We start from the raw sequence: 816704 nt of genomic DNA, 5'->3' as shown, positions 1-816704 counted from the left end.
TACTAACAGGCCTAGGCCTACTAGGCCTAGCTAGGCCTACTAGGCCTAGCTAGGCCTAGGCTGAAAGACAGCTACGAAACGTCGACAGGCAACTGGAACTTATCTAGGCTAATTATGTTTTAATGTTCCCATTAATTAATCAAAATCCTAAAAACAATCTAAAGTTAATTTAAATGCCTTTTTGATCTAATGCCTTTTTGATCTAAATTAGTACATATATATCTCTCCAAAAATGTACTTCCATCAATAAACCACTCATAACAATAACATTTGAAGTGAGGGTGCAAACCAATAAAACCTGTTAAGATAGCTCTCAGTCTGGTACTTCATTTACTATTTTAAAAGGGTATCCTCAGGCTTTCATCCTCATTTTCATTGTTTATTATAAAGATCTTTGCAACAACAATGACCTTTTTTAAAGGCTTATTTTATCTAATAACAATATAAATGTTATTCCCGGAGTTACGCTGGAAGTCTATAGGTCCTGATATACAGGATCCACCACCGATTAATGTTATCATTAAACCCGTCATGTCAACTGACAAAGCTATCTATATGATTGTCAGTCAGGTCTAGTGATTTAAAATGTCACATCTGTTTTTTATTTAGCTGTACGGGGCTACTTCAGAAAGGTCAGCGTGGATGGACAAGACGTTTGCCTGTTGGATCAAACCATTTCTAGGAAAAACGTTAGTAGCGTTATAGAGTGTGCACTCGTGTGCTTGTCGCATTCATTTTGTAATGGCTTTGTTGTCAGCAATCATCTAAACTTAATATGTTCATTACTGGACAGTACATTTATTCGAAGAAAAGTAACTTCTATAAATTGTACTACGTATAAAAAGTATTTGAATTTTGAACTTTGACTATTGAAACAAAATACAGTTCGAGATGTTATATAGTATGAAGCAGAAAACACGCATGCGCACGTAATGCTACACTTAGTTTATGCACATTTTCAAAATAGTTTGTTTGAGACAAAGTTACGATACCATATGGAAGCTAAGGCGCGAATATGTTTATGATATCCAATTTGCGTTGGTCTATTGTTAAGTATGCCTATATTTATTCTGAATTGTAAATAAATATTGTTGTGTTTTGATAATATATATGTAAACTTTATTTATACACCAGACTGATGCACAGTACAACTCGTTCAATCAACATTGATTGTTTTTATACAAGTTCGTGATATTACAAAAAAATAATCAAACACCATTAAATACGAAAAAAAATTGATAAAGAAAATTACGGCAGAATCCATTCCACATCTGACACCCCTATTTAGGGGACACAATACCGTTACTTCCCGCGTAAACGGGAACCCCTATCCAAGTGTCTCTTTTATAGGGATTCTACTGTTGTACATAATAAATGTTTTTTTGTTTTCATTTTTATCTTAATAATAATAACAAACACATAATACATAAAATTTGACAAATATCAATGCAAAGCTCAACAGAGAGGACAGAGATAGATCTACATTAAAATTGCTCGTAATGAGCGGAGGTGCTCAGATCATACGACTGGTTTAGTTTTTACTTAGCCTACTATAACTGTGAACATTGAACATCATGGTGAAGAGACTTGAACATCAGCAGGCGCTGACTACAACTGTACTATTATGTAAGAGAATATTATGCCAGTGGTTATATTGCGCCACCAGGCATGCCAATATAGTCAGGTCGCTTAGGTTCTATTATTGGCCATATTGTGCACTTTGTGACAAAAGCACCAAACTTGGCAGAAACCTTCTTTAAAATGACGTCATTAAATTGTTCGAATTTTTGGGCACCCCTTCTAGAATTGTTAGTTAGGTCCTAAAGAAGGTTTCTGACAAGTTGGTGCTCACAAAAAAGTGCTAAGCGACCTGACTAATAGCGCCGCCAGGTATGAAAAATACAAAACAGAGTAAACGAACTAGATGATGGATTGGGTGCCGGTGCGATAGATCATACAGCAAACAAATCCTTTTGCTTGTTTAGGTTTAAAAGAAGGTATAGGTAATATAATATTGATAAGATAAAAACAGTTGTTGTCAACTAAATAATTAAAGCATGACAGCAAACAAAACTAACTAATTTTTTTTCTTGTTTTGAAATAACAGATGAATCATATAAATCAGAGTGGTCAAATAATATAATGCAAAAAACCTCATTAAATTTATACTCAAAATTGAAACCTTTCCCTAATTTAGAAAAATATTTACTTGATAAAACACATTTTTATGAGACAAGTCTGAAATTTAAATTAAGATCTAACACTCTACCTTTAGATTGTAAAACTTATAAATGGTCCAATGATGTGTCCGGTCTTTGTACTTTATGTGGGAATGGTGAAATTGAAGACATTAAACATTTTTTATTAAACTGTAAAGCATTTGATAATATTAGAATGAAAGAATTATCCATTCTACAAAATAATCTTGTGCTCTGTAATGATTATGACACATGGAATCGTTACACAACAGCCAGTGCTGATGATAAATTACAGTATATTTTAGGTGGAGATTCTATCGCGATTTGTAAAGAATCTGAGACCTTTTTTGATTTGTTTTGTAAACAATACACAAGAGCTGCATGGGAGAAACGGTCAGAACTTAAATCTCCCAATATATAGATTGTTTTTCTTTTGTATTGTTGCTTTTATATATGATTTGTAAATATTATACACCTGTGATAACAACTATAGGTCTTCAGTACCTGATGTTGAAACACAATGGTTTGTAATGTAAACTCTTTACTATATATTTTATGTTTATTTTTATATACCTTTTTAAATTATCAACTCAAACCTATGATACTGTAGGACAATTTAATACAGTACCTGTATTACCATGTTGATAATGATTTTTCTTTTATATTTTTGCAAATAGTTTAAGAACCTGTATCCGTCATATTATGTATTGTTTTGATGTATTATGTTAATTTGGATGCACCACTTCTGTGTGTGCCACCGATGCAAAGGTGTCATTTCCTAATAAATTATTATTATTATTATTAGATGAAAAATAAGATGAAGATAATAGTCAAGGACTTGGGTTAGATTTGTATGTATTTAATTTAGGAAACTGTACAAAAGTACTCTAGCCTACTACTAGGCCTAGCTAGACCTCATACTAGGCTTGGAAATTAGTAATTACTAACTATAGCCTATGCCGCTAGTAGCACTAGGCTAGCCTAGTAGTAGTAGTATAGTAGTACTAAAAGGTAGGCCTAGCCTCTATCTACTAGGCTAGACTCTAGGCTAGACTAGAGAGGCTTTCAACCTAGGTAGGGCCTTGAAGCAGGCCTAAATACTAGATAGGTAGCCTAGCTAAACTAGGTCTAAGCGAACCTATGAATAACAGACAATTTTATTCTTAGCCCAAGGTAATTAGGCGCTATAACTAGCCTACCTAGTAGATTAAGTAGGCCATCACAGTTATACTAGCTAGGGAAGTTATGGACGTGTTGACTTGATGTCATCGAATCTTTTTCCAGGTAATCAACTCCTTGTTGCAGTCAAGACGGCTTTTTTAGATAGTTACAACAATCCTGATGAGGCATGGTACCAGATGGTTATGGAAGCGCGTGTTATGAAGTTTGTATACGATCTACCTTCTGTTCCTCAAGTCTTTGGCGTTTTTCGCCATGATCAAGTATGCTGTATGGTGCAGGAGTTTATTGGAAACACTCGCAACATGTCCAGTATATATTTGTAATTGTTTTTCTTTTCATGTACGACGGAAACTACGACAACTCATCACCAAGGAATAATGCAAGATAATGTTCTCAACATTTTAGGTAAAAACAGGTATGTATGTATGTATAAAAGATGTAAAAATAAAAAAAATAAAAAAGAACTTGAGCATTGTTCCATTGCATGAGATATCTTAAACAGCCAGTGTAGGCCTAGGTTCGTATCCAATAGGTTATTTCCATACAAAGTTTACATTACAGAATTTAGAATAATTTATATACAGATCTGCTTGTAAATTTCAATGTTATCAACTATAAAAAAAAGTGGAGTTTGATTGTCTCTCATCAGTTCTGACCGATCAATTACTATACGTTTAATATTCTATGTTATATATGTACAGACATACACTTCAATTGACAAGAGACGAGCATAGTGATGTTATCGACCGGTGCTGTAACAGTCTCTATTGGATAGATATTATGCAGTATTCGAATAAAATATCAGTTTCATAATTTTAAGAAAGAAATTGTTCAAAACCAACGCTCCTTGTGTTTTATTAGATTGAAAATATCTCTGTCATCAACATGGGCTTGTATTAAATTTCCACCTCAAAGATTATCTTACTTATTACTAATACTGGAAAACATATAGATTGTTTACACAAACCAATTATAGACTTGCATCTATAGTTATTCTTTTTACGTTTTGTATTTTACGATACTTCGATTGTCCGTACCTTGCTCAAGTACAGGTATGACACGCCATGTGTGCCAAAATTCAACTCAATTAATGTTTCCATCATAGCAGTATGCACTGTAACTATTTGCCGGTGTTCTTAGTTTGTCAACTGGTTTGCTATGTGTAAAGATAGCTTACTCTAACACGCATGCGCATTAATAATAGGTCACCAACACGAATCCGTCAACTATATTTCGAGATTTGCACGAGCGACGTAATCACAATCACAAATAACCAGTATTTACGCATCGGTTATTCAAAAGTTAATTATAATTATATCAATAGCTTGCACTATAATTAGATAACGTAATGTAATTCTAATAAGCACTTAAATCTTAATTTAGCTTAACTTAGATCTGAACATAACAATTTGCCAAAAATATCTCTCACTAACAGGTACATTAGCGCATGGTTTCTAATGATTTACGCTTTAACGGTGATGTTTCCTTAAGCCTTCAAAAGTGACCGATACAAGAGTCACAGAAATATTAATAATGAGTCTACGGTGTTTACATATATACAATGTTAATTTCTTACACATTCTACTCTCCATGTAATATCCGGTTGAATAAAGTTTAAATCAATAATTTTACCAGTATACAATTACAATCGTGTTGTTTCCAATAAGCAGTATACAAACTTGCACTTCGTATCAAATTAACTAAACAGTTTTAACTGATATTCTGTGCTTTTTGATAACGTTTCCTACGTTTGAATAGAATCTTAGTTTGTGCTCGTTTAGTAATACAAAACGATAGAGAGCTTAATTAAAATACTGGTAATAAATAATAGTCGTGTATAATTAAAGTGCAATACACAACGCACGCAAATCACTTCTCACAATGATAGTGTTTAAATAATGAAAATGATGTTGTTGAAGATGAAGACAATGAAGTTGATGAAGATTTCGATTTACGTGATAAAGATGATTATGATGATGATGATGGTGATGATATTAGAGATGAGGATTGGTGATAATTAATAAATAATAATTATGATGGCCTGATAATGAGTAAGAAGTTAGGCATATGATTATTATGGGGTTTTTTTTATTATCAAAAAAAAAAGATAATACGAATTATGTGATGCGACTTTGGTCGAGCATAGTAAGTTGTTATATTTAAATGCAAATTTTAGCTGTACATAATGAATCGTTCCTATAACGGCAATGATACAACATCATTAACTTCAAATTAAACAAAACTGGGTTAAATTATATTCGTCCAAATCGATGTTATTAGTTACCTTTACGAGACAATGCTTGATACTGATCAATACATAACACGAGTATGCAAACTGATACATAAACAAGGGCATTGGTGCCTGATTTGTCGTCTGAACATTTTGATCAGGTGACTCAATGAATCGGCAAACAAGTGTAGGCCTACGGGAACCAAACACTGTTGCTGCTCTCAAATGCGTATAGCAAGAATAAAGAAACAATGTTTAATCTCAGGATTTGGTAATTCTGGACAATAACGTGAAAATGAACAGATTTACTTGTCTCTTACGATTGTCTATGTTCAAACTTGCATTATTAAAATTGATTATTTTTATTTTTATTTGTACGTGTTTTTCAGGTGAGTTTATTCATATAGTTTTACATTTAATAAATTGTTTTTAGTATCAATAGGCCTAATACGAGACAGTTTGTACGTTATTTTATACAAATATTGTATGAAAATGACCGGAATTGTACTGGGCTTATTATAATTATTAGGTATTACGCTATAATGTGCCAAAGGGGAGCGAATACACCCACAATACATTTTTTCAGTATCAATATGTATTACCCATGGTTGCGATGTTATGTATTGTCAGGCAAGTAGTGTTTAGCTTTTAAAGTGCGGTAAATACACAGAAATTACTCTGAATATATAAATAAATTACACTTGCTTAGATGCACAATAACTTATTCTGAATATGATTTCTTTTTTTTTCTCTCTCGAATGAATTAAATAGAGGACTTTATCCTAGTAACAGATAACGATGAAGATGTCATTTTCAAAGCGACTATACCAAAAGAGGCGTGTCAACTAAATCTTCAATTTTCTCCCATCGGTAATATAAACACAGGCTGGGGTGTACTTGTCAAGTATGACGCCATAGACGACCGTGTGTATTGGACGGATGTATCGGGTGATGAAGGCATATATCGATCCTATCTTGACGGAACAAATATAGAAAGAATTGTCACTGCTGACGGTGAGAATAGAAGTATATAAATACTAACATGCGGGTTTCCCTTCAATTAAAGACCACGTTTAGGATCATGTGGTCATATTCACCATTCACACTTGGGAAATACTTAAATATTTATTAAGTGAAATCAAGGAAAATATCTCATAGGTGTGATTGGTGAATACGGCCTCTGGTTTCAAATGTCCAATGGTCTTTAATTAGAATCAATCCTACCAAAACTCGGAACAGAAGTGGTCTTAGAATTACCTTATTTAGAGGGATTGTCAGAATGTGTATCTTTTTCCACAAATGATGAGGGTAAATATATTCAGGTTGTACGTTTATGTAAATGTAATCAGGTTGCCTTTATTCATTTGTGTGAAGTATTTGTCTGGTTTTCAAAATTGTTCTACCCACAGATTCATTAATTTTAAAAGTTTATTTTAAAGTCTTCGTTAATTGGGTTCACCCAAACCGTGGTTTAATTACAGTGGTGGGAATGTTTAACTGGAGGAAGCAGCTATTAAATGATATAAGGGTTCTAGGACACCTACCCACTAGACAGTTACCCCCCGGATGTTTACCACCCGGACAACTACCCCCTTAGGACAACTACCCCCCGGACAACTACTCCCCGGACAACTACCCCCTTAGGATAACAACCCCCCGGACAACTACCCTCCGGACAACTACCCCCTTAGGAAAACTACCCCCTTAGGATAACTACCCCCCGGTCAACTACCTATTATACACTGTTGCAGAGTCAGGTTGTTCCTAGGGGGTAATTGTCCGGGGGGTAGTTGTCCAGGGGGTAGTTGTCCTAAGGGGGTTGTTGTCCTAAGGGGGTAGTTGTCCGGGGGGTATTTGTCCGGGGGATAGTTGTCCTAAAGGGGTAGTTGTCCTAAGGGGGTAGTTGTCCAGGTGGTGGTTGTCCGGGGGGTAGTTTTCCGGGGGTAAATGTCCAGGGGGTGAATATCCGGATACGGATATGGTTATGGATATAAGATAGATTATCCGGGGCCGCAGTACAAGGGTCTTGAATTGGAGAGAGATTTTTTTAGGAGGGAGACCTGTATTAATTGTTCTCTCGTCTACCTTTATGTTCATTTGTTTTATATATGTCTAAGAATATTTGTTCTTCCATTACTTCATGGCAGTTTGATCGTTCATCGTTTTAAAATCATGAAATGATCACCTATGATTCGTCAAATTGGCGAATTAAATTCTAGTTTTTATTTAAACTTTATTAAAGTATCATAACATCCCTCTTTAATATAGACATTCGCTCAATGTCACTGGACACGGTTAACCGAAAGATTTACTATGTCAATATTGTGGAAGGATCACTTCTGAAGGCAAACTTAGACGGATCCGGAGGTGAAACAATTAAGGCGTCTATTGCAACACAAACGTCCCGGACCAGAGGTTTAGTCGTCAGTGTGGAACATGAGTAATTATAATACTGAATTATTTTATCTAAAGCACTCTCTACACTATCAAACTTTATGTGACAAAAACGTGTGATGTGCCCAAATAATATGGTAGTGATATGCCCAAATATGGTAGTAATATGACACAATCATGTCCATATGTGGGCACATCACATGTTTTGTCACATACACTTTGATAGTGTAAGACAGAGCTTTATCCAATATGTAAATTAATTCAACAGAATGAGTAGCCGATCGGTACATGTATCACATATGACGCTGTATTATAGGCAACATCGCCTGACGGCCGCTGTAACCGTAAGATGATACAGGCGCCATATATGATACATACTGTACAACAATTTGCCTATTATACTAAACATATTCTCGAAGAGAATATGGGATCGTCTCCAGGTGTGTTGATCTAGGTAGGCGCTGCACTGCCGACTTCCATGGGGCCGCGGAGGGTTATGGTCCTCCTCCAGTTAAACATGGGGACGATAATAAATACTTTTAAATTTAGGCCTACTCCTTTTTTGTTATCATTAATTAAGTTCAGGCAAAAGAATGATAAATTTACTGCGTTTGTCTTATATGTTTCTACTTTTTTTCAGCCTGTGTTTTTATGGAAAAAAATATAAAGTAATCCGTTTTCAGTTGTCTTCACCGGACAATGAAATACAGTACACCACGACAGACTGGGTTTCTGCTATCGCTGTCGATTTTACAGGTTTCAGTTGTTTTTTTTGTTAATAGAAGGGGAAAAGATAACTGAGATCAGCTCAATTTGAACACAAAACTATTGGGAATGTTTAACATTAAAGCTTGGTTCCCACTAGCACGCATAGCAAGGACGAAAGTTGCAACGCAAGCAAATTAAACAATAACAAGCGATGGATTACTCGAACTGTCGCTTGTGATTGGTCAATTCACACTTGCGGTGCGTCCTAGTGTGAACCAAGACATAACGTAGCTAACACACATCGAATGTGTTATTGGTCAATATGACTGTGTAAAATGTAATTATTAACTTTAAAACACGGTCAATTACGATTTGTCAATTGTTTTATTAATAATCAGATATGGTTTTGATTATCAGGATCATTTTTCAAGCAATTTCAAAAATAATGTTTTTAACTATAATTCTCGTTGGTTTTTCCAGATGGGTATTTTTATTTAACATTTTTCCACAAAACGAGGGGCAATATATGTTTTAACACTACGGTGACCCGCTGTTCAGGGGACACCCCTATTAAGGGATGGGAGTGTGCGTTGGTTGATCCAACCCAATAACAATCAACAAATTATTTTATTTATATCGTTATTAATACAAAAATAGAAATTATATCATGATAGTAATTATGATACTTATGTTGGGTCCCAAAGTGGTCTACAAAACTTATGATATGAATTCATATCCAGATTTATTTTTTTTTTAAGCTGAAAGGGTTTATTGGAGCGACAAAGGGCAAAGTCATATAATGATAGCGGCTCTGGATTTTACAAATGTTCAACAATTTGTGAATTTTCCACCATGTGGAGCAGCTCGAGATATAACTCTTTATACAAATAGTGTCTATTGGATATGCAGAAATGACGGTCTTTATCGAGCCGATAAAGAAACGGGGAGCAATATTGAGACACTCAGTGATACATTCGTGAATCCATTTGGAATGTTCATATATGACGGTAAGCCATTATATTATTTTACTTAAATAATAAAAAAAAACGATCACAAATATTAGAGTTCTAGATTCACCAAGTTCTCATACATTGTAACTAATCACAAAATGTGCACAAATGTGTTATTTTTACGAATATTATGCCACAACTCAAACTAGACTATAAAGGCCAATTTACATAGACTAGTGGTTATGTAACTGCTCACGATCGAGTGGTCATTAAAGAGAATTGGTCGATTATGAGAAGCGGTCCCTTTATAGAGAGGTGGTCTTTCGTTTAAGAAAGGTGATCACTGAGGGTGGTCGCGTACGATGGATAGTGGTCACTTTGGGAGGTAGTTGCTTACAAAATGGCCGCTTTTAGGAAGACGGTCCCTTACTAGAGGTGCATAGACTGAGAGCTAAGTAAAGAGATGCATTTGAACACATTTAAATAAAAAGATTCTAAAAATAACTCTACATCTTCTGGCCATAGTAACTACATTAGCCTGTGAGGCAATTGTCATTACTATATTAGCTTTTGACCGTGCTATGTTAGCCGATGTTGAAATCTTAAGACTATATTAGACAATACTCGTTTTTATTCACCTATTTTTCAATTAAATTTGTAGAAATTATATCTTTATTCTAATCTGTCCTTACTCAAAACCCATATTTGTTAGGTGCTTATCGTAATCATAATTGTCCAGAAGAAGGGCGAATTAACAACCGACACTCGCGAAATTGCCCAAACGTGAAGACTGTTCGCATAAAAATATGCATTTCGAGTATATTACATTGGCGTTGCATCGATTCACATTGTCAAAAATTAATTTTTCAATCCAACAGATCCATTGTGGGATACAATCGAGCTTATGTGTACAACAATTGCAGGTTAGACATCAATTTTTATGAGCAAATATAATTGAAAAAGAAACTTAAGGTACAGCTTTAGAGTGTTTATGAACATTATGTGATAATCAAAAACTGTGTATATACAACATTAATGCTAAAGAATATGCCTAATGAAACAAACAAACATATTTTTTACTGTAGTAACAACAGATGTAACCACTGACATAACAATAGATACAACAACAGAACAAATTGCAGATGTAACAACGGACACAACAACAGAAACAACAACAGATGCAATAACGGACACAACAACAGATGCAAAAACGGACACAACAACAGATGTAACTACGGACATAACAACAGATGCAACAACGGACACAACAACAGATGCAAAAACGGACACAACAACAGATGCAATAACGGACACAACAACAGATGCAACAACGGAAATAACAACATACATAACAACAGATGCAACAACAGACACAACAACCGATGCAACAACGGACACAACAACAGATGCAACAACGGACACAACAACAGACACAACAACCGATGTAACAACAGACACAACAACCGATGCAACAACGGACACAACAACAGATGCAACAACGGACACAACAACAGATACAACAAAGGACACAACAACAGACACAACAGCCGATGCAACAACAGATGCAACAACGGACACAACAGATGCAAAAACGGACATAACAACAGACACAACAACGGACACAACAACAGATGCAACAACGGACACAACAATAGATGCAACAACGGACATAACAACAGACACAACAACGGACACAACAACAGATGCAACAGCGGACACAACAACAGATGTAACAACGGACACAACAACGGACATAACAACAGATGCAACAACGGATATAACAACATATGTAACAACGGACATAACAACAGATGCAACAACGGACACAAAAACAGACACAACAACAAATGCAATAACGGAAATAAAAACAGATGCAACAACGGACACAACAACAGATGTAACAACGGACACAACAACGGACATAACAACAGATGCAACAACGGATATAACAACATATGTAACAACGGACATAACTACAGATGCAACAACAGACACAACAACAGATGCAACAATGGACACAACAACAGATGTAACAACGGACACAACAACAGATGTAACAACGGACACAACAACGGACATAACAACAGATGCAACAACGGATATAACAACATATGTAACAACGGACATAACTACAGATGCAACAATGGACACAACAACAGATGCAACAACATACATAACAACAGATGCAACAACAGACATAACAACCGATGCAACAACGGACACAACAACAGATGCACCAACAGACACAACAACAGATGTAACAACGGACACAACAACAGATACAACAACGGACATGACAACAGATGTAACTACGGACATAACAACAGATGCAACAACGGACACAACAACCGACTCAACAACGGACACAACAACAAACACAACAACCGATGCAACAACAGATGCAACAACAGATGCAACAACAGATGCAACAACAGACACAACAGATGCAAGGACAGATGCAAGAACGGACACAACAACCGATGCAACAACAGATGCAACAACAGATGCAACAACAGATGCAACGACAGACACAACAACCGATGCAACAACAGATGCAACAACAGACACAACAAACGATGCAACAACAGACATAACAGATGCAATAACGGAAATAACAACAGATGCAATAACGGACACAACAGCTGATGCAACAACAGACATAACAACAGATGCAACAACAGATGCAACATCACATGCAACAACGGACACAACAACAGCTGATGCAACATCATACACAACAACAGATACAACAACGGACATAACAACAGATGCAACAACAGACAAAACAACAGATGTAACAACGGACACAACAGCTGATGCAACATCATACACAACAACCGATGAAACAACGGACATAACAACATATGCAACAACGGACACAACAACAGATGCAACAACGGACACAACAATAAACACGATCAATCAAGGTAAGCAGTCTGGATTTTACATTATCTTAAAGATGTATTGTCCCCCAAAAACATGAAAAAATAAAGATTAATAAAATCAAATTTTGAATAGGCAATTTCACAGTTTTAATAAAGTTATTCACTTCTGTAGAAAAAAAAATCATAACAAATAATTATTTCACTTATAAAAAGACAAAAGAAATGGTTAATTTCAACCAAAAACCATTGTCTTCCAGACAATTTAGGTATATTTTGCTTTAAATTACATTTTTTTGGTGGAAAATGTTTTTTTTTTTTATCATAGTGAATAACTATTATGTGATATTAAAATGGCATATTCAACAAAAAAAATTATAAAAAATTATTTTTTAGGGGGACAATATATCTTTAATGTTCGAACCTAATTACTGTACTGTACATCTAAGTCACGTAATGGTTCATTTTACAGATTCAACAACAAAAAATCGAGGCTGTGTAGCATCAACAATTGATAATGCATGTTTTATATGCAAATTAATTGGGTTGTTGAGGAAATTACCACCGCACAAATCATTCAAATTCACAGATCATTTGCCTTCATCATTGTTTTTATCTTCACTCATTCTTGTATTCTTTTTCTTTTTTTCAACTGATATTCATTCACTCGTGTTTATTCGTCAATTTACACATTCGTTATTAAAGTATTTTACTTGTTTTGTATGTAGATATTATGTGTTTGTTTGTTTGTACACACGTAAACCTCTACAATTTTAAAGTCATCGTCATGATTTTTTGTTGCAAATAGGTATATACCAATACATCATTCCGGAAAATCGATATATTGGTGAAGTCACAAAAACCGTCCAAATATCTCAAATAGTGCATTAGGTTAAATCGGCAATAATAAACAATCGCTCTAAAAAGGTGTTGGTGCACAAAAAAAAAAAAATAAAATTAGCTTTCAGTCTGGTACTTTATTTACTATTTTCAAAGGGTATCTCAGGCTTTAACATTTCCATTGTTTATTATAAATACCTTTGCAACAACAATGATAATTACGGTCGAGCATCGTCAAACTTTTTATATTATAATAATATACAATATAAATGTTACACTAGAGAAGCTACCCTTTAAGTCTTTGGGTACTGATATTCTGTATCCACATCATTAAACCCGTCATGTCAACTGACACAGCTCTCTATATGATTGTCAGTCAGGTCTAATGATTTACAATGTCACATTTGTTTTTTTATTTAGCTGCACGGGGCTACTTCAGAAAGTTCAGCGTGGATGGACAAGAAGTTTGCCTGTTGGATCAAACCCTTTCTAGCAGAAACGTTAGTAGCGTTATAGAGTGTGCACTCGAGTGTTTATCTCATTCATTCTGTAATGGCTTTGTTGTCAGCAGCAATCATCCATACTTAATATGTTCATTACTGGACAGGACATTTATTCAAGAAAAAGTAACTTCTATAAATTGTACTACGTATAAAAAGCATTAGAATGTATCAAAGTGAATATCAGGTTTTTGACTTTGACTATTGAAACAACTACTAGATGTTATATAGTATGAAGAAACACGCATGCGCACGCAATGCTACACTTAGTTTATGCACATTTTTTTTTTCTTTTATTCAATTTTTCACACTTCAAAAATAATACAAATTATGTGAAACATTAAGGTAATCAAACTAATTTAAACAAAATATATAGAGATACTTGTACAACAACGAAGTGTGAAAGGAGGTCAAATAAGTATGATACTTTAAGCTTGACCCCCTAACAAGACTGCAGTTACGGTACATGACAAAAAACAGCACATAAAATATTGATATTTGCTGTACAAAATGCCTAGTAAAAATTAGAGAATAACAAATATCAGTAATAGTTGTGATTAAAATATAATATATAAAAAATAGAATAACAATAAATTAACATTATTAAAAATAATCATAACACCTTATTCATCATATGCTTGGATTAGAGATTGCTTATATGTAATTTTAAAACTAAAAAGTGAAGGTTTCTTTATCAGTGAATGTGAAAGACTTTCCCAAAGTTTAGGTCCGGTATAAAGTATTGAATGACGTCTAATGTGCGAGTCGCAGTTTTTAACAGTATATACATTAGTATTGGAAAAACGGGTAAAATGTGTATGGGTATCAGAAGGTTTAGTAAAGAGTGAACATATGTGGGTCGAAAGTAGATTATTTGTAAGTCGGTAGATGAATAATGCAGTTTGAAGTTTATTAACATCAAAGACGTTGAGAGATTTAAAGTTAAAAAATAAGTGTTTTGAATGAGATCTGAATGATGCCCCTGAACAGATTCGGATTGCACGTTTTTACAATTTAAAAATTCGGTCAATATTGGTAGTTTCGAAACTAGTCCAGGGGCATAAAGTGCTGAACTTGCCAGGTGTAACGGCCCAGGCAATGTTGCAGTATGATATGTACGGAAGAATTAAAGTATTATATAAATTAAATAAAATGTTTGATGGAAGTGTGTACTTTAATTTGTTCATCATACCAGTGTTTCTCGCAATTGTGTTGCAGATTGTATTGATATGATGTTTCCAAGATAATTTTGAGTCAATGGAGACGCCATGCACATTTTGAAAATAGCTGTTTGAGAAAAAGTTACGATACCATATTGGAGATAAGGCGGGAATATGTTTATGATATCAAATTTGCGTTGGCCTATTAAGTATGCCAATATTTATTCTGAATTGTAAATAAATATTGTTGGGTTTTGATAATATATATATATATATATATATATATAAATAAACTTTATTTAGACACGAGACTGATGCACAGTACAACTCGTTCAATCAACATTGATTGTTTTAATACAAGTTCGTGATATTACAACAAATAATCAAACACCATTAAATGCAAATAAATAGAAAGAAAACAAACAATTTGAAAAGAAAATTACAGCAGAATCCCTTCCACCTGACACCCCTATTTAGGGGACACCATACCGTTACTTCCCGCGTAAACGGGAACTCCTATCCAAGTGTCTCTTTTATAGGGATTCTACTGTAGTACGTCATCAATTTTTTTTGTTTTCATTTTTATCTTCGAATAATAGTAAGAACAAACAAATAATACATAAGATTTGACAAATATCAATGTAAAGCTCAACAGAGAGGACAGAGATAGAACGAAATTAACATTTCTCGTAATGAGCGGAGGTGCTCAGATCATACGACTGATTTAGTTTTTACTTAGCCTACTATTACTGTGGATATTGGACATACTTAATTAATATTAATATTATGGTCAAGAAACCTGCGCATAAGCAGGCGCTAACTACAACACTGTACAATTGTTTAAGTGAATATTATGCCAGTGGTTATATAGCGCCACCAGGCATGCCAATAGCGCCGCCAGGTATGAAAAATACAAAACGGAACTAGATGATGGATTGCGTGCCGGTGCGATAGACCATACAGCAAACAAATCCTTTTGCTTGTTTAAGTTTTAAAGAAGGTATAGGTAATATAATATTGACAACATAATAACAGTTGTTGTCAACGGGGTTGTTTTTCATCCCTTCCTTCTCTAAATAATTAAAACATGACAGCAAACAAAACTAACCTTTTCTTGTTGGAATAAAAGATGAAAAATAAGATGAATATAATAATAATTGGCAAGAAAGACTCATAAGGCAACGGAGTTGAGTTTCCATCTTAAATAATTAAAACCTGACAGCAAAAAAAAAACATTTTCTTGTTTAGGCTTACAATTTAGAAATCTTAGGAAAGAAAGTCTTAGGACAATAAAGACTACAATTATGATATAACAGGATTCTTTACCGAACGACCGTAACTAAATAGGCATACTATTTATCTATCATTTATTTGATGAACGTGCTTGTCAAGATGAACAAAAGAAATGTTCGGGGTACGCATTATTAATTATATGGAATTGCAACATAATTCATTGTTCTTATTTAATAATTGACATTATATAACTTTACAATAAACAGGCATATAGGTTTATGTTTCCCTCTACCATTAATCGCGTGTGTGAAGTGTGCAATAGCAATGGGTATAGCCAAGGTGAAACACAATTGCGAGAGAAAAGCAGGCAGGCGAGAACCGAGAAATCTCAACGTACAAGTTTGTACTAAGAAGTAAGAAGCAACACAAACTTACAAGACATCTGGAAAGATTTGATGTGAACAAAATGAACAGGGTCGCGAGTCTATCGCCATTATTTATGTTCAAACTCACATTCAGTTACTTTACTATTTTCATTCTTATCTGTACATGTTATTCAGGTAGGTATATTCATACTATTATTAATTAAAATTGCACTCATCTATTAGAAGTAAATTCACTGTAATCATTATTTGGAATATGTAAACTTAATAATGTATAACACTGTAAATCTACACATTAAACAAATTGCACTCATCTATTAGAAGTAAATTCACTGTAATCGTTATTTGGAATATGTAAACTTAATAATGTATACCACTGTAAATTTACACATTAAACAAATTGCACTCATCTATTAGAAGTAAATTCACTGTAATCATTATTTGGAATATGTAAACTTAATAATGTATAACACTGTAAATCTACACATTAAACAAATTGCACTGACCTATTATAAGTAAATATAATGTAATTATTTATTATGGTATACCTAAATAAATTACATTCTCCTATTAGAAGTAAATATACTGTAATTATTCTGAATAGTAATTGTAATAACTATATAAGTTTCTTGGTTCCTAATTTAATGTCGAGCAAGAAAGTCGAGATATTCGCGATTTTGTGCAAGACAATACAATATGACAAGACAATATGAAAATATCGCCCGGTGAGATCAACAAACAACAATAAAGTTACTTACACGGCACCGATAGGCCTATAAAAACAAGTTATCACTATCGAAAAATGTATTACATTTTATAAATCATAAATCTTACATCAATGTTTCGCCAAAATCCACATAGTAAAGACACCAGGCCTAGTTAACCAGGCCTAAAGTTGGTCCGGAACCGTTTTACGACTAGGCCTAGGCTAGCCTAGTACTACTAGCCTAGATAGTAAACTGATGATAATATTCATACCATTTCAAAACAAGTTTGTTGCGTGAAACTCGGTCACTTTCAGTAAAACACCAAAACAATTAGGGTATACATACAATAATAAAATTAAAGACTTCATATTGAAAATGACTCCATTATTTTTTATTCAGATAACAAACAAACATGTCAATCCACAAAAACCTTTGTAATGCTTTGGCGGCATAGCTAGCGCGCGACCGATACACAATGCGCCAAGCCATCGCTCTACGCGCTAACGTGATGCGCTGTGTTTGTTATTTCGACAGGTACCATTTTGACAGTCGTTCGTAACCAGATTAGTTACTTTCAAATTGTAAAATATTAACGGTCCAGACCGAATATAGTGTTCATATTTATAGTATATACCAATAATTAACCTATCTACCGGATTTCGTAAAAAAACGCGAAACACGAAGATCTTCGTGTTTGGCAGTCAAGCGTTGTGTTTCCAAAAACGAAGATCTTCGTGTTTGACAGTCAAAGTGTACGACTGTGAGAAGTATGAGTTGAACTTGATCTACTTATTTATTTTACTGTACACCAGCAGAGGGGATCTGCTATACTATTGTAATACGTTAGAATATTGCGAACAGAAAAACGATTAAGCCATTGTGACCTGAAGAAAATAAAATGTTGGTGTGCCCTCTATTTTGTGTGTATATACAGTATACACTATAATAACTGTATACATACTACATACAGTGCAGAATAGGTGGAAATTTTAACATGATGACGTCATCATAATGAAACGCGTAGATAGCATTTTTGGAAGGAAATTATCTGAGCAACAACATATTAACGTGTTAAAGGAATTTGGATACGTAGAATATGGATGCGCGCTCTTTTAAATGTCATGAACTATGACGCAAAATATGAAAATACGACTTTTATAATTTAACATGTTGACATGTTTAATATGATGACGTCACAACATCCAAGTGTTTCACGCTTTTGATCATGATGACGTCATTAAAAATGTTAAAAATGGTAAATCATGCGAAAGATAATTGATTGACCTAAAAAAATATCAAAATATGGGAGAAAATGGAATACGGATAGTGGAGATGCGCTCTATTAAATGTGATGAGCTATGACGAAAGAGACAAAAGTCCTATATTTTATATTCGAGTGGCCATACGATGATGTCACAATGTCCGGTTAGCCATATTGATGCATGATCCAATATCTACAACTCATTTACTTCCAGAATATGTAATCAAAATAAACTTCACCATGTGGTTTAGAAATATGACTGTTAAAAGAAATGCATAATTTTGACGAATTGTTGAACTTTTTCATAAAAAACGCGCGCGAATTGTCCAATTCGAAGTGCTCGTATGACGTGATTCGAAATCGAAATTGTTTAAAAGTTGGTATAATTACTAGCCTATAAAAGACATAATTCACGCGGAAAAAGATGTTTTTAGCGCTAATTTGCGCTCGCGTTGAAATTCTTACATGCTAAAAATGACATGAAACGCATAGAAATTGATTCTCATTTTAAATTTGTAAACGCGCGTGCGGGCGTAACTTTTTGTGAAACATGGTATTTTTTTTCCACAGAAAGTTATCGCATGTTATAAATTACACTTTTGTTTCAATTAAAATTGTTATATGGTTGTCGATCTATGTTAAATACGCAAGATTCATAAAATCGCGCGTAACTAACGCTGCGCGACTTTAAAGTCATATAACGAAGTTTCTTGCACAGGTCAATATTATGACAAAGTTATACAATCTTATTAGAGAGAGGGGAAAAAAGAAGAATATAGAAAAAAAAGACGGGCACCATCTTATATTGATTGTAAGGTTCGGAATCAAAAAGATAGTACATTGTTCACTGTTTCCTGGTAGAATGCAGAATACACAAATCTGTAAACGGGTGTATAGTGTGCAGAGGTACATTATAGGCCTACAGTATTTATTATTAGAAAGATAGTTAAGTCAAGTCAAGTCAAGTATCATTTATTATCATTTGTTTTAAGAAAAAACATAGACATTCTGTTTGCTCTGTTGGCGGAGCATAATATCCAACGGACACAACACGAACTCAAAAACAAAATCATTACAACAAAGTGTCTACATTATCTTTAAGGCTCTAATAGATCCTGGAAAGAAACTATTTGTAAATCGTGCCTTATTGGCCTTAATAGAACGAAATCGCCGACCGCTGCGCATCAACTGGAACATACTAGAGGCCGGATGAAATTGATCATCTTTGATAGCCACTGCCTTTTTCAGAAGACGATCCGAAAATATGTTCTCCAAAAGCAATTGTGCAGATCCAATTATACGCGATGCGGTCTTGACTATTCTATTTAGGTCACGCTTTTCATTTTCGGTAGCGCTACCGAACCATACCGTTAAAGAATACGTTATGACACTCTCTTTAACTGACCTATAGAAGGACGACATTATTTCAGAGTTTATACCAAAGTCTACGTAGGAAGTAGATTCTTCTTTGGGCCTTTCTAATAATGTTACGTGTGTTAATATGCCACTTCAGATCATTTGAAATATAAATACCCAATAATTTAAGTTTTCTACAAACTCAACTGATATACCATTAATAAATATTGGATATTTGACATTAAGTGATTTACGGAAGTCTACAACCATTTCTATGGTCTTAGATACATTCAAGAACAGATTGTTTTCATTACACCAGTCTACAACTCGTTTAACTTGGTTGCGATAATTAGACTCATCACTGTCATCATTGATTAGACCTACAATGGTAGTATCATCCGCAAATTTAGCGATATGACAGTTACTGTAGTAGGTAACACAGTCATAGGTAAATAAAGTAAAAAGAAAGGGTGACAGAACACAGCCCTGTGGTACACCTGTATTTATAATACGCTTATCCGATATAATGGTACCCACTTTAGTACGTTGGGGTCGATCAGTTAAAAAGTTTAACACCCAGTTACATATAGAAATATCGAAACCGATTTCAACCATCTTAGTTTGTAACTTATACGGTACAATCGTATTAAATGCTGAACTAAAATCTATATATAAAATCCTAGCATATCTTTTATCACGTTCGAGATGCTCTAAGATCCTATGCAAAGTGATCGATAGAGCATCTTCGGTAGACCGGTTTGGTCTATAGGCGAACTGATATTGGTGAAGATCTCGAGGACACTTGGCCTTCAGGTAATTAAGGACTATATGTTCAAAGCATTTCATCAGAACCGACGTTAATGTTATAGGTCGGTAATCATTCAGGGTTTCGATTGGGGAACGTTTCGGAATTGGAATTATTATAGAATCTTTAAAACATCGCGGAATAGTTTGAGATATAAGAGAGGAATTGAAAATGTATTTAAAAATATGGACAATCTGTTTGCAACAATGTTTAACAAGCAAAGGGGATATACCGTCTGGACCAGCTGACTTATTTGACTTACATCTACTAAACTCATTACAAGTATAAATAAATAGACATAATAAATAGACATACTGTGTTCTTCTTTATATTTCAGGGTCTCTGTTTTACATTTAAAAGCAAGCCATTTTAAATAGAAATTTGCAAAGTCATCGCAAATAATATTAGTGTTCACTGAAAATGAATGTTTGAAAAACATGCAGTCACAGAAAAGAAACAGAATCTCGTTAATATATTAATTGTTAATATACATCTGTATGCTTGTCCTTGTTTTTTCTGTAAATATATTGAAGTAATAGACTTTTATTATTTTATTTATGAATATTATTATGTCAGTTATTTTCCGTCTGGTATAGGACATAATACTGCATTTCATAATCGTAGATAGTCATGTCTTGTCAAAAAGCTTCCAAAGTATTTTAATGTTATCCGACTGAAGCTTACTAATAATATAATATGATAGTGTTCATTTGATATTCTTAAGCATCTTTTTCTTATGGTTTTGTTGTTCTAATCAATTGCACAGAGGACTTTGTCCTAATAACAGATAGCGTTGAAGATGTCATTTTCAAATCGACTATACCAGAAGGGATTTTTCAGCCAAATCTTGAATTTTCTTCCATCGGTAATATAAGCACAGCATGGGGTGTATCTGTAGCGTATGACCCCATAGACGACCGTGTGTATTGGACGGATATATCATCGGGTGATGAAGGCATATATCGATCATATCTGGACGGAACAAATATAGAAAGAATTGTCACTGCTGAGTACGGTGAGAATAGAAGTATAAATATTAATATACTGGTATCCCTCCAAATAAAGACCACTTTTATGGTCCAATTAGTATACGTGGTCTTTAATTAGAATCAATTCTATCAAAGTTCGGAAAAGAAATGGTCTTTGAATTACCTTATTTAGAGCGATCGTCAGAATGATTATCTTGTTCCACGAACGATGATGGTAAATGTATTCTGGTTGTACGTTTATGTAAGTTTTAATCAGGTTGCTTTGTCTACCCTTCTATCCATTTGTGTGAAGTATTTGGTTTTCAATGACTGCTCTAACTACAAATGCATTGATTTTAAAAGTGTTGGAGGGAAAACACTTTACAAGACGAAAACAAATGCATTGTTTGGCCTCGATCACCGGTACTCGATATCCATAGATATCAGGATCAAGATTGACGCCAGCGTGGAGATTTTGTTTTAATTTTATTTAAACTTTATTAAAGTATTGTAACGTCCCTCTTTTAAATAGTAATACGTTCAATGACACTGGACACGGTAAATCGAAAGATTTACTATATCAGTTTTGAGGAAGGAACACTTCTGAAGGCTAACTTAGACGGTTCCGGAGGTGAAACAATTAAGGAGTCTATTGCAGCACCAACGTTCCAGACCAAAGGTTTAGTCGTCAGTGTGGAACATGAGTAATTATATACTGAATTATTTTATCTTATCAAATAAATATGTACTTTAATTTAAACAGTTGAATAAGTAGCCGTTTGGTATCACATGTGGCGCTGTATTATAGGTAACATCGCATGACGGCGCTCTACCGTAACGTGGTACAAGCGCCGCATGTGATACTACAATTTACCTATGATACTGAACATATAATTCCTTTGATAGGTTAAGCGATCCTTTTTTTCTTTGTGCATAACAGACAGTGGTAATATAATAAAATACATCGTATGATTGCATTGCCTTAGGATGGGACATAAATCCGTTATTCCCGTGTACATACAGTGCACTGGTGGACTATTCGAAAAAAATAGGGGATCGTCATTGGTTTGTTGATCTAGGTAGATGCTGCACTGCTGACTTTCGTGGGGCCGGGAGGGCAATGATCCTATTTTCGGTTTATATGAGGACTATAATAATAATTTTACCTTCTCCTTTTTTGTTATCATTAATTAAATTCAGGCAAAAGAATGATAAATTTACCGGTTTTGTGTTATATGTTTCTACTTTTTTTTCAGCCTGTGCTTTTATGCAGAAAACCTTAAAGTCGTCCGTTTTCAGTTGTCTTCACCGGACAATGAATTACAGTACACCACGACAGACTGGGTTACTGCTGTCGCTGTCGATTTTACAGGTTTCAATGGTTTTTTTTAATAGAAGGAGAAAAGCTAACTGAGATCAGCTCAATTTGTATAAAACAAAACTATTGGGAATGTTTGACAATAAAGCCAATTGGTTCCCACTAGGAAGCAACGCAATCTGCAACGCAAGCAAATTGACCAAACAAAAGGGATGGATTATTCGAACTGTCGCTTGTGATCTATAAATTCACTTGCGTTGTGCTTACGCTCTTTCGTTGCGTCCCAGTGGGAACCAATCATTACCATTACAATCCAGGCTAGCTATCACACAGCGAATGTGTTATAGGTCAATATAACTGTGTAAAATGTATATTTCTAGACTTTAACACACGTCAGTCGATCGTTATTTTCATTCAGTCGGTTTTTCATCAGAATTATCAGTTTTAATACTGAAAAATAAAACAAATTAGACAAATAAAATACAAATATACAGCTTTTGGGGATTCCTTGGTCAATTCCGTTATTAATAGTTAGATATGTTTTTTATTATCAGGATTATTTTACAAGAAGCAAGTTAGGAAATAATGTTTCGGTTTTTTTCTTACAATCTTTAGTTGATTTAAAATTCTCGTCGTTGGTGTTGCCCAATGGGTCTTTTAATTAGTCCCCTACTTTGGGACACCCCTATTCAGGAGACACCTTTTGGGACACCTCTATTAAGGAAACACTTCCCACGAAACTAGGGGTAATATATGTTTTAACAATACGGGGTTCCTCAGGGTACACCCCTATTAAGTGACAGAGAGTGTTTGTTGATCCGACCCATATAAACAAAAAACACCAAAGATTTTATTTATATCTATCACTTTAAAAAATGGAAATCATCAATTATTATGATCATAATTATGATACTTATGTTGGGTCCCAAAAGGTGGTACACAATACTTCTCTTACGTCATTACGTTAATTCGATCCTGATTTTTCTTTTTTAAAGCTGAAAAGGTTTATTGGAGCGACAAAGGGCAAAGTCATATAATGATAGCGGCTCTGGATTTTACAAATGTTCAACAATTTGTGAATTTTCCACCATGTGGAGTAGCTCGAGATATAACTCTTTATGCAAATAGTGTCTATTGGATATGCAGAAATGACGGTCTTTATCGAGCCGATAAAGAAACGGGGAACAATGTTGAGACACTCAGTGATACATTCGTTAATCCATTTGGAATGTTCATATATGACGGTAAGCCATTATATTATTTTACATAAATAAAAAAAAATGATTATATTAATAATATTAGAGTTCTAGATTTGCACAAGTTGTATCTCATATATTGTAACTAATCACACAATGTGCACAAATGTGTTATTTTTACGAATATTATGCCACAACTCAAACTAGACTATAAAGGCCAATTAACATAGACTAGTGGTGACGTGTGCAAATGCTTACGAGAGGAGGCCATTTCGAGAATTGGTCGATTATGAGAAGCGGACCCTTAAGAGAGGTTGACTCTCGTTAAGAAAGGTGGTCACTGACGAGGGTGGTCGCGTACAATGGATTGGGGGTCACTTTTGGGAGGTAGTCTCTTTCAAGATGGCCGCTTTTAGGAAGTCGGTCGCTTATGAGACTTAGACTTAACTCAAGTAAAGAGATGCATTTGCACAAGTTTAGATAACAATATATAACTGAACAGAATAACCGACACGTGAAGTGTTGAAGAGAAAAAAAGTACGTATTTCGAGTTTATTACATTGCCATTGCATAAATGATTAACATGGTCAAAAATCAATTTTTAATCCAACAGATCCATTGTGGGATACATTCGAGCCTATGTGTACAACAATTGCAGGTTAGAGATCCATTTAAAATAAATAAATTAATTAGGCTAAATGAATTTTTTTTTTAAAAACTAAACCATCTTTAGAGTGTTACGTTTATGAACAGTAATGCTAAATAATATGCCTAATGAAACGAACCAATTGATTTATTTAAATATTATTCTCCTAACGTACTTTAAAATTCCTTTTTACTGTAGTAACAAGCGCTGCAACAACGGACACAACACTAGATGCAACAATGGACACAACAACCGATGCAACAACGAACACAACACTAGATGCAACAACGGACACAACAACCGATGCAACAACGGACACAACACTAGATGCAACAACGGACACAACAACCGATGCAACAACGGACACAACACTAGATGCAACAACGGACACAACAACCGATGCAACAACGGACACAACACTAGATGCAACAACGGACACAACAACCGATGCAACAACGGGCACAACAACAGATGCAACAACGGACACAACAACCGATGCAACAACGGACACAACAACAGATGCAACAACATACATAACAACAGATGCAACAACGGACACAACAACCGATGCAACAACGGACATAACAACAGGTGCAACAACGGACACAACAACCGATGCAACAACGGACACAACAACAGATGCAACAACATATGCAACAACGGACACAACAACAGGTGCAACAACGGACACAACAACCGATGCAACAACGGACACAACACTAGATGCAACAACGGACACAACAACCGATGCAACAACGGACACAACACTAGATGCAACAACAGACACAACAACCGATGCAACAACGGACACAACACTAGATGCAACAACGGACACAACAACCGATGCAACAACGGGCACAACAACAGATGCAACAACGGACACAACAACCGATGCAACAACGGACACAACAACAGATGCAACAACATACATAACAACAGATGCAACAACGGACACAACAACCGATGCAACAACGGACATAACAACAGGTGCAACAACGGACACAACAACCGATGCAACAACGGACACAACAACAGATGCAACAACATATGCAACAACGGACACAACAACAGGTGCAACAACGGACACAACAACCGATGCAACAACGGACACAACAACAGATGCAACAACATATGCAACAACATATGCAACAACGGACACAACAACCGATGTAACAACGGACACAACAACATATGCAACAACGGACACAACAGCATATGCAACAACGGACACAACAACAGATGCAACAACGGAAACAACAACCGATGTAACAACGTACACAACAACAGATGCAACAACATACATAACAACAGATGCAACAACATACATAACAACAGATGCAACAACGGACACAACAACCGATGCAACAACGGACATAACAACAGGTGCAACAACATATGCAACAACGGACACAACAACAGATGCAACAACGGACATAACAACAGGTGCAACAACATATGCAACAACAGACACAACAACGGACATAACAAAAGGTGCAACAACGGACACAATCATAGATGCAACAACGGACACAAAAACAGGTGCAACAACGGACACAATCATAGATGTAACAACGGACATAACAACAGATGTAACAACGGACACAACAACAGACACAACAGATGCAACAACGGACACAACAACAGATGCAACAACGGACATAACAACATATGCAACAACGGACACAACCATAGATGCAACAACGGACACAACAATAAACACGATCAATCAAGGTAAGCAGTTTGGATTTTACATTATCTTAATGTTCGAACCTAATTACTGTACTATAAATTTAAGTCACGTAATGAATTCATTTTACAGATTCAACAACAATAAAACGAGGCTGCGTAGCATCAACAATTGGTAATGCATTTTTTATATGCAAATTAATTTGGTTGTTTATTATTAAATTACCACCGCACAAATCATTCAATTCACAGATCATTTGCCTTCATCATTGTTTTTATCTTCACCATCAATCTTGTATTCGTTTTTTCAACTGATATTCATTCACTCGTATTTATTCGTCAATTTACACATTCATTATTAAAGATGTATTGTCCCTTGAAACACAAAAAATGAAGGTCAAAACATTCTAAATTTAAATTGGCCATATCAAAGTAATAAGTCGAAAATTCGAGCCAAAAACAACAAGTTTACGTAATTAATAGGTAAAGTAATTTGATGACATTTCGTCTGGAAAATCGTCGCGAGCGAAAGTAAACAAAGATTTCAAAACACGAGTATGCATTATGCATGATGCTAATTAGAATTGTTTACAACTCGTCACGGTTGAGAAGGTGTTTTCACACAGATCGAGAGGAAGTTTTATGATTATGCATACAGAGTAGCCAAACAAGCTCGTTGCATAATATGGGATATGTTTTGATCGAAAACTTGACTGGAAGTCAAATTTATTTTTTGAACAAAAAATGTCTGTATTTCAGTTGATTCAGATGATTTTTTTCCTACTAATTTTTGGTGAAAGTTAATAACTATTATGATACTTCAAAATGACCCACTTTTTTCGAAATCTTTTTTTTTTTTTTTTTTTTTGAATTAGTCAAAGGGACAATACATATTTAAGTATTTTACTTGTTTTATTTTTGTAGATATTATGTGTCTGTTTGTTTGTACGCACGTAAAAGTCCACAATTTTAAAGTCATCGTCAACATTTTTGTTCCAAATAGGAATATACCAAGGCATCATTCCCGTTGCTTTTCGGGAAAATCGATATCGAAAAGCAATATTAATCGATTTAAAAAGGTTTGGGTGCAAGAAAACAATAAAACCTATATAATATCATTGTTAAGTTAGCTGTCAGTCTGGTACTTCATTTACTATTTTAAAAGGTTAGGCCTATCCTCAGGTTTTCATCCTCATTTTCATTGTTTATTATAATGACCTTTGCAACAACAATGACCTCTTCGTCAGTGTTAAAGCGGGACAGTTCTTTTAAAGGTTTATGTTATATAATAACAATATAAATGTTATTTCCGGAGTTACCCTGTAAATATATAGGTCCTGATATACAGGATCCACCACCGATTACCGTTATCATTAAAACTGTCATGTCAACTGACAATGCTATCTATATGATTGTCAGTCAGATCTAGTGTTTTAAAATGTCACATTTGTTTTTTATTTAGCTGTACGGGGCTACTTCAGAAAGGTCAGCGTGGATGGACAAGACGTTTGCACGTTGGATAAAACCATTTCTAGCAAAAACGTTAGTAACGTTATAGAATGTGTAGTCGAGTGTTTGTCTCATTCATTCTGTAATGGCTTCGTTATCAGTAGCAAACATCCATACATAATATGTTCATTACTGGACAGGACATTTATTCGAGGAAAAGTAACTTCTATTGTAAATTGCATTACGTATAAAAAGTATTTGAATGTATAAAAGTGAATATCAGGTCACTTTTGACTTTTGACACAAATACAGTTCGAGATGTGATATAGTATGAAGCAGAAAACACGCATGCGCACGCAATGCTACACTTAGTTTATGCACATTTTGAAAATAGCTGTTTGAGACAAAGTTACGATACCATATGGGAGCTAAGGCGCGAATATGTTTATGATATCAAATTTGGTCCGAATAGCGTGTTGTTGAATTAGTGATTGATGTTTTAATCTTATTGGTTTTCGTAAAAATATGGATAAACAAGAGTTACTGAAACTACGTAGGCCTAATATACCTACACTACGTTGGTCTATTGTTAAGTATTCCTATATTTATTCTGAATTGTAAATAAATATTGTTGGGTTTTGATAATACATAAGTTTTGACAAATATCAATGTCAAGCTCAACAGAGAAGACAGAAATAGATCGACATAAAACATTCTCGTAATGAGCGGAGGTGCTCAGATCATACGACTGGACAGGACATTTATTCGAGGAAAAGCAAATTCTATTGTAAATTGCATTACGTATAAAAAGTATTTGAATGTATAGGCCTAAAAGTGAATATCAGGTTTTTGACTTTTGTCAAAGTTTGGACATATTTAATATTAACATCATGGTGAAGAGACGTGAACATCAGCTGCAGGCGCTGACTACAACACTATACTATTATGTAAGAGAATATTATGGCAGTGATTATATAGCGCCACCAGGCATGCCAATAGCGCCGCCAGGTATGACAAATACAAAACAACAGTGTACACGGAACTAGATGATGGATTGGGTGCCGGTGCGATAGATCATACAGCAAACAAATCCTTTTGCTTGTTTAGGTTTAAAAGAAGGTATAGGTAATATATTATTGACAAGATAATAACAGTTGTTGTCAACAGGGTTGTTTTTCATCCCTTCCTCCTCTAAGTAATTAAAGCATGACAGCAAACTAAACTAACCTTTTCTTGTTGGAATAACAGATGAAAAATAAGATGAAGATAATATTGGCAAGAAAGACTCGACTCATAAGGCAACGGAGTTGAGTTTCCATCTTAATTATTAAAACCTGACAGCAAAACAAAAAAAAACATTTTCTTGTTTAGGTTTACAATTTAGAAATCTTAGGAAAGAAAGTCTTTGGACAATAAAGACTATAATTATGAGAACAGGTTTATGTTTTCCTCTATAATTAATCGCGTGTGTGAAGTGTCCAATAGCAATAGCGTATAACGAAGGTGAAAAACAATCTTCTTCTATATTATTAATGCTACTAAATTGTTCGAGTAATTTTACCTATCTCCTCCGAAACCGCTGAATCGTACGTACTCACATCTGGCACACTAATGTTTCTTGATGGGCACACAATAGGCTATATCACTAACAAAAGGCAAAAATTAACAGTAATTTGACGTCTCAGTAGCCATGTTTCGCGAGTTGTTAGGTCACGTATTAACTACGCAACCTCCTATGTTGTGTACCGCAATGAACGGCAACCTCCTATGTTGTGTACCGCAATGGACGGATCTATAAATACTCTGCCGGGCCGCATTATTTTTGTTCCGATTATGTTAAGGCAGAAGCTATAGTGGGCCTGAATCCACACATGAATATTCATGATGTGACGGAAAACCCTGGATATAGTTTTCACGTGGTAATCGAAATGATCTCTCGTCGCTCTGCTAGGGTAGCTGCTGCAAACTCACCAACCATGTAGCACGTAGGCCTATAGTATTTGAGTGTATGACATGGATTAAGAATTTGAAACTAAAATTACATACATGTTTCATCTTAGTGTCTAACATTGTACTTTCAGACATAACATGAATTATTCCCTATACACATGGGAAAATCTTTGGAACTGCTAATGTAAAAACAAAATAAACTAGAATTTAATTCGTCACTTTGACGAATTATAGGTGATCATTTTTATCATTTTACTGAAATTAATTTTTTTTTAAACATGCACGTACGTTAACATACGATCGGAAAATGTTGATGTATGCCATCCTATTATATGCTTATAGTGCTGAGTTGTGCCTATATGCCATATACAATATGTACAGTATATACTGTATATCTATATACAGTGTAGCATAGGTGAAATTACGGGACACATGTTCTAATTTTTTGGCATGATGACGTTATCAAACTAAACTTTAAGATAACAATTTCGAAAGATAATTAATTGAGCAAAAAAATATAAGATTTGGAAAAAAATTTGGCACGTAGAAGCGCTGTGCGCGCTCTTTGAATTGTGTATAACTTTGACGAAAAATATGAAAAAACTACTTTTTCACTTCAACTGGCCATATGTTAACGTCACAACATCCGATAGGCTTAATTTTTATATGAATTAATATCTACATTTTATCAGCTTTCATAATAAATTATAATCATCAAGGTAACCTTCAATTCTGAAGAGCTGTAAGATATTCAAATTTACTGCGAAGGTGAAATTACACGGCCTACGTTATTTAAGTTTTTACGCGTGATGACGTCATTAAAATGAAGGTAGTGTCAACTCATGATAAAGATAATTAATTAAGCAAGCACATACTGAAAGTTGTGTGAAATTCGAGCACACATAACCAAGATGCGCTCTGTTGAATGTGATAATCTACACAAAAAGATAACAAATCCTAATTTTTAAATTCAAGTGGCCATTTGATGACGTCAAAACATTTTGTACGTAAAATGTGTACATGAATTCATATCTACAACTCAATGGCTTCCAGAATAAGTTAAAAAAATCGGGGGTCATCTTGCATTCTGAAGAATTATTTTCATTTTAAAAAAGACTTATTTTTTACCATTTTCAGAACTTTTGTAAAATAAATGTGCGCATTTTGTCATTTTTAACGTGCTCGTATAGCGTTATTTTAAGTCGGAACTGACTCAAATTTGGTGAATGTACTAAGGATGGTGAGTAGAATGAGATTTGTTAAAAAAATTCATATTTTTTACGCTTTTTAAGTATCGCGCGCGCAAAAACGCATTTTTGCGCAGTAATTTTTTGAAACACGCAAATGGCCTAATTCATGCTCTAAATTGATCAAAACTTAATTTTGAGCGTTTTAAATTTTTAACGCGCGATATCACGCGCATGAACCTACGTGCGCGTGCGTTTTTATTTGCTAATATTTTTACCCTTGATCTGAAGTTTACGTGTAGTGAATTTCATTAATATGTGATAATGAATTATGGAGATATGATTGATAATGTGATTTCGCAAAATGGCGTATAAATGTCGTCACGGATGAGTGATCACGCTGGAAAGCTTATTAGGATTAAGTTGTATTATTTGAAAGATATTCTGAAATTTTTGTAATCATTGACATTAAACTTTTTGAGATAATTGTTACACAAAATAGTGTACAGAAACAATAAAAAGAAAAAAAATAATAAAAAAAAAAAAAATAATAATAAAGATTTTATACAATAACAATAGGTGATCATTTTATTCTAAATGATCACCTAATAAAAATAAAAACGTTATAATAAAAATATATATGTTGCTTATGTTTCTGAAATATTTATTTTGTTGACATCCAATAATGTTAAATTAAAACTCACACACAACCTTATAATGAATTATTATTAGTGATTATACAGGTTTAATCATATCATAGCTAAGCCTACGTAAGAACGGATTCTGCCAAAAAAAGAAAGACAATTAATTCAACAACGCGACAACGTCAGGCTAGACATAGCTAGCGTACGATATTCGTACGCTACCGCTCTTTACCAGCTAGGCCTACAAAACTAAGCCTAACTAAGCTAGGCCTAGAAACGTCTATAATGTTTTTAAAGTGTCTTTAACATGGAGAGAAAAATAGTACAGTAACTCCTATCTGCACTGCGAACGTGCATCAGACAGTGTGTTTTGAAAGTATGACGTCATGAGCTCAGGCATGCATCATGCACATTCATGATATATGCACGCCCTCTATAGTTTCCTTAACCTAATAGGAAAAAAATCATGCTGCCGGGCGCCAAATTAAAACAGTGTTTAGTCTCGGAAGCCGGCCAACCTTATCGACTGATCACATCGTTGGAGTTTTTTCATTACACGTATCCCTCCTCAGTGTGAAAACGCGTGGCCATTGATATAATGCTCAGTACAATCGAGTTCGAATCCGCGATATGTGTAAATAAATAAAATGTGGTGTTTTTTAAAATAATTTGTCAGAGTACTTTTATCAGGGAAGAATGCGCTTTCATTATACCTAACCCTAACCCCCTCCCTTAGTATATAACGACATATTAAGGCAGAAAAAGACCTTGCGGAGCACGAGTAAATGATAGTAATAAACGTTCTGTAATCCCTCCCACAAAATCGAACAATTTCGATCTGTAGTATAATGACGGTAAATTAAAGCAACAATTGGAGATCATATGTGTTTAAATTAATAAACCAAAACAATGTCTACTTGATGTTATATGCCAATTACACAGAATTCGCGTGCTTGTCGCTCAACCATCCGTCCGCTCCACGATTAATGTGTAAATTGTAATAAACATAGCTTCTATATTTTTGTTTTCCGATTACCGTTACCGGTCGTCTCTGGCAATTATGACTTTAAATACTCAATTCTCTGTACTGTTCTATGTTCGCTTGACGAAACAAAATAATGGCAAATCACCCTTATTATTAATTATCATGATGTTTGTATGCCATGTGGCAGTGTGTAAAACAATATCTTTTTTTTCATTTCTTTTGATTAAAGATGTATTGTCCCTTGAAACACAAAAATGAAGGTTAAAATATTCTAAATTTAAATTGGCCATATCAAAGTAATATTATTAAAGTTATTCACTTTAAGTCGAAAATTCAACAAAAACAAGTTTACGCATGGAGTAGATTTCCTCCATGGTTTACGTAATTAACAGGTAAATTAATTTGATTACATTTCGTCTGGAAAATTGTCGCGAGCGAAAGTAAACAAAGATTTTAAACCACCACGAGTATGCATTATGCATGATGCTAATTAGGATTGTTTACAACTCGTCACGGTTGAGAAGTTGTTTTCACACAGATCGCGAGGAAGTTTTATGATTATGCATACAGAGTAGCCAAACAAGCGCGTTGCATTATGAGATATGTTTTGATCGAAAACTTTGACTGGAAGTCAAAGTTTTTTTTGTGCTCTGCATTTTTACAAAATTGAACACACTTGTTTTAGATTACTTAATGAACAAATTTGTGTTTTTACTGCAAATATTGGAGGCAGGATTGAAGAGATTTTTAAAGATATTTTTCTGGCCTACGAATCACAAGGTAGTTCTGTACAGTATGTCAACACCCACACAGAAGCTGGTGCTCCTACTGTAGGACTAGGAGGCCTGGAGGTAAAAAAGACAAGTAGTACACACACTGCTTGGGAAGGTACAGTTGGTTGGTTTAGCTTGGATAACAAGTGTGGCAAGTGCTGTTTCCCTGTTTTATATTCAGATAAAGCAAGTGGATGTAGCATGTGTCATAAATGGTATCGTTATTACGTGCAAAAACGTTTTTAATGCAAAATACAAATTACAGATTAAAAGTGAAGATGATCCTACCATAAATTGGTATTGCTTAAGCTTTTCGGGTAAAGTATCTAAAATGAATGACTGGATGAAATTAGTGGTAGATATTCAAGAAAACCAAACACTGGGCATTCATGCAAAAAGATCTATCGGAAGTAAAGGATGATGTAAGAAAAAATAAGGAGGAAATTAACAAATTGACAAATGCTACTGATGCGCAGGTGTAGATGAAGACTTGGAGACAAAAGTGGATAGAAAGTTTGATGACTTAATGGACAAGATGGTTAGAGAAACTGATGATTTGATTTGTTGATAGTGATACTGTGACTGATAATCAAACTATTCAATTATTATTTATTTTGAGAGTGGTATGAATGCATGCGTGCTTGGCAACCCAAGTGCATTTATGGAAATTAATTAATTGTAGCTGTAACAAAAAGAATCGTTCTTAATTGTACAATTTATTGATATATTGTACAAATTTAAAATTTAATAAAACGCAATTACCTACATGCAAGTGTGTGTTACCATTTCACGTCTAGTTACTCAACCTGTAAGTAAAGCACGATAAATGATAAATAATATTGCTAAAATAAACATTTGTCATTTACCGAAGAACATCCCTACGGAAACGAAGGAATCTGTTCTACCTACTGTGTTTAGGTATATGTAAGAGAATTCTGGACAGATGCTATATTAAAAATGAAAATATACTATTATCTATCGCGACTATCTATGTCCAAGTGTATTTTATCGTATTGTACTATTTTCGTTCTTATTTATACGTGTTATTCAGGTAGGTGTATGCATTTATTTATAGTGTTTTAATTAACTATATATAAACTGTATGTAACTGTATAACCAGAACAATACAATGCAATAGTAATACTGTAATATTATACTGAAACCATGCTAACTATTATTAGTAATAACTAAATTACACTAGCCTATCACATGCCAGTATAATTTATTGCGTTGTAGTTATGAGTTTGTTTGCACGAGAACGCCCAGTTTAAAAACAATACGAACTAGATTTGAACTCGTCACTATGGACGAGTTAAGTTATCCACCACGCAAACGCTACGTGCACGTCATACGGTAGAATATTGCGAACAGAAGAACGATTATGCCAGTGTGACCTGAAGAAAATAAAAAATAAAATACAATACCAACTAGATTTGAACTCGTCACTATGGACGAGTTAGGTTATCAGCCAGGCAAACGCTACGTGCACGTCATACGTTAGAATATTGCGAACAGAAAAACGATTAAGCCATTGTGGCCTGAAGAAAATAAAATGTTAGTGTGCCCTCTATTTTGTGTGTATATACAGTATACACTATAATAACTGTATACATACTACATACAGTGCAGAATAGGTGGAAATAACGGAACCCGCCTTTTATTCCAAATTTTAACATGATGACGTCATCATAATGAAACGCGTAGATAGCATTTTTACGTGTTAAAGAAATTTGGATACGTAGAATATGGATGCGCGCTCTTTTAAATGTCATGAACTATGACGCAAAATATGAAAATACGACTTTTATAATTTAACAGGCCATATGTTGACGTCACAACATCCAAGTGTTTCACGCTTTTGATCATGATGACGTCATTAAAAATGTTAAAAATGGTAAATCATGCGAAAGATAATTGATTGACCTAGAAAATATCAAAATATGGGAGAAAATGGAATACGGATAAGTGGAGATGCGCTCTATTAAATGTGATGAGCTATGACGAAAGAGACAAAAGTCCTATATTTTATATTCGCGTGGCCATACGATGATGTCACAATGTCCGGTTAGCCATATTGATGCATGATCCAATATCTACAACTCATTTACTTCCAGAATATGTAATCAAACCATGTGGTTTAGAAACATGACTGTTAAAAGAAATGCATAATTTTGACGAATTTTTGAACTTTTTCATCAAAAACGCGCGTGAATTGTCCAATTCGAAGTGCTCGTATGACGTGATTCGAAATCGAAATTGCTTAAAAGTTGGTAGAACTAGTATAAAAGACATAATTCACGCGGAAAAAAGATGTTTATAGCGCTAATTTGCGTTCGCGTTGAAATTCTTACATGCTAAAAATGACATGAAACGCATAGAAATTGATTCTCATTTTAAATTTGTAAACGCGCGTGCGGGCGTAACTTTTTGTGAAACATGGTATTTTTTTTCCACAGAAAGTCATCGCATGTTATAAATTACACTTTTGTTTCAATTAAAATTGTTATATGGTTGTCGATCTATGTTAAATACGCAAGATTCATAAAATCGCGCGTAACTAACGCTGCGCGACTTTAAAGTCATATTATTATAACGCAGTTTCTTGCACAGGTCAATATTATGACAAAGTTATACAATCTTATTAGAGAGAGGGAAAAAAGAAGAATATAGAAGAAAAAAAAGACGGACACCATCTTATATTGATTGTAAGGTTCGGAATCAAAAAGATAGTACATTGTTCACTGTTTCCTGGTAGAATGCAGAATACACAAATCTGTAAACGGGTGTATAGTGTGCAAAGGTACATTATAGGCCTACAGTATTTATTATTAGAAAGATAAAGTTAATAAATAGACTTACTGTGTTCTTCTTTATATTTCAGGGTCTCTGTTTTAAATTTAAAAGCAAGCCATTGCAAATAATATTAGTGTTCACTGTAAAATGAATGTTTGAAAAACATGCAGTCACAGAAAAGAAACAGAATCTAGTTAATATTTTAATTGTTAATATACATCTGTATGCTTGTCCTTGTTTTTTTCTGTAAATATATTGAAGTAATAGACTTTTATTATTTTATTTATGAATATTATTATGTCAGTTATTTTCCGTCTGGTATAGGACATAATACTGCATTTCATAATCGTAGATAGTCATGTCTTGTCAAAAAGCTTCCAAAGTATTTTAATGTTATCCGACTGAAGCTTACTAATAATATAATATGATAGTGTTCATTTGATATTCTTAAGCATCTTTTTCTTATGGTTTTGTTGTTCTAATCAATTGCACAGAGGACTTTGTCCTAATAACAGATAACGATGAAGATGTCATTTTCAAATCGACTATACCAGAAGGGATTTGTCAGCCAAATCTTGAATTTTCTCCCATCGATAATATAAACACAGCATTGGGTGTATCTGTAGCGTATGACCCCATAGACGACCGTGTGTATTGGACGGATATATCGGGTGATGAAGGCATATATCGATCATATCTGGACGGAACAAATATAGAAAGAATTGTCACTGATGAGTACGGTGAGAATAGAAGTATAAATATTAATATACTGGTATCCCTCCAAATAAAGACCACTTTTATGACCAGCGTTTCAATGGTCCAATTAGTATACGTGGTCTTTAATTAGAATTAATTCTATCTAAGTTCGGAAAAGAAGTGGTCTTTGAATTACCTTATTTAGAGCGATCGTCAGAATGATTATCTTGTTCCACGAACGATGATGGTAAATGTATTCTGGTTGTACGTTTATGTAAGTTTTAATCAGGTTGCTTTGTCTACCCTTCTATCCATTTGTGTGAAGTATTTGGTTTTCAATGACTGCTCTAACTACAAATGCATTGATTTTAAAAGTGTTCTTTAATTGGAGGGAAAACACTTTACAAGACGAAAACAAATGCATTGTTTGGCCTCGATCACCGGTACTCGATAGCCATAGATATCAGGATCAAGATTGACGCCAGCGTGGAGATTTTGTTTTAATTTTATTTAAACTTTATTAAAGTTTTATAACATCCCTCTTTTAAATAGTAATACGTTCAATGACACTGGACACGGTAAATCGAAAGATTTACTATATCAGTTTTGAGGAAGGAACACTTCTGAAGGCTAACTTAGACGGTTCCGGAGGTGAGACAATTAAGGCGTCTATTGCAGCACCAACGTCCCAGACCAAAGGATTAGTCGTCAGTGTCGAACATGAGTACGTATCTACTGAATTATTTTATCTTATCCAATAAATAAGTAATTTAATTTAAACATGAGTAGCACAATATATCACATTTGACGCTGTATTATAAGTGACATCGCCTGACGGCCGCTCTAACCGTAGCGTATTACAGGTGCCACTTGTGATACGTGTAATAGCTGTAGGCCTTCTACAATTTGCCTATCACGATACTGAAAATATAATGCCATTTAGAGACAGTACAGCAGAGAATGAAGTGATAGGTGTATCCTAACAGACAGTGGTAAGAAAATAAAATAATACTACATTGTATGATTGCATTGCCTTAGGATGGGACATAAATCCGTTATTAACTTGTGGACGATCCAAGAAAGCAGGGGATCGTCTCCTGGTTTGATAATATAGGTAGGCGCTGCACTGTTGACTTCTATGGGGCCGCGGGGGCTTTGATCCTATTTTCTAATTATAGTTATAGACATTAGGACTATAATAAATACTTTACCTTCTCCTTATTTGTTATCATTAAGTAAGTTCATGCAAAAGAATGATACATTTACCGCGTTTGTGTCATATGTTTCTATTTTTTTTCCAGCCTGTGCTTTTATGGAAAAAAATTTAAACTCACCCGTTTTCAGTTGTCGTCACCGGACAATGAATTACAGTACACCACAACAGACTGGGTTACTGCTGTCGCTGTCGATTTTACAGGTTCCAATTGTTTTTTTTAATAGAAGGGGAAAAGCTGAGATCAGCTCAATTTGTATACAAAACTATTGGGAATGTTTAACATTAAAGCCAATTGGTTCCAACTAGGACGCAACGCAGGCAAATTGACCAAACAAAAGGGATGGATTATTCGAACTGTCGCTTGTGATCTATAAATTCACTTGCGTTGTGCTTACGCTCTTGCGTTGCGTCCCAGTGGGAACCAATCATTACCATTACAATCCAGGCTAGCTATCACACAGCGAATGTGTTATTGGTCAATATAACTGTGTAAAATGTATATTTCTCCACTTTAACACACGGTCAGTCGTTCCTTGTTTTCATTCAGTCGGTATTCATCACAATTATTAAAAGTTTTTAATACTGAAAAAGAAAACAAATTAGACAAATATACAAAGATACAGCTTTTGGGGATCCCTTGGTCAATTCTGTTATTAATAGTTAGATATGTTTTTTATTATCAGGATTATTTCACAAGAAGCAAGTTCGAAAATAATGCCTTAGACTATAATCTTTAGTTGATTTCAAATTCTCATCGTTGGTATTGCCCGATGGGTCTTTTAATTAGTCCCCTACTTTGAGACACCCCTATTCAGGAGATACCTCTATTAAGGAAACACTTTCCCACGAAACTACGTGTAATATATGCTTTAACACTGTGGGGTTCCTCAGGGAACACCCCTATTAAGGGACAGGGAGTGTTTGTTGATAATTAGTTGACCCATATCAACAAAAAACACCAAAGATTTCATTTATATCGAAGAAATGGAAATCATAAATTATTATGATAATAATTATGATACTTATGTCCCAAAAGGTGTTCCACAATAGTTCTCTTACGTCGTTAACTGTAAAAAATGAATTCATTCCTATTTTTTGCTATTTTTAAAGCTGGAAGGATTTATTGGAGCGACAAAGGGCAAAGTCATATAATGATAGCGGCTCTGGATTTTACAAATGTTGAACAATTTGTGAATTTTCCACCATGTGGAGTAGCTCGAGATATAACTCTTTATGCAAATAGTGTCTATTGGATATGCAGAAATGACGGTCTTTATCGAGCCGATAAAGAAACGGGGAACAATATTGAGACACTCAGTGATACATTCGTTAATCCATTTGGAATGTTCATATATGACGGTAAGCCATTATATTATTTTACATAAATAAAAAAAAATGATTATATTAATAATATTAGAGTTCTAGATTTGCACCAAGTTGTATCTCATACATTGTAACTAATCACACAATGTGCACAAATGTGTTATTTTTACGAATATTAAGCCACAACTCAAACTAGACTATAAAGGCCAATTAACATAGACTAGTGGTGACGTGTGCAAATGCTTACGAGAGGAGGCCATTTCGAGAATTGGTCGATTATGAGAAGCGGTCCCTTATGAGGTTGACTCTCGTTTAAGAAAGGTGGTCAATGACGAGGGTGGTCGCGTACAATGGATTGGGGGTCACTTTTGGGAGGTAGTCTCTTTCAAGATGGCCGCTTTTAGGAAGTCGGTCGCTTATGAGACTTAGACTTAGACTTAGACAAGTAAAGAGATGCATTTGCACAAGTTTAGATAACAATATATAACTGAACAGAATAACCGACACGTGGAGTGTTGAAGAGAAAAAAGTACGTATTTTGAGTTTATTACATTGCCATTTCATAAATGATTAACATGGTCAAAAATCAATTTTCAATCCAACAGATCCATTGTGGGATACATTCGAGCCTATGTGTACAACAATTGCAGGTTAGAGCTCCACTTTGATGAGCAAATAAATAAATTAAATGAATTTAAAAAAAAAAACTAAACCATCTTTAGAGTGTTACGTTTATGAACAGTAATGCTAAATAATATGCCTAATGAAACGAACCAATTGATTTATTTAAAAATTATTCTCCTAACGTACTTTAAAATTCCTTTTTACTGTAGTAACAAGCGCTGCAACAACGGACACAACAACCGATGCAACAACGGACACAACAACAAATGTAACAACATATGCAACAACATATGCAACAACAGATGCAACAACGGACACAACAACAGATGCAACAACGGACACAACAACAGATGCACCAACGGACACAACAACCGATGCAACAACAGATGCAACAACAGATGCAACAACAGATGCAACAACAGACATAACAACAGATGTAACAACGGATGCAACAACAGATGCACCAACAGACACAACAACAGATGCAACAACGGACACAACAGATGCAACAACAGATGCAACAACGGACACAACAATAGATGCAACAACAGACATAACAACAGATGTAACAACGGATGCAACAACAGATGCACCAACGGACATAACAACAGATGTAACAACAGATGCAACAACAGACACAACAACAGATGCAACAACGGACACAACAGATGCAACAACAGATGCAACAACGGACACAACAATAGATGCAACAATGGACACAACAACAGACACAACAACAGATGCAACAACGGATATAACAACATACACAACAACCGATGCAACAACGGACACAACAACATATGCAACAACGGACACAACAATAGATGCAACAATGGACACAACAACAGACACAACAACAGATGCAACAACGGACATAACAACATACACAACAACCGATGCAACAACGGACACAACAATAGATGCAACAATGGACACAACAACAGACACAACAACAGACACAACAACATATGCAACAACGGACACAACAATAGATGCAACAATGGACACAACAACAGACACAACAACATATGCAACAACGGACACAACAACAGACACAACAACAGATGCAACAACGGACACAACAACAAATGCATTAACGGACACAACAACAGATGCAACAACGGACACAACAACAGATGCAACAACAGACATAACAACAGATGTAACAACGGATGCAACAACAGATGCACCAACGGACATAACAACAGATGTAACAACAGATGCAACAACAGACACAACAACAGGTGCAACAACGGACACAACAACCGATGCAACAACGGACACAACAACGTACACAACAACAGATGCAACAACGGACAAAAAGTACACAACAACAGATGCAACAACGGACATAACAACAGATGCAACAACGGACACAACAACCGATGCAACAACGGACATAACAACAGATGTAACAACATATGCAACAACGGACACAACAATAGATGCAACAACAGATGCAACAACGGACACAACAACCGATGCAACAACGGACATAACAACCGATGCAACAACGGACACAACAACCGATGCAACAACGGACACAACAACCGATGCAACAACGGACATAACAACCGATGCAACAACGGACACAACAACCGATGCAACAACGGACACAACAACCGATGCAACAACGGACATAACAACCGATGCAACAACGGACACAACAACCGATGCAACAACGGACACAACAACCGATGCAACAACGGACATAACAACCGATGCAACAACGGACACAACAACCGATGCAACAACGGACACAACAACCGATGCAACAACGGACACAACCATAGATGCAACAACGGACACAACAATAAACACGATCAATCAAGGTAAGAAGTCTGGATTTTACATTATCTTAATGTTCGAACCTAATTACTGTACTATAAATTTAAGTCACGTAATGAATTCATCTTACAGATTCAACAACAATAAAACGAGGCTGCGTAGCATCAACAATTGGTAATGCATTATATGCAAATTAATTTGGTTGTTTATTATTAAACTACCACTGCACAAATCATTCAATTCACATGTCATTTGCCTTCATTATTGTTTTAATCTTCACCATCATTCTTGTATTCGTTTTTTTTAATATAGTATTCATTCACACGTATTTATTCGTCAATTTACACATTCGTTATTAAAGTATTTTACTTGTTTTGTATGTAGATATTATGTGTTTGTAAACGTCCACAATTTTAAAGTCATCGATTTTTTGTTGGAAATAGGTATATACCAATGCATCATTCCCGTTGATTTTCGGGGAAAATCGATATATTGGTGACATCACAAAACTCGATATGTCGAGTTACCATTATCTGTAATATGGGCCGAACAGTGAATAGCACGCCCTCTGTCGCTCTCTCTGCATTTCCGAATTCATTACGAAACCTATCCATTTTTCGTTTTGTCCGTTAATCCAATTTGACATCCATTCATATCCAAATATCTGAAGAATCGGCAATTTTAATCGATCTAAAAGGGTGTGGGTGCAAAAAACCAATAAAACCTGTATATTATCATTGTCTCAGTCTGGTACTTCATTTACTATTTTAAAAGGGTATCCTCAGGCTTTCATCCTCATTTTCATTGTTTATTATAATGACCTTTGCAACAACAATGACCTCTTCGTCAGCGTTAAAGCAGGACAGTTGAGCTTTGAAAGGTTTATTTTATATAATAACAATATAAATGTTATTCCCGGAGTTAAAAGGTCCTGATATACAGGATCCACCACCGATTAATGTTATTATTAAACCCGTCATGTCAACTGACAATGCTATCTATATGATTGTCAGTCAGATCTAGTGTTTTAAAATGTCACATCTGTTTTTTATTTAGCCGCACGGGGCTACTTCAGAAAGGTCAGCGTGGATGGACAAGACGTTTGCCTGTTGGATCAAACCATTTCTAGCAAACACGTTAGTAGCGTTATAGAGTGTGCACTCGTGTGTTTGTCCCATTCATTCTGTAATAGCTTCGTTGTCAGCAGCAATCATCCATACCTAATATGTTCATTACTGGACAGGACATTTATTCGAGGAAAAGTAACTTCTATAATTAATTGTATTACGTATAAAAAGTACTTGAAATGAATATCAGGGTTTTGATGTAATGCCATGTAATTTGCATCAGAAAGCAAATGCGCACGCTGTACACTTGCATGTCTAGTAATAGCAAAGAACTTATAACACAAGAATCTCCTGTTCGTCCAAAGCGTGTAGCAATTTCGAAATGCATTGTAGGATAGAATAGAGCTAATTGGTGGCGCCTTTGTGAGCCATGGAGTAGAGTGCCCTCATCAAAAGGCAAACTCTGTAGAGGGGATCTGCTATATTATAGGGGCATAGAATTATTGACTGAGCCCTCTATATGAATTAATAGTTTTGACTTCCAAGTTTGGAGAGGGCGCTGCTCAATGCTGTGAAATGGCGTCGCCCAGATTGACATTCTAACCCTGTACTTCCGATACTGTGTTTTAAATGCAAATTGAAGAACAGGAGATTCTTGTGTTATAAGTTCTGTGGTAATAGTGACTCTTCGCATCCACAGTACATTCGAGTATAATATAGTGGTCTATTTATATCGTCACTCGTCACACGAACCGGCGAATCGTCATTTTGACGCGACATTTTTTTTTTGTATATTTCGAAAGTATTTATTCTAAAGAACAATTGATGCAAATATCAACTGCGTATCTTATTTCATTAATTAATTATTTTAATTATAATATGGCGAATATATTATGATATTATAATCATTCGTCACACGAAGCGTCGAATATTGATTCGTCACTTCGTGTGAGTAAAACGCGCATCGCGCACACTGTTTACGCGCCTCAATAAACGGCGAATATGCAATTCGTCACTAATTGCATGTGATCTGATTGCTTTATTGCATATCAGTCCCGCGAAGTTAGATTGAGCGTAGATTATAGAATTTTGAACAGTATTTTACCCAGTAAAAACTGATTTATGTGGTTATTGATAAATTATTTAGTAAGCTAATTATATAAATACATTTCAGGAAATTTAATGCAACGGTTCGATGTTTGTTCTTTCGTTGGCACTGACAACACACGAAACGGTACGGTAACGATTAGGCCTACATCAATGTTCATCAACAGTCCTAATTATTTTGTAATATTTAATTTTTTAGAGAATAAATAACGTGATTATTAAAAAGAAACATCAAATTTCAACTCTATTGTTAATGGATAATGCTACTAAGGATAATAACTTTAATTTCTGTATACACATTTTTATTAAACAATTCATACATTTTGATGTTAAAGTATTTATATTTTTTGTTCTTGCTTTTTAAATTAGATAGTTACAGTATAATTATTTTAATCAGTGCGTCACTAATAATATCTTTGGGAGCATGGCTATACTAAATATGCACATTATTCTCCGATATTCCTACAATAAGACCACATTGCTACGGTATCACATTAAATTGATAAATAATTTAAATTAGCCTTTTAATACGGATACTGTATTAGAAAAGGCAGATAACACATTTAATGTTATTAATAAATACTATATTGGCCATGAATGGCTAAATAATTGTAGGCCTAATACGCTGAAAAAGCCGTATTGTACAATGGACTGTCTAAATTATTTGTTCCCATAGGCCTACTAAGGGAATATTGAATTCAAAACGTTTATTCTAACTATCTAACATTGCCTTGCCTTATGTAGAGATCAAATAATGTATACATTAATAATTAAATTTAATAAAATGAACCATGTTTACGTATTTGCTTTATTTACAAAGTTAAAATGATGTTTGTACATCAGTTAGGCTACTATAAATTATATTTTGCAACTGATTTGTGATTGTTCTTTTGCATTTTTAACAGAATAATTTGTTTACTTTATATTATTATCGTTAGGGCCCTATCTAAGATGTTTACGTGGGACTGTCTATTCATTTATCGTCATCTTGGACTCGACGGACTCCCGCAAAAAAGTTGTTGATAGATAACGTCACATCAATCATCAATCAATGTCGTTGATTGGCCAGAATCCACAATTACCGCGCGGTATTTTCACAACATCGAATCTGATTCTATCCTGGGCGGGTTTCCGGTCAACCGCCCGTCCGCTCCGCATTCTGTGTAAATGGTCATAAGAAATAACATAGATTCTATTTTTGCGTTTTCCGCTTACCGTTACCGCGGTAAGCGGAAAACCGCGTAGTCCCACGTAGAGTCTGTATCTATACTGAGCGGAAACCGCTCGTCCGCTTCACGGTATGTGTAAATGGTCATAAGGAATAACAAAGATTCTATATTTTTTTTATTACCGTTACCGCTCGTCTGTGTAAATTGGCCTTTAGTCGAAACATTAGTTTGTACACATTTTTAATTATTTGACCTGTTGCGCGTTAATGCTCCAACGTTTTATGATGATATTTTGCTCCAAAGTAGCGTATTGTCGAACTTTTCGTAGACTGGCGTACTACGGGCGTATCTACATGTATGGTTTTGTTCTACGTTGTAAACAAATATTGTTGGATTTTGAACATGATAATTATGGATAATAACACATGCTTAATAACATAACACGCTGCCTTGTAGCTATCACCAGGGAAGAGTTATGTAATTTAACTCTTCCCTGGTATCACCACTCGCTGCCTTGTATCTACAGCAACAAAAGCGCAGGTGCTCATATATGGAACGCCTCCTCTGCCTTCAGTTCACATTTATCATGCAGTACACACCAATTGTCATGCAGTACACACGAATCGTCATGCAGTACACACCAATTGTCATGCAGTACACACCAATCGTCATGCAGTACACACCAAACATCATGCAGTACACACCAATCGTCATGCAGTACACACCAAACATCATGCAGTACACACCAATCGCCATGCAGTACACACCAATCGTCATGCAGTACACACCAATGGTCATGTAGTACACACCAATGGTCATGCAGTACACACAAATCGTCATGCAGTACACACCAATCGTTTTTTTTTTTACGTTTTTATTTAGCTTGTTGCTTTTTTTTGTATCTCCATTGAGATCCAGCCACTGATACCCACATCATTTCCAGTAATCTACCTTTGGATTTAATAATGTTTATAAATATATCAATTTTTTGGGGTAAATTAATATGTGTATAACTCGATACTTAATCCGAATTGACTACGATAGTATTTCAATTGCACAGATACAATTTAGAGATTAATGTATTGTAGCATTATCAAAAAAGGTTACTAACTAAGAAATAAAAAGTGTTACTTTAATCATGGAGGAAATATCTCCATGCTTTAATGTAAAGGCCTATTTCACCTACCAGGGCAATTTCATCATTATGAGATTATGGAATGATCAATTTACCGGCACCGGGGAAACTAGTATGCCTGCTTATTCTAAACAGCATAAAGCAACAATGTTCAAAATCTACTAGATTAGAAATGACAAAATGGTGTGACTTAAAAGACAAAAGAATCAACAGCTGAAAAATTAATGTATGGTTTGGGTAATGGAAATGAACGTAAATGAATCTCAACCTACCATGTCTAATTAAATCAACCTTGTGACGTAATAGTCAAAAAATGTTACGTAACAACTTATCATAACGGCAAGAGATGGAAATGCCAGCGCAGTTAGTGGTCATATTCGTTAACTTAAAACACCTAATATTCGCTATCAATTACCACACTGATAATTGCTAAGCCTGCTCCACCCCTGTCACCAATAAGGAAATACAAGGGTAATTCAATCGGATTGTCTGATAGCATCATGGTCTGTCTATGTAGTTACATTACGATAAAACGAGGAAACCGGTACACTAATTGTGTAAAATAATATTTTGTTGCATCCATGGTTTGTCTAAAATTAAATTGTATTACTATTGTTATTATGTATTAAAGAACATAGTTTGCAGTACATTTGTTGTTATAATTATTATAATTTAAGCTGTTTTATAACATATAAAATAAAATGTACGTAAATGAATCTCAACCTACCTTTACAAGCAGAAGGTTCGGGTTCGAGTCTCGGTTGGGGCGACTTTTTCTCATTCTCACAGATTTCCTCATCTTATCGTTTTAAATTATATAAAATAAAATGTTCTACTTTTTTATACGATAACGTATACAAGACATTTTAGGAATTTTTTAAATGGAATCACACTTTTACGTTTTGCCGATTATAACAGTTTTTAGTTCGTGGGCCAATCTCTTTTTTTTTTTAAAGAAAATTGGTCTAGCAATAACAAATAAATCACTGGAAAATATCGTTTTTTTAAATCGTTAAATTGGGCGGTCAGAAAAAAAGTGTTTAGATATCAGACTGTCAGTAATTGTCATCCTTAAAGCCCTGTCTACACTTTATGTGACAAAAAAGTGTATGATGGTGGTACGACCAAATATGGTGGTGGTATGCTAAAATATGGTAGTGATATCACATCATATTTTTTGTCACAAAGTTTGATAGTGTAGACTAATAGTAGATCTACACCTCATTAATTGAAATTGTGTATAACTCACCACAGATCCAGATTTAAAAAAACATTTTTAATTTTATTTTACTTTCTTTTTATAAAAGTATGCAGTAATAACACATTTTCTTTTTAATAATCTAATAATATATTTTTCCCATTAAAATTGTTTTTTTTCTACTTTTTTTTGTCTTACGTGAGTTCTTTCACTGTTATTTCTTTATTGTTCAGAGATAACCACCATTTTGTATTTCAAAATCACTCTCATCCAGTGGTTATGAAGTCCCTACCACTTATCTGAATAAACAATACGCCTGCATTGTACCTCATTAATAACAATGGTTTACTTTCGCCTAATCGCTTTTATGTAGTTTCTTTCTTCTAAGTTCTACAAAGTCATGAACAAAGGTAGAGGGCACAAATGAAGGAATAAATAGACCGTTATTCAATGCGATCCATGTTGGATTAACTCTACTTTAATTGAAACTTACTATGCCACGTTCAAACCACTGGGAAAGTATTGTGCAAAGAAATGCTTTCATGTTCAAACACAAGAAAACGGTCGCTTCTCGCTTCTTCTTATTTGTTTTAAATCATCGCGATGTCGATATCGACATTGTTAAACATACACATAAACTTGTACTTGTACAATATTATATACTCATTCTACCCTAGTGGGACCCTGTAGTATCTTGGTCTAGGGCATTTATTTCAAATAAATACGCCAGCGGCCCGAAGTATATAAACACTCAGTATATAAAAGTAGATGAAAATGAATTAATTCTTTGATTGATTAATTCATGTGATGATGAAAATATAAAATTAAAGATTGTGTCTTTGTAGGATAGTATTGCCAATATCATACCAAAAGTAATTCAGGAGAAATGTCTCATTTAATAACACACTATAACCATGGACCTATGAATTATATTTATAGGTCCATGCTACAACCAGCGAACGATTAAGTTTATTTTAGACCCTCCTCCGTCATCACAAATTAACACAAATGACACAAGACAGGATAAAAGTCGTCCACAGCCCATGCCATTATTAAATAAATCCTGAACAATTTATGATTTAATTTGCCGTAAAACAAGTAAATTTAGAATATTCTGCAACTGAAATGGGGGAAAAACATAAGAATTAAAAACAGTGTCCGAATTATTCTCATTCACTTTTCATTCATCACCGTTTGAAAGCATTTGGTGTTTGACAGCCGTACCTAAAGCCTTGTCTACACTATCAAACTTTATGTGACAGAAAATGTGATGTGCCCATATATGGACATGATGATGTCATATCACTCTTATATTTATTCATAGCACTACTATATATGGGCACATTAAACTGTTTTGACACATAAAGTTCGATAGTGTAGACAAGGCTTTAGAATATTACTTTCTATCCAAAACTTTGAGTTAATTAAATCAAAATCATTACCATTTGTTATTTGGTCCCATCCTGTGTTATAAGTATACAGTTAATTGGCATTGCCGAAATTGATATTGTTTTTATTGACAGAGGATGTGATTCGTGGAAAAAACGATGGTGTTCCTGCTTGAATAAAACAAGCTTGAATTTGATCCAAGGACAGCCATATGGAGGGTTGTTATATCGCTTAGGAATTAGTTTAATTAGTTCATAGCAAAGAAAGTTAGTTGTATCATATAACAAATGACAGTCAGAATTAAGAAAACAGGTTATATAAGAAGACTCAACTGTACTCTGTGTACACTATAAGGTTATTTTCGTCTGGGAGAATTCATGCCTCAAAGTGTGTATTCGTAAAAAAATTGAAAACAAAAATTATAAAAAGATCCTGAATAATATTTCTTATTATAATGTTCGTATGGTATAATAGTGTTTTTTGTGGGTTTTTTTAGGTCTACAATTAAAGAATTTTAAAGCTCAGGTACAGGCATGATTTTAAATATAATATCTGGTTAATTGTACATAAATCAAATATTTGTAACAGAAATCAAGACGAAAAAACATGAATTTCCCTTAATATGGTCAAATATAAAATTTGGCAAAATTCTGCCATAAAAACCAGAAAGACCTTTTTTCAGTAGTTAGGTAGTTTAACCTAATGTAATAACATGTCCGGTGACTCCCTAGAAGGTGAAAAAAGATGGTGGATATACGGTGGATAATTTTTGCTATAGCATGAAAATAAAAATCTGAAGTTGAATAAAAATACCAGAAATGTAAAATTCAAGTTATATAACCTATATTTAGTCATCTGATAACATTGTTTACCACACCGTTTATTTTTCATAGCTTTTTAAAATGCCTGTCTATTTACAAAATTTGTGTACAAAATAATAGAGATTTTACTGTGTAATTTGAACTATCCCCCCACTGATAAGAAAGTGCTTATTTTCAACAAGCTTGTATAACACAAATAAAATCCCAAAAATGATGAAACATAGGAGAAACTATAGATCGATAATTATTGGAATGTATGATCAATAGAAATTTTTTGCCCGCACCTGGCCTTTAAGAACTTAGAACATAATTAAATGAATTGGCGATCCAATTATACTAATATGTGTATTGGATCCTAAAAAAGTGTGACAAATATTTAAAATGTATTAGAAAAAAACACATACACACATTTCTTTTGTTCGATCATTTTGTTATTCATTAAATTATACACTTTCATAAATTGATTATTAAGTGATATATGCTGTGTGAGAGATGGAGATTTGTTCATTGTTCATAAATAATACTCTGAATTGATATAAAGTCACGGGTACAACTGATTTTAAATAATATGGTTCTGTTAAAAAATTATACAACCTTAAAAAGGAGACTCTATACTACAGAAAAATGAAGTAAAATATCAATAAAGAATATGAACATTTTTTTTATAATAAAATTTGAAACATTGAATGGAAGTACATTCACTGCAATGCTTAGCGAACTATTGAAAAAATAGTTGTAATTGTTTCATTATAAATATTGTTTTTTAATGTCAAATGAATGCATTGTCTAAGCTTGTTTTTATTAACAATGGCTTATGCTGTAAACTACTACTAAAATCATTAAATCTCTAATTGACAAATTCAGGTATGCTAAATCTTTATGGGTAGAAACAATGCGCGCTTCTACATTTTGGTCAATGCTGTTGTTTTATAATTTTTTCAACTTTTGTGGATATTTAATTTCTGTTTGGTTTAATGTTAATAGGGTTTTAAGTATCTTCAAATAATTTTTATTCATTTTTGTATGCTTTGTTGTGTATAAACACAGCATTTTATTTGTGCATGTATTATTTATTTTGCTTATTTGCCACTGTTTTATAAGACTAAGATTGAAATTTCCAAGAAATTATTATTATATAATATTGTTGTTATACACTGGCCTATAACCAAGAGTGAAAACAGGAGAGTGAATTTCTTCCCTGCCTATATTAATTCCATGGACCTGTTGATGACATTGACTGAAATATCCCGGATTGGGGCTTTAGCATATTGCCATAAGGCTATATTAAAGTCTAAAATATTAATTATTCTTTTAAAAGTTAAAAGGAAAATTGAAGAAACTTGAATTTTATTGATTTAGTGAACGATTATTATAGGTTCACTTAAAAAAAAGCAACAATTTAAAAATAATAATAATAAATTATTAATTGTCTGAAATAAATTTTATTGTATTTCGTTTGCGTTTCAAACAATTCAATAATATAATAAGACAGTTTAATTGCGGATTATTTTAAGTTCTAGTTCACATGTTATATTGATCACAATAACGAAATTGATATTAACGGTATTATACGTGTATTCAAAGCGACTTCCGACTCATTCGGATATAGGTTATAAGCTCATTTTCATTTCTAAACACTTAAATTCATTACGTAACATTATGTAAGAAGGCCTGTAGATAAGCCTATGGATAGATATGAGGAGAAGCCAGATGATGTTTAGGTAGGAGTCAAGTCCGGGTTAACTACAAAATGATTGCGTGGAGCTGGGGACATTACCCTTACCAAGAGGGGACTCAATCTACACCGAAAGAATCGTCTTTAACATGTAAGTACTGCATATCTGTATTATAGTATAATATACAAAATACACGTGTTGTGTGTCCCACGTTTTATGTTTAGAAAATGTGTTTTAAATTCAATAGCGATAACGAGGCAAGCTATAGGGCATTGTCTTCCCAATCCTTTGTTTTCGTCAGGCCTAGGCAATATTTTAACGAAAAAACTCTCACAAGTTACAAAGCCGTTTTAGTAAATAAATTGCAACCTGCCTGACTTCTAGCAAAAGTGAGTATTATTTTAGGATATTGGTTTTTGTACGGTGAACATTTGCTATTTCATTTACTATTTAGTTTGCCATTAAATTTTCAATCTCCTGATCTCCCTGATATTATAATATTTTTCAACGAAATCTTTAAAATAATAGGCATAACCAGCGAAGAGTGAAATTAATAAAAATGATACTCTTCTCTAGCATAACAATGTTTCGGCAACAAGCAAACATTTGAACCCGTTCAGCCAATCAAGTATATACCAGTAGAATTCCAATCGAAACAAGTTTACAATTTGGATTATGTTAAGAAATGATTGGGCCACGATAAAAGCATAGTATTTAGTATCTCGATACATTTTAGGACAATGGTGGTAAAAGCGTGGAGAAAAAGTCATGTTGAAATTACGATAATAAATGGTAAGACCAGGGAAGAGTGAATAATAAGACAAATAAGAACCTAAATTGGCAAGACAATGGAACATAAACAATATGTAACGCGTATAAAACCATGTTAAGTGAGGCATGACGAAGGAATGATAAACACAGTACATTGGTTAATATACAGTACATATCTGTATGTTTGAATTATACAAAAATAGACAAGTTCGTTAATTTAAACAAAAACCATATAAAAGATTTACACACAGCGGAATGCGATTTTTTTCAAAAACGAAATTAACGTTAAAACAGACATTTCCAACATTATTTTCATAATTGATATTAAGCCTTAGGACCCGATCTCAGAATTCCCAAAAAATGTATGCAATAAGCTTCTGAAAAACGAATACTGAAATAAGAATAAGAACTGTTAAAAAACAAGTTTTTGTAAATACTATATATATATAAATAAAAAAGTCCTTAATGACAGTGAAACACATATAGATATGCACTGTATATGTATTGTTTTGATAATATTAGGTACATACATTCATATTTTAACATTCTGTTTATATGAGTTTCGTTATGTAATAACTCTCGGATTATGTAATAATATTATATTATTATATAATAACATTATATAACAACAACTATAACTGTACAATTAATTAATTCTGGTTTATTTTTTTCTATAAAAAAGAGATTCTGAAATAATTAATTAATTAATTAATTAATTCTGGTTTATTTTTTCTATAGAAAAGAGATTCTGAAATAAAAGATTTAAAGAATGAATGAATAATACAGTAATTAATAACATTTAAAATAACAATTTTATATAGGAATATTATATAATAAATTGAGGCAAGTATGCTTCAATTTATTATTCTGTTCTATTGTCCATAATTCCAATGTTCTGATAAGAAAAGCTGTGTTCTACCCAGTACCTAGGCCTATACAACGCGAAGTGTGTTTGTACCGTATGGTGTAGTCTAATTCGATTTTGTGGCGAAACAAAACATGTTATTGTGAAATGTAATGCTTTATACTTTGTCTGGTGTGTGTATTCAATGTAACATAAGGATGAAGCCTTATCGCAATTAGTAATGTTATATAATATTGCATTTGACCTTGATGGAATGTACAGACAAAGATATTTCGTTAAAATCACTGGTACAAAACAATGCCTGTATGAGGCTTCCTCTTGCTAAATCTATCTACAAGACCTAGTATGGCTCAATGTAGATTGAATATTTCTGGCGTTCTGCTAGTTATGCTATTAATTATCAATAACAAGTATAATAAGTATACTGTTGCTGTTCATGTAGCCGTCTTCTTTTGAACCCCCGGTCAGTTTTTTTTTTAAATACAAAAAAATTGTTTGTTAAATACTTATTTTGGGGTAAAACATCATTTTTTTTACAAAAATGATTGAAACCTCCACACAAACTTGAATAAGTAAGTTATTGAATCATGTATTACAGACTCACTTGGTATGTTAGTTTAAAAACAAATTAAATTTTGTAAATTACTTATTTTTCGGCAAAATATAAATTGTTGTTGAAAATAATTGTGTTTAAAAAATGATTTTTTATCCCCAAAACAACAAAAATATCAATTAGAGATCTGAATTTTCCCGTTTGAAAGAGACGAATTTGGAAAACCTGCACAAACCAAAAAATTAAACAAAAGAAAACATTTTTTTCTAAAAACCGACCAAAAATAGGAATATTTGAATCATCAAGAAGAAAATTTAGAGTACTAAAAAACACATACTTTATCATTATGCACATACGATTATGGAAGTTGCCTATGATAAGCTAATTTTTAAACTTTTTATGGTACGCTTGTTTTCTGTACCCGCAAAACAACAATCTAAACAATGAAATAATTCATGCATACCATAATGATTAGATCATAGATTCCAATGTGTTATCAATACACAAAGCAGATGGCCTCAGGGTCGGGGAATACCGTACTCGTGTTTTTATTTTACCCAACCGGAGATGTTGATAAGCGGACTCCATAAGGAGCAGACGCTGGAGACGACTTATTACGCTATTAATTAAACACTTACAACAGCGCCAAATGCCTTGCAGATAATAAGACACAATTAATATCCAATTAATTAAAAATCATGTTTTAATGTGCTATTAATATTATTATTAATGACATCACAATATCATATTAAACTTTTTAAATTCTTTTTATTTTCATTGGCCGAAATATTAAATAAGTATTTCGCTCAGACTTAAGCGCTTAAAATATATATATTTATATACGTTGGGTTTTCAGGAATTTGTATAAAGAAGGCCATATATTCATGGCTGGCCCAGTCGCGTGCGCAAATTTGAGTTAGTGTTTACCGACCGACCAACCGACCGACATAGTGAGCTATAGAGTCGCGTTTATACGCGACTACAATTAGAATTTCGTCAATTCTTTACAGTAATTTGTATTATTTCGATTTCTTTGTAATTCCAAAAAACAACGAGGTTATAACACATGTCCAATCAATCAATAGGCCTGTGTACCTGCCCATGTAGATAGATGTTGTCAAATTATGTTATTACCATTACTGTTAGTACCCTGCTATTTTAAGAGAAACAATAGCAGTATAGAATAAATATAAAATTGAATTTATCAAGGACGGGGCCATATGATCAGTGGCCCGACGACGGTCCTGTAATGTTATACAACGCCCATGATGTTACCCTTCAGCAAAACCTACATAACTATAACAATTAATTTTCTTTTGTTTCATTTTTAATATACACAACCTCTTCTTGAGAACACCGATTTTAAGGGAAACTTTCTTTAAACGAACGAGGGGAAATATGTTTAAATACACGACAACCATTATCCAAGGGAAATAGGCCTATGAGCTCGTTAATATGGGTTCTTCTACTGTATTTCGTTTGTATTTTAAATGGGGTACATTTTTGCATTGAAGTTAAACTTAAAGCTTAGTTCCCACTAGATACGTAACACAAAATCAATGTCGAGCGGCCGTTCGAATAATCCATCGCATTACTGATTATCAATATCTTTCAGTGGAGAGTATTACAATTTCGCAGCCCTACACTGTTTCAACCCCGCTTAAACCAGGCGTGCCAATACTGGGCCCAGTGATCATAATAAACGTATGATAGGGGATTGACACAGTAGTATAAATTTGCAAAAAGAACTCTAGTTTTTTTACGTAGCGCCACCAGCGGGTGGGTTATATTTTAGTTTGGAAAAAAAAATGTCCCGCCATTTTTAAACACTGAATTAATCGGACCTAGATTACTATATATGTACTGTTGTAAGCTAAATTAAACGTTAATACCACAAAGTATAAAAGAAGCCATTAATAACTGCAGGACTAACTAATTACCTTATTCTTATTTGCAGCAAATTATTACAAAGACTACCAACCAAAAACTGAAGATGGTTTTAAAACGTGTCTTATCTGTGGGGACAGAGCCACTGGTCTCCACTACGGAATCGTATCCTGTGAAGGGTGTAAGGGATTCTTCAAGAGAAGCATCTGCAACAAGCGGGTGTATAGGTGCCTGCGTGACAAGAACTGCATGATGTCAAGACAGAAGCGAAATCGGTGTCAATATTGCAGGTTATCTAAATGTCTACAGGTTGGGATGAACAGAAAAGGTAAGAGCTAAGTGAGCTTCAGGAGTCTAGTTACTTTACCCGGGTAAGTCGCTTTCATCGACCATTTATCGCTAACTTCGATACGTACACGTAGGCCTGAACCCAAGTTTATCTTAATCATTTGATTTGTGGATTTAGAATTAAAAGTGCCGTGCATTATATCCTCACATATTAACGATTCGATTTAATATTTCACTTTCAGTTCTTCAGAGAAAAAAAAAGTTTTACAACGCGGTAGTACTTAATTTTGCGCGCGACCGGAATCCAACCTGAGCGCCGAATGTTTATTCAAAGCGCCTGATTAAATCATGGTTTTCCTCCATGATTAAATTGAATAAACTTTTAGTAGGAGCAGACTTTCGACTCAAATATTCTCACGTTTTTTGTATACTAACAAATATTATATATATTCTAAACATGGCATTTATTGCTTACCGTACAACACCCTATAATAATCACCTCCAAAACATAGAGGGCGCCACACATAATGGTTGTGCCAGTTATATATTTTCATAGTTCAGATTGACTGATACTGAGTTACTGAATCTAGATTTAGGAATACAGGACCACATGTATTTCACATGTATCACATAGTATCACAGACCATAAGCAAACCTATGTTGCACCATGATATGCAAACGAGGTGCTGTATTATCAAATATCCCTCCCAATGATATACAAATATTATATTATGTGGAGATACAGAACTGATAATCATATGAATTGTTGGTTTCATAATAATAGAGGCCTGTTATTTAAATATTAAATGAATTAACATAATTTTATTTCAAATGTTGTGTAATAATGTGCATATGTTTATTATTTATTTGTAGCAATAAGAGAAGATGGAATGCCAGGTGGAAGAAACAAAAGCATAGGCCCAGTTGAGGTATGTTTACTTGTGCATTATATTATTGTATAAAATAAAAAATAAATTTCTTGAAGTTTTTAAAACTGTATTGTATATTAAAACAGAGGTATATAATATAAGATTCATTGCTCTAAAATCGATATCTTATTTAAGTATATATTTTAAAAAACCTAAACACAAGAATAGGTAACGGTATTATTAAAACATTTCTGCAATAGGCACTACAACTACCAGACCTAAGATAGCGGGTCGTTATAAAAAAAATGACCTGGTTATCTCATAACAATGCCTTTAAATCCACTCCTGACTAGTAGCATAGGTCCGGTGAGTTATTTTGTCGAAAGCAATACATTACCGTATGTACGGTAGGTCGAAATATAGTAATACGTTACTACACAGTTATATTAATTTACATTATAAAATAATACAGTAAATATTGAAAAGCATCTTCTCAATCAACATGACATTGTACAGAAGGTAATAATATACCATATAGTTATTGTATAGCTTAATGATTATCTTTTTGTATAACCATTCACTTCTGCATTTCTCTACTGTTATTATGCCCTCTATAGGTAACATTGTTCAGTTTATTATCGCGATGCGGCGCTGTGCAATGATAATTTTACAAAAAGGTTAACTGTTGCCTGATAAACATTTGTAATTTTTTTGTACCAGAATGTGTTTGAATGTCAATGTTATTGAATTATTATGACAATTCAGATTCAATTAACTTAACTAAATTAAAACTGACTCCAAATAACGAAAGTTTTATACTATGTTATTTAAACATAATATTTGCAACTACAGTACTGTAGTATAGTTCATATTCCGTAGTTTTTAAAACAATTAGTTATTCCGCCCTCTGTAGGCAACATTGTCCGATTTTATATCGTGATGCGGCGCTGTGCAACTTGGAAAACGGCACTCTCATTTTTGTTTGACAACAGTTAAAAAGACAACTTTATTTTGAAAAAAATGATGGAACTTATTTTTTAAATACAATGTTGTCAATATCGTCGCATTTTTGTAACCTTATAATGCCACAGTCAAAAATACATTATAAATATTTTGAATGAATGATGAATTTAGTTTACATGATTTATACTAATTTCCAACATTTAGATGCTGTTTAGTGATGCTGTACAAATGGTAGTTATATATCTCTGTAAACTTCATTCATCACATTACCATTGATATAAACAATATTATATAAACATTATTAAATGTACGATTGATTTAAAATACTGTAGACTGTATCTGGTAAAATATTCTTCAAATTTAATTGGGGGGGGGGGGAGGAGCAAACATTCTTTTAAAAATGATTTGTTATTTCAATATTATAAATGCACATAGAAAATTACAAACCACATTGCATGCAATATCACACAAATAATTAATATAAAATTAAATATTTATCAATTACAATTGACTACAATACAAAATTGCCGTATATGTATATATTTACAATGTATATACTGTAAAACATAAATGATACACTATGATATAAACAGAAAACGAAAGCTAGCAAAATTAAGAACTTTTTATTCCATCTATGATATCCAATTTATATGACAACGAAGAGTAGGCATAATATTAGGTTACCAATATGCATGTTGATGTTTACTTCATTCGATTGTAGTTTTTAAACAAATTGGTTCTTGCATTTGTACGATTGATTTAAAATACTGTAGACTGTATCTGGTAAAATATTCTTCAAATTTAATTGGGGGGGGGGGGGGGAGGAGCAAACATTCTTTTAAAAATGATTTGTTATTTCAATATTATAAATGCACATAGAAAATTACAAACCACATTGCATGCAATATCACACAAATAATTAATATAAAATTAAATATTTATCAATTACAATTGACTACAATACAAAATTACCGTATATGTATATATTTACAATGTATATACTGTAAAACATAAATGATACACTATGATATAAACAGAAAACGAAAGCTAGCAAAATTAAGAACTTTTTATTCCATCTATGATATCCAATTTATATGACAACGAAGAGTAGGCATAATATTAGGTTACCAATATGCATGTTGATGTTTACTTCATTCGATTGTAGTTTTTAAACAAATTGGTTCTTGCATTTGGTTGTGCTTGATTTGATATTAGATAGAAAATCAAATGAGAAATCAAGGTTTCGTTAAAATTCCGGAAAATTTACCTGTCATTATTATGTTTATTTGCATCTATCAACCTTGGACACTGATTTAAGCAGTTTTGTTATTTAACTATTATTTGTATAATACTCTCTCAACCATGGTCATCATACAGATGTTTGAATGTGAAAATCTTTTCATCTAGTTCAAGGAAATGACCATTTTTGTAGTGTGATCTGAGTGGTCAGATTTTGTCCATGGTCAAGACTTGCATTGTTTACATTCTAAAAATTGATGCGATTATCTTGAAAGGCATCCCAAGGCTGCTTTGTTTGTGCCAACACAACATTATCTGCGCATGCTCAGTTTGGTCATATTCACTTTGGAAGGTCAATAGCTGGAAGTGCAAATTTTTGCTTTAATAATGTCATTAGTTTAATTAAATTTGCTCTTAGTTTTATTCAGTGTGATTATAGAAAAAATGGTAATATATTGATCCTAAATTAAACAATTTCCAATTCTAATTTTTAACTGCAGAAATTACTAAAATAAATCGGTTATTTATTACATTATTACATTTTTAAACAAGATTAATTAGATTTATGTTCACATTCCCTAGTATGAATTTCATTTAAGGTATGTTTAATTTGAATTGTGAATTAATCGTGTACATTGGATACTTTATTAAGTCGAAACAAAGACCCAAGGAATATTGTCCCCTGAAAATGATTTGGTTTTTTTTTTCTGTTGAATATGCCATTTAAATGCCATATAAGTTATTCACATTGATCAAAAGAAAAAATCATTTACCTATTAAAAAATGTAATTTAACGCAAAAATAGTCCAAACTGACTGGAAGGTTTGGTTGAATTTAAGCGTATATTTAAGTGAAAACACTATTTGTTTTTATACGCTATGGAAATGTAGTGCTTTTCCTTTGCCTTTAATATTGCTTTAAGTTTAAACGAATTTCTTTAGTATGGTAACTTTGTAATTTTGTTGGTGCTTCATTTTTAAACTGTTTTGAACCAATACTACGCCTTGATTGAATTGTAGTTTGTTTTTAAATATCGCTCAGACTGAAACGGAGAACAAATTAATTATTTACACAACAAAATTCTACAAACAGATAGTTTAACAAATACCACAGTTGTATAAATAGATATAGTACAGATAACTGATCAAAATTGCCCAAATTAAAAGAATAAAATTAAAGAACATTTTTAGGCTAAAACCGGTATATTTTATAGAAAGCATCGCATTACATACAATGCCACTTCAATATCCTACCATTAAACAAGATGTGTTCTTGAGATCATTGTAGACAAGTAATAACTATCTCTACTAGTTACAATGCTATTGATTTTATATAGGCCTAATTATTCTATGAGTATTACGTAACCGAAGCAATACACATTGACCTCTTAGAAGGTTGGGGAAACCGTTTAACCTAATTCCAGTGGAGGTTGGGAATACCCTTTGACCCTCAAGCTTGGGGGACGTTTCTTTATCTGCCTCCGACTGTTCAGTTATCCCCTTATACACGCTAGGCCTAGGTCAAAGTTACGCTTCTACTCAACATTGGAAGGTTGTTTAACTGCATTACTGCTGCGTGGCATTGTTAGTGAAGACCATGGCCTGTATAGCCTAGCAACGATAATAGCTAACTTAACCTTATGATAAAAGGCAGTAATCAGACAGGGATGGAGTTGTCAGCCTTCTACTTATAAGGTCGATGTGGAGAGGTGTTTCCCGGCTTTACATCTATCTAATGATCTTCAAAATGGTCTCTATACTTTTGCTTTTAAACTTAGTCCACAATTCAATAAATGTATTCAAGACCAGTAAAGGGCGACAAGAACGTACTGTAATTTGATAGAACCATGGTCTCCATGACATAAATATGTAACTTCGTAAATGTGTTTACACCAATTATAACATTTCAGGCCTATTGATTAGATTTGTTTCTTTTATTTTATAAAATAAATCATTCAAACACCGCCTGTCAATGGCAGCAACAGCTTGTGGCTATATAGGTTTTGTATTACATTTTGCATTATAGTATAGGCCAGTTTGCAACTCTCTGAGTAGGCTACCAACAATGCCATTGTGGTTTGAATTTTATTATATGTAGCTCTTAAATGGGTATTGAGGTAGTTTTAAGACAGTTGTATTTCGGGAGACGAGATATACGGGACAGTCTTAAATATCGATCATATTACGCCACCAATCTGATAGATAGATAGATAGATAGATAGATAGATTAAACAAAGATTCTTTCTGCAAAAGTTTCTACAATTTTAGAATGCCTACTAAACGAATATTCTTATAATATACGTATCTTTACAAAGGATGTTAATTTGTTTATTTTTTATCAATTATCTTCAAGGTATTGATTACCACTATAGTTTATAATTCTAAATTATAGTTATTGGTAATTTTGAATTCCATAAATTATGAAAGTCAATTATAAAGTCATGGACGAATGATAAAATAGCCGTAATTAAATTCTACAACTGATCAAGTCCAGGCACCTGAACCACAAAAGACCTTGTGTAAAATCCAGATAAATTGAAGTCCAAGCACAAATAGCCTTGTGATGTCCAGGGCCTATTATTTGACCATAGGCCCACAGCCTTGGTCATGCTGATTGCTCATTATGCGGGGAAACAAAAATACAGTATTGGCTTATTTCTTGCTGCTATTAATAATAATCGGGCACCATAAAATCCAACCAAGGCTAAATGTTACGTAATCTCAAGGTAGAACTAATTTAAATGTCAATTGATGAAATGATAATTTGCAATGCAGAGTAGTCCTCCAAGGTTGTATTGAGTAACGATAGATGTAACGTTTTCCGTTTTTAGAAAAAAAACTCTCCTCGTGGAACCGAGGTTATACAAAGATAGTCTAGAGTACCTCTTGGTCATCTCGAACCCTAATGATATGAAAAAGTGATAGAAAAAACATGGTAGCAAATATTTTTCCAATTTACAATTTGGAAATTCGTGTCTGGTCTATTATATTATTAACAAGATTTTATCAAACAAATAATAAAATTGAATAGTCTACCTGATTATTTACCTTCAGCTGAAATATAGTAAAATATTAAATCACAGTTCGTGTATCATAGAAAAGAAAACGAGCATCAAATCAATATCGATTAATCATTTTTGACAGGTTGTTGTCAATGACAGTGTTAATTCACTCCAACAAATATATTCTTAATTAAACTCCACAACTTATATCATTGTTACATATTATTAATATATCATTTCTAAAACTTTTTAAATTGCATCGACCTTTAATAAACTCGATACGAGATTTTCATCCTTCGGTACAAACGAGTTTATTCTATATTAAATGGTATTAAAACATTGTTTGACGAATTTTTACATTAAGTTACTCTGTTGTTTGTTTCATATTCTTTTTCTTTGTTCACAAATAGTTTAGACTTTAAAAAGCATTTTTTTATTTTATTCTAAATATTAAATCGATTAATGATATCTAGCTGGTTATTGTGTTATCAGCCATCATACCATAGCCATAATTTTTCTACCGTATTTGAATACAATCATTTCAAAAAAATAGAAAATAAAAATAATGCCTACAGGTGTAGGCTTTTACAATACATTGTAAATTGAACATGTTTTATTAAAACGTACACAAATTATTCAGAGAGTTTAAAAAAATGTTGTAGAAAATAAAATTAAAATAATAGGTTAGGCTTTTAACAATGCATTGAAAGTTTAGTTTAATAGAATGTTTTGTTTGTATTTCTTTTTATTAGTTAACATCTGAGGAAATAGAAAGGATAATGTCAGGTGAAGATTATGGCATGGTAGAAAGTAGTAAAGCAAGTGCGATGAGTCCATCTAGAAGTGATGGTTTTTCCGACCAGTATTCGCCGAACTCAAACGGTACAGACAGCGTTTACTCGGGTGATTCCGATCGCCAGGACGGACAGCAACCTGAGGTAGATGTTGGAAGACCTAGATGGTTTCCAAGTAACAGTTCTCTTCTTCCTGAAGTCGAGAAGTTAATCATAATTGAAATGCAACAACAGCTCCAAATACCCTGTGAATATACTTCAAAAAAGGTAGTTGATCCAATAGAACTTTTTGAGTTACTTTGTAAAATAATGGACGAGACGCTGCATACTGAAATTCTGTGGGCTAAGAGAATGCCTTATGCCCACAAAGTCCCGATTGCAGATCTGACACTTATAATCAAAAGTACATGGGCTGAGAATCTAATTCTTGCTGCTCTTCACTCCAAACCTAAAAATGTTGTTGAAGATATTAGTCACATTTTAGAAAGTTATCTCCCGAATGAGGAAGAGCTTCGTCGATTTGGTCAGACTGGCATTGAGATTATAGACAAAATGACCACAACTGCTGCTCGATATCACAAGATGGCTGTTAACCTCGGAGAGTTCGTTTGCCTCAAGACAATCAATTTCCTTAACCCAGGTATGAAGAATATGCTTTCTAATGATAAATGTAATGTGTTTCTTTTTGCCATACTGTAAATGTGTTGATTTATTTTGTTTTACCACTGTACTCTCCTAGATATTGTCTATTGTTTATTTTTTTTTTTTGCATATGCCATTTTAATCTAACATGATAGTCATTAACTTTAACCAAAAATCGGATCCCAAAATATTATTTCCCTGAAAAACTAGACGAATTGTCTGTTTTTTGTTAAATTTAACAGTTTATTTTTTCATAAGTGAAACAATTATTTTTGAATAACTTGATTGAAACTACAAAATGACCTATTTAAAGTATAATTTTATAAATCTTAATTTTTCATGTTTTTGGGGGGATAATACATCTTTATATGTGGGCAATATACTAGTATAATTGTAATTTCACTCTTCTTCGATGTTAGCATTGTTACCGTATTCTTTGTATGTATTCAAAAAAATTAAGTTAGTCCATTAGTGACCAACCACTTTTAATCGATAAAATAATCCACGTACTAATACAATCGTCCATATTTTGTTTAATATAATACGTTACTACATACTGTACTAATAGCAAAAAAAAAATGGATTCGTGTTATTAATATTTACTAATATTTGTGTTGAGGCCTTTTTTATATATAAAAAAATTGAAGAATACATCTTTGTCCAGAAAATGATCTTTTTAGCAGTTTTCAGTCTCAATGTTCCTTTTTATTGTATTCGTAGGCCTACAACGTATGTATTATAGATGCTTTTAAAACATAATAATTATAGAAACTGTTTTATACAATGTTTTATATACAAAGATTGTATATAATTTCTATGTTAATTTTTGTTCTGTGTGGTTTTTTTCCTTGTTCTTATCAATTTTTTAAATGTATCTTCACTGTTCTTATTTTGTTATAAATGTCTTTTACCCAATATATATATATATACAGGTATTACATAGCAACCATGTAGAGTACTAAAAACATATTACTCTTATTTTTATTAGAAATAGAGGGTTTATCCGATTCAACAGCCATCGAAGAATTGAGCAAGCATTACTGTTTTTTACTACACGATCATTCGCAGCTGAACGACAACGCCCAAACGGGCCGCTTTAGGGAACTCATGATGTTGTTACCAGACGTGCGTTTTCTCGCGCGCAAATTTAACGAAGTGTCCGTAGACAATATCCCGCTACTGTTCAAAGCCATAACGCACGCGTGCCAATTGAGAAACAGTTCTACACCGAATGCCGTTGATAGCGGGCCAACGACATCTTCAGCAATGTCAATGATTACTGAATGAATCAATGGTCAATTTTAAGGCAATGTTTTACCTTCATGGTTTTATACAATGCAATATAAATTATTTAAAAAGCTGCATTTTAAGACTTAAGCAACTGTCCATAAAGTACTGATATGGCACCACTCAATTATCCATATGATACCTTGTTAGTACCATTGATTTTAAGCATTAATTAATTCAGAATAAATTGAATGCATTACACTGTATTATTTCAAATATGATAGTTGTCCGATTAAGCCTGGTTAGCAATAGAAACAAAACGGGTAAAGCTATTACATACATCATAGAAAATAATAATTTCTTCGTGAATAGGCCTATTCAGTATTGCATGATTTTGTAGTTATATTTACATGTAGATTAGTTTAGTTGTTTGTAGTTTGTTTAGTTTTGCATGGTGGTTTTAAGGTTTTATTTGAAAAAAAAACAATTAATGTTCAATAATTATATTTCGACTACAGCTCCTTTCCTTTCGCTCTCTTTCGTGCTATAGGCCCTACTTCAGTATAACTTGATTTACCTATAATTATTACTCTCGCAAAAAAATGAAATATGGTAAACGTTACTAATTAGAAATATGATTTTAAAGTAGAGAGAAGTCTAAAACGAAATAGAGAAATATACTGGTAAAGTATTATAATATCGTACTATTATGTACACTAATCAAAATGATCTTTTACAAATTAAACATTCGGCTGAGTGTTAGGTCTAAAGAATAGGCCAACAACACGTATCATAACAATGAAATCTAGATTGCGACATGTTTTAATTAAGTGCTAACAATGATATTACAAACACTAGTACTGTAGTCTTTTATATTTTAATTCTTAATTATGCACCTTTGTGTATACCTAACAACAGTGCGGTAGTGTGTGCTATGGTGTACGTTCGTTCTCAGCTGATTGTATTGTGTTTCAATACACTTAAAATGCAATTTTTATTACATTTCAAATGCTGCATATTTTCATATATTTTTCATAAAAAAATGCAATGTTATTGTTTTGCATATTTTTTTGTAATACGTATATTTTTTTAATTTGGCAGAAATTTAATTTTCGATTATGAATGATCACTGTAAGTTTTTGAGTCTTATATTCGTTCATTTGAGACCAAATAAAAAAAAAGTATTAGTTTAGTCCGGTAATTTGAATTGTTTTGTTTAATGACAGGGTTCTATTTAGTTATTGTGGGTGTACCGCCATTAGTAGTTTAAGGAACAACCATGTTTACACACCTCGGATGGCTTGACGACCACGATCATATACATTTTTTTATGAAAACAATGAATCATTCTTTAACTTTATCTATCATTTATAAACATTGTTGATTTAAGGTAGATAAAGATAGTTAAAATACTCAGCTTAAATGCGAGAACACTGCATTTATTTCTAATTATTGTGCTGTAGATAAGTTTCTGATTTCCCTTTTATTTTACATTATTTTAAGTTTATTTAATATCGTTTGTTATTTTTCCAATCGTTTTATTTATATAAATCGTTACATTCATTTTAAACCAATATGATTTCATCTATCCTGTGAGGGTACAGTTGCTATTTATAATTTTTGAGGTATCGGTTTATGAGGTTGAAAGTATTTGAAACTGTCAGTGCTGTCATATAATTCTAAAATGATTGGGATTGGGATAAAATAATACTTTCAATTATGATATTATTTTAATACAGTGAACCATTTCGTCATTGTAAAATTGTTGAATTTTGAATAATAAATCTTGATTATAATTTTACATTATTTTAAGGTTATTTATCATTTTTTATTTTTCCAAACGTTTTATTTTTCTAATCTCTGCAACGAAATTGAAATCCTACAAAATGGGGCTTATTATCTAAAATTAATAGACTTACGTTAAAAATACTAGCTTATTAGGGTATTTTGAAAACTGATATAATTGTCCCCCTAAAATATTCCATTTTAATGTCACATAATAGTTAATCACTAAATTGTCTATCAGACAATGGGTTTTGGTTAAAATTAACCATTTCTTTTTGTCTTTTTATAAGTGAAATAATTATTTTTGTTGATTTTTTTTTCTACAGAAGTGATTAACTTTATTAAAACTGCAAAATGGCCTATTCAAAGTCTGATTCATATTCATATTTATTTTTCAGGTTGGGGGGGGGGGATACATCTTTAAGCAAAATCACTGATTTAAATCAAAGATAAATGATTGTTTTTCTGAACAGTTTTGATGAATCTGCTACATCTACAAAGTGTTATAAAACAACATGAAATGAAAGACTGTATTTAGGCTTACTACGTGTCTTCTTGGAAGTTCCTGGATACAATTAAACGCGGCTTGAATGGTCCTTCACAAAATTATGGCCAGATTTCGTGGTCAAAGTATGTTTCAATACATTAGGTACGTTCAGAGTTAAACCTCTGACTAATCTACCCTAAATCTATTTTTAATAAAATGAGGAACAAAAAAAGAATAGACCACGATGTTCTTTATTTACCACGATCTTTGGACATGAACGTGTCCAGCGCATGAGGGCGATAACAGGCAATGTCCTTCGAAGTGAATGACCTCGCTTTAGAGGTCATATAATTTGCCAGGTCTTTAAAAACTATAGTCCGCGAATCCTTGGGTTTAATGGAAAGACAACAGACAGTAATACTGGTAATAATTGAGTTTTATGTCCTAATGAATATATGAGTCTATAATTGATATATTATTGGTGTTTCTTATACGATGGATTTGAATATGATTACTGTACATTTTCTGTATAAGAAAACAGTAAATTATTAGTATAAGAAATGATATACTGTAGTACTAATATGTAGTTATTCCGTTTTATAAGTGAGTTTAGTTACCTTAACTGACGAATATTGAAGAGAAAGAGAGAAACATCTCAGCCTGAAAAAGAAATTGAAGAAAAATCTAATGTTAGCTGGTGTTATGAATAATTTATTATTGTATATCAGTTCCTCATTCACAATTAGGCTCAGGGAAATACGTCATTATACGGTTCTAATTTTGCTATGTAGGAAATAAATCTCTTATTTTCTTCTTCATGTTATATTTTAAATAAATAAAAAACAAAAAGTTAGGCCTAATCTTTCTAAAACTAATATTTTGTTTACGATATAGATTTTCATTTTACATGTAACACGCGATAGACCATGTTGTTGTAATGACTGAAATTCATATAAATGGAATGGTTCATAAAAATCCTCATCATCTCACATACAAAAACACTAAGAAACAATCGATGTCGATTAGACACGCGATGGAATGGTAAAGGATTGTTTTTCAGTTTGTATAAATAAGCGTATTCGACTTATCACTCGCAAACACCTCGCAGTCATCTACTCTCATTACTCGCATATAGAGAAGAGTTTGAGGAGTTACATTTCAGATTATCTCAATTTGTATTTTAGGCGCTTTGGGACAATCTGCTGATTGTTCAAAGCGATATATAAATTCGACAAACATCCCTGTCGGATAAGCCTAATTACCATATCCATTCCATTCGCTGAAAGTTTTGAATAAGTCAATAACGCCCTCTATTATTGATTTTGTATAGTATAATACGGTTTGATCTCCGGCAGTATTTTCTCTGTTTTGAGGTCAGCCAGTATCTGGGTCAGACTACTTTTTCACCATAATCAACACAAAGGTCTAACTAAAGCAATTTATATTTCGATTTAGAGAGGAATTACGTAGACTTATGTTATGATGTTATTCATATATTGACCATTCATGGCGGATTTCCATGATATTAACAGTGCAGTGTTATAGCTCGATGATTTAAATAGACACCGATGAAGCCGAATACGCATGGTTTTTATTCTACGGTATTCGTTTGATGTACCCTCAGGCCGGAAATATAATGTAAAATAGATCTATAGAGTAATACATTATTTCGGATATATATTTAATCACTGTGGTATACATACGTTGATAGAAACCACCATTTCTTTTGACATCATTGAGAAGAGTTACTAGGCCAAATCGGTACACAAAGCTGATTTGTACTGACGCCCTCTATTAAAACTTTGTCTTATATTATGCGTACCTACGGTACGCGGATTTGATGAGTGTAAACTTAAATTTCATATAGTGTGAAAAGGGTAATATTAATCGTCTTAATAGTAATAATACACATTTAGGTAACACCAGTATTTGTAATGTAATTTATTATAGCTCTAGCGCAGTGGGAATAGCCACTTTCTTTTCCTTTGTTTTTCGCAAATAACGGTCTTTATTAGTCTTTCACCGGGATTTGAACGTGACACCGGTAAGCAACCACCGATCTACATATTCGCGTATACACCTACTACAAGTTCTATGGTTGCCTGGCTATAATCTCTTAAATGGATAACAACAGATAACACCATATTATGCACAAAGAGATTTTCAAAACCACATGAAAGCGGCAAACTCAAAACAAGAGGAAAACAGTGGCTTAGCAGTGGATCAAAATTATGTACAATTACTAAATAATAATACATGCATAGTATGGTCGGGAAATTGCGCTGTGTATCTGGAGGCAATGTTTCACTTTTAGCCTTTTGTAGCTGGGTGGTGGTCAATGGTAATAGGCCATGTAGTGTGCTGGAAGATGTCCGATCGTTTGTAAATGTCAGGCGGATCGAGGGGCTACTTTTATATATACATTAGTTGACATATGACATAGCAGACTATTTGTTTTATCCTTTGTGAACATATCAGACTATTAACATTATGTTAACCCGATCCCCGTTTAAAATATCCGCAGCTGGAAAAGTCCATAGTAGAAACCCTTGAATTAGAAATAATTAGGCCTATTGTATACCAAAATCATTTATATAAAATTCTAACACTTTTAATTTCTCTGCCTAATATTTTTAATCACAGAACCCGACAACAATCAATAATTTTGTTTAGAAAACAGAAAAAAGTATATATGGGCCAGAGGCACAACGTTATTGAATAAAAAGCCAAGCAAAGCGCGTGGATGATAAATGGGCATTTTGTCAAGATTGTCGTGAACATGCACTGGTCTAATCATGGAGGAAACCTAACCATGGTCTATGCAACTTTACAAGTGATGTTCAAATATAGGCCTAATAGACAGAAATGGCGAGCCCCGATGACATATGGTATAAATTGTAAACATTTCGGATCTCTCTATGTTTTTGTATGCGGTACTGATATTAAACAATTAAATGTTCAAAAATGTGTAAAAACCATGGTCTATTATGTTCGTTTGCCACTTCGGTCAATATTGGGCCTACTCAGTGTTAATCTTTCTTGAGTCAGTTTTGTCTAGCCCACACTGCGCTCAACCATAATGCGTATACTATTGTGTAAGAGGGAACCTCAGGCAAATCGAGCATTTTGTATTTATACGCGAATTTATCAATCTATTACAATTGCAAGGATTGTTTTTTTTTTTAATAATTAATAGTCGTAGTCTTGCCTTTTCTCCTCTGGCATTGACATTGTCGACTACTGTCTACGTGTTCTATATCCTCATTTGTTTTTAGGGTATCAACATTGTGACTCCTTACGTCCGTAATATCAATTAATTCTGCACAAAAAAATGTCGAACATTAATATAGTCAACTAGCGAAAATCCGAGCAAGTTACGGTAACTTAAGAAAATGATCCTAATACAAGGTAGTGATATTAAACTATAAATCGTACTAAGTTTTCACGCACGTTCATTCTTTTTCGTATCTGAATAATATGTAGGCCTACTGAAATTGTTATTGTCGTCGATTTATCACGTGACCCCGCAGGCAATTACTGTTGTATTTCAGAGAATTAAAAATGATTTAAACAATACGCAGAACTTGATTAATTATACCTCGCGTAATACCTGTTACTGAGTTTGAGAAACAAGAGACAATATTGATGAGAAAGAAATCCAAACATTTATATGAAGTGTAAACACACTTATTATTACTTATATCTGTGTAAGCGCTTATCCGTATACGAGTTGAATTATCAGTTAGGTTTTATATTGTGGTCACTCTGAGATGAATTGTCCCCCCAAAAATCAAGATTATTTGAAAAAAATCAGACTTTGAATAGGCTATATGACTAAAAATTAATGACTTCACTTATAAAAAGACAAAATAAACGGAAACTATTTTGTGAAAGTGAATAACAATTATGTGACATTAAAATGGCATATTCAAAAACAAATTAATAAACAATTATAGGCTATTTATTGGTGTTTTCTGCGGTGCGTAAATTAGGCTAACATTTTCTAGTTTAATTTCTAAGCCCATGTCCACAGGAGATATTTCTGTTCGGGTGGTGAAAGTATTCAGGGGCTCACATCGATACGTATTATGTACCAGTCTCGAATAAAATCATAAGCCTCTTGTCAACACATTTGGATTGATAAGTTTTGCCCATCGACCTGTCTAATGTTAATCTTTTCTTCTTATCTTTGAAAAAATGTCATCATCGAAGGCTTCTGTCCATCAAGTTATATTAATTTGCTTCCTAAGGACAAGATATAGGCTCATTACAATTTTAATGAGAATGTTTTACATTTTACATACGATACGACGTTTATTTTAACCGCAAAAGCGTCCGACAGCAAGAAAACTATATAGTAGTAACGACAGACGGATTCAAACAGATATACATTAAGATTGGTTCCCCTTGGACGCAGCGCAAGGACGCAAGCAATTGACCAATCGCGATGCGAAACTGTCGCTTGTGATTGGTCAATTCAGGTGCCTTGTCGTTGTGTTGCGTTCAAGTGGGAGCCAAGCGCCAACTACAAATGAGGGAAATCTCACCCTGGTTCTCCACCATACAGTATGCCGTCCTAAAATGAGTTGCACACAATAAGAATAATAGTTAGCATTGATATGTCCATAATATGGTAAAGCCAGATCATTACGGTAGTTTTTAAAAAGTGTAGGCCTAAATAATAATAATATACTGATACTACTAATGATAATGTAACAATGAGCTACAGCCAATGTTAATATTCCACACCTCTCTCACGTATCTACCTCCATCACATTTATGCAAATATTTATGTAAATCACAAGTGTTTATCTAAATTTTTATTTAAAAAATTATATTTATTTTATTCACTTTTTTTAGTACCGTATGTTCTTATGGTGGATCCAGGATTTTGCAATACGGAGTCCTAAAAATGATAGTTCTGAATTAACTTAACGTGTTAAGTTCATTTTTTTGTTAATTTATGGCACGGCGGGTGGCTCGGTCTCCCCACTCCCTTTCCCACTTCTTTTGGTTTTATACGTTTAATTTAAATCTCTAAATCCGAATATGCCAAACTTCATGTCACCAGTTCTATGATATATAATTAGTAATTCGAATTACAAATGTTTGCTGCTAGGGCATTGCGGTGACGCGCAGATTTAAGATGGGATGAAGGATACATGACAAGATACTGAAAGACTGCACGCAATCGTGACTCAGTGAATGAAAAAAGTATAGCAGAGCCAGTGGCATGGAGCCAAGTCAAAGATAACGATCAAGTCGGAAGTCGAGTAATTTATTAAGGGTTTCTCTTGATGTTCGCTTGAAATATATTACGTATGCAGTATTAAGCACGATATCAACGACGTGTTGATTATGTCATGTTTGTGATTTAATTCAATTATTGGTTGTTAGACATTATCTATATATCTTTATATATATTCAGTTTTAATAAAAACAAATTGCAAATAATAATTTGTCATATTTAATAAACATATTATATATAGCAATAGTTTTGTTTTCGATATTGTAAACACATGAGCATATTACCATGTATTTGTTTATTTATTGTATATTGTTTACTTTATTTCTAATAAACAAGCACGTAAACAAAGTCTATTCGTAGCGATATTGCGGTAACAACAAAAGAAAAATAAATAAAAGTCTCACAAAATTCATTGAATGAATTTCGACTACCAGTGTGTTCGGACCAAAATGTTCTACTTCATTTACCAGAAACCAAGCTTACAACCAATCACAAGTGACCGTTCTGCACTTTATTTTTGCCGTATTAAAGGATGCATCTAAAGTTCTTAGATGATAAAGATCAAGTGGGACTTGAGTAGAATTATGCTGAGGTAGACAATTCCAAGAAGAGACAGCAGGAACTAAAATTATTTTTGGAAATAAGATTTGGAGTAACACACCGAACAACTAATGTTTTAATGAAACGCGGGGGCATGTGGTATTACCATTTTACTTATCAATGTCATTTTGCATAACCGATCAAGTTGTTTATAAATAATTGTATATAAGTTATTCCAGTAAGCCTTAAATAATTGAATTCGCCTGTATGATTTCAATTCTACTTATTACGCATTAAGGTCGCTGTTGTTGAGAATGATATACCTTTGGTTATATATAATAACGAAAGTATTCTCTTTTATATCCAAAACTAGCTGACTAGTCTTAAATCTCCAATGCAATGGTCCGTTTATGCGTAGGCCTACAAAGAATGGTATTGGTAGGCATACTTTAGGGCGAACAGTTTCTATTTTCGCACCGCTCCTTTAGGCAGTTATATTCTAGAGAACGGAATCATTAGGAAACAGTTGCCATGCGGTAGCTTATTGTTTTTGTTTACTATGACTGAAAAAATGGGTATTTGGAAACTTGCTCAAACCTGGGAGAAGAGAGTCTATAAACAATTTTTTAACGTAGGCATTTATCATTGAATAATGGTAACTTCATTCTTCTATGGTAAATAGTTTAGTAAATTGTGTGTATATCCTGGGTGTGTGATGAAGAATTGCTTGATTATTAGTGAGTACGGTACGTTTGCCGGCAGCTGTACTGTATCTGACCCTAACTCGGCCTACTGATTGTTAAACAAATAAAATTGATCATTATTTATTAAATTATTGAAAAGAATATCAATTCAAAAAACATTATTTAATGACGAAAAAACAATAATTAAACTAAATTATTTCTTGCCACCATTTGAGTGGACGGTACTTACTCAACGGACCTAGCCTATATAGTAAATTAAAAGTTGTCAAAATACAATACGTATAACTCATGCTTGTACAGAATTACGGGACGCAGTTTTGGACATGTATAATTATGCTACAATACAGCAATTGTGTAGACACATGTTTTACTTTGCACAGAATTGTATCTTTCAAATAATTCTATATTTGAAATAATTCTGTGAACAGAATTTTATCTTTAAAATAGTCGAGAGAATTACTTCAAAGTAAAAATTCTGTGTAATTTATTTTCAAAATACATAATTAGTGTGCAAAGTAAAAAATGTTGTCTACACAATGGCTGTATTGTGACATAATTATACATGTCTCAAACGGCGCCCCATACAGAATACGTCTGTCAATATAGAATCCATAGCGTGCACTATTTATTAACCGGTGGACAAATGTCTCCCTTGAGCTGGGGCTCCAGACTCTGAACCATGCTTTAAGACTTCAATCGGAAATCAGTTGATGAAATAAATCTAGCGTGGACATTGGAACGAGACGGGTATCCACCGAGTCAATGTCCAGAATAATTCACACCACAGAGGCTCCCCGTGTGTATATTCCAATTACAACTATTAAATTGATTGCGTGTATCATGTTAGAGTGACTTTCTTATTAATTCGTTTCCGTTCTATATGCGTTGTGATTTTATTTTTCGCCATGTTAAATGTAGGAATAAATATATTGCAGTTTATTTGTCGTATGTTCACACTCGGGAATATTTTAGAAAAATGACAGGGTTACAAGAACCGAGCGTTTATATCATATTCTGTGGAAACGTACATTATGGAAGGAAATATTAATCGTGACATCATAATATAATGTTTAATGTTCGTGTTTATATGATTTGGACGTACCCAAATACCTGGACTTTGTCAAGACAATCATAAACCTCAACTGCCGGTTGTTATTGGCCAACTCGATTGCTTAATGCTTGGTTTCCACTGTACGCAGCCGACCAATGACAAGCGACTGTTCAGATAATCTGATCGCTTGTTATTGGTCACTTGCGTCGCGGTTACTTCCTTACGTTGCGTTCTAGTGGGAATCAAGTATGCATACTCTATATAAATAGATAGAAAAATAGTTCATATACTTGAAATTGGCTATAATTTAGTTGTAAAATCTCTAACGACAGTTCAAATTAGACAATATCTGTTGATGTTGTTTTAAAAGAATTACTCGCATTTATTCGATTTATAATAAAGTTTTTAAAATAGTCCCCGAAGAATACTTTGCAGTCATTTAGCCTAAACGCAATAATATGAATCATGATATATATAAATTAGTCTTAAAATCATTTCCGATCGTGAGCTACGTATTTAGTGATGAATTGAGTTTGTATACCTTCATTTCGTTCATTCATTAACTTATTTAGCGTGATTACACAGCTTTTGCAGCATAGCGTGCTATCCAACTTCCGTTATGTAGTAGAGTAGTAGACAGCGCAGAACATCCGCACCCCGGGATAAAGAGTATGGGGGATCTATCAATTTTGCATTTGCGTGATAATTCGTTATAAAAATTGTATGCATTGACTCCTACGTAATAAAGAGTTATATACGGGTTCAGACCCGTTAATTCGTTAAAAGGGTGTGTCGGTACACGTTGGAAGGTGGATGGAAAACCGAATATTTCTAAATGTCCGACACATTCCTAGAGGATCGCCGTATTTAACAATAATTTACATTAGGCCTACACGGTTACGGTGAATCTATTGTACTGTATATGAAAATATTAAGTAAGCCTATGGTTGTGTTTATGAACATTTAAAGTATCTGGATATGCCAGAGGTCTCTCCTGACATGGCTAAATCAAAATTCTCCCTACCATTTACAGACCCCTAGTTTTCCGGCTACTCATGGCCTTATTTTCGGCCTGATTTGCATGATTATCTCATAAAATACATTGGGCCCGTTTACGGACAGCAAGTATCCAGATAACTTGTCATCTGTGTTCGAGCACCTTCTGCTACAATTTACATCGTAAAACACTACATGTATCTGATCGATCATTCTCATTCCAAACGTTTTGGTGGCTTTTAAAGCTGTATCAAGTAAAATTATGGTAAAACTGATGATAACGTTATAGGCCTAATAGGCCTGAATGTAATGTGAGTGTAAGTTTGTCGCGATGTCACTGGGTAAACCGGTAATGTTGGTAATGAAAAGACAAGATAAATCTTGTTACACAGAGTGACATCCCGCATGGTAAATTTTAATATATTAATAAAGGCACATTTATATAAATCATTTAATACATCTGAAACACAACGTAAACCTTTATACAGTAATAACAAAATAACATACAAAAAATGATCTGATTTTTATTTTAAAGTATTGGGAGAATCCTAATAGGCCTACTTTAAAAACAAACAAAAAATAATTAAAATAAGAATTATATAAGAGTGTTTAATTAAAATCATTAAGAGGAGTTTATTAATGTTACGTTTTGAATACGCAACAATGCGTTTTATTATTAAGCTTAATAATAACATTTTGGATTGGTCAAATCACTAAAGGTTGGTTCTCACTCTTGGACGCAACGCAAGGATGTAAAGGCAACCCAACCGAATTGACCAATGACAAGCGACAGTTCGAATAATCTATTGCTTGTGATTGGTCAAGTTACTTACGTTGAGCTTACGTCCTTGCGTTGTGAAATCAAACTTTTGTATTTTTAAAATGCGTTCTATTACCGTTTTTGACACGGTACGCGTTTTGTATTGTTAAAATGCGTTTTATTACCGATTAAGCATAATCAATCTACATTGCAGACGCACATCAATTATAAAATTAAAACTGCAGATTGAACGAAATGAATAGTAATTTAAGGGTAACATTTCAATTGTCTTTCTAGTTTAAGTTTCTATTAATATTATGCAATTAGAGGAATTTCCATAATCTACAATGAATGAGAAGTTCGTCGATCCGGAAATCCTTGATTTCAAGTGTCAATAGGCGTTCCGTCTGTTTAATTTCATAACGATTTTACTACTTAAAAAGTACTTGACTTAAAATCAACGTAATAACGATTTAGGTATAAAAAGTACAACATAGGTTTAAGTACATTGTTGGTTCCATCGTGTCATCACCGTATTATCAGGAGGAATGTGTATTATGTTATTTCATTTTATTGTTGATTTTAAATGACATGCGAGTTTGTTACTATATGGTAATTTATTATTATTTGCACAAGGTCATTGCTAATCTTATAAATCATATATCACAAACGTACAAAAGAAATAATAAGCTGTGTATGTGCGTGATGTAAACGAACTTTGACTAAGTTAAATATTACACACTGTTAAAATAGTGTTTAGATCTTAAACATCTATTTTGTACCCTTGTGGAAAAAGTGGGTGAGTGTGGGGTGGGCTATAATATACTATTATCATCAGGACTAGAAGGCGATAAAAGCAGTTTACATCAATTTGTCCTTCAAATGAGATATGAAACTATCGTAGATATTAAACATGACTACTGTGTTTTCAATATGAAATAGGCTATAAGATTTGTAAGGGAACATTGAAAAAATGGTCATTGTCGAAAGACAAACATCGTTTTTTAATAACCATTCAAATATTTAAATTCAAATATATTCATCTCTTTTTATTCTCTTTTTTTAAAATCATTTGTTATCGTCTTTTTTATTTAGGCCTATATTTTACGTAGGCCTAATTGTATTTTTTAAAATGTAAATGAAGTTAAAGATGGTTTTTTAACAACGAAATCATTTTATGTACATACAGTATATAATAAAAGTGGGACGAATCCACACAAGACAAAAAAAATCTCTTTTACGAGAAAACATACCGTAATAACAATACACATTTGATCTAAAATCCATAAAGTCCATAGCAAACAAAAATCAAAATGGTTTTATCAAAGATAATTGTCCAATAATAGAACAATTTTGGTTTGTAAAAGACAAACAATGGTTTATAGGACAGAATAAGTAGTGTGTCGAAATTTAGTCGCGGAGTAAACCAATAGTTAGTGGTTTGGTTTTTGTTTCAAATGCGCAACAGTCGTGTAGGCTCGAACAGTTAAACGTGCAATAGAACCATTATATAGTATACAAATAATGAATGTTTATGAGTGCGATTGTACAAATAATCTCATGAGGTGAAAGATGAAATTATTTGTACCATCACACGAATATAAAAACATTCATTATTTATTTTGTATAATAACTATTATTTATAAGTAGATTCGTTTCATTGCCATTGTTCTGAATGATCTCGCTATTGTGAAGGAGGGATCGCGTCGTGCGAGTCGCTGCTTCCGTTCGTAGAACTGCTGCTATTGTATTTCACGCATTTTTTTTTTCGTACGCGAGACGATTTCTTTTCGTACACGAAAAAATCGAAAAAAAACTACTATTACACGATCGTGTAGAAGTTTACCCCGGTGCAGTAGTACACACAGAGCCACTGTCACACTCAGCCACTCTTCATAACTGTGCCCTGGGAGAATAGTCTTTGACAAGTATAAAGAATAAATAAATAATAATAATAATAGATTAAATACTACGTACTATCGCACGCAATGTGAAGAACTACGTACTATCGCACGCAATGTGAAGAACTACGTACTATCGCACGCAATGTGAAGAAACACAATCGTTCAATCAAACGGTATCTATGGAGTTAGATGCTTAAATGTATTATTGAAGATACAAATAATACCGATAACTCATGGTTAATTTCCATGAAATACCGTACTATAAAAAAAATAGTTTGAATCAGAATTACTTTTTTTTATCATGTATACGTGTGTTCGTATAAGTGCTTTTCGGAAATAGAATGTTGGATATTGTCCAATGCTTACTCTGATATGATATAATCAATTTAAATATTCACACTTAAAACTAAAGGTGCAATAAAGGGTGCAAACCTATAAAAGGGTGCTAATTTGCGCCTTTTTCTCATAAAATGGTGCAGAGTTCATAAAAGGTTTATTTTTGCACCTTTTATATCGAAAAATGCAGACAAATATAAAAAGGTGCAGAACTGCACCACAAAGGCCCAAGTAGGCATACGCCATGGTGACTGTGTGACAAAATAAGACCTATTAGTGTTAGATTAATGAACGGTTCTTGATATATTTAACTTAGGGCTTCTAAAAACTTAAAAGGTAATGATTATGACAATTTTTTTTAAATGACATTATTGTGGTAAGTTAAAACAAAAATAAGAAAGATTCATAATAATATCGAAATTCGAAAAAATCTGTTTCTTACGGAACATTAGAAAGTCGCTGGCTTGTTTTATACCTTTAACATGATAAATTCAAAGGTTCAACTGGGCACCCTATAAGGTTTAACATCAGTTAAAAGGTGCATAATAGCACCTTTTTGTACAATTTTCGTGCCGTATGCGCACGCAAGATGTCTGTAAACAATTTTTAAAATATTGAATTTCAGAGGTTATTTACTCTGGTTTGCTTAAGTCTAGAATAAGTAAACTTTTCTTTCATATTTAACAATATTATTAGAATATTTAATATCATAATGTAGGCATCTGTTGTAAATTTATTTGAAACAGGAATAGAACAATAATTTTAAGCGCGTCCCGTGCGGTTGTTAAACATGCAGTTTAAATATTGTGAGCAGAGTTTGCGCCCAAAAAATCAGGCCTATAAAACTAGGCCTAGCTCCCAGATCCCACACCTCTCCCGTGTAGGATAGCTGTTAAAAGTAAGTAACGAAGCTTTATAGGCATGTCATTTGGTGGTTTTTATTAGATTAATTATTATATAGGCCTATAAGCCTAGGCTAGGCCTAAAATGATAGCTAAATAAATAAATAAGGCTAGCTAGGCCTAGAGGGTAGCCTAGCCTAGGCCAGGCGGCTAGGCGCGGCCTAGGTTAGGCCTAAAGTAGGCAGCCTAGAGGCCTACAGTAGCCTCTCGGGCGGGGGATAGTCCTAGACCAGGCCTAGCCTACTTACCTGGGCCTAGGCTAGGCCCTAGTTAGTAGGTTAGGCATAGGCTAGGTAGACCTTAAACTTAATGAAAAGCAGACCTAGTAGGCTAGTCTAGTAGGCCTAGCCGGCTAGCTAGGCCTATAATTAATAATAGGCCTAGCTAGGCAGGCTAGAGGCCTAGCCTAGTTATTAATATTAGTTACAGTAGTTGAGTATTAGTACTACCTATAGGCTATATTAATTCTTATACACATTATTTTTAATTATAAATAGTTACAGCCTACATGATGTCATGGAGGGATAAAATAAGTTTAAACATGAAAGAGCACTCTGATCAGCAGCAATGAAGATGTCCAGAAAAGGAGAAAGAAATGTGACCACATGTACCGTAATACTCTAGTATATATAGGGCCTACTATACTACGAGCTGATGAAAGGGAGAGGAACATACTTTAAAGTATGTGAAGCATGTGGACTAGGTAATTTGACTTTAAAAATCAGAACAATGTCAATAATGTATTGTATGATGTTGTCATATTAATGATAATATTAATATAATAGTTTCCCTTCCTATTTCATGCTTTTTAGGAAAGTACATAATCAGGTGAAAATGTTCGGAAAAGGTGAACCAGACACCAAGAACACTGTTTCAGATATATGGGAATATGAAGAGAATACTGTCAAAGATGTCATCATTAGATACTTTTAGCAATAGGCCTATTGTTGGTTTGAGAAGAGATGGCCACACTCTATTTAAGGTGCAAAGACTGGTAATTGCCATCCAATAATTCAGCAGTTGAATTGAATAATGTAATGTTTTAAAGTTGAATAAAATTATACCAAGCTTAATCAATATTTTTTGTATTTTAGTGATTTTTATTTGTGCACCTTTTTAACAGAAATTTGAACCTTAGAAGAGCATTATTGAACCTTTTATTAGGGTGTAAAGTTGCACCTTTATTTAGAGGTTGAATTTTGCTCCTTTGGGGAGCTGCTATTGTTGCATTTCGTTTGCACCTTTTAGGGTAGAAAATTACACCTTATATGGTGCAAATGTGAACTCCAAAGGAGCATTATAGCACCCTTTATCAGGGTTCAAAATTGCACCTTCCGTCAAAGGTGCAGTTGTGCACCTTAAAGGGAGCTGCTATTGTTGCATCGGTTTGCACCTTTTTAGGTAGAGATTTGCACCTTTTTTTTTTAGTGTGTTTAGTGCACTTTTTATTTTCTTATTTATTTATTTTTCTGCATTTCTGCATGAGACAAAAAAAAAAGAGAAAGTATAAAAAAATATGAATAATTAGGCCTATGGTACTAATGCTTTACTCTGAAAGCCAATAATTACCATATTGAGTCGATTTGTTTCCTTTTCTATTTTTTTGTTGATGTTTTAATAGTGAATTGTAAGCCTATTATATAGATTCAAGATTCAAGATTACTTTAATGTCAAAAATATATAATTTGAAATCTGTCTTTCTCAAAGACAAGGCAAAATATATATATATTGATGAAATTATTTTATTTCTATTTCTTTACCAATGTAAAATATGTTCCATGAGATCTGTGAGACAACTCACGAGGCAAATGTTAAAATAAATATATAAAAATAAAAAAAGAAATTGGTCTACAAAAACAAAATAAGAATAAAACACTAGTAATTTCGGTTGCAAAAAAAGAGGTATTTTTATTGCAATTGTTTATATAACAATACACTGAAATCTAAAAAAAGACAATAAAAAGAATGCAGAATAGGAATAATATACAATTTGCTCAAAACGATACAAATACTTCAAAATATTAACTAATTTAAGGAGGAAAGTATCAAGAATTAAATAAAAATATAAATCTATATTAATATTATCTTTTTTAATACATTTACGGTACCTTATGGAATCAACTAATTATGCATTTCAATAAAACATAATAGTTTGTTTGTAGATAAGCGGCAACTAAATAATATCTTTATAAATCACACAAGATGAATCGGTATTGTATTTGTATATTAAATGCATGATTTAAACGGATGATTTGTGTGGGTTTCATTGTGGTCTCGTGGGTTACGTGTGCCCATGACTCCCACACGCTCTTTGTCGGCTTCCTGTTTTTATGTCTTTTAAATTAACAAATAAAAAAACCGCTTACATAAAATGTTACATGATCGAAAGCAATGGAATTAATCAAAAATGTCTTCCCTTTGAATTAATTTGTTTTTATTTATTTATCTGATACTTTTATACGGTACTGAATACCGAATTTTGTAAGAAAAGTATAGAGTAAATATAGTAGAACACTACGACGCGACGCCTCAGTTCAGGAGAGGAAATACCCCTATCTCTATTTCACTTTCCCGTGAAACGAACGAGGGGAAACATGTTTTAATACGATATAATGGTCAACCACGGGGCACCTTAACTTATGGGGGACACTTTCGAAGGAATCAAATATTTAGTAATATAGCTTAATTCACTAGGGACGCAACGAAACGACGTAAGTGCAACGCAAGCAAATTGACCAATGACAAGCGACAGTTCGAAAATTACTTTGCTTGTGATTAGTCAACTCGCTTGCGTCGCATCTACGTCCTTGCGTTGAATCCTAGTGGGAACCCAGCTTTAGGCAGTAGAACTGTTATAAATCACATAATTTTTACAAAACATAGGCGCACATCAGTTCATTGTACTTTCACATACCGTAATACAAAAAAAAAAGATCCTAACAAAATGAATTACTGTATAATGCAACTGTACAGGAAATTACTCGAAGTTTCTATATAGATGTCACCAACAATTCCTTGGTGATTCAATAAGTGGGTGTGGATACGCGCAACCATACGGCCTTATTAATTGTTTCACAATATTTACCGTGTAAGTATTCTGGATAGCCTAGGAAATTATCCGGATTCTTTGAATCATATATTATTAAATAAGGTAACTTTTCAGAAAAATTAAGCAGTATCAGTTAAAAAAATAAAACAATGCGTATAAAATTATATTATGACAGAGTCGAATGCGCATGCTCATAATAGAAATCGTACCGGAAGAGCGTATTTCCAGGCGCGCGTGTACCGGAAACGCGTCTGCGCTCGGTTGCTATTAGCATATCGGAAGTGCGTGTAACCGGACGCGTGTGTGTATAATTACGCACCTGCGCAGAGCACGTCTATTTTTCTATGAAGGCACGTCTACTGCGAATACGTTCATTCTTCAAATCAAATAACGAATGAACACAAACGGATTGCATAGTTTAGAACAAGGCCTATGTCAAGGTTAAAAACTATATTGACAAGTCACCTCTCTTCCGATGTGTCACTAAAGAAGAATTGATGTATTAGATTCTTGTCAGATCAAATCACCGGTTCTGATTTATAAAATTTCAATTTCAGAATCGCCGAAAGCATAAACTTTCATTTAATTCGTAAATAACTTTGAAAACTTGTTTTAACCATTTAATTGGTTTCGTTACCGTATCGTTTCGGAGGTAGGGATTATTATAAATTATAAACCAACGAAAACCGTACATTATTGATAATAATTACGGTACAAAATGTAATTACAACTTCATCGCATGCGTTCGTTATTTGGATTTCATTCAGAAAGTTTAACTTTTCAATGTGTGCTATCCAGAAAAAAATTTTATTTTAGTTTAGGCCTTTATGTATTTGCTGTTTTTTTAAATATCAATCAAATATAGTAAAAAGATAATCAATTTCAAAATAGCATTTGAATAAACTGTTTAGTTGTAATGATATTTCCGTAAATTTAGAAAAATAGATCACTGATTGCCGGAACAAGACAAAAATAAATAAAATCAGTAAGTCATATCCTTAATTCTTAATCTAAGTCTTAAAATATATTTCGTGTATACCGAAGAAAAATTAGTAATATGTAAAAGCAGTCATGAGTATGTTGTCATCATGAATGAACTGCCTATGCATACAGTTTGGCTACATGCATGAGAACTCTGTGGTTTTTCACTCGGATGTTGCGTGCGAATAGGCAACTTCCCGTATTTGATTTGGACCTGTGCTTGTCATTGAGAGCCTAGTTGAAGCAATACTTTAGCTATCTTTAGCCGGCAGTAAGCCCCCTACTAACGACACTAACGAACACTGACGCCTAGCTCAATCCGGGTTTCTGTTTTTGTGTCATTATTTAGCGATGAGTCACGTGTGTTTTTCGAAAGGGAATCCTTCCTTAAAAATGAAAATAATAAGACTCAACGAATTCAAAGAAAGTATACTTAAGCGTGGTTTATACAAATGTTTTGTTAGAATAAAAACAAGGTTCAATGTACTTCTTAATTTTGAATAATTGTATCCTTTGTTTAAGCCTAAAATAGGATTTTTAGTTTTTATAAAATAACTTAAATACAATAAAATAGGCCTATATTAATATTTTAATTACAGCAGAATATCCCATGTGCACGGGATATACCATGAAATTATAACTGTGCCTGAACGGGCCCTATGTTGGTATATTGAATATTGAACAAAATATATATAGTTTAGTCCTTGGTGAAGCGTATAGGCTAATTAATCTTAAACAAATATTATTAATATAAAAGATAAACAAATACATTTTTTATATTTGCCATAGTTTATTTTACCCGCCTCCTAAATTCAAAATGTAACTTTGCATGGAAATAAGTAAATTATGTATAAATATAATGGCTGAGAGCCAAGCGAACGTTACGCCAACATCAAAATAATGAGTATGTCTATCTCACAATGTGTGAATACAGCGTGCCCTTTACATTTGATACATAGACTAACAACAGTGCTTGTCTAATGTTGACACGGGCTAACATTCATAAAATGATAGCTTACATTTTATTAGAACACTGCTGAAATCGCCAAAAAACATATATATATATATATATTAGATAAAAACAAAGATATAGAAAAACTATTGAAGAAATGATTTCTCACGAAAGCAAATTTCAATAAAATATCATATCCTTAAAAACCTATTTATCTTATGTTTATTAACTGTTAATTAGTCAATAAAGATATGTTATTTTTAGACAAGAATATGAATGCAGTTCCGTTATTATACAGTTTGACACATGAGGGCTGTTTTATATTTGAAAATACATGAATTACATAAATAGGCCTACAAAGCATAAAAAAATAAATACATCTGATGCTTATAAAAAAAAGTATAATCGAATATAATTTAGTGAAATTGTAAAGCGTGGCTCCCTGGTTCAAATCTGGATCAGACCTGTATGTGTGGATTTCTCATGGGTAAATGGCGCCATCATCATGATGAGTTTAGAACGTATGTGTCAGGAACTCATCATGTAATTTGGCGGGTAGCTTACGCGCTGGTTAGAACGGAAACGCAACATATTATAATTGGCGGGTTAGCTTACGCGCTGTTTAGAACACATGTCGTTGAGAACCCAACATGTAATTGGCGGGTTAGCTTACGCGCTGTTTATAACGCATGTCGGCGAGAACCCAACATGTAATTGGAGGGTTAGCTTACGCGCTGTTTATAACGCATGTCGCCGAGAACCCAACATGTAGTTGGCGGGTTAGCTTACGCGTTGTTTAGAACACATGTCGTCGAGAACCCATCTTGTAATTGGCGGGTTAGCTTACGCGCTGTTTATAACGCATGTCGTCGAGAACCCATCTTGTAATTGGCGGGTTAGCTTACGCGTTGTTTAGAACACATGTCGCCGAGAACCCAACATGTAATTGGCGGGTTAGCTTACGCGTTGTTTAGAACACATGTCGTCGAGAACCCATCTTGTAATTGGCGGGTTAGCTTACGCGTTGTTTAGAACACATGTCGCCGAGAACCCAACATGTAATTGGCGGGTTAGCTTACGCGTTGTTTAGAACACATGTCGTCGAGAACCCATCTTGTAATTGGCGGGTTAGCTTACGCGTTGTTTAGAACACATGTCGCCGAGAACCCAACATGTAATTGGCGGGTTAGCTTACGCGTTGTTTAGAACACATGTCGCCGAGAACCCAACATGTAATTGGCGGGTTAGCTTACGCGTTGTTTAGAACACATGTCGTCGAGAACCCATCTTGTAATTGGCGGGTTATTATCTTACGCCTACCAAAATATAGCATGATAAAAAAAAGTGAGTAATAATCTTAGCCTGCTGAATGAATTACTGATTTTCGCTTTTTTAAACAATATTTTACTCGGTAATCCATTTACGATGACAAAAATAAAATAAAATGTTTGATAGTTTTTAATTAATTAGATTTCTTCCGAATATGATTATTATTAGGATATCAATCAATAGTACTGTAGTGCAACGTTATGAAAAAGTCTAAAGCGCATGATGTTTTGAAATTACACAACATTTTATTATTATCTAATTTAGCACGATTGGATCATCGTCGAATTAATCAATTTTGGCGGGAAGAAGACATGTTTCCGATTTTCAACAGCTGTTTTTGGTCCGGCTTATGTTGGCACAGGAAGAACGACATCGTTTTTGAGCACATGTGTCAATTCTGCATCTAAAATCACGTAAAATATAACTCGATTATTTCTAATTACTGCGTCAACAATATTGATATAAATAACTGATAATATAAACAATTAAACATATAAGGAAATGTATTATAACTTTAAGAAACGTTTTGTGACATCAGTCAAGCCGAGTAAACTTTCTTAAATGTTAATTTGTCTGATGAATTATAATATTTTTCAGCATTTAATATTACCACCCGCTTGTTGTTAGAACAATAATAGAAAACAACAAAGTGTCCCCTTAATACAATATTCTCCTGAATGTAGGGGTGAGCCGTGTGGTAAATAAGGACACATCCTTTGAAACACCCCATTTAAAGGGACATCCCCATTAAAGGATCACTTTGTTGAAACGAATTCGGTGAAACCCGTGAAACGAACGAATAGATGTTTTAACACTAATGGAAATTCCTATTAGGGACATCCCCATTAACTACGGTACTGTATTTTTCTTGTTCGTTTCACCTTCAACATGGGTGTCCCAAAGGAGGTATCCTACTGTACTACATAACTTCCTAAATGAAACTGGACAGATTTCTGATTTCAGATTTTTCAGCCACTTATTATCCGGCAATTAATAAAGAAAAAAACGTCAACGATCTATAAAAATCTAATTAATTGAAGTATTAATTAAAGTATAAATGTAAATTATGTTAAAGACACCGAGAGAACATTTCAATCGGCTGGTGAAAACACATGAATGTGAAACAAAGATATAAGAAATTCGCACTTGGACAGTGACTGTATTTATTAACCAAACTTTTGAAATCTTAACTAGGTTGATACATAAGTGAAAGTCTTAAATATTTATTGACTTAAGTGAAATATCTCAGTAAAGTTGATTGGTGAATACAAAGAGGACATACCATTTATGTATATTAGACATGTGTGATCGAATTCAGCAATCGCATTTAAGTGATATAATTATCTAAAGTGCTTTTCTATAATATTAATAGAAATAAAGTTGGTCACTACCAGTATGTATAATTTCATATGTTTATTATTGAATTTATTAATATATAATCAATGACATTATTGATTCAGTTTATTTTTAATATTGATGGATTACATGAATTTACATGGACAGCATTTCTTTTATAAAAACTATGATTCAGAAATTTCAATAGTGACATTGACCTTTCAATTACCTTTCTTGCGGTTATATAATTAAGAGAATTATCGTAACCATCCTTAAAACAAAGAAAACTAAAATCACAAATGAAATAAATATTTATAATAAATAATAATTATGTTCCAATATCGTTGGAAGTGGAGTTATTTTGTCACGAGAACATCTTCCGGAAGAAGGAAGATGGGACTGTACGTTAATTTTGGCGATTGATTTTATGTTTACTTCGTTATGTATTTATTTATGTGTCTATGAGTGACGGACTTGTTTGAGTCTATATGAGAAAAATCTGTTTTGTTGATAATAATAATCTTGTATGGTACTTGTACTATTGTGGCATAATTATATGATCCCTTCATATTCACAATGTTATTTTTTCATTTTTTTAAATATTTGTTTTTGTCAATATTATATAGTTTGTACTTGTCATGTTGACAACTGCTTAAGTAGTCAATGCTTAAAGAAATTATTCTTATTTTATAAAGTATCAATCAATCTGTTCTATTTTGTACAATGTGTAGAAAATAAATAATTTTAATTAAATAAAATGTCGTCACTCGACCAAATGATATTTTTTTGTTGTTGTTTGTTTTTTGTTCTTATTCTTATTTTTTTTACTGATTTTGGTCGAAATAAATGTTGAATTGAATTGAATTCAAAGTTTAGATTTACAGTCTATACACATCCTACTCCAATCAGTAATAATAGCCAATAGTTCCATTAAAATATGATGCAATAATTATATACATTTTATTTATTATAGATATTTATTGCCATTGTCATTAGACAATCCTTCACTCTCAACATTTATTTCGACTGATCTTTTTATAACAAGTTTAAGACTATTTTTTTGAACTAATTTTATTTATTACTACTGTATTTTTATTTAGGCCTATTTATTATTTATTAATATTGATATATATATATATTTTTTTTTTTTGCCTAATGGTAATTTCAGAGTAAAATGAATCTTTAATATTTCCGTTCGCCGAACTTTCATTAAAGATATACTATACATACAGTTACTTGTTACATCCTATCTTCTATACAGGTAATGTATTATCTTTCAAACGTATTTGATTAGTATCTATTATATCTTATAATTGAGGAGATTATCATGCCGTATTCTTTACAGAAAAAAACATAATTATAAGTCATTTAAAGTATCAAATCTTTAAAGAGTTTGTTGGAGGGCAATATTATCATCATGTTGCAAAAAAAAAGTTTTAGCTTTTCCACATAGCTGTAGAATGATAATACAGGTGCAATATATAATAAGTTGTTCTATGATAATAGGGACAGTGTATTAGCAAATATCCCCCTTCATAATTAACGTTGGAAACGCCCATGGGCTTTTTGACGAAGCTGGGTAACGGGTGTAATACGATATTGAATATGATTAGGCAGCGGATTCTTAGAAAAGGAAAAGGTCCTTTAAAAAAGGGACAAGTGCCTAAAAATAAAAAACTGATAATTATACTGTATATTGATTCTGCTAATAATGTAACCCTTTATTTTTTGTTTGAATAGGCCTACAGTAAACGAAATAATTGTTTTCGCTTTTTCACCGAAAGCGAATAAAATAGCCTTTTCAAAGATTGATTTCACTTTTTTATTTTTTTGGGGGAAACCCATCTTTAATCATTATCTTGTCAGTTTGACAGTCATAAAGTGGTTGTTCGTTATTCTCTCACGAAACATACTATCAGAAGGAAATGCACAACTGACAACACGTTTGATGAACATATCAATTTGCAATCCAGCTGTCCTGTACACATATGGAATCCATTCAACGTTCAAATGACAAATCTTTACTATCTAGAAAACAAGAAATTTGTCACCAATATACTAATACGGAAATCGTAATGAATTGCTTACTAATTTTACAGTGACATTATCACATTATTGCATGCACACTTTAAGATGTATGATACGGTTTGAACCCCTATTAAAGGGACACCATTTTTAAAGGTTTACATTTTTAGTAAACAAAACACTTTTCTCATCTGTTTTTTGTCATGCATCCCGCAGGCACAGTGTTATTATTTATACTCAATTCGGTTCAATAATAACAGTCTGCAGAAAAAAGAATCCTATCCTAATCTGAACTCGTTTAATGCCTGATTTAAAATATCGTAGGACTGAACAAATTCACTGGGGTTGTTAATTATTACTATTAGGCCTACTACGTGTTTTCTATAAATTGAATCTTTGAATAAAGCATATTATGAGGCCAAATTGTCTAATGTATTTAAATCCATCAACTATCTACTTTGTAATTATTTCAATTTAAACTAAAATTGAGATAGTGTTGTCAAACACATTATTTGATATATCGCGTCACAGAATGCCTAAGGCACATAATAATAATATCCTTGTGAATGTTAAACGCATGTCAATTTGCATCTGGGGTTGGTCACCCCTGATTTTATCATACAAATTCAATTTGTACAATGATTCCCAATAGACAGAAATGTGTGAAATGTTAACAAAGGTACCGGTACCTTCCTAACTGCATTATTGTAGATGGTAAGAGGGTTTTTTTCAACATGACTTGACACAAATTTCGAACGTTTAAAGGCGAGTTCAAGTATTACGTATATAATAGAGCTAGCAACTTATGTTACTACACCATGACAGCTAGGAGAATTATTTTAACGCAATTAAACATCATAATTACTAATACTAAATAGGCCATGTATATTTTGATCAATAAAATAACAGTTAAAACAACTGTACGCCTAGACCAATTATTGCAATGATGAAATGTTTTTTTGTAAACATATACCGTACCAATGAATTATAACTGTCCATAAGAATATTATATTATCCCAGTGAGGTGCTGAGGTGGAGATGGTACATCGAGAAAGTGGCAAATGATCTACTTTGTGGTTAGAAGTTGCATATGCTTGGTATAGGCAAGGCAATCTAACAACTGGATGCTGAGCTCCGGAGATCAAATGGTTAATCTGTGGCTGCGACACGATTAGTTCCACGCCCCTTAATAGACACCGCGCCATGGAGAATAAGTACATAGTACAGTACTGTTGGTATTTGTCGCAGCCAGACATAAGATCAATGAACTGTTACGAGTTCCTATCTTGGAAAGGTAAGCTCAGTGTCCTGTTATATTGCCTTGGTATGGACAATGAAATTGATACATGGAGTTATCCTTTAATGTTCCAATGGCAGGCCACCATATTGAGTGTCATTTTGATTTGTGATAAAAAAAAGGTGATATGCTCTAAATCCGGAGATATCCTTTAAGCTTAAAGTGGCCCTCTCGTTGTTGCTTAAATATCATAATTACCTCTTCTTGGTCCCAGGAATACCATGAGGACAATCATTCCTCGTGGGACAACGGTTGCCAACATTGCGGTGGGATATGGAGTTCGAACCTGAAGAAAATGTCGAGGTCGTTTTGATGAGTAAGGGGGGTTTTTAACTGGTTATATTTTGAAATACGGAAGCTGTAAACAAATTTTTAATAAAATATGACGAGTTGGTTCCGATACGACGATAAGAAATCAATCGTCCTTCCCTTCAATACAATTTGTCGACCTTAACCAAAGTATATCAATTTTTATTATGTAAATTAGGAAATATGTTCTGTGAAATTTAATAAATTACCAGTATCCTTAGATTAATCAATTTTATAAAATTCATGATTATTTTTGGCTTAATTTTTTTCATTAGACTGGAGATAATTTTTTTATTCTGATTTCGATGCTGTATATGATATTTTAAGTTAAATCACGTGTTTGTGTTCATGAGCTCAAAATTAATTATTAATATTATTGTAATCGTTTCACCTCGAGTACGGGTATGTTATGTAATGCCGTAAATGATAAAGTGCATTGAACTTTAAAAACATTCAGCCAATCTCAAACTTGTTGCTGAAAACCTGTTGCCATATTCGCTGATCACACTTAAGTGAGATATTTCGCTTAAATACTAAGTTAAAATTGTATTCACTTTAATAGATATGAGATGTTTCTTAATAAGTGTGAATGGTGCTAAAATAAGCTTTAACGGGAAGGATTACTACGCCACTTAATCCGGGGATATATATTACTACTATACTATACCCCCACCCCCACCATACTACTACAGTATAATACGATTTTCAACACGCGAATATTAATATTGTTAATAAATATCTTTAAGACCCGTATTAAATTTTGTACCATAAGTATACTATATCTATAATAACGGATGTCATGGTACAATATTTCATTAAAATTATATTTTAATGAAATTGTTGTCTATCCCGTCCTTTCCGGCTCGATTTTTATTTTTAATATGTCATCGTTGATCAAAAAAACCTAAGTAAGGTAATTTTAAATATAGATGCTGGTACTACAGTATAGTGAATGAAAATATTATGCAATCGCGTGCAACTTATCACTTATAATGAAATAAAGTGAGGGTATAGATAATTCGTTCATTTTTTGATGAATGTAATAACAATTGACACAAAATTGTTATGATTTATTAAAGACTTTTTTTGTAACACATGCAATATCTATTTTCTGTATGTTTTTGACTTGTTTTTTCACGCTGCTGCTTTAGCCCGCTACGTCCCAGGAGGATGACTCATTAATAAACCGGAAGTAAGCAGAAGTTATATATCTAAAGATGACAGAAATGCGAAAATGCATACTGGACTATAATTTATAGGTAACAGCTGCTGGACCCACAAAACGTCTGGGAAAAGAATCTGAACGACAAATCCCAAAGCATTTCTGGTATTTATGAGTCCAATGATACTTCACACTTGAAGTATCTACAGTAGGCTGATGAAGTGACCCCCAGACTTCACCTTAGCAATAAAATAAACTAAGTGACTGATATTAAATACAGATTATACAAAAACCATTGTCTGACAGACAATTTAAGTATTTTTTGCTTTAAATTACATTTTTTCAGGTAAAATAACTATTATGTGACAATAAAATGACACATTCAAAAACAAATTTTAAATAAAAAATATTTTTCAGAGGGACAATATATCTTTAAAACTGTTACGTCAATAAGTGAGCAGCGTTTTTTGTAAGTAATATTTCTTGTTTACTATAACTGCACATTTAATATATATGTCATTTGCTCTGAATTAAACACTTTATGACAACACAACCAAGTGTATCATTGTCATTTGATTGGTTGATTTGTATCACGTGCCGTGCATTATTGTCTACCATTTCAAAGTTACGTGGACATCTTTGGACGTGGTAGGCTGGTAAATGCGCGTTCGAAATCCACATCTAGAATGTGCGCCGTCTATACTGTACTCTGTTCTGACCACGTCTAAAATCCAAGCGCCGCTTTTTTACATTGCCTTCGACATTTGATATAGGAAGTATTTCAGCGGATTAATTGAGACGAATGTTTTATTCGTTGAATGGAGAGGATATTTTATTATTCGTTGAAAAATCCGACTGTCCAATTTAGCTCGGTTTATTAAACTCTCGCTGTTCAAATTAGACGACATTTCACTAATAATAGACATTTTTTTAATGTCAAAACGTATTTAATGTTATATCTTGGGGTGGGTCAAACTAAAGTCTTTCTGACTTATATGACTCTCCCACCACATGATTACTTCATACTATTTATTGTCTTGTATGTTATAATATTGTGGAAATAAAACTATTTTTGGTATTTATATGGCATCATAAGGGAATAGGATTTGCGGTCCTTTCATGTATTCGGTCTGCATGGTACCGGTACTGTATTCGGTCTGCATGGTACCGGTACTGTGTTCGGTCTGCATGGTACCGGTACTGGTTTCTTGGTGCCACTCTGTTCCCCTTACATTCATAACGAGCGCCACCAACCAAGGCCACGCGTCAAAACCTACTTATTGTTATCAATAAATATGATATGGTGTCGAAATGTTGAACCACGATAGTTTGTATCACTCTTCCCTGCTCATATATCACTACCATATTTGGCCATATCACTACCATATTTGGGCATATCACTGCCATATTTGGGCATCACTACCATATTTGGGCATTGGGCATTTTTTGTCAAACTAGTTATCATCACTTATCATAACATCCGACAATCTCATTCTATAGGCGAAGTATTATTAACCAACCTCGACGGTTTCATACAGAAAATTGTTATAATTACAAATCGATTACAATAATAATTATGATTAAAATAATAGGATGATAATAAGCGATTGTAAAGACATTTTATACTTTTCGTCCAATCACGGCAATATTTCTATTTTGATCGTTTGTATTCATCAATAAATAGTTCGTTTTGAACTTTGCAATGTAAGGCTACTGCGATGTTAGACATTTAATGTGAAATATAAAAATTGTATTTTTTTATTTATATATATTTTTTTTAATTTCACTTATGATTACGTAAACTAAAGGGAAAGTTGTATCACAATGTAATAACTCAATTGTTAAAAAAAACGGTATTTTATGTGATGTTTAATATTGATGTTACATGATAAGCCCATAAAATAAATAGTAAATTTAATTTTAAAGGTAAAAAGTGCATGTCAAAAACAATAGAGTTTGCACTATTACTACACACAACTGTAGCCTTGATCTTGGCACAACTCACGTACGCAAGTGCTTCGGGGAGCCACACAGTCCAAAAGAACATCCCCTTCAACATTTAAATTCCTAATCGTTTTAATGGGTTTATTTTATCGCCCACTGCACAGACGAAGCTGTTACTAAATGTTTTATGTCTACTGTGTACGAACCTGCGCATTTCGGCACATGTCCCATATAAAGTGCAGGTCTCATTATAAACCACTGTGTCATGCGGGTTTTTAGAGACTTGCAGGGCTTCCAAATAAAAATAAACACTCACCCTAATTTTTGTAATTTCAATCATTGTAGTGAAGACCTAATGTGTTATATATGTGAATCGAGAATTAGTATCGGTTATCTATTTATAAGAAACAACAGTATCATCTTTTTTTAGATTCACAATCTCAATCTGAGACATATTCTGTCTCTCAGTTATTTAATAATAAAATGATTTTCCTTCTATAACAGTCAAATCAAATGTTCTATAACGCATCTTCTGGTTAGGCTTAAGCTCTGTCTACACTATCAAACTTTATGTAAAAAAAAATTGTGATGTGCCCATGATATATGAGCATGATAATGTCAAATCACTACCATATTTGAGCATATCACTACCATTTTTTGTAAAAATAGTTTGATAGTGTAGACAGTGCTTTACAACCAACTTGTGTACGAGTTGACCTAATCACGCTTGATATGTTTCAATAGGGCATTACTCTACACAGATCTGATCATTCATGATGTAATACGTACGTCCTAATGGCAACGTTATGCAATCTAACACAATCATGGACAATTAACTAAATGGTCATTTGCCTCAACAAAGCACGTTTAGCTCTTAATATAGAAATTAAAAATAACTATAATATACAAAGGCCTATAAGTACAGACCCTAACATTCAAGCAATATTAATAGAATGTTCAAATTAACAAATGTATAAATTAACTATCATCTATTAAGGATTATTCATTAAGGATCATCATTTAATATTAAATTACAGAAAAGTCAGGCTAATGATAGGAAAAGCTGCGGTACAACGCGGTAAAACCAAGCCAGACAGCATTTGTAAAAAAGATTAAGGAAAACATAGATTGGTGCTTCACATAAAAAAAATGTTGGTTTTTTCGAACACCGCACCTCGCCCATCGCTTTCAACATAAAGGTCACAAGCCAATGGAGTATAAAGGCTGTCCCCTTTACGAATGTTCTGAACAAAGTTCGTTCAAGGAGATGTAGAATATGTATTTTACATCTCTCTGGTTCGTTCAAATATCCGTCCTTTGGGTACATTTGCGTTGATTATGGGCGTTCTGACCGATTTGTGTCGACAATTGGCACTAAGGTAAACATTTAATTAGGCCTAAGGTGTTTTAACAGAAAGGACGAAGGTCCTATGTCAGTATTATGCAATTATTGACGAAAGTAATTATATTATCAAGACTTTGCTTGCTTAACGATTCCTTGGCCTGTTTAAGTTGAAACGCGTTTTATGCCAGAAGACATCTTAGTCTAATTCATAGCTCATCCAGCATCATTTATTTATTCGTTTCAAAGGTAAACATTTACTAATGTGTTAAATACTGATGATTAATTTTGTAAATTGAAATATTAGCCTACGGAAATGAAAAAAAAACATGAAATTAGTCTTTGTGTGTATTTAATATTTCTAATTATTTTTCAAATATGATCTCCTAATGATTATATAGCGACGATGAGGAAATAGTAAATGTGACGTGGAGGTTGACGAGTTAGTAACGCAATATGGTTGACTCTTTTCTAGTAATTTATGTTGTTGTGACGGATTAATAAGAGCGGTAACGCAATTAAGAATGTTTTGTATAGAATCAACGTATTCCGTATTCAGTTTATAAAATAACAATGAGCTACACAATGGGGTACATAAAGTTCCTGTGCATTTGTGAGAGCGCCACCATTCAATGATTCGGAAACGGATATAGAAAACGGAAACAAAATTGATTGGTAACACAACACTTTTACAGTTCCATGGAGTATAGTATACACAAACACCAGACGTTTGTTGGTATATACACATTCCGCTTTATTTGTTCATACGACGAATAAAGTATACCCGATTCCCACTTATGTATCTCCATATACTACAATATTTTTCCCGATAGTATAGGAATATTTTATGATACAGCATCTCATGCAATATCATGTGGTGGCTCTATCATGAAGGTGTATAGGTTAAGAGTTAGGTTATGGTATGTTACTAGGAGAAATACATGCGAAACACAAGTGACGTTGTATTACCAAATATTCCCATGATACTGTAGAAATCTAGATACAGTACCGCATTGGATGAATAAAACGCACCGCCATAGTTGCGTCTAAAAGAGAATTTCGATTAGATTTGTATTTCATTTATTTTTTTTTCAATTTTGTGTTTTTTTTTTCTCTCAAATATTTTGTAACTGTACATTTTGCTTTTGTGTTACTGTTTTGGCTGAGTGCCACTGATCTAATCTCCAAATACAATCATTATTACTTCAGCATATATCCATTGTTTAAAACACAAACACATTTCAATGGCGGTGTCGGAATAAAACATCGTGATCTTTAAAATTTGTTTATATTTTCATTAAAACAATTTCTTATTCTCGAAAGTTAAACAGTGAAATATAGACTATATGTTCGGGCGTTAAATATAAATCTCGAAATTGATTGGATAAAAGTTGTAAGCTGTTTATACGCATGCGTCGTTGAAATAAACTGAAGGTGCTATTCTCATTTAGAACATAAAAAACAACCAATCACGAAACACTGAAATGATGCATGCCTATATACGCATGCGTAGTTGGAACGTCAATATATGCACAGTAACTGTATTCAAAGTTTAAAATACTGTAATAATACATGCAATGCAATATGCAATGTATGAGTTTTCAACTGTAAGTATTTCCCTTGGCATTTGTCGCCTACATTTTAAAACCAATCGTTTGACCGTTATGCCGCAATACAATAACGTTAGAAGGTTCATTTAACGCGCAAATTAATACCTATTGATTGGGCAATATCTATAGCATTACATATTTCACTAATCAATATACTCCTCCCAATATCGATTAATCGATTTTAAATAAATACTTAATTATTTGATACTTTAACGCTTGGTGAAATATAATATCATACAAGACAATAGATTTAACACGGCACATCAACCTGGCGGAATGACAAACTTATCACCGGAAGTTTCTCTTTAGGCCTACACCACCGGCATAGAAACGCACCTAGTTACACCGAGTCAAAGGGTATTTAAACGGGTGAAGCGTGAGAATATAGATTAAAATGGTAGTCTATGGGAACATCATAGTGTCAACCAATTTGGAAATCAATCAACATAATCCGTCATGGTATAAAACAAAGGGGGAATAAGAATTATTGGCGTGTACCGAGTCGTCTTATCCGGGTTTTATTGAAGGACGCAAGGTCCCCCTGGTTCCCGTACGTTTGTCTTCTTTTGTAGTGGAGTTGTTTTTGTTGAGAGATTGAACAAGTGAACAGCAATTTCACTCTTCCCTGGATTGAACCAAGGACCCGGGATGTGCAAGCACCTTAACCACCAGGTTGATATAAAGTAGGCCACATAACGGCCACGTGAAATAGAATAGGACGAACATATGTTTCAAAAGAAAACGGAGTGTAAAAAGGCCTGATACGAAAGATTAAGATGTGGGACCACGGAAATATTATATTAAGCCGACGAAATGCAACTGTTTTTGCAAGAATCTTTTACATAGGACAGGCACACAATCCTATAAAATAAATAAAAACAATAAAAAACTTCGTTATCTATGGTATATAAAAAATACACACAATTGTAAAGAAGAACAAAACAAGGCCTAAAACGATAAATAGTATATACCGTATTGCTTCCCTGTCTATTAAAACAAGTTCATTGTTTTATATACTATGTAATATATTTTAAGTAGGCCTATAGTTATCCTAAGCAGGCCTACGGTAATTTATTGGAATAATGAAGAATCGTGTAGGCCTAGGCCTATATTATTTTCCGTTATCAAGTACTATACAGGGTGATCTGAAAATTACTCATAATATGCCTGTATACAATCATTTGTTTTAATATTGTTTTTAACACTATGGATCGAATGTTAAGTCATGGTACTGAAATAATATCATGCATGATAATTATTGTACGGTATGTCTCTCCCCTTCTTTGCTTTACCCGCGCAAAGACATTCACGAATCACAAAGAATTCCAAAGTCCTTATTGAGCTTAATACAAACAACGACATTGATATGCATGTTGTTTAGTCAAATGCAAATATTTTGAAAATAGGCCTACGCATAACTATAATATAAATAAATGACCGTATATCGTCCATCCATCAAGAGTACAATAGATAGACACAGTACGACGGTATGTGTCGTTGACATTATCATTATACAAATATTATGAAGGCATCAACATGTATTGGCCTTGAATAATATTATATCTTATAAATTAGTTGTATATCATATTTTGGTACAGTATTCAAACTATTCGTTCAACAATATTGAAATAATTAAACATTTGTTTATGATTTATTTACCATTTTGTATAGTGTATGATCGACTAACTTGATGATGGAATTGAGATTTGGAAAGTTGTTAAAATCTAGGCTTATCCTCTACCGGTACTGTAAATACCTATAACATTCCAACTACTGTAGATGAATTGATGGGGTAGGATTTTGTATAACTTCACTCAAGGGTATGCATTTCTTAGGCCTACACGATCAAGAAAAAAACTATAGTTTATAAGTATTTTATAACAGAAGCATTTTCACCGAATAAATTAATTTAAGTATCATTACAAAATAATGTAACACTAAATTAACTTTTCCGCAAATGTATTTACGGTTTAATGGTCGATGTTGATTAATTTCATTTCATGGATAGGTTAGCCCAATGCGCACTTCATTATGGTCACTTCCGATGTTTTCTTGCCAGCTGATGGTTGAAACATCTAGGCCTATAAGATTTACAAGACTCCTCCAGCAAATAAAACTATAACATTACGTGGCTACATATGTTTTAGAGTTGACCTGATGAGGAATAAAACACACGGATGACCCTGCCCTCACTCCCCTTGGTTTCTGGGGCAGGCCGACTTCCGATTCTACTTTCGTGTCAAGTGAAATCTATATACGTCAGTCAATCTCGAATGTAGTCTAATTATGACTACGGTGAGATTATTAGAAAGGGGAAACGCATCACGGGCACTGAATTCCCGGAGGAGATCGATCCCCTTCACAACGGCTGTGACGTCCTTCATAACGGTTGGGACGTCTTGAAACCGTAAATTGAATGATTTGTTTAGTATCATATCTATGTGATTATTGACTATGAGAATGTCAATGACCCATATTTCACCACTTGACCGACGAATGACATGATCAAAACATCATAACAAACTGAAAATGAAATGATATACGATATAGGCCTATGAATATCTGTAAAATAGAATTCCGACGTATCGATGTGTTTCAATGTAACACAATATGCGTTACGGTGAAATTTGAAACGCTTTGAAACAAATTGAAATTGAAAAGCTCATCAGCAATGCTATTTTTGTATTAGTGATTATTCAATAGCAATAACAACTAATCGATATACCTGTACTAAAATAGGTATATACGTACTGAAATAGATATACCGGTACAGAAATCAATATACCTGCACAAAAATCGGTATAGCGGTACAGAAATCGGCATACCGGTAAGAAAATAGGTATAACGGTAATAGATATACCGGTACAGAAATCGGTATACCTGAATCAAAATGGGTATACCGGTACCAAAATCGGTATACCGTTACCAAAATAGGTATAACGTTACTAAAATAGTTATAAAGGTACAGAAATCGGTATCACTGTAACAAAATCGGTTTAAAGGTACCCAAACCAAAATGTACACCGCTCTCACAAAATGGTTCGGCATCCGTACAGTCTTAGATGCTACAAGCCTCTAAAAACTGTAATGTAATTGCTTATGACGATAAAGTGACAACATATAATACTATACATTTACAGCTATTTATGGATAATCCACACACACCACAATTTAACGGTATCTATCGATATATTCAATTGTAGACTGCTAAATAAAGAATCTAATGACGCGATCTATTTCATATTAATTAAAAATCGAAACGAATCTAATTTGTGGACTAGAAAAATCAATATACATCTGTCATTCCCTCCTAATACCACTGTTTCATGCTGCCGCACCATCATTTTGCGTTTCTCATGACCATATTTACATAATATGCGCACGTATATAGTTGCTTCATGTCATGAATGACATAAAGGTGAATCAATTTATGGCGATCGAATTATGTCCTTAAATACATAAAGGGAAATCAAACCGAAAATTAGTGTTTGAAATTATTTTAAAAGATACCATAACATTTTACATTCATTCCACATAACCGGATTTGTATAATATGCGCGCGCAGATGGTTACGTTAATAGTTGTTTCATGTCATGAATGCCATAAAGATGAACCAATTTAAAACCGATCTAGGAATTATGTACCTAAATAGTACACATATAGGAAAATCGAACAGAGAACTAACCTCACGTCACGAGCGACCTTCAACGGGGTGGTGGGGTCAATGGCCGTGAACGTATTCGGCACGTTCACTTTCATTGAGTGTGGCATTTATCTGTTAGTGGCTTGTACTCATGTCATCGTTAAACGAATGCACTCTCAGTGCACTCTTGGTGAACTCCATATGTTACATCACAAAGCAAATTACGGTACTCATGTATATTTTTGGCCAGACTTATGAATGGTGCTGTTAATAGATCTCAACACGTTCCATACTTACCGCGTTTTATGGATTGCATAACTCGCCGATTCTCGATAGGCTTGTATTCAGTATCATAGGCAAAGTCCGTGATACAGCGTCATATGTGAGACACATAACGCATATTATAGACCTTGATCTTACATGATACAGACATTAACATATGAAACATTTGCGTATGATACTGCAGAAAATAGCGGTACCAATACAGAACCGATAATCGGGTGGCATAACACAGAGTATTTTGGAAACTATAGGTCATTTTTAATTTTAGAATACGACTATCGGTATCATTACTGCAAGTACGGTAATTGTTTTGTTGTTTTATAGATTATCATTTTTTATATTCTTAATCACCGTTACGAAATATCAAATTAAGTATTAGTAGGCCTATTCAAATAAAACTAGTACTAAATTTTGACATTTTATTTGATAGCTCTATCATTGAAAGAAGCGTTATGAATTAACATGGTAAACAATCCATGCGGTTTCTCTACCCTGGATAAAAAATATGGAACATTTCCAAGTAAAGATCTCAAGATTATCAAACCTGCTTTAAAGTCATCTGTGCACATGCGCAATAAGTGAATAAACTTCAGATGAACTGTTTTACTTCGGCGATCATTGAAAGTTCGATGTTTGGTCATCGAAGTGGGAATTGTCTACAAGTGTGATTTTATAGCATGCCCTCACACTTATTTCAATTAGGTCTACTTAAATGATTACGCTATTCCATTCAAACTAACCAATAATCTTCAATAAAATGCCGGTAACTAGTATTCAACAGAGAATCCAATGCAATAGATAACATAACTGATCAAGTCGAGACAATAGGCAATTCGTCTTCAAGAAAATATAAAAATAGCTACATAAAGTCATGTCAATAGGCAATTCGTCTTCAAGGAAAAATAAAAATAACTACATTCATGTCAATGGACAATTCGTCTTCAAGAAAATATGTTCCTTGTCTTCAAGACAATAAATCGTGTTGAGACAATAGGCACTTCGTATTCAAGAAAATAACATGTTACCAAATTAATTTCACTCTTTTCCATGATGTTACACCTTGTCTCTAAGACAATAGAATAACTACATTCAAGACAACATATACAATAACAAGAGTCAAGACAGTGACAATTCGTCTTCAAGAAAAAATGCCAGTTACTAGTCTTCAAAACAATATAACTAGGCCTATTCTTCAAAGATAATATAGGACAAGACAGATACTAGCGTATACCTTAACGGGTCTTTAAGATATATATAACTAGACTTGAAGAGGTACATCTTTAAGACAATAAAGAAATGGTCCTAAATAACTGGTTTTCACCTGTCTGGTCTTTAAGAGAAGGTCTTCAGGAGAATATGTACAGTTACCAGTGTTCTGAGGGCGTATATATAACTAGGTTTTCAGAATAAATTGAATAGATACCTGGACTTCAAGACAATAGTACCTGGTCTACAAGACAATAGATACCTGGTCTACAAGACAATAGATAATAGATACCTGGTCTTCAAGACAATAGATACCTGGTCTTCAAGACAATAAATGCCTGGTCTTCAAGACAATAGATGCCTGGTCTTCAAGACAACATATACCTGGTTTTCAAGAGAATAGATACCTTGTCTCCAAGGCAATAAGTACCTGGTCTTCAAGACAATAGATACCTGGTCTTCGAGAGAATAGGTACCTGGTCTTCAAGACAATAGATACCTGGTCTTCAAGACAATAGATACCTGGTCTTCAAGACAATAGATGCCTGGTCTTCAAGACAACAGATACCTGGTCTTCAACAAGACAACAGATACCTGGTCTTCAAGACAATAGATGCCTGGTCTTCAAGACAATAGATGCCTGGTCTTCAAGACAACAGATACCTGGTCTTCAAGAGAATAGATACTTTGTCTCCAAGGCAATAGATATCTGGATTTCAAGACAATAGTACCTGGTCTACAAGCCAATAGATACATGGACTTCAAGACAATAGTACCTGGACTTCAAGACTTTAGTACCTGGACTTCAAGACAATAGTACCTGGTCTACAAGACAATATAGGTACCTGGTCTAAGACAATATAGCTACCTGGTCTACAAGACAATACCTGTAGTACCTCCAAGAGAATAGATACCTGGTCTTCAAGAGAATATGTAGATGGTTTTCAAAAGATTATGTACCTGCATGGTCGTCAATAGAAAACTGGTCTTCAATATATAACTTCAGAACATTATAACTGGTTTTCAGACAGTAATACCTCAGCTTAAAGAAAACTGATTCTTAAAACAATAGGTACCTTGTCTTCAAGACAATAGACAACATGGAGATATTAGATAACTTCAAGGAAATAGGTACCTGGTTTTCTGGACAATAGGTACCTGGTCTTCAGACAATAATAGTATGGATAACTCGTCTTTAATATATAATAATGTTTAGGATGCATTCTTACATTTTCTTAAAAGCTACAAATAGAGGCTATATTAACCACTTCACTTCTACATGTTTTAATAGACTGCTATAGTTCAAAATTAGTTTAATGCACAAAAAAGACAAGCAATTCGCCATCTTTTATTCTTTATTGTTTTGCTGTATAGATATATTGTTGGAAGTAATCTCAAGCCCCTGACCGGAAATGATTGGTGATAAGTTATTCGATAAGGGTTAAGCTCAATTTCCGGTTGATGAGAATTTCGAGTTCATGCCAGGAAAGGGAAACTTCCTTGGAATGCTCCAGATGACCCTATGAACGACCTGTTTACTCCTGGGAAGTGGCGCTCAACTTTCGACCCCTTTGTCTTTTCTTAAAGAAGAAAGCCTTTCTATTATTATATGTTAATCCGACACCATACCTGATTCATGTAGGCCTGTATTAATAACATTCATAGTGCATGTTTTATTTGTTCCTATATATAATATACAGTAATCGAATTTGAACAATATCATGAAAGTTCCAGTAGTACAATGGTTAGGACATCTGCATATATCAAGCAGTTCCGAGTTCAAATCTCGGTTGGGACTTTTTTTTTCATTTTCAAAAGATGTCCTGATCTTTATCGTTTCTAAATTAATGAATTCATTAATTAAATCAGTACATCGCTGTGGGTTTTAGAATTGGTTCTGTCTATACAATGAATACAATACAATATTATGTTGATGTTTTGTTTGTACTTTAAGGTAGCAGTAGGCCTAGTTATAGACTTAGGTATACAATACTTTATTCCAGACTAAAGTTCATATATTAAAAAGAGCTGCTCATAAAGTAACTTTATCAGTAATATTCAAGACATCAGTAATATAATTATAAATACAACGACTGTTTTTTTAAAAGCTTTTTGCATTCATTATTTTAATTAAAATGAAAACAAATTCACAGTACAAGTTGACAAAATTGCAATATACACAAGATCTTACAGTAAAAAGGGGCTCTTTATCAAATACATATATTTTTAGATTCTTTAAGAAAAACATTTCTAACATATCTAATTCTAATTGAAAATTAAACATACTTTACATAACAATTAGGCCTACACTGATCTACATTCATAGAATGATAGAAAAAACCTTTAAAACAATCACTGTCGCTCATTTTTAGGAAATTCTAACATTTTACCAAGAACGTCGAGTAAGCAAAGAAAAAAAAATAGCTTTCTTGTACGAATAAATAGAAACGATACATCTGCAACAGTTTCTAAAGATTTTGTTAAATCTTGATGATGGATACTTGGAGGTCATAATAATCGATAATCTGTGTTGCATCTAATACTGTAATGCGTACAGCAATAATCGGTTACTTTTTGGTTACGATTTTGGTGATTTGGTTATTTCGTTATGTCCTGTTTTTACTGACCCCTATGATGGAGACGAAACGTCAGGAAATGGAAAACAAATTTGACTGCCTTATATAATTAATAATCGAATAATTAATCAAATTAATTAATCGATTATTCATTGGCAAACGACAAATCAGGTTTTGGATACAATTATTTGTATGATCCATACACACGACGAAAAAGTATGAATTGTTCCGAAAAGAAAACAACAATACCAATATATAATACGGCACACAAGAAACAATTGGCTAATGTTATATCCTGCACAATCCGGACATACCAATGAATTACTATTATACTAAGAACCTTGCTAAAATTCGAAGATTTACTTATTAACTCAAATCTTACAAGTCACCGAAGTAATAATTTCCTATTCCCGTTTAATGTTTAAAGAAACTAGTGAACGTGTTTGGTCACATATGTGTCAAGGCTGGTTCTACTAGTCGCATAGTTGTGATTTTCCCCCTCCAATGCGCTGGTAACTCAGCAGCGCATCAGCAAGTTGGTGTCGACCTAAGAAAAGTTCATTATTGATTTCTTTTGTATTATGTGATGGATATCTGAACTCGTTCACGTGGTTTTTCAGCCTTCTTGTACATCCAGTGTCCTACTTTTAAACTCTTCCAGCTGAAGATTTCCTTTTCCAACAAGCGTTTTTCCATTTATTTAAAAAGGTTGCCAATTTATTTCAATGTATGTAAAGCGGATTAAGATCAATTTAGATGCACTCTTATAAGAATTTAATATTATTAATGTTATCGACGATTTAGGCCCTACTATATTTCCAGCGGCCGAGATTCAAAATATTCAAAGAAATGGAAGTTTAATTTGATAAAGCACAACTTATTTATCCGTGGATAAAGTTGGCCAATCATCAGACAATTAAGAATATATGATAATAAAAACATTTACAATGTAATTTCGTTCCTAGGAGATACCTGAACATTTCTTCATTACTACGAAGGCAACTGGAAAACATACAATAATATATCAGTAGACCTCTTTAATTCAGTAGTATAAAATAAATATTTCTTTTTATATATTTATATATGAAGTCTATTAGTTACTTTTTCAATTGTTATTCTATTTTTTTTGGCTGTCATGATAGCAATTAATTCGTTTAGATTATGCCTTAGTCAACTAACATTGTGCCCATCATCGAAACAAACTTAATAAAATTCCAGCGTGCCTAGTAGTAAAATAAATTCTGTGAATGTTTGTTGAAAATGATTCACAATTGTTAATTTCTCAGGTAATGGGTAATGTTAAGTTCAGGTATTTTATTCGTAGGCCTACACTAACTCGTACGGTACCGGAGTACCGTATTGATTCTCAGCTCTATCTCAACACTATATACTCTACACTATAAAAACTGTACTGCCCAGTATCAAAAGAGTATTTGGTACCGTAATACGTATTGTATTAAATGTGATGGTTGTATCATGAAAGGTTGGCTAAAGGCCCATTTGCACCATAGGACGATAACGATCGACGAAAAATAGATAAATATGCAATTTCCTACATAAAAAAATTAATCTGAAAACGTATTAATTATTGAACTATATTAGGATAACCATCTGCCTTTGATAGAAAATAATATTTTCACACGTCCAATCAAATGACGTCATGATTAGTAATAGCAATAATATCGTGACGAGATTGTATTGTTCTTATTGATAATTACGTCATTTGATTGGATTTTTAAAAATATTATTTTTATCAGACAGCATCAATGGTTATCCTATTATTATAGTTCTAGAATGAAAACTTTTCGAATTTCTTTTGTTTTATGTAAGATAAAATGTATAACTATATATACTATAACTAACCAGGGAGGTGAAAAAATATTTTTTCACCTCCCTGAACCAACTATGGTCTATGATACAAGGCGAAACATGTAGGCGATACATGTGAAACACATGTGATTTATTTCTGGAGTAATCATAGATACAGTACGTATTGTGATGCTTCGAAATTTGGACTACAACATAACACGGAGAAATAACCATGGTTATGTGATTGGCAAGTTATTGTTGGATGTGTATGAAATAAATAAAATAACTATTTTTAATTTGTCTCTCATGGCTAATTGTTCATTAAATTTCCTCCTTTTTTTCTAGTTTCAGTTTCACAAATGGTGTGACTGTCTCCATATAAAAAACAAAGAGAAGCGCTAATAAAAAAAACATTTGGAGACGAATTCAAATGGCCGGGGGGAACAAAAAGAATATAAACTTGGTTTCATCAACAGCGCCACCACAAGTCATCGAAATGCCAACTTTTTATGGCACGTGGTGTAAAAAAATTCTTATATCTATAAAATCGATAACATGTGTTTTTTTTCATTATTTATTTATGCATTCTTTGATTATGTTTTATTAACTAGTGCGATTAAACCTTTTGATCTTCGACACTCATTTCTTGAAGAATGTAAGTGTTAACCTGGTTATCGAGTAGTCGGGTCAGCCTGGGGCAAATCAAACATACACACATGAGATTCAATAATGTTATTGAACTACTCGGATACTGTTTAATCATTCCTTTGTGTGGTGAGCATTTTATTGATGTGAACTGTTAAAATGTTTTATAAAAATTATTCTCTCGCGAATACACATTATTACAGTTTATTAAACAAAAATCAACACATTTGAACTTGATGTATTTCTGATTGTTCCGATATTTGTTAGGCGAAGCTTTGAGATGCAATTCTTGTAATAATCATGTGCGTAAAAATAGAGATTATTCCAAAGGCCAAGAGACACTTAATGTACAGGCGCGTACAAAATACGAGTACGGTTTGTATCAATGTTTTAACGCGTGTTTCATAATTTATCTTGATGTGTTCACACGATTGTCTGTAGCCTACTGTATTCTCATTATGGAATTGTCCAGTTATCATAGCCAAATTATGTAATACAGAGCAACATTGTATGTGGCACCTGTAATATATTACATTGGGGTTAATTGCTTGTGATACAGACGTCACATGTGATGCGTATGTGGCACTGTATTACCGAATTTCCATATAACACTGGACAAATTATAAATACTGTACAGTACCGAGAATCGACACTGTGTCAATGAAAAACTACCACAAAAATTAAAATTAACATATTTTGAAACATATTTCGAAAATTGATGGTAACAACGGTAATTTTAGTAAAGTCATATTAACTTCACATACAAAATTACCGAAGCAGTGAACTTCCATAAACGCTATGATTCGATATGACGTAATGTCAATAAAGGCAATTTAATTAATTTATTAATTAATTAAGTACCTCATTTTGATTAAATATTACTATATTATTAATCATATTCAATTATTGTATATTATCCTTCGAACTAACTCATTTACAAATAGGTACCGTATAAGGTCACAAATAGTTTATAATAATATAATGGGTTGTTTTTCAGTACTCAGATTAGGTACGGACAATACAAAAGATTGCGGTTAATAGAGCACTGGACTTAGTAATCTTTTGTAAGTAAGTGTATTATTATATTACTCACCATCGATATAAGTCTTAATCCAGTTGTTTGCCAGCCTGAAACAGGACGTTCAAGTTCCAAGAAAGTAGATCCTATACACCCACTGCTCTTTTGCTCCGGGTGTGAAAATATTGTGATTTAATTCCTCCACGATGTCACTTGACACTGACAATAACTATAATTAATAATATATAATCGGTTTAATATTTACTAAAAAGATCGTTCTTTATTAAAAAATAAAAATCATTTAAATCACATTCATCGTCATCAAATCAAAAGCAATGGTCTATGTTATAATTTTGATTTTTCCAAGGGACCAAAAGTTAATTATTAGGATACCCCACCCGAGAATTATTAGTGAATGTTTAGGGGAGAGTTTTATCAATGTACAAAATATTATACAGTAAAACTACAATTACGTCAGAGTAGGAAAACATCTGACCAATTACATTATTTCTAATTGCGATTTCATTATAGTTACGTACAGTTACGATGACAATGACAGTGGTACGGTGTGTATAGTCCGACTCGTAGCAGTATACCAGGGAACAGTGACATTAATTTCACACTTAATTCCCTGGATATACAAAGTTGGTGTTCAGAGTAAATTAAAAAGTAAAATTCACTCTTCCATGGTATTAGTAAACAAAAGCAAATGATGAATCTCAAAAATGATTTTTTAATAACGTTTTTTATTATTATTAATAATAATTTATTGGAAAGCTAATTAAATTTTCCTTTGTATTTTTAATGTATTGCCCAGTACAAATCAAAGTCTCTAAAAATGACCTTTGGTAATAACGGACAATGTTGAATTTTGTAGTTTTTTTAAAAAGACACTTTTCTGAAACGAACGAAAGGCAATACTTAATTATATTTTAAACTAGGGCCAATTCAGGGGACGCACCTATTAGTCGGGTCCTTGGTGTGTTCCTTTAATAAATAAGGGTTACTCTAACATAAATCACGAAAGGGCGCCACCTAACACTACCACTCGAGAAACTAAACCGCGCCCCAATTTCTCAGACTATTATTAACACAGTGACCTTGGTATTTTGTTGTACAGAACAGTATTATTTTTTTTCTAAATCGACTCTCATCTATCGACCATTCAGTTTGACCATTACAAACATAACGAAGTTTGTGTTTCGAACCAAGGCCATCGGTTCAATAGATCCAATCACGATCATGGATAACATAGCATGAAAAATCAGAACCATTTCGATCACGTGATATGTTTATCATGATAGACTACTATTCATCCAAGTCATTATTATTATAATTCGTTCTCTTGTAAATTTAAAAAGATTACCGTGATTGTAGGTAAATCTGATTACTCGAGTTGCTATGGCACTACATTTGCTTAAATGGAATCTACATTTAACGGGTCCGACTATTACGTAATACGCAGACAATTAAAATACGCGCAATTACAATGCCGGACAAAATGTTATCTTTACGCCATGTCCAAAATATGTTTCAAATTACCTCCATGCTTCCATTCATGGAGGTATACATCCATGTTCTTTCTAAAACACGATAATTCAAATATCTATTTAGTTTGATTTAGTTTGGGGGTTTTTTTTTGACATCCAAAGAATATCAGAACCATTTTTTTTTTTAAAGTTGATTAATTAATTCTAGCTTCAAGTTTGTTTTAATTTGTTTTGAAATGAGTCAACCTTATACCAACGAATGTGCTGATTTTATGGAATAAAGCCCAGTTGGTCAAGGGGCTAAATCATGTTCGTATAAAATAACATCAATTTGCACCGAAACAATATTAGACCCAATCCTATTAATATAATTTTGCTGCTTGTTTTTGTCTTACACTTACAATGTGTTATATATGAGCTTATAGGCCGTAGTTTTTATAACGAAAAATCCTAAAAGAAATAATGAAAATACCGGTAGTATCTGGCAGAAAATAAGCAAACATATAAATAATTCAACATTACACACCAAAAAGAAAGAAAACCTCATGGAATAATATACTTATTAAAGCACGTATTTGTAACGTGTGTGAACGCAACTCTCACTTATGAAAGACCTAGTTGACCTTGGGTATTTTTATACCTCCATGATCACATCCGCCATTTTGACGCCGTATTCTTCCTATGAGATGTATTACAAATATGCTATTTATGTTATATAGAATTAAGTATACAATATTCTTCAATTTACATTAATATTTAATGTGAGTTACATAAATATATAATCGAAGATCTATCAGCCAAGTGTTTCAACCAAAAACATTTACAACAATTAAGGCTTAGGGGCAAAGAAACAAGTTCTGAATGATGTGACACATGCTAGTAATTCCTTAAAAATATATAATTGAAATATAGTCGATAAACAAGCATGGAGCATATTTTACCGCAGGGTTTTATTAAGATAATAAAATATTAAATGTCATGCATTAATAGTAAACAAATTTAATTGGGCTAATTTTAGATATATTAAGGCGTATACATACTAAAGCGAGGGAGCATAAGAGCATAAACAAAAATATGTTATCATTAAAAATAACGAAAGATATAACAATAATTGATAACAATATAGAATTAAGAACGTTTATCATTTAGAATTGAATATATTGTGTGTAAGGTTTATCGAAATTCGATAATACTGTATGTGGCAAGTCTAAATATATTTTGTTGCAGGATATACTCGTTCAATGTCCAGTTTGTAAACAACCGTACGCATTCTAACGTGTTTATATTCATATTTATTTTTTATACACTATGGTCAATAATGTTTATGGATATTGTATATCTGTAAACAAAATTATCATAACAATTCGGTTGTATTTTCATTTGTAATTACATTTTTTTTCTACGGAAACGACCGTTTGGGAAGTGTGTCACCGATGTAAAGTTGGGTCTATGCAGAGAACCCCTACTTTATAACGTTTCTTCAGGGGACACCCTATTCAAGGGACACACCTATTCAGGGGACACTTCCCCGTGAAACGAAGTGGAAAATATGGGGGGTTTTTTTCAGTCAGGTCAACTACTATTAAAAAGATAGTTTGCTGGATTCTACTAAAGGTGTCCCTTAACGAGATGACCAGTAATCCACTATCATCATCATCATACGTGTACCCAGTATATTTACAAACTTTTCCACTCGACCATAATCAAAAACAATTATGTATTTTTGTGAATAAATAAAAGTATAAACTGCAACACTAATTAAATTACACTGAAATCATTATATAACAACACCTGAAACCTCTCCATTCACAATTGCATTCACTCTATTGTTTAGGTGAATTAAAGGTATTTAAATAAATGAATAAAACAGAAACCCATTACTTACCGTTATAATAGTGGACTCAATTTATAAATAAAATGGGCAGTAATGAAATGAATGTCTCATGCCTCAGAATGACATAATATTAGTCCAATGACATAGAAAGAGGCTTAAAGACATTATTTTTTACATATAACAACAGGCCTAACCATGGAATCCTCCATGCAGTAACCTAGAAAGGACTTGGAGTTGTGCCATTATTTTTTGTGTTTCGGTTGTCCTTCTAAACAACAAAATCAAATAGTCTTTTTTAAAATAAAATAAACATCAATCGTTTGCTTATTCCTTTACAGGGCAATGTGATTTTTTTTTGCTTTCATATGTAAAATTTGAAACTTTATGTGACATTCGTTTATAAAATTTATGAGTGTTAATTTAGTGTTTATAAGCACAATAAAAATTAAATGAAATAAATTTAAAATAAAAATGATCAAAACAACAATCCATATTTGAAAAGTGTTGCTGAATATAAAACCTCCTAATGAGGAGTACCCTTAATATAGAGGTCCCTGTTGTTAGTATACTGTTACTAAATGACCCAACAATCCCTTTTAATATAGGGGTGTCCTCTAAATAGTAGTGTCCCATCTGGTTAGGAGTAACCCAAAAGAGATATTCTATTTACTAAAATAATAAGCTGAAACAACCAGACCTAAATAAACCAGGACTAAATGTTAATCGACGAACGATTTTATTTTTAAATTCATATTTTTGTGAATCAAGTAAATCGAAAATGGATTAAAAAAAATAGAACAGAAGTGATAATTGACCAAACATATCTTTTATTATATAAATCCCAAATAGGTAGCTAAAAACGAAAATATGTTAGAAATTTATTTTTAAAATATATCATAAGACTGTATTAAAAATAATATTATTACTGTTTAGAACATTCAATATTCATAATCAAATGTTTTTACTATTTGAGTGTGTCAAGTTGATTGGAAATTCGATTATATTTTTATTGAGGTTTTTTAAGCCCAGCTGCTTGGACATGCGTTTGCCCCCATCCTTCTCCCTGGAGCCACGCCTGGCTACGGCAGTATTAGGCCTAATTTAATAATTTGTCGCCATACAGTTAAGTACATGAGCCATTATGTTAATTTCAATGTGTTTCTGAGGTAAATAATAACTACTTAGGCCTAATTGATTATTAATGAACACTTGGAAAGCATGAAGAACAAAATCAATAGATAGAAGTTGGCTTTTCCAAGGCCAATACTTTTTATGTAAAATATTGTTTATTTACACTGTTATTGCAATATTTATCAACAACGCTTTTAAATCGCCCTTTTCAGTGACTTTGAACTATAAGTTAAATGTTTAAGCTAAATTTTGTTTTTAATTTCTTAAAAAATTTGGCTAGATTTATTTAGTTTTCATTTTGTTCAATATTTTAGCTAGTTTTATTATTTTTTATTGTGTCTAATAATATTTATTTATTCTTCATTTTCTGAAATATTTTTGCTAGATTTGTTTAACTTTTTCATTTTAAAATTGTTTATTTTTCGGTTTATATGGACCAAAAATCGTACCGTGTAGACGGAATTTTGGATGATGTACTTTATGACAAAAAAACATTAGATTAACAACAAAGTCAATAAGGCAGGATAACCTAAATTTTATATAATCAAAAATAACATAACAAGAGTTATATAAAGTACATAAACAGCATATTACATTGTGCAATAGGCCTATATATATGCCAGGAGGAGAAAAGTTCGCATCTGAAGGCAAACCAAAAGGTAGCTGTGATTTCATAGGGACAAGTTATGGGGGTTATGGTGGTGATCTTCATCCTGAATTGTTCTCTACAACTAAGGCAAGACAGAGAAATAGGCCTACAATATAATGTGAACACTTTAAAGGGGTCTTACCCGTACCTTTATAGTGAAATCTGCCATTAGGAAACTTATTGTAGCACCACGATATAAACGTTCGTGATTAGTAAAATCAGTACTTAAAGCATTGCCTATGGATTATGTCACCACTCTGTCTGTGTCCGTATACCACCGCCATTAGCCAACCTATTTTGCATATTTTCCAACCGTTTTGTCGTTTCACCGGCTGGACAATTGATATTACGTAACATTGCGTAATGAGTGTAGAACAGCGTGTTTGGTAATAATGAATGGTATACCCGGGATAAATACACGCTCATGTTTAGCATGGTAAACTGAACGAACAATAGCGACCTGAGCTGTTAGTAAATCTTCAATCAATATTAATTATCAACAATTCTATGTATTGTGATACTGCAAAAATGAGTTTAAGTCTATAGTGTAGTAACATTTTAATAACACTTTGTTACTAAATTAATAATATTAATCTGTTTGTATTGAATTATAGCGGTTCTTTAATTATAACTCAAGCTCCCTAATTTTCTAATTTTGTCGTTTACAATACCGTAAATATTCGATCATTTTCAGCTATACCCTTCTTACTACTTGCTATAGGAGTAGGCCTATCTAGCAGTATTAAAATATGCCGTGGGAGGGGAGGATTGACTGGTGCATGCTAAGGCACGAACTAAATATGAGGGGATGTATAAATTATATTCTTGCGTGACATTATAACATAATAAACCAATTTCAGGAGTAGAGTCATACACACGTTCACCAGCGTGTTTAGATCATCCAATTTGACCATTTCGTTTTATCAACCAGTCCGATATTTCGGACGTTCGTCGGGGGAGGGTTGGGGTAAGGTTTTCGTATTCTCTCTTTGTTTAAATTGAATAGGTCACTGCCTGGTCCCCTGTTTTCTAATTCACGGTTGGTTCTTTCTGACATCTTTTACACTGTTAAACAGAATAACGAAAACTGGAACCAATTATTAAGCACACGTATCTGTATGATTTCACTAGTGTCTGTGAATGATTTCTCAAAATTCTCCTTTTTTTGTGTTTTCTTTTTATTATAATTCGTTCTAAATTAAGATCTAGAAATAAATATATACTTTGATCCCGATGTAATGCATTTCAAAACCACATTGCACAATTCTTCATCTCCAATCATGGAGATTTACATCTATGTGCTCCAATAATAGAGGAACTCATGCTCCAACCATGGAGATAGCTCAAGGCCCGAACGTGAAAGGACTCCTGATCGAACTAAATTAAAATAGTGATATTCGTATAGGCCTAATAATATAGTTTATACTGTCTATAACGCTTTTAAGATATGTATCAGGGCCTATTTTTGAGACACAAATGTGACAGTTAGCGATCAAAGTATACGGTAGAGTTAATCGGTATTTCATCGTTTCAACTAGTCTTGATAACAATAAGTTTCTAAAACAGTGCAAAAACAGGAAAATAAAATGTTTTCATCTGATTTTATATTAATATCTGTATAGGCCTACAATTCTTTACGTTAAACCAGTAATTAAGTACGCACACGTACGTATGTAATTAGTGGTTTAACGTTAAGGATTGTAGGCCTATGGAAAATAAAATGGTAGAAGACTTTTCGTTCATCCTCAAAATGTTTTTTATTATTTAACCAATATAGTACAATATAATGTATTCCATTGATTTGGTACCGCCCATTATTTAACCAATATAAATACAATAGTATTTATAGTTTCCATTGATTTGTTTGTATGTTCAGACTTGCGAAGTACAGGTTATAATAGAATGATTAAATAGGAATAATGAATTCCACTATAAATCAATCCTTCTATCATGTTCTAACAGGGGAAAGTTTGATAAAATGTTCAAACGATTTGTGCTGGCGTTCTTTTGTATGGATGTTAATATAATATTATGGTATCATTTCATTTTTCTTCATTCATGCCAATAAAATGTTACATAACAGACAGCTGTAGGTTAAAATGCTTAAAAGACACTTTAAAAGAACATGACACGGATTTCCTAATGTCATTTAATAATATTCAATGTGATGATGAGATTCAAGTATTGAGTCACTCAAAACAGTTTACGATGTAGTGACCAAACGAACATGGAATGCACTTTTTAGGAATTCGGTGCTTTACGAAATGAAGAGCATATCGTATTTTGTACATGACAGAATTGAAAAGCATCATTAACAACCTCAGTATAATGTTAAAAAAATGTTTTCATCTGATTTCATATTAAAAATTGTATATAATGTAATAGGCGTTTGCACAATTAAGCAGGGTTTATTTTATATTTTGACACATTTTTCATACGGGGCGCCGTCCGACACATTTTTTCATACGGGGCGCCTTCCGACACATTTTTTTTAGATTTTCCATGGCACACAACCATTTGCATCATCAAATTACTACAATAGAACCACTATTAAGGCGACAATTTTAGGACCAAGCAAAGTGTTTCCATGGGGGTACGTTTGCCTTATATTAAAATATATATTTTCCATCATTCCTTTCACGGGAAAGTATTACCACAGGCCTAAGTTGTGTTATTAGGCTAGAAACTGTCTTGATGGAAAGCAATATTTATATAACCCGCCAACTTAACGTCATGTCCAAAACGCGTATAATAGTAATATAATACTACTGTATATAGAAATTATGTGTAAGTACCTTCTGTTGGTGTGTGGCTATGAAGTCATCAACTTTATCCGCCGCACGTTTATGACAAACAAGATGCATAACTATATTTTTTACACATTACAAAACCAGTAGGATTATATTTTCGCATTACTCGTGTCATAATCGTTCTAAACCTTTGTTAATTTTTTCTTGAATTTCGGTATTATTGTATGTTTTAACATTGTCTTTGTTTAAGCCAAGGAAATTGGCCGCTATAAGCGGATCTCATCACCTTCAACTTCTCACATAGCGGATCATGGTATGATTAGACAGCTACAAAGAATGCCGCACATCAACTAGGTTAAATACTCACGATAAAACAAGGAAACCAACCAATTGGTTCATCATCATTACGTCACTTGACACTAACTAATGATTAAAAATATACTATTCGTGATCAATTAAAAGTTTTTAATAAACATGTCTGACCAACAAAGATCGCATTGCTCTATATAAAGAAATATCCGAGTTAACGCTGATTAATATTCCGGAATTTCTTTTTAAATTAAAAATTAAAAGACCAAAAAAAATTGAAAATAGTGATAAACAACTTCGAATGACGTGCATATAATATAAACAGGCCTAGATAGATTGGTGATACAGACTATTGCAGTATAAACGTGGTCTTGATAATTTTACAAGTAAAACTCTTACAGCGCGTGTAAACTAGGTTTTTATATCGGATTAATGTGACGTACAGACTAGTATAAACGCAGTCTAGCAACCATTTGAACACTTTGGCCTTAAATTGTGTCCATATTAAGGGCGCGTGTAAACTGGGTTTAGATCCGAGGTGCAGATAGAGACTATTGTGTGAAAGTGATCTTACGATTATTTGAATTTATTTGAAATCGATACAATTTAAGACCAAATAAAAATACGCACACATATCACCGCTGATACTGTACTTAACTAATTTCATTACTCGATACGGTATCTTTTTTTAAATTGCCTGGGTCTAGTACAACTATTCATCTCGGATGATTACCACCCGGACAACTACCCCACGGACAATCACCCCTCTAGGACAACTACCCCCGGACAACTACCACTAAAATCCCCTAGGACAACTACCCCACCCTAGGACAACTACACCCTAATACAACTACCCCTTAGAACAACTACCTCCTAGGACAACTACCTCATAGGACAACTACCCCCTTAGAACAACTACCTCCTAGGACAACTACTCTCTTAGGACAACTACCTCCTAGGACAACTACTTCATAGGACAACTATACCTCCTAGGACAACTACCCCTTTAGGACAACTACCCCTAGGACAACTACACCCTAGGACAACTACCTCCTAGGACAACTACCCCCTAGGACAACTATACCTCCTAGGACAACTATACCTCCTAGGACAACTACCCCTTTAGGACAACTACCTCTAGGACAACTACCACCTAAGACAACTACCTCCTAGGACAACTACCCCTAGGACAACTACACCCTAGGACAACTACCTCCTAGGACAACTACCCCCTTAAGACAACTACCTCCTAGGACAACTACCATTAGGACAACCTCCTGGGACAACTACCCCCTAGGACAAGTACCCGTGGGACAAACCCCCTAGGACAACTACTGTACCTATGAAGATTAACTTTCTTTCTTATCACAATATCATGTAAAAAAGGTAATTTCGAGTGATAATTTGCATGGAGTGTTTATGTTTTAAAATGTTATTCCCAAATGCTGCGTTATTTGACCATGAACGTAACTCAACATTAGATTTCCAAGGCTATACATTTCCTCGTTTTAACTAACTTTGCCTATAAAACATTAAAACGATACTTAAAACAGTTTTATAAAATGAAATGATGGGAGAATATCTTCAAGGCCAAGTGGATGTAAATGCTAATACTAAATAGTCACCACGGAGATAAGACGAGTATTGAGGGTTCGGACAAGAGGAGAAGTGTTACATCTATACACCTTAATTTAAATGTTATGATATAGGCCTGGAAAAGAACAACATATAATGCAGACCAATCAGTCTACAGTATTCATTGATGTGTAGTTTTCATGTTTCAAAAAATACCGGAAGCTGAATTGTGCTAGAAAAAAGACTATAGGGCCTAGTCCAACTTATTAACACCGAAGAAGAAACTCAAAACAAACATTCCAAAATGTGGGAGGCGTGTCTGTGAAGAAAATTCTAAAACAAACAAATAACATTTCATATCGACATAGGCCTAATCAAACCTATATTTTTTTCTGTTCTAATTTTGTTATTATGAAATAGCATGCAATAATAATTAAACAACATTTTATCAGAGTTTGGAGAAGGGGGTAATTCCTTCAAGGGCGACATATCAAAGGGTAAGTGAGATACGTTACAGTTATCGGCCATGGTGACAATCGAAGAATCTTTAGTGACATTGAGATAGCACCCATGTCATTTTCCGTCATTGAGGGCCTTTGATAAGGTCACACGTGACTAAAGGGTTTCCAGGGCTAATTAGTGAATGTATTTTTAGTTTACCAACGAAATTTAGTTGCAGGGTTATTGTATCATTAATTCATCCCCAATTACGGCAATTCATAATTAGGGATGCATTTGATACAATGTGACTAACTCTGTTACTCATTTTATCCCAATATGGACAAACAAACAAAAACCTTTCACATTGCGATCCAAGATGCTATATGTCCCTATCGTTATGAATTAAAGACAGCTAAATGGTTTTGAAAGTACAATATTGTATTAGTAATATTTTTGAACCGGATTATATTTAATAGGGTATACGTAATCGCCATGCAAAATTAGGCTTGGCGGAAGGGGCGAGTTTGGCGGATTAAACACACACCTTTTAAAATAACACAACTTTCATTGATAATCAACCGATTAACGAACTGAACGAGCAGATTAATAGCATCCTTCCACTTGCAACGTCCATCAGTTGTTTGTGTTTGTAAATAAACAAAATCACAAAACTTTTATTTACTGTATAATATTTACTTAACTTATTGTTTTTCGATTTAAATAATCACATCTTGTGAAATAGCAGTGCAGTATAGAATTCTAATGGGATACCTTTGGGACCCAATAAAGTGTCCCTTTAAGACTCTTAAAGGGACACTTTATTGGAAACACCCCGGAGGTGTTGCCTGAATAAGGATTGGTCGTTTAATGGGAAACAAGGTGTTCCATTGTATTGTTCTATTGTTTAAGCTTGTCAATGCAACGAATTTAATTTTGGACCAATACATTTCTGTATTCTGTATGAATAGTTTTAGTGTGACGTGTAAAGATGGCCGAGAATTGCCGAATGGATTCGTCGGGTCGTTTCAAAGGAAATAGAAATTACAGTTCTGGTATGAAAGGAGGGCGGAGGAGGGCAATGGATGGGGGCGTTATAAGTAGTTGCCCCAGCTCGAACGTTGTCGATCCAATGGTTGACTATAGGATCACAAATGGTACGGCACTTTACGTCTACCATAACATATAGTTTACTACCGTACTATAACTTATTGCAGAATGTGTAATTTCATTGTCACATTCGCTAAGTTTCATCGTAAAATAAACATGAGGACAATATTCGCTGATTTTTAATTAATGATGATTACACTTATACCATCAAGGTCTACCTCCTCTTTTTATGATGTACTGACGTATATCGTACGTCACACCATTTTTTTCGTTTCTCTTCTTTTCTGCTACTTCTACTTTTACTTTATATTGTTTTGTGTGCGTATTAGTATTACAGATATACCCATTTACCCGTGTTCTTAATTATTTTACTTTGCTAAGGAATGTTATCAATGGATGGTACATGGATTGACTTCTAATGGCAAAAATTTGGTCAAATTAACCGAGTTCTCGGCTAAATTGAGCAAGAAAAGTCCATCCAAACCAGGGAAGAGTGAAAAAAAAATAAAAAATTATTTCACTCTCTTCCCTGATCCAAACACCGGTTACAATTCTCTCATGGTTAAATTAACCAAATCAAATGGTTTATTTTACTGACCACTACCTACGCGATAGAACTTTAACGTCATGGTTACAGTTTGGTAAAAAACATGGTAAAAATAGAGCAAAACTGCTTAACTGTGTGAATTATCTAATGGTCAAAATTACCGATTACCTTGAGTAAAGTTACCTTGGTTAAATTTACCATTTTTCAAGTCCAGTGCGAACACGGCTTTAGGCTCGTTAATTCATTTTATGAAATACATTACGTGTACAATGTTCACATATTACACGTACCAGCATAGACATCAGCAGGACCAATGAGCAATAGACCGTTTGTTATGTATTGTTATTGTTATACTGTATTATTAGTATGTTCGTGCTGTATATTTGTAAGGGGAATGTTTGGATCATAAACCATGATTTGTTCGATGAAAGTTTATATCCTGGCCCGAGGTACTTCCGGTCATTCTGTAAGTACAAGGCTAATGCACCATCCATCAAGATACATCCTTAATGAATTGTTATGTCCAGTCTGACCATGGGAGGAGAATGGTCTAACCTTATTTCTCCACTAAACTTTAAAAAAATAATAAGAAATGATTGTAGCACGTATTAAAAAAGCATCATCAATATACGAATAAATAATATCACACAAAGATGCCTATTGTAGTGTGTGATATTAAAATGATAAAACCAATCGTGTTCCTGCATCGTTAGTGTTCGCGCAATTCCATTGTCTATCTTGTAAATTAAAATCAAATACCATAAAACGTTTCACTGATTTTAATACAAATTAAATTTGTTGATGGAATTTTGTTTCATGAGACTCTGCATAAAGGATGTTCGGTTTTAATCTATTGATTTTTATCGTATCTTTTATGTCAATTTTAGATTAAAATTCATAAAATTCAGTTTTAATATTTCGTTTCGTTAATTCATTAAATTGAACGTGCGAATATTTTTCGTAGTTTTAACATGATTGTTTGAATAGCAAGTAGTGTATTATTTACCATAAGGTTAATCCATGTTAAGTATTATGTACAATAGATAGATTGAATGTACGAATTTATTCCCTATGTCCACTTCGCCTCGTCAACAATGCCGACCAATCAGCGATCAGCTTTTGGCGAAGGTCGGCGCGAAGGTCATGTGACCAGCACATTATGTCAAACGTCACGTCGATGTTCGCTTTTTCATTTTGCATTTCGTACGTGACAACTTAACGAACAAGAAGGGGAATCTGTGCGCAATTCTGCGAGTGGAGTGGTGAAACAAACAGAGGAACTTTCGTTGATTCTATAGCACTTGAACCGTTAAGACGATGTGGTCCCAAAACAATAATCTGATGTCGGCGGACTCACACGGTGAATACGCGCCGCGGTACGCCCGTGAGTATTGTTTTAACACCTGTGTAAAATAGCTGTGTAAAAATAAGCACGTTCCGCTTTCTTGGTATTATTATACAATAAAAATAATAATTTAGAAAATATTGGAAATATATTACTGCAAGTGTCAAATCCGGTTGGTAAGCTGCAAAACCTGCTTTTACTTTGTTTTAATTTGGTAATGTAATCTCTTTTTTTAATTTGCTATTATTTTGTTTTGCGTAATTATTGATAATCATTACAATCTCTGTTTTAAATTATTATTTTTATTTTAATATACCAGAATGCTAACTTGTTATTGGTGCATCATTACAGATTAAATTTATATATAATATATTTTTTAAATCTTATATTTTACAAACGATCAATATAGAGGTAGATTTATGATAATATCGTCTTTACTTAGTTTTGATATGTTAAAATCGTGTAAGTTGATGAATTTAAATATTGTATATAAGGTTATGCGCCTGATAATATATTATCCCGCTAAACGAACTAATGTAAATCATTTTGAAATCGGATTATATTGAAGCTTAACGCAACCGTTTGTTCCATAATATAGTTATGATCCATTTCTTCAGTCAGATCTCCGAGTGTAAAAACTGTACAGATTTTCCTAATAACTTCTCTATAACGATATATATCCGTAGAAATGTGATAACGTATAACATTTAATACATGTTATAATCATCTTACCAACCAGTATATTAAACCTGTAATTAGGGGTTGATTTGCAATAAGATATGATTGCCTTTTTTATATACGAAACTGCTATTTAAATTTGTTTTATTCTTATTAATGTATTTCTAAAGTCTCAGTTTAACGTAACGTTACACCTCGTATTCGTTTTCTTAAACTCATATGTTCAATGTAATTCAATAGTTCCATTTATCCTTATTACGAGAATAATATACATATTTATTCGAAATATAACTATATGTTTTATCACACGTATAAACGATATAATTATGAAGGTTTATGTAATTTTTTTTAACAGAACAAGAAAATCCTAAATTGTATGTGTAGTTAATCAGTTTTCTTCGATTTTATTATTTATATACTGTGCATAATTAAATGGAATGACAAGTTAGTAGGCTGGCCTATCAATCTGCATCAATTTTCAATATTTGTTGCATGCTTTTCTTATGATTGACAAGATGTGAATTTAACAGTATTTACAAGAGCTAACGAATAATCTAGACAAAAACTGATGAGTTTTAGTTTGATAGGCCCTTTTTTCTAGTAAAAGATACTCTGTATTATGTCTGTCGCTAAGTAATTAGAAAATATATCACCCGATTAAATCGAGTCGAAGTTACTTCTACAACCAGATCCGTAGCTTAATTTTGAAAAATTGAATAACACAAATGAAATCCGTATGCAAAAAACCATCCGTATACAAAATGATACAAAGATATAATAAGTGTCTACTTTGGACATAATCATACCGGTGTGTATATTATTAGACCCTAGACGCCCTCGCGCCTTTTAAGTAGGCCTATATTTATTGGAATAGTCCCCTCAAATTTCTGACTATACCTTCCCTCCGAAATGTTGTGATAAAATATATAAATACGCGTGTGTGATATAAATAATACACCGTGTCTTTATTTGTGCAGATAAAATATATTCATTCTGAACTTATTACGCTGATTACAATATAGTATAATTATTTCTCAGCCTGACAATGATAACGACTAAAGCCCTCAAGCTCAATTCAGATGTTATGTATTGAAAATGTCATTGTACCGTTACAATTGGCAATTCTCTCTCTGCTACCAATCAATTGTGCATTCTATCTGCATTTTATTACGGTGGTAATATTTTAATCATGGTATGTTTATTAATAGTAGAGTAGTTTTGGAGGATTTTTTTTAGTGGTATTACTGTATTTTAGTTGAAAATAAAAATAATCAATTAAAAATAATTAATAATAATAATTGTTTAATGCAATTTGATAATAATATGCTATCTTACTTTAGGCCTACTTATTTTCCTATCTGTTGGATCATTCTACATGGAACATTCAAATTACCAAATACAAAATAATTAGACAAATTTAATTCAAGTTATTTGAAGATTTCTTTTTTACGAGGTTTTGGTCTCAGTTTTGGGTTTATCATAGGGCTAGTTCGTGCAAACAAAATGGTCTTCCTTATCTTTCTACAAATCTTATCTTGATCCTAAACCATGGGCAATAATTCAATATGGCAACGGTCACTTTTTTTATTTAAGTCTTAACAGGGAAGAGTTAAATTAATTAATTAATTAATTTCACTCTGGTCATATATTTCAAAGTTATCAAGGCCACTTATTGGCCAGATTTCAAACATTAGAAAAACGTAAACATAATAGTACAAATGAAAAGTGCATTACATTAATCGGTCTCCAGTGACTTGTACAGAACAGGGAGGAAGATAAGGGATCATGTCAAACATAGCTACTGCAGTTACTGCAGCAGGTATTTGTGTACGGTTAGTATGCCTTCTTCTCTCTTCTAATGTGCTATCTTATTCACTATTCTAACTGACCTGTCCGTAATCCCATAAAAATGAGGAAGGCCAAGCAAAAGTAGGCCTACACCAGTTTAAATACATGTTTGTTCTGAATTTAAATTTATATGTTAAAACTAGGTTTTACCTAACCATAATGATAATAACTACGCCATTACAGTAGGAATTGCCTATTTGTATCCGTCGGGCAACTTGTATTGCTAATTTTAAGGAAGCTCGTCTTTTAAACTTTTTTCTTAAATGTTTTGGCATTTTCATTTTATTAAGCACACCGAGGCTTTAGCATGGTGCAATATGCACCTAACAATTCTCATATTATAATATATTATCTGATGTTCGTTTAATATAATTTGAAAATTTGTTTGTAAACGCGTATTACGAACGTTAGGAATTTTAATCCCGGAGATACCCTTTTAGCAGACACATAGACTACAGATAGGATCAGACCAGGAAAGAATGAAAGACTACCAAATGCCATAACCCTCATGTTTCCTCTGTAAGGCGCCGGTAATAAAACATCTTTTTATCAAATGCTAATATTAACCAATGTTATTACCAATGCCAAATCTTTTAATTCTCCAAAGGTGTGATATAATACTGTAATCTGATATCAATAAAAATAAGATTGAGTTTGTTTACGGAATTGGTATACACAAGCTCATAGTTCATATTTTCTCTGACACTCCTTAAAATCTTTGATACATCTGATATACAATTAGGCTACACACTGAAAAATTATCATTACACTTAAGTCGAAGAGCCTGAAGATCAATAGTCCTACATTAAAAAACAATAATAAACAAACCTCAAACCTTTTGTGTTACATAGGCCTACAGTAGTTTATACTGCTTGGTTTTCTGTGGTAATTTAATCATATCACTATTATTCTAGGTTGTATTTAAACTTAACAATCTGTACTGGTAAAAAGATAAATATTTTTGCACACATGGCGTTTCATACGTATAATACTTGAGGTCTACAGTATTTTCCAGACATACTCGAAACGTCGACCGGTGGACTAACATAAAAAAGACAATACATACAAGTCTATCGTATCACTCGCATTTGTGCTGTTGGATTTTCACAACATTTATAAAACAATTTTATTGAAAGTTAAATTAAATGGCTCGAGATAATGGTTCATAAGATCTTAAGATCATAACAATTCCACCTTCAACAATTCGTGGAAAAAGTTATTCTTGAACGTGGGAAAGTGGGGCTCAAATACGTAGGTGTGGACAGCAAGTTCGAGTAAATCCAAACAGTAAGCTTGGAAATCTAGGAAAATTTGTAAGATACGAGGGGTAGGTCCTCACTGGGTTCGGTTAAACACTTCCTCAATGGTCTTATCAACTAGATGACCACACCAACGATTGATCAAAGGCCGAACTAGCCAATCAAATGTATCCACGTTGTTCGGCCATTATTATTATTTTTGTATAGTACTTTGGTCTTCTGGGAATATTTAGTTCAACTAGTGATAACTTCCTATTCTTCCCTATTGATTTATTTAGGTTAGTTTTCGCTTTAGGTCCAGTTTTCAATCGTATAGTAGGTTTGGTGTTACGAAGACCAAGAGGTGACATTTAACACGTACACGTGATTATTGAATCGTCCTCTCTTGATCTTCGTACTGGTGTAATGTCTTCGTTAGAAAAAACAATACATAATCTGATTTGTGTTTGATTTTTATGAAGCATCATTTTTATGATGAGTTTGTCTGATTAAATGAGTAGGCCTAAATATAATCTTAATTAATGCAATATACAAATAAATTTTGACTGAAATTTCAGTAGATCTTAACAAATGGGTCCACGGTTAAAAATTAGGCCTAAAACTTTTAAAAATGGATACAGTATAGTTAAAAATACAACATATATTAACACTATTATTTTTCGTATTAGAAATTGAGTTTATGGTAAAACATAGTAATAATTATTACCTTACTAGTTTTATTTACGGGTGCTATATGAGTTACAGTATATTTTATTTTGTGATGTTGTAATGGCAATTGTGAACCTATTTTATGTGATGTATATTTTTATATAACTTTTGTCTATTTTTTAAATGCTTTAGCTTTTTATACATGTAAAATACTAAAAATAAGAAAAACAAAAAAAAACAACTTTAAGCTGCAGAGATAGTTTTCTACTGAAACAAAATTGATATAGATTATTGTAACAATTGTAAAGAATGAAATAAAAGTGAGTGAATCTCACAAAAGACAAAAAAAAAAAAAAAAAGTAATAATTATGACTTATTTACACCACATGGACTAATTTTCGTTAAAACGGCTTATGACGTAATGTTTAATTTGTTAATTAACTTCAAAAAGGCCGCGATACTTAATGTACTAGGCTATCAGATCACATTGTAAATGAATGGATTACTTACAACGTTAATTATTCTTTTAAAAGAAGCCATTGTTTCTGTCGTTTCCTCCGCGATTTAATAACATTAATAGTAAACTTAGATTAACACCCTTTCAAATCAGCGGCAGTAAACTTTGTATTTTCACTCTTCCCTGGTAAAATACATAGGCCTATGTAAAATGAATCAGTACTGCAGTATTTATTAGTTAGATACTTCAAGTTTTTGTGTAGAGGCACACACAAAGAAAGCGTCCAAAATGTTTGAAAAAGAATGTAGTACTCGCGTCACTGCACAATCAAATTTAATTTTTTATGTTTTATGGGTTTCTCCCTTCTTTATTCATCAATTCAACACAATGTTTTCATAGTAATATAAAAATATATGTTATAGCATTAATCAAAGTTTAGCAATGCAGGATCTTCGATATTGTAAGAGTTTTTTTTTTTATGGGTGCTGTATTGGAATAGGTTTTTCAGCTTTAGGCTTTGGTGGAAGACTTTAGGTGGGGGTCCCTACGCATCTCTGATTAGCACAATGGTACGTATACAGTACAACTAAACGTTAAACCGATACTAACACTGTTAGCATGCTATTCTTTTCTTTTTGTATACTCTTCTTCGGGTGCATCGAATTCGGATATTTTGTATTCACCAGAGTGGACAATACGTATTGTTATACTCTCTCGTAATATCCTGTTGTTCGATGTAATAAAACTCTTTGTCCATTCTATTTTATGAATAATTTAGCAGGTGAATTTCCATGTACAATTTATAATGAGCAAGGAAATTGTCCGAAGTCATTCTTTTTCTTATCTTCTCCGACAAACTTTTATTCTTCTACCTTTTTCGGACATGCACTTATGGTAATATTATACAATGTTCCTCTATCATCTGTTTCCTATATTCATGGTCTAATCTCGTATCCCGTTAGATGTTGTTTAACTAGTATCCAAGGACGTTTTGCTTTGTCCAACGCCTTTAAAACCTAACCTAAAACCTCTCGACAGGCTTGACCGTTGCTGTATACAAATTCTCAACCGTTAGAAAATAAAGCCAATAATAAAATAGTGTTTTGTATGTAGAAACAATGGATTATTTTCAATGATGACAACGTGTGTTACAACTAACTAATAAAATCGCCTCTGATACAAGCCTATGGTCTTTTGTGTGAATTGACAGGATTATAAATATCGTAATTAATTTAGATAGTTACACAATTGGTCAACGCTGACCAGACAAGCAGATGACCAATGAGGTATAATCGTTAAAAGCAGAGGGTGCGTACTCGTAATTATGCATTATGCTATCAAGTGTCCGGCTGCAAGAAAACAATAGCTAACTATTTAATACTTAAACGTTACACGAAGCGCCATTTTTATAAACATATGGTTTACGTAAGAACAGAATTAAAAGTGGGTTAGTTCGCTGTTAAAGGGTAGTTCCGGGCCGAAAATGTATTTTTTATTATAAAATACAAATATTTGCCACAACATTGATAAATATAACTCTACATATTTTTCGATATCGATGAAGCATTACGAGCCTCGTGAAATAAGCTCCTTTAAAAAAATCTTTCTGTATGTAATATAAGCAGTGGGAAAGCCAGTCGACAAATCGTGTCAAATTTCGACTCGGAGAGGGCGCCCTACTTTTCTAATTTAGTTCAAAATTGCTAAATTTTAGGGTGTTGGAAAAACACAATATTTGTAAATTTAGCTGATTATCGGAAAAATATTGTTAGTGAAATAAATTCATAAATGGTTTTAATATATTGTCATGTAAAATTAAATGTATTTGAACAAAACGATAATCTGTAATTTAACGGCAAAATCAACCAATGTCTATTTTCCGAAATTGTACCCTAGAAAATCGTTAAAATAAAATATTTAGAAAAATTGAACAGTCCTGAATTTAAAATCCCTGTTAGAAAAATTAATAATCTACAGAATACGATATTAAGATACACAATTCGGTGGTTGGGATGCAGCTCCGACTATTCAAACTAAAGGTACCTCTATTTGTTCCATCGAAAACTAGCGAAACCGCCATTTTGTAAACACATCGTCATCGTATTTATGAATTTATTTATAGCGAACGATATACGCGATGTTTATAATTGTCCGCGTATAAGAATTCATATAAATAAATACATTCCAATACAACGTTTATTATTACTTGTTTATTTATCACAATATACATTTTATTTGAGGAATATTTATCATAACTATTATAATAGCTTTTATACGAGTCCGAGGCCTAGCCCTATTTAGCGAGCGATTGTTCCAGGGGCGGAAAGTCACTTAGTGACGTTGTGATCGGGCGCGTCGAGCCTAGCTAATATTAATAATATGACCTGAAATAAGCGGCTGAACTGTTATATACTTGCTTACAATTGTTTTGTTATTGATGAACAAACAAGCAATTAGATTGAATAACAAATTATTTATTCTTTTTTTTTGGTAAAAACATGTACAAACTAGTACTGTATAATACAAACTAATAGTAATACAGTATTAATAAAATATAATATAGGCCTAACATACAATAAATATTTAATTTTTAAGGTCTACCACATGACAATAATAACATAATTTACAGAGTATAGTGTAGTAGGTTTGCATTCAACATAAAACATTTGTATTGTAATTCATCTAAATCCTCTGCAACATACATATATTTGTAATTCAACATTTTGTTTTAAATTATTAAATTATAGTTTGGGTAACTATGACAATGTCGGTAGGTACCGGTGTCATCTTTTTATCCACTCTCAATCTCAATTTGAAGTCACAAAGACGAAGAACTCTGCATCATCAACGATTCCTGAAAGTGTCAGAAAAAATAATAAATATTATTAAATAAAAATGTTAATGTCTGGTTGTATATATAATTATTATATGATGGCCTAAAAAGTAAAATGGGGGCTGTATTTTATTATATTATTTAAATTACAGTATTTACTATTATTATTTATATAAATCTAGGCCTACTAGTAGCCTAGTTAGGCATCTATTGAGCCTAATAAATCAAATAATAAATGAAAAATAAAATAATAATATTAATACTGATTGAAAAAAAGTATTTTTGGTGGGGATCAGATAACCAGGCTAGGCCGGCCAGGACTAATGATACTCGTAATCAGTACAACTTAACGACTATAGAATCAGCATCAACACAGTACAACACACGTCTCGCTATCGCCTATACTGACACACGTGTCTCGCGTTGCCGGAACCACGCTTACAGCTAGAAAATGTACCTACCTTTCGAGGCCTGAGAATACACCAACAAATTTTGAACAGGATAGAAATATATCATACTCGATTAAACTAATATTATTCTTGATAAAACAATTGATTATAATTTTTTTAATTTGTTGGGACGCACCTCCGACTATTCAGAAAATGGACAACAAAACAGTAGTCAAATCGTACCACATTTATAAATTTCACGAGTCCCGACTTCAGTCGCCGAATGTATTGTATTAGCTTCGGTTTCTTTAAAGGAAACCGATTGGTTATCCAATTATACTTATTAGGAAATGCTTTTACCATAATAGGTAATGTTGGGCGGTTCTTAAATATTCATGAGAGCTTAAAATAAAACAGCACTTATTTGCTAGGCGACGAAAAATCGTGGTTTCAGTTTTCAACGATAGGTGGCGCTTCAAAATCGTCAATGCGGAAGTAAGTCGATTTTACACGATTTAACGGTCAAAACGCGAAGTGGCTTTCCCACTGTAAGGATTTGACTGATTTTCAATGACTTAAAAATTTAACTGAGTAACCAGGCCTATTTGTAATAAAGATTTTCCTATAAAATTGATTGTTCTTTCGATTCTTATATTTTAACACTGGAAAAAATAGACCAGTAGCAACGCTTTAATGTTATTTCGTGACGCACGTTCTACTTCACAACAGTCAACAAGTTGAACTGAATATGGTTGCAACGGTTTAAAGATATATACATTTTAAAACTGAAGCTAACTTTGTTTTTCTTTGCTAACGAATGTTGAGCTTCGTTCCGTGACGTATACACTGTTTAAACTAAAGTGTTTTTATAGTAAGTGTACTGTTTTAAAGGTTGTGTAATTTTAAATGCAAATGTACGCGAGTGTCATAATACTATTTCATGATCATCGTACAAAATAACTATATTATATTGTACAGTAACTCTAATGATCAATATTGGTCATTCTTTTCTGCCATAAAGGGATAAGACATGGGCTCATGGTGATAGACAATTTTAAGAGCAGAGATGCGTGAGAAAAAAAAAGACGATGAATTTCAAGGTTTTTTCGACCAAACAGCTGAAAAATACCACACACGATCGACCGTCAATGTTCGTTTAATAAAGAGTTAAATTTGATAACATTATTTCAGTAGCAAACTGGGGAAAATTAAGTTAGTTCATGAATTAACGTATATTGCCAAATATACTATATAACAGCCTGGTACGTGACTAGGCTGTCACAATGTATATAGACAGGGCGGCTGTTTCTAAACATTATTACACAACAGTGAGATGTCAGGAAATGTAAAGATTATGAAGACAGAAAACAAATGTAGAAATAGAATTACTCGTGAAATGAGGAAGTGACATTGGGTAACTAGTACTTTAATAAACCCGTATGTTTTGATGCTTATTTTTTTATTTAGGCCTACAGTTGCTTAAGCCTAATAATATTCAAACTCAATAAAGTAATTAGTAATGGCATCGTTAATTAACCCCGCAATTAATAAACATCACATAACTGCTGGCGCCAAATCTGGCACATATTGTATACGTACTTTGTCGGGCATTATTTTAAATATCATAACATGTTTGAGTTTTTTTATTAGTTCTGAATCTTGTTTAATATTTGTCAACGTATAATTAACCGTTTCTTCGTTATTATCTATTTAAATATAAATTAAAGTTATATAGCTTTTGTTCATATTTCGAACTTTATATCTGGAATCAAACTGATATTCGATATATTTTATCCTTCGATTTCAGAAACAAAATAGTTTATTCGATACGTACTAATGGTTTACTCTCAGTGGGGCTTTGCTATTACGTATACGACACTGCGTGTCATTAGGCCTACCTCGCCTGAGCCCCAAATTGATCGAACCATTGCGTGTAAATGTGGCTGTACTTTATCTTGTGACGCTATCTATAATAGATTCAAGTAGAATCATTATACGTCAATCGAAATATTGTACTGTATATAAATTATGTACCATTCCGGAGGACGTGATCACAGAAAAAAACTTTTTGAACTTTTTTTAGTCACATGACACGCATCCTCATTTCAAACGATGGGTACCCCGGATGTTCTTAATCATGGACGTTGTTAGCAGGTGCCAGCGAGGCCACGTAGTCGAGATGAGGATGACGGCGGCTACGACGAATCCAACACGAAGGAAGTTTCATACTGAATACATTAGCCCTAAAATAAGTCCATGCATGACTATGACAAATTGGATGATTGGAGAATACGTGTTTGGCCAGAGGTTGACGAATAGTTTAGGAAGTTGGATTATGTACTCTCTTTGATATCATTTGTCGGTATCCATAGTAACGTTGACAACATCCATCAAACTGGATATTTTGTTATAAAAAAAGACGTAAATTTGTCTTAAAACCCCCCAAAATAATAATTGAAAATATGTGAGGAATGAAGAATGGCTTTATCCGGATCTCGAAATCGGAAGAAAAGTTCATCGAATCCTCTGACTTTAGGCCAAAATCTATAAATTAACATTAATCGGTTCAGTGCTGCGGGCTTTACTATGTTATTGCTATTAAACACTATATTGAATATTGTTAAATATACAGTTTGCTTGTCTAAGTGACACAAATGTTATCAATCTGTGTCTGTAACATTTAAGCACTCTAGAATATTAATTATTTTAGGTAAGAATGACGTAATGATAGATAATAATAGATGGTAGATGTTAAACGTTAGAAAATTAATTTTCAGGAAGAATTATCTATAAACTATCGCCACCGTCCAATATGAGTAGCCATATGGAAAGAAGGCGGGTACGGATGCATCTAAAGTATACACTTCCATATGTTTTCAGTAAAATATATAAATCAGCAAAAGATACCGTACCATCATTTAAAATTTAACATCATCTTTATAGGTAAAAGGAAACCTGTTTTGGTCCTGTTTTAAATACAAAATAAATTGGAAGGGGGGGGGGGGGTGGGGGCGGTGGTGGATGTTTAGTTTTGTGGGAAAAAATGAGATCGAGATCTATCTTTGAGTGAAGCAATTGTTGGAGAATATTTAATTTCATTTGGTATATTATTCCATATTTGGTATATAATATAAATTGACTGTTCTTCTGTTATCAAAATCAGACTTTTTCTAAATAATATTGGATTAAAGTTACTATACTTTTTGGCATTGGTTTTTTTATATAGAAATACTAGATAGGCCTAAACAAGTTAGTGACTCATATGAGCACTTATACTGTAATTTTAACCCACTCTAAAAACGAAATAAAAGTAATTGAATCAAGGTGAATTACAACCAGCTTTAAAATCCCACGAAAAAAAAAGATAACAGAGGTACAATATTTCGATTGAATGTCTGTTCTAATAAAAAATAATACACATTTTACAGTTGTTTTTTTTAAAACAGATGTGTGGGTACAGTACATGTGGTTAGAAATAAAACACAGAAATGAAAGGTGTGGTCCCATTCAGATTACACCACTCTTGTCAAAAGCTTTCCTAAGCTTTTCGAAAGTTGATTATCTGCCTACTACTATCAGTTAATCACATCCCGATATGATTGTGTGCGACTACAATACTACCACGAACAACAGCACTTAACCCGCAATGCGTGTTATTTTCCTTTCATTATCATTCTTTTTCTTGCTTTTGTTGAAATCAGTGATTGCAGCAATACGAGTATTCACGAGAAAAGATTTGCTAAAATTATAGTTTTTAATAGCTGAAATCGCCTAAGTACGGTATACCATGGATAAATAAAGTTAGGACTTATTTCTCCATGGGTTATACCGAGATACCATGGAGAAATAAAGTTAGGACTTATTTCTCCGTGGGTATACCGAGAGAAGATAATACTTGTCCACGCATGGAGGCATTACTATTCATCCGTACTCCAAATTAGACACGGTTTTCATGCGAGCCGGAAAACTTTTTTCCTATACCACTATCTAATTAAGCATTGCGGTTCAAATTAAGATCCAACCCCAAAGGCTAGTTACAAATTGGACATGCATTACGAGCAAGTTTATAAGCAACACACTGCTAAAAAAAATATTCCAATACATTTTAGTGGATATATACAATAATTTTGCTTTAGATAAGAGAGCTAGTCAAATACATTGTATATTATATAGGCCTAACAATCATAGGATACACATCCTCGCTCGCTATCATTAAGATCATTAATCTTAACTTGATATTTATACTCAAGAACTTAAAAAATCAATTAAAATTATTAAAATAGATATTTTATTTCTTATAAATATATTTGTAGGATTGGATTCAAACAATTTTCGTTACTAATAGAAGGACCTCAACGACATAATATAAATAAATTTTGATGAAAATACATTTAACCATTTTAAACTCAGACTCATATTTGAAATAAAAACAGGATTATCGGAATTAATACGGAAAATTAAGAAAAGGAACATCTGTCCTTGGAGTAAGATTTACTTGTTTGAACTAAAAGTAATATCATGGTTTTAAAGAATCAGGATTAGGCCTACATAGAACTTTCGTTATACGATCGTCAATGGTATTTTGATAGGGTTGTTAATATTAGAACTTTTAATTCTTGTTCAACATTATCTATACGTAGGCCTACCAGCAAAAGTAGACTTGCCCCAAGTCTGTATATAGTTATTGTCTTTTTTATGTTAGTCCTTCAGTCGGAGCTTCGATTTTTACATAGAAATTTCGTTACCGGTACGTGATCACCAGTTTTTATTATAGTATTATTGCAACTTTAAATTTGGTTTACCAGTAACCAGCCACGGTTGTTTTACTTCATCGACTCGTTTCTTAAATGTTGATTTATTATCTTTCATAATCCCCGTATCGTTTTTCAAAATTATTGTTATCCCGATGTTTACAATCCATATGAGTTAACATTCATTCATGCATGCTGAAATGTAATCATCCCTGAGCTCTACTTAATTCTATAGAAAGATCAAAAACATCGTTACATTTAGTTTATTTTTCTTCTTTTTTCTTTGATTTTAATTATGAAACAATACCATTTTGATGTGGTATAATAGCAAATTCTATGAATATTTTCGTTAAAGGGTCCCTTTTCTTAAATTGATGAATCTACTATTGGGAAAAAAAAATACGAGTAAAATGTGAATTAACATAAAATCATTTGCTAATAAAAATAATTTGCTAATAGGCAAGACGAATTAAAAATGTATAAACATACTTTTTTCAAACTAGAACTTTAAGATAACCATTTATACTATTATCTTTTCTACTGTCTTACTCTACATTAGCATATTTTTTTAAATTTTTATCATACCGTTTGCTAAAAACTAGGGAGTCTACCGAATTGGAGCAAAAAATATTACTTGGTGTTTTTGATTAGACCATGTTGTTAATTATGATCAGAATGGTTTTTTTTAGTGGAGGAAATTGTCTTGCAATAATTTTAATAATTAACCTATAAAAACCATAATCAATTCTTTGCATTATTCCTACTATTTAGCATTAATTACCCATTCCCAATGGTTATTCTAGCCTACATGGTTTATTTTGATTCAAGAAATCAGGTGTGTCCACTTCTAGTAGGCCAATACAATACATGAATGCTGCGTTCTGTAAATACTCATGAAAGGTAGGCGGGTAGCCTTGAGAACATCTCTTAACACAAATTACATCACACATACTGGACCTTGAACACGTGACGTGGGAAAATGTACCTGGGACATAAGAACCGCAAAATGGACATTTTACGTCAGTAAAAGAGCAGGTAGTTAATATACATGTTCGAAAAAGAGCGGGTAAAAGTTATTACTTATCTTTTACCACTTTTTAGTGCCTTGTTTTAATTGTCATTTTGGGTCTTGTTTGGAAGGACGCACCAATCTCTTCTAACATCTGTTATGAAACGAGTGTTTTTACTGCTGAATGATGACTGTTAACATGTTTATTATTTAGGCCTTCACTGATATAATACTTCTGGTAGGTTTTTGGCATGAGATAACTGTTGTTTCTGTTGTAATTAGTACAGATTCTATTTTCTATGAAAACTTTGCAACTAAAATGACTTCAAATACTTTTAATGACTAAAACCACAGGAAGTGCACAGATATTTTTTTTTTATTCTGATTTTTTTTACATGGTTTCATCATGGATAAATAAGTTATTTCACCATGGTTTCACACACACATTCATAGTTTAGATAAATATTGAAATAGAGGGCGTCACGTATACATCTTATGACCGAGAATGCTATATAACATTACTGACAATTATTAATACGAATTATTATTATCATTTCCATTTTCAGTAATTAACCGATAAATTGGCGGGTGTCATGTACTTTACCTAATCGGCTATTGTATGGAATTGTAAATAAAGGACATTCTTCTAAATATTTAAACGAATTTACGGTGAAACGTGTTTTATAAAATTAGGCCTATAATATCGTCTGACTATTGAATTGGAGAACACATAAATTAATCACTAAATAAAACATAAACGTGAAATATTTTCTACTATAAAAATATTGGAAAAAAAATAAAATTAATGACACGCCAATGTGTAGCCTATAACAATGATAGTAAAAGTATTATTAATCTCACGACTTTGTGTTCGCTGGATGACCCCGATCAAACAATCTTAAATTTCCTAACCTGAAGGAAAACGTAGATCGGCAAATATGTATTGATGTGGGTAAACGTGCTAAGAAGAGGCTGCACTTTCCTAGTGGCATGCACCCTCCATTCGGAATCAACCTTTAGTTAACCCCGTATCGTTTACCGCAACCGCACCGTGGTGTTGCCAATAGGGCACCAGGAATAGTACACTCCGTATTAAACCACTAACAACTCAATGTTTAAAAATAGAATATTAATGATTTTGTTTCTCTAACTATCCTCCATGACAAATTTGTTTACATATACATATATATATATATATATAACATAAAAAGTTTACATTATGTGTAGGAATTTTACGAAGTATAACAAATATATATAATAGATCTATAACTGTCATTATAAATAATTACGTTATGGAATGTTGTATGTAAGAACTATGCCCGAAATTGAATTATTTCGTAGTATTTAACTCGGCTCTAGAGAGGAATTATCACGCAATTTTAGATTGACATGTTAGCTAATATTTAGGTCTCCGTCCGGTTTCTCTACGGACAGTCAGACCGATCATATTGCACTGCCAGTACAGCTTCCACCACATAAACACGCTGTATACATACTCATTCGGTTTGTGACGAACGATATGACTGAGCTGCTACTGCGCATGCTCAGCACAAGAGGATTCAGCACGTAGTGTTTGATTTGTAAAGCACGAAGATAGGCTCTACAATCGCTATAGTATTAAACCTACTGCGGAAGTACACACATTTCATTTGTGGGCTAAGCATAGATAGATCAGAACACAGAGTGGCGAACTAGTGTTATTAGGCAAAATTTAGCGCTGATGATAGGCTAGCCTGCAACTATTAAGGAGTAATATAATATACTGACTTACATAGCAGTAACTTATTGTTGACATGCCTATGTTACCAGATCACTACGATACCTTCTACCCTACTCCGATGTCCCATTACGAGGAATATGGCCCAGCTGCACCTGAGTTTAACTTGGACACTATAAAAAGTGAGTAAATTACTTAATTAATTTCAATATTAAAACGGTATAATTATCCTCCATCATTTTAAGTATTTACGTTAGTGCATATATTAACAAAACAAAATTCATTTTCATTTTTAAATGCTAACGCGCTTCTGTGTTTATATACAGAATTAAAAACAATTTAATTTTTTGATCACCTGAAACTAATATCATAAACTAATGTCATAAAAAAAATCATATTTGTGAATTCACTTTTTTTTTATTGTAAAAGCAATGTGTCTTCAAAATGCTAAATGGTATTGCTTAAATTTAGTACACATACACCCCTCCTGAGTCTTAGACTAGTACTTGATAGATTCAATAGTACGTAACATGGTTGCAGAGCTGCTCCGTAAAATAACATAGTATTATTTATTTAATGTAAAATATTTGTAATAATAAATTTAGGTATTATTTACGTGGGTTGCAATTTCATACATATGTACATATTGTATGTATTGCAATTTTCAAAAAGTTTTAAAGTCATTGCACTCTAAATAAACCAGAGCCAGTGAACTGCAAAACTATCACGTGGGTTTGTATTTACATTTAGGGTTTATACTCGGAAGGCATTCCTTCCCGAGCTTTATTGATGCACACCAGCTAAACCGTCGCCGAACACATTAGTCATCTCGCCTCTTACTGGCCAATGTCAGATCTTAACAAAGACAATCCTACAAGCAACTGACCAATCAAATCGCGTTTCACATAGCCAGCTTAGACAGAAGAGAACGTGACTAAGAATCTCATTAATATGTATTATTATTAATATAGTCCTGTGCACATGCGCACAGGGATAAAATAATCACGTTCGGATTGCTGGCCACGATTCGCGGTGCTGTTATCAATCCCGTCTTTTATTGAACATCGCCCTACTGTACCATAGTTGTACTGTTTGCGTTAAATAGTGGCTAACATACAATCGCTTTGCAAATAGAGGGGGATTTACACTGTTTCACTCTCGGACGTTTTACCCGGACTTTCGATAATTTGGACTGTAATATACGCTTTTAGGTATATTTTATCTCTCTGAACTTATTTTCGCGATGACAAGCGAAGTAGAGTTGCAAGAACCTCGTGACTCGGGAAACTCGTCCCCGCCGGGTCAAGGTCAGTATGACTGTATAGAGGCTATCGTAGCCTATTGAAGGTGCCTGTATGGTGCTGTTTCCAGGGTATCTATTCCGGACTAAAAGCCGCTTTTAATGGGCGGTTTTCAGAAAACAGATAATATGCCTCATGTTTTCCTATATTTATCGTTTCAATCGGAGATACCCTGGGACATGTGGTAATTGTTATGAATGTTTGTGTATTTATTATGTTTGTTTTCATGAAGAATCCCTTTAAGTTTAGGGTGGTCAGTGTAGTTCGTGAAGTGTGTGTGGTTACTATCCGCATACCTATAGCGTAGGGCTGGTTGTAGGCCTATAGGTTTGGCTCTGCTATGTCGAATAATCGCATGTTACATTCGTTATCATATATTGTGATATTAAAAGATATCCACAACCACGTTGACTAATGATTATCGGGATACTGTAGTGTATGTTTGTTTTACAAAACATTGGCCTACAATCATGACATACATTTGAACTCTTTATTTTGCATATTTTTTAAATTAATACAGGTACCTTAGTGAAAATATGTATATATTTTTACTGAGTCTGTTTTAGACGTATAAAGAGTCTATACTAACGCATAATTGTTGAAATACAACGCCTATAATATAATTAATCTTAAAATATATAATGAGATTCCAACATAAATTTAAAATTACCAATACAATAATCAAGTAGGTACTTAAATACACTGTAATACCGTCATACTGCACAACCGTAAACCCAACAATATAATTTTAATACATTCAAATAACACTTCTTTGCATGGCTATACTATAGTAGGCTATACTTTGGTATTTACAGGAATATGACCATCATTGTATTATTCAAACGATTATATATCCTTGGCCACATTGACTAAAATACATAAAATATTATAATAATTACGTTTTTTCACGGGTGGTACCCTTTCTACTATCTAACTATTTCTGGTGTTCATCTGCGTGTTTCTAACAATTTATTCATACAAACACTATCTTTTAATTGTATTTAACCACATTTGACCACATTGAATAATAATGAGTTAGGAATATGATTATCAATAAATAAATGTATGTGTATTTTTACTTATGAATAATCGTTATTTCATATGGTTAATTTTATGTAATTATCATGGCTACATGTCTTCAATTACTAACCGAGTGTGTTCTTAATACTTCATTTGACCCGCAGTGTTGTATATTCTCACGCTAAGATACCCTTAACATTTGTGAATAGCATCCGTTATATTGTGCACAAATCACTCCATTTTCCGTAGTTTTATTATTTGTGCCACTGGCGTCATCGATAAACCGTTGTAGGCTTTTTTGTGTAACGTTATCTTTTGAATGCGTGGCTAATAGTATGCAAAACTCGAACCCTTCCCGTGTTTGTTTTATGATAATAGCCGACCAGCTAATTGTATAGCTTATTAGAAGTTACGTAATACATCTAAATTAAGAGCCATGCAGATTAACAGATGACAATACAGTTTGTGCTGCTTATTGTTCGCGTTTAATGCTATTATCTGCAGAGTAATATAATCGAAGCCAGGCTTTTAAGAGTATTCTATTCACTATTATAGAATATTTCACTATCAGAAAAGATAATATAGTGGTTTGCACGAATTATTCATAACGTTGAATACGGGTAGAGATACAATTGATTAAAGCAGACCTGGTCACGCATCACTGGTTACATTTTCCCAGCAACAACCATCCATAGCGTTATGTTACATCATAATAAACATCTGGTGCTAGTAGTAACTATTTAATTATTATGTTGATGTGATTGATTTAAAATATTCTCTCTTTTTTTTATTAAATCATTTTAGCGCCAACATTGGGGATGGACTTCAACTTTGAGCAGAACAACGTAAAAGTAGAATTTGAAGATGAGCAGTGCCCTGTCTGTGGCGATAAGGTGTCAGGCTATCACTACGGGTTGTTAACGTGTGAAAGTTGTAAAGGCTTCTTCAAACGAACGGTGCAAAACAAAAAAGTGTACACATGTATTGAGAATAGGAACTGTGCAATCGATAAAACCCAGCGAAAACGATGTCCGTATTGCAGATTTCAAAAGTGTCTGAAAGTGGGCATGAAATTAGAAGGTATATATAAAATAAAATATTTGAATAACTATTACCAAATAACATGTAACTGCTTTGCACCTTTTCAATACCACCAAATACCTACCTAATGCTGTCTAAATTTCCAAAATATTAAAACTAATATTAATAAATAATAAAAAGAACATGCAACTGACATTATAAAACAATGTTGTCTCATATTTAAATGCATTAAATATATTAAACTTAACTTCTATTTATGTGGAAAATAGCACGCTACAAAGCAATAATAATAACCATTCAGGAATAAAGAAAATGGGCGGATGATAATACTCATTGACTTCCTGCCTCTCGATGGTTTCTAGTTGCAACGTTGCATTCAGAAACCAAATTTAAAAACCGGCCATATTATTCAGGTCAAGCAGATGATATAGTTTAGAGATTTAATTTCAAATAACTGTTAAAAAAATCTATGAAAATGGAACTAATCTCCACGTATAGGAAATACTGGTACTACAATGGTGGTGTGCGTGAGTTGTTTTTATCGGCTTGATAAATAGGTCGCATTTACAGCGACCAATATACTGAACGCTAATCCAGGGATTTATTCTAGATTAACCAGTTATCCCCGATCACGACCAATCCCTATTCTTTTATAATCTGTAATGAATTTGCATAAAAGTATTAAATTGATGTACTGTATAGTTAAATACTGTACGCACTGAACCGTTATACTAAATTGTCGGTGTTTTTTTATTCCGTTATGTTAAGAATAATGAGATACGTGTTAAACACATAATTTAAATAGGTCAGTGTTTAAAAGAGGTCATTATATTAACGATGTTATTTCAATGTCTTTCAGCTGTTAGACCTGATAGAATGCGAGGTGGACGTAATAAATTTGGACCGATGTACAAGAGAGATCGTGCACAAAAACAACAATTGAAAAACAAGTTACTTGCGACAAGGCAGGTGGTTGGACCTGATATTTCTATGGCATTAAAGAACATCCACGCGGCGGCATCAACTAGTTTGCCTCTTTACCCTCCACAAGCCGTCGTCATTCGAGATCCTCGCAAGCCTACCCTTATGAACATTCCACAGCCAATTGCCTCCACCCCTAACGGCTACATGAATGGACAAATGCAACCTCTAAATTACACAACAAATTCCCATTTACCGCCGACTTCTTGCAACTCACCAACCACAAGCACAAGTCCATTGGATGTGAAACCAGAACCGGACAATACACCTAAATTGATTTCAGAACTGTTAAAAAGTGAAACAGACCCTGCCCAACTGCAAAGTAAAGTAGCCAGTTTTATGCAGTCACAAATGGGCATGACAGCTCCTGGAGATATCTTCGGTATGACGTGTAAGCTAGCAGACCAAACACTCTTCGCATTCGTAGACTGGGCAAGAAATAGCATCTTTTTCAGAGAACTTAAGGTACATACAAATGACACACTGACTGATAAGAACATATTTAATAATCCCTTTATGTCCTATATGCCCTAGATGTCCTATTCCAAAACTTTAATCTAACGCTATTTTTGCGTCCTTCATTTTAAGTCCTGAAACTGGAAAGGTTACAATGAATATAAAATAAACATAATGTATAATTCACGTTAATTTATATTTTTCTACAGGTCGAAGACCAAATGAAGTTATTACAGAACGCATGGAGTGAGCTTCTAATATTTGACCACATGTATAGGCAAGTGCATTACAATGGCGAAGGCATCCTTCTTGTTACTGGACAGACGATCGACCCTAAATCGTTGCCAGCTCTCCCCGTCGGAATGGAAAACGTCGCTGAACGAATTTCAAGGTTAATAATGCGAATGCAGGAGCTAAAGATCGATTATAAAGAGTTTGTCTGTATGAAGTTTATGGTCCTTTTAAATTCAGGTACGTACTACTGTAGCACACAATAATTACTTTTAGATAAAACCACCAGATTGATTGAAAACAAAACTCTATTTATTTCATGTATATTACGTTAGGGAAGGTACAGGAGATAATGAATAGAATCCTACACAATTAGTGAACTGTACTGTACTGGATATGATTTGTAAGACACGTTGTGAACAGTCGAATTATGAGAGTGAAACGGAAACTCTGCCTCCTCGTAATTCAGCTACAACTTCCCCGTTTGTGTGGTTATAGCTTTCACAAGCATGATTGATATTATATTCAGTTTGTAATCATTAAGCATGATAAATCAAATATTAAATAAAGGCGCCTAAACGTCTGAATGGCCCAGAATTGTCTCTAAACGAATTTCCCTACCATCTAACCCAACCATGTGTAATAGTATATACATGCTAAAACTACAACGTCATGCTAGTTCATTGTGCGCTTGCGGTAATAGTGGGACGCTCCTCATCTTCACACATGTTTGATGGTTTCTAGGTCCAGACGACGACCGACGACACATCGATTGACCTGACCTAGGCAGGTCGTCGCGAATTGAAAGCTCCGTAATACCTCACTTGTGAGTAAATTAATAATTATATTTCTCGATTTATCTTTCAGATGTGAACTCACTGCAAGACAAACACATGGTTGATAGTTACCAAGATCAAATCAGTTCATCTTTGTTAGACTACACCGTTTCAAATTATTCAGGTATTCACGATAAATTTAACCAACTTCTGCGCATCCTTCCAGAAATCCGACACATTGCAACGAGGGCAGAAGACTTCCTCTATTGTAAACATCTTAGCGGAGAAGTTCCATTCAATAGTCTGCTTATGGAAATGCTTCATAGTAAAAGAAAATGAAGACAATTTACTTTCTAACAAAAATGGACAAAAGAATTTGGTCGCAGTTAGCTGACGCCACAGGACGACACTTATGGGTGGGTAGGATTGGAAAGGAGTGCGTTCTTCTCGCAGCTTAACGCCGTAAAGCTATAGATTGGAAGTCAAGTGGATCAGTATTTAGAGGGCTAAGTGATGGGCTTAGCAAGATTTAGGCTAAGAAGTCGGCTAGCCTTGAACAATAAGAGAATAATCTCTGTGATATGTAGTACTATGTTGGTGCTTGCCAAATTTGAAAGGAAAGTGCAGATGAAGAAACGAAGTCGTTAAATTTATGTTGCAACACGTAAACCGTGTGGTGTGTATGCGTTTTAATGTACTGTACAAGGGTAAACTAAGTAATCGCCAGTAAACATCAAACAAAAAACACTGTACTAATTTGCATAAAGTTAGCCGATTACATTACAAACCACGTTGATGAATTCCATAATTCGTCTATAGTGGGCTAACTTTAATTTTACCCTACCCTGTATCTTGAACTAGCAGTGGGGCAATACGTTACATCCCGACTAGTTTTAAGAGCATGATCATAGTATATTGCCCATGTCTCAGTATGAGGAGAATATTTACATTCTCAAAACCAAAGATACGAACCAAAGTTTAATTAACATTGTGTTCGTTGTAAAACAGTTTAAAAACATAAGAAGGTTTAAAAATTGTGCATGCATTGTGTGTGAATAGCTTCAGTTATCTTGTCTGTTTATTGTCTCTTCTTCAAATCTGGGGTCAGTATATGCGTTATTAATATAACTGTTGTTAAGGGTCTGGTCGCACATACCATGGAAAGTAAATCTACTACGTATTGCCCATGCGCATACCGATAACCAGAACGATAAAACTTGTATTAATGAATAGAAAATTGTGAAATAGTTTATTTTATCGTTATCCGTATTTAGGTTGTAATACATATCGATCTGTAGATTATCAATTACGGCCAGTATCGATAATAACGTTGATATATTTAAAACAGTATCTTTTTAGATAGATACATCAAATATGCTTTTAAGAAACCATTTACTGTATTTGATTGTATCAATTTTAGATTAATGTCGCGTTAATCTATTACACGAAAAGTCAATCTGTTACCGATTTAAAATCCAATATTATCGATTGCCATCCTTGATAAAATTGGATAAAACGATATATTTTAGTAGTATCTGTAGTCTCTTTAATATGGATTCCCCTGATAAGGGGATTTCCAATGGGTCTCTACTGTATTTCAATTAAGAATATTGATTTGATTTAATATTGATAATGCCAAGGATCGTACACTAATAAATTGAAGTTATATTGGATTTTGAATCGGTGTATTAAACAACCGAGTAAAATGGGTTATTAATCATTTATTTTAACATGTTCCAGTTACGATACTGTGCAATAAATAAACCATCATATTATTAGTTATATTTCACGATTAGTGTATTCCTCATTACACAATAGTGTAAAATAAGGTATACATTATTTATCGTCCTACTTAAATTCGTATTAAAGGGTAATTTAACAGGGTATATCCGTTGTTTTAAATGGCTGAATAGATTTGGAAAATAATTGGTTCCGTATATTATATATATACGATTTTATTTTTAATTAAAAATTTTAAATTGCTCCAAGTTGTTTAATTTTTCATAGAACAAAGGTGAACGTTCGCCTTCTAGATAACTCTAACCCGGTTTCTTTTGACAATAGGGCTATTCTAATTGTGTAACCTCTATTCATAAATTCTTTTTATTAATTTTACTATAACAATTTTTATATTGATCATGTTGGTTACAGCTGACTAGCATTACTCAATGTCAGTAAGGTGTTCTCGTAGTTTGCGATATTTGTATTCTGCCAGTACAGAGACAGTTGACTGATTTTGGTTCAAACCATAGTGATATAGATTTGTATCGTTATAAGGGTTAGTATTAGATAACGAGTCACTGTGTATATAGATATGGTTTTACTAAAGCCAATATAAAATTAAATTTAAGTTTTGTTAGCGTCTCCTGCCAACCTGGCTGTAAGCGTCAAAAACTTGTACAATTATGTGAATATTCACCGCACTGTTTAATAAAAAATACGTAAACTATAAAAGGTATTTTTGCTGGTTTAATTGTCTAATGTACTGTAAAGTAATACAATCATCCTCAAGCTTAACTGGAAAATTAGGCCCTCCGCGACCGGGATCTCGAGGCCTTACTCTTTTCGAATAGTGTACCGAGTTCTTTAATGTACACTACCGTATTATGTACACTCGACCAACGGATTTACGTCCCATCCGAAGGCAATCTTGTTTAAAGGATACAATAAATATGGCATAAGCAGGCACGAATCCATGACGGTCACATGCTAGTCCCTGAATGTGATAGACCTATTACAGAATTTATCAATGATACTCGACAAATTATCAGTACCGAGAGAATGTAGGCCTATAACTACAAAAACGACGATGACGATGACGGCTCTCGTTTCAACTGGGGCTGGACTACTACATGTATATTACGCACGTTAAGTCCCGTCCAACATGGTTCATGTGCATGTTAAAGAACGCAGTGCATTCTTCAAGAAAAGAGTAGGACCGCCGTCTGCCAATTCATCACCAGCAGTATGCTGGTAACATGTAAATCCATTTCACCTGGATACTGGTGGATAAACGTAGGAAAATCTATATAATCTTCAGTTTATTTCTCTGTTAAGAACTTCACGAGTTTAATTTCTGCACTACAAATACTATGGGGGTTCCCGCCGTTTACGCGAGAAGCACCGGTATGGTGTCCTCTAAATGGGGGGGGGGGGGGGTGTCCGATGGAAGGGATTCTGTAATTTTCTTTTCAAATGTGTCTTTCTTTTTCTTATTTATATGGTGTTTTATTAATTTTGTAATATCACGAACTTGTGCAAAAACAGTCAATGTTGATTGAACGAGTTGTGTTGAGTCTCGTGTGAATAAATAAAGTTTATACTGTATAGCCTATATAGTGTCAATTTCCATAGAAAGCAATTTCAACTATAGAATCTATTCTAATCTAGATAAATAAACTTGTTATCAAAATGTTAAAAGCGTGAAATAAAGCTAACCGTATTCGCGCGAAGCGATGTTCAACTAAACAAAATGAGTATTTGAAACGCCGCCCAATTGAAAAGTGAAAGTGAAACGTTGGTGGCGTTTGTTTTTCTGCAGCCTTATTTCTGTTCACATCACTATTTTGTTATCCTCGCCTTCTTCCTCCAGTTCTTGGATGCCTACTCCTTTTGGCATTATGTAGCATGTTAGTCTAGTATTCGTGTCTTGTCCATCTCAATTTTATTGAAATAGCCTGTTCTTTTTTCTTGGCATATTGTCTCGCGTACATTCTCGAGTCCAATGGGACTTAATGGTAAATATATATACTGTATACGTTTCCCATCTGTTGCGCATGATCTACTAGGCCTAAAGTCATTAATAACGTTATTAATAAGATCAGTCAATGTATACATTTAGCTGATATAAGCTATTTGTATTTGTAACTTTTTGTTGTGACTCCCACTCAAAACGTGACTTGAAATAATGTCATTCCTCATTCAAGTAAACGCCCACTTAAATCCTCTATCACCGTCTTGGAGGAAATAAATTCCCGATTTATTCCACGTTTCCACTTATTATGTATATTTTAGAGTTTTTAGTAGCTGACAAAAAAATAGTTGATATCAAATTACATTTAAATTTATTTATTGTAAATCTTTCTTTTTTAGCTATCTCTTTTGCTGAAAAATATCTATGCTGCCCTCTATAAATTGATATCCAAATTAGAGGGCGTAACTTGCAATTAGATTTTGCGGGATTTTTCTTCGCTGTTGTTTTAATGTTAGACCAATCGCAATCATGAAATGGCATAACGAATCTTTCTGAAGGGTTCCTTAAGTTAATGATTAAAGGAGTTGAAGGGATATTAATTTTTAATAATAATAAGTATACCTATAAAGGATCTTTAGAGAGTTTTAATTATTAAGATTTATTGTGATTTAACTTGGCCCTTTAATTCAAGTTGTCTCATTAACTGAAGAGATTTGATTTCTTTGATGGAGGATACAGTTTAAAGATGTATTGTCCAAACATGAACATATTTTGAATATTGGGCCATTTTTACGTTTTAAAAGTTAGGCCTATTTACTTTCCTTAAAAAAACGAACAATAATAATAAACGGGTAAATTTGACAAAACACCCATAGTCTGCAAGTGGAATAATGGTTGTCCATTTTGTAATTTAAATTATAGGCCTTTTTTCAATTAATGTGCAGGTAAATAATTTTTTTTTCGATCTAATTTTTTATTAAATTGAATAACTATTATTATGTTATTATACAATTGTCTTAAGTAATTTGTTATAAATTTTTATTGTTATAAAATTACTATATTTCCAGGGGGACAATATATCTTTAATTACATGACCCTTTATTGATATTTAATTGAAAGGGACGTATTTAATCAGAGAGGTATTTAATAGGAGGGGGTTCTTTAAGTAAATTGGTCTTAAGGGAAACGTATTTAATCAGAGAGGTCTTTACTTGGAGGGGCTTTTAAGTATTCTCTTCAACTGAAAGGGCCCGTAGACCTATTTAATCTGATCGGATTGGTCTTTACTTGGAGGGGCATGGTAAATTGGTCTTTTAACTGAAAAGTATACCGTATTTAATCAGAGAAAGGCCTTTATCGAAGGAGTTTTAATTGTAAGTTATCTTCCATAATTTTAGTAATCATAGGGTTTTTAAGTAAGTATGGTCTTTAATTGGAGGTTAATTTATTTTGAATATTTAAGTGAAGCTGTCTTTATTTTTCATGGTCTTTATCTGGAGCATGCAACACTAACTCTATCATGATTAAAGGTAGCCATTATTTCTGAAAGACGTGTATTCACTGTGTAATTGACGATATTGTATTTAAGTATTGAAATCATGCACCATCTGGCTTTAAGTAGAGCTAGTATAGTATTTGTCTAAAACACTTGTTATTGTTGTTTATAAAGACTTGCTGCACCATACATCTGTTGCACATAATGCTTATCAATGATGCACACTGTCTAAGCAGGTTTATTTCCTATTCATCTAAGTGCATTTTCTTTAATCGAATTTATAATGCTTGTAAAATAATAAATTGTGATTCGTTCATTCGTTTGTCCCATGACCTATGGTCGTAGGGGCGTAGCAGACGATATACAGTAGTACTCATCATGATACGACACTCCCGGGCATACGCCATATCTCCCAGCGGTGCCTATCTCCTCTCCGAGTGGCGGGTTTTTTTTGCTGGATGGCCGTCGTTGGTTCCCTGAACCGACGCCCTTGTGGGTGTCCAAACACCCTCCACACCATGCTCCTAAAGGAGTTGATGTGGGTACCGGTTTGGTCACCGGTGTGTAACACTGGCTGTGTGTTGACTAGTACACCGGGTAATTACGGTTCCACTGTCTTAACCGCTCGGCCACGCACTCGCAATTGTGATCACAGTAGGCCTACTAAAATCCGATCCGGAAATGCATATTTATAATCGATATTTATTGGAGAATTCTCGGCTGTAATTTTTCCGATGATTAGAGTTAAAACAAATTTTTCTCTCAAACAAATTCAGAATGCCGCCTCATATTGAGTATGTATTGGTGTTTTCTACAAGTTATTTAACGATTAGGAGTTTTGGCTGTGATGGCATTCCATACCCGGCGGCCGAAACGACCGGTGGTTGGGTTGCTGTTTCTATGCAATACCAATAGTCTATATTATTGTATCCGACTGAACTGTCCTCATAAAAAGGCCGTAAATAAGACGGAGCCATACATTCGCCTACCGCCTAGAGACTATGCATAGGTCTAGAGTTAGTAATAAGTTAGGTCAGGGGAGCTAGTTAGTAATCTAGGCCAGGCTAGGTAGGCTAGTCGGTAGGCTTACCTACCACCTAGCCTAGCTATAAGCCCATGCTTGATGCTAGCTAGCATACTCGCATCGCCCCTTTTTATTATAAATTACTTACCTTCAATCCAATGAAAAAAAACAATCTGTAAAATTATTCAGGCCTAACTAGGCCTTCTGTCGGTGTAGGCCTAGGCTACCATCCTTGTGAACACGTGAAAAGTTTGGAAACGCTCGCTTCCTGTCCGCATCCAGCAAACTTTGACCGTGTAAATGTATAGACCTAGTTAGTAGGCTACGGTGTCGGTAGGCTTACCCACCGCCTAGCCTAGGTAAGCCCATGCTGGCTAGGCAGACTCGCATCGCACCTTTAATTTTTAATATAAATAAATTTACCTTCAATCCAATGAAAAAGTAAATATTCCGTAAAGATTCTTCAGACCTATAACTAGGCCTTCTGTTAGTTGTAGGCCTAGGCTACCATCCCTTGCGAACACGTGAAAAGTTTGGAAACACTCGCTTCCGGTCCGTATCCAGCAAACTTTGACCGTCTAAAAAATGTATAATAATGTATTAAAGTTTAAAATAATCATTAATATAAAAATATGCTTAGTTTGTTTTAAAATGTATGCAATTTTACGACATTAATTCTAAGTTAATAAAAAATAATATCAAGAACTTTCTATCGATCACTTGTTGCCGACGGTTGTTCTGAGTAGGCCGACTAGCGCGCCCCACGATGAAACCCCTTTCATCCTGTCTACATTACTGATATTTAGTCAGTAGGCTAAATTCCTACAATATTTATTAGGAATTATATAAGACTGTTAAAAAAAAGCGAGGCGTCTCAAATAAATAAAAATAACAGTTTTTTGTACAATTTTGTAAAACGGGGATCGAAGTAATGAAATGGGAAAAAAGATGAATGATAATTAGGCCGTATTTCAGAAATTATCTGTTTTTAACCAATTATTAATAAAAATAATTAAAGTGCGCATGATCAGTCATTATCGAACAACAACTGCCCAAATTGTCCTTCAGGTCAAATGTTAAAAAATTATTATTATCCGATAAGTATTGGTTAATTTTTTTACTGCGGTAACACAACTAAAATGTTCGAATAGATCTAGCCTACGTCACTAGGCCTGTTTCATACTCATCATCCATTAACACAATTATATAGTATTGATTTAAAAAAAATTATATAGATTATAAAACCATAGCATGAGCATGTATCGCTACACACAAAATGTACTAGGACCATGTCTCATGGTCCGTGAGAATAATGATCCACCATTCACCACTGCAGCAACAGACCACTTAAACATGTTACCTTTGGCATGTTGCAGTACACGTGCGCGTAACAAAACGTGTATGACGAGATGATTTAATTCACAATAGAATAAAAGAATAGGCCTATTAAATTTTACGCTTGCAGTAGGTTTTTGTAAGTAAAGAATGGGGACGTATGTACGGAATAATACAACTTCCTTATATTTTTTAATACAGCAACTTCTATGGTGAGAAATTTCTCATGGGAACTCGCTGAAATTAACATGAGAAGAATTATGTTAGAAGATAATGATACCGTAAGCCGGAGTAATTACTGTGGGAATAAATTAACAAGAATTAAACTGAACGCCTGTGTTGTGTTTCTTCCAACCTCTGTTCTTGACTCTATACTTAGCTGCATGAAAATCTGTTTCTAATCCGCTAGTTAAGTTAGGTCTTTGTAGTCATCATCATTGTTTAAGTTGATTCGTATTGTTTCTTTTAGAAAAGAAGGCTGTTTTGTGACCGTTTAACCTACCTCTCACATACAAGAGAATCGCAGGTCAATTCTCCGAGAGTGTAATTTCGAGATTTGCTCCTTCAATGCAATGGTTTTCCCTTGGAATAATTCACCAAGCATTGCCAATTTTCAAATCTCTCCCTTCGAACCAAAGTTTTTTCAAAGTTTCTATATGCGTCGAGTCTTATTTCATATTCGAAAGGCCAGTTTGTATTACTGTGTTACTTACCGGTTACTGGTCTAAAACGACATTCTAGATTATATTACGAAAATGGCCGCAGTTTACCTCTTTTTAAAATAAAATTAAATCCCATTATACTGTATTAGTTTTTTTATCATATTTAAAATTGTATTGTCATTTACCTATTATTAATATTATTATTATTATAAGCTAAGCCATGTGGTCACATCATTTCGATTTTGCATTACGCATTACCTATTCGTTGTTTTTCGTTTGAGACAAGGCTCTGCCTTAGTTTGTGACGCAACAGTTTTAATTTTTTTAATAATCAATTTTTGTTTGAATTATCTCAAATAAATGTAAATTTTGAATGAATCACGTGAAATCAAAATCGTCTAGTGTACGGTACTTCAGGTAATTCTGTCTATCCTACACATGCTGGGCGTGTTCAGAGGCTGGTCAACTTGGTCCGCCCACTCTCATCTTCACAAAGTGTCATTCTTTATGGTTCCTTTTGGCTCTAATACAATCTGTTATTATATTCAATATTCAATATTCTCAACGAAAAGGCACTTGTTTTCTTCAACTAAAAAAACTAACTAAAAACAAAACATGCATAGGCCTATTAATATTATACTATAATGAAAGGCAACCTCGATTTTTATTTGATGTGCCGAACAATGACCGCTAATCAGCAGCTAATAATACCCTTTATTTAAATGATTTAGAACAAGCAGATAATGAGGGATAAGGTGTCTAGTTCAATTGAAGTGAACATACAGGTAAATAATCGGGTTACAATATGTGGAATTCCGAATAGGTGTTAATGAGAGGTGATTGGCCTACCCTTTGCCGTATACTTGTTATCCCACGAGGTATTATGTCACCTTCCCATTAGTATAACCTCTTTATTAAGGAATTATCCGGGTACCGGTTTCATGATAAAAGGCTGGGTGTTCGCTCAAGGTCTAAACAGGTACTTTCTTGTAAACATCAAACATCATGTTTGGCAATTTCGTCAGTGAAATGGGTTTATACGCCCATTTACACTAGGACGATAACTATCGACGATAAATTTGACAGATATGTATTTTTCATACATAAAACAAAAGAAATTTTCATTCTAGAACTATAGAATAACCATCTATGCTTCCTTTGATGAACATGATTTTTTCACACGTCCAATCAAATGACGTCATGATTAGTAAGAGCAATAATATCGTGACAATACAACGATATTATTGTTTTTATTATCATGACGTCGTTTGATTGGAATTTTAAAAATATTATTTTTATCAAAGACAGCATAAATGATTATCCTATAGGCTAGTTCTAGAACGAAAACCTTTCTAATTTCTTTTGTTTTATGTAAAAAAATGCATGCTTATGTATCGTCGATCGTTATCGTCCTAGTGTAAATGGACCTTTAGTCTTCATTGCTATAATGGCGATTATGTTATTAATAATTTGTTTTAGTCTATCAATGATGTTTCATTCTAGAGTTGTTGAAACTATCCCCCAATAAGTCCACGATAAAAACTTGAAATCACTAATTTGTTATATTAGTACAATATTATAAATATCATTTATTATTTATTTATACTTATTATTCTTATCTTAGATACCATTCATTTTTCTCAATACTTTTTCTCTGTTGTGACAATTCCTATTCCTTAAATATTATTGTATTACTAAATAATATGCATGTAGGCCTATAATTAGTATAATTTTAATAATATAATGAATAGTGGGGAATATTTCGTAAGCAACATCAAACGAAACAGGAGGCCAGTGTCGAAACGATTTGGAACATATTATTCATATGGAATGTATAAAAAATGCCTCTTAAATATGAATAAATTAATATTAATAATAATTATTATTATTTCTCTTTTGTGGTGTAAACTACCACATTTACTCATTCATCATATAATATCACAATTATTACATATTAATAATTTTTTTTAATACTTCCATATTATCCACTTTTTTTTTTTATTATTATTTTCTTTAATTCTTTTCTTTAATTATTTCTTCATCAAATTCGTTTATTAAGATTCCTAATCAAAATAGATGTATTCACAAAAGAATAATTCTCAGGCTTATTATACACGTCAATTTATTTTACTAATTAAATTTCCGATTTAATTCATCCATCATTATAATTTCCATGAGAAAATATATACATGATAACTTTAAGGGCGTGCAAAACGACCGCACGGAGTCTGTCATTCGTTTGTTTTTCACACGCTACAACGCCTAGGGTTAAATGGAACATCACTCACAGACCATGCCTTGCTGCTACAGGGGGTCAAAAACTAGAGCGTGATTTTTTCCCACGCCATGCATGGACAGACTTCATTGAGAAACATACAGCAATAGTGTCTTTGCAACAGACTGCCTGAATCGAGTGTGGAGCATCGATTACCAACCGACCTGTTTCAACGTTTAGCTCGGATGTCGCGAATCGTTCCATGACATCCCGCCACCAGGATTTTATATTTCAATATATAAATGTCAACATAATGTTAAGCATTGTGTTAATAGTTTGTGTGTTTTAAAATGTGCTTTCTAAAACGGTTAATTTGTAATCGATTTAATAGTACTGTAGATTTCTACCCGGGGGAGATACTGATTGTTGGAGGTACTTTACAGCGATTTGTGACCTTTTTGTATACTTTACAACAACGATTTGCATGTGAAAGAGCAGTACTCCCAAAGCGCAGCCAGCCGTTCCGTTAGATTCTCACCACATGCTTAGGTTTTCTTGTGTTATGCAGATGAGTTAGGGAAGTCAAAATAAACCCAATTCCTTCACAGCCACTGAGCAACACAAAAGGTTGTAGCATTCAATCAAAGACAGTAACGGGAGTGAGTGGGACTGGGTGGCTCTGCTGCTGTGTACACAGAGATGGCCTGTGACTTAATATATATCAGGCGGCTATGAAAGTTTTGAAGATGATTCTTAATTTGGAAAGAATAATTTCTGTATAAGGATATATGTGAACTAATTTGGCACTGGAGGAGTTCCCAGAATTTGGAGTTACTTTTTTCGATGATGTCAACAGCTCAATTTGATTCTTGTCCGACGCAACACATATTCGAAGAAGCCGTTCGTAATGGAGATACTATGACGGTAGTAAAGTTATTACAAAGTTCTATAAACGGACATGTAAATGTGAATACGTTCGACAACGAAGGACAAACAGCCTTGCATCAATGTGTTTTAGACGGAAACTTTGAAGCCGTGAAACTGCTGGTACAATTTGGAGCTGATGTGAGGCTGGCGAACAGGGATGGGTGGAACGCTTTACACATAGCGGCGTGGGGCGGACACCAGGACATTGCATTGTTTTTGATAACAAACGGAAAAATGCAAAAGGTTAAAATGAAACCTAAAGACGGAACTTGAGGAATTATAAGTGTAAGATAGCTACGCAATATTCCAAACAGATGAAATAATTTATATTCTTCGAGGATTATACGAAAATGGTGCTTTTAGTTACTATTAAATGAAACTTTACCAATTACAAGCATTCTTACGATCGCCGAAGACACAAAAGATGAAGTAATTTTAATTATTTTGAAATGGAGATGAACGTATGGATAGATATTTTTATGGTTTAATTATGAGAGTGACATAGCACGCCGATTTTGAAAGACAAAAACTTTGTTATGGATATTAGACAATGGAGATGGGTAATGTAGAATGGAGAAGATTTAAAATCACCGTTTTAGAAAAGAATTCTGACCACTGCATTATGATTATTGTAACCTATTGTCATTAACATTGAGGAGACCATGTGTGTTAATGGAGGGTTTTTAACGCACAAAGGAATAGCCTTGTTGGAAGGCGTTTTTACTGGAATCCGATTAGTCAACAATTATTTTACTTTCACATGCAGTAAATCGTCAACTTTTAACTATGTTTTCACCATGAAACTTTATGAGAAAAAAGCCGTAATCAAACTTATTATATCATTACTGTACAAGTCACTAATAGATAATATTCATTATTTTCTTACCTATTTTCAAATGTAAGTAATAGGCCTAATCGATTACAAAACAAATAGAAATATATTATACTGTACTTGTTATTTAAAATAGAGGTATATTGGACACTGTCAGTTAATAGATTTTAAAATTAAACCTTCATATTCGTTATAAATTAATTAGTATTTTACTATCGTGATTGGCAAGACTGATGTACCATCTAGATATTAAAATATTTATCAATTTGTTATTATATTTATATATTATTGTTTTTTTATATAATATATCTCGGAGAACTAGGCATTTATCTTGTTTCCTCCTTATAATTCAATATGAACTGAATGGCATTGTAAACAAACATAACGCTTGTTATCAAATTTGATTATATTTGATGAATTCAACAATCTTAATAAATTATTTAAAAAATCAGTATGTATGATCTATAATATATTGCTTTTTTATACCGATTTCTATTCAAAACTCAACTCTATTAAATGGAAAAATATACAGTATAGAGCCTTTTCATTATTTATTTTTGTAATTGCAAAATGTCTGATTTTATCATATTGGGACAACTATACTGGTTTATCTTCTGTCGTTTCCAAATGCTGTCTAATTAATGTCAAAATTTCAATCATTTAAAGATAGTGTGTATTTCATTCTTATAACTTAGGCCTATACGATATAACTTTGTTGTATTTAGCTCTCTATTATTACGTAACAAGTTGATGGTAGGTCATTCTTCCTTTCATTTTTTACATGTGTAAATTATACCGGTACCCGCGGCTAATATTCGTTCGAAGAACATTTTATACACAGGCTACGGCTAATAATGGGTTAAAAACAAGTAAAGTTATTACAAAAGGCAGGTACAATGTTGATACGTTTGGTAACAGCCTTACAGCAAACTCCCATTACAGTATTTCAGGATGATAATTGTATTTAACTACTGTGAAGTAGCTTTAAGTCAGGGAGTAATAATATTTATTTCTGAGACAGATGACAATTTGCTTCAATATTTTTAACTTTAAAACAATGTGGATAATAGTGTCTGTATCCATGCACATTTTTGTTCTCAATGTACTATAGGGCCTAGTATAAAGTACAAAATTACGTCCGAGTAGAGCAAACATCTTACCAACTACAGTTTATTTTCACCGTGTAACTTTATTCAAAATAATAATTATACTGAAATTGACTGAAAGCCTCAACAATTTTTTAATGCGTGATATAAAATTAAATTGTTGTTGTCATGGACATATACTTTATTTATCTAAATATAATGTATAAGTCCATGGTGTAAAAAGGCATGATGAACATTTTATGAAACATAGTAGGCATTCTTGTGCCTGATTGTGTAATCCTGTTTAAAAACGTTGTTAAAATATCTACATTATCAAACTTTATGTGACAAAAAATGTGATGTGCCCATACATGGGCATGTGATGTCATATCACTACCATATTTTTAAACATATCACTACCATATTTGGACAGATTACACTTCTTGTTGTCAAACTAGTTTGATAGTGTAAACAGACCTTTATTTCCCAATACAATTTCCAATACTTTAACAATTTCCAGTAAATTGAAAGATATTATAATATATATTTTTCAATTGTTAATATTATTGTCATACGCTATCCAATGATATGACTATTTACTTAATATTATTTTTATAGGCCTATAAATATTGAATTTCATAGATTACGTGCATCATCAAGTTATTGTTTCAAATATCAATACTAATTAGTTTCTATCTTGGCTTTAGGATGACGTATTTACCGTGGTTCGAAACCGGTACCTGGCCTACTCCAGAAATCAAATTTATAATAATTGAATAGTCAGTACTGTGCTTTGAAGGCATTTTGGAAATTTTTTTTTTAAGAGGCATGCTGCTCATATTATCACTATTAGGTATAATCAATATTACTACCTTATAGTTTTCGAGAATATTAATCCTGTAGTAGCCTACCATGCTATAAAATCCTCAATTATTCACGAAAAAGGTATCTTTATTTCAGTTTTTTGTTATAAAAATGAAAACCTAAACTTATAACATGAATTGAAAATTAAATAACAACCAAAAATAACTCAAATATAAAATAGAAGAAACTACACATTAACTTGTTTTTAATTAAAGATACTTGCTATACATTTTCAGGTAATTGATTCCATTCAATATCTCTTCTGTAAATACTTCTTTATTAGTTCTGGGTTTAGGGAGATATAAATTCATTTTACTTATCCACCAACTAAATCACAATTGTCGGTAAAATATTTGTGAATACGACATAACCAATTAAAGCAAGGATAATAAGTGTGTATTTATATTAGGATTGATCTAAACTTTCCTATTCATGGTTTCCCTCAGCTTAGCAATGTGAATTACTTACGGTGCGGGATTCTGTAAATAAGAAACTAAAACGAAATAGGACTCGTGTCAAATAACTTTTGTTGGGTCTTAATATTGTAGGTCTACATCTCATTGATACTTTGCCTTACCTCTGATATAAAAGAGATAATTTAGTTCAGTTCAGTTTAGTGTGTCAGTAGTTTTAAAAGGGTGGGAGAAAATGTAATTTAAGTATTAGCTCTATAGAATATCACAGCAAGCCCAACAGAAAGTTTTACAGTTGAAGGAGTTTGGTTGATGGGGGCTGTGGCTGTGGAACATCGCCATGAGCCTATCACTCCTGTTATTGGTCACTAGTCTTAAAAGGTCAGGAAAAAAGGGGAAAGTTCGATTTGTACGGGCGTAGTTTGGAACAAATTAGAACAATGAGAATGAACAAATAAATCCAATTGTGATTTGAAATTGTCCTGATATCTAAACTTATCATTGTTTGAAGTTCATTTGTCCGTTCCAAAAAAAAAAAAATAAATAAATAAAAAAATATTATACTGAAATCTGCAATCTACATTGACCGATGTCTTGTTTTAAATAACCTGTAAATAAATTAATTAATCAGAATTAATTTTCAAATTTAATAGTCTAGTTCCTGATTGAAATTGTACATTGGTTATTTTATTACTGTATTAAACTCATGTGTATAGAATTATTTATTCACCCGTTCGTCTAGAATACCAAGAATACAGTTCCAGATTTATTATTGTTCCTTTGCAATAATTGATTTTTTTTTAATATATCTGAAAGAAGCATGCACAAAGAGACAAATGATTGTCTCTTCTTGAATTGATTGCGACTTTTGATTGTGTTTTAGTAAACTGTATATCAGTAGTTTTCATTGAATTCAAACAAAAACTAATTTTGTTCGTCGGATTACAACATATGAATAGTGTATGAATATAATTCTATTTTAATTATGTTGTCAAGAGAGTCGATTCGTTTCAGTTGATTAACTCGATATTACTTTTCTTTTGAATGAATTCACGAGGATCTATAGTAACAAAAGACAAGATTTAAAAGTTGAATCACAATAGTGCCTAATTGCTCTAAGATCTTCAAACAAGGCGATACAAATAAAAGCGTACCATGGTTAACCAAATTCTGTAACTCATTATATAAAGTACTGATGAACCTTTTCGAAGCAACTTTTCTCGAAGTTACTTATGATTATTATTTATACTTATTATTATTTATTATAGAATAAACATGATCTCAAATATGAATAAGTATGCTTCATTTGACACATAACGGTCATTATTATAAAGTTAGTTAAACCAACCATAAAACAAATACAAATATAATAGCATAACTTTTAACTTATATCCGGACCTACGCAATGTTAAGAAACTGGGCAAAGAATAGAAAAACAATAACACATTAATGAATTAATTAATTATCTAATCAATCCGGAATTAACGATAGCAGGTGCTGACTAGGGGTTCAATTAGATGGAACCCTGGTTAAAGACAAAGGCGTATTCCACACCTTTCGTTTGAGTGTTATGGCATGGATGGTTTATTCTTGTTGGTTCTTTTCATTTATTTCCAAATCTTTTTCCAAAGATTTTTTTTTCGGTTTGTATGTGCAGCGCTTAGAGGCTTCACGATATTAGGCGCCTTAAATCCAGGATATTATTAGACCTACAGGCCTATAAGGAAAAATCACATGCTTACACGTAATTTTTGTCTGGTTTTTGAACAGAAATATCGGGTACCGAGGCCTATACAGTATTTACAATTATGCCGAATATGTATAATGTAGGCCTAATGTAACATTTAAAGTTATATGTTAAGCATGCATTACTTAAAATAATAATTAATTTTAACATTATAGAAATAAAATAAATCGAATAAAAGACTCTCTAATAAAAATGTGTTAAAGTTGTTAATAAAAAGTTGATAAAAGTAAACTTTCAGAGATTATCAAATGTCAGTAAATACACAATTTGTCTGCACCTTTAAGGTAGTACCGTACTTCACCTTTTATGTCCCACTTTTAATTCTCAATAATTTAACGCCTTCAATATAAACAATTTATGCTCATTTATTACAGGTATGTGTTAGAAACTTATACACACATCTATTTTACGACTGCTATAAAATTACAATAACTAACTATTATCGATAGGTGTTGATTTCATAGTAAAAATACTTGATAGTTCAACAAAAGTTTGTGGAAGCTTGCAACAATGTATTCGAAGTTAAATGATTGATTTTGAATAAAAGTCGGATCTTTCCCGAAGGCTAGGCCCTAGGCTTAATAATAGTTATCACTATAGCTTACCTGTTATGCCGTACCTCATTGGGGAACATTATTATCTACAACCCGCCCTTTTTATTTTACTCAAGGTTGTCGATTTTAATCGTCGTGTGATTTTTCTAGTGTACTTTCTTTTGAAAGTGTAAGGGTCATGAAACGAACCAGAATTGACACCATTATGTGTCGACAATGCCTTTCCGTCTCAGCCAGATAGAATTAAGACGTATTTTAATGTTTGTTTATGGCCTGTCATCCTCTTTAATATATTTGGGCATGCTCTCCGTGATTTAGGCTAGAATAGTTTAAGAAGAAGAGGAAGAGTTTAATTTAATAATAAAATGTGTTTCAATCGTCTCGGTACTGTGACAACGCAATTAAGTTTTGTCATTGGACGATAGACTTGCACATAAAGTTTATTTGACCAATGGTAAAGTTTATCTGTTCAAAGTTTATCATTTTTTAAATTTCCATCTCCGCCTCTGTTTACCTTTCTGATTATTTTTGTAATTCTATTTCTAGGCCTGGCACCCTAATTCCAAACAGTAATAGTATATTAGGCAAGAGTCACCCCACCTCATTAAAATGGTGATAATAAAGGTTTTTTAGGCCTAATTAAGGCCAAATGGCGTTATTCGTTTGTCCACAGCGACAAGGACTGAGATGGCCCATTACACTAGAGTAGCCCCCTACTACTTTTTCCTGGGTGCTGACGAGCCAAATGTGTATGGTCAATGGGAGTCTTTAACCTGTGCCGATTTTATAGCCATGGTTTGCAATGCCGCTGACTCAACCACTCGATTAAGGCAAATTATGATAAAGCAAAACCAGATATAAATACCTTTACCCTTTTAGATTATGATAAAACAGAACCTACTGAAGTTATATTGGTAACATGAGACCAAAAGAAGAGAGTTAAGTTTATAAAGTTTCGTCCTCAACTCAAGTTGCTAATTTTAAAAGAATTTATGCCTCCCTGTCCGAACTGAAATTATAAGTCTCTCTTTTCGAGTAATTTGTCAACTACATTGTTCCTTTCAAAATTCCCTGTGTTTTCTTTGTTTGTAAACTCAAATTATAACAAAGCAAATTTAACGATTTAATCTCTATTGTTGAGTGTTTAGTCGGGGAGAATAAAACGAGAAGAAACCACGTCCCAGTATATTATGGACACAGAAACCTTAGTCGAGCGTAATGACCCCCGCCCGAGGCTAATAAAATTGAAAAATATTACGCACAACCACCTTACGGCTATACTAATATTAAAAGTGATGTTGTTTAGCACTAATAAAATGAGCCCAAATACAATTGATAGAAGTTATTTATAAACCTAAATTTAAAAATGTAAAATGTCGGTGCAACAATGTAAAGGGACTCTTATAAATTTATTATTAAATGGATTTTTTTTTAAACTAATAAAATGAACCAAAATGTAGGCAGTTGAATGGAATTTATTTATTATGATGTATAAGGCCTAATTTATTTTAATGTAAAAGTTCGGTAGGCATACTATAATGTGAATGAACTCATATAAATTTATTGGAACATTTTCAACTTTAGCACAGAAGTCATATTTGTATTACTAACCACAACATTATACTACAATATTTATATAACATTTATCGACGTCGAGGACATCAGAAGTAGAAGCACTTTAAACATAATATTTTATGGAGACGTGTGAAAAAGAGCTACGCAAGTCGAGAAAACACAAACACAAAATTGAGAAAACCCTGTATGATAAAGTTTACCGGATGGTATACGGTGGCTATACAGTATGTGTTTTTTGCCTTGATAGAAAGCCGGAATATGCCAATTGTTGGCCTTTACATTTACTCATGTAACGAATAGGTTTGGTAATTTTATAACCAAGTAGGCAATTTTATTTGATGCCTAAAGCTATAAATGGATATATTATTCAGCAATCAATGTATCTATCGTTCGGATAATTATTTAAAATCATCATCTTTTATCATTCAATTCCCCATGCGTTATCGCCTTTGACTCTTTATCGATACATGCAACTGTCAGCGACTCCAGTCATTGGCGGATACTTCGCTAGGTACCGGTATCATAAATGAAAAATAGCCTATAATTATGATTTGAATTTCTGTGTGCTGTTAGACCGTGTAAAGAATATTGATCGGATTGATGTGATAATGATGCACAGAAAGCGTTGAATGTTTTGTTTCTGGTCCTGGATGCTTACAAAGCAGGTGTGGCCATTTTCAGCTTGCTAACACAATCATTATTAATCAATCGCAATTGTATTTATGAATCGCTCAGTTATGAAGAATAACAATTATTGAAAGACACACTAATGTGTCCAGTCATTAATTAAAATCACAGTGTAATATGCACTTTAGCATTTTGACTATGTTGTTAACAAAGATGTTTAGCAAAGGATAATAGTAATGATGCTCATCAGTGTTGGATTTCGAGGGTTATAGATGTCAAACGTTTTTCATGAGTCTATTAGTATCTATTATTTATAAAAGCACACACTCGGAATGATCTTAGGCCCCACTCCTTGTACACAGAAAACATTGGTGACCAAATAATCATTTTAGTACAATTTTGTGAAATGAAAAGGTGCACCTTGGCCAAAATCTCCCATAAGTCCTATAACGACTTCCGTTGATTTGTTTGATAAGTTTGCGCAAAAGAGAAATGATGGTTGATTGAAATTGAACTAAGCCTACAATAAAGAAAAACATATTGAAAATAATAAATGTGATTTTTTAAAATTTAAATGTATTTTAAGTAAAATTATTCATTATTGTCAAATATAAAACCTTTTTTCAATAATCTGTAACGCTTTTCTAGCTGCTATGGGCCCTATATTTTGACTACTTTTAAATGTCTAACTCTTTTATGTTATAAATAATCTGTGATGGTACTATAGGCCTACTATGGAAGTTAACTTTAAACATTAAACATTAATTCAGTATTGAACTATGAAGGCGTTTTGTCAGTATAAATTTAAATTGGTTTTCAAAGTTGGAATCACCCTTCCAAATTCTCACACGTTCATTAGATTAACTGAATACGTCCCTGTATACGTTAGCTAGCATATTGACATATCATACGGTTGAATCGGATAGTGGTTACTGACCCTCTGTTGCGATAATCTTTTGTGTAGTTTCACACACATTTAAGATGGTATTCACCCGCGGTTTCAATAGCCGCATTCCATGCCTTTTATGCTGTTCTTAAACCAAAATCTGTCATTGAAATCTCCTTTTCTGAATCCATTCATAATAAATGGGAATCGCAATTCACAACATTGGGCTGGGGGCCAGGGGGCCGGTCGAACACATAACAATTCCGCCCGGAAGAATACACTTATTTTGGGTAACGCATTTTTTTTTGGCACTGATGCGCCACTGGTTATATTCACACAAAATCTACAGTCTTCTTTCTATTTCTTCATTCTACACATCGATCGGCGTCACGCCTCATAGATTATTGATAAATATTGAAAGTATTGGCCTATAGGCCTACAAACAGCAATGATCTTCTTAAAGATATTCTCCCCCTGAAAAAAAACGATTTATGAAATATTTGTTTGGAGGTTAATCATAGGGCATTTCAAAGTTAATCACTTCCGTAGAAAAGAAAATATAAAAACAATTGTGTTTTTTTTTACTTATAAAAAAAACAAAATAAACGCTTAATTCTTTCTAACAAAAACCCAATGACTTCCAGTCAATTCGACAATGTTTGCGTTAACATAATAGTTACAATTTTACCAAAAAAATGAATGGAAAAAAAATATCCTGAAAAACTGAAATCCAAAGCAAAAAATAGTCAAATAGACAATGGTTTTTTGTTATCTAATCGTTTATTTTGTTCTTTTAGAAGTGAAATCATTTTTTTTTTGTTATTCTTTCTTCGTAAGTGAAATGCCTATTCAAAGTATAATTTTTTCTTCATATCATCTTCAATATATTATTATTATTTAAATACGGTTACAGTTCAAACACATTTTTAGATATACCTCAAGTAACCTAAATATAAACATACACTACAATAGAACCTTTGATTGGTAACAACATTTTAACAGTTTCTGGCAACTATTTTCAACAACGATCGCTAAACGATATGCGCCCTCTGCCGTCTGACTTTCTGTACATTTGCGACGCCATGTTGATTTAGTTCGAATTGCGCTAGGCCTAGAAAACATTTCGTCAGTTTATCATTGTATTATTTGTTATTTTGAACTTTATACAAGGTATATATGTATTTTCTAAATATATAATATATATACATTCTAGTTTGTTTAATATTTGTTTCATTATTTATGTATTTATCACCAGGAATTTGTAGCGAATAATGTTGATAATCTGATCACATCAGTCTGGCTGGCTGGCCTACTAAAAAGCTAGCTAGCTCAGTCAGGCCTAGGCTAGGCCTAGCGTAGTAATTTAATACTAGGCCTAGGGTAGCTAGCCTAAGCCTAGTAGTATGCCGGCCCTAGGAAGGCTAGACCTCTAGCCTGCCTAGGTAGGCCTGATTGTGTATGATGATGAGCTAGGCATGTAATAACTAATATTGTAATGTATGATGTACTTTGGAACGTGATCACCTCCCAACCCTCTACTCTCCGGAGGAGCCTCCTGAATTTTCATCCAATCTCCCCAATATTAACATTTTGGTTATTGCATGGAGGTATAATAATAAATCTATTGTTATACCTCCATGGTTATTGATTGTGATAAAAACATTTTCAAACACACGTTTACTGTCAGGATTCTGTTTTTTAGAAGTTTATTTCTGTATTTAATACATAATTTGTCAACAATTATGTGTCATTTTAACACAAGTCATAATTAATAATGGAATTTGAGCAATATATTTATAAATTAGGCCTAGTACCTAGAATGTGCGACGCACCTCTTTCTCGTAAACATTGAATACCGATGGCGCTAGGTAGTTTCTGATGAGTTTAAAACGGGTCAAATCTGTTAAAAAGTTATAAAAATCACATAAAGTAGTATAACAATACATACATCTTTCTATTTTACAGATGGCGAAGAAGGGAAATACGTTGCCTTTCTGGGGTAACGAAAACACCATGAACCTCAACAGTCTTGTACTGACTAATATACAATCGTCTCCCTACTTCAAGAATGGATTGATCAAGCTGAAAACGTACCATGAGGTTATTGATGAGATTTATTATAAGGTGGGTAGTGTTCATTTTAGGGGGTTTTTTGTGTATGAAAATCAGCAGTTTTTTTACAAATTACATTATTTTTATATGCCACGTTGTTCTTTGAATCTGGTACTGACATACAATAAAAGGGTTGTGTGATTAATACTGTACTTCAAAGTGACTGAATGAGTATGGTAATGTCATGATGAATTAAGAATACCATATTAATTAACCGATTTTTGTTTTCTTTAGGTTGATCATCTTGAGCCATGGGAAAGGGGAAGCAGACAAACTGCAGGTCAAGTTGGTATGTGTGGTGGGGTAAGTAAAGTAGTATACAGAGACCGACACTAAAATACCTTTTTGAATACTAACACATTTTCTTAAAATAAATAGTTTATGGTTTTAAAGATTATTCTTCTGAGGATTTGAATTTCACTTATTGAGGTTATTAAAGATATATTGTCCCCTAAAAAAAAAAAGAAAATGATCGCCTAGAAAGACTAACATATTCTATTTTTTTATATACAATTTGTTTAGGTACGAGGTGTTGGTTGTGGTGGTATAGTGTCATCAGCCTACTGTCTTCTATTTAAGCTGTACACACTCAAACTGACACGTAAACAACTAAATGGACTGCTTACACACACTGATTCTCCCTTTATCCGTGGCCTAGGTTTCATGTTCATCCGGTAAGGTCAGATATTAATCTTTACTTTAACAAATCAAATTTCCTTTTCTATGTTGGTATATTCTGTTAAGGTAAAAGATGTAGAGAGAATTGACATACCATGTAGTCGGGCAGGGCCACTAAGGATTCGTTATACTTTAAATCCACCTAGTCCGCCACCTCACTTTATTAAGGAGACACACACTCATGTAAAACGAACTAATGACAATAAATGTTTTAACACTACAGAGAACCCTTATTCAGGGTACAACCTTTTTTTATTATTATGGGGAAATTGGTTGAGGTCCTGAAGTTGTCTCCTTAAAAAGGTACTAAATACAATATATTACTGCCAGGCCTATGATTTATATGAGTTGATAACTGATGATAATTTATTCACTCATATTAATTGTATTTAACAAATACAATATAATAAGCAGTATAAGTATAATAAAGGGGAAAGGATACTGTTTTGATTTAACTTTTTCTTATTTTATTTGTATCTCCATTGAGATACAGCCACTGATACCCATTGCACAACATTGTCATTTTTTCAGTAATTTGCCATTGGATTTACAATAATATGATTTAAATAGTGAAATATGTTTTTTTGTTTTCAGGTACACAGCTCCACCTAGCGATTTATTTGACTGGTTTGAACCCTACCTAAATGATGAAGAGGTATGTACCATTGAAATGTAATTTTACTAAAATTTTGAAAGAACAATGACAGACAATAAATAGGTCAGGAAGATAATGTTAGAATTTATATTCAACAAAATTGATTCTAAAATTAGAAGGAAAAAAATATTATTAAACATTAAAAGGAAAAAATATTATTAAACAAACTACTGTAAACCTATCCTTTTAGACCCAGGTATTCTTACAAATTTGAAATTTAGTTAAACAATACTATTTTATTATTTTAAATGATAAAAAAAATATATAATATAATAATATAATAGGTTTACATAAAATAAAAAAAACCAAAATGCAAAGCTTCAGTTGGTTAGACACCTTCAATATATACTGTAAATTATATTTTTGTTAAATACTCAAATTTGAATTAACATTTGCAGTAATATAAGAATCGCCATATTGAAATTGAACCACATATACAGTAATTGTAATAATAATAAAAATGTAATAATAGGTGTTTTAATTAATACATATCTAGTTGTGCTAAATTCTGCAACTACATCAAGTCCTGTGAGATATCTCACTACCAATTTAGAAAATCATGTTTCTTTTGTAGTCTATTAAAATTCTATTTAAAAAATAGATTTAGTCAAGTTATTTAAATAAAGCCCTGTAATGTACTACTGTATGTACTAAATAATTAATATTAGAATTAGAGTTACTTAGCTACTTTTGGTAACACCATACTACCCCCTCCCCACTTTCCTACATCTGAGGATACCGTTACGAACAATACAAGGTTCAACATTATTGCTGAAATTTGTACGGTGAGTACTGTTCCATCTTGTACCCCTTTTCTCTTAAAATACAAATTCATGTAAACATTAGATTTTTTTGACAGAGTTATACATTTATAGGATTTTTTTATAATTATACATTCACTAGATGTATTTGTTCTTTTATGTATATTGCCAAATATGGTTATATTAACATTTTCTGGAATACATTTGAAATATTAAAACTACAGCATTGAGACACACTGTACATAGTTTGTGGGTGTCAGTTACACAGAGTCCATATAATACAGAATCTTTATTGATCCACATGGGAAATTTGTTTTGTTGACAAGCTCAAAACATGCCAGGAGCCTGTTTAATCCCTATTTGTTTGCAATACAGTGAGAGATCTGCACGTCTACCACTAATTGCTCTTGTCTCGTAAATTTATAGGTATGCATTGTTGGAAGCCTCGTTGCCGATTGCCAGTACGATACACGATGAAATGAAGGCCTCCTCGCTCACTGAGGTTAAGATACAACCAGATAGGCCACTCTCTCACTATCATTACAATACAATATAATTATAGAATTTTAATATTATTGATGTGGGTTGCAGTAACTTGGGTTAAGATATGGGCCTTGATTTATGTGACGTGATGTTTTTTCAGCTGTTTTGCTCAATTTTTTAGAATTTTAAACTACCAATACAAACAACACTTTTTTTAGTTGTTATTTTGATCTAAATTTAAGCCATAAAATAATTTATCAAGTGCTATTTTTATGCTTTTAATGAACAAATTGGAATTATTTGCCTAATATTGGGTTTATAATAATTTGTTTAGAAAATTACATCATAGCAATGAGCTATCATGTCAAAATTACTCTACCACAGTTACTGTAGTAACTGCATTTTGTTTACTACAATAATGTATGAATGTACCATTAAAAAATAGCATAGAATTAAAAATAGCATTAAATAGAGTAAACAAAATATACTTGCTGCAGTAACTGCAGAAGAATAATTTTTACATGGTCTCTAACAATTAGATTTTTTCTCAATAAAAATTATTATAAATAGTTTTACAATATGTGGGTTATGATATATTGTTCCATGCTTACATTGATAGCGTGGGAATTAAAGGTTACTACTCTACAGATATGAATTCAATATTTTATTCTATTAGGTAGGAAAATATGCACATTTTGTCCATTTTGTTATTAGCTTTATTGATTATAAAAGCATTGATATCTGTTGGATGAAGAATATTGATTTGATTTTGCAGGAGATTGATCCCAAGGCAGGTACAGGGGCACCAATGACAATAGGAGAAATGCTACGTTGCTTACTCACTAAGCAGGATTGGTTCTCTACTCTGTTTCCACGCATTCCAGTACCTGTGATGAAGGTATGTCTTGTGTAGAGCAATGATGTGATCAACCTCTAGCTCTATGACAAATGTTGTAATGTTGACATGCAGCCAGAGCCCCTATGATCGACATTTCATCTCTTTTTATTATTGGTCTTAAAATATTACATGTACATTCAAGTACCAGATTTGCGTAGTCTAATCCAGTATGTGAGATTTCCATAGCCAAATCAAATTTGTGAGATTGGCATAGCATAATCCAGTATGTGAGATTTCTATAGCCAATTCCAGTATAAGATTTCCATAGCCAATTCCAGTTCGTGAGATTTGCATTGCCTAATCCACTGTGTGTGAGTTGTCTTCCCTAATAATAGTTAGAGAAATTTGCATAGCATAATCCAGTATGTAAGATTTCCATAGCCAAATCAAGTGTGTGAGATTTCCCTAGCCACATCCAGTTTGTAAGTCAGATTTGCTTTTAACCTTATAATGCTTTAAACATTATTTTCACCAGGAAATTGAGCGTAGAATGCCACCACGAAATATAGCACAATCAATCGAAGAAGACCCAGTGGAAGAAGACATACAAGAGGAAAGAGAAAGAGACCGGTACCGTTCCAGGTATGTTTTTTTTTTCAAGGGTTTTGAAAACAATTCTATGGTTAAATATTGGTTCACATGACACAAGTCCATTGTGCCATGATTGGTAAAATTACCTTACATTGCATCGTAGTGGGAACCAAGCTTTAGCATTACCTTGGTTTGAATGTGTACTAAATACAAAAAGAGCCTAGTTTAATTAGTTTTATTAGTATTATTATTTTGTTCCAATAATATTCATCCTTTATTTACTGTCCCAAAAACAAAAGCCCGCTAATGTCTGGTTTTCTAGGAAGTGCACTTGTATACTAAGTAAATGGTTTATCAGTAGTTTTCCAAAGCTTTATTTATTTGGGTTTTTTTTGTGTAAATTTGTATTCAAAAATTGTAAGAACTTATATCTGTGGACAGACTCAATAAAATGAAGAATTTTACAATCTACAGAAATAATTATTTTGATTTATTGAATCTTTAAATTAATTGCGGTTACACTTTGTTTTCAGAACTTCACCAGACATCAGACGACCAAAGAGCCCTGAAAGAACACATAGCCGTAGTCGTGATGTACGAGATAAAAGAAGCCGCAGCAGAGAGAGACGCCGGAGTAGAAGTCCAGTCAGAAAGCGAAGAAGTCGCAGCCGTGATCATATCCGCAGAAGTAGAAGTCCTGAAAGAAATCACAGAGACAATGAAAGGAGAAGAAGTCGCAGCAGGGAACGTCGCAGAAGTCCACCTAGGTCGCATAAAGACTCGCGCAGTAAACCAGACTTTTCTGATGCTCTTCAACGTGAGAAAGCTAGGCAGGAGAAAGAGTTAAAGAAGCGGCACAGAAGTCGAAGTAGGAGTAAAGATCGAAACGAAGAAAGAAGGAAAGACAAAAGCCGTCGAGATCGTAGTGAAAGCCGCGAAAGAAAGAAACACAAAAAGAGTAAGAAACACAAAAGAGAGCGCAGCCGGAGTAGAGATTTAAAACGAAGCAGCAGTCAAGACAGGTGATGCATTTATGCATTTTCAAAACTTATTTTTATGTCTATGTAACTGAAAGGATGTTCAGGTTAAAGTTCAATAATTCCAGCTCTTTATAGACATTATAGAATGTTCTAGAAATAGTACTAATGATATATATTTTGTGATAAAACAAGACATGAACACTGCACCCGTTTTGCCTATCAATAAACTAATCTGTTATAGCCTCAATTTCAAATTAGTATTTTACATTCTGGAAATATGATAAATATATAGCCTGTATGTAAAATTGTTTGGAATTTATTGTATTTTTTACACTTGATATTTCTGTCTTATTCAAATAATTGTATAACATTGTATTTAATACTGTTATTATATTCCAGTGAGTAACGTAACTATTCAAACTAATGTAATAATTCACTCTCTTTAAAGTTGAGGCTTATGTAAGGTAAACATTTTATTATGTGTATTTTTAAAACATTTTTGTCTTCATTTCCATTTTAAAGGGTTAAATGTTTAATATGAAATAAAGCATATATTACTCATGTTATTGAAGATTTCCAGTTATGTTAAACACTGTTAGATGCATGAAGTACTGTACACATGTGTGGTATACATGTTAAACATGTCTGGTGCATCAAATGTATACATGTTAATATTTGTTTATGCATCAAATGTATACTGTACCTGTTATAAATGTTATTATATTGTTTGATGCATCAAATGTATACATGTTTGATGCATCAAATATACACATGTTATACATGTTTGATGCATCAAATATACACATGTTATACATGTTTGATGCATCAAATATACACATATTATACATGTTTGATGCACCAGATGTACACATGTTATACATGTTTGATGCATCAAATGTATACATGTTTGATGTATCAAATGTATACATGTTTGATGCATCAGATGTATACATGTTATATATGTTTGATGCATCAGATGTATACATGTTATACATGTTTGATGCATCAAATGTTTACATGTTTGATGCATCAAATGTATACATGTTTACATGTTTGATGCACCAGATGTACACATGTTATACATGTTTGATGCATCAAATGTATACATGTTATACATGTTTGATGTATCAAATGTATACATGTTTGATGCATCAGATGTATACATGTTATATGTTTGATGCATCAAATGTATACATGTTATACATGGTTTGATGCATAAAATGTATACATTTTAACATTGCTTGATGCATCAAATGTGTACATGTTTGATGCATCAGATGTATACATGTTATACATGTTTGATGCATCGAATGTATACATGTAAACATGTTTGATGCATCGAATGTATACATGCTATACATGTTTGATGCATCAAATGTATACATGTTATATATCAACTGTGTATATGTTAAACATGGCTGGTTCTTGAAGTGCATACTGTTTTTGATGTAACATGTTGTTTAGTGTATCAAATGTATACATTTTAAACATTGTATGGTGCATCAAATGTATATACATGTTAAAACTTTTATTTCTAGCGCATCAAATGCGCTGTGTACATGCTGTACTGTACAATGTCTGAATTTGTTGTTATAACCTTAAGCTCTGTCTACACTATCAAACTAGTTTGACCAAAAAAGTAGTGATATGACATCATCATGTCCATATATGGGCGCATCACATTTCATCACATAAAGTTTGATAGTGTAGACAGAGCTTTATACTTAATACGACCATCTTTACAATCCAAGATCACTTTTTGGTAGGTTTTGTTTTAGTAGGTGTGCGTAATCTGTATTAATTTTACTTTAATTATTACAGTATTAGTATTGTTTTGAAAATGTTTTTAATATTAAATTTAAAAAAACAAGAAATTTGGGCGTCCGACCTACATTATGATTTATTGTTTCTGAAATAAATATTTTGTATAGTTTTTTTGTTATATAGTTATTAGCTCATTTACAGATGTTTATGTAAGGAAGGAGATGACATTATTTCTAAATTTGTTTTAAACGTTTTTTATTATTTTGATTTGATATGAGTTGTTAAACATACACTTTTATTACAAGTTGTACAATATTTGATATTACTTACTAAAATAAATCTTTATAAAATTAGGCACTACATTTTAAAATGTTTGAGATAGTGCTTTTTTTTTTATAAAGAGAGTCATCCTATGGTGTTCTTCTAATGTACAGTAAATAAAAATCACCCGTCCGACATAAAGAACTGTATTCAGACAAAACAGTCCAATAGTTGCAATTGGAGAATTGATTTTGCAATAAAAACACTAATAATCCATAAAATACAGTATGTTAATTGTAGGTTTAAACAAATTTGTTTTCATTTATTTAACGACATGGTACCTCAGTATTATCTCTTCAGTAACTTTTAGAAAGTTCATTAATTTGGGAAAAAATGGGAAAAGATCTAAATTAATCCCTATCTACACTATCAAACTTTATGTGACAACAAAATGTGATGTGCACATATATGGACATGATGATCATATCACTACCATATTTGAGCATATCACTACCATATTTGGGCATATCACACTAGTTTGATAGTGTAGACAGAGCTTTAGGCGTTTTATGTGTTTTATTATATTGCTGTATTAATATCTCACAATTACCTCCTATATATCATCGTTTTTGGTTGGATCTTTAATAATTTCTTTTGTTAATGTTTCTAAATATTTAAACATGTAGAATGTACAACGTGCCCTTAATTTGGTGTAACTTTTATAAAATAGCTGACATATGTTTACGGTGAATGTTCGTCGTCGACAACCGTTTAAAATTTTAAAATTGTGGAAAATCTAGAAAAAACTTTTATTTGTTTATTTTATCTTTTTTGTGTTTTTTCCAATCTGTAAAATGAAGACTTTGAGGATTTAAATAAAATACAATTGGTGATGTTTTAAAAATGTTTGTTTCGCTCGACGGTGTGTGTTGTGTACAAGGATGTCCAATGCTGTACTGTACCAATTAAATATACAAAGGTTCCCTTTTATACAAAACTAATTTGAATGTAAAACAGAACTAAAACATTGACAATTTGAAGTAAAATTGCAAATGTGATTTCACTCTTCCTGGTTTAAGTAACTTTCTCGATCAAATAAAATAACTGAACAATATTCAATTCCACTTGTATATCCATCGCATTATAAGTCGCAGTTGCAGGCTTATAAAGACCTATCGAATTAATTTAATGCTGTAGGCCACGGTATAATTTGTCTTTATTCATCTCATAAAACAAACAAAAACACAAAACAAACAATGATTAAACCATTATTGGGGAAGGCAGGAGGGTGTCTTTTAAATTCTAACACTTTCTTCTTAGTAAAATTATTCTGTATTAAAATAGAACAAATATTACAATTCAAACAAACCCTTTTAAACTGGTGGTTAATAGTAATAGTCATTTGTGACGTCATGTTAATTTATTTTTCAGTTTTTGACATAATTTGTCAAGTCATCGCGGATCCAATTTCGTCGATTCTACTGTATGTCCAGGGAGGTGCTGCTTAGATTCTTTATCACAAACATTGCGCACGTCTTTTTGGTGTACGGTTGTCGCAAAAAAGTACATTTCAGTGGATGAAGTCCTAGGTTCTGGTCGTCGTAAATCGAAAGCACGTTAATCACCAGTCTGTTTACGTACATACCACTCTTTAGTCAATAAACACAAATAATCAACATTTTACTTTAAAGATGGTATTGTCCCACAAAAACATGAAAATGAAGATTAATAAAATCAGAATTTGAATCTATTTGCAGTTTGTTTCACTTAGGCCTAAATTAAAATAAATCGTTAAATGTTACCTTCTGGCAGAAGGTATTTTTGGCCTTCAGTTACAGTTCTTTCTGCTGTCCTCGAAAGGTACGTGAAAAGACAGAATTACAAAATCATTAACAAATAATTTATAACGTCATATTTCCTTTAAACTTTCAACAGATACTAGAATTGTACATTAGGCCTACATTTACCTAAAACTTTGAAAAATATTACTATAGTAGCTCTCTACATTATCAAACTTTATGTGAAAAAAGATGTGATATGCCCATGGACATGCTAATGTCATATCACTACCATATTTGGGAACATCATACTTGTTTTTGTCAAACTAGTTTGATAGTGTAGACAGAGCTTTACATCGGTCTAATGCATACAAAAATACTGTAATGTATAAATGCTTTGGTGGAACTGTTAAAAACTGTGTGTTAAAAAAAGTGTGATGTGCCCAAATATGGTAGTGATATGCTTAAATATGGTAGTGATATGACATCGTCATATCCATATATGGGCACATAGCATTGTTTTGTCACATAAAGTTTGATAGTGTAGAGAGAGCCTAAAGCTTGGTTCCCACTAGAACGTAACGCAAGGACGTAAACGCAACGCAAGCGTTTTAACCAATGACAAGCGAAGTTATAGACAGTTAGCAATCACAAGCGAATAAGCCATCGCTTGTGATTGGTCAATTCACTTGCGTTGCGTTACGTCCTTGCGTTGCGTCGCTAGTGGCAACCACGCTTTACAGTGTGTTTACCTACAATATTTTGCGTCCACAATCTTTATGATATTGACTTCTGTCGATAGCTGTTGTAGTGCCCTCGGAAAAAAATATACATGAAAAGAAGGAATTACAAAATCATAAACAAAATATAACGCCACGTATATGTAAATAGTTGGTTAAACGTTCACTTAGCTGAAATAAGCTTAAAGTGATATTACCTAAAATGTTGAAAAATGTTGCCGACGGAGTGGAGTCTTGATGTGTAGTTCTGTTTGACAGTTGTGGCAGTGCCCTCGGCAAACATAGAAAGAAAAAAAAGAATTACACAAGTCATAAAAACACAACCAAACAAAGGTTTTGGTGAAATAGATAGAATAATGCTCTGTCCACACTATCAAACTAGTTCGACAAAAAAAGTGTGATGTGCCCAAATATGTTAGTAATATATGATGTCATCGTGTCCATATATGGGCACATCACTTTTTTTTGTCACATAGGCTAAAGTGTGATACCGGTGGTGTATAGACCGAGCTTAATACTATTGTTGTACAGGTGGGATGTTCTTACCTAAATTGTGATGTTATTGATTTCTTGTTGATGTTTGGTAGCGCTTTCGTCAAGTATTTATAAAAAGGGAAAAGAATTTATCAGAAATAACAAAATATAACGTATAAACGATTTGGTGAAAGAGTCAGTAACAGAGTAGCACAATTGTGATTGATTGTTCACCTAAAATATGTTGATGCAACATCATCTTAAAAGAAGATAAAAACAAAATAAATATATACATTTTGGTGGATAAGTTCTGGCACAACACAACTTGTTCTTATCTAAAAATGAAATTGAAATGTTACTAACATTATCTTCATGTCCAGTTGTATTACTGGTAAGTCGTCGTATAGTAGTGCCCTCGCCAATAATATTAATGAAAATAAAAATAAATGATTTAGAATTATACAAAATTCACTACCAATACATTATTATATTTACACAAATTATATTTAAAGAAACTACTTCAAAAAAAGCTAAGTTTTAGAAGCTTTGTTATTTTCTCTATGATTAGTAAGCAATTATTGTGGTTGAATGTTCTTACCTAAATCATCTGAGAATATCAGTCGTCGCATGTTTGCTTGAAAATGAAAAAAAAAATTACAGTAATTTAAAAATAAGGCATTTCCCTTATATAAAAGTATACATAAATAAATAAATAAATTTACTTATAATGGGTTAAGGGATTGTCATTAGTTCACGTCATGACTGTAGTGGCAAACCTAAAAATAGAGGAAAAATACAATTGTGTTAAGAAAAATATTAATGAGGTTCTTCAATAAACGCGAGGTTGCTGTTCATGTTTCTCAAACAAGTCATGATTATTAATCATTGAAATGTTATGAAGAGTTATAGAAAAATTTTGTTTTAACTAAATATTGTCAAGTTATTTTTGTAGTATTAATTCATTCAGTTTAGAAATTATACATTAATTAATCAACAAATTGTGTGTACTTACTTTAATACATACTTACCAATAGCAACAAGTTCGTTTAAAAAAAATATTTAGGCCCTATACTTTTACATCATATTATGCGAGATTTTATCATATTTATTATTAAAACTTTAGTATAACACACGTTGACAGAAATAAACAAACAATAAAACAAACAATGATGAATATATGTTTTTATTTTTATGGTTTTTTTATATTATTTATTATATGATTTTTATATCATTACTAGGCCTATTATTCGTTTAATATTATTAATCGCTATTATTAGTTGTGTGTGTTTGTATGAATGTTAATAATTAGTAACTCGTCTAAAAGCTCGGCATGTTGGATTTATCTTTTCATTTTCTATAATTGTGTTCAAGATGTTGATTACACGATCTAGAAATAATCGATCATCCGCATCGAATGCTGCACACGCCTCTCCAAGGTCAACCATCTCCCTGCTTCTAATTGCCAATGCTAACATCTTCATAACATGGCCGACGGAATACACGTCACCCTGGACTGAGTCGCAAGCACCATCAAGGTATTTTTCTGGTGCTACATCTGGATAATCCTGGTGAAACTGTAGGGCCTCGGCCACCGATGAAAACTTTATCTGCCTATTTCCTCTTGGGTATTGCAGTCTGCATGCCATCCCGAAGTCTGTAAGCTTCGCACTATAGCTGGTTCCATCATGGTGGACAAGGATGTTTCTAAGCGCTACGTCATTGTGAATCAGTCCTCTTTGGTGGATTGTATTGAGGGCAATGACAACTTGTAATGTCATAGACATACATTGAAGCGCACTTAAAGATGGCCGTCCAGTTCGCAATACATGCAAAAATGTTGTACTAGACCTGTTGTGAGTGTCTCCAATAAACTGCTGTACCATACAACATACTTGACCTTGACGAAAAACGCCAAAGACACGAGGAACAGAAGGCAGATCATCTAAGAACTTCATGACACGTGCTTCTACCACCATCTTGTCCCATGCTTCATCAGGATTGATGTAACTGTTCAAAAAAGCCGTCTTGACTGCGACGAGGTGTTGTTGACCTGGAAAAAGATTGGATAACATCAGGTCAACACGACCAAAACTTCCCTGTCCAAGACGTACGGGATTACAAAGGTCGGAGACACTTCCGCTATCCAGTAACCTCACAGGCGGCAGCATTTCCGAAAGTTTTGCTGTAGGATCTATATTGTTACGGACGGATGTTGGTGAAGTGGTGGTGGTGTTACTTGTCGCCGAAGTCGAAGAACCATTGACGCTACTGGCAGATGATAATGGCCATTGTGATGACAACGAAGATGGCACACTACTACTACTACTACTCATTTCTGGGGGTATCTCACCGGGTGATAACGTGGATTTTGGTAGTTTTAAAATACGCTTTGCTGGAGAAACGATAGTTGATGATGACGACACGCTACGAACATGTTGTCTTCTTAGGGGAATGACCTCTCCTCTGGGTGTTAATATCTGGCCAGGAGAATGTGCGAATGTCGATGACCGTGGCCACAAAGAAGACTGTGATGATGATGATGATGATGATGACGAACTTAAGTTGCTATCCGTTGGTTCATCACTTCTGATACAAAGAAGATGAAGCACTGCTGTCCAAATCCTTCTAAATACTGACTTTCTCCTTGTTTGCTGGGGTGCATCTTGTTGAGATCTACTTAAATCGAAACGTTATAAGCATAAAATAAATACCAAAGATAAAAGACTTCAATAAATGGGCCTAACTTAGGGCCTATAGAAATAAAATAAGTCAATAGGCCTAATATAATATGCAATGTGCTAATTAATATAGATATTAATTTGGCATAACATAATACTGTATAATATTAATAAAACCTCATTAATTTTATATAATTATTATTTCTGCTACTCCTCACTAGGCCTTGGCCAAAACAATATATCTGGAGACAGGGGAACATTTCATTTTAAATTTCCCTGGGAGGACCTGGCTCTCGTATCTAGTACTAGGCCTTCTACTAGGTACTAACTTAACGGCCTAGTTAAATGGCCTATTTATAATTAAAATAAAAACAAGAAATCAGCTAATATTTTGTGGCCTACCCGGCTCCATTTGATTGTTCCTTCGTCGTGATGATGTCTTGTTGTTGAAGCTCAATCGATTTTTTAGCCATGTTTGATTCCAGTCACTTAGTAGTTTTCGATTCGAATTCCGTGCACGCGTTTACTTAGCAACACGTTTTGCGAAGAGCACATACAGTGTGTAAAAAACAACTGATAGAGAGAAATCTCAGGTTGTTGTCGATTTGTTGGTGGCCGATGCGCTGCTTATATAGATATTTTAAGCGCGTGTGCGTGCACATTCGAAATGCATTTTTTTGTTCTATGCGCGGTGAAAAGAACGATCGGAATGTTCCATGGTTGCCATGATACACTTTTCGAATTCCATAGATTTTCATGTCTACATTCACATTTTAAGCCAAAGCATAAGTGGTTTTAATTTTCATATTAGGCCTATGAGTAGGCGTTAGGCCTATGTAAAAAATGGATGGTATCTTTTAGGTTGACCTGCTGAGTAAATTGAACATTACAACAATTGAAAAAAAGGGAACATCTGTCCTCAAAAGAACCCGCCCCCTCCCCCCCCCCCCTCATATAAATAAAATATTTAAAAAAAATCACACTTCCTCCAAAATGACGGTGGAAGCCTAGACACCCCTTTTTAAAAGTAATGTTCTAATAATGATCACTAGTCGAGACTTCTCAATATTGAGGTACAATGCACCGAACCACTTAGGCCCATATAGGCCTATACCTCGACCGGAGTGTCTTACCAGTCTATTGTTTATTAATAATAATATAAACATATTGACAATAATAACCCACATATCATAATATTATTAAACTGTGACCATTCGCATCATTTGGTCCATGTAGAAGTTCTACAAATAAAAGTTCTATTTCAAATAATTTAAGGGTTCTACTTAGAACCCTTATTATTTGAAATAGGCTACGCTTTTTCTGCATTTAAAACGGAGAACGATCGTCGATTGACGATATTAAACATACATTTTCTTACATAAAACAACAGACGTTAGAAGTGTTTTCATTCTTGTTTGATAGTGGGTGCTTAAATTTCCCTCCCGCAGCATGCACGATCTTTAAAACCCGGGTTTATCTAATTAGTGGTGTGGACAAATGCCCTTTGGACGAAACACACTGTGTGTTAGAACGCCCTGTTTATGAATAAACATAACGGTGTGCCCATCCCCAGCCTAGAATCATGTCACTGAAAGCGGTTGTTGGAACGAGTAAGTATCATTTAAAGGACGTTTCTGTGATGTATTACTATTGTTAACATCCGTATTATAATCTTAAATTGTTTATTGATATGTTGTTGCAATTATAGCCTTTTTAGAAATTGCAAAACTAGATAATTTGTCCATTTACATGAGGTGATATTAGCGCGTTACCGCCCTGTCATAAACATTTACCGATTCGTGTCAGGCGAGACGACGCTCTCGTTCCCCGTGATTATTCTCAACAACTTGCTTACAGCGATTGAAGACTTGGGCCTAGGATAATTTGACATTTTAAATATACATGGATATTGATATTTTATAAAATAAATAGCAAACAAATGTTGTTTTTTCATCTATTGTCTCATATGCATTAATTATGTTAAACTGCATGTTGTATAAATGTTTTGACTGAATGAAAATAAAAAGGGGACAAAATAGGCCTAGGGCCAGGCTAGGCCTAGCTAGGCCTAAAATAGCTAGGCCTACCTACTACTAGGCCTAGACTAGAGGGCCTAGGCCTGGCTAGCTAGGCCTATCTAGAGTATGCCTACCTAGTACATTCAATTAGGCCTACTAGTATTAGTAAGCCTAGAGTAGACTAATATTTAAGGCATAATAAAGGCTTATCTGGCTACTACAGGCAAGCATAGGCCTTATAATTTACTATTTAGACCTACAGTAGGCCTATAGTAGCCCTAACCCATCGTCAGTCTTACTCGCCATCGACGGTCAATCTTGTACTCGCCATCGTCAATCTAAATCAATCATCTTTACTAAAAAAATCTATATCTAAACATTCAATAGCATTCAAATACCCATACTTCTCAAAGTTTCCAGAGCTACACTGAAGAAATCTACTTTTTTTTTATCCACTGGTATGCAAATGAATTAATTCTATAACTAGGCCTAGTTGAACAATATTTAGTAGATTGGCAGATGAGATAGAGTACTATACAATAGAATATAAAGTACTGTACTGTCTGTACATATTTTTTTTAAAACTGAGAAAGCATTAACTAGCCTACAGTAGTTTTGAAATTTTCAAATAGCGTAAAGAAGTATTCTACTAATAAAGTAAGCTACTATAAAATGGCTAGTTGGGTAGGGTGAATTTCAAGCCCTTTTATCAACATTGTAGTTAGATGAGTATTTTCTTATTTTCATATTATTATGCTTTTTAAATAACTAACTAATAATAACACTAAATTATTAACTTTACTGTTTAGAAGATGCAGTTTTAGTCAGCTATGCCTAGCTCTCAATGTTTTTCTTGATTTTCTACACATGTATTGTCAATAATATACAGTACTGAGGACGTACAATAAAACAGTAGAATTAAGAAAATCAAACTGCTGTATCAGTCTACAGTAGGCCTACTGTAATCTGATAGGATTACTAAAAATGTTGTTGTTTATTGCTGGTACTGTAGGTTTCGACAACATCAAATCTTATTCAATTTTAGTCATAGCAGATATACTAACTGTAACTTATGACTGTAGTAGAATAAAATAATTGGGGTTTGAATGAAATAGAAGAAACTATGAAAGAAACATTGCAGTAGACATCTTACTACCATAATGTTAATAATAATGTATTCAATTAAATAGCTTAAAATTAAAAAGATTCCCAGACGATCTCATCTATGAATGCAACGGTAACCTGGCCTAACGTTCCTTGACTTCGGTGACCTGGCAAGAACCGGTGTTTTAAAACAATACGGTATCCTCAGCGATAAACTGATTACTAATGACACCTTCAGTTTATTATTACTGAGAATGAATTAATGTTTGATAGTGTAGACATTTTATTGTTTGTCAGTAGCGTGCATTCCTCTCCCCCTCCCATTTTGACAACTAAAATAAAATTATGAAATACCTTTCGATAATTTTGACAGACTATTTTATGTTGATGCTTCCTTATTTGACAAATTCTGGATCCCGCCCTGTTCATTACCATATATACCCCAATAAATATATAATGGTATGATTTTGCTTACAACTGTAAAGTTCAATTTAATTGATTAATAATATAATTATAATATTCTTCTCAAGCCATCCATTTTGTTTTATAAATAGAAGTTCTTGGAATGTTTGCTTTTAAAACATTTTTATTTTAAATCAGAGATTTAACCCGGCAATGGTTTACATTTATAAATAATTGTGTAGACCTAGAAATATTGCTATGTAATGGCTGGCATATAATTGACCTGTGTATTGATGTGATATGAAATGCTAATAAACTTGACTCCAATAGACATTAGAATTATGTGTGTCTTTCGTGGTCCGCAATATTTACAGAAGGGTACCTATAGTAAATATTTGACCAAATAACAAAAAACATGTCTAAACTGAATCTAACAATCTGCATATTAAGTCAAAATATGTGCCTAAAGGTATTCACACGTACAGGAGTAATATAATCTTATTAAAAATTCCAATATTTAAATTATTATTTGTTAGGATATCGTAGAGTATTGTCGTCGATGGTAATTAGATAGCCCGTGGTTTGCTATGTTTTTCTTACATTCGCCATTCAGCTAGCTTAAGATGAAATATTGATCTGCTCGCTGCTGCTGCACATTGAAGTCGCTCAGCCGTGACTGCATTTTAACTGTAGCGATTGTGCCAGTACATAATAATATCATCTTGAATAATCATATTCATCCCAATCTCATTGACAAATTCACTGTGGATATTATGGTCGTGATAAGTGAATTTTGTTATAAAATGCTCAAATTGATTTTATAGTGGTACAGTGTACAGTAGATTACAATTAATTTCTGTCTACTCAGCTAATATTTGTATACAATGTACTGTACAATAATTTAAGCAATAAAATTATATTCATAATACTGATTATTATTATTAATTGAATAAGATAGTGTGAAGTGAGGAAAATTTGGATTGCTTTTATGATAATATGTAGCAGCTCAGTCTTGTATGATATTTTGCTAATTAATAATCAATTCAATATTATCTTTCCCAATGTGTGAACATTTTTTATTTATAATATTAATATATAATATCCATAACTCGCCATAAAAGATATAAAATAGATAAAATATCGTAAATAGAATGAACTAAGTCTCAGACTGGAGAAGCTAGGAATTGAGTATCAGTAGAAACAGTGCTAACAAACGTGCGGTCAGAAATGCTTAGCAAAAAATGTTTTTTAAGACAATAGCACTTTATTATTTTTTTATTTAAACTTTTTTATGACCACAAGCAATTTACAGCATGTTAAAATAAGAGAAATTTTTATTTCTGAAATATTGTTATGAAATACAAGTTATAAATCTTAATAAAATTCTTAGATAAGAATGCTTTTTGTTTTGACTAAATGCATTTTTTGTGGCTTCAATTCAATAATAATAATCTATTGTGAGTATATTAATTCCAGTTTTCTTCTATGAAAAAAATTGATTGATTGTTTATTTAAAATGTAAATTACATTAAGCCTGGTTTCCATAAAATCGCTACACCGGCGCTACAGCGTTTCCATTAAAATCGCTACACATGCAGATGTCGCCGACGCAATCGGGAAGGCTCCCCGATTCATCACAGTCAAATCAGCAAAGTTCAACCATGTTCAACTTTGCCGATTTTGTCGGCGATGAATCGCATACACGCACCAAAGAATATTTAGCGCTCTCGTACTAGATCCCCGATAAATTCTAGTGTTTCCATAGAATCGCTACGCTCTGTTGTGTAGCGATTTTATGGAAACCAGGCTTTACCAGACTTTATAGCTGACTGTAATTTATCATCTACTGTAGTACAGTAGGCCTACTGTAAATGAATTACATGACATGTATGTTCATAACAGGCCCATACACTTGCTAATTAATGGCGAGATTATTCATCCTAGAAAGTTGCAAGTCTGACTGAGCATCCCCAGGTGGGGGTGGCACATTTTTATGATTGTTTTAATGCAATTAAGTTGGTGTGAGTTTAGTGTTTTTAATTCAAATTCTTTACTCCATGGACATATTCATATGAATATTTAGATGTGTATTACACATAAATGTAACAGTAAAACATGGGTGAGGTCTTACTATCACTGTGGCTTGCAGGCATGAATAATCAGAACAGAACACTGTACTTATTTTATTCCTACTGTATACTAAGAAGTGGCGTACTAGCAATGATATAATGTTTCTACAATTACTTGTGAATGAGTACCTTCAGTATTATTTTTATTGTTTTTGTTTTCTCACAATTGCACTACAGGATTGATTTAAACTGAATAAGCATTCCTAGTCTAAGTCTCGCTTTAGGCTTAGGGAGTAAAGAAACAGTCGCGAGTTACAACCCTAGCACTAGAACAGGATTAAACCCAGGGATTGGAAGGCAAACATGTTAAACAGTAAGCTACTGTACAGCTGTCAGTTGACCCTTGATAACCCCTACTTGGAGGACATCTAGCCCCCCTCGCTCTGCCTTGATCTATCCCTTGACTGGCAGATTATATTTTGTAATTGAGATATTAAAATAATTCCTATTTTCTGTTTTATAGATATTCTTGAAGTGATTAAGTCGGTGCGGAAGAATAAAGAATGGAGAGTATTGGTGGTGGACAAGCTTGGAATGAGGATGATATCCTCCTGCTGCAAAATGCACAACCTGACAGAGAATGGCATCACCAGTGAGTTACAGTTGTACCTAAGGTTACCAACAAATGAATAATCCTGTCCGCAAGTTTTAATTATGTAGCCTAAAGCTCTGTCTATCAAACTTTATGTGACAACAAATGACGTGTCCATATATAGACACGATGATGTCATACAGTATCACTACCATATTTTTTTGTCAAAATAGTTTGATAGTTACAAAGACCTATTAGTATGAGCAAACAAAATTATGAAAAAAATACAATTAATAACTAGGCTAGGAATCTATTACTGCCAGCTCTTATAAAAGTCTTTAAAACTGGTTGCGTTGCTTGTTTTTAGTTGTTGAAGATTTAGCTAAAAAGCGTGAACCACTGACAACAATGGAAGCCATATACCTGATACAGCCAAATCAGAATGTAAGTTAAATTATTTCACTAAATAAAATTGTATTCTAAAAAGATATATTTCATAATATATTATTTCATTTATTTCGTCAGAAAAGAACAAATACATTACAAACAAACAAAAGAATAGAGTTAAAAATCCAATGACTGGTTAACCAATAAGCGAAATGAATCGCTGTCCAATACCTCACCAAAATGGAAAATGAAAAGTTATACAAATGCAATTAAAATTCCTAATAAAACATGTAAAATCTAAATATTTGTCTTAACCTATTATAAATAAATAAACATTACAAATCTAGGAATAAAAGGGCAAGTTTATATTTGTTGACATTGCATATAGATATTTAAGACTCTTAATAAAATGTTTAAAATCTATTAATAATTCGTCATGAACATCAACAGGTAACACATTCTAAAATCAAGTGTTCATTCTAGAACAGTACAGTACTATTATACAGTATGATCATTTCCTCTACGATAAACTTCCTACAGTAGGAGTGCTTGATTTATTTATTTGTTTTGCTAATACTGTATGTCTATTTCCTCATACTATACAGTACCTGCTATGATGATGTTGATAATCGGTAAAATTATTAAATTTTTTTTTCTTTTTTCCCCCAGTCTGTTGATATACTGAAGAAAGACTTTGAAAGCATTCGTAGCCTACAATACAGGCTTGCACATGTCTTCTTCACGGAAGGTAAATTTAGTAGTAATACATTAAAACTTCTCCTTTGTTAAGCAAATATTTAGGGGTCACCACTATTGAAAGACACATTTCCCATTACAACAACCCTACTCTATGTGGACACTTAAATGTTGGGTCATGAAGTTGTTTTAATAAGGTATTTTACTGAATCCATGGAAATATTCATTTTTTACCTAATTTCCAAAAATCAATGTGTAAGGTTGGTCATTTCTGTAGACAAACTCTATACATGTATGTGTTAAAGGACAACTTTACCGAGAACCATATTTTGACAACGTATTTGAGATGTACATATGATTTCAGTTATTTGAAGAAACATTTCAATATCGAGATAGACAAAAGAAGCAATAACAAAATTCAACATCAGTATTTTTACGATTTATTTAAAAAAGTGTTTACTAGCAGTTTTTGACATAAAAATTCATATATTTTATGCAATGAATATTGAATTCACAACTAGTTTTATTTACTATTTCATTGTTTGATTAATTGAGTAATCAGCAATATGATCATTTTTATTCAGCTTGTCCTGATGACTTGTTTACTGAAATCTGTAGAAGTCCTGCATCAAAGTTCATCAAGACTTTGAAGGAGATCAACATTGCTTTTCTTCCATGTGAAGCTAAGGTAAAATTATACAGTAGGACCCCTTCTTCTGTATTCCTCTATTCAGAGGACATCCCTATTATAATGGGACAATTTCCTGTGAAACGAAAAAGGAGCCATGTGTTTTTACCCTTTGGCCAAACTTTATTCAGAGGACACCCCTAATAAGGGAACACTTGGGCCAAAGACACTTTCATGTTTATTTTTCATAGCACCCTAGGCTCACGCTAACAAAAATATTGTTTCGCCAAAATAAACGTAGGCCTAGCTTTTTGAGGCATTATGGCTGCTAGGCCTAGCTAAACAAATTAGAAGCAATAACACTATAATATTAAAAGTACATTTTGTTAGGTCCCCATCCTGAAGATACAGGTTCTATTGTAAATGTATCATGCACAACATTTATCCAATAATCTTGCCTCAGGCTTAAATGGGTTTAAATGATAGCCGAAATTAATGTTTTATTTTGGGTATTATTTTTTTTATATCTAGATTTTCTCCTTGGACAATCCAAGCAGTTTCAGCACACTGTACAACCCAGCCAAGACTAGCCATTGTGCTAGCACTTTGGAGAAACTAGCCGCACAAATCGCCACGCTCTGCTCAACTCTTGGTGAGTATCCAAGTGTGCGTATACGAGGAGAGTTTGAGCACAATGCTGAGCTTGGTCAAATCATACAATCAAAGCTGGATGCTTACAAAGCTGACGACCCCACCATGGGAGAGGTAGATCATTTTTAATTATTTACTGTATGGACATTTTTATGGCTCTTTTTCTTATTTTGCTAGCATTGCGAATAGAAAGCATCCAAACATGCCATTCCCAAATTTGTAAAAATAATTTAATTGTCTGTTTGAACTTCATTACCAACTGTATATTTTTTTCTCTCTGTATTTATGTATGTATGATTCTTATAAATTATTCAATAAATAGAAATGATTGGACGTATGAATGTAGGTATTTATTTATATTAAAAATAAAAACATACTTTTGATCTCAATTCTCTTTAAATGAATAAATATTACATTTGTGGCACTTAGTAAACAATGTGAAATTGATTGTAAATGAAAATATTGATTATGATATTAATATTACTGAGCTTTGTTTCTCTTTTAGGGAGTTGACAAACATCGTTCACAGTTGCTGATCATCGACAGAGGATTTGACCCCGTGTCACCACTTCTTCATGAGCTTACTTTCCAGGCTATGGCATATGATCTGCTCCAGATTGAAAATGATGTGTACAAGTAAGAGATCATGTGAAAATCATTCTACTGCAGTTACTGCAGGCCTACATTGTTTTACTGATAATATATGATTGTTTCAATGTATATGTTTATGAGGTAGTCATTCCAATAAACACTCTGTATGATTACTCAAAAAAGCTTGCTAAGTAATTGCATACAAAAATATTAAGTTAAAAGTTAATTAAGTTAAAATATAAAAAAACTTCAGTATAATAATGGTCCCTAAGTAACTGTTTGGTCTCTATTTGTGTTATTTCATTAAGTAATTTATTTTGAAAGAATATATTGCATATACAGATATTCTTTAGTATGTGAACCAAATCCAATTTTCATGTTTAAAAATATTGTAATTTCTGTTTACAATATACCAAGGATGACACAAGGAACTGAACTAACATGGGTAGAGGAATTAACTTGCTCATGACTATCTTTAGTTTGTGCTATTAGGCAAGAAGCCTTGTCTCTCATTGCACCATCCATAGTGGTTGAATGCACTTATTAATAATAATGACATTGAAATTCTTTTTAAGATATGAAGCGCCCTCACCAGATATGCCAGACAAGGAAGTATTGTTGGATGACAATGATGAATTGTGGGTAGAGCTGCGTCACCAGCATATTGCTGTTGTATCTCAGTAAGTTGATACAGTATTGAAGATGACAATGATCACAATAGTAGGATATATGATCCTATCATGATGAGTGACCACATAGGAGTATGACAATGACCACAATAGTAGGATATAGGATCCTAGGATGATGAGTGACCACATAGGAGTATGACAATGACCACAATAGTAGGATATATGATCCTAGGATGATGAGTGACCACATAGGAGTATGACAATGACCAGGATAGTAGGATATATGATCCTAGGATGATGAGTGACTATGTAGGAGTATGACAATGACCACAATAGTAGGATATATGATCCTAGGATGATGAGTGACCACGTAGGAGTATGACAATGACCGCAATAGTAGGATATATGATCCTAGGATGATGAGTGACCACATAGGAATATGACAATGACCATGATAGTAGGATATATGATCCTAGGATGATGAGTGACCATGTAGGAGTATGACAATGACCATGATAGTAGGATATATGATCCTAGGATGATGAGTGACCACATAGGAGTATGAAAATGACCATGATAGTAGGATGATCCTAGGATGATGAGTGACCATGTAGGAGTATGACAATGACCACAATAGTAGGATATATGATCCTAGGATGATGAGTGACCACGTAGGAGTATGACAATGACCGCAATAGTAGGATATATGATCCTAGGATGATGAGTGACCACATAGGAATATGACAATGACCATGATAGTAGGATATATGATCCTAGGATGATGAATGACCATGTAGGAGTATGACAATGACCATGATAGTAGGATATATGATCCTAGGATGATGAGTGACCACATAGGAGTATGAAAATGACCATGATAGTAGGATGATCCTAGGATGATGAGTGACCATGTAGGAGTATGAAAATAACCATGATAGTAGGATATATGATCATAGGATAATAAGTGACCATGTGGAAGTATGACCATGTTAGTAGGATCTATGATCCTAGGATGATGAGTGACCATGTGGAAGTATGACCATGTTAGTAGGATATATGATCCTAGGATGATGAGTGACCATGTGGAAGTATGACCATGTTAGTAGGATCTATGATCCTAGGATGATGATCGACCATGTGGAAGTATGACCATGTTAGTAGGATCTATGATCCTAGGATGATGAGTGACCATGTGGAAGTATGACCATGTTAGTAGGATCTATGATCCTAGGATAATAAGTGACCATGTGGAAGTATGACCATGTTAGTAGGATCTATGATCCTAGGATGATGAGTGACCATGTGGAAGTATGACCATGTTAGTAGGATCTATGATCCTAGGATGATGAGTGACCACATAGGAGTATGCCAATGCTTAGGATAAGTTTGATATAAGCTTGCTAGGTTGCTATTATCCTGTATGAATATATAATTATTATCTGTTTTTTCCTCATCAAGGGAGGTGACATCAAAGTTGAAGAAGTTTGCTGTTGATAAACGAATGAAATGTAAAGAAGATAAGGTAAACTTTATTTCATTATTTTGTACTTAAAATATATAATTTTATTTATGATATTCTAGAAGAAATACCTGTCCTCTATTAGCTCTCCCCCACCCTACTTCACTCCAGTAGTTTAAAACCTTCCCAGTACAAATTCTGGTAAAGTTGATATCCCATTTCTCCCAACTCACAGACCCTTTGTGGCTGTTTTCAAATGTAGTTTAAAATCTTCACAATACAATGGCGGTCATTTTGTTTTTTTGTTCCGAAATGTCCAGAGGTGTTAGATCAAACCTGGTTACAAGTTGTAACAATTTATGCAGATGTGAAAAAGGTATTAGTCATATACTATAGATACTGATATTGTTTTTCAATATTTATAAAAATGTATTCGCATTTATTTCAGACTAGTGTCAGAGACTTATCAGTGATGTTGAAAAAGATGCCTCAGTATCAGAAGGAATTACGAGTGGTAAATGTTTATTTTTTGAACATTAAAAAAAATCATCTCCGTTCAAATGCCATAGATTGAAGTAGGGCCTGTTTCTGCTGCTGCAAAAAATAATGATTAATAACCGTATGAATAAATTACCACAATTTCTATACAGCAGAAACTGGAAAAACTTTTATTAACCAGTCAAGTGTATCATATTGCACGAATTATTTATGAAAAAGAGCATGTTATTCCACAATAGAGAGCTTAATTGATTATTCCTTTTATTATATCTTACAAGTATTCAACTCAGTTGCGATTGGCTGAAGACTGTATGACCAAGTTTAAAGGTAACGTGGAAAAACTTTGCCGTGTGGAGCAGGATTTGGCTATGGGAACAGACTCTGAGGGAGAGAAAATCCGTGACCACATGAGAAGTATTGTTCCAATTTTACTGGACCAAAACATAACTTCAATGGATAAGATTCGCATTATTTTGCTATACATCATTGGCAAAAATGGTAGGTTTTTATTTTTTTTATTAAATTTCTTTTTCCGTTCAGAAATTAGTGAGGTATTGTATCTTGCTAAATTAATATAGCATGCCCAGATTCTTGAATCATTCAGAATACTACCACCCGGCCAATTGCCACCCAGATAATTACTGCCCAGACAATTACCACCCAGACGATTACCACCCAGACGATTACCACACAGACGATTGCCACCCAGACCCATTAGATCACTACACTTTGTTCATTTTATTTTATTTCTTACAGGAATCAGTGAGGAGAATCTTGCTAAGTTAATACAACATGCCCAGATTCCTGAGCCAGAGAAGAATATTGTGACCAACATGAAACGTCTGGGTGTGCAGGTCATATATGATGTAAGTGCTTCTAGTGAAAACACTAGCACCCATTCACACAATTTTTATGTATTCACTTGCTAATCAAAGACTTGTACCCTTTTCACACTATTGTCAATGTAATTAATATAACCAATTTATCCTCTCTGTATTGACTCGTATTAAATTTGTTAATATTTTCACAGCCCAAATTCCGGAAGCCTAAAACGATAGAACGAAAAGAACGTGTTTCGGAACACACTTATCAGCTTTCACGTTGGTCACCTTTGATTAAGGACATAATGGAGGTAATTCTTTTTTATAAATTTAAAAAAAAAAATTTATTTCTGAAAGCATAATATGTAATGATACTATTATTATTAATGATAACATCCATAGTATCATGGAGATTAGACTAGGATCCCAGTAGAAAAAAATCCTGACGCAACAACACAACGTAAGAAAATATTCCAACTTAAAATTCAGATCCCCCTCTTACGAAAAGTTGAATCAGCACTGTCGTAATGAATGCAAATCATAAAACATTGTTGAATATATCGTCTACGGCACCATGCTTACATGGTTCCCAGTTGTGACATGCAAAGTTATGTTCTTACTACATTTTCCTCCAATATGTTGTGTCTACGTCCTTGCATTGCATCCTAGTGGGAACAAGCTTATGTCGACATGGTACCAAATCATAAGTGCCACGAGCAACTCAATGCAACTGTGACTAATTACAATCAGTGTATGCCGACCTAAGCGTTTGTACACTGGATCGTTTCACTTCAGTTCTGAACAATTTGCTCAGCTAAAATGTATTCCTATGACATTTTAATGGCAATCCTCCTCACCCCATCAATGTTGTAAAACAATGCGTTTATTGTAACCCAAAAAAAGATTCATTTTAATCAAATGCTGTTTGATTTGTATTTTATTAGGATGCCTGTAATGACAAGTTGGATCAGAAATTGTTCCCATATCTGTCGGGTAAACCAGCATCATCAGGTCACAGTTCATCTGGTACCAGGAGGTTAGTTACTTTATTATCAATCTTATATCATGTTTTATAAATGTAGTAAAATTCATAAGAAAGACCCAGGAAATACAGAGTTGTTCCATTTCATTTTGTGGTTTTCATTTCATGAGTGTGGAGCTATTGGTATCAAATTGCAAAAAAAGGTGTTTTTTTAAAACATAATTTGCTAGTATTAAATATAGTGGGCCAATACTCTATTAAAAAGATCTATTTAGACAATTTACTGTGAGTATTATATAGGTTTTTAGAACCAATGCACTACTCTTGTTGAATATTGCTGAACGTAGCATCTAAATACTTTTGACCTAAAGAGAGAAACAAGTCAATAATAATAATGGGTCACAAAATGTCAGTGCTGCCAATTGTAGAACTCTCTCGTCTGTCCAAGACAGTGACTGTATGTATCCAATATACACAAAAGCATTTTGTGTATATTGAAACTGCTTTATAGTCCTTATCCGTGAAGACTCATTCTTCAGTAAGTCTTGAACCATTGTCGATGTTATGGCTATGGATTACGGTTACACTTTCTTAACTGCTCAGCCACTGAATGTGTCAACATATTTATATAGCACTTCTGTTTGTAAAATTCACAGAACTGTATCTGTATCACTAATAAAAGCAACCGATTTTAACACATTTCTATTAATATTGTCAGTTATGTAATGTTGAGTGATTTCTTTATTTACAGTGCAAGATATGGGCATTGGTCAAAAGGTCCAAGCCGTTCAGAACATCGCAGCGGCCCACGTTTGATTGTGTTCATTCTTGGTGGTATGACTTACTCTGAGATGCGTTCTGCATACGAGGTCTGTCGAGAGTTTAACTCATGGGAAATCTACATGGGTAAGATATTTAATTTGCCTCTACTATTCGTCCTATGATACTCATATGCCCTTTTTCTTGCACTATAATACTCATACTCTAATACTTTTATTATTGTTCTCTCACTATTATACTCGTACTTTAACACTTGTACTATAACATTCATACTATGATTTTCATACTCTAATACTTTCACTATAAAACTCTCACTGTTATACTCTTACTATAACACTCGTACTGTAACACTCGTACTGTAACACTCGTACTGTAACACTCGTACTGTAACACTCGTACTGTAGCACTCGTACTGTAGCACTCGTACTGTAGCACTCGTACTGTAACACTCGTACTGTAACACTCGTACTGTAACACTCGTACTGTAACACTCGTACTGTAACACTCGTACTGTAACACTCGTACTGTAACACTCGTACTGTAACACTCGTACTGTAACACACATACTATACACACATACTATAACATTCGTATTATAACACTTTACTATAATACTCTCATTATTATTCTCTCACTATAATACCGTACTATAACACTCGTACTGTAACACTGTAAAACTTTGTGCTATAAGACTCATACTGTAACACTTCATGCTATAAGACTCATGCTATAATTCACAAATCATGCACTTGTACTATAATAGTAGATTATGCAAGAGTTGACTTACCTGAATTATAATCTAGATTATGCTGTGATATGCATAATGATTCGAGCCGAAGGAAGACAAAGTATAATATTCATACTATAACACTCAAGCTGTATAACAAACTAACACTTGTACTATAATAACTGACAATTTAATTTGTTCCCTTTTTTTCTTTCAGGCTCAACACACATGATCACACCAGAAAACTTTCTGTCAGAGCTGTGTGACCTAAGCAACAGTTGAACATTTACCAAACATGAACCATGATTTCTGACCAATCGCCTTCATTGGTTTTCTAAATTGTTTATCTTTCAAATCCACCAATCAAAAGATGATTAACCACCTTATCATATGGTGTATATTACGTACATATTATATAAATATATACACATTTATTTATGAATAATTCTAATTATTTACAAAATTGCATTTTCGTTATTCCTCTCTCTTCCATTCCAGTTTTTATTTACTATTTATAGTTGTTCTATGAATAATTTTGTTATATTGAACTCTTTATTATATTATAATGTTTAATGACTTTAATAGTATAGTAATTAATTATATTTCTTTGTTATATTATAATATAGTATTATAATTTTAAATCTTTCATATTATTGCATAATATTGACACATTGAGCCGTTTTTACCCGTCGATGATTTATTCACAATGATTAACGAAAACTACTATTGTTGCCATGAGTGAAGGACGTGATTGGCTGAATTCATTCCAGTATTACATATGCTTTGGATTGGTTCTATGTGTCATTAACTGTTAGTTTTAGTATTTTGATTAAACTAGATAATGTAGTCTATTATTAACTATTATATAAGAGCTATGATTTTAGACCAGTTAAACTTAATGTGCAATAGTCTTCTAATATAAGAATGTTCTGTACCATTAATATACTGATTATACGATGTGTTCTTATATTTTTCTCTTCATATGTAATTCTAAGAATTGATAATCTTTGTTAAAATTGACTAATTGCAACAGTATGTAGTAATAAGTAGTCCTGTTTTTTTCTTATTTGCCAATGATTTTGTAGTCTAAATAAGATGTTTGATACTTGTATGTAAGTGTAAGCAAATGTTATAGGGACAGAAAGTTTTAGTTTTTTTCTCTTAATAGACCACCTGATAGATGTGCTGTATCATGTCTAGTGACAATAAACAACCTGCAGTATCATGTCTGCTGCCACATGGACTACTGTGGGACTGAGAGAGTATTTAAAGGGTTGGTGTAAGTTGATATTTAGTTTTTATGGATGTGCCTGTTGCTGTCAGCAGACACGATACTGCAGGAATGTTATTGTCACTAGACATGATACGGTACATAAATCGGCTGTCATTTAAACTGCTTTCTTTGTACTTCTATAGTATATAAATATTATAATACACAGATGGAAATATTAACACGTATAGAAAAAATTGTTTCCTATACAGTAACAAAAGAACACTGTTACACAATCATCTCACTTTACTAGGCCATAGAACTGAATTTTTCTAGAAAGTCATGACAAATTAACTTATAAACCCTTTCATTGTAATTGGTAGGGATAGTAAGCATCGTAAAGGTTTCAATTACTTAAAAACGAATGAAATATTGATACATGGATATTAGTATACAGTAAAGTGAAAAAAGGTATGCAGGTTTTGGTTAAAAGTACTATACAAGTACTCACTATGTAAATTACTATATAAATACACAAGTGATTGAGAAATGTTTTTCGTGGTGAGAAAAGAAAGCTCTTGTATTCAAAGCAATACTTTAAATGTTCTTAATATTGGTTAAGGCATGTTATTGTTTATACACTGTTGCTGTATAGAAAAATGTATATGTATATACTCAAAATAATATAGTAAATTGTACTAGTCTCCCTCTTTTAGAATAGCGTATTATATGCTTGTAACTGTGGTCTACAACTGACAAATATTGATCCGATATATAATTTTAAACTCTACGAATATATAAAATTAATGTTTAATTTTTACATTTACTTTATTCAAAATATATTAACAATATTATTGATTGATGTTATTTTTTTCAATTTGTTTTGAGAACATTTATGTAATTTCCTCATTCAAAGTTTGACTTATGTATAGTTTTATTAGAACAATTTATATGGAAACACAATTCATAGATTTTAGGTAAATTGTAGTAAAAATTTAAATATTTAAGTTCAAAGGTTAACATAATAGAATATATTGTCTTATATTGTTAATATAGTGTCAAGTCACAGAAACTGTATATTTTAATCGTGACCTAATCGCATTTTTCCAACAGCATTTCTTCAAATATTCATAACTTGTATTCCACATGTGGAACAGTTAAATCACTTTATGAATATGCAAATTATATATTTGAATATCTGCATATATGCAGATTTTTTTTCAATATTGATCTTTGAATAATTATGAGATAAATGAATTTTTGAAGAGGTGTTTTTCAGTAGTTTGTCAAAACCCATTTTCGCAAATTTAGCTCAGGAGTGGCGAAACTAGTTAAGCCAAAATGTGAACGTACTATTTCCGAGCATTTAGATGTGTAAATTTTACAAGATTTTCTTATCTCAACAAAAAGGGCAACATTGTTTGGGCTGAGGTTTTTGGAGATTCCTCATGCTGTACCAATCGATAAATGCCTCCGCCACTCCTGTACCTATGTATTGTAGGTAGGTATATATATATCTTGGTTTACAACAGGACAATTTAGAATATATCTATGTCTATCAAATTTATATAGTATACTGCATATGGTTTATAGTTTGAAGTATTTGTTTACATTTCAATTTTTCAGAATTTCAGAATTAGAAAATTATTGTCTTTGACTTGTGAAACTACTTTTATTGTCGTTACAACCTCAACCTACTCTGTGGCTATGTTAAACAAATCAAAGTATTTGTAATCTGTATTTAAATTATTCATAAAATATAACCACTTGTTGGATATTAAATATTTTGTAGATCCTCAATCATAGAGGAAAGTGCAGAATATTTTTTGTTTTATATTATAATATATTGTGCATTTTAAAATTTCAACAAAATCAGCAGTGAAGCTATTAATGTCGCTTTTTGTCAAAACTGCATTATTGCGCTACCACTAAAATATCATTGTTATAACTTATTGCATAATACAGCCGTAAGATATAATATGTATATATATATTATATTGCATCTTTTAAATATTTCAATTATTGTTAATAAATATGTTTAATGAAATTATGCCCTATAGGAAATCCAAATACACAATAATATCTGTAAAGATGTTAATTTAGATAAAGAACAAATTGAGTGTAGTACTTAATATGCAGGTTGCTATTAATAAATGTAGGTCATTGAATTTTGTTCCTTTTTTTTATTTTATCCATTCTTATTTCACAACATAATTATTAAATGCTGATATACAATTGACGTAGGGTGCCTGTTTGATTGAGATTTAATTTGATTTTTCTGACGTTCTAGACGGCAATTTGGCTGGTAAAAAGGCATGTAAATTGAATTTTTTTTTTTCAATTTTTTACAGAATACAACCTTTTTTTTCAAATTAGAAAAAAGCCATGTGGCCTCAAAATTTGATGAGCGAGTGCATTTAAAACATTTTTTTTTTCATTAGCCATACTACAATATATTACGGTATTGATAACATGCCTATCATGATTTGGTTCATTGTATTTAATTGAGTGGATATTGATACAATCAAGTAATATTGATATGTTATTTCTGAATTTTATAAACCAAAAACATTACAAACTTGGTATGAAACTATAATGATTTATCTATCTATCAATCCCACTATATCAACGCAAACAAGCAACGCTTTCAGCCTCTAAACCCAAGTAAGCACCCCAAGTAATGATGCCGCCCCCACATTTGAAATCGTGACCAAAAAAATAATGACACAATCGATCGAAAATTGCATTGAACTTTTCACGGACGATCGAAGACGACGACAGGCAGCTGGAGAAGAGATAATTAGAGAATTTATTTGTCTTTAAAATTGCTATCGCCAGGCTGTTTTAATTGTAAGTTATGTTATTTTATGAATGTATTCATGTAATACTTTTAATGCACACATATATAAAATGTTTTCCTTGTTGAAGAGGCACGGACGCCATTGATAAACAAAAAGGTCACACTGTGAGAGTGTGAGCGACCAGGAAGCCTACTAACTAACTAGGCCCAGCCTGGCGAGTCTAACTGTCTAGGCTAGCAGGAGGCTTGGCCTAGGTATGATTTAGAACATTACGGAACACTATTTTGTTAGGCCTACACATACACACACCAGACCTAGTTGGCATTTGATACATCTATCTAGTATCTATGCCTACCTAGGCCTCTAGTCTTGGCTAGCATCCTATATACTAGAGACCAGTATTGCGGCATCCCGGTATCGCCTGGTGCCAGGTGTGGTAGGGTTTTATGATATAAAATGATGTCAAGTACATGTTATTAAGTTGATTTAGTCAGTTAGTAAATTTAACTTATATATATTTTTCTTTCCAGAAACAAGTTAAAATCAGTTAAAATATTGTTAAACTTTTCATTGTCACAACGTGTGCACAACAAAAACATCACTTATCACAGAGGGTGGTCTTCAGTTTCAGTTTTTTATATTAAAAAATGAATAAAACGTACAATTAAATTAATTAAATATTGAACACATAACATTTTATATCATAAAACCCTACCGGCCGATACTGGGCGAAGATTAGCATGACCCGAGACCAGCCTTTAGTAGGAGGCTACTAATTGAAAATGAATGCGTATGTGTGAGGTACAGTAGGCCTATGTTTAATTGACGGAACTCTAAACACAGCAAAATATTAATGTGATATTTCTTTTTCTCAGATTTTTCACTAGATACCTTTCAAATGTAGGCTGTTGAAACACAATATTCCAAGTAATGATAACGTAAGTAGAAAAGAAAAAAATCTAGACATCTTTGTTTGGCAAAGATGGAGGGCAGTCATGAATATAACTCCATGTTCAAGGTGGGATGTGACACAAGTTTTTTCACCCAATCTAATTAATTTCACTATCACACAACCAAGACCCTTGCTGTACTTTTCAAGCTACATCCTTTGGGCAGTGTCGCAGTACCTACAATACAAATGTCTTCTGGTAAACCTTTGTTAAAAATGTGGCGCTACTGCATTTTCGCACCTACCTACGACTAGATAATCTTTAGGGTTAGGTTCAGGTTTCAACCATTGATTAGCCCTGCCATTAATCATAAAGATAATATCAGAAGGTGCGAAATTGCAGTATAAACGTTTTCTAACGAAATTAAATGTATTATTTCAGTAGATTTCTTATTTTTATTTCATAAAATCGGCAAAAGGCATTTGAGTCATCAACATCAAGGCGATTATTTTTCTTTTTCACTTTTACATTCACTATTTTACAATTAAATAATAATAAAAGTTGAAATCAGGTTTGAGTAGTGTGAAAATAATGTTGGGGCCTGTGTAAATTTAGTCGGGATAGTGTAAACCAAAGTTGTAACATGCGCGTAACACCCCAAGTATAAATGTGTTTTTATAAATAAATATATAAATTCTGTATTTACGGGCGATGTGAAAAAGGGAGGGGATAGGTTTTTAAATTTATTTTTTCAGTTGTAGGTTATTTCTTTGTTTTGAATATTTCAAGTCTTTAAAAAATATCTGAAGAGATATAAAGGAATACCGATTATATGTTCTGGACTTAATTATTCTTTTATTATAATAATTTTAAAATAGTTTTTTTATGCTGTATGGTAAATTCACTTTTTTTTTAAAACTATGTAACTATAGCTCCACATTTTAAAGTTTTGAGTAAGTACTATAGTAGTGAATTAATAACAATAATACTGTAGATTACTAGTATTATTATGCTATATACTTGTGACTATGATAGTAGTAATAAAATATTATGGTGTACTGTTGTTCATTAAAAAAGATGTACTTTGAACCATATTAATAGATTACACATCTATCTTATCAGGCAGATGATGATAATTATCCCTTATAATAACACCGCGTGATCATCCCACACCATGCTTACAAGTTAATGAACGTGCAGCATTACTCACACCAAACTATACCCTGCTCAGTACTGATTTGATACAGTGTGCCAATACTGCCATGCTACTTTACCGAGATACCCAAGAAATTATCCTATCCCTCATAAACTGTATTATCTTATTACTTAGTGCTCATTTAATGAAAATATGGAACATTTCTGGCATTGAACTTGCACCATTCTAGTACAGTGTGCCACTTTCCATAGTTGTAGGCCTAGTAGTATCACTTTCCTACAGTAATAATAGTAGTGTGCCACTCTCCATAGTAGTATTCAACTTTCCATAGTAGTGTGCCACTTTCCTTAGTAGTAATGTGCCACTTTCCAGTATTGTGTGCCACTTTCCATAGTAGTATTACTTTCCTAATAATAGTAGTGTGCCACTTTCCATTAGTAGTATTACTTTCCTAATATGAGACTTACTATTTTATTTATGCTACATTTGTTTTTTAATGTCCTTCTACTATTAAGTAGAAGAAGTACAACTTTATTCAATATTTATTACTGCTGGCTATACAGTTTTTACTACAGTACACTGACCTTACTGATACTATTAAATAATACATGTACAGATAAAGAAGGAAAAAACACATGTTTTAACTTACTATACATGAACCTATTTTTAACTCATTTTACTGGTACATTGTTTTTTTTTACATTCACTTTAGTCCATGGAAACCAATCATCTTGTAATGAGTAAGATTTTATTCATTTATTTAAAGCTTGCATTTTTGTTTCTCTTTTGTAGGGGAATCCCACTTTCATTTCCACTTTCCATTTAATAATAGGTAAAATCAGTAATACAAATTTGTTTCTATTTAAAAAAAATCAGAACTTAAACATATGGATATCTAACCCTACTCTTTTGTAGGGGAATCCCACTTTCATTTCCACTTTCCATTTAATAATAGGTAAAATCAGTAATACAAATTTGTTTCTATTTAAAAAAAATCAGAACTTAAACAAGAACTTACACTTTAAGAGATCAAATTCAATAATTTTTCTTTCACATTAGCCCATTTCTTTTGAGTTTTATTTTTTATTCTATTAAATTGTTCAAAATCGTCCAAACCAAACTGTTTATTCTTGTATACTTTTCTGAAGAATTAATACATTTTCTTCATTTAATAATTAATGATTTATATACATTTTTTCATGATGACTTTTGCATGCTTTAGTTCCTCCAACCTTTACAATCCATTCTACTGGAGACTTTTTGCCGATGCAATTTTTTTTTCACATTTTAACTTTTAAGCTTGCTTAGCAAATGAGTCTTTTTTTGTCTTTCGTTTCATCCAAACAGTACACTTTTTAACCAAATGCAAACTGATCATTTCCTTTACACACAAACCATTTTGTGGAAAACAATACATATGGTTTTTGCAATGCAGGAATAACCTCTATTTTTACAGATAAGACTATCAGCATGGTCATTGGTGTGTCTAATGCCATGTTTTGCATCCACAATATCAACCATACTCCTTCATTCTGTTGTCTTATCGGCACAGAAAACTACTGTATGCCCCATGCTGATAGAAAACGTTAGACGCATCATCAACCATGCGAATATCAAATAATTGCATGGACTGTTGAACATTCATGCCATTTGCAGGGTTGACTGTGCCGATAGTCACAAATCCTATGTTGTTATTTACCGTGTATTTTATATTCACAATTGATTGTAATGTAATACAACATTTTTTTAACTTAAACTTTATTTTACATTACATACCACAACAGGACCAAAAATGTTGTGGATGATCTAAAGTTGACATAAAATTGTAACTCACTCAGCAGATTATACTGTTGTTCTTGTATAGAATTTTATTTTTAATGATCAATGCTTCTGCAGATTTGCGCTTCTGTACTGTTTCAAATGTTGTTGCAAATTACTGTACGACTTTTAAACAGAATTTGTCATTATCGTGATTTCATTTCATGTCGCAGTGTAATTATTTCCAACATCTGAAAATTAAAATCTCAAATTGTTCATTGTTGAGGTTTTTATGAAACAGATGGTTTTTTTAAATGAGTAATTAAAAATGGAAAAAAAATATGGAATTATTAAAAGAAGATGACTTTAATTCAGTCACAGTTTTAGTTGAATTGTTAGCTATGACTATAGGCTGTGTTCAAACTATGTACTGTACAGCAAGTAAGATAGGAAATCGAACATTAAAGTGTGTGTTTAATAATTGAGGTTGTTAACAAGTCAACGTGATCAGACAAAACAATTATTGGCAATTATTTTCTTATTATTAATTCATTGGTAATCTCACCCTAGATCTCAAATCTAGATCCAACCCATAACCACTATCTAATGTTAAAATCCCCTGCCTAGTTAAGACACAAAAATTGGAAGTGGGCATGTTCGGTAGTTAGTCAACGGCAGCCTCCAAGATATTATTAGATATTTAATTAAAGTGTTTTTTGAGGGTCATAAAAACTAAACTTAAAATTAAAAGAAGTTTACCAGATACTGTGTGAATTGAAGTATGAAACAGAATTGAAGTCATAGATAAATGTATACTAACTATACATCTGTACATTGCTTGGTGTAAATATTGTGTTTAATACCAATTGTGTTTAAGCATTTAACAACGTTGTTTGCACTGTATTCAAATGAGCTGTTTTATACTCAATCATTTTACGATATCAGTAAATCTGTAATTTACAGTACAATTACACTTGACAAATTTCCTTAATGAAATCTGTTATAATAAAACAAATGTAGTGAAAACTAATGAAACATTTATTTTCATTTGTTCATAGGGTCTCAAGAATGTGGGAGACAATGGATGCCTTAATGGCAGTATTCACTACAGATAATACATCAGGTTGTCCAACAAATTGCTCTGGTCATGGAGATTGCTTAGACGGCGCATGTATTTGCATGGTAAGTGACCTAGTACCATTATGCACAGTGTAATGTAATTTATATTGTAGATCTTTTTTAACAGAAACGATTGCCCAGCGAAAGTACAGTAAATAACTTGTGTAAATACAGTAGTATGGTAAAGGTACACTGTTTCGTATGCGTACCGTATTACAATTGAGAAGTGGGTGAGAAAGTTGTCATCGATGAAAGTAATAAGTCTTCGTTTTTCCAATATGCACATTTTATTTTTACCGTTCCACATTATTATTATTTATATTTCATCCATATTTCATCTTTCTGTTAAATTTGTATCCAAATCTTGGCTCTCAAAAAATAAATAGATATTTATATATTAACACAATGCACGATGACTAATGGAAGTTGTAATGTTATAGTAACGCATGCTCTGCCTTAAATTATTATTAAGAATATCAACATGTTCCTGTACATCATCGGTGGCTGTGTTTTAAGATGAAGAATGCTATAAAACTACTGTACTGTACCTACTGTACAGTAGTACAGTACTTTAGCAGCCTGGCCACAATGCTTCAATCAATATCTTGATTTTCTAGGCCTAGGATAATCGGCAGCAAATAAAATGAGAACGCTATAGGCAATAAGACAAAATACAATACACAGATATTTTCAAAATACATTTATATTTATTTAGTTTAAAATGAATAACTTTTAAGCAATTTTAATCAAAACCTGAGAAGCATTCTAAATGTGTTTTATCTGTACATTAAAAAAAATGAAACTAAGTAAACACATGCATTGAATTAGTATTACGCACATGACATTGACATTGTGTATTTGTTTATCATTTCACCATAACCACTTGGTATTGGCTCTTGGCCAGTAAATGTATTTTCCGCCTACAGTGACGCCCGCCAGGCCATTTAATTTTACATGATTTTTTTTTATATACTTTGAACTATTACATTATTTATTTTTATGTTCCTCTTCCTACTCAATTGTTTTCCTAGAAGTCCTACATTGTAACTACTGTACATTTTTATTTTATGGATTAACATTGGTTTAACATTATTGTTTTCTTCTTTTATATGTAACTATACAGTATATTGTTTTTGTAGGGTAATACTATTAGTAATTTGTTTGTTAGTAATGTAAGGTTTGTGGTTCACCAATTTAGTACTTAATAAAATGAAATGTTTAATATCTTTGACGTTATACTAACAACCGTCCTCTCTTTAATGTAATTCTGAGTATTAATCAGTCTGTACAACAATCAAAACATTTACTTTACCATTATACTTAGGAAATTGTGGTTAAAACTTATTTTACTAGATACACTGTAGAATAGAACCCCTCCGTTGGGACTACGGCACAGGAGAACCTTTTCTTTGGGAAACACCTACAGTATTAAGAGAATGGAAGAAATATACATTTTTTAGGGGTCCTGCTAAAGTATCCCCATAATATACTAATAGTGGTTAGTGTATTTATTGTGCACTCTTTGTATGTACTGATTTTATGGTAATTCACTAGTGACAAAGGTAACATGTCTAGTACTCATTGTACAATAGATGTTATATTTTCAATAATTATTGAAAAGATTGCCATTGAAGCAGAATAAGGTGATTGTGGTTTACATTATGTTCATGGTTCACTCTTTTATAATAAAATAAAAACCCACAATCAACGACAACAGCCTTGGTGAATGTTTTTTTGTCTTCTTTCTCAAACCACTCTTTGCTTTTCCTCTCCCAGACTATGAAATAGTGTATTTCTATAAAAAAATATTCATTTTGCAAAGCACATGTTATTATTTACAGTAGGTTACATTTTTTTTAAAGTAATTTGAAATATTGTTTTTATCTTTTAGGTTCAATACAAAGGAGGTGAATGTGAAAATGTTAACAGAGGTTATTTCATTTCCTTTGGTTTTATTTTCTTTTGTCTCTGCTTAATTTCCACAGTTCAACTGGTAAGTGTATATAGGTATTTATTCATAAAAAACACATAAATAGAAATAATAATAAAATAAATAAAAGAGAAGGTAGCCAACGGCTGAAAAATTCTGCAAACAACGTACAATACAAAGTAAAAATTCAAAAGAATCTAACAACAATACTGTAATATACAAATACACAGTAAATCAAATCATTAAAAAGCTGTTAAAATTCTTTAAAATGCCAAAAGACCCGGATTCAGTCATAAACCAAGGCATGCGGTAATCATTAATTCGTTCATTATTATTAATGTTATAAACCTACAAAGTTTTAGTTTTAGAAGCTTCATTCATTCTATCAATAATGTTAGGGATGGTAGAGCGTTTCCAACGATTAGTTTTACACAAGGGGGCATCCAACAAATGAATATTTCTCAAATTGAAATTAATCATTTCAATTGCATCCAACAGCGTCTGGTGCCAATTACACAATATAACATAAACAAACATAAGAATACAAAAGATGTCGATATAGCAACTACAACAATGCATAAACTGTACAAAATATAAATACATTAAAATCTCAATTAAGAGAATACAGTGAGGACCCAACAAAGTGCATGGGCGGATCCAGGGGGAAGCAGGTTTAGATAATTTCAATGCAAAATATAGGGCATAATGTTAAGTTTGGCACCCAATTTTACAATTTTTAATCCCTCGGATAGATTTTACTGTTTAGAAAGTATAGAAAATGTCAAATATAAATTTATTTTCACAATAAAAAAAGAAATCATACAGATATAAATTTATGTGAGGGCAAAATTCGGTAAATCGTGTGTTACTTCTAGAATTTTTACTTGATGGTATATAAAGTTGGTTCGTACGTTCGGTACTGATTTTAACCACCTAACATAACCCTGTTTACTAATTAAATTGAGTTAGATAATTAGTTATTTATTGACAATTAAAAATGCTTCGCTCATGTACCATCTACTGTAGTAATAAATAATATAACAAAATTGTTGTGCTGAAAGAAAAGGTTAGTTCACACAATATAAACAATTATTTTAGATTCGTAATAGTGTCTATTCCTTCTGCAGTAGTTCAGAGTAATGATACAAATAGGACAGCCCTGGTATACTCCAGTCATAGTACTGTAGTAGTACTGTAGTTCAAAGACCTGCAGTAATGCCACAACTCAATGTTACACCTTATTCTCATTAATAGTGCAATAGTTAAAAGCAATCAAACACTCTGTCTTCATCCTATACCTACTGTATTAATAGTTATAGTGATAGAGAATCCTCACCTTTCATTCTCATGCCAGTTAAAAGTACATCAACTATGTTAAAGTTCATTTAGTGTTCAAGGGCTAAAAACCAATAAATTTAGCTTTATGTTCATTGTTATAAAGAGGCATGGTATTTCTTTGTTCAAATCAAACAAAAGAATACACTGGTAGATATTAAATTTAAGATATTTAAAAAAAATATTAATAAATAATGCTTTATTGTAAGACTATACTATTTCCTGACTTTTGTGCACAATTTTTCAATTTACACGTCCACTATGTCGACCATATGATGTAATTTCTATGATGTGCATGCGCAAGTCGACTGGCACGTCAACTGCAACAACTTTTTTCAGTGGCATTTGCAAGTGGACCTATAGTGTAATAATTAGATAGAACCAAATAAAATTGTTGAATACAGTTTACTGTACCTGTACAGTATTCATAAAGTAACAGTACTCAGCTGGTACAGTATGACACTTAAACCGAGGTGGTGCATACAAAGTACAATTCAGACAGAGGTGGTAGGAGTAAAATTGTTTTCTTTTAATACAAAAAAATAAGATAAATAATAAACATATGTGGTACATAATAAAATTCATAAAAATCTGCAACAGACAATATTACATTAGTTAGCTGATAACATCTGAAATCGTTGTCTTCTATCTTCATAATGCATATAATATAAAACTTGATGTGCATTAGGTCAAGTTAAAGGAAGCAATGTAGAGAGGAACGATCATTTTATATTCAAGTCAAATCCTTTTAATGATTTTACCATGGTAAAACAGCTTTAAAAAGCCATGATGTACAGTATTAAATGCCTTATTCAAAACAGTCACTTCCTTTACTATATATTACCCATATTGTAAACCGATCTGTAATGTGCAGTAGAACCCCTCATTTGAGACATTACTTTTCAAGGGACACACTTTCCCATAAAACACAGAAGGAGCAATTATGTTTAAACACTACAGCAAACCCTATTAAAACCCTACCTTTGGGGCACTCCTATCAAGAGGACACTTAATATGTTTGAACACTACGGCCAATCCTTATTTATACTTGTGTGTACATTTTCTCTTTAAAAGATATTTTCACAATGACCGTCTTTACCTGTATTATGTATTATTCAAACTTAATGGAGAAAAAATGCAATCTAAAGCTTTTAAGTTATAAAATGTGTGTTCTGCTGTTTTTATTATTTTTAAGGGTATTTGCAAGGTATTCTGTGTACCATGTGAACTTTGACACATGAATTAGGGCAGTACACTATAAAAACTTTCTTTCAATCTGTAATAACTCTCTATATCAACAGAGTTTATAATTGTGCAAGTTCATACCTGAAAGTATGTAATTTTTCATTTATTACAAAACAGTAAAATCAATACATCTTTCATTTTGAGTGAGTAAAAATCAGACAGAAGTTTTACTGCTGAGTTGATAAAACTAGTATACTGAAATGACATGTCATGTCAAACAAACGTAGATGATTCTCTGCCAATGACAACGCATACTAGTGTCATTAGTGCATTAAATCTTATTCAAGCAAATTTAAAGTATTACACTCACTCCAGAAGCTCAATATTTATACAATATTTACAAATATCATAAATTGTAAAAGCAAAAATAAATATCATATACAGTATTTATGTTATTGTTACGCATAAATTCAAAATAACAAAAACAATCTTCTCAAACTGTGTGTAAATAAAATTAAATACACTACAGACAGACTAGCGTAATAATTTAGTTTACCAAAGGAAATGATTATTACATGTAGTGTGAAATATGTAATTTATTTTCTTTTATAGATTTTGTGCATCAAAGCGGAGTATGAAAGATCCAAAAATCGGTCACTCGCCAGTGCTTGTCGCGTTACAACGCAGAAATTGTTGTATCTTATCGTAATGATAGCGACATTAAGTCGTGGTCTATTCTTTAGCTTACAGGTAAGATTTTGTGTCATTTGAATAATTTCCGTGGCCCTTTTAGAAAAGAGTTCGTCTTCTCCAATTTGGAAAAGTCTTCACCTACCACAAGAACAATATCTTATTGTAAATAGACCAGTGAGGTTATACCTCCTTGAATAGACATACCAAAACTGTTTTAAGCAGTGGCGTAACTCTGGGAGAAATGCCCCTGGATTAGCACTCCTAAGGGGCTCTCCAACACTCATGCTCTGGGCCATTTAAGCTCTAGGGCCCCTGGGTTTAGCCAGTGAGCGCTCATAGCCATTGCACCGCTGTTCTTAAGATGCCTTCTCTTCTTTTCAATGGGTAAATAAGTGTTAAATTTATTAGTACAGTATCCATGACGGGCAAAACCTCTTGTTTTTCAAAGAAAATTTCTTATTTTGTTACATTTTCGATGGCCTGTATAAATTGAATATGGTGCAGGCCAGTAATACAGTAAAATTGATTTAACAACCCTATCGTCATGTTTAGTATTAGTTGATTGAAAATCTGTTTACAGCACTGATAGTGATAGAGTTTTTGACCAATACCAAAATCCAGACATGTGGCTTATATACAATCTTTCCTTGTCCTGGTTTATACATTTTGGTGTCATGTACTGTATCATATTTGGTAACACAGTATGATGCAACAAACTGTCTTTAATCATGTGGTTTACAGGATGACATCATCATAATTGATATGACCATACAGTTAATATTAATAAGTTATGCCATTGGAAGGAATGAATTAAATCAATCAAGCGGAACCATAACGTAGACACCACCCACTTAACAACACGCATATAAGTTGTGCCCTCCTGTTGACAGCTGAAATGAAATTATGAGCTACTTTATTTTTGGAAGACTATTATTAATATGTTGTGCACCTCATTTAAAAACATTCTGGATCTGCTCCTGATAAACGGAGTAGCCTACTCATATTGTTCTATTAAAAAAATGTAATAAATTGTGCATTGAGACTACAATGGAGAAATCTGTTTGAAATGGCGTGAGTGAGGGCGTGTGCCGCAGTGTGTTGGACGTTCGACTACTGATCGTGAGATCGAGGTGTTCAAATCCAACTCTCGCCGCATTGCTTGTATCCTTGGGCAAGATACTTTACTTACGTTTGCCTCTCTCCACCCAGGTGTATAATGGGAACCCGGTTAGATTATTAGCTGCATTATGGGAGTTTCCATACGTGTTTGATCCAAAAAATGACTGGGGTAATAATGTTCAGCGCTTAGAGGTTTCATTACATTAGGCGCTATATAAATCCAGGATATTATATATTACTGTAGGCTGATGTAGCTCACTGAATTAACACAGCTTGTGTTCAAGCCACAGACTTTTCTCTGGTAATAAATAGGAATGTTTTCTTCTCAGAATACTCTGTATTGTACATTAGCAGCTGTAGGCCTATCACTATCATACTGTATCTTTTTCCACTGTCATTTAAAATGTTGTCTTAAAATTGTATGTTATCAAGTTTGATACAAAACCTAGGAAACATTGATTAGACCTGTCATCATAATATCTATTCAATTTCAAGGCATAATTTAGTGATATACAGTATACATACTTTTATGAGCTTGATGCAATACTGAGAGGTTTAGTCAGTTTCCTGACCATATTGGTAGGGTTCCAAATCATATTAAATTGTCGTTTTCAAAATCCTGGGATGAAGTAGGTTTATATGGTTTATCAGAAAATGTATGAGTGAACATTAATCCAATGTTTTCTTGTATATGAGTAAAGTAAAATGCATGGTTCCAACTCATGGGATATTTCAAAATGTGTAGTGTAAGTACTAGGAAAAGACTACAGAAATGGAGCTTATTCGAACAAGGTATTTCAAGAGAATTAAGTACTTATACACTTTAACATTAGAAGAGAATGGCATTAAAATCTGGTACTTTACTACAAGAGAATAAGACAGAAGGGGAGCCTATTTAAAAGAGGCCATTTTAAAAGGAATAATAAACAGGGGATTTTGGAATTATGTACTGTTTGAATGAAAAAGTAGCTCAGAGCTTATATTTAAGACATACAACTACATACATACATAATTTTTAAGGGAAGCTTTAACCAGTGGCAAGTTTTAGAGAATTTAGAGAAAAATCTGCTCTTCAAAATATTCATTTGTGAATACTGTATTTCAATGGACTTTGTTCCAATAGAGTATAGTGTTTAACTCTTCAAAAGCCATTATTTGATCTGCTCAAAATTTGAATTACAATTGTGTATGTGATAATGTATTTTATGCATGAATGTACTAGTATAGAAATGGTGGTGCATAAAAGTATGTATTATTAATATGTGTTAAGCCATTACATACAGTACTGTAAAGTATGCATAATGTGGTGTGATAATATTATTATGTATGTAAGCCATTCTGTTCTACAGTACTACCCTGCCATACATTAATGAAGTAGGCTTCACAGAAATCTATAACGTATGGCTTCTGAATCTTACTGTATTAAATTATATTTCTTTTTAGTGAACACATAATTGTTAATTATCAATAATTATTGGCCCGTATTCACAAGGGATTGTCTTTAGTCATGGGTTGTGTTTTTGCTGCAAAATAATCAGTTTTTATTTTAGTTTAAGTATATTCATTTAAACAGAATTTCTGCTGCATTTTTTGTTCCCAAATAACTAATATCTGTATCAGGTACTGTAATGATCCAAAGAAGCATATCAAATCTTTTACATCCCTACAGTACAGTAAAGTAGGTTATTTATTAAACGTATTGTACTTAAAAATTACACAATTTCGCCTAATTGTACCATTTACACTCTCTTAAAAAAAACATTTAATTCAACCATTTATTTGAAACTTTTGTGTCTCTGCTGCTAAATATATAGATAATTTATTCACTCACTATTTAAATTTAAATATTTGATCTCAACCAAAACAGGCCCCTGGATTATAGTTAGTCCTATTTTTATTTTAATACATGCAATTGAGTTTTCATGTACAGTATACCATTGGCCAAAAGAGAAGGCCTAATTAATTGATTTTCATCAGCCTTGATCATTTTAATCTATTATTACAGTATTATATAATGAATTAATTCATTTCTATAGCAACATATACTAGCAGCTGTACTACAATAAAAATACATCCTGTTGCTCTAGCTTTACAGTGTAGGCTTTATGACTGACACACTTTTAAGATATTATAAATTCGATATTTTGTCAGTGCAGGCGGAGCAGTCAACATAAAGGCATTTTTATTTTTTCATCAATGAATTCTCTCTGTATTTATTTGTGGTTGTGTGATCATAATGAATATTCTTTGTTACTTGTTCAAACATTACATTTTTTCAGCAGTTTTTTTGCAAAATGATAGTAAATTTTCAGAATATACTTCCTCTTCAGCACAAACTTTTATTATTATTTTTTATCATTGATCTTTTCTTCTTTTTTTTCAACACATCTAATCACAGGATGAAATAAACTTTACTATAAACATGCTTATATACTAGGCCTCGACTGTTTTCAAACTTTTTAGAAAGTGGAGTGACCTTTGGATTGGAAGGCAAGCGTACTACAGCTCCAAAAAATGCTTGATTTTATGTTCTTTTGCTTAAATACTAATTTTGTAATTTCTTTGTAGAACCATGTATCTATGCAATGGGCCAACAGCATCATGAACATATATTATCCTTTGCTCCTATCTGGATGTTCATTGGTTGTATGTTTCTGGGCAGAGGTAAGTTTCTCTTGTAAACCAATCAAAATGGTGCTTAGAATGAGAAAATTTTTTTCCTTCTCCTATGTATTATTGTACTGTATATTGAGAACACTAGGCCTAAATGAAAACATTCGCAAGTAATTCTTTGGTGGGACTGAACCCCACCACCTCCAGATCACAAAGCCTGACCACCAAACTTGCACTGATGGCTAGGGTTATTTTTTAAGTTAATGGAAGCAGTAGTACTGAACCAAAATGGTATGAAACAATCTTGGAATTGTGAGACGAGAAAGTGTGCCCTTTCCACTGAATAGCAATGTTCAAAAGAAGTGTTATTTATGTCAAATTAAGATGTTATTTATTTTAGTTGATCACTAAAAAAAAATGGTTAATGATTTTTAAAGAAAAACAAATTTGAGTTTTTCCATACTTTTTTTTGATTATGATTAAAATGTCTCATTCTTTTGTAAATCTGTTAAGTGTTTTATATAAAGATGTTCATTTTAATAATAATAATATCCTTTCAAAAAGATAAAGATATAATCCTCAACAAATCCATTAAGTGGTTAATCACATTATGTTTTCTGTTGAAAGCAAAAACAATATTTTTTTTAACTTGTTAATGTTAAAGACAAATTATTACAATATTTCATTTTTAAAATGTTATTTAACTTTTACTGATTAATATTTTGTATGACTTAATATATAATTTTTTTTTCTGTAGGCTTTTCACATACAAGATAAAAAGTTCAACAAACCCAGCTTCCTAAGCCGGTCATTTGTAGCCTTTATCATTTTCAATATTGTACTGGCAATATTACTGATAGCTCAGTTACTGACCACACACTTGACGGAGGACCCGCAGTTCTTGAGTGGCGTGTTCAGTGCTTGTTTTGCTTTCTTAATGGTCATTGTAATGAGTTTCTTCCTGTTCTATGGCGTGGAAGTATATTTTAAGGCAAGTTTTTTTTCTTTCCTTGTTTTAAAGATTTTACTTTACCCGTTAAGTCTAAACTTGGGAAAATAGCAGGTACAGCACAGAGCTTGTGAGATGAAACCAACTCAGTCAAGGATGACAACCACAGATCGAGACCAGACCAGATGGTCCTACTGTAGCTTTCTACTTATCATACGTTTTCATGTTAAGCCATGGCCATAAACATCAGCACAGGTTGAAGGCTTTTCTTGACCATCGTTCTGGTGGCCTTCTAGATGTCTAGTCTAGAAGTCTTCTCAGATAAATATTTAGAGGAGGAGGACTACTAGTGTATACATCTGGGTGATGGGCATTTTCAGCAACCCAGTTCATCCTTAGGTAGAGGTTACCCTTATATACTGGTGCACTGTTGTGTTGCGGACAGATGAATGAGTGCTGTTTGCTGGCAGCTGTATGAGACAAAGGAACACAAATGGAGATAAAAGGTGTTGTACTGTACACACAATTTTCAGCCCAGTTAGACTGCAAGGTTTCGCATTTAGACCCTAGGCGTTTTGATTTGATCTATCGTCTACACAATGTTAAAATAGAGACGGCGACCATATTGTGGATACTGTCTTCTTATCATTAAATGTACTATCACCTAGTCTGCTCTCTAGACTATTATTTTATCTCTATGTCTGGATATTCTGTAATCAACATTAACAAATAACAGCATTTATCATGGTTTGTCAAGCACTATTAAAGGCTGCCTAAACCCTACAGAAATGTACATAATGTTATTTTAATTAAACAAAGTCATCAAGGTCATTGCTAGTCCATCAACCAATTAGCATAGTAAATGACCTTAAACCCTATGAATAAATATGAGTATAATCACAATCATGAATTATTGAAGGTTTTACAGTCTATGCTTACCATGATGGCAGTATTAATAGATTTATTTAATAGAAAATGTGTCACAAAAATGCGTCTTTATATTTCTGCTTTTTTTATTTTAACCTTAATTTTAATTTGTATTACAATACTTTGTTGTACAATGTTATATGGCCTCATGGGAGAACATATGCAAAAATAAAGATTTTAAAATTATAGTTTTTTGTTATCTGTGACATGAATATTTGTACTCAACTCAATTACAGTAGAACCGCTCCTTTTCGACATCCCTATTTAGAGGACAACCCCTACTAAAGGGACACTTTGTTGGGTCCTAAAGGATAGGAGTACTACTGTATATCATTTAGGTGGTGGATGGAATGTTTAATGGTATCTTTCATGTAAAGTCTCTTCACCCTTGGATGTTGCACAAGTCTAGGATAGAGCTGATATTTCAAATTGTCCTCCTCCACAAATACCAATTATGCTTTCTTTTAATCCATAGGTTAAAGGTGCCTTTAACAATGCAAGTCAGTCTCTTGACCCTCGGACATTGCACATGTCTAGGATAGGTCTGGTGTTTCAGGGAGCCCTGCAGTTGTTGACTGCCCTATTTCTTATGTTGAGCGTGATTGATACACAGATAATGGAAGGGTATGTATAGTATTGAATATTTAGCATTTACCCTTTTAGGATTTGTTTGTAAAAAGGTCTTAACAGACAATCCCTATTGACTTCGATTGATGAAAAGCGATTTGATATTGTGATACAAACTTATAATACTTTATTTGAAATGAAACCTTTAGTGGCACTCATGTCAAAAATAATGGACAAAACAAAACTTAAAAATAACTTTTTTGTACAGATTACACTTATATAAGAACACAAAAACACAAAAAATACTTAATAGCATCAATCATAAAAGATGATAATTTTTTTCCTTAACATTTTACATTATGATGTACAAAATTTCATTGTCATAAGTATCATTTTTATTACCAATAATGAAATGTGCTTTTTCTGTTGTGTATAAAGACACAAAACCAAACATGACTGACTTTTAGTGTTTGGAGCTAATAATAATTTTTAAATTGTGAGAATTCTACATTTCTAAAGTTTATTGAGTTATCAGTATCTTCAATATTGGCTAAAATCGATGCTCTTTGCATTTTGCTGCACTCAGCTCTAGCCAAAAACAACCATGCGTTTAATCTGGATTTAGAATATTCACTGATTATCTTGCTATTGTAAATGATAATAATTTTTATAATTTATTTCCAGGCTGCCAATGTTTAAGAGGAATTTCTATGATGTGTTATTCAGAGTGGTTGAGCTTGGTGTTGCTATGTGGTTTCCATGTGTACTCTGGAACTGTAAAAGGTAACAAGATATAAACACTTGCTGTTTACATACAGTTCAATATTCAACAAGTGTTTAAAAAAAAAAATATAATGCAATGATATATAAAATCAGGCGCTGAATTATACGGGAGATAACCAGGCTTTAACTAAATAATAACTTTAAATAAAATGACTATTTTTATTTTTCTGCAACCTGACGGATCGTTTTTATAATTTATGAAATATTTAGGCCCCCTAATCTATAATGCTCGATCCGCCCCTGAAAATCATAGACTCTCTTCTCCCAGACATGCTTTGGAGTTTGAGAATGCCCAGTCCGAGTTTACAAATTCCCATTTTTTCAGCCTTAGTAAACTATAAGCTTCCACGTGATACAGTTTCTTTGGCTGTTGCATTTAATAGATGCAAACAAAAGTTATATTGCATAAAATATTTTTGTCTCATTTCAGCCCAGAAAAATTATGGATACTAAATCCAACAAGAATATTACGAAATGTTGAAGATGAAGAAAATGCGGTGAGTACATTTGAAAAAAAGTATAACATAATTTGATTAATTTATTTTATAACATAATCTATCTAATCTCTATGCATGATTGGTCGAAATGGCACCATGTGAATAGATCTGTGAAGATCAAAAAAACATTATAGAATACCATAAAGGGAAATATAACGTTAAAAGTGACTGGTCTTTGACACCACCAGAATACACCCCTATAGTGCTTCTTTTTTTCCATTTTTATATCTGTTTTTTAAATTAAATGTATTTTCTGTTTTTTCTTTTTTTTTTAAGAACAAAGATTCTGAGAAAACATCATTATTGCGGTGTCGAAATAAGAAGACATATGAATCAACTGATGAGAGAGTTATTCCTTCAGGTAAGATTTTGGAAATTGTAAAAGAAAAACATTTTTTAGGATTAAGGAATATAGTTATAAGAATAATTAAATCGCAAAAGCTGTGTCTTTCAGCCTAACTGGGCTGAATTGCGCACCGATGTGTCATAAACCTGCCATCAATTGGCGTTCAATGGGGTCAGAGATGGACCAGTACAACGGGGTAACCCCTTACTCTTCAGAAGTGAACACAATATGGAAGGCATTCACCACCAAAATACAATTACAAACATACAATGTATTCGGCAAAATATACAACGTACTTGCAGACACATACAGAATTATTGTATTCACTGAAACCGAGCCTCCCAGTTTTAAAGACTTGTTCTGTCAGAACCATGGTTGAAGAGAGCCTTGAACTTGCGCCGATTATTTTTCTATGGTTTGCGGAGCCCCTGCCTTAACCGCTCATTTTCTTGTTTTTTTTTAGGTTTCGATTGCTGGATTTGCTATGACCCAGACAGTACTACCAGTGGTCCCTTAATACAACCGTGCAATTGTAAAGGCGATGTTAGATACGTACATCATGAATGCTTAAGAAGATGGTTAGTTGAGGTAAGCAGTAAGCTCTAATGAGCAGTTTTAATTTGCCTAATTAGGGAAGTATTATACGTTTTTTAATGTCATTTATAACTCCAAATAAATATATTTGTAGTAAATTTTGATACAAAGTTTGCGGTACACCATAAATATTTAGTTCTGAAAAGAACTGCTGAGTTTCTTGGCGTTATATACTTTGGTCGTCCTCAGGTGTGAGAATGCAGGAATATAAGTATATAATATATATTTCACACCATAAAGCCTTTTTGGTGTAAATTTCGATGTTCGTTTCGCTAGCTTCTGGTTGCAAACTTGCATCCCAATCAATTTATAGATATATCTGACCTCATGTATACTCCGTAAAGACATTGAAAGCTATGCTACACTGTGTCCCTATCAAAACACTACAGTATTTAAATTTGTTTTGGATATAGTTAAAACAAGAGATTGAAAATTAATATAGGAATAAATCTGCCTTATTTCATGACAACGCTTAACTTATTTATTTTATTAGACTATGGATGATGATGAAGATTCCAAGAAATGCAAAGTCTGTAAAGCACAGGTAATTATTTGTTTGATTGTTATTTTTATTGGAAAGTAGAAATATCACCTCTCCTGAAACCAGAATCCCTGAATGTCTTCAACTCTCCTAAAGTGAAATCAACATTTTCATAAGCTTCCAAATTCTATCCTGCATTTTAAAATTAACTAGACTTCTATGGAAAAACAGACAGTTTCAGATTTTGTTTTTAAATTGTTGACTGAAAAGATAAAAAAGAAAAAAGTACTCAGGTACCATACCTAGGTGCCACTAATATTTACATATTTAAACCAATGCTCCAATATTTTGGCAAATAAAGTTTGGGATCTTGAAAATTTGTTTAAAATCAGTTTGTTGATGGTCATCGCCTTTTAAGCGTCATTACCCAAAATGCAATGCATTTAAACGGTCAATAACATTATTTTGGTCCAGACAATGACCGACGACACATCAAACGACCTGACCTAGGTTGGTCGTCGCACAAAGTCTCTGTACTAAAAATGTTTTTCTTCTACAGTACATATTGCAAGATGGTAAAGTTCACCTCCTGAAGGGATTCCAGAGGAAGCATGCCATTCTGTCTGCCGTTACAATGCTAATAATGTTGTTAGGACCAATCTTGGTCATCCTCATCTTTCAACGGCACCCGTCATCACCCCTGAATGTTGTTAGCATTGGGGTATGCATTCTTGTGGAAATGACATGTCTAAGGTAAAATTTCATCATCATAACATTGGTATTATCATAGGCAAATTCCTAAATACTGTGTCATTGTTTTTACCCTATGCTTAATTTTAAAATATGATGATACAGTTGTAACATGTGACAAACATGTGATGCTGTATTACAGAACTTTAATAAGATACAGAACAAGTTAAGATAGAGTATCGGATGAAATTCATTGTAAACACTGTAGATGCTGAAATTTACTATACTGAATGGTCTTTAGTCTTATATAGGATGCGACCTGTTTTTTGTTTTAGTTGATTTTGTTTGGTTGCGAAATTTATTTTAATTAAATTCTGATTCAAAAGAATTGTTGTAATATAAGGTGTTATTATATTACAGTTCTAGGTAATAAACAAAGTTTTAATTCTATATATTTTAGGTATCTTGGATTTAGCTTTACAAATGCCTACAACAGAGCTAAGGTAGGATCCATGAGCATAATGGGTAAGCCGGTGTCGATATCGCATCACGTCTACCAAACGGAACAAAGCAAGTCAGAGATTGCAGTAGGCGAATCACCGACTAAACACGTAGACTCGTCAGAGTGTCCGGACGATAACGTTGCGGCAGAGGTGGTGCCACGAAGCCGAACAATCAGTGAGGTAACTGTACATGCTGAAAGCATCTAATCTCATTGTGTTGTAGAACAATTTAATTACTTATTTATCATCTTTACAAATAAACATTTCTCTTTATTTATGTGCATATAAAGACTCTTTTTCAAACTAGGCAAAGAGAGCATTATATTTATACATACATAGGTTACACAGTTCAAACATAGGCAGTGTATTCATATATGATTTCTTAGCGTTTTTGCTCAGTTAATAATGTTAAATGAAATTGAAGAGGTAAATCATTGTAAATAATATAGTAAATATCTTCAGAAATTGAAGAATAATTTATTTTTGTGTTAAGGACTATGTCGTTATTCTACTGCAGTTACTGCAGAAATTACATTTTGGTTGAACTGTTTTTAGAAAGTTTATTATTGGGGTTATTATGCACACTGTTGCAATAACTGCCTCATAAACTTCTCCATTAAAATATAAATAAAAATATCACACGTTAGTCCAGTAAACCAAAGGTACTAGTTACTGCAGTAGAATAGCAATAATAGAACAGCAGTGTTCCCTATGTCTATATTTGAGTCTTCAACATTATTTTTTTTAATGAAGCTTCTAGTTACACTTAGTAATCTTTTTATATATGAGAAGTCAGATGGACACCTGAGTTTGTTATAAAGTCTGATGTTAATGTGGCCATTACTTTAGTTTTATGGTCAAATCTTCCAAAATCTTGACAAGGTAAGCCTTAAGAAATGTAGTTGTTCAACTGTGTGTCCACTTTCGAGTTTATTGTATATTACCTTTATTAAAAGTGGTTGAAAGTTAAGAAGATGAGAAAAGATAATGAAAGTTGATTTTTTCAAGCAAACCCTTTGGACATTATATATATACATATTTTAGTTATTTCTTTTTTTATCTGATTTCTCAGAGCACCCAGTACCTAACTTGCAGAACAATTAAACTTAATTACTTCAAATAAGCTCTTACTTTAATGACAGTAGAACCTCTATTAAGGGGACACCTTCAGGTCCCAACAATGTGTCACCAAAATAAATACAGTATAACAACACATGTAAACATGTTAATAGCAAGGTTTTGTTTTGGGATGGTAGATGTATCTATACACAAGAAAGGATGGTGCAAGCATATAAAACCACTATACTGTATACACTGTTCTGTTCATTATGAGGACTGTATCTGGTTGTGTTAACGTTAGTCCTTCTACCATCCTGAAACAAAAGCTTACTATTATGATAGTAAACATGTTAATTAATATGTTAAACTTATTAATACCTTGAATCGTAATTGCTCTTAAAGTTGTGTAAGCAAGTAAAATGCAAGTAGTGATATGGAATATTTTAATTTTACCTTTGTCTAAATTGTGTTTATAAAAATATAAATATGACAAATGACATGTTAGATAAAGCAGGAGGGATGATTACAGGTTGACTATAATAGGCTCCGCCCACAATTGGCATTGCCATGCGTTTATTGGTCAGTCGTCCTAACACACTGTTTTACTGCCATCTTTTAATTTTAAACTTGATGGCACTCTGAGTGTCTAGTAGTCGCCATCCTATCGTCCTGTTTGCGTAAACTCACTATTAGATTTTTCCAACCCGAGTGCAATTTAAAAAATCACAGATGTGAATAATCTTACTATAAAATTTCTCACCACCTTCCTTAGCAGATGTGGGGCTAAGAGGCTCTGAAGCTCTTAGCCGATTTCTGTGTCTCAAAGCTTGTTTTCCACTAGGCGAATGTATTGGAATGAAAGTGTGCAGCGGTAAAAGTGATATGGAAACTGATATGATAAAAATTTGCTTCATGATTTTTTTTTTTCACTTCTTCAGGGAGATTAGTCAACTCTCCTAATACTGGACAGCCTTGGGCATGCCTGTTATGTCCAGTTTTCCAGAAATTCTGGTACTCAGAAAGTGTTTCTAATTGGTAAAATAATTTGGGATCTTGTGGACTTAAGAAAATTTGGAGAATTTTTCTGTCTACTAAATTGACTGTTTTTGTAAATGTTTCTACTTTTGTAAAAGCAACTATGCGTGAAATCAAATCTGATTCTAAAGCTCTGTCTACACTATAAAACCAGTTTCACAAAAAAAGTCTGATATGGTAGTGATGTCATCGTGTCCTAATGGACACATCACATATTTTTGTCACATAAAGTTTGATAGTGTAGAGAGACCTTCAGTCATTTTTATACATGATATTTATCTCAGTATCTTGATTTTACCCAGTGGTTTGCTTTTGCGGTGGAAAATTTAAAGAGTTGAATATTCGCATAATGGAAAACAAGCTTTGTTGATATTCTTATTGCATTCTCTGTATCTGTACTATGCACGTACCAATGCAAATAATTTGTTAATTAAGTATTACAGTAATGTATATAAGTATAGAAGTTTAGTGATTCAGTTTGAAGCAATGTTAAGACATATGGACATATTAATTATTAATTGGTCGTAATTATTAATTATCACTATGGTTAATAGTAGTACAATAATTAGCTTTCTATTTATTGGAAGGTAATAATATGTACTAACATTGAAAGATTACCACTTAGGCAACTACAGTGTTACTGGGCACTAGGACACAATGCAAGAACAAAAAGTGCAATGCAAGTGAATTGACCAATGACAAGCAACAGTTTGAATGATCCATCGCTTGTGATTGGTCAAATTACTTACATTGTCTTAAATGCCTAATAAAGTGCAGATAAAAAGTGGGAACCAAGCTTTAAGACATATTTTATCCAGGAAAATTTGCCAATGGTATACAGTATTACAGTCCCTGGTACGGTATTGCCATGGAGGTAGCCTACTGTATTGGTATTATAATCTATGATTGAAAAGTGAATAGTAAACAACGTCATGTATATATTTTAATTATGCTGTAGAAATTGTTATGTTAGGTTCATTTACCAGTAAACAATGCATTGTTTATTCCAATTTGCATAATTTTGTTGTAGAAAAGTCCTGCTGATTGGATAAAGTCACAGTAGCGTACTGCCGTCATATGAGCACTACGGTATATCCCCGTCCCGTAAGTTCCCATTTATTAATAATTGATAATTTAGTGGTATTTTAGCTTGTGCTGGTTAGGTTGTAAAATTTTGGCACACTTTGCTTACCACAAGTCTTGAAATCCTGATTCTGGACAAATACTTTGATTTCTCATGGCCAATTGCCAACCTACCTATCGTACTCCTACTTTTATTTATTAAAACTTTAAAATGTTCCTGACGATAACGATCAACGATAAGTATAGATAAATATGCATTTTCCTACAGAAAATAGAAGAAATCGAAAAAGTTTTTATCTAGAAGTACTGTATTATAGAATACCCATTTATTCTGCCTTTCTTTGATGAAAATCGCATGTTAGTCCAATGAAATAACGCCATAATAGTTAAGAGCAAATGACGTAATTTGATTGAATTTAAAAAATAGTATTGTTATCAATTAGCATTGTTATCCTATAGTTCTAGAATGAAAACTTTTTTCTTTTCTTTTATATAAGAAAATGTATGTTTATTTATCTTCGGTCGTATCGCCCTAGTAAAAAATTATCCTAAAAAAGAGTATAGATAACAATAATGCTGGGCCGTCGCTAGCTTTGACAGTCACAATTATAAACAGTTTTTTGTTTTATTTCACAGACTATAATGTCATTATGTGAATAATTTAGTTCAGCAGGAACACTTAAATTAATTATGAAGATATGGTTAGTGATAAGCGACTGTCGCTTCCCTTTTTCTAGAAATTCTGTAATGATTAGATTTTGGTAATGCCTGAACTTATTAAAACATCGTTATTTATTGTCGGTACTAGGCCTATTTGTTTAGGTAGAGCCTAAAATAAACCATTTACTAAAGACCCTCTCACCAGATCTCGTTTCCCATCCCTTCGACTGCATACTGTTTTTGGGCCTCAATTAATGTTTACATCCCATTTTGACGACGTCCACCAACAACAATGTTTTCAAGTGCGCGCGTTCTTATTAACATTTAATAATGCCAGTAACTGTCCTTTGATCAGATTTATGATGGAAAAATTATGGAATAAAAATCGAGGTGAAGGAAGATAAAGGTTTATAGTCACGTTTACATTTGAATAAATATAATCGATTCTTATTATTATTACCGGAACGTGTTTCTAGAAAGAAAAACAGAAATAAAGAAAGAAAACATACAAGAAAGCATTCTTTGTTATCGTTTGAGTGTTCTGTAGACGTGATAAAAAGTTACAAGTAGTTACTTTAATTAAGAGTAAACATTGAAACAATATTATACGACTAGGTCTATGTCATTTAGAATTAGATGTATTGATCCCGTTCAAATAGACGGACGTTGGGCCTGACAAATGTTGTATTTATAGGCCTACTATTGTAAGTGGTATAAATGCATCTAAAGTGAAACGAAATGTAAGATTTCATTCTCTCTATGTACGTATTTGAAAAAATAAAATAAATAAAACATAGAATTCATTAATTATTATTTTGTTTGTATCTTTTGTTTCATCGCGTAAAAGGGAAGAAGGCCGCGTGCTATGTTATTTATAATGTATTTCTTTCAAACAAGGAGGAGAGAGGATTAAACGAAATATAAAAATATAAGGCCGGTTCTAATAGTCCAGCATTCACAACCCATTAATTCAAGGGACACCATTTGAAAATCGAATGTGTTAATTGTTGTGACCTAAATACAGTAGTAGAAAGATGAACAGAATATCGTTAATGTTATCCCGTTTTCGATATATAGTCCAGGAGTATTAGACAAAAAAAGGGCCAAAGGTAGAAATAAATATGCTAAAGCTGAATTTTTCAGGATAGGTCCCCAATGTTGTCTGGAACAACATACTAAAAGTCCCCGGGTTTCCCCGTTGTGCTTCAACCCGATTGGGCCATTTTTCAAAATGGCGGCCATCTTAACATTATTTACCATATTTTGACAACCAGTAGGTGTAAGTAAACAATTTTGGTGTCAAAATACTCAGAAGACCCATATTTATATTCACTATAATGAAAAAGTTTTTAAAAAAATGACCGGAAATTCATGTTTTGAACTTTGACCCTAAATTTGGATTATCTCAATATCTCATCAACGACTGGCCGTAGAGACTTCAAAGTTGTCCCAAATTATTCAGATTGCCCAACTTTCTATTTACTTTAATGAGATACATTAATAATTATCAGTAATCATGCATGCTAAATTTTACAAGTAGGCCTACTATTATTCAATAAATTGAACCGATCTTTTGAATTTGAAAATTGAATTTTGTTTTGCACCTGATCAAGACGCATAAGAAATTGACAAACAACTTTAGGCCTATTATTGATTTAAAATAATACGGTACTCTGTACCTGTATAAATAACACTGATGCCTACACAGGCAGTGTCTCCATTTAAAGATGTATTGTCCACCAAAATCATGAAAAATAAAGATTTTTAAAATCGGACTTTGAATAGGCCATTTTGCAGTTTTAATGAAGTTGTTCACTTCCATAAGAAAAAAAAACGGGGAAAAAAAATTATTTCAGTTAAATTACCCAAAAACTCATTGTCTTCCAGACAATTTGACCATTTTTTGCTTTAAATTACATTTTTCTCAGGTAAATAAATTTTTTTCAGACCCAATTTTGTGTGAGAGTGAATAACTATTATGTGACATTAAAATAACATATTCAACAAAAAAATTAAAAAAAATATTTGTTTAGGGGGACAATATATCTTTAACAAAGTATGAATTTTATATTAGGCCTGCCTACACGAGTGTAGGTACACTGGAAGAATAAAAAACAGCAATATTTAAAACATAATTATCATTTACTATCAATCGTATACCTTCTACGATAGACGGTTTTTAAAATATTGTTAAAATTTTATTTATTTAATTTTGATATAACAGAGGACGGTGTAGTTGTACTAAAATGTTATACCTCAATTTTTGGATAATACATTTTAATTACTTTATTCTGTAGTGTAATGCTATTAAAATTCATTAAATAAAATATTTTTGATATTATACGCAATTATGGTACTTTTTATGGACCAGAGATTCCGAAATAAAAATTGAATGAATAGTAATATATCAAGATATTTCATTATGTCAGTAAGTATTGTTGATACAGTAGTTGGATTCTTACAGGCAAATGATAATAATACAAACTAAAAACATTTTCGAATGAACAGTATATTTTGATCAATCAAAATCAATTAAATATCACTTATGACACAACTACCTGACAGATCGGTTAATATTTAATCATTTTTAAATAAATTAGTATAGATTATATCGTATTACAGACCGTGCACCTCCCACGCTTGAACAATATTGAACCAAACTCCTAAAAACTTGGGGGCAGTATGCAATAAACGTGTGTGTTGGTGTGGACTTATCTTTCACAGTTCAGCAGCTTAGCAGCAGAGAACAGCGCAGCAGTATTTTGGTGGTAATTTTTACACTGCAGACGAAAGGTTTTGTTAGGAATTAAATCTGGTGTAGGGAAAGGAATACTACCAGTTTGGACATTATATACATGTCATGAGGATGTAATATATTTGTAAATTAGTTTTGAAAAACGAAGAAGGATGTCGGAGAAAGGTATGTATTTTTTAGTTCACTGATTGATTCACTCAGCTGGGCCAGGTTGATGTTGCTGTTTTACTGGTGGTGAATGATTTGTTGATAAGGACCACACTGAAGAAAGGCCTTTTGTTCCCGTGGATGTGGTTTGCCGTCTCTAAAATAGAGTGGCCTAGGCTAATTGATAACTGATTAGCCTAAACTATCATTCGAATAGACCACGTATATAGGCCTATCATGACTATGCATAGGGTTCATGCAAGTGTTAACACATTTGATGATATAAAAAAACTAAACAATATCAGTAGTTTTTACGCTTTCACGTCAAACAGTAATTTCTGGACATGCGTACAGTAGGCCTATTTGCATGTTTATGCGCATAATGATTTTCGCACTTAACTTGACAGTGCATTGTAGTTGCTTGGTGCGTTAAAACGAAAGGCCACATTGCTGTGTTTTAACGCACGTGCGATGGGGAAAACTCTGGAAGCTTGGCTTTTCGCTGTGTCGGTAGTGGTTTTGTCCATTATGATTTCGTTTTGCTGGGGGTTCCCGTAATTTAAGGCCAAACTATAATTTTGCATCATGTGTATGTATTATCTTCATTTTTGTACGTCCGTAATTGAGCTGAATTTCCGTTGTGAACTGTAATTATTATAGACTTTCCGTAGTACACATTACCTGAGAACTCTGAATGTTTACCATGTAATCCTGCACCTAAGTCATTGGATGGAACTTTTTAATATTTAGAGTTTTAGATACAAAAACAGTACCGTTTAAAACAACAACAGGCAAATTTTCCAATAAAAATTATCAAGGTTCAGATACTAAATTTTATATCTTAAAATAGTTAAATTTTATGTTAGGCCTACTCTGTACTGTACCAATAAAAGGTATTTGACATTTTACTGTTCAGAATTTACTGACCTACAGTATGACAGATTTCGAATACACTTTAGCCAATTAAAGAAAATGGCATTTTTTCAGTTTAATAATGACAAATGATATGGCATTTGTCAGGATTACTACCTAAGGTATACTGTACAGAAATATATCTAGCAAGGTTAAAAGGATTTGAATTGTAACAGCAAAAATCAACATTTAGTTTGTGGCTTTGTCAGATTCATGATGGCCTTCGTGGAAAAGCTTTTTATCTTTGTTAAAACGAATTAGTTATTACTCATCAATTTTAATTGTTTGATTACTGCTTGGTCTAAAACAATAATCCATAAAAATTTATATAGATTAATTTTTTATTTTCTATAATTTAGTTGGACAATGGACAACAGAGAAATAAAAAATAAATCTCTATGATAACCGATCAGTAATAGTTTACAGTATTGAACATACTGTAACATGCTGTAACAGTACAAGTATGTTTTACAGTAAGCATGTTGGCCATTATTATTGTACTTCTATTACAGTATATTAATTATTTCAAGTGATTTTATAATTGATTTTATTTTGCTATACCAAATTCCATAACAATAAACATGAGCATTTACTACAGCATTTGAAAGTACAAAAACTTCTTCAACTTGCCTCCAAAGTTTTGTCTTTGAAATAAAAATTCATTACAATATTATATGCAATACCCATAATAAAATATAATAGTTAGTTATATCTCAACCGTAATTGTAATAGTAAATAACGAATTATTTACCTGAGGTTTCTCCAACTATCAGTTGGCTTTCTCAAAGTGTAGTGACCCATAATGTTTAGACTGTCAGTATATTCACAGTACAATAAGTATACTGAGGTATTTTAGGTTACTACAGTTTTAAAAAGAAAGTTTAAAAAAATATTTTGTACCTCACTGAGAAACCTTAAAAATAAGTCTGATTAGGTTATATGCGTTATCATGCATATACTGTAACCTATTGATTCTGTCAGGATCTTTATTTATTTATTCTTTCCTTAGCACTATTTTGTCTGTCAATTATCTTGATCAGTTATCAGTTCTTATCAGTTTCATCTAGCTAAGTCAATTTTTCAGAGTATATTCCTTATGGCCAGGAATCGATGTGGTTATGTTTTCACGGTGTTTACTGTATATTAGTAAAGTGGTTACTGTACATAGTAAATACACAGAGGAGGAATTAAATCTAAGTAAATCTTAGTTATCTATCAAAATGTAAGAAACTCAAAACAAGTATTACACCAATTTTGGCAAATTACTTTAATTAATGCTACAGACATACAAAAAGTTGAATAAACATTTGCAGATCAAGTCTGAAATAGAATACCTTTGCTACAGGTAATATTCTAAATATGACTATAAAAACTAGAAATTATTTGACATTAAATGAATTGAATATATTATGATTTTTATATGATTTAATTTTATTTTCCCTCAGATGATTCATACCTAGATAAACTGTATTTTATATTCAATCTATTTTTGGTTTTAACAGTAATTTCAATTGAAGTCAATATAATTACTTGGAATTACAGTAGTTGACTATCCCATCCTTTCCGGAATATACTTTAAAATGTCTTATTCATACAGTACATTAACAATATTACAGACTTACAGTATGTTGAAATTGAATTGAGTTAAAAACAATATAAATATTAAATTTAAGACCTATATTTTATGTACAGTACACAGATTTTTCGTTCCATAAAGTGTACATTAAATTACCAATGAAATAATCATTTTTTGTAATTTATTGCTGTATGTGAATTTTCCGGTCATTATCATCATCATTTATTTCTCTATCAACAAATACAAAAACGAAAACAGCTAACAAAGGTGCAGTACAGGTAAATCGATGAGGTTGGATCACCTACAGTAAATGTTTGTCCCGAAGGTGTCTGCTTTTTAGGGGTTTCACTGTATACAGTTAGATGCCTATAGTTTCCATTGACGTTTAACACAAGATCTCTTGTTGTAGTCTAAAGGCCAACGCAGACAGCATCGTACAACGGGGCCGACGAAACGTCTTGAATCGTCGATGCAGTCTGAGATACTGTAGTGTCAAGCGTAGTTTTTAGGTCGTCACAAGAACTTCAGGGCCTTGTCATACGATGCTGCTCGTGTTGGCATTAATACTATCAAGCATAGGTTTCCAAGTTCAAGTCTGGGTTAGAGTGATATTTTTTTTTTTTGCAGAATTGTTTAATTCATTTAAACTTTATTTTAACCATGGAGGCCCAGATCAACATACGGTTGTTCTTCCCTGGGGTTTTTGCACATAAAAAATACAAATTTCAACTATGTTTTAACAATATTATGACAGTACAGTATATTTAATAAAAGTTTTAATGAAGTTATGTTTAAAACACCTTTGGCTGTCTTCTGTTATGTGATTTTTTAGTGTTTTTTTTTATGATACAATAACCTGAAATTAAAAACTGTCAATAAAAATGATATGTTAAATAGATAAAAATTGATGTATTGTACTGTATCACGTAAGACAAGAATTGAACATTCAATAGTTGCAATATGAAGAAAATATATTCATACATGGCAACGGTCGACATGATGACAAGCAGTGAATAATCAGTGAATAATCAGTATTAAATAATCAATACTAAGATAGAAATAAAGTGCTGAATGAATGTACAGTACAGTTAGGATCCAAAATCCATTCTTTGAAAAGAAGGATATTGTCAACCAGTACGTCATACGATACATGTTAAATACTGTCCGTTGATAGTTAGTAGATTTCTTGATTTTATTTTTAGTTTACTTTCCTGGAATACACAATTTACTATTATTAATCAGGTGGATTAAATTACTGAAATGTGAACAGCTACTAAAAATTAGCAAGGAAGGTATACTGTACAGTAGTTTGAAATCAAAGCAGATCTTTGATTGTTTTTGTATGCGGTTAAGTTAAAAAACATGCATGATGTATTCGTATATAGTGTAAGGGTCTGTTTTTGCTGCATAGCGCCGAATAAACCGATTATTTAAAAAGTGTAATTTTTATTGACTGCATTTCAAGGTCAGCAGCTGTCAATCAAATAACCGTTATTTCGTGTTGCGGCTAAAAATTGTTCAGCGATAACCAGTTAAATGGCGTTCTAACACCAAATTGAATGGGTGTTTTTAACCAGTTATTTTGCACTGCCTTTTAACCGGTTACCACAAAATCGTCCTGTTTCTGATACTAAGAAAATGAACTTACTTTATTCACACCGTTTTTAACCAGTTATTTTTATAGAGCAGAAGCAGGCCCTAATTCTGCTTTTAAATGAACTTCCATAGTAAACATAATGGTCAAACAAAATATCAATATAGCAACTGTACATTTAGAATGGATCATCCCAAATCTGACTTTAATTTTTTGAATTAAATTTATGGGGACAGTTCTCCATTAAAAATTAACAAAATTTGTCTGGTGACAGATTGAAAATAAAATTGTAAAGGACATAATATAATAATTATGTTTTTTTTATAATATTAAATCATACATACAGTAAACTGTACTGTAGTTTAATTTATAAACAAGAAAATAAATAGTAATAATAAATAAATAATTTCTCCATATATCATATGGATCTAGCTACTGTATGGTAAATAAAGCATAGCCAAAATATTAGTAAATTATGTTCAAAAATTAAATTGATCAGTCCAAAATACTCTATTGTCAAGTCAAGTATGCATGTTTGTTCTTTAGGCTTTTATCTCTGCCATTTATTAAGGTTCAACGGTCTTGTGATAATAAAATGCCACCAATTTGCCTAATCCATTGTGAATGCTATGCAAGCCACTTAGCGGCAGTTTTAAATCAGCACCATTAGGGTAAAAATCAAGCTACAGTAGCTACATGTATAGTAGCTAGTACTTTCAAAATGGAAGGAGTTAAAACACCCAAACTGAAGGATATAAAATTGAAGATAAGAACCCCAAAGCTACTGAAGGCTAGGCTTGGAGGTGTGCAAACCCCCAAACTACTCAAAGACAGGCTAGGAATCAGAAGTGTTCATACTCCAGTAGGAGGCAGTTTGAAGTGGCCTAGCAGGAAACCTGATCTAGTGAAAATATGGACAAGAATGTCTGAAGGTAGGATGTCATTAGGGACAATTAGATGTGACATTTCAGCTCTTCAAGTTCACATACCAAGCCTTTCAGGGGTAGCCTCTATCTACAGTATGTGCATATAAACCTCATTATCATCAGATCCATTTTGTCAGGATACTATTGGCAAAATTATCATTTGCTTTTGATGTACTAACTGTACACTATTGTCTGTACACTAAAACAATACTGTGACACTACAAAAACAACAATTCTTATAATAATATTATTAAAGAATTGTACTTTTTGTAGTTTTTTAACAAGTTGAAAACAAGGCACAGTATCACAGTTTAGGTAATTAATAATAATAATATTAAAGTTTCGTAATAATACATGAGATCGAGAAAAGATATTCGTTCTATGTTAGTGTTAAGATTCATCATTAGGGACTTGAACGTGCACGACATTCATGTCCAAATGGGTCGTAGTTGACTACGAACGCCAATATCAAATCAAATTTGCCAGTCGACAACGTGCCAGTCGCCTTGCGCATATCATAAAAATGAGGTAATAGACTAGCAGTTGGCATAGTCGCAAGAAAAGTACCTAATAAATGTAATGTACACCAATACCTTAATTGTGCACATGTGCAGCATTTAACCAATGGCTTAATGTCCTATCTGAAGGATGAGGCTAGAAGAATAGAAAGTTTCTTGTATAATGACAGAAATATTAAACAGATCTGGGTTTTAAACTCTGCCTTATCACATTCCAATCCAATTTACGTTCCATTGTACCATACAGTTATAACTTTACCGAAAACAAGCTACTGTATGAAACATGCCAAAAAATATCCACAGAGGTTGGTTGAAAAACGCATTACAGTTACATAGTCCACATACTAAAACTATTAAAATATACATTAATTAATGTTATCGATCCATGCACTATTTTTGAATACTTAAACTGTTATGGTAAAAAAAATAATATTAATACATTTTCTTTGTTGGTTGTCTCAAGCAAAATTTAAATTAATTTATTGCGTAGACCATAAACTATTGCTATATTTAAATGTTTTGAAATAAACTAAATTATCCAAAATTAAAACTAATATCATCCTGTTAATCAATTACATGACAAAGAAATGTCAGAAATGAAGAGTTAAAGTGGTAACTAAAATTCTTTTCTATTGTCAAGTGCTGTAATTTATAATCTTATAACAAAGACAGAAGTACCAATGAATTGTATAAATAGCAAATGTATTGTAGTAAATTGTAATAACAAAGGACCTAGGAATGCTATGTTGTCTGTCTCTACTTGTAAGGCAAGGTTTCACTTTTGTTAAACAACAATGAGAATACAATACTGAACATGTTTTTTAAAAATAAAAAAGAAGACTGGGTTAAAAAAAAACCACTAAAAATGCTGGAAAATTTATAGCAAAGTGAAAATAAAGGCCAATTGATAAATTTTACAGCCTATTTCATGCTTAGAACATAAACAGTGTGAAAGAAATATTTTATTTAACAAAGTCTGAAAAATGTAGTACATTCCAGTTTTTCTGAAAGTTTGACAAACTGTAATTGTTGAGGATAAAAGAAAATCATCTGCAGGGCGATTCAAATTTTAAAAAGTGTACCGAAAAGACATCTTAATTATTTTTCATTGGCGGATCCAGGGGGTTGCGCTAGGAACACACTCTCCTCATTTTTGACAGCTAAGTGTGTTAGTGCTCCCCATTAAAATCGCCTCTGCATTTATCATTGAAATATTTCATGTCATGAACACTCCTGTATAGTGAAAATGACAAAGAATGAAACACATTTAAGGTTAGAACAATGTTTCCTGTTTTACGAAATACAAAAAAAAGAAGCATTTAGTAAACAAAGGCTTGCATTGTTAAAACTGCAATGAAATTAAGCTATGTATTAAATATTAAAATTAATTGAATTGCAGCATAAAATATGGAACTTGGACAATAACCACCAGAACAATACCTACCCATTATGGTCTGTACCATGTTAGAATGTGGGGTGTATGACAATGTTAGGTGTTGGCTTGTTTTTTAAATCAATCTTTACAATTGAATTAGAGTTAGAAATGTATGTTTATTGACTAAATTCTGCAATATTATTATGCAACAAGTTGATATGAGATTTGTGCAGTATACGAATTAAATGTCAAACCATAAAATGGCAAATTTGCTAGTCCAGATTTTAAGGGCTGATTATGTTTTCACTGTTTCTAAAAAATACCTGTACCAATACTTTAAAAAATATTTTACATTAGAATGAACTTTATAGTTTATAAACTGAATAATTCAGTATGCATTTTGTATGAGAAATAGTTCAACAATTGAATTATTATACAATTTGTTAAATCATAACTGCGTAAATCATCTATAGTTTATCAGGTTCAAGTGCAGTCAAACTACAGTAAATACTATAAAAAAATATTATTTCAACCATAAACACATTCACAATTGATTTAAAACCAGAAACATCAATGGTAATTTTTGTATAATTACGACCATGCTCAAGACTAATATTCAGCAGTTGACTCTCTGATTTTCAATTTCAATATTTATATAATACAGAGAGACTTATTTGAAACGCTGGCAATGAGACCCAACGACTAGCTGTTTTGTTTCTGCTGAAATGAACAACAATAGAAATTCAAATCACAGTTGATTTGGCCATAATGGTACAAGAACAATTAGTTCATTGTTACTGTACAAGTTAAAGTGAAATTACTAATGGAATGCGAGACGCTTAATGACTGACTGCTATGTTTTGCTTTTGACCGTTGTGGTCCGTATCATGGCGATAATTGCAATCAACCAATGGGGTGCCACATTTGGGTTTGATTATTTTTCCAATTTGAGGCTAGCACTTTACTGTTTAGTAACTCTAACATTACATTTTGGTCTACAGAATTGTACTTTTTACATTCATCTTCATAAAATAAAAAAATATCTTACTAAAAGGAAAATTAACAGTATTAGTAAAAGAAGAAAGTGAACAATTTACAATATTTCTTCATAGTATTTTGAAATGTTTCTTTATTTCTTCATATTTCTTAAGTGATCACTATAATAAGCATTAATCATATACTTTTATGATTATTACTAAAATTATTAAGAACATGTAAAGGATATATCATATACCACAAATACTAGTGATTAATTAATAAGTCACTTCATCGAAGGTCAGTTTGTTAATCATAATTATTAATAATATTAGTAGTAGTAATATTATTAAGATGATGAAACATTTTAATTGATTACTTCAATGTAGGTTATTTCATCTTAATCGTGTACTTTACACTTGAATTTGAACATTTTATATTAAGAGGAAGACAGAAATGATTAAAACATTAACTGTAACATATACTAGAGTACAGTAAACTATAATAATTGATTAAAAACATATAAGTAATAGAACAATATATTTACTGAAAACATTCATTTTCAATTAATAAAAGTAGACAGCAGAAAAATTATTAAAATAAAAAGACTGTAAGAATATATGAGTCATAATGCGGTGGCGGTCAATTAAAGAAAATGGAATTAGGTAATTGGATAATAAACATATGTTAATAATACGAGATGTGATGTTGCTATGGAAACACTTATGAAAAGATAGCTGTTATGCCTGTCCTCAATTTTATTCCGACATAGAACTAGTTTATTTTTCCCATTTAAACGATTAAATGCTTTTTTCTATACTATTTTTTGTCTTGCTAATGTTAATAATCCTTGAAAATATTTGTACCAAATGACTAAAAATAATGCAAATCTATTTAATTTGTTAATTTTACAGTAAACTAGATGTGAGCAGATAATGAAGATTCTTTAAACACAGCTGTTTTGTGTAGGCCTAGCTATATATTTCTTTTTGTTAAAGGGGGAGGGGTGGGTTAGGGTTAGGGTTAAGTGTTAGTATAGCTATCAATGATTCTTTTTAGTCCATTCATTCTTAAATTGACAGCTACGTTGTTGCTTCAGGATGAATAGAAAAGCCTGATTCATTGGCTGTGATGTTATCTGTTTGTTTTCAGTATGTACTATAGTATTACCGAGCGTAATAATAATTATGTCGGTAAAATTAGGAATGTGCTACTGTATTACTCAAAACCATGGTATATAAAGCCTTTTCACACTGGACTTGAAAAATAGTAAACCAACCAAGATAACTTTACCCAAGGTCTAAATTTAACCTTTGTTTGCACTTAGAAAATTTTATGATGGTTTTGTCTAAACTTAACTGTGACATTAAAAACTATGATTTACTCGCATGGTGCTAATGTCGAGTGTTTTATACCTAAATCGCACTTTTGAATTGGACTTTCACCAGCATATTTCGTTTTACCAAGATGGTAAAGTGGTCAGTAAAAGTAACCATTGGTCATGGTTAATTTAACCCTGAGGGAATTTTAGCCAGTTAATTTGACCAAATTAAGTCTAGTGTGATCGAGGCTTAAGTTGAATATCTAGCACAAATGTTGTGAACTCTAAAATCTATTAAAAAGTGGACAAATTACAGATTATAAATTGACCCACATTTGTGGGCAGGATTCAGTCATAGATGAGATACTGTACCCACATCAACATGATTTCTATAAAAATTATTAAATTAATTTAAATATGTTAGAAAGTTGAAGTATGCTAAGTGTCAATGTACATGTAAAATGGTGACTAAGTGGTATATTTTGTTGAACTGTTCTTAAGTACTTTTACAATGAGCCTTTTGTTATAGGTCAAGGATAGGAATGCGCCCTCATTTTCTATATTGTCAAATATATGTATTTCAATACTGTACAGTATATTTACTGCAGTATGAACACTCCTGTTGAGTTATGAAATTATCTATGGCAGTGTTTCATCCTAGATTACTAATTGTGTAACATTTCTTCTGCATCTAAATTCTATTGTTTTTACACATTTCATTTATATAGACCATTTGACTTGTTTTAAAATGTGTTGTTCATTTTATTGTGAATGCACTATTGTGTGCCATTGAGTGTAGTGTTTCAAAAGATTATTTATTAATTATTATTCCCAAAATGTGTAATTGCTCTGATGGTAGCTTTGTCAGCTGAATCCCTATTAAGAGAACACTTACCATGAAAGGAACAAGAGGCAATGTGTTATTGTTAACAAGGGCTAACCACTATTCAGGGGACATCCCAAATGAAGGTGCACTTAGGCCCAGGTTTCCCCTTAGTGGGTTCTAATCAGTGGCTAACACAGGGAAAAGGCCAATGGGCCATCCAACGTTGGGTAGTTGCATTAGGGCTGCTCATGTTGTGGGACCCCATAATCTCTGGGGTTTAGCCAGTGAGTGCTCATAGCCGTAACACCACTAGTTCTAATATGATAACCATTTTAAATGGTTATCATATTAGAACCAGTGGATTTCTCATGTAAAATAAATTGTTTCTCCTTTTAAAAAAAATAACTTGCTTGTTACAAAATGTATATGTCTTAAAATGGCTTTACTGATAAAAGAGTGTTGATGTCAAGAGCACTACACAGATTGCTAAGTACAGTACATTGGATTGGAATGTATACACAATTGCCTGATGGAATATTTCATAATAAAGATGTTTACTATTAATCATTGCATTGGTATTTTGGACCCTCTCACTGTATATTATCCACTTAAGCATGGTGTACCCTTGAAATATAGATACTGTATATTGAATAAAATAATTTAAAACATGAGTGTCAATCATATTTTTCTTTCTGAAGGCTTGTTACCAAATAAATATGCATACAATGTGATGGTAATTTAAATATCGCTTTTCTAGCAGAAACAAGGTACTCAAAATACGGTATAAAATACTATATTTTATACTGTATTTTTTAGACCGTATTTTGAGGATGCAGAAGAAACAGGCACTATTCAGGCTTAAAATTTGCTTTATAGTACTTTTTAATTAGGCTACTATACACACTAGGACGATAACAATCAATGATAAATAGATAAACATACATTTGTCTTACACAAAAGTATAATTAGAAACATATTCATTTTTTAACTATAGGATGATACCATTTATGCTGTTTTTTATAAAAATAATATTTAAAAAATATCTAATCAAATGATATCATTATCAATAAGACAATGTAATCAGTGTAAATTGTCAGTTATAGAATTATTATTAGAAGGTATTTTAATTTTTCTTTGAAAAAATCATCATCTACAGTATGTACCGGTTGTGTACGCAAAATGTGGCGTGACCAGCTCTTCTTATTTCCTCATTTATTTTTCTTTGAAGTAATTCAACTAAAATTACCTGTATAAAATGTTAATTTTATTCATATTTTTCCTCAATCTGTTCGTGTTATCAGAAAGTTGTCATTCCGGTTAAACTTGGTCACTAGCAAACATCAGATCTTATTGTAGAATTCTTTAGTCTAGTAAGTTACTGTATATACTACTGTTGATGATGAAATGATGACAGATTTATGTTTGGATGTTCCCATTTAAGGGAGAAGTTGGAGGTAAGGAACCTACAGTAGTCTACAGTATTATCTTGTAAAGGGCTAAAAAAGAGTTGTCTAGATTTATTGAGATATCAGATACAGTTATGCATTGTTTGTTTGATTGTTTATATTTCTATTATATTGTATATAGTAATATAATTTTTGCATTTTATGGCTTTTTAGGATGTACAGTATTTACCAATATGTATTTAATGTTTAAAATAGTTGTAAAAAATATTTTGTTGAAATAATTGATGTTTAATTATATCTGTGATTGATTATTATTCAATAGTTTTGGATTTGCTTTGAAAGAAATTTATTTGTTACTGTATGTTTGATTATATGTACTACTGTACATAATTGAACTTTAGATTGTATACTGCATCATACTCAGATTCCAATAAGTCTATACTTAAACAAGTACTATAGTGAACAACTAGTCAGCAATGTACTGTTCTGTAATACTTAATTGATGCGGCCTAGTTTACTACAACTATATACATTTGTTTAACGTTCTTCTTCGTCTTCATCTCTATCTTTCCTGAATAAATTTATTACGGTATTCGAAGAAGCACAGAAAGTTCAGTAGGTCTATTTAAAGACATCCCAACTCTCCTGATAACGGCAGGATTCTCTCTGCAGTTCCAAAAAAAACAAAAAACATGTCCTGATATGTATAAGTTTATAATTTCTACTACTCTAGATATAGATAAGAGAAAACATACTAATGTTTAATAATCAATTCATGCATTGTTTAAAAAGTGAAATAATGAGTTGGCACCGTATTTTCCGCCCTTGGCATGTCTGACATACCCATGTTTGAGATGCCAATCTTTAATTTTCTTTTTCATAGTGCCCTCTATGGTGTGATTTTTATAGCGCCCTCTATGTTTAGTTTTGTATAGCGCCCTCTATAGTTTCATAAAACATGATATTTCATTTTTCAAAGTTGGAAAATCTGTATTTATAACCTTCATGTTCAGCTTCACCCTATTGAATATTTTTTTTAGTAGAATTCTCTCTCTTTACCAACTTTTCCCACATCCAGGGTCTCCTCTACTGTATGTATTGTCCAGTAAATGAATAGGTTAATTGGATTATTGAATTGTAGTGTTTCATTGTTTTCCTCAGTCTTGTTTTTGTGCTGAATTCATTACTACTTTATGCCCATGAAAACAATAGCCCAGGCCAACAAAAAAGATTGATACCTGTACAGTCGAGACGCAGAGTTGCGTGACCTCGAATTTATCACAATCTCGAAATTTGAATCGCCGCCATTGCTATCGGCGGTCGAGAGAAAAAAGTTCTGAATTTCCGTGTAGAATTATGAGATTTTAATTACGATTTACAGGGTATTTTGTATTTATAAATAATATTTAAGGGATTTTACCTGTTTAGAATTCAAAAATTCGATCATATTTTGCCTAGCCAAGTGAAAGTTTGTGGCGACCTTAGCGTAGGCTAGCGACGACTGGCGTAGTGCTGAGTAACTTTAGTCGAAAAAAATTAAATAACTCACTGAAAATCGTATGAACAGTCACAGATTTTAGGTATATGACGTAAATATATATTCCAAACATTTCTACCAAAGGAAATTGTTAAACTCTCTTGAAGAAAAAAATGGCTGGATTCGTTTGAGAAAAGCGAATGAATTCTAAAATAGCAGCCATTTTCCGACGAGAGAAATGACGTAATGGCAATAGCCTTACAGCACCAGACGGCTTAAAATGACGTCATGGTTATAGCCTTACAGCACCAGACGGCTTAAAATGACGTCATGGCAATAGTCGTAGGGGAACCAGACTGCTTTTAATAAAACTTTCAAGGTCCGACTGCATTACACTCTGTATTTATGTGGTTTAATTTCAAATTCCATTTATTATTGTTATTAATTAATCAATATTAATTTACAATGCACAATCTATCACTGCAATCATCACACCACAAATTTTTCAAAAACTACATAATAAATCACAAAGAAGAATTTTTAAAATTTAAACTTTATTTTACAGTTTTTCAACTCATAACTGTTGTAAAATACAAATTATCAATAACAAACTATCTTAAAATATACAAAAATTATTTTGGTAGAGTTATAAAACATTAAAAGTGTAAGTGTAATTTTAACTAATATCTTTGGTATTTTTTAAGAACTGAGAAACATGTAACCGAATACAATTATGCAGCACGAATTTAAACATAAATACGATAACATTTAAAAAGACTAGATAGATGCTGATAAAATAAATAAATATATATATAATATGCACTATACAATATTTACACTACCATGATGAAAGCTATACGGCAATATAACTGGAACAAATACTGGTTTATAAACTTATTTAAATTAGTTTGGATTAAGTAATTTCCAAGTAAACTATTCTAAGGCAAACAAATCTAATTATTATAATAATTATTAATAACTTTCAAGGTTTTCAAATATATCATAAGTCTATAACTTATTTAAATAGCACACTTATTAAACTTGGATATAAATTGGTGTAGTAAATGCACATGAAAGTTGGTTAATACACTATGCAGACATTTTGGCTTGGTACGGTATGCTGGCTAATTGAGGTAACTTGGTTAAAATCCTGAGATGATCAAACGCTGGCATCCAAACACCTGCAAAATAAAAACAAAAATATTACAGTATCATTGTATACTTCCTTTCTTTATAGGTTTATTTCAGTACATCTGGTGAGCTTGGTACCATCATCTTCTGGCCGAGTGTTGAACACGTCTCCTAGCCTGGCCTAGCATCAGCATAATAGCCTGGGCGGGAGCTGGCTGACTGGCTCTTCTCTGACTAGCTAGGCCTAGGCTAATAGTATGCTCTACAGCTAGAGAGGGGCATGGGGCTAGGCCTAGATGCATCTAATAAAAAAATTACAAATTTAGTTCCAATAGCATAGGGTAATTACTAATAGTTCAATCCGTACGAAATAACTATATAGGAGACTTCAAAACAGATCGGCCTAGCTAGCCCTAGTTACAGTAGGCCTAGTTCTATACAGACCGAATTCCGAAATCTCAATGTATTTTATTCCTTTCATAATTACAAATTTCCAAAAAATATAACTTCAAATAACATTATAATTGCGTGATAATCAATAAATAGTCGATCAAACCAAATATGTCAAACCAAAGCCCCATGATTGGTAAAGATTGATCTGCTAAAACACAGACGCTATCTACAATATAGTTAAGGAATACATACAAAGATGGCGGCGGCCCGAAAAAAGTGACTGCTCAATTTGCACTAAATTTTAATAGTTCTCATGAATGAACAGAGCCAAATCTTTCTCAGAATATGTATTATATGTGTATTGAGCACATACTAGAATGTTATTAATTTTGGCTTGTGAAGAAAAAATCGGCTGGTTTGTTTCAAACCAAAACAAACCAGAATCAAAACTTACCTCACGTGAGCCCTCGACAGCTACGATTTCGAAAAATGGACGCCGATTTAAATGTCCGTCCTTTTATACGAAAAAATGTCGGCGGGAAGATTCTTTCTATATTTGGTAAGCCTTTACCATATTTGGCAAGTTAATAAGGTTCCTGATTGGTGAAATTTTACTGGATTTCTGAAGGCTCTTCCATGCAAAAATTCATCGCGGTTCGTCGCTAGGTGTAAACAATTTCTACTTCCTGGTATAAAAATGGCGCATGCGCAGGGGAAAATTAGCGATTTAACGGTCATTTGAGCACTCTGCGTCTCGACTGTGTAGCTTGAGGCAAAAAGTCAATTGTTATCCTGAAGAATTAAGACATTTTCAATCAAAACGTTGATAATTTCAGTAGGCTCTTACAATTTTGTTGTTGATAGGTCATTCATCATTAAACCTAACATTGATTTAAGTTCGGTTGACATACTGTACTTGCATCCAGTTTATTCTGTGCCAGTTACCCCAAATATTGAGCTTAAACATACAGAAATATTTCTTACAAAAAGCGCCGCTCGACTTTTTGACGTAACAGAAAAACCTACTGGATATTTTTAACATTTTGTTGAAGTTTGAGATTGTGTATACCACTGCATTATAACAAAATTCGGAAATATTGTATCATTTCTGAGAAAAACATTCAGTGATGAAAATTACACAAGGAACTGTTTATTTTCCTGGAACTGATAGTAAACAGTACTGTAGTCTTCTGAAAATTAGAAATCCTGGAATTTGTCAATATTTGACAATATCGGAAAACCACCACCATAAATACCACATTTATGTAGTATCAACAGTATCTGGCATACTAACAAGTTCTATATTACCACATTGTTTTTATTGTTAAAAAAAGTACAATGCATATGTTACCTTCTAAAAGAAGGTACATTATTTTTACACATTTCATCAGAGTCCACTTGTGTTTTAATTGGTTGCCCATCATTTCTGCTGCCAACAAATATAGTTTACTGTACTATAAAAAATACTTTATAAATACTGTGAACCATATCTTGTTGGCAGCAGTATAAATAGGCCCTAATTTACTGTACTGTAAAATAGGTACATATTTGGTACTGTAGGTGTATTGAGTGAGTTCCAACGGAAGGAAGGAAGGAAACAATGTGTTAAACTCAATAGGTACAGTATCTTGCATCAGGAATCCTGTTGCTTAATAGTATTTAGTACAAAAGACGTTAAATGATTCAAAGAGTTGTCAGGCTTTTCAACTTGCTATAATTTTTTTTTATTGTTTTAATGCTGTGGAAAATAACCGAATGAATATTACCACCAAGAAACGGGAAAAATGTCCAATAAACGGTTAAAATAACTGTTAAAAGCAATTCAAAATAATGGTTATTTGATTGACCGCTGTTGACCTTGAGGAAACTACTGTAGCATCTTGAAGGTTTGACTGCCTAAGTGAATTGCATTTTGGGTAATATTAACATTGGAAACCACCCACTGATTAAAATTGTTTTTGGGAGCACAAAATAAACAAAATGCATTGAATTATTTTAAGCAAGACACATTTCAAGTCACTGTGTTTGACTAAATAAATTAAATTGAATATACAAAAATACAATTTTATTGTTTTACTATTTACCAACAGGAATTACAATTAGTATACTGTAGTACATTTTACAAATGATTTATGATGTAGATTGTATCATATTTCTTAATAATAAGACAATGATTAATGCCATCTTGGTTCAGTTACTTAGTATGCAATATCTCAACATAATTTGAGTATATTTGTATAAGTATAGTATAAAGTGACAGTTTAAATATTGAATATTATAGTAGTCACACCATTATTAACTATTGCTGACTGTATGTCCCTTGTGTGTTATTTATACTTCTTTATGGAATGGATCAAATTAATGTACGATTATGGGGGTGGTAGGTGTATGTACCTTTAGATGAATGAATGCTAACAAAGTCTCCCGTATGAGTTGAGTATTTGAGCAATGAGTCCAGATAAGCAAAAGAAACAATAAAAAAAATCAACATTTATATTTTTTACGATTTATTTACAAAGTGTGTTTAAGAATTAAAGCTGGAGGTCCAGTGTACAAATCTGGATGTGCACTTTAAAAACCTAGTACTCATGTTGAAAGGTTACACAGAAGCGAGTTAAAAAATTGGAAATGAAAATTAACTAATAAATTAAATACTGAAATGAAAGTTAAATCTATGTACTGTATTGTTGTATTTAAAAAAAATTTAAAATGTCCGAACAAAGTATTTTTGTTCACCTTTTAATTTGAAAAATGTAGTCCTCTTAAAATTGATTGACTTATAATATATGTTTCACTTTCTGTTACTATTATGGAATATAAATATTTAAAGTAAGAATCAATTTAAAGCAAGTAAATGTGTTCCTTGCCATAGAGTTTGTCAAGTAGGCCTACTACAGCATTCAATTGTTTAAATTCTGAATTTCCTGGGTCTCATAATACACTTGTTGATAGGCCCTGAGGTGACCCAAAGTCAAACCACCAAATAGAAACTTGTCAATCAGCCAATGAGAAGCTTTGTTTAACAACACATCCAGTAGAACACTGTACAACACTGATATAGGATCATATTCTAGTATTTATTTTGTGTTTTTATGGGTTCATAAGATCAAATACAGCTGTATCATCAGAAAATGTAGAAAGTTTTGTGGCGTTGGAAGTGGCAGTTATACTACAGTAGTTTCAGGATATATAATTTGATGATATTTCTATGTACAGTGTATGTTCCTGAATCCTTGACTAAATATAGGAGTGGTAAATACAAAGTACCGGTTTGTTTTAGCACTCAAGTCATTGCTGTTGGAAGATATAGGCATTCCTTACACTTTGATCTTTTAAAACAATCATCGTACTGTACTAAACACTGGTACAGAAAGTCTACAGAAAACAATCACTGACTGAGAGTAATGTACTTTATTGAAAGTACTGTTCTACTAGACATACAACTGATTCTATTGATTGATTGAAGTTGCTGTGTTGTTACTTTCCGTTACATTACTTTCTATAGAGTAGGTAGCAGGCCTACAGAGGACTAGCTAGTAGGATATACAGCTGTATCACTGTACTTGTTTTCTGTAGTACAGAGATACTAATTGTACTGTAGTAGGCAATTGGAACATATATTCAGAACTTGCCATGTTGCGTGATTTACTTGTATCAGTTCTTGGATAAAAATAAAATCAAAATGTCGACCCTGTTTGATTCGCTAATAGCTGAGGGCCTAGGAGTAGCCACCAGTGCCATTGGAATAGGTAAGTTTCTGCTTTAAAAAGATTCTTGAAGTATATGGGCTTAGACTGGTCCATTACAATGACACATACAGGACACATTGGTTGAGACTGAGGCTATTGTTTTTTACAGTACTTAAACGTATATAACAATAAACAATAAGAATTAACATTATAATATTACATTATTAACATATCTACTTTCCCACTTGAAGTGTATCTTTTAATGATATAGTGATTTTTGGAACCATAAACTATACAGTAGAACCCCCTTTATTGGGACATCATTCCCCTGTTGAGTCTGCCTCATGCTGGCTAAGGCTCTGCCTATGGTCACCCCTATTAAGGGAACACTTTGTTTTGGGTGTACTGTAGTTAACTATACAGGTATGTCTCTATTGTATGTTTACAAAAAATAGAAATAACACCAAACAATTACAAATATTATATTTATTAGTTATTATACATCAACATTAAAGTTACTGACAGTAGAATTAGAAATGCTATTATTAATTCATTGTTGTTAAAATTAGAAAATAGACGATTTGAAAAATTCAAGGCGAATAAAATATTCTAATTAAAATTATTTTCTATATACTGTAATTAAACTGTAGAAACCAAAATTGTACGTGTTTGTTATGTCAGCAGTTTTAGTTTCAATAGTTCATCAAATATATTTTTAACATATGAGATCATTGTATTTAAATATAAACATTTTTAATTAGTTCTGGTTATATTTTGTTTGATGATTATTATACAAAACAGGAAACCTTGACAGCAGGTGAATGTCCTTTTGAGGAATTGTATACGTTTGTTTACACGCACTGAGTTAAGCGTGCATATTACAGCTTTAAACTGATCCAAATTATATCCAAGTTACAACCGCTGAAGTGCTATAGTGTGATCGTTCAACCCTCTACATGTTGTTAGAGTAACTGCTCACATGCACTAGAGTTAAACGTGCATAGTACGGATCCAAATACACAACCGGTTAAGTGCTATGTGTGATCGTTTATCTATCTTTCTCTATATTGTAACTTCAGTATGAAATAACTTTCAGTGTTAATATCCAAAGCTGCTATCTATTCTGGACAGCAATTTAACCTCCCATCAGCTTTATTGCTTGTCAGATCTGAAAGTGAAAGGTCATTGTTTGGCAAAAAACATTGGCCTAAGTTTTGCCTAGGCTAAGTTTACAGATTTCACTCTGCAGGTGAAGTACGTTATTGCAGGGTGACTCTCTTACACTTCGTAGTCCATTGTAAGTCATTCAGACCATGTGTGTGAAGTCATGACCAAGTCAAGTCAAGAACACTTTCTATCGTTTGCTAAAAGGAAAAACAATTATTTTATAATAATATAAATTATTAGTTACTTTTTGTTTTTATTAATAAGAAAATAAAATGAATGAGTGAACATATTCTTGACACATTCTGACCTGTTTCTATTAGAATTGTGTTTATGCAAATTTACTATCCCATTTCCAGACAATAAACAGGAAAATTTTAAAATACAATAACCAAACAAGGTGATTAGTTTTTCAGACTATATTACCGGAATTCGTGTTGGTGGACAGGAAGGCGTGGACCTTGTCTCACCTTGCTCTTACTCTATTGTCTGTCCCAGCAGTAGGCCACTCCACTAGATATTATTTTTGAGAACCTTATAGTCCTGTAATAATATACTGTAGTTGTGTATCATTACTCACATTTTTCTTTTAAATTTGATTAATTTTTTCATTTCATTTATTCTTTATTTCATATTCAAATGTACATACAGCATTACAGATACAAAGCTCTTTAACTAATATACAAAATTACATAATCTAATCAGTCTAATAAAATCCACTCTTCGTTTAAAAAGTTTGTAAAAAAATAATATAATTAGATTTAATTTGAATTTATATCTTATTATCAGAGTTACATATACTGTATCAAAAGATATATATATATATATATATTTGAAAGGCATGATTGAAACTCTGAAGCAATGAAGACCAAGAAAGTTTTAAAGAAACATATTTCCATTGGGATCATACAAAATAATAAATCAATTATCAAAATTGTGCAAAATGAATTAGTTTATTTAAAATTATGTTTAAAATTTAAAAAATTGTGTTATTTACAAGGTTTATTTCTGTTGGAGGTGAAGAAACAAGAAGGAAAAGTTTCTTTAATATTATATTTAAAATTTAATTGAATTGGTTGGAAATAAATTTAAATTTGTTTACAACCTTGAAATATCAAGGTGGTTCTGTTGAAGTTAAGACATAAACCAGAAAATACAGGAAACAAGGAAAAAGTAAGGCACAAATGACACTATTAACCACAATAAGTAAACAGATATAACAAACCATATATCACACAGTATTGTTATTTTTGTTTAGACCTTGGTGTACTGTAATCAGGTCTATGTTTATGTTGTAAACACAGTACAGGAAAATAAAGTGAACAAGGGAAAAAGCAAAGCACTCAATATACAATAACCACAGTACAATTATATCCTGTTATTATCACGAAATGGTACTTATAAACATATCAAGTACATTGTCCATATAGTATGTGGCGTGCAATCATTTGCATGTCTATTCAGTATGTAAAAAAAAAATGTATGGTGTTGCATAGGCAAATCTCTAAAAAACAAGTACAAACTAATATTTGCCACAATTTATTTGAAAATATGAATTGATCAAGAACGTTTTCAATTACAGTGAGTACCTTAACTAACCATCCTGGTGACGTTCAAGAATTTGTTACTTTACAAAGTGTTTTGAATTTCTCATTTTTAACAATTTCTTTTTACATCAAGAAGGCAACAAAAGACTGAGTTTCAATTGGATATGTAAAGAGCTATTGAAATTCACTGAGATTATGACCAACAAGTATCTAATTAAAACTGAATAACAATTCCGCACGATAAAGCCATGTAAAGCACCAATTTAAGTGGTAATTTACCAGCTAGGATTAAAATAAAATTAAGAAGCATCTATCGAACTTGTAAAGTTGAAGGTGAATTTGTCTCAATTGCTGTAAATATTATGCTAATGTTATACTGCAATTCTTGAAGCAGACTGTATTAGTTTGACCTAGCGTGACCTTTTATTTAAATAGCATCAATCAACTATACATTATGTATTACATCAATATAACATGATTCAGTATATACTTTATTTATACATTCAAGATGAGTATAGTTTATTGCTATAATAATTTGATTGTGTGATGACTTGTATCTGTATTTTTAAACCATATTTGAGGCTTCGAACAGGAAAATTGTCCAAACAAATTTGATTTTTGACAGTATTTAAAAATAAAAATAAAGATACAATATTTGCATATTGGTTGGGTGGTAAATAGCATATTATGATGAACAATTATTATTGTTTGGCTTTAAAAAAATATAACTTTAAATTTAAATTCTTTTCTTTAATGATTCTTCTATGTTTCGATACCCTTCGGTTAACGTTTGACGTTAACTTAGGTATTTCATAATACTTGTGCAAACGCAGACCGATTAGTTTACAAGATGGATGGAGCTTGTTCGTTGCATGTTGGAAAATAGCGAGTTAATGTTTACATGCATGTGCAAAAGCTCCCTAATGTCATAGTTTCAAATTAAACTGTATATTAATTAAGTTGCTGCAATGAATTACATTTTTAAAAGTATTTGATTTTTTTATTTCACACGCTGTACTGTTGTGATTCATTTTAATAATTTATTGACTTATAACTAAAATTCCTTAATAATATATTCCAATGACGCATTTCATTGGCAAAGATTTAAAATGTGACGGTAACTTTAAACAAGACTACATCCTGGTAAATACATTTTACGCTCTTTATATTACTAGTATGCCCCTTTTGATTTGAAGGTGGAAAATTGCTAACAGACATGTACTGTACTTATGCCATGATGCTTAGAGTCAAGTGCCTGGCATACCCATTGTTTACAATAGATGTTGATGCCACATTTTGTTTTAATAGCACCCTATCAGGTGCGGATTTAGGCGGGTGCTAAACAGACTTCAAACTAAACTAAACCAAACTAAAATTTAATAGCCATGAATTTAAAAAATAAAATAACAACTATTTTTATTTTCTGCAACCTGACAGATCGTTTTTTTTTTCATTTATGAAATACTTAGTTTATTGTATTTTTATTTTTAATATAGTGCCCTCTATGGTTTGGCTATGGTTTTCAAAATGTCCCCCCACTATTTCATTTTTTCAATTTGGGACCTATGGTGGCATACGTCACCATTCATTGCAACAGACCCATTACTGGCATTTGAAAGACCAACATACATGTCTCCATGGCATTGGACAATCGCAACTTAACCATTACTATACATAATCAAATGTCGTCTCATTCTAATTCCATTTGTTTCTAATTATAGTGCATATTTAATTCTGCCTGAGTAAAGGATTGATTTTAAGCGTGTTAAATAATCGAAGCAGAGAATATCTGGACTGGAAAATTACAGTTTCCAAATAGGATGGATGTTCAGAAGAGATAATGATTGAATTATAGATGCATAGGGGTTGTGTCATTCAATTGAAATGCTCTTCATATTATTATTGCATTTGTAATGAATTAATTCTGTGATCAAGGTGAAAGAATTAATGTACTTATATACATCCATTTTGAAAAGAAAACTATAATTTTTACAATTGGCTCCTAAAGATTTGTTTATATATTCATGTATGATTTTAGTTTGTTCCAATGTAGAAGTTTATAAGGCATAATAGCTAATCATAACCACAGCTTCTCTAAAAACAATTGTATCATGGACGTGAAACTAATTTTATTCTACATACAGCAGAATGTTGTAATCATCAATATGTTGCAATGTCTACAGTAGTATTAAGCTCTGTCTACACTATCAAACTAGTTTAAAAAAAAGTGTGATGTGCCCAAATATGGTAGTGATATGCCCAAATATGGTGTTGATATGACATCATCATGTCTATATATGGGCATATAAAGTTTGATAATGTAGACTTTAGAGCTTTTAGCATGGCGCATTGCTTTTCATGATGAATGAGATATTGCCTGCAGCCTGACAATTGGTTAGAATGCAAGTCTGTAATCTGTCATTAATTATTTCTTGTACAAATCATTAATTAATCACTGCGAATTATGCTACTGTACATTCCTTCATTATAATTTCATTACTCTTATAATATTCCAATGATCCATGCTTCAAAATTGCTGGCATTTATCCAGGGTAACATAGAAGTCAAATATTTATCATTAATTAATCACATACTATATAAAACATATTTAACACACTACAGTATATTCCATCATTATAATTTCAAGAAATTTTTCATTTAGATTTTTTTTATTTTAAATGCTTGGAAAATAAATAGTATGTTCGTAACAACACAAAATCCATTTCACATGCACAGTGTCTGTAGTCGTGTTAGTGTCACTTTGTGGCGCCACGTCAGACAACATTAAAAATTAGAATTGAATTTTATAATAAAAACAAATTGGCTTTCATTAAAAAATGTCTATTCATCTTCAATACAAACTTTATCATATCACATCTTGCTAATCTGTAATACACTGGAAATCCACTAAACGTGTTTGTTAAAAACAATGTCATTAACTCAAATTTGTCATTCTCCAATGACATCAGAACATTAAACACAATACTTAGCAGAAACATTACTTCATATTTTACCCTCTATTCCCTGTTGACAATTAAATGTCAACGGCATATAAATTCTCTCACCAATTGATCTCAGTTAAAATGTTTTAAATATTTAGAACAATTTATTTTAATGGCGTGATATTTATTATTAGGATCTTCTGTGATTAATTGTGACAAATGTTGAGAATTTTTGCTTAGGTTTTGTCAAATGAGCGAACCACGCACCATTTGTAGCAATGACATGACGCATCCAGTTTTTTAAGACGGTACAGGAATTTTAACGTAGCTCTTAAAAGATACTCGTGGGATAGCAAAAGGTTCTTAAACTTCCGAGTATGATTAAAATACATAAAACGTATTAGTTTGGTGCAGATGATTGTATTTAATACAACATGCAGTACAGTTTTGAATATTTTAAACAATCCGTGATGCTGTGCACCGTATAACCGTATATAATCCCATGCTCATAATCCCATGCCTCCTAATTTACAGTAGGTTAAATTGGGGCAAAAAACTTTAGTTAATTCCACCGAGTGCAGTCTGAGGAGAACCCCGATCCGTAATTTTCATAACATTTTGTACAAAGACCCTGGGACTATACTATTGACCATAAACATGTACTTGAATTCTGTAGAACTACCTAATATTAAGCTAGCCTAGGCAGTCCTACAGGGGCCCCATCTAGCCCATCTTTCCCTAAAAACAACATACATATAACCCCTCATGGGACCCTTATTAAAGGAGACAGACCAATGAGTGTAAATAATATTATTTATTTTTATTTTTATTTAATCGGTATAAAAAGACTCAAAATACAACTCATAGTTGAAATGAAGAGCTTACATATAAAAATGATAATTCACATAAAACAAAGTTAAACGAAGAAAAAACACATTAAGGCCTATAATACAGTAAAAATTACTGTATAATTCATTAAACTTAAAATTACTATAAAAATTGCTTAAAGATCAAAAGATAAGATTAATAATTACAAATTCTTAAATATTTACAATTTTAAAAAATAGAGACTAATATTATTAATCACATTATTTTTATACACCAATAATATATATGTATAATTCATTTAAACTAAAAAATTACTATATTCAGGGTACACTTAATTAGTGGGTCCCAAGTGCCCCTTAATAGAGGTACAGTATAACTTTAATTTCAGAACATCATTTACTACTGTATCTATAATCCCACTACACCCCTTCCTCTATTTAAATTTCACTATGATATGAATCATTTTTTAAACAAGTAATATTTCCAAATAATTTTTTCTCTGCTGCTGAATATCTTCTGCTGCTTCAAATCTAACATTAACCAACCAAAATCAATAGTCGAAGAATTACATTACCTTTCTGTAAAACGCATCTCATTTTCCATCCAATTTTGTACGTCAGTATGACTTCGCAAAAGTCATGTACATTAGTCATTTTTTTTCTTTACATTTAAAATTAACTAGTAATTTTGAAAAAGAACATATGTTCTAGACTGATCGCTCAAAACCCTGTTTATTTTGTACATATTTAGGATTTTGAAGCATTTTCAATCCAATACATCAACTTGCTATTAACATCCAATTCTCATTTTTAGAAAGAGGATGAAATATCGTTTTAGCAGGAAGATTTTTGTTTACATCTCCCTGAATTTAGGTAGTCTATATGAATTTCATCCTTATAACAGTAATCAGAATGCTATAAAAGTAAATTTTTGAATAGGACGGTCAGGATTGCAAACAAATGAAAATATTCTCTCCCATTCAGTGAACAAAATGTTCACAACCATACAATTAATTTTCATTGTGTCAGACTAGTCATGAATTGATACTTTTCTTTTAATTCATCGAAACAGTAACCGGAATATTATAAAGTAAATTTCTGAATAGGAGAGTCAGGATTGCAAACAAATGAAACTATTCTCTCCTATTCAGTGAACAAAATGTTCACAACCATAAAATTAATGTTCATTGTGTCAGACTAGTACATTTTGATACTTTCTTTTTGAGGCAGACTTACAGTGCGTACACTTGTTCTGTGATGGTTGAGTTCTCTCTGAGGCTGAAAGTAACCCAGAATCTATGCCAATAATTTTTGTTCTTATTATAAGACTATTATACTTATAAATACTAAAAAGACGATCATTTGATTAGTCTATAATTGTATGCATTAGATAATGTGATTTTTAACGAGGTAATTTAAAATTAATGGTATAAAGAGCGCAGTAGATTAGAATTAAATTATGTTAGTGGGGTTTCTGTAATTAATGTGTACATTCATACATTGTCCAGTTTTTTAAGACGGTACAGGAATTTTAACGTAGCTCTTAAAAGATACTCGTGGGATAGCAAAAGGTTCTTAAACTTCCGAGTATGATTAAAATACATAAAACGTATTAGTTTGGTGCAGATGATTGTATTTAATACAACATGCAGTACAGTTTTGAATATTTTAAACAATCCGTGATGCTGTGCACCGTATAACCGTATATAATCCCATGCTCATAATCCCATGCCTCCTAATTTACAGTAGGTTAAATTGGGGCAAAAAACTTTAGTTAATTCCACCGAGTGCAGTCTGAGGAGAACCCCGATCCGTAATTTTCATAACATTTTGTACAAAGACCCTGGGACTATACTATTGACCATAAACATGTACTTGAATTCTGTAGAACTACCTAATATTAAGCTAGCCTAGGCAGTCCTACAGGGGCCCCATCTAGCCCATCTTTCCCTAAAAACAACATACATATAACCCCTCATGGGACCCTTATTAAAGGAGACAGACCAATGAGTGTAAATAATATTATTTATTTTTATTTTTATTTAATCGGTATAAAAAGACTCAAAATACAACTCATAGTTGAAATGAAGAGCTTACATATAAAAATGATAATTCACATAAAACAAAGTTAAACGAAGAAAAAACACATTAAGGCCTATAATACAGTAAAAATTACTGTATAATTCATTAAACTTAAAATTACTATAAAAATTGCTTAAAGATCAAAAGATAAGATTAATAATTACAAATTCTTAAATATTTACAATTTTAAAAAATAGAGACTAATATTATTAATCACATTATTTTTATACACCAATAATATATATGTATAATTCATTTAAACTAAAAAATTACTATATTCAGGGTACACTTAATTAGTGGGTCCCAAGTGCCCCTTAATAGAGGTACAGTATAACTTTAATTTCAGAACATCATTTACTACTGTATCTATAATCCCACTACACCCCTTCCTCTATTTAAATTTCACTATGATATGAATCATTTTTTAAACAAGTAATATTTCCAAATAATTTTTTCTCTGCTGCTGAATATCTTCTGCTGCTTCAAATCTAACATTAACCAACCAAAATCAATAGTCGAAGAATTACATTACCTTTCTGTAAAACGCATCTCATTTTCCATCCAATTTTGTACGTCAGTATGACTTCGCAAAAGTCATGTACATTAGTCATTTTTTTTCTTTACATTTAAAATTAACTAGTAATTTTGAAAAAGAACATATGTTCTAGACTGATCGCTCAAAACCCTGTTTATTTTGTACATATTTAGGATTTTGAAGCATTTTCAATCCAATACATCAACTTGCTATTAACATCCAATTCTCATTTTTAGAAAGAGGATGAAATATCGTTTTAGCAGGAAGATTTTTGTTTACATCTCCCTGAATTTAGGTAGTCTATATGAATTTCATCCTTATAACAGTAATCAGAATGCTATAAAAGTAAATTTTTGAATAGGACGGTCAGGATTGCAAACAAATGAAAATATTCTCTCCCATTCAGTGAACAAAATGTTCACAACCATACAATTAATTTTCATTGTGTCAGACTAGTCATGAATTGATACTTTTCTTTTAATTCATCGAAACAGTAACCGGAATATTATAAAGTAAATTTCTGAATAGGAGAGTCAGGATTGCAAACAAATGAAACTATTCTCTCCTATTCAGTGAACAAAATGTTCACAACCATAAAATTAATGTTCATTGTGTCAGACTAGTACATTTTGATACTTTCTTTTTGAGGCAGACTTACAGTGCGTACACTTGTTCTGTGATGGTTGAGTTCTCTCTGAGGCTGAAAGTAACCCAGAATCTATGCCAATAATTTTTGTTCTTATTATAAGACTATTATACTTATAAATACTAAAAAGACGATCATTTGATTAGTCTATAATTGTATGCATTAGATAATGTGATTTTTAACGAGGTAATTTAAAATTAATGGTATAAAGAGCGCAGTAGATTAGAATTAAATTATGTTAGTGGGGTTTCTGTAATTAATGTGTACATTCATACATTGTAGATAGCCTTACTACTTAGCTGATAAATAATACACCTTGTCAAGCTGTCTGTAGTACAGTACAATATACAATGATATAACCATGCAGAGCTAAATAGAGAGTTTTAAATAGGACTGTCAGGCTTGCAAATGAATATAGATATTCTCCCCTGTTCAAAAAACAAAATGTTCACAACCATACATTAGTGTTCATTGTGTCATACATAGTACATGCTGATCCATGCTTATTCTACTGTACAATAGAGGAAAGCATAGAGAAAAGTTTAGGAACGAAAGGAAAGACTGGGAGAAAGTTGATGACGTTAGAGAAAAATATACAACAACAATTTTTCTCCTTAACGGTCTATAGAAATCTATAGACATTGTTATAAAATAAAATATATTAAATTTGGTTATTTTCAGTACTTTTATTCTTTACTTTTTCAAAGCCCTACTGTACTACTAGTACTGAATCCACTACCAAAGTGATTTAGACTATAAATGGACATGCGCTACCCTGTATTTCCATGGTTCAATAACAAGCATCATCATACATAATGTACATGCCACATTTTTTACATGTCACTAACCCCTTGCTTATCCTGAATGTTCCTGCATACTACGTCATACCATCGCCATGCGGCCACATGATGAGCTAATTCTGAATGTTATCTTTACTAAGTCAATAAATGGTAACGATTCACAATTCCACTTAGTACAAAGTATGTAGACTATACTGTAACTTAAGGTCAAAAGGCGTACTTCAACATTATGGAAGTACATCTTCCCCCCAACCCCCACCCCTGCACCCGCTTTTTCCTATCCCCTTTTCCAAAATGTGGATGCAGTAAAATGGCCATTTTATGATTCATATTGCCAGCCATTGTTAAAGTAAACAGTTCGTTCTTGGTCCCTTTTGTTTTTAACCTAATATTTTAGTGCATTTTTCATGATCTACTGTATAACAATTATAGTTTTGTATGCAATGGTTTCTGTGTACCATGATATAGGAGAAAAACATGACATGTCTATTTACCTAATGACTAGTAAAGTATACAAAGTGGTGAAAATCAGGAACTTGTAATTCTGCTGATTTTATAATAGTTTACTTTTAACTGTAATGTAAAGAGAAACCTTCTTGGAAAACCAATTGATTGTTTAGTGTCAGTTACTTTAAGAGGCATCTTTATTAGGCTTCAGTGGTACTTACTGACAATGAGTTAAATAAACCTGTGGCTGTGCATGTTCTCTGTGGTTCATTGCATTTCCATGTACTGTAAATTTTTGCACAATAAATTTATTTCTTTCCTGTTTAAAATTGTTGTTTACAAATATGAATATTAGTTTCTCAGTTCTTGGATTTTCAAATAGAATCTGACATACTTTGTGAATAACAGTAATTAAATGATATTTCCACCAACTGATATATTTTTGTACTAAAAACCTTCAAATTCAAATATATTTAGGTACAAAAAAGTTTGATGATCTGCCCTAACAAAACTTACAATCGTATATACCAAAAAAATCAGAAAGGATGTTTTTCCAACCGATGTAATTATACTGAAAAAGCTACATACAAAGATGTTGTTACCAATCGACGTAGTAATTATTAAAATAAAGTTTGACGTATATAATTTTATCAAAAAAGTTAGGAAGAGGATGTTTGCTTAACTGACGTAATTACACAGAATGCTGCACATACTCATTACATTGAAAATAGAACAAAATAAAAATAACCTTGTGCAAGTTGTTCTCGGGTTGGATTCGAACCCAAACCTTTTTGGTTATAATTTCTCATGATGTTTTTAACACCTCTGTTTACAATGGTATGGCAGTGTGTTTCTATGTGTTTAACCTTTATTGATCTTTGTCATACACCAGTCTACTAAGTGTTTTCATTGTCTACATCATTTTGTTGCTAATATTTGTCAGTTATTTAAATGCATTATAGTGGACTATATCAATATAGTCAACTACCTTAATGATGCAGCATTTCATTCAATGTTCAGCAAATGAAACTTTTACTTATTAATGACAGAGTATAATCCCATTCTCGAGTTTAAACCCATCCCCTAGTATAATCCCATCCTCAAGTATAATCCCATCTCCTAGTATAATCCCATTCCCATCTCCTATGTAGGCAAAATATACACCTAAGATTGGTCAATTTCATTAATGTTTGAAAACCATATAATCCCACCCCGACATTTTTGCCAAATTCCTCTGGGATACTTGGTCATTGGTAAATGTAATCTTTAAATGCATACAGTATTTTAATACATATTATTAAATAAAAATATATCATTTATGGAAATTTATTTTATTGTTAAAGCTTTCACTCAAAAAATAGTATATGTATCCATCAAGTATAAGTATATACATTTTCTCTGCTGGAGCTATGGAGTCACTAACCACACCCATTCATTTTGTGTAGTTTTTGGTTTCAAGGCTAACAGTTTTGCTTATTTTCTTGTATCAGACAACTGTTTGGGTTTAAATTTTAGGTTCTCTATTTTGTGGTAGAGTGACTTCTCAGCTGGGGCTTAAGAGTCACTAACCACACCCATTGGCTTAAGAGTCACTAACCACACCCATTGGCTTAAGAGTCACTAACCACACCCATTGGCTTAAGAGTCACTAACCACACCCATTTATTTTCCTTGGTATTTTATATCAGTCCTTTAATTGTTTGTGTTCTCATTAATTAGAGGTATATCAGACTTTAATTGGAAGTTTTACTATAATAGAGCTATGGCTTTGTAATATATACCAGCCAGACATTAGTATAGTATGTACACTTGTCCCATTAGAAAACATTTATCCAATTAGAGCAAGTAACCCATTAAAGACATTGACATTGTGTTATTGATATGGTTTCTGAAGTAGGTTGGTTGACATACTATAACCCAACTACAGTGTAATAAAACTAGGACCTAGACTCCAGCAACAACATCATATACACAAACATAGCAGGAACCATGAGAACAAGAATGTAGATAACGCTGCAAGCAAAAGAAAGTCACGAAGTTGGCTGTTCGGCTGTCAGGTCAGGTTCTTAAGTGCAAATTGTATTTTCAGTGAAGCTTCAAAACTAGGTGACTATTCGTATTCTATTCAAAAAAATATACCGATAGGTTTTTTTGTTGTTGTCATATTTTGTTACATCGCCATTAAAATCTACTTCTTAAAAGTTAAAATCTTAAAATATTAACTTAAAATATACAATTATCAATCACACACAAAAAATAATGATCAAGAATAAATTATATTTTATTTTAAAATGATGTTAACAATTTAAAATATAGGCCAATAAATAAATTAAATGTATGTAATGTTATTTTCTAATAATTTCATAAGCTATAATATATTATATTATTATATTATATTTCATTATAATATAATAGTTTTAAAGCGTTCAGTTTTTATAAATATGAATTTCATATTTTATTTGTTGGTCCTTCTCACTATTGACTTTATGTAATAAAAAAGAATAACACAGAAGAGTTTCAAATGAATCACTGGATAAATTGTTCATACAAATAAACAAGTACTCAATATTGTGTCTAAGATTACTGATGAATTAACACTGAAAAGAAACACTTTGTAGAAGAACTACTAAACCATGAACCTCTAGATTACTTTCTGCCTGACAAGCCATTCTTATAATACCATATTTATTATTTGAAGTGTTGTTATTGATATTTGACATGTGACACCAATATAGCTAGTTTTGTCACAATTCACCAATCCAATAGCCCACACTGTTTCCTTGTGACTCATCTGTTCTATTATTGTTCATGCTTATCTGTTTGTACCTGAACGTTTTGGTTATTACGACACTTGCTTAGTTAGCTCCACTGGTGGAGTAGGTTTGCTGTACTTGTAATCTTGCTTGTCAGTAGACAACATTGTTCATTTCTTTTTGGACAGTCAGAACTTTGTGATGTTTCTTTGTGAGTTAGCTGAAGAAGTATCCATAAATATTGGAATTATATACGTGTAAATTCTGTGTGGAGCTGTATCAGCGTCAATGCAACATACCAAGTGTTTGTTTAAAGTGTGTATAATTGTATAGCACTGCAGACGATTATACTTTTTGTAATGGGTTGGTTAGAAGTAATCAGAGGTAAGGCTTAATACTGATCTAATTCAATGAGTTTTGACTTACATAAAGTAATCATCAACAACTATTGGTAACAGTTCAAGTTACATATTAAGACGTTTAATACATAATAGCAAGATTAATGTGTCTTTAATGTGCTATGGAGACTTGGTCTTTCTATGAGATGATCTTTTAAGAGCCCCTACGGTCGCATTGTGGTTTTACCATTTTATACATGTTAGACATTGGACTTTACCTATCACTACACTGAGAGTACATTCCTTTTCAGCAAATTCCTTTTAAATTGAAGAGGAATGTTTTACTTATTTTTCACAAGCAACTATTGTTACATTTTTATTAATGTGTAGATGTATTACACAATAATTATATATATTGTTTCATTTTATTATGACCTGTTTGTGAATTTATATGCATTGTGTACTTGTTCTCACCGTCTGTTTTTTTCGTGAAAATATTTTTATGAAGATCATTGAACCATCAAGTTTGATATGATTGTTATGTCTCAATTGAGTTGAAAGGGTGTTTTTTTATATAATATGATTAACCAATATACAAAGACACCAAGACATTTTTCTCACGGGTTTGGAGTTGGGGGAATAAAATGGTGTAGTATAGAAAATTGGAGTACTGTTAGTTAAAAATGATGGATTTTCCAACTTGACGTTTAATTGTAGTTTGGGCGTCATGGAAATGAAAGGCTATTAAGCTAATAATCGTACGGTCTTGGAAACTTGAAAAGACGGCTTTATATGGTGTGTTGGTTGTTTTCAATAATTGTTGTGTTTTATTTACCTGGTTTCACATAATTTGAAGCCAAATTATCATTTTACTTAATTTGCATGTATTTCCGTAGTATTTACCATTTCCGTACATCCATAGCTAGATGGAATTTTCTATACTTTAGACCCCTGCTGCTGCATTCACTATATGTTACGTATTAGATTAGTTTGTTTCAATATAGATATTTATTGGGTAGTCACTGCAATACACAAAATATAAATTGCATAAAACAAGTTTGAAGAGTATCAAAATGGATAACAGCAGCAGGGCCATAGCCACCAGTACGGTTGGTAACATTTCAACCTGACCACTTTATGACAGAGGTCTTTGACAAACCTATAGCCCGTACACAGATTGTTCCCTTTTCTTGTGACCACCTCACCACTTTATTTCTCGTGGCTTATTTCTGTGCAGTAGAATCATTTTGACATGGCCCCTAAATATTATTTACTCTTTTCTATCTATAGATTCGAGCAATAGCAGTTATGCCTCGAAGACGCTTCCATCGACATTCAGCAAGTCTGGGTTTTATAGAACCATGAAGAAAAACTTCACAAAGCAGATTGAAAGTCCAGACAGAATGAAGCAGAAGAGCAAGACATTAACACGCAAACATAAGACACCTAAAAGTAGTAAGGCCACATCCTTGGACGCTGAGTCTCCTAGAAACTCCATGTTAAAGGTAAGGCTGTTTGTCTTTTGAGAAAGTTCTTTTGGGATACAATAGTAACAAAAAATAAAAAGCTAGGCAAGTTTGATCTAGAACTAAGAGCAGCTGAAGAAGACAAAACCTTTAGTATAGGTTCTAGATGGTGAAAGATAAATATTTTGGCACACATGGCCTTTCATACATATAACTAAACATAAAAGACAATAACTAGCAACTTTTGGCAAGTCCACACCTTCAAAGAAAATAGTTAGGATGGCAAGCATTTATTAACATACATTAATAAACACGTACTGTACTCCTAATTTTCAAACGCTGGGTTTTCAACATCAAAATTGAGCTAGTTAGCAAATAGTGTTGCTTTCAGTTGAGCTTAGTTGAGTTTAGGTCAGTTGCGCTTAGTTGACCAGTTTCTTTCAGTCTGAGTTCAGTTCCAGGTCAACAAAAAGCCGATTAAGATTTTTTTTTTAAATTTTAATTTCACAATTTCAACTGGATTCTCCTGTAAAATATGTTTAAAAATTGTAGTTGGTAAAAAAAAAACATTAAAAGCACATTATTATAAAATCTTTTTCAATAGTACAATATGGTCTCTGATGCTTATTCGGTAAGTTTTAGATGAAATGGGTTTTACTGATTTTACAGTTGATTTGAATGATATTCTGAGGATTAAATTTTGGCTTGAAATTTGTGCTCACTGATGTTCTGGGTATCGCTAATTGGAGCATGTCAGGTTGCAGTATAAATACTTAACTGGCGTGTGACTAAAAGAAAGGTGTGACCGATAAGTGTGCCTAACAATTTTCCACTCGAAGCATTTAGGAAACAACTTTCATAAAAACAAAAATATAATCATTATATAATTTTGATGAAAATTACTAAATAAAAGTTCAGTTAATCGTAATTAATAATGCTCAATATGTTGTTTGAAGTATGGCAAATATGAAAGTGAGCAAAATATGAAGCAAAATATAGCTGTCTATAGTAAAAACATTGCAAATATAATTGACATAGTTTTTAACAAACTTCTATCACTAATTTACAATTACTGTAGAGAATGCTAGAAAAGTTTGCATGGCTGGTTGCCTTTTGGTTTGTAGTTTTTGTATTAAATGCACTGTGTACTATGTTCAATTTTTGCTATAACAATAATAATTTTATTTGGTCTGTTTGTCGCATAGCCATCATATTATGGCTAAAACTTGTTTGTCGTATGAATGAACAAATATCTCTATATATACTAGTATATCACTATCACATTATATTTATTTTTTCTAAATTAATTAATTACCAGTATGCCACCAGGTAGTTTACTGTAGAATTTGTGTACTGGTAATTTAAAAAAATATAATAATATTTTTAAATTCAACATTTCTGCAGATTTATAAACAGTTTAGAATGACCATTCTTGAAAATAAAATTGATATATTTTTGTATACAATCATAAAGGAACTAAAATGAAGTTTTTACCATTTAAAATTAATCAATTAGTAAATGATTGTCAAACATTGATGGGCTAGTCTATTTAAATCCAGTTACATTTCTCATTGTAAAGTATATTACGATACATCTGTATAGCTACCAGCAGTTAGTATTAGAACGACTGTTTTAGCTGCAATTTAATTGATTTATTGATTGAAGTTAAATTGATAAAAGATAAATTGTTTCTAAATTTTAAATTAACTAGTGTGCTTGGTTTTTAAAGTGCATGCAATCAATTGTTTACTGTACCTGTACAGTGTATAGATTACCTAATAACCATCCTGCAACCAATAAACATGTTGGCTACAAACCTGCTGTATGCCAATGTTATAGCTATGGTTTTACGATGTCTCAGTCAGCTATTTACATGCATGAAATTTACTAGTGTGAATGTAAAGTACTGTAGTGTGTTTAGTGCATTTGGGTAAGTGATACAGTAAGTTGTATGTATAAGACGTGATGTCTAAAAAGAAAAACACAAAATGTATTGAGTGTAACAGTACAGTATCCGTACATGTTTGATATATGTGGCATACATATACTTTTTCTGTCTGGATACAGGCTGCGGATTAGCTATCATGCCTCGGATATTTGAACTTCATAATGCTATTTTGTGGTGCATCAATGATTTTCATGCTAAAACCAATGAACAAATCAGTGATATACTGTATGATAGAACTTGATTTTAAATGTTATACAATTTTTTACAGATACACATGATAGGCATAGGAAATAATAATAATTATCTTTAAACATCTTATGTTTAATGCCATGAATATAGTGATTGTTACACCTAGATTTAGACAAGAAACCTCAACACAACCAGTCTGACCATAACATGCATAAGGAACTTTATAATTGCTGTTGCCTATCTATATATTAGCTTATTTTGCTATATTATTGTATAATATTGTTTTGACAGTGTTGACCTACTTCCACTAAATATCAGAGTATTATTAGTATGGCCATTACATTAACTGTGCATAGGAATTTTATCTACATATTTTGGACAGGATTTAATTGGCTTATTATATTTCTGGGTTGTTTTATATGCTATGGATCTGCAGAGGCTATTGAATTCTCTGGCTATTAGATTGCTAATTTTCACTGATTGACAGCAGTGTCATGGCAACGAGGGTGTAATCATCATCTTTATTCGTCCAGAGTAGGAGCGCATTTTGCTAGTGAATTAAATGTCATCGATGATACATTAGTTCTGTATGACATGCTATTCTTTAATCATTACAAATAATATTTGAGGACATTGTAATTGTATGTCCACATCTGTTCGCCACACTCACTTGCAATATGTAATTTTTATTATACATTTTAAAACTGTAGACAATGACTAGACATGATTGGTGGTAAATATTTATGATTAGTAATTATAAATGGATTAATGTTTGGAAGTTCATCATGCTGTGTTTGTTTATTCAATTTGTAAAGTAATTCTTGTCATCATTAAACTTTATCATTAAAGCTTTGTCATAATTACAACCATTCCATGTTTAACCCTGCTACATGACATACAGTACTAGTACTACATTAAACACCAACTAGTGTAGATTTCTATCCATCATCTGAGTACTCTGCACTAAAGTGCTTAATCAGTTAATTCTCTTACCATCCATGTCGTTAAACCATGACAACTCCAATGAACCTCTTGATAGGCTTCAGAATGTAACTTGAAGACAAGCTCTTCCAATCAGGGGTATGTCGAATGTTTAACAAGTGTATGTTTACATTTTAATTTTAAAAGCTATACCGCAACTCCAATAGGCAGATATATTTAAATCTTATAGAGAAAAGAGATTTTCATCAAACTACAGTACAATCAAATATGGTAGTGATATACCCAAATAGTGATATACCCAAATATGGTAGTGATATGACATCATCATGTCCAATATATGGGCACATTTTTTGTCACATAAAGTGTGATAGTATAGACTGAGCTTTAGTTTATACCACAACTACCATATGATATCATTTCTTAATTTCATAGAATAGAAACCATAAAAATCTTGGGGTGATTAATAGGTCAAGGAATTGAAACTATTTCCTAAAAATTCAACTTTTATGTGTTACAGTGTTGGTACTGTTTAGTGTAGTGTATGTTTTTGACAGATAGCTATGACTAATATGATAATGGTGATTTGGAGTTTTTATATCAACTAGCTGCGAGCGAGGTATAGTGACTCAATGCTGTAATTCTGATCATGCATAAGTTCAAGCTCACTGATGCGAAATGCTGATTAAGTTTGTAAATTATTTACAATAACTCTAGGCTTCAACTGTTGTGCGCATTCGTTTTAATAAAGCGCCCTCTACTAATCTACAGTACATATCGATTATAAACAACAACCCATTCCATACCAGGTACTCATAGTACAGACTTGTCTGTTTGAAACATTCTCTACTGTAAATTATCAAAAATACAGTTATGTGTTAATATGTAGACCTGTGCTATTGTGTGTGTGCTTAAAAACTCAATGCAACGATATACAGTAATACATTGTTATGATTTAGTTAATCAATGTTGTTATAACGCATGTAAAGAGGATGTTGATACTTTCAATCTGAATCAATGAGGAATCATAAGGTATCGATCAGACCAATATGGTAATTTGAAATTCAGAATTGAAACTGAACGGAAATGGTCTATTGTAGTTCTCAAGAGATATCAAAGCTTCCATTAAAAAATTGTCAATCCATTACAAAGATATTTTTAGAAAGTACACCAAATCTACTTACGGTAATCTTTTTTTGGTTTAAATTCACATGGTTATTATGACATTTGATTGAGTAATTTGAATTACTGGTAAATATGATGGATAAAACAAAAAGATAGTCAAGCCTTGTTATACCAGGGTAACTCCCACACATAAGTGAATAGAAGATAACCATTCCACCCGTATCTCCCATGGTCAGGAACAGGCCTAGAGTTTTCCCTACTTTTCCCCATGGTTTTGATCCTATTGAATGTTGTATCTGCAGGAATAAGTTTTGAATAAACAATTTAACTAGAGTGTTGTGTCAATCAGTTTAGTTCATTGTACCTTTAGTGCTCTTTCTCTTTTTGGTTTATAATCTTGAATTGAACTTTCTATTGATTCAAGTCCTAAAATAAAATTATTTAAAGGTTTCTATTATTAAAAAAAACATTACTTTACAAGGTAGTATCGTTTCTGTAGTGAACTTTGTAACAATGAAACTTAATACAGGAAAATTTGTAATACAAATTAAAAATGGGCTGAGTGAATTTTGAGTATTAACCAAAAATAAAAGGGAAAACAAGTACATTATCTTGAAAAGCTTTCTATGTAATATTGTATGAAGTTGATTTCAATAGCACATTGTTTCATTGTATTTCATACACTTATATTCAGTATTTTATTTCCTTGTGTATTCATTAACAACTCTTCACCCATTAAAAATACTTTTAAATTTCAAGAAACTTAGCACAGAACTTAACTGCTTTAAGACTGTGTTCACACACAAACTAGAGAAAGCATGCATATGATATTATTAAGCTAACCAAAATCAGTCAAAATCTGAGCTCGCAAAATCCTCAGCCCCGTGTGACCAAAAATATACAGGCTAACTAATAATTAAATTGATCTCGATGGGTACTTAAGAAAAAAAAATTGTTCTTTAAATTTATATTCTACTGCTTAATAGAAACTGGCCCTAAATGGTAATGGAACATAAAAAGAATGGAAGGAAATGAAGTCATTGTACTAAAACTTGTATTGGTATCCTTGTTGATTGAAATCCATTCTATCACCTTATGAATAGATATCTGCTTCTTCAATTAATAAACTACAGTATTTACAGTATAGTGTTGTGATTGTTTTTTAAGCTTGCTTGCGGTACTTCAAAATAGAACCTTACTAAGATTAGGATATGGGCTTATGTCTGAGGACCACAAGTCATTGTTAAACTATTAAATAGTATTATACATGGTGATTTACTAAAACTACAGTACTACAGTATGTGATAGCCAGTATAGCAATATCTATGGGTGTGACATTGCCAAATAACCAGGTTGATTTTGTTTTAATTTTATTTCGAATTCTTTTTGGCTTGCCAAATATTATTCTGTGATATTGAAGAGGAGAAAAAAGTTTAGAAAAAGTGAACCTGGTTCTTCTACTGTAACTCTCTCCCCCTCCCCAACATATCATTTTGCAATTAAAAGACTTTACATAGCAAAATAACCTGATCAACAATTGATTGGTTGTTTTGAACTCTTTTAAGAATGCCAATTTACTGATTACTTGAAGTTTGCTTTTGAATTGAAAGTAAACATGTTATTAATTTATTTACCCTCAAATTTTAACCAGTTATTTCCTTACAATAGAAACACTCAAGAGTTGAGTTTATAGTTGCTTGAGCACCATTCATGTTTAGAAATAGCCAGAGGATATTGAGGAAGAAAGAAAACAACAACCATGCAGATTCATTATCTCTTTGAACATAGAATTTCATAATCATAGGGAACTTTCCATTTTCAGCGACCTATGACCTGTCCATTCAACCCAGAATATGCCAAAACTGTGTTGAGGAAACACATCCCAATATCCCTGCATGTGCAGAGTGACATAACTAGTTCCTAGGTCGTAGGTCGTCACAAATTAAAAGCAGCAAAGGGTAAATGCACTTTTAAAGGAGGTATCATGATTCTGTGCCAGAGGTTGTATCCTACAAAGTAACATAAATTATCAAATTAAAATTGCAACACAATAGAATTTATGAGATTTAATTAATTTATATTTCAATTAGGCCTACTTTCGTAAAAAAAGGTTATTTCCTTGTTAACATCTTGAAATTATAACCCAAGGCAGAAGTATAGTATAATACTTTGCTGTAGTTTCTGGTTAAATTACTCAGAATTGCCTACTATTTGCTGAGGAACATCAGCCCTAAGTGAATAGAGGCCTATAGTAATCGGAATAACCAACGCTCTAAATTGGCAAACTCGAAATAGGCAAAGTATATTTGTTTATAGTTTTCTTTAATACAGTTTGCAACAAAATATTTTGCTATATGATTGAGAGGGATACTCCTGTAGTTTCGCTCAATTCAATGAGATTTTTGTTTTTGTTTTTTTCTAAATGATGTTATTGCAATTGCATTGTTCATAATCCCGGAAGTTTGTAGTTTCTATTTCCCTTAACTTCATATGTATACAATACAATGTTATTATGTACTGCAATAATAATAATAATAATAATTGTTTTAGTACACAGTACTGTTTGTTCTACAGTAATTTGATCTCTGTTTTGTTTTTACTATTTTTGTTACAATACAGATTACTGATTGTGTTTTTGTCACAATGTTCATATGGATCTATTTTTAAGATTACAACTGTGATACATGCAAAAACTGGAGTAAAAAACTATTTTACAAAACAAAATAAATCTACTTGTTCCTATACTTTAAAATGTTCTGTGGTAGAACCTCCTTTAGGGAGGATAGGATACCCCTATTTAAGGAGACAACACTACATGTTTTAAAACCTGGCGAACCCTCTTCAGAGGAAACCCTATTAGAATCATTTTAGGTGTTCTACCACCAATTAAGTTAGCTGAAGTTATATCTGCATAATGTAAAAAAAAAACATTATTTCAGTTACAGAAAGAATGTTTTTTTTTTAACTACAGTATTGTTTTTTTTTTAAATGCCGTTTCACATTGGTCCTGTTTACAGACAAACAAAAAGAGTATGTCATGTATATTAACGTTAAATGTGTCTGAGCATACCCTTAAAATGTAAACATCAAGTCAAAGTTACAACACATTGCGACATTGTGATTTTAATTTAGACATCAATCTGTAAAAAGAAAATTGTGCAAAGTATTGAATGTCGTTCTATAAAGATGCAGGTATGTTACTCATAAGCAAATGCGTAAAACGCTTTTATTACCTCGGCTGTAGGATCAAGTTTATTGAGGAATTATACTTATTCGCTGGTTAGACAAACCTAAACACTCGCTATTTAGCTTTGAGTGGATGAAGGTGTATACAAAGCAAAAAAAAACCTGATTAATTTATTACTATTTTCCAAGTATCGACAAAAGGTTATTTATATATGTTTAGATGATTGCATTCTCTGGCAGCATTGGTTATCAAGGAGTATTCTGAGGGTTATGGATTAATCTGTTTTCTAAGTATCAGAGTCTTAAGGAATTCTGAGATTTTATGATTTTGGTTTGCTTCATCTGATTCTATTGGAAAATAAATATTCAATACCATGGATTAATATTGATAGCTGTAAATTTGTCCTAAAGGAATCTTGTACACTTGCTGTTTCTGAAGTACTGGTAATGGTCTGGAGATTTAATGTCCATTTTGTAGTACCCCTGTACCATCACTTGAAAAGATTACAGAAAGTGTTTGACATTTGACCTAAGGAGCTTCTACATTGATGGAAATGAGCAGTATGAAAAGTAGTATTATTACCAATAGTTTTTCATACTTCAACGATTCAAAGTCACTTAAGTTAACATAAAGACGATGTAAAATTCAATGTTTTCTACCATTTCTATGACGATCGTTGGATGGACACAAAACTTAGATGTTTCAGCAATAATTCATGTTATGTAATCTTTCTAATCCACACGATTTCCTTTTTACTCTACGTAACAGAATTTGATAATCCGGCTACACCTCTTCCTTTAAAAGTCGTTCCGGGATATTTTTACTAGAATATTTATATCTACCATTCATTTCATACTTCTGGGAATTCAAAGGAGTACATCATTATTCAGAAAAATGGTATCACAATTATGAATGTACTTTTGTTCTTGTTCAATGATATAACGTTTTGTACAATTTGAGGAAAATATTGGAATATTTGTTTTTTTATTGGATCACCATGTATCATTTTGAGTATTCACAACTTGTGTCGAGTATTGTGACGCTGCAGAGGAATAAGGTTAAAGTTTTAGTCATCGATGAAAAAGTAAATTTATTGTTTTTTTAATTTGTATTCTTGTAAAGTATAATTATCAAGCATATTTGTTTGAAGGTTAATATATGTACAGGGCTGTAGCCATGAAAAAAGTGGTGTGTTGATCTCAAGAAAAGGGCCACAGGGGTATCAAAGTCCTCTGTGAAAAATGTTCACTTTTTTGAAACCATACAAACTCTACTGGTGGCTATGGCTCTGATGTAGAAATAGTTGGTATGCCGGGTGCCATAGATACAAAGGTCTTTAGAAAGAGTTACAAGCTCTATCAATAAACATAATAATTATTATTGGAATCTATCATACTGTGTTGTAATTTTGAGGTTGAGAAACTAGTAAATTCAGGTTTTGATCAGTAAAGCTGAGAATTTATCAACACTCCAAAAAACAACTAAAACATTCTCAACCTTGTTTCTCACTAAGCAGTACCGCAGACCTCACTTCACCAGTTTTATATGTTTATTCACTTTATTTAACAAATGTAATCATGCAAGAGCCAATTATTAATTACAATTTTAAAAGTACCTTTATATGTTTAAAACAATTAAATATGGAAATCTGGTTTTTACTACAAATAGTATTGTGCATAAATATAAAAAATATGATATATATAAATCAACATTATAAAATATGAAAAGTAGAAAGAATACACAACTCATCGTCTGTGACAAATTAAAAAAAAACCACATTTTTCCCTATAAGTAAGTCTCCTGAAAGCGCATTGATTATTGTAAAGGCGCTATTATAAATGACAATGTTATGTAATAATAGAAAGTAGAATGAGTTGCATGAAATATGTCTTTATTGGTGCATGAGGGGATTTTAAATTTAATGATAATAAAATATTATAACAAGTGTTTTAATGTTTGTATGAAATATGTCTTTATGGTGCATAAAGTTTTTATTTAATAATGATAAAATATAATTTTTTAATAAAATAATAAACAGTTTTTTAATGAGTTGTTCAGTACAAGACTGGTGTGGTTTGTTTTCAATCCAACAAAAATTTGCAGTAATAAAAAAACATTATTTAATTGCATTTACCACTTGATTTATATTATCAAAATATTTTTATTTATGTTTGTTTTTATTTTCCTATTGTAGGATGTGGACCGTATTCGAAATGCAGAGAAGCAAGTAACGCTGGCACTGAGGTGGTTTCAAAGTAAGTTCTTTTAATAGTAAGGGACCATGTCAAAGTTAATCCACTGCAGTTACTGCAGTAACTGCATTTTGATTACTCTTTAAATTGTTTATGTAATTACTGTATTTAGAAAGCCTTTTATCATACATGTTTTACAGTGACTGTCTCATCAACATATACAAAAACAACATCATACATTGTTGTAGTAAAAAATTGTAGTTACTGCAGTAACTGCAGTAAAATAATGATCCCTAATAATACTTGCCTATAATTCTTAAATATTTATTATTTTATTTTTGTTAGAAAGAAATAATACTTGTTTTGTGATGAAATGATTATCTCACCATATACTAGAATCTTGACTCTATCTGTTGAAGCATAAATACCTGCACCAGAGCTGTCTGGTTCACAGGGCTTCAATTTGGCATCTGATTTGAGACAGCCATATTGTGAAGGAACGTTTCATGTATTGAACTTTGATGCTATTAGAGTTTGCTATTTACTTTATAACATTTTTTTGGAAATGACAATTATGATTTGTTTACATTTACAGAGGTGATAGATAAGGAGGTGATGACCATGCTGTCAAACACTGCCACCAAGGTGCTTCAAGAAGTCATTGAATTACATACAATACTTAAAACAACATTAAACAATGAAGACAGGTTAGTGTTATTTTTTTATATTTTTTGTAGGTTTTATTGAACAGTATTTTGCACAGAGGCAACTCAGAAGGCGAAATGACCTAGCTTCAACATGACTAATTTAGTCCTTTCTAGAGAGAATTTGTTGTGTTACAGCACCATTTCTAACCCCTGCTAGAGGACATCTTTGGGACCCAACATAGGTCCTCTTTTAAACAAATAAATAAATGTTCATTCCCCTTATTCCTTTCTTAAAAAGTTTCCCCTTCAAAGCATTAAGGTTTTATGTCTGGCATGATTTTGAACTGACTCCAGAAAAGATGATGATTAGCTTAGATTTAAAGAGTGACAGGAAGTGTAAGGATACTTAAGTGTATTCAGACATTCACAGGTTTCTATAGCTTTGACATACTGTAGAAGCCACCTCTTTCGTTTACTACAAAATCCTAAGATACAAAATGAACGGATGCTGATACTTCAGTTGTAACAAAAGTGTTAGTTAATCAAATCTTACCACTATTATGATGAACTAGACATGAAACTCGTCACTTTGACGAGTTAGTTATCCGCACCACGACAAACGCCACGTGCACGTCATACGTTGGAATATTGCACACAGATAAAGATTATGGCATTATGACAAGAACTGAAGAATATGATATGCTGTTAGTGCTGAATTCTGTCAATTTGTGTCATATAGTATATACATGCAAAGAGTATAATCTGTATACATATTACATACAGTGTAGAATAGGTGAAATTACGGGACCCGCCATTTATTCCAATTTTTAACATGGCGACGGTATCAAAATGAAACACTTAAATAGCAATTTCTGGAGGAAATTATCTCAGGAACAACATATTAACGTGTAGAAGAAATTTGAATACGTAAAATATAGATGCGCACCCTTTTAAATGTGATGAACTATTACGCAAAATATGAAAATACGACTTTTTTTATTCAACTGGCCATATGATGACGTCACAACATCCGATTGGCAAAATGTTTACATGAATTCGTATCTACAATCCAATAGCTTCCAGAAAACGTTTTAATCGTGATTATCACATTTTATTCTTACGAGCTATTACAGATTAAAATTTACTGTAAAGATGAAATTAATGACCCACGTAATTAAAATTTTTAGGCATGATGACGTCATAAAAATTAAAATATTTTTATCTCATGCTAAAGAAAGTTGATTGACCTACACAATATATAAATTTAGGCGAAAAAGGAATACAGATAAGCGTGATGCGCTCCATTGAATGTGATGAGCAATAACGAAAGAGACAAAAATCCTATATTTTACATTCGTGTGGCCATACGATGACGTCACAATGTTTTTTTAGCCTTATCGATGCATGATCCGATATCTACAACTCATCAACTTCTAGATTTTGTAATAAAAATAAACGGTTCACGGTTTACTTTAGAAACTATGACTGTTTAAAAAAAGACATAATTTTGACGATTTTTTAAGCTTTTTCATAAAAAACGCGCACGAATTGTCTAATTCAACGTGTTCGTATGGCGTTATTTAAACTGGAAAAGGTCTAAATTGTTTTCAAAATTACTAGGAAAGACTTGAAAAATATAATTCAAGAGAAAAAAATATGTTTTTAACGCTACGTGCGCACCGCGTGCGTAAAAAATTGCGCGCCCGTGGGAATTTTTGACATGCTCAAAATGACAAGAAACGCATAAAAAGTTGATTAGAAATTAATTTTGCGCATTTTGAAATTTTAAATGCGCGTGCGCGCGTAACTTCTTGTGAAACATGCCATTTTTAATCCGTAGAAAGTTTGCCCCTGATATGACTTAAATTTTGTCAAAGTGTCAATACTAAATGACTTTTGGTTTTTAATCTATAATCAATCATTGAAATTCATAAAATTGCGCGTAAGTCACGTTGCGCAACTATGACGTCATTCAAAAATAGGAGGTGCACAACTTCACGTAAATGCCCATATGTTGTCAAAGTTATGAAATGTTATGTTTACACATTTTAGAGAAACGCGACTCACAAAAAGGAAGGAAGGATCCAAGAATAATACAGAAAAAAAATATTGATCCCATACAGTAACAAGGAGTTATCCGCTCTACCAAGCGGATAACTAATTATAATAGGACCTCAATTTCTGATACAAAATCTGAATCTGAATCTTTGTAGGCCAGATCATATCCTTAGTACTGCCAGAATTTGTATAGCCACATCCAAATTTAGACAGGTGTCCATGGGTTCAGGAGGAAGAGATGCTATTTTCAAGCTGTCATAGGTGTATTGCTTTTTGCTTGTGGCAGTACTGTAATATGGAATTATTATGGTTATTATCTTTTATTCTCTTACTATTATTCTCCTATTAAATGTCACATTATTTATATAAAGATTAAATCTTGGTATTGAATAGTCTAAGCATTCCAGACTTTGTAACAAGACACCAAATTACAGGCTGATTACATATTTCATTACATGTGTTACTTCTCACTGAAACAGATAGAGTACAGATAAATAATAATATTAAAGTAAATACTCTGTACTGAGGGCAATGTTTTATTCGAAAATACCTTTTTTTGTATTTATGTATATAGATTGCCTATAAATATGAAAAAACACAATTAATAAATTTAGTAAAAAATGTTCAATTCCAAACGATTTTCTATGGGGGCATTTATTCAACGTGGGGTGTTTATTTGAATAAATTTGGTAATAGAGGTTATTTCTGTGATTTATTTTAAATAATTTTTATTATCATAATTCATCTTCTAGCACAACTGTAATGTCTGAACAGAGCAGAGTCAATCAGAATCTAGCCAAGTTGATTCACTGGGCAGACAAGGAGATGCTCAATGGCCACAAAGACATTGATAAGGCCTCAATAAAGGTCATCACAAAAGACATGGCTGAAGGGGTGTCTGATCTCGTAAAACTTACCGTCACAAAAATAGAAGAAAAAGAACAGTTACAACAACGTCGTCATTCAGAAACGCAGGTTACACCAAGGATTAAGCGGTTATCTTCATTAGACCCGTCAGAGTAAGTTCTTCTCTTTAATATTGTAATGTATATCATTTATGCAAATAAGTATGGAAACACAAGTAAACAAGTATGTATGTATTGCAATACAAGATATTTTACAGTTTTAATTCTGTAACAGTGGTAGTCTGTAATGCCATGTTTTCATTGCAAAACAAAATATTTTGCAGTGTCAATTCTGTCAATAGTTAACCGGCAATCTGTAATAACAGTAGTCTGTAACAATTGCATATCTCCTTTGCAATACAAATGTTTTTCAGTTTTAATTCTGTCAATGTTAACCTGCTTTTTGTAATAACAGTAAGTCTTTAACAATGGCAGGTCTCAATTGCATACAGAATATTTTACAGTTTTAATTCTGTAAGTTAACCTATATTATGTAAAGTTTAAACTGATAAAAGTAACATTTTAAACTAAAAAGTATGTAGGGGTAAGAAGTCATGAAAGAAATTATAAATGCTTGAAGTAGAGAGCAGAAAGTTCAAACATTTCTAATGTTTAAATTAGTAGGCCTACATTATTTATTGGATGCACAGCAAAACTAATGTTGGAGATTAGATTACAGAATTTAACAAGCTAATAAATTCCTTGAAATTCAAACTTGAGAATACTAAAGTCCAGGTATTTCCTTATAGGAATGTTTGTAAAAATGAACAGTATTAAAAATAAGAATCCAATTCAACATTTTATTATTTTTCTTTTTTTTTTCATAAAAAAAGTATTTACAATTACATTCATTTATTTATTTAACAATAAAATAAATATTTAAAAAATACAATAATATATAAATTAATACATTCTAATTCTGAGTAGTAGTGCAAGATAATTAGTTTTTTTATATACGAAACTATTACAGTACTGTAGTTCATAATTGTAACAATTTATATTTTTAAATAAAAATAAAAACATTTTTTTTTGGTGAAAATGTAAATTAGAATATTATTGTATTAATCATTTTGTGATTTTAGTATGTCCAATGACATATATGATACACCGCCACTAAGTCCACGAGAGCGAGAGATCCTGGAAAAGACTCCACTGACATCATGGCCATCAGATGGTGATATTCATAATGGTTGTCATAGTGATCCAGGGGAAGATTGCACCCCTCCCCCAAAGCCATTCCTACCTGAAAACCGAGTTATAATTAGGCAGCAGATGGAGATGTGAGTATAATATTTTTTTATTTGCCAATTTTTTCCCCAATGATTTTGAATTCTCAATACTGTATTTTTTCCAGTATCATAAGCAAATTCATGTGTTTCATACCTGTATCATAAGGTACACTGTATTAGATACACAGTACACTGTATTATGGAATTTGCTATGATACGGGACAAACATTGTCATAATGTGGAGATTACAGTACTGAGAATCAGGTGACAGTTTTGTTTATCACTGTAAAATACAAGAAATAAAGTTATACAATTACTTTTCAGGATTGATCCTATTCCGCCCGCTCTACCACCTAAGCTTCGCTATTCAACATGTGATCACTCAAATTGGACTGACCCAGGAAGGGACTTAAATCGTTCAATCTCAAGTAGTTCAGGCTCATTGATGAGTCATCAATCGGACATAAGTAGCTCTGGAAGCTCTGCCAGCCGTACTGACTCGAAACGAAGCAGCCAAATATCTAGTACTACAAGCGAGGATCGCGTCTCTTTAGAATCTTCGCAAATATTATATGATAAAGAAAATCGGAGGCCGTCGCCAATTCCTGATCATTTAAGTATTCATTTGCATCCTGTGTCGGCGAATTACGATACAGGTTCGGAAACGTCCGATACCGGTGTCTTGAGTGATACGCCACCGGCGTTGCCTGAAAAAAGGCGGTACTTTCTTGATCGTAAGCTTTCCGATTATGAGAATGTACCGGATGAGCGTAAACTTTCTGATTATGATAATAATACGGTCAATGATACTCCGATTCATGAACGCTTAATGCTTTCAATGGACGATGGACAATGCCGCATACCTAGGGATATGGTTTTTGATGAAACCCCTGTTGATACAATTGATGGCATTGAAGATGGAGAGGAAGCACCTAGTCACAGTGAGTATAATCTGGATGTATGATACTAAACTATAATTTCAATTCAATTTATTTTCCAGAAAGACATATTTTTTTTTTAATTTCGAATCTTCACTGTGTGCAAAATCAAAACAGATTCATGACAACATAATTAATGAGAAGAATTAGTTTAAAAAAGATGTTGCTGGTGACACTTTTCTTGCAGGTTTTAGAAAATTGATGAAATCACTGCAAATACTCTTAATATACACATTGATGCAATGTAGACAAAATACTTGTGATTTCTCTTTTTTTCTCCATTTTTCAACTTTGATTGGTTAAAAAATAAACACACGAAAAGCAAAGTACAGAACAAGTGATCAATTACCTATACAAAGCCGATAAGGAGAATATAAATTTATACTCACATTATGCTTAATGTACAATATGAGAAGTAGCTTTGGTGGTTTAGATGTTTGGTTTCCAATTCGAATGTTCTTGGTTCAAATCCAATCTGGGGTCAGGATTTGTACGTAGACTTGTTAATGTACCACAGGTTACAGCCTAGCCTCTCCGCTGAACATGTTTAATATCATGTGACCCACAATCCCCCAATTAAATGTAGTTAAGTGTGTTATATTATGTTCTGTGTCCAACAACAATAAAGCATAGGGATATGTATAGTAGCCTATATTCATGAAGTAATACATTTTATTCATTTCTTCTAGTCAATAATTATCTTGGATTAATTGATGGATATACGGAACAGCATTTTCAGGCATCTTTTGTCACTAATTCAATTAACACCTGCAAACCTGGTGAAAGGCGATCGTTGGATTTCCTTATATCATCGTTTCCAGACGAAACGCCACCTTTTCCTTTAGAGACATGCGATTCTTCGAAGGGGAACACCTTACCTCCAACGCTACCAGTGAAAATGAAGGATGCTGTCGGAGTAAGTTTTTTTTATGGAACAGAAAGAAACTAATCACATTGCATCAATTTTTAATTCCATAAGTTGGTCTACTGATGATAAACTCTAGTACCAGTCTGCTCAGACTTGGTAATATATTAAAATAAGATAAAATGTTAAATATGTATTGTCCCCCAAAAATATGAAAAATAAAGTCAGATTTTAAATAGGCCATTTTGCAGTTTTAATAAAGTTATTCACTTCTGTAGAAAAAAAATCAACAAAAATAATTATCTCACTTATAAAAATACAAAAGAAACGGTTAATGTTAACCAAAAACCTAGGTTTTTTTAGGTATTTTTTGCTTTAAATTATACTTTTTTCAGGGAAATAATTTTTTTTTTATTTAATTTTTGGTCAAAGTGAGTAACTATTATGTGACATTAAAATGACATATTCAACAACAAAAATGTAAACAAAATATTTTTTAGGGGGGCAATATATCTTTAACATTCATAATTATATTTTTACAGCAGGAAAGGCAGCGGTTATATTCTACTCCAGAGAGGTCTCGTGCTCAAAATCCAGAACTCAAGAAAAAATCGGATAGTATGATATATAGTAGCGAAGATGTTAAAACAAGGTACACCGACAGTAATCATATTTATATTATATACCACCCAAAAATCTATTTTGTGTCAATAAGTAAAGTTGGTAGTTTTAGACCTTTGCTACCATGTATCAAAATAACTGTAATATTTAAACATAACATGATTTCTGGCTTGTTTAAATTCTGAAGTCTTCTTTAGGCCAAATAATAGAGTTTTCAATTTGTGATGACCAATGACCAAATTATGTCATGTTGGTTGATTTTGCACATGCTGGAATATTGAGACTTGGAATATTGAAACAAGTGTCCTCACCTCAACATATGTTTGATGGTTTTTAGAACAAACAACAAACAACGACACATCGATGAACCTGACGTAGGTTGGTCATTGGTCCTCGGCCGTTACAAATCGAAAGCTCCCTATAACAATTGTTGACTATTTTGCTATTTAGCTTTCGTTAAATTTTACATAAATATTGCTTTATTACAGTCATCAAGCATTCTTAGGTGTGAAAACATGCAGCTACAGCAATTTTAGACTCTTATTCTCAAGTTTAGTACATTAATTTAAAAACATTTTATTTGTGTATTATACTTGTTTTTAAATTAAAATTGCTTTTTTTTTATTGTAGTGGGTTAGAAAACCCTGCATCTTATCAAACGGTGGACACAGATATCGATGATGAAGGTCGAGGAATTCTTAATAAAACAGATGTATCCGAATACCTTGTAAGAAGTGAAGAAACTCCATCAGTAAGTGTATAGTTATATATATGAATAGTTATAAATGCACGGACTCTCTCGCTTAGTATTAACCCAATATCATCTTTAAAAATAATGTGTGTTTTACACAATACAGTAGAACTATATTTAAAGAACATCTCCGGGATCAAACAAAGTTCCCCCTAATGGAAGTGTCCCCTGAATATGGTTGGCTGTAGTGTTGATCCATTGTGTCATGATTGATCAACAATATTTGCATTGCACTAAGTCCTTTGGTTTCACCGTAGTGGGAACCAAGCTCAACTATGACTGTAATTAATTTACCATCATTATTTTCTAAACAGGATGGAAGTCCTCCAATTCGAGGTGGTCCAGTTGATGCTCTGATTGTGTATGCTGCCGACATGGACAAAAAGGGTAAGAAAAATAAAACATTTACTTCTTTGAATAAAAGGCCACAGCTGTAAGAACTACTGAAGCTCATCGCATAAAAATCACCCTAGCAACTAGCAGGATTTTTCATAATTGCTAGTTAAAGTTTCAAGGCTATATCTAATGTTGACTGGTTGTAATTTTAGGAAAGATACTTGGCCTGAGGCTAGATCTGCAAATTTCTTCAGTTTAAGAAACTTGCAAGTTTGTGTATTTTGTGTTAATTTATAAAAAATTGTCTTATTTGTTTGCAAGTGTTGTGTTTTAAAAGGCTAATGCATAAATGCCCTAAAGCTGTGTGTTTCACGAGATATGATTAAACAAATAACGATATATTTTTATAATGTCAGCGTTCTAAACTGAAATGATAAACACTCCAATATTATATCTTGGCATTTACTAAGCTTACTCAGACTCTGAATAAATTGAATTGACTTTTGATATTTATTTGTACTTAATCTATCAGGGTTTTCATTATTCCCTGACCTATTTTTCCATTTCTATTAATTCAACATTGACCTCTCATAGCTCAGCAGATCAAGGCTACTGTCAATTTGTTCTTAATAATGAAAACTTGTTAAATCTCACTTATAAGCTGTTGACTTAACACTTATACTTGCATCAGCCTATATGTATTTGGAATGGAATAGCCAATTTACAAGAAGATAATAAGAAACATTATAACACACTAAGTGTATCCTTGACATCTGATTGGTTAATTTTGCATCACATGCTCTTAGGTATTAGTTCTAATTCACGTAAAAGTATTATTTAATGGTTGTATTAATAGTTCTATTTCAATTTTTGTTTTTTGTAAGCATTTTGAGAAACTTGTGCCATGTGAGGCTTGTGAAACTTTTACTCTCGTGCCAAAACCTTTTTTTCATGTCAAAGTTATTCTGCATTGTAACTATATTATATATTATAAATATATATTTTTTACTACTAGTTAAATATTTGCATTTAAACAGATTAAAGAGTAAAATAAACAAAACAAAATACTGTTTACTGCAGTAACTGTAGTAGATTACTTTTAACGCTATCTGTTTCTTGGTACATGTTATTATACAATTCATGTCATCAGTGTATTTTCTTGTGTAAAATCAAAACATGCTTTAAGCAAATAACTACAGTACATTAAAAATAATTCCTAGCATACATTGCCTCTCTTATTTCTCGCATATCATGATCTTTAGGCATTATTTATTAGTTACCCCAGATTTCAGCGAGTATTGAGCGCACTTTTGCCCCAGAGGGAGTATATTATATTGCTGCAGCTGGTAATCAGTGTCGTTGGCATTTTAACTCTCAATTTGGAAGCAAATTTATACTGTATTCAATGTTTTTATGTGATCATCTTCATTTTGATGGATGAATACTAAACATTCTAGGAAAAGTACATAGAGCTATTGCAACACATATTTTGTGACCATCAAGTTTAGACTAGTTTAAACTTCAAAAGGTGCCTGATTTTCTTACACAAATAAGAAAAATCCATGAAATCCTCAGGCCTAATGTTATATATACATGAACAGAAGACCTAGGTTTGAGCATTAATTCAGTTGATGTTTAAACTCTCAAAGATTCGTTGTATCTTAAAACTAGTATGTCAATTCATCGGTTTATTTTGGGCACAGATGGTATTAGATTTTATATTATTTTATTTCTTTCTCGATGTTTCATTGGGGAGCATTCGATTTGCGAAGACCTAGGAACAAGGAACAAGTTAGCTTGCTTCCTCTCTCTATCCTTGATTTTGTTCTGTTTTGGTGGTTTTGACGACAAATCAATGCAATTTATGACGTGATTCATCTGTCGTCATAAATCGCAAAGCTCTCTATTTGTTGGGCCCTCTGTTATATATAATATATCTCTTTAAGCAGATTAAAATTATTTATAATTTTTTATTTTTTATTTTTTCAGATTTAGTATTCTACGAGGCATTCTTAACAAGCTATAGGACATTTATACTACCCAAGAATCTCATAGATAAATTATTATATCGTTATCGTAAATTTCGTAATAAACCCGACACAGCAGCTCGTTTAAGCCGTAACGCATTCTTTCTTCTACTACGAGTCGCTGGAGATCTCATGTAAGTTTAAAATATAATTTCAATAAATGTTTCCCAAAAATGGCAAAATATTTAGAAATGAAATGTATAATTAAATGTTTTATGGAATTGATCAATGATAGAAGTTGTATTTTACTAAAATCTATTTTCTATGTTTTTTATGCTGAATAATAAGAAGAAGGCCTGCCAGCCAATTAAGGTTTTGATATGTTAGCTTTTCATTAAACCTGAGAGGAACATTATATTGATCTCTGTTGGTTGTGGAATAAAATAAAGATATATGTATCGATATTAACTATCCACATAATATCAAATAATTATTCAAACAAGACATTTTGTATTTTCTAATATAATCTCTTTTTCAGCGGTCAAGTTGATAATGAAATTTTGAAGAACCTAATGGACTTAGTTTTCCAATTACTATGTGATGGCGACTTAAGTTTAGCTAAAATCTTACGTGAGAAAATTCTATGCAAAATGGAACACAATAAAGACTTAATATTGAGCACGGCGAAAGTGCCCGTATGCTCACTGCCATCTACCATCAAGTAAGTGAGATTTTTGTTGTGAACATAAAGCAAAAATAGAGGGCGCACCATATAATTATAAAAATATAAATATCATTATGTCGACAGTCATAAGAATTTTAAACACTAAACCAGGAAGTTAATCTAAGTGCATACTGTCATATGGAACAATTATTGTTTAATATTATATAATTTGGGGAATAGACTATGCAGGTTCTGACTCTGGTAATGAATTATTTCAATGTTGAGGGTAGTAGTACTAAAACAATGAAGCTCATTTAGTTTGTAATGTCAATATTTAATTTACATTTCCACAGTAAGTCAGTAACTGAGTACCTGGCAGTCTACAGTTTCTTTGCTTCTTCTCATATATAACAATTTTCTTAAACTCTTCATTTTGGGCCCCATTGGTTTAACATTTTTATTGCAATGAAATGAATGTATTATCGTGTCCTTACTCATTACTTATTGTCTGTATTTTTAGGCGTGCTTCAATATTTGAATTCAAGGAATCTGAGATAGCACAACAGATGACAATTTTAGACTCGGAGTTATTCTTAAAGATTGAGGTGAGTTCAAATAGAAAGAGTGCTCAGTTTCAGTTGCAAACTAAGGATATTTTGATAAGTCCCTGTACAGGCCCATAACAGTGATCTTTCGCATTGGGATGGTAGATGATAGGGGACGGTAGATATGAAAAGATACAGTCATTTATTATAAAATATTAATCTGCGAATGCGTATAGTCCCAATGTACTCCATTCCTTTCTCATCGGGGCTATAATAGGTTGATTGAACGTTTGGCCCGATAGATGGAGCAAAGTTTATGATATCATTTTGAATGCGGACTATGTCAGGAGGGGAATGACTGTCGTCGCTTGTGACCATCACGCTCAGTTAATTATCATCCCCTTCCTTTACCATCCTGGTGAGAAAGTTCCCTAATATTTTGCGATCAGGACACTGAGTGCGGGTTAGTTTTACAGCTTTTTGTTTTCAACACTGTTTGTTGTTTCTTCCTTCAATGTAGATTCCAGAAGTGTTACTTTGGGCTAGAGAGCAGTCAGAGAAATTGAGTCCAAATCTGACAATATTTACAGAACATTTTAACAAGGTGTCGTACTGGTGAGTATCAATAATTCATATCAATTTAATAATTTGTGTTTTCTTTGTTTTTTATGACGAGCAATGAATTTCCTTCTGAGGATCAATAAAAGTTATCTTATCTTATCTTATCTTACAACCTAAAATATTAATTTGTACCTAAATGTAAATTACTGGAAAAATGACAATGCTGTGGCTGATTGTAGCTGGATCTCAATGAACTATACAAATAAAATAAGCAAAAAGCTAAATCAAAACGATAAAATAAAACAGACAGAAAGAAGTTGCAGAGCTTTCTGGTAACCCTTCCTCATTGCAAGTGAGAGTACTAGGAGATCAGAAAGACAATATGAGTAAGCTAAGGTATATTGGTAAGATGATGTTGATGTCTAGGGTTAGATTTGAGGAAACAGCAAGTACATGATGCTGTTTCTTTTGCCTAGAATATTTACGATGAAAGCTAGGGTTAGATTAAAGGCCATCAAAACAGCCAAAGTCTACCTAGAAAAACAGAATGTATTAACACCACCGCTATACCGACATAACTAGAATCGTTTCTTTCATTTTTCAGGGTACGTTCACTCATCTTACAAGAGAGCAGAGCTAGTGATCGGGAAAAGTTACTTTACAAGTTCATCAAGATTATGAAGGTTAGTACAATTGTTGAGAGTAAAACATCCCATTGGAATTTTTAAAAACCATTCCTTTCTAAAGAGTCAGTAAAGTTTGAAGACAGGAAAACATACCAAGCCATACAGTAACATTAATATTATGACCTAGTAGAACTGCTTTGGGACACCCCTATTCAGGGGAAATCTCTATTAATATTTGCTCATGAAATGAAGGAGAGCCAATATATGTTTCAACACTACGGTCAACCCCTATTAAGAGGACACCTCTATTAAGGGGACACTTTGTTTGGTCACTATGGTGTCTCCCCGTAATAGAGGTTCTACTGTATTTATTATACTTAAATTATACTATTTTTCCCCTGACAGTATTTGCGGAAACTGAATAACTTTAATTCATATTTGGCAATATTATCAGCACTTGATTCAGCCCCAGTCAGGAGGTTAGACTGGCCTAGATCATATGTAGAGGTAAGCCTACCAACATACACAATTTGTTTCTGTACTTTTGTGTGGTTTTTTTATAATTGAGTATGCCACGTATTGAGATTTGAAAAAGGATTTTATAAGAGCTTTACTATTAGCTATTGTGATGTACCAAATGCTGCTCCAAACTTTGATGAGGTACCGTAGAGGATGTGTTTGTTGATACAGCATAATACTCCATTAGGAGACACGGATGAACTTATGTACCATAGCGGTGGGCCTATATGATAAGAACATGTGAACACATCACTCAAATACTTAATACCAATAACTAATAATTCCTTTTCCACAACCTTAAAGAGTATTCAATTTTAAAACTATTCCTTCTTTGTCCAGGACCTTAAGGAGTATTCTATTTTAAAACTAATCTTTCTTTTTGCAGGACCTTAAGGAGTATTCTATTTTGATTGATAGTACCTCATCATTCCGTGCTTACAGAGCAGCTTTAGCAGAAGCTGAGCCTCCATGTATTCCATATCTGTAAGTAACCTATGTACTGCCTATAAATATTTTAAATCATTTGGTATCCTTCAGTATTTATTGCACAGTTATGACTATGAATCATAACCATGTAAATAATTTCTCGGTAAACCGTCTCAGAAATAACATATTTGATTGTACCAGTACCTAATAATATTATTTCATTACTCTTGACTTGCATGCTTGACTTCTTTATTTATGTACTAGTCTGTCTTTATAACAACCTTGATATTTATGTACATCTAAAAGATTATTAAATAATCAGTACAGTATATGATGTACTAAACTTCAGGCTTTTTTAGGCTCTAAAACATCATGATTATATTGTTAGAGTTCCATGAAGTAGCACAAACCATCACCATCAGCTCCCTTCTGATAACTGACCATTTAGAGCTATCGATAAAACATACAATAAAACTGTTATAATATTAACTATTCAATAGACAAAGGTAAACAACACTAATATTCTGAACAGTGTTGTAATGCAGAGGTCTGAACACTAGTGGCTCCCAACTCTGGAAGCTTCAGGCGTTTTGAGCCTTTTTTAACATATTTTAATGCCTTTTTTACCTCTAGGCCTTATAAACTCCGGCGCCCTGGGTTTTGCCATTGCCATTGAGTGCTCACAGCCACCGTAAAATTGTTAAAATTGTTGGATAGAAATTGAAAATTAAATAAATAAATATTACCTTATTCTTTGCAGGGGATTAATTCTTCAAGATATCACATTCATTCACATTGGTAATCCAGATTCTTTGGAAGAAGGAATCATCAACTTCACTAAATGCTGGCAACATTTTACAATATTGGACAGCATGCGAAGATTTAAGCAATAGTAAGTAGTACAGCAAAGGTCTTGGTTGTGGCTAGGATAGGATTTTAGTGTCATGTTTTGTGTGTTCTGATATACATTGCATTTAATAACTGTGGGTCACATAAAAACCAACAACATAAAGTAACTGTTACATTGGGATGCAATTTAATAGAATAGAAAGAAGTCATATGTTAAAGTTGGGTTGACGTGTTCCATATTTTGAAGCATAACATGATGCCTATGTATATAGACTTTTAAATTCTACTTTTAAGGCTATAGCCTAAATAAGGTATATTTTTCATTACGATAAACCACCATTTACAATGACACTGTTTTCTTTGCAGCCAATATGATAATCTTGGGAAGAAAGAAAACCTAATATCATTCTTCAACGGATTCAATGACTATCTGGATGAGGAGGCTATGTGGCAGCTCTCAAAAGCCATCAAACCACAAGGTGGAGGAGGCGGAGGCAATTAAACAAAGATAGATATACAAACTTATCTTATATGCCGTTGAAGTGCATTGATGGTAACTGCCAGCAGATGTTAACACCTGTTGTCTCAACTCGCGCAGGTGGCAGAACCACAACACCAGCCTAAACAGGTGTCTCAAACACCAGGGGCTGACACAATTATTAAGGTGCAACTGTTTTAAGTGTGAATCTTTTCAACGAATTCACTTCATTTTATTGTCGAATGAGACATCATTGGGTCAGTAATTCACCTACATCTGATCATGTGACAACATTAACCTTTCGAACATGGATACATTATACAGAAAAATATATCAAAAATGTTAACAGTTAACCAACTCTGCCTCTCTGCCAAAACTGTCATCTGTTAATATAAAAGCTGAAAAAGAGAACATACTCATTTATCTAAAACATGGTCGCTCTAAACAGTGCTTTATTTGAGCCACCTCTAGAACCATCCCATTTTTTATCTACCTCCAGTCTCTAGCTGCTACTAGTTACATGAAGTATTGAAGAGATCTGAAGAAGCTGTTCTGAAAATATCTACATAATTTGGAACAAAGATTATGTATCGCAAACACGCAATAAATGCCTGTTTCTGTTTACTGTTAGATAGGCCAATGCACTACTATTAAATTAGAAGACCATTACCATCTTCTCAACTGAAATATTTGCACATTTTTGTTTTAATAATGTGCAGCAAATTGATTTTTTAAGCTTGCCACATTTCTCTGAAATACTAAGAAGAGAAAAAGACAAAACCACTCTGAAAGAGTGTTATTCAGTTTGTTGCATCAACTCTCAGTGTCTAGAAATCAAATAATCAAATCTCTTGAAGAACTGCATTAAACTGGACAGACTTTTTGAAGTATCTTAACACAATATTCATTAAGAAGGGACATACCCTGGTTAATAGGCTCTATTATATTCTTGTGAAATATAGTTTTAATCGATAAATGTGCACATTTTCATAATTTAAACAGGTACAGAAATATATTCTGGCCTTTGTAGAGTTTTAGGTGCTTTTGGCATGTCTACACAACAACAGGGTAATAGTTTAGGATTTTACAACTCATTAAATTAATGATACTTTTGTGTGGGTTAGATAGTCGCTGATTTATAGATGACCTCCATAGGAAGATGGTGTGGTTCAGCCATGGTTAGGGAGCTTTTGATTAGTGATGACCGACAACTTGGGGACAATTGGGTGGAGAAGTTGGGATGTGATTGCTTGCCACGTTTGTGGTTTTTAGGGGTCTGTTTCTGCTGCATAGCGGCGAATAAACTGTTTATTCAAAATATATAATTGTAATAGACCAACCGCATTTCTGCTCAATTTCTGCTCCAAAATAAACTGTTTAAATCTGTGGTTGGTTGTTAATAATAATGTTAACGTTACCCAAAATGCAAGATACTACAGCTATCAAATAACCGTTATTTTGTGTTACAGCTAAAAGTTGCGATAACCGGTTATTGAAAATATGTCCTGTTTCTGGTACCAAGAAATTGTGTTAATTTATTCACACAGTTAATATTAACTGGTTATTTTTTGTAGCAGAAACAGAACAAACGACCAACTACACATAAAATGTGTACGTCCTAAAGTTGTTGGCCGTCACAAATCAAAAACTCCCCATGGTTTGTCTTGAGCTTCAGTGTCAATCCTGCGACATACCAATGTGTGATGTCATAATAAAACTATGACATCATACATGACACGATGTCATTATGTAAGATAGGATGTCATATTTTATTCATAGTATTGCTAGTATTTTGAATAGCAAATGCTGTTTCTTCCATGTTGATATTTGGTGCTGAAAAGTTTAATATTAACTAATGATATATTACTGGACCATTGTGTATTTTAACCTTCTGCGGAGGTCACATTTTACATTTAATAGACTGATTGCAGTAGCAATATTTATATCTTTTTTATTGATTATAATATTATTTTATTGATTTATTATTGATTGACATAAGGTGCAAACAACTTTATTTATTAAAAGTAAGTTAAAAAATGTATAATATACTGTAATTGATTTCATGGTTACAGTAACTTATAGTACGGTATAGAATTAATTATTCTGTGATAAATTTAAACATTTAAGAATATGAGGGAGACTTACAGTTCTTGTACATATTCCTTTCAAACTAAACAACTTAATTTTATTGAATGTTGATTTTTTTTTCTAAGCAGTTTAATCTCTAGTTTGAATTTAGTTTTGAAACACTTGTGCTGCATTTTGAATTTAAGTATTTTTAAGGGAGCATGTCAAAATTATTCTGCTGCAGTTACTGCAGTAACTATATTTTGATCATTGATTATACAATTATTAATAGTTACAAAGAATTGTTTGTGAAATCATACACTGTTTATTAAAGTGACTGCCTCATACTTCTACATTGAAACAAGATAAAACCATATATTTACTGCAGTAGAATAATTCTGGCATGATCCATAAAGTTGGGAGTTTTTATACAAACGAATTTAAATATACAGTATCTCTTAATATAAATCAATTTATTCAATATGTATATCTACATACAGTATTTGTTTTGTATAATAATCACTTATTAAGGTTGAAAGTATTTCATATCATGTGTAACAATGTGATATAGCATGTGAGTTTTGTAATTATTTCCTCAAACTTCAATAGAATGTGTCTAATCCAATTCATATGCTGAGTAAAGCAAACTGATTCTCCTTTCTTTATCTAGATTAGATATTTATGTATCCAGGCAAATTCCATAATACTGAATCACATGTGCATTACATGTGACTATCATAGAAACATGTCAAAGATACAGATTTTGCTTTTTGCTTAAATACAGAAAATATTCTATATATTAGTCCATTTAGCTATTTTGTAACAAACATATTAATTGTTAATATCAGTTGGATAATGGCTGGGGAAAATACTTTTTTTATTAAAAAGCTTTTTATTATATTGTTAACAATTTTAGCTATAAACCTACTTATAAATACTTAATATCATCAGTACCTCGTATCATACTGTAAAACATATTCACAAACTTTAACAGTACATATTTTTACAATGTTACACACTGATTCCATTTTTAATTAAAAAAAACACTCCAACCCATTATCATTCCATAACATCATGAGTCTCATTAGTACCCTAAAATTAGTGCTCTTAAATTAGTACATAATATTTATACCCTAGGATTGGTGCTCTAGAATTATTGCTCTGGAATTAGTATCCTAGGATTAGTGCTCTGGAATTAGTACCCTAGGATTAGTGCTCTGGAATTAGTGCTCTGGAATTAGTACCCTAGGATTAGTGCTCTTGAATTAGTACCCTAGGATTAGTGCTCTGGAATTAGTACCCTAGGATTAGTGCTCTGGAATTAGTACCCTAGGATTAGTGCTCTGGAATTAGTACCCTAGGATTAGTGCTCTGGAATTAGTACCCTAGGATTAGTGCTCTGGAATTATAACCCTAGGATTAGTAGTAGGTAGATCTAATTTATAGGTCCATGGTAAAATTGAGTGCCCTAATATTAGTGTTCTCGAAATACAGCAGTAACCTAGGATTAGTGCCATAAGATAGTTCTCTGGAATTAGTACCTTAGGTTTAGTATCCATACAGTACCACAACATGCCTTTCCCTATTTTTGTTTAACTATGCAAGCAATGACCAAGCAAAGGATTATTTACATTTTTTACATCCTTTTATCATGTTATGTTTACAGCATAAACATATAAAATAACAGATTATTTATTACTTATGCATACTACAGTACATTATTTTTTAAATAGTTGTTGGTTTTTTAATTACAAACAACTCCTATATTCCGAAATAATTAACCAAAAATATTTGTGTATGTACTTATATTTTATGCAGTGTTTCAAAGGTCCAATTTTCAACAACTTACCGTAATTATTAGTTTAGTGTCCTTTTACGTCACAATTTACACTAAAAAGGCACTAGTAGCCACATGTAAACAATTGTGATGAAAGCAATGGTATGTTATATCTAATATCTTGAAACAAAAACATTTTTACATGTCTTGGGAAAGCGGGTAGAGATTACCTATACTAGTATATAGACACTGTACTCCAGTAATAAGTTTGAACCATGAAAATTGATATGGTTAATTTATATACATGTGAATTGAATAATGTATTCCTTTTCTTAAGTAATTTGATATTGCTAATGTAAAAATAAAGCAAAGAAGTTCTCAAATGAAATGTATTTAATGTAGACATCTAATACATTTGTACATTAGTATATGCTTTGATGTTACTAATACGGATGTACTGTATAATTTGATAGTTACTTTACAAAAACGTAAGTAATTATACTGTAAAAAAAACTTGGTATATTATTTTATAACTATTTGTATAGTAGACCTATGACCGACACATTAATATTGTATATATTTTAGACTGCTGTGTATACAAAATGATACAGGAAAAAACATATTTATCAATATTAAGATTTCCTTTATATATTATTGTTTTTTTAACCTTTGAAAGGATTCCTGTTTTCTTATTATTAATTTTTTGTAATGCATATATCATGTCATGGGCGCAGACCTGTAATATACAGTCCTGTAACAGTGATCTGCGCCCATGCAATTATTAGTGACTTTGTCACGAACAAAATGTTTGAGGTATACAGTTAGAGTAATCTGAAAGAATTTGATTTAGAAAATAAAGTCGATATACAATTACAAATAAAATAAATATGTATGATAAATTATTTCTAGTTTGTCCATATGTTGTGTATAATTTGTTGTAAAAAACTTTCTGATCTATCTATATGCCGAGATTTAAAAAATATCCTAACCCTTTTTACCCTTTTATATTATGAAAACTAAATTGTATGAGTTGACGCCATAGGATAATAATCCAATACATGCGCACATTTTAGTGCATAATTAATTTCAGGATTTTAGTGAAAAGCCCAAAGGTGTTGTTTATTAAAGGGTGCATGTCGCAGTGTGTTGGACGACTGATCATGAGATAGTAGGTTCGAATGCAATGCTTGTCGCGTTGCTTGTATTCTTCGACAAGACACTTCTGTCCACCCAGGTGTACAAATGGGTAATTGGTAAGGTCAAGACACAACTTTGCACTGATTACTAGCTGCTTTTTGGGAGTATGTTTCCATATGTGTTTGATCTAAAAATGACCGAAGTAATAATATGTACAGCGCTACCATTTCAGAGATAAACAATATATAATAATATCCTGAATTTATAAAGTGAACAATGTTGTGAAACCTCTAATAAAGCGCTGTACATACAAACTGAGAAGAAAAAGAAACCTACACCGAATTATGGGGATACGCTCTCATCGGTCTAATTTACCCTAACATTTGATTTTTTGCTTTAAAACATCAACATACACATAGTAATTTAAAATATTTACACATTTATTTGACAAAGCATGTATAAAAATAAATGCTGTTAGACCAGGGAATGCAATCTCACTTTTCTCTGCTTCTGATTCACAAATCATTTATATATTACTTTCATGTGTTCATTCAAATGAATGGGAAATCTTTTATCATTTATTCATTCTGGTGCTTTGCAGTGTACAACAAATAGAATATTCCTCAAATTGTACATGCTGACTGAAACCCAACATTGAATCTCAGTACAGTATTACTGATAGTGTTTTTTACTGTTCTAACATTCAAAAATAGTTGTTACATAGTTGTTTTCTTAATTGTACAACAAATCATTTTATCAAAATAAATTGGTAACTCTGGTAACACTAAGAGCAAAACAGAGTCAGGAAAAACAATGTCTCTTATATGCTCATTTATGATGCGCTCATTTATGCATGTTGTCGATCAGCGTTCCCTTTGGTTTGGCTTTTTTTGCAATTTCTCTTGCAGCCTGTAAAAAAAACACATTGATAGTTGATACAGGGTATTGGAATCTCAATGCGAAATTTCTCAGGGTGTTTTGTATACTCATTTCATAATGTAGTTGAGTGCAAGTTACATTTACTACTACAGAAAGACACAGTAACATCATAATGTGATACACTATGATTTAACATGGATGTCATGCTCATATTATACAGTCACAGTAACATGGATGTCATTCTATGGAAATACACACAGTAACATACTATGGCATACTGTACACATCTAATTGAGTTTTCAAATTGTAGGCTTACCTCCTCCATTTTCCGTTTTGTTATTCCCTTTCTTTCCAATTGCTTCTCAATAACTCTTGCATTCTGTGCATAGGAATCTGCAATTTCTCTCTATATATGCAATTGAGAAAAAGATATATAAATTTGAAAGATTCAAAAGGTAATCTCACATGACAAAGTCAGAAATAAAATAAACTTTATAAGCTGTATAACTTTAGTTAAGGTACTTTGGTAACTTTAAAGCAATCTCTCAATGGTCACCCTAAATAGAAGAGTAAAAAAACACTGACCGCTTCAATCTCATCCTCTTCTTCATCAATTGTTGAGACAGTCACTGAACTGTATTTACCCATTTCTTTTGTTCTTTTTGTGACCATAACCTATGAAGCAAAAAAAATCTTTACATTATCTTATGTTACAGTCTTTTGTGACATTCCTTTTCACATGACACTTTCCTGTAAAATGAACAAGGATCATTAACACAATGGCCAACCCCTATGCAGGGGTTCACCCACCTCTTAATAGTGGTTCTAGTATATACTGTGACAGATCTTTAATAGAATGGACATGCTTGGGACCAAAACAACACAGCCAAAGAAGTCTGGTTTAGGGACACTAAGTGGTTGAGGCGTTTTTAGCTTTTTCGATTTTATTGCCTTTTTGTTCCTTTGGGCCCTGCCCAGGGGTCCCCATAGGCTCTGTGGCCCCTGGGTTTAGCCAGTGAGCGCTCATAGCCGTTGTGCCACTGAACACAGCTAGGCTGGAAGGGATGGGATGAGATAGTTGATGAGAGATGAGAGTGTTTCAAGATTTTTAAAATAATTAATTCTAAATTCTAACCTTTTTATTACGCTTTAGATCATCTTTGACAGGTAGTGGTTTCAGCGCTGGTCCCTCACCACTAGTGTACACAGCTCCATCTACTACAAACAATACACTGGTGTCTTTCTCTTTGTGGTGATAGAACAATCGTAAACCGCATCTACGATAAATAAATAACATTTTTGAGTGAAAATAAGGAAAGAGAGGACCATCAAACCACATACATACTATAACAGATCAAAACATGGGGATCGGTATGGAGGCAATGCATTCTGGGAAGCGATGGATAAAGATTTTCCAGGACCCACCTCTTGGTACCTACACTCACACATCTCCTAATAAGAATACAGGAAATTGGTGAACCGACTTCTATTGAGCAAAAGATTAGGTCATTTACGATGTAAACTACCGTGTCCATCTAGAGGATTTGGTTCACAGAGTCAGATGATGAACAAAAGACTGTGGTAATGGTGGTATTGTGAACTCTATCTTGGATGCGTCCACTGGAGGATGATGGATAAGATTATTAATATTGTAATAACAGGTAGACTATTAGTACAGTACCTTACTGACGCCGCGCCTATTGGACCATATGAGATAACTGTAAAAATTGACTATTAATGTGTTCAATATCAATAAATGTTATTATTACCTTTTACATTTCTTTCTGTACTGTCTTTCAACCCCTCCTGGTCTGTAATGAAAAAGAACATGGTTGTTTAAAAAGTCACTGTCTTTTGGGTGTCTCCTTATGAAATACTGTTGTACTATTGTCTATTGTTTGAATGTACTGTACTGTGCTCAAAATGGAAAACATTATTTAACATAATGTTTGAAGGTTAAAATGTTGAAAATCAATGTGATATGTTGATGTAAAGTTTGTGGTACACCGTGACCATGTATGTACAGTAGATAGTGCAGAGGACAATCGAAGCATATTGATCTAAAAACCTATACAGTAACTAGACAGTGCAACTGCTAACTTTATGTCACTGCACTTTCACTCATGAGCAAAGTATATAAATGGAAATATCAAGTAACTAATGTACATACATGGTGTACCACAAACTTTACATAAACATAAAATATCATATACAGATATTCATGCTTATAGGTGACATATAAGATTTGACATCCTAGAGGGAATGATATTTTGCTTGAGGGAATATATATATTCCAGAAGCGCAAATATAAAAGACGATATCTGTTATATTATATATATTTATTAGAATATCTGCTGGGTCGAGTAGCTTTCAACGATTACAATTAGCTTGTTTAACGGACCGTCGAATACGGGTTCAAATTCGATGGTTGAAATCACAACTACGCATGCGCTCAACGATAAAAATACAATACATAAACAAAGCGCGCGTAGAAACATCAAACAGGTTACTCCCGTGAGTATTGACCAATCACAAACGGTCTAAATAGTTTAGTTAAAATATTTTTGCAAGTGAATGATGTGGCGCATCATGTAAAACATTGTCTCGTGATGATGTGGGCTAATCTTCGCAAGTTTTCACTCGAAAATGACATAGTCAATATCAAACTCCTGAAGAATTTGCTGGATTTTTATATGTTTAATGACAGGTAAATGATAATCACGCAAAAAAAAACCACAGTCAATATCATTACGTAGTGATGTGATGCAGTTTCAACCAATCATGTATTTTCATAGCAAGGTTTTGTAATATAATTTACTTTAATTACCTTTTCAAATGTACCATTTCATCGCGTTCACATGTTGTCTTGTACACATGCTTGCTTGCATCAATGACTCGAGCGCCATCATGTTGTCGCAGTGGTAATTTATCTAAAGTGCAATCTACAAAAGAAATGATAAAGGTACTGTATGCTTAAATTGTATAACACTTTATTTGCAGTTATTCATTGGTCAGTGTCAAAAACAATGACACATATCTAAAACTTCGACATACCCATTGCTTTACTTGAAATCAAAAAAAGATTTTGGAAGTAAAAAAGCATTATCCTCACCAGAATCAGAAGTGGATTAGGAGGAAGGTCGAGAACCTCCAGATCCAGGGCGCCATAATTCACCTGAATCATTAATCCCACATTCATCACATAGTATAATCCATAAAACTGAAGCTTCTCAAAAGAGAAGCAACAGATCAGGATTACCCCAACTGATGAGGATAATCTAAATATATTAATATACCTAAGATGTAGTTCTGTAATTATGTTTTGCTATAGGTGTCGTTTTGTCAAAACATATGTTCTCAATCATTTACATCAATAATTTAATCTAGTCTTACATGTAGTAAATATGTTTATACAAAACCAATGTTTTAAATCTACATTTAAACAATATAACTAATAAAAAACAATTAAAATAAATAATTCATCATCATACATAGAGAGACCTTTAGTAGCATAACAAATCTCTTTATACAAACGATAGAGGGCAGCATGGCATAAATTCGAAAACAAATTCGTAGAGTAATCGTAAAGTAACTTTAATTTTATAAATTATAATACACAAATAACACGATTTTCTCAAAATATTTCAAAAGAATGTTATGTTAAACAGATCAGCTAGTAGATTTTGGATACAAATATTTGATTTCGAACAATATAACTTTACTACAGATACATGTAGGCCTACATAACAATGTTATTGGCAGTGACAAGTCGCCTAGAAAACTGCCTCGCGTAGACTTTACAATTCCAACTTCAACAGAGTATCGTGACTCTCTAGGCCTAGGCATGTCTACTTTAAAATAACCTCACCTAAAATCAAAACCATTTGCCCACACATACAATAATATGTTAGCAGAGGTTTTTCCTGCTTGTATTCCTCACGATCTTTTGTGTCTGATACAACAATACTTCTTGTCACAACCTTTGGCATCTTTTATAACTTTTCGACGAACCAAGCTAGCGACGTCCGACAAAAACAAAATGCTAAAACGACCCAAAATTGGTCAAGCGTGACCTAATTTAAATAATAATGAATATGTATAATATATAATTAATAATAATGCATAATATTGTTTTACATAATAATTATACAGATATGGTTCATAATTAAATCTTAATTAATTTGTTTTTATTGTTTGTGAACAGATTGAATTATTGTCTTAACAGGAACGTTATTTATTAAAAATAACATATTTATATAAAAATTAAAATGTGTTTAAAAATTGACATTTTTTACTTTTCCGATTAGGCCTAGACGATGCCCACAATCGACTTGGATAGCTGATCGATACACAAGAGATGCTGCATTACGAATATTCCTATGATACTAGGCAATATTGTTATTTGTGGAGATAGCAGAGAATTGGTACAATAATTAGCCCGGAGCAGACTGTGTCGCAGGAGCTTTTAACAGTCGATTTGTAGGTCGTATTTAAAAAAAAAAAAAAAAAAAAATGACAACTTTATAGAATTGAATACAGTATAAAAAAAACATTATCCTCACCAGAATCAGAAGTGGATTAGGAGGAAGGTCGAGAACCTCCAGATCCAGGGCGTCATAATTCACCTGAATCATTAATCCCACATTCATCACATAGTATAATCCATAAAACTGAAGCTCCTCAAACGAGAAGCAACAGATCAGGATTACCCCAACTGATGAGGATAATTGAAATTTGATGAAAAACCTAACATGTAGCTCTGTAATTTATGTTTTGCTATAGGTGTAGTTTTGTAATGAAATGTGTTTCAAGGTTACATCAATAATATGTGTAGTATATTTGTGATAAGTAATCGATAGTCATATATCCGAGGCAGCGTCAATAAGTAGTTTTATCTAGTCTCTACCCACATTCAATCAATCAGTAAAATCATACCAAAGATTCTTGAATCAGTAAAATGCGGATATCCCCATGATACGGATTTCAACACCCGGAACATCTGCGTAGGCCTACTTATCTGCCATTTTTATACTGAATGACGTTACAAGATGTGAATCGCTGATGTCAAATTTAAAGTAAACTTAATAATCGTCATGGGTTTCCCCAAACACTGTATAAGTAATCTAATTTGTCAATAGTTGTCGCAGCAGCTACACCTATACAGTCGCTTTGTGGGCATGCGCACGAGTGTTTCAACGTTTTGTTTTCTGGCGCAGTCTAGTCTAAGTGCTGTGTAATTACACAGTAAACCACAATCAAACTATACAATCAGTAGTTTATCGTACTGTACAAGGTTGTCTATCAGTAAACATATTTGTATTGTGCGTATCTCTACGGTTAATAAATAATTATTTTGAGGCCCATGAACTGTAGTCTTTGTATTTTGGATTATGATAATATGAAATTCAATTCATATGATTATAATAAAACAACCATAATAATATTTGTTATAATGATACAGGAATTGATGAAAGAGAATTAGACCTACGCAACCGGTAATATTCGAACATCCGCATAAACTGAATATTTTGAAGATAAGCAAATACATTAATATTCATCCTTTTTGTTACGTTGGTCGCAAGAATGTTTTGAAGAAAAATAAAGAATTATAAGAAAATAATTGTTGAGGGAAAAGTGGTGGAGGAGACATTTGCGGTAGCGATATTTAGTGTCATTCAGCTGCTAAAGCTTGGTTACCACTCGGAGACGCAACCTAGGCATAACGGAAGTGAGTTGACCACCAAGCATAGGCGCCAGTTTCGATGATCCATCGAGTCGTGGTCAAGTTATAGAGACGCGCGCGCATACGAGTTTCAAGTTGAAACCAACCTTTAATTTTAACTTTTTGTACTTTACTGGCCTAACGATGACAATATAACTTCAAATAGTGCAACGTAAATTAATGAAGACTTTGGGGAGACAGAAACACTCAGGTAGAATACAAGTAACTATTGTTGAGAGCCACTAACAATCAGCAAGCCTTAAGATTCATCTATATTTATGACCTCAATCAATTTTACTGTCGTGTTTGTTTCCATACCAATCGTAATATACACCCCTTGTTTACACACTTGTAAAAGTTATTATCCTGGTCAGTTATTGAATCTAGAGGAAGGTATTGTAGTTGACAATGTGACACAAAATAAACAATTGTCACTGTAACTGTCATGTTGGGATTGGCTGGATTTGTTGACCAAACAAATTCCTAGTCATATAATTATAAAAGGGAAAAACTTAGAGCCCAGTACATATTATGCACAAAGACCTTCTAACCTTACAAGATGGAGAAGAAGACTGAAGCAATTGTAAGTAAAATAATATAAAATTGTTTGATGATGGTTATTAAATTTATTATTTTTTAAGTTATTATTTCTACTAAACATGTATAATGAGACGGTAATATTTTACTTTTACATATCGGTAATTTCACGTTAATAATTTGACAAATCGGCAATTTCAATACGCTGATAATCGGTAATTTGAAGTTGATAATTAAAGTATTCAAAACAAGTTTTGTTACAACTAGTTATTTTTGTATACTAAACATAATTGTATGTTATAGGTAGACGGTAATTTCACGTTGACAAAATAGGAAATTTCACTTTTACAAATCGGTATAATTTCACGTTAATCAGTGACAAATCGGCAATTTCTCGTTTGGAAATCTACAATTTCACGTTGAGAAATCGGCAATTTCACTTTGAAAATCAGAAATTTCACGCTGACAATCGGCAATATGAATTGATAATCGGTAATTTTACGTTGATAATTAAAGTTTTATTGGTAAGTTCTTTAAAGTAGCATTTAAATTAATTTCTTGATGTACATTGAACTTATATAATATTATTCTATAGATCTATAAATGCTGACATGTGTCATTGGCCTATATCTATGAAACAAAATTGAAATAAAGAGTAAGCGGTTCGTGTTAGTCTACTTGCTGAATAATTTAGGGAACTCTATCTCTCTCTAAGTCCTACATATTCTTGAGTAGCTAAAACTCGACCCAGTCATATTTCTGAAAGTATGTCCAAACAATAAGGTTAAGAAACTTCGCGCAAGTAGAGAATAATTACTTGGAATATTTTCAATTATCGGAAACATTTAGTTTCTATGAAAATGTCTAGTTTCTTCTCGATTTTACTTTGAAATTAAGAAAGAAAGAAAGAAGAAGAAGAGAAAATGAAACATAATGATGAATGAAACATACGGTAGTGAATACAGATTTATGGTAACATACTTTATGTGACAATAAAATGTGACCATTGGGCAAACTAGTTGGTAGTGTAGACAGAGATTAAACAGTCCTAGTAAAAGATAATAGTTTTCACTGTCATTGATTTTTTCATCTTCACTATTCATTCATCTACATACGGTACTTATTTACATTATTCTCTTATTACTGAGCTCTCTTTCATGATTTGTTTTGTTATTAAATATTTTATATAAGCCAAAGTTGTACGAACGGGTAACAGTAGTTTGTGCGTTAAACTTTATGCACAAACGAGTATTTGAATATAAATTATATATACATTACTCTTCAAACATCTGTTTAAATATTGTTTTCGAACTCCCCTTTTCAAAAACCACGGAGATGGTCTACTTAAATAAAGTTCAAAGGTTAGAGAAAATAATTTCGATGTGGTAGCAGTTTGACCGATGGGATATTGTGCATTTGACTCCTTATTGAATATTTTCTGTGGAAAAACAATTATATTAATAATATTCTCCTTTTTTATAAATGGAAATGTGAATTATATACGTAAGCATAGTGGTAATATAACAAAAATTTACCTTTATTTCATTATAATATCGTTGTTTTTTCGCACTATTTTTCTGGACGGTTTTTTACAGTTTAAATACAACGCTTTGAGGTTTATGATTGAAAGTTTCTGTACAGCAATAGAAACAGCGAAACATGAATCTGTTAATATCTGCTTGGTATTTTATAATGCTTTATGATGAAGACTAGAACTGTACGGTGCTTTGATCTATTTTTAAAGAATGCCGCTATAAAAGTATTATTAACGTTCTCGAAAGAACTCAGTAAATATTTTTCTTTGTGAATTCCTTTTACCACCACTACTTAAGAATGTTTAATGTGCTATTGCTCAGTTTCGTATGTTCACATGTTATGTTTATTATATTTACATCACCAGCAAACTGGTGGCCCAAATTGATGATATGTATCTCTATTTATGACTAATTACAGTTACTCGTTACAATGACAATGACTGCGACTACAGTTTTATCTAATCTGATAGGCCATGAAATGTTTGTGACCGATAAGAATCGACTGCCTACTTGCTTCTGAAATGTTTTCACGATTAGAATTATAATATCAACATTCCAAACAATTGTTTCTTGTTTTTGAAAAACAACATTCTTCAATTTTTTAAGGAAGTTATTTTTTATAATAGTGATAAGTGATATTTGTATGCAGAAATGTATGTCATTCGATTATCATTTTATTATTAGTAAGGTAATATAATAACCTTCGATTTTATAGATTTATAGAAGTAATTTAGATTCCTACTTGATTTAGTAATAAAGTATAGAACATTATTAATTGTACTATCAGTTTATAATGGTTCTCACTTTAGGAGAAGATCGTTAAGGACGTTTTTAATAAAGTGGATAGAATTTGAAGAAATATGGGAACTGTTAAGCCAACTGGAAGCAATGTATATAAAGCGACATTTATATAGCGCTATTTCAAGAAGATTAGAGCGCTGTGGACTTAGATGTTACACCTTTTCAACAACATTCTTCTCCCCTGAGGGTCACATCGTGTCATCGGCAGCCAACTACGGCGCCAATACCTTTGTCCACGACAGTGTGTGTAAACTAGCACAACGGGGTAACCCCCTACTCGTCTCGAAAGATGTACTAGGTTCTTTAAAGTGCACACGAGCAATAATATGCATACACTGGACCTACGGTTTATAGTCCTTATCCAAGAAGACTTGTTCTACCACCAGAACCAAGGAGCCAGTGAGCCTCGAACCCTTGCCGATGTTATGGCTATGTATTACGGTTCCTTTGTCTTAAACGCTCGGCCACTAAAATGCAACCACTCATACTAAAATAACAATGATAAGTTCAGCCATTTTACCAAAAAAATTAATAAATGAAATGGAGATAAGTAGGACACCTGACATGAATTTAACAATAGGTGGACAAAAATGTCAAAAAAAATGTAGAGAGAAGGAATCAAGATATCACAGGACTTCTGGATTAGCTTTAGAAGAGGAAATGGAAAATATTCTCGGGTATTCAGTTGTGTGTGGCATACCTTATGATGATGAGGATATCATACCTCCTTCAGATTGACCTTGTGCAATTTTTTTTCTATTTTGTGGCTTGTGTGATTTATATCTTGATGACCACATCAAATAAATCGATTCCGATTGTTATAAAATAAATAAAATGATACTATGGTGGTGTAAAACAGATGTTGGCATATACATATTAATGAACGACACGACTTTGCAATTACCCATTACATTCGATATTAGCAACAAAGATCGTTAGTTTTTGTTGACTTTATACAAATATTTTTAGTAGAATCTATCTAAGTTTTCAACCAATCGTTATGAACGGTAATCACAATAAATGTAAATTGTCTATCGAATAATGGCATTTTTTGGTAAATATAAAGTATCCTTATCTAATCCAGGCCAGCCCTTAATAATGTATAACTATATAATATCTTTGTAAGCTAGATATAAGTATATCTTCAGTTTTACAACTATTATATAAAGTATAATATTGCACGTTTTACACTTATATAAAGTGCAAATATCTAAAGATAACAAATACAGTTCGTCGAAATATTCCCTCACACATTTTCAGAGTTTGTTTTATAATATAAAATATACATTGTCATATGTAAAGTATGTAAAGTTTCAATTTTTTAAACTCTACTTGTGAGATTCAACACATTATCTTTGACAGAGTACAGCGGACTTGGTTAAAGCAGGATCCGACGAGGAGCCAGAAGATAGAGAGCATTGGGGAAGCAAGGCTGATTTTCTACTATCATGCTTGGGCTATGCTGTGGGACTTGGAAATGTTTGGAGATTTCCTTATTTGTGTTATGAAAACGGAGGAGGTTAGATTGTTGAGCTCATTTTGTACATTTCATCGTCCTTACTAAATATTTATTCTTATTTTTCTATTTATTATCTGATTTTGTTTTTGGACTATACACTTTTTCTTTTGCTAATAAATTGTTGATTGAATTGTTCAAACGTTTTTTTCGGAAATACTGCAGAGGTGCTGTAGTCATAGTAGTGGTAACAGTTATATTATTCAATACTTTACTTGTTTTTGTCGAGAATAGCGTGACATTCACATCAAGCAACAGACTCAATGTATCATACATTTAATTGCTTATACAATTAATCTTGGAAATGTAAAGTATAATGAGTGTTAGTGTTACGGCATGATAATCCCAAACAAACAGTGTAGTACCTTGATCAACCGACAATTCTCTTTCTAGATAATTCGAGATATATCATAAGCACAAAAGAGATTTCTTATTTGTTTATTACCTTATTCCCACAGGTGCATTTCTTATCCCGTATGGCATTATGCTCATATTCGCGGGCTTACCCGTATTCTTCTTGGAGGTAAGCCTGGGCCAGTACTCCAGCAGTGGCCCAGCTACGGTATGGAAAATATCTCCGATGTTTAGAGGTAAGATTCGGAATTATAATTTTTACGTCACGCTCGATACGTTCAGTGTTCTTCATTTTTGTTTAAGATACTTTTACATTATGTAATAGGCTATAATATTCAAATTTTAAAAAAAGATAGAGAAAATAGATAATCAAAAATGCTCCAAAACACAAAAGTGCTATAGAGAAATGAAAACCTTAGAAATGAGAGTATGCTTGCAAGGCTCCGGGAATGTATAGAAAAACATTCATTTGAGGTGTTATCGGGATCATGCCACGATAAATGAAAAACAGTCACATTTTAATTCATTTCTTGTTTAGGTATCGGTTATGGCATGGTACTCGTGTCGGCTCTTGTTGGAATATATTACAACGTAATCATAATGTACGCTATATATTATATGTTTGCATCAATGAGAAAAACTCTGCCTTGGACGGCCTGCAACGAGGGCTGGAACACGGATTACTGTTATGGCTTGTACACAGATTGTATTGATCTTGGAGACAGTATAATGATTGATAATAATACATGTGCTAATGTCTCTTCAATGAGTACAGGCCAAATGGAATACTATAACGTAACGTATAATTTGAGTACAGGCTTGGCTGACATATCAGAATATACTGATCCATTGGCGTCAAAACGTATACTTGCAAGCGAGGAATACTACAGGTATCTAACTGTCTTTCAATGGCTACAATAACACTAATTAAGTACTTTATGCTGTAGATTGGTCTTAAATTAGAAATAGGCCTATGCAACTTTCGTTCCGATGACGCAAACAGTATACTATTAACAGAGAGTGAAGGCAACTATAAAATTGTCGTTCGTACTCCAGCACTATACCAAAGCTTTGTTTGTAAACTTATTTCTCTTACTAGAGATTGTAACATTTTGATAATTTCAAACTTCGGAAAATTGTCTAAATCTCTGAGTTTGCACAAAAATAGTTTGTTTAGTAGTATACTAGTAGTATAGCAAACAGTTTGCTATAGTTTATACTTTATACTAGGTTAAAACATGTTAGCTGTGAATTTTAACGCTGCCAGGTCTAATATTTTGTAGCAAACTGGCTTCACCGTCAGAACGAAATGTGCCTATTTGTTCATGATAATACAAACTTACAAAATGTATATAACTGTTTACATTCAAAACAAAATAGAACTATCAGTTCAGTTATGGCTACTGCCTAATAGATAAAAGGTAATAAATAAATAATGTAAATAAAGACCTATATTCATTTTATCAAAAGAAACCAGCTATGATTGGTGATCAACCTCGAAATTAGTCTTAGGCCTATATTGTTTCTACTATTAGATTAAGGAAATCTTGAAAACTCATACGAACTAAAAATAATATTTTTGAGTTTGTTGTTATTACTTACTGCTACTACTGTGTATTTACGTTACTTATGTAAGACTTGATGTTTATTTTTTAGAAATCAGGTTTTGCGCGAATCGAATGGTATTGGAGATGTAAACAGCATGGTTTGGCATTTGTTCGGCTGTCTAATCGGAGCTTGGGTCATTGTATTCCTGTGCCTTGTGCGTGGCATTAAGTCATCAGGAAAGGTAGTGTAGTGTAGCCTACTTATCTTTACTTATCTTCACATATAGGCCTATGGCATGTCTAAATGTAGAGTATATGCGCAATATCACAACAATATATCAGAAACTTACTTGTATAATACGGTATATCACCCGTGAGATGTGTGCGAACAGCTTGATCATTAATCCAAAAATGTGGTTTAGTTTTTCGAATGAAAACAAAAATGGAAATAACTTCAGGTTTTTCAAACGTTTATGACGTACTGAACACTTGAAACGTTCACAAAACGTCCAGTATAAATATAAAATGGGTTCACAAATCGATGTCTTGGCAATATAAAAAAGTTACGATTGTACATACATTCATATCAAATATAAGAGTTTAGAGTTTAGTCCATGTGGTAATACAGAGCCTTGCATAACAAAGCAGTTTTCCAGAAGATAATTCTAAAGTTTACTATGTTACCATTTGGAAAACGCATGATGTAACCCCAAACCTGAATTCTGTAATTCTTGATATAACCATGAATAATATGTTTAAGCATTATTATTAACGAATTAATATTTCATATAAGCCAATATCTTTATTACAGGTTGTGTACTTCACCGCTACATTCCCGTATGTCGTGTTATTTATCTTGCTTATACGTGGACTAACTCTCGAAGGACATCAGAAGGGTATCGAATTTTTCATTACACCAGACTGGGACAAGCTATGGGAAGCCAAGGTAGCATTTTTACAATTGTTTAAACATTATGTACTCAGACCATGTACACTTTACGTAAAAAATTATGCTTAGTTTAAACTAAATATCAACATATCGCTTTCTGTGATATACTGTGAAGTTAAGTTATAGCAGGGAGGTATACTAAGCTGATTACATACGACGTAAGTGCTCATGTGATCACTTAACTCTCCTCAACCTCCGATACACCTGACGTATCTTTAACTCCAGTAGAATGAAATGTTGAAGAAACGATTAATACACAAGATTTCAACGAAGTTATCACATCAAAGCGTGTAAACGTAACTTTAACTACTGGTGTACAAGTCTTCTAGTCTTTACATCAGCACATTTCATTCCTATCTTACAGGTTTGGAAGGATGCTGCCATTCAGATCTTCTATTCCCTTAGTGCAGCCTGGGGAGGTTTACTGACTCTTTCATCATACAACAAATTCCATAACAATTGCTATTTGTACGTATAATTTATATTTATTTATTTGTTTACATTTATCTTTGCGTATTGAAGGTCATTATTACAATAATTGTGTTTGGATATAGGCTACGCTTTTGATGATCGGATGCATTATTGAACTCCATCTCGGATGCATCAGCATCAATTGTATAACATTATTCATTAATGAATTATAAAAGATGGAAACTATTATTAAGATACATAAAGTATTTGTAAATGACGCTTACGGAATTTACCGTACTTTAAACGTTTAACAATTCTTCCCTCTGAAAAGTGTTATAATTATTCTTTTCTTTAATATGCAGTGACGCCCTGTTTGTTTCAATCGCTAACTGCTGCACTAGTATCTTTGCTGGTTTTGTGATCTTCTCAATTCTTGGATACATGGCGAATGAGCTTGGAAGAGAGGTTGATGAAGTTGTTGATCAAGGTAGGTATTATTAATGATAAGATAAAAAAAAACCAGAATCTCTAAAATGTTTAGGCCTATTTTTAAAAATATTCTTAAGTAGGCCGCTTTCGTATCGTGGTAAATGATATGATGAGATATCATCGCGTATCATAAGCCTTACACACGCGAAGTTGTCACATGTCTACTGAAAATACATGAATTCTAACTTTTTTTTTCTCCCAGGCTTTAGTCTTGCGTTCATTGCTTATCCAGAAGCATTGGCAAGGATGCCGGCAGCGCCGCTCTGGGCCATCCTTTTCTTTGCAATGTTGGTCACACTTGGACTCGACAGTCAGGTTAGCATCCTAGTTTAATTGTCTACGCATTCTATCCCCATAGGATTGCTTTAAGTGAAATAGAAAAGTTATATCGTTCAAGAATCAGATTCATCATAATATTAGTAGGCCTATTGGTCGAATGAGGTAGAATTCAGCAATCTTCTATAAAACAAGGCCAACAGCCATTAAGTCGCGTGCTACAATGCATAGTGATACCGGACCGACAGACAGACCGACAGACCAACAGACAGACCGACCGACCGACATAGTGAACTATACTGACCGAAATTACTGAACATGTTTAAAAATGTTGAAATGTTTAAAAACATTTATATTTTTTTAATTTACACGTGCATAGCCTGTCACTTTTGACGTGCTCGTATAACGTAATTTCGAGTTGAAAAGTAAGTCAAGAAAACAGAGATCGGGCAAAAAGAGTGCGCAATAACATTTAACGCGCAGTGCGCGCGCAAACATCTGCGCACTAATGGCAATTTTGTAAACGCTTAAAATTGCCTGAAACGTACTCTTATTTCATCGAAAATAAATTTTGAAAATTTTAAGCGCGCGTACGCATGCGTTACATGCGCTACGCACGTAATTGTATTGCTATATGATGATTTATGCCCTGAAATTTATGAGTACCAAATTTTATTTAATTGTGATTCATGGTTGTGAAGATATGATTACAAACGTGATTTCGTTAAATCGTGCGTAGACCGCGTAATTTTTTATTGCGCACCGTGAAAACATAACCACATCGATTCCTGGCCATAAGGAATATTGTGTGAAAAATTGACTAAATAAACGCTTAAAATTGCCTGAAACGTACTCTTATTTCATCGAAAATAAATTTTGAAAATTTTAAGCGCGCGTACGCATGCGTTACATGCGCTACGCACGTAATTGTATTGCCATATGATGATTTATGCCCTGAAATTTATGAGTACCAAATTTTATTTAATTGTGATTCATGGTTGTGAAGATATGATTACAAACGTGATTTCGTTACATCGTGCGTACACCGCGTAATTTTTTATTGCGCACCGTGAAAACATAACCACATTGATTCCTGGCCATAAGGAATATTGTGTGAAAAATTGACTTAGCTAGATTAAACTGATATCAAGATATGGTCAGAAAGCGATAAAACGCATAGTGATACCGGACCGACAGACAGACAGACAGACAGACAGACAGACCAACCGACCGACATAGTGAACTATAGAGTCGCGTCCACGCGACTAAAAATTAGTACGGAGATGCGAGTTTTACCGATATAAATTACTGATTGTAATAAATCATACTGTATTTATGCCATTGTAACTCCCATTTTTATATTGCTTCTAATCTTCTTATTGTACTTTTTGTTATAGGCCTATTAATTGGAAATTGAAAGTAATTTCGACCAAATAAACGTGAATGATAGAATGAATGGTATAGGCCTATATGCTCATATACTTTTCTTAAAATTTCATAAATATAAAATATAAGCATAATCGGTATTCCATATTTAATTCATGCAAAGACTGGTTACTTTATTTATTTATCAATACCCAGTTTGCATTCTTTGGCAACCTTTGTTTTATTTTACACTGTCTTTTCTTTTTAGTTTACGATACTCGAAACGTTGGTAACATCAATCACTGATACCTTTCCTAAACTGAGAAAAAGAAAAACGTTGGTATTATTTATATCCTGTCTGGTTATGTTTTGTCTCAGTGTCATTTGTGTTACAGATGTAAGTAGTTTTAATAAAACAGTATAACACAATAGTTGTATGATACACATATATGATTGTGTCACGTACATGTCATCTTTTAAAGCATGTAATATTGGCTTTTCCTCCCTGAATAACAATTCTGGTGAAAGTATCAACAATAATAATAGGATAGGATAGGTTTATTGTTTCGTCATCTTTGTAAAGTTGCATTCCCACAAAATGGCAAGGCCAATTTCAAAATAATAAAAACAAATATTTTCAGTTATATTTTGATATTTTCATTGTTTTGTAGGCTGGTATCTACTGGGTAAACCTGTTAGATTTCTACTCAGCCAGCTTTGCGCTGTTGACATTTGCAATGGTTGAATGTCTTGTTATTTGTTGGATCTACGGAGTTCAACGATTCCGCAATGACATTCGAACAATGATTGGAGATTCTTGGGTTGACTTCCCATTGTTTAACTACTGGATCGCAGCATGGTCTGTACTTACACCATTATTACTATTGGTAAGATACATTAATATTGTAGTTTTTTAAAGCCTATTTTCCACTAGGCGAATTTGTTCGCCTTTAATCATCACCAGCGTCACTATACTATACGCATGCGTATTCATGTTTCCATCTTCCAAATCAGTCTCTGCGACGAATTCTATAGTTCCTTGGGTTTTTTCATTTCGTGAAATTAGTAATTCAAACAAACAAAATACTGCCGTTATGTTTATTTATTTATCAAATGATAAAAGTTAGGTCTATATTTCTACACCTTTTTGAACTATTTTTTACCACTGCTTTCTCTAGGTTGTTCAAGTGTACAGCTGGGTCGACTGGTCAGCACCAACTTACAATGGACCTTTCCCGACTTGGGCCAATGGACTTGGTTGGGTGATTATTACAGCCTCACTTATCCTCACCCCAATATTCATGGTGGTTGAGTACACAAGAGCTTCAGGAACCTTTTTTGAAGTAAGTCACAAAATACTTTTTGCTGAATATTGTTTTCTATTTATTTACGTTTTCTCTTTTGTGCGGTAAGTAAAAATCTTGAAACAATCAATGCCCGAGAATAAATTTACTAGTCAGATGTCTGTATCATTATTATTATCAACATAAATAAATAAAAAATAATTCTACATGTATATAGTTATGATTATACGTACTTTACGTTATAATTTATTTTTCCATTTAGCGCCTAACTCTGATAAGCAATCCAATCCCAGAATTTGGACCATCAGATCCAGAAAACAGAGAAGAGGCAAAATCAGTGCATATGAGTCTCGGGACATGGCTAGGCCCGATCGAATATAAAGCATCGTACAGTATGAATGGCGTTGATAATGTCAGTTTTGAACCTGCTGGGGTTATTTAAAAAAGTCAACACACTTTCGTTCCACACATTTAAAATAAGTCTTTTTTAACGGTGTAAATGTTCAAACTATTACTAGGACGTTAACGATCATAAATAAATTAGAAAAGTTAATATTATTATTTTTTCTATATATGAGGCGACTTTTTCTCATTATGCCAGATTTCCTCATCTTTATCTTCAAATTAATTAATTAATTAAATTTCAGTATATCACCTGGCTTTTTAGAATATATGTTCTGTGCCTCTTTATATATGATCAACCATTTATGCTGTCTTTGATGAAAATATTAAATCTAATGACGTCATGATTGTAAGAGCAATAATGTCGTCGATACAACGATGTTATTGTTTGTATTCACCATGACAGCATTTGTTTTTAAAAATATCATTTTTATCAAATGCAACATAAATGGTTATCTTATAGGCCTACTGTAGTTTGTATAATGTTTGTTCTATTATAGAACGAAAACTTTTCTAATTTCTGTTTTTGTTTTATGTAATAGGCCTAACAATTAATGTAGACCCTTTTATCTATTTATCGTTGAACGAATATCGTCCAGTGTCTAGCAGCCTTAATCTTTCAAAACAAATTGTATTTATTACAATGATAAGCGTTTACTTTACAATTGTAGAACTAAACCTAATGAGTAATCAATTTATGTATTAATGTAAATAAACTATACGCACTATTCTTATTCTTTGTAGATAGGCCAGATTTTTAGCTTAATAAAAATGTAGTAGTATACAGTAGTATTAAACAAAATGTGTTTTATGTTTGTTTTTTCATTGTATTTGTTTGTCTAAATGTGCGGTTAAATGTAACACAAAAGCAATAAAATAATATAACAAATATAAATTATATTATTCGGGTTATGAAACAACATGTTCGTCTTCTTCTCAACTAAATTCATCACCTTTGCTTAGGTGATGATGTAATGATTGACTTAAACAAACATGTGGTTTGATCGACCAAAACATCTTGGTCAGACAAATGATAAGTGTTGGAGAGTTCATTCAAGTACATACACAATATCCTCTAATGTTGGCATTTTAAGATGTGGTGTTCTTTCCCCAAGGAACGAACTTAGCGCTCATATTTGTTATAGATGATGGATGCAATCTGGATGATAACAATTATTGGAAAACCGCAAATTGCATAGAACCGGCTCGCTTTTGGTTGGTTAAATAGGGGCCTGATTGATGTAATACAAAATTATTACTTTTTATAATAGTAGGACCTATGTCTGCCCTAAAGATACAAGATATCTCAACCATTGCAATTGAGATCTGAAGCCGGTGACTCAACTTTGAATTACGTCAAGGAACAACTTATTAATGGTATTGTCAGGTTGGCTCTACTGATTAGTAAGAATTAGATGTACCCTCAAATCCGTGTAACTCGGGTTATTGCAAAGAACTTACGTGGTTATGCCTAGAACAGTATGGTGATGTTACATCACTAGACTAACTAACTACATGATTGAAATGATCACCTGTTGTGACTGTTGCGAATATTTTAACATTGTAATTGGTTGACGGTGAATCAACGGTTTCTTCTTTTTGTGTTATGTTATCAATGTTGTTTTTTAAATAAATTATACCTGGATATATAAATGAATTTTACAAATTCTGTTACCGATTAGACTACGAGATGTCCCGGGTATAATGAATTGTGATTGAAATGTCACATTTTGATTAAATTTCGAATTTTTAAATATAATGGTAACCTTAATATCAGAATATTATTAGATATTATAGTACAGTGTACTAAAGTGTCATAAATGATGATAAATTATTATAATTATAAACAAATTACTTGGAATAAAGTTATATTATTTCAAAGTTACCTCCATTTATTCAATTTAAAACCATGTATCTTTATTTACACTACAGAACTGTAGGCCTATGTATGTATATTTATGCTAAAAAAACAAAACTAGTACTGTATTCATTTAAATACCGACACGCACCATTGCCTAATGCATATTCACATTTTATTTATTTTTATGGGTCAAAGGACAAAATCTTATTTATTCTAGTGATTCTATTGGATCAACGTGTTTATCATATGCACGTGTAGAGAAGGGAGAAAGAGCGACATCCGCCTTTCGTGAGCTTTCGTCGTCGTGCGCGTGAGCGGAGACCAGGAGATGTGTCATCTGTGGAGGAGAGTTAATTAAAGGGCCGTCTTCCTTACATGATCATTTAAGCTAATATTTCATAAATTGATCTGTGAATTTGACCAACATCAATGTCAGCATTTAAACTAGGTATAGTGCGTCTTGGAAGAGCCGCTGGAAAGGTGTGTGTGTTGTTTTTTAGCAGTTAAAATGCATGACAGCATGTGTGACTTGTAGTTCATTCTTTGTCCTTCATCATAACGAGAGCCCTTTTAAATGCTTGTCAAGCGGACTAGTCTGTTGATACTGTGTAGCCTAGCCTCGTGGTTATTTTCTTGTAGTAGGCCTAGGCATAGTAATGTGCATTTTATAATGGTTTAAACAAAATAATTAAATCCGGTATTATTATTAAGCAGATCTTAAGCTTCGCCTACTTATAATAAAATATTAATAATAATATATAATTATAAGAAAAGATAGAATATCCTAGGCCTAGGCTAGCCTAGTATCTAGAGTAGAGACGACGATCACATTTATTTAGCTTAGGCCTAGCGGCCTATATAGCCTAGCTAAGCTAGGCCTAGACACTTACACTAGGCCTAGTGGCCTAGGACCTACTATCTAGACCTGTGGAGCTGCTAGGCCTAGCCTAGACGAAATAAGACTAGGCCCCTGTGGTAGCGGGGTGAAATGAATAAATAATAATAATAAATAAGGTAAATTTAATGATCAATTTAATTACAATAACAGAGAGTGACTGATGGCTGAAATGGTCGACCTCATCTACGGTACATGTGGCTGTAATATATTAAATAGGCCTAGACTAGTAAGTGAATGGTAATGTTTATAGGAGGAGGTGCTCCACCTAACTTAATAGTACACCATGTTGTAATAGTCGGTGCATTAAGATATTAAATAAATTGCAAAATGAAATATTTGACTTTTATGTTTTTCAGACAAAATATTCATTACTAGATGAACAAGATATTTCATTGGTGGACCGTTTTGCTTTTGAGGTACGGCAACATATATTATATAGATGAAAAGAAAAATTTTTATGGAGTGACCTTAAAAAAAAATCACATTTTAACATCCATGAGATCTGGCAAAGATACTGTATAACTACAGTACTACGTAGAGTGACATATGGCGCAGTTGGCTAAAATGGTGGTACTGTCACTGTGTTTCCTTTGGTTCCACGATTCAAATCCCATTGTTGCTCTCGGGTGTATTCCCACTGGCGGGTTGGAATACAGATGAGACATTAAGTTGTTAGTCCCATGTGCAACATTGCTCATATGCACTCTTTGAAAAAAGTAGGGTATCATTTCCCAATGTACTGCCCAGTTCACCATCAGAAGGACCCACAGGAAACAAGTCTAAGGTCTAAGGACTTTTCTTGTCAATTTGAGTAGATTAAAACGAGATTCTCGTTACAGTAGCTCGGTGCCCTACATAATACTGTACTGCGACTGTTTAAAAATCGTGTTATTTGTAACTGTACACGCTTGGCTAACAAGAGTTTGTTTTCAGAATTACTATTATCATAATAGGCATGCATGCACAGGGCCGTAGCTAGCATGAGGCAGACAAGGCGTTTGCCTCGCCTGAAATTTTCAATTTTCACCACCACCCCAATTCTCCAGCACAGATCGTTATATTTCAACATATATCAACATGAAAACAGGCTAAATTTTATGATTTTAACACCAGTATAAAAATGCTTTTTTCTAAAAGGCAAGAGTAGACATAGATAAAGATGGGAACGGTGCTCAAGTGTACGCATACGCTTACGATATAAATAAAGGTCGAAGTTCAGGCCGATATCTACATGACCTACTCTGGGAAAAACACTGTGGAGACTTAGCTCCAGGATATAAAGTAGCCCACAAAAATGCAGTAACAGTAGGTAAGTGATATTAAAAAAATTGTCCATTACTTACAGAATTGTATTGGTCATACCTGAAGTGCACAAAAAACAGAAATTCCAGGCCTGTGTTAACAGCAACAGATATTTAACATTGAATTGATGTATGCTTATCACTAATCTCAGGGTTGATAGGTTTTAATTTTGTTTTCCTTGTTTATTTTACAGATAACAGACTAGAAAACCTCCATCTTGTTACAATAGATGAATCTGAAAAAGACCAAGAATTGCTCAAGAAAAACAGAGAACAATCCCTATATTGGGTTGCAATACAACAATTACCCACAGATTCTTTCCAAGAGGTAAATTTCAAATGTGTATTTTTTAACGAGGATGTATTTGTGCTATCTATTAGGTCCCTCCTTCACAAAATAAAATATATTCTCATTCAACTCTTTTGACAGAACTTTTAACTCTAGTACTAAGTTTAAATTATTATTAATATTATAAAACCCTTCAAAAATCTTTTCAAAAATCGTCTTTTTAAAGAACAGATTTAATCTGATTCCATAATTTAAATTACAAAATAATCAGTAAAAAGTACTTCTTTTTGATTATCTGAAGAATAGAATTACCTAAAATGTTCACATTGGGATATCTACTAATAGTAGTACAGTTGAACCTCCGTAAGCAGCCACCTCCCTTAACAGCCTCACTTTCAAAAGCCTGTTTGTTTTACCTATCTAATTAGTGCATTTCGTACCTCCCGTAAGCAGCCGTGGTCACTGATTTATATTTTTTGTATGGTAAATTACCTCCGTAAGCTGCGACCCGAAAAAATTTGTATTGACTTTTGACAACTTGATACTTATTGTGCTTTATATATTATCATTATTTCGAAGCGGTTTCAAAAACATTTCTGTGAAGAACATTCCTGTGTTTTTTAGATGAGATGAGAAAACTACACAGATTTTGACCGACCATTTTCATATGATAAAAGCTTTTAAAATGTGTCTGAAATAATAAATAAATACTAAACCACCTGATCATAAACAATAAAATACAATTAGCTGGAGAATTTAAAGGCCTATTGCGTTAAGAACGTAAATATTATGCATGGCCAGTGCACGATGTTGGCCCTCTATTGATCACCTCCCGTAAACGGGAGGTTTAACTGTATCTAGTATTTTTGGGACACCCCTTTTTGGGGTTCTGAAGGTGTCCCTTTGATAGAGGTTCTACTGTAACAGAGTATATGTTTTGAAATTACTATGGTTATTTTTGTTAACAGCTCCCTGTGACGTCACAACGATATTATAATGCTAATGGTGAAGTTATAGAAGGAGAAGATGATAGTATAACGTTTTATGAATGTCATTACCCACCATGTTCACAAATTGAAGCCGAGGTTAGTAAAGGTTCTAAATTGCTATTTTTGTTTGACATTAATTTGTCTGGATTAAGTATTCTGGATTCATTTAGAACATTGTTGTTGGTTGCTGTGACCAAAAGATCATAAAATAAAATACATTATAATTTCCCATGAATGGCCAGGTAGCCATAATTTAGCTAGGCCTAGCCAGAATTTACCTAGACCTAGCCAGAATTTATCTACAGGGCTAGCCAGAATTTATGCTATAAACACCACACCACAATAGTTCTATCCGAGAGAGCCTTCAAAGCACATCCAGAAGTGACAACATTGAATCTGGAAGTGACAGCAAAGTAAAGCTTTGTGTTAAAACGTGTGTGGGGATATCATTGTTGTGATTGAAAACCCTTGACCCTTGATATGGAACAATTACTGTTCAGGTTCTGAATCAAATCTACTGTATGTTTTGTGGGATATCTTAGACAGCTATGTTATATTCAAGACAGTTATTTTCATAAAGGTGTTTGCATTGTATCCAACTACTTTATCTCAGAATGACTATAAGCATGATTTCTATAAATATATACAGTAATGGCCAGATGTGGCCAAAATTGTTCACTTTATATCATGATAATATGGGAATTCACAGGTGGGACTTATTTATACCCATGACCTCCAGATCACTAGCCTGGCGTTCATACCTCTAGACCACCATCCTTGCTAGATTCTAGCCTTCCTTGGGCTTGAATCTACTCTTCTAAAAATCGGTTTATTATGATTTCACAACAAACCCGAAAGTCTGTTCACCCTTTACAGTATTTTATCCCATTAAGGATTAATGGAAAACATTTTTTATACAGCTACGAGAATTTAGTATTTGTGGAAGGTGTCAGGAAGTAAGATACTGTGGTACTGCTTGTCAACAACGCGATTGGCCAGTTCATAAGAAACACTGCAAAGAACGAAAAAAAGCTAAACCATATGAACGTCCACCGGATCGATGATTGCATTTTGTGCTTTTTTCTATTGTAAATAAAATAAAGTTTATGTTATTTTCTTGTGAATGTGTAAAAGTAAAATTAACCTGAGTTGAGAATAATAATATTCAGCAAAATGAACCATGTGTAAATTAAATTATATTTTTTTTGTTGAGAAATGACTATTCATACCCACCTATTTACTTATTTATTGAAATTTTCTTTTTTATAATTGAACTACATCAATGTAATTGATTGTTGTTTATTATGGCTTTCTAGAATCAATGAGAAGTTTAAAAAACTTGCCACGACCAAAAAATATGTAAATAATTAAATCGTAACATAAATATATTGCTGCAGCTAGTTAGTCCTATTTATTACAAAACTAAAAAAAATTGAAGGTTCGCAGTTTGTGAATTAAGGCCCTGCACTATATTGGTAATTCAGTTTATGTACTGTACCTGTAAATGGTATGTGCAAAGAGTATATATAATTTACTAGAGAGTAAACTCGGCGATAGCAAAGTGATGGCAACAGACAGGGAATCTGTAAAATGGCCATCATGATTCATATATCTGGTAAGATATAATTATTTAATATACAGATAATGACTTAAAATTGTATGAATAGCCACAAAATATAATAATAGAATAAACAGTTTCTATCATTGTAGCAATAACATAATTTATTTCTTGGTAAATGTCTGTGGAGTTGAAGTTGACTCTCTAGTTATTTATATAACCTCTTTGTGTACGGTATGTGCTATCTTCTCTTTGTTGCCACTGGCCTATTTTATTGGTTGGTTGTATCATGTGCCATCTTGCCTTGAATATTATCGCATTCAATAAGTTATAAAAGGTTAAAACTTAAAATAAATACTTCAGCCTTACCATCCACCACAATGTTTAATCCAAACTTACCATTTTGAGACAAGACTTTATTATAAACAAAAACCTCAAAATTAGTCAATGGTAATTAAAAAATATATAAAGCTATTTTGAGGTAGGGCCCATTCAGGCACCGATTGGTCATTGAAAAATTTGTGTTGCTTTCATTCTAAAAAAAGTGAAGTGAAAGTGCCTCATTCCAAAAAAATGACTTAAGGTTCTACGTAAGGCTCATACAGTATAACTGACCAAATGTAGTTACTGTACAGTGAGCTTTTAATAAGATTTCAAACTTCATGAACAGAATCTTGATGCTGTATAAAACATGGTACTATTCTCTGATAATATACTTGAAAGTAGTATTCAAAAATGTGTTTATTTCACATGTAAAATTAGTGGGGTTATTATCGATGTTGAGCTTTAGCTGGACATTTGTGCCTCCAAATTCAGTCTGTGTAGTTTATACTGCATATTATTTTAATGATCCTTCCATCCATCAATCTTTCAACTCTAAGGTGCTGTATTGATTAGATCGCCTATCATTGCTCTACATGATATCTGATGGTCTCTATTAAAAAATTAAAATTTTTTTTATTTTCCATTTTTAGTATATAATTGAAAACTGTACTCATTCTTCACCAGACTTATGTTCATGTAATATTGATGGGCCTGATATCAAGATTGTAAAACTTTCTAAACGTCCTAATATGTTGTAATCCACCAATCAGAGGCTCGTATGTTGCGATTCTCACTCCTTAGAATGACTATAGTTATTCTATGGGTCCAATTTGTTTGTGCATTTCTCTACAGATAAGCAGCAGAAATGCAATACGTGTTTAGATTTGTACTATTTTGTACTTTTTTATTTCATGTTTCTTACTGATAACTTAAAATTTTCATTGGACAATTTAATGTGTACAGTAGTAAGTTGACCATTCCGTCTATGTAGTGCATATTCGAGGGATTAAGCGGGGGAGCTTAGTACTACTGTTTTGGTAACTAGAACGTCTACCGTCTATGGAAGGTTATCCATACACCTTTGCTGCTTTGATCTTTTCTAGCCCCGTTGACACACGAACGTTGATCCCACATTGCTCCTCATTGAATGCGGAGCAGTGTGGACCGAAATTCGTTACAAGTCTCAATGGGCATTTCAAATGCATTGTTTCTCATTTAAACAATAATCAACAGATTTTGGTTGTGTGCGATTCTATACACAGATTTGAACAGGGCAAAATAGATTACACTCTTCCTCAAGTTTACATAGTGATGTATACTTATGAATGGACAGGGTTATATCCAAAACAATATTTGAAAATGTTTGTTAGTTTAAGTACCGACACAGCTTCTGGAATATCGAGAAGCAATTTTGTACCGTTTGCATGCATACTGCTTTTGTTTATGTTAAACATAAATTGTTTAAGTGCATACACTGTATTTTCTGAATTAACATTTTGGGGTAGTTGCAGGAGGGGGATGGGTTGCAAGTGGGGAGGGATGGGGAGCGCGTTTGTGTGGTTAGTTTTTGCATTAGTTAATGTAAAGTTTATAAAAAGTAAAACTGAGCACTACTATGAACCTAGCTTTTAAGTGGTAATGAAGGAAGTTAATATAGGTTCAGTATTTTTCAGTTGTAAGATTATAACAAACCTGTTTCATTTCGGGAAAGCAGGGGGTAATTTAAGGTGATGGCTTTTACCGTCTATCATCCCGAATGAAAGATCACTATTGGTTAGGAAACCAGACAAAAAGTACTTAGTTACTACGTTGTGTCTACTGTGTACGCCAAAAAGAAGTAAAAAATAAAGTATTAATAACAATGTGGTTACAAATACTGTACTACAGTATAAAGTGTTTTTGTTGAGTATTATAGTTTTGCATGTAAACATATTCGCATGGAAATCAACATTGTAGGCTTTTCAGTGAGGTAATAATCAACATTGCAGTTAGTAGAAAACCCCAACTAACGAACTACAGTAATGGTGCGTCTCGGCCTTAGAAAGACGCAAGCAACATGTGATTGATGGGAGATGTATTTATTTATGAACTACAGTATGAAACTCCCATGTGATTTCAGTAATTTACGTTTCGCTTTTCGTTTCTCTTGTTTGGCAGTTCTACAAACTGTCTTTTAAAGGAGCCAATTCATTTCTTAGTGAGTACACATCGATGTCATCTCGTAGATCGGATAGTAGGCGAGAAATTCTCTGAGATATATCGACGTAAATGTTTTAGAAAGTTACAATTTTCTTTACCACCACCTTCTCTCATCTTTCGGAGCTCACACTGAGCTTGTGCCTGCTGAAACCTCATCTTTATCGTCAAAGCAGTCTTTGTTTACTCTTGTCTTTGGTCCCACTGCACATTTGTCTTTGTAACCATTGTCTTTAACCACATTTTGGCTACCAGTTAGTGGACCATTGGAGAGTTCACCATCGAGATTCCTGTTCGAATCGGAAGTGTTAATGTATGGTTGAGTCGCTTTCATTTTAACGATGATTAGAGACAATCTTTAAGCAGAGGATTGAGCGACCAAGATAGTGGTTAGCGAGCTGAGCACCGTGAATAATGTTTGTGAACATCATTAATAGCATGTTCCTGAACTATGAATAATCTTATTCCAATGTTTCGCACCGAAAGAGCATCCATGTATATGTATACTTGTTAGCTTGCATGAAGACCGTGTTGCTAACGGTCATCTCTCCGGCTCCTTGTCTTCGAAGTGTTCTTAATCATTGATCGTTATCCAACCCACCCTTACGTTGAAGTCATTTGATGGTATAAAGTGTAGATCTGAGCAAAGCTCAGCATATAATTGCCCTCGTATCCGGATATTCACCCCCCGGAAAACTACCCCCCGGACAACCACCACCTGGACAACTACCCCCTTAGGACAACTACCCCTTTAGGACAACTACCCCCCGGACAAATACCCCCGGACAAATACCCCCGGACAACTACACCCTTAGGACAACAACCCCTTAGGACAACTACCCCCCGGACAATTACCCCCTAGGAACAACCTGACTCTGCAACAGTGTATAATAGGTAGTTGACCGGGGGGTAGTTATCCTAAGGGGGTAGTTGTCCTAAGGGGGTAGTTGTCCGGGGGGTAGTTGTCCGGGGGGTAGTTGTCCGGGGGGTTGTTATCCTAAGGGGGTAGTTGTCCTAAGGGGGTAGTTGTCCGGGGAGTAGTTGTCCGGGGGGTAGTTGTCCTAAGGGGGTAGTTGTCCGAGTGGTAAACATCCGGGGGGTAACTGTCTAGGGGGTAGGTGTCCTAGAACCAATTGCCCTTTATATGAGATCGTCATGGTTGGGGCATATACACTGGTAAGTGTGGCATAGATTATGCCTTGCAGAAATCCGAAGCTTCATGAGCCTCTCGTCGATTCTAGTGGAGAGATCTGGTAGTAAGAAGGAGACGAATTGCGCATCATACTCTGTGAATTAAATTATTTTTAGATTTAATATTCCAGAAAAAGTTTTACTATATCCACTGTAAAAAGCATCACGTAGAAATTCGCAAACGTATCTGAAGTATATAGTCTAAAAGTCGCGAATGCCCTGCTTATAAATAAAGAATACTTACAGTGCCGCGAGCTTCGCTTTTTAGTCGCGTGCAAACGCGACTTTAGCTCACTGTGTCGGTCGGTAGTCGGTCGGTCGGTCGGTCGGTAAACACTAACTCAAATTGGTGCACCCGACTGCAGCCATGTATATGGCCTTGTTCTAGGTCTAAAGGGCAATCGGTTACAAATGTGTGTTCAATAATAGGCCTATACAGGCATACTGTATGCCTGAAATGATGTTACAATTCAATTGATTTATTGTATAGGTAATCTGGTTTTCAATACATGCACCCAGCCTGCAATTCTTCATGTTTTTCATTACATTCTTTTATTTACAGTGTGTGTAAGTAAGTGTCGTCAGAAGGATTCGAGACATTGCACATGAAATAGCAAGTTTATTATTTTGAATGCTTCATACCAGTACTCTCTGTGCTTCGCTGTTTAGTGCGCCCTCATTCATAGGTATTAGCGATGCAGAAATCATGTATTATTCAGTAATTACGGTCCTCTACCTCCTTCAATTTAATATTCATAATGCGTGACGTAATAATTGGCCTAACGACAATTGGATGATGAAAACGCTTTCCGCGTCAAGTTATTGTGTAACTGATAAATTAAATTAATGTGTACTTTCATGTCGAATAGTAGGTGAAGATAAAATTTGAATAAGGATACATTGTAAATATTGAAGCTATAGACTGACGAGAATTTAAATCGTATAAAGTTTGTTAAAACCTGATTCTACAACGTGAGTAATACAATTTGTGTTAAACCATGGTTAAACCAACTTAGATTATTTAGCTAATATTTATTACCGGTACGCAATGTAGGCCTATCGTAATGTTAACAGGAACAGATTCCATTTTGGCCTTTCATGTCATTGGATTCGCGCGAATGGGTTCGCCTAGTGGAAAAAGTCTTTGAGGCAAATGAGTTTGGATTATTATGTCATTCGAAATGCCTTGTCCTTGACAGCAGTATATTGTCCACAACCTCATCTTTATCGTCAGACCAGTCTTTGTTTACTTTTGTCTATGGTCTCTCTCACATTTGGCAGTAGATATCGTCCTGTTCTCAACAAATGCAAAACGAAATCAGACTTCATTAGGAAACTTCAAGTATGCTTGGCTAAATGTTAACACAGAGAAAAACGAAGTTATTGAAAATATTATGAAAAGTACACATTCATTCCTTACATTACTGTTTTAATTTCTCAGTGTCAATAGAGCAAAATGTAAAACTAGAAAGAAAATAAAAATTCCTTATGTATAATTCAAACGTTCAGACGATAACGGTATACGTTCTTAACATTATTTTTACATTTTATCGTTTTGTCAATTTTATAGCTCTTTTGCAATTTGCTGCAAATCTTGAATTGCATTTGTTATAAAGAAAGAAAGGAAAATTGATTTACTATTTTTAAAGAGCCTTTAATTGTTTTTACATTAAGTATATTTTGATAACACGACATAAATAATTATGAAATTTGAGTTTTTAAATTCAGCCTAGCTCAAGCCCCTTTCAACCACGTATCAGCATAATTTTGTAATTTATGTACATACACTTTTCAAGCGTCTAAAGCATTGTCAAATTTGTCAATGTTTTTAAAAAATGAAATCATTGTTTTGCTGCTGAATTGTTTATGTAAAACATGGCAAATTGATCTTTTTAAGCAGTGACATATGTAACTAATCTTTATACGAACATAACAAAATATCTAAAATATAGTGGAGATGGATGGGACGAAGAATGCCGATTATTACAACTTACAATGCTTCGCCCACAACCATAATACTCATAATTGACTAATTGAAACAAGAAGTGGTTGTGGCCGGAGTACCACACTGTAGTGTGTTTCACTTTCAGATTTAGTTTACATCATGCATATCATACAATAGGGAAGTTGTAAAATGCATAATATTTTCTTACTATTAAAAATAATAATATAATAAATAAATATATAATATTATGTATGCTTAGGCCTATTAAATAAATTGCATAAAAAGAACACTACAGAACGGACGTGAGTTATTTCTTTTTTTTAAATGAAACAATTTACATAAACTTAAGCTTTAAAGTAAAGAAAGTAAATTGTATTTATCAATCTTTTCAAAGAAATGTAAAGCTATTCCAGTTAAGCTTGTGGACCGAAGTAAATACACTTGGGCATTTTTCTGTGAGGATCTTGAGAGAGTTACAGATTTCAAGTTTGGATAAAGAGCTATGAAAAGAGATACCTCTCAAAAGAGTTATTAAGATTACCGTATTACTTTAAAGATGTATTGTCCCTTGAAACACAAAAAAATGAAATTTAAATTGGACATATCAAAGTAATATTAAAGTTATTCACTTTAAGTCGAAAATTCGAGCCAAAAGCAACAAGTTTACGTAATTAACAGGTAAATTAGTTACATTTTGTCTGGAAAATCGTCGCGAGCGAAAGTAAACAAAGATTTCAAACCACGAGTACGCATTATGCATATGCTAATTAGGATTGTTTACAACTCGTCACGGTTGAGAAGGTATTTTCACACAGATCGTGAGGAAGTTTTATGATTATGCATACAGAGTAGCCAAACAAGCGTGTTTCATTATGGGGTATAATAATAATAATAATTTATTAGGAAATGACACCTTTGCATCGGTGGCACACACAGAAGTGGTGCATCCAAATTAACATAATACATCAAAACAATACATAATATGACGGATACAGGTTCTTAAACTATTTGCAAAAATATAAAAGAAAAATCATTATCAACATGGTAATACAGGTACTGTATTAAATTGTCCTACAGTATCATAGGTTTGAGTTGATAATTTAAAAAGGTATATAAAAATAAACATAAAATATATAGTAAAGAGTTTACATTACAAACCATTGTGTTTCAACATCAGGTACTGAAGACCTATAGTTGTTATCACAGGTGTATAATATTTACAAATCATATATAAAAGCAACAATACAAAAGAAAAACAATCTATATATTGGGAGATTTAAGTTCTGACCGTTTCTCCCATGCAGCTCTTGTGTATTGTTTACAAAACAAATCAAAAAAGGTCTCGGATTCTTTACAAATCGCGATAGAATCTCCACCTAAAATATACTGTAATTTATCATCAGCACTGGCTGTTGTGTAACGATTCCATGTGTCATAATCATTACAGAGCACAAGATTATTTTGTAGAATGGATAATTCTTTCATTCTAATATTATCAAATGCTTTACAGTTTAATAAAAAATGTTTAATGTCTTCAATTTCACCATTCCCACATAAAGTACAAAGACCGGACACATCATTGGACCATTTATAAGTTTTACAATCTAAAGGTAGAGTGTTAGATCTTAATTTAAATTTCAGACTTGTCTCATAAAAATGTGTTTTATCAAGTAAATATTTTTCTAAATTAGGGAAAGGTTTCAATTTTGAGTATAAATTTAATGAGGTTTTTTGCATTATATTATTTGACCACTCTGATTTATATGATTCTGACACACATCGCTCGACATTGCTGACTGAGAAAGGAACAAGAGTTAAACTATCATTATCAAAAACATTGTTGTAAAAGCCTATATTTGTACATTTTTCAAATATGTCAACACAACTACTAAGAAATTTATATTTTAAACGATCAAAGTCACATTTCAATTGTAGCATAGAATTAAGTACAATATTAGGCCACCTGTGGTCATCCATAGTTATAAAACGATTAAATAATTTAACTCTGGACAGTTTGTGTAACTTGGATAATGGAACCCACCCAAGGTCACCATAAAGTGCCTCTTTTGGAGTATACCGTGGAGCTTTGAGAAGAAAGCGGGCCATTTGCAATTGCACTTTCTCTAGGTCTTCGTTATCCTTCTTGGAATTATTATACCAAATGCTACAAGCATAATTTATTGAAGGAATTGCAATGGTTTTCCACAGTATGTTTCCATAGTACACCCGGTTAAAGTCATCAAGGTTAGCTATGATACCTTTGATATAAGCTATAAGCCGGTTGCCCTTTTGGATAACATGTTCATAATGTGAATGTTCACTCATGTTTGAGGAGATATAGACCCCTAAATATTTATAACTATTTACTTCTTTTATCGATTTTTCACCTAATTTCCACTCTTTATCTTTATTTATGCGTTTTCCAACAACCATGACATTTGATTTTTCATGATTAAAACCAAGTTTCCATTCTTTGGCGAATATATTGGCAATTTCTAACATTTCAGTCATTTCCCTTTCATTATTAGCAATCAATATAACATCATCAGCCCAAAAGAGCCCTCCCATCCAGACACCATTCATTCTTACCCCGAAATTGCTTTCACGAAGAAGTTTAACAAATTCATTAATAAATATAGAAAATAAAATTGGTGAGAGTACACACCCTTGTTTTACTCCTTTGTGGATATTAAACTCATCAGTCATGCTTTCCCCCACTTTTACTTTTGCTTTAACATTGTCATATAGTGAGCTTATTATTTTCCAAATTTTAGGAGACCATCACGCCATACACTATCAAATGCTTTTCGGAAGTCCAGGAAAGCTAGATGTGTAGTTTTACCTTCAATTGAACGACAAGATAAAATACTTTTCAATGTAAAGATGTGATCTTCACAACGGTGATAGGCTCTAAAGCCTCCCTGGACTTCCGAAAGTATATTTTCTTTTTCAACAAAACAAGATTACTCTGTTAAATATTTTGGAAACACAAGATGTTAATGAGATGCCTCTATAATTATTTAGGTCTTTACGATCTCCCTTTTTAAATATTGGTACAACGATACTCATATTCCACTCACTTGGGATTGTTTCTAATTTGATAATTCTATTAAATAAACAAACTAGTGATGCCGCTAAAGCGTCTCCACCATTTTTTAAAAGCTCATTGGTTATTCCATCAACTCCCGGAGCTTTATTATTTTTAGCGATTGCAAGTGCCTCAATGATTATATCAAGGTCTATATTAATGTCACATAGTAAATTTTCGTCATCGTTATCATTACCTAATGTTTTAGAACGCATCTCATCAACCGCCCGCTTTGTTAAATATGTAAAACAATCATAATCGTTATTAGCCTTACCTAAGTTCTCCCAATACTCTTTAACAAAATAAAGTATTTTTCCTTTATCACAAGTAGTTTCATCTGATTCTGGGATTTTTACACAATTAATGCCTGATTTACTACGTTTGTCATTAGACCCTTTTAATATGTTCCAAAAGTCCCTACAGGATGGTCCTCCTTTATTAGCAATCTCTACCGATTTATTTACCCTAGTTTCAGTAATTTTCTTAGATATAAGTTTTTTGGCATGTATCCTTTTTTCTTGATAAGATTGCCACAGATTATCTGTGTGAGCACAATTGGGATCTAATTTAACTGAGCGTCTATGAGCACGAGCAGCCTCTCTTCGTTCTGCTATTGCTTTTTTAACTTCATTATCAAACCAATGTTTACGTTTTTTACTTAATTTCTTAATACCAATACCATCCTTAGCTGAAGAAACAACAATAGATTTCCAGGATTCCCACAAGTTATCAACATTATTAAAGCCATCAGCATCCCAGTTGGAAAAGTTGTTTTCAATATTTTCTTGATACTTAACAAAATCCTGAATACCTGCAGTATTCCATACATGATTAGCATAAGAATGATGATTGACAGGAGTGATTAGGGTAGTATCTAGTTCTAACAAAAGGCTATTGTGATCACTTCCTGTGCCTAGCTTTCTGTCTTCATCAACAATGAACTTTACTACATTATTCAACATATTTTTAGAACAAAGTATGTAATCAATGGTGCTTTTCTGATTACCCTTGCACCAAGTAACCACCCCTTCACATAAAGGACTACAGTTTAAAATAAACATATTTGAATCATCCTTAAATTGTAGTAAACGCTTACCATTACTATTAACCTGCGGATCACCATTAGCACTTTCATGACCAATTCTACCATTAAAGTCCCCCATTATCAGAATGAGAGGCTCATAATTTTCTGCATTATTTTCTAATTGGATAACTTCTGATAATAATTGATTAGTTAATTCATCTGATTTCTCACTGTCAACTCCATTAACAGGATAATATACTACCGATATATACACTGGTGTGTTTGAATCAAAACACACTTTTACCCAAATTCTTTCGTAGTCATCGGATTTACAATTAAAAACATTGTCATCTAAAATAGTGATATCTTTCGCAACAAAGGCACCTACACCCCCTCCTCTCTTGTGTTTTCTACATTTACCAAACCAATTATAACCATCTATATTAATATTATTATCATTAGTTAAAAAGGTTTCTGCAACGCCAAAAACCTGAACATTATTCTCTTTGATTAAATGAGCAATCTCATTGAGTCTAACAGACGTTAACCTATTGATATTATTAAATACTATTTTAATATTACTACACTTGCTTGTTTTTGATCTACCATATTTCTTTCCACGTCGTCTGTGTTTTTTTCTTTTTGAATCACTTTCATTATTTGAGCTATAATCAGAGTTTATTGTATCAGTTTCTATCTGTATGTTTTGATCGAAAACTTTGACTGGAAGTCAGAGTTATTTTTTTAACAAAAAAACGTCTGTATTTCAGTTAAATGACTTTTTTTCCGACAAATTTTTGGTGATAGTTAATAACTATTATGATACTTAAAAATGACCCACCTTTTTTCGAAATCTGTTATTTTTTATTTTTTGGGAATTAGTCAAAGGGACAATACATCTTTAAGCAACGCAATAAGGTAGACGCAACGCAAGCAAGTTGATTAATGACAATCAAGAAATAAGTATGTGTCGAATTGCGTGATTTTATATTGTTATATTTAATCTCTTTGTGGTGACTTAATTTGTGTTGTTCAACGGGTAGTGCTATCAAGCATGGAGGAATCTTTTAAAATGAAGTACCAGAACAAAAATACCTTGGATAGTAATTTCAAACAGGATGGAACCTACTACACGTGCAAGAAATGTGCAAACTAGAATAATCATGTTTCACTTATTTCAGAACGATGAGAAAACTAAAAACTTTACAAATCTATTTCAATTCTCAAATATGCGTCAGAGGTTTGGAATTCAACTCTGTGAAAAGATATTAATCTTATAAAAAAATGCAGAAGAGATGTTTACGACTTTAGCTTGAGAAAATCGACTAGACTACATTAGAAGATCGAATGAAGGAAACAGATTTTGGCATTCCTCCATGTTGACTTGACGTGACCCATCGAAAATGAAACACCAACCTAATCGAAATATTTCCGATTGAAATACATTATGGGAACAACAGCGGAATCATTTATTGAGGGACCTTCCCCAAGAACTACCAAGTAACTATTGCAGAATTTTGTTGGAGCCACAAAAAATCGATTTTGTGTAGAATTAGTGTACACTTAATAAACTATGTTTAGGTTCTTCAGGCTACCTGACATGCCTAGGTAGCATTATTCCTTGATAACCGGTGATCATTTTTTTTTAGATTGTTTGCCATTATTTCTACAACAGATCAATTTCAAATTTCCTTGAAATGAATCATATAAAAACTGTACAGTAAAATTAGACACATCTAAATATTCACATTAATCATTTAAACAAAATGCTTGTAAGGGCAGCCCCAACGTATATGCCACATTTCAAATTCAAAATACCCATTCATTGCTGGCACATTGTTGTTATAGATTTTATTTTAAAGAACTGTCCAAAATTAAACTTTTTTAACACGTTGAAAAAACTCTTTATCGTTTGAGTAAAATGTTTTTCTAAAATCAAGTGAAAACATTCTCCTTCAATACCTTCTTTAACCATATAATATAGGAGATTATCAATTAACCTGATGTTTTCTTCATCAAAACTGATACTGATACTTAAATTATTTATTGTCCATAATAATAAAATATAGGCCTACAGGGGAAGATAATTGCTGATTTATGTTTAAAGTGATTGTGTATTTTTAAATAGTTAAATATCTTTAAAAAACTTTTTTTTTCTAGAAATAATAATAATACCATCTATTTCTGGCATAGTCAGATATTGAATGCACTTATTATCTTTGTTCACCCAACTTGAAAGCTAGATGATAAACGGTGGATCCAGGATGCAGCTGAACAAAGTATTTGGTTATATCATTTTCGGTATCGCCGGCTTTATCCTAGGTTCTACGTTTACACGGATATATAATGCTGATGAAAGGAAGAATTTTGACTGCGAACAGTTGCTGAAGTAAGATTATATTTTTATGTATACATAATATTACTGCAATTGAATAGTCATATGTCGGTGTAGCTACTGTATGTAGTTATGTACATTATGATAATACAAAGATTTTATCATGTAATCAAATACTGTACACAAAGACATTGACGTAATTATACTGGTACTGATAATTTATTTATTGTCTATTATTAGGCCCCATGAATACATTGGAAATACATTTTGAAACTGGCGAATAAATAAATCAATAATTCAATTCAATTCCTTATTAATACATCAAAACCAATTTAATAAAATTAACATCAAGAAGATAAGCAACTAAAAAAAAAGGAACCAGAATTTTCAAAAACAATTAATTAGGCCTATATCTCCTAAAAAAGCGGATTTAACATAATTAATAACATGCAAAGTAATATCAAAATCATGCGGGCCCATAAGAAAAATGAATTTGTCATTGACATTTAAATATAGTCCATCTCTAACATTGCCATACAAATCATAACGTAGGCCTAAATTTGAATAAAATGAGCATTTGATTAGCAAATGGAATTTGTGTTCAATTTCGTTCCTATTCTAAAAGGTACATCATAGTCTATTAAAGGGCAAAGTACGGGTATGGCACATCTTTTCAATCAAAATTTGAGCGCATCTCGACATTGAATATTTATGTCTTCAATTTCGTTCCTATTCTAAAAGGTACATCATAGTCTATCAAAGGGCAAAGTACGGGTATGGCATACCTTTTCAATCAAAATTTGAGCGCATCTCGACATTGAATATTCGACAATAATTTTTTAAATAGGCAATAGGTGCGCATCTTTGACCGATTGTTGTTGATATCATTAAGCCAACAAACGCGAGATTGTTCATGTAACTGGGTCATTGACTGTTGGTTCTTTGTAACTGGTATTGGGTTAACCTAGATGGCAAAAATTAGGTAGAGAATTTAAACCACTGGATCAAGTAAATGAGGCCTGGAATCACAAAAGCGGCGCAGAGTCGCAACCCTTTTGAGATATTATTTTAGCCTTGAAGTTCAGAATGTGAAAAACGGCCTAACCTATCCATTTTAAAATTTCAATAAAAAACGATACTATAAACACTTATCTTTAACATATCAAACTCTTGTTCATAAAAAGAGTTGCTTAATTGCAAATTTCTGTTATCAAGCATCGAATTGATTACCAAAGAGTTAAGTTCCTTTCATACAACTATCATTGAGATCATGCCAATATTTAGCAGATAGCAAGGACGGCATTGTTCGTTGTCCTCTTATTGACACCCAATATGGTTTTACACGTTTTAATTATGTAGCTTGACCCAATGCTATGGATGTTTTGGCATTCTTTAAGTTCCTTAATAAATACCGAGACCACACCTCGCTTGCATAGGACAAGATTAGTAGAATCAGGGAGTCAAATAATTTGATGGCAATATCTCTTGATTTCTCTATGAATTTTAAAGTAAGCTTTAGAAGCTTTCTGTTGAAATGAACCAGATGGGATAAAGATAATACCCAGGTACCTGAATTAACGATTTCAATAACATGGTTATTAGACTTAAATTATTCATTTAACAATCTTCCAGTGGAGTTAAATATCATAACTTTGTGTTTGTCTATATTAACAGTCAATTTCCATTTATTTCAATAAGTAGCTAATTTATCAAGAAGCGTGTAGTCCCGTAGCAGATTCTGACATAATTCTGCATACGGTCCCCATCGTCGTTTTGCTAATCGTCGATCGCGCAAATAAACAGCATGCTTTGTGAGTACTGTGAGGGTTGCCCATACTCACGACTTGACCTATGTCAAAATGTGGTCAATAATCGCTATTTGCGTTGCAGCTCCGCAATAATTGGTTAAAATTCGCAATCGATTGAGTGATTTTAATCGGTCATTTTGCGCCGTTTCTGCTACCCAAAAATAATCAATTAAAAAAACAAATAATAACCGATCATTCCTGCTCAGCAGAAACATGCCCTAAAATAACAATAATTTGTCATTATTGATGGTTATTTGATCACAGTTGGATAAAGGTAAATCATGAAGGAATAAACTGAACTTAACATCAACCACCGACTTGAATGAATTTGTGATTTTGCCACCGTATTTGACGAAGAATGAGATATCACTATAAATATTGCGAATAACTTTTAGGAATTTACCTTATAAAGAGAGCATTGCGTCAAATAGTATCAAACGCCGTCGAGAAGTACACATAGCAGACATAGAGACAAGATTTTTTATTGATGTGCTTATCATTTATTATTTTTCTAGATTTCAAAGTCAACATGTGGTCACTTTCGAAAATCAATTTTGAATTTCGAGTATAATAAGATTATTTTTAATAGCCTATTAGTAAGAATTGAACAGAATGAGTTTGCATAAATAATATAACAAGAGAAAACCTTTTGATTGCATAATCTTCTACTTATATTAAAATATTACTTACAGCAGAAAATAATAATGCTATAACCGAATATTTTAGAGTTAATTATTAACGCTAAACTTAATTTAATGTCACGAAACTAAACATAATTTGTCTACTGCACTCAAATTCTTAATTAATTTAAGTTAATAATTAATAATGTGAGTTGCAAAGCAGCCATAACAAATTAATTAACAATTGAAGCTGCCTGACGTATCAAAACGTCTATAAAAACTCTGAAAAAATAATGAACTTACTTTCAGAATGGAAATTATAAAACGTAATTGGTAATAAATCCTGACGTGTCACTCATTATAGAACGGACAAATTAACAGAAAGTGATATTCATTTACTATCTCATTCCTATGACAAAATTTACATACTCTTTTTTTCTTAAAACCTCATACCATCTACCATCAACCTCAATATCAAGACTTATGTACGAAAAAATAAATCGCGTCCGGTTTTGGATAGAATGTTTATTTGGAATTTGGACCATATCAACCAGAAAAAGGTTGTAATTTGTTCTAGGTTCACACAATTTAAAAATTTACCATGGACTAGTTGGATTGTCTGGCGGCAGAATATATTGCTCACTTGTTAGGTCTTACTTTAAACTAACATTTTTTTTCTGTTAATATTTAAGGGACATTAGCAAAATGGTCCGAAAGCCTGCCATGCAATACTCAAATCGAATAACAACCAATGATGAACATATTAAACAAGGCTCGGGGAAAAAGATACTTCTGGATTGCGGAGCCAATATGGCCTCCACCGTGGAATTATTTCGTGAAACCTATCCACAAGGAAAAGATTTCACAATTCATTCCTTTGAAATTGATGACCGGCTTGCACCTTATTTTAGTCCTTACAGCAATCACCATCTGCATTGTCCATTGGGAGTTGCAGATACTGACGGTGAGTTGACCTAATCATTTTACAGTAGAACCCGTCCTTTCGGACACCCCTCTGTTCAGGGCAATAGATGTTATTGTTAAAACTTTGGCCAAACTCTACTCAGGGTACAATCCTATTAAGAGGATAGGGACACGTTTGAGTGTGCCAGGTGTGTTTTATTCAACCATTACTAATGGGACAATTAATTAAAAAAAACACAAATTATTAAATTTTATTTACGTCGTTACAAATACAAAAATGGATATCATAATAATAATAATACTTTCTCTGGCATAACAGTTTTCGTTGGCTGCTAAAGTTTTATTTCTACCAGATCAATTGATGTTTGTTGTGGTATATATAAATGTTTTCCCCGAAAAAACACCTATCAAAGGGAAAGTTAAGTTTTTAAGTTTTGGTAGCAACCCTTATGTTCATTGGGTATGATATGAACCCATGACCCCTGGGATCGTTAGAGTACGTAGGCGAACATTTAAACCACCAACCAACTGCACTCCACATATATTTAGCCGTTTTATAGAAAGGTTATTTGAACATCAGAAAAATGCATCCGTATAGTCCACGATTCACTTCACACTCGATTAAACTACTATAATGAAGGTGGTTGCGCTTACACGAGCAATTGACCTATAATATGGCTATTATGGATCGTTCTTCCAGTCGAAGGATCGTCACTTACAGCCTAGGTCAAATATGATTAATCAATTATTTATTTTATTCTGTTTGACGATAGGCCTATTGTTTTAATAGCCACCACCTTTACTGTTATAGAACAGCCGACTAATCTCTTGAGATGCTCTATTGATTGCTTGCATTCAGCCTGTTTTTTGTGTGTTACTTTCCATTTCCAATGTTACAAACCTCGATTGTTTACACAATAACATTCTAACATTTATTTTTACTTTCTCCTTTCATTTACTTTTTATTTATAGCCATTCAAAAGCCTTGTGTTTTACCGGTGGCCTTAGCTTAAGTGATATTTTGTCCTATACAGTATAATATATACATATATACGATTTATTAATACATATGATTGATTTGGCCGTTCTTATTTTGCAGTGTATTCGTATTCTGCAACTTCGTGATGGAATTATTAGCAATAAAGCAATTTTCAAATCGAAACAATCTTAGCAGGGAATAGTGAAAGTAATTTCCCTCTTTCCTGATCTAAGACACGTTATATGAACTAATACGCTTTTATTTAAAACATTTATTCACTTCTTTTCAGGATAAAAAATAATAGAATAAAAAAATAAATATGTATTACCAATATATAAATACTCGAATTTTAAAATAAAAAAGAAGGCAGGATCCCATAAAGATACCTGGATCTCGAGTCGGGTTACTGACTGAGACATGGGATACAAAGGACAACCGATGAAAACGATAAAATTCGTTCTCTTTTACCATTATATACTATTGTTTAATCTTAATATCTTAATATAATATGACAGCATTTAGCAAATCACCATGGGCATCAGACAAAGGTAAAAACAATGGAAAAGACATGATTTCTATTCTTACTCATATTTTCTCTTTCTTATCTTTTTCTTTTCATTTTCTTTTTTATCATGTCTTCTTTCTTGTTTCTTCTTCTTGCATAGCTTAATAATAATTTGATTTTTACAAAAAATAATGATATATTAACGTTTAATCTTAGGAAATATGACAGCATTTAGCGAATCACCATGGGCACCAGACAAAGGGAAAAACAACGGAAAAGACATGCAATGGGGAGGGGGGACGCTTTATGTTGACAAAAATGAACTTTCGGATACTAACACAGGTGGAAGAAGAAAATTATCATATCGCAAAAAAATTCCAACAGTGGACTTATCAAAATGGATTCAAAAAAATACACGAAAGGAAGATTATGTAGTATTCAAATTGGACGTTGAGGGCGCTGAATTTAGAATTCTTGAAAAAATGCTGAAGGATGGAACATTCGAATGGATTGATAAGTGAGTATGGTACTTTTAATTTTGAGCTTTATATGAGTTAGTTACGTCATATTACAATTAAAGATGTATTGATCGAAAACTTTGACTGGAAGTCAAAGTTATTTTTTGAACAAGAAAACGTCTGTATTTCAGTTAAATAATTTTTTTTCCGACTAATTTTTGGTAAAAGTTAATAATTATTATGATACTTCAAAATGACCCACTCTTTTTCGAAATATTTTATTTTTTATTTTTTTGGAATTAGTCAAAGGGACAATACATCTTTAACATATGGGTGGCTTCTATAGGTTGAGACGACGACCAAAGACACAATATGGACTGGAAGCACGCAGTACCGCGAGTTCCGACTTTTAACAGGAAGTAGATGCTAAACAGTTACGTAATCGACCCTCATAGAATGTTATTAACACACGCTTTTTATCCGAATATTTTTCCCCCGAAAATCAGATATTATGGTGAATATCATATAAGTCAACCGGTAGGAATCGATAAAGTTGAACGATTAAAGATTATAAAAGATGTAAAAACAAATGGAAAAGCGATGTTAGATTGGGCAGGAGAGCAAAGAGATTACGAGGATTTTTCGACAATTCATCCATCGATGGTAAGTACTAATCATTTAAAGATGAAGTTCATCAGAAACACACATAGTAGGCAGAAGTTGATTTAAAATGTTTTTGTATGCAGATAACAAAAAAAGTGTTAATGAATGAATGAATGAGTGAATTGATGAATATTAGAAATTATAGAATACTGGGTCAAAAATCACAAGTGTGTTACACAGCTCCCCTTGATTCAAAGATTCTTACAGTATATCTGGCTCGAAAACAATCAGTCTTTCCAATTTTATTTGCGAAAATCAAACATTCCTTATTATTTTCTTTAACAATCACCTTAATTTAAAAACAAAAGTTAAACATTTGTTTTCATTTTTTGTGACATGAACCACCACTTTTATTTTTTTATAATAATCATCATGATGAATACATTACAAATTATTCAGTGTTTAGTGTTAAACCATGGAGGAAATAAATAATAATATTACATAGCCTATGTAAATACGTGAACGTGATTAGTTGAAACTGCATCACATGACTACTGCTACGAGGAATCGTAAATCGTATTATGATTATTATTATTTATTCGGCCTACCTGATATTATTATTAATGTAGGCTTATTGATGGAAATTCTTCTGTTAATTTAAATTACTTGGGCCTAAGTGAATATGTTATTGCCAATGAATAATTAATTAGTAATTATCTGTATTTTTTCGCAAGGTAAGGTGTCTAGCTAGAAATAAAGAGGATGGGTGCAAAGAGGAACAATTTTTAAATATATTCTTTATCCATTTTACAGATAATATACCACTAAATACAGTAAGATTTAAAACTTTGTTGAAACTGTCACTGTCATAGTCGATTGAAATAGTAAAGTACATGTAACGATACACCACTACGGCGTTTATATTTTTTGTAATTACAGTATTGATTAATACAAACATTGAGAGGCACCTGTCATTAATAAAGTTTATTTGTATAATTATGTGTTTATATAATGTAAAACACCTCTATTGGGGGCAAATCGTAAATAAGGCCCAATGGTTTTCAATTGTTTTTTAGATCCAGTTCATACTTAGTTTGGTTCCTACCCACCAAATTGTTCTGCGTTAGGGCATGTGATCCTTCGTACTGTAGGCATGTCCTAATTTGTTTAGTATCTTAGAGCCAGCTCATATGGTACGTTATTTACACAGTAAGTAAGTTGGTTCCTACCCACCAAATTTTGCGGTAACTGCTCTTGAAAGCAACTAACTCGGGTAAATATCTATGCCTAAACGGGCACTTAGAAAGTTATGTGATACCGCGGTTTTGGTAAAAGCGATGTAGTAAAACAGATTGTGAAAAACACCGGGGGCAAATCGTTTAACCTAAATTTTAATCGTAAATAAATAATTATCTAATTTAACTTTAAATTGGTAGGCCTAATGGTTTTCAATTGCTGGTACAATTTAGTACGGAACGTATGAACCCACATTTTAATGCATTGAGAAAAAGGTTACGCGCGATATACTGAATGTCCTTAATGCGAATACTGTATGAATAAAACTAAACACGTCCTATAACAAGGCCATATACATGGCTACAGTCGCGTGCGTAAATTTGCGTTAGTTTTTACCGACCAACAAACCAACCGACCGACCAACCGACCGACATAGTGAGCTGTAGAGTGTTCCAATTGCCCGGATGGCTCTCGAATACAGGAACTTTGGCGTTAATAACTGGAAATTGTAAAAATGAACACAGAGCGAATGAATACAGTCAAACACGATGTAATCTGTAGCCAAATACAATTGTCATCATGAGAATTTTAAAATGAAAAATAAACTTTAAGCTAGAATTGTCTGTATTGCATGGTATCGACCTGCCATATTAGTATATTTTCTTATTTATAAAATTCGTATCAAACATGGATTGTTTTCTTACAACGATTTCTTGCAATATTATATATAATATACATTTGTTGTACACTACTGTACATGTACTGGTATTAGCACTTTCAGTGTTACATATAATTATATATTTTAACTGTCAGATCAATTGAAATAAAAAGTACTGGCTTTACAACGCTACCCATGACATTGAGGGGTGGTGGTGTGGGTGGTGTTTAAACTGCAATAATAAAGTTGATTGTACAGATATTCTATCGACATTCTGTTATGCGTGTACTTGCCTTTGTGTTATTACGACGCCTGAGGGAATAGACACTCGTGAAAGAGAGATTGGAACGTTCCATTCATTGCAAATCAATACATTTGTATAAACGTATATCAAAATAGTATTTTTTAAAGAAAATCGGTCTGTCTTCAACATTATTATGCTGTACTCGAGCTGTTTAACCGGTTTTCAGCTATCAAAAACAAATATCGTAGAAGGAGATAGGTAAATGCGAAGCATCCTCGTATTATTGTGTGAGGGTATTTTTGAGATGGACATCCATTAGACAGTGTATACCACACTCGGAAAAACAACCCTATTTGGGGCAAATCGTTGAACCTAAACTCGATTTAATTGTCAATAACTAATTATCTAACTCAATTTAATTAGTAAACATGGTTACATCAGGTGGTTAAAATCAGTACCGAAAGTACGAACCAACTATTATATACCATCGAGTAAACATTCTAGAAGTAACGCGCGATTTGCCGAATTTTGCCCTTACGTAATGTATATATATAGATTATTGATATTATTATTGTAATCTTCTTTTATATAACATTTTTCGAAATAAAACTAAAGTTTTTTTGTGAATCTACACTTGCAAAAGTTAGATTAACATTTACAAAACATAGAGAAAAATGTCAGTAGAGATATTATCGGAAATCGGATTCTGTATATTAGTCGGTGACCTAAATTAAATGGTAAAATGTAGGTCCTAGTTTCTAGTTCTATTGTAAAATTCGAACACATCTTATTCGATTATTATGTTCATGTTGGTGACATTGTATAATATAATATAACTTTAAGTAGTTTAATACTTTCTTATTGGCATTACATTTATTGAAGGAGGGAACGTCTGTGTTTGTTTTATAGATTCCGGAAACGGTAGTAGGTAGCGCTGGAGAAATATACACAAAATGTACTAAACCGAAGTATACAGCTTTAGTGTTAAAAATCGGAATGAGCAGAAAGCAAGCAGTTAAAGTTATTTCAACACTATCGTCGTACCGAATAGTAATTCCAGTTACATTGTTTGTGTACAGTGAATTTGTCGAAGAATGGCCAGATCTTGTGAAGGAATGGACGAAAGTTTACTCTATCGGTCTTCGTGGAAATCATCCATATCCAACTGGACATTTTGAAAAGATGTCTCAAAACTGGATTCGAGAAGCTGTAGTTAGTTCTGAAATGCGTCTTCACGAACACGGAATTTTTCCAATATATTATCTACATACATTTAGAACAGACGGAAAAACAAATTCTGTTTTGAAAGAAAGAGGATTCCGTATTGTAAAAGCAAAATCAAGTTTCCCACCAGAATCTAGTAAGTACATATACTGTATATCTAGTACACATGTAAGAACCAAATATAGTATGTTGGATGTTGTTGGTAGTAAGTGTATTATTATTTAGGAACTTTTTGACAATAATCAATGCATAAATTATTCATATCTGCATTACAACATTGATGTGTTACACAACACTGGTCGTTTTCCATTACGAACAGCCTGAACAGCTGTTTCGACATCTGTTTATTTTATCGTAATATTGCATTAGTACAGTACAAATATCGAATAGTGTAGATGCTAGAAAAATGTATACACATTTTATTTAGTTGGATAAATCTTCTCGTGAAAAAGAAAACGAAGAAGTGAGCATTCCTCTTGAATAGCATCGTATATTTGATTTAGAAAGATAGAACATTAATGTCGCCACGCAGTCACATATCCTATAATAATAATAATAATAATAATCTATATATAAATTATGGTTAATTCTGACATAGGCGAGCACAATGCAAAAACTTCGGTACAAATCTCCGCCATGGATACCTACCTTATCTATCTCAGATGTACCGCGAAACGTAGATTTGATAACATTAGTTTTCACATCGACGCTATTGTTCCATATTTCTATCTTAGGAAGATATTATAAAGAGTTTTGTAACAAAATTTATGATTTCAACAGTAGATTTTCAACTCAATTTCAAGTCTTGGCGGTCAAAGTAATTTCCGGGTTCACCTTGCAACAACCTGGTTTCAACTATTTTCTCTCGTTTATACACAAGGGAGCAGTTAAAATAATAGATTTGACCCTAAAGAAACATGCACTTTCCATCAATCAATACAGTGTCCCTTTGGAAGAAGGAAGAAAAAAACCGATAGTAGGACTGGAGCTTAAGTTGCATAGCCATTTCAGTTTTTTGTTTATTTTAGGAACGGACCGCGCGTGTGTAAAGTTACAGTAGTTAAAAAATAAAAATTATACTGCCAATTAATAAAGATAAAATTAAATATACGCCATAAAGAATCGGAATATATTGTGGGAAATAGTATTATAAAATTACATAGGGAGATTTGATGATAAGACATTTTGTTTAAAATCGAGTGAAATCCCGATAGTTGATTGAGTAAGCTGGCAGGAATAACTGTAGGCTATCTGTGTCCCGTTAAAACCGAGATGTCTGCTCATGTTGCAAGCCGTAATGTCTTCTTTCCCGTGCCCACTCTGTCACGGCGGTTAGTTTCAAAAGATGTTTAAATTAAATAATGTATTAATAATTATTAGGATGGTATTTATTTGAATAAACGCCTCTCCAATAAAACATCACTTTGAATAATAATCATTATACTATTTGTAGTAGAATTCATCGCACTGTTATCTACAATTTACCAAGCATTTGTTATTCTTTTCATATCTATTAGAGGATTTCATTTGATTATAAATGTTACCATATTAAAAATTAACATATATCTCTCGAATAAGCACCTCCCTCAAATGAACTCCGCCTCCCCAAATGGCCCTACCAAACAATAAACACTATACTTTAAAATGTTATTAATCATCTAAAACACTGTGAAACAGAGCATTTTATTTTTACGAATGTCAAGCATTTTCAATAATGGTAACCGACAGAAAACGTACAAGGATAACATTTTTATCATTCCGAGAACCATCGTCTACACTTCCTAGAGAGGGAGCGAGCGAAGTAATAAAACCTCTAGTAATAATAATAATCACATCCAGTGTTCCGACGGACTATAATGATGAACCGCCAATCCTTCTTATTCTTTTTTCTTCAACCGGAAAGCCTGTATCCTTTTGTAGCGCTGGAATTCCTATTGATCGTTTGCACTATTCTTCCCACACATCTTTTACAGTGTCCAGCACTCTAGCCTTCTGTTGTTGTTATTTCTGGTACAGTAGTCGATCTCCATATTATAACTCATTAATATAATATAATAAATATGTACTATGTTACTTTCTATTTACTTTTCAGAACCTTTATTGACTGTTGAGAATTATTACAATTACCGTGATGTCGAGAGAGTACCAAAGGCTCTGAGAATCATCTATGGACAGCTTAAGAAAAACAATGGCGGAGTACTAAGCCTGGACACCGACCTCCCCGATACATCAATGATACTTGTTTTTTTGTTAGATTACCTTGTAGAAAATTCTGGCTTTACACCAGTTTCGCTTGGTAGCTGCATAAGTTAAAACAATTATTTGTTGTTGCTAATTTCTTCTTTTTTCATGGTTTAGCAAAAGAAAAAATACTAATAACATTTATTTAAAGCTAAATGACATTTTTCGAGTTAAGAATTAGTTTTAGAGAACTATTTTCTGTAAGAAGTGTACTCAGAATGTTTAAACTAGTTGACAAAAAAGTGTGATGTACCCAAATTTGGTAGTGATATATTATCGTGTCCATATTATGGGCATATCACATTTTTTGTCACATAAAGTTTGATAGTGAAGACAGATTCAAATTTAAGGTATGGCGATAACAAAGGTTCACGAAAACATTGAATATACAGCAGGAAAAAATCACTGGTTATGCCAGTCCGTCTCGCTAATCATTTATTAATTCAATTCACATTTCATTTTTATTTCACATTGCTATCCTTTATGATTAAATTATCTTGCCCTGAAAAGATTGTAATAATGCAATACACGACCCTTTTACATTGTAGTTTTTCATTATATAATTCTATTTATGAATCGGTACATTTTTTAATAGCTAAAGATCTTACACAGAGAAGATATTATATTACAGTACAGTAAAGTATTATATTACATTTTGTTTTCCTTCAAGGCATACTGTAGTGTAATATAAAATCTTTTCTGTGTAAGATCTTTAGCTAAACAGAGCTTAAAAGGGGGAAATATGCGTACGTATAATAATATAATATTTAGTCGCGTGGACGCGACTCTATACTTCACTATGTCGGTCGGTTGGTCTGTCTGTCTGCCTGTCTGTCTGTCTGTCGGTCTGTCTGTCTGTCTGCCTGTCGGTCCGGTATCACTATGCGTTTTATCGCTTTCTGACCTTATCTTGATATCAGTTTAATCTAGCTAAGTCAATTTTTCACAGAATATTCCTTATGGCCAGGAATCGATGTGGTTATGTTTTCACGGTGCGCAATAAAAAATTACGCGGTCTACGCACGATTTAACGAAATCACGTTTGTAATCATATCTTCACAACCATGAATCACAATTAAATAAAATTTGTTACTCATAAATTTCAGGGCATAAATCATCATATGGCAATACAATTACGTGCATAGCGCATGTAACGCATGCGTACGCGCGCTTAAAATTTTCAAAATTTATTTTCGATGAAATAAGTTAAGAGTACGTTTCATGCAATTTTAAGCGTTTACAAAATTGCCATGACTGCGCAGATTTTTGCGCGCGCACTGCGCGTTAAATGTTATTGCGCACTCTTTTTGCCCGATTTCTGTTTTCTTGACTTACTTTTCAACTCGAAATTACGTTATACGAGCACGTCAAAATTGACAGGCTACGCACGTGTAAATTAAAAAAATATAAATGTTTTTAAACATTTCAACATTTTTAAACATGTTCAGTAATTTCGGTCAGTATAGTTCACTATGTCGGTCGGTCGGTCTGTCTGTCGGTCTGTCTGTCGGTCTGTCTGTCGGTCCGGTATCACTATGCATTGTAGCACGCGACTTAATGGCTGTTGGCCTTGTTTTATTTATAGTTAGCTGTTTTAGCTTTATAACGCCAATAAAAACAAAAGTAAGGATTTAGTCGATGAGACTTTAAATATTTAAATTGTTTTCTGTGTGCGTCATGTTTCTGTTTCTTGTATAAAAGGCCTTTCAAACTAAAGCAATAATGGAATAAGTTCCTTGAAAATATTTTAGGCCAAAACCTACTTCTACGTACAGTATGTTCAGAAAGGATTTGTTCTTCCATATCTAGCAAACTTTAGTATATAAGACAGCTTCCTTCTTTTCTTTTATATTTCTAATTTCTTTTTAACCGTTCCATTCAGTAAGTTGGTAATTCGGCTTGGTAAATCGGTAACAACATCGTTCACTATCAGAGATAACCATTCTAAGACGAAAAGCTTATTTTCCCACAAATAATAACAAAACAAAGTAAATGTACGTAAATATATATGTTTCATGTAATTTAGAACCTGTTTTTAGCTTCGGCTTTTCTTATCTTTATATCTGTTTTTTTACGGTAGTGGATAATAAATGAAATACAGTTTAAAAAAATATTTACTTGCTTGTTAAAAATTAGCCAACTGACTGGAAAGTAATGGAATAATATAAAATACAAATTATAGTGGGATATATTAAATATAAAAACCCCGAAAAGACAATGTTTACCTCGTCAATAACGATGTTTTGTTGAAAAACAGATTTCACACATGCACTACTGTAAGTCTTTATAACTTGTAGCCGATACCTAATTAGCCAGTCTACTGGGCCTAGTAATAATGTACTTTGAACTCACACAAACCAATTCAAATAAAATATATTTATCTAATACGATATCACAATAAAACGATACGTTACTACCAGAAGGCCTCTGTACACGCACAGTGAGGATTTTAAGTGAAAAATCACTACAGTAGGCTTTAGAGAAACCACATGGCGTTACGAAATAAATGTGGCCGTGAGGTTATAATTTTCTGTTTTGGATTTATGATAAGCAGTATTTTGACATGGTTGGCTAGCAGTAAAGTTGCTGTTCCATTGGAAGACATACGGTATGAAAAAACAGCCGGGGAAAAGATACTCAGGTAAACTTGTGTTGTGTTTATTCTTGTGAAGCGACCATGCATCAGCGCGAGCCAGAAGGAAGACACATTCATAAATTATAGTCTGCAGATAAAATACGATTTCATGCTTTGCTTAGTTTACCCGTTTCTGCATTTATTTTACTAGGCGAAATACGCGCATTATGTTTCCCCTACAATGAATAATAAAGCTTGGTTCTCACCATAGAGACGCAAGCGCACGCAAGTGATTTGACCAATCACAAGCGATGGAGTATTGCTTATAATTGTTATTACACTCGCTTGTTTTACGTCTAACGTCCTTGCGTTGCGTCTCTAGTGGGAACCAAACTTTATACTGATTCTTCTTTTCAATCACGTGTCTAAGTTATAACTGAGCTTCCTTTTCATTTGTTTGTTCTGTTTTTCCATGAAGGAAATCTATATATTTCCTCCATGGTTTTTCCTAGTGTAAAATAAAGTAATTAATTAAATAGGAAAAATTTCATTGATATCTGATTAGTTGACGGGGTTTTTCACTAGTACTAAAAGTAGAAATGTATGTTGTTGGTTATCATTATTATGGTGATGTTGAAGACGATGTTAACATGTTTGTTTTATTTATACCGACCAAATCTGTTTCTTTCTCCAATTTAAGTCATGAAATAGGTCGCAGCGGCACATCTAAGGTAGTACAGGAGATCGCACACAAAGAGCCTAACAAGTATTCTCCCCGGAAGATACTGCTTGACTGTGGTGCCAATATGGCGTCGACAGTCAGCTTGTTTCGAGAAACGTATCCAGATGGAAAGGAATTTATTATTCATTCATTTGAAATTGACGACCGCCTAGCTCCTTATTTTAGCCCATATAAAAACCACACACTTCACTGTCCGCTTGGAGTTGCAGATTCTGATGGTTAGTGCACTCAACTGTAACTGTATATCACACATTACATTATCTGTGACAATGACAATCGTTTCCAGTAATATTTAAGCAAATTATTTCATACACGTTTATCACGCTTGGCATCCGTATTCCGTTAGGGTTAGGTATGGCTTATGACCTATTGTACATGCGCCGCATGTGATACATGTGACACTAAGTTACAGAAGTTGCCTATAATACTAGACAATAGATGTAATACCGATAATTTAGTATTTAATACACTAAAAATAACAATAATTTGTATATTTGCAATTAACTTTCAAGAACACGAAAATGTTATAACTATAATGTCTTAGGCGTTGATTAATAAGATAGCCATATGATTATAAGTTATATTTCGTCCGCGTAAAAACTGCGTGCGTATGGTAGATGTTCTGTGGATGGTACTGTATTACGATTTGTAGAATTATCACCGCTAAACTGACAGTGTTATAATTGTAATATTTTTACCATTATTATTATAATATGTACACAAAAACTTGGTTCTAAAGAGTATAAAACTTAAGGACGTAATCATGTGCTTAACGCATGTAATGCTTGGTTCCCTAATTTAGGACGCACGCAAGGGCGTAAGCGCAACGCAAGCGAGTTGACCATTGATAGGCAAAAGTTCGGACAATCCATCGCTTGTGATTGGTCAAATTACTTACGTTGCGCTTACGTCCTTGCCTTGTAGGAACCAAGTTTAACCATTCACAAGCGACGGATTATCCAAACTGTCACTTTTGAGTGGTCAAATTACATGGGGTGTGCTGCCACGTCCTTGCTTTGCATCCTTCTGTGTTGGGATCCAATCTTAAGAAACTTTTTTAACACAGGAAACATGACCGCTTTCAGTGAATCAGCATGGTCTCCGGATAAAGGCAAGAACAATAACATAGATATGCAATGGGGAGGGGGAACTCTTTATGTTGACAAAGATGAACGTGCTGATACAAAATCTGGTGGACGAAGAAAATTGTCCTATCGTACCAAAATTCCAACAACTGACTTGTCTAGATGGATACGGGAAAACACAAAGAAAGAAGATTACGTCATCCTGAAACTGGACGTTGAAGGCGCTGAATTCAGTATTTTACAGAAAATGTTGAAAGAGGGAACCTTTGCATGGATTGATAAGTAAGTATAGTTATTTTAATAGTATTTTAAAAAGCAAGAACAGATTCTCTTCAATTTAGAACTCTTATTTCGGTTTTGTATAGGTATTATGGTGAATATCATATGAGTCAGCCAGTAGGCTTTGATTTAAATGCAAAAAAGAAGATTATAAACAATGTTAAAACTAAAGGAAAGGCGATGCTGGAATGGGCAGGAGAGTATAGGAGATATCAAGATTTTGATAAACTTCATCCTGTAAAAGTAAGTTTGTTTTTTTTCTTTTAGTGAATTATTCTTTCTCATAGAGGTATATAATACACACATACACATCTAGTGTAATGTCTAATAAAATAATGCTCTTTTAATAATATTTAGCATAGATTATGTTTTACCAAATTATATACCTGCTTACACAATAGGTATTATTTTAATTTCTTGTCTTGTCTTGTTAAGGTGTATTATTTCATTTGTTACTTTTTTTCACTAGCAATTTAGAACATAAGACACATTCAATATCAATTTAACATAAAGGTATTTCAGACAAATTTTAGTCATCTTTTGATATCGCCATTCGAATTGAAATTTGTTTTGCACATGCGCACAATCTTACTTACTTCAGCAAATTTCTTCTCCTCCTGCATTATATAAATTCACAATACTTAAAATAAATATAGAACATTTTTTTTTCTAATTTACATTCGTTTCAAAGGTCATATGAAAGACGATTTTAAAAACTGTTTCAATTAGATACTGTAGAATACAAATAAGCAATATTGTAATATCTCTAAAGAAAAGGTCTAAAGGATTTACGTTACCTTATTTATATCGGCATATAGTTAAAATATTGCTATCAGAATAATTTGGTTGATTCATTTTTAAGCAATATTCATCATTATCTATTACGAAAATGATGTCACATGTGGATAGTCCAAGCTAACCTTTACATGATAATTATAACTTTCAAAGTTTTGACAATAAAATCTACAAAATAAAACACATCGCAGTTTATATTTGTTTATTTTTATTTTTCTAGGTTCCTACAACGGCTGCAGGAACCGCAGGATTATCATACAAGGAGTGTAATACACCAAAATATATATCTCTTGTTATTGAAATTGGAATGAGCAGAAAGCAAGCTGTAAAAGTCATGGCAACACTAGCTTCGTACAAAATAAAACTTCCAGTCTTTGTGTTTGTGTACAGTGAATTTGCAGAAGATTGGCCAGAACTTGTAAAGGCTTGGTCTACAGTCTATGACATTGGTCTTCGTGGAAATCATCCATATCCAGCTGGACATTTTGAAAAGATGTCGCCAAATTGGATCAGAGAAGCTGTAGTTAGTTCTGAAATGCGTCTTAATGAACTTGGTATAACACCAATATTTTACTTACATGCATTTGAAGAAGATACAGAAGTCAAATCAGTATTAAAAGAAAGAGGATTTAGAATCATAAAACCAGCAGCAAGCTTTCCACCCAAATCTAGTAAGTGGGCACATACAATTATTTAAAACATAATACATATAATAATAACACATTTATATAACGCCCTTTTCATGAATACTCTTGCTCAAAGGCGTTTTACAAGCATTATTATCCATTTTTATCAAACACGTATGGAAACATACTCCCATAATGGGAGGGGATCTACTCCGAATTTCCTAAGCTTTTTTTCAGTTAAGCTTGAAGACAATAATATATACATTTACACCGTTAAGCTCTATGATCATAATAGCTTTGATATAACTTAGTGTATAAGTTTAGTTTATGACGAATTAAAAAAGATGAACATGCTAATTTTTTATATTATTTGTATTTTCAGAACCTTTATTGACTGTTGATAATTATTATAAGTATCGAGATGTTGAGAGAGTACCTAAAGCACTTAGATTAATCTACGAGCAGCTAAAGACTACAGATGGCGGAATACTAAGCTTAGACTCAGATCTTCCAGACTCATATATGAATCTTGTATTTTTACTAGATTATTTAGTAGAAAATTCTGGTTACAAATTTGTTGAATTAGCTAAATGTATAATTTAGTTTAAATTAAAAAATATGTAAGCTTTTCGAATTGTAGGCCTAAGATATCGAATGAGCGTTAACTTCTTTTAGTAGTACGGTTTCAGTGGTAAAACTATATATGGAGGCGATCATTGATGACTAGTAGTGGGAGAGGGGTACAGTCACTTTTCCTTCGTCATATTGCCTCCGCTCAAATCATTTCATTAATTTCTTATTCATTCCTTTATTAATTTCTTGGGAGATGGTTGTTTTATGTACATAAGTACATATGAACATTTATCATGAGTTATGCAAGTGAATCACCATTACCATTACTGCTTTGTTTAAATGTTTTCGTTCACTTCTCTTTCTGTGTTTTTGCTTTTTTCATTTCTTTGCACATGATTGTGGTTTATTTATAGATGCATAGAGAAACTTTACTTTATTTATCATGTCTTATGCAAGTGTATCATTCATCGTTATTACTGTTAATGTATTCGTTCAGTTTCTTTATTTATTTATTATACTACATAATACTATTACTGTATTTGGTAATGTGTCAAGAAAGTGCGTTTTTTATTGGTGCGCACAACCACAGGATTGCAATAAATGTTTTAGGTACATTATATTATTAATAGCAGTATCTGTCTAGACCGTCTGGAGTGTAGGCCAAATACAAGAATATTAACTATTATAGTCTCTCAAGACTGGTTCATATAGTAGTAAACAGTGTTTTATCGCCCACTAACTTAACAATCAACCACTAATGTAACATTAACCTCTAACGTAACCAAAATCAACCACTAACAAGAACTTGTACATTATAATTAATAATGTAACAAACCATTAACCACTAACGAACAGTTTAACCACTAACGTAACAAACTTCATTAACCACCAATGTAACAAACTTTAACCACTAACAGTAGAAGCTCCAATGGGACTTTTTGTCCAAAACAGTAGAAAATGTTAAGAAATCTATAATTATTTTGTAACTTTTCGGATGAATAGGCCTAATGGTGTTAAATTTAACTAATTTAAACTAAAATCTTTGACTTTTTAGTCGCGTGGACGCGACTCTATAGTTCACTATGTCGGTCGGTCGGTCTGTCGGTCTGTCGGTCTGTCTGTCGGTCCGGTATCACTATGCGTTTTAGCACGCGACTTATGGCTCTTGGCCTTGTTTGTTTATAAACTCACAACGTTTGTCTATCCTTCAAAAATAAAATTGTTCTATCTCAATAACGACTAGTCATAGAGATTATGTTTTTGGTATTAAAATTGTTCAGAATATATGTATGTGTTTATTTTCATTTTAATAAAACATTTTGGCAAAATGTAACCAGAAATGACCTAATTTACCTTTGACCTAGGTATTTTTGTATCTCAATAACTATATCGGTGACACAAAGAGAACAGAGCACACAATGTTTATTGTCGTACAGTATGTTCATATTTGTTATAATAAAATGTTGTGTCAAATGGTGACTGGAAACCATAGGCCCTATTATCATTTGACATATTATTAATTGATAAAAAACACACGTACACAGGATTAAAACCGAAGTTCAAGAAGGTCCAAAATAATATTTTGGACTTTGGACAACATTTTCTACTGGTTGATTTATGTTACGTTAGTGGTTGATGTTACATTAGTGGTTGCTAGTAATACAAGTGTGAGTCTGAATTTGAAATGTGACAAATGCTGTTAAATGATATTGTGAAGTGCTGCTACCCTACAACCATTTACAGTGGGCCAAATGCAAGTAGTTTGACTTTGTTTACGATAAAGAGAGACTAAATTTATATTTCACTCACCTATTAATTATTATCCCACTTAACAGTAGAACCAATACTTTATTAGCACTTTGATCAAGGAGTGAGTGGCCGAGCGGAACCGAAATATTATTTAATAAATAAATAATTAATTAATAATAATATAATCTAATATTTGTTGAGTATAGTTCCATTTTCGGGCACCACGGATCCATATTTCTAAAATGATCATTTCATAACATTGCACACTTCCAAAAACCGTTCCATGAGAGTGCCATTTTTGGGCATCTGATGTCCATATTCCTGAAATATTAATAAAACCCCAACCAGGTGGCTACGACCGTCATGCTATCTACAAGAAATTAATTCATAGTATGGATTATTATGATTTTGCGTGTTAAGCTTTTTATTCACTTTTTTTTTCGTTTTGTGTGTATTTATGAGGCCTATTGTATGTGTTCTTGTTATATAAACATGTGCTGATAAACTTCGGAGGCCTACGCGGGTATGTCGTAGACCTACCATGGAGCTAGCTCATGGTTGATACGGTCTATGTCTGTATTTTGAAACCGTAAAAGATACATATTCGTCAGGGAAACTAGGCCTACACCTCAATGAACTAATTGCGTTATTTCATTTCGCTGAACTCGCTGGTTTTATACAAGTCTTTAGTTGATCATGAATGAAAATATTTTGTGTGTATTGTTTTATTTGTGTTTTTCTGGTAAGAAACAATTATCATTATACTACATCGAATATCTGAATCTGAATAGTACTGTATTACGTACGTATGACCTCCGCCCCTTTTTGGAAGTTAGTGTGTACACCACACGACAGAGGGCGTTAGTTAAAAAGATGGCGGCTATCATAGTTAAACTTGTGAATGATTTGTCAAATAATTCTGTTGATATCAGAGAAACCCTAAGCCAAATCAAGACGGCCGTTTACAGTCTACAAATAAAAGAGCTACGGGATGTCGTGAAAACTTTACCACTTAATAGTATCTTTTTGAAACTTCATGTTTCTGACAGGTAAGCCTAGCTAGGCAGGTCAATTGGATCCAGCTTGATCATGCGTGATGATGGATGGGTGGTGTAGTCCAGCACCGCCGGCTAGGTAGGCCTACCAGCCATCGCCACCGAGGCTTGGTCTAGGCCTAGGCCTAGTCAGTTTTGGGTTAGCACGGTTAGCATAGTCACTAGCTGTTCTTTGTTTGATGCTGAAATTTATGACCGCAGATGGTCGTACAATACATACATGGAACATGGCTTAAATAAGTTAAATATCGTAAATTTGCTTGTGTATAATTTTTTTAAATATTTTTAATGCAGAAAACGTATAGGGCCTACATCAAAATTCAGCTATCTTTGTAATACGGGAAAAAGTGTAGAAAAACGGGAGCACAACAATATTTGGCCGGGAGACAAAAAGTATTAAATACGGGAGTCTCCCGGCCAAAACGGAAGTGTTGGCATGATGTATTGTATGTGATACTCAGACTCAGGACAGTAGTACCTGTACTGTTCTTAAATCAGTCATAAAAGATAAATATTTTTTTGAAAACGACAGATTTGCTAACAAAAACTAGAGTTTAAATTTGGATATGTGATTTTCAACACATGGAAGTGGATTACACTCTTCAATTAGTCCTGTCTCGTAGACTGGATATGTTTCCATGTTTTCATTTACATTCTTCTTTAACCTGAAAATACATTGCAGTACATGGTCTTGCCAGTTTTTTTTTCATACTAAACAAATGTCGTGCAGGCGACATGATATTCACATCACTCGGAGAGTAATTATGTGTATGAATAATTCTGCAACAAACTGGCATTCTACTATGAATGATCATAGTTATACTTCCCTCTTTGCTGTATGTGTAACTTGTTTTAAATAAAAGTCATTGGAAAAGAAGAAGAAAACAAACAAATTAGAAGAGAAAAGGTGTAGGTAGATTATGGTTTAAATACCTTGGAGAGTAGAGTCGTTTATTATATCATACAAAAACATAACGTGTAAATGTGTGTGTACTAATGTAAATTACTTTGTTAGTTGTCTTTTTATTTTTTATTTTTTGTTAATGTTTCTCTACTGAACCACTTTGGAAATCAATGCTTTAGCACTGAAAGTGTCATTCAGTATAAAGACAGAATAAATAAATATAGTCTTCACAGACAAAATACAGTCTAATTGAATTGAAACTGTAGAATTATTAAATTAGAAATTTTAAAATTTACTGAAACATGAACATTGATATGCATTCAATTGAATAACTCTGGCAATGATAAACAAGTACGACGCACCTTTATTGAAAAAAAGGACTAAAAACACTTAATTTAGATTTCAAACAATACGTTTTCTGAAATTCATTTGAAAATCCTTTTGTTCTATGTAAAGTACTTTTATTTTACCAACATTTTTTGTTGTCTCCTAGGGAAGAATTAAAACTGTTGAAAGAGATATTAAATCGTTTGTTGGAATGTTTAGAACCTGAAGTTATACACTCACAATTTAGAGATGAAATAGAATCTGGACTAAACCATCAAGACGAAGAAATTATGATACTCTGCTTATCACAGGTTGTTATATTTTTTAATTTAATTAAAAATATCAAGCCAATAAAAGGACTTAACACCAAACCATTCGTTTATCACAGGCTAGACATCTAGTAACTGTACCAATCGATAATTTTAATAATTTAATTTTTTAATTTTTTTCCTCAGTTAATACCAATTCATTCAATTCACCAATTTATAATATTTTTTCAAAATTCATACATCTTGCAACCAAATGAATCACCAGAACATTTGTTCATTCATCCAAATTTTTAGTCATTTAAAATAGTTTTGAAAATTAATTTTAAAAAAGACTATTTAAAAAAAAAAAATTTTTTTTTTTATAAAAAATGGCCAATATGAAATTTTTAACATTTTACTGAAACAAAAATTTTAAAATAAAAAATAAACATGATTATTTATATAATCAAGAAGAAGTTAGTCAAGAGACAAGAATTAGAAGAACTAGGCCTACTTTTGTCAAACTAGGTTGATAGTGTAGACAGAGCTTTATTTTAAACATACCTGTATTGATAAATTTTATATGTTTGTCTTAAGATTAAGAGATATTCAAATTGCCATGATGCAGTAAACAACCTCACAACAGATATCCGTCTTCTCCAAGCAGTTATACGCTGTCTAGGTAATGGCACCCTTGCTGCGGCAATGATTTCCAGTGATATATTAAGCACAGTTGGAAAATCAACAGTTGCCACTGAGGTATTGTTTAGTGGTGCATTGCTGGAAGAGTTCAAAGAAAATATGGCAAAGAATGATATTGTACGGTACAGAGTATATGAGGTGATTTTTATAAATGTTTTTCTCTTTCTGCTCTTTCCACTCATACAGGGATAGCATTTATTATGTTAAGACCTGTTTCTTCTGTAAAATTTAACGTTAATAATTGTGTGAATAAATTACAATCAATTTATTATTGGCAGCAGTATTTTGGGTAATGTCAATGTTTTTTGTTGATTGATTTAAGACATTTATGGCAAACAAAATTAGCAAAAATGCAGTCAATATTAAAATTATCTTTTTTAGTCTGTTATCAAATAAACTGTTAATCGCCATTATACAACAGAAGATTCCTTATAAATTAGATGGTATTTTGTTTTGCCATAATATTTGTTGTTAATTAAGTTTAAATAAACTTCACAGAAACAACAAAAATATATTCAATCCATTTTTTTTTCAATATAAAAACATCCATTATTTAACCATTTTATTTATTTTTTTATAATTTTAGGTGGTTACAAATATTTCAATATCCAACCCTGAAGCTTTAAACAATACAAATGTTTCAGGAATTCTCCAAACACTGATGTCAGAGGTTACGAAAGATGATATTCTTGTTCAAATGAACAGTATTGAGATGATAGGTTCATTAGCTACATCAAAGCATGGCCTAGACTATCTTGAAAAACATGGAATTGTGTGTAAGATGGAAGAAATGATTGAAGCATCAGAATCAAATCCTCTTGTACATTTTCTCATGCCAGGTATGTCTATAGTATTGTATACAGGCATTTAATAATATAAATGTCCGTTAAGTTCCGATAAAATCATACAATCTTAGAAAGCTATTATTTATTAATTACTAGCCCAGAAATCAGATGTTTTTAATCTTTTAAGGAATATGAATAAAGACACTTACCAGCAGTTTTTGACATTTTGTAAAAATAATGCATATATATAACTTTCAAACATTAAACCAGGTCATTCCTTTTCTTAAATGTATGTTCTATAGTTAATTATAATAAAAAGAGTAAAACAATGCACTACCTAAGTAGCTTGCTTTGAATCTCCTCGTTTAAAGACTGTAATATTTGGTTTTTACATAAAATGCAGTTTGTGACCTTAAATAAGATTGAAAAATCGTAGGTAAAGTGTCTCTAATAAAAAGTATCTGAAACTTCAAAATTAGGTAAACAAACTCTATTAGAGCCTCTGAATATTTCATCAATGTAATTTGACTCTCCAATAGGATCTGCATGGAACCTTAAATCAATATTTTTTATAATATAATAATTTGTCTTTTTGTAGCATTAATCAAGTTTTTTGGAAGCTTGGCATGTCATGATCCAAAGGAAGTTTGTGAGAAACATCGTGGTTTTTTAAAGTCTACATTTGATCTGCTTGGAACAGACGATGCTGTTCTGAGAGGTGTCGTCGTTGACACTATAGGTATTATTGCCTCAACTGTAGAAGGAAAGTTAGCTCTCAATAAGCAAGGTAAAAGGCTTTCCTGTTTTTAAATAGTGTCTTAATAGTGGTGTTGTTTACACAGTAAGCACAATATAAAAGCTAAAATATGATGATTATGTCCTGTGGATTTAATTTATCTTTTGAGAGTCAATGCCAAAGTTATTGGTAATAAAATCATGAATAAATATTTGTGCACCAAATGACCCTTCATTGCAGTTAATGTGGATTTGACCATCCATTTGATGTAAACTATATACTGTATATGTATACAGTATATTACAGTATATCAAATTGAAAAAATGTATCTACCATGGAATTTCAGTATTGCTTTCCTAATAAACCATAAAAAGATAAAACGAGACTAGCCCTCTCAGTATCTTCCTAAAAAACAGATGGAGGCGCTAGTCGCATAACATTTGACTAAGCCAGATGATGATAACACCAAGAGAAACATGGGGCGAGTTCAACAAATTTTTCCATCACCCAAAATAACTTAAATTTGAGAGAACTGCATACAATGCAAATAATATGAGTTTCTTGGTGTTTTTTTTTAAATAAAAGGAGAGTACATGAAAGATTCAATGAAACATCTTTGTAACATGATAACACATCCACCAACTGAAGTAAAGAAAAGAGCATTAATTTGCCTTGTTAATATATTTAACATTAATGTGAGTATAATAATCACATTATTTTTAACTAAAGTTTTCTATTCTAGCAATGTACATTTCTCTTGCAAAAGGTACAGTTACTAATCTTTACCTTTCTAAACAAATATTTACATAAACAATTGCTTTGGAAAACTATTCATAAAATGCTTGTGTTTTTCACTGTTTGATATAATACAGGTCCACTAGCCATACGCTAGTAAAACCCATGATGGGCCTGTAAAACTTTTGAGTAGGTGACCCGTTTTCGTCAATCAATTTTATTGAAATAATGTTCAGTAAAAGTTTATTCAGGCCATAAATATAAGAGGTACAGTATACTGGCCCGGTTATGGATAATAATAGGGACTTTTAAATTGTCACGTTGACTTTGACATGATTACGTCATGTTGCTTCCCTTGTTCACTAGCTGGCTAAGGCAAATATGGATTTGCCATACATCTCAAAATAGGTCAACGTGAACGGCAATCACTTTCACACAATCTAAAAATCCCTAATCACAAAGACAACCCCTGGTTTATGCCGGTCGTTTGTAAGATAATACCAGCTCTAGCACCCATTGATATCAAGTTAGGAAGTCACAAATAGAATGAAAAGAATGTGGAAAAAGAATAATTTTGATTGGACAATACTTGAATTATACAGTATAATTTTGGTATTGATTATAACCTTTGTGCATGTTGTATATTTTACATCACTTGCATTTAACAGCAGTACCGACAGTGTTTGACAGCCAATTTGATGTTTGCTTTTGACAGATTGAAGATCAGACTGATGATGTGTTATCGATGTTGGAAAACTGGTTTTCCCTGATTTGTTCTACACCAGTTGACCTCATCCTAACAATATGTCAGCAACCTTTTCAAGAGCTTCGCTGTCCAGCTCTGGCAATTATCAATTCAATTGCAAATCAGAATTGGGGTCAATTGTTGCTCAATGCACAACCAGGTTTCAATGAATATTTACTTAACAGATCTACAGAAAATGACAAATCTGGCAAAGAGGCGAAATATAAAATTATAGAAACACTAGTGGATTCTCCAACAACTAGTACACATTTTGGCGCACCATACTTGATCAAGCTCAAGAAATTTAAGAATGAAGGCCCTTTTTATGTGCAAACTGAAACTGAAGTGGCTGTTGAGAGAGAATGAAATACTGTACATAGAAATTAAAGGGTAAAAGACAAGTTAAAACAATATTTTCAGTACAATGAATAACACGATTAAAAATACATTCCTGGTAAAAATTATTACTATTACTATAAATTATTATTATCACCACAATTATTATCATTACTACTATAAGGTGCTATTATTATCACTGTTTTTATAATGAAATGGTTTTTCATTTAAGATGTTTTTATGTGTTACTATGAGGTATATTCTTCCAACTTTGTGGCACTTTCTATCTACTTGGCATTACAGTTTTTGGCTGTAACTGTATTAAAATTTGGAATAATTTAAAAAAATGCACGTGCTACTTCAAAAATGTAAGAAATCTCTTATAATACAATGTTATATAAGTTTAAGGTTATACACATAGGTGCAAATTTCATCTCATTAATTTTAACATTACTAAATCAATACTGCATTACCTAAATAGTAATTATATCATCACCATCATGTGCCGTCTTTGATACGTAGGTTGCCCACTATTGCTTTCAATCTAATGTAGTACCATGCTTGGCGAGGCGTTGTCTTTCTACGTTCTCTGTAAAGTATTGGGTCCCCGATAGCATGTAGAGGATCACTTTGCATCACTGGACAGCGTCTGTATACTTTATACACCTCAGATCAGTTACGGATCCCCGACCTTGCAACCTGGTCATATTGATGTCCAGACGTAAGGGGTCATTGTCTTTGAAGAAGTTGAAGTTGAGAAACTTTACACTGTTTAGAGTTGGATTAGAACGAGCCTGTCACATTATCTCTACTTAGTCGGCTGGGCAGTAGATAGAACCGTGTTTGCGCTCTATTGTACCATGTACGCTATCGAACTCCATCTATGTGTGACCTCGTACCAAAATCTTCTTACCCTTCTCTCTTGAGAATAGGTTAAGCGCATAGCGTACTAGAGTCTTCTGTGTTGCATTACAGCCGAATATACTCAATACTAGGTTCTGATTCAATATTAAATATCTCTATATTAGGTTAACAATCTACTAACAAATACTTTTAAACACCAATATTTCATAATCATTCTAAACTTAGTATAATTACTAGAATCATCGAATGTATGATCCGTCTCCTAATCATAGTACTATGCCTCTGCCGCATTCCTTAAGGGATTAAGAGAAATAAAACAACTAGCTAATCCAACAAGTATTCTTCTGTCACTTCCTCCACTTGGCTGACACTTCCATCTCGGTAATGTGTGAGTTTCTTCTTCTTGATTACTTTAGCAACCCGGTCCGCAACCCTCCTCCAAGAAACCGGTAACATCCGATGTCAGGGGCTCTCGGGTCTCATCGGGGACAAAAGCGGGCTTTCCTTTTGAGACTCGACGGACTTTCTTCGGCACCGGGTCTTCTCCCTTCACCATCTCGTCTAACAAGGACTGCGAACCTGACGACAGTTCAATTTCCGGCAATGCGGCACGTAACTCGTCCTCTTTGGCCGGGCCTTGTCGCCCCCGCAATCCACAGGAATGAGTATACAGGTGGTTTCTAGTTTCGTGCCGGTTTAGAGCAGACTTTTCCCTAAATCTTCCACCGCAAAATTTGCAAACAAAATCCCTGGGGTGTTTTGTTTCTCGGTGCCTACGTAGCGCCGTCACAGAAGGAAACTCGGACATGAACTCTTTGTATTCTTACATGTTTTCAATCTGGAAATAGAAAAATAATTGTAAAAAAAATAACTATCCGGTCCAACGGCAGTTTCGTCACCCCGTACTAATCCGTGCAGGACGGTTCCTGTGTCGCCTTTTCGGATATGATGATTTATCTGGTTCGGGTTCTGACGAGTCTGGTAGCTCAGGGATAATAGATGTGTGCCCTGTATTTGCACTTGAATCTGGTTCTGTATGGACATTTTCTCCCACCGGTGTAGCCCAGCACGTTCCTGTAACTTTTCCCTCATAGATCTTGAGGAGGTCGAAGTGAACTACCCGGTACTTCCCTTTGGGACTTAGCCGGGTCCGGTACGTTACTTCCGACATCTTTTTGCAGATCAGGAAAGGACCACGCCAACGACTCTCCAGTTTTGGAGAGACTCCTTTTCTCTCGGTTTTGTCGTACATGAGTACAAAACTGCCCTCGTTCAAGGAAGGTCCACCTGTCAATCGGTGATATAACCGCTTCTGCCTCCGAGCGCTCTTCTTCAATGCCTCTCGCGCACGTACAGCAGCTAGCTGCAGTTGCCGTCTCAGATCGTCCGTCTCGTCCACTGCTACGGCTTCAGCCGGTTCAACAAGTAGATCTACGGGTACAACAGCCTCTCTACCAAACATCATCATGAACAGGGGTTTTCCCGTAGACTCATGTGGGGTTGTTCGGTACGCAAACGTCGCATACGGCAAAACCTCGTCCCGCCGACTCTGATCGGAATGTGTCTGCATCATGATTGCTACCACATCCACTAGTGTCCGATGAAAGCGTTCGATTAATTCATCAGACTTTGGATTATAAGGTGTTGTTCTGGTTTTGTGGGTGCCAAGTAATTTGCACATCTCTGCAATAACAGCCGACTCAAAGTTCCTATCCTGGTCGGAGTGTGTTTGTTTAGGTACTCCGTATCGTAGCACGAATTCCTCTACCAGCTTTCTAGCCACCGTCTCTGCACATTGTTTGAACAACCAACTTGGTGAACGCATGGGACTTCTTCGTGGTTGTAGCTAAAATACACATGCTCCTTAATCCTGTCACCCACTATTATCAGTCCGTCTTGTCGCAACATTGGACCTAAACTGCCATAGTTCTTAATTAAGTCGTTTGGTTTCTCCTCCATAAGTTTAATAAGTGGTCTTTGTAGTTCTCTGACCCAGAATGTTTCATCATCACTAGTCTCATTGGGCGTCAAATCTAATTAGCTGATTTGAAGCTCTTCTTCTTGAGAACTCTTATGACCATCACTGTAACTCACTAAACTTTTAAACCTTTCCGTTTTGATACAACACTTTTGAACTTCCTCTACATCTGCAGTCATCACCACTTTAACTCTTTCATTCTTCTACAGGTAATTTAAGGAAATCGGGGCCTTCTGGCCAAACTTGATTAAATCCATAACTATGTTTCTGGATCATGGTTCTAACAATTTCACTGTCCACAATGTAAAATATTCTCTTAAACCTTATATTCATTTCTTCAAATGCAAGTTTGGCTCTCAAAACAGCTGCGCCTAGTTCCAATCTCACTATACTAGCAATGTCTATGGGTGCTAGCCTGCTCTTGACCGCTATCAATCTGGACATGTATCGGTCTTCTTGCATTTGGTATCGGACATAAGCCGTACCCATAGCTTTCTCTGATGCGTCCGAAGACATTATACAATACTGGATCGATTTCGTCACTCGCTCCAATGGGTTTTACCAGGGAAGAGTTAAATTAGTAATTTAACTCTTCCCTGGTTTTACGCACCTAGGGATTTGTAGGTTCTTACATAATTCCAGTTCTTGGAACAGTGCCAATCAGTCTTGTCTTTCAGGCTCTTTTATGGGCGTATCCCAATCTATTTTCAGTCCCCATAACCTTCTCAGCAACATTTTTCCGTGCAACCTTTCTCTTTAGCATATCTTGCATCTGCTCTTTATAAGCCTCTTTATTTGTTGGGTCTTTTCTGCGTCCGTCTTCCAATGATTTCAATTTGTGCAGCTACAATGGCTTTGTTGTCTGGGAGCTCGTTCGGATTTCTTATCCACGGGTAGTGAGCAATCCATCTGCCACCTTCATATGTCATATCAGTCTCTCCTGTATCATCTCCGAACTCTTTCTTTCTTCCTTTAATTTCTTCTTTTAATGTATAATTGCTCGACCCCAAAGGGCATTTTCCACATTTACAATTTCTGCATTTGGTTGGAAATTCACTCCCATACTCTCAATCATTAAACATTTTTGGAATTCTTGGTTCATCAAGACTACGGCAGATACAAAGTCCAAACCGATTTTGTTTCCACTCTCATCAATGTTGCTGCTACGACACGGCTTAGGCCAGCTATCCATTTCCTCCAAAAGAAACTCCGGCCCGCTAACCACTTTGTTTACTTGTTCGTTGTCCTTTAAGTTAAGGCCTTGAGATTTCTGCCGAGTTTAGCTTGCCTCCAACGTGCCTCCAACTTTGGACTTGAACCTTTATGTATAATGCTGATCATGTTTGCTAAGAATTTGCTGAACCGTGTTTGTTTTATTATTATTTGTTTTTTTTATGTAGTTCAGGACTAGGACACTATCAGTCCAATAGAAGATTTCAGCAGGGAAGAGTTAAATTATAATTAATTTAACTCTTCCCTGATTTCAGTGAATTCTATTGTTATTATATCAACGCTTTTTACAGCTAGCATAGCGGCAGTGAACTCTAGTCGAGGAATGCTATAAAGTATGTTGCATCTCACATTATCCACTTCTGTCCTAACATATGCAACCACTCCATATCCACTTGCACTTGCATCTGTAAAGATGTGTAATTGATATACTCGTCACCATAGCCGATGCCAAGTCATCTTGGTATTTTGATAACTCCATGATAGGTTGTCCAACCACTGCTTCCATCGCTTCAGCAAGTCGTCTGGTATCGGGTCATCCCATCCTTTCACTCTTTTTATGGATTATTGTAGTACAAGCTTCGCCGGAAGAATAGCTAGGGCCCATCGGATCGAATACTGAGCTTAGAGTTGCCAGCAATCCCCCTTTTGTCAGTGGATGCTCTCTGACAAGCGGGCTAAAACAAAGAATGTCTCCTTCTGGACTCCAATTTACGCCCAAGGCCCTTTCGAGTGGTAACCCATTTTTCTTAAAATTTAAACTTTGAAGTTCCTTTGATCTACGTTCCTTTGGAATAGATTCGATGACTTGTTTGTCACTGCTTGACCATTTTGTCAAACTTAAATCCGCCCTTAGCAGACAGGTCGGTTACATCCTTTATCAAGTGAATAGCTTCATTGGTGCTTCTGACACGTCGTCGACATAGAAGTTATTCTTTATCGTCTTGACAGCTTCAGAATGCTATTTTTGCCATCTTCTGCAGTTTGCTTCAGCGCTGAATTGACACATGCAGGGGACGATGCCGCTCCAAATAGGTGCCCTTTCATTCTAAACTTTTCTGGTTCGTTTTTTAGTTTACTTCTGAGAAGTTGAAGACGTTTTTCGGCCATATGCCCATTATTGCGTAGTACAGCATCACTGTGACGAAATGGTAAACCAATGGTATAGTGAATATCATCGTCTTCTTTACATATAGTTTCTGACATTCGTTTTAGGAATAACTTATCATCTACCGAGTGATGTAGTTTACTATCTAGCCCCTTTTCAGGAAAGTCTATCTCCGTTGATTTATGAACGATTCTCAGTAGTTCGCTCTCCAATAGACACAGGGTGATGAGCAGATTTAGAAAATTTCTTAAGGTACGATGGTTTTTTTTTACCAGGTTCCACATGACCCAGCCTAAACTGGTCCTAGCCGCATGCGGCGTACCCACAGCTCCGGTCTTAATCTTAAGTGGGGTTTAGGCACCATACCAAAAAGTAATTCAACATCTGCATTTAATTCGCCATCTTTACACATTTGAGGTGTGGCCACTGGTTCACGTCATTTTGGACTGGAATATGTACTCTATCAACTGGTAGACTCTCTCTCTCTTACGTATGAGGCAGCTACTATGACTTCCCTACCCCCTTCTAGGCTACTAATGTTCAAGTCCTTAATTACTTCAGTTTTCAATGCCTCCCTGGACGTGATGGTTCCCACAGGAATCTTAGTTCCTCTAATGCCTAATCTTTTCAGTCAGAAATGCATAGGTTTTTACCCTCAACACACCATTTTTTGGACCTCACTTGGACTGGTATAACTGCTAACGCACATCCCTTCCCTTCTGGTTCTGGTGTTACACTAGACATTTTTGCGACTGCTTCATAGGTTGTAAATAGATATACCATGCCTGCTTTCGATGTTGTAGTTGTACAGGTGACAGTTTTCAGCGACCTAGCTGGTATTAACATCGGCTTAAATCCAGCGACACGAACAAGTCTGGTGACATCAGGAGGTGGTACGGATGCAGCAACACCTTCATATAGTGCCAATGCGTGAACAAGATGTCTTTCTTTATCTGACCTATGTATATCTCTCAAAACATTTGAATCTAAAACACCTGGTACTGTCTTTTCCTTTCGACAATTGGAGAGCCTATTACGTCTTTTAATACCAGGAATCCATATTATCAAATTGGTGACCCATGACCTGTAATGGTACCTCAACATATCCAACATACGGAATCTCCAGACCCTGTGCACTGGAAATTCTTAAGTGTGATGATATGTCTTATGTGTGCAAGTGTGCCTTGTAGAAACTCTCTGTTACAGTTGAAACTTGTGCACATGTGTCAATCAAACAACGAAGGTTAACATTATATACTCAAACATTGATTTCTGGACATTTGCCTACGGCTTTAGTTAAGAAAGAGCCTTCTGTTGAGCAGCCCATCGTTTGACTCATGATGTGGGGCCCACCTCGTTTAAAGAATTCTTGGGAGTGTGGTTGTTGGTAGAGTTACTTGGATTTGGACAATCTCGTTTCATGTGACCTACTTCGTTACACAAATAGCATCGACATTCTGACCTCCTTACATTCTGCTGCCATCCAACATCTATTTGATGTGGTGCGGGTGCATTTGGTTGCCATCTTATATCATTTTTCGTTAGTATGTACGTAAGCGGGTTATTGTCAGTTCAGACAGTAAATCGATTATTCTTTAGCCAGTGGCTAAACTTTTCACTCTAGTGCTAAAACATCCAGTTTATGATCTAGGTACTTCATCTGGCTTTTTTAGAGTGACTTGGCTTGCTGCCATCTGCAGGAGCCCGAGATAAAACAGCTCCCAATCCAGCGGTGGAAGCATCTATTGATAAAATGAACGGACGGTTACAGTCAGGGTGAGTTATATCCTGAGAAAGGGCTTGTTTTATTTTTTCAAAGGCACCCTTACAAGCAGCGGTCCAATCACACGGTTGAAGTTTGCAAATTTGATGTCTTTGTTTCCCCCCGCTTGCAAGGCATAGTACCGGATGTAAGATTAAATAAAGGTTTTGCAATAGCTGAGCAATCCTTGAAGAAGTGCTGATAATACACTACCATTCCAAGAAAGGATCAAATCTTCTTACGACAAGGGGTCATTCCATCTGATGCCATCAGGGCAGCCATACTATCGTTGACTATTGGTTACACTTTATCATGTCCTATTAATTTGACGTTGCGACGTAGAAGGTGGCACTTATTAGGTGCTAATTTCAGACTACTATTTGTTATTCGTTAGAATACTGAAGCCTTTCCAGAGTCATTTCATCATTTGGTGCAAATACAAGAAGATCATCTAAATATACTAAAAGGCTTAAAGGATCCCCGTCATGATTCGCATGAAATCAGCAGGTGAATTACAAAGTCCTTGAGGTAGTCTGTTGTACTCATATAGTCCCATTGGAGTGCTGAAGGCAGGGTACTTCCTGTCGTCCAAAAAAACTGGGACGTATATATCCATTGTGGAGAACAATGAATTACATCCGAGTGCTGTTTGGCAGGGGATGGGCGTCTTTCGTTGTTCTTGCATTGACCCACTTCGTACATAAAACTAAAACGGGAACATTAAAGTTAAATTTATAAATGGTTAATTTCAAATTGTACATATATTTACATTTTGTTTTGGATCCTCCACATCCAATGATTGTAACATCTACTGCCTCGCAATTTTCTAACTTATTAGTTTCTTCTGTTTTAGTGAACTAACTGCAAGGTCACTAATAGTACACCCAGACGAGCCAGTGTCAAGCATACCGCTAACTACGTGAGAATCAAACACGTTAACGTTTGTAAAGAAGAGGCCTGAGTTGCGTGGCACATTGTGAGTAAATTGGATCGTTGGAGCATTAGCTGATTTCTCCACACCTCGCTCCTGTGGGCGCGGACTTTAATATTAGTTTTCCGATTTTTTCGTTTTACTTGGGCAGTTGCGTCCAAGGTGCCCTTCTTGGAAGCAGCGAAAACATAGTTTGTTTTGCATACAATGCGACCGGGTGTTATGTTGGCCATCACCTCACACCTTGCATACAATTTGGTTTGGGCCATCCTGGTGGTATTGTTGTTATTTTGCCTAAAGCTCAACCTCGTCTCTCTGTGGTGCGTTTCAATAAGCTCTTGAACTTCGTTAATGACCCACCGTCGGATTGTTTTTTTTCTAAATAGGTCGCGAAGATCTTTATCAGGACAGTGTCGAATGAACTGACTGATAAGCTCCATTTCTTCATCAACCATGCTACCTCCATTCCGCCTTAGGACCTGTTTAGCCTGGCCCAAAAATCTAACGCTTATTCACCCACATAGGGTCGACATCCATAAAATTCAGCTAAAGGAGTATCTGAGAAAACATCTTCGCTAAAGTTCTGTCGGAGTATATCAAACAATACATCAGGATCATTCGCTTCGCTGAGAGTTTTTGATCTGAGCCCAACTTTTACGATTGCTTTGGCTTTGCCTAATAGGAAGGTCAGAATCTCATCTGATGGCTCACTTCTATGAATCCCTTTCTTCTTTAAGTAAAATCGCGTCTGATCCTCCCAATCGTTAAAGGACAATTTGTCAGTGTGTTCACTCCGAAATATTGCAGGTTGTTTTATTTCTCACCCTTTGTTCTACTGGGGTAACGGGCACAACTGGGTTAAAGGATCCCACCTCTATTGTTAGTGGCATCATTATAGGTGCTTATTGCGGGCGCCTAATCATCCCCCTACCATGACGTCGGCCCCTCTGTGGTGTATTTGGAGCACTGTCCATTATAACAATATTTCAGAGTGTAACAAAAAATTGTAAGTTTAATTAATGATAATTTTAATTGATATTCAAATACGAACACGAATTAATATACACAATTAATAATTTTCGTAATTGAAAGGAAATAATTATAAACACAGTAATAGTTTATAAATATTAGAAGATATATAGTGTTCAAAAGGACAATCTCCCCAGGTGAATAGTACTGAAACAAAAGTAATAGAGTTAAATGCATATAAGTTAAAATATGTTATTAAAAAAAAGTGTGTACAGTAACATTTAATATTGACCTCAATTCTTGTACCTTGGAATGTCGACAATAACCAAGCATTAATAAAATGACAAAGGCTACCGACAGACTATATAGTATATAGTAACAACACAAAAAGCTCAATCACTGACAGTGATGTCAATTTGTTTAAAAAATATTTACAAAAAGAAAAACAGATCACGTAGTCTTCTTTAAACAATATGCTATACAAGTACAATACTACTTATCAAACGTTATCAATGTCAACTAGTATAGCAATTGTAATATCAAACTTATATAGTAAATAACTTTTGGTTAACACTTAAAAAAAGACTAATCAGCATCTTGAGAGTGATCCCTTCCTGGCGGCACCAAATGTAACAGGTTCGAACTACTAGCGTCGTAGCTGTATCGCGTAGTATTTTCCGGAGCTGCAGCACTGGCGCAAACACAATAAAATCATCCACAAAGACAGTTAATGATTTGGAAATTCTTTTATTGAAGATAGTAACCAGTCGGAAGGAGATATAACAAAAACAGTGTTACTATTTATAATAACATATCACTAATCGATCAATCGTATCATTAACGACAGTCTAATTTAACTATTGCGTTGTGTCTAGTATAACAATCAAACAAATAATCAGCTAATTAACTATAGTAAAACAATTAACATGATTATTAAAAGCAAAACAATTCTAAAATTAAGAGAGATAAAAATATAGATGCTTACCTAGTAACCAGTAGGGAGGAAATGAAAACCTTCACTTTGGGCTAGGCACTAGTAAGTGTCATCCATTCCCAGTTGGGTACTATGATAGTTTTAACCGATGGTATATACATTTACCATAATATTATTTCGTAGTTTACAGAGCTCTTACTGAAATTAGAGTCATACACATATATCTACAAAAAAAGCAACTATTAAAAATGTAAATCACTTGACAAAATCCTTTGTCCATTTATGAACTGACCCATACTGAAACATTATACACTTCATGACCATTTTCCCGCCACTTGAATGAGGTGACTCATCTGTTTATAGCATTAGTATCCCTAACTAAAGGTTTATCTGTGAAAAAATTTAAAAGAAGCAAATTTCAACTGATTTTGGTAGGTATGGGTATGGACAACTACCAAAAAAAAAGAAGGGGAGATAGGGGCTGGGGAAAATTTTTTATCGGAGGTCAAAGTTCATTGACCGTTTACCAAATAGCTATAATTCTTGTATGAATCATATTTCGTCACCAGAATATGGTATCTAAGTAAAATTGGTGTCAAAATGTGCAGAATTCCAAAAGGAATATCACTTAAAATAGAAGTCATGTCTTTGGATCAAATCTTGACCACTAAAAATGAGGTCAAAGGTCAAAAAGTCAAATTTTCTACATAAAATGGCATATGATTGATATTTCAGCAACATATAATGGTATATTGATGTTAAAATATGCAGGAAAAAAAAAAGGAAGAAAACTTGGAACAAAAACAAACAACTTAAAAAATAAGGTCAAAGGTCAAAAGTATTTATTCTATCATGAACATGCTATTATAGTGATTGTTTTTTTTTAAATTAATAAAAAATCCCCAAACATTAACTTTGACTTATTGAGGCGTACATGGTGTCAAAACGCACAGAATAAATGGGTCAAACTAAATTTGACAATGACCCTAAACCAAGTCTTGACCACCAAATACGAGGTCAAGATAATGCTGATAATAACTTACAGTAACTATCACCAAAACAAAATAAATTAATAATTATAGTGCTTCCTCTTCATCGCTGTCAATTAGTTCTTCAGTCTGTGGGTTGAAGAGTATTTCCTATCCACTGCTAAAAAGACCAAAACAATATCAACCAAAGAATACATATCTACTACAAAAAAAAGACAAATTGTGTGAACATAGTTGTATTAAGTTTTATTTATTTTTAAATATAATAGTGTACAAAAAAGAATTTATGATTTTATTTGACCAAATAAATGCTGTGAGAGCAGTTGACTGAGCGTTATTTATTTCGAAATGTTAGTGTACAGAAAATAATTTATTTGACCAAATAAATGTATGTTATAATCTATCTGCACCAAAGTGGTTACTGCATAGGAAGACACATGGAGGAATCTTTCTTCAGCTTTTAGTAAGTTGTGTATGGCTCGGTGGTCTGTGCTCGCGTCTCATTCAAAGTACCGAGATCGAGGCTCACCTTGGGAAACGAAACGAAATAAGATTTTTGAATTTAATATCCGTATTGTTTGTTCAATTTTATTTCTTTGTGTATAGATTATACGCATGATTTATAATGAAATCTAGTGAATGTCTTTATGTCTTTATTATGTCTTTAATCGGATTGTGATACCAGATATTGCATTTGCTAATGTATTTTAGATTGTGCTTTTACAAAACCAGCTTTCTTGATTTCAATAATATTTTCTATAAAACTGAATTTCATTTGAGTAGAAAGTGCTGTTTAGTTGTTGTCTCATAACTCTGTAAAGGTTCAACCACATTTATCTTGTGATAATACTGTTGTAAAGTCGTGTCAAAATGCTCAAAATCAGTTTCTAATCAAATTGGAAAGACTATTTAGGCCATTTTAGTGTTAATGATTTAGACATTTTGTTTCGCGTCACTCGCAAATTGTATTGCGAATTTCTCGTACGTATTGTAGAACGTCCGTTTTTCGCATTAGGTGTATGTTCTGCGTTATAAATGCACTAGAAGAATACCCTCCACAGAGCCGCCGATGTACCTATCCCCACCCCACTCAACTCCAGTAGTAGTAAATCCTTTCCACTGGAAATGTTGATATCCCATTACTCCCAATCCACAACAACCCCTTCGTAACGGGTTTCAAATGTAGTACACATTCCCCGTACAATTACGGTACTTGTGATACTCCTTTACTCCCCAGACGTGTCATATTTTCTTCCAAATTTTAAATATTAACAATCTCCTGTATTTACCGTAGTAATCGGTATTACTGTAAACAGACAAATTTAGTAATTTTCTTCTAAATTTGTAATACTGTAGTAAAACATTTTACTGTAATTGTAAGTACTGTACAGTAGAGGAAAACAATAGTGTAAAATGTGATTATGTAGCATGTTGATGAAATAACCATACGGGTGAATAAGGGTAAAATATATTTTAAGGTGATGATAAATCACTCACCGTCTTCTGAAGCTACCCCAACGGGACAATGCAGATAGTGTTTTTCGTATGGACTGAAATATGGTGCAAGGCGTTTATCGATTTCAAAAGAATGTATAATGAACTCTTTGCCATCAGGATATGTCTCCCTAAATAACTCCACCGTGGATGCCATGTTTCCTCCGCAGTCCAGCAAGATTTTTTTGGGTCCGATATCGGTTGAAAATAAAAATAAATAAATAAATTAATTTAATTGGAGCATATTTTTAGCCTTTAGCGTTTGGTAATGTTGTTATAACATTGGTTTAAATCACTTATTCTATGAGAAAATATGTATATTTGAGTTTCCTCGTATACGATCAATTCAAATAACAAGGAAACAATTAACTCTCAACAAAATTAACATAATATATGTTATATATGTATCCTAGGTTTGAATATAGTTTCTCTACCAAGCAAATTTGATGAATTATTATTACTTATTATTAAGTATCTAATCAACAACCATTCTATTGCTATCATAGCACTCAATGAAACACGTTTAGATAATGTAATTGAAGATGAATCAATACACATTGATGGCTATGATATTTATAGAAATGACAGAAATAGGGAAGTAAATTTGTAAATAGAGGAGGATGTTTTACTTGTAAACTAAGAAATTATTTTATGAAAATGGAGCTTTTGAAAATTGAACTTTGTAAGCATGTTACCGCCCATCAAACTAAAAAATTCAACTTTTAGATATTTTTGAAATTTGTTTTGAAATCTAAACAAAGAAATAATAATAAGAGATGTCAATTGTGACACACTTTCACAAAACCCTACTTGCTATACACAAACATTATTGGGTATAACTAATAACCATTTTCTAACACAAATTATAACTGAACAAACAATGAATAACAAAACAAACTAAAACTCTGATTGTTCATTTTATACATCCTTTCCAAACAGAATTTCTTCTTCGGGTGTACTTAACACAGGAATTAGTGATCATTCAGCTATTTACGCTGTCGTTGGTAAAGAAAAAAAAGCAAAACATAACCATAAATATAAAACAAAAAGAAATTATAATAACCTTGATGATGAAAAAGGCCAACAGCCATTAAGTCGCGTATGTATATTGGCATGGAATAACTTCATATACACATCTGAATGATGCTCTCTTTTTTGAAAGACAAGTTTTTATAAATTGTAGATGAATATGCACCTTTATAAAAAAAAACGGGTCCGTAATGTAATAATTATTACAAATGCGAAAACGCGACTTAATGAAAACAAGCGAGCGAATAAAGAAAATTGTCCTATGGAACGAATACAGTGAATTAAAAAACAAAGTAAATTACGAGATCAGGAAATCAAAAAAATATTATTTCTCTGAACAATTAAATACAAAAAATATATTGTACAATCTAAGAATAAAAAAAGTGTTATAAGTAGTATAACAACATTAAATGGCCTTGAAGGCTACAAGATAGCCAATACTTTAAATTAATTTTTTGCAAACATAGGATCTAACCTAGCTAAACAAATTCCTCAATTTGAAAATTACCATGTAAATTATGAATACCCAAATCAAGGTGTAGACAAAATAAATTTCACATTTGTTGACGAAGAATTTGACAAAAAGGCTATAGGAACTTATGCAATTCCTGCTAAACTAATCAAATTGGCAATCAACTCAATCGTACAACCCATTACATTTTTAATTAATTTATCTCTAAGAACCAGGGACTTTCCAAGTAAATGGAAAATGCACGAATATGCCCAAGTTTTTAAAATGGCGACCGAATTGAACCATCTAATTACAGGCTAATTTCTGTACTACCAATTTTATCGAAAATTATTCTTGGCCAACTTTATCCACAAATAAACTCTAAATTATATATTTCAACAATCTGAATTTAATCCAAATTACTCAACATCATCAGCATTAATCAATATAACGTAGATTGGACTGACAGTATTGAAAATCGAAAGCTGTTTTTAAATCAAGCATTATTAGTCCTTATTATTATTATTAGTAACTGCGTTAATAAGTAATTATTAGTAACTGCGTTTTATTATACATCTAAAGACATACACGATATAATAAACAAAGTAAATATTGATCTAAAACATGACTCTACCTCTCGTGTTTTATTACATGATTGCCAGTGGCATCCACATATTAGTTAGCATAATACATTAACATAACACAATATAACATGAATTATTCAAAATAAAAAATCGATACCGAATATGAAACTTTAGAGTTTACTTTTGACTGTAATAATAATAATATTATTTTGAATTTTTTTGACTATGGATAATTTTGTACTTATTTGTGTGTGGGTGTGTATTAATCGTACAGAACACATTTCTGTTGCTTCTTATCATTTTTTTTAGATTTCTTTCTTTATTTATCCAAAAATTAAAAACTAAATACATAAATATAACATTATAATATATAAAACATTTAAATAATTGGATAAAAAGGAAGAAGAGGGAAGGCAACTTCATGCCTATCTTTGACTACTGCGATGTTGTATGGGGTCGTTGTAACCAAACCCTCAAATATAAACTCCAAGTACTCCAAAATAAAGCAGCCAAAATAGTTACACATACATCTGGGTATGACTCTAGCTCACAGGCGCTCAAAGATTTAAATTGGCCTAATTTAGAAGAAAAAAAATATTACAACGAAGCAGTCACAATGTATAAAATAATGAATAACTTAACACCATCCTACTAAAGAAACAGATTCTATGAACGCAAACAAACATATTATAATACTAGATCAAAAGGTATTCTAAGTTGACATAAGCCAAACACTAAGTATAAACAAAAAAGTTTCTCGTATTCTGGCGCAAAGCTATGAAATAGTTTAGCAATTGTGTGAGCAATTATGTTTTTCAACTGCAATGTATTTTTCATTCGATTTATGTCCACTTTCTTATTTTATCTACACCACAAAACACCCAAAATATTTTACTGTCGTTAGTGTCTGCACGCATCATCTAATTTTGACTACTACTACCTTTTTTGTGTTGATTTCAAATCCGTAAGCAGCTGTAGTTTTATTATTCCAATACATCTTAAAGATGTATTGTCCTTTGAAACACAAAAAATGAAGGTCAAAATATTCTAAATTTAAATTGGCCATATTAAAGTAATAATATGAAACTTTAGAGTTTACTTTTGACTGTATTAAAAATAATATTATTATGAATATTTTTTACTATGGATAATTTTGTTGATTGTCCAGTTAACAGGAAGGGAGTGGCCCATTTGAATCTATTTCTTTCTGTGGTTTTTTTTTTCTGAATTAATATTTCAGTGGTGGCTCTAGTTGTCAGTACTTCCTCATTTGTAAGTGGGTGCTCCATACAATTTTAAGTATTAATCGTACAGAATACATTTCTGTTGCTTCTTATCTTTTGGACATGTTCCACCATTCAGAAGAATACATCAGTATTGACATATTCACTTTAGTAGGCTCGTATTGATATTTTTAGATTACAAAGAATTATCCTGTATCTTTACAACGGCCATCAGATGTTATGTCCGCGGAAAATATTCGAAAAACCTCACTCTTAGTACGTGCAGGTTTTTTTTTTCTTTTATGTGGGATCATCCCATTTTTATTTCAAACAAACATCATATAAAAACAGTAATATATATTTATGCAATTGATAATATTGATTGATAAGATATGCAATCTGTATTATTCACCATGGTTATTTTCTATTTTTTATACATGTCATCATCAATGCATTTCATTTCTTTTATAATCTTATATATTAATTATACTTATATTCTTGGTACAGAGGCTACATTATCAATTAACAAAATATTTTTCTCTTTTTAACAATTTTTATCTTTTTAATTCTTACTTTTGCTTGAAAACAAATACAACTTAAAATGCGTTTTTATCTTTAATTAATTTTTATACATGTTAACGTTAATGCATTTTCTTTCTTTTATAATCTTATATACCTTTCTTTATACCTGCGTTATCAATTAACATAATAAATAACATCATAAATACAAATAAGATGCGTTTTTATCTTTAATTAATTTTTATACATGTCATAATTAATACATTTCCTTTCTTTTATAATCTTATACATTAACTATACTTATATGTTTTTTTATACATACATTATCAATTAACAAAAATTGTTTTCTCTTTTTAATTCTTGCTTTGCTTGAAAATAAATACAAATTAAAATGCGTTTTTATCTTTAATTAGACCGTTTTGGTATTGCTTTCATATTAGAGTTAAGGGTGTAATATATATATATATATATATTAATATAAAAATATTTGCGTATTCTTAGTTCAAAGTATACAATCTGAGAGATATCGTTATTATTACCATATATAAAATTTAGAGATACATAATTTAGTGTCAGGAGGAGGAGGATCATCCCCTTCAGCTATTTTCTCGCTCTATAAAGCTCTCATTGTCCCCATCCTTGAATATGGTGTCCCTGCGTGGTTGCCTCGAACCAAAAAACTTACGGAACGTATCGAGGCAGTCCAGCGAAGGGCTACTAGGCTTGTCCTTAAACAAAGAAGAGGTGAAATGGAATACGAGGAATGTCTCACTAAGCTAAATTGGCCTACACTATCTAATCGAAGAAATTATCTTCTGTTATCCTTTGTTTGTAAATCACTTATTGGAACGGTTGATTGTAGTAGTGTTCGTCAATCTATAGTTGTTAATGGTCGACACCTTGATACACTCAAGTTCATTCATCACTATGCTCGAACCAATTGTCTTCATCATTCCGTTATTAACATATTCCCTAGGTTATGGGAAGAGTTACCGGAAATTATTAAAAATTCTTTAATTTTAGACAGTTTTCCAACATTTTTAAATTCACTTAAATCACATGTATTATATTGACTTTGTTGAATCGATTTTAAGTATTTTATCCTTTTGTTTTATATTGACAATGTTGATTCGTCTTTTTGTAATATAAAGTTTATTATATATCTTTGTTGTTACTTTGGGAGTATGGAACCTGAACTCTTGTTATAGTGATTAGGTTCACTTTTAGGTTCCTGCCTACTCCCTTAGTTTCTGTGTTTTTGTATGTTTGTAACTGGTTTTTGGCAATAGATAATAATAATAATAACTTTATTCAGACATTCAAAACCAAAAATTACGTGAAAGTTTGAGATCGTAATGTCTATCTGCAGGTATGAACGGATGATTAGATCATATCGGAAATACCTGTTTGCAGAAGTAAAACATGTGGTTAATATCACTGATTTTGTTGCAGCTGTTACACATTTTGCTGTTTGATTTACCTATTTTAAACAGATAATTATTTGTTGGGTATACGTTGTGTAATATTTTCTATGACAGTACATTTAACTGAGCTTCATTGGAAGAGTCTGTTATTCGTTACCATATTTTTTCCCAATTAAAATTATAATTATCAAAAGTCCGTTCCCAATAATTATGACATTTTGGTAATGAATACATTTTTGAAAGAATATGTTCTCTAACAATTTTTGGAGTACATTTGTCAATACAGACATTATTAAAAAGGATTACAGGATCAAATAGTTTGTCCCAAGATAAGGCGTTTTTTCAGTCAGCTGGGATACAACTATGAATTGAAAAAAGTGTAATTAGTGTTGATTTGGTGGTTGATTTGTTCTAACATTTGTTTTGAGGAAATTAAGGTCATCAACGTTGTAAATGTCCCGAAGCGTTAAGATTCCGGCTTTGATAAATTCATGATCGTAAAGCGTTTTACCGTAGTGTGTTATATTAGCATTATTCCATATAATTTCATTTATTGGCTCTATGACGTTGTGGTTAATATGATCATTATTGTGTTGAACTAGTCAACGATCAGTCGTGAGTAAAAAGCTGGAAGATAATTGATTTTTTTTATACACTCTTTGTTAATTTGTTTTATTGAGCATTTGCATTTAAATATATTTAAGCCTAGGCCTATTTTATCTAGGAAGTATAGGGCAACATTTTTCCACATTGATTGTTTGTTGTCGGCTAATTTCTTAATCCATGATAGGGTAATAGATGTTAAAAAAGAGGGAAGGTGAAATATGTTCAGTTCGCCACGGTTAAATGTTGACGTAATTACTCCTCTTTTAACACATTCGGCTCTATTCCATATGAAGTTAAAAAAGGTTGTGTTTAATTGTTTTACGATTTCGTTCTGTAGAATAACTGTAGAAGCAAGGTATGTTAATTTTGAAGCCAATAACGTTTTTACTATAATATTCCTGCCAATCATCGATAGGTGTCTACCTTTCCATGCTCTGATTAACTTTTCTATATGTTGCATTTTATTTTCCCAGTTTATTTTGATTTTTTCGATAGGAACGTTCGGGTTGAATACTAGGCCTAAAATGTTAATATAATTATCAGGGTGTAATTTCCATTTTATTCGTTCTGTTTCTTCAGAGCAGAACGCGAGTGAGCCTATCCAAAGAACGTCGCTTTTTTGGGCATTGATTTTTAGTCCTGAGATGCAGGCAAAATTGTCAAGGATATCAAGCGCCTGGTCAAGGGATTGAATAGAGTCGATAAATATTGTTGTATCATCAGCAAATGATGATACGTACGATATGATATGAGTACGTGCAGGTTGCCATGCATGTGTATCGGGTGCCCTATAAAAGAGCGTCGTAGTAATTTTTTTACATTTGATCGTTATTTTGAACATTCAAAACACGTTCAATGAAACGTTTACAAGAGTTGTTAAGCGGTGTTGTGTGCAAAAAGTCACATCTATGCAAACAGTTTGCAAATATGGCTCCCTCAAATGTGCAAATCTTTAATCCACTAATGTGCAAACGTCACGCCATTAAATGTAAAAACTATCAGTTTTGACGTCTACATTAGCCTACTATACTGTATGTCTTTCATTAAATGGATGAATAAAGAATAAAATATTTTGTTTAAGAATTCAAGCTGGGGTTCGAAATGTCAACCTTTCTAACTAAAACATCTAGCGTGTGTACTTTTCAGAGTTATAATAGAAATTACAAAAACTACATTACCCGTGCGATCCAAAATACGATGTGCTTACTACAGGTCCTCGTCTATTTTCTTGTAGAACTGTATTGTTTGTAAAATCACGATGGATAGATGTTAAAACAACTCCAATAGTAAAAGATAATCCGCATATAGCAATAATTTTTATTTCACTAGTCATATTGATAGTTTTGAAACAAGTAGGAAAGAAAACCATAAATAGGCTACCTAAATCAATGTTGTTATAATTTTGAACATAAGAGGGCGGAATTTTCTCTACTTTCTCTACGCGTTAAAAGTTAATGTTAGTAGGCCTAATTCAGACACAACATCAACATTTTAATGCCTTTAGTTAAAACTCTCTGATCATCAAATTGATTATAATTGTTTTGAAGGGATATTTTTGCTTATTTATGGACATATTTGGTTTTTTTTTATTTTGTATCAACAGTAATAGAAAAGATAAATTAATTTAGTATTTTTTTTCATGTGTGATCATTGTTTTTTAGTTAAATAATTACATATTGTGTAATTTTCCACTGCAATTTGGAATGAATTAAATATTAATTTAATTCGTGCAAATGGCAATTACCGGGCTCTCGCCCCTAGGGGCCCCCCTGGCCAAATTTTCAATTTTGTCTTTTACTTAGAAAAAATGCAGACAGTGCTGCAAAAAAATGCTCTTTTCAAATTGATGCATGTGAATGTCTGAAACAATTTAAAATTTACTCAGTACACATAATTGTATAGTGTTTGTACTTTCAGATCACTGGTATGATGACCCAAAGCCAACATTTGGACTGATGGAAGCCATAAGAGTTGCAGTTGACGCTTCCGAACAACTGAGCTTCAGAAGAGACTTTATATTCATACTGAAATCCATGGGGTTGAAGGAACCAAAGATACATTTGACAACCCTATTAAACAAGATAAAACGGAAAGCAGCAAAAGTTGAGCAGACTGGTGAGTGGATGGAGTTGTGCATGGAAATGACTGATTTCTTAGAGATGCAGGCCATTATTGGTCCGGCGTCTGAGCGAGAAGAGATAACGCCGCATTGGCTTGAGCATGGAACTCCTGTTTACCAAGGCCACAAAACAAGAAATGTAATGACTAACCATTTTAATTTTTCAATCTTGTGCTGAGTTTGTGCATGTTAAATTAAGTTACAAAGGGGACAATTATGTTATTTTAAAAATGACTTATTTTAAACTATTCTAATAGGTTCAATTCAAATTATGTTCAATTTTGGTGGTCATACATTATTTGGATTTTGAATTAGAGCTTGTCAAAGTTTACGCATATTTAATGAGGCTATCAAATACCATATCATAATTTCATACCAAATAAACATGTTTTCTTGCATTTCATCCATTTTTATGAGTATAAAATGTAGTAATAATTACATAATTGAATTAAGCATGTATTAAGGAATTCATGCGCATTGAAAAAAATGTCATAACCGCCACCTGATTTGCATATTTAGAATGTGCATATTTATTGCTAATTTGCATAAATAATGAGGTACTTACATAAGAAGTAAATATTTTGATAGAGATTGGAATATTTAATCACCATACCAAGTTTCATCACTGTGCTACTTACAGAAATCTTTTGCAAACTAACTTCCCCGACAGAGTGGGCCGTTTCGGCCCAAGAAGGAAGACGTTTTAGACGGCTTGCAACATGGACAGACGTATCCCGGTCCTAACGGGACACATTAAATAGACCACGATTATTCCTGCCAGCTTACTCAATAAAACTCGGCTATCAGGATTTCACTCGATTTTAAACAAAAGGTCTTCATCAAATCTCTCTATGTAATTTTATAATACTATTCCCCACAATATACTCCGATGTTTTATGGCGTATATTTAATTTGATCATTATTAATTTGCAGTATAATTTTTATTTTTTAACTGCTGTACCTATACACGCGCGGTCCGATCCGAAAATAAAAACAAAACTAAAATGGCTATAGCCACTAACGGCCAACTTAGTTGAAACCAAGAAGTTGCAAGGTGAACGCGTGAACTCATCGTGAACCCAGAAATTACTTCGACCGCGTACAATTGAAATTTAATTGAAAATATAAGATGAAAATCAGAAATTATGTTATAAAACCTTTTATAATATCTTCCTAAGATAGAAATATACAACAATATCGTAATAGTGAAAACTAATGTTATCAAATTTACATTTCGCGGTACATCTGAGATAGATTAGGTAGGTATCCAAGGCAGAGATTTGTCCCGAAGTTTTTCCATTGTGCTCACCTATGTCAGAATTAACCATAATTTATATATAGATATACAGCGATTTCATGTTGCTCTATATATTAGACTTATTTAAGATGAAGGAAAGTGAAAATTCTAAAATACTCGCATTCTCAAAGAAGTTAGATGAAGATGCTCGTATGATATCTTATGTAAACGTCGTAACCCTAGAGAACACATTTCTACAGTATAAGAGAAAGAACTCGCATATTGTTTCATGTCATCCAATTAAATAAAAACAGAAATTAATTATTCATTTTACACAAATCAACTAATTTTTTGTAATTTACAACTTACGTGTAGATGGCGAGTCTTATTATGATAATTACTGTTTTCAAAGTTGTTACGTGTCGTTTTCATGAGATGTGGAACTTCACGGATGAAATATATATTTCTGGATTGGTCAATTGCATTTTTTGTAGAGTATGTAATAGTTTTACAATCAGGATTAGAATGTAGTCTATAAAACTTTCTGTTTGGAGATGCACCGTCTGCAAACTCTAAATCCTGCTGTTTCTATATACTCGATCGCTTCCCACTAGTCGCACCTTTACTTGGATAGTATCCGACTGGAGAATGTAACCTTCCAAAAATACAACGAATCATAAGTGCTAAAACATGCGTTGCAATGGATGGCTCTTGTTCTCCCTTACATCGTCTCTCGAATGCTTTAATTTCATTAGCTAAACTACCTACGTCTGTGACTAGAAAAAACAAAGACCAGTCTTCACTTTCATTTCATAAAATAGAAAATTTACGTCTTTCTTTAATTCTCCACCCTCTTTGTGTAGACCAATGTCCGCAACTATCCTTTTCAACATTTCTGCCCATCGGCAAAATGACTGTCCTTGGATGCGGTAACTTTATAAAACCAGCCTCCCTTAACCAATTTTATGAAGATGCAGATCGATTTTGCAATGCAACGCACCAACGAATTATTGCCGGGTGCCATCTCATCTGCTTACCTTAAGCAAAGGACAATTTCTACTGCTCCCACAACAATTTAGCCGCTGACGACAAACTGTTATCATCAAAGTTGTTAAATGTTTCCTCAAGAGCAGACGACTGTTTGTTACTGATCTCTACACTTTCTTTCCTGTATAATTCAGAAATGTTGTCTTCCAGATAATTGTTTTTTTCTTTTCAGACGTTTTATGTCATACTGCAGGACGCTAGTTTTGTTCTGCAGCTGTAATCTGGACAAACACCTGTTTGGGGTTTTTGATGACAGAGTCCATGTGTTTGATCCTTTACGACGCAAGGCGTTGCGCATGGCTGACGAAGTCGGCCCTGTGTATTTTACAGACATGGCAACGGACGTTGTCTTTGTCAGTTATTAGAGAACATTTGTTATGCCTGATTGTTTCAAAGTGGAGGTTGTACTTACGGTATCTGTCCTTCGGGCCTTTCTTGAAATTGACCACATCTTGGAAGTCGTTGTTACCTACACAGATATTTGTAGATACAAGAACATAACACAAACGCGTTTAAGTATTTCCTTATAATCATTGAATATTGGGCTCATATAACTTTGCTCGACACTAGCTACATTCAACATCCATGTAAAGTCAAAATTGTTACAAGACAAGATCTGCAATCACTGTCTGTGCCCCGTGCATATCCAGTGGACATTAAGTCAGAAACCGTTAGTCTTCATGTATTCTGTGATGCGTCTGAAGTAGCAGTTGCCGCTGTAGCGTACTTGGTTGATGTAACCAAAAAACAGGCCGGTTTTGTGTATGGGAAGTCCAAACTGGCACCCAAGTCTGGACACACTATACCACGATTGAAACTCTGTGCTGCCGTAGTAGCTACAGAAATTGCCTAAGTTATTTGTAGTGAAATCGACATCTCAGCTTCAAAAGTAACGTATCATTCAGATAGCAAAGTAGTTCTAGGATCAACAACACTACTAGACGATTCCATACATACGTGGCTAACCGGGTGTTCAAAATATTGCAGTTTTCAGACCCTCGACAGTGTAGATATATCCAGACAAGCAAGAATCCAGCGGATCATGGTATTTGCCAAGTGTCTGCTCGTACAATGAAGAGTTGTCCGTGGTTAACTAGTCCGGATTGTACGGTGTTTGACATAAAGACAGAGTTTTCCTTAGTAGAGCCTGTTGAAGATAAGGAAATCAGAAAAGAAAGCCAAGTGGTTGTTCGCAAGAACGAATTGCCAAGCAACAAGAAAAGGCCAAGAAGTTCTCATGTTGGGAACATTTCATTAAAGCTGTTGCATTTCTAATTCATGTGGCCCAATCATTCAAAAGGAATGATGAAATTAAATGTAAAGTAGTGTTACGACCACTTTTGGCCTAGGCCGAAATACCTAAATAACAACAACGAGGTTTGGAACAAACAATAGCCAACACTCAAAGTACTATGTAAGAAGCACGAGCTCCATTTAATTTGCTTCCACGATGCATTACATAACAAAAATATAATGCTACAACAATATGAATGATACCGAGTGGTTGGTTTGCCTAGACATCCGTACATTCAATCCTTGCGTCCTACCTCGCTTCCAGTCTCGAATACAGTTCACTGCAAGTCTTTATTCAATTATTACACAGTCGGCAGTCCCATATATACTTTCTTATATCTTATCCAGAAACCCTACCATCTCCGACTTGTACCGTCTCGTGAGTGACTCCTTCCCTGGTCTCACACACCCAACACAGCTTTCCAAAATACCGCGCATCACCACGCTCCCTTCTGATTCGTCCACTTGACCACCGGCGACTTGATTCATTTGCATGCGACACCTGATTATCGTCACACGTAACACTCTCCCCCTTGAAGTTAGTTTTTCGACAGGAAAACTTTTGGTGCCTCCTCACCAACCACTGGTATTTACAAAAACATCTCTAATTTATTACACAATTTCAATTACATCATATATTTTGTTTATTTTTTTTTTTTTCAACATTTTAATTTTTTTTTTCTGTTTTCAATTTTATAATTCTTAATTTTACACATCTATATTCATTTGCATTACATTCATAATATCTATATTCATTTGCATTACATTTATAATATCTATTTTCTTTGCTTACATTACATTAATATAGTGTTCACACCCCACGAGACAGAGCGTCGGCAATCACATTTTCCTTTCCTTTAACATGCCTAATCTCAACATTGTATTCTTAATCAATTAATTTAATCCCCACCTCAGCAACCGCTGGTTTTTATTTCGCATTTTATAAATAAAGGTAAGCGGGTTGTGGTCAGTGAACACAAGTATTGGGTCTACGGTAGTGCTTAGATATACATCAACGACTCCAATAGTGCAAGATATTCTTTCTCAATAGTCGAATAATTCATTTGATGTTTGCTTAATTTTCTAGAAAAATAACATACGGGACATTCTATCCCATCAACGTTCTTCTGCATGAGAACGCTACCAATCCCCACATCACAGGCGTCTACATACAAACTGAATTGTTTCTTAAAATCCGGTGCTATAAGGATTGGTTCACACATTAGCATAGACTTAATTTTTCTAAAGGCACTTTCACATATATCCGACCACTAAACTTTTACATTCTTCTTAATCAATTCTGTAAGAGGACTTGCTACGCTAGAAAAATTAGGACAAAACTTCCGATAGCACCCCACCATCCCTAAAAACCTCATCAACGATGTTTTGTTTGTGGGTGCTGGGTACCGATAAATACTCTCAACCTTAGCCCTGATGGGTCTAACCCTTCCCTGCCCCACAACATGTCCGAGATAAGTATCCGTAGCGTGACAGAATTCACTCTTACTTAAGTTTACAGTTAGGTTGGCTTGTGACAAGGCTTTAAACATTTTATTGAGCTGTTGCATGTGTTGCTCCCAAGTTTGACTGTATACTATCAAGTCATCAACATACGCCTCGCAGCCTTCTACCTTAGCTACAAATCGATTTACCATTCGCTGGAACGTCGCGGGCGCATTCTTAAGGCCAAACGGCATCACCCTGTATTGATAAAGCCCGAACGGGGTACAGAACGCAGAAATTTCCTGGGCGCGCGGCGTTAGCGGCACTTGCCAGTAGCCTTTTAAAAGGTCAAATTTACTAACAAATTTTGCGTTCCCAACCTTATCTATTAAATCTTCAATTCTCGGAATTGGATACGAGTCTGTTTTTGAACAACGATATTAACTGCTCGCATATCTGCCACGAGTCTATATGAACCATCAGACTTAGGAACAAGCATGCATGGTGAACTCCAGTCGCTTTTACTAAGCTCAATTATACCATTTACTAACATATATTCAATTTCCTTATGAAGATACTCCATTTTAATTGGATTCACCCTGTAAGGATGTTGTTTAATAGGTTGTGTATCCCAGACAATAATATCATGGAATGCAGAATTTGTTACACTAGTTAGGGGTGTCAGAAAATATACCATTCCATTTATTCACAAGTGTACTTAATTGACACTGTTGTTCTATTGATAAATTGATAAATTTGTTTTAAGTTGTTCATTATATCAGAGTTGCTTAGTTTTAAATCATATTCCTTGCCATTTTCTTTTAAATCATTCTGCGAGCCACCGTCATTGTTAAAAGCTACAGCCGCACAATTTAGTTTTACATCGCTAGAAACATTTTCGGCATACTTTTTAAGCATATTAATGTGACATAATTTAGATGGGAAGTCCGGTAATGTGTAAAAAGCCAGAGATGAAATAAAATCACGAATACATTTAGTATAGCTGTCGTTGTTTTAGGGAGTCAAGGTTTTTGACCGACATCTATTTATAATGTGTAGTAGAGCGTTTCTTTGAATAATTTTGTTTGTATTATAACAGCAAGTTCATTTTGGATTTTTGTTCAAATTCAACACTGTAACTAATCCCTCACTATTCAAATACAATTATATTACTATACTATTATATTCTTCTTGTATTGATAGTAACTTAACAAAGATACGTTTTAGTCTGATTAACCGTGTCGTTTATTTCGTTTTATGAGACGATACCGAGAGGAGGTATTGTGTAAGGTAAGAAAATGTTTAAATATTTAATTCAAATTGATAATTAAGATGTATCTTAATCAGTGTTAAGTAGTTATGTACATACTCATTTGCTATGCAGTAAGACAGGCTGGTACTTTCTTGATATGCGACTCTGTGAACTTTATGTTACTAGAAGAAATATCCGCTGCAGAGATCATACTGTACCTCTCCCCACCTTATTCTAGTAGTTTACTACCCTTCAAGGCTATAATACAATACCTTCCCCGCACCCGGAGAAGGTTTTAGTTTCCAGTACATTGCGGTCATTTTGGTACCCCGTGTATATGGATGCGTGCGATAGCAAACATTGATTGTATAACAAAGTGAAGAAAGGTGGAGTATTTAGACATTTATTTTGGCAGCTAAATCTTATTCAAGTTAGCGAGTAATGTTCAAATTTAAAATAAACATTCAGACTATGTCGATAACTATGTTAATATAATTTGTAAATACATAAGTCAATTTAAGAAAGAAACAGGCATATTGTTTCATTTGTGTTGGCTTTCTACGATCATACAAAGGCATAGGCCTATGTATGATTGTAGATAGTATACTATTCATAAATACATACTATGTGGCGCAGATTTGGTTACATTCATTGTGAGCCTCTAACGAATTGTAGGCCCCTATCGCTATTCCTTGTTATTACTTCATAATGGATTTTGCTAGAGAAGCCGCTCATATCAGTTTACAAAGACTATATCCCTGTTATGAAATGAAGAAACATAAACCTAGAATGATTTGCACTCAACTTAATAGGAAGCAACGAACGAGCGGTATCATTTCTTCTAGCGACAATAAACATCAAGCAGTATGACGTGGTGGTGGGATCCGTGTCCTCCGGACCCGGATCTTGATAGGCTTAGTCATAAAGTAGTTACAGAGTTGCAGGGCATTTTATTATTGTTGAATACTTAATTGTTAAAATTGGTAACCATTAATGCTGGCGCAAACGAATTTAACGACCTTCACAACCTAAATATTTCTTTGTAACAAAATTTATTTTAAATGAAACGCTACAAAAATAACCCTCCGCTTTATCACTGCATGAATACCTAATAACCAGACAGGAACGTATCTTTGTTACGTTTTACTATCAATCCATTTTCATATCACGCAATCCATTTTCCAACAATATAGTAGTATAATAATAACAGTTTGATTGAATAGTGAGGGATTTGTTACAGTTTTGACTTTAAATAAACCAACTGACGACTTCTAAGGCCAATTTTTAGGCCAAATCATAATCGTGTAGGGCCCTATTTATCTTTACTTCAGTACCGTACGTCCATAATTATTAGGCTGAATTTCCGTAGTAATTCATGGACTTTCCGAAATTTGAAGGCCTACTCATCAACATCATTATGTACGCAGTCACCGAAGCGTTCAGACGTTCAGTGTGAGAGCTCTCTAGGCTATTCAATAGATTTCACTGTATTATAATTTGGTTCTGTGCGTGTGCGGAAAAAAGCATTCAAATCGCCCGCTCTGAATCTTGTTGCAAGGGCACTCCCTTGGCCTGGATGACGCTTCATTCCAGATCTTTTTAGATCATAAGATTGTGACTACACATTTTAATCCGTAGCAGACTTGCCCCGTTGATTGTGAGCAGTATTTTAAACGTTTTATTTCGACTACCGACCCAAGTTACCTGATTTTCTACTCGTTTGCGGTCGTGCTCGTAAGTTACCAGATTTTTCTTCTCATTTCTAACTTTCGTTATCTATGCAATCAAGTTTTACCCGTTTACAATTGATTGTTTTACCTTCCTGTATCTTGCTTATGAAACTTTACGAGTCGAATTCCACAATCTGAATAATTAACATATCTTCAAGTGTTTATTCTTCAAGTGTTTATTCTTCTGTGAAGACCACAATGGCTGATAAGCCTAAGAAATGTGATCAACCGGGTAAAATTTGTATAGTTAACTGCTTGAAAAAGGGTAATACCCAAGGCGACAGTATTAGATGTTGCATGTGTGGCCATTGGTACTATACAAAATGCCTCAAAATTGCTGATGAAGAAATATCTGGTGTGTGGCCGTGTTAAATATGCCGTTCGATGCCTACCGACATAACTAAGCTTTTAGATATTGTGCTTGTTTTATCGAAAACAAATGAATTTTTAAATAGAGAAAATGGCTGATTTTGAAGCAAAGATTGATTGTCTTACGTTGAAAATTGAATAATTACAAAATGCTAAAACAGAAGCTCCTACAAATGAGAGGGTAGAAAATGATGAAACGCAATTAAAAGCAAAAATGTTAGTTAGTAGTGTGGATGATGGCAACATCCCAATAAATTATTAAACACTGGTACCATGTCTTAGTAGTTTCAACCGTAAAACCATTAATAAAAACAAGAATAGTTATAAAACTAACAATAAAAATAACATATATATTAATGAAAATAATAATAAAACTAATAATAAAAACAAAATTAATATTAATATTACAAATATAAACCGTGATAATTATAATAACGATATTGACAACGATAATGATACTGTGAATGATAGTGATATTGTAAAGGATAATGTCAACGGTAATTTTAATGGATGTTTTATGCATTTCTGAAACTTGGTTAAATACAGACGATAGTGATGTACTTATTCAAATAGATGGTTACAATATAATCAGACGAGATAGGAATATGACAATCTGTAATGGTAAAACAAAAAGCAGGGGAGGTGGTGTGTGTTTATACATAAAAGAAGGAATTCCCTATGTTGAAAGAGACGAACTTAATTCATGTGTCAATATGGAAGCTTTATGGATTGAAATCACTAATAAAAAAATAATCTGCTTGTTGGAAGCTTATATCGACCCCCTAACGCAAAAAAAACCTATATTAATCTTATTATTGAAATGCTCGAGAAAGTGGCAAACGAAAACAAGGAAATTGTACTCTTAGGAGATTTTAATATAGATTATGACCTTAATGTTGACCTGAACTCAAATCCTATAAACCAAATAGAGAATATGTTTGTACTTAGACAACTAATACATAAACCTACGCGAGTTACACATCTGCAAAATGTATTGATCTAATACTTACTTCAATTCCTGACAACAACCATATTTATTCTGAGGTTGCACAAATTTCTCTTAGTGATCACTGTTTTATCTATACATGTATTAAAGCTATTGAAAAAGTTAACGAACACAAAAGCATAACTTTTAGGAACTTTAAACAATTTAATCAAGAATCTTTTATAAATGACTTAAATAGAAACCTTTTTCTTTCAAATAGTATTTTTAATTATGAGGACATAAACGTTTTTTGGAATGATTGGATGAACTCCTTCTTAAGTATATGTAATAAACACGCTCCACTAAAGACAATGCGCGTGAAAGATCGCTTTTGTCCATGGATGACTCCTGATATTATTGAAACTATGTATAAACGAGACCATGAAAAGGTCCTCTCAAATCTGAAAGTGATGCACATTTAATTAAGTATCGTGAACTCCGTAACTTAGTTACCAGCAAAATTAGGCAAGCTAAGACTAAATATTATGCGAATGTTGAAAATAAATACAAAAATAACTCAAAAAAACTATGGGAAGAATTAAGCAAGACCATTGGTAAAGATAAAAATAGAAATAGTGTCCATACAGACCTAAATTGTGAAGATTTTAAGAATTATTTCTCAAATATAGGGAATACAATTTCACAATCTTTTGATAATAATTTGAGCCCCGAATGGAAACATCCCGTATGTATCCATGAATTTAAATTCGAAAAGGTAAAATGTGAGGATATTGAAAAAGCACTTTCAAGTTTGTCTGAAAATAGTAATTTAGATATTTGGAATTTTGATTCAAAGTTGCTTAAAATAGGTGCACTTAGTATAGCAAAATCCCTTTCCTCGTTAATAGACTTATCTATTGATTCAGGTACAGTGCCAGATGATTGGAAACTGGCTAAAACAACACCTATATATAAAGGAAAGGAATGTAAGCAAACTATGAGTAACTATAGACCAATATCTGTGGTATGCCATATTTCGAGAATTATTGAAAGAGTAATACAAAATCAATTAATTAATTATTTAAATGAAAATGATTTCATAAGCGTGGACCAATATGCGTTTAGAAAGAACCACTCCACTGTTACTTGCCTCCATCGTGTTGTGGATGAATGGAAGGAAAATTTAAATGACCGTGAATTGATTGGAGCCTGTTTTCTCGATATATCTAAATGCTTCGACTCCATTGATCACACAATTCTACTTACTAAATTGGAGAATTATGGGCTAAAAGGTAATGAAATTACATGTTTCAAAAGTTATCTTTCCCAGCGTAAACAAATAGTTAAATGTCATAATAAATTATCTAAAAAAACAAAAGTCGAAGTTGGCATACCACAAGGTAGTGTCTTAGGACCAATTTTATTCCTATTATTTATAAATGACCTTCCTCAATATGTTTACCCAGGATCATGTAGTATTTTTGCCGATGATGTTGTCATTTTTCAATTATACTCATCAACATATGTACGTGTCCGCGTCATATTCATCTACAAATATTTAAGTGTTATTATGTTTTTTACTGTGCTCAAGTATATGAAAATGACTAAATAGTTGAGAACAGTGTTAAACAGGATCGAGTACATTAATGTTATTTGTTGTATATTGTTATGTTTATCCTATTCTTTATCACTGTGCTCAAGTATACCAAAATGAATATAGTCGAGAAAAGTGTTAAACGGGATCGTATATTAATGTTATTTGTTATATTTTGTTAAGTTTATCCTTTATCACTGTACTCAAGTACTGTATACCAAAATGACTATAGTTGAGAACAGTGTTAAACTGGATCGTACATTAATATTATTTGTTGTATATTGTTAAGTGTATTCTTTATTCTTCTTAATTCTTAATTATATAAAGAAACAGTAGTAAGCATAACATTTCCCCACTCCTACATTAGCACGGTAGGAAATTGTAATGGTCGCAGGTGGCTCAACTTTATTTATTACTGCAATCGGATGGACATAGTCTACTACCACCTTACCATCCAATAGGATTCCAGTACATTTCCGTTACTACCGTACCAATCAGAATTCAGTAATTAAATAACCCCTTTAAGTTAACAAGGAAATCAGCCGTACTTCGTCGTACAGTCGTACTGTGGTAATAGTTGAGAATTCGTAATAGTCAATTTGGTATGTTTTATATACGTGAGCAATCATAATATTTACTTAGTAAAGCGCCCTCTATTCACGTATTTCGTTGTCAAGCGCGAAACAACTTTTTCTACAGTCTGTGGATATCGAAATACGCATGACGTATCAGCAGTATCGGTATCAGTAATTCGTAAAATGCGAAACCTGCCTATTGTGTTTATAACAAGTAGTTGTATTCTTTAGAAAACAAATTGTATTCTACTTCAAACAAATAATGTACTGTAGAGACGCAATGCTCTAGTAGATGGTAACTTACAACTACAGTACAATATCATATAATTCATCAGTTTCAATGTGAATATCTTTATGAATAATTAATCATTAGAATGGTGTGGTCAGTTGAAATATTAAATAATTAACTTAACTTAACGACTAAAAAATTCATTTTAAATATTTTCAACATCTTGTATTAATAATTATAATAATGACGATGTAACAATATAACAGCTCATTAATTATTCATTACTGCAGTATCTACTGATTCATTCTGGTCATTTGCCTTAGGTATTGACAGTGACATGGACAAACAGATAAAATGATCCGTGGTTTCAGTCCTTTGTTACATCCTTTTTACATTCCACATTGTGGTAAATTTAACTTTATAAAGTATAAAAATGATAAATTGTTTTTTTCAGATTCAAATTATGTATCATTTTTTTTTTGCAGTACTTTAAGAAACAATGAAGCTAGATGACGTTTTGGCGCGAATTGGAGAGTTCAGTCCGTATCAGTTATGGGTGTACCACTGGTACTGTATGTTGGCCTTTTCCGTAGCTTTCCACCATCTTGGCCAGGTCTTCTTAGGCGGTGCCTCTGACCATTGGTGTGCTCCTCCGGACACCCTCACTACAAAGTGTACTACTCTAGCTGAATGTCAATTGCAGAACTCAAGCTTCAGTGTTCCTGTGGATGATGAAGATACAGTACGGAATGAACATAACTGTATGCAATACGTTTCTTACTTCAATGTTACAGAAAATGCTCCTCTGGAGGAATGTACTAATGGTTACGAATTTGATCATTCTCAATATACTAATACAATACAGGAAGACGTAAGTTGAAATTAATACTTTTCCACCATATTTACCATTAACTAGTATGTATTTATCGGGGATAAACATACAGTAGGCCTAATGTAATATCAGGGAAGAGTGAAATTACACACATTCACTCTTCCCTGGTAATATGACGTCTTTTTATTTCGTTACATTTTATTTTTTCGGCATAATTCTAAAAGGGCTTATCCTATTTTATACCACGTATAATTATAATACAATACAATACATTAACAATATAATATCTGAATTGATTGGTTATAATGTAACTTATTCACGTTAGCATTGAAGAAATGTTTGTACATTTGTTTTAAGTGAAGCACTTTATACTTAGTTTTTCTAAACCTGCCATTGTAATATGTAACAATTTTGACGGCATCAACTAATTATTTCTAGGCACAAATTGTCGACTGGTAGAATAACAAAATACAGACTTGGCGAGAATTTACTGATTATAGTTTATTATGACTTTGTACGATGTATATCGTTGGTTACATATACCCTAGCGGCTGAATGAACGATAAGATTTATCATGATTGCAGATATTAATTTTTTTTTTATTTTTCTTTATACATTCCTGATAAATAAACTGTTTTATCCAGTTCACATTAGTATGTAAACACAAGAGAAGTGCTGCACTTGCGCAGTCTGTATATTTCTTTGGTCTACTGGTTGGCTCGATTTTCTTTGGATCTGTAGCAGATAGGTATTTATTCTACATTTTATTTACCCTTTTATTATTGAATAATCAAACATAATGATATACAAGATCGATTTACTATCTAAAAGACACACAACCATTAGTCTCATTAAGATTTATTGATTTACCCTAACTTCGTTTGAATGATTTTTAAGTAACTAGCACCTTACATATTTTCTGTACAGAAAACATTAATTATTTTATTTATTTAACAGAATTGGTCGTAAACCAACATTGATCATATGTGCAGTGTTACAGTCTTCTCTTGGTCTGATAACAGCATTTGTTCAATCGTTTGCTGCTTATGTCTGCCTTCGATTTCTTATCGCCACTGCGAGTATGGGCATATACCTTATAACATTTGTCTTCGGTAAGAGAGACTCGTTTTCCATAAACTCCATGTTCCAAAGCGTGTCGGGACACGTGGGTAAATGAAAATTCATTCGTAAAATATTAAAAGTAATTCGTCAAAAAGTGGGGGTTTAAAACCATCATTTATTAAATGTTGACATGTTTCTAGAAACTCAGATCAACTTGTTTTCTAAAAATAAAAAAATGATTTCTTACATTATTACAGCATAGAGTGTGTATAGAGTGTACTTTAAAGGATTCAACACATTTATTATATATTTTTTCTTACACGTCAGGTTTATTGACATTCTAACAATCCATTTTACATTTTTTATCTTACAAATAGCAACTGAACTCGTTGGTTTGAAGTGGAGAAATGTTGCTGGAAATGTTGTTCCAATATACTGGGCTCTTGGCATTATGCTTTTGGCATTTTTAGGGTACCTGGTCCGTGATTGGAGAAAGCTACAGATTGTTCTGTCAGTGCCTACGGCTGTCGCTGTAATATACATGCCGTAAGTATTGATTCAATTAATCATTATATCGCTATATCGCTAATTATTCATTACTAATAAGCAATCAATAATCTAACGGTCATTTTAGTGTGATATACAATGTATCCTTCAATTCAATACTTCAATAATAGGCCTACATTTGTTTTAAATCATTGAACAAGAACAAAAATAACGAAACATTCTTGACTACTTTTTTTAAGAAATCAAATTAGAAGTAAAAATAGCCTATTTGTCTCATTACCCAAACTGAAATAAAGTCATAAGCAACAAAAAATAGAAATAACCACCGATTATTAGGGTAAAGAAACATTTAACAACAGGAGGCCTACTTTATTCCGATGTTTATTTTATTACATACCTATCACAATGAATATTAAGCGAAGTCGTTAAATCAGTGTAACGATTTAATAGAACTATAATATAAATCACAGCGATTAATGCATTGAACAGATCATTATCAGCCATTTTAATATCACAATGAAGCCAACTTTATAGAATACAGGTACCTGTACTAGCACCAGAAAACAGTGCCAAAAACACTGGTATTATTTCCATAACACTTTGAACTACCGGTAATAGGCCTGATTGTGATTGGAACATCGAAACGACTTATTCATTTTTGATAAAAAAAAAAATATCAGTACATTTCCTTAATCCCTCCATTTGTATTTTATACTAACGACATTTAATTTCGATAAATACATTTAAGATAAATATAAATTATGATAATTTTAAATATTACCAGCTTCCTGCCAGAGTCCGTAAGATGGTTGCTTTCACATGAAGAAGTTGCAAAAGCAGAAGCTATCATACACAGAGCTGCTCGTGCTAGTAAAGTTACCATTCCTGAACATCCGTTTGATGAAAAACTCGAGGTAAACATTATCATATCAATACATTGGGATCGCCATACTGAAGTTATTATGCGAGGTATGTGCATCCTCCATCCCTAGAGGGATGGAGGATAGAAATAGAAATAGAGTTTAATTAAATAATCAATTACTAGTGTATTATTCAGATAAATTTATGTCGACAATCAATGTTTGTGTTCATTATACTGTCTACTGTACTCCTAAATTCTTTTTATTTTTTATTAAATGTAAAATGTTTTCATATTAAATATTAAATTTCCATTCCATTTTCGCTTACCTGTTTATAATTATTTGCATATATATAGGCCCTAATGGATAATAATACTGTAGCTTTCATTATCTATATATAAATTTACGTAAGGGCAAAATTCGGTAAATCGCGCGTTATTTCTAAAATGTTTACTCGATTGTATATAAAGTTGGTTAGAATCTCGGTACTAATTTTAATCACCTGATGTAACCCTGTTTACTAATACAATTGAGTTAGATAATTAGTTATTGACAATTAAAACGAATTTAGGTTCAACGATTTGCTCCAAATAAATCGTGGTATACACTGTCTAATGGATGTCCTCTTGAAAAGAACCCGCACACAATAATACGAGGATGCTTCGCATTTTCCTATCTCCTCCTACGATAATTGTTTTTAATAGCTGAAAACCGGTTTAACAGCTCGAGTACAGTATCATAATGTTGAAGACAGGCCGATTTTCTTTTTAAAAAATACTATTTTGATTTAATATACGTTTATACAAATGTATTGATTTGCGATGAATGGAACATTCCAATCTCTCAAACTCCCAGATTGTAGGTAAATTTATGAGCCCTTGGCTTAACACAAGTAGGTAAATTTATGGGCCCTTAGAGAATAAACCTACAACTGAGATAAGTATTGCAATACTTTGACAATATAGACCGGGCGCCCAGAAGATTTATTCATGTGAAAAGCCACAAAAGGTATGATGGTCTGATTATGTAGATATATGGCCAAGATTCAATAATCAATATTGCTGCCGGGTCCTACCCTGTAAATTTACCTTGGGGACACCAAATAAGAGGGGTAAAAAATGGATTTAATCATGTGAAAAGCCACACGGATAAAAGTTGTTGGACATTGTTCCCATATGTGTATACAATGTTAAAACAGCAATGACAGCAACTTTATCCTGTAAGTTGCCTGAGACAGTAGCCCCAAGTGACCACTAAAAAATGGTGTTATTCATGTCAAGAGCCACACGGCTAATTCCTTTTGCATTGTAACTGTTACACATTGGGGTGCACAAAAATATCATTGACAGCAACTTTATCCTGTAAGTTGCCCCAAACAGTAGCCCCAGACAGTAGCCCAGAAATGCCCGTTAGGCCATACAAAATTTAAACACACGAATAGCCACACGGCCAATTCCTTTTTTATTGGAACTGTTACGTCTTGGAATAGACGAAAATACTCATGACAGCAACTTTATCCTGTAAGTTTCCCCAGACAGTAGCCCCAGAAATGCCCGTTTGGGTCCGGGCCTACAAGATTTAATCACACGAAGAGCCACACGGCCAATTCCTTTTTTATCGGAACGGTTACGTCTTGGGATTGACGAAATACTCATGACAGCAACTTTATCCTGTAGGTTGCCCCAGACAGTAGCCCAGAAATGCCCGTTGGGTCCGGGCCATTTAATCACACGAAGACACGGCCAATTCCCTTTTTATTGGAACTTTTATGACTTGAAATATGCGAATGTATTCACGACAGGAACTTTAGCACGTTGTCCCAATCAGTAGCCTAGACATTTTCCGGCTATTGCATGGTTAATAGGATAATCTTTTAAACTATGATCGCAAACCCTACCAAAAAACAACAAATTAGAATAAATTTATGATTTATTTAATCGAGTTTAGTTAATACATTGTTGTACAAAACAATACTTGGTACATTGATTTATATATATCAAATGTTAACAACTATTTTCCTACCAATATTTCAGGTATGCAAAGAATGCGGTTTACAGTGATAATATTAAGTTTGGTTTCAATCTAGTTGTTTCAAAACTAAATTTTCGTAACATCAACTAAAAAACAACGCAAAACGTAACTTACGTAACACATAAATGTGATAACACGTTTGAATCTTAATGCAGTAAATAACACTGTTAAATTATTTCTACCAACAACTCCGTTTACAAGGTATGACTATAAATATGTTGTTAAAGTGTTATCATTTAACATTTATATTTTCAAATCATATAAAAATAATGTGTTTCTTTAACCAGTTAATGTTTGCATCATATCCATAGTAAACTTTGGTTTCACAATCTACTATTTATGCACTATATGTGTAAAACAGACAGTAAGTTTTAAATGTAGTAATATCAACTGAAAAATATAAAACTATGATACTAAAAGTATTAACTAACAAATTAATTCTAACATTGATTCCTTATAAAACAAGTGTGTCAGTAGTAGTCAGTATCAGTAGCGTACTCTATTGAATTGATTAATTCTCCTTATTCACTAAAAAACATATTGATGTTCATTTTACATAGATGTGAAATCTTTCTGTTATATTTATAAGTTTCCATGTGATTGTATTACTTAATTATTAAAAGGTAAAATAATAACATAAGCTACAGTGTAAATAATTCCGATTAAGCGAAAACACTGTATGTTTTAATTATCACTGATCATCATCATACTCATAATATTCACTCTCACTGTCACCACTCCATGGTTGGCTATCATAGTCAATGTCTTCTATTTCACTATCTTTAGAAATATCTGTATCGGAATCATACACGACTGCATCCTTTGCTTCATCACTCATTACGTTTTTTGATTCGCATTCTGCTTCTTTCAACTCTTCTGGTAGAGATGTTCCTTCAAACCAACGAGGCACATAATGACCATCTTCATCGTCAAGCCATCCACAATTCAGCGGATGCAGATGTTTTGTTGGTTCTGGGGTGTTGCTCGCCTCCATACCATAGATATATAGTTGCCCGTAAAATATGTTGATGAAGTGTTTTGCTGCATGGCGGTAACGATGAACAGTTTATTTGCTTCACCTGAACACCCTTCCTACCCTATGTCATCTTAATAAATGACTGATACCTTGCCTCATTTATGTCATTTAACGACTTGAAACCGTAAATCTGACATATGTATGTAGTGATCGCCGATTTATCAATACCTTCATCATTACCGAGTGATATTAACGCAGCAATATGTTTTGAATTTTTCTCTAAATGCGTAAATGGCATTGACTTTCCCTTTCGGTAGAAAGCCGAGTTAAAATCACATCCGGTAAGGGCGTGGAAACCAACGAGTGCTTCGCTTAAACCACGTTGTTTCTTTTCAAGTTGTCGTGAAATACGTCTGTGTCAGATGACCGAACAATTATTCTGGACATCGTTTATAAGAAGCTGTGCTAGAGCTTCCTTAAATTCTCCATTCTTTAATAGATCTATACCCTTCTTTTTGCTGTTGTTGATCCGGTCCTATTATAATGAATGTGTTCTTGGCGTTCTGCTCTGCACCTCTCTTTAATATTTCGACATCTTTGATTGATGGTTCTATATATTTGACCAGCAACGGGTGAACAGAATTTCCACTGTCTGAACATACCTTAATCATGATATCTGCAACGATTTTCCCATATGTAGACACATTATGACGAGGTAAAACTTCATGCAAAACAAGTCCGCCATCAAAGAGAGTTGTGTCGGTCACGGGAGTATCTTCCTTTTGTGAACTAGATTGTCTTGTTTCTAAAATCTTCGCAAGAATTGCTTTCTCTGTTTTGTTGGAGTACCATCGGAATGTGCAATAGCTAGTGGTATTTAAGTGATCGGAAAACTTAGTACATAATGCAAATCTGTAGTCGTCTTATGATAACAAGTATCCAAAAGCATCACGAACACCTTCAGCTGCACCAAGAGCTTTTGTTGCATTTAATTATTTCTTCTTCATGTATGTTTGAAGCAGCAAAATTGCGTACCTTTATACGCTTGACCGTCTATAATAATCTTGTTTCGTCTGAAACACATTCTTTGTGAAATAGCTGCCGTGATAAGGCTCCTTCCTGTAGTGTTCCCAGCAAATATGTACTTGTTATGTCATTTGCAGCTTTACCTGGTGAATCAGTGGCGAATGGATTGTATGTACTATTTAGCTTAATGAGAAACTTGTCTACATCATTATTATCTCTCTCAATCCTCCGTCGACGTAACTGGTTAGCTGGTGTTTCACCGGGTTGAATTCCACTCATGGACTTCATTTCAGACACAGCCATACTCCGATGACGCAGCATCTCTGTTAACAGTTTGCTCGAATGTAAGATCTATTGGACTTCTAGAGTACGTTTTCTTCGTTCGTCTTGTTGAAAAGGCATCTAATGCTGCGAAGTCCAAATTCTTCATTTTTTTAATAAAATTGACCCCAACGAGCATAATTTTGCCGGTTCAGAGCAAAGAATGTTTCAACCAAATACGGTAGTACATTAATGTACAGAATCACATCATTCGTTATTACTGCACGCTGGAATTGACGATACAAGCGGTTGATAAGGTACACGTAAATAGCCCAATATGCGGCAGTGTTGCCAAATTCACCCTTTATAGTACGATGTAAAAATTCTTCATATTCATTAAGAAGTATTAAGAATTCGTCACTGTCGGCAATTTGATTAAGCGCATTTGTGTCGTCCGGGCATTTCTGGGCTACTGTCTGGGGCTACTGTCTGGGGCAACCTACAGGATAAAGTTGCTGTCATGAGTATTTTCGTCAATCCCAAAACGTAACCGTTCCGATAAAAAGGGAATTGGCCGTGTGGCTCTTCGTGTGATTAAATCTTGTAGGCCCGGATCCAACGGGCATTTCTGGGCTACTGTCTGGGGCAACTTACAGGATAAAGTTGCTGTCATGAGTAATTTCGTCTATCAAGACGTAACAGTTCCAATAAAATAGGAATTGGCCGTGTGGCTCTTCGTGTGATTAAATTTTGTATGGCTCAACGGGCATTTCTGGGCTACTGTTTGGGGCAACTTACAGGATAAAGTTGCTGTCAATGATATTTTTGTGCACCCCAATGTGTAACCGTTACAATGCAAAAGGAATTAGCCGTGTGGCTCTTGACATGAATAACACCATTTTTTAGTGGTCACTTGGGGCTACTGTCTCGGGCAACTTACAGGATAAAGTTGCTGTCATTGCTGTTTTAACATTGTATACACATATGGGAACAATGTCAACTTTTTATCTTTTCACATGAACAAATCCATTTTTTACCCCTCTTATTTGGTGTCCCCAGGGTAAATTTACAGGATAGGACCCGGCAGCAATAATGATTATTGAATCTTGGCCATATATCTACATAATTAGACCATCAGACCTTTTGTGGCTTTTCACATGAATAAATCTTCTGGGCGCCCGGTCTAATATTGTAGATACGTATTACCATTTTTGGTCGCCATTTGAATCGAAATTTTCTTACTGTGAATGTGGTTACTGTTAGATATATAAACACATATACAAAGAACATTTATTAATGTGACTGTGGGTAGGCTCTACTGCTGGATATTTAAACACATAATATACAAATAAAAACTTTATTACTGACAATTGTTTCTCAACGTTTGTATTAATTAATAATTATAAAAAATATAAACGTCGTAGTACTGTATCATTACATGTACTTTACTATTTCAATCGACTATAACAGGGACAGTTTTAAATATTAAGTATTAAATCGTAAATGTTTTACTGTGTTTCGTGCTGGTATATTATTGATAGGCCTATAAACATTTAAAACAATATTTCGTTACTGAGTGGATAAAGAATATATTTAAAAATTGTTCTTCCCATCCTCTTCCCCATCCCTCAACTCTAATGTTATATACTAAACACAAATTGGGTTTGTTTAAATGAGTTCAAATAAAAAAATTGGACTCTTTTTAAAGACAAGTTTCTCCTTTGGAAGTAGGCCTAATTCCCAGGGTGCTAATTTTAGTTGACTACATTAATCATCATGTATATTTATTCGTTTCTGAAAACGACAATGTATTTATAGTCCTGTGGTACGTACATTTGAAATCGCCAGTTTGTTTACGCTGAAATTACTGTGTATTTGAGAACCATCTAGTACTCATAATTCATGTCAGTGATAAATAATAAATTTAGGCATAAACTAATCATTCTTATAAATCTATATAGGAAGAAAAATCAGATAGAAAATACACAGCACTTGATTTATTTCGTACTCCTAACCTTCGAAAAAAAACGCTCAACGTTATGTACAATACAATATGTAAATTATTATATATTCTCAAAATATTAAAATATGGTAATTTTATTACATCTAATGTGATTTAATGGTCACAACGGCCGAAAACCAAGCAGCATTTGTATCTCTAACATACAGCATATGACATCCAACTGATAACAATGTGCTTTAGGAACAGGTGTGCTATTCAACAAATAAATATTAGTGTCAGAGCGTACCTTAACAAAAGAGTCATCTGGTACCAGGAATGTTCAAAAGGTTGAACAAGAATTATTCGCCATCTTCACAACCAAAGTGGTTTGATCCTATACCAAGATTGATTTGGTCATATGACTGCATGGCTGTTACTGTACACATCTAACCAATATAATCGGATGGCACCATCAGACATAAGATGAAACGCCTGTTAAGGCAAACTTAGCGTCCTGTTGTTTGATTGCCTTGATCTAACTCAAACAGTTTCCTGTGGCTGTATTCACCATTCACACTTCGGCTAAGAAAATATTTATCGTAAGGGAAAAATATTTATTGAAAAACTTCTGCAATCACATAAATCTACATAAATCTCTATTGTTCAATCACTTTTCTATTTGCATTATATTGGAAAAAATCAGAGGGAGGGGAAACCGGTGTAGAGGAGGAGTGTAAAAAATATGATAATTTGGTTACAAGAAAATTGTCATTTATAGCAGTAAAACAAAGTTTAAAGCATGAAGGAGATAATATGCACACGCTAACAAAAACAAAAATAGTGATATATTATTTATTCTTTTATTCAGGTTTGTTGTTGTCATGGTCTACTTTGGTCTTTCACTGAGCACTGCTGATCTTGGCATTGACCCTTATGTTGCATTTATGTTGTCTGGACTAGTCGAGATTCCCGCTTGTATTTTTAGTATATTTGCTATTGATCGCTTTGGAAGGCGTCCAATACTGGCTTTTGTTATCTTGTTTGGTGGAGCATGCTGTTTACTAACTATTTTTATTGGTGAGTCAACGTTATGTTTTGATACATTTGAAATATATTGACAACTCTATTGTAAAATCAATTCCTATGCACTTCAGCAGCCGCGTAACAGTTATTTTTATATTGTCAATTACCGCACCAAACTTAGTTGGTGCATCACAAAGCAAGACAAAAATATCAATCCCTATGATGCTGGTTTTAATAGTGCCGGGTCGCCTACATTATTAGAATCTACATATTTTTCACATCTTTAACCTTTAAAGACGAAAACATTATTGTATATATTATTTTTACAACAAATGTACTCTGTTACCTTAAAATAAACCGAGCATATGCATGTACATAGTGATGGTCAACAACAGTGTCCAAGAGTAAGCAAGGCGTAGAATGGTGACCCTGGGGAATACATCAGACTACAACATTGCGTGCGGTGATCTTATTCATTATGGGGAAATTTGTAGTCGCGTGCAAGGGTTATGTTTGCACACGACTTTACAGCTCACTATGTCGGTTGGTCGGTCGGTCGGTTGGTCTGTCGGTTGTTTAGTAAACACTAACTCAAATTTGAGCACGCGACTGCAGCCATGTATATGGCCTTGTTTATCTTATGATAAGTACACCAGTTCACGTAAACTTAGTTTAGTTTCCGAAATTAAATTTCCAAATTAGTTTCCAAAATTAATTCATTTATTTAGTTATGATTAAATATTTTGAAAACCAGGGACAGCGGGACAGCGGGACAATTCGTTGGAAGCGAGCTAGTTGATGGTTACCGTTATTTGTCCTAGTAAAATGTTATTAATAAAAGCTTATTGACATTTTTCCACTTAAAATGGAAATTCAGTAGGCCTGTAGAAAAGTCTGTAAGTGCTGTTATATCTGGTTCGGTAGTAGGTTGGTAGAATGACAGACGGAATGAAAAGTTAGTAGTCAGCCTGTAGAACTGAATAGGTAATCCTCTACAGTATTGGTGTTGGGAAAGTGTTCAATGCAATATTATAAATAGAAAGGAATAATTATAATAACTGACAGTCAATAATAGCATAAAACAACAAAGCATTTTCACAAGTCGAAAGAAGATCGGATCTAAAAATAAAAATTTCACTTAAAAATGTAAAATTATACGTTAAAGAAAACTCTTTGGCATCCTCAATACTTGAGTTAGCGCTTACAAGTAGAACATCTCATTGTGTATTATAATAAGGACAATAACATAAGAAATGAAGCGGATGCTCAACATTAAACATAGTTATCTAAATGTTTACGTGTAAAAAATATAGCTTTTGTTTTTTTAGCATTGAATGTTACTTTCCATTTTTTTGCCCATTATAAATTACATTAAGATCACCATAAAAATTTTTTTCTGAAATATTACGGTCTGTACAAATATCATAAGTATCATCTTTATATAAACTAAAATTAGATTTGATATTATCAACCATATCATTATTTTATGAATACAATAAATAAAAATGGACCCAAAACAGATCCTTGGGATACTCATGCTGTAATGGTCACCCAAGGACTTGTAGTTCCTTCAATAATAACACGTTGTTCACGTGAGTTTAAGTAACTTTGAAACCATTAGTACCATTGATTCCATATTGTTTTAATTTGTATATAATCCCATTATGCCAAACTTTATCGGAAATATCCAAAAATACCGAGATTACTTCTTTCTAAAGCTCTAATAAATGTATTTATAAGATAGAGAAGTTGATACGTTGTCGAGTCACCTGGTGTAAAACCAGATTGGAATTGAGTAAGAAGTTTATTTTCCACAAAGTATTCATATACTATATCAAAAACTGCACTAAAAATGTTTGCAAAGTTGGAAAGTATAGAGATAGGGCGGTAGTTCTCAATAAGAGATTTATTGCCTTTTTTATGTAGAGGAATGACATTTGATTTTTTCCTGTTTATCAACAACAACCTATTAACCAGGATTTCTGGTTTAAATAAAAACAGGCAATAATGTTCATAATATTTTAGAATTCACCAAAACACTAGAATTTTCATAACAATATAAGGAAATTGGAACGCATCAGGCTAGATTACAAGACATTAAACTGCGAACGAGTAGCGTATTTATGATATGCGCCCTCAACGGACGACGAATATAAGGCCTGCAACTATTGATGCAATCAACCCACTTTTGACTTGTTTATTATTTTACATTTCTTTCTCCCTTTGCTTCTTTGTTTCAACGCGACTCTACAGCTCACTATGTCGGTCGGTTGGTCGGTCGGTAGGTTGGTCGGTCGGTCGGTAAACACTAACTTGAGCGCGCGACTGCAGCCTTGTATATAGCCGTGTTTCTCCGACGGTGATTACAATTAATACACCTGGAGTAAGTGATAAAATGTATGAAGTGAAAATCATACATTCACTCACCGTGACTAAACTTCATATGCGGTACCTTGCATATAGTATTTTTTTAAATCTAAAAATAGTAAAACGTTAAATGATTTACCCGTATGTTTAGGTAGGTAATGTAAGTTTATTCTAAACAACTAATCGTTATTCATACTCTTCGTACCTATTTCTATAGCCCCGGGTGTATATCGAGTGGCTGTTGCAATGTCAGGAAAATTTGCACTTACTGCTGCTTTTTCCGTTGTTTACGTCTACTCGGCTGAGCTGTTTCCAACTCCTGTTAGGTAAATGTATTTTTTTGATAACACATTACAATTATTATTTGTTATCAAAATTAATATTAATTAATTAATATCTTTAAAGCAGTCTTCCAAAATCCGACACAAAATCAAGATGAAGTCATGGTTGATTTCTAAGGAGATGTAACTTATTTTTTTAGGAGCGCTGGAATGGGCTTAGCCTCTATGTCAGGTCGACTAGGAAGCGTCATTTCACCTTTAGCACTTGTGATCTCGGACATATGGGAACCGCTACCACTAGTATTATTCAGTTCTCTGTCGGTTACTGCAGGTCTTCTTGGATTATTATTACCAGAAACAATGGGTACTAATTTACCAGAAACAATTGAAGAAGGAGAGACATTTGGAAAGTAAGTATAATTATGATTAAGCATTGAAAAGATGAACCATAGAATCATTGATACAGTGTTTGATTGTGTATCGCGTTGTACGCTCGGTCATTATTCTCACAATTCAGATAGCTATATTCACGGAACGGAAACGGTGCCGTTCAATACTGTACACAATTCGGTGTCACCTTCCGTCGTTCCGTGGAACGGAAAGAGTGAATGCAGAATTATTTATTAGAAATTTACTAATTTACTAACAGTGGTTTGATCCCAACTTCAGACATACTGGAAACGTGTGTTAAAACAAATCCACTTTCAAGACGGTTCATTGGGGTGTGATTTGTCTGAGACCTAAGACCCCTACCATTATTACTATTATAACTTATTGAATTTCTTTAATAGCCGAGTGCCTTATTATTAATTAAAATATAAACATGGAGTAAGCCTTTAAAATTGATTCTCGACGTTAGCAGGTAGGAAATGTAAGTCATAAAGTAGAGGTTTCGAACTTACGTAGTTACTTGACAACCTTAATTCTCAGTATTGTTTTGTTTGGACCTTCCAACAAACAGTGAGTTACTAACCTAAACAAAATTGGTACGAGTATTTTTGTCAAATAAACTACTAATTTAAGAAATATCTACAACTGTTTCATGATTGTGAATCGTCATAATTGCTTTCTTCACATTTTAAACACCATTAATTACGAAAAAACATTTTTTACCAATTATTAATTGAAATTTAACGACTTTTAATTTTCTATTAGTTTTTCAATATCCTGATTTTAATTTTTTGTTCAGAAAGTCAAGACAAAATAAATCGAATGGAGACGCACACCAGCTGAAAATTGTAGCTGACGATGACGAAGTCGATGAGAAGTTGGTAGTTTGAACCCAATTTCTAATAAATAAATACTATTAATTAATAATATAAAGAATACAATTTACCATGCAATCTGAAGAATTCTGTGAAATTCATTTGCTTGCCATCCTTAAAATGATTGTTAGCATACGTATTCTGCGCACTTGTAGACACCTTCTTGCACTATTTGACAAGTTAAATTATTGATAGCTCTGAAAGATCTGTAAAATTGAAGATTTTATTTGAAATAGCAATAATCACAGCTACACAAATATTAATATTTTGTAAATGTTATTAGGTTATTAAAATGCTAGCCTGTAGAAATGTCTGTAAACGTGTTTAGATTGTTCTAGCTACTGTAATAGTAACTGTTCATATTTCCATAATTGAAATTAAATGACAATTTAATTTAAACTATTTTAAAATCTAGGCGTCATTTCAGTTGCCTCCTAATTGATACTTTTTTAACAACCATTTTACTGATTTTGATAAATATATAATTTATTTGTCTTGATGTTTAATTTTAAATGTAAATAGGCTGGGTAATCATCAGGAATAGTCCTGAACGCCCCTGCCCACCGATGAGTTTCGGGATCTTTTTGACCCGGAGGGAGAGTACCCGTCAGGGTCCCTACCTAGGGTTACAGGTCCCAGGTTTTTAGTTATTTTAATTAGTGTTCCATGACCTTCTCATCAAAATTAATGTCTCTCATTGTTGTGCTATGTCAACATAATGTCAATGACGGCGAAATGTCCCCAATAATGGGGCTAGCTATGCAAACAAGTAATAACATATATTTTGAGTGTTATATAATAGTAAGTGTTTTTTAAATAGTAGGTTATTAACAGTACATACTGTTAAAATGTTACCAACATGTCTGAGTATTATTTTATATTGCTAGTTTGTGTACACTTTGGCTAAAAAATTAATGGTAACTTAATTTTTTTATTTCAGTTTTATGCAATTCTAAATACCTGTCACATTTTCCATGAAATAATTTTTTAGAAATTGTTCCTCTTTGCACCCATCCTCTTCCCCATCCCTCAACCCGGGCCTCAGTCCTAATTTTACATACAAAACACAAATTGGGTTTGTTTAAATTTGACTTAAATTTTGGACTCATTTTGTGACAAGTTTTCTTTCGGAAGTAATTCCAAGGGTGCTAATTTTAGTTGACTACTACCTACGAATCACCCAGTCGGAGAGCCGCGTTGGGAAATATGACCGTTATCGCTGAATTTTCGACTTCGCATGACGTCATAAATTTTAGAAGCCCTCTCTCGGCACAGAAGCATCAACGTTTCGCGCGAAAACATTAGCATAAAGTATACGTTATTTAATAGCTGTTTAATAAACATTAGTAGGCGAAAAATTAACCATATATGGTAAGATCAGTTCCTTATATGTTTAAGATGTCGCAGGTCACCTAATTTTCTGAATAATTTGTTGGATTTGTTGTCAGCGACAATTTCTTTCCAAAGTTCGTGTGCGTCCGTCAAAACTGAAGTTTTCTAACAGGTGTTTGTTTACAAATTTTCCATTAGTGGGATTTGCATCCCATACAGTGAATTACCAAAAAACCGACGTATATGGATAGAGTAAGTATCAATAGTCTGTTTTACGTTAAAATTGGCTTGAAACCCTATTTAAGCTTCCTATAGCGAACATTTTAAAAAAGGTCCTCATGTCATATATTGTTACGTCTCGCGGCACTAGTTCCGTCGTGTGTGGTGCATGGTGTGTTGATTGTGGTTGTTGTAGGTGAGTATATGCACGACCTGGTGGATCGTTGTCGTATTATATCGGCCTAGGCCTAGTAACATGTTCTGTTAATAATTTAAATACTTTAGTTACAATTTAGTTTTATTAAAGTATCGTTACAATCCTACTCTATATTGAAGATGCATTGGGAAGTTTTAAAAAGATAATTAAGCAAATCGCAGCCTGATACAGGTATAGGCCTACCTATTCTATATAGTTAAATATTTATTTATAGTAAAATTATTGACAACTGAGGGGTACAATTTATTTATAATATTATTAATTATTACAATAAACAGACATAAGGAAATTTTGTATTTGCTGCTTTTTCATGGTAGGCCTATATCTGAAAATGTTTTCAGGTTGTTGAATAATTATACTGTATAACGATGCAATGTTTTGTTCATATCATAGTGACAATTATTTAAATAGTTTCATTCATTACATTTCAGCTCTTCATTTTCATTTTAGGTTTTTTGTTGGTATCAAGACTCGACGATTTTCTGTCTCGTTCTTCAATATGAGGTTGGACGGTGGAAGCTGTAATGGTTTTTTCGATTTCAATATCATTGCTGCAGCTGATAGTTTTTCATTTTATTCGCTAATAATAATAACATATACATTCATACGCATTCAAGTTTTAGAAGCGTTTCAGATCAGTCAATGATAAGATATAAATTAAGTTGCAATTGATTGATTGATTTACTTTATTAACCAGAGTCACACAGATACATACAATATAAACATATAAAACAATCATAAAATCAGTACAACCGTAAGACTCACGTAAGTTAATATGATATAGGCCTAGCTAGTTTGTTATGTTTGATGAACAAGGTGCTATTTAAATAATATATACAGTAGTAGTATTTACTATTTATATCAGTATTGTTTGAAAGATATTTGTATTAAAAACTGCTTTTTCACATTCTGTATACGTTAAAAAAAAATTGGTTGCTTGTGTGAAATGCAAGTTGTATCTAATAAAGTAATATTTATATACAAGTGTGACATTTACTGCCAGATACTGAAATACTGAGTACCAACCAATCACTGTAACAATACTCAAGTAAATGATGGACTTATATTTTTATATCTTGGTTTCAGCTGGGCCCATAATTATCTTTTTTAAAAACATGACCATATAAAAATACACGTTTGAGTCTCTGAAACAAACATGCCCGATTTTATAAAACATTCCCCTTATATAAATTGAAAATGGGTTATTTTTTTTTATTTTTCCATTTATTGTTTTTTTAACAGTTTTTTATTTGTTCTGGGCCTAGTTTCTCCTTCAGGCTTCTTCAGGCTTCTTCTTGCTTGGTATATGAGCAGAGCTGGGATAGACCTACCACCAGCCTAGACTATAGAATACCCAGCTACTATTATTAACACTCACTAGGGTAGGCCTACCTATCTAATATTAGTATTATTATATCAGAATTACTCAGCCTAGCTAGGCCTAGAAAATACTATTTTTAGGCCTAGCTAGGCTAGAAATCAAGTAAGTAATTATAGTAGGTAGCCTTTCCTAGCTCAGAAACCAAATAGAACAATAATCGGGGAGCAAATTGAAATCTTAGGCCTATGACGTAATACGCCTGCATGAAAACCGTATTGAACACAGACACGATTCGGTCCGGGACGATTCGTACCAGCTTCGTAAAACGTAAACAAAGTTTCAAAATGGCGATTTTTCGATCGAAACAGAACAGAAATGTAGTAGGTTTGGTTTGATTAGTGGGAGTTGCATCCCAAGAAAGCTTAAAATTAGATTTTTATTTTAATAGATAGCTTAATAGTTTATCTTGAAAGGATTTTAAATTCGCTTTGAAACCTTATCTAGAAAATATGAAATTTAATGATTTTTTACCATCATTTAAAAAAAAATTAAAGTAAAAAAGTTTATACATGAAATAATGATATTTCTTGAAACAAAAAATCTGTGGAATTTAGATCACAGTTTTTATCATTATTTACGCTTGTAGTTCAACTATTGAAATACGTTTATTGATTTCATTTAATATCAAAATTATACCATTTTCTAAGTGTACTAAAATAGCAAAAATTCCAACATTTTCCACGAAGCGCGCCCTCACAATGAATGAAATCAGTGATGCGTTACCAACGCGGCTTTCCGACTGCACCGTGTCTATTTATTCGTTCCTGTAAACGTGTTATAGTCCTGCGGTACGTACATTTGAAGTCGCCAGTTTTTTTATGCTGAAACTATATTACTATGTGTATTCAAGAACCATCTAGTAATATTGTCTCTCTTTTCAAAATATTTGTATTACTTTCCTCTGTATATAAAATAAACAAAACAAACATGTAAAGTAGCGCTCGAGGTGGGCAGCTTGAACAAAACAATGTTGTATCCATTTTTGTCGATTTCTTGTGATTTTAATTGTATTGCCAGTGATCGTGTAATTTATTTTGTGGACTCTCGGCTGCCGTTTTGACTGATTTTTAACTGGTTGTTGTTTCGACGTTTCTGTTAGCCTGTGTGTATTGAGGATCACCGGTTTGAGACTTTGCTATTGCTAGCCTAACACATGCTCCATTTTAAACACATTTATGGAACGCCGTTTACGCAACATTTCGATGATATACATTTTATGACGCGATATGTGAATGAAATGCATCGATATGAATTGAATGACGCGATATGAATGAAATGTTTTGAATGAAATGCTTTGAATCGAATGTTTTATTTTGAATGAAATGTTTTGAATGAAATGTTTTGAATGAAATGTTTTGAATGAAATGTTTTGAATGAAATGTTTTGAATGAAATGTTTTAAATGAAATGTTTTGAATGAAATGTTTTGGATGAAATGTTTTGAATGCTTTGACAAGTCAAACTATTGGCGGCGTATGTCATTCCCACCGCTTGGTAGCTTGATCGCGTACCGGACCTCTCCATGTTAGCTTTTTCCCCCACTAACTGGATCCAAGACCAGGTCTGTTAGGATTCGCTGTAGAGGATTCATATTGATGACAGCGGGGAGAGAGAGGAGAAGAGGGTACTAAGGCTTAAGGAGTTGAGAAACAAAATCGTGAGCGGGAATGACATACGCCGCCAATAGTTTTACTTTTCAAAGCATTCAATTAAATTCAATCAAAACTTTCACAGCTCGGAGAATAATGATGTAAATATTCTCGTAGATTCCTTTGTTTCGTATAAGCCATCTGCATTCGAATAGCTCTGTCCTGTAATTACACGTAGGCCTAAGACGAACACTACCATGGTTTAACAATGAAATTCACGAAGCTAGACGTCTTCGTCGTCGTCTTGAACGTCGTGCATAAAAACGCCATCTGGAGCTGGCGCACGCTTAGTCGTGTTACCAGACGAAATTTTGACATAATATTAGTAAAAAAAATTATAAATATTTTGGCGTATATGGCGTTTCATACGTATACTACTTGAGAGCTTGTAAACTCCAGACAAACATCGAAAAGCCTCGAAATAACTACAGACTTGGGGCAAGTCTAGCGCACGTTTGGAATCTCCTTACTAGCTAGTATGGTTAGTTGAGACCCGGAGGGAGAGTACCCGTCAGGGTCCCTACCTAGGGTTACAGGTCCCAGGTTTTTAGTTATTTTAATTAGTGTTCCATGACCTTCTCATCAAAATTAATGTCTCTCATTGTTGTGCTATGTCAACATAATGTCAATGACGGCGAAATGTCCCCAATAATGGGGCTAGCTATGCAAACAAGTAATAACATATATTTTGAGTGTTATATAATAGTAAGTGTTTTTTAAATAGTAGGTTATTAACAGTACATACTGTTAAAATGTTACCAACATGTCTGAGTATTATTTTATATTGCTAGTTTGTGTACACTTTGGCTAAAAAATTAATGGTAACTTAATTTTTTTATTTCAGTTTTATGCAATTCTAAATACCTGTCACATTTTCCATGAAATAATTTTTTAGAAATTGTTCCTCTTTGCACCCATCCTCTTCCCCATCCCTCAACCCGGGCCTCAGTCCTAATTTTACATACAAAACACAAATTGGGTTTGTTTAAATTTGACTTAAATTTTGGACTCATTTTGTGACAAGTTTTCTTTCGGAAGTAATTCCAAGGGTGCTAATTTTAGTTGACTACTACCTACGAATCACCGTGTCTATTTATTCGTTCCTGTAAACGTGTTATAGTCCTGCGGTACGTACATTTGAAGTCGCCAGTTTTTTTATGCTGAAACTATATTACTATGTGTATTCGAGAACCATCTAGTAATATTGTCTCTCTTTTCAAAATATTTGTATTACTTTCCTCTGTATATAAAATAAACAAAACAAACATGTAAAGCAGCGCTCGAGGTGGGCAGCTTGAACAAAACAATGTTGTATCCATTTTTGTCGATTTCTTGTGATTTTAATTGTATTGCCAGTGATCGTGTAATTTATTTTGTGGACTCTCGGCTGCCGTTTTGACTGATTTTTAACTGGTTGTTGTTTCGACGTTTCTGTTAGCCTGTGTGTATTGAGGATCACCGGTTTGAGACTTTGCTATTGCTAGCCTAACACATGCTCCATTTTAAACACATTTATGGAACGCCGTTTACGCAACATTTCGATGATATACATTTTATGACGCGATATGTGAATGAAATGCATCGATATGAATTGAATGACGCGATATGAATGAAATGTTTTGAATGAAATGCTTTGAATCGAATGTTTTATTTTGAATGAAATGTTTTGAATGAAATGTTTTGAATGAAATGTTTTGAATGAAATGTTTTGAATGAAATGTTTTGAATGAAATGTTTTAAATGAAATGTTTTGAATGAAATGTTTTGGATGAAATGTTTTGAATGCTTTGACAAGTCAAACTATTGGCGGCGTATGTCATTCCCACCGCTTGGTAGCTTGATCGCGTACCGGACCTCTCCATGTTAGCTTTTTCCCCCACTAACTGGATCCAAGACCAGGTCTGTTAGGATTCGCTGTAGAGGATTCATATTGATGACAGCGGGGAGAGAGAGGAGAAGAGGGTACTAAGGCTTAAGGAGTTGAGAAACAAAATCGTGAGCGGGAATGACATACGCCGCCAATAGTTTTACTTTTCAAAGCATTCAATTAAATTCAATCAAAACTTTCACAGCTCGGAGAATAATGATGTAAATATTCTCGTAGATTCCTTTGTTTCGTATAAGCCATCTGCATTCGAATAGCTCTGTCCTGTAATTACACGTAGGCCTAAGACGAACACTACCATGGTTTAACAATGAAATTCACGAAGCTAGACGTCTTCGTCGTCGTCTTGAACGTCGTGCATAAAAACGCCATCTGGAGCTGGCGCACGCTTAGTCGTGTTACCAGACGAAATTTTGACATAATATTAGTAAAAAAAATTATAAATATTTTGGCGTATATGGCGTTTCATACGTATACTACTTGAGAGCTTGTAAACTCCAGACAAACATCGAAAAGCCTCGAAATAACTACAGACTTGGGGCAAGTCTAGCGCACGTTTGGAATCTCCTTACTAGCTAGTATGGTTAGTTGAGACGATACCAGCGTAAACGCAAGATGTCTGATTATAGTGTGATTGTTACATGTTGGTTCAGAGTTAATAAATCAACACTATATGGCATGATTACGCACCTTTTGTGTTATTCACATGTAACTCAACTCAAAGTGGTGACTACTTGAATTGCAAACGACAGTGAACCACCAACGGTATTATGTTGTTGTTTATGTTGATCCTGTTAAACAAAATATATATTTATGGTCATGAAGAATATTATTGAATAATAATGTTTTTGAAACGCATATTTAACAATGGTTAGGTTTAAAATTTATAAGTTAAAAGTTCTTGTTTGACAAGAACGTTTAACGTTTCAGTCAGGATGCGCGGTGCCGCCAAAAAAACAGGGGCGGATCCAGGATTTTGTGAAGGAGAGGGGGACGGAACTGTAGAGAGGAGGGTCTGAGTTGAGGTGAATTTGAAATTAATAACACCTCTAGATGGTCGGAAATGGCACTCTCACGTTATTATAAATGTATTAACAATCGATATTTTAAATATGAAAACTTAGGTGATAGCCTATTAAAGGGTGACATTTTCTCCATAGGCCTATTTTAAGTAAAAGCGTCACAACAGGGCGCTTCGCGCAAGTCAGCGTTTGCACATGGCGGGAAAAGATGCTTGTCCATGGCCGTCGACGACGAAGCGAACTTTGTTCCCCAGATGGCCGGAAATGGTACTCTCGCACATAAAATTCTTGATAAATGGCACCTCTAATTTGAAGCAAAATATACTCTCATGAGCATGCTTACCAATGAGCAAAACGATCATACTTTTCCCTCCAATAAACACACGTGACTAATTACAGGACGATATAACATTTTGTTGCCGATTTCATTCATTCATTTCAGTATTTAGTTTTTATTGCGTTGCGTTCAAGTTTAATGCGAACGTACATCAGGGAAAGCCCCGAAAAAAGCGCAACATGTAATGCTTATTATAGCTCAATATTTATTTACATCAATTTTTTGAAGAAATTAAATATATAAATATAAATAGGTATTGATACAGTTGGGTGGGTGGCCTAGAAAATCGGTTGCTATAATGTATACTTCTTCAGTACACAGTTACCACAGTTTCCTCTATGATGAAGAACTGTAATTAACCACGGCGTTCCATTTTTGACGTATATATACACTTTTATTTATGCTTGGGGCGTGCGGAGGGTGCGCCCCCCCCCCCCCCCCCCCCTCTGAATCCGCCACTAAAATAATTATATTTATCGTTGATGCCTATGTGGAATGCGATATTAAACCACCACAAACGTCATCTTCTCACACTAGTTTTTATTGCGTTGCGTTCAAGTTTAATGCGAACGTACATCAGGGAAAGCCCCGAAAAAAGCGCAACATGTAATGCTTATTATAGCTCAATATTTATTTACATCAATTTTTTGAAGAAATTAAATATATAAATATAAATAGGTATTGATACAGTTGGGTGGGTGGCCTAGAAAATCGGTTGCTATAATGTATACTTCTTCAGTACACAGTTACCACAGTTTCCTCTATGATGATGAACTGTAATTAACCACGGCGTTCCATTTTTGACGTATATATACACTTTTATTTATGCTTGGGGCGTGCGGAGGGTGCGCCCCCCCCCCCCTCCTCTGAATCCGCCACTAAAATAATTATATTTATCGTTGATGCCTATGTGGAATGCGATATTAAACCACCACAAACGTCATCTTCTCACTTCTACAGACACCCTAACACAAACGAGCTTGCAAAATTGAATGCGACGCAATACGAGTGTATGCAGTTTTGTCAAATGGACGCACGTTGCCTAGCTTTTACGTACGCTGCTGATACGCAAGAGTGCGTGACGTTTGATCGGGATAGCGTCACGGATCCGGAACACATGGAGACGGTATCTGGTGTGTGGTTCTAAGGGTTCTAGGACACCTACCCCCTAGACAGTAACCCCCCGGATGTTTACCACCCGGACAACTACCCCTTTAGGACAACTATCCCCCGGACAACTACTCCATGGACAACTACCCCCTTAGGACAACTACCCCCTTAGGATAACAACCCTCCGGACAACTACCCCCCGGTAGTCCAGGTGGTGGTTGTCCGGGGGGTAGTTTTCCGGGGGGTAAATGTCCAGGGGGTGAATATCCGGATACGGTTCTAAGACATGCGACGACGAAGAAAATATGTTGAAACTTGGGAAGAGCTACCTCAAAACGTACGAAATGGAGGAAAGCTATCAAACAATGATACCAAAATATAGGCACCTTAAGACCAACACCGGTTGTTCATCTTTGTCTGTAGGCCTACACGATCCTACCACTTAGATATTTCTTCGGCATGTTCGGCTGAATTACCCAGGACTACCCACCTATCATCACTAGTCCAGTAAAGATAAGTCAAAAATAGGGTGAACCTAGAACAAATTGCAACAGAATTTTTTTTTGTTTTGCCTGGTAAATATGGTTCAAATGAACATCATATCCAAAGTTTACCGAAATCGGACATCGGGAAGTGGGTTAATTAGCATAAATTCAAAATGGCCGCCATTTGCTATTATGAAGCCCCATATATCATTAACGGTTGGATTTAGACCGCCTAAGTGCATTACGAGTAGATATAAATGTGATATTAAACATTCTAATTATTAGTATATTTAAATTCACATATGACGTACCTATGACGTCATATGGTAGTTGTGACGTCATATATCATGTTATAACTGCTTAAATGACATACTATATGTGAACAATTTAGGAACTGTAGGAAAACAAGTTTCTTAACGTTCTCCTTGTTGAAATGAACATCATTTCCAAAGTTTACCAAAATCGGACGTCAGGAAGTGGCTTAATTAGCATAAATTCAAAATGGCCACTATTTACTATACCATTTTGAAGCTCCGTATCTCCTTAACGGTTGATTTTAGACCACCTAAGTGCATTGCGAGTAGGTATAAATGTGATATTAAACTTTCAAATTAGCATATTTAAATTACCATATAATGTACCTATGATGTCATAAGATAGTTATGACGACATATTAATAATTGCTCAATTGGCATTATTCTAAGGGGAAAATATAGAAACCGTAGGAAAGTTTAACATTTAACACATCCAGATTAAGATCATGGTTATCTGAAGTTATTCGACCACACTTCACAACATGCAATTAATTTTCTGCAACTGCATCTAATTATAACTGCAATCTCATATATATTTAAAGAAAAGAGATTCTTAAGTCTGTAATGAGTCTGGGGTTTAATAATTCGACCCCATCCTAAATATGGAGTTGGATCAGAGTTTCCTATCCAAAGTACATACACCAACTATTACATTTAATGTAATAGTTGGTGCCGTAAAAATATTTCCACCATACATGTAGGCACAGCATGTTAATTTTGGACTGAGCAGTTCTTACTTCGAATATAATTCACCCCTCTCTTTCTTTGCAAGTGCAGAGCGTTGAAAATTTGCTTCTTAAGATGTTTTCTTTAACTACCGATTATTCCACTACTGTTCACTTCTGTCTTAAAACGCATTCGTTTTTTTTAATGATGGTAAAGTAAAAGATTTAACAGATCCACCATCTGCATTCAAAGTTTGTATCCCATTTTTCTGACATTTTCTGTGAAAGAAGTTGAATACTGCTTGTTGTCGAAAAATTAAATACTGTAATTAGTAGTGGCAAGTTTGAAAATTACTTTATAATAACCTTAACAAACCCTTATGAATTCCGTTGATGTGTTGAAGCAGTATCTTTAACTAAATAAAAAATAAATAAAAAAAAAACATAAAAAGTTGTTGACTCATAAATGATCGACACCAACCAGATTCAGTTACTGAAAACAACAGTATGACATTTATCATTTCATGTGTGTCATCTCAATTTTGGATGGGAAACTGTGATAATACTAGTAAATTATAACTGTAACCTGATTTTGGCATCAACGTTGAAAATGTATGTTTTAATAATTGCGTCGGCAACATTGTATTTGCCGTTATTATGTCAGCGTAAATACAATACAGTACATACGCTACAGAATTTACGCAATGGAAATCGGTATAAAAGTATGATTTTATATAGGCCTTGGTATTTAGAAGGATCCACATGTCGGTAAATATTATTGTAATTTTAAAACTTTCTTCTATAAAGATGTAAAAACAAATAATAATTGCCACATTCCCGCCTTGTTTGTACCCGGTTAAGTTATTTGTTTGAAAAAACATCGATAACAACGTTGTACTTTTTATAACTTCTTTTATGTTATGAATACTGTTACTAGCAAGAATACATTGTGGATTTTATAACATAACTAGCATTAGTATTTCTAATTTTAAATGTTGAAAATGTTCACCTTTTGTATTTGTTATATTTTATTGTACTTTAATATATGTATATCTTAAATTGCTAGCATCTTGTTTCCCACAGTGAGGGATTAATGAAGTTTTACTTTTGCTTTACTTTGTATCGTGTACAAGAGTGTAAACGTTTTTTTACCCATGCTGAAATCAATAAATAAATCAATCATTAAGTTTTATTACCAAAAAAGAAAAAAATTATCGTTTAATAAAGGTGGTTAGATTTCCCTTTTTAAATTAATTTTAATAATACTTTAGTTTTAAGAGTTAATTCTTGTAACTGTTAAATCAAGGATTGTAGAGTTGTTGAAATTGTTTGAACGTAGTAAATTACAGAAAAAAAAGAAGAAGTAAATAATATAGCAATATTATAATATACAAAGTTGTTTTAAATATTCATGGTAAATAAACAATTTGTTACTTCTGAAACAAATATTTCTAACATTTTGAATTTGGTAACAGACTAGTGGGCTTAAATGGAAGTCTGAATTTTCCTAAATTAATACGAGGTTTGCGTAAGTAAAAATTAACACCTGTATATTATATAATAGGTAAAAAGTAATAATAATTTGAATGAGGTGTTCTATCATGATATAGATTGGATATGAAGGTTTAATTAAAAAACAAGGATGATGTGTGTGTTCTAAAATGTTCCCAAACCTATATCAGTTATTTAATGTAAGTTAATAAGGGATAATGAATAATTTAATTTACCAAGGTTGTTCTAGGACAAAATGTCTTAATTTAAAAGATCGCAGGTTTTTGTTAACGTTTTCACAGACATGGTTATTTATAATGGTCTACTATAATACATGTTTATCAACAAGGCCATATACATGGCTGAAGTCGCCTACTAAAGTTCGTGTTTACCGACCAACCGACCGACCAACCAACCAACCGACCGACATAGTGAGTTGTAGATAAAAATAAAAAAAACAAAACAACTAAAAATAACAGATTTAACAGAGATACTTTCTTTAAATATAACGTTATTGATAGGTAAAGAACATTTTTTAACAACTTTATTTTTGGAGTAGAAAAATCATATAATTAGTGTTATTTTAATTAAACTTATTGTAATTGCACCATTTAATATTGTATTAATTATAGATAAATCAAGAAAGTCACCAGAAAAGGAGTGAAATAAATAGGTATCATCTGCAAAAAAGCCTTAAGTAAAAAATCTGAATAATTTGGCAAATCATTAATTATATTATATATTATATTAAAACTGGACTGGATCCCAATACTTACGGAGTTTTTGGTTCGGAATAGAATTAACTGGAAAATTAAAAACTGTAATGTTGAACTAAAACAAATTATATATAAGTATAATAAAGTATATATTTTTTGGGGTTTAACATAAAAGTAATAATTTTCCAGTTAATAATGTATCTGAGAAATAGTTGGTTAATAAAATAAGTTGTTTCCTGCTGCTAAGAATTTTTTTTTTATTTCCTCCAATGCCATATGAGATCATTTGGAACATAGTATCGAATGATATTGAAATCATGGATAAAACTTCATTTATCCATGCTGAAATCAATAAATAAATCAATCGAACTGAAGATCATTGATGATCATGATTACTGCCTCTCCGCTCGAAGCTACATCATTGAAGATCATTAGCAAGATTAATTTAATATAATTTAGTACTGAACTTTTGTTTAAAGCCATATTGGTTTTGTCTAGCAATTGCAATTTTTCAAAATAATTGATCAATGTATTTTTGTACTTTTAATAATCCAGAAATAAAGTGGGTTCAAAATATGACTTAACAACATTAGAATATAATTTGTGCTTAATGGATTTTAGTAATCCGTGGTTTTTTATGTGCTTAAGGTTCTTTGTAGTCCTGTCTTAGATACAAGAAATTGAAAAAAAAAGTTTAGTTTTTTAAAAGAAATGAGATCGATATCTAGCTTTAAATGAAGTAATTGGAGAATATTTAATTTCAGTTTGTAAGTTATTCCATATAATTAGTGTTATTTTAATTAAACTTATTGTAATTGCACCATTTAATATTGTATTAATTATAGATAAATCAAGAAAGTCACCAGAAAAGGAGTGAAATAAATAGGTATCATCTGCAAAAAAGCCTTAAGTAAAAAATCTGAATAATTTGGCAAATCATTAATTATATTATATATTATATTAAAACTGGACTGGATCCCAATACTTACGGAGTTTTTGGTTCGGAATAGAATTAACTGGAAAATTAAAAACTGTAATGTTGAACTAAAACAAATTATATATAAGTATAATAAAGTATATATTTTTTGGGGTTTAACATAAAGTAATAATTTTCCAGTTAATAATGTATCTGAGAAATAGTTGGTTAATAAAATAAGTTGTTTCCTGCTGCTAAGAATTTTTTTTTTATTTCCTCCAATGCCATATGAGATCATTTGGAACATAGTATCGAATGATATTGAAATCATGGATAAAACTTCGTTTATCCATGCTGAAATCAATAAATAAATCAATCGAACTGAAGATCATTGATGATCATGATTACTGCCTCTCCGCTGGAAATTCAGCCGACATTTACGCTTGGGCTGCTCCGTATATCTCTTTTACCAGTTTCTTCCAATCAGATCTTTCATTGGCTAGTTGTTTAAGTTGTTTGATGTCTTTCTTTGTTTTCAATTGTCCGGGATATTTGATTGTGTTCTGCTTATAAAGGGTGAGTAGGTCGTTGCTGAGAGTTATTGGTAGGGTGGTTCTCGGTCTTCCTCGAAATGTTATATTGGTAGTGTTTCTGAAATAATAGCTTATTGCTCTTTTAGCTGGTGTACATGGGTCTTGTCTGAGTATGTGACCCAATAGTCTCCATCTTGCATCGACTATTTCTAACTAAATTGGTTTTGTTCCTGTCCTTCTGTATAAATTTATGTTCGATATCTTGTCTGGGAACCTGATACCTATAATTTTGCGAAGTTGCTGTCTGTGAAATGTGTCAAGTTTATGTGCTTCTTCTTTTGTGAGTCCCCATGTTTCGGAGTTGTAGAGTAATAATACTTTTAACCAGTGAGTTGTACAGCGTAATACGTATTTTTAATTTAATTTTATCTTTTCGAAGCTACATCATTGAAGATCATTAGCAAGATTAATTTAATATAATTTAGTACTGAACTTTTGTTTAAAGCCATATTGGTTTTGTCTAGCAATTGCAATTTTTCAAAATAATTGATCAATGTATTTTTGTACTTTTTATAATCCAGAAATAAAGTGGGTTCAAAATATGACTTAACAACATTAGAATATAATTTGTGCTTAATGGATTTTAGTAATCCGTGGTTTTTTATGTGCTTAAGGTTCTTTGTAGTCCTGTCTTAGATACAAGGAATTGAAAAAAAAAGTTTAGTTTTTTAAAAGAAATGAGATCGATATCTAGCTTTAAATGAAGTAATTGGAGAATATTTAATTTCAGTTTGTAAGTTATTCCATATTTTAGCTCCTGCGACTTTGTGTTTTTCAGAATCTTATTACACCACTGTTCAAATAGTTACAAGTTTAGCAGTGTTCAAATTAAGCCTACTACTGTACATTCGAATTAATCCAGTAAAAGTCATACTGTATGTAAAACTAATTTAAACTTACTTTGTTCAAATGGAATAAAAAGTACCATCAGTAACGTCGACAACATGACGATGTCTTCTTTTCTGATTCTTGAGTCGATGTGATAGACCACCGATTCGTTATTCATGTACGTGACTTTTTTACACACTAAGTAACCAACCAAGAACACTCAACAACAATGTTCATCTGGAAAGACGTACTGGTATTTGTACTTGTAAGACGCGTATAGAAATCGCTTTGAATGACGTAGGTTATCATGCCGTATTTGGCTATGTAGGGCGGGCCGTATGTAAATATGGATTTCGAATCAACCAATGATCAAACGGACGTCATTTTGGTTTCAAAAAGAGTACTTACGATCTATTACGATACGATTTAGTTTATCTTGTATATTGTGATAAATTGTATAATTAGGGTTCTAAAATGAAAAGAATAAGAAAATGAAATTAAAAAATGGAACTAACAAACAGTGAGAAAAAAATGTCTAAATATGCACTGTGGTCATGTTACAAGAGTTGAAAAACAATATGATTATCTGATAAAAGTCCTTAGAATTTAGAAAACCTTTTGCTATTTTCCCCCTGACTGCAAAGGGAAAATTGTTCTTTCTGTGTAAAATATTTTAAATGAGATAGATGATAATGATCATGTATAATGAAAGTAAATATGTTAGAACGATGTTTGGAAACAAAAAAGGTTATTTAGAGCAAACGTCTTTGTATTAACTTTTTAAACTTCTTTTGTAAGTGTACTATAGAAAAATAAAGGAAAATTAATGAAAAAGGAGGTAATACAGAATTCAAAAATGTTACTGATGAAGGATGTTATGACTTTATGTAATTATGATATGAAAGATAATATGAATGTAAATAAAAGTGGTGTTTACGCCACAAAAGAGAAAAAAAGAAGGTAAGATTTTTTGTTTTATCTTGTATATAAATAAATTGTATAACTAGGGTTCTAAAATGAAAAAAAAAGGAAAATGAAATACTCACAAACAGTGAAGAAAAATGTCAAATTCAGCACTGTGGTCATGTTACAAGAGTTGTCAAAGCAATATAGGCCTAGATTATCTGATAAAAATCCTAGAAAGTAGAAAACCTTTTGCCATTTTCCCCCTGACTGCAAAGGGAAAATTGTTCTTTCTGTGTAACATATTTTAAAACGAGATAGATGATAATGATCATGTATAATGAAAGTAAATATGTTATAACGATGTTTGGAAACAAAAAAGGTTATTTAGAGCAAACGTCTTTGTATTAACTTTTTAAACTTCATTTTTATAGAAAAATGTAAGAAAATTAATTCAAAAATGTTACTGATGATAATAATATGATGATAATGATATGAAAGATAATATGAATATGAATAAAAGTGGTGTTTACGCCACAAACTGAAACAGTGGATACCCACCCACATACAGTGATAATAAAGAGGATTTAGTTTGTGCTACCATACCCCTTTTGGTTGCACTCGCGCACAGTGATAATGAATAGGATTTAGTTTAGCACTGTGCGCTACCATACCCATTTTTTGGTTGTACTTGAGGACAGTGATAATACATACGATTTACTTTAGCACTATGCGCTACAATATCCATTTTAATTGCACTCACGCACAGTGATAATGAATAGGATTTAGTTTAGCACTGTGCGCTACCATACCCATTTTTGGTTGTACTTGAGCACAGTGATAATGAATAGGATTTAGTTTAGCACTGTGCGCTACCATACCCATTTTTGGTTGTACTTGAGCACAGTGATAATAAATAGGATCTAGTTTAGCACTATACGCTACCATACCCATTTTGGTTGTACTTGCGCAGTGATAATAAATAGGATTTAGTTTAGCACTGTGCGCTAGTATACTTATTTTCGTTGCGCACAGTGATAATAAATAGGATTTAGTTAAGCATTGTGCACTACTATACACATTTTAGTTGCACTTGAGCACAGTAATAATAAATAGGATTTAGTTTAGCACTGTGCGCTACTATACCCATTTGGTTGCACTCGCGCACAGTGATAATAAATAGGATTCAGTTTAGCACTGTGCGCTACTATACCCATTTTAGTTGCACTCGCGCACAGTGATAATACATAGGATTTAGTTTAGCATTGTGCGCTACCATACTCATTTAGGTTGTACTTGAGCACAGTGATAATAAATAGGATTTAGTTTAGTACTGTGGGCTACTGTTGCACTCGTGCACAGTGACATTAAATAGGATTTAGTTTATCACTGTGCGCTACTATACCCATTTTGGTTGCACTCGCGCACAGAACATTAATTCTAAACCGCCCGGTGATATACTGAAAAAATTAATTAATTTGAAGCGATAAGGATCTGTGAGACCACTGGGCTTTCATGGTATTGTTCAGGATAGCGACTCTTTAAAACACTCGGGGTGTTACGGCGGAACAGTACTAGTCCCTCAATTGTACGCACGCGCACCAGAGATCAAATTGATACGCCCTCATCTTTCAGTATTTTAAATTATTTAATTAAATTTCCAACGGTTTTTAAAATAATATTTATTATAGTGTATATGTCAATCAATTGTGTTGCGTAGCACTGTGTAAATTATATATAAATCATACTGTCAAATTATAGAAACAGTGCTCATATTCGGAACATGATCTTATAATCGCGTCGAGCATAGCTCATCGGCGAAAGTTGGAATGTATTCCGACTAGTTTGTTGTGTGAGAGAATGTATTTGGTGGATGAATATATACATATAGATTACTGTTATATAAATATAATTGTTATTATGATCCTCTTCATTTATTGTTGCGGGAATGTCCTTATCTCGCTGGTTTATAGTGTTATAATTGATTGAGCTACAAACAATTACCAGAAATTTAAATAATATTAAAAAGATACTGATTATATATTCAAAATAATGTGAACATCTGGTTATTCAATGAAATATTGCATTGAGCTGCACACTATTCAAACAAATCATCTCATTTATCCAGTGCCCTAAAATGAAATATGCAATTCAACATTTCGAGATTTCTAATTCTATTCTAGTAACCAGGAAGTTTCAAATGTTTAGAAGTATGTGTATTATTAAACCCTAGAAGTCGGACGAAATTATTTTAGATTACTAATGTATTAAGTTTGCAATACAGTACATTATATCCCTTCCACATTACTCTAAGCATTGGTTTAACGATACCAAATGATAATCAGAATTCTCAACTAGATAATCCAGCAAAAACACAAGATTCATGTAAGTATCAGGAAGGTCTGTATCTAGACAAAGTATTCCACCATCAGAAGTTTGTAACTTTTCTGAAATTATTCTCAGGGCCTTTGGTATACGTGCAACATCTCGGTGTCGGTAGTAATTCTCAACAGTCAGTAATGGTTCTGTAAAATACGGTATAAAAACATTCTTGGTAATACAAATAATAATACTATAATCTTGTTTTGCTGTTCATTGTGTCCCATGATGACTATAGGTGGGTATATCTGTGTGTTTCAGCCGAACATGCAGAAGTATTTTCTTTCTTGTGCGGAAGGATCGTGAACAGTGTGCACAAAGATGGTCAAAATTGCCAGTGTTGGTCTTGACAAATAAAAAACCATAGAAAGAATTTCTTATTGAAACATTCGCCTTCGCATCGATTTTAATTACCCTTACGAAAAATTATACCCATGGTAGCTATATACTGTACTACCAATTGTGTATGTCTTTCTTTTGTCTGTGCATTACGTCTGTGAGTAGGCCCTATGGTGGAGTACGCCTTACCTGATTGAGGCGGAAAGTTAACAGAAGGTTTAATAATACGGAATCCTCTGTTCTTTAGCTGTTCCTTAACTGAACCACCGTCTTCATCAGGTGAATAAAACATCGGTTTTAAATTAAGTTCTTGAAGACGCATTTCAGAACTAACTACAGCTTCTCTGATCCAATTTGGCGACATCTTTTCAAAATGTCCAGCTGGATATGGATGATTTCCACGAAGACCAATAGTGTAGTCCTTTGCCCAAGCTTTGACTAGTTCCGGCCATTCTTCAGCAAACTCACTGAACACAAACACAGTGACTGGTATTTCTATCTTATAAGACTTCAGTGTAGTTAATACTCTTAATGCCTGTTTCTTACTCATACCAACGTTCACTGTAATGGCTAGATTCTTGTCACCAGAGCATTTATTGTATACTTGTCCCGCTTCACCTGGAGCTGAATCTGGTATCTATAATGAGTATTATGTACCGGTAATCAATCAGATAATTGATTGCAGTTAATCAGTGGATAGATGTCATCGAATAGTCGGACTTATTAAGTAAACTAGGTAGGTAGAGTTAGTAAAGTTAATCACATACTCAGTCACATCATCATCCAGACAGAAATCACATAATTTCCATAACGATTGAGTCAGTGAAGTCAATCAGTCTCCTTGTTCATCAGAAAATCAGTCAACGGGTCAGTCAGTAAATTATTCATCATGACAATAATCAGTCGCTTCATAAAAGTACATTAGTGAGTAAAAATGTAGTCAACAGGTCAGACAATAAGTCAACTCAGTCAGTCAGCAATCAAGTAAGTTTCGTAACAATTGAATCAGTGAACAAGTTAACCGGTCTCCTCGTTCGTCACAAAATCAGTCAGTAGGTCAGTCAGGCAACATCGAAATCTTTCATCATGTCAATCAGTTGCTTCATAAAGTAAAATTGAGTAGGCCTAAACATGTAGTCAGTGGATCAGTCAATGAGTCAACTCTGTCAGTTACCAGTCAAATGAGTTCCGTAAAGGTTGAGCCAGTGAACAAGTTAATCAGTCTCCTCGTTCGTTACAAAGTCAGTCAGTAGGTCACTCAGGCAACATCGAAATCTTTCATCATGTCATTGCTTCATAAAGTAATAGTGAGTAGGCCTAAACATATAGTCAGTGGATCAGTTAATGAGTCAAATTAGTCAGTCAGCAATCAAGTTTACCATGAATACTTGCCTGTATTGTGTGAATGACATTGAAGTCTTCATATATTCTGTATTGACCTGCCCAATCTAACATTTTCCTCCCTTTAGTTTCAACGTCCTTGATTATTTGGGACGTCATAGAACGAGAGAGACCCACCGGCTGGCGCTGATGATATTCGCCATAATATCTGGAAACGGAATAGGATAACTGTTTTACAAAAGTTACATTAATGAAAGTTTAAATCACATATCCAGTTGGATATATCGTCTATATCGTATTTAGGGTTTAAACAACAGCAATAAACTGACACACTAATTAGACAGAAATGCAGCCTTTGTTGCAGTACCGTGAAGCTAGGTTTTATATTTAAAATAGACCCTGATATAGGGGTTTCTTGCATTTTAAACATTGCTTTTTAGAAATATTTGTATGGAAATTTGTATAGCGTCATTCAAACAATTTGGCGCTGTGGCTGTTACACTTGTTTTTTTTTTTAAATTCACATAACATCGGGTGGCTTTTTTTTATTTTTATAATTTATCGTGCTTATAAACTAAGTCTCATTTGAGGCTTAGGGAGTGAAGTTAAAGGAGTCGTGAGTTAGAAATATGGCACTAGGTCAGGATTTAAACCAGGACCATGAGATTGAAAGGCAAGCACGTTTTCAACCAAACTACAGCTCCACTACTTGCTCCCTAAGTGCTGCCACGACAGTAGAGTATGTGTGAACCATTACACCGGTGAATGTTTAAATTCTTTTAAAAGGCTTGAACTTCACTTCTCTGTTCTGACAATAAAGGCACTATGAACATCGTTTGATGTCCCACAAGATAATGTAGCTGTATATTTTGTAAAGAGAAGTTGGTATGGATAGAACGTAAAATAGAAGGTAAAGATAGTCTACATAGAAAACTTCAAGATCTTTTGTTGGCAAATTTACCAACTGGTCTACATTAGCACACTTTCAAAGCTACCTTTGTTTTGTATAGAAACAATTTCCAATTACTATAAGGCTAATTAATTAATGCTATGCTTAACGGTGAATTATTATCGTTAATGCTATCTAAACAACATGGATTTCACAGAACTAGGAGTCCTTAAAAGTGAAAAAAATTTGTAAATCACAACATTTTATGAAGAGGGTTTAAATATATATAACAATATATAAATGTATTATAGAATTTTCGGTTATTAAATTTCGTACTTATCAATCCATGCAAATGTTCCGTCATTTAGCATTTTCTCAAGGATAAGGAATTCAGCGCCCTCGACGTCTAATTTTAAAATAACGTAGTCTTCCTTTCTCGTATTTTCCTGAATCCATTTTGACAAGTCTACAATTGGTATTTGCTTACGATGAGACAAATGTCTTGGTCCTCCAGTTTTGTCATCTTCTAGTTCATTTTTATCAACATAGAGAGATCCCCCTCCCCATTGGACGCCTCTTCCGTTGTTTTTGTCTTTATCTGGAGACCATGCCGACTCCATAAATGCGGTCATATTTCCTAGAGAGAATTTTAAACTTTCAATCGGTTTACAGATAAAAATAAATTAAAGACAATGGATTTAGTATACATGGAAATATAACGTACCAATTTACACAAACGAGCGGTAACGGGTACATAGGCGGGAAACTAGCGTGTATCTTCCCGCGTTAGAATCTGTATCTATTATCCTAGTGTTAACCGCTGGTCCGCTCCGCGACATGGTCATAAAATGTTCAAATTTTTTCCGTATACCATTTACCGCTTACCGTTACCGCTCGTCTGTGTAAATTGGCCTTTAAAGAGTACATCCAAGAATGATTATTTATAGTCATTGTGTAATTACCATATTCTGAAGCTACTCCAACAGGACAATGCAGATAGTGTTTTTCGTATGGACTGAAATATGGTGCAAGGCGTTCATCGATTTCAAACGAATGTATAATGAACTCTTTGCCATCAGGATATGTCTCCCTAAATAACTCCACCGTGGATGCCATGTTTCCTCCGCAGTCCAGCAAGATTTTCCTGGGCCCAATATCGCTTGATTTTGAATAATCTTTATCGGGAACATCACCCCTTAAAAAATAATACATTATTTATCAATGTTCCCAGACGTTCTTAGCATAGAAATAATTGTCCAGTCTATAGAGCAACTATTTTCATTCACTTATACTAATCTACTTAATTTTTATATTTTACTTGTTCTATAGTTTACCTTTTATTTATTACGTTTTTTCCCATTTTTTAACAATACTAAAGGTTTATGAGTTGAATGGGAACAAAAACAGTTAAATCCTTATTCTCTCTCCAATCAACGAAAAACTTAAAAACACAACCCCATCTGCTCCTATCTTGAATAAGTTGCTCAATACTATTCAGAATTGTGTGGAATAGCATTATTATTGAATGGCAAATATTTTCTAATGCATTGTCCTTTGTTTTTTAGTTTTATTTAGTAGACCTAACAGTTATAATGTATTAATAATAATTAAATCTAAAATCTAACACAATTATTCTGGATATTTTATGATTACTTTGCTTTTTTTCCAAATCAATTAGGAGGCATAGCAAGAATAGTTAATTATAAACGGGCAAACTCATTATTGTTATTGTGTAAATTGCTGAGTAGAAGCAGACATATTTAGATTGCCTTTGAAACGATACAAGTCTATTGTATTTTTTTGTCCTGTTTGGGTTCGTGCCACCTCTATTATACTCTATTATAAATATTATATTTACTAGACTATGGTTTTAGCCCAGTTTCACCCGGTAATGTGCCTCTACTTAACAGTGTTAAAGAATAAAATAACGTCTAACATATTTTAGTTATTGCAAAACAAAAAATACTTTACCCATGCCACCATCCAAAAGATGACATGCTTACAGGCCTCTGTCTTTTTTCTTGTAAAACTGCATTACTTGTAAAATCACGATGAAAAAGAGATGTTAAAGCAATTCCAACAGTAAAAGATAACATACATTTACTTATAGTTTTCATTGAACGAATTCCGCTTATTGTCATCGTCGACCAGTTTAATTGAAATAATACTATAAAAACTGTTGAAACAACCTTCATATTACTATTAGCCTAATGCTGCTAACAAAATTAATTATGTATATTTAATCGGGGCAGTAAGTTAATAGATTAATTTATATGTGAACCAACGAAGCCATGACAGCTTTCAGCATCATACACAGTTTAGGATAAAAAGCTATTATATATTATCTGGTTCAAATGTCCACCTAAATTAATTTTTTTTAGTAGTAAAACAAAAAATTTAAAGATATATTGTCCCCCTAAAAAAATTTTTTTATTTTTTTGTTGAATATGTTATTTTAATGTCACATAATAGTTATTCACTCTCACAAAAAATTGGGTCTGAAACAATTTATTTACCTGAGAAAAATGTAATTTAAAGCAAAAAATGGTCAAATTGTCTGGAAGACAATGAGTTTTTGGGTAATTTAACTGTTTATTTTGTCTTTTTATAGGTGAAATAATTTTTTCCCCCGTTTTTTTTCTTATGGAAGTGAACAACTTCATTAAAACTGCAAAATGGCCTATTCAAAGTCCGATTTTAAAAATCTTTATTTTTCATGATTTTGGGGGACAATACATCTTTAAAAAGACGTTTTTGAAAAAAAGAACCTCCACAATATTATCACCATTTATAATGGCTTTAAAATATAGGCTAGACCTATAAAGAACTTTGTCCTACGACACAAAAAATATTGCGTAATAAAAAATATGATCACATCCATAGGCCTAAATAAACTTAATTAATGATTTACATTATTTGTTGATTGAAGAAGAAGCAGGTTTTAAGTTTTATGGTTTAAAAATACAACAATTAATTAAGACCTAGCTGTTGGAATACCGTTGAAGAGGATTTTATTAACCCCTTTTACAAGTAAATAATTATCACCCATGGGAGAGGCATGTTTAAATTCGTTGTTTATAACCTTTTAATTTAAAGTTGTTATCTAAGTAATGATTGTAATATTTTTAAAGAAAAAAATGAAATTGTGTTATTGGTTGTTGTTTATCCCAATTTTATTTTGTCGTCGCCAGAGAGAGAGAGAGGGCGTGTTCACATCCGTCATTTGCAGCACTAGCGCATGCGCTGCGTGGGTTGTCAAGTTTATTTTTAGAGAGAAGAAGTGAACATCGTGATAAAATACGAATACAAAATTAATCAAATTTCTTTTATTTTAGTGGCGATTAAATTATTATTTATGACTTCTAGTGCTTTGAATAACAAATATGACTCTGTTGAGTTCCCATTTTGTGATGAGGTCACAAAATATGAAAAACTTACCAAAATTGGTCAAGGAACATTTGGGTAAGTAAGAAGTCAATCCGCCGACGCGGCGACCTGTGTATCGTGCCGTGGGCTTGACTGAGGAGAGAGGGACAATACTTAGTAGGCCTAGGCCTATATGCCTAGACAGTTAGACTTGGGCATAAGACCGTTTCGGCCACAGACTAATTTAGTTTAGGTAATCTTGGGCTGATTGCCTGTAGTAGGCCTAGCTAGGAGATAGAGTCAAAATCAAATGCAAACTAGGCCTAGATTTGAACTCGTCACTTTGACGAGTTAGTTATCCGCACGACAAACGCCACGCGCACGTCATATGTTGGAATTTTGCACATGGAAAAAGATTATGGCATTATGACCTGAACTGAAGAATATCATATGCTGTTAGTGCTGAATTCTGTCAATTTTGTGTCATATAGTATATACAGTGCAAACGGTATAATCTGTATACATGTTACATACTGTCAGTGTAGAATAGGTGAAATTACGGGACCCCCCGTTTATTCTTATTTTTAACATGGCGACGGTATCAAAATGAAACACTAAGATAGCAATTTCGGAAGTACATTATCTCAGCAACAACATGTTAACGTGTAGAAGAAATTTGAATACGTAAAATGTAGATGCGCGCTCTTTTAATTGTGATGAACTATGAGTCTATGACGCAAAAGATGAAAATATGACTTTTTTTATTCAACTGGCCATATAATGACGTCACAACGTCGGATTGGAAAAATGTTCACATGAATTCGTATCTACAATCCAATAGCTTCCAGAAAATGTTTTAATCATGATTATAGCTTTTTATTCTGACGAGCTATAACAGATTGAAAGTTACTTTAAAGAAAAAAATAAGTGACACACGTTATTTAAATTTTTTCAACATGATGACGTCATAAAATTAAAATATTTTTAACTCATACGAAAGATAGTTCATTTACCTACAAAATATCAAAATCGGGATGAAAATGGAAAACGGATAAGTGAAGATGCACTCAATTAAATGTGATACGCTAAGACGAAAGATACAAAAATCCTATATTTTATATTCGCGTGGCCACACGATGACGTCACAATGTCCGGTTAGCCATATTAATGCATGATCCAATATCTACAACTCATCAACTTCCAGAATACGTAATAAAAATAACTTTTACCGTTTAGTTTAGAAACTACGACTGTTTAAAAAAAGGTATAATTTTGACAAATTTCTGAACTTTTTCATCAAAAACGCACGTAAGTTATTCAATTCAATTCGTGCCCGTATGACGTAATTTTAAGTCAAAAATGTTTAAAAGTTGGTAAAATTACTAGAAAAGGCTGAAAAAACATAAATCACGCGAAAACAATTTCTTTTCAACGCTATGTGCGCACCGCGCGCGCAAAAATATGCGTGCACGTAGGAATTTTTTACATGCTTAAAATGACATGAAACGCGTAGAAAGTTGATTAGAAATTGATTTTTCGCATTTTGAAATTTTACACGCGCGTGCGCGCGTAACTTTGTGTGAAACATGCCATTTTTTTGCCACAGTCAGTTAGCGCAAGATATAAATTAAACTTTTACTAAGTTTCAATTTAAAATGTTATATGGTTTTCAATTTATTTTAAATACGCGAAATTCGTTAAAACGCGCGTAAGTCATGTTGCGCAACTCTGACGTAATTCAAAAATAAAAAAGCACAACTTCACGTGAATGCCCACATGTTGACAAAGTTATAAAATGTTAACTTTACAAGTTTTAGAGATACGCTCTGCACAAAAATGACAGAAAGAAAGAATAATACAGAAAAACTAGATTTGTACTCGTCACTTTGACGAGTTCGGGTTATCCGCGCAAATGCAACATGCACATACTTTAAACTACAGTATATGAACTTCGACAATTATTATGCCATCCTATGACATGAATTAAGAATGTTTACAGTGCTGAATTGTACCTATTTTGTAGCATACTGTACAGCATATTACAGTGTTTACAGAATACACTGTATGTTATATACAGAGTAGCATAGACGAAATTACGAGACCCATCTTTTAAATCCAATTATTAACACGATGACGTCATCAAATTGGCATATAAAGATAACAATTTTAGAAGATAATTATCTAAATACAGTAATTACATTAAAACAAATTTGAAGAATTTTGGGCACGTAAAAGTGAGATGCGCTCTATTTAATGTGATGAGTAATAACGAAAGAGTAAAAAATCCTATATTTTACATTCGTGTGGCCATACGATGACATCATAACATCCGAGGGGTAAAGATCCTGCATGAATTCATATCTACAACATATCTGCTTACATATTAAATTAAAAAAATGGGGGTCATGGATGATCCTGAGGAGCTATAATAGATTAAAAAATAGGCATAATTTTGACAATATTGTGTAACTTTTTCAACTAAAACGCGCGCAAATGGTATAAATCAACGTGTTCGTATGACGTCATTTTAATTTGAAATGATGTCAATCTTTTTTAAAATGACTAGGAAAGGCTGGAAAATTACAATTCAAGAGAAAAAAACATGATTTTCGTACTACGTGCGCACCATACGCGTACATTTTTTTGCGCGCGCGGGAATTTTTGACATGCTCAAAATGTCATGATCAGTGTAGAAAGTTGATTAGAAATTAATTTTGCGCATTTTGAAACTTTAAATGCGCGTGCGCGCGTAACTTCTTGTAAAACATGCCATTTTTAATCCATAGAAAATTGACCCATGATATGAATTATAATTTTATTAAGTTTCATGAAACAATATTTGTTGGTTCTAAAGTTATGATCAGTTATAGAAATTCATAAAATCGCGCCTAACTTACGCAACGCGGATCTGACATCGTCCAATAGCTTGGCTGCACATCTATACTTCCATGTCAATCTTTTTACCAAGTTATACAAAGTTATGTTTACAAGCAATAGAGATATGCTGGTCACAAAAATCCGGGAAAGAAAGAAGAATAACAAAGAAGATGAAAAAAAAAGATATTTACAATCACATGGGTTATCTTGCAACTAAGTTGCGGATAACCAAAAAAAAAGATGAAACAGGACAGTTCCAAGGAGTTATCCGCTGAATGCGGATAACTAATAATGTACTGTCTGTAGGCCTAGGGCCTAGGAGGCTAGGCCTAATAAAATAAGGCCTAACTAGTAGGTAGGCCTGGCTAGAAGCCCTAGTAGTAGGCTATATTATTCGCCATGGTTAGGATTCCGGCACCGGAACTCAACTGCCCAGCGTTAGGGAATCCGACACGCTATTGCGCATGCCCAGACTAGAGCGAGGTAATCGGCGACTCTATACTCTACAGACTAACAGCGATGGATTATTTATTAGCTGCGCCACGGCGAACTAGCCTAGATGCCTACTAACTAATACTAGTAGTAGGCCTACCAGCTAGATGTGACCAGTGGGCCTATTTATTTCGTAATTAAAAAAGTGGTTGCTTCATTCATATTTAAACTTCATATAATTATGAATAATTATAATTACATGACTAGTTTTATGATTTTTCAAGTACAAAATAAAAGATTTCATATAACGCATTATACTGTACATAACATGCAATCGTATACAAGTTGATTTAATTGTTGACAGCAGCCGCCGCGCGGATGTGAAAAAAACAGAACGGGAAGTCGCAACGCTACGCTATTCACTTTCGTACATTTCTTGAAATACGCAAGCGTTATGACACTAGGGCAGGCCTGTGTTTTTCTCCCGTTCCGAACTTCATACTTCCTCTGTCTAATAAAATTACAGCATTACGATTCTTAGATAGATACTGATTCTTATCAATATCATAATAATTATTTTAATGCGTGGCGTAGTCGTATTTTAATTATTAATTCATGTATTGCCTAGGCCAAGTTTCATCCATCGCTCTCTTGCTCGCGCGACGACTAACTAGGCTACAGTAAATAAATAACACTTCGACTCTCGGTGGTGTGGTGTGGTGCGCGGTCTGTGGCACTAGTGCAAGCTAGCTATAATTACTTCGCTCTGGGCATGCGCAATGGCGTGTCGGATTCCCTAACGGTGGGCAGTTGAGTTCCGGTGCCGGAATCCTAACCACAGCGTATATTATTTTTATTTTAATATATAGGCTACTAGGCCTATTAGGCTAGTAGGTCTATAAATTATCAGATGATCGGGTCCATATTCCAACCAAGACAATCGTGTGGACGTTCGGGCCCAACATAATTAAATGATCGGGACTGTTCTAAAAATAAAAGAAAGGCGATCGGGTCCATGGAAATGAATTGAAGTTATAATTGTTCACCATAAAATAAGGTGTTCGTGATACAAATGTAATCAATGAATTATGTAAAAGAATTATAGGCCTAGTATAAAAGAAGTTTTATCAACATTAAAAAAAAATGATTAATCTTTTTCTGTTTGCATTTTCGTGCATGTGGTGTTGTGTGCTGTGTGGATAACTAACTCGTCAAATCTAGTTATTCTTGCTTTTAATACTAACCATTTCGTAAAAAGGCCTGTTTCTGCTAGACAGTATACTTTTGGTAGCAAAAAGAGTAAAATAAAAGCACCTCAATCAAGCCCATGACTGCTGACACAGGAGGCACAGTCAGTTGGTCCCATGTACGATCAATAATTTGGTTAAATACTGTAACAACACAATATTTCATCCAAAGGATACACTTGACTATCGGGCCCAATGTTAAGACGATCGGGCCAACGTATAAGACCTTAAAGAATTTGGTCATTTGTTTACCATTATAAATACTGAAGTAGGCTAGCTGGGACTATTAGTCCCTAGGGTTATTGAATAGTCACCAATTTTAATTTTTTAGCAAGACTACTGTTATTAATTATAGCAAGTTAAAAACTGGGATCTACAGTAACTCCTAAACAATCAATTCATAAACAGCCAGTGCTGTTTAAGCTAGGCCTACAGTAGCCTAGCGGGAGTACTGTAGAGATTATTAATATTGTAGCATTACACAGACTGTATATCATTCATGTGGTTCTCCTATTATTTACTTTTTTTGCAGAGAGGTTTTCAAGGCTAGACACAAAAGAAACAGAAGAGTGGTTGCACTTAAGAAAGTTCTCATGGAGAATGAAAAAGAAGGAGTAAGTAATGATTGGTACTGTAGATCCGTGGGGGTGGGGAGAGAGGAGTGTTAATTATTTTATGGGGGAGGGGCTGAGTGAGATAACACTAAAATATAACATTGTATGACAATCAAAGTTTTGTGATTTGTACATTAATTAAGCGTTTGAAGCAGGAATGCCATAATCCATTAAAAATAATACAGTACTAAGCATTTATAAAGCGTTCTTGTGTCTGAAGCCTTGTCTACACTATCAAGCTTTATGTGACAAAAAAAAAATGTGATGTGTCCATATATGGACATGGATTTATGTCATATCACTACCATATTTAAGCATATCACTACCACATTTAAGCATAACACTACCATATTTGGACACATCACACTTTTTTTGTCAAACTAGTTTGATAGTGTAGACAGAGCTTTACAGCACTAAAAACCAAAAGTCTGTTTGAACTTAGTGGAATCACACTCTATGGTTGTGTTTTTAATATAATTTGTTCAGTGTAGAACAAGTCTATTTGGGAAAAAACCAATTCAACCGTACAGTAGATTGGGTGTACACTATTTCTCCTTGTGTACACTTTGAAAAACCAAGTACATCTTTTGAAATGAGAGGTGATTTTACAGTGTTCTACAATTCTGTCCCCTAAGATAGATGAATTTGTATGGTGTAAACATCCAACCTACCAAATGTTCATACTGTGTGTTATACAAATAATATTTAATATTAATTAATTATATTATTTTTTTTATGTACAATTCTTACAGTTTCCGATTACAGCCTTAAGAGAAATCAAAATCTTGCAACTTCTCCGACACGAAAATGTGGTTCATCTAATTGAGATTTGCCGAACAAAAGGTACATGAAGTCGAATGCAGTAACTTACTAGGCCTATTGCTGTAAAGGAACTAAAGACACCACAAGACAATACAAATTTAAATGTGAAAAAATTGTCATCAATCGTGCAATAAATACTCTCGCTTATGAAAAAAATGAAACACCAAGGCACTCAAATTAATTTAAAATTTCTTTAATGGAAGCTTTTTGAGAATTATTTTGAATATTAAACTTTGGTGAAAGCAAATTTAATTTGCTGTTCATTTGTCTGACTGCTGTGTGTTGCTTTTTTATCAATTACGGTTTTGTACATAAAACAACTAAATGAATTGGAAAGTTCATTCGGTGGTCACTTTTTATTTGCCGGATATACCTAAACTCATTTTGAGTTTCTCACTGAAAGGCAGTATGATTATACTGGTTGTATTCCTAGCTATATGCCTGTATGTTTGTGATAAATAGGCTGGCATAGCTTGTGTTGGAGTACATGCAGTAAGCTATGTATGTATATCAGTACTATTTTTTTTTAAAGCGTTCAAAACCAATTTCTGAATAATTCTGTTGCTACTTCTTTTTTTTTCAGCAACAGCATATAACCGTTTCAAGGGAAGTATCTTCTTAGTGTTTGAGTTCTGCGAACATGATTTAGCTGGGCTACTAAGCAATGCAAATGTCAAGTTCTCGCTGGGTGAGATAAAAGAGGTTGTGAAACAGCTTCTAAACGGACTCTACTATATCCATAGTAACAAAATACTACACAGGGACATGAAAGCAGCTAATATTCTTATAACAAAGGAAGGCAAGTTAAAATTAGCAGACTTTGGTCTTGCTAGGGCTTTTAGCCATGCTAAACCTAGCCAGCCGAACAGGTACACAAATCGAGTTGTCACATTATGGTATCGGCCACCTGAGCTATTATTAGGTGAAAGAAATTATGGTCCACCTATAGATATGTGGGGTGCTGGGTGTATCATGGCTGAAATGTGGACGAGAAGTCCCATAATGCAAGGCAACACAGAGCAACATCAGTTGACCTTAATATCACATTTATGTGGGTCAATTTCGCCAGAAATATGGTCAGGCGTTGACAAACTTGAATTCTTTTCTAAACTCGAACTTCCGAAAGGTCACAAACGAAAAGTGAAAGAACGACTCAAAGCCTATGTGAAAGATCAGATTGCTTTGGACCTGATCGACAAACTGTTGTGGCTTGACCCGTCCAATCGTATTAATAGCGATGATGCCTTGAATCATGATTTCTTTTGGTTAGACCCGCTACCGTGTTCACTGCAAAAGATGTTGTCGTTACATACGCAATCCATGTTCGAGTTCCTTGCTCCACCACGGAGGCGAATCCAACAACAAGCACAGCATTCTGCTGTCCCACCACGAAGGTCGGCGAACTTACCACAGTCACATGATCAAACATTTGACCGAGTGTTTTGAGTCGCCACACTTTGATGGCATGTCTAGTACTGGAAGAACTGAAATGGTATCATTCAACAAGGGAACTACATTAGAAATGTATTATATAGAGGTGGAAAGGATGATAATGTTGTTATTGTTTTCTAAGGATAGTGTACAACAATTGTGCTGTCAGTAAAGCAGGGATTGTTTTATTTACCATAAGTTGGTCGTACCCACCAAATTTAGTGATAATTTTGTCTATGAAACCAACTTACCTCAGTAATAACTGAACAGGCCCATTAATATCCAGTTGTGCTGTGCATTAGTGTGGTCACAATGAGACACACACCATGCACTTTGTATAATTTTTAGCATTTTTGAAACTTAAAACATCCTCAGATACAAACTATTAAATTATTCTAATTAGTTAAACATTATTAATCATGTTATAACATATTAATACACCTTAGACGTCTGTGTTTGTCAATAATAAATTGCACATTCCAAATCATTTTTTATGACAGCGTATAAAATGCTTGTCCAGTATCATAGCATATTCTGTAATACAGGTGTCACATGTGATACAGTTGCAATATGAGATATCCTATCGATGCACGTCATACTACTCTGTATGTGGAGATAAAGTACTGAAAATCGATTTTTTTTTTATACTGTACATACAATGCTACAGTACATAGAAATTCGCAAGTTATAATAATGATCAATCAATATTTGACTTTCATTTTTATGAATTATGTTACTAACTCATATTAAGTATGTTGATGATGATAACTGCAAAATATTAATACAGTAGTTTATTACTCAGTAGTTTGGTAAAGCTAATATTTTTTTATTTTTAACCAAATTATTGCTACAATTTTTGTTTTGCACACACTAATGTAAATCAATGAACTGTATTTCAATTTATAATGTATTATGTCCACTGTACTGTAAATGGGTAATAACCCAAATATTAATATTTATAAAATATACAGTAATTTATTAATCCCATGTATCATTCTGAAGACAATTTTGAAATTAAATTATGCATTATTACAATAAAGAGATGAACAACTTGATAATTTTAATAATTGTTTTTAATAATAATAATTACTGTATCATATGTGTGTATATATTTTTTTTTTAATCATTATTTTTAATTGCACCATGTAATTGTTAAATATATATCTTTAATACAATTTCCAAATTGCTGTAGTATTGTTTTGTACATATTTATTAAGTGAGGCGAGCACGGCAGATTCAACCATGTCATTTATTTTTCTAAAGTTCGATCGTGCCAATAGAAAATGTTACTATCAGACACTCGGTCAACCGTGCTGGTAGACAATAGTAAATTACATGCATGTTTGACCAATAGACAATTCCAATTTATTATTCTCCCTTTATTTTGTATAACATTTAATTTAGACTTTTCAGGTACACCCTAAATGAAACCCTAAAAAGTGCTACATTTGTTTATCACACAAGTAAAACTAATAGAAAATGACCAATGATTGTAAAGATATTAAATTTTGTGAAAATTGTGTAAATATTACAGTATTTATAATCTGTAAAGTAAATGTTTGTAAGACAAATAAATACCAATAAAAATATCCTATTTTAGGTACTGCAGTGGGCCTACTGGTATTGTTGTACATGCATGAACATTTTTGGAAAGTGTCAAATTTACATGTGAAGTGGAAAGCGTTGTCGTGCGAAGCTTGATAACTTTTCCCATGGAAAAATTCATGTGCGAAGCCTTTGCAAGCTCTGAATTCCCTGCAGTGAAAATTGACTGATGCTTAAACGTCTCACATTTGATTTTTACATTGAAATCGTTTGTCGTGTCAAAATTGTGGTTCGATTTGACACTTGACGAGTGTCGATTCGCGTGTAAATTGTTCAGTTTTCACCGGCCATTAACATGATAAGTTGAGTGCAGTGGAGCAGATGTTACAATCCACCAACGTTTTCCATTTAAACGCAACAAAATGATGTTATTGTAAGCAAATAATTTGACCAATCATGATGCAATAACTCATCCAAACTGTCGCTTTGTGATTGGTCAACTCACCTGCAGTGTGCCTACGTTGTGTTTCATCCAAGTGGGAACTATGCTTGACAGTGCTGGCACCAAACGTTGCTCATTTCTAATTGGTCCAGTACACCACGGTTACTCCCTACTCTTCCAAAAAATGCACTGGGTTCCTACAACCATGTGTACACTGGACCTCCATCTTCTGATTCACCAGATTTGTGAAGATATTTTAGCTATGCTTGTGGCACCCCTGCCCTAACCCACTTGACTTGTCTATTGGTTGTAAGCCTGTCTGTGGATGGGCTTAGTCTTCTTGTCGTAAACCTGTTCGTTAAAATGACTATAACGCATTATTATTATAATAAAAGGTTTTGAATGCTCCGCCTTCCAAAAAAATAAACAAATAAACCACCTATCAATTTCAACATTTTAATATCAACAACCAAACATTTTCTTAAATTCAGGTAAAACATTCACTGTACTGTACTTTAATATTTTTTTCTTGACTTTAAATACTTTATTTCAAAATAAAAATAACATTTTACAGATGAGTAGCTATAATATTCTATAAATAAATATGTTGATTTTTTCTATGTTTAAAAAAATCTTTTAACAAAAAACACATTGCTGTAAAATATTGCATAGCAATTTGTGAGTTTTAAATTGAGTACACAATCAACTTTGGCTGTGTTATAACAATACAGTGCATTTATCAATGCATTTCACACCCTAATCAAACCTAAATAAAGTTTTCTTGTAATGTATTAAAAGCAAGGATCTCCTAATTGACAATGGCAATGTTTTCAGTGTTGATACTCAACTCTTTTGAAAGTTTTAAAATAACAAATATCACATTTCTCCATAGTAATATTGCCCTATTCTATTTAATACAATACAATGTGTGAATCTAAAAAAAAATGTTTTATTCTAATATATATTGGTAATAGACTACTTTTTTAGTAAACATCTATATTTCATAAATTAAATAATAATATTAAAGTATAAATTCTAATGTGCCATTGAAAAACATTTTGCTGACTTATAGTATTTGAATCCTTACAGAACAGTATTATGGAATGGTATTATTCAGTACTAGGATTATATTGTAATCGATTGTAATCTATCAGTATTGTAATAAAGATAAAAGACTTGTTTTTTTCCAATTATGACCTTGAAATGCTGGGTCAAAGGACATGATACCATAAGATGGTTTATAATCTATGACATTAGAATACCTGGTCAAAGGATGTGACAATACAATGAGATGGTAAAGGTGGTTAACTTATGAACTATGACCTTAAAATACCCAGTCAAAGGACATGTCAAGACCATGAGTTGGTAAAGGTGGTTATGAACTATGACCTTAAAATACCCGGTCAAAGGACATGTCAAGACCATGAGGTGGCTTCTTTATTTTCTGTTGGTTCTGCTGTTGACGTCTACGATTGAGAGCAGAGAATTCAAACATTGATTGTGTATGCATCGTAAGCATTTTGGCAAAAGAACGTGGCATTGGATCAACCCAGAAGAAATCATGATTGAGGGCATCATCACTGTTGAGACGCTTTGCAGGATCTATTGCTAATAATTTATCGATCAAATCTAACGCAATCTGATCACGAACATATAAATGTAATCTTTCTTTTACTTTGCGTCGGAGATCTGGTTGCAGTTTTATCTTAGAGTAAAATTCTAGTTGTTCAACTTCAGGCCAAACTTCTGGTGTAATAGAGCCACACAAATTAGATATGAGGTTGAGTTGATGTTGTTCCGTGCTTCCTTGCATTATTGGTGTACGTGTCCACATCTCGGCCATAATGCACCCTGCACCCCACAGATCAATGGGTGGTCCGTAATTTCTCTCTCCGAGTAAAAGCTCGGGTGGGCGGTACCAGAGCGTGACAACGCGATTAGTATACCTATTAGGCTGATTCGGCCTGGCGAGGCTGAATGGTCGAGCAAGTCCGAAGTCTGCTAATTTCAAATTTCCTGTCTGAGTGATTAAAATGTTTGCTGTTTTCATGTCACGATGTAGGATTTTATTACTATGTATATAATACATGCCATTCAAAAGCTGCTTCATAACTTCTTTGATCTCAGCCAATGAAAACTTGACTTGAGGGTTGCTAAGTAACCCGGCCAGATCATGGTCGCAGAACTCAAATACGAGGTAGATACTAGTATTGCAATGGTCGTTTGATGTTCCTATAAAAAATATATCAAAAGAAGACAAATTTAATGGGCACAACAAAAGTTGTATTAAAAGTTATAATAATTGGAATACACTGTACCTTTGGCTCTGCATATCTCTATCAAATGCGTAATGTTTTCATGACGTAATTGTTGAAGAATCTTTATCTCTCTTAAAGCTGTGATTGGAAACTGTTGGGAGAAATAAATGATTAAACACATTTACCATATTCAATTGAATAAACGCCCTGGGGCACTTACTGTTCAGGAGGGTTTTTAGGAGCACGTTTATTCAAGAGAGGCGCTTATTCGGGTGAGGCGTTTATTCAAAGCTGGGAGTTTTTATTCAAATAAATTTGATAATAAAATTGCCATACGTGTTATTAGGCTAGACCTATGTACTTTAAATTCATAATAATTAGTTTGATTGAAAATACAACACAAAATATCAATTTATCATTATTACATGCATGGAGCTATAATATTTTATAGCACAATGTCCATAATTATTATTATTAGTCTCACCCCTTCCTTTTCATTGGCCATTAACACTTTTTTTAGTGCTACAATCTTTCTCGACTTTCTGTCTCGTGCTTTGAAAACTTCTCTGAAAGACAAAAATAATGCTAATAAATTATACTAAAGTATGTAGAGTACAGCAGGGCTGAAAAGTAGAAAGAGGGCTAGCACAAGTGAGTATACAGTAGTTGAGATCAAACTATGCAATATACTGTAACCGAGCTAGGCCTAATACCGGTTCTTCTTCCTGGAAATTCCAGTATACCGACTGGGCTGTATGGTGCTGATTTGTGAACGAATTTTCTGCTTACCCAAAAGTTCCTTGGCCAATTTTCAATATTTTTTCGTACTTTTTTACATCATCACAGAATGGAAACTCCAATGCATCAATCTTGCTGGCTGAATTTGAAGCCATTTTCTTTACCAAATTGGTTTAAATTATGTAAAGTTTAAATATAGGTCGTTTTAAAATAAAGAAAATAGATCCAAAAAACAACTTTTTGTGTCTCTCTCAGCACACTTGTGTCACCTATCGACGACGTACTATGTTGTTGTTTTACTTAGTCTTTCAATCCAGATCCTTCAACTTTAGTTTGTTTGATGGTGCTAGAGAGGAGACTATCATACTTCCGAAAAAATAAAGATGGCGTTCGCATCATCAAAACGTCGTAAACAATTTCGTCGAAGAAAAGCGTCAAGTTCTGATGATGAAACAGAGACTGAAGATATAAGGTAATTATTAATTGATATATAAAGTAATACAAAATATGTCAATATTATTGAATGTGCCAAATACTATAATCTGTACTCTAAATTCAGCTTTTAAATCCTAGGCCACCATGAATGAGTTTTACCGTTTCTTGGCGTGTGATGACGAGGGTGTTCAAGAATTTTTTCCCGTCCAGGTTCATGTTGTGTCAATGGTTCCGTATAGGCCTAGCATTGTAGCTATGATTTCTGCTAATTTCGCCCCGAGGTTAATTATCATAGCCGATAATTCAGCTTTAAAACCAAATTTACATTTTACAACTTATAACCTAAATAAAATATTACTAGGCTAGCCTATTTTTTACCTCATTTTTATTTGATTTCAATCATATATAAAAATAATATAATAATAAAGTTATTGTTTGTAGGCCTAGGCGTAATAATCTAAATGTAAAAAAGACTTATATAAAACTCACCCAGAGAAGCAGTTAGCACTTTTGTATTAAATATAGTTGAACCCGAATTATTAACAAAACACCTTCGGGACAGGTCTATGTCTAACATTGTCCCCTTTTTATTATTTTAATATCATTGTCCCCTTTTAAAAATGTTAATATAATTGTCAACTGTCTGTGTTCATATTCGATTATTTGAATAATTAAGAATTAATTAATTTTTTCTTGTACAGTATGTATAGGATAATGAAAGTTATACACAAACATATTGTGGTGATCTTATGTATATATATATACTGTACATAGTAGTACTGTATTTTAACTAAGAAAGAACCTTTGTTGAGCCACTTGACAGCAAATTTATTTCGCTTTTGGTTAACCAGTCATTTGGATTTTAAATTTCTTTTCTTATTTGTTTTGTTCTGACAAAATACTGTAAATGTAATTGTAAGGTAGGAAACCTAAAATAAAATATAGTTTTGCGATTCATGTACAACAGATTTTTTTGTGGGTTTTTTGAAAATAAAAAATGTAGGTGTTCACCATTTCTTTCACATATTTTTTTGTCAACATAGGTCTATACTCGAGGAAGCTAAAGAAGTTCAAAAATTCAGAGAAAGACCGAACGGTGTAAGGTACAGTACAGTATGACAACATTCTCTTGATCAAATTGAATCTATTTAGTTCAATCATTGCCTGACATAGAGTAGTACTGTATCATACATTTAATAACAATTTGTATATAACAATTATAATACGAGATACTGACATTTTATATCAAATTGTTTAAAATATACAGTGACTTTACATGAATCATACTGTCAAATTATAGAAACAGTGCTCATATTTGGAACATGATCTTATAATCGCATTGAGCATATTCACTTTATTACAATATTTTGTCCCAAAAAATAGTGCAACTATTTATTATGACACTCTAAACTTTGACCTAGTCATCTTCTATCTTTGGTAACTTGTACTGTAAGCCTATAGAAGACAATATAACTTAAATAAGGTTGGGTGTAAATTGTTCAAAGTATTAAGTTTATTTTTTAAAATATTGTTTTATTGGTTTTTCAGCTCGGCAGCATTAGCGACAGGGAAAAAACTGTCAAAAGAACAAGAAGTTAGCAATGTAAGTACCATATTGAGTTAATTGTTGTTAAAGTAGCATTATTATTGTATAGTATTATTACTGTACACACATACTGTAGTGACATTATAGTTCAATGCATTACAAATAGCCATACACTATATCAAGTTTTTGATGCATAACAGTAGACTAAATCAAAATATGTTTTGTATTTTAAGGATGATCCATTTAAATTAAAGACAGGGGGATTGGTTGACTACCAAGAGATCAAAGACAGGAACAGGGACAGGTATGTTAATGTTAAGTTTGGCTAAAATTAAAAAAACCAAAACCACATATAAACATTCAGTTAGCTGAGAAATCTGTGTAGACCAGGGCTTAAGAATAGTAAATGAAGTGACCTAATGTTAAATATTATTTTAATATTTCCTCAAACATAGTTGGCGCCTTCTTCTCTTCCTAATAATGTACATCTAAATAGAGTACTTAACTTGCTTTGTATATAAGTTTGTTTGTTTTCACGATACTTTACTTAACTTTGTGATTGAACCTTTATTTCTTAGTGTCTTTATCTTTAATGATAATGTCAGCAATTTTTAACTTTTTGTCCTGAAATTTATTTTGGTAATAGCTATATACCAACAGTTCAAAATCAGAAGAGCCAATACATTTATGACGTAGCAAAAACTTATTAAAATCTCCAGATACCTGTATCTTCAATATGGGCTGAAATATTAAATAGCCCGCCTTCTGTCGCTCTCAGTTGCCATGAATTTTGCTCCTCTTCTGAGTGATTAATTTATTATCTTTTCTAATTTCTCAATCTTTATACTGTAGATCAGATGAAGATAAAGGTGATCGTGATGTTGCTAACATGAGCAGTACATTTGCAGCTGAAACAAACAAAGGAGATGAACATGCTGACATGTAAATTATACATTCTTTAGTCTACTATTCTATAAATATAAAAATAAAAAATATCAATGCATGTTCTATCTTAATTCGTTCTGTAAACTAAGTACTAGGAAATCAAACCTGACAATTTGTGTACAGTATGCTCAGATGCCAGTAGCCTTACTTCTTCCCATTTCCTTTCCTGAAATGTACATTATACCTTCTTTAGTCTAATATTGTATAAATGTAAAAATAAATGTCTATATTCTGTAAAACTACTTATAATAATACTTATAATCAAATATGATAGAAACCTGTGAATACTCACAGGCCAGCCCTACTTCTTCCTGTTTCTGTATGTAAATTATATCTTATATCTCTTATATTTTATAAATACATAAAAAATGTCAATGTACAGTACAGTATGTTCATTTGGTAAAACTAATTATTAGCATATGCACATGCTCACAGTTCCTGTAAGCTCTGTATACACTATCAAACTTTATGTGACAACAAAATGTGATGTGCCCATAATGAACATGATGATGTCATACAGTATCACTACTATATTTAGACATATCACTACCATATTTGGGCACATCACACTTTTTTGTCAAACTTGTTTGATAGAGTAGACAGAGCTTTAGCGACAGTGAGAATTCCTGGATTTAGCAGTGTCGTTTACAGTATTTTATAATATTTTCGGTTAAACTACACACAATCGTATTCCACAAAAGTTTTTTTACTGAACATTATTATTGCATTAGGAGATCAAAAACATAATATTTTGATCTATTTTATTTATTTTTATTTAAAGGATGAAATACATTGATGAACAGATGGCAATAAGAAAGGGACTTGATGAAGACAAAGAAGATGATAATGTAAAGTGAGTGATAATTAACTGGTTGCTTAACAATTCCATGGTCCAGAGTTCAAATCCTAGCGGTAGCACCTATCCTAAAACAATGAGACTAAGTTTAGAAAGTATGTGTTTATCCCTTTATAACGAACAAGAGATATGGCAGAAATTGACATCAAAACTTCAGCCACACATAAGAGTCCGGCTCAGCCCCATCCACAATGGTTGGAGCTGATGTAAGAAAAAAATTTTAGGAATATGGACCTGTAGATCTCTGGATGTTTGGATGATCAAAATTCCACTGATCCACTAACAAAAATTCCGCACATCCCAGGGTTTCCCCTTCAATTGTCGCATCGTCAGAGTTCACACAGGATTTTACGTTACATTTATTGTGATTGTGATTTCATACATTTTCAGCAACACCTTGTTAAAAAACGCTTATGACGCTTAATTATTATTCTTTTCTTCAATTTCTTAAGCCACCCTGCAGTCCTTAAAAAATGTTCCGATAGTTTGCGGAACGTTGTCCTACACTTTAACCTGTAGAACGGCTAGAAAGTGTCATGGAAAGTGGTAGTAACACAAATTGTTGAATTGATAACTTTTAGGTTTAAAAGTGCCGAAGACAAATTATATGAATTGCCTGAGCATTTGCAAGTGGCTCAGAAGAAAAGAACAGAGGAAATGTTGTCAAATCAAATGCTGTCAGGCATACCAGAAGTGGACTTAGGAGTTGAGTAAGTATGCCATTCCAATAATGTTATTTATTGTTTTTAATGATAAATGTATAAATGGGTAACCTTTTGACCCCTTCAAGACCACCTCTCTATTTATTGATGTAGGTCCCCTTCTCAATTTACTGCATAAATGTTTTCACATCTACTCTATTTATTTTACATTGTGTTGTAAAAATAATTTTCCTTTCCTCTGTAAATCTTGCACTTGTTTGGGTGAAAATACAACATTGTTCATTCATGCATTACACAATTTGTGTACATTTTTATGATAATAATTATAATGATGAGTAACAAGAAGACGAACAGTTCTTAATTTATACCAACATTATTTTTTTAGTTATTTTCTTATTTAGTTTAACCCATGTTATGTAAATTTATATTTTGTTATTTCTTTTTATTTTTCTGTGTTGTTTAAATCTCATCTTTGTTTAGGCATGTCTGTCACAAGCTTTTTGCTTTTTTTGAACATGCCTTCTTCAATTCTATTACCTTTCTTTACACCATTTTGTATACTGTTTTTATTTGAAGAAAATAAATGTTACTTTGATTGATTGATTGATTTTTACAAGTCTGAAATAATTCTGATACGTTTAGTAATAAATGTATAACTAAATTAAACTTTCATGATGGTATAGAAATGACCTAACATTTTTATATCTGTTTTGTTGTGCTATTCCCAATGTATATACATTTATTTTCTCCAGTGCAAAAATTAAGAACATTGAATTGACTGAGGAAGCTAAGCAGAAACACTTAAAGGAACAAATGACAAAAAAGAAAAATAATACATCATTCGTGCCAGCAAATATGGCAGTCAACTATGTGCAACATGCTAGGTGTAAGTTCAGTTTAATGTTCTTCAAAATTTAATTGAAAACAATAAAAAAAACAATGAAGGGAAACAGGAAAAAGCTCCCTTTTTCTTTTTTTCTCAATTTACATTATTTAATAAAGCAGTTTTAAATAAATTTAAAAATAGTGTTGTCAGCATAATCACCAAAATATTTTTTCTTTATTAAATATCTCGTTAATTAGAAATTAGAAAGACCTTTTTATGTATAATTCCCTCATATAAAATGGGGTTGTTCTTACCATCTTTTTCACAGGGTGAAAGATAATTGTCTTTTCCAGTGGGTCACCCTATTTTAATAGTAGGCCTACTTTTTTTTTTTTCATTTTTAATTAAAACATCCAATAGCGACATCATCTGTTGGTCCACGAACACAATCTCTCCTTCACAAAAACAAGATTAAAACAATGGCAATGGCAAGAATCTACTTAGATGTTATATAAAATAAATAATGATCAGAATAATGATGGCAACGACAAGATGTTATATAAATAACTAATGAATGCTTTTATGTTCGTGCAATGCTTACAAATAATTTCATCTTCTTCTAACTTCATCTAATGAAAATAGAATTTCATCTTTTACCTCATGAAATTATTTGTACCAACGCACTGATAAACATTCATTATTTGTATAGTATTACCTGTAACTATGCTGGCGGAGTAAGGAAGGATGTTATTTTGTCCTCCTAATTCCATGTCTTTGATAATAATGTAACTTGTGTTATTAATAACATTGGCTGATTTTTCTTTTAGTTATGTATGATGATTCTGGTGGATCAAGAAAACACCACAAGCAGCAAAGTAAAGAGGAACCGGTGAAAATGAAACCAGTAGTAGTTGGAGATGCCGAAGATCAAAAGTTTACAGGTCAGTACAGTATACATTTTGGGTTTTAAAACATGTGACAAAATGCTGTAAGAAAATAAGCAACCGAAAATAAATTACAGTCATTCCTGTCATCTCCTATCACAAGCTCAGACCTTCCGCTTCATCCACTCTACCCTTTCCCACTCTCTGCTGCTGGTTGCATTGAGGAACAAAAGAAGGTTTTAAAAGAGGCAAACGAATGATTCAAAATCCTTGGGAATCACCGAAAATTGTTGTAAACAAGTCATATTAATGACTACTGTACACACAATCCGAATATGTACACAGGGTACACAACCAGGTATAGTTGATCGTTCAGAGGCGAGGGAAAACACTATTGTTGGAAGGACATTTTCTTACATTGCGTCGGTTGTGCTGCTTCTCTAGTCACACAGATCTCTATTTTTTAGACTTAAATTTAGTTTTTTATTTTTTTTTATACAGTTTGGAGACAGTTAGTCTCCCTGAGAGGCCAGATAGCCACATATCCATTTTGTAAGTCATTAATAATATTTCTGTTCTTTTCAGAACCTGAGAAAAAACCACAGAAACGTTCATTGTCTGAAAAGGCCACAGACGATTACCACTTTGAAAGATTTAAAAAACATGTAAGACGTTACTGAAGTTTATGTTTGTCAACAAATCTTGCAGAAACCCGCAGTTTAGGAACTTTAAGTCAGCCACTACTTATAGTTCCTAAGATTATTGAATTACCTTGAGTAGATTCTTGACTTTTCATTGAATGATTGTTGGTCACATGATATTCAATAACTACTCCATTGAACTCTTACATTATCAAGAGTGGCATTTCATAACAAGCCAGTCCAATTTCATACATTCCTGTTGAATTTGGTTATATGACGCACATTCATGATTGTTACATGGTGAGTAACCATGTGCAACACAATGCTGTTGACTGATCTCGTTCGAAAATGAACCTGTAGTGTGAGCCATCTAGAAATGTTCTGCTCCATATTCAAAATAGGAGTGCTATCCTTTCAAATGGTTTAAGCCTTTAAAATGTGTGTACTAAAGCATAATGAATGACTTATGCAATGGAACAAATAATTTCATTTGTGAAAGCTGAAATGTTCCATTTTCATAGAATATAACCTTTCACTTTATGAAATTATTTGTACCATTGCACTGTATATATATTGTATATTAGTGCTGGGTAAAATAAGATTTACTGAAAAGAATGTTTGTACTACATACATTGCAATGCATAAAGTAATCCGCTCCTTTAGGTTATGATTGTCTTATCCCATAGGCCTAAAAAAAGTTTGAAGAAAATGCAGAGTGTAAAGAACATTGAATTATTCCGATTTCTTTAAAATCAATATGTGTATAAATTGGTTTGTTCTTTTTAATGGTTAATAGAAAGAAACACGAACAAACAGTAAAATAGAATATTAAATATGAAAAATATCAAACACTAATATTTTTTTTAATGTTTTTTTAATGTAGAATTAGGAAAGAATGTCATTGTCATTGGGTTATTTTCTGGTGTGTTATGATGCCTTGTGTAATATGCACAAAATACATGCTAATATTTCTTAATAATTACTAATGTGTCATCATTTTTAAGTGTAGAGTAATAGTAATATTCGTTCTTATATGACTTATTGCTCATAGTGCCATAATAAGCAATTATACCCGAAAATAAAAAGTTTTCTTTTTAAATCCCTGTATAGTACAGGGATTTTGACGAAAAATGGGCATATTATGACCTTTTAAAAAATCATTCATTTCATTGCATAATATGCATGTTACCTCAGTACATTTTGGAAAATCGATATTTTTGTAATTTTCTACATTTATTTTTGGATATGCGCAGAATTACATAATGTGTTCTGCGCATCGTACCTCAATACATTTTAAAAATTCGATATTCTGGCTATTTTTCGACCCATTTATTTGTTATTTATTTATACTTGTATTTATTTTATTTTGTTACCTCAAACATTTTGAAAAGTAGATATTTTGATCATTTTTCGAAAATCTCTGTACTATAGTACAGATAAATTTTCCAGAAATCACATATTATATTCTGTGCATGTTCTTTTCAAAATGTTATGATGAATGTATTACCCACCGTGTATGTTCGTATATTAATATATTTCTTTTTGAAAATCAGGTTCGTCGCACACTGAATCATTTAACATTTTCTGACAATGTTCAGAACAAACTCGGTATGGATTTACTCAAGGCTACGGTATTGCAATTATTAAATGGCGGGGGTATTTGGGTTTAAGTTATTGCAATCCGCCCTGGGGCCTTAATTGCGGTTATCGTAACTAAAACATTATCATTTGTCCTAATTAAGTCCTCAATTAACGTTAAAAGCTACTACTAGTTCACTTAAGAACCATAAGTGCCAATTAATCTGGAATTCCTTCTAAGTTTGGTAATAAAATGAGAACTACTTATACTAATGTTGTACGATCTCCTGCCACGTTCTTCCATTAAAGACGCTGATATCAAGTTGATTCTCTCTATAATAAATTATCACCGTATGGAACGTGTCATAATAATCACTTAGTTCGCTTAGAAGTATAATTATATTTAAATAAATGCTGTTGTTTTTTACTTCAGATTTCTATTTTCGAGCTTGATTCCTCCACGATGCATTATTTATCATATAAAACGCATGAGTTACCTTGTCATTTGATTGGTTAATTCCATATCACCTGAACAGCAAGTTGTGTCCACATCATTGAATAGAACAGTCAATATTCAAATATTATCCCCATTCAACTCATAAATATTCATTATATTTTAGTTGTTCGTTATCGTAAAAAACCATTATATAGCTGTTTTCCACTTCGCGATTTTTCGAAAGCACCCGTTTATGCGCATTTCGTATTAATATTTCTAAGTTCTAGTTCGAAAAAAAATGGCATGTGACCGGAGGCACAATTACGTGAGTACTGTATTGTAAGCTGGTAATAAAGGCGGGAAAGTCTATCAAATCGTAGACGGGTTACACAGTTTAAAGTATAGCGATTGTCTTGTAAGTTGTAGGTGAACCACATTGACTATTTAATTCGTTGCTCAATTGATATCGATTTTCGCAGTATCAAAGCGGCGCTAGTTTAGCGGCTTTTTTCAGTTTATCCTTTAATTATCTATAATTAAAACCAAGTAGTATTGGTGCGAATTTGATTCGCTATTTTTACACAGTTCAAATGTTGAGGAAAATACAATTCGGTAATTCAGTGTAGCTAAGGAACTAATCGTAATACAGACTTTTAATCGGTGTCAAGAAATTCACTCTCATGGGATATTTACTTGTTTGTTTTGACGATTTTTTGCATTAACATTAAAATAATGTACAATTTAAAACTTGGAACTAATATCATTTTTAGTTTACTTGTTTTGAATGCATGTTTACCGCAAGTGGTAGGAGAGAATGGAATACCAGTAGCAACAAAGATTCCTATTTATATCGGAGGGTTTATGCCGTTTTCGGACGATACGTATGATCATTTAGTGGACACAGTTCTTACAGCGGTAGACCACGTCAATTCTTTTGACGAAATACTACATGACTATGAACTTCGTATGATATGGAACTGGACTATGGTAAGATTTTAATTAATTCATTTTTCATGGCGTCTCTAGTTTGAGCCCAAAAAATGTGATGTGCCCAAGTATTGTAGTAATATGACTTCATCATGTTCATCACATGTTTGTCACATAAAGTATGGTAGTGTAGACAGAGCTTTAGATAGAAAAAACTTGTTTGATAAATGAAGCCTAACTAAGCACTATAAGCACTATAAGCACTATAAGCACTATATATAACTATATAAAGCCTAACTAAGCACTTGACTTAAAATGATTTGTTTGGGTCTAAATTATTGTTATGGTTCTTCGGATCGTCTACAAAATATAAGTTTCACCAGTAATATAAACTAGTTTGGCAAAAAGAGTGTAATATGGGCATATCACATTTTTTTGTCACATAAAGTTTAATAGTGTCAGTAGACAGGCTTAATATTTGACGGATACCTTGCCTTTGTATAATAATAATTGTTATTGTTATTAATCTCAAAACTGATTGAATGTTATTCCGTTTGTCCCATTGTTGTATTGGCATTGTAAGTAGATTATTAATAAACTCCTATAGAACTGTACGTTTTCATGTCATTGTTGCAAATGCAAACAAATCCTATTCGGTTACGATATCAATTCGTTTGTCGCAGTTGATGCGGTAAATGACGATCAGAATAATGGTAATAGCTGACAGTGAAAATTTGAAATGTTCTGAAAAAAAAATTATAATAATTTTAGAAATAAGTTCTGACAGCATATCAACAGTACTTACATATACAGTACAATACTAAAGTAATAATTGCATTGGACTTCTTAAATCTAATCAGGTAAATAGAAAGTTTTGATCCAGAAATAATTGGTGGGTGATAATCTAAATTGTTATCGGCCACTGCACTAGTTAACTTACTCCTAAAAAACTAACTAAGCTAATTTTAACCTATCTAATGTTAATAGCGCTGTTTTGTTATTTTCCGTACATAAGTTCCGCAATTCAGTGTTTTCAGTTCACTTCGGTAGCTTGGTAAAAACAACTAATTTCAACAATCATTCGACTAATCAGTTATCGCGGACAATGTTACGGTATGGCGAATTAATGAAGCCAATGGTGCTACTTATATGCCTACTTTGTGTGTGCACGCACGCAAACACGTAGACTTGCTCCAAGTGTGTATTTATTGTCTTTTTTATGTTAGTCCACCAGTCGACGTTTCGATTTTTGTCTGTATCCAAGTATAGTATAGTATACGTATGAAATGCCATGTGTGCAAAAATATATCTTGTTACTAATATTAAGACAAAACTCCGTCTGGAATCCAGACTAGCAAACACGCAGAAACTGACGACTCTTGGTGATTGAGCTAGCTCTACACTCCACTCACATTCTGTTACACCACTATTAGAAAGATAAATAAACAGTTTTATCATTCAATTTCAGGCGGATCCAGGAAACTCTTTGCTGACATTTTACCAGTTGATAAACAGCCCAGAAACAATGCTGATGGCCTGGGGACCGACGTACTCAATCGTTGGAGAAATGCTTAACGTGGTTGTCTCGGAATATAACATAGTTCAAGTATGTAAACACCAATGATAGTACGCTTCACTTACGTATTATCTTCAATTTAAATTATCTTTGACAGTTAACGGTATAGCTTAGGCCTAAAATATATAATATGTGCGACACGAAGGTCGGTTGCAATCTTTTTTAAAATTATGCTGATAGTGTATCTGTAATTTGTCCAGCTAGCATCATAGCCCTAACCGTATCAATATAACCGTATAGGCTACTAGACGTACATATGTCAAAAGGAACACTTCAAGTTTTAGAAAGAAATCGAAATGGTACACAAAAACTATTAAAACAGAATAAATAATGTTTAAAACTGCCGAGCCCTCAAACCTGTTTTTGGGATGATGATAATAATACAGAATTCCTTTATTTCAGGTTGGAATTGCTCAGTTTCAAACAGATGATCTTTTCTTGATAGATTATCCATACACTATCCAAATATATCCGAATGCCAACATATTTAATCCTGCCAGGATTTCACTTTTTAAGGAATTGGGTTGGAAAAGAGCCGCCATAATCTACGAAGATGTTGATTTATTTCGAGGCGTAAGTTCAATATAATCGACATTTGATCGGGTTGTTTTGGCTTCACGTGATACGTATTTAATACATCTATACATGTTTCCATTTGACTGTCGATGGTCAGTTATAATCTATCGCATGATAGGTGCGCCAGAATTGGGTGTGTAATTTGTTTGTTCATTTAATTTCATTTATTTTTTGTCTCCATAAAAATACAATATAAAAAAAACGTGGGCAAAGAACAAGAAAAACATCACACAAAAAAAATGAGCAGAGACAGGATTCCTGAAAAGCGAATTAATCACTATCTATTAGGTCTCCTATTGCACTGATTGGATAAAAAACATTTAGAATATAATTTGTATAAACATTAAAAATGTATAAAAATACTATATCAAAATAAATTAAAATATATTGCAATATCATTAAAAATCAAAAATAAATAGCAAAATCTTGCAATAAATGTTAAATTTGTTTATAAATGTCTTAATACCTGTATTTAAAATTGAGTATTTTAAAGAATTTGTCCGAGCTAGCAAAAGGGTGTACGAATATGAGATGATGGGTTGATTGAAATATGGTTTAAATTTGGATTGGAACAAAGCTTTCAATCGTAATGCATGCAGCTCGTCACCATACACAGAATACGGTAACGTATTACATTTTAAATTTAGGAGATGAAACAATTTGCAGTAATGATGGTTGAAGAAGGATTTGAAGTGATCAGTATAGAAACGTTTTCTGGCGAGCAACCAGCAGATAGGATAAGAAACCTGAAGGTTTGAATCCACTAATTACATAACATCTTAATGTGATTAGTTTTATGTGAAGTGAATAATTGTTGACAACATTAGAAAATGTAACATCATTACGTAGGGCAAACAGTATTTAATCACCATCACTACCGTCTAAATCTTAAGAAGATCAGGCTTTTCGTGAAATAATATAATTCGTATGCATATTATTTTATTATTAGCTAATTCAAGACGAAATATTTCAAAGATCTTTATCAGATAAGAAAAAAGAATCGAGGCCATCAGAGTACCGATATTTAATATGCCATTTCCAATGTCACATAATAGTTATTACCTTTGACAACATCATCAGAAAAACCGGACCAGAAGTTTTTTTTTATTTATTATTTATATAGGCCTGGCATGCCGGCTCGCAACGCAGCAATAAGCGAGTACTACAAAGTTTTCCTATTGCAATTTTTATTTAATTCATATAATCCGACTTTGCAGCAATAAAACCAATACATTTAGGCTATGGTGCCCACGGTGCACAGACTAGAGATGGAGATCAACCTCGCCATAAAGGCTACCGTTCCCAGGAATTACCTTGGAGTAAATATCGCTAAACATATTTGTAAACTTACTTGATACTACTTGGTAATTGACCCTTCATTAGGATCTCATCAAACAAAATAATGGTTCTTTTCACAATTAAATGTGTTTTGGTGGAAAACAACATGCTGAAAGTACAGTGGCAGAGTTGCTCAAGCATATTAATATAGCTGTATCCTTCCTTAGTATGCCAAGGCCTTGTTTATCGGATTGTCCTTGTTATTTTTTGCTTTTAGTTTAATTAATCGAACATTTTTTTCTCAATGCCAATTTTACACTCGGAATAAATTAAAAAAACACTATTATTTCATCCTGTCTTTTTAACTGTAAAATTGGAATTGAACATTTTTAATTACAACAAATTGTATGTTAAAATGATGAATGTGAGGGCAGGTGGCACATTGTGCTGGACTATTTTACTCATCACTCGTCGCATTAGGCCTACTTGTACCCTTAGGCAAGACATTTTATTTTTGTAGAAGTGGAAAAGAGCACATAATTGCTGGTATTCCGACGAATATTCTACACATGTGTTTAATAGTTTCGTAGTTTCCAATAGCTACATAATCTGGTAGCAAACATCTAACATAAACAGTAAAATACTGACGGAATCGATTTTTCTTCGAACTATCTAATAAACATGAACATATGTTTACTTGGAAAAAAGTAGCCCTACCTATCATTGTCTCACAAATGACACGCGTGTTATTTTCGTGTGATACGCGAGGACTAGGTGGATTGTACATTTTGTATCAAGCATTATAATAAATTTATTAGAGATTAGAGAGATTATTTAGAGCGTTGCTCAAGTGTTTTTTATATTTGGTTTGGTTAGTCGCATGTTTCACTTTCACTTTCTTCATAGTATTAGGCTACAATATTTCCAATTATCTGATGTTCTGTTCTTGCTATGTTATTTTGAATTTTCATTATGATCATATATTATTCCTAATTATTTTCTTATAGTGAACCTTGCCAGTAAAAAATGAAGAAAAATCGATTTTATCTTGGGTTCTGTTATTGTACACTATTCACAGATTTGTTCAATAACTCCATAACCTTTCTAGACTTACACGTTAACAATGTAGAGAATTAAGAAAATAGTAATAATAATTCTAACAGTGATTATGGTTAGACCACTTGTTTATAATTACCCTACACAAAGTTAACGTACAAAATGTTGTGAATGTTATGGTGTAGACCCTAAACTAATTATTTTATTTAAGTAATTGTTGCATTTCGTCCCGTTACTAATGCCTTATTATTGAATTAATACAGGACCACGATTCTCGCATTATTATCGGTCTGTTTTATCAAGATAAAGCCGTCAGGGTATTCTGTGAGGTAATGAACATGTTTATCATTTTAAGGGCGTGTTGGGGGCTAAGAAGTACACTAAATAATAAATTTCTAAATGAGAAATCACCTTTTTAGACAAAATAATTTAATTCTAAATATGAGGCTAATTCATAAAATAAAATGTTATTCCACGACGCTTGCGCTCTGCGTTAGTGCTTTCTGAAAACAGTGGTTATCAAAGTGATTGCAAATGTCTGGCCGGCCTATATAATTTATAATAAACCACATTTATACTAAAACCATTTAACAGATTATCATTGCGGTGCGTCGGGTGGAAGTTTAATCTACAGTATTAGTTACAAAAACAACTTTGCTTAACAGAAAGTGACGCGTAATTTCAACAATAATACAAAGATTTTTTATAAGAATAGAATTTCTTTGAAAATAGTAGTCTCACTGATAGACGCGCCATTTGACTAAGAGAACAAACAATTACTACCAAGTGTTATTTTGAATTAACTATACTGTGTCGACTCATAACAATGTATGGCTTTCAGTAAAGACGCCAATCAATCGCGTCATATTCCTTTTTAATCGCTCAACCCAGAATTCAATAGAGACGGGGTAAATTTACCAGTATTTTCTATGTATTTAGGGTATAATTCTAGATTCCATTAACATAAATCCAGTCAAAGGATAGCATTAAACAAAATGACAACAAAAAACAAGTTTAAGAATCGTGCATAATCGAGTATTATAATTAAACCATTATTGTAGGCCTAGCCTGGGATGTTAATTTCCGCGCACGTTAAGCTGCGTTTTTGTTGATCCAAACTAGTTATTTTCCAGGCTTATAGACAAAATCTATACGGCCCTAAGCATGTATGGATGATACTGGGATGGTACCATGCAGACTGGTGGATTGAAGAGACAAAGAAAATCAGACAAACAGATCAAAACTTTTGTACGCTTGAAGAGATTGAGAAAGCAGTTGATGGATATCTGAGCATGCGTGGATTTGAATTTCAGTCAAATACATCACACATCCACTTCAATGGAGTTGTAAGTTTTGTTAAGATTATTTAGAAAATACAATACAAATAAGGATATAAATCTATCTACACTTTTATATACACCTACCGACTATATATACAAAATAGTGCAATCGTGAACCATGCCTTGGGTACAAAGATCAATCACACTATCAAACTTGATGTGATAAAAAAAAGTGATGTGCCACCAATAATTTACACGATGACGTCATATCAGTAACAATATTAATTTGGCACATTATTCATTTGGAACATAATATTCTTTGTCAAACTAGTTTAATAGTGTAGACAGAACTTTACGCTCGAGTCGGTCAATCCTATCAAACTTTATGTGACAACAAAAATGTGATGTGCCCATATATGGACGTGACACGATGATGTCATATCACTACCATATTTGGGCACATCACAATGTGTTTTCAAACTATTTTGATAGCATACAGGCCTTACAATTATACGACAATAGAATCGAAATTAAGAGAAACTTTCTCTTTTGAAAATATTTGAAGCGCCCTTCAGAAGATCAACTTGAATATATGGAGGAGCTTCAGAAAATGTTGTTAACATCGGGTGCATGCGACTCATATGGCTACGATCAGATTATAACCATCAGTCTTGCACTCAATGCGTCTATTGCAGATCTAGATCAATTAAACCCGCCAAAGAAACTTGAAGATTTCACATACGAGTCTAAAGACATGTCGGATATATTTTATAAAAACACAAAGAACGTTAATTTTGATGGATTAACGGTAAGATTTTTTTTTGATTTTTCCATCACCGCAATTCGATAATAAGCGCATAATTTGTGACGCAGAGCATTTGTCAGTGTTATTGAACAGTTTGTTGGTGGTGCCGCTTAGCAGTTTACCTGTTTCACTGAGCCGTTTACCGGTACGCTGCAGGTCCCTTTGCCGATGAGCAGTTTGTAGGTGTCACTGAGCAGTTTGCCGCCAGTGCCTCTGAACAGTTTGCCGCTTGCTGTTTGTCAGTGCCGCTGAGCAATTTTCCGGAGTTAGAGAGCAGTTTGCCCAGTGCCGCTGAACAGTTTGCCAGTGTCACTGAACAGTTTACCGGTTTTATTGAACAGTATACCGGTTTCCTTGAGCAGTTTACCGGTTTCACCGAGCAGTTTGCTAGTGCCACTGAACATTTTATCAGTGCTGCTGATGTTTGCCAAGTGGCGGGTTTTTTCTGGTGTCTCGATAGAGTCGAGAAATTTACCAATGTCTATCGATAGATTGCCATTTTGCTGTATAGAACAAGCAACATCATTATTATCATTTTTCCATCGCTTACGTTGATTCATCTTGGCAAACTCCTTGTGATAACAATTACATAAAATGCCACAATCTAGGTCACACTTCATGCTATGAATACTGATTGTTTTAAGTAATATTAAGCTCAATTAATTATGCAGTATTATTATTTTCCAAGGGGTTCGTAGCATTTGATGAATACGGTAGCAGACAAAGTGACGCAGTCGTACAACAGCTTCAAAGTAAATGATTTTTTAATTATTTTTGATAGAAATACTGCTGTAATGTGATATTAAACATTTATACAGAACAGTTCAACTTGTAGTCACTGTTACTACTTATGTAAGCACACTAGTATCAAATTCTTCACTACCATCCCATATTATTATAGCCTATACTGTATCAAAATTTGCCTAATATCATAAGCAAATTCGCATGTAACGTCTGTATCATAGACCCTGACCTAAATAAACGAAACATTCCATGATGGCCACATGTTATACACATGTGATGCTATTTTACGGAATTTTCCTATGATACTGAACGAGGCAAATTAGGCAGTAGGCCACCACTGGGAATCGGGTGATTAGAATACAGTATATTCAAATCGCATTTTTATTATAATTTGTAGATAGAAGTATTGTACAGGTGTTAATTCACAATCAACTCAAAGATACGACCAGATTTATCAACAACTTTATGTGGAGCGGTAAATATTTTAAACTGATAGGCCCCCTATATGTTTGTTATAGAACAAGGTCATTACATGGATGCAGTCGCGTGATCAAGTTAGTGTTTCCGACCGACCGACCAACCGACAGACCGACGGACCAACCGACAGACCGACCGACCGACCGACCGACCAACCGACCGACATAGTGAGCTGTGGAGTCGCGTTGCACGCGACTAAAGACAAACAATAAAATAGAGATAGGTTTAAATTTATAAAAATATAAACACTTAACAAAAATATCATACAAGTCATACATTGTAACAATTTATAAATATCCCACCTCGATGGTTTTTTGATTTTCAATCGCATTTGAACCAATTAAATTTGGCTATTTATTTTCGAATATATTTAGGAAAAGTGGGAGGTATAGCCCAGAATTCATTCACTATCCTTCTTAAATATGGCACTCAGCCTGTTCACAAAATAAAAAAAGTAACAAAAATGCAATGCACTAGACAAGTCTTGGGAGTGAAGTTTATTGTCTCTATTGAGAGAATGTTTTTCTTCAATCATGCAGATTGAAGAAAGATGTGATGTCGATGATACTTTTATAATTGTATTCTGACATTAATCAAAAACAACAACTTGTCTATTACCTTTAATTAATTTGGGTAATTGTATGAGTCATACAGCCAGGAATTTATTTTATATTTGTAAACAACCTTTTAATAACATGAACGATATTTTCTATGGAATATTGAGAGTGGTAAGGTGTCCCTTTTTAACAATATTGGTATGATGATGCCTTATTTGTTGTTTTGGTATTATCAAACTTGAATCTTGGCATGTCATTTAGTGGGAGACGAGAGGTGTACTTAATGAAACATAGTATATCTATCTAGGCAAACAAAATTATTTATACGTGAAAGAAATAAATATCAAGCACCAAAAATTTAAACAATTTAGGCAAATTAATCGATATTATGTCTATTAGACACATTTAGATGAATGCAAAATAAATCACGGCTTGATACAATCTTGCAAAACACTTTTCTTCATAAAACAAACTAAATGGCACAATCGTTGATGACCTAAACAATGTTTCTTTCATATTAAGGCCAACTCAGACAGCGTCGTTCGACGAGGCCCGACGAGTCGTCTCCAAAATTAAACATGTTTAAAGTTCTCGCGACGACCTAAAAACTATACCACGTCGGTATTCAACTCAGACAGCACCGACGATTCAAGAGGTTTCGTCGGGCCTCGTCGTACGACGCTGTCTGAGTTGGCCTTTATACGTTATTGTTTTACATTAAACAGATGGGATTGTTCCAGTTGATGGCCCTACATATCAAGAAGCTCCTTTAACAATTTCCCGATCTAAGAAGATCTTCGTATACGTTCTACTGACGATGGGAATCATATATGCTACAGTACTGTTGATACTGAATATTAAATTTAGAGAAACTCGGTAAGAATTGAATTATTATTTTGTTTAATAAATATTGTATTTTAAATATTTTGTAAATTGTAAATTAAATAATCTTGTACTGCATATACACTAAGGTAGTATTAATTCTAGTATGTACATAATTATACGAATTATTAGGACGATTTGCAATGTCTTCGTTCCCGATCTACATAATCCGAGGATTTAGACAGACAGGTTAAGACAAAAGAGCATGCGATAATGTCGCTGACTTTTTCGTCAGCGACGGGCATATCATGTTTAATTTACACAGCAAACCTTTGTTTGATGGTCGTACTGTTTAACAATGCGGGCAATTGAAAAAAAAATTACCTATAGACGAAAGAAAGAAGTGTTTTTTTTCTCTCACTTATATAAAACAATACTATTAATTCATATTTATTTATCTGGAGGATCAAACTTAAAGATTTGGCTTAATGCGTCCTCCTCACACAATTATTTTCTTTTAATTTATGTTCTGTAATTCTTTATATTGTATTACCTTGAAACTTCAACGGCAGCAAGATGATGAATGTAACACTACGAAAAAATGTCGAGGACGAAAAAACGCCATGCAACTGTCGAACGAATGGGGTAAAATCTTCGTCTCGCAGCCCGTATGATTCCATATGCCACATGAGGGTCGGTCGGTCGATTGAATTGAAATATTTTATTTATACTGGGCGACCTCTTCAGTCGAACACACATTCAAGCTCAATTGACGGTTTTCAGACGACGAATTCAGGTTACCGCTTATTTCATGTTGAGGTTTTAGCTCCTCATACCGTATAGGGGAATACATAAATCGTTTTCCTTTTTAAAAAAAATGGTCATACTGTGTTTTTGTCAGAGGGATTTCGAATCTTAGTGCATCTTTCCATTAAATTGGCGTATTTCTGTACGTTTCAATTCGAGAACAGGATAATAATTGTGATGGCGAAATTTTCTAGATTCTCGAAATATTACCTCAACGATAACGATGAAGAGATCGATTCCGACGACTGCAACAAAGACGACCACCGATGCAGTAACACAGCTTATGATGGAGAGGAATATACTCCACGACTGCGGTGATTACGACATTTCAAGCGAAGACGAACACCATTGCTCATCCTTCGACTCCAATCGAAAAGACAAGCGACGCTGCGATCGATGCTTCGTCTACTACTACAGCAGTTACAATGTCTGTAGCAGTGAATTCGGCATCGGTGTTGACATTTGTATTTGTATTTATTGGTGCTATACCATGTTAAGCAATGTTTTGCAATGCGAAGTTAGTGACAGCGTTAATAAACCAACTTGTAATATATGACAGTCTGTTACTGTTCTACTCCGCGTCCAATCCAGTGCCTTTTTCAATGGACTAGCCTCAAACTGAGACGTCGGTATTGATTCAACTTGGAAGCAGTCGATAAATTGAATAAGGTATACTTTATATTATGTTATTTGAATACTATGACATTATAAAAGTTAATATAATTAATCACTGTTTTTACAGAGTAATAAAAATATCAAGTCCTCTATTAAACGGATTGATAAGCATTGGCTGTATTATTCTGTACATCTCAATGGCGTTGTATCAATTGGCTCTGGAAATCAATACAGATTCACCTATATTTATATCTTGCCAGGTAAGTTAAATTGTATTAATATGTGTCCTTTAGTGTTGATATGCAATCAAGTGATTGTCTAGACTTTTTATTTGAACATTATCTACTATTTAAACTTTACATTTTAAAGCTGAACAGTGAAGGAAATCCATTGCCATAAGTCGCAAAAGCACGGGCGGTGATTAGATTACTAACAGTGCAATCGTTATCAACTGTTGCCGGTCACAAGATGTATTTGTCCTCTGACATACAGCGTGTCGACACCAGGAACGACGTTGTTTTGTTATGAAACCCGTCTGCTTCGTAACGAGAAGGGCGTATCGTTCATCAACCAATCTTTGAGGTTCATATATTCTATGCTGGTGAAAAACTACGAACCTTCTAAGTATGCATTTAAACACGTGTGGATCCGTTGAAATATCTAACGACAAGGCGACGAAATGGTAAAATAGGCCATGGATTCTAAAAGGCAACCAGCGTTAGTCTGCCTCACGAGGGACGTGAAAGTATGCATTGTCCTGGTCTATTGAGTCTTCTCGTCTTTGTCCCCAGACGATCCTTTGACAGAGTCTCAGACAAACAAACACTTCTACAAACCTGCTCGTCGCTTTGGGACGGGTGACCCAACCCTAAAGTCGGAGCCTCGTGAACCGACACTGGAGTCTGAATTGATGAGACTTTCTCCATCCCAAAACATTCGAGGCTGATTGATTAACTTGTTTAGACTTTTTGGGATTTAACATGGATCGCCAATCGCCCGTTTTCTCTGTCAGGAAACAGTCGACTCGTGTCCCGTTACCGTGCATCATTCGTTTCCGTGTTCCACTGCTTCTTTTCAAGCAGGAAAGTGAGGCAGCCCAAAAGCTCTTGACTCTTGGCCGTGTACCTTATTGATTAATTTTTTGAGTTTCGAAACTCTTTGTGCTTCTGCAGGATAACATGACAGCCTTCAACCTAAATGAAAATGCAAACACAAGTTTAATCAAAGTTGGTAATACATGTACAGCACTATCCTCATTTTTTGTTCATCTCACTGACATACATGTTATCCATTATTCTGTTCGCCAACCAAGCCTTATATAATTTAATGTAAACTCCACATTTACCTTAACTTTACCTTTTAAAATATCATGTTGTAATAATTACATTCAAGCTTATAGAAAAAACTGAAAAGTGATACATTATTTTTGCTGCTATTGATTACAGCTTGGACTGTTTACTACAAGTGTTGGTTTCTCAATAGCATTTGGGGCGCTTTTTATGAAAACATATCGTGTCTATAGTATCTTCAAAACAAGTATGAAACAACTTCGAACTGCGGTAAGATTTTATTTCATCAGTAAAACACGTCTTCAACGTTTTTTCCCACACAATGTGTTTGTTCACATTATTCATTTAATCTTTAAAGAATATATACACAATGAATGAGTGATCTACAGAATAAATTGTTCACTGACAATGCTGTAAATTTATATAACTATTCTAGAAATAAATATGGGTGTATGGCAAAACCAATTTTGTTACTTCACAAATAGGGCCATGGGGCTTACATATAAATATAATAAGCTTGAAAACATTTTCTTTTTAGACTAAAATGTTATGCTAGCGTAACCCTAATTACTATATGTATTTTAAATTTGTGAGAAAGGTTTAAATTTAAAAATCTTAACGCCAAAATAAATAGGCATACTGTACATAAAATAACCATTTGTGGTTTAAACATAGTAACATTCAGAAGAACTGTTACCGTCCAGTAGATCCAATAATGATACGAAACTAATCCAGCAAATAGTATGTGTAATCAATGATATCATTATGCCGACACCTTTAACTCAAAATAAACTGTATAATATAATATGTATTTTTATATTTAAACAGAAAGGTCTACATAACAGTATGCTATTTACCTATATTACTGTTTTTGTGTTGCTCGATATTTTCATCCACGGATTATTCTATTTGTTGAACGATGTTGAACTAGTTTCAAGCGAAGTCAACATTAAGGTAGGTTATTTTAGTGAGTGAGTAGCCATAACATCGGCAAGAGTTCTGAACCCGAATCTTCTGGGAATAGAACTATCAACTGTAGGTCCATTGTACACATACAGTAGATCATGTACATCTAGTACACATTTTAGAGACGAGTAGGTGGTTACCTCGGTGTACTAGTCCACACACGCACAGCCACTGTCACACACCGGCGACCAACCGGTGATGATGACGATGGTGGTGATTGTGGTTGCGGTGATGGTGGTGGCGGTGATGGTTGTTGGCGTTGATGGCATTGGCGGTGACGATGGTGGTGATGGCGGGGAAGTTGTGGCGGCGATGATGATGGTGGTGGCGGTAGTGATAGTAGCGTTGGCGATATTGGTGATGGTGATGGTGGCGTTGGTGGTGTTGACGGCGTTGGTAATATTGACGGAATTGGTGGTGTTGACGGCGTTGGTGGTGTTGACGGCATTGGCGATGATAATGATTGATGACGGTGTTTGTGCCGTTGGCGGTGTTGGTGGCGACGGTGATGATGATGATATTGGTGATTCTCATAATGGTGGTGAAGGTGATGGCGATGGTGGTGGTGAGAAGGGTTAGTGATGATAGTGGTGACGGTTGGTGGCGTTGGCGGTGTTGTCGGCGACGGTGACAGTGATAATGATTATGGTGGTGGTGATTGTGGTGGTGGTGGTGATGGCGTCGGTGTCGTTAGTGGCGTTGACGGCGTTGTTGGCGTTGGCGGTGACGATGATTGTTGGTGTTGGTGACATTGGCGGCGTTAGCAATGTTGGTGATGATTGTGATAATGTTTGGTGCAGTGGTGTTGGCGGTGGTGGTAACGATGATGGTGATGGCGGCGGAGTTGTCGGCGATGATGATGGTGATGATTAAATGTTAAAAATGTTAAATGTATTATTACTGGTCCTCAAGTTTAACTGGAAACTGAGGAAATTCGGATTAGGCCCTCCACGGACCCACGGCAGCCAGCAGTGCAGCGCCTACCAGATCAGCACACCGGGAGACAATCCCCTACTCTTTTCGAATTGTGTACCAAGTTCTTTAACGTGCACTGTTAAGTACACGGGACCAACGGCTTTACATCCCATCCGAAGGACGAGGCAATGAGAGTAAAGCATTTTGCCTAAGGATGCAATTAGTATGATACAGATAACCTCGAACCCATGCCTATCACATGCTAGTCCGATATTACCATTACACCATCACTCTCTGGTGTATATACAGCACCCGCCGCTATTTCTACATCTAGACGATTGAGCGTGCTACTGTATAATTCTGTATTGTTATTCCATACCTTTTTTTTTATAGGAAGACACAACACAGTCTAATTTAGAACTGTTCTATATTGAAGTGATATACGGATGTTCATCAAAATACGGGTTCATTTTAACATACTGTCTTATTGCATATAAGGGATCGATTTTGCTCTTTGGTGTCTTTTTAGCATGGTCTACTCGCAATGTCAAACTCGTCCATCTAAATGATAGTACGTGGACTTATTATTTATATTTTTATGTTGGTTTTCTTAATTTTGTGGCATCCAACCAACAAATACCTCATAATAGTCATAACATAATTGAAGGGCTTTCTACTCACCATCTTACTGTCCTTCTGTCTGAGTTACGCTTGCAAGCCACATCATTCATTCCATTCCTCTTCTCCATTTCCCTCTACTTCATTTCCATGGAACATGAAAAAAGCAAGGATATCCTCACACAAGTAAAAATGCATTATATAAATAAATGTTATTTGAATAAAAATAAGAATGCAAAGTAAGAAATAGCGGTAACTCATAATTATTTGCACAAAGCTAATGCAGTATGGTAAATCTGAACACAAGTTTAATTGACTGAATAGTCAAATAAAGAGCTTCTTTTACTTACCAAAGTTGAGGTGTTAGGTCTAGTCTAGCTAGTAAATATCGTGCTATATCTTAATTTATTAACAGATATTACTATGTTTTAATTTCAGGCCATTACATAGCCATATGTGTGTATACAGTAGTGATTTGTTGCCTCATAACCGTGCCCGCCGCAGTACTCAACTACGATCATATTGGTGTTGTCTTCATACTTTTTGGTACCACCATATTCATCACCAACACTGTCGTTCTTTCGCTTGTATTCCTCCCGAAAGTAAGTACAGTATTCAGTTTGTCTGCTGAGATTTAGTATTAGACAGTTGTTCAGAAGAATAGTTCATTGTGAATGTGTATTGCTGCATTACACCTTTATGTAAATTATTTTGCACGGTTTAGCGTGGAGCAGTTCAGTTATTTTGTTTGAAATATGCGGCTCGTAATGGCCTTTGGTAGTACTACAGCATAAATAAAAATGTTCACTTCATGCTATTTTAAGTTGAATTTATTAAAATTGTTTTGATAAACAAACGTATTACAAGCCAACGCACATGCAAAGACAAATCATGCAAATAAGGTTATTATTGATAATATTGCATTACACAAACCGATGTTGGTATTAATGATAATTTATCTGAATTTAACTAGTGTCTTTCCTTTTTGGTTTGCGCAACCTATTCGAGTCATAACTAGCTTACAGTGCCTTTAAACGTTCCTTTAGACTTTTTAGTAGTAACTATGAACGCAAGGATTGCAGAATTTCTTGGAGGTAATACACTGTCGATATTGATTGACTTTGTCCGTCGTCGGTTTGCATAGTTTAAGCTCATCAGCGACTGACAATGCTGCACAATTATCCACACAAGGTTACCCACGTGTGAAAATTGGAGCCACTAGGAGCACTTGGAGTTGCATGTGCGACAGGACAGTTGGCAAAAAGAGTTGGCTGGAATGGATCGAGTCAAGAAATGACGATCAATATAGATGGGTAGCGAGGGGTTCTATCAGAAAGTACTAGTACTGAGCTACAAGGCCAATGGCTGCATTGTCCAGTTTTGTCAAGGATTTAGGTGTCTGGGTCCACCGGAGGACTCAACCAACCTCCATCTTGCGGCGTCTACACACCCAAAGTCAAGAAAACAACTATTTGTATCGAGTTTATAACGAGACCATAATGAGCTCATTCTCATTAAGCTGGGTAGGAAATCCAATACCTTGCGTCAGTCGTATGCTAATCGAGCTAACTTCGTCCGATCAACCACGCCCGACTTGACTCGATTTACTATAGACTTAAGTTTGAACTTTATGTGACTCTGGACGTCGACCGTATCGTAAACGTAGGTAATTTAATCGAATTTGTCCATACTATGTAGCCTAAAGCAGATTGCTGAGAAACCATAGAACATGTTTCGGCCTGGTAGTGGAACAGTACACCGAAACTTCAGTAGTCTGTCGCAAAGAAATGTGATCCTTGGATAATTCATTAATGCCGGCTGCAGATGGTTAATTTACACTCGTTATCCGAGAGGGAAAACTTTGTAGCGTCATTTTTTAGTATCAGTACAAAATATAGATATGTAATCAGAGCCAATGTGTAAAAGTAATAATGTTAATGCAATGTGGCATCAATTTACTTTTATTCTTTCAGTTGATTGTTTTATATAAAGACGGGGGTAAGGATGTTAATATTAGTTCAATGCCGAGTGAATTTACCTCAGAAATATCAGTCACCAGAACTAATCAAAGCACTTTAAAGGAAATGTATATCCAGGTAAAATATACTTTATTCAAATAATATAGAAACTTTACCAAATATTAAAAAAACACAATTTGGTGCCGCTATAGAGGGCCTCCTACACAGATGTATAGAAAGGAACTGAAATAACTGGTGACGATATAGAGGGCGCTAAACAAATTGGCATTTACGGCACTATGTTTCACTTTATTTTTTACGATGTATTTATTTTTCACAGAAATGTTTGAAACTACAAAGACTAAAACAACAACTTGGAAAGCAGTAATTACTTCAGTTTTGTTCAAGAAAATGGTTTATTCATTTTAAAATAATTGTATCTTAATGGAGGAAATAAATACGAGGTTTTCAGACGTCTGGTAAAAATTACGAAAACATTGTTGATCAATAAGTGTTATTAAATAACACACTTTTCAATTTACGAAATCTGATTGGTTAAAACGTTTCTCTACACTACTGGGAATTCATTTTAGATTTCGTAAAGCTAAGCGCCTAGTCTACGTCGTCGTGGTTAGTTGTGGAAATACCCGGGTTAAAGGGATATTATATAGTTGCTAACATTTTAACAATTGTATTCACGACCGAAGTCAATTAAACAGTTCTGTACATACAATCAAACGTAATAGTTTGCGAGCATGTGCACCTATTACCAATTCTTTTTGAAAGTTGTATTTATAAGTATACTGCCCTTATTATAATTATGACTCTTCGTAAGGACTGTACAATAGTATAACATTTGTAAAACCTCAATTTATTAGATTATTAGATTAGATAAAAACATTTTAGATTAGGTTATGTAATGACAGTTTATGTTTCAAGTATAACGTACAGTAGATTGTTTTTTTTTGTTTTTTTTTTTTAGTCGTCGAATAAACGCCTTGTCGTTGAATAAGACCCTCCCTCTGACGATTAGGCCTAAGCGGTAAAGCGTTTCATGCGTACATTTAATATAGGGTAATCGAGCGAACCCACCCTCTAGTAATGTAAATTCAATTATCATGCCTTTACTATAATCCCATATTATCCAGAAAGATGTTAAAATGGAAACTCAAATGGATTAGTACAATGTACACATATTCTACATCAACAAGTGATTAACATTCTGGGCATGTATGCAGTATACTAGCGTAGGCCTACCTCTCGTGAGATCTGTGAAGGATTAATGTAGTTAATTAATTTGATGATTACTAAACAGCAGCAAAGAATTCTGTGGTATGCGGTTAAACTTTTCTTCAAATACAAATTGCTTACGACATTCATCCTCGCAATTTTATTTATGTTATAATACAGGTAAAATAGGTCTCTTAAATTTAAACAATGTTTCTGATTTGTTTCTATTTTATATTTTAAACTGGTTTCAAGTCTCAAACTTATTGACGATTCTTATAACAAAAGTTCATGCGATAAAGCTTCTCTAATAATTATTCTCAAGCATTTAGTGCTATTCACATCATGAAGTTACTTCAGCCACTGTTACTTTGAAAAAAAACGTCCAATTTAGTCCATAAAGTTGAACAAGATACGGATGGGAAGTTAGGCCGGACAAGATAGACCAAAGGGCGAACCAACAAACCAACCAATCTTTAGATGACCCGAGTTTTCTAGTTGAAGAATGGAACTAGAAAACTATTTGAGTTTTCTAGATCTAGAAAAGTCAGATATATATGAGTTTTCTAGATCTGAGTTTTGGTTTTTTTTTGTGAAGAAAGTAATTTTGTTAGGATTATTCAAATATACCCTCCTGTTTTGGAGGAAAAGAATAGGAAATCACAAGGTATCCCCTAAAATCTCAAAAAGACGTGATTTTCAAGAAACTCGTACACATTGAAAACATTATTTTGTTAAATATGTATGAGGGATACGATAGTCTAGTATAGTATTTGATAGTCAGAAGGTAAATTCGACTCTCACCACCACCTGGTTCAGAATCCCATTGATGGGGTCATGACTGGGGAACACCCGCGGGCATATTACTACTATCAAAAAGCTATCAGAAGAACTAAGGAGAATCTTCAGCCGGTATAATCCTCCTGTCTCCTTCAAACCATGCAATATTCTCTGGCATAAACTGGTTCACCCTAAAGATAAGGTTCCAAGGACAGGCAAAACAATATTGTTTACGCCATATAATGAAAATATAAAGATTGTGATAACATATATATATATATATATATATATATATATGTCTCGGTTGGGGCGACTTTTTCTCATTCTCACAGATTTCCTCATCTTTATCGTTTCAAATTAATTAATTAAATTTCAGTATATCACCGGGCGGTTTAGAATTAATGTTCTTTGCCTACTGTGTTTATATATATATATATATATATATATATATATATATATATATATATATATATATATATATATATATATATATATATATATTATATAGGAGAAACTAAACTAAACATATTTTAGCTAAACGCGTTATATGTCCCAACATCGACGCGCAAGTTTATCTTGTTGCGGCGATTCTGCAGTTTATTCGCACTTGAACAACACCAACATCTCTTTTAACAATGAGGATGTTATCATATTAGATAGGGAATCCACCTTTAGACTTTTTCGTTAATTGGGTTAAACCACATGAAGAAAGATCCATATCTGGAACTGACGTCATCAGTACACATATTTTGTGGAGGCATTCAAATACAAAATCATTATCATCATCATTATCATTACATGATGCCAGTATGTTTGGAAAAACATTTTAATTCATAGAACCCAAAATATTTCACGTATTGTTACGTCGTTTTAAACGGCAAAAACGTCCGTATAACAACGGATGTCCGGCATGCATCACAACCGTCCGTGGCGCACTTTTGTGATAAGCGGTTACAATCTTTGTCATACGTTAAACTATTCATTAATAATTCATAATTCATTATGACTCTGGAGTTAAGTCAGCGAGCGCACCCTGTAGTTCTAGAAAATAAAAGAAATCGATTCAATAGACGCTATTTTGGATACTGGTTATGCTGTAGGCTTATTTATGGTTATACATTCTAATATTTTTTTTCTTGGAACTATCAATAATGACGACCGGAACACGTTCAATAAAATTTCTAGCTATATGTGGATTATCTTTTACTATTGGAGTTATTTTAACATCTATTCATCGTGATTTTACATACAATACAATTACACAAGAAAATAAACCAAGACCTGTTGTAAGCACATCGTATTTTGGATCGCACGGGTAAAGTAGATTTGTTTTTTATTATGAATCTGTATACCTCTATAGCAAACACATGAGATACAAGGGCGTCTCTGTTGGGCGGGTTGAGATTTTCCACCTACTAATTTTAGGCGTTTTTCAATCAACAATTTGTGTAAGCATTCGGACCTCAACAAGAACAAATAGGAGAAGGAGGTTCGAAATAAGGGAGGGGTAATTATATTGCAAAGATTACAATTCATATCGATCTGGTATATTAATTATTATTCAAATTTCCAATACAAGTCTGCAATCATTTGTTATTCTTACTTTATATATATACAGTATATAAACTTTATTATTACGAGTGACGTACAGCACAAGTCGTTCAATCAACATTGATTGTTTTTAAAGTTCGTGATATTATAAAATTCATAAAACTCCATATAAATACTATTATTTACTATAATAATAATAATACAGGAGGACTAATTATACATGTCGTTTACAGGAACGAATAAATAGACACGGTGAGTTATGTAGTAAACTAAAATGAGCACCCTGGCAATTACTTTCGAAAGAAAAACACAAAATGAGCTGAGTGGGGGGATCCACACGAAAGAGAAAAAAAATGAAACGAAATGATTTTAAATTTTTGAGTCAAATTTAAACAAACTCAATTTGTGTTTTGTATGTAACATTAGGGTTGAGGAAAGACGAAGAGGAACAATTGGTGTTTTATAAATAATATACCACTAAACAGAGTAAAACATTTGCGATTTAATACTTTGTTGAAACTGTCACTGTCATATTCGATTGAAATAGTAAAGTAGCATGTAACGATACACCACTACGACGTTTATATGTTTTTGTAATTATTAATGAATACAAACGTTGAGAAGCAACTGTCAGTAATAAAGTTTATTTGTATACTGTTTATGCATCTGACAGTACTCACACTCACGGTAAGAAATGTGCGCCGCTTCAACCAAAAAGTTTTAAGCTTATCTCCCAAGAGCCCATACATTTACCTATTTGTGTTATACCAAATAATTATGGTGACTGAGAGATTGGAATGTTCCATTCATCGCTAAGCAATACGTTTGTATAAACGTATATTAAATCTGTTAAAATAGTATTTTTTAAAGAAAATTGGTTTGTCTTCAACATTGTGATGTTGTACTCGAGCTGTTTATCCGGTTATAAGCTATTAAAAACAATTATCGTATAAGGAGATAGGTAAATGCGAAGCATACTCGTATTATTGTGTGCGGGTATTTTTCAACATGGACATCCATTAGACAGTGTATACCACAATCGGAAGACATCCCTAATTGGAGCAAATCGTCGAAGCTAAATTCGTTTTAATTGTCAATAACTAATTATCTAACTCAACTTAATTAGTAAACAGGGTTATATTAGGTGGTTGAAATCAGTACCGAAAGTACGAACCAACTTTATATAACTTCTAACACAGACGTTCAAAACTGCACATTATTCGATCACCAACATTGAGGCGTCCTAGTGGGAAGAATGCAACGCAATGACGCAAGAATTCACCAATACGATGACAAGCAATATTTTAAATAATCCATCTCTTGTGATTGGTCAACATATCACTTGCGTTGTTTTCAAATGTTTTTAAATTGGAGTTTCAAGTTAGGTGCGAAAATACAGTAAAATACAAGAAAAAGTGCAAAACTAGGCCTATCCTTAACGCCCAGCGCCCAGCCACTACAAAACAACTAAACTAAATATCACAATCGAAATTTAAAAATCTTAAATACTACAATTGATATTAAAATATCCTAAATACTACATTTCATTTCATTTCAGAACATTTATTTCTCTTTTCTTAACTGTGTGTGTGAAAAAACAATTTTAAATAAGAGAGGCGAACCCCAGAAAGTGTAAACTTGTGGTGGGCTGCCAAAAATCGTTTAAATTACCTACACTCTATAATCGGCCCAATACTATCGGTAGATAAATCATATTTTTTATTTGCAACATAGATTTGAACCCAAGAACCTGGAATCGGTAGACGAGTATAATTGAAGATTCATTGACATAATTATATGTTTTTTGTTTGTTTTACTGATCACCTGATACATTTACATTTAATGCTAAATGTAAAACGAATTGTAGATACAGAAACAAACTGGTAACAGATTAATTGACATAATTATATGTTTTTTTGTTTTACTGATTACCTGATAGATTTAATGTTAAATGTAAATAAATGAAACGAATGTAGATACAGAACAAAATGGTAACAGATTCATTAACGTAATTATATGTATGTTTGGTTTACTGATCACCTGATACATTTACATTTAATGTTAAATGTAAATAAATGAAAGGATTGTAGATACAGAAACAAAATGGTAACAGATTCATTGACGACTTAATTAGGTGATCATTTAGAATAAAATGATCACCTATTGTTATTGTACAAAATCTTTATTATTGGTTATCCGCCTCAAGCGGATAAGCCCTTGGAATTGTAGTGTTTCTTTTTAGTCGCGTGGACGCGACTCTATAGTTCACTATGTCGGTCGGTCGGTCAGTCTGTCTGTCTGTCGGTCCGGTATCACTATGCATTGTAGCACGCGACTTAATGGCTGTTGGCCTTGTTTTTATTATTCTTCCATATTCCCGCCACTTTTTGTGCTCAACTTTTCTCTGCAACGTGTTAACATAACATGTTGTAACTTGGCAACCATTTAGACATTTAACTGAAGATGTGCAGCCAAGCTTTTTGACGTCAGATCCGCGTAGCGTAAGTCACGGCCGATTTTCTGAAAATCTTAAGTTGATCATAACTTCAAAACAGATAAATATGTTTTCCCTTTGTTGCTGAAACATAATGCACTAAACAAAAGAACAAAAGCAGCAGTATTTTAAAACATTAGCACACTCATTTAATAAATGGGATTTATTGGTGAAATGCACGTTTAATTTGTTCAATATATTTTGTCAATTTGTCAATAAAAATGCTGTAATATGTTACTGCTGATACTTTTCAATTTTCAAAGAATATTAATCGATCTTAAAAAAAGCATCACTACTTACACTAGGCCTAGTCATAAGGGCGACCTAAGGTGATATGATGAATTTTTCGATTTTATAGTTAACGAAACCGTGTAAAGTATCAACAGTAACATTTTATTTGTATTGACAGTGACAAAATATATTTAATTGAACATGATTTTCACACAAAAATGAGTTAAATAGATTCCACATAGTTTTTAGGCCTCTAATAATGTTGCTCTTTTGGCGTTCCATAGAAACAAAATGTTGAACATAGAGTATGCGAAAGTCGCATGAGAAAAACGTCTGTAAAATCATCAATTTATTTAAAGAATTTATTGTTATTTATTGATTCTTCTTCATCTAATTCTAAGGTGTGGTATTTAGGATAAAGTTGGTTAATAAATTTAGAGTTAAATACAAGGCAGGTGCGAAAGAGAATTATTTGTAATCTTGGGTCTTGGGTCTTAGGTTTCGTGATCTTATGTCTTACGGGGTCTTAGCTTTCGTGATCTTAGATTTTGTGACACTGCTTTACTTAGCTATCATTCTATCCACCTCTCGTAAGCAACTTTAAAAATCGACCATACATCGTAAGCAACCATCTCTTTTAAGGGACCGCTTCTCATAATCGAGCACCTACCGTAACGACAACCTCTCGTAAGTGACCACTTCTCATAATCAACAACCTCTTTTAATGGACCACCACCTCTTGTAATGGTCCGACTTTTCATAATCGAGCACGTCTCGTAAGCGACCACCAATTTTAAAGAACCACCACTTCGCTTTGCTTATCTATCAATCTATCCACCTCTCGTAAGCTGCCAACTTTCAACAAGCGGCCATCTTGTAAGCCACCACCTCCTCCTAAAACGACCAGACATCGTAAGCAACCATCTCATTATCGACCACCTTCCATAACGACCACCGCTCGTAAGACACCACCTCTATTGAACGACCACTTCCTCTCATAAGGAACCGCTTCTCATAACCGATCACCTCTCGTAAGCGATCACTTCTTTTAACGACCACACCTCTCATCAGTGACCATCTCTTTAAAGGACCACCTCTCGTAAGAGACCGCTTTTCATAATCAACCACCTCTCTTAACGGCCACATCTCGTCAGTGACCACCTCGTGTAAAGGACCATCACCTCTCATAATGTCGCCATAACCATTCAGTCCAGTACTGAAAGTTTTATTACTTTTATATTTCTTTTCATGTATTTATTTATTTATTTATTTAGCAAGGCTAAAAACGTTGCATTTACAAAATTAATATACAATATACTTAAATAACAATAAAAAAGATGTAATAAAAATGACATAAAAAGTACATTATCACTCTTGACTCTTTGGCTCATGAACTATTGTTTAGCAAATTAATTATTGTAGGGATGGGTGAATTTTTAAATCTTTCGGTTCTCGGTTTGTATTGTTGATATTTGACCTTGCCGTTGCTTCGGAGAACACGAGGAATACTACGGATAGGGGGGAGCAAATAACTGAACTTGTCCGAATTCGACATCTTCTTGCCAAAAGTCAGTACAAGATTATCACGCCTGACTTTTAGCAAAGGTAAATTTTAAAATTCTAAAGCTAATTCATATGAAATGTAATTAAGGCCAAGAATAATTTTTAGGGCCCTTCTTTGAACCCTTTCAATGAGTTGGGTATGAAATTGTGTAATGGCACTCAAATAAATACATTTCATATCGTCAACTGGGGCATTAGCCCTACGTAAAATACAGAGTGTAAATAACCTACGGGAAGCCTTTGTAATTATTTCGTTAACATGTAAATTCCATCTCAAGTCGTCTTGGATCAAAACTCTTAATAACTTAATATGCTTCACAACCTTGAGTTCAGTGCCACTAAGAGAGAAGCTAGGAGGCGGTAACTCCCTTAACAAAAAATGAATCCTCATTATACTACATTTCTTGGGATTGGGGATCATATTGTTAACTTGGCACCAATTAGTCACATCGTCCAGGCTTGATTGCATAGATTGCTGTTTCCTATATTTAACGGATTCTCCAATCTTTATTATACATGTATTGTTATAACTGAATAAATGGGTATGAATGAATAGATAAATGGGCTAAATTAAACCATAATAATGCTACAGACTCACAACATCAAATGCTACTAGTACCAGTACATTAATTAACTAGCTTTTGAAACTATACATAATCATATGTATTTAACATTACGGAATGAACTATTGTGTGCGTTATATCTGCATTTAACTGTGTTTTCGCTGTAGTCCGCCGACATATGTTTCAACTTTATCATCACAGCACAACGCTTAGCCAGTACATCTGGAAGCTAAAAGATGATAACATAAAGTATAACATTAAATAGCGAATAATAAAGAAGTGTAAACCATATTCCAACGTTAACAAACGGTGTAATCTATGCTTGCAAGAGAAGTATTATATCATATGCAAGCCTGAAACCAGCTCACTTAACCATAGGAACGAATTAGTCAGTGCATGTAGACATAGGAGAAAGTTTCTATTAAGGTATCAGTAATTTAGATGTAATGTATGTAAGTCAAATCAAAGAAGTAGATTGTTACAAATACTTGGGAGTGAATATTGTTATGTAAGGATGAACCTGAAGATTTATATCATTTTATGTTAAATTGTAAAGTACTACAAGAAGTGCGAATTTCAGAATTTGAATGCTTGGAACAAAACCTTAATGATTCTGGTCTATATCAGATCTATGGAATTCACTCCTGTTAAATAATTCAGAGGTTATGTTAATGATTATACTTGGTGGTGATTGATTAATATGGTAAACAAAGCCCATGACATTCTTGATCAATTCTGCAAATCATATCTTAAGAAAGCATGGGCCTTTAGACAACGTATAAAGTCTAACATTATTGAATGATTTTTATATTTTATATTGTATGTAATTTGGTTTAGTTATCTTTTTGTTTTCTTTATCTTTTTTTATCAATTTTGCTTACAGTCATCGAATAATTCACTACAGCTGAAATAATCTAATCTATGCTTTACTGTTTATTGATGTCCCTAATTTGGGTTCCTATTGTTCCTTTTTCTTTTTGCTGGTAGACACTGTGTATCAACATAGAGATATTCACTATAATATCTCTATGGTATCAATAATGTGCATATATTAACATTATGTGTGCCGCTATTCAAAAAGCGTTTTCCGAATAAATTATTATTATTATTACAAAGAAGTATTTTAGTATGTGAAGGTCGTTAAATTCGTTGGCGCCAGCATTACTTCTTTTACCACCCGATTCTGTAGCTGTTAGTACACTCAGTGTGGAAGACTGTCGACAGTCTGCCAGAGACTAGACTTGCTCCAAGTCTGTATTTATTGTCTTTTTTATGTCATTCCACCACACGTCGTCGTTTTGACTCCAAGTCTGTATTTATTGTCTTTTTTATGTCATTCCACCACACGTCGTCGTTTTGATTTTTGTCTGAAAATCCAAACTCAAGTAATACACGTATGAAACGCCATATGTGCAAAAATATTTATATTTTTACTAATATTAAGCAAAAACTCCGTCTGGAGCCCAGACTAGCCAGAGACCTGTGTGACTGTATTAAGTACTTTTAATACACGATATCGCTGTCATTAGGTTCATATCTATAGACAATTTGTAACGTTATAATATGTATTCAATTCACTCGGCAACCAGAATAGTATTAGTAGCAGGTTTATCGTATTAATGTAGGCTGGTATGTCGTTTATATGAATGTCGTGTATATTTTTTGTTAAAAGCAAACTTTGACTTTATTTCATATCTTGATAATATAAGGAATGAAAAAAAATATGTTGCCATTTTTTCTAAAGAAATTTAAAGGACCAAATTCAAGATGGCCGCCAATACTCAAATAACCCTATTTAAACCCAGAATATCACCAATAACACAAATTATGAATGTGGAACAAGTCCGTTTTGATGGTATTACACATTATACAATCTTAACTATGTATAACGATAATCTGTCGGCCATCTTGGATTTCAAAATGGCCGCCACTAAAAAAATAAATTAAAATAATTTTTGTTGTTTCAACACAATGTTCTAAAATAGTCACTTCTCATAGGATTGTCTAAATATAAGGCTGTCTAAAGTTGTCAATGTTCTCTATATAATAGATATATAATACCCCTACTATGACCCTTGAATTACCTAATCGTTCAAAGTTGGAGTTGCAAAAGTATGGAACAACTTACATTGATATAAAATATTCAGCAACAATTAATTCTAAATCTAAATTATAGATTTCTTTTCATAAAAGTGAAACTTGTATTTCAATGTTTGTATCTCAGACAGGACCACAATATTAAACAAGTGTATTTATACCTTACTGGCAATTATACCCGCCACAGGGCGGCTTTCTAAATTAGTTTAAAGCCTTCTCAGACCCCAGTGTCCCTATACCCGCCAACCTCCACCCCTCTTCAATAACATCCCACACTCTTTTTTAAAAACAAATTCTTCCCAGGACAAATGTCAATTCAACTTTAGGGTTAGAGGTATACATAGCTACGATAGGCCTATGTTTTAAGTACGTTGTAAACTGTGTAAATGAATAGGTGTCATATTGGCTGATATATATAATTTAGATACTGCGGCCCCCAGCCTTCTTTCTCCTATCACCATCCCAGCCACAAAAACAAACTCCTCCCATGGACAGTTCAAATCCTAGTACAATTCCAATCACGTTATACTTCATTACGCCAGTATTTCCGCCCCTCTTCCTCCCTCCCAACACATCCCAGATACTGGGTGATTGTGTTTAAGACGTTTCCAGTACAAATTATGTTAGCCATCACTACCAACTCATAATCCCTCAGTGCCTGTTTTCAGATGTAGTTTAAAACATTCCCAGTACAGTTTCGGTCTTGGTGACAGGCATACATCCCCACCCCCTTTCCAGGGCTAATTAAAATACTTCATAACAATTTCCTACCACACAGTTCTGGTCAATCTGATAGCCTACTACCCCTAGCCTAAGCAAAATTAAATTCCCGGTACAATTGCGGTCATTTTGATACCCCATATGCATGGTTACGTGCTGAAACAGAAATAACATCGAAAGTGAGGAAAAGTGGGCCATTTTGACCAAATTTTGGCCCCTAATGCTTGGTTCCCACTAGAGACGCAACAAAACGACGTAACGCAACGTAATGGATTTGACCAATCACAAGCGATGGATTTATTTGACGGTCGCTTGTCATTGGTCAACTGGTTTGCGTTGCGTCTACGTCCTTGCATTGCGTCCTAGTGGGAACCAAGCTTAACTTAGATCCTAGATGGCGGATGATGTTCAAATTCGAACTTTCATTTTGATACCCAATATGTAAGGTTATGTGCAGTAACAAAAATTTGTATAACGAACAAACAAACAAACGTAAAAACTCTCTTACTTATAATATAGATTGTGAAATCCTGTATAAATATGGTGTTCAATAATAAATGCGTTATTGCCATGTAATTCAATGTCTGAAACTTCAAGGCCATGGTCACCAGTATGGTTGGTAAGTTTTCAACCTGTCAACTTTTGGCAGAAGCTTGAAGAAAGATACAGCTCATTCACAAGCTTCATGGGCAGCATTAACTCCCACTTCTCATCTTCTACAATCTCAACCGATTTCATTAGATGTACCTTAAAGTTAACCACCATTATACACTGGTTTGATGAGTGCACATGGTTGTGGTATAAAAACTCATGTACTAGGGAAATACAAGATAATGCCTGGTGATGACTCTTGCCCGAGATGAGTGGAGGTGGACAGAGATGACATCAAGAAGCAATTATTTTGACCTGGTGAATTATATGGCTTTTAAACATGTAGCATTGTGAAAATAGTGTTGCGGCCAGTGCTTTTGTTGTATTGTATTACCTATACAACAGTGACACAAATATCTTAAAAACTCTGCTTTCTCTCTACAACTTCTGACACTTTTCTCGAAAAAATTCAGACAGAGAAAATGATTCTAAGTGACGTATCATTTTGTTTGAAAAACGCTGATCATAAAGATATTAACTTGAATACAGAGAGATGTGGTTAAACTATCCCTATATATGTCAGAGACACAAGACAACGATATCTGCACACATGGAAAGTACACATGCTTTTATAAAATATTTCTTTGCTCATGACCACCTGAACTATGGCCGGTTACTTCAGCTGTACCACTTTCAACAGATTACTGATATTGGAGTATATGAGACGACATGTATGTGTGACAAAGGGAATTGCTGGATTTACATCAATTGATCAAGGTCATTGAGCATGGTATCATTGGAATAACACAAATTAATAATTTCATCAGAGCTGGCAAATCTAGTTGATGAGTTTGAAAGCCAACATTTAAAGAGAGATGATATCTTGATTAATGAAGAATGCTGCAAATCTCACAGAGGTGTTTGTTGGCCATGGCATGATGACATTGGACAGAAAATGTTTGAGGCATTGGTAAAAGTTTTGTAGAAGGCAAACTATATGGGATCCTAAGAAAAGGATGAATATTGGCAAAAAATATATATGACGGTGAATACAGGTGACAAACTTATCAAAGTAAAAGAGGACTCCAATAGAGATTCTTTGTCGTATCACATACTCAGCTGGTACAGTACTGTATATAAGAACGTATGAGCATTTGGGGGTGAAATGAGGTATTGATTGCAGTACTTTTGCCAATTTGTTTCTGAACAAGCTTGTTGGGATCACAGATCAGTCTGTTGAAGTTTGATGGATACAATAGTAGAGAACGAAGGAAGGTCAACTTACTATATTGCATGCATAATATATGCATTCAAGACAGCGCACTGATTAGAAATATTTCATTTGGCAGAGTTAGTTAATCACCATGTTGTTGTAGGCATCATTTTGTGTCATTTCAATCTAATTTAATTTAACTTACACACGTTTTAATAAGAAATTTAATTCTTTTTAAAAAAATGGCGGCCATTTTGAAATTCAAAATGGCCACCATTTTGTGTTAATATCCGTGTTGTTGTCATAGGCCTATCATTTTATGTGATTTCAATCAACGTCATAACTTGCACATGCTTTAATAAGAAATTTAATCCATTTTTTTTAAATGGCGGCCATTTTGAAATTCAAAATGTCAAAATACTAATGAATATAGGTTTATAATAATTTTTATATAGCAGAGAACCCATATAGCATTAATTTTAACTTTATTTTTTAACTTTTTTTAATTTCAATATTATTCATAATGGGTGTTACTTTGTCCAATATGGTACATTTATTGGATATTTTACGTATTGGCGGCCATCTTGGATTTGACACCCTTAAGCTTTTTAAAAAAAATGGCAACATATTTTTTTTATTACTTTACATCCTAAAGACACTAAATCAGCTGGAATTTTGCTTTTAACAAAAAAATGACACGAAATTACATAGTGGCCTACACTATATTGCCATGCATGGATAGGTGTTTTCCGCCGCTTTTAGGTCTTCTAGGCCTAGGCTAGTCAAGTATTGTTATTGATTATACGAATTACGTAATTAGTTTAGTAGCTCATCTACCTTTTTAGCAGGGCATAATGAATATCGTAGCTAGGCTAGGCCTACTAACTAGCGTCAAATCAACCAATTATTTGGGTGGTACGAGTTTAGGGAGTTAAGTACGAGTTGGCATGTACGAGTCGACCAGGGGGTGAATCGACAGGGTACACCTACTAGAGCATAGGCTATAGTCCTGCGAGAATGGGAAATCTGGCCTAGATAGGCATAGGCCTACATTGGGTATGCCCAAAAAAAGCTATCCTATCATATCCTATGAACATAAAAAGGCCTCGTAGAGCCAGAGGTGTTAGCCTACTATGGATCACTATTATTTAGGCCTAGCTAGCCTAGGCCTAGAGTTAATTTTAAATTAAGTAGGTAGGCCTAGGCTCCAGTAATTTCGGTCGCGTTTTCGGCCTATTTTTCAGGAAATGTGAGAGGTGAGGTGGGTTAGCCCAGCTAGGCTAACCTAACCTGTAAGTAGTATTCTAGCCCATCCATATGATGGGTACGGGTTGGCATTTGTACGGGTTGACCCGTATCTGTATTCTAGCTAGGGTGCTGGTCAAACCGTACCCATGCCAACCCAACTTGGCTAACTTGTACCCAAATCATTGGTCAACTCGTACCCACTTGGGCTAACCCGTACCCAAACCAATTCGTATGTAATATAAATATACTTTTAATAGCATTCGCCATTAAACATAGGTACGGGCCAGCCCATGATTAGTACGAGCCAGCCCATGATGGGTACGAGTGAGCCAAAGTGTTGGGTTGACCCGTATCTGTATTCTAGCTAGGGTGCCGGTCAACCCGTACCCATGCCAACCCAACTTGGCTAACTCGTACCCAAATCATTGGTCAACTCGTACCCACTTGGGCTAACCCGTACCCAAACCAATTCGTATGTAATATAAATATACTTTTAATAGCATTCGCCATTAAACATAGGTACGGACCAGCCCATGATTAGCACGAGCCAGCCCATGATGGGTACGAGTGAGCCAAAGTGTTGGGTACGAGTAAACCAAAATTTGGGTACGGGTTGACCTGTACCCTTCTAGCTAATCATACTAGGCCTCGAGTAGGTCTACGCTAAAGTCCGGCTACAATAATGGTCTATTCTGTTTATAGCTTTATTGATAGCTGGGTTCAAATCTGGATTGGGACGGCTTTTCCTCATTCTAAAACAGATTTATGGAAGGCAATCGCCGCCAAAAATACAAAAGTAAAACAAACAACGTACTTTCACGATTTCCTTATCATAATAAAATAATATATGAATTTAACTGTAATATTGTATACATAGTAATTGCCATTGCATATATTATTATTATATATTATACGGTTAGGCTTTATTTGCTCTTATGCTTATTTCCTCCAACGTACAGAGTACGTAGGGCTTCCAATTTGCTTTTATACCTGTTAATTTAAAAATCGTTTATGCCTATTGTTGCATAACGTTCAAATTTAGACTGTAAATACTGGGATGATCACCCTAAATTTTCTTTTTCAATTAACAATTTTATATTTCACAGCTAGAAAAAAGCATACAGAGTTTTTTTTATTCATAACTGTTGAATTGCATCCCAATACATGGTACCTATTGGTATTATATCTATAAATATAAAGTACTCTCTTATAAATAGATATCCAAACTACTCCAACTACCTAATCTAATAATAGTACTATTAGCATACTACTGTACACTTCGTAGACAAGAAATAAGTTGTATCCACCTAGAGGACTTATGGTAGTACTGTACAGTCGATCGTCCTCTCACTGGCCCGGTCAACATAATCTACGCCTAGATTATTACAGTAATTAAAATACATATTTACAGAGATTTTTTTTTTTTGCAGAAAAGTTATGTGTAGAGAAAGCAGTACTCGTATTAAAAACCAAGCAGGTTTACTCTTGAACGCAAACTGGCAGGATATTTTAAATATTTTTTATTGTTGAAATGATGGAATCCTAACTTCATTTTCCACGAATTGGAGACAAAGACATATTACGATCCTTTTATTTAAATTTATTTGGATAGACCTCCATGTAAATTCATTAAAGGCTATATGATTGTTTTATATTTTAATATGTGATAGTAGAAAATCATTGTGCATAATGAGGACTAAGAATCTAATATTTACTTGCATTCTCATCTTTTTAAAATTGTATTTATAATGCTGGTAATGAGTTTACACACTGAGTGTACTAACAGCTATAGAATCGGGTGTCTTTTATTTTACCAATTAAGCGAACACCAAAACTGAAAAGAACTGTTGAGTTTCTCGACGTTTCGATCGATATGCTTTGATCGTCCTCAGGAGTGAGAATGCAGGAAACTTTGAATATAAGTGGGAAAGGGTGGAACTGGTGTGAAAGCCAGAAACAATGGCAAGTTCGCACAGTAGGAGGGATTGAAACTAGCTATAGCAGAGCATTGTTTCTCATGAACAATAGTGAATTTAATTTCGCCATGCAAACCTTCAAACAATACATAAGCCTATCAAGTTCCGAGTCCGGACCCCCCTCCCCACCTCCCCCAACTACATTTTTGTTTGCGTCAATGCAGTACTTCTGGTACGGTAATAAATAAAATACTATTAATTAATGTAAATTAATTATTATTATCAATTAATGATTTAAAAAAGTTAGGCAAAAAAATATGAAGCTGCTGCTATAAAATATTGAGGAAAACCTTAAATTGTATTATTTTGAATTAAATGCTAAATAAGTCAGAAGTTAATTAAAACCACAATTTTCCACTATAAACTACAATAAATAATAGCTATAAAATAAAGAAATAAATTATAGGAAATTTACAGAAAGAACGGAAAACAGAACTATACTACAGTATATGATTTGGCCTTAAATTATGGAAAATACGCAATAATTGAACATAATTGAATAAATGAACAAATCGACGACCCATTTGACGGGTTTTTCCCGAACACAGTGTGTGTTGGCCTCCTTTCATACCTCTCATCAGGAGAGAGATACATTTCCCTGCTCATGACGCGCGCACCACAAGCAACTAGTCAATCATAAATTTATTCTGCGCATGCTCAGAAACTTATCTGTGCGCGGTATAGTAGGCCTATTGGCGACTGCTGTGCATTCTGACAATTTACAAATATTCTCTTCAGACTGGACTTCTATAACGTATAAATATGAATATTGTATACGATGAAATGGGACTCAATTTTAATTTAGTGGCAGAAACAGCATTTAGTATGAAATAAGGGTGTTGCCCGGGCCACTAGGGCAACACCCATGGGTCCGCCCCTGAAATAGTTAGGTACTGTCTTGGACGATAAACTTAATTGGACCTCCAATACACTTTTGCCTATAATCAATCACAAAGGACAAAACCGATTGTACATAATGTGCCAATTACGTGAATTTAATCTTGCTCCAAAAATTACAAAATTGTATTATAACTCGATGATATCTAGTGTGATTTATTTGTTGGTTTATAGTCTGGGGAGGTAGCCTTACAGCTAATGCTATAGGTCTCTTAGGGAGAATCCATAAAAAAATATAATAAAATAGCAAAGATAGATTACACGGAGTGCGTACTACTAATATGCTAGCTGTAAACTATTATTTATTATGTTGCAGTTTATGATCCGTCATCTATAATTATATACATTTACGTAAGGGCAACATTTGGTAAATCGCGCGTTGTTTCTAGAATGTTTACTCGATGGTATATAAAGTTGGTTAAAATCTCGGTACTGATTTTAACCACCTGATGTAACCCTGTTTACTAATTAAATTTAGTTAGATAATAATTAGTTATTGACAATTAAAACGAATTTAGGTTCAACGCTTTGCCCCAAATAGGGGTGTTTTCCGATCGTGGTATACCTGCACACAATAATACGAGGATACTTCACATTTTCCTATCTCCCCCTACGATAATTTCACCAGAATACCTGCGTTATACCTTGTGAATTGAGTGACCATGACCTAATTTATACTAACTTGCGATTCAAGAATATCAAGATGAATCACTTTTCGAAGACGTTTTGCAATTTTAAACACTTTAATATCGCATCATTTTTATCAGACCTTCAGAAGCAACCATGGTTACACCTTCAAAACATTACTGATGTTAATCAGGGTTTGTCTACATGGACGGAAATCTTCTCAAATGTTTGCAACAATCATGTCCCCTTCGTCATACGCAGATTTAAATCCGCACTTCCAAAATGGCTACAAAACCGTCACGACATCTTTGAGAAATTTCACGAAAGTTACCACTTAAAGTCTAAAGCTATGAGAACTAAGGCTGAAGAAGATTTTAATAAATTCCGTAAAATGAAAAATAAAGTCACTAAAATATGCCGTGAAGCCGAAGCTGACTACTATTTGCATCATATACAACAGCATTCAGGGAATCAAAAGCAGTTGTGGAAAGGATTAAAGGACATTTTACCTTCAATGAAGTCTACCAATACTTCAGGGAACTTAATTATCAATAACAATAATGTCTCTGATACTACTCTTATTGATAATGCATTCAATCATTTCTTTGTTAATGTAGCTTCTGGTCTTGGCCCTGACACTAACGAAAATATCGATCCATGTGTATACACTAATCAAACGAATCTTCGGGATTTTAACTTCCAGGAAATTGAAGACGAGCACGTTCTGTACGAACTCTCTAATATCAATCCTGGCAAGTCTGCTGGCCCGGACGGGATTATTGCATCACGGTGTGGGGCTCAATGCCTAGTCACATCTCTAAGATTCAGAAACTTCAAAATAGAGCTCTCCGAACTATTCTCCCAGTTCCTTACATTACTCCTTCCCATTAACTATTTAACACCATTTCTACTCTTACTGTTTCTCTCAACATGCTGAATATCAAACGGGCTGTCTTGCCTATCGAGCCCCTACTAACATCTGCCGTGGGCTTGCCAGAATTACTGCCAATGGAAGAATGCCTACCCGGCAACTTTCTGATCTCGTTGTTCCAAGACCTCAGTGTGAACTTTTTAAACATTCTTTTAATTATAAAGGACCTAAATATTTTAACTCTTTAGACGTTTCAATTAGAAATTGCAATACTTTTTTTTAAAGTAAATTAAAGAATTTTATGCTTAATAATGACATATTTTAAATTTTTATCTTCCTAACCTTTTTACATTTTTGCCTTTCAATTTACATTTATATATTTATACTTTATTTAATTTTAACTATTGTAATATATTTTTTACTTGTAATCTCAAAATCAGCTTCCGCTAGCTGGGTCACCCTCTTGAAATATAGATGAATAAATAAATAATACATAAATAAATAAACGTGTGCGACATTAAGTCTAAATACGTAGTTGCGATCCTTAAAATGGTAGAACGTATACTCGTACAACGTTTCATCCCTTGTTTTTGGGAATACGAATTTCTCCCATCATTAGTCCGTTTTAGATTCCTTTACACTCGAACTGCTGGTAGACACAGAAAGTCATTTATTCAGAACTCCGTAACTCTATATAACAGCAAAACATCTAGATAAAATTAGTATAATGATAAACAAGGGGTTTGCATTACAAATCTGACCCAGATCCTAGACTAAAAAGAATTAATTATTGATTTTAGAATAAAAAATACAAGTAGTCATGATGATGTGGTAATTAACGGAGAAAACAAAGAAGTAGTTAAAGATATATATACAATTGGAGCTTTATGAATAATATGCACTTCAACGCAGAAAAATCAAAAGTGATGTATATGACGCGTTCAGCGAAAAAGAAAAAATGTGCTACCCACATATAACATCGGTGATCAAGATCTCTCCAAGGTTACATCCTATAAATTATAAGACTTACAATAACTGATGATCTGAAATGAAATGAATGAAATTGTCAACAAAGCTTCTAGACTTCTGGGTTTCTTTTGGCATGTTGCAGGCCATTGTTCAACTAAAGCCCTGTTTGCCTTATATTCAACACATGTTCTCCCAACATTACAATATGGACTACCCTTATGGGACCCCTATACGGAATTCTTTCTTCAAAAATTGAAAGAGTACACAAAAGAGCAACACGCATGTGTCTACACCAGAAGAAACAGAAAATGCCATATGTGAACCGATTAAATTGTTTAAAACTCTTGATAATAGAAGAAAACAAAACATAGTACTGTTTACAGTAAAATACTTGGCTGGCAAAATTGAATGTAGCGGTATTATATTAAACACTGGTATAAATCCTCGATACCCAGATGTTTTAACATTTAAACACCGCTATGCCGTACAGACGTACTAAAACACTCCTCTATAAATGAGTTTCCACGCTTATGGTCAAATCTACCAAATGAAATTAAGGACTGTAGTTCTTGACAATACTAATATATTTGCTATGAAATTGAAAGAACAATAAATAAATAATAAATTCCTTGGGTACTGAAATTTTAGTAAATTAAAAATGGTACTGTAGTAATAGGCTATACTGTGTCTCGTAATAATAAATTATTTATATTTGGATCGTTAATGTGTATTTTATTTATCTTTATGTACTGGATGTCTAAGGATGGATAAGCAAGCCTGTGAGCTACAGCGATTTTAATTGCTTTTGCTTATCCTTGCCTCCTTAGATTTCCACCTGTCTATGTTTTAAATGTATTTCGATTTTAAAGGCTAAGTAAAGAATGAATGAATGAATGAATGAATGAATGAATTACAAACTTAGGGACGATTATTGATAGGAATCTAAAGTGGAGCAAAAACACAGACAGATTGTTTAAAAAGGTCAACAACGTTTGCACTTAATGTGGCAACTAAGGAAATTTAAAATAGATAATACAATCCTCATAATGTTTTATAAATCAATGGTTCTTAGTGTTATTTCTTTCTGTTATTCCGTCCTATGTAGTAGCCTTAATGCAAAAGATAGAGGAAGATTATTTATAATTGTGCGTAAATCAAGTAGAATGTTAAATTTTCCTGTAAAATGATCTTGAATTTAAGTTTGATCATTTTTTTAACGCTGGTCAAACTTACGTATTATGTCCAATCACAGCCATCCCCTTTTTGCAGAGTACAACCTACTTCGTTTCCTAACCTAAACGGTTTCGTATGGAACGCCGTTTACGCAACATTTCGATGATATGAATTTTATGACGCGATATGTGAATGAAATGCATCGATATTAATTGAATGGCGCGATATATGAATGAAATGCTTTGAATTGAATGTTTTGAATGAAATGTTTTGAATTGAATGTTTTGAATGAAATGTTTTGAATGAAATGTTTGAATTGAATTGAAAAGTCAAACTATTAGCGGCGTATGTCATTCCCGCTCGCGATTTTTTCTCAACCTCTTAAGCCTGGGTACCCTCATCTCCTTTCCACGCTGTCATCAATATGAATCCTTACAGACCTGGGTTTGGAAATATGCATTCCACTGTTTCAGGCCTGTTAGGATCCATATTGATAACAGCGAACATTCAAAACATTTCATTCAAAACATTTCATTCAAAACATTTCATTTAAAACATTTTATTCAAAACATTCAATTCAAAACATTTCATTCAAAACATTTCATTCAAAACATTTCATTCAAAACATTTCATTCAAAATATTTTATTCAAAACATTTCATTCAAAACATTTTATTCAAAACATTTCATTCAAAACATTTCATTCAAAATATTTTATTCAAAACATTTCATTCAAAACATTTCATTCAAAACATTCAATTCAAAGCATTCAATTCAAAACATTTTATTCATATATCGCGCCATTCAATTCATATCGATGCATTTCATTCACATATCGCGTCATAAAATTCATATCATCTAAATGTTGCGTAAACGGCGTTCCATAGTTTCGGCTAACAGCAGATAAATAGAACTTAAACTTTGCCTCTGAGATAGCGAGCGTGCACAGAAAATGTACACATCCAGGAAACTAAGCTCCAATTAATACATTTATTAAATAATATTATTAGTTATTTATATATTTATTTTTAAAGGGATAAGCAACATGATGACGATCACAAGTCAACCGATATCGGACCCAGAAAAATCTTGCTGGACTGCGGAGGAAATATGGCATCCACGGTGGAGTTATTTAGGGAGACATATCCTGATGGCAAAGAGTTCATTATACATTCGTTTGAAATCGATGAACGCCTTGCACCATATTTCAGTCCATACGAAAAACACTATCTGCATTGTCCTGTTGGAGTAGCTTCAGAAGACGGTGAGTGATTTATTACCATAAAAGACATTTTACCCTTATTCACCCGTATTTGTTATTTCATCAACATGCTATATAATCCCATTACACTATTGTTTTCCTCTACTGTACTTACAATAACAATAAAATGTTTTACAAGAGTATTACAAATTTGGAAGAAAATTACTAAATTTGTCAGTTTACAGTAATACTGATTGTTAACCGTGTATATTAAAAATTTGAAAGAAAATAGGACACGTCTGGGGAGTAAAGTAGTATCACAACTACCGGAATTGTACGGGGAATATTTTAAACTACATTTGAACTTAATTGAAAACGTTTTACAGGTTACAAATACCGACAATCTATACGTTAAAGCCTTAACTTAACAATTGTGTAAACTTTACTAGGACTATATCTTTTATAGATTTTGGTATTGAGCCATTGAAACTATCTATTTGAAACTGCCAATTCGATGAAAAACAATGTGACTTATCCTTAAATAGAAAAATATAATAAAAAAAAAATTTTTTAAAAGTTAGATATATTCATATGATGAATGTCCGATCTTCTTGGAGATGATAGTGGACCATACACTATATGTTACGACAGTAAAAGGAACTATAGTTTTATGCATTTTGTTCCAATTTCAAATTGATTTTTTTCTATAATAAAACATAAGAAACTTCCTGTTTTATTACTGTCAATATGAAAAAGAGAATACAAGTACAACTATATAAACTTCTGTGGGTTAAGGTTGGTACAGTCTTCCACAACTAAACTCAGATTTATATTACCGTATTTATTCAGTCTGCTTTGAATAAACACCCCTCGCAAAAACTCCCCCACCCACAGGACATAATTTTGAAATAAACTTCGAATAAACGCCCAGACGTTCATTATATTGTATTACATATTTCTATTTATAGTAGAATGTATTTTCTCACTTCTTAAGATTACTTAGGAATATATTTAATATAAAATTATGTTACCTTATTACACCAAAAAAAATAAACTCCTTCCTCGAATAAACGCCCCCTTAAAACTCTCCGAACTATAAACGCCCGGGCGTTTATTCGAGTAAATACGGTATAATTTCATACCTTATTAAGAGTTGCAGATCAATTAATTTTAAATAGAAAGAGTATTGTAAAGCAATAGTAAGTGCTAATGAACCGTGTAGAAAAGGTATCGGCAAAATTTCTTGTCGGCAAATTGCCATGTCGGTCAATTGTCTGACAACCATCCGTTGTTTACTATTACACATTCTGTTTCTTTATACATAACCCTTATCCATTTGATAAATGAATTTCCAAGACCAAAGAGTTTTAAAACCTTAAACAGTAGTATTCTGTCTATTGAATCGAAAGCTTTCGCATAATCAAGAAAAACAACAGCACCTGTCATATTGTTTGCTTTTGTGTAGTCTAGTATGTCATTTACCAGTCTTACATTTTCTCCTCCAAACCTTTTTTTTACATATCCTTTTTGATCTTCATTTATTATAGATCCTATCATATTTTGTAATCTGTTAGCTAATACATGGGCTAATATTTTATAATCGACATTAAGAAGAGTAATCGGTCTCCAGTTTTCTAAGTTTTCTCTTTGTCTCTTTTTATATAGAAGGTTTATTATACCTCTTTTTTGTGTTGTAGATAATTTTCCATTATTATAGCTATAGTTTAAAGAATCACATAGGATATGTTTTAAATGGTTCCAAAAAGTGCGATAACATTCTACACTTAGGCCATTAATACCTGGACTTTTATTTAATTTCATTTTAAAAATCATTTTTGTACATTCATTAACAGATAGAAGACCTTCACATTTTTCCTTTTCTTCATCAGATAAAATGTTAAAATATGTATTGTTTAGGTATTTATTCATTTTATCTGCAGGTATATCTTTATTAGAATAAAGGTTTTTATAGAATATAACTTCTTCTTTCAACATTTCTTCGTTATTTGAAGTATATTTACCATTTCTTTTTAATACAGTGTTAATTTGTTTTCTTTTTGCTTTAGCTTTTTCTAGTCCTAAAAAGAATTTGTTATTCTTTTCACCTTTTTCGAACCATTCGATTCCAGACCTTATTTTCGCACCATGTGCTTCTACAAGGTAGATGTCATCTAACTGTTTTATTTTATCTCCTAATATTCTGTCTGTATTTTCAGAGTAGGAAACATTTAATTGACCAGTTAGTTCATCAACTTCATTAAGTAAATTATTTTTGTGGGTGTTTCTTTCTTTTTTTTTCTTTGTACAGTATCTACGAGTTAATTCTTTTATTTTAACTTTCAAGAATTCCCATTGAAGGTCTGGACATTATTTTTAATGTTTTCTATTATGTGTATTATATTTTCTACGTATGTATCATCATTTAAGATGCTGTTATTTATTTTCCAAATTCCTGGACCTTTCACTTGGTTGGTATTTACGAGTTTAAGTGAGATTGCTTGATGGTCAGAAAATAAGGAGGGCCTAATATCTGTTGAAAGAATATCACCATTTTTTTGGAGATCACTAGATATGCACCAGTAGTCTAACCTACGAAAAGTATCTTTTCGCCTCCATGTAAATTGTGTTTTATCACTGTGGCACTGTCTCCATATATCAGTTAAGTTGTGATTTTTCATTATTATTCTTTGATCTACTTTATGTTCTAAAATACAATTCATATCTCCTCCCATTATAATGAGTTCATCATTATCATTGCGGAGAGAGACAATTTTTCTATCCAGTTTCTTAAAGAACATTTCTCTTTCTTTATAGTTATTAGGAGCGTACACATTTATAAGATTTATTACTTTTTCATTAAAAATGAAACTGTAAATTTGAGTTTAATATCTTTAACATCTAAACTAGACTTAAACAAGATAGAAACTCCTTTACTATTTGTTGTTCCAAGGCTGTGGTAGGTTTCGCCTTTCCACAGTGTGTCTTGCCTTATAATATTATTGTCGAAATGGGTTTCTTGCAGAAACACAATGCCAACATTTTGTTCTTCAAGCCATTTAAAGACTTTTCTTTTTTTATCATAATTTCGAAGGCCTCTTACATTCAAAGATACTAAATGTAGAGAGATATTTTTTTGTTTTGCTTTCATTTAAATTTATTAATTTTGTTTCTATTTTGTTTAAATTTGTTTTGTAAAATTGTTTTATACACTGTTTACAGTAACTGTTGTAATTGTTAACAATTACGTAATTATAGATTCAACTTACTGAATCTGATTGTTTTCCTTTTTTTCAGCATTCTTTTCTCCGCTTTCTGTGGCTTTCTTCCGTTTAGAGGATGCGAAGTTCTGCTTTGCTATTGTTGCGACTTCTTCTTCAGCATTAGTTATTTCAGCTCTACTTCCTGAGACCGTGAAGTCTGTTATTGGCCGAATTCCTCCTGTAGATGTACTAGGTTTTTTTGCTGTTTTTTTCACTGCTTCCTTCTGTTTAGTTTCCTTTTCTTTTTTAGCTTTTCCCTTTTCCGTTTTTGTTTGTTTTTTCTTTTGACTTTTAGTTTGCTCAACACTTTGGTTGAGGTTAAGAATAATAGCTGCATAATAATAGTTGAATAACAAATGCAGTGCTCTTTCATGGGTTAATATAATAATAGAATGAATGAATGTGTACATAACCTAAAAGTTACTGACCGTAAAGCATTAATTTATAATAGGCACAATTAAATGTAAACATAATATCTGTAGGCCTATTGAATTTATGCCAAATGCATATAAATTAAGAGTGTTAGACCGTAAACTTTATTTCAACAAAATGTAAAGCCTATAATAATAATAATAACTAGAATTTAATCCGTCACTTTGACGAATTATAGGTGATCATTTTTATCATTTTACTGAAATTAATTTTTTTTAAACATGCACGTACGTTAACATACGATCGGAAAATGTTGATGTATGCCATCCTATTATATGCTTATAGTGCTGAGTTGTGCCTATATGCCATATACAATATGTACAGTATATACTGTATATCTATATACAGTGTAGCATAGGTGAAATTACGGGACACACATGTTCTAATTTTTTGGCATGATGACGTTATCAAACTAAACTTTAAGATGACAATTTCGAAAGATAATTAATTGAGCAAAAAAATATAAGATTTGGAGAAAAATTTGGCACGTAGAATCGCTGTGGGCGCTCTTTGAATTGTGTATAACTTTGACGAAAAATATGAAAAAACTACTTTTTCACTTCAACTGGCCATATGTTAACGTCACAACATCCGATAGGCTTAATTTTTATTTGAATTAATATCTACATTTCGTCAGCTTTCATAATAAATTATAATCATCAAGGTAACCTTCAATTCTGAAGAGCTGTAAGATATTCAAATTTACTGCGAAGGTGAAATTACACGGTGATGACGTCATCAAAAAGAAAATAGTGTCAACTCATGATAAAGATAATTAATTAAGCAAGCACATACTGAAATTTGTGCGAAATTCGAGCACACATAAACAAGATGCGCTCTGTTGAATGTGATATTCTACACAAAAAGATAAAAAATCCTAATTTTTAAATTCAAGTGGCCATTTGATTACGTCAAAACATTTTGTACGTAAAATGTGTACATGAATTCATATCTACAACTTAATGGCTTCCAGAATAAGTTAAAAAAATTGGGGGTCATCTTGCATTCTAAAGAATTATTTTCATTTTAAAAATGCATTATTTTTCACCATTTTCAGCACTTTGATGCAATTAATTTGCGCATTTTGTCATTTTTATCCTGCTCGTATAGCGTTATAGTCCAAGAGCATTAGTTCATAAGTATAGGCAGACCCGGAAATTTCTGGTAACAAGCTAATTTTTTCAGGAAAGGTCGAGAACTATGATTGGAACATCATACTAAAAGTCCCGAAAAATCCTCCTTGTGCTCTCCGAGAAATCCAAGATGGCGTCCAAAATGGCTGCCATTTTAAATTGGTCTATAACTTTGTAACCGCTTGTCGTAGAGTATCGATTTTGGTGTCAAATAGTTCACAATGTATACATTCCTATTTGCTCTAACAGAAAATTTTGTCAAAAAATGGCCACTACTACAGTTTCTGGCAGTTTGACCTTTGACCTGGTCTTATCATATCTCGGTAATGGCTTGTCATAGAGAATTAAGGTTAGGCCTAAATTGTTCAGAACATACATATTTTTATTTGGTGTAATGAAATATTTTATCCCAAAATGACCGGAAGTGAAGTTATTGACCTCTTATTGACCTATTCATATCTCTTTACCGTATCTCAAGAAATATTTGTCGTAGAGCATTACTTTTGGTGTCAAATTGTTTGGAACATATACATTTCTATTTAGTCTAATACAACAGTTTGCCCTCAAATGCTTGGAAGTAAGTTAATTTATTGAAAACTTAAAAAATCAAAGAGCTGCATAGGCAGAGGATATGAATAATGTAGGTAAAATCAAAATCAAAGTTTTAACTCTGCCTTAAAACATGTTTTGGGCATAGCACATCATCAGGTAAAGTGAATTGTTACAAAAAGAAAATATAAAGTCAATAAATTACAAAGAATAACTGTCAGTGGCTAATCAAAGTTGGTTAAGTAAACAAAAGACAATTGGCAAATACCTATGTACACAGCACATATCCGACCATTTATATGCAACTTTGAGTTGCGTGCAAACGCGACTCTATTGCTCACTATGTCGGTCGGTAAACACTAACTCATATTCATATTTTTTCGTTATTTTGACACTGGAAGTTAATACTTGTAGGCAAATATAAAAGTTTTTAAACATTTTTCAACATTTTTTAACTTTTTCAGCAATTTCGGTCGGTTGGTCAGTCAGTAAACACTAACTCATATTCATATTTTTTCGTTATTTTGACACTGGATATTAATACTTGTAGGCAAATATAAATGTTTTTAAACATTTTTCAACATTTTTTTACTTTTTCAGCAATTTCGGTCGGTTGGTCAGTCGGTAAACACTAACTCATATTCATATTTTTTCGTTATTTTGACACTGGATATTATTTAATACTTGGAGGAAAATATAAATGTTTTTAAAAATGTGAACATTTTTAAACATTTTCAGCAATTTCGGTCAGTTGGTCGGTCGGTCGGTCAGTAAACAATAACTCAAATTTACGCACGCGTAAATGCATTTTGAAACATTCCTTGCCTTAAATGTTCGTTGTATGGCTTATTTATGATAAAAAGAGAATATACCCTAGGTATTTCACGTCAAACGCTCTTTACTCGGCATGCATAGACTTTCTTTTCCAGATTTAGATTTTATTTGGTCCTTGCTGAAATCTATGAAAAATAGATTGGAATACTCGGGCAATGATCCCGGTACCTCTCACATGCTAAGTGAGAGCTCTACCATTTGAGCTAGTCCGCCAGTTACATATTTAACTGTTTAAAGATGAAAAAAGTATCGCCATATGCCCTATATATGATTTATTAAATATTTAAAATATGCAAAATAAAGGGTCTTTAAATCACTTCAACATTGATCAGCAGCATTCTGTTACAGTCATTCATCATCTGATGTTGCATCTTCAACATCTTGGTGTTTGTTGCTTCTTTCACATCATTATCATCATGTTCATCTGTATGGGTGTTGTTGCATGTTTGCCCAAAAGTTATGACGTTATGAGGTTATAGAACATTCAAGAGTGCATTCTCTTTTAAAACAAGGAATGACCTGGTTTCATGTTTCAAAATGCATTATTTTTACAAATAAAATGGTCTTTAACATTAAGTTTTTGACAATCCGGAGTATAATATATGCCATGTACATAGTGTTCCCTGCCAATTGAGCATTTCCATGCAAAATGTATATGACCTGAACATTTCATTCTCACACTCACAGTATCATAAAGTCCATACATTTCCTAAATTACATAAAATTTCTACTTCTCTGAACAAAAATAATTTCTATAATAAATAATAAAAATAACGACGTGATTTCAACAAAAGCACTAATTCGCGTATGTACTGTAATGCGAGTTACAGACGAATAACGCATTTAAAATGTATTCATGACATCTACATATAGGTGACATTTTGTAGCAATAACTTTTCAACCATAACTAGTATGAGAATTTCAATTAACGTGTCCCATGATATTCTTTGTTCTATCGAAGTTAAATAAATGATTATTTTGGTTTTTTCTTGTATAGTTCATACCCTTACAGGAAAATTTACCCTCAAGGTTACCTGATGATGTGCTATGCCCAAAACATGTTTTAAGGCAGAGTTAAAATTTAGATTTTTTCTACAGTATTCATATCCTCTGCCTATGTAGCTCTTTGATTTTTAAAGTTTTCAATAAATTAACTTACTTCCGAGCATTTTAGGGCAAACTGTTGTATTAGACTAAATAGAAATGTATATGTTCCAAACAATTTGACACCAAAAGTAATGCTCTACGACAAATATTTCTTGAGATACGGTAAAGAGATATGAATAGGTCAATAAGAGGTCAATAACCTCACTTCCGGTCATTTTGGGATAAAATATTTCATTACACCAAATAAAAATATGCATGGTCTGAACAATTTGGGCCTAATCTTAATTCTCTATGACAAGCCATTACCGAGATATGATAAGACCAGGTCAAAGGTCAAACTGCCAGAAACTGTAGTAGCGGCCATTTTTTGACAAAATTTTCTGTTAGAGCAAATAGGAATGTATATATTGTGAACTATTTGACACCAAAATCGATACTCTACGACAAGCGGTTACAAAGTTATAGACCAATTTAAAATGGCAGCCATTTTGGACGCCATCTTGGATTTCTCGGAGAGCACAAGGAGGATTTTTCGGGACTTTTAGTATAATGTTCCAATCATAGTTCTTGACCTTTCCTGAAAAAATTAGCTTGTTACCAGAAATTTCCGGGTCAAACCCTAATGCTCTTGGACTATTATTTTAAGTCGGAACTCACTCAAATTTGGTGAATGTACTAAGGATGGTGAGTAGAATGCGATTTGTAAAAAAAATTCGATTTTTTTACGCTTTTTAAATATTGCGCGCGCAAAATATTTTTTTTGCACAGTAATTTTTTGAAACACGCAAATGGCCTGATTCATGCTCTAAATTGATCAAAACTTAATTTTGGGCTTTTTAAATTTTTAACGCGCGATTTCACGCGTATGACCTTGAAACGCGCAAGTTTTTATTTTCTAATATTTTTACCTTGACCTGAAGTTTACTTGTAGTGAATTTCATTAATAAGTGATAATGAATAGTAAAGATATGATTGATATTGTGATTTCACAAAATGGCGTATAAATGACGTCACGGATGAGTGATCACGCTGAAAAGCTTATTATGTCTAAGTTAAAGTATTTGAAAGACATTGTGTAATTTTTGTGATCATTGCCATTCAACTTTTTGAGATATTTGTTACACAAAAAGTGTACAGAAAGAATAAAAAAAACTAGATCTTAACTCGTCACTTGAGGACGAGTTTGGTTATCCGCCCGCAACAAAACGTATCTTGCGTATTAAAGTACTTCTCAGTTATGACTTTTTCCAAAAAAGTAGCCTATTCAAAATTAAAACTTCCCTTTCAGTGTAATAACCTAATAAATACTTTTAATTAATTGCTTTCCTGTGATGGGATTCGATCCCGGTACCTCTAATACCAAAGTCAATTGCACTACACATCGAGCCATATGAGCACCTGCTGAAGAAAATCCGAAGAAAGAGTCCTCGTTCATTCGGTATGTCGTGAACCCCCTCGATGCAAGTTGATTATTACATATCGAACTTAAATCATAATTTTTACTATGATGAAATCTTCACAAATTTTAAACACTGACATATTATGAAAGTGCATACTTTCAAGTTTTATGTATTAACATGTAAAGAAAAAAGATAAACGTTATGTTTATTGTTTTACTCTTTGAATATGTTTATGTTTGTTTGTTGATAATTATTTCAAAAATTACATTTAATGTGCAAACAATGTAGCTATCAAACACTTTTTGGTTATCCGCCTCAAGCGGATAAGCCCTTGGAATTGTAGTGTTTCTTTTTTTTATTATTCTTCCATATTTCCGCCACTTGTTGTGTTCAGCTTTTCTCTGCAACGTGTTAACATAACATGTTGTAACTTTGTAAACATTTAGACATTTAACTGAAGTTGTACTGCGAAGCTTTTGGACGCTGTCAGAGCCACGTAGCGTAAGTTACGCGCGAATTTCTGAAATTCTTAAATTGATCATAACTTGGAAACAAATAAATATTTTTTAACGAAATTTTCAGCCACGGTTGCTTCACATCAATTGTAAACTGTTTTATCGCTACCGAATTTTGTAACATTAGAAAGTGCGCGCGTAAACGGCGTTTGAAATTTTAAAATGCTTCAAATCATTTTCTGATTAAATTAGCGCACGTTTCAGGTCATTTTAAGCGTTTAAAAAATTCCCACCAGATGCGCACATTTCCACGCGCGCACGGCGCAGGGAACGCGTATGAGCCTTTATTTTGCATAGACTGTGTTTTTCAAACTTCAGTTAACAATTTTGCGTTATTTTATTCACTATTCAACTGGAAATGGCGTTCCACGAGCACGTTAAACATGACTGGTTGCGCACGTAAAATGTCTAATAATTGTGAAAATGTTGCAAAATATGTCTACTTTTAAAAACGATACAGTTCATCAGAATGCAAGGTTACCCCCATTTTTTATTTTATTTTCTTGCAGTGTATGAATCATAGGTCTGATTTATTATAGTCTTGAATGATAAAACGTGTTTGATGGCTACATTATGTGTTGTAACTTGGTAAACATTTAGACATTTAACTGAAGATGTGCAGCCAAGCTTTTTGACGATGTCAGAGCCGCGTAGCGTAAGTCACGCGCGATTTTCTGAAAATCCTAAGTTGATCATAACTTCGAAACAGATGAATATTTTTTAACGTAATGTTCAGCCACGTTTGCTTCACATCAATTGCTAACTTTTTTATCGCTACCGAAATTTGTAACATTGGAAAGTGCGCGCGTAAACGGCGTTTGGAATTTTAAAATGCTCCAAATCAATTTCTGATTAAATTAGAGCACGATTCAGGTCATTTTAAGCGTTTGAAAAATTGCCACCAGGTGCGCACATTTTTACGCGCGCACGCCGTAGGAAACACGTATGAGCATTTCTTTTGCACGATTTGTGTTTTTCAATCTTCGGGTTACAATTTTACGTTATTTTATTCACTATTCAACTTGAAATGGCGTTCTACGAGCACGTTAAACATGACAGGTTGCGCACATAAAACGTTAAAAAATTGTGAAAATGTTGCAAAATATGTCTACTTTTAAAAATGATACAGTTCATCAGAATGTAAGGTTACCCCTATTTTTTTTTTTATTTTCTTGCAGTCTATGAATCGTAGGTGTAATTTATTATAGTGTTGAATGTTAAAACGTGTTTGAAGGCTACATTATTTGCATATTAAATATAATTTTTGAAATTTTTATCATCAAACAAACATAAACATTTTCAAAGAGCAAAACAATAAACATAATGTTTATCTTTTTTCTTCACATGTTAATATATAAAACTTAAAAGTATGCACTTTCATAATAAGTCACTGTTTAAAATTTGTGAAGATTTCATCATAGTTAAAATTATGATTTAGTTTGATATGTAATAATCAACTTGAATCGAGGGGTTCACGACATACCGAATGAACGAGTAAACTTTCTTCGGATTTTATCAGCAGGTGCTCATATGGATCGATGTGTAATGCAACCGACTTTGGTATCGGAGGTACCGGGATCGAATCCCATCACGGGAAAACCATTAAATAAAAGGATTTATTTGGTTATTACACTGAAAGGGCAGTTTGAATTTTGAAGGGGCTACTTTTTGTAAAAGCCATAACTGAAAAGTACTTGAATGCGCAAGATACGTTCTGTTGCGGGCGGATAACCAAACTCGTCCTCAAGTGACGAGTTTAAGTTCTAGTTAACATTCAAGACTATAATAAATTAGACCTATGATTAATACACTGCAAGAAAATAAAATAAAAAATGGGGGTAACCTTGCATTCTGATGAACTGTTTCATTTTTAAAAGTAGACATATTTTGCAACATTTTCACAATTTGTTGACGTTTTCGTGCGCAACCTGTCATGTTTAACGTGCTCGTAGAACGCCATTTCAAGTTGAAAAGTGAATAAAATAACGTAAAATTGTTAACCGAAGATTTAAAAACACAAATCGTGTAAAAGAAATGTTCATATGTGTTCCCTGCGCCGTGCGCGCGTAAAAATGTGCGCACCAGTGGCAATTTTTTAAACGCTTAAAATGACCTGAATCGTGCTCTAATTTAATCAGAAATTGATTTGAAGCATTTTAAAATTTCAAACGCCATTTACGCGCGCACTTTCTAATGTTACAAATTGCGGTAGCGTTAAAAAAGTTAACTATTGATGTGAAGCAAACGTGACTGAAAATGAAGTTAAAAAATATTCATTTGTTTCGAAGTTATAACCAATTTAAGATTTTCAGAAAATCACGCGTAACTTACGCTACGCGGCTCTGACAGCGTCAAAAAGCTTGGCTGGACAACTTCAGTAAAATGTCTAAATGCTGAACAAGTTACAACATATTATGTTTACACGTTGAAGAGAAACAGCGTGCACAAAATAAGAAGAGTAAAATATTTCAAACGCAATTTACGCGAAAACTTTCTAATCTCCAAAAATTTGTTAAACATTCCAAAAGTTAGCCATTGATGTGAAGAAAACGTGGCAGAAAATTTCGTTAAAAAATATTTATCGGTTTCGAAGTTATGACCGATTTAAGATTTTCAGAAAATCGCGCGTGACTTACGCTACGCGGATCTGACAGCGTCCAAAAGCTTGGCAGAACATCTTCAGTTAAATGTCTAAATGTTGACCAAGTTACAACATGTTATGTTAACACGTTGAAGAGAAAACGCGTGCACAAAATCTGAGAAAGAAAGAAGAATAATAAAAAAAAAAAGTAACACTACAATAACAAAGGTTATCCGCTTGAGGCGGATAACCAATAAAAAAAACTAGAATTTAATTCGTCACTTTGACGAATTATAGGTGATCATTTTTATAATTTTAATGAAATTAACATTTTTTAAACATGCACGTACGTTAACATACGATCGTAAAAAGTTGATGTACGCCATCCTATGACATGATGCATATACAATTATAGTGCTGAGTTGTACCTATTATGTGTCATATACAATATGTACAGTATTATACTGTATATCTATATACAGTGTAGCATAGGTGAAATTACGGGACCCACATCATGTTTTTTGGTATGATGGAATTATCAAAATAAACTTGAAGATGACAATTTCGAAAGATAATGAATTGAGCAAATAAATACATGGATTGGAAGAGAATTTGACACTTAGAAGCGGAATGCGCACTCTTTGAAATTTGTATAACTTCGACTAAAGAAATTTAAAAACTACGTTTTAACTTCAACTGGCCATATGATAACATCACAACATCCGATAGGCTTAATTTTTATATGAATTCATATCTACATTTCATCAGCTTTCATAATAAGTTATAATCTTCAAGGTCACCTTTAATTCTGAAGAGATGTAAGATATTCAAATGTATGGTGTAGCTGAAATTACACGACTTAGGTTATTCAAGTATTTACGCGTGATGACGTCATCAAAATAAAAATTTTGACAACTCATGAGAAAGATAATTAATTGAGCAAGCACATACTAAAATTTGTGCGAAAATCGGGCTCAAATAACGGAGATGCGCAAAAAGATAAAAAATATTAATTTTTAAATTCAAGTGGCCATTTGATGACGTCATACCATTTTGTACGTCTAATGTGTACATGAATATGTATCTACAACCCATTTGCTTCCCGAATAAGTTAAAAAAATTGGGGGTCACCTGCCATTTTGAAGAGTTATATTCATTTTAAAAAGGCCTTATTTTTCACCATTTTCAGCACTTTGATGCAATTAATTTGCGCATTTTGTCATTGTTAACATGCTCGTATAGCGTTATTTTAAGTCGGAATGGACTCAAATTTGGTCAATGTACTAAGGAAGATGAGTAGAATGCAATTTGTATAAAAAAATTGTATTTTTTTACGCTTTGTAAGTATCGCGTGGGATATTACAATTGATTCAGGACTCATTAACGGAGTATAAAAACATACCAAAGAATGTAAAATAAATGACAATTGTTCTCTTATAGTCTTATAACAACAGCATTTTAATCCATACTTATTGTATGCTTAGTTTCTTTACCTTGAATGACTACATTTTATGACATTAAAACAGTCCTAACTGTTGACTTCAGACTAGTTACCATGGAAATTATAGATTGCAGGATGTAATAGGATATGAAGGAGTGTAATTTAGCAGTACATGTTATGAGCATTAAAAAGGAGGTTTTTAATAATAACAAAACATAATAGCAGTAAATTTCTGCATGGTTATCAACTTTCCACTGTATAGAATATTAATATACAGAGTTGAGATTTACCGGGTTGTATTGGGACATCATAAAATCATAATATAGATATTTAATTTTAATTATTTGTATTTATGACATAAAAATAGTTTTTAGATCTTTATTTATTTGCTCAATTCATAATCTTTCGAAATTGCCATCTTCGAATTTATTTTGATAATTCTATCATACCAAAAACATGATATGTGTCCCGTGATTTCAACTATGCTACACTGTATATAGATATACAGTATATACTGTACATATTGTATATGGCATATAATAGGCACAACTCAGCACTATAAGCGTATAATAGGATGGTATACATCAACATTTTCTGATCGTATGTTAACGTACGTGCATGTTTAAAAAAAATTAGTTTCAGTAAAATGATCACCTATAATTCGTCAAAGTGACGAATTAAATTCTAGTTAAATTTCATATCATGTCGTTAGAATCATCACATTTAGAAATAATGTATATTGTGTGTGCTATATTAATAGTTTGCACGTTCTATCTGAGATTATTATAATCAATATTTGGTTTATCCGGTTCACTTTTAAGTTGGTTTAAAAGCTATTTAACTAATAGACAACAGCGTGTTGTCATGTGGGGGAGAGACATCTGATTGGCTCCCTGTGTTATCGGGCGTCCGCAGGGCTCGATCCTGGGCCCGCTTTTGTTTAATTTATTTATCAACAATCTTCCAATAAAATTTATAATAACATTTAAAATAACTTTGACAAAAAATATGAAAAAACTACTTTTTCACTTCAACTGGCCATATGATAACGTCACAACATCCGATAGGCTTAATTTTTATAATAATTCATATCTACATTTCACCAGCTCTCATAATAGGTTATAAACATCAAGGTCAACTTTAATTCAGAAGAGCTGTAAGGTATTCAAATATACGTTGTAGGTGAAATTACGTAACCACCGTTATTCAAATTTTAAAGTGGAGGTGCTCTCAAAAAATTTCACATTTTTATTTTATTCAGTTCATAATAAACATTACTTTCATCTAAATTAAGGTATTTTTTAAATTTGTTGTATGCTGCATGGTTATTCTGAAAAACATCAAAAAATGCCATCTGGGGGGATAGTTCAAATTACAAACCTTTTTCCCTATTCATTTGCATGTAAATTGAAAAAAAACGATGCGTTTTAAAAAAATCGTAAAAAATATATGTAAGTTCCAAAAATATTATACATATATGTTTTCAGATTCTTCGGAAGCCAAATTTTTCATTCCCGATGTGTTTTTTAGGGGTTGACCAATTTATTTTTGCGTAATTAACGTAATTAAAAAAACTACCCACTTGAGCCAAGTGGGTAATTTTTACTTTCTAGGGAGTCAATCAATTTGCGCATGCGCGAGCTGTTGGCTTTCTTTACTCGCCTCTCCTCGCCTCCGCCGATCCTCCTCGCGCGACTCGATCGATCTGTTCTCGACTCGATAAACTAGGATACGAATAATAAGTCTAAGATTAAGATTGTTTTGCGTGGTTATTGCGTGGATAGACGGATCAAACGGCAATGTTTAATCGTAGGCCTAGACCTGAAAGACATGGTTATGCATTTGAACCAGAACCTAGGCCCATACAAACATCTCAAACTGCCGACGGCGAAGATGTAAATCAGCCTAGGCCTAAGCAACAGAGAGACGAATGGAGATTAACCTCGCTTGATTGGTGTCATTGTGGAAATTGCCGTTTAATGAAGAATGTAAAGGGGAGCGTTTGTTGTAGAGAGAGGGTAGAATTAGAAGACAAAATTGGAGAAAATACCTGTTTGATAAATGAGAAATTTAAAAAACTTTGCATTGACAAGGATGTATTAGAGCTGGTTTATGTCTCAAAAAAGGACATTCTTGGCGAGAGCGTGACACAAGATGAAATTAAGAACAGGTAGGTACGCCGGCCTAGCTAGTAATAATTGTATGTAGGCCTAGTACGGCCGCTCGATCTAGTTTCGGCCGGCTGCAGGATAGGGCTTAAAAATCAGTCTTTATTTGCAGTGCAAAATTTAACGATTTGCAAGGGTCATAAAAATACATTTAATGCAATTTAATTCAATGTTAATACCCTTCCACTGTGGCTGTGTACTGCATATTGTGTGTTCCTGTCCAGTTGTATTTTGACCAACTGCTGACTGTAAATTTATTTATTTTCAGAACTTATCGATTTATCGCATATAGATGCTACATTTGGTGGGTGTATTCGCGACTAAGAAAAAACGACAGAAGGCCTATTCCATCATGCTGCGTATGGGCAATTAGAGACAAATATCCGGAGGATAGTGGGATCTATACAGGATTTATAGATGTGGATGGACTTCCTTTTAATTCCGACGATGGTTGATATAAATGTTTGTATGCATTTAACACTTGCCTCTAGTACTGTATAACCTGTACAGTACTGTATTTTTTACAAAATTATTTGCTTGTAATATGATACCACTACAGTTTTATATTGTACCGGTAGTAGTTATAACTGTGTAACTAATGTATGTATAAGAAAATGAAATAAATAATGGTGAATAGTATGAGAAATAAAATATCTTTATTTTGTAATAAAAACTGCAGTTATTAGTGCTTTCAAAAATATTGACTAACAATAATTAACTTGTTACAGTACTAAATTAAAACTATCAACAATTATGGATACAAGTTAAACTATTGTGCAAAATATTTAGCTCTACTCTAGCTGAAGGCAATTTCTACCATTCAACAGTTGACAGTACAGTATTAGCATTGTAAACAGGATTTTGTGCAACTATTATGAAAACAATTTGATGTGAAAGGGAATTGTTTTAGAATGCAATTTTGGAGAAAATTCATAACAAGATATAAGCTCTAATTAATGTGATGAACTGTGACGAAACATCCAATTTTTGAAATTCAGATGCCATCTAATGAAATCATAACATCAAAGCAGTATAAATTTTACATGAACTTAAAATGGGACTCGCCATTGATCCTGAAGATCTATAATCGATTCAATATACTGTAGGCATTAAATTAACCATTTTCAGTACAGTAATAACAGTAGTGAACACTTATTTCAATCTTGACTTGTGGCTTGCCACAGCTTCAGCTTTACTTGGTTTTGTCTCCTTCCTTATATAACTCTTCATTTTTCCTTTCACGAGGGTAGACTTAGTCTTCTTGCCTGTTAAGTAAAATACATAAAAAGGTGTATATACAGTACTGTAAATTCTTTCATTGCATGTTTGCATGATGAAGAGTTCAGATTAAAAGCAATTAACTAACCGTGGATGACGCGGTCAAAAACACCTTTCATCAAGTCTTTCCTGAAGGTATATTTCTTTGCTTCCTTCACACGCCTAACCACATACATTCTGGATTTTTTGGACCACTCCAAACGGTATTGACTTTCACCATCGGCCAATGTTGCATATGATCTGTTCGATGTCATGTTGTTGTCTATGACAGCCAGATATGTACGAGCTATTGCTCCCTCGTGCTCAAACTTGCTACGTTTGGGCATGTACTTCAGCATCATGTTATGGAATCCTTCTAAATTTCCAGTGTGACAAAATTCTGTTGCCTGAATAGAAATACAGTAAATTAAAAATTGTATTCAATTTATCTTAATGATAATACCTCCAGTGAATGCACACAATACTGAAAAGCTATTTATTTATACATAATGCATAACTCACCTTCTTCAAGTCACGCAGAAGTAAATTATTTGTAACAATATCTTGTAGTGCTTTATGGGCATCACTTTCTGGTGTTAGCCAGGGTTTTGTCATGTTTGCTTCAAGTGGAGGATGACTACACTTCATGTATTCGAAGCCACAAATCCAATCATGTTCGTCAACTATGTGACGCACAATAGAGGTCCAACGTTCCTGTTGTTAAATATATTTCAGAATGCATTATTAGTGATTAAAACAAACTGCTGTCGCTTGAGATTAATTATTAAACATTCTACATTAATAAATCCCTACCATGAGCTGTGTGACACTTCCTTGGCAGGTTTCGGCTGACCACCACAGATGGTTAATGATGCCTTTTTCCCACACTTGCAACTCTTTGTGCTTCTTTCCTGCAGCTGCAACTCTCTTTCTCACAGATTTAGCAAGGTGCCATATATCATACTCGTGTTTTATCTCTGGGTAGTTTTCACGTAAAGTCTTTCCTATCATTGGGTGGCGATCAGTGGATATAATATCAACATTCAGTTTGTGTTCCTGTAAAACAATAAACATGTATGTATTTTCTACATTATACAAAACAAAAATTACTGAAAACATGACATCTACTGTAGCACAGAAAAACACAAGATTTCAAACCTTTAATTCTTCAAGACATCTTTTTAAACCAACATTTTCAAGATGATGTGAATTTGGTATCCCCTCCTCATTTACTGATACCGTCTTAGAGGCCAATATCAGATCGGTATCTGTATCCATTAGAGAGTAGGTCCCAAATGTCGCATTATGGCCCGGCGAATCATGCCTACAGTCTCCAGCTACAATCAGCTTTCCCTGTAGGTTGTCATATCCTGGGGAACAAAAGTATGTAAACAACATTTAAATAATGTCCAGTATATTTGTTTTCTGGATGGCTTTGCATTGCTTTTTGTTTGATTACCATTACATTACAGTAATACTATTTTATTATACAGAAATGACAATATTATCAACTTAATATCAATAAATTCAGTTTAGTAAAGTAACTACTATTTTTACCAAAATTGTGAAATGACTATACTATAAATGGAACTTACTTTTCCGGACATCTTCAATGTGTGATTCATACATCTCTTCAATATTTGGAAGAAGAAACTCACGTTGAATTTTATAAAATGCACTTTTATGGATCGTCGCAAGCTTTATTTCTTCAAATATTTCACTCATTGTTGTATACGTGTTGCCAGTGTGGAGGGTTGCAGCAGCTATAGCAATGTTTCCAGCTGGTCGCCTTGTGCTTTCACACATAGGCTGTGATGTCCAGTAGAAATCATGGCCGGATAAACATGTTCCCGTTATTCTAAGCATGCTACCAACTGTGTGCTGTTTTGGCTCAGGCACCGGTGCACAACACTTTTCCTCTTGGCACCTTATCAGTTTAAGTAGTTCATCTTCAAAAACAATGTACTTGTTTGCCTGTATAATTTTTTCTACCTGGCAGACATCCTCATCATGTCGCTACTACTACTGCTCCCACTAACCAAATGGAAACTTGGATCATCTTCGTGTTGTGGTGTAACATCAAGAGAAGCATCAAGGGAATCATTTGTAACTGCCTTTGTGGGCGTAGATGTTACATTTGGAACAAATTCTATTTCCTGAAACAGATAAAAGTGTTCTATTTAAATATAAAAAATCACTTGCCCATTAAAACAATTTTAAAACCTGAAATACTAATAATTGTGATGAAATAAATGATAAACAACTTGTGCATGATAAGGCATAGAGTAAACAGTTTCACAGAATAGGCTATACTGCCTGTGATAATAATTAACACATCCCACTTCCAGCCCTTCCATTGTCTCAAACAGAGAGATTAGACTAATCAATTAATTAGTGTAATTAACAAGGTCAACCATAGAGTATAGTATAATAACCATAAGAAAAAGAGATCAGCATCTCTCATGGTGTTTGATATCAAATACCCCTTTTACACTATCAACTGGGAGAGTAACCCGAGTTTAACTCGGAGGCTATTTTCGTTTACACTAACAGAAAAAACTGCGAGATGAACTCGGGTTGTTCCCATTTACACTACAGCATCACCCCGGTGCTGTCAATCAACATTTGTAAAAATAGTAAACTGTACTCCTGTCTGCGCGACAGGAATAATATTTAATAACAATGGAGCCGGTTAAAATTGTAATACTTGCATTACTTTTGAGTTATCAAGCGTTATGTTTTCAATACATATATCAAATTAACGACTTGAATTTTAGATTTTTAATGAATCTACAAAGGAAAAGGAGAGCAAATTCACGGAGTAGACGGCGAAGGCGTTTAGCCCTAAACCGACGTCAACTGGGCCTAGTCGTCGAAGTTTTGGCAGCCGCAACGCTTGGAGCGAACCTTGTTGATCGCAGAATCTGGGTACAAAACCGTGCCCATGGTCGCCTGTTTTGGGCTGCTAATGTGGAACATTACAGCGATGAAACATTTCGGTCACATTTCCGAATGTGTCGCGCAACATTTGATAGACTTGCTGAACAACTACGGCCTCTTGTTGAGAGACAAGATACAACTTTTCGCAGGGCAATTCCGTACAGAGAGAGAGTTGGGATAGTAATTTGGTGGTTGGCAACGCCGACAGAATATCGGTATGTAGGCCTAACGTCTTAAAATAATATGAATTAAAAAAAATTCATCTTTATGTTATGAATTTTGTTGAAGGAAATAGAAAAAAAAATGGGTATGCCTATGGACTAGTTTAAAAATATTGCCATAAAATATTGATGTTCATCTTCACTCCTGAAGATGAACAAAATTTTTTTTTGTATTAATTTGTTATATCATTAGTGGACCCTAATAGTTTGAATAACATCTAATGATACACATGTTTTAAATGTTGTAATTTTGTATTTTTTTGTTGGATGATTTTGTTTTGCTATTGACCCACTTGATAGTTTGATTTAGTTCGCTTTTGGGAATCCTATCTCTCTCTATTGTTTGTTATTTTTTTGTTATATGTGAGACAAAATAAATGAAATGAAATGAAACATGGTTTGTAAAAAGGCGAATTATTCATTTATATTAAAATTAATACATTTTAATTTATTAATTACTTTGATTAATTTTTAGAACTTTGGCCAACATGTTTGGCATAGCAATATCAACACTGTGTGTATTGACAAGACAAGTTGTGTCTGCTTTGCTAAATCATCAGTTCTTTCGGCGGTATATATCACTTCCACAAGGTAAGTTTGTTGTATGAGATGAAATTATGTTTGTTCATAGAATTAGCAGTGTTTTCTTACTAATTTAATAATTCTAAATTCTAAGGAGACAGACTTGACCATGTCATCGAAGGATTTAGCAGGAAAGGATTTCCCCAATGTGCGGGAGCTATAGATGGGACACATCTACCTATCATAGGTCCATCAAATAACAAAGCAGACTACCACAACAGAAAGGGATGGTATAGCATTATTCTCCAGGCAGTTGTTGATCATAAATACAGGTAATTGTAGTTTTGTAATACTGTATATGAAATGCAAAAGTTTTTACACTTTCCTTAACAAAACTTAAAGAATTGTAATGACATTATTTACTCATAACTTGTTTTTAAAATGTTTAGATTCACTGATGTATATGCTGGTTGGCCTGGAAGAACACACGACGCCAGGGTTTTCGCACACTCGGATTTGCCTATTTTAGCAGACAGAAATAATGGCTTGCTTTTCAGTAGAGATGTAAGATATCGAGATATTCCACTAATCTTAATTGTGAATTTTGCATGAGTGATTATTACAGATTTTGCTATGATTTTTTAACAGAAAAATGCTATTATTAATGGTATTGATATACCAGTGTGCCTAATTGGAGACCCAGCATACCCTTTAAAACCCTGGTTGATGAAAGGATTTGTACACAATGCAAACCTTACTCCAGCACAGCGCAATTTCAACAAAACATTAAGTTCTGCCCGAGTTGTTGTTGAAAACGCATTTGGAAGACTGAAGGGCAGATGGCGACGGCTCATGAAAAGAAACGACGTGACTGTGGGTTTCTCTAGTGAAGTCATTGCAGCATGCTGTTTACTGCATAACTTCTGTGAAATACACAAAGAACAATACAATGAAGAATGGGATGATTTGAGAAATGAAGAGATGCAAGCCCAACCTGCTATAATACCATTAGATGAAAATCAGGATGGTGTTGGAAGGCTGGATAATGGAGTAGTTATCAGGGATGCCATTACTGCTTCTTTACAACATTGAATCCTGTATAGTGGATTAAATCAGATGCTATTGTTGTCACTAAAAAGTTATATTAGATCTTGTAAAAGTATAATATTAAGATGTTTTGTTCCCAAAAAAATATTAATAAGGCTTTGAAAAAAAAACCCAAACACAATGTATTCACATATAGTAAGTATGCATATTAAAAGAAATAATTACCAGTAATAAATTATTCAGTATTTGTTTTAATGCTCAACATTAGTTTGCTAACATCATTAGCTTTTCAAACTTTACCATATATTAAAAACTATCAATATAATATAAAGACATATCAGTATATACAGTAGCGTATGTACACATTTGCATTTGTAATAGTAATAATGCTATCTACACAGCAAGTCTTGCACATGTGTAACTGCTAGTTAATACTGACAAACTTATTGTCGTAAAAATCAAACAAAAACTAAGGTAACATTTCCAACTCAGTGGAATATTTTAAATATTTTAAAAGTTTAAACTCTGCATAACATCAATTAAATATCTACATTGATTTGAAATGATTTTCATATAGGTCAAAACTATGCCCAGAAAAGCATTACAGTATATACCATAAACATTTTTGGTAAAAACAAAAATTTTTTTTTATATTTGGAAAATGCAAAACCAATACTTCAAGTACAAAATTACTTTTAAATGGGTATCATATTTTAACTATATGACTATAAACATTTAGGTAAAACGAACATCTTTTTTGTGAAACAGGTAGCATCAATTTTTAAATTGATGCTACCTGTTTCACCAACAAATTTTAGCTTTAGCTAAATTTTTTTTAGATAGGACTGTAGCTATCACTACTTGAGTTGTGTGGTGAGCTGTATGAGGCAGAACTATATGCAGGAGAGTGGTATGGGGGATGAAGTTCTACTGTTCGATGGGGGTGGTAATATTGATCTGGTGGTGGGCCATTTCTTGTCTGAAGAAGATTCGTCAACATACTCATTGTCTGCATCTGCGTGTTTTGAAATGCAGACATCATGTTTTGGATACTAGCATTGTGTTGCCTGATCATTTCTGCATCAGAGCGTTCCTGTCTCTCTATGCGCCGTTCTTCAGCTTTTTCGAACTGAGCATTTTGGGTATTTATTACATCTTTCAGTGACCCTGTTACTGCCTCCATTGTCTCCTGGAATTTGTTTTTTTTTTTCGGCTTTTTTTTGGGTGCTGTGAAAATAAATGTTAAAAACTACCGGTAATATTTTGAGGTTTAAACTATGCTGTGATTGATGCAACACAATATTATTAAAATTAAAATATTTAATAATTGTTAATTATTTACACTTGCCTTGAGGTTGAGGCTCGTTTGCCTCCTCGATTTGTTTATCCTCTCCAACTACTCTTTCCCCTTCAACTACTCTTTCATCCGCAACTACTGTTTCAACTTCAATTACTCTTTTATCATTGATTTCTGCTTCATCTCTGATTACCCTTTTATCTCCGATTGCTATTTCATCTCCAAATACTATTTCATCTCCAAGTACTATTTCATCTCCAAATACTATTTCATCTCCAGTTCCTCTGTTCTCTTCTATCCTCGGTTCATCTGTGTTCTCGACCATTAGTTCCCCTACTCCAACTACTACTTCTTCATTAGCGCGGTCATCTCCGACTCCATTAGATTTTTCGACAGATTCTATTTAAGTTTTCAAAAAACATAGTTTGTGTAATGTTTAATAATGAAAATGTAATTTAAAAATTTAATATAAATGTAATAAAGATTTTGAAAAATGTTTTAACAACAAAGGAAATCAACAACTTACCAACGTTTTGAATCGAACTGAACAAATTGACTGGTGTTGCTAGTGCAGAGTGGCCCCATATGTCATGACACAGGTTATATGCATAAAATGTGTTCCTCCTCTCTCCAGAAGTCTTGTTTTTGTTATGGACTTTAAAAAAGTGTGATTTGAGAGCCTTTAGCTTATACACCACCTGTTGGTGGGTTTTGTCCACACCAAATTCCTGGCATAAAAACAATATTGTCGAAATTTAGTTAATTGTGGTATATAGGCCTGTTTAGGCAAATTGTTAATGATCTGACAATACAAACAGATGATCTGACCATAAAAACAGATGATCTGATTTAGCCTAATAAATTATCAATAAAAAATGAATTAGGCCTAGGCTAGGCTAGAATTTATGGTCACATTTTTTTATAATTTTTAATGTATTAAAGAATATTTTTATTTATATTTATTTTATCTCTAGCCTAGGCCTATACTATAGGCTAGGCCTAGATAAAATAAATATAAATAAAAATTGTACCTCCTTATACAATAAATAGCCTGGCCCTAGGGCCTAGGCTAACTTTAGTTAGGCCTAGTTTCTACTAGCTAGGACTAGGATAGGCCTAGGACTACTCTACTCTAGGCCTTAGTAGTTAGCTAGCCTCAACTCAGGCAAACGTACATTTAATCTGCGAGTGATCAGTTCATAACACCGGCGATCCCTACTTGTCCCGTTGAACATTGCTACAATTTCCTCATTACAACGTATGGTAAGGAGGATTTTAACTTGATCTTGAGTCCAAACATTTGAAGACATAATGATGATTATTCACTGTATTTGCATGACAGAGGTAGACCTAGCAGTAGAGAGAATGGTGTGGATTGTATTCAGGACAGAGAGGTAGTGAGCGTGTGGTGGTGATTTCGCGCGGTTTCATTCTAAAAACACACAAACATCATGAATTTTGAACACATAAAATACTCAAAAAATATATATACAAGAACAAAATAATGTTAAATACAATATATTTATTATTTTAAGATGCAAACATTCAAAATATAGAAACAGGTATTTTTTTCGCACAAACATATAACAAATTTAATGATAGAAGATGACCTTTTCATGTCAATAACCTTTACCAACCCGGTGTTGGATCGCAAAAACCGTTTACACTTTCGTGTCTCCGGTGTCGACTTGACTACACCGGAGAGGCACACCGGAAAACATTCAGCTTCGTTTCACCCCGCGGAGAGCACACCGGGGTGGTTCGATTTTCCCATTTACACCAGTCAATAAAAACCACAACACCGGCTTTTAACGGCCCGGTGTACTAACAACTGCGGGGTAACACCGCTGTTGCGGTGATAGTGTAAAAGGGGTAAAAGAGAGGCCTACCATGGAACCTACCCCTCTCTAGTCTAGCCAGCAGTAGCATTTATATTTATGAATGCTAGAAAAGTATTAGTAGTACTAGGCCTAGAGTAGTACTATTATCAATAATAATAATAATAATATTATTATTATAGTATTATATTATTAGGCCTAGCTAGCTGGCCGACAAGTGAGTAGTATAGTATTATAGTATAATATAGGCTAGTCCTATATTAACTATTCTATACTGGCTAGGCCTAGGCCCTAGGCTAGCTATCCATTATCCCCATACTAAATAGGCTAGTAGATTAGATACCTACCATCAGCGTGAAATTATTATTTATTATATTATAAATTTATAATTAATAAACAAAACATAAAAGTAAATACCTCAATATTTTCTTCAAATAATGATGTACTAGGCATAAGCCTGCTGACGCTAGATGTTCGAAAAGATTCCGGCCTCGATTGAATCTTATAGCCAAGATGCAGTGTTGGAACAGCATCAGGGCGAATCGTCTTTCTACCCTTGTCTCCGTATAGCTTGAAGGCATCCTCCGCGAAGTGGGCACTGCAGATCCTTGACTCTTTGTTCTGTGGCGGATTTTTAAGTTTCAAGGCTTCAAGCCACTTCTTCATCAATTGCTTGTTTTTCAGCGGCATGCGATGATAACTGACGTCCTTATCTCTATGTGACTTGTTATGGCACTTATATACCATACAGTGCTTCATTTTGTAGACGCAAAAAGTAATAACAAAATGCAAGACAATAATAAAATGTTCGTTCGATCGGATGTGTGATGAGAGGAAAATGATACACGTGTAGTAGCGCGTCTTGACAGCTCGAGCGATATCGAGGAGAGAGAGGAGACGTGACGTAACATAACATGGTAACGTGACCTTTACAACTAAGGTCATTACCTAACTGCTGAAAAAAATACACAGCGATTTTTCGATATTTTTAAACGTTTTTTTATTTTTCTGATTTCTCAGAAACTGTTTATTTTGATATGATTTTTTATGTTTGTACCTACTAATATTAATATACTGAAGTAAATAACAGAAGGAAAAGCCTTGAGTACACCTCCACTTTAAGACGTGGTGACATCATCATAATGAAAATATTGGCAACTCATAAGTAACATAATTGGTTGAGGTAGAATATATTTAAAATTTAAACAAAATCGAGCACAGATAAGCGAGTTACGCTCTGTTGAATATGGTGGTCTATGACAAAATAGGAAAAAACCCTATTTTAAAAATTCATGTGGCCAAATGATGACGTCATACCATTTTGTATGTCTAATGGGTATATACATTTATATCTACAACTCATTAACTTCCATAATAAGTTTAAAAAAATGGGGGTCATCTTCCATTCTGAAGAGTTATATTCATTTTAAAAAGGCCTTATTTTTTACCATTTTTAGCACTTTTGTACAATTAATGTGCGCATTTTGTCATTTTGAACGTGCTCGTATAGCGTTATTTTAAGTCGGAATGGACTCAAATTTAGTGAATGTACTAAGTAAGATGACTAGGATGCAATTTGTACAAAAAATTGGTATTTTTTAAGCTTTCTATGTATGCACGCGCAAAAACACGTTTTTGCGCAGTAATTTTTTAAAACACGCAAATGGCCCAATTTATGCTCTAAATTGATCAAAACGTAATTTTGAGCTTTTTAAATTTTTTACGCGCGATTTCACGCGAATTACCTTGAAACGCGCAAGTTTTTATTTGCTAATATTTTTACCTTTACCTGAAGTTTACGTGTAGTAAATTTCATTAATATGTGATAATGAATTATGGAAATATGATTCATAATGTGATTTCACAAAATGGCGTATAAATGACGTCACGGTTGAGTGATCACGCTGAAAAGCTTATTATGACTAAGTTACAGTATTTGAAAGACATTGTGAAATTTTGGTAATCATTGACATTTAACTTTTTGAGATATTTGTTACACAAAAAGTGTACAGAAAGAATAAAAAAAACTAGATCTTAAACTCGTCACTTGAGGACGAGTTTGGTTATCCGCCCGCAACAAAACGTATCTTGCGTATTAAAGTACTTCTCAGTTATGACTTTTCCAAAAAAGTAGCCTATTCAAAATTAAAACTGCCCTTTAAGTGTAATAACCAAATAAATCCTTTTAATTGATTGTTTTCCCGTGATGGGATTCGAACCCGGTACCTGTGATACCAAAGTCGGTTGCACTACACATCGAGCCATATGAGCACCTGGTGAAGAAAATCCGAAGAAAGAATCCTCGTTCATTCGGTATGTCGTGAACCCCCTCGATGCAAGTTGATTATTACATATCGAACTTAAATCATAATGTTTACTATGATGAAATCTTCACACATTTTAAACAGTGACATATTATGAAAGTGCATACTTTCAAGTTTAATATATTAACATGTAAAGAAAAAAGATAAACGTTATGTTTATTGTTTTACTCTTTGAATATGTTTATGTTTGTTTGATGATAAATATTTCAAAAATTACATTTAATATGCAAATAATGTAGCCATCAAACACTTTTTAACATTCAAGACTATTATAAATTAGACCTATGATTCATACTCTGCAAGAAAATAAAATAAAAAAATGGGGTAACCTTGCATTCTGGTGAACTGTTTCATTTTTAAAAGTAGACATATTTTGGAACATTTTCACAATTTGTTGACGTTTTCGTGCGCAACCTGTCATGTTTAACGTGCTCGTAGAACGCCATTTCAAGTTGAAAAGTGAATAAAATAACGTAAAATTGTTAACCGAAGATTTAAAAACACAAATCGTGTAAAAGAAATGCTCATACGTGTTCCCTGCGCCGTGCGCGCGTAAAAATGTGCGCAACAGTAGCAATTTTTTAAACGCTTAAAATGACCTGAATCGTGCTCTAATTTAATCAGAAATTGATTTGAAGCATTTTAAAATTTCAAACGCCATTTACGCGCGCACTTTCTAACGTTACAAATTGCGGTAGCGTTAAAAAAGTTAACTATTGATGTGAAGCAAACGTGGCTGAAAATGACGTTAAAAAATATTCGTTTGTTTCGAAGTGATAACCAATTTAAGATTTTCAGAAAATCACGCGTAACTTACGCTACGCGGCTCTGACATCGTCAAAAAGCTTGGCTGGACAACTTCAGTAAAATGTCTAAATGCTGAACAAGTTACAACATATTATGTTTACACGTTGAAGAGAAACAGCGTGCACAAAATAAGAAGAGTAAAATATTTCAAACGCAATTTACGCGAAAACTTTCTAGTCTCCAAAAATGTGTTAAACATTCCAAAAGTTAGCCATTGATGTGAAGAAAACGTGGCTGAAAATTTCGTTAAAAAATATTTATCGGTTTCGAAGTTATGACCGATTTAAGATTTTCAGAAAATCGCGCGTGACTTACGCTACGCGGATCTGAGAGCGTCCAAAAGCTTGGCTGAACATCTTCAGTTAAATGTCTAAATGTTGACCAAGTTACAACATGTTATGTTAACACGTTGAAGAGAAAACGCGTGCACAAAATCTGAGAAAGAAAGAAGAATAACTAGATCTTAACTCGTCACTTGAGGACGAGTTTGGTTATCCGCCCGCAACAAACGTATCTTGCGCATTCAAGTACTTTTCAATCATGACTTTTCCAAAAAGTAGCCTATTCGATAATAAAACTCCCTTTCAGTGTAATAAGCAAACAAATCCTTTTATTTAATTATTTTCCCGTGACGGGATTCGATCCCGGTACCTCTGATACCAAAGTCGGTTGCACTACACATCGAGCCATATGAGCACCTGCTGAAGAAAACCCGAAGAACAATTACTCGTTCATTCGGTATGTCGTGAACCCCTCGATGCAAGTTGATTATTACCTATCAAACTAAATCATAATTTTTACTAGGATGAAATCTTCACACATTTGAAACAGTAACATATTATGAAAGTTCATACTTTCAAGTTTTATATATTAAAATGTGAAGAAAAAAGATAAACGTTATGTTTATTGTTTTGCTCTTTGAAAATGTTAGTGTTTGTTTGATGATCAAAATTTCAAAAATTATATTTAATATGCATATAATGTAGCCATCAAACACGTTTTAGCATTCAAGACTATAATAAATCAGACCTATGATTCATACACTGCAAGAAAATAAAATAAAAAATGGGGGTAACCTTGCATTCTGATGAACTGTATCGTTTTTAAAAGTAGACATATTTTGCAACATTTTCACAATTATTAGACATTTTACGTGCGCAACCAGTCATGTTTAACGTGCTCGTGGAACGCCATTTCCAGTTGAATAGTGAATAAAATAACGCAAAATTGTTAACTGAAGTTTGAAAAACACAATATATGCAAAATAAAGGCTCATACGCGTTCCCTGCGCCGTGCGCGCGTGAAAATGTGCGCATCTGGTGGGAATTTTTTAAACGCTTAAAATGACCTGAAACGTGCGCTAATTTAATCAGAAAATGATTTGAAGCATTTTAAAATTTCAAACGCCGTTTACGCGCGCACTTTCTAATGTTACAAAATTCGGTAGCGATAAAACAGTTTACAATTGATGTGAAGCAACCGTGGCTGAAAATTTCGTTAAAAAATATTTATTTGTTTCAAAGTTATGATCAATTTAAGAATTTCATAAATTCGCGCGTAACTTACGCTACGTGGCTCTGACAGCGTCCAAAAGCTTCGCAGTACAACTTCAGTTAAATGTCTAAATGTTTAGAAAGTTACAACATGTTATGTTAACACGTTGCAGAGAAACAGCGTGCACAAAATCTGAGAAAGAAAAAAGAATAACTAGATCTAAACTCGTCACTTGAGGACGAGTTTGGTTATCCGCCTGCAACAAACGTATCTTGCGCATTCAAGTACTTTTCAATCATGACTTTTCCAAAAAGTAGCCTATTCGAAAATAAAACTCCCTTTCAGTGTAAAAAGCAAATAAATCCTTTATTTAATTATTTTCCCGTGACGGGATTCGATCCCGGTACCTCTGATACCAAACTCGGTTGCACTACACATCGAGCCATATGAGCACCTGCTGAAGAAAATCCGAAGAACAATTACTCGTTCATTCGGTATGTCGTGAACCCCTCGATGCAAGTTGATTATTACCTATCAAACTAAATCATAATTTTTACTATGATGAAATCTTCACACATTTTAAACAGTAACATATTATGAAAGTTCATACTTTCAAGTTTTATATATTAAAATGTGAAGTAAAAAGATAAACGTTATGTTTATTGTTTTGCTCTTTGAAAATGTTAGTGTTTGTTTGATAATCAAAATTTCAAAAATTATATTTAATATGCACATAATGTAGCCATCAAACACGTTTTAGCATTCAAGACTATAATAAATCAGACCTATGATTCATACACTGCAAGAAAATAAAATAAAAAATGGGGGTAACCTTGCATTCTGATGAACTGTTTCGTTTTTAAAAGTAGACATATTTTGCAACATTTTCACAATTATTAGACATTTTACGTGCGCAACCAGTCATGTTTAACGTGCTCGTGGAACGCCATTTCCAGTTGAATAGTGAATAAAATAACGCAAAATTGTTAACTGAAGTTTGAAAAACACAGTCTATGCAAAATAAAGGCTCATACGCGTTCCCTGCGCCGTGCGCGCGTGAAAATGTGCGCATCTGGTGGGAATTTTTTAAACGCTTAAAATGACCTGAAACGTGCGCTAATTTAATCAGAAAATGATTTGAAGCATTTTAAAATTTCAAACGCCGTTTACGCGCGCACTTTCTAATGTTACAAAATTCGGTAGTGATAAAACAGTTTACAATTGATGTGAAGCAACCGTGGCTGAAAATTTCGTTAAAAAATATTTATTTGTTTCCAAGTTATGATCAATTTAAGAATTTCAGAAATTCGCGCGTAACTTACGCTACGTGGCTCTGACAGCGTCCAAAAGCTTCGCAGTACAACTTCAGTTAAATGTCTAAATGTTTACAAAGTTACAACATGTTATGTTAACACGTTGCAGAGAAAAGCTGAACACAACAAGTGGCGGAAATATGGAAGAATAACTAGATCTGAACTCGTCACTTGAGGACGAGTTTGGTTATCCGCCCGCTACAAAACGTATCTTGCGTATTAAAGTACTTCTCAGTTATGACTTTTCCAAAAAAGTAGCCTATTCAAAATTAAAACTGCCCTTTCAGTGTAATAGCCTCACAAATCCTTTTATTTAATTGTTTTCCCGTGACGGGACTCGATCCCGGTACCTCTGTTACCAAAGTCGGTTGCACTACACATCGAGCCATATGAGCACCTGCTGAAGAAAATCCGAAGAAAGATTACTCGTTCGTTCGGTATGTCGTGAACTCCCTCGATGCAAGTTGATTATTACATATCAAACTTAAATCATAAATTTTACTGTGATGAAATCTTCACCAATTTTAAACAGTGACATATTATGAAAGTGCATACTTTCAAGTTTTAAATATTAACATGTGAAGAAAAAAGATAAACGTTATGTTTGTTGTTTTGCTCTTTGAAAATGTTAGTGTTTGTTTGATGATCAATATTTCAAAAATTATATTTAATATGCAAATAATGTAGCCATCAAACACGTTTTAGTATTCAACACTATAATAAATCAGACCTATGATTCATACACTGTAAGAAAAGAAAATAAAAAATAGGGGTAACCTTGCATTTTGATGAACTGTTTCATTTTTAAAAGTAGAACTATTTTGCAACATTTTCACAATTTTTTGACGTTTTCGTGCGCAACCTGTCATGTTTAACGTGCTCGTAGAACGCCATTTCAAGTTGAAAAGTGAATAAAATAACGTAAAATTGTTAACCGAAGATTTAAAAACACAAATCGTGTAAAAGAAATGCTCATACGTATTCCCTGCGCCGTGCGCGCGTAAAAATGTGCGCACCAGTGGTAATTATTTAAACGCTTAAATTGACCTGAATCGTGCACTAATTTAATCAGAAATTGATTTGAAGCATTTTAAAATTTCAAACGCCATTTACGCGCGCACTTTCTAATGTTACAAATTGCGGTAGCGTTAAAAAAGTTAACTATTGATGTGAAGCAAATGTGGCTGAAAATGACGTTAAAAAATATTCATTTGTTTCGAAGTTATAACCGATTTAAGGTTTTCAAAAAATCACGCGTAACTTACGCTACGCGGCTCTGACATCGTCAAAAAGCTTGGCTGGACAACTTCAGTAAAATGTCTAAATGCTGAACAAGTTACAACATATTATGTTTACACGTTGAAGAGAAAGAGCGTGCACAAAATAAGAAGAGTAAAATATTTCAAACGCAATTTACGCGAAAACTTTCTAGTCTCCAAAAATTTGTTAAACATTTCTAAAGTTAGCCATTGATGTGAAGAAAACGTGGCTGAAAATTTCGTTAAAAAATATTTATCGGTTTCGAAGTTATGACCGATTTAAGATTTTCAGAAAATCGCGCGTGACTAACGCTACGCGGATCTGACAGCGTCCAAAAGCTTGGCTGAACATCTTCAGTTAAATGTCTAAATGTTGACCAAGTTACAACATGTTATGTTAACACGTTGAAGAGAAAACGCGTGCACAAAATCTGAGAAAGAAAGAAGAATAATAAAAAAAAAAAGAAACACGTACAATAACAAAGGTTATCCGCTTGTGGCGGATAACCAATAAAAAAAAGAAACACTACAATTCCAAGGGCTTATCCGCTTGAGGCGGATAACCAATAAAAAAAAAAATAAATAAAGATTTCATACAATAACAATAGGTGATCATTTTATTCTAAATGATCACCTAAAAATAAATAAAGATTTCATACAATAACAATAGGTGATCATTTTATTCTAAATGATCACCTAAAAATAAATAAAGATTTCATACAATAACAATAGGTGATCATTTTATTCTAAATGATCACCTAATTACAATAGTATAAATGACTAAAGGCTGTTTGGCTGACGATACAAGAGCGTTGTAACTTGTTTAAAAGCGAGTAGAAAAAACCTTGTATATATATTATATACATAAATTTAGTTATCCAAGTCCATAATTTCCAATACACTTCTCTTCTTCTTTCTCTCGTAATATAACATTGAAGTCACCCGTAACATTCTCTTTTCTACAGTAATCCAGTAAATTGTCTATGTCTCCATACACTCTATCTATATCTTCCTTCATTCCATTATTTTTATCATCATAAGTCTTTCACTGACATATTTAACTTCAATAACTTTTGTTTGCATATTATTTAGCATGATACCAACACCATGTTGCTATTTTTTTTCACTTCCATCTATATCCATCTTCAATAGTTATATCACAATTTTTTCATAATCTTGTTTCGCAAAGTCCTAATATATTCTATTGTTCTCTTTGCATCTCAATTTGCATATTTTGCATATTTTGCATATACTGTCCATGTGCCTAATTTTCTTTTCACGGGAAATAGTCGCTTATGGACGACCAGGCTATCCCCATTACTGACTATGCCGGACGCGCATTTCAGTACTTTTATATTCTTGGAATGTCGTTGGTGTTCCTATTATTAACTGTCACTATTCAAGTGATCAATTTACAGTGAGGTGGTTCCCCGTTGCCTTCCAACCCATCCTCAACGACGGATTTCAAATGTAATTAAAACCCTTTCCCAATACAATTCCGGTTAGGCTTGATATTGCATTTATGGGGCGGTCAAAATGTAACTAAAACCTCCCCGGTAATGTTGATACCCCATTATCACAACCTGGGTAATTTATGGAATATAAACCTTCCCAGTACAATTAAAGTCATTATACCCTATGTATATGTTTGTTTTCTTTTGTGGTCAAGCACCACCTTTATTCATTCATTTTTTCCAATTACATTTTTGATACATCTTCTATCTTTTTTTCTTCGTAATAATCTGTTTTTGTATAATTTTTTTCTTTAATATTATTTTAACACATATTTCATACTAATAATAATACTATCAATATTACTGAACTTTATTTACGTTAAATCATTACAGTAAAGCTAACAAAAAACTGTAACTAATGTCATCTATAACGGCCTCTAAATAATATAGTTATATACTGTATTTAGGCTATATGTATATAAACACAGTAAATATACATATATATATTTTCCCTTGTTTTATTTAGTTATCTTTCCTTTTCTATCATAATACACATATATATCATAAAACATGTTTTTATATTTATAATATCACAATATCGCCCGATTGGTGGTGTCACAGTCGGCTGGTAGTATTATAACAAAACATAATTGTATAAGAGGTTTTATCTTTTTCTTGAGGAATATATTTGGTTTTTTTGTTATCCTTACATAATACTGTATTCTGTTTTTGTATCCTCTTTAATATTATTTTAACACATATTTCATACTTATATTAATACTAACTAGAATTTAATTCGTCACTTTGACGAATTATAGGTGATCATTTTTATCATTTTACTGAAATTAATTTTTTTTTAAACATGCACGTACGTTAACATACGATCGGAAAATGTTGATGTATGCCATCCTATTATATGCTTATAGTGCTGAGTTGTGCCTATATGCCATATACAATATGTACAGTATATACTGTATATCTATATACAGTGTAGCATAGGTGAAATTGCGGGACACATGTTCTAATTTTTTGGCATGATGACGTTATCAAACTAAACTTTAAGATGACAATTTCGAAAGATAATTAATTGAGCAAAAAAATATAAGATTTGGAAAACAATTTGGCACGTAGAAGCGCTGTGCGCGCTCTTTGAATTGTGTATAACTTTGACGAAAAATATGAAAAAACTACTTTTTCACTTCAACTGGCCATATGTTAACGTCACAACATCCGATAGGCTTAATTTTTATATGAATAAATATCTACATTTCATCAGCTTTCATAATAAATTATAATCATCAAGGTAACCTTCAATTCTGAAGAGCTGTAAGATATTCAAATTTACTGCGAAGGTGAAATTACACGGCCTACGTTATTCAAGTTTTTACGTGTGATGACGTCATTAAAATGAAGATAGTGTCAACTCATGATAAAGATAATTAATTAAGCAAGCACATACTGAAAGTTGTGCGAAATTCGAGCACACATAACCAAGATGCGCTCTGTTGAATGTGATAATCTACACAAAAAGATAACAAATCCTAATTTTTAAATTCAAGTGGCCATTTGATGACGTCAAAACATTTTGTACGTAAAATGTGTACATGAATTCATATCTACAACTCAATGGCTTCCAGAATAAGTTAAAAAAATCGGGGGTCATCTTGCATTCTGAAGAATTATTTTCATTTTAAAAAAGACCTATTTTTCACCATTTTCAGAACTTTTGTAAAATAAATGTGCGCATTTTGTCATTTTTAACGTGCTCGTATAGCGTTATTTTAAGTCGGAACTGACTCAAATTTGGTGAATGTACTAAGGATGGTGAGTAGAATGAGATTTGTAAAAAAAATTCATATTTTTTACGCTTTTTAAGTATCGCGCGCGCAAAAACGCATTTTTGCGCAGTAATTTTTTTAAACACGCAAATGGCCTAATTCATGCTCTAAATTGATCAAAACTTAATTTTGAGCTTTTTAAATTTTTAACGCGCGATATCACGCGCATGAACCTACGTGCGCGTGCGTTTTTATTTGCTAATATTTTTACCCTTGATCTGAAGTTTACGTGTAGTGAATTTCATTAATATGTGATAATGAATTATGGAGATATGATTGATAATGTGATTTCGCAAAATGGCGTATAAATGTCGTCACGGATGAGTGATCACGCTGGAAAGCTTATTAGGATTAAGTTGTATTATTTGAAAGATATTCTGAAATTTTTGTAATCATTGACATTAAACTTTTTGAGATAATTGTTACACAAAATAGTGTACAGAAACAATAAAAAGAAAAACTAGAATTTAATTCGTCACTTTGACGAATTATAGGTGATCATTTTTTTAAATTTATTGACATTAATATTTTTTAAACATGCACGTATGTTAACATACAATCTGAAAATGTTGATGTATGCCATCCTATTATACGCTTATAGTGCTTAGTTGTGCCTATTATATGTCATATCACATTATGTACAGTATACTGTATATCTATATACAGTGTAGCATTGGTGAAATTACGGACACACATCATGTTCTAAGTTTTTGGCACTGATGACATTATCAAAATAAACTTGTGGATACCAATATCGAAAGATAATGAATTAAGCAATAAAATATAACAATTGGAAGAAAATTTGGCACGTAGAAGCGCGGTGCGCGCTCTTTAAAATGTGTATAACTTTGACGAAAGAGATGAAAAAACTACTTTTTAACTTCAACTGGCCATATAATAACTTCATAACATTCGATAGGCTTAATTTTTATATGCATTCATATCTACATTTCACCAGCTATCATAATAAGTTATAAACATCAAGGTCAACTTTAATTCAGAAGAACTGTAAGGTATTCAACTATACGTTGTAGGTGAAATTACGTAACCACCGTTATTCAAATTTTAAGACGTGATGACGTCATCAAAATGAAATTATTGGCAACTCATGAGTAACATAATTGGTTGAAGTAGAATATATTAAAAATTAAAAGAAAATCGATCACAGATAAGCAAGTTGCGCTCTGTTGAATATGGTGGTCTATGACAAAAGAGGTAAAAACCCTATTTTTAAAATTCATGTGGCCAAATGATGACGTTGTACCATTTTGTACGTCTAATGTGTATATACACTTATATCTACAACTCATTGGCTTCCATAATAAGTTAAAAAAATTGGGGGTCACCTTCCATTCTGAAGAGTTATATTCATTTTAAAAAGGCCTTATTTTTTACCATTTTTAGCACTTTTGTACAATTAATGTGCGCATTTTGTCATTTTTAACCTGCTCGTATAGCAGTATTTTAAGTCGAAATGGACTCAAATTTGGTGAATGTACTAAGGAAGATGAGTAGAATGCAATTTGTACAAAAAATTGGTATTTTTTACGCTTTCTATGTACGCACGCGCAAAAACGTGTTTTTGCGCAGTAATTTTTTAAAACACGCAAATGGCCTAATTCATGCTCTAAATTGATCAAAACGTAATTTTGAGCTTTTTTAATTTTTAACGCGCGATTTCACGCGCATGACCCAACGTGCACGTGCGTTTTTATTTGCTAATATTTTTACCCTTGACCTGAAGTTTACGTGTAGTGAATTTCAATAATATGTGATGATGAATTATGGAGATATGATTGATAATGTGATTTCACAAAATGGCGTATAAATGACGTCACGGATGAGTGATCACGCTGAAAAGCTTATTAGGACTAAGTTACAGTATTTGAAAGACATTGTGAAATTTTGGTAATCATTGACATTTAACTTTTTGAGATATTTGTTACACAAAAAGTGTACAGAAAGAAGAAAAATATTTTAATGCAAGTACAATAACAATAGGTGATCATTTTATTCTAAATGATCACCTAAAAATAACTAGACATGAAACTCGTCACTTTGACGAGTTTGGTTATCCGCCGCGCAAGTGGTGCAACACATACAATTACTGTACTTTAATCGCCACAGAAATGAACTGATATATCTTTTTTTGTCGGGAATTGCATGCCATATTAAAGACGGTCGTCAGAGTGAATTGAAAACGTCACAACGTCAACGTGGTTCTTTGTAATTGTATACGTGCTTCCATGTTGTATCGGAAACAAATATTGTTTACAAAATTACATTTTCAAGAAAGTTTTACTCCATTTGGTGAAATATAATATAAGTAAGACATTCTTTGTTTAATTTGGATTGTTGTTTTGTAATTTAATCAATAATAATAACCTACCTTGTCTAGTAGGCTAGGCCTAGTAGCAGCTAGAGGTGGTAGAGAGTAGGCTGGGTGGGGATATTCGTGTAACTGTACAGTAGGATTAAATAAATAGGACCAGTACATTCACGGTCGTATTGTATTATAGGCTGTCTAGGTAGGTTGTTTCTTTAGCTGAACAAGAAAAACAAACAACGAGCCTACAATAGCATATTATAGAAGTCATTTTTTAGAGTTAAACAAAAATCGCCATAATATATAAGGCCTATTATTAAAAATGTCACAATGTGATGTATCATGTTTTTGTCATTTCTGTAAAAAAAAATGGCGTCCGTAAAACCGTAGAGCGGGAATCGTGTATTGATTGGTCAAGTAGTAATACAGACAGTACAGTTACTAGCAGACGTAATGTTGATGTCTAGTAGACGTATTATTTGTTAGGCTTTTATGTTATATGAAATGTAAACTGTTTTGTGGATTAGCCGTAATAATGTCTAATTGATAAAAGAAAATGTTTCTGAAGATCCTGGTATAGCCTGAAAAAAAAAATAGCGGTAAAAAAAGCATACGAAAAATTTTTTGGGGTTTTTCTGATAGAGTATACCATATAGAATGTCAGAAAAAAAAATCCCCATCCCAGGGTCTTGGGGAAAATTTGTTACGGCACTTTTAAATTTTGGCCTATATAACACACACAAATTTCTATTAACACACACAAATACCTATATATAGGGGATAGGGAAAACCAATTCACGTTTTTTTTTACTTGGAGTTGTGTTATGATGATTAAAATTAGCTGAGGCTTACTTTAATAACTACTTCTCATAGTAGTTGATAAATCGAGTCGATAACAATGACATCATCATACCAGAATCCAATATGGCGTCCAATTTGGCAGGAAAAACAGGGTATTGCTAACTTCCCGCAAACCCCGCAAACCTCCAAAAAAACATAGCAAACCCCACCGAACCAACATAAAAGTGATTGAATCATGTAGTGTACGACCCACTGGGTATATCCATGTAAAAAAAAAAATTAAATTTCTACTGTTAACTACTTATTTTTGGGGTAAAACCTCATTTTTTGGTAAAAAATGATTTCTAATTTTTACCAAAAAATGATGTTTTATCCCCAAAATAAGTAGTTAACAGTAGAAATTTAATACTTTATATACCTAGTGGGTCGTACACTTCATGATTCAATCACTTTTATGTTGGTTCGGTGGGGTTTGCTATGTTTTTTTGGAGGTTTGCAGGGTTTAGCAATACCCTATTTTTCCCGCCAAATTTAACGCCATATTGGATTCAGCTGGCATGATGATGTCGTCGTATCGACTTGATTCATCAACTACTATGAGAAGTAGTTATTAAAGTATGCCTCTACTAATTTTAATCATTAAAACACAACTGCAAGTAACAAAAACTGTTAATTGATTTTCCCTATCCCCTATATATACTGTAGGTATTTGTGTGTGTTAATAGGAATTTGTGTGTGTTATATAGGCCAAAATTTAAAAGTGCCGTAAAAAATTTTCCCCAAGACCCTGGGATGGGGATTTTTTTTCTGACATTCTATATGGTATGTCTGTACTCTATCAGAAAAACCAAAAAAAATTTTCCTATACTTTTTTCCCGCAAATGTGTATATTAACTGTTCTGTATCCAGGCTAGTAGTATACTACTAGTATGTTAGTAGTTCTAACTAGCCTGTCTGTACTATGTAGTAGTATGCCTAGCTTGTACTCTGCATTCATTACGTTTAAACGACAGGGCATCTCACTTTTACGTGCCCAAAATTCTTCAAATTTGCAATAATGTAATTATTTAGATAATTATCTTCTAAAATTCTTATCTTATCAATTTGATGACGTCATCATATTAATAATTGGATGTAAAAGATGTGTCTTGTAATTTTGTCTATGCTACACTGTATTAATAGCCTGTCTGTACTATGTAGTAGTATGCTTAGCTTGTACTCTGCTAGGCTTTATTAATTTTGTAATGTTGATGTCTTGTTGAATACAATACCAACAAAATATTTTTGTTTTGTCTTTTTATATCTTGTAGTAATAAGTATAGGATACGATTTTTAAATATTTTTGCCACTTGTGGTTTGAATACAATGCAAACAATATTTGTCTTATTGGCAAGTGAGATATAAAAATTTTACATGTTTTTACCACTTGTGGTTGAAATACCATAAAGTATTAAATGAACTGATACTTGCAATAGTTTGGTTATTTTTCTTTTAGATTGTACGAAGTAGTAATTGATTGCCTGCTTGCTGCCTGCTAGCATTACTGCTAAATCAGAAGTAGTTTTTTTTATTTGGTACTATCTAAATAGTGTAAGTAAATGTTGTATCACAGATTTACAATTACCGTAGTTCCCCGTTTATAATCCCACCCCCCTTGTACGTAAAATTTGCCCGAATTTGGGAGGTGGGACTATACCCGGGGATTTCCCGCTGCATGAACTGAAAATGACGATATTTCTTCTAGCTACGATTTAGGCTATCTAAAAGCTATATTCCGATGTATGTAGGCCTAGCAATTATACGGCCAGGCCATCTAGGCCTAGGCGGCCTAATTGGTCTTACCTGTGCTATGCCTACCGTATAGATTTTCCCCGAGATTTCTACTTAAAAAATACCCTAAAATGTGATCTAGGCCTAACTTCCTAAATCGACATGAACTCGATCATACAAGTTCTCCATGTTCACCCACACGCTCGAGCTCTCTGTGTAAATCGCATGTTGTTGCATGTGACACAAACTCTACTGCACAAGCCGGTCGGTATAGAGGGCGGTGTTTTTTTTACGGTAATCAAGCATGCACAGTAAACAACAAGAAAGAATGTACACGACGGCGAAAGGATGTACAGAACGTGACGATCGGGGCATGCTAGCCTTAATGTTGTATTCAACTTAACAATGTTTGATGAGTTTTAAGTCAGCCAAATTCAGAGAAACTACTCTATTTTTTTGGTGAGAAATTGACGTCGGCCTAGCTAGCTACAGTAGGCCTAGGCCCACCGCTGGCCTAATGTTAAATTATACACTGGGACTTTGCCTGGGGATATGCTTGCGTGCGAAGGTAATCGTAAAGTCGGGGGTGGGATTATACCCGAGGTGAGATTATACCCGAGGAACTACGGTAAGAATTGAGTGTTTTAATTATTTGTATAGACTTAATTAAGCATTCAATTCCACTGTGTGAGAAAATGTAGATTGTAATGAAATGGCACATTACCTAAGTCTGTTTTGTCATTTTGAGAAAATTCCTTAGTTCTTCAAATTTTGTTTGAGAAGCGTGTGGTATTAGCAATTTGTAGCGCTGCTGGTGCATTGTATTTGGTTATTTTAAATGTGTTTGAACCGATACACCTTATTATTCTGTTGTTTTTCCCTTGCAGTTGTTTGATTGGTGCAGGTGGAATCACTGTATTTTTATAGTACGGTAAGTTTTAGAGATATACAGTCAACTTTGCCTAAGCTGACTTTGAATAACTTGCAAAGGTGAAATTTTTTTCAAAGTACCAATTCCTTCCTATAGTTTACCATGTTGCATTAGTATGATTGTTTTTTATGCATTATTTACAAGTTGTTAAATGTATTGTCTTTCAGTTGTTGTATTTCTGACATCAAAAAAAGAAGTTTACAGCAGTTACAATCCTGTAAGTGTAAGAATTCAACAAATTAGTCATTCTTAAAACTTCCCTTTATCTACAATTTCTGACATTTTGTACGAGGAATGCATGTTACTGTTAAAACATAACATCAGATCATATGGCATGTTTAAGATAGCAACAGACCAATGTATCGTAAAGTAATTCTCGTCAAACAGGCTCTACCTGACGGGCCTTTTTAATCTTTCTTTTGAGCCTATAAAATATTTCAGTTATTTTAAAGTTTGCTTGAGATTTTTGGTGGCACTTAGTAAAAGGCGAATATGATAAATGTACTAAAAGTACTTGTATGTATAGGACTATTATAGTATTATGATGTTGCTCTAATGATCAAAATAATGAATAACATAATACACTCTGGCATTACTGTAATTTTGAAACCTCTTATACAGGCAACTTGACCTTTAGCTAACTTTGCATAAGTCCCATACAGTATTTGCAAAGGCCAAATTTCTTTCTAATTACCAATTCCTTACTGCAGTTTACCTTTTACAGTATATAATTATCGCCTGTAGTTAAATGGCCGAAGGTCAGTTAGTCATGCAAGCTATAAATCATTGTGACTCTTGATTATAGGACCATGCTTAAAGTAATTATTAAATAAACTGAATTCAATATTCTAAACCTATGTATAACGTATGTATCTTGCGAACGGGGACATCAATTTGATTTACTATAACAAATAAGCAATAAATATAGAATAATATCTACGGTATCTATTATACACTGTATACCTTACATTTCAAATTGTCATGATAAAACAATACAATATAAATAATTGTGTGTTGTGTAATAATAATAAACCTATATGAAATAAATAAAACAAGTCTCAAGTGCTTACCAAAGAGATGTCTGCGTAACAAGTGAAGCTATAGCTATAGCTCAATTACTGTGATTACTACTGTACTAATAACCTTCTAAGTAAGCCATAGTACAACTACCATTTCTATTGGTGGTCAGCCAACTTTAGGCTTCAAAGTAACCCTTTTATGTTTACGTGAGCCTAAGCTACCTACACCCACATTAACATAACACATATGGTTGGCCACTTGCCCACTGGACACCCTTCAATTGATCCAACCACAAACTACGGCTTGGATTGTCACTTTCACAATGTTAAATAAACCAAATTGATTATTGTTTTCATTTTATTTTCCAGTTTTGAAAACCCGATCTGCCAACCTTTGGAAGACACAGCACAAAACAACACAATTAAAGCCAACAACATATAGAAAATAAACAAAAACATACATACAAATTAATTACAAGTTAATACAAGTAAATACAGTACAAGTGAAAAGTGAACATAGAAAAGTGAATGTAGCTTGTGAAAACCCGATCTGCCAACCTTTGGAAGACACAGCACAAAACAACACAATTAAAGCCAACAACATATAGAAAATAAACAAAAACATACATACAAATTAATTACAAGTTAATACAAGTAAATACAGTACAAGTGAAAAGTGAACATAGAAAAGTGAACATAGAAAAGTGAACATAGAAAAGTGAACATAGAAAAGTGAACATAGAAAAGTGAACATAGAAAAGTGAACATAGAAAAGTGAACATAGAAAAGTGAACATAGAAAAGTGAACATAGAAAAGTGAACAAACTACAGAAAGAGTGAGCAAATTTTCCGAACAAGTGAACTAATTTTCCGAACAAGTGAACTAATTTTCCGAACAAGTGAACTAATTTTCCGAACAAGTGAACTAATTTTCAGAACAAGTGAACTAATTTTCCGAACAAGTGAACTAATTTTCAGAACAAGTGAACTAATTTTCAGAACAAGTGAACTAATTTTTAGAACAGTGAACTAATTTTCCGAACAAGTGAACTAATTTTCAGAACAAGTGAACTAATTTTCAGAACAAGTGAACTAATTTTTAGAACAGTGAACTAATTTTTAGAACAAGTGAACTATCTTTTGTAGCCATACGTAACGGTTTTTTGTAGCATTTTACAGAATAAATAAATTAGTAATTGTTATAGAATTTGACACAAATTTGTGGTCTTGTTTATTATACATAATGGATACACAATTGATAACTGTTGTTGTTACTATGTTGTTTTTAATGTTGTTGTTAATGATGTGGTGTTTATGTAAGAACCATAAAGACGTTACAAGTAAAGAGTACAACAATGACAACACACCTGGTAATGTCAATAACAGCATTATATATACAACAGAGGTTACAGATGTACCCGATCAATGCTGTTTATCTACAAATGTCAAGGACGTAAGCACTCTCACAATGGACAAAAAAGATCCACGTAATGACATTTGTGAATTCATTAAGGAAATAGTTGATGATATCGTAAATGTTTCTTCTTGTACAGCGGCCGCCTCTGAGTTTAAGAAATGTGGCCTATGTAATATTGAATATACAGCAGACGAAAATTATGTGTCATGTGATTGTTGCAGTAAATTTTACCATGTGACATGTGTAAGACAAATGTTTGAAGGCAAACTCTGTGATTCAAGAGTAATTTGGATCTGTTCAATGTGTGGAAATAGTAATTTTGCAAATAATATGTTAGGTGAGATAGGTATTACGTGTCATTTTAATAGGTATATGATTCTAGAACATGATGAATCTAACGCTAACTTTAAAGAATTTACGCAAAATGAACGGAATTGGAAATCCAACCAACGGAATATAACAAAGACTAACACCAACTCACAATGTCAACAAACAGAAAGTGAAAATTTACTTGGTAGAGAATGGATTAAGGTAAAATCACGGAAAAGTACTAGTAACAGGAAACAAGGGAAAAGAAAAAGAGGAAATAAGAACAAAAGGAGGCGTGTTATAAATGGTATAATTGTTGAACTAGGTCTAACATATATTGGTAAATCTGTCAACGATTACTATGAAAAACGAAACAAGAAACTGAATGAAAATGTGGATAGAGAAAATATTCTAGACAATTCACAAACAACACTTTATGAAAAGGTAGATGTTGATGTACATAGCCTTACGAGTGATGCTTCAGAAGTGACAACAATAACGAACACAATACAACAACTTTCTGGTGGTGGTTTGAACACGAAACAGCCACGCAAAAAAGGTCGTTTTGTCAAAAGGTCAATTAAAATAAAATCACAAGAGGATAATGCTAACAATAAAATGGAGGAAGACATTAGTAAAAATTTAATTTCAGATCACTTAGGTAACGATGACAAATCAGACATAAAATGTAATGAAGACAACGTCTACACAACAGCTAGTGATAAACCAAAAAGTAATAGCAAAATAAATCAACTAAGATTAGATAGTAGTTGTGATGTTACAGATCATGAAGTATTAATAATTGACGAGGAACAAACAAAAACATACAATGAAACAATTAGGGAGAATACACGACCTACAAATGCATTTAAACAATATAATATGAATAATAACAGTGTCGATATTACAGTTTCAACAAATGCATACAAAATATCTGATGATAATACGAAAACCGTTGCGTCATTTAAGCAATACAACAGTGTTGTAAACCCATGTAATAGTATTACTAATAACAGAACTATAGCACAGGGTAGTTTTAACCAAGGCAATCCTAGATTTGGTTATGCACGTGGCAAACAGTGTGTTGCAAATAGTCTTGTAGCTATTCTTTATTCAACAAAGAGGTATGGAAATGATTTTTACACAAATGATCTCGATACAATATTGACGCTTGGAAATGAATTGTACTATTATATTCAAAAAGATTCCACTATGGATGAGGACTTGTTGTTGATATCTGAACTGCCGAAAGAATTGGACATTTTGGATAACACATTTGTAATCTCTCCCAGTGAGTCTGTCTTTGGCATAATAGATGGTAATCTCGAATTGATGGCTGAATATGGAGCCTTGTCATTACATCAAGCTCTTGAACAAACATTACACAACCACGATGCATGTTTCATGAATTTTAACTCAAGTACATTTGCTGTTATTAAACGTGTAAATGGCTTCCTTATATTTGATCCACATGCAAGAGATCGATTTGGTTGTCTTAGTGAACATGGAAAGAGCATTTTACTTTACAGTACCTCTTGGCAAGGTGTATACAGTTATTGCTTAAAATTAGCAAGATCAATGAACTGTAATTTACATGATACGGAGTTTGAACTGACTGGTGTAAATATTCAAAATAAGTCTATGGTTTCATGTTCTGCTCCTCCTGTCATATTAGATAATAATTATGAACAAAACAACTCGGAATATTTCAATATTCATGTACCTGGTACGTCTTGTCAGCATAGCACCACGACATTACCCGACAAGAATATCAAAGACAAAACACATGGTAATAAAAAAGATCACGTTTCAAAAAGTAATAGATGGCAAACTAATGACGACATTGAAATTGTTAATGTTGAATATAGAGAAAGGCAAGACAAGAATTTCAATTTTGTCCCCATTTTAGAAACTCAAAAAAAAGACGTTTGTAATAAAATAGGCATTACCAATAAAAACACTGGTAGGAATGTTAGTATTATCAACGCCAGCCACATTGGACATCCTCTACAAATTAAGCAAATTACTGGTGATGGTAATTGTTTTTATCGTGCAATTTCGTACATTATTTCTGGAACAGAACATAATCATTTGATTTTAAGAAAAGCAATTGTTCATCATTTATTAGAAACTGATGACTTGTTTAGTAATACATTAAGTCATGAATATAGAACAGTGAAGGAATATGTGTTTAAAAAAAAAGTAATGGATAATGGAACATGGGCTTCTAATACTGAAATAAGTGCAATGGCAAACTTGCTTAATATAGATATTTATTCATTCAATGATCAGCTTTTGAATTGGCAAATGTTTTCTGCCAAAAAACCAGGGAGAATAAATTATGTTACAACTAACAATGGTATATATATTCTGTACACCAGAAATGTGCATTTCAATGTAGTCGAATCTGTTAATGTAAATTGCAATTATCAGGAAACAACAACAATTGTGGATAGTGATGATGTTGATATTTCATCAGAAATGAATAATTTTACAAAACATGAAAATAAACGAAAACGAAAAAGTAAAGAAATAGGTCATGAAGTGGTAGAAGACGCTGTAAGACACAAAGAAAAACGGAGTAAATATGATGAAGAATTTTGTTCAAACAACAATGTCGGGATATCAGAAGGAATGAAAAGTTCATCGGACATAAATAAAAGCCAAATTAAACAAACTCGAAGTAAAAATAATGAAGGACTTTGTTCTAATAACAAAGTAAAAGTATCAAGAAGAAAGAGAAAAACATCTCAAACAAATAAAAGACACAACAATAAAATCCAAATGAGGATGAAACGTTTAGTCGAAACTACAACGAATGTAGAATACAAACAAAACGTTACAAAAAATGGTAACGCAGATGCCCAGCGAAAGAAATATGAAAATGATCCTGTATACAGAGAAGAAAAGAAACGTAAAGTTAAAGAGGCACAAAGAATAAAATATGCTGATGATATTTATAAATTCCATAAAAGAAAGGAAAACAGAGAAAGACAAAAGAAAGCGTACAATTGTGAACCCAAATATAATATTAGGGTACGAAGTAGGTCAAGACAAAATTATAACATTAATTTGGATTACAGAACAAACAAAGCAGAAAAAAGTCGGGAGAAATATAAACTTAATGAAAAATTTAGACAAAATTTGAAAGAAAAAAATAGAAATAAATATCAAAACAGTAAGTATCGCAATAACTTCAAGAACAAATTGCAAGAGAAGTATTGGAGAAATTCAAAATTCCGTGAAAGTTGTAAGCAAAGGTTTACAGAAAAGTACCAGTGTAATTCTAATTTCCGAGTAAGTTGTAACAACAAGTTTAGAGAAAAGTACCGGAGTAATTCAAAGTTCCGTAAAAGTTGTAACAAAAGGTATACAGAAAAGTACCACAGTAATTCAAAATTCCGTGAAAGTCGTAACAAAAGTTTTTCAGAAAAGTACCGCAGTAATTCAAAATTCCGTGACAGTTGTAACAAAAGGTATACAAAGAAGTATCGCAGCAATTCAGAATACCGTGAAAGTTGTACTAAAAGGTTTACAGAAAAGTACCGCAGTAGTTCAGAGTTCCGTGAAAGTTGTAACAAAAGGTTTACAGAAAAGTACCGCAGTGATTCAGAGTTCCGAAAAAAGGTTGTAGCAAAAAACATGAAACATCGTAAAATAAGGAAAGGAGAGAAGCGTAATTTTAAAATTGTTTTACAAAAATTTCGCGAAACAATTTCTTATGGTCCTGAATATATTTGTTGTGTATGCTTTAAAATGTTATTCAAAAATCAAGTTGTAAGATGCACGAAAGCTAGGTACGAAAAAAAAACATGCATAAATGACAAATATTTGCACATTTGCAACAGTGAATGTAATACACCTTGTCAATTTGCCAAATCGCCAAGAGGATATCTATGGATTTGTTTTACATGTCATAGGAAATTACTTAGAGGAAAAGTCCCTGCAGAAGCGAATTCAAACAATTTAGAACTACATGAAATTCCTCCTGAGCTAAACTGTTTAAACAATTTAGAGCAGCATTTGATTGGATTAAATATTCCTTTTATGAAATTAATGAATCTACCCAAAGGTGGGCAACATGGAATACATGGACCAGTTGTATGCGTACCATCAAATACTATTGAAACTGTAAAAATTCTCCCTAGACCGGAGGCTGATGATCAATTAATATCTGTAAAATTGAAGAGAAAGTTGTCTTATAAAGGTTATTATCAATATAAATTTGTAAACACTGCAAATGTTATTCGAGCTCTTGAATATTTACAAGATCACAACAAATGGTATTTTGATGTAGCTATTGATGAACAATGGCACAATTATTTATCGAAAGAAAATATAGTAAGTGCAACTGCTAACGTAAATGATCGACAACAAACATGTGTAAAAAACAATAGTGTAGAAAACAATGAAGAAGAATTAGAAGATCGATTGTGTGGTGTTGCTTTTGACACAAGTCTACAACCTGTTGATATCCGACAAAATATGGTTGATGAATATTTTCGTGATATAATTTGTTGCGCGCCATGTGAAAATAATAGCCCTATTGCATTGATAAACAACGAAAGTAACGAAGCAAAATCATTTCCAGTGTTATTTCCAACAGGTCAACCAACTTTTCACGATACCAGAGATGTTAAAATAACGCTTGGTCGATATTTACACAATAGATTAATGCATGTAGATAACAGGTTTGCCAAAAATACAGAATTCATATTTTATGCTCAATCTATATATGAACTTCAACAAATTTTAGGGAGTATCTCTATAGCGTTGCGAAAAGGGTCAAACAAGAATGATTTCAGTAAAGTCACTATATCTGACTTAAAAAATACGACCAAAATTGAAGAGATTTTAAAATCTGATAAAGGTTATAAATTTTTAAAACAAATACGTGGAACTCCGCCGTACTGGCAAGTAACACAAAAAGATGTATTAGCAATGGTTAGACAAATTGGAAAGCCAACATTCTTTCTTTCATTTTCAAGTGCTGACTTTCGTTGGAAAGAAATAATGACAACATTATTAAGTCAAACAGGAGACCAAAGAAATATTGATGATTTAGAATGGGCAGACAAATGTCATCTGTTAAAATCAAATCCAGTAACTGTTGCCAGAATGTTTGACAAACGCTTTCATACTTTTTTGAACCAAGTCATTTTATCCGAAGCACAGCCTATTGGTAAAGTAATAGATTATTTTTACAGAGTAGAATTTCAAATGAGAGGAAGTCCACATGTTCATATGTTGGTATGGGTCGAAAATGCTCCTGTATTTGGTGAAGATGAAGATAAAAAAGTTATCAATTTTGTTGATAAGTACATTTCTTGTGCTGTGCCATGTCAAATTGTAGATCCTGAAATGAATGAAATTGTTACCAGTGTACAGATTCACAGTAAAAGACATTCAAAATCGTGTAAGAAGAAGGGAACAACTTGCAGATTTAACTTCCCAAGACAACCTTCTGAAAAAACATTTGTTATGAGACCTACAATTGTGAACAAAAACAATGTGGATAACAGCAATGATGATACCAATGCTAAAAAACAAGCGGAAGAATTATTAACCTCAGTAAAAGATACTTTGACTAATGAAGAAACGTATCAAAGTGCAAAAGAACTTTTTACACGTTTAGATACTACTCAGAGTGCATATGAAAATGCAAATAATTGTATAGCTACTAAAGAACAGATTGTTTTAAAAAGAAACCCTCAAGATGTGTGGGTAAATCAATACAATCCTTCCTTACTTAGAGCATGGAATGCTAATATGGATATACAGTATATAACAAGTGTGTATGCATGTGTCACTTACGTTGTATCATATATGTCGAAAGCTGAACGAGAAATGGGCTTACTTTTATCTCATGCAGCAGCAGAAGTGAAAGAAGGAAATGAAAACGCTAGACAAAGTTTAAGTAAACTTGGTCATGTGTATATGAACAATAGAGAAGTGTCTGCGCAAGAAAGTGTGTATCGTGTATGTGGATTGAGATTGAAAGAATGTTCCAGAAAAGTTGAATTTATACCAGTAGGACCTAATCCTGTTAGAATGAGTTTACCACTAAGTGTAATTCAAAACAAAGTAAACGATAATGGAAGTGCATGGTTGCCAAATAAGCTTGACAAATTTAAAGCTCGACCAAAAAGTTCTGAATTTGATAAAATGTGCCTTGCAACTTTTTGTTCTCATTTTAGAATGATAAGTTCATCAGAAATGAAAGGAAAGGCGCAGAGAAAGAACGTATTTCAATTACAAAAACATCTAGGATTTATCCAAAGAAGAACAAGAACTGATAATGCTATAGTAAGGTACCCTAGGTTTCCAGTAAAAACAGCATCTGAAAAATACTTTATGAGTATATTGCAGTTATTTTTGCCATTTCGAACAGATAAACAGTTAAAACCACCTAAATTTGAAACCTATCAAGAATTTTATGAAGAAGGATCTGTCAAATTATGTGGCAGTAAATTACAAAAAGTGTATTCTATAGTTGATGACAACATGAGACAGTATGACAAAAGTGCTAATGATATTGAACATGCACAAAGGGTTTTAGCCAAATTTGGACCACAAGAAGACGCATGGGGCCTATTATGTCCAGAAAATGAAAAAGAAAGGTTAGAAAATCCACTGCCAAATGTTGACATTGATGACGAAGAAGATGAATTCTTCATTCCAGATTTTGGACTTAAAAAAAATGAAATATCTACAACAGAGTGTAACTCAAGTCGTATTTCAAGACCAGAATTAAACAAAATGATTCGATCTTTAAATGAAAAACAAAAACATATATTTTATAAGACAAGGCAATGGTGCTTAGATAAAGTTAATGGTAAACAACCTGAACCCTTTTATACGTTTATAACTGGAGGTGCTGGCACTGGAAAAAGTCATTTGGTTAATTGTATTTATAATGAAGCAACACGCATTCTCAGACAAATTATGGAAAATGCCGACGATCTGTCAATATTGAAACTAGCTCCTACAGGAATTGCAGCATATAATATTGAAGGTCACACAATTCATAGTGCTTTGTCTATTCCCATTTATGTTTCACTTCCATATCAGCCACTTGGAGAAGAAAAAGTAAGTGCGCTTCGTAATCAATTAGGACAATTGCAAATTGTTATTATAGATGAAATATCAATGGTCAATCAAAAGCTACTTTGGTACGTCCACGGACGATTGCGGCAAGTCAAACAAGTTCGTAATGACAGTGCATTTGGTAATATTTCAGTAATTGCAGTAGGTGATTTCTATCAGTTACCTCCTGTGAAGGGTACTTCTTTGTATAAAGAAACATTGGAAAACTCTTTGTGGATGAATAACTTCAAGAAAGTGCAGTTAGATGAAATTATGAGACAAAAGGAAGATAAAGAATTTGCCGTATTGTTAAACAAATTGCGTACAAAAGAAAAAAAACAATGTTTGTCTGACAAAGAATTATCAGTTTTAAAATCACGTGAAACAGGTGAACAATGCGAAGATGCTGTTCATATATACCCATGCAATAAACAAGTTAATGATTGGAATAAACAAATGTTGCATAAAACCTGTACCAGTATTGTGTGTATTGAAGCAGAAAATATTGTTGTAAACAGCAAAAAGCAAGACAAACATTGTGATAACACTCAGAAATCGTGTCAATCAAATTTACCACAAAAATTGTGGATTGCACTTAATGCCAAAGTGATGTTGATTAAAAATGTAGATGTTAAGAAAGGCTTAACAAATGGATGTATGGGGCATGTTCAAGAAATAATTAAGCCCAGTCAAAACGCAAAGCCAAGATCAATTAAAGTAAAATTTGACAATAGTGACATTGGTACTCATTTAATTGAAATGTTTCAAGAATCTGTTGGGAAAAACTCAAATCGTAGGCAGTTTCCACTCAAATTAGCATATGCCTGTACAGTCCATAAAGTGCAAGGAATGACAATGGATAAAGCGGTGGTTTGCCTTAAAAAGACTTTTGCACCTGGACAAGCATATGTAGCTCTAAGTCGTGTTACTTCAATTTCTGGACTTGTCATTGAACATGTTCATCCTAACTTGATTTATTGTGATTCTAAAATAAAGGAACACTTACAACACATGAATTCATACGTACAATGTGATAAACAAGTTAATAATACTGTTTATAACAATTCAATCATGTTACATAACATTCAAGGACTTAAACAACATTTTACTGATCTTCAGTGCAATGGTTTGTTTATGAAATCTAGTATCGTATGTCTAACTGAAACATGGTTAAATAATAATGACGATTTGTTGGATTTAAGTATAGAGCAGTACAAGTTGTATCACCAAACAAGATATGACTCATATTCTAATAGCAATGATCTAACTTTAAAATTAAAAAATCAGGCTCATGGTGGCGTTGCAGTGTATACCAAGAACAAATCTTCAAGCAGGTTAGACATACGTACTAACGATATCGAAGTAATTTCCTTTTTAATAACATGTCCAAATTCAGTGGCTGTTTCAGTAATATATAGACCCCCGAGCTATGATATTAAACAATTTTGTCACAATTTCAGAAATTTACTAGAACAGTTACATAAAGTAAGTACAAAATGTATCATAATGGGTGACTTTAATGAAAATCTTTTCAAACAATCTTCCAGAGTGAATAATTTATTGTCAGAAAATGGGTACCAACAACATGTTACAAGTTCTACTACTGAAAGTAATACATTGATTGATCATGTATATAGCAAAGGTTTAGACTCAATACAGGTGGAAGTGATTCCTACTTATTATAGCTATCATGAGGCCATTCAAATACAATTTTAATTACCATCTTTTATAATTCAATAATAGTAAAAGTAACATATAAGTCATATACAAGAATTACACTTAAGTTACAGATAATTTTAAAGAAGCACATTTTATGCACGAGTAATATTTACTACGCTTGTAATACCTTCATTTACTTTGACAAGCAGACCGGATTCCAATTTATTACAGGTAAGAGATTTTGGAATTAACGTCTCTGCGCCAAGTAGTGTTCTGACTTTCACCAGCTTTTTATAAGGTTTCAGGTGAGATCTTTCCAAGATTATGACCACCTATTTTGTGCAAATCACCTTGGAAGGATCTCATTCCAAACAGCATTACATCTACATTACATAATATACACTGTAGTAAATATGAACTAGACATGAAACTCGTCACTTTGACGAGTTAGTTATCCGCACCACGACAAACGCCACGTGCACGTCATACGTTGGAATATTGCACACAGATAAAGATTATGGCATTATGACAAGAACTGAAGAATATGACATGCTGTTAGTGCTGAATTTTGTGTCATATAGTATATACATGCAAACAGTATAAGCTGTATACATATTACATACAGTGTAGAATAGGTGAAATTACGGGACCCGCCATTTATTCCAATTTTTAACATGGCGACGGTATCAAAATGAAACACTTAGATAGCAATTTCAGAAGGAAATTATCTCAGGAACAACATATTAACGTGTAGAAGAAATTTGAATACGTAAAATATAGATGCGCACCCTTTTAAATGTGATGAACTATTACGCAAAATATGAAAATACGACTTTTTTTATTCAACTGGCCATATGATGACGTCACAACATCCGATTGGCAAAATGTTTACATGAATTCGTATCTACAATCCAATAGCTTCCAGAAAACGTTTTAATCGTGATTATCACATTTTATTCTTACGAGCTATTACAGATTAAAATTTACTGTAAAGATGAAATTAATGACCCACGTAATTAAAATTTTTAGGCATGATGACGTCATAAAAATTAAAATATTTTTATCTCATGCTAAAGAAAGTTGATTGACCTACACAATATATAAATGTAGGAGAAAAAGGAATACAGATAAGCGCGATGCGCTCCATTGAATGTGATGAGCAATAACGAAAGAGACAAAAATCCTATATTTTACATTCGTGTGGCCATACGATGACGTCACAATGTTTTTTTAGCCTTATTGATGCATGATCCGATATCTACAACTCATCAACTTCTAGATTTTGTAATAAAAATAAACGGTTAACGGTTTACTTTAGAAACTATGACTGTTTAAAAAAAGACATAATTTTGACGATTTTTTAAGCTTTTTCATAAAAAACGCGCACGAATTGTCTAATTCAACGTGTTCGTATGGCGTTATTTAAACTGGAAAAGGTCTAAATTGTTTTCAAAATCACTGGGAAAGGCTTGAAAAATATAATTCAAGAGAAAAAAATATGTTTTTAACGCTATGTGCGCACCGCGCGCATAAAAAATTGCGCGCCCGTGGGAATTTTTGACATGCTCAAAATGACAAGAAACGCGTAAAAAGTTGATTAGAAATTAATTTTGCGCATTTTGAAATTTTAAATGCGCGTGCGCGCGTAACTTCTTGTCAAACATGCCATTTTTAATCCGTAGAAAGTTTGCCCCTGATATGACTTAAATTTTGTCAAAGTGTCAATACTAAATGACTTTTGGTTTTTAATCTATGATCAATCATTGAAATTCATAAAATTGCGCGTAAGTCACGTTGCGCAACTATGACGTCATTCAAAAATAGGAGGTGCACAACTTCACGTAAATGCCCATATGTTGTCAAAGTTATGAAATGTTATGTTTACACATTTTAGAGGAACACGACTCACAAAAAGGAAGGAAGGAAAGAAGAATAATACAGAAAAAAAATATTGATCTCATACAATTACAAGGAGTTATCCGCTTGGTATACCAAGCGGATAACTAATTACAAAAACATCAACATGTATTAAATAATTGATAATAATCAAAAGTGAACTTCTATACACTGAAGACGCCATTCGTTTTGTTTGATACAATTAACAACTAGACATGAAACTCGTCACTTTGACGAGTTAGTTATCCGCACCACGACAAACGCCACGTGCAAGTCATACGTTGGAATATTGCACACAGATAAAGTTTATGGCATTATGACAAGAACTGAAGAATATGATATGCTGTTAGTGCTGAATTCTGTCAATTTTGTGTCATATAGTATATACATGCAAACAGTATAAGCTGTATACATATTACATACAGTGTAGAATAGGTGAAATTACGGGACCCGCCATTTATTCCAATTTTTAACATGGCGACGGTATCAAAATGAAACACTTAGATAGCAATTTCAGAAGGAAATTATCTCAGGAACAACATATTAACGTGTAGAAGAAATTTGAATACGTAAAATATAGATGCGCACCCTTTTAAATGTGATGAACTATTACGCAAAATATGAAAATACAACTTTTTTTATTCAACTGGCCATATGATGACGTCACAACATCCGATTGGCAAAATGTTTACATGAATTCGTATCTACAATCCAATAGCTTCCAGAAAACGTTTTAATCGTGATTATCACATTTTATTCTTACGAGCTATTACAGATTAAAATTTACTGTAAAGATGAAATTAATGACCCACGTAATTAAAATTTTTAGGCATGATGACGTCATAAAAATTAAAATATTTTTATCTCATGCTAAAGAAAGTTGATTGACCTACACAATATATAAATGTAGGAGAAAAAGGAATACAGATAAGCGTGATGCGCTCCATTGAATGTGATGAGCAATAACGAAAGAGACAAAAATCCTATATTTTACATTCGTGTGGCCATACGATGACGTCACAATGTTTTTTTAGCCTTATTGATGCATGATCCGATATCTACAACTCATCAACTTCTAGATTTTGTAATAAAAATAAACGGTTAACGGTTTACTTTAGAAACTATGACTGTTTAAAAAAAGACATAATTTTGACGATTTTTTTAAGCTTTTTCATAAAAAACGCGCACGAATTGTCTAATTCAACGTGTTCGTATGGCGTTATTTAAACTGAAAAAGGTCTAAATTGTTTTCAAAATTACTAGGAAAGGCTTGAAAAATATAATTCAAGAGAAAAAAATATGTTTTTAATGCTACGTGCGCACCGCGCGCGTAAAAAATTGCGCGCCCGTGGGAATTTTTGACATGCTCAAAATGACAAGAAACGCGTAAAAAGTTGATTAGAAATTAATTTTGCGCATTTTGAAATTTTAAATGCGCGTGCGCGCGTAACTTCTTGTGAAACATGCCATTTTTAATCCGTAGAAAGTTTGCCCCTGATATGACTTAAATTTTGTCAAAGTGTCAATACTAAATGACTTTTGGTTTTTAATCTATGATCAATCATTGAAATTCATAAAATTGCGCGTAAGTCATGTTGCGCAACTATGACGTCATTCAAAAATAGGAGGTGCACAACTTCACGTAAATGCCCATATGTTGTCAAAGTTATGAAATGTTATGTTTACACATTTTAGAGAAACACGACTCACAAAAAGGAAGGAAGGAAAGAAGAATAATACAGAAAAAAAATATTGATCTCATACAATAACAAGGAGTTATCCGCTTGGTATACCAAGCGGATAACTAATTATATTACATTCAATTTCAGTTACATTGCTGTATCTTTATTTTATTTTATTCAGATGATATTTATTATAATTAAATCAAGTGAAGCTGTAGGTCCTAATACAAGTGTTCCAGTTTTTCGAAGATTATTACCACCTAATTTGTGTAAATAATCTTGGGAGGATCTCATCCGGCATAACAATACATCTACATTAAATAATGTGCAGTGCAGTGAATTCAAAGTGTAAATACATATTCAATCTGTAAATACATATATCTTAATTTCCATTTCATTCAGATGGCATTTATTATAATTGAATCACGTGAGGCTTCAATACAAGTGTTCCTGTTTGTCAAGTTCACATTGTAAATAGAAATTATATCTGTAAATACTTATATCCCGATTTCACATTTATTCAAATGATATTTATTATAATTTAATCAAGTGAGGTTTTAATACATGTGTTTCAGTTTTTCGAGTTCAAAATGTAAATACAAATTCAATTAATCTGTAGTTGCCTTATTCATCCCTCGCCCAAATGACGAGGGCAATAGGTATAATTATTTTCTATTTTGCCGTGATCCGTGCTCACGGGACTTTTCAGAATAAATATTTATCCAAATCATTATTTCATCTATATTTGTGCTTCATTCTCAGTCTCACACACGCACACAGAGCAACCTCCCTATCATTGGTGGGGTTTTCACGCACGTGATCAATCGGGTGGGGTGTTACCATGGTAAGTTAAAATTGGTCTTTCTGTGATACTTAAAGCCTGGTTTCCATAAAATTGCTACACCGTCGCTACAGCGTTTCCATTAACATCGCTACATGCGCAGATGTCGCCGACGCAATCAGGAAGGCTCCCCAATTCTTCGCCAACAAAATCGGCAAAGTTCAACCATGTTCAACTTTGCCGATTTTGTCGGCGATAAATTGTATACGAGTACCAAAGAATATTTAGCTCTCGCGTACTAGATCCCCGATAAATTCTACCGTTTCCATACAATCGCTACGCTCTATCGTGTACCGATTTTATGGTAACCAGGCTTTACTAAGCTTATATTGTCTTTTGTATCAAGAAAACAATTAACAATAGGTATTTACAAGGTAAATTGAAATTGAAGTCCATGATAATAAGCCCAGTTTTAAAAGCTCCACGTGTTTTCAATATTGTTTCAGTTTAAACCTCCGTGTTACACGTTAATTATTAATTAATTCATACCATGTGGATAAATCCATGTTGTGACACATTAAATGGTAAACATGTTTATACGCTACACATGTTTATACACGGTCACATTATACTTACAGGCTGAACATTTAACCAACGTGTTTCACATCTCCACGTGCTTAGCTCACCATCTGGCAACTCCACATCTTTAAACGCTCGAAACATTTCCAATTTTAGACCATTTTAAAATTCACTTAATATGCAATAACATTGTCTTACATACACATATATTGCATTATCAACATCTTATAGACGTATGTAACCAATTAGGCCGATGTAGAAAAACAAAAGGGTCGACACAATTTGGGCACGAAAACATTCCTGTACTATAGTAAAGACATTTTTTCGACAAATGGCCAAATTTCGACCCTTTTCACATTTACTTAATATGCAATAATATTACCTAATATACTCATATATTGCGTTATCAACATCTTATAAACGTATAGTAACCAATTATGTCGCAAAATAAAAGGGTCACAAGTTGCCCATGAAAAAATCCTCATTTGTTCCGAAAAATTACCAAATTCCGACCCTTTCAAAATTCACTTATGCAATAACACTCCTTTACATACACATTATTACGTTATCAACATCTTATACACGTAGTAACCAATTATGTCGACAAATAAAAAGGCGGCAATATGGCTACCTTAACTGAATATAGATTGGTAAATTTCTTGTAATTATTACCAACCATCGTCGACATAATGTTCAAACAGACATGTCGAATACAACAAGCCGTTCAACGACGTACGGTTTAACATTATCAGGCGGAACCTTGCCATTATGACCTGAACATAATATGACAGTGGTAAATTCAGTCTATTTTGTTTTATACAGTTTATACACAGTACAACTGTATCATACTTACATACAGTGTGGATAGGTGTAAATACGAGATGCGCCTTAATTTAAAATTTCAACATGATAAATTCACCAAAACATATCAACATGTAAAAAAAAAAAGAAACAAAAAAAGATCTTGAAACTGAAAAAAAAAAACCAAAATATTAGTACAAACAAATACTCAGTAACAGTAACATATAGGTGATATACAAGATAGGTAAAATTACGGGACACGCCCTTGTAACATCGCAATATTAAAAACTATAATAAGAGGTGGTTCCGTTTTTTCGCCTATGCTACATTGCATTGTAGACATAGCAACCAATTATGTCGACAAATAAAAGGGTGCAATTTGGCCACCTTAACTTAACTTTATGTGGAATGAATACAGATTTCTACATTCCTTGTAATTACCAACCATCGTCGACATAATGTTGAAACAGACATGTCGAATAAAACAGGCTAGACGAGCAACTGACAAACAAACCGGAAAATTTAATAGGAATCACATATCTCCTAACAACGATGAACGGCTCTGATACGAGAAAAATATTGTTTGCCTCCCTCTATCCTGTAAAAATAACGTTTTATTTGGCCTGCTACATTATAGAAATAGGTAGGAAATAAACGATTTGGGCTATTCCATTACAGTCGGTATAGGCAGTAAAATCTGTTTACATATTACATACAGTGTAGATTAGGTGAAATTACGGGAGCCGCCATTTATTCCAAATTTTAACATGGCGGCGGCATCAAAATGAAATACAAAGATAGCAATTTCGGAAGGATATTATCTCAGCAACAACATATTAACGTGCAGAAGAAATTTGAATACGTGAAATATTGATGCGCGCTCTTTTAAATGTAATGAACTATTACGCAAAAAATAAAAATACGACTTTTTTTATTTAACTGGCCATATGATGACGTCACATCATCAGATTGGCAAAATTTTCACATGATTTCGTATCTACAATCCAATAGCTTCCAGAAAACGTTTTAATCGTGATTATCACATTTTATTCTTACGAGCTATAACAGATTTAAATTTAATGTAAAGATGAAATTAATTCCACATGTAATTTAAATTTTTAGGCATGATGACGTCCAAAAAATTAAAATATTTTTAACTCATGCGAAAGATAGTTGATTGACATAGACAATATTAAAATCGGGGTGAAAATGGAAAACGGATAAGTGGAGATGCGCTCTATTTAATGTGATGAGCTATGACGAAAGATACAAAAATCTTAAATTTTATATTCGCGTGGCCATACGATGACGTCACAATGTCCGGTTAGCCATATTAATACATGATCCGATATCTACAACTCATCAACTTCCAGAAAATGTCATCCACAAAAAGTTGACCGTGCAGTTTAGAAATTACGACTGTTTAAAAAAAGGCATAATTTTGACGAATTTTTGAACTTTTTCATCAAAAACGCACGCAAATTGTCCAATTCGACGTGCTCGTATGAAGTAACTTTAAGTCGAAATTGTTTAAAAGTTGGTAAAATTACTAGAAGAGGCTGGAAAAAAATAAATCACGCGAAAAAATAATGTTTTTAATGCTACGTGCGCACCGCACACGTAAAAATTTGCGCACGCGTGGGAATTTTTGACATGCTTAAAATGACATGAAACGCGTAGAAAATTGACTAGAAATTAATTTTGCGCATTTTGAAATTTTAAATGCGCGTGCGCGCGTAACTTTGTGTAAAACACGCAATTTTTTATCAACAGAAACTTAGCGCATGATATAAATTAAACTTTTGCAAAGTTTCACTTTAAAATGTTATTTGGTTTTTTACATATGTTAAATACGAGAAAATCGTTAAATCGCGCGTACGTCACGTTGCGCAATTGTAAACATCATGAAAAGCTTCGCTTGACGACGTTACATAAATGTCAAAATGTTAACATAGTTCACAAAATGTTATGTTTGCAAGTTTCAGAGAAAAGCGTTACACAAAAATCATACAGAAAGAAAGAAGAGAAACTAGACATGAAACTCGTCACTTTGACGAGTTTGGTTATCCGCTGCGCAAGTGGTGAAACATGGACGTTTAACGACGTACCTTTTAACATTAAGGGGATAGGTTGAGGCCAAAAGGAAGCGTTCACGTTGGCATTATGACCTACAGGCCGGACAAGCAACTGACAAACAAAACCAGAAAATGTAATAGAAATCACATATCTCCTAACAACGATGAACGGCTCTGATACGAGAAAAATATTGTTTGCCTCTCTCTATCCTGTAAAAATAACGTCTTATTTGGCCTGCTACATTATATAAATAGGTAGGAAATAAACGATTTGGGCTATTCCATTACAGTCGGTATAAACAGTAAAATCTGTTTACATATTACATACAGTGTAGATTAGGTGAAATTACGGGAGCCGCCATTTATTCCAAATTTTAACATGGCGGCGGCATCAAAATGAAATACAAAGATAGCAATTTCGGAAGGATATTATCTCAGCAACAACATATTAACGTGCAGAAGAAATTTGAATACGTGAAATATTGATGCGCGCTCTTTTAAATGTAATGAACTATTACGCAAAAAATGAAAATACGACTTTTTTTAGTTAAGTGGCCATATGATGACGTCACATCATCAGATTGGCAAAATGTTCACATGATTTCGTATCTACAATCCAATAGCTTCCAGAAAACGTTTTAATCGTGATTATCACATTTTATTCTTACGAGCTATAACAGATTAAAATTTACTGTACAGATGAAATTAATGCCACACATAATTTAAATTTTTAGGCATGATGACGTCAAAAAAATTAAAATATTTTTAACTCATGCGAAAGATAGTTGATTGACCTAGACAATATCAAAATCGGGGTGAAAATGGAAAACGGATAAGTGGAGATGCGCTCTATTAAATGTGATGAGCTATGACGAAAGATACAAAAATCCTAAATTTTATATTCGCGTGGCCATACGATGACGTCACAATGTCCGGTTAGCCATATTGATACATGATCCTATATCTACAACTCATCAACTTCCAGAATATGTCATCCACAAAAAGTTGACCGTGCAGTTTAGAAACTACGACTGTTTAAAAAAAGGCATAATTTTGACGAATTTCTGAACTTTTTCATCAAAAACGCGCGCAAATTGACCAATTCGACGTGCTCGTATGACGTAACCTTAAGCCCAAATTGTTTAAAAGTTGGTAAAATTACTAGAAGAGGCTGGAAAAACATAAATCACGCGGAAAATATATGTTTTCAATGCTACGTGCGCACCGCACACGTAAAAATTTGCGCACGCGTGGGAATTTTTGACATGCTTAAAATGACATGAAACGCGTAGAAAGTTGATTAGAAAATAATTTTGCGCATTTTGAAATTTTAAATGCGCGTGCGCGCGTAACTTTGTGTAAAACACGCAATTTTTGTTCAACAGAAAGTTAGCGCATGATATAAATTAAATTTGTGCGAAGTTTCAATTTAAAATGTTATTTGGTTTTTGACCTATGTTAATTACGAGAAAATTGTTAAATCGCGCGTACGTCACGTTGCGCAATTGTAAACATCATGAAAAGCTTCGCTTGACGACGTTACATAAATGTCAAAATGTTAACATAGTTCACAAAATGTTATGTTTGCAAGTTTCAGAGAAAAGCGTTACACAAAAATCATACAGAAAGAAAGAAGAGAAATAAAAAGATGATGTTGATGTTGATGATTTCGTACAATCACAAGAGGTTATCAGCAACTTCGTTGCGGATAACCAACTAGACATGTAACTCGTCACTTTGACGAGTTAGTTATCCGCACGACAAACGCCACGTGCACGTCATACGTTAGACTTTTGCACACAGAAAAAGATTATGGCATTATGACCTGATCTGAAGAATATGATATGTTGTTAGTGCTGAATTCTGTCAATTTTGTGTCATATAGTATATACAGTATAAACAGTATAATCTGTATACATATTACATACAGTGTATGTAGAATAGGTGAAATTACGGGACCCCCGGTTATTCCTATTTTTAACATGGCGACGGTATCAAAATGAAAAACTAAGACAGCAATTTCGGAAGGACATTATCTCAGCAACCACATATTACCGTGTAGAAGAAATTTGAATACGTAAAATATAGATGCGCGCCCTTTTAAATGTGATGAACTATTACGCAAAATATGAAAATACGACTTTTTTTATTCAACTGGCCATATGATGACGTCACAACATCCGATTGGCAAAATGTTCACATGAATTCGTATCTACAATCCAATAGCTTCCAGAAAACGTTTTAATCATGATTATCACGTTTTATTCTGACGAGCTATAACAGATTGAAATTTACTGTAAAGATGAAAATAAGTGACCCACATTATTTACATTTTTAGACATGATGACGTCATAAAAATTAAAATATTTTTAACTCATGCGAAAGATAGTTGATTGACCTAGATAATATAAAAATTTGGGTAAAAATGGAAAACAGATAATTGGAGATGCGGTCTATTAAATGTCATGCGCTATGATGAAAGATACAAAAATCCTATATTTTATATTCGCGTGGCCATACGGTGACGTCACAATGTCCGGTTAGCCATATTAACGCATGATCCAAAATCTACAACTCATCAACTTCCAGAATATGCAAAAAAAATAACTTTCACCGTTTAGTTTAGGAACTACGACTGTTTAAAAAAGGGCATAATTTTGACAAATTTTGACGATTTTTTGAACTTTTTAATAAAAAATGCACGTAAATTATCCAATTCGACGTGCCCGTATGACGTAATTTTATATCGAAATTGTTCAAAAGTTGGTAAAATTACTAGAAAAGGCTGGAAAAACATAAATCACGGGAAAAAAATTGTTTTCAACGCTACGTGCGCACCGCGCGCGTAAAAAAATGCGGGAATTTTTTACATGCAAAATGACATGAAACACGTAGAAAGTTGATTAGAAATTGATTTTTCGCATTTTGAAATTTCAAACGCGCGTGCACGCGTAACTTTGTGTGAAACATGTCATTTTTTTCCCACAGTCAGTTAGCGCAAGATATAACTTAAACTTTTTCTAAGTTTCAAATTAAAATGTTATATGGTTTTCGATCTATGTTAAATACGCGAAATTCATAAAAACGCGCGTAAGTCACGTTGCGCAACTCTGACGTCATTCACAATAGCAGGTGCACAACTTCACGTGAATGCCCACATGTTGACAAAGTTATAAAATGTTATGTTTACACGTTTTTGAGTTACGTGTGACACAAAAATGACAGAAAGAAAGAAGAATACAGAAAAAAAAAAAAAAAGATGATGAAACAGGACAGTTACAAGGAGTTATCCGCTGAATGCGGATAACTAATAAAAAGATGATGTTGATGTTGATGATTTCGTACAATCACAAGAGGTTATCAGCAACTTCGTTGCGGATAACCAATAAAAAAACTAGAATTTAATTCGTCACTTTGACGAATTATAGGTGATCATTTTTATAATTTTATTGATATTCAATTAAAAAAAAACATGCACGTACGTTAAATATGACCGCAAAATATTGATATATGCAATCCTATTACCTGATGCATACAGTATATGCTAATGGTGCTGATTGGTGCCATAGAATAATATACTCTATACGGTACAGTGTACTGTATATCTATATACAGTGTAGCATAGGTGAAATTACGGGACACACATAATGTTCTGATTTTTTCGTATAATGGGATTATCAAAATAAACTTAAAGATGACAATTTCGAAAGATAATGAATTGAGCAAATAAATATAAGAATTGGAAGAGAATTTGGCACGTAGAAGCGCGCTGTGCGCTCATTAAAATTTGTATAACTTTGACGAAAGTAATGAAAAAACTATTTTTTAACTTCAACTGGCCATATGATAACGTTACAACATTCGATAGGCTTAATTTTTATATGAATTCATATCTACATTTCACCAACTCTCATAATAAGTTATAAACATCAAGGTCAACTTTAATTCAGAAGAGCTGTAAGGTATTCAAATATACGTTGTAGGTGAAATTACGTAACCACCGTTATTCAAATTTTAAGACGTAATGACGTCATTAAAATGAAAATATTGGTAACTCATGAGTAACATAATTAGTTGAGGTAGAATATATTAAAAATTAAAAGAAAATTGATCACAGATAAGCGAGTTGCGCTCTGTTTAATATAGTGGTCTATGACAAAAGGGGAAAAACCCTATTTTAAAAATTCATGTGGCCAAATGATGACGTCATACCATTTTGTACGTCTAATGTGTACATACATTTATATCTACAACTCATTGGCTTCCATAATAAGTTAAAAAAATTGGGGGTCATCTTCCATTCTGAAGAGTTCTATTCATTTTAAAAAGGCCTTATTTTTTACCATTTTTAGCACTTTTGTACAATTAATGTGCGCATTTTGTCATTTTTAATGTGCTTATATAGCACTATTTTAAGTCGAAATGAACTCAAATTTGGTGAATGTACTAAGATAGATGAGTAGAATGCAATTTGTACAAAAAAATGATATTTTTTACGCTTCCTATGTACGCACACGCAAAAACGTGTTTTTGCGCAGTAATTTTTTGAAACACGCAAATGGCCTAATTCATGCTCTAAATTGATCAAAACTTAATGTTGAGCTTTTTAAATTTTTAAAGCGCAATTTCACGCGCATGACCTTGAAACGCGCAAGTTTTAATTTGCTAATATTTTTACCCTTGACCTGAAGTTTACGTGTAGTGAATTTCATTAATATGTGATAATGAATTATGGTGATATGATTGATAATGTGATTTCACAAAATGGCGTATAAATGACGTCACGGTTGAGTGATCACGCTGAAAAGCTTATTATGACTAAGTTACAGTATTTGAAAGACATTGTGAAATTTTGGTAATCATTGACATTTAACTTTTTGAGATATTTGTTACACAAAAAGTGTACAGAAAGAATAAAAAAAACTAGATCTTAACTCGTCACTTGAGGACGAGTTTGGTTATCCGCCCGCAACAAACGTATCTTGCGCATTCAAGTACTTTTCAATCATGACTTTTCCAAAAAGTAGCCTATTCGAAAATAAAACTCCCTTTCAGTGTAATAAGCAAATAAATCCTTTTATTTAATTATTTTCCCGTGACGGGATTCGATCCCGGTACCTCTGATACCAAAGTCGGTTGCACTACACATCGAGCCATATGAGCACCTGCTGAAGAAAATCCGAAGAACAATTACTCGTTCATTCGGTATGTCGTGAACCCCTCGATGCAAGTTGATTATTACCTATCAAACTAAATCATAATTTTTACTAGGATGAAATCTTCACACATTTGAAACAGTAACATATTATGAAAGTTCATACTTTCAAGTTTTATATATTAAAATGTGAAGAAAAAAGATAAACGTTATGTTTATTGTTTCGCTCTTTGAAAATGTTAGTGTTTGTTTGATGATCAAAATTTCAAAAATTATATTTAATATGCACATAATGTAGCCATCAAACACGTTTTAGCATTCAAGACTATAATAAATCAGACCTATGATTCATACACTGCAAGAAAATAAAATAAAAAATGGGGGTAACCTTGCATTCTGATGAACTGTATCGTTTTTAAAAGTAGACATATTTTGCAACATTTTCACAATTATTAGACATTTTACGTGCGCAACCAGTCATGTTTAACGTGCTCGTGGAACGCTATTTCCAGTTGAATAGTGAATAAAATAACGCAAAATTGTTAACTGAAGTTTGAAAAACACAGTCTATGCAAAATAAAGGCTCATACGCGTTCCCTGCGCCGTGCGCGCGTGAAAATGTGCGCATCTGGTGGGAATTTTTTTAACGCTTAAAATGACCTGAAACGTGCGCTAATTTAATCAGAAAATGATTTGAAGCATTTTAAAATTTCAAACGCCGTTTACGCGCGCACTTTCTAATGTTACAAAATTCGGTAGCGATAAAACAGTTTACAATTGATGTGAAGCAACCGTGGCTGAAAATTTCGTTAAAAAATATTTATTTGTTTCCAAGTTATGATCAATTTAAGAATTTCAGAAATTCGCGCGTAACTTACGCTACGTGGCTCTGACAGCGTCCAAAAGCTTCGCAGTACACCTTCAGTTAAATGTCTAAATGTTTACAAAGTTACAACATGTTATGTTAACACGTTGCAGAGAAAAGCTGAACACAACAAGTGGCGGAAATATGGAAGAATAATAAAAAAAAGAAACACTACAATTCCAAGGGCTTATCCGCTTGAGGCGGATAACCAAAAATAATAAAAAAAAAAATAAAGATTTCATACAATAACAATAGGTGATCATTTTATTCTAAATGATCACCTAAAAAATAATAATAAAGATTTTATACAATAACAATAGGTGATCATTTTATTCTAAATGATCACCTAATAATACTCTCAACATTATTTATGTTAAATCATATCTATATATTATGTCTATCACATAAGTAAAAACTGTAACCAACATAAATACTTAAAAAATATGTTAAAAAAACATTTTATCGAATTACAGTACTTAAAATGCTTCACTCATAAATATACATATATTATGCGTGGTGTGTGTGAGTGTACACTGGGCATTTGTTGTATGAGAGAATGTCTCTGGTGGGTGAAAATCTTTGAAAAATACCATATATGGCTCTGTGGTCTAGTGGTATGATACTCGCCCTGTAAGCGAGAGGTTGCAGGTTCAAATCCCGCCAGAGACATTTTTTCATACAACTAAAAAATACGGAACTTTCGCCAATGAGCTATGCTCGACGTGATTATGAGATCATGTTCCGAATATGAGCACTGTTTCTATAATTTACAGTACGATTTATATATAATTTACAGTCTCCACCCATCATTCACCACCCTGTCTCCTTTTGTTGTATTTATTTTATTCCTGTCCACCCTGGTAGCACTTGCCAGTTCTTATGCTATGACGTTATCGTCAAAGTATTAAAAACTTAAATTTTTGCACTGATTCTGGAATAAAAACTGCAATCGAGTTTAATAGTAATCTATATTAGTGATTGATAAACGTGATTCAACCAGAAAGTGCTGTATTTACAACTTCAGATCGTTTTTTGAGCCCGGTTTTGAGTTAGGCTAGCAAGTGCTTTGGGAGTTAGCTAATCGAATTACAAACGACACAGGTAAATAACCTCCGGTTAGACACTTTGTTATTACCTAGCAACCGAATAAACACTTATTGCACAAGTTACGCCTCAGTGAACAAGAAGTATACCTTTTGTTCGGCGAACCGGGTAGTAACAAAGTGCGAGGCAACGAGGCATGCGCGGCAAGTCACACATTTATGCGAGGCATCGTTTTACCATCATCAAAAAATGCGAGGCATCATTTTATCATTTCTCAAAATTGCGAGGCAGGAAATCACCGAAATTGAAGTAGCGTAGGCCTAGGCCCGCTAGTGGAGAGTTCCCTTTTTTTTGCATCTGCCTTGTATTTTAACTCGAAATTTGTTAACCATGCTTTATCCTGAATACCACACCTTAGAATTAGTAGGCCTACTTTAATGAAGAATAAATCCGTTAAATTGGTGATTTTACAGACGTTTTTCTCGTATACTGTATACACTCAATGTTCAATATTTTGGTTTCTATGGAACGCCAAAAGAGCAAAATTAATTAGAGGGCTAAAAACTCTGTGGAATCCATATATTTAACGCATTATTTGGTGAAGATTTTGTCAGTCAGTAAAGAAAAATGTTACTGTTGATACTGTACACGGTTTCGTTAACCTTTTAAAGAATAAAATATAGAACAATTCATCATAATATCCTTAGTAGGATGTCCTAGGTCTAGGCTATTTAGTGATGTTAATTTAGGATCGATTATTATTCTTTGAAAACAGAACAGTATCAGCAGTAACATTATTACAGTATTTTTATTGACAGATTAACAAATATATTGAAATAAAACGTGTTTTTCACCAACAAATGCATGAGAAATTGACGGATTCCACTGAGTTTTAGTTCTCTATTATCGTAGAAACAAAAATATTGAACATGCGTGAAATTCGCGAACAGTGTGCGAGGAACACGCCTGTAAAATCATTAATTTAAGGATTTATTTGTTACTTTTTATGTGATTCTTTCATTAAAGTACTCATGAGGTATACTTCTAAGGTGTGGTATTCACACGATAAAGCTAGTTATCAAATTTGCAGTAAAAATACAAGCGAAGGAAACTAGCGCCAGGTTTATTAGTACGTACATGGACAACAATAAATAAAGATCGTAATATACCTAGCCTACTAAAACAGGAATAGTTATTATTAAAATATTACACCAATTATTATTATATAAAATTTTTTTTTTCTACATAGGCCTCTAGGTTAGGGCTAAGCATATTAGCTAAAGTTTAATTTTAGGCCTAGTATTACGATTGTCGGAGTGGACGTAAGTCTTTTTCACACGCGCTTCAGAATTCTCTCGCGATTTTTTTTCTTTGCGGCATGTTATTTGATCGGCATATCAGTTACCTTTTATTCACTGCCAGCTATTGAACTTGTCCTGGCCATCGCTGTTCATTTTATTTGCGAGAGAGGTACACGTGTTGATTTCCTAGAGAATGGAATGTCAAAAATGTTTTTGGCACGCCGCTCAGAGAGAAGTCTGTGCGTTGCTGCTGAAACCACGTGCTATATAGGAGAGGAAGCGCCACAAGGCCAAATCCTCTCAGGGTAGAATCACTCCGCCGCTACGTGCTAAACAGTAAAGAGGGATTTCCCCTCTCTCGGGTCTACCGGATCGAGACGCGGGGGTGTGACAAAATATTATTTTCACTCTGCTATGTTCGAGAGACATGTTAAACTAATTGTAAAGTGAACACGCTCGAAATACCAACAAACATGGCAGTCATTTGATGATAAGTGTCGCTATAACAATTATTGTTTATCGAAAGTTGAAGACTGTCGTTCAGATTTTTGAAATATGGCGCATACCGAATTACGGATGCACAACTTTTGAACAGTTTGGGCATTTTTGTAAAAGTAAAATTTGACACGATATGACTTGAATGAAAAAAACAATCGTTGCATAAAAATAAACATGTTGAGTGTATACACGAATCTATTTAGATACGCTAGGCCTATTATACAAATATAAATAATTTATTATTATGCCTATAATATAGCATAATAGCACGTTAAGATATGCCTCGCACCTTTTTGAAATTGTAAACTATATGCCTCGCATGCCTCGCACTTTTGGAAAGGATAAAATGATGCCTCGCACAAATATTTGGCGTGCCTCGCTGCCTCGCACTTTGTCAACACTCCGGCGAACCGCTTGTAACTATGGATACAGCAGATAAAGTCAATATAACAGCATGGATTAAAGAATATTCTTTAATCCATGATAACAGTAAAACCGGTTTACGCAAAAGATGACGAAATTCGAAATAATCATGAATATAAGAGGAAGAAATATACTTTGCTCTAAAGCAAAATAATCAATTGTGAGCACCTAGTTGGTGTACAAAAAGTAAAGAACCTTTGGCGAATATGCATAAATGATCATAACCAACGGGTGAAAGTTATAACTACTGTGAAGTTGGTTACTAGTTCCTAGTTCCTTATTCAAATTAAATTCAATTAAAGGGACAGTCACAATTATTTAAAAAAACAGATTTTAATACGTAATAACTGTCTAATTGAGTTGTTATTGCATCAACATGTTAGTTTTGACCTCCTCTACTTCTTCCGGTCAAAGTTCAATAACATTTTATGCATTTACGCCCTCTACGGCGAATAAGTAACTAGCTTTTACGAACGTTATAACACTTGACCTACTTAATATTTTCAAAATATTTTGGTATGGATCGATGACCCTTGACCTACTTTACCATTTGCCACTCAAGTTCCGCGAACTTTTTTGCATCTACGCCCTCTACGGCGAATAAGTAACTGGCTTTACGATCTTTATAACACTTGACCTACTTAATTTTTTCAAAATATTTTGGTATGGATCGATGACCCTTGACCTACTTTACCATTTGCCACCCCAGTTCCGCGAACTTTTTTGCATCTACGCCCTCTACGGCGTATAAGTAACTGGCTTTACGATCTTTATAACACTTGACCTACTTAATTTTTTCAAAATATTTTGGTATGGATCGATGACCCTTGACCTACTTTACCATTTGCCACCCCAGTTCCGCGAACTTTTTTGCATCTACGCCCTCTACGGCGTATAAGTAACTGGCTTTACGAACGTTATAACACTTGACTTACTTAATTTTTTTTTAATATTTTGGTATGAATCGATCACCCTTGACCTACTTTACCATTTGCCACCCCAGTTCCGCGAACTTTTTTGCATCTACGCCCTCTACGGCGAATAAGTAACTGACATTTACGAACGTTATAACACTTGACCTACTTAATTTTTTCAAAATATTTTGGTATGGATCGATCACCCTTGACCTACTTTACCATTTGCCACCCCAGTTCCGCGACCTTTTTTGCATCTACACCCTCTACGGCGAATAAGTAACTGGCTTTTACTAACGTTATAACACTTGACCTACCTAATTTTTTCAAAATATTTTGGTATGAATCGATGATTCTTGACCTACTTTACCATTTGCCACCTCAGTTCTGCGAAGTTTTTTGCATCTACGCCCTCTATGGCAAATAAGTAACTGGCTTTTACGAATGTTATAACACTTGACCTACTTATTTTTTTCCAAATATTTTGTTATGGATCGATCACCCTTGACCTACTTTACCATTTGCCACCATAGTTCCGCGAACTAATAATAATGCTGTTTTCAATGGTAGCATTCTTAGGGTAAGTTCATCCCAATGTGGGAGTGATCGCAAGAATGTCAGTACTGGCTCCACCTCCCAAGTGTGTACATACTTAGGTCGAGGAGGATCGCGGTTAAACAGGCCTTTTATTAATCTGCATATATCCATAGCTTGCCTTATGGGCTTATTCTTATGATATTGATGGTATTGAGAAATTGCAGATCTATAAACCCCCAATGATCGGAATGATAAACCTCTTTTTTCAGATTGGACTAAAAATTCCATTACCAACCTTAAAGGTGCTGAAATAGGATCGTGGTTTCTCCTATTACACCAGCAACTCCACTTTTTCCAAGCAGATCATTTCCAGAATCATTGGATACCATATTTGTGTTTCCCAAATTGGTGCAATTATTAGAGCTGTTGCTCGTTCTGATTGAATCTTGCGCCATACGCTGGTCAAAAGACAAAAGGGCGGAAACGCATAATACGAGTTCGTTTGTCCAGATTATCGAGAATGCATCGATTATTGCTGCACCCGGGTCTGGTTTCCATGCCGCGTACCGCGGAATATGATGGTTTAGTCTTGACGCAAAAAGGTCTATAGTTGGGAAGAACTGAAGTTTTTTGCATGTGCGCTGGAAGATCTGGGGGTGTAACCTCCATTCTAGCCTGTCTATAAATATTCGTGACTGTGTGTCCGCTATACAATTGTCCTTCCCTGGTACGTGGAAGGCTGTAATTGTGATCTGTCTCAGCATGCACCATTTCCAAACTGTTACAGCCAGATCCGATAGGTTGGCAGTGTGGGTTCTCCCCTTGTGTTTGAGATAGGCTATGGCTGTCGTGTTGTCCAGTCGTAGCCTGATATGACATGTTTTCATTTTCTTTGCGAATGCTTTGCTATGAATGCTGCTAGCAATAATTCCAGGTAGTTTATGTGGTGCTCCCTCTCTATTTGAGACCAGCGACCACCGGTCTGCTGTTGTCCACAGTGAGCGCCCCAACCTGGTGGTGGCAGTGTAATTGGTTTTCCGTTCCACTGACGTAAGCATCGAGCCCACCATCGTAGCTCCTCGAGACTTGCTTTGGATAAGACTACTTGGCTCTTGTATGTTGGGTCTCTCTGAACTACCTGAATAAGATCTGCCTGTAGAGATCGAAAGAAGATCGGTGCTGGGAGCACATCTTTGGCCGTGGCATTCATTTTTCCTATGACACTGGCTAACGCTTCTGCTGTTAATTTTGGGCGTTTGATTGTTTTCCTGCATAGTGTCTCGAGATGTTGAACCTTTTCGTCTGGAAGACTTAGTGTAATACTTTGAGAATTTATTATGTGACCTAGAAACCTTACCTGGTGACTTGGAATCAATTGAGATTTTTTTAGATTTACTAGCATGCCTAGACCTTCTAGTAGATTTAGGATATAATGTTTCTGTGTTAGACACTCGACTTGTGATTTGGCTTCGTTTAGTACCTCCATTTGTTCGGTTGAAAAACCAATTTTTTCAGGAGGCGGCTTGGAGATCGTACAAGAAGCCATTGTTGATTTTCTTTGATGGCTCGATCTAGCCCTTTTAGATTTTGTAGGCTCATGTGTTGGATGATCACGACCCATATGGAGGCGTGTAACATCGCGCTCACGACTCAAATGAAGGCGTGAGAGATCGTCTTCTGAATTGCGACCCAAGTGGAGGCGCAATTCCGATCTACTGTCTTGTTGTTGAACGCATGGTAGTGACTGATTCAGTAAGCCTGAATTAGTAACACTATTTTCTACACTTATATCTGTAATATTTCTCTTTTTGACCATGTCATTATGAGTACTATACATTTCAATTAGGTTCTGTAACAAATTAATTTCGCACTTACAGAGTGTTTTTCTTCTGTGAAAAGTTTCACAACTCGGCTACCGCCATGCAGTTTTGAGAAGAGGTCGTAGGTTAGGGGTATGAACCGGAAGTAGTTCCTTTAATACTGGTTATTGCCTATGCAGATGAGATACGCCAATTGATTCGAGCCGAGAGAGGATGAAGTATAATACTGTACTTAGCTTGTTCGTGTCCGCCATTGCTGTCAACGAGCTCGCTGTCGCCAGACCATGTGCTTTTCTTTTTTCGCCTACACTGGCTGGATCGCAGCCTACTCCCTCGCCTGTTGGCGGGCTGTTGGGGGTGCTCTCCGTTGACGATACTCTACGAAATTTCTCGCCTGGTTTTCTTTCATTTCTAGATTTCGTTTTCTTATTTTCTTTGCTGTTATTTGAGGATATGATTCGTTTTTTTTTTCGCAAACTATTTTTATAATTCTGCTCAGGATTTCAATGAAAAATTCTTCACGTTTCAAGCTCAAGCGTGTGGTGTGTGCATACTCCATCAAGACATGCGCAAAAAAAAATTGATGAATATCTGAAAAAGACAAAAGTGAATACACTCACTGATAAAGAGAAAGAGTTATGTGAAGGTAAAATCACTATTGAGGAATGTAAAGTGGCTCTTTTAAGTATGAAGAAAAATAAGTCGCCTGGCTCAGATGGACTAGGTGTTGAATGTTATGTTTTCTTTTGGGACGTTGTTGGACAACTGTTATGTGATGCGTTAAATGAATCCAAAGGAACTTTCAAATTCACAAAGAAGAGGTGTTATTACCCTTTTATTTAAAAGTGGTGCAAAACAAAATTTAAATAACTGGCGTCCAATTACACTCCCAAATACTGATTATAAAATCCTTGCACATGTGTAAAGTTATAGACTACGCAGGGTCATTAAGTCATTGATTGATTCAGACCAAAAGGGTTATATTAAAGATAGGTTTGCGGGAGAAAATATACGTTTAGCCTAAGATCTACTTTATTACACAGAAGAAAATGATATTGAAGAAGCAAGGATGGTTCTTGACTTTAAAAAGGCCTTTGACTCGGTTAGTAGAGACTTTATATTTGCAGTATTAGCAAAATTAAAATTAATGTATTTTGTGAATGGGTAAAAATTCTGTATAACAAAGTAGAGAGTGTCACAATTAATAACGGATGGGTATCTGAAGACATCATCAGAATGGAAAGAGGCATTCGGCAAGGGTGTCCGCTATCGGCACTTCTATTTATCCTTGTAGTCGAAATAATGGTTTCTAATAGTAATATTTACAAGGGAATTAAATTACCAAATGTAAATGTCGAAGCTAGAATAAGTCAGTTAGCTGATGACACAATATTTTATGTTGGTAATGAAATAAGTCTTTATACAGCGGTTAAAACTGTGGAAGAATTGTGTGAAATATCAGACTTGAAATTAAACAAACATAAATCAAAAGCTATGTGGATGGGTAAATGGAAAAATAGAAGTGATAAACTACTCGATTTAAGTTGAGAAAAAAAGCCGATAAAGATATTAGGAATATATGTGGGTTATGATTTTTTTAAAGACTTGTGAAATTAAAAATTGCAGTGATAAACTGGTTGATTTTGAAAAGATTTTGAAATTATGGAGTTCTAGAAATTTAACACTTTATGGGAAAGTAATTATATTGAAGTCACTTGCACTCGCAAAACTTACATACAATGCAAATATTATTACTGTACCAAAGTATGTTTATGACATAGTTAACAAACAAAGCTATACATTTTTATGGAGTAAAAAATCTGAAAAAATAAAAAGGAAAACCTTAATTGGAAACCTAAATGAAGGTGGAATTAAAATGCCAGATTTTAAATTACATACAAAAGCACTTAATGTCACATGGTTAAAAAGGTTGTTACATGAAGATGCTGGCTGATGTTACAAATAAAAGTTATTTTAATTTATGGAAATCTTTTAAACAAGGAATTCTATTCAGAATAGAATGTGATATAGTGTATAAAAGAGAGGAAAGCATAACAAAATGGGAAAAATTAAAAAATATTATTTTAAATATGTTAAATTGTTAAATAATAACAGGCTAAAAACACGAGATATTATTACGACACAATACTAAGTGTTCTAGTATGGTTTTACCTTACTAGTTTTATTTACTGGTGGTATATGAGTTACAGTATAATATTTTATTGTGTGATGGCAATAGTGAATCTACATTAAGTGATGTATATTTTAATATAACTCAGTCTATTTTTTAAATACTTTAACTTTTTATATATGTAAAATACTCAAAATACGAAAAACATAAACAAAACTTTAGGCTGCAGAGAAATTTGTTGTCAATGAACGTTGATATATATTATTGTAACAATTGTAAGGAATGAAATAAAAGTGAGTGAATCTCACAAAAGACAAAATATAAAATTAATTAATATTATTAATTCCTATAGAGGGCTCAATCAATTACTCTATCCCCCTATTGTATTAGCAGATCTCCTCTATGATTTTGACTTTCTAATTTGATGCGGGCGCGCTACTCCATGGCTCACAATGGCGCCACCCATTAGCGCTATTCTATCCTACAATGCCTTTCGAAATTGTTACAAGCAGGAGATGCTTGTGTTATAAGTTCTTCGGTTTGAACAATACCATGAAAGCCCTAGTGGTCCAATTGTTAGGACTGCTGCATATCAAGCAGAAGGTCCGGGTTCTAATAAACTTCTCCTTCATGTTCCTAAATGGAAACTTCAGACATATGGCCATCGTACATTTTCCTGTGCAGCACCCATTTTGTGGAATAAACTGCCAATCGACATAAAGACATCTGAAAACATCAACACTTTTAAAACACGACTAAAAACCCATTTTTACACAGAGGCATTTCCTGCTTAACTTTGTCAAGCGCCTTTGAACATTATTATGGATACTGGCGCTATATAAATCTGATTGATTGATTGATTCGAGTCTCGGTTGGGGCGACTTTTTCTCATTCTCACAGATTTTGATCATCTTGTCGTTTCAAATTAATTAATTAAATTTCCGTATAGAAGAAGAATTAATGTTCGTTGCCTGTTGTGTTTATATATATAAAAGTAGAGATCCTGTTTCGTGAATAAAATACTGAAAGATGAGGGCGTATCAATTTGATCTCTGGTGCGCGTGCGTACCACGCCGAGAATGTTAAAGAGTCGCTATCCAATCGAGTTTGAACTCAGCCCAGAATCTAATGGTTAGAACAGCTGCATATCAAGCAGGAGGTCCGGGTTCGAGTCTCTCTTTTTCTCATTCCCACAGATTTGTTCATCTTTATCGTTTCACATTAATTAAATTTCAGTATATCACCGGGCGGTTTAGAATGAATGTGAATGATGTGTTTATATATACATCCATATGTTTATATTTATAACATAATTGTAACCTATAAGAGGTTTTATCATTTTCTTAATGAATATGTAAATATAGCATAATCAGTCATTACCAGTTACAGTCATTGAAAACTAAATAAAAAGGGGTATGCGTAATATGCGATACATGGTTTTAACGTCGCAATTTTCAAATGTGGACGTATACAACAATGTTTTCTCCTTCTTTAATAGTTCGATGACAAATTTTTGCTTTTCGTCGAAGATAACTTTATCCGCTACTAGCTGCTTCGATTTCCGCCACTTACGCTCAGCTTTCCTACGGTCAATTCTGGCGCGTTTAACATCGTCGGTAAACCACAATGGGTTTACTAGAAGTATATGGATTATCTGAAAGTTTTAGGCAGTCCAAGTGAGAACCAGGATGGACTTTAATCCCTTTATAACTGATCTTTGACCAACAAACCAAAGCTTAAACCAGGTGCCAGGTTTTGAAAACATATTTTGGTCACCGGATTGGTGATCACAAACTACACATCGTTTCAAATTACAGAGTCTGGTCTACTATGAAGAAGATTTAAGCTAAGACAATAAGGAATGCCGAATTGACGGAATTTGAGTACTAAGAGATAAAAGATACCAAATTAAATTAAATGATTACTACTAATGTTTTTTTATATAGTTTAATAATAAATAAACCTTTACATTAGTAAAACCAATCATATTGAATCGATTGATTGTTTTTCCATTTAGACAGTATATTGATTGAACGTTATTGTATATTGGCCAACAGGAAAACAAAATCCGGGAGGCTTGTGAGTGCCGACTTGTATTTCTTAAAATGTGCATTCTGTCTTCCTGTTTATGTTATTTTTGTTATTAGAAAACGAAATGGAATTATCTTTCTAGGAAATATGACCGCATTTACGGAATCAGCATGGGCCCCTGATAAAGGCAAGAACAACAGAAGAGACATGCAATGGGGAGGGGGAACGCTCTATGTTGATAAAAATGAACTAAAAGATACCGACACTGGAGGACGAAGAAAATTGTCTCATCGTAAGCAAATACCAGTTGTAGACTTATCTAAATGGATTCAGGAAAATACGAGAAAGGAAGACTACGTCATTTTCAAATTAGATGTTGAGGGCGCTGAATTCGGAATTCTTGAGAAAATGCTGAAGGACGGAACGTTTGCATGGATTGATAAGTAAGATTTTTGTTTATAATTATAATAATATCGTATTTCTGAAGAAAAAAAATAGCGTCAAAGAAAGACATTAACGGAAGTGTATCGCAATATGAAAAAATCATTTCTGTAGAATAATTAACAACACAATATGGTAAATGTAAAGTAATTTGTTTCATGCTATCACTCAATCTCAAGGTCCAATATATTCCATGATTTATGTTTAATTCGAGCAGTATGTGCGTGCGCTTCAGTCTTAAAATAAAACGAAAAAGTACGTTAACGCAATTCTGTTCGCTAAACTACGCTGTTATACAATACGATAATATTACTTTATTGCAATTATCTTCAAATTGAAGTTTACCATTGGAAAGATAAACCCACTTAATAAACATTTTTTTAAAGACAACTGGAGATAAAAAGCACGCAAGCATGAAACAGTTGAAATAAATTAATAACTACATTTGTACTATATTGAAATGGATTTATAGACAAATCCTCCATGGTCTGTCGGTTTTAAACCGTCTTAAGCTCTGTCTACACCATAAATACTGTAGTAGCTAGATCAACTTTAGTAAAATAAACTACCGGAAATGCCATTTGTGAACTTTGATCCAAAAACCAGTACGTATCTCCGTAACTACTGGTCATAGACACTTGAATTTAATCTTAAATTGAACGAAATATACATTTTGCAGTCAGGCTTGCTCTATGTGTGTGTGTGTGTGTGTGTGTGTGAGAGAATGGAAATGAAACACAAATATAAATGATATAATGATTTGGATAAATATTTATTCTGAAAAGTCCCGTGAGCACCGATCACGACAAAATAGAAAATATACCTATTGGGATAAGTGATTAAGTAGAAAATACTGGGATGCTACAAAAGCCAAATTAGAATGCAATAAAGTGGGAGAGTGGGTGGGAAAAGAATTAAACTTTAAGAACCTGAGCACAAGCGTACGTTGCGGCTGGCGATGATTTAGAAAAGGGTGAAATGTTTGAGCCGCCAACCGTGCAAAATGCGATTGGTGTGTGACACCACCAATCGGGCGATTTTGTTATTATTAAACATTTTTAAAATGTTCAAAAGCTAAGGGCCGGTCAATGGTTATATGATTATATATATAATTGTATTTCCGCAACCACTGGTCACAGCAAGTCAAATTTGATCTCAAATCTTCATATCTATGTAGTACTGGTCGTAGATACTTAAATTTGGTATCACATTGTTTGAAATATATATATTTACATTTATTGTATTAGAACATTTGGTTAAAAGATGACCGAAAATAGTATTAATTACAAATGTTTCAAACAAAACTCATCTCTACACAACTTATCCTATATAGACATTAATGTTATGCAATAAATGATGCTTTAAATGATAGGAATTAAAACAAATCCCTTACTGTTTGTAATTGTTTTTGCATTTTGACGTCTCGTGGTTACTAAATGTTCATGGTAGTTTTCCTAGTCTAGTGTCTTGAGGAATTAGAAGAGAAATCTTTCTCCACTCTTGAATATTTTTAGGATCGAATATTAAGATTTTGAAACATTGCTGCAGATTGTCACTAATGTTATGTATTAGTGTTCTTGTATTGTATATTACGCAAACAGTACCTTTTAGATTACCGTCTTTATTCGAATAAACGCCCCAGATTCGTGAAGATTTTAGGAGGCGTTTACTCAAGGGAGGCGTTTATGGTATCTTGTATAAACAAATAAACACCTTTTATTTTTTTTTTCTCTTTCGTGGGGCCAACCCACTTTTATTTCATTCTTCATATTACACATTGTAGTTATATATAGAAATTGTATAAAATGTCATTAAAATAAAGTTTTAAATATATATATATATAAATAAAAAAATAAAAAACACCTTTTATTTATAAAAAAAAATAAAATAAAATTAATATAAAAAAAGTGATAAAATTGTATCAAAATGCTTAGTAAATTGATTATGGAAGTCAATGAAATGTGTTGTGATACAATAATATGTTATACAATAACATTTTCACAATATATTTGTGAAAATATGCATGTGGCGGCCGGGGCGTTTAAATAGTATTCCAAATGATGTTCTATCAGCGGGAAGGGACGGTGTTTATTTCTCAACTCAACTTGCTCAACTCTTGCTTTTTTAACGTCTTTTTTCTGTCTTTTAGAAAACAAGTGACACTGTCACAGGTTCAATTTCATCTGTTTATCTATTTATTTATTTATATGAATAAAATACCGAAAGGTGAGGGCGTATCAATTTGATCTCCGACGCGCGTGCGTACAATTGAGGGACTAGTGCTGTTCCGCCTTACAACGCCGAGAATGTTATATGTCGGTATCCAATCGGGTTTGAACTATACCATGAAAGCCCCAGTGGTCTAATGGTTAGGACATCTGCATATCAAGCAGGATGTCCGGTCTCGAATCTCGGTCTCATTCACACAGATTTCCTTATCTTAGCTTTAACGTTTAAGATAAAACATTTCTTTCGTGTGACATGTGATACGTATGAATTTTGCACCCAACATCCATTTTCTATGGAGATGGTCATGGGATATGTGAAAAGTTCGTAAACCAATAATTTATTGAATTATGACTTATTAAATAATGCAACAATTACCTCTCGCTCAAAAGGCTATCAAATGTGGAATTTCCAGATGGCGTCATTAAATAAAAGCTGAAACCGTGCAAATGGCATCATTACAAGTCGGTAGGTTAGGCGCAATTTTCAAGTAAAATAAAAGCCACGTGGTCGTGGATTACTTCAATTCACTTCTATTTGTAATAATAAACATTTACAGGATGATTGATGTAGCCATTATAACTATATTGTTAATATCTTTCTTAAATTTGAGGTGTGTGCCCTACATTTATTCGTTTTTTTTTATTCTTAGCGTGTGTAAAAAATCGCACATCGTAAATGCCACCTGCATTTTTACAATGTGGATAATTTTCAGCGAATTATTCGTTTAAGGTGATCCTTACTCTAACCTTATGTTACGTTTTTATTGTAGGCATACTCTACCCTGAGCGTCCCTACACAATACCACGTTGTAACTGAGGTTTTGAACATAATTATTCTTCATTATTCTACTATTCGCTGAACTACAAGCGTATCGTATTTTTTTTAGTTGTATGAAAAAATGTCTCTGGCGGGATTCGAACATGCTTACAGGGCGAGTATCATACCACTAGACCACAGAGCCATATATGGTATTATCACAGATTTTCACCCACCAAACACATTCTCCCATAGTCAAACGTCCTTACAATCAGTGGAGGCCTAACTACTGTAGTCCGAAAAAATTTCAACTTTAATACGCATCAGTTTTTTCGTACAACTAAAAAAATACGGAACTTTTGCCAATGAGCTATGCTCGACGCGATTATGAGATCATGTTCCGAATATCAGCACTGTTTCTATAATTTAACAGTATGATTTATATATAATTTACACAGTGCTACGCAACACAATTGGTTTACATATACACACTATTATTTTTAAAACCGTTGCGTATTAAAGTTGGAATTTATTCTAACTAGTTAGGCTTCCACTGACTATGAACACGCATGGTTCCCATGTTTGCTCCTTCATTGCCTTTTAAGCTCATTCTTGGCACCGATGAGGTTTGTACCATTGTCTGACATCATCATGCGTACTGGACCTCTCCTTGTCGTGAAACAGCGCAAGGCATTGATACAGCTTGCAATTGCCTATGAGGGGAATACTTCCAAATGAATGGCTCTTGTCTTCAAATAAGTAAATATTACACCATGTCTCTTGTGTATGGTTCTTCCTCTCCTTATGTCGAATGGTCAAAAGTAATCCATTTCAGTATGTGAAAATGGGTTTTCACCAACAGTTACTTTACAACCCGGCAGGTCGGCCATTTTCTGGTTTTCCACTCTTCTATGGTACCTCATACATACTACACACTGGCTTATTAATCTCCTTGAGGTATCCAATATTTTTCCTCAAATGCGTTATGATTCGTTTTCTGCCACAGTGACCAAGGTTTCTATGCATCTCTTGCAGCATCAACTGCTTCCACTGCTGATTGATGATTCACTGCTGATTCATTCACATTTGTGAAGGAAATCCAACATGTTGACACTTCGCACAAATGTATGGTGTCATTTGATGTTGTTAGTTTGTTCACGAACATCCCCCTGTTTGAATGCATTGACATTGCTGTTGACTATATCACTAATGATGTCAATTATAATATGAGCTTAAACAAAAGCGATTTACGCAAATTGTTTTTACTTGCTACGGAAAAAACCAATTTCATATTCAATGGTGATATTTATGATCAAATAGACGGTGTGTCAATGGGATCCCCACTTGCACCTGTTTTAGCCAATTTATTTATGGGTCATCATGAACAAACATGGTTAAAGAACTTCTCACAAGCTTCGGTCATGTTTTACCGTCGTTATGTTGATGACATTTTTTGTTTATTCAATACAAAAGATGATGCAAATACTTTCTTTGACTATATTAACGATCAGCACCCCAACATAAAGTTCACAGTTGAATATGAGATTGACTATTGTCTTCCATTTTTAGATATAATGTTAAACAATAATGGTTCTTCTGTCGTAACTTCGGTCTTCAGAAAGCCTACCTTCACGGGTCTCCTCACTAATTTTAACAGTTTCACTTCCTTTTCTTACAAAATTGGGCTTGTTCGTACTTTGATTGACAGAGTTTACAAATTGAATAATTCCTGGTCTAGCTTTAACAATGACATTTCAATCCTAAAAACATTTTAAGTAAAAACTGTTTTCCACTCAGTCTAATTAATGACAATATTTACAGATATCTTAGTATTATTTTTTCTCCTTGCAATGTTGCGTCAGTTGAGTCGATTATTGAACAAAACAAGGTTCTTTATTTTAAATTACCTTACTTACAGTTTGCCAAATGCGCACAACAAAGAATCGACAAAATTACACGTAAATATTGCAAAGGTATTAATATTAAATTAGCTTTCAAATCATTCAACTTGTTTAGTCTTAAGGACCCTGTCCCTGATGTGTTCCGCTCTCGTGTTGTATATAAATTTAAATGTATGGGATGTAATTCCATGTATATTGGTGAAACCAATAGACGGTTATCAATGCGGGTGCGTGAACATTTCAGGGACAAGGCTTCTCACATTTTTCAACATCTGCAGGATTCAGAACGGTGTAAGGCCCTCGCTAATGCGGGTTGCTTCACCGTTCTGGATTCTGCAGATTCCGCTTTCAAACTTAAGGTCAAGGAAGCCCTCCACATCTCGTGGAGTAAACCTTCCTTGAACAAACAAATCTATAACTTAGGCGTCACACTTGCCATATGATTGGTTGTTGCCTTCATTCCTTGTTTTATTATTATGCTAATTACCTACTTATTTACATGCAATATGTCCTATTGGTATATAAGCACTCTAGGCGTTGTTGACTGTTCTGATGATGAGAATAGTTTCTCGAAACATGTCACATTTACGTTTTAAGGCAATTTGCCTTTATATTAAATGCCTCGTTATAGTCATCTCGCAAGTTTGGTGGTATTATTCATGATTCCACTGCTGAGGATTTGAACCACTATGCCGATTCATTTGCAACGAACGTGCTAAACCTTGTCTGTGTATTGGCAATGTAATTAAGTACTAGAGAATCCAATAGGATATATCGGGTCTAGGACAACTACACCCTAGACAACTACCACCCGGACAACTACCACCCGGACAATTACCCCATGGACAATCACCCTCCTAAGACAACTACCCTCTTAGGACAACTATCCTCTTAGGACAACTACCTCCTATGACAATTACCCCTTAGGACAACTACCCCCTAGGACAACTACCCTCTAGGACAACTACCCTCTAGGACAATTACCCCCTAGGGAAAACTACCCTCTAGGACAACTACCCTCTAGGACAATTACCCCCTATGGAAAACCACCCTCTAGCTACCCACTAGGAAAATTACAATTGGCCCATAGGACAACTACAACTTTGGACAACTACGATTGGTAACCAAATAAACAAGCTGCTTCTTTTGGTGCCAATTGTATTGTAAAATCAAATTGTGTGGGAAGAAGGGACTACGTGGGCGTTGTATCACACTATACATTTAACAATATTTGACCGGGTGGTAGTTGTCCTAGGGGGTAATTGTCCGGGTGGTAGTTGTCCGGGTGGTAATTGTCCAGGGGGTAGTTGTCCAGATACGCTCTGTAATATCACAAATATATTTTATTTATTTTTTAGATGGTAGCACTAGTGTCGCAACACTGGTATCACAAGTAATAATCTATATATAAATTTACGTAAGGGCAAAATTTGGTAAATCGCGCATTACTTCTAGAATTTTTACTTGATGGTATATAAAGTTGGTTCGTACTTTCGGTACTGATTTTAACCACCTGATGTAACCCTGTTTACTAATTAAATTGAGTTAGATCATTAGTTATTGACGAATTTAGGTTCAAAGATTTGCCCCAAATAGGGATGTTTTCCGATCGTAGTATACACTGTCTCATGGATGTCCATCTTGAAAAATACCCACACACAATAATACGAGGATGCTTCGCATTTACTTATCTCTTTCTACGATAATTGTTTAGCTGAAAACCGGTTAAACAGTTCGAGTACAGTATCATAATGTTGATTCTCTGTTTAAAAAATACTATTTTGGTAGATTTAATATACGTTTATACAAATGTACTGATTTGAGAGGAATGGAAAATTCCAATCTGTATTCTTCTTCATCTTCTTCAATTTTAAGGAGCAAACTTCATAGTTGAAGGCTACTGCTCCATTAAGGGTCCCATTGTGACATCGGCAGCCAACTACGGCGCCAATTCGTCTGTCCACGACAGTGTGTGTGTATGAATGAACTAGTACACCGGGGTAACCCCCTACACGTCTCGAAAGATGTACTAGGTTCTTTAAAGTGCACATGAGCCAGATGTACACTGGACCTACGGTTTATAGTCCTTATCCGAGAAGACTTGTTCTACCACCAGAACCATGGAGCGAGTGAGCCTCGAACCCTTGCCAATGTTATGGCTATGGATTTCGGTTCCACTGTCTTAACCGCTCGGCCACACTCACTCACTATTAATTAATTTGAAGCTTCAAATTCCTCGGTAAATAGAGGGTGTATAGTGTCGGGTGTATATAGAACAGTAAACTTAATCAAAACTAAGACAAGTAGGTACATTTGGCCCTTGGAGAATAAAAACTTAAATCTTAAGATATAGTATTGCAATACTATACAAGGTACTGTAAATACGTATTAACCACTTTTGGTCGCCATTTGAATCGCAAATTTCTTACTGTGAGTGTTGTTGGTAATGTTAGTTATAATATAAACATATATACACAAAAACGTTATTACTGTAAGGGTGGGTAGATCCTACTGTTAGATTATAAACACATAATATACAAATACACTTTATTACTGACAGTTGCTTCTCAACGTGTGTATTAATTAAAAATTACAAAAAATATAAACGTCGTAGTGGTGTATATAATTTATAGGCCTATAAAACATGAACAAATATTTCGTTACTAAGTGGATAAAGAATATATTTAAAAATTGTTCCTCTTTGTAGGCCTACTTATCCTCTTCTCCATCCCCCAACCCTAATGTTACATACAAAACACAAATTGGGTTTGTTTAAATGAGTCCAAATCAAATATTTGAGTCCAAATACTCTGGGAAGTATTCCCAGAGTACTAATTTTAGTTGACTACATAAACCATCGTGTCTATTTATTCGTTTCTGTAAACGACAATGTATTATAGTCCTGCAGTACGTACATTTGAAATCTCCATTTTTTACGATTAAATTACTGTGTATTCTAGAACCGTCTAGTAATAATATTAATAAAAATAAAAATGAAGATGAAGATAAAGATGACGATGACGACGACAACGAAAACAACAAGAAAATTATCACGCGGTCCCTTTTCCGGATACAAAACACTGTTTCTTCTTTCTCATTTTACAGTGTTTAAATATTGGTTATACTTTAATATATCATTATTTTATTTCCGCATTTGTAATAGTTTAGTATCCCTTCATCATGTCATGCCCTAATAATGTTCATTTTTTTCTAAATACATTAAATATATTTTAATATTCTCCACCATCCAACTACATAAACATTCATTATTGGTATAATATTACAATATTATTATTATGTAAATACGTGATTTGTTGAAAAATAAAAAAAGCAACATTACACTAACATTTTCTTTCGTAGAACACTGTTCTACATCAAGTAGGTCTACGCACATGTCCTGGACATCTGAAGGATTAAGTCCCAGATCCGAGGGAATCTAAATAAAATAAAAGTTGTACTAGAGGGTAGTTGTCATAGAAGGTAGTTGTCCGGGTGGTAGTTGTCTTAGGGGGTAGTTGTCCGGGTGGTAGTTGTCCTAAGGGGGTAGTTCTCCTAGAGAGTAGTTGTACTAGGGGTTAATTGTCCGGGCGGTAGTTGTCCTAAGGGGGTAGTTGTCCTAGAGGGTAGTTGTCCTAGGGGTAAATGTTCGGGTTGTTGTTATCCGGGTGGTAATTGTCCAGGGAGTAGTTGTCCAGATACGGGATATATCATCGAACTTAACCTCCATTTCCTGCTTTTTACAGCTAGTGTGGCTGCAGTCAACTCTAGTCGAGAAATGGTCTGCCTTTTCAAAGGTGTCACACGTGAGCTGCAATAAAGTACATTCTTCACTCCCGTTCTAACATATGCAACCATTCCATATCCGTTTTCACTAGCATCTGGGAACACATAGAGTTGACACGGCCTATTTGCACGGTTAACACATCTTGCTATTTTGATGTTAAATAAGCTTTAATTCTTTCTCTGCCAGCGTCGTTTTATTTCTCCATCGATGGGTTCATCCCAGCCCTTGTTGTCCCGCATTACTTCTTGAAGCAACATCTTCGCCGGTAGGATAACTGGTGCTATTAAACCCATTGGGTCAAAGACGGAACTTAAAACGATTTCCTTTCCTGTGACAGGTCGTTCTCGACTCTTGTTGAGTAAATATAAATAATCTTCTTCTGGATGCCTAGAGCTCTTTCACATGGTATGGTTTCTTCGTTCAGATTCTGGTATTTACTTCTTTTGAATTGCTGGTCCATTTCGTCGAACGAAATCCTCCATCTTGACATAGTATTCTCAACTGCTAAATACGTTCCACTACAGTGCCAGGATCCTCCACACTCTTTAACAAATCGTCTACGTAGAAGTTACGTAACAATATTTCTTTGGTTATCTGCTTTTTGCTCCAATATAACCGTATAAATCAGTGGGTGGTCGTTGACAAAAATCGTTAGATTTACCCAAAATGCAATTGGTCCTGGTGGTTAATTCAAACGTTACTGACTCAAAGTCAGCAGCTGTCAATCAAATAACCGTTATTTTGTGTTGCAGCTAAAAATTGCTCAGTGATAACTGGTTAAACGGCGTTCTAACACCGAATTAAATGGGTGTTTTTAACCGGTTATTTTGCGCTGCCTTTTAATAACCGGTTACCACAAAGGTGTCCTGTTTCTGCTCCCAAGAAACATAAATTGACTATAAAGATTTAACTAACAATGAATATCTCGGCATAACGCCATGAACAAGTTGTGTAATTTATGCATTTGACCGTATAATGTCAAAGTCTTTATATATTAGTAAATGTAATAAATAAAACTGAACCTATCCACGACCCTTGAATACCTCCATTCGGTGATAACCAAAAGTAGAGGTTTTGATTAATTAAAAACGCTTCTACATATTGTACAATAATGTTGTCAATCTCAAATGTTCGAAGTTTCTGTTATGCAAATAGAATGTTTGTTTGTTTGTTACAATATTACAAATACACATATACAAATGACAGGGTGAGAGCTAGACTTGTCTGTATTTATTGTCTTTTTTATGTTAGTCCACCAGTCGAAGTTTCGATTTTTGTCTGAAAATACAAGTTTACAAGCTCAAGTAGTATATGTATGAAAAGCCATATGTGCCAACATATTTATCTTTTTACTAATATTAAGTCAAAACTCCGGCCGGTACCCCGACTAGATGAGAGCAATAAGCTCTAGAGCTTGTTTCCATTTGGGTCGCCGACATAAACAACACCATACATCACAAATCTTAATTAACAAGCAAATCTAAGTTGCAATTCAGATGTTTGTAAGTGTATATTTGAATTGATTATGGTTTCCAATGTCCTTTAAACTAATATTAAACTATTAAACCATATTTGTATTGCATTAAAGTAAAATGTTTATTGATTTCATGAGAATTTTTAGAAGAATATATTTATTTAGAATAAATGTTGACGTCATTAGTTAAGATATAGTTAAGATATATCGAAATAAGAAATTCAGAGCATAACAAAACATAGACACGCTAAATAATTAATTAGTATTCCATTCTGGAATTACGAAGGAAATCAATCTAACCTTTAACTTGATTATTAAGCAATTCTAAGCAACAGCTAAAGGTCCATTTACACTAGGGCGATAACGATCGACGACAAATAGATAAACATACATTTTTCTTGGATAAAACAAAAAGAAATTAAAACAGTTTTCGTTCTATAACTATAGTATAATCATTTATGCCATATTTGATAAAAATAATATTTTTACAAATTTAATCAAATGACGTCATGATCAATAAAAACAATAAAATCGTTGTAAATTGTAACGATATTATTGCTCTTACTAATCATGACGTCATTTGATTGGACGTGTGGAAATATTATTTTCATCAAAGGCAGCATAGATGATAATCCTATAGTTCTAGGATGAAAATAAAAACAAAACATGAATTGCCTTGGTTTATAGGTATTATGGCGAATACCATAAGTCGCAGCCAGTTGGTATCTCTCACTCTGCGATGTCACTCATAATTAAAAACGTTCAAACTAAAGGGAGAAAGATGTTCGATTGGGGTGCAGAAAGGAGAAATTATGCGGATTTTGCAACCATTCATCCAAAACAGGCAAGTCTTATCATCTGCAATACGACTGACAGACTTAATTACTGCTTGGTTACTTGCTCACTGAAACTGATGTAGACGTGATTTATCAACTAGCTCCTGACTCACTGACCCTTCCATGCACCAAGTGCCAAGGCGAATGATTGCCATGTTAACTGTTTGACTAGATCGATAACTAGCTAACTGACTGACCAACGACCTACTTGTACTCAGTGATTATTTCACTGAGACCTGATGGCTGCTAACGTGTTGCCTCATTGACCATTACACGCACTGACTGACGAGGTAATTAAATTGCTTGATCATTTTTAGATGACATGCTGACGCTTATTGATTATTCACTGATGAAGTGACTGCTGGTTATCATAGCAAAACGACATCCTGACAGACTTGCTGACAATTTTTTGAACTAACGAGATGACTAGATTGACCGACGACATTTTTACAGACACATTGTCCATTCCATGAACTAACGATATGACTAAATTAATAGACCAACATTTCAATGAACAAACGAAACGAATATAGTTCTTTTTTTTTTTTACCAACGAGGTTTTGACTGATTCGATGTCCATTCCATGAACTGACAAAGTGACTATATTAACCAACGATATTTTGACTGATTCGATGTCCATTACATGAATCGACAAAGTGACTATATTAACCTACGAGATTTTGACTGATTCGATGTTAATTCCATGAATTGACAAAGTGACTAAATTGACCGACGACCCTTTTACTAACTTTTTACTGACAAGGTAAAGATATTGACCGATGACATTTTGACTGATTCGCTATCCATTACATGATCTGACGTCGAGGTAACTATACTGACTGACGAGACTGTAACTGACTCGTTGTCCATTCCATGAACTAACGAAAATACCTTCGTCACACAATGGTTTGTTACTGGCTGTAATTAATTCACCGATCAATTCATTTTCTATTCCATGACCTGACAAAGTAACTAAATTGATTGATATTTGACTTATTTACTTGCTATCCATTCCACAAACTGTCGAGATGACTAAATTGACTAACACTTCGACGGATTTACTAAATTGACCTACGACAACATTTTGACTAAGTCGCTATCCATTGCATTATCTGACGAGGTAACTATACTGACCGACGATATTGTAACGGACTCACTGTCCGTTCCATGAACTAACAAAATAACTCCGTCAAGCAATGATTTGTTACTTGTGATTAATGTCACCTAACAGTTTATATTATTAAATACATCATACTATTTAGATACCAGATTCAACTCCCGGTGAAGAAGGACAAATTTACAACAAATGCAATGGTGACAAGAATCTAGCCATTACAGTGAACGTTGGTATGACTAAGAAACAGGCAGTAAGAGTATTAACTACACTGAAGTCTTATAAGATAAAAATACCAGTTACTGTGTTTGTGTTCAGTGAGTTTGCTGAAGAATGGCCGGAACTAGTACAAGCTTGGGCAAAAGACTACACTATTGGTCTTCGTGGAAATCATCCATATCCAGCTGGACATTTTGAAAAGATGTCTCCAAATTGGATCAGAGAAGCCGTAATTAGTTCTGAAATGCGTCTTCACGAACTCGATATAAAACCGGTATTTTATGCACCCGATGAGGACGGTGGTTCAGTTAAGGAACAGCTAAAAAACAGAGGATTCCGTATTATCCAACCTGCTATTAACTTTCCGCCAAAGTTAGGTAAGGCTAATAATCCACACTGAGCATTGGCATAGAGCTCCTAATAAAAAGAAATAACCACAACAATAATGTCCTTTTATATTGTGCAACACACGATATTGAATATGGAATGTAGTCTTAATGGGAGCATTTTAGACATGCCTAAAATCATACCTAGCTAGCGAGCTAGCTAGTAATTATTACTATTATTACCAAAAGTCTTAAGTATGTTTTACTACCGTATTTTGCAGAACCATTACTGACTGTTGAGAATTACTACCGATTCCGAGATGTTGAGCGTGTACCAAAAGCGCTGAGAATGATTTCAGAAAAGTTAAAAACCTCTGATGGTGGAATACTTGGTCTAGATACAGACCTTCCTGATACTTACATGAATCTTGTGTTTTTGCTGGATTATCTAGTTGAGAATTCTGATTACCATTTGGTATCGTTAAACCAATGCTTAGATTAAATATACATGGGTAGGAAAGAAGAACCTGAGAATATCTAGTCTTTTCAAGATTTTGGGTACTATGGAAGGCAATTGCCGCCAAAAATACGATTACAAATATACAAAGTATTTGTGTGCACGTCTTTTTATTGTACGTTTCCGTGAGTACGTTGTACGTTTCCGCGAGTACGTTGTACGTTTCTGCAGGTAGGTTGTACGTTATGCGAGTACGTTGTATATTTCCAAGAATACATTGTATGTCTGTGATTGACAGTTTTAGCGGCGATTGACTTCCATAGGGCAGAATAGGGTACGTGTGATTATTGGTCTTAGTTACTGTAGTTGATAGTGGATGGTACGTATTTTTAAATACAATGTACGTACGTTTTGTATGGTAATGGTTTTGTATGGTAATGGTAATGAGGTTAAATAGTTCTTATATTTTCAATTTTCTCCTTGGTGTCAAATAACGTAATTTAATAAAAATAGAAGTCTTCTATGTGAAGGAACGTATTCCGGTTTCATCCACAGTTTACCACTGTGCGCTCCTATACCCATTTTGGTTGTACTTGCGCACAGTGATAATAAATAAGAATTAGCTTAGCACTGTGCGCTACTATACCCATTTTGGTTGTACTTGAGCACAGTGAGAATAAATAGGATTTAGTTTAGCCCTGTGCGCTACTATACCCATTTTGGTTATACTTGAGCAAAGTGATAATAAATAGGATTTAGTTTAGAACTGCACTGCTATACCTAATATAATAGGAGTACATTATTATGTGAACAAATACTGTAGTAACACAACATAGTATTTTTTAAATATATTTTTAACTTTGAACAATAATTTAATAACATCTTAACATCACTTTTGTTGGTGGTACAATTGTACAATCTGCTTTAATCACTGTTTTATGTTTTTTTTTTGCATTTTACTTTATTTTACATTTTAATGTACTGTATGTACTGCACAAAGTAGTAGTAATAAAGAATATAGACTCTTTGTGTTTTGCTTTGTTTTTTTAGTTGGTTCAAATAGGAACGATGCCAGAAGGTGATTTTGACGGGAAATTGTTTCTCCATTGGGGCTATAAGATAAGCGGTCTTGGGCAACGAAGTTGTTTTCCACTTATACACATGCGTATCCATTTTTCCATTTTCCAAACCCGACAATCCCATTTGAGAAAACTTTCAATAGATGGATGCAAGGTGCAACTCACTCATGAATAAGCTGAGTTGATCAACTGGCGAAACCTGTGTGTAATTGTTTTGCATAATTACTACTTTTTTAACTTAAATTTATGTATTGTTTATTATTAGTTGATACAAATACTATAATACTAGTAGTAAGTTTTTAGTCGCGTGCAATTTTTGATGAAACCAGTTTTAAAACTCTTTTAAGATTATTTTATTTTCTTCCATGCCTTTTATCTTTTAATTATAAAAATGTATTTGTTGGATCATCAACAAAGAAAACAATATAAAAGAAATAGGTTACTCAGCGGTATAGATAATTGCAGATATTATTTCAAGTGTTTAGACTAGAATTTATGAGAAACACACTAGAACAATGGCATGGTTGAAAACGTAGAGGTGATAGAAAGCCCAATCATTATTAAGAGATTCGGAAGCTTTGACAAATTAGTAAGAACAACCGCCATCATTAAGATCATAGTGAAACAAAAACAGATGTAAGTCGACTGGTATGGAGCTGAATAAGAAAGTCGATGCTTAACGAAGATGCACATTTCAAATGAGTATACATACAGTGTAATTAGTGATATTGAGAGTGATGATAATACCACTGAGCCTGTCAACCTAATTCCACCACCACCTTCAAGAAGTAAATTTCAGCAATATACTCCTACTGCATTCAATTGGGGATAGTCGCACCCTTAGATGCAGTGTACATAGAAAATCCTAGTGAAGCACAGCGACGCGTTTTTAACCTGCTTAACGAGTATGGTGCCTCTGAGGCATTCAAACTAAAGTCTCATAAGGAGATTCCAGGATTTCTCCAAACTCAATCATAAATTTCTATTGATCATACATTCCAATAATTATCGATCTATAGTTTTCCCTATGTTTCATAATTTTTGGGATTTTATTTGTGTTACACGAGCTTGTTGAAAATAAGCACTTTCTTATCAGTGGAGGGATAGTTCAAATTACACAGTAAAATCTCTATTCTTTTGTACACCATTTCACTCTATAGTTCACTATGTCGGTCGGTCGATCGGTCTGTCTGTCGGTCTGTCGGTCTGTCTGTCGGTCCGGTATCACTATGCATTGTAGCACGCGACTTAATGGCTGTTGGCCTTGTTTTAAATAGAGAGGCATTTTAAAAAGCTATGAAAAATAAACAGTGTGGTAACAAATGTTATCAGATGACCAAATATAGGTAATATAACTTGAATTTTAGATTTCTGGTATTTTTATGCTCATGCTATAGCAAAAATTATCCACCGTATATCCACAATCTTTTTTCACCTTCTAGCGAGTCACCAGACATGTTATTACATTAGGTTAAACTACCTACTACTGAAAAAAGTTTTTCCTGGTTTTTATGGCAGAATTTTGCCAAATTTAGTATTTGACCATATTAAGGGAAATTCATGTTTTTTTGTCTTGATTTCTGTTACAAATATTTGATTTATGTACAATTAACCAGATATTATATTTAAAATTCATGCCTATACCAGAGCTCTAAGGACGTAGACACGTTACGCCAACTGATTCAGAAAGTATTCCGGATTCATCCACAGTTTACCACTGTGCGCTACTATACCCATTTTGGTTGTACTTGAGCACAGTGATAATAAATATGATTTAATTAACCACTGTGCGCTACTATACCCATTTTGGTAATACTTGCGAACAGTGATAATAAATAGGATGTAGTTTAGCACTCTGGGCTACTATATCTATTTTGGTTATACTAGAGCAAAGTGATAATAAATAGGATTTAGTTTAGCACTGTGCGCTACGATAGCCATTTTGGTTGTATTTGAGCACAGTAATACTATTATTATAGGATTTAGTTTAGCACTGTTCGCTACTCTGCCCATTCTGGTTGTACTTGAGCATAGTGATAATAAATAGGATTTAGTTTACCATTGTGCGTTACTATATCCATTTTGGTTGTACTTGCGCACAGTAATAATAAATATGATTTAGTTTACCACTGTACGCTACTATACACATTTTGGTTGTACTTGCGCACCGTGATAATAAATAGAATTTAGAGTAGAGGGCGTATAAAATGGTGTTAGCAGTTTCTCTCTCGTCAATACTCGTACTTATTTTAAGGATCCATTAACATTTAAACTATTTTGGTGTACTAAAAACGTATCTAGAAGTGTTTTAACGTGGTGGTTCAAGTGTCGGTCAGTAATTTTTAAATTATGAGTGGAAAAAAGGAGCAAAATCTGTAGGCCAACCATCGCCACAACCAAGTGATAAGCCGCTTTCTAAGGGCCCGAAAGCTGCCACGCCCAAATCTGATTAAGAATTTAGGGCTAAGCTAGATAATATCATTGATTATATAGAAAGATTAAACAAACGAGTTGATGCTCTGGAGTTAAAACTTTCAGAAGTTGAAGAAGACATCGTTCAAAACAACTCTAGTTGCAGAACCTTAATTAAACATTTGAAAGGATCGTTTCAAACAGAGGTAGGATTAATAATTAAGTATGAAAAGTAATAATGAAGTGATGTTTGATGAGCAAAATAAAACAATCAAGGCTCAGAAAAGTGAAATATTCACTTTACAGAAGCATTTATTGCAGCTTGAACGCCATTCGCGTTCGTATAATGTGCGTACTGGCGGTATACCTGAAGTTCCAGGCGAAAGTAAGAGAAATTCTTACTAAAAAGCTCAGTCTACCCCATGTTTTAATTGAAAATGCACACAGAATAGGAAAAGCGGAGGCCAATAAAAATCGACAAGTCATTGTTAAGTTCATTCAACGACCGCACAAGCACGAAGTATTAAGAATGTTAAAACACTAACAAAACTTGGTATGTATATCACGGATGACTTACGAGCAGCCGATGTTGCTACAAAGCGAAAATTCCAGGCCATTATCGCGAAGGCTTACAAAGAAGGACATAAAACTATTTTTCGTAATGGAAACTGGTACGTAGACGGAAAATGTATTCTACGTAAAATATAACATTTTAAAACTTTTTCAATCATAGAACTTTTGAATGGATCGATCTACACAAACTGACGAGAAATCTGCTGTTTTTGTTACACGAAGAACAACATTATATTTGGACAGTAGTTCTGTCTTTCTCTCTTTTATTTATAATATTTAGATTCTTTTTCTTATCACGGTAAACCTAATTCAATCAATCAATCAGGCATCCTTCAGTCAAAATTGACTATGGAGACAACATTGGAGAGAATTTCATCAGTTATCCAGCGAGTCTGTATGAGTTCCAGTGGCTGATCGAGATTTTCTTTTCAGATACCTCTCTTCATTTTCCATGCGATATCTTTCTTCGCTGTGTACAATACAGTCTTTCCATGATTTTCGGTCATCAGCCTTTTTTCCACAGTTGATGTCCATTACCTTCAAGTCTCTTTTACATGCATCTTTGAAACGCAAAAGTGGACGTCCTTTGAATCTTTTGAAATTCGTTAGCTCACCGTACAACATAACCTATGGAATTCTTGTATCATCCATTCTTCTGACATGACCAAGCCATCGTAGTCTTCGCTGTCGAATTAATGTAAACATCGAAGGAATGCCACATCTATCTATCTTTTCTTGTCTAGCATGGGTTGTCCACGATTCAGCTCCATAAAAGAGAACACTAATGACACATGCCATATAGACTTTGATCTTCACAGCCACTCTAATATTTTTGTTTTCCCAAACACGTACAGACAACCGACTGATAGTACTAGACGCTCTTCCGATTCGAATGTTTAGTTCACAATCAAGAGAGTTTTTATAAGTTATAACTGAACCAAGGTAATAAAATGTACTAACATTTCAAGTAAACAATTGTTGACAGTAACATTGTTTTGACCAGTTGTCTTAAACTGTAAACTCTTTGTAGAAGTTGTAGACCATTAGGAGAATGGCTGCAGAAACAGGCATCATCTGCATAAAAAAAATCACAAAGAAGAACCTTAAATATTTTTGTCTTAGCCTTAAGTCTGTCCGGGTTGTACAGCTTGCCAGTAGATCTACAATGCAATAAAACTCCTTTTATAAGATTAGGTTCAAAAGCTCTTTGGAGGACGATGCAAGGTAAATCCCAAAAAGAAGAGGGGCAAGAACATCTCCATGTTTTGTCCCACTCTCGACATCAAATGAGTCAGACACTGCTCCATTGTACTTGGCAGTAGCTTGCATTCCATGATGGAAGGATCGGATAATATTTAATATGTGTACGAGTATGTGGACACCCAATTTTCCTTGGAATTTCAAATAGACAGTCTCTATTAATAAGGTCAAAAGCCTTAGTGAGATCGATAAATGCCAGGTAGAGTTGCTGTTTTTGCTCAACACATTTTTCCTGCAGCTGTCTAATAGAGAAAATCATATCAATGGTAGATCTTCCAGAGCGAAAACCACACTGAGACTCTGGATATACCCTTTCCGCTAAAGGCAGCAGACGTTGTAGAACTACTTTTCCACAAATATTGAGCAGAAAGATGCCGCGATAATTATCACAGCAACCACGATCACCTTTATTCTTGTACAGAGTGACAATGGATGCATTCTTGAAATCCTGTGGACCTTTAACAAGAGACCAACAGAGACTAATAAGCTCATGCATATGATGTATTAGAGTCAGGCCACCTGCTTTAACAATTTCAGTTGGTATTCCATCATCACCAGGAGCCTTGCCTAAAGACAGTTGCTTTACTGCTGATTGTACTTCATCCATAGTTGGGTAGGCATCAAGTTCCAACTTAGTTGGTAAATTTTGAACATTTCTGAGTTCCTCCTGGGATACAGGCATCTTAGTTTGGTAAACTTCTGACTTCTACCCATCGATCCATCTCTCTCTTCTGTTCAATTATCACCATTTCGATCTAATTTGTGCTGTTTTCTTTTGCACTGGCCCAATGGCTTTTCGGATTCCTTCATACATTCCCTTCAAGTGCCCTGTATCAGCATTTTGTTGTATCTGAGCACTAAGTTCCTCCCAGTACTCGTTAGTGCACTGGCGCACAACTCGTTGAACATCAGCCCTTGCTAAACGATTATGCCGTGTAGCGTGAGTTAACAGAGCTGTACGTTTCTTCTCAATGACGGGCAGTAACTTTTCAGTTTCAGTTTCTTCAATATTTTTGCACTCATCTTGCGTAGAAATATTTTTTGCTAATTGATATTTGTAACGCTCGTAGCGTCGTACGGTTGGTATTGGTATACAAAAAAAAACTTCCAACCAGGTTTCGCACTTCACAATTAATTTATTGCGGTTCAAACTGAAAATGTAACAAAATAATACAGTAAAGAACTAAAATGTATTCAGGTTAAATTAACAAAATGTACAAATATGGTATTAAGCCTAAACTAAAGAGAGTAATCAAAAGAAGCAAATAACAAACTTACATCACTGGCCTGTCTGGTGTATTACAAAGGTGTGCATAGGATTACCGCTCACGAATGAAAAGAACGACAACGACAAGCGCAGCACAATAAAAGGGAATAGAAACAAAAGAACGGAAATTTACATATTATGTCAGGTGCAGTTTAATATAGCAGAAAGAAAGCGTTGCGTTACTAACAATGTTCAAACTTTGCACATTTATCAGTGTCAGATGTTTCCTTGACATTAATCCTCCGAAGAGGGTGATGTTTGGTTTTTGGTATTTGCTTTTGCACAATTTTTAGTCGACTGCAGACCAGAGAGTGGTCTGTTTCGCAAACTGCACTATGAAACGTACGAGTTTTTTTAACATCATTTAAGGAAGAACGGCGTGTGATTATCAAGTCGAGCTGATGCCAGTGTTTAGACCTAGGGTGTCTCCATGAAACTTTGTGAGATGTCTTTGATTTGAAAAATGTGTTAGTTACGCAAAGTTTGAAGTATGAGCATAATTCAAGAAGCCTCAAAATTCCCTAAGCATGCTGGCCATGCTGCCCTGTTGTCACCAACTCGAGCATTAAAATCACCAAGCAAAATTAAAGGTGTTTTCTCAGGAATGTTCTTAATAAAAGAATGCAGATATTGATAAATCTGATCTTTAACCTCGTCTGAATGTTGGTGCATACAAACTCAAGATGACAGGTGACTCAATAGAGTTTGAAAGCCTAATTGCAAGCAACCTCTCATTACTGCCTTCTAATACTACAACATCTCTGAACAAGCTATTCTTGATGGCAAAACAACGAATTATTTTTAAACTAATGTTAATTACATATAAATCTCTTCACGACAAATCACCATCATATATTTCCAATTTAATTGATAATAAAAACAAATACTAATTGAGTTCCTACAATTTCGAGTACATCTGCCGTGAGTTCGGTAGGAGTGGTGGCGTTGCTGCCTATATCCATAGTTCAGTAAAGTATAGACGTCTTGATATAAATGCTTCTAACTCTGAATCATTAACCTCGTCTGAATGTTGGTGCATACAAACTCAAGATGACAGGTGACTCCATGGAGTTTGAAAGCCTAATTGCAAGCAACCTCTCATTACTGCCTTCTAATACTACAACATCTCTGAACAAGCTATTCTTGATGGCAAAACAACGAATTATTTTAAAACTAATTTTAATTACATATAAATCTCTTCACGACAAATCACCATCATATATTTCTAATTTAATTGATGATAAAGACAAATACTAATTGAGTTCCTACAATTTCGAGTACATCTGCCGTGAGTTCGGTAGGAGTGGTGGCGTTGCTGCCTATATCCATTGTTCAGTAATTTATATAAATGCTTGTAACTCTGAATCATTGTGGTTTGAAGTATGTGATGGGGATAAAAGTACGTGATAGGGGTAATTTATCGAAATGTTAATTCCAACATAAATGAATTTAGAGAAGACCTCTCAGATACCTTAAAACGAATGAAATTCAACAAAAAAACAATGTATACTAATGGGTGATTTTAAAATAAATCTTTTTAATGCAAACAACACTGATATAAACTCATATTTTACGGCTATTGAATGTTTAAATATGACTCAGTTAATAAAATCGACAACTCGTCCTGCATCTAACAACCTAATTGACCACATATTATAGTAACATTATTTGTAATAATAATAATATCATAATAATATCTGCGACGATGTCGTGTGACGTATCGGATCATTTACCAATATTTGCAATTTTTGAAAATAATAGTGACATTACTTCTAATGATAAGCATTATTATAAATCAAGATGTTATAAGTATTTTAACAAAAATGATTTTGTAAATGATTTATCTAACGTGTCATGGGAATCGGCTTATTTATGCAATGATAACAATTCGGCTTGCGATAGATTTAATACTAAATTAAAAAATATTTGCGACAAGCATGCGCCAATAAGAACGGTGTCATTAAATCATGTAAATAAAAAAACATGGATCACCCGAAATCTTTAAAAATCTAATAATAAAAAAACAAGATGTACAAGAAAGTAATTAAAAATAAATTTGATAATTCTAATTTTATGAAATATAAAAAACATCGAAATACCTTACAAAGGTTTTAAGAACTGCATAAAGAAATTATTATTCACATATGTTTTCAGCTAACGTAACCGTAAACGAAATTCCCCCCTCACAAAAATGTTTTTTTTTTCTCAGTATCTGTCCAATCCCTTACCGAATTCTTTTTTTTCTTGAACCCATCACTGTTAATGAGGTATTTAATTTAATTTGTAAAGTTGACCAAAATAAAGCTACTGGATCAGATGATCTACCAGCAAAATGAATTTCAATTGCAGCATTACATATTTCAAATCCCTATTCCCCTGTGTTATATATTTAATTTATCATTTAATAACTGTATATTTCCAAATCTGTTAAAGTGTGCTCGAGTTCAACCAGGGGTCAAAGGAAATACCAGAAAATTTCCGTCCTATCTCAATTTTACCAGTTCTTAGCAAAATACTTAGGCTAGAGGGCTCACTGCTATTATTATTGTTGTGTCAATGCCATGAATTTTGGGGACAACCCGTCTGCAACTATAGCTATCTGCATTACGCAAGACTGCAAAAATTGTAACGGAGAAATTCCCCGAAGCCGCTAGCGCCATACTACACAACGTGGACGGCATAGTACTTGTCAATTAGGAAAGCACAGAAGAAGCTTTAAAGAGAGCTAGCAAAATTGATGAGTTATTAAATAAAGGAAACTTTACGATAAAGAAGTGGATTATAGTTGAACAGTCACAAGCGACAGTTCGGATGATCCTTCGCGTCGTGTGTTATACTTGCAGCACGTATAGGCCCACGTTGCGTTGTTGCGCCCAAAGTGGAAGGCAAGCTTAAACACGATGTACACGACGTATAAATAGAACAAAGCAGGCCTACTCACCCCAAACCAACTAAGCATATTGAGAGGCCAACATACTTCTTGGCTGTTAATGTATGTAGACATGGAAGCTCCAAACATGGGGGAATCAACAGTACAACAAGCAAACACCTTCAAGTGGACGTCTACAATTTTTTCCAATTCTGTTCCTTTTTCCTGCAATTATTTTATTTCAAGACTATTGTGAGTAGAAAGTTCATTTCAAGGTTCCTGAATCATCAAGCATTCTTTGTAACCATCTTGTATTTTTTTAGTTTTGAACTATATAAGTTTAAACTTTTTCTAGGCTAAGGAAGCTGATTGTTTTATCAAGCTAGACAGGCTGATAAGCTCATCTTGTCACCTACCAAAGACTGTTTATTACCATCAATAACAGCCTAGCTTGTATTTTTAGTCAAGCCATTGTCTCAACCAAGGAAGTCCTTTGTTTCAGAGAAGTTTACTAATAGCATTGGAATGTAGGTTCTTTGTTCTCAGCTGATTCAACATGTTGCAGTTAATGAACAGTTCGTTTCTCTTTGCTGTTTTGGCTTCAGCATTATGTGTTATACGTATTAAAACAACGTATAAACCAACAATTGATGATGAATTCACACCCATTATGAATCGCCTGACAAAAGACAACTGGACATCTCCTACTTTTATAAATCCTGACAACTTATCAATTAAATCTCCAATATGCCAACTACTAGCACTTTCCAAGAAAACCACCACACTTTGTCGATTAAAGAAGCAAAATCTGATCAAACTGAGTATCCTTATTATGATTGCTGGTGATGTTGCATCAAATCCTGGACCTGTTAATCAACAAGCACAAAATGACTTCAATTTAAACTGTTTCAAAAAACGAGGTTTACATTTTGTACACCTCAATATTCGTTCGCTACTTCCAAAAATTTCTGAACTCCGTTTACTAGCTCAACAAACCAAAGCGGCAGTATTAGCATTATCTGAAACTTGGTTAGACAACAGTGTAACAGATGCTGAAGTAGAGATTCAAGGTTATACAATCACAAGGAAAGACAGAAATCGAAATGGAGGAGGAGTGTGTATCTACATAAGAAATGATGTATCGTTCAATACAAAACCTGAAATGAATATTGACAGTCTAGAATCAATTTGGATTGATATATTGCTACCCAAGTCGAAACCTATTGCTGTTGGATGTTTTTATCGCCCTCCCACTTGTAAAGCATTTCTTGAAAACTTAGAGTCATCCTTCTTAAACTTAAGATCTGATTGTGAATTGTATCTTTTAGGTGATTTTAATATTAATTTTAATAGTCAAGATGAACCACTATTGAAAAGGTATAAAGATGTATTAAGTTTATTTAATTGTTCTCAAATTATAGACATCCCTACTAGAATAACCGATACTACAGCTACTACTCTTGATCATATAATTACCAATTCAAAAGAAAAAATATTACAATATGGTACTTTAAATGTTGGTCTAAGTGATCACTTGATCACATATTGTACCCGTAAAATATGGAAATGTCAAATTAACAGACATAATACAATACGTATTCGTAGCATGAGACATTACAATAAGGAGTCCTTGCTTAACAAACTTGCTAATGTTAATTGGGAGTCAACTTTATCATGTAACGAAGTAAATGAGGCTTGGTTTAGGTTTAAAACTGTATTTTTAGGTGTCATTGACGAAATAGCTCCTGTGAAAGAAGTTAGAATTAAATGTAGAACTGAACCTTGGATGAATGATAATATCCTTCTGGATATTCGTCAAAGAGACAAACACCTATTTTTATTTAAGAAATACCATTGTAAAGACATGTACTCTAAATATTGTAAATTAAGAAATAAGATACAAAGAGATGTTAAGAAAGCTAAGTCAGAATATTTCAAAACTAAGATTGAGGAAAACAAGGGTAATCCCAAAAAACTTTGGCAAACCCTAAAATCTACAGGTTTTAGTCAACAAAGTAAATCTCAAAATACAATTGTACTTAATAATAATGGTCATCCATGCACTGAACCATTTTCTGTAGCTAATCTCTTCAACAAATTTTTCACTAATGTTGCTTCTTTGTTAACTGATAAATTACCAAATTGTAATAATATATTTGGTGTTAATACTACACCCTTCAAACAATACTATAAGAACAAAGGGATAAAGAAGAACAGTTTCGTTTTACAAACTATATCTAATGATTTTGTACTTGACCAACTAAATTCTTTAAATCCTAGCAAAAGTACAGGACTTGATAACATTCCTGCTAGATTTCTTAAGGATGGAGCTAATATTATTGTTCAGCCAATAACACATATTGTTAATTTATCATTATCTCTAAAGGTTTTTCCTAATGATATGAAATTTGCTAAGGTCACACCATTATTTAAAAAGAACAATAGGCAGGAAGTTAGTAATTATAGACCTATTAGCATCTTACCCGTAATATCTAAGATAATCGAAAAAGCTGTTTTTGTACAATTACATAACTATCTCAATGAAAACAATGTAATTAATGATTTTCAATCAGGTTTTAGAGGAAATTATTCTACTGATACTGCTTTAATTAATTTAACCGATCATATAAGATCTGAAATATCTAAAGGTAACTTTACAGGTTTGGTGGTCCTTGACATACAAAAGGCTTTTGATACAGTCAACCATCAGATATTATTGCAAAAACTGGTTCATATGGGCATTGATAAAGATTCTTTATTATGGTTTGAATCATATTTGAAAGATCGCAAACAAATTACATCAGTAAATGGCGTTCAGTCCCAACCATGTACTATATCTAGCGGAGTTCCGCAAGGTAGCATTTTAGGACCTCTTTTGTTCATATGCTACATGAATGACATCCCAATTAGTGTAAATTGCAATATTATGTTATATGCTGATGATACGATATTGTTGTCTTCTGGTAATGATATTAGACAAATAGCTAATGATTTAAGTTCAAACCTGGAATCATGTAACAACTGGCTTATAAACAACAAACTATCATTACATCCTGATAAAACTGAATCAATATTGTTTGGTACTAAAAGAAAACTTAAGAATGTTCATCATGATTTTGCTGTTATGTTTAAAAATAAGTTGATATGTAAGAAGAATATGATCTCATATCTTGGTTGTTTGCTTGATGAAGACCTGTCTGGAGAATCTATGGTTCAAAAAGTTCTTAGTAAGACTAATTCAAGACTTAAATTTTTGTATAGACATTCTGCATGTCTAAATTTCTTTTCTCGTAAAATTCTATGTTCGGCACTGATTACTTGTCACTTTGACTATGCATGTTGCTCCTGGTTTTCAGGTGTTTCTAAAAAACTTAAACAAAGACTCCAAACCAGTCAAAATAAAGTTGCTAGGTTTATATTAAATAAAAATAATCGTGCACATATTGGTAAAGACGAACTGAACCAAATCGGTCAATTATGTCTAGAGGATAGAATTTGCCAACTCAAACTTAATCATGTTCATAAGATTTTTTATGGAAAATCAGTACCTTATTTGACTGAAAAGTTTCAAAGAGTTTCATCTAACCACCATTATATGACTAGAAGTAGTGTCAATGGTTTTTCAGTTCCTAAATCTGATAGTCAAATATCTAAAACGTTTTATTATACAGGCATAAAGGCATGGAATAACCTACCTCATTCCATTCAAGAAATAGAAAACAAATTTAATTTTAAGAAAAATGTTAAATCACATTTCTGTTCTACCAAATAACTATATAAGTCAATCATAGTCTCTAATTTAACTGTTTTTTTAAATATTATTGTTATATTTACGTGTTTAATGCTATACTTTGTAATGATTATATTTTTTATTTTAGATTGTAAAAGGATCCCAATGGAAATAAGCTGATAAGCTTTTTGGGCTATCCTGGAAAATCTCTTATAAATGTATTATTTGTAATGTCCGTAATTTATGTTATCACTTTGTATGTTTTTTTTTTATGATGATTTTCCAAATAAATTCAAATCAAATCAAATCAGGTGAAAGCGACAAAATAGAAAAGGAGTCTAAGCCTATTATAATATGCAAGTATTGGGATTTAAATGGCAGCCGGTCGAGGCTAGACTAAGTGTAGACGCTGAAAGTATTGGATTAAAGGTTCCAGAGAATTTTACAAAAATAACATGTTTGATTCAGATGAATACTCTCACCCGTGAAAATAGATTGGAATACGCCCATAATAGAGCCTGAAAGACAAGACTGGTTGTCACTGTTCCAAGAGCTGCAATTATGTAAAAACCTACAAATTCGTAGATTCGTAAAACCCATTGGAGCGAGTGACGATATCGATCCAATATTGATAATGTTTTCGGACGCATCAGACAAGACTATGGGTACGGTAGCTTATGTCCGATACCAAATGCATACCGATAAATGTCCAGATTGATAGCGGCCAATATTTTTATATTTCTTTCTTTATTTATCTATAAAATTAAAAACAAATACATAAATATAACATTATCATATATAAAACATTTAAATCCAGGGTAGCACCCATAGAAATTGCTAATATAGTGAGATTGGAACTAGGCACAGTTGTTTTGAGTGCCAGACTTGCAAAAACGTTAGTTGAAGAAATGAATATAAGGTTTAATAGAATATTTTACATTGACAGTGAAACTGTTATAGTAATGATTCAGACACAGAGTTATTGATGTAAGACTTACGCAGCCACCCAAATCGGAGAGATTAAAAAATCCAGCGAACCTCAAGATTGGTGGTGGGTGGCTGAAAAAACGACCGTAGCCGATATAAGCTCTACAGGAACACCTTGATTGAACACAGAGTTTGGCAAGAAGGCCCCGATTTCCCTCAAAGAATGGCCAATTTCACAAAGTGAAAAGTGAAAGATGTGATGAATGCAGATGTGGAGGAAGTTCAGAAGTGTTGTATCAAAGCGGAAAGGTTTAACAGTTTAGTGAGAATAATACGAGTTTCAGCGATGGTCATGAGAGTTCTCAAGAAGAAGAGCTTCAAATCAGCTCAATTAGATTTGACGCCAAATGAGACTAGTGAGGCGTAAACATTCTGGGTCAGAGAAGTACAAACTACTTCATTAAGAACTATGGCAGTTTAGGTCCAGGGTGGCGACATGACGGACTGATGGTAGTGGGCGAAAGGATTAAGGAGCATGTGTATTTTGGCTACAACCACGAAGAAGTCCCATTATTGACTTATGATCATGCGTTCACCAAGCTGGTTGCTCAAACAATGCACAATAGAGGATACAATGGAGTCAACACTACTATGTCAAAGATCACAAGCAAGTATTGGGTGGTGCGACTCAGGAAGCTGGTGAGCCATTTAAGACATAGTTGTGTTAGATGCAAGAGATATAAGGCTCGGACAGTCAATCAACAGATGGCACCTTTGCCAATCCAACGTCTAAAGTCATCACCACCGTGGTCGTATTTATATAGGTACTGATTTATTTGGACCGTTCGTGAAGAGAGAGGAAGTCCAGAAACGTACTAGAGGGAAGGCTTATGGTATTATATTTACTTGTTTAGTGACTAGAGCATTACATTTGGAACTATCAGTGGATTACAGCACCGATTCCTTCCTGACAGCCTTTCGAAGATTTGCTTCTATTAGAGGATACCCTAAAGAAGTGTTTAGTGACTGTGGTATACAATACAACAAAAGAGAGTTTACAGAACTTCGGAATCTAACATGGAGTTCAGTGGAAGTTTTCTACACCAGATTCGCCGTGGCAAAATTTGATAAAAGGCGTGAAATAAACATTATACCATGTCGTGGGCGAACAGATATTGACGTTTGTGAAGAACTACAGACTATGTTATTCGAAGTTGCGAACGTAATGAACGACATACCGATAGGTTATGGAACGCCTCCTCTGCTTTCAGTTCACATTTATCATGCAGTACACACTAATCGTCATGCAGTACACACCAATCGTCATGCAGTACACACCAATGGTCATGCAGTACACACCAATCGTCATGCAGTACACACCAAACATCATGCAGTACACACCAATCGTCATGCAGTACACACCAAACATCATGCAGTACACACCAATCGTCATGCATGCAGTACACACCAATCGTCATGCAGTACACACCAATGGTCATGCAGTACACACCAATGGTCATGCAGTACACACCAATCGTCATGCAGTCAAATATTTCATAATTTATACCGCCACCTATCGACAAAATCGAATATCACGTGACGTTTATTAGACGCGGAAGGAATTACAAAAGGACGATGGAAGACTGGTAGAGTGTCCAAAGTTTTCCCTGACGATAGAGGTCTGGTCCGAAGTGTGGAACCAAAGACAATGAAATGAAACTGGAGTCGTGAGTTACTTAATGGAGGAAATAAATGCGAGGTTTTCAGACGTCTGGTAAAAATTACGAAAACATTGTTGATCAATAAGTGTTATTAAATAAGTATTATTGAAACACGCTTTTCAATTTACGGCATCTGATTGGTTAAAAATTTTCTCTACACTACTGGGAATTCATTTTAGATTTCGTATATCTGAATTGATCTGTCTAAACTAAGCGCATAGTCTACGTCGTCGTGGCGTAGGCCTGTTATGCATGGTTAGTTGTGGAAATATCCGGGTTAATATGGAACGCCTCCTCTGCCTTCAGTTCACATTTATCATGCAGTACACACCAATCGTCATGCAGTACACACCAATGGTCATGCAGTACACACCAATCGTCATGCAGTACACACCAAACATCATGCAGTACACACCAATCGTCATGCAGTACACACCAAACATCATGCAGTACACACCAATCGTCATGCAGTACACACCAATCGTCATGCAGTACACACCAATCGTCATGCAGTACACACCAATGGTCATGCAGTACACACCAATCGTCATGCAGTACACACCAGTCGTCATTCAGTGAAATATTGCGTAATTTATACCGCCACCTATCGACAAAATCGAATATCACGTGACGTTTATTAGACGGCTGTAAAACTAGGCCATCGACTATAAGATTTCTTTTATGTTTGACATACTGTACTTATTTTAACCGCTACACATCTCTGAATGCTCTGTTTTTTATATATACAATAATTTATTATGCGAGACACAGGCGCGGCTAGGAGGCCATTGCAATTATTGAATTCCATACAAGAAGTTTAAATAGTCTTAGTTTTACAGCCGTCTAATAAACCTCACGTGATATTCGATTTTGTCGATAGGTGGCGGTATAAATTACGCAATATTTGACTGCATGACGATTGGTGTGTACTGCATGACAATTGGTGTGTACTGCATGATGTTTGGTGTGTACTGCATGACGATTGGTGTGTACTGCATGACGATTGGTGTGTACTGCATGATAAATGTGAACGACGATTGGTGTGTACTGCATGACAATTGGTGTGTACTGCATGACCATTGGTGTGTACTGCATGACGATTGGTGTGTACTGCATGACGATTGGTGTGTACTGCATGATGTTTGGTGTGTACTGCATGACGATTGGTGTGTACTGCATGACGATTGGTGTGTACTGCATGACCATTGGTGTGTACTGCATGACGATTGGTGTGTACTGCATGACGATTGGTGTGTACTGCATGATAAATGTGAACTGAAGGCAGAGGAGGCGTTCCATAGGTTAAAGGGGATATTGTATAGTTTCTAACTTTTTACCAATTATCTTATCTTATCTGACCGCAGTCAATTAAAACGTTCTGTACATACAATCAAACGTAATAGTTTGCGAGCAAGCGCACCTATTAACAATTCTTTTTGAAAGTAGTATTTATAAGTATACTGCCCTCTATTATAATTATGACTCTTCGTAAGGATACTGTACAATAGTATAACATTTCTAAAACCCCAATTTATTACATTATTATAAACATTTGTTAGATTAGATTAAAATAAATCTTAGATTAGGTTATGTAATGACAGTTTATGTTTCTAGTATAATGTACAGTAGATTGTTTTTTTCCAGGATAATAAGGAGGATCTTATCGAATAAGTGCCTCAGTAGAATAAGCGTTTAGTCGCCTCAGTCGTCGAATAAACGCCTCGTCGTTGAATAAAGCGCCTCCTCTGACGATTAGGCCAAACCAGTAAAGCGTTTCATCCGTGTACATTTAATAGAGGGTACGCGAGCGAACCCACCTTCTAGTAGGTTCAATTATCATGCCTTTACTATACAAATGTTTTCGATAAAAACCCCAAGATGTTAAACCATGGAAACTCAAATGGTTTAGTATTATCCTCTACTAAGCATGGGATGTTTTGAATTATTTTAATAGTACGTACGTATTATGTCATGACTTTCTCTTGACGTACAGGTTTTACGTACCTTATGACGAATGTACACATTTCTACATAAACAAGTGATTAATATTCTGTGCATGTATACAGTATACCAGACACCGCTAGCGTAGGCCTACCTCTCGTGAGATCGATGAAGGATTAATGGTTCATTAATGTGATGATTACCATAAGCAGCAGCAAAGACTATGGTCTTCTGTGGTACGCGGTTACACTTTCTTTAAATACAAAATCCAGTCAATGTCCTTGGAGACATTCATCCTCACAATGATATTTCTGTTGTAACTACAGATAATTCCCAACAAGAATATTTCTGATGATTTTTTTATATTTTAAAAGAATCGTCTTTTTGACGATTCTTACGACAAAAGACTATGCGATAAGGCTGCGCTTCTTTAATAATTATTCTCAAGCAGTTGGTTCTATTCACATCATCAAGTTATTTCAGCCACTGTTATTATCATCTTCATTTTTAAATGGTATAGTCCGATGCCATTCTTGTCCAGTTAGTATTTACATAAATGTTTTCGTATCGTGTTTATCGTCCTCTTCGTGGTTCTGATTCTTGGCCGGCCGTCACTCATTAATGCATAATTGTGCTGTATGAAAATTATTTCAATGTTTCCTGCCCATGATTCTTATAATTTCATTGATTCTCTCTAAAAATGTGGTATAAGAACTCGGTATACGGTGTAACATATACTTATTGTTGTTGGGAATGAATGTTTCGTTCATTAAATAGCATCTCAATGACGCTGCTCTAGCTTCTAAGATGAGAATAACTAAGGACGTCAGCAAAATACAAATATGTATCAACAGACGGTGCCTGAATTCAAAGCAAACTAAAACAAATTGAAACTAGACACTATGTTCAATAGAACATAAATCTAGTCATATGAATTATGTGTCCTTTGACCATACGCTTTTGAGCTTGAGCTTGATTGGAGCAAATTTAAACTTTGACATCGCATGACCTTGGGTAGCGCCGTCCTTGATATCGGCTTCATACTCTCACCCTCAGGATTGTCTTCCCCCAAAAATGTTGAGATTTGACCTTGGCAACCTAACTCATTTTTATCATACCGAGTTTTAGGACTCAAGCTTAATCGGAACAATTTTAAAATGTCATCTTGACCTTTGATACATGATTCAATAGAACATAGCTCCATTCATGAATTATATGACCTTTGACCATACGCTTTCAACATTCCACGAATTATACCATTGATCAAAAGTTTGCGCTTGATCGGAGCAATTTTAAAATTTCATCGTGAACTTTGACATCGCATGACCTTGGATGGCGCCTTCCTCGATATCGAATTCATACTCAGCCTACTTACGATCTAACTCGAACGTTTTTTACCGAGTTTCACCCACGTTTATTATTATTAATTATTATTTAACAAACTATAATCCCCATAGGGGAGTAATTTAGTATACATTGTTTACATACGTTTTAGTGATTGGTGGAAAGAAAGAAACAAAGAAATAAAGTTTTGTTTGTAAATCAGAATCAGAACTGGATAAAGAAAAAAAGAAAGAAAGATTCATTTGAAAAGCTGCAAAAGCTGACTGGATAATGCAATTGGTAGGAGGAACAGGCTGGATGTGTCTGTCAAATTGTGATATAGGTGGGCCAAAAACAAAAAAAAGTACAGAAATTTGCAAGATTTGTGACTGGTGACAGTTTCACATTCATGCTATTGGACGTACAGTGGAACCCTCTTCCCTCGAAAGCACGTGTCTAAAGTGATTATGATGTACAAGATATGAAATCCTCGAAAAGTGGTCACAGCTAGTGGTTCAGAACAACGGGGTATGTTCTATCTAGAAACCATTGATCTTCGAAACACAATACCCAAAGAGGCCGTGGAGTCAACATCAGTAAAAGAATTCAAGAATTGCATCTATTATGTTGATATAAATTGGAAATCTAATATTATTACAATTAGGAAAAATAGAAAAGTGTGCAAAACATAATAAATAAATGAAAAACGTACAACACAAAATTTAAGAATGAAAGTAGGAAGTTCAGTTGCACAAATATGACAAACCCATGTGCACGCGACTATACTGAAACGAGCACAATAAAGGAAGATGAGATGAGAAGATGATGGCTACAATAGGACACGTTAAGGAAACCGACATCGCAAGACTTGCGCTGACTTGGAATCCTCAAGGGAAACGGAAGAAAAGATGACGGAGGAAAAGATTACGGAGAAAGTATAATCTGTCTAACTGTTAATACCAAAGTGTGTTGGAGACGACCGTAATAAACAGAAACCTCTGAAAGGCACTTGATGACAGCGTATATCCTCCCTGGTGGCGTAAAATGCTTAACGTATAGTAATGACCAGAAACGCTGGAAGGCACTTCATGTGGTAAAAATGGGCTCGAACCCATGCATATCACATGTTAGTCTGATATTATCACCATCACTTTAAGGCGGTATATACTGTACAGTACACGACGAAATCCTCAGACGGTAGTCTACCACCCAGAACGCAACTGGGCCCAGCGATGCTTACTTCGGTGATCTGACGCGAGAACCGGTGTTTCGTATATTGTAATGGACAGAAAAACTTTGAAAAGCACGTTACGGCCTATACAGTACTACAGGCGGCGTCAAGGTAGGCCTATAGTAATATCATATCGATGATTGTTCTATATTGTCGTCACTCATGTTCTGTGCTAGATCTTTCAACACCTGCACCTCTTCCAATGTCGGTGTGTATCTCCGATCTTGGCAGAATAAATGATTACTATTCCGATTTGTATTGCTACCTAAAAAAACATGAACATTACACGTTCTGCGGGATAAATAACAAGAAATGTTTTTTACAAAAAAACGCCGCTCAACTCAGAATAACAGAGTCTACACGCATTTCAATATTCAGCAAATGTTTTCATATACTCTCTTTTCCCAGACGTTCTTTGGGGTGCATGCCCAGTCCGAGTTTCCAAATGCCCATAGTGAAGCCGTAGTGAACTGTAAGCTACCACATGGTAACTGTTTCCTAATGCTTCCGTTCTCTTGAAATATAACTGCCTAAAGGGAAAAATATTAAGTCTACATTTGACATTAGTTTCTTTCTTTCTTGTCTGCAATGCTATATTTTAGAAAACCGCTTTCGATAAACAGTACAGTATACATAAGCTAAAAACAATAACTTCCGATCGCTATCTGGTGGTATTGCAACGAAACTTGAATATTGTTTAACTATTTCCATATTGTATGTACACAAAGATGACAGCCGGCAATGGGACCCCGGTATTCTCTTCTCTCCGGTGACTTCATGCTCTTACACTCAGTGTGCTTTTGAAAGCTCAATTTCACGTTGCACTTGCATATCAAGCGAATGACGAAAGAGTATAAGAGCATTAAGAATGAATATAAAAGCATGATGTATAGTTTATAAGAGCATAATAAGAGTGTATAAGAGAGAGCATAATAAGAGTGTATAAGAGAGAGCAAAATGAAAGAGTATAAAAGCAGTAAAGCATGACGTCACCGAATAGAAGAGATTACCGGCGTTCCATACCTTGCATTTGAACTTATTACTTAAGTAGAAATGTTTGTTTTAAACCTTTCTACCAATTATTTATATTAATATTTTCGGTCACATTTAATGATTTTTCTTCCGATTGCAATATACGATTTGAAGACATATCCAAAGGAGAGTGATTCTATAGTCACTTTCTCCTGTTTTGATTGATCGCAAGGCGCCTGACTCACGAAAGAAAAGTGGGCGAGAGTTTTAGGCTTAGTTTACCATGATACTTAGAAAGATAAATAGCCGACTGCTACGGGCCGAATACCCTGCCCAGCAAGATTAATACCGACATATTTAACACTTCTAACTACGCGCTGTAGGAAAAACAAGCTCTGGGCGACAAGTTTGTAGTGTGAAAAGTAAAAGCTACCGATCAGTCTTTTCCGGAAGAGAAATTTCCCCTCTAATTGAGATGCAAGTTCACCATAGATGAGAAAGAAGAAGAAAAAAACATTTAAAAATGTTACGACTTCGTTTTTAATCAGACTAACGATAGTGTTGGCTAACAAATTTTATGTATTAAAAACAGACAGTCGGAAATAAAGTAAAAGCCGTATTCAGAAGTAATTATTCACTCTCTCTGTTTTTGTTTTAATTCTGTATACTGATTTAAACGATGAACTACGTGATGTATTTGGCACGTTCACGAAAAAAACAGTTAAATAATGTTCTCTGAAAAATGAGTCGGAAAATAAAGCTATATGAGGCGCTTAACAATCAATTTAACAATTCTAAAACTTAACAAGCAAACAAAAAAATCATATGTAATCCCTACGGGAATCTATATGAAATTAATATTAATATGTGGAAGTCTTTTAAAATATTTTTTGGCACATTCGCCTAGTTGCTACATATACTAATTATAACATTACTCAGGCTTTGTGAGTTAATTACACCATTATCAATCGTAATTACATCACGTGATGCTGACTGGCCAATCGTACATTTTTTAGGAAGTTGAATAAGTTAAGTTGAATACTGTACACGAATTCATTCACCAGTATGAATCGAGCAGTTTTATGATTTTACACGGCACACATGTAACTATACACATTTATAAATTATAGTCAGTCATCTGCTTAATAAAGACTTAGTAATACTCATTGTGATTGGTTGTAAGTTTGACTACTAGTTAAGGTCACGTGTCGTTACTACTCATGAGTTAGCAACTTGCAAACAAACATTATGAATAAAATACTTCAAATGCAAAGGTGTTGATCTAAAGGTATATAATCAATTTTACAATGTCAGGTGTTTTGAGGTAGATATTTCGAAATACAATATTATCAGTGTTGAGTTATGCAATGGATTTTTTTCTTTGCGTGGTTAAATACATTTGTTTTACCCTATTACTCTAATGATCGAATAAGCCCGTTCAGTAAGTAATATTCGCCACACTAATTTTGATGATGCAAGTCGTAATTCATTTTAACATTACAACGGCCAAATTAATAGTACTGTAAAGCCAGGCCTACAGTAAGCTAAAAACGTTATTCAAATAATTCACCGAATAAGCGCTGCGCACGTCCAAAAAAACCTCGAGCATTTTATGTTTTGCTTATTCGATCACTTAATTATGTATGTATTCTTGTTTAACTCATAGAATAACTAATTTATTAAAAACAAACTAATATTCTAGTGAAAAATGAATTTAAATGTGTATATTGGTATTCAGTGTCGTCATAGGTGTCATTCACGCGACATTCTCTTTAAAATGCTGTTACCATACGTGACAAACTATCAACAATTCATTTGTACTTAACAACCATGTTGACAACTAAACCTCTCCTCAAAACGTATCCCGCATGTTCACATTTTTATCGTTCTTAAGCTGGAAGCTAAGGCAATATTTTATCTTAATCCCTCTATGTAAGAAACGCCAAAGGGGTAATTACGTAGGGGGAAATGCGCACAAAGGGGAAATTACATGAATTCTCTTTAAACATTATTTACTGCTTCCGTGAATATTGTTTACCAATATAAATAAGGAGTTTCCTGAATTGTTTTCTGTTTAATACCAATACATAATATTTCAATGTATTACAAAAATAAAAGATGTATTTACTCTTTAAACGAAACAACAAAATATTCCTAATTTGGGATGTTTTTTATTCTAAAATATCATATTAGTCGTCTTAAACAAAATACCCTAATTATAAAACGGAGACGCTTGAAAGGAAATTAATCTACCCCCACCCACCACCCAACGCATCTCGATCAGATGTTTAAGAATATAACACCTCATTTAGAGTTTTCACCGGCCACCTCTGTGGTCAGTGGGAACGTAGCTTAAGAAACATAAGTATAATTGACGCATCTGTATAATAAAAGCAATTATCATTTTTATCCGTGTTTGAACGCACGCGCCAAATTCATATTAGTGGTGTCAACTGTTTAAAAAGCATTTTAAACATAAAAAATTACCGTAAAAATAAAACATTCCTAAAGGCACACATAAGTGATTTTTGTCAAAGGTCATCCAGTAGTAACACCCAACGCCCTCTATACATCCTTTATGTTCACCAAGAGAAGCAACATAACAGAGCTCCAGTACAAATAAGTATTTATAAACATAAAATTAAATACAATGCTAAACACATTGAACAAAAAATGTTTCAATTTAGGTTAATAGGGAGTTTTCGATTTGCGACGACGGAGCATCGACTACCAATATTCCGACATGCGCACAATGAACTAGCATGACGTAATTTGGTTGTCGGTCGTCGAATCGAAAGCTCCCTAACACTGGGCGTTTAAACATAAAAAATGACGTTTTAGTTTCAGTAATACTTCTATTAGTTCTATTTAACAACGTTATATTATCTGAAAGGCAATTTTAATTTTTCTTCCCAAAACAGACAGGTAACATCAACTGAAAATAGCAGCATGTATTACAAGTTTGAAAGGAAAAAAAACTTAACAAAAATAGAAAATACTGCTTATGCATTCTACATCTACATCAAGGTACAAACATATTTACAATTGGTTACTGTACGATGAATATTCATGATATGTAAATCACACACCATGCCATATAAGGAGATTCACAACAATAACTGTCACCCTATTCACACCTCATAAAAATTGATTTTGTTTTCTTTATACACTGTATGTTAATATGCAGCCATACTGCAAGTTACTTTTTAGTATTCACACTTTAATTATGAATATTTAAATTTATGCAAACTAAAAAATTTAAATATGCGCTCTTAAGTTATTAATTTCATGCATAATTGATTACAATTCTTTACAGAAAATTGATCATAAACTGCTGAAATTTCCTTTCAAAAATCTACACAGTATTTTTTTCAAATTGATTTTCCACGTTAGTTAGTTCTATTCACTCATCAATAAAATAAAATTGATAGGAAAATCTATATAAATACCCTTTTAATTGGTTTTCCCCCAAATTTAAATCAGACACGACAATAGTTACCAATCCGCCTTTTTTTTCTGACTAGTTTTCCCATTTAACAGACATACCAGAGTTATATAACATAAATGATACGTGCGATCTGGGTTAGACTCTATACGAGATGCAATCCTCTATATTTTTTACAATTTACATAAACATGTCAAGATTCAATTATTTTGCTGCAATGAATATTCAAAATGTGGGTGGAGCTTCAACTCACTTTCAAATACATTATACAACCTCCAAATTCCACATACATAAGTAGATTCACTTTTGCAGATATCTATCATGAATATTCATAATGTGGGTGGAGCTTTAATTCACTTACAAAAGTATTACAACCTTCAAAAAATAACATAGGCATAAGTAGATATCATTTGTGTAAATTATCTAACATGAATATTCATGAAGGAATCAAAAATTACACCTTTGACCAATTGCATGTAAATGAATTCATCATGAATATTCATGATTTAGATGGGAACAATCGTCAGAATTGACATCACATTTTACAGTAAATGTATTGATGAATATTCATCCAAAACCTAATTATTATGCATAGTTCATCATGAATATGCATTGTTCATCATGAATATGCATTCTTCATCATGAATATGCATTCTTCATCATGAATATTCATATAAGTTTGTTAATACTTTTGAAACTGGATAAACAGCTGATTCAGGCAGACATATTCAAAACGATTTTAGAAATGCTTTATCCAATGTGCAGCCATAGACTATCATTAATTCAATTTTCATTAGTTTGTTGGTATAAAGATGCCTTTAAAGTTGAAACCCATTTGGTATCTTAATGTATAATAGATAAGGTATTTGGCAGGTGTTTAGTATGAAGTATATTCACCCAAGTGTTATATAACCATGATGATAGCACCATTTAAATCAGGCTAAACTATGTCAGTCTGTTACAACACAAAGACATAGTTTAAGATTATAAGTTGCAATATTGATAAATAAAATTCCAGACATGAATCTGTAATTTTGTGTTCATTTAGGTTGAGGTATAAACAATAATTAGGTTCATGTCTTCAATTGAGGGCTTCTTCAGCATCAGTAACTTAATATATTTCAAGAATCGCCCTCTATATAGGTCATTCCTATTCAAAAACTGTTCACAACATTTTATACAATTTAAAAATAGTTGTTAGCAAACTTTTTGACAACTTTTAGTGTTTTCCTTGACTATCGCGAGAATTACTGTTGTCTTCATCTAACGTCTGCAATCCCGCAAAATCATTCCAACTTTCCCCTCCTTCGCCGTTACTCCCCCCGTTACTACCTTGATGCACCTTGTCATCACTACGTGGCGACCTCTGATTGGTGTGCTCATGCGTCGAGTCCTGCAACATCAAATAAAATTAATTTGCGTTATTGTTAATATTTTTTATGCTGCTGTAATTTTAACCCTTTGCGTCTCTTCTATTCTAATTAAGGAACAATATCAAATAGCATAGATGGATGTGCTGGACATCCCTGGCCAGTTATCAATATATAAATAATTTACTTTATTGCATTTGAAAGATGTATGAATTTTATATTTTCTTATTAGACTTAATAAAAAAACAGACTTCATTTCTGTCCACATTGAATGGTCAGGTACGTGCAGATAGAGTAAAATACTGTAAGGTTCATTAGTTTTAATTGAACCTGGCCTGAAAGCGGGTCATTTTTACAAGGAAATGATAACAAACAACTAAGCAATACTCACTTCATCTTGGAATTCCACTGAACATGCTAATCAGTGATAAATGATGGATGGGTTTCAAAGATGACAACAAAAGCATAAGGTGCAACGATGTATGAATTAAAATTAACGAAAAAACTTGTGAAAAAGGTCATTGATGAACTTTTAACACTTGCAATGCAATGACACATTGAATGAATCAGAATTCGTGCTGTTATGAACGCAAGTGAAAAAAAAACAACATGCAAGCGTCTATAGATGCACTTTCACTCTTTAGCTGTAACAAAATGAATTGTTAAATTGAATTAAAAATTTAACTGTAAATGATAAATAAGCTTTATAAAATTTTATAAAATTATAATTAATATCTTGTTGTTTTTGTGGAATGATGTTATTGTTAATTTTCTGTTTCTGTATGTTTTGTATATGAATGTACTATCAAAATAATGGACATAAATAGATTAATGAATGAATGAATATTACTGTAACATTGGAAATTCAGTACTTTAACTTGTCTACGGTTATCTGCATTTCTGATTTCAATTTAGTGCTTGCTTATACTATGTATTTATCTTAGATTATTGAGGCAATCTTAAATTTTGAATAAAATTTAGATACTGTATTCAAATTAAAATATGAAAAGCTACTGGTAAAGTAAGTAAGCCTCCAATTTGGTTGAATATCATTATACCAGCTTTATCATCTACACCACAAAGAAAAAATGCAGTGCAGTGATCATTGTCCAGCCGAGCCTTTTTAACCAATCATTGGTGTTAAGTAATTGAAATGCATTGAATCAAGCATACTACCTACGCTATAACCTAAACACATGAAAAGACCGTATACAAAGTTAACGGCACATAAAAGGTTGATAAAGATGTGTGTGCGATTTGACGGCTATATCCTGATAAAATTGTAATGTTGGTATAAAATCTACCATTAAAAATAAATAAAATCATGCAGTTATGAAATGATACTATAAAAGTTAATCTAATAGAAACTACAAGATTAAAACATGCAGATAATTTCAAAGATAAATTCAACAAATCTTTTAATAATTCCTAATATAATAAAAAAAATATTTGTCTAAAATGATCGGATTCAAATTTTTTTTCTTTTCTTTAACAAATCTTTAAATAAATCTTATATAATCTTTAAAAAAAATGATAACGCATTTATCTAAAATGATTGGATTTAAATTTTTCCCCTCATTTAAAAAAATAAATAAATAAAGGCATTATAAGTGATATACAACTAATCCAAACAGAGGCGGGTAGAGATTGCAAAGTGTAGAAAATCCGTAAGGAAATGTTAATAATCCTAGGAAAACCCAAAGATAACCTTAAAATTAATTCCAATTGATACCAACATGACAGCACATTTGTCAGTTCCTGAAAATTGGTATCTTTGGATTTTGTTACAGATTAAATTGAGAAATTGTCTGAAATTATGCTTGAGTCAATATTAGTTGTAAATACCGTAGAACCTCTATTTAAAAAAAAATTATCTCCTTAATAGAGGAGTCTACTAAATAGGGGTGTATTTTTAAATAGATGTCCGATGTATATGTGTATTCCAAATGGGAAGATTCCACTGTAATTACAAAATATTGGTAATGAATTTTAAAATATATTTGTGTAGTTTCTTTACTATTACTTAAAAATCCTATATTACTAAAATAATAACCTACAACAACGTTATCAAACAGAACATTTACTTTTTAAATATTTTAAGATGAATGCACAATAAAAATTTCCATTCTATTTTATTAAAACATTTTAATAGATGAAATTGAATATTCATTTCACTGAATCTTATATCATTAAAATTGTACAAATAAAAATAAACAATAGGATATTTATTATGAAAAAATACAAAATGTTAAAATAGTAGTCATTTTACAATCACATAGATACAAAATATACATTTTACATAATTTTCTAGTTCTAGTATGGTAATAGTACATAAAAAAAGAAACAGCACCCATTAATGTTACAGAAACACATCAGCCAGTAAAAGAAGCCCTATACAGCATGTTTTAAATACTTTTACAAGATATTTTAAAAGTTTGACTGGAGTATGTATTAGTTCTTATTTAGGATCACACCAAGCCTAATTGTGATGGAAATTAAAAACACTCAAAATGGTCTGATATCCAACATCAAGTGTTGCTTAAATGTAAATCGAGTGTTTATAAATAAATGTATATCAAATGTTACTTAAATGTAGATCAAGTGTTCCTTAAATGTAAATCGAGGGTCACTTAAATGTACATCAAGTGTTACTTAAATGTAAATTGATTGTTCATACAAAAGAACACACTAATTGTTGCTTAATAAAAATTGAGTGTTACATATTATTAATATTGAGTGTTACTTAAATGTACATCGAGTGTTACTTAAATGTAAATCGAGTGTTACTTAAATGTACATAGAGTATTACTTACTTTATTTGACAGAATTTAATCGATGGTTCCACTAGAATTAATATTTATGATAGTGTTATGGGAATAAACCAATAATATTTGACAGTATTTTATCGGTAGTCCCACTAGGCCTAATATTTAAAAAAAAAATTACCATTTAAACCCCAGTAAAGCATAAATATAATCAAAAGCCCCATTAGCCTTAAGCTGAAGACAATTAAATCTCTTAAAGGGTTTAAAACAAATTATCAATGTGAATTATTCAAAAGCACTACAAGGAACGACATCAAAATTCAATGTTTAGACACATTATAAAATGTTAAAGAAATTAAAACGACTGTAAGTTCAGCAATAAATGAATAATTCCAAGGTTATGACAAAATATCAGCGCAGGGCAAGTTGAAGAAATATGGTAATTGATAAAACAATTATCTCACGCTGTAATGATGGTAAATGTATTAACTTAACACAAATCTACAAATAAAAGTGATAGTTTTATATAATTAAAATCTATATTCATAATTTTATTATTTATTCTATATTGACAAATATGGAAATTGATAAAATAATAATAATTTCAAACTATTGTCACCAAAATAATTTGTATTTAATAAGTGTTATTTGATAATGTCAATTATTGTTGAAAAAATGGTGTATTCATATAAGAATTGCTATTAGTATTATCATTTTGTCAAATTAACTATTAATAAATATGTTAATTGACAAATAATTGAAAACAAGTGTAATTTCATTTTTTTTTAATTGTTTGCATAATTTATATATTATTATTAATAATTATTAATTAAGTGCAATTAATAAGTATGAAATGTATATTTATTATTAATCAAATTTGGCAAATTTAAAGTAGAAATAGCATTATTGTAGACAATAATTTGTTACAAGGTGGCAGTTAAATTAGGTAGCAAATGAAATATACGCTCATAGAATCCAAATAGCATTTCCACCTAATAATCAAACCTCGGCCAAATTGTAAATACAGACATGTGATTGTATCGTTGCTTGACATGAAAGCTAAGATATCAATTTCAAGATTGTGCCAGATCTCGCAAGTTCAACACGAAGATCAGATGAATTAATTCAACCTCAGTGTAAATCTCTTAAGCATGTTTAATCATGTGATTATCATGGATTTAATTTGATCTTAGGATTTAACCAATTGTCTTAAATTTGATCGGAGTTTTCGGTGTTAATGACATCAGAATTTTGGGATTTACATCATATAATATAAGAATATAAATGATAATTTGTTAATACTGTTTTTTCATAATTTTCCATTTAAATGTCTATCTATGCCTGAATCTGAAGTATAAATTGGCTTATTTGGTCTTAGGATTAATAGTATATTTATTTAATCATGAACATTTTAAAATAGTATATTTAGATCAGATCAGATATAGAACACATTTTATAATTGTATGATTTTAAAACCAGATATTTAAATGTTTTCCAAATAAATCAGATTATCAATTATTAGGTAAAATTAATAATTAAATTGATAAATAATTTTAGTGTTAAATTAATATAGATACACTTATTAAAAAATATTAAATTATTGATTGAAATTCTAAAATTAAATTAACAGTTATCACTAAATACAATAATTTTCGCAATATTCATGTAGATTTCAAATATTTTTAATTTTGAATTAAATCAACTTGAAGTTTTGATAAAACCTTTTCTCTACTTGGTAAAGTGATTTTCTTTCTTGATGTAATTTCTGATTTATTATTAATCCCAGAGAGATCTAGTTGGATTTGCGGCTTACAACCCAAAATTAATGTATAAATACTAGATGACATACATATATCGCCCTTGAAAAAAAAATCTAACATTAACAGACGTTATTGTAAATCAATTTAAACTCTCCACTTTTAAACTATCAAATGCTTTAAGTGAATAGGTGAGCCGAACATGTTAAGCTTTTGTGCAATATATAAGATTTAACAGAAACATAAGGTTTACAAATTCAATTTTAAAATAAACCTTACAAAATGTAAACTGAAAACGATAATATTTTATCAAAAACTTTACCAACCGTAAGATACTATTTGTTGAACTACACAACACATATTGGCAATACATTACATACATTTTCGGACTGTTTTTATATGATGATTTATATTATTTTATAGCTTGATTGAATGTTGTTAATTTAAAATTGATTAATAAATATTAGAATTATTTAAACATTTCAATAAAATAATTTATTGTATTGTATCAGATTAATCACAAAATGTTGTGCATACAAAAATATGCCAATTTTATTTTTTCAATAAAAACATTAAAACTTGATAAATTATTTATTACAGAATCCCAAAAGTTTAGTGATTTGTAATACTATTAATAGGATAACAAATTACGAATTTTGTTAGTGTTATGACAAAATTATAAAGTGTAGTGCATTGAAATAAAATTAGCTTAAGAGCCAAGAAGGCAATTAAATACAACAGGACTATTTCCCAAAGACCGCTGCAGACAGCGTGGTGTCACTCAACGGATTATCTACCTATTTTTTCATTCAATTGGGTTTATGTATCGCAATTACCATTCTCCTTTAGGGAATCAAATCTATTTATGAAAGATATTCATATGATTCAATGACCTAAGAAAAATACTGCAGTTCAAAAAAATATATATGCATTGATTTTGTTTCCCTTTTTTTTTTATAGAAAAATAGATATTTTACAACTATGACTTATTATGTTCATTATCTATCTATTTATATATGATAAAAGCTTTAATTCTAAAAAAGAAAAACATTTTACATCTAAAATTTATAAAGTTTTTAATGATTTGATTTATTTTATGAAATACAAGTTATAAGAAAGTTAAAAATTCTGTACAATTTATGTATTAGCAGCTATGTGTTATGTAAATAAAAATTAAAACCACCAAGTATTAGTAATATATTTTTTTTAATTTAACCGACTTTACACGTTGATCACAACCCTTTGTGCATTTCAAGAAAAGACGGTTAAATGGAATGGAATAGTGATTACCACATGATCATAGAGTTTCCATGTCATGATCAATTTAAATATTTAGAATATACCTTGATTTTATTTTATTTCTTAAGTTACTTGGCTGCACAACACTATCAAAAGATCTTTAAAATATTTAATAAATAGTTGGAACCTATCTCCTCTAAAGCTAAATTTTATTCGTAAAATTGTATTTAACACTAAATGATAACATTGTACACTTAAAGATGAACCTGGACGCATGAAGGGACATATTATTTTGTAATGGGCGCACAAGGACCCTAGTATTATTAAATATGGACATTATTTTTTTTTTTACGTGAATATAGAAAAGAACAAAAGGATAAAGAGGACATGTTTAAATTCTTACAAAGCATACTAATAATGAATGAACAGTTGAAATTTTAAAAATATGTCTACAAGGGAACATCTACCTAAACTGGTTTAAGATTTTGTTTTTGTTCATGGTGCTTCCTTAAAGGGTCTTTCACACCTGCTCCGGTCCAGCTTCAGTTCGTGTTAGATTGAGCATAAATTATAAGCGACTTTTTGTTTTCATGATGCGCCATGCAGTAAAAAGATTGGAGCATAGCTGTATGAAGCATCATGAAAACAAAACAATGAGATCCAATTTTATTTGTCGCTACATAGCTCTATCAGATTGGGTAAATGATCAAGCGATTACAGTATTTGATATTTTTAAAAATGAACAATGAGTGGGTATAATTTCATGCAAAATCTACGATGCAAGTGTGGTTGATTTATGGCATGCATGATCAAGCACATCAACTTATAAGCAAGGCATGATGGGAAGGAATGGAGCGAGTTGGACATCATGAAGCACCTACCATATCGCTTCCTCCGTTTCCACTTGCAGGGTGTTGGTTACTATATTGAGACATGTTGTACATAGAAGACTGGGTGCTTGGGGGCGCTGTGTCATTGTAACCCCCTGTTTGTGAAATTACTTGGCGAAGGTTTTGAACCTATTAAAAAAAACAATGAAATTAATGTTTCTTTATTACTATGCAACCAGGTGTAAAAATGCACAAACTTTTGCCAAATTACAAAATATTGTAATCATTGCATTGAAAAATTAATATTAAAGACGTTGAACTTTCAATAGTTATTTCCTTGTTGAAAAAAATGTTGTTATTGTTTAGAACAATGCATGCAACAGTATCTTAGGTTGAGACGAGACGAAAAATAAGGAAGAAAAGAAAAATTAAAAGCTGACCCTAGATATTGGAATGTTTAATAGCACTCAAGCCTGGCAACAACAATTATGTTTTGCCCTAGTTTACAGTATGTTGATTGAATCATTTGGATTATGTTACACTGAGTAGTACATACCTGTGACTGAACATTTGCCCCAACCTGGTTCGCCATCTGATAGCTGTCTCCATTCTGCATACCCATTGAGTATTCTGAACCTCCCATAATACCTCCTGGTCCTGTCATTGAAAAGCTCCCTGAGCCTAAAAAATAATGATACATTTTTAATAAATCATAATCATATTTGTATTGGGAAATAAATGAAAAATTATTTGAATGCAGTGTCCAACAAAACATCCCCTCGGAATAGGGGTTGGTCGAGGAGGGGTTCTTTACTGTATATGGATACTGTATTTGGATTTTTAAACCTCACTAATTAAGATGAAAAAAATATTGTTTACAAAATGAAAACATAAGACTCAGAGTAAAAAAGATTCTTGTCTTGTGATGATCTTAAACTCTTCAACCCAGGTTTAAAACAATTTAAAACAAAAAATAGCATCTCTGCAACAAATTTGGATATAAACTTTGAAATACTATTCATTTCTCATAAAGTCAAATTTATTTGAAAAAATGTTGTGATGAGCAATGAATTTTATAATTTTCAACAAAGTATAATATATTTTTCTCTTGTAATTTTTGCATTTACTGTAAACCTCAATGTTGTCTCTTTGTAGTATATTTTCTTTTCAATTGTTGCATTTATATATCTTTTATTGTATGTTTTTATGTCATTTTCCATTCATTTTGACTGCTGTTATTTATCGAAAAAATAAAAAATATATATAATTATCTTTAAAAAAATACTTTATTTGATGTCAATCACTAATTTTAGGCGTCACTTTAAAGAATGAGGGTAACCATAAAATATAATACCATGTATTTTCTTAAGTTGTTAAATGTTATCTTATTTTAAACTAGACAATAAGCATATATTTGTATTATTTGCATGGTATTATTTAAGCCCAAAATATATCAAAATTTTATTCCACAAGTACAAGATCAGTTAAATTTTAAAATTAAATATTGAGATAGAACAAGTCTTCAACTATGGTAAGAAATTATGTTATAGTGCCCTCTATAATTTCAAACTGGTTCCAAGTATTTTATACAAAATTAAGAATTCTACATGGTATAAACAATGAAGGCAAACAAAGACTACATCAACCTACTTCGGTCAACATAACACTATAATTAGTACTGTACTAGTACTGCAAAAATTATTAATTTCCATTCAATTGCAATAGATCGCCAATGAAACTAGGAAATAGGGCATACTTGCCGGCCAATTAATATCAAACTCGGTCGTAGCCAAAGGGGTTTTCTCATATTTACAAACACTAATCAAGCAATTGGAGGTAGGTAAAAGGTTAAGCCTGGTTTCAATAAAATAGGATGTCTCAAATGTATGTAATCTATCAGATACAGTAAGACAGATAGAGTCAATCTCAGTTAAATTGTACGAAACACAGTAGAACCCTTCTTCTGGGCATCCCTATTAAAGGAACACTATCAGGTAAAATGTACAAGGGAGAAATATATATGGGGACAGCCTAACTCAGGAGACACATGGTTAGGGTCCGAAGGTGTCCCTTTAATAATAGGGATTCCAGTTCTACTGAAACAGTACCATTTATAATTATATTCAATATAATCATAATTTCATGACCGAATTATTACTTGGCCAATACATACAGTACATTTATTTGGATGTTCAATTTGGGAGAAACCATACACAGTACACCCTATATTTTGAATGGGCATTGTACAGAGATTTAAACAGAAATGAAGTGCCTCTGGAAAAACAGCACTTTCTATCTGGTCTACTAATCAGACAATTAATGACAAAACGAAGCAGACAAATTACAATATTTTTCTTTAATAACAATAATGGTTAATTTGCTTGATTGTGCTAAAAGCTTTAAATGACCCATCACTTGACATCAGATAAGGACTTTTATTTTCGTAAAAGAGACAGAGTTCTAACATGTTTCAAAAAACCTTGTATTATTTCTAAATCTTACCACTGTTAGGTCCCGTACCTGACGGTGTCGTTGGTGTGGAGCTAGGTGAACGACTTTGTGAGCCTACAGACGCTGCTGCAGCCGCTGTCTTTGCAGCATACAGATTTGCTTCCTCCTGCGCTTTTCCAATGTTCTTCTTGTAACGAATTCGCTTATTACCAAACCAATTAGAAATCTGCAAACAGGAAATCATATAATTAATAGGTTTTTTAATAGTGTAAAATAATGGTATGCAAATTTGATTTTAGCACCTTGACTTGGTTGTATGTTAGTACATTTGGTTGTATGCTAGGATGTATTACCTATAGTTGTGATTTTGGTTGTATAGTATCTTTGATTGCAAGTTAAGTTTCAGTACATTTAGTTGATGGTAGTGACTTGTATATTTTAGTGATTTTGGTTGTTGTTAGTGCCTTTGGTTGCACGTGGGTGTATCACCTTTGGTTGTATGGTTGGTAGTGACTTTGGTTGTATGTTATTTGGTTGCATGCTAAGATATAGTAATATTGTAGCATTTGGCTGTATGCTAATGCCTCTGATTGTGCTAGTGATTTTGTCTGTATGGTTGTATAGTAGTACCTTTGGTTGAATGCTAGGATGTGTGGTTTTATGGTAGTGTATAGTACAGGAACCTCTGTTTGTATGCTATCATATAGTTCTTTTGGTTCTATGATAGTGAATTTATTTTTATGCTAGTTTTTATACTAGAAACTTTGGTTTGCTGGTGTTCTGTGTATGCTAGAGATGTTTGGTATTTTGAATAAAGAAAGTAAAGAACTTTTTTTAAAGATTTTAAATGGTAGTTTACTATATAACTTATAAACCAAGTTATATATAATGGTAGATCAGGAACAGTATTGGCAAAGGGACCTTCTATATAGTAGATAGTTATTACACATATCTTAAGAGGCCATACTTCCTATCATGTGGAAAGGGGAGTCAGATAGAGACGAGTCTCGTCTTTTCCTGGCTTTATAATGAGCCCCCATGCGTGCTGCGTGTTGACAGGCTGGGGTTCTAAGCGGGGACACAAACACTGGTTCAGTTCCTCTTTGAAGGACTTTGCGATGTTATCTGCCCCATTTGGCTTATCACTGTTGCCAACGTATTACTCACCATGAAGGGGAATTGGGGTCAAGGCTTTAAACACTCAATTCAACATACCCTTAGGCTCTCTATCTAATTGAAGTAAGCTAGGCCGACAGTAGAAAAAATAAAAACCTTTACTTGATCATACTAAATTGAATTACCATTATCAATACTATTACATTTTTTTTGATAGGCAAGATAAGACAGAAGAAAATTTAATTATATCTATGGATAAATTCAATGAAGATATATCTTTACCAAGTTGAAATGCCAAGGGGCATAAATTATTAGAACATCGTTTAAAAAAGATATCTAAAAAAAAAACAATTTCTGATGAACAATCATACATGAATTATATTTAGAGTAACAGATTTTTTAAATATCATTCTATCATTCTCTTGATGATATTGAAAAAATGTATTTCTCATTCAACTATATATATTAAACATCACTATGTCTGTGTACACCCATATGAGAGAAAATTTGATTCCATTTATATTTTAGGGCAGAGGGCTATCTTAAAACAAATTCCTGAAAAAGGAATATCTCAGAGCAAGAATAATTATAAAATATGGATTAAATATTAACAATATAACTTTTTTTAATAACTTTTGTGGGAAATTGTATTTTCATTTAATTTTAATTTTACATTTTCTCTGATAGTATCATTAGAGAAAATGTAATACTTTATGATGTTGGAGTTTCATAGTTGAATGTTAACAGCCTAAGATTGGCAGACTGTCAGACCTTTTAGCAGGTACCAAAGCACAATATCATTTTATTACACTGGGTATACTATTACAAGTAGTTTTAATTGGCTCCAATTTTTGCTGTAATTTTTGCTGTGGGATGATATAATGTTATCAAATATAATATTTTAGTAGGATTTTCAAATAATAATTAAAATATAATTACTGGTAGTATAGAACATTTTGTAATTACTGTTATATAAAGTTTTCATTATATTTAAAATATCAAAAGAGAATTTAGCATATTATAATTCATCAATGAATTTTGAAAATACCTGGTGTATGCTACGCAACAAAAGTAAAACAAATTACAAGGCTATATTAAATTGAGGGAGTTTTATATATTTATCATATAAAATAGTTATTTTTTTTACTGGAAGCAAGATTTGTTTGTTTTTTTTACACTTGAGGCATCCATTTTAAGTTATCATCCTAAATTTTAGAGTTAATACTGTAGTTATCTTACATACCATTTTCAGAAAAATTGGTAATTAAAATCTTGAGTTATCTTTATCATCAATATGGGCCAAAATAATAATAAAAGCATGCCGGGCCTATGTTGCTCTCTTTCTCGCTCAGTTCTAAAAGGGAAGGAGTATATATTAAAGATTACAGTAAAACGGTATCAGCTTCACAAGATATAATATTATATGATTACTATATTTAGTTGAACACTATATCAATCGCCACAATCACTACTTCGGACAATTAGCCTATCCTTCCCACTAATTTCATAGGCTACACTTTATAAATAGAACGACTGCTATTTATGATGCCTTTAATTTAGTTATACGATGAAAAGCAAACTTTACATATTCTGCTTCACGATTTGCCTTCCGAAATGTCAGAGTAAAGAGGTCAAAGAATATTTCTAAACATACACCTAGCTGCTGGTGATAGTGATATGATGGATAACACACTAGTCAGAGGAAGGTGTCTTTGCCATACTATTGGTATCCTTATGCAGAATACTTTACTCTTATCCTTCAGATGAGACATAAAGCAGTTGGCACAATGAACATACAATGCACGATAAGGAACGGTATTTTTAAAGATTGTCTCCTGTAGCACTGATCACGGAACTGCACTGTAGCTACAGAACCAACTCCGAATTTAAACTCAAAATTTCTTCTCGATGTTTATGCATTGTTGTTCTCTTTGGTTCTGCAAGTTTTTGTGTATTTATGAATGATTTTTAGATTTAGATTTTTATTTGATGTGATTTAAATGCTATATTTTATCTTTTAATGTGCTACTTTGTAAGAAGGTAACACTGGCTCTTAGTTTGCTCTTGTGTTTCCTGCCACTTTGTTGTTGTGTTTATGTTTTTGGCAATAAACAAGAATTTGTTTAAAGGTCTGCATGGTGAAATCAAATGTTGATAGTTTGCAGTACACCACGTATATCTAGTTCTGAAAAGAACTGTTGAGTTTCTTCACGTTTCGATCAATATACTTTGACCATCCTCAAGAGTGAGAATACATGGTGTACTGCAAACATTATATCAACAAGAATAAGAAGATCATGAGTCTATTGATAAAAGGCTGCTGTCTTCCTGATATATTCATGCATTCATTTTTATAAAAAACATTACTCAGCAATAGATTTTACCTGTGCAACTGTAAGTCCACATTTCCTGGCTAACTCCTCTTTTGCCTCTTCACTTGGATACGGATTACTAAGGTGGGAATAGAAATACTCATTCAGGATCTCTGTTGCTTGTTTGCTGAAGTTCCTCCTTTTTCTTCTGCAAAAAAAAAAGTAACAAGCTGATTATCTTCTATTCTAAATAATGTAATACCTCTTTCTAGATGGATGGTTGTATTGTACTGTGTGTGAGGGAGGTCACCCAACTTACAATTTGTCGTTTTCTGCTAATTTTCTTCTTGAATACAGTCAACTCTCCCTTGATTGAATACCTGGTCTAATTTAAAATGTTTTTTTGATTGGTAAAAATGAAATTGAGATCTCTTGGACCTTACAAGCATTTCATGAACTCTGGTATTGTTGGGAGGGTCAACTGTATTACCATTTCCAATCACCCTTTATTATTTACTTACTTATTTAAAATTCTATAGAGCCAAAAATTATTGTTTATAAGTTTATATGGAGATAATTTTTTCATTAGTCTGAATATTGAATGCTCTATTTAATAATAACACAGGCTTTCAACGAACAGGTTCAAACTTCTCTAGCAAAAGAAAATGGTCATAACATGATTTGAACCTAGTATTTAAACAAGAGCATTAACCTAACGGGTACATTACTATTTATAACAAAGTGGTAGTTAGTTGGCATAATTAGTCGGTATTACTCCATCTAACTGGTGATGTCATCCAGTTTACATCTGTATTTAGTAAACATTAATATCCTGACGTGGCCTTCACCCGATTTAAGCTGATAGGACTAGACACTAAGTCGTCCCCAGTAAAAATTCACAAGTTGCCCAGCTGACAAGCTCTTAGTCAGATAGAAGGGAGGGTGGTTTTGTTTAATACTCAGTACTACTGTACAGTCATGGACCTATGCTAAAGTAGGCAGGACAGAGGATTACTGTATGTAGTGGTAAATCGAATCTCTCTAGTGTTACTACAAACTAGTTCAACAATAGCATAGTAAAAGCAAGATTTAGGATTAACTGATGATGTTATCAGAAAGTAGATACAATAGAATAGAAATCTTTGTGACATCAGAGTATATTCAGGGTAAACCCATATTAAGGGGACACAAACCCCATATTAAGGGGACACTTTCCACATGAAACAAATAAGGGGCCTAAAAAACATGTTTTAACACAACAACTATTCACTTTGTTGAGTCTCGAAATAATTACAATTTGTACAAATTATTGCAACAAAGTTAATGTATAAATTTATCAATTTGGATAGAGACGAGGCTACAAGGAATGAATAATAGATCTTTAAGCTTTTGTGCATTTATTTTTCTCTCTTAAATGTTAACACAATCTTAGATGTATAAATAATTCACAATTGCAGGTTTTATTATCTATTACCTTGCACAATAATTATATAATAATTTCTCGTCTATTCTAACAAAACCAGACTACACAAAACAAGCATCTTGTCAACAATTTATTTGAATTGTTAATAAGATTGTGAAAAGGTCCCAAATTGTTCATACTTTTAGAAAACAAGTTTAGGCCATTCCTAACTGTATGGGAGCAGTGGCATGTATTTGTATTTGGAGATGTACTGTATGGTGTCAAAATAAATACAAGCCAGATACTTTTTATCAATTAATGCAAAAATAAAAAAGGAAATTCAGTTTTACTAAAATAAAAGTTGACTATGGCATGAATTAATATTGATTTGTTGAATTTTAAAGTCCCTTAATTTTCTCGATCACATTTAGTTTGTACAAATCTTAAAATTAAGTATGTGCAAAACAAAGGTATAAGAATTACAAAAATGTAAACATTTTAAATTACCAATTTTATGTAAACTGCCTCGTTTACAGAGTTGCAGTAATTGCCGAAAACTGGAAGGCACAGTCGCATTTTTAAGCATGATTGATGGCCTATTTCAATATATTCATGGGATTCTCAATTTATTCATGGGTAGTAAATACCTATTTGAATCTATTTGAATAAGTTTTGTTCTTTTTTGTTCAAAATTCTGTAGAATACACACAATTGTTCCATAAACCATGGATATTTTTCGCATGATTTTCAGAAACGTTTGGCATCTAAAAAAAGGGTTGAAATTTTAAGTAAATGCCTTCCAATCGAAAATAATATCTTACTGTATGACAGTAGCCATTAGACTCCTAGGTTAGATTATAATTTAGGATAAAGGCACTTTCCAGCACTCTGATATAGTGCTATATAATTATATAAATGTTGAATTTTATAGGACTTTTTTTTAATGGTGATGTTACACAAGCAATTGAGATGTTTTTTTTCAAATTTTATTTTAGCAGATTTTTGCAAACAATATTAATAACAACTACTGATCCAAAATCTAAAATAAAGATGTTTCAGTGACTGTGTAGTTAATATATATTTTTTTTTTAAGAAAATGTAAGATGAAAAGTACTGCAGACTTGGCTGTATGCTGTGTTTCTTGACCAGTCTTCTTTTTTTATATGAATCATGTTTTAAAAGTGTTCACAGTAGCCATTAATGAGAGGCATTAAATTCATTGACATTAAAAACATCCAAATGAAATAATTTCTCAACACTGTAACATTATTCCAACTGTCAACATGATTATCATAGCCATATACATACATCCCATACACACGTTGTTCGCACCATTCTCGGTCTTATAAGCGCAATTAATACATCTTTTCGATCATCGCTTCAAAAGTGAAAGTAGTTTGGTGGATCGAGTGCACATATCTAGTGTGATTTCTAGACTCATGACCTAATGTCATGTCATTTCCTTTGTTGTTGTATAATTATACGGCTGGATACTGTACAACATTTTTGACAATTGAACATACAAATCTAACTTAAATTTAACTTTTAACTTAAGTTAAAAGTATTCCATGTTGTTAGCAGCAGATAATAAATTTTTCTTAATTCTTTTTCTTATTATTATTATAAGTTATTAAAGTAAACAGGGGACACTCCTATCAAGGAGACATTTTTAACGAACAAAAGACAATTGTATTTGAACACTATGGCCAACAGCCTGGCCACCCACGTTAAGGACACGCTTTGTTGAGTCTTAAAGCTGTCCCCTAAATGGGGGATTTTATTCAAATATAGCATGTCGTGAAATCAAACTTCCTATAAAATTTGCCCTAGGTCTCTAGTTATAGGGACTACGCAAGGATGGGAAGCGCTGGATGATGGCAATTACTAAAGCCTACTTTTAGACGGCGAATGCCCCAGCCTCCTGTACAAAAATTGTCTAGGAGCAATAAACTACATATTTGCTGTCATTTCAAAATGTCAAGATCACTTGTGAAAACAACTATTATTTTGTAATAAAATGTCTTAATGTTGTGTTTACAAAATGAACATTTCACTGCCATAAAATGTGGAGAGGGTAAACAGTGCTTAGGGGGATAGGTTCATGAGGAATAAAATGTCACACTCAAATGAACACCAGCTCCCTTCCGTCTTGACGCATCAAGTTCCTATTGTCCTTTTTTATGCCAGCCTGCCAGTTTTCATTTCGGTTTTTTTTAATGCAAACTAAAGCTAAAGAATTATTATGTATGAAATGCCATTTGTGCCAAAATATCTAACTTTTTACCAATATTAAGTAAAACCTAGACAACTATAAACACTGGTGGCAGCACTGACATAAAGTTGCTAAGGACACTTACTAGGAAATTTACAGAAAGAATATTCAACAAACAAATTACATGTATGGTTTTGAAGAGAATTTATACATTTAAAACATTCTTTTTTTTATACTCATGAAAGTTTTAATTTTGTTTTATTAGAATGCAACAGAACTTTGCCGTATTATCCTTTTAAAGCCTTTAACCTTCTGCGGGCCTCGTTCGTTACCATGTGTTCACCGCTAAGTAAGAATGCATTACTGCTATGTGTTTTTACTGTTCTCTCGTGTGCCGATCTGTATAGTAATGGGCCGCCGCATACTAGAGCGGATAACGCTTTTAAACCCAAGGGGTACGTAGATGATCCTCTTCAACGAGCTGTCTCCCTGGGGTTGGACCTGAATCATAGGACATCGTCAATTTTTCACATTAATAATTTTAACTAATGATTGTACGACAGGCATAAAACGCTACAAAAACTAATTAATATATGTCATTAATGTATTTCTTTATTGAATGTCTTTGATATTAACTACTAATTTGGTATAACTTCTACAATAACCAATTATGATTACAATGAAGTGAATAAGTAAATAAGTAAATACAATACAATAAGTAAATATTTTTAGTATGCCTACTAATGTATTAATGTTACTATGTTTTATATTTTAAACATATTTTAATTGTCCCGGCTGCTACGACCAAAAGAATTTCCCAGATTGGGATAATAAATTTCATTGAATTTAATTTAATTTTTGGAAATAATAATATGTATGATGTATGATGCTAAATATTATCGGGACATTCAATAAAAAAAAAAATTACTCTAAAAAGTACAGTAGAATTAAAATTCAAGCTACTACTACTAACAACAATAGAATAGAAATAAAATTTAAATAACAAAACAATGCTCTAAAATTATAATCAAAAACATATTTTATACTATGTACTCTACTGTAGCACTAACTTTTTTGTTTTAATTATTCACGAAATATTTTATTTCATCAGTACATTTTACTAGCTGTGCATTAAGTGAATGTTGATAGATTGAATTTTTTTCCTCGTTGTAATTTACCCAAAATGCATTGCAATTCATAGGCTATAAATCAAGAATGATGGTATAGTGAAGCTTGAAATTCAAGCATGGATTACAAAAATATTCAATTGAGTTAAACACCGCTTTCAATTACAACCATTTTCAGTATTCAATTTTAATGGCTATGTTCTGTATCTCTCTAATTTTAGATGGTTTTTTTATTGAGGTTTCATCAGATTTCCAATAAATGTGATCTATTATTTTAAATACCAGTACATTTTCACACTCATATTTTTTAAAAACCAGTTTCATTCTACAAAGTGAAGTTGATTTCTACTCCTATTTTATTTATACATTAAAAAAACAATTTTTTTAATTAATATTTATTATATCATTATTAGCTTTCATGCCCATATATCTTACCAGATTGTTTAATACCATGGTGCTTGGTGTTGTTTTTTTGTAATGCTGTTGTTTTTTAAATGTTTATATTTTTATGCTAAAAATGTATTTTAGTAATGGTAATTATTGTAATTTTACCTAATTTTTTAACTTTTAATGTTTTTGCATGTCTTTTACCATTTTTAACTATTTTAAACATCAATGTAATTCAGTTATTTCTGCGATGTTAATAAAGAATATAAAATACAAGAATACCTCCACCAAGTTACCTCTGTCTATGTGGTTATGTTTTCACACCACTTATGTTTGTCTATTTGTTTCACAGTATTTTACTGTTCATTTTAATTTTTGTTCAACCTCAATTTTGTCCTTAATTCTTTAAATTGAATTCCTTATTTTATTGAATTTTTAAATGAGTAAAATCATCTTCCATAATCTGTTTTGCTTGTTTTGGTGTATGATACTAAACTTTAAATTATTATTACTGTACTTGGTACTAAAACAAGGCCAAGGTTATAAAATACAATTACTGTTGTATCACATTCTTTGCAAGTTCACAGCCACACCACTTTTATTCATCTACACAACTGAAACAACTTAACTGTTGTAAAACCGTACCCAACCCATTGTCTGACAGAAGAAAGGGGGTTTGTGAAATTCAACCTACTTTGCACGTGTTTCAAACCGTTTAAAAATATTATTTGTCACGAAAAGCAATGAATGCAATTTCCAAGGCCGATTAAATACCGCATCTCTAATGCTCTTCTTATAAATAATTTGTTAGATTGGTGGCGGAGAGATTCTAAAGCTCCGCTTTTTATTTTACATAAATACGTATGCAAAATTTACAAAAATACCTTCAGGATATACACCAATAAGGAGTTAAGACGTTTTGGTAATCACAGACAAGATGTACGCTAACGAGACAAAAGTTGATTTGCATTCAAATAAAGACGAGAATCATTAGTCGAAGGTGATACCAAGTGTACAATAATCCGAGCAAATATTTTAATTGGTTTTAAAATACACAACTACAATGTAACATACGACTATTAATCATTCACGCGATACATCATTTTATGCATAATCAACCGGTTATGATCTTTTCAAACAAAATAACAAATTTTGGCGTTTTTAATGATTTCAAAGCGTTGTTTTACCCTTTGGCTTCAAACCATTTGCATCTCGTTAAAGCAAGGTTTCTACAGAAATCTACATAAGTATGATATTTGTGCCGTTTAACTATATTCAATGAATAATTTACTGGGAGTTGTCGCTATAGTATTTTTTCACTACAAAGAGTTGGATTCATTACTTGCGGTCATTTTCGGTGATTATTGAAAATAGAACAGGGTTCAACGAAGAATCATTAATACTTATCTCATGCATCAAAAGTCAAAATTAAATCTTGCTAGGTCATTAACAAAAGTTAAAAGCTATTCATATTAACACATTAATTTGTATTAAAACTGTATGTAACAAAAGTTCACGATGAAAAAATGTTTAGGAAGATTTTAAAAAGAATAATAAACACATTACTACAGAAGTAACATGATTTATGATTTAATATTGTTATGTATTATCTATTTTTATACATAGTATATACAGTAGCAATTAGTGTACAGCAACAACATTTCCTCTGTCAAGGGGAGGGGGGCTTATATTTGAACACTACACCCAACCCCTATTTGTTATAGTACTTTGTAAAAAAACATTTTTTTTTTAATGGAATTTTTACTTTTAGGATTTAGTGTAATTATACGTTATTAAATTGTGTATTGTGCAATTGTAAAAACATACATTTTTAGTATACTTTCGTCAGATACAAAAAACTATTTATTATATAACTGGGTCATGGAGAATAATGCGGTCTGTTCTTCCCCTTGCTTTTATATACAAAGTAAAGTTCACCAGACTGTGAAATCTGAATAAAACAGGATCTACTAACTTTCTTATTACTATGGTGTTCTAAACAATGCCACGGATGATCAGTATTAGGAGATATTGTACGAATTATATTCAATATTCAATGGTGAAATGATGAATCAAACTTGACTGACTAGGCCTTACATTTAATTTTAGTATTGCAACACGCAATACAAATATTGTTGTATGTAGACTTCTTGTACTACCCTGTTAATAGTGCTAAACTAGCTGATATTAATTTCTAAAAATCTATTACATGACTAATTTAAGAAGTTTTTTATGCAAACTTTTTAAACTATATGATTTGTATTATTTTCCTATGCATTGTAAATGATGAAATAAAGCAATTTTTTCATCATCATATTATTGCTTATTTTAGTTTTGAGTATCACTGTTGATATTTTGATTTAGTTTTAATAGTAAGTCTTTTTCTATAATAACACATACAGTAAATGGTAATTAGAAAATTGAAAAATAAATCTACATCCTAACTGTATTCGATGATGCCATAAAACGAAATTAACAAATCCTATTTTGAATTCCCATGATAAACCTAAAGGATTAAAACGTACAAGCAATTTAGTAGTGTATATTAAAATCATACAATGACCATTTCATGATAAATCTAGTACACGCGTCAATGTGTTCCCTACTAACGTGTAATCAGGATTAACGAGTCTGAGTGGCGAATCTTTACCCCCTCCTTGTCTCGTTGTAACAGACACTAGGACAGGTGTCTCCATACTCAATTGTCTAGAGTGCTAAGTTCCTATATAGGGAGGGTACTTGGCTTAGTAAGAGCCACTCAACTTTGCAACATCAAGATCTGTCAAAAACGGATGTAGCACTCTCACAGAGTCAGGCAATCGCCTTACATGGGTTAGTAAACTCGGAAACTTTTTCAAGTGATTTTCTTTTTAAATCTATAAGCCTTTAAACAGGTATTTTTGCTAATGCCTTCTGCTTCTCCTAGCTGCTTTAACTAATTGATCTCCCTCATACATCTCATGGACAACACAAGCCTACCACAATCCTAGTGCTAGCTCACTTTTAAATCCTTATAACTCTATATTTCGCGACTACTCTGTTTACTGATTAAAATTCTAATAACTTTATCTGGAGTTATTTATAAATTACAGTAAGTTGAATTTCTTTATTTCATTCAAATCGACTGATTGCTATTATAAAACACTGGGTAAAGCCTGCAGATCAATCATGCACATTGAAATAGGAATAATATCAAAATTACTGATCCCCGATTTTACAAAAAAAAGTTATTTACATTCAATAACAGAAAACTGACTATATTGTGAATTCAATAAAACTACAGTACAGTTATGTACTGTAGAGCAGTGTAGTTTTAAATTGTTAAAAAAAACTTACTAAATTAAAAGTAATCAAAAACATTATATAAAGAAATAAAACAAATATGTATGATAATAATTAAAATATCTTAACTTGGTAATAACAGATTTTAAATAAAGACAAATTGATAATTTTTACTGACATGTTACATCAGTAACTGTGTGTGTTTGTGTGCATAATTAAATGGAATTTGTGATAAAGTCAGTGTCATTTTAGCCCAATCACCTAAGCCAATGAGTTCGGAAGGTGTATGCATATCATTAGCATAAAATTAACATATCATTAACGATTTTTAACAGAAACGCTTGTGATGTAGCAGAGCATATAGAAGTCGTTGACATTAATGGAGTGATGATGAATAGTCATGGGTATATAGCTTAAAGGTACAATGTATCAAAATGACACTCTACTCCACACTTTTCGCAGTTTCATATCTCATTAAAGGTAATGTAGGTAGGTGAATCAAATTAATATTAAGACTTTTACAGTTAATAGGAAAAAAAAAACAATTTTCTTTTTCTGAATTATAGAATATAAATGATGGTTCAGTTAATAACATAACATACATCAACAATAATAATAGACATCTATTATCGGCAAAATCATTTAAAAGATCTTTTCGACAAGATTGATTAAAACATTTGTTATATATCAATTTGCAGAGTAAAAGAAACTAGTTATTTCAATAAAAAGTAATAACCAGTACGCAAGTTTCCATATGACATAGAAACTCACGGAGAATAAATTTTAAAAAGTTGTGAATTCCTGTCCCACACCTTATCTACTAAAGTGACATGATTTCAATCTCTTAAACCACAGACTCATCACACTGGACAAACATTCTAAATAATGTTCAATTTTAAGCCCATTAAGTCCCATGGCTTATTTAAGCTAGCACCGTAGAAAACACATTTGCACGCAGAATGTTGCAGTGTGTTACTTATGGGAATACACATCACTGATACAAGCTGGCGTGGTGTTGTATGAGAATTGTTAAATAATAGCATAATATATTTTTATTGGTAGATTTTTGATACGGTCAATATTTTATGTTGGGAAGGTGGCTGTGTTTACATAGTCTTCAATGAGTTATGGTTAAACTGAGTATAAGTGAATTTTTTTAATGGAATTAGAATCGTTATACTGTAGCTTAATGTATAAAACAAATATTAAAAGTTTGACAAAAGTAAGATTGTGATTCTTGAAAATTTATTTCAAGAAAAAGTAACATACAATTTTTTTCAAGGTTTTCTATGGTTAAAATTATTAAGACCATTATTTGAATATATTTATAATTAATTTAAATATAATTATTTATTGAGCAGTAATTTATATATAAATTTAATATCTTTACTATTGTATGGCGTAAGTTCAACATATTCAAATTTTATTTACTACATGTACTTAAAATGGACATTTCAATCAATTCATTTTGAAGAATATTAATATTAAATTATATTAATTAATAATATCTGTAATTAGTTATATGGCATACAACAAATTCGAATTTTATTTACTACAGTACAATGTATTTTTTTTAAAGAATATTTTATTAAAATTAGTTTATTTACTAGCAGTAATATAATATTAAAACTAATACAAAAATGTTTTGCTTGATACACTCTATATAACTTATCATTAATTATTATTCACAGGCTATCATGCACTCGTCAGTTAATCAACGTTCTCTTCGTTTACATCAGGATGTTTTACTGTCTCTGATTTCATCAAACTTCCTTAAACAATTTCCCGAATTACCCATGTTGCAGAATCAACATCTGACTGGGTGTCGGTTTTAATTTTGGCAATGCATTTACTGGTCGATACTGTGTCATAACTTTCCTATCAACACAATTCACTATTTGCCCTATTGCTTTTATAGAACTTTTGCTTTATAGTTCAACTAGGTTAAAATAACGTACAACTATAATGTGTTCATCGCTTGACTTGTTCATCTCTGTATTCAATTATAAAATTGTTACTGAATGCCAAACAACATTTTCCTTCATGTTTGCAACATTTTACATACTGTACCCATTTATACCTCCATGCTCACCTCACAACCTAATTATTTAAAATTTTAAAAGTTGTTATGCCTTTCAAGAATAAGTGATTTAATACTTAATAATACCAAAATAATACAGGCAGCTTCTACAGTTTTTCAATATTTTCAATCATACCTAAAATAACCCACGATATTAAATTGTAATAATTGTTTGATTGAATAAAAAGAAACCCAAAGTGAAATGAATGCAAAAAATGAAAATGAAACGAATTTAAAAGAAATTAATGTAAAGATATGAACGCAAAGATATGAACGCAAAGAAATTGAGGTAAAGAAATAAACACAAAGAAATGAACACATGAATGAAAGAATCTGTAGAAAATGGTGTCTGTTATATAATTTTTAAAATGCCAAAGTTGCAATTTAACTTTAAATTTCTAAATTTCATATGTAATTTTTGGATGAAACCAATTCCATCAAAAAGAAATACATGAAGTGAAATGAAATGAATAAATAAATTGTATAAATTTTGATTCCAATTGAAGTGCAGTTAAAGTACTTACAGTTTTTACTTATTAATTAACTACTAATTACTGACTGGTAATAAGGCCTAACAGAACTTGAATAGGATTAGCTTTTAACAATACAGTTGGTTTTCTTATAGGTGTTTCCAATCATTTGCCTTGAAATTAAAAATGAAAGTAGAATTAATGACAATTAAGTAATCATCATCATCCCTTAATTACAGTACATTCAATTCTACCTCAGAAACAATTTTAAATTATGCATAATTAAAGTTATTAAATAACAACTAATTAGTGTAATTATTTGCAACTTATCTCTGATATTACAATTTGATAACATTGAATAAAAGCTGTTTTTATTGATTTATTTACATTTTAATTTGCTTCCTTCCAATACAAATTAAGAGTCTACACATACTTTTTTTGTATATTTTACAAATTTACAAAACTTAAATTGAGTTTACTTTTTTAATATAAAAGTTTAAAAAAGAAGGAAAAGCTCGATTAATTGGAAAAAATTATATTAATTACAACTGTACTGGCGGTGTATAGAGTAGTGGGGCACTGACCTAATGTTTCACATCACCTACGGTAATTGACACATTCGTCATATAAACCTGCCTAAAGGCTCTTCACATTTTAAGGTTTATTTGACATATTTTCATTTTGAAACAAATATTAATTTCATCTTATATACTGTATTGCATGTATCAATATTGCAATTTTGGAAGAAAAAGAGACCCAATTAAGTTGTAAGAACATTTATATTAAAAATATATCTTCTAAATCTTATTGAATAAAATAAATCCTAGTATATAATTATAATAAAACATATACAGTACTTACTTTATTTAAAAAATGATCTTCTTGATTGATCAATTTAACTAAGAAGTCTAAAGCTAAAATTATATAGTTTTACACTATGAACCTGTTCCTATTTGAAAAACCTAAAAAAAAAAATATAATAAAACCAATGTTGTTTGTGAATCGTTTGTGGTTCCATTTGTCGACAAATGTTTTGCACCTTTCAGAGACTTTCTGAGGTGAGGTCAAATTGGGGACCATGATTGCTAAAAAATGGCTCCACTGGAACAAGACCAGAATCAATTTCAGGTTTTTGAAACAAATTTTACCAATTTCAGAATTGGTTCTTTTGTAATTTTTTTTTGGACACATTTCTGCTGTCAAGAAAAGAAACATTTTAAAACTGTATTCTACTTCTTGATAGAAACAGGCTCTTATGTCATCCCCATTTTTTTTTTAACTCTTAAAACATATTTTATCTTGCTTTTCTACAAACAAGCTTTAAATTTAAGCCAATTTAACTATCTATAAAAATCAGACTTAAAACATAGGCATGCCGTCACTGTAAAGAGAACAGTCATAAAAAACATCAATAAGATGAATTCTGTGAGATTTGAACCTTTAATCTTTAAAGCATAACATGGAATCTATGCATCAAAGGTCATAGTTCAAAGTTTATAGCTGAGGTATTGTGGTTGTAGCTAAAAATTACATAAACATAATAATATAAAGTAAATGTCATGGATGTAATTGTGGTAGGTAGGCGATGGCCTCAAACACTTACGTTTAACATCTTCTATCAAGCCTACCACCCAGCCTAATTTCAATATAGCTTGGACCCCGAAAAAAAAACCCTCCAGTTATCTTTACATATATATATATATACCAATTAGTCTGAACTTTTAGATTTTCAGGCTACATCTCCAAAACAAAAATTGATGCAATCCAATTGAAAACATTAATATTATTCCTCACAGTAATTTAAACAAAAACTACATTTTTAGTAAAATAATTACTTATTTCTATTCATGTAGTTGTTGTTTATAGTACTCTCTTTAGAGATTAGGCCACTATTGGTTTATCCAGGTAAGAAAGCATGTTATCAAATGCACTGACTGTACTATATATAAAAAGGTGAGAAATCAAGCTTTTCTTTCAAACTTTGTTGAATTAAACATTTTCCTTTAAAATAATGATTGAAAGCTTTGGAATGCTTAAAAACTTTTGTTGTGAAATTCAGTTTACTTTTAATAAGGTCAGAAATATTTTTTTAAGCTGTTTTGAATAATAATAAAAATATCATAAATGAAATAAATCATACCACATAAAAACACTAATTTATCCATCAACATTATGAAGTCTGCTAACTGCATGATCAGTATTTTACAACATGGTTGCACAGTATTTATGATAACAGTAGTTTTAATAGTTTTTATATTTTTTTAACACCATTGTTAAGTAATATTTCATGTCATTGCAACAAATGTATACAATTAACGTGGGCAGACTTGTTTTTATATTCTAACAAGAAAAATATTTTCACATAATTTATATGTAAAATTAGAATTTGCTAAAAAATACATTAGCAACAATTAGTAAGGTGAAGATAAAATGTGGTTTTTTTTTCATTCTTTGATAACGTTTATGCTGTACACTCAGAAGTACATAATATTACATAATTATGTGTTAAATGCTAATATTATATGTACAGTACTATTTTTCATTAAAATAAATTAAGTTACAGAGACAGAGAGATAATTGTGAGAACACAAATTCAACAGGATTAAATACAAAAATAAGAGAAAAAACGTACAATTTCAATAACAAACAGGCTACAAACTTTGGGTGAGAAGCAGCAGGGCTTAGTGTACTCTACACAATATTTCTGAAATAATTTAACTTCCATCAGTGTAAAATTTGCGAAATCAAATACACGATGCATTATTCACATCATCTATGTATAGCAATCTGTGTATAAATACACTTACTAATTTAAATATACATGAATAGAAATTAACACATTACAAAGCCAAAACACTTAGGGATCAAGAGAAAATCCAGAGTTGCACCTGTTAAGACAAATCTCATTATCATATTCCCAGGTGCCTTAATATTCCATGCCCCATAACATGGTTAATGAAATTGGTTACCATTAGACTCCTGTTGCATCTTATAAAGTATCTCATCAATCCAATTTAAAAAGCGCCTAGTTAATACATCCCTTAAGTAACGCACACTTTTAACAAACCGGTTCCACAAGACACCACTAATAATGCCTTTGAGATAGTAATTCTCTGAAGGCTTCTTTGTTGCATACAAATAACATAGCAATCTTTTTTTAAAGAGAGAACGCAAAAAATACAAAACACGCATTAGATATTTATCTTCAACCTTTAAACGATGCGATCAAGCGATTGCCATGCGCAGTGTATTTTATCGGATAAATTGATAAACAACAATTTCAGGTTATTATCGACAAATATATTAATCTCATAACAATACACATATAGAAAGTTTAATCCGGTCTTTGAATTGTAAGTTAGAGATGATGTATAAATTCAGCATCAGTAAAGTGAGAGAAAATTGGTGGATCTTTTGAAGCAGCGAGTAAATTGAATGTATCGGAAATCGGCATAATGAAACAATCATTTACCTTGCAGACTGTGGCGTTCGAGTCTATTCGACGGATTAATATCTCATCCCTCAGAGGGGATGGCAAATGTACACGGATTTAGGGCTCTGGTAATTTGCTTTGAAAGCAAATTCAGCTCAAAGCTCTGGCACATTAAGCTAGAGGATGGAGAGCTGTGATAAATGGTCGCAACCGTCATTAACTGCGTCCATTCACCTAGTCAACTTGCCCGGCTGACCCCATATACTAGCTCATAAACCTAACATACTACAGCTTCTACAGCCAAATCACTCTCAATTTATTTCTATTGATTGAAATTTCTAGACTTTTAGTTGAGCATTGTATTATTTTTGTTTTAACCTTTACGTCAATTTTGTACACATGGCTCAATAATAATTATTGGAATGAAGTATAGACTACTAAAATATCCAAGAAATGTATTATATTTATTGTTTTTTTATAAGAATTATTATCTTTATCAATATACATATTGCTATAATTATCATTACACTAAAAGAAATAAGCAATAAGAAAAAGCTGTAATTGTTGTCATAAAAGAGGAATTAAGGTTGTTTAAACATGTTGCGGCTATTAAAGAAATTTACAAGCAGATTCTAGAATATTAAATAATATCAATATTGATATTACTACACAGGTAAATAATTTGAAAAGATAAATCAAACCGTTTTATTTAATTTTAAGTAAATTGAAATGCATATTTTTTTACATGCATTTTCTAAATTAAATGATTTTATTTGTATAGTGTTCTTGCGTACAGGTAGTACAGTTGAGTATACTGTAGTTTTTAATTTCAGTATCTTCATTTCCTAACATTTATTGGTATTCAGATTTTGTATACCCGTTATAATGTTTAAAAGAAGATAGTAAATTTATATGTTCAAAAAGTTAGCAATATTTTTAGCTGGTTGACATTTACAACCTTGGACGGATTTGAAACTGTGATAATAAATATTAATTATATTAAATTATCAAAAACAGCCAAAAAAAAAAGGGTCAACCTAAATGATAGTAAAAATAATAGGGATACCAATACAATTGGATTTCTGGAAGATAAATTTAACAAAGAAATAAAAAGTTTTGTAAAATGTTGTAATACTATAGCATTCACTAAGTTATTGGGCAGAGTTATCACTAACTTTGGTGGGTTAGGAACCAACTTAACCTGGTAAATTAACTAAGCCTTAGGGGGCCTAAATACAGAGATTTTACAGCTATACACTTCGTATATTTTGTTTTAAGCACACGGATCATGAATGTAGTAGGAGGATAGGCTGGGGTGTACCCTGCAAATTTGACGGGTCAACTCCGGCTTCCAAAGCCCCACTAAATTCAGATGGACAGCCATTAAAAACTTGTTAAGAAATGTTTAATTAGCCAGTTCTCCTCTTTCATAAACGCGCACTTTGAGGCAAAAGGTCAGTTCATTCAGTAACTCGCAGTCAGAGGTGCAAATATTGGGGACTAATGTACTGTACATGAACTGGTAAAATAATTTTAAACCAAGAAGATTTACATACCTTGCATCCAGAAATCGGGAACGGAGAATCATAACTGCTTCACAGGTACTTTGTTTTAACTGTACTTGAATTGCGTTAAATTTTCGTTGTATAATGTTAACCATACGTTCTATTTCTTTGGGTGCTATCGGCCGCGTTCGGCTCTGTTCTCGTAACAGATTCATGACATGCGTTGTGAATTCATTACAAGCCTATACAGTAAATAAAAATATTATGATTTAATAATGAATAATAAATATTTATTCAAACCAATTCAGTCTTGAATTCAAAACTAAGTCTTGAATTCAAAACTAAGTCTTGAATTCAAAACTAAGTCTTGAATTCAAAACTAAGTCTTGAATTCAAAACTTGATTAGTATAACTATTTGGAAAAAGTGAAGTTTTAGCCATTTAAAAAAAAATTAAGCGTTTTCCTTAACACTGTAAATAAAGCAAATACACAAGATAGAATACAATCTGAAAATGAACATTACTTGAAAACACTACAATTTATTTGATAAAGTCTCTATAGAAAGAAAGTGAAAAATCCTTTAAAATTTCAAACAAAAAGATTTAAATTAAAATTGTCGCCACAAATTCCGTAGAAAGGTTTTATTGTTATTATGCATTATGATGGAGTTCAGCCACATAAAGATTTTCACACCATCAACTTTTTACCAAGCCAAGGTCACCAAAGTGCCACACACTTGAGTAGGCCTACAGTAATATTAAAAATCAAAGTTGCACAAGAGGTCAATTTTATCCTCCTACCTCTTAAAACAATAATACTGTAGGACAAAGTGATTTTGGGATCTGTGATTGAACTTGACCTTATATGGAATTGCCAAGAAACCAAGTTCAAATATATAACAAATGAAAGTTTATGAGTTAAATGGAAGTGTCAGTCTTCATCCTATTTCAACAAATACAGTACATAACAATCATTCATGAATTATTTTATAACACACATATTGCTCCTAACTTTTATTTCATTAATCTACTGTTTCCTACTTGAATCAATGTCTAAGAATGATAGGCAATGCAATTCAAAAAGGCAACGCTTCAATTTTGGCCACAACAACAAATGTTTGACACAAAGCTGACTGTGCAATAGAACAAATAAGTAGAACTTTCACTGTTCAATAGAACGATATTGAATGGCACGTGATAAAATATTATCCAATCAGATATATAGTATGTTACAAAATCAAATAAACTTGAATACGCAAACCAGAAATGGTGTTGGTATTCTATATGAGTGTTGCCTACCAAGAGGGGGCAAAGGGCTAATGTCGGTTTATCCAGGTAAGCAGGCACAAAGTAAACTTAGCTTTTAATCAAATTTGCAATAAGTAAAATAAAATAGTAAATTGTAAACAAAAAGCAAACAATACCTGTTCATATTTATCTAATTCTGTGTGATAGATTTGCCTAATCTGTGCCAGTTTTGCCCTATAATCACTGTGTTCAATTGCATTTTCTGGTTGTCCTGGTCCACCTCCAGATGCTGCCGCTGCCGCCGCTGCTGCTGCTGATCCGCCACCCTTCTCTGGACCTGCAACACCTTCTGCTATCAACATGTTGTCTAATCGCATTAGTTGTGGATCTGGTGGCTCTTCCTCTTGTGTTCCTCGAATACTTAATACTGTAAAATAAAAAACAAAGGACATCGTTTAACTGGTTGTTGAAATTTACTAACAGTCTACAATACAATGTCTTACAGTCACAAATTTATTGTTTGACAGATCCATAATAATGAAAAATAAATCACTCTCACTGGCGTCCCATTTAAGTTAAACACCACCACCCCAATGAATCTCCTAAAAAATGTAAAATTGAAAAGCTTCAGGATACATTTATAAGAAATACAAACATTATTTGCAACTTTCGTAAAGTGGTTTTACTAGACATTTTCAGTTTTCTGTGGAAAAGCTTCAGGGTACATTTAAAAGAATACAAACATTATTTGCAACTTTTTAGTCTAATTTAAGACATTTTAAGTTTTCTGTATTTGCAGAAAATCTGGGCATGCATTTGAAAGAATACAATTTATATTATTTGTACATAAAGTCTGCTTTTAGAGTGATTTTTAGTTTTCCGTGTCTATGGTTTAGGAGAGACTATATTACCTTTGTTACTATTATTTTCTACAGATACAATCTCATTAAATTTCATAATTAATTCATTTAACAAGTTCATTAGCAAGTAACTCGGTCTTAGTTCACTATAGATTCTAATGAAGATGGTCCTATCGCAGATTGAAGTAACAAAATCCTAATTGGCAAAACTGAAACATTTTAACGATCACCAACAATTTAGCAACACAGTTCAGGTTACAGATGATCTGATCGACCTAATCAGCGTTAAATTTGCACTACTTATCTGAACTGCAAACTTAGAAACTCAAGAACCAAAAAAATCCTTTTTTAAATTTGTAATAATCAAGATAAATTTTGGTCCCTTACTAAACTTTTGTAATAATTCATTTTAAAATAAATTATTAGTTTTACAACTTCATCCTAAATAAATAAAATAAAATTTATTTATTGAATATTTTTGCTATTGCACGGTTGATGTTCCACTTTGGAAATGATGCTTTAGAATGAATCAGTAAATAAAAAGATACAGCAGAATAAAAATACAAATGACTCTATTCTATTTGTTTTATTCTTTACTTGGCTGTCCTCTTGAATACTACACAATAAAGTCTTGACTTATTAATTGGACACTACTGATCTCTTTGTATATTACTATTAATAATAAATCAGTTTTCATAAATATTATTTATACTATTTTTCTTATTAAACATTAAAATTTCTATAATGTATCCTTCCACTTCTATACTGCACAAGATTGAACAGCTTTGTTCAAAAGGTCGGCATACTATTTTGTTGCTGGCAGGCTGATGATTGGCATACATACAAATTTCTTGTCACTTTTATGTGACTATTCTTTCTTTTAAATACTCAAAAAAATATAATAATTATGAGCCTCAAATTTTTTTTATTTGTATCATATATATATATATAATATAAAATCAAACTTAAAGTTCAAATTCACTATATTTTCTAAATATAATTAAAATAAACTCACAATGCTGAATGCAATTGATTCTGCCATTACACTTTAATGCCTTGAAAAATAACCGTAAATGTTGTAAATCGATGCAGATTTTTAGTATAGTATGTAGTTAAGTGATGTGGAATACTTTAATCTAAGATTCTTCGATGTTCATCCCAGAAATTGAAACAATTCACTTTTCCCCCTTTCAAAATTCCATAATAAAAAATGATTTATTTCATAGTGTATATAAAATTTTCAACCTAAACCAAAGGTTTTGCCCTAAAAAGTACCCTCTACTCATTTCGTTACAGGGCCATAAATAATGTGGTAAACATGACAGAAAAAATGTTACTGCTCATAATTTTCTACGCCAATTACAACACAGAGTTTAAGTCGGAAAATCTCAACAAAATTGTTGCTCTGGGTTGCCTATTCCCTGTTCCATACGTAGTGTGGCACATGCAATCCAAGTTGTAATCTCCTAGATGATCCAGTTAATCCCAGCAATATGATCGTACCGTTTAAACGCAGCAATTGAAAAAGCTGTACTAGAGTTTTTAAGATAGAGAGCCCCCTTGTGGTCACCCTATAGGGAAAAAGGTAAGGTTAATAACATGGCTGTGAGCCAGCACACTGTGACTCATTTATCTTCTAAACCACAAGGAAGATAAACTGAACGCCTTGATGGAAAGAGTCACCAACACACAATGATTTATACCAATAAACAACTCAATTTTGAAATTATAGTAGAAATGATATTTATACAGGATTTGTTATTACTGTATTGTTTCACTTAAATTCTATCAACTTGTACATGTTATTGTTTAAATGTAGTCTTGATTGAAGATCTATTTCAATTTTAAAACATAACTTTCAAAGGAACTTTATGTTTAAAATGTATTATAAAATATGTATAATTAAACAAAAATTATTTAAAAACATATTCTACTTGCCAAAATGATTTGTATTTATTTCTCAGTAATATAATAATACTATACTGTACAGTACTTTACTATTAAAAGACAAAATATTAACTGTTTATAAATGATTAGTAAACCTTTCTAAGAAACAAGAATGATCTATTTAAAAACTTTTTATAGCTTATCTAATTTACCATAAAATGAACCAGAACTGTAAATTCTTTGCCACTTTAGCCTACTTCACCAGAAATAAGTGTCTACTAACAGAGTAGGCCTGACAACCAACGATTTACAACCTAGCTAGGTTTACCTGACAGTTTGGCCTAGCCAAGCTGACAGCTAGACATTCTGAAAAGAAATTCAAAAGCTATAGTATAGTGAAGGTACTGTATTGAACATACAAACCAATCAAGTATACACAAACACACACTGCTCTAGGCCAGTTCCTGGCTAACCCTACATATTCTGATTTGACCCAACTATGTCACTTGGCCTACATTTACAATCACATGATTAAGACATTCCCTAGCTCACATTTCTCCTAGTTGAATTTTTTTCTCAATCTCCGCTATAGAATTCAATCACTCTAGGCTAGTGAACTAAATAACAAAACATGAAAAAATGTCACCCTGCGATAATCAACCCATTAGAAATATGCCGTTGAGAAAATTGCCCAACAAGATAAAAATTTCTCAATCATCATTACCGTCGGTAAATCGGAATAATTATCGCAATTCGTCCATTTTTTTTGTAACGACCCGCTCTATATTTGAAATGAAATCAACGATACTTACACTTAATTACTGTGCACAAAAGGCAATTCATACGAACACAAAGTTTGGGTCTATATCAATAACGTGCTATGTATGCTATGTAGAAAAATATCTAGGTAGTTAGGAGATATTAAAGATAAAATTGCACAGGCACATAATGTACCTTGTTTATTGTAGATTACATATTTTTTTAATCTAATATTTTTTTCTGAAATCTGTGGTGTAGCAAAAATATTTTATCAAATGATCACTAAACATCAAGAAAACAAAAAGCATCAGTTTAGTATTTTAATAAATATTGTCTTTCTTTGTTGATAAATTAAAAGTAAAATAAATAATAAATATAACAAATAAATAATAAATGATTCTCTTTTAATATTCTATTTTAAAATTTTACAATAAAATTGTAATTTTGAATTAATCAAAATTTAATCATTTAGTTAGGCCTAGAATCAAATATGGTTCTCACAAACCCCAACAGAACTAATAATACTACTATATTAATTATTTATGCATGAAATACATTTTTATTTAAGATTTTTTACTGAATTTTCTGTAAAATGTTTTTATTTTGTTACTAAATCTTATTACAGTATCTCTATTAATCATCCTTATTTATTTCATTAGTGTATTTAATATTCAATAATTTTACAACCACCATTAATCATTGGATAATACTACAACAATAGGAATGATTTATAAAATAATTATAAAATCATTTAGCAATACTTTAAAATCATTATCTGCCATCAATCATATCTATCATCATTTTTATCTACTGGCAGACACGACATCTAACTTCCACTTTCCGCTTCAGCGACTCAACACCTAGTCAACACTTTTCCTCACAGATCTGAGCTGTGTATGAATATCTCACTCACTGGGTATAGCATCAGGCTACGATGTTAGTTACCTAAACTAGAAAATGAGAATTTACGAGCTTACAGACGTAAAATCCTAAGCAATCTGCTGGAACAAAGAAGAAGTAAATTGTAAATTTGCTGTAGTAGTTGAGGTGTAAGCATTATAACCAAACACATTCTTCCCCAAGGACAAATGGGTGAAGATCACAAATAATAATTGAAATATCCATTCAGATTTACTTACAGTCTGACTCTTTTACGATTTATATTTGCAACTTTAAACAATTGCTGTTCCATTACAAAAATTACAGAATTTTTATCCAATAGTTTTATGAATACTATGGTTTATTTTTTGTACTGTACATTACACAATTCCTTGTGTATTGAAAATTGTTTGCTAATATGAACATGAAATTTAGTATGCATTGCACAGAGTAATCAGTAATAAAATGAGCAATCACTCGCACATTTATTATATATTACTATATGATGGTAGATGCTAGTCTTCTCAATATTGTCTTTTTATGACCCTTTGAAATAATGAAAGGAAATGGCGAAAATGTTATGACTCTCGGCTTTCATTACCAAATTCATGTACGTCTTTAAATGTGTGATAACGTATACAACAGCTAATGAAAACTGACATGCTATGCTGGGGGAAAAAGACGTGACAGGGCAATTGTAGCAAATTGAATAGAATATCCTCACATTTTAGAGATTATTGAAACATCTTGTGTAAACACGATACTAATGCATCAAAATGTTAACGAATGGATATTATAAACACTGAAATAAGTATGTATAAATGAATTGCATTATATTTAAATATCTTTGCTAGTTTGTAATCAATATGGTTAACATGCCTATTCATTTATAAGTGTGCTTGATTCAACATGTCATTTTTGATGTATTCAAACTGATGGAGTCAAGACATGAAAACATCAACTCCTGCCTAATATCAAAACAGTTTCACAAATATTGATTTTTTTTTCTTCACTCTTTTAAAATCTCAAGGTTAATGTAGACGAGTGTAGGTATTTAGCATCGCTATTCAGAATGTGTACATTCATACGAATGACAAATTAATTCTATAATGTTCTTTTCTGTGCTACTATGTAATTCTATCATGCAGCTTTGGTATAGAGTAACAAAGGATCACATGTTCCAATAGCCTTAACTGATTTTTCATTTCATCGTTAATAAATTCACTTTCCTAGCTGAAAAAATGTTAGTAGTAGTTAGGTAACTCCCTCGAGAATTTCAATGCGGGAATTTGTCCATTATGAAACATGCTCGTATTCAAAGATTAGACAATGCGACAATTTGTATTGCGATTTGTATATTTTTCTAGTGAATTGCTTTTTACACAAAAGGAGAGACTGAACCTTACAACAGATCAATACAGCGTAAAATATCAATCTTAAAATCAAATATCAAATCAAAAGAAAACAAATTTTGTAAAACCTTTAAAGAAATAAATCAATTGATAAATTTGACAGTTTATTTATTTTTAAGTCAACAGAATTTAATTCAACCTTTATACTTGAGAAATCAATTAATACAAAATACCAAACATTATATTTTGATATTAAATTGATCAAGAATTTAATTAATCACTCTTAAATCAATTTTTTAAATGAACAATCAATTACAATAATTTAAAGCTAGTATAACTGTTATTTAATATTACTGTATACCAAGGTTATAAGTGAATCAATAAAGAGATACAGTAAGAATAATTTTTACAAATCAATAGAGTAAAAATACTGTATATTGATTAGATACGGGAAAACATAATATACTGTATTATTATTAAATTGAGTGTGATGTAATGTAACAAATTATTCATTTTATTATTGTTATTTCTGATAAACAATAATACCAAACATAAGTAAATATTATAATAATATTATTATATATTTTTTTTTTAAAGATCTGTGATACAAACAACACAAATTGAAACACATAAAATGAATTGTTTTTGATAATAAATAAAAAAATATTCCATGTGTAATAAGAACTACTGTATAACATATAATGTCCACATTTACTGTACTCTACCTATTTGAAAAGTCACCGATATGATCTGTGCTGTTTTTTTAACCATTTAAATTACTTATTCATGTATTATGATAAGTAATTTATAGCATATACCGTTTAACCTAATTGCTCGGAAGGATAACACAAGATTTCTTCATAAATGGCCGAGCAGTTAGACCCTTTATATTGATTAACTTATCAAATTTAACAATAAATCAAGCCAATATATATCTTTAAATTGGTAAGTAACTCTCAAATGACATGGACAATATTGGCATACATGAAATAATATTGTTTTAAAATTACTTCTAGCATCTCACAATCACAATTAATTTACACTTTGGAAATATTAGCTTTGTGTGATATTTAAAGAATTTTTATAACAATGACATTGGCAGTCAATAACTAAAACCATAAATTTATGGACATTATTGTTTGTACCTTGTTTGTTAAAAGATTTATAGAACATTTTTAAAAAAGCAACCAAATTAGGAACATCTGAAGAAAGAAAAATTACATTGCAATATTTTGTAAACAATTTTAGTTAATAAGATAATTAGTAATGGTTTGTACTGTATGTATGTACAATTTTTAAAAAAGATTTCATATAAAATGAAGTTGAATAATTGTAATACATTTCTATTTTGTAAATCAGTGCATAATGTGCATGAAAAATATCCCAAATATTTTTTTTTTACACATACAGTAATCTTTACTATTTAAAAAAAGAAATATAAATTTGTAAGTAGATTTTTTGTTAATGAATTTACATTAAATAAAAGACCATATCATATTATAATAAATCTGATAATGATAAAAAATTGTTTTGCAAGAATAAATAACAGTAGATTCTAAAGGTTTTATTAATATTTGAATAATAATAATAATCTATTGATGCTAAAGTTACTGTCGCCAGTCCTGTCGTTATGAGGTCATTGGACATTTTTTTGTTAATGGTAAAGTTCACTAAAAGGTCATTATCTTTCATCTCATTTGGATGCTTATGACTTAAAAGAGAGAGAAAGTGTAACTGCTCTTAAGTACTACACATGTTCAGCTAAAGAATTTTAACTGTTTTACCAATTGTTAGCGCATGGTATGCCATGCATGGTGTAGTTGTGGATATTAAAGCCTTAATAATGTTTATGATAGCGAAATCAATAATGGAAATATACAATATTTTGCAACAGCGTTTGAATTGTAAGATCGGCAGGTGACCAAATGCAACTATTAAATTTTAAAAACACAATAAATTAATTTCTTAAGAAATTTTGTAACAAACATTGTCAAGATTCAGATGTTACTTTCAATATATAATTTCAGAATAATCAAGTTCAGGCTCTATCGAACTGTGAGTGTGATGCCTTTATTGATAAACTTCTTTTAACATGATAGTTATGTTCACACTGACGCCGAATTCTAATCATGAAAAAATTAGTGTAGTGTTTAAGAATAGAACTGTTCACACTACGGTATGTTGTTTCGGATTCCACACAAAATGTATGGACATGTGTCCAATCTAAAAGGGTAATGTAATGCTGAGCTTTCTCTGGCCACCGTACCAACATGGGCTCAGTGTGAATATACAGGTAGCCTTAAATTTGTGTTAAATACGACAAGTAAACAAAAATGGCTCCAAAAACATTGGTAACCAAATTAATTTTTATTTACTCAAATTCAAATAGATATAATTTTTTTTAATTGTAAATAAGCTTTTTCACACATTAAATAGAATTATAAACAAGCATGTACTAGTGTATTTTAAAGTCTAGTTTCCAGATGAAGATTTCTGGTTGTCTACACCGGGGCAAGATTTATGTTAATCATCTATTTCGCCTGACAAACAATGTAACATAATATTTATTTTGATAATGACCATGATTTTGACAAAACTTCAATTTTCGAATATTTTAAGATAATTTTGTAAAATCGCATTTCAACTTTAAAAGAATCACAGTAATAACAATACCATACAGATTTCAGTCATGACCAGTTCAAACATTGAATTGCGAGCAGCCAACCGTGTCAAACCGTTAAAGGACGGCCATGTCAAATTATCCTTCACACTTGTGTAACATAGCTAATCATCTCTCCACTATCAACTATAATTGGCAATTATCAAACAAAAGAAAATCATTCACAGTGTATTAAAATTCTCACTAGAATCACCAACATGACATTTTATAACAATACAAAATGACTGTATCATCAACATGATTGGTACAGTACACCACTACTATAATATAATGTCCATTAAACCGTTTATTCCACAATTTGTTAAAGCATTGTATTAAGGTGGAATACGTAGGTAGACACTGGCAAAATCATTATTCATTTTTTATTAAAGGAAATTCCATTGCTAGGCTTTTGAATCAAAGAACTACTACAGTATATAAAAATTTCAATCCACAAAGATTCTTTTTTTAACCATTGATAAAACATTGAACATATAAATTAGGTACAGTAGTTGCAATCACATGAGTACAGTGGGTCCTGTGTAGTTCTCTCATAATATATATTTTTTTCTATTGGTGTATGGCAGGCCAAATGTGCCTCTCATTCTTTCTTGACATCAACTAGATACAGTTTTGGGTTTTTCCATATTAACTCAAATTTAAAATTAATGTTAATTCAAATTTTCTCAATTATAAAAAAAAACAGTAAGCAAATTAAAATGGGAGAAAATCACTGAGAGTAAAGGCATTTTCTATATAGCGTTTACATCTTATTTTACACGATTTAGAAATCAAGAATTATCATAATATAAATGCCTATACTATACGTACTATGATCTCTTTATTGAATAGAGTACTGCTTCAAGTGTTAACACTGTTTAATGTGGAATACGTCTATCTAAAGCATTTCCAGATTTTAAGTACGGAAAACGATATTACAAGCAGTTGAGCTGTAATGGAAAATGGTCTCATTGCAAATTGGAGAATTTACTTACAACGTTCATTTAACGAAACATAGATATCTTTTCAATGACTTGAAATTGCCACGCGTCAGTATTAATCACAACATCAGCTTATACGGGTTAGCGTGGAAAATGGGCAGTTTTTACGAGTAAAAACCTATTCCCAGACGCTGCATTGCATTTGCATCATTTCCACAAATGACTCTGATGGAGTAAAGACCCCGGGTGTTGCCATCAGCAACAGTCAAAGTTCATGGGGCATCATTTGTAAAGCCGTCTCTCATTAAAAACCAACATTAAAATCCTGAAAAATTTAATTTGAAACTGAAAAGTATGTACTAAACCGGATTGTTAATGTTACATTACAATAATTTGACTGCCTCTACAAAACTATTCGTACAATATGTGCCGTGAAACATGTGTATGTAAAGTATAATTAAACAATGCTGTAGCACTAAACGGAGACTGTCAGAAGATGAATAATGTGATAGTTACTCATAATCCTTTCCATTGATACTACTAATCCTTTGTATTAGAGATCAGGGTAAAGCTATGAGGCTTCGTAAACCATTCTAATACCAACAATTTATCTTATTATTCTTTATTTCTTTTCGCGCGCTATATAGATATTCCTCATCCCCTCGGGCTAAACAAGAACTGTCAAGGACTATGATAATTGCCGTTCATGGCCGTTTAATACCTTCCTGTAAAAGACGATTCCTCAACGAAAAGTCTTCAATGTAAAAATTTGAATTTTTAACTTTGTCCCCCTTCCATCTACTTACTGGTTTGTTCATGATATGCATATTTTTAATAATATTAGTGGTAAGTGATAATCAAAATGCCTCAAAGGGTTTATAAATAATCAGTAATTTATGACTAGCTAAAGACACCATTCAACAATCACATACAATTCTATACTCCTATCTGTAAATATTATCGCCTTGCTTTGATATTATGTAAATGAACGCCAGAGGCGAGTATTGCCAGTGTACACCATCTTAATATAACTATTTCCTATTAAGATCGACTTGGGTAAACAATTTAAATACGGTAAAATCTATAAATCAATAAAGAATATCAGTTTTTCTGTGTATTCACGTTAGTTGGCGCTGTTAATGAGTTTTAGTGTGAAATCAAATCTGATATGGTATAAGAAGACGCGAGATATTCAATGCACATAGCTTATCTAAACAATTAATTGCGTATTTATTATTGTCAGTGTGTATCAACTTATTACTTTTGACACTGGTTATTCACATTTAACAAAGGATGTAATTTCTTTATCATAAAATGGATCAACAGTAGTCGATTTCTAATCAGAAATTCATTGGCTAACCATAGGGCAAGATCAAATGACCAAATTATTACCGATATTAATAATTAAATACACACGATGATACTGTAATAGAAAGCCTTATTATGTAATAATAATGCACTACAATCCTATTAATTTTTAAACAGTAAATGTCGGGAATCGCAACTGTTAAGTTAGCTTTAAAGCGCTTCATGTTGATAGTTTGTGATGAATAAATCAATGAGATGCATTTTAAACAGATTTAATCAACGAAATGAAAACTTTAGCACTTGTTTTTATGATGATGAAAGCTTTCCTACATTCGCACTGTGAATACTAATACTTCCAATTCATACCAAAAAAGATTGTTGTTAAGTATATTTTACATTCAAAAGTTAATATTAACATTAAGAATAAAGATTTATGTTAATTATGTAATTACACTGTAATTTTAATTACTTATTTATTTATTTGTTTTTTCTTGACCTTCTGTTTTGTCTATTCTGAAAAGTGTTGAAATAAACAAATGAAATATATTGTTGTTAAAGGCTGTTACTGTATCTCTTCCTCATTTTGGGGTATTTTTGTATAAATTAAATTAATTGAATTATATAAATTTATAAATGTATTTATACTAATTATTTATATTTTCATTTGATGAACAAACAAAAAATTTAGCAGTTCCATGTTAAAATTTATTTCTTATATGGATTCATTATTATAATTAATATAACAAAACAGATGTAATTAGATAAGCAGTGTACTCATTGAATAACATTTAAAAGTATTTTGAATAAACACAGCTCCTCTAAAGAATTATTTAAAAAAAAAAACTTTAAAACTTGTTTACAATTTATACCAAGAACAAATCCAACTTCTTTGACATCTTCATTACTATAAAGCCAATAAACACTCTTTAATTCGCTCTCATTCCCCTGGTACTGACGAGGGATAACATCTACATCACCCCCTTTTACTAGGCTATAAATAGGAAGTAAGAGTTTCCTTTGCGAGGACTTGGCTGAGCCGCGAGCCATCCCTGCTGCAAGTCATATGCTAGTACCAGGATGTGAATCATGAGCTCAATAGAGTCGACGTATTAAAGTGGCCGTGCCGATACAGAAATCTACGCATGGCAAACTAACCGTGAGAGATCACGATGTAACTCTTTAATTGTTTTTACGAGACATCGAAAAGTGACGAGAGAGTAAAATAGTCGCTTTAAACACTAAGCAAAAGCACTTGTGTACTTTTCTATAGAACTTGGCAAGTATGCAAATGAGTATAATTTACTTATGAACAAAGCTACAGTACTGTGGCTACAAATATTAAAATTGAATAGCTCAGTGGTAATTTTTGCTTCCTCTTCTTTACGGACAAAAATTTATGAACCAACGGAATCAAACAATTATCCAAAAAATGTATTTTTCAATTTATCTTTTTTTTTATTAATTATTATTTTTTTATAAGAAAATATCAACAATTACACAAAGTAGGAATTTGAGTCAGAGGGAATCCATTGTAATACAGTAACTAACAAACTGTCATGAATTTGGTATACATTACAACAAGCCTTCCAGTGCCTGGCTAGTGCTGAGTTGATTTATTTCCTTGATAGCATTTATAGGCAACATTCACATCAGCACATTCAAATGTTAATGTTCAATGGACTTTGTATTAACAAATGTTATTTATAGAACATTAAATAAGCATGTTTTTACACTTCCTCATTAGGAAACGGTTCGTTCAGTCTGTACATTGCCGTCACAGAAGTAATACAGATAATACTGTACTGATTCTCAAAATTGAAAGCTTTGTTTACCAATGGCTCTTATTAAATCTGGACAATTGATTTAAATACTTTGAACAAAGTACAGTACAGTAAAACATTTAGAAAACATTTTTTTTGTTACTAATCATTCACATATTAAACTGTACTATTTGCGCTTCAAGTGTGCTATTTACAATACTGTACTATAATTACAGTAATTATGACAATTTTGATTTAATTTGGGATACAAGTTTTAATTGGCTCCTATTAGAACCACTTATTAATATTATATATAACAATTTATCTGAATTATTAACTGTAAGAGTTTGATTTAATTATAGAAACAAAATGTGTACATAAAGGTGCACTTAAACAAGAATATTGATATTAGTACAGTAAATTGTACTCTACACTCATTTGAACATTATGCAGTACGACATTTTTGTTTATTTTTACTATAATATAATATTTTAAGTTTGTTAAATTTATTTGTATTGTATTTCCGAATGTGCGCATGCCCAAGCGAAAGAACAACCATGTGTTGATCTGGGCATGATCAGTGATAATATTGAATTAATTATTAAGTAAAAAACATTGTACATCAATTCATCACTACTGCATTTCAACTGTAAACCTAGATATTTTCTATCAACCTAAAGTAAAAAGCCATAATTGAAATGTTATTAAAGGTGTCATTGTTAGTAGAGTTTTTATCGTTATTTTTTATTGTTTACGACGTTGAACAAAGCGAGAATTGATAATGTAGTGTTCTCAACGGATCTTGTTTATTCAATCAGTGTCAAAGATTGTATCAAACACCATCGTTAAGAAATATAATAAATTGTCTTCAGTTAAATTCAATTCAATAAATATTCCAATAAATAAATATTATGTAAAAATGTTACTTTTCCTTTTGATTGTGGAATTTTTTTAAATTAAATATATCGAATATATTTCAATAAAACGTACTGCCGCTATACAGTAGACCAAATATCTTAATAATATTAATTAACTTGTTCACCAATGATTAAAATTAGGAATGATCGCCCAAAAATATTAAGCACTTACTCCACAGTAAAATAAAACATTTTAAATTAATATTTAATTTTTTTTTGTTTTAATCTAAACATGTGGATGTATCAACCCAATAACACATTAATTATCTTAATTGATTCTTCCATCTTTGTTAACGTGCAAGAATGTCACTTTCTATTTTATTAATATAACAAGCATTCTTAGAATAAATCCATAAAAATGGAGATATGTATTGAAAGGAAATAAATTTATTAAAATGATAGAACACAATATATAGGCAATACATAATATCATAACTTCTAAATAACACACATGTTTCTATTAACAACAATAGTCAGCCTGGCATTGTTACCAACCAAATACACAACTTGGTAAGATATTCATTACATACTGTATGATAGGTTGCTAGTTTGTTTGTAAGGAATTCCTCCAAGGCCCACATGCTGAGACCAGGGTCTTGTGGTCACTTGAATTCCTTAACCATGATAAATGGTTATAGCATAAAGGGTAAAGGTCATAGGTATATAATCAATGCAAATGATATGCGAGAACATTAACAGCTACACTTAAAAGCATTTCCTCACCATTTTTTTATTAATATTTGCTAAACGGTGAAAATTGTTTGTAACGTCAGTTTAACTATTAGCGTCATTGATGTCATTTCAGATTGGTTATCTTTTCATCTCAAATATTCACTAAAGGCAAAGATGCAAATTAGTCATCTTCAATTAATTAGCATAATCAGGTCATATAGCTAATGACGGGGTACTAATGTAGCAACAGAGTACTTAATAAAAGCAGTAGCCTTTTACAATTTTTATTATTACCAATTGTGAGACTACTAGATGTTGTTAATGAACCAAAACTAGACAATCATGGTATATAATTGTTTTGATGAGGACATGAATAGAAATTGATAATTGTTATGGTTTACTGGCAAAATTCAAGGGTATATTTATTTCAATATTTCATGTTCATGATTAATCTTTACAATATTTTATATTCCTATCTTTATAATACATACACTTTATCACAATAAAATCTAAATACAAAATAAACTACTTTAATATGAATGAATTTAAATGTTGAAAATAAAAACTGGCAAAATAATAAAATGCATGTATTTCGGTATACAAATGAGAGAATGTAAAGTTACTTTATTATTTTGTCAGAATTCTTATCCAAATACATATTTTAAAATTCAAAAAGAAATATTAGATGTCCTTGAATAGCCATAAACTGCATTTTGCCAACAAAATCTATCACACCTCAGAGGTAGACACCTAAGTTTATTATGGATACAGTAGGTACTGTTAGTTACTGCCGGTCAATAGAGCACTTTGTGTATAACATTAATACTAATACTAAAAGTATTGACATCATTTCAACACAGTAGCAAAATAGAGTATTATCCACTCCAGACAGGTGCATCATAATCATTACAGTTTAGAATAAAATAGGGATTAATAGTTACCAGAAATAAACCATAGTTATAAATAGCCCAACACAATGCACATTATGATACTGTAGTTTGGTTTTCTTCCAAAACATAATGCCCCTGGTTCAATCCTGCTATTGGTGAAATGAACCAGGGCATTTTTTAAAAAGAAATCTTAAATATTAAATCCTTAATAGTTGTCAGCTAGACTGAGAGTATTGATTATATAGTTTAGTTGGTCTGGGGGATGACCGATGACACATCAATTGACCTGACCTAGGTTGGCCGTCGGTCCTCGGCCGTCGCAATTCGAAAGCTAAGTATTATATTTAATGATATTGAATTTGTAAAGCAATAATAAAAACAAAACAAAAGTTAGGATACAGTAATTGAATTGTAGTACGTACAGTATGTACAAATTATATTATAAACATATCACATTTGATGAAAGAATTTTTTCTTCTGTGTGACCCCGAAAAAATATCTATGTTATTAGCCTTACATAACTTAAGGCATTAATTTACCTTTAAGAAAATTACCTGAAAAGGGATCAAATGAGATTTAATTTTGCCAGCTTGAGTTTAATTTTTGTCTCATATTGTCATGATTTATTGCCTTGAATATCGTAATAGTGGTGGCCAGTTTAGCTGCTAGCTAGTTTATAGTATTCTTTAGGTTTTAAATTAATTCGTTGGTAGTTTTAGTGAAATTGAAAAAACTATAAAGACGTCTTTTTATGATTGCTTTTTTTAAGGTTTAGAAATTAACAAACTTTCGTATTCTTCTTTTTTGTTTATGGTAGACGTGATGGCGTCTATTGTAAATAACCATGTCATTTTTGTTTATAGTTAGTACATAAATGATATGTACAATGCAAAACAAAAGGAGATTTGATATTTCAATTAAATCTATCAAGTTTTGTATTGTTAATCCTATTATTTTAAGGATAAAGTATAGAATTGACGATGTACTGTATAACAATGGAGGAAAGTTTGATTGGTCAATTGATTGTCCATAAATAATTATTATTTTTTTCCAAACCCTACAGTAACTCAAGAATTACCTTATACAATGTGTTCATTGTGTTTTAAATTTCAGATCAGTCTATTATTAGCAGAACACTGAATTCTGGGCAAGAGTGGTGTTTATATGGAGGCTATCAGTATTATGAATTAGTTTTTTCTTAAACATGATTAGATAGTAGAGAGATCATTTGTGCAATAAAATAAAATACAATAATAGAGGAAATATATTTTATTCCAGAGAAAAACTGTATGTTTGGCTTGTTTATAAAGATTTTTAAAGATTACGAATAGAGATAAAGTATTAGATTTATTCAAAACTAGTACTAGTTATACATTTATGTATTGCTAATGTCAAGAGTTGATATTGGCGTAAGTTAGTGTTTATTTACATATTTTATCACTTAATATTACCAGGGTAAAAGTAGCTTTTAAATCAATATAGATGTTGCAATGTTTACAACATTTCCAATGCAAATGATGTAAATTGACGCTATAGGGTAGAGCAACATTCAATAGTCAAGTAGCGAGGAACAAATTTGCAATTCGATTTTAAAAATTCAAGTCGCAGCCTGATGTCGAGGAAGATTTTGTGAATATCACTTAGCCCAAGTCGAGTGCCAAAGTAACTCATTAGATGTAATTGTTGGCAGACGGACATAGAATACGCAATTTCTGGCAGCAATTCTAGGCCATAATTGACCTATTTGTACAACCCCTTAAGTCTTAAGTTGTCTTTAATAATCAAGTCAACCCTTTGTACTTATTACAACAGATCTATATACTTTCTAGCGATAGATTAAATGTCGGTTTGCGCTAATCTTTCTTCAATTTAGGATGCAAATCGCGCAGAGCTTGTGAAATTACAAAGGTTCAACAGCCGTGAACATGCCGCCTTTTCGCGGGTTACAATCATTTTCTGTACGCAATCTTGTATTCACATCATGTTGTTGATCAGTGTAATCTATACAAATTCTTCAACACTTTATTTCAGCATGAGATCTATCAATATCTAATGTCAGAGTAAGGCATGGCAGCTATTTAACATTTTCAATACACTGTATGTTTACAATTTACATACAGTAGATGTACCATTGTTTTTTTTTATTCTAAAATTATTTCACTCATTTTAATACTAAAGTATTTAATCTATTAAGTTATCTTTAAAAATGGTATTATAAATAAATAATACGATTTACAATACAGCAGATTTTCATTTAGAGATAAATACTGTACTTCTTCACGCTTTAATTTATTTCACAATTATTTCAATATTTAAACAAATATTGAATTCTTTTTTATTACTTAATTTATTTTAACGATATCTTATATCATCATACATGATTAATAAAGGTTTCTCATCTAAATCCATCTAAATCGTACAAATTGTTGATGTTAATTTTTTCACAGATTGTTCAATTCTTATTTTTAAAATGTTTTAATCAATGACTATCAAATATAGCCTGGTCAATGCTCCTAGACGCTAACACTACAGTACAGGTATGTTTACAACTATTTCATTGATTTGTTACAGAAACCCTCTTTTGCTCCATTTTTATCCACTAGCAACCAAAAATATCTGAATAGAACAGCTGCTATTTTCCCCTACATCCACGCCATTAGACGACTAAGAACAATTCTAGATACCTAAGCCTATACACACTGCACATTACTCTGTATCTAAGGATGTATCAAAATGCATGCTGCTACTTTGATGTATTAATTTAATCACATTACTAATTTGAATACAAAAGACTATACATTCCACCTTGTTTGAAGATTTCTGTTTGTGATTGTCCTTTATTTGTTTTGATCTTAAATGTAATTTTTTTTTTTTATTTAAAGTAAGTACTGACATACTGTACAAAAATATAATGGGGCGGAAATAAATTTAAAATTCAAATGATTTTAACTTACACTCAGTGAGTGTAATGTTATTACTAAACTGCAAAACAATCGAGAATGCACATGAATGAAAATTTGGGGTTTATGATGTGAAATCTAAATCGAATAAAATACAGTAATTATGACACTGATGGTAACTGCAATCTTTGAACAGTATCATTACCCATAGATCAACACAAAGCATTTTTCATAATAAACATTTTGCTTTTTATTGATGTATTTATTACAGAGTTTCCTTTTCTAGCCTATGCGACAAAAATTGCGATAAAAATAATACCAATACTGTACAGGAAATTGAACAATTAATGTGAATTGAGTACATTGATTGTTAAGATAAATATACAGTACTTGAATCAAATTTACCCAGTCAACTTCAGGTCAATAGCTTTTGTTGTAGTGTATTGTTTTGTTTATTGCATACAAAAAATGTGGGAGGCTTTTTTTCTTTGACCATTGTAGACTGTATATTGTATGTGTACTAATATAGTAATACAACAAAAGCTAAAAGTGGTAGTGTATGACTGTGCAACTTACTAATATCTGGATTAAACAAAAAATGACCTTTCTTACTTATATATCATTTTTAAAACATAATCAACAAAAACCCTAACTGCCCTCAATCAAAGCAACCAAACACAACTGATGATAATTTATGACAAAATATCACAAGCCCTAGAAACCACAAAGTAATTCTTTTAAATTTGTTTAATATGTTTAATTGGCTTAACTCAGCCCAAACAGTAAATCTTTGAAACAGACACCCAATCTGAACACCTTCATAAAGAGAAATTCCATCACTCACTTCTTCAGTATAAATACTTATTTCATTAAAACATCTATAACTCTGTTTTTCCCATTATAGATGGTCCATTTAACATAATAAAACATTAAATGTGTTTTTTTCCACATTACTATGTGTACTAATAGTACACCACTATACCTGTGAAATTACATAATACAGAGAAAACCGACTGCCGTTAAAATTAAACCGTTAGTGATTATATGTGTCGGTGCTATTTTTCTACAGTAGATTACAAAAACATGTTATTTACTTTTTTTTAAACCAAATAATTAGAGCGAGTCAATAACAAAATTACATTAAAAAATGGTGATATTATACATTTAAAATGTCATATCTTATTGTTGTAACCGATTTAGTTTACATGTCACAAACTTATAGTGTGTATGTTTATAGTTTATAGTGAATACAGAAGGACTCCCATTAAGGGGACAGTTTCAGGACCCCAAATGTTTCTCCTTAACTGGGGTGCTGCTCGCATAAAAGTTGGCTAGTGTATTGTATATATTTCCCCTCATTTGAATTACAACGAAGTGTTCTCTATAGGAATATCCCACAGGAGGGGTTCTACTGTATCCTATTTCATAACAATACGTTATTGAAATTTGATTGAGGTGATAAAAATAATAATTAATAATTGATTGCTAATGTTAATCATAAATAATTAATGATGTTATGAAAAAAGAAACATAAAATCCCACCGGAACACTCAATGTCATTCAAACATCATTGTCTACTGCAGGAACATGAACTTGAGCTAAGAAGGAACTTGAAGATAATCCCAATAACTAATCCCATAAACTAAGTGCACACTTGAGGATAATCCAAAATAAATAATCCTAAACCAAAGGAGTTGTTACAAAGAAGTGTTGTCCCTTAATGTAACTATACCACACAGGTAGAATATACCACAGTAATACTGAATGGACTCAATTTATGTGGTAGCTACTGTAGCTGGTATCACCTAAAGCAGTTCAAGCACTTATTTAATTGAGAGAAATGTTGTATTGCGATCAAGCCCCTATCTAGGATGTTTACAGGATTTTCGTTTTTCCACAAAAGGGGAAAAAACAAACTACTGTAGGCCAGATAGCTGGTCTCTAGTTAGGCATTTTATGCTAAAGGGAGGTTTAAAATGTCTTTGGGCTTAGCAATGACAGATCACTAAAAATTAGTTGAGTAGATCTTTCTAGGTTTTTGCATTTGATAGAGAGAAACAATATTTTACAACACATAAATCGATACTTTACAAAATAGCAATACATAGTCCTAATAGTATGGTGTAGATCATTTTCAAATGTATCTTAAAACCTTCCGAGTACTGTATCATAATTCTGGTCATTTTCATAACATGTGTATGGATGCGCACAATAGAAAAAACTATTATTATAACTATTACAATAAAAACTATTATAAAGCTTGGTTCCGAATAGAAATACAACGCAAGAACGTAGATAAATAATACATACAGCCTTTTTGAATGGTATTCATAAACACGTAGTCTATAGTAGCTGTATTTACTGGTTAGATGTCAAAATATACATTATGGATTTTTTTTCTTCTTTCTATTCATTGTCTTTACAAAGCTGACAAATGCCCTATGGGACATTTTTGCCAGGTCAAACAGAAAATAATTTACATTAGCATCACTATTACGAATAGCTGTCATTTAATTTTCTCCAGTTGACTGCTTTATGGAAAACCAAGCAGAATTCATGCCTGTTTGTTTAAAAAAATGATTATTTTTATGTCAATTTCTAACAAATGTTATCATTACTACATAGCACTTGATCGCGCCACGACATGAAAAGTCAGTTTTAAATGATTCGTCAAACCGAACGGAGATCTATTGCCAATATCTGTTTTTGTTGATTCAAGCTGTATCCATCTCAGAGAGATTTTAATTCAATTCTGTTGAGCTACTTGTAAGCCTGTTAATAATACAGATTATGAACAATGATTGCTGTCTATTTCCACTGCACTTAATACGTGTGAAATATGAAATAAACAACGCTATGAACAGATATCGCTTGCAAATTTAACACTAAATAAATTAAAAGCTCGTCGAAGAAAATTTTATACGGATTCCATCAAGCATTAAGGTTATATCGTAGGTTAACAAACCATCTTCAATCGTCTTGCAGCATATCTCTGTAATCAATTCATTCATCATCGTTCAACACCTTTTCATAATAAGAAATACAGCAGAGTATCAAAGGGATTATGTTATGCTGATGGAGATGATCTTTGTTTTCATAGAAGTTGTCAAGTAATGTAAGCATTAAGATGCTTATAAAACAAATACAAATATTTAATCACAGTATATTGAAGAAAATTAATTGGCGTATTACAAAAATAAAATATATTTAAGACAAATAAATGAGAAGAAATCTTATAGTCAAGTGTTATTTTGTATGTATGTATTCATTATTAACTTTGTAGTATTTTATTTAAATATTAATTGTTATTTACTTTTAGTTATTTTATATTTTCTGTATAGTATACTGTACAATTCTAAATTGCGACCTTATTTTTATGACAGCGTAAGATAACTTTCCAACACGAGAACTCGTGGTGCGCCGCTAATAGTAGCCTCAGTTGGTTCAAAACGTATGTTTTTAAACAAGCAGAATTTCCAGCAATTTAATGTTAATCTGGAGTATTTCATATTAAATTTTTTCTACATAATAGAAAGCAAAATAATTGTCTTTGTGACAATAAAAAATACTATAGACCTACAGTAAGTATCTACAGTAGTAGATTTTAAATGTAATGTTTCACTTTTTAGCATTTTAACTTCCGGAAACAAAGCTTCCTTCGATATAGGTGATCCTGAGTAATGTATACGTGTGTATTGCATAATGTCAACACACACACACACAATTGCAAGTATGACATCATTGCCAAATCACCGCCTGTTACCTATTAAACATCATTCACAACTCTTTAGCATTAATTACATTTTTATTAAACATTATTACATTACATTTTTTGTCTCATTATAAATATGATATATGGCAATATTTCATTATTTATTATTAGTTATCTATTTTATTTTATTCTAAAAATAGATTTCATAATTTGTATTAAATTAATTCTACTTCTAATTTGTTTGTATTAAATTTATGTACTTATTATTTTTTGCATTATTCCATTAAATTAACTGTATGAAAATGTATTTTAAAATAAAATTTTTATATAAAATATTGTATGAAATGGTGTATATTTTTTTTAATCAAAGAAACTAATTTTTTTGAATGACATAATTGTTACAAATTATTATTTCAATTGGGTCTATAATTAAATAAATTGTTAAATAAAAATATAGTTCCTGGTATTAATATTAATACAAATATTTTTGCTGGAAAGAAATAGATTTTTCGAATCTGTTACTAATTACCTATTACAGAAAATTAGTAAATTTTAATTTGTTGTTTTGTTGGTCATCATCTAGCACGACTGCTGGAATTAGTCAGTGCAATCAATATGTTGTGATATTTTCAACTCTGCGGAATCGTTCAGATTTGAGCCAGACATTTTAATTGAATATTCCAAGCAGTTGCTATGCAGAACAAACATTATGATACAATTAGATGGATTTAACCAAATACAACTAAAAGCCGTGCAAGTAAATTCTCCTGTATTCCTACCACTAATTCGTTGCAAAGCATGCCAAATGGCTTCCCGACGCTATCTTTCATTCGCTGCTCTCGGCTAACGGCTCGTCGAAGTCGATTCTGGCCAATAATTGAGTGCAGATTAAAACATTATTAGATGCGCTTTACAAAGAGGCATCGAATTACTCTCATTGTTTTTAATCTTATTAATTATGGATCGGCAAAATGCTAGTGTTTCCATCGTTGCCGGATAATACGGCGGGTGAAGAGAAAGTGGATGTGAACAGATTCAATGAAGCATAGCATATTTAGTACAAATTTGGCTTAATTTTACAATAAGTTTATTCTTGCCTTTGTTATTGTAAATGCTAGCAAATCTTCCGGCTTTTCGGTTAGAATTTAAAGTAAATCTGAGTCGATAAAGATTCACACAGTACATGATAATTGTCTCTATCCTTCAGAAGACAGTGATTAATGGTAACTTCTGCCCTAGATTCGTCTCAATAATAGTTTTGAATTATTGTTCATTTTTTATTGAATCTCAAGGAATAAAAGATGCGTTAGTGGAAGATGGTGATGAAGTAGTTAATTGGACATGATTATAACAATGAAACTTCCTGATTTTAATGATTTTAATGACAATTACTTGGGTTCATTAATAGGTCATTTTAGATATTGCTATCCATCAGACATTAATATCACTTTTAAAATGAGAAAATAATTTTTATACAGCCAGTCGTATCAAAATTGTGAGAAATTATAAAGAAACTGCCTGGATCAAGGTTTTTATTACTTTTTGAGTAATGTTCTACGCTGAAGGGGGAAAGGCCAATGTCGATTTATCCAGGTAAACTACTGTAGGCACGAATTAGACTATAATCAGAAATTTTTTTTTCAGAAGTTTTAATTTTCATTGTTTTAACAAAATTGTTAATGTTTAATTAGAAGATTTAAACACACTTTATTAATAATTTTTATTTAAATTATAGTATATTATCAAATTTAATTGCAAAATATTAAATAAATCATAAACTGTATTTCAAATTAATTAAAGGTAAACTTTACCTCTTTATGAATACCAGTAAGAACAAGAAATTGCTTTTATTGTCATTGTTTTAACATTAACAATAGTTGATTTAAACATAACATTTAAAAAATATTATTAAAGAGATTTTAATTGCAAAAGTATTGAACAATCAATAGACTACACTTTAAATAATTAAAAGGTATGGATTCTAAGGTTTAATAACAAAAAGAATATTAATAATTAATAAATGTGTACTATTAGTATAATATAATAAATGCAAAATTATAATTCCAAAATAATGTGACTAATAGCAAAATGTCTTTTTCAAAAATGTCAAAATTAAAATCAAGGAAGTGCATCCTGAATAATGAATACATTATTGTCTTTTTTCATGATTGATAATTACCTTCATAATTACTAATTATATATTCATAATTAAAAGTGTACTCTACTACCTAAAAGAAAATCAAATTCATAAGAAAATGATAATCAAGTATAAACCATTAACTTCTCATTAAGATACTTTCAAGGGGGACAAATAAAACACTATTAATGAGTTATTCATTTCTTGTTCAGAAACATAGAAGTGTATTAGCCTGGCCAATACAAATGGCTGTAAAGATCGTATTTATTAATCAGGCTTTGTTTATGCTTCAAAAATTTGTAATAACTAGACTAAGATACTCTCGTCCGTTTCCGCGTGAGCAACCAAGATATTTTGTGAGAAGCATGACTAGAGTTTCACGTACTAAGCACTTTGACTGTACATTCCATGTTTAGTGTTTTCTGGTTCTATTTCTAATACAGCACACTCTCTTGTAGTACTTAGTAAAGTCAAATGCTAAGATCCAGAGTACATATAACAGCAATGTTGAAGATTTTCACAACAAAATATATACAGTAAATAAGATAGGAATTTAAATGAAAAAAAAATCAGAGAAGATTTTAATTTATAAATAGAATAAAATATATAATATAACCAAAGCACTTGACTTGAAGTAGTATTAGTAAGTAAAAGATGGTGAACAAAACATTCTTTGTATTAATTATCCATGTTTATGAAAAAAAACTGTACATTTACATTGTTTAAAATATTGTAGTTCTCTTTATGAAAATATTCATATTAATATAATTATCATTAAGATGAAGAAAAGGACACAATAAAACAGGAAATAAAAATAGCCAACAGCAAGAGTTAGTAGATGATAAATCACATAATCTGACAATCTGGTAACCATGACATGTAGATGATGGATGGGTTAGTGGGCCAGGTTAATTCCTATCTAAACAATAGATGTGACCATCTGAGCTGAACCAATTAGTGGCCTGCCCCACAAAAATTCAGGTACTAGGCCCTCTTGGAGCTCATCATAATCATTTTTGATAGTACTACTGTATGGTAATCAAGCTGTTAGGGTGGGCTCTGTCACACCTTGAAAAGACAATTAATCATTATACCTTTGCTCTGTCAATAACTTTGTTTATGGCAACGCCCTAGGCCTAAATGAACACTTGCAACCAAAAATAGCTACTGCATCAATCTTATATTATAAATCATTATCATCAAAATATAAATAAATTATATAGTCTATTGTTATATTACATAAGGCTTCACTAGTAAAAAGCCTGAATTGTCCCATGCTTACAATTTGAAAAATTGAAGGAAAATGGACTTTTTTTATAGGTGACATTCAATTCTGAAATATATAAGAGGATTTTGGTGCAATTTTACCATCAATTTGTGTGATTTGCTTTCATAATGCGTTTGTGACACCACTATCAGTGCATCACCCCATTCCATATAACCACGACATCCACATTTCTTTCTGTTGTTAAACTACAGTACTTTGCAGGATAATTAATAATACTGCTAATAGAACTATCAAAATAATGCCATGATGATGAGGATGATCTTTGTGGCAGAAGGTTAAAAGATAGATGAATAATTTGCACATGTCTCAATCCATTGTTGGTGTTAAGTGATCCTCAATGGTTACCAGATGGGATCTCTGAAAACCCAAGGAAAATGACAGAATGTCTGACCCTGGTAATTATCAAACCTTCATTTCTATGCCACATATCATTGACTTGAAAGTGATTATTTACAATGTACTTTGTTACTGATAGTATGGATAGGAAAGATCACATTGGTGAAACTTTACTACAGTAGCAGAGCCATAACAGTAGAAATCCTGATTTGGGACACCTCAATCAAGAAAACACTCCTACTGTATAGGGGAAACTTTCACATGAAACGAATGAGAAAAAATAATGTTAACACTACAGTCAACATATTCAGGGGACACCCCATTTAAGGGGACACCCCTTTTAAGGGGACGCTTTATAATATCACCTAAAGGTGTCCACTTAATTTTGTTTTTTATTATTGTGTTATCTTTTGCTTGAGTTTAAAACTAACCTCAAACAACGTCAAATCTACTTTCTTCTTATCGAAATTGCATTAGGAAAAAAAAAGCGCAGAATATTTAGGCCAGCCCAAGGGTTTTTTGGGAGAGTTGAAATTTAATTCATAGAGTATGCATTCAGATCATTTTTAAATATGTGTAAGTAAATATCAAAATGTTTATCTTCGTAAAAGAAATGTATTTTTCAAATTTATAAATAAATAATTAAAAATTATAAAGTTCTATACTTTATTTTTAGTTTACACTCTGTACAAAGGTAGACAGGGTTAAATAGGTTAGTGTCACAGCTCCAATGTTAATGGAAATCTAAAATCAGCCTCCTTTGAGTAGTTGGGGGTCAGAGTGTTTGCCCTTAAGGAGAGACATTAAAATGAGAAAAACAGCCTACATTGTAATAGGTGCTACTAGTTTTGACATATTATGCAAATTTTTCTGGATAAAACCAAGTTTTAATGACATCTCTAGCCTTGAAAACTTTGAACTGCTTTGTGAGAAGAATGAGAAATGCCAAGACTTTTCATAAGCATTGATCACAGCAAAAAAAAAAAAAACCAAAAACCAAGAATCAATTACATTAACTTATTGTCTTTTCAGCTATGTTAAAACTGGCTTTCGCTGACTAAATAATTCCCTTGGTTATATCAGGCCACTTTAGCAGTTTTTCTATACGCATTTCTGTAAATATTGTGAACTGACTACTAATGGCATAACATTTCTATAACTATGTTATTCAAAAGTGTAATTACACAAAACATAACTGGCGGGCCATACGTTTTGCCATAGGATTATTTCTATCCAATCACTTTATCAATATCGTCATGTAGCGTATACACGCTCATTACTTCGTACGAAACATATCAACGGCATTTTTTAAACGGTTGTCATTCATTAGTATAGAAATCACATAACGTACAAATATGAACGCGTAGCTGTCGTGTGAGAAAGGTGTCCGCTCTGACGGAATGTTGCCGGTGGAAGAGATAGAAATTCACTTTTGAAAATTAGTCGAAATATGAAGAATAATGAAAAGCTCTTTTAGAAATAATGAGGCAATTACTTGTAAAGATCTATCATATCGTAAATCAATCACATGCATAAAATAGTCATTTGATGCTAATATCAATATGAAATTTAAATTCATATTTTTAATAATGAGGATCTGATTAATGAAACAAAAAAACATACTTTCAAATGTAATACAATTACAAATTATGATTTTGTTCTACAGAAACTGGTTGTTAACCTAATAGATAAAAGACTAATTCCTACAACATTGCTAAAGTACTGTACTAGTATATCTATTGTTTTACAAAATCAACTACTACTGTAGTAATAAGAAACTATGGGCCTAAATAAAACATAAAATCAGGACTTTAAAATAATAATTTTTATAACCTATTCATGCAGTAATAAATTGTTTTTCTACCCACTTGCATTCTAAGGTAAATGTACTAATGTTTTAAGTATGAATAGGAATTGTAATAAATATATTATATAAATAATAAAAACACTAAGATCACTTAAAACAGGAAAAGATAATAAAACATAAATCAAAATACAATTTTGAAAGTATATAATAAAAGTAACACATATGACAATGTGTAAACAAATACGTTTACAATCACTGTATACAGTAGCTAGGACCATATAAACTTTATTTCTATACATAAAATAAGAAGTAGATTTAGAATTATATTTCAACACTCAAGTAAAAATATTACTACAGTAAGACTATAAGAGACTAGGCTATGAATGAACGTTTCCTATCCTTTACTGTATTCATCAACTTCCCAGTTTTTGTTACCTTCGGGGAAGCTACCTAGTTAGGAGTTTTTCCCTGGAGTAATTGGAACACAGAAAATGCTTCACAAAGAGTAATTATTGACATGGTTACATTACTGTACAGTAAAATTATAATTATGTTCTTTTAATAAGAGTACTGTAAAGAAGTTGGGCCTAGACTGAATCATTTTATAAATTAATTAAGAAGTTCTCATTTATAAAATGGAGAATATGCTATATAAATTATAACCTTTTTGAGATTTTAGTGTTCAGTGTTCTGTAGTGTGATCAATTATTCGGTAGAGGCATTTTTTATCATGTTTAATATCATGTCGATTTAAGCTATAACAATATTAATACCAACAGGGAAACAAAATTAATTGAAATTCTTTTCTTCAAAAGGAAAAGCAGTTTCACTCAAAATGATTTTATTACAAACAAGTGTGCTGGATAGTGGTCCCAGTTTTATGATTTATTCATTTATGAAATAAAAAATGCAAATTCATGACAAGGGAACAACTAGCATCCCTTGACACTGACATATAGAAATGTGGCTGAATGAAAGTGAATTAGTCAACTTGTATTTAATGTGTATCCAGGCCATTTCTCTTTTTTTCTATATTAACAAAATTTGCAAATGTTAACTTTCTTTCCAATAATAATTTAATTCAATAATTTTTGCCAGAGGAAATGTTAAAACAATATTTCTTTTTTTTTTTCATAGAGAAATATAGGGCATTAAACATTATTATAATATTAGTGAATCCTACAGACAGATCACAGACCATAAAATACAGTCAGTATTAGTAACATTCACAGTTTTTACCTCTAATTAACGACCACTTGTGAATAGGCTTTAGTGACTTTTGGCATAATTTGTCCCTATTTAGAAACAGTAATGAATTAAGACTTATACACAGTAACTTATTTCCAATTCATCAGGTCCAACAAATTCACCTTCTTAAAATGTCTTGAAAGAAAACACAAAGTATATGAATTCTCGGGTACAGTAAGTAAATTGTTAAGACACTGGAACCATAATACATAGCCTTAACATAGGATTTGAGGCTCACTTGTTCCATGCTTCTGGTGGTAAAACAAGTTTTCTCAGATAGACTATAAACTGTAGGTCCAGTATACACATTTGCTACAGAGCCTACTGTAGTACATCTCTCGAGATGAGTAGGAGGTTACCCTGGTGTACTAGTACACACAGCCACTCATAACTGAGCCTTCTAATAGTCTAATGGTCGGATGTCTAGATATCCCAAAGCCTTATTAGTTCATATCTCATTTGAGTATATTTGCTTCTCAGTCAAATAATAGTTTGTTCATATTTTTTTATTAAATTATCATTTATTTCAATATATCAATCACAGTACAAAATAATCTCTTGTTCCATTACAGTTTAAAATTAATGCTACCTAATTGCATGACCAAAAATATAAAATGATTCTGTGTCAAGCGCAAAATAAGGATCCATGATATGAAAATGGTATTATGCATGATTTATAGTCTTATACAGATTTGTCTTTTATTATTCATTTTTATCAATAAGTAATTTGTGATTACTTATGGTAAATACTTTGAATGTCCTCAAGACAATTCCGGAAGTTAATATTCAGAACACACTGCAAATAAGCTATACAAGCCTACAAAACACATCGTAAAATCCACTCTAAAATGAAGATGCAATGTCTCGTAAGCCACGCAAAAATATGGTGTCTTAAAATGCACAAAATTGCACATATACAGTTTATTAGCAATACTGATCTTACTAGTCCTAATTTAATGACACTGACATTCTGAAATATACTAGAATGATTTACCTAAACATTTTTTATAGAAAACTGTAAAACACTAGCCGTCTTGCCCAAGAAGGGATTAATCATGTGCAACTGTACGACATTATGAAACTATACAGTTTATAAAGTGCTGGTACAAAATTAAATTTCTGTACATTACTATACTGTATGACCAACAAATAAAAAAAAACATTTATTAACGATAAACAGTATAAAATGACATACAATTGAGAAACTAAATTTATTAATTTATAGAAAAATATTGTATAAAATTATAATTGTTTATGCTTGTTAAGTCACCCTAGAATTTGCGTTTCATCCCAGAAAAACCACACGCCAGTTAATAATAATTATTACATTAATAAAAGTATAGTAATACTATTATTAATAATAGTACTACAGTACTATGTAATTATACTTCTATTCTACTATAATGTTTAATTTACATTTTTGTGCCCTGCTTCTAGTGCTACTACAATAGAGTGGGTGAGCTCAATAGTCATCATATACCCTGCAATATAAAGGTACAGAATCACTTAGTTTGCCCTTTGACATAAGTTGTAAATTTGCCTCATTAGAAAGATTCTGACTGTTTTACAGCAATTTAACAATAGCCTGTCTGGCTCCTTTAATTCATTAGATGACTGTGATTTTGTTTTATTTAATCTTAGAAAAATATCAAATTTCATGGATTATGTGTTAATATAAACAAACTAGGCATTATAATAGTATGGGGTCACTGATTTGGTGTTAAACTGTTCCTCACAGCAAAAACTGATTTCTATAAAAATCGATTAACATCACAGATATAAATCGGATGTTAAATGTATATTTTTAACATGTTATTTTACAATGTTATTTAACAATAACATGTTTAGACAGACTAATTTAAAACTACAATCAACACAAAATATTATTTTAGCAAGTTTAACTAAATTAAGCATGTATGATTTTGTCCGCTTCATAAATCATTTATAACAAAGGCAAAAAAGCTAGTGAAGAAATCAAATGGTTTATTTTAAGTGTTCCAATGGATTTTAGAATATCTTCCTTTCATATATTATTATTAGTAGTAGCATTGTTGTTAATATGTCTCTCATTTTGTCTGAGCCGTGTTTTATCATTTAACGATGGCCGATTCACGCAGCAAATTTATAGCATCCTAAAGAACATACATCATAATAATAATCAGAACATTTTTTATTTATCGTAATTCAACTCACTTTAACACATTTAATGTAGCCGTAATTATTAAAACAATAATATCACTATTATTTATTGTTTTATAGCCTAATATACTATCAAAATATTATTAATAACCATTTTATTTATAGGATTTTAATTTAACCATACAAATGGTATAACCAAAACAATATTATTACCAATTTAAGTATAATTTATTCATTTCACAAGATACCTTAAATCTATTATTAACTCTTCAATCATTTATTATCACTAAAAATGAAATATTAATAACAAATCTGTTTAGTAACCTTCTTACATCATAAATTCAAATAAAAATTATTTATTATACAATTTTCTTTTGTACTTTCTGACAATATTGCTGTCCAGAATAATTTATCTCAATCCAATAAAAATACATAATATTATTAAATTCCCATGTTTCATTTGTACCATCATAGATAGTAACCGAATAAGACGATAGCTAAGTAGTGCAAAGGGGCTCATAGTGAGTCTCACTAAATCAACCGGTTAGCATAATAGCTACATGCTGTCTCCGCAACAATTCCAACTTCATTTTTACGGCTCATTATGGCACGATGGGACAAAATATCTTGTCATGTTATTTTTATATTTTCTCTTTTTGTATAGTTTACTTTTATTGAAACGTTAAATTGTGAAAATTATTTAAATTTAAACATAATTCTAATTTTTTATGAAGTTTGTAATTTTTTTTTGTTTAATGTTTATTATTGGGTGTAATTTACTGTCATTGATAGATTCTACGTATAACATGATTGCACTGATGAATTATGGATTACCATAACAAACATCAAAATCAAACTGAAATTCTAAGTATTACAGTTTATGAGACTGGAGACTACTTTTTAACCATACCTTTTAGCCATGCAAGTACAAAGTTGGAATTGTCATTTTCTAAACATGGTATTCAAACATAAACAATCACAGCAAATACAACCAATCAGTAGGCCTAGCTGCTTCAAACGCTGTTTCTATGTTCAAGGCTTTGCACGATATTTGTAGACATGATATTTATACTGGATCATACTGCAGTTCTGTCCTGTACTGTACAGTAGGAAGAGATACAGTAGCTGATGATGTAATCAGCTATCCACTCGTTTTTGGCATATTTTTTAATCTTTTTTTTAGATGCCGATTTGGAAAAACAACAAAAGCAGTTGCTTCTAAAATAGCAATTGTCTTCACACATAAAAAAAACAACAGTACATGAAAAATGAACATGTTTCTGGCAGCGATTACATATATAAAGGAAATACGTAATGTTATTTTTTAATACAGTAGAGGATGTACAGTAGTCATTTTTGTTATTTAAAACAACTAAATAAAACAAAATCATACAATAGTCATAACACATTCTTTTTTTGCACATATTGTTTACAAATTACAAATTCAAATAACTTTGTAGAACTTTTAAACCATCTGTCTCATAGATCTATTTATTATTGGTAATGGATTTTAGATTTTATACAGTAGTGCAAGAATGTATGCCTGAGATAACACACTTGCCTGAAGCTATCTAAGAAAAAAAATCTTGAATGCTTTCCATAAGTGTATTCTATTTCATGGGAATATCACACACAGGACATGGTTTTAGAGTATAATTTTCATTTTTATAATTCATTGTTCCATTAGCCAAATAAGTTTCATATTTAAGCTGACATTAAATTCTCACTATAGTATAGTAGAGAAAATTGATTTTTATTTTGAAAAATATTAAATTTGTATTTTTGATAACTTAATCATTGCTGGATAATATAATATAATAATAATACTAATGACATTTATTTATATTTAACTGACTGAGTCTCATTGTATACTGTACACAAATTGATAGTTTACATAAACCATAACAAATATATACTAAACAAATTTTCTTTTAAATGATTTTTAAAAAGAAAACCAATATTAACCACATATCATTTTAAAAACTGTATGTAAAATAATTACATACAGGCAGTATATGTAGTTGTATTGTTTAATTAAATTAAAACAAATTATGAAATAATAATAGATTTGTGGCACACTTTCTATTGACATATTACAATGTGAACGGTGGGTAATGGGGCACTACAACAAGCTTTCAAAGTAACTGAATTACAAGAGCCACTCTTATTGTTTAATCAGGATAGTCAAGTACATGATTTAATTACAAAATCTGTGGGGAATATCGGCGACAATTCTTACTAATCTCTTCTAAACACAACTCAGATTCGTCACCAACTTCTGGCACACATGTTTTTTGTTTCTTGTGTTACTATTTACAGAGACGAACACAATGGATTCAACCCCGAGTTCCTCTGGGACAATATATGTATTCCCCTCACCAGCCTACTTCCTAAACTTTCCATTTGGTTTCATTCAAAACATGACACAACCATAACACAATATTAGATGTCAGTGAATTCTTTGAAAAGGTTGACTTTCTAAACTCCATGTTATTTTGTATCTATCAATCCTCTCAAGCCTGACAGCAAGCACAAAGTGAAATGTTTAATGAATGAAATAATACAAAGTAAGTTAGCTATTTATAAATAGTTCAAAATTGTAAAAACAATTTAAATTGGTAGGTAGTAGGTTGATTACTGTTGAGTATATTAAATAATCGCCATCTCTATAATAAAGACAGTTAATTTTGGTATGAATAATGTTATTACTACTGTTTTTCTTTCTACAGGTGAACGTATAATAGGTATATAAAGTAACACCAGTTAGACGGTAACATTATCAAATGTTTACTTAGTAAATACTACTTAAAGCACTCAATTGTCAGAAATGATTACGGCTAAACACATCATGTATTTAACTTTGCGATAGTGACTCTCAAAAGCTATGTTACCTCATCACCCAAGCGGCCAGTACACGTATTTGCACCGTCACAAGACATCAGAATCTTCATTATCTCGTAAACCGAACGCAGGGGCAATGAGGTAAAGAGCAGCTAAAACAACGAGAATAATCCATTGTGTGTTTAGTTAACCTGGTGCCGTGCGGCACGGAACTCATCAATTTTGCACGTAGCCCCCGACAGTGTGCACATTTTTTTCATTTAAGGTCGATGCAACTCGAGCTCAGACCTTGCTGGCGGACTATGCAAAGCAACTGGGCGATGGCTGATTTGGAACAACACCACATAGGGGGTCGGAACAGTTGCTAGTTGAACTAGGCTTGTCTAGTCCCTTAAGTCGGATTGCTTATTAGGCCTAGAGTATTGTGTAACCGACTAGCTATAATTAGTTAATCAGGCTTCATGGTATAACTGATCATCAATTCAATTTAAGGATTAAGTCTTATTTAACAACAATTAAGCAAGAAGTGTATGAATAAAAATTACATGCATTTATGCTATCAACAACAATTAATTACATCATAATTACAAATTTTGTTACACTATTAAGAAACATTAACAAATACACATGATTGGCGTTATAATATTATTTTCAAACATTAAATACCTTTTCATATGTCATATGTTTCATTCAAATTACTATCATCAATAATATTTTATAACATTAAGTTTATTAGGAAACAAATGTGTAGGGCTTTTTTGGGACCTAAACTTTATATTAATTTTCATCATCTAAATTACCATCAATAATATTTTACACAGTAAGTTTATTTTCTTCTCTCTTTATCAGTCTCAGTGTCTTTGCAATATTTTTGTGTTAGATACTTTGAGTCGTCAACCTATCTTAACTAGAAATAAATAGGAAGACATGGGGAATATCTCCATTGTAATTAAAGCAAATGGTCTCTTGGGCGACTAGTGATGATCAACGAGGGAAACATTGACACTTCGAGACCTAATGCTTCACTGCACATTGTTTTAAAAGAAATTAATTTCTCGATTATTTGAATAATGAATATTTGAGAGATTGAATACGCATACAGTAGTTTTTAAACAGCACATAGCTTGGCCAACCAATAATGCCTCCAAAATTATTATTAAATTATGATTTTTTTTCTGCAAAATAATGCAATGAAACAAGTAACCGGTTACTGAATAAGTCTCTCATGCAGTATATTTGACATTATTTAGAAAAATTGAATGTATGCATACTTTTTTAAACCCCCTTTGGTCAACCAATAATGCCACCAAAAAAAAATTTCTATATGCATTACAAATACTTTACAGAATAGGAAGTCTTATATTAGTAACACTAACGTTGGATACATTTAATTATTTTTTTATAAATCAATTGATTTTTTACATGTTTTGTTTTGTCCAGAAGAGAACATTGTTATTATAATACAATACTATTGTATAATATTTTTTGAAAAGAAAGAACATATATTTTGACACTAGAGGGCTTTTTCTTATTACTGTAAAATTCATCATTATGAGGTAAAATAATATAATAAGACCATTACAGGGAGAAAAGATGAAAGGTAAAAATAATATGCGAGAAAATCGTATGTGTAAAAATAATAAGAGAAGAAAAGCATACACTATAAAAATAAAATTAAGAAGAGAGAAAAGGTACACACAAAATGAGGAAGAGTTGTGCAATGGGACAATGTCCTCATTGTTGTTTTCATGCAAATATGGGGAGGGTGAAAGAGGACAAGGTCGTGACATTTTTCAGTCTCATTGTTTACATAGATTCCAACACAAAGCACATTACCAGTCAGAATATAAACTCACACGTACAGAATACAATCTATATAAAAACCAATACCACTGACTTACTTACTACATTTTGTCCTCCCTCCCAGTAATTATATTAATAAAGAAGAATTCTTTTTTTCTAGGATAAAAACAATACTGTACTCATACAGTACAGTAGTATCAAATACGTACTGTACTCTATAGTAACCTGATCTTCCCTGGTAATGTGGTATGGTAGTAATCAATACAAAAGTACATGAAAATGAAATACACATTACTGTTGTAGGATTCATCAGCTGATGATGACAATGTTGAAATATTGAATCACCATCACGACGGCCTGTATTTCATTACTTGGCCGATACACGTATTATACTTTTGTAAGAGGAACCTTCATGTTTTGTACAGCAACAATTATTAATGGTATTCACACAAACATAATTTACTGGGCAACACTATTAAAATTGGTAAAATTCATGTAAAACTTTTTATTTATCTAAACTTAACACAAGCCCTCTACTGTCAAAGGTATTATACTGTAATAGGCAACTACTGTATTACTGTAGGAACAAACCTCCTTTGATAATTGTGGTTTTTTTTTAAATAAAAGATAGACTTTTTTAGTTAAATACAACATTTTACCTGTTTCTTTTTTGCTAATGGGAGACACCACATTTATTGTTTTAATATTTTGTATGCAAATGATTTCAACAGGATGTCCATAAAAGAAAAGTTTCTGTTTATACAAAGAATAAAGAAAAAGGATAATGTAGGCATGTTATTAAGCAATTCATATTATAGTATGGTTTATAATTCATAACTATTTAATTCACTGCAGTTATACTGTGCAAATGAAAAACTTTGGTAGCATACTAGTTAGTATTAAGGAAGACTACATACAAACAACTTTACAGTGTACAGTACTATATTGAAGCGTGTGGTTTATAAAAGAATCTGCCGCAGTTCGACCTGCTGTGCTTAAATCCACAAAAATCAGTTTCAATTCCATGACTGTGTGAGTACCACATATTTAACATCATATCATTGTGATGATTTGCGATGAAAATACTATAAAATTGACACCACAACACTATACTTGTATACCTTTATTGTATGTAAAGACACCTAAAAATCATCCATGTACAACACACAATACACTACAGTAGCTTTATTGTACTATTGTAGGTTATGTCCATTTTTAAAAGTTTCACTCACTATGAGGAACATAAGACATTACTATACATCAATTAACTTACAGTATTAATTGATTGATGCAAATTACTCTGATGTACTGTAGGGGGACAGAGAAAAGTTGGTGCTGGTGCTGTTATTTACAGCACATCTTTAACTTACTGTATGTCACCTGTCCCTAGCAATGTGTAATAAAAGCATACTCTCACAAACGTACTATACTGTATAATATAGTCAGTACTCATATCATACTTGAGCATTGCAATAGTCTATGTGTAATGTAGACTTATACTGTACATTTACACAGTACTGTATGTACCACATACATACCAGTAGTCTGTACTGCAGAGGCTATGTCAGTGTGTATGGTAGAGACATGTACTATAGTCTGTACTGCAGAGACTACTGTACTGTATACATTTTCTGCATACAGTAGTACAACTATTGCAAATAGCTTTCATTGTTTGAAAATGTTTGTAATGTAATATGAAGACACATACAACAATAGATTCGATCAGCAAAACATTGATCTAAAGTCAAGATATAACTGTTGAAAGTGATTTGCGACACATGTTCTAGACAAAGTATACTATATCTGAAGATTTATGTTCAACGTTTAAGAACAGAAGATGAAAAAAAAGCTCTAACCCATATCAAATTAAAATTTATGAAGAAACCATTTAAAACTAGATTCTTATTTCAAAGAGTCTAAAACAGTACATAAGACTGGCTATTGTACAGAGCGGATTTGATATTAATAATTAATAATTTAGCATCCTGTACAACACTCATAGGTAATTTTTTAATAATAGATTACGAACTGATAATATTATGTAATGTATTTATTGGGGGAACCCTAGTTTTAGTTTGATTCCTTCTACAATTCTAGTAAAATACTATAGTATGAAAAAATTCTTTTATTTAATTACTGTAGTACAGTACTATTGTACAGTACCCTTTGAAAAGTGCGTATAAACAGCACCGGATTGTACAAACAACATTATCAAAATATTTATAAACTCCAGATATCTAATAATGAATTGTAGTGCCCATGGGCACTGAAACAAATATTCTGCTGTTTTCATAGTTTAGTGTAGAACATTGAAATAAAATAGTTTGTGTCTGAAATCGGTCAAAACAACACAGGGAAAAATTGACTGGTTGCTAGATTTAATCTATTATTGTATGATGTATGTTGTTATAAGGTGAAGTAATGCAATAGCAAATGTAACATTGCACATTAAAACCTTAAAATGTAGCCTACTCATAAACAGTGACAGTAAAGCACATAGCGCAATATAAATCAACTATAAAACAATCACTGTAGAGAACCTAAATCATAGGCGAAATAGGATCAGACATTGAAAAGAGGTAGGGTACCTTCTTCGCATGATTTATCATTTAATGGAGCAAACAGTGACATTATATACAAAGGTATGTTCAAATAGAAAAACAATTGGAAGAAAAGTAGAACATTTATTTACAGTTCTAAGTAAGCCTAGGCCCTACATTAAAGAGGGTTTGTAATTTCAATGAAATAGGTTATACAGGCCTGTCTCTCCTGAAAAAAAACGCATTGTAGATAAAACCTTTTTAAAACTGGAAATCTGGAAGGTGAGGATTGTACGGGATCGATTAGGGTTTTAAAACCGTATTACAAATCGGTGCTTTTTATGTAGGACCTATTTTTGTTGGCAAAAAAATACTATTCATTTAAAATATGGTATTAAAATCATTCAGTATATAGCAGAAACATGCCAGAAGAGTCTTCATAATTTATGTTCTGGGTATGCTTTATATTTTATTCAAAAAACACATCAAGACAAACGATAACTCATCAAATACTCTAATATAATATTAAAGTCTCAGCAATTGTGATTTTATATAAATATTTTAATAATTTTAAGTATTTTTTAAAACATAACCTTCATAATATCCCTGAGGAATGGAATTTTATTGATGTAGATACTGATTTGCATTTAAACATAATTTATCTCAGTCTTATCATGAGTCATTTTGTGTTCAAAAATGAGGATGACCTCAATAAAATATTTAAAGATGAATAATTCGATAATCTGCATTAATTTGCATTTTATAAACATTTTAGACATAGGTTTACATTATTTAAATAATTGAATAATATTAATATTCCTATCACCCAGCAAGGCATTTTAGGGCTTTTTGCCAAGCTAATGTTAACCCTGGACCCAACCCATGAAGCATTTTGATAACCCCAAAGGACTTTTTAAAATGTTGTCATTCATCTGTGTACCACAAGCAGTTTTGTATCACTGTTAATCTAACTGAAGAAAGAAAATACTGTAAAATGAATAGGAAACGAAAAGGCTAGGATGTAGAATCAACAAAAAATGGAATAGGGGTGTAAAAAAAGCACTTATATGTACAGTAGAACCTCCATTTTACGTACGGTACGGGACCGAAAGGCGTACGTAAAACAAGGGATTCGTAAAATCAAGGTTGACCTTAAATTGACCCCCAAATACGTAGATCGTAGCTAAAAAGGCTGCCGTGTTTGCCTACAGCATGCAGGTGGTCACTAGATTAGCTAGGCCCTTTCTAGGCCTAGACTAATCTAGGCCAGGCTAGCAGGCCTAGCAAGATGTGAGGCCTAGAAAAGTACAGTATATACAGGCTGTGCGATTTAGTTTAAATAAAGTGTTATAAATAAAATATCAATGTTCTTGTATTTTCTATCAATAAAAACAGTCGCTGCTGTAGGGGAATGCACATGAGTTCCTCACACATCCATGGCTTTGTGCTTTGTTGTTGTTAAATTGCGCCCTCAATGTAAGAAAATGATGACGTCATCGGTCATTTTAAGCGTACGTAAAATCAAGGGAACGTAGAATCAGGGTACGTAAAACGAAGGTTCTACTGTAATAAATACTGATGTTCAAAAGTACTGAATGTGTGACATAGTTTGTTTGTAGGCAGAATGAAGCGCTAGTAATATGCCTAGTTCATAAATTTTTAGCCCAATCCTATCTTACCCAGCAGGCAAATTTCACTAAGCTAGATAGGTCTAAACAAATCTATTCTTTAGTATTGCCACTCCCATTTCATTTGGCCCCACATTGTTTTGCAAATACACTTTACCAATTTTTGCAAATTTAAATTCGGGAAAATCCCAAACTCTGGTAAATCCAGTACATCCAACTGTTCAACTATACAAACAGATGGGGACAAACTAAATTCAGGAAGTTTTGCTAAAATTTGATGAATAATTTCTTAAAGATGGAGGACCACACCAAGGGTTACTCCACTTACTAATAAAAATGTCTGATTTAAAAACCAAGACTATTCATCATTAGTGTCACTAAGCCAATTAGTGAGAAAATACATGTTGGTGATTAGAAATTACCTGTACCCAATAAGAGGAAGTGATCATCATTAAAGTGTACTGGTATACTACTTATAAGCTAAGCTGACTACCATACATCACTTCTTCCCATCATTGCAAAGGTATAGCTGATCCTTGAGTTATTACCTCCAATATAAAATATGGCCTAGCCCAACACACTTCCCTAGCAGGTAACCTATCATTGAATCCTGTCTCCACATATAAAATATGGCCTAGCCCAACACACTTCCTGAGCAGGTAAATCATCATTGAATTATGTCTCCACATATAAAATATGGCCCAGAAATTTTAGGTGGCCACACTTCTTTGCCCTAGAGGCTGGTGGTCAAGATCTGCAAAGGTACAGTCTTTCTCTAAAATAATGTACAATTTGAGGAGGTATATAATGTTGGATAAACATCACGTTGAATTCTATTTTAAGCGTGGTTCCCACTAGAGACACAACACAAGGATGTACAGGAAACGCAAGCGAGTTGACCAATGACTGTTTGAATAATTCATTGCTTGTGATTGGTCAAATCACTATGTTGCATTTCGTCCTCACATTGTGTCGCTAGTGGGAACCAAGCTTTAGGGGTTGGCCATTAATATTGTTGTCCCCTTAATAAGTGGTATCCCTATTGCACTTGCCCTTTAATACAGTTAGTAACTTGGTCTTGAAGTGTTGATGATGCAAAATGATGCTAGCCTACATAGTTCTTGACATTTCTTTGTTTATTGTTGTTTTGCAATTCAAGAAAATGTTACTTGCTACAGTACTGTAGAGAATGTAAATGTAAAGAATGCTGGTATGAAATTACACACCTAACCCACATAGGCATTTTGGCATCTCATTTTTTTATCCCTGCATAATTACTCTCAATTTGTTATTCAGTTTACCTTAGGATGAAGTAATTAGATCAAAGAACAAAATATGAATTTCTCGATAAATACTTTTCAAATTATTCTGGGAGAATAGAAAACTGTCATACTGTACAAAATACGGAACTGTAATACACGACTTTGATTTTATACTGTAGTACCATAATATGTGACTATCATTTTCTCCAATACTGTACTACTAGTACTACGGAGGCCAAAATGTCTGGTTTTCCAATTTGGGACCTACATACTGGCTTTTCCCAAGAATCAACAAACACCTTTTGGCTTTACCACAAACTTTGTTCAATGGGATGTGGCTTGATCATTACTCTAGAGAAAAAAACATGCTTCTAAATAGCTAAAAACATGAATCTTTCAAAAATATCCAATTTTATGGTGAAATTCTTAAAATACTCTACTGTAGTTTTAAAGCAATAATTTAAAATAAATTCAAGAACTTTGTTTCTTACAGTACAGAACACAGTAACTGTATGAAATAAGCTTCAAATTCAATTGTGATGAGATTAGAATTTTTCTTTATTATCCAAAGAAGATGTTTTATAAATTTAGAGGGTTGATCATTTTACGATTTTTTTAATTTTCCTTCAATTATTATGACTATTTTTCATAAATCCTTTCTTCCAAAAATATCTTCCTTAGACCGACCTTTGACATAAGTGCCTATACTTAAGCATTTGATTGTCCAATCAGATTAATTAGATTAGAAGCAGCACAAAGTAAAACCATTTGTTTTCTTTTCATTTGAAATCCTCTCAAACATGAGCAATAATATATTTGCTATTTCAATCCGTTCTAAGATGTTCTTAATAATAATCTGTTTGTCTCCACTCGGACCTACACTGATTGCCTTGATAGTTTTTTCGAGTGGTAGGTATTAAAAATAATTCATCATTTACAATAGGTCAAAGGCTCTTTTAATTCTAAATTGTAGACTTTCTTGTCTCTTCAGATCTCATTTACAAATACATGTTAACAATGAAGCCGTAATAATTAGGGCATAATTATTGTTTTAAACTACTGTAGTAATTCAATTACTTACAGTAAAACTGTATTTCATTTTCATAGAATATTTACAGTTTAAAAAAGGACCGATATGGTTCAAATAAATTCCTCATCTTTATACTATATTACAGTAAAAGTATTTATACAGAATAAAGACTATGCGATTTTTAAGAAGATTTTCTGGAAAAAAAAAAATGTTTTTCAACTAGGATTCAAACTCTGTTGATGCAAAAGACAACCTGCTGTTAGAACACTGCAAATCAATATCACCAACAGAAAACCAAATGTATTAATATTACAAGTATATCTCGCTCTTCGGGGAGAATAAGGCATTTGTTGGTTTATCCAGGTAAGCTTGGCACGAAATAGACTCTTTAATTATTTGAAACCTGAAATAATTACTACAGAATAATCTAAAAGATATTAATTGATAAATGAAATATTATTCTGTTTCAGTTAAAAAGTACAATTGCTGTTATTTGATCGACTCAATATTACTCTTAGCACAGGCTTATAATATTTAAACACCAATAGTAAGTATTACTACTACAGGCTGATATTATAACATAGTAAAATACCAATTGAGCATGTCCTGCAAACATTGATCATCATCGTGTATTCAACATCAGCTTGTTCAATCAACAATACACACCGCAATTCAAGCATTTCGCCTGTTAGCAAAATCATTCAGTTAGGGCGAATGCAATTTCTTGCATCTTAAATGGTGTTAAATGCATTTTTTCCAGATTTAGTAATAATTAAAAGTGGACAGCAAGCATACTTATAAATAGCAAGTGGGTAGAGTACGATTATTGAGTAAACTTGGCATGTGTTGGTATACAATACCAGCTGTGTTATACAAATACTGTGTCTACACGTACTACTTAGATAATCTTGGTAGGTTTAAGTACTATTAATACTGTATGGTCTACTACAGTACACTGTAGGCCTATTCATATTGTACTTTAGACTACAGTACCAATAGAATACATACAGAAATGCTTATTAATCATGTACTATTTTTACCTACTGTATCTTAAATGCTTCATGTCATTACTGTAGTATACCTATAACAAGCAGGTCGGCTTAAAATTAAATATTAATCAATATCAAAATTTATCCAGTGATAAAATAAATACACATCAATTTATAATTTCAATATTACAGTATAGAACATTTATTAAGGAGACACCTTTGGGACTCAATAAAGTGTCCACTTAATAGGGGTGTCTCCTGAATAGGAGATATTGTTCATATACTTTTCATCTGTATTCTTTCTAAATTCTATAAAAAAAAAATTAACTTTAAGCCTATAGTCCTATTAGCTAAGAATAATACAGTAGTAGCATTAAACAACATATACAGAAATTAAGTTCATGAATTTATAAATAATATTCTTGTTTTAAATAATTCCGAATAATTTTAGGGAGTCCCAATTCTAACTAGCGTATCACTGTCCAATAATAATAAGCCCTCAAGCACCAAGCAAAATTACCAAATTATAAATTGAACTGTCAAGGAAGGACTGATAAATTGGTTTTCCTGAACAAAACTAGAAAAGAAAGTACTGTAACATCTTAATTTGCCAAAACCCAATGGAATTACCAAAATAAAATTGGCAAAGTCCCTAGTTGAAGGTGATTTGGACACTACTAAGCCATGGGTAGCTCCCCTGTGGATTCACTTTTTTTTATTCTCACCAAAACAAAAACTATTAAAGCTAAAAAAAACCTCTTGTACAGAAATGTCTAAGACTATAGGTGGCGATGATGACGTACACTGGGCAGTCAAGCATAACATCTCACTTAGCTACCATATGATTTAATATTATCACAGTTGCTGTTCTGCATAGTGTACAACCATACTTTACAAAGTGTAAATTTACTGTACACTTGCAGTTTGACTGAACCATAGCCTTTCAGTTGTTGATCGAGGCGAGTAGACAATACTTATGGGCGTAAATGTAAATCTCACTGCTCTAGTTGAAATTGATTTTGGATGCCAAAACTGACATGTCATTGAATTTTCTTTCATTCGGTGTGGGTATTCCACTTTCTCTGCTATGACCTCTTTCCTAAAGCGTGTCCTTGTTTGGGTAGATACGAAGCAATTCATCATGTAACTGCGGCTATGGTAAAACGTCTTTAATAGAACATACCCTAACACATAGTCATTAAATAGAAAAAAAAAAATCAGGTCAGTGTCAGAACTCGGGCTAAATTTGATTTGAAAAAAGCAGCGTTATAATTTTAGTCTCATAATTAATAAAACATCAGCCTGGAAATGAAGTCGGAAAACATTAAAGTGCAAAGAAAGAAAAATCGACAGAACAAGTTGGTGTAAGACGTAGGAAATGTTTAGACAATGAACAATTGAGTTTTTCCGCGCAGCAATCAATCTCGTACAATTCCGCAATTGATAGAATTTTTACCACTTTTTTATGGAGGGTAAAATCAATATAAAGCATTAACAATCATAATCACACCTGCTTGTATACTATATTTATTTTTCTTCAGTCACTTTGTTTCTGTAACTCCATCTATTGCTGTTTACAGTACATACAGTATAGTCGCACACTCTCATCTAAGTCGCCATATTGTTCATCGCAGGCTTCACAAATTGTTTGTACTATTCTTTTCAAAGTTATAAGATTTCCTGTACTAAATCCAATCACATTAACACTAATTCTTATCTACAACAGATACTGATTTTTTTCTTACAATTGTTATTAAAGTGAAATTACTAATTTTGTACTAAAAAGTGATACAATTTCTATAGAATAACAAGCAACTGTACACTGCTGTAGTTCAATAAACTTAGGATGATTCTAGGTAAGGACAAATCAGTAACAAACATACAGTAATAACTAATATATTCACTGGTACTGTAGTAGCTTACCCTGTTGTAACATGGTATAGCCCAGACAGAGAAATGCAGGTCAAGAGAGAAATGGGAAAAGTAAAAGTGGCATGATTCTGAACTCCATCAATAATACTACAGTATGCCACCAGTCAGAATAAAAAGTTTCAATTTCAAAATCCTTACAAAATAATCTCACTTTTTGGTGAAATTTATTGATATTTAACCTACTATCCTCACCCCCTCTGTTTCCCAAGAGAGATACCATTGGGTATTTGCATATTCCATACAGGGCATTTAACATTTTCAACATATTTAAAACATGACAGCCAATACTGTAGCTTAGATCTAGGATATAAAGCAATAAACAAATCAAGCATTCCTAACATTGATCTCTCACCACCTTTGCAAGTTTTGTAAACTGGAGTTGGTTTATAAAGGCACAGACTTTTCATTGTTTCTTTGGCTGTCAATAGGCCTACTGTCAAAGTGTCTTTTTAAAACCTAAACATTTGAATTCCTAAGCATTGTTGCTCATCTAGATTTCTTCGTACTTGCACTATTTTCTTATCAATTTTGGTCAAAAAACTCAATGATATTCTAAACAAAAATGTAAGTTCAAAACTTTGGAAACTTTTTATCTTCATAAAAAATATTATTAAATGCTAAAATATGAGTATCAATACTTTTTAATCCAAATTTAACAGTCCCACATTAAAATGTTTTATAAGTTACTATACTATACTATTCCCCTTCAAATTACAACAAAACATTATTAAGTAATTATTAACATCTTTTCTTGAATACAAACAAATAGTACTTTTTTCTATAATTGTGAAACAATAATAAAACATTTAGTATAATTCCCAACATGTACTAATAATACAAATGAAACCATTTACTGAACTGCAATAATTGCATCACAAATAAATTTCTAATAGTAATTGTAATGAGGAACTATAAAAGCAACAGGCTAGTCTTTTAGGTGAAATATTACACACTAAATTCAAGCTGACACTACACTTACACTACATAAATCAGGCAAATCCTGCTGGGAACAGAATCCAGTACAGGCTCAACCAACCCAGCCTACACTACATAATGGGCCTCCAAATTTGGTGAAAGACGATTAAATACTCCCAAGCTAGGGTAGACAAAAGACGACCGTAAATTAAAAGCATTGAGGAGAGACTGATGTTGAACATTTAAACTATAGAGGAGGTTTAGATTTTCTTCGGTAGTAGATTTATGAGAATTATTCTGCCACAGCTGAACAGCAAACAATAAATTGTGTGTCTTCAATGTGATAGTAGATTTCAAACTAGCTTTTGATACATAAAAAGTTTAATTTCCTTTCTGGTCAATTTCATTAGGAAGAGGAGTTGATAAAAAACGTTCTTTGCACTAGGTTCCCAGGAGGAGAAACACAGAAACTGAATTTAGTCTGGTCTGACTGTTGGGCTCCCACAAAGAGATGGATTGCTCTTGTGTGATGTCAAAGGTCAAGAGCAATAAGAGGAATGTTCAGTAGGTTAATGACACCAAAGCATAACAGGAGGGAAAGGATTAAAACGGCCAGTTGATATTATTATGGTATGCCGATTTTAACTCAAACTTTAGCCAAAAAAATATAATTAAATAATTACAATGATCATAAATTACGTACTATTTAGAATGATAATATTTACATGCAAAGTATTACTATTAAATTATTCTTTCTATTCTAAAGATTTTTATTAATCGTTTATGAAAGTAAAAGCACTGTAAGAGCAAATAATAAATATTATTATTAATGAGAAATCTCAATTGATACTACAAAACATACAAAAATATAAATCATTAAAATAATTATAAACAAAGAGTTGATTGGTTTACATAATTACAGAAAAATTCTTGGAAAAAAAGAATTACAGAATGATTGAATTTGAATGATTTATAGTATGGCATGGAAGCAAAGTTTAATTATTTTAGTACTACAGTAATTATCTAAATTGTTTAAAACCAGGGAATTCATTCATAAACTTTCATACCAGATATAGCCCTATTAGCTTATCATCACAGTTATAATAAATTAAGTCAGGAAGAAGACACTATAGGAATGTTACTAATCTTCTTAAGTGTACATTTTTAATGGTAAAATCAATTAGACTTATCCTATAATTAAGGCTAGTCTTTATCAATTAACAATACAGGTGTTAGTGGAATGAACAAAGACAGAAACAACACTATTGTTTGCATAATGAAGGGATGCCAGACAAGTTGAAAGGCTATAGTCATTTAATGGCGTCTTAATTACAAGGTAAATTACAGTATTATGCTATTATGTAAATGATAGGCAAACATGTTAAGATTATACAGGCATTAAGAATACAACCTTCACAATAAATGGTATAATTTTGTAATTATTTAATCAATTTAAAGTGTAAATGTTCATTTTATTTATCAACCTTTTCAATTAATGACTGAATCACAACATCAGATTAGGACAATTTAGGGTGTTTGGATTAACAAAATAAATGGTATTTTCAGGCACCAAGTATCCAGTGATTTGGGTGGGTTCTCTATATTCAAATTAGGCTGAGTCTAAGCCCACCCTACTGTAGGTATCCACAGCTACAGTAACAAAAACTATTATCTGTAGTGTATAACTTATTGTCAATTACTACTTCTAATAAAGCACAAACGTTTTATTTTTTTCCCACAGAACAGGATACTGTACAAACTTAAAAATTATTCAAAAACAATTAAAAATAACACTTTATTCGGAATTACATTCTAAAATATAACTGTGTTATTGTTAGTAAATTTAAAGATAAATAATAACTGGACATGCAGTCATGCTGTCACAAAATGTCTTGTTTACCAAACCTGATGCTACTGTATACACCTACAGTAAATTTATGGAAGATGGAACTTGGAACTGTGATGGAACTACTATACTGTAGGCTCTTCCTTGTGAAAGGAAGAGCCTAATATTTAACACTAACACTAGTATTACAGTGCTTTTGATATTATATTGAGAACATGTACAGTACTATACTGTACTTGCAGCAAGCAAGCAAGTCTTATCACCACTTTACAGAAGTTGTCAAAATCCGATGAAGATAAGATAAAAGTAATCTCCACCAGCAATGAATACGAATGATAAATTACCTTCATACATAGATGGATATATAATTATCCACTTTCTAACAAACTGTTTACATTGCTGTCTTTGGATGTTTTAAAAGACAGTGATTAATCTTTTCTTGTTTTTTTAGTTATTTGGAAATGTTTTAAACTTCCTGTTTATAAACAATTATTATTAATTAATGTTAAAATAAACATTCAATTTGAGATAATGAAATGCATTATTGTACACTAATACTAATAATTATTTTGATTTAAATAAAAAAATTTAAGTTGTAAAATTTACTGTATATTTCATTGTGTTTGGCACATTATCCAATACTGTAGGACTTTTTTTTAAATGTAACCAAATCTCAGAAAATTTATCTATAAAAAAATCCTATGCGAATGTTTTGAAGAATTTCTTATTATTTGTACAAAAAAAAAGTTAGAATTAAGACTTTATACTTCTGACCTAACGTGTACAAAATTACTAAAAAGTTTGATTTTAAAATTGTTTTCTCTTACTTTACAAGTAGGATCTTTCATAGTATGTTTGGAAAACTGCTGATTAGACAAAATAAAATTATAAATTTAATGAATGACTTTTATTTTTGTTTTTTCTGAATCCGGATGACTAGTAGTAATTTAATAAATGAAGAAAACCTGTTTTTTATTATAAAATATACACAATGCAATTGATTTTAAATATTTTTTTTTAATTCAGTATGTGATTGTAGAGTTGTCATCTCTGTCTAATTTGGGCCAACCGTCTTGGTTGTTTGTTTTAAAGGTTTGTCAGAATTACAGTCTAACCTAAAAAGGAAGAACATACAGAGATTCAAGGGCCCACGGTAATATGCAACTTCCTAATTAAAAAGCAAATTGACCAGAACTGAACTCTGATATAGTGGGCAAGTTTACTAGCTACCTCCTAGCTACAGGCTCTTTCCAGGCTACAAGGCCTTCAAATACACAACATGCTATCAATTGTGATTTTACCTAGTGACAAGTCTACTAACAGCTTCCCTCACATTAAACTTTTAAATAGTTTCATCTCATCACAGGCAAATTACTGAGAATTCTGTCGCTACTGTAGGTAACATTGTCTGGATCTCAATTGACATAGAAAATAAATACAACAACTACAGTAAGTCTAAAAAGAAAAAGTGAAAATAGGCCTATACAGTATAAAACATTCACAGAGATCAAGCATTCAAACTACTATACGCTGTACAATTTGGAAAAAATGCTCCATGTTCAAAACATACAGTACAGCGTTAGCATGCCACACTGGAATACCAAGGCTTGTGTAAAATACCCTCTGGTCTAGCCCTGATTTCTACTAGCCTAGCTAACTTAATAGTTGTACTTTCTGGCCTACTGTACAGTACAGAGCCCTGATTTACTAGCCTCCTAGATGCCTTATTACATAGCAATGGTTGGCATAATAAAAGACCTACTTCTTCAGCACTCATCACATAATATTGTACATTTCTATCTTTAATATTTACAAACTATAGTAAGTTATCAGCTACCCTTTCATCAATATTTGAAATATCACCAGATTACACACTATACAGGAACTATAAAAAAACAATACACAAATTGTTTGCAACGGATATTGAAATAATTTCCTGCTAATTAGTCGGTACCTAAACGATACCTCGCAACTTTTCATTCATGTTTAGAGCAAATTTTCTGTTGGTTTTAGAACTACAAAAATGATATGTTTTCAAGTTATTGATACTGTATTGTCAGTGTCATTATTAGTAGGTAAATTTTTGTTGAAAATGCTTTCCAGCAAGACAGTTACTGTATGGTATGATGATACTGTACAAGTACAATATCATCTATCTCCATAGTACAACCAATCCACTACAAATTATAATTTATATAGTCTTCATACTGTGAAAACTTTATTTTTTACTAACTACTATATATTACAGTAAAGTAGTACAATTTAATACTTTAAAACTCAATAACAAAAAAGTTGAAACAAATGAAAAAAGAATGTGATTATTTCTCTTAAAACTAAATGTTATGATTAAAAAACTGTACAAAGAGTAAAACAATTTAGTAGTTAGCCCTATTGAAATACTAATATAGTATACTGTCGACTTGATAACAATGAACAACAAAAGACCAATGGCTAATGTATTTAAAAAATTATCCCATGGAAAAGTGGCAACAGTCTTATTTGGACTGAATCAGTATGTGGTACTGTAGGTAATGCTAGCTATCCTACTACCTTGGGCAAAATACTTAAAACGATACAATTCAATATTAAAATTACAAAGTTGGTATTACCAGGTATTACTGTACTGTACTTCACTCTGCATTTTCAGTGTAAAACTTAGTTATATCACGGTACTACAGTAATGGGTATCAAAATCCTATATTGCAAAACTCATGGAACATTTTCGCTCTCACTATAGAAAAATGCTGAACCACTACCACAGAGAGCAAATAATTTATTACAATTTGTATTTCCTATTTCGATTATCAATTATTACTTAAATTATCATAAACTTTGAATGAAATGTTCCCTATGTAATATTCAGAACAATAGTATTGTTGTTTTTTTTATTTTCTCACAGTATAATCCTACAGTAAAGTTAAAAATGATGGTAGAGGTTTTACCTGTTTTTTCTTTTATTTCACAAAGTACACTGAATAGTGCTGGTTTCATACGATGACAATTTAGAGCATGTTTTCTGTCAAAAACAAAGTCATACAAATAGAATTAATGTTAAATTTAAATATAAGTATAGTCTTTTGTAACATTTTTAGATAAAATAACTCATTGTGAACATTCATTAACATTTTTTTAAATACATTTAGAATAGAACTGACATTGACTGTTGGATATCTTACATTATGTTGTATTAGGTTGAGGATGAAGCCTTAGAATAAATTAAATGCAGATAATACTATTAAGTATACCTATTGTTTAAAGAGCATCGTAATGCTTTATTTTACGCTACGTTTTTTTAATGTATCATTTCAGTTTTTTTAATTTAATTTTAAAAACAAATGATTGTCGTCATCATACATCTTGATACTACTACTACTAGGCCTACTGTATGTTGGTTTCTGAGCAACTGAATTCTAAATTCAAAATTTAGTAGCAACTTTTCTCAATAAAATAAAGCATTAAATAAAACCTAGCCTAGAGTATAAATTCTTTCATTCATGGTCACATGAAATGAAGGATTGTTGTTCTGTTATGCCTGATTTGGCACATGAAAAAAACATAAAAAATGTTAATTTTCTTTATCCGAAAGATACATTACTGTCTTTAGAATAATAAACACTGCATAAATATATTGAATAATTCAGAAAATCAACTGAAAATACAAAGTATAATCTCCGTAAGATAATAATTTCCTAGGCCGATGTGTAGCGCGACAACATAGCACAACTGATGAGACAGTCTGGGCGACTGATCACGCGAGTGATTGCTTGTCGCGGCTAGCTTACCTGGCCTGTGCTTCATCTAAACTCTGGTCTGTTATAGACATAATCTGCTGCAAAATATCTCCAATTTCTTGCTTTCTAGACTCTTGGTCCTGGGGAGCACCTTGCTCTGAATGTTGCTGCGTTGGCTGCATATGGGATAGCATACTAGCTTGGTGAATATGGCCTGGCGTGGCTGTGTGTGGGACATGCATACCGGGGTGGTGATGGTGGTGAGGCTGTAGCCTTTGTTGCTCATCCATAACCGTTTACGGCAAAAAATGTTTCGCCGCTGAAATCCACCGCTTGCGAAAATCCTGTCAGGTTCAGCCAACAAATCACACGATGAAGGAAAATAAGCACGTGGACGACTTCAACAGGCTGTCAATTGCCGTAGTAAAAAGCTGATGAAACGAACTGTTTTTATTCTAGTGTTATTTGTAGGTGGGAAAACCACGGCCTGACGGCTCAAAAACGCCACTCAAAGTCAAGACGTGTCTAGGCCCAAGCGTACAAGCCCCGCCTATGATGGTTGACTGACAGTCACCATTAGCAACTACCTAGCTTATTGGAATTAAATTCAATTCGCTGCTCAGCTGCAGCGCAGTACTATAAAGCTTGTACTGAAGTACTGTAATAAGCACAGGCTGTTCTCGTGTTATCTACAGCAATTTATATATGGAAATAATCGTCTAAATATTGGCCTATCATGAATTCGTTACAATGACATTTCACTGGATACAATTTGAAGTTGAGCCCAATCACGAAGTCAGTTAGTACATGTGTTACAGTTTGAGTACTTTTAGACCTATGCCTCATGATTTTATATTAATTAATAACCATTTAATAATAGATTCGTAATTCCTTCTATAGGTAACGACAAATAGGGCCTAATGCGAATAAATGAATTATGCCTAATTAAGTAACATTAATAGTATAAATCCACGTTCTTTTATGTTCGTGTACTAACTAACTACATTGTCATTGAGACGTACCTACGTATAGGAATAAATAGGACAGCCCGCCCATTAATGAAGTACCGGTAGGCCTAATTGTTTCATGGTATCAAAACCTTTTCAACAATTCATCAGTGAAACCAGGAAATTTAAAGTGTACGCGCGCGTGACAAGCCATAAAAGGTCATCATCAACTTAGACGCATTGTTATTTTGTGTTCGCTCCTCTTGCTATTTAGGCCTAACGAATGACAATACCGTGTACTACTCTTCTTTATTGCTACTGTAGAGTAGCCTACAAAAAGAGATCAGCATTTCATATAAGTGGCTCTAAACCCAGTATAAAATATGTATCAGCTACCAATACAACGTTCATGACTGACTCCTTAGTTATAAGCAAAAACTCTGATTAGTACAACCCTCCCGCTTTTTAAAAAATATATATTTCGTAATGCTAAAATACGAAGGAATGGGATTTTTTTTGTAGGTCTAGTTATTTCATCCGGTTTCTTTCTCAACATAATGTTATATTATCCGCCAGCAAGTAAATGTTTTACATAATATTTTGGCAACAATCAGCCGTGAAGAATCGCACAGGCCTCCTCGATCCGAGTTTTCAAATAACGTATCCAAGAAGGAAGAAGCCTGGCAAAACTGCTTCACTTTAAACGCTATTCATGATTCAACCACGTACGAACATTTTTTCATATTTTTAAAGACAAATTCCTAAAGTTGATGGTGGTTATGAAACGTTTTATGAAGAACTTAACGTGTTTTTTTACCGCGTAATACCGTGCCATCTTTACAGAAATAAACACGTAGGCTTCTCTGCATATTATGCGTTTTATATCAGATATTATCAAATGATAAGCAACAAGAAAACTAACTAATCTAAACTAGGCCTAAATCTTAATATAGTAATGCAAAAAAGACAGAGATATTTGTGAGCCTGAGCCCTATATATTTTCGTATGTTAGAAATACTAAGTACTGTGTCTTATTATTTTGAATGAAAAACTATACATAAATTGAATTGAGGCCTATACATTTTGAGTCTGTGTCAGTTCAATCATGGATGTTTCAATGATCATAATAATGAATAGGCCTAGAATAATGTAACATTACTAGGCATATTGGCCACCAACTTTCGTATTGACAAAAAAACGGAACTAATAATTGTTCATCCTTGTAAATAATACTATGAATACGATATTATTAGGTAATTTCGTGACATAGGCCTACAATGAAAATGATACCGATATTATTGATTGGTTTAGGCCACAAATAACAAATATTTCAGGGGTTAATGTAGCCCTACATCTGCACGGCCCGCATTACTTATTATTTAACCTATATGTGCATTATATTGGCTAAGAGTAATACAATGAACCAATATTTTATTCTATAGGCCTATTTTGTTAGTCTTATTCAATTGTCATAGAATAGATGTAGAGTACCACCTATAGGCCATGCCTATTTGAAGTTACGGTCTTTTGTTTTAATCTTTATAAAACAATTCTATTAATTGTATTTATTTTTCAAAGAAAATAAACGTATATACTTCTTGAAAAGGCTAGGGCCTACTGTACATTATGAGTTTATTTCGTAAGATTTATTAAAATGGGTGTCATAATTACTGTGTAATACCTATAGAGGGCAGTATACATATTACAATATCAAGTACTGTTAAATTTGGCATAATACTGTGATACTAGTATGATTACTGTACATTATTATACTTTACTGAGTTATATTTACTTATTGATGATGGATGAATTGATGACTATATGACAAATATGAAACAATGTAGATTTTGCATCAAATTTATATGTATTAAACACAAGGAAATATATAAAGACAATGATTTGCAACGCTTATACAGCATAAATAAGCGTACATGTGTTACATGTGTTCTACGAAAGAAAATGCTGATCACTTTATTTATCACTAGTTTGATAACTAAAATTCTGATTAGAGACAATAATTTGATAATATTAGATAAATTAATTGTTGTCTCTTATTGCTGTACTCATAATTTAATAATAAATTATTATTTCAAATTGTCTGTATTGATCGGACCTAAAGTATAATATTGTGATAGTACCTAAAAATAATATTCTTAGATACAAAATTCGCATGTATAATAAATATCAAATAAATATGAATATAAATTAGCTAAAATATATCTATGCTTACTGCATCTAGCAAAAACGTAGCAGACCATAATACACAAAAAGGATATTAAGATTTATAAAGATTTCACAATTGATTTTGAATTATAATTGGTATAAAAAAGTGTATTTTGTCAATTGTTTAAAATGTTCATGCAGACCTCACACAGTGTATCGTTTTCTTTTTGAAATAAAAGTTAACATAAAGAAATAAATCCTGGTTCAGTAACAAACGGACCGATGCCCATGACGTAATTAAAATATTTTGTTATTGTGTATTTTTTTTTTTTAAATAACTTTAGATAACCTCATAATGTTATTGTTATGATATGTTATCGATTATATGAGTTATATGTTAAAACAGTTTTGGTAAAAACGTTCAATAGCCTATTTTGTTTGTAAACATTGCCAAATATTTGTATATAAATAATTATATTTATATAAATATGTATTTATTTATTTATAAATAAATACCTCAACATTACGGATATAACATTTATAAATTCCTGATGTGATTTTAGAATTGAGTCACTTACATAGATATTACACAATAACAAAAAATTAACAAATATTTCAAACAAGCCATCATCTAATGCAGCCTAGCTAGCTAGGCCTTTTAGCGCATGCCATATACAGTAGGTATATTCGTGAGTAAATGCAGTGTATAATAAGAATTCTTTGAAACCGGTACAAAATTCAGAAAAGTCTAGAGAAAATATTAAATCAACGTATATCCTTTAAGTCTATAAGATAAATTTGATGACGAAGATGTTACATAAATTAATACAATCCCAGTGCATTTGTGTCAAGCATTTGGAGGGTTTTTGTATTGAGATGTTTTGTATATTTGAATAACTGTATTGTATGTATTTGTTGGAGAGATTTGGTATTTGGAGAGATTTTGTATTTGGAGATATTTGGTGTTTGGAGAGATTTTGTATTTGTAAACAGATTTTATATTTGCAGAAATTTTATATTTGCAGAGATTTTATATTTGGAAAGATTTGGTATTTGGGGAGATTTTGTATTTGGAGAGATTTTGTATTTGGAGAGATTTGGTATTTGGGAAGATTTTGTATTTGGAGAGATTTTGTATTTGGAGAGATTTGGTATTTGGGAAGATTTTGTATTTGGAGAGATTTTGTATTTGGAGAGATTTTGTATTTGGAGAGATTTTGTATTTGGAGAGATTTTGTATTTGGAGAGATTTTGTATTTGGGAAGATTTTGTATTTGGAGAGATTTTGTATTTGGAGAGATTTGGTATTTGGAGAGATTTTGTATTTGGAGAGATTTGGTATTTGGAGAGATTTTGTATTTGGAGAGATTTGGTATTTGGAAAGATTTTGCATTTGGAAAGATTTTGTATTTGGAAAGATTTTGTATTTGGAGAGATTTTGAATTTGGAAAGGTTTTGTATTTGGAAAGATTTTGTATTTGGAAAGATTTTGTATTTGGAAAGATTTTGTATTTGAAGATATTTTGTATTTGGAAAGATTTTGAATTTGGAAAGGTTTTGTATTTGGAAAGATTTTGTATTTGGAGAGAATTTGTATTTGGAAAGATTTTGTATTTGGAAAGATTTTGTATTTGGAAAGATTTTGTATTTGGAGATATTTTGTATTTGGGAGGATTTTGTATTTGGAAAGATTTGGTATTTGGATAGATTTTGCATTTGGAAAGATTTGGTATTTCGAGATTTTGTATATGGAGAGATTTTTTTTTTGGAGATATTTTGTATAGGCCTATGGCCTGGAAAAAGGTTATACATGGAGAGATCATCGTACATGGAGAGATATACATGTGAGATTTTGTTTGTGGACAGATTTTGTTTAGATAGATTTGTACATGAAGAGATTTTGTATTTGGAAAGATTTTGTATGGAGAAAGTGTTTATTGGAGAGATTTTTTATTTGGAATATTTTGTATAGGCCTATGGCCTGAAAAAAGGTTATACATGGAGAGATCATCGTACATGGAGAGGTATACATGTGAGATTTTGTATGTGGACAGATTTTGTTTAGAGAGATTTGTACATGGAGAGATTTTGAATTTGGAAAGATTTTGTATGGAGAAATTGTTTATTGGAGAGATTTTGTACGGTTATGGAGATATTTTGTATCAAAGGTCTGCAGAAGAACCATTCGACTTTAGAAGAGAGGGTTGCGTTGATATTCTTCTTAGTCTGCAGTATGATGAAATACGTTCTGTGAGATGGGAAAACCATTTTATTCGTTCGTTATTACATCACCTTATATTGTACATCAAGAAACACAATATTCATATCTATAGACTTATTCAAATTAAATATAACAATTATAAATATCTACTTCGATGTGACATCTCTTCCGTTACTTTTCATTATTGATAAATTATAATTATTACAATATCATTAATACACCAATGGTCTTGTGAATGCGAAAAGTAGGCCTATATTTATTATTAAGTTCCAAGGAGAAATTATAGGTCTTAATACAAAATAGATAGTAGTATAATTCATAATATCTATTTTTATATTTTGTTATCAGCATTGTATATACTTATCGTTTAATTTAGTAAGTAACAATTAGAGGTCATTACGTTGTTAATTGATATTGTATTAACGGAAAGTGGGAGTAAACTATGGTATCGTTTAGCCTATCTGCCGTTAACCATTAAAAAAATAGCAAAATAATATGATGCTTTTTTCTTGATTAAACACTGTGAACACGATGAAAAATTATCAACTAAATCATGTTTCTACTCCGAATTGATATTATCGTCAGAATGAACCGGGATCTATGAATTTAACAAATCCATTTTAAAGTTATATTAATGAAAAGTGATTAGGAGAAATATATCCAAGAAGCCGACAATATAAAATGAGTCGTCTGCTTAATGCGCGCCGTTTCCACCTTCGATTTAATTCTAAGCACAATTCCCGCCCTTGGTTATACCTAAACTTCTATTACCTTTAAATGCTGCAAACCTATCAATGATTTATGAATTATGTTATGCGGAATAAAACGACTTAAAACAATTATCTGACCATAATTAAATATCAGGCACTCGGATCTCTTTTCGTAGTTTATATTTATTGCCTCCGGACACTATATCACGATTTTAAGCATATACAATTTATTTCTGCATAAGAAAAAAAGGAAGAAACTGCATTTTGCCGATATATAGCGCTGTTATTTCTGAATAAAATATTTTACTTGCATTTATTATCTCATTATTAAATATACTTATACAGTATTAATCTTTAATGATTAAATAAATTACAAAACAATAATTTGAATTGTTTATAAGAATATTGATCACCAATCCATATCTAAACAAAACATCGTTGTTTCGTTGAATTTACAGAAACGTCTTTCAAACAATGTTACTAAAATATTCAGTAGCCACGTATGGTTTTTCTGAATTGTCTATTCAATTAAGATTTATTTTTACAGGTAGAATATAACTTGTTTTGATATTTTATTGTGTTATTTCATAAAACGTGAACTCTCGTCATATCCGTTAAAATTGCCGATTTTGAGATGGTGCGCAAGCGATTTATATCTAAATATTAATATTTGTTCATATTTTGAAAATTTTAAAACAAAAACTTGACAGAAGGGAAAGATGATACTGGCTAATTATTACATGTTCTACACAAAATAACATGTTATAAAGAGTCATACAGTTGAGACACCCGCAATATGATCATACCGTTAAATAGTTATCGACAATTAGACGCGCACGAGTCAAAAGCAGTGTTGTGTATATAGTTAACAGCAATTAGGCGCGCGCGTAAAAATTGTGTCTTCGTTGAATGTATTATTATTATTTCCATTTTCACGTCTTTTTAATGCAAAAAACACATAAATATTCTATTAAAATCTCTTATTCCCAAACATGATATCCTTGCCAGCTTTAATCACTGTTGGCCAAGAAGAACAATTTTCTTTTAATGAAATAAAAATTGTGAATCGTGTATGGAGTTTATTTTTGCCGTTTAAAGAATTAACCATCGATATAATGTGTAAGAAGTAATGGAATTTGGAATTACCCGATTATCTGATATGCTACATACAACGAAAAGAGTTACACCTTTTACTTCTATGTACCGTCGTAATATGAATGTTTGTCCATAACAATTTTATATTTGGGTTAAAGTACGGTAGTTAATTTTCATTAGGCTTTACAAAAACTCACAAGTGAAATTCCGATTGATAATATAAAGTTGTAGCAAGGGAAAAAATATGGAGCTATAAATAAATTTATAGCTCTGGTCATACTTGCATAAAATCAACCCGTGCACAGACGAGCTGATAACATGACAGTAGGGAAAACCGCGTAAGATTGTTCCGTGCACAAGAATCATGTATAAATATTGAGGAGCGGCTCCGCGTTCTGTGTTAAAATGGTCATACGAAATAACATGATTATATTTTTGTTTTCTATTCCGTCGTTACCGCTTGTCTATGTGGATTTCAAAGGAATCCCGCAATGTATAATATTAAACTCATGGTTTCATTCTTATCCAACATGGATTGGGTATGCCTATGAGTGTTATCCAGATTTGTAATCTTTTGTTTGTGATAAAAAAGGTACTACAACATTGCAAAAGATTAACGCAATATTATATTAATATCATAAAAGCATCATATACCAAAAAAAGTGTCCCCTATGGGCAGTAGTGTTAACAAATATATTCTCCTTTTTCAATAAGAGAAAATATCCTTCAATAATGGGGTCCCCTGCAAAGGAAGGATGACGTGTGACGCCTGCGTCCACGGGAAGAGGATGATGACTAAAGATTTTTTTCCTTTGATATTGTTCTTTGAAACAGGAAAATATAACAATAAACTTACTAAAGATACAAAGTCTTGCGGTATATTGTTTTTTTATTTTTAAAGCTTTGTCTACACTATCAAACTTTATGGGACAAAAATGTGATGTGCCAATATAGACAAGATTTTTGTCAAACTAGTTTTTGATAGTGTAGACAGAGCTTTAGATACATGTATCAGTGAACGTCCAAACGCGTGTTTGCGTGCGTCCACACGTGGAATGATAACAAACTATTATGAATTAAGTCTTTGATATTGTTCTTTGAATCAATTGCACAAATGAATACGTTGTAGACCCATGTCAGTCTCATCAAAAATGAATAATAGTTAACTTCACTTAGCGTATTTGCGTCCCAGTTTTCATTTTCAATGCTTAATCATTAAGTGACAAAATTAGAGGACGGGGAATGAGTATCATCCATCATAGGAGGGCTTCGTGTATTCGAGTGAACTTCACTGTCAAAATGAAAAAGATCACTATCGACTTGTGACTCATGTATAGTTTTATAATGCCTTTAAATCGAGTCGGATTATCTTCCCGTCCTCGTCATCGGGAATTAATGGGAACGCGTGTACTTGGTTTGTGTGGAGTAGGCATTCCCGTATTATTACAGACTGATTGTAAAGGAATAAATTAAAATAAAAGTCAAGTTTAAGGTAGCCTAATTGTTAATCTTGATCAAGACAATGCCATGATGAATTGGACGTACACCCAGGGGTGTAGGTTTAGCAATTTGAAATCATTTTACACGACAGTAGACGTATCTATCAAAAGCCATCAAAAACATTTTAATTAATGGGGTTTTCCGTATGTTTGAGAATGTTTTGTTTGTCTTAATTTAGGACAAGAACCTACTTATAAAATTGTAATCTACAACGAATGCGTTCCATAGAATTGCTCTCATATCGCAGTTTAGTTATAGCATATCCTATCGTGTTTTTATTTCATGGGCAGGTTAAAAAATGTTGAATACGGGTGTTAACAATAATTACATTATTATAGTGGTTTTGATGTTAACTTACCTTATTAGTAGTTTAGAGGTGTTTTATATTATTATTACTATTCATAATGAACATAATTTATGTCGACAAACTTGAGGCCTAGTAACTTTTGTAGGACCTTTTTAAATTGAACTTTTCACCCGATACACATGAGCTACATACATGGCATGGGCCGGTTGCCGTCACCAGTCACACGATATACTGAGGATGTTTATTATGCTGCTACATAGGCTAATCCGACAAAAACGGCTACATCTTTATATATGCCTAATATTTCTAAATCATGTATTTACATAATAGGCCTGAAATTCGGTAAATGTATTTTGAAAGTGATGATTTATTAATACTTAAAAATATTTAATAACAACAATTAACTGTTGATCATAGGCCTCAGTCAGATAAGCCACTATAGTACAGATGTTATGAATATATTGACATTTTGGTTCTTGCTAAAAGAAAAAGATAATTCTTGGAAAATTAATGATGGGCAAAGAACAAAATTAGACTACAAGATTTCCTGTTTGCGAAGCCTATATATCGACTCGACTAATTTAAAAGTAAGCACGTCGGCGCTGCTTATTGAAGTAATTGCACCATTCATGGGTTGTCCACCACATCTAATGATCAAATCGTACGGATGAACATTGAGACAAACAAGTTTTAATTCGTAACCTAGCCCTAATCAATACAATTACAATAAAATTAAAAGTGTTTAGTTAAGAAGTATGAACAACTTTATAAATTCTTGGGATTAAGTCTATTGACCTACCTTAATTATTGTTGAAAAAATTTAAATACATTTGTTTATATCATATGCCTACACACTAAGATTGAATAAGCCATTATTTTTCTACAAAAAAAAATGCTTGTCAAAGTATCATTAATTTTCATTTGGTGTAGGGGTAGGAATTGGATGCCTCCCTCCAGTCTATTGGAAATTCCAACTGAAATTACATATTCAACTAATTAATGTAATATAATTTTTTTCTCTAAAATATTATAGTCTCCTGTTAGGCCTATATATTTAGTATAGGTAAAAAAATTATAATATTCAAATTATATTTAAATTTCATACAATTTTCACTAACTTAGGGTGGCTTATTTATGAATCGTGGGAAGAACAAGATGGCAGCTCGCATTGGTGTATCACGGAAGTGAATGTCAACAAAAGTTTTCGATGTACCAGCATTGCTTATGAGCTTATACCAACTGAATAAAGTCATCTGCCAAAAATAGATGTTTTAAAGGTACACATTTGTAAGTGATTTATACAATCCGACGAGATGATTGTAATAACTGTTTAGATTCGTCTAGGCCTGCATGTGATCAATGTCCGTACTGTGTCTATGTTGCGGGAAAGCGGGATAGACCGCAGAGTTACTGATCGATTCGGGCAAAAGCTGAGTAACGTTGGGCCTAAGTCTAGCTATGTGTTTTATGGGTAAATCTGTGTTATGCTGTTGGCGCGGCCTAAACCGGGTTTTAAATGCGTCCGAAGACTATATCATAAGCAGTAATAATAGATAGTTAATAGGCCTACATGCACTGATCTGGAAAATGTAGTAAATTAGAGTGGAAGAAGGCTAGGCCTTCACACATGTTACCTATGTCAGCATAGCCGTTTTAATAGTTACGAACCCTTCTTGCGCGAAGACTACGACCGGCTGCAGTATATATTTCCCTCCCCTGTCCCGTGGCCCTTCTGAATCTCTTGGCTCTGGTGATACAGCATACTAGGCCTAGCTTTCCTAGCTAGGGGCCTCGCATTCAAACTCCGCTTTTAATACAGCCATTTTTTATTTCATTAAGTCCCATTCCCTACGTTTTTTAGATATAATTTAAGGTCACAAACTACATTTAATGTAAAAATAAATACTATGGTTTTATTGAGATTTTACGGTTAAAAATGTGAAAAAATACGTCGATTCTAATAATTTTAGCGGTCCGCTATAAATCCGAACATGCATTGCGCACGGATTGATATTTTTGTTTTTCTTCTGTAATTCACCAACTTTTCGATCGATCGTGAGGCCAAAATAAATGGAAGACTCCTAACTTTTCAGGGAAATACCAGGTTTCCCCCAATTTGTATCAACAGAGTCTGGCAAAACAGAAACACAAATAAAGCAGCAACTATACAACGTCAGGCTAGGCCTACTAGCATACGATGTTCGTACATTACTGATGTTTACCAGCTAGGCCTACAAAACTAAGCCTAGCTAGACTAGGCCTAAAGACTGCCCACGAGAGAACATTCACCATGAGCTACTTAGGTAGTGTATTATCTCTCTTTTTATCATAATTGAATGACCTGGTTTAATGTTTTTAAAGACATATATGCATTATTTCTACAAAATGTCACAAATTGTAGGGAATGGGTCTTTAAACAATTCAATTGGAAGTCCAAATATTACTTGGAGTTTTAAATATTCTACATTTAAGTGTAATTTGAACTGTATATTTAAGGATGTATATACATTATTTCTAGTCATTCTCCGTAAACAGGAAAATGGAAACTTTATCGTCCTCAAAAAGACTAGGTAAGGCTGCTACTTTAACTACTGTATCTGCCTACTGTACAAAACTATTCTAGCCAATTTTTTAGTACAGTAGTAATAAAACTAAACACATTGATTGAAATTTAAGTATTCCATTTTTAGGTTTGATTCAGCTATTTTGTGCTTCTTCCTCTACAGTGTTGGTATTTTCTACTAATTTGCATACTGTATGAAGCAGATTGTGTACATTTGCATATTAAGCAGGTTCCTAGTTGTACATTGTATACTGTACTCTAAAACTTTGATTTTGTAAATTTAAAAAATTAGTTTTGTGTGAAAACAAAATAAATAAATTAAAGTAGAAAACAATCTAACATCACATGGCTTATTTTTTACTTAAAAAATAAATATGTATAATAAAAAAGTTTTTGTGAAAAAATGACATACTAAGTGTGTAGTACACTTCACGATTCAGTAACTAATTATGTTGGTTCGATGGGGTTTCCTTTTTTTTTGTGGAAGTTTTCGGGGTTTAGCAATTATTTTAAACCAAAAAATGATGTTTTAGCCAAAAAATTAGGTTTGAGGTTTGCTGGGGTTTTGTTGTTTCCTAAGGAGTCTTAATTGGTATATTATAATTGGTAGTTAATTCCTTGTATTTTAACAAGTGATGTAATGATACTTAACAACATAGCCTACTATAAGTAAGAACCTAATTTCTAAAAGAAACCTTCAAAGCTACGAAGACTAAAAACTATTTTCTAAGTTGGTGAGCTATTACAAAAAAAAATTAAGTGTGATTTAGAAACATCTTGATAGCCATACTTCAACCAATGTGTATAATCACATTAAAAACACAAATAATTTTAAAAGAAACTTGGTCTATTTAAGGCAACAAACATGACACAGATGTAGGTCAGCAGAGTCCTAGTTAATTTACATAATGACCAGGGACTTAATTATATTCCTCAGTAATGTGCTAAGTACATTATTTAATCGTTAAAATATCATCTATTTGATGTGGTTGAATAAGGCTGAAAGGTGTTTGTTTTGCGAGTAATTATCCCTGTTCTGACATTGATAAATATAAGAGAACATTTGTCTGACTATTATCTAATTCTGGAAACCATGTGACCCTGTTGAAAACACATTCAATATGTAAATTATAATGAACGAGTAATTAAAAATGAATATAAATTGATTGAGTGGGTGTTGCAGCATAACAATGAGCAAGAAAATAACCTCTAATATTGTACTTTTGGATCTGTGTGGAGATACAATGAAAAACATACTAGAAGATACTATTAAACTATTATTGTGTCAAGTCAAGTATCATTTATTGTCATTTGTTTTAAGAAAAAACATAGAAATTCTGTTTGCTCTGTTGGCGGAGCACAATATCCAACGGACACAACACAAACTCAAAACAAAAACATTACAAAAATTGTCTACATGATGTTTAAGGCTCTAATAGCTCCTGGAAAGAAACTATTTGTAAATCGGCCTTAATAGAACAAAATCGCCGACCGCTGCGCATCAACTGGAACATACTAGAGGCCGGATGAAATTGATCATCTTTCTATTAAAGAGTTAACAAAATGATGGCAACAGTGCAGAGGCTCGAATGGACTGTATCCTTACTGCGACGAAGACGTAACTAGTACATATATTATGATGGAATGTTTTTGAGCTGTGATTATGTTGAAAATGGAATAAAAATCATTACAGTCTAGGCTATTTAGGCTTATTTACCAACACTTCCACTGCTGGTGTCATAGCTAGAAAGTCTGAAAGGGTATTTTTCAGCGAAAAGGTTATCTTTTAAAATCTCTTTTGAGAATGTTGTAGACTGTCTGTCATCTATATATACTACTACTGTAATAGGACATGTTTTGTGTTATTGTTTATAACAACTCATTTTTAATGAATGTTTGACCCATCAATAAACAATAGAATTCAGTAAAAAAAAAAAATCTTTTATTTTATGTATTTATTTTCAGAACGATGAAATATTTATATGTACATATATTGTATAATGCTCATAATTGTTTTTTTTTATAGACTTTATTGGAATGTTGTACATGATGGAAAGGCGTGAATAAAGGAATACTGCAAGGTCACATTACCACAAAATGGCGTTGTTAGATGATCCGTCCTTCATCCTATCACACATCCATCATTCATTCATCACGAGTGATGATACTGGAATGTGCGAGATGGTGATCATGAATGAGGAGGTTAACTACAATCACAAAAAGCGAGAACGTCAGGCAAAGAAAACAAGTCCGTGGTCAACGTACTGTGTCTCTGAAGGAGACTCTGGTAAGTTCATTACAAAGGTGGCGTTAGGTCGACACAGCACTCGATCCAACTTGTTCGTCATGAGCACTCAATTGTCCACATTGCACAAAATATGTTGACATGAGCGCAGTTAAGTTTATTTAGTTCAATGTTGACAAAATTGTTCGGGTACTATTTCAAAATCGCATTGGTAACCATGAATAGTTGGTTCACATGAACATTTCAATTCTCTTCATTTCCATTCAGCTTCTCCAAAGTTGCCAAGACTACACTTAACTATTTTAAATTTCAGTTGAGATGAGTTCCGGTGTCGACCAGTGGCGTAACAGCTATGAGCTAAACCCAGGGGCCCAGGAGCTTATGGGGCTCCCTGAGCAGTGCCCAGAGGATAAACAGGCATTAAAATATGTCAGAAAAAGTCTAAAAACCTCCAGCATTGTAGGGCTACTTAGGGTTCCTAAACTAAAGGCCTCTACGTTACGCCACTGGTGTTGACCTACAGTATAAGCAAACCTTTCATTGTACTCCAGGAAATGTTTTGGTCTGCAAAATGTCATGTACTATACCCTTTGTTGTTTACTTGATTTTATACCTCAAATATGCTAGTAGTAATGATTATGGAGGGCAAAAACAGTATTCAGATCAATGCAATGTCCTTTGGAAGACAGAAAAAAAAGAAAGGCTGGCTGGAAGGTCTTATTTAAGGCTTTCGATTATTATTAAAAAGGTTCATCTTGATCTCTAGCTAGAATGTATTTGTTAATGATTTATTTTTGATGATCCAATCCAATTTTGTCAAGCTTTCAAACATCTACCAAAACTGGTTTCGAAGTAAACCATTCTTTTGAGATTTTCAATAGTAGAAATATACATTCTGAAACTAATTTCATTTGGTGAGTTTTCTTTTTTGTTGATCCAATAAAATCGAAAAGTGCAAATTACACAGTGGTACTTGCTACAACACATTTTGCCAACATATTGTTTGCTTTTTTAAGTAGACTGTTGTTCTTGGCTATAATGTGGTCCAACATGAATGTAAAACAGCGCCTTAAAAAACACAGAGATCATGTATTGACCAGATTAACCAAGAACAATTCAGCCTACAGTAATTGAAAAAGTGAATGGAACGTTTGCAAAAACCTGTTGTAAGTACTATACTTTGTATTTCATACTTTTCGATTGGATCAACAACAAAAATTAAATTCACTCTTAGAAATATACACTTTGTTACCCCACCATTTTCATTTTGTGTCTACATCCTAGTATACAGTCCGCAGCTTATTCTGTGTGTGGTATCATTTGGCAGATGTTCAACACTTTTATGTTCATGTTAACAGTAATTATATACACTTTAGCCTTATAACAACATTTGTTCATTTATTTTGTTAGCTTGTAACCTGCTTTAAGATAATACAATTAAAGGAAATCTTCTATATGTTGTCAGTCAAACTTTTTTATTTTCTATGTAAAAATATTTATTGTATATTGTTGTTTTATATTGTCTACCACAGGGGAGTGATAACAAAAATACAAAGGAATTATTTATATAATTGTACTGCATCTGTTATAGTTTATGAGTGGTTGTTAAAGAGTGTTTAATTGACGTAAGAAATTAACAAATGTAAATATGTATGATCTCAAGGATTGTTCCCTCTGCTTGAGGCCATTAACTCTTTTACTACTTTTTTCCTCATAAAATAGTTTTAGAAAATAGATCATTAACCTATTGTTACCTTATGACAAGCTTTTATAGTAATTTAGAATTTTTTTTTTTAAAGAATTTTGTTTTAATTATTATATTGCGAAAGCTTACACCATATGTCATGGCCATTAGTGTTCAGTAATTTTAATCTATCGTGATTTAGGTTTGCGGCTATCACTATCCGAGTTAATTGAAATATTTTGCACAGAATTGACACTACATTTATACATACCAAGGCCGACACATTTTGCATAATTTCGCAGCCTTTTTCAATGTTTTTTTTAAAATTTATTATTAGCAATTAAAAAGCAAACTTTATATTGATGGAAATTGTAAAGGAAAACAAAGAATCTGTAGTAAGAAAAATCATTAAAATGAATGATAAAAGAATTTTTAAAAGGCTTAAATATAAGTTATTTTAAAGTTATTTTTCAACAAAAACCATTTTCGAGTTTTATAAACTATAGATAATTATAATATTATCAATTCTGATTTTAATTCTGTTTAGTTTTTAAAGCAACTTACAATTTGACAGCCTATTTAAGGGACATCTATTATTAAGGGGACATTTTCATAGATCTGGAAGGTGTCCCCTAAACAGGACTTCTAACTAAATACGTTTGCATGTTTTTATATTGTGCCAAGTAATAGATTATAAATAATTATAGTATTATCAATTCCGAATTTAATTCTATTTTATACAGCATGCGTCTTTAATACATCACTCTAGTGGGTAGAGGCATATGTAATTGACCGGTTAAAAAGGCAATCATTGTTGAAACAAATCCCCACTGCCTAATCTGTGTATTATAATGTAAATGTCATTTAAAGATCACTCCTTTTGTTTTCAAATATTAAGCTAGATATTCTGAAGAATATTATATTTTTTAAATTTGCATCAATGAATCAATGAAATAATTTGTTGTAAAGAATCGATTTGTTTCTCTCTTTTTTTTTTCTGTTTATGTATGAAACGACTCTCTAACGACGACTCTAGTCAAAATGATTAATGAGGTTGGGAAATCTTCGTTGTAGCGTTTCTACAAGGATAAAGGTGTTTAAAGTTTTCGCATCAAAATTTGATGTTTGGTCAGGCATCTCGCTGCGCTCTGCTCTTCCAAGGGGAACGAATGGTAAAAAGTATTCAGTACGGAGCGTGGTACCGGTGATAATGGTTCTGTTTTAATATTGAACGATATTGTCTGTTATTATTGTTACGGCCCCTCGGGATGCGATTGCTGATTGTGTTGGATTACTGGTGAAACAAATAACTACATTTTACTGAAGACGCTATAATTTATCTGAGATCTACAAAAATCCAATTATCTAGTGTGATGAATAGTTGAACGCTATTATTTCAACTTAAATGGACTGTAAACTGATGGAAGGATCAGCTTCTGATCATTTGCAAACACACACACACTATTTTTTCTATCTCCTAAAACATCATTAACTATTTATTCTAGACAATTTGAAATTAATTCAAAATTGATATGATACAATAGTTCTAATGTTAATCTACAGACTTTAACTTGTAGATAATACAAGAATTTATTATAAATTTGTATTTAATATAACAAAGCCGCTTCTAAGTTTGTTAACTTACAATTGCACAAATTCAAAGGTACTGTACACCTTACAGACTTATAGGTATAAACTGGATCTCAAAATATGGTCTGTATGTCCATTTAAGAGCCTGTTTCTACTGCAAAAAATAACTGATTAGTGTGGATTATTACCTCCAATTTCTTATAAAAGAAAAACATTTTCAATAACTGGTTAAATGGAACACCTAATTTTTTATTGGTATTTAGAACACCATTTAACTGGTTAATAACCGTGGAAATTATTACCTCCAAATAACAAGATTATCCAAAATTCTTTGGCAGCAAAAACTGAACACATTTTCATTAACCGGATAAATTGCAGACTGAGCAATTAAAAACACCAAATTTTTTATTGGTGTTAGAACACCATTCATCTTTTCTGCAATGTAAAATAACTGTTATTTAATTGATTAAACTATTGTACAGTACTGTAGCATCTTGAATGTTTGATTGCATTTTGGGTAATCTTAACATTTTTGTAGATGATATGTTTGGGTGCACAAATTTAACAGAGATGAGATATAATGTTTTATGAGATATAACAATTATATTTTTAATCTATTTGAAAAATTCAAAGCTACCCTTTATACAACTGAAATCAGCCCTAAAAAACTAAACTCAATTTTTAAAAATGGCATTAATTTATTATAACAAGTCGTGGAATAGATTACATTTTTTCATTCTTCACCTCATTGAAATGTTATCCATTCAACTCCTAAAATTTATTTATTTGTACACTATTCACCCACTTCCCCAGTAAATGTGCAAAACAAAGTCTGATCCTGTTATTGTCATTCAACAATAACACTAAGTATAATTTAAAATAGGATTTTGTCGCATTAATCTTCTGCCTTATAATCTAAGATCTTATATTTCATAATATTTGTTCCCAAACAATTAGTTGTAATGATATTCATATCGGAGTGTATAATTTGTTAAGATCGTTATCGAGATATAATAACGTCGGCTTATTACAATTGGACACTTGTAATGATTGATCTTCATATTTGTTTAGAATATTACCGCTTCTTATCTACGTTGTTTACATAACTGCTCGGCAAGAATAACTCAAACGAAAATGATTTTAATTATGTCCTTAAAAGCGTTAATTGGTCTGTGCTTAAACAAGGCATTTCATAAACCAATAGCTTAGCATAGGCTCTCAAGTCTTAAGCAGCGGTTCTCAACATCAGATAACCCTGTGTATAGTATTAATAACGCCGCAATAACACTCACTTCTCTCGGATAATCCACGTCGAAGATGAGTTTCTATGCCCGATGATGATTCTTAAAGTGATTTTCTTATTGAAAGATAATTTGTGAAGATGATTAGTAAGAAAACATTCATCCATCATTGATATCCATGTAATTATCCATCTTGTCATTGATTGATTCGATCTCCATTGATTTCATTACATCTCAACATTTGAATGGCTTTCTATTTTTTTCCAGTCGGAGTGTGTGTATAAACGTTCTGGTAATTCCTTCATGATTGATCAGGATCTGGCAGATAAGAACGGAATATTGTCCGGTGGTAATTGCTCGGAAAGGAAGTGTTAAAAGTAGTTTTAATGCGATTCATCTAAAAAACGTGGTTAAAGCGTAGTCTTGTGGCAACTTAAAAGACCATTTGTTTAAGATGTAGTCTGAATAAAGACGTTTTCGTTTACCTGTAATGGACCATTGGAGTCAATGAGAATTAAAACACAATAAACAAAAAAACAGCATCTTGTAACTACAGTAATGAGGTACATTTTAACATGTTCAAAAGCTTAAGCTTAATCAGTTTAGATGTTTTTAGCTATAAATGGAGTATTAAAAAAAGAAGAGAAAAAGAAAAAAAAATGTTTTTTGTCACATATGAATCACAACAATTAATTCTTTTTTTTAATAAAATATATTGTATTGTATTCATTAGTTTTAGCCTTATTTAGAGCCTTTGCACACCTCCACTTTTTAGGGGAAAAATCAGATAACTAACTATAACTATTTGTTTTATGCTCGTCACAGAGGTATAGATGGTAACAAAACATAATAAATGTAATGCATCATTTATATGAAAAAAACAAAACTAGATTTAAAATTATCAGATACAAAATCACTTCCATAGAAAAAAAAACCGAAAAAAATAATGTTTTCACTTGTAAAATGACAAAATAAATGGTTAAATTCAACCAAAAATCCATTGGCTGGCAGCCAATTTGATCATTTTTTTGCTTTAAATAACATTTTTTCAGGTAAAACATTTTTTTTTCGATCCAATTTTTGGTCAAAGTGGATAACTATTATGTTACATTAAAATGGAATGTTCAACAAAAACTTTTTTAAGAATTATTTTTTCAGGGGGACAATACATCAAATTTTATTGGTCCACTTAAAATGGAAGTCATTTTGCTTGGCGTAGTTAAGACAATAACAGACAATAAAATTACAAGAAAAATACATCAAATTGCACAAATGCTATAGGCCAATGTTAAAATATGGTTAATAGGCCAATGTTAAATATGATTAAATCGATTAAAATCCAAAATACAATATAGAGTTTTAATTGTAAAATGTAACTGGTTTCCTACTTTACTCCGACAATGTTTGCGGCATGTGAGCTCTTGATAATGAATGTAAAAAAAAAACCAGATAATCCGCTGGAAAAAAAAAATGTTCAAGATCACTGATATAAAAATCTAGTTTTCATTACAATTTGATTTTTTAAATAACATTCAAATTGGTCTTTCTCAGAGGGTGTTTCTGATGAATTATCTCCAAAAATTGTATTGTACAGTAGTTAAATCATATTTTTACAACAGACTGCATTTCTGCTGAATTCGTGTTTGAAAAAGTGAAATTAAAGACTGTTACCTACACTCTCAATCAAAGACCGTTATTGATAAGTGGTTAAAGTTTTTCCAACATGCAATTGATTTGGTGTTTTAACCGTTATTTTGATAACACCATATAAAACATTATTTGAAATTTTTCCCATTTCTTCTGCTAAGAAAATAGAGGTAATATTTTGTTCACACGCTATTTAATCAGTTATTTGATCACGTATATTGTTAATTGAAAAAACAATCTTATTTTAAATGCATTTTACTTGCTGGAAACATGGATTGGTTGGTGTTTGTTCAAACTGGAGTAAGATCCTGGTTTTTCAAACATGAGTAAATAGTGCTATTTCAATCTGCACTAATATCACCTGCTAAAAGAAACAACAGTTTTGCATTTAAGATACTTAGTTGATGGGATGCATACATCGTGTACTACTCATATCAGAGTTTGGAAACATTTTATGTGGTTGACTTTTTAGATTTTTCCCTTATGATGAATAACAGTCACTCTAAGGAATTCATGTTTCCATTTATGTCATCTGCAAAATTGAAAAGCTAAGTACACTCCTGTCGTTTTCAAGATTCACTTTGTTTCATCTTAAGCACATTAATTTGAAGTTATTGTGCTCAAGAAGAAAAAGAAAAAAATGTTTTCCTTTCATCTTTATGCATCAATTTCATATTATAAATACAAGAAAGAGAAGAAAGAAAAATCATTAAAAAAAATAACATTAATAATTGAACATTTAGGTAAATTCTTTTCAAATTAAAATGAGTAATTTATGATTAAAACAGTTTTAACTATGGCTTAAGACCCATTCACAATAAGACGATAACAATTATTGATAATTAGATAAACATATATTTTTCTTACATAAAACAAAAGAAATTAGAACATTTTTCATTCTATAACTATATGATAACCATACGATGCCTATGATGGAAATAAGCAACAGATTAATTGAATAAAAGTTTACTTTAGAATGTACTGTATAGATGTGTTATAAAACAATGTTTTGGTTGGGGAGAATATTTGTTTAATTTAAAGCCCAAATGTCCTTAGAACAGTCCATCTTTCAATGCATGAAAATATTCTTCTTATTCAACTCAGAAACATAGTATTTGCATACTATGTCACTTATGTTTGGCTGTGGCGCAAAAGAAAGTTACTATAATGTGTAATTTAAATTTTCAAATTCAAATCTTTAATTATTGCTACAGTTAGATATATAAAAGTAAATGTATAATTGTATAACATCCCAATCAAATTTAGTTTACATTTGAAATTCGTAACTTGGTATGTATCTTATCGTTTCCCTTTAACACGATTGATTAGTTCACAGGTTACCGGGCCTCAGCTGTCGTTGTGTTTATCCGTAATTGAACGCTATCATGCTTCTTAATTCACATGGGGAATGGACATGAAAGAATACAATAAAAACTCTTGTTTAGAGAAATTATCACAAAGTTCAGGTCTTATCGATAAAAATGTCTTTGTAATATACAAAATAAAAAATGTATTGGGTTATCTTTCTTGTTATTGACAAGTACTGTATTAAGAAGAAATCAAATTGAAAAAAAAAGAAGATATTTTTTTCACAAACTGTAAAGATAATCTTGTTGGATAGTATTATTCGTTTTCAACAAATTATTTCATTTTGGAAACTGATTCATGAGAGAGTTCGCATGTTTACCGGCAAGTAAACAATAAGTTGATAACTTCGTCTTAAAACATTATTTTTTCTCAGAGTAGGAATAATAATTGTATTGTATTGAGTATTCTTTATTTTCCATATTAAATGACCGTAAAAAAAGTACAAAAAGTGTGAAAAACAGGTTAGCCACAAACAAGCAAAAGCTTTTGTTCTGTGGCACCCTTAAAGGACAACTTGGACCGAGAACCATATTATAACAACGTATTAGGGATGTACATATGATTTCATAACAATCGCGTGTGATGTCACAAGTACATGGCAAAATCTACTCATGAGTGTTAACATACAAGAGATAGGTACCGTCACTTCAATTGCTAATTTGACCAGTATTAGGTTTAAATTTGCCAAAATGTTTAGTCTTGTATTTTGAAGAAACACTTCATTATCCAGATAGGCAAAACAAACAATAAATAAATTCAACATTTATATTTTTTATGATTTTTTCAAAAAGTGTGTTTACTAGAAAGGTTTGCGCTTTGCCAGAAATTTAAAACACTGTTTTCATACAAATCAAATATTTTAAATGTGACTGTTTTCACAAAGAGCTGTGAAGAGAGATGATGAAAGTCTACTTTACAAATTAACTAGTAACTATTTTGAATATTTTTACAGATGTCTGATTGCCATCTATAGTCAAACTCAATGGTATTGTTCCATTTTTGTCTCTTAACACAACAAAATGAAGGGTTTTGATAGTAGTTTTTCAATATCATGGATTAGAATGCAGTTTTTTAAAATTTCATATGCCTCCAACAGTAAGAAAATGACCAATTACAGGATGGATAAACTATAAATTATCATGACTTGAACCAATAGGATTGGAAAACAAAACTACAACTCCACTAAACAGTCATTTCTTGCATTACACTCACAGATCCACGCCCTCTCGCAGGAGCCCAAGTAATATGAAATTAAAGGCATTAAAGTTGAGAACCATATTGATTCCTTTTTTCACAAATTGTTTTTAAATATGTAGAAATTAATAAATAAATAGTTACAGTGTACATTATTTAAACACTGATTGATGCACTGGTGAAGAGGTATTCATATTCGCGTCTTAAATGTTAGTGCTACAGTACATGGCGTAAATATTTTTCTGTCCGAACTAGGTGGTGTATTATCATTTATGCTGGAGTTCATTAGGCAAGCAGAAGATGCCAGATTAAAGAATGCTACGTATATCAATAATTTTGATGTTTGGTTGGACAGAGAAATGACAGAAAGTAAAGAGAAATTGGAAGCGATAATATCAAACAATACAATACGTCCTGCATAACAGTGATGACGGAACAATTCCCTTTAAACACTAGGCAATAGAAAATTTAATGAACGCCCTGAACATAAGAAACACAAACAAAAAAGTAATTCAAATTAAATCATAATTTACACTTCAATGTTTATTACTTTCAACAGGCACACAATAAATACCATGAAAATCATTGTTTAATTTTTAATGATTCTGTTGAAGTTGAAGAAATAATTATTTGATATTTATTTTTTGCCCTAGTTATGGAAGACACATCAATTTACAACGAATCATATGATATTGAGTCATCATTTGAGATGGGATTCCGGCAACGTACCAACACCGCCATGCGCTTGGAGAAGTTACGTCGCGAACGCAAGGTACAGAGTCAATATAAACGTGTCCAATGGCGGGAAAATGAACAACAACTAAGTGGTAAGATTCTATAGTCTGATAATTGTAAGCGTTTTTTCTATATATTCGCTACTAAGATTACTTTCTCTTTATTCATTAAGAAAACTGAAAGTTAAACCGGGTTCTACAGTACTTTTCAGTCTGCAACAAAATCTGACCAATCACATACCTGAGTTTAATCGACGTCAAGGAATATCCAGGTTGCTTTCTATGCCGTGTATGTACAGTACAATCATTTGTTGGGTGACTGTTTTACATGCAGTGTAGTGATAATGGAAACCAAGGGTTGGATTTTCAAATGTGCTTAGTAAAAAAATCGTTTTAAACTCTGTTTAAGGAACAATTTTTTTTTTTTCAACCTAAGCAAAATTCTTAAACCTTTATTAAGTTTATTATCTTGACCTAAAAAACCTTTTGATGAATACCAGCCCTGGCCTTAAAAATGATCCGTAGGCCTATGCAAATCGTTTTGTCTACACATTATGATATTCAGCAGATCTAGGTTTTTGAACATTTTGCCAGTTTGTATTTTTACAACCTAGGGTTATTTGCTCTTACCCCCACTGTCAGCTCAGTTTTGAAGACTAGTTTTTTAATCGATCATACAAACTTGATAATATCACTTATCAAAGCTTCAGTCATCTACCCATCTGTATTCCAAAAGCACTTTTCTTTCTTTCTTTCCCATCATTAGTGGAATTGATTCTTAATACATCACACGAGGTGATCAATGATTTTGCTATAAATCATCTTCAGTTGTGTTTGGACAGTGCCGAGAACTTCTCAGTGTTCTAACCGTTCTGGCTTTCCTTTGTTGCATGCGTTTGAGGCGTTCAATATCGTAAATACTCTTTTCTTTAGAGTATTTGAGGGTGGTTTAACGTATTGGTATCGCATTAGCTAAATCAATAATGTTTGTTCTTATGAGTGTTTTAGGAATGACTTTAAGAAGTAAGTTATACAGTATACGTCTGTAGGATGCATTCAGGATGCAGTAAAAACTGATTATTACTTATATTATAAGTAGCCTATTAAACATCTTCCCCCCCCCCCCCCATGGCGTTAACTCCCACCACAACACCACTCCAGTGTAAATTCCGGTAATTTTGATGTCTCGTATGACAAACGTACAACAAACGTACAAACTCTATCCTATCATATAGATGTAGCATACGCAATTTTTAAATTAATTAGTAATAGCAGATAGATTGGAGTTACTTGAGTAACACTGTAATGTAATACAACAAATTCATTGTTGAAAAAGTGGTAAAACTAATATAAAAGACGTTTTTTGTAAGAAATTTTTTTTCTTCTGTTTCTTTCTACTTATCTTGATTCGACTTATTTCAACAATTGCCAAGTAGCGTAACCGCTGCAAAATCGAACCTTAAACTTACAGATCGATTGCTCCTTTTAAAATGTCTATCTAACCAGGGGCGAGATAGTGTTATATTTCCAAGTCAGCCACTTTAGCTACATCTAGCCTATCTCAAATGACACAAATCACATGCGAATTAGCAAAGAATCTGGCTTATTATTACCAACTTGTCAGTGATAACGCCTAAAGAAGCAAAGTCTACTAACGCTGTGTCGTCTGACCATTTGAATGCGTGTACACAGATTGTCTTGGCAATATCTAAATCAACATCATTATTTGTCTTTTGTTTTCACCGTGTTCTATGTAGTCTACTATACATGAGTTAATATTGTTTGTGTGATTATAAGTTTTAAGTACAATTATAGCATCATGTGTCAAGTTCAAACACTGTTAAAAAAAGAATAACAATAGCAATAATTCCATACACCTTATTACATGAATATTAAGTTTCACATCACATATGAAATGAACCCAATGTTCTTTCACATGATTTAGTTGCTTTGTATTTTGAAGACAAAAAAAAAAACATTGTCTTTGTAGTTCTCCCTATCCTGGCCATTGGTTAAGTTAATTATTGTAACCCCTGGATAACAATTTGTGTGAACCAGTGGCCATTTCACCACCATCACACGTAGACTAGGGAAACACTTGATCTAAATTGTTATGTAATAGGGAGAAGAAAATAAAATAGAAAAGAAAGTGAATACCAATAGTGAAAAGTGTTTTATCCACAGTAGTAGGCAAATCTATTTACACAAATCAAATATTTCTGAACTCTGATTGGTTGTTACGCATTTTAATTTTCACAAATACTACCTTTGCAAATACAGCCACAGAGCTCAGCCTCCGCTCAGCTTTTAAGTTTGGTAGCCCTCAAAGATCTGGCCACATTAAACAATCTTTCAGTTCATTTATTAACAAATTTGTTCTTTTTATTCAATATCCAATTTATACATATTTTTATTCATTATTGTGTTTTTCAGCTGAAGATCTTAATATATTATTTGCGAAGAAAGAGGTTTTACCAGTTACAACAAGCGGGAAATCAACACTGGCAACACAGCTTGAACAGTTTCCACATCAAACCAATAATCCATTCTCAGAGTATAGCAGATATGATGGCAAGGTTAGTTTTTCATTCCATCACAATGCAGTGAACGAAGTACCGTAAAACCTTTGACATGGGCTTCCTTTTTGGTTTTTGGTTTGTAATCTCGAAAAGAATCCCATCTGGAGATCACGCCCACTGGGCTTCTTTTCAAGATAGTATGGGTTTCTTTTCAAGACTATTTGAATGTCAAATAAACACAAATACATTAGAGTTAGTTTGATGATTGAATGCCAGATACTTCGAGTGAAGACTAATAATGTATGATCAACCAAAAAGTTCATAAAGTGTTGTATTCTAGTGAAAAGGCAAATAAAATAGATATGAATTTATTTTTACATTTATAAATCATAGGCACATGTAGGTTCTGGTAATGTGAAAAAGATTAATATTTATTTCACCATGGCGACCGGAGACAACGACCTTCAACCTTTGACTGTGTATGTCCTGTGTTCGGCCAAGGTTCTTGACCTTGTTGGTCTTCTCTGCTGGCATTATACTAATCAAGGAACACAGGAGCCATTAAGGTGAGCCAACAAAATCATGATATACTTTTAGAAAGAACAAATTGCTTCTTGTCAAGAGCAAGAAAGCAAAAGATATGTACCCAACTAGGGAGCAGTTTTCTGCATTTGATATGCAGATTCGACATAAAGTGAGTCATTTATCTTCGGCGTGACGGTGTAGAACATACTAAAACAGATTAAGTGTAACCCGTTAATTAATATTCTCTTTGCTTAGAAAGGTTGAGGATCGGTCAGTGGAAATCGAAGTTAACTGTTATGTTTGTCTCATGAATAGTCGATGCTGTTTTTGTCTGTATTTCTCATTCACGCTTTATGTAACCTTATGTAACGAGAATGAAAACTGTATAAATGGGTTTCTTCTATCTATAGAGGATAAAGCATTTAATTTAATTAGTGGTGGTAAAAGATTTAAATTAATTTATGAGACAATTTTCATTAAATATCTACCTATATATCCATTTGGGTTCAACTTGTTAGTAGTTATGTTGACACGTTTTTTATAACAAAAGGATACTGCGAATTATCTCGGAGGTGATTTTTTGACAATTCAAGATTAATGATGTATTTTTACATTATAAAATTGCATAGTTTGTTATGTTTATTGTTTTTATTTGATTTCAATGAGAATTGTCTTTTTAAATGATTAATACCAGCATAGTATTTTATTAACATTCATTTGTTGAATGTATGTTGTGGGTGGATAGATTACTTTCAATGTAATTTCCACTAGTTGATAATTCTACACAAAGCAAAATTTAGGTAGCAGACCGTACTGGAATCGATAGAAAAAGTGGCAAAATCTAGTACATACATCAACGCATTCCTTATCTTCACTGACCATTGATTGGGTAAATACGAAAGGTAAATTTCATATTGCACCCATTCAGCCAACTTTTGTGTTTTTCGTGCCGAGGAAAGGAAGGTGCACAGCGTGTTTTGTGTTGACTGCGTTACATCAATATTATGACAGAATCCAAAATTAAACAGAAGAATAGGAAGTTTCTTTAAATAATTTAACTTCCTTGAGATGATTTTAGAATCAATTATTCGTGTTTGACATATCGTTGTATGTCGTAACATGTTGTCATATCTTGGGACCTAAGTACGTATCTTTATTAGGATTGTTGGATTTCATTTAGTTCTGTGACAATCACATTCACAGTCAATGATGGAAATATATCATGTCTTTTAACACATTCATGTGTAAAAACAGCCACAACATTTTGTCATCATTAATATACATACAATAATGTGACCAACTTGTTCAAGCTCTGCTTTTTTGTTTTAGTGTACCTTTCATTTCACATTGATCCTTGTTGTAAACATGCTTTTGTATGAAAACAAATAATAAATACATTTATCTGCTTTTGAAATACTTGAATCAAATTAAAAACAAATTATTTTCAATATCATATTTTATAAGTACTGTATAAACAATTATTAATGAATGAAAATTATTATCTTTAAATTTCACAAATAATCATTTTAAACCACAATATATCTCACTGTGGTTTCAAACATTATAAAGTAGATACATTTTGAGACCCAACAAAGTGTCCCCTTAAGCTCTGTCTACACTAATAAACTAGTTTGACGACAAAAAAAAGTATGATGTGCCCAAATATAGTAGTGATATGCCCAAATATGGTAGTGATATGACATCATGTCCATATATATGGGCACATCACATTTTTTTGTCACATAAAGTTTGATAGACAGAGCCTTATAAGCCTTGTTTAAAACATATTGCCCTTTTTTCATTTCACAGGAAAGTGTCCACTAGGTATGTCTCTTGAATATGCCTTGTGTTAAAACATATATTTCACCTTGTTTGTTTCACATGAAGTGTCCCCTTAATAGAGGTGTCCCCTGAATATTGATATTCCAAAGAAGAGGTCTACTGTGAATGAATGAATGTTCAGAGTATTTTATTAAGACAAACTTATGTCATTGTTAGGTGTGAGAAAATGTTTTAAAGATACTATCCCTACATTTTTTTGATCTAATTAAAACTGCATTTTATTTTAAAATATAATATATTATTAAATATATGGGTCTATTGTGATTATTCTAATACTAACATTCATATTACTAACGTTCATATTACAAAACATCAACAATTGAGGAATAGTGTCTTTAACATATACATTTGTTCAAACATAAGAATTGATTCACTGCTTAGGACTTTGTTTTATCACAAGTTGGTAACAAAAGTGCAGTCAGGTAATTTACTGTCTCCCTCAGCACTCTAATAAATTCACCTCACAAATAAAATATAATGTGTAAATCACGGCCTGCTGTGTATATTAGTTTGTATCTTCAACAACACAGAGGAAGAGTTTGATTTACTCATTTGTCTGATAAAATTCTTTTATACGACTAACAAAACAGGGTAGAATTACTTTGTTGTTGGGAATAAAAGTCTACCATAATTCATCAACAAATTATATAAGGAAAGATTTACTTGTTCTGGTAATAAAAGTCTAATGAAACAAAAAAACAATTGGTTTTTTCATATATCACCAGTAAGTACATAAACAAGATTTACTTTTTTGATCTTTGTTTCTAAAGAAAACAAGACCCTTGTGGGCCCTGAGGTTCATTGATTGAAAAAGATTTACTTTATTTTGGTAATAAAGGTGTAATTTAAAGGCACAGTACAGGTATGAATTTTAGATAGATATTTTTCAGTAGTTAGGTAGTTAACCAATGTAATACCATATCCGGTGGCTCCCTAGAAAGTGAAAAAAGTGCAAAAAAAGTTGTTGGGTATGGTGGATAATTTTTGCTATAGCACGAAAATAAAAATCTGTTGTTACCCATACGTCTAGGGTACACAAAACTTGTAACAACATTTACGGTATTAGGATTATTTGACACGTCAGGTTGAGTTTGAATGTCAAGTCAGATCAGTGAAAACCTTAAGTTTAAATATTGTATTGTTACCTTTGTAATCCAATAAAAAGGTTTGTTTGGTTAATTAGAAAATGTATTCAATTTTCACAAAAGAACAAATTAATGTTCGTAGGCGTTGATTCTTATTGTTTAAATTGACATAGCTTGCCTTTCCATTCATTTTATGTCATCACACATAGATTTCTTTTCATACCAGCTACTGTTGAATTTATTACTTTCTTTCAGGGTGAGAAAGAACAATGTTAATATAATAAATTTACAGCATGTTTCTTGTCAACGCTTATTGTTCACTTTGATGGGCTCATTGGAATCACTCTCTGAACAATCAAAATTTATGAAATGTGATTCTCCTGCCTGCACGTTCAGTCAACACACTCATTGTTCATCATATGACACCTATCAATAATACAACTATTATATATTCATTCCAACAAATCATTTTTTAAAGTGTTCATAATATTAGATGATTTTTGCAATTATTCCTTCAATCATCTCTTGGTTAATTACACAGGTAATCAAGCGCTTTATTAATTCAATCAATAGATCAATCATTATTAATATTCATTCAATTTCATTAATATTTATCACTAATGAAAATATTTATCCAATACTGTAATTATTTTCTTATTATGGTCATCAATCATTTCTAAAATACATATTCTTTTGTCATTAATGTTTGTCGTGTTGAATAAAGGTAGTTTTTGCATTCAATTTCATTGTTGAATAATCCTTCTATCTAATTGACTAATATCTATTCAATAGTTTTTAATTTTAAAATGCCCTAGACACTTTTTTTTATATTATCTATGGTGCTAATTGACTGATTCAGGTATCAACCCACCCAATGTTCTTGAACACGAAATTGGGCCCAGGACTGAAATGTTATAACATTTTCCTACATTTTTTAGTCTATTTTAAGGTCGTAAACTACATTTTTATGTATAAATAAATCCTATCTGGGTCTAACCCTAACACTTGTAACAGATTATATATAATATAAGTCAATTAATTCACCAACACGACAACACATTGATAGGCCTATCTGTAGCTAGGGTACGATGTTCGTACATTACCGCTGTTAATAGTCTATGAGTACGAGTAGACTACAAACTAGACGGAGTTTAGTCGCGCCAAACTTACATTGTTTTCTCCTATTATCTCAATTAACCATAGAGCGTACATTTAATACAAGGCTAAAATTACTTGTATAGTCCTATTTGCATTATTTTTACAAATGTCTAAAATTGCAGGGAAGTGTCATTAACCAAGTGGTCCACTCCACAATATTGTCCATTTGCAATATATTGTTGAAATTAACACGTTTCAAAGTACCGTGCGGACAAGGGCTTTGCTTCAGTAAATTTTACTGCTATTGTCACTGAAGTCCCTTATAAGAACCTGTTCTTGATATCCCTGACATTAACCAATATCGGCAGGTGTTCCTACAGCTGGCCATTAACAGGTGGCCTATGGAATCAGTTCCTAATTTGATGATTGTCAGCTGTTTCTATATTGTTCAGGATGGTAAATGTAAAATTATTTGTTAAAATAATTGTTTTTTATGATTGTTATTGATGTTTGTCAAGAAAATTAATAGTTTATTATATTACTTAATTGTCATTTAACTCATAAAATATCCGGTGTAAAAACCTTTTCAATACATAATTTATAAATTGTAATTGACATTTTTTTATATGTTGAGTTAAGTGGCCGAGAGGTTTAAGCCAGGGCCACTTAATAGGCACAGGTTCAAGCCTCTTCTATACCTGGTGTAGAATAGCTATTCTTGGATAAGGAGGTCCAGTGGCTTCTGTGCACTTTAATAACAAAGTGCGTCTCTCAGAAGAGTATTGGTTACTAGTGCACTGGTTCAGCCCTGTCCCTGTCGCTGACAGAAGAATACAGTAAGCTCCATTTGGTTGGCAGCGCATCTAGTCCACTGCACTTCAGATATAAAACGCATTATTTATTATGAAGCACCCTGCTATATAAGCAACATATTTATATACCATCAGAAAAAGAAAAAAAAACTTTTACTATATGTAATGTAGGTTAACATACAATACAAATTGGGTCAAGTTTAATGTGTTATATATTTCATTTGATGTCATGTGGTATAGCAACCCAACACAATGCATTCTCCACTACGTTTGAAAAGCACCTAGATGCCTAAAAATTATTTTAAAAAGTTCTCTATAGTATTTTTTTTCTCAATTCTATTGGGCCCTCTTTTATTAATGTTTTTCCATACTTTCCTAAACTCTCTTGGCATTTCCAAGTTGGTACAGGGTGTGCTCGCTGACCCTCTAGTAAGTATGCACACATGGTTTTCCGAAACTTTGATAATGTCTGTGGAAATACATTTCATACATATGTGATAGGATGCATGAGTTCGAAAATTATAATAAAGTATAAATAAATTATATTAAATAATAATAAAATATTTACTAAAAAAGCTAATTGAAAAGTTTTTCTGACAATTTTTGTATAAAACACTGAAAATCAAAACAAACTTCTTTTTTTTTTATTAAATAGTAATAATACAGATACATTTAATTGGCATTAAAAACACAATGGAAAAATTATGAAGCAAAGTTTGTCCTCTATCGACCAAACTCTGGTAAAGCAGCCACCTTTTACATAAGCAGACAATTTTTTGGGTCAAATTTTATGACAATTTTAATGTTATCTCAAAAGAAACCAAAATAGTAAAAATAAAATAATATACTGGTACAAATAAACAGTTTTTATGGTAAAATATAAAAATAGGTCATTCGATATATAATTTAAAACATTGTAGTGCAGGATCAATTTCAGTGGTGGATCCTGGATTTTGACTTTAAAAATGAACTCAAACTATTATGTTCTGTCTATCTTTTCCATTGTCATTTTATAAATTTAGTGTTGGGTTGGGGGAGAAGTGAGCGGCTATGAGATGGCTATAACAACATTTAATTTGGGCCTGTAGAACCTCCGATTTTAAGGATGCGATTGCTATGCCAGTCTAAGACCTTTCCAAGTGTTTGTGTAAAATGTGATTTTTATTAACTGCATTATATTTATAGATACACTTGATGTTAATAAAAGTAGATTAGTTAAATCAGCCGATTCAAATTGGGAATTAGGTTAACGATGGGATAAACTGATAATAAAATCAGTTGATACTACCCAGTTTTCTGTTTTCCCCAGTTTTAAAACCAACCGAAATCAACTAAATGAAGGGGAAAAAACGTTTTAGGATGTTTATTTAAATTATTATTGGTCTTCTGTCCTTGTTTTCGGCAATTGAATTATCTAGCAATAGATACATTAACCTAAATTTACATCCTGAACGAGCTTGGCTGCGTTGTACGACATTTTACTTGTTGAAGTTTCTGTTATGTTTTGCTTTTACGCTGTCTTATCTATGAGCCATTGACAGAAGCCAGACCGTCCTGTTAAAGTTATTTTGATTGGCTATTCATACAGTATAATGTAATTAAATATTCATGAGCATTGAAAGATCGGAAAGGTCATACTATGTCAAACAATGTTTAATTAACGAACACAAAAAACATAATTTTTCTTTATCTTTTAAACTTTCATTATCTTTAGTTGAATGTAAAGTGCAACAAGTTGTTCTATATCAAATAAATGTTTAGACATGAGCGCTGTATATCGTACCTTATGGGATTGAGGCCGACTCGCTCCTGGCTTTGGTTGTGGAACAAGTCAGTATAAACCGTAGGTCCAGTGTACACATTGAACCCAGTTCATCATTCAGGATGAGTAGGGGTTACTACGGTGAACTGGTTAACAAAATAGTCTCAGGGGGATTACCACCTATCTGATAGGATAGTGATTAATATTATTGGCCATGTGCCTATAAAAGACATAAAATAAGAAAATAATATTATTAGATACATAATATTTGTTACAAATGATTAACATTTTCACTAAGCGAAAAAACCATGGGAGCTAGGGTGGTGGTGATAAGTTTCCCAAATATTTGTCATTATTATTATTACCGGTAGTATTTTTAAAAAGGAAAAAACAAGAAATTAAAACTATAGTCTCTATTGACAGGAGTATGTATACAGTATACACATCACTATAATGTTTTTTGATAGAACATAATTTGGTTTCATGAAATTTCATTATTTGCGTGCCATATAAGTATCATTCATCAACTTGTCAAAATGAATTTATATTGAAAATTTAGTATCCAATTTGATAGACATATTGTATGTTATACATGAGACATGCCAGACCTCATCTATACTCTTATAACATTTCCAGCATTTACTATCCTGAAACAATAATCAGTCACTTATGAAACTATGTTTATGAATGTGTGTGTTGCTATAGTGGGAATCAAACTTAAAGACCCATTCCCTACAATTTGTTAAAACATGTATATTACTTTTAAAACATTAAACCATTAATTCCTTGTCTTAAATGTACGTTTTATGGTAAATTATGATAAAAAGTCCTCTCCTGGACGGTCTTTAGGCCTAGCCTAGCTAGGCTTAGTTTTGTAGGCCTACTGGTATGGTAAACAGCTGTATATACAAACATTGTACATTAGCTATATGCCTAGTCTGATTTTTTCTAGTTGCTTCATTAATTGTCTTTCTGTTTTTTCCAGAATCCGTTTTTAACAAATTCAGGGAAACCCAGTATTTTCACTGAAAATTACAATTCTTCCATTTGTTTTGGCCTTCACGATTGATTGAAAGTGGGTGAATCACAGAAGAAAATGAAAATATCATTGCTCAATGCATGTTGGGATTTATTGTAGGCCACTTAAATGATTAGAATCTACTTATTTTTCACATTTTTAACCATTTAAAATGTTATTGCAGAAGGACCATAGTATTTAGATGTAGTTTGTGACCTAAAAAAACGTAGGGAGTGGGGCTTTAATTGTACAATAGCCTAACTGTGGTAATTAGCACCTAAACAGTAGAACCCCTCCTTTGAGGCATCTCTGTCCAGAGGACACCCCTGTGAAACAAAGAGCATTATATGCTTTAGCACTATTCAGGTCATGCCTCTATTAAGGGGACACTTTGTTGGGTATCGAAGGTGTCCCTTTATTAATAAACTATATTTAAAGATTTAAAACAGTTATTTTGTCTTTTTCATGATGTTTTTCTAATATGATCTAGTTCATAGACCTACCTGTTAATAATTTTATTCTATCTCCTCTGGGAATATTCATTTCCTTTCCCTATTATAGCCTACCCACCAATCCTAACTCGGATTAATCATCTCAAGTGTACATAATATAATAGACAATTTCCACTTATGTTATTTGCAGTATCTTTCAAACCTCTTAAAACGAATGCTATAATAAATCTATTTATGCTTTCTCAGTTTTGTACCTTTTTTATCTTCAGATTTGAATCTTTTACTAATAATAGTATAATACAGTTATAAAGTTTTAAAAAAACATTTAAAAAAATCATTGAAGCTTAAAATTTCAAACCAAAGATTTTAATGTTAATTCAGTTTTGTACCTTCTTCAGACTTGAATCTGAACAAACAAATAAAACAGTCTTTTATTGTTTTCTGTCAAAAATACGTTTCTGAAGATTTCATAGGTAAACATAAAAATCATGGAAACCATTGTGGCAATATTCTCTATACTTTATTTTGAACCGACATTGTAGAATGCCAACTGCAGTTGTCTACAACAAAGAAAAGTCTACAGAAAACATCTAATGAAGGTGTTTTCAGCAGAGATTACGACCAAGGAAATTAAAGTAATATATGGAACAAGATTACATTTAAACTTAGAAAAGACATTTATACAGATAAAATAAGTCCAGTTTATTTGCTCTTCTCCATAAAATTCTTTCCTCCCATTTATTTCTATACGTGCAGCTTCCGAATTTGCTATGAATATATTTGTTATTTATTTTAATGTCCAATAAGCAATTAGACAATGTATATGTTCAAAGTTTGTTAAAGCAGTATGTAATATTTTGGATAAACTCAGAGCTCTTTGCAATTTTGGAGAAAGTTGAAGTCCAGTTCGGTCTTCTAATGTCTTTTCCCACTCTGTTAGGTCATTTAAGAAGATAGAACTGGACTTTCTCAAAAATTATATAATTATATTATATAATAAATATCCATGCATATTTTTACAATACTGTTATTAATGTTGACTTTTCAATTCTACAAACAAAAATGTAACACAAAACTTAAATAATGTGACAATGATATATTCCACTCATGTATCTTTTTACGGCCCTGCGACCTGTTGCAATGATGAATGTCATAAAGTAGTAGTCTTTATTGAGATAAACCTGTTAAATAATTGAGAATCAAAATACATTTTAATACAAAAAGTGCCCTTTACACTTTTCCATATCATTCATAACTGAAATTATTTTATTATAAGTGAGAGTTTCTAGAACATTACTTTTTCATTATCAAAGTTTGAGTTACTGAGGATCTGTACCTGTGGCAAGACAGGTGCCTTATATACCTACGGGCAGAAGTTTCAAACTGTAATCATATTTTTTAACTTTGTAGTCAAAGTTATCTCCTCATTGCCGTTGCCTTTGGCATTCAAATGATCAATTATATAAAAAATGGGAAGAAAATAATGAAATATCAATATTTCTAACGATGTTGATTATCAAAGGATTTGACTGTGTTTCCACCTATTGGCTCATTTTCTACAGCCAATAGAATTTGAGTCAATTTGTAAGAGTTGAATTTGAATATTGCAGTTTTGTTATGTTGTTGTGTATGGTGGAATTAGAGTTGCTCAATAGATATTAAATGTCTACAGTTTTATATTTTCCGAAAATAATTCTTGTTTCAAAAATGATTCTGGAACTTTCTCCCTCTTGTCAGATTTTGTCAAACAATGAAAGAAACTAAAAAGAAAGAAAAAAAGAAACAAAAACAACTGAGTGAAAAAAATATAGAAAGATTTAAAAGGAACAAATATAGATGCTTAAAAACCATCCTGTCCCAAACAAAGAAATATGGAAACAAATTGTGGAAAGCGTAATGTCAGAAGATGGAAATTTTAAGAAGAGAAGACTTCTACTAATTGCTTTTATTTTTTTGGTAGTGCTAATAAATGCCATAAATAAACTATAGTCAAATAACTTAAAGCCCCCTTCCCTACGTTTTTTAGATCTAATTTAAGATCACAAACTATATTTAATGTAAAAATAATACTATATGGTCCTATTGCAAACTTTTTTCATCTTTAAACGGTTAAAAATGTGAAAAATAAGTCGATTCTAATAATTATAGCGGCCCGCTATAAATCCCAAAATGCATTCCGCGCGGATTGATATTTTTGTTTTTCACCTGTAATTCGCCCACTTTTCGATCGATCGTGAGGCCAAAACAAATGGAAGACTCCTAACTTTTCAGCGAAAATACCGGGTTTTCCCCAATTTGTATCAACGGAGTCTGGCAAAAATAGAAAGACAATTAATGCAGCAACTATACAACGTCAGGCTAGGTATATAGCTAGCTTACGATGTTCGTACGTTACCGATGTTTACCAGCTAGGCCTACAAAACTAAGCCTAGCTAGGCTAGGCCTAAGACCGTCCACGAGAGGTCAATCGCCGCGAGCTACTTAGGTAGTGCATTGTTTCTCACTTTTTATCATAATTTACCATAAAACGTACATTTAAGACAAGGAATGACATAGTTTAATGTTTTTAAAGTGATATATATGTATTATTTTCCAAAAAACGTCTAAAATTGCAGGGAAGGGGTCTTTAACAAAAAGTATTTTTAGTGGTCAATTTACTTGAAGATCTGAAGAACCTTGACATGGACCTATAACCTGCCAAAACAAATATTTAAAAAATTGAAAAACAAAAAATAATTTAGATACAACAAAATAGTAAACAAAATCTCCCCAAAAAAACTAATATGAATATTGTTTTTGGTAATATTAATATTTTAATGTTTAATGTTTTTATTTCAGTGAGGATGTAGAATCATATTGCTTGATGATTGCAGAGGAGGATGGAGAAGTGGATACCGACTTTCCCGCATTAGATAATAGAGAACTTATAGCACGATTTGGATTCCCATCACTTGCCCTTGTCGAGTTAAACCCACAAACAGAAAAGACAAGTCAGAAAACTGATGACGTTGTTGTAAATATGTATGTATATAATATTTTAAAAATCTTTGTTCTATTTGTTGAAGTAGTCATATTTTAAACTTTTTATTGGTTAAACAATACATATATTATTAGAAAGAGGGCTATTTATTTTGATGTTTTGGAAAACACTGTATGTGAACCTGATAGATTTACATATACAATAAAATTTAATAAAATACAATAAAAAATGCTCTGTGTTGGAAAATTACCCATTTTCAGATTTAATAAACATAATTTTATTTTTATTTTATTCATTTGGCATGCCAGTTCGGGAGTCGCAAAAGCATGAAACCTAATGTCGGCCGAAGAATGTGCGACACCCTAATGATATGGCTGTGTGTGTACTAGTACACCAGAGTACTTGTCTCGAAAGATGTACATGAGTGCACATGAGCCAGTTGTACCACTGGACCTATGATTTATATTATTGTATTATATATTTATTCCTTATCCAACTCATTCTACCACCAGAACCATGGAGCGAGTGAGCCTTGAACCCTTGCCGATACTATGGCATACGTATTTACCGGTTCTATTGTTCGCCACTCACTCAAATTTAATTAAAACATATTTCATGTATAGTTTACAAGCACAGAGAAAGTCTAACCATTCTGTAAGATACCAGAAATTTGTTGATTTTATTTATTTTATAAATGGCCAGGATGACGAAATCTGTGAGACTGAAAAAAATCTGCGTTGATAGCAGACAATAATACTACCATTAGACCTCTGTGGTACAAAATAGATAGAGAATAAAGCATACAAATGCTAAATAAAAAATAAAAAGTACCACCACAGAGAGATATATGAAGAATTATTCTTGTTATGGCAAGCAAAATTAAGATGTTTATGTAACATAAAGTAAATTAAAATAATAAAAGGTTTGTTAAATGCTGTATGAAATTAGGTTTTTAAATGTTTTCTAATATTAACGGAAAGTAATAATAGTAGTTTGAAATGTCGTTAAAATTGTAATAGTTTTGCAATAATGTAATGATTCAACTTATTAACAGATTTAGCTATTGGTCACGCTCAACTTTGAGAAGCAGGTTGGCGCCTAGCTAACGCATAGTAAAGCAAGCTTACGCACGATAGTTTATGCCTCTTACTTTATACAACAGGTGCAGCAATTTAGGTCTACATTTTGCACATTCAACCCATTTTACAAAGTGAAACCTACTGTGTGTTAGCCCTAATCTTCTCAGTTAATATAAAATGTTGTGTTCATGTAAAGCCTGCTTAATTTGTTAGGGTTTACATGTTTTAACCATTCATGCTTATTTTGTACCGCGTTTAATTTCATCAATTTGTTGGTATTGTATTATCAGGGAAGAGTAAAACTAATCAATTAATTTTACGCTTCCCTGGTATTATATCATCTTTGCTTGATTTTGATTGAATGAATTAAAAATAAATAAGTTCTTTAGTTAGTATTAGTCTGAAATTGAAGGCACTCAATTTTAAGTCTTTCTCCCAGTATTCCCTTTATCATTATTTATCGTATTCATTTATTTACAAACTCTGATCACCGATTATTTTTCTTCTGATAACGATTTTCTTATGCATTGAGTAGTCATTTCTTTTTGTATATGCTGCTTTTTAATTTTAATTGAGAGATCATCATCATCAGAATGTAATGATAACCAGAATTTAATTTATTTTTTCACTTATTTATTATATTTTACTTCATCGATAATTCATTTTAATAATTTTGTTAAAACATTCAACAGAACTTCCTCAGATGGTGCATCCAAAATACCGGTAGATAATACAAATATTACGATGCGAGAACTTTTGCAAAAAACACTGCGTCGAAGGAAGGGCATTGTACCAAAATCAGGTATTATTTTCTTATTCTTACAGTATGCATTAAAATTCACTTATATTTTGTACAGTAATTGAATAAGATTTATTCAATTGGTTATTAAATAATTGGTAAATTTAACACGTATACATATAATAGTGAGGGTGATATGATGATGGTACTGATGTGCAGTCATCCTTTCAGAAGGAAAGATTGTTCTAACTACATCTGTTGTACAGTAAAATCATATTCAATTAATCCGCTGCTTAAATCTTGAATCCAATGTCAAGGGCTTGCTTAGATCTACTGGTGGGTGTCTAGTCGCACAATATTTATGTCTACTACATCACACAACAATTAAACAAGCTGACCATGTAATAATAATAGTTAAAATGGGAGAAAATAATAGATGGCACATGATCCACACATCCAATCAAAATGTAGTGGAGCTGTAGCTTGGTGGTTAAACATGCTTGCCTTCCAATCCCAGGTTCCAGGGTTCAATACTCACCTAGTGCCAGGATTGTAATTGACTTTTTCTACTCCACTCCCTAAGCCTAAAATGAGACTTTTTAAGCATGCAAAATGACAAGGATTAAACTTGGGTGTATAATGAGTGTTAAATCGCAGTTGTCGTCCTCATGTTTTGTTTCATATACTCACTACTATTTCTAGATGGACTGTTAACTCAATAACATGCTTCTCCGACTATATATCTATATATTTTTAAATAGTTTCAATACATTTGCAGCATGTTATTGTTAGCTTGAAAATGTAAACAAATACAATCAATTTAAACATTTGTTTATATAATTTACTTTAGTACATACATTTGTTAAGCCATGATGATAAATGATGATGATGATATTAATGATTGGATAAAAACAGTGAAAACAAGAAAATCCAATTCAAATGTACTATATTTAATGTTCACTTTTTTCTTTATACTGTATATTAAATTTAGCAATAAAGTAAAAAAATCATGTTTTAGTGAAATTTTTATCAGTGACTTTATTCAATGAAACCATATACGTAAAATGATATTACTAATTGAAGCATACAAACGTCAGCGTGTCGAGTTAACATTTGAGCCTGGGGTGGTAGCCTCATCAATTTCATATCTATCAGAGTATCAATTAATCTTCATCCATAATTTACTTTGTTAGTTAACTTGGCTGTAGGCTTACTTTTCAGTAGAAGATAACAACTTGGCAGCACCATTGTCAAGATGATTTTGACGATGAGAACGAAAAACAAAGATCGATATAAAAATATAATCGCTCTTCTTATAACTTATTTGGCAGAAAGCTTGGGTCAATTCATTTTGTTGTTATTGTTAAGAATAGTTGACAGTTCATTGGCTTTGTGAGTTCATCGTGGTTGAGTCGCCTTCCGTTTATGAGATGTTTTGTCGGGTAAAAAAAACTGGGATGTGAGCAAACTTTTACATCAAAATAGAGAATTAAATTAATATGTATATAATGGGAATTGAATGGTTTTAATTAATTTTCAATTCCACTGGGAATATGTATATTGGTTCAAGGATCAGAGGGCAGGATGGGAGTGTCCCTGAGGACAATTAAGGGGAATAATCATGGAAAATCTTAGAGTTCTAAGGAAATACTCCTGTTGATAGCCTCTTAACAATTTTGTTTCCACAAGAATTTAATTTCAAATAAATCAGATTAGTCACATAGGCCTTAAACCATTTACATTTATTTTTGGAAAGTCATATTTATGTCTAGCATTAGTTTAAATCAAGGCTTTTCTAAATTATTAAATCACTTTTTAACTTAATTGGAACAAGTGAAAAATTACAATATATTCAGGTAATACTGTATATTCATGGTCTTGGTTTTTGAGGGGAAAAAATGGTTGTGGCAGAGGTTTAGTTGTTTGTTTTGGTTTTTAATTGAAATTATGAACTATCTTTTGTTTAATATATTTTATTTAAATACGTTGCACTGATACAAATTGTAAGTTTATACTTGCCACCCATTGTCAAAGATTGATTTATATCATAAAATGCTGTGCATTATTTTTTTCCCACACTTCAGTGACTGAAGGTACTTTTTTTTAAAGGAGAAATCAATATGTTGAAAGTTTGTGGTGCACCACGTAACTGAAAAGAAAAAGATGTTTGGTTCAATATACTTCGATCATCCTCTCCCACTCTTGAGGATGATCAAAGTACTGTATATTGATCGTACCGCAAACTTTATATCAACATGAAATGCTTTTTGTAAACTTTAAGAATTTTATTGAATGCGCATTTTCAATCAAACCAGTAGTATGCGTTGTCTATAAAGTAATTTTAAAGGTTAATTAACAAAATGTTATTAACTGTGCAATAATTTTTCAGATTTTAGCAATTTTTATGTTTTTTCGTAATGTTTAAACTTTGTAATGCAACTCATTTTAGCTTCGGCTGCCAACTTGCAATATGTTTCTTATAGCTGAATAAATAAATAACAGAGCTACTCTGTACAGTGAGTAGGTTAAACCAGAGCATCTCTTTTTTACACTTTTAGGCCTGAGTCTTGACATTCAAATCGGATGTTGATGATCATTTTATAAATACTGTGAAGTATTGTAGCTTACGTCAGGAAGTTAATTAGTTTTGCCCTACTCTGATATAAATTCTTTTTTACACTAAAAACATTAAATATTTTGCAATGACAAAAAGAAAAGATTTGGTTTTTTTTTTTATGAGAATCACAGTAAATATGTTTACAAAAATAGCATCCCACTCAAGTAAACTTGTACAGTTTACTAAATTTTTATGATGTAAAAAAGATATCTTTACATCAAAAGCAACTGCATTAAAACATTAGTATTTTGAAATACTTTGTTACACAAATATTTATAAGATTAATTGATAAGATGATCTAAAAGAAGCAGTTGGGAAAAGGTCGTTTTAGATATTAGAAGCGGAAATAACTTAACCTTCTGCCCACAATATTGCATCTTTGTAACTCAAACCTAACCTGTGCTATATCAACGCAAATGAATCTTCTGCCTGGCCTGCTGTTGCTTAGCAATGGTAACCTTCCCATCATGCAAGTATGGTACTGTTGATTTAACTGAACATTGTGGAGTAAATAAAGTAGCAGGTTTTCATTGATATGTTATTGTTGAAGCTCTGGAAGCCAGTAAGGCACACAAACAAATTAATCTTCTGTTTATAATGAAGTCTACCATTTACCACAGACCTTTGTTAACTTTGCTCAAAATAGTAGAAAAGTTTATGTTATGATTGAAAGCAATGAACAAAGTCAAGAAGGCAGCAGTTATTAAAAGTTGTTTCTAAAAAAAGCTGGTGCCAGACAAACTGCTCTTCATTTTAAATTTAAAGTGATTGGTAGTAAACATGGATGAGGTATACAGTACTGCTTTTATATTAAATATTACATTCTTTTTATATAATAAATTATTATTTGAGACTACAGAATAAACTTTTTTTTCAAACATTGAGCAGTGAAATAAAACAAACATTTTTTTATTCAAATTATGTACAATGTTACAATAAGGTTTAATATATCGTAATTATTTATATCTACTTATAACAAAAAGTACAGTTACAGTACACATATTAGATTAATAATTGATTACAGAAAAACTATAATTCCACAAAAAAATATATACAAAATTATTTTGGTAGGCCTACAGTGTAAACAATTACAATAGATGATGAGAGAGTGATATTATTATGGAATGGTAAGGGATATTGTACTAGCATGTGACATCCCTACAGTATGTGCCATTTTGCTTCTATCTTAAAGCTCTGTCTACACTATCAAATTATGGCTGCCATAAGTCCATAGAGGAACTAATTTGAATAACTCTGTTTCCAGTTAAACTGAGCATATAATACCATTTTTTTAACATTAATTTATCTCAATTATTATTATATAAGAAAAACTTAAAAGCAATGTACTTTGGTGAATTATTTTATAAATGAAATATATAAACTTCTATTAACTTAGTTGAAAGCGAATCCAAGGATTTTGTTATGGAAATGATTAGAAGAAATATTAAATAATTTAGCCTTAGGTAATAAAAGCACTATTGTTGGGATAGAGAACATCATTCTATATTATATTGCCTAAAGGATGATTCTCACAGACTTCCTCTGCAACATGAGATGTAATTCCATCTTCCTTACATTATAATTAAGTACTTATTACTGACATGCTTGAACCTGTGTTACATAATAGTAATGTACTATTAGTCGTTCATTTTCACTACTAGATATCATCCTTTCAAAAATACTCCATTTGGAAGTCTACCAAATAGGCTTTGATAGAGTTAATTTAATAAATTACTACAAAATACAATTCAGTCAACTTTTCCTTAGACTCACTGAAGCAGAAGTTATTGTAAGTTAAGATAGTTTAAGATATTAAGTAAAAAAACTTTTATGTAAACTAATAAAACCAGTACTTTTTATCTTATCTTATCGACCAAAATTGAAGCAGTGCCTTTTTACAATGACCCAGCCTCCCACATCAATTAAATATGAATGCAGTGCATTAATTGAATAAAAGTTTATGGAAAGGACAATTTTAGGAATTGAAAGATCGACTGTTATATTACATGGCTCCGCCTTAAATAGAACATTCAATCTATTACAGTAACTCATGACAATATTTTCCCCATTCCACTCATAAACATTATTTATTATACTACGTTAAACAATACATTTGAACATTGATTCCTATTTAGCATGCCATTCATGATTTCAGGTTTGTTTCTGTATGACTCGGTTAAACAATGCTTTCTCACCTGTTTTTTGATTTCCAATTACGTGCACCTTTTTTCGTACACCTGGGGTTCTTATACGTTCTTACCTTACCTATAACATGCCTAATTGTGTTTGTACACTTAGCACAGCTGGGCACATAGCCTGTAGCCACGTATTTTTGCTTGGGAAATAGCAAGTCCAAGGATTTTTAACTCATTTGTATCAAACTTAATAGGAGTTAATTTACTTTAAGAAAGAAATGTATTCATTTTTCTATCTAAATTTCTTTCTATATAATAAATGAGATTATTTGTAGTATTAAAGAATATTTAACTACACTATATGCATGGTAATTTGTATTAAAGCATTTAGCAACCCTGGGTATAAGTGCAACCCTGGGTATAAGTGCAACCCTGGGTATAAAGCCACCCCAAAATTTTCATTCAAAAAATGGTCAATGTGGCTTTTACTAGACTATAAAATATTTATGTTGCAATAATTTCTGGTAAAAAATATTACAGTAATGACTTTACACTACCTACATCATATAAATTATACTATATTTTATATATATGTTGTTTGTTTCAATTCTTCCTAATGATAAATTTCAATCTTCAAAATCCCTTTAATTCCTTGAGCTTTGTGATAGTTTCTACTTTTTGTGAAGTGAAAAAGTGCACAACCAATCAGAACTCAGGAAATGCGTTCATGAGCGCTCATGTGAATCGAAAAGCTCAGCAGATATGCGATGGAAATGAAGATAGCACCTCTTGTGTGGAAAGAGTAGCGCTATTTTTTTTCTCTGTAAACTTAAGGGAAAAGTGGCTTTAAGAACTTTAAAATGTGCACAAAATTTTCCCTTTTTTAAGAGAAAGTACATTTTTAAATGATCTATTAGTGAAGCAAATAAACCTTCAATGTATTATAAATGGAAATGAAGTGATTACAGTTTCCTATTGAACTTAGCTTCTTTTCCCGCTCGCATCCTTTATGAAAATAAATGGCATAATTAAATTAAGATCATAGCCATTTGATTATTTTTGTACGAGACAGAAAGTCATGAATATAACATTAAAAATCTGAATGTACATTTAAATGTTTGTAAAAAAAAAATATTCACAAATAATCTAATTCACAATCCTCAGTTATTTATCAATATAATTTTGAAAAGCAATGTGTTTGATTTTTCCCAAAGACTTTCAAAATCCAAGAGAGGGCGCCCGATTTTATGGATCACATTAAGACATGGGTATGTCAACGGTTTTCTGCCAGTTACTTGGCTTAAACCTTATTGGATCCGACTCTTGAATAGTTTCAGTTAGAAACATCAGTTATCTTGCAAACTCTCAGATTTTCAAAGTCAAATGTAGAAAAAGAAATGTACATTTCTTAATTTTTAAGCAAATAAATTAATGATGGCAGATGATCAAATTTGTATAGTATTTGGTACTGGTATAACAATTGGCATATTCAAGTACACCTTTGTGTTTTGTATTCAAATGTTAAACATTAATTAATGTAAGCTTGTACATAAAGTAATAACTTAACTTAAATACTATGAAAAAAACAAAGTCCCAAATTGAATCCACCAAATTAAAGAAATCCACTATTTTCTATAGAAACTTATTTTACTGATGTTGTGGTATAATTATCTTAATTTACAGTTTCAGGTTTAGGTTAGATCAGCTTTTTATATTAAGAAATGGTTTTGAAAAATACTGAATTTTAAACATTTACAAAAAAAATTGAATATTTTTTTTAAAAATTAGAAATAAATGTTATTAAATTACTTTTTATTGATAGATAAAATTAATTTTAGTCTAATATACATGGATACTGTACATCTTAATTTTTTATTATTCACAAATTAACTAAAGGATCTGAATGACCAATCAGAGGTTCTCAATTGCCAATCATTACTTCACAAATCTCATGATTTGGGTGAGAAATATTTCCCTTGGGTTAGATCTCCCATGTAGTCATCTGCTAATATATTAGCCTGACAAAATAGCCAAAAGCACTTAAGTCAAAGGTCAAAGGGCTATTGCCTTACAGAACATTAACCCTGTTAATGAGCTACTACAGTATTCCCTAATGTCAAATTAATTATAACTTTCTTTCTCATCAGATTTTGAAATGTACTGGGGTTTAATTTAGACTATGGTACATTGATTGAATGATTGTTTTATCCTTTTTTAATTACAGTTAGCATCCCTTTAAGTTTCTTCATATTATATTTGGTTGTTTTTAAAACATTGTCTCTCCTTTGATTCATGGGATAGTGGACTCTTAATTAGGTGTTTCCAAAAGGAAGTAATTCTTTCTTGATGGTAAAATATCATAATATTAATAATAATGTGTGCTGTATTATTTTATATTCAAGATCCTGCTTTGTAAAATTATGTGAGTATATATATTTTTGATAATTTCTACAGTATCAAAGTAACTTTTCATAAGTGCCAAGTAAAATTGGTCAGATGTTTTACCCTACTCTGATGTAATGAGCATCAGCAAGCACATTTGTAATAAAAATGCATTCTAAAGGTTGAAGGTCTAGTTTTAAAAACATATTTTTATGAATATTAATAAAATAACATGCCATTTTCCCACAGTTCATCTTTCATTTTATATTTCATAATAACTTGTCATTCTGTTTTTAATTTGCATCACCTTCTTCCCATTTGCAAGGTGTCGAACAGTCAAAATGTTTTCATGCCGATATTATTTGAAATTGACAGAAATTAAAATCTTTAATTTGCAAAAAAAAATGTAACAAAATAATTCAGCTGTTGTTTATCAAAGACATGCCTTTAGCCAAGTTCTCATCAAATTTATAGATGTCTTTAAATACATTTCCTGCTGATAGATTAAATTTTTCTAAATGACCAGGCCACATACATATCTACTGTACACTACATAGAGTTTAATAATTCTGAGAATTACAGTATTATCTATTTCTATATTTTTTTTCTGAAAGGAAATGGTGGGCACAACAATCTGACTCATAATATAAATATAACACTTTTCAACTAAGATGGTTGATATATAAATATGGTAATATACAGAATCCTTAAGCCTTGTCTACACATATACTTTATGTGACAACAAAATGTGATGTGTCCATGTATGGACATGATGATGTCATATCACTACCATGTTTGGGCACATCACATTTGTTTTGTCAAACTAGTTTGTTAGTGTAGACAGAGCTTTATATTATGTCTCCTTTTCCACACAAGTTTGGCTATATGAAGTTAACATAAAGTAAATGACAACCAAAAGTCTGAAGAGAAGATGGTTATTTCAGAAGAAAAAACACAAATTAGAAATGTATCAAAATTGTGTATACTGAAATTTACAAGCTAGTATCCAAAGTTGTCTTGTTTCACATTAGAGAACTCTTTACATACAACAATCTTGTACATCATTCATCTGCAAGCCAATTCAATTAATATCTATTCAAAATTTAATTTGACAAAACAAATTTAATTATAAGTTTTATGCACTTGCTTTACAATATTTCAAGAAATTTACAATCCGTTTGGAATTAAATGTTGGCTGTTGCAATTAACAGTATCTTTTATCTGCTGACAAATAGACAAAAAAATTCAGATTACATTTTAAACCAACAATACAAGGTAAAATTAAGAGTTCCTGTGAGGGATGATATTAAGAGAGTTAATGATGAGTGGGATTCATTTAGTAGAGTTTACAATCATGTCTAAGGAACAGATTTGTTTCAGAACAGGTGGATAGAAGTTCATTTTTTAATAAACACAAAAATGAACGATCAAATAAAAAATGATATATATTTCTTTAAAATTGGTTTAATTGAGTAAAATGTATAGTGTTGTATTAAGATTTGATTAGAGATTTGTTTTAAGTTTAGTTTTTCTATTTAATTATTATTATTTTTGGTGAAACAAACACTTAATCAGTGCATTTGATACCTTTTATAACAAACAAATTTTCTGACCACAGCATTGTAAATCTCACAATTGTTCTGAAATAATTTTTACATCCCTAATACTTTTTTTGTCTATGATAGCCGACATCATGTATTTTTATATATATCTCAATGCCAATTCCTTTATGAGCATGTGCAGATGTTAGTTATGCTCTAATGCTTTTGTTGTACAATCGGAAGTCTCCATTGATTAATGCGTAATTAGTAACCAAGGTAACAAATTACACCTATGTAATGTAACAGTTTAATTAATTAAATAATGTTTGTGTAATTTTACAATAATTATATCAATAGTAGTATTTAAAATTCTCAAAAATGTCATTACGAATAATTATCCAGGTGATAAATAACAATGGTATATTACATAAATGATTTAATTACACCTGTCTTTAAACAAATCCCTACTGTACCTGATCTATAATTCCAACAAATGATTTTGTGTTGTTTTTTTAAGAGCTATAGGAATATTTTTTCATATAAGGGCGAGTGAAGTTGTGTTCACATGCACTAGAGTTTAAACCCTGTTTTAATCATTTTTAAGCTGATCCAATTAATATCGGAGTTACATCCATTTATGTGTGAACTATCATACTCTCCATGTTGTTAACTCGGATTAACAACAATATTATCATTGATGTACATCTGATGTAACAATAACTTTTTATTTAATTTTTTTATTTTACCACATTAATACTTTTTTTCTAAAAATGTTGAAGCAGAAAGAGCGTTACTTTAGCCCCCTTTTCAAAATTCATGATATCAAGTCTTTGTTACTATATATTTAAAACTTCCGGTAAATATGTGTATAACATATATTTATTAATTCTCAAACCCTCATAAAAAATGATATTAAGGAGTTAGGAAGTCATATAACCGTATGTTTAATGTTTCTACTGGTAGTTTTTAGGGTTTTTGACCCTATCAAACTTTATATGACAAAGAAATGTGAGGTGTCCATATATTGACATGATGATGTCATATCACTACCATATTTGGGAATATCGCCGCCATATTTGAGCATATCACACTTTTTTGTCAAACTAGTTTGATAGTATAGACAGAGCTTTAGACAGAATCAGTAGATTTAAATTTGTTTTTATATATAAAGTAAATTCAACTTATTTATGGAAAAATTAATTAATTGATTATTGAATATAATTATGTTACTTGATTGTCTATGTTTTATTTTATGAAAGAATCAAAATAACCAAAATATTGAGAAAGAAAACCAAGAGTAAATAACAGCTCATTGACTATAATGATAATTATTATTTATTTAAAACAAGATGAAATATTATAGCTGATTTTATAAATAAATCTGTATTTTTGTTTCTCTTTTGTAGTGAATTCACCAACTTTTATTTCTTTTTTAGTTTTTATCTTGATCAAACTATTTAAATTACATACTGTACATAGTAAAATCAATTTTTAAAATGTTAAAATATAAATAAGTATTTTATTATTAATTTCATAAATATTTCCTTTATTGTCTAATTATTATTATACTTTTCTTTGTCTCGATAATCATAAAATTCTCTATCTTTTTTTTGCCTCTTTTTTTTTATGAAAAAAAAAAATACAGAGAATTTGAGAAATTGAAAACAAATTAAAATTTTTGTGATTGCTTATAATGTGTTATTGATGATTCATTGGTAAAAAAGATAATAATATATCAGTGGACAGATAAACAAATATGATATGATGAAAATGACTCTTGGATACATTTATAGATTTTTCAAATCATTATTTTCTACTCATTTCCAACCATCAGTCAGTGCATTGATAAATTGCCTATACCAAGTTCTATCAGTATATCGATTAAAACTATAATTAGAAGTTTCAGGGTTTTTGTTTGACTGTTTTAATTCTTCTTATCAGGTCCCCATTATACTTTGGAAAAAGAGAGTTCCCCAGGAGAGAAGGTTGATATGGATTCCTCCTTACAAGATATGAACACCCTGAACTTTGTATTAGTTAGAGAACATAGTAAGTAAATCCACATTACTTTTCAATTTACTTTTCATTATTTCTCCTATTATGCAACTCTCAAACTAATATTAACTTTCTTTGATTTGTATCTGTTGTGATTTGTAATTTTAACCTGTCTAAAATCCTTTTAACCCCTCATAATCACGACTCTCTGGAGGCCTGCATTTTTACATTAAAACAATCAGTGACATTGAAAAGGAACATTATCTTTTTTATATATACATTTCTCAATGTTGGTCTTTGTTACAAAAGAGTTTGTCCATTCACATTGAAAATGTACCTTTTTTATACATTTTTTCTCTTTGTTCCAAACCATTTTTTTTTTCAATCTCATTCTAAACAATTTATACAATTACTATTGCTCTTTAAAGGAATGGAAGATAGTAAATTGGTTTTTGGTTATAGTAAATCAACTAAAAAAGAGTAGTAATAGTTCAAAGATGTATTGACCCCCTAAATATGCAATTTTAATGTTCCTTAATAGTTATTTACTGAAACCAAAAATTGGATTTTAAAAAATATTTACCCTAAAAATGGTCAAATTGGCTGCCAAACAATTTGTTTTGGTTGAATTTAATTTAAACTTTATCTTTTTATAAGTGAAAATATTGGAATTATTGGAATATTCAAAGTCTGATTTTATTAATCTTCATTTGTTCATGTTTTTGGGGCAGTATAGTTTGTTCAATTTATAACATGTATACGACTTTCTTTTTAATTATATATACATTTCAACAAATCATAATATAACAAACAAAAATGTGTAATACAGTAAAAAGTGACTCTTTTGTTCAGTTTTCATGTTTTATAAGATTGATTTAAAACTGCCCACAGCATGTTGAAAGTGGGTTAAGTTTTTAAACTTCCAAGATCACCTTTATTTAATAAACACCGATTCTAAACAAAACAAAACTGGTTTATTTAAAACTAATATTGAAATTAAATTGATATTAGATTTTATATTGGAGATATAACAATTTATATCTTTGATTATCTTTGGTAAATTTATGATTTACTTTCACATAAATCTTGTTTTTAATATACGTCAGTATCTGTATAATTGAAAAAAAAAATCCAAGAATTGTAGATATAAATCATTGAATTGTAAAAGAAATATATGCGTTGGTCTTGAGTTAATTTACTGAAAGTGAAAAGAAATCACAAACATGCCATTTTCATTGTTTTCAATACTATTTCAATTATTGAGAGTTTTTTAACACGGTAGAAATCATAGCGTGCCACTTCCTCTACCTCTGGCAGTTATATATATGAAAGTTGCCGTTGGTTTTCCACTGAATAGTGTCTGCTAGCGGGTATCTTCCCACTAATGATAACGTATTGTGATGAATGTCATTAATATCAAGTTGCCGTTGCATATAGCCTTTTGTTTGTGCAATTTCTCCAATCGCATATAATAATGTAACTTTAAGAACAGTCTTTTATGGGTGGGAATTTGCTGAAGGGTACTAATATTCATAGTACACTTCTTTTGTTATTCTAACGTTAATAGATACTTTGTATTATATGAATTTAATATTCTTTTGTATTTATTCATTTAATTTCAATTTAGTTTGCAAATCTCTCCCACAAATTACCTGTAAAGTGAGTGATTCAATGAAAATAGAAATTTAAAAAGAACAATACATTTCAAAATAATAGCTTGTAAATCTTACTTGAAGATTGAGGTTTAGGAAAACCAATGTTTGCAATATAAATTTAAAAATAAAATACTAGTGATGTTTTTGTTTGATCTGTTATATTTCTGTTTGATTTGCAGTTGGCTCTTAATGCTTTGTTATAACAATGATAGAGTTTTTTTTAGAGTTTTTTTTTTCATTAGACCTTTTGTTTGAGAGAATTTCTATTTTTATGTTTGAAACAAAATTTTAATTGTGATCCTGTTTTTCCCCGTCTCTCTTCTGTCGCATCACTGCCACAATTTAACCAAACTCTAATAATCATCAGCTCTGTCGCCACCATAGCATCGTTTCAGCTCAATCGCTACGCGAGCAGTGCCAATTATTCTGAGCATATGTCCTTTTATACACTTTTTTGTAATGTACTAGTCACCAAGTAGAATTATTACATTACTATGGTTTTTATGTCATTAAAGTTGTCTGATATTGCTAGATTGCTTTTTATACATCCTTTTTCATTGCCAATATTGCTCTCATAAACTGTTTGTGGTAATTTAATTTTCATTCAAGGTTTTTTTTGTATTATCTTAGTATCCCAACAAACGCAAACATTATCAATAAACCCAGATGTTTCAAAATGTATCATAAGACGACAGACCAAGAAACCATCCAATTAAATTAATAATATTTACAATTTTAACTCATGTTAATAAATAAATTCTGAATTTAAATTTTAAAGTAAGTTTTTATTATATTCTCATCCAAAAGAAAATTATAAGAAAATAAAGGCATAATTCTTTGATGTTAATTTATTTCAGCTTTTGGTATTTCTGTTCTTAAAGATCTATTAAATACATATTATTTGTTATTTATTCGGTGTTCTTCCAACTTAAAAAGCAATTCCATGAAGTTAAACAAGAATACATAAAAATCAAGAGGATTTCATTATTTAAAATGTATATAATTTAAACACAAAAAACACAATTGTAGGTCTAGGTTATTGAGATTGTACTCCGGACGCTGCACTATAAAAATTACCAAAAATTACCATGACTATTTCTAATCTAGAGAATAATTATATAAATACACAAACTGATTTCATTCCATAAATGGGTATGATATTACCTTACACCTATTCTAGAGATTATATGTGATATTCTATAATAGTTTCAAGGGTAGAATATATTCACAAGGGGCTATAATGCTTTCTTTTGTATTACATTTTTTTCAACCTTGTTTATTAGCAAAATGGTATATTAATGTATTTACACAATGAAATACTGTACACACACTGTTGTGATAGAATACAATATTTCGCCATTAATTATGTCATCAGGAATATTATGTCATTCTTGATGATGACATAGTTAATGAAATATTAAATCCCATCATAATGGCATGTAAAGGTACTCTACACAAAGTGTTCTACTGTTACATGTATTTTGTGTCAAGTACTGTAGCTGAACGGTTTAGGGCAGGGGTGTCTCAGACTAACCATAATATCGGCACTGGTTCAATGCAGTTACATTATGGTGGTAGAACAAAGTCTACTCAAATAATTGACTTAAAAATCTGATTGGTGTGCATCTTTCAGAAGAGTAGGGGATCCCCTGGTGTACTGGTGCGTATTCTCGGCTTCCTTAAAAGGATGACTGAGGTGATGAATAGTTGACCTCAGATCGACAGCACCTGACAACTTGTTACTTTTTGCAGGTTATCAGATGCAACCAATATTTTTTGTTAAATTTTATTTCAAAACCCAAACCAACAAAATACTGCAGGGAGTTGTTATTAATCTAATAACAACTCCCTGCTGTATGTATTACATCTGTTACAAAATATTGTATGATATTTTATGTGTAGTGATTTGTAAACTATTGTTGAGTTGCAAACAATAACATTATTCATGAGTGGCCAGAATAATAAAAATCTATTTTTTTATTTTTTAATGGCTAAATCACTTACTCATCCTTTATTTACTGTAGAATTTCTAAACACTTTTAGATAATGTGACTCTTATTATATTTTCTAGGTAAACGGGAATCAATATCTTTTATCCACGAGAGTCGTGGTAATTCTCAAGTTACGTGCGAGACAACGTTGGTTCCTAGTTCACAGTACAAATCCTACAGAATTCAAATGCTTCATAAAAACGTACTCAGACCACCCTCTGGTGTAGATTTTGGTAAGTTTTTTTGTTTAATTCAGATTAAATTTATTATCATAATGTACATGTAAAAACATACAATGAAACTTTATCAGCTCAAAGAGTATACTAAATATAACATGGAACATATAAACATAGAAACAAACATTAATTTCTTAAAACAACAACACATTCATAGCCTATGGCAGACGGAAAAAAGTAAAGCTTTTGATCAGGTAGTTATGGCGTTCTCTATTTAATATTCCATGTGACTTTAATTTTGGGTTCGTCCCACTTTTATTTCATCAATTTTTAAAATATTGAAATACATTTTAAGACATAACCACAATGATTCAATCATTTATCTTTTAAAAATGGTTGGTTGCATTTTTCAACAAAACAAAATAAACAAACAAAATATCACCAACATCCACTCTGGCCACATTTTTGTTAACCTTTTCTTTGTTTATAAAAACTCACATTTGATGAGAATTTCCAACTTGGAAATAAACATGGGCACTTTACAATCAAATTATATTCACAAAGATCACAGACATTGATTGCTACAGCAAGAATTAAAAAATATAAAGAAAAAATATACTACATAATAGTAGATTGTGATTTTGTTTTTCTTTTTACTACTTAGGTTTATCAGCAGAGAAAATTGAAATAGTACCTATAATGCAAATGAAGACAAAAACCTCTAAGTTATGGAATAAGCAAAAAGCATACTCAATAAGTTCTGATAAATTAGCAGATTGCTTAATAGTACATGAAGGCAAAACAGGTAAATACTTTAAAAACTATTTTAGTTGGACATGATTGCCTCAGACAATTACGATTAAGCCAGCGTATTCACAACCTATCAAGGTTTCTCTAAATCGCTGGCAGTGGGGTTTTCCATTTTCAACAAATATTTCTTGCTGTATTCATGACGAGTTGACGGAAGTTGAACTACAGAGAGTTTAGATACCTTATATAGATATTGTATAGGGCCTACGGAAAGCCTAGTGTTTACAACTTCCGTCTAATGAAACACATAGCGCTTTGGTAGTGTGTCACCGACAATCATGTGTACTGTATTCCTTTAAATCTTGTATAGCGCAGCGTATGCTAATGACATATCGCAAATTTGTCATAAATCGGGGTACCTAGTCTGAATCGTCATAGTATGCAACTAGTCAGTTACATTCTTGTTGTTTTGCAACCAAAATAATAAAAATGTATCCCTATTTATTTAGATTTACATGATTTCTATCATATTTGTCCTTGTAAAATTTAACTAAATAAACTAAGTTAAATGTATATTTGTTAGCTTTTGACATTTGAGCCCAATGTCATGAATGTTTTAAAAATACTATTTCCTAAGGCAATATTTATGATATCCATTTTCAATTCTTATGTGGCCAGTAAAATGATATTGATGTACTTTTCAATTCAAAATACAGTAAAAATGAATTATTATATCATATCAGATTTCCTCTTTTTAGATATTGATAGTGTAAACTATTGGAACAAGAATGTTATTTAAAATATGTATTTAAACTATTTAAAGTAAAACAAAGAACATGATTACTTTACTTTAAAAAAATCCAATTTATGATAAATAAATTATTCCCTTAAGTGGCCGCAGACCCTTTCCAACTTTATAATGATTCTCCCCCCCCCCCCCTATATTGACCAGCAAAAAGTCTACTTCTAAACAAAATCTAACAATTAAAAAGAATTACAGGGCCTGATAGCCATTAATAAGACCCCTGTGTTACAAATGGTACAAAATATCAGACATAAGTACAAAAATATTTGTCGAAACTTTCATTTTGGACACTTTTTTTAGACCCACAAGTAACTTCTTTAAGTTAATGTGAAATGTGTATTATGAGTTTCACTTTCAATTTTGTTAACTTTTTTTTCTATATAGGGAAATCTGTTTTCAGACTTGTGTACCTGGCAACAAGTCGTGACTTCAAGTATCATGAATTTGAATCAAAATCATCAGATATAAAAGAAATAGTAGCAAAAATTCAACAAATCCTTGATTTACGATACAGCCAAGTTCGACGAGATTACCTGTATGTACTAAGCAAAAAACAACAGAAAAAACAAGAAAAATAAAGATGATAAAGAAGGAGATACATTTTGAAAGAAGGAAACCTTGCAATTATTATAATAATCTTCATAAATGTACATGATAATTCATTTTTGTATATAAATATTATTTTTATAAAAGAAAATAAATCTACGGCATCAAAATGGACACTGGCAATCAAGTCAACGATTTTAATATGACACATTTATAATTTTTTGCAATGTCTGGTGAAATCACTAAGAAACAACTCTATAATATAAACTTATATGTTGGACCATTTTGTAAAATGTGTGAGCAGAAATACCTGAAACTAGCTAAAATAAAGTAATGAAAGAGTATTTTTAACAAGAAATTTCAAAAAATAATCTTAATAATTTGAAACATAACTAGAAAGAATATTACAAACGACATTTATCTTTTATTAAGAAAGTAGTTACCAATCAAACCTAAAAAACAACATTATTTAATGATTTTGTTTCTGGAAGCAGGACAGATGCCAATTTGAACTAAATAAATGACAAATTGCTGTTTTGCGTTCTAATTTTAAAATATAAAAAATTACTCTAAAAGCAATAAAATACTTGTAAATGTGTATAAGAAAGAAGTATCAAACTGCTATATTGGTGGTCTGATTCTGAGTAAAATATATCACGCATTTATCATTAGTGAGAACAACATTTAAAAAGAAAATAGAAGTTTTGACAGTTTCATTAAAAACCACAGATGTACTACTAAAGAAATTGGTACAAACAAATTTATACTAATTTGTCATAATTTTATTTTTACCCTGGCAACAAACCATTACTTTCTTATGGATGTTTATTATTTAAAAACTAATCAATTAATAATGTACAGACGACATTAAAAAAAGTCTGGCAAAATTTGTTTTAGTAGCTTTGCCCCTTTTCTAATGTTGTGATGAACAAGTCTATGCTCATTTTATAATTATGTGTATGTTAGAAAAATAGAATTTGAATGATCCATCAAATTCCTAAATACAGTATCACATGTGATGAATGAACATGTAATGCTGTATCACACAACTTTCCTATGATAATGAACAAATTAAGATTAACTTAATTATGTAGAATCATGTAGTACAGTCTAAATAGTACTTAATTTTCTGACAGGTGTATGTTTTCAGAAATTGCTTGACAATTTGCTCAAACACAACATAGTACAAAGTTTTGTCAAAAAAATTTCTAAAAATGTTGATTTCTCAAAATGGTAGCTTATAAATCCAAATTGGAATACTGTATTACTATAAACAACAAAATAATCAATAATTTTACTCTTGTACACATGCTATTTCTCTAAACTTCAATATTGTTTCCGACCTTAGTAGAATTTGAGCAATTTCTTGAGCAACATTTCCATAGATCATTTTCTTAATAGTTTAGAAAAATGTTGCAAAAGTTTATTGATGATCTGGAATAGTTTATAAATATCTTAATGTTGTTTTAATAGATGGATTGAGACCTTTCAATTTGGGTTGGAAAAATTCAGAAACAAAGTCTAATCGATCTAAGACCTTTATTTTCTTTTTACACTAGACATACATCACAGCATTGTCTTGCTAAACAAATTGTAGATTATAACCGGAAAAATTTGATCATCGATCGTCTCTAAGTAATGTTAAGTACAAACTTTGCGAATTTTAATTCAGAAGAGAAAGACAAAATATGCCATCAATTAGACTTATCTGACCTCATGTATTAAAATAATGTTGTATAGCCATATGCACTTAATCAATTCTGGCTCGGAAATAATACTTATTAATTTTCAAATAAACATTTGCAGATGACACCAATGTTGCAATATGAATATAGTAAAATGTTTTGAAAGGGGTAACTGAAAGGTAATCTTCAATCATGCAGCAGAAGTAACACGAGAACGGATGAGTTACGTTATGGGCAAAAAAAGAGAGAGAGAGTTCTAATATCAATTACGAATCACAACAGGTCGATGCAACCATCAAGCATTCAATTGTAAATAACGATTTAAACTTGAACCTAAAAACATCTGCTATATCTATTATGTTACAATTTAACAAATGCATATATTGGTATGTAAGTTTGACTCGCGTAATTTATCAAACGGCGTCACTGTATTGAACGATTTCATATGTTGCACATAACTCATGTTTAGTTTGCGTATATCTCTACGTGAATGGTCAATCTATGCCAACTTGTACATTATTAAATAATTAAAAATACTAAATGATGCTGTACGATTCACATAAATCATAAAATTTCTTTTAATATAAAAGAGAATATTATAGATTATGATTTATATAGACAATAATTAATATATTAGTATTTTCCATCAATTTAAATTCTTGCTTGTTATATTATTAAGTATTAATAATTGTTTTTATAATATTATTGAGATAATTATTTTAATGTAATTGTGCTATTTCATAGTACATGTGAACGCACCTGATTTATATTATTATTGTCAATAATTTATTATCATTATTATTATTATAAAACTACCAAAGGAATATGTATATACAGTATATATGAGAAAGTAATTACAGTAATGTAAGTTTTAAGTTTTGATTAAAAGTGAATGTTTGTATCGTAAAAGAAGAATTCTATCATTTATTGCATTTAACAGACCTGAGTATTGTATATTTACTAACTGATTGGTTAATTTTGTACCACGGTACCAATGGTTCTATTGCATGTTCAGTATTTTGAAAATCAACAGAAGGCTGTTAAATTGGTCTAGCACTTAAGATTTTTACATTCATGTTAGGCATGGCATAAACATATATTTCATGTTTTTGAAGGGATTAAATTCATTGAAAGATGTATTAGTTCCTCCTAATTCAATATACCAGTCCATCTTTCAACTCATGAAATATACTTTCCATTCCACTCATAAAAATTATATAACTCGGTATCTTTATTTCAATTTCAAAAAGAACATCAAAAACAATTCACTAAGGCAAATAAAAATTTGTAGCAGCCAAAAAGCTGGATTGAGGATTTTTTTACAAAAGGCCTTTTCATTATTCAATTCATTATTAATGTACTATGGTGGAGTTGATGCCAAGTTTTTCTTGTTCCAATTCCAAGACCATGGGTTCAAATCTTGAGAGTATATTCCTTACAAAAACATCATTACTCTGCTGATTACATAGACAAGCAAAACTAGTAAACTTAACCCAGAATTAAATAGGATGTACGCAAGTTAACAACATTTTTGGGATGCAGTTCAGCTATTACCAAGTACTCGTAACATTTTGGTATAAGGCCGCCTACAATTTGCCATTTACCAATGGTTATAGAATATTAGTTTCTAATGAAGCATTAATGCAACTTGTAGTAAAGGCTTGCAAACACTTCCTGTTCTAATAGGTTTGGAAATTGGGTAAAATAGGCCAGTTATTGCCTAGCTTAAAACGTGAAGCCTGGCTATAATACTCGCTTCATTATTTAGTACAGTTAATGATACTGGTAATTGCTTCTTATATACACGAGGCATTCACGGCCAAGCGGTACTAATCGTTAGTGCACATCACCGCCATCGTCTTCATTAAGCTAATACCTTTTGATTGTCTGTACAGTAAAGATGCACATTTATCTAAATCATATTGATGTAGATTTATTACTGTCCATGTGACAAGCTGTAAACATCGCAACAACAGTAATACGGTCATTGTAGTCTTCAGATATCTGCTGCTAAATCTTTTGACAGATTAAATCAGACACGTACAGTCAAATGGCCGAACGGTTAATGCCAGGGTGCAGTAATGACGTTGCAGTTAAGTGCCATTTTTTTTTACTCCAGAGGTTGAATCACTTTTCCGCTATCACAACGTATTAAATGGATTATTTAACATTTTGTAATTTGCTACCTAAATTTATTTGAAAGTTACCAAATTGAAAATTACATGAAACATGTCTACTCAATTTTGCAACAGATGATGTTATGAATCGAATAGAGAACCACTTCTGGATGTTTATCTTTAACTGTGGTTTGCTTAAAAATTCAATATTCTATTAAGAATTTCATTTAGAATTTTGTAGGTACTTTTTGGTTTGGGACGTGTGTTTAATCTTTTTTTAATTTTAACGTTGTTTGATTCATGTTTTTGTATTGTATGCTTTGAGTGTTGGTGTGGCATGACTTGGTGAGGGTTGTCCTCTAACCTTGCTGCTTCTTGGCACACTCACACTGTTTTAATTATGCTAAAATGAATAAAATAAAAATTTATTTCAAATTTGTTCCCAGTCAAGAAATTGGAAGTACTTTAATTTATTCATAAGTTAATATTTGCTTATATCAGAAACATAAACACATTACAAACCCCTTTTTGTTTAATTTCTTTTATATTAACTTACATTAATAAAATTAAATTAATAAATAAAAAAACTGCAATGCATTCAGCATTAGAAGTACCATGGTGACCTATAAATTAGCCAAAATGGCAGTTGATCAATATCGATAAATGTCTAAATTTAACGAGTGAACATATGAACAGGGACATTTCTGATTCATCAAAATGAAACTCACAGACCTTAATTAGTAATGATGTTCTCATGTTCATTGACAGAAGCTTAACTGTCAATGTTATAGTTTTAATATTTCCCTTTCAATTATGTTTGTTTCTCTCTTGCTTTTTCACTGCTCTTTAGCGTTGTCTAAATAATATAAAGATGCTAGAAAAATATTTGACTTCATTAAAAAAAATAAATAAAATATTTTTTTTTAAATAGCTTAGTTAAAATAGTGCTTTTTGTTTGGATGTATTTAACAGAAATTATAGCTTTCATAAAGTCTCCAGATATCATTTTTGGTTGGATAATGATTATCAAGTTCAAGCATAAAAAATGAATAATACATTAAGCAAAGATTATATGGAGAATAAGCAAAATTCACAATTTTTACATAGAAAATATCGAATGTAGAAGTTGTATAGAGCTAGATGCTAGCCAGTCCTGCAGACATAACAGGTGTGTTCGACCTCTACCATTTATAGTGAGCAAGAGAATACGTATTTAAATACTGTATTTTGAAATAAGATAAACGGGTCCATATAAAAAAAACAAATTTTAGAAACCACTATTTATTCCAGTCTCAATTCACAAATACCGGTTTTGAAATACGTTTTTTTATCGTTTACGAAGTAAACCATTTTTTCTACATTTTCACTTCTACACGCCAAGATACAAACAACACACCTACAGAACACCTGAATGTGTTGAGTGCAATTACAATTTTCAAAAGGAAAGGCCTGATATATCCTGACATACGGAGCACCCTACTCCATGAAACCATTAGTGTTAAGGTTGCGACACACTAGAATGATAACGATCGACAATAAATGGATACAATTTTTCTTCATAAAACAAAATAAATTTGAAAAGTTTCCATTCTAGAATTATAGTAACCATAAATGCTGTCTTTCATTAAAATAATATTTTTTAGCCAATCAAATGTCATCATGATCAATAAAATTGTATCATCATAATATTATTTGCTCTTACAAATCATGATGTTATTTGATTGGACAAAGGCAGCATAGATGGTTTTCCTATAGTTCTGTGATGAAAACTTTTTATGTAGGAAAAACGAATAATAATATATTTATCGTCGAACGTTATCGTCCTAGCGTAAATAGGCCTTTACATGAAAATTTTGCTTGTTTCTTCCGATATATATCTACTGTTAAAAACTTTACTCTTGCAAGTCTATTCTGTCTAATGTTTACAAGTAAAACAAACTTATATTATTATCAGTCAATTTCACCTCAACTGATTCATTCTCATTACTTTTTTTTTATACTTCAACTAAATATTATCTTTGGCATATTTCCAAGTTTCATTAAGTTGATTACTTTTTTCCATCACCTCTGTTGTTCATCCATCTACCTGTCACATCAAGCCTATTTCTTCTGGTTACATTGTGACCGGCCCCATTCCTACTCCTGCTTAAAAGGTGTCAATATTCCTATAATTAGTCACCTCTAGATTGGATATCTGTAGTCTATGTACGTCTGTCATTTTGTTCTCTAAGTAGCGAGTGTATAAAAATGTTGATTGATGAACTGCGCCAATCTAGTGCGTAACAATTTTTATTTTAGTACTAGATATTTTCAGATAAATATTTGACGTATATTCTCGTATGCAAACCAGGCGTATGACTGACCCATAGGTTAGAGACAAATTTATATGTTGGGTGCATCAACATACCCCAAATTAATTAGCTTTTGGGACATGATGTGAATTGAAGGGATTTAAACTTTTTAGTATTGTAAAAAAACTTTTTCAGTTTTATGTACAAAATTATACATTAGTACAGAATTATAGCATTAAAAAAAGTAAATTTAACTTTTATCCAGGAAATATTGTTTTCAAATTTGTCACTGTATATGTGGTAATGATCCAAAATCATTGTTAAAATGTTTAAATGTTGTCATGGCAGATACAAGATACAATATTCAAAGAAATTTTGATTTTAAAAGATTATACACTGCATATCAACAAACAAGTGTAAAAGGTATTAGTATTATATAATTTGAATTATGATAATAATTTATTAATTTAAAAAAAGAACATAAAAATGACAACTTCTAAAATAAATATATTATATGTGAAGTTTATCATTTCTGAGTTTGAATTTTAATTAATAAAAATATCAATAAAATGATTTATAATGATTACCAAAGTTAATAATCATGACTTATCTAATTACAATTATTATTCTTACTTCATAAATCCTCAAATTTACATTAAAAAAGTTTATATAAAAGTTAATGGATTAAAAAAAAGATTTGAAATTAGAAGTTGACATGAATAAACTTGATGTCAGTATTTGTAGTGTGTTATAGTCGGCGCCATGACAGTGAGTGACAGCCAAGACCTTTTAAGTGCAGTCATTGTACAGTTAAAAACCTCGTTCGTTTTGATTTAAGGGTAGGGGAAATTAGTCCTATGTTAAAATAATGAGCATGTTCAAAATGTTTATCATGAAACTTGAACCTTGTGGTTTACAGTCATGTCAGTTATATTGATGATGATCCACATTTTAATTCAATAATTGAATAATTAATTAGTCTAATTTTAAAATTTGCTAAACTTCCTATTAAAGAGATAGTACATTATATCATTGGGGGTTGGAGCAAGATATGAATATGTCTATTAACATCAGTATAAATAATGAATGTTTATGAGTAAATGGTAAAAATAATTTTAAGGGGTGAAGGATTATTTTCACAAGGTGAGGCAGAGTAAAAATGTTTTTCATTGTCACCGAATGAAATACTTGTTCCATTGCATGAATACAAAACATTCATTATTTTAACACATCTAACTATACTTTTAGAGAGAAGCTAGGCCACCAAGGCCAAAACATTCCAAAAGGCAGCACTCAACTGTTGGATGCGGAGTAGAACAATGGCGCACACTACAGGTTGAAAATGATTAGTCAATTATAACAGCCTAGCCTGTGCGTGCTGTTGCTTTTGTAACAAAAATGAACACACAAAACAAAATTGCAATACTCTCATATCATCATCCTCGCACTCTTGATGACATAATTAAGAGTGCAATAGAGAATTTATCATGTGACCCACAAAAGGTAAAACAACACTAATAAATGATATACAATAGATGGAACTCTCCGTTGGACTTTTCAAGTGACACTTTCTCATGAAATGATCAAGAGTCAATCTATGTTTTAACACTACAAACAATTACCTGTAACAATTTATATAAGGGTTAGGCCAACAAAATGTTCCCTTAATATAGATACTCTACTGCATTGCAATATATAAAATTTAAAAAAATGTTCAAAGACAATGTACAATTATGACTATATATAAACGTGTGTAATAAATGTAACAAATCATTAAATTTTTTTACACATTGTAAGATTTTTTTTCAATTTGAAACAGTTGTAGTACACAAGTAATTGGATAAGGCAAATTGTAGTAAACCTATAGATAGAACATAATAGAATAATTGAATAACTAATTAGCTTGATTGATGTGGTTTGTAAATATTTACATTGATAGACTAAACAAGTATACAACAATTTCCTGCTAATTTGATCATCCTCAATTAATTAATTAATCAATTTGTTAATTAACCCATTTCACAATTATTAGCCTTTTCAAATTGTGAATTTTACAATGAAGCATAATCTTACATACAAAAAAGATTTTCTAAATTGTTTAAAAATGTTTATGATATATTTTATTATTTATTTATTTTGATTAAGAAAATGTGTCAATTGACTGGGGAGAATAAAAAAAATAAATTTTTTTATTTGAAATCTATATTTGAATTATAAATTTTAATGTGAAAATAAATTTCCGATGCCAATTTATTTACAAAACGGTTGATTGACAATTTAATAATCTTGAATTTATTTATTTTAGGAACCATGTACTCAATAAATCATGCCACACAGCTAGCCTGGTAATAAAACAAATAATTGAACATGCCATTAAAATAACATACTGTATAGAAAGTTTACAGTAACTAAAAACAACACAATCTGTGTCACAAACATTCTATTTGACCTAATTCTTCTTAAGAAAATCTTTCAAGTTTCATTTTGAAAAAAATAGTACTTGAATCTCTTAAAAAATAGATATTTCAACTTAAAAAGTTGCTGTCAATCGACAATAATTTATTTAATTGGCGTCTACATCAATTTATATCGGTTTCCATTACTTTTTTTTTCATTTATCAATGCCCCCATACTTCTTATATAGAAGTAATACTAACATCATGTATTTATAAATTTACGTAAGAACAAATTTTGGTAAATCGCACCCAACTTTTTAAAACCAGTATGCTAATTAAGTTTCGTTAGATAAATAACTATTGACGATTCAACAAATTTAGGTTAAACAATTTTTCCTGAATAGGGGTGTTTTCCGAATGTGGTACACACCGTTTGTGGTTGTTGATGCTGAAAACATACCCACACACAATAATACGAGGATGCTTTTCAATAATTGTTTTTAATCACTGAATCTCGGTACACAACTCATTTTAATTAAATTCTTTTTATATTTTTTGTTATAATATTAATCCAAATCTGTGTTATTTTTAATGAATACAAGAACTAAAATTTTTTTTAAATGCGAAAATCTTGCAAAAAATCAATCAATTAAAGGTTGATTTTTAAAAGAGAAAGGTACAATATTTATTGACAAAAGGAAATGTACTGTATGTGACTGAACTGAGATAATGTGTATGTTTAGCCTAAGCATCCCAGCTTTCAGATGTTTTGATGTGAAAAATATTACTAATGCTTTGTACGGGTTTAAGCTTAAATGTCAAGTATGGAATTTAAAGACTGGAAACACGGTTTGAATTTTACCTTAAAATCACTTAAAGTGCTTTGTAAGTGAACTTTAGTCAATGTACATCATTTCAATGAGAAATTGGGACAATCATTCAATTTAATTACCTTGCTTTGAAAAGGCGTGTTTTTCACAGATTGAAGTTTTCTCGTTTAAAGTGTACCACAGACGTAAAGTTCATCAGGATTTTCCCTTTCTGATTAAAGTTCTAGATTTTTAACTAGTTCATTTAATTTGATTTTATTTCACACTATTTGTAGTTTACACTGAAGAGATTGAATGAAAATACACTGAGAGAATGAAAGAATGAATGAAGAACGAAAAATGGAATAATCAATTAATAAATGAACGAATGAAAGAAAAATAATTGATAGAAAAAAGATTAACTACAAGAATGAGGAATGAATGGATGAATGAACAAATGGATAAAAGAGTGTAGTAATAAATAAACAAATGAATGAATGAACTATATGAATGAATGAACTATATGAATGAATAACTGAACAATGAATGAACTAACAAATGCATAACAAAATAAATGAAGTAACAAATGAATGAATGAATGAATGAATGAATAAATGAATGGACTGCATGAACAAATGAACTAGTGAAAGAAAAAATGAATGCATGAAAAAATAAACTAATGAATGAATGAATAAAATGAACAAATGGATGAATTAACTAATAAATGAATGATGAACTACTGAATAAAGGAATGAACTAATGAATGAATGAACTAATGAATGAATAACTACTAAATAAATAAATATATAAATGAATAAATCAACAAATGGAGAAACTAATAAATTAATGACTGAACAATAATGAACTAATAAATGCATGAAAAAAAGAAATGAATGAATTAACTAATGAAGGAAGTAATGAAAGAATGAATTAACAAATGAATTGGCTAGTGAATGAATTTAATTATTGGGTTTAGATAGAGAATTAAAAATATAGGGATTGGGGTGGGGTGGGGGAGGGGCTATAAATATCTATTAAATTGTATTTTTTATCACAGAAAAAGAATTAAAGACTTATTCTAAAATTATCATATTAATTGATAAATGTTGTTACATTATAACACATTTAAAAATTGTACTTTTTTTCCCTAAAATAATAAAATAATCTTAAACAAGAAATATATTCTCACAAATACAAATGGAAGTGAAAATTGATTTAATTTGGCATAACAGACAAACAGACTTTATAACATTGTATTCGTTTTGATTATTGTGTTGTGCCTGAATAGTTAAAAGGTCATTTATTGATGTTTTCTATGCATTTTGGGTTTGAATTTCTCTAAAGTAGAGTACAGACCATTAGACGCCTTGTTTGAAATTAACTTGGGGGAGTATGTTATAACCTGTCGGTGAGTTTATTGCATGGGGTCACCATCACTGGCACAAGATGACAGATGGGTCTTCTGTTTGTTTAGATTTACTCTCTACAGGGATGATCTCAAAACTTGGGCAAGTAGAGGAAAATTGATGGTTTCTTAAAGTTATAATATTGAAGGAAACAATGCTAGAAAGGTAATTGGCAAGAATGTTTACAAAAGGGTCAAACATAGGTATACTTGATGAAAGATTACATTACAGTTTGTTTATATCACATTGAATTCAGTCAAATCTGTTAAAAAGATTGTCATTTCCAAGAATGACACCCATAAAGAAATGTTATACTTAATAAAGCGTTTACAATTTGATTTTTAATTTAATTTTTTAAATTTTAATCGATATCAAAAAAAAGCATTTTCGACATTAAAATAATGTTTAAAAAACATGTTTTTCAATAAAAAATAAAAAAATTAATACCAAACAATAGATAACAATTCAAATATTGTCAATATTACAACAATGTTGGCATTCTAATGAAAACAAATTCTAATGTTATAAATAAAACTTTTTGTAATATTTGGGAACATTTTTTATTTTTATAAATTAATGCTTATATTGCATAAAAGAAAGTTGATTGTATAAGATATATATAAAATAAAAGAAACAATGATTATATTAAACAATATTAATATATTGTACATACCAAACTGGTATAATAATAGTGATGAACCTAGTTTATGAAATACTGTATAGTAAGGATGCACAAACCTATACTCTGTAGTCAATGTTTCTAGGTAAATTTGGATTTATAAAACAATTGATTGATTACAAAAAATATTTTAAATAATTATAAAAAACAAATTTATATTATGCAAACAATTTTGATATTATAATACATATTTGATATTATATAAATAATTCTATATTATATATTAAAACAATTTTTAAATTATATAAAAAATATTTGATCTTTGATAAACAAATTATATATTATATAAACAATTCTGATTTTATATAAAACAATTTTGATATTATACAAACGATTTTGATATTATACAAACAATTTTTATATTATATAAAACAATTTTTTTATTATATAAAACAATTATATATTATATTTATTATTTCAACAATTTATGGGTTTTTTTCATATAAACTCTAAAATAATGTTGATATAAATTATTAACTTATTTTATTTATACAATTTTGATATATAATTAATTTTATGTTAAATAAAATAATTTTGTTATATAATATAAGCATTATATAACAACATTGAATACTGTATATAACACACAATTTAACATAGATAAACCTATATAAAGTAGTAAAATATGATAGGAGCAACATAAAATAATTTGTTAAATTTAACTGCCATACATTTTTTTATTCTTTTATAGGTAAAATCCTGGAAATTTACAAATATTTTAACAATTCTTAAACAACAAGATATACTGTACTTAGCAATTAGTCATTTAAAGAATTGTTTTAAATATTTAAAATGTTTCTGCATTTTGTGGAGAGACCCCAAATGAATTATTAATACTTACAACACTTATCTTTTTTATTTTACATCTTGAAAGAAAAACAGACAGTGAAGTCACTGATTTACGATATAAATCAATTGGGATTTGTACCTAGTGATGGTAAACATTACTTCAAGTTATAACAATAGTAATAAAACTGTTGTAAGATAGAAAGACCTGGGTCTATAGAATTTATGACAGGGTAGGGAGGAATAAAATGCACCACTGCATGACTGATGGATACCAATATGCCACTTGTTATATTAATTTATTTATTAAGTATTTTTATGGTGCTTCCCATAAACTTTAGGTGTAAATGACATAGACATTAAACAGTTAGCCTCTTGAGAATCCAGACATCATACGGCTATATGTAGTATCTGTTTATTAATAGAAGAGCCATCAATGTTTCTTTCTCTTGGGCTCGTTCCTATTGCGTAAGGCCAAAAAAGGCCATAAAAATAAGTATAAAATACACAACATACTTTTTAACATAATATGTTGTAAGCTTGAACCAGGCCATGTAGGCAAAAGTGCTCAATGCAAAGCAGAGCAGAATAGAAACAGTCAAAGACTCTAGTTACAACTTAAACATTTTAATGCAATCTCATGATGAGTACTCCAATCTTCAGGTGCTAGGTTTGCTTGCTATATGAAACAAAGGTTAGAAGGTGTTTATATTATGCAACAGTGCCTTTACCAAAGAGCAAAGTTCTTTATTAAAATTAATACTTTGACTAAAAGATATTCACTCATTCCATAGATCCACGATTATTTTACTAGTGTACAAACACAGTGGATTTATTACAAAATTGAAAAAAAGCATGCTTACACTAATTCTGAATTTACTGGCTTTCATCAACTTTGCATAAATTATAAAAGAGCTCTGCTCACTTTTAATAACAGTGTAGAGCCTGGTCCATTTCCAGTATATGTTAAACATATGTAGGTAGCATCTTGTAAATTGCGTTTATCTGACATCTTCTTAAACAACAACGACCACGAAACCAATGGAGATGTTTCTACCGTTGCTTCTAAAATCTGGAATGGCCTACCACAATATTATACGATCCATAGAAATTCTGGAAGCATTTAAATCACGGCTCAAACATAACTGATCAATTTTCTTCTTTCTACTTTTTCTTTGACTTGGGAGAGAGCCATAAGCTGGCTAATCTCACATATTGATGTAACTGAATTATGTAACTATTAAAAAAAAATTGTTCCTCAAATTATGTTTGCTTTTGTTCCAAATTAGAGCAATTCTCATTAAACTTTACTGGTGTTTTCTCATGATGTATAATTTTAGCAGGCACCCACTCTTCTATGATTTTCATACAGTACATATATAATATTTATAACAAAATATTTTGTTTATAACCTAAGATTAAAATATATACTGTAGACAATGGAATTTAAAGGTAGGCTGGGGACAGTTACTAAAAGTAACTCAACTGAAAATAACAAGTTGACTAGAGCAAACTATGAAACATTTTTGAAGGGATGCAGGGTGGCTTGAGAAATTTGAAAACAACAAAACTCCATTGATATACATGGTTGTAAAATCCTGTGTGAAGTGTCATACAGAGTGACATTTGTTGTGTATAATATAAAGGGGAAATCTGCTGATTTTTTCTTGATTGGCCGGTGGATCATTACCGCAATTTTTACCCTCCATAACAAAATTACAATGCAATTGAGACCTAGAAAAATAAAAAAAATTGTCTTACTTGACGCAACAAACCATCGTGGGGCTGAGGTGGCGGACTTTTACATTAGCTTCATTACGTTGGTCAGCTGGGGGCGCTGCATTGTCCTGGGAATTGGATTTTATGTTGTGAAATAAAACGACGGAACGACTTTCAACAACTGAACATAACAAAAAAGATTGAGTGCTTATGGTTCAGGTTCCCCATATCACACGCATGATGAGATTCAAAGATTTCAGTTGAATTTACCAAAAGCAGTTTCGAAAAAGCATGTACTGTATATGTTTTATTTTGATCTTGGAATATAAAAAACAAACTCAATTAAAATGCTCTAGTATCAACATTTTTTTGTGTTCAATTGTTTGGAGTACTTATGTTGCTTTCAGTTCCATGCTATAAGAAAAATTGGTGGAGACACCAATGTATACAGTATTACCACCCCATACTTTTGGCCAAATCTCCTTTACTTGGTCATATAGGGTAAATTTAATTTAACATTTATTCTTTCAATTGAAAAAGATAAGAAAACAAGAAAATGAAGAATAACAATAAATAAAAAAAAAAACAACTGAAACTTACTTTTAGTAGACTAAAATGTGTAATTAACCAAAAAATATACAATAATTTTAATTTTGCTAAACATCATGATACATTATAATATTTATAGAAATGTTTTGTACTTTAAAAAGTACAGTACACATACATTAAAACACATTCAACTTCAGTAAATATTTATCACCATTTAATTTAGAACTCATCCCAGACATGGTTGGTTGAGTGATATCTATGTATAATTCCAATTCATGTAAAGACATAAAAAAGCAAAGTTATAAAGTAGGAACAGTGCAACCACAGAACAAGCAAAAAAACTTTTTGAGAAGTACAGGTGCACTAGAAACAAAGAGATAATAAAATATGAAACTGTTACCGTATATTAGATTTGAACATCTAAAAATAAAATAAACAAAAACTGAAAAAATAAAATAAAAAATAAACATTATCAAGCTGTTTACAAATTAAATTACATTTGGATAAATTGATGGTTCACGCAAAAGAGCAACGATAGTTTTATACTAATATCATCCATCTATAAATGAGTTTGACCAACAGGAACAACAGGATGCTGAGCTCCGGAGATCAAAGGGTTTATTTGAGGCTGTGACATGATCAGTTCTCCTGTACATTGTACATACTGTTGGTATTTGTCGCAGCCAGACATAAGATCAAAGGACAGTTACGAGGTCCTGTCTTGGCAAGACGAGCTCAGTGTCCTGTTGTTAGATTGTCTTGGTTCGAAACTCCACAGTTACAGAACGTACCATAGATGACCCTGCTCTGGTGTGGATGCATCACAGATGGACTCTCCTCTGGTTATAAATGGCCCTTCTTCAAGTAAAATATGCAGGTATAGACAGACCCCTCGACCTCAGGTATGTACATAGATGCATCCTCATATAGAGATTAATTTATTCATAATAAATCAAACTTTTACAAAAATGAGCATTAAATATTTTTAATTGAAATTGCATGATTCAATTGTCTATAAGGCTCTTTATTTTTATATTTTAAATTTTGGCCCTGTAGTATTTGTTAACAATATTACATTATTACACTGTTTATCAAATGATGATGTGTGCTTGGACAACTAAACATTAATTGTATGAGTTTTTACTCACTTTGACTGAAGTTGCTATAACAAATTAATATCTAAATCTATTACAGCATTGTATGTGGACACACACCAAAGTCATGTATCTGTGAACATAACAATTTTTTTAAATATCATTTGAATATAGAAGATCAATTGCCAGAAACACAATGAGAAAAATGTGTTTGTGAATCAACAGATAGAGAGTGAATAAGCTGTGAGTAAGCGGAAGATCTTGCCTAAAATTAAACACAGATGATAATAGGCCTACAAACATAAAACAACATACATAACTTTATACAAACTTTTTGAAGGGTTTCATTTTGATTTTTTTCTTCTTTATACTGGGAGATTTCATCAGTACAAGACTTTTTTTCGAGAGAGGAAGTATACAAGACCATGAATTATTCTTTTCGAATAATTATGGTACCAAGTTCTTTATCATGTACAATGAATGTACACAGCTTTGTCCTATCTGAAGTAATGGAGTATTGCCTAAGATTACAACATGGTACGGCATGCATTGAACCCAAGCCTTACACATGCTAGTCTGATATCCATACCACAATACCGCTATCTAGGTGATTAAAAGAAAATATCAAGTGCTTTTTTTCAAACATGCCCTTATATATTTTACAAGTTATTTATTGCAAAGATGTACAAAGATATAAAAACACTCCACAAATAAAAATACTTGGCAAAATGCATCAGAACACATTCCTTGTAAAGATATTAAATATTATTATTGATAAGTTGTCTGATTCTTATGAGAATGTCAAAACCTTTAAATCATGTGATAATATGATCAGTGGTAATATTTGAAGATGTATCGTCACCCAAAAACATGAAAAATGAAGATTAATAAAAAAAGACTTGAATAGGCCATTTCACAGTTTTACACTATACTAATTTAAAAAAAAAAGTTTTCAATTATAAGACCCTAATCCTAAACAAGACCCATTGACTTCCAGTCAATTTTACTATTCTTTGCTTTAAATTATAATTTTGTTCAGGTAAATATATGAAATCTCAAAGCAATTTTTTGCAATTTCTGGGAGCAGAAGTGACGTCACAATATCATAAATAGGTTTTACTGTATATATTCTTATTCTCCAAGTCAAGACCTTTGAAATGACACCAAACACGGCTATATTACGCCGAAAATCGTTTGGCACCAAGGTACCACCTTCGAGACGTCATATGGCTGCATCCGGTTTGAAATTAAAAAATCTGGCTCTATAGCTTTGAGGACATGTTCCTGTAGTATACCCATGCCAAATCCCAGCTCAATACTACAACGAATAAGGGAGGAGTAGTACTTTATAAATTGGAATTTTTTTTATTGGTACCAAGTTTATGATGTAATAATTCTGCATCCGGTTGAAGTACGAAAATGTTCTCTCTATAGCTTTGTTCACCTATGCCATGTTTCAGAGCCGTCAGATGACGCGTAAAGAACTAGTAGGTCTTGAAAGTTGGCTCAATAGTGTCCAGACGGAAGAAGAAGAAGAGGAGAAGAAGAAGAGGAGAAGATGAGCGAGTCCTAGACTCGGGTACCCAGAGTAAAAAGAAATATTTTGTAAACATATTTGCTTTTGAAAACTGACTTAATCATTGAGAACAAGGTTAAGACAATTTTTTTGCTAAGCAAGTTTGATCAATATAAACCCCACTAACTTAAATTTGGAATGAACAGTAATAGAAAATAATGACATTTTTCTTTTAAAAATAAATGTTATGTAACACATTTTATAATAAAATTATATGTACAAGATTATTTTACACATGTGGAATCAATCAAATTTGATCTTATAGAAAACATGCTTTCCTTCCAATTTGTAGTAGATGCTAAAATACAAAAGCAGGTTTAACAAATTTAGTATAAAGTGTATTATTTTAATCACTAGGTGACTACATACTAAAAAGGCTGTTGTAAATATTTAGGGTATATCATAATATTTGATTTCATATTTATGCATTGGCATATGTTTAGTACATTCTCATTAAATGTAATTGTAGTCATATCATTGAAGAGTGGTAGGGGTGTAACATTTTATCAGTACACAACGAATTATGGAAAAAGTGCAAGTTATCTGAAAATATGTGAATATTACATTATTTACCATGAAAAATAATATTTGGTTTCCTAGTGAATGATGTAAATCAAATTAGGTTAATTTGCATACAGGTGTTTATGTAATTTTATTTTAACCGAACATAGCTTTTATCGCGAGCAAATCAAACAGTTCGAAGCCCTGATTGGTTGTACAAAAAATAAATGAAAATATAAATATGCATGATTTTATTCACCTACAGTAGTAAAAAGGGGGTTCTTTTTCAATAGAAAAAAATGACAATTTTGAAATTGTTTTTTAATTACTTTTACTTAAATTAGTTAATTAATTACTCAAATAGTCATGGCAAAAAGAAAACTCAATATAAATAACACTTTAGAAATACAGAGAACCTCTATCAAGGGGCCAGCTTTGAGACGTCAAAGGAGGAATACAGAGAACCTCTATCAAGGGGCCAGCTTTGAGACCTCAAAGGGGGAATACAGAGAACCTCTATCAAGGGGCCAGCTTTGAGACCTCAAAGGAGGAATACACAGAATCTCTATTAAGGGGCCAGCTTTAAGACGTCAAAGGAGGAATACAGAAAACCTCTATCAAGGGGCCAGCTTTAAGACGTCAAAGGAGGAATACAGAGAACCTCTATCAAGGGGCCAGCTTTGAGACCTCAAAGGAGGAATACAGAGAACCTCTATCAAGGGGCCAGCTTTGAGACCTCAAAGGAGGAATACAGAGAACCTCTATCAAGGGGCCAGCTTTGAGACCTCAAAGGAGGAATACAGAGAACCTCTATCAAGGGGCCAGCTTTGAGACCTCAAAGGAGGAATACAGAGAACCTCTATCAAGGGACCAGCTTTGAGACCTCAAAGGAGGAATACAGAGAACCTCTATCAAGGGGCCAGCTTTGAGACCTCAAAGGAGGAATACAGAGAACCTCTATCAAGGGGCCAGCTTTGAGACCTCAAAGGAGGAATACAGAGAATCTCTATCAAGGGGCCAGCTTTGAGACTTCAAAGGAGGAATACAGAGAACCTCTATCAAGGGGCCAGCTTTGAGACCTCAAAGGAGGAATACAGAGAACCTCTATCAAGGGGCCAGCTTTGAGACCTCAAAGGAGGAATACAGAGAACCTCTATCAAGGGGCCAGCTTTGAGACTTCAAAGGAGGAATACAGAGAACCTCTATCAAGGGGCCAGCTTTGAGACCTCAAAGGAGCTGGGTTTCTATTATAGTTGCATTCAAGTCATTGACTTCTGTGGTCTCTAGTATCATGACCCAATATCACATGCATATAATGTGAAATATGATCAACAAATAATGAATCTTTAAATTTAGTTATTATTATTTTCAATATTCTTAAATGCTTTTTGTGTAACATAGGAAGAGTACATTATGACTTATACTGATGAAAGTCAATGAGTTTTAATATTTTTTTGAAACTGAAAACGAAACTTGAGTCGATACAATGAAACTGTTCAATTTAGCTTGTGAATAAATATATACCAATTATAAATTGTAATTTATTTCACTAATACAAAAATACAGAAATAAATCTGAGATTTCTTGTAATGAAAAAATGATGAAATTTAACAAACTAGATATTGCTATAAGAGGTATTTTTTAAATACTTAGACCTCATCAGAAAAGGAGACATTTTGACAAGGAACAATTTTGTTGATTGACAAATAATATTCGTAGCAGAAATACTTAGTCAATATTAAATGGTTTGTGTATTCATGCCATAATGCCAATACTTTATGCCATAATGTCTGTATGTTTATTTTTCTGCATACCCATTATAAACCCAATACACAAGCAATCTTCATCCCATCTGTAGTGAGTGGGAATGTGGACCGAGAGATTACTTAGATGGGTAAAAAGATTAAAGTAATATTGTTAATTTATCAACTAGAAACAATAGTGTTACTCATTGGTGAAAAGACAAAATCTATATTTACATTTAAATCTTACTTTTTGTGGTGTCACTTAAATTGAACAATACTCTCCATTATAAAAAAAATAAAAAAGTGGCTTTAATAATTGTTTGTATAGTTTTATTTATTTATTTAATTTAATTATATGCATGTTTATACAAATATGTCCTCTTTGTTTTTCTGTTAATGGTACTTTATACAAAATTAAATAATCTAAAAAACCTGCTTCATCAAGATATGTACTCACACATACTACTTTTTAAAAGATATTGTGCCAAAACATGGCACCATTTTCATAATTAAATGTCCAACACAATACGTTGACATTTATCGCTATATACATCCCTAATTTTAAAAAATATGATAACCCTGACTAGTACAGTCACCAAACAGGATTTTAGAAACGACTCAGCAAGAAGCTTGCGAAGGCAAAAGCCGACATAAATTCTTTAAAAATTGTAAAAAAGTTGGCAATGATGTAAACAAACACAAAATGTATGCAATTATCTTCATCACCATTGGTCATCTAAAGATGGCTACTTGATGACCATGGGATGCATTCAGACAACCATTTAAGTAAAACGTTTCAGAAACCATTGCTGCTATGCTGATCTGTATAAAATCAAATTATATCATATTAAAACTTCACCTATTAACAATTATTTATTGGTAATTCTAGTTGGTTTTTAACTTTTATTGAATCAGTTTGTGGACCACAGCAGGAAAAAGTTTAAGAACAGGGCCTTCTCCTGTATAATAAGGTCATAATTTATTTTATTGAAAATGTTGTTCATAATGCACCAATTCCCTTAAAGGATCTTATTAGGAAATAGAGCATCTTCAGTGTGTTTGTATGTATGTACTACAGTATATTATTATCCTTTGTAAATAATAACATTTAATGAATAAAATAATAAAACATCACACCATCATAAACCACCAACGCAGGCAAACGATTTTGTGTTGATAAATTAACAATGCAAACAAATGCACAGAGTCTAACGTAAACACAGAGAAGACAATTATTACAAATCTGATATTATGATGTGATATTTATCCTTATCAAAAATGATAATTACCATCTAATAATATTCATTTTAAGGCGTCCTTTTTCTCATTACTGGTATCACCAACCAATCCACCAATGAGAGATAGTATATTTACTTTCTCGTCTGTCTCAGATTTTTTAGCTGCAAATCAGAAAAAAAACATCCCCAATTAAAAATATTTCCGTTGAACATGGATAAACACGATAAATGATATAACCCATGGAGGTGTTTATAACATTTATTTATTTTTATTTATTATTTCTGTATAAACACATAAATATACTGTTGATATAAAGTTTGCGGTACACCACGTATATTAGTTCTGAAAAGAGTTTCTCGACATTTCGATCAATATGCTTTGATTGTCCTCAGGAGTAAGAATGATCGAAACGTCGAGAAAATCAACAGTTCTTTTCAGAACTAATATACGTGGTGTACCACAAACTTTATATCAAAATTTGATTTCGGTATGCAAACCTTGAAACTCACAAATATACTAAAATTGGTTAAATGTTAATGTTCTGTTTACAACATTTATTTATTTCTGTATAAACACAAAGTAAGTCAATTATATTGATTTATTATTTATTTATTATTTCTATATAAACATAAAGATGCTAAAATTAAGTTGATTATGTATTTTGTTTACAACAATTTATTTATTATTTACTTATTGTTTCTATAAACACAAGAGATGCTAAAATAAAAAATAAAAAAACAAATCAGTAATAAAATTTACTTTTCAAAATTATAAATTAGGGATATTTATTAAAAGATAATTATAACTGAAATAAATTAAAGTTGGTTGTTGTGTCAATCATATTACTAAGCAATACTTTATGTTATTTCAGTATGCCATGTCTCATGTTTCTGTTCTCCGTTTATTTTGTTTATACCTTTGTATAATATTATTGAAATATGTGTAAAAAAATGCAGAAACAAACGCAAATATGCTTCACCAACCTGATGGATTAGGTAAATGCTAAAAGAAATATATTTAATATGAGCGCTGTTAGTTAGCCGACATGGAGACCCAGGAAGACTCAATAAACAAACGACATGGCATTTTCCCCAATCCATTTTCTGTGTAGGAGACTGTAATGCTCGTTGCACGCCAATTCATCTTTTATCAAAGTATATTTTAAGTAGCGATCAACAAATGTTGATGAGTATTAGTGTAGAGACAAAATAGAAACGATGGCGCTTAAGTTAAATAAAACAATTTGTTGTAGTAAGGTTTACATTAATTTTTGTAAAAACTACTGACAAAATTTAAAAGTCAAACAGTAATGTTACAAAAATATACCATATTTATTCGATTAAATGCCCTAAATTTATTCGAAGAAGGTGTTAAATTTGTGGGTGTAATATGGTAACGTGTATAATCAAATACTAATTAATATCAAGAAGTGAGAAAATACAGTAAAAATTGTTATAACATAATATTGTGTGATGCATGTGATGGGCCATTTATTTGAGGAAAAAAAACCCTATACGTTTATTCTAGGCTATGTTCAATTGGGGAGGGGGTGCATTTATTGAAGAGAGGCATTTCTTTTATATTATCTCAGGATCTTTATTCAGTAAAACATGTTCTGAATTGACATATTCTTTACAGTTTACAATACAGTCTTTATCATTAAAGTAAATTAAATTTAAGTAATTTTTCTTCTACCGTATTTTCATTTTTTTATACAGTAATGTAATTGCCTTTTTTTCTTCTTTTTTTTGTAATTTATATAATTTACTTTTCAGGTCTGTAAAATGTAAAAAAAAGTTACAATCAAAAATATTTTTGTAGCTGTCTAATAATTTACAAATTATTTTTTAAGTTAAGGTCTTCAAAATTTTTTTTTTATGTCATTTGGGCACGACTTTATCTCTAAACATCCTGTCTGTTCATTATCAAATTCACCCCTATTCTTTATAATTTGCAAAAAAATTTCAGTCCCAAATTATTCTAATAATTTTTTTATTTCTAATATTATGTAATTTCAATGAATGATTGTTACAGTCTAACGCATGAGACAAGCTAGGCATGGGAAATTTATTTGATTAAAAATACAGCCGGAGTTGTTTTACCCAGATCTCAAGTAATATCTGGAACCTTTTCAACTCATAGGACATTTATTACAAATGTCAGACACAAATTGACGCAAGCTACCACAAAAACTTGTGATTCACTCATTACACTCGCAATCAATTTATTTAAACAATTAAGAGTGACTGATTACTGTAGTTAGATGCTGTTATATCCCATAATAATAGCTGTTCATTCTGTTTACAAGTGCTTCCCCAGGGTAATGTTAAGAAATGCTTTGATAATTATAGAAGTTCCTTAGGAAAATTATAATTATTAATTATATATAGCCATAAGATGACATTAATTGTTTTTCTTATATATTTTTTTTAATGTAATGAATGTTTTTCAAGTTTTGTTAATTTATCTCCTATGATGTAGGAATTGTTAAAATATAGGAATGTTGTAATTATATGATTTATAAAAAAAAACAATGTTAAAGGTTGAATATGTTTGTATGATAAAAATGATAAAAAAATAATGTTAAGAGATAGAAAAATAAATAAAAAGATTGTACAAATGTAATGAAATAAAAATGGGATGAACAAAAGACAACAAAATTATTTAGAAATTTACTTCCTTTCATTATTACTTCAGTTTAGTCCTTATTTTAAGATACAACATTCTTTCTCCTTTTAGATAATTTGTTTCTTTTCTCTTTTTTTCTTATTTTTGTAATCATATTTGTTTTATTTGCATAATGCTGATAAAAATGCAAGTCTGAGATAATTCTCTATTTACAGCTCCAAGCACGCAATGTCTGTATTTTATGTTTTTAAATTTATGTCATTTAGTTTTCACCATCAAAGAGATTTCAGGATAGTATGGTCTCACTAGCTTACTATATGAGTCTTCTGGTAAGTTTGATTTGCTACTAACTGTAGTTTTATACAGAAACATTTTGGCTATGTAATAAAACAAAATGTAACATCTTATGAGAATGACATATCTCATGCATGAGGGATTATATATTTTCCCAATTGAAAATAATACCAGATTCTCATGACTGGATCTCCACAAACGACAATATTCCTCCAGTACCATAGTTCTCATGTGGTGTGTGTATTATGTAAGATTAGGTTAATGCTTGGTTCCCAGTACAGACGCAACGCAAGGATGTAAGCGCAAGGTGATAATGACCAATCACAAGCAATGGATTATTCAAACTGTCACTTGTCATTGTTGAATTCTCTTGCATTGAATACATCCTTGAGTTGCGTCTTCAGTGGAAACCAAGCTTATTACGTTTATTACGTTATTACGTTATGGTCTATGATACTTGGCGATACGTGTGAAACACATGTGATGCTGTATTGAGGAACTTTACTATGATACTGGCCAATTTGCTACTAGTCTTACCTATAAGTTTGATTTGCTGTGTTAGATACAAATCCGTATTAGCTTCAAGTTCCTTCAATCCCTTAGAAGTTTGTAAAATAGTATCAATCTATAGAGGGAGACAAACATATTTTTTAGTAGTAAAAAATATTTTGTAAATCTTCTGTTCATATGATACACAGAAAAGTGGTGGCTAATCGCGAGTGGTTAAAGACGTACTAAACTTCCCAGCATTTTTTCGTATTTTGTAAAAATAATGCATATTACTTAAAAAAACATTAAACCAGATCATTCCTTGTTTAAAATTTCTATGGTTAATTATGATAAAAAGGGACAAACAATGCTAAATAGCTTGCGTCGTCTATTAGGCCTAGCCTGTTCGGCTTAGTTTTGTAGGCCTAGCTGGTAAAACAGCGGTAACGTACGAACATAGTACGGTAGCTATAGACCTGGCGTTGTCTCATTACTGAAATAATTGTCTTTCTTGAGATTCGAACTCGGAACCTTCTGCTTGATATGCCTAACCATTAGACCATTTTTCAATTGGATAGCGACTCTTTAACACCATTTCTTATTATATATTTATTTATCACTCGTTTAGATAAAAAAGACTAGCCAGTTCTGAACTTATGAGTGAATGCATTTCTGTAACATCATTTAAAAGAAATAAAATCTTTTAAAATTTGTTTTAAAGCCTGGTTTCAATTTCAATATTTAATGAAGCCAACCCCAGAAAAAATCGCCTGAGGGCGACCAACAGGTGTTGGAGCCTGGTCTTCCGTTTTAAAACGAAAAGCAAATGTAAATACTTAAATTGATCAGCCATTAACTTTAACATTGTAAATTGAATTATAAATTAAATTGTATACAAAATAAAAGTAGAATAATAAATTGGAATTGTATGTCTACAAATATACAGTATATATCGCTATCAAATCAAGTACTATGAAATCCCCAGTGGTCTAATGATTAGGACAGCTGCATATCAAGCAGAAGGTTCTGGTTCGAATGGTTTGGAATAGGCTAATTGATGTAGTTATTTTAAAACTTAATAATTTTCAATAAAAACAAACTACAATTTCAAAAGATCACCAAATATTTGTTTTTAATAATCTATTTATTATTCAACTACAGTTTAAGTTTACAAAAATCAAGCTAAGATACATAATTTGATAGAAATACAGATCTATATAGTTTATCAACATAGTAGCGTTGAACGCATTTTTGGTTGCGCTATCAACCACACAGCAGCATCAATCGTTGTGACGTAACACCACAGAACTCTATGGGAGAGATATGATGCTCAGCCCTAAAAAAAATTGTTTGGATTGTCAAATAACAAGTTGAATTTCTCCCTGTTATTTTCATTCAGTTCACTATCAGTGTTTTTTTCTTCTGTAATTCATGTTTTTGTAATTTTATTTAATTATTTAATAAAACAATAAGGATAAAACATCAAACTTGAGTATTGAGATCCTCAACTTTGTCACACACACAAATGGTTATATAAAAATACAATAAAAATATAAAAATAAACAATACAGACTGCAAAACTTGTAACAATAACCTCCAATAAACAGCATAATATATGGAAACATACTGTATGATATGATATAAATTTGAAAACTAGGAACCCATTGACTGCCATGAATATTATACTCATAAATGAGTTGTATAATAACAATTCAGTGAAAATACTTACACTTCATGGGTTCTAACCAATAAATATTGGCACACCTTTGTTTAATATCATACATTCCTCAAAATTATTTGAATATTCATTAACAGTTTGGTAACATTTTCTGTGTTGGTAAAAACGCTTAAGAAATACTATTTGTGAACTACAGTAGAAGCCCTCCGCTGGGACACCACTATTCAGGGGACACCTCTGTTCAAAGGACACCACACTCACTACTCAATGTTTATCAAATTAATCATTTTATTAATTAATTAGCTCTTTTACCTGTTTGTTGGAACTTTTCTACGCCTTGAGCACTTTTGTGGATATGTGCGCTGTATAAGTCTTATTATTATTATTATTCTACATAATTTTAAACTTGATAATAATTTGCATACAGTATTTATTTAAATTAATTAAAATAAATATTTTCCATAAAAAGTAAAATTAAATAACCAATTGAATAATGTAGTCATTTGATGTTGAAAGTATAAAGTAGTGACAGTAATCTCTGTCTTGAATTAATTGTTCATCATAATACTTTTTTATACTGAAAATGTCTAACTTTCTAAAAAACAACATACCTTGTAAATTACACTAGTCATTTGACAGATGAACCGTTTTAAAGTGTAGAGTTTGAAAGTTTCTATTCGGAGCACACAAAGCATAAACATTAAAGCATTCCAATCCATTTTACTAAGCCTCATAGATGATTTATTTTTGGATTGATTACAGATACGATATATCCATGCTAATGCAGTTCAAACCCAGGCCAGAGACGTCACATTTAGGTAGCAATAGCTTAGAGGTTTTCATCTTCATAAGCTGGGTACGGGTAAAACGTCTCAACATTGTTGTCTTTACGAAATAACTAATTTTCTATCTATTTAGAGTTTTGAGAATAAATCCAACGATCAATGAGGACGTTACCCTCGCTTTGAGGTAAATTCTCCACGACATTCAGCGCACGCACCGGACAGTGGCCGACTTGATTTAGATGTTCAACTAATATGAACAGTTAGCATCAATATTGTATAATAATATAAATCTCATCAGTGAATTTATAGTAATAAAATGTAAAGTAGAGATAGGATTATGCGAGCATTTGTTGGTTTGTTCTAACGACTTGTAATTTTATGTCTGTTGAGAAACGATTCAATTTTTTCCTGTCTGTTGCATTTGGCTTTTAAGAGCAAAGTAACAAAACCTTAAGACGGATTAAGCATTAATGCTATGTCATTAATATGACTCCACCCAAAGGATTAATTTAGAAAACATAACAGCTAGAAGCTATAACATTCTAAAACAACTTCTTATAGAAACTACAGTCACAATATTATGATGCCATTTAAAACTGAGATGTTTCGTTAAAAAATAAGAGACAGAAATTTTTTGGTAAAACAATGGTAACAATCTGAAATATTATTGATTATTTTAAAGAACATATTTTTTTTATAGAGCAATATAATTTCAAAATGAAATTGCAGATACAGGGTAACATTTTAGTTGGTTTAATTAGTGCAGATCAGCAAAGTTTTGGACCCGGTTGCGTTCTGGATGGGAGACCGTCTGGGAATCACATATAATGAAATTGCAGATAGAGTACAATTCTGTAGTTAGTGCAGATCAGCAAAGTTAAGTAATGTTAGACCCGGTTGCGTTCTGGATGTGAGACTGTCTTTGAATCGCGTATATATGTGCTGTATATACCGGAGAGTAATGATAATATTGGGCTAGCCTAGCAAGCCAACTGGCACGAGTAACACCTTGCTCACAGTGTGTGCCAGAGAATTAGTGAGGAATCGGCCATGCGTGCCGGTGAGGAAAATATCTATCATGTTTAATATTTTTTGGCACGCATTGTCATTTTCCTCAAGTGTGCACCGAACATGAGCTAATTGCTCAATAATTCCACTGCTCATGACATGTTCTAATTTATTATATGTCAGTGCGCGCCGTATAGCGTAGTAAGTATCGTGTACTGAAGGCGTTTAGTGTGCGTCCGATAGAACGCGATCACAGTTTGCGGCAAATTTTTTTTTGAGCAAAGTGTTACTCGTGCCAGTTGGCTCAGCCGATAGTGTGCGTCAGGCTTTAGTGTCGTCTCTCTCTAGACTCACGTGCCTCGTTCTTCGAATGGGAAGTAAAGCAGTTGGTCATTCGAAGAGAGCAGGGGATCACCTCCCAGTGGCTTTGAAGTTCCAGCTTAATGTAAATACAAGAGAAATGCCTAATACAAATGAAATAACACAATTCAAAAAACTATGACTGTCATAGTACCCTTAATTTATATATAACCCTAAATGTTATCATATTTAGTTTTTTGTCTTCTAGGAAAGGGGAAGGTCAAAAACCTTCCGAACAACGTCACTAATGTACAACGAAAAAAAAATGTAAAGTTATGATTAAACCCCTCATAAAATTACAAAATCTAATTTTCGAGACGTAGTATTGGTTTATAACAGCAATTAGAGGTAATACAGCACAGAGATATGTCATATTTAGAGGTAATTCAGCTTCAGGGCATGTCATGTCTTTACCTTCAGGACACATCATGTTATTATCGTGTGCTAGAGACTTTTGTTTGATTAATGTGACTCAATGCTAATGAACAAATCTTTTTTACAAATTTCCAATTTCACCAGAGGAGTTCAGCTGTGTTTGATTTTATTTTTGACAGATTTTGGCCTAAATCCTCAGTCGGATGACGCGTACATCTCAACCTTAAGCTGGGCTATCTATCGTAACTAGAGGGGATCTAATTGTAAATCTACTGGCCTTAGCAGACATGGGTTCAAGCTTAGTTCAGTGGCCATCATATCTGGGCAGATGTTACTTCAGGCTTAAACAATCTCTAATCCTACTGTCATTTTATGTTTATGAGGATTTGTACAAAGTTTAAATTAATATTATTGGATTTGAAGACATATAGCAACCTAGTAAAACCTACATCAACATAGACAAACACGAACAAAATATTGTAAAATTGAATTGCAGGTTGATGCCTCATTTTACATCAATTACTGTTCAGAAATTTCTTTTTAAAAACTAAATTCAGTTATCATGATTAACGGTTCCACTGAAAAACAATTCAAGAAACAAAATTGTTTGTTGAAAAGGTCCTTTTAATTTCACAATAGTAAACAAAATATCTACCTGGACCATAATTTAAAGAATAAAACTGTAAACCGGAAGCCTATTGTCTGGAAGTTCAGCTAAATTTAACTCATTTTTTTGTATTGAAATCATTATGTTTGATAATTTTTTTTGAAAAAAGTGAACAACTTGGAATGGCCTATTCAAGGTGTGATTTTATACAACTTACTGTATTCGTTCATATTATATAAGATATATTTAAAAATCTAATTTTTGGTGTTGGTGACAAAGTGTGACATGTTGTTGATCGACCAAAGATTGAAATTTCAGAACGAATTAAAATGCAAACGACAGTCAAAAACATTTCAGCAAAAAACAGCAGCGTAAGTTTTGTACACTTTCAAGAATGTTGATAATTATGGACGACCCACCTCCCGCCACCCCAGGATACAACAAAGTGTCTCCTTAATGAGGGTATTCCCTGAGTAGGAGTTTCCCTCCAGTTTGTCTTAAACAAAAGTATCTCCCTTAAAGGGTCTTTCACACCTGTTCCGGCACGGTTTCGGTCTGGCGCCGGAAAATCCAATCGAACGTCAATGTTTTGTTTTCACGCGGCCACGCGCATATCGATTGGCGCATAGCCGAGTGAAGCGTCGTGAAAACGCAAACATCGATGTTCGATTTGCCAGACCGGAACCGTGCCGGAACAGGTGTGAAAGGCCCTTTATAGGGTGTTCTAGAACTGTAGCGCCTTTTGAATATGTTAAGGATATGTTCACTATAAAATCATTTGTGTTTTAATCTTGACCACAGAAAAGAGGACAATAATAGATATTGTGGATTGGAGAAAGCTTTTAATTGGAGAGTCTTTAATTTGGAGACGATTCAATCTCTTTATATTAAGGGAGGAGTCTTTACTTTGAGGGAGGAGTCTTTACTTTGAGGGAGGAGTCTTTACTATGAGGGAGGATTCAATTTCTTTATATTATTGGGAGGAGTCTATATTGATGGAGGAGTCTTTTTAATTTGAGGAAGGATTCTTTATATTGAGGGATGAATCTTTATATTGAGGAAGGCGTTTTTTATTTGAGCAAGTCTTTACTTTCTCAAATTTACATTCAGTAATAATACAAACATACTCTTTTTTTATGTATTTCATTCACCTCCTTCCTATTTCAAATGAGCTGCTCTAAAGAGTAAACCACAACATTTAATGACACATCAATTTTATAAATGCACACATTTTGAAAAAGTGTTGCCACTGTGACCCAAGCATTCTCCCGTCTCCTTGAAAATCGAGGAAATAACCTCGCCAATTCGTCTGTGCAACGTAAATCAAATTTATACATTAAATCGCGGAGATTATGGGTTTTAATAGCATCATAAACAAAACTGTTGAGCGGTGGGAAGGTGATAGTTGAAGAGAGTTATTACTTGTCCAATCTCAACCCAGGAAAGATGATTTTAGTATGCAATATAATATAAATATATAGAAAATGTTGTACTGTATGGACAACTTGTGTTGAATATCTATTGTTGCAGATTAAACGAAAATTATAAATATTTAGCATGATGAAACATTATCTAGTCTACTAAAAAAAAGCAAAAAAACACATCATTACAATTTATTGTATACTAATTCTTTAACACATTATTGGTAAAAAGAATAGTATGAATAATAAAAAATACAGTTAGGTAAAAAGAACTTTAATTTAATTTTATAAATGCTACTTTTTAAGTATCTTAATTAAATTTAAAATAAAGAAGGTTAATTATGTTCTGTAAACTGTCTAAAAAGATACAGTTTGTAGTTTAACTTTGAACTACTGTATATGAATATATAAAGATATAGGAACGTTCAGACAATTTGGAAGTAATCTCTGAAGGTAGCAGTTTGTTTTAAGCCCTAGACTCAAAGATTAATGTGCTACTGTACTTCCACGTAAAAATGGATGTAGCAAACTAGCGATGTGTAGATGCAATACTTCAAAGCTAAGTAAATGCACCTTGTATTAAGCATCGTGTGGACACTAATCAGAAGCAATGTGTGCATATTATTTCATGTTTGACATAACATTAACTCAGATGTAACGTCAGAATGTAACTATTGTTTTTGTGTTGTATTGAGTTTTGATAAAAGGGCCACAGAAAAGAGGACAATAATAGGAGATGGATTGGAGTAAGCTGTTAAAGGCCAATTTACACAGGCGATCGGTAACGGTAATAAAAATATGTTTGCTGTTTACTCGAAGTGGGTGGACAAATTTTAAATTTGGAGTTAGAGGACATCTTTTATCAAACTAATTAATCGGAAAAGGGAATCTTCAATCAGAGTTGTTTACTTACATGCATTTCAAGTTCATGTAGAGAATTCTTTGTTGAAGACAATATCTGGTTCAAATCAGGAAGTCCAGCAAGGTATCTTTCATCTTGCTTGCTTAGTGTATCAGGAGCTTCTGAATCTGTACTTTTCTGTAACCTTAAAAAAAGAAACAGAATGCAATGACATTAAAGCCTTGTTCGCACTGGAACTTGAAAAATGGTAAATTTTAAAACGGTAACTTTATCATCAAAAAATGTGATCAATGTTCGCACTATCCGTGATGTTAAAACTAATGATTGTCTCGCATGGTGAATGTCATGCGTTAACTTGAGATGTATGTTCGCATTTATAGCAAGCATGGTTAGTTTTACAGAGACCATGGTAAGTTACACTGGGCAGGCAGTGGTCGGTAAAAGTAACCATTATATGTAGGAATTGTAGCCAGTGTTTTGATTGGACTTTTCTTGGTCGCATTAGCCGGCGACTCGGTTAATTTGGCCAAATTAAGTTTAGTACGATCGTTTTAGATGGTGCAAGATTATTTTTGTCTATTCTTTCATAAAATGCTTTGCTCGGGATAATTTTGTGGCCAAAATGGTGACCGCAGTAGGATGGGGAATAATGAATGAACGAAAACTAACCCGTAGCGTTTGCAGTCTATAACGTTTAAAAAGGAAAAAATCTTTTTAAACGACCTAACCTTTGACATTAGATGTAAGATGGAAGTGGACGATAAATTGAAAAAATAAGTCTACAGTACAGTACTGTAGGTGTTTTATAAATTTGGTGTAACTGAGTGTTCTATTTAAACTACCATTGAATAGAACAGTAACTCCTTCAACTAATGAAATTATTCTTCCCATTCGTATACAAACATTCATTTTTCGTTTTATATTTAAACACACCAATTGTTTAGCAAACTGTAAACTTTTATTCAATTTAAATTTTAAAATAAATTCATATTATATAGAATAATTAAATAATAACCATAATCGACAGAAAACTGATTTGGTTTCTACATGACAACACAAATGCTGTCAATTGCAAACTCGCCGCAGCTACACCAGTCAGGGTAGATTAACCAGCTTACAACGAATCAGATCATGTTGAATTTGATCAATTTCATCTTTTTATGGGAGGGCTTACTAATAGGAGGAGACATTTAGTACGGTGTTTGGTTTCGTTAACAAGATTATAAAGAGTTATATGCATCATTTATTGACTCTGATCTAAACTAATTCAAGTAAAAAGACAGAGCGTTAGGTTTATTTCATATTTTAGACAGTAATGTTTTCATACCATTTGGAATTTATAGTAAGATTTAGGAGTATTATATTATTATTTATTTGAAAAAAGTAAATTCTACTTATTTTTATTGCATAGAAGAAATAGTTAACGGCATAAACAAGAAAAATAATATCATAAAAAATCCTAAAATCTACAGTCCATTTTTTTTCATGTAATTGAGCATAAAAAACTGTAATAGTTTTTTTTTTTATTACAAAACTATTTATAACACTAAACACAAAATCAGCTAAAAAAAGAAGAAGTGAAGAAGCAACCAACATTTTTTCAACTGATGCTGTGTATGGAGAAGATTAATTTTAAGGCCCAATTACCTAAAAGTCATTTTGTAGAAAAAGTTGTAGTATTTTCTCTCTGTGTAATAACTAAAGTTGAAAGATGCATTGCCACTTTAAAATGTTTTAAATAGCATGAACTTTTACAAAATATATAGGACCCGATGTTGGGACCTTATGGATATATAGAAGATTTTAACCAACAGAAGAAAAGTAGAACAACATGTAATTTGTGTGAAGTAGTCAACTCTCTCAATACTGGATGGGCTGGCCAAATAGTCTGGAGTCAATTTTAACAGTTGGCCTACTGGTCAATTTGGGATCTTTTGAACAATAAGAAAACTTTTGAGAGTTGAGACTGAAGTGTTTTAACATTTGCAAAATTGATTTTGATACCTTCTTTCTTCAGCTTGAGTAGCCGCATCTGTTGCAGACGCCAATAACTCTTCCCATTTGTTGGTTTCTTCCACCAGTCCATTGCAGTATTCCTGTATCATTGTGGCAGATTCTTCCATCTTGACATTTATAGGGTTTGGAAGGCTAAACAAATTTGTTTTAAATGATTATTTTATGGAAACAGCATTTTAAGGGTACAGTACTCTAAAGCTCTGTCTACACCATCAAACATTATGTGACAAAACAATGTGATGTGCCCATATATGGACATGTCACTACCATATTTGGGCACATCACACAGTTTTTGTCAAACTAGTTTCATAGTGTAAACATGGCTTTATAATATTTTAAATAAACTAAACGATTGTAATAAATGTAATACAGAAAGCAGGGTTTTTCTTTCAACCTTATTTTGTATTTGAAGCACTTCGGAATAATCTTCTGAATGTTAAAAGCACTATATAAATTTGATAACATTAACATAGAAGAATATTAAATGTTATCTTTACCCATTTACTTTTATACATTTAGTGTATAATAGATGATATATTGAAATGAAGTAACAATTAACGATGATGATTTAAATTTAGATTAGACACATACTGATGGTAAATTAAGAAACAAATTGAAAATATGGCAATATTTATTTTATTCATAAATGAATAAATAAAATATATTCATGTTCATTTTGGATAAGGTACCTATTAGGAAGCTTTCGATTTGCGATGACTGATGACCAAATTACGTCATGTTAGAATATTGGGATGACACATGTTTGATGTTTCTAAGTCCCTGGTCATCGCAAAGAAAAAGCTCCCCATTAAATGCAGATTTCTCACAAATGTTGTGCACTTAAATGAATATAGCATCATGAAGGTGGTAGATACTAATATACCCTTTTCACATGGCTTGTAAAACTCTGGAGTTTACACACACTGGGGTGTCAACACCAGCTCCCCATTAAATGCAGATTTCTCAAAAATGTTGTGAATATAGCATCATGACAGTGGTAGATACTAATATATCTTTTCACATGGCTTGCAAAACTCTGGAGTTTACACACACTGGGGTGTCAACACCGGCTTTTAGAATGGTGTGCACCCTGGTGTGTATGTAAACTATGTTTTGCTAGGCAATTTGAAAGAGGTATAAGCTACTACCAAATTTCACTAAACAATAAGAACATGAGAGTAAATGTTAGATGATATTTTATGTAAATAGTTAAATAGAAATGAAACCTTTGTACCAAACAATAATTAAGATATTTCAATGTACATTATGAAAATGAACACTAAACAATGTATTGTTATGTAACACTTGTTATGTATTCACGAGATAAATATAGTGGATCTTATACCTTTTAAAACAGCTTTTTGCATCAACTCTAAAGATTTAAAATCAAAGTTATAGATTTGAAATTTGTTTGTCATTTAGAATAAAAGCATGTATACGCTTCAAATGACAAGTTATATTTGACAATAAAATGACATTAAACATTAAATGATAATTTTTAAGGAATAATTTTTAATCTTAGGTTTTGGAAGATGACAGATTTCATCTAAGGAATTTACTTGTTTATCATGAAAATAAGAACCGTATGAAATATTTATATATTTTTTTATCTTTTTCACTTGATTTGAATATCAATATATCATATACACAGGTAAGTGAACTCAAACAAAGTTTTCATAGTGAATTTAAATTCAGCTTTAGTCACATAGATATTAAAAGCCATTTACTTCACTATGTTTGTTTCGCATGGCAAAACTTATTCTGACATGAGACATCAAAGTTTTTTTTTCTTTAAAGATGCATTTTCATTTCTTGGCTATAAAAAAACCAGAAAATATGTTACCCAAGTGAGACGTACCAAATAAAATATTTAATCTCTTTTTATGTAATTAAAACCATCAAAATTACACATATGAGTGAAATTTCCATAGCGTTCTATAATTATTTTAGAATTTGGAAAGACACGTAATTAAAATCAGCTGAAAAAGAAAAATCTATTCAACCCTTTTTTCAATTGATGCATTGATTGGGCAACTTAACACTTTAAACCTAACCTGAGTCTTGTAAGTTGTAGGAGACCTTTGTTGCTATTTTGGCAATGAGAAAATTCCTGGTGCAGTGACCCTGATCTAACGACCCATTAGTAAACAACGAAGTAAACTACCATTGTGCCACTATTTAAATTTATTATATTGTAATAATTAATTTAGGTAAATTCAGAATTTCATTTACGGATAAAAATTATTTAACGATCTTAGTTATTTTGTTTCAGAAGTTAAAAATTGTTTAAAACAATTTTATGTCTAATTTTGTTATATTTTTGGTTTTTTTTTTGTATATTTGTGTTTTATTACTCGCTACGTTTCCAACAATTTGAACAACTCTACAATCAATAATTTTTTAATAGTTTATCTTAGTTGATGCTACGCTTTGATTAGTTTTTATTATTTAACTAGACCTTTACACTGTCTGTCAATTTTTTCTATTAAGACAAATAAATCTTCTTTTTAATTAAACGACTAATTAGTAAAATCAAATTAAATCAATTTGGATATAAATGTCAAACACAAACACATTATAAAGAAAAATTATCTGTTTTTTTACCTTGAAAAGTTGTTATTTTCTCATATGAGTTTTTAAAAGTGTATTTGGAAAATAAGCAACAATTATCAGATTTAATGAAAGTGTATCTTTAATTTTTTTGACATGAAAGTGTCAAAGATTTTTTCTTAAGTTAATGTATCTTAACGCTAGAGGCGTCATCACTCACTTTTTCTGCATGCTGCACGATTCTCTCAGGCAGTTGTCTTTCTCTAACTTGTCTAACGTCTCATTAAAAGCACTCCTGGCTGCGAAGTTAACGAACACAAGTCAAATTGCAATTTCAAATACGACTAATATGTTTCTATTTAATTCTAGGCCACAGTTTTCCAGACATCCAAAAACATGATATTAAAAGTAGCATGGTTTTAAATTAGTCAACTGTTTTCTAGTGCAAATAGCAATCTTTTTGAGTTCAAAACACAACTAAAAAAAGTTTGAGATTTAATTAAATGAAATTGACGATCATGGTCAGAAAGTTGATATTTCTTTTAATTATTCCTTTCAGTGATGCATAAAATAGGGAGCATTAAGGAGATCCAAAGCTGTCATTCTATGGAAAGCAAGGTCAACTGTGTGTGTAATTTATTTGTTATCGGCACAGTTGACCATGTTTCTATTGCACAGTTTTCTATTGACACCGTTGACTATGCACTTAGTTCTCTATGCTGATAGACAAAATAATAAGGTGCATGGTTGACCATGCTGCAAGGAAACAATGAATTTGATGCACAGTCTACAGTATAGTACCTAGATTTCACACCAAATATTGACATCATGGCTGTCAATGCCAATAGAAGATGTTAATTTGCACACACTGGTCAACTTTGCCTACAGAAACTTTAAAGTAAAAATTATTAACTCCACCTAGGAGGTTATATTTTTGTCTGAGATATTTGTGCGCGTGTCTACTAGCAGGATAACGCCAAAACTAAAAGATGGAACTTTTCTAAATTTAAACCAGATAGATATGTATGTGGTCACAGAAAACTTCATTCAATTTTGGAGACAATCCGGACCTGGATCCCAATTCTGGACTACTTTTTATTATTTTACTAATTTTAGGCCGTACGTCAAAACTACAATGTGGATCTTTGATTCTTTTCCACCTTTAACTCCTAATGAAGGTTGCACCTCTCTAAATGCTCTTGTTTATCATACCTTTATTCTTTAACTCTTCAAACCCTCTAGCATGTGGAATTTCCTCTTCAAGTCGATTCATTGTATACTATTAAAAGTTAAAAATAAATCAGTGTTTACTTTATTAATTTTATATTATCATCAAATAAATAAATAAATTCAGAAATTGAATGCATAAGTATAAAGTTAATTTTAACAATGCTCAAATAAAATCAATGTCAGTGAAATTTGAAGTTATGAAGATGATATTCAAATCTTGTTTGAAAGAACAAAATTTCTAAAATATATCACAGAGGGCAGCATAAGCATACCTCAAAGCAGACTTGTTGTAGAAGAGCTAGACGTTTCTCTTCTGTTTCATCAGGTGGTATCTTCTTGTGCAATTCTAAAATTCAAATCAAAATAAATGGCAGGCAATGACATTTAATTAGGAATAAACAAATATTTTGCGGTTTATTTAGTTATGAAAAGAACTGTTGAGTTTCTCAACGTTTTGATCAATATACTTTGATCCTCCTCAGGAGTGAGAATGCGGAAAATCAAGGAAATATATATATCAAGGAATATATATAAACTAAATATACATGGCGTACTGTAAACTTTATATTCAAATATATTAATTTCGTCATGCAAACAATAAATATTTCTTTTACCGTATATTTCGGTGTATAAGTCGCACCTGTGTAAAAGACGCACCCCCTAACTGAGAGTAAAATATCGGTATTTTTTATATCGTTGATGTATAAGACGCACTTTATATTTCATCAAAACAATGTTTTTTAAAATTGTAATCAATATTATTGTAATAAGATATTTTATTATATCTACAACGGCGTCCTTTATTTTGGTTTTTTCTTACCTCAACAAGTTGTTTCTAACTTGTTATTCATGAGTTTCGCACCCGCAACATCGTGTGCATGACCATGTGTGTAACACGCATGTGTGTGGGCTAGCCTCGCTCGACATCGATCATTTCGAGACGGCGCACGTTTTCACGGACAATCGTATTCGATTAGTATCTATGTATCCGAGAAGTGTGTACGCTAGGTCCATGCTATAATCACCTGGAGAATATACTAGTCGAATACCGTACACCATGTGGCCGCCAAGAAGGGCGGTCGGCGATCGTGCATATAAAAATAAATACTATTCCAATCGTAAACGTTTACAAATGAAATTTTATTGGAGCGCCTAAAACAGCTCCATAATGAACAAATCTTTTCATCATATTTAGTATAACATCACGCTAAAATGCCTTGAAAACTAGGCAGAAGCAGGTTTCTGTTACGTTAGTACACTGTATCTAGGCCTAGCCTACTCAGGCCTAGCCAACGAGGTGACGATATGTACAATCTGTGTGGTGAGGCATTTATGTTCGGTGTATAAGACGCACCCTTAATTTCGAGGTCAAATTTGCGTGTCAAAAGTGCGACTTATACACCGAAATATACGGTAAATCTCTAAGTTTATAGGCTTAATTTACCTGAGACATCAAGGTTAGCTGGTGGAAGTGACCTTTGATTTCGACCCCTCATGAAGCTTGAACGTCTTCTCTTTTTTTCTTTGCATTTTCCCAAGGAGAGTGGCAGCTATTTAAAATAAAGTTTACAAAATGAAATGTATGGATTATTTCTGAGACAAACCTACTAAAACATCAAATGTTTACATTTGTCTTAAGTAATTATAGACACAAAATCTGTTGGTAAAATATTGCCTACACAGCCCTGCAAATAATGTATACCTGTTTTCCTCATTTGAGTGCAATGCTTTATTTTTTATATGTAATACTTTATGTTCAACTTCAATTTATTTGTATAATGAATTGCAATAATAAAGTTTCAAGTTCAATTTGTGTACAAAAAATAATAAGGCCAAATAGACAATACTTGGTGTGGAGGCAAATATTGGCATGTTTAACTGTGCCATAAAATTCATTGTTTACTATTATCATAGAGATATTCTATTATACAAACGGTCGTTCATATCCTTTGTTTTATTTATGTAAGGTCAACCTTTATTCTGTCTGTAATTTCCAAATTTATGGATGAATAAAGCGATGTCTATGTCTATGTTGTGATGGGCACAGAAAACTAGGTTGACCATGATGATAGAAAACTTTTCACTAGATGCACAGTCAACCATGCTGATAGGAAACAATAATTTACATGCACGATTGACTGTGCCAAAAGGTATTTATTAAAAAATTACTTTACCTCCTGATTATGATCATTTTGATCTAAACTTCTCTTCTTCTGCCTTCTTGTTGTACAACTGAAACAAAAAAATGAGTGAGTACAATAAAGCAATAAAAAAGCGAGTGAGTGGTCGAGCGGTTAAAGACAGTAGCCATAACATCGGCATGGGTTCGAGGCTCACTTGCTACATGGTTCTGGTAAAACTGGTAACCCACCATCCACCTTTAGGAGCATCAATACCAATAAATTTAATAAATCTGCTGTGATCCACTGTACTTGAATTGAACATGGAATATCTGTAAATCATAAATTAGGATTTATTTATTTGTTAATTTTGATTTCACTTATTAATTAGGCATCAAACTGCTAGCTAGGTAGGGCCTACTAGCTACCTAATTCCACCGTTTAATCATGGAGTAATGCACTTGTCAATTGTATGACCCACTATACTATATACTATACCTTTAGTTGATCATGACGCACCCATTTTGACGCACTGTGACCGTGTTTTTTATATTTTTAGTGGTAAAGTGACGGACATTGACACACCATCGTTCATTGATGTGACGTACAGTACCTTCTAGGTAGGTTTCTTGACGCACCCCTGCATCAGTAATTATTTGTAAATGATGCACCCATGACGCACCTCTCCCAGGGTCGTATAGTGGGTCATACAATTGACAAAGTGCATAAAGAATACTCCATGGTATAATAGCGTACTAGTTAGAGGAGTAGGTACCAAGTACCAATTAGTTAGGCTAGGCCCGGTAGGCCTTAGGCTATCTACTAGGACTCGAGGCCTATGAGTATAGATAGGCTAGTACTCATATTTCGTTAAATTAACACTTTAAATTGACAGGTCTTGGTAGGTCTTGGTAGTTCTTGGTAGGCCTAGGTCTTGGTATTTAGGAGGACCCAAAATATAGGCCTATCCTCTAAGTCTAAGTCCTGTCTGTTGTGTTGAACTACCGTCCTGTTGAATGAGGCCTAGAGAGAGGGTACACCTAGCTAGCCTCTACTACTACTGTCTTTACTAGCTAGGCCTCCTAGCTAGCTACTACTAGGGCCTAGGCCTATCTAGCTAGGCCTGGGAGGGCTAGCTAGTAGGCCCTTTTTTAGTAGTAGGCCTAGGCTAGGCCTACTAGGCTACCTGGTCCTAGGCCTAGACTACCCTAGACTAGGCTAGGCCTAGGCCTACTACGGGGAACAGACGATCGGGACCACGGACGATCGGGCCCAAGACGATCGGGCCCAGAAAAGGTGGTCCCGATCGTCTTCAGCGTTGGGCCCGATCGTCATACCAGTTGGGCCCGATCGTCCAGTGTTTTCAGAACCACGTTGGGCCCGATCGTCTTACCAGTTGGTCCCGATCGTCTTAGCGTTGGGCCCGATAGTCGTTTGTGTTATATCATGGAGTAATACTCCATGGTTATATAAAATAATGTGCCACATTTCATCATTTTTAATTCCTAGTGCTAGTGTCAACGTGCTTTTCTTGCGTAGGCCTAATTAATAATAATAATTTAATAATAGTCTGTTCTTATAGCGCATAGGCCTATAAGCAGGCTCTCAACTCAATGCGCTTTACATCAAAAATAGGCCTAGACTAAATAAATATATAACAACGGAGATCCTATAACAACTATATATGAAACAATAAGTTTCTAAAAGTATTCTATTCTATAACAAACCTCATTTTGTATGATTTATATGCTGTCTGTTATTCGTTTTTTGTGTGTTTTTGATAATTGAAAATCTGCCGCTCAAGAAATGCGCCCTCAACAATAATCTAACTCGAAGTCTCTTAAAAAGTAAGTAAAGAATCCAGTGTCTATTCTCAGTTCCTTAACCTTTTAATATTTTTATTAAATTATAAAGCACGCGAAATATTATTTATCTTGTATAAAAATATTTTTAAATATCACGTACGTTAATTCCAGCCGCAAATAAAATAATGTTGATTGATAAAGCCCACGTAAAAAAATCGGGGAAACCCCCCATTACGATCGGCTCTGACTGATGACTAAAACTGCTGGTTAAAAAAGGTAGGCCCCCTAGTCGTCATTTGTATTTGCTGTATGAAAGTGACAAAACAAGTAGCACTTTTTATTTCATCTAATGTTACTTTAGGTAAGTTATATATTTATAGTAGAATAAAAATATTAAATAAATTGTTATTTTTACTTGAAAATTCCTAAACAATTTAGCCCAGGCTAGACGGATGACAATGTTTACAAACTGTATTGTAAGTCTGACTCTTTTGGTAGTGTAGGCCGGGAAGGATGCTCTCAAGATACTAGAAAACCAAAATAAGAAGGGCCTAGCGTAGTTTTTTTTTAATTGGCATTTTCTGTACACAGTATATTACGCTTAAATGGTATTTGCTACACAGTAACAACAATAATTGTGTAAAAGTAAAACTGATTGTGTGATATTTTGTTATAATATAATCAGTCAATGAAATTGAATGAATGAAGTGTGAATTGTTTGAGTTTCAACGAACAATGAATCATTAATACTGTACAATAGCGATGTGAGTCATACTGATCCATCCTGTTTAATTGTTATACAAAAAAATACTGTACACTCTCACTTAGTATATAATCCACCCATGAACAAAATATTTGAAAGTCATATTACTAGTTACCAGATGAAAATGTTTTCACTACTACTAGGCCTAGGCCTAGTGTTTGTAAGGGTGCAGGTCAAGTCGGCCCCAAACCGTCTCGGCCAAAGTCAAGTCGGCCCCACGTCAAGTCGGCCCCACGTCAACTCGGCCTCAAGTCAACTCGGCCTCAAGTCAACTCGGCCTCACGTCAACTCGGCCAAAAACTAATCGGTCAACTCGGCCACAATAAAGTATGGAACGCAAAAAGTGCTTAATATTATTATGATTATTACTATCCACGCTTTAAAAAAAATGAAGAAATAAGAAAAATACTCATATAAAAAATGATCTCATTGCCGATATGAATAGAAGTACCCGCATGTTACAAAAACACGTGCAGGTACAGCATTTTAGTAAATCGAAGACGTAGGCCTACGTTCCACCATTTGGCATAGAAAACATGATCGTACATCGTTTTGGCGTGCCTCGTTTTTGTCCATGATTTGCGTTTTTAAAAAAGCGAAAACACGTAGCAGTTGTAGATATCGAAATAGCTAGCAAAGGCGCAGGGAGGCGCAGCTACGAATTGGTTTCAGATGTTGTCGCCTAATCAAATGGATATGCAGCACTGAAAAAAATCTACGCGTGATTCAACCATAGTTAACATTAATATTTGATACCTCAATGATTCAACCAAACAATCTAATTACTACACCTAATAGTTCATGTCCTCGCATATCGGACATGATTGAATTTTGACGCACGAACGAACATACGCGCCGACGTACATGCATCATCATTATTGGGCCTACAATGTGTTCCTATTTATTATCCAAATGTTCATTGTAATAAGTAATAATGATTGCTTATCATTCTTATTTTTGTTGCTAAATGTATCATTGTCTAAATATTAATATTCATTAAAAGTCAGAATTATTCATAGGTAAAAAAAATGTGAAGAAATATCAATCCCCTTCCTTTGCACTTTTTGCGTTCCATACTTTAATGGGGCCGAGTTGACCGATTATTTTTTGGCCGAGTTGACGTGAGGCCGAGTTGACTTGGGGCCGAGTTGACGTGGGGCCGAGTTGACTTGGGGCCGAGTTGACCTGGGGCCGACTTGACTTAGGCCGAGACGGTTTAGGGCCGACTTGGATCGAAATCGTTTGTAAACGCTGAGAGAATTTAATTAAATTTGAAATATGGGAGAATATTTATAGATACCGGTCCTACTAAACACCACCAGATACCACCAGATACCTACTAGAGCAATAAATCTTACCACCAGAGAGCAGCCACCTGTTTGGAATTGATTATTAAGGGTATATTGCAAATTTCAAAGCTTAATTTTTCCAGAAACTGATAAAATTAAAGTTTAAAGTTGAATTTCTCGCCGTCGTATTCCAGAACCGAATGCGTTTGATAAACATTATAGCAACGAAACGAACGCATTCATCCGTGTCTCTTGTGTATTGTATTCAACGGTCAACTATGAGGCGCTACCGATGGTTTTTTTTTGTTACCTTAGTCAGTCACATAAAATACACCAATCGATTGCGCGATTAGTCTTTCATTTTTCATTATGTTTTTATCATGTTTCGTATGTAACGAACATCACTGACTAAAGTTAGTTTGCATTAAGTTTTATTTATTAAACGAATTTCTGATTTTATTTGACCAAATAAATTCATCGGTAGCGCCTCATAGTTCACCGTTGAATACAATACACAAGGGACACGGATGAATGCGTTCGTTTCGTTGCTATAATGTTTATCAAACGCATTCGTTTCTGGAATACGACGGCGAGAAATTTAACTTTAAACTTCAATTTTATCAGTTTCTGAAAGAATTAAGCTTTGAAATTTGTAATATACCATTAATAATCAATTCCAAACAGGTGGCTGCTCTCTGGTGGTAGGATTTATTGCTCTAGTAGGTATCTGGTGGTATCTGGTGGTATCTGGTGGTGTTTAGTAGGACCCTATAGATACTATATACCCGCAATTGTTGATGTTTTGTGAAAATAATGGATATACAGTATATAACTTTAAAAACATTAAAGCAGGTCATTTCTTGTCTTAAATGTGCGTTCTAATGTTAATTATGATAAAAAGGGAATACCTACAGTAAGTATCGTCTCTCTCGTAGACTTCTCTAGGCCTATCTTAGATAGGTTAAGTTTTGTAGGCCTAGCTGGTAAACAGTGGTAACATACGGACATTGTACGTTAGCTATAGGCCTAGCCTGGCGTTGTCTCGTTGCTGAATTAATTGTCTTTCCTTTTTTGCAGAATCCGTTAATACAAAATTTTTTTTTTTCGCTGTTCTTTTCGGTTCTTTTATTAGTTTACACTTTTGACGAACGATAGAAGTGTGGGTGCATCACATCACAATATGAAAATATCAATCTGCGCATTCTGGTATTTATAGCGGGCCACTTAAGTTATTAGAATAGACTTCTTTTTCACATTTTTAACTGTATAAAGACAAAAACAATTATCGCAATAGGTCCATATAGTATTTATTTTTACATAAACTATGTAGTGTGTGTTTTTTTTTTGGCAGTGAAAATAAAAGACAAATTGCAGGAAGACCCACATAATACAGTTAAGCTGATTGGTCAACACCATGGTTGAAAAAATTCTTCCACCAGATTATCCAATCACAGACATTTTTATAGTTTCAGAAAAATCATACTGTCCACCGGGATACCAGGTGGTAAGTTTTGTAACATATCATGACAGAGCCTTGTAGCAGACTTAGGGCCTGTTTCTATTGACCAGAGAATATCGTATTCTGAAAGAATGGTATTTTCTTAATAATTTGTGGTTGGTAACATTAAAAGCGTTTGAGTTTACATAAATGTACAGACATATAGAAACTCTATACCCGCCAGTGATATAAAAAAAACTAATTTATAAATGGTGAAGTAAAGGAAATCTGTGAGAATATGAAAAAGCCGCTCCAACTGATATATATTTTATGTATATTTTGTTGAGAAAACTTGGGGTTTAAAATGTTTAATATGAATACTAATGCCATAGGTGTAGGAGAACCTTACTGTATAATTTCAGAGATTTTGGTACAGTACAGGTATTTGTTTTTTAGATCAATTTCTTTTAAATGGCCAACACTTGTTGGAGGAGACACTTCTTACAGTAGGTCTTACCAGGAAAGAGTGACATTAATAGTTCTACTGTTGTTTTATTTTATAAGTTTTAATATTAATCTTTGTAATTTCTTTGCTTCAGATTGATTTAACTACAGATGGACAAGATGCAGACTTGTGGAAAGATTCTTTCCTCAAAAAGACAAAGAGATATTTATGTTTCACTAGGAAGCTACCAACAACAGATGTAAGAACAATTTTATTTCGATTTCTCATAAGATGACTAAATGAACCTTTCCAATTCCAGGATGAAAATAAAGCATATCTCAGTTGAACAATTATTATTTAGAAATTAAGGGAAATACATTATGATTAATCTCAGCATCACACCTTTCATTTTCCATCACTAGATTCTAATCGCATACACATACATTTGGCTTAAAAGTGTCTAGACTTTCATTTTAGACAATCAGTCCCATTATTTCTTTAAGAAAAAAAACATAAAAGATGAAGATGTTTCATGAGCAGGCCAAATTTTTTTCAGGGCTCTAATACTATGGTGCTAAAAGACTTATCAATAATAAAAGAAAATGGACAAACGCCAGAGAGGTACACAGCTCTGAATGTAACAAAAGACACAGGTATGGTTTTTAGATAATGTCAGTGAGTGTGTTGTTGTTTAATAGGGGTGCCCTAATAGAGGGGTTCTACTGTACAAACAAATTTCATTTTGGAGGGCCTGGAATCAATGGAAACACAACAAAAAGCCTCATGATTGAATAGTAAATTAATCACTGTTCTATCCCATAGGTGGTAATCCCCATGCCACAGGGGCTTTTTTGTGAACCAGTTTGATTTAAAGCAGTGCTTTAGCATCAGGCAATTGTAATTGTTTGATTTCACCACCGATGCAGTCCTTGTGTTCTTCTGTCCATGATTATATACAGTAATTGCTATTTTCAATAATTTTTCTTTAACCAGCTGAACCAAGTTTAAAAAAGAAGCAAATAATGGTACAATATGCTAATAGAGTAACATCAGGGCTAGCAATATGTGAAGTGTTCTTGACTAAAAATACAAAATATCCTATTGCAGAATCACATGGTAGGGGGTAAGTAAAAATGTTATTGTTCTTCATATTGTAAAACAGTTTTAAAAAATAGCTTCCGATTCTCCCTTTTGTAGAATTTTCTTGTGCTGTATGTGATAGAGCAGGTATCAAAGGAACATTTTTTTTAAAATAATTCCTATGATACATCAGTCAAATGTTATGCATATATGAATATCAAAATTATCCTACTACACAAATTAGTATGCCTAGATACAGTGGGGAAAATCATGTGATAAAAGGTCAATAATATGACTCTGTGGTCTAATGGTATGATAATTGATACTCTCTGTAAACATTAGATCGCAAGTTCGAATCTCAAATAGAGACATTGTATTTTTGTAATACCTAATTTTAATTTTATTTAAAATTGTGCTGTTCACAGAGAAATAAATGGTTTAACATTATCAATAAGATATGGGACAGGACCCAAACCAGCACCAATATTAACAACAGTACCCGAGCCAGCACCTAGGCCTAGGCCTGTACCCGCCCCAAGGTAAGAGACATTTAACCAAACACACTAACATGTGACCAATGTGATTGATTTCAGCCTTGTTATATTTATGGTATATGGAATCTGTGAACCAGTGCCATAACGCAGATGCTGAAGGCCCCTGGTTTTGGCAAAATCTTTAAGGGGCCCTCCAACACTGGGGATGGAGGGTCGCTTTGGCGTTTTTTCAGCATATTTGAATGCTTGTTTTTAAATTCAGATTTTCTGTAAATACTGTAAACTTCTAATTCTGTCTTTTGTGCGTCAACATTGCTGAAATTGTGATAAATCAAAAGGCAGCCCCAGCCGCTTGACATAAACTTTGTTTCACTTACTGTTTCATAAATAGGGGCCTAGTATTGTACTACTATATTTTTTATGGGCCCTGCTCTGGTCCCACTGAAGGGAACATCCTCAAACAACAAGTGTGCCCTGGATAAAGGTTGATTGTAGTGAAAACAATAAAACGTTATATTGCCCCCCTAGTTTGTTTCATAGAAAGTATCCTCATAACAGGAATTGACATGTAACACAAACTTGATCTTTAACTTTCTACATACAGTGCCTAAAGATCTGTCTACACTAGTTTGACAAAAAAGTGTGATGTGACCATATGGTAGTGATATGCTTAAATATGGTATGACATCATCATGTCCATATATGGGAACATCACATAAAATTTGATAGTGTAGAGAGTGCTTTAGAAGGCTTCACATTGTTAACTCATTTTCCAAGTTTTTCAAATTTATTGTATTTTTTTAAACCAGAACACAGTTAACGCCAAATACCCAGAGTGCACCCATCACTAGAAGTGGAACAATGAGAGCTCATCAGTTACATTATCAACGTAAGTATTTTCATGTAAGAAGAAATATAGTGCGTGTGTATGAAATTTCTCATGTTTCTGTTTGGCACTTTTTGGCCCACAGCCCTTTTATCAACCTGCTGTATGTATTAGGCAGTCTACAATTATAAGTATTTTAGAATCATTTTTTTTTTAAATTTGGTGTTTAAAAAGGCAGTTCCATGTAATATTTTAAGATAAAACTGTCTAGGGCCACCTATCGGTGGGAAGTGTACGGGTACGCGCAAACTGTGGAATAACGAGGAAACAAAACCAACTGAACTTGTCCAACAATCTTTATTATTTTGTGACTATCAACATAAAACAAAGCATAACACACATTAAACTCCACATTTCAAAATTCTATTGTGTTTAGTTTATTACAGTATTTTTTTTATAAAATCTTTGCAGCCATATTGATAACTTACAGTATTTTTGCAGTGAAGCAGAGTCAGGAAAATTGTCAATGACCTACAGTCGTTAGCCAGATAACTCTTTGTAATAAAAATTAGTATTTTCATATGAAAAACATATATTTTTTTTTTATTTATATACTTTTTTCCTCCTCAATTTTGCATAAATAGATAAAAATAAAAATGTGTTTTCACGGTTTTTCAAAACTTTCACATTTAAAACATTTTGTTTCCCAAAATATATATATATTTAATTTCTGTATATATTTCTTGATCCATAAGAAAAATAAGGAAAAGAAATAAAATAAAATACAGTAGGAATGTTATATTAAATCAGTGTTTTGTTTTACAGTATTCTAATTTTTATTATTATGTCCTCTTTGCATGATTCTATAGCTGCAACATGCAATACCTAATAAGCAACTATTTTCTTTTTTTTCAGCTCTAGATGGTGTAACATTCCAAATCAATAGTACTTTCAAAAGTTTAAATTCAATGTCAAGTGTAAGTTTATACAGTATTCTAATCAGTCGCCGCTGACTATATAAAGTTAAACTAAACACCTGCAAAAAATAACCAGGTTTGCATAATGTGAAGACAATTTTGTGGAAAATTTTAAGATTTCACAGGGATCCATTTGTTCTGAGTTTTTACTGCGCATGTGTGTATTGCCCATGGTATTAAATTGACCAATCATAATAATCATATAGCTCGCAACTTTGCTTTCGCTTTGCCAAGATTTTTCACGGTTCGAATATGCGTGTATGAAAATGTGTAATAAATTGGAAGATCAAACCTGGTTACAAGTTGTAACAATTTATGCAGGTGTGAAAAGGGTATTAGAGTCCCTACATAGTCATTTTTGCAAATTCTCTTGAAATATATTGATAGTACTTAAATTTGTGTGTAGACCAACTGTTGTCATTCCTTTATAAATTGGTTTATTGCTGCGCTACAGTAGTGACAATATAATTTGTTTGAGGGTTCCACTAATCTAGAACTCTACAGGTATAAGACCTTGAATATGCAACTGCCTTGAAGTGGTTTTCTTGTACTAATTGTGTGTCTTTGAATTACTGATGGATTCCAGGATGATTATAATCAATTGATTTTCTCTTACAGTACTATGTACCGAAAATTCCGTACTTAACACCTGAACAGATAGAAGAAAAATATAACTATGATTTCCAAACAGAGAGAATTGCGGAGAGAAGAATTGTAAACCCTTAGAAACAATGTGAAAATTAGATAGCAAACAGGCAGGATTGCATGTGTAACTTTTTTAAAAAGCTTCTTTACACTTGTCTACTCACAGTGCTGATTGCCTCGATAGAAAGCCTGGACATTTCATATAAGTAACTCTTGTTTTCAGTTTCAGTTTATTTATAAACATCAAGTTTCTTTATAGCATATTAAAAAAATCAGTTTGAAAAAAGTGTATAGGAGAAATGCTATTTGTATTATTAATTTATATGATCAATACTATATGATCAGTGGTAATTTTACACCAAAATACCTGGCTATGTCAAATGTTATGATTGGTAAACATTGTACGTTTAATGTGATTATTTCAACAACCACTGGACATGATGGTACAATTGTATACCTTTTCATATTGCCTAGCAGATCTCTGAAGTTTATCCATACTGCCGTTTTGTTCGGTGTGTGCCCCAGTGTGTGTAAACTCCGAAAGAACAGTAAAACTAAAAGGTGTATTTTTTTATTAATGGAATTATACTTAGAATGTGCTATTTTGCATTTTAAATTTGCCGAAACTTTATCAAAATAAGTTTTCCACTGTTGTTCCATGTAAATAAAAATCTTTTTTATGTTGTGCCAAATTTGGTGGTGATATTCCCAAATATGGTAGTGATGTGACATCATTAAGCTTAAATCTAATAATTATTTTCAATAATTTAGTTTTTGATATTAGCATATGTAGGCTGAGAAAATTCAGTTTACTATCAATATGTATACTTCACCCAACTATTTAAGTATATTGGTAGGTCCCATGCACTGTATACACACTTTAAATTTACATAAACCAAAAGCGTAGTGTAGTCAATTAAAAATATAATTATAATTGTGTACTCAGGAATGCACTATTTAAACATTAGATTGGTAATACTAATAGTCAAGATAGATTGTGCCACCATGCTCCAACTACAGTACATATGTTAATCCAAATGTAAATATGTGAGCATATAGGCCTACCTGTAAAACTTGATAGGACAGTGCTATTACCAAACGCAACTAAATATACAAATAAAAGTAGTAGAAAGTCTCTTTTTGGGCAATTTTTTAAGTGGACGCTTTCTCGTAAAACGAATGAAGAGCAATGTATGTTTTAACTCTGCAGCATTTTGCTGAGTGCTGAAGGTGTCCCCTTAATAACATTACTTTTTTGTTAGCTAATGAAATAATCTCTAATTTTGAAAAATTAATATAGTTGTAATATATATAAATGATTATAATGAGTGTATTTATTGGTATCATTATTATGGACCTATATGGTTTACTTTACAGTATTTTCAAATGGATTGTTTCATAGGATCGTTGTTAACTGAAAACTGTAAATAGAAATGTATTATTTATTAGTTTCGTGTTCAATTTGAGTTGTAAATTTGTGTAGGCCTACCATAAAAAAACCTATTGGTTTGATTGATGTATAGAGTTACAGTAGACCACTTTATTCAAGACAACGTTCCAATGAAACGAACGAGGGAGCAATATATGTTTACACCTGCCAACCCCTTTTCACCCTAATTAGGGGAACGTCCCTGAATTATTTTTTTTTTACGTTGAGGCTGAATTTGAATGTTAATATTTTTTCAAAAACCTATGTATGTTATTCCGGATGACAATATTAAAATTTAATTTGGCCTAACGGCAGATGATATCCAGGACTGATGATATCGCTTATTAAGATTTTTAAGTGTAAAAGGAAAATGCTATAAATAGGTAAAGTTTATACAAACCCTTATTTTCTACCGTTAAAGCTCTGTCTACATTATCAAATTTTATGTGACAAAAAAATGTGATGTGCCCATAAATATATGTATGATGATGTCATATCACTACTATATCTGGGCATATTACTACCATAATTGGACACATCACACTTTTTTTCAAACTAATTTGATAGTGTAGACAGAGCTTTAGGATACAATTCTAATTGTTGTATATTTCTCCCCAACGTCATTAATTTTCTCCCCAACGTCATTAATTTTCTCCCCAACGTCATTAATTTTCTCCCCAACGTCATTAATTTTCTCCCTAACGTCATTAATTTTCTCTCTAACGTCATTAATTTTCTCTCTAACGTCATTAATTTTCTCCCTAACGTCATTAATTTTCTCTCTAACGTCATTAATTTTCTCTCTAACGTCATTAATTTTCTCTCTAACGTCATTAATTTTCTCCCTAACGTCATTAATTTTCTCCCTAACGTCATTAATTTTCTCTCTAACGTCATTAATTTTCTCTCTAACGTCATTAATTTTCTCTCTAACGTCATTAATTTTCTCTCTAACGTCATTAATTTTCTCCCTAACGTCATTAATTTTCTCCCTAACGTCATTAAATTTCTCTCTAACGTCATTAATTTTCTCTCTAACGTCATTAATTTTCTCCCTAACGTCATTAATTTTCTCCCTAACGTCATTAATTTTCTCCCCAACGTCATTAATTTTCTCCCCAACGTCATTAATTTTCTCTCTAACGTCATTAATTTTCTCTCTAACGTCATTAATTTTCTCCCTAACGTCATTAATTTTCTCCCTAACGTCATTAATTTTCTCTATAACGTCATCAATTTTCTCTATAACGTCAAGGGTGTACAATTAGAATAACGCGATACTTCCTGGATTACAACCGTCGTCTACAGTATATTCTCCGAAAACTACTAGTACACATCCAGACAACTTATACACCATTAATACAATACCCTAGACGATATTCTCTGGATATAACTACCCTAGATAATACTCACCAAACAACTACATCCTCAGGCAATATTTCAAAGACCACCACACCCTCGCACGATATTCCCAAAGACGACATCACGTACCCTCAGACGATACTCCCGAGAAGGCAACTATAACACCCTAGACGATATTTCCGGCCAAGGCACCAACACTCAGACGACTCCCAAGGCAACTACACCCTAAGACTCCCAAGACAACTACATGCACCCTCAGACGATACTCCCAAGACAACCATACACCCTAGACGATACCCCGGCCAAGGCAACCCTCAGACGATAATACTTCCATGAAGCAATACTACACGTATCCTCAGACGATACTCCCAAGACAGGAATGTATCCTCAGACGATACTCTCAAGACAACTACACGTATCCTCAGACGATACTTTCAAGACAATGCACATATCTTCAGATGATACTCCTCCCAAGACAACTACACGTATCCTCAGACGATACTCCCAAGACAACTACACGTATCCTCAGACGATACTCCCAAGACAATACACGTATCTTCAGATGATACTCCTCCCAAGACAACTACATGTATCCTCAGACGATACTCCTAAACAACTACACGTACCTTCAGACAATACTCCCAAACAACTACACGTACCTTCAGACGATACTCCCAAGACAACTACACGTATCCTCAGACGAAACTTTCAAGACAACTACACGTATCCTCAGCCGATACTCTCAAGACAACTACACATATCCTCAGACGAAAATCTCAAGACAACTACACGTATCCTCAGCCGATACTCTCAAGACAACTACACGTATCCTCAGCCGATACTCTCAAGACAACTACACGTATCCTCAGGCGATACTCCCAAGACAACTACACGTACCTTCAGACGATACTCCCAAGACAACTACACGTATTCTCAGACGATTCCCGAGAAAACTACACGTTCAGATGATACTCCCAAGACAACTTACAACCTCATCGATACTCTAAAGTCTCAACAACTACACCCCACTAGTAGGGGAGTTAAGGCCTGTTTATACTGAAAGTATCTATGTTTATTTCATCGTTTTTGTTTTCATTTATTATTTTATGTAGTAAATTGTATTAGTTTAAATGTATGTGTATTGTTTCTGGGGTCTTTCTCGAGACAAGAAACTTGATTTCTTCTAGAGAAGACCCCAAATGATGGCTTATTACTATGTTTTCATTTATGTACACACCTATATATTATACTGTATAATGCCATTGTTGAACAAATAAATGTTTTTTTGAACTTGAACTACTACGACGATAACTATAACGAAACACGATGATAGAAAAACATCGCTTAAGTTAAAATCAATAGAACCGTTCACACTAGGACGATAAATAACGATTCTATCGTGTACGATAAAAGATAGTTTTACATACCGCTTGCATGAGCGATATTTTATTTGGACGCGAACAATAAAAATATTTCAACCAATCAGAGAGCTTTATTTATGGCAAGCGCCAAAAAAATCAAATCAGACAGATCATCGAGAGTCAATCGCGATGGAGTCATCTATGGGCCTAGACGAAACGTTAATCCTCCTTGTACCAGGAAATGAGGTGCTGTACAACAAATCAGACGCGAATTACAAAGATGTAATTTTAAAAAAAGATATATGGAATGCAATTGGAGTAGAGATTGGTTTGACAGGTAGGCATATGATGGCATAATTTTTTCCCATTTGGATTGGCCACATGTCCTGACTGAAGAAGTAAGGAAGCTAGGCCTAGGCCTACTTACTAGGCTAGATACATAGCCTATGCTAGACTAGACCGCCTGTGCTACATAGGCCTAGGCTAGTCTCATATAGTACTAAAGCATAGGTAGAACACAACAAATACCCAATAAAAATACAAAGTAGCAATTCAGAGCTTCATTAGCTCGTGACACAGATAACCTGTTAGAAAGCGAGTCCTAATGTACATGTCCTTTGAGACGATTTCCATCTCCCTTGGCGAGTGATGCATCTTTCATTGACGGAACCCGTATGTAGAAGCAGCCTCGGTTGCTCCCCCTGCTCTCAAAGCTCTGGGATCGTCCACGTATTGTGATAGACCACCCAAAATCAAATCTCGAGCGGTCGTATACGATATTGCCATAGCCGTGGGCTTAAGACCGTGACTTTTTGAACGACGAAAACCGCAAATCATAGGATAGGATGGTGAAGAAACACCGAGAGCGGCAATATAACATTCAGCCATAGCGACTGGACATGTGGGCTTGCCTGACCTGGCGATAAAGACCGAATGCCCTTCTCGAAACTGGTCGTTTTTTTTCTTTTGGCTATGAACACGGCCATGTGATCCTTGAAAATTGATATGTCGCGCAAACGTAAATTAATTACCTCATCACATCGTAACATCCCGGAGAATGACACTAAACAAATAAAAAGCAGCCTGAGGATGACTGAAGCGCTTAGGCTACCCTTGGACCTCTGAATATATTTGGTGACTTTTGCGACATGCGCTTTGCAAGCTTACGGCGACTGCCTTCAATGGCCGACGACTTCAAGAAATTGCTGTCCGTAGGGGGTGACAAATACCGGTCAGGTTGTGAGCCCATCGTATGCTGTAAATGGCAGAATTGATTGGCGAAACTGATGACGCAGACAACTTGAGGTGTTCGATGTATAAGGCCATTTCTGTAGGCTTAACCGGAAAAATGTGCAGCTTAAACTGAACCGCAAAGACCTTCCATCGCTTCCAACCTCCGCTGTATTTGCGTGTAGTAGACCCTGCCTTTGAAGCCAACACCGACTCTTTGAGTGAAGAGACCAGACCTGAAAGATACTCATTGTTGCTGATGTAACTTTCAGCTTCAAACTCGCTCCAGATCACACTGCTGAGCACGTCTGAAACGCAAAAGGAAACCGGACAGGTAAATTAGGTTAAAGACATGTAGCGCGTCACCGCTACGATGTACACCTTCAACTAGACAAACCAACAAAGAGATTTCCCCCTCTCAAGAGGCTATCAACATACGAAACTGACAATTTCATCTCGTAATACGTGGTTACGAGATTATTGTGAGATACGAGCCTAGCGCATGCGTAGAGCAGTGAGCAAGTACATGCAGTTTTCTTGAACGTTTCTTGCACTCCAAAGAGGAAGAAACTTACAAAATATACATAATTAGCGTGGGAAATCAACGAAGTTGCGGACCAATCACAGGTTTAAACTTTTGGGTTTGTTTGCTGAAGTCTTTTTATAAATTCTACGCTCAATTAGCTGACATAAATCCAAAACAATTTGTCGATACCCAGCCAGGTTGGTTTTTACACAGTGTGGCAGGCAATTCGCGCCATTCGACATCCAGTGTGTGGCCTGTCATCGTCTGGGGAAGGAATTGTGTTCCGCGGAGCACCAACCAAGGCCGTTGTTGGCGTACACGTAAGTACAGTCAGTATCAAAAATGTCGGCAGACGATAGACAAGAGTCTGTATTGACAGATGATTTAGACCTTGGCTTAGACCTAGGTGCACCTATAGAGGTGGAACAATATAATCATGCTTGCATGAAAGAGTTTTTGTCTGAAGAAAAGTCAAATACAAAACGCAATGCCAGCAGTAAGTACTAGTGGCAGTGTGTCTAAAACGAAAAAAGTGAAACGGTCGAATAATGAGGTGGCCGGTTTGGAAAGCAGAATGACTGCTATTGAAAAATCGTTAGAAAAACAAGAAGATTCAAATGCGAATCTATGTCACATGTTACAGGAAATAGCCTATAACACTGGTAGTACACAGTACTATGATTATGATGATGATGAGAGTCCTCCCACAGGGAGTGAATTCAATTCTGACCCTAAAGATAAAGATGGTGACCAGCACCTGTCTCCCACAGGGAGTGAAAGCAACAAGGCCACTGGCCCAATATTTGCAAGCCGATTTAAGGCGACCAGACCCACAGGGTCAAATATTAACGAAGGATTGGCTCAAAGTGTTAGTTTACTGATTTCTGAAAAATTGGAAGATGATAAAATTAATGATACAATCGATAAATACCCACCACCAGCCAACCTAGAAAACCTGGTTGTACCAAAGGTTAACCCTATTATATGGGATAACATTTCAGCTGCATCAAAGTCGTCGGACTTGAAAATACAACGGGTTCAGAGAAGCATGATTGGGGCTATTTCAGCCATGGTGAACCAACAAGAAAGCGAACCTTCCTCAACAAAGGAAGATATAATAGCATTGATGGCACATGCCAACTTTGAACTAAGTCTAATCAGACGCGAGAATTTAAAACCTGAATTGGATGAAAAATACAAGCAGGCGCTGTGTAAGGCGTCCATTCCGGTCTCCACATTGTTATTTGGAGATGATTTGGCAAAAAGAGTCAAAGACATGAAAGACAAAATCCAAACTGTAACTAAAAGACAACCATATAATGTGTACCGGGGTTCCCATTTCAGAGGAAGAGTCATGAACAGGGGTAGAGGAACTTGGCGGTTTAACCCTTATGAAGGAACTAGAGGCCGTGGCTACTCTAGGGGTCCTTTTTTAGGACAACCTCTCAGGAGAGGACAGTGGTCAAGCCACAAGAAACCATTCACAAAATCCAAAGCCCCGCTGACAACACAAGAAAAGAAATAACTAATGAGGTAAGTATATACTTAAATTCCAATCAGTTTATTGGGGGACAGATAAGAAAATATGAATCAGAGTGGAATAAATACACTTCTGATCAGATTGTGCTTAATATTATCAAGGGATACCAGTTGGAATTTTTTAGCTCTCCACCAATTCAGGAGAGGATTCCATATCCCTATAAGTTAAACTACCATGAGGTTAGTGCTGTGGATAATGAGATATTATCCTTAATCAAAAAACAGGTGATTGAAAGGGCCACTCCTGAGGACCACGAATTCATTTCTAACATATTTACAAGACAAAAGAAAGATGGGGGAATCCGAATGATCCTAGATCTATCAAAATTAAATGAGTACATTGTTTACCATCATTTTAAGATGGATTAATAATAATAATAATAGTTCATTCTTATATAGCGCATATAAGCAAGCTCTCAATGCGCTGAACATTATTACCCCAGTCATTTCCTGATCAAACACCTATGGAAACATACTCCCATATATGCAGCTAGTAATCAGCGCAAAGTTGTGTCTTGATCTAACCGGGTACCCATTTATACACCTGGGTGGAGAGAGGCAAACGTAAGTAAAGTATCTTGCCTAAGGATACAAGCAATGCGGCGAGAGTTGGATTCGAACCTCGGTCTAACGATCAGTAGTCGAACGTCCAACACACAGCGCCACACGCCCTGACTGGACTGGAACAAGCTATTAACCTTGTTACAAAAAATTGCTTTTTTGCCTCCTTGGATTTAAAAGATGCTTATTATTCAATACCAATTCACCAATCATTTAGGAAATACCTTCGCTTTCTCTGGAAGGGAGAGAAATGGCAATTTAAAGCATTGCCAAATGGCTTAACATCAGGTCCAAGGATCTTTACTAAAATTCTTAAAGTGCCAATGTCCATCCTCAGGAGTATCGGTCACGAGATAGTAGCATATATAGATGATACACTCATCATTGCAGAAACGCAATCTACTGCTAAACAAGCAGTATCAGATACTGTTCGGATGCTACAACAATTGGGTTTTGTAATTCATCCTACCAAGTCTGTTCTAATTCCTACTCATAAAATTGAATTTCTTGGGTTTGTCATTGACTCCAGTCTCATGACAATTACATTAACTCAACGCAAAATTGAACAAATTACTGAATTTTCCAAACAAATAATGACGTCAAAGAGAATAACAATTCGACAATTGGCATGTTATATTGGGAAAGTAGTAGCATCATTACCTGGGGCAGAGTATGGGAAGTTACATTATAGAGAATTAGAACGAGAGAAAATTAAATATCTTGCCATAAATAGAGGTAATTTTGAAGCAAAAATAAAGATCAGTATATGTGCCAGAGAAGAAGCTAGATGGTGGTATATGAATGTCGGCCAGGTAGTTAGAAATATTCATAGACAAAATCCAGGTTTGACACTAGAGTCCGATGCCAGTGGATTAGGATGGGGTGGTTCTAATGGAATTACTCATATTGGAGGTCGTTGGGGACCAGTTGATATTGACCAGGACTCTATATTTAATATAAATCAATTGGAACTAAAAGCAGCGTTCTTAACGCTACAATCATTTTGTAATTCAAAACGAGATATTCATGTAAGATTAAAACTAGATAACACTACAGCAATTGCATATATTAATAATATGGGAGGCACTAAATCGAAAATATGTAATGATTTAGCAAAAAATCTATGGGAATGGTGTATTCAACGTAACATATGGGTAACTGCTGTGCACTTACCTGGCCTGCAGAATATTGTGGCAGATAAAATGTCCCGACAGTTTGAAGATGAATTGGAGTGGAAACTTGATCCAAAAATATTCCTGAAACTGAATGAATTACAGGGACAGGCTGATATTGACCTGTTTGCCTCTCGCTTGAATACACAATTACCAAAATATGTGTCTTGGTACCCTGACCCAGGGGCAATAGAAGTGGATGCATTCTCATTGAATTGGAATAGACTTAACTTTTATGCCTTTCCTCCATTTTGTGTCGTAGGAAGGTGTATTCAAAAAATTATCAAAGATAAAGCAGAGGGAATTTTAATTGTCCCTAACTGGCCAACCCAGGCATGGTTTGCTAAACTACTGAAGATTTTAATTGATAATCCTATTGTAGTACCTAAAGCAAAGAACCTCCTTACATTAGTTGGTGTGAACAAAACCCATCCTTTATCACACAAATTACAACTATTATCTTGTAGATTATCAGGGGATCATTCAAAAGCAAAGGCGTACCGGATGCAGCAGTCAACATCTTACTGGCATCTTGGCGGACAGCAACCAAATCACAATATGGATCCTACATTAATAGATGGTGTGACTTTTGTAGTGAACAACAGAGTAATCCGTTGCAACCAGATTTAAATAATGTATTACTATTTCTCACAAATCTTTTTGAAAGTGGGATAGGTTATAGTGCACTCAATACAGCAAGGAGTGCATTATCATCTTTTGTTACTCTTGAGGGGAATATCCCAATTAGTAATCATCCATTAGTGTCTCGATTCATGAAAGGCGTATTTAATCTTAAACCACCCCAACCAAGATATAATGATATATGGAATGCAGGTGATTTGCTGAAATATCTTCGAACATTACAGCCTACTTGTGAGCTCAGGTTACGGGACTTAACTTATAAACTTGTAGCATTAATAACACTGATTACAGCTAGCCGAATCCAGACAGTTCATTTACTACGTATAGATAATATGATTATTGAGAATGATTATGTTGAATTTAAAATAAATGAGTTAATCAAACAAAGTAGACCAGGCTACCATGGCCAAAGGATTCGTTTAGATGCCTATCAGGCTGAGGATAATTTGTGCATAGTAAATGTGTTGCAGTGTTATTTAGCAAAGACCGCAATGTTACGCAAAGATGAACAGCAGTTACTTATTAGTTATAGAAAACCTCATGATAAGGTTTCAAAAGATACCATAGCAAGGTGGATAAAAACAATTTTATTAAACTCTGGAATTGATAGTAAATACAAACCACATTCAGTAAGGGCAGCGGCGGCGTCCGCTGCTAATACTAAGAATGTGCCAGTTACCCAAATTATGCTAAATGCGGGCTGGACGAGTGAACACACGTTTCGTAAATTTTATAATAAACCAGTTTTGGTAGAAAATTCAGAGTTTCAGGAGGCTATTCTTAAGATGTAGTTTAGTCACTTGGTTTTGCATACAGATTTCTGTTGAAGCATGTTTTAGTGTTGTTTTGAATTGGTTGATCTTTGATGAATAAATTGAAATGGACATTCATTAAAAAACGAAAAGTTGTATATAGTGCTTTTCTATTACGGGTTATTGTTGGTGAGATGACCACAGAGTAGCTTTCAATATCTCACAATAATCTCGTAACCACGTATTACGAGATGAAATGGAAAGATTAAACGAGTACTTACCTAAGTATGATGTTTGGTCTTCATTTCATGAAGTAATGGTAGTGGGTAGAGATTATGTGCCCGTCCTCGCCCACCCTTTACTTTTGCATAAAATATTTTATTAAATTTCATCGTTTAATTGGTGTTTATTACTCTGTGGTAATCTCAAGTTCAAGTCTGCTCTACGCATGCGCTAGGCTCGTATCTCACATAATCTCTACCCACTACCATTACTTCATGAAATGAAGACCAAACATCATACTTAGGTAAGTACTCGTTTAATCTTTCCATTAACATTCAGTATGCCTGTGATTGTATTGAGCTTTAAATATCACTTTAAAGCCTCTTTAATCGGATCGAACCGAAAAGAATCACCCATGGACGGCAATTGCCGGTTATAAAGAGATAGCCCATCGTAGGCTAATGACCTCTCGGACACGGTCGTAGCTCCACATTGTCGCTCGTGGACTATACACTGCGGCATCGTAGGCCAATCACTATTTACTCGTGAACTATGTCTCTCATCCACAGTGTTATGACTCGTGGACTATACACTACAGACTATCGTAGGCCAATCACTAGTTACTTGTGAACTATGTCTCTCATCCACGATGGTATGTCTATGCGCATGCACAAACCAAATGCGTTCACCACCGAACGGGAAAAATCAAGTTGTGCCTATAAAACATACAAACATACATAATATGGGATTTATGCGTTTCTAATATAAAAAATCATGGCGAGTAAATTAAAAGGCAACGTATTCTGAAATAATCGTTTCTCTGGTTTGTAGGCGAGGCACTGTCCTCGTCCTGGAATGCACAAATCGTTTAATCTAGGCAAAACCGTGTGCGCTACCAAATATGTCTTTAAGAAACCCAGTTTTGGTGAAAGGGCCGGCCTAAACGACGCGGACGGCCACTCCGGAACAATCACTGTTCCGTAAGCTTTGCATTCCGTCATATTCTGCACTGATTTTAAGACATAGAAGCAGCACAGGCGGACAAACCCAATTATTTTCGCAAGCCCAGTTTTGCGTTAAACTATCCGCCGCCTCGCAACCGGGATTCCAAAATCGTGAATTAAAACGAGACAACTAAGCGTAATAGTGCGAGGAGGCGAATCTGTCAACGGTGTGCGGACCAAATCGTTTGTCTAAAAGTGAAAAAACGCTACGATTAAGAGACCAATCATCTGGATCAATTAATCTACTCAACTGATCGGCTCGCGAGTTCAATTCGCGCGGCAGCCATTCTGGCTCAATGTGGATCTTAAGTCAATGCTCAACTCATGCAAATTTGCGTTGGTACTACCTACCGATATGATGCGACAAGCGTTTGGGCTATCAGTATACCATTTTAACTTTTTGCCCTGTAATTGTGTTCTTAATGAACGCAGGACGTACAAAAGTACCTACCCTTAATTCCGTTACTCTCAGAGTCAGACCATAACCCGGCGCACACCGAATCACTCAGTTGTACCGAGAACCCGCCGAATCCTGAATCGCTTGCATCTGAATAGATTGCTGACGTTGCGCACGCCATGGGCTTGATAGGCTGACCGTTTACCCCCGCCAAATTAGCACGCCAGAATCGCAACTCATTGATGGAACCCACTGAAACTTCTACTTAGGCACTCTCGAATAGCAATCTGCGTCTTTACTAGCTTATTAGCGGGAAGACTAAACTGCATGGAAGTATCTACAAGCATGTCCAACCACACACCCGACTGCCTAGGAATGAAATCACTTTTTGCTACGTTAACTTTAATACCAGACGACGCCAAATCTTTTTGAACAATGTGACTAGCCGCTGATCGGAAATTTTGTCAGCGTGGCCCGAAATTCCATCATCAATATACAAAATAGCGCCATGGCCCATTGATCGCCATCTAGTAATCAACGGCCTCAACATTTTCGTAAAACAGTAACTAGCCGTATTCAACCCGAATGGGAGAACGGAAATGTAAAGTAACGAACACGGTTATCGAAATCCCAGCTGAACCCCAACAACTTCTGGTGCGGTTAAAAAATATCGATATGATGATAACCGGACTCTAGGTCAAAAGTGAAAAAATAAAAACCCTTATTCAAAATATCAATCACAAACAAATGTGGATTAAGGTGTTCTAACCAACCTTCTCTACAGCGGCGCAAACGGCCTGTGACTCCGGAAAACTAGTCTCATATTCGTAATTGTTGTCAAAACTATCATAAATAACTGTCATCAATACTTATCTGCTTAATGCTTGTTCCCTCCTCCTGCTTGCTGCGAACTGCTTGCCCGTTGATGTCATTGGTACTGGATGTGGCCAATTTGGCCGCATCCCCAGCAAGCCTGGTAGCTGCGATTAGCACGGGTTGCTGTTGGCGCCTGAACTCCTGGAAGAGCTCTCGTTGGACTTGTGACGGACTGAAAACGAAAATTGCCACGTCCTCTGCTGCCAATAGAGCGCCTACGTTTGCGCTCCCGCTCTCGCCGTTTAAATTACTGCGCTTGACGTACCGCTTTAGACAGGCGCTTGTCATCATCGGAATTGCTAGCAAGGTCGTCCGACACGTATGCCTGTATGGTATCCCAACCATGCTTGTCGGCAATTTTGACAATTTTTTGGCGTTTGTCAATAAACCTAATACCTTGACCACCTCCCTCGCCTTTTCAATCTGATCGTTGTCAATGTTAGACACGGCCTCTTCTATCTTCTCGTTGTGCATGAACTGGTGCCTGCAACCTTCCCTTTTAAACTGCGCAGGCGCTGACCTAGCACGTTTCACCACTGAACTCAGCTGGGAATACGACTCCTCGGCAAGCTCCCTTTTGAATTTGCTCAACTTAGCATCAAGCAGCAGATATCTGGTTAATGTCCAAGTTTAGAGACGCAGCAATGTCAACGTAACCCTGGTCTCCAACTACGCCCTGTTCTGAATCCATAACGGCACATAATTAATTAGATAATGAGAAGGAAAACGCGAACTGGTGTAAAGAACTTAACAGTGTGACGTGTTGACCGCGAATGACTAAGCATACTCCCTTTCCCACTACACCTGCACAAGCCATTTGCATCACAACACACGGCATACCAAACCGTGTCGTACAACTACGATGAGATATAAATTCTCTTCTAAACACGTAACGAAGAGAATTATTAATTCCTAAATATAACTAAACCTAACCCTCTAAATAATCTCTCTCTCTCACTATAAAGTAAAAACTTGCTCATCGGATTCGAATCCCATACATCAACATGTAAAGTCTATAGCCTAACCCACTCGACTACACAGACGGTTCGACAGAAAACCTAATTGTATAGTAGTTAGCTCATTTCTAACGTAGCTTATGGACATGATTAATGAATATTCATGTTTATTTTGTGACGTCTCATGAGGGGTCCCCAACTTATGTATGAAAAGAAATATCGTGGCCGGGAAAAGTACGCTGTATTATACTTAATAATCATGCCATGTGAATTATTATTATTAAGGTAGAGAAACCGTGCGGAGCACGGGTTTCTGTAGACCACACTTTAATTACAAAAGTAGCAAGTACGTAACAAATCTCCCATACAATAAAATTGCAAAATATCAAAACCAGTGAAATAAAAATAAATGTAAATGAATAAACTTAATTCGTGTTTCCGCAGCAATGTGTTTTTCATTCGATTTTTGTCCACTTTTTTTTTATCTCTACGTATCAAATAAATAATACACCATAATCTATATATAAATTATGGTTAATTCTGACATAGGCGAGCACAATGCAAAAACTTCGGTACAAATCTCCGCCTTGGATACCTACCTTATCTATCTCAAATATACCGCGAAACGTAGATTTGATAACATTAGTTTTCAGTTCGACGCTATTGTTCCATATTTCTATCTTAGGAAGATGTTATAAAGAGTTTTATAACAACATTTATGATTTCAACAGTAGATTTTCAACTCAATTTCAATTCTTCGCGGTCAAGTAATTTCCGGGTTTACGATGAGTTCACCTTGCAGCAACATGGTTTCAACTATTTTCTCTCTTTTATACACAAGGGAGCAGTTAAAAAAATAGATTTGACCCTAAAGGTGGCTGGAAACAGGCACTTTCCATCAATCAATACAGTGTCCCTTTGGAAGACGGAAGAAAAAAACAGATAGTAGGACTGGAGCTTAAGTCATTAGTCATAGACATTTTAGTTTTTTTGTTTAGTTTAGGAACGGACCGCGCGTGTGAAAGGTACAGTAGTTAAAAAATAAAAATTATACTGTAAATTAATAAAGATCAAATTAAATATACGCCATAAAGAATCGGAATATATTGTGGGGAATAGTATTATAAAATTACATAGGGAGATTTGATGATAAGACATTAATCGAGTGAAATCCCGATAGCTGAGTTTTATTAAGTAAGCTGGCAGGAATAACTGTAGGCTATCTGTGTCCCGTTAGGACCGAGATGTCTGCCCATGTTGCAAGCCGTAATGTCTTCTTTCTTGGGCCGAAACGGCCCACTCTGTCACGGCAGTTAGTTTCAAAAGATGTTTAAATTAAATAATGTATTAATACTTATTAGGATGGTATTTATTTGAATAAACGCCTCTCCGATAAAACATCACTTTGAATAATAATCCCCCCTCCCTCAAATGAACTCCGCCTCCCACCTCCGCCCTATAAGCCCTACCAAACAATAAAGACTATACTTTAAAATGTTATTAATCATCTAAGACACTGTGAAACAGCATAGTTTAGTTTTACGAATGTCAAACATTTTCAATAATGGTAACCGACAGAAAACGTACAAGAAGGAGAACATTATCATTCCGAGAACCATCGTCTACACTTCCCAGTTAGTTAATAAAACAGAGTAACCACTTTTCCAATTGATATATAATATAAAATATTTGTTTATTATATACATTCCTGATATTATGTAAAATAGTTTTTTTTTTCATATACTAATTTGACCCTTTTTTTGTAACTGTAGACTGCATAATATATTAAAATTAATTGCACCAATTAAACTGTTTAAATAACTCATAAAGTTTAACTAATAATAAATATTTATAAATAATAATAATAATAATATTTTTGTATTAGGACCTTTAACATACTAATTATATTCAAGCTTATATTGAATATCACCATAATCCAGGTGCATGGAGATTTTCTTTACAAAATTATTTAGCTATTGTCATTGGTTGTTGGTCATTCTGTCAACAATAGTTTTGATACCAAGACCTAGACTTGTAGACCCTCCTATAACCCCAAAGACAGTCAGTAAGAATACGTTTAACGCTGTAATCCCCCACCAAACCTGATGACGTTTTAACTTGATATGAATGAGTGGGGGTAAGAAGTAGCCTAGAACAGACGCTCCAATTGTTCCTGCAAAACAAAGATATAAATCATACTCAAATATCATTTAAGCTCTGTCTACACTATCAAACTTTGTGATGTGTCCATATATAGACATGATGATGTCATATCACTACCATATTTGGGTATATCACTACCATATTTGGGCACATCATACCTAGTTTGATAGTGTAGACAGAGCTTTAGTAAAAATCATTGTTTTTCAAGACATTTGTGTTTCAATTGTTCGTTTTGCTTTGTTAACAACAAAATTAAATTACCAAATATACTGCCAAAATATGCATACTGATCCTTGAACAAAATGGCGATTCCAACTTCAGAGCAAACTAGTAAAAGGCGAATTAAATTACGTTTCCATGCCGACACCTGAAACATTTTAATGAAATTACACTTAAGCTTGGTTCCTAATTGTTTGATCTTGTCAACGAAACGAATTTCCTTTTTTTGGACCAATAAGATTCTGTATTCTGTATTTATAAATACATATTTACTGAAACATGTGCAGCTTAAAGCCTGGTTCCTACTAGCGACGCAACGCAAGGACGTAACGCAACGTAAAGCGTGGTTGCCACTAGCGACGCAACACAAGGACGTAACGCAACGCAAGTGAATTGACCAATCACAAGCGATGGCTTATTCGCTTGTGATTGCTAACTGTCTATAACTTCGCTTGTCATTGGTTAAAACGCTTGCGTTGCGTTTACGTCCTTGTGTTACGTTCTAGTGGGAACCAAGCTTAAGTGATTTGACCAATCACAAGCGATGGATTATTCGAACAATGGCTTGTCATTGGTCAACTCGCTTGCCTTGCGCGTACGTCCTTGCTAATTACATTAGTCGCATTAAAGCACGAACATCACAACATTATAAATCACATCACATAATGTTTACATACCGATTTTGGCACAGCAACTGCTAATCCTACTTTTGATTTGTCTTTAATTAAAGAATCTGTCTCGGATGCTTCTTGTATACCGCCCTCTCCATTCACAGATTCTACAACTAAAGTTTTTGGACCAAAAATCTTTCCTGTAAAGATACAAACAAGGAATTGGTTAAAAATTACTAATTATTAATAATAAACTGTGGATGATAAAAAAAATAGAAATACTCTAAAAACAATATGTTTAACTGTAAACAACCGACCGACACAGTGAGCTATAGAGTCGCGTTTGCACGCGAATAAAAAAGTTATGTGTTATGAGTTAATAATGAACAAGGCCAACAGCCATTAAGTCGCGTGCTACAATGCATAGTGATACCGGACCGACAGACAGACCGACAGACAGACAGACAGACAGACAGACAGACAGACAGACCGACATAGTGAACTATAGAGTCGCGTCCACGCGACTAAAAAGATGAACACAAAAAGAAAACAAGTGTGCATGATTAAAAACAAATGTTAATAGAATAAAATAATATACATGTTAATGGAATTAATTGAAACATTAAGAATGAATAAGAAAATATATATGAAAACATTGGATAATTTCAAAAAAATTTTGTTTATAAGAAGTTGTTAATAAGAAATTATGTCAAAGTATATATATATATATATATGAATCCAAAGGCAAATTACTGAAAAAAATGACAATGCTGTGGGTATCAGTGGCTGGATCTCAATGGAGATACAAATAAAAAAGCGAAAAGCTAAATCAAAACGATAAAGTAAACAGCCAGAAAAGTTAGCAGAGCTTTCGGGCAACACTAGCCCTTCATCAGTGCAAGTGAGGGAATTTGGATAAAGTCATAGCATATGAGTTGTAAACACAATGGGAAGGTTAGAATATATAAAGTGATATACTATAGTACATAACTATGTTAAGAGAAATGTACTGTATATATGGAAATAAAAGTTGAATGAACCACAAGACAAAAAAGAATTACAGTACCATATTTGGTAGTATTTAACGTATGGCAGTTTTATAGGAGTTCAAGGTTATCGTGACATTTAGATACAGTACAATAACAAACTTGTGTCTATAAGGTTTTAATATCGGAAATAGCTTGATTTAGCAAGGAAAGTCATTGAACAATGAATGATGGGAAGGGTTTGAGACCAAAACGTCACGGCGCGTACGTATACAACAAATCAGAGAGGGGTTGGTGAATTTTGTCCAAACTGGGGAAATTTCTGTCCAGAATGGGGAAATATTTTGTCCAGAATAAGGACAAAAGCGATAGGTGGCGCTATAATGGTGTCTAAAATGGGGATGCTGTCCACCAATATAGAGAAATTCGATTTGTCCAAAATGGGGAAATGTCTGCCCAGGATGGCGCTATATCGTGTCCAAAATGGGGAAATTTCTGTCCAGAATGGGGAAATATTTTGTCCAGAAAAAGGACAAAAGCGATAGGTGGCGCTATAATGGTGTCTAAAATGGGGAAGCTGTCCAATATAGAGAAATTCGATTTGTCCAAAATGGGGAAATGTCTGTCCAGGATAGGGAAGTGGTGGCGCTATATCGTGTCCAAAATGGGGAAATTTTTGTCCAGGATGGGGAAGTGCTGTCCAAAATAGGGAAGCTGTCCAAAATAGAGAAATTCGATTTGTCCAAAATGGGGAAATTTCTGTCCAGAATGGGGAAGTGGTGGCGCTATATCGTGTCCAAAATGGGGAATTTCTGTCCAGGATGGGGAAGTGTTATCCAAAATAGGGAAGCTGTCCAAAATAGAAAAATCCGATTTGTCCAAAATGGGGAAATGTCTGTCCAGAATGGGGAAGTACTGTGTCTAAAATAGGGAAGCTGTCCAATATATATTGAGAAATCCAATTTGTCCAAAATGGGGAAATTTCTGTCCACGATGGGGAAGTGCTGTGCCCAAAATAGGGACGACGTACGCGTTGTGACGTTTGCTCCTACACCCTTCCCATTAGCATCGCGCACGCTATTTGCGATAAACCTATGTGATTTCAGTAATAAATTGTTTAATTTATTCCACATTTTTATAATTTATTATAAAAGCATTTAATTGAGCAAACATACCTGGTAAAAAGAGTGCGTTCTCTATAACCTCAATGACAGGGAACAGCTCTAGCGGGTATGTAAGCATCACACTTACGCATATTAAAGTGTAGATAATAGTAAGAAAGATGGAATCGTTCTCTTCAATAAGATTTGCAATAATAATCTGCTGTGTTGCATGTCCATACCTTAGGTAGCCAGAGATTCCTAAAGACGATAGGATAAGGGCTAGAATGCATATTGTCAAGTGTAGGAAGTATGGGTACATGTGTCGATTTCCTACCATGCTAGCCTCAACCGGGATCACCTGCAATGCAATGACGTTTTTGAAATCTAGTATCATTTGAATGATACAAAATATATACTGTAGTTCCACTATTGACTCTCAAGTCATAAAATACATTCGATTATCTCATTGTATCTGCATGGTATTGTACAGTATCATCGTGTGGCCTATATACAGACGTCACATGTAATACCTATGTGACACTGTATTACAGAATATGGCTATCATTATATAAATACTGTGTACCGAGAATATTTTGTTAAATATAATTTGTCATTTTATGACTGAGCCAACTTATTTTGTTTTGAAAATTACTATATTTAGGGCACCATTATTCAGCAGATTATTGCCTGACCTCCTAGCTTGCTATATACAGTGCTGACCCCCTAGCTTGCTGTACTTACCGTGCCAATGCCTTCAAATGCCCCTGACACTGCTCCAAATAACATAGGTAGAGTTGCCCATTTAAAGTATTCTATTTCATCAGCAACATGAAAATCTAATTTAAAAAAATAATTCGAAAATCGTAAATCAATCACAAAAAATAAATGAAGATAAGACTAAGTGGGTGTGGTCAGACGACAGTAACAACAGGAACTGCCTCTTGACAGAGACAAGATTAAAACATACATGATGGTATTGATAGAAAGTAATGTACAAAAGTTTCTTGAACTAGCATGAACTGTTGACTTAATTGGTAAGGTTAGCATTTCCTTCCTGATTAATTAATTAGAAGATAAACAAAGGAGGCGTGTTCAAGGGACACAAGTCCATATCATTCTACTGCGGTTACTGAAGTAACTACATTTCGATTTAAGTTAATTTTAACAAGCAGTCTCAGCAGTAACTGAAGTATTTTTAACATGGTCCCCTATAAAAAACAATACTTTACCATTGTAAATAATCCCAAGAATTGCGAAAAATCCACAAATTACTGCAGCATTTCCAGTCAAACTTATTGGTGCCAAATTACGGACATCTCGTAACAACGAACACACCATAAAAAAAGGAATTGGTATAAGAACGACTAGGTTATATGTTGGTGAAGTAGTTACTCTGGCATTGTCCACCACCGGATACAGACCTCCATCATCTGTAACATTGCTAGTATTTGTATATGGTTTATCACCAAATGGAAATAAAGATTGTACAGTGTTTCCAAGAAATATTATATATTGAACTGTGTATCCAAATTGGGTTATGAAAAGTGCAGCGTTGACAACGTACAAGGCTTTCTTTCCTAAACTAAATTTTGCAATTTCTGCATAAGTAAGATTTCGGCCAATTCTTTCACGTTCCTTGTTATGATGTTCCTTTTCTTCAGTCGTTATATCTTGTTCGTCTTTATCAATTCTTGTCAGTCTATCAATAATCTCATACTTGCATACAATCATTAAATTAGTGCAATAGTCTGTTGCTAGGGCTATTACTACGATACATATTAGACCTAACTGTAAAAAAAACCATAACAAATAATGAATACAGTTTAAATTAATATTCAAAAGGTTCCCACCTGCGGCATAGATTATGGACTATACCATTTGTGGAGAGGGTTGTTCAATGAAAATTTCTACTTTTCGAGTTATATCTCGCTCTTCGAGGAAAGGGCTATCGGTTTATCCAGGTAAGCCAGGCACGCAATAGACTCTGCAATTCATTCAATTCTTTTTTTTTACATTCATTTGTTTACTTTGTGTTATTATGACAGTACTGTAACGTACATATGGTAAAAGTAATTAAATGAACTGAACATACACAATCATGGTATGGCCTGCGCTTAAAAGTCCAAATTTATTATTATTTTTATTGTTAATCACAGTTAAACACTACTCTCTCCTATTGAGGTATTTTATATCAATGTAAGCAGGGTACAACTCTACAGTATACTCACAGCTAATCCACACTGGCTGAACCAATAAGCAATAGTAAGGTAAAAACTGCCAATGAATGCTTTTAAGACATTTGCAAAATCGATAAGATTGCGTCCACAGGAAACCATGACTGTAAATACAAAAATGTCGTGTGAATATATTGATATCAATGTAGCTAATACAGTCAGAGAAGTCCCTGATACAGTTAGCTATACAAGTCAGGCCGCAATAAAATGGTAAAATACCTTTCATTGTTTGTCTTTCTTAAGTATGTGTGTCATAGTTTATCCAGTGGCTCAGTAGGAGTGTTTTATTATAATTCCTATCATATGAAATATATTCTATTCTATTGTTCAGTGAACAATGGCATTGCCAAACTCAGCTTGGTCGGATTAATTATGGAAGGAATCGAATATTTAACGTTGTTCACGTTGAACAACTAAATGTCGAGAATCCTTGAACATTCTCAACTCAAAACTCTAGCTATGGTCTAATCATAGAGGTATCAACATGATTTATTCTATATAAATCATACTGTCAAGTTATAGAAACATTGCTCATATTCGGAACATGATCTTATAATCGCGTCAAGCATAGCTCATCGGCGATTTATTCTATACCTCCATGTGAATGATCTAGTCTAATATTTAACAAGGGAACAACTTAAAACAACCAAACGTTTTGACTTCCTGAACTTTAAACCACCTACCTCTTTGTATGTATGAATTACATAGACGGCTGCAAACATTTCTTCATTACAAATTTGGTATATAGAAATATGACTATTGGAGATAAACAGTACTGTACTAGAATAAGCCGTGGGATCATCTCATACGTCTAAACAACGGTAAAGTACAAGGCCAAATGGGAAATCCCCTAATAAAACGTGATCAATCTGTTGTCGCTTATCGCCATGGTTGAATGCGTTTGTGTTTAGACTATTGCATTAGTAGGAGAGGGGCGATAAACAAGTAATAGTAAAGTATAACAAGAAATATTTCGTACAAAAAAAGCCGCTCGACATTTTAACATTAATCATTGTTCTTTTGATTAATTTATGATTTTGAACTTCAACGTGCTGTAGCCTGTTTGTGTGTGACCTCAACCTGTACTGTAGGCATGCAACTGAATACCCTCTAGAGACAACGTGACTTCAGGTGGTACAAGTGATAACATTCTTCCATAGTCTGTTGATTCGCGTCAACCAATCAAATGGCGAAAATCCAAAATCGTTCAACCGTGAGCCCTTATAGACTCTCTTTTCCCAGACGTTTTTTGTGTCCAGCAGCTGGGACCTATACATTATAGCCGAGTTTACAAATTCGCAAAACTGTCAGCCTTAGATACTAAAGCTACCGCTATGAAACAGCTTATTAATGAACATGTCCGCGAAAACGTCTATCAGTATTAGAACCATGACGTTAAAACGATGATGAGATTCGTCATTTAGGCCATCATCAGCGTCATCGCCACGTCATCATCGCCGTCATGTTTATCATAAATCGTCATCGTCATCATTCTTATCATCTACCTCGATTGCCATCGCCAGTCTTTATTATCAATATGTCATGGGCTATGCATCATCTTGTCTGACATTTACCATGCACAGTATACCATCATCATTAGGTTCAAATATTTTCATTGTATATACGAGTGGGATGGCACTGATCACTACTTTGTGTATTTTACTGGATTCTCATTTGCATTGAGATAAGGTAATAGCTAAATCTCGGACCCACGACCAACCGGATCACCCGATATCACCTCAATAGTCACCCTCATTCTCCTCTTTCAAGTATCTCTATTTCATTCCTCGACATAAATAATGTTACCGTCTTTAAAAAGATATTATATTTTGTCCCCCTGAACAAATATTTTGTTGTTGTTTTTGACTTATTTTTTACCAAACTTGGATCGACAAAAATTATACCTGAAAAACTGTAATTTAAGTGTAAACGTTATTTTTCGGAGTATTTTTTGCATTAAAACTACAAATTATGGGACAACACCGGTACATACAATAAAATGCGAGTGGGGTTGGTGAGCATCATGCTATATAAATATATACTGTATTATTTTCTTTATTGTTATTTTTACTATTAAGATTACTATTCTTAACATTACTAACAGTTTAATAGACATTTTCATCAAAACTGTAAAATAAATATAACACAGTGAATTAGAGCTTGAGTATCACAATAAATATGAACATTATGATAGTAAAGTATACGGCTAAGTTTTTGTACCTCTTGCTAAGCCAATACTTGTTTTTTCGGGCCTCTTTACAGTAGGAGCGAATGATTTGCGTATTTTGGCAAAGCAGATTTGCGTATTTTGGCATGATTTGTGTATTTTGGCAAAGCAGATTTGCGTATATTGGCAAAGCATAGCGCCCTCAATTTGCGTATTTTGGCATGATTTGCGTATTTTGGCAAAGAAGATTTGTGCTTTTCGGCATGATTTGTGTATTTTGGCAAAGCATAGCGCCCTCAAGTTGCGTATTTTGGCATGATTTGCGTATTTTGGCAAAGCCCTCAATTTGCGTATTTTGGCATGATTTGCGTATTTTGGCAAAGCCCTCAATTTGCGTATTTTGGCATGATTTACGTATTTTGGCAAAGCCCTCAATTTGCGTATTTTGGCATGATTTGCGTATTTTGGCACGAATTTGCGTATTTTGGCAAAGCAAAACGCCCTCAATTTGCGTATTTTGGCATGATTTGCGTATTTAGGCAAAGCATAGCGCCCTCAATTTCCGTGCATTTCATATTCATTTTTTAATGACGGTAGAGATGAAGGACGAACGTTATATCGACAATTACTGTACTTTCCCGATAATGAAAGAAACAATGTGTAAAATCGCAAAATCTTCTGTATGTAAAAATCCTCATATTATTTTATTTGTCCGCTGTTTTCTGGGTCGTTCAGTACTGTTGGCATACTATACAGAAGTCACTATCTCAATTAGATGTTGACTCAACTAAACTCATTCAAATTCCGCGGATATTTCCCAAGCGTGTGAGCAAACTGTCAATAATTTGAATTTTAACAACTTTATACAATACATTTAATTATTCAAGTCAATAGATTTATTCTGTCCGGTCCCTATATTGGCAATTAGAGATAGTAAGCATACATTCCAACCATTGAATCCAACATGTAAATATGCCACTATCACTTGTATGTTGAATCAAGGGCCAAGTACTCTTGTTATCATGAACTTGACCACTACAAACTCGAAGATTACAATGTTTTCACATTCGATGGGAATTTCCTAGGCGGACGGGCTGGCTATAACTGTCAAATATTTGTCAACAAGTTTATACCTAATCAATTCAACTTATCCTTTACAGTCCGGTCCCTCATAAAAGTAGACATAAACATTCCAACCATTGTAACCCCACACGTAAATATGGCACTTACCACTTGTATGTTGAATCAAGGACAAAATATCTTATCTTATCTTCTTATCATTGACAACTTGACCACTACAAACTCAAAGATTACAATGTTTTCCCTAAAAAATAGGGGATTCCCCTATGTGGCTAGTTTTAAATACTTGTCAATATCTTTGTTTAGCAGTTTATACGACGTGATTATGATTTTATCTGATAATATATTAACGTTTGAACTTAGACATACGTACTTTATTACTATTTAAAAACTTTTAGTTATACCTCTTGTATACTGTCAGCAAAAATAATGCTGATCTGTAAATATATAACCCGAGAAATTTAATTCAGATATAATAATTACACGCAATCCGCGTGCCATTCTTGGATAAAGCTGTATTCACACTGGTTCGTTAAAATCTGTATGCTGTATTATTATGACTTCCCATCGCTTAACTGTCTTCCGTTCCGTGAAAGAGAAGTGTGAATGTAGCCTACCTACAGTATACAGATGGGAAAACGGGATTGCTTTTATAATATAAAATGAAAAGTGTATATGCAACATTATTATAAAAACATTTATAGTAAAATGTTTATTTCTAACAAAGTATATGATCATACATTTCTAGATTGCAGTCTATATCGTACCTATTTACCAATTTAGGCTCCTTGGTTTAACTTTAATTATACCGCAGATGGCGCTCGTTACGGCAGACTGAACGAGTTCAATAGACTTTAAGCCTTGGTTACTATCTATTTTATCACCGAGTTAAAACTTCACTTTGGCAACCGTCGCGATCGGTATTACAATATATAATCAAACACAAGAGCGAATTAGTTCCATTGTTGCCATCAGGCTACATAGTAGGCTACAGATACAGATTGTGTCACTGCCGTTTTAATACAAGACTATTTTCGATATCGAAGTCTAAACTGTCCATTGGGAATTTGGGTTAATCTTGCTCCATGATCTTTGTCAGAGACTGAATGTTAAGTTTAGCAGTTCATTGTGTTGACGATCGATTATTGTAGCGAACATGTGTCCATGAACCTCTTGGACCTACGGTGAGTTATTTAACATTACATTATGTGTTTACACTGTAATTATTATTCAACAGTGTGCGGCCTATTATTATTTCATTATGATGGTGGAAGTACATCGATTTGTCTGGCATTCAGGGTGTATTAATAAATCGCTTCAGGCCTTTTCCATTTAATGTGATTGGAACCGTCACAAAGTTAACTTGGACCGTTCACTATGGGGTTTTGTTTTTGAAGGATAGATACACGTCTGTTCATATTCAGTACTAATATTAATAACACAGGTAGGCCTCCTTACCACGTATTTAATACTCAGAGTGATAAAATCACCGGGAATTTTAGAACGAAAATACGAGATTGGCACAACTTATAGAATAGATTACTGAAAATCTGCGTATTTTAAAAATTATCATCAGAACCGAACGTTATAGAATGGTCCTATACATTAGATAGGTCCATGGTTATATAGTGTAATAATTTCACTCTTCACTACCCCGGTTATTGTTCGTTTGAAACTTTTTATCAAAATTGACACGGATGAATCTATTTCCTTTATATACAGTAGGCCTATAATTTACTTGAATCGTAGAAAGTGAGAAACCAGACGACATTGTCCGCTATCAGCTGACCAGAGATATAAAATACAGCTTTTTAGGCTGTATTTTATATCTCTTTTATGTCTGGATTCTGGTAGAATAAAACAAATCGGAGAATGGCATTTCGGTAGTCACATTATAATAGTCCTTGCACGAAAATGCCGCGTGTAACTGTTTAAGGGCATGGACATGTCGTTAGTTCTTGCACACAGTGTTTTTAATGGCGTGAACCGTATTTAGCCTAAAACTAGTTATGTCCGTGTCACATCACAATGCAATAATAAGAAAGGTTCAATAATTAGCGCTTGAGAAAGACTCAGGCTTGTTTCACGTGGCCACGTTGGACTAACGGTAAACTTACCAGGTGTGTGCATTCAATAATCATGTTATTTATTATAACAGGTAATTACTAAATGTAGAACGTGTATTTCATGAATAATTACGCTTATTTGGCGAACACAATACACTGAAGGCAAAGGTGGAAGGACAACATAACAATCAATAACTAAAATGTCTTTAATAGTTAAAAGCATTATCAATTCATAAATCACTTTGAGCAGTATAAGTGCGTGTACTTTATACGTTAATTCAGGCATCGTGCGGTTGTCATAAAGCCTGTTTATTGATTGTAGCCTATGGGGGATTGACGTAAAATGGGGATTGATATTTGGATTGATGGGGTATGCCTACAGTCGGCTTAATCCCTTGGTAAATACCGCCTTTCATGGGTAAACAATGGCTCGCAGTTGACATGTAGTGTTAATGGGTGTTGTTTGAGGGCTTATAAGTGTCGATGTTTATAGCTTTTTTAGAATATCAACACAGAGGTTGTCAGTCAAAACCTATACCAACAGACCTTCTTGCTCCAAATATAGTATCTATCATGAGGGCCACCACATTTCGATAGGCCGCACGTATACACTGAGTGCGCGCGCAGAAAGCCGATCTCAAGTCGCTTTAGGAGGCCTATTCTACACAGAGGTATTAATAAACATCAGTGATGTATACCGTAAATCTTCTAATAGAAACCCGTACTCTAAAAGTAACCCATCATAAAAAACAATCAAAGAATAATAACACAGGGTTACAATTAGAAGATTTACGAGTAGATCTATGGACATACAATTTCCTGAAACAAATATGTTTAGAGTTATATTAGGCTATCTTGAATAGAGGGGAGGGGTTGCAATCCATATGCCGACAATTGGCTGACTGACCAACGTTCTATTGGATTTTGATGCTGTTTCAATCCATGCGAAGAGAGCGGTAAAAGAGCAAAGAAACTTGATTTTCAAATATTAACTTTTACCTGATGGAGCTATAAATAGTTTATAACTAAATTTCTATAGTAAATTCTACCATTAATATTTTATAACTGCAAAAATATTAGTATAGTTTTAATCTTGTTCCATTCTGTTCTTTCTAACAAGATATTTCTTATGTCGCATGCACCAAATGATCAGTACCAACAATAAAGACATTGTTTGAAATACAATTGAGACTACTATTAATTATTATCTTTGGATCCATTTACAGGGCTACACAAATTTGAGAAGTAAACAATGAAATAGCGTTCGTGAATATTAGTTTCCCATTTTGGTGACGAATCAAACTTCAAAGAGGCGGTTAAAGCAGTTCTAAACGCTGGTTCAGGTCAGCCTTTAAGCTTGGTTCCCACTCGGACTTACCGCAAGGATGTAGCGCAACGCAAATGATTTGACTAATCACAAGCAAATTATTATACTAACTGACGCTTTGTCATTGGTTAACTCACTTGAGTTGCGATACGTCCTTGCTTTACGGCCGAGTGGGAACCAAGCTATACCCTGCGTTGCGTCTCTAGATGAGAATTTCAGCTTGGTTAACATTATATAATAGGACATAAGCACAATGTAAGTAATTTGACCAATCACAAGCGATTGATTATCGCTGGGGTTTGTGCTTACGTGTTTGCGTTGCGTCGTCCTATGGGTACTAAGCATCAGAGTCCTATTGGCATATCTCATCAAAAGCGGTTCACAAGGCCGCATAGGCTAGGGTAAGGGTGTATCTTTTACTCAAGACCGTAAAGTATAGTTCTGATTTCCCCCATATAGCCTACACTATTGTAAGTAAAAGCTTACCTAGAAAATTCCACTTTTTTAAAATAATTTTTTATCAATCCTTGCTAGACCTTTTATGTTTGCAGTAATCAAACACCGTTCTATAAATTACAATGAATTAATACCTTTTATTATTAACATCTATAACAAAAGCTCCGATTTCTGATAGCGTCATGGTGTCATGGTTACTCGTGTATGAAAAGCCTATTTGATATTCATAAGGACACTTTATCCTAAACAGAATATGATGGCTGTTATTCACATACATATCAGTTTCTGAAATGTTTTTTTCTATAGAAACTTAATAGGGTTACTGTATATATAAAGAGAAAATCATTGAATAAAATATAAAAGAATTTTATATGTATTCTTATGGTGGGTTTTTAGCTATTCTGTATAATGCTAAACGCCTGTTGATGTTGTGCCATCTTCATAATCTAATTGCCACCTTCTTCTGTATAGTTTATTCCTTCTAATAACTGAGGTGGATAACATTTTATTATGTTAATGTTGGCAAATTATTAAACCCCAGTAGCTTATTGGACAAAGAGAGAGGTAAAAAAAGGGCAGATTCTGTGCTGCCTTGAATGATATTAACAATATTACAACCGGATTTATATTTATTAGATTAGTATCGTAAAGTTTTCAGGATTTTGAGTAAAACGATTTCGTGTCTCAAACTATCCTTTTTGATAATTAATCGTGAACACAATTCTCACCTTTAGATAACAATAGCTGAATACAATATGACCAATCACAAGCGGTGAATTAGTCGAATTGTTGCCTGTCATTGGTCAACTAGCTGCTTTTACAACTTACAGGTATAGGGGTAACCAAGCGTGGGTTATTCGTGTCTCAAACTATCCATCTTAATAATGTAAACATAATTCTCTACTTTAGATAACAGGTGCTAAATACAATTGATTCATAATGATATTGATAACTATATCAATAAACCTAATCATATAATATTTAATGTATGATTTTGTGAAGTATACGTTTATGTCAATCAATGTGCAACAGAATAATACAGATTATTTTGATGATAATTATCAATCTCAAGTAAAATAATTCAAGAACATGAAAAAAAAAACACCGAATAGGCCAGTTAGGAGTTTTAATCAAGTTATTCACTTCCGTAGAAAACAAAATAAATTTTTTTTTTCGATTAAATTTTTGGTAAAAGTGAATAATAAATAAACATTATAACATATAGACATAAAGCATATTCAATTAAACAAAGTATTTAAAACCTCCATTTTCAGGAAGAAAAGGTATAATCTTTAATGACTTTTAGATTGGTTATGATAATGAAAATGGCCATGAAAACACTTTGCTACTAAAAATAATACCTACAAACTTATTGAGTTCTATTATACACCGCGTGCTGTGGTACTAACGTTTTATAGCTTGAATTTGTAAGTCAGGAATCCTGTTTATAGATGGTTAAACAAAACATAAACCCCATGTAGACAACTTCGATTTAAAACACGTTGGGCGGAAATCGTATCGATCTGTTAGGTATGTGTTAAGTCCTCATTTGTCTACATCCATCATAAAACAATCTCTTTACCCGGAGCACTAGCTCACTGACGTAAGTTGTTCAAGGCTCGTAAAATCGATCAAAAAAAAGTTAGGCCAATACAAAAGATATTGGCCTAAGAATAAAACGTATAATTTATTGACTTAATAAACGGATATAAGATATCTATTTGCAAGTCCGTTCATTTAAGCAGGGAAAATGAATTTACAACCGACTTTATTACTGGTAGCTATACGTGCGTGACTTGCTATTTTGTAGAGACTTACACAATTGACGTAAGTAGGCCTAAGTATATTCAGTATTTATGTTTATTGTCATGTAACTGAAAGTTAGCATAACACGTTCACGAACACGAATTCCACCGTTGTTTCTATTAGACGGGCTACGGATTTGGTTCACTACATTTTCTTCAAGGGCTGGCATTAAGAACATCACAAATGACTAAATTTGACAATACCAGTATTAGGGCAGGCATAGTTACTGAGGGTAGGTCTATCTTGCGATTCTTAAAATCTCAGAGGGCAAATCACAATGTGGTTGCGCCTGTTCTCTATCTGCAACGTTATTTTTACATAAGTTCGCCCATAATTCAAATACGGACAGACATGGTATCGGCCTACTAGGGTAAACCCCCATACTCAATTGTATATAACGACATCGTCAATAAAACGTCAATTAAGATTACGAGCATGATAAATAGAATCCAAAGGTTGTTTAGTTATGCTTAATGAATAGGATAACCTAACACCCTAACAGAATATCTCTGAAAGGTGTGTGTTTAGGCCCTTTTGAGTGTTTGCTTCATGTGAAGAGATTTTTGGGAGTCAAAGGAAGCGTTCCTAAGTTCTTGGATAATATGGCACGTAGGTTGATAAGCAAAGTAATGAACACAGATAAGTCGGTGACTAGGTTCTCGTTACTTAGACATATAGGAATTTTTTATACTGACATTGAAAAGTAAATTAATTAAAATATGTGCAAAAAGATAAGTTACTCGCGAATTAAGATTAGATCAATAATTATATTATTTTACAATGTCAGCGGTATGTCGAACGGCACATCTTCATTCCATGGGTGGATCTCGAAGAATTTGAGGGTGAGCATATTATTACAGAATAACTCCATTTTAGCCCTATTTACGATTATAAAATGTTGACATTTAATTAATGTAAACATTTCAAACTGTTTTTCCGACGATCACAACGTTTTTGAACTACTCTCTGTCAATGTAGATAGATTGTTGACCTGACGAAATTGCACATCATGCGGAAATAGCGAATAGAACGAGAAACAATCAGGTAACTTACATTATTAGCAAAAGTTTCTTCTGACACAGATAACTATGTCTTGTTGTTATTCCTCCTATTCTATGCATTAAATTGGGAAGTGTCGTATCCAAAGTATATTTATTCTTTGCACTGTATCTATACAATTTCTTCGTCTATTATCACGAAACAATGGCCACTAGTCACATAACAACTAAACCATATACGACACCACAGTAAGGTACCGTAACATTGGAAAATACAATGTTTGAAATGTGAAAATTACAATCCGCTGTTTTCTTCAAACTAAATGCCCTCTTCTTTTTCAGAAACCCAATACCTAAAAACACACTAAACTCACTCAGATATTCAGAACTGAAAGTTTTTGAAAAATCATTTGTATCCAGCATGGTCAAAGGACTTAATTTATTAATCTTCAAACCTCAAAATAGAAAGTTTAATTTGTCTTTCTTTTTTGTTTTGATGTATTTAAATGTATTTGTCTGAAGCTTTAGCAATGATATAATATGAATATATGTTTATTTGTACTGTATTTAAATTTTATAATGGAATTTTACTGTTATTAATTTATTTACCTCCGCCTCCTTTTATCTGCAACGCCATCATCTGGTCTTGAATCAAATTGAATGATGGTATTAATTTGCTAAAGTTAGGTTTTTAGTAAGGGCGTGTGGCGCTGTGTGTTGGACGTTCGACTACTGATCGTTAGACCGAGGTTCGAATCCAACTCTCGCCGCATTGCTTGTATCCTTAGGCAAGATACTTTACTTACGTTTGCCTCTCTCCACCCAGGTGTATAAATGGGTACCCGGTTAGATCAGACACAACTTTGCGCTGATTACTAGCTGCATATATGGGAGTATGTTTCCATAGGTGTTTGATCAGGAAATGACTGGGGTAATAATGTTCAGCGCATTGAGAGCTTGCTTATATGCGCTATATAAGAATGAACTATTATTAACTATTATTATTATTATTTAGTTTGTGCCGTAATAGGCTGCATAAGGTACTCAAACAATATTTTGTTAACACTTAACATTTTTTGTTTATATCTTTCAGATAATACAGGCCTAGAAATACAAAGAAATCGGATTTGTATTTATGAAAATCAAATTATAGCTATCTTATTAATATGACGACCGCGTATACAATGAATCGATACAACAAAGAGTCGGATATTTCCTCTAACATCTTTAGAAACCAAGACAGAGCGAAAGCAAAAAATTCGTTTGCTAATCGAAATTTGCAGAATGATTTAGACAGAGAGCGAGGAATAGAAAAAATGCACTTGGATACAATTCGTAGAGAACAGATGTTGCTTCAAAAAGAGCTCCAAAAAGTACGAACGAAAGGACAATATATGAATGGGAATCGGGCAATCGTTCGTCGCTCGCAGCATCATCGGTTTGGTCGTTATACGCATGGAAGACGTGCCGCCGGTAAGCCTCAAGATGCAGACAATGATATGTCGGAAGAACTTGTTACAACCACGGACTCTTCATTGCCATCTATTCATTTCAATTCAAAGCAATTATCCCAAAAATCAACACCCCTGCAGAGGGAATATGACCAAAAGATGCAACTTATTAAAAAAGAAAGTAGCCGCGAGCAGACAATTAGCCAACGACGATTAAAAGAAATGTCAAGGAAGCAACAGAAGTTAGTAGCACGTGTCGCAGATTTGACAGAAGGTCTGAAACACACCACAACTTCTAGCAATGCACCTTCTACTTATAAAGGAATACCAAACAATTATGATAGTAGACGAAGAATGTCACATCAGGAAAAAGTGTCAAACAACTTGAAGACATTACCGTCGATTTTTAGTGTACCAATTCCTAATAACACAGCCACTTCTCCATATTCTTCACGGAGAAATGAGGCATCGCCGTTGGTGAGTGAACCTTCTCGAGCACCAATGGACAATGCTGCGCATACTAATAACGATGTTATTGAGAATACTCAGACCAATTTAAACATCATGTCCGATCCGCATACTAATATTCAGAACACAAATGTAGCGGACATAGTAGCCAATCCAACCTTATGGTTTGATCAAAATAAATATGCTCCCGATGGCGGTTTGCGAACCATTCACCTGTTGCCAGATTCTGACGATACTTTTCATGAGGCTAAAAAAGCGCGTTATTTGCGATGGAAGGACCCGCAAACGATTAACAAAGAACTTTCAGTTACCGAGGTTTTTTCTCCTAAAAAGAAAACTAGGCGACAGTCTAAAATCCATGCTATACATGAATAAAGTATAGATTATGTGAATATGAATTTCAATTAGTTAGGGCTTAATTATGTGGCAACGGTAATGTTAGTTGATACCGAAATCTAATAGTAACTGAGAAAGGAACCAGAAAGCGACAGTAACTGTGACATGTGTAAATTTTAACGATTTTTATTACACAGATTTTAATCGTTTATTTTAACCATTTTTGGTACATCATGATTCAGTTTTAAATCGGTACGATGGTAACAGCGGAATTTGGACTTGAATCATCAATTCTGGATTTTGTTATATTTAGGGTTCGGAGTGAGACGTTTTTTTAAAAAATTAAGTTGAAGTTTAGTAGACAATTCAACACTACATGTTAATTTAAGTAAGTCTTGTATTTTTTTCTGGTGCTTGGCGAAACTTACAAAAAAAAACATAACTCTATAATGTAATATCACTGACGGC

General features: G+C 32.8%; 32 protein-coding genes, 2 non-coding genes and 1 pseudogene across 53 annotated transcripts; 23 read left to right on the top strand and 12 right to left on the bottom strand.

The window, feature by feature from the left end:
* Positions 1–32894: 32894 nt before the first annotated feature.
* Positions 32895–433314, bottom strand: LOC144836907 (cyclin-dependent kinase 9-like). 3 transcript variants are annotated; one of them, XR_013611406.1, is made up of 5 exons: positions 433109–433314; positions 432804–432885; positions 432380–432470; positions 430634–432293; positions 32895–32915 (listed from the first exon to the last, which is right to left on the bottom strand). XR_013611406.1 is itself a non-coding variant. In XM_078691832.1 (4 exons), the coding sequence occupies exons 1-4, from the start codon at positions 433210–433212 to the stop codon at positions 431452–431454; spliced, it is 1119 nt and encodes a 372-aa protein (XP_078547958.1). In that variant the 5' UTR covers positions 433213–433314; the 3' UTR covers positions 430504–431451. The 3 variants fall into 3 exon arrangements, 1 of the variants encoding a protein (XP_078547958.1); XR_013611407.1 differs by having other exon boundaries at positions 432804–432880; positions 433109–433189; XM_078691832.1 differs by lacking the exon at positions 32895–32915 and having other exon boundaries at positions 430504–432293.
* On the top strand, positions 136589–144967 carry LOC144836891 (nuclear receptor subfamily 5 group A member 2-like). Of its 2 annotated transcripts, none has more exons than XM_078691809.1 (5): positions 136589–136868; positions 139812–140087; positions 140908–141494; positions 141695–141956; positions 142584–144967. In XM_078691809.1, the coding sequence occupies exons 1-5, from the start codon at positions 136763–136765 to the stop codon at positions 142829–142831; spliced, it is 1479 nt and encodes a 492-aa protein (XP_078547935.1). In that variant the 5' UTR covers positions 136589–136762; the 3' UTR covers positions 142832–144967. The 2 variants fall into 2 exon arrangements, with proteins under 2 accessions (XP_078547935.1, XP_078547936.1); XM_078691810.1 differs by lacking the exon at positions 136589–136868 and adding an exon at positions 137345–137993.
* On the top strand, positions 153764–154117 carry LOC144838357 (notch-regulated ankyrin repeat-containing protein-like). The gene has a single exon (XM_078693696.1). The coding sequence runs from the start codon at positions 153764–153766 to the stop codon at positions 154115–154117; it is 354 nt and encodes a 117-aa protein (XP_078549822.1).
* Positions 163500–171651, top strand: LOC144836846 (pre-mRNA-splicing factor 38B-like). The gene is made up of 8 exons (XM_078691724.1): positions 163500–163597; positions 164393–164551; positions 164774–164842; positions 165062–165213; positions 165812–165872; positions 167892–168014; positions 168490–168596; positions 169079–171651. Exons 2-8 carry the CDS (start codon positions 164393–164395, stop codon positions 169569–169571), a joined length of 1164 nt encoding a protein of 387 aa, XP_078547850.1. The 5' UTR covers positions 163500–163597; the 3' UTR covers positions 169572–171651.
* LOC144838657 (syntaxin-binding protein 1-like) lies at positions 178717–195632 on the top strand. The gene is made up of 16 exons (XM_078694087.1): positions 178717–178830; positions 183337–183465; positions 183773–183849; positions 184462–184540; positions 185073–185176; positions 185648–185881; positions 186273–186403; positions 186934–187038; positions 188446–188509; positions 188895–188960; positions 189223–189442; positions 189701–189810; positions 189975–190076; positions 190710–190801; positions 191499–191653; positions 192472–195632. The coding sequence occupies exons 1-16, from the start codon at positions 178803–178805 to the stop codon at positions 192534–192536; spliced, it is 1761 nt and encodes a 586-aa protein (XP_078550213.1). The 5' UTR covers positions 178717–178802; the 3' UTR covers positions 192537–195632.
* On the top strand, positions 196256–220721 carry LOC144836875 (uncharacterized). 2 transcript variants are annotated; one of them, XM_078691785.1, is made up of 15 exons: positions 196256–196314; positions 197141–197203; positions 201128–201251; positions 203080–203181; positions 206251–206388; positions 210019–210114; positions 210821–211054; positions 212415–212563; positions 213191–213289; positions 213720–213786; positions 214063–214147; positions 214596–214720; positions 215220–215270; positions 215767–215960; positions 216358–220721. In XM_078691785.1, exons 2-15 carry the CDS (start codon positions 197196–197198, stop codon positions 216605–216607), a joined length of 1722 nt encoding a protein of 573 aa, XP_078547911.1. In that variant the 5' UTR covers positions 196256–196314; positions 197141–197195; the 3' UTR covers positions 216608–220721. The 2 variants fall into 2 exon arrangements, with proteins under 2 accessions (XP_078547911.1, XP_078547912.1); XM_078691786.1 differs by lacking the exons at positions 196256–196314; positions 197141–197203 and adding an exon at positions 199030–199051.
* Positions 222976–286116, top strand: LOC144836863 (rap guanine nucleotide exchange factor 1-like). 8 transcript variants are annotated; one of them, XR_013611398.1, is made up of 21 exons: positions 241136–241318; positions 256630–256844; positions 266388–266448; positions 266981–267092; positions 269843–270109; positions 271078–271275; positions 271549–272165; positions 272852–273078; positions 273570–273679; positions 274279–274399; positions 274714–274786; positions 276725–276896; positions 277241–277423; positions 277887–277971; positions 278432–278526; positions 279077–279155; positions 279504–279605; positions 280003–280100; positions 280804–280935; positions 281259–284733; positions 284976–286116. XR_013611398.1 is itself a non-coding variant. In XM_078691760.1 (20 exons), the coding sequence occupies exons 1-20, from the start codon at positions 223145–223147 to the stop codon at positions 281392–281394; spliced, it is 3096 nt and encodes a 1031-aa protein (XP_078547886.1). In that variant the 5' UTR covers positions 222976–223144; the 3' UTR covers positions 281395–284955. The 8 variants fall into 8 exon arrangements, 5 of the variants coding, with proteins under 5 accessions (XP_078547886.1, XP_078547884.1, XP_078547885.1 ...); XR_013611397.1 differs by having other exon boundaries at positions 281259–284817; XR_013611396.1 differs by having other exon boundaries at positions 281259–284831; positions 284962–286116.
* On the bottom strand, positions 286780–291252 carry LOC144837508 (STING ER exit protein-like). The gene is made up of 7 exons (XM_078692659.1): positions 291099–291252; positions 290058–290172; positions 289000–289041; positions 288366–288507; positions 287816–287905; positions 287547–287636; positions 286780–287260 (listed from the first exon to the last, which is right to left on the bottom strand). The coding sequence occupies exons 1-7, from the start codon at positions 291217–291219 to the stop codon at positions 287195–287197; spliced, it is 666 nt and encodes a 221-aa protein (XP_078548785.1). The 5' UTR covers positions 291220–291252; the 3' UTR covers positions 286780–287194.
* LOC144838888 (U8 small nucleolar RNA) lies at positions 290347–290501 on the bottom strand. Its single transcript, XR_013611726.1, has one exon. It is a non-coding gene; the product is annotated as a U8 small nucleolar RNA (small nucleolar RNA).
* On the bottom strand, positions 291797–291951 carry LOC144838889 (U8 small nucleolar RNA). Its single transcript, XR_013611727.1, has one exon. It is a non-coding gene; the product is annotated as a U8 small nucleolar RNA (small nucleolar RNA).
* On the top strand, positions 297194–304478 carry LOC144838356 (sodium- and chloride-dependent neutral and basic amino acid transporter B(0+)-like). The gene is made up of 12 exons (XM_078693695.1): positions 297194–297344; positions 297800–297931; positions 298234–298585; positions 299352–299484; positions 300054–300188; positions 300556–300659; positions 300965–301089; positions 301294–301406; positions 303001–303129; positions 303404–303619; positions 303911–304075; positions 304299–304478. The coding sequence occupies exons 2-12, from the start codon at positions 297826–297828 to the stop codon at positions 304476–304478; spliced, it is 1758 nt and encodes a 585-aa protein (XP_078549821.1). The 5' UTR covers positions 297194–297344; positions 297800–297825.
* LOC144837503 (zinc finger MYND domain-containing protein 19-like) lies at positions 306547–310954 on the top strand. The gene is made up of 6 exons (XM_078692653.1): positions 306547–306779; positions 307554–307613; positions 308335–308506; positions 308693–308826; positions 309756–309872; positions 310697–310954. Exons 1-6 carry the CDS (start codon positions 306729–306731, stop codon positions 310838–310840), a joined length of 678 nt encoding a protein of 225 aa, XP_078548779.1. The 5' UTR covers positions 306547–306728; the 3' UTR covers positions 310841–310954.
* On the bottom strand, positions 319747–322480 carry LOC144838355 (uncharacterized). The gene is made up of 3 exons (XM_078693694.1): positions 322437–322480; positions 320023–321650; positions 319747–319832 (listed from the first exon to the last, which is right to left on the bottom strand). Exons 1-3 carry the CDS (start codon positions 322478–322480, stop codon positions 319747–319749), a joined length of 1758 nt encoding a protein of 585 aa, XP_078549820.1.
* LOC144836886 (uncharacterized) lies at positions 323303–335179 on the top strand. The gene is made up of 6 exons (XM_078691802.1): positions 323303–323491; positions 326558–326829; positions 328490–328790; positions 329238–329394; positions 332382–332832; positions 334789–335179. The coding sequence occupies exons 1-6, from the start codon at positions 323346–323348 to the stop codon at positions 335007–335009; spliced, it is 1548 nt and encodes a 515-aa protein (XP_078547928.1). The 5' UTR covers positions 323303–323345; the 3' UTR covers positions 335010–335179.
* Positions 337427–341642, top strand: LOC144838354 (uncharacterized). Its single transcript, XM_078693693.1, has 6 exons — positions 337427–337578; positions 338213–338472; positions 339321–339621; positions 339705–339861; positions 340634–341084; positions 341422–341642. The coding sequence occupies exons 1-6, from the start codon at positions 337427–337429 to the stop codon at positions 341640–341642; spliced, it is 1542 nt and encodes a 513-aa protein (XP_078549819.1).
* LOC144837186 (26S proteasome non-ATPase regulatory subunit 5-like) lies at positions 344235–370459 on the top strand. Of its 2 annotated transcripts, XM_078692204.1 has the most exons (8): positions 344235–344410; positions 345814–345958; positions 346493–346735; positions 347184–347436; positions 347981–348169; positions 348704–348813; positions 349569–349988; positions 369947–370459. In XM_078692204.1, exons 1-7 carry the CDS (start codon positions 344235–344237, stop codon positions 349962–349964), a joined length of 1512 nt encoding a protein of 503 aa, XP_078548330.1. In that variant the 3' UTR covers positions 349965–349988; positions 369947–370459. The 2 variants fall into 2 exon arrangements, with proteins under 2 accessions (XP_078548330.1, XP_078548329.1); XM_078692203.1 differs by lacking the exon at positions 369947–370459 and having other exon boundaries at positions 349569–351142.
* LOC144838353 (organic cation transporter protein-like) lies at positions 377857–396339 on the top strand. The gene is made up of 12 exons (XM_078693692.1): positions 377857–378154; positions 382328–382713; positions 383319–383422; positions 383632–383786; positions 384114–384282; positions 385028–385157; positions 391359–391452; positions 391567–391606; positions 392208–392416; positions 394947–395055; positions 395211–395420; positions 396200–396339. The coding sequence occupies exons 2-12, from the start codon at positions 382342–382344 to the stop codon at positions 396288–396290; spliced, it is 1683 nt and encodes a 560-aa protein (XP_078549818.1). The 5' UTR covers positions 377857–378154; positions 382328–382341; the 3' UTR covers positions 396291–396339.
* On the bottom strand, positions 414273–418497 carry LOC144838352 (uncharacterized). The gene is made up of 5 exons (XM_078693691.1): positions 418248–418497; positions 417622–417922; positions 416448–416604; positions 415245–415692; positions 414273–414862 (listed from the first exon to the last, which is right to left on the bottom strand). The coding sequence occupies exons 1-5, from the start codon at positions 418495–418497 to the stop codon at positions 414642–414644; spliced, it is 1377 nt and encodes a 458-aa protein (XP_078549817.1). The 3' UTR covers positions 414273–414641.
* On the top strand, positions 420546–429653 carry LOC144836904 (cyclin-dependent kinase 9-like). Of its 2 annotated transcripts, none has more exons than XM_078691828.1 (4): positions 420546–420747; positions 425740–425821; positions 426574–426664; positions 427233–429653. In XM_078691828.1, the coding sequence occupies exons 1-4, from the start codon at positions 420641–420643 to the stop codon at positions 428087–428089; spliced, it is 1137 nt and encodes a 378-aa protein (XP_078547954.1). In that variant the 5' UTR covers positions 420546–420640; the 3' UTR covers positions 428090–429653. The 2 variants fall into 2 exon arrangements, with proteins under 2 accessions (XP_078547954.1, XP_078547953.1); XM_078691827.1 differs by having other exon boundaries at positions 427227–429653.
* A 120-nt stretch (positions 433315–433434) lies between the features above and the next one.
* On the top strand, positions 433435–440302 carry LOC144837181 (splicing factor C9orf78-like). Its single transcript, XM_078692197.1, has 10 exons — positions 433435–433529; positions 434536–434595; positions 435041–435095; positions 435272–435342; positions 435891–435980; positions 436765–436836; positions 437421–437549; positions 438254–438387; positions 439155–439268; positions 439797–440302. The coding sequence occupies exons 1-10, from the start codon at positions 433441–433443 to the stop codon at positions 439889–439891; spliced, it is 909 nt and encodes a 302-aa protein (XP_078548323.1). The 5' UTR covers positions 433435–433440; the 3' UTR covers positions 439892–440302.
* Positions 440303–442164: 1862 nt separating this feature from the next.
* On the top strand, positions 442165–459935 carry LOC144838351 (gamma-aminobutyric acid type B receptor subunit 1-like). The gene is made up of 17 exons (XM_078693689.1): positions 442165–442205; positions 442637–442853; positions 444262–444399; positions 444772–444942; positions 445593–445697; positions 447543–447608; positions 448413–448625; positions 449125–449367; positions 450053–450116; positions 451868–452018; positions 453514–453646; positions 454832–454945; positions 455504–455629; positions 456950–457127; positions 457613–457776; positions 459148–459270; positions 459473–459935. Exons 1-17 carry the CDS (start codon positions 442165–442167, stop codon positions 459518–459520), a joined length of 2295 nt encoding a protein of 764 aa, XP_078549815.1. The 3' UTR covers positions 459521–459935.
* A 2353-nt stretch (positions 459936–462288) lies between these two features.
* On the top strand, positions 462289–572454 carry LOC144838350 (uncharacterized). Its single transcript, XM_078693688.1, has 7 exons — positions 462289–462454; positions 480957–481186; positions 558148–558448; positions 569278–569505; positions 570621–570636; positions 570689–571136; positions 571367–572454. Exons 1-7 carry the CDS (start codon positions 462291–462293, stop codon positions 571585–571587), a joined length of 1608 nt encoding a protein of 535 aa, XP_078549814.1. The 5' UTR covers positions 462289–462290; the 3' UTR covers positions 571588–572454.
* Positions 496093–497344, top strand: LOC144836935 (P2X purinoceptor 7-like). Its single transcript, XM_078691880.1, has 2 exons — positions 496093–496545; positions 496812–497344. Exons 1-2 carry the CDS (start codon positions 496175–496177, stop codon positions 496996–496998), a joined length of 558 nt encoding a protein of 185 aa, XP_078548006.1. The 5' UTR covers positions 496093–496174; the 3' UTR covers positions 496999–497344.
* Positions 497487–499798, bottom strand: LOC144836897 (uncharacterized). The gene is made up of 6 exons (XM_078691816.1): positions 499396–499798; positions 498959–499170; positions 498614–498856; positions 498323–498514; positions 497910–498207; positions 497487–497808 (listed from the first exon to the last, which is right to left on the bottom strand). The coding sequence occupies exons 1-6, from the start codon at positions 499664–499666 to the stop codon at positions 497696–497698; spliced, it is 1329 nt and encodes a 442-aa protein (XP_078547942.1). The 5' UTR covers positions 499667–499798; the 3' UTR covers positions 497487–497695.
* Positions 503366–506424, bottom strand: LOC144837299 (uncharacterized). The gene is made up of 4 exons (XM_078692349.1): positions 506083–506424; positions 504354–504555; positions 503879–504226; positions 503366–503757 (listed from the first exon to the last, which is right to left on the bottom strand). The coding sequence occupies exons 1-4, from the start codon at positions 506422–506424 to the stop codon at positions 503366–503368; spliced, it is 1284 nt and encodes a 427-aa protein (XP_078548475.1).
* On the top strand, positions 522213–533529 carry LOC144837297 (uncharacterized). The gene is made up of 5 exons (XM_078692347.1): positions 522213–523984; positions 524090–528403; positions 528800–531448; positions 531650–533147; positions 533361–533529. Exons 2-5 carry the CDS (start codon positions 524245–524247, stop codon positions 533527–533529), a joined length of 8475 nt encoding a protein of 2824 aa, XP_078548473.1. The 5' UTR covers positions 522213–523984; positions 524090–524244.
* Positions 572455–581558: 9104 nt separating the features above from the next.
* LOC144838349 (uncharacterized) lies at positions 581559–592394 on the top strand. Its single transcript, XM_078693687.1, has 3 exons — positions 581559–584229; positions 586574–586881; positions 592284–592394. Exons 1-3 carry the CDS (start codon positions 581559–581561, stop codon positions 592392–592394), a joined length of 3090 nt encoding a protein of 1029 aa, XP_078549813.1.
* An 861-nt stretch (positions 592395–593255) lies between these two features.
* On the bottom strand, positions 593256–678893 carry LOC144836889 (pre-B-cell leukemia transcription factor 1-like). 3 transcript variants are annotated; one of them, XM_078691806.1, is made up of 9 exons: positions 678298–678891; positions 677458–677531; positions 627455–627705; positions 626082–626272; positions 610205–610340; positions 606774–606930; positions 604810–604934; positions 604305–604442; positions 593256–597685 (listed from the first exon to the last, which is right to left on the bottom strand). In XM_078691806.1, the coding sequence occupies exons 1-9, from the start codon at positions 678534–678536 to the stop codon at positions 597512–597514; spliced, it is 1485 nt and encodes a 494-aa protein (XP_078547932.1). In that variant the 5' UTR covers positions 678537–678891; the 3' UTR covers positions 593256–597511. The 3 variants fall into 3 exon arrangements, with proteins under 3 accessions (XP_078547932.1, XP_078547931.1, XP_078547933.1); XM_078691805.1 differs by having other exon boundaries at positions 593257–597685; positions 606756–606930; positions 678298–678888; XM_078691807.1 differs by lacking the exon at positions 593256–597685 and having other exon boundaries at positions 604290–604442; positions 606756–606930; positions 678298–678893.
* A 9442-nt stretch (positions 678894–688335) lies between these two features.
* Positions 688336–793751, top strand: LOC144836884 (target of rapamycin complex 2 subunit MAPKAP1-like). 3 transcript variants are annotated; one of them, XR_013611403.1, is made up of 12 exons: positions 688336–688476; positions 691779–692039; positions 701375–701548; positions 703889–704031; positions 704368–704540; positions 715407–715589; positions 717320–717429; positions 727983–728090; positions 731763–731915; positions 732523–732663; positions 733798–734880; positions 793741–793751. XR_013611403.1 is itself a non-coding variant. In XM_078691799.1 (11 exons), the coding sequence occupies exons 2-11, from the start codon at positions 691850–691852 to the stop codon at positions 733989–733991; spliced, it is 1569 nt and encodes a 522-aa protein (XP_078547925.1). In that variant the 5' UTR covers positions 688336–688476; positions 691779–691849; the 3' UTR covers positions 733992–736553. The 3 variants fall into 3 exon arrangements, 2 of the variants coding, with proteins under 2 accessions (XP_078547925.1, XP_078547926.1); XM_078691799.1 differs by lacking the exon at positions 793741–793751 and having other exon boundaries at positions 733798–736553; XM_078691800.1 differs by lacking the exon at positions 793741–793751 and having other exon boundaries at positions 688344–688466; positions 733798–736553.
* Positions 753096–774769, bottom strand: LOC144836920 (uncharacterized). Of its 2 annotated transcripts, XM_078691858.1 has the most exons (12): positions 774702–774769; positions 773029–773086; positions 772299–772404; positions 771127–771200; positions 770837–770903; positions 769845–769923; positions 768420–768446; positions 767063–767206; positions 765110–765242; positions 758011–758098; positions 754602–754712; positions 753096–754134 (listed from the first exon to the last, which is right to left on the bottom strand). In XM_078691858.1, exons 1-11 carry the CDS (start codon positions 774704–774706, stop codon positions 754615–754617), a joined length of 879 nt encoding a protein of 292 aa, XP_078547984.1. In that variant the 5' UTR covers positions 774707–774769; the 3' UTR covers positions 753096–754134; positions 754602–754614. The 2 variants fall into 2 exon arrangements, with proteins under 2 accessions (XP_078547984.1, XP_078547986.1); XM_078691860.1 differs by lacking the exon at positions 768420–768446.
* LOC144836925 (multivesicular body subunit 12B-like) lies at positions 774992–784486 on the top strand. 2 transcript variants are annotated; one of them, XM_078691867.1, is made up of 9 exons: positions 774992–775140; positions 778183–778335; positions 778869–778973; positions 779271–779367; positions 779708–779837; positions 780220–780333; positions 781098–781177; positions 782030–782091; positions 782710–784486. In XM_078691867.1, exons 2-9 carry the CDS (start codon positions 778246–778248, stop codon positions 782815–782817), a joined length of 786 nt encoding a protein of 261 aa, XP_078547993.1. In that variant the 5' UTR covers positions 774992–775140; positions 778183–778245; the 3' UTR covers positions 782818–784486. The 2 variants fall into 2 exon arrangements, with proteins under 2 accessions (XP_078547993.1, XP_078547995.1); XM_078691869.1 differs by having other exon boundaries at positions 775031–775055.
* Positions 790173–793349, top strand: LOC144838348 (uncharacterized). The gene is made up of 3 exons (XM_078693686.1): positions 790173–790177; positions 790962–792294; positions 792384–793349. Exons 1-3 carry the CDS (start codon positions 790173–790175, stop codon positions 793347–793349), a joined length of 2304 nt encoding a protein of 767 aa, XP_078549812.1.
* Positions 793752–795324: 1573 nt separating the features above from the next.
* LOC144838347 (uncharacterized) lies at positions 795325–796500 on the bottom strand (annotated as a pseudogene).
* Positions 796501–798497: 1997 nt separating this feature from the next.
* Positions 798498–804967, bottom strand: LOC144836890 (uncharacterized). Its single transcript, XM_078691808.1, has 8 exons — positions 804765–804967; positions 804076–804185; positions 803077–803635; positions 802589–802683; positions 801920–802205; positions 799825–799958; positions 799190–799295; positions 798498–798938 (listed from the first exon to the last, which is right to left on the bottom strand). Exons 2-8 carry the CDS (start codon positions 804181–804183, stop codon positions 798745–798747), a joined length of 1482 nt encoding a protein of 493 aa, XP_078547934.1. The 5' UTR covers positions 804184–804185; positions 804765–804967; the 3' UTR covers positions 798498–798744.
* A 3297-nt stretch (positions 804968–808264) lies between these two features.
* On the top strand, positions 808265–816472 carry LOC144837736 (uncharacterized). The gene is made up of 2 exons (XM_078692970.1): positions 808265–808512; positions 815075–816472. The coding sequence occupies exon 2, from the start codon at positions 815148–815150 to the stop codon at positions 816273–816275; it is 1128 nt and encodes a 375-aa protein (XP_078549096.1). The 5' UTR covers positions 808265–808512; positions 815075–815147; the 3' UTR covers positions 816276–816472.
* Positions 816473–816704: the final 232 nt, after the last annotated feature.

The sequence above is a fragment of the Antedon bifida genome, chromosome 3 (genome assembly GCF_963402885.1).
Source record: "Antedon bifida chromosome 3, ecAntBifi1.1, whole genome shotgun sequence".
Taxonomy (NCBI): domain Eukaryota; kingdom Metazoa; phylum Echinodermata; class Crinoidea; order Comatulida; family Antedonidae; genus Antedon; species Antedon bifida.
This window is presented reverse-complemented; position numbering and strand designations above follow the sequence as displayed.

Bases quoted from the DNA above. Each gene is read 5' to 3' on its own strand.
- LOC144836890 (XM_078691808.1), bottom strand. From the start codon at position 804,183: ATGGTTTCCTGTGGACGCAATCTTATCGATTTTGCAAATGTCTTAAAA. The intron at 803,636-804,075 runs GTGAGTATACTG...TTTTTTTTACAG, and splicing joins TCAGCCAGTGTGGATTAGCT to TTAGGTCTAATATGTATCGT. The intron at 802,684-803,076 runs GTAAAGTATTGT...TTTTTAAATTAG, and splicing joins TCTTGGGATTATTTACAATG to ATTTTCATGTTGCTGATGAA.
- LOC144838350 (XM_078693688.1), top strand. From the start codon at position 462,291: ATGACGACCGGAACACGTTCAATAAAATTTCTAGCTATATGTGGATTA. The intron at 481,187-558,147 runs GTGAGTGATTTA...TTATCTTTCTAG, and splicing joins TGGAGTAGCTTCAGAAGACG to GAAATATGACCGCATTTACG. The intron at 571,137-571,366 runs GTAAGGCTAATA...CGTATTTTGCAG, and splicing joins TAACTTTCCGCCAAAGTTAG to AACCATTACTGACTGTTGAG.
- LOC144837186 (XM_078692204.1), top strand. From the start codon at position 344,235: ATGGCGGCTATCATAGTTAAACTTGTGAATGATTTGTCAAATAATTCT. The intron at 344,411-345,813 runs GTAAGCCTAGCT...GTTGTCTCCTAG, and splicing joins AAACTTCATGTTTCTGACAG to GGAAGAATTAAAACTGTTGA. The intron at 348,814-349,568 runs GTGAGTATAATA...TGCTTTTGACAG, and splicing joins TTAATATATTTAACATTAAT to ATTGAAGATCAGACTGATGA.
- LOC144838356 (XM_078693695.1), top strand. From the start codon at position 297,826: ATGCTCATATTCGCGGGCTTACCCGTATTCTTCTTGGAGGTAAGCCTG. The intron at 297,932-298,233 runs GTAAGATTCGGA...TTTCTTGTTTAG, and splicing joins AATATCTCCGATGTTTAGAG to GTATCGGTTATGGCATGGTA. The intron at 301,090-301,293 runs GTAGGTATTATT...TTTTTCTCCCAG, and splicing joins TGATGAAGTTGTTGATCAAG to GCTTTAGTCTTGCGTTCATT.
- LOC144838349 (XM_078693687.1), top strand. From the start codon at position 581,559: ATGTTGCAGTTAATGAACAGTTCGTTTCTCTTTGCTGTTTTGGCTTCA. The intron at 584,230-586,573 runs GTAAGACTAATT...TTACTTGTTTAG, and splicing joins TATGGTTCAAAAAGTTCTTA to TGACTAGAGCATTACATTTG. The intron at 586,882-592,283 runs GTAATGAACGAC...CTCTTTTCCCAG, and splicing joins TGTTATTCGAAGTTGCGAAC to ACGTTCTTTGGGGTGCATGC.
- LOC144837508 (XM_078692659.1), bottom strand. From the start codon at position 291,219: ATGCCAAAGGTTGTGACAAGAAGTATTGTTGTATCAGACACAAAAGAT. The intron at 288,508-288,999 runs GTAATAATAACA...TATTTATCGTAG, and splicing joins TACAGAAAGAAATGTAAAAG to ATGCGGTTTACGATTGTTCT. The intron at 287,637-287,815 runs GTCAGTGTTTTT...TTGCATATATAG, and splicing joins AAGAGGATGAGATTGAAGCG to AGAGAAATTGCAGATTCCTA.
- LOC144836886 (XM_078691802.1), top strand. From the start codon at position 323,346: ATGATAAACGGTGGATCCAGGATGCAGCTGAACAAAGTATTTGGTTAT. The intron at 328,791-329,237 runs GTGAGTATGGTA...CCCGAAAATCAG, and splicing joins ACATTCGAATGGATTGATAA to ATATTATGGTGAATATCATA. The intron at 329,395-332,381 runs GTAAGTACTAAT...TTTGTTTTATAG, and splicing joins CGACAATTCATCCATCGATG to ATTCCGGAAACGGTAGTAGG.
- LOC144836925 (XM_078691867.1), top strand. From the start codon at position 778,246: ATGGTTGAAAAAATTCTTCCACCAGATTATCCAATCACAGACATTTTT. The intron at 780,334-781,097 runs GTAAGAGACATT...TTTTTAAACCAG, and splicing joins AGGCCTGTACCCGCCCCAAG to AACACAGTTAACGCCAAATA. The intron at 782,092-782,709 runs GTAAGTTTATAC...TTTCTCTTACAG, and splicing joins GTTTAAATTCAATGTCAAGT to TACTATGTACCGAAAATTCC.
- LOC144836884 (XM_078691799.1), top strand. From the start codon at position 691,850: ATGGCGTTGTTAGATGATCCGTCCTTCATCCTATCACACATCCATCAT. The intron at 701,549-703,888 runs GTAAGATTCTAT...TGTGTTTTTCAG, and splicing joins AAATGAACAACAACTAAGTG to CTGAAGATCTTAATATATTA. The intron at 732,664-733,797 runs GTAAATACTTTA...TTTTCTATATAG, and splicing joins AGTACATGAAGGCAAAACAG to GGAAATCTGTTTTCAGACTT.
- LOC144836863 (XM_078691758.1), top strand. From the start codon at position 241,252: ATGTCGACCCTGTTTGATTCGCTAATAGCTGAGGGCCTAGGAGTAGCC. The intron at 272,166-272,851 runs GTGAGTATAATC...CATTTCTTCTAG, and splicing joins AGAGGAAGCACCTAGTCACA to TCAATAATTATCTTGGATTA. The intron at 276,897-277,240 runs GTAAGTTTAAAA...TCTCTTTTTCAG, and splicing joins CGAGTCGCTGGAGATCTCAT to CGGTCAAGTTGATAATGAAA.
- LOC144837503 (XM_078692653.1), top strand. From the start codon at position 306,729: ATGTCAGCATTTAAACTAGGTATAGTGCGTCTTGGAAGAGCCGCTGGA. The intron at 306,780-307,553 runs GTGTGTGTGTTG...TATGTTTTTCAG, and splicing joins TTGGAAGAGCCGCTGGAAAG to ACAAAATATTCATTACTAGA. The intron at 308,507-308,692 runs GTAAGTGATATT...TTTATTTTACAG, and splicing joins CAAAAATGCAGTAACAGTAG to ATAACAGACTAGAAAACCTC.
- LOC144838348 (XM_078693686.1), top strand. The intron at 792,295-792,383 runs GTAGTACCTAAA...ATTATCTTGTAG, and splicing joins TTTTAATTGATAATCCTATT to ATTATCAGGGGATCATTCAA.
- LOC144836897 (XM_078691816.1), bottom strand. From the start codon at position 499,666: ATGCTTAGAATAACGGGAACATGTTTATCCGGCCATGATTTCTACTGG. The intron at 498,515-498,613 runs GTAGGGATTTAT...ATTTAACAACAG, and splicing joins GAAGTGTCACACAGCTCATG to GAACGTTGGACCTCTATTGT. The intron at 497,809-497,909 runs GTTAGTTAATTG...TTTACTTAACAG, and splicing joins TTTTGACCGCGTCATCCACG to GCAAGAAGACTAAGTCTACC.
- LOC144836889 (XM_078691805.1), bottom strand. From the start codon at position 678,536: ATGGATGAGCAACAAAGGCTACAGCCTCACCACCATCACCACCCCGGT. The intron at 626,273-627,454 runs GTATTGTTTGCT...TTTACTGTATAG, and splicing joins AATTAGATAAATATGAACAG to GCTTGTAATGAATTCACAAC. The intron at 610,341-626,081 runs GTATGTAAATCT...TTTTTTTTGCAG, and splicing joins TCCCGATTTCTGGATGCAAG to AAGAAAAAGGAGGAACTTCA.
- LOC144837297 (XM_078692347.1), top strand. From the start codon at position 524,245: ATGGATACACAATTGATAACTGTTGTTGTTACTATGTTGTTTTTAATG. The intron at 531,449-531,649 runs GTAACTCAAGTC...TTTATAATGAAG, and splicing joins TGAAATATCTACAACAGAGT to CAACACGCATTCTCAGACAA. The intron at 533,148-533,360 runs GTTAGACATACG...ACAATCTTCCAG, and splicing joins AAGAACAAATCTTCAAGCAG to AGTGAATAATTTATTGTCAG.
- LOC144838355 (XM_078693694.1), bottom strand. From the start codon at position 322,480: ATGGAGGAATGCCAAAATCTGTTTCCTTCATTCGATCTTCTAAT. The intron at 321,651-322,436 runs GTAGTCTAGTCG...TAATATCAATAG, and splicing joins CCTTCATTCGATCTTCTAAT to GTTAACGTCTGTTAGACTCA. The intron at 319,833-320,022 runs GTAAAGACCTAA...GTTCAATTGAAG, and splicing joins AATATTTAAAAAGGGAGATC to GTAAAACTACACATCTAGCT.
- LOC144836920 (XM_078691858.1), bottom strand. The intron at 768,447-769,844 runs GTGAGTGATGAC...TTAAATCTTTAG, and splicing joins TCGTGCAGCATGCAGAAAAA to AGTTGATGCAAAAAGCTGTT. The intron at 758,099-765,109 runs GTAAGTAAACAA...CTCCCTCTATAG, and splicing joins TACATGAACTTGAAATGCAT to ATTGATACTATTTTACAAAC.
- LOC144836904 (XM_078691827.1), top strand. From the start codon at position 420,641: ATGACTTCTAGTGCTTTGAATAACAAATATGACTCTGTTGAGTTCCCA. The intron at 425,822-426,573 runs GTAAGTAATGAT...CAATTCTTACAG, and splicing joins TGGAGAATGAAAAAGAAGGA to TTTCCGATTACAGCCTTAAG. The intron at 426,665-427,226 runs GTACATGAAGTC...TTTTTTTTTCAG, and splicing joins TGAGATTTGCCGAACAAAAG to CAACAGCATATAACCGTTTC.
- LOC144838351 (XM_078693689.1), top strand. From the start codon at position 442,165: ATGGCATGTGACCGGAGGCACAATTACGTGAGTACTGTATT. The intron at 442,854-444,261 runs GTAAGATTTTAA...ATTCAATTTCAG, and splicing joins TGATATGGAACTGGACTATG to GCGGATCCAGGAAACTCTTT. The intron at 448,626-449,124 runs GTAAGTTTTGTT...AAATATTTGAAG, and splicing joins ACATCCACTTCAATGGAGTT to CGCCCTTCAGAAGATCAACT.
- LOC144837181 (XM_078692197.1), top strand. From the start codon at position 433,441: ATGGCGTTCGCATCATCAAAACGTCGTAAACAATTTCGTCGAAGAAAA. The intron at 435,096-435,271 runs GTAAGTACCATA...TTGTATTTTAAG, and splicing joins AAGAACAAGAAGTTAGCAAT to GATGATCCATTTAAATTAAA. The intron at 435,343-435,890 runs GTATGTTAATGT...TTTATACTGTAG, and splicing joins AAAGACAGGAACAGGGACAG to ATCAGATGAAGATAAAGGTG.
- LOC144836907 (XM_078691832.1), bottom strand. From the start codon at position 433,212: ATGGCTTCAAATTCAGCCAGCAAGATTGATGCATTGGAGTTTCCATTC. The intron at 432,886-433,108 runs GTAAGCAGAAAA...TTTGTCTTTCAG, and splicing joins ATTGGCCAAGGAACTTTTGG to AGAAGTTTTCAAAGCACGAG. The intron at 432,294-432,379 runs GTACAGTGTATT...TATTTTTTATAG, and splicing joins AGAGATATGCAGAGCCAAAG to GAACATCAAACGACCATTGC.
- LOC144838357 (XM_078693696.1), top strand. From the start codon at position 153,764: ATGTCAACAGCTCAATTTGATTCTTGTCCGACGCAACACATATTCGAA.
- LOC144836935 (XM_078691880.1), top strand. From the start codon at position 496,175: ATGTTTAATCGTAGGCCTAGACCTGAAAGACATGGTTATGCATTTGAA. The intron at 496,546-496,811 runs GTAGGTACGCCG...ATTTATTTTCAG, and splicing joins CAAGATGAAATTAAGAACAG to AACTTATCGATTTATCGCAT.
- LOC144836891 (XM_078691809.1), top strand. From the start codon at position 136,763: ATGCCTATGTTACCAGATCACTACGATACCTTCTACCCTACTCCGATG. The intron at 141,495-141,694 runs GTACATACAAAT...ATTTTTCTACAG, and splicing joins TCTTTTTCAGAGAACTTAAG to GTCGAAGACCAAATGAAGTT. The intron at 141,957-142,583 runs GTACGTACTACT...TTTATCTTTCAG, and splicing joins TATGGTCCTTTTAAATTCAG to ATGTGAACTCACTGCAAGAC.
- LOC144838353 (XM_078693692.1), top strand. From the start codon at position 382,342: ATGAAGCTAGATGACGTTTTGGCGCGAATTGGAGAGTTCAGTCCGTAT. The intron at 383,423-383,631 runs GTATTTATTCTA...TTTATTTAACAG, and splicing joins TTTGGATCTGTAGCAGATAG to AATTGGTCGTAAACCAACAT. The intron at 383,787-384,113 runs GTAAGAGAGACT...TCTTACAAATAG, and splicing joins CCTTATAACATTTGTCTTCG to CAACTGAACTCGTTGGTTTG.
- LOC144837736 (XM_078692970.1), top strand. From the start codon at position 815,148: ATGACGACCGCGTATACAATGAATCGATACAACAAAGAGTCGGATATT.
- LOC144838354 (XM_078693693.1), top strand. From the start codon at position 337,427: ATGGCGTTACGAAATAAATGTGGCCGTGAGGTTATAATTTTCTGTTTT. The intron at 338,473-339,320 runs GTTAGTGCACTC...TTTTTAACACAG, and splicing joins TGGAGTTGCAGATTCTGATG to GAAACATGACCGCTTTCAGT. The intron at 339,862-340,633 runs GTAAGTTTGTTT...TTATTTTTCTAG, and splicing joins ATAAACTTCATCCTGTAAAA to GTTCCTACAACGGCTGCAGG.
- LOC144838352 (XM_078693691.1), bottom strand. From the start codon at position 418,497: ATGTATTATTTTTTAAGGGGTGATGTTCCCGATAAAGATTATTCAAAA. The intron at 415,693-416,447 runs GCAAGTATTCAT...TACTCATTATAG, and splicing joins ATGTCATTCACACAATACAG to ATACCAGATTCAGCTCCAGG. The intron at 414,863-415,244 runs GTAAGGCGTACT...CGTATTTTACAG, and splicing joins TAACTTTCCGCCTCAATCAG to AACCATTACTGACTGTTGAG.
- LOC144837299 (XM_078692349.1), bottom strand. From the start codon at position 506,424: ATGAAGCACTGTATGGTATATAAGTGCCATAACAAGTCACATAGAGAT. The intron at 504,556-506,082 runs GTATTTACTTTT...TTTTTATGCCAG, and splicing joins TATTTGAAGAAAATATTGAG to GAATTTGGTGTGGACAAAAC. The intron at 503,758-503,878 runs GCAAGTGTAAAT...TTATTTTCACAG, and splicing joins AAACGAGCCTCAACCTCAAG to CACCCAAAAAAAAGCCGAAA.
- LOC144836875 (XM_078691785.1), top strand. The intron at 203,182-206,250 runs GTAAGTGTATAT...TTTCTTTTATAG, and splicing joins TAATTTCCACAGTTCAACTG to ATTTTGTGCATCAAAGCGGA. The intron at 214,148-214,595 runs GTAAGATTTTGG...GTTTTTTTTTAG, and splicing joins TGAGAGAGTTATTCCTTCAG to GTTTCGATTGCTGGATTTGC.
- LOC144838657 (XM_078694087.1), top strand. From the start codon at position 178,803: ATGTCACTGAAAGCGGTTGTTGGAACGA. The intron at 187,039-188,445 runs GTAAGTTGATAC...TTCCTCATCAAG, and splicing joins CATATTGCTGTTGTATCTCA to GGAGGTGACATCAAAGTTGA. The intron at 190,077-190,709 runs GTAATTCTTTTT...GTATTTTATTAG, and splicing joins TGATTAAGGACATAATGGAG to GATGCCTGTAATGACAAGTT.
- LOC144836846 (XM_078691724.1), top strand. From the start codon at position 164,393: ATGGCGAAGAAGGGAAATACGTTGCCTTTCTGGGGTAACGAAAACACC. The intron at 168,015-168,489 runs GTATGTCTTGTG...TATTTTCACCAG, and splicing joins TTCCAGTACCTGTGATGAAG to GAAATTGAGCGTAGAATGCC. The intron at 168,597-169,078 runs GTATGTTTTTTT...CTTTGTTTTCAG, and splicing joins AGAGACCGGTACCGTTCCAG to AACTTCACCAGACATCAGAC.